The following is a 1,078,619-nucleotide window of genomic DNA, read 5'->3' on the forward strand; positions in this document are numbered from 1 at the left end:
ATTTCCCATTAGGTGAAAACCAATAGCATAATTGGCCATGATGCTTCACTCATCGATGAGGTCAACACCTTTTATGCATGCCTTAAGTGGGAGAATGAAACTACAACAGTGCAGATCCCCATAGATCTGGTGACTCTACGACCTTAGTCTCAATACTGCTGTCAAGGCATCTGTCAAGAGGGTGAACACTTGCAAGACGTCGTGCCCTGATGGTGTCCCTGGCAGGATGCTGAAAATCTGTTCCAATCAACTGGCAGGAGTGTTCAAGAACTTCTCCAGCCTCTCACTGCCGTACTCAGAGATCCCCACCTGCTTCGAAGTGGCATCAGTCATACTGGTGCCCAAAAAGAGCAGAGTGAGCTGCCTTAACAACTATCGTCTTGCCGCACTCGTATCTACTGTGACAAAGTACTTTGTGAGGTTGGAACTAACTCCTACCTGGGCACAGGTACAGACCTGGACCAGCTGAAGTTTGCCTATCGCTACAACAGGAATACTGGACGCAATCTCACTGGCTCTCTGCAGGGCTTTGGACCACCTGCACAATACGAATGCCAATGTTCGGCTGCTGTTCATTGATTACAGCTCAGTATGCAACACCACCATCCCCTGAATACTAATCAAAACGTGGGCCTCTGTACTTCACTCTGCAACTGTGTTCTTCACTTCCTCATTGGGAGACCACAGTGAATGCAGAATGGAGATAACATCTCCTTCCTGATAATCAACACAGGGGCACCTCAAGGAATCCTGCTTACCCCACTACTCTCTCTACAAGGGACGTTCTCAATCTGGGGTCCACTGACCTCTCGGTTAATTGTAAGGGTCCGTAGCATAAAAATGATTGGGAATCCCTGGATCTACATTCACGACTGTGTGGCTAGACGCAGCTCAAACACCAACTATAAATCTGCCAATGACAGCACTGTTGACTGAATCGCGGATAGAGGTAAAGAGGCATACAGGAGTGACAAAGGTTGGCTGGTTAACAAATTTCATAGCTTATGTCAGTGAAAATAACCCTGATTCTGATTTATAGTGATATCAGAGCTTCATGATTTCTCTTGGTTGATTTTATTTTTTTTCTAATTTTTCACTGAATCAAGAACAGAAAAGCTGGTAACTGAAATAGTACATAGCATAAGATTAGGATTTTGCTCCTTTCAGAATCATTATTTGTTTAATTAGCACTTATTCACCCAAAGATAAATGAAAAATGTAACTTCAAGCTAGCAGGTAGAATCCCATGGCACTAGATCAAAACAAGCTAAGAACAGGGAATCTTTTTGATACAAAGTCTTTTTGTAAATAGTAATTGTTTCCAAGGAAAGTTGGTGAGGTTTTAGTACTAGGGATACAGAGCAGTTTTTTTTTCTTCATAAGCTATATTAATGAATTTTGGAACACAATATCTCCAGATTGAAATGTATCTTATTAATAGGCAGTTTATGTATTCATGGTATTATATTTTATGTATTTTTATAAAAATTATATGGAAGTTAACATTTTGAGTCTTTAAATATTTTAGTAAAAATATTAAATTAACCAATAATGGCTGGTTCTGTGCAACTGAAAAGAATGGAGAAGTGGTTCCTAAACCAGGACTGGTCTGCAAAGTTGTTTGATCACATTACCACTACGAGAATCCAAATTTTGGTGCACAGTCAGCAATACCAGAAGAAGCAGCTGTCCTTAACTTTGGGTCTTTGCTTTTTCACACAGAGCTCCGGCAGGTGGGTGGAGAACAGTGAGATATTCCTTGCAAAGTATGTTTTGCTACCTCTAGTGGTAAGATGGTATGAGAAGAGGACAGTGTTTGTGGAATGGGAAGAGAGAATTGCAGAAGGAATGATCTCTGGAAGGGAAGGGAACATGTGAGTTAGGTTGGCATAAACCGAGGAGGTTGATCATTGAATACAGATGCTCGTAAGGTCGAAGGTGAAGGCAAGTGAAATCCCACCCTTGTTCTGGGTGAGAGGAAAGGGAGTGAGTATCAGAAACGTGGAAAATGGTATAGCCATAGTTGAGACCTTTGCCAAAGACAGTAGAGGGCAAATTAAAATAAGCATTTTGGATAAACTGCTATCATAGGAACATACAAGGCAGCTACAGTAAGAGGAAGCGTGGAGCAGAGTCCTTGTAGGAACCAAACTGTTAAGAAGTGTTTTTAAGGTAGCTGTGGCTACTAGATGCCAAACTATCTTTGGAGGCTGAGACCGAGCAGTCGATAAAGGCGGATGAAAATTCAGATGGAATGTGGAAGTGAGAATCACAACTAACCTAGACTAAGTAAGTAATTTATTCTGAATACAGTGAATTGTGGAAGGTGTTTGGTGATAGTATTGTGCTGGTACCCTTTGCTTTTGGGATTAAAAATACTGCCTGCTCTAGGTCAACTGAAAATTATAATAGCTGGAACAAGTATGGTGTTACATATCATAACACAAATTAATCAGAAAAATTACAACATTTCCTTCAAAGGTTTCTGATCTACTATGCAAATTATCGCTGGCTCATTTAAGTGAATGCACGTCCAGTATTCTTTTCTTCTGCTGTTCAGCAGTTGGGGAAAAGGACCATTGTTTTTGGAAAGAAACAAGAATGAATCATTTCCAGATGGTGTTTTTCTTGATCATCTTGTCCTGTAACACAGATGTGGTGAAATTGATTTGTGTTTTTTTTTAATCAAGGAGGCTATAGGGCAGGGGTTCCTAACTTGGGGTCCAGGGACTTCCTAGCCAAATGGTATTGGTCCATGGCATAAAAGAAGTTTGGGAACCTCTGCTATCAAGTATGCACCTTTGGAATTTCTTTTTGCTCCTTAAGCTCGAGTTATGAAGAGGTCAATTAATGGGTTTAATTTTACTTATAATTGAACAGTTATATTGTGAAATCCATGCATGTAAAATAAATGAATATAAGCAATTCTACTATTTAAATCAGTAAAGAATATTTGGGGAAGATAGCAGGAATCAATGGTAAATAATTGTCAATCTGAAATGGATCCCAACATTCGTTTCAATATTTTTAATTCTACACATCGGAATCCAATAACTGTAAAATTTCCCAACGTAACAATGTTAATATTATGATTAATAAGATCTAGCTGTAAAACAATAGCAGCTTATCCATGTACAGTGCCTCAGAATCAGGTTTAATATCACTGACATATGTTGTAAAATTTGCTCATTTTGAATGGTTGAGGTTTCTTTCCTGCAAAATTGTGAAATTCAGATGCTGAATTCTAGTATCTGATGGAGTGTGAATGTTGTCAGACTCCTGTGGTGTGCTAAATAATTTGTCCTGCAGTGAAGCACATTATAACAAAAAATTCACTAGAAAAACTCTTCCCAGCCAGAACCATTTTTAAGCTGATTCTGATAAAATGAGTAATGATATTATTTCACTTAATATTTTTATTTGAATTTAAACATTTTGACTAGCATCAAACCATTTGAAACAGATGGAGAATCATCAGTTCAAACATGACACACTAATTGAGAATACTTAAATACAGAAATATTCGAAGCATAAAGGATAAGATGGTAGGTTCCTTGAGCCTGTTCCGCCGGTCAATTAGATTTGAGCTGACCGGAACCTTAAAACTATTTACCCCATGCCTATGACACCTTCTTACCTAGACACTAACTTAAAGCTGGTACAAGGTTGTAACTTTTGATAACTTGAATATTCTTTATATAGTCCAAAATTGCATGACTTTCCTTGAACTTTATTTGACTTTTAATGTCATTGTTTTTAAAGTATTTAGGTAATCCATAATCTTGCTGGAGACAAAGATTAGATTATTTTAAACTAATGGCATTAAATGTAATAATGAAATATTTCCTGTAAAGGTTTATCTGCAACATTTAGATCATTTCAAAGCATCGCGAAGTTTCTGTAGGTCATTAATTAAAAGTGCAGGAAATAGATCAAAAGGGCTGTATTTTACATCCCATCTCCCCCAAACAATGGTTTCTCAGAAAAGGCTCTGTACTAAGATGAAAAAGATTGCATTAGTTCAATAAATACGTTATCTATTTGATAGAGTGCCTTGGGTGAGACAGCCACATGTCCATGGACTTTAATAATAAAAGTACAGAGACTTTGTTAACCCAGTGTGAACACATTTAAACATATAACTAATTTCAAATCATGTTTGTGTATCTTATGTTATTGTAAATAATCTGATTAATGTGTGATTTTTCTTCTTGTGACTGGCTGCTTGTATGATGCTATGTGCCTGGGATACTGCTACAAGTAAGTTTTTCATTGCTCCTGTACACACATGTACTGGTACAAATGACAATTCCACTATAAACTACATTTGGAATTTTAAAACTTTCAGTACTAGCTCAGACAAAAATACCACAAGAGGAAGATCATTAGGCTAAGGTTAAATCGATGCAGGTTGAAGGACCAGAAGGGTGTATTCCTCACCGTATCTCAATAAAAAAATAAATTACATAATCTCTTGATGAAACTGGCTTGTTCTATTTTAAAGATGCTTATTGGACACCATCAATTTTTCATCATACTGATTGATTTGGAGAGAGGTTTATGAGGTTTCAATGAGTTGTGCTACTGTCCAAAACTGAACTAAAATGATTGATAACTACCACAAGTGATCACCATAATTTCCCAAGTAGATTCATTTTACACATTTTGGTTACCAAATAGATTAAGGCAAATAGAAATGAAAATTACAATTCTGGTGATACACTTAGCTGCTTACAAGATCACTTTTTTTTTTAATCAATGCTGCTGCGTTTAGTGTGTAGCGGAAAACCCACGGAAAACCCACTGTAGCAAAGCAACCGATCCACTTTTATTGTTTTCCCAGCCTTGCTTACCCTGTAACTGTCCACTTGGAAGATTTAGTCTAACTCTATGATATCTACATACTGGCACCACTAACGTTCTCTGTGAATCACAGGCAATGGAAATTGTTATAAGATTTCTCATGCAGTAACAAATGCAATTCTATTTATGCGCACTAACATTCCTAAATGTATAAATTATTTTATAACATTAGAACCTAAAATTCCACACTCCTTTGATTGGATGAAGAAACACTGCTAGGGACTAGAGAGCCCTTAATAGTAACATAATTCAGACTCTAGGAGAATAATCTTGTCATTGATCACTAAACATCTGGAAGGCATAGTGAATACAACTATATTGTTCGTGCAACGCGAGTGGATCTGCAGATGCTGGAATTAAATAAAAACACAAAATGCTGGCAGAACTCAGCAGGCCAGACAGCATCTATGGGAGGAGGTAGTGACGACGTTTCGGGCCAAAACCCTTCATCAGGAGTGAAGTAACATCGAGGGGGGATAAGAAGTGGGGGGAGGGATAAAGTAGAGAGCTAGGAAGTGATAGGCTGGAGGGAAATGGGCTAGGGGGAAGGTGGAGAATTATGGGAAATAAAAGAGAAAGAAAGGTAGGGCTGGGGGGAGATTATAGTGAGGGGGGAAAAAGTGAAAGAGAACCAGACTAAAATAATAGATAGGGATGGGGGGTAAGGGGGGGGCAGGGGTATCAACGGAGGTCTGTGAGTTGAATGTTCATGCCGGCAGGTAGGAAGCTACCTAGGCGGGAGATAAGGTATTGCTCCATCGACCTGCGTGTGGCCTCATCTTGACAGTAGAGGAGGCCATGGACAGACATGTCGGAGTGGGAGTGGTCTGTGGAATTGAAGTGTGTGGCCACGGAGATCCCGCCACTGCTGGAGGACCGAGCGCCGGTGTTCAGCGAAACGGTCTCCCAGTCTGCGGCGGGTCTCCCCAATCTATAAATGGCCACATCGGGAGCACTGGGTACAGTATATCACCCCAGTTGACTCGCAGGTGAAGTGGTGCCTCACCTGAAAGGACTGTCTGGGGCCTAGGATGGTGGTAAAGGAAGAAGTGTGGGGGCAGGTGTAGCACTTCTTCCGTTTGCAGGGATGAGTGCCCGGAAGGAGATCTGTGGGGAGGGATGGGGGGGGGGGGGGGGGGGATGAATGGACAAGGGAGTCGCGTAGGGAGCAATCCCTGCAGAAAGCCGATAGTGGGGGGGAGGGGAAGATGTGGCTGGTGGTGGGATCACGTAGGAAGTGGCGGAAGTTACGGAGGATTATATGTTGGATCTGTAGGCTGGTAGGGTGATAGGTGAGGACCAGGGGGACTCTATCCCTGGTGGGCTGGCGGGGGGGATGGGGTGAGGGCAGAGGTGCGTGAAATTTGTTTGTGCACAGACTGATGTCAGATATAATATATATTAAAAATTCGAGCAGGTGGGACTTGTCAACCTTGGATGGCAGCCCACCTGGAAGCAATACTCTGATTTTAAACCTCTGCTGCCTTGCGGCCATACCCACCCATCGGAAAGGCTTCAGGAGTAAACTCCGAGGAAGGATTTTGGAGCCGGGGTCCCTAAGGCGGTTTGATGTTGTTTTCAACTTCACTCTGGCAACCTCTGCCACGACACTGGTGCCAAGCTGTATCAGCACTCGCCCTTCCCTTGGGTACATCAGTGACATGGAGAACGGAACCCACTGCATGGGCAACAGCCGGTTCTTCAAATCTTCCTGCCCAGGCTTGCGCCCTGGAGAGGACACAGTCCACCAGAGGCACAAACCGATGATCCCCTGGGATCTATGGCTGTCTTCTACTACTACTACTACCGTATAAAGAAATATAATTACAGATCAGCCCTGGGTAACAAGCTATATCCATTTGTACAGTTGTTCATAAGTTGATTTTGTCTATATGTTGGAACATACACAATAATCACTCACTATGGTAGCCATATCACAGCATTATAATGAATGATATCAAAAGCACACAAGTCTGAGAAGAAAGGAGAAATACTAAAATTGGAGAGAGAGAGAGAGAGAGAGAGAGAGAGAGAGAGAGAGAGGGAGAAAGAAATTAGTTCTGCTATACATAAGAATAAATTAGATGAACATTGGACTTTTGAATTGAATAATATGGGAGTTTATTCATAGGTAGGATGTCTATAAGTCAGTGTTCAGAACATGGGGATGATCTGTATTAGGACTCAACTTAAATCCACCATTTTTTAATATACAAGTAATTAGTTTCAATCATATTTAATTTAGAGTTGGTACAAAAACACAATTATTAATTGATGTAATAGTGGAAAATCTTTTTTTTTTTGTAAAGTCTACAATTATTTAGTTCTGTTCACTTCTGCTTTACCATCGTTTTCCAGACTGCCAAATGCCTAGCAGGGTATTTTCCACTTTCTATTAAGGGGAGTCACTTGGCACTTCTGACAGAAAGTTGTTGAGTTCTGGTCTGCCGCACTCAAGCATGACCCCCCCCCCCCCCCCCCCCCCAGTTCATCACTGGCAAGCCAGCTCCAACTTGCATGATCACATGATGAAGCTTCTCTTTAAATTTGTCACCTGGAGCACCTGAAGGGTCCAAATCAGGTTGAACTTCGGATGCCTCCAGTAAGATCAGGATGGCTGAATGCCCTGTGACAGTTATACAAGGGCCATCTTAAGATGTGCTGTGGTTGATAGATCTCGTGAAAGGCTCTTCTCCCTCCAACTGCTTTCGGTTGCCTCCTAAATGTGAATCGTGCCTCTTCTCAGATCATGATAACCTCACCACAGCCTTATGGTGGTTCAGCGTCATAGTCAGTGAGCACCACTGTGAAGCCTCTTCGTGTGGAGTTTGACATTTTTGAGCTTGAGGATCTCTGACCCGGGAGAATAGAACCCCCTTCCCAAGAGTAAAATGGGGTCACACAGATGGTAAAACTCAGAGAATGTGTAAATGTCAGAACAGAAGCTCAAGTGTGCCATTGACTACGTTCTATGTGATCAGGTTTAAGCACCAAATCCACTTTCCTGTCCATTCTATGTGACTTCTACAATTTTCATATCTGCTGGTGTTGGTTATTACAAAATTGCTGCTAGCACTGCAAGACATAAGAAATTATATAACCCAAATTAACAACTGCAATCTATGTGTTTCTTACAGAACAGTTGAATCATTTTCTTTGGTGAGTTGCTGCGGAGTACTTTTTAGCATTTTGTTTGATTAAATACACCCAGTGGCCACTTTTTTAGGTACACCTGTTACATTAATGAAAATATCTAATCAGACGATCATGAGGCAGAAAATCGATGCTTAAAAGTATGCAGATGTGCTCAAGAGGTTCAGTTTTGTTCAGATTAAACATCAGAATGGGGAAGAAATGTGATCAAAGTGACTGACCGTGGAATGATTGTTGGTGTCGGACTGGGTGGCTTGAGTATCTCAGAAACTGCTTATCTTCAGGAATTTTCAGACACTGCAGTCTTTAGAGTTTACAGAGAATAGTGCACAGAAGAAAATGTCCGGTTCTGCGGTGAAAATGTCTGGTTAATAAGGGAGATCAAAGGAGAATGGCCGGGCTGGTTCAAGCTGACATGAAAGTGACAGTAACTCAACTATCCACACATTACAACAGCGGTGTGCAGAAGAGCATCTCTGAATGCACAACATGCCAAACCTTGAAGTGGATGGGCTACAGCAGCAGATGACCATGAACGTACACACAGTGGCCACTTCATTAGATACGTACTTCTTGTACATAATAAATGTTTCTACAATATGATATTGATGAAACATTAATATGTTCAAATATTAAACATTTTTTCATGATGAGAATACTTTATGTAAGGCAACCATCACATCACAATGCAACAGTGAACACAAAAGGTACAGCTTTTCTTCATAGCCCATAATTTCAGTCCTTTATTTTATGTTATTATTGTTGGTTAACTTGTCATGTAAAATAATCGCTTGTAGCCCATAAGCAGCACATGAAGAGAATCTTCATACAAGGAACAGTTTATTGGGGACAGTATTGAGGACTTCCTTAGAGTATCAGATCAAATTTGATCCATGCTACAACCATAAATTTATGATAACAGACAAATTTCATTTTTGTTAGCCATACGCATCTGGTTCCATCTACCCTTCACCTTTCCTCCAAAAGTTCCCATTATGATTTCCCTTACCGATCAGATTCCAGCACTAATAGCTTTTTTGTTCCCATTTATCAACCTCCTGTAGCTGTTTCCACCTTCACTCTGTCCACCTGGCTCCATCTTCCTAACTCCCTTCACCTATCCATGGACTACTGATCACCTATTAGACCCTGTCTCACCACTCCCTCTCTCCTCATTGTACCACTTAACTTTACTCTCCACTCTCAGTCCTAATGACAGGACCTGACCCAAAGTGCTAACAGCTTCTCTTCCCCCAAAGGATATTGCTCATTCTGCTGAGTTCCTCCACCAGGTTGATTGTTTCTGCATGGTAATATAGGCTTACACTTCATTTGACTGGAATGAAGTAACAAACGTTGGCTTAATTATCAGCAATGATGCATTTTCAATGATGAAAACTGAACTATGTTTTGAATCCACAGTACTGATACAGGAAAATGAGGCAAAGAAGCCTAGAAACTAGTCAGTACTATTTATTAAAAGAAACTCCGCCATAGATGATCCTGAGACTGCTGTAAAAGGAGGAGGGTTGGGCAAAGGGCTAGCAACCCTATTCTGTAAAAACACCAGCAGAAGCTCCAAATTCCTCATCCCTGGGGAAGGAAGGATCTTCAAAAATTGTTACAACCAGGGACAACTTGAAAGACTGGCCCGCAACAGAGTACATTGGTGAACTGCTGTCAGCACCCTATGCCCCAGTAGGGGTGCTAGGCTTAACCGACCAATCGTTTACTAAAAGAGCACTGAAGAATCTTTACAGAGGCAGTAGATAACCTCCTTGCTTGTTGGTCTGCCGTGGCAAAATCTCAGAGTGGCCACAGCCAGTAACTTCAGGTGCCGCTGATCAGCTGTTGCGCACTCTGCCGTGACTGAAAGAAAATAGAATGGACTTGGGGTTGGAGAAGGGAGCTAGCACACATGGGTCTGCTTGGGATTTCATGTGTGGAATGGTGGGAACGTGGATGGGGACAAGTGTGATCGGTTAGTCATACATCCTGATTCTTGAGTGCTGGATAATTGAGCGTTAGTAAGTCTAAATTAATCCTCAAACCTTCCTGTCTTCCTTTCATTTTGCTAGGTAAATTAGGTATTATTGGTACTGTAATGAAATCCTCACTTAAAATGGTGCTACATATTGCATTTGTCTTTACCACTTCTGATAAAGTCAATTAGCCATAAATTGCTGCCACAACTCATCATTATCAAAGATGATTTAAATCTTAAGTAACTCCACTGGAAGTTTACTATTTCCTCTCTAGTTATTAAAGAATATAAATTAATGAAGATGTAAAGCTGACTTGTACTCCCAATGCTACAGGAGTATAGCAGTCAAAAGCTCTTCGGTGGCTATAAGACATTAAGGGTTATGATGGGATTGTGAAAGGCACTATGCAAATGCAGGTCAGTTTCTCTTTTGGCACACTCGATGCATTGACATTTAATATCTTTACTGCTGAGAATTTCGGCATCAAATTTAACATTATTAGAATTCTTGCCATTTCAGATAGTTTGCGTCAGCAACAAGTCAAGTATACAGTATAGGTTCTGAGATAGACTGACTTGCTGGATTTCCAGGTTATATCTTAACACCCTTTCTAGAGAGCATCCCACTCCTAACAGTGACATTTTCTATTTCCTATGCTTCCCCCTACCTGCAAATTAACTTGCCTTCCAGTGAGACTCCAAACTCACTTGGAATTTGAATTAGGGACAGTAACGGACCAAATGTCCGTCAATCTAGACTGGACTGACAGGCACATATTTATTTAGTTTGAGCTACGGCATGGATCAGGCCCTTTTCCAGCCCAATGAGCTGCATGCCCAGCAACCCACCTATTCAAACCTAGCCTAATCATAGGACAATCTACAATGATCAACTAACCAACCAACTGGTACATCTTTGGACTGTGGGAGGAAACTAGAGCACCAGAGGTAACCTACATGTTCATGGAAAGGACATACAAACTTCTTACAGATGGCATCAGGATTGAACTCTGAACTACAATGTGCCAAGCCATAACAGCATCAAGCTAACCACAACTCTAAGGTGGCATATACCTGTATATCAGTAGACTGGATTGTACAATTTTCCTAAGAATACGCTCATTTTTATATATGTTGTTATTGAAGTTGTACTTCCCAAGAAGCAGGAAATAATTCAGAAAGTCACTTATGATATAATCAGGTGCCAATGCTCTGTCCTGTAGAGTTATTCTTAAGCAGCAAGATTGAGTTTAAAGTGAAATAGTTGTGGACTAATGTAGATTAATGATTGAGGCATGAAATAGACAAAATAAATTACAATCTAATACAAATCTAGGTTTTGCAATAGTTTTCAATTTTTTTATATTTGACCAATATTTGAGTAAGTCCTGTGTTGGAGGTTGGTGAAATGCAATAGCACATCTATTTCATTGAGAGGCAGTATAGACCACAAGGTTCAACTCCAAAGCCAAGCACAATGCTCATTAACCTGTTTATGTTACTTATTTTTCATTTCAAATTTTGATTTTGTTACATGAAACACCACTTGGATTCACAGAGTAGATTAGTTATTTTTCTTGTAGCTTAATTCTGTTAATTTTCTGATGTTTGTTTGTGTATTTATATAATCTCCTGTAAAATATAATTGTGTAATGAATCCACCAGTAATTATGGTACAGTTGCTTCTGTATTTCTCTAGAAACACCATTGTTTTTAGCAGCAGGTGTCACGCTTGAATCTGGCTATTTTATTGGTTAATTGTTACCAGTGGAATTTTTGAGTAATCACTAGTCTCAGTATGAGAAGGTAAAACTACTTCTTCTCCTTTGTCTTTTCTTTGTTCTCTTGGCTCTCTGTTCATTTTCCATTCTTGTAACACTTAATAAAGTGATTGTAAGCAGGAAGTCTTATGCTTCATTCTCGGCTTCTGAAGAACCTTTGGATCACAAAAGCACTGGGATCCAGCACCGCTGAGGAATATTTTCTTTGTGTAAAATAAATAAATTATGAATTCTTCAATTAATCTTGTCTTGCAGAAAAATAAATTAGAACAAGTTCTTAATTCATTAGTTTGACATTGGACAAGACCTATTACAATACCTCAAACTGTGCAAATTATTTCTACCACTAAATGAGGCTAATTATTGCGCACCAGAATAAAAAATAATTAATATGTAATCTTTTCCAAAAGAAATTTTTTTTGAAAATATATTAACATTAATAATGGAACACTGTTACAGAATCCAAACTAAAATACTGAGAAATTGATAAATCTGAGCTGTTTCTAACTCTGAACAAACAACATATTTGAGCAAATTTTGATGTTCTTGAGAAGACCCATTTTAACATTTTCAGAAAACTTTAATGCTGCAAGAACACTACATTACAAAACTCAAGTAAATAACTTTTTTTATAAAATTGCTTAATTTCTGTCTTTTCTACCTTTCTCTCCATGAATGTTGACATCTCTATTTATAACTTTGATCATTTAAATATAATTAATCTTTTTAAAGAAGTTTACCCTAAATTTTTCAGCACTTCCTAACCTCAAAATAAAAACAAAACAGCATTCATATAGCCCAATCATGTAACATCTTGCTGTTGACGCAGGAGTGATGTCATACAAGGCTTAAAACAGACAACGTCAGAGGTTTAAATACAAAGATAGGTTTTAAGGATAGTCTTATAGAAAAGAAAATTAAAGAGACAATGGCTTAGGGTAGAGATGTCATAACAAAGAAACTTAACAGGTGAAAACCTGGCTTCTAGTGATGAAGGGTTTAAATTCAGGGAATACGAGAAAGTCTACAAATACCGGAAATCCAAAGCAACGCATACAGAATACTGAAAGAACTCAACAGGTCAGGCAGCATCCATTGAAATGAATAAACAGTTAATGTTTCAGGCCGATACCCTTCTTCAGGACTGAAAAGGAAGAGGGAAGATGCCAGAATAAAAAGATGGGAGGAGGGGAAGGAGGATAGCTGGAAGGTGATAGGTGAAGTCAGGTGGGTGGGAAAGATAAAGGGCTGGAGAAGAGGGATCTGATAAGAGAGGAGAGTGGACCGTAGGAGAAAGGGAATGAGGATGGGACCCAGGGAGAGAGGAAAGGCAGGTGAGAACAGGTAATGGGCCAGAGTGGGGAATAGAAGAGGGGAGCAGGAGGAATTTTTTTTACTGGAAGGAGAAATTGATATTCGGGCCATCACGTTGGAGCCTAGCCAGACAGAAGATAAGGTGTTGCTCCTCTACCTTGAGAGTGGCCTTATTTTGGCACAAGAAACATTCTTGGACTGATATGTCGGAGTGGGGATCAGAATTAAAATGTTTGACAACTGGGAAGTTCTGCTTTTGGCAGATGGAGTAGAGGTGCTCGACAAAGGGGACCCCAATTTATGATGAGTCTCAGCAACGTAGAGGAAACTGCATCAGGAACATCGGTCATGATAGACAACCCCTGCAGATCCGCACATGAAGTGTTTCCTCACCTGGAAGGACTGTTTGGGACCCTGAAAGGAGGTGAATGCAGGGGTAAGTGCCAGGAGGGAGACTAGTGGGGAGGAACAAATGGACAAGGGAGCCATGGAGAGAGTGAGTCCTGCATAAAGTAGGGGTGGGGAAGTGGTTACAATATGTTTAGTGGTAGCATCTCTTTTGATGTGGCAGAAGTTGCAAAGGCTCATGGGATGGCAGTGAGGACAAGAGTAACTCTATCACTGTTAAGGCGGCGGGATGATAGGATGAGTGCGGACTTTCGGGAAATGGAGGAGAAGCGGTTGAGGGTAACATCAATAGTGGAGGAAGGGAAGCCCTGTTTTTGAAGAAGGAGGGCATCTTTGATGTTGTAGAAAAGAAAGCAGCACCCTGGGAACAGAGCAGACGCAGAGGAACTGAGAAAAGGGAATAGCATTTTTACAGGAGATGAGTGGGAAGAGGTACAGTCGAGTTAACTGTGGGAATCAGTGGGTTTATAAAAGGTGAGAATTCAGGGAAGCTTAGATGAGTACAACTGGAGAAACACGATCTTTGAAAGGCGCGGGATTGCCGGATATGACAACTAAAGGGAGGAGAAATTTGAAATTGAGTGGGAATTTTAAAATGGAGACATTACTAGATTGGATATCAATGTAGGCCAGTGAGCATGGCTGACAGGTGAATAGGGCTTGGTGAAGTCAATGCAACGTTATATGACCGTTTGCTTCCGTAGCACAGAACACAGGCAGGCACAAGTAGAATGCTGGTTTGGACTCGTTACATCCCATGAACATGACAAGCAACAGAAAAACAGAGCAGGTTTTAACCACACACTGAAAATGTTAGATACCTTGGAAAACTGCAATGTATACAAAAACTGGTTAGCTAGCATTTTTGTAGACTGTCTTTCTCATGCACTATGTACACTGAGTGTGAGATATTAATCTTGATACCCGTTGCTTCTTTTAGCATTTCAATGTACTGAAAAGCTGATGTCAAAATCAGATTTGGACATCATCTGAAATATCAATGTTTTCCTTGTTAATTATGGTATTTTTCTGTCGAGTGGGTGAGTATTTATTCTTTTCCATTTGAATAGCTATTTCTGACACTGAACATATAGTGCAGTGGCATTCTAAACAGATAGTATTTGTACACAGGATGAAGTATTCGCTGTGGAATTCAGTACTAATTACCAGATCCAGAGAGATTCAGGTATCTGCAATCAGTTTGTTGTTATTAATGTTTGAGGAATTAATATATTGCTAAACAGAATTTCCTTTCAGGAATTGATTTTTAAATATTAAAACTTACACACAACTGGATCTCTCAGTGGCAAGCTGTCCATGGGTAAATTAACCTTCAGAGATACAAATTTTTTTATTGGTTTGTTTAGCCTCAGGATCAAGCAAAATATTTTTCTAGGACTGTTTCCCCAGTTATTAACAGGTAAGCACATTTAAATCTGGGACCTGCCCTTGTCCAAAGATAACTTTGATTCTGTATTAAGGTCTGTCTTCCTCAAGTGGGATGAACAAGGAATCTTTTTAGAACTTGGTCATCTAAGTATTGTGTGAGAGATGCATTTATATAATACTTTTAACAAATGCAGGGCATCTCACAGTGATAATTAGCTAATGAAGTAATTTAAAAAGAACATTTGGACACAGTAATATTGTTAAAGATTTGGCAGTATTTTTAAGCAGAAGTTTGCACAAGAAGCATTTTAACGCTGTCAAGACAAGGGTCTAGAAACTGCCCTGTACCTCAAAAGCTGTGTTATAGCGTTCATGTGTTTTGTGCACAGACCCCTCACAGCATTATTCAAAGGCCAAAAACTCTCCCATTGTAGGTTAGCCGAGGAACTCAGATAAGGCTGAAGTAACACATTACGATTTACAGTCGAGGGAAATATTGTTGAGGATGTGGAATGCAGGGCAGGCAGGGAGGTATAGAGCGTCTTTTGGCAAGAATTGTGACTGAAAGGTTGGATCAGGATGTCGACAGGAAAGAAAGGTTGTTAGCAACTGAATTAAAGTTGCAATACTGTGGCACTGGTCACATCTCAGCTTGGGATCTGATGACGGGGGACCACAAGAATATCTGCATCATTAGCTGGAATGCGCAACACAAATCTTAAAGCAATCAACCTTCAGGAGGATCACTGTATGTTGGAAACCATGGCCTCAAGCCAGGTTAGGCTGCTCCCTTTTAAATAATACTGAACTAGACTTCACATCGCTTACAAAGGCCTGATTCAATATGAGTAGACTGTATTACTTGTACAGGGGATTCAGAATGAATTTATCTTTCCACACAAATTGACCAGCAAGTACCCATTGTGTTTTTGATTAAATTGCTTAACATTGCACACCTAAATGTTCCACTGTGCAAAAGTTAATCATCTAGATCTATTTGCTTTATGTGATGTTGTTAGAGCGATCAATAATAATCAGATCATCAGAACAATTCACCTCCCCTACTTCAAAATAGGGCTGAGAGCAAGTGTGGACTCCATTTAATCTGTAATATGATATTATGTAGCAAAGCATTCCCTCAATACCACACTAGTATGTCAACACACAGACTGTGAACTCACAACTGTCTGATTCAGGCCTTGTGAGAGACAGAGCTGACACTTCAATCTGATGTATTCCTGTTTTAAACAGGGCCAAATGTACAATATCATATTACTTCATTAGTATTCCTTTGTTGTGTTTGACAGACCTTTCTTGATTACTAAATGAGGTTGTAATGTAAAAGTTTGAATGTTATAATTGAGAATATAACTTGATGGGAATGGTACATTAAATCGGATTGTGCCTCTGGTGAAACTGAGGAATGCCACATAAATGTCTTAGCATTCAATCAAATTTAATTGCATCATAATTGAATAAGCAAATATGTCATAAAAGAATTTAAATATTCATGGAATATACAATTAAATAATTTTTGTCAGCTCCTCCTATATGATTTCAGTGTCCTCAAAACAGTTGTCTAGAAGGTCATTCAGTGCATGGAGCCTGAAACTTCTGCCATTTCATGAGATTGTTTTGACATGATATGCCAGTGTTTCAAGCCGAGAGATGTAGTTTATTTCACCGTGCAAGATTCTGTGTGGTACCTTTTTCAATGTAGAGAATACTTCCGAGGGAAAAAAAATATGGTTAATGACAGAGGCAAGAGATGAAAGATTGTTAGGGCCTTGAAAATCATCTTCATGTCCTCTCTAGCCACAAGAGATTTCCTGGAGGGCTGGCAAGTAGTTAACGTTGTTCCATTATTTAATCCTGGAAATTATGGACCAGTAAGTCTCACGTCAGTAGTAGGTTAGTTACTGGAGAAATTCTTAAGGATAGGATTTATGAGCAGTTGGAAAACCATGATCTAATTAGGGACAGTCAGCATGCCATTGTGTGGGGAAGGTAATTTCTTATTAGCTTGATTGAGGTACTGAGGTTTCAAAGAGATGATGAAGGCAATTGATGAAGGTAGAGCAGTGAGTGTTGTCTACATTGATTTTAGTAATATGTTTCATAAAATCTCTCAAGATTAAGATGCATGGAATCCACGGGGAATTAGCTGTTTGGATTCAGAACTGGCTTGCCAATAGAAGACAGAAAGTAGGGCACTTATTCTGAATGGAGGTCTGTGACTAGTGCTGTTCCACAGGGATCTGTCCTGAGACCTCTGCTGTTTGCTGTTTGTGGTGTATATATATATAACTTAGATGAAATCATAGAGGGGTGGATTAGTAAGTTTGCAGATGATACAAAGGTTGATGGAGTTGTAGATAGCATAGAAAACTGGCAAATTATACAGAAAAATATAGATCAATTGTATATATGTGTAGACAAATAAAAGATGGAGTTTAATTCTGCCAAGTGTGAAGTATTCCACTACAGGAGATCAAATATAAAGAGACAGGAAACTGTTTGTCGGTGACCTTTAACAGTGTTGATGAGCAGAAGAATCATATGGTGCAAGTTCATAGCATCCAGAAAGTCACTACATAGGCTGATAGAGTGGTGAAGAAGGTATATTTCATGTTTGCTTTTATTAGTCAAGGAAATGAAATCATGAGTCAAGAAGTCATGTTGACATATGTAGTTACGACATATCTGGTGTATTGCATTCAGGCCATATCTAGAGTATTGCATTCATCACTGGAGAGACATAGAGGCTTTGGAAAGGATGCAGAAGACGTTTATCAGAATGCTGCCTGGAATAGAGGGCATGAGCTATTAGGAGAGGTGAGACTGACTTGGGGGTGGGTAGATTCGATAGAGGTTCATAAGATTGAGAGGAATAATCTAGGTAGCCAGTATCTTTTTCCTCGGGTTAAAACTACTAATACTGGAGGGCATTTAAGATGAGAGGCAGTAAATTTAAAGTAAATGTGTGGGGAAGTTTTTTTTTTACACAGTATGGTGGGTGCCTGGAATGTACTCGCGGGCTGTTGGTAAAAGCAAATATGATAAAGGAGTTCAAGAAATTCTTAGATAAGCTTATGAAAGTGCCTGAAATGGAAGGATGTGAGCACGATGTAGGCAGAATGGGTTTGTTTTGCTGGCCATTTGATTACTAATTTCATTAGTCTGGCAAAACATTTTGAGCCAAAGGGCTGTTTCCAGTGTGTACTGTTCTATGACTGAATTGGGATAGGTTTAATGGTGGAATGACCTATGGCCACTCTGAAAGCAGAGGAAGAGCCCGCTCTGTATGGGAGGTGGGGGGGAGGAGTGCCCAGTATATACAGGGCTCCCACAAAGCCAGTCTAATGGGAACAATATGGTGATAGGCACTGAGCAGATACTGTTGAAGGAACAGAACAATAACAAGTCCCATGCTAACGTTGGAGCACTGAAAACAAAACTGAAATCCACTGTCTCTGAGTAAGAAGGATCTGTGAGGAGAAAGTAACAACCAAAAAAGCTGAAGGTGTTGAAAATCTGAAATTAAAAGAAGAAAATGAAAATATTGGAAGCACTGGACAGCTCCAGCGGCATCTGTGTAAGGACATCATTTTTAACTCTATTTCTCTTTTCGTAGATACTCCCTGACCTGCTGTGTGTCTTCAGCACTTACTTGGAGAAGAATTACAGAAAGAGAGGAATAGTCATATACTTTTTTTTCCAATATGGTTTAATCTGTAATTTTTAATCACTTTTTAAATGTCCATAGCATTAGTGACATGATTGCTAAGTACACTTGAAGAATAATGAAGAGTTGCAGTTTACTTTGAGTTCAGATCCACATAGAGTTTTAGAGAAACCTTTTTTTTAGTGTTAGCTTGGGACTTAATGTATGTTTGGAGCATTTTATCTAATGATGCATTTGAATGAATATGAGCCACTCTACTGATATATTCTTATTACTGACTTATGCTACTAGCACCTTCCTTTATCACATGAACAGCCATGTCATAATTACCTAGATACTTACCTTGAAGTCGTATAATAGAAGTGTCTGAATAGAATATCTGAAGGATGGTGTCCACAAATATTTACCCCCTTTCTGTTTAATTACAGTTATAAGTTCTATTATTATTCCTTGCGATATGTTAAGTGTACTGATTGCAGTTGTTCATGTGCTGCAGGGTATTTCCTCTGCGGCCTGTTAAGTGACTCATCTTTGCATAATTTTTCATAGATACCAGTTATTATAATTATGATTCAAGCATTAAAACATCCTGACTCCAGGTAAAGTGTAACAGGATATGTTCGTACAGACTGAAGGTAACATAATTTTTCCGTTGTATTATTGCCACAGTATTGTCAGTAATCACTGTTAAAATTACAAATGCATTTCTACATGGTAACAAATTGGTGAGAGAGAACATTTTCCTTCGTTGTTTCTGCAGCTTCATTCAGAGCGAGTCATTCACCAGAGGATCTTCTGGATCAAGCTTCCTCATTGAGGGGATGGAGGCAAGACTGGCAAGATCTCACTTACTGGCCTGATGTATTTGCCCTCAAACCTTGTGTTGATGACGTACCAGATGGTGATTCTGCTGAATTGCATCACATTCCTAGAGGCTGATCACAACTATTTGTTATGCCAGAGGGCAATTGAAAGCTGACCTCCAAACTCTGAATTTTCCAAGAAATCTCCAATCATTTCTAAAGCTGTGGGTGCTGTGGGATGAATTATTCAAAGTGCTCTGTGGTGATTAGTGAAGAATTGTATGAGCAGCAAATTAAAATTCTCTATTTCTGGTAATTTGTCCCCCTCCTTTCTTTTCCATCCCTCTTTCTGAGTCCACTCTTCTCCCTTCCCTTCTCCTCATCTGCTCATCATCTCCTTCTGGTGGCCTCCAACTTCCCTTTCCCCGTGGTCCACTCTCCTCTCCTATCATATTCCTCCTCCTTCAGCCCTTTATTTTTTCTAACTGTTACCTCCCAGCTTCCCACTTCATTCCCCTCCCCACTCGCCTGGCTTCACCTATCAACTGACAGCTTATACTCTTTCCCCCCATCCTCCTGCTTATTCTGGCTTCTGCCCCCTTCCTTTCCAGTCCTGATGATGGGTCTTGGCTTGAAGCATCAATTGTTTACTCCCCTCCATAGATGCTGCCTAAATTGGTGAGTTCCAGCATTCGCAGAATCATTTGTGTTTATGTTTTAATTGTATTATTGACAAGAGGGGAGGGTAGGAATTGTAGTTCCACCCTCAACTTTTACTTCCAAAAGCCAAAACATTTGGTGGAGGTAGCAAGGGGAATACATTTTGTCCATATTACACTGATTTTGAATTTCTATTTGAACTTTGAATCTGTTATGCGCTTGAACATCCAGAAGACCCAAATGTCATGATTATTATTTGGGACACAAGAGACTACAGATGTTGGAAACCATGGAAAAGACTGGAAAAGTTGACACAAATATGTCCCACTCCAGCATGTCTGCCCGTGGTCTCCACTGCTGCCAAGATTGAGACAAGATACAGATTAAAGTAGTAGCACTTCTTATTGCGTCCTGGTGGTTTCCAATCTGACGGCAGGAGCATCAATTTCTCTAACTTCCAATAACCAGCCTCACCCCGCCCACCACTGCCATCACCCATTCTCTTTCCTCTCAGACAATCTCTGAATTTGCCCATCACCCACACATTTCCCCTCCAGTTCCCCTTTATTTCCGTCCTTCGTATCCCATGGTCCACTCACTGTTAAATTACATCTTCTTCAGTCCTTTGTTACTTCCACCTATCACTTCTCAGACTCTTATATCATTCCCCTCTCCCTCCCTCGTCTACCTATCACAGTCCCCCTCATCTGGATCCACCAATTACCTGCAGCTCTTACTCCACGCCTTCTCCCCACCACTTTAAAATGGCTATCTCCCTTCTTTCAGTCAGCCCAAGATGTTGACTGTCCTTTTCCCTCTATGTAAGCAGTCAGACCTGCTGAGTTCCTCCAACAGTTTTGGTGTTATGATTATTAGCATTCCCCTTACCTTTTCCTCTTCCCCTTACCCCTCCCAGCAGCTGGTTTGCAAGCAGCCCGAGGACTTTCCGAATCAGCAAAATGCCGAAGTTCTCGGTGAGGTAATGCTGTAGATATGGTCCTGGGGTGTAGCTGAGAACAGTATGATCCCATCTCACAAGCATTGATGAGCCCGTGTTCTTTTAGAGCAATCTGCTAACTCCATGGTCAGTTTTATTCATTGCTTTTTTTCATGGATTTTAATCTAAGTTGAAACTCTTGAACTGCCATGTTAAAAACTTAAACAACACACACAAAATGCTGGTGGAACACAGCAGGCCAGGCAGCACCTATAAGGAGAAGCACTGTCGACGTTTTGGGCCGAGACCCTTCGTCAGGAACAACAACGTCGACAGTGCTTCTCCTTATAGATGCTGCCTGGACTGCTGTGTTGCACCAGCATTTTGTGTGTGTTGTTTGAATTTCCAGCATCTGCAGATTTCCTCGTGTTTGCATGTTAAAAACTTAACCTGGTTATGACCAATCGAGTTGTGATGATACTGGGTTTGCTGACCATTAAGTTCCATACTGAAACAAGGTCCTTAAAGCCCTGTCAAATAAAGATCGCTACAGGTATAATCACTAAAAGGAGGTTATATTGCAACAACCTACTATGGGAAGCAATGTTGAAACTTGATAAAGCACAGGTGAAGCCTCACTTGGAATAATGTGAGCAGGTTTGGGCCCCTTATCTTAGAAAGGATGTGCTCAAACTAGAGAGGTTTCAAAGGAGGTGCATGAAAATGATACCAGGATTGAACGGCTCGTCATATGAAGAGCGTTTGATGGTTCTGGGCCTGTATTCACTGGCATTCAGAAGAATGAGGGGTAACCTCCTTGAAACTTATTGAATGGTGAAAGGCCTTGACAGAGTGGATGTGGAGAGAATGTTTCCAATGGTGAGAGAGTCTAAGACTAGAGGAGACAGATCAGAATAGAGGGGCATCTTTTTAGATGAGCATCCCTTTAGACGGAGATGAGGAGGAATTACTTTAGCCAGAGATTAGGGAATCTGGAATTCTTTGCCACAGGTAGCTGTGGAGGCCAAGTCTTTATGTATCTTTAAGGCAGAGGTTGATGTATTCTTGATTGGTCAAGGAATGAAAGGAAATGGGAATAAGGCAGGAGATTGGGGCTGAGAGGAAAATTAGATCAGCCATGATGAAATAGCAGAGCATACTCAATGGGCCAAATGGCCTAATTTTGCTCCTATATCTCATGGTCTTATAGTCTTCAAAAATTAGTTTACTTCCCTCTTAATCCTCCACGTGAGTTCGGTTGCTTATACCTACTTTTTGAGCAGTGGGTCCCCACTCGCTACCAAGTAGATACTTCCAGCTATCAAATGTAGTTTAAATACAGTTCATTTATTTTTAGTGATACATGTTTAAATACTGACAAAGCTCTTAAAGCACATTTAAAATTCACAGAGGGTATTCTATCTTTAAACAAAATTCCAAATTAAAAACTTCTAAATTGCAAAAGGTTCCCAAAACTCAGGTATAATTCCTATAAGCTGAAAAGACATATCGACAATACAAACAAATTGTTTGTCACGGAAACTGAAGCCAGAGGAATGGATTCTAGTCACCCCATCTTTCTATCATTCCTCTTGCTGTTCCTTAACCAGTCCTAATAAGTAAGAAGTGTTCCCTACATATGTATTTCTGCCACTTGGGTGATTTCACACATAAATCATATTTCCTCAGACACCCTTTTTACACAAACAGTTTAAATGCTTCTTGGAGACACAGTTCCCAGGCACTGACGTTTAATGCTGTGAAGCTAACTTCGCTGAGTACATAAAAGTTCCAACTTATTAATAGATCAGTCTATTGATATGCAAGCTAGTATGCAAGTTTGAACTAAATAGTCAGTCTTATGTGTTTGAAACAAGCCAAATTAAATAACTTATTTATACTGAACCTCTTGAGCAACAGTAAGCCCGGTGCTGTGACCCAGCATCCTGTTTTCTATAGACAATACCTCTGTTTGCAAAGCTGCCCTTTCAATTTCAAACAGGTTATTGCTTTCCACTTACAGGACAAACTGAAGACTGGCTCCCAGTTATGGCAAGAAGTGAAACAAAGAATATTAGTTGGATGTCTATCTTACTCAAAAACAACCCTTTGATCTCCAAAAGTGTCAGCTGCTGAGTTTAGAAAGCCGAACTTGGCAGAAAAGAAGAGGCCCCTTGGCTCAGGAAGAGAATATCCATCACAAAGTAACCACTATACTACCCTATCCTGTTTTGTGTGCAATCAATCAATAACAATCCCTTTTTTTCACTACAAAATAGTAATTTTGAGCCCTTTGTTCTGACTTTTGGTCTCATGTTAGATCTTTCTGATGCAGAAAACAGTATCTTATGAACTGAGTTCAATGCATAAGCCATTTATTATTGATGAGCCCCTGTAGAATTAACACAGTACCTATGAAATGAAGTTGAGAAATAATCATTTGAGAAGTTTATGTTTGGGAAATACAGTCAATTCAGTTAATTGAGCCATCAGTCAATTGGGGCAGCCGCTGATTTGGGACAGCTCTTAAAGAAGAAAATCTAATTGAGGAAATAGCCAGGATTCCCTTCACTTACTTGTGGCACTATACTGCTTAATCGGGACAGGAGACTGCTCCCGAACAGTGTCTAATTATCATCGGTCGGCTGCACTTGTGAGGCCGTTAGACACTGCAGAGCGAACAGATGTGTGTGTTGGTGTTATGTTATCCATTTGGGTTGATGGACAATTCAAAAAGAAGTGATTTTTGATCACTTTTTAATATTTTAGTTCTATGCAGGAAGGCAATGAGGCAGTCCATTAATTGCACTAGGTGTCTGTGTTGATTTTGTTCATTTATAGTCAATCAACGGAACATGGCAATCTACATGCCGGGTATATTCCTCCTTTGATAACTATTCAGAATTAATACACAGTTTTATAGTACTGTAGTAGTATTGGTATTTTTAAAAAAAATTTGTTCTGTATTTCATTTAAATTATTAATTTGTTTTTCATATGAATGGTAGTTAAAAATTCTATCTTATTGGGGTGGCAGCTGAATTGGGCCAAAATGTACTGGTCCTGGTGTGACCCAATTACTGCAATCCACTATAATTGTTTTCTTTAAATATACTTAGATGGTTCAAATAATCAAAGGGCATTGGGGTAAGGTGAGAGGAGGAAGTGCGAAGAGGATCCGATAGGTAAATATTTCACATAAAGAGTACTTGTTACCTGGAATGAGCTGCAAGAGGAATTGGTGGAGGCAGGAACGGCAGCAATTTTTAAAGGGCTTCAGGACAGGTCAGAGAATAGAGGGATACGACATTATTGCAATTAAGTGGGATTAGCATAATGGTCAGCATTGATGCAATGGGCTGAAGGGTTTGGTTCTAAACTGACACTTCTCTGAGTCTATTTCTAACAGCCATGTGGTTGCCGCTTTAAGATAATGCAGCTTTGACAAATTTGATTGGGAATTGATTTATTTAAAGACCTCTTGTTATTTCTGCTAAAATTGCTGAAAAGTAACTCTCTAAAAACTCAATTAATTTGGTCAAATTTATTCAGTTGTTGTATCAGTGCGTCAGAGATTAGAGTACAGGCTATAATTAGACTGGGAACGTGTTGTAAAACAAAATGAGATTGCTTTATCACTAACGAAAAGCCTCTATATAATTAATGATAGAAGGACCATAGATTAAAAAATGAGTGTCTTATGAAACAGACCAGTGTTTTTTGAAAAGGAACTTAAAACACTAATATATATTCTTCATTTAGAAAACATGTGTATTATATTCAAAATAATAAGCAATTTAATTGGGATGTTTATTGTTAGTTCTACAGCCAGCTGGCCATCTCATCCCCCACAATAATTAGCAGGAAGCACATACACCAGATTCTTATCTAAGCTTTCATCCTGAACATTACCATTGCCAGACCACAGGTCTCTGATCTCCAGCCCATGGCGCAGACATTCAATACTCTATTCATCTCCTTCTCATTCATCCAACTTCATAATTCCAAAATGTTTACTTCCACCTACTCCTCCTCCCAAAATTCAGCTGCACTTTCTCTCCTTTAGGCTGTTGGATCTGACTGTTTAGACTGCTAAATTGATATTTTCTTTGCAGTTTAACAATGATCTGTTTCCATACTGGATGCAGTGACTCCGATTGATGGGTTCACTATACACTGTCAGGGTAGGACTGTCAAGTCTCTCCAAAGCAGAGATGGAGGTGTATGACTCATCATCAACACCTCTTGGTGCACAAATGTATCAGTGTTGTCCCAATTCCACTCACCAGACCTGAAATATCTCGCAATTAAGTTCCATCCACTTAGATCACTTGGACAATGCAAACACCTATTTCAGGATGCTGTTCATTGACTACAGCTTAGTGTTTGACACCATCATACCAACAGTCCTGATCGATAAGCTACAGACCCTGAGCCTCTGTACCTCCCTTTGCAATTGATTCCTCGAATTCCTAATCGGAAGACAACACTCTGTGGAGACTGGTGATAATATCTCTGCCTCATTGACGATCAACACTGGTGCACCTCACGGGTGTGTGCTTAACCCACTGCTCTGCTCTCTCTATACCCATGACTGTGTGGCTAGGCTAAGTATAGCTCAAATACCATCTATAAATTTACTGATGATGCAACCATCATTGATAGAATCTCAGATAGAGGTGAGAGACCTTACAGAAGTGAGAAATATTAGCTAGTTGAGTGGTGTTGCAGCTCAACTAGCTAATATGGTGTTGCAGCTCAACTAGCTCAATGTCAGTAAGACGAAAGAGCTGTTTGTAGACTTCAGGAAGGCTAAGACAAGGAAACACAAACCAATTCTCATAGAGGGATCAGAAATGCAGAGAGTGAGCAATTTCAAGTTCCTGGATGTCAAGATCTCTGAGGACCTAACCTGGTCCCAACATATTGATGCAGCCAAAAAGAAGGAAAGATAGCAGCTATATTTCATTAGGAATATGAAGAGATTTAGATTGTCACCTAAATCACTCAAAAACTTCTACAGATATACTGTGGAGAGCATTTTGGCAGGCTGCATCACAGCCTGGTATGGGTTGGGGTTGGGGGGATGCTCTGCACTGGACTGAAAGAAGCTACAGAAAGTTATCAGCTCCATCTTGGGTAGTAGCTGCTATAGTATCCAAGACATCTTCAAGGAGCAGTGCCTCAGAAAGATGACGTCCATTATTGAGGATCCTCATTACCCAGGGGATGCCCTCTTCTCATTGTTACCACCAGGAAGGAGGTACTGAAGCTTGAAGGCACACTGTCAGCGATTCAGGACCAGCTTCTTCTGCTGTGCTAAATAATTCCTAAATGGACATTGAACCCATGAACACTCCTTCAATTTTCAATATATAATATTTTTGTTTTTTCACTATTTAAATATGTTATATATGTATATATACTTACTGTAATTGATTTATTATTTTTTTCTTTCTGTATTATCATGTATTGTATTGTATTGTTGCTGCTAAGCTAACAAATTTCACAACATATACCAGAGATAATAAACGTGATTCTGATTTTAAATAGTTCTTATAATCCATGTAACAGTTTAATATGCTTCCTAGTGGACACAGTATGTATATGCAAATTCAGTGTGTCTCCTAATGGTTTTATTTGTATAATCCTGAAAGCTTCTCTTGGTGGTTGTATAATTTAAATTTTGGCTGACTCTTATCTTCAAATTCGAATGAAATTTTTCTTAACTATGTAGGATGAAAGAGTTGCACCATGAGGCAGTGCTATCTTAGTTCTTTTGACTCTCACTTCACTTAGCAGATCTCTTTGCTCTATTAACACTTAATAAAATAATTGTGAAACAAGTTTTGTGCCTCTTTCCTAACTTCTGAAAGATCTTTGGATAAAAGCATTCGAATCCAATAAGGCTCAATCCCAAGTGACACTTGGAATCTCTTTAAATTTATTTTGTATTCTTTACCCAAAAGAGTTTTTGTATCCAACACGATAAGCCACTTTCTGATATTTTGGGGTTTTCTCAGGGTTATGAACACTGGAATTAGATGAGACTCTTGTTATTCTTGGTGTCATCCAGTTGTATAAAATATGACACTCAATAAAGATATTGCAACATTTCCAAGTGCTGACATTTGTAGCCCAATCTCTCCTGAAGGGCAAACCTGTTTATTTGTCTAGTACATATTTGTCGCAGTACTAGCTGACATCCTAGCTTGAATCAGTTTGATGTTCCACTATTGAATGTTCACAAAGTTCCTGTTTCTTAGCCAAAGCCTTCTACAATACTCTCCCACTCAATATCAAATATAAATTGTTTTGTATCTATGATCTTCACTAAAATTTATTGCTGTTAGTTTATGAGCATTCAGATTTTGAGGCACATGAGAACACAAGATCATCTCTCCCTTCTGTTTGTTCACAACCTCAAATAATGGTAGTAAAGGCTATAACCAACTAGGTGCAACACTCATTTAGCGCATTAGAATGTCTAAATTGGCTATGTGTGGTACCAATACCTAGCACTAGTGCCCAGTTGCGAAGATAAAAATCAAGAAAGTGGCAGAAGCACTGCTGGGGATAAAGAGGCCTCAGTAACTTCATAAATTCAAGAGATTCTCCAGATGCTGTAAATCCAGAGCAACACACTCAAAATGCTGGAGGAACTCAGTAGCGTATGCAGTATCTGTGGACAGGAATAAGCAGTTGATGATAAAGGGTCTCAGTCTGAAATGTCAGCTGATTATTCCTCTACATCAGGGCTTCCCAAACTGTGGTCCACAGACCCCTCGGTTAATGGTAGGGGTCTATAGCATAAAAAAGGTTGGAAACCCCTGCTTTACACAGATGCTGCCTGACCTGCTGAGTTCCTCCAGCATTTTGAGTGTGTTCTTCAGTCTGAGTCATGCTTTAAAGCATTTCGTGCCTTTGTTACACCATTGCTGCTGTGGAGGCTGCAGAAACTGTAGCAGAGATTGCACTGAAGATTGAAAGAAAATGCAGAGGGGGGGGGGGGGGGGCATTTGGTTGCTTTCAGTGAGTTTGACCAGCTTGGCTTTCATAGTTGTGTACACGGGTCCAAATCTGTGTAATCAGTGACCATGGGTCACTGCAAGGCAAAGGTTCAGTATGCTGGCACAGTCACATGCAGGCTGTGCCTGTGCTATGGATTACGTAGTTAATTGCGGTATGCCAACAATATTGTTGAATTTATATTGATAAATAAAAACCTAGACAGACAGATGCAAAGAACAATAACCTAATGGGAACCTTGAATGAATTTATCCTTAACAATCTTCCTTAGGTGTTTTCTTCTTAATTGCCTGTGAGTTATAACTGGACATTCACACTCGGCAGCCACTTTATTAGGTACATTCAATTGCCTAATGAGAGAAGCAGAGGAAAGTGGGCAGACTGGTACCTCCTGTACCTGATTTTATGTTCATGCTCTTCTGCACACCACTACTGTAACATGTGGTTATTTGAGTTACTGTAATCTTCCTGTCAGCTTGAACCAGTATAGCCATTCTCCCCTGCCTCTCTCATTAACAAGGACTTTTTGCTCACAAAACTGCTGCTCACTGAATTTTTTTTTTCACATTATTCTCTATTCACTCTAAAGACTGTCGTGTATGGAAGTTTCAGATTAGCAGTTTCTGATACGCTCAAACCACCCCATCTGACACCAATAATAATTCCATGGTCGAAGTCACTTAGTTCAGAGTTCATTCCCTTTCTGATGTTTGCTCTGAAGAACAACTGAACTTCTTGACCGTCTCTATATTCTTTAATATATTAAGTCGCTGTCACATGATTGGCTAATTAAATATCTACATTAATGAGCAGGTATATCCAAAAAAAATGGCAACCAAATGTAGCAAACAATTTCTCTCAGAAGGCATGGAAATAATTGAATCAGAATCAGAAATAGGTTTGATTTCACTAGAATGTGTCATGAATTTGTTAACTTTGTGGCAGCAATACAACCCAAAACATGATAAATATAGAAAAAAAAACTGAATTATAGTAAATATATATAACTAAGGTAAGATATGTAGTACACATAGAGAAATTTAAAAAACAATCGTGAGGTAGTGTTCATGGGTTAACTCCTTGTTAAAGAGAGGCAGGGAATGACTATACTGGTTCAAGCTGACAGGAAGATTACAGTAACTCAAATAACCATGTGCTCATGGTCCATTTAGAAGGCAGATGGTAGAGCTGTAAAAGTTGTTCTGAATCATTGAGTGTGTGCCTTCAGACTTCTGTACCTCCTTCCAGAGGGTAACAATGAGAACAAGGCATGTCCCGGGTGGTAGGGGCCCTTATTGATGGACACTGCCTTCCTGGAGCACCGCTCCTTGAAGATCTCTTGGACACTGCTGATCTGAGACATTGCTAGATAATGCTAGAAACACTCAGCAGGTCAGCCCATATGAAAGGAAAACAAAATAGTTACCATTTTAAAACACTTTTACAGACAAAGGGTTCTTATGAAGTATTTCAAACCTGAAGCATTAATGCTAATTCTCAATCCACAGATGCTGACCGACTTGCTGAGCATCTCCAGCATTTTCTGTTTTTGTTCTGGATCTCCGCTGTCTAGCTTTTTGGCTTCCATGGATTCAGGTTTGACCAGGGCAAATATCAGACATATGGTGACCAATCAATCAGAAGCTGTCAATTTTCACAATAATTGCTAAATCAAGTAGAAATAATTATGAGGTCAATCTTTTCTAAGAAAGTTTTCTAATACAATCTCTGTATTAACTGAAATAGGTCCAATTTCTAGGCATTTTTCCCTTTTCTTTCAACAAAAATCTATCAGTTACAGTTTTGTGATTTTCAATAAGTGACCCAGCCTCTATGTAGAAGCCTACTTTATGTATTTCATTTTGAGTTACAACGTGGAATAGGCTCTTCTGGCCATTTGAACTGCGTTGCCAGCAACCCCTGACAATCTCTGATTTAACCCTAACCTAATCAGGGGACAATTTACAATGACCAATTAACCTACCAACCAGTGCCTCTTTGGACTGTGGGAGGAAACCATTGAACCTGGAGAAAGCTCATGCATTCCACAGGGAAAATGTGCAAACTCCTTACAGAGGACTCCAGGATCGAACTCTGAATTCTGACTCCACAAGCTGTAATAGCATCGCACTAACTACTACGCTACTGCGGATTACTAATATTGTACGTTACTAATCAGTTTTGTCTTTCAGTTGTTCTATGTAATTAAGAATATGTAAATTGCAAATAACGACATGATAATTAATGTATTCATTTGTAATTTATGGAGGACCTGCTGAGTTCCTCCAGCATCTTGTGTGTTGCTCTGGATTTCCAGCATCTGCAGAATCTCTTGAGTTTGTGATCAAAATTAAATATTATTTTCAAGACAATAGCCTGAAATTCTGATCTGTGGATTGAAAATCCAAATGGTATACTTTTTTGGTTTATGTTCAGCATCATTAATTGTGTTTATTACATGAAAAGGCATCTTGAAGATGATAGCAATTTGTGACCTCTGCACTATATTGAGCATTTAATTCCACATCTTGTAATTATTAATACTGGCCAGGAACAAGCCTCCTCACCTCTACTTTATTACACTTTCCAAATGTATGGTGAATTTGATATAGCAGGCTGAAGAGGCAATTAATGGATGCATGCTGTTTTAGGGAAAGCTCTTACTGCTTCAGAAGAGGATTGATTTAACACAGGGGTGGCTGTGTGGCATAATAATAGAGTTGATGCCTCACAGCTCCCGTGGCTCAGGTCCAATCCTGACATGTCTGTGTGCATATTCACTCTGTGACTCCTTCGGTTTCCTCTAATGCTGCAGTTTCCTCCTACATCCCATGTGCAGGTTATTAGGTTAACTAGTTGCTGTGAATTCCCCCTAGTGTATAGAAAAATGGAAACATTTTGGGAATATGGACAGAATAGAATAGATTAGAGGTGGATTGGGTGTTATATCACAATATGTTAAGTCCAGAAATATTTATATGACCAGTGCACTAATTTCCCCAAAACTTCTAGTTGTGTTTCTTGAATTCAGAAGCCTATGACTGCAGAGAAATATATTGGCGAGTAAACCTACACCATCTTAAGCTCAGAGTGCTGCAATGGTAAGAGTATAGTGGTCTTATAGTTGAAATGGAAGGGTATATTCTATAACTTTACAAGAGACTCTTAATGTATGTCAGCTTATCTACAACTAGTCCTGTGGGTTTTGTTGAAAAACACAGATGCAGCTCCTCTGTAACAAGAACAATTGGACCATAGACAAAAATTACAAAAGAGCATTAACTCCATTTTGGATCAAAAGGTCATGTTGAAACTTTAATCTAATTAATTTTTTTATTGAGATGCAGCGTGGCGTCCTTCCGGCCGTTCAAGCTGCAATGCCCAGCAATCCCCAATTTAACCCTAGCGCTAATCATGGGCAAGTTACAATGACCAATTAATCTACCATCTAGTACATGACTGGACTGTGGGAGGAAACCAGAGCTCCCAAAGGAAACCCACACAGTCTCAGAGAGAATGTACAAACTCTTTATGGACAGTGACGGGAATTGTACCCTCAGTAGGTCGCTGGCACTGTAAAGCACTGTGCTAACCACTATGCTACCATGCTGCCATAATTTTAACTGTGCCTTATTGACTTGCAAGCAAAGTATGCTTTGTGAAGTGCTGAATAGATCATGATACAGTTAAATAAAGTTTGGTATCCAACAGTAGTCTGTACAGGTGGCTGCTTTTGGCAAAACATCTGACAGCTTATGGAAAGTATGCTGAATGGCGTGTCGTGTGTATTGGAACCAACACTGCAACCCTCCAGATCATCTTGACATCTCTGGGAATAGAAGATTAATCTCTGGAATGCTATTGCAAGAAATCAAGGACATTAATTAAAGTGACAATATTTTACTTGAGAAGTTTCATTTTTATAATCAGTATTTAAGATTCTTTTTTTGCTGAAAGAAAAAATGTATTTTGTATATTTAAGATGAATTGTCATGTGATGAACTCCTCAAAATGTTACCATTTGTATTTGGCAAGCATTATTTGGGCACTGAATGAAAGAAGCCATTTGGAATAAGAATACATGGGAACTTTTCCAATGGTAACAAAGCCAAAAATTATCTACTGGTTCAGTTTCCAAGTGTGTAGCCTCATACATATCTTCATGTCCATGCAAAAATTAATGATAGAAGAATGTGCCACAAGCACATTCTCATACTCACAAATCTCAGAATGTCTCTCCAAGTCCTGAACTAAACAATTACCACCAGCATAAAATCAAAATAACAGCCTTTTGTATCTGGTAGATCAATATATGAGAAGAAAAAGCTATAGAGATATTTTTAATATTAAATATCTGAGTAATTGTAATTATGTTTTGATTAATGCATAGCTTTGTTTTGTATGACCACCTGCTAATCTTCTATTACTTTACATCACTCAAAGTTCTCCCTGTCATGGACATACACTCAGTTGTCATTTTATTAGGTACAGGAAGTACCTAATAAAGTGGCCACTGGGTGTATTGTATGTTCATGGTCTTCTGCTGCAGTAGCCCATCGGGTTCAAAGTTTACTGTGTTGTGCATTCAGAAATGCTTTTCTGCACACCGCTGTTGTAACTTGTGATTAGTTGAGTTAGTGTCGTCTTCCTGTCAGCTTGAACCAGTCTGACCATTCTCCTCTGACCTCTCTCATTAATGAGGGATTTTTGACCACTAAACTGCAGCTTGCTGGTTTTTTTAAATTGTTTTTGAAACCATTTTCTCTAAATTTTAGAGACTGTTGTGCATGAAAATACCAGGAGATTGGCATTTTCTGAGATACTCAAACCACCCCATCTGGCACCAACAAGTATTTCATGGTCAAAATCACTTAGATCACATTTCATTCCCATTTTGTGCATTGCCTGAATAACAATTGACTCTCTTGACCATGTCTGCAAGCCTTATGCATTGGATTATTGCCACATGAATAGCTGTTTAGATATCTGCATTAACGAGCAGGGATACCTAAAAAAAGTGGCCTCTGAGTGTATGTCAAACAGAACCCCTGTTGTTCCCACTAAGAATCTTATAAATTTTCCAACTTCTAAATCTCAAAGATTATAGATCTAATTTCTTTAGCATTCAAAATAGGAAAACCTTGTCGAACATTTTCCTAAAAATCCAAATACACATCTACACATCTCCCTCTGTTAACTTACTCATCAGAACCTTAAAGAACTTCTGTAATTTTGTCAAATAAAACTTAGCTTCCATAAAATCTTGCACACCATTTTCACTACATTAAGCTTCTCAACAATTTGCCAACAAGCTATCGTTATTACTTCTGTCTTTTTGTTGTCCTGTTTTTTTGAAGAATGGAGCCATGTTTGCAGTTTCCTAATGTGCTGGTATCTTCCATAATTGTACAAGTTTTGCAAAATTTCAGCCTATGGCTCCATTTTCGCTGTCATTGGTTCCCTTAAACCCCTTGGTGATAGATTATGCTCTGGCATCTTGTGTGCCTTTTGTGACATTAGGTTTTCCAACACTTTGTACTTTGAGACAGTGTTTATTGCATTTTTGTCCCTTTCTGTTTGAAGCTATTCCATTATAAATCTCTGATATATTTGCTATGTCCTCAATTGTGAAAACAGATGTAAATTATTCATCTAATTTCAGTTTGATTGACTGTAAATGAACAAATTTAAAACAGAAACCTAATGCAGATAAGAGACTGCCTTCGTACAATCTTTTATCCTCCAAATCTTCATTTTCATTGTAACATTCAAATAATTGGCGATACCTTCAAAGTTTTCATAGGACTAACTTGTTGAAGTCAGGAAATTATTTTGTTCACGTGTCTGGCTGTTCCTGGCATTTCCAAGCCTGAATGCTTGTAACCACAGTGAGCAAAACAAATCATAGCACCACACCCAAAATTCTGGAGGAACTTATCAGGTCAGGCAGCATCTCTGGAAATGAATGAACAGTCAATGTTTAGGGTCAGGACCCTTCATCAGGACTAATGATGTCCTGAAGGACTAAACGCGTCTGAGTTCCCTAAGCGTTTTGTGTTTGGTGCTCCGGATTACAAGCATCTGCAGAATTTCTTCTGTTTAAAAAAATCTTAGTTGTCTTACTGCTTATTTCTCACCAAATATAATGACAAAAATCATTTCTTTCCAGACACCAACACATGCAACTGATGCCATTTAAAAATTGTTTGCTCTAAGCACGTAGTGTCGAACAGCGACATAAGTTCACACAACTGATGCTATCAAGAAACTGCTCAGAAACAGTCTTCTGTCCCAATTAAACAGCATAGTGCCCTAAATAAACAAAGGGAATTGCAGCTATTTTCTTGATTAGCATTTGTTCTTTAAGAGTTGCCCCAATAAATGATTGCCCCAATTAAATGATTGCCCCAATTAAATGATGGACCAATTAACTGGAAATCACTTACTTATTAAGTTCATCCAACATTTCTTTGTTCCCTACTATGACCTCTCCAGAATCATTTTCCAGCAGTCCAATGTCCACTCTCTCTCTTCTATTTTATTCAGAATCAGAATCAGGTCTATTATCACCGGCATATGAGGTGAAGTTTGTTAACATAGCAGCAGCAGTTCAATACAATACATAATCTAGCAGAGAGAAAAAAAAAAATTGAATGAAACATAATAATCATAAATAAACAAGTAAATCAATTACATATTTTGAATAGATTAAAAAAACATGCGAAAACAGAAATACTGCATATTAAAAAAAGGGAGGTAGTGTCCAAAGCCTTAATGCCCATTTGGGAATCGTATGGCAGAGGGGAAGAAGTTGTTCCTGAATCGCTGAGTGTGTGCCTGTACCTCCTATCTGGTGGTAACAGTGAGAAAAGGGCAAGCCCTGGGTGCCGGAGGTCCTTAATAACGGACGCTGCCTTTCTGGGATAGATTCTTTATATATCTGAAAAAAACTTCTGATCTCCTCTTTTATATCATTGATTAGCTTACCTTTATATTTCATCTTTTCTCTTGTTATAGTTTTTTAGTTGCCTTCTGCTGGTTTTTAAAAAAACTTCCCACTAATATTTGGTATATCATATGCCCTCTCTTTTGCTTTTATGCTGTTGTCAGCCATTATTGCATCATCTTCCCTTCTTTTTCTTTGGAACATACCTATCCTGCACCTTCCAAGTTGCTCCCTGAAACTCAAGCCATTGCTGTTCTTGCATCATTCCTGCTAGTGCCCCCTTCCTATCAAATTTGGCCAACTCCTCTCAGGTTAATGTCTCTGTATTTCCTTAACACCACCTTAATACTGATACATCTGACTTTAGATCCTCTCTCTCAAACTGTAGTGTGAATCTTATCATATTATAATCACTGTGTCCTAAGGGTTCCTTGATCTTAAACTCACTAATCACACCTGGTTTATTTCACATAATCTAGAATTGTCTTTTCCTTAGTGGGCTCAACAACAAGCTGCTCTAAAAAGTGATCTCATAGTCACTCTATAAATTCCCTCTCTTGGAATCCAGCACTATCCTATTTTTTCCATTCTACCTTCATATTGAAATCACCTATGACCATCGTAACATTGTCCTTTTCAAGATTCAAGATTCAAAAACTTTATTGTCATTCCAACCACACATCAGCTCTGCAGGGCAGAATGAGACAGTGTTTCTCAGGGGCAAGTGCCAGTCATAACATAACAAACGCAACACTAAATAATAAACACAACAATAAACAGTAAAACACAACGGCCACATGTCGATTAAAATCAAGTTATAAGTGTCCAGTGCAAGTTAAAAATGTCCCAAGCAGAGTCAGGTAGAGCAGCTATTTAGCAGTCTGACTGCCTGTGGGAAGAAGCTGTTTAGTAGCCTTGTGGTTTTAGTTTTGATGCTCCTGTAATGTTTGCCTGATGGCAGAAGAACAAACAGTTCATGGAGAGGGTGTGAGGGGTCTTTATTGATGTACCGTGTTTTCTGGAGGCATCGACTCTGAAAGAGGTCTTGGACAGAAGGTAGCGAGACCACAATAACCTTTTTGCATGCCTTTTCTATCTCCCATTGTTATTTGTATTCCACATCATGGCTACTGTCTGGAAGCCTGTAAAAAACTCTCATCAGGCTCTTTGTGTCAAAAATTATGGGGAGAGGGGTGAAGAATGAGGTTGAGACAGATAATAGATCAACCATGATGGAATAACAGAGCAGACTCAATGGACTGAATGGCCTCATTCAGTTACTATGCCTTAGGGTGTATTCAGCACAATAATAATTCATTCCTTTCTTTACAAAAATACCCCACCTCCTTTCCCCTTTTGCCTATTCTTATGGAACCTAAAATAACTTGGAATATTGATGTCTCTGACCTCATCAGCCAATAGCCATGTTTCTATAAGAGTTATTAGATTTTGCTCACGTTACCTTTTGTACCGTCACCAGCTCATCCACTTTGTTACGTGCATTCAGATAAAGAGCGGTAAGCTTTGATTTATTGTACTTTGTATTTTATTTGGGTTCTGTTGCACACCTTTTTTACATTTTCTGGTCTTTCATGTGATGCTTTGATTTTAATTTTCTCCCTCACTATGTTATTGCAGTATTCCCTTGTTTCTTTCTGATTTATTAAACCTCATCACTCAAAGGTGTGAAAAGTCACATAAAAATCAACAACTTCAGTTTCAGCATGGCATTCCTTACTGCAAGTTCATACAGCTGTTAGCATTTAACCTCACTGGTGAGAATTTTTACAATCTGGTCTTAAAGGGATACAGCACAAAGCAAGCAATGTTACAGGGGGATATCATTGCTGAATGATGGGAAGTGGATGGGGAATCATTCTCAGGGGATGTGGGGAACTGGACAGGGTGGTGAAGAGCAGTACGACGCAAGAGAAAGATTTCTTGACGTGTGCCAAAAAACCCAGAAGTATGCTCAAAATTGCTCTCCTCTGGGTTAAACAAATTTTCAAATATCAATATCTTTTTCTTTGTAAATTTGAAAAATAAATGTAAGCTCTTTAATTGGAATTGGCAACAATCATTAGCATTGAAAAATAGATCAGCAACAATATTCATAAAGTCTAGTAATATCTGTCCAGGCCTTCGCTGAGCTAAGAATGCTTGACATATATAAAGCCCTACATGCAAATGAGCTCCCATAATATTATTAGATTCAAAAGTATGTACATACATTTGTTCATGCAAACAAGTTTCCTCCCTCTCTCCAGTTTTAGCAAGTTTTCCTTCTTATCAATCTTATGTGAGCTCGATGCTATTTATTACAATACCATGGCGGTATAGCTTTTGTGTATTTTCCAATTTATGGGCAAAATCGACTCATGGATGTCTGTAAAAATGGAATCCATTCATTACCAGAGACAGCCTATAATTCTGATATTGCCTGCTTTGTAGTACTTGCAGCAGAAAGATTTTTGAGAAGTATGATAAAGTGCCATCTGGATCTTTTCACGAAAACATGTTCTTTCAGTTTACTTCCTAAACTCTCCAATTTCTCTGCAGTACCCGATGACAATTGATCACATTTCACCTTTATTGACAGCCATTATAACGGGTTTGTACCTTCTCAAGAAAGCTTAATCTGTATGTTGATAAATTAATTCTTCATCGGTATTAAATGTACACTCCTCAGAGCTTTGCAGTCATTCAAATGGGGAATTGTGGAATTGTTATGATGCAACATTTAATAGAGATTTTTTTGTTCAAATGCAGTGCCTCTTGCTACATTTGAGAGTAGGAAGGCAAAAATTTTGATTTACCCATGCTGTTCTAAACCGAGATAGTTCTTGGTGACTGGTTTAAAAAGAGAATCAAGAACTGAGAACTGCGACACCAAATACAAAATTGTAGTTTTTTTTTCAGGAAAATATGATCAAATTCATTTTGAACTTTTTTTTGTGATAAATGTTAAAACAAAAATAGTCTGCAAACAAATGCAACAAAACATAGTTAACATCAGTATAGTTGTGACATTAAATTAGTTGAATGGTATGAGTGTTTTGTATATCTCCTGTGTGGCTTTACCAGCAGTAGTTATTCAAAATACATTTTTAAAACCATACATGCTTCACAGTGAATCAAACATAAAGTTAAAATCCTAAGAGTATTTTGCCCTGAAGCTGGAACCTGCTTTAAATATTCTGATTAACATTGTATTGCTATCAAGGGACTTGGATTGAGAAATACAGTAAACTGGGGCAAAGTGCTGGTGAATAATGCAGTTAAGAATTAGTTTGAGGCAAAAGACCTTGCCTCAAGCTATAGATGTTTCCCTAGTGCTTTAGTTAAACAGAAAGCCCTGTATCTCTTCAGGGAAGCATTTTCCTTTCCTGTTTTATTTGAGAGAACAATTATGATGAATAAAAACAGAAGTGCAGAACTGACCAGTCTTGGAATTCATTACATACTGAAGGTAAAATTATATAATCTCTTGACATATTGCTATTCACCTTGGTTTAAGCTGATCTCTCCTTTTGTTTATTTTTGGATATATTATAATCATTGAAAGTGCTGTTCCATGACTGAAAGAACATTTTAAATTCAGAAGGGCTATCAAAGGAAACATTAAACATTTATGAAGCTACTATAATAATTATAAACTCAGGCCTTATTAACCTTTTTATTTTGCAACTATTTTAATTGCAATACTTTATATTCATATTGGCGAAGCTTAAATGCCCAATAAATTGAAACTGTAACTCGAGATGTTTCCAGCTTCTTAAGTATACGGACATCATGGATGTTACATGATCATGGCTGTGTAAATTTTCATTTGAGTACCTGTATGTGTGTATATGCAGGCAAAGCGAGATGGTGATCTGGTTGAATCTGATGAGAGCCAAGAATTTTTTGGGCACTATTGATTTTCACCGGGTAGGTAATGATCTTTCCTTCATCCTTTGTCTGTACAAAGCCCTCAAGATGGCCAGAGTGGGGTCTTGAAATAGATTATTGGTTTAACCCACCTGCAGTCCAAGTTACCACGTTGTCAAGAGTTCATGGATATAACAGGAAAGGCCAGTTTGAGGACTGCTAAGACTCTGCTTGGCAACACAATGCTTATTGGTGTTCATTAAAGAGGCACCTACATCAAGTGGCTACTACTTCAATTCTCAGTCTTAGGCGGAATTTATTGCTGAATGTGTGCTGTACCACTGCACCTTATTGAAGACCTCCCGGAGAACAGGATATACTTTTCCATAGGGATCTTGAGAAGGTTTATTGAATCTATAATGGATCCTAGCAGAACAAGCTGAGGCTCAATTGCCATGTCTTTCTCAAAAGCAAGAAAATTATGCTCTCTCATGTGCCTGTATAATCCTCTTTTGAAGAAAAAAATTATCAGTTCTGTTTTCATCAGCTCAGAGGCACTGAATTCCAGGTTCAAATAAACTACCTTTTCTTCACACTTCCCGTATATCTTTTACCCCAAGTTTTAAATCTGTGATCCCATGAACTACAATAGAGGAGGCCACACCCTTGTTTACCATATATATTGGTCTAAATACTCCTACCAAATCTCCAATCAACCTTCTTTCTTCCAGGAAAGCAGCCTTAATTTCTCCAGTTTAACTCACAGTTGATATCAGTCATCTCTTGAACAATTTTCGCACAGATCTTCTGAACCTCTTCCAGACCTTCACACCTTCTAAAGCATCAGAATAGTGTGCAATGTACCAGCTGAGACCTAATCGTCTCTTGACACGGACTCAACATAGATTCCCTGCTTTTGTACTGTATGCCTTGTTTGCATTTCTCAGGATCCCATGAGTTTTATTATCCAGTTCCTTAACATTCCCTGGCAAATTTGAGGATTTATACACTTGCACTGTTATTCACCCCTTTGACCTTCTATTCCTATTCACCATTTGGATCTGTGCCACTTGGTCTATGTTACATCTGCTTGTTCTTTCTCAAAATGAATATTAAATTCTCTCTATTAAATTTCATCTGCCACCTATCTGCTTATTCTGCCGACCTGTTTCTGTTTTCCAGCATTATAATGCCTCCTCCTAATTATTTACCATATTTCCCAGGTATTTTGACATCTACAGATTTAGACTTTTTACCCTGAACACCATCAGAAAAAGCTGTGATCCTTAGGGAACTGCACTGTCTACCATCGTCCAATCTGAAGAACAACCAGTTAATGTTACTCCCTGCTTCTGTCTTGAAGCTAATTTTCTGTCTCATATAGATCCACTAATTATATGGGCCTCATTTGCTTTCTAGCCTTTTTGCTGGACTTCATCAAATGCCTTCTAAAAATGCATGTAAACAAGATCTACTCCTTCATCATGACCCCTTACAATGATTTGCTTTTTATAAATCCCTAACTAGTTCCACCCTCTTTCACTGTATGCCTAAAGAAGATATTTTGATTCCATTTTATGCTAACTGTTATTCACCCCTTTGACCTTCTTCTTACTTTCCTTTCCATTTTTATTCTGTTTACAAAGGAGTTGAAATATGTTATATACCCTCCTTTTTAGTGTTATCAATTTTTCTATGCCCTTTAGCATCCAAGGAGCTCCAACTAGCCAACTTAGCCAAGTTCACTCTCATCCCATTGAAGTTAACTCATTCTCTAATTAGCAATTCCATTTTGGATTTCATCTTGTCTCTATCCATTATTAAACTGAACCAAATAATCAATGATCACTGCACCCTGAGTATTCTTCCATATACACGTAGTCTACTTCACCCATTTTATTTCCTAAAACCAAACAATATTTCTTCTTCATTCTTTGTTTGCTGAGTAATTTTCACCAGATAGGTCTACCATTCACTACAGACTTATATCATCCTGGCTTCCAAACACTTTACTGATAGATCTTCTTTTGTTTAGTAAAAAGCTTTATTCAGAAAAAGCTACCAATGTCTACCAATTCATAAACATTTATCTATGAATATAGACTGAAAGTATTCGATTCTCCTTATTGGCCCACACAACCTCTGCTTTATCTTTTAAGTAGAATACTTACCCATATACATATTTTTGAAAGAACCAAGATGGTTGACCTCCATATTATTAATGAATATAAATGGTGGATTTCAGAAAGCTTCTGCTAGAGAAAAAGTTCAGCCTGAGTGGTCGCTTTATGCATGAGAAGGATTGTTATGTCCAGCTTGGTCAGTTGTTGCATCTGCCAAGGCTCTACCTTTATGGATCAACTCCCTCCCTTAGTTGTTGTTTTAGCCTAACAATGCTATAATGGTATCTGGAGCCTTGATTTCTTTGGCTTGTTGGATGACGCCTTAAACATCTTGAGAGGGTTTGATATAGGAGATGTTTTGGTACCTTCAGATTGTGGATGGAGTAAGAGTGAGTGTGTGTGTGTGTGTGTGTGTGTGTGTGTGTGTGTGTGTGTGTGTGTGTGTGTGTGTGTGTGTGTGTGTGTGTGTGTGTGTGTGTGTGTGTGTGTGTGTGTGTGTGTGTGTGTGTGTGTGTGTGTGTGTGTGTGTGTACGTTTAGTGATCTATGGCTCACTTTCAGAGGAAATGAAATTTCTTGCAACATTCTTCAACTCTGCAGTCATTCTCAATCCTGGAAGGGATAACTCAACCTACCTTTAAACAAGCTTCTCTTAGTTGGCTGTAGTGTGCCTCATAGCATCAGCTCCACTGAGAGGGGTGAACACCATGGGAGAGCAAGTGAGATCAGCTCAGCTCTTGCCTCTGATCCTGACGTCCCGCCTCTTCAGTCTATCTGGGTCAGTGTTTAAATTGTCCAAATAACAGATCATACCTTGCATTAAGACCCAGGCCCTGGTGCAGCAAAATACACCGGACCTAGACCACGCTGCTCAGCAATTCACTCTGGGTTTAGATTTCGCCGCCCGCGTAGAAGCTGTTCTTGACCTCTCTAAATCAGCTCAGCACTAAGAGCGATCCAACCTCGCACCTGGGTTAGTTGGATGGGCATCGAAACTTCTCCTCCCTGAATCGCTCACTCCATCTGCGTTGATTTTGCAATGCATCAGCATGACTCATCTCTTGCATTTGCTTTGCCTTTGCTCATCACTTCATTGTTTGTGGTGAGAGTTTGCCACAATTTACTTCAGAAAAGGTGTTATTAGTCAAATTACTTGCCTATCAAACCGCCAGTAAGCTGTCGTCTTCACTAGCCCATCTTAAACCAGAAGATGGCTGCCAACAATGTCTCAAACCTGTATAACCCCCACTGTCCTCAATGTTTTTGTGTACCAAAAGAAATAGAATCAATTTCTAGGCATCATTTGTTAGTCCTGTGATCGCTTGTTTAAATTTATTAATAACATTTTCATACACACTGAAGCCCTTTGTAATTGTTCCAGTTCTGTTGTCACAATTGGCAGTATCATAGAAGTATCTATCCATTTTTACCTATGCTTTCTCTTCTCTGTCCAAAGTGCATTAACTTTCATAAATCTAGCCTGAAATCCACTGGCTACTCTTCAGTCAATTAGTCGGAAATATTTTTGTACACTATTAGTTTCCCTTGCAATAATTATCTCCCTGTGCAGTTTTGTTAAGGGAGAAGCTAGATAAGGAATTTTAATAGGCGTAAATCATTTAAGTACCTGAGAGAAAATAATAGTTTAATGCCAACAATACTGCAAGAAATGTTTAGATCAGAACATATTTATTAAGCTCCATGTACTTAACACAGAAATATGATTGCGTCAACATTTGGCCAAAGCAGAGAGCAAACCAATCTATCAAACTGTTTCCTGGACACACTTATACAGTATATTCTACCTCATTCATTTGCATAATTAACTGAATTGCAAACACAAAATATATGAAATTTCACTTAATCTATCTAATTAAAATTTCTTGATCAGATGGTTAATATTACAGTTCAGGATTCACCATCATTATTGACGATAATTGATCCTTTGATCTGTTTCACTCTCCGACCTTCCATTGGGAGATTTGCACTCTGGTATTACATGATCTGGTTGTGTGATGGTATTAGGTTTGCTGATCACAAAGTTCTAAACTCAATAAAAGCCCTATCAGATGTAAATAGTAGGCAACCGTCGATCCCAGGGGGTAATGGGTTTGTGCCTCTGGTGGACTGTGTCCTCTGCAGGGCGTAAGCCTGGGCGGGAAGATTTGGAGAACCGGCTGTTGCCCATGCAGTGTGTTCCCCCTCTCCCTGTCACTGATGTAGTCCAAGGGAAGGGCAAGCGTTTATACAGCTTGTCACCAGTGTCATCGCAGAGGTTGCCAGAGTGAAGTTGTAAACTGCCTTAGGGATCCCAGCTCCGGAATTCTTTCTCGGAGTTTACTCGGCTGCAAGGCAGTGGGGGTTTAAAGTCAGAGTTTTCCTTCTCCTAGGTGGACTGCCATCCAAGGCTGACGAGCCCCACCTACTTGAATAGATATAAATAGCCATGAGTCATCTCACTAAAGGGAGAATATACTGTAACTACCCAATATTTAAAGACTAGTCTACTTCCCTATTTATTCTTCATGGTGAGTTTAGCTGTCACTAACCACTATACCCATTATGTACCCACTGGCTGGTGGTGTAGTGCCATCAGCGCTCCGGGGCGAATGGTCCCAAGTTTGAATCCAGCCGGCTCCCTTGCGCACTCTCCATCCGTTGGAGCTAGCAACTCGACCTCGTAAAAACCTGGAGAGGGATGGACTCTGCCAGGTTTCAGATGCCCAAGACAAGCCACAAGTTGAGCAATTACCAAAAAAGATCGGTGCAAACACAGTTACTGTAATTTATTTTCAGTGATATGCATTTAAATCAAACAACACTCTTAACACACATTTAAAATTCACAGAGTATTACTATCTTAAACATTCTAAATTGCAAACCATTTCCTAAACATAAAGCATTTCTTAAATATAAAGCACACAGGATTTCCCAAACACCAGTACAATTCCTAAAAACTAAAAGGACATACCAAAGATGTTGACAATTAATCATCCATCACTGAAACTGAAGCGAAAGGAATGGATTCGAGTTCACTCTGTGTTTCTTCTTGACTTTCTTTACCCCTTTCCTAATAAGCTTAACTGCACTCTCCATTTGTACCTGCTTTCTCCCACTTGGGTGACTTCACACGCATCTGACATTTCCTCAAATATCTTTTAACTCAACCTTCTAAAAGTGTTTTTTTTTGGGAGACATAGATCCCAGCTCCCACAATCAATGCTGTGAAGCTAATTTCTTTGAGTATATCAAAATCCCAACTATAAAAACATCAGTTATTGATATGTTAATTGACATGACCCATCTGGTCAGCGTGCTTCCTTGAACTAAGCCATTTAGAGTCAGCTTGTCTGTTTTGAAACAAGCCAAATTAAACAACCCTTATACTGACCCCTCAACAGCAATAAAGCAGGTGTAGTTAATTACTAGAGACAGAGCGTCTGTAAAATTCAGAGCTGCTTTGCAAAGCTGTGCTTTTAACTTCAAACTGATTACTGCTTTCCATTTACGTTTTAAGAGCTGAAAACTGACTACCTTTTACGACCAGAAACTAAATAAACTGTCAGTTGGAAGTTTACCTACATCTGTTTTTGATCCTACGAGTAGCATATATTGTGTTTAGAAAGCCAACATTAGCAAACAACCATGGAGTGAATATTCATCAAAGTGGCACAGTTGTTGGATCATGTCAAATCCCAGTGGGTCATATTAGTAATAAGGGAAAACTACCAGGCTTTGCAAGCACTACAGGTTGATCACCCTTTGTGCAAAATGCTTGAGGCCAGCAGGGTTTAAGATTTTTCCATATTTTGGAATACTTGCATATAAATAATGAGCCTGGGGATGGAACCCAAATGTAAGCATTAAATCCATTTACATTACATATACAGCTTATACTGTACAGATATCCTGAAGGTCATTTTATATATTATTTTTAATGATTTTGTGCATGAAACAATAATAAGTACATTGAACCATCAGAAATGTAAGCTATCAATAACTTGGCTGCCCAGGTGCACAGCCAATGGCTGTTTGGCATCACCATCATTCCTGACTCTGAATCTATGTGCTACTGGTACACACAAATGTACTGATGCAGCTGTTCAGTGTGTTAGATTGTCATCGGCGATGATCTTGACAAATCATCAATGAATTTCTCTGCTGCTTCATGATCATCATGATCATCATCATCATAAGTCTTTAAATAATTCATTCCATGCTTTTTCTTAAATTTCTGCAACCAGCCTGCTGAATATTCACAATTACTTTCAATTTACAGTTTCTTGTGAAAAATCTTTGCTTGTTTCATGATCAGCATTCTGTTAAGTGGTATATGTTCACTATGACACTGATGAATCATAGTGTATTCTTTCAATACACGTTGAGATCTTCAGTTTTTGTTTTATGCGATGTTTTTCTATTTTTCATTAACTTCTGGTCATTATTTTCAGCACAGAACAGTTTTTCCTTCCTCTTTCTTCAGGTTATAGTTGATGGTCATAGCAACACCATACTCTTCTGTCAGATGCTTCACACTTACACCACTGTGAAGATTTTCCAACAACTGGACTTTCTATGTTATATATCAACATATAGGTGTAACGCTTACGCTATCGGCTGCTGTATGTCTAGGGGAAGATTCGTCCACCCGCCGAACCGCGCCTCGCCGAAGTGTGACAAAGGAGTAGGCAGGGCGTCATCAAAAGCCCCCCAGTGGGTCCACTGCTCGCTCCGGCCACCCCTTTCCCTCGGCCTTCATGGTGATAGCAAACTGACACATGGATTTCACTCCAGGGGCAGGAATGTTCTCCCACTCCTCGTCTGTCTCTGGTTCCCCATGCTCCCGACATGACAAAGCATCCGCATCGACATTCCTGCTTCCCGGCCGGTACTTCAGGCTGGAAACATATACCGACAAAGCTGCCAACCACCGATGCCCTCTGGCATCCAGTTTTGCTGAAGTCAGGATACAAGTGAGAGGATTGTTATCCGTTCTCACCTCAAACTTGGTCCCGTATAGATAGACGCTCAACTTGTCCACCACTGCCCATTTCAGCGCCAGGAACTCCAACTTGTGAGTGTGATAGTTTCTCTCAGATGGCGACAAACTTTGGGTGACTAACGCCACGGGCCTCAATGTGTTGCCCCTGTTCCTGGTACAGGACAGCCCCTAGACCCTCTCAGCTGGCATCAGTGTGCAGCACATACAGCTTCTGGGGATCAGCAAAAGCCAACGCCGGGGCCTGAGTCAGCGCCCTTTTCAGAAATTGGAATGCTTCCTCACATTTATCATCCCATCTCGATCCCAAAGGCTCCGCTGGGTTCCAGTATCCTCCTGCTTCCTGGCCTCAGTCCTCCTTCCTTTTCTTCCCCCCAGGTGGATAGCCACACAATAGCTGGACCCCCCCGTTTGAGGGGATGGACAGGGAGAGTACCCCCTTCGGGGGACGACCCACACAGTGGGCTGGGAGTGGCGGGCGTCCCGGGAGAGGAGGGGCGGCGGGTAGCGTGGGCTTTAACTGTGGGAAAGAGGGGCATTTCCAGTGAGAATGTGAGCGGCCAAGGGTGTGCTACAGCTGTGGGGAAGAGGGACACTTTCGGTGGGATTGTGAGAGACAAGGCATCCCATGGAGGGCAAGCCCCCGGCAACTAAGAAGGGAGAGGTGTCAGGAAACTTAGGAAAGACTCAGTGAGGGAACGGACTGGAGTCTCTGGAGGAACATGTTCCCAGAAATCAGCCAGGGGACCACCAAAAGCCCAAGCCTTTATTCCGGCTGGGCTGGTGGGACCCCATTCCAGCGTGTGCCTACGGATAGAGGGAGTTTACGCAAATATCTGACTCATCCTCAACCTCGCCACTTCATCCGCCTTCACTGCCCCCTGACGCCACAACCCAGTAAGCATTCTCTCCAGCTGAAATATGTATTCTGAGAGCTTTTCCCCCCTCCCTTGCTCCATGTGGTGAAACTCCGCTAAAAGCAGCCAGGGATCCCCTGACATCCCAAATGCTCCCTCCAAAGCTTCTAAATACTCCGCCAATGAAGCCAAGGGCTATTCAGCTTTCAGCTCCCGGACTACTCTGGCCGCCGCGCCCTTTCAAACTTCCCATCAATCGCTATCTCTTCTCCTCATCCGAGCCTGGCCACGCCTCTAACAACAGGGACGTGTTTTTGATCCAGGTATCATAGCCAACCTCCCCGTCCGGAGTAGGCATGGCTCCTGAGAAAGCCCCCAGCATCGGCCATGGGCTCTCGGCCACTCCCACCAGGGAGTTAAGGGCAGCTGCCAGCTCGGAGGCCTCCCCTCTAGCTGGGGAGCGGGGCCTGGCCAAGCATTCCCACTCTGACCCCCCCTTACTGGTTACTGGCACCTCCCCTCCCCTGGGGTCAACTCTAGCTCCTCCTCCGGTGTCTCCTCATCTTCTTCCTCCAGGAGGGTGTGGAGGCCCCACGGCCCCGCCTCCCCCGGGACCCTTACCGTCGCTAGCAGTTCCAACGTCATGATGTCAGCACTCATATGAACCAACACCCAGCTAGCCTCCACCTCTTTACCGCACCTTCTTGCCACCAGTTCTATCTGCCCCATACCTTTGACCAAACTCAACCCTCGCACTAACGCACCTTCCGAAATGCGGAAATCCACCCTGCTTAACACACACGCATGATTCATCGGTATGTCCTCTAACTCCCACCAGTTTACAATCTTATCTCGATCCATCTCCGCACTACTGAACGTGCGCGAGTTACACAGCTTACTGAAAATTCAATCCGGGACGAGCACCCCACAAATGTAACACTTACGCGATCGGCTGGTGTATGTCTAGGGTCAGACTCCTCCACCCGCCAAACCGCGCCTCCCATATATGTGGATGCTGTGAAATGCACACTAACACAAACTCGCAAACCATGTACATTTACAGAATACACTTTATAAATCTTACAAGAACTAAGTGATTAATAGCGATACAATATATATGAAAGAAAAGAAAGGAAAGAAAAGGCGTCAGAACTTATCAGGGTTCAGTCAATTAGTGCACATCGTTGGAGCTCAACCATCGATTCACTGTCTCGGTCCACTATTTGATCTTCTCCAACCTCCACGACCCGCGCACCTGGGACCACCCTCGGTGATTGACCAGCAGCGCCTCCAACACCCATCCACCTTCCTCGCGTTCTTCTCCCCGACTCTCCCAAAAATCCGTGCAACAACAGCTCTCAGAACCACAAGAAAGAATAATGTCTAACCCAATTGGTTAACAAATGAATACAATTCTCATTGTCATTAATTATAACCCTAACAAGCTGCGAGAGTGATCTGCGAGAAAAAGCACTCTCGCATCAGTTAGCATAACAAAGAAGCATTTTTACTTTTAACAAATGTTCCACCTGCAGGGTGTTTGTACATTCTACCCTTGACCGCATGGGTTTCCTCCCACATTGCCAAGATGTACCGGTTGGTAGATTTGTTGGTCATGGTAAGTTGCCCTATGATTAGGCATTGTTAAATATGTGTGTTGCTGGGCAGCGTGGCTCGCTGGGCTGAAATAGCCCGTTCCATGCTGTATCTCTGCATAAACAAAGAAGCCATTTTGATTAACATACGTAGTACATATGCTTCCTCTTTTTCTTTTCACTAACACCCATAGTAGTAACTGCAGGCTTTTTTTTGACAATTTTAACAATATCTTCACAGCTTATTGCAGAGAATAAACTCAAAACACATGGTAATCACTCTGAATAATACATGAAGGCTTGGCTCTGATGACTTCTGAAAACACACTGGCGCCAACAGGGCCTCACTCTCAGCATGTGAGGTCACTTCGCAATACTCTCTGTGGTGCGCAGTGACCTGTGCATTACCTGGGAACCTTCCCAGTGTCTTATGGGATCTTCCATTTGTGGCGTCGTATCAATGCTCAAAAGGTTGGATTTTGGTGGATTTCAGATTTAGGATTTTCAGATGAGGGGAGCTCAACCTGTACTATGAAACTGAATGCAAGTTTGGAATTTTTCACATGCTTTGTTTAGTGCAAAAGTCCCAAAGTTGTTGCTAATGAATCTACATTTCCCCAAAGGCCCAGCTATTGCAGCTTTCTCCAATACAATCAAAGAAAATCACAGAGCTGATGAGTGTAAACTATTTATGAACTAGTCCTGCTGTTAAATTCCACAGACAATCCTTATACTGAGCTACAGAGGCACGTGAGGTTTTAATATTGAACTGTGCCATAATTACTGTTTAGCAAAGTATCTGGCATCTAAGAAAACTAATTTTATCTATACTTATTGTAATTTCTTCATGTGCTTCTTAAATAAAAGTTATTTTGAATCTGAAATTCAATGGTTCTTTGTGTTATTTTAGCAGATACTTTGGTGTTTATTTAATACACTTAAAATGTACAATTTGGTTCTAGGTTTTTAAAGTTGGTGAATGCATTTAATGTAATCAGCTCTGCGGTCAGCTTGAGGACATTGTAGCTTATGGCTACTAGGGATCCTCTAATCTAGCACCTGAAAGGAGTGGGTTTGAAAAGGGGAAGATCTTATCAGAAAGATCACTAGCTCAAGAGTGGGGTCTTTTCTGTTGACACAAATGTGCAAGTGATTTGCTTCATGGCTGCTAATATGTAACTGGAAGAGAATCCAGCTCAAAACTATTTGGAAAAGATGAATGATGAACTTAATATATATGTATTTAGAGATACAGTGTAGTACAGGCCCTTCTGACTCAACGAGCACAGCACCCAGCAGCCCATCTATTTGAACCTAGCCTAATCACAGGACAATTTACAATGAGCTATTAACCTACTAATCAATACATCTTTGGAATGTGGAAGGAAACCAGAGCACCCAGAGGGCATAAAAACTCCTTTCAAATGACATTGGATTTGAACTCCAAACTCGGACAACCCAAGCTGCAATGGCGTGACACTAACCACTATGCTATTGTGGTGGTGCTCAATGGCATTACCAAGCACAAATATAAATGATAGATAAATAACTCCCCTCAGGGGCTGTTTTTCTATGTATTAGAATGGCTTAGTTGGAGGAAGAATAATCATCTCTTCACTCTGAATGGAAATTATACACTCAACTTGGTAACCAAAGGTTCTACCTTCTTTTGATCAACTAGTCTGTAATCTCAGTACCACTTTTAATTGGTGATTTGGATTGAAATAAAGTGCATTTAGGAAAACTCTAATCATGAAGAATGACATTTACAACACATTGGATTAACCATAACAATTACTTATGAATTACAATCGAGTGATGCTTTAAGGGGCCAGCAATTTGTCTCTATTTCTGCAGATTCTTTATAATTACTCTTGTTATACTTGTTATTTTTATAATTGCACTTTGTATTAGTAATTCTAGATAATATCAGGACTGCCACATTTAATAATATATGAGGGCTTAATGAGGGATATATAATTTATGAATCTTGAGAGTTTGCCAAACTCACTGAGCTCCGTGTGCCATTCAGCAATAGTCTAGGTGGCTGGTGGTGATTACAGTGATGCTAATTCAGCAAACTCTGCCTCATCAATAGATCCATGTGGTAATTGCTTGTTCAATTTTTTGACAAGTATCTGGGGTGGCAATTACCCAATGGAATTGTGGCATGGTATAAATAAAAACATGCTCCATTCACAATAAATTATTAAAATTTCTGCACCATATTAATGCTACCTGTCACAGACGCACCATTATTACAGTGTAAGTTTGATATCTATTCTCTCCTATCAATCTAGCACTGTGGATTGTGTCACTGGAAAAATGTCAAGTGAGGACCTCCCTACCCTAACATGACATGATGTTATCACAACATACCACAGTTACCACTGCCTTTTGTTGCCCTATAAATTAACTACCTTAGTTTTTTTTTGCTTTTTCCCCAGGATTTATTCCTTATTTTTCTTAAGAATAGCTTTTTGCATTTCATCCTACATATCATTTATCATCTCAGAAAGCTCCTCTCAGCAATGTGATTTCTTCCCCTGGGCCAGTCTCCGAGTTTAAAGAGGGTGAGAGGTAATAGTGGCAAGGGATGCAAGAAGTGAGGCTGGAGAACATTTTGTCTGTGACTCTACTCCTCAGGCAGAAAGCTCCCAATGCTCATTTTCCAACATCTGTTGCCATTAATTTATCCCATCTCTTTTAACCTCATGGAAGAAAACAAAATCTTCTTATTGCTCAGAACTTCACTTTCAATTTCCTAAATGAGAGCCTTTGACTTCCAAATGCAGCTACAGGTGTTGATCTTTCTCAACTAAAATACCCAATAAACCTCCATCTTTATTTTCCTCATTCAAATGGTCCTCATTGTGAATGTGAGACAAAGCTGTTTATCCATAGATCTGCTTAGATCACATCAAGCTCCATCATTTCTCAACTCTTCAGTCAAAGGCAGACATATTTCTTGATCATACCAAAAGAATTCCTTTCCCCATAGCCCACAATCTTATTAAGACATACAAAAAAGCTAGATGAACTCAGCAGGTCGGGCAGCATCCGTTGAAAGAAGCAGTCAACTTTTCGGGTCGAGACCCTTCGTCAGGACTAAAGAAGGAGGGGGCAAAAGGTATTAAGTAGCTCTGTTTTTCCTTTCCATTCTCACCTGAATGTGCACAGAAAGTTCATGGTCTTTTATTTTAATCATTAAGCTGGAGGCCATCTGATAGCCTATTGCTTTCACTGCCCCCCTCCCCCACTAAATTGCATCTTTTCTCTCGTTTCATGACCAGAATGAACCGAGTCATTCATCCTTCTTAATGTCTTCATGTCCATTATGTCTTCATTTTCCATACATAAAGTACCTAACAACATAGACAGCAATATGAGATAAATCTCTCAGGTCCTCATACAGCACCTGTCTATGTCTGCTGCCTCCTGACTTATCTAGTGCCTATTTTGACAGAGTATCACACAACTTATTTATTTGTTCATTTATTATTTTGGTCAGAATCTGGATGTTGCTGGAGGTAAAATTGCAGGCAGGGTTTTCCTTGTATCTGTTCCCTTTGTTCTTCTTGGTGGAGAATGTTCTGGGTGTGATGCTACACATTTGCCACTGCATCAGTGATAGTGAGAATAAAAGTGTAGAGTAGTGGATGGATGCCAATTAAAACAGGATGCTTTTTACCTAGATGATGTTAAGCCTCTTGAGCACTGGGAAGCACATTGGGAAGGCTAGCACTTATTGACCAACCTTGGGTGCCTGTCAGTTAACAGCTGGTGAACCACCATCTTGAATTGCTGCAGTGTTGTTAGTTAGGCATTTCTTGGAGTTTGGACCATTCTTCAACCTCCTCAAAATTTACCACATCCATAACTTTGCTTGTGCATGCTTTCTTACTCAGTCATTTTCCCTTTCTTATTAATCTATACCCTTTCCATTGCAGTGATTTTTAAATTCTTCCCTTGATTAAATGATCTTATTTTTGTGCCACATTTGTCAAGATGTTCCCACCAACAACCATCCCTTGTCAAACTATAACTTGTTTTTACTTTATATGGGTTCTTTATATAGGCTGGTGGCGTAGCAGCGCTGGAATTTGGGGCAAAAGGTCCAAGTTCGAATCCAGCTGGCTCCCGTTAAGAGCTGGTGATTGCTTAAAAAATCTCACGTGGCAGAAGAAAATTGCTGTTGTAACTTGTCTAGTACACGTTACTAGAGCGGCGTGGAAGGAAATCGTCCGGTACCTGGAAATAATTCCTGATGCAACATACCTAAACTTATACTTCATAGGAAAAGATGTCTTGTGTGCATCCCTTATCAGTCCAACTGATGCCAAAAGAAGTCTATCTAGTTTTTGAACTGGTTTGTTCTATTAAGAATTTCTCAGTGGATTATATGCTTGCTTCTAAGATTCACTGACAAGGATTGAAATTCTTGGATGAGAATTCTGACGGAGAATGTAATGGAATATTTGATCTAAATATCTTCTGGTGGGGACCATCAGCTTTCCATCAGAGTCTATTGCCACCATGTAGCAGGCCACAATGCTGGCCTTTGAGAGCTGAGCCAGCAGCCAGCACAATACTTGGGCTTGATAAGTGTACAAGTCCCACTAAACCCATCCCCACTCCCCCTTACTACAATGACTCTAGCTAATCTCTACTAAAGGTTTGACAGTCTGGTTGCATAGAAAGATCTCTGTTACCAAGACATCATGGAGCATAATCTAACAGAAGCAAAATTCAGATGGAACAAATGATTTGTTTCATAGAAAAAAATTGGTTACACAGCCATCAAGTGACATGTACAGTATTTTCTCACTTGCTTTCCACTTAGAGGAATAATGTCAAAACTACTTAGACATGTCTAGTTAACAGTGTTATATCTATAATGTCTCAGTATTATGTATTTTTAAATTTGTACATGATACTTAGCATTATTAATGTAGCATTATTTCATGATGTGTCAATATATCATACATTTCATCATGTATTTGAGAAGCATCTTACTTGCCTTGTTTCCCAGTGGAAAGGCACTAAGTAGGACCAAGTAGAACATGAATAAACCTGACTCCAAATTGGATTCAGAACATGTACTGTAGTACAGTGTGTCTAACCTAATTGCATAATATCAGGGCTGAAAAATGTTGCGTAACCAACCAGATCTATTAATAATGCTAATAAGATTTCAGGATGGAACTGGAAAAGTGGAGTCTGAACTGGTGACATTTCAGACAAATTGAAGTGTTAATATATATTTTCTTTCTGCCACATTGTAGTCCAGCACCATATGGAAGGATCAGGTAATATGTAAATCAATCAGGATGATAAATGTGAGACTAGGGTAATAAACTCGAATTACTGAAAAATATCAACACAGAGAACTGGACTGCTGAATGGAGCATATTTTTAAACATTTCTTGCGAACTAAAATTATTAAATTTTGAGAACTGAAATGTCGCTAGATTATCCAAGACTCCGGTGGCTCTTTTTCAAAATATCTTAAAGAGAAAACTCAACTAAGCTGTGGGCCAGTTCAAATATACAAAGATTGCAAAGAAACGGTATGTGAAAAGAAAATCCATTAATTAATTTTGGCATTTAATGTTAGCATCTTTGTAAGCATCAGATTATTGTTGATTCTACTTGGGATTTCAGCACATTGGGAAGGCTAGCACTTATTGACCAGCCCTAGGTGCCCGTCAGTTAACAGGTGGTGAACAACCATCTTGAATTGCTGCAGTGTTGTTAGTCAGGTGTTTCTTGGAGTTTAGATGAAGAAAGACCAGCAAACTGCTTCCAAATCAGGATAGCATATACTTTGGAGAGAAACCTGCAGGGTTGCTGGCTTTCTATAAGTAGGGTATGCTCCACCTTGTGCTTGACAAGCATTTTATATGTTTTTGAACTAGCCCACAACTTAGCTGAAATTTCTCTTCAAGATATTTTGGTAAGTGTCAATAGAATCCTGGATAATTTAATGACAAGCATATGATGGAACACTCCCTACTAGTGGTTCTGCAAATTGCTATAAGCTCAGAACCACTCAGGAGAAAGCAGACTGCTTAACTGTCATTCCATTAACCAGTGATTACAGTGGACACCATCCACAAAATATGATGTAGTTGCTCAGACTGGACCTTCTGAATCCTTGACTTCTGTCAGCAAGGTCAAGAGTATCAGGTGTGTGGAAACCCAGTAACCTGCAGTTTCATCTCCAAAGGGACCTGATTTGGAAGCAGATTGCTGTAAAATGGATGAATGGCTTTAAGGTATCAGAAGGTAAGTAACTTCAGTCATATTGGTCAGGTTATTAAAAGAAATCCACCAAAATGTGTGAATGGCAGAGTGATAAAGTAAGATTACAATTAACCTTCTGCTTTAGTCTTGGTAAAAGACTGTAACTTTTTCTCATGTATCTCTCAGAGGATCCATATATTTGCCATTTTACTACTGATATAATTTCCCACACAATGGATAAGCATTCTTAGTTATACTGCCAGCAAGCTACTCTTCCAAAAGGAAAAGTGTGCAAGTTTTATTAAAATTTCCCATTTATTGCCTGAATAAAATTTTCATTCATTCATGCATCAGCTCATCGTAGCTCAAAGTATAGTAAATATTTTCTGGCCCTCAGCTTGAACCTGTTGTGGATCTCTTAAATGTTGGAATGAAAGTAGACTAATTAATCGACCTTGGGAATTTCTTACACACTTCTAGAGTTTCTGGAACATAACCTGTTAAAAATAACCTGTTAACAAATCATCCATCATGGTCTTAAAAACTACTGGTTACCCTTGACAAGTTTGGTGAAAGCTTTCAAGAAATTATGCAATTGTAGCGGCTATATTGTGTAAATTTGGAGAAGATGGTTTATGTGGTGGCATTTTACAGACTTGCTATGAGAATTAAAAGAAATGGTTGAATTTAACTCAAACTGCTGAGTGAAAACTGAGCAAGTATCCATTTAAAATTCCACTAGTTACTTATCCAGCCTGGAGCCACCAAGCTAGTCTAAGTTTTAATCTACATAATTAAACCAGTATTAAAGAAATGCAGTTGATGTGGATGCCATTCGTTTTTTTCAAGTATGTGTAACAGGTCTCACTGACATCATTAGGAGTTGACTGCAGCCTAATAGGAAATTACAGAGACAATCATGCCAAGCCACCTATTTGGTAAAATGACAGGGACTGATGGTTAAATGCACTTTCACTCTACTAAGCCTTAACTTTTGCTTAACAACCTCCAAACTCTGCCAACATTTTGATTTTATGTGCATGAAGACTGGTGCCCTCAGGTATTTATTTTAAAATTCCATGTTTTAAAAATGATTTTATATGATATTTTAAAGTTCTGATACTTTATGTTCCAATATAATCTCATGAATGTGTCACAGTCATTAACTTCTTCTCTTGATATTTGTCTAAAGCTAATTCACAAAGTTTTCAGATTCCTGGTTTTATGCCTGTGAAAATCTTTCACCACCGATAACAGATTGATGGTAAGACAACTAATAGGTACTAGAAATTCCCAGTGAACCTTGTGCAAAGAAATGGGCAAAGGAGCAATGAGGAAGGAATCAAGTCTCTTTGGTAAGTGCTCACATAAGCCAAATGTAAACAGTGGAACCCCTGCACCACATAAAGTATTATTTGCACCATCCAAGAGTGTGCTTGCAGATCTCAGCAATATCAGAACCCTCAGGGCTTTGATATCTGGAGTGGAAGTTGGTCAGTCTGGGCCCTGACAGATGACCTTGGAAGAAGAGCTGTGGTAAACTGAAGAAATATTACTTAATGATACTGGTGGCCTGTGATGGTAAGCGATGCCAGGACCAGGCAAACACATGGCTCTGAGAACATTTTTATTCCATACTAAAAGAAAACAATTTTATTTCACTGATAAGTATAAAACCTGAAGCATTGTACATAAGTAACTCTCCTGACAACTTGGCTTCTGTATTCTCTCTATGTATGGCTTTATTAGATGAATATAATGATGAATTAGGGAAAAAAGTTTGGAAATATGGCCAAACTTGCTTTAGAATGTGTCTACCCCTAAGTTCATCTTGGGTGCATAGCTAAAGATGGGACTGGAATTAATATCATCTCAGCTTTTGTAGGAAGAATGGAATTAACTTTAATTCTGCCCCTCTTGTTGGCTCAAGAAATAAAACCCAAAACAAATAGACAATGTACTTTCGGTCATTAGCTGTAATATTAGGGGAAGTGAAGATACTGTAGCGGTGTGCTACACGCAGCGCTAAAATAACGACACGGAGTCGGTAAACTGCAGTTAAAGAAAGATTTTATTCGAACTTCACGGCCTTGCTTTAAAGCCTCCCTGATCCTGCCCTCCCCGGGCGCGGATGCTGTAGGGGCACATATTCACAGAACCCCGCAGGCTTTTCCCTTTGTTGGTGAAGCAGACCTGGTGCCCTTTTGGGATTGGCCTTTGTGCCGGCGTGCTGGCTATTTGTGAGCCGGTTCGAGTGCGCTAGGAAGTGGGTCGCCACATAACCCCCCCCCCCCCCCAGAACCGGCGATATACCCCCCAATGTCCACAGTCTGGGCCGGACCCTGTTTGGGAGGTCGGCCTCTGCGCCGCGGTGCCGGAAACTCGACCGGTTGCGCCACGTCCACATGGGCCGGTTTGAGTCGGTACACCATGAAAACCTCTTTCCCCCCAACGTCCAGCACGAACGTGGACCTGTTGTTTCTGATCACCGTAAACGGCCCCTCGTAGGGCCGTTGCAGCGGTGGCCGATGCCCGCCCCTTCGTACAAGCACAAACTTACAGTTCTGCAGGTCTTTGGGTACGCAGGTCGGGTGCTGCCCATGCTGCGAAGTGGGTATGGGGGCCAGGTCACCGAGCCTCTCGCGTAGTCTGCCCAGGACTGCTGCGGGTTCTTCCTCTTGCCCCCTTGGGGCTGGTATGAACTCCCCGGGGACGACCAGGAGTGCGCCGTACACCAACTCGGCCGACGAGGCGTGCAGATCGTCTTTGGGCGCCGTGCGGATGCCGAGTAGGACCCAGGGAAGCTCGCCAACCCAGTTAGCTCCTCTCAGGCGGGCCATGAGAGCCGACTTTAGGTGACGGTGGAAACGCTCCACCAGGACGTTCGACTGTGGGTGGTAGGCAGTGGTGTGGTGCAGCTGTGTCCCCAAAAGGCTGGCCATAGTTGACCACAGGCTGGAGGTGAACTGGGCGCCTCTGTAGGAGGTAATGTGGGCCGGCGCACCAAAACGGGACACCCAGGTGGCGATCAGTGCCCGGGCGCAAGATTCGGAGGTGGTGTCCGTGAGCGGGATCGCCTCTGGCCATCTTGTGAACCGGTCCACGATAGTCAGGAGGTGCCGCGCTCTGCGCGACACTGGCAGGGGGCCCACGATATCCACATGAATGTGGTCGAAACGCTGGCGGGTGAGGTGGAACTGCTGTGGCAGAGCTTTGGTGTGCCGCTGCACCTTGGCCGTCTGGCAGTGCATGCACATTTTGGCCCATTCACGGACCTGCTTGCGGAGTCTGTGCCAAACGAACCTGCTGGAGACCATCCGGACGGTGGTGCGGATGGAAGGGTGCGCTAAGTTATGAATGGAGTCGAAAACACGTCGTCGCCAGTTTGCCGGGACGACGGGACGGGGCTGGCCGGTGGCGATGTCACAGAGTAGGGTCCTCTCACCTGGGCCTACAGGGAGGTCCTGGAGCTGCAAACCGGAGACTGCGGTTCTGTAACTCGGGATCTCCTCGTCTGCCTGCTGCGCCTCTGCCAGCGCCTCAAAGTCTACCCCTTGGGAAAGGGCATGAACGTTAGGGCGAGAGAGCGCGTCCTCCACGACATTGTCCTTACCCGAGACGTGCCGGACATCCGTCGTGTATTCAGAGATGTAGGACAGATGGCGCTACTGGCGGGATGACCAGGGATCGGACACCTTCGTAAACGTAAAGGTAAGCGGCTTGTGGTCCGTGAACGCGGTGAAGGGCCTACCTTCTAAGAAGTACCTGAAATGCCGGATTGCCAGGTATAGCGCCAACAGCTCCCGGTCGAAAGCACTGTATTTGAGCTCGGGTGGCTGCAGGTGTTTGCTGAAAAACGCCAAGGGTTGCCAGCGACCCGCGATGAGTTGCTCCAGTACCCCACTCACTGCCATGTTAGAGGCGTCCACTGTGAGGGCGGTAGGGACGTCCATTCTGGGGTGCACTAGCATCGCGGCGTTCGCCAAGTCTTCCTTCGTTTGAATGAAAGTGGCGGCGGACTCCTCGTCCCAGGTAATGTCCTTGCCCGGACCCGACATCAGGGCGAACAGGGGGTGCATGATTCGGGCAGCTGAAGGGAGGAAGCGGTGGTAGAAATTGACCATACCTACGAATTCCTGAAGGCCTTTGATCGTGGTGGGTCGGGGGAAATGGCGGACCGTGTCTACCTTAGCGGGCAGAGGGATCGCCCCGTCTTTAGTAATCCTGTGGCCCAGGAAGTCAATGGTGTCGAGCCCGAACTGGCATTTGGCCAGGTTGATTGTTAGACCATACTCACTCAGTCGGGCGTAGAGTTGACGGAGGTGGAACAGATGCTCCTGACGACTGCTGCTGGCTATGAGGATGTCGTCCAAATAGATGAATGCGAAGTCCAGGTCGTGTCCCACCGCGTCCATTAACCGCTGGAACGTCTGTGCAGCATTCTTCAGGCCGAATGGCATGCGGAGGAACTCGAAAAGGCCGAACAGGGTGATGAGAGCCGTTTTGGGGACGTCGTCCGGATGCATCGGGATTTGATGGTATCCCCGGACGAGGTCTACCTTGGAGAAGATCCGTGCGCCCTGCAGGTTTGCTGCAAAGTCCTGAATGTGCGGCACAGGGTAGCGGTCCGGTGTGGTAGTCTCGTTCAGCCTGCTGTAGTCGCCGCATGGTCTCCAGCCCCCTGTCGCTTTGGGCACCATGTGCAGAGGGGAGGCCCATGGGCTGTCGGACCGCCGGATGATCCCCAATTCCTCCATCCTCTTGAACTCCTACTTTGCCAGTCGGAGCTTGTCCGGGGGAAGCCGCCGAGCACGGGCGTGGAGGGGTGGTCCCTGGGTCGGGATGTGGTGCTGTACGCCGTGTCGGGGCATGGCTGCTGTGAACTGCGGTGCCAGAATCGATGGGAAATCCGCCAGGACTCTGGTGAAGTCATTGTCGGACAGCGTGATGGAGTTGAGGTGTGGGGCTGGCAACTGGGCTTCTCCCAGGGAGAACGTCTGAAAGGTCTCGGCGTGGACCAGTCTCTGCCTCGGCAGGTCGACCAGCAGGCTGTGAGCCCGCAAAAAATCCACACCCAGAAGTGGTTGGGCTACGGCGGCCAGTGTGAAGTCCCGCGTGAACCTGCTGGAGCCGAACTGTAGCTGCACCGTACGGGTGCTGTAGGTCCTTACCGTGCTGCCGTTCACGGCCCTCAGGGGGGGACCCGGTGCCCTGTTGCGGGTGTCGTAACTCGTCGGAGGTAAGACGCTGATCTCGGCACCGGTGTCAACCAAAAAACGGCGTCCCGACCTCTTGTCCCACACATACAGGAGGCTATCCCGATGGCCAGCTGTCGTAGCCATCAGCGGCGGCTGGCCCTGGCGTTTCCCGGGAACTTGCAGGGCGGGCTACAGCGGCGGGCTTCTGCACCCCACCGCTGGTGATAGAAGCACCATTGTTCGTTGGTCTCCTCACCCCTGCCTCTGGGGTTAGTGGGCTCTGTGGCCGGGTCTGGCCTGGTTTGCTGCTGGGAGCGTGGCCTGGTGATCTGTGCGACGGATGCCCCACTCTCCTTGACATTCCACAGCAAGTCCACCCGGGCTGCCACCTTCCAGGGGTTGCTGAAATCCGCGTCGGACAGCAGCAGGCGTATGTCCTCCGGCAGCTGCTCCAGGAATGCCTGCTCAAACATGAGGCAGGGTGTGTGTCCGCCGGCCAGAGACAACATCTCATTCATTAAAGCCGATGGAAGTCTGTCTCCCAAGCCATCCAGGTGCAGTAAATGGGCAGCCCGCTCGCGCCGTGAGGGTCTGAAAGTCCTTATGAGCAGGGCTTTGAATTCCGTATACTTGCCATCCCGCTGGGGGAGACTGTACGAACTCCGCAACCTGGGCTGCTGTGTCCTGGTTGAGGGAGCTCACCACATAGTAATAACGTGTGTCCTCTGAGGTTATCTGCTGAACGTGGAATTGGGCTTCTGCTTGCTGAAACCATAGGTGAGGTCGCAGCGTCCAGAAGTTTGGCAGTTTCAACGAAACCGCATGAACAGATGCGGCGTCATTCATCTCCGGTCCAAAAATCGTTTGGACCGTCGGGGTCACCAATTGTAGCGATGTGCTACACGCAGCACTAAAATAACGACACGGAGTCGGTAAACTGCAGTTAAAGAAAGATTTTATTCGAACTTCACAGCCTTGCTTTAAAGCCTCCCTGATCCTGCTCTCCCCGGGCGCGGATGCTGTAGGGGCACGTACTCACAATCCCCCGCGGGCTTTTCCCCTTGCTGGTGAAGCAGACTTGGCGCCCTTTTGGGACTGGCCTTTATGCCGGCGCGCTGGCTATTTGTGAGCCGGTTCGAGTGCGCTAGGAAGTGGGTCGCCACAATACTTTATTTTACATAGAGGGCAGAGAGTTGGAACAAGTCAGGCTGGTAGGTGTAATCAATGGAGTGTCCAAAGGCAATCCAAGGTCCTGAATTATTTATGATTCATGTTATTGACTTAGAAGAAGGGGCAGAGTTTAGAGTACCCAAGTTTGCTGAGTACATGAAAAGGAGCTGTAACATTGATGATATTAGGACACTGCAGATGGATATAGACAGTTTGAGTAAGTGGGCCTAAATTGGTCAATATGGGAAAGAGATTGTTAAGAAGAATCTAAAGGATGATCATTATCCAACCGAAGAAAGTTTGTATCACAAGCAAGAGAAAACCGCAGATGCTGGAATTCCAAGCAACACACACAAAGTGTTGGAGAAACTCAACAGGCCAGGCTGCATCTATGGAAGAGTATAGTCAACGTTTTGGATTCATACCCTTCATTTGGACCAAGGAGATAAATGCAGAGAGCCTTAAGATTTCTTCTATACACATCACCTGCAGCAAGTGGCTAGAAAAGAAAACGTTATATTGATTTTATTTTTTTTACTAAGAGATATAGCACAGTCCAGTCCAATGAGCTACACTGCCCAGCAAACCACTATTTTAACCGTAGCCTAATCACAGGACTATTTACAATGACCAATGAACCTACTAAACAGTATGCCTTTGGAATGTGGGAGAAACTGGGCACCAAGAGGAAACCCACACACTCCTGGGGAGAATGTACAAACTCCATACAGAAGGCATCTGAACTGAAATCCTAATAGTCCTAAGCTGTAATATTTTCACACTAACCACTATGCTATAGTGGCACCCCATTAGGACTATTCTATAATGGTAGAGGATTATCATATGAGGACAATATTTTTACAATTTATAATGTACCAATAAGGCCACACTTGGACCTGTAAACAATTTTGGTCTTTTTTATCAATGGATATGCTGACAATCCAAACTGGAAGAGACTAATTCCTAGGATTGTTCTATCGTGATTGGCTAAGGAACTTAAATGTATACTCTCTTGAATTTAGAAGAACGAGAGGTGATTTTATAAAAAAGACATTGGATCTTAAGGGTGCAAAACAAGATAGGTGTGGAGTTGTTTTCATTTATGGGAGAACATTGAACCTTGAAGTTTAGATGTGGCCATTCAGAATTGAGGGCATATGAACTTCTCAGAGTGAGTGGTGTATCTCTGGAGGATTGATTATTGGTGGTGGAAATTGTTTCTGAAAGATCAGGGAACTGTGGTCTTTGCAGAAACTGGTATATAAGAGAAGCTGAGGCCTGGGATCGACCGACTATGATCACATTGAATGGAAGACAGAGTAGGTCTGACTGGCTTAGTGGCCTACTCTGCTATCTTCCTATGTGGAATTCCTTAAGGATGGCTTGGAAGAGTTGAGGAAAGGACATTTATAATATAAATATGGAAATGATTGAAAATCTCAGATGTGATTGTGACAATAGTAGTGAAGGAATGATAAAGTCTTGGAAAACCCTGCCATGGAAGACTTAATAGCACAAGAATATAAACTGAATTAGATTAGACATAGACAATTAGAGTATGATCTTCTGTGTCTGCTGGCACAGATAGTATGTCATTACTACAGTCGCAAAGGAGAGCATATAATATAAACAATAATCTATCAACTTTACTTAATTATCTTAAGTATTGTTCATGTACCTAAAAAAATCACAAGTCACTTCAGCTGAAGTGGAGCAGAAAGGAAATATTGCAGTGCAGGGGGAAAGGGAGTGATAGTTCAGTTCCTGCCGAGCATCATTGGGCCTAACACTCTTTGATCTGAGTACAAATGAACTAACATGCCCCACAATACAAGAATGGGTGATTAATATAATTCTTGGCATTTCACAGCATTGGCAACACCTCCTATTGGCAAGAAATGCAGTTGACAGAAGCAATGGGATCATGAGGATGATGAGGTCAGAGTGGTTCAAGTCGGGCCCTGCAGAAGAACAGTTGAATGTAATTACTAGGGCTTCCCTGTAGCATCTCTTCCACAAGGACACTGTACCATTGAATCTATTCAAGCAGGCTCTGTAGTTAAATATTTGTTGGACCTTAATAAATCTTGTGCTGAAGTTCTTTACTGGCTTCTGGTGCCCTGCAGCCTTTTTTGACTGGTAAAAAGGCTTCCTAAGAACTTCATAGTTTTTCAATACCCCAAACCTGATCATATTGTTTAAAATAACTCAATGTGCTTCAACTAAGCCCAGCATTATTGCTCTGAGAGATTTACTATTATGTCCTTCAAGATGTATTCTGCCAGTAGATGCATTCAGTCAGTGATCATTCCTAGCACACGAATTGTTGGTCACCTTTTTATTAACAATAATAGGAAAAACTAGGCAAATCTGCTCAAAGGGAAGGTGCACATTATCTTTTTTTTTGCAAGTGTGAGACACTGAGGTTCAACGAGTGGACATGTTTTCTTGTGGCTAGTACAACTAAACAGCATTTTAGTTTATAATGTTGTACCTTGTGATAAACTTGCGAAAATTTGAATTGTACTGGGATCAGTGCTTACAGTACAGTTTGTCATGTTGATACAATTTAGTGCGCTGACTAACTTTACATAGTAACATGTCTTTGCATCATTACGGCTTAGTCAAAGATAATTTGCTAATGCAGGGATGATAACATTAATTTATTAGCTAATACCAGAGTACTTGTTTGGACGTCTGGATGAAGAACCCCTACTTTAATTATCTGCAATATAAACCTGTCCTGTGATTGGCCACAAGCAGCAAGTCTCTGTCAGTAATAATGCTGGATGGAGTCATTGGTGCTTTGATCTGGTGGCACATCATAAATTTAGATTTTTGCTTGGTAAGAGTATCAGTTAAACAAATCCCTAGTGGGTAAATGGTGTGGTAGAGATCAGTCATGGTCTAACTGAATGGGAGAGGATCAATGAGAATGTTTTAATGCCCCCATTAAATATTGCATTTTAGATGGAATATTTGCAATATTTTACAGTTATACATTTCAAGTCTTTATTCCTTATGCTTACTGTCTCACAATTAAATTTATTGTAATCAGTGTGAAACAAAAAACTACACCTAAATAATGATTACTATTTCCAGTGCCCAATTAAATCTCTCAGGAATGAACTACACAGGGCTGGAGAGAAATGTGAATTTTATGAAATATTTGCAGCAAAATAAAAGAGCACACATTTTGTCATTTGTGACTGGACAATGTTTTGTTAGCCATCCTTCAAGTGAGCTTCATCAGAAATGTTTGGAGCAAGATGCTCATTTGTAGAATGGAACAGAACCAAATTTAAAATGCACGTTAGATAACAAGCTGCTAATTCCAAGTTAGACAGATTACAGCTGCATTTCTTTAAAACTAAACATGGTGATGCAGACTGCTTCTGACAGCAGCCTGGGGCAGATTTGGGATTGCCAGGAATCGATGCTGAAGCAGTTGCTTGAAATAAACATAGATTTTGCAGTACATGGTATCCTTATTTTTTAAACCAATCATTTGTACTTTTGCCACTTACATTTGAGACTTACAATGCATGTTTATTTTAAAGCCTTTTGACTTTCTTGTTTCATTTTGGTTCATTTAAAATGAAAAGGATCTATTATGGCAGAAACTGGATGTATATCTTATGCTATGAATTAGGTCCCATGTAATTATAGCGAGAACTGCAAGTTCAAGGATTACTGAATTTTAATATCTCCCGCTGGCAGTTCATAGTGTTATTGTTGGCAGTAGTAAGGAAGTCTAAGGCTCCAGAACATCTTGTGATCTTGGATGAAGCAGTTTGCATATTTGGTGAATTGCAAAAGAAACAATACTGGGGAGGGTTGGTAGTGGTGGTGTGGTGGGGAATTGCCTAAATACATGTTTAAGATTGAGGTAAATATTTAATAAAATTTCTTTGACATTTCTTTCCACAGCTGTATTCAAATTATTTTAGTAAATATGGCCTGTGTAAAAAAATATATAAAAATTGTGATGGAAATGGCAACTCAGTCCTAATTTGTCTCCTTGTTGATGTAATGTCACCATGTTATCGAAAAGCTATGAACATGACGGTGGGAAAAGATAGACAAAACTGATGCTTGAAACATAAGGCTCTGTGAGGAATGCATAAAACAGAACAGAATCTCCTTTTCATAGTAAACAAAAAGCTGATGGTGATTTATTAGAGGTCTTTAAAGTTATGCTAAAAATTGTCAGATTGGACAGGGAAAAGGTGTTTTCCTTTTGAGGAAGACAAGTGGGAGGCCACCTTTTGAAATCAAATGGGGAATTCAGAACAAAACTCAACCTAACGATTAGTGGGAAAGTGGAGTTTATTTCAACAGGGAGTCATTAAGGTGAACCATATCAATGTATTTAAGGGTAGCTAGATGAACGTTTAAGGGAATAACATGTTAGCTGAAGAGTGTTAACACCTGTTTTTATGATATAAACTGTCTGAGCATAATTTTAATTCCCACTGTGATTTGTATGAAGTTTGAAGCAAAATTGATTTTTACTTTATGATGAGATCTTGTCCAATAATATACCTCATTTAAGTATATTTGGTACAATAAAAAGGATCAGATTCAAATCTGATCTAGAAATATCTGTTTGCCACAATAGAATAGCTGAACTAAATTCTGTGATATGTTACTCTTGTACTTCAGAGGTGAAAGAAGGGAAGTGATGGAAGTGCCTTCCAAACATGATCAGACTGCCCACAGCTACCATTGGTTGGTTTTGGACTTAAACACCTCTCAGAATTTTACATCACAGAAGCCAGCTAGTTAGTCCTACAGTCTTAGTCCCGTAGACTCATGTTTCTCCCCAAAAGAAGTTTGCTTTCTCTTACAAGTTTACCTGCAGAGGGTTATCTTACTGTAAAGGAAGTGATTATTTCATCCCTCCAAATCCTTGCATACTACCTCAAGGGAGACATGCACCACATCAATTTTCAATGATAGGAAGGGGGATTAGTATAGACAGGCACTTGAAGGTTGACATGAACAAAGTGAGACTCAAAATACGGTATAATTCAATGACTGCATATTGTACCAATGGCTCCCACTACCCTTTGGGCACTTCTCAGCTCACCTCTGTCAATCATCTACAATCAACTTAGAGATTAAAAATCGATCTCTAAATAGTTAAAAAAGCCACCCAAGCATGGCTCTACTTGATAACTCCTCGCTAAGCTTACGTTGTTGCATGTGAGTGGGAATGTCAGCAACTAAGTGAAAAAGTAAAGGGGTTGATCCGGCTGCACATCCTGAAATTTGTTCAGTTTTGTAACTCCAGAAAATAATTAGAAGAGAAACATGGGAGCAAGGAATGATCTTGATCTTTCTTTACTTTAGTGTGGCATGCACATGTGATGTGGAGGCGTAAAAGCATATGTCATCCACATATTTTGACAGATAACCCCATAATGAATTACATAACTAAAGAATGCTGAATTAAACCAATTATTTACAATATTACTCAAATATTGCTGATTACTGAAATATTAAATCCACAACACTCCTTCCTGCTTGGGTATAAACTCCAACTCAATGTAGAATGCAAATATGTAATGTATTTCTCTCTCTCTCTCTCTCTCTCTCTCTCTATATATATATATATATATATATCTCCACATGAATAAGAGGATTTCTTACTTTTGTGGGATAACATCTTTCCTGGGGCATCACTCTGCTTGGCAGGTGAGACATGTGGCCTCCACTGTAGTGGTTGTAGGATTTCACTCTGGGACTGCAGGAAATGGTTCCTGAGAGCTCTAGAATCCTTTCTTCTCTAACAATTGACTCTGTTCTTCTCAACTGATCAATATGTCATCTTGAAATGACATCAGATGCAACCTCCACCATATAGGTGAGTGGTCCAGTTCTGTCCTTAATCTTTGTAAGTACCCACTTCTGATCACTTCTGTAGTCTCTTGCCAGGGAACCTTGTTTGAGGAGCCTTCAATTTGTATCAGTCGTTTGTCCCGGATACTCCTTGAGAGATTGGGCTTGAGGAGATCCAAATGTGGGTGCAAGGGATGACCCAGGAACACTTCAACTTGTGAGTGGCTTGTTGAGGAGTGCGCAGTATTGTGATATGCAAAGAGAAAATTGGCAAACGTCTGATTCAGTGTCAATGTTGTGTGTGTGTTCTGCTGACATTGCTTGCAGTGCATTCTTTAGACTCTGGAAAAGAAACTCATCACCAAGCCATTTGTGGAACGGTGCAGACGTACTCTAATATGTCTTATTCCATTCATTTTCAGGAAAGGCTGAAACAGTTCCACAACAATTTGTGGTCCATTGCCACTGACGAAATGTTTTGGAAAACAAGTTCTTCAGATGAGATTTCTCAACACAACAGCAGTGTGCAAGGATGTAGAGGAGGCTATCGGGAGTGCTTCAAACCACTGTGTAGCTGCATCCACTACTTGTCTGTGGTGGAGACCAATCTCAGGGTTGTATACGAAATATGTCATTTGATAATAAATGTACTTTGATCTTTGAATCCTTAGTGGAACTCACATTACTTGGTCTTGTTAGTTTTAACATTGTAAATCTCAAAGCTATCAGTCCTGTGTCACTCGTCACTATCAGATTTTTCACCAACAGCATGCAGGTTGTGGCTCTTTTTTGAAAATGCAACTTGACTTCTTATCTTTTTCTCTTCCCAGTGAAGTCCATTTATTTTTGTCTGCCCAGCATGCTCTTTGTATGTGTCCTACTTTATTATATTTTCGCCTTTAAACCTGCGTTGGTCTGGTGTACGTGAGCCCCCGTCACAACAGTAACACAATGTGTTCAGCCAGGCAGCTTTCTACCTAGATGCTGCAATTTTGTTCACACTCTCTTTCATTCCTGATTGTGTTAATGTTGTCTGTCTGCTGCTTCCACTGATACAGCGATTTCAGCTGCTCTTTAAAATATTAAAAGGGCTGAAGGGCCTATTCTGTGCTGTAATGTTCTAAGGTTCTATAAGTCGTGCTTCAGTTAAGAGCCATTATTGAATGTCTTCAATTCTACTTATGAAACCTAAAGTGTTCTCCTATTATCAAAGATTTTTTTATTTTACATTTTCCTGCATTGCATTCATGATATCAGAAAAGCTGATTTCTACTGGTTTGTTTGGAACTGTTAACAAACTGAATGCTTTTTCATATATTGCACTCAGTAACACTGGTACTTGCTTTGCATTGGCTACTTAATTTGTTTCAAAATACTGCTAAATTCAATCACAATACATCAGCCAGTTATCTGTTGTGTAATCAAATGCATCTATGTTTCCAATTTAACCAGCTTTTCTACTTATTTATTATTATTATCACCCAGCTCACTGTTTATGAATCCATGAATTTCCTCAATTTTGAGCCTTTTTTTAAACTTGACCATCTCTCTCCTCTTGGGAAGAGACATGTGCAGGGCTCTTTTTAAAACTCGAATGTCTCTCTCCCCTCGCAAAGAAGTGCTGCACTTCCACGGGTAGATAGTCATTTTGGCTTTGCTGTCACCAGAACTCCAGAAACTAATTGGATGAAAAGAAGATAACAGACAATTTTTTAATCAACAATTTCGCACATGGAAGGAGCATTTAGCTGCATTACAAAACTTACAAAAGTACAGGCATTCATATTTGCAGGGGCATACCCATGTGTGTGGTTTTCACAAGGAGTCTGCATCCTACACTGATCTTCAAAAGCCATCCTCTGGTTCCTGGCACCCAGTCACAATATTATTGCATGTAGTCATTCCTTGCCAGTTGTGCTGTGTTGTACTAGGATCTTTTTGTATCGGAAATAGTGCTATGAAATTTAATTACTTGTGGAGTATTAAGGAAGTTGCTAATCTCATGCTAATGCAGGAGAAACCAAACATGAGTGGATTTCCAGGCCTTATAATGGATGAGTGAAGATAATTCCTTACTTCAAGACAGCTACAATGATGGGGTGCAAAGTTTGACTGAAGAGGTGAGGAGTGAATACCAGTCCATGCTCATACTCAGATGTTAATTCTACAGAAAGTCGGGTGAAGCCTGGAGTTCTTTGTCATCCTTGTACGCATAAAATATACTCCAAGCTATAGCATGGAGGTTTTGATATTAATTTTGCACCTTTTGAGTATATTTCTGGAGGATCCCCAAGTCTCATGGAAGTTCAATGGGAACCAGAGTGATAGGGCTGAGGAAGGGGAAACAGAAATAAATCAAAAGAGATGATAGAAAGGACAGACAGGAGATGAAGCATAATCACAGCCAGTGGGATGAGTTACAGGGCAATAGAGATGTGGTGCAGTTAAAACAGAAAGCAGCAAACACTAGACTGAAGGTCTTATATTTGAATGCACGGAGCATAAGAAATAAAATAGATGATTTTGAAATTCAGCTACAGATGAATAAGATCGATGTTGTGGCCATCTCTGAAACTTGGGTAAAGGATGGCTGCCATTGGGAGCTGAACATCCAAGCATATATGGTGTATTGGAAAGAGGGGGTGGTGTGGCCCTGTGTATAATAATTAATATTAAATTATTAGAAAGAGATGACATAGGATTGGAAGATGTAGAACCCCTATGGGTTGAGTTAAGAAATGTCAAGGGTAAAAGGACCCTAATGGCAGTTGTATACAGGCTCCAAACAGCAGCCAGGATGTGGATTACAAATTACAACAGGAGATAGAAAAGGCATGTCAGAAGGGCAATGTCATGATGATCATTGGGGATTTTAACATGAAAGTGGATTGGGAAAACCAAGCAAGTTTTTCCTGGACCTCAAGATAGAGAATTTGTAGTATGTCAAAGGGATGGCTTTTTAGAACAGCTTGCTGTTGAGACCACTGGGGGATCAGCTGTGCTGGATTGGGTGTTGTGCAATGATCCAGAGGTGATAAGAAAGCTTAGGTTAAGGAACCCTTAGGGAACAGTGATCACAATATGATCGAATTCTTTTTGAAATTTGAGAAGGAGAAACTAAATTCCGTTGTGTTGGTATTTCAGTGGGATAAAAGAAATTACAATGGCATGAGAGGGGAAATGGCCAAGGTTGACTGGAAAGGGACACTAGCAGGAAGCTCAGCAGAGAAGAAATGACTGGAGTTTTTGCGAAAAATGAGGGAAGTGCAAGACAGGTATATCCCAAATAAGAAGAAATTTTCGAATGGAAGAAGGACACTACCGTGGCTGACAAGTGAAGTCAGAGCCAAATTAAAAGCAAAAGGAAGGGCATACAAGGAAGCCAAAGCTAGTGGGAAGATAGAGGATTTAGAAGCTTTTAAAAATTTGCAGAAGGAAAAGATGGATGATGAAAGGAACCTGGTGACTAATATTCAAAAAGGATACTAAAAGCGTTTTTAAGCATATAAAGGGTAAAAGAGATTTAAGGGAAGATATAGGACCAGTAGAACATGACGCTGGAGATATTGCAATGAAAGATGCAGAGATGGCGGAGGAACTGAATGCGTATTTTACATCAGTCTTCACAGTGGAAAACATCTGCAGTATACCGGACATTCAAGAATGTCAGGGAGATGAAGTTTGTGCAGTGAAAATTACGATTGAGAAGGTGCTCAGGAAGCTTAATGGTGTGAGGGTGGATAAATCTCCTGGACCTGGTGGAATGCACCCTTGGGTTCTGAAGGAAGTAGCTGGAGAGACTGCGGCGGCATTAACAATGATCTTTCAAGAATTGATAGATTCTGGCATTGTACTGGATGACTGGAAAATTGCAAAGGTTACTCCACTATTTAAGAAGGGTGGGAGGCAGCATAAAGGAGATTATGTAGTACCTGGAAGCACATGACAAGATAGGCCAAAGCCAGCATGGTTCCTTCAAATGAAAATCTTGCCTAACTAACCTACTGCAATTTTTTGAGGAAATTACAAGCAGGGTAGACAAAGCAAATGCAGTGGATGTGCTATACTTGGATTTTCAGAAGACCTTTGATAAGGTGCTGCACAGGAGGCTGCTTAGCAAGATAAGAGCCCGTGGAATTACAGGGAAGTTACTAGCATGAGTGGATCATTGGTTGATCAGCAGACAGCAGAGAATAGGAATAAAGGGATCCTATTTTGACTGACTGCCAGTTACCAGTGCAGTTCCACAGGGGTCGGTGATGGACCAATGCTTTTTATGACGTATGTCAATGATTTGGACTATGGGTTTAATGGGTTTGTGGCTAAATTAGCCAGTGATACAAAGATAGGTGGAGGAGTGGATAGTGTTGAGGAAACCAAGAGCCTACAGAGAGATAGTTTAGGGGAATGGGTAAAGAAATAGCAAATGAAATATAATGTTGTAAAGTGTACGGTCATGCACTTTGGAGGAAGAAATAAACGAACAGTCTACTATTCAGATGGAGGGAGAATTCAAAATGCAGAGATACAATGGGACTTGGAAGTCCTTGTGCAAGATACCCTAAAGGTTAACCTCCAGGTTGAGTCGGTGGTGAAGAAGGTGAATGCAATGCGGGCATTCATTTCTAGAAGTATTGAATATAAAAGCAGGGATGTGATGTTGAGGCTCTATGAGGTACTCGTGAGAACACACCTGGAGTATTGTGTGTAGTTTTGGGCTCGTTATTTTAAAAAGGATACACCGACATTGGAGAGGGTTCAGAGAAGATTCACTAGAATGTTTCCAGGAATGAAAGGGTTACCGTATAAGGAACGTCTGGCAACTCTGTATTCCCTGAAATTCAGAAGAATGAGGGCGGATCTTATAGAAACATTCCGAATGTTAAAAGGCCTGAACAGATTGGATATGGCAAAGTTATTTCCTATGATAGGGGAATCTAGGACAAGAAGGCATGACTTCAGGATTGAAGGACATCCATTTAGAACAGAGATGTGGAGAAATTACTTTAGTCAGAGGGTGGTAAATCTGTGGAATTTGTTGCCACGAGCGGCTGTGGAGGCCAAGTCATTGGGTGCATTTAAGGCAGAGATAGATAGGTTCTTGATTAGCCAGGGCATCAAAGGGTATGGGGAGAAGGCAGGGGAATTGGGATGACTGGAAGAATTGGATCAGCCTTGATTGAATGTGGAGAAGACTTGATGGGCTGAATGGCCTACTTCTGCTCCTATATCTTATGGTCTTATGGTCTCACTACTTGTCCATCTTTTCTGACTTCGCACTTTTTAATAAGCTCTCTATCTTAACAACTTCCAGTTCTAAGTGAATGATCTTGCATTAGCTTATATCTCACACTTCTACTAATTCATTTAAACTATTAATATCTGCATCTTTTCAACTGTTATTTAAGAATCTTATGTACTCCCTGTACCTAATAAAGTGGCCATGAGTGTACGCTTGTGATCTTCTGCTGTTGTAGCCCATCCACTTCAAGGTTCAACATGTTGTGCATTCAGAGATTCTCTCCCTCACACCATTGTTGTAACATGTGTTTATTTGAATTACTATCGCTCTCCTTTCAGCTTGAACCAGTCTGGCCATTCTCCTCTGACCTCTCTCCGTAACAAGGCACTTTTGCCTACAGAACAGCTGCTCACTGAATGACTTTTGTTTCTCGCACCACTCTCCAGAGACCATTGTGCATGAAAATCCCAGGAAGCCAGCAGTTTCTGAGGTACTCAGACCTCCCCATCTGACACCAACAATCACTCCATGGTCAATGTCACTTAGATCACATTTCTTGCCCATTCTGATGTTTGGACTGAACAACTGCTGAACATCTTCAGCATGTCTGCATGTTCTATGCATTGAGTTGATCATCTTCACTTTATTCTTTCTAACTCTAGTTATGCCTATGACCATGAATTTGGGACCTACACCTGCTTTTACTGCAAGAAGAATTAAATGAAAATCAAAGAGCACAATATTTCCAATTTAAAACTCTGCATTGATAAGAGGTCAAATAAAAAAGGCACAGTTATGTTTGCTCATTGCGAGCAATCACTGCTGCAAAGATATTGCCTTTAACCCTCCATTCACAGTTTTGCAAATCAAATAAAAGACACAGATATTGGGAATCTGAAACCAAAATAGAAAACACTGGAGTTACCTAGTAGGTCAAGTTCCATCAGTGGAAAGAGAAACCGGAGTTAATATTTCAGATTGCTGGCCAATTTTCAGAGTAATCTGCAGTTCTGGAACTGGCATGCCTCTGGTTCAAAACAGCGTAAAATTTCTATAATCAACAAGACGGCTCTGTGAGGTGACAGAGCACCTGCCACGTTGTTTGCTATGGTAGTGCCGGTGAAAGCAAGCTAGTGTCGGTTGCTAGTCTCTTCTTGATCCTGAAAATATTCCCAGAGCTCCCTGACTGTGGAACCTTTGGAATAAAATTTGGCATCCTGTGTACATCCAGGCTATTTACCAAGTGGGAATGAGCACATTCACCCTTCCAGAGGCAGCTCACTTCCATTAGCACCACTTCTTATCTGCTTTAACACACAAATACACAGCGTGGTGGTCGGGTTTCAATTCCCACCACCCTCTATAAGGAGTTTATACCTTTTCTCCATGACTGTATGGGTTTTCTCTGAGTAGTCTCATATGCTTTAACATTCCAAAGATGTATGAATTAAGGTTGGTAAGCTGTGCATGTGCTACGTTGGTGCTGGAAGCATGGTGATACTTGTGGTCTACCCTAGGACATCCCTGAATGGTGTTGTTCTTTGATGCAAGAAATGATGCATTTCACAGTATATTTTGATATACCGTACATGTTACAAATAAAGCTAATTTTTTAAAATTTTAATCAATTCACTCATCTTTTATTCAGCAAAGACTTCAGGCTTTGCCACAGATATTCTAGCCCTACCCTCTGGCTGCCTGCTGTTTGCCCTGCAAGAATGGATAGGCAGACCTTTAGCATTTTGATAGATATCACCAAGGACATGACATGAAACCAAAAGATCCTGAAAGGAAGTTCATCATTAATATCTGATTAACTGTTCAAGTAAAATCCTGCTTGCATTATAATCAATCTAGATGATTGAAAATGCACATAAATTATCAGTGAGGTTACATATATCGCCTGTGAACAATTTTGAGCTGGCTACTTTCAAATGGCAATTGATGCATTGGAAAAACTTTGTAAACTAATTCTTAAAGGAGTGCCAATACTGGCTTTAAATATTGATTAGACTTCAGCAACTAAACTTGTTTCTGCTGAGTGAAAGATTAGGGAGGAATTAAATGTTGAGAGGTTTAGGTAACGTAGATGAATACAATTAATTATCTCGTACTGCAGAAATATGTAGAACTAGGAAAGGAGACAAAATTAACAATTGTGCAGCAAGATGATAGAATTCCCTTCATCCAATATACTGACCTATTCAGACTATGAGAATCCTGTAACTTTGTTATTGCCAATTTGATGCAGCGAGAACTAATGGTGATAGAATATGCATTTATTCCCACAAGCATTTTCTTCAGTAGTTTAATAAAGATTTAACAAAAATCAGAATAATTTGCTTTCTTCCCTATAGATTTTTAAAGACTTATATTATAGAAAAGATATTTTAAACCAGCTAGGGATTTGTCAAATGCTTTGCTACATGGAGAGCACTCAACATAAATAGAAGATAACTTGAAAATGGAGAACTCTTTGAAATGGTTATAAGGCAGTAATTTGAAACTCTAGTTTGTAATTGTTTTCTGTATTATCGAATTATGATCATTATTTTGAAGCCGCTTCTGGGTGGTGACTTTTACAGTTCTGCATAAGAATTGAATGGAATGCAAAGCAGCAGCGTTCAGGGCCTTTTACATCATTCTAGAAGTCCAGACAATACTTTGCACTGCAAATCTTGCTCACACTGTAGACGGATATCAAACCCAGAGATGCCATTTTTCATTTAATACAGTTTTTTTTTATTTTGCTGGGTGAAATTCATTCAAGCTCTAATGCACTCCTGTCACTGAACACATGTAAACCAAGCAGATTCTCAGAATATCCTGCAGGAAGCTAGGACTCTTCAGAATCAGAATCAGGTTTATTATCACTGGCATGTGATGTGAACTTTGTTAATTTTGCAGCAGCAGTTCAATGCAATACATAATCTAGTAGAGAGATTTAAACCCCATTACCACCTGAAGACAACAAGTAGTTTGATTAATGGAAAAGCAGAAACTTTATAAACTATTTAGAATAGTGATATTAAACACTCCACTTATTTTACAGACACTTTGTGGAATGTGCAGCTAATAGTGGGTTTAAAAATTAACATTGATATGGTAATGGCTTAGATGACAGGAATAATTTATAACATGACAGGACTTTCTTTGGTCATGTTTATAAATGTCATTGATGGAGAGTATTTATTTGGATTAAATTAAAAGAGGTGTGAAGCATCATACCAACTGAGATCTGTATAAATTTGCTGTTTCCAGGCTTATAGAAAAACAAGAGAAATGTGAGAATGTTTATTCTCTCTTAAGAACTGTTTCTTTCCTGGATTGACTGAGCAGACATTACCTCGAACTGTAGTTGTAGCCAACATATCAAGAACTATTGAAGACAATGAAAATAGCCTGTTGATATTTATACCTAGTCATACTTATATGTTGATATTTATACCTGTGTGTTAGACAGAGTGGTCAGCAGCACTGCGGCTCCACAGGGGACTATCCTATCTTCCTTTCTCTTCACCATCTACACCTCGGACTTCAACTACAACACAGAGTCTTGCCATCTTCAGAAGTTTTCTGATGACTCTGCCATAGTTGGATGCATCAGCAAGGGAGATGAGGCTGAGTTCAGTGCTACAGTGGGAAACTTTGTCACATGGTGTGAGCAGAATCATCTGCAGCTTAATGTGAAAAAGACTAAGGAGCTGGTGGTGGACCTGAGGAGGGCTAAGGCACCAGTGACCCCTGTTTCCATCCAAGGGGTCAGTGTGGACATAGTGGAGGATTACAAATATCTGGGGATACGAATGGACAATAAACTGGACTGGTCAAAGAACACTGAGGCTGCCTACAAGAAGGGTCAGAGCCGTCTCTATTTCCTGAGGAGACTGAGGTCCTTTAACATCTGCCGGACGATGCTGAGGATGTTCTACGAGGCTGTGGTGGCCAGTGCTATCATGTTTGCTGTTGTGTGATGGGGCAGCAGGCTGAGGGTAGCAGACACCAACAGAATCAACAAACTCATTCGTAAGGCCAGTGATGTTGTGGGGGTGGAACCGGACTCTCTGACGGTGGTGTCTGAAAAGAGGATGCTGTCCAAGTTGCATGCTATTTTGGACAATGACTCCCATCCACTCCATAATGTACTGGTTAGGCACAGGAGTACATTCAGCCAGAGACTCATTCCACCGAGATGTAACACTGAGCGTCATAGGAAGTCATTCCTACCTGTGGCCATCAAACTTTACAACTCCTCTCTCGGAGTGTCAGACACCCTGAGCCAATAGGCTGGTCCTGGACTTATTTCCACTTGGCATGATTAACTTATTATTATTTAATTATTTATGGTTTTATATTGCTATATTTCTTCACTGTTCTTGGTTGGTGTGGCTGTAACGAAACCCAATTTCCCTCAGGATCGATAAAGTATGTCTGTCTGTCTGTCTGTCTGTCTGTCTGTCATTCTACTGTTGCTTTGAGAACTGCTGAAAGAACAGCAGAATGTCATGAGGGATATGAGAATTAGCTGCTGATGATTCAAATCAGTTTTTTGTAGGGAGACATGCTGTTTAAATCAAATACCAAATTCATACGCCTGTGTAAGCTGATTCTCAATTATAACTAAAACTGCACTTCTCCATGAAGATGGCTGGCCTCTTTTCACTGTCTTCTGGAAGAAACATCAATGCAACATTTGCTGCTACCTGCAAGCAGGAGCCAAATCTAAACATGTAACCAATGGATCAGATTGAACTTCAGCAGTCCTACCACGACTTGAAATGAATAGTTGTAGCAGGTATAAGGGGAAGTTTCAAGAACATCCCTAACCTTGACAGTGCTGGACCGAGCACACTGGTGGAAAAGACAAGAGGGCAGTGTTCACAACCATACTCAACAAAAATGTCCACCTTGGCTTTTTGCTAAGGACCTTGTCAACAGAAAATATGATCAATATGAAAGTGATGTCAAGAAATGGTTGAGCACACTGGATATATCAAAGGCAATGAAAGCAGGAAACATCCCAGCTATAGTACTGATGAGAATGGCTCTGGACTCGCTAATTCAGCTGCTTCAGCAAACACAAATACCACACTGGCATCTGCTCCAAATTGTGAAAAAAATTCCTTGGATATATCCTATTTACAAAAATAACCACAATAAATGCAATCGAGCTAATAAACAAGATGCTAGGGGAAATCGTTGGGTCAGACAGCATACATGGCAAGAAATAGACAACCAACATTTCGAGTCAAGGCCTTTTATTCTGCATCTCAACTCATATATGATGCTCTCTACTCACACACACACACACACACACACACACACACACACACACACACACACACACACACACACACACACACACACACACACACACACACACACACACACACACACACACACACACACACACCTACTATATTGACGTCGATACCATAGTAAATTTTAGATTGTCCAATTCAGGTCAAAAGACTTAATCACTGTGGAGGATATCCTACTCTTGTAGGATAACGTCTTTTCAGACAAGAGGGATTACTCTGCTTGACAGATGGAATTTGTGTTGTGGAACAATCTCAGGTCCTGGGGCCTCCTCTGTGATGGTTGTCAGAGTTGACAATGGGCCTGCAGGAAGTGGTTCTGACAACACTGAACACCTTTCATTTCTTTTCTTTTTTACGAATCTCTTGGCACCTTCTGAACGTGCTGGCATCTCAAACAGTGCATGGCAGGCTGCACAATCTGCTGATCTATCCCAGGCCACTGGACGAAGCTTTGAGCCGATGCTTCATTTTGACCATGCCTAGATGACTAGCATTCAGCCCTTCCAACTCTTCAGCATAGCACTTGGATGCACAAGACATTAAGACCATACGATATAGGAGCAGAATTAAGCCATTTGGCTCCAACATTTCATCATGGCTGATCCATTTTTCCTCTCAGCCCCAATCTCCTGCCTTCTCCCCATATTCCTTCATGCCCTGACCAATCAAGAATCTATCAAACTCTGCCTTAAATATACGTAAAGACTTGGCCTCCACAGCTGCCTGTGGTAATGAATTCCACAGATTCACTACTCTCTGGCTAAAGAAATTCCTCCTCATCTCCATTCTAAAATTATGTTCCTCTGTTCAGAGGCTGTGTCCTCTAGTCCTAGACTCTCCCATCATAGGAAACATCCTCTCCACATCCACTCTATCAAGGCCTTTCAACATTCAATAGGTTTCAATTAGCTCACCACTCATTCTGAATTCTAATGAATACGGGCCCAAAACCATCAAACACTCTTCATATGACAAGCCGTTCAATCCTGGAACCATATTCATGAACCAACTATGAACCGTCTGCAGTTTCAGCACGTCCTTTCTAAGATAAGAGGCCCAAAACTACACCCTAAACTCCAAGTGAGGTCTCACCAAAACTGTAACTGTACTACAAGTTCATCTGCCTTATTCTATATACCACATGCATTCAATATAACACCTTCCGTCCTGTATTCACCCTTCTCTATTTTCTCTGCCTTTTACATTGCAACTCATCCTGCTCATTGCAATTTTACCCTTTCATTCTCCTCTCCATGCTAGGAATCTCACTACACATTGGCTGTGTTTGTAAACCAATTACCTCATCCTCAGCACTATTACTCCAGTTCCCATCCCCCTGCCAAATTAGTTCAAACCATCCCCACTTGCTCTAGCAAGGATATTTGTCCCCGCTCAGGTTCAGGTGTAACTCGTCCCTTTTGTACAGCTCGTATTTCGCAAAAATTTGAACCCCTGCCCCCTGCACCAGTTCCTCAGTCATGTACTTACCTGCCACATTATCCTATTCTTACCCTCACTGGCACGTGGCATAGGTAGCAATCCTGAGATTACTGCTCTGGAGGACTTGGGTAGTACAACCCTCAATCCCCACATAAGGCAACTCCTGTCAAGGGCAAGTTCATTTTGGCGCTGATAAAAATAGAATTTCTGCTGCATACTCCAGGTAGCCACGTAGACCTGAGACAGTGTGGGGTCTTTTCTGGTTTCTCTTTGGATCATCTCTGCTATAACAGGGGGACTTCATTTGAGAATACATTAAGAGGAGTGTCCGCTTCAGTAGATTTTTCAACTATTTCCTTTTCCAAGGGTAATCAGCATTTTCACAATCAGTTGTGCTCTGGAATTTGATCTTATAATTATTTCTTCCAAGAAGCAGAGCCCATCTCTGCATTTGTGCTGCCACTTTCAGTGGAGCATCCTTCTAAGTATTGAAAGTGGACACTATTGGTTGAAGGTCAGTAATGAGAGTAAACTGGTTGAAACATTTTATACTCCAAACCAGGCTCAAGGATGTCACAACCACGGATTCGGCAGCGCAGTAGATACAGCCCTTGCGGATTTGCACATGTCAGCTAATTACTATTTATTTGTGATAGTATCTAACTCCATACTTGTCGTTGTAGTGCTTGTCGAGACTTGGACAGAGCATAGCAACGCTTGGCTGCTGTTTTGCATTCGGCCTTCCTTGAGATATTGGACTTTCAAGTTAACTGACTCTGAAGACTAGTGGTATTCGCTTATTGTTTAGATGTTCTTTTCAGCCGCAGTTTAGGCTTTGTTTTCCTTTTGAGAGTTTTAGTTAACGGGCCATTTGGCCTAGCATTTATTGCTTAATTTTCCCTTTGACACTGTTCACAATAAAGTCTGTGAACTATCAGCCTGTTTCTGTGTCTCTCACTCCACAAGGGGATGAGTGGAAAATGGCATGCAACACCTCTAATGGCCACTATGAATACCTGATGATGCCTTTTGGTCTGGCCTACGATCTGCTCAGGGACAAGTTGAACCAGTTTGTGTTTGTGTATTCAGATGACATCCTTACCTATTCCTGCTCTCATCAGGAGCACGTCCAGCATGTCCGGAGGGTACTCAGATGCCTTCTTGAAAATGAACTTTATGCCAAGCCCGAAAAATGTGAATTCCATAAAGACCAGGTGTTGTTTTGGGGCGATATACTTACCCCATCCAGTGTTCAAATGGACCCGAGTGAAGTTCAGGCAGTTGCAGAGTGGCCCAGACCGTCTACAGTCGAACTGGTATGGCGCTTCATGGGGTTTGCGAACGTTATCGCCGCTTCATCCGGAATTTCAGCTCCAATCAATGCGCTCACCGGGAAGACCTCGGCAGGATTCCATTGGACGGACGATGCCGACCAAGCATTTTCCGAGCTAAAGCGATGTTTCACCTCTGCCCTGCTGCTGAAACACCCAGACCCATCTCGGCCATTCATTGTCGAGGTGGATGCATTCGATGTCGGCATTGGATCTGTCCTCTCTCAGCGCTCATCCGCGGATAGCCAGCTGCACCCTTGTGCCTTTCTTTCCCATCGCTTGACACCGGCTGAGAGGAATTACGATGTTGGGTACCGGGGGCTTCTGGCTGTCAAGGAGGCCCTGGAGGAATGGTGACACTGGATGAAGGGGGCACAGCATCCATTCTTGGTCTGGACAGATCACAAGAACCTCTCATATATTCAGGATGCTGTGAGACTCAACTCCTGTCAAGCCCGGTGGCCTCTCTTCTTCACACAGTTCAACTTCATCCTCACTTATCGTCCAGGCCGCAAGAATACAAAGGTTGACACCCTTTCCCGCAGTTCGACGGATCTGAGGACAATGCCGATCCAGAGCCCATTCTTCCTCGCTCGTGTATTGCTGCTCCGGGGATCTGGGGAATATAAACAGAGGTGAGGGCTGCCCAACAATCAGACGCAGACCCAGATGGGGGACTTCCTAACCTGCTGTTTGTCCCTGCTGCGGTGAATTCCAAAGTGTTGGAATGGGGTCACTCCTCCCATCTGGCTGGACATCCGGGAACTCAACGGACTCAGGAGTTTATAAAGAGACAATTCTGGTGGCCATCTATGCCCCAGGATGTCCACGACTTTGTATATGCCTGTCCCACCTGCGGTCAGAACAAGACATCGTGGCAGCATCCTGCCGATCTATTATGTCCACTGCCTGTGTCCCACTGCCCCCGGTCCCACCTCTCAATAGATTTCATCACTGATCTACCCCGGTCCAATGCAAAGACCACCATTTTGGTTGTTGTGGACCGATTTTCCAAGGCTGCCCACTTCATTGCCCTCCCCAAGCTCCCATCCACTCGTGAGACTGCCACACTCATGGTTCAACATGTGTTGAGCCTCCGTGGCTTTCCTCAAGACATAGTGTCTGATCATGGACCACAGTTCACTTCCTGCTTTTGGAAGGCTTTCTGCTCTCTTTTAGGAGCCACGGCTAGCCTCTCGTCTGGCTTCCACCCCCAATCCAATGGCCAGACTGAGAGAGTGAACCAGGGGTTGGAGACAACCCTGCGCTGTCTTGCCTCTTCCAACCTCACATCCTGGAGCTCCCAATTGGTTTCGGCAGAGATCACCCACAATAACCTCCAGTCGTTCTCCATCAGTATGTCTCCCTTTGAATGCCAGAAGGGATTCCAGTCCCGGCTCTTCCCTGATCAGGAGATCGACGTGGGAGTTCCTGCTGCTGAACAGCTGATCCAGCGCTACAAGCGCATCTGGAAACAAGCCAGGGCTTCTCTGCTGAGCGCCCAGAAACAGCGTTCCCGGCAGGCTGATCTGCTCCATCAACAGGTAAGGCTGTTCAAGCTAGGAAAGGAGGTCTGGTTGGCTTCAAGGGATCTTCCCCTGAAATTCAAGAACCGGAAATTGGAACTGCGCTACATGGGACCATTTGTAGTGGAAAAGGCTGTCAACAAGGTATGCTATAGATTGCGTCTGCCAGCGTCACTGAAGATCCACCCAGTTTTCCACGTTTCCCAGTTCAAACCGGTTACTATCTCACCCCTGGCCCCAGTTACCCCACCACCCCACCCCTCCCCGCCTGGTAGATGCTTCCTTGTCTATATGGTGTGGCGCCTCCTGGCAGAAGCTTATTATAGTAATTGACAAATCCTGAAAAGCACCACAACTGTGACATATCCTTTAGCTTCAGGACATCCACCACAGCTTGATTTTGTATGTCAATGGTGTAACCTCAGTAAGTGATGCTTGGTTTTACCATTCACATTTTTTGCATTATACTCTGAACCCATAATCTTCTAACAATTTTAACACTGCCCTGTGATTTTGGAGGTGTTCCTTGTCATTCTTACAGGTAACAATATCATTCAGGTAACACTGAGTATCTGACAGCTTTGCAACACCTATTTCATTGGATTCTAACAGAGTACAGTGCAGATGTACTCCAAAAATAAACCTATTATAGTGATAAATCAATTTGAGAGTGCTTATGGTGAGAAACAGATTGGTCTCTTCTACTTCCATCTGTAGGTATGCCTGAACTAAATTCATTTTGCTAGTATTTTCCTCCAGAAAGGTTTGCAAAGATATCATTTATCCTGGGCAGAGGGTACTTACCTACTCTCCATGCTAAGTTGATAGTGACTTTAACTAGAGGGCCTGAAGGTAGGTAAGTCCCCTGGTCCTGATGGGATGCATCCCAGGGTGCTGCGGGATTTGGTGGAGGTTATAGTAGACGCATTGGTAATTATTTACCAAAATTGTCTAGACTCTGAGCAGTTTCTGGCAGAATGGAAGACAGCAAATGTCACGCCACTTTTTAAAAAAGGACGCAGGCAAAAGTTGGGCAACTGTAGGCCAGTTAGCTTAACATCTGTAGTCAGAAAAATGCTTGAAGCTGTCAGTAAGGAAGAAATCACAAAACACTTAGAAAGGAGTACTTCCATTAGACAGACACAGCATGAATTCAGAAAGGGCAGGTCCTGTTTGACAAACTTACTGGAGTTATTTGAGGATATAATGTGTACATTGGATAGAGGGGAACAGGTGGATGTCATATACTTGGATTTCCAGAAGGCGTTCGATAAGGTGTCGCACAAGAAACTTATAAATAAGATACGGATGCATGGAGTCGGAGGAATTGTATTCGCATGGATAGTAGATTGGTTAACCAATAGAAGGCAGAGAGTTGGTATAAATGGGTGCTTCTCTGGTTGGCAGTCAGTCGTGAGTGGGGTGCCGCAGGGGTCAGTGCTGGGCCCACAGTTGTTTACCATTTACATTGATGACTTGGAAGAGGGGACTGAGTGTAGTGTAGCAAAATTTGTTGATGACATTGAACTGAGTGGAAAAGCAAATTGTACAGAGGATGTGGAGAGTCTGCAGAGGGATATAAATAGGTTAAGTGAGTGGGCCAAGGTCTGGCAGATGGAATACAATGTTGGTAAATGCAAGATCATCCACTTTGGAAGGAATAATAGGGAGCAGATTATTATTTAAATGGTGAAAGATTGCAGCATGCTGTTGTGCAGAGGGACTTGGGAATGCTTGTGCATGAATTGCAAAAAGTTGGCTTGCAGGTACAACAGGTTATTAAGAAGGAAACGGAATGTTGACCTTCATTGCTAGAGGGATTGAATTCAAGAGCAGGGAGGACATGCTGCAACTATACAGGGTACTGGTGAGGCCACACCAGGAATACTGTGTGCAGTTCTGGTCTCTATACTTGAGGAAGGATTGTCATAGTCCCAATTGTTAATCCCCTATTTGCCCCTAATCTCCTTTGATTATGCCTTGATTCCAATTGTTAGTTTCCCATTTACTGCTAATTCACTTGATGACAGCACACCTGGTCTCCATCAAAAACTGCAGTATAAAAACCTTGGGGTCACAACTACTGACCGGTAGTTCTAAGTTCAGCTCCAGATTCAAGTTATTCCATGAAAACCCATCTCCATGTCAAGACTCCTCCTGTTTGCTGTTCAACATTCCTGTCTGTGCCAGCAACCTCAACTCAATCTCTGTGCCTGTGTCCTGCACTTGAGTTCTCCTCTATTTCTCTGTGCAACAAGGATATACTGGCCTTGGAGGCAGTGCAGAAGAGGTTCACCAGGTTGATTCCAGAGATGAAGGGGTTAACCTATGAGGAGAGATTGAGTCACCTGGGACTATACTCTCTGGAATTCAGAAGAATGAGAGGTGATCTTATAGAAACATACAACATTTCAAAAGGGATAGATAAGATAGAAGTAAGAAAGTTGTTTCCATTGGTAGGTGAGACTAGAAATAGGGAATATTGCCTCAAGATTCAGGGGAGAAGATTTAGGATTAGGATTAGGTGCATCTCTGTCTGGGGAAGCAGCTGAGGCTTCTTCACTAAATATATTTAAGATACAGTTAGATAGATGTTTACATAGGGGAATTAAGGGTTACAGGGAAAAGGCAGGTAAATGGAATGGAGTTTACAGACAGATCAGCCATGATCTTGTTGAATGGTGGGGCAGGCTCGATGGTTCAGATGGTCTACTCCTGCTCCTATTTCTTGTTTTCTTAAAATCTCCAAAAATGCTGACAGACCTATCCTTGACTGCTGGGACCACTGGCATTGGCTTTTGTCTCCACACAACCTTGGAGAGAATTCCTTTCCCCTTTGTGATCTGACTCACTGGCTACTTTATCACAGATGGGCTTTGTAAAACTTTGCTGTGGTATTTTCATTTAATACTATTTCACCCTTGATATGCTTGAGTCTTCCAATGCCACCCCTGACATTGCCTTCTTAATTCATTTTCCGTTGAATCTATTGCAGGGATGTGGCATGCAAATGGTGGGTGGATCTCCAATCAAGTTGTTTCTCAGTCAATCATGGCTCCATTATGCTGACCCTCCTGTTTTTTTCAACCACATACAAGCCTAATATGTCTTGTTAGTTGTTGTACTTCACTGTTACAGAAGTCATTCCCACACGAGCTATATTTTCTCCAGTATAAGTTCTTAATTGGCTTATGTTCAGTATCATTGAAATACTGTTCAAACTAATTTTGTAGAAGTTGTGAAATAGCCGAGCCAATGTCCAATTCCATTTTAATTAGTTCACTTCTGGTGTAAGTCATATTTGTCTATTGTTAGTTTTCACATTGTAAATTTTAAGGCTACTCAGCCCTGTGTCACTCTCATCATTATCAGATTTTTTTTTTCATCAACATCATACAGATTAATGCTCTTTTTGGGGTGCATCTTAACTTTTTATCTTTTACTTTCATCCCTGGTTGTAACTCAATTTCATCTCCTGCTGCTGTTTCCAATGATATAGCAATTCCAAGTGTTCTTTTAAGTGTGAGTTGAGCTTCAGTTAGGACCCATTTTTGAATGCCTTCATGTAAGATACCACAAACTAAATGTTCTCTCAGTGCATCACTTAGCCCATCACTGCACTGGTTATTCTCAGACAATTTCTTCAATTCAGCCACTAACATATAAATTGACACCCCCCCCCCTTCCTTTTGATCCTCTTTTGAAACATAAAGCCTTTTGCTATTATCAATGATTTTGGTTCTAAACGTTCCTGCATGGTTTTCATAATATCAGTAAAGCTCATTTAAGCTGGTTTGGTTGGAGCAGTTAATATCTCAGCAAACTATATGCTCTTCCACCAATTTCACTCAGCAAAACTGACACTTGTTTTTCAGTGGCTATTTCATTTGCTTCAAAATACTGCTCAATACATTCAGTATGCAATATCAAGTTATCTGTTGTGCAGTCAAATGTGTCTGCCTTTCTGATGTAGCCAGCCATTTCTGTATTTATTTATTATTATCACCATGTACTCACATTTTATGAACTCATGAATTTCATCCATTTTCTGCTTCCTTTGTAACTCGAATGTCTCTTTTTCTCTCCCTCTCTCTGCAAAGAAAACATAATTTTTTTTCAAGTATCTTGCTGCACTTCAACAGGTAGATTGTTGTCTCAGGTTCATTTTTAAGCTACCTCGTTGTCACTGTTATGTTCTGTAACTCCAAAAGTAATCTAAATAAAAACACAGGAGTCTGGGATAACATATATACTTTGTTTTACTTTAAATAAGGCACTTCCTTATGATGTGGTGGTGTCATGATATAGGGCATTCACGTACTTTTGCATATGAATTTTAATGTATAATGCTTAAATCATTAAAAGAATGTTTAATCAAACAATATTACTCAAATGGTTGGTTGGCATCCATCTGTCTTGAAGGACAATGGGTGATGATGGTCATCATCACAAGCCTGGGAGGAAGGTATAGAGATCCTGAGATGCCCAGTTGTCAAGAACCCCCTCTTGGCCTCCCCAGTTTAGTCCAAAGGAAAGCTTATGAAGCAATACCTTTGGCACCAGCTTGGCTGCCGGAGCTGCCGGAAGGATGTTCAATGACATCCCGCACCTTAAGGACTTCACTCTGGATTTGCTGTCTCGGTTTACTCCTGCTGCCTTCATCTCTCCTGAAGCTGTCCACAAGGCAGTGGGGCTATTTATCCATATCTGGGGGTCTGGTTCACAAGCACCAGGGTGTGTCCACAAAACAGTGGGCCTGCGTGTCAGGGCCAGATCTCCTCTGTAGTTCAGCCTGAGCCCGAAAGGAGTTCAGTTTCCATTTGTTACCAGTGTTCAGGCACTACATGAGGCTTGCTTTTGGAGAGACTATTACTCAAATATTACTGATATTTTAAATACATAATATCTGGCTCTTGATCTTTTCAGACCATTGGTCCAATCATGGATTAAGAGATTGAATTTCAGAGGCAGTATTTGACTAGATGGAGCTCTGGTAAAACTGAGGTCATTAGACTTAAAAGGGGATACACTTTACTGATTGGTATCATAACGTTTACAAAAAAAGATGGCTTTTGAAAGTTGGAGTTCAATCATCCCAGCTCAAGGACATTCCTGCAGAATTCTGTAGGACAGACTGCTTCTTCGATCTAGAGAAGCTATGATGATTGTTCAATGCCATCTCCTCCTCCTCAAAATAACCATGGATGTACTGAGAACTTGAGTGCATTCATTAAAGGGTCAAAGTAACAAATAGCATTCGCAACACAAAAGTGCCTGGGAATGATCATCTCCATCAAGAGAAGGTCTGCCCATAGCACCATTCCTGGGGTTTCCCACCTCAACATCCTGGTAAACACTATTGACCGGAAGTTTAGTTGGAACTGAAGACAATGACTACAAGAACAGCTCAGAAACTGGTTATCCTGTGATAAGTCATTACCTCCTTATGTCCCAAATCCATTCCATTACCTACAAGGTACAAGTCAAGAGTTTGCTGGAGTCATCTCCACTAGCTCTGAAAACTGCACCTCCAAGAAGTCTTAAGAAACTTGACACCATACATGAGAGAGTAAGCAAAGTGATTGACACACCACTCATCACTTACACATTCCTCATGTATTCAGTGCAGTGGCTGCAGTGTGTACCTTCAACCAAATACAATAGGTACTGACCCAGGCGATTTGAAAAGCAAATCTCTAACCCATGATCCATGGTATCAAAATCGAGGACAGTTTAGGAACACCATTACTTAGAAGTCCCCTTCCAAATTCCCCTCCAATTCATGCATAGACATCACTTTCCTACATTATATTTCTTTATAACTGCTGGCTCTAAATCTTGAAAATCCCCATTCACCAGCTCTGAGGGAGTATTTTCACAAGATGGAGTAAAGCAGTTTGTGTGGGTAAGTCATACCATCTTCTCAAGGGCAAATAAAGATGGACAACATACAGTATTCTTGATTTGTCAACAGTGCCCAGAAATCAAATGAATAAATAAAAAAGGGTATGTGCCCACAGCATAGCAAAAACATCAGAGCACAGAGAATGAGATTAAATTAATTATTATAGAAATATATTTTCATTTAATAATCAGGCATTTGTATACAAACATATTTTGGATGCTCTTAAAATGTCAAATTTGAGTAAGTCAAAAAATCTAATTTAAAAACTTTAAATTAATATAAACAATCTTAATCGTTATGATTTTATTCAATTTAGTAACAATTGAGTTAAGATGTTAATTTGCAGAAGTGGACAGTCAAAAAGAACTACATTATTTCTGAATTTCAAAAATTGAATAATTGAAGTGCATGTGAAACATTATTAATATTGAGACCAATTAAACATATTGAAGCTTAAACCAATTGATTAAATGGAGAATAATGTTTAATTGAGAATGATGACAATGATGATTTTGATCACTGCATTGAAATTTCTCTCCAGTATATATTTATAATTTATGGTGTAGTTGGATTTCATTTGAAGATTTTAATCTGACTATTTTTAAGTTTCAGTTACCAATACTTCAAACACAGCTGTCAGCGCACTCCATGTCGCTAACATAAAATGCTCTTCAGAAAACAGCTTTGATTTTTGTGACATTATATTATAGCAAAGAACTATTTCCAATTAGTAAATCCTGTATTCACATGGCAATTAATACCAGAGGCATTTATGTATTAAATTATCTTCTGACGTCAATTTCTTTCCAAAACCTCTTCCTTACCTACATCTTATGAAAAGATTATGTTTGTGTTCATTAGGCATTAAATATCATTTTGTTTGATTTATCTATTTATTTTTGTTTCATGACTACTGTTATGATTCTGAGCTCCGAGAAGCAAGAGGTGTAGGAGATGGAGGGATGGTGTTAGGCATGTTGAATTGGTGAGACTTGTACCCAATTAGGTCATCTCCTCAATTAAACTTAGAGGCATGTTACCTGTAGTGAATAACTCATTATCGGCAAATCACCAATCAAGAGTCAGGAGCTTCTTTACTGGTCCAACTTAATAACAGATTATGGACAAAAATTGATCCAATAATTATAATATCACTGGTCTCAGGTTTGTTTAATGTGGCCAACTATTTCTTGTGTTGCAATACTGATTGGGAACTGGAGGAGGCTGTTGAGTTAAGCAAAACAGTAATGATCTAGTGTTTTTTGAGCAATATTAGATAGTTAGGCAGTACTACGCCTTTATTCAGTAAAGAGCTAATGAGTATCATGGCAATTTCTGACCACTTAATTCCATATTGAGAGTAGGAAAGCTTCTTAAAACAATAACTACAGAGAAAATTAAAAGCTACTTGGACAAGCAAGGACTAATAAAAGAAAGCACAGGTTTGTCAAGGGCAAACAGTATTTTTAATAAGGTGATGTTAAAAAAAATCTCGTAAAGATGGCATTGTTATATTGGGTAGATAGATTTAGAAAATATTTTGTTTAAGTAGAATATGTTAGGAAGATTATGATTAAAAAAAAGTAAGGAGATAAGGCAAAATAGCAATACGGATACAAAATTGTTTCAGAAATAAAAACTGAGAAGCTGTAGTAAGTTGTCATTAGATTTTAGAATGGAATGAAAGATGGTGTCAATGCATCATGCAAATACTTCCATCTCACATTCACCAAGCTTCTCATTGGAGTGAGATAATCCACACAATGAGAGAAAAACTGCTCTCAATGAAGGGAAACATTTCTGCATCCACTCTAAAACTAAAGATCTTCGCAACTATTGTTACAGTGTGTCTTATGTATGCCCCAAGCATGGAATAAGCATCAGTGATTTATTTAATTAAGTGTTCAAGGGACTTTGCATTAAATGTCCAGCAACGCAGTACTAGAGGTGACCTGATAGAGGTGTCTAAGATGATCAGGGGCATTGATCGTATGGATAGCCAGAGACTTTTTCCCAGGGCTGAAATGGCTAACACAAGAGGACATAGTTTAGAGGTGCATGGAAATAGGTACCAAAGGGATGTCAGGGGTAAGTTTTTCACACAGAGAGTGGTGTGTGCGGGGAATGCACTGTCAGCAGTGGTGGTGGAAGCGGTTTCAATAGGGTATTTTAAGAGTTTCTTAGATAGGTACACAGAGCTTAGAAAAATAGAGGGAAATACTAGGCAGTCTCTAGAGTAGGTTACATGGTTGGCACAACATTGTGGGCTGAAGGGTCTGTAATGTGCTGTAAGTTTCTATATTTTATATAACACTAGCTGAGGACCTGGATCACTACAACAGGACACAATCAAGATTCACAGGAAGTCATAGAAAATATACAGCATTTTGTCTACAACCCTTCATGTAGACAGAAATACAGGTCCACAATCCCTTATCTGAAATTCTGAAATCCAAAAAGCTCCGAAAACCGGTTTTTTCGCCAACAACTGACATCACTCAGGTGTGACATGGTAGCACTAGCAGAGGCCGCCAGATGTCAGCTGTGGCTCAGCGCTCATACTGGTTACACGTGCATTTGCTGTTTGCTGATATTTTGTGTTCACCGTTGACTTTGTGTTTAATTTCACTGTGAAAATGTCAAAAACAGCTGCAGATACCCCTATGGGTAACAATGAGAAAAAGAGAAGGAAGCATCTATCATTATCAATAACACAGAAAGTGGAGTTATTGCAGAAGCTTGATCGTGGTGCGTCTGTACGGTGTCTTACTGAAGATTATGGTGTCGAAACTACCACTGTATATGATTTAAAGAACAGAAAGACAAGTTACTGAAGTTTTATAGTGACAGTGATGTTCTGCATTTATTCCAATAAGTCATTTACCATGTGTTTGATTTGGTTCGTTTGAAGCTGTATATTTTTATGTTTTATTGAATGTTTTTGTTGGAAATAAAATATTTTTCTTGTCATTATTCCCTAAATAATACAGTATAACAACTATTTACATAGCATTTACATTGTATTAGGTACTATAAGTAATCTAGAGATGATTTAAAGTATACAGGAGGATGTGCGTAGATCTGGAGCTCCGCCGGGTCCTAAAGTCCACCCGCATTGAGGCAGGTTAAATAAGGGACTTGAGCATACATGTTCTTTGGTATCCACGGGGTGTCCCAGAACCAATAAGGAGGGATTCTGAAATCTGAAAAATTCTGAATTCCGAAGTGCAACTGGCCCCAAGGATTTCGGATAAGGGATTGTGGACCTGTACTGATAAAAATTCGCCATAGCCACCAGTTTATCCGGACAGCCTTTGGTTAATTGTCATAGAAAGTTTTTGAAGATCAAGTTCTAAAACCCAGCACTAATTTTAGAAATGGGAGCAGCTAGACCAGTTTTCCCTCGAGTGGAGGAGATTCAGAAGGGATGTGACTGAGTTATATACCATGATAACCAATGAGAACATTAGGAAAAAGCTTTTGTAGAAGAGATCAGAATTTGCAATGTGACAGCTGAATATATTCAACAGTAGCCTGCAAAAGGAAGGTTAAATACCTAAAGCAAGAATTGTCAAAATATGGTAAAGTATGGAGTACTGGGACTAACTAGGTGTTTTTTTAACAACAGAGTGGTTGAATGGCCTCCGTCTGTATCATACAGTTATTTTATGCACAATTTTACCAACCTGGTTTCTTACCTCACATGAAGGTATTATATATTTCATATGAGGAGATTATTTGCCACACTCACCATAACCTTTCCATTTTAGTGTTCTTCATGTGTCAGCCCAGTTGTGTAATGATAAAAGCAAACAGAGTCATGACCATTTCAACTTTGAGCCAATGCTTCCTGCTGGATATTAAGGCAAAGAACAGTGACGTACCTAGCTGGCATACCATGGATAAGAAAAATGACATTAAAGCCATCTTACTGTAACTCAGTTAGATGTTAAGATCGAGGCTGTGATCATTCCCCAAATGACCTCTTTGATTATTTGTCCAAGAAAGAATATAATTTACATAATTGTGTACTTTGATGTTTGATTTTAAACAGATCAAATGCTGAAGTACAGTAATAGATCAGTCATATTCTATTGACCTGATATAGTATTAAATTTATAAAGCTAGAGAGCACAGAAATGTGTTTTTTGGTCCATTGTTGTCCATATTGACCATTAAGTACATATCAAGACTAATTTTCCGCTACCTCATCTGTAGCTTTCCATGCCTTGGTGAGTAAGCCTCTTGTCCCGATGTTAGTTAAATTTTGAAATTACCTGTCTCTGCCACCTTCTCAAACATCTGGGTGGTAAAAGTGCTTTCTTAGTTTCCCCCTTAAACTTTTTACTCTTCATCTTAAATCTATCACATTTGGTTAGAGACACCTCTGCCATGGAGAAAAGTTTCTAACAATCTAATCTATCTATGCTAATTTTGCAAGCCTGTACAGGGTGCCCTCTCAGTCTTCTCTGCTCAAACTCTGCCTATCCGGTCTGTTTTCATAACGGAAGCATTCCATCCAAGACAGTATGCTGGTGAATCATCTCTGCACTTTGTTCAGTGCAACCTAATTCTTCCTAGAGTGTGGTGACCAGAACTGCACGCATATCCTAGTTATGTTTAATCTAATCAATGCTTTATTAAGTTGCACTATGGCCTTCCTATCCCTGTATTCTAATTCTTGACTGATGAAGACAAGAACGCTGTGTCTACACTATATTCCAGGCTGTCATCTTCAGATATACTTGGAGTTGTACAACAAGGTACCACTAAATTCCATCTGCCTGTCCTCTGCTCATCTTCCCAGCTTTTCAATATCATTCTGTAGCCTGACTACCACATTCACTATCATCAACACCACCAATTTAAGTATTATCTAAACACTTATTAATCTTACCTCCTACACTCATATCTAAGGGTCTAATGTCATTGATGTTTGATTTACTTGCTTTGGTTATCATAAACAAAACAAATTGTTGTCTTTTCTACCACAGGAAGCAATTGATACTTATTTCATTTATACCTAAAGTGATATTTCAAGCCTCAGGAAAGGAATCGTAGGATGTAAGAAGTATTTTTTTAATGAAATTAATGATTTCCTCAGGAACTAAACATTCTCCTGACTGCCTTAATTTTCTGTTATTTTAAGTTACCAAATAAAGTACATGCAAATCATGAGCTATAAAATGATATTCTGGTCCTAATGCAATTACAAATAAAAAGAAAAGAAGCAATATATCAAAATGATACAATATGATGAAAATAGACTTTATACCTTTCTACCATAGAGTCATAGAACACTAACGCACAGAAAAGTCCCTCTGGCCATCAGGTCCATGCCAAACTATTATTCTGCCTAGTCCCATTGACCTGCACCTGGACCTTAGCCCTTCATATGGCTCCCAACCAAGTACCGATACAAAATGTTCTTAAATGTTCTAATTGAACCTGTATCCATCACTTCTGCTGGCAACTCGTTCTATACATGCACCATCCTTTGAGTGAACAAGTTCTGCCTCTGGTCCCCATAAATGATTCACCTTTCAAACATAACCTATGATCTTTGGTTCTGTCTCACTTAAGAATTTTCCACCGAGAAAAAATATTTTCCACTTTTTCCTCAATGGAAAAAGCCTGAATTCATTAACCCAATCTATACCCCTCATAATTTTGTATACTTCTATCAAATTCCTCCTTGTTCTCCTGCAATTCAGTCCTAATTTATTCAATTTTTCCCTGTTACTTACAAACTCAAGTCCTAGTAAGTTTTCTCTGTACTCTTTCAATCTTGTTAATATCTTTCCGGTAGGTAGGTGATAAGAACTGAACACGTTACTCCAAGTTTGGCCTCACAGATGTTTTATACAACTTCAGCATAACATCTCAATTTCTGTACTCAGTACTTTGATTTTGCCTGGAAATTCCTTTACAAGAAGTTTAAAAATGAATTTTGATACTACATTTCGGTACCACCGGCAGCATGATGTAGGTTATGTTTTTCCTACATACCTGCGCTACTTGCTTTTTACTTATGAACATATGGCTAAGTACTGCTCCAATGACATGTTTAAGTTTGCTGATAACACCACTGTCATTGGCGGTGGCAAATCAGCATATAGGAGGGAGATTGAGCATCTGTCTGAGCCACAACAACAATGTGTCACTCAACATTAGCAAGACTAAGGAGCTGAATATTGACTTCAGGAGGAGGAAACCAGAGGTCCATGAGTCTGTGGAGAGGGCCAGCAACTTTAAATTCCTTGGTGTTCTCATTTCAGAGTATCTGTCCTGTGTCTAGCACATAAGTGCCATTACAAAGAAAGTCCGCCAGTGCCCATAGTTTCTTAGCAGTTTGTGAAGATTTGGCCTATCATCTAAAACTTTGACAAATGTCTATAGGTATGTGGTAGAGAGCATATTGACTGGTTGCCTAGTGTGGAAATACTCATGCCCTTGAATGGAAAATACTATAAAAGTAGTGAATAAAGCTCAGCCCATCACAGATTAAGCCCTCGACACTATTGAGCATATTTATATGGAGCGCTGTTGCAGAAAAGCAGTATCCATTGTCACAGACCCCCACCATCCAGGCCATCTCCCTGCTGCCATCAAGAAGAAGATACAGGAACCTCAGGGCCCACAGCACTAGGTTCAGGAGCAACAATTACCCTCTAACATCAGGCTCTTGAACCAGAGTGGATTACTTCACTTAACTTCACTCAACTTCATTCACCGCATCACTGAACTTATGGACTCACTTTCAAGGACTCTTCATCTCATGTCCTCAATGTTTATTGATTATTTATTTATTTATTTATTTATTTTTTATTATTATTATTATTATTATTCTATATTTTTTATTTGTCCATCTTTCTGGGTGTAGTCTTTCATTGATTCTATTATGTTTCTTGTATTTACTGCAAATGCCCACAAGAAAATGAATCCCAGGGTTGTATATGTGACATATACAATATTTACTTATAGAGCCTCCCTAAATGCTGTTGGAAAGATGGTGATGAGTCACCTTTGGAGCTGTTGTAGCCTGTGTGTGGGAAGGAGCTCCCATTGTGTTGTGAAGAACATGCTCGAGGATTTAAATTCAGTGAGGTCTATGCATTTCCAAGTCAGAATGGTATGTGACTTAGATGTGATTTTTCGATGCATCTGCAGAACATGTGGTAGAGGTTTTAGAGCTGTGTGATGCAATTGATGAAATATTGGCAAGAATTCACAGTGTGTCTTGCAGAAGATGCAGACTGTGACCGTTGTGTGCTTGTAAGGGGGGAAGTAAATGTTGAAAACAGTCAGTATAGTGTCAATCAAGGTGGTTGATTTGCCTTGGATGATGTTGGACTTCTTGACCGATTTTATAGTTGAACTAATCCAGCCAGCTATGAGTGTTTCATTACACTTCTGACTCGTGCCTCTTTAGCCAATTGGGAGGTTTTCAGTGGCTGGGAAGTGAGCCACTCCCCAGAAAACAGCTGACCTCTCAGCTGCTCTTGCAATAGCAACGAATTAACAAGCTATCCTCCATAAGACCATAAGACAATAAAGCAAAGGAGGAGAATTAGACCATTCGGCCCATTGTGTCTGCTCTGCCATTCCATCATGGCTGATCTGTTATCATTCTCAATCCCATTCTCCTACCTTCTCCTCATAATCTTTGACACCCTAACTAATATGAAACTTATCAATCTCTACTTTAAATATACTGTACTCAATGATTTAGCATTCACAACCATCTGTGACAAAAAAAAATCCATAGATTCACTACCCTCTGGCTAAAGAAATTCCCCCTGATCTCTGTTCTGAATGGATATCACTCTATTCTGAGCCTGTGCCCTCTGGTCCTAGATTGCCCACTATAGGAAAGATCCTCTCCATATCCATTCTATCTAGGCCTTTCAATATTCGATATATTTTAATGAGATCCCATCTCATTCTTCTAAACTCCAGTGGCCATCAAACACTTCTCACATGTTAACGTTTCCATTCCTGGAATAATTCTCGTGAGCCTCCTCTGGACCTTCTCTAATGCCAGCACATCTTTTCTTAAATTAGGAGCACAGAACTGCTCACAATACTCCAAGTGCTCTTTGCCCAATGAATATAAAGCCTCAGCTTGGCATCCTTGCTCTTATATTCTAACCCTCTTGAAATGAATGCTAACATTGCATTTGCCTTCCTTACCACCAACTCAACCTGCAAGTTAATAGTTTGATAGGCTTCAGTGGAGTTCTTCTAAACCCCATCGAGTACAGGCCCAAAGCCTTCAAATACACCTCTTATGTTAACCTTTTAATTCTCAATTCACTTCTCTCTAGATTTCGTTTTTCACTTACATCTCCCTCTCCACCTAACAAATGCCCGAGTTCCAACTTTATTCTGTTAAATAAACAAAAATCTTTGATCTGAACATTTTCTCCCTCTTCCAGCTGCAACTGCCTCCTGGCCCCTGAGTACTTCAGGAATTGTTGTTTCATTTCACATTCCCAGCATGTGTGTTTTTTGTTTGTTCTTCCGCCTGTGTCTATTTTTGCCCAGACATTCAGTGAGCTCACAATTGGTGAATGCATTTTGGAGTCCCGTCTCTCTAACTGCTCCACTGGCTCCTGTCACTGCTTCAATTCAGCACAGCTCCAACAAATTCCATCAGCTAGGGCATATTCCTAACACTCATGTGTTTTACTGTATCTTCCCATACTTCACATTGCTGCTTGTCTCGTGTCTTACAAACAATGCCTGCTATCCAAACCCTTCCAGATTCATCACTCAAAGCCTACCATACATGGTTAGTCCATAAGACAATAAGGCACAGGAGCAGAATTTGGTTACTCTACCTATTTAGTCTACTCCACTGTTCTATCATGGCTGATTTATTATCCCCCTAAACCTCATTCTCCTGCCTTCTCCCTGTAATCTTTAACGTCCCTACTAATCAAGAACCTATCAACCTCCGCTTTAAATATGCCCCATGACTTGAACTCCACAGCTGTCCGTGGCAATGAATTCCAGAGATTCACCACCCTCTGGCTAAAGAAATTCCTCTCTCTAGTTGGGGGATGCCTTGCAAGTAAAGGAGCGGCCAACTGAGAGTAGAAGGAGTGAACCAAGGACAGTGGGCAATTCTGTATATCCCAGGTCCTTGAGGGACGCGGTGTTAACTATTATTGGTAATGCCCTTTGTTGGGTCTGTTACCATTGTTGGGACTTAATCATTGATCAAAATTATGCCTCAGTTCCTCCTCATCCCAGAGCCTCTCCATGCTTACAAGATGTCAATAGTCTGAACATTCACTCTGCCCTACTTCTCCCTATCCATCCACTCAACCACAATGTTGTTTATGCTCTCTTACTCTGCACTACTCTACAAATGTATCCTGGTCAAGTAATGGCCAAACTAGTCATGACAATGACAGAGCATTGCTTAGTTTATACTTCCAGGCACCGGTTCACATAGCAGCAGGGTGCATCATGCAGAGGCTGGATCACCACATGGTGAGACGTTGGAAGGCAAGGATGCACATGCTTACCTACAAAGAACTCAGATTAAAAAATCTAATAACCAGGCTACAAAAGAAACCTGAGAGATGAACGCAGTGTATGCTCGGTCCATTCGGAACCTTACCGACAGCTTGAGTTCAATAGCGGCAGCCAGTTTCAACGAATAAAACTGGCAACAAGGTTTGGCACTGAACTTAGCACCCCTCACTTCTTCCAGAGATAAGATGACAAGGTCCAAAGTTCAAAGTAAATTTATTACCAAAGTATATTCATGTCACCATATACAACACGGTAAAATCAATGAAAATCACAAAAAGAAAAACATAATAATAATAACAAAAAAGCAATATTGAGATTATGAGTTGTAGAGTCCTTGAAAGTGAGTCTATAGGTTGTGACATCAACAAAATGTTGAGGTGAGTGATGTTATCCACTCTAGTTGAAGAACCTGATGGTTGAGGGGTAATAACTGTCCCTGAGCCTGTTGTTGTGGGACCTAAGGCTCCTGTACCTTCTTCCTGATTGTAGCAGAAGAGAAGAGAGCATGGCCTGGATGGTTGGCGGTCCTTGATGATGGATGTTGCTTTCCTGTGATGAGCTCCATTGTGGGAAGGGCTTCTTCTGCTTGGACTGTGCTTTTCGTAGGCTTGTAATGTTTGCTTCATCACGAGCAGAAGGCATCCAATGTCTGTGTGGCATGGGGAAGATAAAACTTCATCAAAGCTCATTTTGCTGCTTATGTGGCAATGGATTCCAACGCATTAAAGTTTTAATTAAGTGCACTAGTAACTCTGCTTAGTTCTATTAACCTTTTGAACTGAATTTCCAAATGAGAAGAGAGTAGACTGTGGTGAGAGTAAGGATGAGTGATGAAATGCACTTAATTTGGACAATTATATTTAATGCTTTAATTCTGGTGTAACTAATATTATTTGGGAATGCATTAAACAAGAGTAATTGTAAAAAAAGAATGCATTAATAAATTTTATTACAAATCATGAAAAACTAAAAGCATTGTGCAAAGCTATATTTGCTAGCGAATCAGATCTGTAGTCAAATTGTTGTATGCAGATGACATGTCTGTTCATGCATGCATACAGGCCAAGTTACAGGGCTTCATCAACTCATGCAACAAATCATTGAGTGGATGGGCTATATATTCAATATCAGCGGGACCAAGGTTCTCTGCAAACCTATATCTGTTGCATCACAATACCCACTGACAATAAAGGTTCAGGCTTAATCAAGATTCGGCAGATACTGGAAATCCAAATTACCTAAACAGCATCTTTGGAGAAGAATAAACAGTCATTGTTTCAGGCTGAGATCCTGATGAGGGGTTTTGGTCTGAAACATCAATTCTTTACTCGTTTCCATAGATGCTGCTTGTCTTGCTGGGTTCTTCCAGCATTTTGTGTGCATTATTCTGGTTCAAGAAAAACCCTGTTTAACATGGGCAACTTACTGTTTCTCAGGAGCCAGATCTCAGTGAAGGTAGCCATCAATGATAAAATACATCATTATTCAAGATCAATACACCACCACAGCCTTTGGCTGATGGAGAAAAAGTTATTTGTAGATGAAGACCTTAAGTGTGACACAAAATTCATGATTCACTGAGCAGCAGTGACCCTAGCCCTCTATATTTTGAAACCTGGATTACCTACAGCAGGTTTTTCAAAGCGTAATAAGATATGCCATCAATGCTGCCTCCACAGAATCTTCAAATTTACTGGAAAGATGTGAGATGACATCAGGGTCCTCTCCCAGGCCAGCAACTCCATCGCTGAAACCCTAGATACAGTTAGTCTGCTCTATTGGGCTACCCATGCCTGACAACAGAATCCCAAAGCAGACACGGTATTATGTTGAGAGAGTGTGGTGAACTACATATACCTGTCTGGACACGCCCCCCTCTGCTGACTGCTCCTGTGGCTCCTCCCACTGCCCGTGGCTCCTCCCACGGACCCCGGTATAAAGGTGATTGGAGACACAGCCCCGGCCTCAGTCTCCAGGATGTAGTGTGATGGTCAATTGCTGCTTGTTCTTTCTTCCAGCCAATAAAAGCCTATACCTCGCCTCACGTCTCCGAGAGTTATTGATGATGCATCAGAGAGGAGATGAAGATAGGGATTAGGCAGACAAAGGAAGATTCAAAGGTGTTCTCAAAGCTGCCTTGAAGTATTATATTACCACCTGGGAATCTCTGTGCCACAGAGTGGAGAAAGACCATACAAGATGGTGCTGAGAACCTCAGATCTAAATACTGGGAGCAACCAGAACCTGTGTAGGTGACAGATGGAATACACCACCTCACAAATCATCCATCTATCCAGCGTCTCAGTCACCTCCTATGCCATTAGTGGAGGAATCCACAATTCTAATATTGACTCTGTAGCCACCCAGGTAATACAGAATCATCCTCAATCATGAGACATTATCTAAGAAGTGATATTGGTTTCAAAATTTTTCATGTCTTTTACTTAATTAGTTGGATAAACCATTTTACATAGATGCTAATTACCATATATACTATAGCAAACACATTCCCTCTTACTAATTTCCTTGTTAACAATTAAGAAGCATTTTCTATAATTATAAGAAAGTAATTAAATATTTATGTATGAATGGCTTACATCCATGCCCAAAAGCATAAATATGCTTTTTTTTCTGAAAGACCAACAAGGCTTAAAATTGGTGTAAAATTGTAATGTAATATATTGGTCCAACTTAATCCCAAAGTAAACAGTCTTGATCAGCAATATTTTTGAAAGCAGTCTTCATTCTATTTTTGTCATTTCCTCTTTCAAAATAAAACTCTTGAGTTAGAAAGTGGACCTGTTGCTTCTGCTTGAAGGGGTTTCTGGAGAGTCCAGTGTTGTATATGGGGCAAATTTTAATGCAATCTTGACTAAATTAATCCCAATGACTAAAAGTAGTCACCATTATATGTGTTTCATATCTCTTTGCTGACGGGGTCAACTGAGCATTGCATGCATCAATTTATTCAGCCATATTACTACACACAAACTTTAAAAGTACTGCTGGAGCTAACAGCAAAATTTGAAGCCAGGAAAAGGAGAAGCTGTTTCTGACTCCCTGTTCATGTCGCAGAGAGGAAGCTTTGTGCATTTGCTTCCTCCTGTTTGCCTCACACATCCACCACCCCATCCATCCTCACCCCAGAGCATTCAGATGTCCCAGCTGATAAATCCTACTCCTCATCACCAACCATCGCAACTGGTGAGTTGCCTCTCATACCTGGACCACTTCTGGTACCTGCAACTGAAAGCTAATATACTAATGAAGTCAGAAGACTGGTTCATAATGGCCTCTTGCAGGAAGAATATATACCCTGTTCAACTTGAGATAGATATATTTAATAACCAGACATTTTCCAGAAAGTTACAGTATGTTTAAGAACATCTCTCTTAGAATATTGTTATATTTCATTTGTTTTATTTGTTAGTTTAGTGGAGGTAATAATATCTCTTTTGAACCAACTGCATGTTTTAAATGCCTACTTAAAAAGTAAACATTCACTCCGAACTCACTCACTTAGAAATTGGGGCCAGTTCATTTTCAGTAAAAAAAAATAGGCTTGTGGCTCAACAGTAAATAGAGTACTCTTAAAATAACGGTACATTGACTATTATAGAAATGTTGCTTCTATAAGAAAATATTTCTACCCATTTTGCACTGGAAAAGGACCTGTGAGTTGTGTAGCAACATGTATACAAAGGACACCAGTTTGAAAGTTTTTATTCTAATTTAAAAAGTACAAAATTCATTTTGAAAATATGTATGTGTTTTATATCCTATTTCCATGCTGCAGCTAGGCAGTGTGCCTATTGCTATCAGGAAAATAACAAGCCATTGTGCCATTCTCACTGGTTGCATGCAGGTAAGAGTTGGTCCCTCCAGTTTCTTGTAGCATTGTAAAAAGTTTTTTTTTGCTGGATGATCTGTGAGAGAAGTTATAATATATCAAAGAACAGCTCTGGAATTGTAGATATAAGTTCTGAGTTTCTAGAGGCTACAAACTCCACATTTCTTTCTGCAGCTGTCAAGAGATGGTTATGTGCTGACTGATTCATTTGGACTTTGCACAAAAAGCCCTCTAACAGAGTTCCACGGTGATCTTCAGGCCTGTCTTGAGCTTTAGGCTTTGCAGCCAGAAACAAAATGGATCCGACATAAAAACACAAAAGCGGAAGAGCAATATAGGAATATTAGAAGAGAAGTATAGGATTGGAAAGCTTTTAATAAAGAACAGAGACAACTAAAAGAGCAAGGAGGGGAGAAAAGTTGAACTATGAATGGAAGTGATCTAATAATACAAAAGAGGGCAAGAAAAGCTTTTACTGATATATAAAGAGTAAAAAGAATGCAAGAGTGGATATTGAACCGCTGGCAAATGACATTGGAGAAATTGAATTGGGGAACAGAGAAGTGGCGGATAAAATGAGTAAGTATTTTATCTCAAACTTCACTGTGGAAAATAACAGTAATGTGTCAGAAATCCAAGAGTGTCAAGGCGCAGAGTGAATGTAATCGTGACTGCTAAGGAGAAGGTGCTTGGGAAGCTGAAAGGTCTGAGGGTAGATGTTGTAAGTCACCTGGATCTGATGGACTACACACCAGGGATCTGAAAGAGATGGCTGAAGAGATTATCAAGGCATTAGCAGCAATATTTTGAGAAGGACTAGAGTCAGAAATGATTCTAAGGATTGGAAAGTTGCAAATGTCACTTCACTCTTTAAGAAGGAAGTATGGCAAAAGGCAGGAAATTATAGGACACTTAACCTAAATTTAGTTGTTGATAAGGTGTTAGAGTCCATTACTAAGGTTGAGGTTTTGGAGTATTTCAAAGCACCATGATAAAACAGGCAGAAGTTAGAATGGTTTCCTTATGGGGAGATCTTGCCTAATAAATCTGTTGGAATTCTTTGAGGAAGTAACAGGCAGAATAAACAAAGGGAAGTTAGTGGATGTTGTTTATTTGGATTTTCAAGAAATCTTTGCCAAGGTACCACTCATGAGGCAGCTAAATAAAATACGGTAGGTGCCCATTGTATTACAGGAAAGATGCTAGTATGGGCAGAATATTGCGTTCTGCCGGTCAGCCAAAGTGTGGGAATAAAGGGGACCATTTCTGGTTGGCTGCCAGTGCCTTGTGGTGTTCCACAGGTATGAGTAGAGTGTCTACTACTCTTCATGTTATTTGTTAATCACCTGGAGGATGGAATTGATGGTTTTGTGGTCAAGCTTGTGGATAATATAAAGACAGCTGGAGTGACAGGTAGTGCTGAGGAAGCAGAGAGTCTGCAGAAGTACTTGGACAGATTATGAGAATATTCAAAGAAATGGAACATGAAAGACAGCATCGAGAAGTGTAAGGTCATGCACTTTGGTAGAAAAAAGAAAGGCGGAGACTATTTTCTAAATGGGGAAAGAATTCAGAAATTGGAGGTGTAAAAGAACTTGAGAGTCCTTGTGAAGGATTCCCTAAAAGGTTAACTTGCATGTTAAGTTGCTATAGGGAAAGCAGATACAATGTTAGCATTCATTTCCAGAGCACTAGAATATGAAAACAAAGATGGAGTGTTGAGGCTTTATAACACATTGGTCATGTCACACTTGGGGAATTGTGAGCAGTTCTGGATCTTATTTTCAAGGAAAGTTGTTCTGGCAGAGAAAAGGATTCCAAAGGACATTTGTGGGAATGATCCCAAGCATGAAAGGGTTAATGTATGGGGAGCATGTCATGACTCTGGACCTGTAGGTTCAAGGAGGATGTGGGGGTAAGTTTTTTTACTCAGAGAGTGTTGGATGCCTGGGATGTGCAGCCTGGTATGGTGGTAGAGGCAAATACATTGGTGGCTTTTAAGAGACGTTTGGATAGGCACATGGAGGAAGATGGAGGGATATAGACATGGTATAGATAGATAGATAGATAGATAGATAGATAGATAGATAGATAGATAGATAGATAGATAGATAGATACTTTATTCATCCCCATGGGGAAATTCACCATTTTTTCCAATGTCCCATACACTTATGTAGCAAAACTAATTACATACAATACTTAACTCAGTATAATATGATATGCATCTAAAATCACCCTCTCAAAAAGCATTAATAAATAGCTTTTTAAAAGTTCTTAAATAGTTTACTAAAATACATTGAATGGTAACTTAAGCTCAGTCCTAACCCCGGCGGTTGAATTGTAAAGCCGGATGGCATTGGGGAGTAATGATCTCTTCATCCTGTCTGAGGAGCATTGCATCGATAGCAACCTGCCGCTGAAGCTGCTTCTCTGTCTCTGGATGGTGCTATGCAGAGGATGTTCAGGGTTTTCCATGATTGACCGTAGCCTACTCAGCGCCCTTCGCTCTGCTACCGATGTCATACTCTCCAGTTCTGTGCCCACAACAGAGCCCGCCTTCCTTACCAGCTTATTAAGACGTGATGCGTCCCTCTCCTTAATGCTGCCTCCCCAACACGCCACCACAAAGAAGAGGGCGCTCTCCACAACTGACCTATAGAACATCTTCAGCATCTCACTACAAACATTGAATGACGCCAACCTTCTAAGGAAGTATAGTCGACTCTGTGCCTTCCTGCACAAGGCATCTGTGTTGGCAGTCCAGTCTAGCTTCTTGTCTAACTGCACTCCCAGATACTTGTAGGTCTTAACCTGCTCCACACATTCTCCATTAATGATCACTGGCTCCATATGAGGCCTAGATCTCCTAAAGTCCACCACCATCTCCTTGGTCTTGGTGATATTGAGACGCAGGTAGGAAGGAAGGATTAGTGTTTGATTTGTTTTTTAGTTGGTTCAGCACAACAATGTGGGCCGAATGGACTATTCCTGTGCTGTACTGTTCTATGTTCAATGTACTTGTTGGAGTTTAGAAGGATGAAGGAGCATCTCATTGAACACTGCCAGGTATTAAAAGCCCCAGATAGAGTGGATGTGGAAAGGACTTTTTTCAACAGTGGCAGAAGAGCCTAGCCTCAGAATAAAAGGAGTTCCATTTAGAACAGAGATGTGGAGAAATTTCTTTAGCCAAAGCGGTGATTCTATGGACTTCATTGCCACAGACAGCTGGGTATATTTAAGATGGAAGTTGATCGGTTCTTGATTATTAAGGGTGTCAAAGATATGGGTAGAAGGCAGGAGATGGGATGGAGAGGGAAAAATACAACAGCCGTGATTGAATGGTGGAGCAGCCTAGGTGAGCTGAAAGGCCTAATATTCTCCTATTTCTTATGGTCTCGTGGACACCAGTTACTGGCCCCATAACCCTTTTATGTTCAATTTTTTACGTTCCACCGTTCTAAATCTCTTGATAATGTCCAAGGCTCATGGTGTAACATTACATTTAACGGAAACTATTCCTTTGAATGTTAAATTGTGAAAAGTAGATACAGTAGAAAAGCAAAAGCAAATTCAAACTGCAGAAGAGGGGGTGCAATCTGAAAATTGTAATGGTAAGAAACATCAGCTGATTTTTTTGCCATTTTAGAAATGTGACTGATGCGGTGGGAACTGCATTACTGATAGATGCACGATAGAAAACTCAGACTTGGAGAGTGTTAATTTTACAATAAAAGGAGAATCTTCAGTCTAATTATATGGATGCATTTTAAGCAAGGAGAAGGGTTAATTGGTTATTTGGGAGAGTCAGTTAATGAAAGAGGCATTGGTTGAGAATAAATACTGACATGGACTGTTTGGGCTGAATGAAACATTTAGGTGTAATTTTATTAACTGTAGGGAAGCTGAGATATTGGAGGATTAATCAAGTAATACTGAGCAGGCACAGTGCTGTTGTGGCATTGGCATGGGCAGCATTTATCTTGAACTTCACTATATGCTACCATTTCACTTGTCATGTACAAATTACATTTTAGATGCGAGTTTTATTTTAAAGATGGAATAGTTCCATAATCATTTTGAAGCACTTAAGTACTATAGACACTCAATATCTGCATGATTTGCTGCAGGGCTGGGACTATCTGCATCCCAGTGCAATGAGCTGCAGCATGGAAAGTTCTCTACTTTTGTTCATCTTTGTACCTTTCCGGCACCATCTTCTAATCCGGCCAGTGCTGATGGGGCCAAAGGCTTGAGTCTCACTTCACTTTCCAGGATTGAGCTATACCGAAACCTGGTGGTAGATTATTATAGGGTATGTTCTGGGTTGTGGAGATCTGTGATGAGGTACATTGCAAAAGTGCATTTACTGTAGAAGCTGCTTTTCAAAATGTCTTCTTTAATACCAGTGTAAATTTATGATAATTTTCCTCTTTCCTGGTTTCATTGCACTGCTGTTTACAGAAGCGAATTGCTTAAATTGTATTTTGCAAACAATTAGAATATTTTTGAGATTAGAAATCTCGAATGACTTTAAGTTCTTTGGGAGCAGCTAGAACAATATTTATTTCTAATGACATGAAATCGCCAAATATAAAGAAAAGGATCTTGAAATTCCATGGCAGAAAGCTTTAATTTTCACTTTGGGCATGCCATATAGGACTTCCTACATCAGGTGTACATGTGATAACTTTGTATCCAGTGCAAAGTCCTCTTAGAGCATCATGGTCCTGTTGTACCATTACAGCATTGGGATCCCTGTCAGACCCTTATTGATCTGGACACAAACACCAACACAGCTACACATTTACTTCCTGAATCTCTGATCCTCAGACTCTCTGATCCCCTCCATCAATCATTGTCCACTCCATGGCCACTCCCAAACCAGGCACTAAACTTTATTGGAAATCCTTTTCCAGGTCTTAATCCTTTTGGGTTATATACTTCCCCAGTAAATACCAAATTCTCGCAACCTAGGACTCCTCCCCAACTCTCAGATACTTGTCTTCCTTTCCAATCTGACCACTGTCCATAGTCCTCACCTTCCTTCAGCTGACCCTTCTTTCCCTCTTTTCTTTCTGCTGGATTCATCCTTGATAATGGGCAATGTCAAAGAAAAGTGCAGCACCTTTCAGTAGCACCTGAACAGTCACTGCTACGCCACTCTAATGCCAATTCCACACACCATTGAAGGACAGCGGAATTCCAGATCCACACTACACTTTCACTTGCTTGTTAATGTTGTGCTAATTTATTATTATCAATTCTACTTCTAAATACTACAATTAAAGATGGAAAGCAAAATGTATTGGTGCGAAGGTATACATAGAACATAGACATTATGGCAAAGTTCCGGGCCTTTTGGCTCACAATGTTTAACCTGCTCTGAGATCAATCTAACCCTTCCTTCCTACATAGCCCTACATTTTCCCATTAAACATGTGCTTATCTTAGAATTTCTTATATGTAGCCAATGCACCTGCCTCTATACCACCCCTGGTAGAGCATTTCACGCATCTACCATTCTCTGTGTAAAACATACTTCTGACATACCCAACTACACTTTCTTCCAGTCCCTTTAAAATTATATCCCCTTGTACTAGATATTTCCACCCTGGGAAGAAGCCTCTGGTTATCTGCTCAGTCTATGCCTCATCATCTTGTACACAAATTTTTCTTCTGTCACTGTCGGGGAAGTCCCTTCCAGCAGTCTGCCTGCAGCCTTGTTCAGTTTGTTCTCCTTTTCATCACTTGCTTTCTTTTGGACTTTGCTGTCAGCTGTGGAACCTTCCTATTGATATTGATTAATTTTGGCAACAGGCCGCCCATCTCAGTGATTTGTCAAATAATATACTGAGAGTAACTGATCTTGATTTTACAGATAAAATGTAAACCCTTCAAGCACTCTGGAAGGGTTTCCATGTACAGACTTCATCTTATAAAGTGCAGGTTTCAAAATGATCAGTTTATAATCGGATTCCTGACAAGAATGAAGCAGGCTACAATCAATCTGTACCCTCCCAGTGTAAAAGGAAATTGAATATAAATAAAACAAGTGTGACGTCTAATTTTAAAATAAAATGAACTTGGAAAGAAAAATGGGAAGTTAACTGGGTAGTAAGCAGTAAGATGAGGAAAAAAAATATGAAGGAGAAATCATGCTGGATAGAATAGAGAAATTTGAAGACTGAGTGCTTCTGGACACAACACTATAGGAACAGGCCAGTGGCATAGTGGCATCAACACTGGACTTTGGTCCCAGGTTCGAATCCGTCCGGCTGGCCCCTTTCTGGTGCTGGGTTCAGCTTCGCCTCTGTAAAAAAAAACAGACAAGTGTTAGGAAACGGCAAAAATGCCGCTCAAAGTGTCACAAGGCGCAAAAAGGACCAGCAACATTATAGGAAGGATGTGATTAAGCTGGAACGGGTGCAGAAAATACTCACAAGGATGAAACCTAGATTGGAGGAGTTGAGTAATAAGGCGAAATTGGATAGGCTGGGTCTGTGTTCCCTGGACTGAAGGAGACTGAGAGGTGACATTCATTTATACAAAATAGGATAAATATCCAGTGTCTGATTCCTTTAGCAGGGGTGGCTAAAGCTAGAGCATGTAGGTTTAAAGTGAGAGAACAGAGTTCTAAAGTGGGTGTGAGGGATTTTTTTTTGTTTTTGCACAAAGATTAGTTGGTCTCCAGAGTGAGCTACCAGAGGTGGTGGTGTAGGCAGGAGCAGTGATACCTAAGGCATATCTGGACAGGTATTTGAATAAGTAAAGGAATTTGAAAATAATGCAAGCAAGTGGGATTATTATCAATAGGCCCGACACAGTGGGCTGAAGGGCCTGTTTCTAGGCTACGCTACTCTATTAAAACAAACAAGCAGTATGGCAGCAAAGATCGGGCAAAAGTATTTGCAATCTGATCTGTATGTGGATGTTTCTTATAGGGAAGTGACCTCCTCACAGCTCGTGAACAGTCATGTTTTATAGAATATGAATCCATTCACTCTTTGCTGTAAGGGTATTTCTTCCACAATTAATGAGCAATTTGTCCTCCTGAAACCTATCAGTTAAATTCTCTTTAATAAGGCAACCTTGCAAAATGAAGCACAACATGAAAAGATGGAAAAATGAGTCATTATTATTTTTTCCCTCAACATTGATTCAAGTTTCCATCTCTTAAAAATTACCACCCCAGGGAAGATGCTTTTATAGGAATATCTCTCTAGTCCATCAACTCTAACTTACTCCATCACCTCCCAGCAGGACAGGCTTAAACAGTGGCCTTTCAAGAACTGGCTCCTCAATTATCATACAAAGGAACATGGGGAAAAAATGTGATCTTATTATCGCTGTACCTAGAACCCCTTTAAAATCTGAGGTGTCTCCTTAAAGGAACTTTGTGGAGGTGAGCTGCTACCAGGCACTGACCATTACGGAGTTGACCTCGCAGAATGGCAACATGTGCAAAACACATTCCTGGCCTCAGAACAGGGTCTTTAGGTGAAGACATCTGGGAAAAATGTTTTCTTTTTTTTTTGCTAATTACAGTCAAATTCTGGAAAAAGGAGCATGCATGAATGTGTTTATAAATTTGGCATAATGTGACATGCCAATGATCTGTGCAAGGGGCCTCAGCTTTTCCAATATTTGTAATTGACTTGGATGAAAGTAGTGCAGGCAACGTCACTGCATTTGCTAATGACACAACAATATGCAGGGAAGTCAGTTCTGAAGAGGACATGAAGAAACTACCAAGCAATGTGAATAGATTAAGTGAGTGGACAAAAACTTGGCGGGCAGTATATAATATGGAAGGTGTGAAATCACCCACTTTGGCGGTGAAAGAAGCATATCATCTAAATGGTGAGAGACTGCAGAGCTCCAAGATGTGGAAGGAATTGCACGCCCTTATGCATGATTCACCAAAGGTTGCTGTGTGGGTAGAACAAGTAATTATGGAATTTAACAGAATATTGTTGTTTAAGCTGAATAACTTGAATACAAAAATAGGGTGGTTATGCACTTATAGGGAAATGTGAGACCACAACTGGAGTATTTAGGAGTATTTAGATTTTCCTTATTTAAGGAAGGTTATGAATGTGTTGTAAACAGTTCAGAGAAGGTTTACTAGATGGATATCTTGAATTGGCAAAGTTCAAAGTAAATTTATTATCAGAAGTGGATACATCAGCATATACCACCCTGAGATTCCTTTTCCTGCAGGTATTCACAGTAGAACAAAGAAGTGGAATAACAGCAATGAAAAACGAGACAAAAACAAAGACCAAACTGGAGAAGAAGACAAACTGTGCAAATGCAATAAAAATAATAATAATAAAATAAATAATTAAACAAACAAACAAATGAATAATACTGAGAATATGACTGGTAAAATCTTTGAAAGTGAGTCTAAACATTGTGTTCAGTTCAGAGTTGAGGTGAGTGGAGTTATCCATGCTAGTTCAGCAGCCTGATAGTTGAAGGATAGTAAATGTTCCTGAACCTGGTGGTATGGGACCTAAGGTTCCTTACCTCCTTCCTGATGGCAGCAGCAAGAAGAAACCATGGCCTAGATAGTGGGATTTTGATGATGGATGCTGCTTTCTTGTGGCAGTGCTCCTCAGAGACGTGCTCAATGGTGGTGAGGGCTTTTTCTCTGATGGGCTGGGCTGTATCTACCTGGACAGGTTATCTTATGAACAAATGTTATACAAGCAAACCTTGTATCTTCTAGAGTTTAGAAGACTGGAAAGGAACTCGTTTAAAACAGATGAGATCTTGTGGGGTCTTGGCTGATTAGCTGTGCTGAGGATTCTTTCCAAGATGTTTTAAAAAATCTCCACTGAGACGGTTCCAAAGGTTCGGATTGAAATCGCTTTGCTGGAGCTGCCAGGCAGAAGCTCTGCCAGATATATCGCTGTCCCCTCATTCCAGAGTATTGCCTTTAATAATAAAAGGTGCTCAGATAGTACTTCATAAATTGGTGAAACAGAGTAGGTTTATGTATGCCGAATATACTTAGCCCTTCCGAGAGAAGTGTTTTATTTCTATTCGTAGCAAATTCAACAAAGCTGAATGTAAAGGTTCAATCTGTGATAATGACTTTCACACCAGAGGATTATGAGGAAGCTCTAGCATATTGTTTTACTAAAGCTGTAACTGCATAAACACTGCATCCAGACAAGTTTCCATTTTTAGGGCAGAGGGTGGAAAAGAGGAAAACCAAATGATTGTTTTGGGGTGCACGCACAGAAAGTTTGCATATTTTGTTTTGAATAATTAGCCAGAATAGTATAGAAGCTTATAAAAACTGCCCTGTTTAGTAAACAGAATAATCTATTTTTAGATTTAGAACAGAATAGAAAGGTTTGTTGATTACTTCACAGAGACAGAGCAATAAAAACTCTACGTCAAGGACCAGAGGGCAATTTTGAACCATAGAATTCATTTATCAATTCATCCATTATAGAAGTGCAAGTATCAACATTTTCTGACAACAGTTTATTGGAAAAAGAAATGGTATCAGTTATCTACATGGATTTTAAATACATTTCTTAAAATTAAGCTTCATTTATTGATGATATATGGGTTTCATTGGCTAAGGCAGCAATTTTGATCCATCTTTAAGGTACTCTCTCTCAATGTACAGTAAAGCAGCTCCCACAATGTTGCAAAATAAGATATTTCAGAAATTTGACACAGTGATGATTAAATAAAATCAGTGTATTATTAAATCAAGATGAAGCAAGCCAATGAGGGAACCTGCAGGTAGTGATGTTCTTTATATACCTGTTGGTCATGCTTTGGTGTGAAGCCCATGGAGCTAGGACATGCAGTTAAAGCAGCCGGGACAAAAGTAGCCAAAATAATCAAGCACTCTACTCACACCAATCATTTTCTTTTGTCACCTCCCCCACCAGGCATAAGATACCCAGCCTGAGATCGTAACCAGGCAGTTGGAGAAGGCTGGGACTGGGATGTTGTCCAGAGAAACTCCTGCAGTGATGTCATGGAGATTAGTGGCTTTTGACAACCACACCAGCAACCTTCATGCTAGAAATGATTGCATTCTATGTAGAATTTCTCATCCTCCCCACCAATGCCCATTAACCAATTTTACTAGTAATCCCTCATTGTCAGCTACCTTTTAATGTTCATATTCATATTGATTTTTGACAGAAAAGCCATGTTGTATTGATCAATGATAATTGCCTTTGTGATACCAATAAAGACTCTTCCTGATAGCTGCTGTCCTTGTGAGATTGCTCCCATTTAGACCCAGCTAAATTTTGTGAAGAGCATTATATTTCCAGGTTGCAATGGTGTGACACATGAAAATGGTGGAGATTCCAAGCACCTGCTGCCCTTGATGTCAATGGGAGGAGTTCCTGTTTGGGAAGTGTTATTAGTAGCACATGCAAGGAAATACAGTACATTTTGAAGATTGCCGCCACTGTGGTGGGACTGGATGTTTAGGGTGTTAGAAGATGTTTGGGATGGATTCAACCTTATTGAGTATTATTGGAGCTGTCATCATCCAACCAAGCAGGAAGTATCCCATTACTTGTGTCCTGTGTGTGTTAGTGGAGTTAGCAGGTGGATCTCTCACTGCAAGATATATTGTAGCCATGATATTTATATGGCTGGACCAATTGAGTTTGTAGGTAATGCTAATCCTATTGAATGTCAACAGTAGGTGCTTAGGCTCTCTCTTGTTGGAGATAGATCTGGCATTTATCTAAGGTGCATGTCATTTGCTACTTATCAGCTCATTCTGAATGCAGGAAAGGCCTGATTCGCTTCTTGAGCAGTAATGAATGAAAGTAAATCTGGGCAATTTACAGCTATATTGAGCAGGTACTAAGTAGTATTTAGACTTGAAGCAGACGCAGTTCTATGACATTTGATCTAGTGCACTTCTCACTGCTCTTAAGGTAACTATTGAATTTATCTTCTTCCCTGTTAAACGCTATTTAAAAAGTGCATTGAATGTTGAGAAGGGATAAAGAATTGATTCTGGGTAGGGGATTCTATGTGCATCACTGAGAGTGGCTTGAAAGCATCACCATCTAACCGACGGATAATCATCTCCACCAGACTAGGCTGCAATTGGGCTGGGAGGACCAAAAATAAGAAGAAAGAAGATGTTTGCAGATGCTTCAGCATGTTCTTTTACATTCATGTGCTTGGGCTCTGCTGAAAAACTGGAATGTTCATGGAGTCATCTCCTCGAGATCACTACTTATTGCTCAAGCAGAGCTTTGGTTTGTTGGTAATTGAAGCTCTAAGCTCTGACTATTGGGGCTGCTCCTACTCATTAATATATTTAACCTGCATAAAGCCCTGAGTGATACCTTTAGCAGGTTAGCACCTCATTTCTAGAGAACGTAATTCTGCCATTGGCATGTAGTATTTTACATTTCTCATTCAATCAGGGCTGATCTCCTGGTTTGAGAATAATGGTTCTTTAAGGGGTGGGCAGCATCAGGAGGTTGAGAATTGTGATTTGAGTTCATCTGCTTCAAAGTACTACATGAATGAATGATTTGAGATGTTAGAGTGGTTCAGAATCTAACATATTAATTAGTGCTACCACAATGGAAAATTTCTGCAGCATGAAGCTGTGGAGAAGTTACTCCCTACCTATAACTGCATCTGCACCTTGTAGATTGGGAAGCATGAAATCAAGCTGCTCTTCTCAGTCCATGTTTCAGGGCTATTAGAATAACCATGGCCTTTGATGGTACTGTCAAGATAATCCCTGCGGTGCACATGGAATCCATTACCCAGGCTTTGGTAGTTTCATGATCACCATTACCAATCTTATATTTTTTCACTCCAGCCTTTGGCTGTGGGCTCTCTGTTGGTATTCACACCATGACCACAGCTAAATATTGTGACTATGTAGCTCCCAGCATGAGCTGGAGTTGCTGCCACAACGCTTGCACTGTCCACAGATGACCAGGCACAATAACACAAATAACTTACAACTATCAAAAAATTGGATTACACAAACACAAAACTGCTGATAATGAATTAAAATCATAAACTTTCATTGAAATAAAGATGGGCAATGAAGCAAGAGAATTCAGGTTCTTGGAAACAGCTGCAAGAACTTAACTATTTGTAGGCCACAAAATGTTTTCTTTGTACTCACTGTTTGTACATTGTTTTAATGTTGACATCCTATTTGAAATTAATCTGATCATATTGGTTATTTAAATACATAAATATCTTACAGCTTCTGGCTAATTCTATTACATCTGACCAGAGTAGTGTATGTGGACAAGACTAATCCTTCCCCTGTCAAACTACAACAGAGTGGGAATAATACTTAGAAGGAGCAATCACTTTAAAAAAAGCACCCAACATGGCACGTTGATATATGCTATTTATGTCTGTTGATGTAAATACTGTAGTTATCAGAGCCATGATAAAATCTATAATATTTACTTATCTAAACAATAGATTTTTAAAAACGTTAAGCATAAATCCATCTATTATTTGCTGTGGGTCTGCTGCCATAACGACAATAAAATTTGGAGAGAACTTTTCATTGTATATCCTTGTCATGTCAATACCGCAAGTGATAGAAATCTTGACACCAACGCCAGTAATTCCCAGAATTAACCAGTGGGAGTATTGCTTACTGTAATGGACGCAGTTGGCGAAATCTGATCAGCGTTTGATGGGGATCAATTAACAATTTGTTTGTCCAGTGGTTCCAGATCAGTGTCACCTTTGCGACATGTGTTGGACTAGGAAACACAATCATTGCAATGTGTGCTGCTTTAATTTCTCCTGTTTGTTCTTGCAGTGAGGAAATTTTCATTCACTCCAAACTACTTGCAACAGACCAGTCTGGAAATGGTAACTGAAGATGAGTCTACGACAGCATAGCTATACTAACTAAGGTGAGTTCTGATACTCCTTTCACTGATCATTATTAGAGATGTCTTTTAAATCAAGCAATACTTCACAGGTAAATGTTACATAAAAAAAAAAATTTTCAATGTATATTTTACTTGCATATGGTACAGTTTCTTATACAGCTTACTTAAATATCTGGTTATATTGCTAGTTATAATGAATAATTAAACATGCACACAGTTTTTATAGATTTAATTTTACATGATGGTTACAGTTCATATCAAGTCATTTTTAGATTAGTACCATTTCTTAGAGCCTCACCATAGCATTTTGACATTGTTGCTTGAATATAGAATTGCCAGTAGGTTCATCTAAGGGTTAAAGTAGCATCCAAAATCATGAGATATAAATTATGCATTATATATGTATTGACTTAATGAGTTTATTATCCTACTATGTGCAGGGTTTCTTGCTGGGGACTGTCTTTGTTAGTGATTGGGTGCAATAACTTTGCTGCCATCTTTGAGGAAGCTAAGCACTGAGAAGATTTATTCAAAGTTTAAGGGAAGTCAGAATTTGACTCATATTATAACAGCTTTCTGTAAAAGGCTTTGAGGTTGCATTCCTGAAGATTAAAAGGGGCGTGTTTGTGCTTATGCCATAATTTGTTCAAACTCACAAATAGAATAATTACTTTGTAAAATATAATTATTATATAATGATGTAAGGTGAGCAGCATACTTCACTAATATTGACTGTGCAGAATGTATTGAATGGTGTCGATATAAGGGCAATGTAAAATATATTTTTTTATTTATTAAATATATATTTATCAATGAGGAATTAAATAAATTCAATAAGTTTCTTATAAATAGATTTATGTTTATGTTTGGGGAACATTAAAAGGCATTTTAAGCTCACTATACACAAGAATATCGCCAAAATATTTAGTTTCCTATGCCAGACACTTAAGAATATTTGATGTTATACTTTGATCCAGGAATATCCCACAAATAAAATATATTGCTTTTGTGTAGCTAAATATTTAATATTAACTGATTCAAAGAATTCTGCAATGTAATGACATTAGGAAGTGTGTTATTTAAGCAGCAAAAAGAAAAAAAACCTGTCAGATTCAGAAAATTAATCCAAGTTAATTGCAAGATATGCCATCAGAAAATGATCATTTTACTGTTCAAGAGATTAGAGATGACTGCAAAAAAAAGTTAGTGAAATGATGATCTCAGTTTGGTTTTGGGAAACATTAGTTGGATTTTTCAGTCACTTACATTTCAGAAAGAGAGCAAATTTAAAAATAGCTGCTTTACTGCTATCTGTCAAATTGCCAACACATATTATGAATTCAGTAACGAATTGACAAAGTACCAAACTGCAAAGTGATGCAAATTGTTTCATATTTATTAGTTTTCTGTTTAATCACCATCTAATTTGTGTTTTTCTTCATTTTGGAATTAGACAATTCTTTACGAATGAAGTATTTAATACGTTTCCTCCAAGTATAAACCTTTTTACAATATAGTACTGACTTAATTATGGCATGATTGTGTTTTGCTCAGATTTTTTAAGTGCCTCATATCTATAATTTATTGCATATAATTGAGATTGTAATTTGAATGAAAATTGATCTATTTTATCTTTAACAGCTTTGAGATCACTGTTTTCTTAAGCTCGTTTACCACCTTCCAATAATGATGCCATTGAGATAATTATCAAATTAGTGCTAACATACATATCCACGTTTGTAATTTAATTTAAGAAAAAAGTAGCTTTGTATTGTTTGCATTAACGATCTTTTATTGCTTGGCGTTATACTGTTTATAAAATGGCTGCTGCATCCCTCCTCATTTCTATCTTGACAGAATGAGACAGATGGCATCATGTCTCATTTCGCTATGTGCACAATCATTAACAGTATCTGCTTGCCTTTAGGTTAGGCACATAGGATTGCCAGGTTTGTACTGTAACTTCCAGTGGGAGAAACAAAAGAGACCCCTCTCATTCATTTACAAAGTGGTGCTTTGTAGCTTCATACGATTAATTAACATACTACTCAGCACAGTACAAGGCTGACATAGTTCAGGTGCACAAATATGCTGCAGTGTAGAATGGAATACGCACAAACATTTTTTCACAGAAGCATAATTCGTCACTGCTGGGAGTAATCAATTCTCAAACGCAAATAAGGCGATTGCTAATTTGCAAGTAAACAACCGTTTCGTAGCAAAGTTAGGCAAATTTCCAACGCTCATAGCGGGAAACTGGATTTCCTTCAAAATAGTCCCGTTGGTAACAAAAAAGCTTAAGGAGGCACAGTCTGACCTATTATGCACAAAATTAAAACCGTGTTGAAATGGCCAGCATCGTTAGTATTTTCGCAAGTGTGTTTCATCGAATATTTTGATGGTGTGAAGTAGGGATGTGTGCTGTAGCCGCGTCAGCCTGTTTGAGTGTGATGTATTCATTTTGCAGTTGGCTGTTGCAGCCTGTATTGCAGAGCTTATGACCTGCTTTCACATGCAGCAGATTCTCCCATAAATTCTGATTCATATCCAGCAGCTGAATCCTGGGTCTTGCTGGATATTTCTTATTCGCTTTGTTTCGAATTTGTCGCCTTCAGCTGAATAAACTTCACGAAGCTGATGCCTGGCCGATCTGTGAGGTAATTTAGCGCTCATTAATTAGTGATGGTTTCAGAGTGTGCAGGAATTTCAGTCTGGCCTCTCTTTTTTTTTGTTTTTGTTTAGTCCACTTCTTTTTTGTACAGTATTTTGCATTTGTACCTCACTTGGTCATTGCTAAATTCCTTCCCGCGCTGAGAGCAAGTCGAAGATTCAGGAAGAATGCGAAAGTGCGGGCTTCAACAGTCTGCGCGTGCTTTCTCTTCTAATTTTCGCACCCTTTGTTAATTGTTTCACCGTTTTGATAGAGACAGTTTTTTTGCAGTGTTCAGCTGTTTTCACGTTTTCACCTCAAGGCCCTATGTTTGGCTATTCAGTCGTGTAGGAGGCACATTGCCAAGTTTGCACAATGAAGAACAGCAGTATGCAGATTTGCCTTGTCTTCATTAATGGCAGCTGTGAAAAAAATAGTTCAAGAGCTGATTACTTAGAATAAGACCGTGGGAAAATCGCTGTCTGGTTAACGTATCCTACTGTGTTTGCCATAAGCCTTGCATCCAACATGGCTGACAAGGTTACACTGCTCAGATGATCTCGATGCCGCTCTTTAACCAGATTCTGCGCTGAGGCTTTTTGACGGTTTAGTATTTGAGATCCATTAAGTAGGAGCCCGATTGCCTTCTCCATTACAGTACACTGTTGAATAGCTGCACGCCTTAGTGAGGCGAGCTGCTGGTGTGCTCTCCAGTAGCCTGTTTTGCATGTCTAATGCGACTGCGCTTAATGACTGTGAGTAATTATGCCAATCAAAGTTTGTCTGGCCTGTGATTTTTTTGAAAGTTAGCCAGTGCCGGGGTTAAGTTGGCACAGCAACTGTTGTTAGGGGAGAAGTGAGCCTCTCACAGCAGCAGCCAGCTGAATTGTAATAAGAGAGTTGGCATCATTCCAGATTCCACAGCATTCAGAGGTATGGTATATTGTGCAGGGGAAGCTGGCTAATTAATCTTCCAGCAGGGAAGAGAGTAGTTCAGACAATTACAAGGCTGAAAGAAAGATTAGAATAGAAACAGCCTGCCAGAGGAACACTGAAGATTTCTTATGATAAAACTGGCACGTATAATGTTTTAGTTAGGAATCATGTTGTGCTCATTTAATGTACCAGTTCTGATGTGTTTCTGTCTATTGATAATTTCTATTTTATTATTTTCTATTTGCAGCAATTAAAGAGCCAAACGGACTCTAAACCACGTGTACCGTCTTTTAACGCAGCTTACATGATTAGGTTGTTCTATAATGCAACGCAGTATAATAGGACCACTACAGGGTCTGTAGGTGGTGTTCTTGGTGCATACAGTGTACAATAACTTGAGCTACAATATATTCTGGGGAACTTTCTTGTTTAATTAAATAGCAAACACTAGCTATAGTTATTACATGATAACTGGGTTCAGTTTATAAGTGCAATTCTGGATTTTTACAATATTCTGTGCCTGTACAAAATGAAAGGTTTTTTTTTGAAGTCTTTTTGTCAAACAATATAATACAGGGGCAATGTGCAGGGAGAAAATGCAGCAGACATTCTCATAATGCCTCATTCAATATTTATAATATTTGTTTGAAATGCAGAGATTATCTGTTCTGCTGGCATAAGACAGCAATAATAAAGTAGTACAGTAAGGGAAGCCTGAATAGGGCATTCGTATTTGGGAATTCAATCAGTTTGCCATACGAGGCCCAGCAACATGGACAGTCTGCTCCACGTACAATGGAATGAGTTAATTAGCCTGACTTTAACTTTCAAATATACAAGTACATCAGCCTGATTCTGCAGCATATTTTTATTTGAAGTACATTGAACTTACATGTGATTAATAATTACCCTGCCAGAAACATAGCCAAAGGTCTGTGCTGTTGTAGAAATTATTTTGCATATGCAATTGTGCCCATTAGTTTTATCCTGAAGGTTTTTGAAAAATAATATATTTGTTGTCAATCAGGCAAGGCTAACCTTTCTGGACCATGATTGTCAGACTGCAGAGGCCCCAGGATTGCAGGCTCCAATGTCAGGAAGCAATACTTAATTTGGTCTTCTTCTTTAGTAATTACTTTTAATCCTTTTACATTATTGCATCAAACCAACCATGTTGCTTCAGCTTTAGCCATTATTCACTTAAGAAATGGTGAGTGCAGACCCACCCTTGTCTCTTTGTCTATAATAGGGATGAGTGTAAAATTGCCATCTTCAGCATGTGCCAGATTAAATGTGCATGATGAAATTATTGGTTTTTCCCCTTCTGTATTATGAAGAACCTTATAACATTTTGAAAGTGAACTTTTGAAGTACAATAAATGATGCAACAAATGATGCAGCGACTGAGAATGATTGATTCATGATAAGTAGAAAGTTTATTCAATATTGGAACTGAAAGATCCACAGTGCAAGTTAAATATTTTAGAATATAGATCTGAGGCTGTATATTTTTCACGCAAGAAGTGATCTTTTTTATTTGTTTAATTTCTTGAAGTGAATACAATTAAAGCAAAATTTAATTCAATGATGAAGATCAGCGATAATTTCCATGGGATGGCAGATGCTAATTATAAAAAGAATATGAATAAATGAGATGCGGTAATGAATAAGCAGCACTGCAGGTAGTATTTACACGGCACAGCTATTGTACTCAAGAAAATGAACTTATTTGGCTTTGGAAATATTTCAATTTGAGCATGCAAATCTTCAGTCGGCCCCTGCTTGACTCACAAAGTAAATTTTAAGGCTTGTGCTGACCTCATAATGTTTGCTTTTCTCTTGTACTCACAAGAAATTAGCAAACACAATAACAAGGGTCAGTGTTGGAATTCCTTCTCATTGCTGAAGAGGTGTGGCAGAATGCCAATTTAGGAGGATATCATTTTGTATCTGATATCCCTGATGTTATCCCAAAATAAGGATTTGCTCATTTATTCTAACACTGGCTTTAGATACCTTCTTTGGGAATTAGTCAAAACTTACCTTTCACTTCCTCACACTCATTTACCTGGTTTTATAGGCAGGTTAATCAAAATGTAGTAAGGGTTTCCAAGAGATTACTGAAGACTAAGTTAAAGTTTATTAAGCTTACCTTTTCATTTGGAGTCCAAATGAGCAGATTATCAGAAGTGGAGATTAAATTCTCTTCCTTTTATCATGTACTCATTTATAGAATCCTACCATCATCAAAAAAAAACTTCATTTTCTACTCTGTGCCCATCTTCAGCAATGGGGTATCTGTGGGCTTCATGTTCTCTATAATGAATTGAAAGCTTGGTAGTACTGCCTTGTTACTTTTACTATACCTCACAGAATATCTTCTGACATTAATTTCTTGCCCTCTGCACTTGTTCCAGCTGTTTTTTAATCGACTGTTACATTGAAGGTAGTGAATAATTTTTTCCTAAAGAAGTAAGCAAGCCTTGGACCATTTCTGCTGCAGCACCGTAGGTAAAGTGGTAACCTGATAGAAGTAAAGAAGATTAAGAGAAGCATAAATAGGGTAGACAGTAAGAATTCTTTCTCAGGATGGAAATGTCAAAAATTGAAGGGCATAACTTTAATGAGAGAGGGGGAAAGCTTAAAGGAGATTTATGAGACATGGGAAATGGTAGTTGTCTGGAACACAGGGAAACGGTGGAAGCAGATGTATAAACAATATCTAAGAGACATTTAGACAGATGTGTGAAAAGGCAAGGAATGAAGGATCGTGGTCTTATGTAGGCAGATGGTATTAGTTTAATGTAACATCTTGATTGGTATAGGTGCAGTGGGCTGGGCCAAAGGGCCAGTCTGTGTGTTGTACAGTTCTTACTTGCATTTATCTGATGCCATTCATGTCTATTCTATGACTTCTCAAAGCATTTAGAGCCAATGAAACATTTTAAAACTGTAGTAATATAGGAGGTATGCCATTTAATGTAAACATCGTAAGATCCATCAAACAGAAAAATGATAAAGAGAGGATAAATAACTGGAATTTGATTAATTTTTCCCAAACAAATAAACAATTTTATTGGAAATAACTGAGATTAGCATCACAGAAACCACAGTAATTCCAAAACAGGAGGACCAAACAATTTGTCGTAGTTGCATTAATAATTTTCCCAGCCCACACAATCTCCTACTATATCAGCTTACATGCAATGGATGTTTGAATCTTACAATATAAATTGGAGCTCACAATTTCAGGAAACTACAAAGAAAGAGTAGGACAGTTTTCATCGAGGCGCTGTTGAAAGTTGGGACATTTCACAATGCATTTTCACAACTCTTGGAACCCGCTGATATTTATTCAAAGGGACTGATCTGGGCCCAAGTTAGCATCATGTGCATTTTGGAGAAAGTGATTGGTCATCATACAGACAGAAAATTTGAAGCTTGGTGCAACAGGTGACTCTTTGAGGAGAACAGATTCTTAGGAGGAAGCTTAATAATCATAATTGTAAAGAGCCTCATCCCGACAGCATTTTCTTAACCCCCGGTGTCTGGCTGCATTGACAATTATGCCATCAAAGGCTGAAGCATGCTGTATGGCAAAGTAATGGAAGGTGTACTAAACTGATACTACTTCCATAGAACCCCTGCAAGTCCTTCGTCAGTGCATCTTTGGGGGTAAAAGTGATTCCAAGTTATTGCATACTTGCTTTAAAAAATTGATTGTTGAGAAATTGATGAGAAATAAATGTTGTCAGAAAATTAGGAATAACTCCTGACCTGTTCTTTGAAATGTTCTCTGTGGATCTATTAAATCAGCCTGGTTTATTGTCCTATCCAAAGGTGGCTTCTCAGATAGTGCATTGCATTCCAACAATGTGTATGCTGAGTTCTTAAACTTCATTACATGAACAGTCATTCTTATTAAGCACCAAGCAGTAGAAGGAAGCTGACGATCTGGGACTATTTATTTTGGATCTAATTCTGTTGAAGTACCGTACCAAGGACCCTGTTGTCTGTGATTAACAACCAATGTCTTCTGTCCATTTCCTAACTTCCAACATACAGCAAGCTGTAGAAAAATGTCATTTATGATTAGATGTTTCAGGATATAAATCAGAGCCAATCCATGTTGTTTCTGCCAGGTGTCTAGGTTTGAATTTTTTTCTGAGAGTTGTGTATTCTTTGGATTTAAAGGTGATCTCTTAAATATAAAGAAATCAAAGTTTGGACCTCAAGTTAGAAAGAACTATTCAATACGCAGAATTGGAAATCAAATCATCTGAATGTGGAGAGCAAATGTTCCTGCTTCTTTCATAACCAGTGGATCAACTTTAACATTGTTAATCATAAAAATTGATCCTGCTTTGATCTTGAATCAAATAAACAGGGTAGGAGAGCTAAATGGAACAAAAATCAAAATGGAAATATTTAATATTTACATTCCATGGTGGGATCTTTAAAGTCTGATGTACCCTGAGGTATTGTATGCATATTAGATTTTTTTTCTCTGCATCAATGCATCTATTTTGTGTCAATGCCAATTTGGCATTTGGCCTAATTAATTATTCTGTAACAAATAAGCAGGCCCTTCTTGCTCAACCTATATATTGTAGATTCTCAGGACTGCCACAAAGTTGCAGAAAATTTCCAACCCCACTGGTTTTCCCTAATGACTTTTATGACATGGTTATACTTTCTGGAAGCAAAGTCATTTCTCCAATGGACTGAATGCCAAAACTGTGATCTCTGTATTACTTGTTCAGCATGGCTTAATTAGCTCTAGTCACAGCAAAGACTCCACAATAGCCACACCAAATAAATGATGCTTACTTACTAAAAGCTAATCTATGACAGATTGACTTACAGTAGTTCAGATTTTCTTCTTTGGAATGTGCACAATCCTGAAAAGGTGGAACTTGTTGCTACTGATTTTTGTAACAGGCTATCGGTGAATCATTGCAGTTCAAGTGACAATGATGATCCTGTGAAACAGAACTGGGATGATAATAAAGGAACAATGATAAATCTACTATTGTGATAGTTAGAGGATCTGAAGAAGACGACTTGGGGAGAAATGTGGCTTTAGTCACCAAATGCATGGAAAACTATTATATAATATTTGTGTTTGTGTTTTTGCAGCTGGTGCTTTGAATAAATGTCTATGAATGGGAGGAACTTATGGCTGTTGTCTGTAGCGCGGTAGTTGTTATGCCATGGACCATTAACTGAGGGGTCTGTAGACCCCAGGTTGAGAAGCCCTGGTCTTGTGTGTTTAACATCAAAAAACAAGGACTATTTGTTATCACTTGATTTTCCCAAAATGTTCCCTCTTTTTGAACTCCCAGTTGTAAAGCAGGATATCCTAACAAAATAATCATGTTGATCAAATGCATTAAAGCTTGTTCTGGTGGTGGAAATAATTATGATTGGGTCCAATTGCTTTGAGGTTCACAAATCAAATTGCTTTGTCCTGCTGATATTTTTGTGTGGTCGTCCCAACCATCTAGTTAAATAAAAGACCATTCTGTCACACTCTTCTTGATCTTTAAGATGGCAAGGCTTTGAAAGAAGCTACTCAAGAGTGAGTAGCCAGACTCCCTTTGTTGGATTTGCACTCATGGTTTGACTATCCTGTCTCTGTATTTTGGTCAAAGCTGAGAATCACGATCAAAATTGGGTTTTATTTGGAGATCCTGCATTGTGAACATTCACAGCTGGCTTGATGTGATTCAGAATTAAGCACTGACTCTGACCAGCTGCTTCAGGTTGAGGGATTCAGAAAAAAGTCCAATTATTGAAGTTCTGTCTTAATTAATCCTGAATCCACAGATGCGAACAGATTCTTACTCTAAGGAAAAGACATTTTAGCAATCGGTGACTACTTCAGTATACTTGAGTGACAGAATTTGTATTATGGGATCTGATGAGCATGTGAGAGATAAGGTAGGATGTCCTTCATGGACAAGAGTGAACCAATTGGGATTTTATGCTAGTTTGATAGATTTCATGTTTATTTTGTGGTGTTACAAATAATATGAATTTCTTACAAATAAAATGAAACACAAACTTGGACAAAATAAACCATGTTTGTACTTGCTTGAGATGCACTATATGTGTGTATTCTTTATGATGAGGACTGGGTCATTAAAAGTTTTGGAATTAGGAATAGTATGTATGGTAATAAGGCTTCAAATACAAATACTCTGGACACTTTATAAAAAGAACTGAGAAGTACAACAGAAACATTTTGGTGGGACTTCCTTTCAAATCAGCTACTTCTGGGGTCTTACCGTGTACACATTACTTAACTAGCGATGTGTGTATGATAAAACCCTTAGCAATTTGTCAGATAGATTGTGCTTACCATTAACACAATAGTCTTCATTCCATTAAAAGAGAAATGGTGATCATCCACTTGGTGACATTTTCATATTTTATTCTGCTCTGCTTCGGTGCTTCAATCCTTTGCCACCTATTTGGGTTTATATAAACAATGGCTCAAAATAGTGGTGAGGGTAATGATTCAAGTTCGATGGGCATAACACGGTGGTGTTATGGTTAGCGCAATACTATTACAGATTGGGGCGTTGGTGTACAGAGTTCAGTTACAGTGTCCTCTATAAGGAGTCTCCGGATATCTTCCCTGTTGAATGAGCGGGTTTCCCTTGCTGCTCCGGTTCCCTCCCACGGTCCGAGGGCGTACCGACTAGGTTAATTGGTCATTGTAAATTGTCCTGTGATTAGGTTGGGGTTAAATCAGGATTGTCATGGGGTTGCTGGGGTAATGCAGCTCAAAGGGCCAGAAGGACCCACTCCACTGTATCTCTAAATAAACATAATATAAACTAGTTAACACCCTCCGGTGATTGGACATATATTTACAGCTGGAGTTGTCCAATGTATTGCCATAAGCAACTGGCACAAATGTGCCTTGATATTTCTATGTACAAATACAGTATTATTAGGCACCTTCTGAACCTAATAAAGTGTACATTCACGGTCTTCAGCTACTGTAGCTCATCCACTTCCAGGTCCATTCAGAGATGCTCTTCTGCACACCAATACAGTGATATGCGGTTATATGAGTTACTGTCGCCTTCCTACCAGCTTGAACCTGTCTAGCCATTCTCTTCTAACCTCTCTCATTAACCAGCAACACACACAAATTAATGGAGGAACTCAGCAGGCCAGGCAGCATCTATAGAAAAGAGTACACAGCCAATGTTTCAGACTGAGACTCTGCATCAGTCCAATGAGGAAGTACTCTTCTCCATTGATGCTGCTTGACCTGCTGAGTTCCTCCAGCATTTTGCTTGGATTTCCAGCACCTGCATATTTTCTCATCTCTCATTAACAAGGTGTTTTCACCCACAGAACCGTTGCTCACTGGATGTTTATTCTCTCTTGCACCATTCTCTGTAAACTCTGGAAACTGTAGTGCATGAAAATCCCAGGAGATCAGCAGTTTCTGAGATACTCCAACCACCCCATCTGGCACCAACAATCATTCCACAGTCAAAGTCACTTAGTTCACATTCCTTTCCCAATGTGATGTTTATTTTTCTCTGAACAACACCTCAACCTCTTAATCATGTCGGCATGCTCTTTTGCATTGAGTTGCTGCCACATTATTGGTTGATCAGGTGTTTGCATTAGCTAGTGGGTGGTAGGTGTACCTAATAAAGTGGTCACTGAGTGTATATATACTCATATGCATATGTACACATCTTTATGTATAGAGATGAGCAGAAATTCTGGCTATAGGCCGTAAGACCGTAAGATATAGGAGCAGAATTAGCCCATTTGGTCCATTGAGTCTGCTCTGCCATTTCATCATAGCTGATCCAAATTTCCTCTCAGCCCCAATCTCCTGCATCCTCCCCATATCCCTTCATGCCCTGAATAATCAACATCTGCCTTAAATATACCCAATGACTTGGCTTCCACAGCTGCCTGTGGCAAAGAATTCCACAGATTTGCCACTTACTGGCTAAAGAAATTCTTCCTCATCAACATTCTAAAAGAATGCCCCTTTATTCTGAGGCTGTGGCTCTCCCAACATAGGAAACATCCTCTCCACAACCACTTAATCAAGGCCTTTCACCACTCGATAGGTTCCAATGAGGTCATCCTTCATTCTTCTGAATTCTAGTGAACACAGGCCCAGAACCATCAAATGCTCTTTATATGACAAGCCATTCAATCTTGAAATAATTTTCATGAACCTCTTTTGAACCCTGTCCAGTTTCAGCACATCCTTTCTAAGATATGGAGCCTAAAAATGCTCACAATACTCCAGGTGTGGCCTCACTAGTGCTTTATAAAGTCTCAACATTACATCCTTGCTTTTATATTCTAATCCTCTTGAAATGAATGCAAACATCACACTTGCCTTCCTTACCACAGACACAACCTGCAAATTAACCTTTAGAGCATGCCATAGAGCGTTGAGCTTCTAGAGGTTTTGAGCACCTGTATTTACTAATCAATATCTGAACTTGAGTTGTTAAGCCCTTGAGTTTTTAGTTTAATCTTGTCAAGTTAATTGTAGCTACACGTTTCCCTGATTCTATGATTATTTGAAGAGGTCTCCCAGTCAGTGCCTTAGTGGGGGTCATTGTGTCAGAGAGGATAAATTGCCTTGTGGTGTTGCTCATTTGCTCCTCTGAGGCTCTGATTCTGATGTTAAACATCTTGTTTCTGTCTCTTACTGGGAACCCTGCCATTCCTCTGCACCTGGGTCCAGTTCTTCATGAGTGCGTCGTGACAGGAAATCCTGCACGAGAACTCCCAAGTCCCTTTGCACCTCAGATTCTTGTATTGTCTCTCCATTTAGAAAATAGTCAACCCCTTCATTTCTTCTACCAAAGTGCATGACCATACACTTCCAGACGCTGTATTCAATCTTCCACTTCTTTGTCCATTCTCGTGATCTGTCTAAGTCCTTTCTGCCCCTCCACCTATCTTCAAATCATTTGCAAACTTTGGAACAAAGCCATCAATTCCATCATCCAAATCACTGGCATATAGCGTAAAAAGAATATGTCCCAACACAGACCATTGTGGAACACATCTGGTCACCGGCAGTCAACCTGAAATGGCTCCATTTATTCCCACTCTTTGCTTCCTGCCACTGCTTTATCCATGCTAGAATCATTCTTGTAATACTATGGGTTTGTAGCTTGTTAAGCAGCCTCATGTGTGGTACCTTGTCAAAGGCCTTCTGAAAATCCAAGTACACAACATCAACTGATTCTCCTTTGTCTATCCTGCTTGTTATTTCTTCAAAGAATTCCAAAAGATTTGTCAGGTAAGACTTTCCCTTAAGGAAACCATGCTGACTACGGTCTATTTTATCATGTGCCTCCAACTACCCTGAGACTTCATCCTTAATAATCGACTCCAACATCTTCCCAACCACTGAGGTCAGAGTTACTGGCCTAGAGTTTCCTTTCTTCTGCCTCTCTCCCTTCTTGAAGAATGGAGTGACATTTGCAATCTTTCAGTCTTCTGGAACCATTCCAGAATCTAGTGATTCTTGAAAGATCATTACTAATGCCTCCACAATTTCTTGAGCCACCTTTTTCAGAACCCTGGGGTGTACACCATCTGGTCCAGGTGACTTATCTACCTTCAGACCTTTCAGTCTCCAAGAACCTACTCCATAGTAATGGTGACTTCACACACTTCATAAACCCTGACACCTGAAATATTTACCATATTGCTAGTGTTTTCCACAGTGTAGACTGATGCAAAATGCTTATTCAGTTTGTCTGCCATTTTTGTCCCCTTTTACTACCTCTCCAGTATCGTTTCCCAGCAGTCCAATATCCACTCCCGTCTCTCTTTTACACTTTATGTATCTAAAGAAACTTTTGGTATCCTCTTTAATATTATTGGTTGGTTTACTTTTGTATTCCATCTTTACCTTCTTAATGACATTTTAGTTGCATTTTGTTTGTTTTAAAAGCTTCCTAATGCTCTAACCTTGCACTATTTTTTGCAATATTGTATCCCCCTTGTTTAGCTTTTATGTTGACTTTGACTTCTCTTGTTAGTCATGGTTGTGTTATCTTGCCTTTAGAATACTTCTTCCTCTTTGGGATGTATATATCTTGTGCCTTCCGAATTGCTTCCAGAAATTCCAGCCATTGCTGCTCTGCTGACATCCCTGCCAGTGTTCTTTTCCCATCATTTTTGTCCAGCTCCTCTCTCATGCCCCTGTAATTCCCTTTACTTCACTGTAATACTGATAGTCTCTGGCTTGTTTGGCCTTGAAATGCAAGGAACATTTTCCACCGCTTTGTTTTGCCAAAACATTTCCTTCTCTTTGAAGGAAGTAGTCACACAAGTTGATAGACTGGTGAAGAAGGAGGCGTATGGTATGCTTGCCTTTATTGGTCAAGGGTAATGTACTCTGTATTAGCCACAGGAGTTTTGCACTGATTCTGATTTGAATCAGGTCTTCTCATTTTAGAAAGGATTCTGAAGCTTAGGAGAGGGAGCCGAAGAGATTTACTGACAAACTGCTTGGATTAGAATGCATTTTCTATAAGGATAGGTTGGATCGAGGCAAGTGGTGGTGGAGGTGGAGGCAGTGGCACAGGCGAGGCATGGTCATGGCATGTGGAGACGGGTTCGAATCAGAGTCGAGGCAGAGTCATGGCGTCCCCAAGAACAAGAGATGTCCCAATGTCTGATCGATTTAAGTGCCGGGCCAAATGGTGGCAAGGTCCAGGCCACAGAGCAGTCTGAGAGTGAGGAATGACCCAGCGCTTGGACAATTTAGATTGAAAAGGTCAGGGTGTCATGACCGGTGGCAAGGGCCATTTCTGCTCACTGCTCCATGATGTTTACTCAGCTCTGCATTGAAGCAAGGCTGCGGCCTGCTCCAACTGCAATGATGCCTGGCTTCGTGTCTTCCATAAAACTCCAGTTCTAGAAGTTATTTTCCTAATTCTGTTGTTTGCACAAATTGTTTTCTTGTTCCCTCTCTCTCTGCATTAGGTGTATGACAATCTTCTTTCTTTTTTTAATGGGTTCTTCTGAGATTTCTCTGTTTTATGGCTGCCTGTGAGGGGGCAAATCTCAAGGTTGTATAATGTATACATACTTTGATAGTAAATGTACTTTGACCTTTGACAAACCTGGATTGTTTTCTTTGGAAAGACAGAAGCTGAGGAGAGACCTGATCAAGTTTTATAAAATTATGAGAGGCAAAGATAGAGTAGACAGTGGTATTTTTTTCTCCTGGGTTGAAATGTTTAATACTAGAGGGCATCTATTTAAGTTGATTTAAGTGTGTGTGTGTGTGTAGGCAGAGGCAAAGAACAAAGCTAGTGGTATGTGGCAGAGTATCCAATGTTAAATATTAGCCAGCACGCACTACACACTGGAGGAAGTCAGCAGATCAGGTAGCAATTATAGAGGGGAATAAGTAGTCAATGTTTTGGGCTGAGAGTCTTCATCAGGACTGGAATGGAAGGGGAAAGATGTCCGAATAAGAAGGTGGGGCAGGGCAAGGAGTACAGGCTGGCAAGTAATAGGTGAAACCAGGCGAAAGGAAGGGTGGGTGGGTTGAGGAGATAGGATGAAGCGAAAAGAGGCAAGGTGATAAGTAGAAGAGGTAAAAGGCTAAAGGAGAGGAATCTGATAGGACAGGAGAGTGGACCATGGGGGAAATGGAAGGAGGACGGTCAGCAGAGGGAGGTGATGGGTAGGTGAGAGGAAGAGAAGGGGTAAGGGGGAAGCCAGAAATGAGTATGGAAAAAGAAAGAAGTGTGGTGTAGGAATTATTGTAAATTAGAGAATTTGATGTTCATGCCGTCAGGTTGGAGACTATCCATATGGAATATGAGGTGTTGTCCTCCGATCTGAGCATGCCCTCAGAGTAGAGGCCACTGCCTGACCTGCAGCATTTTTTTATATATTGCACTAGATTTCCAGCATCCATAGAATATCTTGCATTTAAATATTAATTAATAATGTCCAAATGTCAGTTCCTAACCCAAAACCCTTTAAATATGAAAACTGAATGTAAAGCATTGAACTGCAAAATCATCTGCGCGTCATTTGAAAAAATTCAGGAACATTTTCCATTCTCTGATTATGCAGTTGATCCCTGAAATCAAAATCTAAACCAGAGAAACAAATACTCCCTGTCCTGTCTGTGACTCATGTTTTCGTAATAGTTTGGAACACAACGAGAATTTTCTGTAAGGACTGTAGGCAGGTAAAAAACTGCAATGTAAAATATCAATCCAGATATTGGCTTGAATTCTCTCAGTTTTATTTTAATGTAGTGTCATTCCTTCAGGTGAGGGTGCCAAAGTCAAACCTCATAACCTGAAAATATTGCCCCAATTATGAAGACAAGAGAGATATTAAGGCCCACAAAACTATAAACAGCTCAGAGGATCATAAGACACTGTTGGACATTGATAATGTAAGATGCTGCAGGCCTGTTTTGTCCTTGTTTGGTGGCGTGACAGATGGCAAGGCAGCAGCATAGCATCGGTTATAGTTAGAGCAAGGCCTCAAACCGTAGGCTTGCCTGCTGCTGCAGTACAGGTAAGGAGACACCGGAGGCAGTGTAGCATGGCGTCTGGGCTTGGTTGGAGGCTGGCCTCTCCCATCAGTACTGCCCTCCAGTGTTCAATCGGAGGAATGACAGGCTGGAATGCCCAGAACTGTACCGTCAACTTACAGGACATGTTGCTCATGGTCTTGGACTATATATGTGTGTTTTTTTTTTTTTGCGTGACTATATATTTTTTTGCTCGCTCTTTTGAATATGCTGTCACAAACAAGAGCAAATCTGCAGATGCTGGAAATCCAAGCAACAAACACAAAATACAGGAGGAACTCAGCAGGGTAGGCAGCATCTATGCAAAAGAGTAAATAGTTGATGTTTCAGGCCGAGACCCTTCTTCAGGACTGGAGAAAAATGATGATAAGTCATCATTGATGAGTAGGAAGGTGGGGGGAGGGAACGAAGGAATACAAGATGGTAGGTGATAGGTGAAACCAGAAGAGGAGACGGGTGAAGTAAAGAGCTGGAAAGTTGATTGGTGGAGGAGGAACAGAGCTGGAGAAGGGGGTATCTAATAGGAGAGTACAGAAGGCCATGGAAGAAAGGAAAGGGGAGGAGCAGCAGAGGGAGGCGAAGGACAGGTAAAGAGATAAGGTGAGAGAGGGAAATGGGAATGGGGAATGGTGAAGAATGGTAGGGGGGAGGGGGCATTACCAGAAGTTTGATAAATCGATGTTCATGCCATCAGGTTGGAGGCTACCCAGATAGAATATGAGGTGTTGCTCCTCCAACCTGAGTGTGGCCTCATCGTGGCAGTAGAGGAGACCATGGACAGACATGTTAGAATGGGAATGGGAAGTGGAATTGAAATAGGTGGCCACTGGGAGATCTTGCTTCTTCTGGCGGACGAAGCATAAGTGTTCAGCAAAACGGTCTCTCAGTCTACATTGGATCTCACCGATATACCGGGAGGCTACGCCAGGAGCACCAGACTCAGCATATGATCCTAACAGACTCACAGATGAAGTGTGGCCTCACTTGGAAGGACTGTATGGGGCCCTGAATGGTAGCGAGAGAGGAGGTGTAGGGGCAGGTGTAGCACTTGTTTCACTTGCAAGGATAAGTGCCAGGAAGAAGATCAGTGGGGAGGGATGAATGGACAAGGGAATCACATAGGGAGTGATCTGTGCAGAAAGCAGGAAGTGGAGTGGAGGAAAGATATGCTTGGTGGTGGGATCCCATTGGAGATCGTTGAAGTTATGGAGAATTATGTGCTGGTTGCCGAGGCTGATGAGGTGGTAGGTGAAGACAAGAGGAACTATATCGCTGGTGGGGTGGCGGGAGGTTGGAACAAGTACAGATGTGAATGAAATGGAAGAGATGCGGGTGAAAGCAGTGTTGGTGGTGGAAGAAGGGAAGCCCTTTCCTTTGAAGAAGGAGGACATCTTAGTTCTGGAATGAAAAACCTCACCGAGAGCAGATGCAGTGGAGATGGAGGAATTGATGGAAGGGGATGGTATTTTTACAAGTAACAGGGTGGGAAGAGGTATAGTCCATGTAGCTGTGAGAATCAGTGAGTTTATTAAAGATATCAGGAGATAAGTTGTCATCAGAGATAGAGACAGAGAGATCGAGTAAGGGGAGGGAGGTGTCCCAAATGGGCAAGGTAAATTTGAGGGCAGGATGGAAGTTAGAGGCAAAATTGATGATATTGACAAGATCTGCATGGGTCTGTTGAGGTCATCTACTGTATCTGTTCCTCCTGGTGTGATCTCTTGTACAAGACCTAACATAGATTGGGAAACCATTCTGCAGAGCCCCTATGGTCTGTCTACCCGAAAAAGCGGGATCTCCCAGTTGCCACTCACTTTAATCCCATTCCCATTCTCATTCCTACATGTCAGTCCATGGTCTCCTCTACTGCCGTGATGAGGCCACACTCAGGTTGGAGGAGCAACCCCTTATATTCCTTCTGGGTAGCCTCCAACCTGACGGCATGAATATTGATTTCTTGAACTTCTGCTAATGCCCACCCCCTTCACCATTCCTCATTCCCATTTCCCTCTCTCACATTATCTCCTTACCTGCCCATCACTGCCCCCCCCCCCCGGTACTCCTCCCCCTTTCCTTTATTTTTCCATGGCCTTCTGTCCTCTCCTATCAGATTCCCCCTTCTCCAGCCCTTTTTCTCTTTCACCAATCGACTTCCAAGCTCCTTACTTCACCCCACCCACTCTCCTGGTTTCACCTTTCACCAACTACTTTGTCTTCCTTCTTTCCCTCCCCCCACCTTCCTACCTCTGACTTCTCATCAATTTTCTCCAGTCCTGATGAAGGGTCGCGGTCCAAAATGTCGACCGTTTACTCTTTTCCATAGATGCTGCCAGGCCTGCTGAGTCTGGCCAGCATATTGTGTCTGTTGCTTGAAAGTGCTGCGTATGTTTGGCACCTTGGCCCCAGAGGAACACTGCTTCCTTCAGCTGTATCCATGTATGGTTGAATGGTAATCAAACTAGATTTGATATGATGTGTCTGAACATTTAAAAAAATGTCAGAGTTAGATGTTGGAATGGGGAAGGGATTACAATAATAAAACTTAAATCTTGGCTCTAGGGATGGATGCTTTGAGCAAACAGTCACTTTAATGTTAACCTGCAAGGTGGCAGCAAATGGAGATCAGAAAGCAAGAGGATATGGAGGAAAGGGATAGGCAATCTCTAAGGCTGTTCAGCAGAATACAAGGGCGCTATGATAAATGCACTTACTGCAATTCTTGGACCTGCAGAAGGTTTGAGTTTAATAGTGGTTTCCATTTGTCCCATTCGCTGGGTACATCAACAGAAGTTTGTATTGCTATTACAAATAAAAGAGGTATATTGGGCCCACACCAGGGTGAGTTCAGGAAAACAAGGTTTAAGTTTTACTCTAACTGTCAATGATTACTACCACAGGGCACCAAAAGGCAAATATAAACACCACTGGCTCTACCTGGATCCAAGAAAAGGAATTATGTTTCCATCAAACTATATTAGGCCCATTAGACATTGCTAGGTGCCATTTCTGCATCACCATATTGCATATACTTTTATCCGCAATATCTTCTAATCTGCACACGCAACTATTCTCCTCTTAATGTTTCTATTTTCCCAGCTGAATTCACTTCTTCTGTGAATGGCATAGAAATGGATCCTTTGGCCCACTTACTCTGGACTGACCATCTCACACTCGTTTACGCTTTCCCTACACTAAACCATTTTATTTTCCCCATGTTTTCATCATCTCCTCCCAGAAGCTGCCATTTGTCTATCCACTAGGTCCGAGACCCTTCATCAGGAGAGGCCTTGGCTCATAATGACAGCTCTTCATTCCTTTCCACAGATACAGCCTGACCTGCTGAGTTCTTCCAGCATTTTGTGTGTGTTACAGTGGATTTCCAGCATCTACAAAATATCTTGTGATTGTGACAGCACCAGAAGTCATGATTGAGCCCGTGTCTTTGGGAGCAGTGAGAAAGAAGCTCCACTGGCTGCACTACTGTGCTGCCCTTATTTGCATCTTATGTAGTTTCTGTTCTAGCTGTGTGAAATGTTTGAGTGCTTCTAATGCCAAGTTTAGTGCAGTGGTTTTTATTTTCTTTCTGCTGGCTCCAGGAAGTTCTCATGATATGCTGGTATGACATAGGACGTTGACTCCAATGTCATATGTCTGTCTGACTTCTATTCTGATCCATGCCTTGCTGCTTCTTAAGGTAGATTCAATAATGTTAAAAGTAACCATTATTGACAATTATCTACTATTATCTTTAAAAAAATAGTTGTTTATGTTCTGGTACTTGACCAGAATATATGGAAACAGATTAATTATTGTTGAGGGCACATATCTTACAAAATAACATTTCATTTGTATTATCTCTATCAATGAAAACAATTATAAGCTATTTTAATGATCAATGAATAGATAATTGGGTAGTCTTGGGGTCAAAAGGCTGTTTTAAAATTAAAAATACAGCCTTGAAAATATTGATTGGAATTCATTTAATGTTATAAATTATAACTTCCTTTGTACTACACTAAAAATGAATTGCATGAATTGTAGCTAAAATAAACCAATTTTATAAACTATCTTGTTCACCACTTCATGATATCTGTCACTGGCTGAGCATTTATTGACACTAGTTTTAATGGCACAATAATTAATGAAAGCAGATACGCTCAGATGACATTGTGAAGCATTTAATCACAAAACCCAATTAAAATCAATCAAATGTTCTACTCTCATTTAGAAAGTTTTCTATATTTGATTCAACTGAATTTATTTTTAAATCATCCATTAAAAGTGGTTCAGAAGGATAGCAAAACTGTATTCTTTGTTGGGTAACTTTGAATAAATACTTTTTCCATGCAGAGCTCAAATGCTTTGGGCTTAACCAATTTACAATTCATAAAAGGAAAATTTGATCTGTTTGATGTTGCAAATTTGCAAGAACACCTTTATTTCTGGTTTCTTTCTCGTCTGACCTGAAAGACTTTTAACAGCTTCATTAACTCATGAGGAGGGGAGGGATTCCCTCATTCCTTGCTTATATAGACCAAGATATATTCTCATTAAATGTTGACTTGAAGCATATGTAAAACTGTTAGCTACTTAACTCAAGGGAATACATCCCACGTTGATTAAATCCGATCAAACAGAACTTCACTTGCTCCATCATTGAACTGTTCCCACAATCTATGGACTCACTTTCAAGGACTCCTTGTATAATTTTTTGATACTTCTTGCTTTTTTTTCTTTTTGTATTTGCACAGTTTGTTTTTTGCACACTGGTTGTCCACCCTGTTGGCATGGTCTTTCATTGATCCTATTATGGTTACTGGATTTGTTGAGAATGCCTGCAAGAAAATGCATCTCAGGGTTGTACAGTGTGACATACAGTATATGTACTTTGATAATAAATGTACTTTGAACTTTGAATTTCAAAATGACATGTGAATTCACCAATAAATTCAGCACAGTGAGACTGACAGATTTAGAAACTTAGTGGTCTCTTTCGATGCTGAAAATTCTTTTGTCCTTGTGGAATATGGCTTTGTGTTTGCTGAACTGGATAAATTAAGCCTGGAAGACATATTGCAGAATGTTTACAGAATCAGGAGACCGCGATAGCAAACTGAACAAAATATTCAAATCTTGTTCACTTTGCTTGGGGCTAATCTGTGTCTGTAAATACAAGCATTGAAATTGGTATGCATCACACCCTTTATACTGGAATGAGGTGGTACAGTGTTTGCTGTCTTAGCACAGGTCCCATTGATCTACTGGTGGAGCCATTTTCTAGGTGCACCTCAGCTTGATCATGGCATCTCAGACCTCGCTGCTTGATTATCTCAGTAAGTTAAATGAGCTAATTTTTCAGAATTTAAAACTATTGGATCAGAAATGGAAAAAAAAAATCACAAAACATGCAGCAAGTCAGGCTGTAAATGATTAAAGAAAGACAGAATTGGCAATTCAGGATAATAACCTTTCTGTGCTTGGTCTGTTGACGGCATAAATCCTGCTTTGAATGGCTGCCTGACACGACCAGAAGAAATAAACAGTGAATGCTAAAAATTCAGAAATGAAAATACTGGAATCAGTGATTTTCTGAAATTGATGTTGAATCCAAAATAAACAATACTACTTTATATGCACTCAGAATTCTGGATTTATGGTGTCAGAGGACTGGAGCTTTAACACAGGACAGCGAAGATGGGTTTAAGAGATTAAGCAGGATTTGGTGAATGATAGGACACAGACAGGAGAGTCTGGATGAGCAGAGGTTCATAAAGTTGGGATTATGGAAAACTGAGGGAGAGAATACTTAAGACCCGCAGTTTAGTTTTGACATGCAAGTTACATCAAGGGGGATATAATGGCAATGCAGCCAAGGAACTGGGGAGTAGGCTATGAATTAAACCGAAGAAAGTGGTCCCACAGCGGATTATAATACAGATAATAGTAAACAAAAATCAATTTGTAACCATTAATTTCAAATCTACTATTAACCTTTGATGACGATTAGCTGATACTCTATATGTACTTTAGACTGATCGCAAAAGCCATTCTTGTTTGCCGATTTGCCAGCTGGCTCTGAACAGCTTTACTGATAATACAGTTTTTGTTTTAATGGAGATGACTTAATTTGAAAATTAAAATTCATTAGCATGAATAAATCATGTAACTGATGAAAGATGTCTAAAAAATTACATGAGTATCAAGGAATTTGCATATGTGGACTGCTGGTCTAAATTGAATTAAGTTGTAGGGAAGCTGTAGTCTGAAAAGGTTTCCCTCTTTTCTTCAAATAGAATTTGTTGTAGCAATCAAATCATTTCATTTGAACACCATGTATGTTATTATTTTTTGATTGCTTCCTGTATTCATAATTTGAGCACTTAAAGGCTTTCTATCATTCTTGTAAGTGCCATGTTTTGATCTGAGCTTGGAAAGATATTAGAACAACTGCATCTGATCTATACCCACCAAACCGCACCCCACCCAACTCCATTGTAAGGGGAATACAATAGAAACACAGAGAGTCCATATTCCTTCAAATTAAAAATCCTTGTCTGTGGTTTTAACGGTGATACTGAAATGTAAATAATTCAAACAAGGTCTCACACTCCAGGAGGTCATAACATTTCACATTATTATACTGTACGCTTCGATTTCGATGCCTTCCGTGAACAAAGCAATCAGTGTCTGCAGACATATCGAGCTGGGGAGAAAAAACAAATTTGATGCAGATTGTTCCAGCAGAAGCCATTGATGATTGAGGTCTGTTAGGAAAGACAGAACTATTCCAGAATATAATTATTTATCATTCTGAACCAGACATAAAGAGTAAAAGTATTGTCCCCTTAATAGGTTTACTCTTCGTCTGGAAGTGTTGATTCCTGTAGGGAGTACTCATAGGGTCAAGTTAGTGTTAATGTATCTAAAGTTCATGAATACTGACACAGAACTATGAGCTCAAATACTCTGATAGTTGGGAATTTGAATTCAAGTGATTAAATTGATAAAGGTTTTGTTAGTATGTAATCGGTAAACAGCATATTCATCCGGCTGACTGCTCTTTGGGGAAGCTCACCTGCCATTCTGGCCTATTGTGCCTCTAGAAACACAGAAATGCTATCTCTTAAATGCATTCATAAACTGCTCCATTCTGAAGGAAACAATCAGGGTTGCACAACAAGTTTGGGCCTTGTAGTTTTGCCCATGTGCTGCAAATGGACGAATAAATAAACATTGTTTCAATGTTCCCTCTTGAAGTACTCTGCATAAAATTTGATGCCCGGTGAGGTGGTATGTGTGATCGCAGCAAGTAGCCTACAGAAAACCTAAAAAAAAGTCAATATAGTTAGTAAAGCGTCTATACATAAAAGGAAAATAAAGCTAAACAGTGACTTCTTCTGGATACTTTTTTTTAAAAAGAGAAATGCATTGAGTACACAATTCTTACATATTAAATAAGTATCTAACATGAATGACAGCAGTTGTAGACATCATATTGATAACTTCAATTTGATATAGGAAACGGCCATTTGGCCCATCATATCTATGCCAACTCACAGAACAAACCCATTTTCCATTAATTTTCCCGGTAAACTATTTTCTTTACATTTCCATCAACTTATCCCAGATTCTACTACACCCATACCACCAGAGTGGAAGGTTACAGTGCACAATTAACTTTTCAACCAGTATATTTTTTGTACATGAGGAAAAACTGGAGCACTAGGGCTGGGTCACAAGGAAAGCGTGCAAAAATCTCACAGTCGGAGAAACAGAAAAGAAAGGAAGACTAAAATGGCTCCAGGAATGAATCCCAGTTGCTGGAAGTGAGGGGGCAGCAGCTCTGCCACTCAGCCACCCGTGGGTATTGGTGAAACACTGGCTGACTGCAGCATTGCTCTAAATGTAGTCTCAAAACTAGAGCCCTTCAGATCACGGAGTGACACGGTAGCATCACGGTTAGCACAATGCTTTATGCTACCAGCGACCCGGGTTCAATTCCCTCTGCTGCCTGTGAGGAGTTTGTACTTTCTCCCCTTGACTGGGTGGGTTTCCTCCCACATTTCAAAGATGTACTGGTTGGTTAGTTGGTCATTGTAATGGTCCCATAATTAGACTAGGACTAAATTGGGGAACTTCTGGGCGGCATAGCTCGAAGGTCCAGAAGGCCTACTCTGCGCCGTATGTCAATATATAAATAAATTTTTATTAATAAAAATCACTGGGGTTTGCCGTTCACCGCCCCCAGTTACCTTTGTGTGCTTCAAATTCCTGTCTCTGAACCAATGGCACCGAATGCCGGTCTCTGATTCAGCACCTTAACCACAATATCACTGACATTTAAGTATCAATTGGCTATTTGACTCAGGAAGACATGGATTAACTCCCACAAAACCTCTAATTTAGTAAGATTCTCCAGATGGTTGGCAATTTATTTTATTGAATATCTTCTCTGTGCTGTCAAGGAGCTCAGAGCAACATTGATAACGTTGTCCAGTTCATCTCCGACTCCCACATAATGCTCGTGCTGAAGTTTGCCTTGTTTGAAGCTATTCTGTGGTGATAAACGAAAAGCAAACTTATTCCCGCAGTATATGTCTGAAAGGTAAACCTGCCCATTTAATTTCTGCACCTGAATTTTCTCCTATGTTTTCTCTGATGAAATCCCATGACTAACAGCAATGTTAGCCATTAATGAACAAGACTGGACATATCACCCTGCACCGACACCAATTGCAGGCAGGTGTCTCTGGAATAGCAGTGCAGTGATTATCATTTGTATCACATTCTGTTTCCATCAAGGGGTCCTTCCTATTTACAGAGCTGATTTGATATTGATATAGTCCACGGTGCAGAACGCAGTCCTACGCCAAATGTCGCAGAGATGTCAACTTATTAAATAATGCCTTTTCCTTGAGCCCCAGGGCATTTGATGAATTTGCAGTTATATTCATAAATTCTACACCCAGCAAGGCATCTAATTAAAATCTAAATGTCAAACCAGATTTGTTTTGATTTGAGATATTTCACAAAAAAATGGAGAAAAATGTCTGTCTACTTTAATATGCAGTATTTAAATTTTTTTCACCATAGGTCACATGATCCCTACAGCAATCCTTTCACTCAGGCAGGATTTGTTTCATATAAATAGCCTTTGTTTGAAAGTCACTACAGACCAATGGAATTCTTTTGCTTTCATCGACAAAGGACAAGGATTGATAATATACTATAAAGGGATCCTCTTTTGCGATGGCAAGGATTTCTCTGTGGCTAAAAATAGTGAGAGAAGCATTGTCCTCTACATCAGTACAATCGTTTACTAAGTTCTTGCCTGATTTCAGTCCCAGAGGAGCAATTACCAGATGGAGAACGAGCCCAGCAGTAGGGCTGCAAGGTCTCGGAAGCTCTGACAAATTAATGTGAACAGGGAGCTGGAGAGAGAAAGAGAGAGAGGGCCAATAGCAAGAGATATAGGTGAATATTTGAAGAAAGTTTTGCCTCATTGACCCTCCTTTTAAGTGGATAAGGAATGGGCCAGGGTCAAGCGGGCTTTCATCTGCCTAGCATCTCATTCATGCTGAAATACTGGCTAACAAGCAGAGAATTGTTTCGATGAAGTCTCACTGTTCGTCAGACTGAATTTTCAAATGGCCTGAAAATAGGCACCTGGAACTCAGAACACTTTACCCTAATTACATAAGTTGACACCCTCCTCTTATTGTCAATGGAATTACCAGTTGACCTTAAAGGAACACTGCAGATCTCTGCAAACATGTTGCTTCCACTGATTTTTGTGTGGGACTGGGATTTCTCAGTGTGTCTCTGAACAGATGTAAAAAATATCTTACAATTGCCACCCTCTGGTAACTTCATCCCTATCACCTCTTTGAGGCTTAACTTTTCATTTAAACTGCCTGCTGAGGGTGACTTTATTCGTGCATCTTTCCATTCACTTTGTTCATGTTAGAAAGCAAAATAACTGCATGTGGAAATTTGTGTTCCCTCCAGTGCAAAGTGGCTTCCTGACAGTCCCATATGGCAAGCAAGCAAGCCGCACTAGATGTACACAGCTCAATCCACTCTCTCTGCATCAGTGAAAGATGAAGAGTCTAGATGCATTGCCCGTGGCTTAAAGTGAGCAACACACCTTCTCACATGCAAGATTCTCGAGGCCTTCTCTGTAAGATTGGCTTTAAGATAAACTGCCTATCATGAGTCATAAAGCATGAAAATGGGCCCTTCAATAATACCAAGTCCACTCTGACCATCGAACTCTCATTTGCACTGCTCGAATTCAGTTTTACCCTTTTCACATTCGCATCAACACCTACTGTCCAGATTCCACTGTTCAATGATGCACTAGGGGTAATTTACCGTCTTCTTTAAGATGCAGGATTGCAGAGCCATTGAATCACTCAGTTTTACCCTGTTAGTTTAACATTATAAAATGTTATCTTGTTAGGCTAGAACTATAAAAAAAAATGCTGAATTGAAATTAACTTCAAAGGTTTCAACGTTACAATTTAATGTCGGAGAAATGTATACATTATACCTCCTGAAATATTTTTTCTTTACAACCATCCACAAAAACAGAGTAGTGCCCAAAGAATGAATGACAGTCAAATGTTCAAACCCCAAAGTCCCCCCCCCCAGCTCTCCTCTTTCCCGCGCGTAAGTGGCAGCGAGCAACACCCCCCCCCCCCCCGACAGAAAAAGGTATCGGCACCCGCCACCGAGCACTCAAGTGTGAGCAAGGCAACAGCAAGGACGCAGACTTGCAGTTACCCTAAAGACTTCACGTTTCACCCAGTATTCGACATACCACCTAATAAGGGAGAAAGAGATATCTCCGTTTTCACAGCGAGTGGGGAGACATAACAAACAACTCGCTGGTTTACGATGTTAAAAATCCACCACATCGCTTTTTTTTAGCTCTGCGCCCAATGATCACAAGTCTTCGGGCACGCGGCCGCAGTATATTCCGACTCCCCCGACGACGCACAGGTCTCCTGTCGTGACACCAACCCTCGATCTGCCCGTCTCCAGAGCCCTGAGATCCTAGGCTTCCAAAGCCGAGCCGAATAGTTAGGCTGAGCCCGCGGCGTGCTGAACAACGACGGCCGGTTATGAAAGCACGAGAGCGGGTCCCATTCCCACAAGGAACCGTAGTAGCGTGTAGAGGTCAGAGTCTTCAAAAGAACCCTGAGAGGGAAAAATAAAGATATTAAAGATGGAAATAGAGTTGTTTTTTCGAAGGTGCAAGCAAAGGGGTCGCCATTTAGCGCCACCACCATTCCGCTCCACCTTCTTCCTTTCCACAACTTCTTTGCTCCCTAACTTCTATCAGAAAAGTTACCTAAGATACAGTGTTTCGTATGCTTTATGATGCTTCCTGATTTCCCAAGCTGCTTTTGTTTCATCTGATATTTACATTATGAGCAGTAATTTCTTTTTCCCTTCACTCTCCCTTGTCGGTTTGCAAGGGTAAAATTCTTTTCAATCCCTTCTGAACTACTGGGAACTGTGTCCATTGCCTGTGTGTTGACTACAAATTTGCCCTTCACCTGCACTGACCAACTGATTCCAGATACAAGGGGAAGGGTTTGCAACTTTCCACCCAGGTATAATACTGTCATTTCAGATCAGCCATCTCCTTAGCAAAAAAAAATAATTATCCATTTGTTTCTCCATCTGTTCTGTCTGGGGGAAAAAAGCAACAACAGAGATCTGTTCACTAACCACCCCCTCCCCCAGTTCTTCCTCAACAAGCAAGTAGTAATTCTGCTCGATACCCTTTGCTTGCTTTTCCGCACAGATGGTGTTGGTACTATTCTAAACCTGTTAATGCAACAAGGGAATAATAAACAGGCCAACATCAGTGGATATAATCAATGAGTGTCTTAACAAGCACTCTGTCAAAAGAAGAATGATGAGATCTTTTTGCAACAGACAGCCTTGAAGTCAAGGATCCATCACGAAGGACCATCATCATCCTGGTTCATTTCTTGATGGTACCATCAGGAACAAGGTACAGGAGCCTCAGGTCCCACACCACCAGGTACAGAAACAGTTATTACCCTTCAACCATCAGGCTGTTGAACCAGACTGGATAACTTCACTCATATAAACACAGAACTGATTCCACAACCTATGGACTTCTTTTCAAAGACTCTACAATAATTCCTCAATATTATTTATTTACGAACTCACTTACTGATTTGGTATTTGCACAGTTTGTCTTCTTTTGCACATTGGTTATTTTTCAGTCTTTGCTTGTGTGTAGCTTTTCACTGATTCTATTGTCTTCCCTTGTTTTACTGCGAAGACCTGCAAGACAACATATATCAAGATGGTATATAGTGACATATACATACTTTGATAATAAGGTTGTTTTGAACTTTAGGAGAAATGGTTGATTGTACAGAAAACTGGTTTGATTTGACAAAGTGAGAGTGACAACCTCTGGATTCCAGAACAGAATTAGGGACATGTCAGAAAAAATATATATAAGCGTGAACATTTTTTCAGTGCTTCAGCCATTTTCAGTGATCACTTGTAATTACTTGGCCTGCTCCTAATCCTGTGAGTTACCTTCAGCACTTTCTTGTTGCCTTGACTTAGATAGTGAACCAATGTTAATGAATCTGAAGAAGATCCAAAAAGAAAATCAGATCAATGTTATGCTACTCTGTTCCGTTATCTCAGAAGATGAATTGATAGTGTTTTGCTGTATAGATCAGCAAATGCTATTGATATTCAGTATTTAATTTCAGTGATAAATTATTTCTTTGCCTCTGTTGTTACTTATTAATTATTTCCCAAAATATTTACAGTATACCTATACAAGTATTGAAGCAAATATCAGGCCAGGCTGGTCAATTGGAGCTTTGAGGATGGTGATCAATAGGGTTTGCTTGGCTAAAAATGTCAAGGATAGAGAACAACAATAATTAATTTGTGTTACATTGCAGATTAACTAAATAGAATGGCAACCTAATGTAAAACTGAAAATCCTACACATTGATGTTGACATTTATTGTCCATCCTTAATTTTTCCTAAAAGCAAACCAAATTGATGGGTCTGGAGAAGATGGCTCAGCAAAAAAAGGTGACCAAAGTGATATCCCTCAGTCAGTTCATGAAGCTACTTCTTCTTCTTTCAAATGTGATTCTGCTACAACTGGAACCTGTGATGTACATTTTATTGGTGTCTTTTCAGGCCAGTTGAGCAATCAGGTGCTTTGCTATCTCTGAGGGAGTTTGGCGGAGTATGCAGCCTATAGGCTAAAAAGCCTAGAGATGGGCTGCAAGCACATGATCGACTTCACTTCTCACTGATCTCGCTGACTGAAGTGTTGATTAAGATTGAAATCAACGAAGACAGGAGCATAAAGCCAGCGGGTGTTCAATGTTGTCTGCCTGTATTTGACCTCTCTCTCTCTCTCTCTCTCTCCCCACCCCCCCAACCACCACCACTTGCTGCTCCCGGAAGAAGGAGCTTGCATTTGACCAGTCTCTGGCTCTCTCTTCCTCAATGCTACTGGAGGATGATATCAGATCTTTGGGTCTTGGGCAAGGTTTAATCAATGCAGTTTGTGTATTAGACTCTGTAGTTTATTTTATGATGTGTTTCTGATTACTCGTTTTTTATTGCCATTTTGTGCATCTTCTATCAGGCCAGACTGGCTCTGCAGACTGCAGTCATCGAACGATACAGCAATAAACTGAACTGAACAAAACTGAACATTGTTTCAACGGCTCGGTGGTTTGTTGTTTTATAGGCTGTGTTTTTCACCCATTGTTTGCCATTTGTGCAATTTGTTCTTTCTCTGCACTTTGGCTGTTTGATGTTTTCTTTGAATGGGGTTGATAGTGTTTCTTTGTTTTGTGGCTGCCTGTAGGAGGATGAATCTCAGGGTTGTTTACTGCATACATACTTGTGTGGCGCGTGGCCAAGTGGATAAGGCGTCGGTCTAGTGATTTGAAGGTCGCTAGTTCAAGCCTAGCTGAGGCAGTGTGTTGTGTCGTCGAGCTAGGCACATGTATCCTTAACCACACATTGCTCTGTAATGACACAATTTGTAGGGTGCCAAGTTGTATGGAGGGGGAGACTTGCAGCATGGGCAACTGCAGGTCTTCCATACAATCTTGCCCAGGCCTCAATCATCATCGAAAATCGATGATGAAGAAGAAGAAGACATACTTGATAACAAATGCACTTTGAAGTTTGAATATGTAGGGTAGGTATAATAAGGATGACTGTGGACTATTAGTAAGTCAGAAAAAATTACAATAACTCAGTGGATTCATAGTTACCATTAAAAAACAAGCTTTACTTAATTACTGCCACTGTGGGATTTGAACTCATATAACGGTGGACACCCTATAGCAATGTTGTTTAACCCATGCTGAGCTGATATCGTTTACTCTGACTAGTATCACAAAACTGTTGAGTGGTAAAAATGAGTTTGAAACCAGATATAAATGAGATCTAAGTGTCAAAATAGATTTGCTTTATGTCTCATGTACACAGAAACGTCAAAACATACATTTGTGTCAAATCAAATCAGCAAGGTTTGTGTCAGGGGCAGCACCCAAATGGCGCCACGCTTCTGGTGCCAACATAACATGCCTGCAACTTACTAACCCTAACCGTGCATCTTTAGAATGTGGAGAGAAACCAGAGCACCCAGAGGAAACTGCCATGGTCACAGGGAGATGGTGCAAACTCCTTACAGTCAGTAGTGAGAATTAAACCCCAATCGGTGATTGCTGGCACTCTGGAGCAATTGCACTAATCACTATGCTGCCATAAAATATATTATATTATTATAAAACAATATTCAGAATGGCTATAAAAATCAATGAAGCAAAGTCCTAAAAATGTGCTCTGCTTGAAAATATCCATCCCAAAAAATAGTGAACTATGCATTCCCACAGGTCAGTAGAAACTCTGCAAAAACATATAATGATTCAACATCAGCAAATTTCATTTTCCATTGCCTGTAGCTAAAGAAAGAAGATCCTAAATACTGAAGCTGCGCACTTTGATTCAAAAAGGGGTCACTTTACCTTCGCATCACCGTGGGTTGGAGTGAAATCTTGGTCGCAGAACAAATGACAAACACCTTGATAAGGAATTAATATCTGAGGTACATTTTTACAATTGTGTGCATGTTGCCATGAGACCAGGCAGGAAGATCATTCTGAATTTCCTGTTAAATAAGATTCTCAATAGCTTTTTATTAATTTAAAGGCAAAAGTGAACGTATAAAAATGTAATTACCTACATATTGGTTTAAATTGTTTCAGACGAACCTTAATCTTTTGTTTAAGCGTTCTCTGCAGGTATTCACATGAAGCATATGGAGTTGGGTTGTACATTATGTGGGGTTATCACAGGACGAGAGCTTAAGCAGTCTACTTCTCTGTTTCAGAAGAGAATGAGAGACACCACTTTGAAATATACAAAGTTCTTAAAATTTAATAGAGAAGGTGTTGGCCTAAATTTCCCTTATCTGCTACGTCTAGAAGCAGGAATCATAGCCACCATACAGGGGTTTAGGAACTCTGGACAAAAAGGTCTTCAGTTGGTGAATCTTTGGTATTTTCTACTCAAAGGAGTTGTGGACTCAACGGCTGAGTACATTTCAGAGAGAGATTGATATTTTGGAGCTGAGGTAAAAGATCTGCCATGAGCGGCCAAATGGCCTACCTACCCCGACTTCTACTTGTCATGTCTTGATCCTTCCTAAGGCTGGAATGCTCTGCAGCAGGTTTCATTTATTTTGTACAGGGAATAGAAGCACTGCAGTAAAGTTCAAAGTATTTTTACTTTTCCAGCTGAAATGTGTGATAATCATTATTTTCACACATTTCATTTTTATTGTGTTCTCCGCTGCCTTAGACTATTTCCAGATCTATGTTTGCTTAAGCATGGACTTCAAATACCCTCAAGATTAGGCCTTCCATTGATCAGGGCCGACCATGGTGGCTGCGTCCTTGCTGTCTACGCGAGCCAAGGCACTACAACATGGAGAACAAGCTGTTGCCCATGCTGCAGGCTTCCTCTCTCCATACAGCAGATGAATCCAAAGGAATGGCAAAGACCAACACAGTCTGACGCCAGCAGCATCGCAGGAGTTGCCAGTCAGTGTTGAACTCAACATAGGACTGCCTTAGGGACTCCAGCTCCGGACTTATCCTTCGGGTTTACTCCGCAAGGCTCCCCATGAGCGGGTATAGCCATAAGGCAGCGGAACGTTGAGGTTAGAGTTTTCCTACCAAGGCTGATGAAGCCCCATCTGCCTGAAATGTCTGGTTTTAAGGCACAAGTAACCTGCCTTTGCCCCTTCTTCTGTTAGTAAAATTGGTTCCGTTGGGCTTAGTAGCTAAGCCACATGTGAGGGCCAGGAGCTGGACTTTGTTGTCAGAGGCTATTTGAGATAAATACCATTGGGAGTATTTAGTAGGAGCCTGTCCTGACTACCTGCCCCCACCCGGCTATGACAACCTTAGTGAACCAAATGTCCTCAAGCTTTCTGCTTTTTCTATGGGTGATGTAAATTCTCTACCTCTAAGCAACGGATAGATTCAGATAGATTGGTTTCCAGTAGCCAGCTAAATTATTTCAGCCAATATTTTAAGGTTAGTAAGATCAGAGTTAAACATTGCAGTATGTTTAGTTCTGAGTGTTTCATCTAAAGCTGTGTTGTTTATGGTGCCGTAGGCAAGAGGAGTAAATTTATTACAAAGCAACTTAAACAGTTTATAACAGTTAATCTTATTGCTGGCTGCAGATAACACACTGCAACTGCCTTGCAGTGCATCTCCAATAAGTAGACTCATGTGGACACAATTGTCGCCAGAAATATTTTTCTAGATTTATTACATTTTGCCTCTGCTGCTTTACCCAGTGTCATTGTTACTGTTTATCTTTTATTTCTTTCCTCCGGCAATGGTCCTTTGACAGTAGGCCCCAAGTTTATCCAGTTCCCAGTCTAACAGGTAATGTGTGATTTCGTTTTTCTTTAAAGAGGTTATTCAGTTGAATTACTCTCCTAACTGATTCACTGAGCCAGCCAGTTCAGTCAATATTATTTATTTAAAATTATGTCCTTTGCCAATTTCCCCATTTTATTCCCATTGTTTTCCTCTTGCATGATTTCAGTCATGTTGGATGAACTGTGAGGAGGAGAAATGTACCTTGTGTCAGGAGCATGCAAGAAACCTTTCCTATCACAATCCTTCTACTTCAGACCTTTACCTCTTCCACCTATCACCACACTTCTTCTTACATCATTCCTCCCCCCATCTGGTTTCACCTATCATCTACCAGCTCCTGCTCCACCCACTCCCCCCATTTCTTATTCTGGCTTCTCACCCCCCCCCCACTTCCTTTTCAGTCCTGATGAAGAAGGGTCCCATCCCAACACATTGCCTGTTTATTCTCCTCCATAGATGCTACCTGACTTGCTGAGTTCCTCCAGTATTTTGTGTGTGTTGCTCACATTCATCTGTAGCTGGTTTTGAGAAGGCAAGCAGAAATGGCGATTGATATTCTCACATGATTTCACCCCACCAACCAAAGTCAGGCACAGCCCATATTTTTTTTTTAAAGTGAAGCTCTAACTTCAGAATTAGATTTTTCCAATTTTCCTTCAATCAAAACAAAAAAATCCCTCAGAATCTTATTTGTGGATCTAAATAAGGATTTCTGCTGATAATCAGAGGAAGTCACATAGACATTCATGGTATAAGAATCATGCATTAATCTTTATGGATGTAGGTAGGGATTTCTGCTAATAATCAGAACTTCACGGTATAAGAATTGTTCATTAACTAAGACTTAAGAAAAGGTACTATGTGCATTGCTTGCATGGAATGATGAGTTGAAATCATGTCTCTGATTGCATATGTTGACTGAAATGAGAACTTACAGAATTCATTCCGTTAAAGTCAACTGATGCTGGGGGCTTGTGATGTATGTCAATGACCCACAAGGCAGATGCATTGACATTAAGTTACTGGCCAATTGCTTCCTCTCAACGTTGAGTTGCTTCAATTACTATCAAACATTTGCCAAGCAGAATTATTTCACAGCTGAAAGTTTTAGGTGAATTGTACACATTTATACCAATTTTTTTCTGATAACATGCAGGATAATAATCAAGCATTTGAATATTCGAATCTGAAGGAGTGGTGCTCCGATAAACATAATTTGTAACACAAATTGTGATTACTTCGCAGGCTGTAGTTGCCATTCAAATCCTCCATGCAACCAGGGATAAAGTCTGAAGCAGCTTCTGGTTCTGAATTGATGCAGATCAGTTCATATTTATGCAAATTTGCTCAGCGCAGATCAGTTCAGCCTTGGGATGCCAAGTCTTCTAATTCCATGTAAGGAGAGTGACAGGTGTTGTCACAGATAATGACTGGAGCTATCTGTATAGCCAACTGCACTGTTACAAAATTTACATTGAGATTTAGAAATGAGAATTCAAATCCATATTTAAGCAAGTTTGGTTCTTGCTGTAAGCTACCCAAGGTGGATGACTGCTATAGCCCTCAGATCTAGACAAGGGCTGTGATTGACAGGCACTGACACTTTGCTCACTTCCCTCCCTGCCCAGGATTATTAACTTCTGGCTTGTTCATGGAGTACAAGTTTGTCAAGGTAAGATCTTTTGGATGAAGCAGAGTTTAGTGTTAATGAAATAGGGTGATCTGGAGGAGGCCATGCCCATAACCTACTTAATACTGAACACTTCCATGTTGGGCAATTGTTTAAAAATAACTAAAAATTCAGTTGTTTCTTCTGTTCACTTGGATACAGCATTTTTGCTAAGATTGGGATATGCTTTTGTAAAACTGTGCACTATGATAGTGCGCAATAGCGTGGAAAAATAACAGCATAAGCCCTTATTAATGCACAAACCAGCCGGCAAGTTTGGGATATTTAGTGAGAGTTGGTAAGCTGCAAATTTCCAAAATTAGCAGGTCATTTGCAATAGATCCATTGTTTATTTCATACAAAAAAGATCTGCTACCCATCTCCCCTTTATTTTTAAGGACTTGATGGATTTTCCCATTAAATCTACTGCAGAAAATTAAAACTGGAAATCAAGAGCTTAAGTAGCTGTAGAATGATGTGCCGTTATTGATTCAATTGTAATCAGCCCAGAAGGGAACAACTTGAAACAATGAGGCTCTTTCATTCATGTATGAGATCAATGTTAGACATTTTTAACAGGACAATTTCCCCCTACTTTTCTGTCTTTTACTTACACCCTATCCTCCTTACATGTGAGGGATACGTTCCTCGCAGTCAATGCATAGTATGGAAAATGCATAATGTGAATAATTATTTAAATGGAAAAAATAGGGATGTGTTCTGGAGGGCTTCTTAAATATGTTTTATCTGTAATTTATTCACATTTTCATACCAATACAACACAAAAGCAGTACCACAAGGCAACATTTGTATTATATTTCATCAATTTAAAGTAATATTCAACGTAATAAATCATAGAAAGTTAACACAGTCTTTTCATCCTTACTTATGTAAGTGCGTTTGGGCATACGCTTCCAAAAAAGCCCGGTCTCGTCTGCATTAAACACCTGCTTTGGTGTGATGCCTAACTCAGCTATCATAGCCCGCAGCTGCACAGGGTAGCGTTCAGCAGTTTCATGGTCAGCACTAGCTCACTCACCACGCACAACTAAGTTGTGAATCCTGTGACGATTAACAATCTTAGAAAACCATCCCCTACTTACATTAAAGCTAACAATATCACTTGACACTTCCTCACTAGCCTCTGAACAAAGGCGACCATAAATTTCCAAAGTTTTCACACGAAGATGATCGGAACTGAGTGTTGTTTTTCCCTTTGTTTAATGCTCAATGTACAAACTCAAACGTTTTCTCCATTTTTGTCATAATCAGGTTACGCACTTTGGTAACAATCTTTGAAGACACTTGTGATGAATCAATCACTGCACTTCTTATTTTCTCAGCATTTTTCTTTATGTTTCTGATCGTGGACTCACCCAGGCTGAGGTAGTATCCCAGAGCTGTGTTACCTTCACCTGACGCGGCCCTTTTTATAATTTCCAACTTATTTCAAGCGTTAAAACGGTTTGCTGCCGCTTGGCAGATGGCCCAGGACTTGACATAGGATGCTTAGCATCGTTAAATATTTCAAGCACACAAAGTCAGTGCGTCATAGGTAATAACAACAGAAGTTTAAGAGCGCAAGACAGCACATCCACGTGCTGCCAAAACCAATGCGAGACTGGCGGTAGTGAGACTGTGAGGCATGCGCATATGACTTGTATTGGCGGGAAAGCTGTGCTTCTCGTCCTAACAGCTTCACATAACTGTAAGTTTTAGACGCATATAAGGAGAAGTTGGTAGAAATAGGTTCGATGCATAACTTTGAATCCGCATTGTCTGAAAACGCATATAACGAGGATATGGTGTATTTTAAAATTTATGTGCATTTATTTTAAGGGCACCATGGTCGCATAGCAGTTAGCACAATGCTGTTACAGCTCAGGGCATCAGAGTTTGGATTTAATTCTGACACCTTCTGTAAGGAGATAATACGTTCTCCCCGTGACCGCTTGGATTTCCTCTGGGTGCTCCCGCTTCCTCCCACGGTCCAAAGATGTACCGGTTAGTAGGATAATTGGTTGCAAATTGTCCTGTGATTAGGCAGGAGTTAAATAGGGTGTTGCTGGGCCAGAAAGGCCTATTCCACAATGAATGCCCAAATAAATAAATAAAATCTTACAATGTCAGTTTTGATTTACCTACTCCATTGTTTGGCTGTTACTTTCTAAAAATTGAATGTTGTCTGAGAAATTACCCAGATGGCTTCGTCATTCACCAGGATCAAAATGCTTCAATACATTCACAATACTCATGTAAACTCTTTCCTACCAAATACAAAAAGCATATACAGCCGTTCATATCTGTGTGACAGGAGAACACACATCATAGTACGATAGTCTCTGTTTTATTATTTTTTACATTATTATTGCACATTGGTAAATTATTGTGTATATTATTATTCTGTACTTTATAATTAGTTAAATCTGCACACTACTAAGTGCGTTTTTAAATGTTGCTGCTTTAAAGAAATTTCCCACTCAGGATCAATAAAGTACTTATTATTATTATTATTAATATTATGAAACTTCTACCTCTAGCATAGTGAGGGGCAAATATTTTGAGCTAGAGCATGGTGGATGGAAGAAATAAAGATTGTAATGATGCATTCCAAAATCCCAGAGTATTGGGGCATTTGCAATCTTGTTCTTCTTTGAAGGAGTTTGAATGAATAAGTGACATTCCTAATTACAGATTCCTAGTACAGAAAATTCAACAGTCCCAGGATCAGCAGTGATGTGAGCAGAGCATTGTCCCAGATGCTCAGTTACAAACCTGGTGTCAGTGACTAATCATGCTGGAAATCAACATTAAGTGGTGCTGAAATATTCAGATGCCAACATTGTAATCGACAAATGAATGCCAACGATGCTAATACTGATTGTATTAAAAATCTGTGCAGCAGATGGAATTCTTGGAAGCAACTCAAAGATCTTCTGTGAGTAGAAAAACTATAATAAATTTGCATAATCATTTAATTGACCCACAAATTAATACTGTGTGAAATATTGGACATCCATTAGAGGAGGACAGATATTAGGGGTGTCATGGCAGAACAGGAAATATAGAATGCACCAAAGATTCCACCATACCCCTCTACACATCTACAAAATCTCTAGTGCTCTGTCCTAACCCAGGCTAAGCCTTAATCATTCATTATACCTATGTGAACTCATCCACAGTGGATCCCAGTTATGGATCTTCTCATAGCATCATTCCTTACGACCGTAAAACCTAGGAGCCAGATTAGGCCCATCAGTCCTACTCCACCATTCCAGCATGACCAGTTTATTATTCCTCTCAACCCCATCCTCCTACCTTCTCCCCATAACCTTTAATGCATTGATTAATCAAAAAACTATCAACCTCTGTCTTAAATATACCCAGTGACTTGGCCTGCACAGTTGTTTTTGGCAAAGAATTCCAGAGATTCTCCACCCTCTGGCTGAAGAAATATTTCCTCATCTCTTTTCTGAATGGATGCCTATCAATTCTGAGGTTGTGCCCTTTGGTCCTGAATTCCTGCACAATTGGAAACATACTCTCCATATCCACTCTAGCAAGACCTTTCAATATTCAATAGCATTCAATGAGATTCCCCCTTGATTCTTTTAAACTTCAGTGAGTACAGGCCCAGAGCTTTCAAAAGCTCCTCATATGTTAACCCTTAAGTTCTTCTGCTATTTCTTTGTCCCCATTACTACCTCTTCAGCATCATGTTCCAGTGGTGTGATATCCACTCTTAACTCTCTTTTACTCATATACTTGAAAAACCTTCCTTCGATCCTCTTTTATATTACTGGCTGACTTATCTTCATATTTCATCTTTTCTCACTTAATGGCCTTTTTAATTGCCTTCTGCTGTTCTTTTTAAATTGTCTACCTTCCCACTAATCTTTGCCATATTATTTGCCCTCTCTTTTGCTTTTATGCTGTCTTTGACTTCTCCTGTCAGCCACAGTTGTCTCATCATCCTTTTAGAATACCTCTTCTTCATTGGGAAGCATCTTCACTGCACCTTCCAAATTTCCACCAGAAACATCTGCCGTCATCCCTGCTAATGTCTCCTTCCATTTATCTTTGGCCAGCTCCTCTCTCATGTCTCCATAATTCAATTTACTCTATTATAATAATGATACATCCAATTTTAGCTTGGTCTAATCTTGGTCATTAGATAACACCCAATCCAGAATTGACATTCTGCCAGTGGGTTCAATCACAAGCTTCTCTTAAAAAACCACCTTATAGGAATTCTACAAATTCCCTCTCTTGGGGAACCAGCCAAGTTTTCCCAATGTACATGTGTATTGAAATTCCCTATGATTATTGCAACATAGCCCTTTTGACATGTTTTTTCTCTCTCCCATGTACTTTGTAGCCCACAGCCAGGCTACTGTTTGGAGGCCTGTATATACTCTCTTCAGGGTCTTTTTACTCTTGCAATTTCATAACTTCACCTACAAGGATTCTACATCTGATTCTATGTCACCTCTTTCTAAAGATTTGATATCATTTTTTCCCAACAAAGCCACCTAACCCCCTCTGCCTACCTGCCTGTCCTTTCAATACAAGGTGTATCCTTGGATGTTAAGCTCCCAAATATGATCTTCTTTCAGCAGCAACTCAGAGGTGGCCACATGCATTCAAATATAACACCTTCCAAACCGTGACTAGCCCCTTGTTACCCGTTAATCATCCCACTGACTGCAATTTTGCCCTGTCATCTGCCTGTCCTTCCTCACAGTCTCACAACACACTGCATTTGTATACCAACTGCCCCTTCCTCAGCTTTATCACTCTGATTCCAATCCCCTGTCAAGTGAGTTCACACCCACCCCAACAGCTCTTGCAAACCTTCCTACAAGGATATTGGTTCCCTCAGGGTGAGGTGCAACTCATCCTTTTTGTACTGGTCATAACTTCCCCAGAAGAGATTCCAGTGATCCAGAAATCCAAAACCCTGCCCCCTGCACCAATTCTTTTGCCACACATTCAACTGCCAAGTCATCACATTCTTACCCTCACCGGTGCGTGGCACAGGCAGAAATCCAAAGATTACTACCGTGGGTGTCCTGCTTTTCGGCTTTCTGCCTAACTCCCTATACTCTCTCTTCAGGACCTCCTCCATTTTCCTATAAAAATGAGTACATTGACTTTCAGCTGTTCATCCTTTCCCTTTGGAATGCCGTAGACCTGATCCAGGATATCCCTGATCCAGGCAACTGGGAGGCAACATACCGTCCAGGTGTCTCTTTCACATCCACAGAATTTGTATTCTGCTCCTCTGATTATGGAAGTCCCCATCACTACTGCACTCCTCTTCTCCCCCTTGCCTTCTGAGCCACAGGGCTCAATTCAGTGCCAGAGACCTAGTTGCTGTGGCTTCCTCCTGGTAGGTCTTTCCACCCACCAGCAGAATACTTACCATTAAGGGGAACGGTCACAGGAGTACTCTGCACTGGCTGCCTATTCCCTTTCCCACTCCTGACAGCCACCCAGGTACCTATCTCCTGCAGCTTACGCGTGACCACTTCCCTGTAGCTCCTATCTACCACCTTCTTATTCTCCCATATCAGCCAAAGCTCACCAAGCTGCAGCTCCAGTTATTTAATATAGCCTCGAAGACGTTGCAGCTCGATACACTTTGTGCAGATTTAGTTATCAGGGAGAAAGGAGGTCTACCAAATTTCCCACATCTCACACAAGGAGCATACCACTACCTCTAGATTCATTCTCAGCACACAAGAAAAAACTTACTAGAAACTTTCTTACTTACTTCAAACCTCTGCCTTGTGTTTCCAAGCTTGTTCTTGCCTAAGCCTACTGAGTCAAATTTGGACCACTCTAACAATGCCTCACTCACACAATGGCCTCTCTGTTTACTTTTTCTTGTCCCTGCACTAATACGTGCACAGAGAATCCATGCTGGACCAATATTTCAATGGTTCAATGGTTCCATTTAATATCAGAGAATGTATACAATATACAACTTGAAATTCTTACTCTCCACAGACATTCCCGAAACAGAAGAAAACCTCCCAAAGAATGAATGACGGACAAAGCGTTAGAACCACAAAGTCCCCTGCCTCCCATGCATAAGCAGCAGGAAGGCTCATCAGCCCTCTCCCCTATTTATTCTAGCATAGAGCATCAGCATTCCCACCACCCAACATGTAAACAACAGCAAAGCCCCTAGTGAGAGACCATGGTCCACAGTCCATCAAGAACTGACGGTTCGCTGCAACATTTTCAATATCCCACAGGCACTCTCTCTCTCTCACAAGGGAGAGACAGACATCACTCCTTCCACAGCAAGAGGGGAGACCACAGTCGGTACTTTGATGTTAGTCAGCCTGAAGCGCTACTTTTTATATCAAGTTCCCTGAGTTGAGAATCAGCAGCAGACTCACCCTCACCATCGAGAGAGATAGAGAGAGAGAGAGAGAGAGAGAGAGAGAGAGAGATTGATTACCGAGTGCAGAGCCCTTTAACAACCTCTCACGCTGTCTTCGATGTTCCTGCTCCCGCTATGTGCTTCAGTTTGTGACACCAGAGAGGATTTGGGACCGCGCACGGTCTCCAAGGTCTCGAGGTCACCTGGCTTCAGGCCGAACCTGGACATATCGAAGTGTGACTTATCGGCGAGTTCCAAGAACAGGAACATGCTGTCATGCCGAACCGCAGTTTTGCGTGTCGCTATCGATCAAGATCCCACCAGATCCCAATAGGACTCCAGAAGAGGAAAATAAGGACATTAGAATAGGAAGAATTTAACCGCTTCATTGATGAACTGGAAGAAGTCACCCTCCAACACCATCTTTAACACCTAATGGAGGTTTTATATTAAACCTACATAAATCTCATTTTTGTAGAGAGTTCTACCCAAATTCTACCCAAATTCCTTTCAACTCCCCCCAGATTCTACTGTTACGAAAGCAGTTTACTACCACATGTACAAGTACATGCATGCACAAGTGGCAATGAAAAACTTACTTGCAGGAGCCTCACAAGCACAGAGTCACATAAGCAACATTCACAAGAAAATCATATATTAAACAAAAATTATATGCAATTTTGCAAGAATGAGCACAATGGAAACAAAAACAACAAGGTCAATACAAAAAAAATCAAAGTCAAACAGCAGCAGCCAATTTGTATGCATTGCGATGTGGGAGGAAAGTGGGCCACCTGGAGGAAACAAGGAGAATGATCAAACTCCACAGTATGGGAGGTCTGAATTGCTCCCCAGTCGCTGGAGATGTGAGGTTGCAGCTGTAATGGCTGCAGTACTCTTTGTTTACAAGTATGCCATGACTTCATTGCCTTGTCCCTATGTAAACTCCTCCAGCCTCATCTCATCATTCTACAACACTCTGTACTCCCAACGTCGCTCAGCCACTGCTCTGTTAGTTACTTTATTGTAAACAAAATGGACGGCTAGAATTTCCCTCATATTGGCAAGGTGATAAACAGAAAATGCTGTAAATACAGTACTATCATAAAATATGGCAACCTTTTCTGCAGTATGTAGATGTAAACCTGTCTGCTATACTAATAAGGGCTTTTGTATAGGATGTTGTGGTGATGTCTGTATTTTGAAGGAAGTGTTCTGATAGCTGATATCTGTGAGAGGAAGAAATGCAAATGCATCTGGAAATTGAAAGTTTTGTTATGCTGACCAAAAAAATTAAATTAAAAAAATACAGTACTCAGCTGGCCAGGTAGTAGAGAATCAATGACTTCCCATCAGACCATTTTCAGCATTTGCGCTTTTTTTTTCAAATTTCCAGTATTTTGATATGCCATGAATGTGGTGGGATATTTTATAAAAAATAACAGCATTAAGCACACATATTTCAATAAAAAGAAACTGTTTTGAATTGAAATTAAACTTTGTAAGTAATTTATTTCAGAAATTCTTGTGCAAAACAAGAAACACAGGCAAAAATCTGTGTATGTTAGAAATCTGAAATAAATTGCTGCTGACATTCAGCAGGGCAGGCAGCAAATGTAGAAATAGAAACAGTTAACATTTCAGTTCACTGACTCTTCCTGAGAACTGGGAAAGAGAGGAAATAAAATAGTACTATACAGGTTTCCCCCGTTATCCAAAGGTAGAGCGTTCCTATGAAACGGTTCGTAAGCCGGAATGTCGTAAAGTGAAGAAGCAATTACCATTTATTTATATGGGAAAAATTTGTGAGCGTTCGCAGACCCAAAAAATAACCTACCAAATCTTGCCAAATAACACATAAAACCTAAAATAACAGTAACATATAGTAAAAGCAGGAATGATCTGATAAATACACAGCCTATATAATGTAGGAATACTTTTCTACAACTATTGCAGCAATGTTCACCGCAGCAAAAATCTCACGCAAGCTCTCTCGGCAGCACTCGCGGCAAAAACACACGGCGCAAGCGCTCCCGGCAGAAACACTCTTTCCAATAACCTTTAAGCTATGAAGCTACCAAATAACACATAAAAATACACAGCCTATATAAAGTAGAAATAATGTACGCCCAGTGTAGTTTCACTTACCGGAATCGGGAAGACAGTGAGGACACTGATGATGGTGTGTTAGGCTGAGTCGTCGGAGGTTGGGGTGGTGGGAGACTGGGGTGTCATCTCATCGTCGTCTGTTACCATCAGGGCAGGCAGGTCACCTTCTATGTCTGCCTGCCTCAGTGTCGAAGGTTGAATTTCATCGTCTGCTGTGGCTGATGTGAAAGGCTTGAATAACGACAGTATGCTTGACTGCTTAGCCTCGTGCATTTTTCTTTCATACAGTTCTTTGTAAGCACTCAAACCATCCTGCAAATATGCCCTAAACCTATGTACCCTTTCAAAATTAAAGTCATACTTTTCTGCAATCATTGCAGCGTTGTCAATCGCAGCGAAAATCTCACACAATTGCTTCCCGTTCAGTTCCTGGATGTCTTCACTTTTGGGCCGTTCGCTATTGCTTTCGGCTTCAATTGTTATCCTTTCCTCTTCATCAGCTCTTCATCTCTCAGTTCTTGGTCATGGGATGCCAAAGCCTGTTCAATGTCATCTTGGTCAACTTCCACAGACCCTTAGCCAAACTCACTATGTCCTTACTTTTTTCACCACAATCGAAACGCTTAATTATGTCTAGTTTTACGCTAAGTGTAACACCCTTACGTGCTCTTTAAGGCTTTTCCAATACCTTAGAACTCATCTTGCTAACAGATGCACAAAATAAATCAACATAAAGCACTGATGCTCACAGGCACGTGTTTAAGCAATGCCGGCTAAAATGTGGTCCGGGGGAGGAATTTGGCTGCTTGGGGCATGCGCTGCCTTTTTTTGTAACAGTGAAAACACCTTCTGTTAGTGAGAACAGGTAACTAATATAGGTCTTTCGTAACAGCGAGTTGACATAAAGCGAATGTTCAAAAAACGGGGACTCCTGTATTGTAAGGAGGAGAGAGGGGAATGGTTAGGACAAAGGGAAATTTTCTGATAGGGTAAGGTCAGTGTTGTCTGGAGGATGAGCTCTAAATCGGAGGATGTGGTTGAGAAAATCAGAACATTTATTTATAAGAAATGTAAAAGTTGCAAAATGCAGGGATGTGGGACATGCCCAACAGGTCAAACTCTGCCAATGGAGAAACTATCCAATGTCTCAAATGGCTGGTACTAAGGCATAGAAAGTGAGGTAGCCCAAACACAAGATTCTGCAGATGCCAGAAATCTTGGAACACACATAGAATGCTGGAGGAATTCAGTAGGCCAGGCAACAACAACGGAGGGGAATAAATAGTCAAGCTTTGAGGCTTCATTGGGACTCAGGTGGCTGCAGTGTGACTGAACGTAAGATGAAATGATCTTCCTCACATTTACAAGCATAGAGCCAGTGACAGATGGACCAGGGATAACATGGAGAACAGAAATATCAAGCAGCAGGAAACACAATGTTTCCCTTGTGGAATGAAGGCAGGTGCTGCAGTAGTAGAGTCCCAATCTGCATTTAGTTCTTTAGTTGAGTAGGCTATATTGTTAACAATTAATGTAGTGCACTAGAATAGAAGAAATGCAAGTGAACTCCTGTGGAAAGGTTGCTTGAATCTTCAGATGGTGACAATGAGATGTTGCATCTCCTGCAGTTGTCCAGGAAATTGCTGTAAGAAGTGGAATGGTGGAGAAGACAGAAGAGTGTCCCAGGAAGTCCCAAACTGTCCCTCCAAAATGCTGGAGTGCGAGATGGGGGAAGGCATGCTTGGTGGTGGCATCTACACTGGTGGAGGCAGTAATTGATCAGGGCGATCTGTTGAATGGATGGACAGATGGAGTGGAAGGTGATGACTGGGAGAACATTATCCTTGCTCTGTTCAGGAGGAGGGGGGTGAAAGAAAACCTGCAGGAAATCAATGTGAGTGGTCAGTGATTCCATGTTAGAGGGGAAGTCATGATACAGGAAAGATGCAGATGCTTCAGAGCCATGTATGTAGAACATCTCATCAGCTGAACAAATACAACTGATGGAAAAACTGGAAAAATCCGATTTCTGAATGGTCCTTGAAGCCATGAGTACAACATTGCCGTTCCTGTTTTGATCTATTTATTTTATGGTAACTTGTAGTATTTTTATCCCTTGCATTATACTGTTGTAACAAAACAACAAGTTTCACAACAGTGATAATAATTCTGATTCTGAAAACAAATGCCAATCTTACTAGACTTATGTACAATTGAAGTAACTCTAAGTGTTGGCTGACTTTAATGGATGTATGTGGCTTAATCTGAGATGGAAACAAATCTATCTAGAAAAGGGAAAAAAATCAGAGATAGACCACGTGAAAGTGAGAGGAACAGTGAGGTTTTGGAGTTATTTGTGAATGCAGGACCAGTGCTGGCACAGATAAAGAATTGGGGGAGAATATGCAAATAGGATTGAAACAAAAATTGTATCCTTTGTCCCACAGAACCTCCAAGATGATCACACCATTGCTGTGGTTTGGAGGGTTGGAGCGTTGCGTGCCACAATGGCCCAAAGAGCTAAGTTGGCTGGAGTCTGAGCTTTGTGCTTTGGCTCTTGGTAGTGTCAATCATGCCAAAGGGTAAAGGACAGACTAAGGGTGGTCCACTGGTCTTCCAGGTTTGAAGGTTCAGCTCTCGGCTAACAACCCTGATTGGTAATTAAAATTGTTACAGAAGAACCAATGAAGAATCCTTCTGCATCTGAGTGTGATCGTATTCCTGAGTCTCCACCCGGGACTTGCATAACTGACAGTAGTAAAAAGCGAGAGGAAGTTACTGACATGATGAAGGATCCCTGAACACCACCAGAGATGGAGTAACTTCATTGTTGTCTTAAATGCTGGAAGCGTAGCAGGCAATAAGTAAGTTATCCTACCGAAAAAGAGGGCTTGGGAGAGTTCCCATTGTTTTGCCTTTGGCCTAGAAAAGGTGAAAGGACCTGAAGAAGGAGGCAGTTAATACAAGAATGAGCTCAGCTTGACTATAGAGTGCATTGGTTCAGAGAAAATGGTTGGGCTTTGTTCAATGAAGAAGTGGAAGGCTTTCTGACCATCCCGCTGTAGGATGGAGGTGCAGAACACTGTACATCCCAGCTAAAGATGAGTTTATTAGGGTGGGAATTGGAAATTAAAGGTACATAATTATTAGTAAGTAAAGCTCTTATAACTTTAGATAATTAACATAATTATTCTGTAACAGATAAATGCAAGTCGTGTAAAATATTTCTCTTAGAAAGTTGATTCCTCTACTTATATTGATACCTTCATGCAAAAATTTTTCACAGGGAGCTGGGATTACAAAATGTATTTATATCATATGTACAATTTTTTCTCTGAATTTTTTAGCTTTATATTTGCATTTTGCATTATTTTTAGGCCTCAGTGGACAATGGCATTGCTATACTTTCTGACCGATGCAGCTGTCTCTAAGGGCACTGATGGTTTCAGTGTATTTCAGAAGGTTTATTCAAAAGGACCTTGTGTTCAACTTGCCTTTGAGAGTGAGAAGACCTTGTTTCCTACTGCAGGTTAACATTTTAATGGTTGCTGTGGCTATTTCCTAGGAAGTTAGTTGTTAAGAACCAGACGCAATATTCAGGGTGGCCACAGTTCATTCATGTCATGACAGTCACCTGAAAGATCTTCATGTTGAATAGTTTTATTCTACAAATAATTCTGTTTGCTGAGCTAGACTAGATTCTATCCAAATAAACATAAATAATACACCATTTTATAATTCTGTGATCAGTGAAGAGAAATAATTTACATCTTACACCCATTCTGCATGCCAATTAGCAGACAGAATTCAATTGTTTGATGAATAAAATATTAAATTATTTTTCATAAAAACAAATGTTTTTCCCCTGTAGTCCAATGAATCCAACTGCTATCATGATCTATGTATTATACCAAATGATAATAAGTTAAAATCAACTGCACTATATATGCCAAATACAATTTGACACTGAATATTTGCCAATGTTTTTTTTCTATAATTGGGACATACGTTTTTTCTGTGCCCTTACATTGAACAGCATGTGTGGTTGTTTAGACCTGTTCTGGTGTATTTTGGCTTTTAAATCCTTTTGCGTGGCAAGTTGCTGGAAATGTGAGCTAGCAAGACAGTGTTGGGGGAAGGAACAGGAGATGAGTGAACAGAGAAAGTACCTGTGAATCTCCTTAGCCAATCAGCTGGAAGTATTGTAAAATTAAGAACACAAAGAATAAGTTAAGTACAACAAATAGGCAAGCTTGATGCCAAATCAAGTACTAAAGCAGACTTATTGAGAAAAAAAAAGTGGAATTCAGAGAGAAAAAATAATGACAAGAAGAGAGTGTAGTGAAGACTCACAAGCATGTAACCTGGATTAACAGGCTTGAGCTATTAGGAGAGACTGGATAGGCAAGGTCTGCTTTTTCCTGGAGTGAAGGAGGCTAGGAGCTGACATGTAAATTATAAGAGGTCTAGACAGTGTAAATAGTAGTTTCAAGAACCATCAACCATCAGACTCCTGAACCAGTATGGATAACTTCACTAACCTCAACAATGAACTGACACTACAAAATATGGATACACTTTTAAGGACTTTCCAACTCATGGTCTCAGTATTTACTTATTGGTTGATTTAATTTTTTTGTGTATTTGCTTGGTTTGTCTTCTTTTACACATTGGTTGCTTGTTTGTAGTTTCTCGTTGATTCTATTGTACTTCTCTGTTCTCCTGTGAATGCCCGCAAGGAAATGAATCTCACATAGTATGTGGTAAAGCAATAATAAATTTACTCCAAACATTGAACTTTTATAGGGGATCAGAATGGTAAATTTCTCACACAAAAAAGAGCTGGTATCTAGAATAAGGAGGTAGTGAAGGCAGGATTAGGAACAACATTTAAAAGGCATTTGGACAGGTACTTGAATGAGCAATGCATAGTGTGAGAAACAAACAGCCTACGAGAGGAACTCAGGGAGTTGAGCAGCACCTACTGTAGGTAAGGAAGTTTCAACGTTTTAAGTTGAAACCCTGCATTAATCCCGATGCAAGGTTTCGATCCAAAATGTCGACAATTCCTTTCTTCCTACAAGAATGCTCAACATATGAGTTCCTCAAGGAAACTCCTGCTCCAGATTCCAGCATCTGCAGTTTCTTTATTCTCTGGTGTATAGTGGGATACGGAATGAAAGCAAGTTAATGGGATTAGTATGCATGTACAGGATAGTAGGTGTAAATGCTGTAGGCCAAGGGGTTTGTTTCAATGGTCTACAACTCTATATTCTTAAAACTGTTTAAAAAATAAAGTTGATATATTTTGAATTTAAACCAGCAAAAATTCATACTTGAACTAATTATCTATTTGAACGCATTGGCCTCAAATAGATAATTTCAGTGCCACGGAGATGGTTTGGCTGTAATTGACACACTTGAAGTTATTAAATAGGTGCTTTACTTGAAACAACTAACTTTTTTCAAGCAAGTTTAGTTTGCATGAAACATACAAATGCTTTACAAGTGAAGTGAACAGTGAGATGCCACTTTATCAAATCTAACTGTGAGGTGATTCAATTCAAAGAGCGACATTTGCGTTCTGAATTAAACCCCCTATCTTCCCTCAGATGATGTTGCTGAAGCATTCGAGTCCAATAACACTGAATGCCATTCACTTCACTGTTACTTTGACAACAATTTTTGGGACTCTTTTTTTATATAACTTGTGTTCTTACATTCAAAAATTCAAAAGTAAAATTATTATTAAATGGTGCATACCATGTACAACTTCGAAACGCATCTTCTTGCAGGCACCCACAAAACAAAGAGACACATTAGAGTTGACGACAAACCACACAGAACAAAGACCGACAAACATCCAATGTGCAAAAAAGAACAAATCATGCAAATAATTAAAAAAGTAAATAATACTTAGAACGTGATCTGCAGAGCCCCCGAGAGTCTTCAGGCTGCAGAGTCAGTTCAGTGCTGAGGTGAGTGAAGACGTTCCCGGAGGCCGATGTCTACACGGCACCAACTGCTCTCCCGCCTGATGGTAGTAGCGAGTAGAGAGGGAGATGGGTCAAACACAAGCGGACGGAGTGGGCTCAGTTGGGCGATCTTGGCTGACACAGAGAAGTGGATTGTACTTCAGGTAGAGAACAGAGCAACGTACAGCAATTAAAGACATGAAATATTGGAAGGGTTCTGTCACCCTTCGCACACTATCAACAATTATTTGCTGAGTGAGGATACCAAAGGATGTGGGGCAGAGAGAGAGAAAAGTGGGGAAGAAGTAAAATTCAGTGATGTTCTGATCTGTATTGTGAAATTTGCTCAGAGGCTGAATAACTTAATCTGGATCACATTGCTAAGAAATTCACCCTAATCAGTAACATAAAATGGACCACTGCATATTCTATTCAACATCCCAAATTCAGTTCCTTTCAAGTCAGTGGCAACAATATTCTAAGGTTCAATGGGGAGCAGCTGTTATTTATAAAGTTCATTCTCAGATTGAAGAAATGACAGCTTCATTATAATATTAAAAATGGAGACAAGTGCTGTATGAGATTAGCAAGTAATTTATTTCTTGGGCATATTCTATTAGTAGTGCTGTTTTATGTGTGATGCAGCTGATTTCATTAACTATTATTTATGTGAAGAGACGTCTGAGACAAAACGAGGTTGGCGCAATGGTTAAAGGAGAAAGTAATTGTGCAAGTGAGAACTTTAAAAACATGATTAATCAGGATTTACAAAGATGATCACCCTGATGCTCCTGAACTGGGAAGTAAAATTTAGCAACTGGGAAATTTGGTTTTCCAGACCTTCCCTTCAAATTTGCTGCAGGATGGACTTTACGTTTTATAAGGCAATTTCACCCCTGCCAGATTTAGGAAACTGGCTGCCTGGTAGGGAGGGAGCAAGCAGAGAGTCAGGATGAGGGTGAGACAGAAATCCGGGAGAATGGGACATTGTGGGGGGATGTGAGCATGGGATTTTGAGGGGGAGTTGGAGGGTGGGGAGGGAGAGAGAGTGCGATAGGGGAGGCTGAAAAAATGTCAAAATTGGGAGGTGGGGTGAGTTAGGTTTGAACATGGAGCGGAACTGGACCTAGGAAGATGGGGGAGATGGACACGGAGGGGTGAAGGAGGACAGACATTGGGCCATGTGGAAGGGTTGATTGTGGGAGGTTGGATGGGTTAGACAAAGGGTAGGGGGAATCAGTCAGGGTGTTGTTGGAAGGAGACAAACTTGGGCGGCTGGTATGAATGGGACATTGGGGATGGAGGCGGAAGTCAGGCATATGAAACTAGACAACGAGTTTGGCAAAAGAGCTCAACACTGGGTTTCCACGAGCTTCACAATGGATACTAGAGTGTTGACTAGCAATTAAAGAGATAAACAACAATAATCTGCATTTATGTATTAAAATTATTTAACTATCTTTAGGGATCTATAATGATTGAACCATCTTTTACTGAGGCATGTTAAATTCTGAGGAGCAAATGAGGCAAGAAAAGTAGTCTTAGACTAAGTGCTCACCTCTTTAAAACAGAGATTGGATGGAATTTCTGTTCTTAAGAGACTGTGAGGCTTTGGAATTCTGTTCCCAAGAAAGGAATACTTAATGTAATTAAAGCCAAAATAGAATTTTAGTGTACCAAGGGGGATCAAGGCAAGGCCTAAAGGAGAAATGTGTGGCTGAAGTCAAGATCATATTGAGTGAGGGAGCAGGTTCAAAGGCACGTGTGGCTTATTTCTGCTCTTATTACGCATGCAGTGTTCAGCATCAAATAGTTCCTGTGTTCTTTCCAGCTTCTCCACACTCATTCAGTTTCTAGTTGATCAGCTGGATTAACAAGCCTTCACCACCCTCCCAGAACAGGCACCACCTTCATTTGCATCATTCAGTTTCACTTGGTCACCACCTCCTTGTTGATCTCCTCCTTGTTCTCTGCACCACTCCCATCTCTCTACAATGTTTGATTCCTCAATTTACCTCCTAATGCAATTAGGAATTCCTAAATGATTATCAACCTGAAATGTTAACAACTTCACATTCCGCACATGCTGCTTGACCTGCTGAACGTCTGCAGCCTTCTCCATTTCCCTGGAGATACTGCAGCAGAGATGAACTAGAATAAACCCAAGGCTGAGAGGGCTCTCCTTTAAGGAATGATTGATATAGATGGATCTCTGCTGTAGAGCTCATGATGGGAAGAGAAGTGGCAGTTCTTAAACACAATGTTAAGTGAATTAACAGAGTGGATGAAGAGCAGCTATTTTCTGTGGCAGTGAATGGACATGACATAAAGATTAGTAGCTAGCCAATTACGGCTGAGGTGGACAGAGATTTCTTCACTCATGGGATTGTGAGTGACAAGTTCCTGCGCACATTCAAGATTGTATTTGGAGCCCTAATAGAGCAAAGAGATACGATAATGTGGAAAGAATGCGTTTGAAGACCAGTGATAGTCTTGTTGAAAGGTGGAATAGCCTCAAAATGCTGCATGGCACACTCATTCTATTTTTAAGTGTACCCTGGACTGGCTGCTGAAAGCCTGTTGCAATTTATGAAAATAATTCAGTTCCACTTGTTCAAATCAAAATCTTCCTTTAGTATAAAGCTGTCAATCAACACTCTAGAGATGCTTTAATTGTGCACCACTTAAACAATACATCTACAGATGTTTGTATTTTTGCTGGAGGATGCTTTTTTTTTACTAAGCAGAGAGAAATTTTATCACGTCTTTACAGAACTGAAAATTATAGCAATGTTGACCATTTAGAAAAATAACAACAGTCTTTCTATCTATTAAAACCCTGAAGAGGGCCAACTAATTGTGCGGATGGACAGTTAATTCATATTTTCATCAGAAACGCACATCATGGTACACGCTTGCAGGACTGGTCCCAAGTTCAGAGGAACAGTAGGCTCTGTCATAGAGGTCGCTGGCACTGACTCAACCCAGGTGCAAAGGGTGGCACATTCTGTCAAGGTAAGCATTGAAACAACTCGACCCCAGGAGCGGGGGAATGGCAGACTCCCCGTGAAGAGACGAAAACAAGAAGTTAGACGTAGGAATACCAGCAAAGCTTTGGAGGCACGACCAAGTGACACCATGTCACTTATCACATTATCGAGCACATGGTAGGACTCCGCATACAGAGCACAATGAGAGTCCGCTTTAAATAAACATAGAATCTGGAAAACACATCCATGTTGTTTGAAACTTGAAAACGTGAAGACTGGGCATCACACCATTACAAACAATCATAGAAACTTTTGTGTTTGTGCGGGGCAGCTGGTGGAAGGTACAACCGTGTGGAAGCTTTCAGATTCACCCAAGTGCCTGAAAATTCATCCCTCATTCGCAGCCCGTGAAGATCAAAGGAACCAAATTTCATCAGAGGCGAGAATGCACAAATTTTATATTTAAGATGTTTAGCACTACTAATTTTGAGCCAAAAATGTTTCATTCTATGAATTGAGCTGAGAAAAAAAGACAACCAGAGTTTTTTCAGGCCTCCAGCTGTTTCTGGCCCATTTCCAGATGTTAGCCAATAGTAGGTCGAAATCATCATGCATGTACCCCATAGTGCATGGGTGAGAATTGAATTTGCCGTTCAGATTTCCAACCAGCAACCTGCTGTAAATTAAAAACCGCTCCCTGTAGTGGATGAAATTTACTTCAGAGTGTGTGAAGTGGTACATTTTGATCAGAATACCAAAGAAGTGATTATACTGTAAACTAATTTTTTCCCCTGAAATCTGAGATCTAGTTATGCACTTTCCACTAAGAGGAAACAACCTCCAAGCATGTAACCTGTCAATTCTTCTCAGGATGATTAATAAAGGAAAAACCAAAAAAAAATCAAGAACGTTGTGCAAAACTGTTATAAACCATTGTCTCAGTTTTGCTTGTTGCATGGTGTTTGTTTTGGGGCACTGCCATCTCCGAAGAATGTCAAGTCCTTGGATAGAGTCCTTGCATAAGAGATCTGCAAAATCGTTACTATGGATGAAGGACTTGAAAGGAACTGGCAAAGCTGGTGTTATATTCCAGAGAGAGTAAAGCAGAGATTAAATAAAAATATTTAAGCTTATGCAAATTTTAATACAGCAAAAATAAGTAAAACTCTAGATATAGCAGGCTCTGTTACCAGAGGGATAAGAATGGAAGTGCTTCACAAACAAACACATTCATAAGAAGAGGGAATTTACGTACTTTTCCCATAGCACGTTGCAATGTGAAAGGATGATGCAAAGTTTTTAACGGAAACATTTAAAAATAATTGGATAAATTAATATTTTTAAAAATTACGTGGCTATGGGAAATGATCAGTGACCAGCAACTAGTTAGCTCTGCCGAAAAGTTAACACAGATACACTGGTATGAATAGCTTGTTTTCATTGTAGTACCATCCTCTGATTGTACGTTTAGTGTTTTTAAAATGCATAGGCTTGCACATTTGGAGCTTGCTTTCCAATTTCATATTTGTATTGTATTATGTTTGACAAAAAAATGACTCATCTTTGAAGAATGTGGACACGTTACCAAGAGAGAATGAGAGAAAGCAATGGACAATAGACTGTTTCACAAAGCTTGGAAAATTAGACACATCTGAGTTTTGTTAACAATTTAAACTAATTGAAGTTTTGAGACCATTGGTGTTGCAAAGTTTTCTAACTGGTTTGTGAAGTGCCTTATCGTTGATTCTTCTCTTATCTTTCATAATTTTTCATATTGTTTGGTTTCTCTTCTCTGCAGATACTTATTTGTGACTGCTGTACATTGGTTAGTGAACAAATTGCTAGTCACACAAAAATGGGAGATATGTGTTTTGTTAAAATTCAGTCCTTCTGTCACTTCCTAGGAATGTAAGTTGGAACACTTTCTTTGCAAAACAATGTGGAACTTGTATGACTCTCTATTACACTTCATGTCCCGAGTATATAATTTCAAATGCAAGAGTTGAGCCAAAACTGAACTCTTTTGAGGATCTTTTAGGGAGTATTATTTCCCTGTCATTTGCTGACTTACTTCTCTCTGGTGTTTATTGGAATAGCAGTTAATATTTCTTGTGACACAGAGGATGTATTATACAGAGCTGTAGGATATGAATTGTATCCCATAAATCTTCATCATTATGCCATATTTTAAAAATTAATTATGTAAAGAGGCAAAAAACAAGGTTTAACAGGGGCATGGTATTCCTTTGTGAATTAGTTTCAATGCAATTGAAAAGAACGTGAGTGCTAATTAAGCAGGCGTTGTGTGATCAGGATAGGTTGGACGTTGATCTCTCTCTGGACAAATCATCAAAGGGAAAGTAGTTCCAGTAACTAGAATGTGAGATGAGGCTATCTATATTTTATGTAAGTAATACCATGTAGAATATAAATTATATAGAGACAATAACAAATGTGAAAGCATTTCCTGTCAAGAGTACATTTATAAGAAACCCATGGTCTTTCTGGAAGATTGGGGAATTCAGAATTCATGTTCTTTATATAATTCATATAGCAGTATTACATTTGTTCTTCTGCATTAAATATAACTACGGCCCACCTAACAGGTTCAGATTGACCCAGAGGCTCATGTTTCAGTAGGAGCACGTCACTCGCTATTGTTGAAGCAAATTTGCTTCCATTAGAGATTCTGACCTAGAAATTCAATCAAAGCTAAACTCAGCATAGGCCTGTAACAATCAGCAACAAAACCTCTGTAGGTTCATCTGCTTCCCTTATTTATACATTACCAGGAGACTGATGGGCATAGTGTGGGGAAAGCAGATTGTGTGGGAAGGGGCAGTTCAGATGTTAAAAGATGGCAGCTTAGGCAGAAGGGCAAGGAGGTCCATGAGGCAGTTGGGATTGGAGTGGAATAACAGATGGAGGTGACTTCAATATGGAATAATGAATAGTTCATTTTTTTTCTTGAGGAATTGTTGCATCAATAAAGTTCATATTAACTGCTCAGCTTCTTTAAAGCCCCTTTAAAGACTGATAAATACTCAGTAGACTGAAAACCAAGATAAACATGGGTTTCAAGTGCTGTGCTCCTTCGCAATCTTGTTTGGCAAAGGGGTTGGGGTACTCATTGACAACACCACACCCCCCAACTAATTTTCAGGCATTCTCCTGGGTGAATCCAAAGCATTGTAACCCTAACATTGTGTGTGTGTGTGTGTGTTGCAAGATCAGACCCGAGGACCTGGAGGATGTTGCTGCTGACCATAACACTTGGCGACAGCTGTGTAGGGACGGGGTTCATATTCTAGAGATGGAAAGAACAATCAGAAGACAGCAGAAGAGAGCCAGGGGAAATGCAGCCATGGTTGCCATCACTACCACCACCACTACCACATATACATGTCCCACCTGCAATAGAACTTGTGGGTCAGGATAGGACTGTATAGTCATCAAAGATTTCACCGTTAAAGGAGTGGACGTCGTCTTCAGATTTCGATGGACAACCGAAGAAAAAGGAGGGAGCAGTAAGTGTGCGTGTGTGAAGTACAACATGTGGGATTGTCATGTATTTTGGGGTCTAGACCTCCTAAAATAAACATCATAACTACCTGAATTATCTTTAATTTTATGAGTTTTTGTCATGTATCTAAATCAGGCTGAATATGAACCTCACTATTTACTGATCATTCAATTACTGATGCTTAGAGATCTGCTGGCTGAAACAGACCACCCGGAGATTATATCTCTGAATATCTGCAGTGTATTATCTTTCCCTGCTGAATTGAATTAATGCTTTCATTGTCACCATACTTAGTATCCTGGCTGATAGAACTTCTGATGTTAACATTAGCTGCATGCTGATTTTGTACCAGACATTTATGATTTTTAAATATACCTATTCAGATTATACTGTCAACTGTACTCAAATATTGAAGAATAACTAGTCTAGTTAAGGATCCACACAGTTTAGTTCCAACAATTGTTTAGTTGTGTCTGATTTGACAGGCATATAGGCCAGAACACATGCAATGTAGGTCATTCATTTTAATGAAGGCAATTATATTGGCAATATTGGCAAAAATTATTGAAGTTACATGGAAAATTCTTCACTGTTAAGTCTATCATCAATTACTAATTCTATCAGAAAGAAAGAAATTGGCTTGAAAGCCCTTTCTTTGCTTTGATCTCCCTCTGCAAACTTCTCCATTCTTTTTCACAATTGCCTGCACTGTGATTCTTGAAATAAAAAGCAGAAAATGCAAGAGATACTCAACAATTGAGACAGCACCTGTGGAGAAAAAAATATATAGCTGACATTTAAGGTGTTTGACTTGTATTGCTTTTTCAGTTCTTGATATGTGATCTCCTGAGCACAACTTTTATATTGTGCTACAATGTAAGGTTAGGTAGGAAGGTTCAATCTTTAGGTGTTAATATTGAAGTAGTAAAATGGATTCAACAGTGGCTGGATGGGAGATGCCAGAGAGTAGTGGTGGATAAATGTTTGTCAGGTTGGAGGCCGGTGACTAGTGGTGTGCCTCAGGGATCAGTACTGGGTTCAATGTTGTTTGTCATATACATTAATGATCTGGATGATGGGGTGGTAAATTGGATTAGTAAGTATGCAGATGATACTAAGATAGGTGGCATTGTGGATAATGAAGTAGGTTTTCAAAGCTTGCAGAGAGATTTAGTCCAGTTAGAAGAGTGGGCTGAAAGATGGCCAATGGAGTTTAATGCTGATAAGTGTGAGGTGCTACATTTTGGTAGGAATAATCAAACTAGGACATACATGGTAAATGGTAGGGCATTGAGGAATGCAGTAGAACAGAGTGGTCTAGGAATAATGGTGCATAGTTCCCTGAAGGTGGAATCTCATGTGGATAGGGTGGTGAAGAATGCTTTTGTTATGCTGGCCTTTATACAACAGAGCATTGAGTATAGGCGTTGGGATGTAATGTTAAAATTATACAAGGCATTGGTGAGGCCAAATTTGGAGTATTGTGTTCAGTTCTGGTTATCAAATTATAGGAAAGATGTCAACAAAATAGAGAGAGTACAGAGGAGATTTACTAGAATGTTACCTGGGTTTAAGCACCTAAGTTACAGAGAAAGGCTTAACAAGTTAGGTCTTTATTCTTTGGAACGTAGAAGGTTGAGGGGGGACTTGATAGAAGTATTTAAAATTATGAGGGGGATAGATAGAGTTGACGTGGATAGGCTTTTTCCATTGAGAGTAGAGAAGATTCAAACAAGAGGACATGAGTTGAGAGTTAGGAGGCAAACGTTTAGGGGTGACACGAGGGGGAATTTCTTTAAGAGACTGTTAGCTGTATGGAACGAGCTTCCAGTAGAAATGGTAGAAACAGGTTTGATATTGTCAATTAAAGTAAAATTGGATAGGTATATGGACAGGGAAGGAATGGAAGGTTATGAGCTGAGTGCAGGTCTGTGGGACTAGGTGAGAGTAAGTGTTCGGCACGGACTAGAAGGGCTGAGATGGCCTGTTTCCGTGCTATAATTGTTATATGGTTATGGTTACAACACACTATAGATAGGTTAAGTGAGTGGGCCAAGGTCTGGCAGATGGAATACAATGTTGGTAAATGTGAGATCATCCACTTTGGAAGGAATAATAGAGGAGCAGATTATTATTTAAATGGTGAAAGATTGCAGCATGCTGTTGTGCAGAGGGACTTGGGAGTGCTTGTGCATGAATTGCAAAAAGATGGCTTGTAGGTACAACAGGTTATTAAGAATGCAAACAGAATGTTGGCCATTGCTAGAGGGATTGGTTCAAGAACAGGGAGGTCATGCTGCAACTGTACAGGGTACTGGTAAGGCTGCACCTGGAGTATTGTGTGCAGTTCTGGTCTCCTTACTTAAAAACATAGAAACATAGAAAATAGGTGCAGGAGTAGGCCATTCAGCCCTTCGAGCCTGCACCGCCATTCAGTATGATCATGGCTGATCATCCAACTCAGAACCCTGTACCTGCTTTCTCTCCATACCCCCTGATCCCTTTAGCCACAAGGGCCATATCTAACTTCCTCTTAAATATAGCCAATGAACCGGACTCAACTGTTTCCTGTGGCAGAGAATTCCACAGATTCACCACTCTCTGCGTGAAGAAGTTTTTCCTCATCTCGGTCCTAAAAGGCTTCCCCATTATCCTTAAACTGTGACTCCTCGTTCTGGACTTCCCCAACATCGGAAACAATCTTCCTGCTTCTAGCCTGTCCAATCTCTTTAGAATTTTATACGCTTCAATAAGGAAGGATCCTTCATTAAGGAAGGATATACTGGCTTTGGAGGCAGTACAGAGGAGGTTCACCAGGTTGATTCCAGAAATGAAGGTGTTAACCTATGAGGAGAGATTGATTCACCTGGGACTATACTCTCTGGAATTCAGAAGAATGAGAGGGGATCTTATAGAATGATACAAAATTTTGAAAGGAATAGATAAAGTAGAAGTAAGAAAGTTGTTTCCATTGGTAGGTACGACTAGAACTAGGGGACATTGCCTCAAGATTCAGGGGAGAAGATTTAGGATGGAGATGAGGGAGAAACTGTTTTTCCCAGAGAGTAGTGAATCTGTGGAACTCTCTGTCCAGGGAAGCAGTTGAAGCTTCTTCACTAAATATATTTAAGATACAGTTAGATAGATTTTTACATAGTAGGGGAATTAAGGGTTATGGGGAAAAGGCAGGTAGATGGAGCTGAGTTTACGAACAGATCAGCCATGCTCTTATTGAATGGTGGGGCAGGCTCAATGGGCTGGATGGCCTACTCCTGCTCTTACTTCTTATGTTTTATTTTCTTACGTACACAATAGAGTACAGGTTAAAACTCTGTAGACTTGTATTCGTTGGTCCAGCAACTCTTGTGGTCCAGCATGTTTTGAGTCTGCAGTACAGATCTAAAACAATGAACTCATCCTAACTAAAATCTGAAATGAACTAAGATCTCTGCTGATCTCCAGATAACTAAACTAACAGTGCATTTTTTTGCGATCTCTGGTGACAGCAATTCCAGCCAATAGTCCTGTCAGAATTAAGCAAAATTCAGATGAATGGTTCTTGGAATCCATACAGACCATAAGTCCATAAGATATAGGAGATGAATTAGAACATTTGGCCCATCGAGTCTGTTCCACCATTTCATCATAGCTGATCCAAGTTTCCTCTCAGCCCCAGTCTGCCGCCTTCACCCCATTATCCTTCATGTTCTGAACAATCAAGAATCTATCAAGCTCTGCCATAAATATACATAAAGGGTTTGCTTCCAAAGCTGCCTGTGGCAGGGAATTCAACAGATTCATTAGTTTCTAACTAAAGAAATTTCTCCTCACCTCCGTTCTAAAAGGATGACTCTATATTCTGAGGCTGTGTTTTCTGGTCTTAGACTCTCCCACTATAGGAAACATTCTTTCCACATCCACTCTATCAAGGCCTTTCACCACTCCGTCTACTGATTTCCAGTGAATACAGACCCAGAGCCATCAAACACTCTTCATATAACAAGCTATTCAATCCCAGAATCATCTTTGTGAATCTCCTTTGAGCCATCTCTAGTTTCGATACAATGCACATCTTTGGATATTAAGTTCCCAGCTTTAATCTTCTTTCAGTCATGATTCAGTGATGCCAACAACATCGTACATGCCAATCTGTATCTGTGCTACAAGTTCATCTACCTTATTCTGTATACTGCTTGCATTCAAATATAAAGTCTTCAGTCCTGTATTCACCCTTTTCGATTTTGTCCGCCTTTTACATTGCAACTCATCCTATTGACAACAATTTTGCCCTATCAACAACCTCTCCTCACCACACATTGCCTCTGTTTGTAAACCAACTACCTCACCTTCAGCACTATTTTCCACCTTTCCTAAATACTTCTTACATTTAAATATAGGCAGCCTAGGAGACTAGTCACACCATGCTCAACCTTTAGGTTCCTAACTTTGTCTGATGTCTTACCAGCATCTGCCTCCACAACCTCTCCACTAACTGTTCTGCCACTCTGGTACCCAAACCCCTGTTACAGTAGTTTAAACCCTACCATGCAGCATTAACAAACCTTCCTGCTAGAATATTAGTTCCCCCTTCACTGCAGGTGCAAATCATCCCTTCTGGACAGGTCCCAACTTCCCTGGAAGAGAGCCCAATGATTCAACAATTTTATGCTCTCCCTCCTACAACAACTCCATAGCCATGTATTAAACTGTGTAGTCTTCCTAATTCTGGCCTCAGTAGCACATGGCACGGGTAGCAATCCTGACATCACAACCCTGGAGGTCCTGCCCTTTAACTTAGCACCTAACTCCCTGAACTTCCTATGCAGACCTTCATCATTCGTCCTACCCATGTCATTGGTACCTACATGGACAACGACTTCTGGCTGTTCACCCTCCCTCTTAAGAATGCTGAGGTTATCCCAGACACCAGCACTCAGGAGGCAACACACCATCCAAGAATCTCATTCTTGCCTGCAGAACCTCCTGTCCATTTCCTTAATTAACGAATCCCCTATCACCACAACATGCCTCTTCTTCCCCTTCCCCTTCTGATTCACAGAGGCAGACTCTATGCCAGAGACCCAACCTCTGTTACTTCCTTGTGTTACATCAGACCTCACCGGCAGTATCCAAATAGATATACCTGTTGTTGAGGGGTATTGGCCACAGGGGTACTCTGCACTGGCTGATGCGATGCAAGGAATGACTATACTTTAAAAAAACTCTCCCTGCTCAGAGGAAAAATATTAGGAGTTGCTACTGTGGTCGGGATTTTCTGTGGCACACCGAGGAGCAGATTGGTTGGTAGATTTTGGAAAGGTGCAAAAATAAGACCATAAAATAGCAGGGTTGATGACATGGGTGACTTCCACTTCCACTTCCTCCTCCCTAGTGCAAAAGTTTTGAATAACGTGGAATGTTTTTGGTGCATCCAGGAAGGATTCCTGACACCATATGTGGACAGGCTGACTAGAAGAGAAACCATACTGGATCTGATATTAGGCAACGAACCTGGTCAGGTGACAGATCTCTTGGTCAGTGAGCATTTTGAGACAGTGACCACGACTCCCTGACCTTTACCAAAGCCTAGGACAGGTATAGGAGCAGATGGTGTGGGAACATATTTAATTGGGGGAGGACAAATTTTGACGCTATTGGGCAGAAACTTGAGAATGTAAATTGGGAACAGTTATTGGGAATGGATGTACTCATAGAAATGTATAACAGATATGTGGAGATTGTTTACGAAACGCTTGCCTGGGGGCCTGGTGAGGTTGAAAGATGGCAGTGGGGATATGCAGCAATGTTTTGTGGGAAGCTCAAAAAACTGCTAGATATTCTACTTAATATACTTCTGAATTATGATCATTGTAATCTGCAGCCTGTAATTTCCCTTTAAGAAATGTACTGTAGAACTGGCTAAATGAAGTAGTGATTTTATGATCTCTTGAAGGAGTTAGCAACCTTGACCCTCAGGAATGCAGGTACAGCACCTTGAAGTGGACAAAAGTCGTCTATCGCCTGAAGAGAGGATGCTGGGCTGGACTTCAATCCAAATTAATGTGTGGAGGTCTGAGAGTGAAAAGCAAACCAGTGTTTAGCCCTACTACTACGTGCCAGGAAGATCTGAACCGGTCCCGTCTGCCTGCATTTAACCGATTTGTCCTCTTTTCTAACTTCTATCATTGAGCAGGTGAAGCAGGAGTCTTGGATCCTGTGTCACCAGGTTCAGGAACAGCTGTTGCTCTACAGCCATCAGGCTCCTGACCCGGTGTGCATAGCTTCACTTATCTCTGTGCTGAACTCTTTCCACAGCCTGTGAACTCACTTTTGGAAAGCCCGCAGCTCAATGTTCTCAGTACTATTTATTCACTTTTTCTATTTTTGGATGAGTGAATGTTTGTTAGTCTTTGATGTGCATGGTTTAGCATGGGTTCTATTGTATTTTTTTTATTTTCCTGTGGATGCTTGCAAGAAAATAAATCGCAAGGTTGTGTATACTTTGATAATAAATTTAATTTGAATTTAGTACTTTGAACTTTGTCCTATTGATGGTAAGGATGGTAGGGTGAAGGGCCCTGGTTGATAAGAGATGTGGAACATCTAGCCAAGGGGAAGAAAGAATCATACTTAAGGGTTAGGAAGTAAGGATCAGACAGTGCTCTTGAGATAGCAAAAAAAGAACTTAAGACTGAATTTAGGAGAGCTAGAAAGGGTCATTGGAAGCCCTTGGTGAATAGGATTAAGGAAAAGCACAAGGCATTAACATAGAAATATAACCATTGAGATGCTTTTGTAGATCCCACTCTTCTTTAGGTATATTCCTGGGTGCATGCTATGCACCGAGAAGTATATCTACATTGATAACAACCTTGCTCTCAACATCAGTAAGACCAAGGAATTGATTGTGGGCTTCAGGAAAGCGGAAGTCAGAGATCGTAATGGCAGTCCTCATCGAGAGGTCAGCAGTAGAAATGGTGAGCAGCTTCAGGTCCTAGGTGTCAATATTTCTGAAGATCTAACACAATGATGCAATTATGAAGAAGACACACCATCAGCTATATTTCGTTAGGAGATTCGGCATGTCACCAAGGACTCCAGCAAGTTTCTACAGATGAACCATGGGGATCATTCTGACTGGTTGCATCACTATCTGGATCAGAAAAAGCTGTCGAGGGTCATAAACTCAGCCAGCTCCATGATAATCACTAGCCTCCCCAGCATTGAAAACATATCCAAAAGATAATAGCTCAAGAAGGCAGAAACCATCATTAAGGAACCTCACCATTCAGGACATGTCCTCTTCTCATTGCTAAAATCCGGGTGGAAGTACAGGAGCCTGAAATGCACACTCAACATTTTAGTAACAGTTTCTTCCCTTCTACCATCAGATTTCTGAATGATGCACGAATCTATGAATACTACATTACTATTTTGTTCTCTATTTACACTACATTTTTAATTTTTTTAATATTTCTCTTTGTAACTTATAGTAATTTTTATGTATTGCATTTTTCTGCTATTACCAAACAACAAATTTCATTTATGTTAGTGACAATAAACCTGATTCAGATTCATTTTCTATTCTACTGGATACCATATCTTATTGGAACTGACTTGCATTGTTCCACATCTGCTTGTATGATAGCATCACCCAGAAATTTGCCTCATTTCTCTGTATCACTGGCATTCATTAAAATAAATTCTGCCTGTTCTCTCCAACCTTGTAACAACCTTTTCTGGCTGGTTACCTCACAGCAGCCCACTTCCACAAACCTCTGCTTGACTGCCTGTCTCCCTGGCCTTGTCTTTTACTGTTCATAGCCAGAAGCTGAAGTTCCACAAGACGCCTCGTTGAGCACTCAGGTTCGATGACTTCCCGTCATGACAGGTGTCAGTCATTAATCACTTACCAAGCTGATGAACTGATTATCATTTATAATCCACAAAATGTAAATAGCATTTTTATTACTTTTTGTCTCTAGCCCCTTTCGTAACCGGCATGAATAAATCATACTTCATGAAGTAATATTTAAAGTATCTTTTCCAAACCTTTTCTGTGGAAGTAATGATCCTAAGATCCTGAAGTTTATTGATGATAAGCGATAAACTATGTAATATCTATAAAGAGTAACTTTCCAAAATATCGCATGCCCCTCTCATGAGCGAAGCCTTTGTCCAACTTGTTCGTGAATTGCAAGAAAGCCAAAACTGAAGGCTTTAGTCATTTAGAATCAAATTACCTACCTGTAGGATTAAATGAGTTTGGGAGTGGGATGAACGAAATCCAGTATTTGCAGCTCTTGAGTCATGCTTGATATGTCATAGTGTGCCAGGCACAGAGCTTCATTAAGACAATGTTTTTGAAGTAAACCAGTTTTAATCTTAGGTTCAAATTAGACCTGAAATAAATAGAGCACTTGTATCGTTTCCCCATCTGGTCACAGAAATTTTGTAAAGCATTTCCTGGATGATGAAATGTGTTTTGAAAAAACTTACCTGTGTTATTTAATAAGGTCAGTAAAAAGCTGGGCAATTATCAGATAATATACTTCACAAAAAGAAGCATCCTAATCATTGCACACAATTAACTAAGTGGACACAATTTCACACAGTTCTTTATACTAGTTTTAAGACTATGGATTAGTCACCAGTAATATCACAGACAATTTAGCAGATTAACTTGTATGTTAACAAATAATTCTGAAAAAGAATTCCGAATTTTCTAGTCGGTGGCAGGCATGTTTGAATCGATTGCTTGACCCAAGTGTGGATGTCATTGCAACAACCTAATTTTTAATCACCTCAAAGTGTCGGTGGCAAGGCCTTGCACTCATCTCTGACTTCATCTTCTCAGAGTGAAGCTGAGAAGGAGTGGAAAGGAGGGACCTGTCATATGAAGCCCCATACTCAAATGTATAGACAGATGGTCAAACCATGTCTTTTGGTTGATTGGTGTCGATCCTGCCAAAAAGACTATGGTACCCAGTTAACTAAGTGGGCACAATTTCTTTATGCTCATATTAGGAAATACTAGTATTATACTAGTAATTAGTCATCAGTTTCTACTCTGATTGTTTCAGAATGTCCTTGATATTTAGAAAAAAGTTATTAAAGTAATTTTAAAATTTAAATTTAAATAATACGCAATAATTTGAAACAATTCAAACCCATTAATTAAATACAATTAATTCAAGGTACACAATGTATTTTTATTGTTTCTTAGTAATTCAAATACAGTAAGCTTTATATATTTTATTCAGTGATTTAGTAGACCCTTCTGGCTGATGAACCAATGATCATATTTTTAAGTGAATGACAATTGGAACAAGAAATGATACAGGAAATCCCTGATATGTGGTAATCAAGGTGAACTGCACAGATCTCAAGCTTGTTGTGGGGGTGTAGTAATTAATTTAGGCAATGTTTGTGACATTTTTTTGATTCAGTATCAATACAAAACATAAATGTTCAATTCAGATATATACATATGTGATCATTTTCACTAAACAGAAGAAAGTTTCTGTAAAATAAAATAATATTTAGGAAAAAAAATCAAAGGGTAGTTGTCAGGTCCAAACCAATTGAAACCAAGTTGAAAAACTTCAGAGTCTAAAAGCATTATGTGAAGTACACTTATGGTTATTGCAGGGCTAGCCAAGGTAAATCATTGTGAATATTACAAATAAAAGATGTTTTAGCTTGGAGTAGTTTTGAAGTTTAAAAGCTGCCCTATTAGTTATCAGTGTGTTCTTAGTATAGTCATGTGACCATATGGTTCCTGTTACAACCTTGCAATTTCATAAGCTGAAATAAACTTGTGACCAGCCTGATTTTGTTGTGTATTTGATTAATAGACCTCTGGACGAGCAGCAGCAAAGACAAGCCACAAGGGACAAAGATTCATGAGTTCAGTGCTGTACAGTCATGCCTCATTGTTCTTGGCAACAACAGTTTCAACTTATTTTTCTTGAGATGCATAAAAGTCTTTTCAAGAATGTGTTTCCAGGGAAACAGAATATAAATCAAGAGAGTGAGGTCCAATGTTTTCTTCTCGTTATAAAATTAATTGAAATGAACAAGTAAAACAGCTGAATAATGTAGGAGTAATAAATAAATACACATCATATCATCAATTACTGTACAGTATTGACTCTGAAGAATACTGAAAGACAACAGTTAGTTTTCAATAAATGTTCAATTGCGCTGATTGCCTTGAATTGTTTAGCTTCCTTTGTTCAGACACCACGCATCATGGATTTTTTCAATATTTTGTCTTAATTCTTTTTACAATGAAAAGCCCGAAGCAAAATGAAAATGCTGGTATATCCTGGACAAAATCTCAAACCATGTGGATGTCTGAGGCCCTGTAGCAAATCCTTGTGAATAATGGATGTGATAGTGAAGCCCAAAGAAAATAGAAAATCTTTGCAGTTGACTTCAGCCAGAAAAGTGATAATTGCAGAAAATAGGACTGGAGAGAATAACCTCCCATCATCACTGTTTTGACAAAAAAAAACAGTTTTATTTCAGTAGCTCTCACTTCCGATAGTTGAGTTCTAGCTTCTGAAAGCACTCTTGCTATTCCAGCTTGAAGTCCTTCAAAAGCACTGACGTCCTTCTTGTGTAATGTTGGGTTTTTATTCATTGTTTTTTGTTCAACACTTGAGGGTTTTCACCTTTCTCGATCGGTTCTCAAAACTGATTCTCCAAGATGAAACCAGAATCCTGTAGAACACACTCAGTTGTCTAATTAGTTAGAATCTTGCCGTATGTCTGGGAAAAATAGAAAACCCTCCAGCTTTGCCTTCCATCTTTCTTTAGAGAATTGTGGAGAAAATAGCTACATGAATGTTATTTGGGCTTCTATAGTCAGGCAAGCACAGATTTTAAAATAGCTGTTAATCAAGAGCACATCTTATCAAATCCCACAAGAATTTTATATTTGAGTTAAATTATTCCCCTCCCACTTAAATATCGTGCACGGGCTGAAATGAAACATTCTATTGAGCTAAGAGGTTAAGCCATATCCCAGTTCACGCACCAGTCCAAAATTAAAGGAGCCAAGCTATGTAACATTTTAAATAAATTGTCTTGTTTTTATCAAGCAATTGATGGTAACCATGGTAATGGAGGATTGAAAATGTCTGCCTGGCAATTCTGATTCATGAGCTAGAGGGCGGTAGTAGCCTTTGTGCTACACTTCCTGGAAGAATGAAGTTTGAAATAAGTGGAATGAACAAGCTATCTTCTATCTTTTCTTCCATGTGTCACTAACCAAATTAAAGTCTGAGCATAATGGCTTCAATGGACAAAAACTGCTGATCTAACTAGTGACAAAAATAGGCTTTCACTAAAACACAGGGTTTGTTCAAAGATTTTGTTGTCCACAGTTTATGTCAAGAGCAAGTACACTATAGGACATTATATTAGGATTGACTTCTACAGTATGATCTAATTTAAGTAATGTAATACTCGTACAAATTTATAAGCTATGCTTGGATTTCATGTAGAAGTAGGGAACTGGAGATTGATAACATCAGTTTCTTAGGTTAATTACATCATAGTCAAGTAACAAATACATTGTGTGATTGATAAATAGCTCCCTGTTCTTTCACTGCTCCTTCTGACCCTCAACAAGAGAACATTCAATAATCGTTGCTGCTTTTAAAACTCCGATGCATGAAAACAGTGGTGTCACGATGAATCCTTGTAATGTGAAACAGGTAGAAAAGTCTTTGACAATAATGCTTTGCATCAAAGCATTTTGATAAGTATCTTGCAACTGTTAAGATAAGCAGCAAAGGAGTATTAGGTTCCTATAGTGGCAAAAACATTCACTTGTCAGGAAACTTTGTCCCTAGCTCTTGAATCCTGTGTCAACCCCCAAATCCAACCTCCAGAACTCTTAACATGGTTTTTACTTCCAGATGAGCTTTGATAAGATACCAAATCAAAGAGTATTACAACAAAGAAATGCCAAAGGTGCAGATGGAAACATTTTAGCATAGGCAGAGGACTGGCTGTTCTGTAGGAATAAGGAGGCATAATCAATTTTTAATTGCCTGGCAAAATATAATAACTGTATGGCACAGTTGTGATGAAGACTACCAAGGGATATACATCAATTAAGTGAAAAAGCAAAGATCTAGTAAATGGAAAATAAAGTAAATTTGTTATCAATGTCCATACGTGTCACCATATATAACTCTGAGATTCATTTTCTTGCAGGCACACTCAATAAATCCATAATGCAATAATAACCATAATAGAATCAGTGGAAGACTGCACCAACTTGGGCGTTCAACCAGTGTGCAAAAAAACTGTGCAAGTAAAAAAGAAAGAAATAATATTACTTTATTGTCACAAACAATTGATACTAGAGCGTACAATCATCACAGTGATACTTGATTCTGCGCTTTGCGCTCCCTGAAGTACAAATCGAAGTAAATACAATGAAAATTTTAATTATAAATCATAATTAGAAAATAGAAAAAGGAAAGTAAGGTAGTGTAAGTCAGGTCCGGATATTTGGAAGGTAGGGCCCAGATCCGGGTCAGGATCCGTTCAGCAGTCTTATCACAGTTGGAAAGGAGCTGTTCCCAAATCTGGCCATACGAATTTTCAAGCTCCTGAACCTTCTCCCGGAGGGAAGAGGGACAAAAAGTGTGTTGGCTGGGTGGGTCGTGTCCTTGATTATCCTAGCAGCACTGCTCCAACAGCGTGCGGTGTAAAGTGAGTCCAAGGATGGAAGATTGGTTTGTGTGATGTGCTGGGCTATGTTCAAGATGTTCTGCAGCTTCTTCCGGTCTTTGACAGGACAACTTCCATACCAGGTTGTGATGCACCCTAGAAGAATGCTTTCTACTGTGCATCTATAAAAATTAGTGAGAGTTTTAGGGGACAGGCCAAATTTCTTCAGCTTTCTCAGGAAGTAAAGGCGCTATTTATTAAATAACTAAATAAACAAACAAATGAAAAAATATTGAGAACTTGAGAAAAAGAGTCCTTGAAAGTGAGTCCATAGGTTGTGGGAACATTTCAATGATGGGGCAAGTGGAGTTAAGTGAAGTTATCCCCTTTGATTCTAGAGCCTGATTGTTGAGGGGTAATAACTGTTCCTGAACCAGATGGTATGAGTCCTGAGGCTTCTGCACCTTCTTCCTGACAGCAGTAGCGAGTAGAGAGTATGACCTGGGTTATGGGGATCTTTGATAATAGATGCTGCTTTCCTGCGATAACCCTCCATGTAGATGTGCTCAGTGATGGAAAAGGCTTTATCTATGATGGTCTGAGCCATATCACTACTTTTGCTGGATTTTCCATTCAAGGAAATTGGTGTTTCCATATCTGGCTGTGATGGAGCCAGTCAATATACTCTCCACTACACATTCATAGAAGTTTGTCAAAGTTTTGATCTCATATCCAATCTCTACAAACTCCTCAGGAAGTAGAAGTGCTGCCGTATTTTATTCATAATCAGCCAGGTTTTCAATCTCCTTGCTATATGCTGATTCATCATCACATTTGATTTGGCCTACGACAGTGATGTTATTAGCAACCTTGAATACGGCGCTGGAACTGTGCTCAGCCACCAAGTCATAAATGTAAAGTGAGTAGAGCAGGGGTCAAAGCTCACGCTCTTGTTGTGCACCTGTGTTCATGAGATCATTGAGATGTAATTGCCAATCCAAACTGACTGGAGTCTGCTAGTGTAGCAAATTGAAGATCCAATTGCACAAGATGTATTGAGGCCAAGGTCTTGGAGCTTATTGATTAGTTTTGCTGGGACGATGGAATTGAATGCTGAGGTGTAGTTGATAAAGAGCATTTTGATGTATACATCTTTGCTATTCAGATGTTCCAGGGTTGAGTGAAGAGCCAATGAGATGACATCTGCTGTGAATCTGTTGCTCTGGTAGGCAGATTGGAGTGGATCCAAGTTGTCTCTCAAGCAGAAGTTGATATATTTCATCACCAACCTCTCAAAACACTCCATCACTGTGGAAGTAAGCGTTACTGAATGCTAGTCATTGAGGGAGGTTACTGCAGTATTCTTAAGCACCAGTATAAGTGAAGCCTGCTTGAAGCTGGTGAGTATCTCAGACTGCCAAAACAACTGCTTAACGATCTCAGTAAACACTCCAGCCAGTAGATCAGCCCAGGTTTTTAGTATGTGACCAGGTACCCCATCTAGGCCAGATACTTTTTTTGTGAGTTCACCCTCCTGAAGGCAGGTGAGTTGCAGTGAGAATGAAACAGCACAATAAATCATCTGACATTTTCAAGGATTTATGAAAAGTCACTTGTGTTCCACTTCACAATGTTGAGAATGTGGCATCCAGTATCTGTGAGATTCATTACCAACTAACAAATTATTGCAGAAAACTGATTCAACTCCACTGAAGTTGGTCTCAATAGGGTAAATGAGAAAGTTGGCTGTGAACATTATTAAGAGCTAAAGTGGGAAGAATTTTCTCCACATTGGTATGTGTGTCAAGTGAGATGGGAGAACACGATGACAAAAAGTGCAATCACAGTTAATCTCTGCAGAGAAATAATTAGATATCGGGGGGGGGGGGGGTGAGGAATTGCCAGAGAGCTTTCATTAACTGAGTTGTTCTCTAAATTTGTAAATTATATAAAAATGATTTTCAATTATATTGCACCCCGGGCCATTACAGGTTGCACAGCAGCCAAGTTGTCCACAGTAAGGACTAGAGTAACAAAGCCACAATGATCAGATAATGTGTATCAATGAGGGATAAATCATACTATTGCCAGGGATAACTCTACAGTTGTTCTTCAAAACAGAGCCACTGAAGCTAATACACTCACAAGGAAAACAGATCTCATTTAATGTCTTGAGCAACAGACACAAAATGCTGGAGGAACTCAGCAAGTCAGGCTGCATCTACAGAGGGGAAAAGTGACTGGTCCGAATGATAGGAACTCAGACAGTGCAGCACTCTGTCAGAACTGCAATTGTATGGATTTGAGGAAACCTCAAAAGTGGGGTGTGTCAGGAATGGACAGGAGGAGGAGTATAGGAAACTGATACAGGACTTTGTGATATGGTGCAACTCAAACTACCTGCGTCTCAATATCACCAAGACCAAGGAGATGGTGGTGGACTTTAGGAGATCTAGGCCTCATATGGAGCCAGTGATCATTAATGGAGAATGTGTGGAGCAGGTTAAGACGTACAAGTATCTGGGAGTACAGTTAGACGAGAAGCTAGACTGGACTGCCAACACAGATGCCTTGTGCAGGAAGGCACAGAGTCGACTGTACTTCCTTAGAAGGTTGGCGTCATTCAATGTCTGTAGTGAGATGCTGAAGATGTTCTATAGGTCAGTTGTGGAGAGCGCCCTCTTCTTTGTGGTGGCGTGTTGGGGAGGAAGCATTAAGAAGAGGGACGCCTCACGTCTTAATAAGCTGGTAAGGAAGGCGGGCTCTGTCGTGGGCAAAGTACTGGAGAGTTTAACATCGGTAGCTGAGCGAAGGGCGCTGAGTAGGCTACGGTCAATTATGGAAAACTCTGAACATCCTCTACATAGCACCATCCAGAGACAGAGAAGCAGTTTCAGCGACAGGTTACTATCGATACAATGCTCCTCAGACAGGATGAAGAGGTCAATACTCCCCAATGCCATTAGGCTTTACAATTCAACCGCCAGGACTTAAGAACTTTTTAAAAGCTATTATTAATGCTTTTTGAGATAGTGATTTAGATGCATATCATATTTTTTACTGAGTTAAGTATTGTATGTAATTAGTTTTGCTACAACAAGTGTATGGGACATTGGAAAAAAAGTTGAATTTCCCCATGGGGATGAATAAAGTATCTATCTATCTATCTATCTAACCTTGTGATACGGGTGTGAAATGAGTCTCACTTTGTGACATCTTATTACTCCTAATTTATAGCATCGTGGTTGAAAGAAGTGAACGAACAGTATGTTGTCACATATCCATGATTGCATTTTTTGAAGTACATGGAAGAATTTTTGGGAATTTCCTATCATGTTCCTGGGGTTCTGACTTTGTTTTGATCCCATGGTACAATGATATCCCCACCTGGAGAACACAGGGAAGAAAATCTATGCCCAGGCAAAGCATGGTATTGCTGAACTGTAATACTGGTACTCTAATACTGAACTGTATTAATGGGACTGTAATACTGAACAGTAATATGGGTACTGTAATACAGACCTGCAATATTGAACTGTAATACTGATACTGCACTGTTGTGGATCCTTAAGCATTCACATATTCTTATCTTACCAACAGCATACTAACAAGCATGGGAAAATAGGTGTAAACTAGATTGCTGATTTCTGCTTGGCCAAGACTTGCATTCAACTAGATGACACATGCAGCGGTATCTCTATCTTCAGGATTATCCTTCTGATGTCACCAAGAGTTGAACTGAAGGAAACATGTTGCAGTGTGTCTGCAGTTCAGTTCTATTGACTTCAGTGCTGTAAATTGTGTAGGCTGTTGACACTACTGGGTACTGCATTTTCTCTACCAACCAGGATAAAGTTTCTAGGCAACTTTGTCTTAACAGTAGTCTACCTACTTCTTGGATATTTACAGCATGGTATCTGTTTTCAGTGGCACTTCAACCATTAATGTCAATTTAGAATAAAAGCTATTTTTTTCACAATTCAGGGATGTTGTAAGTAACAGTCTCAACCTGCTGCCTGACTGCTTCCATGACTGCTGAAATAAATAGCCTTTGGTGCATAAAATCTTTGACATTATTCTGTTGGTTCACACCATTGCTGAGAAAAAAATGCGGTTGTGCAATAAGAATGGCATTTACCCAACTCACAACTGGCGGGTTCAAGACAAAAATTGCTGCTAGACCTTTACTGTCAGAGCACAGAATAATGGCTCTGTGAGCTGTAATCTGCTTTTAAAAACAGTGACATATTCTTCATAATGAAAGAGCAAGATAAACAAAATGAATGGGGAGGCACTTGTAATTGAGATTAACACTTTGAAATGTGGTTTCCTTAAGTATTACATGACTTTAAAACAAAGAGGCCTGTTTTTGGTTATTTGTTTACTGCCATCCTCTAAAGATACCGTGGAACAAACACTGCCATGCTGCTGGTTGTGTGAAAAAACACTGAGGAAGATAAATGCTTTGATTTGTTGCATTCTCAGATAAGTGCATAAAATAAAAAAAACTGACAACATCTTAATGTCATGGCAAAGTAGTGAAACCAAATATTTGAGTAATGGGGCTGAAAAAAAGCATTGGGAGCTTTAAGCAGCTGGTCCTTCTGATTGGTTCATAAGTTTCCGTGGTAACAACCAATGCCAAAAGAATAGTCAGTAAGACAGGAAAGCATACGTTCACACCAGCATATAATGAACCTGTATGATTACTCTGAATTCCCCGGTGTGTACATAGGTCAGCGAGAAAGTTGTTTGATTCTTATGCAACATGCCTCAAAGTATTAAGAGAATAGCAAATTGTCCTGACTTTGAAATTACCAGTATTTTGCTTGGAAATTTTCTCAAGCCAATTTTTCATCTGACTGTAAAAGCAGTTCGGATGATATTCTTAATTAAACATGAAGCAAAGACAAAGTGTCTGGAAATTCTACAAAAAAAAACTTAGAAGAGAGGTTTAAATAAAGCTCTTTCTTTTCCACAGAGGGCAGTCAGAATATTGAATACCTTCAACATTTTTGATGTATACGCACATTCTTTAAAAGAGAATTAAATAGTTGCTGGCAAACAAGGACAGGAGGAGATTGAACAGCAAGCAAATAGATCATATCCGTTGGCTCTTGTGAACAGGGACGTTAATATAGATTTAATATAGAACTAAATAGTTACTTTTCATGTTGTCAGCAGTTATAATATATTAAACACCATACACCTACTGTACTTGGTCTAGCTATGTAAGTATTTGCATTGTAAAATATTATGTTTGCAGATATACCTGAAACATAAAATGATATAATTGTTTCCTCCTGCCTGTGATGACGGTCTAGCCCCTTGAGTTTTGTATAGAGTCACACAGAAACAGGGCCAGCTCGCCCATGCCAAACTGAGCAAATACCATTTGGCTATATTTCACCCCTATCCCTCTAAACTTTTCTTCTCCATCAATCTATCTAAATGTTGTTTAAAATGGAATTGCAATGGGTTTATTGTTGTCATATATCCTGAGGTACAGTGGAAAGCATGGACGTACAGATCAAATCCTTGCACAGTATACTGAGATTGTACAAGGTAAAACATTAATGCAGAATAAAGTGCAACAGGTACAGAGAAAGCATGCAGCAGATAGAAGTGTAGGCACAAAATCATAACGAGGTAGATTACGACATCAAGAGTCTGTTTTATCTTATTAGGGAACTACTTGATGGTCTTGCAACAATGGGGTTGAAGCTGTCCTTGAGTCTTGTGGTACATTTTTTCAGGCTTTTGTATCTTCTGCACGATTGGAGAAGGGAGAAGAGAGAATACCCAGGGTAGGTGGGTCTTTCATTATGCAGGCTGCTTTGATGAGGTAGCAAATAGACAGAGTCCATGGAGGGTGGCTGGTTTCGGTGATGTGCTAAACTGCAGTTTCTTGTGGTCAGAGACAGAGCAGTTACTGTATCAAGCCATCGTGCATCCAGATAGGATGCTTTCTATGGTACATTGATAAAAATTGTTAAGAGCCAATGGAGACATGGCATATTTCTTTAGCTTCCTGAGGAAGCAGAGTCATTGGTGATGTTCCTTGTCTGATGCTTCTACATGATTGGACTAGGAGAGGTTATTGATAGTGTTCACTGAGCCCCTGAACCTCAACACATTGATGAAGATAAGAGCATGAGTACCACCTCTCACCTTGAAGTCAGCGACCAGCTGTTTTTTTTTGCGGACATTGAGGGCAAGGTTCTTGTCATGACACCATATCACTAAGCCCTCTATCTGTTTCATGTACTCCAATTCATCATTACTTAAAAATGACCCATTATAGTGGTATCATCTGCAAACTTGTAGGTGGAGTTATTGTTGTAATTTTACTCAGTCTCCTAGTTTCTTTATTTTTTTATTTTATTGAAATACATCACATTGTAGGCTCTTCTGCCCCTTTAAGCCATGCCGCGGAACAATCCTCCAATTTTATGCTAGCCTAATCACGGGACAGTTTACATTGGACAATTAACCTACCAACCGGTATGTCTTTGGACTGTGAGAGGAAACCAGAGCACCTGAAGGAAACCCACACAGTCACAGGGAAAATGTACAAAAACTCCTAATGTGCAATGGCTGGAAGTGACGCAGGGTCGCCTGTACTGCAAAGTGTTGTGCTGCCTTGCCACCCCACGGTATGTTCCTGAGAAACCAATAGAAGCTACAGTGCCTGCTTTTTCTGCTTTCTAAACTTTGTAATATGTTTTTCAAAGAAACATGAGAAATAGATAGAAGGCATTGCTTTAAATGAAGAACCAAATTGAAATCTGTGATGTCATTATTCTCCAGCCAATCTTTGCATTCAGCTTGGAATGGGATGAAAGTCCATTGTGTAGTAAGAGCACTTTTCACTGACTTTCATCTGGAAATTGAAAAAGATCCTGGAAAATGAATTAAACTAACCATTACCTTGATACCAACAATTAATAATGAATGGAACCAGCTTATGTCTCCATGTTCAATGTCTCTTTTACAATGCCTCCTTTTACTATGTCTGAGGTACCATGATATAACATCATCCCTGGGGAGGCACAAGAAGACCTGGGTAGCGCTTGTAAAATAATAGGCCTGTAGTTAACTATTGCTGACATAGTGCACACTTCCTCTATGTGAGATTCATATTCCAGTAGGTTTGGCAGCACTAAATGGAGGTCTTTAGGCTAAAACTTGCAATTGCCATTTCTGATTAAAGAACGTTCTGGTTGCTCTAGCTGTATTTGTGAACCTAGCTGCAAAGTACTCTGGAAATTCTGTTGAAGTCCCCCTTGTAGTGTCACACAGACCTTAACTTTTTATTGTAATTGAAGATGCTTGAAAGAAAATCAAGGATGCAATTGTACGTCAGGTGGTAAACTCAGTTTGATATTGCACCCTCTTCAGCCAGAGGTCCTGAGTTATATTATTGATTTTGCATTACATTAATTTTAACAAAACAGCATTTTATATACTTGCTGATACTTACTGAGATATGAGCAACGGCAATGTGGAAAACCATAAATAATTATTAAAAATCTATCAGAATGATGTTGGGTATTTAATATTTCAGTAATATTTGAGGAATATTGTAAATATATTATTCACGGTTCTTAAAAGACAAGCAAGAAATGGTTGAGTTTTTTAAAAAACCACAGCAAGATATTGTCTTCAGAACAGCACATGTTTCTTTGCAAGGGAAGATGTTCCACTCTAAAAAATAGACAGAAAATGGACAAGTTCACAGGTTCATAAGCACTAAGTACCTGGTGATAATAATCATGAAAAAAAGAGTAGAAACTGGCTCGTCATATTGGAAGAATAGATGGTTTTAATTGCATAACAGGTAACAGGAAGAAGCATGATGATCGCATTGAGCAGTATTTTGAAACAAGTTCAATAGCCAATGCAAAGCAAGCACCAGAGTGAATTTGGTGGAAAAGCTTACAGTTGTTTTGAAGTTTAATAGCACCAACCAAACCAGCCAAAATTAGCTTTGCTGATATCATGAAAAATATCAAATAGCAAGAACATTTAGAACCGAGACCATTGAAGGTAGCAGAATACTTTAGGTTCATTAAGTGGAATCAAAAGGAAGGAAAGTCCATTTCACCATATGTGGCTGAATTGAAGAAATTATACAACCACTGTAGTTCAGTGATGGGCTTCATGATGCTCTGGGATATCATTTAGTTTGTGGAATCTTACAAGAAAGCATTCAAAAATACCTCCTAACTGAAGCAGAACTTACATTGAAAAGAACAGTTGAAATAGCTGTATCAATTGAAACAACAGACAGAAATACAATTGTGTTGCAGTCTGGAATGAAAGTAGGCATGAACAAAATTGCAGTGTCTAAATAGAAACTGCTTGGCCAAAAATAGTGTGTTAACATTGTAGCAGTTGCTCATGTAACAAAATAGGACATATACAAAGAAAAATAAATGGACTTCGCAGGGAAGAGTAAATGATAAGATAAGAAGTTGAGTTACAGTTTCAAAAAAGAGCACTAATCTGCATGTTGTTGGTGAAAAATCTGATAATGATGAGAGTGACTGAGGACTGAACAGCCTTGAGATTTACCATGTGAACACTAACAAGGGACAAACAACATGGTTTACACCAGAAGGGAATGGCAAATTAATTGAAAAGGAATTGGACACTGGCTCAGCTGCTTCAGTCTTTTCACAAAATATGTTTGAGCAGCATTTCAAAGATACTGAACTAAAGCCTGCAGATATCTAGTTTAGAATTTATATTGAAAGAAAGATAACTCCTGTGGGAATGACTGTAACACTTACCCAACAGGCTGGTATATGTCTAGGGGAAAAGGAAATCCAGCCACTCACCAACCCCACCTCCCGTACACGCAGGTGCTGTGGGAATCAAGTTTATGCCGCGGCGCACACACACAATATCAAACTCACACGAAATACCGTTATGGAATATACTTTAAAGATTTTACTAGAACTAAATGAGTATTAACAATACAGTATATATGAAGGAAAAGAAAATAAAGTAAAAGGTGTCAACTTATTAGAGTTCAGTCAGTATAGTGCATATCATTGGAGCTCAACCATCGAACCATTCGACCCCTCGTCGCTTTCCTCCGACCTCCACATCCTTGCACCTGGGACCACCCTGGTGGTCGACCCAGCAGTGCAGCGCATGTCCACCTTCTTCGGCGTCTTCTTCCCGACTCCCGAAAAGACCGCGAAAAATCCCCCTCCCAGACCCACAAGACAAAATAACAATTCCCCATTGGTTATCAAATGAATACAATCCTGTTATCAGCAATTCTAAAGCTAAACAACTGCGAGAGAAAGCACTTATCATAACAAAGAAACATTCCTACTCTTAACAAAACAAAGAAGCCATTTTGATTAACATACGCAGTACATTGTACATTCATAACAGTGAAATATAACAACCAACAAGCCACATTGGGCTTTTATATGGTAAAAACAGAAGGGCCAGCATTGTGGAGGTTTGATTGGCCGTGACAGATATAACTTGATTGGAGATCCATCCATTATTTTCATGTCATATCATTGGCCTTAAAGCCAAATGAAAGTGAATTAAGAAAGGTTTTGGATGATATCACAGCAGTGTTCAAGGATGGCACTGGAAAACTCAAACATATCAAGGGTAAAATAGTGTTAAATTAAAATGCCATGCCCAAATTTTGCAAAGCTGTTTGTTATACTATCAGTAATAAAGTAGTCAGTGAGTGAGAATGCATAGAGGCTGAAGGAATTATTACCAAGTTTGAGTGGAGCCCTTGGGCAAGACCAGTGATCCCAGTAACCAAGAAGAGTGTACCCATCAGGATCTGTGGTGATTTTAAGGGCACCAATTACTAAAAGTAGATCAATACCCTCTGCCCAGGATAGAGGATATATGTACAAACCTTTCTGGAGAGAAACACTTTAGTAAAGTGGTCTTAGCTGAGGCCTACCTACTGATGGAGATGGAAGAGGAGTGTTTCTCACCATAAACACTTACAAAAGATAGCCTAGTATTTTCTAGAAAATGTTAATTATTAATCTCGATGAATGACTAGCTATAAGAATATCATATTTTATGCCTATTTCTATAATAGGCTTATTTTTGGAGTATATCTGCATCTGCACTCTGGAAGGAAACCAATCGTGGAATGGTAGATTATTCCATTTACTCTTGGAAAAGGAAATATCTAAAATATTTACAAATGAGGACATTCCTGTCGATGTATTCTCCCTTATGTAAACTAAATCTCCCTATTACGGCAGAGATGATGCAAAGGGAAACCAGAAAAGACCCCACACTGTCACTGGTCTACAAAGTCACTCAAAATGGATGGAATGTGCAACAGAAATCCCAATTCTCCCATTTTTACCAGCACCCAGATGAATTTGCCCATCCAAGCTGAGAGTTAAAGTATTGGTGGAGCTATATGCTGGTCATCAAGGAGTGGTGAAAATGAAAGTGTTGGTTTGTAGCTTTGTCCGCTGGACTGGGATAGACCAGCAGACCGTGCAGCTTTCTATGTAATGTACATGGTGCCAACATGCCCAGAAGATGCCAAGAGCAGTGCCCCTCCATCCCTGCACCGCCCTGGTGGAGGATTCATGTGGATTTTGCCTGACCGCTTATGGGCACAAAATTCTTGGCAGGAGTGGATGCAGCTACGAAGTGGCCGGAGTATTCCTGCCTGACTTTTACAACAGCAGCAAAACTAAATTCCGATGGCTCGGTTGGGCCAGTCAAAGGACCTACCCTTCTCTTCAAAGCAAACTGTATGCCTTTAAACTTAATACACAGCATAATTGGCACTTACATTTCATTGGTTATTTCATTTGCTTCAAAATATTGTTCCAATAGCTCAGTATACATGAACCAGTTACCCATTGTGTAATCAAACCCGTCAATCTTTCCAACGTAGCCAGCCATTTCTGATTTTAAATAACTATTATCACCCAGTATTCACTCTTTATTAACCTTGAATTCTTCCATTTTCTGAGTTTTCTTTGAAAAGAAATTCAATCATGTCTTCTCTTCCAAAGAACATGTGCAGCTCTATTTCGACATTACTGTCACAGCATGTTATTTTATTTCCGAAGTCTTGCCAATAGCCATAGTGGGCTTATTGTAAAAATACCTCATCGGCAATGTTATGTTTTGTAATTTCAAAACATTAAATTAATTCAAAGGAAGACATGGAGTCCAAAATACCGGTATAACTTCATCTTTACTTTAAGCAAGGCAGGCCCATATCATGTATTTTACCTGGAAATGCTAATGAATCATTTAAACAAACAAGAATGCTTTTATACTTTTGTCTTTTTTGAAAGCTATGTCTTTTGTGGCGTGGGTGGAGGGGTGGAGATGCATCTCCACCAAAAGAGGTATGAGTGGTCCTTCCCTCCAGTAGCATGTAGGTCACCCTTGGACAAAGTGCAGCACCTGCTTAGCCTTGATCAGGGTCATGTGAAGCAATGGTGGTGGATGGTTGTATGAGCAGCAGGTGCATAACGCATGTCCTGGTTACGTAACCACTGACACCGGGCAGACAACCACTGAAAAATATTGTTAATGGTTGGCATCACTCATCTTGTAAAGACACTGCCCAGAAAATGGCAATGGCAAACCACTTGTGTAGAAAAATTTGCCAAGACTAATCATGATCATGGATAAGACATGATCGCCCATGCCATACGACATGACACATGATAATGATGATGATGTCTTTTCATTGATAGCATTACTAGACAAAACTACCTAGTCAGATAGTCACTCAAAAGTCACAGTCTGTACTAAAGATGAAGAACTGTTACCTGGGCAAAGAATCAGAGAACTCCCAGCATCAATGGATCTGTAGTTCAGCAGACTTTGACATCTCAAGAAAGATAGAGTGCCCAAAATTACTTCCCTGAATGCTAAAATCATAATTTTCTGTATGATAATAGTTACATTTCGTAAAAAGCAATGATTTTATTTCAAATTGTATTCGGATCATTAACGTTAGTACATATGCAAATACATATTTAAATCTTCTTTAGTGACATTTTCCAGATATATACTATATTTCTACACTGCAGAAGATTTGAACAGCAATTACTGATTTTTCTTTGTGTAGGATTCTGTACCCTTCAGTGGACTTTCCTGGAACTATTCTTCATCTTAGTGTAAAGCCTACTTTTTGTTGTAGACATTCCCACTACTATCAGAAGATATCTTGTTCTTCCAATGATCCCTAATTAATTACTAATGGTAGCACAAATGAAGGAACTCAAAACTATTTTGCTAAGCAATTCTACCAAAATGTGTGGCATGGTCCCAATAACAGCAAAAAATCAGTAACCAGGTTCATCACTGCCAGAGAATTTGGTCTTTTATAATAGTAAATACTGTGAGCTATGTTAAATAGAAGTAGCTGGACAGTCATCAAGCTTTTATCATTGTTACAGAAATTTTCCAAAACTGCACAGGTATGGCTATTGGATTTTGTTTAAAGTTAAGAATGAAGAGCCAAAAGATAGCCAAGTATTTTCTAGAAAATGTTAATTATTAATATCGATGAACGACTAGCTATAAGAATATCATATTTTATTTTTACAGGACTACAGCAAGAAGGGGACATTTCCTAAAGAGTAATCTGATCTAAAGGTAAGAAAACCAGTTACTTTTTTTTCAATTCAGTTTCTATGTTTTCAGTATCAAAGAGAAAAAGAACAATGGACAAAGATATACCTGTGAACTGATCAACCAACATTCAATAATTTCTGATTATACTCAGCAGAGCAGATTGGAAAAATTATGTAGTTTACCAGTTTCAAAGATGTTTCATCAATTAAGTTTGAGCTTAGGAGGAGCCATATCAATAATTTAGGGAAGAGAAAGGTTTATTTTGAGATTTCTGGAAAAAGCCTGAGGTCTTCTTCCAAAGTTATTAACAAGTTAAATTAGTTTTAAGTAATTTATTATTATTGAGTTTTCTTTTTCCTATCAGTATCAAGGCTGATACATTCCAAATACAAGCATGGTTAGTTATTTTCCCAGATTGCGAAGATACTATCTGAACAGTTTGGAAATGGTTCGAAATCAAGTGATCCAGGTTTTGTTTATAAAATTAATTTGCAGCACTAATCACGCCTTTCCTTGTGATGAAGTCACACAAGTCAATTTGAAAATTTTAGAATTATGCAGAAACATGATTATATTAAAAATGTAATGTTAATGTTTTAATACATTGACAAACCAAACATTTTGAACAATCATTTCAATTTTAAGCTAACAGAGCAATCAATCAGAATACATAATGATAACCATAACCTTGAGGGTTTGCTTTTCTCTCCTTTCTACTTCATGAACTCTACTCTAACTGCATCTACTCTAACTGCCACTTATTCCTAGTCAATCCCACGTCTTTATTAAAACTTTATCACATTTTATCACAGCAATTTACTCAAAAAGGAAACTTGACTGGAAAGACTTTATCAAGTTCTGGGTAAGGTGAGTTCTTTCACAAGGTTACAGAAGGGTGAAATATTTTGGAGGGGAAAGAGTGGCTGGAGAGGGGTGATACTTTTCCAAGATGAAAAGTGTCAAGGGTCCTTTTTGAGATGAGAGGTAATGACAACAAATCTGGGATAAGAACATTAGTAACACCATCCAGCAAAGGGATCAGAGGAAGAAGTTAGAACTTTTGTACTTTAATGGGAATAGAATTAAGGAACCAGAATATAAGTCTCATAAGGAAGAGGGATGATGAAACCATAATGTATACAAATTTGGAGCTGGATAAATTACTCAAAATAATATTTCATTATCATAATATATTACAATCCATGTTTCTCTTTCTTCCAGTGCATACATTATCTGCTGAGCCATTGATGCCATACTTTATGATCATGTAACTTATTATGCATATTCTATCCGTCATTGGTTCAAGTAATTCTGTGAATGGACCTTGGTACATTTAGTCTTGAAACTAACATGTAACTGGTGACAATTATGCAAAGTCAGATTTTATGAAAGTCAAATTGTTTTATGCAAGTAAGTATGAATCTTGCTCACATCACTGCCCAGTTAAAACCAGAGTCTATTATAGACATGAAATGTGCCCCAGAGTAAGTATATAGAAATATAAAAAACTAGGAGAAAAAATTATTGTAACAGTAGTATAGAGAGTAAGATGCAAATCCAGCCAATAGTAACAGAAAAATCAAAAGGAAGCAACAACAATGCTAACAAGTCCTTATCTTTTTTTTAATTATCAGAAATTTGTGTTCCCTTGTCCTCTTAGTGAATTCATAGCAAATTCATTCATTTATGAAGATTTTGCCAATAGTATGTGGCATTAATTAAAATATAAATTGTGTGGTAAATGTATTGGCTTAATGGTGATTCATAATGTTGAATGCTTTGTCGATTAAAAATATGGTAAATTAAAGCTGTGGATGATGCACAGCTTTTAGCTTGATGAGTGAAAATATTTCTTCTCCTTTCCAAAGGTGGCTTTTTCGCTTCCAGGTTCTCCAAACAGTACTCAACAGACACCACCATCAACAGAAAGGAGATTGATACATTTGGTGAGATATTGTACTTGTACTATCTGAAGGTTTTCAGATTGCAGTGACATGGGACATTCTATATCCTTGTTCGCAGGATCAATCTGCTGTCATTCAATCCAAAGCAGATTGCCTTGAACACTACTAAATTAAAGAAAGTGACTTAAAAATATGAGCAATTATTTTCCAATTAGGTTGGGATGACGTGGTTAGTTCCTTGGCTAATTTTTAAGGGAAAACTTAAATTCATAACATTATATAGTGGCCTGAAGTTTCTACTTAGTCTCTGAAGTCTCCCACAAGTTCTGCAGTTAAGTGAAATTAGCAAAAACAATTGCTCCTGGGAAGGGTTGTTTTAAATTTAGCAGAAAATGTTGCAGGAATTTGAATTCCAGTCACTTCAATTTTTTTCTATAAACTCAACAACCTTGTTTGTTGGTTCTGCTGGATTCTGAGAAAAACAGCAGAGCTAAAAAGAAACTCCCATTACGTTAAACAGAGAATACTGTTCGTATATATATGTGATGATAAAGGCTGCTTTACACCTGACTATAACATGCAAATTATTTCCCCATTAGAATTCAACCTTTATTCTTCTCAATGTTTGCATTTATTTAAAGCAATCCAGTTAGGTTCCTTGCATGTATAGCTTTATGATTTCTCATAATGCATCAGTGGAACATAAGTATTAATTTTACAGCAAAATACTGGCACGCTTTCATAGGAGAAATGAAATGTGTTATTTTAAAGTTTGTTGGTATTGGATCCCGAAACAAAATTAGTTATAGCAATGGTCTTACACACTTCTCAGAAACAGAAATATACTAAGTTTACCTAAATTAATGGGATTCAATGCTTCCTTGGAAATTTCTATTTTGGTGATACTACCAGACAAATCGACATGAGGAATAGTGGTTCCCCTTCCTACCCCTAATTAAAAGATTGAACCATTTTGCTGAATATTCATTGGATCTGTATTTAGTGTCTCTCTTTTCCTGATATTTACTCTTCTGATCTGATACTTAACCTCTCCCACTGAATTTATCATAATGGGTTCTTTCTCCTGTCGAATGTACAAGCAGGAGAAGCCCAATCATCCCTGTCAACATCTACTAAAATCATCGCTGATCCACATAGCTGCCTTTGGGTCGTATCTTTAATACTTTCTGTTAACAGAGATCTATCAGTTTCTTTCTCCCATCTGTGTCCTTTCTAGTCCAGAGTTCCTTTAGCCACAATCTCCTCAGCACAGAAATAAACCTCACGCTCCACTGCACTCAGAACCCCTGACAGCTGGCCATTGTACCGTATAATTTGCACGTATGTTCCACAGGCCCCTCAACAGCTGAGGCAACTCTAGCCACTGAATGATTAAGAATGCGTGTTCAGCAAATAACCAAAATGGAAAATATAATGGTCTATATTTTGTTACAGCAGAGCATCTAATTAGTATTTTCATATTTAGTATCTTTTGCAGGTAGCAAATTGAAAGTTTGAGCTGAATATCTTGCATTGAAGTATTTCTGAAATCTTGGTAAATCAGGGAAACATCTGTGTGCCTCAACAATCAGCCCAAAATTATTAGGCGGCACGGCACATAGCAACAGCGGCCTTTCAGATCTGGTGCTACTTTAATTTAGTTTTTTAATTTAATTTTAAGGCACTATTAGGGTTTAGGGCAATGGATAACAGAGCGACTATTTACCGTCGCCAGATACTGCTACAATACAGAGGTCGCCCAAAAACAAACCTTCATGAAAATCTGCTGGTTAGATTGCGCAACCTCGGCTTGCTGAGGGAATCAGGCCCGCAGTCCTGGGAGTCGCCTGATGCTGGTGGAAGGAGGTGGGGATGTCACAAGCGGTGTGCGAGGAAGCAGAGGCGAGGTGAGCGGGCAGGAGTCCGTGCCAGGAAAAAAGCAAGCCCTAGCCGGCCGGCTCTCCGGTCCATTCTGCTCTCCAACGGACATTAAATTGGACTATGTCTGTGGCAACGAAATACTTGGCAGGAGTCCAGAAACGGATGGCATCCCGGATGCCTCCATTCAGCTGTTAATTTATGCGCTTATTTATCTACTTATTTTTCTACTCTTGCACTACTTACTTAATTTAGCTACTATATATACTGTAATTTTTCTATTGTTATGTATTGCAACATACTGCTGTCACGAAGGAAACAACTTTCATGACATTTGCCGGTAATAGTAAACCTGATTCTGATTCTGATTCCGAGATCAGATGGAAGGGCATGCGGTGCATTTAATGCTCACAAATGTGAGATGATACAATTTGTAAAGTCATATAGGATTTAGAGAAATGAAATGCACAGCAGAATATTGGCCCTTAACTCCGAAGTTCCTGTAAGTGGCAACACAGGTAGATAGGGTGGTGAAGAAAACACTCTGTGCTTCCTTCATAGTTTAGGGCAGAGGGCGGAAAGGTTAGCATGTAATGTTGGAACTTTACAAAACTCTGGCTGGCCACAATGGAGAAAAGATGTGGCTGCACCAGAGAGAGCACAGAGGAGATTAACCAAGATGTTGCTTAGATTGGTGGGTGTCAGCTATATGGAGACACTGGATAGGATGGGCTTGCTCTCCCTGAAGTAAAGAATGCTGAGAGTGTGAGCTGATAAATGTATATCAAATTATAAGAGACGAAGGTAAGGAAGATAGTCAGATTTTATTCCCCAGGACTAGTATCAAAACAAAAATGCACAGGTTTACAATGAGAAGGTGTTTTAAAGGGATTTGAGGAAAACATTTTTTCACAGATATAGCTCTCTCTTCTTCCCTCTCCCATCAGGCAGAAGATACAAAAGCCTGAAAGCACGTACCACCAGGCTCGAGTACAGGTTCCATGTTGCTGTTATCAGGCTCTTAAAGGACCTTTCTTATGATAAGATGGACTCCTGACTTTACAATCTACCTTGTTATGATCTTGCACTTTATTTTTTATGTGCGCTGTGCTTTTTCTGAACTTTTACACTTTACTCTGCATCGTCATTGTTTTATCTTGTTCTACTTCGATGCGCGTGTGCCGATTTAATCCGTATGAACAATATGCAAGACAGGATTTTCAAGGTACCTTGGTGCCTGTGATAATAATAAACCAATGCCAGTAGGCAGAACTTGTTGCCAAATACATCATCGTTCAATTGACAATCAGGCACCAGCTCAGACACTGAGACTGTGTTAGTTAGACGTGAGCTAAATGAAAGGGACATGGTGAGGCATCAGGTACAAGCAGCTTGCGCGCAGTGTCAGAGGAGAGGATAACCTGGGTTCCAGTTTGTTGCAGAGTAAAATCACACATGATTTCCACAGTAGGCAGTGACAGGGTAGCCTGCTGAAGATGGCTGATGGGTATCTGCACCCTAATACATGCTGGATTGGATAGCCTACCAGAAAGCTTGTACTGTTGGTCTTCTCTACACTGGCCTCTTTGGCAGCTCAAAGTGGTACTCACGGTAAGAGTCGTACTATTACAATGGTGAGGTTGTCCAGCATGCCACAGGCCACCATGAATCTTGATCCCCACACAGTGAAGTTCCTCAATAATGTGGGCACAATTCAGTTACCTAGGGTTCTGACTGGAAGCATGGCTTTCCAATTGTGCGTGAATCTCACACCAGAATCAAGAGGAACCTCACTTTTGTTTCAGAAGACCATGGCATAATTATGGCAAGTTGACTGCAGGTGGACCATTAGAATGACCAAGATGGTTGGTGGCCTTGGAATGATGTGAGAGTGGATCACTTTCAGCTCATGCACAGAGGATATACTTGTAGCAAGGTGAAGCTGGATCTCTGCAAAGTTGGGCTCACATCACCTGTCGGGGGGAAATGAGATGTAGTAACATTCAATGATTGTAATCACTAATGGCCTTCATTATTTGAAGGTGTTGCTGTACTATCATTCTCTCCTTCATTCAGTCTTCTGAAGGAAATGGTACACCGATGTACAAAGAAACGTGTTGTGTGCACAGTACTCTGAAAGTCAACAAGAAAAAGTCCTCCATCTCAGCCAACCAGTGCTTGTAGACTTTGCAACTTGAAACAACCCAGTATGGAGATTTGCAGAGCTAAATTATCAGCAAGAGATCTGTAAGTTATTGATGGTCCATATAAATAATGCTGATTGTCATCAAAATGGAACTTCCTCCCTGTTCTGAATAGGTAGAACACATATTAATAGTTCAATAGTTGCATCTAATATCAGAGAAATATATCCAATATACATCCTGAAATTCTTGTTCTTCGCAGACATCCACAAAAACAGAAAAGAGCCCTAAAGAATGAGTGACAGTTAAAACATTAGAATTCCAAACCCTCCCCTACTCCCTCCTCCCATGCACAAATGGCAGCAAAGCAACAACCCTCCCCACCCCCAACCAATTCCACAAGAAAGCATTAGCACCCTCCACCCAACGAGCATGCAATAGCAAAGCCCTGAAAAAAGACCATGACCTGCAGTACAACAAAAACTAATGGATCACCCTACAATTTAACATGCTACAGCATCTTTCTCTTCCTAATAAAGGGAAAAAGAGGTGACCCTCTTCATCGCGAGAGGGGAGACATAACAAAACAACTCGCTGATTTGAGGTGTTAAAAGTCTGTTGTGCCGCTTTTTTCCTAAGTTCTCCACCTGGAGAATTGGCAACAATCTCTCCTCTACCAACAAGAGAGAGAGCGAGTACATTATATGTGTCAGTTAGTCAATGTATTCTCAGTGCCCACTCTATTAGGTACACCTGTACACCGGCTTATTAATACAGATCCCCTGGGATTTTCATGCACAACAGCCTAAAGTTTACAGAGAATAGTGCAAAAAAACAATGAAAAAAATCCAGCAAGCAGCAGTTTTTTGGGGAAAAAATGCCTAATAAATGAGAGAGGTCAAAGGAGAATAGTCATTCTGGTTCAAGCTGACAGGAAGGCAAGAGTAATGCAAGTACCTACACGTTACAACAGTACTGTGAGGAAGAACATGTCTCAATGCATAACACGTTGAAATTTGAAGTGGGTGGGGTACAGCAGCAGAAGACCATGAACATACACTCAGTGGCCACTTCGTTAGATACAGAAGGCACTTAATAAAATGTCTACTGAGTATAGGTACAATGTGTTTGGGAAGACTATCTAGAATATTTAAAGAACACCATGCAGTTAGGGGACAGGATCAAAAGTGGAAATGGGTGCTATGGAGCACTCGTTGTCAAAATGGCATCTGTATTGTGCATGTGAAATACAGAGCTGATATCAAATGATTTGCCATGTTGCCTTTCTAATCTCCACACCCTGAATTCACCTGATTATTAATCAGTGCGAAATACTTGTCCCAGATCTGTGAGTGCTCAATGTACAGACAACTTTGTTTAAGATTTAAGATTGCTTAATGTCATTTCCAGTACGCAGATGTAAAGGACAACAAAATAATTATTACTCCGTATCTGATACAACCCAAAAAAAAGATTGCTTTTTAATAAGATTCATGTATGTCTATAAAGTGACGCTAGGCACAGGTACATAAGGTGACTGACAGAAAATGGTAAAGTAATGGTGACTGAAGGTGTGAAGGGGTAGGTTAATCAGTAAGGGTGTTGATCAGCCTTACCGCTTGGGAAAAGCAATTGTTTTCAAGTCTGGTGGTTCTAGCATGCATGTAGCCTCCTCCCCTGATGGGACTGGGACAAACAGTCCATAAGTAGGGTGGGTTGCCTGCTTCATGATATTACTGGTCCTTTTCTGGAACTTTTCCATATATGTCTCCTTGTGGTGGGTAGGTTGGTGCTGATGATGTGTTGGGTAGGTTGGTGCTGATGATGTGTTGGGTAGGTTGGTGTTGATGATGTGTTGGGTAGGTTGGTGCTGATGATGTGGTGGGTAGGTTGGTGCTGATGATGTGTTGGGTAGGTTGGTGCTGATGATGTGTTGGGTAGATTGGTGCTGATGATGTGGTGGGTAGGTTGGTGCTAATGATGTGGTGGGTAGGTTGGTGCTGGTGATGTGGTGGGTAGGTTGGTGCTAATGATGTGGTGGGTAGGTTGGTGCTGATGATGCGGTGGGTAGGTTGGTGCTGATGATGTGGTGGGTAGGTTGGTGCTGATGATGTGGTGGGTAGGTTGGTGCTGGTGATGTGTTGGGTAGGTTGGTGCTGATGATGTGGTGGGTAGGTTGGTGCTGATGATGTGTTGGGTAGGTTGGTGCTGATGATGTGTTGGGTAGGTTGGTGTTGATGATGTGTTGGGTAGGTTGGTGCTGGTGATGTGTTGGGTAGGTTGGTGCTGATGATGTGTTGGGTAGGTTGGTGCTGATGATGCATTGGGTAGGTTGGTGCTGATGATGTGTTGGGTAGGTTGGTGCTGATGATGTGTTGGGTAGGTTGGTGCTGATGATCTGTTGGGTAGGTTGGTGCTGATGATGTGTTGGGTAGGTTGCAGCTGATGATGTGGTGGGTAGGTTGGTGCTGATGATGTGTTGGGTAGGTTGGTGCTGATGATGTGGTGGGTAGCTTGGTGTTGATGATGTGTTGGGTAGGTTGGTGCTGGTGATGTGTTGGGTAGGTTGGTGCTGATGATGTGTTGGGTAGGTTGGTGGTGATGATGTGGTGGGTAGGTTGGTGCTGATGATGTGTTGGGTAGGTTGGTGCTGATGATGTGTTGGGTAGGTTGGTGCTGATGATCTGTTGGGTAGGTTGGTGTTGATGATGTGTTGGGTAGGTTGGTGCTGATGATGTGTTGGGTAGGTTGGTGCTGATGATGTGGTGGGTAGGTTGGTGCTGATGATGTGTTGGGTAGGTTGGTGCTGATGATGTGGTGGGTAGCTTGGTGTTGATGATGTGTTGGGTAGGTTGGTGCTGGTGATGTGTTGGGTAGGTTGGTGCTGATGATGTGTTGGGTAGGTTGGTGCTGATGATGTAGTGGGTAGGTTGGTGCTGATGATGTGTTGGGTAGGTTTGTGCTGGTGATATGGTGGGTAGGTTGGTGCTGATGATGTGTTGGGTAGGTTGGTGCTGATGATGTGGTGGGTAGGTTGGTGTTGATGATGTGGTGGGTAGGTTGGTGCTGATGATGCGGTGGGTAGGTTGGTGCTGATGATGTGTTGGGTAGGTTGGTGTTGATGATCTGTTGGGTAGGTTGGTGTTGATGATGTGTTGGGTAGGTTGGTGCTGATGATGTGGTGGGTAGGTTGGTGTTGATGATGTGTTGGGTAGGTTGGTGCTGGTGATGTGTTGGGTAGGTTGGTGCTGATGATGTGTTGGGTAGGTTGGTGCTGATGATGTGGTGGGTAGGTTGGTGCTGATGATGTGTTGGGTAGGTGGGTGCTGATGATGTGTTGGGTAGGTTTGTGCCGGTGATATGGTGGGTAGGTTGGTGCTGATGATGCATTGGGTAGGTTGGTGCTGATGATGTGTTGGGTAGGTTGGTGCTGATGATGTGTTGGGTAGGTTGGTGCTGATGATCTGTTGGGTAGGTTGGTGCCGATGATGTGTTGGGTAGGTTGGTGCTGATGATCTGTTGGGTAGGTTGGTGCTGATGATGTGTTGGGTAGGTTGGTGCTGATGATGTGGTGGGTAGGTTGGTGCTGATGATGTGTTGGGTAGGTTGGTGCTGATGATGTGGTGGGTAGCTTGGTGTTGATGATGTGTTGGGTAGGTTGGTGCTGGTGATGTGTTGGGTAGGTTGGTGCTGATGATGTGTTGGGTAGGTTGGTGCTGATGATGCATTGGGTAGGTTGGTGCTGATGATGTGTTGGGTAGGTTGGTGCTGATGATGTGTTGGGTAGGTTGGTGCTGATGATCTGTTGGGTAGGTTGGTGTTGATGATGTGTTGGGTAGGTTGGTGCTGATGATGTGTTGGGTAGGTTGGTGCTGATGATGTGGTGGGTAGGTTGGTGCTGATGATGTGTTGGGTAGGTTGGTGCTGATGATGTGGTGGGTAGCTTGGTGTTGATGATGTGTTGGGTAAGTTGGTGCTGGTGATGTGTTGGGTAGGTTGGTGCTGATGATGTGTTGGGTAGGTTGGTGCTGATGATGTGTTGGGTAGGTTGGTGCTGATGATCTGTTGGGTAGGTTGGTGCTGATGATGTGGTGGGTAGGTTGGTGCTGATGATGTGTTGGGTAGGTGGGTGCTGATGATGTGTTGGGTAGGTTTGTGCCGGTGATATGGTGGGTAGGTTGGTGCTGATGATGCATTGGGTAGGTTGGTGCTGATGATGTGTTGGGTAGGTTGGTGCTGATGATGTGTTGGGTAGGTTGGTGCTGATGATCTGTTGGGTAGGTTGGTGCTGATGATGTGTTGGGTAGGTTGGTGCTGATGATGTGTTGGGTAGGTTGGTGCTGATGATCTGTTGGGTAGGTTGGTGTTGATGATGTGTTGGGTAGGTTGGTGCTGATGATGTGTTGGGTAGGTTGGTGCTGATGATGTGGTGGGTAGGTTGGTGCTGATGATGTGTTGGGTAGGTTGGTGCTGATGATGTGGTGGGTAGCTTGGTGTTGATGATGTGTTGGGTAGGTTGGTGCTGGTGATGTGTTGGGTAGGTTGGTGCTGATGATGTGTTGGGTAGGTTGGTGCTGATGATGTGTTGGGTAGGTTGGTGCTGATGATGTGTTGGGTAGGTTGGTGCTGATGATGTGGTGGGTAGGTTGGTGCTGATGATGTGTTGGGTAGGTGGGTGCTGATGATGTGTTGGGTAGGTTTGTGCCGGTGATATGGTGGGTAGGTTGGTGCTGATGATGCATTGGGTAGGTTGGTGCTGATGATGTGTTGGGTAGGTTGGTGCTGATGATGTGTTGGGTAGGTTGGTGCTGATGATCTGTTGGGTAGGTTGGTGCTGATGATGTGTTGGGTAGGTTGGTGCTGATGATCTGTTGGGTAGGTTGGTGCTGATGATGTGTTGGGTAGGTTGGTGCTGATGATGTGGTGGGTAGGTTGGTGATGATGATGTGGTGGGTAGCTTGGTGTTGATGATGTGTTGGGTAGGTTGGTGCTGGTGATGTGTTGGGTAGGTTGGTGCTGATGATGTGTTGGGTAGGTTGGTGCTGATGATGCTTGGGTAGGTTGGTGCTGATGATGTGTTGGGTAGGTTGGTGCTGATGATGTGTTGGGTAGGTTGGTGCTGATGATCTGTTGGGTAGGTTGGTGTTGATGATGTGTTGGGTAGGTTGGTGCTGATGATGTGTTGGGTAGGTTGGTGCTGATGATGTGGTGGGTAGGTTGGTGCTGATGATGTGTTGGGTAGGTTGGTGCTGATGATGTGGTGGGTAGCTTGGTGTTGATGATGTGTTGGGTAGGTTGGTGCTGATGATGTGGTGGGTAGGTTGGTGCTGATGATGTGTTGGGTAGGTTGGTGCTGATGATGTGGTGGGTAGCTTGGTGTTGATGATGTGTTGGGTAGGTTGGTGCTGGTGATGTGTTGGGTAGGTTGGTGCTGATGATGTGTTGGGTAGGTTGGTGGTGATGATGTGGTGGGTAGGTTGGTGCTGATGATGTGTTGGGTAGGTTGGTGCTGATGATGTGTTGGGTAGGTTGGTGCTGATGATCTGTTGGGTAGGTTGGTGTTGATGATGTATTGGGTAGGTTGGTGCTGATGATGTGTTGGGTAGGTTGGTGCTGATGATGTGGTGGGTAGGTTGGTGCTGATGATGTGTTGGGTAGGTTGGTGCTGATGATGTGGTGGGTAGCTTGGTGTTGATGATGTGTTGGGTAGGTTGGTGCTGGTGATGTGTTGGGTAGGTTGGTGCTGATGATGTGTTGGGTAGGTTGGTGCTGATGATGTAGTGGGTAGGTTGGTGCTGATGATGTGTTGGGTAGGTTTGTGCTGGTGATATGGTGGGTAGGTTGGTGCTGATGATGTGTTGGGTAGGTTGGTGCTGATGATGTGGTGGGTAGGTTGGTGTTGATGATGTGGTGGGTAGGTTGGTGCTGATGATGCGGTGGGTAGGTTGGTGCTGATGATGTGTTGGGTAGGTTGGTGTTGATGATCTGTTGGGTAGGTTGGTGTTGATGATGTGTTGGGTAGGTTGGTGTTGATGATGTGTTGGGTAGGTTGGTGCTGGTGATGTGTTGGGTAGGTTGGTGCTGATGATGTGTTGGGTAGGTTGGTGCTGATGATGTGGTGGGTAGGTTGGTGCTGATGATGTGTTGGGTAGGTGGGTGCTGATGATGTGTTGGGTAGGTTTGTGCCGGTGATATGGTGGGTAGGTTGGTGCTGATGATGCATTGGGTAGGTTGGTGCTGATGATGTGTTGGGTAGGTTGGTGCTGATGATGTGTTGGGTAGGTTGGTGCTGATGATGCATTGGGTAGGTTGGTGCTGATGATGTGTTGGGTAGGTTGGTGCTGATGATGTGTTGGGTAGGTTGGTGCTGATGATCTGTTGGGTAGGTTGGTGTTGATGATGTGTTGGGTAGGTTGGTGCTGATGATGTGTTGGGTAGGTTGGTGCTGATGATGTGGTGGGTAGGTTGGTGCTGATGATGTGTTGGGTAGGTTGGTGCTGATGATGTGGTGGGTAGCTTGGTGTTGATGATGTGTTGGGTAGGTTGGTGCTGGTGATGTGTTGGGTAGGTTGGTGCTGATGATGTGTTGGGTAGGTTGGTGCTGATGATGTGTTGGGTAGGTTGGTGCTGATGATGTGGTGGGTAGGTTGGTGCTGATGATGTGTTGGGTAGGTGGGTGCTGATGATGTGTTGGGTAGGTTTGTGCCGGTGATATGGTGGGTAGGTTGGTGCTGATGATGCATTGGGTAGGTTGGTGCTGATGATGTGTTGGGTAGGTTGGTGCTGATGATGTGTTGGGTAGGTTGGTGCTGATGATGTGTTGGGTAGGTTGGTGCTGATGATCTGTTGGGTAGGTTGGTGCTGATGATGTGTTGGGTAGGTTGGTGCTGATGATCTGTTGGGTAGGTTGGTGCTGATGATGTGTTGGGTAGGTTGGTGCTGATGATGTGGTGGGTAGGTTGGTGCTGATGATGTGTTGGGTAGGTTGGTGCTGATGATGTGGTGGGTAGCTTGGTGTTGATGATGTGTTGGGTAGGTTGGTGCTGGTGATGTGTTGGGTAGGTTGGTGCTGATGATGTGTTGGGTAGGTTGGTGCTGATGATGCTTGGGTAGGTTGGTGCTGATGCTGTGTTGGGTAGGTTGGTGCTGATGATGTGTTGGGTAGGTTGGTGCTGATGATCTGTTGGGTAGGTTGGTGTTGATGATGTGTTGGGTAGGTTGGTGCTGATGATGTGTTGGGTAGGTTGGTGCTGATGATGTGGTGGGTAGGTTGGTGCTGATGATGTGTTGGGTAGGTTGGTGCTGATGATGTGGTGGGTAGCTTGGTGTTGATGATGTGTTGGGTAGGTTGGTGCTGGTGATGTGTTGGGTAGGTTGGTGCTGATGATGTGTTGGGTAGGTTGGTGCTGATGATGTAGTGGGTAGGTTGGTGCTGATGATGTGTTGGGTAGGTTTGTGCTGGTGATATGGTGGGTAGGTTGGTGCTGATGATGTGTTGGGTAGGTTGGTGCTGATGATGTGGTGGGTAGGTTGGTGTTGATGATGTGGTGGGTAGGTTGGTGCTGATGATGTGGTGGGTAGGTTGGTGCTGATGATGTGTTGGGTAGGTTGGTGTTGATGATCTGTTGGGTAGGTTGGTGTTGATGATGTGTTGGGTAGGTTGGTGTTGATGATGTGTTGGGTAGGTTGGTGCTGGTGATGTGTTGGGTAGGTTGGTGCTGATGATGTGTTGGGTAGGTTGGTGCTGATGATGTGGTGGGTAGGTTGGTGCTGATGATGTGTTGGGTAGGTGGGTGCTGATGATGTGTTGGGTAGGTTTGTGCCGGTGATATGGTGGGTAGGTTGGTGCTGATGATTTGTTGGGTAGGTTGGTGCTGATGATGTGGTGGGTAGGTTGGTGTTGATGATGTGTTGGGTAGGTTGGTGTTGATGATCTGTTGGGTAGGTTGGTGTTGATGATGTGTTGGGTAGGTTGGTGCTGATGATGTGTTGGGTAGGTTGGTGCTGATGATGTGGTGGGTAGGTTGGTGCTGATGATGTGTTGGGTAGGTTGGTGCTGATGATGCGGTGGGTAGGTTGGTGCTGATGATGTGGTGGGTAGGTTGTTGCTGATGTGGTGGGTAGGTTGGTGCTGATGATGTGTTGGGTAGGTTGGTGCTGATGATGTGGTGGGTAGGTTGGTGCTGATGATGTGTTGGGTAGGTTGGTGCTGATGATGTGTTGGGTAGGTTGGTGCTGATGATGTAGTGGGTAGGTTGGTGCTGATGATCTGGTGGGTAGGTTGGTGCTGATGATATGTTGGGTAGGTTGGTGCTGATGATGTGTTGGGTAGGTTGGTGCTGATGATGTGTTGGGTAGGTTGGTGCTGATGATGTGTTGGGTAGGTTGGTGCTGATGATGTGGTGGGTAGGTTGGTGCTGATGATGTGTTGGGTAGGTGGGTGCTGATGATGTGTTGGGTAGGTTTGTGCCGGTGATATGGTGGGTAGGTTGGTGCTGATGATGCATTGGGTAGGTTGGTGCTGATGATGTGTTGGGTAGGTTGGTGCTGATGATGTGTTGGGTAGGTTGGTGCTGATGATGTGTTGGGTAGGTTGGTGCTGATGATCTGTTGGGTAGGTTGGTGCTGATGATGTGTTGGGTAGGTTGGTGCTGATGATCTGTTGGGTAGGTTGGTGCTGATGATGTGTTGGGTAGGTTGGTGCTGATGATGTGGTGGGTAGGTTGGTGCTGATGATGTGGTGGGTAGCTTGGTGTTGATGATGTGTTGGGTAGGTTGGTGCTGGTGATGTGTTGGGTAGGTTGGTGCTGATGATGTGTTGGGTAGGTTGGTGCTGATGATGCTTGGGTAGGTTGGTGCTGATGATGTGTTGGGTAGGTTGGTGCTGATGATGTGTTGGGTAGGTTGGTGCTGATGATCTGTTGGGTAGGTTGGTGTTGATGATGTGTTGGGTAGGTTGGTGCTGATGATGTGTTGGGTAGGTTGGTGCTGATGATGTGGTGGGTAGGTTGGTGCTGATGATGTGTTGGGTAGGTTGGTGCTGATGATGTGGTGGGTAGCTTGGTGTTGATGATGTGTTGGGTAGGTTGGTGCTGATGATGTGGTGGGTAGGTTGGTGCTGATGATGTGTTGGGTAGGTTGGTGCTGATGATGTGGTGGGTAGCTTGGTGTTGATGATGTGTTGGGTAGGTTGGTGCTGGTGATGTGTTGGGTAGGTTGGTGCTGATGATGTGTTGGGTAGGTTGGTGGTGATGATGTGGTGGGTAGGTTGGTGCTGATGATGTGTTGGGTAGGTTGGTGCTGATGATGTGTTGGGTAGGTTGGTGCTGATGATCTGTTGGGTAGGTTGGTGTTGATGATGTATTGGGTAGGTTGGTGCTGATGATGTGTTGGGTAGGTTGGTGCTGATGATGTGGTGGGTAGGTTGGTGCTGATGATGTGTTGGGTAGGTTGGTGCTGATGATGTGGTGGGTAGCTTGGTGTTGATGATGTGTTGGGTAGGTTGGTGCTGGTGATGTGTTGGGTAGGTTGGTGCTGATGATGTGTTGGGTAGGTTGGTGCTGATGATGTAGTGGGTAGGTTGGTGCTGATGATGTGTTGGGTAGGTTTGTGCTGGTGATATGGTGGGTAGGTTGGTGCTGATGATGTGTTGGGTAGGTTGGTGCTGATGATGTGGTGGGTAGGTTGGTGTTGATGATGTGGTGGGTAGGTTGGTGCTGATGATGCGGTGGGTAGGTTGGTGCTGATGATGTGTTGGGTAGGTTGGTGTTGATGATCTGTTGGGTAGGTTGGTGTTGATGATGTGTTGGGTAGGTTGGTGTTGATGATGTGTTGGGTAGGTTGGTGCTGGTGATGTGTTGGGTAGGTTGGTGCTGATGATGTGTTGGGTAGGTTGGTGCTGATGATGTGGTGGGTAGGTTGGTGCTGATGATGTGTTGGGTAGGTGGGTGCTGATGATGTGTTGGGTAGGTTTGTGCCGGTGATATGGTGGGTAGGTTGGTGCTGATGATGCATTGGGTAGGTTGGTGCTGATGATGTGTTGGGTAGGTTGGTGCTGATGATGTGTTGGGTAGGTTGGTGCTGATGATGCATTGGGTAGGTTGGTGCTTATGATGTGTTGGGTAGGTTGGTGCTGATGATGTGTTGGGTAGGTTGGTGCTGATGATCTGTTGGGTAGGTTGGTGTTGATGATGTGTTGGGTAGGTTGGTGCTGATGATGTGTTGGGTAGGTTGGTGCTGATGATGTGGTGGGTAGGTTGGTGCTGATGATGTGTTGGGTAGGTTGGTGCTGATGATGTGGTGGGTAGCTTGGTGTTGATGATGTGTTGGGTAGGTTGGTGCTGGTGATGTGTTGGGTAGGTTGGTGCTGATTATGTGTTGGGTAGGTTGGTGCTGATGATGTGTTGGGTAGGTTGGTGCTGATGATGTGGTGGGTAGGTTGGTGCTGATGATGTGTTGGGTAGGTGGGTGCTGATGATGTGTTGGGTAGGTTTGTGCCGGTGATATGGTGGGTAGGTTGGTGCTGATGATGCATTGGGTAGGTTGGTGCTGATGATGTGTTGGGTAGGTTGGTGCTGATGATGTGTTGGGTAGGTTGGTGCTGATGATGTGTTGGGTAGGTTGGTGCTGATGATCTGTTGGGTAGGTTGGTGCTGATGATGTGTTGGGTAGGTTGGTGCTGATGATCTGTTGGGTAGGTTGGTGCTGATGATGTGTTGGGTAGGTTGGTGCTGATGATGTGGTGGGTAGGTTGGTGCTGATGATGTGTTGGGTAGGTTGGTGCTGATGATGTGGTGGGTAGCTTGGTGTTGATGATGTGTTGGGTAGGTTGGTGCTGGTGATGTGTTGGGTAGGTTGGTGCTGATGATGTGTTGGGTAGGTTGGTGCTGATGATGCTTGGGTAGGTTGGTGCTGATGATGTGTTGGGTAGGTTGGTGCTGATGATGTGTTGGGTAGGTTGGTGCTGATGATCTGTTGGGTAGGTTGGTGTTGATGATGTGTTGGGTAGGTTGGTGCTGATGATGTGTTGGGTAGGTTGGTGCTGATGATGTGGTGGGTAGGTTGGTGCTGATGATGTGTTGGGTAGGTTGGTGCTGATGATGTGGTGGGTAGCTTGGTGTTGATGATGTGTTGGGTAGGTTGGTGCTGGTGATGTGTTGGGTAGGTTGGTGCTGATGATGTGTTGGGTAGGTTGGTGCTGATGATGTAGTGGGTAGGTTGGTGCTGATGATGTGTTGGGTAGGTTTGTGCTGGTGATATGGTGGGTAGGTTGGTGCTGATGATGTGTTGGGTAGGTTGGTGCTGATGATGTGGTGGGTAGGTTGGTGTTGATGATGTGGTGGGTAGGTTGGTGCTGATGATGTGGTGGGTAGGTTGGTGCTGATGATGTGTTGGGTAGGTTGGTGTTGATGATGTGTTGGGTAGGTTGGTGCTGATGATGTGTTGGGTAGGTTGGTGCTGATGATGTGGTGGGTAGGTTGGTGCTGATGATGTGTTGGGTAGGTTGGTGCTGATGATGCGGTGGGTAGGTTGGTGCTGATGATGTGGTGGGTAGGTTGTTGCTGATGTGGTGGGTAGGTTGGTGCTGATGATGTGTTGGGTAGGTTGGTGCTGATGATGTGGTGGGTAGGTTGGTGCTGATGATGCATTGGGTAGGTTGGTGCTGATGATGTGTTGGGTAGGTTGGTGCTGATGATGTGTTGGGTAGGTTGGTGCTGATGATCTGTTGGGTAGGTTGGTGTTGATGATGTGTTGGGTAGGTTGGTGCTGATGATGTGTTGGGTAGGTTGGTGCTGATGATGTGGTGGGTAGGTTGGTGCTGATGATGTGTTGGGTAGGTTGGTGCTGATGATGTGGTGGGTAGCTTGGTGTTGATGATGTGTTGGGTAGGTTGGTGCTGGTGATGTGTTGGGTAGGTTGGTGCTGATGATGTGTTGGGTAGGTTGGTGCTGATGATGTGTTGGGTAGGTTGGTGCTGATGATGTGGTGGGTAGGTTGGTGCTGATGATGTGTTGGGTAGGTGGGTGCTGATGATGTGTTGGGTAGGTTTGTGCCGGTGATATGGTGGGTAGGTTGGTGCTGATGATGCATTGGGTAGGTTGGTGCTGATGATGTGTTGGGTAGGTTGGTGCTGATGATGTGTTGGGTAGGTTGGTGCTGATGATGTGTTGGGTAGGTTGGTGCTGATGATCTGTTGGGTAGGTTGGTGCTGATGATGTGTTGGGTAGGTTGGTGCTGATGATCTGTTGGGTAGGTTGGTGCTGATGATGTGTTGGGTAGGTTGGTGCTGATGATGTGGTGGGTAGGTTGGTGCTGATGATGTGTTGGGTAGGTTGGTGCTGATGATGTGGTGGGTAGCTTGGTGTTGATGATGTGTTGGGTAGGTTGGTGCTGGTGATGTGTTGGGTAGGTTGGTGCTGATGATGTGTTGGGTAGGTTGGTGCTGATGATGCTTGGGTAGGTTGGTGCTGATGCTGTGTTGGGTAGGTTGGTGCTGATGATGTGTTGGGTAGGTTGGTGCTGATGATCTGTTGGGTAGGTTGGTGTTGATGATGTGTTGGGTAGGTTGGTGCTGATGATGTGTTGGGTAGGTTGGTGCTGATGATGTGGTGGGTAGGTTGGTGCTGATGATGTGTTGGGTAGGTTGGTGCTGATGATGTGGTGGGTAGCTTGGTGTTGATGATGTGTTGGGTAGGTTGGTGCTGGTGATGTGTTGGGTAGGTTGGTGCTGATGATGTGTTGGGTAGGTTGGTGCTGATGATGTAGTGGGTAGGTTGGTGCTGATGATGTGTTGGGTAGGTTTGTGCTGGTGATATGGTGGGTAGGTTGGTGCTGATGATGTGTTGGGTAGGTTGGTGCTGATGATGTGGTGGGTAGGTTGGTGTTGATGATGTGGTGGGTAGGTTGGTGCTGATGATGTGGTGGGTAGGTTGGTGCTGATGATGTGTTGGGTAGGTTGGTGTTGATGATCTGTTGGGTAGGTTGGTGTTGATGATGTGTTGGGTAGGTTGGTGTTGATGATGTGTTGGGTAGGTTGGTGCTGGTGATGTGTTGGGTAGGTTGGTGCTGATGATGTGTTGGGTAGGTTGGTGCTGATGATGTGGTGGGTAGGTTGGTGCTGATGATGTGTTGGGTAGGTGGGTGCTGATGATGTGTTGGGTAGGTTTGTGCCGGTGATATGGTGGGTAGGTTGGTGCTGATGATTTGTTGGGTAGGTTGGTGCTGATGATGTGGTGGGTAGGTTGGTGTTGATGATGTGTTGGGTAGGTTGGTGTTGATGATCTGTTGGGTAGGTTGGTGTTGATGATGTGTTGGGTAGGTTGGTGCTGATGATGTGTTGGGTAGGTTGGTGCTGATGATGTGGTGGGTAGGTTGGTGCTGATGATGTGTTGGGTAGGTTGGTGCTGATGATGCGGTGGGTAGGTTGGTGCTGATGATGTGGTGGGTAGGTTGTTGCTGATGTGGTGGGTAGGTTGGTGCTGATGATGTGTTGGGTAGGTTGGTGCTGATGATGTGGTGGGTAGGTTGGTGCTGATGATGTGTTGGGTAGGTTGGTGCTGATGATGTGTTGGGTAGGTTGGTGCTGATGATGTAGTGGGTAGGTTGGTGCTGATGATCTGGTGGGTAGGTTGGTGCTGATGATATGTTGGGTAGGTTGGTGCTGATGATGTGTTGGGTAGGTTGGTGCTGATGATGTGTTGGGTAGGTTGGTGCTGATGATGTGTTGGGTAGGTTGGTGCTGATGATGTGGTGGGTAGGTTGGTGCTGATGATGTGTTGGGTAGGTGGGTGCTGATGATGTGTTGGGTAGGTTTGTGCCGGTGATATGGTGGGTAGGTTGGTGCTGATGATGCATTGGGTAGGTTGGTGCTGATGATGTGTTGGGTAGGTTGGTGCTGATGATGTGTTGGGTAGGTTGGTGCTGATGATGTGTTGGGTAGGTTGGTGCTGATGATCTGTTGGGTAGGTTGGTGCTGATGATGTGTTGGGTAGGTTGGTGCTGATGATCTGTTGGGTAGGTTGGTGCTGATGATGTGTTGGGTAGGTTGGTGCTGATGATGTGGTGGGTAGGTTGGTGCTGATGATGTGGTGGGTAGCTTGGTGTTGATGATGTGTTGGGTAGGTTGGTGCTGGTGATGTGTTGGGTAGGTTGGTGCTGATGATGTGTTGGGTAGGTTGGTGCTGATGATGCTTGGGTAGGTTGGTGCTGATGATGTGTTGGGTAGGTTGGTGCTGATGATGTGTTGGGTAGGTTGGTGCTGATGATCTGTTGGGTAGGTTGGTGTTGATGATGTGTTGGGTAGGTTGGTGCTGATGATGTGTTGGGTAGGTTGGTGCTGATGATGTGGTGGGTAGGTTGGTGCTGATGATGTGTTGGGTAGGTTGGTGCTGATGATGTGGTGGGTAGCTTGGTGTTGATGATGTGTTGGGTAGGTTGGTGCTGATGATGTGGTGGGTAGGTTGGTGCTGATGATGTGTTGGGTAGGTTGGTGCTGATGATGTGGTGGGTAGCTTGGTGTTGATGATGTGTTGGGTAGGTTGGTGCTGGTGATGTGTTGGGTAGGTTGGTGCTGATGATGTGTTGGGTAGGTTGGTGGTGATGATGTGGTGGGTAGGTTGGTGCTGATGATGTGTTGGGTAGGTTGGTGCTGATGATGTGTTGGGTAGGTTGGTGCTGATGATCTGTTGGGTAGGTTGGTGTTGATGATGTATTGGGTAGGTTGGTGCTGATGATGTGTTGGGTAGGTTGGTGCTGATGATGTGGTGGGTAGGTTGGTGCTGATGATGTGTTGGGTAGGTTGGTGCTGATGATGTGGTGGGTAGCTTGGTGTTGATGATGTGTTGGGTAGGTTGGTGCTGGTGATGTGTTGGGTAGGTTGGTGCTGATGATGTGTTGGGTAGGTTGGTGCTGATGATGTAGTGGGTAGGTTGGTGCTGATGATGTGTTGGGTAGGTTTGTGCTGGTGATATGGTGGGTAGGTTGGTGCTGATGATGTGTTGGGTAGGTTGGTGCTGATGATGTGGTGGGTAGGTTGGTGTTGATGATGTGGTGGGTAGGTTGGTGCTGATGATGCGGTGGGTAGGTTGGTGCTGATGATGTGTTGGGTAGGTTGGTGTTGATGATCTGTTGGGTAGGTTGGTGTTGATGATGTGTTGGGTAGGTTGGTGTTGATGATGTGTTGGGTAGGTTGGTGCTGGTGATGTGTTGGGTAGGTTGGTGCTGATGATGTGTTGGGTAGGTTGGTGCTGATGATGTGGTGGGTAGGTTGGTGCTGATGATGTGTTGGGTAGGTGGGTGCTGATGATGTGTTGGGTAGGTTTGTGCCGGTGATATGGTGGGTAGGTTGGTGCTGATGATGCATTGGGTAGGTTGGTGCTGATGATGTGTTGGGTAGGTTGGTGCTGATGATGTGTTGGGTAGGTTGGTGCTGATGATGCATTGGGTAGGTTGGTGCTTATGATGTGTTTGGTAGGTTGGTGCTGATGATGTGTTGGGTAGGTTGGTGCTGATGATCTGTTGGGTAGGTTGGTGTTGATGATGTGTTGGGTAGGTTGGTGCTGATGATGTGTTGGGTAGGTTGGTGCTGATGATGTGGTGGGTAGGTTGGTGCTGATGATGTGTTGGGTAGGTTGGTGCTGATGATGTGGTGGGTAGCTTGGTGTTGATGATGTGTTGGGTAGGTTGGTGCTGGTGATGTGTTGGGTAGGTTGGTGCTGATTATGTGTTGGGTAGGTTGGTGCTGATGATGTGTTGGGTAGGTTGGTGCTGATGATGTGGTGGGTAGGTTGGTGCTGATGATGTGTTGGGTAGGTGGGTGCTGATGATGTGTTGGGTAGGTTTGTGCCGGTGATATGGTGGGTAGGTTGGTGCTGATGATGCATTGGGTAGGTTGGTGCTGATGATGTGTTGGGTAGGTTGGTGCTGATGATGTGTTGGGTAGGTTGGTGCTGATGATGTGTTGGGTAGGTTGGTGCTGATGATCTGTTGGGTAGGTTGGTGCTGATGATGTGTTGGGTAGGTTGGTGCTGATGATCTGTTGGGTAGGTTGGTGCTGATGATGTGTTGGGTAGGTTGGTGCTGATGATGTGGTGGGTAGGTTGGTGCTGATGATGTGTTGGGTAGGTTGGTGCTGATGATGTGGTGGGTAGCTTGGTGTTGATGATGTGTTGGGTAGGTTGGTGCTGGTGATGTGTTGGGTAGGTTGGTGCTGATGATGTGTTGGGTAGGTTGGTGCTGATGATGCTTGGGTAGGTTGGTGCTGATGATGTGTTGGGTAGGTTGGTGCTGATGATGTGTTGGGTAGGTTGGTGCTGATGATCTGTTGGGTAGGTTGGTGTTGATGATGTGTTGGGTAGGTTGGTGCTGATGATGTGTTGGGTAGGTTGGTGCTGATGATGTGGTGGGTAGGTTGGTGCTGATGATGTGTTGGGTAGGTTGGTGCTGATGATGTGGTGGGTAGCTTGGTGTTGATGATGTGTTGGGTAGGTTGGTGCTGGTGATGTGTTGGGTAGGTTGGTGCTGATGATGTGTTGGGTAGGTTGGTGCTGATGATGTAGTGGGTAGGTTGGTGCTGATGATGTGTTGGGTAGGTTTGTGCTGGTGATATGGTGGGTAGGTTGGTGCTGATGATGTGTTGGGTAGGTTGGTGCTGATGATGTGGTGGGTAGGTTGGTGTTGATGATGTGGTGGGTAGGTTGGTGCTGATGATGTGGTGGGTAGGTTGGTGCTGATGATGTGTTGGGTAGGTTGGTGTTGATGATGTGTTGGGTAGGTTGGTGCTGATGATGTGTTGGGTAGGTTGGTGCTGATGATGTGGTGGGTAGGTTGGTGCTGATGATGTGTTGGGTAGGTTGGTGCTGATGATGCGGTGGGTAGGTTGGTGCTGATGATGTGGTGGGTAGGTTGTTGCTGATGTGGTGGGTAGGTTGGTGCTGATGATGTGTTGGGTAGGTTGGTGCTGATGATGTGGTGGGTAGGTTGGTGCTGATGATGTGTTGGGTAGGTTGGTGCTGATGATGTGTTGGGTAGGTTGGTGCTGATGATGTAGTGGGTAGGTTGGTGCTGATGATCTGGTGGGTAGGTTGGTGCTGATGATATGTTGGGTAGGTTGGTGCTGATGATGTGTTGGGTAGGTTGGTGCTGATGATGTGTTGGGTAGGTTGGTGCTGATGATGTGTTGGGTAGGTTGGTGCTGATGATGTGGTGGGTAGGTTGGTGCTGATGATGTGTTGGGTAGGTGGGTGCTGATGATGTGTTGGGTAGGTTTGTGCCGGTGATATGGTGGGTAGGTTGGTGCTGATGATGCATTGGGTAGGTTGGTGCTGATGATGTGTTGGGTAGGTTGGTGCTGATGATGTGTTGGGTAGGTTGGTGCTGATGATGTGTTGGGTAGGTTGGTGCTGATGATCTGTTGGGTAGGTTGGTGCTGATGATGTGTTGGGTAGGTTGGTGCTGATGATCTGTTGGGTAGGTTGGTGCTGATGATGTGTTGGGTAGGTTGGTGCTGATGATGTGGTGGGTAGGTTGGTGCTGATGATGTGGTGGGTAGCTTGGTGTTGATGATGTGTTGGGTAGGTTGGTGCTGGTGATGTGTTGGGTAGGTTGGTGCTGATGATGTGTTGGGTAGGTTGGTGCTGATGATGCTTGGGTAGGTTGGTGCTGATGATGTGTTGGGTAGGTTGGTGCTGATGATGTGTTGGGTAGGTTGGTGCTGATGATCTGTTGGGTAGGTTGGTGTTGATGATGTGTTGGGTAGGTTGGTGCTGATGATGTGTTGGGTAGGTTGGTGCTGATGATGTGGTGGGTAGGTTGGTGCTGATGATGTGTTGGGTAGGTTGGTGCTGATGATGTGGTGGGTAGCTTGGTGTTGATGATGTGTTGGGTAGGTTGGTGCTGATGATGTGGTGGGTAGGTTGGTGCTGATGATGTGTTGGGTAGGTTGGTGCTGATGATGTGGTGGGTAGCTTGGTGTTGATGATGTGTTGGGTAGGTTGGTGCTGGTGATGTGTTGGGTAGGTTGGTGCTGATGATGTGTTGGGTAGGTTGGTGGTGATGATGTGGTGGGTAGGTTGGTGCTGATGATGTGTTGGGTAGGTTGGTGCTGATGATGTGTTGGGTAGGTTGGTGCTGATGATCTGTTGGGTAGGTTGGTGTTGATGATGTATTGGGTAGGTTGGTGCTGATGATGTGTTGGGTAGGTTGGTGCTGATGATGTGGTGGGTAGGTTGGTGCTGATGATGTGTTGGGTAGGTTGGTGCTGATGATGTGGTGGGTAGCTTGGTGTTGATGATGTGTTGGGTAGGTTGGTGCTGGTGATGTGTTGGGTAGGTTGGTGCTGATGATGTGTTGGGTAGGTTGGTGCTGATGATGTAGTGGGTAGGTTGGTGCTGATGATGTGTTGGGTAGGTTTGTGCTGGTGATATGGTGGGTAGGTTGGTGCTGATGATGTGTTGGGTAGGTTGGTGCTGATGATGTGGTGGGTAGGTTGGTGTTGATGATGTGGTGGGTAGGTTGGTGCTGATGATGCGGTGGGTAGGTTGGTGCTGATGATGTGTTGGGTAGGTTGGTGTTGATGATCTGTTGGGTAGGTTGGTGTTGATGATGTGTTGGGTAGGTTGGTGTTGATGATGTGTTGGGTAGGTTGGTGCTGGTGATGTGTTGGGTAGGTTGGTGCTGATGATGTGTTGGGTAGGTTGGTGCTGATGATGTGGTGGGTAGGTTGGTGCTGATGATGTGTTGGGTAGGTGGGTGCTGATGATGTGTTGGGTAGGTTTGTGCCGGTGATATGGTGGGTAGGTTGGTGCTGATGATGCATTGGGTAGGTTGGTGCTGATGATGTGTTGGGTAGGTTGGTGCTGATGATGTGTTGGGTAGGTTGGTGCTGATGATGCATTGGGTAGGTTGGTGCTTATGATGTGTTGGGTAGGTTGGTGCTGATGATGTGTTGGGTAGGTTGGTGCTGATGATCTGTTGGGTAGGTTGGTGTTGATGATGTGTTGGGTAGGTTGGTGCTGATGATGTGTTGGGTAGGTTGGTGCTGATGATGTGGTGGGTAGGTTGGTGCTGATGATGTGTTGGGTAGGTTGGTGTTGATGATGTGGTGGGTAGCTTGGTGTTGATGATGTGTTGGGTAGGTTGGTGCTGGTGATGTGTTGGGTAGGTTGGTGCTGATTATGTGTTGGGTAGGTTGGTGCTGATGATGTGTTGGGTAGGTTGGTGCTGATGATGTGGTGGGTAGGTTGGTGCTGATGATGTGTTGGGTAGGTGGGTGCTGATGATGTGTTGGGTAGGTTTGTGCCGGTGATATGGTGGGTAGGTTGGTGCTGATGATGCATTGGGTAGGTTGGTGCTGATGATGTGTTGGGTAGGTTGGTGCTGATGATGTGTTGGGTAGGTTGGTGCTGATGATGTGTTGGGTAGGTTGGTGCTGATGATCTGTTGGGTAGGTTGGTGCTGATGATGTGTTGGGTAGGTTGGTGCTGATGATCTGTTGGGTAGGTTGGTGCTGATGATGTGTTGGGTAGGTTGGTGCTGATGATGTGGTGGGTAGGTTGGTGCTGATGATGTGTTGGGTAGGTTGGTGCTGATGATGTGGTGGGTAGCTTGGTGTTGATGATGTGTTGGGTAGGTTGGTGCTGGTGATGTGTTGGGTAGGTTGGTGCTGATGATGTGTTGGGTAGGTTGGTGCTGATGATGCTTGGGTAGGTTGGTGCTGATGATGTGTTGGGTAGGTTGGTGCTGATGATGTGTTGGGTAGGTTGGTGCTGATGATCTGTTGGGTAGGTTGGTGTTGATGATGTGTTGGGTAGGTTGGTGCTGATGATGTGTTGGGTAGGTTGGTGCTGATGATGTGGTGGGTAGGTTGGTGCTGATGATGTGTTGGGTAGGTTGGTGCTGATGATGTGGTGGGTAGCTTGGTGTTGATGATGTGTTGGGTAGGTTGGTGCTGGTGATGTGTTGGGTAGGTTGGTGCTGATGATGTGTTGGGTAGGTTGGTGCTGATGATGTAGTGGGTAGGTTGGTGCTGATGATGTGTTGGGTAGGTTTGTGCTGGTGATATGGTGGGTAGGTTGGTGCTGATGATGTGTTGGGTAGGTTGGTGCTGATGATGTGGTGGGTAGGTTGGTGTTGATGATGTGGTGGGTAGGTTGGTGCTGATGATGTGGTGGGTAGGTTGGTGCTGATGATGTGTTGGGTAGGTTGGTGTTGATGATCTGTTGGGTAGGTTGGTGTTGATGATGTGTTGGGTAGGTTGGTGTTGATGATGTGTTGGGTAGGTTGGTGCTGGTGATGTGTTGGGTAGGTTGGTGCTGATGATGTGTTGGGTAGGTTGGTGCTGATGATGTGGTGGGTAGGTTGGTGCTGATGATGTGTTGGGTAGGTGGGTGCTGATGATGTGTTGGGTAGGTTTGTGCCGGTGATATGGTGGGTAGGTTGGTGCTGATGATTTGTTGGGTAGGTTGGTGCTGATGATGTGGTGGGTAGGTTGGTGTTGATGATGTGTTGGGTAGGTTGGTGTTGATGATCTGTTGGGTAGGTTGGTGTTGATGATGTGTTGGGTAGGTTGGTGCTGATGATGTGTTGGGTAGGTTGGTGCTGATGATGTGGTGGGTAGGTTGGTGCTGATGATGTGTTGGGTAGGTTGGTGCTGATGATGCGGTGGGTAGGTTGGTGCTGATGATGTGGTGGGTAGGTTGTTGCTGATGTGGTGGGTAGGTTGGTGCTGATGATGTGTTGGGTAGGTTGGTGCTGATGATGTGGTGGGTAGGTTGGTGCTGATGATGTGTTGGGTAGGTTGGTGCTGATGATGTGTTGGGTAGGTTGGTGCTGATGATGTAGTGGGTAGGTTGGTGCTGATGATCTGGTGGGTAGGTTGGTGCTGATGATATGTTGGGTAGGTTGGTGCTGATGATGTGTTGGGTAGGTTGGTGCTGATGATGTGTTGGGTAGGTTGGTGCTGATGATGTGTTGGGTAGGTTGGTGCTGATGATGTGTTGGGTAGGTTGGTGCTGATGATGTGTTGGGTAGGTTGGTGGTGATGATGTGGTGGGTAGGTTGGTGCTGATGATGTGTTGGGTAGGTTGGTGCTGATGATGTGGTGGGTAGGTTGGTGCTGATGATGTGGTGGGTAGGTGGGTGCTGATGATGTGGTGGGTAGGTTGGTGCTGATGATGTGTTGGACAGTTTTGACTACCCATTGTATGGCTCTCCTGTACGCCACAGTCTAGTTTCCATACCAGGCAGCGAGGCAACTTGTTAGGATGCTCTCTACTGCACATCTGCAGAATGACATGAGTATAGATGTACATAGTCCATTTCTCTTCACCCGCCTCAGAAAGTAGAGGCATTGGTGAGCTTTCCTGAATGTGTTTTGGGAATATGTGATGCTGTGCGAGATTTGCGCTCCCAGGAGTTTGAACCCGTTCGCGGTTTCCAATGCCGGCTGTCGATGTAAAGAGGGAAATGAGTGGTGTAAATTCCTCTGAAATCGATAACAATCTTTGTCTTGCTGACATTGAAGAAGAGGTTACTTGCGTGGCACCAGTCCTTGAGTTCTTCCACCTCCACTTGGGAGGCCATCTGATCACTGTTAGTGATGAGCCCATCACTGTTGTGTCATCAGCGAACTTGGCAATGTGATTACTCAGGAGTTTGGCTATGCAGTCATATGTGAGTAGAGTATTCAGCAACGGGCTCAGCACACAGCCCTGGGGAGCACCCCTGTTGAGGATGACGGGGAGGGAGGAGCAGTTATACATCCCTTCCTCTACCACTGCTGCTGCCCTCACCTGCATCTCCTCTATTTCCTGAACATCTGCACTCACCATGTCTTCTCCCTGCCTTAACAGTGATAGTTCCTCTTTTGCTTACCTACCATCCGATGAATCTCCGCATCCAACACATCATTCTCTGCAACTTTTGCCATCTCCAAAAAGATCCTACCACCAAATATATCTTTAACCCCCACCACCACCACCATCCCCCCGGCTTTCTGCAGGGATCGCTCCCTTGTTCATTCATCCCTCCCCGCTGATCTCCTTCCTGGCATTTATCCGGCAAGAGGCCAAGGTGTTACAGTTGCCCATATGCCTTCTCCCTCACTTCCATTCAGGACCCCAAACACTTCTTCCAAGAGAGGTAACCCTTCATCTGCGAATCTGCCGGGGTTGTCTATTGTGTCTGGTATTCCCAATGTAGCCTCCTCTACATTGCTGAGACCTGTCATGTACTGGGAGACTGCCTCATTGAGCACCTCCGCTCCATCTATCAAAAGCAGAAATTTCTGGTGGCCAAAGATTTTAAATCCAATTCCCTTTCCCATTCTGACATGGTCTCCTCTTGTGCTATGATGAGGACACCCTCAGGGTGGAGGAGCAACACTTTATAGTCTGTATGGGTAGCCTCCAACATGATGTCATGAATATCAATTTCTCCTTCCAGTCAAAAAAAAAATCCTAATCCTCCCCTCTTCTTCTATTCCTCACTCTGGCTCCGTACCTCTTCTCATCTGCCCATCCCCTCCCCCTGTATCCCCTCTTCCTTCCTTTTCTCCTATGGTCCACTCTTGTCTCCTGTCAGATTCCTTCCTCTCCAGCCCCTTACCTTTCCTACCCACCTGGCTTCACCTATCACCTTCTACCTAGCCTCCTTCCCCTACCCCCTACATTTTTATTCTGAACTCTTTCCTCTTCCTTTCCAGTCCTGAAGAAGGGTCTTGGCCTGATACGTCAACTGTTCATTCATTTCTGTGGAGTTCCTCCATTGTTTTATCTGTGTTACTTTCGATTTCCAGCATCTGCACAATTTCTCATGTTTATGGTTGTGCAGCTTGACTAATTGATTGGAAAGGCCAACACTAAATTGCTCAGAGGTGTATTTAGACCGAGAAGTTGAAGCTTATTCACCAAGGTCTGTGGAACATTAGTGTCGAACAGAAATCCAGAAATGGCATTCTGACATAAGTGTCTTTGTTTTCTTGGTGAGTCAGGGACAATTTCGTGACATAGAACGGTTTTTTCAGTAAGCTTACTGGTGAGTGTCCAGTGTGGCAGAATGGACTTTTTGATATGTGCCATTTACCTGCTATTCAAAACACTTCCTGATGTTCGGTGTCAGTACAACTGGGTGGTAATTCTGAAGGTGTGGAGTTCATTGGTACGAGGATGATGGTGGTTGATTTGAAACATGTGGGGGCAGTAGCCTGGATGAGTGAAGTGTTGAAGATGTCCGTGAAGATGTTGTTAAACTGGTGTGCTCACTCCCCTTAGACCTCAGCCTGGAATGTGCTCTGGATTGTCCGCCTCATGAGGTTGACTGTCTGCTGAGTCCTTCTGTCATCTGCTGCTGTTACAGACAGTGGCTGCTCACCTGGGAGCATGATCATTCACTGCTCACCCAAAGAGTTCTCCATCACATCCAAAGCTGTGACCATTATCTCAGCAACAAAGCCTTGGAAAATATGGGCCACAGCATCTTGCAGGAGCCAGCCCTCACTGAGGGCAGATATTGTTGAAGTTAATGACATAACGTTCCTTGCATCAAGACTGCCTTTGTTTGAGTCAGGAGAATGGCGTTTGAACATCAAGGCCTCAAACTTGCAGGAAACTTGTGGTTTTCCGTGACATGGATTAACTACTCAAGGCATATCAAACTATTTCTGTAAAATCCTTCATGCTTGCTGAAAGGAAAACAAACCAACATTGTTGTCCTCTCCTACGTATTTTTTTTTAGGACTTCTGACTTTACATCAATATGCTTGTCAACTTGATAAAAACTTTCAGTTCCTTCATTGGAAGCATACAGAGGTGCTGCAGAAGGAAAGCTTAATTTCACACTCAGAGGACACTTTATTAGGTACAGGAGGTAACTCATAAAGTAGCTAGGGAATTATTTCTTGTGATCTTCTGCTGCTGTAGCCCATCCACTTCAAATTTCAACATGTTGCATTTTCAGAAATGTTCTTCTGTACACCACTGTTGTAATGCAGGTTTATCTGAGATACTATCGCCTTCCTGTCAGCTTGAACCAATCTGGATGTTCTCTTCTGACCTCTCTCATTAAAAAGGCATTTTTACCCTCAGATTTTTTGTTTCTCATACCATTCTCTGCTAACTCTAGAAAATCCCAGAAAATCAGCAGTTTTTGAGATACTCAAATCACCTTGCCTGGCACTAACAGTCATTCCACGGTCAAACTTACTTAGATCACACTTCTCCTTCCATTCTGATTTTTGGTCTGAACAACTACTGAACCTCTTGACCATATCTGCGTGTTTTTATGCATTGAGTTCCTGCCACATGATTGGCTGATTAGATATTTGCATTAACGAGCAGATATATCTAATACATTGACCACTGAATGTCATTTGCTGTATTATGTCTGCTGTTCAACTTTTGGAAATTTTTCCAATTGAAAACATCTATGACTTATCACACTTGAGAACAATGTATACAAAATTACTTCTCTTAGTTATGTTGCTAGAATTTAGCACATTACAGAAACTGGGATCACATGATGGAAATCTCACTCAATATTTCATGCCAAATTTTGATATATCACCCCTTTAACTGTGATTTGCTCATTGCTTATAATCCAACAATATGATGTATTTGTGATGGTGCATGTGCCCACATTTTGCTGTGCTTGAGTCTGTGTAATCCATGGCAACGTTTGAAGTTTAATCTTACTTGTATTTATCTTGGCATTTTTATACAGACTCGCATTGTTGGAAAATTGTACAAGATTGAAATTAAATTAATATGGATGGTTTCTTGAGGCAGTGTAATTACTTTATTTGAAACAAAATGTAAAATGCTGAACTTACTTGGCAGACTAGGTACTATCTGTGAAGAGAAATGGATTTTATGTTTCAAACCGAAGATGAAGAGTCTTCCAGTGAAGGGTGTTTGACCTGGAAAGTTAATTCTGTTTTACTTTCCACAGATGTTGCTTCTGTTTGCTGTCATAAGCCCTGTGTACACCTGTATTTGTTAATTGTTGGCTTATCTAAAGCCATTAAGCCCTGGTACTTTCTGCTTAATCTTGTGAAGTGATAGAAGGACCCCATACCATAAATGGACCTAGAGGAGGTTCAACAGTAGCTTGGACATCAGTTAGCAGAAGTGCCTTGTATTCTCAGAACCTAAGTTCAGTCACTTGTCAGTGCACACTGTGACATTTTGCTACATTTTATGTCCATTAAAGACAAAATCTGGGCCCCAAGTGAGTCACTGGGCAGCATGGTCTTGGCCCGGAGTCTCTCACTGCAGCTGGGTCCTAGTGCAAGGTATAATTCACTGTTTAGTAGTTTTGTTCAGAAATGAATTCTGTGTCTTTTGCTCTGATAGAAGAAGTAGGGATAACCTGAATGTATTGGGACAGCATCAGAAAATAGAGCTCTCATTCAATTGCAGAATCCATTCTAATCCCTAAACTAAGTAAAAGCATGAAGCATCCGTGAGTGTTACTATTTTCCGACATAAATTCAGAAATTGGTAACTCGTTAAATTATGAGGGATGAATCAGAAGGCAGCATGAGGTAACCAAAGGGGACCAGTTGTAGATGTAAAGTCTATTCAAAGAATAAAGTTAGTTCACTCTTAATTACTTTAATTTATAATATTGACTCCAAAAATTTATAGCACTACTATTTTATCTTTGTCTTATCAACTTCTGGTTAAGATGGCGCTACCAACTGTGTGCAACAGCTTCCTGGTAGTCAAAAAGCTAAGCAATTCAACTAAAGACATCACTAAAAATGCCTTTTCTGAGATAAATTCCCTTAACATCAGCACAAACAGTGAAGGGGTGAGCGTTTGTGAGGAAAGTTCAGGGGGTGAGCAGAGATAGTGTGTTGCAGAATGGTTGCAGGTGGAGTTCCGATGTCCGTACAACTGATCCGGGTGCATGTTTGGATCACTCTGGGTGCTGAGCTGATTTGAAGAGTTTGAAAGAGGTTTCGGGCTGGGTGGCGAACCTGGGCCTGGAGTGAATCGCTGGGCAGAGTGGTCTAGGCCCGGAGTTTTTCACTGTAGCTGAGACCGAACGTGAGATATGATTCTCTGTTTAGACAATGTAATCAGCGGCCCAGAATGGAGGTGAGAACCAATTTCGCTGGCTGTCTGTGATCTTCACTCCTCTTTCCAGGGTGCTGGAGCCTTTTGCTGTTCCGTTGTTTGGGCAATTTAAACGCCGGCCTGGCTAGACTGAAGAGGCAGGGTGACAGTCAGGACAAGAGCCAATTTCATTCATTCTCCATGATGGTCAACTCCATGGCACTGTGGCTGCTATGCTCCTTGTCCACTCATATGATGAACTGATATGTGAGGCTTTGGGCCTACTCTGGACTACACTGGGTTTTGGGCCTGAGGCATCAATTTTGGTTCGGAAGGCTACTGTTCACTTCAATTGTTTGCATGACTTGTATTTTTTTCCCTTTCTCTTGTGCATTAATGGTTAGTCTTTTATTTTCATCTTTATTCTTCTTTTTCTTTAATTAGGTTCATTTGGGTTTCTTGTTTTGTGGCTACATGTGAGCAAGCAAATCTCAAAGTTACATTATTTATATATTCTTTGACAATAAATGTACTTGAATCTTGAAACTTCCGGGCTTGGATGAAGTTAATCCAGTTGTCACACAGCACCAGGCAAAAGGTAACACCATTTTTGCTGGAGCTTGGTCTTTGGAAGTTCACCAGAGGCTTTGAGCCTTTTACATTGCCTTTCTCAGCAGAATCAAGGAAATGAGAGAGGGCAACAGCTGATAGTTCTCTAAGCTACAAGGATACTGGTGCTTTCAATCCAGCATTCTATTCTTGACCAAAGTGGGATCACAACACTGGGATGCTCTTTATCAACTACAGCTTTTCATTCAATAGCATCAAAAACTCAAAACTAATCAACAAGCTCTTAGACCTTGGTTTCAATACCTTCTTGTGCAATTGTATCCTGGATGTCCTCAATTGCTGAGCACTGTCAGTTCAGATTGGCAACAGCATGTCCTTCATGATCTTCATCAGCACAGGTGGACCACAGGCTATATGCTTTGTATCTGCTCTACTCACTTTACACTTATGGCTGTGTAGCTCAGCACAACTCCAATTTCATAGTTTTCTTTGGTGAGTCAAAGGTGGTGATGGATCTGTGTATAGGAAGGAGGTTGAAATTCTGGCTGAATGGTGCCACAACCACAACCTCTCTCTCAATGTTAGCAAGACCAAGCAGTTGATTATTGTCTTCAGGATGAGGAAACAAGAGGTACATGAGCTAGTCATCGTTGGAGGATCAGGGGTGGAGAGGGCCAGCAACTTTAAATTCCTCGGCATTATTATTTCAGAGGACCTGTCCTGAGCCCAGCATGTAAGCGCAATAATAAAAAAAGAGTTTGCAAAGTTTTGGCATGATACCTAAAACTTTGATGAACCTCTACAGATGTATAGCAGAGAGTATATTGGCTGGCTGCATCACATCCTGGTATGGAAACACCAATGCCACCAAAATCCTACAGACGTTGTGGATACAGCACAGACCATCATGGGTAAAACCCTCCCCACCATTAAGCATCTACACAAGTCACGGCAGGAAAGCAGCATCCATCATTAGGGACCCACACCACCCAGGATATGCTCTCCTCTCATTAATGCCATCAGGAAGAAGGTACTGGAGCCTCAGGATTAACACCACCAGATTCAGGATCAATTATTACCCCCAAACATCAGGTTCCTGAACCAAAAGGGAAAATTTCATTTAACTTCACTTGGCTCATCATTGAAAAGTTCCTGCAACCAATGGATTAATTTTCAGACTCTTCTTCTCATGTTCTCAATAAATATTGTTGTCTTTGCACACTGGTTGAACAGCCAAGTTGGTGTGGTCCTTTATTGATTCTGTTATGGTTATTATTCTATGGATTTATTGAGTATTCCTGCAAGGAAATAAATCCCAGAGTTGTATATGGTGACAAATATGTACTTTGATAATAAATTTGCTTTGAAATTTGAACTTTGAATAAAGTTGCTTGATGCAACTCCGGTTTCACTTAGTTTCAAACATATGAGGGTTTCACCTTGAGGGAAAATAGATTGATTGGAAATTAAAACCAGCCTCTTGTCAGAACTAAGACTTGGTTTTCTTTTGTTGCTCTACATTGCCCCCTTCTGTTGTTTTGTCTGAACTACATGAAACTAAATGTTTAATCAGATGAGCAATATTCTTAAATGAAAATAATTTATGAGCAGAAAACTTAATAACTGTGAAAACTCACAATGTTTTTTTTCAATTCCTTTGTTGTTCCCTTGCAGCTGTTGAAATATGTTTTCATGCCAGTGACATATTAAAAATATATTAATACCACAACACCTGTCATATTTTATAAATAGGTCTTGTGGAATTTTATCAAAAGATGATTTCACAAGAGGTTAAATATAGTTCTCAAAATGTTGCCTATTAATAAAACAGCATCAAAAATTAGATGTTTGATTTTGAAATAGTTTAATGTTTAATTTAAAAATTGCCATTTCTTTTTAAGTATTGGAAGAATTTATAAGTACACTAGGTCATTGTTTTTTCTCAACAAAGTTAAATTTCAAAGTAACTTTATCATCAAAGTACAAATACGTCACCACATACAAACCAGAGATTCATTTTCTTGTGGGAATTCACAGTAAATTCCTTTGCACAACAGATTACTTTGATGGCCTATCATTATTCTAAACATAAATATTTTTCGGCCAAAAACTTCTAAAATCTAATCTCACTTAACTAAAATGGAAAGGGAAATTGAGTTGACATATTAATATTAACATCTAGTATTCTAAAAGGTGGTTTAGGTGGTAACAAAAGCACAAGGCATGCTTGTTTTCGTTGGACTGGCTGGGCATTCAGTCCAAGAGTCAGGAGGCCATGTTGCAGCTATATCAAACTTTGACTAGGCCACACTTGGAGTATTGAATGCAGTTCTGGTCGTCCCATTGCAGGAAGGATGTGAGGCCTTGGAAAGGGTACAGAAAACATTTACCAGGATGCTGCCTGGATTAGAGGATTAGACAAATTTACAATAATTTTCTCCAGATTATCAGAGGGTGATTGCTGACCTGATTGGAAATTTAGGAAATGATGAGAGGCATAGATAGGCTAGACAGTCAGATACTTCCTCCCAGAGAGAAATGTTAAATATTAGAGGGCAAGTATTTAAGGTGAGAGGAGGAAAAAGTGAAGATGTACAGGGTCAGTTATTTTATATAACACCAAGTGTGGTGGGTGCTGAGGATATGCTCTCAGGGGTAGGGGTGGAAGTCGATATTATAGTAACTCTTGAGAGAGGCAATTAGATGAATCTGCTGGGAATACAGGGATGTGGATCACATGAAGGCAGAGTGATTCAGTCTAATTCGGCACTGGTTTTGATGCAAACATCATGGGCCTGTTTCTGTGCTGTACTCTTCTACGTTCTATAACTGTTTGAAGACCCTTCATCAGAATTAGTAGGTTTTTTTTATTGTTAGTCAAAACCTTAAATATTTAATTTCTGTAAGAATGCAAATTAATTTAACTTAATGGTATATATTCCTGATGACGATGTTTAATTGTGGTTTATGAATTTCACACTTCTAAAGGAATAAGCACATATAAAATTTTCAGGGAGAAAGGTCCTGGGAAAGATTTCCAGACCTTTAAATGTCACTGGTTAAAACCGTTTCATTGCATAATAATTTATGCCATCTAATCCTGAGTACTGATATTCTGCAAATATTATCCTTTTAGCAACATAGGATCCCTAGTGCTGAATCAGAGTGTTTGATTAGAGATGCCTGCATGCACTACCTTCTTCAAGCTACTTCAGGAGCAAACATTCATTCAAGGCACTTGATTAAAATAGCACTAGAGCCTTTGATGGTTCTTTCTTCCATGTACCTATGATTATAAAGGAAAAACGATTCTGATCTGGCTTGTTTTAAGGATCATTAATTTGTAGGTGTGTCTTCTGAATCTGTGATAAATTAAATGAATATTTAATGACCTAGTTACATCTTTATTACAAATCTTTCAGTACATTAAAGATCGAGCAACCTGTGAATCTTTTTTTTATCAGTAATTCAACCTTCAGTCTGCCTTTTGATTTCTTTAACCTTCAACTTATCTTTTTAACTTTCCTTGGAAATCTCTCAATGGGATCCCATTTTCACACAAAGTTGGCCATGCCAGAGAAGTATGAAATTAAGTAAAATTGTCCTTATTGGTAATAAATATTTGTCTTTACAGTGGCCAATGTTAAACTTACTGTCAATGACAGATCTGGTTCAAATCAGGTCACTGAGCCATGTCCCTGAGTAATTGAATTGAATTGAATTGACTTTATTTCTTATATTCTTCACATACACGAGGAGTAAAAATCTTTACGTTACATCTCCATCTAAATGTGCAATATGCAATCATAGTAATTTATAATCATTTATAATAAGTAGAACATTTAATGTAACATAGAAATACACTCAAGTCAGCATGAGTTCATCAGTCTGGTGGCCTGGTGGAAGAAGCTGTCCCAGAGCCTATTGGTCCTGGCTTTTATGCTGCGGTACCGTTTCCCGGATGGTAGCAGCTGGAATAGATTGTGGTAGGGATGACTCGGGTCCCCAATGATCCTTTGGGCTCCTTTTTCACACCTGTCTTTGTAAATGTCATGAATCATGGGAAGTTTACAACTGCAGATGCGCTGGGCTGTCCGCACCACTCTCTGCAGTCCTGCAATTAAGGAAGGTACAGTTCCCATACCAGGCAGTGATGCAGCCAGTCAGGATGCTCTCAATTGTGCCCCTGCAGAAAGTTCTTAGGATTCTGAAACACTTTTTTTTTCTGAAATAATTCATGCTTTCTGGTATTAAAGATCTGCTTCTGATTAAATCATTGCTTACCTTTTCTTCACAGAACTGAATAGGAATTCATGTGGCCAAGAAAAATTGGCCACTTTGAGAGCAGCTCTATATTCCTAGTCAATACAAGAAGTTCTGGGTGGCTGAGAATTTGATCACACAATCAAAATTTCCTTCCTAAAGAAAGTGCTAATTCTGGAAAAGTTCTTATTACAAAAGCAGAACTTAGTAAGATTCCTTAGGCCTTTTGGGTATTAAGCATCAAAATTATAATGGCATCTTTGCTGTACAGTATCTAAAATAAGCATGACTTTTCATTACTTTGATTCAAATGGCTGCTAGGTTAATGCCAACTATTTAATTTCCTTTATAATGCAATTCCTTAACTTCCCTCGATTTTAATTCTTCACAGATCTGAAGAATGAGGCCGGCCCTGTTGGGGCCATCATTTGGCAAGTTTACTATTATTTCCAAATTGGCTTTTTGGCAGTTAAATAGCTCTTGATTTCCTGTTTACGTCTGCCAAAGGCTTGCGAATATAACCTCAAGATCTGGAACACGTACTGGCACGTTAAATAAACAGACTTAAACTTAACGTACTGTCTGTAAATGTTGTATACAATTGTGATAGATTTTTATATTTGATATAGGCTACAAATGTATTGGTACAAAGAGAGCCATAGGGACGAGAGGGTATGTAGTGGATAGTGTAATGCTTCACAGAGCCAGTGACCCACATTCAAATCCTGCTGCTGCCAGTTAAAAGTATGTATGTTCTCTGTGTATTCCAGTTACCTCCCACATTCCAAAGACATACAAGCTCGTAGGTTAATTGGTCACATGGGTGTAATTGGGCAGCGCGGGCTCATTGATCCAGAAGGGCCTGTTACCATGATATAAATAAAGCTTTAACAAGACTAAATGGTATGTGGCATGAAGGCTTAACATTGTGAGTTCAACGTGATGTGTTAAAACATTTTTATTGTAAATATAGGATCCAAGAATCATAACAATTCATCCTAAATTTTCTCAGAAGAAGCAACTGGACTAGCCTAAAGCTGAAAAATGATGAGAAAGAAATGTTATCTGAGAAGCTTGCTAAACTGAGTCCCATCTTTGACTTGGAAATTGGCTGTTACATTAGCTTCTCAGAACTGGTGTCAGAGAAACAGGTCAGCATTGTGAGCTGATGGTGGCGGAGGTTTGGCACGAACTGAGGATGGAGCAATGTAAGTTCCAGGACTGCTGCTGGCTGCCTTGAACTGAAGTACTTTAGGGAACAAAACATCCCTCATGCTCAGTGGTTACCAAATGGAGAAAACAAGCATCTTTGCATAAAGTAAAATACAATTTAAAAAGTAACTTTAACTATGCTGATGGGGACTGGGAATTGTGTTGAATAATGTAATCCAATAACATAATACAAGGTAAATTTTATTTAAAAGTTATGTTGTCTTCAAAACTATCAATTCTTTGTATTTTTCTTTCTTGGTTATCTCTTCATATTGAAGTGCTTCAATTAAAAAGTTCCTTCGGTTTTATTATTACTCTTCAGCGAAGCTCCAAGACCAATGAAGTCAAATTGGGAGACTTCTGGCAAAAGACCAGCACTAAAACATTAATGTTTTGATAGTGAATCAATGTTAATTAAACAATTATGTGTTCAGCAAATCAGAAGACAAAGTTCATTCCTGGGATGTGAGTTTCACTGATAAGGCCAGGATTTAATGCCAATCTCTAACGGCCGCTGAGAAAGTAGTGGAATGCTGCTTTCTTGATCCACAGCGGCCTTTCTGATAAAGCCATCCATGCAGTAACAAAGAAGGCATTAAACACTGTGCAGCATGTGTTCAATGCCGCTGTTGCAATGGTGGCCTCAAGAGAAAAATAAGTCCTAAGGTAGCACAGTCGCCACAGTGCAGCAAGCACCATTGTTCAGATGATCATTATAATAGGCAGTAGTGGAGTTGACAAGCCAGCAGTGATTGAATAAGTTTCTGTTAATTATTCAGGTGGAATCATTTTGGATCTTTTGGACATCTCAGTTGCTTGATCCTCTCAATAGCTACCTACCTCTATGGTATTCTCACTCAGCAACAAGTAAGTGAGTTGTAACTGTCCTGCCACTCTTAAAGCTGACTTGGTAGTAGCCTGAAGGAGTGTATTATAATTTGTCCCAAATTTCCCTTCAATATGTTAGCTATTTAAAAGAAAATCCAACCAGATTTATGAACACAACTGTGAGTATGATGTAACATACAGTATGCTATATATATAAAAACATTATGCTTCTGGTAGATATGTTTTGATAGAAATATCAGTTTGGCTTAATGTAACCACATATTTATTCAATTCAGTTACAACACTGAGGCTAAAAATAATATCCTGTATTGCAGAAATCTGCAAGTGAACGCAAGCTCCACTCTATTAATGCCAGCAAAAGCTTCTGCTATACCGAATACAATAACGGGGTGTCAAAAAATTTTTCTGTTCTTTGTATCCCATGTTAGTGGGGCCGAAGTTTACTAATATGATGTTGATGGGAATTTGCACCAATTGAAAGCCAGCAGCTTTCATCTGGTGACCTTTGAAGGCTGCAAACTTAAAAAATCTCAACTCCATATAATCATGTTCAATAAATACTTCAATATATAGACTGAGACACATTACAATTATTAAGGTGTAAAGCTTAAAAATGCTATCAAATATTACTGGATTTTATACAGAACAACTAGTTTGTAAGCAGTAGATTCAGTAAACCAAATTGAAAAGGACTTACTTTTGCCTAATTCCAAAAAAAATCTAAAGTTATAGTGACTGAGCCAAGTCAAATATTTTTTCCGACTATTCTGTGAGTCATTGGTTGTAAGTTTGGACCAGCAATGTAGAATGCAGTTATTTATATCTTCAACTGTAATGATGGAAAAAGAACATCTGCAAATGCTTAATTCCAAAAACTGGAATCTTACAATCCTTTGTCTCTTTACTCCAGAGATGTGGATAGCAGCAAAGGTATCCAATGCATGCAATCTGACAAACAGTCAGTAGCCTCTTTATTAGGGGCATCTGTACACCATTCATTAATGCAAATACTTAATCAGCTAAAATGAGGCAGCAACTTAATGCATAAAAACATGCAGACTTAGTCAAGATTTTTAGTTGTTGTTCAAATGAATGAGCAGGGCTTTGACTGAGAAATGACTGTTGGTGCCAGATGGGGTGTTTTGCGTATCTCAGAAACTGCTGATTTTCTGGGATTTGCATGCACAACAGTCACTAGCATTTACAGAGAATGGTGTGAAAGACAAGATAAAAACATCTAGCAAATGGCAGTTCTATGGATGGAGACGCTTTGTTGATGAGAGAGATCAGTAGGGAATGGGCAGTCTGGTTCAAGTTAACAGGAAGGCAACAGAGTAACTCAAATAACCACACGTTACTACAGTGGTGTGTAGAAGAGCATCTCTGAATGCACAACACAGCGAACCTTGAACTGGATGGGTTACAGCAGCAGAAGATCAATTTAATCACTATGGTTCTGTGCGGGGCCGCCCTCTTTATGGCTAGGGACATGCATCGAGTACCTGACTTCCGTGTCGTGCGGATTAGGATTTTTAAAAAATAAGTGTTCCCAAACAATAAAATCATTGCATTGATGTTTTCATCTGGTAAGAAAAAAAAGTCCAAATATAAATAATTATATTGTGACAGAACATACCAGTCTCAATAAGTACCACAAAATGTTTTCATGCTCCTGTACAACAATAATAAAATCCTGTCAGGTTACTATTTTAATAGCAAAGGAGACTAAATGTCTCAAAGCTGATCATATAGGGAAAACATTTGATGGGGCTGCACCACTGTACACATGGAAGTGATGTTCATGCATTTCTGCAAACATAACTAGTTTCCAAGCTCCTCAGCATGGTAGTAGTGGGGGTGGGGGAGATATCCCTTTCAACAAAAATGAAATTGCGTGTGAGAGGCCCAAGGAGGTAACACGGCACTGTTTTAAATTATGCCATTTAGCATAAGTACATTTTAAATGCTATGATTTGATTAGCTCTTATCTGTGTCTCTGACAATGCATTAATTTTAATCATATGCTCTTTGACATGGATTCCGCTGCTGAATCGTGCACTCACAGCAGCTCCTTATCACTAAGGCAATTAGAGCATATGCTGGATCAGGTGTCCTACATGTCAGTGTTCCACATTGCTGGAAATACATTAGAGGTGCTGATTTCTTCCTTGGAAAAAAAGAGAAAATTGTTCAGGGTAGTCATATCTATTATACTGTATATGAAATGTTAAAATATATGACATGTACCTGCGGCTATGTTGAGTAAAATGTTGGCTCAGAGATTGTCCTTGTAAAGTGAACCCACTCTCAAGGTGTCAGCAGCTTCGTGCTGAACCATTGAAAATTACCGGTAGCCTATACAGTTCTTTCCAAATTATATTTTCCAGTTAACTTTCAAATAAAAATTTTAAATGAACTTCTTCAGCACCTGTAGGGTCCAATTTTCATTATATGGCTTCATTGATTATTTTGCATTTTTCTGAAGTGAATTGGTCTTTCTAAGCAAAAGACTGATTCGGCAGGGAACCATTTAGTTATTTTAGTTACTAACTATTCCTTTCATTTTAATGAAATAAGTAGTTAATAACTAATCTGAATGAAGTTGAATTCCTGCAAATCCAGGTAAGGCTGGTCCAACAAAATATGAAGATGTATCATTTGTTCACCTTTGCCACCAGCTTGAAATCTTCATGTAGGCTTCTCTTGGCTGTTGAAATGTTCTGATTCCAAATCTTACACTTTCTTGGAGATTCATTTCACCTAAAACATTCCCGTCTGTGTCCTAATTCACAATAGGTCCCTTTCTCCCATTATCACTAAATTAGCCTGATGTCAACTTTTTCTGGTAACATTCTTGAGAGCACTTGGAGATGTTTCACTGTATTGTAGGTGACATTTACATTGTCCATGATGTAGGGCACAAAATAACTGTTTCAAACATGACAGGTTTACAAATAGCAGAAGAGAAGAGATTTTATCCATTAAAGATGGGTAATAACAGGTCTCACACCACCAAGTTCAGGAACAGTTATTACCCTTCAGCCATCAGGCATTGAACCAGAGTGGCTAACTTCACTCACCTCAACACTGAACTAATTCCACAACCTATGGACTCACTTTCGAGGACTCTACAACTAATGTTCCCTCTAATTTGTAATGAACAACATGTGAAAAATTTTGTGCTGTGCAATTTTTTGCCCAGTGACAGCACTGAAAATTTTCTTCAATAAAAACAGTATAAATAAGCCAGTTCTAAAATCTGCAGGCAAATCATTGTAAACTCTGTGTTATCAACACTGTTCGCATCAGAAACCGGAAAATGAAATGTGATTGTGTACAACTGTGAAACATATTTAACATGCCAAGGAGGTAGAGGGTGACAGCCTTTTGTGTACAATTTAAGCTCCTTTCTGTGCTGGTATTTATTTATTTATTGTTTTGTTTTTATCTTTTTGTATTTGCACTATCTCTTGTCTTTTGCACATTGGTTGTTTTGTCTGTATTTGTGTGCAGTTTTTCCTTTGATTGGTTGTGTTGTATTTACTGTGAATGCCCATGAGAAGGTGAATCTCAGGGTAGTATATGTACTTAGATAATAAATTTACTTTGAAATTCGAACTTAAAAATAGCTCGTGCGTATCAACTCCGGCCAAGGCTATACGAGGATGTGAGAAAATAAGGTGTGGAATTTACTACCTGTAACAGTGGAAACAGAATGCATCAGTTGTTTTGAAATGGAATTAGATGGGAGCTTGAGAGAGAGTTAACTGCAGCCCTGTTGAGAAAGAGAGGGGGCACAGGGGAAGAGAACTAATAGGATTGTTTTAGCAGCATAGATGGGCTGAATGCTTTCCTGTGCTGCAATAATTCTGTGAGTATTTCATGTTCAACTTTTTTACTGCATACATTGATAAAAATAAACACTGTTATTTTCTTTGGTAGTGTATTCTGAAAGATAACTGGTATTCTAAGAGGTATTTAATTTTCTTTTTCGTTTAGTGTTTTATTATGGACAGGCAAATGAAAATATATCCTTTGCAACACATACAAAATGCTGGAGGAACTCAGCAGGCCAGGCAGCAACTATGGAAAAAGTAAAGTTGACATTTCTGGTTGAAACCCTTTGGCAGGACTGTGACTGGTCTGGTTACATCCTTTGTCTGATCACATTGCATTATCTGGGTAGTGAGGAGTGATGCTCATTGAGGAGTCCACTAATTTCCCATCCATAGTACAAAATTTATTGAACAGAATATTCTGTGTGTTCTCCTAATATTAGGCTGCTTCCTGATGACCAGCCCTCCTCAGCAACGCCACCCATTTTCACTGTGCATCAAAATAACAGTACAGTACCAGGAAAGCCTGCCGCTATTGATTCTGACAAATTTTTGTTTTGTGATGATCCCTTTAGATAAATATACACAAGGAGTTTATGAATTTTTGAAACCTAACTGTATCAAATCTACATTAATGTAAAGCAATAAGCAAGATTCAGCTAGAATAGGCTGATGAGAGAGCAATTTAGAACATAATTGTGACATGATCCATTTGAATGGGACTGGGAAGTTATCAAACAACAGTTAAAATGCTGAGAGTCCTGGTAACTTGAAACTGGAATATATCTACTTCTAAAGTGAATAAGCCTATCAGTAGAAACTCCAGATAACTAAGAAATGTTTTGCAGTAAAAACCATTATGCTGTTCCAAAGTACCATAACGATAAACACCTTTTTAAATTTAAAACATTTTGGGAAAACAGTTCCTAAAGTTGCAACAAAGTCTAACATAAGCTTGAGGATCAGCAACTCATCTTAGTTTCAGGCTCAATATCAATTTTTAAAATTTTCACTGATGAAGATTTGTTCACCTGAAAAATTATCTCTATTTCTCTTTTCACAGGTGCTGCGTAACCTAACAAATGTTTCCAGTCTTTTTCTATGTTTTCGTATTTTCAGCGTCTGTAGTTTATGTCTATCATATTCATCAATTCATTTTCTTCCTATTAATCAGAAATTGTCAATCTTGCTGTAATATTGTAATATCTCTATCTGTAATATTACCTCAGTTTCACTCCCTCTGTTATGCTTTGTAAGTCCTAAACATAAAGCTAATTGGACGAAAAAAACGGGAGCCCAGGAGAATAGAACATAGAACATACAATAGTACAGCACAGTACAGGCCCTTCGGCCCACAACCCTGCCTCCCATATAATCCCCCCCCCCATCTTAAATTCCTCCATGTGTTTGTTAATTTGTTCTTTACATTAAACGAAGCAGGCACATATCATGTGGAAGTGTCATAGTGTATACAATTCATGCATTTTTACATATAATCCAGAAAGAATTATTTAAATGAACAAGAATGCTTAACTGGGCAATAAATGTACAATATTATTTAAATATTACTAAAATACTAAATACTTAACACTCCTCTTCACTTAATGTAACCGAGTAACCACTGAATCCTATTCATTATTGTTAAAAAGTGTACTCAAGCATCCATCTGGGTAATGCTAGAATAGTTGTCTGTGCCTTTAAGTGGAGATGGTGACATCATTACGCACGCACGGGATAGTGCAGAGACCATTTTGTTTTCTGCAGAGGAAACTGGTGGAGCTTCGGGATTAAGTTCCTCCCAGAAATACGGGGCCTGGTGAGAAAAAATTTTCACGAGTGAAGACATCGGCGTGGATAGCGTGGCTTGTGCGAAGTTCCTCACCAGCCAAGTAGAATTGCCACTACCGTATTAGTACTGTATTAGTTTTGTGCGGTTTTCTTTATGTATTTTTATACCGCATACACAATTCGTCGATACACTAGTGTGTGGATCGAAGGTTAAACGGAGATTGTAACGGCAGGAACTGATTGTAAAGTCATTCATTTTTTTTAAGACCCTCTTCCGGCACTAAAACATCTAATACAGATAAAGGAATTAAAACCCGAAAAAAGTATTTGTTGTCCTGTGTGTACTTTTCCCCAGGCTACAAAATCAACTATAAACTTCAACTCAAAATAGAATGCACCTCAACTACATACACAGTATACTATATAATAAAACCACTAAACAGAAATCCACAGCACAGTAAATTGTACATTTTCCCATTCAGCCCTAAATATTTAATCGCTGTATAGGACAGCGGACTCTTGTGGGACAACATCTTTCCTGACAAGGGAGATCACTCTGCTTGCATGTGATACTTGTGGCTCTGAAACCATCTCATGGTCTGGAGCTCATCCGTGATGGTTGTAGGAGTCTTAGACTTCGGGAAGTGGTTCTGACAGCTCTGGACACCCTTCTTCTTCATTTTTCTTCTTCTAGTTTGTGCATCTTGATCTTGGGAAGACACATTCAGATCACTGGAGTACTCTCTCATTAATCATTCTGTTACTCCCATTATGATCTGATCTCTCTGCTTGGTTTCCTGATCTACAACATCATCTGACAAATCCAGTTTTCTTACCTCCACTGTCTCCTTTCCTTTGGCCTTCCATTCATCTGACTGGGCTTTGGTCTCTTACAGCAGCTTTTTCTCTCACACTAACGTTCATGCAATAACCTTAATGCACACGGAGCAGATTCTGGTTCTTTGCACTCACAAAAGCCGAATGCTTGCAACTTTCCCGAAGCTCCATGAACTCTCTTCCAGCTTCAAACCAAGCCACATTTCTCAAGTAATTGCCTGATTAACATATCAGAGCCCTTCTCACACATCATGAAGACCCTAAGGAGGTTGATCCTGGGTCACCTCCAACCGGGGCACATTGGAGTCGACGATGCTGTCATCTACCTGCTGACCAGAGCCTACTCCCATTTGAATAAGCAGGGCAGGACTGTGAGGATCGTGTTTTTTGATTTCTCGAGTGCCTTCAATACCATTCAGGTCTCATTGCTGGGGGGAATGTTCCATTCAATGCAGGTTGGCACTTCCATTGTATCCTGGATAACGGACTACCTGTCTGGCAGACCACAGTTTGTGTGGCTTCAGAGCTGTGTGTCAGACATGGCTACAAGCAGCACTGGGGGCCCACAGGGGACTGTATTGGCTCCCTTCCCGTTTACCCTGTATGTGTCAGACTTCAGATACAACACTGAGTCATGTCATTTGCAGAAGTTCTCTGGTGACTCAGCAGTAGTTGGGATTATAAAGGGAGGACATGAGGATGAATACAGGGCCCTGGTGGAGGACTTTGTCAAATGGAGCAAGCTGAATCATCTGCAGCTCAACATCAGTAAGACAAAGGAGATGGTTGATAAAGTCTAAACCTGTACTGCTCCCTGTTACTTTTGATGGTGAGGACGTGGATGTGATGAGGACTTACAAGAACCTGGGGGGTACACCTGGATGACAGACTTGAGTTGAGCACCAACACAGAGACTGGATACAAGAAAGCCAGAGTTGCTTGTACTTCTTGAGGAGAATGAGGTCCTTTGGAGTATGCGGGCTTCTCCGTCACATGTTCCACCAATCTGTTATTGCCAGTACAATCTTCTATTCAGCGGTGTGCTGGGGCAATGGTATCAACACGGGTGATGCCAAAAGGTTCAATGAACTGATTAGAAAGGATGGATCTGTTATAGTAGTCAAACTGGACCCACTGGAGGCTGTGGTAGAACAAAGGGCCCTACAGAAAATCCTGGTAATTCGGGACGTTTCTCACCCTCTGCACGCCACCTTGGCTGAACAGAGGAGCACTTTTAGTCATAGACTAAGACAACTGCACTGCTCCAAAGAGCACTTCGCGAGGTCATTCTTGCCCTTGGCTATTAGGCTCTATAATGAGTTAACCTATAGCCAGGGAAGTTTTGACCCCCCCCCCCCCCCCGTTAGACTGTTTGAGGTAACTTATCTGTTACCTCAAAATTGGGTGGATCGAATGTCAGCGTGACGGCAGGAAACCCGTGTGTCATCAGGAGAGCCGGAAGACCTATGGCTGTATGCCCAGGGACTCAAGATCTTTGGGCACAGATATTGAAAAAAGCGACATAATGGATTTTTAACATCGTAAACCAGCAAGTTGTTTGTTATGTCCCCCCACTCGCTGTGAAACGGAGGCACCTCTTTCTCCCTTATTCAGGAGAGAGAGAGCCTGCGGTCTGTCGAATATCGGGTGAAGAATGTAGTCTTTGGAGCAACTGCAAATCTGTGTCTTCGTTGTTGCTTTACTCATGCCTGAGTGCTCGGTGGTGGGTGCCAATGCTTTTTCTCGCTGTTGGGGGGAGGGGGAATCATGCTTGCTGCCACTTACATGCGGGAGGGAGGGGAGCTGGGGGGACTTTGGGGTTCTAACATTTAATTATTGTTCATTCTTCGGGGCACTCCTCTGATTTCATGGACAGTTGCGAAGAAAAAGCATTTCAGGATGTATATTGTATACATTTCTCTGACATCAAAGGTACCTGTGCAACCTTTGAAACACAGGTGCAAATCACTGGATAACCCACTGGAACAATAAATGAATTTGAACTTCCCACCATAATCCCATAAAAACATTTTAAAACAAAAAACAATAAATTGCTCTGGTCATTAGGAATGCTGGGGTATGTTGTTAACCACACCCCACTCAGGGCATCACACTGCCCCTACCCGAGGGTTCAGACATCCTTGGTGGCCCCAAAGTCCATAGCAGAGTCCAAAAGTCCTGGTGGTGTTGACCCTGCCATTTGGGGTACTGGGGAAATTTTGGAGCCTCCCCCCCACCCCCTGCTAGGAGGCCCTTCCAGTGGCTTCCCAGCTTGAGGGATAGACCTTTCTTTCCGGAGGGGCAGTACGCCCATACTAGGGCCCCCACCATGTACTGCTGCATTGGCACGCTAGGCTGTCAGCCTGGCCCTTTCTGGACGTGCAAGCATCGCAGCAGAGCACGAGCAGCTCCACGTCCTGCCTGTACCCAGGCCAGTAGAAGCGTTCACACAGCCTGCTCAATGTCTTTCTGACCCCAAAATGGCCAGACCCCACCAGCCCGAGCACCAACCACGGCACCATGGCGCAGAGCTCCCAGTGGACCACTAGCCACAGGAGATGTCTGTCGCCATCAGAAAACTAGTACCACCAGAACACCAACACCTCAGAACATTCTGAGGCACTGCTCCTTGAAGATGACCTGGATTCTATAGAGGCTAGTACCATGTTGGGGATGGCTGATTTTCCAACTCTAAAATTGATACAACTATTTCATCTGTGCTTGTAAGTGCAATTTGAGCATTAGTTAGGAGCTGTTTTTGAATGCCTTTTTGTAAGATTCCACAAGCTAAATGATCTCTCAGTGCATCATTAAACCCATCACTGAACTGAAAATGCTGAGAGAACTTTTTCAATTTAGCCATATATGCTGAAATGAACTCCCCTTACTTTTGATTCTGCTTATGAAACCTGAAGTGTTTTGCAATCAGCAACGGTTTCAGTACTAAATGACCCTGCATTACTTTCACGATAACAGCAAAGCTTATTTCGGCTGCTTTAGTTGAAGCAGTTAACTTCTTAGCAAACTGTATGCCTTTAAATCCAGTGCACTCAGCAAAATTGGCACTCACTTCACATTGGCTTTAAAATACTACTCAATTCATTCAGTATACAACATCCAGTTATCTGTTGTGTAATCAAATGTGTCAATCTTTCTGATGTAGCCAGTCATGTCCGCTTTTTTTAAAGTTATGATTACTATCACTGTTTATAGTGATACTCACTGTGTATGAACCCATGAATTTTGTCCATTTCCTGCCTTTTTTTAAAACTCAAATGTCAATCTCCACTCGCGAAGAAAATAACATCTGCTGTGCTGCTTTTTTTACTTGGCCGTTTCCTGCTGCATTTCAACAGATAGGTAATCAAATTGGGTTTGTTTAAAACTTCCTTCTCACCACTGCTATGTTTTGTAACTTCAAAACATTGAACTAATTGGAAGGAAACCATGGAGGGTCTGGAAGATAAATGTGTGTACTTTGTTTTGCTTTAAGTGAGGTATGCATGTATCACGTGGCCATGTCATGGCATATGCAGTTCATCTATTTTTACATATAATCCATAATGAATTATTTAAATGAACAAGAATGCTTAATCAAAGAATATATTTACAATATTACTTGAATGCTACTGAAACATTACAGTAAATATACAACGTTCTCTACTTAAACTGCTAAGAATTTACTGTGCTTGACTTGCATTTCAAAACTTTCTGCCTGTGCCCTTTCTTGTTTGTTTTCACTCTCTCTTTCACACATCTTTACTAAAACATCAACCAGACAAATCTATGAACTGCTTATCACCATGTCAACCTAACCTCACAGTATTCTTTTCTCCTATCTATCCTTTCACAACTTTTCTTCAATTTTAAACTACTTTCTCTTCTCTTTCCTAGCTTTGAAGGGTAATACCGCATAAATACAGGCCCACTGTCCACCACATCCACTTATACTAATCCTCCACTAATCAAGTTTTATTCTCCCAACATTTCCATCAATTCCTCCCACTCCCCCCCACCACAGATTCTACCATTCACTAAACTGCTCCGCACCTCTCCACATTCCCGCAGGAAGTAACAGGGAGAATGAGGAATCCGCACACAGACAGCTCCAGAGGCCAGGATGGATTCCAGGTTATTCGAATTGTAATCAGCAGCTTTACCAGCTGCAGCACTGCACAGCCTGACCTTAAGCATTAACTCATTTTATCTCCACAGATGCTGCTTGTAGCTTTTATTTTATCCTAGTCTTGTAGTCTCTTTTCAACTTATTTGGTTGAATGGGAGGAGATGTACTATTAGTACATCTTATGGTTATTATATGATTTGTACATATTTTGTAAAATATATTACTGATACTCTAAGCTTGTAGTGAAATCTGGTGTGGCATGTTATCATTTCCAAAGACTCAAAGGAGCTCTTATGAAGGCACAAGTCCAACAGCTTAGATAAATTGTGTACTAGGATTTATCGTTCTGTGTAGGCGCGTGGCCTAGTGGGCAAGACATCAGACTAGTAACCTGAAGGTCACTGGTTTGTGTGTGACTGGTTTGTCACTGGTCAGCGTGTTTGTGTCCTTGAGCAAGGCACTTAACAACACATTGCTCTGCGACGTCACTGGTGCCAAGCTGCATGGGTCCTAGTGCCCTTCCCTTGGACAACATCGGTGGCATGGAGAGGGGAAGGCCTGCAGCTTGGGCAACTGCCTGTCTCCCATACAACCCTGCCCAGGCCTGCGCCCTGGAAACCAGGCGCAGATCCATGGTCTCTCGAGACCGACGGATGCCACCACCGTAGGCATCCCAAGATCCCTTCTCAGGTGTGGTAGATAATGAAGGAGCTGAAATATTCAAGGGTATGGTAGTCAACAAAGCATTAATACACAATTAAATTGGACAGGTTATAAGGTTTAAGATATTTTGTAACAGTTATTGAATATTTTACAGATCACAGTTAAAATCAAGAAAGAATAAAAGAGCAACGTTCTATACTGTTAGCAACATTTGCTGGTTTGAAGTCCGCTACAAAACATGAAGTCCAGTTTCATCTAGGTTTCATTTAATACAGTTGTAATTCCAACAAAAAAAATACAAATAAGCCAACAGAATTTTATTGAAAGTGAAACTTTTAAAGCAAACTCTGGAAAAATCGGTGATACTTTCTTTTAACTCTTCTGTACAGAATTAACATTTTTTTAAGGATAATTCAATTCAAACTACACACGATTTTGTTCATTTTTTGGCATTTAGTTTACCTTGGATGAATGTACCACAGAGTTAATTATAACATTTTTTTATTATACACTCATAGTTCTGAACTCTGTCTGGAAGGAGATGGAATTTTTTCTGCATATTCCTGCAAATTTATAGGCACTGGTTACCAGGCAACCACAGGACTATTTTTAATCATCAGATTGAAAGATTTGATAAAAAAGTAATTTTTTCACAATGTATTAATGTTCTGAGAAGAGAAAATAGAATGTGGGCAAAAGGCAAAATTAAACTAACCAGTTAATATGCGAGTTTTCTTTAAAAAAAATGTATCACATTCATCTTAAAGCAACTAACTGGTCATGAATGAGACCAGAGGCCATCTGACACTCAGAAACTTTCAGCCTAATCAGCCTGAGTTTTTGGAGTTTCTATTGGGATATTTGGAGAGGATGTTTGCATTAACAGTGAACAGAGGACCAGGGCATTTTTTGGTTTTAAAGCAAAGGACTCGGAAATGTTTGGAGAACCCAAAAGCAGGGGACGAGGGCATTTTTGAAATATCCAAAGAAACCCAAACCGAAAAGCACAAACCATAATCCCAACCATTGTTGTAGTTAATGACATTTAAGTGGGATTTGGGAAGAATTTTAGCCAATTTCACACAACACAAAGCTATTTTTGTTTTATTCTCTGTAATCAACTGAGGGAAGCCATAAAGATTTTTAATTAATTGTTCAAACATTAATTAATTGACAACTTATATAAGCAACTTCTGCTTCCAATCTGTATTCAGATAATTAAGAACTACTGATAAAACAAAGTTTAAATAACAAATGTACAGTTATGTTTCTGATCTCAAATCTTTTAGGGAATACAGGCCAATGATTAAAAACACTAATCTGTGTTTAACTCTGTGATATTTGGTACTAATTCAAGCAGTTTAATTCTGACAGCACACTTGCGCATTTGAATTCACTTCAGAAGAGTAACTGATAAATGTCTGTGATTTCTATTTATCTCATCTCCATTATTAGCAACTGCCCAGTAATTTTATTTGGGGCCATTTTCCTTTTGCTTTGAGATCACTTTTGTTTTAAATTCCATGTATTCTCACAGCAGTCAGAATAAACATATTGAGTACAGTTGATGCCAGTTAATTGTTCCTTTGGTTAATCAGGGCAGCCATTTATTTAGGACAACATTTAAAGAACAAAAACTGAAAGCCAGGATTCCCTTTTTCATTTGGGACACTATATCTCTTAATTGGGACAGGAGACAGGTGCTAAACAGTTCCTCACTAGTATCAATCATGTGAACTTGTGTTGCCGTTTGAGAATATACCATGTTTGGAGCGAACAGTTTTTAAATGGTGTCAGTAGTATGTGTTTGTGTTCAATTAGCAGTGACTAATATCACTGATGGATACAAGAAATGAGCAGTAAGACAATTTAAAATTATTTTGCTCACTGCAGTTTCAAGCATTCAGGCTTGGAGATGCCAGAAATAGGAAATATGAAGAATTTGAAGGTAGCGACAATCTTCTTGAATGTTACAATGAAAAAGAAGATTTGAGGATGAAATCGTCAAAAGATTGTATGAAGGCAGGCCAATATCTACACTGGATGTCTGTGATAAATTTGTTCATTTAGTCAATCAGAAGAACACAGCAGCATGTTGTTTGTCCTTTGTATCTGATGATGACAGAGAAACCTGTGTGAGAGAGTCTTTAAAGAGGAAAAGCCATTACACTCAACCAGGTCCAGTGGTACGAGTAGACATTACAAACTGGGTTCTCCCTTTGTTGCAGTGGACCATATCTTCTTCTGTGCCTTATTGTGCCTTCTCTCTCCATGAAGCACTGTAGAACTGTATTTTTGTTCGTTGGATCTCACTATTGATCTCACCCGCCCAGTGTGCTGGACATGACTTCACATGCTAGAACAGGCATTCCCTATCTTACTGGGATATGATGCCCACCGGGTGCCCTCAACTGATTTAGCCCGCCTATTGAAGAAGTATCCCGTGGAGAGGCCGCCATCACCATACTTGAAGCCATAGGTGAGAGCTGACTGTCTGGTGGGGACCAAAGGTGAGTGAGCCGACCCAGAACGGACATGGTAAGCCACTTCAGCAGAGATGCTACTCCTTCCTGGATGTCCCACACATGTCATTGTACCCTGGATGAAATCCTCTGTCAATAACTATTAGGAACTAATAGACAGATTTATAGTACTGTAGTAGTATTGGTCGTGTTCTAATTTGTTCTGTATTTTATTTTTAAAAATATGTGTTACTCAGTTGGTAGTTTGTCTTTTTTGTACATCTTTAACTATTTCCATGAAACTTGGCTAATTGGGGCAGCCACTTAATTGGGCCAAAATGTACTGGCCCTGATGTGTCCTAGTTAACCGGACTCAACTGTATTTTACTCAAAACTCTCTGGAGATATATTCTTGGGATCTTCAAGGAAAAGAAAAATATTTGATGTATCATTCAACAACATGTGACTGTTTTGGGTCTATAATCAGGAATTGTTTTTTTTGTGGATTTGAGCAATAAGAGTTTCTTCTTAGTAATTAGACTGGCTGAAGACAGATTGATTGCTTAGATTTGTACTAGATTTGGGAAATGTTCGTAAATATTAGAAGTATATCATAATACGTAATCCACAACCAGAGTAAAAGGAAGTTAGCTTTCTTACCAGAATAGTTATTGTACCAAATTTGCAGACTTAACCCATTTGTACTGATTATAATGGTGGTTTCTAACTAAATGTGGCCATCGTGTACCAGTTTACTTTCTGCTGTACACAAACCTTCACAGATGTGGTCAATATGACATTAAGAAATGTGTGTGCTTAATAAAATAGCATTTTACTATTTCAAGACATGATATAAGTAAAATATTGTGCTTTTCACCATTCTTAATCTATCAGGAACATTATTTTATTTTCAGGCTTGATCACAGGTCATTCGTAGGATTTCTTGTTCCGGCATCTTTCTTATTTTTCAGCTGATAATCACTCTTCCTAATCATTATGACATCTTCATGCGCAAAGTTAATTAACTGCACCGCAACAGTCTATAAACTCCACAGTCAATTCTGAAAGCCATATTTTAATTCTGAGACCATGACTTGGAATTCATTGTCGGCAGTGGAATGGGTTTTGCAATTTGGTGAAACCTTGTGGAAAGCCGCCCACAGATTTAAGAATCTCCGTAGTTTGATCTTCAACTTTTTTCAAATTTGCAACTAAATTTAGGCTTTGGTTTAGTTGTGTCTCTGGCATCAGGCAATATTAGCATTAGCTGAACACTTTGCTTTCTTGGATATGCCAAACCTAGAAGAAAAACATAGTTTTGTCATATAATAAACAGATTACAAAGCATAGCATACAGTATTTATGCAAGATACACTAGTGTTACGTATTCGGGCAACAATAAAATAGATGAGTTAGGCAAGGGGTTTTATAACGAATAACACGTTTATTAAACACTGATAACAAACCCCCTTCAAATGTAAACAAACCCAAACAATGGTCCGAGCTCAGCTGCTGGCAGCTGGTCAGACAGTTCTTAATAGCTTTGCAGTCCCAAACAGTCTTTAAAGTAGTATTGGAAAAAACAGTTCTCCAAAGCGAATTGCCGAATGAAAACAGTTCAAAGAACGATATGCCGACAGTTCAAAAGCTCACGGTACTTTTAAAAGGAGAGACTTTTTAAAGCGATTTAAATTCTCTTCCACGTCGATGTCCTTCGATTCCCAGCGTCGAACTCCCACGTCGAATTTTATTAAATATAACAACTTAAAGTGACTGACCTTCCTTCCACACTATTCTCAAACCCTTTCTGGTCATCCCAGGGGTCAACAGCGAGAATAGTCAACGAAATCCTTCCGAATGAGGATCACACAAGGTCGAAGTCAATCCATCGAAAATCGATTTTTCTTGATCTCCAAACTTCACTCTCCATTAGCAAAGAAACCGTTGGCTCTGACCTTTTAAACTTTAGGCATTATATAGAACTTCATTTTTAACTAAACTGCGTCATCCCTTTAAATCACGCAGTGACATGAAGTCATCTTGGCAAATCCAGCCACGAACTGCCCCACCTGACAGGGTGGGTCTTCCTTTTATACCCTGTAGAAAAAACCTGTCACATGACCTCTACTGGCGGGAAAATGACATCACTCCACCATTACCTCATGTCCAGTATAACTTCAACCCCAGTCACGTGACAAGGGTACCACTGTCACGTGTCACGGGTACGTAACACTAGATTCTGTAATATCATGTACAAACTTCATTATATGTTGAAATATTTGTCTAACACACAACTTCTTTTAGGGCTTGAGAGTTTGCTAAGCAGTAATTATAGCTTTGTGCATCATTAACTATTCACTCACACTACCCACAACAAGCTGTAACACTTAAGGAGTATCTTACATAGTTCATAAACCTCTAAGTTCTCAACAGATCATTTGATTACTCTGGAGAAAGCCATAAAACAATATAAGTTTTAAAGAAGCAGGGAGTCTCTGACAGCAATTCTGGCTTTCTTCAGTGCAATGAATGCACTCTGGAAGTTGTTCTCTCTATATCACAGCAAAATATGGATATCATATTACATATTTTGTCATTCACTGTGTGTAATCTAGAATTCAATCATAATTAATCAAACCTTCATTTGGTGATTTATAAAATATCTTGTTTAATATCAGTACCCTTAGACTTCTTAAAATTTTGTTTAGTCACGTGGCTTAATATTAATAATTGACATTAGTATTTTCTCCACATTATATTTCCATTATTTTCACAAGAAATTGCATATTTATCTTGGGATCAAGTCTTGTCTTAGATCACAGGAGTTGCTTTTAAAAGGGATACATTTTAATGTACAACAAAACGAGGCATACTGGTCAGTGATCAACCAAGCTAAAGGATAATGGGAGGATCAAAGATTGTCTTTTCTTTACCTCTGTAGACAAATATTAAACTTGACAAAATCCAGCTGGCTTTGTCATGCACCATTGCTTTTAACAAGGATGCAAATTTTATCCTTTAAATCATAGTAAGACTATTAGTTGTAGTTCAATCCTGAAACTAGGAGGCCATACAATGCAATAGATGATGATAATGTTTAATTACACCCGTCTCAAGTTTCCAAATGGAAATTTACATTTCAAAAGTACAACCTACCACACATTTCTTTTATATAAAAAATGCTCCTTAATCTTTTGCCTCATGAGAATTAATTATATAGTAAAAAAAAACACATTCTTTTTTCCTCAGGTGTTTCATATTGAAAAGAATCATCAGAAGTTGTGTGACTGCATTGTTATATTCTGTGGCAGGACATCAAAAGAATATTACCACTGTGTTTTGGCACAAGACTTGAAAGAACGTTACATCTCCCTCCATGTGTATCACTTTAATAATTTCAACATTGTGGTTTATTTCGTGATGGTTAGTCATTTCTGGGATAAGCAATTGCAGTCATGGTTTGTCCTCAGGGTGTTTTTTTATACTAATAATCCCTAAAGGTGTGAATGATCAAACAAAGTAATGGGAAAAGTGTTTAACAAATAAGAGAAAATAACCAAGGAACATCGAAAAGAGAGTCGGTGGTTATGTGTTTCTGTCTAAATACTTCTAATCTGCATACATTACTACAATTCATAGGAACATTAGGTGAGGAATATATCGGTATTGATATTTGTTGATTATTGTCACATGTGCAATGCTTGTCTTGCATACTGTTTATACAAATTATTGTACACTACATTGAGCTAAAATAAGATAAAAGAATAACAATGCAAAATAAAGTGTAAAAGCTACCGTAAAAATGCTGTGTAGGTAACTGTGCTACAAACCCCGTAACTGGGTCACTTACCAGCAAAGATAGAGAGGTCCGTTGAAGTCTGATGGTACTATTTTAACAGTATTTATTGGTAAAAATACACAAAAATAATATCAATGCAAACATACAGATACTATACGTCATCAATACTAGATCTAAAAGTGCAGGTATAATAATAATCAATAAGAAATAGCTCTATCGTTGTCTAGGGGATAACGTATTGTCCGATGGAAATATAAAAGTCACTCAAGTTCATTCAGGCTGCAGCCTTTGGTTGGAGTCAAGAGAGAGTTTTTAGAAACTTGCCAGCTTTTCCTTTTTATGATGTCGATCCTTCCAGAGTTCCGTTGGTGTTGGTTTCTCCTTTAGCTAAAGCCGTTCTTCCGTGGTAAGGCCTCAATCCCGGCAAAGGGAAAGGACGCACGCGGGCCCCCACCGGCTGTCGCTATTAAACGCTGTTACGGGATTTCTAGCGTTTCTCCTGGTGTGTCTAAAGGGGTTGTTCCCCAGACCCTCTTTTATCCTTACTCACGGGGTCTCAGATGTCAATCAGGTTGGGATGATGCAATCCCTCAACCAGCCCACTCTGGTCATTCCCTGAGGGCTTCAATGAATGGTACAGTACTCAATACACAATTCCGTCTCCAAGAGACAATAGTTGTTATCAATGGTTCCGCCTTTCTGGGGGCCAGGACACATTCCAAACCCTTGTGGATTCTGCGTGTCTCTCTCTCATTTCCTGGGTCCCAGACCTGAATTAATAGCGATCTTGCGATTCTCAAAAAGGAGGGGGCTACTTTGTACCCTTCGGCCCCTCAGCGTTGTGGCACATTCGTAACAACAGTAAGTTGCAAGATCATAATAAGGTAGATGGCAAGGCCATAGTGATTTTATAGAAGCCATGCTGCCCCATAATCCCCCGATTTAATCTGAGGCAAATCTCAGGACAACTTTACATTGATCAATTAACCTTCTAACCAGTACTTCTTAGTACTGGGAGGAAACCAGAGCACCCAGAGGAAACCCACATGATCAGTGAGAGAAAGTACAAACTCTTCACAAGCAGTGGCAGGAACTGAACCCAGGTCTCCTGAACTGTAAACTGTTGTGATAACGACCATGCCACACTGACATCCTTGTACTTCCTTCTGTTGGAACATGCCTGTCCTGTGCTCTGTGTACCCTGGTCTTTAAGTACCCTCCACATGTCAGAGATGGACTTGCCTGAAAACAGCTGTTCCCAATTAACCCTCCCTAATTCCTGCCTAATGCTCTTGTAATTTGCTTTGCTCCAGTTTAATATTCTCTCACAAGGTCTGTGCTTATCCTTATCTTTCACTATCCTGTAAGTTAAGGAGTTGTGGTCACTGTTCCCTAACTGCTCACCCACTGAAAGGACGATCACTTAGTCAGGCCCATTATTCAACACCAGGTCCAGTACAGCCCCTCCTCTTGTTGGACCATTGATATATTGATTTAAGAAACTCTCCTGCACCTGAAAAGTACAGCCACATTTGACCCACTTGTACTAAGAAGATCCCAATTTATATTAGGGAAGTTGAAGACCCCATGACTACAACCCTATTTATTGTTTTTACACCTTTCCTTAATCTGCCTGCATATCTGCTCCTCAATGTCCCAGTGGCTATGGGGGGGCGGGGGTGGTCGAGGGTCTGTAGTGAAATCCTATCAGAGCGATTACACACTTCCTTTTGATTTCTAACCATGCAGACCCAGTGGACAGACCTTCCATTATGCCCTCTGAGTGCTGCTGTGATATTGTCACTGGGTAGTAGTACAAACCCCCTCCCCCCACCACCACCTTTTACCTTCCTCTCTATCTTTTCTAAAGCATCACAACCTTAGGATATTATCACCAATTCCTGTCCCACTCTCAACCACGTCTCTGTAATGGCCACAACTTCATAGGTCCATGTACTGATCCATGCTCTAAGTTCATTACCTTCACCCATAATACTCCTAGCATTAAAATACACACACTTCAAACTCTCCATCCCATCATATATATTACTATGCTCCTGTCTGCTTTTATTGGCTCTGACATCTGCCTTCCTCTCCAACCGTCCACTTTCTGTCCTGGTGATCTAGTCCCCATCCCCCTGCCAAACTGTTTTAAACCCTCCCGAGTAGCACTGGCAAACCTTCCGGCCAGGAAACTGGTTCCTCTCCATGATAGATACAACCTGTCTCTGCTCCAGAAGAGGTTCTAATGATCCAATAACCTTAAATCCTTCCCCTGCACCAGTTGCTCAGCCACTATTCATCTGTACTATCATCCTATTCCTACCCTGACTAACATGTGGCACCAGGAGTAATCCAGGTGGTGGTAGTCTCCAGCCTCCTTCCTAACTTCTTATGTTATCTGCATAGGATCTCTTCCCCCTTTCTACCAGTGTTATTTGTGCCAATGTGCACTGTCATCTCTGGCTACTCATCCTCTCCCTTGAGAGTATTCTACTGTTGCTCTGAGATCCTGGACCCTAGCTCTTGGGAGAAACACACTATCCTGGCATCCCTTCTTGGGAACACAATCTCCTGTGCATCCTCCTAACTATTGAATCTCCTAGCACTATTTCTCTGCCCGGATGCTTTTGAGTACATCCAGCTCCAGTTCCAGTTACTTGACCTTGTCAGTCAGGAGCTGAAGTTGGGTGCACTTCCTGCAGATGTAGTCATCAGGGATACTGTCAGCTATGCTGAAATCCCACATCTCACAGAGAAGTATTCCACCTCCTTATCCATCCTGCCTACCCTGAAGTAAGGATTTACTTACAATAAAAAAAAGTTTACTTGTTCTTACCTGTGCCTTCTCTCTGAAACCTTTGAGCTTTGCACTCACCTCGCCTGTTCTCACTGAAGCCTGTTGAACCAAAGCCTGACCTCTCTAACACTGGCCGCTCCACTTACTCCTCCCTTCTTTATATTGACTTAAATAAAACTCACTCCCAACAAAACTTGTTCTTTTTCAAATGGCTTCTGCACTGCAATGACGCCAATTTCTCACTCCCTAATTCAATGAATGAATATCAATCCACTCTCTGAACACTCATGAGTATGAGTTAAGAGCTTCTTAAACAACCCTGTCATGTGTGCCTCCATTACCACCCCAGAGGCGTATCCCAGGCACCCACCACTCTGTGTATAAAAACTAACTTCGCTCTGCACATCTCCTTCAAACTTTGCCCTCTCATTTTAAATGCATGCCCTTTTGTATCAATTCATTTTGGCCCTGGGAAAAAGATACTGGCTAGCTGTCTATGTTTCCTATTACAGTATATTTCTAAACTTCTGTGAGGTCACTCCTTCCTTATTTGTATTGATGTTTTTTTTTTGTAGTTCCTATCTTGAAATATTGACTACCTTCTGTGTACACATAGTATTTTAAGATAATATAACCCATTGATTCCATCTTGATATTATTATGTAAGAATTGCTTTCAATGTCCTGGATTATATTCAGATTTAATAACAAAATATTACTGTTTGAAATGCTATACTGTACTGTAAAGTAACCTCCATATATTGGTAAATGCTACTGAACCACAGGAAATAAAGTGAGGTTTTAATAATTAAAAATGTATGAGGATTTTAATTATTGAAGTTCTTAGAGTCTTGCCAAATATATTCAAGGATCAAAATAAATCTTTTCAGATTCTAAACTGTTAATGGAGTTATAGATGTTTTGAGGTGAATTAAAGGCCACATCAAGTTTCTCTACTATCAAATCAAGCTTCTGAATTATGAAAAAAGGAATCCTAGAGGTATTCACTACTGTAAGCAGACATTCCAATAATAATGTAAAATTTAAATACTGCTGTTTAACTCCCCTAGATATCACAACTCTTAATTTACATATTAATCTCTTAGAAGAGTTGAATGATTTTGTCTATTGTGAATTTTTTTTGTGCAAGAATTCAAAACTCATGACTCCACTGAGCCTTATGTTGGATCCCATTGCCTTTGTAATCCAGAGGTTATTAGGAAGTTAGGAATGAAGCATAAAAGTTGTTGCTTATGATCGTTTTTATTAAGTGTTACAAGAGCAAAGGACAGGAGGGAAGAAGCATGGAGAGAAAGAGCAAAGAAAGAACAAAAAACCAATGTTCCCTGGCCTTGTTGCATCAGAATACTGAATTCCATTCACAACATTAACCAATGAACGAGCTAAATTCAAGTAATGTGACAGCCACCACTGAAAACAAGAAGTTTCCAGAAAAATACAGAGGCTACTGTAGCCACTGAAAATCTCACTTATATAAAAACACAAAAAAGCATAGGAAAGTTAAGTTACATGAAAAACACTCAAAAGGCACACCAGAACAAGAGAGGTCATTCAGCCCTTGAACCCGATTTCATTCAATAGGAAAATGTCTGTGTTAGAACATAACTCCGTTTTTGACTTCAGATTCTCAACCCTTAATACCCCTAACCTACAAATTAATGGACCTGATTGACATCATCAAACCATAAATAGAGAAGTGCAATTAAATGCATTCTTAAATTGATTGATTTGCAGTTGATATTGCTTTATATGATATTGTATCACAGTCACGTGAAAATAAACAAAAAGGCCGACTAGTTTACAGTACTAACTTTCATTGGGCATATCCAGTGAAATGTTGTCTTCTTCTCTGGGACAGGAAATGGAAGACATTTCACATGATCTACGAAAAAAGTCTAAAGAGGAGAAGGAATCGATTGAGAAGACAAAACCGGTAAGAATATTTTTCTCCTACACTGTTTTATCATGGGAGAAAATCTCTAAACATTAATTTCAAAGTTTACATATTAAAATATGTAATCCTTGTCTGTGTATTGGGCCCTTTAATAATTTAGAGTCACTGTTCAATTTCATATGTATGATAATATGATGCCAACACATTTACATTTAAAAATAACATAAATGATTATTATATATTATAATAACATAGCAAATGTTATTGGTTCTCTCAAACCAACCTTCTGAAGATATGACTACTTTAAATCACTTGCACATCCTATAATGCGAAAATATATTTAAGTTCTTGAATCTGGAGAATTAGGGAACTTCACACTTTCACACATTTAAGTTCTTGCTCCTTTGACGATCAGATAAGATTACCCAATCAGGAGCTGAAACACATGAATCAGAGTAGTTTCCAAGTTCCACACTAGATCTCTGTTTGATTAGCTGATCTCATCTGAAGCTGCATATCCATACCACAAGTTATATTGAGAAAATAAAATCAGATTTCCACCTCCAGATTACTATCCATTAAACATTAGACCATAATAACTTTAGATATAGGAGCAGAATTTGGGCCATCCAGCTCAATGAGTCTGGTCCACCATAAAATAATATTTTCCCTCTCAACCCCATTCTCCAGCTTTCTCCTTGTAATCTTTGATACTCTTATAAATTGAAAACCTGACTACCTCCACTTTAAATATACTCAATGACTTGGCCTCCACAACCATCTATAGTAATGAATTCCACAGATTCACCAACCCTGGCTAAAGAAATTCCCTCTCAACTCTGTTCCACAGGGATGCCCATCTATTTTGAAGTTGTGCCTCTGGTCCTAGACTCTCCCACTCTCTCCATGTCAACGCTATCTAGGCCTTTCAATATCGATACATTTCCAATTATTCTAAATTCCAGCAAGTACAGGCCTAGAGCCATCCTTATACATTAACCATTTCATCCCTGGGATCATTCTGGCAAACCTTCTCTGGACCCTATCCAATGCCAACACAATCTTTCTGAGATATACAGCCCAACATTTCTGCTGAATTGAAAGATCAGGGTGAGTTTGGACCCAACATTACCAGAACTTAGCAGTATATTTTTGAGAGTCACACTTAAATAGTGGGCAATAAAGGTTTGGTATGTGAACTTAACACACACACATGGACTTGTAACCAGCAATGAGTCAACATTATCAAGGAAAGGAAGTAATGCAATTTAAAAGTAACCTTTATGATAAATAGTGCCAATGCTTTTAAAATTTTCAAGTTTCAAAGTACAGTGAGTCTTTAATAATATATTGAAAGAGACTCACTACATCTTCTGTATCCTATTCATAGGCACTAAAGGCCTATCATAAATAAAGCTTTCTTAGAAGATAATCACACAGTATGGTTAACTACAAGGAATCATTAATTATTTTAATAAATTAAATGTGATGTATTTTCCTCTTTATTAATGTACAGCTGAAAGAAATTTCCTTCTACTGTCAGTGTACTTTGAGCTCATAGCACTAAACATTACTAGCGGGAGATTATCTGTTCTAAATTCAATTAAAGTAGCACCTCCTGTGATTTCTTACTCATTTTGAATCTTCTTTGTAAATGATTTTTCTCATCAAAAATCAGAACAAACCCCCATTAGTAATTTAGATTAATTATTATGAGTTAATGTGTCCCAGTGGAACCTTTTGAATGAATTCATTATAAACATCAACAAAATAGTGTTAGTTTTCCCCTGTTGGCATTATGACAACATTAAAACTGCAATAACTCATATTTGAAAAGTTAATTCCAAGAAGATGCCTATGTAAAACATTTAATTAAATAGTGAACTAAATTACACATGTTAAAACAGATGGTTTTGAATCAGGCAGCTGTAAGGCGTGAATATAACAGGAGAAGAAAGTGGGAAAATTCGTGATGAGATTAAGTACAGTAAAGACCAATCCTATTTCATTAAGAAAACTTTAGCCTTCAAATACAACCAGGACATCTTTCAAAAGCAATATATTAGGATTGTTTTGTCACCAGTGTTTATAGTAAGCACAAAGTAATCAGTGTCTTTTATTTAAATTATGATTAATACTTATCTCTCTCTAGTGACATGACATAATGTTTTCTCTTCATCTTAAGCATGTGGAATGAAGTTATATTCCTTTAATATAATCGTTCCTATTAGTTTTGACTCCTATTAGACATCGACTATGATAGTTGATCCAGGGTATTTACGTATTTATGTTGCCTCACACTGAGGAGCAAGCTGTAGGGGGAAAAGAAAACATTGTCCCCTCGTTTGCAACCAAAGGAAAGTGGAGATTTTTTCTGAAAAAAAATTAAAGTAAATATGTGCTATTTTAGTATTTTGTTTTAAAGAGATGAAGTCAATTAAAATTACTTTGTGAAGATTATTTGTGACGTCGATTTTCCAATTAACTGTGCAACTCTTGACAACATTAAGATTCTGTGTCCTTGGGTTTCCTTTCTAAGGTTTTCATCTTTTTACCATTTGAGAAAAGTTCTAGAAATATATTTTTACAGTAATTGCAATCTGTAACACTGTCTGTTTGTAAGGTGAATTAAACAATTCAGGAATAAAATAATGTCAAAAACATCATACACTGATGTCAAAACATTTAAATGAGCAAAGCCTTGCCTTTAAGTGTTAGTTAAGAGACACATAAAGCACTTTTTAAATGTAGTTACAGTTTATATTGACACTATTTGACATTTTTTTTCTTTGAACTGCTAAAGAGATGGGCACGAATTCCATATGAATGTCTGCTGTGATATCTTTCTCGTAACATCTATGACAGAACCCAAAGATGAAAACTAAATATAAAGGAGAAGGTTTCTATGTCAGATGGAAAATGCAATTTGTTCACAAGCACCAAATATTTCAAAATGTATTTTGCACATTCTTGGAAAGTAATTATCTGGATTAATTTCAGCATTTTTTAATGCTCGTATATTTACATAATCCATGTGTGACAGATATGAATAAGAATACTTACTTTCTGTACCAGATTATTTTTCTGCGAATATGGAATCAGAGCTTTAAGCACTAAGGACCAAAGGAGTTGGAAGCAGAGAATATATGCAATTCTGCGAGGACTGCCACCTCTTTCACCCATCCTTGCTAAAGCAGAGGAAACAATTAAAAGCCAGCAAATCAGTAGAGCAAAGTAGAAGCTTGGTGCAAGTTGTACTGAGTTTTTATTCATGAATTTTTAAAAAAAGAATAGCAATCTGTTTATATTCTAGGAAGAATCTGCCCAGTCATTACTTTATGGAAGAAATAACGGTATTGGTGAACCTATGGCTGAAGAGGGCAGCAGTAATTCCTTGATCAACAATATAACTCTGGGTACAATAATTTTATGCAGTCACAGAGCACAGAGGATTACAGCACAGAAACAGGCTATTTGGCCCATCCAGTCCATGCTAAACTGTTACTCTGCCTAGTCCCATCGGCCTGCACATGGAGCTTAGCCCTCCATACCCCTCCCATCCATGTAGTTAGTAATATATCTCTTAAGTGTTGAAATTAAACCCGCATCCACGACTTCCGCTGGCCTCTCATTCCAAACTTCACCACTCTCTGGGTGAAGAATTTCTCCCTAGCTTCCCCTTAATATTTCACGTTTTACTCTTAACCCATGACCTCTAGTTCTAGTCTCACCCAACCTCAGTGGAAAAGTCCTGCTTGCCTTTACTGTATCTCAGCCCCTCATCATTTTGTATACTCTATCAAATCATCCCTCATTCTCCTACACTCCAAGGAATAAAGTCCTAACCTATTGTACTTTCCCTATAACTTAGGTCCTCAAGTCCCAACAACACCATTGTAAATTTTTCTTGTACTCTTTTGTAGTCATGCACTTTGAGTGATATTTTTCCTGTGGGTAGGTGATCAGAATTGCACACAACACTCCAAATTAGGATCCAGCGATGTCTTGTTCATCTTCAACAAAAGATCCTAACTCCTGTACTCATTATTTTCATTTACAAAGGCCAATGTGCGTAAAGCTCTCTTTAAGACTCTATATACTGTGACACCACTTTCAAGGAATTATGAATCTGTATTCTCCGATAATAAATAAAAACTGAAATAGGGAGATGCTACACATGTAAAGGATCATTTTTAGTGCTTGGTCATAATTAAACTTATAAAATAAAATGTCTTGTCATTGAAAGGTAAGCCCTGATATCAGAATCAGAATCAGGTTTAACATCACCAACATGTGTCATGAAATTTGTTAACTTAGTAGCAGCAATTCAATGCAATACATGATAATATAGAAAAAAAAGTAACTCAATTACAATAAGTATATATATGTATATTGAATAGATAGATTAAAAATAGCGCAAAACAGAAATAATATATTTTAAAAATGAGGTAGTGTTCATGGGTTCAATGTCCATTTAGGAATCATATGGCAGAGGGGAAGAAGCTGTTTCTGAATCACTGAGTGTCTGCCTTCAAGCTTCTGTACCTCCTTCCCAATGGTAACAATGAGAAGAGGGCATGCCCTAGGTAATGGGGGTCCTTGATAATGGACACTGCCTTTCTGAAATGTCTTGGGTTCAATGGAGGCTCATACTCAAGAGGGAACTGACTAACGTTAAAACTTTCTGTAGCTTCTTCCAGTCCTGTGCTGAAACTCCCCCATACCAGACCATGATACAGCCTGACAGAATGCTCTCCACTATACATCTATAGAAGTTTTAGAGCATCTTAGGTGACAAGCCAAATCTCTTCAAGCTCATAATGAAATATAGCTGCCATCTTGCCTTCTCTATAGCTGCATTGATATATTGGGACTAGATTAGATCTTCAGAGATCTTGACACCCAGGAATTCAAAATTTCTCACTATCTCCACTTCTGATCCCTCAATGAGGATTGGTTTGCATTCTCTCGTCTTTCCCTTCCTGAAGCCCAAGATCAGCTCTTTTGTCTTACTGACGAAGAGTACAAGGACGTTGGAGTGACACCACTCAACTAGCTGGTTTATCTTGCTCCTGTACACCCTCTCATCGTCATCTGAGATTCTACCAACAATGGTTGTATCATCAGCAAATTTATAGATAGTATTTGAGCTATACCTAGCCTCACAGTCATTCGTATAGAGGAAGTAGAGCAGTGGGCTAAGCACACCCCTAAATTGCACCAGTGTTCTGCATATAATGCTTTCACGCTGTATTTCAATGAGATATTCCACCAAACCTTCAACCTGGGCGACACCTTTCTGTATGTAACAGTATATGTTATTCGAATGACTCTTTAAACATCAATAATGGGAGAGGCCCATACTTCATTGTTAGGCTCAATTTTATTCTTACAGCAACATCTGAACCATTGAGTCTGCTTTCAGACGAGGGACTTTAAACTATGGTTAGTTGATTATAATATTGGCATTTCCATGTAACTAATCGCCAAGACAGACCGACAAGTGAACAAGTTTTTGCTGCCAAAGATGCATATTGATTAACTGTACTGAAATCTCGATCTACAGCTGCTATTGACACCTTGCACTGAAATAAAAATGAGATTGACTGGTAAACACACTGCATTGTTGTCGACCCTGGGTACTGTCAGGGAAGACAAGTTGAAAGCTGGGCAAACAATAGAGTAAAATTAACCTAGGCCTTTTGCCTGTTATTTCTTCTATCTTCTTAATTAATTCTTTTCCACCCTGCTGATCTCTCTCTTTTCAAACTGCTTGACTAGCCTGAAGTACTTCCTACTGTTATGCTGTAGGTCAAAGTGAAATCTAACCTCATTTTCAATTCAGATGGGGCAGCTGTTCAACAAGGATTCATTGTTTTGTTAACTCCTTCTGAGGTGAATTCACAGAAGTGCTCAGTGTGGAACAAACCTTGTATCATTAAGCTGTGATAAATGTCATCATTTACATTTTGTTAACTATAAAATATGCTTGCCTTGAAAACTGGCAATATATAAAAATAGATCAGCAGCAAAAAAAATCACTTTAAAGTGTAAGTAAATTTTAAAAGTACTTAATTTGTTTTAAGTGGATTCTGTGTCTAGGAACTCCCGCTAACATTACACAACCCTCCCGAAAGACTCCTCTGATGAGAAATTCCTTTTGTCTGTAAAATACTTAATCTCTATTGTTCAGAATGTACTGATTGCCAGCTGGCAGAGTGTAGAGAATCAGTGGCTATCTGCAGTGCCATATCAGCATACACCATGTTTCCTTGTCTGCACTGAGTGGCACAATTATGAGATCAAGGATATTACATCAATCACTGAGCCAAGTGTCTATTGGCCGTGACTGGCACATCTGGCATGATGCCATTCATTTTGCAAGCCTTCATTAAAAGGGTACACTTGCCGTTTTCTTTGTTTATATTTTTCCTGGTTTTGACCGTAAGGTGCAGAAAGTTAACAAAGGAACATTTTTCATTTTTTTCGCAACTTGTCAAATTAATTTTTTTTTCGACGTTTCCAAATGTCCCTGATCATTAGAGATATTTGGAAATGGTGAAAATATCACAGTAAGCTCTAAAATGGTTGTGAGAGTGGTGACTGGTACCATGGACAGCTAGGCGTGACCCTTCTTGCAGTGGAACGGCCATGGTGGCAATGCTTCAATGTCATTCGGGGCCACCTAGCCAAGAGAATATAGAATTTAGAACATCAAACATAGAACAGTACAGGTCCATGATGTTGTCCCGACTTGTTAACATATTAACCCTTTCCTCTGACATATCCCTCCATTTCTCTTTCATCCATATGGCTACCTAAGAGTTCCCTTAAATGTTTCCACTGTATCTGTCTCTACCATGTCTCTGGCAGTGCATTCCGTGCCCTCACTACTCTCCGTGTAATAAAACAACTGTAACGTTCTCGCTCGGGTGTGAAGTAACGCCGAGGTAAACGTCGAGATAAACCAGAATCAATGCAAACGAGACCGCAGTAAGATTAACCATTTACTGTTCACTCTTCACATTAACGCATGGTGAAAACTGTTGAAAAACAATACAAGATTGGTACAGTGTTTGTTCCCTTCTAAATATCACATTTACATTGTGAATACTTGCAAAGGTAAAACTACAATAACTACATTACATTAAAGTGCAGCATACAGTCAGAATCTAGCTGCTCCATTGGCTGCTTTAGACACACTTCAATACAAACTATCCCGACTCTTTAACTGACGAAAAGGTAAACCTTACCGACCGTCGTTACTTTTAACAGAATCGGCGTTAACATTTTAACTCAAAATACCGATTATCTAATGACTTACAGCGTTGCTTTCACTGTGTCTTTGGTGCATAGAGAGACCCTAGTCAGCGTTATGGTCGCACATGTGAGTGACCCCCGCCCTTGCGTGAATCTCAAACCGGTAATTCCTCACAAGACGCGGCGAACCCGGATGTGACGTCATCGCAGCCGCGATGTATTACAGACAAATCAATTGATTTAAACAATCCTAACTTTAACTAAAAAATGCTAACAAATTACTATGCGAAAATATTATAAACTAAATAACTGCCATAAAGGCAGCACACTCCCCGCTTGGCCTTCGTAAGGTCACAATGAACATAATACGAACTTCAGTCTCTAAATCAGTCGTTAGGTAGAAGTAGAATGACTTCTGTAACAGGCCTTTGGTAAATTTTCCCATCGCCTTGGTCGGTAGTTTTCAACTCGACTTCCCTGACATGTCCATCCCTACTAGGGAATGTGGCAGTGATTCTGGCCATTGGCCAGCAGTTGCCGGCGATTTGCTTGTCCTTGAGCAGGACTAAATCTCCAACTTGAAGGTCCCTTCTCCATTGCTTTGTGTACAGGTCCTTATCGGAGAAGTCCCCTGGTGGAGGGGCAGCTCCTGCCTTCGGCGTAAGGAGCATTGATGGCGACAGTATGAAGGGGTTTTCCGGGTCAGGAGACACGGGTAGGAGTGGTCGTGCATTCATAATGGCTGTGACCTCTGCCATTGGTGTGCCCAGTACCTCGTGGGTCGATCGGATGCTTTGCTGCATCTCAGGTCTCCTTTTCGTGGTTTTTTGCAAGGGCGTGAACCGCTTGACTGCCTGCTCTTTGTTGTTTGGCAAGCACTGGCGTGGTTCTCTGAAAGGTAGTGGGACGACCCCACTATTTGCTTTGTCTCTGAAGACCTTGGTGTCCTCCGTTTTTAAGATGGTGGCGTCTTGAGCCGATGGAGCGAGTTTATTATCATGCTCCTTTTGAGCAAAGGCAGACTGACCGAGCGTCTCGTCAGTTACTTTGCGCTTGTTAAAGCCTTGTGGTGCTTCCTGGACGCACATGGAACTTGTGCGGGGTTGAAGAATCATATGGCGGCTACTCTCTAGCACATTGGTCTTGAGTGTGTTAGCCGTTGATTTGTGTTCGTTGCCAGGGCACACCTCTCCTATCACCACCCAGCCCAGATCCAGGCGTTGGGCGAAGGGGGCGTCGTGTGGTCCATTGACCTGCTGCCTAACCTTATGTACCCGGAGAACATCTCTTCCTAATAGCAGGAGTATTTCTGCTTCTGGATCCAGCTCTGGGATGTGTTTGGCGATGTGGTGGAGATGTGGTTGGTGTAGCACCGCACTTGGCGTCGGGATCTCAGTGCGGTTATTCAAGATTTTCTCGCACTCTACGAGTGGGGGGAGACAGATGAGGACTTTACCATCCAGGGACTCGATCTGGAAGCCTTCGGCCCTCCTTCCGTAAGTTTTCATGTTGCCTGAGCAAGTTCTAAGGTAGTATGGGAACTGCTCACTCTCAATGTTGAACAAGTTAAAGAACTTTGGACTGACTAGCGAGCGGTTGCTCTGATCGTCCAGAATTACGTAGGCTTTGATGGCCTTGTCTTTGGCTCCCTTAGGGTACACCTTAGTGAGACAGATCTTTGAACAAGAACGGCTTGCCTGCGCTTGACCGCAAACTTCCGTACAGCTCGAGCTGACAACAGTTGTCCTGGAGTGAGCTTCTCCCTCCCCGCCGTCCTGTTGTGGGGGTGAAGGAGCGTTGTCGGTTTGCGGTGACGGGCCAGGATGCATGGCCCAGTCGTGATTAGTGCTATCACATTCCAGGCACTTCACGGCGATCGTACACTCTCTCGCACAGTGAGAGGTCGAGGAACAGCATCTAAAGCATATTCCTTTCTCCTCGAGGAGGGCCTTCTTCTCTTCAAGGGGTTTTTCCCTAAACGTTCTGCATCTTTTGAGGGGGTGGGGTTTGTTATGCAATGGACAATTCTTGCTAGAGTCGTTGTTAGTTGTAAGGACTTCAGTCTTAAGCGCTGAGACTGGTTTAGTAATGTTGGAATTATTCGAAGTGGATTTATCTGGCTTGGTGTAAATTGTACTGCTTCCTGGACCTATGAGGCTAGGATCGTTTCGCTTCTTCGCCTCCTTGCACACGAACCTGGTGAAATACTCGAAGGGAGGGAATTGACCTTCGTGTTCTTCCTTGTAATCTGAGGCAACGGACAACCACCTGTCCTGCAGCCCAAATGGAAGTTTGTCCACGAGTTGTCTAATCCCGGTTGGAGTGTCTAGGTATACTAGACCAGCTGAGTGGCCATCTTCTTTGGCGCCTTGAATCTCCAAGAGTAAATCTCCAAATTCTCTTAGCTTGGTGTGGTCCTTGGCTGACACCTTAGGAAAATTTCCCAAACGTTGGCATAGCGCCGCCTCAATAATTTCGGGGGCTCCGTAGCCCTCCTGAAGTCTCTCCCATGCTTTCTTCAATGCTAGCTCGGGTTTGTTGATGTACACTGAACGCATGCGTCTCACCTGTTCGCATGATTCTTTTCCCAGCCATTTTGCCATAAGATCCAACTCCTGGGTTGCTCTGAGCTGGAATCCGTCGATAGCGTTGGTGAAAGTGGAGTACCATGCACGGTAATTTTCGGGTTTATCGTCAAACCGGTATAGTCCTGAAGTGACGAGATCCCGTCGTGCGAAATACCGTGCTGCGGATTCATCTGCAGGTGGCGTGCGGGCTGAGGGAACGTGTCCACAGGTACATGACTGAGGGCGTACATCTGTTATGGGATTTGCTGGTCTGGACTCAGTCTTTGCCTCTCTTCTCCCCAAATCCGGTAAGTTCGGTGTCGAGAAGTACTTGTCGTGAGCCCTTGCATTCCTGGGTTCATCGCGGAGTTGCGAGGGTAAATTATCTTCCTCGGATGGACGTGATGCCGTCGGGCCTCTCCAAGACTCCTCGTGAAGTGGGACGTTATCGAATAAGTAAGGAGAGGAAGAAAGAGTCTTCCATTCCATCTGAGATTGGACATAGTCCCTTGTACGTTCCAATCCGATCTTTTCTGAGGTAGATTTTCCGTCCTTCGGATCGTGCATTTCTTCGGCGTCTTCTATTAACTCTGCTTCCACCTCGGCAGCTGCTGCTTCTCGTTCTAGCTTCAGCGCTTCTAACCGTGCCTCTACCCTTTTCCTTTCCAATTCGTTTTCGGCTTCTCTGGCAGCCGCTTCCTTCTGGTTTTCGGCTTCTCTGGCAGCCGCTTCCTTCTGGTTTTCGGCTTCTCTGGCAGCCGCTTCCTTCTGGTTTTCGGCTTCTCTGGCAGCCTTTTCCTTCTGGTTTTCGGCTTCTCTGGCAGCCGCTTTCTTCTGGTTTTCGGCTTCTCTGGCAGCCGCTTTCATCTTTACTTCTAATTCTTCTTTGGCAAAGCGCGCTCGCACCTTGGCGGCTTCTGCTTTCGCTCTTGCTTGGGTGGCCTTACTTGATGCCCTACTGCCCCTATCGCAGGATGACGATGACTTTGACAACGACTTGATGCTGGATCGGGTTGACATGGCTGCACCTTAAACACCTGATAATGCCGCTTTTTCACTGTAACGTTCTCGCTCGGGTGTGAAGTAACGCCGAGGTAAACGTCGAGATAAACCAGAATCAATGCAAACGAGACCGCAGTAAGATTAACCATTTACTGTTCACTCTTCACATTAACGCATGGTGAAAACTGTTGAAAAACAATACAAGATTGGTACAGTGTTTGTTCCCTTCTAAATATCACATTTACATTGTGAATACTTGCAAAGGTAAAACTACAATAACTACATTACATTAAAGTGCAGCATACAGTCAGAATCTAGCTGCTCCATTGGCTGCTTTAGACACACTTCAATACAAACTATCCCGACTCTTTAACTGACGAAAAGGTAAACCTTACCGACCGTCGTTACTTTTAACAGAATCGGCGTTAACATTTTAACTCAAAATACCGATTATCTAATGACTTACAGCGTTGCTTTCACTGTGTCTTTGGTGCATAGAGAGACCCTAGTCAGCGTTATGGTCGCACATGTGAGTGACCCCCGCCCTTGCGTGAATCTCAAACCGGTAATTCCCCACAAGACGCGGCGAACCCGGATGTGACGTCATCGCAGCCGCGATGTATTACAGACAAATCAATTGATTTAAACAATCCTAACTTTAACTAAAAAATGCTAACAAATTACTATGCGAAAATATTATAAACTAAATAACTGCCATAAAGGCAGCACAACAACTACTCCTGACATCCCATCCTTACTCTCCTTCAATCACCTTAACATTATGCTGTTGTGGCGACCCACTTTCTGTGCAGGCGAACCGGCTCACAAATAGCCAGCGCGTGGGGGGAGACTTTGGTAATGCACCTCTGACGTCATTTCTGCCCGGAGAGGGCGGGCGCTGGGGATTAAATGCCAGCGCCGCTAAATTTGAATAAACTAGTCTCGAAACGACTGTGTGCAGCACATCGCTACATTGCTGACCCCGACGGTCCAAACGGGATTTGGACCAAAGATGACCAACTCTTCATCTGTTCACGCAGTTTCGCTAAAACTGCCGACTTTCTGGATGCTGCGACCACGCGTGTGGTTTAGCCAAGCAGAAGCCCAGTTCCAGATTCGGCAGATATCTTCTGATTCCACGCGTTACTATCACGTGGTGAGCGCCCTTGACCAGGAGACGGCCGCCCAGGTTGCAGATTTCATACAGTCACCCCCAGAAGAAGGCAAATATGAAGCATTCAAAGCGCTGCTCATTGGGACCTTTGGCCTCTCACGGCGTGAGCGGGGGCCCGCCTGCTTCACCTGGACGGTTTGGGAGACAGACTGCCGTCAGCATTGATGAACGAGATGCTGGCCCTGGCTGATGGACACAAGCCCTGCCTCATGTTCGAGCAAGCGTTCCTAGAGGAACTGCCCGAGGACATACATCTGCTGCTGGCTGACGCAGATTTCAGCGACCCCCGGAAGGTGGCGGCCCAGGCAGACGTGCTGTGGAAAGCCAAGAGGGAGAGCGTGGCGTCCGTCGGTCAGATTACCAGGCCACGCGCCCAACAGCGGACCAGACCAGGCCCGGCAGGGGGGCGTACACAACACAGAGGCAGGAGTGAGGAGGCCTGTGAACAGTGGTGTTTCTACCACCAGCGGTGGGGCACAAAAACCTGCCGTTGTCGCCCGCCCTGCAAGGGCCAGGTCCAGGGCCAGCTGCCGCTAATGACTATGGCGGCTGGCCATCAGGACAGCCCCTTGTACGTCTGGGACAAACAGTCGGGACGCCGCTTCTTGGTTGACACCGGAGCGGAGATCAGCGTCTTGCCCCCGACGGGGTACGACACCTGCAACAGGAAGCCAGGACCCACCCTGAGGGCTGCAAACGGCAGCACGATACGGACCTACGGCACCCGCACAGTGCAGCTGCAGTTCGGCACCAGCCGGTTCACGTGGGACTTCACACTGGCTGCCGTGGCCCAAACACTCCTGGGGGCGGACATCTTGCGAGCTCACAGCCTGCTGGTCGACTTGCAAGGGAAAAGACTAGTACATGCCGAGACTTTCCAGACGTTCTCCCTAGGTGAAGCCAAGTTGCCGGCCCCACACCTGGACTTCATCACGTTGTCAGACAACGAATTCACCAGAATCCTGACGGACTTTCCATTGATTCTGACACCGCAGTTCATGGCAGCCATGCCCAGACACGGGGTACAGCACCACATCCCGACCCAGGGACCACCCCTCCACGCCCGCCCACGAAGGCTCCCCCCCAGAAAAGCTCCGCCTGGCGAAGGAGGAATTCAAGAGGATGGAGGAATTGGGGATCGTACGGAGGTCCGACAGCCCTTGGGCCTCCCCCCTGCACATGGTGCCCAAAGCAGCTGGGGGTTGGAGACCATGCGGCGACTACCACAGACTGAACGAGGCTACAACACCGGACCGCTACCTCGTGCCGCACTTACAGGACTTTGCAGCAAACCCGCACGGGGCAAGAATATTTTCCAAAGTAGACCTCGTCCGGGGATACCATCAAATCCCGGTGCACCCTGAAGACATCCCCAAAACAGCACTCATCACCCGGTTCGGCCTGTTCGAGTTCCTCCAAATGCCATTCGGCCTGAAGAATGCCGCACAGACGTTCCAGTGGCTAATGGATGCGGTGGGACGTGACCTGGACTTTGCATTCATCTATTTGGATGACATCCTTATAGCCAGCAGTAGTCACCAGGAGCACCTGTCCCAACTCCGCCAGCTCTACTCCCGCCTGAGTGATTTCGGCCTCACGATCAACCCAGCCAAATGCCAGTTCGGTCTCGATACCATCAACTTCCTGGGCCACAGGATTACCAAAGACGGGGCAACACCTCTGCCCGCCAAAGTAGCGCAATCTGCCACTTTGCCCAGCCCAACACAGTCAAAGGCCTACAGGAGTTCGTTGGTATGGTGAACTTCTACCACCGTTTCCTCCCCTCAGCAGCCCGTATCATGCGCCCTTTGTACACCCTGATGTCGGGTAAAGGCAAGGACATTACTTGGGACGAGGAGGCTGCAGCTGCTTTCGTTAAAGCCAAGGAAGCCTTGGCAGATGCCGCGATGCTGGTGCACCCCAGAACGGACGTTCCAACCACCCTCACGGTGGACGCATCTGACACAGCAGTCGGTGGGGTGCTGGAGCAGCTCATCGAGGGGCGCTGGCAACCCCTGGCGTTCTTCAGCAAGCACTTACGACCACCCGAACTCAAGTATAGTGCTTTCAACTGGGAGCTGTTGGCACTGTATCTGGCAATCCGGCATTTCAGGTACTTCTTAGAAGGCAGGCCGTTCACCGCGTTCAGGGACCACAAACCATTGAGCTTTGTGTTCACAAAGGTGTCCGATCCCTGGTCGGCTCGCCAGCAGAGACATCTGTCCTACATCTCCGAGTACACGACGGACATCCAGCATGTCTCGGGAAAGGACAACGTCGTGGCAGACGCACTCTCCAGACCAGCTGTCCAGGCCCTGTCCCTGGGGGTGGACTATGCAGCACTGGCGGAGGCACAGCAGGCAGACGACGAGATGCCCAGCTACAGGACTGCAGTCTCAGGTTTGCAGCTGCAGGACCTTTTCGTAGGCCCAGGTGAGAGGACCCTCCTGTGTGACGTGGCTACCGGCCAACCTCGCCCCATCGTCCCGGCAGCCTGGAGGTGGTGAGTTTTCAACTCCATACATGGTTTGGCACACCCATCTATCAGGACAACTGTCCGGCTGGTCTCCAGCAAGTTCGCGTGGCACGGACTTCGCAAGCAGGTCAGTGAATGGGCCAGAACGTGCGCGCAGTGCCAAACAGCCAAGGTGCAGCGGCACACTAAAGCCCCGCTGCAGCAGTTCGAACCCACCCACCGGAGGTTCAACCACATTCATGTGGTTATTGTGGGGCCCCTACCAGTGTCCCGAGGAGTGTGGTACCTCCAACTATGGTAGACCGGTTCATGAGGTGGCCAGAGGCGGTCCCGCTCACCGACACATCTGCCGATTCCTGGGCCCGAGCACTGATTGCAACCTGGGTAGCACGCTTCGGGGTACCGGCCCACATTACCTCCGACAGAGGCACCCAGTTCACCTCCAGCCTGTGGTCGGCTGTGGCCAGCCTGTTGGGGACTCAGCTGCACCACACCACTGCCTACCATCCACAGTCGAACGGACTAGTGGAACGCTTCCACCTTCACTTGAAGTCGGCTCTCATGGCCCGCCTGAGAGGACCTAACTGGGTGGACGAGCTTCCCTGGGAAGCTCGTCCACTGCTTGGAATTCGCACAGCACCCAAAGAGGATCTGCACGCCTCGTCGGCCGAGTTGGTGTATGGCGCGCCCCTGGCCGTCCTGGGAGAGTTCATACCAGCCCCAAGGGGGCAAGAGGAAGAACCCGCAGCAGTCCTGGACAGACTACATGAAAGGCTCAGCAACCTGGCCCCCGTACCGACTTCACAGCACAGACGGACCCCAACCCATGTACCCAAAGACCTGCAGAACTGTAAATTTGTGTTTGCACGAAGGGGCGGACACCGGGCACCGCTACAGCGGCCGTACGAGGGGCCGTTCAAGGTGATCAACAACAACAGGTCCACGTACATTCTGGACATTGGGGGGAGAGAGGAGGTTTTCACGGTGGACCAACTCAAACCAGCCCATGTGGACTTGGCGCAGCCGGTCGAGGTTCAGGCACTGCGGCACAGAGGCAGACCTTCCAAACATTGGCTGATCCAGACTGTGGACATTGGGGGGTGTATCGCCAGTTCTGGGGGTGGGGGTTATGTGGCGACCCACTTTCTGCACAGGCGAACCGGCTCACAGATAGCCAGCGCGCGGGGGGAGACTTTGGTAATGCACCTCTGATGTCATTTCTGCCCGGAGAGGGCGGGCGCTAGGGATTAAATGCCAGCGCCGCTAAGTTTGAATAAACTAGTCTCGAAACGACTTACCGACTGCGTGTCGTTATTTCAGCGCTGTGTGTAGCACATCGTTACATTGTGTTGTATTAGCCACTTCCACTCAGGGAAAGTCTCTAGCTCTCCACTCTATCTATGCCTCTTTATCATCTCGTACATCTCAAACAAGCCTCCTCTTCCCCCTCCTTTGTTCCAAAGATGAACAACCTAGCTTGCTCAACCTTTCCTCATAAGACAAGATCTCTAATCCAGGCAAGACCTAGAGGTTTCAAATCGATGTGGTGCTAATGTACAATTGGTTTTGAGGGCAATGACCACGAGACGTGGCCCTTCCAACATAATCTAGCTCAAGTTATGACATTACACACAACACCATGATGCATGAAGCAGAATATCATCATTACAGGGGAGATATAATAAAACTGTTAAAAAGACTAAATAATATATAATAAACTTAATTTGATATTTTGTCTCCTTTTTCATACTGTCAAATATTTATATTTAAACTTCGTTCAAAGCACTGTTCCCACTACAAGTACACAAGATCACCACCATTTTGGAATTATGTCACAGATTACTGACAGGTTGTTTTTGCAAGACAGGAATTTTGACTTCGGCAATTACACCATTCATACATGGGCTTCTCTCGGTAACTGGGTAAGTCACTGCTGGGGCAGTGTGGTGATCTGCAGGTGGAATTGTGAGAAGTTTTCATCAGTGGGAGGAAAGCACTGGGGTCTGCGATGTAAGTTGATGTCCTTCAGGACTGACAAGCCAGGGCGTCCCGGTGGTACCTCAGATGGTACATCCGAGTAACCATGTTGTTCCACGATAGATAATCCTCAACATGCAGTCTCTTTGCAACTGAGTTAGCATATGGCTTCATGCTGGCATTCTGTTTGAGCACCCTGACATCTTCACAATAAATTTCCATGTGCCACTTTCTCTAATTTGGCCTCTCACATCAATCCCATGATATTATCTGGTTTGCTACTTGAGGGATCAGGTGGAATCATGCCTTGCTCTTTCTTTCCCCTCCTGGGTCAGTGACTTCCACATTCAGAATAGCTGAAGTGAGATAGAAGTTGGGTTTGGTGTGTGATCCAAAAGGAGAGCAGAGAAAGATGAGTGGGTGGTGAAAGCATCTTCAGCAAGCAGTGTACGGTGAACTCAGAGAGAGTGAGCGATCTGAGAGTTAGTAAGAAGTTATGCATGTTATTACCTGTGTTGTCCGCCACCACAACCTTCAGTCTGCTCTTGGCCGTGAGGGTGAGCACTCTTATTCATGCCAGCAGAAGCGTGTAGTTGAGCTATTCTTTCATCTGTGTCAGTGTTCCTCTGGGGGTCGTATGTGATACTCTGTGTATTTGTGAGAACCTATTGGAAACCACACTGCTCATGGACTGTTTGTCCCCAATCAGAGAGGAGGCTGCATAACTTCCATACCAGGACCACTACATTCAAAAACAGTTACTTTCCCTGAACAATAAGGCTGATCAACAGCTCCACCCCAACCCACCCCATCACTATTTCATCATTTCTTGTCAGTCATCTTATGTACAGACTCTCCTGTGACTAGTGTCACTTTATGAACACGCATTCAGTTTGTGTACATAAGCTATCTTATGCATTTACATTTAATGTGTTTTTTATCATTGTGATCTTTATCTTATTATTTTTTTGTGTGTTGCATCAGATACAGAGTAACAATAATTTTGTTCTCCTTTATAGTTGTATACTGGCAATGACATTACACAATCTTGAATCTTGAATCTAATTGCTTGTGTTTAATATGGTGAAATACCTGATGGGATTTTGAGTGTTTTGTAGGTGAGACCTCAGTGCATATTGCATGCACAAGAGAAAATGGGGTAGGACACAGTGATTGTAGGACAATGAATTAAAGTGTAGGAGTAAACTTATGAATGCTGTAAATGTTATAATTAATGAATTTGTAAGCAGAGCAGTGTGTGCAAAGCATTAGACAGTTGTTTATATCCCTTTATTCATTAGGTCATTGGAATTTATTCTGAATGTCCAGCTATATTTTGGATGTTGTGTTTCTGGCATTCATATGCTCTGTAGTTTCCTCTGTCACAATAGACGTATTAAAGTAATTCCTTCCTCTCTCATTGGCTTTCCTTTATCCTCAGATAAAAAGAAGCTTCTTTCTTTTGGCTGCATCAACATCTTCAAATATTTTCATACAAATTTGGTGCCGTCTTTTTCAATACTGTATTTTCTCACTCAGAACTTTGGAACTACATCGAGTGAACTCTTCCACTTAAAAAGTTTTTTATTGTCCCACCCAATATCCAGCAGTCTACACATTTGCATTACAACAATGAATAAGCAACGCAAATATTTCAGGAAGCCTGAGTCATTTTCAGATTCATGTAGACCAGAGTCTGATCTCTATCCTACTCACTGCCTGATTTCTAGACATACTTTTCAGAAAGTAAGGGAACGATAAGCATACTTTGAAAGAGATGTTAAAGTGCTGAACTTCTGGTGGTAAAGCAATAGTTTTGACTTTTCTATCGAAAAATTGCGTGTGACAATATGGCAGTGAAAGAGCTGCTTGATACCATCTGCCATTGTGTCAAATTTAACAGCTTTAGAAGTAATAATCCTGTGTGCAGGATTCACAGTGAGATTGGTGAATGGAGTGCTAAATAACATCTTTTTAAAATCTCCGATTAAATCAGTGATTTCCATCTCAGCTTGCGCAACACATTTCCAAAATAGCATTTCATCTTCAAGAATGATTGGATCTATTCCTTAAAGTAAAGATTAGTCTGTGCTCATTCTTTTACCATGAATTGATTGGATGGTCACTGGCAGAGAATTAAGCCATGTTTGGCAAAATATTCATTCTTGAAAAATAATATGAATTTTAATTCTCAAACCAGCCAGAGTTCTATTTATCCTGTTGAGAAATAGCAGAGAAACAACCTGACCAGTGATTACTCAGAATTGTAATCACTGTAAAGGTACTTAATGAAGATATTTGGAAAGGAAGTGGACTCCTACATGTTTTAAATCAAAACTTGGAAGATTCAATAGTAAATTATTTCAAACATTGTTCTTCATCTGCTGTTTAATTTTAGTATGTTCATGTGATAGCTAATTAGATCTACATGAAACTGGTATGTTCATGGGGACATCTGATAGTTTATTAGATCTACATGAAACAGGTATGTTCATGTGAAAATGTGATAGCTGATTAGATCTACATGAAGTAGTATGTCCATTTGTACATGTGATAATTAGATCCACATGAAGAAGGAATTTCTTTAATCTCGGTAAAATTGATTTTTTTTATTCCAGTATTCAGCAGTGACTGATAAATATGAAGCAGGGTATGTCTGACTTAATAGTTGCCTCTCTTTCATTCAGGCATAGTTTAAAAGCTACATGCAAACATATATACAGTACATTCTGAAGTTTTGTTTACAAGCTCCTTGGTAACCAGACAATTACAATATTAAAAAAAAACATTTGGACCTGTACATGAATAGGAAAGGTTAAAAGAGATACAGTGGTGCCAAGAAGTTTGTGAACCCTGTAGAATTTTCTCTATTTCTGCATAAGTATGACCTAAAATGCGGTCAGATTTTCATATAAGTCCTAAAACCAGATAAAGAGAACCCAATTAGATAAATAACAAATAAAACCTACTATACTTGTTCTTTTATTTATTTATTAAAATAAGGATCCAATATTACATGTATTTGTTGGAAAAAGTATGTGAACCTCTGGGGTAAAACCTTCTGCAAAAGCTATTTAGAGTCAGGTGTTCCAGTCGATGAGATGACATTGGAGGTGTGGGTTTTAGAGGTGCCCCACCCTATAAAAAAGACACACAAAGTCAGGTCACTGACAGAGACTGCTCTTCTCAAGACAGATCTGTTTATGTGCACCGTGCCTCGATCAAAACAACTTACAGAGGATCTTAGAAGAAGGAATATAGAGGCATATGAATCCGGAAAAGGCTACAAAAGCATTTCTAAAGACCTGAGTGTTCATCAGTATACAGTAAGAGAAATTGTCTCCAAATGGAAGATTCTCAGTACTGTTGCTACTGTTCCTGGGAGTGGACATCCTGCAAAGATCACACCAAAAGCACAACGTGCAATGCTAAAGGAGGTGAAAAAGAAACCAAGGGCAAAAGACCTGCAGAAATTTCTAGAACTTGCTAGAGTCTCTGTTTATGTGTCCACTACAAGAAAAAACACTGAACAAGAATGATGTTCATGAAAGGACACCATGGAGGAAACCACTGCTCTTCCAAAAAAAACATTGCTGCATATCTGAAGTTTGCAAAGGATCACCTGTATGTTCTACAACACTTCTGGGACAATGTTCTGTGGACAAATGAGACAAAGGTTGAACTTTTTGGCAGAAATATACATTGCTATGCTTGGAGGAAAAAGAGCACTGCACACCAACACCAAAACCTCAACCCAACTGTGAAGCACGGTGGAAGGAGCATCATGGTTTGCGGCTGCTTTGCTGTCTCAGGACCTGGACAGCTTGAAATCGTTGAAGGAACAATGAATTCAAAATTGTATCAAGACATTTTACCACATACAAGCCAAATGTGGCTAGTTGATTGCTGTATTTTGCTTTTATAAATGTCATTCTCACTGGAGTTATCTTTTCTCCAGTACGTCCTTAGTTGGATATCTGCAGGCTTCAGTTCAGTATCTGAAACAGCCAAGCCAGTATCCAATTACATTTTAATTAATTTGCCGGTCATTTCTGGTGTAAGCCATATTGCTTGTTTATTGTTAGTATTCACACTATGTCTCAAGGCTATCCTGTCCTGTGTCACTCTCATCATTATCAGATTTTTCATCAACAGCATGCAGTTTAGTGCTCTTTTGAAATTGCAACATGACTTTTTATCTATTTTTTCTTCCCTATGCAGTCTGTTTATTTTTGTCTTCCCAACAGGCTCTTTGTCTGTCTCCTACTTTGTTACTCTTTCTCCATGTCTCACCTTTAAATCTTCATTTTTCTGGTGTGTGCATGTTCCCGTCACAACAGTAACACAATTTGTTTGGTCAGGCAGGGCTCCGTCTAGATCTGAAATTTTGTTCATTCTTAACTTCATTCCTGACTGCAGCTTAATTACATTTCTGTCTACTGTTTCCATTGATACAGCTATTTCAATTGTTCTTTTAAATGGAAGTTTTGCTTCAGTTAGGAGCTGTTTTTGAATGCTTCTTGTAAGAGGCTTGTGGTGAACTACATATACCTGTCTGGACACACCCCCCCTGCTGACTGCTCCTGTGGCTCCTCCCACAGACCCCTGTATAAAGGCGATTGGAGGCACTGGTCCTCCCTCTGTCTCCAGGATGTTGTGTGGTAGTCTCTTGCTGCTAATTGTGGTCTCTTGCAGCTAATAAAAGCTTATCGTTCGCCTCCCGTCTCCAAGAGTTATTGATGGTGCATCAAGGCTACAAACTAAATGATCTCTCAATGCGTCACTAAACCCATCACTGAACTGGCAATGCTCAGTCAACTTCTTCAATTCAGCCACTTACACTTAAATGGACTCCCCTTCCTTTTGATTTTACTTATGAAACTTAAAGCATTCTACAATCAACAATGGTTTTGGGTTTGAAATGTTCAGAATCAGAATCAGGTTTATTATCACCAGTATGTGTCAGGAAATTTGTTCCTACATTAATTTCACTATATCAGCCAAGCTAATTTCAGCTGGTATAGTTGGAACAGTCAGATGTCTAAGCAGACTGTATGACTTCAAATCCAATGCACCCAGAAGAACTGGGACCCACTTCTCATTGGCTATTTCATTTGTTTTAAATACTGCTCAATCCGTTCAGTATACAAAACTCAGTTATCTGCTGTGTAATCAAATGCGTCAGTCTTTGCAATGTAGTTAGCTATTCCTGTTCTTTTTTTTTATGATTATGATCACCCAGTACTTGCTGTTTATGGAGCTGCGAATGCCTTTTTTTTACTTAGTCATCATACCCTTTGTGAAGAAAACTCGCTTCTCCAAAGAAAATAAAAAGTGCTCTGCTTTTTTTTTTAACTTGACCATTTCTCACTATGCTTTTTTAAAATGTGAACATCTCTCTGCTCTTCAACAGGTAGGTAGTCCACTCAGGTTTGTTTTAAAAATACCTTGTCGCCACTGTTATGTTTTGTAGCTTCAAAGCATAAAAACGAATTGCAAGAAAAAGGATCCAAGAAATGCGAGTCTAACTCAGGTTTTCTTTAAGTGAGGCACGCACATATAATGTGGTGGCATGATGACATACGCCATTTACATAACTTTACAGGTAACCTGCAATGCATTCTGTAAACAGCAAAGAAAGCTTAATCAAACAATGTATTTTAAATTACTCAAATATTATTGAAATATTAAATGCTCAAAGGGAATTTAGCAAATCAGTCCATCAATCCCTGAAGATGATAGAATGCAAAAATCATGTGGATATTTGCTTTCGTAATCCAGGACATAGATAAGGGAAGTTATGGTATAATTTGATAAAGTATTTTTTAAGTCACAGATGAGCACAATTCAGCACTTCATATAATAGAAATGACAAGATTACACTGGAGAAGGTGAAGAAAAGATTGACCAGCATGTTTCCTGGGACATAGTATTTTGATTGTGAAGAGATACTGAATAGGCTGGGTTTGTTTTCCTTGAGTGGAAGAGGAAGATTGATAGATACAGTTCTGGTGGTGGCTGTGTGGGTATAGACTAGACAAATAGAAAAGTTACAAGGGGCATAGAACATGTAGATAATAGAAAATGTTTATTAGTAGTTATACTAGAAAATATAGGTTTAGGGTGTAAGCAATAAGACTTAATAAGAGACTACTTCTTTTTCAAGCTGCTGGTTAGATCACCTCTTCTGAATTGTCTTCTTCAATATTTTTTGTTACCTCTACAAAAAATTCAATCAGATTGGTCAGATGGGATCTGTCCATGACAAAGAGAAGCTGGAATTTTTTAAAATTACATTCAGTTAGAGACACTGAGCAAAAATGAGCCCTACTGGTGCTTCAGGCCCCACCACACAACAACCCCAATTTAACCCTAACCTAATAATGGGACAATTTACAATGACCAATTAACTACCCGTATGTCTTTGGATGGTGGGAGGAAACCGGGGAACCCAGAGAAAACCTACGCATTCCATGTGGAGGACATACAGAATCTCCTTGGAGAGGATGCTGGGATTGAACTCTGAATTCCAATGCCCTGAGCTGTAATAAAATCACGCTAACTGCTAGGCTACCAAGACACATTTTTAATTTGTCTCTGCCTTTCCAAATGATTATTATTTCTGTCATTACCCAATAACTTCCCTGTTACTGATGATAGACTCAAAGGCTTTTACCTAGCTTTTTCTTGCTGCCTTTCTTAAAGAGACCACATTGCCATCTTCCCATCCTCTGGTACCTCATTTGTGGCTGGTGATGAATTAAAAATCGCAGTCGGGATCTCAGCAGCCTTATCCCTAGCCTCCTTTAGCAGCCTGGATTTATCTGCCTTGAAATCAGCAAAAGCATTGAACACCATTATCTTTGGAGACTTACATTAGAACTTCATCTTCCCCTTTCACTGTATAAACAAGATCATGCATTGTAAAGTTACCAAAAGTTCCTTCCTGTATTTCCAGTTGAGTGATATGCTGTGTCACTTTCTGCATACTACTATTTTATTTGATCTTTGGCAAGTTCGTGCAGCTGCCAGTAGTTAGCTTAACACCTGCAACCCTGGCACCTAGCACTTAAAATGACATATATATAGCACTCTTCTAGGCATTGGGTTACATGGTAGCTAAGAGAATAGATGCTGCAATGATTGATAGTGGTCAGGAAAGTGTTCTCATGGAAAAAGGGCCTAGACAGTTTGGTGAAGAGCCATAAGAGGCACGTTCTATGTTGGAGCCCTCTAGAAGCATATCCAGGTGCAATGGCAGGAAAAGGGCAAAGACTAATCCCACAAGGTGAAGTCTATGAATGTCTGCAATGGATGAAAATCCAAAAGCTCACCTTACTTTGCCCTTGGGGATAGAAGCAGAAGTAGACAAAACAAATAGAAGGTAGAAGTGAATGACAAGTTCTGAGCAGTGGTAAAGGTCCTCAGCATCAGCAGGAGTCTGAAGTAATCCTATGGCTGGAGTATGGGATTGACCATGACCTTAATTCCATGAATATGCACACATGTGAGACTATGAGCACCAAATAAGGAAATGGATGATCACCCTTTAAATAAAATGGTTTCAATCAGGCAGGAAATCACATTGTACATAGACTTTGGGCTTTTCACTTTGGTTTAATCACTTGGGGAGTTTTATGCTCAGGAAAAAGTGAAACTCCTGTTAATGCACAAAAAGACCCCCAGAGATCAGGTTATGCCAATTTTTAACTGCGTGTCAGCATTTTTTTCCAAGTGTGTGAAGGAATTTCTTGTGTTTATTTTCTGCCCTACTGCTTCAACATTTGTGGGATGATTTATAAAACTATATACCCATAATCTACATCTTAAATTGGTGTGGTGAATATTGTCATTTTACAGCACTGCTGAACTGCAGCTGAGATAGAAAGCTCAGGACTTGTAAACTTGTCATGCTGTAATAATAGTCTCCTTCCTGTGGCAGTGCTGATGCACCACCTCATCAGGAGCAAAGAAAATTCAACTGTTGGGGGGACTTGGGTTGGGGTTATGGGGACTGCAGAGCAGCATCTGTGGAGGAGAAATGAGTGTCAATGTTTCTGGTCGAGACCTCGATTCAGAAATGGGAGTTCAGAGGGAAGAGAGTACATACCAGCCACTTAGAGCACATTGTAATTGCGTCACGGGAGTGCAAAGGCAAGTTCTATTTTGAAAATGGCCATGGAAACGCAGTTGACAAGAACATTTCAAATGGGACAGATCTTCCAGTGTGATATAACTGCTGACCTGTGACCCATGTCTGAGCTGGGGTGCAGTCCTCTGTCATGAGCCCAGCTTGGACCAGCACAGTGATGACAATTGGCTGCATTCACACAATGGCTTTGACAGCTTGAGAGCCCCCACCCTCCATCTCACAAACTATCCAAGCCATCTGTATGATCAGGACTATTGAATATGAATTACTTGGAAAATCACAGTCATCCTGGTAATATTCAGGATTTTTATATAAAAAAATAAAAGCCTTAATTGACTAAATTGTTTAAATTACGTTTTGAAATAAAAAAATCTATTGAAATCATTAAAGTTAATATATAAATAATAACAGCACAATCTATTGATTTTCTTTCAGGAGCAAATGCTTATCATTCTTTCCATAAGACCATATGATCATAGACACAGAAGTAGTATTAGGCCATTTGGCCCATCGAACTGGCTGCCATTCAGTCATGGCTGTTTCTCTGTCAACCTCATTCTCCTGCCTTCTCCCCATAACCTTTGATGCCCATACTAATTAAGAGCTTATCAACCTTCATTTTAAATATACCCAATGGCTTGTCCTCCACAATCACATATGGCAATAAAATCCACATATTCATCACCCACTGGCTAAAGTAATTCTTCCTTCCATTCTAAAGGGATGTCCTTCTAATCTGAGTCTGTGCCCTGGGGTATTAGACTCTCCCACAACAGGAAGCATCTCCATGTCCAGTCTATACAGGCCTTTCAAAATGTGCTTGGTTTCAATGCAATCCCCCCTCATTCTTCTAAACTCCAGCGAGTACAGGCCCAGCGCCATCAAACGCTCCTCATATGTAACCCTTTCACTCCCTGGATCTTTTTCCGAAACATTCTGGATCTCCTCCAATGCCAGCTCAACCTTTCTTATATATGGGGCCCGGAACTGCTCACAATACCACAAATATTGCTTGGCTAACAACTTATAAAGCCTCAGCATTCTGTGGTTGCTTTTATATTCTAGTCCTCTCGAAATATACCCTTGCCTACACCAGGTATAACTGGTAAATCAAAGTAGGGAGATATGAGGTGCTGTGGAAAAACAGGTTAGTGAGTGGAATACACATTGAATCAGGGGTGCAGGGGTGACACCTTCTAGGAAATGGATGTTTAAGTTTCAAGCACGATTAAGAAATGATGTTTGGTGCTTAACAAAGTCTTCTGCAAGAAAAAGCAATTTTAAATTACATACTGTAACAATGATAAAACTTTAATGATCACATTTTTAAGTATGAGAGTTTTATTCTCTGACAATTAGTCTATCAAAAAATTGCTTATTAGGGCTTTCCCAGATGTTATGTTCTTCTGTATAGTTTAGTAACAAGATCTATGACTGAAGCATTTTATTTTAGGGTTGTGTTTAAACGACATCTAAAATAGAAACTGGTATAATCAAGTTCTCACTGCTGTTGTGCTATGCCAAATTCAATATTTGTTCTGGAATGGAATACAGAGGTATAGAATTGTGCTCTAATTTGAAGACTAAAGCTACACATTACTGTATCCATGAGTCTATCTGTGTTTATGCAGTCTTGTAAGATTTAATATTTCCTGAGTTAATTACTTGTACTACAAAGAAGACTGCAAGCTTTATTTAAAGTTTGAGTTTCAAATTTGCTCATTAAAATGTATACCCAGAACTGCATCATAAAGAACCTTACTTTAGTGTTCTTCACTTTTCAATTTCAGAAAAAAAATCAAGAGCTTTTTATTTGCAATCGTAGAGCCCCCACTTTTCCTCTGCTGCCTGGATGCACATAAGATCCTGAGTGTTTACAGTTACAACTGGCAAATGTAACAAACGTCTGGCCAACTCTTCCATCATTTTTATTTACACATGCACATCACAAAGTTGTTATCCACTTGTGCCAAAGATGGCTTTCATGGCTGTTGTAAGTTTTTACTTCAGAATTCCTTAAAAAGCATTCAGTTGTGCAAGTTCAGTCTGGTGCTGGAAAGCTGGTTATGTATGTCACTCTCAATTAATGTAACATTCCTGGCATAAACCAAATTCTGTACACATTATAGAGCTCAGAATACTCCTTTTGAACTCAAATAAGGCACATGTAGTCTGTTTAAACAAAGTCCTCATATTTCTCATGAGTGTATGAATATAGAACTAGTATTAGTTTAAGTACAAATCCTAATTCATTAAAAAATTGATTGAAAGGAGGAAAGCCAGATTAGAAAGATTAGTTTTATTTTTCACATATATGTAAAAACATACAGTGAAATGTATCATTTGCATCAATGACCAACAGAGTCTGAGGATACGCTGGGGGCAGGTCACAAGTGCTGCCATGCTTTTGGTGACAACATTACATGCCCGCAGTTTACTAACCCTAACCCATACATCTTTGGGTTGTGGGAGGAAATCAGAGCACCCAGAGGAACTTTTTACAGACAATGGTGGGAATTGAAACCCAATCACTGATACTGTAAAGTGTTACACTATCCCCTACACTACACTACCCTAGTGTTAAGAATTCTTCCCAAATATATGGACAAAGATAAATATTATGTACAGCTAACTTGAATAAAAATGAGCCCAACCCATATTACAAGCATCATGCAGTGATTGACTAGCTGAAATTATATAATTTAGGCCAGTTAAAAAATTTTAGGATTATGCATAATTCGGATTAAAGCGGCTTAATTAAACACAGAATTGCTTGCTTGTGCCTTGCAGTTACAGAGTAACACAAAGTGAGCAGCTATTTTAGATAAAGCTGCTGAACAATAATATAAGGAATTTCCTTTTAAATGTGAATTTTGTAAATGTTTCATCCAACATGACAGTGCTGTGTTTTCTATTTACATAGAAACAATCTGATGAAAGTACTTCCGTAATGACTTTCATGTACTTTTAAATGTTTTTATTGCATTCTTAGTAGTTCACTTGATGGATGTCAATAATTATAAGGATAGAGCCAACTTTGATGACCGTACTGACTGTTAAAGCACTTCTCAAGAAGTTGGTTAAACGTAGATCATTTCCACTTCGTTACGGGATGGGAAAGGAATTCTTCTTTCTGTACATTACCTAGAAGACTAATAGATTACATTTAGAAAGATATGTTTTGAAATGGCATTGGCAGCCCCTCTAGGCTAACCTGCCATGCTTGACCAACCTGTGAATAATGATGATGCATTCCTAATGGAAAAGCAAGAGTTTGCATGGTCCACATGTCTGACAATATTAAACGGTATAACTAAATGAAAGCTAGGCATATTTTCATATTTAAAGCCATTCTGCAAATTATGAATGTGCTGACCTTGGTTAGGTGACAATTTTGACTGAAACAGTTGTTGAGAACAGCAATGAAATACTGATTTAATTTGTAAACCCAACTATACAGTAATTACTTCAAAGCAAAACTAATTTTATATGTAATTTGCAGCATCATTGTCCTTGCCTTCAAGTCCCTGATAATACTTGCTTTTTTAAATTTAATTGCGCACTCTCACCTGAAATGTGATAAAGTTACCTTAAAACCTGTGATTTAGTGGAGAAGTTGAAAGGATATTTTAGTAGATCACTCAACTGTTCATTGTGTTTATTACTTACAGATGTAATTTATATTAGCTCATCATTAATTATTTTTAGATGTCTGACATACACCCCTTCTTAAAACAAACATACACAAAATGCTGGAGGAACTCAACAGGCCAGGGAGCGTCTATGGAATAAAGTACAATTGACATTTCAGGCTGAGACCCTTCAGCAGGACTGGAGAAAAAAAGCTGAGGAGTAGATTTAAAAGTGGGGTGGATGGGGGAGAGAAACACCAGGCAGTGGGTGAAACTTGGAGGGGGTGGGATGAAGCAAAGAGCTAGGAAGTTGATTGGTGAAAGAGACAGAAGGTCATGGAAGAAAGAAGGGGGTGAGGGGACCACTAGAAGGAGGTGATGGGCAGGCAAGTTGATAACACGAGAAAGGGTCAAGAGGATGGAATATGGTGAAGTGGGGAGGAGGGTGGAGGCATAACTGGAAGTTTAAGAAATCAATGGTCATGCTATTAGGTTGGCAGCTACCCAAACGGAATATAAGGTGTGGCCTTATCCCAGGAGTGGAGGAGGCCATGGATGGACATATTGGAATGGGAATGGGAAGTGGAATTAAAATGGGTGGCCATTGGGAGATCCCACTTGTTCTGGCCGATGGAGTGTAGATGCTCGGCAAAGCCATCTCCCAATCTTTGTCGAGTCTCACCAATATACAAGAGGCCACACCGGGAGCACTGAACACAGTATATGACCCCAACAGACTCACAGGTGAAGTGTCGTCTCACCTGGAAGGACCGTTTGGGGCCCTGAATGGTAGCGAGGGAGAAGGTGTAAGGGCAGGTGAAGCACTTGTTCTGCTTGCAAGGATAAGTGCCAGGAGGGAGGTCAGTGGGGAGGGTCAAACAGAGAAGGGAGCGATCGCTGCGGAAAGCAGAAAGTTGGGGGGGGGGGTGTAAGATGTGTTTGGTGGTGGGATCCAGTGAGGTGGTGGAAGTTTTGGAGAATTATGTGCTGGATGCAGAGGCTGGTGGAGTGGTAGGTGAGGACAAGAGGAACCATATCCTCGGCAGCGTGGCGGGAGAGTGGGGTAACAGCAGACATGCATGAAGCGGAAGAGATGCGGTTGAGGGCAGCATTGATGGTGGAGGAAGAGAAGCCTCTTTCTTTGAAAAAGGAGGACATCTCCTTCATTCTAGAATGAAAAGCTCCATCCTGAAAGCCGATGCGGTGAAGATGCAGGAATTGAGAGAAAGGGATGGCGTTTTAACAAGTAGTAGGGTGGGACGAGGTATAGTCCAGGTAGCTGTGAAAGTCCATTGGTTTATAATAGACATTGGTGGATAAGCTGTCTCCAGAGATAGAGACTGTGAGATGCAGAAAAGGAACAGAAGAGTCGGAAGTGGACCAGGTGAATTTGAGGGCCGGGTGGAAGTTGGAGGCAAAGTGGATGAAATCGACAAGTTCAGCACAGGTGCAGGAAGCAGCACCAATGCAGTCGTTGATGTAGCATAGGAAACATGTGGGACTGTCACCGATGTGTGATTCTTAAAAGCCATCTAAGCTATCAAACTGATTTACATGCAAATCCCCAAAATTTGACCTGCTGGGGGGTCTCAATAGGGTGAGCAGCATCTGTCAGAGAAAAGGAATTGTTGATGTTTCAGAGTCCAGCACCTGCACTTTCATGTAAATCCATTCTCAATGCATTTAGTTTAACATGGTACTATTGAAGCTGTGCAGCAGTTTACTGGTAGTTCAGAAGATGAGAAATACAACTAAAAACATCATTAATAACACTTTCTATGAGGTAAATTGTAGCATAGCACCACCACAAACAATGAAGAGGTGAGCAGAGGGGAAGCTGACTCGAGGGATGAGCCATGCTGGTGCGTTGCAGAGTCATAGCACAATGTGTTTGAGGTGGTTTCGGAGACAGAGATGGAGATGGAGTTGAAGCGAGCAATTTGAAGTGAAGTCAAGGCAGAGATGCTTTGGAGCCTGTACACCTAATCTTAGAGGTTGCGTCGCTCTAAGCCCCGAGCCGATTTGGGGTGGTCGAGAATAGCTTTGGGCTGGGCGGTGAAGTCTAGGCATTGCACTGCGACCCGGTGTTTGGACAATTTAGACGCCAGCCCAGGTAGACAGGAATGGCAGGGTGCCAGGACCAGAGGTGAGGGTCAGGCCGATTTCACTCACTCTCCCACGATGTTCATTCCTCTCTCCGCAGCACTGAAGCTATGAGTCTGCTCCCTCTGCTATGGGCTTTGTGTCTGCGAGCTTCGTGGCAGCTTGCCCCGCTATATGATGAACTGAGACCTAGGCTTTGGGCCTATTCTGGCTGCTCCGGTGAATCAGGTCAATTTGGTTCAGAGGGGTGTTGCTTGCTTCTATAGTTTCCATGATTTGTGTTTTTTTTTCCCTCTTTCTCTGTTCATTGAATCAACGTTCATGCTGTCAGATTGGAGGCCACCTAGAAGGAATATTAGGTGTTGCTGCTCTTCGTGGCACAAGAGGAGGCCATGGACTGACATGTTGGAACAAGAATGGCAATATGAATTGAATTGGTTGTCCACCAAGAAACTCTGCTTTTTGCAGATGGAACTGAGGTGCTTGACAAAGCAGTCCCCAAACCTATGTCAGTCTGACCAGTGTAGAGGAAGTCACACTGGGAGCACCGGATACTGTAGATGAACCCAACAGGTTCGCATGTGAAGTGTTGCCTCACCTAGAAGGACTGTTTGGGGCCCTGAATGGAGGTGAGGGATGGGGTAAATGGGCTGCTGTAGCAACTGTGCTGCTTGCAGGGGTAAATGCCAGGGGAGGGATGAATGGTCAAGTGTATCACAAAGGGACTGATGCCTGGCGAAAGCAAAAAGTGGGGTAGAGGCAATGATGCGCTTGGTGGTAGGGTTCCATTCAAGGTGGTGGAAGTTGTGGAGAATGATGTGTCGTAGGCGGAAGCTCATGGGGTGGTTGGCAAGGACAACAGGAACTCTATCCCTATTAAGGCAGTAGGAAGATGGGGTGAGCGTAGATGACTGGGATGTGAAGGAGATGCATGAAGGAGCAGTATCAATGGTGGAGGAAAGGAAACCCTGTTCTTTGAAAAAGGAGGACATCACTGATGACCTGGAAACAAAAGCCTCATTCTGGGAATAGATGCGGAATAGACGAGGGAAATGAGAAACAGGAATGGCACTTTACTGGATAAAGGGTGCGAAGAGGTATTGTCCAGATAGCCATGGGAATCAGTGTGTTTATAAAAGATATCAGTAGACAGAGTATCTCTAGTGATGGAGACAGAGAGATTGAGAGAAGGGAGGGAAGTGTCAGAAATGGAACAAATGAATTTAAGGGTTGGGTGGAAGTTGGAGGCAAAGTTGATGTAATTGATGAGCTCATCATGGATGCATGAAGCAATGCAGTCATTACTGTAGGGGAGGAAGAGTTGGGAAAAACTACCAGGGAAGGGTTGGAACATGGACTGTTCTTTGTGGCCAGAGAAAAGGCAGGCATGGCTGAGGCCCATGCAGATGCCCATGGCTATGTCTTGAGTTTGGAGAAAGTGTGAAGAGCCAAAGGAAAACTAGTAAGGACCAGTTCTGCCAGTGAGAGAAGGCTGGTGGTGGAGGGGGATTGGTCGGGTCTGTTAATAAGAAAGAAGTGGAGAGCTTTAAGGCCTTCTTGATGGGGCACAGAAGTGTATAGGGACTGGTCTGGTGAAAATGATGTGATCAGGTCCAGAGAATTGATCATGCAATAAATCCTGGAAAGCAATTACATAATTAAGAATGACTTGCTGAATTTGAATTGTGGGTTTGTTGAATATGTTGGTAGATGTTTGGAGAAATGGTTATCTGAATGGATGTTGTCAGACTATTATCTCTGGGTTAAAAAGAAATAAGTTGTGTCTAACCACTTTGCTCAGATCTTGTTTGAAGATAAAATCACAGGGACTTCAGGATAATGTGATACTGTAGCTCACGAATCATTTTACAGGGTGCATACCCATTAAATATATACAGTTTTGAATTAAACAGTAGGAAGGTTGTTCATATGTTTAATTGTAATGAAGGAAGCAAACATTATGGGATGAATGTAGGATTAGTGTTAATCAGTGGTTAATGGTCTATTCAGACTCAATGAGCCAAGGGCCTGTTTCTCTGCTGTATCTTTCTATGACTTTGGGTACTTATTGAAACATTCCATTCACAAAAAAGTATTATTGAATCTGTGTCTATCTTTGGTGAAGTTGATTTTGGTATCTATATCACAGGAGTGATACAGAGTTATTGAGAGGACACAAATAACCTACCAGCCTAGTCCCTGAATTTGAAGTCTAAGTTGTGAATATTAGTTGTCTGCGTTGGATTTTCCTCTTTAAACGAGAGCTGAGGAAAATGTTAGATGTTGAAAATTTGCCTTCACAGAAGTTTATCAGAGGACAGATGATTCAAGAGTTAAAGGGTTTGAAAGTTAAGAACTGTCAAGATGAAATGGAGTATTTAGCAGGTGAGTTTGTGGGTCTGGTTCCAGTGGTGATAATGGAAGAGAATGATTAATTTTTTATTACGAATAACATACTTGGTTATTCATTGCCAAACCATGTAAGAAGATCCATGTAATGGTAAGGAAGTAGGCTTGGTGCCCCAAATTCTAATGCCCAAAATATTGCTATATTGCTGCAGTTAATAAGAGGTTTTTAGTATACCAAAGGTTCACTTAACCTCAGTATTCAGTTGCCAGTTTGGTTTATATTCTCATCAACCAAAAAATTTTAATTTTTACTTGTTCTAATTATTTTTTCCTCTCTGCATTAAGATCTAAGCATGGTGTAACTAGACACGTGCATTGTTTTTTTTTCTGAAATCACTATACTGGTTTATTAGTTGTTGTGTGCAAGGGATGCATTTTCTGCAATTCATAAAATACGCAATGTATCTGAACTAACAATGTTTTATGATAAATAAATTGTATTAATCACTTATTTTCATGCTGTGGAGCGTTGTTGCTTTGAACCTAATATCAGCTTTATTTGATTCTTTCATGTGGTATAGTTACAATAAATATTGGCTGAAGTTAACACACTCATATACAATCATTGGCCATTTTATAAGGTACAGGAATGGAACACAATTTGGACTTCTCTGCTGTAGCCCATCCATTCAAGGTTCAATGCTTTGTGCATTCAGAGGTGAACTTCTGCACACCATTATAACACTTGATTATTTGAGTTACTGTCACTTCCCTGTCAGCTTGAACCATCCTGGCCATTCTTCTCTCATCTCTCTCATTAGAAAGGTGTTCTACCCACAGAACTGACACTGATTTTCACGCCATTACTTGTAACCTCTGGAGACGGTTGAGCATGAAAATCACAGGAAATCAGCAGTTTCTGAGATACCACCCAATCTCAAACCAACGAACATTTCATGATCAAAGTCACTTAGATCACATTTCTTCCCCATTCTGATGTTTGGCTTGAAAAACAACTGAACTTCTTGATCATGTCTGCATGCTTTAATGCATTGAGTTGCTGCTACATGATTGGCTAATTAAATACTTGCATAGGCAAGCATATGTATAAGTGTACCTAATAAAGTGGCCACTGAGTCTACTTATTACGTTAGTTACGCCTGATGCCAAATACCTGAAGTCTTATCTACTATTTATGCTTCAGATCCAAGGTCTGTGTTCATTATTAATCCACCTTCTTTTTTTCTCACATCAGTTTTTTATGCTAAAATTGACAAAGACAAGAAATTTTTCCCCTTTTGTTTAATTTCTTTTATAATTTTCTCAGCCAGTTTAGAGATCTTAAATAGGAATGAGCACTTCAATTCAGAATCTTAGTGACAAGAGGGTCAATGATATTTTCCTTCAGTTTTACAAAACCATTGATCTTGTCCTCCAGACACTCAGACAGATGCTTTTGTATAATTGAGAAAAAGGGCTGCCTTGCCAGTATCTGTAAATGGAACGTGCTAATAGTACCGTACATCCAGACTGATTAGTGAGAGTGATGAAGAATTGATGAGTGGAACAGTTCCCTACTTGTACAAATCAGAGCAAGTATAATACCTATTATTAGATTAATGTGCATTATTATGATTGGTTGGAGGATCAGTTATTTCTTGAAGGTCTAAATGTATGATTCATTTATAATACTTGGGCTAGCCTTGTACTAAAATTGAATTCTGAATTCATCATACTGGTTAAAAATGGAATCTCAGACAATCATAGCAGATTATCTTTTTGACTTATTCAGAATTTTGATTGTGAACGTATTCTGGCAAAAATTCAAAACATTTCTCATTGTTGTTAACAGCAATTATTATTATCTGCTTGGCTGAAGTATTTTGTATTATTATTATTCATTCACTCAATATGGGAGTCATTTACAAGGCCAATATTTATTGATCATTCCTAATTGCTGCCAAACTGATTGGTTCGCTCAGCCATTCAGAAGGCAGTTAAAAGTCATTTACATAAACTGTAGATCTGAAGTCACATCTCCGTCAGACCAGGTAAGATTAGAAGATCCCGGAATGATGTTAGTGAACCAAATGAGTTTTTATGGCAATCCAATACATCAAGGCCATCGTTGCAAACATTAACTGTTTATTCCAGTTTATTGAATTAACTGATATTAAATTTCTAAGCTACTACCTTGGGTTTGAAGTAATTTCTATGGATAATCAATCTAAACATCTGGAGTATTGATTTATTTCCTTCTTCTTTTCAGAGGTTATTCAGTTTGTAGCTGTACTAGAGATCTGTATTTGACTAAACACAATGAATCTGAAAACAACATTCCCAAAGCAAAAATCTGGTTACAGAACACAGATCTGTTTAATTAACCTCCTGTCTGGTTGTTATGTTTGTCACTTTGAGGACAAATATAGTCTGATTCATCAGCTCACACACTTTAAACAAGAGTTGCTTCAGCTACAGGATCGCTGAAGCTCGCCAAAGGGTGCACTGTATCCAAAAGCAGGTGTGCCAGTCCACTTAAGGATGCAAACATCTTTGCTTCTGGTTCCTGCTGCAGCTTTGCTTTGCTTCTATGCAACAAAACTGCTCAGTTCAGAAAAGTAGGTAAGTGGGAAAGAGGTAAATATTCACTGTAATTATTGCTCCAAGGCCCAAAGACCTGCCCAAAGGCCCAAAGACCAGATCCTTTGCACCTGCCCTTTCCTTGCCCTCAATATCACCAGTAGTCAACTTCCTAAAAGCACCCTGCACCCCAAAGTGAACTCCCTAAGACTGTGGCCTTCCCTGTCAACATAATACCAGCTCCAGTCATTTTAACTGACTTCCCATCAGTACTCCCAAGCCTTTAATCTCCTTGGCAGATCCCCCAAACAACACACAAAAGACTGCAATCTTCTTGGTCAACCCCAACCAAGTACTTTTGAGATCTGCGGTCCGCTTATTGCGAGAGGAGTGGCGTGCCACACAATCTTTCTTTCCGTGCCTTGTAAGACATGAAAATGCCCGACGCTGGCCTCTTAGGCCTGAGTCGACATCATCATCATCTTATTGGGTCTTCCCATGTACACACAAGATTTTGTAGCCAATGTAAGCTTTGTTAATCAACCAACAAATTGTCTAAAGTACAATGACCTTCATATCCATTCCTATCAAATGCCAACCACAGGTTTACATTCCCAGGGAGTTTCGCTGAGCTCAACCATCTTCAGACCCATGCCACCTAATGGCATTCACGAGCTCTGAACACCACCTGTTTCTGATCTCTGCAATACAACACACAATCCACAAGGAAGTTAGAGCAGTGACCTATTAAGACTTCTACTGCACAGCCATTTATGCAATAGAGGCTATTGTTTCATATAACATTGAAACAAGCCCATCAAGTCTGCACTGATCAGCAAGCACTCATTTGCACTAATTCTCCCCACCAGATGTTATCACTGTCCTTCACAGCCAGGTACAATTTGTTGCAGCCAATAAACCTTACCACACCTATATGGGATGTGGGAAGAAATCAGAGCCCCTGGAGGAAGCCCATGTGACACCGAGCTCCACACTGACAACACCCTAGGTCAGGATCCAAACTGGGTCTCGGAGGTTGTGAGGCAGCAGCTGGTACAGTTGCCCCAACGTATGAAACTAATGATGTGGTCAGGTGGCACTGGATCTCCCTTTATGAGCAAAGACAGTCATCACAGAGTAGTTCAGATGCCCATAAATGGACATTTCAGAATTACTCAGCCAAAGCTTTTAAATTAGATTCTGGATATTAAAATTCCACTGTGTTTTCCCTTTACTGTTCCATGGTCATCAATCACCGAGCTAAAAATAACTTGGTAGTTAAATGGTATGCTGCACAAAAGAAAACACTAGAATATTTGACTAACACAAGCAGAAGTTCAACCTGAAAATGTATTTCTTTGGGTTCTACTGTTGTAAATCTAGAGAAATAGTCTGATGCTCAGGTTATGGGTAGATCTTACCCTTATGGCTAGCCCTCTAGCATCACTTAATTTACTGTTTCCCTCGAGTGTTAATAATATCATCTGTTTTCAAGATGATTTTAGCAAACAAATTGATTGCACAGATCCATTCACCTGGTTTAGTTTGTCAGGTAACATCCATTTTGTGTGAACGGCACCATGCGACTGGTAAAATTATTATTCAAAATTGTCTGAATTCACCAATTACAAATGTTGTGTAGCGTTTTACTGATTCTGTTTTGTGTCTTGCAGAACATCTTAATGAGCTAGAAATACCATCATCCAGTACAGCATTGTTTCTATTTCACAAAGGAATTTAATTTACAACATGATTGGTTATTTACTGAGAGGTTATGCAGTTTTCAAAATGTATTCTGTAATGTCTCTATGAATGGAGCACATGTACACGGAGGTAATCAGATATTCACGTTTAAGTGAATGGTTTGCAATGCGCATTCTGGTGTCACTTGGAAAAAATTCATTTACAGATAGCACAGGTCTCTCTTATGAAAGAGAGTCGAGGACTGCTTCTGCATTAGTTAAATGGGCTCAGCTTTGCCTGTCTGAAGCTGGGCCACTTGCAGCATTGTTCTTGTCGTGTAGGTCCTCCTGTAGACCTTCACTTGGTGTTCAGTTGCACGTTTCATATTGCTGCCACTTGGCAGTCCTATCATGTGTTCCATTCTCCATAGCGAAGGCCGCGGCATTTAAGTAGCCGACTCTTAACATCCTAATGTCCCTTTAAGAGTCATAGAGTTATAGAGTCTTAGAGAAGTACAGCACAAAAAGGACTCTTTGGCCCATCCAGTCCATGCCAAACCATTTAAACTGTCGAATCCCATCACCTGCACCAGAATCATAGCCTGCTCCAAACCCCTACCATCCATGTACCTATCCAAACTTCGCTTAAACATTGAAATCAGGCTCACATGTACCACTTGTGCTGGCAGCTCATTCCACCCTCTCATGATCCTCAGAGTGAAGAAGTTTCCCTTCAAGTTCCCCTTAAAATTTTCACCTTTTACTCTTAAGCCATGACCTCAGGTTGTAGTCCCACCCAACCTCAGGGGTTGACTCCTTCTGAACGCTCTGCTCTCCGCTCCCTCCGCACCAATCCCAACCTCACTATAAAACCTGCTGATAAGGGGGGAGCTGTTGTAGTCTGGTGTACTGACCTCTACCTGGCCGAGGCACAGCGACAACTCTCTGATACCTCCTCTTATTTACCCCTTGATCATGACCCCACTAAGGAGCACCAGGCCATTGTCTCCTATACCATCACCAACCTTATCAGCTCTGGGGATCTCCCATCTACTGCCACCAACCTCATAGTTCCCACACCCCGCACTTCCCGTTTCTACCTCCTACCCAAGATCCACAAACCTGCCTGTCCAGGTAGACCCATTGTCTCAGCTTGCTCCTGCCCCACCGAACTCATTTCTGCATACCTTGACACTTTTTTATCCCCCATTGTTCAATCCCTTCCCACCTATGTTCGTGACGCTTCTCATGCTTTGAATTTTTTCAGTAATTTTAAATTCCCTGGCCCCCACCACCTTATTTTCACCATGGACGTTCGGTCCCTATATACCTCCATCCCCCACCAGGAAGGTCTCAAAGCTCTCTGCTTCTTTTTGGATTCCAGACCTAACCAATTCCCCTCTACCACCACTCTCCTCCGTCTAGCAGAATTAGTTCTCGCTCTCAATAATTTCTCCTTTGGCTCCTCCCACTTCCTCCAAACCAAAGGTGTAGGCATGGGCACCCGCATGGGTCCCAGCTATGCCTGCCTTTTTGTTGGCTTTGTGGAACAGTCCATGTTCCAAGCCTATATGGGTATCCGTCCCCCTCTTATCCTTCGCTACATCGACAACTGCATTGGCGCTGCGTCCTGCACGCATGCTGAGCTCGTTGATTTCATTAACTTTGCTTCCAACTTTCACCCTGCCCTCAAATTTACCTGGTCTATTTCTGACACCTCCTTCCCCTTTCTTGATTTTTCTGTCTCCATCTCTGGAGACAGCTTGTCTACTGATATCTACTATAAGCCTACAGACTCTCACAGCTACCTGGACTATTCCTCTTCCCACCCTATCTCTTGCAAAAATGATATCCCCTTCTCACAATTCCTCCGTCTCTGCCACATCTACTCCCAGGATGAGGCTTTTCATTCCAGGATGAAGGAGATGTCTTCCTTTTTTAAACAAAGGGGCTTCCCTTCTTCCACCATCAACTCTGCTCTCAAATGCATCTCTCCCATTTCCCGCACATCTGCCCTCACCCCATCTGCCCACCACCCCACTCGGGATAGGGTTCCCCTTGTCTTCACCTACCACCCCACCAGCCTCCAGGATCCAACATGTAATTCTCCGTAACTTCTGCCACCTCCAACGGGATCCCACTACCAAACACATCTTTGCCTCTCCCCTCTTTCTGCTTTCTGCAGGGATCGCTCCCTACGTGACTCCCTTGTCCTTTCATCCCCCCCCCCCCCATCCCTTCCCACCGATCTCCCTCCTGGCACTTATCCTTGCAAGCGGAACAAGTGCTACACCTGCCCTTACACTTCCTCCCTCACCACCATTCAGGGCCCCAGACAGTCCTTCCAGGTGAGGCGACACTTCACCTGTGAGTCGGCTTGTGTGGTATACTGCGTCCGGTGCTCCCGGTGTGGCGTTTTATATATTGGTGAGACCCGACGCAGACCAGGAGACCCTTTCGCTGAACACCTACGTTCTGTCCACCAGAGAAAGCAGGATCTCCCAGTGGCCACACATTTCAATTCCACATCCCATTCCCATTCTGATATGTCTATCCATGGCCTCCCCTACTGTCAAGATGAAGCCACACTCAGGTTGGAGGAACAACACCTTATATACTGGCTGGGTAGCCTCCAACCTGATGGCATAAACATTGACTTCTCTAACTTCCGTTAATGCCCATGCTCCCCTTCTTACCCCATCCCTGATATATTTAGTTTCTTTTCCCTCTCCCTTTTTTTTTCTCTCTGCCCATCACTCTGCCTGATCTCCATCTCCCTCTGATGCTCCCCTCCCCCTTTCTTTCTCCTTAGGCCTCCCGTCCCATGATCCTTTCCCTTCTCTAGGTCTGTATCCCTTTTGCCAGTCACCTTTCTGGCTCTCAGCTTCACCCCACACCCTCCAGTCTTCTCCTATCATTTTGCATTTTCCCCTCCCCCTCCTACTTTCAAATCTCTTACTATCTTTCCTTTCAGTTAGTCCTGACGAAGGGTCTCAGCCCGAAACGTCGACAGCGCTTCTTCCTATTGATGCTGCCTGACCTGCTGCGTTCCACCAGCAATTTGTGTGTGTTGCTTGAATTTCCAACATCTGCAGATATCCTCGTGTTTGCCTCAGGGGAAAAAGCCTGCTTGCATTTAGCCTATCTATACCGCTCATAATTTTGGAGACGTCTATCAAATCTCCTCTCAATCTTTTACATTCTGAGGAATAAAGACCTAACCTATTCAACTTTTCCTTATAACTCAGGTCCCCCAGACCCAGCAACATCTTTGTTAATTTTCTCTTCATTCTTTCAATCTTACTTACATCTTTCATGTAGGTAGGTGACCAAAACTGCACACAATACTCCAAATTAGCCCTCACCTATGTCTTATACAACTTCAACATAACATCCCTTCCCTTGCACTCAATACATTGATTAATGAAGACTAATATGCCAAAAGCTTTCTTTACGGCCCTATCTTTCTAGGACACCACTTTCAATGAATTATGGACCTGTTTTTCCAGATCCCTTTGTTCTACCACACTCCTCAGTGCTGTACAATTCGCAGTGTAAGACCTACCCTGACTGGTCTTACTGAAGTGCCATATCTCACACTTATCTGCGTTAAATTTCATCTGCCATTTTTCAGCCCATTTTTCCAGCTGAGGCATGATAGCCTTCCTCACTGTCCACTACATCAGTCTTGGTGACATCCACAAATTTGCTGATCCAGATAACTATATTATCATCCAGATCATTGATATTGATGATAAATAACAATAGACCCAGCACTGATCCCTGCAGCACTCTGCTAGTGACAGGTCTCCAGTCAGAGAAGCTACTACTCCTTAGAAGGTTGGCGTCATTCAATGTCTGTAGTGAGATGCTGAAGATGTTCTATAGGTCAGTTGTGGAGAGCGCCCTCTTCTTTGTGGTGGCGTGTTGGGGAGGAAGCATTAAGAAGAGGGACGCCTCACGTCTTAATAAGCTGGTAAGGAAGGCGGGCTCTGTCGTGGGCAAAGTACTGGAGAGTTTAACATCGGTAGCTGAGCGAAGGGCGCTGAGTAGGCTACGGTCAATTATGGAAAACTCTGAACATCCTCTACATAGCGCCATCCAGAGACAGAGAAGCAGTTTCAGCGACAGGTTACTATCGATGCAATGCTCCTCAGACAGGATGAAGAGGTCAATACTCCCCAATGCCATTAGGCTTTACAATTCAACCGCCAGGACTTAAGAACTTTTTAAAAGCTATTATAAATGCTTTTTGAGATATTGATTTAGATGCATATCATATTTTTTTTACTGAGTTAAGTATTGTATGTAATTAGTTTTGCTACAACAAGTGTATGGGACATTGGAAAAAAAGTTGAATTTCCCCATGGGGATGAATAAAGTATCTATCTATCTATCTATCTATCTATCTATCTACTACCACTCTCTGGCTTATTCCATAAATCCAGTTTACAACCCTATCTTGAATGCTGAGTGACTGAACCTTCTTGACCAACCTCCCACATGGGCCATTGTCCATGTAGATCACATCCGCTGCCTTACCTTTATCCACCTTCCCAGTAACCTCTTCGAAAAACTCTATAAGCTTGGTGAGACATGCCCTACCATGCATGAAGCCAGGCTGACTATCCTTAATCAGTCCATGTCTATTCAAATACTTATATATCTGGTGCCTTAGAACACCTTCCAATAACTTTCCCACAACTGATGTCAGAGTCACCGGCCTATAATTTCCTGTTTTATGTTTAGAGACTTTCTTAAACAGCAGGACAACAATCGCTATCCTCCAATCCTCTGGTAGCTGTTCTGTCGCTAAGGACCCTCTGCTCGGATCCAGGTAATTTCTACACTTGCCTCCCGCAGGGTCCAAGGGAGCACCTTGTCGGGCCCTGGGGATTTATCCACCCTGATTTGTATCAAGATAATAAACACCTCCTCCTCTGTAATCTGTACAGGGTCCATAAAGTTGATGCCGCTTTGCCTCACTTCTATAGACTCTTAATAGGCACCTCCTGAGTAAATACAGATGCAAAAATGTCTCCCATCTGTTTAGGCTGCACACATGGATTACCATTCTGATCTTCCAGAGCATCATTGTTATCCCTTGAAATGCTTTTGCTCTTAAAATATAAGTGGAATCCCTTAGGATTTATTTAACCTTGTCTATAGAGCACACCTTCTTTTAGCTCTTCTGATTTCATTCTTAAGTGTCCTCTTATATTTCTATAATCCATAAGCACCTCACTTGTTCCTACCTGCCTATGCTTGCTATGCACCTCTTTTTTTCTCTTAACCAGCACCTTAGTATCTCTTGAAAACCAAGTTTCCCAACACTTCTTATCTTTGCCTTTTATTCTGACAGATATAAGCTTTGTTCTCTCAAAATTTCGCTTTTGAAGTCCTCCCACTTACCAAGTGTACTTTTGCCAGAAAACAGCTTGTCCCAATCTGCACTTGCCAGATCATTACTGATACCATCAAAATTGGCATTTTTCCAATTTAGAATCTCAACGCGTGGGCCAGACCTATCTTTTTGCATATTTATTTAAAAGCTAATGGTATTTGTGATTACTAGATGCAAAGTGTTCCCCTGCACAAACTTCTGTCACCTGCCCTGTTTCATTCTCTAATAACAGATCCAGTATTGCATGCTCTCACATTGGACTTCTACATATTGATTAAGGAAACTTTCCTGAACACATTTGACAATCTTTATCCCATCTAGTCCTTTGACAGAATGGGAGTCCTAATCAATATGTGGAACGTTAAAGTCATCTTCTAAAACAACCTTATGTTTCTTGCAACAGTTTGCAAGCTCTCTACAAATTTGCTCCTCTAAATCCCTTGGACTGTTGGTGGTCTGTAATAAAGCTCCATTAACATAGTTATACCTTTTTTATTTCTCAATTTCATCCATAACACCTCGCGAGATGAGTTCTCCAACATGCCCTCATGGAGCATTGCCATAACATTTTCCCTGACTAGTAACACCACCCCTCCTCCTAAATCCCTCTAACTCTGTCATGTCTAAAACAATGGAACCCTGGAATACTGAGCTAGCAGTCCTGCCCCTCCAGGCAACCATTTCTCACTAATGGCTACAATGTCATAATTCCAGGTATTGATCCTTGCCCTGAGCTCATCCACCTTTCCTACCATTCTTCTTGCGTTGCTGGATCCCAACCTGACTCCCAATCCCTCTTCCACCACTCCAAGTCCGACCCTTCCTCTCTCAACAATTCTACCAACATCCCCACCGCCAGTTTCCAATTGATCCATGTGAGAAGTTAGCAGATTAAAGAGTTTTGCTTGTATATCCCCATGTAATCCTCATTTGACAATTGCTGCTTCAGTGTCTTCCATAACCATCTAACAATGAAAAATGAAAAAAAAAACAGCAGCATGAGTATCATATCATCACTATGGCCCCAGGGGAATAGTCATCTAATGCATATGCTTCCTCTGCATTCCTGTGGTAGTGCTTTAATTTTAATGGACTTCACTCAAAGACACCAAATAATTTGCACAGGAATGCTCATCATATGCAGAGAGACCTCTAGGTGAACAGTGTGCTCATGACATGGTTTTCCAGCAGAATTCCATAGCATGGTGCCATTTAACATAGCTACATACAACAGAATTTCCAGCTCTTTTTTTTAATGCCAACACTACAAATGACAAGTGCCTAACCTCATGTAGATGTGTAAATGATCAAGTTTTAATATCAGTTAATATTTCATCAGCAACAAGAAATATGGAGTACTAGGATTCTTCACACAGAAGCTGGTTCATATATGGAATGAACTGCCAAGGACAGCGTTAAAAAGGGATTTAGACAGGTAAAAGGTTAGGATGGTGTAGAGTGATGTGGGCCAATTCTGGACAGTAGGTCAAGTTTAGATGGGCATCTTAGTCAACATCGATGAGTTGGACTGAAGGACCAGGCTCTGTGTTGTATTGCTCTTTGACTCTTATGACGTGTTTGTCCTTTACTGTTGTTTGTAGCTGCATTTTCTGGATCTGTTCTTATCTTAACAAATCTCATCAGGCAGGACTTCTTCATTGCCAAGCATTGCATGTAGACCAAACAGGAGCTACATTTTAATCAGGACAGGACGTCAGTAGTCCTCTCTGAATGAGTTAGTGACCCACTGTCATATTGTGCTGCCACTGACAAACTGATGAAGAGTTAACAAGATTTAACAACTGAGCCAAAATAATCTCAAGAGAAAGGACTCCTAAGATCTAAGTTGATAGTCTTTTTTTTCCTGTGGAAGTTAAGCACTCAAACACTTGTCCAGCTGAGAAACTTAGATAAAATATCGTTAATATTTGACATCAGTTAAACGTCATTCTTTTTAAGGCAATAACAATCTTTCAAAAGGCTGAAGTGGGCTCCATATTTTAATTTTAGGCTGCAATGTATTTCTAATAATGGGTATGGTTAAATTAAGTTGCTGGATTGGTATCCAGAGACCCAGGTTATTGATTTGAAGACATAAGTTCATATCCCACAGTAGCCACTTGTGAATTTAAATGAATTCAATTAAAAAATATCTAAAATGGAAATCTGGTGGCCATGAAACTACCTAATGCTTTAAAAAATCAACTTGATTCAACAAATATCAATCCTTGCTCAGTCTGGTCAAAGTGGTGAAATGGGAGGCTGGCTCTTCGCCCTCATCTGAAAAGACAAAATAGCCAGCCAGTTTAGCGGGAGACAACAAACAATGTAATTCGAGTGCCATCCATGCCGGTGGTGGTCACATCTCATAATCAAATTAATGAAAAACAATTATATTAAAGAAAAAAAAGACCTAACTTTCAAATAACACTATACAGAGCTTATACCAAGGCAACATTTTTAATATTTGCATCACTTTTATGATGAGTTATACCTTAGCAGTAGGACAGGGGAATGCAAGTAAAGAAGATGCTTGCGTAGGATATCCAAAAGGAGGATTTGTGGTTACAATTCTCTACCTCAATGTTTAAATAGCTGTCTTGGTATTTTTTTCAACATTTGCTTTACTAATGCATATACAGCCTCTAGTTGCCAAGTTCTACTATGCTGCTACCTTCCACCATCCAGTGTGTTGCAGATACTGTGGAGATTCCCCACCATTTCCTTTCACCAGCCACCACCCCATCATCTCCTTAGTTTCCTCAGAAACGCACGCTTGAATTTTCTCTTTCAAAGTATGTCCTTATAAGACCATAAGACACAGAGTAGGAGTAGATTTAGGTTGACCCATTGTGTCTGCTCTGAAATTTGTTTCTCTTCTCAACCTCATTTTCCTGCTTTCTCCCTCTAACCTTTTATTTCATTACTAATAATTTTTAAAAAATCAACCTTCACTTTAAATATACCCATTGATTTGACCTCCAGAGCTGTCTGTTACAATGAATTCTAGAAATTCGCCACTTTCTGACTAAAGGAGTTCCTCCTCATCTCTGTTCTAAAGGGATGTCCTTCTATTCTGAGGTTGTACCCTCTGATCCTAGATTCTCCTATGATTGGAAAGATCATCTCCACATTCACTCTATCTGGGCCTTTTAATATTCGGTAGGCTTCAATGAGATCCCTCCTTATTCTTCTTGACAAGCATAGAGCATTCAAATGCTCCTAATGCATTAACCCTTTAATTCCCAGGATCATTCCTATAAACCTCTCTGGACTCACTCCAATGCCAGCACATCCATTCTCAGATATAGGGCCCTGAACTGCTCACAGTACTCAAAATGTGGTCTGACCAACACCTTATAAAGCCTCGGCATTACATCCTTGCTTTTATATACTAGCCATCTTGGAATAATTGCTAACGTTGCGTTTGCCTTCCTTATTATCAATTCATCTGCAAGTTAACCTCTATGGAGTCTTGTACTAGGACTCCAGAATACCTTTGCACCTCGAAGTCTGAAGTCATTCCCTATTTATTTCTTCTACAAAAGTGTATGCCCATACACTTCCCTACACTGTATTTCGTCTACCACTTCTTTACCCATTCTCCTCATCTGTGCAAGTCCTTCTGCAGACTACCTGCTTCCCTCCCGCCATATATCTTTGTTTAATGCACAAAATTGAGAAAAATCCATCAATTCTCACATCCAAATTATTGAAATGTAGTGGACCCAACACCAATTCCTGCAGAACACCACTTATCAGAGGTAGCTAACCAGAAAAAGCCCCTTTTATTTCCACACTTTGCTTTCGGCCAGTTAGCCGATCTTCTATCCATGAAAATACATTTCCTGTAATACGATGGGCTCTCCTTTAGCAGCCTCATGTGTGACACCTTGACAAAGACCTTCTGAAAACCAAGTAAACAACATCCACTGACATCCTTTGTCTATCCTGCCTGTTATTTCCTGAAAGAATTCCAAAAGGTTTGTCAGAAAAGACCTACTCTTCAGAAAACCATGTTGACTTAAGCCTAATTTATCATGTGCCTCCAAGTACTCCAAAACCTCATTCTTTAAAAATGAACTTTAACATTTACCAGCCACTGAGGTTAGGATAACTGCCCTATAATTTCCTGACTTTACCTCCCTCCTTTCTTAAGCAGTAGGGTGACATTTGCAAAGCTCTTGTCCACTAGAACTACTCCATAATCTCGTGATTCTTGAAAGAACACTGTGAATCCCTCCACAATCTCTTCAGCTACCTCTTTCAGAAACCAGGGGTGTGGTCCATCTGGTTCAGGTGACTTATCTACCTTCAAACCTTTCAGCTTCCTAAGCACCTTCTCTTTAGTAATTGTGACTGCACTCACTTTTACCCATTAACTCGCTTGAATTCCCAGCATGAGGCTGGTGTCTTCCACAGTGAAGTTTGACACATTATGCTTATTCAGTTCATCCACCATTTCTTTGTTCCATATTGCTACGTTCCAGAAGCATTCCCCAGTGGTTCAATATTCTTTCTTGCTTCCCTTTTACTCTTTACTATATCTGAAAAAAATGTTTGGTATTTCCTTTTATATTATTGGCTAGCTTACCTTCATATTTCATCCTTTCTCTCCTTATTGTTTTTTTCTTGCTTTTTGGTGATTTTTAAAAGCTTCCCAGTCCTCCAGCTGCCCACTAATTTTTGCTCTATTGTATGACCCTCTTTAGTTTTTATGCTTATAGCTTTTTATATACTAACTCCTCTCTCTGATCACGGCAACTGGAAGTTGTTATCAGGTCTAAACGTTTACATGTTTAAATGCAGCAAAAGGTTAATCTTCAAAATTATCCCTACTTCCAGTTACTTTCTCCCTTTAGGTATATGAAGACCATTGAAAATTCATGTATATTTCTATAGGTTTGGTTTAATTATAAAATAATTGCTAATAAAGCAATCTTGCAAACAGGCTGAATACAGTATTTACTTGTAGTTCAAGTAATCAAACAATTCTGTCTAAGGTAAAACTTTTAATATTACCACATCAGCAATAAAAAAATTAGAAATGTCACATAATCTGAAATGATTGAACACTTTCTGCTGCATTGCCAATATGGAAATGTAATATTGACAGTGATTTGAATACTGCTTTATTCCTTTTATGCATCATTTGCATAAAGCTGGAAGATTATGTACCGTGTGCAGTGGAATAATGTATGTGTGTAATAGATGTCATATAGATGCATGAGAGGTGATGTTAAAAATTCATGACTACTTTTTAAATAATAGCATTATTTGTGTCATTTTCAAATAAAATTTGCTTTTAGATGAACTCTCAAAATATTTGATAAGGTTTTAGGTAGAAACAGAGCTCTGGCTGCTCAAAACGTGGAATTAAAATATTACATCAGTGAAGAAGCAAAAATGGGCACCTATGGCAGGCAGAAGCTGGGGCGAATCATACAGCTTTTATTTTAACCTTAATTATTGTTCTTATAAGAAGGATGCTCTGAGATTTGATTTTATCACATGAATTTACACACCAGTTTTTTTTGTTTGAATGTCTCTACCTTAGTTGCAGCACTAAACATTGACAGATCTGTTGTGACCATGTTTAATCATTGTGAAGCTGCTCTGTGTTCAGAAACCATGGAGAATGGTTCCCAATTACTAAGCTTTAGATGGCTATGAAATGCTGAGAATGGCTAATCAATAAATTGAATGGAGTCTGGGCTATCCATTCTACCAGGACTTTAATTACAGCCCCAGTAATAGAAATTGCTGAGATTTGGATTTTTCCATGAAATTAAATTAACCCTTTAATCACCACTGTCTTTTGGCTGTTAATAAATATTTAGTACAAAGTTCGGTTAATTTCAGTAGAATCTGGAGAAGTGGATTACTGGGTGATGAATCCAGCGAGCCATTTCTTTGTTACAAAGGCACCCACATAAAGTGTAAGCTTGAGCTGTGTATATTGAACTGAATGTTTTATTGCGCATATAAAATATTTACAGCTCGTCATAGTGCCGTGTAGCGTGTGATGCTTTCTTACTCATTTCAAGGGCATTGGGAACATTATATTTATTGTCTTATTGAGCAAAGCTGACCTATCTCAAATCAGAAGAAAGAATTTATCATCTCACTTGATATGCATTGTTTACCAGGTGCAGAACCAATATGAATAATGAGGCATCTTAAATAAATATTTTGGGAAGTTTATTAAAAAATGAAATTCCAATTAAATTTTGAAAAATATTGAGTTTTTGTTTGCTCTTTGGAGTTTGCTTCTAAATCTTAAATTACATTAGAAATTTGTAATTGCTTTTTTGCTGAACTAAATATATTTTGTTTATTTGTGGCATTGCCAATATTAGATTGAAAAGGAATAAAATGAATTGACAAAATATAGGTAAAATTACATAAATCAAATTAACTGTAGAATTTTGGGGCACAATAGATATTCCTAATGCATTTGCATGACTATAGACTAAAAAATATTGTGGATGCTAGATATGTGAAATAAACAGTAATTCTGGAATTGCACAGTTGGTCAGGAAACAGCAAAGAAAGAGTTCACATAACAGGCCAGTGACATTTCATCAAAGCAGACAAAATGTTAAGAGATAAAACAAACTTCAAGATCCAGGAAACAGAAGAGGGGAAAGAATAAAAGGAAGCATATGCCATTGGACAGAGAACTGAAAGACTAAAAGAAAAAAGGGAATTTTATGAAAGACAAAATAAGGTGATAATTGGACAAGAGATGGTCAGCAGAGGCATCAACTATTGTATGGAAGCCGACATTGAGCCTATATGGTTGTAACATGCCTGTTCAGAAGAGGTGCTGTTTCATGAGCTTATGTGAAAATCGACTGCTTTGTCTTGAGGCCAAAGTAGTCAATGAAGTAGAATAGAGGATTAAATATAACATCAGGTGATCAGATGTGCGGGGAAAGAAACAATTATCGAAGTGGCTTATGGCCATTCCAATACACAGGAGTGTGATAAGACCAAAGTCAGACTACAAATAGTTCACCTTGTGCAGCTCTGACCACGACACCACAGAACATTGTGATAATACAAAATAGATTTCTGACAGTATAGTCACTGCTCAAGAACTATAATTCTGAGGAGATTATGTCTTTTTTTTTAATGAAGGATACTTTTGGGAAGTTTAACCAAGGAAAAATGTGAGATACCAGAACAGGATAACCAGAAAGGATAAGTTGCCATTAGAAGAGAGGTCCGTAGCTATAGCGGGCAGAGTTTGTTCATATCTGGAAGGAATAGTGGAGAACTTGAAAAAGAAGATTTCGCTCAACAAATGAGTGAGTCCGGAACTCACCACATAAAAGGCTAGAAAAGGCAGAAATCCTCACCATATTCGATGAGCATTTGAGGAGCAATTGAAAAACTATCTCCAACCTGTCAGTGGACGAGAAGCTGGGAACTGTGAATGTTTCAAAGTCCATTTTTAGCTAGAATGAACCATATAGGAGACTCTTCTTTCCCATAAACATCTTTGATGTCAATATAATTAAAAGAAATGCAAATAAACTTCACCCATGAAGTATGTTTGAGGTTCTGAATGGTGGGTGGCGATCAGGTAAGCAGGTTGCTGTTTCTCCTGTGGAAAATAACGAGGGATGGGGAAGTAACTTCTTAGCTGATCTTAGTGCAATGGTGGAGGGAACCATTCCTTTGAAATGCTGAAAGGTGAGGGGGAAATAATGTCTGATTGCTGGCATTTTTGGAAATGGTCTAAGGCAGTTATTAGTAGAGAGTTTATTTATTTTTATATAGAGATACAGCACAGTAACAGGCCCTTCTGCCCCAATGGGCCTGCACCTCCCAATTACACCCATGTGACCAATTACCAACAAAATGCTGAAGGAACTCAGCAGGTCAGGCTGCATTTATGGAGAGGAATAAAGCACTGATGCTTTGGGCCAACACCCTTTATTTGGACTGGAAATATTCCTCCAGCCTTTTGCGTGTGTGTTACTCTGGTTTTCCAGCATCCGTAGAGTCCCTTGTACGTATGTGACCAATTAACATGCTAGCGTGCGTCTTTGGGATGTGGGAGGAAGCTGGAGAAAACCTGTGCAGCCACAGAGAGAATATACAAACTTCTTTCAGACAGCTACAGAATTGAACCCAGGTCACTGGCACTGTAATAGTGTTAAGCAGCCACTACGCTACCCTTCTACCCTACATTGTTGTTAGGGATCTAGAAGGTGAAGGCAAGAGGAACCATTAGGGGAAAGAATTAGAGCAGAGCTGTAGAAAATGAAACTTGCCTGTTTACTGTTCTTACACTTGCAAGATCATTATTTTGCTATAGCTTTCCCATCTGTATTTAGTTTCTTGCTCTCTCTGTTGTCTACTCGTTTCCTTATTGTTTTTGTTGTTTTCTTTCACATTTTTTTCTTTTGTTATCCCCTGAATTGACCCAAATCCACTCAAGCTTGGGTATATCTAAATTTTTCCCCAGTTAATCACTCCTTCAAATTCTTTTCAGAAACGAAAGGCTCTCTCTCTTGCCAATATCCTATATTTTAAATGATGGACTGAAAATACCTCAGGTTAAGTAGAGATATAAGCCATGAACTGTTCTATTTTACAGGCAACAAGTGAATTTACTGTTAAAATCAACACTTCCTTGGCCATGAACTACAATAGTAGCATGACCATTTTTTTAGGCACCCATACTCTGCTGCCAGTATATTACCCATCACATTGTACTGCTTCACTTTAGCTCAACAACTCAATAGGAACTTGCCATCTCATGAAGCATGCTTAGAGCCACCAGCCCTGCAAGGTCCAATATTGAGTTTGGGTTGTTTGCACCAATCTTGCAGTTCCTAGATTAGAAAACAAGAGTTTTCAAATTGATAGCCAGGAAAATAGCTTTACGTATTACTACCTCTCTCTTCTGCATGCCAGTTTTTAATTTTTGGGGTTAGCATCAAAACTTCTCATGTTCAAAAGTTCAAAGTAAATTTTATTATCAAAGTATATATGTGTCACCATATACAACCCCGAGATTAATTTTCTTGTGGGTAAACTCAACAAATCTATAATAGAATCGGTGAAAGACCACTCAGCTCTGGGCGTTCAACCAGAGCGCAGAAGACAACAAACTGTGCAAATGTAAAAACAATAATATAAATAAATAAGCCATCACTATCGAGAAATTGAGTCCTTGAAAGTGAGCCCATTGGTTGCAGGAACATTTCAATGAAGAGGTACGTGAAGCTGAGTGAAGTTATCTCCATTCGTTCAAGAGCCTGATGGTTGAGGAGTAATAACTGTTCCTGAACCTGATGGTGCAAGTGCTGAGGCTCTTGAACCTTCTTCCTGATGGCAACAGTGAGAGCATGTCCTGGGTGGTGTGGTTTCCTGATGATGGATGCTGCTTGCCTCCAACAGAGTTTCATGTGGATGTGCTCAACGGTTGGGAGGGTGAATAGTGAAAATGATAATCACCTTCCTCTGGGTTTTCTTACATTGTGGAAACATGAGAGGGAGAAAAAATCTTCCAAGTAAACATATCTGAGTTGGAATAAAATATTGTTGAGGGTCACCTGCAAGTCAATTTATGAGATTGCTGTGGAATAGGCATATTGAGCCTTTTAGGTAATAGGCTGTGTTGAATTTATTGGACAGTACATATTATAAGAGTAGAAAGCGTGCTATTCATTGTAGTGTCCTTGGAAGCACGATATCAAACATGAAATGCCTATGAACTGCTGAAGTCAATGGCATCAAAAAGCTATTTCCTCTTCAGAGCCAGCTGGTGAGCTGTTACAGGTAAGGCTAATAGAATGTTTAATTGATTGTATGGCTTGATGTGGCAGCATGCTACTCACAATTAAATTCTTTTTTATTTGGCCTTAACTGAGATATGATCGGTTGATTTAAAAGAACATGGGAGCTCTTATAGAGAAGAAATCAATCACTTCCATTTTCAAATTAGGTCAAATGTGATAGCAGAGGCATTTAGCTACTTAAAAATAGAACTACTGCAAGTTTAGGGAAAAGCCACTGTATCAGTGAAAAAGTTGAATATTCAATTAGCACTAAAGTTATCCCCAGAACTTGGGAAAAAGACATTATTATCTTATATTCTTAAGGAAGTGATGGATCAAAGCCTTGTCGCTGAAGACTGACCAATGTTGCTTTTAAACTGGGCACCATGGTAGTGTCGCGGTTAGTGCATCACTTACGGCTCAGAGAATTCTGGAGTTTGGAGTTCAGTCCCAGCACCATCAGTATGGAATTTGTAGGTTCTCCCTGTGAGCTGAGTGTGTTTCCTCCAGTTTCCTCTGAGTCCAAAGATGTAGCAGTTAGTAGCTTAATTGGCCAATGTAAATTGTCTGTGATTAGGCTAGTGTTAACTAGGTGGGTGAGAGGGGCCTCTCCTGCACTGTATCTCAAAATAAATGAAATAAACTGTAGTTTAGATTTCCACTTCTATTTGCTTGATATGCACTTGGAGACCAGAACTAAAATAATCAAGTACGTCAAACAGTTTTGTTCAGGATGAAAACTCCATTAATATTGTTAGATGATTATTAAATATAATACATCACTCTGCCAGGTTGATGCTCTAACCTAAGTTTTTGGATGGTAAAATAGAATTTGCACGGTAAAGGTGTGGGACTTAGTTCACGATTCTCAAAGGATTTTGTATGAGGAATACTTCAATCAAATATGTTGCTACTTTATATTCAGTTATATGTGCATCATTGCTCACACAAGGGCTTGGTATACCCTTCATAAACTATAGCTGGATATTGTCTCCAGCCACGTCACTGCCTGATTGACAACATTCACTCACAGATACTCCATCATTAAATGAATTTGCATACATGACATTGCTATCTCCTCCACACATGATAGATAATGATGTGAAGCCAGCATATCTTTCATGGGATGCTTTCCAGGCATGTGACCTCGAAGTGCATGCCATTTGAAACCTTTCCTGTGCCCTGTACAATGTCACCTTGCAGTACGTCTACAATTATTTTTCCTGTGTTGTCAGCAATTATTGCATTCAACATTGGTTCCATAAGCAAGATTGAGGAGCATCTGTGCAGCTGAGCACTGCTATTTCATTTTCTGCAGGAGAATTATTAAGCTCTGCTTGGAAGTGTGCTGCTGCAAAACAAACCATACCTATTTTTGACTGAAGCCAAGGGCCAGTTTTAACATTTACGAGAGTTGGGAAAAGATGTTTTCACTCAACTCTTGCCCAATCTTGACATTAAAATAGACTGAATTTTTACAGGTTTCCAAACCAAAACAAGGGAACACCAATAATAAGACTGCTAGTGATTTTATGGACATTAAAAGGAACTAAAAATGTTTATCTCAATGGCTCTCCCTTTTGGAACATGGACGTCCGATTAGGGTAGAAGTTGATGATCTCACAGGCAATGCCAATTTCAGAGGATGCTCCCACACTGCTAAAAGTTGTCTCAAAATTTCCACCTGATCTTTAGTACTCCCTAATCCGGTTGATGCTCACCCTTAGTTTCTGAAGGCTAGAATGCTCCACTTCATTCAGACTATGAACTTCTCAACCTATAATGGATCTCAGTAAGTGTTTGGAAGCAGGCTTTCCCAATACAGGGAATCAATGCCACCTTAAGTTCTAGTATGAGGTGGACAAAGGTCATGTTGGCGAAGAAATTACAAGAACACCCTGGAATTCAGCTTTTTTTTTTGTATGTACAGGGTTATCCAATTCATAGCCTGGAGTTGGAAGGTTATTATTTTACTCCCTACCTCCGAGAAGTCAACCAAAAGTCCTGAGGTGATACCCTAATGCAAGGCCATGAAGTGTTGCACTGTCGGGAGGCCATCTTTGACAGGAGACAATAATCCAAGGCAACTGTTTCCACTCACTGATCAATATTAAAGATCTCATGGCACTATCTGGAAGAATAATATGGGTGTCTATGCACAAATTTCCTGGCACAATTTCAACTACTTAAATTAGCCGCAAAAAAAAGTCAAGAAACTCAGGAAACGTAACATTTCAATTCATGTTCTTCTGTCACTGAGCTTTTGTGTCTACACACTGGGAGTTAGAGAAGTACCACATGTTTTCAGAACCTGTGTGTGAATGCTATTCTACATATTCAGATGCTATGTATTACGGATTTAACATCAGTGCAAAAAATTCACAATCTCTTTACAATGGCACTCTAAAACTACAAGCTATTGTTCTTCCATCTGAAGATCCTCAACAATTTGCAAAATATGACAATCTGTATTAAAATCATAGACCAGCAGGGTTCCCCTGTTAATCAAGAGGACCCTTTACTCACTTTGAAGTCTTTGTGTGGGAAATTTATATCTGCAGGTTTCAGTTCATAGGAGAGTTGATCTGCTTATGGAAAGCGCCTTACTGTAGCAAACACAAGATAAAAGTGTTGGAAAGCAGCCTAAATCATAACAGGCATGTTGCCTCAATTGATTTGGCAGGAGAGTTAGGTAAAGTTTCTGCTTTAGATGCGAATGGTGATCTGAAGGCAAATTTAGCAGGTTTTAAGATATTACTATTCAAATAGCATTTGTTTATCTTTGTATGCAAAATCTTCCATGAACCAATGTAATCAATTAACATATTAAAATGCAAATACTTAAAATTTTAATTTTAGAAGATCTTTTGGCTATAATCATGTGTTAGTTTGGTGGATTTTGATGAACATGGCCACAGCTAGTGTGCATCTTAAATCTTTGTGTTCATTCACTAAACATAAGTTGATTTTAATTTAGTAAAAATAATACAAACTCAGGCATTTACTGTTGGAATGGGATACGGCTGTCAACTTTTTAATGAAGGTCAATAAATATATATTCATTCTTTTTGAGAGCCTGTCATGGGTGTCCACGTGGCCAAAACAAACACAGCTTAATTTTCACCTGGCAGGGCTCTGAACAAGTGCCACTAACATAAACTCCCAATCATGATAAATTTTCTGTGGGGACTCGTGCAATCCAAAGAGGAAGAGGTGGAGTACAGTGGGAATAGTTTCTAGTCCAATATATTTAAAACACACTCAAAAGATTATAATCACTAAATTTGTGATAACTCTAATATTGGCTGTAACTCTTTGCATTATTGCAATATTTTCAGTAAATTTCACCAAATCAAATCAAAGCAACTAAGCCAAACCTTCAGTCTGATGCTTATGCACTTTAGTTTGCTTAACTTGGTCAGTATGAGGGACTATTGCAGATGTGAATTTGACACTTAAAGATAAATGCGGTATCTGTATTTTTTCTCTTAGGTCTGGCTGAAATAGGTCAGTGAATGGATTAGTCTGTTCTACCATTGTGTTTTGAGATTCTGAAATCCAATATTATCTAGACCAATAGTAATCTCTTAGATGAAAGTTCAGAAGAGAGATTTAATCTTCTTGCTTCAGTTGATTGATTTGCTGCATTTAAATGAGTCTTAGCTAATTCACATTGGAGACCAGATTCCTTTACACTTTACAATTTAGAATTCTGACAAAGCATCTTGAACCTGACAAGTTAGCTCTGTGTTAAGGATTTTCAGCATTTTCTGTCCTTAGATTTCCAGCAACTGCAACTTTTTATATTTACCTTGCATTAGATATGAAGTTTGAAATTTTAAAATTAATTTTATAGTTACTGTATCTAGAAATTCATCGACACTTCTTAACATTAGAAAAAAACATGGCCCAGTGGTTGATTATCTGTGATTCTTGGAAGTGAATTTCAGAAGCTGAACACAAGACATAGCTACTAAGATGGTACAAGCAGTACTAGCAATCATGCACCAATTTTCCCCCAACCATCACCTCCCCTTGTTCTGGTGATGAAGTTCACTTAATTGCATGTAATGTAGAGAGAGATGGCTGTGAAAGTGAGAAAAGAGAAACAGAGGGGAATGTTTTAAATGAAGTATCATTGGAGACCACATCTTGTACACAATATGCACTTGGGTAAAATGTGGCCACCTTTTTAAAGAATCACACTGTGATAAAATATGGTGCGTTTGGAAAGAGGCATCCATCATTAAAGGACCCTCACCATCCAGGATATACAACAGCCTCAAGGCATTACTAATCGGAGAGGAGGTACAAAACCTGAAGACCAACACTCAGTGTTTGAGAAACAGCTTCTTCCCCTCAATCGTTAGATTTCTGAATAGTTCATGAACCCATGAACATGGCTTTGTTATTCAATTTTTGCACTACCCATTTTACTTTTGTAACTTAGAGTAATTTATATGACTAATACTGTACTGCTGCCACAAAACAACATACAGTATTTCACGACATAAAACCTGATTCTGATTCTGCTATCAGGACAAATATTCTTTAAATTCATGTTTTAAAGGACCACATTACATTTATCAACTACTTTTAGATTTTAAATTATGAATCTTGTAACAATAAAATAAATAGAAAGAAGACAAGACCAATAGCTATAGACATTGAATGTTTACACTCACATGTATCTATATAAAGAGTAGCATTATTGGCATTGCAGCTACTGTAGCTATTGCAAATGCCACTTTTGAAATGGCATTGGAGAGCTGCGAAGGTACTGATGGATTACAAACACAAATTGAGCCAATTATTCAAAGAATAGACTCAATTAGCCAAAGTCCAACAATGTTCTAAGTGAGGAGGCTAATGTCAATAGAACTGAATTTCAAATAGTTTCAAATAAAGTGCACCAATGAACTATTTGTCGTTCACATTCAATAAATTTTTGAACAGTATAAGCAACAGCAAAGCCTTTGTTTTCCTTGATGACCACAGTAAACAGCTTTTCATTGCAAGCATTCAGAAGTATAGCTGATATTGGGTCAATGTGTTTCCACTTGTTAATGTAAATTCACCTGCTTTCTCTGATTTAACACACTGTAAATTGTAGCCAAAGAATCATACTCGATGATTTCATTTCCTACTTCCGGCACCATAAACCTTTGACTTCCCCAGGGATCTTTCCTTTATCCCACTTTTGTTCCTAATGTATCTTGAACTGCCTTTCTTAACACGATATATGTTTATTCTAGAGGTACCCTGGCTAACCTCCCACCTTCAACCAATTGAAACAAATTCTCCAACCCTCATACGTCCAGTACTTGTTGATTTAAACTGTTTCATTGTGGTGAACTACATATACCTGTCTGGACACGCCCCCTGATGACTGCTCCTGTGGCTCCTCCCACAGACCCCTGTATAAAGGTGATGGAGGTCTGAGCCCGGCCTCTCAGTCTCCAGGATGTAGTATGGTGGTCACTCACTGCTTGTTCCTTCTTCCAGTCAATAAAAGCCGATATCTCGCCTTTACGTCTCAGAGTGAGTTATTGATGGTGCATCATTCATACAGTACATGGCCTCATTTGCTCCACCCCCTCCCACCCACACACAAATGCTCTTTTGGCCTTAGCAACCTCCCCAATCTTTTTCCTTGAACTCTGATTTTAACTCCTCCTCCTTCAGTGACCACACATTCAGTTGGTCAATCCTAAACTCTGCAGTTCCCTTCCTAAAATTTTTTACCTTTTTTTCTTTTCTTTAATATGCCATATGAAAGCACTTTGTCCTGATTTTTGCTCTTGTCTTGTCCTCTGGGGCACAGTAGTGAAGCTTAATCCAAATTATTATTTTTTTCATACTCTGTAATGAGGGCACCTGTTGGAAGTAAAAGGGATCCTTTGTTCTTGTTGAAAAAAAATAATTTCTCTCATATAAATGGTAACGATTAATTAATTCTTAATATGATTACTGTATATTATATGCTCTACTCTGAGTTATTTTAAAGTATCATTCCTTCAAGAATTATGTCATATGACCAAATGCTCAGTTGATTAAGAAGATTAAAGCTTTGATTGAAGGCTTGCTAAGGCTTTGATTGAAGAGTATTAATAATAAGGAGTGGTTGGACAAACTTAGATATTTTCTTCTGGAATATCAGAGGCTGAGAGGTGATCCAATGGAAGTATATAAAACTATGAGAATTAGAGAGCCAGAATCCTTCTCCCAGGCTTGAATACTAGGCAGCAAAAATTTAGGATGGAGGGAAGTTAGGGGGAGATGGGATTGAGTTTAATTTGGCCTCATTGTTGGCTGAAACATCATGGGATGAGAGGCGTGATCCTGTGATTTACTGTCCTATGTTCTACGTTCTCTAGTTTCACAACTAGTTTGTTGAATGCTCTGAGCAGCAGTCAGTAAAGAGTTCCTCGAATACATGCATCTTGCTTGAGGTCTTCATGACTTGTGTGCAAATATCCACGTTGCAAATGACCTTGTTAAAACTTCATCAAGCTTACGAACTTTTACAAAGATCAACGTGGCCTTGGGTGTTGCTCACAAGTAAGAGAAAATCTGCTGATGCTGGAAATCCGAGCAACACACAAAATGCAGGATGAAGGGTCTCAGCTAGAAACATCGACTGTACTTTTTTCCATAGATGCTGCCTGGCCTGCAGAGTTGCCCCAGAATGTTGTTGGATGTTGTTCAGATATTTTTGACTTGCTAGTCAAACTTTTATGAAATTGAGTGTTGTTGCCTTTTTTTCCATTTAGAAATGAGTGTTATTGACTTTTTTTCCATTTAGAAAATAGGCACATGTAAACAGTTTCACTCTTATAATGTGTCAAGAAATCATCATGCTGTGGCACACACAGGACTCTAAAGCGGTAATCATGTAAAATTTCCTCTTGCTGTTTTCTGTATTCATTCTGTATTTTTCTGCACTCAGCTACCACTTTGTTAGTTGTCTCCTATACACAATGAAGTGGCCACCAATTACATGCTCATGGTCTTCTGCTGCTGAATCCCATTCATCTTAAGGTTCAGCATGTGGTGCATTCAGAGACACTCTGCTGCACACCACTTTTGTAAAGTGTGTTTACTTAATTTGCTGCCACCATCCTGTCAGCTTGAACCAGTGGCATTCTTTTCTGACCTTTCTCAGTAACAAGGTGTCTTCACCCTCAGAAATGCCACCTACTGGATGCTTTTTTGTTTTTCACACCATTTTCTATAAACTCGAGCAAGAGTTCTCAGACTTTTTATGCCATGGACCAATGCCATTAAGCTAGGAGTCCATGGAACCCCTGCTCTGGAGACAGTTGTCCATGAAAATCCTACATCAGCAGTTTCTGAGATACTCAAGCCATCCCATCTGGCACCAACAATTATTCCAATGTCGAACTCACTTAGATCACATTTCTTCCCAATTCTAATGTTTGGTTAGAACAATAGCTGAATCTCTTGAGCATGTCTGCATACTTTTATGCATTGAGTTACTGCCACATGATTGGCTGATTAGATATTTGCATTAATGAGCAAGTGTACATCGCAGGTATATTGAATAAAGTGGCCACTGAGAGTATATTTGATGTCAACCTATTTTACAAATGGGCTTTGAGTTGAGCTAACCTTATTTTAATAGTTTCCTTCTAGACAGCTAGGGCTACAATACTCCCTTGCATTTTTATTATGATACTTGGTATTGTTTCCCTCCTTTGAAAAATTATTGCAGGGAAGCTATGTGATTCATCATGGCTGTACCATTGCATGTTCTGGACAGAAGTGGTCTACCTCTTCTTTCATCTTTGATTCTCTTATTGCAAACGCCCGCTGGCTCCTATTTTGCAACGTGCAAGTGTTAGTATTGAAAGATTCTTCTGGAAAAGCACAGAGGCCAAAACTGGTTGACGCCATTTATAGAAACTGACTGGCCTCTCATTTAACATCACAATCTATTTGATTCCTTTCATTGCTTAATGACCTACTGGGTGAAAAGAAAATCTGCAAGTAGTTCTGTATCTAAGTATATGAGACATGAATTTTGTAACTTTGCAAAGGTCATTGTGGAATCCCCAGATAAGTTTGATTGTTCATGGTGGAGAGGTGATTTGTTCATGTGATGTTATAGTTACTCCATCCTCTTTCTTTGCTCACTGTTAGATTTGAGTTCACTGGAAGGGTGGCAAGGGTGGCAGTTAATTGGGCATTCTTGCATAAAGCAGCCAAGATGCAATTGACTGTTCCTAATTGACTTTTCACAGGCTCTGGGTTTTTGATCCAGCAGGATTAGTTGTCATTTTCTGGATATTTAATGCCTGGTGGAATTTAATATCCTTGCTGCTCCGAGATATAGCTCTGTATCTGGCAGAACAAGCACAGTTTATGCTTCAAGTCAATGGACACCATTATAGAAGCCAAGGAAACAGCTCTGCCCCCACCATATAGCACATTTAGTGACACCAATAGGGGATGAATTTCTAGGCAACAATACTTTAAAATACTCTGCAGATTCACAGCAAATGTTGAGTTGGTGATGACATTTTTCAAAATAGTCATAGTTTGCACTGGAATACCATTTGCCTCCAAAAGGAAACCTTGTGCAGGTCTCCAATTTTAGATGCATGTATCTACAGACATAGCTAAAGTACTTTGTGGGAGAAATCTTATCACTCAATTAAGAGACTGCAGAGCCAAGTCACGGTCCCAAAACTTTATTCTGAGCAAATAATGTGGTCACACTCACTGAAGTATTGCTACGTAACAGGTGGGACGGGAGGGGGGTGGGGGGGGAGGAGGTGTTCCTGCTTTTCAGCAGGGATATTAAACCAAGGTACAGTAAGTTTTAAGTTACCCTTCTGAAAGGAGGCCACCCATTCCATTCGTTTTCAGTGCATTATCTAGAATCAGATAGTGAATTGTGTTACACTGCCACTTTTGCATAAATACATAGTCTAAACTGCTAATTTGAAATGTCTGTGAAACCGGGTGCTAAGTATATCATAACCTAGCCAAAGTATTTTGTTTATTATATAATGGCTGTAGAGTATTTTATTGTTTTCACATTGAAGCTCGGCAGACATTGTATTGTTGGCTAATTTACTGATTTGGATACAGCAGAGGAATTTGTTACTGTTATTTTTGCACAAACCTCAGTTATTTTGGTTGGCTTCAGGGATGCAAGAAATTTAATCAGTTTGGAACCAAATATGTTTAAATATTTGCCCAGGTTTCAATCCTGAAAGTCTAGCTCATAAAACTGCAGATTAGCCTTTGCTGTAACTTTATTACTGTGTAGACTTATAGTGGAGCTCCATAAATAATATACAGATTTTCAGGAGCTGATTAAATTCTGTGTAGTAAAATGTAGAGGAAGTGAGGAGAAGCATGACTTAAAAATAAGTACATTAGAGTTCATTTATTAGATTGCAGCCTGTGGCATCGAGCAGATGGGTTCTACCTCATGAAATCTAAACACATATGAAGAAGGGAGCTGCATCTATCATCTTATCAAAATCAGTAAATGCAGGAGTCAGCCTTTGTACTACATTGATAATAAATCAGGAAATGTTCTTAGGGGTTTATTTGCAAAGGTTTGATGGTGTTATTGTTTTATAGGTGTTTTCCTGCTTTTATTGTTGCTTATGCTGAGTAAAGGATTCTTAGTTTTAGCAGGCATTCCAAATATAAACAATGTAAAAAATGCAAAAAGGTTAATCTAATATTATGCTCAAAATTAGAAATGTGGTGTGCATCAAGGCAGTTCAAAGTACACAGCATTTTCTGCAAAATTGGCTCTTTGTTCTCTGAATCACTCTATTTTCCTGCCTCTCTTTTGCTACTTTTGACTTCCTCCTTCTCATCATTCATACACCTGGGCACAATTTCTCTCAAGCTGAAGCTTAGCCCAGCGCTTTGTTTCTGTGCCATATTGTGCAAAAGTGAGACACACCTGGCCATATGGCCAGGATAAAGCTGTCAAGATCACTGCAAAACATTTGCAGAATGAGGTAAGTGGATATCTTATGTGTACAGCTGCCTATTTCTCCATTTTCTTTGTGCTTTTTAGAAAGAATTTAAAAAAACAACCACTCCAATGAAAGCAACGACATGTCCAGTGTGTACGGTTCAGGAGGGCTTAAACAAAAGGCTAAGCGACCATTGTGCCCTTATCTTAACGCTGCCACACACAACAGCAAGGAGACGATACAAACATTCCTCCATTTTACCTGAAAACTGGACAGAACAGAGTGTAACAAGCAGAGATTGTTCACCTCATTTACTGGAGCATGAGCAAATGGCAGGCAGCCAAGAAAGAAAAGAATGTGTCTCTGTTCCCTTAAGCAAGCTTCTTGCGTGGCAGAGTTAGTGGCCAGTTGTCTAGCCAAGGAAGTAATGTGGTCAAAGCAGGAGTACTCCTGAAACTCTGCAGACTCTTTGGATTTGTGGAGGCAAATTCTTGAAGTAATCAAAATGCAAAGGTATTTTTTATTGAGTTCTTTGTCATAATTATGCTTAATGTACAATATAAACAATTTTGATCCCTCAGTTCTCAGGGATTAAGAAGTGAATTCCTATTTAATCTCTTGAAGACCTGATGAGAGTTATATACAGACTTCCAAATAGTATACAGGATGTAGGTACAAATTAAAAAAGACAAAGTTTCAATGGTCATGTGGGATTTCAATATGCAGGTGGTTTGGGAACATCAGTTTTGTACCGGATCCAAAGAAAAAGAAATTGCCAAGTACCTATGAGATGGCTTTTTAGAGATCAAACTAGAGGAAAGGCAATCCTGGATTTGGTGAGCCAGATTTGAGTATGAGACAATTGTGGTTGACAAGAGAAGTCAAAGACAGAATGAAAGCAAAAGGAAAGGCATACAAAAATAGTAAAAATTATTGGGAAGCCAACAGAAGGCAACTAAAAACAGCAACAACCAGAGAAAAGATAATATATGAAAGTAAGCTAGTCAGTAATATAAATGAGGATACCAAAGTTTTTTCAGATTTATAACGAGTAAAAGGAAGGCAAACATGGACAGTGGACCATTTGGAAAATGACACTGGAGACGTAGTATGGGGAGTAAAGAAATGGTGGAAGAACAGAATGAATATTTTGCATCATTCTTCTCTGCAAATGACACCGGCAACATGCCAGAAATTTGAGAGAGTCAATTTGTGAGCAGACATGAATGTAATCATTATTACTAAGGAGAAGGTGCATGGGAATCTGAAAGCTCTGAAGGTAGATAAAGTCACCTAGACCAGATGGTCTACACCCCAGGGTTCTGAAAACAGTAACTGAAAAATAGATCTGGAGGACTGGAAAATTGCAAATATCACCTCACTCTTTAAGAAGGCAGGGAAGCAAATGACAGAAAATTAGAGGCCAATTAGCATAAATTCAGTGGTTGGTAAGATTTTAGAGTCCATTGTTAAGGATGAGGTTTCAGCCTACTTGAAGGCAAGTGGTAAGATTGGCCAAAGGCAACATGGGTTTTATTAAGGGGAAGTCTTGCCTGACAAATCCATTGGAATCCAGCTTTTTTAAGATACGGTTAGATAGATTTTTACATAGTAGGGGAATTAAGGGTTATGGGGAAAGGCAAGTAGATGGAGCTGAGTTTATGGACAGATCAGCCATGATCTTATTGAATGGCGGGGCAGGCTCGATGGGCTGGATGGCCTACTCCTGCTCCTATTTGTTATGTTCTTATGTTCTTTGAGGAAGTAACAGGCAGAATACACAAAGGAGAGTCAGTGGATGTTGTTTATTTGGATTTTCAGAAGGGTTTTGTCAAAGTGCTGTACATGAGGCTGTTAAACAAGTTAGGAACCCATGGCACTATAGAAAAGATGCTCGCGTGGATAGAAGATTGGCTGACTGACAGAAGGCAAGGAATGGAAATAAAGGGGGTTTTTACTGGTTAACTGCTATTGACTAGAGGTGCTCATCATGAGTCAGTGTTGAGTCTGTTCCCTTTGGTGTTAAACTGTATGTCAATGATTTGGACGATGCAATTGTTGGCTCTGTGGCCAGGTTTGTGGATGATATGAAGACAGGTAAAGGGACAGTTAGTGTTGTGGAAGCGGGGAATGTGCATAAGGACTTAGATTAGGAGAATGGACAAAGAAGTGGCAGATGGAATATAATGTAGAGAAGTATGTGGTCATGCACTTTGATAGGAGGAATAAAGGAATAGACTATTTTCTGAATGGGGAGAAAATTCAGAAATCAGGGATGCCAAAGGACTTGGGAGTCCTAATGCAGGATTCCCCAAAGGTGAACTTGTAGGTTGAACCGATGATAAGAAAGACAAATGCAATGTTTGCATTCATTTCAAGAGGACTAGAATACAAAAGCAAGGATGTAATGCTGAGGTTTCATAGGGCATTGATTAGTAAGGGCATCAAAGATTGCAGGTGAAGGCAGGAGAAAGAGGTTAAGAGGAAAAATAAATCAGCCATGATCAAATGGGGGAACAGACTTGATGGACAAATGGCCGAATACTGCTCCTATGTGTTATGGTCTTATGGATCTGAAGTTTGTGGCTGGAAGTTCCCCCTTCTGTCCCACTAAAGATCTTTTAATGAAACCACATTTGTTGAGACCTGGAGTGAATCCCATGAGGTCCCTGTAGAAAACAAACGTGCTAGCTTTAAGCAAGCAATTAAAGATTAAATCAATCATCTTCTGTAAATGGGGTGGCTTTGTAGAATGCAGATGAGTTACTTCGAAGGTTTCAAAGGTAAATTGAATGTCAGAGAAATGTATACAATATACATCCTGAAATGCTTTTTCTTCACAAACATCCACAAAAACAGAGGAGTGCCCCGAAGAATGAATGGCAGTTAAATGTTAGAACAGCAAAGTCCCCCCCCCCGCAGCTCCCTCTCCCATGCATAAGGAGCAGCAAAGCAATGATCCCCCCACCATCAAAAAAGCATCAGTGCCCCCACCACCACCGAGCACTCAACCATGCATCAAAGCATCAATAAAGACACAGACTTGCAGTGCCCCAAAGACTACTCGCTCACCTGGTAATTCAACATACCACAGGCTCTCTCTCTCCCTAATAAGGGAAAAAGGTGTTCTCATTCCACAGCGAGAGGGGAGACATAACAAATAACTCGCTGATATACAATGTTAGAACTCTGTTGCATCGCTTCTTCCGACCACTGTTCCCAAAGAACTCGGGTTTCTGGGCACACAGCCAGCAGCCAGCTCGCTGCTTCCGATCTTCTGTCTCCCGTGACACACCAATTTCCTGCAGCGGCACCGACCTCAAGTCCACCCGTCTCCAGAGCCAGGAAATCCCAGAATCCTGAAGGTACACTAGTCTTCTAGGCCGCACCATTGGCATATCGAATAGCGGCCAGTTGTGAGACCCTGAGAGCGGGTCCCATTCCTGCAAAGAACTGAAGTCTCCGTGTAACTCCAGGTCAGGGTCTTCAAAAGAACCCTAAAAGGGAAGAATAGAGATATTAAAGGTAGAAATAGAGCTGTTTCCGAAGATGCAAACAAAGGAGTCACCGTTGGGTACCATCGTTCTCCTAAGCTCCCTAACTTCTAGAGACATTTACAACTTTAATAAGATTGTACATCTGCTTTGCAGAAACTAGGGTCTCACCACAGCCTGATAAACCATACATCCTCCTGTAATACGGGTGGCACTGTAGTTTTCTTTTCATGTGGCATCACAGATAGACAGCGTGGCAAAGGAGGATTACGGCACCGTGGCGCTCTGTCAGGGCACTGAGTATAGAGGGTGAGATGTAAAGCTCTACATTGTTCTACAAGATAATTTTGAGGCTACACATCATATATTGTATTGTGTTTTGGTCTTTTTGCTGTAGGAAAGATGCCATTAGGCAGGAAAGAGTGCAGAGGATGTTGCCAGGTCTAGAGGGATTGAGTTATGGAAGGAGGTTGAGCAGGTTGGAACTTTTTTTTTACTGGAGTGTACAATATGATGGCTGATTTTTCAGAGGTGTTTAAAATTATAGGGTAAAAGCAGTCTTTTTCCCAACAATAGGGAATCAAGAACTCAAGGGTGTAGGTTTAATGTGAGAGGGGTTAGATTTAGGTGTTACCAAAGAGGTAAGTTTTTCAGCCTGAGACTCGTCAGTATATAGGATGAACATGCAGAGCAGCTGATTGAGGCTGGTGCATAAATATCACGTAAAAGTATTTGCACAGATGCATGGAGAGGAACGGTTTTGAAGGATGTGGTCCAAATGCAGAAAAAGTAGATAGCTTAGATGGGTATCTTGGCCTGTGTGGATCAGTGTCCATACTGTATGACTGTGACACAATGTAGAAATTGATCAGCTTAAATGGGGCTAATAAATCTGAATCAAAAAGTTCCCTCCAAAAATTTTAAGGTCTTTACTCAGTATCGTGCAATGCTAATGTGCTTGCAGCTCATAATACGAGATTAAGTCAGTAAAGTGTTATATGGATTAACCTTTTCTCCGGAATTTCAGGAATATCCTCAGCCACGCCACAATAAAGTATGAGAGAATGGGTTAAGCACAGATTTGAACTCACTCTCCCTTTATTTGAATTTTTTCATTCTTCTCTATAATTCTAGGTGGACCTGTCCCATTTTTCATTTTCCTCCATGAGCTACAACCCAGCCTCAGTACCTTCACATATATAATACAATAGCATGACATCTTTATAAACTAGGCAGTTGCTACTGTTTCATGTATTGGGTATCACCAATCCTTAGAGCTGAACATAATTCCCATTCCTTAACCTGATGAATTTAAGTATTTAATTGGAGAGTGGTTTGCGTGCCACAAATTTCAATTATTATCTTTTACACTTGAGCAATGGGAATCCCTACAATTTGCATTTTTAAAGTTAAGCTGTTTTTGCAAACTTAATATTTCCTGGGGAAAGAACAAGTGACATTTATGATTGATGCAAAGTAAATGATGTACAATTAAATGCAGTTAGCACCAAGGACATTTTCTTTGATTTAATCACATATTGGTAACCTGTGAAGTAACCTGTGAAGACCAGAAAATTGCAAATGACTCCCCACTCTTCGAGAAGGGAGTGAGGCAGAAGAAGGGAAATTATAGGCTAGTTAGTCTGAACTCAGTGGTTGGGGAGCTGTTGGAGTTGATTATTATAGATGAGATCTCAGGGTACTTGGAGGAACGTGATAAAATAGTCTATAGTCCGCATGGTTTCCTCAAGGGAAAATCTTGCCTGACAAATCTGTTGGAATTCTTTGAAGAAATAACAAGCAGGATAGACAAAGGAGAATTAGTTGATGTTGTGTACTTGGATTTTCAGAAGGCCTTTGACAAGGTACCACACATGAGGCTGCTTAACAAGCTACGAGCCCATGGTATTAAAGGAAAGATTCTAACATGGAAAAAGCAGTGGCTGGTTGGCAGGAGGCAAAGAGTGAGAATAAAGGGAGCACTTTCTTGTTGGCTGCCAGTGACTAGTGGTTTTCCACAGGGGTCTGTGTTGTGTCTGATTCTTCTTACGTTATATGTTAATGATTTGGATGGTGGAATTGATGGCTTTGTTGCAAAGTTTGCAAACAATATGAAAATAGGTGGAGGGGCATGTAGTTTGAGGAGGTAGAGAGGCTACAGAAGGACTTAGACAGATTAGGAGAATGGGCAAAGGAAAGGCAGATGGAATACAGTATCAGGAAGTGTATGGCCGTGCACTTTGGTAGAAGAAATCAAAGGGTTGACTATTTTCTCAATGGAGAGAAAATGCAAAAAAAAAACTGAGACACAAAGGGACTTGGGAGACCTTGCACAGGATTCTCTAAAAGTTAATTTGCAGGTTGAGTCTGTGGTGCGGAAGGAAAATGTAATGTTAGCACTCATTTCAAGACTAGAATTTAAAAGCAAGGATATAATGTCAAGACTTTATAAAGCACTCATGAAGCCTTACTTGGAGTATTGGAGCATGTTTGAGACCCTTAGCTTAGTAAAGATGTGCTCAAACTGGAAAAGATTGAAAAAAGATTCATGAAAATGATTCCAGGATTGAATGGTGTGTCATATGAAGAGCATTTGATGACTCTGGGTTTGTATTCACTAGAATTTAGAAGAATGAGGGGTGACCTCATGGAAACCTATGGAATGATGAAAGGCCTTGATAGAGCAGATGTGGAGAGGATGTTTCCTGTAGTGGGAGAGTCTAAGACCAGAGGACACAACTTCAGAATAGAGGGGCATCCTTTTAGAATGTAGATGAGCAAGAATGAGTGAGAAGAGTAGAGACACAGACTGCTGTAGAGACCAAGTCTTCATGTATATTTAAGGCAGAGGTTAATAAAATCTTGATTAGTCAGGGCGTGGAGGGATATGGGGAGAAGGCAGGAGACTGGAGCTGAGAGGAAAATTGGAACAGCCAAGATGAAATAGTGGAGCAGATTTGATGGTTCAAATGGCCAAATTCTGCTCCTATATCTTCTGGCCGTATGCTTTTATAGTTTTTTTTAACAATAGACTCTCAAGAGGACTTTTGAGGAAATAAATATCCTGACATTGACTTGAGATTTTCTTGTGTTTCAGCTAGCTTTGATTAATTACAAATATTATGAATGCATTTAAATGAAATACTGAGGCAAATATTTTAGCCTTAACTTTAGCAATTTGAATTATTGATTACTCTATTTCATTGAAATGGCTTTAACTGGAATCAGAACAGAGTACCTACTTAGAGGTTTTAGAAAGATTCATAGCGATGTATGACATTTGCACCCAATTTCCTGTGGTCAGATTTTTAGGCAGTTTCATGGGGAGATTTGAGCAAAGGCCATAACCATGCAAGAGCTGGTGCGGAAAATTGGGGAAAGTGATGTTTTCCAAATTAAAAGAAAGCAGACTATGTTGGACACACTCAGCAGGTCACACAACACTTGTTCAAAGTGAGATAGATTTACATTGTCAAAAAATGTTCCATAATCTCAGAATAACACAATGCACTTCACGGTCAATTAAATACTTCTGCAGTTTGATCATTGTTGTAATGTAGGACAATGGTAAGGAAGGAAACTACTTTAAAACGAATACCACAATTAGGTTTCACTAAAGATCGCCAAAGGGCATTTTAACACTGTAGAAACTTTTGTTAAAATCGAACCCTCAGGAGGTAAGGATTGTAATCTAAAAGGTGAACATACACTCAGTGGCCACTTTATTAGGGACACATCTACACCTGCTTGTTAATGCAAATTTCTAATTAGAAAATCATGTGTCAGCAACTCAATATATAAAAGCATGGAGATATGGTCATGAGGTTCAGACAAAACTTCAGAATAGGAAAGGAGAGTAATCTAAAGGAGAGTGATTGACCGTGGAATAAATGTTGGTGCCAGACAGGGTGGTTTGAGAATCTTAGAAGCTGCTGATCCCCAGGGATTTCCATGCACAACAATCTTAGATTATGCGGAAAACAGTGCGAGAAACAAAAAGCAACCATTGAGTGGCCGTTGTGTGGGCAAAAATGGCTTGTTTGTGAGAGAGGTAAGAGGAGAATGGCCAGACTGGTTCAAGCTGGCCAGATGGTCAGAGTAACTTAAATAACCACTTGTTACAGCAGTGGTGTAGAGAAGAACATCAATGATTGCACAACACATCGGACCTTGAAGTGGATAGGCTGCAGCAGCAGGAGATCATGGATATACACTCAGTGGCCACTTTATCAGGTACCTCCTGTGTCCAATGAAATGCTGATTGAGCGTATGCAGAGTCATGAATGAATCTGTTCATTTATAATATTGAGATGTTGCATTAGAAGATGATTGTGAGAACACAGCTCTGCAATGCAAACTACACCATCATCCCTGAACCAAACCTACTGGATATAGACAAGTCTAATGTGTGTGTTTCTGAGAACAGCTCAACACTGCATTCACATATTCATTACCTCTAATATATGTTGAATTGGTTGTGAATAAGGCTGCCATCCTTTAAGGATTGTGTCTCTACATAGCTCCATCCAGAGACAGAGAAGCAGTTTCAGCGACAGGTTACTATCGATGCAATGCTCCTCAGACAGGATGAAGAGGTCAATACTCCCCAATGCCATTAGGCTTTACAATTCAACCGCCAGGACTTAAGAACTTTTTAAAAGCTATTATTAATGCTTTTTGAGATAGTGATTTAGATGCATATCATATTTTTTTTACTGAGTTAAGTATTGTATGTAATTAGTTTTGCTACAACAAGTGTATGGGACATTGGAAAAAAAAGTTGAATTTCCCCATGGGGATGAATGAAGTATCTATCTATCTATCTATATGATTAACTGCTCACCTGACTTCAACAATATTTATTGAAAATTCACAAATAGCCTGATATGAACCTTTGAACAAACTGTACAAGTTTTGTTTGATCTCTTTGTACATATTATGGATGAGCCCAGACCAGGGGTTCCCAACCTGGGGTCCACAGACCTCTCGGTTACTGTTTGGAATCCATGGCATAAAAAACGTTGGGAACCCCTGGTCTACACACTCTGCAAAAAAATGCATTTAGCCTTTAAGAACCTACAGAACATGCACACACACACACTGTCTCTTCTCTAGCAGTAAGGATGGACTGTTAAAGAATCAGTCAGCAGAAATGGTAGAGGACATTGAGTGACTCCAAACAGCATTGCTAAAGTGAGTCTGAGAAGGTCATGATCAATCACACAAGTCTGAGGTGCAAATTTGAGGAAGAGGAAGCAAAGGGGAGTCCCAGCAAATGCTGGTGCATGTGAAAAGATATGTCAGAAATGAAAAGTTTAGACAAATAGCAGTCCCAGCCCAGATTTTTCACACTGGAAATCTTCATAGCTGTGACCCCTTTTATTCATATCAATCATGTACATCTGTCTATGAGGTAGGTGAAACTGCAAAGGGTAGAGTCTGAGACACTTAGTAGCATTGATATACAGATGGATCTTGGGGTGCAAGTTCATATTTCCCTGAAAGTAGCAACAAAGTAGATAGGTGGTAAAGAAAACATAACACAGCCTTGATTGAAATGTTGTGCACAGTTTCACAACCACATTCCAGGGAAGATGTGGTGGTTTAGGAGATTCACAATGATGTCACCAAGGTTATAGAGTATTATCTATAGCAATCTTGGATTGTTTTCTCTGGAACATCAGACCTGACAGAAGTTTATGAAACTATGAGAGGTGTAGATAGGATAGTTAGATTGTTTCTTCCAGGATGGAAGTGTCAAGTACTAGAGGCATTAGCTTTAATGTGAGAAGGGGAAAGCTTGAAAGAGACTTATGAAATGAGTATAGAAAGTGGAAAATAACTGAAACCCACTGCCAGAACGAGTGATGGAAGAAGAAGATGATAGCAATGACCGCAATGTTTAAAAGGCATTTAGACAGTGACATTGGCTATGCTCAGGCAACATGAACACTTTAAGTAGAATTTAACATCAGAGGTGATGATAAAAAGCAATTTCAAAATTAAATGTTAATAATCAGACACAACAAAAACATTAGCACAACTGCAGCCATTCATCAGAAGGGATCTGGATATTCAGAACCAGAATTAGAAACACTTCATTGCCACTATGTGTAAAACACAATACTAGAATTGATTGTAGTTCAGTGCCAAGCATAAAACACAGGACAATACCATAACAGACAACACACAGAAGTTCAGAAAGTTGGCATAACCAGGACACACAGAGGAGCACAGAACATCTCCTCTGTGAGATCATGAGTATATTCGGATTGAATACCGGTACTTCTTTGTAAAGGACATAATGCAAAGTTACCGATTACAGAGGCTGATTATGTGAATAGGCCAAATCTGTTGACAAGTGATTGAATGTAAATATGGAGGATGGATTGAGAAAACATATTTAACATGAATGCATCATGGTCTTTTTTTAAAAAAAAAGCTTCTGTAATAATATTAAACTATGTTTATTGATTAAATGATTAGTGCATGGACATTGAAGTCACAACCCATATAAATTGTCAAATCAATCTATTATAAACCTAGACCCATAAGACATCTTAATATCCAAATGAAAGAAAGATCGAATACATCAAAGTGACAAAGGGTAATGGTGAAAGTGTCCCACCCATCATTGTGATATTTAAGGCAGATAAGACATTCAGCTCTGTGGAGATTAAAATGACCCTCAGTGAAATAATGAATTGCACAGCTACCCTCTGCCAAAATCTCAAGATGTATGCATTGAGTTGGAAGGAACTATGGTCTCCGCTAAATTACACCTGCCGCATGGCTGTGCCAGTTTAGTATAGACAAAGATAGAAAACAGCATTCAATCACTTTGGCAGAAGTCTAATGCATGAAGAGGTCTCTTTTTCCATAGGAAACTGGGATTATTACCCACAAGAGTGACACACGTGTTTCAGAGCACACATGCCCCCCATTGGCACAGACTATGTCATGGAAATTCCTACCAATAGGTCAGTTAGACATAGTTGGGGACATCTTACTGAAGGTTTTGTTTGTCAAGCAGTGCCGATAAATGTAAGACTTGCCAATATAATTATGACCTGCTAATGACTGGGTGACTGCCAAGGAAACATCCTGTTAGTAAGTCAGTAACATGTTAGTGCCAGCTTCCTATGGAAAAGAAGACCTCCGCATGCATTCGATCTCTGCCAAAACAAAATACAGGCTTCTTTTATCTGCAAACACAATTATATAGGGAACTGGAGGTGGACACAGAACAATTTTCACACTGCTTGCCTTGGCAAGTGTCCCTTAGTAAGTCTGTTCTTCCAATATTGCCATTTAAAAAATATATTTTTCAGAAAATTATTGATGTCAGTAATGGAGGTGAGGTGAATCTAAGGGAAGAGAAATTTCTGGCTAGTAAGGAATCTTTGTAAAATTGTTTCACATGCCATACAGGGAAAGAAAGACAAATATTTGCATAATTAAACAGATGAAACATTATATTATTCTGTTCAGTCCACAACCTTAGAATTTTTCTGATTTATGGAACCTTGTAACATTATATTCCAATATCAGTTACACTGGCTGGCCTTAAATTGCGCACAAAACATCACCACTTGCAAATCAATGCAAGGATTCACTTATTCCTCAAATCAACAATAAAATAGAACCTTTTTTCCTAGCAATAGTCTAATAGCAAGGAATGTCAATATTAAAATTATATTAAAATGAAATTTTGTTCCGGCCTGCTGAGCTTAGACTAATATGCCATCAAAGAATTCTGAACCTAGAACCTAGAACATAGAAATCTGCAGCATATTATAGGCCTTTCAGCTCACAGTGTTGTGGTACTCCAGAAACTGCCTAACATTACCCTACCACATCGCCCTCTATTTTTCTAAGCTCCACGTACCTATCTAAGAGTCTCTTAAAAGACCCTATTGTATCCGCCTCCACTACCATTGCCGGCACTACCATTCCATGCGCCCACCACTCTCTGTGTGAAAAATTTACCCCCTGATATCCCCTCTGTACCTACTTCCAGGCACCTTAAACTATGCCCGCTTGTGTTAGCCATTTCAGCCTTGGAAAAAGCCTCTGGCTATCTACACGATTAATGCCTCCCATCATCTTATACATCTCTATCAAATTCACTCAACTTATTCTCATAAGGCACACTCTCCAATCCAGACAACATCTTTGTAAACCTCCCCTGCACTCTTACATGTCTTTCTATTTCAAAAATGCAGAAGTTCAAGACATATTGCAGGTAGTATGTTGAAATGGGACCCTGATTTCCACGTGTTACATGGCAGCAGCTGGACTTTGACTCGTTGAAAACAGAACTGCAGATCCTGGAAATCTGAAATAAAAACAGAAACACTCAGGAAACTCAATGTCAGGTAGCATCTGTGGAGAGTGAAAATATAGAGTTAACTTTTCAGTGAATGATCCTTCTGTTTTTGCACCAAAATCAAAAATTTAAATTCTTATCTAAGTGACTGTCATCGGTTTCAGTGTTATATTGCCTGATGAAATGAAAGGCACGATGGGAAAAGGAGCAGGAAATGTCACTGCAATTGACACAAAGTAGAACTCGTAGGTAAATATATAGGACATAGGAGAGATATATATATTTAGTATTTGAACAACCATCAAAAAATTGAAAATAACTATTATTGATGTATATTTGCCAACCCAGAAATGGTCTTGCCATGGATCGCTTTTTAAAATGCAGGGAGTGCAGCCAAAAATAGAAAGCATTTTGTACACCACAAATCTCACGATCATCAAATAAGGTGAATGACAGTATATATTTGGCAGTGGTTTTCAAAGGGAGCACCCATTAAAGGACTCTGTTCTTCAATTGTTCTACTTCACGACTGTAATTAACAGTATAGCATTAAGCATAATTCATGAGGCTTCAGCCTGAGTGAATTCACAATACCTTTCTTCTGAATCGACTCAGTAAATTTTAAATTGTAAATTATGTTTGCTGTGCGTGCAATGCTGCCAAAACAGGAACAAAATTAAGTTTGAAATTGTGAAATATTTTTAAACCATTTGAACACTAACTCAGGATCAGTACTGTTGTTTTATATATTATTTGTTCTAGAAAAAAAAGTACTCGGTTTGTTGTTTGATTTAAAATGGTCATCAAAAGCAAGGGGGAATATCAAACGGTTTTTTCATCTGTGTTGCATAATCTCTTTTAATGAGAATAAAAGCAGAGCCTGTTTGGATTTTATGAGAAACTGAAATGCTTCTTTCAAACACTAAACCTAACACATTTAGTTATAGGAATTGAATGATACTCCAGCTTTCATAGTTTCATAGTTTGATTTGTATTATTCTGTTGTGTAACAGAAAGAGGGCATTTGGTCAATCGTGTATGTTGGCTCTTAGAATGTAACATCTTAGCCTCACGAAGCAGATCAACAGAGAGCAACAAATTGGGCGTTTTCAATGGATCCCTGCTCTCAACTTCAATATGCTTTAATTAATGGCTGGCTTTAAAAAATACAGGACTATGAAATAATCATCCAGGCTTTGGAGATTGTTTTTATCCACTGTTCTTTTTCTTTGTGTGCATGGAATGTGTTGAATAATTAGTTCTATGCATAAAGAAGTTTAAAAAAAAGAAATAGAAGTGTTATCTGGCAAATCATCAAATAGCAACTGGTATTGTGGAGTTTGCTAAAGATCAGTACAACACGCAGAGCAACATAAATGTCCTCAATTGTAATCATTAGTGTCAGAATATAACTGTTGGTAGTGTTAGTCAGTTGTGCCACCACAGCATGCTAGGTGAAGCTCTTCTAGGATCTTAGTTGTACGCTGTCAGAGTTTGGAGTGTGGATTCATATGTTAAGCAATGAAATATCTCTTAAGATATCTGCGAGGCATTGCAAAGGCTAAGGGTAAATGAACATTCCACATTCAGACACATACATTTAGGCCGTACTCCAAAAATGCAGAAATCTAGGCTACACTCAAATATAGCTGGGAAGGTGCCATACTGCCAGAGGTACAATTTTTCATACAAATAAACTAAACTGAGTCATGCACTGTTCTCTCAGCTGGACATTGAAGATTTTGCACTGATATTTTCACAAAGAGCTCGAGTACTATTCCTTTTGCCCTGTTCAATATTAGCCCTTACTCAACCTGACTAAGAACAGAATATTTAGTCAAAGTTATGTTGTTATTAGGAAATTGGTTGGCAAATTAGTTGCTCCTTTATTCCCACAATGGTGACTACACTTCAAAAGTATTTCATAGTCTGTAATGATCTTTGCAGAATCCTAAATACAAAACTTCCTAGTTTTCTATATCATGATGTAAAATTAGCTTGGCAACTTGGGTTCAGATAAATTTTTTCCCATTTATCTTTGATTTCAAAGATACAATAACAACACCAGCCTAGCCAGAACTTCCAATAGAGTTGCTCTACTCTGAACTGTCAACTCTTTCTTTTTCAATTTCCTACATTAGTACATTCCTTTCTTTATCTGTGGAGTTACGAGTTCATGTACTGTGTGGGCCCACGTGCCCACATGGTCTTTTTAGCCATCAATTGTTTATACCATTTTTTTGGATTTTGCTAACCATTTTTGTCATCTAATAACATCAGATGTTCCAGTTTCACTTAGCTTTGTGCAGGGACACGCCTGGAAAAACAAATCACAGCTTGGAGCACAGAATGGCTGCCTGATTAGAGACAGCCATCATAGACTCAGTGCAGCTGCTGAGTTTGGTGTTATAAATGTAAGTCCCTTTGTTTAAGAAGTTAGCAATGGAAAATTTACCTTTCAGGTGGCCAGTGCCAAAGTGACTATGGATATAGAGAGGGGCAATTCATCAACAAGAAATAAAGTGCCTAAAAGATGATTATTCAGAGGCAACAACCAATCTGCTTCAGGAACTCAAAGGGTTGAGCAGCATTTGTAGTGGGAAGGGAATTAATAATGTTCCTGTCATTAAGGATTGGACAGGGACAGGACAGTGTTTCAACCTGGAATGTTGAGAATTCCTTGCCCTCCAAGTATGCTGAACAACACATTATGTTCCTCCTGCATCACGGTGAGCATAATGCTATTACATTGCCAGTGTCCTGGGTTCAATTACATTACTGTCTGTAAGGAGTTTTTATGTTCTCCCCATGACCGCATGGGTTTCCTCTCGTTCCTCTGGTTTCCTGCCACAATCCAAAGAGAGACCATTTAGTAGGTTAGTTGATCAAATATGTGTAATTGTGTGGTGTGGGCTTTTGCCTGGAATATCCTGTGAGTGTCCTTATCTTAATAAATAAACTCCTGCATCTGGAGTCTCCTTTGTCTCCATGGTATCGCAGGAGGCCTTGTGCAGTCACTTTTGCAAGGTCACGTGATAACACTGAAAGGACAACCTGTTGTTTCACTGGTTCTCACTGCAGCTCAGGGCTGGACTGTTGTTCCTTTGGAACTCGGGCAGCACAGTGCTGAAACTAGTGGAGCTGCTGCACCACAATGCCAGCCACCCGATTTCAATCCTGAACTCACATACTATCCGTGTGGAGTTTGCATGTTCTCTCTGTTACTCTGTTCCTTCAGGGTTCCTCTCACATACTAAAAACTTGCAAGTTGTAGTTTGAGAGGGTATTGGAAATTCCTCTGAACTTGTAGGTGAATGATAGAATCTGGGAGCTTATTGATGAGAATGTGAGGAGAATGAGAAAATTGGGACAGATGTCAGATTCATATAAATGGGTTGTCAACATCAATTTACTGGACCAAGGGGTCAGTGACTGTGCTCTCTGACTCTTTAACTTTATGATTTTATGAGGAGTCTCCTGCTGAAGATCATGTCATCAGGAGCCCCCTGCTCTCTAAGTATGGAACAATAAGTGACTGTATCTTCTTTGAGTTCACTGAGAAGACAATTAATAACCAGCTTCTGACATGGAGGTGTTACATGAAAAGAATGTCTCCCTAACATCAACCATTGGTTATACCACCCAGTCAGGCAGTCACATGCAGGCTCCTCCCAATCTTCACCCAGCTAATAGGAGTCACCTGCCACTTGTTTCCAACTTCAACACCTGCAGCCTATTTAAACCTAGTTCTCATCCACAATCTTTATACATTGGTTGAGCTAGCCATATTTAACTGTTACTTAACCATCACAGTTAAAAACTCTGGTGCAGAGACATCCATTGTTAAATGTGCTTCCACACCAACACCATCCCTAGGCAACTATGACTTTTAGAAGAGGTTATGACAATTAGAAAACTGTCCACATGTAGCAAAAATCCACATTTTGCTTTCCATTGCAAGTGGACTACAGCTGCAACTGCACATGAGTTCCTGTGAATTTTTAGGGACCTATATCTTTAAATTTCTGATAAGCTTAAGCTAAAGAAAACTAAATCATATTATTCCCGGGGCTGAGCACCAAGTCTAGTAATCATGACTGCAGTATCTCGGTGGCATCAATAGCACCTATTTTAAGAAGCAGCTTGTCACATCTTAAAACAAAATGTCAGCTTGACATCACAGAATTGCAAGATGGATTGGCGAGAAGCTGAAGACTGATTCCACATGAGATTTTTTTTACATAGCATCATTAAATTCACAGAAAATTTTAAATGTGTTCTGGCATGCGATATGTTTTGCAATTGGATTTTGCTTTTACTTACTTTCTTTCTCTGGAGAAATACAATTGAAACCTAATTGCAGTTCCAAAACTGATGGAATTGCCCTAACGTAAAAATGTTATGTAAATTTTTGTTTTGTAAAAATGCTGCATCTCGTCGCATTCATCTCCTGTTACATTCCAATTTACCTCTCGAATATTTTGCCAATTTGTGCTGGCCTTAAAAGCTGCAAAAAGGCTATTTTAAATATTTTTATAAATAGGCAGATTTTCTTATATATGAAGTTAAAGAATTTGAATACACATTGATAAAATGAGATCTAATAACATGTAAATTTTCATTTTCATAATTACTAATCACACAGACTGCTCATTTATTAATGAAGGAAGCAGTTTCTTGGGGGTTTAACGTGCCGTATAAATGCAGGTTTTGATGCGATCTTAGAATGTTTTCTAAAATCCATGGAAGGCAAAATCATTGTGCCTAGTGAATCAGAAGCATAAAAATATAAAGATTAGCTTTATTTGTCACTTGTACATTGATACACCAAAACACAGTGAAGTGCGTCGTTTGCATTAGCAACCAATACAGTCCAAAGATGTGCCGGGGCAAGTGTCACCATGCTTCTGCCACCAACATAGCATGCCCACACGTTACTAACCCTCACCCATACTTCTTTGGTGGGAGGAAACCGAGGCAGTCGGGGGAAATCCATGCAGTCACTGTAAGAATGTACAAACTCATAACAGACTGTGGTGGGAATTGACTCTCCATCATCAATCACCAACACTGTAAAGTATTACACTCATTCTCTGCCTTTTACTCCCCCCAAAAAATTAAAATAAACATTTGAGTTTAATAGCTGACAGTGTTTTCCTAGTCCTGTGGTAGGTTTGCACTTTTGCAGCTATACCAGGGTGATTAAGACAGAAAGAATTTTTGTTTATTATTTAATGATTACAGAAATAATTTAAAGAAGTCAACTAGTAATGGTGCCAAAGGTAGTGATGTATTAAACATCCTCGTCAACCTTGCATTCTTCTCCAATCAGTACCAACATCACAATGAATTTGAGCCTAAAGGCACCTGGAGCTTCTGCCATCTGAGATCTGTATTATTTAGGTGCATGCATGGTTCTTAAAACAGCAAAGTGGATTCTTTGGTCCATTGGATCAATGCCAGCTCCCAAGGGAGCAATCCCACTTGTCCTATAATTCTCTGTTTATTTCCCTTGCCTCTGCAACTTACTCTGCCACATACATTCCCCTTAATCCCCTGATTTTTTTGCCATTAATCCACACTAAGCGGAAATCTACAAAAGCTAGTTAACCCACCAGCACAATTTTGGGAATGTGAGAATATCCAGAGCACTGAGAGGAAACAACATGTTCAGGCAGACTCCACACAAACAGCAACGGGTCACCAGAGCTGTGAGAAGCAGCCCTAACTGCTGCACTAGCCAATTTTGTAGGGCAGCAGAGTGTGCGGACAAATCACCACAAAATCCAGGCCATCTACGTTAGTTTGGGTTTGGGTAACAATCATGTCTGGGTGCATACAATAATCTGAGAGACACATAGTCATTTGTATTGTTTACACATTCTTATTGTCACATTTTTTAAAGTTAACTGATGTATCAAACTGGTTTGGTGGAATTATATTCTCTTGTTTATTAATCCAGTAGCAGAGATAAAACACAATTATCCTCTGGAAAGGAAGTATAATAAATATTGTTTTAAGTCAGTATCACCTTTAAACCTTGTGCAATTGAGAAAGTAAACCTGGAAACTTTTACATGCCTTTGAAAGCCCCTGGGATCTCATTAAAGGGAATTTGTTTACATATACGTTTTAGAGCATGGAATACGTTGCCACAAAGAATGTTGAAGGGGACAGGATTGGACACTCTAAGGAAAATGAATCAATGTTAACGACAAATTAAGATACATGGCTATAGGGAAACAAGAGAGCAGTGGGAATAGTTCAATGCCAGAATCAGAGTCAGGTTTAATATCACCGGCATATGTCGTGAAATTTGTTAACTTAGCGATAGCAGTAGAATGCAATACATGATAAGTATAAAGAAAATAAATAGATAATTACATTGCAATTAGTGTATGTATGTGTGTGTGTGTGTATCTACATATATACACACATGTATATTAAATAGTTAAATTTAAAACAGTAATGCAAAAACAGAATTAATAAAAAAGTGAGGTAGTGTTCATGGGTTCAATGTCCATTTAGAAATCGGATGGCAGAGAGCTGTTCCTGAATTACTCAGTGTGTGCCTTCAGGCTTCTGTACCTTCTTCCTGAGGGTAACAATGAAAAGAGGGCATGTCCTGGGTAATGGGGGTCCTTAACAATGCATGCCGCCTTTCTGAGGCACTGCTTCTTGAAAATGTCTTGCATACTATTAAGGCTAGTACCCACGATGAAGCGGACTAATTTTACAACTTTCTGTAACTTCTTTCAATCCTCTGCAGTAGCAACCCCCCTCCCCATACCAGACAGTGATGCAGCCAGTCAGAATGCTCTCCATGGTACACCTGTAGAGTTTCAAATGTTTTAGATGACAACAATGTTTTTCTAGAATAGAGCCCATACAGATAAGTAGGACTGAGTGACCTCCTTCTCGACAGTCTACACCATAAAAAGCAAAAATCATCCAAATTACTTCCCAGAGATTTTTTTTAATTTAATGTTTCACCTTGGTGCCTTATTCAACTATCTTAAGATATTCTGTTTCCTTGTCCTAATTGATGAAAAATTAATGAGATGACAGATTATTTAATGTAATAAGATATCTTTCAAAAATATGGGCTCTAAAGAATCAGCAACCAATGGTTTAAAACATTCAATGAAATAATTTTTCATTTGCTTGGTTGCAATGAAATAAATCACTTTATTATTTTAAGGGCTTTTGGGTTTTACACTGATGAATGGTTATTCTTAAAAGTGTCCTTGAGTTTCATTAGTGCAGTACTTATTGTGTTACCGTCTACAGTCTGAGATGAGTGATTTGGTAAGTCATCGGTTTAAGGTTGTTCTGTGCATGAAGATAAAAGCTTTAAGTTGTACTGGTGTAGATTGCTGCAGGATGTATTGAGATTGAAGCCCATCTGTTGGGTTGGAAATGGCATCATAACAGCGACTTAATTGACAGGTGAAACGTCAGTGCATATGCAAATAATAGGAAATTTGAGATGGAAACAAAGGAATAAGACTGCTGATCCTTGGATGATGTGACAAGATGTTACCTCTTTTCACATCAGTGCTGGTGTCTAAGGAAAAATTTCCACATCCTAGCCTTTGAAGAGGATGTATATGAGAAAAGCTCCTTCACTTGTCTTTAGGCTATGCAACTGAGGCAGAAAAATGTGTGTGTCTTCTCCATTTTAGAGCATAGATTAGTAACTGGTATCCACTACAAACCATAGATTTTTATCACTAACATAGCCATAATTCTTCCTACTCAGTATCCAGTAAAGACTCCATTCCATTCTCCAAAATTCTGTCTGTAAGAAGTCTATTCTGCTGCTGTCATCCTACACACTTATGTTTCCAATGTGTTTTCCTTTTATCTCATTGAGTCAGAGAACTCTGAAACGAGTTCCTTGGCCCACTCCATTCATGCCAACTGTCAAATTACCATTTATACTAATCCCCTTTACTGGCATTTAGTCCATAGCCTCTTTGCAATAATAATTCAAATACTGATCTACAAACGTGTAGATAAATCTGAAATGTTGTGAGAATACCTGTCTCCAACAGCCATTGAAGTGATAAGTTCCAGATCCCAGCCATCTCCTGAAACAAATCTTCCTGTGATCCCTTCTCAACCTCTTCCTCCTTACCCTAAAACTATTTGCTCTAGTTTTGGATGCTTTTTCTCTGTTAAAGGTTTCCTGCTATTGACCCTATCTATGCCTCTCATAATGTTATATACCTTGCTCAGGTCACTCCTCATCCTCCTCTACTTTAAGGAAAACAAAGACAATCCATCCAAATTCTCCTTCGTCCCAGACAACATCATGGTGAATCTTGTCTGCATCCACTCCAGTGCAATAATGTCCATCTTCAATCGCTCTTCTGCGTATCATATCATGTAACTTCACCTTTGTTTTCTCTAGTCCCCTCTCTTTCTCTGTCCCTTAAAAATTATTTTATCTCTGATGTTTCCTAATTCCAATGATAGATCCTCTCTAAAACTTACCCCTTATCATAAAACTATGCCCTCTAGTTTTAGAATCGTCCTTTGTGGGAAAGATGTGATTGACCTAGAAGGTTATATTTCTACCTCCACAGATGCTGGTGGTCTTGTTGGTTATTGCAGTTTCCGTTTAAGATTTCCAGCATTTACAGTATTTTGCTTTAGGATTTTTAAAAAATTTTAGTGTCATTCCATGGCATGGTGAAGGAAAACTATATTTTTTCCCCATAGCGGATTATTGAATGATTATTGACCAATTCCATGGTCAAATTTAACTCTGCAATAACTAGTTATCTATGTAGTACAGAGACAGAAAATAAGCAAAGCTTGTTAAAGTCATAAAACATCTAAATTACCAAGATTTTTAAGACAAGTCCAGGTAGCCAACGAAACTGTTAATATCTGGGCCATCTTCTGTTGTCAAGTTATATGAAGAATGTCAATCAATCAATCTCAAAGTCATTAGCAGCACATTTCCAAAATAAAGAGAGAAAGACAACTGTGTGAGCATCTGCCTTGCAACTTAAAAGTGAGAGAAAAAGAGCGGTCAATATATCTGACGCCTATTGGTCACACTCTTTCTCTATTGTCCTCCACTGTGTATCACTCATAATATATTTCAAAAACAAGATAGATCTACATTATAATTGTTTCCTGACATTTTTGCTGCCTGGAGAGCCAAAAGCTGGATGAATGAAATGTAGGAGGATTTCATCTGCAAGATCCTATTGAAAGGGAAGAACAGAGAGAACTGGAGGCAAGAATATGCCTTGATGAAGATGTCATTGACATTAGTCCCTAGCAAAGGGAGGCAGCAAGCTGCGATGAAGCGCTAGAGACAGCCGGTGTAAAAATGCATGGAATTATTTAGTTATAATTGTGGCTCATCCAATTTTTTTGAAAGCTTTTTGATACTGGTTCAGCAAAGTTAGCAAGACGAGAGCTGTACTTTCAGAAATCTGTACATGGGTATATTGTGTATTCTATGTGTGGGAAGGGGCCAACTCAGCTCAAACCGGTGACATTGATTTGACTTTGAACTAATAACTGAAATCTATGATAGAAAAGACTGCTGTGTCAATGAATGGGTTTGTGAATTATTTATCAATTTCCATAAATTTGTTCAAAATGGTTGCAGTATCATTGGATATAAAAGGGAAGATCTGATGGTGCACATTTGAAATAGAAGCTAATACCACTAAAAGATTTGCCAAATAGGAAAGTAATATTACATTGCCAATCTGGACATGAGCATTTACATGGTGTTTCATTTTAATCCAAAAAAAACCTGGCTTGTAGAAGCCTGATAACTTTTAACTTTCTATTCAGTTGTATTAATAAGTGTTGAGAGGTATGCAGAATATTTACATTGTTGGCTTTCAAAGCGCCATTTTGATAAAAATGAATATGCTTCATTAAATAGGCTGCACATGTATCAGAAGGAATAGTTGTTGTGCAAAGAGGAACAGAACGCATGTTAGTCTCACAAAATAATTAAAAACTGTGCTTTGAAAATTCTGTTCTAGTAAACCAATTCCATGGCATTGATTTTAATCAATGCGTGTTTGCAGTTCTTTGTGATATAGAGAATGGAAATATATCCAATCCAAGTTACTAGTTCAATAAAGCCAAATGCTTACCTCACCATTGACTTCAGAACAGGCTGCAATTGAACCATTTCATTGCCAGCAATCTTTAAATGGCGGTAAACAATTCTTAACCTTTACTGAAATTAAGCTTTTGATGACAAATTCAAAGAAAATATATTTGGTGTTGTGTCATACATTATTTGTCTGATCATTGCTTGTAAAACAAAAGACATAGACAGACATCAGTTAGAAATATTTTCAATATTACTTACTATGTGCACATCTGTCTGTCTGTAATCAGTAATACCAGACCTTAAAGGACTTGTGAAAAGTTTCCACAAAATGCAAAGTGTGGATGTGAACATATTGCTGATAAATTCACTTATGGCTCTGCCATTAAATAAGATCATGGTTAATCTGGCCATGGACTCAGTTCCACCTATAATCCCTTTCCTCCTTGATCTCCCAGCTATGCAACAATCTATCTAACTGTGTCTTAAATATATGTAATGAGGTAGCCTCTAATGCTTTCCTGGGCAGAGAATGTTACTGATTCACTACTATCTGAGAAAAACATTTTCTCCTCATCTCCATGCCAAATCTATTCCCCTGAATCTTGAGGCTGCGTCCCCTAGTTCCAGTCTCACTTACAGGTAGAATCAACTTTTCTGTCCCTCTCTTATCTATCCCTTTCATAATTTTATATATTTCAATAAGACATCCTCTCATTATCCTGAACTCCACTGGGTATACTGTACCTGTAGTTCCAGGTGGCTCAATCTCTCCACATCGGCTAACTCCCTCATGTCCAGAATCAACCTAGTGAACCTTCTCCACACCGTCTTCAAAGCCAGTATAATCAGAATCAGAATCAGGTTTAATATCATCAGCATATATCGTAAAATTTGTTAACCGTGCAGCAGCAGTACAATGCAATACATGACAAATACAGAAAAAAAAGCTGAATTACAGTAAGTATATACAGTATATATGTAAATATAATATACTTTGGCATTATTTTGGCATTAAAATAAGTAATGCCAAAACAGAAATTTAAAAAAATAGTGAGGTTCAATGTCCATTTAGAAATCAGATGGCAGATGGGAAGAAGCTGTTCCTGAAGAGCTGACTGTGTGCCTTCAGGCTTCTGTACCTCCTTCTGATGATAACATTGAGAAGAGGGCACATCCTAAGTCGTGAGGGTCCTTAATGATGGACACAACCTTCCTGAGGCACCTATGGCACCTATCTTGAGGACAGCAAGATCCTACAAACAGCAATGAGATAATGACTAATTTTAGTGATGTTCCTGAGTGGTGAACATTGGCAAGCTACCAAAATGGAATACCACTGTTCTTCTCTTGAAATCGTTTCATGCAATTTCTTTTCATCCCACTTGGACTTCAAATTGACAAAAAGCATCTCATGTGAGAACAATAGTAATCTAAAATTTAATTAAAGGAACCTGGTGCATACCATTATCATGCTTCAGAATTCAAAGACATAGTCATTCTTAAAATACTTGTTTCAATATGCATGGTCTCAACTCAGTTCTTCCGTTATTATTTACCTGCTGTTTGCTTTCAAACAAAAGAGTGCAATCCAAGTGCACTCAGCATGCAAATACATTCAGAAGGGGTTGATTATCTAGAATATCAAATTAAATTCCAGAAATGTAGGGACGCTGAATCCATGAATGCACAGACAAGCACAAATGCTAAATCAGTTTTTTTCAGCAGAAAAAAAAGAAATATGGAATATCAATGCCTGCATCTTGTTTTTTTGTGCATCAGCTGTATTATTGCTTATTCGCTCTGATTTGGGAAACTGAGATTGGAAGTAAACACCATAAGGTGTCTGATAAAATCGATAAAAGAAAATGTCTCTGTCTCCCCAAACAGGTTTGTAAAAAAACTTCAATGGTAAAATTTCTCATTGTGAAACCTCTATTAGCAATATTGCAAAAATCTCACCTCACAGGCATTTAAATAGAGTAAGAATCATGTGACGGCTGGAAAGAAAAGCACTCAGCATTCCCACAACCTGGTTTGAATACAATATTCCTCAAGCACCTCAGATATCCCACAGCTCTCCCAGTTTATTTGTGAGTATGGCACTTACCGGTACATTGGGACAGGCCACAGTTTTTACACACACACACACACACACACACACACACACACACACACACACACACACACACACACACACACACACACACACACACACACACACACACACACACACACACACACACACACACACACACACACACACACTAGTTCAGGGACGCATGAATACTGATGTATACAATGCATCAAAAGAATTAGAGGGAGGAGATGGAGAGTCAGTCAAGCAGGCTTGAATAATGACCAATATGACAGCTCATAAAAATCATACAATTTTGCAGCACTCAAGTCTGTTTGAAACATTATGCCTGCTCGAGTTCTATGAAAAGAGGATTCACAGTTCCCTTCTCTTCACCTATATGTATTTGTTTTCAAGTATTTTTTACAGCTGCTTTTTCAATGTTTTTAGAACGGTGAACCATGCACTCCCTCATTACTTACTTTCTTATCAATGGAAATTGTTTTCCTCTGTTTATCGTACCAAAGCTCATTGTTGATCCCTTCTGCCACATTGCATCCTAATCTCCTTTGGCCATATCTCGAGAATCCCACATTCCCTTATCTCCTCTCATAAGTAAAGCAATAACTTCTGACATCATCCTCGTGAATGTTTTCGACACCCTCGTTATCTGTACTTCTGCTCTCCCTGCACTTGCATACATTGAATGGTTCCAATGAAACATTGTAATACTTGCAATGAGTTATATTTGCAACATACGTTTAACTATTTCATTCACACTAATTCCTCTTCAACGTAATTATGTGAATCTGTGCAAACAGGAATCAAACACAATTTTAATAGATGAGTGGTTGTAATCTAATATTGGTGTTAAGATGACATAACCATTCCACTTAAGCCACACTCCAACAGTTTATTCCAACACTTCAAACTGCTCATTGAGATTTTGACAGAATTGCAAATGCAAGTTGAATTACCTCGTTGGATTTCATTTTCACTCAACTCAGTGGACAAGGGTTTGCTTTAAAGACCAAATCACCCCATGCCAAGCCCCTTGAACTGTGCACATCTGTTTGTAGAGATAACAAAATTGTAATAGTTATTCTATGAGTAGAATCACTTTGCCTATTTACTTGTTTTGCTGTCACTTCTCCCATACTGTAAATGTTTCAAAAGTAGCATTCATTTTTAAAGTACTTAAATGTCTATTATTACTTAAAATATCATTCCAGGTATCAGTATATGCCTCAGGAGCATAATCATTTAACATAGAGCTATCCTGAACCATGTGTGCATGCAACCTGCATCTAAAATTTGAGAAAAGGCAATTATTTTTCATAGACAATTGCAAACAGCGCACAATACAAGACAGCATGAAAGGGTGAATTAAGTTTGAATCTTTAACATGGGAAATTTGGAAATTGAAGATCTAAATGCATACCATGATGGCAGAAATAAAGTTTACTAAGAACCATGTGGTTCAATGTTACCCAAGGATTACAAGCAAAGCAAAAAAGAAAAACCGATCGATCATCATAGCTATAAACGACCAATTGGGAATTCTGTAATTGGGAGGGAAATGACAGGTATCCTGGATAACTCAGACAAAAGCCAACATAACAGCATGTACATGGTGTGCGTGAAAGTGTATCTAACAAATATGTTTTATATAGGCTAAAAATGTAAACATATGTTCACACAAACACAAACATTTAATGGAGGGTTTTCTTTAGGCATTTGGCTTCATTTAAAATAATACTTTTAAAATAAGAAGTTTGAATTTTGCTGTATTTACAAAAAATCCAAAATATCTGTTCCAACCTAATGACTTTATCCTTTCTGTTCCATTGTACTGTGAAACAGTTTTGCTGAAAACGCCAGAAAGAAAGGAATCTTACTCTTTTCCTTTGTAGCCATGGCAACTCAGTGTCTGTGCCCTGACTGTTAAGAATTACATGCACTATAAAATGCATATGTGTTTGGCAGTAATGAAATACTGTGCAGTGCGTTTTAAATATATGCAATATTCTGCCTACAAAATTAACATGCATTTTTCATCAAACTCCCCTCTATCTGACATAGCAAGAGGAATTGCAGGCTCAGTTACAATACAGAGCCCAAAGATCATATTTCACATACGGTCCAATATAAGCTGTGTATTCAAATAGCTTTGTATAAAATATCTGTACTCTTTTTATGGATGTAATTAATGTGATTAGGTTAGAGACCTTGTAGGCCAATGTCAGCAATTAAATAAGCATAGGGACCAGTAATAGTTGACACACTTTTCATCCTTCATTCCTAGCAAAATTTTTCAAAAAAACTTGATTGCACTGAGGTGTGAATGATAGTAGTGTTATGCAGTGTTAATGACAATAGCTGTGCATAGTTCTCTGCGTGAATTCAATAGCAGACTGTTGCTAATTTAATTACTTAAATTATTATAATCATGATGCGTGGCTAGAAGTGATTATATCTTTCAAAAGAGTACAATGCAAACAAGCAATGTGATTTTAAATTAGGCAGGTAAATTTTGATTTGTGTTCCAGTCATTGTCTTCACACTAATGTTACTTATTGACCCTCTTTAGTCTTCGAAGTTAAATTATTGGTTACAGACATGCCTCTGCTTATACATTTTCAAAAAGAACAAACTTGTTTGATTTGGAGTTTTTTTTATCTATTATGATATATTCAGTTATTGACTGAAAAGTGTCAACCATCTTTTGCATTGTAAATGTTTCAGGTAACAGATGGTATTTCTTATTCATGGATATCAGACACAAAGTGACACTCAGCTGCTAAACTGAAAAATAATAGATGGCAAAAATGAGGCTAGATATGTACTGAAGCAAAATGTGAAACAGGGTGTTTTTTACAAAAAGACTATGAGTTATAATAAATCATTCAAAACATAAGCATAGAATATTTTTCACTTTATATAGTGCTGTAGTCATCTGTTTCAAGATGAGTCTGTAATTGGAAGGATGATCTAAAGGAGTTTCCTGTTTAGTTGTCTAACCAGCAGCTTCCACAGCACTGTTCTCTTCATCCAACGAGCTTTGCCTCTCAAGCTTTTAGAGTTTTTCATCTTTTAATTAGCAGTCAGCAGGGGAAAATTTCTCCATCACCGCTTGCCCGGTAAAGTGGCAGAGAAATTGAATCTGCCTTATTATCCACAGTGGAAAGGAAAACCAGACAAATTCTACAAAGGGCAATGGACTCCATCAATTTGCAGTTGAAGATGAAAGTTGCCTCATTTTATGGTTTATACCAAAATACATAGGAGCATAATTAGGCCATTTGGCCCATCAAGTCTGCTTTGCCATTTGATTATGGCTAAATTATTTTCCTTCTCAACCCCATTATTCTCCCTGTAACCTTTGACACCATTACTAATCAAGAACCTATCAACCTACACTTTACATATACCCAATAACTTGGTCTCCACAGCCATCTGTGGCAACGTATTTCACAGATTCACCACCCACTAGCTAAAGAAATTCCTCCTCATCTCTGTTCTAAATGAATGTAAAAACATTGTCTCTACATGCACTCTATCTAGGCCTTTCAATTTTCTGGTAGGCTTCAATGAGATTTCTCTCCCCTTCCCCCATCCCTCATTTTTGAAAACTCCAGTGCGTACAGGCCCAGAACCATAAAATACTCCTCATACATTGACTCTTGCTATCATTCTTGTAAAGCATCTCTGGACCTTCTGCAATACCAGCACATCCCTTTTTCGATATGGGGCCCAAAACTGTTCACAATAGGGTGCAAGCTGATAAACAAGCCTGACATTTATGTGTATTGTGTCTTTATGAGACCCAGCCTTAAGGTACATTACTATTACTGCCTTTTGTCTGAAGTTAATACCAAAGTGTGGTGACATCAAGATCTGATCTCAAAAGTTCAGGAAAAGCAAAAACGTACTAGAGACCTAGTCTGGTAGCAGAAGACATTATTGAAGGCAAATCTAAAGCAAGATGATATGCATTGATATTAGAACCATGAGAAATAAGGTGATTGAACTGAAGGCTGTTGTGTATGGAATGCAGAGGATTTTTTTTTTAAATGTCCAATTCCTAAGGGCTAATAACTTCAGATGCAAAGAGCATTTACAGCCAAAGGACACACATAGGCTACCTATCCACCTTAACTTGTTGAATTATACAGTTAAATTATGATTGAAGTATTTTGCACTCATATTGACCTGAAACCATTCCAGATCCTTACCTAAAAATAACTATCAGTCTATGCCTAGAAAATGGAAATTGGATCAGTGTCTGCCTGTTTTATTGGGCAGATGTTTCAGATTTCCAGGATCATTTGTGCTGGATTCCAGCTTTCAGCATTAGCTCTAATATTAATATTAGTCTCCTTGTAAAAATTTAGAAATATGAAAGTAAGAGCAGAAGCCAAGTGTTAGACTCTTCAGGTCTGCTCCACACATCAACAAGATCATTTACTTCAGTAGCTTCCTCTACGTTTCTTCCCATGTCTCTTGAGCACTTTAGCATTAAGAAATAAAATCAACTTCTGGAAAATATTGAATGACTTGGTTTCAATTGCTGACTTTGGTAGAATGTAAGGATGGGGTGTATGAGATCTGAACCCTTCAGAGGAAGATTTCTTCATCCTCTGGATGACATGATTTCTTCTGGTCTCAGTTCCAAATGGCCTACCATGTGTTGAGAGGCTGTGATCCCAGTTCTGGAATCTCCAACGTTTGGCAACAGATTCCCTATATTAAGCTGTCTGTACTTTAGTCAGTTTCTGCATGAACCCCTCCAATTTTTCATATTTCAGTGGATATGCTGAAATAATCCAATTGCTCCTCTCATTGTATATCAGTCCTGCCCTGTGAGGAATTAGTCTGTTAAACCTCATGGCATGAACGTCCTCCCTCACACAAGCAGACCAAACCTACACACCTGACTCCAGATGGATCTCACCAAAGCCCTGAGGAACAAGGTACAGGAGCTTCAGGACTCACACCACCAGGCTCAGGAAGTTATTACCCCTCAACAATCAGGCTCTTGAACCAGAGTGGATAACTTCACTCAACTTCACTGAACTGTTTCCACAACCTATGAACTCACTTTCAAGGTCTCTTCATCTTAGTGCTCTTTCATTTATTTTTATTTTTTGTATTTGCAGTTTGTTGACTTTTGCACATTGGTTGTCTACCTGTTGATGCAGTCTTTCATTGATTCTATAAAGATTTTTGGATTCATTGAGTATGCCCGCATGTACATTCATAATAAATTTACTTTGAACTTTGAATATACTCGTTTCTGTTCTCAACTATTCTTGCAGTGCCATTTACATTACTAGTTTGAAAAATTTGAAGGGTTATTCTCCCAAAGAACCACTTATTTGAACTAGTCCTATCAAATCATCCACTCGGGGAGTACAGATCAAGTACAATCATAACCTAACTGCTTAAGTCTGGACCTCTTTGAGGAGCTCAGTGGTGGTTTGCCCATGGCATTATTCCATAGCAGCAAAATGTTTCTGATGCGATCGTCTTTTTTTTAATGATGTTAATTGCGATGTGAAATCAGCATTCTATGAGCAGGAGAAAGGAATGACTTAGGAGTGTGTCAAGGACAGCCAATGGTAAGTGAACCCAATAGGATGCAGAAAGCTACAAAATAAGTCATGGGTTAGACATCTGAAAAACAAAAGGCCAATTTGTTTGCTATAGAGGTAGAAAATGAATCTGTGTTGCATCTAAATTTCACATCATTCCGAGGAACTTAGAGCAAGTGAAATAAATTTGAATCGCGCTCAGGGGCTGTTTGCAATTCCATTGCAGCAAGATGTTTATGACCAGATCATCTTCTTTTTCAAATGATGTTAATTGTCAGAACTGGGAGAGCCCCTCTTCCTTGAAGAATGCAATCATTTTATGAAAGGATATGAATACGTTAACATTACCTTCAAGGGAAAATTGGTATATCCATATGGTTGAGAGTCTGTATTGATAGAAATAGTATACAAGTGCTTCTTAAGGGAATGCATTAAAGGAATCTTGATTGGACTTGTCATTAACTTAGAACAGGCGTTCCCATCCAGGGGTCCACGGACCCCATGTTTAATGATATTGGTCCATGACATAAAAATGGTTGGGAACCCCTGACCTAGAATGACAACATGATATATTAACCCAGAGATTCTGCCATAGCCAATAGTGCTATGCATGTTTTACAGCAGCGTCAGCATGTTGTGCCCTACCTCCTAAATGAACTCTATTAAGGTCAATGGAATTGAATTTTGCCACTGACTGGATTATCTTGTTAATACTCTATAGTGTCTTTAGTGCTACTGGGCAGGGGGGGCGTGTTAATTTCTTGGGGAAGGAGGTCTTATTACCCTTGGTATAAATGATTGCAAAATAAATGAAAAGGCAGTCCGAGATTTGCCTGGAAGTGGAAACACAGAACTAGGCTACTTGATACCAAGTTTCTTCCCTTTGCCCCCTTATAACACGATTTAACCATTCACATGCTCCATCTTTACAAACTTTACATCTTTACATCTAACATAATCACAACTGTTGAAATAATTTCTGCTTTACTGATCACCAGTAGTATATTTCCCAGCCCCACAATCATCTTTACAAGGAAAAGTTTGACTATCATCCTGAATTAACTCTCTTACCTTTCATTTAATATGGAAGTCCTGGAAGTAGACATAACCTGAAGCCAGGTACATTGCTTTATCATTAAAGGAAGTGTATTGATTCTCATAAAATATGTTTATCAATTTTACTACTATTTAAATGTTTCCTGAATATCAGAAGATTTTGACAGTGGACAAATCTCTACCCCAACATTTGTCAGGGTATTCCACAGGTGGGACCTCAGCAGTCCACCATCAGATGTTTTGTCACTGCCAGGCCTTATTGTTCATCTCCAGAGTACAGAGAATGAGCCATATTTTCTCTGGACATTCAGCCTCAGTGACTGTGGGGCAAACAAGTGCTGTGAGTAGAGGACCAGCCTTTGAAAGGTCCAAAAGCAAACCGGAAAATGTTGGAAGTACTCAGCAGGTCACACAACATCTATGGAGGGTGAAGTAGAGTTAACATTTGGTGCCAATAAATGGCACAAATGGTGTTGGTTTCAGCTGCAAGAGGGTGGCTCTATTGAGCAGTCTGGGGGAGGTATAAATAGCCAGATAAAAATGCTCGGACTACAAAATATAAATTTCTGCAGATGCTGGAAGTCTGAAATAAAATAAAAATGCTGTAAGCACCCAACCAGCAAGTATGGAGATAGAAAGACAGACTCATTATTATCCTTTCATCAAAACTGCCTGCTACTGATACAGATTGAAAGGTCCATTATGGTCTGACTTAGTGAAATGACAGTCAGAACTATAAAGAAATATTAGCAAAAGGGACTAGGAGTTAGGACAAGGCATAAGAGGAAATAAATCTGTAATAACAGAAAAAAAGGATGGACAAAAAAGGAGTGAATTCATAACAAAAACAATGGAGATGGAAACTGAGTATTAGCATAAAATAACAAGTCTTCAGAATGATTACTTCCACTAAGCATTCATAAAAGAAGAATGGAACAATATTGCTCTCCAGACAAGGGTATCCTAAGTAAAATCAATGCTTTATTATAAATTAGATGAATTTCCTAGACAGGTTAAACAGGCTCAAAACAAATAAATCTCCAGGGAAGTGTGGTATTTATTCAAGAGTGATGAAAAGGACTATGGAGAAAATCTGTAAGACAGTGAAAGTCATTAAAAGGGAATCAATGGCAACAGAGGAGGAGGATTGGGAGCTAGTTAATGCAATGCTGATATTCAAAAAGACTGACAGAGCTGGCAATGTGAACGATAGGAACATTGGCTTCACTCCCATTCAATTTAAAACATGGGAAATTAATTATGTGCAATAAAATCTGGCGGTCATCAGTCAGGGAAGGTATTACTTGACCAACTTCCTCAACTTTGGAAGTGAGAATATGAAGTAGAAAGCACAATTCTAAAAATGCAACAGGAATAAAAGAATGGGGGTCAAAAAACAAGATGCTAGAGAAACTCAACAGGTTGGGCAGCACCTGGGAGGTGTGTTTTGAGTTGGGTCCTGCATTTGGGCTGAGAGAGTGGAGGGGAAATTGCCAGTATTGCCGATAACAGCTGGCATCACTTTATAGTGCCAGTGTCATCTTTAAGCTCTCAGTTCTGATGCAGTGTCTCAAATTCAAGCATCAACTATGTCTTTGCCTGCATAGATGCTAATTGACCCATTGATTTCCTCTAGCAGCTTGTTTTTGTTTTCTCTCTAGCAATTCCATCATCTGCTCTTCCTTGTGCACCTAGAGGCATAAATTACAAGCACAGAACCTTCTAGACACCAGATTTTAGGAAAGATGCAGCATGGTAGCGTAGTGGTTAGCACAACACTTTACAGTGCAGATGACCCGGGTCAAATTCCCAGTCTTGCCGGTAAGGAGTTTGTACATTCTTCCCATGACTGCGTCGTAGGTTTCCTCTGGGTGCTCTGATATCCTCCCACAGTCCAAAGATGGAACAGTTCGTAGGTTAATTGGTCATTGTAAATTGCTCCGTGTTTAGGCTAGGATTAAATAGGGGGAATTGTTGGACAGCGTGGCTCAAAGGGCAGGAAGGGCCTACTACATGCTATATCTAAATAAATAAACAAACAAACAAATAAATAAATAAATAAATGTAAAGGCTTTGACCTTGAGCTGACCCCAGTCCAATGCAGAAGAGATTCCAGGGCCAATGATTTGAAGTGATTGGAGAAGATGCAACTTTTTTCTTAGGAACAGAAAGGGGTCTGAGGGGACCTGCTGGAGTCAATCATGAAAGTAAAATGAATAAAAAATATAAATAATATTAATACATATAATAATATTAATAATATTGATAATATATTATTAATAATTATTATTATATATTAATAATATCAATAAGTAAAATCAATCAATCAGTAAAATCATGAAAGGCATCAATAATCATTGAAGAAGTATTCCCAGAGGAGGACGGGTCGAGAACTGGGTGAGGCAGAAAGCAATGGGTAAGAGAACCTGTGCTAATATGAGGACATCCTTACCCTGTGCAGCAAGTGAAGTGGGTGTAGAACACACTGCAGTGAAACTGTGCAAATGGAATGAAGTGTCATGTTCAAAAATGAACTGAATAAGCATATGAAAGCAAAAACATTTCAGGGCTGTGGGGCAAGTGTAGGGGAGTGGAAATGGCTGGATTGCTGTCAGATAGTCAGAATAGATGCAATTGGGCAAGCAGCCTTCTTCCATGCTGTAGCCATTCAATAGTATCACATGGCTAATCAAGTCATGTGCTCCCCATGATATGTGGTACACCATTACTTGTTGTATCTCAACTTTGAAGGGGTTCACATGAAAGACATTTATTTTAATTCAGAACCAATGTCATTCAGGATAAAGTTGGCTGAATAAGTTCAGTAGGTTCAATGGGTACATTTAATGTCAGAGAAGTATATACAATATACATCCTGAAATACCACAAGCACTTATAGAAAAATGTCAGAGTTGGGGATAGCTGGTGGCTATGGGTCTGGCAGTAGGACCTGAGTAAGCACTATAACAGATTTTAAAACTCATGGCGTTGTCAATTATCAGTGAAATCCAACCAGTCAAGACAGTGGAGTCAGGAGATCAGTGTGAAATTGCACAAGTTATACATGGTGTATCAGTGGACAAACCAAAAGGAACTGCAATTTATTGTAAAAGATCGTTAAATACAGGCGAACTGACCACATAAACACTCTGTAAATGGAGCTACAATACTTGCGTAAGAAACTGAAATATATCTCACAGCGCATAGGTTCAAGTCCATGATCCAGAACAGCAAACAATGAAACCGACATCATGTTGAAATACAAAGCTAAAGCTTGGTGGAGTATACTGATGGCCAAATGTTGAATATTGCATCAGATATGATTGTCAGCAAATTAAGGATAATCAAATTGAAAGAAGAACCACAAGATTGGGGTCCAGTGTCCACTCTGAATGTTTCTGACAAGTGATCTGTAGAAATGTTAACCAAAATATTACTTAAGCTGTGAAAGTGAAGAAATGGGAAACAGGCTCAGTCTAGTAAGTAGTAATTTCAATATAGTGGTCCAGATGTTTTGTTTTCTTATTCATTCAGATCAACTTGTGGAATAAGCCTCTAGAAAATAAAGAGTAGAGGCAGAAACCTGGAGTTATTTAAGAAGCAATTGGATGTCACTATGATAGGGAGTAGGCATTAGGATGGATGAACTAAGATAAGCTGGACTGCCTTCCTTATCCCTAATTAATCTTATGATCTGGTGCAGGAGCGTATTAAAGTTAAATAGTTTGAAATGCCTACTTTAAACCTCCAAGAAGTATTTTTAATCTTAGTGAATACAGGCATTTTCCACTTCTCACTCCTAACATTAAAACATTTTTTGCTGCAGGCACGGGGACCTATATATACATCAAAACCCCCTTGTCTCAAATGAGTAATATAACTCCAACGTGACTGATGTCTGGACGTAGATTTGCAGCGGCAATACATATTTAGGTCTACCTAACTGTATGTACTCCTGTTCTGTGTATGTTCTTCAGCTCTCACTTATTTTGTGTGTTTGTCTTAGTACATCTGTTGTAGGTCCCTATGTGTGCGTCTCTCTTTCAGTTTACATGACTATCATCACATCTGTGCAGATCACATTTTCTGCCCCGTGTTTCCTTGACAGCATCAAGATGTGCATGGGTCTGATAATACAGACTTCTGTCTTCACTGTAGCTCACTGGGAAAAAAAGGCAGAAATAATATAAGGACAATTCTTGCATTGTTAAAGATATTTATTCAGTTACACAGAAATCATTATAAGCGTAACAATAAAATTTTAACCATTTTAGGAAATGAATTCCTTCTTTAGAGAGAGAAACAAGAGTCTGAATATATTTGCAGTATTCAGGATTTGAGAAAGAAAAATCAACTAAATTTCCATTGGATGATCTGTAAGAATGTAATGCTTATGCATGTAATTTATGCAGAGGTATGTGTTATTTTGACTTCCCTTCCTGCAGAGGATACAGTCAAAATTATTTTTTTAATTAACAGCTTGTAGAATAAAACTTTCCTAATCCAAGCAGCCCTATTCACCTTATATCTGTTAGAACGATAGCACCACAATGCAGTTTTCACTGTACCGCATGTTGCCTTGGAAATGGGGATCAGGGCATTGCTGAACAGAAGTATAAAACTGCAGCCAGTTCAGCCAGTCTGTAATTGAATTCATGGGCTTGGTGGAACAATATACTACTGGCTGAAATTGATTGAAGGAATAATAAGATTTAAATATTTTTAATTGTCGGAGTATCGTTAATCGAATTGTAATATTAGCAATTTTGCACCAAGCACTATTAATTAAAGCATGGTGATCCTTTACATAAAGTAATTACTTTGCACTATGTGCCTTCATAACAAATGAAGTGATGTCGGTCATTAAGCAAATTACTTAGTTAACAGCAGTGGTGTTTAGTCAATTGTTCACTGTAATAGAACAAAGCACAACTGAATTGATCCTGACCTGTATTGTGTGCTATCAGATAGCCATGAATTTGATCTGTGACTGATTTTGTTTTGAAATAAAATTTGCATTAAGTGCTTGTTTTGATTTTCCTGAACTGAGGAGAGTAATCCATTATATTAGCCTCCCTTCCTCTGAGACTGTGCTGAAGCTCTGTGGAAAATTTCAAGGGGGTGGCTGCTTGCATGGTTAGCCTTTTAGGGCTGTTTCTGAACAGTAGGATCTGAGTTGATTAGCATGCCATTCTGCATTGGTTGCCATGACAACAGGTATCAAATGGATTTGAAAACAGCAGCACTTTTGGGACACTAGACATTCCAAGCAGGTCTGGAGTTGGTTGACGGAAAAAAAAAGGTATTTTTGCATAAGGATTAATTGTATGCGCTCCTTTAATCCACGTGAAAAGCAGATGAGCGCATTTTTCTGTCATTCAGATGAGTAATCACGTGAGAGTTAAGCTGTTAGTCTTTGTAATTGCAAGAAGGGTCAGTGACATTTCTCCCAAAGGCACATGGAGAAGAAAGACAGTGCTGAGTGAGCAACGTCTTTATCACATGAGGGATGGCTAAGATGAATGAAAACCATTCCGTAAGGCTAATTGCTCTGTTGACTCTCACTTGAGTATATGAAGACATAATTAAGAGTAGCCCAGAACACAGAAATGGAGAATATAAAATGCATTCCCAGGAAGTTTGCTGGCTGTGAATAACATTTTAATTTTGGTAAAGCACTATAAGCATTAGCTTTGTAATATCCAAACATTGTTATTACAGGTTACATCATTTAAAGGGGAAAACCAACCAGACTCTCTGTTGCATAAATACTTATTAACACCAGTCATGTTATCTAATAGTTAGCTAGAGGCCCATGGCGATCAAATACTTCCCCTGGGCTCCCTTAAGGTTCTGCAACAATAGAGGAGATGGTAAAACCTGTAATGCAAACAGCTGTTATCAAAACAGAATCTCAATAACTCAAATGTCTGACAAGCATGGGTGAATTATATATGTATTCCTCCTGAACGAGAGTGAGCTTTATAATTTCCTTTGTCATGGGGGAGATTATATTTACATGATGCAGGTATACTATACATTTTCTTTTTCCAGAACCCAAATCAAAGATGCTTCATTTTCTCATTTTCTCAAAATCTCTCTTGCCTGATCTTCAATTGTAATGTTTCCACTCCAAATTAAATTCCCACATAAGAATCATTTGATGGTCAAAGTAATAAAATGAACTTAAAAATAAAATCAGTGGCCTTGAGACAATGAAATGACAGAAAAATGCACAGCTGGCTGTATATTTTATGACGAACAAAAAAAATATTGATAACACACTTTTTTTTTAATTTAGCATCCACACTACAGAGGTAAACAAGTTGGCACTGGACAATTGTGAAGTAGTCAGCAGGGATTTACCAGAGACCTGATCACAGAGATAAGTCTGAGAAGCTTCTTAAAGCTACAGGGAAAGTAGGGGAGTAGAGATAGGTTAACCTGGAAATGGATCAAGGTAACATATCCAATATGCTTTACTGCATGCAACTAGCGAAGGTAGAGTGGTGGAATGTGTTATTCAATAGACTCCACACAGAGCAGCAGAGCATTTTGTGATTGGATACGGCAAGGTTATGGAGGCATTTGTATTTGAGGGTCAGAGTTGGAATCTGAATCAGGTTTAGTATCTCTGGCATATGTTGTATAATGCAGCAGTAGTACATTGCAATACATAACAAAAACATGAATTACAGTAAGAAGAGTGTATATATGCATATATGTAAAAGATAAATTAAATAAGAAGTGCAAAAAGAGAGGAAATAAAAGAATAATGAGGTAGTCTTCATGGATTCAATATCCATTCAGAAATCTGATGAGGGAAGAGAAGAAGCTGTTCCTGAAACATTGAGTATGTGTCTTCAGGCTTCTGTACCTCCTGCTTGATGGTAGCAGTGAAAAACAAGCATATCCTAAGTGATGGGGTCCATTATAATGGATGCCCCCTTTTTGAGGCAACATCTTTTGAAGGTGTCCAAGATGCTGGGGAGGCTGGCGCCCATGATGGAGTTGGTTGAGTTGACAACTTTCTGCAGCTTTTTCCAATCCTGCATGGTGCCCCCCCCCCATACCAGAAAGTGATGCAGCCAGTTAGAATGCTCTCCACAGTACATCTGTGAAGTTTGCAAGTGTCTTTAGTGACATACCATATCTCTCAAACTCCTAATGAAATATAGCAGCTGTCATGCCTTCTTTGTAATTGTATCAGAATGTTAGGCCCAGGATAGATCCTCAGAGATGTTGACAACAAGGAACTTGAAACTGCTCACCCTTTCCACTCCTGATCCTCAATGAGGACTGATGTGTGCACCCTCAACTTCCCTTCCTGAAGCTCGCAGTCAATTCCCTGGTCTTAAAAATGTTGTGTTCAAAGTTGTTGTTGTGACACCACTCAACCAATTGATCTATCTCGCTCCTGTACACCTCCTTGTCACCATCTGAAATTATGTCAACAGTAGTTGTGTCATCAGCAAATTTATAGATGGCGTTTGACTTGTGCCTAGCCACACAGCCATTGTGTAGAGAAAGTAGAGCAGCGGGCTAAGTATGCATCCTTGAGTTGTGCCAGCGGTGATAATCAGCGAAGGGGAGGTGCTATTTCTGATCCGCTTAGATTGTGATCTCCCAGTGAGGAAGTCAAGGATCCAGGGACATAGAGAGACCCAGGTTTTTGAGCTTATGATTGAGATGCTGTAGTCAATGAATAGTAGCCTGAAATAGGTATTACTATTGTCCAGGTGATCCAAGGCCGAGTGAAGAGCCAGTGAGATTGCATCCGCTGTAGACCTGTGGTAGTGATAGGCAAATTGCAGGGGTTCCAGGACCTTGCTTAAGCAGTAGTTGATTCTATCCATGACCAGCTTCTCAATGGTAGATGTGAGTGCAACTGGGCGATATTCATTGAGGTAGCTCACTCTGCTCTTCTTGGGAATTGGTATGACTGTCGTCCTTTTGAAGGAGGTGGGAACCGCTGATTGCAGCAGTGAAAAATTGAAAACGTCCTTGAACACTCCAATTGGTTGGCACAGGTTTACAGAACCCTACTAGGTACACCATCAATGTGTAATGCCTTGCAAGGATTCACCCTCTAGAAAGATGTCCTGACATTGGTTTCCAAAACAGACATCACAGAGTCACCAGATGAGACTCACCAGTTGTAGCTTTATTCTCCCTTTCAAAGGTGGAGCTCACCTGGGAGTGAAGCATCACAGTTATTCATGATGTTAGGGTTAAGGTTTAAATTCATTCATTTAGTTTGTGGGTTGGAAGGAGCTGGGAATTGGCAGGAAGAAGGCAATGTAAATCTACAAGGATAGGAAGCGTTACCACTTTACAAGATGATATTGAAAGGAATAAATGTAATGGCATTTGAACTGTTCAGGAGTTGGAGGAGTTCAGATGAGGTGTAGAGCTTAGCAGGAAATCTAGAGGTATAGTCTAGGAAGTGATAAAGAACATTGTCTAGATAGAATAATTGGCCTTGATGGGTAGAATAAGGAAAATAATGTGCATTACCATCTTAACATCTTTTCTCATCTAAGAAGGTGGAAAGAGTAGAGCTTTAAGCCAACGACATTAGCGAATGCCAATGGATAGCCTGAGTATGGCTTAAAATATGTTTTAAGCTTCTTAACTATGTTAATAAGTGACCCAACAGCTGTTGAGTTCTCCTTTTAAATTAGCTCGTGATGAACAGGCCTGGCAACAAGCCTCAGTATTCATACTTGCCAGCATAAGGTGGAGCCAGGAACATGCCTTCAGATCCACAGCTGCAGAGGTACGGGACGGCTGCACTTTCTTACACTTTATCAAATATTTTCTCACAACGTTGAAGAGAACTGCTTGGTTTGCTGAGTCTATATCACAGGCTCCCCCACCTAAATGGCTTCTTCTTTCTGACATGCCTGTAAGCACCACCCAGTTTTCCTTTCATTTACTTCCTGCAGAAGCCATTTTCAATAACAATTCACCTGACAGGTTCACTTTTGCAGAGTGGGAGGAAACTGAAGCATCTGGGGTGGGAAGCAGCCACAGAGTCACAAGGAGGATATGCAAACTCCACGTAGACCGGCCTGGAAGTCAGAATCAAACCCAGGTTTACAGGGGCTGTGAAGAAATTACACTACCTGTACCTATTCATTATCTGAGGTCTGCTTCTAATGTCAAGAAAATCGTCCTTCTCACATGTCAATCTGCCTGTACAGAAGCAAGGGCTGCCACAGCTTCAGCTCAAACAATAGCTGCAGCACAAACCAACTTCAGGGTTGTTTCCAGGCCTGTCTCATGAAGCAGTGCTGTTTCTGCATCACTGAATCTAATCCTAAGAATGGTCCCAGACTGATTTCTATCATTGACGGTTGAGCAAGCAAGCAGCAGATTGAATTTAATGCAAAGAAATCTGAATGGATACATTTTCAGGAGAAAAGTAACAATTAGGAGGCTATGCTAACAGAAAGGTTAATGGAGAGGACAGAGGACAAGAGCCATGAAATTATGTGCTGAAAAATAAAAGCAATGAAAACATTTCTATGATTTTATTTTGTTCACAGAAAGACAAAATCACTAAATTAATCCAAGGCATGAGATCACAATTAAAATTCAGTGTAAATCCCTTTGAAACGTCTTATGGAGAGAATAAGATTGTTGTGAGGATATGACGAAAGTTCAACAAAATGATATCGGGAATAAGGAAACATGGTGATGATTAGAGACATAAGATATTGAAAATGAGACACTTGAGATGTCTTAATTAGGTTTTGTTTCAAAAATGTATAGGTGGTCCCTTGGTCTGAATAGAAAAGGCATTGGGTAGTCAGTGATGAGGTGCCGTCAATTTAAACCAATCACAAAGGCAGCGTGGCTGGAGGTTGGAAAACAATCTTCACACAAAAGGTGGAATGCTTTGCCATGAGAAATAGCTGAGGAAGGACGGCTGCAGCAATTAAGGGAGAATTGAGCTATGATGAGAGGGGAGGGCACTAGGATTAGTTTTGGACTCTTCAAACCAACAGCTAGCAAAGACATAAAAATGATACATGATGCTTTGGCTGTCTGCTCTCCGAGCAGGCTCTCTTTCTCAAAATTAGTGCCCTATTAAGAACCAATGGAGTTTTCTAACAAAAGAAAAACATTAAGTGAAATTACGTTTTATCAGAAATTACCCCTGGAGTTGTTAATAATTGTATGGCAACAGGTCAGGTTGGGGAGTGACACTGATTACAGCAAAAGCTTCTGCTGTGACTTCTGCTGGTGCTTGATGCAAAAGTAGAATTAATATTAAACCAGGCATCTGGCAGATTCAGCAGCAGCAGAGGCTTGTTGGTAGCAATAGTTTTTTACTATTGGCTGAGAACAAAATCTTTGTCATTGTCATTAGCGGCTATCTGTTAATTACCATTGAAACGTTTGTTCAGAGATTTACGACATATTGATATTTATATTCTGGCTTAACTATGACGCTAGATTTTAAGCAGATGAAAATTAGATCAACTTTGGGAAAGGCTGATGTTAAGACAAGAATGTACAAGTAACACAAATCTACCCCAGCTGTTTCAGGCCCACTACCACCCACTCCATTTGCCCACCACCCTGACATTCGTCCTATTGGGTGCCCATCCCCCACTACTCCCATTCGCCCACCTCCCCCCCCCCATCTTCCTCCTTTGATTCCATACTCCACTTTCCTCTGCAATCAGATTCCATCACCTTCAGTCGTTTGTCACTTGCACCTATCATATCATGGCTTCTGGCACTATTCCTAGTCTAACTTCCCCCACCTAGATCCACCTATCGCCTGTCATCCCTTGGTCCACCTCTTCCCTCACCATTTTATATTGACCATCTTCAAGGATCTTGACCAAGATTTCGACTGTCCATTTCCTGTCATTGATTCTGCCAAACCTATTGAGTTCTTCCTGCTTTTTGTGTGTGACTCCAGATTCCATAGGGCCATTGTGGTGAACTACATATACCTGTCTGGACACGCCCCCCTGCTGACTGCTCCTGTGGCTCCTCCCACAGACCCCTGTATAAATGCGATTGAGGTCTGAGCCCGGCTCTCTGTCTCCAGGATGTAGTATGGTCGTCAACCACTGCTTGTTCCTTCTTCCAGTCAATAAAAGCCGATATCTCGCCTTTAAGTCTCAGAGAGAGTTATTGTTGGTGCATCAGCCATAATACCATAAAACATAGGAGCAGGATTTGGCTATTTGGTCTGTCGAATCTGCTCTGTCAATCAATCATGTCTAATTTAGTTTTCCTCTCAACCCCGTTCCCCTGCCTTCTCCCTGTCATCTTATATGCCCTTACTAATCAAGAACCTATCAACATCTGCTTTTAATATACCCATTGACTTGGCCTCCTCAGCTGTCTGTGGCAATGAATTCCACAGATTCAACACCCTCTGGCTAAAGAAATTCCAGTATCTGCAATCTCTTGAGTCTCCATTACAAGCTATGACTTTCAGAAAGTTAAGATGTTTGATCTATTTGAGGTGCAAGTGCTGTATCTACAATTCATAAACGTGTAAAAAAATTTGTTCCACAAAATGCAACTATAAAAGTGAAAATCCAGCTACCTCAGGCCTATGACATACTTCAGATTTTATGGTCTATTTTTGCTACATGTTCTTTCTAATATTTATGGATGCTTATTACTGCAATTACCTGTCTAGGCTAGTGAGTTATCACTTAGTATTAAACCTTTGGAAACTAATTGTCATCACTGCAGGCAAATGCTTGTACTTGCAAATCTGTGGCCAAATGAGCCTGGCATTCGTCTTATGTGCAGAAAAATAATTTTCAGGTCAACTACTGCGAGCAAGCACATTAATATGCTTTGCAATGCAAATTAGATGTGAATGTGCATTCAAGCATGGATGGCAGCCAACGTAAGCAGTGCACTTGGAAAGAATAAACATACGGAATTCTTCCGCAGGAAGTTGACAGTCCTCACAATTTGTTGTTTATTTCAAATCATCCGTTGTTCTTTTTACTTCAGAGCCTGCGCTCTGATTCCATTGCAATCAGGCTAGAGGTGTCAGGCATCATTGGAACATCTTACTATGCTACAATCCCAGTCAGTAGGATCAGTACTCAATAGATCTGATTTTCTACAATCGTCATTTGGAACAACCAAGTAACGAAAAGTAGAAACCGACTGACATTGGAATTTGGATTCTTTTTGTACTTCACCACTTCCTTTGGTTTGAGGGTGAATTGCGTCCGAGTTCTGAGATGACAGATAATCCAATATGATGTCTATGGTATACTCTCTACCATAGCTGGTGTGGTGGATTGGTAATTTGTAAGATTTTGTGCTCATCCTGCTAGATAAATAGGGCTTCTCTGTGCTCCCACTACTTGGGCTTGAGTTTATCACCATCTCCCTGAATGCTCTTCCATGTGGACAGTTGTAGGACAGAGGTTCAGAGTCAGTAGGGCTTAGACTATATATTTTGTAATGGGAAATAAAGTCTGCTGGATTGTCAAATGCCTTCCTCAAACAGAAGCCAAGAATCTGCAGGAAGGGTTTCAGTCCTTGTACAATTGCTGGGATTCTCTCAACAGGAGACTGGGGTTGAGAGGGCAAAATGGATCAGCCCTGACAAAATGGCACAGCAGACTTGATGGGCCAAAAGGCCTAATTGTGCTCCTATATCTTATAGATTTAAGGTCTTAAAAGGGAACTCCTTCATTGGCCCTGCCAAAGTTGCCATGTTCTGAAATAATCCCTGGAATTACATAGCATAGAGCTTGTGTTTTGCAGGTCTCCTAGACCATTATATGTACAGGGAGACATTTTGCATTTAGGTGAACCTTAGACCTGTTAGATTTTAATATGATTTGTAAGGCAGACCGAGATAGTAAGAGAAAGCATTAAAATCAGTTTGCTTATTTATCATGGCCCAGTCAGATTGAACCCCTGCTTTGTTTAATATGTAAATGCAAATTAACAAACCAAATTACAAAACAGGAATGCAGGGAGCAGGGCACCTGGTTCTTCAAACCTGCCCCACTGTTGAAAATGTTCATGGCTAACTGGCCTCAGGCCTCATTTCCTTTTCTGTGTCAGTTCCCTATAGCCCGCAACTGCCTGATTTTTCCAAAGATTTGTCATCCTCCTCTTAAATAGCTCAAAAGTCTAGCCTGCACAGTCATCTGAGGAATAAAAATTCCAGAGGTTCACCATACTCTGCATACAGAAATTATTACATACTACATTCCCCAGTGACTGTTCTTTTACCTTGTAACAATATCCCCTTGACCATTTATATCCCATGTGGATATGTTTCAGTATCCACTCTATCAAGCACATTAAAATCATTTCATTAAGGTCATCTCTCATACTTAAAGGTGGATTTATTTAATCTTTCTAACCTGTACGAACAATTATTTTATGACCGTGATGAAATTTGTGTCACTTTATCAGTTGAAAATAATGGAAGTAAGTTTTCTGAGACTAAGTTGTAGAGTTGTGGTCACTGATTTTGCTAGTAAATGAAACACCTCAGTTTTCAATTTGCTTAAGGAAAATCTGATCAGTTTTCTCCAGCCTCACTCTTCCATTACAACACTGTTTCATGGAATCACCTCATGTGCATAAAAAAGAATCAATTGCCCTCTGAGACATTACTTTGGCCAAATTTATATTTTTATATCTGATTTTATGTTTCACCACAATATTTTTGCTTGAATTCCATTACCACCACGGGTAGTGATCACATTATATTGTCAATTTTAAATCTATCTTTTACGATTCAAATTCTAGGGTATCGGACATAATTGGCAAGTCCACTCAGAAATGTTTAATTCTGACAGACCAGGCCACAGGTCTCAGTCTCTAACTTGATATGTGCACATGCTCAGCATCCTTAGAGATAGAGGAAGTTGATGAAAGATGGCTGAAAGCAGGCACAATGAACCACGTTTTCCTCAGAATCATACATTTTATCCCATTCAATGTGTTCATCACATCCTGCAGCCTTCACAAACATTACTTGAGTGAATACTATATCAAAAAATCTAAAGGAGATTAAAACTACAACCATCCTGCAGTCAGGCGATACACGTCTAAATTTCTTCTGCAGCTCCTCAGAAAATCAACAATTGTTGACAATGGACAAGTTGAAGAGATCCAAGGGCTGGCAAGTTGGTAGTTTTTTTTTTGTAAACCTTCAATGGCCAAAGAGGGTCTGCAAGTTCTCCGCTCAGTTCAAGAGTGATCCACTTGAGTTTCTGATTCTGACTACGTACAAAGTTCACACATTTGTAATATTTAATATAGGTTGGCCCTGGTGCTCTGGACAGTAATGAAGTGAAGGTTTACAACAAAAACTCAACAGGTCATGCCATATCTGTGAGAAGAAAATCAGAGTTAATAGTTCAGATCAGAGACTCAAAGTTCAAAGTAAATTTATTGTCAAAGTATATGCAGTATACTGTGTGTCAACATATACAACCCTGAGATTCATTTTCTTGTGGGCATACACAGTAAATCTAAGAAACACGATAGAACCACTGAAAGATCACTCTCAAAAAGATGGGCAAACAAGCAAAGTGCAAAAGACAACAAACTGTGCAAATACAAAAGAGAAAAAAATAGTAATACAAAATAAGCTATAAATATTGAGAACATGAGATGACGAGTCCTTGAAAGTGAATTCATGGGTTGTGGGAACAGTTCAGTGAAGGGGCAAGCAAAACTGAGTGAAGTTTTCACCCGTGCTTTGAGAGCCTGATGTTTGAGATGTAATAACTGTTCCTGAATCTGGTTTTGTGGGTCCTGAGGCTTCTGTACCTTCTTCTTGATGGCAGCAGAGAGAAAACAGAATGGCCTGGGTGGTGGGGATCCATGATGATGGTTGCTGCTTTCTTGTAACAGCATTTCATGGAGATGTGCTCAATGGAGGGGCATTTGTGTTTCCATACCAGGCCATGTTGCAACTAGTCTCAATTTACTCTCCACTACACATCTTTATAAGTTTGTTAAGGGCTTTAGAAGTCTAAAACTTCTAGAGGAGCATCTAGCAGTCAGTGCCTCAGAACTGAAAAGGAGACTAAAGTTTGTAAAGCTGCAGGGAGGGTGGAGAACAGTGTCTCCAAATAATATTGAGTTCTACAGCTTTTGGTAACTTGATTTCTCAATTTCTATCATTTATCCTACTGTAATATAAGCTCAGCTTATTGTATTTCTTTCTCTCTTGGAGTTCAGCCTGATATTCGAGTATTGCTCTTCTGTTCTACATTTCACAACACCCATATAGTTGTGTCTATGTTCTCACCCTCCAACTGCTCCCATTCACTCATTGACCAGATAGCCACGTTTCCAGCTTATCCCTTTGGTCACCCGCGTTTCATACTCTCATTGACATTACACCTCCCACATTCCCTTACTACCCCAGAAGCTTCCTTTGTCTTTCTTCTCAGTTCTGAGAAAGGATCTCCAACTTGAAATACTAACTTTATTTCTCTACTCACAGATGTTGCCTGACTTGCCGAGTATTTATTTCCAACATGTTCTGTTTTACTTTTTTTTAAGTTAAGATGGGGCCGATAAGTGGCGACTCTTTGTGATGAGAATCATCAGATATTCCCATTTTGGCCCATTTTGGGCCACAACAGCTGAAATCTACAGTCACAGATCTGGGTACTTCAGTAAGCAGCGTTATTTTAAGGCATTTTTAAAAACCTATCGATACTCAAAATTGAGAGATCTAGACTGCAAACTCAGTCACAAATACAGTTTCCCTTTAAGAAAAAATGGAAGTGGGAATGCTGTGCTAGTTAACAGGTACGATTGAGATGCCAAGGTCTTAGATCCACCATCCCCTCTCACTCCTGATTATTCTGCTGCCGAAGGTACAGTCTCTGGAAAATAAAAATGAAGACCTCTGAGCAAGATTGCTGTACCAGAGGGACATCAGGGACTGCTGTGTACTTTGCTTCATGGAAGCATGACTCTCCTCCGCCATACTGGATGCAGTGCTGCAGTCCAATGGCTTCACCATTCTCAGCTCAATCTTCTGAAGGTGGAGGTGGTGGAGTATGCTTTATGATTAACTCATTGTGGTGCACAGATGTGGCAATTCTGTCTCAGTCCTATTCACCCGACCTGGAACACCTAGTAATCAAATGTCGGCCTTTTTGAGAGAGCTTTTTGCCATCATCCTGGTAGCAGAGTACATTACACCTTAGGCAGGTACTGGCGGAGTTTAGCACTGTAATCAGCAGGCACAAAACTGTGCGCCCTGATACCTTCCCTATCATTGCAGGAGATTTTAAGCAGGCTAGCTTGAAGAAGTCTCTGAACAACTAACACCAACATATCACCTGTGAAACCAGAGGACCACTTGTATGTCACCATCAAGAATGCCTACTGTGCTTTGGAAAGTCTGTTCACCTGGCTGTACTTCTACTCCCAGCCTATAGGCAGAGATTAAAGAACACAGCATCAGAGGTGAAGACCATGAAGGTGTGGTTAAGGGAGGTGGACAAGCTCACAGGACTGTTTTGAGTTGGTGCACTGGACAATATTCAGGGATTCATCATCGAATATGCCAGCATTGTCACTGACTTCATCAAGACCTGTGTGGATGAGTGTGTGCCTTCAAGTTCAATCTCTCACTGCTGCAGTCGAAGGTTACCACCTGCTTCAAAAGGACAACCATTATACCAATGCCCAAAAAGAGCAGAGTAAGCTGCCACAATGACTATCACCCAGTTGGACTCACATCTACCAGGATAAAGTGCATTGAGAGGTTGGTCATGGCTAGAATCAACTCCTGCCTAAGCAAGGTCCTGGACCCACTGCAATTCACCTATTACTACACCTATTCACCTAGATCTACCGCTGATACAAAATCACTGGCTCTCCACTTGGCCATGGATCACCTGGACAATAGTAATACCTATGTCAGGCTGCTATTTATTGACTACAGCTCAGCATTCAACACAATCGTACTCTCAGTTCTAATCCACAAGCTCCAAACCTGTCGTTCTGTAACTTCCTATAGAACTGAATCCTTGACTTGCTCACCAGAAAATCACAGTCTCTTCATATTGGAAGTAATATCATCTCTTCACTGACAGTCAACACCGGCACACCTCAAGGATGCCTACTTAGCCCACTGCTCTACTCTCTCTCTACACAATGACTGTGTAGCTAAGCACAAATCACACGATTCAGGACGTTTACAAGGACAGGTGTGTAAAAAGGGCCCATAAGATCATTGGGGACCCAAGTCATCACAACCACAATCTATTCCAGCTGCTACCATCCAGGAAGTGATACCGCAGCATAAAAGCCAGGACCAACAGGCTCTGGGACAGCTTCTTCCACCAGGCCATCAGACTGATGAACTCACGCTGATTTGAGTGTACTCTATATTACATTGACTGTTCTATTTATTATAAATTATTATAAATTGCTATGATTGCACATGGCACATTTAGATGGAGACATAACATAAAGATTTTTACTCCTCATCTATGTGAAAGTTTTTAGAAATAAAGTCAATTCAATTCAAGCCAAGACAAACGCCATCCATAAATTTGCCAATGACACAACTATTGTTGATAGAATTTCATTGGTCACAAGGAGTTGTACAGGAGCAAGGTAGATCAGCTGGCTGAGTGGTGTCACAACTTCAATACCGAGTAAGACCGAGGAATTAAATGTGTACTTCAGAAGGGGAGGTCAAATGAACACCCCTCCTGAAGTCCACATCGAGGGATCAGCAGTGGAAAGGGTGAACAGTTTCAAGTTCCTGGGTGTTAACATCTCTGAATATCTATCCTGGGCCCAACATATTGATGAAATTACAAAGAAGGCAAGACACCAGCTATACTTCATGAGGAGTTTGAGGAGACTTGATACGTCATCAAAGACAATTGCAAATTTCTAGGGATGTACCGTGGAGTCCATTCTAACTCGTTTCATCACCATCTGGTATGGATGGACACTGCACAGGATCAGAAAAAGCTAGAGGAAGTTGTAAACTCGGCCAGCTCCATCATGGGCACTAGCCTCCCAAGCATCAAGGACACCTTCAAAAGGTGATGCCTTGGTAGGGCGACATCCATCATTAAGGACCCCCGTCACCCAGGACATGTCCTCTTCACATTCAAGGAACGGGTATAGGACCCTGAAGATTTACACTCAACATTTCAGGAAAAGCTTCTACCCTCTGCCATTAGATTTCTGAATGGACAATGAATCTATAAACACTACATCACTATTCTTTTTATTTCTTCTCTTTTTGCATGATTTTTTGGAATTTATATTTTTAATATACACTGTATGCTTCTGATTGTAATTTATAGTTTGTTTATTATTGTGTATTATAATGTACTGCTGCCTCAAAGCAACAAATTTCAGAATATATGCCCAGGAACTAAAACCTGATTCTGATTCTGATTTTGACTTTTCCAGCATCTACAGAATTTTTGATTCTGATCTCAAGGAAAACTGACCCCAAAGGTCTGTGACATCATCCATTCCTTTTCCAGCGTTACACATGGCTGGTTATTGGTTCATAAGTCTTCTTGGTCATTAAGCTTACTGAACAGCCAATGGCTGACAAAGAAAGTGGGGTACACTATTTTTATCTGATGTCTTTAACGATTTTACAGAACATGGAGTAAAACTGGAACATTGGAGAAAAGTTATAATATCATAAATAAACTATTAATCTATATGTATGGTTTTAAACTTCATTACATTTTTGAAATATTTATCTGAGTAACTTACAATCTATACGAATTAAAATTTAGGACCAAAGAGGTTGGAAAGCAGTAATGGTGGTTTATTAAAAATGTACCTGTACCTCATACAACAAAGCATTTACAATAAGAATGCTTCATAAATACTTGAAGTGTTCATCAGTTCACCAGTTTCTTCAGACAGAAGAAGGCTGTTGAACAACACTCAATATTCTAGGCTGCCCCTGAGAACTGGGGATAACTTAACCTCCTCTCTAACACTTTGAGGAGTGGACAATGCCTGTGAGTGATTTATTTGAACATGAGGTGACACTTGCGCATCAGTTACCACATAGACTATGACAGAGCGTTGTGGTCCAATGTAAAACAGTCCAAGACAGTAAGAGAACAGGCTGTACTGCACACACACACACACACACACACACACACACACACACACACACACACACACACACACACACACACACACACACACACACACACACACACACACACACACACACACACACACACACACACACACTCACTCCTCTCCCTTATCTGCGGATTCCGCATGCGCAGATTCAACCAACCGCGGATCGGGAAAACCCGGAAGTGCTCTTCCAGCACTCATTGTTTGAGCACGTACAGACTATTTTTTCTTGTCATTATTCCCTAAACAATACAGTATAACAACTATTTACATAGCATTTACATTGTATTAAGTATTATAAGTAATCTAGAAATGACTTAAAAGTACAGGCAATCCCCGGGTTATGAATGAGTCCTGATTCCTGAGTCCGTCTTTAAGTCGGATTTGAAGTCGGAACAGGTACATCCGGTATTATTTAGCGTCAGTTAGTCAACCGTTTTTCTTAGTATATAGTACATATTTTACCTTTCTATGCATATAAAACACTTAAGAAACATACATATTTCAGTAATTAAACCACTGCGTTGCTTAGTAATAATTGTAGCTTTCATTGGTGCAGGGTCTTTCGCATGCTCCATTAAAATTGTTCCGATCATTGATGGACTGTAGCCTATTGCTTTTCCAGTGACCAATGGCGTTTCACCTCTTTCCAATCGCTTTATTAATTCCACTTTATTTTCAATCGTGATCGTGATTATTTTCATGAACAGAAACATAGCGGATTCAGAGATGTGCCGGGTCCTAATGTCCACTGCACTGAACATGTTAAATAAAGTCCGGGGTTCCGCTGGGTCCTAAAGACCACCACACTGATTCAGGTTAAATAAGGGACTTGAGCATTCGCGTTTTTGGTATCCGCGGGGGGTCTCAGAACCAATCCCCCGTGGATAAGGAGGGCCGACTGTACACACACACTCACCCAGTGATATAGCCATGTCCCAGCTACACGGAGACAAACCCTGGCACATGCTCTAAAATGGACACAGAAACCTACAGTATTGCCCACGCTTGTTTCCTCAGCCATATGTGAGTGTCCTCCACCCCTTCCTTTTCTGCATCCCAGGCTAATCATTCTTTAGTCTTCCCCTTTTCATAACCCTCCCTCAATCTTCCCCTCTACATCCTTCTGATTAAACACCTTCAGAATCTTTAAGTCCTCAGAATTTTTCAGGACAGTCAACTACCTCTTCTATCTCCCTGTGGAATAGCTGGGAATTACAGAGGTAAACCCCTGGAATTCTGTCTATGACTGGGCAGTTGCTTACTCTGAAAATTCCTATCAATTTCACACTGTCACGGCACTAAATGTGGACAGCGTCGTCATCAATTCAGCTGCAAATATCTGGCCCGTTATTGTTTTGCCTGCTTTGAAATTTTATCGGTGATGAAAGAGTTAATGACAGAAGTTAGTGAAACATGGTATACGATATAAAATACTTATTTTGGAACTTGAAAACGTTAGCTTAAACTGCTGCAAAAGTTTTAGTTCATTTTGACTTTATACCGGAGGCTGAGGACTTTAGTCAGTGAACTAAATTCATTCTCCATATTAGTATCTGAATGATTGAATGAATATAGCTTCAGGAAACCCTGTTATATGAGTGTAATGAGCCTGAAAGATACAGGACATGTTTGGATCAAATGTAGTTGACGTTGTGACAACCGTGTCACAAAATGTGTGATTTTTTAGAATAAGTGACACATTTGTGATTTATGGAGAGGTAAACCTTTAAAGGGGTGACACTCCTCTTGAAATGGAAAAAAAAAGGACTGGCTTTTACTGTCTCCAATGAGTGACCTAACAAAATAATCTCAGAAATCTCACTTCACATCCATTTCTGTCCTTCAGTTTTATTTAGTGTCTCCATAGTCGTGGAGAAAAATCAGGTATTTTATCATATTCCTCTGAAAGAAGTCATTCTTCCCTCAGGTGATCATAAAGGGAAAATGTACAAAAAAACATGAACGTGTGAGAAATGCTGAACAGTTTATTCACATCTGGTAAAATAATTTGATTGTCTTCATAGTCCTAATGAAGAATCCCACTCTACAGTTTAATTTTCATTTGATCATCTGTTGGAAATTCATAGAAGTTCTTTTATTTCACATCAGTAACACAAGGCCATTAGACGTGGGAACATGAATAGGCCATTTGGCTCTATCAGCCTGCTCTCTTCATTCAATAAGATTCCGCTGATCCTGCTTTCCGCAAGCCAACTCCCTTGCTCTTTCCCCAACACCCTTGGTTAGAAATCTGTTTATCTCGGCTTTAACTATAACACAAAGGCTCTGATCTCTCTGACAAGGAGTTTCCAATGACACACAACTCAGGAAGAAGAAATTTGTTCTCTCTCGGTCTTGAATGTATGCCCTCTTATTCAGAGACCATGACCTCCAGATTTCAAATCTCTTATGTGAAAAAACACACTCTTAGCAATTATTCCATCTAGCCCATAAGAATTTTATACATTTCCAAAGGTCATTTCTCACTCTTCTAAACTTCAATGAATTGGTAAGTTGTTTTTGATTTATTGTTGTCACATGTATACTGAGATACAGTGAAGAGCTTTGTTTTCTGCGCTCTCTATCTAGATCACTTCACAACTTCAGTACATAAAGGCAGTGCAAGCACAAGCAATAACAGAATGCAGAATAAAGTATTACAATTACAGAGAAAGTGCAGTGTAGGCAGACGATAAGATGCAGGGGCCATGATAAGATAGATGTGAGGTCAAGAGCACGTATTTATTATAAAAGAGGCCCATTCATGGTCCATGGGCATTGAGGGGCCACAGAATCCCAGAGAGCTTATCAGCTTAATAAGCTGATAAGGAAGGCGGGCTCTGTCGTGGGCAAAGTACTGGAGAGTTTAACATCGGTAGCTGAGCGAAGGGCGCTGAGTAGGCTACGGTCAATTATGGAAAACCCTGAACATCCTCTACATAGCACCATCCAGAGACAGAGAAGCAGTTTCAGCGACAGGTTACTGTCGATGCAATGCTCCTCAGACAGGATGAAGAGGTCAATACTCCCCAATGCCATTAGGCTTTACAATTCAACTGCCAGGACTTAAGAACTTTTTTTTTAAAGCTATTATTAATGCTTTTTGAGTTAGTGATTTAGATGCATATCATATTATTACTGAGTTAAGTATTGTATGTAATGAGTTTTTGCTACAACAAGTGTATGGGACATTGGAAAAAATGTTGAATTTCCCCATGGGGATGAATAAAGTATCTATCTATCTATCTATCTATCTAGAGCTGCTGGTTGGAGGGCAGGCAGCAATGAACTGATGTACATCTGTGATCATGCTGGGCCACCAGAACCAGCACTGCAGAAATTCCAGGGACTGGTGTGTGCTTAAGAACGATTTACTTGAGTCCACTGTAGTCATTGTAGGGATGGAGAGCCCCATCTTTCTTTTCAAAGAAGAAGAATCCTGCAGAGCAGGAGACTGGGGAGGCTATGGCCCACAGAAGAGGTCTTGGGTCCCTTGCTCATCGGGGAGCAGTCCCGGTCATCCTGGGCCGTCGTATGCCAGCTGTAGGAGGGGGTTTCAGTCAGGCCTACACAGGCAGGCACCTCCCAGTCTCTACCCACCTGCCACTTATTTCCAACCCATCACCTGCAACCTACTTAAACCCAGCTCTCCTTCACAATCCTCATTCACCCATTGAACCAGCCAGCTTCAATCAGTTGCTCCGAGCTTTCAGTTACCTTGTTGCCTTGTCGCGCTAAGCATCTGTTCTCTCTTGTTTTGTGGGCCCCTCATGGCTTGTTATTTTGCAGTTTATTATTAAAGATAGCGTTCTCTGCTGCTTTACTTTTGGGCCAAACCTCCTCTACATTTCCTGACAGGAGAACATTCGGGATTCAAATATCTCCCTTTCGTTCAGAGGTTCAGAACTATACACGGTGCTCTAGATGTGTCAGAACTATACACAGTGCTCCAGATGTGGTCTCACTTGTACCACACACAATAACGAATGTGAATGCAGAGCAGGAAGTAACAGTTTAGACAAATATTTAAATTTTTCATGAGCTTCATTATGAGAAGTTGAGGAAGGTCGACACTTAAATATTTGAACAGCCATCTCCGCACCAAGGGGCACTCCATCAGGCAACTGAATACTTCTTCTGTTGCTTTGGGCAGAAAAAAACAGACAAGAATGATATTGCATGCACTATTCTACCACACTGCTATGGGTTAACAGTGAAAAGGAAAACAAGCATTGAGTTAGAGAACCAGATTTTAAAGAGGAATGATGAGGGATAGAAAAGTAAGTGACTCCATTTTTTTATCAGCCAATATGACCATAAGATATAGGAGCAGAATTAGGCCAATCATCCCATCAGACAGCCTGTCATGCAATCCAAAAGTCATGAAATGATCACATGTTAACTGAATGTTGACTAAGGAATTTCCTAAACATAATCTGATCTTGAGCACATGAGAGCCATTTTCAAAATTGTTGCTTGACCTCTAACTTTGTGAAACATTCATTTGAAATGTTATCCTTATTGTAATATACAAATATTACAAAGAGAATATATTACACCATAATTTACATTAAAATTATAGATCAATGTACAAGTGATATACTGTACAACTGTACTTACAATTATTGAGGTACCTATCACTATCTCTTTGGCTCTTCTCACTCCAAGTTTGCTTTTCATTCACAGGCAGCTACAGTAAAATGCATTCAAACACAGGTATCTGCAGCTCTCATAAAGTAGCCAGGAATTGCTGGCGCCAGCTTTAAGTAGCAGAGGTGGAGAGGGTTAGCAACTTTAAATCCCTGGGTATTACTAATTCAGAGGACTTGTCCTGGACTCAGCACTTAAGTACAATTGCAAAGAAAACATGGCAGTTCCTCTACTTGCTCAGGAGTCTTGCGGACATTCTGCATGACGTTGCCAAACTTCTATAGATGTGTAGTGGAGAATGTATTGAACTGGATGCATCACACGTGGTATGGAAACGTAGCCAATTGTTTGGCAGTGATAGCACAGCATCTGACCCTTCAAGCAATGATACAGTCCATGCCTACTTGCTGCCATTCAAGGCATGGGTGGATGAGTGACACGAATCCTGCAGAAAAGTAAACAGAGAATTTAATCACCATTCCTTCAGAGGTATTGCTACCCTTGAAGTAAATACCTCTGAGGACACTGGCAGCTTTTCATTGGTCCAGACACTAAAACTAGCTACAAGAATGTCAAAGTGTCCTTATTCTCCAAAGCACCTTTACCAGCTTCATAGAACATGTGAAGCGTGTAATGGAATAATCAATTTGCCATGAAGTGAACAGCTTCAACAAAACTGAGAAAGCTTCTCCATCCAGGATAGAATACTCCATTTGATTAATACACAATCCATCCAGAACCCTCCTTTTCTTTTCCACTATAACGTTATGACGGTGGGGACATATGAGCACAGGCAACCCCTTGTTATTGAACATCATTTGCTTTCCGTCTGGCTCTGTGAGTCCTGAGGTGACTGCTGGGGCCACAGATTCTACTGCAGGAAGTGTTGGACTGGAAAGGCAGGTGATGTGTTCTTTCTGTCATTCAACACCTGGCTTCATGTCCTCCTGACACTTGAACTTCTCAGTGCCATCCCAAATGCCCTTGCTCTGCTTCAAGCAGTCATGTGCCAGGAATTTGCAGGCACATTATAGTGTGAAGTCTCTCTCAAAGCTTCTTCAACAACACTTTGCAAATCGGGAAAACCTTATGTTTGAATGGATGAGGGTAACAGGATAAACAGGTACACCCCCAGGTTGCGCATTATCCTAACTCAGAAATATATCACCATTCCTTTATCATTGCTGAGTCAAAATCCTGAATTATCCTCATTATGTCACTGTGGGCGTCCCTTGACTAGAAGAATGGCAGTGATTCTCAAGGCAATTTCTTAAGGGAAATAGGAGATGGGCATTAAATTGTGGTCTGCCAACAATGCCCATACCACTTAAGTGAATGGGATTTTTTTTTAGAACTTCAGATGCATCACATAACGTCCCTGAAGGCATCATACAAGTTTGAAAAAGCAAAATCTCCAATTGTACTTCTGGGAGTTTCTCCTGATTTGAAATCTTTTCCTCCAGTGGTGACCACAGAACTGTTTTGTATTTTTATGACAGGTTCTTCTTTTTCTATTCAGTGCAGTGCCCTGATTTGTATAACATCATCATTAATGCAAGTTTATCAGGAAAGATTTGAAGATTACTCGGAAATGTAATCAGCTGTGTATTACAGGGAATTTCACTGCAGAACGTATGGGAGTGCTAGACCCCAGTTCTGAGGTCATTCCTTCCATTTCATTATACATTCATTTCCCTTCATTTAATTATACCCAATTTACACTTAAATTGTTGTTCCAATATGAATTGTTACAGCAGTATTATGTTTCAAATGTAAATCTCTATGGACTTTCAAAACAGCTTTCAGAGGTTGAGAGATATATTGCTTGGGACTAGCATTCAGTTTCAGCATCCTGAGTTAGTTGTAAATCACAACCAGATTGCAAAGTGGCACTAAAATGGCATTTTACTTCATGCTGAATATTTGCTCTGTCCTGATATATTTATGAATTGCAATATAAATTTGCATCATTAAAATGTTTTCAGCTCTACCAGAATGAAGTGCACATCGTGCCTAAATGCGAAATAAGGCACTAGTAGTTAGACTGTGAATCTGTCATTAAATAACAGTATAAATGGAATAGGCTAGAATAACTTTATTTCATTATTGGTTTTCCAAAGCAACTTTAGATTGTGTAACTGATAACTTTCTGTAATGTACTAATATTTCTATTTTCTCTTACTAGGGCATTATGTCACCTATCCCTCTAAATTAATCAGATGTTCCTATTTAGAATAAGCCTCTGTGTTCTGATATGAAAACATTTATTTTTAACTCCTGTTTTGCAAATTGAACTGGAGATCACAAGAGTTTCAAGTGGAAAAAAACATTTCAGCTTAGTTACCTCATTGTTGCAGAGTGTCACATTTCCCGGCTTCCCCATTGAAGCTAATCAGTCTGAGATCTGGGGACTCCATTCATGGCTATTTAGCAATATGGACACCAATAAGCATGGCAATCAGTTAATATTGGAGAACGTGTTACGTATTCAGAAATCATATTAGAAATTTATAGAATTATAGGTCGGCTTTTATATAATGCACTGCTTTTAATTCTATCTTCATATATTAATGTTTTTTGGAGAAGATGAAAAAGCAAGTAGATTATCTAAATTTGCTCCAGTTCAGTTATAGTTCCAGGTGATCAGTGTCTTTAAAGTACATTTATGTAGAAAAATATAAAAGATTCAATTTAAATATCCCTGTAAAAAGTCTGTGTGAATCCTCAAAAGGTTTGTAGTTTCATTTTCAGGGAATTGTTTCAATTAACACAGGAAATTAAATACTGCAGTATTATATTATCTGTCAATTACTTAACTTCCGCTCTATTTAGTCTCGCATTAAATTTATTGGTTTTAAGCTGTGTGATATAGTCTTCAAGGATGTTCCTTTCCTCCCCCAACTATTTAAAGAGCAGATAAGGCCAATGGATAACTTCAGCAGTTTCTGGTTTAGGCTATGATTGCTTCTGAACCCAGTCACTACAAACACAAGGATGAATCTGCCTTCAGACCAGGCGCAGGTCTGTCACATGCACCTTTGCACTGAAAAAAAATGATATTGTGGGGACTGAATTCTAATAAACAATATAACAATTTTAATCCAGTTTATAATCCCAGTACTCTTTCATTCTTCGTTCTCCTTAACTACGAACCCTATCCACATCTACTCTTCATAATCAAAGGAAATTTATCAATAGAGTTTTGGCTCTAGCATTACTCATATGGATTCCCCACACATAAGCTTGCTTAGACATGTCCCAGGCCTTGTGCAACAGTGTTGAATGATATTGCATTCAGCCACTCTGATTCCAGTTATTGATTAATAATAACAGCTTGTATTTTGTCTTTCTGACATATATTGGTGTTTGCTGATTCACTCAAACTGACCATTACCTTGGAACATACCCTTTGACTTCAACTGTCAGAGGCACTTTAAAATCACATTTCTCCAAACTGAGCCTTGCACTATCCAGTTGATTAATTTTCTGATATTGTGATGATAAAGAATGATGGTCTTAACAGCAGCAATTAATTACATAATTTCCTCAAAATCCTTCAGGGCAAAATGACAATGTAACAGAAGGGTTTGTGATAAACAGAGACAAATATAATCAAAGCAACAGGAAATATTATTTCATGATTTAGAGGGTAAGAAATATGAGGGAAGGGATTGCTTACCATTAGGCGTGATGAAGCTATAGGTAGTTTTGTCAAGTCCTTTGCTTTAAGCCAGAGAACAATAAAGCACAGCCTAGTTTAAAAGTAAAATGTTATAAGCAGCTCTCCATGCTGTACTTTTGATCTCAAGCTGACAATTAGCTGTCACTTCACTGAAAGAGAACAACTGTATGCCATTTTTATCATGACAAAGCTTGGCATAAGCAAACCAGTGGCACTCTCACAGCATTATATTTCACACACAAGTGTTTTATAAACAAAGGGAAAAGGTTTGCCAAACATTTTGTGATAAAGGCTGTGCCCTTATGAAATATTCAACAGAGCAAAGCTAAAACTCAGTGCAGTGTGTCTTAAGATAGCTCCGCTATTTGCTCATAACCATTAATTCAAATAATTGATCTGAAAAAAACACTTCATTATGTGAGTTGTAGACAATGTATAATGTCAGAAGGTTTTTTTTCTAGTGTGTTTCCCTGAGTATCTTTAACCTTATGCAATAAGCTCCAGCTGTTGTTCATAGGCCATAATCCACAAGGGCAGGTCAACCATTAACCTCAATAATAAGAGAGCCTGTTTGCTTACTTGATTGGCTGTCAGCTCTGAAGATGAAATCAAATTAAAATGTGGTCCTGAACTTATTCACCCTGTTTACAGAATAGTTGCGCATTAGTTCCAGACAAATGTTCCCCAGTTCACTTGTTTTGGAATGAAAAGGACTATATCTGTGGAAATAGAATAGTGTTTGTGCTACTTAGTGTCTGGGAAAGTTGTCTTCGCAATTTAGATTTCATTTTATTTTACTGCTATCATATTGAAGAGATTAACCATTAGCATTACTAAAACTCCCATGAGCTCATCTGAGCAGCAAACAAAAAGCATTGTTAGCATTTGATCCTTTTGTTCCTATGTTAATTTGATAGTAACACACTATCCGATATAATCCCTAATTTACTTGCAGGAAACTCTTAATCTCCAGATTTCTTTTTTTTGCCAAGTGATATCGTGGACAACTTTGCTTGAACTGTAACTGTCCAGGATTTAAACTGAAGTAACTGGATTTGACATTGTTTTCTAACAGAAACATACAATTGCTTGTCACAGAAGATGGGCCATCTGCAGTTTTTATGCAGTGTTAGAATTAGAATATCAAGTGATGACATTTTGGATGGCCGGTATCTAATTTATTTTTACATCACCATGCTGGAATTTATTTTTCTTGGGTTTTATTCTCAAGCCCATTTTCTTATGTTTTAAAGTAACCTTGTTCAACAATAAAACAACAAAACAAAACATAAATTAAGATGTTGGCCTGACCACTCAGGATGCGCCTCGGTCTTGTAATGCTCAGAGGTCCTGTAAAACCTACGGGTGCCGGCACCATCTACTCATTCTCTGCCCAGGAACACCCAGGCCGAAGGTAACATTGATGAGTGGAGGCCAATTAGCAGGACACACACGCTGACTGCTTGCCAGCTCTACCTGTAAACGACCTCCTTGCCCAGGCCCAGCGTAAGATCAACAAGATGGTCCAATTCACCAAACAACACTGCATCATGTGGCCAAACAACAGGAGCATGGGGCTGAAGCATAGCCTGAATCTGAGAAGCAATTCCCTAATTTACCCAAAAAGGGCCTGAAACCTTGTATTTTCTGATCATGCATGCAACTCAGACCCACTGAGTAGGAGTAATAGATTGTTTGGGACTACTTTGCGTAACCCACTCCACTCCAGATCCCCAATGTAAGTGGGATGGACTCCCACACAAAGCAATTACTACTGCATTCCACTCTTACTGCCAAACAAGTGTTTGAAGAAGCAGCCTGAAAATGAATATTTAAGGAAGAGTTTATTCCATTCCTCCATCCAATTTCTGAACGATCTACAAACCCAGGAACACTACCTCACTGCTTTGTTTCTTTCTGTACAATTTACTTATATTTCTTTTTATATATTTCACTCCATTGCTATCACAATGTGACACATGTCATGATATATGTCAGTTAACAAGCCTGATTCTAAAATGTCAGAATTGACTCACGCCGTGTCTGAATGCAAACAAGAGTGAATTAGAGGATGTGTTGGAGCAGCCCACGCAGGAATTTCCTCAAATGCTCTGTAAAATGACACTAATGGCACTTTTGAGAAATAGCCCGATTCAGATAAAGAATTTGTTTCCCTTACCTCACCCATGCACAATTTGACCACGGCAACATCTGAATCTGCAATTATCTCTAGTTTAGTGATTTCACTTTGAATTTGTTTTCAAATAAGCATTTACTATTGTGGCTGAATTGGGCTGAGCAATTAAATGCAAATGGTCTGCTCAGTCTCTTTGAACAAATGTATCCACTTCAAGTCCTCCTGTGATTCTCTGCACCACAGACAAACAACAGAGCAGTCAGACAAATACTTTCTTCCAATCAACTGCCTATTCAGACTTAGTCATCAGTCTCAAACACACAGAAATCCTTGGAATCAATCCCACTTACAGCTGAAACTCTTGCCTGTACAATGCACTGCCTACTATTTCTGTAATTCTATCAGGGATTCTCTACGGATAATAAAACACTGATATAGAGAACCCAGTCATCCCTTGATGATGTGAGCAAGCTAGTGCTTCCATTGGAAAGTGTGGACAATTCTATTCAAAAGAAGAATGAAAATGAATAGTAAATGCTATTAATAGCTTTGATTAGAGTTGCCTTAGTTCTAAGAAGATGTGCCCCTCTCTCTCTCTGATTACTTCCACCACAAGAGCCTGCCAATTTTGGAATGCTTTTGCTGAATATCTTCTGTATTCTCTCTGTATCCCACAAGATTAGGTAATCTTACATAAACATTTCTATGAACAGAAAAAATGGGAAAAAGTTATAGTCAGGAAATTATAGGCCAGTGAGCCTGGCATCAGTAGTGGGTAAGTTATTGGAAGGTGTTCTAAAGGACCAGATATATAAGTATTTGGATAGACAGGGACTGATTAAGGATAGTCAACATGGCTTTGTCTGGGGTAAGTCATGTCTAACCAATCTTAAAGTTTTTCATGGAAGTTATCAGGAAAGTTGATGAAAGCAAGACAGTGGATGTTGTCTACATAAATTTTAGCAAGGCCTTTGACAAGGTCCCACATGAGAGGTTGTTCAAGACGGTTCAGTCGCTTGGCATTCAAAATGAGGTAGTAAATTGGATTAGATATTGGCTGCGCAGGAGAAGCTAGGAAGTGGAAGTAGATGGTAGCCTCTCTGGCTGGAGGCCTCTAACTAATGGTGTGCTGCAGGGATCAGTGCTGGGCCCATTGTTGTTTGTCATTTACGTCAATGATCTGGATAATAATGTGGGAAACTGGATCAGCGAATTTGCAGTTGACACCAAGATTGGGGGTATAGTGGACAGCAAAGAAATCTATTAAAGCTTGCAGTGGGATCTTGACCAGCTAGAGACAAGGGCTGAAAAATGGCGGATAGAATTAAATGGAGACAAGAGTGTGGTGCTGCACTTCGGGAGGACCAACTAAGTTCTTACATGGTGAGCAGTCGGGCACTGAAAAATTACTGCAGTAAAACAGAGAGATCTCGGAATAAAGATTCATAATTCCTTGAAAGTGGTATCACAGGTAGATATGGTTACAAAGAAAGCTTTTGGCACATTGGACTTCATAAATCAATGTATTGAGTACAGAAGATGGGATGTTATGTTGAAGTTGGATAAGACATTGATGAGGCCTAATTTGGAGTATTGTGTGCAATTTTGGTCACTTACCTGCAGGAAAGATGTCAATAAGATTGGAAGAGTGCAAAGAAAATTTACAAGTGTTTGCCAGGGCTTGTAGACCTGAGTTATAAGGGAAATTCAAATTGGTTAAGATTTTATTACTTAGAGCGCAGATGACTAAGGGAACATTTGATAGACATTTTGAAGATATAGATTGGGTAAGTGCAAGCAGAGCTTTTCCACTCAGCAGGTCAGGCAGCACCTATGGAAATGGATAGTCAGTCGACATTTAGGTGAGACTAGAACTAGAGGTCACGGATTAAGGATGAAAGGTGAAATGTTTAAGGGTAACAAGAGGGAGAGTTTCTTCATCCAGAAGGTGATGAGAGTGTGGAACAAGCTGCCAGTGGATGCGGGTTCGATTTCAACATCTGAAAGAATTGGGATAGATACATGGATGGGAAGGGTATGAATTGCTCTGGTCCGGGTGCAGATTGATGGGACTAGAGTTCTCCACTTGGTCCGTTAAGTCTCCTCTGCCATTTAGTAAAGTCCTGGTTGATTTGATTTCAGCTCTGCGTTTTGACTACCCATGGTACTCTTTCAATGTCTTGCTTATCAATTATAAATGTCCCTTGCTTTAAAAATGTTCAAAGACTCTGCTCCCATTGCCTTTTGAAGAAATGAGTTACAAAGGTCTAAGAGAAATCACAAACCTTCAGGTTATGACTGGTCACAGATCGGGGGACTGTTTTGTTGAACACCTTTGCTCTGTCCACGGCAAAAGGCAGGATCTCCTAGCAGCTACCCATTTCATTTTATTCCCACTCTGACATACCTGCCCATGGCATTCTCCATCAACATGATGCATTTTTCCATTGAAGTATTGTTATGCGCTTTTTACAAACTACTTTCCAACCGTTTTCTGTGTTATCAGCAAATATAGCAAGTAGATGTCATTACAGTATTTGACTAATTTGTATAAAGTTGAGGCCCCGTGCTGATCTTGGTGGCACTCCACACATTGTATCCTGACAACCAGAAAAAGATCATTTATGCCTATTTTCTATATCCTGTTAGCCAGCTAAACTATTTTCCATGCCAATACGTTACCTCTGACATCTAGCCGTTATCTTCTACATCAGCCTTTTATATGGTGCTTTATCAAATATTATCTGGAAATATCTGTGCATCTATCGGTTCACCTTTATAGGACCAAGACATAATACTTTCTTTCAGTATTTATTTATTTATTTCAAGATAAAGCGCAGAATAGGTACTTTTGGCCCTTTGAGTCAGCAACCCATTCACTAGGTTCTAGTCTAATCACAGGACAATTTACAATGACCAATTAACCTATTACCAGTTACATCTTTGGACTGTGGGAGGAAACTAGAGCACCCAGAGGAAACCCACACGTTCCACAGGCAGGATGCACAAACTCCTTACAGAGGACTCCAGAACTGAACTCTGAACTCTGAGGTCCCAAGCTGTAATAGCGCCGTGCTGACTGCTATGCTACCGTGGAGGGGAGTCTGGTTTCAGTGATGTGCTGAGTTGCATCCAAAACTCGCTGCAGTGGCTTGCAGTCAAAGCAGACATGCCAAATTTCTTTAGCCCCCTGAGGAAGTAGAAGTGCTGGTGAACTCCCTTAGCTGTGGTGTCAAAGTTGGAACAGGACAGACTACTGGTGATGCTCATACCTCGGAATATGGGGGCTCTCAAACCCTTCACCCTCAGTATATTGATGTAGGCAGGAGCATGGGCAACACCCCCCACCACTGAAGTCGATGACCAGCTCTTTTGTTTTGCTAACATGGAGATTATTGTCTTGCCGCTACGTCACCAGGGTCTCCTCATCCCCCTTTACTCCAATTCTTTGTTATTTGAAACACATCCCACTATGGTGATATCATCTGTAAACTTGTAGATGGCATTTGAGCAAAATCTGGCCATGCAGTCATTAATGTACAGAGAATAGAGTACAGGGCTGAGGACACGGGCTTGTAGCGCACCGATGTTGAGGATAATTGTGGCGGAAGTGTTGCTACCTATCATCGTTGCTCAGGAGGTCAAAGATCCAGTTGCAGAAGGAGGTTTTGAGTCGCAGATCTGAGAGTTGGAAATTAGTTTGCTTGGAATGTTAGTATTGATATAATACTACCCATGACAGATGGTAAACTGACTGTCTGATAGATTGCTTGAAGTGGTTCCATTGTTTTGCTGTGTTGCTGTTCATGGCTCTGCCAGCTAGAAAAACAGACATGATGGCTTCTTGCAGGGCAGCATGTAAACTAAACGTGGTGTTGCACTGGCTGTGAGATACTTACGCAGTAGGTGTTCTAATTTGAAGCATTTGCCAGGGCTTCCATTCTGTGAAGAATCTGTGACGAAAATCATCAAGCAATTCAGAAAAGTAGATTGTGGTCAGAAGTCCCAAAGTGGAGGATGGGATTGACCAGGCTAAATTCAGAGCATCATTTGAAGAACTATTAAGCATTTTCAGAGCAATGGGAATATTAGCACTGCTTGATTTGATAACTCTCCATTTGAAGGAAATGTCTATAATCTATGCAAACTGCTGGAGGATCTTAGCAGGTCAGGCATCATCTATGGAAAGAAATAAACAGTTAATGTTTCAGGCTGACTCCCTTCATCAAGATCTGGGTCTGAAACGTCAACTGTTCATTCATTTCCATTGATGCCGCCTAACCTGCTGAGTTCCTTCAGCGTATTGTGTGTTTTACTCTGGATTTTCAGCATCTGCAGAATCTTTTGTGTCTAGAATTCAGTTGTACAGTATGAATCAAATGCTTTATTAGAGTGTTAGGATAAAGGCAGTACCATCTCAAGGACCCACAGATAAAGTCTAAAGCGAGAAGTTCAATATGAAGAGCTAAAGGGGTGTTATTTCAATCAAGGCAGGTGGCACTTTTACTGTCTGTGAAAGTGCATGAGCTTTTTAAACTTCCTATTGCATCTCTGTTATGTCCCTTGATTCAGCCATTACTTAAATACATCTCCCACTGAAACCCTTTCTTCATTCAATTCTCTGTGAACTTCAAGCCATCAAAAGGTTTTGTGCGAATGTACTGACTTACATCAGGTTGTGCTCATCTTCTATCACTCTGATTTCGGACCTGTGTGGGCTCCAATTAAGCAGCACCTTGATTTTGAAATTTCAAATCCCATTTTAAACTAACTCCCTAGATTTGAAACCTGTACTCTCCTCCATCCCTATAAATCTCTATAAACACCCAAAATGTCTGTTACCTCTGAAATGTAGTGCATCTCCCCATTTCATTCTACAGGGCTATAGCTACAATCACCAAAGCCCAGGCTCAGCAGTCCTTCCTTGAACTCTCTGCCTGCCATTCCATGTTGTTGCCTCCTTTAATGCACTCCTTCAAACTGCTGGTAGAGGCTTTCAATCACTTGACCTAATACTTCCCTGTGGCACAATCACAAATTTTGATTTTGAAAATGCTCCTATGTGACACATTGGAACAGTTATACTGCATTAAAAACCCGTTAGATATGGTGGTTGTTTTGGTTAAGTGGTTACTATTGATTTATTACAAATGCAGATGGTTCATCAATAGCTTTTGAAGTTTTCTAATTTAGCAAATTGAATCAAATTTACTTTATGGCAACGCTAGGCGTAAAGTCTATAGATTGAAACTCATGATTTCTCATGATGGCATTTTGGAAATTTAACTATACTCATAACTGCATAGAATCTGATAGGCAAACAAATTTCTTCGAGAGCTGGATAAATTATGCAAAGGTCAAGCTAAAGTTACAAGTTTGATCCACAGTCTGAGGAGCATCAGCTGGCTAGGACCAAAGATGATTTAAAGGTGCTATATTAGCATCAGTAACCAGGCTTAGAACAGACCAAATCAATCAGGTGTTAATGTTCCTGACTGCTGCATAGTAGGAACTGTGTGTATATGGGTAGCCAGAATTAACCACAATTGTCAACTCCCATCTTCCAGCCTTATTAAATAACCCAGTGACTCTCAGAATCCTGACATTGGAATGTGAAGTGTATTTGTAGAATTGTACCAGAACGTTTCTGGGAAGCCATATAGTAAGAAGAGAAGACATGAAATCAGAAAACATCCTTGTTCACTGCACTTATAATTATCTGACGCATGCTGGCAACAGGCAATGACAAAGATTTATTTTTATGATAGAGCAGAAATTATTCACAATTTACTCGTTCAAAATGGTGCCAGAAATTGGGAAATAAAAAATCTGGAGTAAATTCACCATCTGTAAATTGGTCATCAATAGGCAACTAGTATAATCTTGTACCAAATAAAACAAGCATTTTAAGAGGTAAGTAGATATTTGCACAAATACTTGAAAATGAAACAAGTCAGTCGGTTTATGAAAAGGAAGGGACTATTTAATTATTTGGGTCTGTAATCTATTAAATGTGCAGGCAGAAAGATGAACAAGAAGGATTTTAGCTAAAGTGGAAAAGACTAGTAAAAGGAAAAGTAAACAGGGATTGTTGGAAGAGAGACAGCAGTCACACAAAGGGAATAAATTACCCAAAAACAATTTAGTGAAAAGAGATTGATAGTACAAACAGAAAATGGTAAAAAAAACATTAAAAAGGCAAAAGAATGTTTGGAGAGAAAAATTACAAGCAATTCCTATAAAATAAGAAATAAAGAAAGGAGAAAAGAAATAGAGATGAAAAGTGCATATGCTGCAATTGCTGCCAGTAAAGCATAATTTCAAGTTACCTCTCCTCCTCCTCCTCTGCCCTCTCTAATGATTACATTGTTAAATAGATGTACTGAATAACAATTACAATAATGAATAACAGTGGTGCAATGAGCTACAGCATTGCTCTTTTATCTCTGAGGTTTGAATACAGCCTCCAGTGATGATGTGTCTTATCTATCAGCTCTAAGGATCATGTGTACGGGACATTTGGGGCAGTATTGACCCAGTTCCTGAAGGCATGTTCTCAGGAAACAAACACGACCATAACTTGACATCATCACTAAAAGATGCCATGATGAAAGCCTGTATGGAAAACGAAAAAAGATATACTCTTGAGAGGTAGTGCATTTCAAAGTTTCCTTCATAGACTACCCCTAGACTTGACAGCCCTCGTACATTATCCATAATTCATAATCGGACTTCCATAATTGAGGAATGTTTTTTTCCAGGTAGTTCATTAACAACCCCTCAGGCAAGACTGGATGCAAACAATCCAGTTTTACAAAGGCAGGGGAGTTCAAGTAGAGTTTTGGCCAATATCAATTTTTCCACCCACATAATCAAAATAAACAGGCTGTGTGACCACTATCACCTCACTGTAAGTGATAGCTTAGTGTGTTACCACACTAAGTTTGTTTAACACTCACTGAGGTAAAGCATCTTGCATAATGCAATTTTCCTTCAAACTACCTTGAAATATCATCCTCATTTTCTGCATTTGAATCTCTGAAGCGGAACTTGTCTTTCAGTGGTAAGAGTTCAAACCACTCAAATATAGTTGATACAATGCTTTATTGTCCCCCTGACGATACTGAGAGACTCGTGCGAGCTAAGTGCAATAACATTTGCGATGTGCAAGCGTTCTGTGATCAAAAGTCACATGATCAATGTCACATGATTGCATATCATACAATCATACCTCCAGGAATATGTGCAGCCAGACTTGGCAACCCCCGAGACCTGTAAAATTATTCATAGTCTCCCAGGGACACCATTTCATTACCTCCAAAAGTCAATGTCAATGACCCAAAGGGAAACAATGGCACGAATGCAGAAAATATATTCTATTGGTATACCATTGCATATATGTAAGGCTTTAAATCAACCACAGTTCAGAAAAAAAGAAGTAATTTAAAGAGACAGCCATGAATCTCGCACTTTATGTATTGTTACTTAAAATTTGTCAAGAGTCTTCATCTCAGGCTGTGAATAGAACAGTCTCCATAGTTTTCGGTATTTATTTAATTAAGCCTAATGATACTTGCAACACGGGGTTTTGAATAAGGTTTTTATTCTGTCTGGCCAAGTGCTAGGCTACCTTTCATTTTATCCTTCTCAAATTCCACTGAGTAGCTGCCAAATGCAGACTTTGTTTGATCTGGAAATCAGCTGGAACTGATTGTAATTTGAGAAGGAAAATCTCATTATATACAAAGATATAAGCAAGTTTTAGAAGTTCCCAACTTGAATATTGTCAAGTGAATATAAGGTCTTTAAGCATCCCCTACAATTTACACCATCTAAATTGTTAATACTTAAAAAATATGCGGAACCTGAATAAATTGCTTTAAGGAGCAATACTGCATACCTTATGAGATAAATACACTTTTTAAAATTCAAACCATAAAACTGTCACCCGCAGGCTATCATTCAGTGTCCCTTACTTCAAGAATGTGCACAACTGTTTTTTTTGTAACCATCAAGAGGAGAATATCCCTTAGGGAATGAAATACTTCCCAACATTCAGCATCTGGTCTTATAATCAGACACTTCCAAGTCAGGTGGAAGACAAAGTTAATGCTGCTTCAAATGGTTGACTGGTACAGGAAGCTCATAGTTGGCATAAGGCCAAGTTAAATGTTCTTTAGACATATGCCATACTTTGGGCAGAAAAAAGGACAAAACTAACAAAGGTTTAGATAAATATATACATCATACTATACTTAGAATGACTGATATAGTTTGGATCTGTTTTCTGCTTTAAAGTATAAACTCTTCGTAAGAATGCAACTGAAAGGACAAGGCTACTCCTAGGTTTAAAGGAGGTGATTTTTGCAGTGTTATGCTGTATAGTCGGTACAGAGGAAAGTTAAACGGATACATAAGTATATCAAATCTTGTAAACAAAAACATTTTAAAATTGTGATTGTTCACATACAGTAGCCACATAACAGAGTAACATACATGGTAGGCTTTTTGCTTCTGAAATTCAGTCCCATTGTAATGATCAGAACAATCTTTTAGAAGCAGCATAGAGTTCACAAAAACAATTATATTAATAAGTACAATTGAGGATGAATTTCTACAGTATTACATTTAGATAATTATTTGAGCATACAAGGAAGGAATATCTTGTTATACAAATAGTGAAAATGCATGTTTAATTACCTTTTAATGGCACAGTGGGTTTTATAATTATTATTATTAGTAGTAGTAGTTCATTATTTTCACATGTACTACGATCATATTGAGCTAGATTGTGAGGCCAAGAGTCATACAAAAGATCCGTTTGAGAGTCTGATTGTCTGATTACAGTAGTGTCGAAGATGTCCTTGACAGTGATAGTACACTCTTTCAGGTTTTAGTATCTTCTGCCTGGTGGGAGAAGGGAGAGGAGAGAATATCCTGGGTGGGTGGGGTCTTTGATTATGTTAGATGCTTTAGTGAGGCAGTAACAAGTATAGACAGAGTCTATGGATGGGAATCTGGTTCATGTATCGTGCTGAGCTGTATCCACAACTCTCTGACCGTTTTTTGCAGTCACATGCCATAACAAGCCGTTATGCATCCAGAGCGAATGCACTGATAAAAGTTAACAGGGCCATGCCAGATTTCTTTAGCCTCCTAAGGATGTAGAGGTATTGGTGAGTTCTTTTTTACCATGACATCGACGTGGGTGCAACAGGACAGACTGTTGGTGATGTTCATACCTATGAACTTGAAGTTGTCAAACTTTTCAACCACAGCACCATTGATGTAGACAGGAGCGTGTGTATTAACCCTTTTCTTAAGTCAATAACCAGCTGTTTTGTTTTGATGACATTCAGGGAAAGATTGTTGTCATGACAACATGTCGCTAAACTCTGTATCTCCTTCCTGTACGCCAACTCCTCGTAACTTATCATGAAGCTCACTTCAGTGGTATCATCTGAGATGTTGCCCACTGTAAGCTGCCTGCTGTAAGCTTAAAGCTTCCAAATTCTGAATAATTACACCTGCAATCATTTTCATCATGAATGTGTCAATGAACCAGTATAGTTTTGTGAGACTTCTTGAAAATTGTTTTAATTTTTTGACATCGTCAACTGTGACTTAATTGATAATCCATTTACCCTTCCACCCTTTCTCTTCTCCTCACCTGCCCATCAACTCCCTTTGGTTCTCCTCCTCATCCCTGTATTCTATGGTCCACTGCGCTCTTCTATTAGATTCCTTCTTCTTCAGCTCTTTACTTCTTCCAATTTTTCTCTCATAGGTTCTTACTTCATCACCCTTGCCCCACCCACCCACCTTACCCCCAACTGGTCTCACATATCACCTGCTAGCTTGTACTCTTTCTTCTCTTCCCTTCTTAATCTGGCTTCTGCCCTGTTCATTTACAGTCCCGATGAAGGGTCTCGGCCTGACATGTCAACACTTTATTCCCCAACATTAATACTGCCAGACCTGCTGAGATCCTCCCGAATTTTGTGTGTGTTGCTCAAGATTTCCAACATCTTCAGAATCTCTTTTGTTGATTAGTACTATTGCAAATCAATCATAATGGGCAGGGAAACTTCAAAGTGATAAATAATAAATATATTAGCCAGTTAACAAAATCTTTTGACAGGTTAACACAGGAAGAAAACAGATCAATACATTTAGTTCAATTCTTTTTATGACATTGTTCATGATTCACAGAGCATCTTCTTTGCAGGTGTAAAATTAAGCAAAACTATTGGGATTACTCAACGTTCTTATATTTACTGACCAATTTTACATTGTGCATTTCTTTCTTTTTAAAATAACCTGGATTGATGTTTAATTTCTTTGCATATTCTTTGCCTTTTATCTCAGTTAATCTTTTCTAAATCTGCTGCATGTCAAAATAATGATGCTAAAGTGATTATTCAATGGCTTTTAAGAACAAATTAACATTACTCCTTGCATCGATGGTTCATAGACTAAAGCAGTAATCCGCTACCTCATTATTTGTTAAACCAATGGTTTGGCATCTGGTCACCAGGTGCTGTTCCCATGTCTCCTTTAACACACTAGTTTCTAGTTTCCATCCTACCACTGGATATCCTTGAAACTTATCTGCTTTATTTTTCTTTTATTCCCTTTAAATTTAGCAGGTTTACTGAGAAATTTACTATTCTCCTGTGTAGTCTATAAATAAAGTGAGGTAAAAGTGCATTTGGGTACCGGTAGTTTAACATCCAATCCTTCAGAATGTCTACTAGTCTGGCACCATTGAAGTATCAAGCCTTCTGGATTAGCAGAATGTTATTGTAAATCCACCAGTCTCAATAGCATGAACTATAAGAGGAAGTTATATACATTGCACACACCTCCATCATGTGTCCAAATCACCACGTTAATTCTGATGAAACCAGATTCTCCTGCTAATTTTTAACCTCCTTTCTGCCACTCAAAAAAACCAAAGATGATATTATATTGTGTTCAATACTTTTAGTTGGTATTACAGAAAAGTGAATGCAGACAAAAAGCAAAATTGTACTTGGGGGCATCTCTTTTTATGTATTTCAGGCATTATTCATGCTCAACAAACAGCACTAACAGGGTAACGAAGCCTCACTTGTGAAGCTTCAAGGTGCATCATGGTGATGTGGTTAGTTAGCCCACAATTAGCATCTGCTGTAGAACAGTCAGATTACAATGTCACTTGGTAACTTGAACTCTAAGTTTGGACATCCAGCCAAAATTATCCCTTCAGTTTCCTAACTGAACACATGCTCCCAGCGGGAAGTATTCCCAGATGCAATATTTAACGGACTCACCTACTGCAGCCAGATTACACGTTACTTTATTGCCTCTGGCTGCACATGTTTGGTTCAAAATTGAGAACCCCATGTCCATTTTAAGGGCCATCAAAATTTCTACTCAAGGGATTTGTAGTGCCCATGCTGCCAAATCAAAAATAAAGTCATGATCTTATTTCTGAAATAACATTTACCTTTATCACAGTCCTCAATGTTGAAGCATATGTGGCTTAAGGATCAAATATTGTGATTTAAGGTAGATCGTCACTGCAAAACCTTTGCAAATAATAGGTTTTGCAGCTCCATATCCTGGCAGAAAATTGGGGCTCTTACGATTTCTTGCACACGTTAGCCATTGGCAGGAATATTTGCAGTCAAAGCCCTTGTGCTAAGCAGACTGGAACTCTTTTGGTTACAATTGTGGTATTATGTTTAGTAAACGTGCTCAGAAAAATAATTTAAGATGAATTTACTGGGATTGCCTACCATCCTTCAAATGTCAGCGAACACAAGTTACTGCTTTGTTGCAATGCCAAGTAGACTGAAAGCAAGCCTTCGTTAGTTAGGCACCTTTTGCTTATTTCCACAATCATTCATAGTGTTTTTCAAGGTCTGGGACCTGGCCGACATTGAATGATCCTTAAAACCACTTGAAAGCTTTTAGATTTTATATCTTTGTGCTGAGAGCTGGAGAGAAGAGATAAACAAAGGGATATTGAAAGTGGATTAACAATTACTAAACTCAACAGTTCAGAAGTGGTCAGCAGTAAGCTGGTCTTACTTGTTTGACCCCGAAAGAAAGATTGCATTCACCTTCTTCCATCCGCTTTTGAAAAATTTATCTGGCCTGGGACCAGCACATAAGTATCATCATAAAGAAGGCATGACAGCGCCTTCCTCTTCTTTGAAGTTTGCAAAGATTTGGCATGTCACGAAGAACTTTGATAAATGTCGAAAAGTATGCAGTGGAGAGTATCTTGAATAGTTGAATCATGGTCTGGTATAGAAACACCAACGGGACGAATGGAAAAGGCCAGAGAAAGTAATGGATTTGGGTAAATTTGGGTAAATTTATATAGAGCGTTGCAACAAGAAAGCAACATCCATCATCATAGAACCCATCCACCCAGGCCATACATTCTTCTCACTACTACCATTAGGCAGGAGATACAGAAGCCGTAGGTCTCACACCACCAAGTTCAGGAACAGTTGTTATCCTGCAACCATCAGGCTCCACTATGTACTGATTCTGCAAACTCACTTTCGAAGATTCCTTTCAATTCATGTTCTCAGTATTATTTATTTTTCATTTACACAGTAGGAGTCTCAAATGCAAAGCCCTAAAGTTGATGTCAACAATGCCCAACAATATCTGTGTTACACTGCCATGTCAATCTTGATTCTGTGTTGCATTCTTAAACTGTGTGTTAAGCATTTAACCTTCAGATATTCAGACAAGATTGCTAAGGAGGCAAGCTGATGTTTGCATTGTGTAAAATACTCATTTTTCTTGATAAATTTAGATATGAAGAATTAACCCTTTTGAGTGAATGTGAATGTTAAACACATTCAGTCCAGTAAAATCAATGATTTCCTATTTATAGTATTTTTTTTCAAACAACTAAGCTCTTAGTACATAATTTAGGTGTAAAACCTTGCTTAGTTTTTTTTTACTTTGTGTATTTGAGTACTGATATTAACTTTATGTTAAAATGTCATTGTAAGCCAGTAGAGTTTGATCTACAATCTGTTTATTAAGACTGCAAAAACAGGATAGCATTCTTGAACAGAATATTTTGGGATTTTGGGGATTTCAATGCATGAAAGTGTGAGAAAATCTTTCCACCCAATGCCACTTGAGCTGACAAAACAGTATATGCAGACAGGTCCTTTTTTCTGACAATCAACCCTCAGCTAACCTGACTGTGGAACCTTCATAGTTACAGGGAGATTATTCTCCGTGGATACAGCACTTCAGCTAATGTGGAATTAGCCTTGGCTAAGTAATCTTGTTAGTGTGATTCAGTGTTAAATGGATCTTGATTAAATGAGGCTTTATATTGTCGCAGCAGGAGATGATAAGATCTTGAGACTGCATTGGGAAGTCACAGGAAATTATTCCTCAAACTATTCAGAACTTTCAAAGTCTAAGAGAAAATATGCAAAATGGGCTATATATGGATAAAGAACACTTCAGGAATTTGCTGATCATTGGTGTACATATACAAGAATTTCAAACAGATTATAAAGGATGACTGCATATTCTTTGGTGTGAATATTATTCACTGAGGGTAAATTATCTATTGTTTAGCTATCTTGCTTTTATTTTAAAAAATGCACTAAGGTTCATTTCATTTATTTTGAATACTTTTTCATTAGTCATTCTCTGTATTAATTGACCTACCTTCCAGCCAGCCATTGTCAAATTTACTTTTAAAATAGAACAGTCCTGATCAAGCTAAATCAGTCTTACTTCCAAAGCCAAAATAGCCAAGTAGGTTCCAATTGTTGAATCCTCTCATTTGAGTTTCAGGAATAAAAGAGCAACTTGGGAATTCTGAAGATCTGTTTAATTTAGCCAGTTTTTAAATGCTGAAGTTTATGTAACTGTATTTATCATGACACCATACTATTTATTTCCAAGTTTTGCATTATAAGCATCCAAGATTTTAGTATTCTGTTGATGTCTGGTCTTAATTTAACTGATTGCTAATCTGAGAACGGCTGCTTGCTAAAAGAAAACGTAAGCATCTGGAAATAAACCTATTCATCTCTCATCACATCATCCAACTCTCTTATAATAGTTCCAAAGATCTAGCTTCTATAGTCCTACTTTAGGAACTTATTCCACATACAGTTTACAATTTATCAGATGGATGTACTAAACACGTATTTTTAGTGTGAATGTGGCAAAAGGGTCATTTTAAACTATCAGATAAATAACAGACGGAGATGAGAACGTGCAGATGAGATCCTTAATGTTAAGTTCTGGTGCGAGGCCTGATCAATTTGAACAGTTGGTTCTCATGTTCATCCCGGGTGGGAAGCCAATACATGCTCATGACACAAAATACCGAAGAAACACATAGGTCAGGCAGCATCTCTGAAAAGAAGTAAAGAGCCAACATTTCGGGCTGGATGCTGCCTGGCATGCTGGGTTCTCTAGCATTTTGTGTGTATTTCTCTGGATTTCCAGTATCTGCAGAGTCTCTTATGTTTACAAATGCCAATGAACGTATTTGCATCTATAAAGGTCCATCAAACCTGTTATAACAGGAGGATTAGGAAAGAGAAAGGACGGCGAAATGCTAATGTCAAAGAATGGTATCTTTCATCATGTATACTACTAGACAAATTCGCCTCAACTTTCTGGTGTTAAAAGCACTTTGAAACATGTAATGCTAAAATGGTCTGGCAGCTATCTTTGTTTTACTATTTGGCATTAAGATTCTATGTGGGTTCTGAACAAGCCAAAAAGTTGGCAGAATTCAGTAAAGAATTTGTTGGATATTATCTCCCATTTTACCCAGATTTGACTAATCCTTTTAAATTTCCCCCTATGTTTACCTTTCAGGGCCACTCATCCTCTTATTACCTTTCTAAGTTGTTTGTCAACTTCTTTGGTTAAGATTTCTCCAGATCTTCATTATCCTAATGTTTGATACTGGGATACATTCTAGGACGTTTGTTACCATCTTTAGAGTAGATATCTGCTTGGTGGTCCTGTCGAAGTGTGGAAGCAATACTTTGCTCTTTAACCATACCCCCTTGCACTTGTACCCTACTGACTAAATCCATAAAAGTCATATAATTTCTGTTTCCTGTTCCACGTGTGTCTAACCTGACACCTAAAACTATAGAATTGAAGCAAAACATCTGTGACCATATACAGATTACAGAGGAGGAAGTGCTTGCTGGCCTGAGGCAAATTAGAGTAAATTAATCCCCAGGACCTGACAAGATGTTCCCTTGGATCTTGTGGGAGGCTAGTCCCAAACTTGTGGGGGCCTCAGAGAGGTATTTGAAATATTCTTTGCCATGAGTGAGGTTCTGGTGAACTGGAGGAAAGCCAATGTTGTTCTGTTTTTAAAAAAAAGGGTCTAAGAATAAGCCAGGAAATTATAGGCCTGGTGAATTTGATGTCAGTAGTGGGTAAATTGTTGGAAGGTATTTTAAGGGACCAGATATATAAGTGCTTGGATAGACAGGGCCTGATTATGGATAGTTAATATGGCTTTGTGCATGGTCAGTCATGTCTAACCAATCACTGTGTTTTTTGAGGATGTTTACAGCTGGGGTTCTCAGCCTGGAGTCCACACACTCCTTGCTTAATGGAATTGGTTCGTGGCATGAAAACAGGTTGGGAAACCCCGATTTACAGGAAAGTTGATGAAAGAAAAGCAGTGATATTGCCTGCAAGGACTTTAGCAAGGCTTTTGACAAGGTCCCTCATGGGAGGGTGGTCAAGAAAGTTCAGTCGCTTGGCATTCAGGGTGAGGTTGTAAATTAGTTTCAACATTGGTTTCGTCAAAGAAGCCAAAGAGTGGTGGTAGACAGTTGCCTCTCTGACTGGAGGATGTGACTAGTGGTGTGCCGCAGGGATCAGTACTGGGTCCATTGTTGTTTGTTGTCTATATCAATGATCTGGATGATAAAGTGTTAAACTGGATTAGCAAATTTGCAGAGAACTCCAAGGCTGGGGGCATAGTGGACAGCGAGGAAGGTTATCAATGCTTGCAGTGGAATCTGGGCCATCTGGAATAATGAGCTGAAAAATGCAGGTGGAATTTAATGCAACAAGGGTGAGGTTTTGCACTTTGGGAGGACAAACCAGGGTAGGACTTGCATGGTAAATAGCATGACAGTGAGGAGTATGGTAGAACAGAGGCATCTGGGAATACAGATCCATAATTCCTTGAAAGTGGACTCACAGTCAGATAAGGTCATAAAGAGAGCTTTTCACACATTGGCCTTCGCAAATCAAAGTACTGAGTTGGGATGTTACGTTGGAGTTGTATAAGACATTGATGAGGTCTAGTTTGGAGTATGGTCTGTAGTTCTGGTCACCTACCTACAGGGAAGATATTAATAAGATTGAAAGAGGACAGAGAAAATTTACAATGATGCTGCTGGGATTTGAGGACCTGGATTATATGGAAAGGCTGAATAAATTAGAACTTTATCCTGGAGCATAGGAGAATGAGGGGAGATTTGATTGAGGTATACATAATTGTAATGGGTGTAGATTAGGTAAATAACAGCAGGTGTTTTCCACTGAGATTGGGTGAAACTGGAACTTCTAGCATAAGGGTGAAAGCTGAAATATTTAAGGGGAAACTGAGGGAAACTTATTCACTGCGAGGATTGTGAGAGTGTGGAACAAGATGCCAGTGGAAATGGGGGATGTGGGTGTCATTTCAACGTTTAAGAGTCATTTGGATTAGTACATGGATGGGGGGTTATGGAGGGCTCTGGTCCAGGTATTTTTCAATGGGACAAGGCAGGATAATATCTCAGCATGAACTAGATGGGCCAAATGGCCTGCTTTTGTGCCGTAGTGCTCCATGACTCTTTGACAATATTTCAAGATCACCTCCAACATGGCCTTGAAATTATTTTAATGTATTTCATAGACTAAGTATTCCACTCTTTTCACATTCTCACTTGTAGTATTTTGTACTTGTTGCCATTAATATAGTTACTGTAGCTTTTCTGTTTTTCGCTTCAGTCCCACTAGAAATGAATCCTAGAGTTAGGTTTGCTTCTTTTCAATGGAGCTTTGTTGCATATTGGAAGATAAAGGGTCACTGACCTGAAAAGTTAAGTCTCTTTCTCTCTCCGCAGGTACCACTTGACCTGATCAGCATTTCCAGCACTTTGTTTTTTTCCCTCATTGATGGCATCTACATTCATTCAATTTTCACCTTTTAAAGATTTTTATATTTGATAATTATTTTTGTCTGTAGTCCACACCAGTGGGACTACAGAGCTTTTGGGATTGTTGACTTACTTTTCACCAAGCTCTGTAAACGACAGGACTGGTGAGGCCTAGCTCAGGTAGCCTCAATGCGAGCATAATAGCCAGATGCCATTACTGTTCCTGGAGATTCCCAGTTCATGGGGCAATTGGAGTCTACATATTGGTCAACACTGACTTATTGACTTCTACAAGTCTTGCTTTGAACTCAAACAGCTCCAGCATCTCCAAAAAGCAGTCCAATACATAAATTAATAATCAGTATACAGATAATATTCTTCTTTAACATAATGGGGCCAGGGAATATACTTGGAATGCTGATTAAATGTTTTACCAGTAGATTGCTATTTCAAGAATACTATACATATTCATGTCCAGATGATACTTTAAGGATATTTTGGTTAGTTTCCTGACACTGTGTACGCTTAGATGTGTTACTATATCGCAGTATGTTCCTATGGTGTCTGTTTTGGCATATCATAGCCTCCAAACATGTTCCTAATTAAGATATGAAAGTGCTGTGCCCTTCCAAGTACCCCTGTTGGGAGACACTTTCCACTAATTGATTTTTGTATGTCTGACCATGTGCTCCATCTGTGCTTCATTTCGGCTTTGCCCAGTCTACAGTAAATGCTTCATCAGTTTACAGGGACTGACATGGATATTTCCACTGGATGAGCAATAGGTGGCCATCACTAATGTGAATGAAATGGGGAAAATAACATTCCAACACTGGCCAGCACTTGCCAAGTTATGAAAATTAAGATTTATTGTCAAGGGGAATGTGCATTCAAGTAAGTAATGAACAATATGTAGAAATGCCAAGTTAGCACAAAATAAAATGCATTGGGTTTTACTGATGTTTGAATTTCATTCAATATTTTAGGAACTTTCATAGCCTCCTCAAAATAGTCCATTATTTTACAAATTATGAAATGGACTATTATCCACGTGTCATTGAAAGATACCAACGTCAGTGCTGGAACTTCCCAGTTAATGTGGAAGTTGCTGTCTACATATTGGTCTCCATGTACCTCATGGTGGTCTGCAGTGCTTCCCAGTCATGTGTCTGTTCGCAACCAACCATCACAAGATAAAGTTCAAGTAATAAAATTTTTTTATTCTCTGTCAAAATTTAACATTTTGTTGCCGAGAGAATTGGCTAAACTGACTTAATAGGCTGAACCTTGCTGAGCAAATAATAATCATGTTAACAATGCATGCCGGTACTGATTTGAGGAGAACTGCAGATGAATTATGAGTCCCCAGAACTCTATATGCTTGACTGTTTGCTTCCAAAAGCAGCATCTCACCCTCATACTCCCTGTTATTTTCTAGAACTTGCTGTATTTGCATATTAATTGCCCATTAAACTTGATACAGAAAGTTAAGTCTGATAATTAAGAGCGCAAATGCCCTTTTACTACATTAGAATTACTAATGCAATGCTAATCAACCCTTCTGACCTGAAAAGGGAGCCATTTAAATAGTTCAGCCTCATTCCCGCATGTATTAATTTGATGCATTATAGATGAAAAACTTGAACTTTGGATTTAAAGTGATGAATTTTACTGTTGATATTGTTTTCCCTCAAAGAGATAAAGCAAGGTATATGATGTACCTGAATATGCAATGCCAACGCTCAAGTGTGCACAGCAACTTCGTTCACAAATACTTACAGTTGTGTTTGGTAACTCCAAAACATAAAACTAATCTAAGTAAAAAACAAAGCATAATGTGTGTATGTTCATTTTGACTTTAAGTGAAGTGTACACATATGACACGGTGATGTGATGATGTATGCCACTCACATACTTTGTACATATAACCAGAAAGAATTATATAAATATTAAAAAATGCTTAATCAAACAATATGTTTACAAGATTACTCAAATACTAATGGAATATTAAATACACAACATTCCTCCCTGCTATAAACTCCAACTCAATATTGAATGTATCTCAGCGATGTAAACTGTATACGATATAATACAACTACTATACAGACATCCATAGCATTATAAATTTTAGCTATTTTCATTCAGACCTAAAGATGTGGAGGATTTCTTACGCTTGTGGGATAATATTTTTCCTGACAAGCGAGGTCACTCTGCTTGGCAGGTGAAACTCATGGCTGTGAAAACAATCTCTGGTTCTGAAGCTTCCTCCGTGATGGTTGTAGGAGTTGACTGCGAGGCTGTGGGAAGTGGTTCTGACAGCTCTGGACACCATTCTTCTCTTTCTTGTTAATTTTTCTAGTTTGTGCATCTTGATCTTGGGAATTTAATTCACTGGAGTATTCTCTTATTAATTCTTCTATTGCTCCCTTTACAATCTGATCTCGCCTCTTGGCTTCCTCATCCTCAACATCATCTGATGAATCCCTTTGTTTTATTTGTATCTCCATTAACTCCTTTCTTTTTGGCCTTCCATTCAGCCAGTGGAGCTTTGATCTTTGCATCTTCTTTTACAAGCAGCTCTTTGTCACCCCTTTGAAATACTGCCTGACTAACAAATCAGAAGCTTTCTCAGATATGTTGCCTACAAATCCATTGAAGTCGGACCACTGCTTTCTTCACTTTCTTTGAGCAGTCCTTCCTTGGCCCAATATGCTTTCCAACTAGAGGTACAGAGGTTTGCACCAACACCTGTTTGCCCTCCAACAGCATGCCCAATGGTGCATGGAGGCAGTTGTGACATCATCCAATACTTTTATTGATTTGTTTTCGGTTAACTCTATTGCAGGGGACGTGGCATGCAAGTTGTGGATGGATCTCCAATTAAGTTGTAGTTGTTTCATCCAATCACTTCTCCACAATGCTGGCCCTTCTGTTTTCACCACATACAATCCCAATGTGGTTTGTTGGTTTGTTGTATCTCACTGTTAGAAATGTCATCCCCGCAGGAATTATATCTTTTTTCCAGTAAGTTCTTAGTTGGATATCTGCAGGCTTCAGTTCAGTATCTCATTCTGCGAAAAGTAATGGATATGACCGGTCCATCAAGGATAAAGCCTTCCCCTCCACTGAGCACATTTAAACAAAGCGTTGTCACAGGAAAGCAGCATCTATCACCAAGGACCACCACTACTCTGGTTATGCTCTCTTCTCACTGCTCAGAAAGAAGGTACAGGAGCCTCAGGACACACATGACCGGGATCAGGAACAGTTATTACCCCTCAAAAATCAAGCTCCTGAGCCAAATAGGTAACTTCACTCAATCTCACGTCCCCATCACTGAAATGTTCCCACAACCTATGGACTCACTTTCAAGGACTCCAATCTCACATTCTTGACATTTATTGCTTATTTTTGTTTTCTTTCTTTTAGTATTTGCAGTTTGTTGTCTTTTGCACACTGGTTGGCTGCCCTGTTGGTGAGGTCTTTCATTGATTCTATTGTGGTTATTGGATTTATTCAGCATGCTCACAAGAAAATGAATCTCAAGGTTGTATATAGTGACATTATATATATACACACACACACACACACATGCATACATGTACTTTGATAATAAATGGTGGTGGAGGCGGATATGATAGGGTCTTCTAAGAGACTTTTGGATAGGTACATGGAGCTTAGAAAAATAGAGGGCTATGAGTAAGCCTAGTAATTTCTAAGGTAGGGACATGTTCAGCACAACTTTGAGGGCCAAAGGGCCTGTATTGTGCTGTAGGTTTTCCATGATTCTGAAGTATTCTGCAATCAGCAATGGTTTTTGGTTCTGAATGTTACTGTATTACTTTCACAATATCAGAAAAGTTCATATTAGCTCTTTTGGTTGGGGCAGTTAAACTTCTCAGCAAACTGTATGCCTTTCAGCCAAAACATAGAGCAAAGTTGGTATTCACTTCTCAGTGGCTACTTGCTCAATTTGCTCAGAATACAAAATCCAGTTATCACTTGTGCAGTCAAACGCATCAGTCTTTCAAATGTAGCCAACCACCTCTGCTCTTTTATTTATAATTAACATTAATTCATTGTTTATGAACCTGCGAATTCTTCCGTTTTCTGCCTTTTTTTAAATTCAATCGTCTCAGTCTCCTTTTCTGAAAAGACACATGCTGCACAGTTTTTATTAAACTTGACCATTTTGTTGCACTTTTTAAAAATTTGAACATCTAACTGTGCTTCAACAGGTAGGCAGTCATCTCGGATTTGTTTAAAACATCCTTGTTAGCACTGTTATGTTCTGCAACTCCAAAACATAAAACTAATTAAAGTAAAAACAAGGAAGTCCAGAATGCATGGACTAAGAGAGAAGATAGCAGTGCGATGCAGCACGCAGCAGCCACTCCGGGATGAATATCTGTTATCTGTCAAGTAGGAGGCCGTGTACAATCCTGATTTGATGGAGACGGACGTGAGAAGCACGGAGGAACATCTGGTGAAACTTCTGAAATGCCCGTTTCGCTGCCACTGCTACTGTGTGATCGAAAAATCTCTGGAGAGAAAGGCCCTGAATCCTCGGCTTTGCCTGTTGCTTGGCGGCCGGGGGTGGGGGGCTGTGGTCAAAGCACTTGGCAGAGATGGTGCTCAGTGTCGGAGGGCTGGTCGGAGGTTCGGATTTTCGGACGGACTCAGAGTTGGCTGTGGTCGGGTGCTTCCAGGGGCTGTATCAGCAAGGTTGCGACGCTGGAGGTTCATGGCAGGAAGAGTTTTTCTTCCTTCTACCGTCTGCGTGAGATGATGGGCTATCGGGGACTTTGAGACTTTTTTTTACCGTGCCCATGGTCTGCCCTTATCAAATTACGGCATTGCTTTGCACTGTTGTAACTATATATTATGTGGTTTTTGTCAGTTAGTCTTGGTCTGTCTTGTGTTCCTGTGATATCATACTGGAGGAACATTGTATCATTTCTTAATGCATGCATTACTAAATGACAATAAACGAGGACTGAGTGTCCTCACAATCTAATCTAATCTAATCTAATATATGATGTGGTGGAGTGATGACATATACCATTCATGTACTTCATACATATAACCATAATGAATTATATAAACAACAAAGAATGCTTAATCAAACAATATACTTACAAGATTACTCAAATATTACTGAAATATTAAACACACAACACTGAATGTTTGAGTGTAGGGCATCAGATGAATTATTATCCATTACTAAGTTCAAACTCACACTTTAAGTTGGTATTCCTGAAAATACCATATAAGTGAAGTAACACTTGCCTGAGCAGTTATCACTTTGCAGCACAATCCTGTTGTATCTTTTGTTGATGAGATCAGTCTTCTTATTGAATTCATTTCAGTGCAAGAGATCTGGACAAACTAAAGATGATGGTCTTTAACATGTTCTTTATTTAATCCTGGCTTTGAGTTGCCTGAGATATAATTTCTTTGTTAACATAAATACTCCTTTCATGGTCCATGAAATTCATAGATTTCCTGTAGCATATTGTATGCTTATGACAGTTGATGTACGGAAATACCTGAACATGGCTAGTTAGGTGCATTAGCACACAGCGACAGAGCATGCAACTTCTGTGATTTTCATTCATGCATGTGGTTGCAATGATGCACAGCATTCATGCAGAAGCTGGATTTCACAATGTGTCAGAGCTTACTTTAGTTGTGTTAAAATATGATCAAGTCCAAGCTCATGGAGTCAGCCCCAGGGAGCTTGGCATTAGATCAAAAATCAAACAAACTGCAGATATGTCCCGACAATTCTCCCTTGGAGCTCCCAACTCCCCAACCCTCTTGTGATGCTTACATCATCAATATCCCAATCACGTCCCCACTCACAATCAATCCTGATTCCGACCACTGGCATATCAGCCAAACATAACTTTCCTCAAGCCAGTGATTCTCCAATCTAACCCTGGATGTCAGAGTCCTTCTTTAAGACACTGACCTTCTGCACATTTCCCCTTGTCTTCCCTCCTGGACCTCAAGGGAATGGCACGGAACCCATCTGTTTACATTTTGCTCCACAGCTGCAGAGAGCCTGAACTAACAGATTTTGAGCATGCTAAATGTATGAAACCTCATCTATGATGTACAATGCCCTGGGTCTCTTACAGAATAGAATTTTGCAGAGATAGAACTGCAAACAAACAAAATACATTGGCCCTCTGTTACGGTATCATGGTCTTCAAACACCAACGTGAGGGCCCAGAAATGACAGAAACTAACTCTAAATATTGATCACATTATGAAAAACACAGTAGACCGGAATGTCCTGGACGCAGCTCACTGGCCAAGCTCACTACCTGAGACACTTCCTTGCATTTCTTAAGTGTGGGAATAAAGACATTGATGGAAGGATTGAGAGGAGACCCTACATCCAATGGCTGGAGGAAGTTCTAAGGGATGAGTAAAGCTCAAGCAATAGACCCTGAGGCCCTGCCCCTAGAACAACTTGAGATATACTGCTTTCTGGTGTGAATTTTTTGGATGTTTCTGCTGGTCAGAAATGTATAAAAATAATTCAAATGGATTAAAATAATTTATAACAATATTGGATTATAGATCTGAAAAATAAAATAATAAATAAGAAACACCTTAGAACGGTTAACAAACAGTCAAACTTTAAAAAAAGTAAAAACAGTACTCTAACAGTCACTTCTCAACCCTCCCCAGACCTATATCCATTTATTTGCCAGGCATCCTTGCAAAGAAACAAGGGATTGGATGTGAATTCATACCCTTAGCTCAGCATGTCAGTGCAGCCACTCAAGTCCAGCAGCAATGAGGAGATAAAAGGAGAGACCATTGACCTACTTCTCATCACTGACTTCCTCATTGCAAAGAATTGGCACCAAAGCGATTGACAGAGAGAACATTGCAGGCCTTTCTGATGGAACTGCTCATAGAGCGTAAGGATGTTCAGGCCCAATGCATCTACTTTTTTCCAAAAGCATTAACTGAATCTTAATTAGGAAAAACACACAAAAACAAGAAATAAGATTTAAATGAACAAATAAAATTATGTAAACCTTCTGCAACTTACCCCTCCACTTCTCTGCAGTAAAATGAACTGAGTCTTTGTACCTACAGCCTGATAGGCCTTCTCTGGTGCAAACCCAGTAGGCAGATTCCCAGTAGAAAATTCACTCTCTACCATTGAACTACACAGGAGGTCAAGCATTGGGTCACATTGCTCCTGACAGCAGCAGTTAACCGTATATCAGTTCAGGACTTTTACCTTCGTAAATGTTTATGCTGAATCCCAAATTTAGGATTCTGGAGGAATTTAACTATTTTTCAGGAAATTTCAGGACATTTTTTTGGGTGGGAGATACCAAAAGATTGAAAGAGAATATTTGTGACTTTAATACAACAAAATCTGCAGATGCTGGAAATCAAAACAACACACTCAAAATGCTGGAGGAACCCAGCAGGCCAGGAAAAGAGTAAACAGTCGATGTTTTAGGCCTATCTCCTTCTTCAGGACAAAATGTTTCCTCTTGAAGGGTCTCGGCCCAAAATGTCGACTATTTACTCTTTTTCATAGATACTGCCTGGCTTGTTGAGTTTCTCCAGCATTTTGTGCATGTTACTTTGTTACTTTAATTCCTGGTTCATTCCAGTGGTGTTCTTGCTAATGCTGGCCGAATCAATGCGTCCTCAGCTTGAGACCAGCAGCAGGAGCAAGAATAAGCGAGATAGCAAATGACTACAGCATCTTTCCCGCAACAAGACCCATGAGTTGACACAAAAATCGTATGACTTAACAAATTTTCACATAGTGGTTGTGATAACTTGACAAGAGCAGAAAAATGACAGATATACTGCCTTATATCAAAAGGACATAACAGCTTTTAATGGACAGCCACTGTCACACTTTATTAATCCCACTATTATTAATCTGACAGCTGGTTAAATTCATAAAAGTAGGATTAACAAAGTGTGGCAACGGTTGTCCATTAAACAATGTGCAGAATAATGTCCATAATTGTATTAACTCTAATAAACTGCTAACCTTGTTAATCTGACAATGTCAATTCTGACCAAACTATTGGATTAATAAGTTTTGCTGTTAAAAATTTCTAATGGATTACATTAAGATAATTTTTCTGTTCACTTCTTCAATTGATTGCATTATTTTTCATTAAATTGATTATGTTATTATTTGTGTTTGTATATGGAAATGAGCTAATGGATGATGCTCATTCGGATAATTTGTATCATGGTATTAAAATATCCCAAAAGTATTATTTCATTTTCATTGTAAGCACCTAAAATGATTCAAGTACATTTATTATCAAAGAATGTATTAATTATACAACATTGAGATTTGATTGCTCACAGGTAGCCACAAAGCAAGAAACCCAAAAGAATCCAATTAAGGATAAAAAAGAATAAAAATTAAAAGTAAAGACCAACACCCGTTGCACATGCAAGGGGTAGAAAAAAATACAAATCATGCAAACAGTTCTGTGATACAAAATAGCTGTGGCCAGCAAAAAGTGTTGAAATCTTCCATTGGACCCTAATTCTTAGTCACTGCTGAGAACTGATTCATCATGAATCATGTTAAATTGCTTTGCAAACTCTAGCCCTGGATTGCTTCAGATACTATTTTTTATGTTGTAAGATGATATTATGGCAATATTCCTATTGTTTTGAAACTAACATTGAGAATGATAATTAAAATACTCAGTGAGAATTTGTCATTGTTAGATCCCTTTCTGGCCCTGTGAGTTCCCTTGGAGCTCCAACGTGGGAATCTCTTTGCATGCATGTATAATAGTTTTAGCCTCCATTCACCTACCATCCTTCAGGAGAATGCAGACCTGATGTTTGTTCGTGCCCAGTTCTAATTCTTGGCCAGAGTTGCCGTTTTGGACTTCAATGATTAAATCTATGCTTGAAGTGAGAATGCCTGGGGTCTTTAGGGTCTTTGATAATGCTGGCTGCATTATTGAGGCAGTGAGAAGTATAGAGAAAGTCCATGAAGGAGAGGTTGGCATCCATGATGTGCTGAGCTGCACCCGCAACTCTCTGCAGGTTCTTGCCAAACTGAGCTATGATGGACCCTGATAGAATGCTTTCTGTGGTGTATCGACAAAAGTGGGCAATGGTTGATAGAGACATGCCAAATTTTGCCTCCTGAGGAAGTAGGGGCATTGCAGAGTTTTTTGGATGTCGCGTCAATGCATCTGTACCAGGAACGGTCACAGGGATACTCTTTACTGGCTGCCTATTGCCTTTCCCTCTCCTGACAGTCAGACAGCTACCTACGTCCTGCAACCTAGGGGTGGGTTCCTCCCTGTAGCTCCTATCTATCACATCCTTTTTCCATATGAGTGGAGGTTATCCAGCTGCAGCTTCAGTTCCTTAATACGGTCTCTAAGGAGCTGAAGCTCAATGCACTTTGTACAGTTGTAGTTATCAGGGAAACTGAAGGTTTTCTAAATTTCCCACATCTCACATAAGAAACAAACCACTACCTCCTAATCCATTCTTAGTGCACTAGCTATGTACTAGAGGAGAGTTTAAATTACTCTGGCAGGGGGATGGGAAAGGAGTGATAGGACTGAGGATGGAGCAGTTGGTACAGAAATAGATGCAAATGAAGAGGGACAGTCAAAATTTCAGTCAATTGGATGGAGTTAGAGTGTAACAGGGGGTCAAAATCAAAGGGGGTGATGAATACAGGACTAAAGGTGTTATATTTGAATGCACACAGTATAGGAAATAAGGTGGTGCTATTAGTGATTGGCGGTCTATGATGCTGTGGGCATCTCTGAGTTGTAGCTGAAAGAAGACCGTAGTTGGGAGCTTAACATCCAAGGATACAGATTGTATTGAACGGACAGGCAGGTAGGCAAATGAGGTGGCATGGCTCTGTTTGTAAAAAATGAAGTCAAATCCTTAGAGTGCAGTGACATACTGTAGAATCAGAAGATGTAGAATCCTTGTGGGAAGAGTTGAGAAACTGCAAGGTTAAAAAGACCGTGGTGGGAGTTATATACAGGCCTCAGAACAGTAGCCAGGATGTGGGCTATAAACTACACCAGGAGATAGAAAAGGCATATAAAAAGGGCAATGTTATGATAATTATGGGGGGGATTTCAATATGCTGGTAGGTTATGAAAATCAGATTGATGCTGGATCCCAAAAGAAGGGATTTGTAGAGTGCCTATGAGATGGCCTTTTAGAGCAGCTTTTGGTTAAGCCCACTAGTGGAATGGCAATTCTGGATTGGGTGTTAAGTAAAGACCCATATTTGATTAGGAAGCTTAAAGTTAAGGATTCCTTAGGAGCCAGTGAGCTTAATATGATAGAATTCACCCAGCAGTTTGAGAAGGGGAAGCTAAAATTTGATCTATTAGTATTACATTGGAGTAAAGAGAATTACAGAGGCATGAGAGAGGACTGCTAGAAAGTTATGCTGCAGAAGTAGTAATGGAGGGAAAAAGAAATGGCAAACAAAATTATTAAGTATTTGGTATCAGTCTTCACTATGGAATTCATTGGAAGAATTGCAGAAATGCAAGAGTGTCAGGGGGCAGAAGTGGGTGTTGTTGGTATTACTAAGGTACTTTAGAAGCTGAATAGCTGGAAGGTAGAAAGGTCACCTGGACTGGATGGACTACATACACCCCATAGTTCTGAAAGAGGTAGCTGAAGAGATTGTGGAGGCATTAGTAATGACCTTTCAAGAATCACTGAATTCTGGACAGGAAAATTGTATATGTCAGTCCACTCTATAAGAAAGGAGGGAAGAAGAAGGAAGGAAATTATAGACCAGTTAACCCGGCATTGGTGGTTGGAAAGATGTTGGAGTCTATTACTTAGAATGAAGTTTCATTGGCCAAAGTCAGCATGCTTTTCCAATGTGCAAATCTTGCCTGAAATATCTATTGGAATTCTTTGAGGAAATAAAAAATACAGTGGACAAACAAGAATCGTGGATGTTGCTTATTTGACTTTTCAGAAGACCTTTGACAGGGTGTCGCACAAGGATGCTGAACAGAATAAGAGCTCATGGTATTAGAGAAAAGGTGCTAACATGGACATGACTGGCAGGAGGCAAAGAGTGGGAATAAAGGAGGTCTTTTCTGCTTGGCTGCTGGTGACTAGTTGTGTGCCACAAGTGTTGGTGTTGGGACTATTTCCTTTCACATTATATGTCAATGCTTCAGATGAAGGAAGTGATGATTTTGTGGCCAAGTTTGTGGACGATACAAAGATTGGTGGAGAAGCAGGTAGAGTTGAGGAAGCAGGGTATCTGCAGAAGGATTTAGATAGACTGGGGAATGGACAAAGAAGTGGCAGATGGAATATAGTGTAAGGAAGTGCACAAGGGATAAAGGCATGAATTATTTTCTAAATGTAGAGAACATTAAAAAATCAGAGGTGCTGAGGAACTTGGAAGTCCTTGTGCAGTATTCTCTAAAAGTTAACTTGCAGGTTGAGTCAGTGGTAAGGAAGGCAAATGCAATGTAGTATTCATCTTGAAAGGACTGGAAGACAAAAGCAAGATTGTAATGCTTGGGCTTTATGAGGCATTGATCAGACTGCACTGAGATTATCTTGAGCAGTTTTTGGGCCCCTTATCTAGGAGAAAAGGTGCTGAGTTTGGAGAGGATACAGAGGAAGTTCTCTAGAATGATCCCAGGAATGAAAGGGTTAACATATGAGGTGCCTTTGATGGCTATGGGCCTGTACTTCCCAGAATTTAGAAGAATAAGGAGGGATCTCCGTGAGACCTATTGAATATTGAAAGGTCTGGATAGAGTAGATGTGGAGAGACTGTTTCCCATTGTGGAGGAGACTAGGACCTGATTGCACAGGCTCAGAATTGAGAGATGACCACTTAAACCAGAGATGAGGAAAAGTTACTTTAGCCAGAGGGTGGTGAATCTGTGGACCTCATTTGCCACAGATGGCTGTACAGGCTAAGTCATTTGGTATATTTAAGGTAGAGTGTGATAGGAGCATGAAAGGGTAAGGGGGAAGCCAGGAGAATGAGTTTGTGAGGGTTGATGTATCAGCCATGGTGGAGTGACAGAGCAGGCTGGATGTGCTGAAAGCCCTAATTCTCGTCCTAAGTGTTATGGTCTTAGGAAAGGCTATTAGATCATACCAGGAACTGAAAGCTTTCAACTCTCTTGACCTCAGCCCAACTAAACTAATTCCTTCTGCTTATGCAATGTTCATATCCTTCCATTTCATAGACATTCTTCTCCCTGAAGGTCTCAGAAGGAGCTCTGAAGTGATCAGCAGAGTAAGACTTAATGAATATATGCACACACAATCAGGAGAAGACATCAGGCACTCAGCCTTTCAAACCCACTCTATAATAAAACCATAGCCAATCTGATTGTAAACTCCTCTCCATTTTCCTGTCTAGTTGCAGTAACATTTCACCCCTTTGATTATCAAGAGTCTCTTCAAGTCTGAGCCAAATAATTTGATTCTAACACACTTTAAGGAAGAGACTTCCAAAGCCCAGTGACTTTCTGAGAGAAAATTGTTTGCTTCAACTCTGATTTAAATGGGAAGCTGCTTGTTTTTAAACTAAAGACCCCTAGTTCTCGGAGACAATAGAAGCTGCAGATACTGGAATCTGGAGCAACAATCTGCTGGATGAACTCAGTGAGTCAAATTCCACCAGCAGATTGTGTGTTGCCCCGAATTCCAGATTCTTCCATGAAATAAACATCCTCTGCACATGCATTCTCTTCAGATCTCTTAAGATCTTGTACACTTCAAGCATCATCACTCAGTCTTCTAAGCTCCAACGGATACAAGTCAAGTCTGTCCAACAGTTCTTCATTACACAACCTATTAGAGTGATTGATCGAGTAAATTTTGTCTGCTTCCAACATATCTTCATCCTTCCTTAATTAAGGGGACCAATACTCTACATTGTACTCCTAATATGATTTCATTAATAACCTATTTAACTAAAGCTATTGTCTTACTCACTTCTCTATTTCATTCTCATTTGCAATAAGTGGTTACATTCTGTTAGCTTTCTTAATGACGTGCTGTACCTGCAACCAGTGGCCACATTATGAGCGACCTCCTGCACCTAATAAAGCGGCCATTGAATGTCTGTCCGTGTTCTTCCACTGCTGCAGCCCGCTCACTTCAAAGTTTGGCATGCAGTGCATTTGGAGATACTTATCTGCACACCACTGTGTGGTTACTTGAATTACTGTCGCCTTCCTGTCAGCTCTGGTCATTCTCCTCTGACTTGTTTCATTAACAAGACATTTTTGCCCACAGAACTACCATTCTCAGAAATTTTTTTAATGATTCTCTGTGAATTCAAAAGACTATTGTGTGTGAAAATCCCAGGGGATCAGCCATTTCTGAGGTAATCAAACCACCACATCTGGCACCAACAATCATTCCATGGTTAAAGTCACTTAGATCACATTTCTTCCCCATTCTGATGTTTGGTCTGAACAACAAATGAACTTTTTGACCATGTCTGCATGTTTTGAGTTGCTACCACATGACTGGCTGATTAAATATTTGCATTAACAAGCAAGAGTCACCAGTGCACCTAATAAAGTTGCCACTGAGTCTGTGTAATAGCCTTTTGCAAATTGTGTACCAGGACACCCAGATGCTACAACCACACAACCACAGCATCAAAAATGGTGAAGGACGCAGGGCACAATGCAGGCAATGTGAGGTGCTAAGAGAACCATGTTCACTCAAGCAGCGGCTTGTTTGTCAGTAATAGAGCAGGAGGTGTGATATTTCCATAACAGCTTCAGATCTGCACCTCCCTTTAAGAGATCAAAGCTGGCTTTAAGCAATCCAAGACTATACATACACTCAGTGGCCACCTTATTAGGGGCACCTGTGCACCTGCTCATTAATGCAAATATCTAATCAGCCAATCATGTGGCAGCAACTCAAAGCATGCAGTTTAAGTGAAACAACCACAGATGCTGTAGACTTTATGCTAATTCATACAGTTAATCAATAACACAGTTAGCGCCAGTCAGGTGCAGAAATCATTTAAAAGATCAGGCACACAAAATCTGTATACTAACTTAATTATAATCAATGAGTTTAAGTTAATGGCACACCACGAAACCATGCCCATTTGCAGTTTCTATCCAAGTTAGCATAGCAGTGCTGGAATAAAAGTAAGGAAAAAGGAATTTCCTTCATCACTTAACATAACACAGATCTTCCCTCAAATGGTTATTTCTCAGGCTGAATCTTTAGAACTTAGCCTTTTTACTACAGATTACACTATCATATTTAGTTTTAATTCTTGTAAGTGCATTCAAAATATTGACTTCATAGATCATGCATATTTTGTAGTGTATCACCTGCATTTTATGTCATTTTTAATTGTATCTTAGTGAGAAAAGATGAATGATCTTCGAATGCTATTTCCACTGCAGCTGCAAGTTTACATCACAATTCCTAACATATACAGTATAATATATTTATGAACTAGTGATTTTAATTTGTGTAAGTGCAATGTTGTCAAAAGAATTTTTAACCACTCATTTTTTTGCCTATATTTACATATATTTTACAGCTAATCTGAAATTTAGTTCTCTAATTATAAGAATCTTTTAGCAAATACTGCATCTTTTCTTAATCTATGACATACATTGACAGATGTTACAGTCCTTCTGATCTAATTTTATCTGCACAAGAGCAGTGTGTAAAAGGATTTGTTGTTTAGGACGATCACAAAAGATAAGGTACAGATAAAAGAATATCATTTCAAAACCACAAGCCTCTAAGCATCTTAGGTCTTGTATAGTAATAGTCTGTGAGTGATAATTTGGATAAAATATACCCTCAAAACACAAATGTATTTTGAGCAGTTGTTGTCATAAAATAATTATTTCAGACTGTTGGTGAAAGACATTTGTTTCATAATTTATATTCCCAACTGATTAAATTAGGTTTGTTGATATTCCACTATCCATTTCAACATATAAATGCTTATTAAAACAATAATGTGTAGTATCTCCCTCAGGATAAATGAGAATGAATCACAAATTGCTAATCCATAAAGTGTAATGTTCAAGTTTTCAGTAACTTTCTCCTGAAATAAAATTCAGTATAAAAGATAAAATCAGATTGCAAAATTAGTTAGGCCATAAATATTTTAAAAAGAAAGCTGCCATTTCCAGTGTTGTACCCTTCATGCTCTAGGTGTTTATTAATTCTATTTTGTAGTTTATAGTGATAGGTATTACATTTTGAAGTGAGCTAACCAAAAAAGCTCATATTTCATTAATTGAATTCAATTCTGAGTCAATTTACCTAAGCTATTTGCTCAAATTAAGCTGTGTAAAATTAGCTCTAGTTTGGCTAGTAAAGTACATGGAAAATACACAATTTGATAGTCACATGATGATACTTTGGTTTGCCCATGAGTTTGCATGTAACCAAATTACAAGCTTTGTTGATAAGAACCTAAGAACTAAGAACAGGAGTTGGCATCTGGGCCTTAGAACCTCCTCTGCTACTATCAAGATCATAGCTAATCTTCTGCCTCTGTTCCATAAATTCATATCTCTTTATTTCCTTCAATGTCTCTCAATGTCCCAAAATGTTTTGATCTCTGTTGTAAATAAACTCAAAGCCCTTCTAGATTGAGAATTCCAGAAATTTACCACCCATTGAATGAATCAATATCTCCTCAACTCAGTCCTAAATTTTTTCCTTTTATGCTGAGACTGCTAACCCTAGTTCCAGGTGTCAGCTAAGGAAATTATTTTCCCTGCCGGTACCCTGCAATGTTTGTAAGAATGCTGTAAATTTCATTGAAATCTCTCAGTTTTCGAAACTTGAGGAAATGCAGACCTAGTCTACTCAATCTCTTCCCACATAGCAAATCTATCATGCCAAGAAACAGCTGGTCATCGTTGCAACAGATTCTGATTTGTTACCACAGACAATATGTCAAGAAGTTACACACACACAAAGTGGTAGAGGAACTCAGCAGGCGGGCAGCATCTATGGAAGAGAGGAAACAGGACCCTGATGAAGGGTCTTGGCCTGAAATGTCAACTCTTTCCTCTCTTTCATAGATGCTGCTTGGCCTGCTGAGTTCCTCCAGCACCTTGTGTTTATTACTTTGATTTCCAGCATCTTCAGCTTTTCTCTTGTTTATGTCAAGAAGTTTATTGTTTTGAGGCGCAAAAATCTATAAATTACAAAAAATAATTACGTTGTACAAAAAGAAAGTTCTTGTACCTCCTCTCTGATGGTAGTAATAAAAAGAGAGCATATGTCAGATGGTGAGGAATGGTGCATGCTGCCTTCTCAAGGCACCCACCACTTGAAGATATCCTTGATAGTGGGGAGGGGTTGTAACCATTCTGGAGATGGTTGAGTCTACAACCCTCTGCAAACTCTTGGAACCCTGTGTATTGGAGGTTCCCTACCGAGCATCTACTCTCAGAATATTTTACACTGTCCACTCTTTCTATAAAAAAGGATGAAAGAATATCCTTTTTAAATGTTCACAATACACAAGGTCCAATACTCTACATCAGAAGTTTTTAACCTGGGGTCCACAAAACCCTTGCTTAATGTATTGGTCCATGGCATTAAAAAGGTTGGAAACCCCTGCTCTAGATGCTTATGAAGACAATATGGAATTGCAATAAATAGTCTTCACTTCTGTAATCAAATCCTCTTTTAATAAACACAACCATTCTCTTTCTAATTGCTGATTTCATCTACACATTAAACTGTACAATATTCAGTGACTTGAGTGAAAAAGGACTAAATCCATTTAAACATTAACGTTTCTCAGTCTGTCACTATCTTAAAAATAATTTGCCACATTATTTTGTTCATTGAGGTGGAGAACCTCACGCTTATCCACATTATGTTCCATCTGTCGCATTCTTGATCACTCATTTACCTTCTTTATTTGTGCTTGCAGCTTCTTTAGGTCCTCCCTGCTCAAGCATTCCCCCCCCCCCCCCCCATAGTCATAGTCTTAAAATCTAAGAATCCAAGAAATAAACACTTATTCCCAGTTTCTGTCAGTTAACCAATTTTCTGCCCATGTCAATATATTTAAAAAAGACATAGGCAAAAGATGGGTAACACTAGGCCATTTAGCTCTACATCTGTAGTCAGGAAAATGTTTGAAGCCATCTCTAGGGAAGAAATAGGGAGACATCTGGATAGGAGTGGTTTCATCAGTCAGTCTCAGCATGGATTCATGAGGGACAGGCCCTATTTGACAAATTTGCCGGAGTTTTTTGACGATATTGTGAACACACCAGATAGAGCAGAACAGATGAATGTTGTATATCTGGATTTCCAGAAGGCACTCAGAAGGGTCCTGCATAAAACACTTACCCATAAGATAAGGATGTATAGATTTGGGGGTAATATATTAACATGGATAAAGGATTACTTAACCAATAGAAGACTGAGTTAGGGTTAATGTTTCTTTTTAGCTAATGCTAATTTCTTTCAGATCCTCCTTCATCCAAGATCCACTGTTCTCTAATGTCTCTGGGAGGTTTTGCTGTGTATTCCATGAAGACAAACACGAAGTGTTTAATTTCTCTGCCTTGTTATTATACTCTAACATAAATTCTTTCACTCTGCCTGTACATACTGCTCATGACAAAGTGTTGTTTGAGCTCCCTGCTGTGAGTGCCCACATCTTTCTGAGAAACAGTGTGGTGGGAATTCATCTTTCGTTACATGAACTAAAGCTGTGATATTGTAATACTCGTGAATGGAACTCCACTGGTTCCATTGACCCCCTATGGACTGAATTTTGGAATTAGGGTTCAATGCACACACACACATCATGACATATTTTGTGTATAGAGTAAGACTAATTTGTTCCTGGCAATTTGGACAATAAGTGCAAATATAGATACAAACACAAAACTAAATTAATCTAGCAGTCCTTTTACATAAACCTATTTGTATATTTTCACAAATAAGTTTTCTCCTCACAGTTTTGATTTAGGGGGCACCCGCATGGGCCCAGCTCTGCCTGCCTTTTCATCGGGTATATGCAGCAGGTCCATATACCGAGCTTTCCCTGGTAATTCTCCCCAATTCTTCCTGGGCTACATTGATGATTGCATTGGTGCTGCTTCATGTACCCTGACTAAGCTGGTCAGTTTCATCAACTTTGCCTCCAACTTCCACCCTGCCCTTAAATTTGCTTGGTCCATTTCTGACATGTCTCTCCCCTTTCTCGATCTCTCTGTCTCCATCTCTGGAGACAAGCTCCCTGCCCCCACACACTCTCCTCTATCCAGAGGGTTTGCTCCCTCCTTGTTTCCTTTGTCCATTCATCACTCCTGGCACATATCCCTCTGAGTGACAGAAATGCTATGCCTGCCATTCACCAGCTCCTTTATCCCCTTTCAAGGCCCCAAACAGCCCTCCAAGCTGAGGCAAAACTTCACCTGCAAATCTGTTGGCATCGTCAATTGTATCCACTGCATTCAATGCGACTCCTCTATATTGGTGAGACCTGATATAAATTGAGATCAAGCTTTGTTAGGCACCTCCATTCCACCTGCCAAAAGCAAAAATTCCTGGCAACCAACCATTTTATTTCATATTCCCATTTCTGTTCCGACATGTCAGTCCATGGCCTCCTATTCTGCTATGATGAAGCTACTCTCAGGATGGAGGAGTAACATCTCATATTCTGTCTAGATAGCTTCCAACCTGATGGCATGAACATTGATACCTTCCCATAATTTTTTTCTTCTTCACTGTTTTCCTTTCCGCCTCATCCTTACCTTATCTTCTATTACCCACTCTGACCTCTTCTCCTCACCTGCCTATCACACCCTCCCTCTCATGCCCCTCCTTCTTCCCGTTCTCTCATGGTCCACTCTCCTCTCCTATCAAATTCCTCCTTCTCTAGACCTTTAACTTTACCACCCATCTGGCTACACCTATCGCCTTCCAGCTTGAGCTCCTTCACCTCTACCCACCATTTTATTCAGGCATCTTTTCCCTTCCTTTCCAGTCCTGTTGAAGGCTCTTAGCCTGAAACATCGACAATGACAATTCATTTTCATAGATGCGCCTGACCTGCTAGGTTCCTCCAGCATTTTATGTGTGTTGCCCTGGATTTGCAACATTTATGGAATATCTTGTACTTTTGATTCAATTATTTGATTTATTTGCAGTGTAAAGTTTTAATATTTATTAATATTTTAAATTAAAATACAGCATCAGTTTATCCTGCTATCATTGTCTTTGGATGTGCATTAATTTCAGTGTGGCTTATCCTTGAAATCAGTTCTGGTGTTAAATTTAATCCAACATATTAACATTGTTTTTCTTTCCATAGATGCTGGCTGACATGTTGAGCATTTCTAGCATTCTCCATTTTTGTTTCAGATTTCCAGCATCCACAGTATTTTGCGTTGTTTTTTAGCTTAGCAATCTGCTTTTTGAATCCCACTTGGAACATTCTAGTTTTTTAGTTAAAATCATATTCCATGCTTTTGTGTTGCAGCAGAAATTAAATGCATATCAAAGTGATGCATGGCAAAAAGCTGTCTTTGAAGAGAGGAAAATAAGGTATGGCTCTCAGATTGTAACTATTGTTTCATTTTCTCAAACCATTTGATAAGTTCAATATTTCTTATTTTTTAAATTTCAACTATTTTAGTGCAAAATACCAAGTTATTTAGTTTAATTTTTATCTTCCATTCATTGTAGGTGTGAAGGAGTTAGTGAGAAATGGATAGTACTTGATGAATAAACCTCTAACTCTTTTGTCAAAGTATTGAGAATATTTTAACTTATTGGGTAGCAATTCGTGGAGAAGAAAAAGCCAAAGAAATAGGGGCAGTGCGTGTTGAAATTATGAATTTTTATTTCACCAGTCTTAAAAATTACCTTGTTCAAGGAATGAACACAATACTGTGGTTTGATTCCAAACTAAACCTTGAGATACATACATTCTTCCAGAGGTGATACCAAGCCTGTGTTTCATTTTGTAATCTATCAATAACCAAAGGATTGGCTTGTTTCTGCTCATTTCAAAAAAAAATTAAGACAAAAGAAACAGCAATGTCAATAATACGTTATTGATTTAACAAAGAACATTTTGCCTGCTAGAATTTTAATTTCTCAGTACTTTAATGTCAGAATCAGATTCAGAACCAGAATCAGGTTTAATTCACAGACATACGTCGTGAAATCTGTTGCTTTGTGGCAGCAGTGTTTTGCAATGCACAATAATATTTTAAACTTTAAATTATAATTCTAAGTGTGTGTGTATATATCTATAGATAGATAGATAATTATATATATTAAATTAAATATTTATTGCAAAAGGAGAGGGAAATATACTGAGGTAGTGTTCTTGGATTCATTGCCCATTCAGAAATCTGATGCTGGAGGGGAAGAAGCTGTTCCTCAAACAGTAAGTCTGTGTCTGCAGGCTCCTGTACCTCCTTTTTGATGAGAAGAGGATATGTCCTGGATAATGAGGCTCCTTAATATTGGATGCCACCTTTTTGAGGCATCGCCTTTTGAAGGCGTCTTCACTACTGAGGAGGCTAGTGCCCATGATGGAGCTGGCTGAATTTCCAGTTGCAGAATACTGGGCTATAAGTTACTAGTCTGTACAAACATTACATAACATCTTTTGCCTAAATGTTCCTTTCTTGAAAAAAAAACTAAGCTTTGAATGAAGTAATTTTCAATGTTGTGTTAAGTTTCTAACTTCCCCTGGAGCTCAAGGTCTGGATATAGGAGATATTAATTGAAGGAAAATTGTTTAATGTGAATTTTTGGTTGAGCTTGTAGAAAAAGAGTACATTGATATGTTCATGGCAACTTTCCTCCTGACTAGAATTGAATTATGTATTTACTTGTGCCATATTTGAAGTGTATTTTGACTGAAACCTTATGTGCTCAGAACATTGTGAAGCTGCCATTTGAATCCATCGAGGAATCTTGATTTAATATTCTTAATAAATAAGGCATTTATGTCTGCATATGTTTTACATTTTATTATGATTATATTAGAATTTGTTTTAGTGTCACAATAAATGAGTTAAAAATCCAGAGCAGGAAACATTTTCTTAGTGCCTAGGAGACTAAAGATGAATGACCAAAACTACCCAAAAGGAAATGATAAAATTATATCAAATAACAGATAGCAAGTAAAAAAAATTACAAGTTTAAAACTCAATCAAAGTGTCTATGTTCTATTCCCAAAAAATTATATCCAAAATATCTTATAAGTTTGAGCAGAACCACAAGATTGAAGAATAAGCTCTGTTTCTTTGCTTGTGTGTAATACGTAATGCATTTATCCTGTGGAAAACTGAACTGGCCACGCACACAGTTGTGAGTGTGCTGTACTGCAACCCTTTGTTGTAAGTGACCATGCTGCAATAACATTAACAGAATGTTATAGGATCTTGAAAATAATGGCCAGGAAATAAAGTAACTTCCCATCCAGCGCAGCTTGTATAATTGCCAGAAGTCAGTATGTAGCCACACCAGTTTCCATGTTTTTAGATCATACTGAAATCAGTATTCATATTTCTGCATGTGCTACACCTTCCAAACTGGCATCTTGAAAGTACGTTTAAATATGAGACCCGTGAGGTTAAAATAATTTTATAGCAGATTGTGGCAAGCTTGAAAGACCAGACATATTTTTACTGCTGTAGTTTTGTTCATAAGCTGTGGCAACGACAACATGACTTTGATTTATATAGAACCTTGAATATAGTAAAATGTCGTATTGCAGTTAACTGGAGTATTATCAAACAAAATGGAGGGAAGAACGCAGGGGCTAAGGTCACATTCAGTAGACATACTTGTGCAGTTTGCTGCCTGCACATGTCACAATAGAACATGGGAAAGATAATGAGTGGGAAATAGTGAGAGAGGATGGTGGAGGGAATAACTAATACTAGAACTGAGAGCAGCGGAGATATCTGCAGAATGATTTCCTTTGAGGTCTAAAAATGTGAGTTTGTATAGATTACATAAATTAGGAACATCCCAATGAAGCCAAGTTAAGAAGATTTTGTGGCATGGTGTTACATTAATCTGATGTAGATCTATACCTATATGAAGAAGAATATATTCAGTGATTGATTTATGTCAGATTAAGCTGCGGGACAGTAGCAGTGACAAGCCTGTCAGTGCACTAAAAATGAAATTCGATCTGAAGTGGGAACATTAAGGTATCAGTGAGCTTCAGTGCATTGAATAACTTTTGCATCGGACTGGATTTGGGGTATCACTTCCCATCAAAATTCTCAGGGATTTGTAGCGGTCTTTAAATATATCAAATACTCAGAGACATCTAAAAGCTATTAAAATCACTTTAAGTAACCTGAAATGAGTTAAGAACTAAAAATAAATATTAAGAAGACAATGCAGTACTAAAAAATACCTATATTAAGATCCTATGTACAAAAATAAATAACATTGTGTTCTGTGCCTAATCTTCAAGCTGCGTATTCTTGTTCCAATGAATAATTCTCATCCTAAGGCAGGCCTGGCTGACGAGGATGGAAAAGGGACAATCAGGCCCTGCTATTGGTCCAGCAACAGAACACAATGACAGATGCACTGGCATCTGTTGTTCAGCTTTAACAGATATACAAAGCTTTCACCTTTTTTTTTGGATTTACTAACTTGAGAGCTGGCAAATGTTTCTGATTCCCCTCAGCACCTTTAGCTACTGCCAGAACAACTCACCAAAGACTGACAAAAAGCTACTGACACAATGAACAGAGAAACTGAGAAAGATTTCGATCAGAAGCTGAGCAGACATTTCACATTGCGAGGGAAACATTACTTCACAAGATCGCAATAGATTGGCCAAGCATGTAATAATTACTGAGCTCCAGACCGTTATTCAAACCCAGAGACACTTAAGAATGAAATTGCCTTGAAACAAAACAAAAATCTTCTGGCACTCATCCTATCCTTCTGCTATCTTGAAGCTTGCTAAGTGTAGAGATACACATTTGTTACGGTTAGATATTACTATATAAAATTGCAAGGCGTGCAACTGCATATTACACTTTGCTTAGCAGAGTACGATTGGAAAAATAAATATCAGGTCAATTTGAAAGACTTTTTGTAGATTACTATCAGGTCAGCTCATCTGTTGGTAATACTCATAAACAGACCTCAATATTTCTCTCCAAGTTTGTAAATTATTTGAAGCTTTTCTTTCAGCTCGGTTAGTAACATTATCTGAAGAATTTTCAATATGGTCTTTCCTTGAAGCTTGCTCTTTTCTCCCATCACTCCTTCACTTGCTTACCCTATATCTCTTTTGCTAACAGTTATAGCATTAATATCCTGCCATCAGCATGACAATTAATACTGCATATGTTATTAATAATTGCTGCCACCTGCTTCCTGAGTCTGCTAGCATTTTGCATTTATTAAAATTCTTGAATATGTTTTCTCATAAACCAATACATCCAAATTTGGACTGCCTACAAAACCCACCTGTGAGTTTTGGACACTTTCCAACTTCAAGGTGCTTACGTTCCACCCACTCTCCCATGGTGCAACTTGCACAATACTGACCCAGTGTATATGCTCTCCAGCACTGTTAACATCAGTACTTCCATACACTGACCAAACCCACAGCTACCTGCTTTTACCAAAACCTTCTCACCCATAATTCTCCTTATAATTCCAATTGTCTTCAATTGTTTTCAATCGTCAAAACCTCACCTTTCATTAGCCGCAACCTTTCACATTCTCAGCGACTTGCTATACCTTTGACGGGTGTTTCTCTCCAAATGTTTAAACGCACTTCTTTTGTGCTGGGATTTCTTGCCCATTGCAAAATACTGCTGAGTGTAGGGCTTGACCTCAATCTTGCAGTCAGTGCAAAATTACAGAGGGAGTTTCAAGGTTATGACTCAAGAACAGTGAAACATTAGCAATGTCTGTCCAAATGCTGACAGTGTGGAGACTATAAATGGAACTTTTCCATGCGCCTCGCACCTTCATCCTTGCATATAGTGGAGGTCGCAAACTGAGAAGGTGCTGCTGAAAAAGCGTTAACCTGTGAGTGTAGCTACAGCATCCTGTCATTGAGGGAGGTGACGTTTAAGAAAGTTAATGTGGTGTAAATCATGTAGAATGGTGAAATCTTGATGATACTGAGCTCAGTGAATGTATCTTCAGGCGACAGCTCACCAAAAGTTATCTAACCTTTCAGCTAGTCCCGTAGTCAGAGTACAGGTCATTCTGGGTTAAGAACATCTACTTATGAACAAGCTCCCATAATATTATTAAAATTCATGTCGGATATATGTACATACCTCCACTCCTACAAGCAGCAGAATTGGTTTCCCCTCTCTCTCGCTCCACTTTTAATATTGTTTTTTTTTATCAGTCTCATGTGCTGTTGATCCCACTCTGTAGAGGTATGGTTTCCATATTGAGTGATTTTAGTGTACTTTTCGAGTCACAGATATAATTGATTTATAGCTGTCTGTAAAAACAGAACCTATTCCTTGCTTGGGACTAGCCTGTATTGTTATTAAGTTGAATGCAAAGGAGAGCTGTTAGAGCCTCACTTGATGCTGATGATCAGTTTTTGGTTCCTATCTGGTGTAAGTTCACTTAACAAGTCCTGCCCTTCTGTTTTAAGTACATGTCGCTCAGGAATCTGAGGAAATCCAAATAAAATTGAACATTATTCAAACTTCAAGAAACATTCTACTTATAAACTTCGTAGAGGCAAGACCATTGATTTAGTAAGATGGTCGAGCATAGGACCTCATGCTGAACAATTCCTGCAACCATGTTCTAAATTCAGGTGATTCGCTTCTATCAGTCGTAGTAATCTTCAATGGTTGTGACATCTCCTAGTAGAAGGTCTTCTCATTGACTTAGATTGTCCTCAGTTTTATTGAAACTCCTTGATCATGCTCCTCTTTGAACTCAACTTGGTCACATAGTCTCTTAGAAATGACAGGGTGAAGATTATTACAGACTATGAGGTCAGCTCCTGCTGATAATGGCCCATACTTCATCAATGCCCAATTTAGAATGCTAACTTGGTTCTCTATCTCTTTTATTTAGCATAGTATCAGTAGCTGATAGCATCAGTGTAAAAGTGGAGCTTAGTGGATTGGTAAGGAAAAGATTAGAAAGTTTTCTCTTTCTCTGAACCTGCTAGTTATCTAGTTTGGTTGTTCCATCCTTAATGAATCAACCACCTCAGTTAGTGTTGGTGCAACTGACACACTCTTGGTAATGGATATTGAAATAAACTACCCAATGTTTAATCTAACTCCCTGCTACTTCCCAGTTAGAGTCACAAATTCATACAGTACATAAACAAGCCCTTTGGCCAGCCATATCTGTACTAATCTATCTAATAAAAGTTCTAATACCAGCACTTGGTTCATGTCCAATGGAAATTCAAGTTCTTGTCCAGAAACTACAGTACTTAGATGTTTCAATATTATCTTTCTTCAGCACTTACTCGGTCAGTACATTCCAGATTCCAACCATAGTCTACATGAAAAAGTTTTCTTCATATCCCCTCAAAATCTCTTATCCTTTACCCAAAACCTTCATTCCCTGCACTACCTTGTGTTAGATACCTCTCTGAGAAATTTTTCTACTAACCACCCTATCTATGCCTTCATATCTTTCTATAGTTTTGTCAGGAATGCCAAAATGCCCACCCCACTCTGGTTATTCTGTCCCAGGGGAGAAAACAGCCTGTCTGGTCTTTCCTCATAGCTAAGACACCCCATCCTAGGAAACATCTTGGTGAATTTCCTGTTCACGCTTCCCAGTGCAATCGCATTCATCCTATAGTGAGTCAACAAGTACTGTGCACAGTATTCCAGCTGTGGTCTATCCAATATTTTACAATGTTTTACCTTAACTTCTCTGCTCTTATATTGTACACCTCAGCTAATGAAGGCATGTATCCTATATGTCTTCTTCACCACATTATCCATCTTTGCTGCAACCTTCAGGGATACTTGACCAAGTCCTTCTGTTCCTTAATAATCCCAAAGGCTTAACTATTCACGGTGCATACCCTACCCTTATTAGACTTCCCAAAGTGCACCATCTTGCACTCAACATCTGTCACTGCTCTGTGCATCTTACACAGATCACTATTATCCAGTATCCTGAGACCATCCCTCCCACTAGAACACTATTTTCTAAGTATTCAAAGTGCATTTATTATCAAAGAATGCATAAATTATACAACCTTGAGATTTGGTTTTCTTACCAGCAGTCACAAAGCAAAGAACCCGAAAAAAAAAACACAATTAAAAAAAAAGTAAAGACCAGCCCCCAATGTGCACAGAGGAAGAGAGAGAGAAAAAAACGGAATCATGCAAACAACAGAAGCAAGCAGCAACAACAGCATTCTGAACCAAATTGAGTTCTTTGATCCAAATCCTCGGAGAAGCCTGGAGTAGGCCCAAAGCCTTGGTATTCAGTTCATCATATTAGTGGGACCAATTGCCACAAAGATCGCAGACATGAAGCAGAGCAGCCGGGGCTTTCTCACAGCCTTAGTGTCATGGAGAGAGGAGGCCCCCAGTCTGTCTGGGACAGTGTTTAAATTGTCCAAACCTCCCACTAGGACCTGAGCCCTTCTGTGGCAAATCACTATGGGACTAGACTTCGCTGCTGAAGAAGCCATCCTTGGGCCTTTCCAAATCGGCTTGGCGCCCAGTGCAATCCGACCTTGCCCAACTCTCGATACCCTGCCCTTCCAGTCTATATGGGCCAATGTCTGGATTGGTCCAAACAGCAGATTGTACCTCACATTAGGACTCGCAGCCTGCCACAGTGAATCTAGGCACTATTTTAATGTTATCTATAAGCTTTCTCTATTCACACACAAAATGTTCTTGTATATAATAAACTGTAAGGGACCCAGCATCAGTCACTACAATACATCAGTACTCAATCACAGCCTTCCAGTCACAAAAACAAACTCCACTATCACCCTCTGCCTTCTATTACCTGGCGGGTTTTGATTCCAACTAGCCAACATCCTGAATCCTATGGGCTTTTCTGTGGTCACAGGTCTATATTTACCTCGTTTATCCCTGCACTACTTACTGAATAAGGGTACCACATTTGCTCTCCTGTCATCTGCTGCCACACCAATGGACAACAAAGATTAAAAAAAAACTGAAATTATCCAAGCATCTCTCCTTTTGTCTCCAACTGCAATCTGCAATACATCTCCTCAGCCATTGGCGACTTATTTGCTTTCATGACACTCCACACATTAGTTGACTCTCTATTTTCCTCCACAGATGTTACTTGACCCTCTGAGTTCTTCCAACATTTTGTGTGTAGTTACATACACTGTAAACTGTGTTCACTGTGCCAGGGTTTTGTTTCATCTCACTGAGGGTAATGAACAGGAAGTCTCCTTGCATTTTTAAAATCTGATGCCACTATATTTTGACTCTAAATGTCACAATGTCAGAAATCTATTACCAGCTCATTGCATCTATTTAATGCGGCATTGCGCTCTCTGGTGTATTGTACTGCTGGTGGGTCTGAACCTACCCAAGGATTATAATGTTGACTAAATATTATTAATCTATAAATAACTAGTCCATAGAGCGGCTCTTCTGAATTAAATAACAATCCTTAAGTGTTAATGAAGAGGAATTTGCAAGGTTGACTTGCCTTAATGTGCTTTTCTCATGACCAAGGGCAAAAAACTGCAGATGCCAAGAGCCTGAGATAAAAACATGCTCAGGGGCAGGCAGTGTCCATGGAGGAGACATGTAGCTAAAGTGTTAGGTTAATGACCTTTGAGTAGAACTGTGAAAAGTTAAAAATGAAACACGTTGTAAAGTGCATAAGTAGGGGAAGAGTGAAGAATGAGGAAAGTCGGTGGTAGAGTGGGAATGAAGTGAGAATGAATGACACAAATTGGGTTGATGCCAAATGAATGAAGCTGCTAAATATAGATCAGGAGAAGGTGTAGATCAAAGAAGGGGAATGAAATCTGAAGCACTGGAAAGAACACAAACTTTAAAAAACAAGACTAGAATAGCTGACTGTGTGGAATTTAGTGTTGAGTCCTGAGGGCTAAATATGCCAAGCCTAGAAAGTGAAATGCTTGAAAGACTATCCATTTTTCTTCTTGCTATTATTTTATGCGGTGCTTTTGTATATCTGAGAGATTGGCAAGACTGCTTCAGAAGACAATCAAGTGAAGAGAGTGGGTGGAAAAACAGCATAGAAGTTATTTCTGCTGTGTCACAGCTGCTGGAACATAGGTTCAATCCTGACTTTGAGTGCTATCTGTGTGGAGCTTGTACATTCATTCCATGACCATGTGGCTTTCCCTGAGTGCTTTGATTTCTTCTCACACTCTGTGGACATGCCAGTAGGTGCTGGCTGTTCTAAATCTTCCGTTAATGTAGGGAAGTGGCAAGAGGATCATAGATGCATTGATGGGCATGTGTGGTGAACTACATATACCTGTCTGGACACGCCCCCCCGCTGACTGCTCCTGTGGCTCCTCCCACTGACCGTGGCTCCTCCCACGGACCCCGGTATAAAGGCGATTGGAGCCTGAGCCCTGGTCTCAGTCTCCAGGATGTAGTATGGTGGTCAATTGCTGCTTGTTCTTTCTTCCAGCCAATAAAAGCCTATATCTCGCCTCATGTCTCGGAGAGTTATTGATGGTGCATCAATATGTAAGAGACAATAAGATGATAGCAAATGAAAGGCACTGATGGGATCTTTTTGCCAGGAGCTGACATGACCCAATGGGCTGAATGGCAGCCTGGCCATTGTCCATAAGCATTGTGTTGGTCAGTAGTCTCACATGGACTCATTGGAAAGGGGCAGCAGATTTCCTTTGGAGAAAAGCATTAGTCAGTCACTGAAGGGATTTGAATAGGTCTTCAAACAGCCTCTGGGTTATTAATACAGTAACAAAAGCAATATCCTATTCTCCCCAATGGACCTCTCTCCGATGCCTGTATCCCCAAGGCCATAAAGGAGTTTAACTGTGGACACTGAGAACAACAGTAAAGGAAAAGGAGAAAGGATCACATTGAGACTTTAGAGATTAATAACAGAGGGTAAAGAAGAGAAATGGAAGACTTACAGCAACACTAGATGGATTTGATAAAATTAATTATTTGTAGTGATACGCATCGTAACAAGTATGTCATACTAGTAAGTAGAAAAAGAACATAAGCATTGAAGATAAAAGTATGAAATGAGCCCAAAAATATTAAATAAGGAAAAGTTACATTTTCCAGAAGAACCTTCCACTGGTGGAAATCGGAAAGAAGTACTCACATGAGAAATGTTCAGACACTTTTGTATTTGACCTTCCAGCAGCTGGGCTCCATGTCAATAGTCCACAGGTAAAATGTACTTCATAACATACTATGTTATGAGAACTCAACTATGTTACAACCCACTATTTATTGCATAGGATAATAGGTTAGTCGTTATAAAATAGAATGTTCTCCAATTCAGTAAGAGCAATAGCACAGGAAATCTTCGAATTAAACAAAATAAGCGTGGAGAAGACTGACTAGACAATTTAATGAGCACATTATTTTTAGAGCACCTAAACAGTCATTAACTTTTATAGTTCTTACATTACGCTAATAAAAACTGTTGTGTTCTCTGTTACCTTCTACTGCTATACTATGTTTCAGAATATTAAAATCACCAGGCTACTAACTGCAATATCTAATAAAATTGCCATTGGTTTCATGATTAGATCAAAACATTCCCACAGTGCAAAGGGACAGGTCGACAACTGAGCATTGCGAACAGATGGCACCAACCTCAGATAATGTAATGTGAAATTAATCACAGTCATTATCATCACAAAAGGGATTCACTTAATTCCTTTAGACACAATCAGCATGATCAGTGGTTTACCTCAAAACGTTTTACACCTTATAATTATTTCCCACTCCTTTGAGCTAATAATAAAATTATTTTACTGCATACAGGTCAGTTAGCAATGTCATCTCAGCTGACATCACACACATATAATTCTTGCAGCTCACCCATTCATTATCTTCCATACTACTATTCCCCTTGACTTAAAATTGTTTTCAATTCACAGTGATTATGGGTAGATCATTTACCAAAGTATTTTCAGCATGAATGAATAATTGGCAAAAAATACAGCAGTTGTTTATGGAAAATAGGTTATAGAAGTTCTGATTCAAAGTAATTGGTAATTATTTTGTTTATTCAAAACTATGTAAAAAGATTGTATGTATTTTAATTTTAGAAAATACTAATTTTTAAAAGAATTTGCTTTATAAGTAACTACTTGCAGTGTCATAATAAATTAATTGTAGTGATTTTTCTTATCCATCAAGTTATGGATAAGATAAAGCATCTTACTGCAACATTTTGCCATTCAAAAACGACACCGCACACTGTTGTTTCAAACTCCAGTGGCTGCATTCCCTGAAGCTCAAGTCTACCTGCCAGACTCTCATACATCAAATCCCATCCATCAGCAACATAACACCTTCGTCTCTGAAGCACCAGCTACTTTTCACATTGACTCCTTTGCCAGCTCCTCTTCTGACTTCTCTAGCCTCCCCTCCACTGAACACCAGTCTCTTGCTCTCATTGAGCTCCAGTGGATCAGTAATGGATGGTAATAAAAACAGGAAAATAATAGAAATGCACAGCAGGTCAAATGATATCTGAGGATGGAAAAACAAAATTAGCATTTTAAGTCAACACACGTTCATCAAAACTGAGAAATGTTCCAAACTTTTCAGAGGAAGGGGTAGGGTGAAGAAAATTTGTGAAAGGCTAAAGACCGAAGAGAGTAAATGATAATGTGATGAGGCATAAATCAGACGAGATTAAAAGTCAAAGGAAATGTTGGCTCAAAGTGAGAGAGGGTGGTTATTGGACAGGGTAAGAAACAAAAGATTGGTTTGGGTGAGTTGTGACTGGGAGAAAACTCATTATCTGAAATTACCAAAAGAAGGTGCTGTAGCCTGGAAGTTAGACCCACTTGAGTAAATCACTCATGTACAACTTGCAATGTAACCGGCTTCGATTGCACGGACACATACTAAGAAAATGGCCCTGGCACTCATTTTACTTCACCCAATATTTTCCCAGGTCTTTGGCCTCTCTCATTTCTGGCATAAGTTGAAGCTTTAGGGTGTAACCTATGACTTTTCTTCATCTCTTCCTAAATTTAGACCACATTGCACAGGAAGCAGCAACGAAAGAGACTGTGTTGTGACACTGATGTCATGCATGCCTTAGTTCCTTTAGCAAGATTCAGTGATGCTCCCTTTGCTGTCCCCAGGATCAGTCACATCTCCAAGTCGCATGGGTCCCCACTTTGCATGGAACTCAGATGAGGCAAATCACCACATGGAGATGACCATACAGGCAGGAGATCCCTGTGCCATTTTCCCCGAGTTTTCCCTCACCTGCAGCTGTATTGGTGAGAGTAATTTACGCTCAACTGTACTTCCCTTCAGTCAACTCAATATTGACACGGAGTTTGGATATTTTTCTCAAGAGTTCCTAAGTGGAATCAGATGGATCCCACTTCAGCAAAGTTCAGTAACATTGCATTTTTGCACAATTTCATAAATACTTTGTATGCTGTATAATTGGACATTTATACTCTTGCAGAACCTGTTTACTGCACCAGTAGAAGATAGTATCCAATGGCTAGGTAAATGATTACTGGAAAACAGAGACAACAGTACCACAAAAACTCGTCAAAACATGGATGCAACTTCATGAACTCCCACAGTTCCAAACAATCTTGTGATTTTCAGTCTCTGAGGTGGAAATGAGAGTATCCTTTAGGAGGGTGAACCTATGGAAAGCAGAGGCCCAGATGAGGTACCTGGCTGAATACTGAAGGCCTGTGCTGATCAAATCACTAGAGTGTTCACTCAGACCTTTAACCTCGTGCTTTGACAGTCTGAGGTACCCACCTTCTTAAGGCCGGCTGCAATAAAACAGGTGCCTTAAGAAAAATGTGCCTCAATGACATTTGTCCAGTAGCACTTGCATCTGCAGTGCTGAAGTGTTTTGACAGGTTTGCAGAGCCTGTTTGAAGAGTGACTTGGATCCCCTCCAGTTTGCCAACCATCACAAAAGGTCAACAGCAGATACGATTCCATTGGCTCTTCACTCAACCCTGGAACATCTCGTCATGAAGGTGCATACACCAAGATGCTCTTCATTGATTACAGCTCTGTATTCACCACTGCAATGCCCTTATAACTTATCAAAAAGCTCAAATACTTCCTGGTGCTAATCAATCCTCAACTTCCTCACTTGCAGACCCCAGTGAATTCTGGTTGTCAGCAACATTTCCTCCATGACTAGTGAACTCACTTATAAACAGAATGGCTTTTGAAAGTACTCAGTTGAAAGATGAGATGGTATGTTTCAAGTTTAAACTGGAACCATGACAAGCACAAAAAGATGTATGGTAGAGAGTTCATGTGACAAGGATCAATAAGATCGGGATGATGCTTGTAGACTGAATAAAGATGGTTTAGATAGATAGATAGATAGATAGATACTTTATTCATCCCCATGGGGAAATTCAACATTTTTTCCAATGTCCCATATACTTGTTTTAGCAAAACTAATTACATAAATTACTCAGTAAAAATATGATATGCATCTAAATCACTCTCTCAAAAAGCATTAATAATAGCTTTTAAAAAGTTCTTAAGTAGTTTACTTAGATACATTAAATACAATCAACCCCAGCACTTTAACATATCTTACTCCTGGCGGTTGAATTGTAAAGCCTAATGGCATTGGGGAGTATTGACCTCTTCATCCTGTCTAAGGAGCATTGCATCGATAGCAACCTGTCGCTGAAACTGCTTCTCTGTCTCTGGATGGTGCTATGTAGAGGATGTTCAGGGTTTTCCATAATTGACCGTAGCCTACTCAGCACCCTTCGCTCAGCTACCGATGTTATACTCTCCAGTACTTTGCCCACGACAGAGCCCGCCTTCCTTACCAGCTTATTAAGACGTGAGGCGTCCCTCTTCTTAATGCTGCCTCCCCAACACGCCACCACAAAGAAGAGGGCACTCTCCACAACTAACCTATAGAACATCTTCAGCATCTCACTACAGACATTTACGAATATTCACTAAGCCATGGTCTGCCTTTACAACGCAAAGACCACATTGAGAGCAATGAATGTAGTGTGCTAAATAGAAGATTGCAAAAGGAATCAGTATTTCATCTTGAAAGATCATTTTGTCCTGGACAATGGAAAAGGAAACCGTGAGAGGACATGTGAAGCCTCTCCTGTAGTCACAAGAGAAGATGGAAGGGCAAGTTGAAAGGCGAAGGGGAGTGGTAAGGTGTGTCATGTCGAAAATTGTGAAGGAGGAAAAAACAAACATGAAGCTTACTGACATCAGTAGTGAAGGCAGGAATTTTTATGGAAGGTTAGAAAGGCAGAGTAGTATTGCATTGTGCTGATCGGAGGGATCTGAGCGATGGTGTATTAACACGCAGGCTCAGCAAGTAATTGATAGACTTTTTTGCAAGTTGGCAAGTCCTGCTACAACTGTACAGAGTTTTGGTGAAACCTCACCAGGGGTACTGCATTTATTATTGCTCTCCTTATTTAATTGAAGATATAATTGCCTTGAAGGCAGTGCATCAAAAGTTCATTAGATTAATTCCTAGGATGAAGCAGTGGTTCTTAAGAGACAAGACTGAGCAGAGTGGGCCTACATTTTCTTGAGCTTTGAAAAATGAGAGTTAATTTCATTAAGACAAGTACAATTGTAAGGGAGAGTTACAAGTTAAAAGCTTTAAGGATGTTTTCTCTGATGGGTGAATTTAGTATCAGTTGGCAGCCTTGGGATAATGGGGTCATTCATTTAAAACATTTTCTGTCAAGAAGACGATTAGTAGTTAGAGGGCTAAGACACTGGATCATTGAATATATTCAGAGCTGGATTTGGAAAGGTTATGGGAACAGTTGGAAAATGGGAGCTGAGTCTCCAAACATATCAGCCAAGAGGCCATTGAATGGTGGATCTTGTTGGAGGGGCCAAGCAGCCTAGACCTTCACCTATTGTTTTTCTCTATTTTATGTAAACCATTCTGGGAAGGGAAGAGGAAGAGAGAGGGCATAAGATCAGGAAATGGAACAGACGAGATCAAAGACTCTATGGATTATGATGGGGAAGAATTCTTGTGTAAGCAAAAAGGAAAACATATTGAATTCTGTGGTGTACAATTTGAAGAACAGAAAACAATGTGAAAGAAATGAGGAAAATGGACAAAATTAAATATAAACCCTACAGGGAGAACAACTAAGGGAGGCTGTGGGAATAATGGTCCTAATGTATAAATCCTCTGAAGTTCAACTACATTTCTTTCAGACCTACTGTATCTCCCCACCTGAATTCTTAATTCTCTGGTGCTTTTCTCTGCCCTGAAGTGTAAGCAGGGAATTCCAGGTGAGGAAAGCTTCAGAGGTGGACCATGAGAAGAAATTGGTAGCAATCCTGACAAAAGCTTCAAGTTCAGGACTTGAGCAGGAAGCAGTGCCAACAGAGACATTGGATATTATAGTGAGTGTGGAACCAAAGCAATGAAACTGAAAATGCTCCGCATTTGTCACAGATATGACAGCATCCCTCTTTTTCCTGAGTGAAAATCAGTGGATCAAAGAAGCAGAAACAATAAGAGAGCAAGTTCAGACAGAGGAGAATGCTGTTGGATCTTAATACAAGAAGAAGAGAGATGTCTTCACTATGTTCTGTTCGGGGAACGTGGTACAAGGCAACAGTACATCCATGATGAAAATGAAATGAATGATAGATAGATAGATAGATAGATAGATAGATAGATAGATACTTTATTCATCCCCATGGGGAAATTCAACTTTTTTCCAATGTCCCATACACTTGTTGTAGCAAAACTAATTACATACAATACTTAACTCAGTAAAAAAAATGATATGCATCTAAATCACTATCTCAAAAAGCATTAATGATAGCTTTTAAAAAGGTCAGGAAGCTGAAGACAGATGAAACAGTGGAGGAAATCGGAAGCACCACTGATGTAAGCAGGAAAATACCATACATGAATGGAGGTCAGGACAGGAAAAAATGCTGAATCTATGGGTTTAACAGGAAGTGTGCTGGTAGATTTTATGTAGGAGGTGGAAGCAGGTTGTGAAGAATTGGGGTCCATGAGGTTGGAGATTGTAGAGGTAAAGTATCCAGAGGAAATAAGATTAGCAACTATGGTCTAGTATTTTGTTGTGAGGAATAGGTGGGGAAATTGGAAAAATTCTTGTCTCAAGAATCTGTGAGCCTTAGACATCTGTTTAAATTCTTAATATTTCTCTGGACTACAAAGCCCGCCAAAGATAAGAAATCTATCAGTCCCCGTGCTGCACTCATTCTGTGATTCTTCCTGTGAATCTCTCCATCTCACTTGACTTCACAACATTTAAAGCCTCCTCAAACCTTTCTCATCAATTTAATCTTCAATTATCTCAGCTCCTGGAGATTTACACATCACCTTATGAGATATTTCAGTGAGTAGGCAAGCTGTTGTCAGCTAGAATTTTAAGAACATTTGAAAATCGAGTTCTTAAGTGTTTTCCAATCTTCCATAAATAAAATAAAATAAAATAAAATAATATGTTTAACATCAGCCTTTTAATCATCAGATCTGGTACTAAGGTGATCAGAGCCATTTTCATATTTTCAACTGAAAAATAAAGCTGATAATAAACTAAGAATTGTAGATATTGATGATGAGGATGTTCTCCATAAATAAGAGACCTAGGAAAATTATAAGGGCAATCAGTAGTTTTGTAACATAGTGCAATATCATACATTAACTAATCCTAGAATAGATATTCGGTGGCCACTTTATTAGGTACCGATTTTACCTAATAAAGTGGCCATTTAGTGTCTGTTCCTGGTCTTCTGCTGTTCAACCAATCCACTTCGAGGTTTGACATGTTATGTGTTCAAAGATGCTCTCTTGCATACCGCTGTTGTAGCATGGTTATTTAAATTACTGTTATCTTCCTACCAGGGTTGGACTAATCTGTCCATTCTCCTCTGACCTCTGTCATTAACGTCATTTTCACCCACAGAACTGCCACTCACAGGATGTTTTTGTGCTTTTCATATCATCCTCAGTAAGCTTTAGAGACTGTTGTGCATGAAAACCCAAGGAGATCAGCAGTTTCAGAAGTACTCAGACCAACACATCTGGCACCAGCAATCATTCCACAGTCAGTCATTTAGAACACAGCTCTTCCTCATTCTGATGTTTGGTCTGAACCTCTTGACCATGTTTTCATGCGTTGAGTTGCTGTCACATATCTGGCTGATTAGATATTTGCATTAACAAGCAGGTGTACCTAATAAAGTGGGCACCGAGTATATTGTGTAAGGAATCATTTGAAAATGTATGAGGGTAAACTAACTACAGAGGTACATTTATGTATTATATCTACTCAATTGAAATCAATAGAAAGCAAAATCAGGAAATCCAGACAGGTCAGGTAGAATCTCCCTCGAAACTCGGTATCATTTCCAGTTGCTTGCCTGGCTTTCCTTAAAGTGCATGTGAATCTCCTCTCACTTCAGCTTGTTCCTGAGGGAAAACAGCCATTGGTTGCCCACTGAAGTTTATGGCTTTTACCCTCTACATATCATTTGCAGGATGCTCGATTGGCAATGTCAGGCCACTGGTATATACTGCTCTCCAGGGAGTTACACATAGCACACTTCCATCTCATTGACATACAGTAATAAGTACACATTACATTATCTGGGGAGTCTGTAAATGGACCTTCCCACAAAACATCAGATCAATTGGCCTTGCTGACACCTTGCAGATCATCACATGAGTTTTCTAGCCCAGCAAGTTCAGAATAACGAATGCTTCTTTTGTATTGCTTTACGAAACAGCAATTTACACATATTGCAGCATATTTAACACAGCATCTTGAGATGCTGCACCATAGCATTATCAAACAAAATTTTACACAGAGCCAACCATGATGAGATAAGAGGGCCGACGGCCAAAAGCTTGGTGAAACAAAGAGGGTTCATTAAGCATGTCAAAGGCAAGGAGCCAGATAGATTTGGGGAGGGAATTCCTGAGCTGAGGGCCTTGGCATTGCTCCCTACATTACAACAGTTATATTTGGGAATGATTGAGAAGCCAGAAATGAAAGCTGGCAAATAGAAGGGCACTGGGTGAATAAGAATCAATGTCAGTTCAGAGACAGGCGTCAAGGTTATGAATGACCTAGTTTTACAGAGAGTAAAATGAAATTATAGTTTTACACTATTTACAAAGAAAGCTTAATGATAATGACCAGTTCAGAATTATTCAATCCTTACTGTCAAAGAGCATTTGTTTTGTCTTATGAAAAGCAGGATGTGTTCTTTGGATTAGTGATAATGTTCCACAAACTAACCACGTAGATTTTGTTGTCTGTGGACAACTACATATATATTAAATAAAAGCACACAGACAAGGGATTGCTTTAACTGGTGTTCTCACATTGTGGTGTGAGAGAGAGAGAGAGAGTGGGGGGAGGTCAATGCACATAGGTAGACAACAGATCAATACATAGTGCTAAGGGGGGGAGGAGTCATTGCTCTAGAAGAAATAGATGCATACATTACACTTCTCCCCCTTTAGATTAATGCATCATACTGTGTATGTACAAAACATTCAATTTCTCTTTCATGAATCCATATTACAAATAAACATGCTTTCACAATAACAGTCCATAATTAACTTCACCGTTTAGAAGGTTCAGTCTTTTGGGTGGCGCATGGTTTCTTTCAGGATAGTGCCTCTGGATCTGTGGAGTGGCATCAGATTTTGGAGGTGTCTTGTCTAAGACAATGTTCTCAGTTTCCAGTGTCACCTTGCTGTCAGTGACATGATCATCGCCGAGAGGTCCGGTGACTGTAACGTGTCCGTCTTGTTGAATGCAATGAACTCAGTTGAGCATCTAGTATCTGGTTCACATGATGTTTCCATGTCTGGTCTCCAACATCCACTGTGTACATCAGTGGTCCAGTTCTTGTAGGTATCCTACAGGATGTCCACTTGTCTTCTCAGTAATCACATGCTGGGACTTCCTGTCCAATCTCAAAGCTCCTTGCTGCTTCACTTGGCAACTATCTGAACTGGTTATTCTGAACTTCCCCTCTGTAGATCTGGTTTCAGGAGGTCAGATCTCAGATTCCTATTCATGAACAGCATAGCAAGTGTTTGACTTTTCGTCGCATGAACAGAGTTCTGATACACAAAAAGGAAGCTGGCCACTTTGCACTATAGAGAAATGTCTTCCTTGTCCATCGCTTTAACGGACTTCTTGAAGGTTTGGATAAACCTTTCAGCTAACCCATTCGTTGCTGGGTGGCGAGGAGCTGACTTGAAATGTCTGATGCCATTTTTCCTCATGAGCATTTGGAAATTTTCTGATGTATATTGTGGTATGTTGTCACTCACAATTTGCTCTGGTAAGCCATTCCTGGCAAAGTTAGTCTTTAGAGCAGAGACAGTCTTTGCTGAGGTAGTTGACTTCATTAGTATAAACCCCAGCCACTTCAAATCAGCATCCACAGCAATCAGAAACATGGAGTCCATGAACGGCCCAGCTAAGTCAATATGTACTCTTTGCCATGGTGACTACGGCCACACCCACAGGTGTTATGGTGCTTCTGGGGGTGCACTTTGAACTTTTTGGCATCCCAAAGACCTTTTGACAAGTCTTCAATCTGTTTATCTATTCCCGGCCGCCACACATAGCTCCAGGCAAGACTGTTCATCTTGACTGTACCCAGGTGTCCTTCATACAGATTTTCTAACACTCTAGTGCTCAATTTAGAGGGAACCACAACACGAGATCCACACGTCAGTGTTCTCTGACATACGTCGGTTTCATCTTGCCGTGAGCTCTAGAAACATAGTGTTACCATGAGCTGGCCATCCTTGCAGGGTGATTCCACAGACTTTTAACAATGTCGGGTTATTCCTTGTTTCCCTTTGTATTTCAGAATTTTTTACTGGCAACTGGCCCACCAGTACAGTGAGGAACACTTCTGCTGGGTCACAGTATGAAGACTTTTCTTCTTCAGTTGCCAAAAATGTAAGATATAACAAGCCATCAGTGTTGCTGTGTTGTTTGATATCCTTGAACTCTATGTTATAAGAGTGGGCTCCTAGGAATTGTGCCCAACTTTGTGACCGGGTAATAGCCATCAATGGAATTTCCTTCCTGGGATTGAAAATGGACACAAGGGACTGGTGATATGTCATTAACATAAAATTTTGTCCATATAGGTAGTGGTGGAACTTCTTTATTCCCCATAGTAGACTAAGGGCCTCTCGGTTGATTTGTGTACCATTGCGTTCTGTGCTTGTCAGTGATCTTGAAGGAAACATAATCAGGCATTCAGATCCATCTTTCATAATGTTTGACAAACTACACCAATGCCATAAGGGGACGCATCGCACGCCAGTCTGATAGGCAGGGATGGGTCATAACGGGTGAGCTGTTCATCGATGTTATTGGTCCTTTTATTTCTTTGAATCTGTTTTCACAGCTTTCTGGCCATTCCCACTTTACTCCTGTCTGGAACAGTGAGTTCCATGGGTGCACACTGTAGCAGTGTCTGGGAGAAACCAGTGGTAGTAGATTACAAGGCCCAAGTATGACCTGAGTTGTAACACTTTTTCTGGTTTGAGTGCCTGTAGCACTGTTTCAGTCTTCTCTTGTGACTTATGTAAGCCAGGCTTATCAATGACATGTCCACAATATGAGATTTCATTCTTGGAAAAACTCAAATTTCTCTCGCTTTGCACGCAGACCATACTCACTCAGTCTGGTAAGCACTTTACCCAGGTTCTGGAGGTGCGCTTCATCATTTTTGCCAGTTGTGCTGATGCCATTCAGGTAACATTGTGTTCCTGGGATTTCTTGGAGAACTCAGTCCATTGCTTTTTGCCAAATTGCTGGGCACCAAAGATGAGACAATTATACTGTTCAGTTCCCTGTGAGTGTTGATTGTGAGGAACTTCCTGCTTGACCCTCAACCTCCATTTGCAGATAGGCTTGTAATAAGTCAATATTTGAAAACCTCTTCCCGTCTGCCAAAGATGCAAAAAGGTTTTCTATTTGCGGCGGGGAATACTGCACAGTACACAGCACTGGGCCGATGCTCACTTTGAAATCCCCACATGTGCGAATGGCTCCGGCCTTCCCATTCTTGATCAATCACTCCACCCAACCTTGGAGAGAATTCCAGATGCCTCCAAGCTCTGAAGTTCAGCATCTACTTTAGGACGTAGTGTGTAAGGCACGGGACGCACTTTATGCAATCTTGGTGTTGCTGTTTCATCTAGTTCGATTCTGGCCTTTATGCTTTTGTATTTACCAATACCCTTCTCAAACGCCTTTCCATTAGCATTAAGCTGCTATGCCAGTCTCTTGTTAGTGCTGCCATCTGGGCTGCTGTTGCCTGTTGATGCCACACCAAGAGCTCTGAGTGTGTGCCAGTCGAGTTGGATTTTTCTCAATCATTTATGTCCGAAAAATGCTAGACCTTCTCTTTTCAACACATAAAGCTCTTACTGCTGTGCTGTGCTTTGATGCATCACCTTCACTTTCAGTTTGCCTTTGGGAGACACTTTTTCACCTCTGTCGGTCTTTAGCATCACTGAGGTCTTCTCTAATGGTATCTTAGAAAACAGTCTGTTGTAGTCAGCCTCTGAAATTATAGACAAAGCTAACCCTGTATCCAGCTCCATTTTCAGTTTTACATCAGACACATCTATTGTGATCCAGGTGATTTTGTGATCTGCATCAGTTATACTATGCAATTCTCGGCATGACAGTTCACCTTTGTCAGACTCTATGTTGTCTGATTCTGTTTTACATTCAGTAATTTCATACATTAGCTTAGTTTTGTGTTTGAGACTTTTCATTCAGTTGTGCTTTTTGTCTGCCTTGTATATTCTCTCTATGTGACCTTGTCCGTGACACTTTCTGCAGCCTTTTTTCTTTGAACCAACTGTTATTGGCATCATGGGAGCATTTGCCACATTTTTGGATTTTTGCACTATTCGGGGACATTTTGTGTATTTCACATTCTATCCTCCTTTTCTGTAGTTCTGCTGCAGTCTAACAATATTGCAATGGTCAATGCCCATTCTAAGGTTAGGTCTCTTTCTTTCAGTAGCCTTGTTTGAGTGCTTCGGCTATGCATGCCGCACATAAGCCTGTCCCTTAATGCATCAGAAAGTCCCTTTCTAAAGTCACAGTACTGGGAAAGTTTGCACAGTTCTGCAATGTATTCAGAAAGGCTTTCAGCTTTTGACTGGTTCCTTTTGTAAGATCTCTCAGCTAATACCAATGGTTTAGGGCTCATGAGATTTTGTAAAATTGTAACAACTTCATCGAACATCTTGCTTGCTGGATTTTCATGTGTTCCTATGTTGTGTAAGAGATTGTACATTCTTGCTAAGAAATGCCAGGGCTTTCTATTGTTCCTCCATGTTACAATACAGATCAACCCTCTCGATATACGACTCCCAGCCTTAATCAGTGCTATCAAATTCGTCAACTTTCCCGACTGAAGCCATCACCACGTTATTTTCACTTCAAATTCTGCGAGTCTTTCACTGTTACTCACGGGTCCTTCAGTTTTCTCGTGCTGTTTAACTCTTGCTGCTTCGTCCCGTTACTGTCAGTGCAGTTCCTGATATTTTCCGGCATTCAGGTTCATACTTGTCACCAGTTTGTTGCGTCTGTGCACAACTACATATCGATTAAGTGAAAACAAGGATGCTGAAGATGACTTTAAGTGGTGTATGCTCATTGCAGTGAGACAGAAAGAGAACAATGCACAGGCGTAAGCAACAGCACGTGCACAGACAACACTTTAATATATAATGCTGGGGGGGGGGGTTGTCATTGCTCTAAAAGAAATAGATCAGTACAGTACAGATTTCATTTCTCCTTTTATATTCCTCTACTCTAAGCAAAAAAAGATAAAATAACTTTGTATAAAAAACAGAGACGACTGGAGGTGTTCAGCCATTCTGGTAGCATCTATAGAAAGAGAAACAGAATGAATGTTTCTGGTTGAAAATCCCATGTTTTCTTGTTTATAGTATTGAACTGAAGTCTTTAGAGAAATCAAGTGAAGAAATTAAACTGAATGGGTTGCTTAAGACAAGATTCCTGGTTTCTGTGAAATCTTCAAGGAGTATAAAGGAACAACTGTCTACAAGTAACTGCAGAAAGAGTTAGTATCATATCCCTGCCAATATTTCAACCACATCTGGAATCTTACAGATAAAAAAGACTTGATTGATTCACAGCACTGAATATTTCTGTTCTTTTCAACAGCCTGGTTTTGCTCAAGTTGACTAGGCACTCCCTTTTATATTACTTCACAAGAAATCTCTCCCAGTTCGCCCTCAGCTCGCCCACAATTCTGTTACAATGTCCAGACTGCCTGCTGCTTGATATTTTCCAGCCCCCATTTTAAGGTTTGCTGGGAATTTCTATTTTCTCTCAGAATATTATGCAACCTTGATATTTGATTTGCTACGATAAAACAGAAAACTCGTACTTCTCAGCGAGTCAGACAACAAACATGTTGAGATGAACAGAGTTAAGGTTTCAGGTCAATGACTTTTTATCAGGAGTGAAGTGCTTTCTTCTATCTCTAACTGCTTCCTTTCTCTTTATACAAAGAGGCACGTTCCAAGAGAGGCATCAATAAGTTATCCAATATGTGTAACAATTCATCATGGAAGTCATTAATAAGTTATCACTATCCACTCACCAAGCCATATCCTACTTTCCCCTTCCTCCCAGAACTCCCATTACCTCAAATGATCTAATCACACTCATCTCACTCTCTCATATGCTCAGTGGCCATTTTATTAGGCACCTCCTGTACCTAATAAAGAGTTCACTGAGTGTATGTTCCTGGTCTTCTGCTGCTGCAGCCCATCCACTTTAAGGTTCAATGTGTTGTGTCCTGCTCGTCTGCACACCACTGTTCTAATGTGCGGTTGATGTGTCGCCTTCCTGTCAGCTTGAACTAGCCTGCCCGTTCTCTTCAAACCTCTTTCATTAACAAGGCATTTTTATCCACAGAACTGCTGCCCACTGGATGCTTTTTTTGGATTTTTTTGTACCATTCTCTGAAATCTCTAGAGACTGTTGTGCTTGAAAACTCCAGGAGATCAACAGTTTCTGAAATACTCAAACCACCTCGTCTGGCTCCAACAGTCATTCCATGGTCAAAGTCACTTGACATTTCTTTCCCATTCTCATGTTTGGTCTGAACACACCTGAGGCTATGTCCACACTATACCGGATAAATCCATAACCGAAGCTTTTTCTCTTCGTTTTTACTCTCCATCCACACTAAAACGGCATTTTCATCCCCTGAAACCGGAGCTTTTCAGAAACACTCTCCAAAGTGTGTATTTTTGAAAACGCCGCTTGGGTAGATCAGTGTGGATGGGGTAACCGGCGAAATCTGAAAATGCTGTCAGGCGGCAGCGCGCCACTTCATTGTTTTCTTGAACGCAACCTAACAATTTCAGAACAGACAGCAACGAGACTGAAGCCAGATGAGTTAGAAATGTACTCACCAAATACCAAATACTCACCCATAACTTACTGAATAAATAAGTATACTCACTTTGCCCTGTTTTCTGTCCTTGCTTGTACGAACGTGGTTTACCTATTTATGCAAGTACTTCTCTGACAATAGATGTGTAACAGCCCAATGTAACATTGTATGGAAATACAAGACGACACTGATGCAGACATGTTTTACACATTTAACAAGGTGCTTTATTAATGCAACAGAGTTTGTCAGTTTTTCAATGTTCGTCGTCAGCTGGGTCATACTGTCCGTGAACTCCCTGTCAGTTGCCTCCATACACTTCAGTATTTTTTTTAACTTTTAAGTCCTCCTGTGCGAGAGCCACCAGCTGCCCTTTGTTTAAGTTTTTCTAGTCTGTAACTGAACAAACACGCACCGTCTTTCACAGCGAGATTCGACACCAAACATGTCGCTTGTTTTCGGTAGATGTGTCCTGCGCATGTGCAGTAGGAGGAAATTCGCCGAAATTTCAATGTGGACGGAGATATTTTTAAAAACGCATAGTGTGGACACCTATCGTTTTTACATGAAACCAGCATTTTCAAAATTATCCGGTCTAGTGTGGATGTAGCCTGAGCCTCATGCCCATGTCTGCATGTTTTTGCGCATTGAGTTTCTGCCACATAGTTGGCTGATAGGGATATGCATTAATGAGCAGGTGTACAGATGTACCTAATAAAGTGATCACTGAGTCTAGTTCACACATTCTAAATCCACCTTTTCTTCTCTCCTTCCTTTTTATATGGGCCCTCGTGTGCAAAGAGGGTGTTTGTCAGCCTTCCCATATTAGGCAATATCCCACCCAGTCTTATCCTGCTCTCCCCTTATACTAACTTTAATTTTCCTCCACCAGCATGATTAATTGTAAGGACTATTTATTGGAGGTAACACTTCTGACTTACTGCTGCCTCCAGGCCTTCACTGCCATCTTTTGCTCCCTGCCCTTTCAACTTACATCCTAGTGCTCCACTAGTTTACGGAAGGATGGAGTTGTTTTGCTTGGAAACAGGCCTCTCAGCTCAACTTTTCCATGCTGACCATGTTGTCCAGTCCCAGGTTCCTGATTTGGCCCATATCTCTCTTAGACTTTCCTATCAATATACCTGTTCAAATCTCTGTTAAACATTGTAATTCTCACCAGTCCCCAACACCTGCCTCTGGTAGCTCATTCTATACTAGATGTCCAACCAGTTCCCTTCCACCACCACCCTCTTCCATTTGGCAGAACTGGTCCTCACCCTCAATCAATTTTCTTCAGCTTCTTCCACTTTTGCCAGACTTGAGGGATACCCATGGCCACCTGCATGGGGCCCAGCTGTGCCGGTCTTTTCATTGGCTATGTAGAATAGTCTATGTCTGAAGCCTTCCCCAGTAATGTTCCTCAACTCTTTCTCTGCTACATTGACGACTGCTTCATTCACACATGCTGAGCTCATCAATTTCATCAACATTGCCTCCCATGCCCATCCTGCCCTTAAAATCACTTGGTCCATTACTGACACCTCCTTCCCTTTTCTTAACCTCCCTGTCTCCATCTCGAGAGAGAAACTATTGGATGACATCAGAACAAGTGCTACACCTGCCCCTACCCCTCCTCCTTCACTGCGATTCAGAGCCCTAAATAATCCTTCCAGGTCAGGCAACACTTCACCTGTGAGTCTGTTGGGGTCATTTACTGTGTTCGGGGCTCCCTGTGTGTCCTCCTGTATATTGCTGAGACCCGACGTAGATTGGGAGACGGCTTCGCCGAACATCTACATTTGGTCTGCCAGAACAAGTGGGATCTCCCAGTGGCCCCCCCATTTTAATTCCATTTCCTATTCCCATCCTGATATGTCCTTCCATAGCCTCCTTCACTGTCATGATGAGGTCACACTCAGGTTGGAAGAAAAACTCCTTATATTCTGTTTCGGTAGCCTCCAACCTAATGGCATGAACGTCAATTTCTCCGACTTACAGTAATGCCCACCACTTTCACCATTTCCCACCCCCTTTTCCCTCTCTCACCTTATCTCCTTGTCCACCCATCGCCTCCCTCTGGTTCTCCTACCCCCATTTTCTTTCTTACACGGCCTTCTGTCTCTTTCACCAGTCAACTTCCCAGCTCTTTACTTCATCCCTCCCCCTCCAGGTTTCACCTATCGCCTGGTGTTTCTCTCTTCCCTCCCCGCCCCCCCCACCATTTAAATCTACTCCTCAGCTTTTTTCCCTCCGGTCCTGCTGAAGGGTTTCAGCCCGAGACATTGACTGTACTTTTTTCCATAGATGCTGCCTGGCCTGCTGAGTTCCTCCAGCATTTTATGTGTGTTGCTCAGATTTCCAGCACCTGCAGGTTTTCTCTTGTTTGTCTTTTATTAATCTGCCATTTCTCATGGTTATCTTTACTATAACCCTTTCCATCCTGACTCCTGTAAAAGTTCCTCAGTTCCTTCACCTCCACTTCATCTGTTCCCAGTATGAGGCTTTCCTTTCCAGGACAACAGAGACATCCTCCTTCTTCAAAGAACGGGGTTTCACTTCCTCCACCATTGACACTGCCCTCAACTATACCTCATCCATTTCATGGACATCCACACCTCAAAACATCTTCCCACCACTTGAAAGTGACGGAGTTCCCCTTGTTCTTACCTACCACCCCATGAGCATCCACATCCAACATATAATTCTCCACAACTTCTATCATCTCCAAAGGGATCCTGCCACCAAAAGCATCTTTACTGATCCCCTCCCCCCACTCTCTGCTTACTGCAGAGATCGTTCCCTCCATGATTCCCTTGTTCACTGGTACCTCCTCAGTAATCTCCCACCCATCTCTTACCACTACAGGCAGCCAAAGTGAAACAGCTGTCCGTTCACCTCCTCCCACACCTTCATTCAGGACCCCAAATGGTCCTTCCAGGTGAGGGAAAACTTCAACCGCGAATCTGTTAGGTTTGTCTATTGTATCCGGTGCTCCCAATGTGGCCTCCTCTGTACTGATGAGATCTGTTACAAATTGGGGGATTGATTTGACGAGCACCTCCACTCCATCCGCCACAAGCGGAACTTTCTGGTGGCCAAACATTTTAATTCTGATTCCCATTCCCATTCAGACACGTTGGTCCATGGCCTCCTCTTGTGTGACAGTGAGGCCACCCTCAGAATGAAGGAGCAACACCTTACATCTTGGTAGCTTCCAACTTGATGGCATGACTGTCGATTTCTCCTTCCAGTTATAAAATATTTCCCCCCCCCCTTCTTCTTCTATTCCTCATTCTGCCCTCTTACCTCTTCTCACCTGCCTATCATCACCCCCTGGGCCCCCTCCTCTTTCCCTTTCTCCTGTGGTCTACTCTCCTGTCTTATCAGTTTCTTGCATCTCCAGCCCTATACCTTTCCCACCAACCTGGCTTCACCAACCACCTTCTAGCTATCATTGTTCCCTCTCCCCCACCTTTTTATTCTGGCATCTTTTCCCCTTTGTTTGCAGGGTCTCGGCCTGAAACACTGATGATATTTCATTGCCTGACTTGCTGAGTCCTTCTGCCATTTTGTGCATGTTGCTGCTTGTCCATATACTGTATGTCTTCTAATTGGTGCTCCCCTTTCTCTTCTTTTACCTTCTTCAAAGTCAACTCGTGTGATGCACCATCAATAACTCACTCTGAGACGTAAGAAGAGAGTTATCGGCTTTTATTGACTGGAAGAATGAACAACCCAACATCCTGGAGAATGAGGGCCGGCCTCAGGCCTCATTTGCCTTTATACAGGGGTTTGTGGGAGGAGCCACAGGAGCAGTCAGCAGGGGTCTGTGGGAGCAAACCACTCTTGTATATGTAGTTCACCACATCGTGTCCCTTTGACCCTCCTTCCACCAGACTGATGACAAGGCAACCTTCCTTTCTGGCCACCAGTTTAATCACTGTGCTGACCCATCCTTTGGCAAATCCATTGTGATCGTTATTCCCACACCAAGCAATCATTCAGCTCTTTGGTTTTCAGACTGGAATGGATGAGTTGTTCCGTGAAGAAAGGTTGGACAAGCCAGAGTTAATCAGTGGGAGTTTCAAACAGGGAGAACAGACATGACTGAAGTACCCTGGGTCCTCCAGGAACTTGACAGAGTGGATTCGAAGAGGATGTTTGCTCCTGGGGACAAATCTAAACTCAGGCTCACTGGACTTACCCATTTAATATAGAGTAGAGAACTCTGCTTTCCTCTCTCAATGGTTAAAATCTCTGGAATTCTCCTTTGCAAATGGCGATGAGAGCAGAGTCTATAAATAGTTTGTAGTCAGAGATTGAAAGATACTTGATAAGCAAATAGGTGTAAGGTTGCAGCTGGTAAACAGGAATTAGAAATTGAGTTTAAAATCAGATCAGCCATAATCTTATTAAATGGTGGATCGGACCTGAGGGACTAAGTGAATACCACAGTCTTTGATTAATATATTTATGGACACTTTGTTTTGTTAAAGACTCCAGATAAATGGAAGATGTTGTTTATTGGAAGGAGTAATTTCATCCCTCATTTGCAAGGCATTTGTAAGTTGTCAGTGCCAAGTTCTGTGAAGCCTCTCCTTCCTCTGGTATTTTGTAAAATGAAATAGAGGTCAGAATAGTTTTCTTCAGAGTGGAGTTTATGCAGTAAAAGGAATAACAGGAATGCTTTAAGATAAGCTTTACGTGCAGTTCATGAGTTGTAAACTGGGACAAAATGCATGAAAGGCAGAATGTATCAGAAACTTGCATCCCAACCCCCCGCCCCCCCCCCCCCACCGATCGACACCTCTGTCTCCCATGCTTAAAATAATCCCCTCCCTAGATGTAGAAATCCACGTAGACAATTATGCAGTCTGTTACATTTTTTCTGTCCTTGGGTGAGGGAAGACACATTTCTCTCTGTTATCATGAAATCCATTTATGTACAACATATAAATGCTATAAATGTTAATGCCAAGCAGGGAAAGGCCAATTACTTACCACACAGTCTGTATTTCAGCGTGAAATCATCCCTTTGCAGGCAACTGGGACAAGCATGGAGGATGTTGTGGTCAGCAAGCATAAGTTGGACTGAAAGGCCTGTTTCCATGTTGAGTTAGTCTAGGGCTCTGTGACTATGACGTTTGAAGATGCAAGTAACTAACTAGTTGTTCAATCAGTACAAGCATTTTAGCAAATGTTTGGGAGAGGTTTATAAGTAACAGCCATAGTTACAGTGCAACTTTGGAAGAGGTGACTGGCTGTTTTTATTTTGTCTGATCTGATAAGCCCTTAGAGCATAGGTTAAAAAGGAAGTTATCACCTCATGAGAAACTGCCAAAAGCTATATTTTGTACAAGTGCAGAGTGGCCAGAGAAACTGTATACCACTTTGTCCTATAGAAATCATGAATTGCAAGTTGTCGCAACCAGGTGCAATCCTCCTTCAGTTCACTTGCCAAGATCTGTTTAAAAACTGAAAGGTTAGCATCTGACATGCTATGAAGCATCTATGAGTATTAGACATGTTTATAATGTATTCTTGGAAGGGTTAACTAGTTCCTTTTAACTTTCCTGAATTAATACATTACCAAAATAATCAATTAAATAACTTGAACGTAAACCCTGAATTTCTGATTGAAATTAAAATGTGTTAAAGTGGATAGACATCATAAAAAGTTTAGACTGATGATCCCACAAGCCTAAAAGTACAGCAGATGTTTTGAAGGTGTAAGCAGATTGAAAAAAATATTTTTGCTGGAGTATTACAGTTTTGCTCTAAAGTAATCCATGTGACTCAGCAGAAGTAGGTTAGAAATTCATAGGTTGTTTGCACCGAATTGACATATACAGTATAATAGTGGCTGCAAGTTGTACTTATGAAATCCAATCCTTCGAATTTAAATCACTTCCATTGATTTATAATTTTGCCCCCCCCCCCCCATTAGTGTTGTTAATTGCCTTTAATTACTCAGTCTTTCTCTAGGATTTCATTTCCAAAATCCTTTTGGTTTTCACAGTAATGTGCTCTGTGTACATAAACAGGTCAGGCTTGACTAGTATATTTCACTCTGATCCTAGCTCAAACATCGACTTCCAGATACTGACGCGTAGGACTTTATGGGACTCCCTGGACACGGCATCCCTGATTCTTTTCTTGCTCCAGTACTTGACTCATTATGAGTATGTGTATTCAATAACCTTCTTGGTTCTGTGAGTCAATAACGAAACCGGGGATAGTAGTCAGATACAGGTTTCTCTATGTAGGGGTGTTATCTCCCTCCCTTTTCCAGACGCTAGCATATCCTGTGGCTCTTATTACAAAATGGCTGCTTTCCAATTCACAACATATCATGTGGAGTTTTGAACTTTTGACTAGAGTGCTGCTGGTCTAATATCATAACCCACAGGGTGCTACATTGATCAAGTGCACTCATATGGAATTTTAAGATTAAACTGGTGCTCCCTTTGCTACTGCATTTACAATTTCTGTGGTCATGAAGATGCCATATAATATAGCATTAATCATATTTTTGCGGAAATATAATATTGGCAGCAGTCAAATCCTAATGAATTGTGTACGAACTGAAAGGTAAAGAACATGTAAATTCTTCATATAAAAGAACAATGGAGCCTCCTTAAATATCTGATGATTTATACATTTGTATCCTGCATATTGTTCCCAAGTCCATCCAGCTGCTGCCTTGAAATAGAAATTGATGTTTATGGAGAAGTAGAAATGAGCCCCTCAATGTGATTAGATTTCTATAATAGGTAATTTATTTTGCCAGAATCAAAGTTGACCCTCTGTCTTCAGCCGCGAAAATCCCTGGAGATTATTTTGGCTGTACTGCTCCTTCAAGCAGGAGTCTGCCTTTGTATCTGAGAGAATGAGACAGTGGTTCATCTCTTCACTGCATTCGAAAGGTCACTGTCTTTATTATGTTTACTAATGTGTTATCATCAGCACCCAGCAATAGGTTTTGCTGTTTTTTTCCTTTATCTGGGCCTCTTTTCAATCAAGAACCTTATTTTTTTGTAATAAAGAATGAAGGAATGCTTTTACATTGTAAAACTGAAAATGCATATTGTGAAGGGGGAGGGGAGGAAAAGAGTGACAGTTATTTGTTAACTCTTCTTTCCGTTGAATATAGCAAATGGACCAGGAGAAAGGTGCCAATGTTCAAGTGTCCAGACTAATCAAGCTAATAGCTCACTGTTCGATCTCAGATATTGAAAAGGTCATAGAAAGTTTATTTAGAATGAGCTAAGCTGTTAAATCCTTTGAGATTTATTGTAGCTGTTTGTAATCAGTTCAAAAATATTGCAAGATTGATGATTTGGTAGGATGTTCTTACATTTTTTGGGCTGTAACATAATGTATTGTGAAATAATTGAATATGAGTTCCAAAAATATAACGTAATACACACAATGTTGTAAAAACTGCAAATAGCCATTTCTTTAATGTAACCTATGAGAAGAGAAAATTAGGTTTTTTTTAAATTCAATTGTCTGCATGGTAGAAACTGCCATTTTATTTTGCTGTGTGTTTCAGACATATTTTTGTCCAATGGTCCAAATGTGCCTGGAAATATGATGGAAGCAACATGTCGACTTTTTAAGTATACGTGCAATTTCAAATATGTTCTGAATCTGTAAGCACATATAACGAAACACAGTTGGGACTCTATATCTATAACTTACCTGGGACATGTTACTATTGTAGAAATGAGTCCTTGTGCTGAAAATAAAAGCATTGTGTTTTAAGAGGGTGCACTAATGAGGTAGCAATTCATAACAATGAACAATGAATGCGTCACCAGAGTTTCGGTGTGACAATAATGTCTGATAGAGAACGTAGCAGTGTAGAGATATGTAATCTCCATATTTGTATATAAATAGGAATAGGCGTTTTGTTCCATTAGTCTATATCTTTAAAACAGTTGAGGTGAAGAAATGTCACAGATTTATTTATATTATTGTCTGAGTAATGTAATGTTAAAATTTATCACTGATTTTACATCTGCAATTGAACAAAGCCTTTCTCAACTGCAATCACTGTGATATTGTCTCATGCATTGATTTTTTTTGCCGCATGTTCATTAGCAGCAATATTTCTCTTCCGTCTGACTCTTTTCTCTCAGCATTTCACTGTAAAGTCGTTGATTATCTTGATTTGTTATGGCATTCCCACATCTCATAGGAATTCACAACCTTCTTTATTTCTCAAGGCACTCAAAAGTGTCTGAGTTTCTCAAAACATTTTACCATAATTTCTTTATCACCTCAAGGGATTCATTGTTTGCAGAGGCACTGCTACTATTCCTTAGTGTTTCTTGTCATCATTCAGTACAACTTGCTTACACCTTGCTGTAACTGTGATGCCACCATCACTTACCAGTGTACCAGGCTTTTTACAATAGGCCACTGCAACATTCTCATTTCTTGCAAGACCAGCTGTCACAATCTGAGTTCTTTCGACATCTTGTAATATGGAAAATCCTTAGTTTGGTTAGATGTCAACCATGGCTCAGTCAGTAGTGTTTTTGCCTTTAAGGCAGAATGTTGTGGGATCAGGTCCCACTACACTATATCAAAGCTGGCACATTGCAGTAGTATTGAGTGAATACAGCTCTGTTGGATTTGCTCTCCTTCAAAGGCCTGGAATTTGCTTGCAACAATCTTCTGACATTAAAACACTGTTTCACTGTTAGTACTGTTTCAACAAACTCCAAAACAAAGCTGTTCAAAGCCAATACTGCTGAACTCTTGCAACCAGTGCGACTGTTTCAGGACCAAACGGTGATCCCAAAAGGTGAGGGTAATTTCTCAGCTTTCTGAACTTTGGACCCAGGATCTTAAAGGATTAGACCATAATATAACATGCTGTGCTATGGAAAGGATGTGGTTAAGTTGGACAGGTGTAGAAAAGATTCATGTGAACATTGCCTGAATTGGAAGACTTGAGTTATAATGTGAGCCTAGGGAGGCTGGAAATGCCTTCCCTCTGCAAGGGAGAATAGTGACCTAAAGAAGTTTACATAATGATAAGGGGTATACGGTAGATAGCCAAAATACCGTAGTCACCGTCTGTTTCCTAGAGATAGGGAGTCTAAAAATAGAGGGTATTCATGAGACAGGAAAGATTGAAAGGAGATCTAAGGGGCAAGTTTGTCAGAGGGTTGTGGGTACATGGAACAAGCTTCCAGAGGAGATTGTGGAGACTGGTACAGTTACAATATTTAAAAACAGGTACATGGATAGGAAAGGTTTAGAGGATATAAGCAAATGGGGTTAATGTAGACGGGTATCTTGGTCGGTGAGGCAAGTTTGGGCTTAGGGCTTTTTTCCCTGCTGTATAACTCCACAAATCCATGAATCTAATTTTTCCATCTACTGAAGAGTATTGCCTGGGCATGAGTACTGTGATGAATACCTAGAATTTTGAGAGGCCAACACAGCAGCTGATATTCCCTTTCAAGTTAAAATATTAGAGATTGAAGGTTCCCCCCATAGCCAGCTAAGCAATGCAAGAGTAGGATGGTAAAGTGTTCTATTGGCATCTCTCAGCAGAAACGAGGAGACTATGTCAAATATTAGAATCATAGAGCACAGAAACAGGCTGTGAGGCCCAGCGAGTCCATGGCAACCATCAATCAAAGCACCACATACAAAATGCTGCAGGAACTCAGCAGGTCAGGCAGTATCCATGGAAATGAACCGACAGTCAATGTTTGGGGCCAAAACCCTTCTTCAGGACTGGAAAGGAAGGAGGAATATTCCAGAATAAAAAGGAGAGGGGAGGGGAATGGGGACAAGCTAGAGGGTGATAGGTGAAACCAGGTAGGTACGAAAAGTAAAGGGCTGGAGAAGAAGGAATCAGATAGGAGCAAAGAATGGACCATAGGAAAAAGGAAAGGAGGAAGGGCACCTGGTCAAGGCGATAGGCCAGTGATAGGCCAGACCGAAGAATTGAAGAAGAGGGGAGTTGGGAGGAACTTATTTTTTTACCAATCCACATATCTTTGGGGTGTGGAGGAAACCATGCCATCTTGATGAAACTCACGTGATTACAGGGAGAACATGCAAGTTCCACATAGGCACCACTGGAGCTCAGGACTGAATCCAGGATCACTAGAGCTGTGAGACATCAGTTCTGCCTGATGCACCAACATGCCACTACGAGTGTGTCTGACCCATATTCTTATGTTGCCTTGATGTGGTTTTTGGAGATACTGAAAGCCACAAGTTCAGGGGCACAGAATGAATAACAAATTAATTCTCAAGTAATTTGTTCTAGTCATCACTGATCAGTTTCTACAACAGATGTCAGATGTTAGAAGAAATCTTGCACAAGCAAAAGATGTTCCAAGTTCATCAGATCAAGAATTAATTCAAAAGAAGAGAAAGACACTTAACATAAGAGGGGACACCAAAACTTCCTGTGTTAAAGCAAGGCTCCCTCTAAACGCTTTCCACAGGAGCAATGTCTATGAAGTCTGTCTTTCCACACGATAGTCTCACTCACTGTGTCCTGTAAAAAAAAAATTGTATTTATAAGATGGCACAGTATCTGCATTGTTGGCAGTCCAGGTTACCGGAGATCAGCATGATTGGGCTGTGAAGGTTACAATTAGATTCAGTCTTGATTTTATTGAATGATAGAGCCAGATTAAGGCATGGAATGACCAACTCCCGCTGATAATTCATGAGTTTTCTATTGTCTGATATCGAAGTCAAAGTTAGAATCTTCCTCACTCTCAGAAACCTTTCAAGGTATATCAGTTTAAAGGTGATGTATTTCATACTTTGCTGGTCACTGCTACACTGCAGGAGTCACAAAATTTTCATTCATCATAGTAGAAAAGCTTCCAATTTTAAACAGGCAAGCTTTGCTTTCACTGTTACAAGAGGCATTTGTCTCCACATTCATAGAAAGCACTCATGTCATTAATGACACCTATCTGGTGACTTCCTACCACTTTACAGAGGGGACTTCCTTGTGTATATACTTATTTTTAGTAACTGAATTCTATGTTTCCTGGTGATATGGTAAAACCATCTCTCATCACAGAAGCATGCAAGCATCCTGTGCAACATTTCAGAAGCTGTAACTGTGATAGTTGTATTGTGAATGGGTTCTTTCTAGACTATACCCTTGAGGTCTTACCTGTATGAAAAAGGAATTTGGTGCCATCTTATCTATTAGGTAACTTTTTCTTGAATTTGCCTATTTCAGCAGGATTTCTTCTGGCATGTTCAGGCAGTTAATTTTGAGTGGAGTGGGGGGTGGAGGAATCTATTCTTACCATCTGGTGATGTTGTTACTAGAATCCTTGCTATTTAAGGTCTATTTTGCTGAGAGCTAGTAAATTGTAAAATTGGTTTATTATTGTCACATGGGCCAAGGTACAGTGAACTGTTTGTCTTGCATTTGTTGTACCATAGTTTGCCAGTGAATGCAAGATAAATGTGCTGACACCTTATTGGTACTCTGGAGCCTTGTATATTATTGAAAGTTTCTATAGGTTACTGCTTCGCTGATAGGAAACTCCTCCTATGCAACGTACTTCTCAGCTGTTGCTTCAGGGAGCGGACAGCACAGCGGTGCAGCTACCACTGCTGTTGCCTCACAGCACCAATAGCAAGGCTCAAACCTGACATTGGCTTCGTTCTGTGTGGAGACTGTGCTTTCTCCCTTTTACTGCATTGGCATCCCCCAGTTTCCTTGCACACTGCAAAGGCTTGTGAGCTGATTGGTTTAATGGCCTCTGTTTCCTGCCATTGCCTGTAAGGAGTTTGTACCTTCACCCCGGGACCATGTTGGTTTCCTCCGGTGCTCCAGGTTCCTCCCGCAGTCCAAAGACATACTGATTTGTTGGTTAATTGTTCATTGGAAATTGTCTCGTGATTAGGCGAGGGTGAAGTCGGGGGTTGCTGGGCAGCCCAGCTCGAAGGGCCTGAAGGACCTGCTCCTATTATCGCAATAAATAAATAAATTTCCACTTGTTGGCATGTGGGTGGTAGAATATAGTTAGAGTTGATGGGTATGTGGGAAGAATCATTTATGGTAAAAAAAAATAGTGGAAAAATGGGATTGCTCTCTGAATAATTGGAGCAGACTCAATAGGCCAAATGGCCTAATTCTGCTCCTATATCTTATGTTATATTTGAGCAGTCAATATGCCCTGTTCCATGATATAAGGAAATACAGATTTGTGGAGTTTCTCAGCACAGATTAAGCCTATGCCTGGTGTTACCAGGTGTATATGAAAGATCTTGTGGCACTTCTGGAGGTTTTTCCTTGTGCTTTGGCTGTTACTATTTCTGTGCTCAGCAGATCACTTACCTCCATGATTGGCCTTTGTAAGGACTGACTGTATGCCTATTGGCATCACTACTTTCTCTAATTTACAGATAGTAAAACCAATAATAATTATAATAGATGTTATACTTGAGGAATATTTATCTGGCTAGAAATCCCTTTGTGGACAGTGAAGGTACAATATAAGTCTCTTTGTAGAGCAAGAGAGCTCTAACAAATAATGACCCAGTGTCGAGGTATTTTTGCTCCAAGGCATTGTTTCCCAATGCATACATTGGGTGTAGAAGAAAGATCAAACAATGGAGGGAGGTAATTGTACAGAAACTACCTGGAACAGCTGCTATTCCCAGGAAGTGTGCCCAGCATCAGGAATAGAGCCAATATGATCCCTTGTCAGAAGAGCCTGGATCTCACTCATAAACCAGAGATGAAGTGTGCTGGAAGAAGATCGTCAATAAGGGAACATTGGCACTAGACTGCCAGTAGTGATAAAACTGACAAGGATCACAGTGTTTTTGCCACAGGTTCCTTCCAGTGAGGGATTTGAAAAGGAGTGCTTTGAGATTCACCATCACATTTTTTTTTTGCTCGGATCGTGATCACAAATGATCTCCTTCAACAAATTTACTTTGAGCAACTGTTTTTTTCTGACAAAAACGCTTTAATAGTATTGTGTGCAAGAGCTGCTGAGGAATTCTTGTGGGTGTTATTTCATGTAATAACACTGTTTCAGCATGACCTGTGTCCAGAGAGTAGGATGCCTTAGGCCTCACATTTGTAATTAAACTTTAGAATTTAACTGCCCAATCTAATGTGACCTAAACTTCTGGTAAGCCTCCAACTGTTTTATTTTCTGGCTGCAATCTTTCAAGGACGTCACTGGTAATGTTATTTGGAGCTGACTAGAAAGACCAATGCTTGGATATTCAATTATTGTCTATCATTTTTCTGAGTTTCAAAACATCTGCAGTAAGGAAGGCAGTAAAAAGCATGCTCATGAAATGGGGTTGATAAGTTTGTGGCCTAAGGTAGAAGGAGTCAATTTTAGAAAACCTAGCACATTTATTTTTCAACATAGTCCCCTCCTACATGTACACACTGAGTCCAGCGGTTGTGGAGCATACGGATCCCTTCTTTGTAGAAGTGGTCCACAGCAGGGGTGATTGATAAGTTTGTGGCCTAATGTAGAAGGCAATGAGTTATACAGCTCTCATTACCTGTACATGCAGTTCAACTCTTTGAGTGATTATGCAGAAAGTTTCAAGTTAATAACTCATCTTCTTCTACCTTAGGCCATGAACTTATCAATCACCCCATACTGTCGATCACTTCTGGAGGTCCAAGACGCCGACTTCTACAAAGAAGGGATCCGTATGCTCCATGACCACTGGACTAAATGTGTACATGTAGGAGGGGACTATATTGAAAAATAAATGTGCTAGGTCTTCTAAAATTGACTCCTTCTACCTTAGGCCATGAACTTATCTATCACCCCTCGTAATTTACAAACCAGATAGTCCTTTTTAAAAAAAAAGAGTGAAGTGGAAGTATGTACATAATGTTTTATATATGCTTGGAGAATTCAAAAGCCAAAGATATTTCTTGGCTTTATACAGTGAGACACTTGTTAGGCCTCAGCTGAATTATCGTATTTAATGTGGCTACCATATGTTGGAAAGGATGTCAAAGCCTTGGAGACAGCACATAAAAGACTTACCAGAATATTGGCAGGCATAAGTTAACAGTTATTTGGAGAGTTTAGTGAAATTGGATTTGTTGTCATGTAGATTGAATGCTGAGGAGGTTTGAAAGAATTGCCCATAGTCATTAAGGATGTCAAAACTTCGCAGAGGTTTCAGAGAAGATATCTAACAATGGAGCAAGGACTTCAGGAAGCTGGAGAGGCCAGAGAAGCTCTAAATCTCTAAAGACAAAAAATTCCAACTTCTCCAGCCACATTACTAGCTGAGATAAGGTTTTTGACAGAAGAAAGGAATAAATTGAATAACTCTTCCAAGGAGCTGAAACAGAGATGGAAGGCCAAACATACAAAAAAGATAAAGGCTGAGTTTCAACCCAAAATATGTCCTTAAAGCCCACTGACTGCACATGTCTCCAAGGATAGTCCTCATCGAGATCAAGCCCAGGAGCATCTGCCAAAGATCAAATCAATGACCCAAGATAAATGCCCAAAAACACCATAAACCCTTCTGGGTTGGACAGTACAGATTGACTATATATTTATTTAGAATCTGAATCAGGTTTATTGTCACTGACACGTGTCATGAAATTCGTTGTTTTGTGGCAGCAGTACAACACAATACATAAATAGTGCAAAAAGAGCAGAATAGTGAGGAAGCATTGATGGGTTCATGGACTGTTCAGAAATCTGATGGCAGAAGGAAGAAGCTGTACCTAAAAGGTTGCGTCTGCATCTTCAGGCTCCTGTACCTCCTGATGGTAGTAGTGCTGGTTTTGGCTGGTCTTTACTGATGGATGGTGCCTTCCTGAGGCACCGCTTTGTAAGATGTCCACATTCGCCTATATGACCAATACTATCACAATAACCTGTATTTCTACTGATTCTAACATTTTGGGGATATTTATAACCACTGAAATTTTGTCAAGCACTTTCAGTTGTGGAAGTAGATAGTGAATTTCTTGAATATACATCCATCCATTGGTATATCTTTTCCAGATATTCAACACTTGTTCCAGATTGTGTAGGTGTTACATCCTCAGGTTCCTGTAGGCACAATATCATCCAAGTGTGCAGTAAACTAATACTAAATCCCTACAGCAATCCTAATTATCCTAATATCATATATTTTATCTTGCACACCACTCTTTATGTGTCACCTTGTCAAATGCCTTCTGAAAATCCAAATACACCAACATTACAGGTTTTCAGATATAGAGTCTACTTGTTACACCCTCAAGGAACTCTAAAAAATATGGAACATTGTTGATCTTTTGTTGATTGGGTTTGATTTGTTTTATTGGAAACACTTGGTTTGTATTTACATCTCTTCCCAAATGCATAGGACAGTTGGCATGCATGCTTTCACTTGTGGGTTCCACAGCCTGGCCCGTTTCCAGTGTGTTCCCAAAGACCAGATCCACCTCTGATAACAACCGCTTCTGAATCCAGTCATAATTGATTCTAGTTACGAAATAGTCTCCACCGTACCTCCTCAGTTCAGCAACATATTCAGCCATTGTTTCATTCGGATTTCTGAACCATGATTAAATTAAAGTTGTTGTTCAATCTCACTTAACTTTGAATTCATTAACAAATTTACCAGGTCCTTATTTTTTTTATTACTGAGTTTCTCCAGGCTCAGCATATTTTCCATTAAACTGCGGTTAGACCTCTGTTTATTTTCATCAGTGATGCCACGTGGTAAAAGAATGCAGCAGTATTTTGCCATATGGCTCCTGTGTCTGGGTTTGTGAGTCAATGATGCAAATGAGTTATCGTTATAGCCATTTTACCTTTTTAAAGCAGACGTCTGTCATATTCTCCTTCTCACCCTCCTCACCTATTTTTCTTTCAAAAAAAAAATCATTATTCTTTGGTCCTAACTGACTTCAGGAACAGTTTCCCTTCTTGTTAGAATGCACCAAAATGGTGGAGGCACCGTTTCATACTTGATAAAGGGTCATCTATTTCCCTACCATGCTCACCCTCTACGAGGCTCATCTCCCAAAAGGTAGAGCAGTTACGAGAAAGAAGCTGGAGGCTTGTGAGGACTCGCAAGAGTACTGATGCTAGAATCTAGAGAAACGGACAATTTGTGGGAGGAACTCAGGCAGCATCCGAGGGGAGAAGGAAGCACTACCATCAGATCTTGTGAAAACTTTCAGTCTACGTTTGAGCTTCTCACCCATGTAAGGTGGGGAGGGCAGCTTACATCAGCCATTCTTTTATTTGGGGAAACAGCTACAGGGCCACGAGGCTATGAAACTTTCACCTCTGTGTTCTCCAGAATCTGCCTCTGAGCACCGAGAAGCTGCCTGCTGTTGCACATTGACACTTCACCTTAGTATTTCAGCAGCATAAATGAAGCACTCGTGAGACTACCCGCCAACAATTAAACACCTCTGCATAATATAATTGTGCATCAACGAAACACCCCTATCAGGAGCAAACACATGGTTTTTGCATTCTCCACTGCTTCAGGTCCGGCCAGTGCTCAGACCACAATTGCTGACCATGCTAATGTTATGATGTACCCTCAGCATCTTCTGGCATGAGATGTTGGTTGCAATTCATTGTGGTTCCTGTTTTGGGTCCCTGCATTCTCTGGAGTGTGTTTCTTTGGGCAGGTCTTTGTCTGAGGTCATGACTTGCTGAGTGCTGGAGAGAGGCTGTTATCAAGAAGAACAAACACAAAACGGCGGAGGAATGCAGCAGGTCAGGCAGCATCTATGGAGAGATGAGCCCCTTTTCAGGCTGAGCCCCTTCATCGGGACTGGAAAAGAAGGTGGAAGAATCCAGAGTAAGAAGGTGAGGGAAGCAGAAGAAATGGAAGCATGCAGGTGATAGGTGAGGCCAAGTAAATAGAAGGTTGGTCAGGGAGGAAGGGGTGGATGAAGAGAGAGACTGGGAGGTGATAGATGGAAAAGATAAAGGGCTGAAGAAGAAGGAATCTGATAGGAGAGGAGTGAAGACCATGAGAGAAGTGGAAGCAGGGAGGAGATAAGCAGGCAAGGAAAAGGGAAGGGTTAAGAGAAATTCGTTGCTCTGAATTTCTGTTAACTGTAGAATCTCTTGTGTTTGGTATCAAGGGAAGCCAGATAGGTATTATTACAGTTGTGGCACCATTGTTAAAAGAGAAGAGCAAATAATAAGACAGGGCACAGAATTAAGTTTGATACTGGAGTGGAAAAAACATATTGTGGATTCCATTGTGTGGCAGATGCATTACTCTGTGTCTACTGAAACAGGTTTTACCAGGAATATATTTTGATTTATTATTGTATTGATTTATTATTGTCATGTCTACTGAGGTACAATGAAAAGCTTTCATTTAAATGCCATCCAGAGAAATCATGTCATACATAATTACCTTGAGGTAATGGAGAGAAAACAGAATGCAGAATATAGTGGTGCAGTTGCAGAGGAAATAGACAGGCAAAGTGCGAGGGCCATGACAAGGTAGACTGGGAGATCAAAAGTTCATCTTTAGTCGATGAGATGTCTGTTCAAGAGTCTGGTAACAGTGGCATAGAACTTGTCCTTGATTCTAATGGTTTTGGCTCTCAAACCTTTATATACTAATATCCTTTCTCATTCTTGGACAGTAAACATCCTGTACGCAACTTTACAGTCATTTACCTCCATGATAATGTCCCATGAGGTTGGGTATTTGCTTCATTTTCTTGATTTACCTACACTCTACCTATTTACGTTTTATCACTTCTGCTGTTCCTTTTCCATATGCTGATTTATCTGCATTAAACAAGAAGATGTTCACAGATCTATAGTTTAAAAAGAACTTTATCCACAAATATAATTTACGTTAATTATACCGTATGCCCGGAGAAACTGGGTCAGCTGTGAATACAAATGTAAATGGTAAGCTTTCAGTTGTTCTCATCTGTCTTGTTCCCTTCACCATCCAAGACATGTCCTCTTCTCATTACTACCATCTGAGAGGAGGTACAGGAGCCTGAAGACCCATACTGTTTTAAGATCAGCTTTTCCCCCTCCATCATCAGATTACTGAATGGTCCACGAACCAAAGAACACTACCTTATTACTCGTCTTTTGACTATTTAATTTGTAACTTATAGTAATATTTATGTCCTGCACTGTACAGCTGACAAAAAACAAAACATTACACAACATGTTAGTGAGAGTAAACCTGATTCTGCTTCTTTCTTCCTGAAATTTTTGCTGTCTTTTTACAAATGCCTTAATGCAATCCCTTCAATCAGACTCCCTACTTTGCTACAGTAAAGACCTCTTATATAAAAAAAAGCAAATGAAACTCTATATGAATGGTGGATGTAAAGGACAAGTTGTCCCAAGGTTACAGCAGTGTTCCGTTCCTGTGAACTGTTCATAACCCAAAGAATTTGCTTGTTCTAAATACAGCCGGGAACAGGGCAGCATCTGGCAAATCCATACAACAGACCAGGCAAGCACTCAGTCACGTGTGGTTGTTGTGCATACGTTGGAAGCTGGGGCTGTGCGTAAGCCAGAAGTTGTAAATTAGAGAGCATCTGAATCCCCATTTGCCATTTGCATGGAATGGAAACTTTGATCCTGTTAACCAAAACATTCTTCTCCAATGTTTCTCCATTAAACCATTCTATTTTTCAATGTACGGCTAGAAAATCCTCTTGTCCACTTTACTTCCAATTGCTAGACCATTAGTTGGATGTTGATGTAACTCCGGCTTTCTCTGACTTCTCCTCTAGTTCAAAGTTCAACATTCAAAGTGAATTGATTTTCAAAATACATACATGTTCCAATATACTACCTTGAGATTTACTTTCTTGCAAGCATTTACAAAAAAATAAAGAAATACAATAGAATTTATGAGAAACTGTACATAAACAAAGACTAACAAATAACCAATGTGCAAACAAAGATAAACTGTGCAAATAAAAACACAATACTGAGAACATAAATTGTAAAGAGTCCTTAAAAGAGAGTCTATAGGTTGTAGAATTAGCTCAGGGTTAAGGTGGGGGTGTGATGTTACCCTCAATGGTTCAGGAGCATGATGGTTGTAGGATAATAACTGTTCCTGAAACTGATGGTGTCGGACTCACTGCTTCTGTATCTCAAGAAGAGAGCATGGCCTGGATAGTGGTGGTCTTTGGTGATGGATGCTGCTTTCTTGTGGCAGCACTCCATAGAAATTTGCTCATTGATGTGAAGGGCTTTGCCTGTGATGGACTGGGCTATATTCATCACTTGCAGTTCCTGGGCATGAGTGTTTCCATACCAGACTATAATGCAAATAGTCACGATACTCTCCAATGTGGATCTAGAGAAGTTTGCCAAAGTTTCTGGTTACAGACCAAATCTACGTTAGCTTCTAAGAAAGTAGAGGTGCTGTTGCACTTTCTTTGAGATGGCACTTACATGTTAATCCCCAGGACAAATTCTATGATATTATAACTCAAAGGAATTTAAAGCAACTAACCTTTCCACCTTAGTTCTCCTAATGAGGAATGTCTCATTGATCTCCGGCTTATTCCTCCTGTAGCTCTTTGGTTTTGCTGATGTTGAGTATGAGGCTGTGTGCTCAGTCCACTGCTGTTCACTCCGCTGACCCACGACTGTGCAGCAATACACAGCTCGAGTCACATCATCAAGTTCGCTGATGACACGACCGTGGTGGGTCTCATCAGCAAGAACGACGAGTCAGCATACAGAAAGGAGGTACAGCGGCTAACGGGCTGGTGCAGAGCCAACAACCTGTCCCTGAGCGTGAGCGAAACAAAAGAGATGGTTGTTGATTTCAGGAGAGCATGGAGTGACCACTCTCTGCTGAACATTGACGGCTCCTCCGTTGAGATCGTTAAGAGCACCAAATTTCTTGGTGTTCACCTGGTGGAGAATCTCACCTGGTCCCTCAACACCAGCTCCATAGCAAAGCAAGCACAGCAGCGTCTATACTTTCTGCAAAGGCTGAGCAAAGTCCATCTCCCACTCCCCCCATCCTCACCACATTCTACAGAGGATGTATCGAGAGCATCCTGAGCAGCTGCATCACTGCCTGGTTCGGGAATTGCACCATCTCGGATCGCAAGACCCTGCAGCGGATAGTGAGGTCAGCTGAGAAGATCATCGGGGTCTCTCTTCCCGCTATTACAGACATTTACACCACACACTGTACCCGCAAATCTAACAGTATTGTGAAGGACCCCACACACCCCTCACACAAACTCTTCTCCCTCCTGCCATCTGGCAAAAGGTACCGAAGCATTCGGGCTCTCACGACCAGACTGTGCAACAGTTTCTTCCCCCAAGCCATCAGACTCCAATACCCAGAGTCTAGACTGACATCTACATCATTTATTATTATATTGTAATTTGTCCTCTACTGCACCTGTTGTCTTGTTTATTAATTATTGTACTGCCCTGCATTGTTTTGTGCACTTTATGTAGTCCTGTGCAGGTCTGTAGTCTCGTGCAATTTTTATGTTGTTTTACGTAGTCTAGTGTAGCCTTGTGCTGTCTCACATAGTCTAGTGTAGTTTTGTGCTTCATGTAGCACCAGGGTCCTGGAGGAACATTGTTTCGTTTTTACTGTGTACTGTACCAGCAGTTTATGGTTGAAATGACAATAAACGTGAATTGACTTGAGAGCTTGTTGTCGTGTTTGCTGCTCGTCAGCAATAAAGTGAAAGAGCACAGCGTTGAATCCAAGTGGCAGCCCCAACTTCCCACCGCTTTGCTGAACCCTTCCATTAGTCAGACCACTCATTCAACATCTAGAACAGGATGAGTGGAAATTGCATAATTACCTTTAACTTATTAATGTGAAGTTGAACGATTGGCTCTCATCCCCACAGTAAATCTGCTCCCTGCCTGCTGACTCCATCCTTCATCCTAGCAGCCTCTGTATATGAGGTTGAATCAGACTCTATGTGCTTGACCCCAGGCTGCATTACAAAATTAGGCCTAATTCCACCTCCAGAAATACAGCCCCTCCCTGTCCCTGCCTAAGCTAATTTCTTGCTGGTCTGTTCTACTTCCAGGACTAGCTATTTTAACACCCGGTCAGCTGCACACTTTGAAAGCTTGGCTGCTCATGTCAAAATCTGAGTTGAGTCCTCAGCTCCCAGTTAAGCATTTTTTTTGATGTAAAGTACTAATTCTTGTTTTCAAATCTCTCAGTGACCTTAGCCCTTCCAGTCCTGTCATCTCCTTCAGCCAGACAAGATACAGGTTCCTTCTATAAATCTGTCCTTTTGATCATTCCTGAGTTAATCCCTCCACCACTGGTGGCTGTGCCTTCAGCTGCCAAGGCCCTGAACTCTAGAATTCACTCTCACTCCCACTGTCTTTGCAACGTCCTTGAAACCATCTGTTCTAATATTTCCTCTGTAGTCTCCTATCATATTTTGTTTGATAACACTCCTGTGAACTGCCTTGGGGCATTTTACTATACAGAGTACAAATACCAATATAATTATATCTTGTGCTGCTGGCAATTGGCTCTGCTTGCTTTAATTCCTGACTCTGCTGATTTCCAGCCTTTGAACCATTTTGCTTTATACTCTACTCGACATAGTAATTTACTCAATAATCAATACTTATAGTTTATTTTGGTTTGAACAACTACCAAAATATTGCAGCGTCCTCCTGAGGAGGATTGTTTATGCACTTTAATTTGTTTATTCACATTACCGCTTGTTCCTCTTCACGCCTTGTGCCGCAACGGGCAGCAGCCGTGCCATTTCTTCGGAGCTGGTCCGTTTTTCACGAGGCTGAGTTGCTTGCTCGACGTTCAGCCCAGCCCCGATGGAAAACCCGCAAGCAGCCAGCCGGATTTGAACCCAGGACCACTCGCCGCGAAGTCCGGTGTGGATGCCTCTGCACCACCAGCCAGCTACAATACCACGTGCACAACCGGAGGATGCAGCTGATGGCCTTTGCAGAAATACTGAAGGACCAATGTTGTAATGCAGGAAGCAGTACAATAAATTTGCACATAGAGCAACACACAGAAATTGCTGGAGGGATTCCGCAAGCCAGGTGATATATGGAGAGGACTAAACCGTCGACACTTTGGGCCAAGACAGTTCATCAGGACTTGATGAACCGTCTCAGACCGAAACATTGACTATTTATTCATTTCCATAGACACTGCCTAACTTGCTGCGCTCCTCCAGCATTTTCCATCTATTGCTCAAGGTTTCTAGTACCTGCAGAATCTGTTCTGTCTATAATTTGCACATAGCATGTTCTTACAATCAGCAATGTTGTACTGACCAGGTAGTCTAAATTTAGTGACTTTGTACAGTAAGAATGACCCCCTGCTGTTCTTCAACGAGCACTAAACATAGAAACATAGAAAACCTACAACACAATACAGACCCTTCAGCCCACAATGCTGTGCCAAACATGTACTTACTTTAAAATTACCTAGGGTTACACATAGCCCTCTATTTTACTAAGCTCCATGTACCTATCTAAAAGTCTTTTAAAAGACCCTATCGTATCCCCCTCCACCACCATTGCTCTCATTCTCCGTCGCTCCAAGGAGAAAAGGCCGAGTTCACTCAACCTATTCTCATAAGGCATGCTCCCCAATCCAGGCAACATCCTTGTAAATCTCCTCTGCACCCTTTCCATAGCTTCCACATCCTTCCTGTAGTGAGGTGACCAGAACTGAGCACAGTACTCCAAATGGGGTTTGACCAGGGTCCTATATAGCTGTAACATTACCTCTTGGCTCTTAAACTCAATCCCACAGTTGGTGAAGGCCAATACATTGTATTCTGCTTTAACCACAGAGTCAACCTGCTCAGCAGCTTTGAATGTCCTGTGGACTCGGACCCCAAGATCCCTCTGATCCTCCACACTGCCAAGATTCTTACCATTAATACTATATTCTGCCTTCATATTTGACCTACCTCACACTTATTAACCACCTCACACTTATCTGGGTTGAACTCCATCTGCCACTTCTCAGCCCAGTTTTGCATCCTATCAATGTCTCTCTATAACTTCTGACAGCCCTCCACACTATCCACAAGACCTCCAACCTTTTGTGTCACCAGCAAATTTACTAACCCATCCCTCCACTTCCTCATCCAGGTCATTTATAAAAATCACGAAGAGTAAAGGTCCCAGAACAGATCCCTGAGACACACTACTGGCCACCGACTTCCATACAGAATATGACCCAACTACAACCACTCTTTGCCTTCTGTGGGCAAGCCAATTCTGGATCCACAAAGCAAACTTCCCTTGGATCCCATGCCTCCATGCCTCCTTACTTTCTCAATAAGCCTTGCATGGGGTACCTTATCAAATACCTTGCTGAAATCCATGTACACTACTGCTCTACCTTCAGCAATTTGTTCAGTCACATCCTCAAAAAATTCAATCAGGCTCGTAAGACAAGATCTGCCTTTGACAAAGCCATGCTGACTATTTCTAATCATATTATGCCTCTCCAAATGTTCATAAATCCTGCCTCTCTGCATCTTTTCCATCAATGTATCAACCACAGAAGTAAGACACACTGGTCTATAATTTCCTGGGCTATCTCTATTCCCTTTCTTGAATAAGGAAACAACATCTGTGACCCTCCAATTCGCCAGAACCACTCCTGTCCCCATTGATGATGCAAAGATCATTGCCAGAGGCTCAGAAATCTCCTCCCTCGCCTCCCACTGTAGCCTGGGGTACATCTCGTCCAGTCCCGACGACTTACACAACTTGATGCTTTCCAAAAGCTCCAGCATATCCTTTTTCTTAAAGTCTCTATGCTCAAGCTTTTCAATCCACTGTAAGTCATCCCTACGTTTGCCAAGATCCTTTTCTGTAGTGAATACTGAAGCATGAATACTGAATACTGAAACTAATTATGGTTTCGATCCACCTGTGACAGTAGGTGGGCTTTTGCTTAAAGTCCAACCTATCAGCTTCAGCTCAGTGGGTACTTCACAGTATCAATTTAATAAAGTCCAACCTATCCCAACCTGAATCAAATACAATCGGCCATTCTAGCCAATCCATCATATGTGAGAGTCATCAGATGAAGTAGAGTAACTGGATCTTGGAGCAGAGGCACCAGACTGAGCTCACAGCCTTTGAACAACCTGGCACTGTCAATGACGTTGAACTATTCCTGGCTATTCAAGATAGTAACATCTATAAACTACACACGCAAAATACTGGAGGAACTCAGCAAGCCAGGCAGCATCTATGGAAAAGAGTACATTCGACATTTCAGGCTGAGACCCTTCATCGGGACTGGAAAAACCTTATAAATTGTTCAAATTGAGAAAAGTAGTTTAAAATGTAATCTAAAACACAACGTGGTAGAAATGAGCTAAAAACATGGAGCTACACATGCCTTTATATTCAGGATCAGGGTGCCTTCTAATATCTGACACCCAGCTTATCTCCAACCTTCATGTTTCAAAGTTTAGGTGCTGAAATTGGAGGTGAGCTGAGAATTGCTGCAGAAACAACAATGCTGCATGGCAACTTAAAACAACAACATTTCTACAGCAGAACTCAGCATGAGGATTTTCAGCAATTAATCCATTGTTATGCCAGGCAATATCAGAGATGATGGGATCATGAGCATCTTCAGGAAGGGAGATGGATCTGACTCCTGTAGCTAGAGAGAGGTCTCCCTGCTGTCTGTGGCAGCGCAAGTCATCACCCAGTTCCCCCCCTTAAATGCCTCGTCTAGTGGCTGAGGAGTTACTCCTGATTCACGGGATTGATTTTGTCACCTACAGACACAATGCACGTATTTTCACTGCGTTATCAAGTTCAAGAGGAATGCAGGGAATTGCACCAAACTACCTTTTAGGGGCTTTTTAAATCTTACCATAGCCTTTGGCTCCACTAATCCAGAGGCTCAGTGGAGCACCTTCCTACAATTTGGCTGCCAACAGAAATTCCATTTTAAATGCCCACAGAAATAAGTTTGCCTCATGTTGGCACATAAACCATGGTTGTAACAAATAGGTCAACAACTGAGCCATTGCTGTGACACTTGCTATGATCTTTCTTGCATCTCACTTCTAAGCTTCCCACTTACACTCAAGGCATAAAACAAAATATATAGGCCAAAATGGGCTGCACATGGTCCTTACACTCAACATCCACAAGATGAAGGTCCTCTACCGACTTTCCTACTGTACAAAGGTAAAGCTTCACGACAAATCTTTGGAAAACACAAAGCACTCTTCTTATATTAGTAATCGATGAAATTCACCATTGCCTTCAAAAGGCCAACCCAGACTTTGACTGATTGTGGGGAAGGATAACGAAAGGTGAAGACTTTAGACATGGTACAAAACTCATAGTCTACTGAGCAATAAGATCCCTGCCCTCCCCCACACTTCTAAGACTTGGACTACTCATAGTAACAGCTAATATTCACTAGATATTAGTGAAGCATTCTCTGCAAAATCCTCAAAATCTATTGGAAAGATAAGCAAGCCTATGTCAATAGTTTCATCTAGACCAAAAACCCCAATATTTATGCCCTAGTTACATTTAGTTCACTCTGTAGGGAAGGCTGCATTATTTGCATGTCTGATCACAGACTCCTAAATCAGGCACCTTATTCCAAAGTCTGTCTTGGGAAGAGGTTACCAGTTGGACAGCAAAAGAAAATATCAGGTATGTTCTCAAATCCTCCTTGGACAAGATGTAACAACCCTACTTACCTTTTGTAATCTCTGCCCATGAGGAAGCTTTCAGAATGAGAGCCTGTGCATCAGAACGGCAGAAACCCAGGCTCAGTGGTAAAAATGGCCAACTGAGCTTGCAGATCCCACTTTGAGCTCATCTTTCACCTCCAAAACAACAAAACAGGTGTGAAAGTAAGCCATTCTTGAGGGACAACCCAAAGAAAATTATGAGCAGCCCATTTTGGCCTGTATATTTTGTTTTATGCCTTGAGATTTGCTGTTTATTTAAAACATTTCTACCCTACCAATGTTGGAAAGTAGATGCCTAGCTAATGCTGTGGAAAGCATGTTTGGTGCCTCATGTTGTTTTACAAGCTATCTTTTGAGCATGGCACAAATTTATTTTCAGTTCATTTCAAATTACGGATATTTTTGCATTCGTCAATGAATAAAACGGTGGCAGCAGCTTTATCACAGAGTTATACACTTTCATTTAATTAACGTCAATGAATCCACACACTCAAGTGCATGGAAGAATACAATTCCTGGCATTATGCTGCGATCAGCAGCAGCTGTCAGCTCCGCAGAATACAGAGGCTGTGAACTATACATACCAGTTCAGGCACCCCTCAGTCTCCACAGAAAGCTACCACCACTGATTCACTGGTCGATATAATTTCAGAATTGTGTTCTTTGGGTGTCTTGGGGATCATTTTAATGTAAACACAGTTCACACCATCAAAGTTTTATTATAAGTTATTTACAGAAGTTATAAGTCACAAACTTTTGATCCAATTCCATTCATTAGTCACTAAAACAAGCCATCCACTTTGATGATGTCATCAAGTGTGCAAAGTATAAAAGGGAAATGAATTTGTGTTTGGTAAATCATAACAGGAAGAAAAGAGAAGAAATATGGAGTTTGTGGCCTCTGCCGTGGCTCTTGATTCATTAGGAGTTTGTAAACCTTGCTCTATCAGGAGTGTGCGAAAATGCTTAGGAGAGATTATATAGAAGGTAGTGTGCAGAAGGATCAAAGTTACTGTTGGGTTACACCATTCTTATTCCACCATCTTGTCGTACTAGGTGTGTTTCAATTTGGAGAGTCACACAGGATCGCTGTTGGAACTGATTGGTGCTGTCAAGGAAAACAGAAAATGTACGATATATTATTATGGAATGGTACAGATCTAAGTGAGAGTTAGCCTAATACCTATAGCATTAAAGATGAATCAAATAATTGGTTCCCATGCTGCCCCATTTTTCACAGTTAAGTGGTTGCCAAGTGACCACAGTGACTGGTTCAGGGTCATAAACCGTGTAAACAAACAGAAATTAAAATTTAGAGATAATTAAATTGAAGCACTTCATTAATTTAATGTGAGTTCTGTGTAATGAAAATGACCAAGGAACATAGTTCTTAAAATTCACTATTTGTTCATGAGTGAACAATTAGTTCAATCTGATGTTAAATCAATTTGCTTCTAATTTACACCTATAAATGAAAGGAGTCATTAGGCAATGATACTTAATTTTTCATATTGTTTTCTTTTGTAATTTATTATGTAGAAAGATTTATTAATAGCAAATTGTAGCAAAATATTGCAGAGTAATTGATAGGCAGTATATTTACAAGCTGCTAAATAAGACTATTTTTAAAGTTTCACACACTGAATATAAGGATGATAAACTTGCTCTCGATAGCATCAAGGAGATCAAGGAATAGCAAAGCAATATTCACTGGAAAATGGTAAAGAGATGATTTCAGTGCTTCTTCTCTTCCTTTCTAATGTTGCAATGGGTTCCATCTGTAAACCACCAACAGACTTGAAGGTGTGAGGATTAATTTTTTTCCATTGCATTGAGCTTTAAATACAGTTAATAATGGGAAAAATTATAATAACTGTAAATATTTTAGAAAATAATTTACGGTTGTAATGATAGCTTTTAACAATAAATTTTTACTAATCAAGAGCATCCCAGTGATTTTATGAGGAAATATAGATTCCATACATGTTTTGTAGTGACTGAGGAAAACTTCACTGAAAAAATGATGGATACTTCAATTCAAACCTAATCACCACAGAACTACATTAGATGACAGAGCAGTGGACAGCAACAAAACTTCATTGTTTCTTTGTTGTTGGTTTAGCATGAGCCTACTTTGGCAATGGGGAGCCTTGTACTTTACCAACAAGAACTGAAAAGGCATGCATTACTATCTGTTTGATCCAACCTTGTAATCACACACATATTCAGTACTTTTTTATTGATTTGTCTGTCAGAAAGGTGTGTAAATTAGAGCTGCTGCCTCATTGATCCAGCGACTGGGGTCTGCCCCGTGTGAGAATTTTGCATGTCCTCCCTATTTCCATGTGGATTTCTTTGGTTGATTTTGAAGCACATCCTAAAAACATGCAAGTAATTGATGAATTGGGCACTGTAAATTACCCTTCTGTGTAGATGAACAGTGAAACCTGAGGGGAATTGATGTCAATGTGGGGAGAATAAAGTGGGTTTGGGTAGGATTGGTGTCAAAGGGTATTTGGTGGTCTGCACAGATTTGTGATCCAATAGACATGTTTCCATGTTGTATCTCTCTGACTCTACTTAAAAATGTATCTCAGTTTCCACTGAGATCATACTACAGGAGATAATGCAAAGCTCTTGTCCATCATTTACCAATATTATTTTCCATTCAAATTCCGATCACACAATAAATTAATGACAATCAACCTTTTTCTCACTGGAAACAGAATTCTAAGGTGAGAAAATTGCCACTAAACCTCTAGGTTCAAGATTCAAGATAGCTTATATAATTCTTCGCTGCACGAGGATAAAGCAGAATGAAATGATTGTTACTGCAGATCTAATGCAGCATAGAAAAACACAATGAGCATAAAGAACGCAATTTTAACAAAAGCACAATAAATATAAATATAAAAGCAATCCATTAAAACACAATATACAAGTAACTGTTGTGTACATAGACTGATTGATTGTACTTTAAAGTGTTGTGAAGTGATATGTATCTTAAGATGGTGGGGTGGGTTGAAGATGTTAATTAACTTGACGGCTTGGAGAAGTAACTGCTTTTGAGTCTAGTGGACCTGACATGGGTGTTGCTCACGGGAGTGGGACAGACAATTACCAGGGTGGGTGGGATACTTTATGATATTGATGGTCTTTTTCTGGCATCTGCCTGGTATATACTGTATGTCCTTGACAGCAGATAGGCTGGTGCAAGTGATGCATGGGGCAGTTCTAACTACCCATTGTAGTGCCCTCCTGCACTCCTTATGGAGATCAGCAAAAACTCTGAATTCACAAACTGAATTGGGCCATCTGAGTATCTACTCCACCTCTTATTCTTCTCACATCCTTATCATTTCAGGATGTAGTTCAAATCCATTTTTGCCAGTGTTAACTAGCAACTTACAATAATCTGTCCTGCCGAAAGGGGTGATAAGCAACATCTCTTAATCATAGTGCATTGATTGGCAGGGTAATATTGGAATTAAATCAATTCTTCACTGTTGACTCTCTAGCTGGCACCTAATGCAATCAAGTATGGACATCACTTGCCAAAAACTGAACAACCAGCCAATTCTGTCATGGGATTTGTCCTAGAATTCTTTGTACCCTACTCCAAATACCCTTAGCACCTCATTCATTTTACTTATTTATTCAACAATACAGTGCAGAGTAGGCCCTTCCAATCCTTGGAGCCACATCACCCCAGCAACCCTGACAAACCCGATTAACCCTCATCTAATCACAGGGCAATCTACAATGGCCTGTTAGCCTAGTCGGTACCTCTTTGGACTGCGGGAAGAAACAGGAGCAACCGGGGAAAACCCACACGTTCTACAGACTCCTTACAGACAGCATGGGAATTGAACTCGGAACTCTGGTACAGCTCGAGCTGCAATGGTGTCCTGCAAACTGGCATGCGACTGAGGCGCCCATTTTGTGATGGAAATGCACTCCCTGGGGAATGAATGATTATGATAGAAGATGAAGAAAGCAGCTGGGATTTTCCAAGACATAACAATGGTCTATAATGAACTAGAGAAAACAATTTTCTACCTTGCTTTTCTATGAATGTTCTGCAAAAAGGCTGTGTTCATCTTTTTAAGCAAACCAGGAGACTTCATTGTTTATATGAGTATTGTTAACGTGCAATGAGGAAATATGAGAACTTTAAGCAGACTGGTTGGGAGAACAATAAAACATATCAGTCCCTGTAATATAACCATATGCTTGTTCATAGAATAGAGAAACATAGAACATACACACATTGACCACTTTATTAGATACATCTGTACACCTGCTTGTTAATGTAAATATCTAATCGGCCAATCGTGTGGCAGAAACTCAGTATATAAAAGCATGCAGAGATGGTCAAGAGATTTAGTTGTTGTTCAGACCAAGCATCAGAATGGGGAAAAAAATCTGATCTAAGTGACTTTGATCGTGAAATGATTATTGGTGCCAGAAGGAGTGATTTGAGTATCTCAGAAACTGTTCATCTCCTGGGATTTCATGCACAACAGTCTCTAGAGTTTACAGAAAATTGTGCAAATAAAGAAAATATCCAGTGACCGCCGGTTCTCTGGGCAAAAATGCCATGTTAATGAGAGAGATCGGAGGAGAATGGTCAGACTGGTTCAAGCAGATAAGGAAGGCAACAGTAACTTAAATAATCATGAGTTACAATAGGTGTGAGCAGAAGAGCATCTCTGAATGTACAGCATGTCAAATATTGACGTGGATGAGCTACAGAAGCAGAAGACCATGAACATACAATCATTGACCATTTTATTGAGTACAGGAAGTACCTAATAAAGTGGCCACTGAGTGTATGACAGTATGGCACAGAACAGGCCCTTCAGCCCACAACATTATGCTGAGTTTTTACCCTACTCCAAGATCAGTCTAACAATACCATCCTACATAACCCTCCAACGTTCTTTCATCCTTCTGCCTATCTAAGAGTCTTTTATATGTCCCTAACCTATCTTTCTCTAGCACCACCACCAGCAGTTCATTCCATGCAACCAACACTCTGTGTAAAAAAAATCGTCTGATATCCCCCTTATACTTCCCTCCAATCATCCTAAACTTATGCCCCCTCATATTAGCCATTTCCCCCTGGGACAAAATCTCTGGCTATGCATTCTATCTATTATCATCTTCTATGCCTCTATCATGTCACATTCTCTCCAATCCAGGAAGATCTCCTCTGCACCCTACCTTTTTAGCTATTATGAGGGATTGCAAACATTGGCATTTTTTATTTCTATTTCAGCAAAATAGCTCAGCTAAAACAGGCCAAAAATTATCCTAGCATGCAAATAAGGTTAAATACTTCTGTTAAAACAGCAAATCGAAGAGCATTCAAGCATTCATCTGCTATTCCAGGCAACAGTGCTTTCTGACCTCCTGTGTTTGAAGTGTTTTAAAAAGAGGAACCCTTTGAAATACACAGCAGCTTGATCACCTAAAGGAGGTTTGCATTTTGATGTCAGTTGATCTCAGAATTTAATTTTACAGTCTTGTTTTGATTACTTTACCTCAACAGAGAAATCAGGAAATGAGACAATGCTTAAAGCGGAACACACTATTTGGGATTGTTATTGAAACGTCACCTAAAAGGATATATTTCACAAATTAACATTGAAAAGCAAAAAAACCTGCAATGGTGGAATTATGGAAATCTAAACCTGGAGGATGCCAGAAACAGCAAGTTAGCTGCAATTGTGAGGCAGAATAAGAGTTAGTCTTGCATTGATCTGAAAACTCACCTCTGTTTTCCCTTCCACAGATGCTGCCTGACCTGCTAGGTATTTCCAACATTGTCTGTTCTTAAATTAACACTACATGTAAATGGTGTGCCCATTGAAAGGAACTGGATGTCTAAAATTGTGCTACGGTCTCTAGTGGCAACTTGCACATTAAGTTAACCCTTACCAAGATATTGTGTCTGGTTATGATGGAGTCAGGGACACAGGGGATTGTATTATGTTGTACTTCTCCAGAAGAATGCTGAAACTTTCTAATTTAGGTTGGACCAGGAGTTCTTTCCATATCCAGCTAAGATTCCTCAACACATCTGGAGCTAAGGTCTCTTGACTAAAGTAATGGTGCTATAGACATCCTGTATTGTCCCGGTACCGAAGAAACCACAACCAAAGGAGTTGAATGGCTTCAGACCTGTTGCCTTGACGTCGCACGTGATGAAGACCATGGAGCGGCTGATAATACAGAATCTGAGGCCACAAACCAGGCACGCCCAGGATCCTCTTCAGTTTGCATATAAGGAGAAGGTGGGAGTGGAGGATGCTATCACGTATTTGCTGCACAAATCACTCTCTCACCTAGAGGGGGTCAGTTGTGCTGTGAGGATTACATTCCTTGACTTCTCTAGTGCCTTTAACACCATCCAGCCCAAGATCTTAAGGCACAAACTAACGGAGATGGGAGTAGACTCTCACATGGTGGATTGGATAGTGGACTACTTGACAGATAGACCTCAGTATGTGCGGTTGGGAGACTGTAGGTCTGACACGGTGGTCAGCAGCACAGGGGCGCCGCAGGGAACCGTACTCTCTCCGGTCCTGTTCACCCTGTACACATCAGACTTCCAATATAACTCAGAGTCCTGCCATGTGCAGAAGTTCGCTGATGACACGGCCATAGTGGGGTGTGTCAGGAATGGACAGGAGGAGGAGTATAGGAAACTGATACAGGACTTTGTGATATGGTGCAACTCAAACTACCTGCGTCTCAATATCACCAAGACCAAGGAGATGGTGGTGGACTTTAGGAGATCTAGGCCTCATATGGAGCCAGTGATCATTAATGGAGAATGTGTGGAGCAGGTTAAGACCTACAAGTATCTGGGAGTACAGTTAGACGAGAAGCTTGACTGGACTGCCAACACAGATGCCTTGTGCAGGAAGGCACAGAGTCGAATGTACTTCCTAAGAAGGTTGGCGTCATTCAATGTCTGTAGTGAGATGCTGAAGATGTTCTATAGGTCAGTTGTGGAGAGCGCCCTCTTCTTTGTGTTGGGGAGTTGGGGAGTTGGGCGTGTTGGGGAGGAAGCATTAAGAAGAGGGACGCCTCACGTCTTAATAAGCTGGTAAGGAAGGCGGGCTCTGTCGTGGGCAAAGTACTGGAGAGTTTAACATCGGTAGCTGAGCGAAGGGCGCTGAGTAGGCTACGGTCAATTATGGAAAACCCTGAACATCCTCTACATAGCACCATCCAGAGACAGAGAAGCAGTTTCAGTGACAGGTTACTATCGATGCAATGCTCCTCAGACAGGATGAAGAGGTCAATACTCCCCAATGCCATTAGGCTTTACAATTCTACCGCCAGGACTTAAGAACTTTTTAAAAGCTATTATTAATACTTTTTGAGATGGTGATTTAGATGCATATCATATTTTTTTACTGAGTTAAGTATTGTATGTAATTAGTTTTGCTACAACAAGTGTATGGGACATTGGAAAAAAAGTTGAATTTCCCCATGGGGATGAATAAAGTATCTATCTATCTATCTATCTATCTATCTATCTATCTATCTATCTATCTATCTATCTATCTAGACTGCTACTCTATCTTCTCCTGAATAAAAATGTGTGCATTAATCTGCCCTTTTGCCTGTTATCAAGGAATATAAGCTGCTGCTATTTTCAAAATGCTACATTTAAACATATTTAGTACATTGAAAGAATTCTCTTAGTCCATTGTCCTATGAGTCATCTCTCAGCCCCTCCTAGAGGATATAAGACCATAAGAGCAGGATTAGGCCATTCATCCCATCGAGTCTGCTCCACCACACCATCAGAGCTGATCCCAGATACCACTCAACTCACCTTCCCATCATATCCCCTGATGCTCTGTCCAATCAGGAAATGGTCAACTTCTGCAGCCTGTGGCAGAACTTTCCACAAATTCACTACTCTCTGACTAGAAACATTCCTCCTTACCTCTATTCTAAAAGATCACGCCTCAATTTTGAAGCTGTGTGTTCTAGTTCTGGATATCCCCACCGTAGGAAACATCCTTTCCATATCCACCCTATCTAGTCCTTTCAACATTCAGTAAGTTTCAGTGAGATGCCCCTACATTACCCAGCTTCCCTCAGGATCAATAAAGTATGTCTGTCTGTCTGTTCTTCTAAATTCCAGTATGTCCAGGCCCAAAGCTGCCAAATGCTTCTCATATGTTAACCTTTTCATTCCCAGAGTCATCATATGTGGCTGCTAGTTAAGTGGAGTTTGGAAAGTTGGTAGATTCATAACAGGACAGTCATTTACTAATCTGACATCTGTTAATGGTTTTCTAGGCCTGTTCACCTTTCTTCCTTCAAATGTTTAGACAGTGGGAACTCATGGGATTATTACTTACTTACTTATTGCCGAGGGTTTCAGATAAATAAATTAGCACTGTTGCAAAAAGAAAGTGCTGTGCTTGGCGAAAATCTGAAACAAAAAAACAAACAGGCTGAAGCCATTAGGTCAGGCAGCAACTGTGGAGAGAGAAAAAGTGTTCAACTTTCAGCTTGGTGATGTTTCATCAGAACTTGGTTCAAAGCAAAACACACAACTAAGATGGAGAGGAAAATGGAAAGATGGGGATGGGCATCTGTTGGGAGAGAATTAAAAGAAAGTTCTGTGATAAAATGCCACATGTCAAATGCTTTGATGGTACAAATAAAGAGAGTTGGTAATCTGGCAAACATACAAGCAAAAAGCAAGTCCAGAGGAGGTTCAAAGTTCAAAGTATATCTCCTGAGATTTGTCTCTTTACTGGCTGCCCCAAAACAAAGAAACTCATTAGAACCCATTAAGAATGGAATGTACAAACAATCAAGCACATACAAATAACATTATACAGAACGAAAGATCACAAAGAGGTGAGTTCACAGCCACAAAGCCAACCATCACTGCAGCCGATTCAGGAGACTGTTAGTTGCAGGCCATGGCCTGCAATTTATGGTTGGAAGAAGCAGAATTAATCTACGAAATTACTGAGCTTGAGTCCAGAGGTCATAATGTAACCTGCCAGAGGATGAGAAGTTGCTTCTGAAGCTTGTGTTGAATTTTATTGCAACGTGCGTAGACTGAGTGCATAGAGGTCAGAGTCGGCTCACAGAAATGGAGTGGCCAGGAACCAAAAGTTCAAGGTCATACATCTGGAATGAATTAATGTTTTCCAAAATTAGGTCACTCAGCCGGTGTTTGTTTTCCCCAAAGCCAAAGAGTTGGGTTGTAAGCAGTGAATGCCATATACTTAACTGAAAAAAAAAGTAAATTGTGGTTTTAATTGTGGCGTTTAAGGCTCTGGGTGATTGGAATGGAGGAGGTAAAAGGGCAGATGTTATTATCACCTATGATAAAATGGCTGCTCAGGAAGATTCCAAGATAGAAGTTGTTGATGGTAAATGTGCAGTGAACTAAGATGCTCCAAGGTGAATTGTTCCTAAAAATTGATGGAAGGAAAGGTAATACAGTTTCAGAACTTAAGAAAAGGGAAGCTCTGACATAATTTCTCCACCAAATTCCCCTCCTTATCCTTTCACAATTCCATTCCTTCCTAGTACTCTAATTCATTCCCCCATTATCCCCAACACTTATTCACCACTACACCATTTAACCTTAAGGGTCACAACACCCAGTCTTTTACCTTCTCCCTTCATACCATCCAAAGGCTCCTAACACATTTTCCAAGTGGATTACTTTTTTCTTAGTACACTGTATTCACTACTGAATAACCTGTTACTTTCTACACTCAGGACCTAATTGATTGTCTCCCCAAACCTTCAGTCCACAAGCATGCCATAGATTTTGTGTACCGTTGCATCTTTAATCTCACTGCTTTCGCTTCCTACTCTCGTTTAATGAAGCTCCAAATAAACTTGAACACCACCCCATGTTCCACCTCAGCATTCCAGATTGAACAATAGCTTCAGGAACACTGGATAATAATTCTGTTTCTCTCCTCGGCTCACCTTTGTGACCCTACAATCACAAACAAGAGAAAATCTGCAGGTGCTGGAAATCCGAACAACACACACAAAATGCAGGAGGAACTCAGCAGGCCAGACAGCATCTAGGAAGAGAGTTTCGGCCCAAAACATTGACTGTATTCTTTTCCTAGATGCTGCCTGGCCTGCTGAGTTCCTCCAGCAACTTGTGTGTATTTGTGATTCTCCACATGTTCTACCACTACATCTTTTGCTTTGCTCACCTTCATCCCATTTGTTATTTTATCTCTTCTGCAGCCAACCAAAATGCAATCCTTCCCAGTTGGTTTTTAGCCCTCCTTCTCACTCTTTTTTTTGCTTCTCCAATCTCACTCATCCCAAAGTTGATCCATAAAATGCCAGCGGTGCTCACTCTCCTCAGATGCTCCTCGACTTGCTGAGCATTACAGACATTTTCTGTTTTAATTTTAAAAGCATTACTTAATTGTGCTCCTACCATATTATACATGCAAGGAAGGTTTTGTGTATGGAACTGTCATGACTGATTGACAGTGAATTTTCAGAAATAATGAGAGTATTCTTTAGCTTTATTGCGAGAGACATAATTACCATCAGACTTGACCCCAGGTGGGAGCCTAATTGTCAATTGGGGGGAAATTTTGATGTAATTTGAGTTCAGTGACACCTGATATAGAAGAGCATATGGATTTTAATTGGACGAGTTCCCAGTTATTTACCTCTGTCAATGATTTTAAAGCCACAAGCTGGTGAGTTTCAATAAAACAAATAGCAACCATGATTGTGGCTCACTCACAAATCCACATGATTACATGTATTATTTTATTCATGAGACTAGACATAGTTTCAAAGAATGTAGCCCAGAATTTTAGAACAATTTCTCAAATTCCAAATGAATTAAAATTTCAGCAATTTTCTGTCAACTTTTCACAGTGATAGTAAAATACGATGAATAAGTGACGCTGGAGAACTGGGTTTTAAGAGAAGCCCATGGTCAAGGTAGAGCAAGGAGATCTCCCAGAGCTTCACAAGCTGTGAAAGGTAGTTGCAGTAGTTCACAGCCATTTTCCATTCTCAATTTCTTCAGGAAAATATTAATCAATCCCTCGATATAATTAGCTGACTGTGATTTCACGAAAATGCCTTGAAGCACTCTTGTGTGTTGCCTGTGCCTTATCTTTGATTTTCAAAATAGGTGTTAGTGGACTAGCAAGATAACTTTGATAAAAATGTTATTGGCTAGAAAATGACATTGCATTCAATCTGGCATCTACTGCCTGGTATTCAGTATTAGATACTGATGTTATTTGTCAGTAAGTCTGAACAGCAGAGCCATTTTATAGCTGAATCTCGCCTGCAGTATCTGCACAACTGTTGTAATTGACATCTTCCATTTAACAGGTCTGTGTTCCTGCCTGCTGTTGCCTAGGAGATGAGCACGGGGCCTCAGCCAGGGATTTCTGGTAGCCTTTTGCAATGGTTTGCTACATAATCTTTGTCCTTCAATATGTGCCAGAAAGCTGAGTAAATAAAATAGCACTCCCTTTTTTCCAGCATTCAGGATATTAGAACAATGGCTTTTTGCCACCACAGTGTATAGTGGCATACCAAACAGTGGGGGAAAAAAATGACAATTCAAATTTAATTATTGAAGACAAATTAAATGCTATTTCTGAGGCACTGTTTGAGGCAAGTCTTGGAAGAGTGCCCATTTCACTCGGTCCATTTCAAACATATGTTTTTTTGCACTTCCCTCAGGGCACAGTGGGATTAAGAAAAAACTAAGATATAATTCTCTCTGCAGCGTCGGCTTCAGCTTGCTGATTGCACTCCCTGTGTCAATGGATTGAGTGCTGAGCCACGCTAAGGAGAAATGAGTGTGCTTTGTTGGTTGACTACAACCCTGAGTGTGCTAGCGTGTTGGGACTGCCATGTAAATGTTAAACCGGGTCCTCTTCTTGGTCGATGTAGCTGTCGGTTCCCTTCGTCACTAAGTTTGCACTGTCACGAGGACCATTGACTATTAGAATGGATTCTTACCCTATACAACACTGCATCCAAAGAGGCGGTAATTGCAGTGGAAAGAAAGTGCTAGACTATTGGGCAGGAAGTGGGGGAAGTGCAGAATGAGTCACCCACAGACTTCATCTTTCCCCTTCAGTCCTCTGCAAGAAGGGATGTCCCTGTTTCATTGGTTTACACAGACAATAGTTATTTATTTACTTTATTCAAACTTCCTGATGGTAATCATATCTACACCAATAAAAAGAACAGTGCAGATTCATCAAGCAATAAATTATGTTTACAATCATTTTATGAAAAAGCTGATTAATTCAAGCTTGAGTTGAGCAGTGAATTTTTAAACGTATGTCATAATTTCCACCTTGCCTTTTGGTATCACTGTCTAATAGAAGGGCAATGAAGCTTGCACTTTAACATTTTCCGTAATGTACTGTACCCACGTATCACCTACCTTGAAAATCCTTTACACAATAAAATCCAAAGCATGACACACAAAACACTGGAGGAACTCAGAAAGCCAGGCAGCATCTATGGAAAAGAGTAAACAGTCGACACTTCAGGCCAAAACCCTGTAGCAGGCCTGAAACATCGACTGTTTACTCTTTTCCATAGATGTTGCCTGGCCTGCTGAGTTCCTCCAGCATTTTGTGTGTGTTGAAAGTCCTTTTATCTTTTTAACAGAATCTGTTACCTAAAGTGACCTGTCCTCCCTTTGATTAATTATTTTCTGTCCCATGACATTTAGAAAGCTCTGGCCAAGTAAGAACAGGAAAAGGCTTGAGGGATACTACTAACAGCAACAAATACAAAATGCTGGAGGAAGTCAGCAAGCCAGGCAGCATTTACGGAGAGGAATGAACAGTTGATGTTTTGGGGTGAGACCCTTCATCAGGATGGAAAAGGAATATAGAATAAAAAGGTGGGGGGGGGGGAGGGAAAGATGTATAATCTAGTAGTTGATGGGTAAGATCAGATGAGGTGGGTGGGGGAGTGGGAATGAAATACAAACTTGTGAGGTGACAGGCGAAAGCGGTAAAGAGCTGAGGAAGAAGGAACCTCATAGGAGAGGACAGCGGACCTGCGAGTAAAGGGAAAGAAGAGGGGAACCAGAGGGCAGTGTGGGCAGAGAAGAGGCAAGGTGAGAGCGTGATCAGAATTAGGAATAAAAGGGAGAGAGGAGAGAGGAAGCTGCTAACCCCTCTCTCTTTTTTTATTCCCCATTCTGGCTAACCTCTCATTCCTTCTCTTCCCCTCACCTGCCCATCACCTTCCTCTGGTATTCCTCCTGCTTCTCTTCCTTTCATGGTCTACTGTCTTCTCCTATGAAAATCCTTTTTCTTCAGTCCTTTACTTCTTCACCTATCACTCCCCCTTCATCCCCTCCTCCCCCCTCACCTGGTCTCACCTATTACCTACTGGCTTATACTCCGTCCCCTTCATCCACCATTTTATCCTGGCTTCTGGCCCTTCCTTTCCAGTCCCGATGAAGGATCTCCACCCAAAACGTCAACTGTTAATTCTCCTTGTCTGAATTCCTCCTGATGTCTGAGTTGATGACTTACTCCAGCATTTTATGTACGTTGTTCAAGATTTCCAAATTCTGTAGAAGCTCTTTGTCTTCAAGAACAAATTTTCAGCTCATGTTTCATGCTTTTGGACCATATGACTATAAGACATAGAAGCAGAATTAGGCCATTCAGCCCATTGAGTCTACTCCACCATTCCATCATGGCTCATTCTGTATCCAAGTCAACCCAATACACCTGCCTTTTCGCCATATCCTTTGATGCCCTGACCAATCAGGAAATGATCAACATCCACCTTAAACATTCACACGGACTCACCTCCACCACAGTCTGCGGCAGAGCATTCCCAAGATTTAATACTCTCTGGCTAAAAAATTCCTCCTCACCACTGTTCTAAAGGGTCCCCCCTCAATTTTCGAGGCTGTGCCCTCTAGTTCTGGATACCCCACCATAGGGTATCCTTTCCACTTCCACCCTATCTAGTCCTTTCAATATTCAGTAGATTTCAACATAATCCCCCACATTCTTCTAAATTCCAGTGAGTACAGGCCCAAAGCTGCCAAACGCTCCTCATATGTTAACCCCTTCATTCACGTATTCATCCTTGTGAATCTCCTCTGAACCCTCTCCAATGACAACACATCCTTTCTAAGATGTGGGTCCCAAAACTGTTGACAATACTCCAGCTGCGGCCTGACTAGTGTCCTATAAAGGCTCAGCGTTACCTCCTTGCTTTTATATTCTATTCCTCCAGAAATAAACGCCAACATTGCATTTGCCTTTTTTTACCACAGACTCAGCCTGTAAATGAACCTTCTGGTAGTCTTGCACGAGGACTGCTAAGTCCCTCTGCACCTCTGATGTTTGAAGCTTCTCCCCATTTAGATAATAGGCCACATTATCGTTCCATTTACCTTAATGCATTATCATACATTTCCCAACACTGTATTCCATCTGCCACTTTTTTTGCCCATTCTTCCAATTTGTCCAAGTCCTGCTGCAATCGCATTGCTTCCTCAGCACTACCTACCCCTCCACCTATCTTCGTGCCACAAAGCCATCAATTCAATTATCTAACTCATTGACAAACAATGTGAAAAGCAGTGGTCCCGATACTGACCCCTGAGGAACACCACTAGTCACAGCCCACTAGAAAAGGTTCCTTTTATTCCCAGTCCCATTTTTGCTTTTAGTATACCCACAGTTTAATCCTGTTATAGCAATGACATATTTCCTTTTCATCATAAATCTAAAAGGCAAGTCTCTTTTTTTGATGAACTACAGAAATAAATTTCATTTTTCTGACTTGACAATATCAATTACTACATACATTAACCTTAACAGAGTAGGATTTCCCAAGATGTTTCATAAGAGGTTGGAAGACAATATTCATGAGCAAATGAAGATCTGTACCTGTATGCTCAAATGGTACAAAGCTTGTCCATGAGTCTGATTTTAATAAGCCGAGTAAAGAAGGAGATAGATGGAGACTTTTATGTATGTCTAATGGCCACAGCTGTCAGGTCTGATATCCATCTTTGAGTCGGAGGGATACATCATGGAAACAGGCCCCCTTGGTCTACCAAACTCATGCCATCCATCAAGCACCCATCCACATTAATCCTACCCTAACCTATTTTATTCTCCCCAAGCCCCAGCAACTTCTTCAGATTCTACTGTAGGATTTTGAGAATAAAACATGCAAGAGACATCTTATTTGCTTGACGAAAGCTGCAGCCCTTTACTTCCATCACGGACCAAACCAAAAGCAGCCACCTTACACTAATGTCATTACATCAGACATTGTTTCCTAAAGTGAACACAACAACTCAATGACTGTGTTTGTGAATTATGTAGAACAGTTCAGAGTTTGAACAATTTGTGCCATCTGTCACTCATTGCGTGACCCTATACAACCACCTACTGACACAGCAATGACAATTTACTTGCACCCAGAGAAAACCCACATGGACTCAGGGGGAACGAGCAAACTCCACACTGAGCACCAAAGGTCAAGTTTGAACCTGGGTCTCTGGAGCCATGAGCACATTAGGTGTGCCACTCTGTCTTCTGGTTAAATGATAGGCCTAGTGAAAGTTATGCAGAAGGAAAGGCAAAGATATAGAAGGAAAATCTGAGCTAGGATTTCTTTGATTGTTAACTTCCACACAGTAGGTAAGTCCTCTGCCCAAAATTTATCCTAATTAATATTCTTTTCCTCCAACTGGTGTGATGAACTCTGCTACAGCCCACAAAAGAAGACAGGTCTGATCCAACCTAGAGAAGGTTGATTTGGTAGTTCATATCCTTCATATAGAGAGGGAGGATCTGATGAATTTTTCTGAAAGATGAGAGAGGAGCTATTTACTTCTCACTAAAGTGACCTGTCCTCCCTTCAGCTTTCGGCTTTCTGAGGCTTGTAAAACTGAAGCGGCAGTAGTTAATCCTGAAAAGCGGATTAAATTAGGAAGCAGCTCGCCTCATCAATAACATAAATTACCAATCTGCCTCCTGGGATGGGATTAGCTGCCTGTCTCTTGCACAGCTCTGAGGTGAATGGATTGGGTTTGGGGTTGGCTAGGGTTTCAAGATTTTAATTAGAAACTTATTTTGTAATTTGATCCCAACCTGCCTTTTGATGTTAAAATTCAGCCCACTGAGGAAACTGCATTGTGGAATTGTAGCTGGCATTTTTGTTTCATTCTTCTCTAGATCATGAACACGAGGAAATAGAATTAGTCTGCTCTCTGTCGGTATACCTTATTGCTCCATTCATATTAATGTTAACCTCCAGCAATTATCACAACAGCTTTCGAAACACAAAGCAACCAAGATGAAGGCCGGTATTTGCTCTGACACCAACAGCAAGGACCAGTGCATATAATCCTCACTTTGTATTGATCCCAAAGCACCAATACTAATTTAACCTAAGCACCTATTAGCACAGCACGCTCTAGCATTCACAGTGATGGCAATTTTGAAAACAATTGGCTGCAAATAGCTATCTAGCTCTCTATAGGGTTTTAGCACCAGATACCCTCTTCCCCCATCCGGTACTTTATACAGAAAAAAAAATGACAATCATAGTACAACGTAGCAGATAATTGAGATGTGATCATTTTTATGACCTGCATGGTAGTGTAATGGCTAGCACACTGCTTTACAGTACAGCAGACAGGGTTCAGTTCCTGCCGCTGTCTTTAAGGAGTTGGTGCACTCTCACCATGACCATGGGGGTTTCCTCTGGGTGCTCCAGTTTCATCCCACAGTCCAAAACTGTACTGGTTGGTAGGTTAATTAGTCATTGTAAAGTGTCCAATGATTAGGCTGGATTAAATAGGGGGATTTATGGGCATTGTGGCTCAAAGGGTCGGAAAGGTTATTCTGCACTGTGTCTCATTAAATAAAATAAGTAAGTAAATAAAATTCAGTCTAGTTCTTTGTCATATAAGTGAACTTCTAACTGTGGGGGTGCAAATTAGTGCATTCTAGAAATATGAAGTGAGGTCTTCTTGGGTAGAATATAACATTATTGATTCACAGAAATAACAGGAAGTGTTGAAGCCATTTGGTCTGCTCTACCAGCATTACTTTTGTGTTTTCACTGGACTGTGTAATTCACTGGGGCTGTATTCTCATATTTGAGTATGATTCTGCCAATCTTCCTTAAGAAAATCATTCTCGATTATTCTTTTCTGTGCCTAGAATCAACAATCTTCGAAATAAAATCTCTAGTTTGCAAAAATATTTGCAGAGTCATCTTCGGAAAATATAATTAAATTCTCCAAGGAGTACTAACAGATCCAACAGTAGCAGATTAATGGATGTTTATGAAGTCTTTTCATTACTCTTGGGTAGCAGCAGTTCGAACTCTCAACAAACATTTACAAAATTCTTCATTTTATTATCAGACATGATAAGGATATTGCATTAAACGTTTTCACAGTATGCTGTTTTTAATTTTAAGCACAGTATTTTTGATAACATGAGATAAAGTAACGTGAGTCACTGTTTATGCGACAAGCAAGCGTGAACACAAATAGACATTGAAAGTCTAATGTAGAGTCAAGTTGCCCAACATGAGATTTGATCTTAGCAAACTTCATGAGCAATACGAAAGAGGAAGTTATGCATTAATTAAGTAGCAATGTTTCTTGGCTGAGACCGGTAACTGTTTTGAAGAATGAAGCCTGATCTTGTTTTATTCAAATTCACAGAAAACTAAAGGAGAAAGATCTGTGGGAAATTAAGAATTCAAATCCCATTAACCTAATAAATAGTTTGTCATGACTTCACTTTAAGTTTTAAATAAATATCTGCTCTCTTATCTGGCCTAACAGGGAAAAATAGAAATGTCTGTGTTGACAAATCCTTGCATATAAACAGCTTTTATTTGGATGTAAATTAGGGGAATTAATAAGATTGTTCCCTGCCCTGTACATGTGACATTTCTGCTCTGTGTATGCAGCAGATGAAATATCAGATGTGTGCACAGTTTGGTGCACTGCTGGGTTCAATAAACTTTAGTAAGTTCATAGACTTAATAGTCAAATTATATTGTAATAGGATTGTACATTACTGTTATTTACACATTCTCAGCTCATCATCCAAGTGTTCAGACATTAACCTTTTGAGATGGAAGGTAACATTGTAATATGCCTGTTGCATTATTATCACAGTGCCATGCATTGCAAAATATATTCATGAAAACAAAGAAGAAAGAAAAAAATGTATAATCTAGAATCTGGGCTGCAAATGCTCACCTCATCCACGTTAATGCATTAAGCTGCTCAGTCCTAAATTACTACTTTAAAGCTTGATAGGTTAAAGGTGATTTATCTTTTTGGAACAATACCTGAACTGAAGCGATAATGCACACATGTAGCAGTACAATCTAACATTTGAGGAAAATGATTAATCACTTCTGACATAGCATTCTGATTACAGATCCCCATCACAAGGGCTTAATATTCTTTCTGCAAATTTTCGGTGTTGAACTGAACAGACCAATTTGTATGGTTGCAATTTTGAAGGATCAAGATGTAACGATATTGTAGAAAAATTAACTCATGTAAATTGTCACACATTAATTTAAGAATGGGTTTATTCAGATTACATAGACAATAACAACTTCCTGTCGTGAAAATCATTTGTCATCATGATCAATTAGTGTTCAAATCATTGTTACAAGATAGTAAAAATTAATTATATATGTTTTGTGCAAGGATAAATTTTTTCCACAATTCCAGGTAATCTGATAACCTGGAACATGACAGGCAGGGGTTTCAAGACTGCTGGGCTTGAAGGGAAAGATGATGCGGGAAGAGGCTGCAAGGAATTTGACAGTGAGGGGGAAATGGATTCGGAAGCAGCATGGTTGAGCAATGTAAGATTCAAAGGGGTTTGACCTTTGCTCTTCAGACTGTGGGAGAGTCAGGCTTGGGGTTGTGCAGCCTGTTACTTGTTTCTAAAAATATTGACTGCTTTAGAACTGTGAATATAAATGCAAGTTATTGGTAAATTGGTTTGTTATTGGAATTGGAATTGGTTTATTCTTGTCACATGAACTGAGATACAGTGAAAAGCTTGTCTTGCATACCATCTGTACAGATCAGATCCTTACACTGTGCATTGAGGCAGAACAAGGTAAACCAATAACAGTGAAAAATAAAATATAACAGCTTCATAGAAAGTACACTGAGGGAAAATAATAGGGTGCAAGGTTATAACAAGGTAACTTGAGGTCAAACGTCCATCTTATTGTACCAGAGAACTATTCAGTAATCTTATAGCAGTGGGGTAGATGCTGTCCTTGAACCTGGTGCTATGTGATTTCAGGCTTTTGAATCTTCTGCCTGATGGAAGAGCAGGGGAGAGAGAACATGGTCAGGGTGGGTGAGGTCTTAGATTACGCTGGCTGCTTTACTGATGCAGCGAGAAGTGTAGACAGAGTCCAGGAAGGGGAGGTTGGTTTCTGTGCTATGTTGAGCCTTATCCACAAACCTCCGTAGTTTCTTGTGGCCATGGGCCTAGTTTTTTCAATACCAAGCTGTGCTGCATCCAGATAGGATCCTTTCTATGATGCATCAATAAAAGATGGTGATGATTGACAGTTATATGCCAAATTCCTTTAGGCTTGCCGAGACCAGGACAGGCTATAGGCGATGTTCACTCCCAGGAACTCTCAATCCTCCTGACTTGCATGCTGTTGATGTAAACAGGAGCGTGTGCACCATCTCCCTTCCAGAAGGCAAACACCAGCATTTTTGTTCTGCTGACATTGAGAGAAAGGATGTTGTCATGACGGCATGTCACCTGGCAATCCATTTCTTTCCTGTATCAGATTCATTGTTATCTGAGATACAGTGGTGTCATCTGCAAACTGTAGACAGAGTTGGAGCAGATTCTGGCCATGCATTTGTGACTGTGCAGGGAACAGAGTAGGAGCCTGAGGACTTAGCCTTGTGAGGCACCAGTGTTAGGATAATTGTGGTGGAGGTGTTTCTGCCTATCACTACTGATGTCAGTCTATTGGGGTCAGGAAGTCTAAGATCCAGTTGTAGAGGGAGCTGTTGACACCCAGGTCCAGAAGTTCAGAGATAAAGTTTGCTTGGAATTATAGGATTGAAGGTAGAACTGTATAAAATAAACGATAGTCTAATGCAGTTATCTTTACTGTCCCAGATACTTCAGAAGTGAGTGTAAGACCAAAGAGATGCCAACTACCATCGACCTGTTTCTGCGGTAATGTGGGGAAGCTGTCTGGGAGGCTGGAGTAAATGCCTTTCCTACCAAATTACAAGCCTTTCTTTTAGAATTGAATTCTTGTGTTGATAAAGAAACAAATTGGCTGCTGAAGAGAACAAGATAAATTATTTCCAATGATTTGATTGGCTGGCAAGTCTAATGAAAGGTTGTCCGCCTGGAGAATCTTTCTTCTTCACTGCTGAGAATTTCTACCATTTGATTTGTGCTTCTCAGATTTTCCTACCCTCAGTATTTTGCTTTTGCAAAGGATGGGAAGATTGTTGTAAACAAAAAGGGTGAAGATCAAAACTAAAGGAATAGTTTCATCACCTCCAGTTACATTCTTCTCATCTCATTGTCTTTCTCTCACCTGTAGCTATGTTTATCTGTTAATATGGTCCCTGATGGCTATTGAAGGTCTTTAGCTTGACCCTTTAGCTGAACACCAACACTGTTTTCACAGTTACTACACATTATTGAATTTATATATGATATTTTTGTTGGTCCTTTGCAAGTAAGAATAAATTTATTTTCAATAATACTAAAGATTTTATGAAGATTTTACAAACCTTAATAAAAAAAGTTATCTTTATGTTATTCATGCTAAGTACATGAAATGAGGTCAGTTGTGTGTTGTGCATGGTTTTGAACTTTGTTTTCACTTAAATCACTGGAAATGAACTTTGTTAGAGAAGTTTCAGCATCTATGTGGATAGCAGATGCACCCAATGGCAGATTTTTAACCTAAAAGATCCATTACACTACAGGGATTGAAAAAATTTTACCAAACAAATGCAGTGCTGACAGAGTCTTCTTTTGAAGATCCCATCTTTCCAAAAAGATATGAAAATGAGATTCTGCCTGTTCTCTAAAATTAATACAAAATATCCAATGGTGTATTTGAAAAGGATCACAGAAGCTATTTCATTGTTCTGATCAATGGCTACGCTTCAAAGTAAAGCAGTTTAATTGGTTATGTACCTTTTTACTGTTTGAGGACAAAGCTGTGCATAAATTGGGTGCTAAGATCTCACACAACAGTAATTAATTGGCATTGAAATACAACACAATATCTTTTAGTCCTGAAAGATGCCATGCATATGAGAGTTCTTTATTCTTACAGCTAGTTCTACCTTTCTTTCTGAATGAAAGCCAGCCTGATAGAGAAGGAAACTGATAGATGGAAATAATATTAAAACATTAATATTATTGGCTCTTTTGACCAGCCATTATTGCAAAATGCTTACTTAAAAATATTCAGCATTGTTATTTCTCATTCTGATTTGTTACTTAGCCTGTCATGTACCTTGTTAGGTGGGACTTGTTAAGTTTTTATGAAGTTCAGCACATTAGCTGCCAGTGACAGAAATATTCAAAACTGATACTGAACTTTAACAAGCAAAAATTTGCTGAAACAAGATCTTAATATATTCCAGTTGACCTCCCCTTCCCCACACCCTTTCGGGAATACTTTGAGCAAGCAGATAATTTTTCAATAGGGGTGATATAACTCATATTTGCCAACAATTTTGCAATATTTAGACATCTAAATATCTAAACATATCCTTTTTACCAGCATTCAAAAATAGGTATGTGGATAGGAAAGATCTGGAGAGATATACGCCAAATACAAACAACTTTGAATACTTGGGTAGGCACTTTGGTCAGCATGAATGAGTTAGAGTGAAAAGGCTTGTTTCCATGCAGTTTAACCCCATGACTCCATGACCTGACAAGTGAGAAATCAGAGACTACTACAGAAAGTGTTTGAAGGTACTTTCCAAGCCTAAGTTTCTTGTTTTTCAGATTTTAAGAACTGTTTCAACTATGAGTATGGTTTCCTACTATTAGTTTGGGTGCCTTCCTCATCTTTGACATACGGCTATAAGACCCTCTCAACCCCATTCTCCTGCCTTATCCATGTAACTTTTGATACCCTTACTAATCAAGAACCTTCAGCTTTAATTATACCCAATGACCTGGCCTCTACAGCCATCTGTAGCAATAAATTCCACAGACTCACCATCCTTTGGCTTAAGAAATTCCTCCTCATCTCTGTTCAAAGTAGAAGTCCCTCTATTCTGAGGCTGTGACTTCTGTACCCTCAAGTCCCCTACTATAGGTAACATCCTCTCCACATCCACTCTACCTACACCGTTCAATATTCGATTGGTTTCATTGAGATCCTCCCTCATGACATCCTACTGTGGGATGGCACGGTATGTAGTGTTAGCACAACGCTTTACAGGACAGGCGACCCAGGTTCAATTCCCACCGCTGCTTGTAAGGAGTTTGTACGTTCTCTCCATGACCACAAGGGTTTCCTCCAGGTGCTCTGGTTTCCTCCCATAGTCGAAAGACAAATCAGCTGTTAGGTTAATCGGTCCAGTGATTAGGCCAGGATTAAATCTAGGGATGACTGGGTGGCGTGGCTCAAAGGGCTGGAAGGTCCTATTCTGCACTGTATCTCAATAACTAACTAAATAAAATTCCTCTAAGCTCTAGTGAGTACCGGCCTACAGCCATCAAACACTCCTCAAATGTTAACCCTTTCATTCCCTTCATTAATCCTATTTTAGCAGTTATATATTAAGGCTTATAAAATGTGAATGAAAACAGGAATTTGATGCACCAGGTGTTAAATCAAAACTATTTTTATTCCATTGCTTGGTGATCTCCTGTGTGCTGATCAGCAATGCACTGCTTAGGAAAAGAGGATTGTATCACCTGATGCATTACACTGTTGCTAAGGCAGAACATTACTTACGCTGCCCTGTCCCTTAAGAGCAGTGGTTCTTGGTTCTAATAATAAACACAGCCTGAGATCTCTGTGTTTAATTGTTCTTGGATCAGAGCTCTTTACAAATTGAAAGGTGATTGTTTTGACAGTGGGTCGACACCGTACTAAGTAAGCACACTTTGCCTTGCTTTGTGTCATTACCGAGTTTGATTCTAGGACCTGATGAAGTAATTTTGAGATCCACACCATTTTGCGACAGGGTACGTGAAGGCTCAACCATTTTGCTGGAGTATGAAGTGTGCACCTGTGGAAATGAATTTAAAGAATCACACTAAATAGTTTTTAGCAGAGCCTTTTCCCTGAATTCTTTTAGGTTTGGTCTGAATAATCAAACAGTTGAAGATATATGTTATTTTCCTGCTAAGGTCTATGATTTCCAGCCCAGTTGATCACATAAACCAGCTTCCCCTCCATTGACTCTGTCTGTACTTCCCACTGACGGGGAAAGCTGCCAGGATAATCAAAGACTCCTTCCATCCTGGTCATTCTCTCCTCCCTCCCCTCTCCCATCAGGTAAAAGATACAACAGCTTCAGAACAATAACACCAGACTTAAGGACAGCTTCTATCCTGCCACTATAAAACTCTTGAATGGATGTCTCTTAAGATACAGAAGAACTCTTCATCTCTCAGTCTACTTCATCATGGCCCTGCACCTTATTTATCTACCTGCACGTTCTCTGTAACTGTAAGACTCTATTCTGCATTCGGTTACTGTTTCCATTTTGTTCTAACTTGCCATACTTATGAATAGAATCATCTCTCTGGATGGCATGTAAATAAGAGCTCTTCACTGTATCTTACTACATGCAATTCCCAGAATTTTGTTGGGTAGGGATTTCCTAAATGGAAGCTCATTTGCCTTTTCAAATGGAGGATGAATAAGGAGAATTAATAGAAACATAAATGACTTGAGGAGGATGGATGCAGACGTTCAGTTGTTACATTTGCTAGAAAGACACAGACCAATGCTGACCAAGGGATTCGCCTAATCAACGTTGTGCCAATCAGTTTCTTCACTTCACTTTCCATTGCAGACTAAGGTACCAGGGCATCACTGATATTCTGCAGATGCAAACAGGAACATTCTCCTCCACACATTCACTGCCATGTACCTGTTCACTGCTGTTGACGATGAATTCTCCCTTTTTGCACAAGTCATGAATTTCATCACCTATTTTGTTTTATTATCCAATCATTTTCTTTAAATACTGAAATACGCTTTAGCATTTTTGTTTCTCTTTATAAAACAATCAATAAGTATTTACCTTTTAAAAATGTGCGCATGCAAGTTCTCACTGGTCTTATTTGCTGAGGCCAATATTGGGTGAGAGTTTGCCCACTGTATAAAAATAACTCTTTTGTACTAAAAGCATTCGGTGTCAGTAAGACCATGATTAGCAAATGCATTTTAGTTGCATCTCATATCAGGAAGTTTTTGTGAAATTATACAAGATTCAGAGATAGATATAATGTGCAATGCTTCATTGGGAAGAGAGCCAAAGTCAGGAGGGGTTTTGATAGTGCTAAATAAACACTAAAAGAAAATTTGCTTCAGACACCAGGTCAGGCTAAAACTTGAGCTTCTCTTGGAGAAAGAAATGTTGACAATCCGACAAGACTTTTCCAAGAATAGTGAAGTTTAATTTATTTAAGTCAGTTGTCAGATTGATGCTGTAATTTTACCATTTGTGGATTGTTTATTTCATGAGTAAACCTGCAGAAGTTCTGCTGCAGCTTTCAATCTGATTTATCCCCTCTTTTCATAAATTCTTCTCTAGAGAATGAAATTCTGAAATTCTATACAAATCTTTGTTCACATAAAATAAAATAAAAAACTTCTGTTGCCCTGGAAGTTAATACTGTGCTAAAACTGCCTTCTAAAATAATTCCATTCTGAATCCCCAGTAGTGCAGTAAATGGTTTGTAGTTTAGGTCTTTTCAGCTTGTTCAGGTTTCTTGGAAGTATAATTAGGGATCAAGTTCATTGCCATAGTATGTGACTAATGCAGGCTGTGAGCAATAAAAGGTTTGGTTCTTTTAATGAGCACTTTTGAAATGCAGACATCAGAAATCTAGGCATATAGCTGAAAATAGAGATTTATTTAGGCGTTATTTTAAAATAAGATTGCATATATTGTTTACTAAAATGGCAGGAAACTAACGTGAAAGCTTGTGGCATTGGTTATAAATGGAGAATATCCACTGAAGATTCAATGGCGTACAGCATGCAGGATAAAGTTTACTATTTACACTGGGGGTGTGAATAGGGGTCTTCAAAAAAGTTTCAACATAAGGTTTGACAGCAACCTTCAAATGAGAGTGGATGGCCATGTCCAAGGTCTGAATCAGGCTCGCACCATACAATGGAGTTCACAAATGAATGAAATCAAACAGAGTTTCTCAGCAGATTGGCAGCAAGTGGAGAAGGGGAAGAGACTGAATCTCCACACGAGCATTTTCTGCTTTGTTTCATATTTCCAGCTACTTGCAGAATTTTGTGTTTTAATCACAGATGAATGCATGCCAATGTGTCCATAGCTATGTCCATGACTACAAAATCAAGCAAGATAACATTATAATTCCTAACACTGAAAAACATAAACATAATCCAGATATGGAAATGGGTTTCAAACTTCTGCACACAGTTCTAATGCAAATCGAAATTCCTCTTCAATGATATCAGAACTTCTAATTCTCAGATTCAGCTTCACTATCACTGACCTATGTCAAGAAATTTGCTGTTTTGTGGCAATATAGTGCAATACATAAAAATTGCTGTAAGTTACAATAAGAACTATAAAAATGAAGAATTAAATAGTACAAAAAGAGAGCAAAATGGTGAAGTAGTGTTCATAGGTTCATAGACTGTTCAGAAATCTGATGGCAGAAGGGAAGAAGCTGTTTCTAAAACACTGAGTGTACATCTTCAGGCTGATGTACCCCCTCCCTGATGGTAAAAATGAGAATGGATATCTCCTGAATGTTAAAAGTCTTTAATGATGGTTGTGTCTCCTGGAGGCACCACCTACTGAAGATATCCTCACTGGTGACGAGGGTACGGTGCATGCTTGAGCTACAACCCTCTGCAGCCTTTTTTTAATCCTATGCATTGGAGCCTCCATACCAGGCAATGATGCAGTCAGAATGCTCTCCATGGTACATTCTGAAAAATTTACAAGAGTCTTTGGTGCATACCAAATCTCCTCAAACTGCTAATGAAATGTAGCTGCTGGCATGCCTTTTTCAGAATTGCATCAACGTGTTAGGCCCAGAGTAGATCCTCTTGAGATGTTGTCACCCAGGAACTTGAAGGTACTCAACCTTTCCACCACTGACCCTTCAATGTGAATGATGTTTATGTTCTCCTGACTTCCCCTTCCTGAAGTCCTCAATCAGTTCTTTGCTCTTACTGACATTAACTGCAAGAACCACTCAACTAGCCTATCTATCTCACTCCTGTATGCCTTTTTGTCATCATCTGAGATTCTGCCAACAACATTTGTATCATCAGCAAATTTATAGATGGTGTTTGAGCTGTGCCTAGGCACACTGCAATGAGTCTAGAGAGAGTAAAGCAGTGGGCTAAGCACACATCCTGTGTTGATTGTCAGTGAAGTGGTGATATTCTTTCCAATCTGCACTGACTGTTGTCTCCTGATGAGGAAGTCAAGGATCCACTTTCAGGGGAGGTACAAGGCCAAGGTTTTGAAGCCTGTGCTTAGTACTGAGAAGATGATGGTGTTGAATACTGAGTTGTAATCAATAAACAGCAGCCTGATGTACACATTGCTGTTGTCCAGGCCATGTGGAGAGTCGGTGAGATTACCTCTTGTGTTAGACATGTTGTCCTCTCCCTCTCACCTTAAAATCTTCCCCTCCACTTACTTTTCAACATTCTAAATGAAGCATTCACCCTGGGGCTACCTTATCCACCCTTCCCTCTCTACCAACAGCCACTCTTCTTTTCATTGCACCTTCCTATCAGATGGAACACCTACCCTTTTATCCCATTCCATTCTCACCATCTAAAGCCTAGTTCCTCAAGAAGAAATGGCTATTATACTTGTAATTTTCTACAAATCTTAATATGGTCTCTTTTACCTTCAAGAAACTAAACAGAGATATTGCAGGACACATCCACTCAGTTCATAAAATGATCCTGAGCTTTGAGTCCCCTGTCATTTTAATGCTCTGTCCTAGTCCCACTTTGACCTTTGACTTCATACACTTTCCAATGAAGGTTAATGGACGTCAAGATTGATGATGGACGTTGAAAGATTGGAGCGACTGGGCTTGTATACACTGGAATTTAGAAGGATAAGCGGGGATCTGATTGAAACATATAAGATTATTAAGGGATTGGACACGCTAGAGGCAGGAAACATGTTCCCGATGTTGGGGGAGTCCAGAACCAGAGGCCACAGTTTAAGAATAAGGGGTAGGCCATTTAGAAAGGAGTTGAGGAAAAACTTTTTCACCCAGAGAGTTGTGGATCTATGGAATGCTCTGCCTCAGAAGGCAGTGGAGGCCAATTCTCTGGATGCTTTCAAGAAAGAGTTAGATAGAGTTCTTAAAGATAGCAGAGTGAAGGGATATGGGGAGAAGGCAGGAACGGGGGTACTGATTGTGGATGATCAGCCATGATCACATTGAATGGTGGTGCTGCCTCGAAGGGCCGAATAGCCCACTCCTGCACCTATTGTCTATTGTCTATTGTCACCTTCTGAACAGCAACTTTACCTGCATTCAGCAATTTCAGATGGATAGTCTTTCCAAAGTGTATCAAATGGTCGTTTCTGATGTTAGGTCTTCAACCTGTGATGTAATTCAGATTTTTCTCTCTCCGCAGTGATGTTGCCCAACCTGCAAACAATTCACGGTGCTATCTTCAGATTCCCAGCAAATGCAGTTTTCTCTATCTCACAGTTCCAGCGTTGTCTTTTATCCTTTCTCTCTATCTTGCTCGGTTTCTTAAGTCAAATTTTGATGTATTTTTGGAGGTGCAATTATTCTTTGTTCGGTATTCTTTCTTCAGATTCCAAAATTAGATTAGCTGGTTAACCCTCCAATTGGAAATAATGCTATATGTCTGGATGTATAATTATCTGCTGACATGGATACGTACATCAGGACTACAGCCCTACATTCAATACTATCATCTCCTCAAAACTAATCAATAAGCTTCAAGACCTGGGCCTCAATACTTCCCTGTGCAACTGGATCCCCGATTTCCTCACTTGCAGACCCCGGTTGGTTCAGATTGGCAACACATCTCCTCCACAATCACCATTAGTACAGGTGCACCACAAGCCCCTTTCTCCGCTTGCTTTACACTTCTGACGGTGTGGCTCCTATGCCCTATTTAACTTTACTGACAACACCACTGCTGTTGGCCGAATCAACGTAAGGAGGGAGATTGAAAATCTGGCAAGGCTGTGCCACAACAGCAACCTCTAACTCAACGTCAGCAGAACTAAGCATCTGATTATTGACACTGGAGGAGGAAAACAGAAGTCCGTGAGCTAGTCCTCATCAGGGGATCAGAAGTGGAGAGGATCAGCAAATTTAAGTACTTCGGTGTCATCATTTCAGACCATTTGCCCTGGGTCTAGCATATAACTGCATTAACAAAGAAGGCACAGCAACACCTCTACTTTCTTAGAAATTTGCATAGATTTAGTGTATCATCTAAAACTTTGACGAACGTCTCTGGATGCACAGTGGAGAGTATACTGACTGGTTGCAACACAGACTGATAGGGGAATACCAGTAACCTTGAACAGAAAAGCCCTCAAAAAGTAGTGGACACAGCCCAATCCATCGCAGGTAAAGCTCTCTCCACAGTGAGCACATTTGCCACGAGTGCTGTCACATGAAAGCAGCATCCATCAACAAGGACCCCCATCATCCAGGCCATGCTCTCTTCTTACTGCCGTCATTGGGAAAAAGGTACAGGAGCCTCAATTCGCACATCTCCGGGTTCAGGAACAGTTATTCCCCCTCAACCATCAGGCTCTTGAACCAGAGGGGATAATTACTCTCACCCCAACACTGAACTAATTCCACAATCTATGGACTCACTTTTAAGGACTCTACAACTCATGTTCGAATATTCATTGCATATTTATTTACTATTTTTATTACATTTTTTCCTTTTTAGTCTTTGCAGTTCATTGTCTTTTGCACAATGGTTGTTTGTCCCTGTGTGTTGCATGCATTTTCGTTGGCTTTACTCTGTTTCTTTGTATTTACTGTGAATGCCCACAAGAAAATGAACCTCAGTGTTATATATGCTGACATCAGTACTTTGGTAATAAATTTTCTTTGAACTTGGACTTTTGAACTTTGAATTTACTTGCAAAACAGCTGTTGCTGAACTTCAGACGCTTCACGTGAAATCCCTTTGGTGGTTGCTGAGTCATTGTGGGCTCAGAATATATCTTTTTATGACTCATTGTTACTTTCCATAAGTCTTTGGAATTTTCTACCTCAGAGTACTGGAAATAGTCATTGTTGTATACAATTCGGTGTTGAGTTTGTATCATTTTGTGTGTACAAACAGTAATCAGAGGATATGGGAATGAATAGGAGCATGAAAGTCAGAATAGACCAGAATCTCACTGAATGCCCTGTGCAGGCTTGAGGAGTCATGAGGCCCATTTCTGTTTTTATTTCTTGTGTTTTTGTCCACTCAGAGACCTGGACATTGGCTTCCACTTCTTGTTCCATTGTACAGGCTCTTTTACAGGTTGCATTTCGATGTTTCAGTCGTAATATCATCCAGTATGTAACCAGATGGGAATGCACCATGCTATATTTAGGACATATAACTAAAATAACCTCAGTCTCAAGTGGCATCACATTATGAAAGATGTTATCAGCCTAACCTTTAAAATATAACCACTATTGTGCTGAGATTACTGCACTCTTAATGCAGAAATGGATATTATTAATCCACAGGGAGCAAACGCAAAAATCTATCCTGACTTTTCAATGCAGAACTGACAGAATTCTCTGCATTGTCTATAGGTGCCATCGTTCTTTTACTTTCAAGAGAAATCAACGGAATTGATGGCCTCCCTTTGTGTGCAGGAAAATCTAAATCCTTCAACCAAAGTTTCCAGACCTGAACCTCATATCCTTAATATGTTGCTTTCACAGGCCAACTTCTAAAGTGCTGGGATATCCTGAGAAGTTTGTGAAAATGCAAATCTTTATTGGAATTTAATCCTTACCAAAAGAGTTTAGCAATTGAATGTGTTTAAATATTTTTAAAAGAAATGGCATTAATAAAAGTCATAAAAAAACTATTGGATTTTAAAAAAATGTCATTTAGGGTCAGAAGCCCTTCATAAGCTGAGTTGTGTGTGACTCAATTCCCTAGGTAACATGAATAACTGTCCCCTGATATCATCTCTTCAGGACAATTCATGGTTGACAATAAATTCTGGATATGCCTATGGGCTGGGGAAAAATAATACACACAGTCCAGCAAACGATTTTCACAATAAATTATCAGAGCGCAATTCACATTCTGTAAGAGAGAAGAGTTAAGTTGATAATGAAGAGTTCTCTTTGGGAGCAGTTATCGTATTTCACATACACATCAATCAACTGTTCACTGGGGGGGGGGGGTTCACTGATGTCAAGGCTTGTCCATTTTGCTGGACCCGAAGCCTCAGGAAGTCCTCTGTGGGGAAAGAGCAGCTTTGATTGTCTGCTGCTGGGTTTGTTCATAGGGATTACGTTCACTGCACCAGCAAAACTGGAAAGACTTGAAGGACGTAATTTGATGAAGAAAACAGAAATATTGAACGACATTACCAAATGAAATTCCAAAGGTTCTGGAGCATGCATTATGCTTAGAAGTTTCACACAATAATTTTTGTTCATCAAGTCTATACATCCACCATAATGGTTATTTCTGCAGTGGAAAACCTTCTCAATTAGATTATTTTGCCTCACTCATCACCTTTGGCTAAAACCATAATTTGATGGATGCAATAGTTTTTTTTATAGAACGGTGTGTTTCCATCAGAATTAAACTCATCAATGCCCTTTGTGATAAAAGTGCTGGAAATAATCAACAGATCAGACGGCATCTGTGGAGAGAGACACAGTTCAGGTATTCGAACTGGAGTTTTCCATTTGTCCAACCAAATCACTGCCAGATTGAATCTGACCCAAGCCTAAGGACTTATAATTATTTTGCCTCAAGCAAATACAGTTAGATCCCATCAATCTTATTAGAGCAGAATAGTACAAGGGATCCCGGAAGGTCTCAGCAAGTTAAGCAGCCACAGTGGGGAAAGAAGCAGGGAGACTTCCTCAGAGCTGGAAGAGTTTGAAAACAAAAATGCTTTAAGGGGCAGCGAGGGAAAATGGAAGAAAAGAGGGAATGTCAATAATAAAGTGGAGACCAAATTGGCAGTCAGAACAAAATGCTATGAAAGTTAATAAATTGAAATGGAAATGCAGTCATATCTGTTAAAAATAGGATTTTTCCTGAAGTTGTTGAACTCATCATTACTTCCTGTGGATTGGAATGAGTCTGATCAGAAAATGACGTGCAATTCCTTGAGGCTATGTGTATATTGCTGGAGCTATGTGGGACCATAGACAGAGGATGTGAAGTGGGAGTGTGACAGATGATTAACGTGACGTGTGACAGAAACCCAGGGCCATCCATCTTAGATCAGGTAGTCAGGCTTGACTGAATAGTACGGCCAAACTGAATTGTAGTGTCTGGATTCTTTAAAGGAAAAATTAATGAGGACGAGGTTGCACTGACAGGAGTGAAAGGGGTGGGGGTATTTGTTTAACCTATCTGCCACTTGAAAACCAGAAATGAGACGGGATACTGTAGAAGTGAAGTATAAAATGGAGGAATATGTTTGAAGATATTGTTGTCTTCCATCATTTGAGCTCCAGTACTAGTCATGGCGTCAGTAATGGATAGTGAGCAGCTTATCTTCCATAGACGTAATGGGTTAGCACCCTATTGGTTAGCTGCTACTGCTGCATTTGATCACCTGAGAGAGAGGTAAAGAGAGAAAGAATGAGAAAGAAGGAATAATGTGTTTGAGGGTGTTGTGCAATCTGTTCAGTTGGTGAGATTGTCAACGCTGAGAGTGTAAGGGAGCTGTGAGATGTGGACACGAGGTTTCTATCAGTGTTCACAGTGGAAGGGTGAGGCAAACTCTGCGTACTTTGAGTGTTGACTACTGCACCCATCCGGTCTCATCTGGCTCCCTATAAATAAAGAACATTTCTTCTCTCCACTGCAAGCAACCAAGGCCTCCAGAGCACGATCGAAAAGTTCCTTTAACTATCCCTGTTCTACAAATTCTCTTAAGTCAGGTTATGTTTCATACAAAACATGATTCCCCTTTGACAAGCACAGGCTGGCTTAAAGTACTTTTGACCCAATTTTAACGCCTGCCAACCATTCACACTGAAATGAGCAATTTACTGCAAAACTGAAGGCACTACATTCCTATATCTATGTTTGTGGACTCCTCCCGTATAAGCATGCCCCTGAATATTAAAGGCTCCCTAAGACTGAACAAAATCCATGACAGAGTCTGGTCTGGCTATGACTCCCTGTATTATGCTGACTTCAAATCTCCAGTCCAATACCCATCATACCATCATTCCAAATGTTAAAAGGCCTGAACAGATTAGATATGACAAAGTTATTTCCCATGGTAGGGGATTCTAGGACGAGAGAGCACGACTTCAGGGTTGAAGGATGTCCTTTTAGAACTGAGATCCGGAGAAATTACTGTAGTCAGACGGTGGTAAATCTGTGGAATTTGTTGCCACAAGCAGCTGTGGAGGTCAAGTCATAAGGCAGAGATAGATAGGTTCTTGATTAGCCAGGGCATCAAAGGGTATGGGGTGACAGCAGGGGAGTGGGGATGACTGGAAGAATTGGATCACCCCATGATTGAATGACTTGATGGGCCAAATGGCCTACTTCTGCTTCTATATCTTATGGGCTTATGGTTATGCTTGATACAGTATAGCCCACACTTATTTGAATGGGGTTTACACCTGGAGATTGGAAGCAATCTCATCTTTTTTCAGATTATTTCTTTGTATGTTAATATGTTTTAACTGTTTTAAATTATCTACAATGCATTTAAGCATTTAAGAAGCCCTCTGGAAATCAGAAGCATTTATAAACTGTGACAGCAGCTGAAGTTTCACCCTTACTTTGTCTCCTTGGAAACGAGCTCAGAGTGACTTGGAAACAAGACCTGAGTAGTACAAGGCCTCAGAGGTCCACTTACACCAGACAACTTGTTACACCTCACCAAGGATCGGCTGGATCAGCCGTTTGCATTAAGCCCAGATAAGTGTGAGTGGACTGGGACAGAGAGCATGAGTTAGAGCAATTTAGTTCTGCCCATTTATTTCCTCCACCTTTAACACCTTTAACAATCAAAATATTCAGAGGAAGGAAATGAGAGATCAATGAAACAGATTTAATGTCTGTCAGCGTAGTGGAAAGCTAGCAAAATAAATGATAGGTCAAGTTGTGAGAATATATTGTGGCAGTTAGCCCAGCAGGAAGATGAAAATACAGGCTGTCTGTATTTTGGAGCTTAATGAAATGGCTTTTTACTTCATTTTTCAGTCAGAGTCCCATAATTAAACTAATAGCAAGTGCAGTCTACTGAATGGACATCTGTTTTTGACCAAAGAACTCAGTATCATAATATGCTGTAAGCAGGAACTTCCTAATTGGCAATACTGGAAACAGAAAATAGTTAGCATTCTTTTACAGTTATAAATGAGTGGCCCAATTTAAATATTGGTGGTGTATGTGGTGAAGTGTGCATAAACCACAATAGCAGGCTCTTGTGCATTTTGTGTGCCCAGGGAAAGGCTTACATCATGCTTCTTCCTGTCTTTTATCACAGCAAAAAGACAAAAATAATTTTGAATGTTACATTCAAGTGACTGCCTTTCAAGCTGACTTCTATTTTTGCAAGTTTAGCTAAATAAAGATTCAGGGAGCAAAACTGAGCATTGCAATAGCTATTTTTGAGAACTACATGTGTATCTCCTTTTCGAAAGTGCCATGCCTAGCATGTGGATGTTTGTGGGGGTAAATTGGACATTGCATTGGCAAAGGAGACAGCATGCACATACAGAGGCATCCAATAGTAACGTACAGGGCAGGCAGAACAAGATGCCAATCAATGTGCAATATTTATTAAATGTCACCACTACCATTTTGAAGCTCATTGCAACTCTAGCTTATGCATTTAAACGCAGGTTCAGCAGCAGGAAAGACACCCACCTCCATAAATTGTAAAAAAAAAATCATCAATTGCCCACAGGTTATTTACCTGATGACTTATTCTGGTCATAACTATTATTTAACAAGGACTTGAGGCTTTTTATCATTGCTTCAAGTTGCAAAGATTTACACAGACTGGTGTGGAAGGTGCTGCAGGATATTTTACAAGCTTCGAGTTTTCTGCACATACCTGGTGTGTACATTTATACTGTAAATGTTCTCCTTGGAGAAAGGGTGACAACGAATGAGAAGCCATGGAGTGCTAGAAATTGTGTTTGGAGAGAAGGAATAGGGTCTTCAAGATTGAAGTTTATTTATCACATGTACGTCGAAACAAACAATGAAACATATTGTTTTTGTTAGCAACCAACAAACCCGAGGTGTACTGGGGACAACCTGCAAGTGTTGGCATACATTCTGGTGTCAACTTATCATGGCCACAATGCTCAGCAGAGCACACAAATCACAACAATCTAGAAAACAACAACAGCAAAACAAACCCTCATTCCTCCCTCCCATCTATACAGACGTCATCCTCTAACCCCAAGGCAGTCCACCTTCCAACCTCCACACACCATCCTCCAGCAGACCCGGATGCTGACTCAGATTTAGATGCAACACGTAGGTATTGGGCCTTTGACTACCCCAGGGGATTTGCTGAGGTTTGCAGACCTGGGGCTCTTGCCAATGGGCCTCACCTTCCGGACACATAATTCAACTCTTAGGCCTCAGTCCTTGGATTCAGCCGAGGACTTGCCAATCACGGAAGACCAGGCTTCGAACTCTGGATGCACTGATGGTGGGACCTCAAATGCTAGGCCTCAAAATCTGGTCCCACTGATCTGCAAATCCAGTGGGCCATGGGACGTCCCCCCTCCTGCCCCAGGAAATTTGACAATAGCTCACTGAACCGAAGGGAGCCACAACCTTTGTTCATGATAGTCTGTCAACTGTACATCCTGGCCCGGTCTGTGGATGTCCCATGTCCATGTTATGTCCCTTGAACATGAAGCAAAGACTTATGGCTGAAGACTGCAGCCTGTTCTCTAATTCTCCAACAACCCTAACCCGACCACTCGCTCCCTTCTCTGTTCCCAATATCATCCGCTCAGACTCAAAAGACAACTAAAACTGAGCTGCAACCTCAATGGAAGTAGCAGTTCAGTGCCAACTTGGGAGGAGTTCAGCAGGGAAGATATATCTCCCCATGTGTTCAAGAAGTAATTGTCTTAACCTGGCTAAGTTTCAGAATTAAGCAAAGGGGTACTAAGGTATTAATAAGTAGAATAAAACAGAACCTAAGAAAAAACAAACAAAAGATGTAATATGTAAAAAAAAGAGAAGAATCACATAGATGATATTGGTCTCTCACAGATTGAAGAAGAAGAAGTTGTATTGGAAATAAGAAAATGCTTTGTGCGTGTCATTTCAGAGGAAAACTGAGACAATCTTCTAGAAATACTGAAGAAGGACAGGTCTGGAGTGAATGAAGAGGCAGAATATATTAGACAGAAGGGAGATTGCAGATGCTGGAAATTTTGAGCAAACTGATTGTGCAATTGAAACTTGCAAATATTGCAAGTTAGTATTGGAAAAATTAAGTGCACTAAGAAGAATAAATTCCAGGATTGATTACCTTTACCTTGGGATTTTGAAAGAGATGGTGTTGGATGCATTGTTCATGATCCTCCAAAATTCCACAGATACAATACTATGAAAGTTTCCTTGAGCTTTAAGGCTGTAAATATAGTCCTACTAGATAGATAGATAGATACTTTATTCATCCCCATGGGGAAATTCAACTTTTTTTCCAATGTCCCATACACTTCTTGTAGCAAAACTAATTACATACAATACTTAACTCAGTAAAAAAATATGATATGCATCTAAATCACCGTCTCAAAAAGCATTAATAGCTTTTAAAAAGTTCTTAAGTCCTGGAGGTAGAATTGTAAAGCCTAATGGCATTGGGGAGTATTGACCTCTTCATCCTGTCTGAGGAGCATTGCATCGATAGTAACCTGTCACTGAAACTGCTTCTCTGTCTCTGGATGGTGCTATGTAGAGGATGTTCAGAGTTATCCATAATTGACCGTAGCCTACTCAGCGCCCTTCGTTCAGCTACCGATGTTAAACTCTCCAGTACTTTGCCCACGACAGAGCCCGCCTTCCTTACCAGCTTATTAAGACGTGAGGCGTCCCTCTTCTTAATGCTTCCTCCCCAACACGCCACCACAAAGAAGAGGGCGCTCTCCACAACTGACCTATAGAACATCTTCAGCATCTCACTACAGACATTGAATGACGCCAACCTTCTTAGGAAGTACATTCGACTCTGTGCCTTCCTGCACAAGGCATCTAAAGAAAGGAGATAGAGGAGAAGCTGCAGAGTAGTTAGCCTGAAAATACAATATTATGGAAGTGATAAAAGACATTAATAGGATTGAGAAGAGTCAGCATCGTTTATAAAAATGAGATCACAACAGACAAATGCATGAGGTTGTAACAAGTAGAATGGATGAGGGGAAACTAATGGGTGTGATGGGTCAGGTGTTTTTCTTCAATGTGCCGTCTATGCCATAAAGTGGAATTAAGCATATGTGATTGGGAATATCAGTGTGGATTAAGGATTAGTTAACATTCAAAATCAGTTAACTTACGGTCAAGATGGCGTCAGTGTACAACACTCCCTTGGTCGGCATCTACCAGATAGCTCATTTTTTACTTCTCATACGTCTGTGTTTCACTTTAAATGTGTTCTGGGGATTGCTGAGCCTGAAGTTTACAGTTTGGAGATTGTCTGAGCGACCCAGCTCTTTTCGAGAAGAAGACTCTGGGAAGCGAACGTGTACTTGGATGGCCTCAATGCGGAGAAACTTTGAGATGGAGTACAAGCCAATGTACCACTTTATTTCACCAGTTAGAGTGTCCATTAATCGTCGAAGAAGTATGAGACATCGAGGCGAATACAGATGGTGAGCGAGAGTGCAGCACTGACTGCATTCCTTTCGGTCGCTGCAGGAGAAGGAATCTGAGTGGCCTATTGCTGTGTGGCTCACTGTGGCAAGCGGGTAGGCCTCTCTGCCTCGTGTGGTGTCCCTCTCTTTTGATGATGTCGATGATATTGGAAGATGGTACCGTGGTTCTGCGTTTACGGATTGGACTATTGTGCTTATGGACCGTGGGCTTCTGCTTTTTATATTCTGTGTTTTTCATCACCAGTTCCTTTTCTGTTCTGTTGTGTGAGGGGAGGGTGTTTGGGGGTTGATGTTTGTAGTTTTTTTGTGCAGGGAGGGGCTGTTTTTGGAGGTTGATCTTCGTGTTCCATTTTTGTGCAGGGGAGGGTGGGTTTTGGGGTTGATGATCGGGTTGCCATTCTTTTTTGTGCACAGGGGTGTGGGTTTGATCCTCTCTGAATGACTTTCATGTTCCTTCTTTGATTTGTGGCTATCTGGAGAAGAGAGATTTCAGAGTTATATATGGATACATGCTTTGATAATAAATGAACCTTTGAACCTTTGTTTAGACAGAAAACAGAGCGGAGAAAGCTCAGACATTTTAGGATTGGGATTTGGTGTCTGTAGCAAACAAAACACTGTGGGGGCCGGGCTGTTTATTATTTATACTGTATGTAAATGATTTGTTTATTTATTTAGGAATACGGTGCAGAGTATACAGGGGCATTCTAGCCCTTCATTCTATGCCACACCAGCAACCCCTGACAAACCCGATTAACCCTAACCTAATCACAGGATAATTTACGCTGATCAATTAACCTACCTGGCAGGTCTTTAGATTGCGGGATGAAACCAGAGGACCCAGAGAAAACCCACGTGTTTAACCGGGAGGATGTACAGATACTCTTTAGAGAAAGGTACCGGACTCAAACTCTGAACTGCGGAACATTATGATTTGTGATAGCCTCGTGTTAACAGCTACGCTACCATGGCTCATTTAGAAGAAGAGACTAGGTCTAATACATCCACCTTTCTTACCATGCAATGCTAAGCAGCACTCAGTTGTAAGATTCATCAATATTGATCCTTCTACCTCTATGTCAGTAGTGCAATATGACCTGTCTATCTTCAGATTAAGTAGCCACATAATTATATTAGTATGTATTTACATTTTAAAGGATATCTTTAATCTTAAAGTGAACATTTACAGAGAGGAATCCCAAATAATTCCTTCCTAATTATATTATTAACAGCAACACACGGTATAATTCTAGTGCAGATCCAAAGCAGGTGCACCTGTGGTGGCGTAACAAAATGATGTCAATAGAATTCTGATCAAAAGTTACATTTTTTCAGGGAAACATTAGACAACATAAAATTAAAAAGTCAAGGTGAATTTATTATCAAAGTACATACTTAAATATCACCATATACTACCCTGTGATTCATATTCTTGCGAGCATTCTCAGTAGAATAAAGAAATACAATAGAATCAAAGAAAAACCACACACAAAGGCAAATAACCAATGTGCAAAAGAAGACAACCCGTGCAAATGCAAAAAATAAATTGATAGATGGATAGATAAATAAATAAATAAATAATATTTAGAACATGAGTTGTAGAGTCCTTGCAAGTGAGTCCAAAGATTATCAATTCAGTTCAGTCCTGAGGTGAGCAAGGTTATCCACACTGGTTCAGGAGTCTGATGGTTGAAAGATAGTAATTGTTTCTGAGCCTGGTGGTCTGGGACCAAAGGCTCCTCCTTCTCAATGGCAGCAGTGAGAAGAGAGCATGGCCTGGATGATGTGGGTGGGGCCTTGATGATGGATGATGCATTCTTGTGCCAACACTCCTTGTGATGTGCTAAGTGGTGGGGAGAGCTTTCCCTGTGATAGACTGGACTGTATCCATTACCTTTTGTAGACAATGGTGTTTCTATACCAGGGCATGATGCAACCAGTTAGGATAGTCAGACAGGAAATTGAAACAATGCACCACAATCAATATGTAAACAAAAACTGGATCTTCGAATCATCAAAATTTGGAGCATAAATGTAGTAAATTCTAACCATTGAGTTTGTGCCGGTCAGAAAAATATCTACGTAGGCTATTCTCTATTTCCTAGTACTCATCCTTAGCCTTGTAAGTACTTTTTAAATGTGGTGAGGGTTTCTACCTCCACTATACCGCTTCAGATCCTCCTCTCCTTCTCTGAGTAACTATATCCTTATCACCCCTGTGATCTTTAAATCATTAAATCTACCTTTTAGTTATTAACCTGTTTGGTAAAGGAAGTTGGTACTTCCTATTTACCCAGGTAAAAATTCCTGTAACATTGCACATTTCAATTTTGGCCTATTCCCTTCCCCAACCTCACAGCAGCCACTTTTGCTCCAACAAACACCAACTGCAGCCGACTTAATCTCTCCTCAAAGCAAAAATCTTCCAGCGATATTCTGATGAATAATCTCTGCATACTCTCTAGTACGATTGCTCCCTTCCTGTAGCGTTGGACTAGAACTGAATATAATGTGCTTAATGTGGCTAAATTCATGTTCCTACAGGATCACCCGGCATTTATGCTCTACTTTGCCAGTAAAACTTAGCATCTCAAATGTCCTGTAAGCATATATCATCCACGTGATTGCTACTTTCAGGGGTGTATGTATGCACATGCACTCCAAAATCTCCCTGTTCTTCTATGTTTCTTTTTGTTTAATTTCCTGAATTAATTGTACAGATGCCTAATTATTAATATAGACATGCATTAACTTGTCTCTCTATCATTTATTTCTTATTACTGCAGGGCATGGAAATATATACCATGTACCAATTCACCTTCAGTTCTTTTACCTTTATAATGCAGTTCCATCTGTTATGGCAATTATTTAAACAATCAATATATCATGACAAGAATGTGAAATTCAGCAACAGACCCTAAAATATGTCATGATCTTGAGCATTCGAACTAATAAGAAAGCCCCTAAGCCACAGTTTGTTGCTCCTACTCAAACCAGCATTTCCTGTCTATCAACCTCAAAGTTCCATTAGAAATGATAAATCAATATTACATTCATGTTATCAATGCACACCGGATTTGTTTCCAAAATTTTCATTTTCAAAGATATAGAGGGGTTCTGATAGATTTTTCAAGAACGTAACTGCTAAAGGAAAATGCAGGGCCACCAAGATTGGGTGTGCATGTCAATCAACAAGTGAAAGATAACATAGTTGATGTTCAAAAGTGTAAAGTTCAAACAAAGTTTATTATCAAAGCACATAAATGTCACAATATACAAACCAGGGATTCACTTTATTGGGGCATACTCAAAAAATCTAATAATCATAATAGAATCACTGAAAGACCACACCAACAGGGCAGACAATTAGTGTGCAAAAGGCACCAAACTTTGCAATTACAAAAAGAAAGAAGAAAAAAGTCCTTGAAAGTGAATCCATAGGTTGTGGGAACAGGTCAGTGAAGTGAAGTTATCCCCATTGTTTCAAGAGCCTGATGGCTGAGGAATAATAACTGTTCCTGAACATGGTTGTGTGAGTCCTGAGTTCCTGTACCTTCTTCCTGATGGCAGCAGAGAGAAGGGTGCATGACCCGAGTGGTGGGGGAGTCCTGATGATGGATGCTGCTTTCCTGTGACAACGCTCTGTGTAGATGTGCTCAGTGGTGGAGAGGGCTTTACTTGTGAAGGATTGGGCTGTATCCACTACTTTGTGCAGGATGCTCCATTCAAGGGCATTGGTGTTTCCATACCAGGCTGTGATGCAGCCAATCAATATACTCTCCACCACACATCTATAAAAGTTAGCCAGAGTTATGGATGTCATGTTGAATCTTCATAAACTCCTAAGGAACTGCCATGCTTTCTTTACTGGACACACAGGGTGGATCCTCTGAAATAACGCTGAGGAATTTAAAGCTGAAGACCCTCTCCAGCTCTGATCCCCCAATGAGGACTGTCTCATGAAACTCTGATTTCCTCCCTCTGAAGTCAATAATCAGCTCCTTGTTCTTGCTGGCATTGAGTAAGAGATTGTTGTTGTGGTACCACTCAGCTAGATTTTCAGTCTCCCTCCTACATGCTGATTTGCCAGCAGCATTGATTCAGCCTACAACAATGGTGTCATCAGCACACTTAAATGTAGCATTGCAGCTGTGGTTAGCCACACAGTCAAATGTGTAAAGTGAGTAGAGCAGGGGCTAAGCACACAGCCTTGTGGTGCACCTGTGCTGATAGAAATTGTGTAGGAGATGTTGTTGCCAATCTGAACTGACTTTGGTCTGCAAGTGAAGAAATGGAGGATCCAATTGCACAAGGAGGTATTGAAGCCAAGGCCTCGAAGCTTATTGATTAGTTTTGAGGGAATGATAGCATTGAATGTCAAGCTGTTACGATAAGGTTGATTCCAATATTCATTCAAGTCTCTCTCATAAGACCTCATTTCGTGTCCATTCTGAATTACCCTTCAGCAGGTGTCACCATTCTGAACTGCTGTAAATTGCGAGTAAAAATATTTCCACCAACTTTATATAGGGAATTGTATAATTTTGACAATATAATGGGAAATAAAATTGGTTTTCAGAAAAAAAAGTGCTGTGGGTGACTTCAAAGGGGATTTGCAGATAGTGATGGTCCCATGGGTCTACTACATCTATCCTTCTGGAGAATAGAAGTCATTGCTTTGAGAGATGTTGTCTTGGTGAGTTTCTGCAGAGCATTTTGCAGTCAATGCATACTCATTATGGAGGAAAGAAATAAGTTGTTTTGTTCTGAATGGTGTTAAGCTTCTTGAGTGTTGTTGGATCTGTATTCATCCAAAAGAAAGGAAGTTGTGCTTATTTTCATGGACCAAGGAGTTCTGGAAAGTAAAGAGATGAATTACTCATAAAAGAATAGCCAAACTTTGTTCCAATCATGTGGCAGGCCCAGTTAAGTTTTTAAGCAATGGTAAAACAAAGAGTTTCAATGGTGATGGATTTAGTGGTAATAATGCTTTAAATGTAAGAGGAGGATGGTTAGCTCCCTCATATTGCTCATATCCATTCTCTGTTTCATGTAATGATTTTTTCTCACTTGACACCAAGTCTAAATGCTGCCTATGTCTTGCTGAATACAGGTAGAGCATGTTTCACTATCTGAGGCATTGCAAAGCGGAACTGAAGGATGACCAAAGTTCAAAAAGTTCGAAGTAAATTTATTATCAAAATACATACATCTCATCATAAACTACCCTGAGATTCATTTTCTTGTGAGCATTGATAGCAAATACAAACAAACACAAGAGAATCAATGGAAAATTGCACTCAACAAAGACGGAAGAACAACCAATGTTCAAAAGACAACACATTGTGCAAATACAAATATGAAAATATATTAACAATACATATATAAATAAATAATATTGAGAACATGAGTTATAGAGTCCTTGAGGATGAATGTAGTTGTCAGTGAAAATCCCCATTTTAGACTTGATCATAGAAAGATGATCATTGATGAAGCCCGAAGAATATGGTTGAGCCTTAAAGTCTGCCTTCAGGAACTACTGCAGACAGGAGTTTGACTAGGACTAAGATGTTTGACTTCCAGCAAACACAGTCATTTGAGGAATATGCTCACTCTTAATTGAGTGACATATTTTTGCAAGTACCTGATCATACTCATGAATATTTTGAAAAAGAAAAAAAGACTGAACTTTTCCATCTTCTCAGAAGTTGCATTGTTAGCTGCAGCTTTTCAGGTGCAGAAATCTAGATTATAATTTATGGGCAGAATTGTCTGTAAAACTATTTGTTTACATTTACATACCCGACAAGGAAATTGCAGACCTGCTCTCTGATCTGAAGCTGAATGAACATTTTCACCCGGATAACTCACTTTGACTCAGTTTGAGAATGGTTGAGGGAAGTTTGTGGCAGGGCAGTGGGTGGTTAATTAGCTATTGTTTCTGATCTGGGTACTCTTCAGATGAGATGGAATTCCGATCCATTGCACAACCTATCACAATCAAACACCTCATTAATACGCAATAATTGAAGATGTTATTTGGTATTGGGAGAAAAGATTTCCAACATCTCAGAGGTTGAATTACCATATGGTAATAATTTATTTTGTGCAAGGAAGGTAGAAAAATAAATAGAAAGATGCTAAGGTATCAAAACAGTTTCACAAAAAGAAGAAGAATAAAATAATATTTAGTCTTGAATGAAAATTAAATAATTTTATACAGAAACTATATTCTCAACTTGTGTCCTCCCTTAATGGTGATCTATTAATTATAAATAAATCTATGTTTTAAAATCAAAATTATTTGAGACCTAACTGAGAAATATTCCTTACTGTGGATCTTTGGTGTCATATTATAATGAGACAAGTTATGGATCCCTACCTGTTCCACCACCACGATCACACATTTCTAATATCATTCATTTCCATCTCCACCTCAACTCATCTGCTTGAGGTCTCTATGTCCATTCAGCTCTGACCTGCTTACCTGTCATTCATGCATTCCCCACCTCTAGATTCGAAAGAATTCCTTTCAACATAACCTACGTTCAATCAAAACTCTGCTGCCTGTATCCTATCGCAAACCATTCACATTCAACAAATCTCCTGGAGGAATTCACAGGGTTGAAAAGTATCTGTGAGAGGGTAAGAACTGTCAACATTTTGGGTCAAAAACGGCAGTGATTCCCCTCATAGATGCTGTAGATCTATTGAGTTCCGCCAGAAGATTCACTGCTGCTCCAGTCTCTTTTGTCTGTCATTCAAGTCTTGCTGACTGATTTTAGTTCCCAGACCATCGTGTTTCAGTTTTACATTTATCCTCCTAGTTTCCAGGTCATTCTATGAATTTAAACACTTCACCTCTTCCAGTGCATAACTTCTTTGAAATTTCTGCAATTGGTTCTGGCCTCTTGTACATCTCTGATTTTCATCTATCCATTACTGACAGCTGTGCCACTGTGGCCTAAGGTATAAGCTCTGGAGCTGACTTGCTACACCAAGCTACTTTTTTTCCTTGTTTAAGACACTCTTTGAAACCTATATTTTAACTTACTTCTGATCATTTGATTATTGGGCTGCAACGATTCAATGACGTTCTCAATTCTTCCTTGAAGAAGTGCTCTATTGCTTCTGACTCCTAGAAATCTCTGGCCCATGACCTCCCAGTGGGTGGAAGGAGAATTCACAATGGCATTGAAAATCTCAAGGTCATGTAATAGGACCACACAAAAGTTGGAGAGAGAAGAAATGCATCACCTCACAAACTAATCTTCAATCATCTCCAGTCACCCCCTGCCTCACTTATGGAAGATATATTGATCCCTCATTAGCCTCATCAGCCACCTCATAACCCTCTTGCTTCCAGAGAGGAAGCAAGTCATTCTTGATCCCAAGGGCTTGCCTTGTAAGGGAAAACTATATAATACAAATTGTTGCTTTCCTGTTCAAGAAAATGAAAGCAAGGTAGAGTTATAAAGGCAAAGAACATTGTAGAAATCTGAAATAAAGGCAGTGAGATTTTTTACCATTGTAAAAAGCATATGATGATTTGGCAATATCAGTGTTTGCAAAAGGAAATCGATGTGGGGACTTGATTTCTTAAATCAATATAATTTGTGTTCCTGTACTTTATGTGATCAAATGCATTGAAGGATTCCTTTCATGCACAATCACCTTGCACAACAATCTCAAAGCATGACAAACTTTTTCTTGAATAAACATACTATTGGGAATCCCCAAGGCAGTGAGTCAGCAGGATCTTTACTGTAGCATGTCATTCCTACATTCTGTAAGTATTTAGTAGACCACTTTTTATTTGATTATATCTATATTGTTTGGAATGGTGAATCATAACATAAACATTGAATTTATTCCTTGTCTCTATGCAACCATCATGACATATTCCTAGAAGATATAAATATGATGTGAATCATTGACAATATCATGATAAGTATAATATGATAGCTGCTTGGCCACTTTACATAAACTTGCAAGATTCCTTTCTTTGTGGTCTTGTACCACCTATATGTTAATGAAAAGGTAATTTTGTTATTTATCAATTAAAATAAAATATTGTATTTGTACACCACATTCATGACTTCAAATAAAATCCAAAAGTAATTTGTAGACAATTACTTCTGGAATATTGTTACAAGAGCAGTGGGATGTGTTAGAGAATTTGTGCACCATAGGTTTCTGTTATGGCTTTTATCAGTGGTGTAGTCACAGTCGAATCATTGGAGGAAGCCTCATGCAGGTCTGGGAGCGGGAGATTTAAAAAAGGAGCTTTCACAGGATATCTGCTTTTCTCAGCAGTGCAGTCAAAGTTGGATCAGCAGAGGAGGTTTCAGTAAGATCCAGGGATGAGAGATTTAAAAAAAGATCTTTCACAGGAGTTTGTTTGTTTTTTCAGCAGTACCATCACAATTCATTAGCAAGGGCAAATAAAAATAAGCCAGGGACATGCGGAGCAGCTATTGTTGGAGTGGACCAGAGTTAGAGTCCACTTTGACTCAACAGGTTCAGGCGAGGTAAGTATCTGGTAAGTTTCTTCTTCATCATTCTTCTTCTTCTTAATTCTTGGTTCTTCATCTGTTAGTGGATAATTAGAACAGTTAGAATAGATCCAGGTGCTGTGCTATGTTCTGTGTGTGTGATGTGGGTATTCTTGGAGACCTCTAGCCTCCCAGAAAACCAAATCTGCACCAAGTGCACCAAGCTGCAGCTCTTCAAAAAATATGCTAAGGAATTGGAGCTGCAGCTTGATGACCTTTGGCTCATATGGGATACTGAGGAAGTGATTGATAGGAGCTACAGGGAGGTAGTCACCACTAAGTTACAGGAAAAGCAAGGAGCTCCTGAAGAGAGAATTTAGAAAGATGGGTAGGAAGCTAGAAAGCAGGGCCTCCAGGGTAGCAGTCTCTGGATTCTTGACTGTGTCAGGCACCAGTGAGGGTAAGAATAGAATGACTTGGCACATTAATGCATAGCTGAGAAACTCTTGCAGAGGACAGGGTTTCAGATTTCTGTATTATTCGAATCTCTTCCGGAGAATGTATGAACTGTACAAAAGGGACAAATTACACCTGAACCCAATATTTCAGACAGGTTTGCTGGAGCTGTTGGAAGGGTTTAAACTAATCTGGCAGTGGGATGGGAACTGGTATGATAGGGATGAGAATAGGGTTGTTGGTTTACAAGTACAGGCAGTGTGTAGTGAAACTCTTAGAAAGGACAGACAGATTATAGAGAAAAATTAGTCATTTGGATGGCTTGCAGAGTAAAGGGGAGTAAAACATGTTAGTACAAGACTGGAAGTGTTATATTTGAATGCACGCTGTAATTGGAATAAGATAGATAATCTTGTAGCGCAGTTACAGATTGGCAGGTAGGACGTTTTAGGCATCACTGAGTCTTGGATAAAAGAAGATTATATTTTTGAGCTTAACATCCAAGGATACACATTATTTCAAAAGGAGGGGCAGGTAGGCAGAGGGGCTAAGGTGGCTCTGTTAGTAAAAGATGAAATCAAATCCTTAGAAAGAGGTGACACTGGATCGGAGGGTGTAGAGTCACAGAGGCATGTGATAGGAGCTGGCCTAAGCTGATTGGAAGGGACACTAGCAGGAATGGTGGCAGAGCAGCAATGGCTGGAGTTTCTGGGAGCAATTAGGAAGTCGCAGGATAGATACATCCTAAAGGAGAATAAGTATTCTCAAGGCAGAATGATGCAACCGTGCCTGGCCAGGGAAGTCAAGGCAAACATAAAAGCAAATTAGAGGGCATATAATGGAACAAAAATTAGTGAGAAGACATATGATTGGGAAACTTTTAAAATCCAATAAAAGGCAACTTAAAAGCCATGGGGTAGGGAAGATGAAATATGAAGGCAAGCTGGTCAATAATATCAAAAAGGATATCAAAAGCTTTTTCAGATATACAATGAGTAAAAGTGAGGTGAAAGTAGATATTGGACTGTCGGAAAATGATGCAGGAGAGTTAGTAATGGGGCAAAAGGATACTTGGAGGCACACAATAAAATAGGCCAAAGTCAGAATGGTTTCCTTAAATGAAAATCTTGCCTGGCACATCTGTTGGAATTCTTTGAGGAAATAGCAAGCAGGATGGACAAGCAAGAATCGATGGATGTTGTGTACTTGGATTTTCAGAAGGCCTTTGACAAGGTGCCATACATGAGGCTCCTTAATAAGAGCTCATACTATTACAGGAAATATACTTACATGGATAGAGCATTGGTTGATTGGCAGGAGGCAAAGAATATGAATAAAGGAATCCTTTTCTGTATGGCTGCTGGCGGCTAGTGGTTTGCTGCAGGGGTCAGTGTTGGGAGCATTTCTTTTTACATTATATGTTAATAATTTGGATGATGGAATTGATGGCTTTGTGATCAACTTTGCAGAGAATACAAATAGGCGGGGAGGCTGGTAGTGTTGAAGCAGTAGGAAGGCTGCAGAAGGACTTAGACAGATTAGGAGAATGGGCAAAGAAGTGACAGCTCGAAGAGAATAGCAGGAAGTATACAGTCATGCACTTACGTAGAGGAATAAAAGCATAAATGATTTTCTAAAAGGGGAGAAACTTCAAAATCTAAGTTACAAAGGAACTTGAGAATTCTTGTGCAGTTTTCCCTATAAGTTAATTTGCAGATTAAACAGTGGTGAAGAGGACTAGAATATAAAAACATGAATGTAATGTTGAGGCTTTATAAGGCATTGGTGAAGCCTCACTTGGAGTATTGTGAGCAGATTTAGGCCCCTTATTGAAGAAAGGATGTGCTGACATCAGGGAGGGTTCAGAGGAGGTTCACAAGAATGATTCTGGGAATTAAGGTTTTATTGTATGAGGAGTGATTGATGGCTCTGGGTCTTACTCAATGGAATTTAGAAGAATAAAAGGTTATGTCATTGAAACCTATCAAATGTTGAAAGGGTGGATGTAGAGAGGATACTTCCTATGGTGGGGGAGTTAAGGGCCAGATTTCACAGTCTTAGAATAGAGGAATGTCAATTTATAACTGAGATGAGGAAGAATTTCTTTAGCCAGGGTGTGGTGAACCTATGGAATTCATTGCCATAGGCAGCTGTGGAGGTCAGTTGGTTGGGTGTATTTAAAGAGGAGCTTTATAGGTTCTTGATTAGTCAGGGCATGAAAGATTACAGTGAGAAGGTAGGAGAATAGGCTTATGAAGGAAATTGATCAGTAATCATGAAATGACAGAGCAGCCTTGATGGGCCAAAAGGCCTAACTCTGCTCCTTTGTTTTATGGTCTTATGATCTTTCATCATGATCACTTCATGATGACTGAATTCAAGACTGTCCAGAACATGAAGGATAATTAAAACATAGGAACAGAAATAGGCCATTCAACCCATTGAAACTGCTCCACTATTTCATCATGGCTGATTGATCATTCCTCTCAATCCCATTCTCCTGCCTACTCCCTGTAACCTTTGATTCAAGGACCCTTCAATCTCCATTTTAAATGTATCCAATTTTCCCTGCTCTCCTTCAAAATAGCCTGAGTGTTGATGGGACTTGTGTGTAATGTCTTGCCAAAAAGATAGCAGTGTGCCCCTTCGTACTGCTTTGGAGTATCAGCCTGGTTACTGGGCATTGCTTAAATGCTCAGAATGAGATTTGACTATATGACTTTATGTCATATAAAGAGCTGAGTGTGATGTCCGTGACAGATGTCTGAAAATTTTAGGCTAGTGTTCTGATATTCTTTTGATAATATCTGTGCAGTCATTAATATTGTGGATGTTAGGAAAGGCTTTGTTGAAAATCCCAAGCCATAGCTTCAACAGATAGGTTCCAAATGAGACTGTCACTTATTCATGGGACTTTGCCTGCCTCAGGTGGATGACGTGGTTCTCTGAAAGGATTCTGCAGCTGTAAATGTGGTAGGTATCATAATATTGAAAGAACTAATTCAGCTACTAATGTAACCATTAGACAAAGAGGATTGGATCTTTAGTTTTGGCATGAAAGCAGTGTTATCTTAGTTTTTCAACTTGATAGAGTAGAATAACATTTCATTATCAGCTAAATATTATCCAGTGAAAGGAAAGATTAATTTTTTACACTTTGCCTTTAACATATATCACTTGGGTCAAATGTCTTATCTTTTACTGAAGGGATTAATATGTAAGTATGAGAAATCCTAATGCAACAGCAGTGGGCTGGTAAAATTTACATGAAACCTATTATTATACTAATAGGTATATAATGGAGTAAAATAAATATTAATTAGAGTCATACAAAGAGCTTATAAATGTAAAAACACCAGAAGGAAATATAAAAAAGATTTAATTTTATTTATTTGTTTTGTCAATATGGCTGTAAAGTTTTCCTTGGAAATTTCTAATTTACTCTGTTGTTGACATCCAATAGTATTTGCATCTATTAACCAGACAGCTTGGCACTGTCGCTAAAACATCCCTGTTTACATTAGTTAATAAATGGTTAGGTAAAGCAACAGAATAAGTTCCATTCATGCTCTTCATATATCCAGATTAGTTTCTTACCACTACAGCTTTGCACAAGTACATATGGAAGTTTCCTTGGTGTCTCTTCAGACACAAGTGGGATGCCAATCCATATTTAATGGTATTAAAAACATCAAGGAATCACATTTATATTTTTAAGCAACTTGAAGTAAAACAATGGATGAAGACAGAATGTGTCAACAAGTAAATAACCTGTGAGCAATTTTAATAATGAATACGAGGCATTCAGAAAGTTATTGGAAGTTGCTGTATTCTCTATACACTTATCAGTTATCATTAATAAACTTGTTCAATGAATTGCATAGTTCCAAAAGATATTTTGACAGAGGAAGTAATCTGCAGTTTTTTTGAAGTCTTGTGGAACATAAGAATGTTTCAGACATAGTGATTAGGCAAACTACAGCAATAATAGTTTGCAGCAGACTTCTAAACTTGTTAACTTATCCGTAGAGAGGGCTACCCATATTTATAAGGTGCAGTTCTTTGTCCACAAATAACCTTTGGTGCTCAACACAATACAACAGAATTTTTGGGTAGGAATCCCATGAAGGTAACAATATCTTACCACTGCATTCTTTTGTAAAATACGTTGGAGAAAACTCTGTAATGAATATGATAGGTAAATATATGAACAAGCTGATAAAATAGTCTTGCTCTTTGTGGCTTGGGAAGAAAGTACAAACGTAGGTCTGAAATAAATAGAGGAGATAGTTGAATTTTCTGGATTTGACTTGATTATCTTTGGTAATTATTGAATTGCTATGAGAAACATTGCCTCGGGCTATTATTGAGAGAGAATTTATAAATACGTTGATTTTACATGACATGAACAAAAAGGCCAAACAGCCATTTTTTTCATTAAGTAGTCTTTTTTTTTTCACACTTTGGCCAAGTGTGCACAGTGAATGAAATTGGATCATTTGTTCATTTCTCATTTTCCCCAAACTTCATTTTCATTGAAGTCAGACTAAGTCTCAAGTATTGAAATTTCAGGTCAGTAATTCCATTATTTCTTCTCCCACTCTTGCCCCAATATCTCCTGACATCTTCATCATTTTTTTCATTTCAGTCTGCTGCAAACTTATATTTTTCTCCTTAAATGATTTCTGATTTTGCCATTTGTTCCTATTTCTGAGCTTTGTGACTTGTTTCAAAGGTTACCAAAATGAGGAGAGCCTCCTTTGTACCTTCCCAAATAGCCCTTCCCCAAAGTCAAAAACAGTTCACATAATTTATTAAATAGGATCACAAGATCAGGAAAAAGGTTTTATCTCTGTCTGCAGTCTATTATAATAACCTGTTGCATTAATTGCAATTGGCAGTTTTTGGTAGGTAGAACAGTAGAGAGGTTATGTTAAATGTGAGGCTTTGAGATTTCTATTTAATACTTTGAAAACTCAAGAGATGATTTATTAACTTCAAATTGACTTCTGCTAGGTCATCCTGTATTGCATCAAAATTCATCCTCTGTGCAATTTAAACATGTGTAAGAGGTGAAGAGTTAGAAACAAGCAAAATGATAAGATACATAAAGTTCCTATGCTTCTGCAGAAAAGCCGTGATTTAATATATCTGGCTACACAGGATGATGGGCATGGGCTTGGACATTGTCCCATACCTCAAAAATCACGTTAAACTGATGATACATGAAATGGTAGAGTTGGCGTATGATTTTTGAATGGGCCAAAAGCAACAATATACCATTACCATTACATGTAATGGTAATGCCTTGTGCAGGAAGGCACAGAGTCGACTGTACTTCCTTAGAAGGTTGGCGTCTTTCAATGTCTGTAGTGAGATGCTGAAGATGTTCTATAGGTCAGTTGTGGAGAGCGCCCTCTTCTTTGTGGTGGCGTGTTGGGGAGGCAGCATTAAGAAGAGGGACGCCTCATGTCTTAATAAGCTGGTAAGGAAGGCGGGCTCTGTCATGGGCAAAGTACTGGAGAGTATAACATCGGTAGCTGAGCGAAGGGTGCTGAGTAGGCTACGGTCAATTATGGAAAACCCTGAACATCCTCTACATAGCACCATCCAGAGACAGAGAAGCAGTTTCAGCGACAGGTTACTATCGATGCAATGCTCCTCAGACAGGATGAAGAGGTCAATACTCCCCAATGCCATTAGGCTTTACAATTCAACCGCCAGGAGTAAGATATGTTAAAGTGCCGGGGTTGATTGTATTTAATGTATTTAAGTAAACTACTTAAGAACTTTTTAAAAGCTATTATTAATGCTTTTTGAGAGAGTGATTTAGATGCATATCATATTTTTACTGAGTTAAGTATTGTATGTAATTAGTTTTGCTACAACAAGTGTATGGGACATTGGAAAAAATGTTGAATTTCCCCATGGGGATGAATAAAGTATCTATCTATCTATCTATCTATCAAAACCTGCTGAGGAAATCCGGGACCAGGGTTGCAGATCCGGGGCATATCTATGGAGCTTCAGATTGAGAGAGGCCTGGAGTGGCATGATGGAGAGAGTCAGAACTTCATTCAGGAGGAAATTCATAGCTTTGAATTTGTTAAGGCATCAATGCATGGAGCTATGGAACTGGTTGATGAAGGGGCTAGGGGATTGTACAGATGGGCAACAAGACAATTAAACCAAAGTCCATAGATAGGTGCCCACAGCAATTGCCAGAGTTTCATACAAGTGTTAGTAGAAAAAAAGGCCTCTCTATACCTTCTTGTTTACCTGAACTGCACTTTCTCTGTCACTGCCCACTATATTCTGAATTCTATTTCTGTTTTACTACCTGAACGTAATTGTATATGCCATGATCTGCCTTGTTGTGTGCAGCCAAAGGTGTTTCACAATATCTTGGTACATGTGACAATAATAAACCAATAATAATATCCCAGGCTCTATGATTAGGCTGACTCCCCACTTATTTCACACGGAAAGCCTGCTTCTGTACGATTGGTTGCCAATGAATTTTGAGCAAGTAATATCAAAATATAAAAACCAGACATAATGGGGATTATCCTGTTTGATAATCCTGGGCACAGTGTGTTATGCCTGATGGGAAGAGGATCCACATCACCTGTGTATGCACCACTGCAGATTCAGAGAAGATATTAAGATATTGGGAAAGGAGTTTCATCCTAGAGTTTCTCTTACTAAATGGCTCCAAGTTCCAAGCTATTAAATACTGACTGCCTACCTCTATGACATTTATTTATTTTTTACTTAGAGATGCAGCATGGGCATACACCCCCAATGAACCCGTGCCACACAATTAAACCCACGTTCAAAAGTTCAATTGTCCCATTTAAAATCAGAGACAATATACAACCTGAAATTCTTGTTCTCTGCAGACATCCCCAACAACAGAATGGTGCCCCAAAGATTGAATGCCAGTAAAGATGTTAGAACCCCAAAGCACCCCCCCCTACTAATTAATCTGGTGCCCTGTACATCTTTGGAATGTGGGAGAAAACGGAAGCAGCTGGAGGAAACCAGACAATCATGGGGAGAATGTACAAACTCCTTACATACAGCAGTGTGAATTTACTCCCTTTATGACATTACTCCTTCTACATACAAAGTTTCACATCTAAATATTGTCCTTTCTTTGCATTTCATACATAAGAAAATCACATAAGCCAGTTTCTGTGTACACCTGGAAGCTGTGCCAACTTTATATCTTCCAAATACTTACCATATCAGCCATTATAGTATGAACATAGTCACTCACATAATATTCAGGGTGAGCTTCAGATTTGGGCAAGTTACACCCTGGGCTGCACCTGTATACAGCAAATAGATGTTCATTCGCGATGCCAGTGAGTGAGTGTCATGATGATAGTGAGCAACAAAGTGCAAGGGGCAGCCATGCTGACTGGCAGAACAATTGTCTATTCAATATTTATAAGGAAGGAATTCATCAGGCACTGATCTCCCAGCTTAAATATAGTCATTGGCAGCAATATTCCTGTCAGCCAATGAGGATTCCATTCTTGCTTTGCATGTTGGCTATCCTTATAATCACAAATAAGCTGAAGTTGTGTTCCCAAGTGCGCCAAGTATGAGAAGAATTGTTCAGAGCATGCTGATCTACTTGGCATATTGTCTTTCAACTTAAATCAGTTTAAACAATTTTCTCCAAGATGTAATATTCAATAAAAAATCAGAAGTAGCAACTTATTAAGTATTTTTAAAAGAAAAGCAGTGCAACAGCTCTCATCAGTAGCAGTCTGATAAACTAGGTTTGATAAACCCAATATGCATTTTCTGGCTATCAATGAGTTGTGGTATATTGTTTCACATAAAGGTCTTCTGCTTCCAAATCCCACTTTATAAACAGTAACCCAGACTTCAAATATTCTTTTGTTAAACCACAAACTATGCAATCTAAAGTCTACTATTTTTCTTAGAACCTTATCCTCCGATTATTCCAAATCCATTTGAATTGGTGCATGTCTTGATCCTGTTCAATCTGTATCAAATATATAGCCCATCGGGTCTGGCATAGAATATACTGTAATGTCAAAGAAGACAGAATTCCAACAAGTAAGAGTCTGTTTCAGACTTTGCATTTCCATTTCAACTCCCCCTGAAGACTGATTATAGGCATGCTGTCTATGTGCACGGCACTGTTGAATTGTCCATGATACCCTAGTGCAGCCAGCTTCATATCCCCGAACGTTTGGGGACTAAAATCTGCTGAGCTGTCCTTATTTTCACAACGTGAGACCTAAATAAACAGCAGAAATGGTGCCCTGTTTGCTGCTCATTTTAATTTTAGAATTATTTGTTTATGTTCATAATGTTGTTTATGGCAGCGCTGCTGTCTGAGAAATGCGCCACCAAAAAATCCCCAAACGAATCTCCTCCTTCGATGTGTCTGCTGGCTGCCTGAGTGTTATGGCCTGCAAAATCATTGCCTGCTGTGATATGGGCTGCTATGGGGCATCATGCTGGAATTCACTGAAGTTAACTAACTATGATCTGAATTAACACAAACTGATACATACTTACAGGCAAAAGCAGCTGTAGGTGTCAATGTAAATCAGATGTTCACTCACTAAAATGTGTACAGAATCTGGGAGTGCCGTGGTTTATACCAGCATTTGCCAAAACCAAAGAAGCAGCATTTATTATTTGACGCTTCAACAAATAAGAGGTCATATTTGTTCATTTGCTTAAATTATAGTTGTCATAAATAAATCTATGACTTTTCACATGGCAAGATTACTGTCTCAGAAGGTTCAATGCATTAATTCTAGCACTGGGCATAAATTTGATAAATATTTGCCATTAGCTAATGGAAAGGCATTCTTTAATTAAAATATCTTTCACTCCTAATAAGTACAAAATTAGTCTCCCAAAGATTCAGCTTGAATCAATATGTCAATAAATAATAGCCACATGCACACCATGTACGATAATCATTTAATCAAAGATGCAATAATTCAATTTAAACAAAAACAGCAGAAGAAAACAATATAATAAAAACAATTGCCAGCTATTTCTGCATCATGCCTGAGGACCTCTATTTCTGATCGACTGCATGATAGGTACAGAAATACATTAAATGCGGCATATTTTATGTAAAAATGAAAAGAGTTTTAAAGACAATCAAAATCAAAATACTAATAACTAAGAAGCAGTATATGCTTCAATTGTCATTTGTAGAAGCAAATTACTAGTACATATCAAGACCTAAAAAGGTACACTTGACGTCACTTCATCAAATCAGAGATAACTATGTTTAAAATCATTTGGTCCTCTTTAGGCTTGTAATGTTCTAGAAATGAATTTGGAGACAATATTACCTTTTTTGAAAAAAAAAACAAGGAAATTTGGGGATTGATTTTAGCATGCACATGTAATTCCATACTGAAACACAAAGGTGATGCTTATTGATTACCCCTTATTAACCTCAAAATTTAGAGGTGTTTTCCAGAGTGGCAGCCACTGCACAGCTACTGTTTTAGTCAAAGAGTTGGTTTGGTGGAGGATTTAACGGTTCAGTGGTTATCTATATCCCAATGCTTTCTTTCTCGGCATTTGTGCTCCCTGTAGCTCTTCCAGTGGCTTTCCCCTCTGCTCATGGACATGATGGGTCAAAATGACTTATTCCAGGATTATAGGATTCCAGATTTGATTGACAAAATAGTGAAAGCACCAAAGAAGAAATCCAGTTCAGAGGTTGTCAGCATAAGACCTCCATCCAAGTACTCACGTAGAAATACTCCGAAATGCTATCGTCGAAGATGAAGTCAAATTAGCTGAGTAAATTTTAATGTAAACAACTTAATAATTTCCTTTACACTGAAAAATGTGAAAGCAGAATGGATTTTTTCTGATGCTGCCAGTCCTATTTGAAAGATGCTAACTGATTGAAGAATTGGAAATGGCACTTCATTAGATATTTAAAACACCATTTTACTGCAACATTTTACATTATAAATATGAGCAGAATAATGCAATTCCGCCCTTCATGCCTGCTCCATCATTCAGGAGGGAGTGGCTGATGTTCTACCTCAGCACAGCAATCCTGCATAATTCCTCTATGGATTGATGTACTTAGTATCTAAAAAATGAACAATCTCTCAAGTCAATTACATCAGTGCTTTCAAAATCTGAGTTTAAGTTGAAATGGTAGCTCTGCTTCTTTTGCCAAAATGCTGCCTGGCCTGCTGTGCTTCCAGCATTTTCCGTGTTTACCTTGTCAGAACAAGCAAGATCACATAAAACACAACAGATCCTCTCCTCATCACTATTCTATTCCAGTATCATCCTCAAATGCAAATGTAGTATTAGCTTCCTAACCCTATTTCTTCCAATAACTCCTTTTGTGAAAAGATCACAGTCAATAGGGATTATTTTAGGGTAGATGTTAAGATATTTCTGCTAGTGGAAGAGACTGAAACAAGAGGACATAGTTTGATAAGGGGTGGTCAATTAAAACTGAGGTGCACCGGAAATGTTTCGTGCAGTGCTGGTGAATTTTTGCAATTCTCAAAAGAACTTTGATCACTGGAGGTATTTAAAGAGGAGGTAGAGAAATCCTCAAAAGATTGAGGAATTGAGGTACTGGCAAAGAAGGGAAGATGAGACCTCGAGAGATCAGTTCAAATTCCAAAGTTCAACATAAATTTGTTATCAAAGTACATATATATTACCATATACTACCTTGAGATCCATTTTCTTTCAGGCATTCACTGTAGAACAAAGAAAAGGAATAGAATCGATGAAACACTACATGCAATCAATAACTGATAAACAACCATCGAGCAAAAGAAGAAAACCTGTGCAAATATATAAAACATTAATAATAATAATAATAATAAAAATAAATAAATAAATAAATAAGTTAATAATTAATACTGAGAACGTGAGTGGTAAAGTCCTTGAAAGTGAGTTTGTGATCCACAGATGTGATCATTTTGAATGAAAGCACAAAACTGAGGAGCTTGGTGGACTTTTCCTGCTCTTATTTTGTTATAAAGACCCAATCAGATACTCCACTTATTGACCTTTGCCACTTTCCGGGCTCTTCCTTCACTAAACACAAAATCATCAGGATATATTGCAGAATCAACTGTCTAGCAAGATTGAAGAACTGAAGGAATAAAGTTTCAGACAAAAAACAGTACTAGAGAAGTTAGTTGAGGTTGGAAGCCACTAATTCCCGAAGATATGATGATCAACACCCAGAACTTTGAAGCTTTAGAGCTAGTGGATGCACTGATTATCAACTTCCAAAGTTCGATAGATCCTGGAATATTTCTTGATAATTGGAATAACAAGTGCAACCCCACTATTTCCAGTAGGAAGGGGGGATAAAAACAGGGAGATGTTGACCTATCAGCCAAAACATGGGAAAACAGCAGAACACCTTCAAAAGGAATAGAATTGAGCAGAGCTAGCATGGATTTATGAAAAGAAGGCAATGTTTGGCTAATTTTAAACGTAAGAACTTCTGCTGGAAATCCAGACTAACACACACAAAATACTTGAAGAACCCAACAGGTCAACCAGAGTCTCTGGAGAGGAATAAAGAGTATTCAAGGGTCTCAGCCTGTAACATCAATTCTTTATCCTCTCTATAGATGCTGCCTGACTTTCTGAGTTCTAAGTTCTGTGTGTTTGACTAATCTGCTTTGAGGATGTGACTGATGGGATAGATAGGGGATAATAAATGGATGTGTGTATTTTGGATTGTTACAATGCACTTGATAGGATTTGTATAGAAAGTTATTAACATGCTTAGAGCATATGAGATTGCTAATGTGAATTAAAATTGGTTATTAGAAAAGAACAATTTGGAATGAATAGATTATTCTCAGGTTGGCAGCTGTGACTCATGAGGTATTCCTAGGATTGATGCTTTGGCCCAAGCTTTTCACAGTCTATAACAACTCGTTAACCAATGGAAGCAAATGTCATGTTTCCAAGTCTACTGTCAGTATTAAGAACAGTTCGACTTTGAGTGCAGAGCAGGGTGCAAACAGTCTTCAACTGGACATGGACAAAGTGATGAAGTAGTTAAAGATGGAACACCGTGCTGAAAATGTGAAGTTATCTGCTTTAGTTCACATAACTGGAAAACAGAGTATTTGTTAAATAAAGAAAGACTGGGTGATGTTCAAACAGACCTAGGCATTCTTGTATATAAGTCTTGGAAATCCTTCATGTTTAGGCCTTTAGGGTCATACCTGAGGTAATCTATATAGTTTTGCTCTCTTTATTAGTAAAGCATGTATTTGACATAGAAGGAGTGCAACAAAGATTCACCACACTGGTTCCAAAAGATGGCAGGTTCGTCATTTGAGGAAAGATTTAACAGACTGACGCTATATTCTCTAGAATTAGATTGCCACCTGCTAATTGACATGAGGACCAATAAAAATAAAGGATTAAAATGCATAGCTCAAAGATCTGTGTGGGAGAAGTGGGTTTGAATTCGTGGGACATTGGCACCAGTATTGTGGAAGGAGAGAGCTGTTCCAATGGTATGGGCTCCACCTGTTCCATGGTGGGAGCAGAGTCCTGGCAAATTGTACAACCAGGCCTGTGGATAGGGCTTTAAAGTAAACAGCAATGGGGGAATAGGTTCAACAGATTGGAAAATATGAATAAAGTAAAAGGGAAGAAGAGTGCAGGAGAAGTTACCGAAGACACCAGAATAAAAAAATAAGACAGAAACACAGAAACTTTAGAACGATGAGGTAGACTCTGATTAAAGCCAATTGAATATTGAAGCACCTGGAGAAATTGGACTGGGAGTGGATGTTTGCAGTCATGACAATGTCTAGGACCAGAGAGCAATGCTTCAGAAGAAAAGTAAGTCCCTTTAGATAAGGAGGAATTTCTTTAGCCAGAGAGTGGTAAATTTGTGGCATTTTTAGAGAGCTTTACAGGTTACATGGAGGGAAGATATTTTCCCTGACTGAAGACCAGAGTACACAGTTTTATAATAAAGGGTAGGACGTTTAGGACTGAGATAAGGAGAAATTTCATCTACTCTCATTACTGTGTGGCTGTGTGGCTCAAACGCCATCTATAACTTTGCTGACTATGCAAATATTGTTGGCATAATTTCAGATGGTGATGAGAGGGCATACAGGAGCAAGATATATCAGCTAGTTAAGTGGTGTAATGGCAACAACCTTATACTCAATGTTAGTAAGAGCAAAAAACTGATAGTGGACTTCAGAAAGGGCACGAAAAGGGAACATAGACCAGTCCTCCCAGAGGGATCAGAGTGAGCAATTTCAAGTTCCTGCATGTCAATATCTCTGAGGATCTATCCTAGGCCTAACAGATTGATGCATCTACAAAGGCGGCATGGCAGCAGTTATACTTCATTAGGTAAACACAAAGTACACTGCAGATGCTGTGGTCAAATCAAGATGTACAAAAAAGCTGGATGAATTCAGCAGGTCGGGCAGCATCCGTTGGAAGGAGCAGTCAACGTGCTCCTTTCAATGGATGCTGCCCAACCTGTTGAGTTCATCCAGCTTTTTTGTGCATCTTGATACTTCATTAGGTGTTTGAGGAGATTTGGTATGTCACCAAAGACACTTGCGAAATTCTACTGATGTACTGTCAAGTGCATTTGAACTACCTGCATCACTGTTCGGTATGGGGAGCCTACTGCACAGGATGGAAATAGGCTGCAGAAACCTATAAACTTAGTCAGCTCCATCATGGGGACCAGCCTCCATAGTATCCAGGACATCTTCAAGAAGTGATGCATCAAAAAGAAGCCCATCACCCAGGATATGCCTTGTTCTCATTGCTATCACCAGAAAGGAGGTACAGGAGTCTGGAAGTACACCCTCAATGATTCAGGAGCTGCTTCTTCCCCTCTGCCATGCGACTTCTGAATGAATACTGCCTCAAGACTTTTTTTAACTTTTATTTTTGCACTATATATTTCTTTTAACTATTTAATATATACTTACTGTAATTCACAGTTTTTTTCCTATTATTATGTATTGCAATATACTGCTGCTGAAAAGACAGGAAATTTCATGACATATGCCAGTGATATCTGACTCTGATCTGGAGGGAATGAACTTCTGAAATCCTTTGCCAAGAAGGCAGTGGAGGCTTATTAGTTGTGTTCGTTCAAAACACAGACCAATGGGTTTAGCATATTAGGGTAGTCAAGGGGTTTAGCATATTAGGGTAGTCAAGGGGTATGAATATGTACTGAAAGATGGTGCTGGGAAATTACATTAGTCATGAATTTGAGGAATAGCCACAAAGTCTCAAGGGACCAGTGGACTACCTCTGTCCCTACGTCATTTATTTTAATGTCCTCATGCTTCAATTTAAAATTCTCAATCTTAATTTCAAAATCTTCCATGTTCTTGCGGCTGCTTACTGATTCTTCTTGTCTGGCTCTTCAGTCCTCACCGCCTCCTGGCCTCCGTTAGTCAGGCTTTTAGTTGCAAGCTTCTTGGCTCTGGAACTCCAACTCTAAACCTCTCTGCCTCTGTTTCAGAAGTTTCTAAACACCTATAAATGTGACCAATCCTTTTTTGTGGCTCAGTGTGAAATTTTGTGCTTTTGCCCTGAACAGTGCTCTTGCTAAATGCTTTGTTTTGCGACATTAAAGATACCACACAAACAAAAACTGTTGTTGTTTGCTTTCTAATTGGTGTTCCTTTCCTTTTGGTAGTAAATTCAGTGAATGAGGAATATATTAGTACAAACTACTTGTACAACTGGAAGTCCAAATTTTCCCACAGACTCATGTTTTATTGAATGTAACTCAATCTAATTAATTGATCTTCTATTACAAAAGAAGGAATTGGAAAATCTCTCCATAATCAAATAAAAATCGGGCATGTTTGGTTGTGTACTTGAGTATCTGATACTATAAATTTTATTCAGCTGAATAACAGGAATCCTATCTAGTTCATAAAAAACAGTCTATTTTGGGTGCTTCAACAGGCAAACCTAAGCCTAGTGTTATTTTAAATATAAAAGTTCATTCTTTAGGCTTTCAATTACAGCAAAATTACAGAGCAGTAGGTTTTCTTTTTACCCATTTGGCTTCCATTGTCTTAAATTGACCCATTTGTTCCATTTAAAAAATGCATATCATAGTCTTAGCTTCTTAACTTGGAGCTTTCATTTATTATTTCCTGTACTTGCACACAAAGAGACAAGAAATCACTATTAATAGATGGTAGGGGAACCGTAGAACAGCACCTGCCATGTGAAGGTTGAAATAATGGCATCTCAGCACCGCTTCTTTCCCCCAGGGGCAACCATACAATGAAGAAAATGCTGTGAAATAGGCACTGCTGCATATGAGCTCGATGACTACAAAGAGCTAGCTTGGTTTTGTAGTGTATGTTTTAAATACAGCGTTTTGCAAAGATACAGATCTTGACCTGGAAACATTGTATTGCTCAAGCGACCTTGAAATGAAATCACATTTATGTGCTACTTTCTTTTTCTTGAGTGTCGGGGTGAAGCAGCAATAAAAGATAACTCAGACTGTGTCACTTAGTATACAAGACAGCCAGTAACAGATGCTAATTGTGTTTCACTGCACACACTCCAAGGTACAAGATAAATGGAAGCTGAGTGAAACTGTGATATGTTTATGTAGTCCAGGGAGAGAGAGAGAGACTACAGATCTAGTCATATCAAATTAAACTACCTATATACAACTATTGATAAATAATTAGCAACAATCTGTAAGTGCGCAAATGTAGTAGTTACACTGGGAGATTTAAAATTCTGCCTCTAAATATTTAGTTTAATTTATACGTTTGAGGTACTAAAGCTTTTCTTCTAGAGAAAGCCTCTATAGTTTTTTCAATGAAATGTAAAACAGTTCTCAATAGTATTACTCCAGCTTGTTGATGCAGTAGTATATATTTTATAAATATGCAATCTAGAATGAGAAATCTATTGACACTCTGTGGACGTTGATTGAGTTTTACTTTTGAATTTGATTTTAAAAGGACACATGTGCTATACCACATTGCTTTTACTAGCAGACATTAGGAGAATGTGCCCTAATTAATAACCTCTCATAGCCTTGGACTTGGCAGTCACTGTAAAGGTTGCTGCCTTTCTATTTTATCAGCCCATTGCTGATAGTGGCAGCCAGCAATAGCCCTGTGGTGCATGCATGAATGATCATCTGGTTTTCTTTGAAAAATTCATGAGGCCGAATTGTTAGCATGTGTAATTACTGTGTAATAACCAAGGCTTAGTCTGCTGTTTGTCCAAATAGGGGAGGGATAGCTGCATTTAAAAGGAGTCTGGGGGGAGCGGGGTTTTGGAAGTGCAGTCATAGGTGGTCAGTAGTCATGCTCAGTAATATCTGGTCAGAATTTTGCAAATGATATCTTAAACCATCCTTTAAATCAAACATATTGCAAAAATTGAAAAATGAAGACCCATCCCATGATCTGTTACTCAGTTTATAGGCATTTTTTCCACACAGGCAGGATGTTAAATTTGCTCAAGTACAAATATTTAATGTTATGGGTCAAAACTATGAGCTTTTTTATAAGATTCTGTGGGGTGATAAGCAGCAGGAACTATCTCTGATTTTCCCTTTTGTATGTGCCTTTGTTTTTATATTAACAAGTAGTGTTTTGTTAATATTTAGAAGCTACCTTGAGAAAATGAAATTGCTAGGAAATTTAAATAAACAGAATGCAAAACATGTCATTTTCAATGCAGTGTATAAAAGAGGAGACTGGGGCAATAATTGGACCATACTGATTTTAAAAATGCATTAATGGAAGCCATTTAAACATTTTGATACTCACAGGCAGTTACCTATGCCTCCTGATAAAAATCGTGCAAGATTGGCAGAATCCATTTTCAGAGAGAAAGGCTAGATTGTGCCTGTCAGTTTCTGGTAAAGTTTAATAAATTTCATGTCATTCTAAAGACCAGCTAGTGACGAATGGCCCAAGGCAAATAAAACATGATGAACATATGATACTGTAGTTTAACACACTCACTCATATGCTTGGTCCAATACCATTATGAATACTAGCTTATTTGCTGTCAATGGCTATCATGTGGCACATTTTGCTAACCACTCAAAACACATGTAAGCACCCCAGGCAAACTAATCATTAAAATGTATGATTATCAGTCATTGCAGTTTTGGGCAATTATTTTTTTTCATTTAAATATTCATTTCCATCTTGCCCACATTCATTCAATGTCTGCTCTCGGTAGAAGTTCTTTATCATTATAGTGATTCAATTCTCAGTAGCATCAAAGACGTGGCCAGCTATCTTCCATTCCGGAATATTGATCGGACTGCGCATATATTACGATATTTAACAATTTCCCCAAAAGATGGTGTTCAATGGAAGAGTAAACGGCTTCGGGTTATGCTTAATTCCTGTACAATATCTACTAATTATTCATTACACTATTTGAAGAATGGATATTTTAGGATACTTGCTAATTAATGGATATTGTTTTTTTTAATTAATCAATCAAAACTCATTGTATTATGTGGAAGCATGCTGAATGTAAAGCTTAGCCCCCTTGTGTCTACAATTAGTTTAGGTTGCTAAGTGTCTCTTTGAATTTTAATCAGGTACTTAAAAAAAAGCTGGAAAGAGGAAGTAAGAGAACTGATACACTTGCAAATAACAATCTCACTTTTAATATAGGAATAGCTAGCAAGATAAGGGACATTTAACATCTTTAGCCCAATTTGTAATTAATTCTTTTTTTTAGATAGTCCCTGGGGGTGGAGGATGACCTACTGCCTTTTGAGTTCTGTAGGTTCTGAGGTGGCTGATAAGGCCATAATGGAACGTTCAGATTCTGCCTCAGATGGGGCAAGAGGGAAGGCTGTCACATTCAGGAAATTTATGTAATTTTAAATATTTAAATTCATAACTGCATTGGAGAAAGTTTAGAAAAACACTCACATAACGATGAAACTAGGATCTTAAATTTACAAGGAAAATTACCGCTATGTATCCTTAATGTGCAAAGGTAAATGTTGCCAAACTGTTCCACACCAAATGTGAGGCCATAGATTTAAAATTAGCACAAACTTAAAATTAGATGAGTCTTTAAAAAATCTCATTGTGCATGTGTAGAATGAACCTTCATAGTAAGAAAATGCTGATTTTTTTTCCAAACTGGATTGGAAATATGTTTTATTATAATTACAGTGCTTATGGAGTCAGTTGATAGTCCCTACAATTTCTTTGTGGGGGGTGGTAGGATGTTACCTAAAAGAAAGTATAGCCCAAGGTGGAAAAGTAGCAAGATTTAGAAATGCTAGCATTTTGTTCAATTATCTTGCAGTATTATATAGAGTTTTCCCATGGGATAATAAACAGATTGGCTGAAATCCATGATAGGGTGGTTGAACTTGATCAGCTGAGCGGTCATTTCTTAATCCTTGTTATATTATGTTAGTCATGATGCGGTCAAGTCAGTGCAACATGGTATCCCCTGCACTGACAAACTGTAGAATCATTGTTCCGGCATCACCAGCAGCAAAGCAGCTTTGCAGTAACTGACTAAGATTAGGTGGGCATTTAAGACAAATTACTGATTGGCATGCCAGTCAAGAAAAAAATATGGTCTTCATCTTGAAGAGATATGTTCAGAAACTGTCCAAAATGTGATCAATTTCTTTCCACAGATGGAAGCTCCTGTGGTGTGATTCTGTATCTGCATTATGACAGACAGTGACTAGAATGAAATACAAAGCTTGGTGGTTGCAGTGCACAGCCAGGATATGAATATAATGACTATTTTTCAACCAGCCAACCAAAGCTTTATTAATGCTTTTGGTGTCATACTGTCTGTATTCTGTATTCGATTGATATATTGAATATTTTTAAGCTAAATATTTCTGCAGAATTAAATTTATGGGGTATATAAAAATATTAGCATTTAAAATAATTAGAAATAATAACAGACTAAATTAGTGATATTATATTACGGACTCCTTCTCTGGCAGATAGAAGATCAAATGTACATACGTAATGATTAATCAAGTAGTAACTTTAAATAGAAATGCTGAATTGGTAATGGCACAAATCCCACCAAAAACTCAGTGTTTTTTTTGTTTAGACTGTGATATATAGATTAATAACAGACAATGGATAGTAAAGTACAGACTGACAATTTTACAAAGTATCCAGTTACATGCACTGTCTGATGTGACATTTATATCTGCCAGAACATGAAAAAGGATATAAAATATTTTTGTTAACTACAAAAGCTACCAGTTAACAAAATATTCAGCATTGTTATTTTGAAGGCAGCTATAATGGGCTACACTAGTTTGAAGGAAAGTATAAGTGGCATTAAAGATAAATTTCCAATTATTTATTTTCTTCCATCATTATCTGTATTCTGTATTGATATTTTAGAAAATTATTTCTGTCTTCAAAATGTTCAGCAAATCCATTGTACACAGATAGCAAAAAAGCCTTCAGGTTCTTTGTTTTTGTCTTTTCTCTATTTACCCTGGAACATATGCCATTTTGATTAAATGTCTAACCAATAGACCCAAACACAATTTTCAGCAGGTTTTTTTACAAAGTAAATTAGAGAATGATTCTCACGTTAGCGTCACCATGAGTAAGATAGGCTTTTCAGTATTTATGTGACCTCAAGGTCACCTGAAGGAAAGCAGCATTAATCAAAGTGACACTCGGGCTAGAAACCTAAACTGTCCTTGTATGTATACTGTAACCCAAAACCGAGGAACAGTGTGTCTCACCAAGTGTTTATTTCGGAGCTCCTGAAAAGCTGCAGGCAGCTAATTTTGACAATTATTCAATAAATTCATGTCAATCAATTAACATTTTTGACTGTAGAAATGGAGGAAAAATAGACGTCTATCATTTAAATGATTTAGTCTCAATAAAAGAAAAATAAAATATGTTGTTTTACAATTATAATCCTTTCTCTGCCCAACATCAGGAAATAATCTATAATCCTATGTTCATGTAGCTAAATACTGCAACACTCCATTATGAGTCTATCCTCTTCCAGAGTAAAAGCTAATGTATAACAGAAAACAAAGGACAAAGAAAATATGTGAAACTGCCTAACGTTAATGAATTGAGATATGTCAGTATGTGAAGTTTTTTCTTTAGAGCATTGACTCCTATCCCAGCTTCTCTTGCAAGCTATGTTTTTGATATATTCAGTTTAGTGTTTTAATCTGCTCAAAGAGGATCTCCCCTTTCAACGATTAACTAGAAAAGAGTAAATTAACTGACACTTACCTCAAGAAAATTAAATGATATTACAGTAATTTAATCTTCAAGATGGAGTATTCTGAATAGTCATATAAATAAATGTTCAATCTTCATAAATACAATAAAGTAAAAATATTAAATACCTTCATAGCATCATGGGCCTGCATTACATTTTTTAATTAGTTTCAGGTTATTTGTGACAATGTCCTGTAATGAGTAGGTTTACCGTAAGATGGAATTGCAATTCTCCAAGGGCTGCAGTCACTCCAACCACTTTATTTCACATCAAGTTTAATAGCCCTGCAACCTATAGCAAGCAGTCCTTGACAAATTCACCTCAGGCTCAAACAATACGCTCTGCACCTCATCTCTCAGCTCACCCAAGACAATCATGTATGTATCTACTGTATTTTGAACAGTCCTATTTTGTTTCCACTCCAGTTCAGAAGTAATCCAGTTGAAGCAATAAACATGGTTAACAAAATTCAAAAGCAAAATGCTGCAGATATTGGGTATCTAAAACAAAAATTAATTTAAAAAACTGCACGTGCTCAACTGATCAAGCAGCATTTAATAGAGAGCAAAACAGAGTTCATATTTCAGGTCAATAAACTTACCTCAGGACTGTTCACCATAACCATTCTGGTAAATGGTCCTCAGCATAAAACATCAAATGTTTTTGTCTCCATTGATGTTAATTGATATAAGAGTATTTGAGCATTTTCTGATTTTCAAAACTGTAACTTTATTCAAAGTTCTGCCAAGGGAATAGCAGGAGCTAGGGACTGAATTAAAATGCAGAACAAGGAAAGTAATCATCTCTGGATTGCTACCTGAGCCACGCACATATTGGCCAGGGTTAACAAGATCAGGGAGTTAAATATGGGGCTCAGAGACTGGTGTGAGTGAAGTGGGTCTGAACTTGTGGGATGTTGGCACCAGTATTGGGAAAGGAGACAGCTGTTGTAATGAGGCGGACTCACCTGAACCATGCTGAGACTAGGGTCCTGGTGAATCTCATAACTAGGGCTTTAGACTAAATAGTGTGGGGGTGGGGGTGGTTTCAACAGCTTGGAAAAGTATGGATAAAGTAAAACAGAAGGAAAGCACAGTAGAGGTTACTGAAGTCACCAAACAAAAGACAAAAAGTTTAGAAAGGGATAAGAATTTAACTTCAGGCAACATGGAGATAAAATATTACAGAAGGGTGATAAATACAGGACTAAAGATGTTATATTTGAATGCATACTGTCTATGAAATAAAGTGGATGATGTTACAGCGCAGTTTGAAATTGGCAGGTGTGACGTTATGGGGATCACAAAGTCAAGGTTGAAAGAATATCACAGTTGGGAGCTTAATATCCAAGGAAACACATTGTGGTGAAAGGACAGGAAAATCCTTAGAATCCTTGAAGGTAGAGTTAAGAAATGATAAGGGTAAAAAGTGACTGGTGGGAGTTATTTACAGGTCTTTTAACAGTAGCCTGGATGTGGAGCACAAATTATAACGGGTAAGAAAAAGCATGTAAAAAAGGGCAATATTATGGGTGGATTGAGAAACTCAGGTTCACACTAGATACCAAGGGAAAGAATTTGTAGAATGCCTACAAGATGGATTTTTAGCCCACTAGGGAAAAGGTGATTCTGGATTAGCTGCTGTGTAATGAACCAGATATGATTCAGAAACTTAAGGTAAATGGAACTCTTAGAAAGCAGTGATCATAGTATGATAGAATTCACTCTACAGTTTGAGAGGAAGAAGCTAAAATCAGATATATTGGTATTACAATTGAATACATGCATGAGAGTGGAGCTGGTCAAAGTTGATTGAAAGGGGGCACTGCCAGGGATAATGGCAGATCAGCAATGACTAGAGTTTCTGGGAGCAATTTGGAAGACACAGGATCAGTTCATCTCAAAAAAGTAGTGGGAAGCTAGGAGATTAGGAATGTTTTTAAAAACCAACAGAAAGCTACTAAAAACAATAAGGAGAGAAAAGATTAAATGTGGAGGTTGATGTCTTTGTGGTCAAGAGTGTGGATGTAACAAAAATAAGTGGAGGAACAGATAGTTTTGAGGAAGCAGGGGTTATGCAGAAGGACATAGACAGATTAGGCAAATGGGTAACAAAGTGGCTGATAGAATACTGTATAAGGAAATGCATGGTCACACACTCTGGTAGAAGGAATAAAGGTGTAGACTAGTTCCTGAACAAGGAGTGAATTCTGAAATCAGAGGTGCAAAGGAACTTGGGAATCCTAATGCAGAATTCCCTAAAGTTTAATTCGCTGGTTGAGTGGGTAGTAAGGACAGCAAATGTCATGTTAGCATTCATTTTGGGAGAATTAGAATATGATAGCAGAGGTGTAATGCTGATGCCTTAAAAGGCATTGGCCAGAGTAAGTTTGGAGTATTGTGAGCAATTTTGAGACACATATCTAAGAAAGGACCCTTCGAGAGTGTCCGGAGGAGGTTTACAAGAATACACCAGAAATTAAAGGGTTACTGTATGTGAAGCTATATTACTGTATGCGAAGACTTTGAGTTTGTACTCACTGAGTGAAGGAGGATCTCATCGAAACCTACTGAATACTAAAATACCTAGATAGAGTGGACATGGAGAGGATGTTTTCAATAGTGGGAGAGTCTTTGATCAGAGGGCACAGCCTCCAAACAGAAGTGTGTCCATTTAGAACAGAAATGAAGAGGAATTTCTGTAGCCAGAGGGTGGTGAATCTGTGAAGTTCATTGCCACAGACAGCTGTAGAGGCCAAGTCTTTGGGTATATTTGAAGTGGATGTTGACAGGTTCTTGATCAGTCAGAGCACCAAAGGTTACAGAGAGAAGGCAGGAGAACGGGGTCAAGATGGAAAACAAATCAGTCATGATTGTTTGGAAGAGCAGACTCAATGGGCCAAGTGGCCTAATTCTGCTCCTATTTCTTGTTGTCAAATATTTCCCTCCACTGGCTGTTCAACATTGGACTCAGTAGCCACATTTTTATGTACACCTGTATATCTAATCATTAATGCAAATATCAGTCATGTGGCAGTAAACCAATGCATAAAAGCACATAGACATGTTCAAAAGGTTCAATTGTTGTTGCCAGAATGGAGAAGAAGTGTGATCTAAGTGCCTTTGACCATGGAATGATTGTTGGTGGTGGATGGGGTGGTTAGAGTATCTCAGAAACTGCTGATCTCCTGGGATTTTCATGCATACAAGTGTATAGAACAGAGGTTCTCAACCTTTTTTTATGCCATGGTTCCTTGCCATTAACCAAGGGCTCTGTGGACCTCAGGTTGGGAACAATTGCACTAGATTTTTTTTCAGGGAATGATGTAAAAATTAAAAAAAATCCAGTGAGCAGCAGTTCTGTGGATGAAAATGCCTTGTTAATGAGGAGGTCAGAGGCGAATGGGCAGACTGGTTCAAGCTGACAGGAAGACAACAGTAACTCAAGTAATCACATGTTACAACAGAAGTGTGCAGAAGAGCACCCCTGAATGAACAACATATTGAACATTGAAATAGATGGGCTACTGCAGGAGAAGCCCATGAACATACATTCAGTGGCCACTTTATTAGGTAAAGGATGTACTTAATTAAGTGGCCACTGAGTGTATATGCATTGTTATTTAATTTGTTAATATTACTATGGATCATTTGACACACCTCAAAATCTAAGTTATTCAATAAAATTTCATTTTAAAAATTAAAATTAAAATATCAATAGTAATATTTTGTCTTCATTCAAGAATGGTGCAGACCAAGAAATTACCACCTCTTATTAATTGTCTGTAACAGTAGATACCAAATTACCTGGATAAGTTTTTTGAAAATAAATGTGATGAGTAACGTATTTGAATATTGTGTTGGATAGTGTATGGAGCTTACCAACTTATTCACTATTGTTACAGTTTCCCTCTTCAGGAAGCAGCATACTCATTAAAAGCATCTTACATTGGTGAAACCGTAACTCCAGTCTGCATGACCACCAAAATGTTGATTTAAGTTTACAAATAAAGTTTCAAATGTTTCAAAGGTACATTTAATGTCAGAGCGATGTACACAATACATATCTTGAAATGATTTTTCTTCACAACCATCCACAAAAACAGAGGAGTGCCCCAAAGAATGAAGGACAGTTGAATGTTAGAACACTGAAGTCCCCCCAGCTCCCTTCCCTCCCGCGCGTAGAGCGGCAGCTAGCACAATCCATACCCTCCCCCCACCAGCAAATAAAAGCATTGGCACCCGCCACCGAGCATGAGCAAAGCAACAGCAAAGACACAGACTTGTAGTTACCCCAAAGACTACACTGAGCACCCGGCATTAGACATACCACAGGCTCTCTTTCTCTCTCCCTAACAAGTCGACCACTTTGAAAATTGTCCACCTATAAATCCTGTTGACTTGATTGTAAGAGTATCTTTTCAAAATGATAAGATAACAAGGGACAGCAGTGATGAACCTTCGTGTATTTTATCTTGAGCCCGAGTTTTGAAAGCTATGTCGGACGAGGCCATCATCCAACCCATTCTAAACTGTGATAATCTACCCACAATTGTGTTGAAGTAATGCTGCCTTATTGGACAACATCTGAAGAGAGCTTACTGCTGGGATGAGATTTTCTAGAACTTTCCGTCAAAGATATTGTTCTTATTTTGCGGTCATTATTTTAAGTAGTTATACCAGTAATAGTTATAGGTTTATGTCATTTTGTTTTCTCCACATCTTTAACACTCTTCATAGTTAACGGAAAGTGGAGAAGCAAATTTATAAATGCATTTATTTTGAAAAGGCAGTGAACTTTTTAGTAAATTCCTTCATTTGAAATCACAACTAAAGCTATAGGTATGCCTCCTTTTTATCAATTTGTGGTTCAGAAAAATTGAAATTCCTCCTTGTCATCCATATTTCATTAATTTATACTTTTTAAAAAACTAAACAAAGATAACAACATGGCAAGGTAAATGCTGGTAAATGAGAATTACAACATGATGTTTACTGGAAAATAAATGTAATATGATATCAAAGGACTGCTTTAACATTTGAAACTAGTGATCTTAATGAATCAAAACATTTCCGGAAACAATTGTTAGAAGTTAATAGTTTGGAGTTGAGTTCTGTGTTAAATTTTGGAATCAGAAGTCTTGGTAGATTTCTTTTGGGTGCCCAGAGGAAGAATGGAAATACAATGGACATGGGTATTATATGAATCTCAGTAAGTTCCATCTGCTTGTAGGTTAATATAAATGTACAATGATTCACAATTTATCACAAAAAGAAAACTTCAACACAATGCAGCTCATATGAAACAGTTATCTACATTCGATTCTAAAACAATTGCTCAGGAGAAGTGTGAGTTTCATCTTACAATTAAAATATTTATCTTTGTGCTGGTTTTCAAAAACCATGGAACAAGTAATATGTGAAGCCATTTACTTTGAAAAAATGGTAATTTGTTCAGGGAGATAGGAAACAAATGGGATCAAAGCCCAGCCATCATTAACTTTATTGAGAGAGTAATGGAGAAAAGGAAATCCCATTTAAGTTCATGCTGCTTTTCTCTAAGCTCAATGTCAAGAGCGGTATTACTTCCTAATTATTTTCCTTTGTCTTTCTTAAACTGATCGATTGATCATGATGTTTGCATTTTCTTTAGCTGTTGGGAATCGTAAGGTATTTTGCATAAGTTTTCAAACCTTTCATACTTTCATACTGCACTCCCAGATGAGCTCAACTCCTTTTATGCATGCTTTGAAAGGGAGAATAGAACTACACCTGTGTAAATCCCTGTAGCATCCAGTGATCTCAGTCTCAGAGGCTAACATCAGAACATCTTTCACGAGGGTGAGCCCTCTCAAGACATTAGGCCCCTTTGGTGTACCTGATAGAGCTCTGAAAACCTGTGCTAACAAACTGGTGGAGGTGTTTAAAGACATCCTCAATCTCTCACTGGAGATCGGAGGTTCCCACCTGCTTCAAAGGGACAAGAATCATGCCAGTGCCCAAGAAGAGCAAAGTGAACCTCAACAACTATCGCCCAGTGGCACTCACATTTACTGTGATGAAGATCAGCTGGTTGAGTGGTGTTGCAGCTACAACTTTACACACATCAGTAAGATGAAGGAATTGACTGTGGACTTCAGGAAGGGGAAGCAGCTATATTTCATTCAGAGTTTGAGGAGACTTGGTATGTCAGCAAAGGCACTCTTAAATTTCTGCAGGTGTATCGTGGAAAGAACAGGTTGCATCAACATCTGGTATGGAGGGGCCACTGCATAGAATCAGGAAAAGCTGCAGCAAATTGTAAACTCAGCTAGATCCATCATTGGCAATAGCCTCCCCAGCACTGGGAACACCTTCAAAAGGTAACGCCTCAAAAAGGCTGTATCCATCATTAGGGACCATCACCCAGGTCATGTCCTCTTCTCATTGCTACCATCAAGGAGAAGGTGCAGGAGCCTGAAGACATAGGATCAATGTTTTAGAAATAGCTTCTCCCCCTCTGCCATCAGATTTCTGAATGGATAATGAACCCATGAGCACTCTCAATTTTTTGCACTGCTTATTTAATTTTCTTTTTTTTTATATACACTTCTTTTTGTAATTCATAGTTTTATTATTATGTATTGCAATGTACTGCTGCCGCAAAACAACAAATTCCACAACATTTGCCGGTGATATTAAACCCGATTCTAATTCTGATTCTGATTCTTTGACAATGGGTGTCAACAGACTCTGGGAAACTTTGAAGGAATCCATATGAATCATTGTTTGGTTCTGCTACACAGTGAAGCTATTCATGCTTTATTAGAGATTAAAGCCGAGGAAATGTGGGTTGCAGAGTACTTTAAATAGCCAGTATAACTGAATGGAATAAACTGTGTGAAGATTTGCATAGTTTATTGAAATCTAGCAAACATGTCCTTGACTTTTGCCATTGGGTGGAAAGGAGGAGTTATTACCATAACAAGTATTATAGTTTAAGTAGTCACCATGCACGACATGCAATTGCCTTCTAATGAATTGGATGTCGTTTTTATTTACTGAAGTGTTTTCAAGAGATTGAGTTTAAAACAGGCAATATTTAGCATGGTCATGAAATTAAGTGTTTTAATAAAAATAGGTTGTATTCTTATTTAATTATAGAATTATAAAAGGAATGGATTTTGAATACTTAATAGAGGAATTCAAAATAATTAAAAATATGTACTCCAAAATATATTGAAAGTGTTGGTGACATCTGACGTAAATATTTTTCAACTGTGTTTGTGCACCAGTTAATGTACTGCGTAGATTTGGTAAAGAAAGACTCCACAGTTATTTAAAGATATTTCTCTTAATTTTACTTCTGAGGCAAATATTAAACATACTGTGCACGCTAGAACGTACTACACATTATGTAAAACAAGTGCCTGCATTTGAATAGCTAGCTCTAATATTTTGTTGATAATCTTGATAGTTGGAAATTTTGCTCAAAGTAGAATAAAGTGTAGGGATATTTGGTTCAGAGTATTGCAAATTGCTAGGTGCACAATACAATGACATTGTTGATATAAGTGCTGGCTGGCTGAGAAGAGCAGCATTGGTTACTGGACTCCTAAGCCTGTGCACAACAGTGTGGAACCTGGGTGTGTATCTAACCTCTCGCTCCCTCAGCTTAACAATGAGTGCATCTGCAGTCTGCGAGTGGTGAGGTGAGAGGCCGATTACAATTCACCTGTGGCTCCTCCCTATAATGCCAACCACAGGTGATGCACAGGGCCTGGCCTTATTCACGTCTCTGAAGTTTCTGACTTCCATTAACAGGAAGGTTTAACTAAGAATTTTTTCATAGTTATAGAGCATTACAACAGACAAATAGGGCCCTTTGACCCATCTAGTCCGTGCCAAACTATTATTCTGCCTAGTCCCATTGAGCTGCTCCTGCAGCATAGCTCTCCATACCCGGCCCATCCATGTACTTATCCAAACTTGTCTTAAAATTGATATCAAACCTACATCTGCCACTTCCACTGGCAGCTCACTCCACACTCTCATCACCATCTACGTGAAGAAGTTACCAGTCATTTTCCCCTTAACCCATGATCTCTAGTTCTAGTTTCACCCAACCTCAGTGGAAATAAGTCTGATTGTACTTACCTTTTCTATACCTCTGTGTTGGTGCATGGCCTAGTGGGCAAGGCATCAGACTAGTAACCTGAAGGTCACTGGTTCAAGCCTCAGCTGAGGCAGCGTATTTGTGTCCTTGAGCAAGGAACTTAACAACACATTGCTCTGCGACGTCACTGGTGCCAAGTCATGGGTCCTAGTGCCCTTCCCTTGGACAACATCGGTGGCGTGGAGAGGGGAAGGCCTGCAGCTTGGGCAACTGCTGGTCTCCCATACAACCCTGCCCAGGCCTGCGCCCTGGAAACTCCAGGCACAGATCCATGGTCTCTCGAGACCGACAGATGCCACCACCTCTATCAACTCTCCCCTCTTTCTCCTACCCTCGAGGGAATATAGTCCTAATTTATACATCCTTTCCTATAATTCAGGTACTCAAGTTCTGGCAACGTCCTCGTAAATTTTCTCAGCACTGGTTCAATCTTATTGATATCTTTTCTGTATATGGGTGACCAGAACAACACACAATACTCCAGATTAGGCCTCATAAACATATTATACAACTTCAACATAACATCCCAATTCCTGTTTTCAGTACTTTGATTTCTGAAGGCCAATGAGCCAAGAGCTCTCTTTACAACACTATCTACACGTGTTGCCACTTTCAAGGAATTATGGATCTGTATTCCCAGATCCTTCTGTTCGACCACACTCCTCAGTGTCCTCCCATTCACTATGTAAATCCTACCCTGGTTTGCCCTCCCAGAGTGCAATTTCTCTCATTTGTCTACATTAATTTCATTTTGCCATTTTTCAGCCCAACTTTCCACCTGGTCCAGATCGTGCTGCAAGCTTTGATAGCCAATTTGTTGTCTGCTATGCCTCCATGCTTGCTGTCATCCACAAACTGCCTAACCTAGTTTATCACATTATCACCAGATTATTGATATAGATAACAAGCAACAACGGATCCAGCACCAGTCCCTGTAGCACACCACTAGTCACAGGTCTGCAGTCTGAGAGGCAACCACCTACTACCACTCTCTGACTTTTCCTGTGAAACCAATGTCGAATCCTATTTACTACTCATCCTGGAAGCCAAGCATCTGAATGTTCTTGACCACCCACCCATGTGAGACCTTGTTAAAGGACTTGCTCAAGTCTATGTACCTTGCCCTCATCAACTTTCCTGGTGAACTCCTTGAAAAGCTATATAAGTTTGGTTAGTCATGACCTACCATGCACAAAGCTATGTAGACAATCCCAAATCTGTCCTTGGCTATCTAAATACTTATATAACCATCCACTGGAATACCTTCCAATAACTTACCTGTTATTAATGTGAAACTCAAATTTCCAGGCTTATTTTTAGAGCCTTTCTTAAACAACAGAATAGCATTAGCTATCCTCCAATCCTCCGGCACCTCACCCATGGCTAAGAATGTTTTAAATACCTCTGCAAGGTTCCCTGTAATTTCTGCACTAGCCTCCTACAAGGTCTGAAGGAACACCTTGTCAGGCCCTGGGGATTTATCCACCATAATTTATCTCAAGTCAGCAGGAGCACCTGTAATCCATATGTGGTCCATGACCTCACTGCTGTTTTGTCTTAGTTATATTGACTTTGCTTCTGTCTCCCAAGTAAATGCAGATGCAAAAAATCAATTTAAGCTCTCCGCCATCTCTTTTGGCTCTGCGCACAGACGACCACGCTAATCTTCAAGAGGCTCACTCTTATCCCTCCGCTGAAAATTCTCTTCAAAGCTTTAACCAATTTGCAGCCGTGCTATGTTACTTTGAATAAATGTATCATTATTTAATATGCATCTTTTTAATAAATTAAAAATTTGGAGCTGCAGAAACACAAACATTTTTGAGTGGCTATATGTCTGGCCTGGGTGGCAATTGTTAGCACAGCTGATTAGTACAATCTGGCCCAATGTTGATAAGAATAATTTAATTTCATTAATTTGGGCAGAACTTTCTCACACCTCACAATAAAAATTTTCAGGCATCCAACAGAATTCAAGGAAGAGTTAACTCTGTAGACCTGGGAGAGAGAGAATACTCTGTGGAGAATACTCTTAAGTGAACATACCTTACATGTCACGTGCATTAGTCACAATCATCACAAATTATGGATACTCGAAGTATCTCAGGCTTTGGATGAAGAAAATGACCTCCCTTTGCAACGTAAGCAACCATTTTGTGGGTCAACACATTAACTAACTTCATTCCAGGATCCAGAGCACCTTCTCAGCTTCCTGATGACTGAAAAATTGCAAATGTTACTCCACTATTGAAGAAGGGTGGGAGGCAGCAGAAAGGAAACTATAGACCTGTTAGCCTGACATCAGTGGTTGGGAAGTTGTTGGAATCGATTGTTAGGGATGAGATTACCTGCAGGCACATGACAAGATAGGCCAAAGCCAGCAAAGTTTCCTGAAAGGAAATTACTGCATACTAGCCTACTGCAATTTTTTGAGGAAATTACAAGCAGGGTAGTCAAAGGAGATGCAGTAGATGTGGTGTATTTGGATTTTCAGAAGGTCTTTGACAAGGTGCCACACATGATACTGCTTAGCAAGATAAGAGCCCATGGAATTACAGGGAAGTTACTAGCATGGTGGAGCATTGGCTGATCGGCAGAAAACAGAGAGCGGGAATAAAAGGCAGATTTTGACATCAGTAGGAAATGCATGCCAACTAATCATTACAGCAACAATTGTCCTTAGGTTTGCCACGGGATTTTCAAGAAAATGCAGTAATTACAGTACTATTTTCGTGTGGTGTGTGGCGCAGTGCTGCACTCCACACAGCAGCTGGGATGTCTTTGAATAGGGCTCTCAAATATTTCTCCTTAACCAATCTGAGTGATGAATTTTAAATGAAGTGCTAAATCAAGAATTCCAAGCTGCAATATTTAATTCAATTCATCAATGGAAAGTAAGCTAAACAGAAATAAAGGAAGATGGATTAAATGATAGAAGCCATAGATAAAACAAATAATAAAAAATATTTATTTTAAAACAATATATGCAAAATCTGAAAGAATGAGACTCCACAATTATGAAGGTAAATATTGAATGCCACACAAGATATCTGGTTCTACGTCATGAAAAAAATCCATGAAAAAGCCCCAAATATTCCTGGTCAGTTGAACTGATATCAAACGAAATCAAGCTGTACAGTAACTTCATGTATACCGTACTTTGTGTTTGAATGCAGCTGACTGATTGAGGTGCAATTAGCATAGCTTCTAAGAGAGCTGAGCAACTTGGACAGTACTATGCTGTGTTTAAAAGTACAAATAGAGTCACCTGATGATGCTGACTGATGTACTTTTTACTAATAGTAAGCATGGGTCAAATTTTTACTATAAAATTCAGGCCATAATTTTTACTTACTTGACTATGCAAGTTATAAGAAATCTAGTTAGATGAGCAAAGTGATATACATAGTTCTGCTGTCAGATTAATTTATCAATTTATTACTTATTAAGGTTAACAAAGCAAAAAGATTATCTTGAATAATACATTTTGTAACTTTTGGGATCATTTTCCATTTTTGGTGGAAATTCAGTTTTTATGAAAATGATTTATGGAAGTGTTATTTCATGTAAAAACAATGAAAACTGTTTTAAAGGACTCAACTTGTGAGATGTAGCTTGTAATATTCTTAGAAAATAGTTAGAATATATAAAACATTGGTCTGTATTAACTTTAGTAAATCCATATATTGATGGTAATTTAATTACATGAAGAACTAGATTAGCTTTATTGTTAAGATAAATTGGAATTAATTTCTGCAGAATAATCTTAGAAATAACAAATACAAGCATTTCTGATCAAGAAATATTAACCTAAAATTAAATCCCTGAAGGGGGCAGATTCAAGCATTAAACCTATAATTTTAAGTATGTTTGTTTATGCAATCAAATACCACTAAAAATACTCTTCATCCACATGAGGACTGCACATAGCTAGGTTGCTAGGAGATGTGCAATACTGGGATTTCCATTTTATCTTCCATTCTAGCAAGGGAATTGGAATAAAACAAAGATAATGTATTAGATGTCATTCTGGTGTAAGACATTCAAATTAATAATGAAGAGAAAAAAGATACAGAGTATATAATAGTTGTTTTAGGCTGCACTTTGGGATCAATTGTAATCTATTATTACTCACACTGACAGCAATTACTATTTGCATTAAACAGGATTTTTCAGTTTTCAGCAATGTGATATTTACGAGTATTTTAAATTAATTATTTTGCTTCAACTCTGTATGCGATAGAACAGTATTGTGAAATTAACAGGGAACTAATCAACTGAAAAAAAAGAGTTATTAATCTGAAATCAAGTGAATTGCTAGGTATGAGATGAATATAACTGTTAGGAAACTATAACAAAATATTCAAGAAGGGATACATTTACTGCAGTGTCAGTTCTCAAAGGCTTTCTGGGGGAGCATTTAAATTCTATAAAGTGGTTAATGACACTACTTGAAAGAATCTGCTATCTGGATGCAACATTGATAATGGTTCCAATATTGATATGTTAAATTAATAATATTTCTGGGACTATATCAGCTCCTTGCAGATCACATAAAGCTTAACTGCGGATCATTGCTTAGAGTGTCAGCAAACCTGCACAAAAATACTAGAAATTAAAGTAAACTTGAGAGATTAAGTGATGAGAAATATTTAATTTCTCAAATACAAAGTATAACTTTTAGTTGAATAAGAGTTTTGTAATCATGAAAGCCTAAAGAATAAAAGTCTTTGGGATCTAAGAGAAACTAGCCCATTGGATCTAAAATCACCCTTGTGGCAGAAAGCAAAGGCCAATATTTGACATGAATTAAGTGATTGAAAGAATGTCTATGATGAGTTCATGCAATTTTCTATTGGGACTCTTGTACTTGATGGTAAATATCTTTGATTTGGATTTAAATTTAGGAGCCATGGTTAAATTTCCATATGATAAAAAAAGACTGGATAGTTCGTAGAGTAGGTCCATTTCAGTTGGATATAAAAGTGAAATGGACCTACACTATCAACTATCCAGTCTTTTTTTTATCATATGGAAATTTACAATGAAAATAGTACAAAGAAAAACCAAAGTGCAGAAGAACTAAGGGGTCTTGTGTGCACGTTCACTGATCTCAGAGAGTATCAGCATAGTGAGGTAAAATGGTAAAAATGTATACAAGAATACATTTTGTCATTGATTGTGGCACAGAATATAAGAGCAGGGAAGTATATGAGAACTGCATAAAATACTAGTATGACCACAGCATACTAGATACATTTTGGATCACAACTTTACAGGAAGGAAGTGATAGCATTTCAGAGAGTGTAGAGATTTATAAGAATGTTGCCAGAATGGAAAATATTACTTATGATGAAAGACTGGTAATGTTGGTGTTATTTTCTTTGAGAACATATGTGACAGAGGAGAGACTTGATCATGGATATGAAACTGAAAAATGTCAAAGTGACAAAAAGAACCTCTTTCCTTAAGAGGGACATCAATAATTAGGAGCCTTGGATATAAAATCATTGGTTGAAGGATTAAAGAAGAATTATGTCATTTAATTTTTTTTTTACCCAGATGTTGTGGAAGGCTGGAAGAGGCAGGCAACGTTGGTGCATTTGAGAAGTCTTTGGCTGAGCATTTGAAATGCCACGAGGGACAAATAAGTTTACTCTATATTCACTGTTTCTATGTGTCTATGGAAAGGCACCAATTGAGTTTTAGGTAGCTACTATTAATTATGCTGTCATCATCATCGTCATTATGTGCTGTGTCAAATGATGTGGGTAATCATGGCCTTCCATCTGTCTTTAATCTGAGAAGTTCTAATAAGCTCTTCAAAACTTTTGCCTGTCCACCCCTTGATGTAACTCATGAATGTCATGTACTGTCAACCGCTACTTTTTCTTCCATCTATTTTTCCTGCCAAATACAAGATGTTTGAGCTTCTCTTTCCTCACTATGCTACATCTGTTCTAAAAGTGGACAGGTCTGTAGGTCCAACAGAAACATATTCCTTGCTACGAATGGATATTCTTAACTGTATCACTTCAAACCATGCTGCTAATAGCTGAGAAATGCCCCCTCCCAAATAAAAAAGGCCCAGATTTTGTAATTGGCAGTAAAATGAAGTGACTCCCTGCTGATTTCAGACCATAATGATCTAGCAGCCACCATGTTGTGAACATCTTTAATAATGCCACCTGCATGAACTTGAGGGGACTGCTACTGTTCGGCAAGTGATATCAATGGACAGCAGCACAACAGCACTGCTGAACAACAGTAAGAACAAGTTGACTAAATAGCCAACCATATTGAAAAATTCTGAAAGCGGAAAGGTAAGATAAATAATCAGCTAATATAAACGGAAAATCTTCAGTTCCATCTTCTTAAACTGTTCACATCGATGAAAATGACTTGTTTCCACTATGGTACAGCATATACTGAGGAAATCACAGACTCTTGTACTGATGGGAAGAAGATTCCTGTTGGAGCAGTGGGAGGATATTTTGTCAGCTGTTGTTCTCCTTCCGCTAATTACACTGGAGCACCATGTGATCCCAATAATGGAATTCAAATTTCTCAGTATAATACCGAAAGCTCCCTTTTCCACTTTGAGTGGTCATGAGCCAAGGAACTGCAGTATTTGGTGGAGACGTTGCACACTTCTCAAGGAGAATTTGAGCATGTTTTTGAATCATTTCCACTCATTCTCTCAAAGCCTCCCTTCTGTGACAAAATAGAATGTCTCCTTCAAATGTCTGATATTAAGTACCTGAGCATTATGATCTACCTAACAGAGCTAAGTGTAATTAGAGCCTGGTTCATGTTTTCGAAGGTCCACCATCAACCTTCCTTAGTGGGTGGTGTTGTGCAACAAGGACAGTTTGATAAAAGAACTTTGCCTTGCAGATGTTGAATGCAAGACCCATCCTCTCATAAGCTTCAGTGAATGAAGCATGGAACTTAACCTCTGTATATATGCAAACACTTGTACTGTCTGTGTGTCACCACTCAACCATTTGTTAAGATGATGTGCTGAATTGTAGTGGAAAATATTTAAAAGGATGTCAATGTATGGTACAGTCTTCCTTTACACACATCTTCACTGAGATTGGCTTTGTTGTGAACCCATTAATTAGAATCATGGCATGCTTGCCATCATGAAGGAAACATAAGATACAGCCTAACTTGAGAGTGCTGTACAGTCCTCCAAGTTAATGGAGGCAAATGTCATTGGGTATATTTAAAGCGGAAGTTGACAGGTTCTTGATTAGTAAGTGTGTCAAAGGTTACGGGAGAAGGCAGGATCATGGGGTTGACATTGATAATAAATCAGCAGTGCTGGAATGGTGGATCAAACTTGATGGGCTGAATGCATTATGGTCTTATATTGAAGTGAGATTGAGAAAGGCCGTGTATAATAGTGCTGTTCCATGCATTTTTCCTGAAATGCAAAAGACTAAACATTTGGGTGCAGTAGTGAAACTTCAGATTTCTGTCAAGCAAGTTCATATTTACAGACTGTGGATAGCAGTGCTTAAAGAGACTTGCAGGGCATCAAAACAGCCCAGTAATGTGTTCTCCAAGAGATCACTTGGATCACCAACAAGCAGCCCAAGAGATTTGCCAGTGGTTCCATGATCATAAATCCACTGATCTTCCCTCAGAATTACATAATTTGTAAAATAATCACTGGTACTCTGCCAGAGGTCATGCTCTCAGCTGTCAACTACTAGTCCATGCTGCTATCCACAGTGTAGTGTTTTGTAACTTCAAAACATTAAACTAATTCACAGGAAGACATGGGAGTCCAAACTGTGGGTTTAACTTCGAGTTTATTTTAAGCAAAGTGCACACGTATCACCTAATACCATGATGATGTATGCATTTCACATACTTATACCTATAACCAATAATGAATTATTTATATGAACAAGAATGTTTTATCAAACAAAATTTTATACATATATATATACACATACACACACACAAAAGTGGACTCAAAAACTATTGAAACATCAAATACACAAAGAACCTTTTACTCCCACAACTGCCCAAAAATTTCCCAATTAAAATCCTAGCCTAATCATGGGACAATGTACAATAACCAATTAACCTACCAACTGGTACCTATTTGGACTGTTGGAGGAAACCAGAGCACCTGGAGGAAACTCATGGGGAGAACGTACAAACTTCTTACAGAGCAGGACAGCAGGATAGGGGACCAGTTGTGGAGAGAGCTTGTATCAAAATACTAATGAGACACTGTTGTTTTAAAGATGTTTTTAAAAATATATATGATATTTAAAGATATTTAAGAACTACTAACGTACTGTAAATAACCAAAAAATAAAATTTAATTAAAAGTTGTGGTGTATTAGTTTAGTATTAATTTGGTGTTTTAGTGATTAATTTTGGGGGGGGATGTTAGTGTTTAATGTTGAGCTTAGTCAATGAAAAGCACCCTGATGCCTGCATCTTCACTGTTCAGGGCTGGTGGTAGAGGCAGTTGCATTAGGGGTATTTAAGAAACTCTTAGATAGGCTCATGGATGATTAAAAAATGGAGAACTATGTTGGAGGGAAGGGTTGGATTAATCTCAGAATAGGTTAAAACATTGGCACAACATTGTGGGCTGAAGGGCCTGTACTGTGCTGTAATGTTCTATGTTCTATATATGTGAATAATAATTATCCTGTGCGTATCATTGTGAATAAATGAGCAGTCAAAGAGGAATCTCACTTAAAACGATCATATCTCTTAGGCTATCTGTATTTTTAGCATGTAACTCTGCAAACTACGAATTGCCCACAAGGTTACCAATACCACAAAAATTAAATTAATTGAAATACTCACATACACATTGAAATACACATTAAAATACTCGCAGATCAATAAACACAATAATGAAAAGCAATTTAAAAGAAAATCACTTATCATCCCCAGTCTTGAGTCTGAATCTCCCCAAACAAGTGAATGGTGATTCAGAGCCTATGTCAGATCTAACCTGATGAAGAATTGGATTGGAGATTCCCTGGCTCTGGAATCCCAGAAAGTGAAAATATATTGATTCTCCCTTATGCAGTAAATGCCTGAAATTCATTACAAAGAGAAATATCCATTATTAAGTAAAATAAAGTAATGGTACAAAGCTTCATTGACTGCTTTGTCTATTTGCTTGTTTTATCTCCAAGATCTTTCTGAAACAATGCAAATAACAAGTCTAGTCATCTGACCTTAATGGTCACAACAGGACTCTTTATTCAGTGATGTTATAATAGGTTTAAATCTTCCCCTTTATAAAAATAAAATACTGCTGTTTAAACAAAACAAACATGATATCACCCAATGGATGCTATGAAAACACACAATCCTTCAATCATGCTTGTAGTTAACGTGGTCCTGTAGTTAACTCTATGATCAGTGACTGTGATCTGTTCCACTCATGGCACCTTAGTTATTGTTTCTTGCTTTGGAGCTTCTGGGCAATCTGGAGAACCACTGGACCTGCATTCAATCACTTCACAAAATCAGATGATCTTTCCATTTTGATCAGTGTGCGATTGTCTTCCTCAGAGATCATCAAGATTGTAATAGGGAAATGGCAAGAGGAAGGCTTTGCACTCATTAGTCTTCATGTTGGACTTGACCAAATCCCTTCACAGTGCAATGTGCTAATTTAGCAAGAGGAATTTAGTGAGAAATCTTTCAACAGTCATAGAATCATAATGTCATAGCACAGAAACAAGTCCTTCAGCTCCTCTAGTCCATGCTGAACTATTAATCTGTCTAGTTCCATTGATCTGCACTTGAACTGTAGCCCTCCACACCCCCTCATCTATGTACCTCTTCAAATTCCTCTTAATAGTTGAAATCAAACCCTCATCCACCACTTCCACTGGCAGCTTGTTCTACACTCTCACCATCCTCAGAGTGAAAAAGTTCCCCCTCGTATTCCACTTAAACATTTCACCTTTCACCCTTAGCCTATGACCTCTAGTTCTAGTCTCACCTAACCTCAGTGGAAAAAGAATTGACAGAATTCTCAGTTTTGTTATTTGGTTGTGATATTATCGATACCTTGATAACACTGCAAATTCCATTGATATAAATTGTTCTCACTAACTGGGATTGTCAAGTATATTAAATTTAATAAACATAAATTCAAGTTCCTTCAAAACACTGCTAGTGGGTCCTAGGCACATTAATAATGGCATGCTACAAGAAGAGCAATGGCTATGAACTTCACAAAGATCAGCACTAACATCATCGATGTGAAACTTCGATATATTAAACAAAGGTATTCTAAATGTTATCTTAGGCTAAAAGAAACAGTTTCAGACTATGAGGTCTTAGAAAAACACCAATTAAACTAATCACATCTTTTGGAGCTCTTTGTCATTCCAGCATATTACTCTGAAAACTCTGCACATACATCACTAAAGTAAAGTCACTTTTAAAATAAGGTTAATTGAAAATGCATTGAAACAGTAATCAATAAAAGCAATAAACTAAATTAATAAGCAACTGACATCAGCTGTTTACACAACCCAGCTGGTACATAATGTGATATGTTTTAACCTACAATTTGAGAAGGAGAAGGGAAAATTGGATGTGTCAGTATTACAGTTGAACAAAGGGAACTATGGAGCTTTGAGGGACGAGCTGGCCAAAGTTCAATGGAACAATACCCTAGCAGGGAAGACAGTGGAACAAAAATGGCAGGTATTTCTGGGAATAATGTAGAAGATGCAGGATCGGTTCATTCCAAAGAGGAAGAAAGATCCTAAAGGGAGTAAGGGGCAGCTGTGGCTGACGAGGGAAGTAAAGGGCAGTATAAAAATAAAAGAGAAGAAGTATAATATAGCAAAGATGAGCGGGAAACCGGAGGACTGGGAAGCTTTTAAAGAGCAACAGAAGATAACAAAAAAGGCAATACACCAAGCAAAAATGAGGTACGAAGGTAAACTAGCCAAGAATATAAAGGAGGATAGTAAAAGCTTCTTTAGGTATGTGAATAGCAAAAAAATAGTTGACCAAAATTGGGCCATTGAAGACAGAAACGGGTGAATTTATTATGGGGAACAAGGAAATGGCAGATGAGTTGAACAGGTACTTTGGATCTGTCTTCACCAGGGAAGACACAAACAATCTCCCAGATGTAATAGTGGCCAAAGGAACTAGGGCAAAGGATGAACTGAAGGAAATTTATATTAGGCAAGAAACAGTGTTGGATAGACTGTTGAGTCTGAAGGCTGATAAGTCCCCGGGACCTGATGGTCTGCATCCCAGGGTACTTAAAGAGGTGGCTCTAGAAATCGTGGACGCATTGGTAATCATTTTCCAATGTTCTATAGATTCAGGAACAGTTCCTGCTGATTGGAGGGTGGCTAATGTTGTCCCACTTTTCAAGAAAGGAGGGAGAGAGAAAACAGGGAATTATAGACTGGTTAGCCTGACGTCAGTGGTGGGAAAGATGCTGGAGTCAATTATAAAAGAGGAAATTACGACACATTTGGATAGTGTAGAACATATATGTCAAACTCAAGGCCCGCGGGCCAAATCCAGCCCGCGGTGGAATTATCTTTGGCCCGCAAGATAATATCTATTTATTATTAAAGCTGGCCCCAGTAATCGAAGCGCCTATGGCGTATGATATGGCTAATGCTGAGTTTATTCAGGTACCAGGTTTTCAGGGTTTTTAGTGTTTATTCGGCAGTCTTGCTCGGCAGTCTTCTTCATAAGAAACGGAATTTGTAAAGTGAAACACTTTGTAGTTATAGCAGAGACTGAGACACATGAGAGCAGGCTGAAAAAACGGAGGCAACGAAAGCTGCGTTCGCACGAATCCGACTGATCCAGCCCGCATGAAGCTGCATTTTGCTCAATCCGGCCCGTGACCTAAAATGAGTTTGACACCCCTGGCATAGAAGGATCAGTTCGAGTCAGCATGGATTTATGAAGGGAAAATCATGCTTGACTAATCTTCTGGAGTTTTTTGAGGATGTAACTATGAAAATGGACAAGGGAGAGCCAGTGGATGTAGTGTACCTGGACTTCCAGAAAGCTTTTGATAAAGTCCCACATAGGAGATTAGTGGGCAAAATTAGGGCACATGGTATTGGCATGGATTGAAAATTGGCTGGCTGACAGGAAACAAAGAGTAGTGATTAACGGGTCCCTTTCGGAATGGCAGGCTGCGACCAGGGGGGTATCGCAAGGTTCGGTGCTGGGACCGCAGCTGTTTACGATATACATTAATGATTTAGATGAAGGGATTAAAAGTAACATTAACAAATTTGCTGATGACACAAAGCTGGGTGGCAGTGTGAAATGTCAAGAGAATGCAGGGTGACTTGGACAGGTTGGGTGAGTGGACAAATGTATGGCAGATGCAGTTTAATGTAGATAAATGGGAGGTTATCCACTTTGGTGGCAAGAACAGGAAGGCAGATTACTATCTAAATGGAGTCAAGTTAGGAAAAGGGGAAGTACAACGAGATCTAGGTGTTCTTGTACATCAGTCAATGAAAGCAAGCATGCAGGTACAGCAGGCAGTGAAGAAAGCTAATGGCATGCTGGCTTTTATAACAAGAGGAATTGAGTATAGGGGTAAAGAGGTCCTTCTGCAGCTGTACAGGGCCCTGGTGAGACCCCACCTGGAGTATTGTGTGCAATTTTGGTCTCCAAATTTGAGGAAGGACATTCTTGCTATTGATAGATAGATAGATAGATACTTTATTCATCCCCATGGGGAAATTCAACATTTTTTCCAATGTCCCATACACTTATTGTAGCAAAACTAATTACGGTACATACAATACTTAACTCAGTAAAAATATGATATGCAGCTAAAATCACCCTCTCAAAAAGCATTAATAATCGCTTTTAAAAAATTCTTAAGTAGTTTACTTAAATACATTGAGTCCTAACCCCGGCACTTTAACATATCTTACTCCTGGCGGTTGAATTGTAAAGCCGAATGGCATTGGGGAGTATTGATCTCTTCATTCTGTCTGAGGAGCATTGCATCGATAGCAACCTGTCGCTGACACTGCTTCTCTGTCTCTGGATGGTGCTATGTAGAGGATGTTCAGGGTTTTCCATAATTGACCGTAGCCTACTCAGCGCCCTTCGCTCTGCTACCGATGTTATACTCTCCAGTACTTTGCCCACGACAGAGCCCGCCTTCCTTACCAGCTTATTAAGACGTGAGGCGTCCCTCTTCTTAATGCTGCCTCCCCAACACGCCACCACAAAGAAGAGGGCGTTCTCCACAACTGACCTATAGAACATCTTCAGCATCTCACTACAGACATTGAATGACGCCAACCTTCTAAGGAAGTACAGTCGACTCTGTGCCTTCCTGCACAAGGCATCTGTGTTGGCAGTCCAGTCTAGCTTCTCGTCTAACTGTACTCCCAGATACTTGTAGGTCTTAACCTGCTCCACACATTCTCCATTAATGATCACTGGCTCCATATGAGGCCTAGATCTCCTAAAGTCCACCACCATCTCCTTGGTCTTGGTGATATTGAGACGCAGGTAGTTTGAGTTGCACCATATCACAAAGTCCTGTATCAGTTTCCTATACTCTTCCTCCTGTCCATTCCTGACACACCCCACTATGGCCATGTCATCAGCGAACTTCTGCACATGGCAGGACTCCGAGTTATATTGGAAGTCTGATGTGTACAGGGTGAACAGGACCGGAGAGAGCACGGTCCCCTGCGGCGCTCCTGTGCTGCTGACCACCGTGTCAGACCTACAGTCTCCCAACCGCACATACTGAGGTCTATCTGTCAAGTAGTCCACTATCCAATCCACCATGTGAGAGTCTACTCCCATCTCTGTTAGTTTGTGCCTTAAGATCTTGGGCTGGATGGTGTTAAAGGCACTAGAGAAGTCCAGGAATGTAATCCTCACAGCACCACTGACCCCATCCAGGTGAGAGAGGGATTTGTGCAGCAAATACGTGATAGCATCCTCCACTCCCACCTTCTCCTTATACGCAAACTGAAGAGGATCCCGGGCGTGCCTGGTTTGTGGCCTCAGATTCTGTATTATCAGCCGCTCCATGGTCTTCATCACGTGCGATGTCAAGGCAACAGGTCTGAAGTCATTGAGGGAGTGCAGCGTAGGTTCACAAGGTTAATTCCCGGAATGGCGGGACTGTCACATGTTGAAAGATTGGAACGACTGGGCTTGTATACACTGGAATTTAGAAAGATGAGAGGGGATCTGATTGAAACATATAAGATTATTAAGGGATTGGACACACTGGAGGCAGGAAGCATGTTCCCGCTGATGGGTGAGTCCAGAACTACAGGCCACAGTTTAAGAATAAGGGGTAGGCCATTTAGAACAGAGATGCGGAAAAACTTTTTCACCCAGAGAGTGGTGGATATGTGGAATGCTCTGCCCCAGAAGGCAGTGGAGGCCAAGTCTCTGGATTCATTCAAGAGAGAGTTAGATAGAGCTCTTATAGATAGCAGGGTCAAGGGATATGGGGAGAGGGCAGGAACGGGGTACTGATTGTGTATGATCAGCCATGATCACAGTGAATGGAGGTGCTGGCTAGAAGGGCCGAATGGCCTACTCCTGCACCTATTGTCTATTGTACCTCATGTTGCATGTGAGATTACTTCGTAGGGATGAAGACATTCAGACGTCTCTGACGTTGACCAGAGACTATCCTTCCTGAACAACAACACGTCATTGTTTCTGAACCGCATTATGTTTCTGAATTGCATTATTAAGCTCTTTCCACCACTGCCATTGTGTATTGATTTTATTTTAAACATTAATTTATTTAGGTTTGCTATAAAGAGGACTCAACTTTTTATTCAAGATAATCACATAATATTTCATGAGTATGAGCAAGTGTCTTGCACATTGTTTTTCACTTGTTTGCTTCAAAGTGGCAGACCTGAGCAATTTCTGGCATAAACCAGACTTCAATGATCACTGCAAAGGCATTTAGTGATGTCACAGATCTCTTTACTTAAGGGCTATTCCAAAGGATTCCAGGGATGAAGGACATTAATTCTGGAAGTACAGAAGGTCTGCACAAGTCCAAATATTGATGACATGTGAATGGTTGTGTATTGCTGACTCCATATTGGCAGTAGAAAGAAAAGGATAAGAATTTAACCAGTATCTAAATATTTAAATACCCTAGCTCATCTCTCCTACTGATTTAATAAGAGCCTATTCATAGACATGAAATACTGTTTCTGCTAACTTTGATGATGGAAAATATGGGAAAAATGAAAACATGAAGTCTTAAAGACTTTCATGCTCATATCAGAAACTATTATAGAGCTACACACTGAATGAAGTATTTGTTTGAATTTTGAAATTTAAAGTTCAAAGCCACATGATTTTCTGTCAGCAACCTCACCAGTTACTTCCTTGCTAATCTAGTATATTAGCTACTGCAGGTTTCTCAGATGCAACTTCTTTCTGAAGCCTTTCAGATCCTCAGCTCCTTTCAATCTATTTGCCTTTCCAGCATATTACGCTGCATACTCTGGATACTACTGCAGGAAGAACCCATTAAAGTCATCACAAAAATAAAGTTAATATGTGCTTGAGGCACCTATCCCATTGTGTTGAATTCATTATAAATCCCTGTACCAGCCCACAAAAGAGCTATATAGTAATATCTGAAAAGCCTTGTCAGCAAACTAAGCAATGCATCTGATTTAGTCAGCTGTCAAATATGCACAAAATATTGAATAACCTTTCAATTGCATTCAACATGTAAAAAGAATCAAACTATTACAACTTTATTAAAATATTAATGTAAAACAATATTTTAAAAATCACACAGGTAGCACAAAAGACTGTTAATAAAAAAATTCAAAATATATAAGTTAGTTAATATAACTGGTTCCTCACAGTTGAGCCTCTGCATTCCAAAGAATGGTATTGCTGAACTTCCATTGTGAATTGATGGGGAATTGTAGTTGCCACTTTGTCATTAATGTCCATTGGAAATCCACTTAGATAAAACAGTTTCTCTGACATACTTGGGACTTTGATCATGTCAGACTAGATGATTTTCTAAACTAGAAGATTTTCTGGACTATTAGATGCCATTCTATTAATATTCACACTTTTAAATCACTTTATTTTGTAAAAAAAAGTAAAATAACATATGTTTCATTGATCGCAGTCAGCTTAAAGACTTGGGGAATAAGGCACTGATAATTTTAAACGAAATGCAGTTTACACAGAACCAGGTGAGTTTAAAGGGAATGCAGTGAACAGAACCAAGAGGGTTTAAAGAGTTAAAGGGTGCATGAGGACAGGATCCTGGCAAGCAGACCAGAATCATAATCAGAACCAGTATCAAGTTTAATTATCACCTGCCTATGTTCTGAAATTTGTTAACTTAGAGACAGCAGTACATGATAATATAGAAAAAAACCATAAATCAATTACAGTAAGTACGTATACATTTATTAAATAGTTAAATTTAAAATAGTACAAAAACAGAAATAATATTAAAAAGTGAGGTGGTGTTCATGAATTAGTTCAATGTCCATTTAGGAATTGGATGGCAGAGGGCAAGAACCTATTCCTGAATCATTGGATGTGTGCCCTCAGGGATTTGTATGGGGAGCACAGCGAATATCATTTGGTGAACAGGCAGCTAAAAGATCAAGAGTTTGAAGAGTTGGATAGCAGATTGTTAGTTTACAGTTATGTTTTGTAACTCCAGAAATTAATCGAATGAAAAAACACAGGAGAGCTGGGGATAACTCGTGTATGTTTTGTTTTTACATTAAGTGAGGCGCTGCTCTTGGCATCTTCTGGACGTGTTGGCATCCTGAACAGTGCTTGCAAGCTGCTCAATCTGCTGATCTATCCCAGGCCACCAGACAAAACATCAAGCCAATTCTTTAATTTTGACCACTCCTAGATGACCGGCATGTGGCTCTGCCAACACTTTTGCTCTCAGCTTGGATGGTACACCAACTCGCAAACCCCACAGGAAACCCTGCCAAGGGCAAGTTCATCCTGGTGTTGGTAAAAATGGGGTGCCAGGACTTCTGCTGCACATTCCAGCCATTTTGGGTGGCCTTGTAGACCAGAGACAGTGTGGGGATTTTGCTGGTTTCTCTTTGGATCATCTCTGACTTAATAGGGATACTTCCAATCTGCATTAGGGACAATACATCAAGAGGAATGTTATCTTTTCTAAATTTTTACAAGTGTAAATGACACAATCCATCAGCATTTCCATGACTAGCTGTCCTCTTGAATTCGATCTTGAAATTGTGTCCTCCAAGAAACAGAGCCAATCTCTGAATTTGTATTGTTGCTGTTAGTGGAACACCATTCTGTGGATTCAAAATGGACACCAGTGGCTGACAATCAGTAATGAGGGTAAACTCTCTCCCATACAAGTACTGGTTGAAATGTTTTACACCCCAAACCACATTCAAAGCCTCTCTGTCAATCTTTGTGTAAATTTTCTCTGCAGCACTAAGGGAAGGTGATGCAAAAGCAAAGGGGTATTCACTTCCATCACACATGACATGTGACACGAAAGCACTGATATCATAAGGTGAGGTCTCACAGACAAGCTTCATTGGACAATGTGGACCATAATATGTGAGTACAGTGTCTGACGTCACCACTTCATTTAAGTTTTTCAAAGCCTCCTCACACTGCTTTGTCCATTGCCATTTCTACCTGATCTGTAGTAATTATTTCAAGGGGTGGAGCATAGTAGCCAGGTTTGGCAGGAGTCTGTTATAGTAATTGACAAATCCTAAAAAGGACCTTAAACGTGACACGTCCATTGACTTTGGGACATCCACCACTGCTTGAATTTTCTCAACACATTTGTGTAAAATCTTCTGTATCAATGGTGTGACTACATTAAATGATGCTTTAAAAACTCACATTTGTTGTGTTGTGCTCTGAGCCCATAACCTTCTAATATTTTTAACACTGTCTTGAGATTTTGGAGGTGTTCCTCATTATCCTTATTGGTAGCAATGAGGTCATCTAGGTAACACTTAGTGCCTGGGCAGCGTTAGAGCACCAGGTCCATAGCAGGTGCAGATCCTTCTCCAAAATTAAGCCTATTATAGCAATAAAGTCCTTTGTTTGTGTTTCTAGTGAGAAACATTTTAGACTCATCTTTCATCTCCATCTGTAGTTAGACCTCAGCTGTCCACTTTGCTGAAGTGTTTTCCTCCAGAAATATTTGCAAGTATATCCCCTATCCCAGGCAGAGAGTATTGGTCTGCTTTCAGTACTGGATTGATGGTGGCCTTAAAATCACCATGGATCCAGACAGACCTATCCTTTTTGGCTATTGAGACCACTAGCCCAATGCTCATATGCTTCAGTCAACCTTGGAAAGAATTCCTTTAGCCTCCATGTGATCTAGCTACTGTATGGTACAAGGAAGCAGATGGCTGTTGTAAAGCTTGGCTGTAGCATTTTCATTTAACACTATTTTACCCTTGATAAGTTTGAGTTTTCCAATGCCATCCTTGAATGCTGCTGTGGCATCATTAAGTACCTTTCTTAATTCATTTTCAGTTGACTCTGTTACAAGGGATGAGGCATGCAAATGGTGCATGGATCTCAATCAAGTTAATCACAGCCACTTACAGCTGCACAATGCTGACCTTCCTGTTTTTACCATATACAAGCCCCATATGGCTTGTGGTTGTTGCATTTCATGGCTATGAATGTCATTTACACAGAAATTACCTTTTATTCATTTTAAGTTCTTAGTTGAATATCTGCAGCTTCAGTTCAGTATCTTTGAAATACTGCTCAAACTCATTTTGTGGAATGACTGAAACAGCCAAGATGGGATCCAATTCCATTTTAATTAATTTGCGTTTATTTCTGTTGTAAGCCACATTGCTTGTCAATATTTGGTTTTCACATTGAAAATCTCAAAGCTATCCAGTCTTGTGTCACTCTCATTATTATCAGATTTTTCATCAACAGCGTACAAATTAGTGCTCTTCTTGAAATTGCAATTTGTCTTTTAAAAAAAATCTTTTTCTCTATCCTGTGCAGTCCATTTACTTTTATCTACTTTTGTGTGCTCATGATACGTGTCCTACATTGTTTCATTTTCTGCAAGTTCTGCATTGGTCTGGTATATTTGAGCTCCTACCACAACGGCAACACAATTTGTTCAGACAGTCAAGTTTCTGTTTCGACATTCCATTTCTATTCACACTCACTGTCATTCCTGACTGCAACTCAATAGTGCCTCTAGTCATTGTTCCCATTGATACAGAGATTTCAACTGTTCTTTTAAATGTAAATTACACTTTAATTGAATGCTGATTTTGAATGCTTTCTTGTAAGATTAGCCAATTCTAAATGATTTTACATTGTATAATTAAGCCCATCACTGAAATGATAATGCTCCGATAGTTTCTTCAATTCAGCCAGGTAAGCTGAAATGGACTCTCCTTCCTCTTATGAAATGTAAAATGTTCTTCAATCAACAATGGTTTCAGTTCTAAATGTTCCTATATTACTTTCATGATATCAGCAAAGCTCATTTCATCTGGTTTGGTTGAAGCAGTTAAACTTCTCACAAAGCTGTATACTCTTCCACTAATTACACTGGGCAAAACTGGCACTCGTTTCTCATCAGGTATTCCAATTGCTTTTAAATACTGTTCAGTTTGCTCAGTGCACATCAGCCAGTTATCTTCAGTGCAATCAAATGCATCTTGATTTATTATTATCACTCAGTAGTCACTGCATATGAACCCTTGAATTTCATCCATTCTCTGCCTTTTTTGTTAATCGATGGTCTTTCTCCTCTTATGAAGAGAAAAAAATGTGCTGCACTTCAATTGGTAGATAGTTGTCTCGGGTTCATTTTAAAACTAAGGGTTAAAGGATGCATGAGGACAGGATCCTGGCAAGTAGATAGAAAGCACAGTAAATATCATCAGGTGAGCAGGCAGCTAAAACATTAAGAGTTTGAAGAGTTAGATACCTGATTATCAAAGGTTTACTGTATCAGGAATTTCAGGACTTATACATTATACTTGCGTGATACTTGACAAAATGCAGGAAAATCAGGCACTAGTTTGATTTAAGGTCGAATTTTGGTTACCTGGGAGTGTAGAACCAAAAAATTATGGTCCAATCACAAGCAAGAGAAAATCTGCAGATGCTGGAAATCCAAGCAAATCCAATGCCTCCAGCATTTTGTGTGTGTTGTAAAGTTTGTGGCATTTTTTGTTGCACATGTTGGTATGCATCGGCTTTGTGTATAACATTACACAACAATCCTTTGTTTCATTGCACCTTGTTTGATGTATTTTCATAAGATGATTGCATGGTGGCACAGCAGTTAGTGCTGATGTATCACTGCTCCAAGAAGTTGGCTTTGTACCTGATGTGTTCAGTAAGGGAGTTTTGAATGACTCCACTGACTGCATAGACTTCAGTGTGGTTACTCGTTTCCTTTCAAAGAGTTGCTGGCAGTTTTATTGGCTACTGCAAATTATCTCTTAGTGTAAGTGGCTGTTGAATCAAAGGGGAGTTGATTGGGATGTGAAAGAAGAAGTTGCAGCTGCTGGGAAAATGAGGAGGGAGTGAATGGGACTGATGAAAATTGGCATGAACTTGATAGGCTGAATGGCCTACTTATGTGTTGTATGACAGTGATTAAAAACTTTAAAAAAGCATAGCCTGTATAACAAACCTAAACAGTACAAATTTAGGGACAGGTACCATTAGCACTTACACATGTAAGCTTAATCAATGTTGTGGTGTATTATTTTTCTCTTCTCCTTTTTGGAATATCAGCTTGACTAATTTTGCTTGACATTATCAGAGACATACAACATGGTAAGTATAGTCTTTATCCTCATCATTTCCTCAGAGGTTGAATAATAGAATAGAATATTACTGATCTCTGAAATTGGTTTTACATCATCCTCCTTATTTACATTAAATGCATTGAAATCAGCTTTTGCCATTATTGAATTAGTTGGGTAATTTATTTTTAGTCAGTTAATTTATGGGGTTTTAATGCACACAATGATTGTTATTTATAAATTAAGCAACTAAGTCTTAAATTATGTGACATTACTTGACATAACGTGATAGCGTATAAAATTACGTAAATAGATTTTAGAAAAGTCAAATTAAAATGCTGTCACTGAATGATTCCCATGTCTAATTATCTGGTTGGAGTGATACAACAATATACCAAAATGCATATATGCACATGATTCCTTATTACTGGGGTGATTATCCAACATGTCAAATTAAATCAATTTAATTTGACAGAAGATAATTCAATTGTAAATGCAACATATGGGGGAAGATGCATATTAGCAGGGTAGTTGTATCCTGCTACAAGTAACATTATTTAACTGATACAGTTAAATGGTAATGTTGAAATATTTAGTTAAGTAGAGACATAAAGGTACATTTCCCTCATTTGTTGAAGTTATTTTTTAATAAGCGTATAAAGTGTAAGAATCTTTCTTTGTAATCAAGCTGACATTTCACTTATATTGATAAATGAAGAAAACATTCACCAATAATCATTGGTACAATTGCCTTTGACAGTCGTATGAGTTAAAAAAAATCATAAATATATGTTCTGCCTTGATCTGAATATGCACAGAAATTTATACACTTGAGATGAATATGATTTTTTCAATTATTTCCTTATTTTGCCTTTTAATTCAAAAACTTTTTTCTATATTGTTTACAATTAATGATTAATTTTGGATGACAGGGTTTCACAATTAGACAAAACACGGATACACTTACAAATAATTTAATGTACTCTGGATAGGTATATTGAAACCATTTTAATATATATTTTCTTTAATCAAAAATTAAAACTGTGTGACATAATTTAGCTTGTTTTCTTTAAGTGTTTGGTCTTTGTTATACCTGTATGCTACCCAATTTCAGATGCTTAAAAGGTTTGATGTCATTCTGCATTTACCATTTTCTAACATTAGGTAACCCCCTTGTTTATACCGTATCTTTGTTTTGAAGAGTACTCAGGGTAAGGCATTGTATGTGGGGACCATGGCTTGAACAAAAAAAAATGAAGGTAAACAAGAAAAGATGTATTTTGACAGTTTGAATGGACTGTGGCAAATTAAAGAATAATCATATATACTAAATTAATTAAAATGCAACATTCTACCTTGAAATCATCATTGTTATAAAGTGTATAATGCCTATAAAAGGTATTCACCCCTCCTCTTGAAGTTTTTATGTTTTATTGTTTTACAATATTGAATCACAGTGGATTTAATTTGGCTTTTTTGACACTGATCAACAGAAAAAGACTCTTTTGTGTCAAAGTGAAAACAGATCTTTACAAAGTGATCTAAATTAATTACAATATAAAACACAAAATAATTGATTGCAGATGTATTCACTCCCCTCAAATCAGATGCATCTTTGGCAGCAATTACAACCTTGAATCTGTGTGGATAGGTTTCTATCAGCTTTGCACATCTGGACACTGCAAAATTTCCCCATTCTTCTGTACAAAACTGCTCAAGCTCTGTCAGATTGAGTGAATACCCCTTTTCAAGTTCAGCCACAAAATTCTCAATTGGATTGAGGTCTGGACTCTGACTTGGCCACTGCAGGACATTAACTTTGTTGTTTTTAAGCCAGTCTCTGTATAACTTTGGATTTATGCTTGGGGTCATTGTCTTGCTGGAAAGCAATTCTTCTCCCAAGTCATAGTTCTCTTGCAGACTGCATAAGGCTCTCCTCCAGGATTTCCCTGTATCTTGCTGCATTCATTTTACTCTCTACCTTCACAAGCCTTCCAGGGCCTGCTGCAGAGAAGCATCATCACAGCATGATGCAGCCACCACCATGCTTCACGGTAGGGATGGTGTGCTTTTGATGATGTGCGGAGTTCGGCATATTGCAAGCATAGCATTTAGTCTGATGGCCAAAAAGCTTGTTTTTGGTTTTATCAGACCACAGAACCTTCTTCTAGCAGACTACAGTCTCCCACATGCCTTCTGGCAAACGCTAGCTGAGATATCATGTGAGTTTTTTTATCAACAGTGGCTTTCTCTACCACTCTCCCAAAAAGCTGAATCTGGTGAAGCACCTGGGCAACAGGTGTTGAATGCGCAGTCTATCCCATCTCAGCCACTAAAACTTGTCACTCCTCCAGAGTTGTCATAGGTCTCTTGGTGGCCTCTCTCACTAGCCCCAATATGCATGGTATTATGCTTTTCAATAATTTTTTGCAGAGTTGCTTGGAGTGTTCTTTATCTTCCCTATGTAGTTTTTGCCAGGGTACTGCCTCACCAGCAGCTAAACCTTACAGACACAGGTGTAATTTTACTACAATCAATTGAAACACCCTGAACATACACAAAAATAGATCTCCATTTAATGAATTATGTGACTTCTAAAGCCAATTGGCTGCACCAGTGATGATTTGGTGTGTCATATTAAAGGGAGTGAATATTTATGCAATCAATCAATTATTTTGTTGATCATATTTGTAATTAATTGAGATCACTTTGTAGAGAGCTGTTTTCATTTTGATACAAAAGAGCCTTTTTCTGCTGATCAGGTTCAAAAAAGCCAAATTAATTGTGATTAATTGTGATTCAATGTCGTAAAACAATAAAACATGAAAACTTCCAAGAGGGATTGAATACTTTTTACAGGCACAGTACTTCACTGGAGAATAAATAACTTTTACTGTGCATCAGTGGATTGAATGAGGTGTTTATGTTTGTTCTATGATTTGTCAAAGTTAATTGGTACACAATGGCAATAGTCAATAACTAGGGCCAGTAATACTGAATGTTCTGAAAATGTTTGAAAAACATCCATATTGCACACTTATTTTATTTTTCTCGATGATAAGCCGAATTACTTCTGACTTGAAAATAGTATTATACATTTCAGCAAATAAAATGCGATTTGCTGATTAGAATTTGTAAGAACGCCTAATATACTGTACCTAAGGGATTATGCATTCTATGTCATTAGCACTACAGAGTAAAAAATAATTAAAACTTGGTAATTTCTCCGAAATATTTTGCTATTGTACTCAATTCAAGAAGCAAAAGGACATGTATTACTTTTCATTCACTGGATTTTCTAAAATATTTTATTGAGTTATTTGTCCAGATAATCAGACTGCTATTGTGTGACAGCATTCCATTTACAGGCTGAAGGTACAAAATTAAATTCAGATCCTTTCTGTAAAAACATATTCGCAAGTCTTATTGGTTCACAAACATTTCACCAGTTATTGTTTGCGACTTTATGATAACCAAACCTTCAGGTAATTAGATCACTCTTTTAAGAAGCAGTATAATGAGATGCTTGAATAAATTCATGAAGAATTGCCCCTTATCTTCTCCACAATTAAGTTATTTAAAAGCTCATATAATAAGTACAGTATATGTAATGAAAACTGGGAAAGAAAGCTTCCTCTCCATGTGTGTATTTATGATTATGATATGTGCTTCTAATAGCCACTTCATAATAAATAAGTCCTACGATTACAAAGAAAGTGTCATGAATGGCAGCTAAAAACTCAAGTAATTGCATATCTTTATGGATGATTGCAATAGTCTCATACAGTGACAGCCAAAGAATATTGACATTTACTACCATGATAGTATTTCTTGGAATTAATAGGTCATTCCCGTTCTATGTTTCATATACAAATTTCTTTATTTTTGGCTTGGGTATTTATGGGGTTTCAGTTCAAATTTTAGCAATCAAGAACACTGCTGATCATAAAATAACAGGAGTTCAATATACTAATTTGGGCTAAATTTTATTTTATATATCTTGCAGTCCCTCAAGACATTATGATGTCTATTTGGCAGCATGAAATACAACTTCTTGCCATTAAATATTTATTAATGAACTAATTGTGAAGCCAATTCAGAAAGTTGGGTCTATTTATATATGTAATATATGAAGATAAATTAATACTATGTACACTGGCAATTGCTAAGAGCATAAAAATGTTCCTCAAATATATATCAATAGTCCAATCCTCTGTGGAATATTGTCTAGTGGGGACAGCAAGAAGACAATCAATGGTTATTATAAATGAGACACAATCAAGGTTGAAAAGTAAACTATTAGATGCACTCAACAGATCTGGCAGAATCTGTAGGGCGAAATGGACAGTCTAAGGTTTGTTGTCTGAAAGCGTATGAGGGGAGATAGCTAGAATAAAGGGGTGAAAGGGTGGGGATGGAGTAAGAGCTGGCAAGTGATAGGTGGATCCAGGAGGAGTGATTGGCATCTGGGGAAGGAAAGGTGGAAATAGTAATTGGGAGGTGATCAGTGAGGTGACAAAGAGCTGTAGATGATCAAATCAGACTGGAAAGGGCAGTGAAGAATGTAAGCAAATAGGGGAGGTAGGGTGAGTATATTCCAGCATCTATAGTCTATTGTGTCTCGAGATAGAGATGAAAGTGTGATTCAATACACTAGCTTGTTATTCACTATCCCAACCCCACCTCTCTCTCCCTTTGCTCTACTTAGATATTGATATTTTAAGTAAATTTCTGCAAAATATTTCAGTAATAAAATGAAACCCATGAGAAAGAATAACACTCTGAAGTACATATGATTTACAAGCCAATGCATTAGCCATTAGCCTGAAAAATGTCAGATCAAGAATTTCACCAGCTGGGTGACTTAAATTGTCTACACAACCTGATTGTGAGGAATATGGCAACTGTTCCAGAACTGCAGAATACAAAGAAATGCATACAGTTTCAACTTTGAAGCAATTAATACAGGTAAACATTATTCTGTATTTTAACCATTTAAGCTTTGGAGGTCAAATATTTTCCGATCTTTATATAACTAATCATAAATCAATGAATTATTTATAAATTATCTCTCAAGTATTCCAATGTATGTTAGCCTGGAGGAGATTTTTGTAAAGAATGGCAGGAAGCAGGTGACCTTGACAATGGGGTTGCGTGGTAACATAGTGTATCGCACAATGCTTGACAGTACTAGTGACCTGGGCTCAATTCCCATCATTGTCTGTAAGGAGTTTGTACGTTCTCCCTATGAATGTGTGGGTTTCATCCAGGTGCTCCAATTTCCTCCCACAGTCTAAAGACATACCGGTTGTTAGATTAATTGGTTATTGTAATTTGTCCCATGATTATTGGGGGCAGCTGGGCGACTCGGCTCGAAGGGCTGGAAGGGCCTATTCTATGCTGTATCTCAATAAATAATAAATAAGTATATAAATATCAGCATTAATTGCTGATCTTGAATTTCCCTTCAGCTGTTGGTAGTGATTCCTAATGTTCATTTGCTATATTCTGTGTGATCATGGTGCTCCCAACATGCTGTTTCAAAAGGAATTTTAAGTTTTTGACATATAATTGAAAACTGTGACATATTTCAAGGTTGGAATGGACATTTTTAGGAGTTTTGGAAATGCTTATGTTCCATTGTATCTACAGTCCACATCAGCAGAAGGATTGTCTGTGTGCTAACAAAGAAGCCTTGATACAATGCTCCAGTGCACAAGCTTCCAGTCAAATGGCATAGCTGGTGCTGAGTTTCTTGATTAACACTGCAAATGAACTCACCTGAGTTGACCCACTGAGTTCCTCCAGCAGATCCTCCAGCATCTATAGTCTCTGTGCCTCCATTGAACCACAGGGCCTTTTTTAGTGATAGACATTGGGGTTCCCACCTAAGTGCACTGGTGCCCTTGTTGCTTCAGTAGTTCCTACAAAAGGAGCCGGCATGAGAACCTATTGTTGGTGCTAATCAATAGTCGCCTTTCTTGACTTTGATTGGCTTTATATAATAGCTGTCAAGTCCAAAACCACCATATTTAACTGTACACTACAATACTGATACTTGTCTTGGTTCTAATCTCATGAATGGTGATGGGAGGAGTCTGAAAACCTAACTTACTGTGACTTTGTTGGACTACTGACATATTGAAATGCAACACAATTCTCCCAGCTTTTGCATGAATCCTTAGATGGTTTTCCAGTAGCAGAGGGCCTGGTTTGAGAATAAGGGGTAGGTCATTTAGGACAGAGTTAAGGAAAAACTTCTTCTCCCAGAGAGTTGTGGGGGTCTAGAATGCGCTGCCTTGGAAGGCAGTGGAGGCCAACTCTCTGGATGCTTTCAAGGAGGAGCTAGATAGGTATCTTATGGATAGGGGAATCAAGGGATATGGGGACAAGGCAGGAACCGGGCATTGATTGTAGATGATCAGCCATGATCTCAAAATGGCGGTGCAGGCTCAAAGGGCCGAATGATCTACTTCTGCACCTATTGTCTATTGTCTATCATAGTGAAGAAAGTATTTCACGGCCAGTAGGATGAGATATTCCTTGGTTACATGTCTGAAGCTAAGTCCTATGTGATGTCATGTCGTCCTTTGATTTTACGATTGAATACTTTGTCTTAGTGGTTTGATACAGCTGAGTGGTTCACCAGATCATTTCAGAAGGAAGTTAACACCAACCACTTTGCAGTGGATATAGTAGAGTGACACAGAAACCACACAAGGTGAGGAAAGTAGATTTCTTCCTTTTGTGAATATCCCAGATTGGATATTCCAGTACTTTCATGATCACTGTTAATGACAGTGATCTTGTTCCTAATTGTTTTCATTAGCTAGATTTAAATTCTACAAGGCGAGATTTAAACTAGCATGCTGGCCATCTGTTCAGGCCTTGGGATTACGTGTCCAATCATTGATTCGTGTGCTTTTCAATGCTAAATTAACAATCCACATTTGGAGGATGCTTTTTAAGATCATTCTAATTTTACTTTTTAAATTTGTGAAAAAAATCTCTATGCTTTAAATTTTAAACAAGATCCTGGGGTTCTATCATAGGCTTTTTTTTATTGCCAATATGAAGAAAAAAGTGAGAGATAATTTAGGGTGAGGTATTGCTTCTTTAAATACCGATGTTGGGAAGAAATTGCAATGAGGCTTGCTGTAATATTTGGTAAATGCACATAGAGGATGATAATGAGACAGCCAATTTCTCTTATGATACACACAGACCGGTGCCTATAGTACAACCACAGGACTTTCCTTAGGTGTTGTGGTGAACTACATATACCTGTCTGGACACACCCCTCTGCTGACTGCTCCTGTGGCTCCTCCCACAGACCCCTGTATAAAGGTGGTTGGAGGCACTGCTCCCCCCTCAGTCTCCAGGATGCTGTGTGGTGGTCTCTTGCAGCTAATAAAAGCCTATCATTCGCCTCCCGTCTCCAAGAGTTATTGATGGTGCATCAGGTGTTTAGAGTCCAGCTGGAAATCTAATTAAAGTCACTACCCAAAACTTACTAAATCAGTAAAAATGTTTTAAATTCATGGAATTATAGAATAACAGTGTAGCATAGAAGGAGGTCATTTGGCCCTTCGTCAACTTTTTGTGGCTCTACCTGATTAATTTCACTCCCCTGCTCTTTCCTCATTGCCCTGTAATTCTTTTTAGCCCTTCAGTGAGATATCCCATTCTCATTTGAAAACAACCATAGAAGCTACTTCAGTTAACCTTTCAGATAGTTATCAACAATGCACTGCTCATAAAGTGGATTCTTCATTTTTGATTCTTTGATCCTCCTAAACTTATCCTCTGCTTGATGAAAAATTGCTACAGGGGTACTAGAGTCAGTCGTTCTTCATGTACTCTTTCAAATCCCTTTATGATTGTGAATATCTCTATCAAATCTCCAAAGGAGGGTATCCCCAATCACTCTGTTTCCTACGTATAACTAAAATATTTAATTCCTGATCCCTGTTTTAATGCTTCGTCCTAAATTATGGTACCCTGCCAGTATACTATAGATGTAACTAATTTTGTGCTCTATTCTATTAGTAAAATTTGGGATAATTTTTGAAATAATGATCCCACTTATATTTTTATTAATGGGACACTTATTTAAAACTAATATATCATGTTACCTGTATACTCAGAATACTTTACATTGAGAACATCTCACAATTTTTGACAACTAAGAATTAACTATCACTACCAGTTTGCAAGAGCAATATCTACAGATTTGATTGCTATGCATACAGAAACAGAGTCCTCTAAATGAGCACTAGGCAATTATCCTGTACTTTTGCAACAAGCAACTAATGCCACACTTTGTGAAGTCCATGCACTATCTGATGTACAATAGCCATCTCACATTAAAAGATGTCCATTCTTCCCAACAAATTTCCAAACTCAAAACGTCAGGATTCTTATAGATAAACCCAATAATCACAAACTAAGATTGGAGCTGTGAGTGAGACACTACAGGCAGAAAATGACTAGCTCAGAGAACAACATAGTGAGCATTCTTGCTTTTAGAAGGGGAACTAAAAGATCTAATGGGTTTTGGCAACAAGAATGAGGTAGCTTTGTATCTCAGCAAGTCCCTTTGTGGAATAAGTGAACATCTCATGATCTTCTGGCTAACTCTAATTTAAAACCCGCACACTTACATCATTAGCACACAGATATCCCCACAATGAAAGTTCCACAAACGAGCAAGGAGGATTTATTTTCTGACTTTCAGAAGGAACTGATCTGTGAATAAAAGCAAAACAAATTGATCTTCCTGGGTGAATTTCATGGTCAGAAAGGTAAAATGTGAACAAGAGGAAGGAAATCAGGAATGCTATCTCCAACAGAGTTCTCCTCTTAACTTGTATCATCAGAGTGACAAATACCTCATGGGAACATGTCTAATTAAAGCATCTCTATTCTAGCATGTAAGGCATGACCTTACCCAATGGTTGCACAACAGAAGCATCCTCAAAGCATCAACGCAGCATTTCCAATTTTTTTTTGCAATACTGATTCTTAGCTTACAAGCTTCCCACTGGAATGCAACTATAGGACAAATGGGAAACTGTTAACTCTTTGATCCCTCAAAGTTGCCATACAAGTTGATAGCTTAGGAAGGCATATGGTGTGTTGGTCTTTGTTAGTCGTGGGATTGAGTTCAAGAGCTATGAGGTAATGTTGCAGCTCTAAAAAACCCTGGTTAGACACACTTGGAGTAAAATGTTCAGTTCTGGTTGCCTCACTATAGGTAGGATATGAAGCTACAGAGAAGGTCCAGAGGAGATTTACCAGGATGCTGACTGGATTAGAAACCATGTCTTATGAGGATAGGTTGAGCAAGCTAAGGCTTTTCTCTTTCGCATGAGAGGTGACATGATGGAGGTATACAAGCTGATAGGGTGGGCAGCTGGCACCTTTTTCCCAGTGGCTATATGAGATTGTGGTAATTGGATGGAATGCACTGCTGGAGGTGGTGGTAGAGGCAGATACATTAAGGCCATTTAAGAGACTTTCAGATAGGCACATGGATGAAAACAATATGGAGGGCTTTGTGGAAGGAAGAGTTAGATTGAAACTGGAGGACCTGTACTGTGCAGTACTGTTCTATGTTCTATGTTTCCTCTACTCTGGAATCAAAGTTGTTCAGATATTTATTGACAGGTTGAACAAAGCATTGCTAACATCCCTTCCCATAACTGAAGCTATAATTACATGCAGCCAATTCCAATGGTCAGGCCATATTGCTCATAGACCCAACATCAGTCACATCAGAGTGTTCCACTCTTGGTCCTTTCACATAGTAAACAGAAGAAACAAGTTAATGATGTTTTCAAACACTTAAAAAATTATTACATCCCATGTCTGCTCAAGATGAAGAAGAATTGTCTGGGATGGCTTTGATAGCCTTCAAACTATTGGTGTGATCATACGGTAGTGAAAGGAATGCAAACTAACCATCCACACACCTCTGTCAATCATATCTTAACTCACCAATAGCAGAACAAGTAGGTCCCACATTGGTCTCATCAGCCATGTCAGTACCCATAGAACTGGATGAAAAGCATGTTACCTTCTACACCAATAGACTGCCTAAGAAGCAAACAAATCACAACCCACACTGTACTGTGAAATTCTTTTGTGTAACTGAAGAATAGAGTTCTTTCTTTGAACAACAATGACTCAAATGAGGTTATTATTTTGTTACAGTCAACTTCATTAAATTTCTATTTGTGATCAATAACGTTACTTGTGTTATGTACTCTATTAACAGTAGAATTCACAATGTTTTAATAGTAAAAGCAACCAGTGCACTGAAAGAGTAATTTGTCTTAATTCTGCTGCATTATAATGCAGATTAAATTGTTCTTGCAACTGAAATGCACAGAAAGCAAATACTTTATTTGCAAGGTGCACTGAAAAGAAAACGAAGAATTATATTATGAAAATATAATTAGGCATTCTCATTACACAGGTTTACATAATCTACATTGGGCAGAAACGGGCCATTCAGCTGAACAAATCCATGCTGATGTTTATACTACATTCAAACCTTCTGATATATTATTTCAAGAATGAAGTGGGGACTAGAATGTTGTACTCACAAATATACTACTTGTATTTATTGTCCATCTTTCAGTGAAAGACCATCTTTCACTGGTCTTATATTCTGTGTTGGAAACACCAAAAGCTGATTCACACTTGATCTAACCAGTATTCACACTCTTTTGTGTTGGTCCTGTGGTTTTGTGACTTTTCCCTGAGCATAGGGGGCTCCACCACTTTTCAAAATCAGCAGGCAAAAGGTTTGCAGACCCAATAATATTCCCGCAAGCTCAACACAAAATGCTAGCTATTGTCTATCTCATCTTCTGTGGGCTTGGTACTTCCCTGCTAATCAGGATTCAGGTGGTTGAGGAGTCTAAACGATCCATCTCATTCTCTGCTTCTTCTGACTTTGGCCAATAGTAGTAGTGAGATCACTCAAGTCGAGTATGATATTCTCCCAAGGGGAGAGTCATTTAATTGAAAATGTCTGTGCATGACTTTGTTTAACTGGGGAGGCTGATGCACAAGCGGACACCACATGGTCCTTGACAGGTTGAGGTCAGGGTCCAATGACATGGAATACAAGACAACTGGGGACCCTTCACTGATGTAGTCTTCCTCTGCCTTACTGATATGTCATTATCTTCTGTCAGCTCTAACCTTGAGGTCTTGGTTGGATCACTCTTTGTCTGGAACCTGCCCTTTCAACTTACTGCCATGGATGACCCTACTAAGAGCTAAGCTCCAGACAGACTCACTCTCAGGATCTCAGGAAGTCACAAGCCTCTCCACCATGATAAGGTGGCAATCCTCAGAGAAGGAGAAAATTACATTACAGAAGAAGAAAATGCATTGTAGCATTACTATTGGACCTATACCATCTCAATGCAGGTACTTACTCATAAATCTCAAGGCAATGCAAAGGCCTAATACCCAAAGCTTGAAAATAGTAAAAGAAACATTAATCCACAATGTAATCTCATGTACATAGAGAGACACGTCCACACAGTCAAGAAGAGACTTATCAAATGTAAAGAGGCAATAAAATATCCAGACTTCTGAAGACAATGATGAAGTTGCCAGCTGTGCTACTGAAAGTCAGAAAATACAAGGCAACATTACCAATTAAAAGATAGTCTCCATAAGATCAAAAATAAAACTGATTGATGCATAAGTGAAAAGAACCAAACACCATATTAAATTATTACCCAATGTTTTTGAGAGTGTAATCAGTATATGTAGCATGTCCAGATATAATAACTTTGAAAAGCATCAAGGTTATTCAGCATCAAGATTCAGATAGTCCTGTCAATGAGATAGAATAGATTCTATCCATCAATAACCAAGACCAGAACAAATAAAAAAGATAATTAACAGTAATACCAGCAGTATCCATAATATCAGCTATAATACCAGCAATATCAAGTGCAACTTCCAGAACAAGAAAAAAAATCACCAATATAACAAATAATTTCATTGTAGAGAGGGATAACTGCATCTGACAATTATCATGAATAACGCTTTTAAAAGAATGGCACAATTCATAGAATTAGGTTTTAAAATAGATCACCCAATTTAAAAACATTTGAAGAAAACAATCTTTTGAAGGGAAAGAGATGTATTAAGAGACATTATTTTCAAAGAAAAGGTACATATTATAGGATGAAATAGTCATTGTACAGCACTAACATTTTAATTTGTTAGAAACCAGACATTCTGTCTCTCAGCAGGGCATGGCTTATGGTCTGAAAGTACACCCTGTATAACCCACCTATTAGTTAATCATTAAGAAGCAAGTTCAGGGAACAACAAAATATTACACCTTCTCTTCCTCTTCTTTCAACATCTGGTTGACATACCATCTTATTCTCTCTTATGTTCCTTCCAGCCTTCATACAGATCATAGAAAAGTAGAAAAACAGGAGAAGGTGAAGGCCAATCAGTGTTATAAATCTGCTCCACCATTTAAAATATATTCATGACTGATCCTATTATCTCAATGCTATATACCTGCTCTCTTCCCATTTTACCTTGTTGCCTTTTGTGTCTAGAAACCTATATCCTTATAAGTATAATTAGAGATTTCACTTCCATAGTCCTTGGAAGTGAATTGTACACATTTACCGTCTTTGAGTAAAGTATCGTATTCCTAAATGTTGTATCTCACATCCAGGGACTGTGACCCTTGGTTTCTAGACACACTAGCCAGAGGAATTATCATTCCTCCATGTAGCTTGTCAAGAAAGACCTGTTGAACTTAAGTATATTTCTATTAGATTTCTTTTCATTCTTTTAAATTCTGGGGAACACAGTCCTAGTTAGCCCAGTCTAATGGTCTGATGAGCTTTCATTGCATTCTTCTTGTGACTAAAGTACTCTCACTGATGCATTGTTGATTATTTGACAGAAAATTCCACATTCACATCTTTTTACGCTGCATTATACTTCAAAGGCTTCTGACTACAATCTGTCCATGCTGTTCTTTCTTTTCTACATACTGCTCCTTAGCAATATCATTTGAAAACACACATATAAATAGAAAATATTGAAAATATATGGCCAATTAGATGGCATCCATGAAGAGAGAAACGTGAGGTAGACTTTCAGGTCGATAAAGCATTAACTCTGCTTACTTCTCTACAGATACTCTCTGATTTGCATTGTATGTTTTATTTATTTCAGATTTCTACTATATAATGCATATTGCTTCAGAAAACAGATTCAGTTTCCACATGGGAGCTAACAACACCCAGTTTTACCTTTTCTTGGTCCCTCCACCACCTCTCAATTTTCACTTCTTTGTACTGTATCCAGCTGAGAAGTTGACATAATTCAACTTCCCTGAAATGTACCAAAAGAAGAGCTGTATACAGAAAGTTGTCATTTTTTTGCAAGGGTGTAACATGACCGGAAGTGTTGATTATTGTGCTTCACCCCAGAAAAACAATTTTTAATTGCACTCAGTATTATGTACAGCAAATTCCAGGTTATTTTTTCATATAGATAAGGCAGAATTTGCATTTTCAGTTTCAAATAAGGAATACTCTTTTCAGAGCACAGGTCTATTTTTGGTATTTGGAAGTGGTAATTTTAGAATAACTGGGACTAATATGAGAGAAGATACTTCTATCCACCATTACCTGGTAAAATTAATTTTTATTACATGGTGCATTTATCTGAACCTTGTGCTCAGTCATTCAGATTCACTTGGCAATGAAGGCTCAGTTATGGTACTTGCTGCAGAGGTTCTCCCAAGTCAAACCAGAAGGAAAACTAGAGGGCTATGGGTAACCCTAGGTAATTTCTGAAGTAATTACATGTTCGGCACAGCATCATGGACCAAAGGACCTGTATTATGCTGTAGGTTTTCTATGTTTCTGTATTTCTATGAAAACATGGTATAGCTGGTGAAGGCCACAGCAGCCACAACCACTTTTTCCAGACTGACAGAAAGAACATCAGCAACAATAAGCAGATTGTTGTGCACAGGTGCAAACACATTCTTTACCGATGGGTAACAGAACAACAGGAGGAAGCTGTGTGATTTTTCCAAATGGCAATGTTTTCTTGCTCCTGCAAAAAGGAGTGAGCTGTGAATGACCTGTGAGGGTTCCCATTTGAATAGTATTTACCTTATCCATGGCTATCTACATAGGGCGATGCCTACAAATGCCTACAGATGCCAACAGACTCCAACAGAGACAGCAATGCCTTGTTATACAGCAACCCATCATGCCGACATTCTTTGCCGAAAATGTCAATAGTTGGATCTTGGGATAAGAGACACTTGCTACAGTATTGAGTCATGATCCTTCCGCAGCATTTATGTAGAACAAGTGCAGTAAAACTCTGATAATCCACCATCCTACAATTTGAAAATTCCAGTATTTCAGCAGCTGACTCACAGGTGATGTTCCTGTGCTTCAGGAAGCTTATTGTAACCCTGGTTCTCATACAGGGGTCCCAGTTCCCACGCTCCCTCAAATTCTCCAGATCTCCCTTAAACCCATGGGAGGTCCAATTTTCATACATCCTTTACACTCACCGGGTTCACTGGAAAAGTTATTACTGAAAAATGTTATACTGTATAATATTATAATATGTAAAATGAGTATATTTAAATTATGTTTGTTGCAATATTCATCAGTATAACATCCATTAGTCTCAAAAATCTTCCAGCCCAGTACCACCAGAGTTCTGCGTGTTTCAGATTATCGAAGATTTACCATATTAAAAAATGCGTACATCCACTAGAATCACTGTTAAACATCTTAGTCAAAAACTTGCAGTGAATCTGATAATTGACCAGGACAGGAATATTCTCTGGAACAAACTAGACAAAACTTTCAGTTTTATCACAGTCCATTACCCTTCTCTATCTCTTATTTTCTTGTATTTCTCTGGAAGGCCATTCAGCCATTGAATCCATGATAGCTGTAAGAGAAATCTGACCAATTCCATTTCCCACTTAATTTCCTCTAAGCTACTCTCTGATACATAGCCATCAACAGCCCTCACTTCTGATTCTCCCACCAACTACCTACATCAGGGGTGGTTTAGAGTAGCCAATTAAGCTAAAGAACGGTACATCTCTGAGACACTCAGAGATTTCTGCCTAAGTACAATCAAGGCATCTACTGCAATACTAGAGGAGTCAATGTACTTAACCACTGTTAAACTGCAATCAAAAATACAATTGGAATAAAAAGTCAGTCTGTTTTAGCATGAAGTGATCAAAGTGATCATAGTTCAGGGTTTAGCTGGTTAGCTCATGAACCAAATGGTTAAAAGGAAATAGCTATTTTTGAATCCGGTGTTGTGGAACTTCAGGCTTCTGTATGTGCAGCCTGATGGTACTGCATAAAAATGGCACGTTCAGGATGCTGGGGATCTTTGACGATAGATGTTGCCTTTTTAAGGCATCCTCTGTAGATATTAATAATGGTGGGAGAAATGTGCCCATGATGTATTGGGCAGAATCCACTATATTCTGCAGCCTCTTATATTCCTGTATGTTCGAATTGCGGGACCAGACCATGTTGCAACCAACACAGTACATCTGTAGAAGTTCATGAGAGTGTTTGATGACAAGCCAAACCTTATTAGAAATTTAAGACACTCCTACACTTTCCTCATGATCTATGTGCTGGATCCAGAACATGTTATCTGATATGTTAATACTCAGGAATGTAAAGCAGCAGACTCACGCCACCACCAATCCCCCAATATAAACTAGCTTCTTCTTTCTAAAATTAACAATCAGCTCTTTAGGCTTGCTAATGTTACATGAGAAGTTGTTGTGGCAGCACCAAGTGCTCTGTGGTCATTCCAGTACGTTGATCATCACCACCTGAGATCTATTCAACAGCAGTACTGCCTTTGGTGAATTTGAACATGGCACTGGAGTTGTGCTTAGCCACACAGTTAGGTGTGAATGGAGAAGTGAGCAGGGGTTAAGCACCTGTATTGAAAATAATGAGGGAGAGATGTTGTTACCAATCTTCACTGATTAAGGTCAGCTGATCTGGAAGTCAAGTATCCAGTTGCATACAGAGGTACAGAGACCCAGGTCTTGAGGTTTGATGATTAGTCTAAATGGGATGATTATGGTGAATGCTGAGCTATAATCAATGAATAGCAGCTTGATGTATGAGTTTCCATTTTCAGATGTTCCAGAGTAGAGTGAAGAATCAGCAAAATTATGTTTCCTGTTGGCCTGTTGTAGCTGTAGACAAATTGGAGTGGATCCAGATAATCTCCGAAGCAGGAGTTGATCCACACTATAGCCAACCTCTCAAAGCACTTCATTATGGTCGATGACAGACAGTAGCCATTGAGGCAGGTCCTTTGTATAGTCATATCCTTTAACAAATGAAATCATTCATTAAGACCTTAATATCAAACTTCTTAATAGAAAGAGTATGAGTGATCTTAAAATATTAAAAATAAGTAGATCAGCATTATTCCCAATTGTTGAACAAAATCAGTTTACTTCATTGATGAAGCTCCAGGAGTCAGGAGTTGAGAAGCAACTGAGATGGTGCAGGGTTACCTTAACAGCATTCAAAGGTCGTGAGTTAACAACATCCTTGGTATTATTACCTAAATGTGACAAATTAATGAATGGGGAAAAGGATAACAGGAAGGATTGCTTTAGGAGGAAGGGGAGGTGGTGAGAGTGCTATAAAATTCTAACCAGCAGATGTGGAAGGTGCAAACTGGGCATGTAAGTTCAGGTCCTTTTGGAATTGCATGTAGGTCAAAAGTATTATGAATAATTGTTCCTGACCTTCCAAGTAAAACTTTGATCTTGCTCAACCTAGATGACAAGTCAATACTTCTCTGCCTTCTCCCAGATTGCTAGATTATTGTCTGTTTTCACTACACAATTTTGGCTGGCGTGTATGCATAGCTTCTTGTGCCAAGATTATGCATTTCATCAGGATATAATGTATGTTATTACAGTACCTTTAAAAAAATTCAATACGCTTGAGCCTTACTGACTGTAAAGTGCATTGTTGCAGGTATTTAGAACCATAGAACATTACAGCACAGAAACAAGGCCTTTTGGCCCTTCTTGGCTGTGCTGAACCATTTTTCAGCCTAGTCCAATTGACCTGCACCTGGACTATATCCCTCCATACACCTCTCATCCATGTACCTGTCCAAGTTTTTCTTAAATGTTAAAAGTGAGCTCACATTTACCACTTCATCTGGCAGCTCATTCCACACTCCCACCACTCTCTGTGTGAAGAAGCCCCCGCTAATGTTCCCTTTAAACTTTTCCCCCTTCACCCTTAACCCATGTCCTCTGGTTTTATTCTCCCCTAGCCTCAGTGGTAAAAGCCTGCTTGCATTCACTCTATCTAATCCCATCATAATTTTATATACCTCTATCAAATCTCCCCTCATTCTTCTGTGCTCCAGGGAATAGAGTCCTAACCTATTCAACCTTTCTCTGTAACTCAGTTTCTCAAATCCCGGCAACATCCTTGTAAACCTTCTCTGCACTCTTTCAACCTTATTAACATCGTTCCTGTAATTCGGTGACCAAAACTGCACACAATACTCCAAATTCAGCCTCACCAAATGCCTTATACAACCTCACCATAACATTCCTACTCTTATACTCAATACAACATTCCAACTCTTATACTCAATACTCGATTAGAACTTCCTTGTCTGATTGATTAGTTGTACATGCATTTAACAATGTTAACATCAGGAATTCAGAAATAATGTTCAAACTGAAATTGAAGACTGAAGAAGATTGAAGCCATCCAGCTGAAGAGTCTCAGCCCAGAACGCCAACTGTATTCTTTTCCATAGATGCTGCCTGGCCTGTTGAGCTTCTCCAGCATTTTATGTGTGTTGCATGGATTCCCAGCATCTACAGATTTTCTCTTGTTTATAATGCAGTGAGCTGGTTTGGTGTACATTTTGGAGAAAAGTACTCTAAATGCAGAGCAGGAACAGCATCTTGTTCACATGAAAGACACAGAAATGATTTGTGACCAATGATCAATGCTCCTTCTCCATTAGAGTCTCATAATTACTTTGGGGGTGATAATGTGCTTGTGTGGGATTTTTCTGATCATTATTTGAATGCATTGGTTAATCTATTTGCTGTAAACGGGCAATATGCTGCATGCACCTTGTAGAATATTTTTACGGGTAGAACGATAAATGAGAATGATTTGAGTGAACCATCACTACAAAGGTGATGATCCTATTAAAGCTCCACATGATCCCAATAATGGTGCTAATTGGGAGATGGTTGTTTCTGGGATGGGAATGGAGAATAAATTGTACTGAAGCACTCTTATGTGGTTCCAAGTGGCCTAGTGTCAAAAGCATTGAAAACTCAATTGACTGAGGCATGAGAGCAGAGTGCCTGCCCAACATTTCAGCCCAAGATAGGTACAGCATATTGAAGGAAGTCAAACATGATTGTTGACAAAAAAAAGATATATAAAGTTGAATAGAATAAATAAAAGAAACAACACTTAACTCCGAAAACCAACACTTATTAGTTTAGCTCAGATTCATGATAGCTCAATCTACTGCTTTGTTGCTCTGTGAGCAGCGAGCAAAGGAATAATTCAGTGTACCTATTAAATATCATGTACACACATTGCAATGGACAAATTCCCTAGTGAATGGCATGCATTGTGGGTGTGCAAATTATCTGAATGCAATGGGTTTTTGATTCAAATAATTTCAACAAGTAGGGTAAGGGGTTGACTTGGATAAAAGATTAAAGAAATGGTCAGGGACAGAAAGGTTTATTAAAAACAAGGAGGAAAACCCTCTCAAACAGAAAAAAGAACTACTGATGACTTTAAAATGTTTATTCCTTAATTAATGCAGCATCTAAGCCAGAAAAGGATATTGAAGCATAAATTCATAACAAATATTCAGAATTATTCAAACCAAATGAAACATAGCTTCATAATAAAAGGATCAGGAACAAAATATTACAAATCACAACATAACAAGAAAACACTGAAGGAGAACAGGCAAGGATAATGAGTAGGGTCATAGTATTGATTAGTGATTATATATGGCAGTAAAAATGTATAAGAAACAAATTCACAAGAACTGAAATTAAAGGGACTTTTCACAGTAATAGTATATGTCAGAATACATGAAGTAGAAGGGGTCACGAAAAAATACGTACACAAACAATATGTGGAAAGAAAATAAACAGCATAGAATTATAATTATTGAAAGATTTAATCACCCCCAAAGTGGTATATATTTCTTGAACTTTCAACAAGTGGTAGTGAAAGTAATAAAAGCAATACGTTTTTTCACATTGTGTGCAGAATTCCTTTGTAATCATGTATACCAAGAGAGTCGAGTCCTGCACCTGAGCAATAGTGATCGTAACATTATACGGGCTGAGATAAAGTTTCTGAAGAGAGAAGTTTATTCTTTGGCAAACTAACAAACAAAAACATAAAATGGATGAAATCTAATTTTGGAGAGGATAAATCAGTGACCATAAAACTAGAAATGTTTATTACAAACCTGATGTTGAGATTAACAATGGGAGATATTTAGAAAAATTAGTAGTAGGGTTCTGGACAAATGTGTTGATATAAAGTGTAATTCTTTGGAATGCTAACTGAAGGGCAATAGACATTAAGTATACACAACATTGAGATCAATAGGTTTTGAGAATCCAGGGGAATCATGGGCTATGGGGAATAGGCATGAAAATGAAAATGATGAACAAGATCAGTTTTCAACATTGGACAGTGAAGGAGACCTGAGAGAGCTAGTGTTTACATTCTATTGTACTTGTATACCAATAAAACAGGTTATGAATAAAAAGATGAAATGACTAAAAAAATTGAAATTATCGAAAAAAGGGCATCTGAAGTGAATAAATAAGGCTAGAAAAGAAGTTAAAAGGAAGTTAAAGAAAGGCTATAGAACTAAAATGTGAAGAAATATGAATAGAAATGGTATAGTATTTTATTGAAAAACAAAGAAAAGAAATGCCAGGTTAGAGATAGAACCACACAAGGATGCATAGGAGAAGATATAGGACGGAGAGGAGGAGAAACTGTTTTTCCCAGAGAGTGGTGAATCTGTGGAATTCTCTGCCCAGGGAAGCAGTTGAGGTTTCTTCACTGAATATATTTAAGACACAGTTAAGTAGTTTTTTACATAATAAGGGAATTAAGGGCTATGGGGAAAAGGCAGGTCGAGGGAGTTGAGTTTATGGACAGATCAGCCATTATCTTAATGGTGGGGTAGGATCAATGGGTCAGATGGCCTACTCCTGCTCCTATTTCTTATGTTCTTAAGTTCATAAGGTAAATTTGCAGATAATTAACAAGAATATTAAATCATTTGCCTCCCTATTTATCAGAGAATAACTGACAATAATACGAGAAAAGTTATATAGACCTTTTTCAATAGAAAAATTCAAGTGTTGGGTAAGGTAGATTAGGATGTGGGGCAGTGCAGGCACTGGTAATTCGTTCACTAATCACACTTGGAGAAATGTTACTCTGTGCGTACAGAAATTTCATTCATGTAGAAAGAGATTAGGAAAGTGATGAAAGGGGCTTTGTGGCATTTATAGACAAGGAAACATTAAAAGAGTATTGGAATTCAAATAATGTGATTACCTTATAAACAAAAAAGAAAATAAAACTATGAAATGATATGCTTAATGTTGGTTGTAGAAAAGATGTTGGAACTTTTGTTCAATAGTGTAATAAAAACATCTAAATGCTGAAAATGTATTGATTAGCATTGGATCCAAAGGAAGAGTATGCTTTATTAAATTTGTTGAATTCTTTGAACTTGCATTTAAAAGAGTGGATAAGGCATTTTAATAGTTGTACTATATTACAATTATCAAAAGCCTTCAATAACATGCATGCTTTATAAGTAAAATAAGAAAATGTAGTCAGGGGCAAGAGGCAAATTGGTTGCAAGACAAACAAAAAATAGAGACGTGGGATTAGAGACATAGGATTAAAAATCAAGATTTAGACTGTCAAATTGCATGTAATAACATTCCTTAATAGTTCGTGCTGCAACTATTAGAACATAGGACTGTATAGCACAGGAACAGCCCCTTCGTCCCCTTGTGCTGAATTAATTAAACTAGTAAGTAAGTGCCAAACTGCAGTAATCTCCTCTGCCTACACAATGTCTCCATTCCCTGTACATTCATGTGCTTATCTAAGAACCTCTTAAATGCCTTGTCATATTTCCCTCCACTATCACCACTGGCATCATATTCCAGGCACTCACCACTCCTTGTGTAAAGAGCTTGCTCAGCACATCTTTTCTGAACTTAACCCCTCTCACCTTAAATGTATGACTTCTGGTATTAGACATTTCGACCTCGGGAAAAAGACATTGCCTCTCTATTCTCTTATAATCTTATGAACTTCTATCTTATAAACTATTGCAGTTTACTTATGAAACTGAAATACTATTTCAAAATTTCCTGTTATTAAACTAAGTTGTTTAATTAATACAGAGGAGAGCAGTGATAAAGTAACATAAGATTATAAATTGCAGAACGAGCATGCATTCTGATTTAATTGACAGTTCTAACTCCCTAAGGCCTTTTGAGAAGACAGCCTGGTTCCCAGTATTTGTTCCTGACAGGTAGGGGACATATCAGAAGGGAAGCTGGTAGATTTCCTGCTGCTCAGGATCAGAAGCAAGAGTAGGATTTGGTACATGTTGGATTTGGGGGGAGGGCAAACATTGGGAGTTCCAGAACGATCAGGGCAGAAATGAATGGCTGGGAATTGGTGATTACCCTTACCATACTTCTCCTGGACCACAAATAGTAAGCTGGCTACTTACCTCTATCAAACAGCATTGTTTTCTGGGTAATCTGACCAGCCTGAATGTAATGTAGGATTAGATGCAAAATCCTAGGCATGCAATCCAATTAAAATATTTAAATGACTGAAGCATCTGTTAGGAGTATTGGGTTACCTATCCTCTTTAGTGCTTCAGTCAAAATTGGAATTGCTAAATTTTGGTCTTGTTATTCATTAAACTTCATTGTTGGAGATTAGCTGCCACCACTACCTCCCACCACCACTCAACCTCCCTCCCCTCCACACTCAATATCTAAATGGGATTCCTTAGCTAATGGGACAAAATTAAAAATACATGAAAACATCTGATTTGAACACTTCCTTTACACTACAGAAAGGATATCAGAAGGTAGAAATGGATAACTGGTAAAGGACTTCAAAATTATGAAAGGGCTAGATAGGGTGAGCACTGGTTAGAATATGGAGCTTTCTACCACCGGAAGGAACTCAGCTGAAGATTTTGAGTGCACTTAAGAAAAAAAATAGACAGACAGAAAACAGAAAGGAAGAAGGATCAGTGGCGAGAAATTGACATAGTGTGGCACAGCCTCATGTGCATCATCCAAGCAAACATATACTTGCTGGGCCAAACAGCCTCCCTCTGTGCTATAAATATTGTGCAATACCATATAAGTTCAGTAGAACCATCATTCCATTCAGGATTTTCTCAATAACTGCAGGAAATTTTGGAGTGGTGGCAACAGACATTGTGGTAGTGCCTGAAGCCAAGGTTTGGGTGTAGTTACAGTATCAAAGAGCCCTGTGCAGCAGGCAATTGAAATCTTACCTAGTGCAGCTGAAGATAGAAATCCTTCAGGACAGTGAAAATATAGTTCAAGAATTTATCAGTAGAACTCAGCAACTATTAGTCATAGCAACTCAGCATGTCACCAACCATAGACTTTTAAGTATTTACTATGTGGGAGAAATTTCAGGTCTAAGTAAAGACTCAATATTTCTGAAGCCAAGTAGTGTATAGCACAATAAGAAATAATATACAATAAGTAAGACTTAATGTATTTTGTTTCATACCTGTTACTTCCACTTTCAATTTTAAACAATTTGTTATTGATTTGTTAAAATATCTTAGTTTTAATTCTTCTACTCTTTGCTATTCTTTTGGTTTGAATTTATAAGTTTTGTTTATTGCCTGTGGTTATGAATACCATTTCCAAATTTACAATTGTGATGGATAATGTGTTATAAATCATGCTTTACATCATTGCAATGATACCTGAATCCAGTGCAGATGATAAAGTCCTACATATTTCAAAGAATGCTATCATAGGAAAATGTGTTTATTGTAACATGCTAGTCTCAAAATACATTAATGATTCAGATAGTTTATTATTTTAGTCATATTTCATTCCATAGATGTATTTTTTACATCAAGAAAACTGATCATATACATGGTATACATAGCTGCACAGAAAATGCGGCAGGTATTCTTAGAAAGTACTTTGCATCAAGTGTTTATTAAAGAGAAAGATATTGAGAATGCTTAATTATGAATTAGTTGAAAGTGAGATGAAGATATCTTAACAATGAGGAAAGTATTAAAGAAGTTAGTTAAAATAAAGGAGTTCAAATTATAGACTTCATGTGATACACCCAGGGAGCTCAAACCAAATGGAGGAAGAAACCTAATGAGAAAAATGGAGGTAATTGATGATAAAGATAAAATTGTTAAATATCGAGTCTGTGAAAATATTTAGAGGAGACTGAGCAATTTCAGAAGACTGAGCTAGGCCGAACTGATACATTTCTTGAGGCAATAATGGATATAGTAGAACTATATACAGTTATATATGGATATAGAATGGATATAGTAGTCAGTGGATGGGACATCCATTGATTTATATAATGTGTTTTAAAACAAGGTCCCAAATAAGAAAATATTGAGAATGATTTGGTAAGAAGTAGAGTGTCCAGTGTATTTTAAACTCTTAGCTTGTTAGTTGCAGCCTGCAGCATTTCCTGCAACAACCAACCTTTTCTAAATGCACACATCCCAGTAATTGCCATGTTCAGGGCAACCAAATATTGCAGCTGATCAATTTAAGAGTCACTGCAAAGTAAATGGGCAATTTGTGTTCGTTACAGCAGAGGCTTAGGCCTGAGAAACAATGAGGAATCAATTTCAAAGCTAATCCTTCCAAACCATATAAGTGAAATTCATTTTTTATCTTTGTTCTGTCCTTAAGGAAAATAACATTTGAGATGCAAAAGGATTCCAAGAAAATAAGGGGGCACCAAAATCAGAATATTACCTTCCTTGGCTATTCTTGCGCATGTTTTTACAGCTTATTATAGTACAAAGTTAAGAGTCAGAGAGCAAATTGTTTCACACACTGACCAGTGAATCAGCTGTGATGTGTTAGATAACATAGAAAAGCAAAATGTAATTATTTATATTTCTTCATGAATTTAGCAATGAAATAGCTAAAAATGGCACATTTTACTAATATTTTCTTCACAGATAGACTATATTTTATTAAGAGGCTAACTTTGTAATAGATAGATAGATAGATAGATACTTTATTCATCCCCATGGGGAAATTCAACATTTTTTCCAATGTCCCATACACTTGTTGTAGCAAAACTAATTACATACAATACTTAACTCAGTAAAAATATGATATGCATCTAAATAACTCTCTCAAAAAGCATTAATAATAGCTTTTAAAAAGTTCTTAAGTAGTTTACTTAAATACATTAAATACAATCAACCCCGGCACTTTAACATATCTTACTCCTGGCGGTTGAATTGTAAAGCCTAATGGCATTGGGGAGTATTGACCTCTTCATCCTGTCTGAGGAGCATTGCATCGATAGCAACCTGTCGCTGAAACTGCTTCTCTGTCTCTGGATGGTGCTATGTAGAGGATGTTCAGGGTTTTCCATAATTGACCGTAGCCTACTCAGCGCCCTTCGCTCAGCTACCGATGTTATACTCTCCAGTACTTTGCCCACGACAGAGCCCGCCTTCCTTACCAGCTTATTAAGACGTGAGGCGTCCCTCTTCTTAATGCTGCCTCCCCAACACGCCACCACAAAGAAGAGGGCGCTCTCCACAACTGACCTATAGAACATCTTCAGCATCTCACTATAAACATAGAATGACGCCAACCTTCTAAGGAAGTACAGTCGACTCTGTGCCTTCCTGCACAAGGCATCTGTGTTGGCAGTCCAGTCTAGCTTCTCGTCTAACTGTACTCCCAGATACTTGTAGGTCTTAACCTGCTCCACACATTCTCCATTAATGATCACTGGCTCCATATGAGGCCTAGATCTCCTAAAGTCCACCACCATCTCCTTGGTCTTGGTGATATTGAGACGCAGGTAGTTTGAGTTGCACCATATCACAAAGTCCTGTATCAGTTTCCTATACTCCTCCTCCTGTCCATTCCTGACACACCCCACTATGGCCGTGTCGTCAGCGAACTTCTGCACATGGCAGGACTCCGAGTTATATTGGAAGTCTGATGTGTACAGGGTGAACAGGACCGGAGAGAGCACGGTCCCCTGCGGCGCTCCTGTGCTGCTGACCACCGTGTCAGACCTACAGTCTCCCAACCACACATACTGAGGTCTATCTGTCAAGTAGTCCACTATCCAATCCACCATGTGAGAGTCTACTCCCATCTCCGTTAGTTTGTGCCTTAAGATCTTGGGCTGGATGGTGTTAAAGGCACTAGAGAAGTCCAGGAATGTAATCCTCACAGCACCACTGACCCCATCTAGGTGAGAGAGGGATTTGTGCAGCAAATACGTGATAGCATCCTCCACTCCCACCTTCTCCTTATACGCAAACTGAAGAGGATCCCGGGCGTGCCTGGTTTGAGGCCTCAGATTCTGTATTATCAGCCGCTTCATGGTCTTCATCACGTGCGACGTCAAGGCAACAGGTCTGAAGTCATTCAACTCCTTTGGTTGTGGTTTCTTCGGTACTGGGACAATACAGGATGTTTTCCACTGTCTACCAAACCATTTTCCAATAAAATTTCTATGAAATGATATCAGCTATAGGAGGGACATTGAAAATCTATCTGAGTTGTGCCACAATGGAAACCTCTCACTCAATGTCAGCAATACCAAGGAGTTGATTATTAACTTTGGGAGAAGGAAACTGGAGTCTATCTGCCAGTTCTCATTGGGGGATCAGAGGTGGAGAGCAACATCAACATTAAATTCCTCAGTGATATCATTTCAAAGGATCTTTTCTGGGTCCAGCATATTAAGAAGAAAGCACAGCAGAGCCTCTACTTTCTTAGAAGTTTGCATAGATTCGGCATGTCATCTAAAACATTGATAAACTTCTAAAGATCTGTGGTGGAGAGCATATTGTCTGGTTGCATCAAGGCCTGAACCAACAATATCCTTAAATGAAATATCTTACAAATGTAGTGGATATGGCCCAGTCCATCACAGGTAAAGTCCTCCCCTCCATTGAGCACATCTATATGAAGCACTGTCACAGGAAAGCAGCATCCATCTTTTACGACCCCCACCATCCAGGCCATGTTCCCTTCTTGCTGCTGCCATAAAAAAAACGTACATGAGCCTCAGGACCCACACGACCATACTCAGGAACAGTTACTACCCCTCAACCACCAGGTGCTTGAATCAGAGAGGATAACTTCACTTGTCCTTTCACTGAACCGTACCCAGAACTATGGACTCACTTTCAAGGACTCTTCCTCCCATGTTTTCTACATTTGTTGCTTACTTATTAGTTATTATTATTATTACTTTTTTTTCTTTTTGTATTTGCACAGTTTGTTGTCTTTTGCACATTGGCTGTTGTCTATCCAATTGGGAGTGGTCTTTCATTGATTCTACTGTGTTCCTGTATTTATTGTGAATGCCCACAACAAAATGAATCTCAAAATTATCCATATTGGGATATACGTACTTTGATAATAAACTTAATTTGAACTTTGAACAGATATGCATATCACTTAGTTTGCAATTGGTTTTCATTGTATTTTATTTGTTTTGAAGAAATCAAATGTGTAGTCTTAAATTTGTCCCTGCAAGAATTATAGAACTATGGTTTTCTTGTTAAGAAATTAATTTCCAATTATAAACAGTGGATGATATGCAATATGGCAATCCTTTCATAAGACAAAACAGTGTAAGAAATCCTTTTAGGTAATGTAAACAGGTAAATAATATAGGTAAATGCAATTAATACTTAAATTTTCATATTTGGTAAAGTTGAATTGTTTTCACAATAGAAAATCTATTCTGCAAAGTCAATTGAGAGAGTTCTTCAATGACATATGCACTTATGATATTTAAAGGAAGCACTTCATACATCCTACTGGTCAAATTTTCCACAAAGGAAATCAGAGGTTGTAAAACAACTGTTCATATTGTAGAAACATTGTCTCCAAGTGGTTTAGGAAAGACAGTGGAGAAATGATTTCAATTTTTATTTGTATTAAAGCTGAGGTATTATAGCTGTTACCTTGCTAAAATATCATGGCTAGAAATGTTTAACCAGACTCAAAAAATATAATTTACTTCAATTGAATGTAATGATAATTTAAAAGCTAGCTACTTGTACACTTTCTGCATGTTTTTGCTTTATAGCAGAAATGCACATTCTACATTTACTACACAAAAGCTTTAGTGCAATATAGGCACTTTATTTATCTGTCTAACTCATAAACTATATCACAAATTATGATGATCACTTTGATCGCTTGATCAAGTCGGACAAGAAAAACAAGGCCTACAGTTATAGTGAACTATAAGAGGGTTAATATTGTTTTCGAGCAATGGTTTATATCCATCCAGACCTGTAAGCAGCTGATACTGATGAACTAAATGTCTATTTAAAGTTTAAATATTAAAATGGCTGAATCCCAAAATGATGTTCTTCCAGATCATTTTGTTGCAGAGATATTTCATTTTTAATAGGATATAATATTTGGCATGTTTGCATGTGTTTACAAATAGTGCCATCATTGTCAATCACACTAATATAATTTGTGAGATGTTAAGTTCTGACTCTATCACTAGTGGTGAAACAAAGGAACCAGCACTGCAGTGTTGACGTTGCCATGATAAGTAGAGCTGCTGTGCTGTTTGTAGACAAAGCCATTCACTATAAAATGCGGAGATCTTATATAAAAATCATGATTAGAGCTTAATAATGAAATCTAATTCTGAACCTGGTTAATTATATGGTATTTCTGCTTTAAATGAAATGGCTTGTTTATGCTCCCTTCCCTCACACTCTTAATACACTGAAGATTATTTCATCTTCAATGTCAAATACAATTTGTGCTAACATGGAATACTGAAATGCTATTGTTTGGAACATGCTTAAGGCAGTAGTGAAAACATAAACTGAAAAATGTTATTGAATTTGAACACATTTAAAACTGGGGTATTGCCAATACATTAAATTAAAACAGCTCTGGAACTCACTGAAATGTTGAACTACAGAATTAGTTTCATTATGATTTTTTTATTGGTGGGTTCTTTAGCTTCTATTTTGCAATACTGCATGCAGCTTGTTCTGAGTCTGACACATACAGTTCATTATTTATTCATTTCTCGGACTCTAAATAGATGGAGTGTAACACTGGAACAAGAATTGTGTTCCTTTTCGAGAAAGCTTTGATGGATTTGTGCTCAACATCTATCTTGGTTTGCCAAATGACAAATACAGTGGCCTCTGGGGGTTCCTGTAGCCCACCCCCATCTGAGCATTCTGCAGCCTGCATACCATTTACTGTTTGTTGCAAAGCAAGTACACAAATCCACATTTTGCAGTTATTGATTTTCGTGCTTGTTCATTAGTTGCAGAGGGAACAGAAGCTGCATTGGTAATCTATAATAGAAAGGGATAGCCATGTGAGAGGTTCTGGCTATCGTTCGAACATTAGAGGGCTTTAGCTTATCAAATAGACAGTAAATAGGCTTGTCTACATTGCATTGGCATTGCTGTGTGCCATCTCTTATTTCTGCTCGACAGTTGTTTTCTATTTATGACTCTGACAGTCTCAGTGGAATCCTTGCAGTGCCCTTACAAGAATTTAGAAATCAGTTCAGTTAATGCATCTAGCCAGCACAATTGAACAGAACAAAAACTTAGCTCCTGCAAAATACATACTTGTCTAATTTAAAATTTTTCCTCAGATCTGGTGGAAAACTCAAGGTTGTTCTGCTTTACTTTCTTGAAATTGAATGGTAACAGTGTACTTATTTGTGTCAATTGCCAACATGTCAGAGTAAAAATGATAAATTAATTATAAATCAAAATATTTTTCTCCAGTTTTATATTTTCAGCTGAGAGGGTAGTGTTATGTAGATTCTTGATATGAGACATAGCTCCTTACAAATCAATAAAAATCTGCTATTAAGGTACATCATTTATATTAAATGTAAAGTTTCATTGAGTTTCCATCTTTCAATTGTATCCTTAAATAATTTATAATTTTTTGATATCTGCTGCACCATATAAATTGAGTTTAGCTCTTCCACTCATAGACTGAGTTTAATTGAACCGTAGAGTATTACAGTATGCAGACAGGCTCTTCGGCCCAATTTGTCCATGCCAACTGTGTTGCCTGGGGAGCTAGTCCCGTCTACCTAAGTTTAAACCACAACCCTTTAAACCTCTCCTACACATGTACTTAACTAGATGGCTTTTAAGCATTGCTTATGTTCTGCCAATAATACAAAGCAGAAGCTATACTAAATAGTTAAGTAATGTAAATTATATTTATTAACTTTGTCATTATTAATGAGTTCTTGGTATAGTTGCCAATACTATGATGAAGACATTAAACAGCATAAAACGAACTGTCTCCCAGTACCACTCTCTGACAAGCAATCATATTCCAATGCTTATTATATCATTGTGAAGTTAGTTTTCCATACTTTTCTCCACCAATTTTATCCAAAATCCTGTTTAATATAAACTGGCAACTTGAACTGTTAGTCTGAGAAATAGTTAAATGACTGTAGGAAATCTACACAAGTTCATAGGGAATATTATCCTGATGCTAAATTTCATATTTTCATACTCTGTATGAGTTGCAGCATGTTATCATAGCCATCCACAGTGGTTCAATAGGCATCTAATTGTATTTGTAATTAAATGTCTTCATACTAATATCTTAAGTGATTTTCAATGCAAATGAAATGGTTCCTGTTCATAAAACAATTACTGTTGCTGAATACTTTTGTAGAAATGTACTTTAATCTTAATAGTGTTGGTAGAGCTAAAAATGGGGGAGGGGGTTATTATTAAACAGTAATTTGTTTTTTACAGAGTTGGAAAAAGTTAGACAATTCTGTTTCACATAACATAAAGCAATCAAGTGTTTTTAACTTCTAAAATATACACATATACAATTCATAAACAAGAGGAACCAAAGCAACATACACAATATGAGGGAGGATCTCAGCAGGCCAGGCAGCATCTACGGAAATAAATAAACGATCCTCCTTATCCTCCTCCAATTACTTGAGAAAATATTTTATATGTAAAAATAATATAAACACTTACATCTACAATTAAATGAAATATTTCCATTTACATTGGCTACATCCTTTTAAAATAAATCCTTAGTAAATTGTCACCACTGTACAGTCAACAATCATATTTCAATCAAAAAATGAAGCAGATCTAATTATGTTAGTTCAAAAGAACTTTTAGAATATCCACTATTTGGCATTGATTTAACAGTACCTTACCAGTTACAAACTGCTTGAAAGACTTAAAGAAAAAAGTTCCCCATTGAGATTTTACAATGAATACAATAATTCTCAGCAGGGAAATTCTTTTAGAAATAGTATCTTTCAAGCACTTTAAAACTAAACTCTTGTGAAAATCAATGGCGGCTACTAGATATATTCTGTGATAGTATGCTGCATAGTATAGATGGCATAGATAACTTTATTCCAAATCAAAGAAAAGATTGCTAGGCTGGAAGCCTATTACCATTTTTACTCATACATGTAATGCTCAAAAAGTACAATCGAAGTCTGGATTGATGGATGGGCACAGCACAAAAGAGAAAAAAAGATCGTAAAGAAATTAATCCTGGACTGTCTGCGTAAATATTTTAGCAGCCAATTAGAGTCTTTTAGAAGGTCGTGTGATCACCTGTTTGGGAACCATTCATGAGATGGACAGAGCTAAAATATTAAAAAAAGGATAGACAGTGCAATTAATTTATTATTAAGAAATACAAAATTGTAAGATTCCAAATCCTTTTCATATGGCTAATTTTTTGATCTCAGCCGGTGTAGAGCAATCAGGTTTTAACAACTTGCTCACATGGATTAGAGAAGGGTTTGCGTTCCAATCTTCACCTGGAATCTTTGTTTGGTTTCACCACAGTGCTTTTACAATTAAATAGACTGTTAAGGGTGACTGCCAAGGTTCACATGAAGAGTGATCATAAGGACTGTTAGAACTATACTATGACAACCATTCCGCGCCTTGCAGGGTAGAGATGAAGTAAAAGCAGGAAATCACTAAAAAAAGTTATATTTTAAAAAGTCAATGAAATCATTTAATTCTCTTAAAATTCAAAAAACCATTATTACTACTAAGGCTGCTGGATTATCTGATTACTGACAAGTAGTTACAGATGTTTTACTGTGAATGTTACAGTAGGTGTTTTGAATGAAACAAAGACAGCCCAATCATTGTTATTTAATCCGATAATAAAGAATACAATGTATTTTTCACATACATGTTTGGTTTATCAGATATGATCAGAGAATGAAATGGCAACCGTATTTCCTCTACTGCAGCACAGCAGAGTGCCTATTCAGCTATAATATATTTGATTTTGATTGGGTTATTTCACTAGGTCAAATTAGATAAGCTTTGTATCTATTAAGCAGATGAAGTCGAGCTGTATCAGATCATGTACAATTGACAATTACTAGGTCATTTGTATATGTTAAGGACAGGCTTGTTTGTGGTTGGCTTTTATAGGTGATTGGGCAGTCCGGTTGCCGCAGCAACAAGCCATGGCAGCAAAGTGGCCATGTGACCCTCAGTCGTTCCTGTGATTGGTTGGATGTGGCACCCTGAATGACATTTCACGCTGCTCTCGAAAGAAATATGTTTCTGAAAGTTTCATTGTGTTATTTTCGCTTTATGCTCCCTTCCTTGGCTGTTTACCTGTGACATTATGGATCCTTTCCCCTCCCCTCCTCTATCTGCGTGTGTTAAGCCAGTGAACCAGTCCGAGAATCCAACCCACTCGAAGACATCCAAGCACAACCTAATTTTCAAAAAAGTTTGGCTCGCGTTGCTCTCACGTGACGCGACGGCGCCGTGGCGATAGGTCGGAACCGTCGCCGTGGCAACAGCGGGAGGCGGGACGGTTGGGCGCGAGAGGGAGGGGTGATGTTTGGTTGTGATCACATGTCAGCCAGACAAGGTCAGGGGTCGTTTCCTCAGCCAGATTAGCCGGTTCTTGTCAGTTACAACAAAATGGCTGCTGGAGCACCGTTATCAACAATTTACTGACCGGAGGGGGGGAGAGAGAAAGTGGCTCAACTTTTCCCACCCCCCTCCCTCCTCCTCTGCGCAACCTCCGGCGTTGTTTTATCTCCGCAGTTGGATATTTTCTCCCTTCTAATTTGCACTTTAAATTGATGAGGTTTGTAGTTGCGCTCGTTGCTAGGGCTGTTTGTGCGGTGTTGTGCTGCCGAGGCAGGGGCTGCTGGTGGCTGTCGAGCAGGCGGGTGGCGCTGCTGCTGCCGCCGCCTCACCCCCACCCCCCCGTGTGTTTGTGTCCAATTCGTCTCTCCCCCTCCTCGTTGAGCGATCCCGGCTGTCAGCCGGTGGCCGCATTCTCACAGTTTTGCCATTTAACGGTTTGTCAGATTTATGGCTCTGTGAAAAGGATTTTTTTTTGTCACCTTTTCTTATCCCGCTTCTCTTCTCTTCATCCTCCCGTTCCTTTTAGAGAACCCGAGTTTAAAGCTGCCAAAGAGCCTCAGGAAGAAATTCAAAGGTAAGCTGGGTGATCGCAGCTTGTCTCATTTTTTTTAAAACGCCGAGAGTGGCGTACGTTATTTCTTGCAGAACGGATTTAAATGTCAGAGACGGCTTCACTTGAAGGATTTTAAGAATTGTCTGCGCCGTCGCAAGTAAATCGGTGTGAAGCTACCAGGGACAATTTCAGCTGGTTTGCAGATTAGAGAGCTGTTAATACCGGGGATACCGCTTCCTTCATATCGGTTGATTTTTGGGTGCGTTTACTCTGTGGCGTTAGCGCTAAAAATGGAATGATAAAATTCGGTTTTCGACCCAGGGTCAAACCGTGAAATGACAGGAACACCTTAATGAGATACCGCGGTTTGTTTGCAGGCTTACGAGCTGCAACAATGTGAAATTAAACCGCAGGATCTTTTTGCGATGCTTGGTTTCAATAAGTGATTTCAGATTAGATAAACGTTATCTTTTTTTTCCGGGAAAATGACATTTCCTTAAGTGTCCATGGCTATGCGGTGATTCGGGAGTAACTACATGTCTGTTCTTTTGCCTGGTGCTGAGCTCAAGTGTTGTCTAGATTCTGTTGTTGCGCCAAAGCACTGGCATTTTTGGATCGCTGCCCACGTTGTCTCGTTCTCTCTTCGTACTGTACTTTGTCATTTTTGATGGCTTCTGAGGTGGAATGTGCCTTTTGAGATTAGCTGCAGTGTCTTGCTTGTTTCAGTTTTGAATCTTTCTCCGATTATAATTAAACGGTTTACTGTATTATTTAAATCGTTCATGCAAAACACGCAGATCAGTGTGTGGGTATTCGTTCTGTATCAGAATGCTTTGCATCTCGCAATTTTTGTGAACATTTTAATGCGATTCTGTACGACAATTTATTTGTTAAAGTGAATGTGGCGTCAACCATTTTTAGAAATGTCATTAGATCTCTAACATGTAGGGAATGTTCAGAAAATAAATGCAATTCAGGCTCCAAATTTTGCATTTTTTTTATTGAGTAGCTTTCAATTTTTTGTAGTTTGAATTCTATGTCAAGTATTGTGGGAGGTGTAATGTGTGTGAAATCTGGCAAAACATCCGAATGAATAGATACTCTTTCCTGCAGTTTTTTGTAAATAAGATATTAAAGAAAGTTGGTTATTTCCCATAAGACATTTCATTACCCCTTGATTAAAAAACACAAATTCAGCAAACAGAAAGTGGGAAAAAAAAATCGCCGTGGTTTTTCAAATCTAAAGTTGTTCCCACAATTTGAAATTTTGGGCTGGAAGTTGTGTAAAATGCTACCCATTGATACGAGAGACATTTCCCTGGTGGTTCAGTATGCAGTTGAATTATATAGCCTAGGAATGCTCCAAGCTGGGTATCTACTCTGCTTTTGACTGATTCTTATGGATTGATTTGCTTTAGTATGCCTCATTGAGCCCTTGAATTCCAGAAAGAAAATTTGGCCAAGTTCCCAATTCTGATCACTATTCCTTGGTGCAGATTCAGCTATTAGTCTGAGTTGCATGACCTGAGTCACTCTCAAGATCAAGGCTTGCATTGAAATAATGACCATCTAATTGGGTGCAATGCAAGAGAGTGCCTGATGGCCATGGAACAGCAATCCAATAAGGAGTCAACATCAAGGATGATGAAAGGAGGAATATAACATTAGTCTGACTTGGGCCATACTTGCTAACATCATATTAAAAATCAATCTTTGTGCTGGAAAATGTTCCAAAAATATGCCTTTCTGTTATTAACATATTTGAGTTTATTAAATGTAACTCATCAGCTGTTAATATGTTCTTAGAGTTTTTTAAAATCCTCCTTTTGGATAGAGGTATTTTGCCAAGTAGGGTCTTGATGGTCAGTTTTTCTTTAATTTTTGCTGATGCTATTAGTTGGATTTAAATTATGTATATTATGCTTGGTTTTGTATGACATGCTTTATAAACGCACATTTATTGTTTGGAACTTGGTATACTATTGAAAATATAAATGTCTGTTGATACCTCACCTAGCATAATGCGATTTGAACCAAATTAAGATAGTAACTCTAAAATTCCTGGTAGCCTGTTGTTGCCTCACCTAAGGTAATGTCTTAGAACCAAATGAGGACATTAACTCTAAAATGCCTGGTAGTATTTTAAGTGTATTTACAGATGTCAGTTATTGGAATTGTTTGTATTAATTAAGCAACAATAAGTTGATTGTGCTGCAATAGCAATTGGTTCAGAGAAAAAAAACTGTTGGAAGGTCATTAAATAACTGAGACTTGAGTTTTTATCAAAATTTATCCAAACTTATTGTTAATGAGTTATGAAAGGTCAATGAAGTTATTATCAAAGTTTTGAAATTAATGTTCTAATGCTTGCTCTCTAATAACAGATGTTAATTGCATCAAATTGAAAATGTATAAAATGTCATTGTACCTTTTGAGGACAGTGGGAGAAACAACATAAACAGGTAATTTGGTCAAGTATTTAATAAAAATAATAGCCATGAATTGGAATTTTCATTGGTCTGAACCCTGAATGGTAAATTAATTGGATACTGGGTAGGGAGGAGAACCAAATGCAGAGAAGTGGGTTGTGGTGGAGTTTGGTGCTAACATTTTGAAGGTATGAGCTTTAGCTTCAAGGATATTTCACTATCCTTACATTTACATTTTTGGTGCATGGTATGGAGATGTGTTGGAAAGGTGGGGTACTAGGGAGGTGATACATAATTAAAGAAATTGTGTGGTGGTTCTTAGATTGTAGTAAAGACTTTAGAACAAAATTATCAATTTGATATCAATTATTTTCAGACTTTTAAACAAGGATACCCTGCAAATTGTAATCTTTATATTTTCTTAAAATTATCATTTTCATTCAAAGGAAATGAAAGTAGTCATAATCTGTTGCCATATACAATCAGTAACCCAATAGCTAGAAGCATACAATACAGGATTCTTTAGAAATTGTGCTGGTCATTTGCTCCATAAATTTGAATATACTTGCATAGGATTAAGAATAAAAATTCTTCAATGGAAAATTGACCGAGCCATGTTCAGTCTTGCACTTTCCAATCACCTCTTGTACAGAACTGCTGCGGAGTTTGAGCCCTGAATCTTTGATGTAATACTGCCAGTATGTAGTATTATCACTAAGTGGTGATGCGTTAGAGAAGAACTTGAGATACCTTGGACAGATCTGAAAGTTGTAGTATTTTGAAGAACAGCAATATTCTATTTGAGAACTTGCTGTGTGTAAATTGGCCATTGTGCTTCCCATAATTCCACAGTTACTGCACTTCAAAGGTACTTAGCTGTAAAAGGCTTTGAGGTGCTCTGTGTTTGGGAGACAATTCTGTAGGTGCAAAATTTGCTTTAATATGCCATAAACATGAGGTCCTGCAGACACTGGAATTCCAGAGCAACACACAAAATGAGTAACTCAGCAGGTCAGGCAGCATCAGTGGAAATAAATAAACATTTGATGATTTGGGTCAAGGCCCTTCCTCAGGACTTGGAGAAGGGACTTGGCCCAAAATGTTGACTATTTATTCACTTCCATGGATGTTGCCTGACCTACTGAGTTCTACCAGCATTTTGTGTGCTACTTAAGATGCCATAGCTGCTCAAAATGTGTGCCTGTTAGTACCATTGTATCTCGCACTTGGGAAATAGTTTAAGACCATTAACTTTGTTTTGACATAGGCCTAGATTCAAGATCAGCCAGAATCAAGCTGTTATAGCACACCAAGATTATTGCCAATTATTTTTAAGTACCTTGATAAGTATGAGAGTTGTTACCCAAAAATTTAAATCTTTCAAAAATTAGAGAATTTGAATTCTGTTGCTGAATTCTAATCTATTGTATTCAATTTTTCTGCGTGCTTTTAAAACTGTAGCAAGCAATTCTATTGTGATGAAATCTTTATTGCAGGCATGGCATAGCATCATTGCAAGATTGTTTATTTACCCTCTAGGTCTTTTAAATATCTTTTATTTATACTGAATACACAGTGGGATGCCAACTTTATTATTCTCTGGAAGCCCTATGTGCAGTAACCTGTAGGTTAACAAGTTTGTCACACATGTAATTAACTTGATGTTTTACTTTTCCATTTTCTCAGTATTTAATCATTATTGGTGCTAAATCCATACATTGGAGTGCTTACAGATGTAATTATTTTTCAGCTATAGATAGTCATTGAAATAGCAAAGTTCTACTTGACCTGTCAAAATTGGGTCCTTCAGTGTTTTCCTATTGCTTAAAGCAGTATTTTAACCTTGCACACTTAATAATATTTCAAATTTGTTACTTTGAATATTGATCTTGGCTGTTTACCAGCACATGGGCGTATCTACCTACACCTGTATACGAAGTAACAAAATAAAGAGATCCAAATGAAAAATGATTGTGAAAATTGTAGTTAATATACTGCCTTGTTATGAGCACTGAGTCTCAATTTGTAGATCTAATTTAAGAAGATGTAAAAATTATCATGGCCACCTGTTTTTTTGTGTGGATGATGAGCAAAACATTCTCTGGATGATGTAGCCAACAGCACAAAAAGACATAAGATAAATGAGCCATTATGAAATTATTATTTGTAAAAGTTTTCTGGTGTATTTGGTGTATTTTAAGACAGCAGGAGGTTGAGGGCAAGTACTTAAACTATGATATTTAAGAAAAAATAAGAGATCTAATTGCATTATTTTTATATTAATTTTAAGACTTCTCTATTGGGTTGCAAGGAAGTTTTGTTTGTCATAGATATACAGAATTACACTGCAATTTCAGGGTCCATTATTTTCTTATTTTTAAAGCATTGTTTTTGTCTTTTTAAAAAAAATTCCCCTTGATGCATTGGGACTCCTTAAATTGTTATAGTACCTCCAGAAGTATTTGTACTTCTGAGAAAAATGTTTATTTTGAATGGTATTTTAAAACTACAAGTTGTAGGTGGGTTATGTTTCATGTCCATATTTAATTCTAAACAAGTACTTTCCATTCTTTTAAAATTCAGAATTGAGTGATGTTCCGCACTTGTGTAGTGCATGAGATGTACCCTTGCACAGCTTGTTTTACTGCTGCTTTTTGGAATTTATCTGTCCATAAAATATTACAATAATTGCTTTAGCATCTCTCATTTTCCACCCTAATGATGTGAATTCTGTGATGCTTAAATAACTAACTTTTCAGATAAGATATTGAAAATAGCATCTGAGTAGTCAGCTTTTACTCTGAACTGTATTGTGTTGAAGTTTTGGGAATTTGACTCGAGCCAGCAAACTTCTGCATGTTAGTTGAGCTTAACTATTAAGTAAAAGTATGAGAATAATGTGCAAGTCACTGTCGGAGCAGTGCTGCCAGGATAATCAAGGACACGACCCCACCCAGCCAACACACTTTTTGTCCCTCTTTCCTCCGGGAGAAGGTTCAGGAGCTTCAAGATTCGTACGGCCAGATTTGGGAACAGCTTCTTTCCAACTGTGATAAGACTGCTGAACAGATCCTGACCCGGATCTGGGCCCTACCTTCCAAGTATCCGGACCTGACTTGCACTACCTTACTTTCCCTTTTCTATTTCCTAATTATGATTTATAATTTAAATTTTCATAATACTTACTTCGATTTGTATTTCAGGGAGCACAAAGCGCATAATCAAATATCCCTGTGATGATTGTACGCTCTAGTATCAATTGTTTGGTGACAATAAAAGTTAAGTAAGTCAGTCATTATTGCATGTGGCAGTAGCATACCACCATAAGCTATACCAAACATAATAACATATATTAGTTTGAAGGTTACTTAGTGGAATTTCTAATATTCATGTAGAGTGTGTATTTTCACTTTCTTTGTCATATTGACCTTTGAGTCCTTTGACGTTTCTGTGATCTCCTAGCTTTATAGCAAAATATAGTAAAGGGATTGATAGGTGGGCATTAAACTAGAGCCCAGTCAGAGGGGAATATCAAAGTACAGTTGAAAAGAATTTTGGGAGAGGAACAAAATAATTGAAAATAACCCAAATATTAGGATTGAATGAATTCTAAATACTCTAGGAGTGGGTGTATTGGAGCAATTTGAGCTGATTTTGAGAAGGAAAACTTGAATTAAGTATCAAGAGTTATGTTAGTTTTAATCATTTATAAACTAAAGTAGAAGCTGGCTAAATGCTTTTTAGCTTAAAGCTATTTTTGTTTAGCAGATGGGCTGGTAAGGCAGTGTTACTACCCATTTCTAACGGCTCTTGAGAGAAAATTACATTGGACTGCTGCCTTCAATTGCAGTTGTCCTTTTGATGTTCCCTCAACTGTGTTTTATAGGAAATGTTACTCTCTGGGCTTTACATTCCTTAAATCTATATTGTGTCTGATTTGACAACAGAATTGTGATTATGGCAACATTCAAGAGTAGAATGAATTCTTGCCAAAATGGAATGGCAAATATAGTGTATTTGATTACATCAGTTATACTACAAACCATCATCCTTGAATTGGTGGACTCCAGACATAAGCATATAATGGTTAAGTATTTAAGTGGGACTTTCTGTGGGTAATTTCTACATAAGCAAATATTTTTTAGTGGATAACAAAAACACATATGCCTGTGTAACTCTTTACTTGCAAGGAGTTCCTTCACTTTTTTATCCCCAAAGTAGACTAGCTTTATAGATTTTGATGAAGAAGAAAATGGTGATTCTTGCAAATTCAAAAGTATCAACATAAGAGATGACTATTAAGTCAACTTTTACCTGGATATTCATTTGTGTCTATTTGCTCTTGTCTCATCTAACTTTCTTTTTCTTAAATGCTCATCCAAGTCAGTTGATTGATGGCAGTTAGTTGTGATAAAGCATTCTGTGCTCTCAAAAATCTTCTCATCTGTCACTTTTTGTTTTCATTTTCCTGGTTCTGGATTTTATTTTCCATTCTCAAAAAAGTATACAGTTTACTATTTATCCCCTTAAACCTATTTTGAAAATTCACATTTAGCAAGCCTTTTGATATAGCTACATACAGTAATGAAACTTTGTAGTAGTTAATACCATTCCCCAGCAACCTTGCTCTCCCTAAAACTTTTATAGAGAGTGTACTCTTTATCCTTTTGAATGTTCCAATACTTTGTCTATAATTGAATATAGAGAGCTATTGCACTTTTTTTCCCTGCATGAAATTAAGTGAGATATACAAAAATACAATTTGGCTCAACTTGTCTATGCCATCCTAAAATTTCAAATCAGTTCGTTTATTCATTTTTCTTGCTAGTGTTGCTGGCAAGAACAACAATAATAGTCCTTAGCTGACTATTTTCCTAATCCACTTTGAATGTTGTTTGATATATAGTCATTTTAGAAAGTTTGACATTTCTTATGGACCAGTTAAGGTTGGAAAGACAGATTTTTCTGTGCTGAATGATATTGGTGAATTGGTTGTGTTGTTATTATAAATAATAGTTTTTAAAGTCTTTATTCTTCAATTTAATTTCTGCAGCTGCCATAGTATCTGATGTGTTGATTCATGCTTCAGGGTTACTAGCTGAAATTTAACTGTTACTCTACATACAGATCCAAGGTGTTGTGGCTTTGTTCTTTGAGTATGGCAATGACACTCTATTTTGTAAGCTGTATATGATATTGCTATTGAGTGTCCAATATGTAACTAGTTTCTCACAATCATGAAATATACCATTGAGATCTGTCATATTAGTGCTTTCATAGGTGCTAATGAGTGTGCATCATATATTTTTGAAAATGAGCCATGAGAGTACTTGGTAAAATTTGCTAGGTACATTGTCTATGCATGGAGCAGCGCTTATGATCAGTTATGCTTATTTAAACTCCATAAATTGTTTTGTGTACAGTATAAAATGTTCAATCAGGAATTTTCTTGCTTGGATTCAAATAATTGCTGAATATATAATAGGGAGGTATCGGTTTATAAATCAGGATAAAATCATACTGGGACATAGTCTTGAGTCATTCCATCCCTATTTTTGTTGCTTTGTTCGAAATTAAAGAATAAAATTTGTGCCTGCAAATACCTTGAATGCCAAGTACTAGAGTCTCTCAACGCAATGGTAATGAGATGTTTTACCTGCTACTAAAAACTATGGGTCTGGCAGTGTTGCTGTGGAATATTCCATCCAGCTATGTTCTGTGATGTCATTTGCCCCTTGTAGAAATGTTTGAATGTTTATATAGAAGGATGCTTGTGTTTTCAAATTTTCTAAGTAAAATTAATGAAGTTGTGGTTTACGTTGAATGGCCTCTGGCTCCTTTCTCTAAAGAGCATCTTTAGGATGGTTCCTCAAGTGTTAGTATTGATGACTTGGCACTATAGCTAATACAGGAGTTTATTGGTGCTCAGGAGGTACCTTCATACCACTCTCCTCCTCCCCTCCCCCATTAGATTCTTTTTGTTCAGTTGTAGTGTTGGTAGCCCACATGTCACATACTAAAGCTAGGTGAGAATGAGACCAAAGGACTTGGAAAGGGGCAATGTTCTTTTACTGTGGTTCATTTTGAACAGTACTGTCAAACATTGTACTGCAAAATGTGATCTGTTCTTAGTGGGATATACTGAGGAAAAACTTGCTGCTACTGAAGGTTAGCAACTTATTGGAATATGTCCTCGTATCTTACCCAAGCTTATTTGCCTTCCAGTATAAGGAACCGCTTGTAACTCAGTTCATTTCATAACGTCACTGATTATATATTTATGTCATTAACTGGTAATCAAGGTTAATTCAAAAGTGTTTATGCCCAACTTTAACTGGAGGTCATGCTTTTTAGCAACATGGCAAGAGACTGGGGTTGAGAGTGAAAATGATCAATTGGTGGAGCAGACTTGGTAGGTCTGCTCTAATGTCTGATAGTCTTAACCACTGTTAGTGTTAATTTTCTTGAAGATTTAGTAAATATGAATTAATTTACTGAGCAACTTTGGTCAACTGTTTTAAGTGAACTGTTTGGGTCAAAACCTGGGAGTTGATCTCAGCAAAAAACAAATTGTCTAGTCAATGTAAGGACATATTACTTTATTGCTTATATCAACTACGTAATTAACTGTACTGAAGAAGGGTCTCGAGCCGAAACGTCAACTGTTTATTCATTTCTATAGATGTTGCCTGCCTGCTGAGTTCCTCCAGCATTTTGTGTGTGTTGTTTCATATTTCCAGCATGTACAGAATCTCTTGTTTATAATAGTTGCTTATTGGCTGCTCTGTTTCCTTGCTTAGTAACTATGCCTAAAGGAAAAATTCTTAATTAGATTTGAGACTCTTTCGGATGCTCTGCTGCCACAGAAAGCTTCTAAGTGTTTTCGATGTATTGATCAAATTCTAAATCAAACCTGATGCACAATGACAGTGTTATTCCTCCTGATAGTCAAAAATATACAGTTTTGGTCCAGAGGAAAATTATGATCCAGGTCTGAGTCCTACACATACAGTTGCCATACTTTGACTCTGTTTATAGACAGTTACTTTTTAAAGTGCTCATCCTTAAATTCAAATTTATTTAATGTCTCTGCTGTTACATGTAGGCAACCCTGCTGGAATTTTGGATTTGTTCACCTCAGTAGACAGTGCATAATACAATTCTTTGTGCCAGCATAATTGCTGTCTTCAACTCTGCACCTTTCCCATCCTCTTCTGAAGTCCATTTTATGCTGTTCCTTTTAAACAGGTTTCTTTTTGGTTGTTGTCTCTTACCATTTCTTGGCTTCTACAATTTGTTAACGTTCCCTTCAAGGAGACTTTAGGGAAATCGGCCTATGTTGAATGTGCCATGAAATGCAAGTTGTTTTCGAGTGAGTTTTTCTTTAAAGAATGGATGATTTTGCAAGCTCACACAAACAAGAACCATGCTTTATGGAGCTACAAATTAAAGAATTTTATTATATGCTCAACATTTTTTTTTCTTGATCTTTTGGACAATTGGAAGATCGTGGATAGCATAGTTTGGATGTTTCCAATAATTTCCTTTGACATTATATATGTAATAACTACAAAAAGCAAAGTGACACTTTCAGTCTTAAGACAAGTAATGCATTAATTGTCTGATATGCCAACTGATGCTGTTATTTGCAATTATTGAAGCCTGTCATCATGATTGAAGCCTGTCATCACTAGTTAGGTGGTGTAGTCATGGGAAAATAGCGATGTCATGTGGACTCATAGAAATGCATACAATTTTTTCAAAATGATTTTTTTTCCAAGAGTCAAAACTGACATGTATTCTTGATTCCTTACATCTTTAGAAAGTGCTGGTGAATCACTCCTGTGAGCTGCTGCACTCCATCTTGTGAATGTATTCTTATGATATTGTTGGGATGGTGTTTCCATAATGTGCACATTGTGACAATGGAGACAATATAGGAATGTTATAGATTTCTAAACTGGGGTAGCTTCTGACTTCATTGGTGCTGGAGATCAGTATTTCTATTTGCTTTCATCTTGTGTTTTTCATAGCACTTATTTAGTTTGCAAGGTGTCAGAATAGTTCAGGTGAGTAACTTTATGTGGATTTCCGGAGGAGCCCTTGAAACTCACACAACCTTCATGCACATTACAAACCTGAGTCTTCTGAATCACTTTTTATTGTTCTTGCACTCAACCACTAACATTATGTTTCTCTCCAAGCTTATTGGACATATCTTTGTCTTTTTTGAATGAATGTGAAGGTTAAACATCATTCAGGTAACAAGGAAGATCTGCATTTTATTCTTTAAGCTCGAATCTCTTAGAAGGTGGTACAGCATGTCCATATGGTTGGTTGAAGTGAGGTGATGACCTTAATTTCACAAGTTCCCAACGTACCTCATATTTAATATAGAACTATTGATCAAAGATATATCTGCAATTAAACATGAAAATTGTTCCACTTGATTGATCTTTGTCATGGATTATGTTCATTATAGCTCTTGACTAACAAACTATATATAATGAACTTCTTTGAAAATTTTACCTAGTGACAATGCATTTTATTTGTATACTCCTAGACACATTGCAAATTTGCTGGATTTACAATTTTAGCAAAATCACAAGTCTTTCTGATTTGCTTTAAGAAAATTGCTAGGAAAGTACTATATAAAATTCTCAAATGCTATTTTAAAAAAAATGCTAAATCTGCAATTTTGTAACATGGACAACATATACATGTATATTGCTCCACACTTGCGAAATATATTTTATTCAGTGAAGCTCCTGCTTGACTGAGTTGTGAGTTAGAGCAGCAGACTAACATTTAATCTGCTTATTTGTCCTATACGTGTCATAATTTGTATCCTGAAAGATTCATTATTATTATTAAGCATTTCCAAGCTGGTAGTCTTGGCTACACTTCCTTAGCAATATGCATCAATTAAACCTCAGAAGCAGGTTTATTGTATATTTTCCATTCCATAAATGACCATATATGTGACATTGCCATTGTGTGCTGGATACGATGGGTTTTATGATACTTATGGAACACCACCTGTAACTAGCAGTGGAGACTTTTCATTCAGTAATGGCTGGAATTGAATCCAATGACATTTGTGAAAGGTAAATGTCTTATTTGCTGTACCACCTGGTTTCCTTGTATGCTAAATAGAAATACTTGTTCCGAAGTATAGTTTGAATTAAAGTATAGTGCCTTGAGTTACTAATTAATCTATCTAGAGGGTCAATATGTTACTTTGTGCTGATTAGATATTCATGAGGGTACTGCATTTTGTAGAATTTTTTTAGGCTTACTGACCTGATGTTGAAAGTGTTCCTAAAATATTGGGAAATTCTTCAGTTTTTCGGAAGGAAAAATAATGCCACATGTATGCTACAGGGTTGTAACAGGTATGTACAAAATCTGTAAGATGTACTTGGTTCAGCTCTTTTTCTTTGAGCTGCAACTAGCAATGTTGGGGTAAAACTTTTAATCAACTTCGGGTGAATCTTAATCCACAGTTCAATTAACCGTTTAGGCATAGAATCATAGAAATCTACAGCACATTACAGGCCCTTTGGCCCACAATGTTGTGCCGACCATGTAATCTACTCTAGAAACTGTCTAGAATTACCCTACTACATAGCCCTCTATCTTGCTATGCTCCATGTAGCTATCTAAGAGATTCTTAAAAGACTGCTCTACCACTGTCACTGGCAGTGCATTCCACACACCCACCACTCTGTTCACAGCAACTTAATTCTGACATCCCCCTTGTACCTATTTTCAAGCACCTTAAAATCTTAAAACAAGATTAGCAAAAGCCTTTAATTGCTACAATCCTGATAAATATAAAGACTCTGCTCTTCAAGACTGCTTTGAGCACACTGACTGGCACATGTTCAGGGAAGCTGCAACCGATGGCAACTCCACCAACTTAGAGGAGTACACAGCATCAATGACCAGCCACATCATCAAGTGCATTGATGATGTCACTGTGTCCAAGACCATCACTACACGCGCTAACCAGAAGCCATGGATGACCGCAGAGGTATGTGTGCTGCTGAGGACCCGTGACTCCGCCTTCAGAGCAGGTGATAAGGCAGTCCTAACAACAGCAAGGGCCAAATTGTCCGGGGCCATCAGAGAGGTAAAGCGTGCACACGACCAGCAAATCCACAGCCACTTCCAGGATAGTGGCGACACGCGGTGCATGTGGAAGGGCATTCAGGACGTCAACTACAGGACAACATCACCTGACTCTACGGGTGATGCCTCCCTCCCAGATGTGCTGAACAACTTCTATGCTCGTTTTGAGGCGGAAAATGACGTGGCAGCTAGGAAGTCCACCCCTCGTCCAAATGACCAGGTGCTGTGTCTCACCGTGGCTGATGTGAGAAGAACCCTGTGCAGGGTCAACCCACGGAAGGCTGCTGGACTAGAAAATATTCCTGGTAGAGTGCTTAGAGGATGTGCAGACCAGTTAGCAGATATTCTCACTGACATCTTCAACGTCTCCCTGAGCAGCGCCATCGTTCCAACGTGCTTCAAGGCCGCCACCATTGTTCCCGTGCCAAAGAAGTCTTCAGTGTCCTGCCTCAATGACTACCGTCCAGTTGCACTCGCATCCATCATCATGAAGTGTTTCAAGAGGCTTGTCATGAGGCACATCAAGATCATGCTGCCCCTCTCACTGGACCCCCTGCAGTTTGTGTACCGTCCCAACCATTCAACAGACAACACCATTGCCATCACTCTGCACCTGGCCCTAACCCACATGGACAAAAAAGACACATACGTTCGAATGCTGTTCATAAGCTTCAGTTCTGCATTTAACACAATCATTTCTCAGAAACTGATTGGAATGCTGAGCCTACTGGGCCTGAACACCTCCCTCTGCAACTAGATTCTAGACTTCCTGACTGGGAGACCTCAGTCAGTCTGGATCGGGAACAGCATCTCCAACACCATCACACTGAGCACGGGGGCCCCCCAGGGCTGTGTGCTCAGTCCACTGTTGTTCACTGTGCTGACCCATGATTGTGCTGCAACACACAACTCGAACCACATCATGTTCACTGATGACATGACCGTGGTGGGGCTCATCAGCAAGAATGACGAGTCAGCATACAGAGAGGAGGTGCAGTGGCTAACGGACTGGTGTAGAGCCAACAACCTGTCTCTGAATGTGAACAAAACAAAAGAGATGGTTGTTGACTTTAGGAGGGCACAGAGCGACCATTCTCAGCTGAACATCGATGGCTCCTCTGTAGAGATCGTGAAGAGCACCAAGTTTCTTGGGGTGGAGAATATCACCTGGTCCCTCAACACCAGCTCCATAGCAAAGAAAGCCCAGCAGCATCTCTACTTTCTGTGAAGGCTGAGGAAAGTCCATCTCCCACCCCACATCCTCATCACATTCTACAGTGGTCGTATTGAGAGCATCCTGAGCAGCTGCATCACTGCTTGGCTGGGAAATTGCACCATCTCGGATCACAAGACCTTGCAGCAGATAGTGAGTTAGCTGAGAAGATCATTGGGGTCTCTCTTCCCGCCATTACAAACATTTACACTACATGCTGCATCTGCAAAGCAAACAGCATTACGAAGGACCCCACGCACCCCTCATACAAACTCTTCTCCCTCCTGCCATCTGGGAAAAGGCACCAAAGCATTCGGGCTCTCACGACCAGACTATGTAACAGTTTCTTTCCCCAAGCTATCAGACTCCTCAATACCCAGAGCCTGGACTGACACGAACTTACTGCCCTCTACTGTGCCTATTGTCTTGTTTATTATTTATTGTAATGCCTGCACTGTTTTGTGCACTTTATGCAGTCCTGGGTAGGTCTGTAGTCTAGTGTAGTTTTTTTTGTGTTTTTACGTAGTTCAGTGTAGTTTTTATACTGTTTCATGTAACACCATGGTCCAGAAAAATGTTGTCTCATTTTTACTGTGTACTGAATCAGCAGTTATGGTCGAAATGACAATAAAAAAATGACTTGATGTATACATTTCCTGATAGTAAAGGTGAATTATTTGGGGAATCTGTGAGCCAAGCAATGTTTTAACTTATTTAAACCAAAGTAACCTACAACTTAGTGCAAGTTACCTGAAACTTGGCTTTAGAAAGTTACTTTTTAAGTATTAAAAAGATGTGTGCCTTCAAAAATGTGTCTGTATTCCATATCAATGTCTTGAATGTAGATTTTGCAGAAGAAGGAAAACAATACAGTTGGTTTACAGTTTCATTAGAGCTCCATTCCTGGGAACTGTATGTAAACCAAATGGTTCACAAGTTGGAAATTAGCAAAAACAGCACGTGAGAGACAAATGTAACAGGAGAGTGAGCAGATTGAGGAAAGTGGCCACCAGCCAGCCTTGCTGACTCAGTGAAAGTGTGACTAGGACTGCTCAGTGCTTTTGGTTCTGGTCAGCTCGATTCAACACCTGATTAATGCAGGTCAGGGTGGGGGTTATGTGGGCAATATGAAATCGTGGAAATGCCACATTACCAGCCAGCAGGAGACTGTTGCAGCCACACGGCAGCAAGCAAAGTTTTGAACCACGTGACTAAGAGCACATTGAATGAAGCTTGACAAGACAAATCCCCTCAAGCATGAGAGTTGATTCTCCAATTGCTTGTTTTAGAGCACTGAAGAGTACAGCAAAGGAATAGGCCCTTTCAGCCCATAATGTTGTGCTGAACTAATTTAAAGGTCCATCTAAACTAATCCCTCCTGGCTATATAATGTCCAGAACCTTGAATATTCAAGGTTCCTATCTAGGAGCCTACTGAACATCTCTATCATCCACAAAGCTTTTAACCCACCCATCTGTGTTTCCATCTACAAACATTTGTATGTTTTCATCCAGGTTATTTAAATATATCACAAATAGCAGAAGTCTCTGTATATATCCCTGTGGAACACCACCAGTCACAGACCTTCATCCAGATTAAGTACCATTAACCACTACCCTGTGCGTTCTATGGACAAGCCAATTCTGAATCCAAAAGGCCAATTCTCTGTGAATTCCATAATCATATCTTCTGGATGAGCTTCCCATGGACACCTTGTCAAGCCCTTTCCTTACTGATATTCATGTAAATAACATCTCAGATCTATTTTCATCAGTCACCTTCCTCACCTTCTCAAAACTTATTCAAGTTAGTAGGATATGACTTGCTCCACGCAAATCCAGACTGGCTGTCTCAAGTTTGGCCATGGTTTTCCAAATGCTTAAATCCTCTCCCAAAGTATCCTCTCCAGTAACTTTCTTATCATTGATGTGAGATTTGTTGGTCTGTGGTTTCTAGGATTATCCCTATCCTCTTGAAAATGGAACAACATTAGCTACTTGCCAGTCCTCTGGGATCATGCCTGTGGCTAGAGAGGACACAAAGATATTGGTAAAGTCTCTAATAATCTTATCTTTTGCCTCTTCTTAATAACCTTTGGTATATCCCATTTAGGGCTTAGGGACTTGTACACCTTAATGTTAGAGAGACTACTATTCCATTTTCTTGAAATGCCCTAGCAAATTAACACTGTCAATGCTGTTCTCCCTATTCTCCACATCCCTGATAAATACAGAAAAGTACTGCAAAGTACTCAGTTTTGAAAAACTTTTAATCATAGACATGGTTGTGTCTGGCTAATGTAGAATTAAATATAGAATTTAATCCTTATTGCACGCTGTAATATGAATTGATATTATGCTAATATGAATGCCAAGACCCAGGATTCTCTTCAGCAATAACCCTGTTTCATTGAACCACAAAAGATCTAGAGTTGTACTGTATTTATTAACACGGAACAGAGCAAGTTTGTAAATCTGGCGGAAGCAAAGAATGTTGGGTATGGCAAGGGTGGTGTGCCCTTGAGGGATTGTGGGACAAATGGCAGAGGAGGGGTAGGGGTGGCAGGATTATAGACACACCCAACCCTGTCATAGTAGGCAAAGTCATTTGATTTCAAACCATTGGTTACTGATCATTATAGAATGTTTCTCTAGTGCTTCTTGCTTCCTTTTCTCCCTTTCCCAACCATGACTCCCCTCTCCCTGATCCCCTTCCCACTCTCAGTCACAGTAGAGTCTTGTATCAGAATCAGTTTTATCATTACTCACAGATGTCATGAAACTTGTTTTTTTTTTGGGCTGATGTACAGTGCAATATATAAATTTACTACAGTTCTGTGCAAAAATCTAAGACATCCTAGCTATATATGTACCTAAGACTTTTGCATAGTATGTTATGATGTTGCCTACTTGTATCTTTTACTTTTTAACTTAAAATCTTTACCTTTTTTTTAATGTAACTTGCACAAACTTCTGGAGGAACTTAGCAGGCCAAGCAGTGTCTAGAAAAAGAGTACAGTTGACTTTTCAGGCCGAAAGGTTGCTGAAGGGTTTCAGTCTGAAACATCGACTGTACTCTTTTCCTAGATGCTGCCTGGCTTGCTGAGTTCCTCCAGCATTTTGTGTGTGTTGCTCAGATTTCCAGTATTTGCATATTTTCTCTTGCCTTTTTCTTAAATGCTTTTGGGGACGCAGTAGCTTTATCTAGTGTAATAACATTCAACTTTGCTTCCAACTATTGCTTCCTGCTTTTTCTGATGGATCTGGACATTTTTGCAATAATTATATAGCACTGTGTGTATGTTAAAAGACTGGTATTTAGTACTAGTTTCCCACGTTTGTTTTAACCCATCTAATCTACACTGGCAACATGGCCAATATGTATGAATTCAAATTCTATATGGCAACTAGAATAAAAACCTTGGGCAATTTCTCATGTTCATATTTTAAGGAAGTAATTGCCATACCTGGCCTGTTGCATTTAACAAAGACTCAGTGTACATGAAACAACAAAAAAATCCACATTGTTCTTTGATGCAGAGGAATCTTCACAGCACTGTGGTGCAATCTTATGGACAGCAAGTCCTGCCTTCATAGTGAGTCCACACTCACTGTTTTTGCCCTTTATCAACCTATTCTGGGCTTTCAGTGGAGTGGCAGCAGAATTACGTTCATTATAATCTGTAATCTTATAGCCTATCATGTTGCTCAAGTTTATGGTTGCTTTTGGACCATAGGTCATCATTAAGAGGCATGCTAGGAGTTGCAATATGTGAAACTAAACTGACATGCTAACAAAGAGAAAAATTCAAGTATACATGCATGAATACTGTACAATAAAAGTCAAGTACAAATGCCATTTCACAGTAAATAAATTAGATTAAAGGTCTGGAGTCCTGGCCCATCCTGTTTTGAAGTGGATGCTCAATGAACATATGCAATGTTGACATAATTTCAGTAGGCAAAGCTGGAGTATACATAGCTATTTTCAGTCAGAGATGCTAAGCATGTGATCAATCGTAGACACTTCCTGAAGACTATCATTCTTTCTGAAGTTGCCATCATTTTGGAAGCCTGCTTTCAACCAATTGAATTCACTCCATGTAATTAACATACACAATATGTTGGAGGAACTCAGCAGGCCAGGCAGCACCTATGGAAACGAATAAACAGTCAACGTTTCTGGGCAAGACCCTTCATCAGGACTGGTGGAAAAAAAAAGATGAGAAGTCAGAGTTAGAAGGTGTGGAGAGGGGAGGAAGAAATAAAGGTAATAGGTGATGGGTGAAAGTGGGGGAGGTGAGGGGTGAAGTAAAGAACTGGAAAGCTGATTGGTGAAAGAGATAAAGGGTTGGAGAAGGGGTAAACTGATAGGAGAGGACAGAGGGCCATGGAAGGAAGGGAAGGGCAAGGAGAACCAGAGGGAGGTGACGAGCAGGTAAGGAGATATGGTGAGAGAGGGACATGGAATGGGAAAGATAAATGAAAGGGGGGGGGGGGGCGCCACTACCAGAAGTTCAAGAAGTTGATGTTCATGCCATCAGGTTGGAAGCTATCCAGATGGTGTATAAGGTGCTGCTGCTCCAACCTAAAGTTGGCCTCATTGCAAGTGGAGGAGGCCATGGCCTGGTATGTCGAAATGGAAAGTAGAATGAAAATGGGTGGCCACAGGGAGATCTGGCTTTTTCTGGCGGACAGAAGATGGGTGCTTGGTGAAGCGGTCTCCCAGTCTACATTAGGTTCTCACTGATAGACAGGAGGCCACACCAGGAGCACTGGATACAGTAGATGATCTCAATAGACCCAGAGGTGAAGTGTCGCCTCACCTGGAAGGACTGTTTGGGGCCCTGAATTGCAGTGAGGGTGTTGGTGTAGGGCAGGTGTTCCACTTGTAAGGAAAAGTGTCGGGGGAAGATAAGTGGGGAAGGACGAATGAATGGACAAGGGAGTTGGGTAGGGGGTGATAGCAATCCCTGTGGAAAACAGAAAATGGAGGGGAAAATTTGTTTGGTAGTGGGATCCCATTGGGGGATGGCAGAAGTTACGGAGAGTTATATGCTGGAAATGGCGGCTGGTGGGGCAGTAGGCGAGGACAAGAGGAACCCTATCCCTGGTGTGGTGACAGGAGGATAGCGTGAAGGTAGATGTGCACAAAATGGAAAAGGTGAAGTTTGTTGTTAACATTCAAAATGAATGTTCAGCTACGTCCACACTAGACTGGATAATTTTGAAAACGCCGGTTTCGCATAAAAATGATAGGCGTCCGCACTATGCATTTAAAAAAATATCTCCATCCACATTAAAACAGATATTTTGGCGAATCTCCTCCTACTGTGCATGCGCAGGACACATCTACTGAAAACAAGCACCATGTTTGGTGTCGAATCTTGCTGTGAAAGATGGTGTGTGTTTGTGTAGTTATAGACTAGAAAAACTTAAACGATGGACAGCTGTTGGCTCTCGCACAGGAGAACTTAAAAGTAAAAAAAAACTAATACTATAACGTATGGAGGCAACCAACAGGGAGTTCACGGACAGTATGACCCGGCTGACAACGAACATTGAAATACTGACTATCTCTGTTGCATTAATAAAGTCCCTTATTAAATGTATAAAACATGTCTGCATCAGTATTATCTTGTATTTCCATATAATGTTGCATTAGGCTGTTACACATCTATTGTCTGAGAAGTACTTGCATAAATAGGTAAACCACCTTCATACGAGCAAGGACAGAAAACAGGACAAAGTGAGGACACTTATTTATTCAGTAAGTTAAGGGTCAAGTATTTGGTTAGTACATTTCTAACTCTTCTGGCCTCAGTCTCGTTGCTGTCTGTTCTGAAATTGTTAGGTTGCGTTCAAGAAAACAATGAAATGGCGCCATCTGTTCCGGCATGTCATGACGGTGTTTTAAAATTTCTCCGGTTACCCTGTCCACACTGCTCTGGCTAATCCGACATTTTCAAATTTACACACCCCGGGGAGCGTTTCTGAAATTCTCCAGTTTCAGGGGACAAAAACGCCGTTTTAGTGTGGACGAAGGGTAAAGACGAAGAGAAAAAGCTTCGGTTATGGATTTATCTGGTGTAGTGTGGACGTAGCCTTAATTGAACACTATAAATTGTCCTTGGTGCATTGGTAAATGGTATAATCTGGGTGAGTTGAAAATGTAGGAAGTACAAATGATTAATGAAGGATTAGGGTAAGTAGGTGGTAATGGTCAGTGTTAACTTTATGGACTGAAGATCATGTTTCTGTGCTGTTTGTCTTTGTTTCCTATGCGTAAAGTTTTTGATAAATGTGAAAATTACAACATTTCAGTACCAATTTTGATGATGATTTATATTTTTGTTTATTTACCTATAGAATCTCAAAGTTTTACGTGTATTTAAAGATTAAGTGGAGTTCTAGTCATTCTGATTTGCTCTAGGGAATTAAGGGCCTGTAAATATACAAATTTGCCCCATAAAACCACAGATAGTCACCAGCTATCAAGGCCATTTAAGAAGATGGAGATTGGTCGCTTGTGGTCAGATAAAACTTGTGCTGTGCAGGGCTGTTAAAAGATTGGGCTTTGGAACCAAACTGGACTGAGGCCAGGTGACCATCAAACTTAAGTAGCTTGCTAGTCATTGGAAGATTGCCTCCAGTTATCTTGTTCATAAAGTTTATTTGGATCAAATTAAAAACAAACAATGCAATTTTAGCATATTTTTGCAACAGTTTATTTTTATAATTATTGCTTATTTCTGTATGTGCCTTGTTTTCATAGCATAATAATCATGGTAATGCAGCAGTTAGTGCAATGCCATGACAACTCAGGGTGTTCTGGAGTTCAGAATTCAATTCCAGCACTGTGAGAATAAGATGGAATTTTAAGTATATAGAGAATTTTGTGTTAAGTTACAAATACTTACAAATCATGGTTTGTCAAATTCCAATTTTGAGATACTACTGTTGTACCTTTCCTAAATATACTAAATGTACTTGTTAGTACTGAGAAAGCCAAGTTTGTGTTTGATAACTGGCATATGCATAATTTTCAACCTATATTCATTCTATCAAGCATATCAGAAATGCAGAAAATAATGCAAGAATTGGATGTCGATTTTATTTTCCTGGATTGTTATTTGTTCCAAAGGCATGATCTTCCTTACAAAGTACACGATTGCAAGTTGATTGATTTATTATTTCAAAAAATGCATGCATATTTCCAAGCAATGGAAATTACATTGACAGACTTAGGGTTTTAGTATCCTAATATTAATGAATTCCGGTTATTTATTAAAATTCCTGTTTTATGTGTGCTTCTGTTTGGAGATATTTTTGTTATAGCTCACTACCATCCTGGTCATGGTGAAATGAGGAAGACCATAATGAGCATGTATTCCACATTTCATTATTGCACTAAAAAGTAGTTCTATATTAATTTTTGGGTTTTATCATGCAGTTGCTTCAGTGCACCATATAATTTGCTGGGAGAGTGATAGCGAGACATAAAATTCAAGATTGTTTGTTAGTCATTTCCAATACACAAGTGTAAAGGAGAATGAAATAATTGTTACTTTGGATCCTATACAGCACAAAAAAAACACATGATGAGCACAATATAAAATATAATAAATATAGAAGATAGTTTGTACATTGTATGTCCATAAAGTGCTGTTGCACAAGAGTATCTATACAGGAGGTTGACAGGAAATGATAAAGTGGAGGGGAGGGAAGGCTGTGGAAGGGTGGGTTAGTGGATGGAGGTGCTGATCAGTCTTGCTACTTGGAGAAAGTAACTATTTTAGAGTTTGTTCTTGGTGTGGATGCTACGTAACATCTGCCCTGATGAAAGTGGGGCAAACAGTCCATTGGCAGGATTGGTGGTATCCTTTGTGATGTTACTGGCCCATTTCCAGCAGCTTTCTGTATATATGCCCTTACATACACACTGTCAAAATTGTTTCAAAGTATGATGTGTTTTTCTTCAGGATAGTAACCAGCAAGCCTTTTGTGCTTAATGTGTATATTTCGCTTTGCACTTTATATCAATACCCTAGGTGCTCATATTTATTTGATTCACAATATTTTTTGACTTTTGTTTGTTGATGACAAATGCATGAAATCCACTTGCTGTTCTGCAGTGGTCTAAGTGGTTGTAACAGAATTAATTCAGAAAACTCAGTTTTATTGTTTAAGGAGAGGAACTATGATTACCTACTCAACATTAGAAACAGGTCTCGAGTGAGTAGTAGTCAAAGGAGAAAATGGAATGGCACTAACAATAGGATGTATCACTTGCATCTTTTTTTGAAATTTCCTGTGTAAAATGTCCAGAATTGAATGAAGTATTGTTACATTATATTTTTTTCCCATTAGAATTCTTTCATGCCTTTGAATATATTAACATTCTGTGCCATAAATTGCTGAAAATCAGTTAACAATTTCAAAGGGAATCTTGATGAATGCTGAGATCTAAAGACTTTACTACCATTTAACCAATGAAATTTGCACAAAGAAAACAACGAGTGAAAATGGGGTAATTTAGAGTTGTATTCATTTCAGAAAGCAAAATTGAATATAAGATTTTGATTATGAATAACCTTAAATCCTCAGACAATGTTACAGGGATTGAGACTGCAGTTTTAAATGTGTTCCTTTGAGAGAGCTTCATTGGTGTTCTAGGAACACAGATTTTACTCTTTTTAGGACATCTGCATAGCAGCTCATATCTTCTGTAGTAGGTTTAATTGCTGAAAGATGCAAATTCATTTATTTTACTTATAAGCATGGTGTACTGAAGCTGTCAACAACAGCACAAATCATTTAACAGCCGGTAACTCCTCTTTCCCACAAAATTCTGTTGTTTCATGCACTAACGAGGCCATCCACAGTTAATCTGCATTTATTTTCCCAGCAATTTCCACCTCAAAATGTCATGCTTGTACATAATATCAGTGCAGTGGAGCAAATCAAAGTCATGAGTTTTTAAGCCAGTTTTATATAGTCAAATAGCAAAAAATCAAATTAGAAGAATGCCATTTACTTGATAATTGATATAAAGACAATTTTAAAAAATTTATATTCCTTGTTGAAAGTGAATTGTACAGCTTAAAATGGGAATTTCAGTTTGCTGTCTTGCATGATTCTGACTAGACCTGTGTTATCATGGCTATAAATCTTTATAGATAGTGGAACCATTGCAATGGATTGGAAAGCCACAAATATAACATTACAATTCAAAGAAGAGAAGTCAAGAAAACATGCATGCCTGACCAAATATCAGGCTGTTTTTGGGAAAATATCAAAATATATTATTTTGTATGTAGTGGCTGGACATTTGGAAATTTGTTTACAATCAGGTGGAGTCAGTATGGTTTTATACAAGAGACATATTTCAAATTGGGTACAGTATGATTTGGCTATTCCCTCATGAAGCAGACAGTTGGCTTGAAGGTATAATTAGCAATGAGGGAGTTGGCTTAAATCTTGACATTCATGACAAGGAGGGTGAATGTAGAGGAATCTTGCTATAAGATGTAGGTAGATAAGTTCACAAGTGGAGCACTGCATACAATTAAGGCCCCATTTAGGAAGCATGTACCGGTAGTTATATTTGGAAGCAGGTCAGATGATTTACTAAGCTATTTTTCTGAATGAAGGGTTTGCCTAGAGAAGAATATTGAGTGGTTTGGATCTATGCTCTTTGGAGAAACAAAATTGAAATGTGTGACTCTGTATAGGCCACTATAAGTGTATATCAGAGTGTTGTAGAGGCCAAATCAATGAATATGTGCAAGGATTGAATAGGTTTCTTATCTGTAACTTATAGAGAACAGACAGTATGAAGTAAAACTGGGGCTATTGTCTGATCAGCTGTGGGAAAAGCAGTATCCATCCTCAAAGATCCTCACCACCCAGGCCATGCTGTTTTCTTACTGCTGCTATCAGATGGAAGATATGGGTAGCTCAGGACTAGCACCTGAGGACTACAACCCTTCATCCATCAGGCTCTTGAAGAAAATGGGATAACTGCACTTATTTAAGGACTCTTGCTCATTATTTCATGCTCATTATTGCTGTTTATTTACATCTGCATTTGAACAGTTTTGGTTTACAGTTCCTGGTGTTTAGTTTACAGTTACTGTTCTATAGATTTGCTGAGTATGCCTGCAGAGAAAGAATCTCAGGGTTGTATATGGTGACATCTATGTACTCTGATGATAAATTTTACTTGAACTTTGAACATTGTATAGAATTATCTTGGTCTGTTCCTGATATTTATTCTTGTGTTAACAAATGTGGAAATTCTAGAAAAGTCAGTACTGTATCTTAGACTACCTAGATTTCAAAGAAAGTGTAAGGGTTGTTTTGGACTTCAGTGACTGCAAATTGTATGGTTACTTTGTTAAAATGTGTTGCTTTTATAATGTGTACCTTTTCTGCCGCTGTGGAAAGGTTAGCCTCTGCATTATGAGTGACATGGAGGGCAAAAAAGTGCCAAAGTTTACAAATCTGGATTTGTTACCTCTTGTCCATAATTGATGCCTATCTAAAAGAATAATGGGTATGTTCATGATGTACTTAGCACTTATACTAGGAACTGTCAAAAGTGGCAACATGCATACATGAAATTAGATGCATTTTGATTCTTTCATACATTCTCATCATAAGCTTCTTAGTAAATTGATACAAACATGATCACTTTGTTAAATATAATGTCCTCAAATATTTTTAATGAAAATTTGCTGTACATGAAGTTGCAGCAGAAGCTGACATTTGGAGGAATGCATTAACTCAACAGATCTTCTTAGACTGAAGGATTAGTAAATTTTAATTGGTTTTGTATGTCAAATAATTTAGTTAAATGAAACATTTACAATTCTGTTAAGTTACAATTAGAACTATGTCATTTAAAGGTGGATATGTGATAGTTAGACTTGGAGTGGTAAATCTTTGAACCACAAGCAAGTTTCAGCCCGAAACATCAATTTTACTCTTTTCCATTGATGCTGCCTGGTCTGCTTAGTTCCTCCAGCATTTTGTGTGTGAATCTTTGAACCAGCATTGTTAGTGTTTTGATGTGTTTAATGAAATTGTATGTGAGCTATTGTAATAATTTTGCAAATATTATTTAATATCTATCATCTATCCTAATAGTGAGAAAGAACAAGAAACTAAAGAAGAGGACCGTTTGATGGAAGAAAAGAAAAAGAAAAAACAAGAAGAGAAGAAGAAGAAGGAAGCTGCTCAGAAAAAGGTATTTTACTTGATATTGGTCATCTTTACTTGTGCTTAATCTATGTTGGGTCATCTGTGGATAAATTGAACCAAGTTTTATGCAAGTTTTTTGTTTTTCTTTCAGGCTGCTGAACATAAAACCAAAGGTTAGTTATTGCTTTAATTTTTACCTTTGTTGAAGTAAATTGCCTCTGTACAATTTTCCATAATATAATTAATTATAAATGTTAAATTTGATGTTTTGATAGTAGGTACCAATATTAATTGTCTGTTAATCAGTGTAGAACTTCAATTAGAATGGATGTGTTTCTTTCATTAAATGAAAGATAACAAATAATAATTTTGTCATTGTTAGTTTCCCATTTTGCTTATTTTATGCAATAGGATATTATTTGTATATAAAACTTTTTTCCTCTTTGAACTGGTCCTTTTGCATTTATTTTGGTGAATTGAATTTGAGATGATATGCTTGTTTTTCTTCTTCACTCCCTTTCTCAGCAGTCAACCTCAAACAAAATATGACGCAGATCTTACCTTTTGAATGCTGTTGTATATTGTAAGTGGTAATTGGATCTACTTTTAGTGGATGGTTTTGAATCCATTGCGCACACAATACCATGTTTACAAAAGTTGCATTCAACAGCAAAATATAATACTTGATAATTCCCATACTTGATATATGAACAGAACCTAATTGCATAATAAGGTGTTAATTATTAGCATGTTACTGCTCTAGCAGGGAAAAACATATAACTGTAAAGCAAAATAACAGGACTTCACAAACAAAACTGAAAAGTGATTTGTATTGGTAGTGCATCATTTTCTATCCTTTTAACAGTTTTTTGAAAACCTTTGTGTTCTGTTGTGTGAATGAAGTTACTGGAGAAAATTACTGGTAGAGACAAAGTAACTTTATTTGATGAAACAAGGTACAGCAGGAATTATATGGAGACATTTTAGTTTGGAAGATCTGGCTGGTCCAACATGGGGCTCAATATTTTATGTGCCAAACATCAAAGGAGAACTCCGTGTTTATGGACAATGCTTTCTTTGAAACTAAATGCAACCTTTCCACCTCCTGATTTGCATCCCCATCGCAGACATCCAAATGAATTTTAATCAGCATTGTCTGGACTGGGATTCACAGCTTTTAGGACACATTGTTCAGAACTGCACTCCAAATTAAATGCACAATACATTTTCAGATGTGAAAAAATTCAACTGCTAAATGTATATGTCCTAAACCCAAAAATCACTTTAACTTGTTCAGTGCTTTCCCAATTCTGTCTTGATTTGGAACCATTCCATTAAAAACATGTTAATTTGGACATTTCCAGAGTAAAATCAGCTTAAGACATGATTTTTATGCAGTACTGTTACATTTTAGTGTCCATTCTGAATAAAGTTTGCATAGTGGAATTCAGAACATTCTAGAGTTCTTTCGCATCCAACAATATGCATTATCCCTAGCTCCTCAGAAGAAATGTGAACTTTTGCAACAAGGTAGCATTCTCACTTCCTACAGTGACTGGTCTCGTGTACAAATGATTTGAGATTCTTCATTGGATGCAAGTTACTTGGTAATGCTCACAAAATACTGGAAGAACTGGAAAAAGGGTTGAGACCCTTCAGGACTAGAAAGGAAATGGGAAGATGCCAGTGTAAAAAGGTGGGGAGGCAAGAACAAGTTGGAAGATAACAGGTGAAGCTGGATGGGTGATGGAAGGGGGTGGGGTATGAAGCAAGAAGCTGGGAGGTCATAGGTGGAAAAGGTAAAAGGCTGAAGACAAAGGAATCCGATGGGAGAGGAGAATGCACCATGGGATAAAGGGAAGGAGTTGGGTCACCAGGGAGGGTTATAGGCAGGTGAGAAGAGGTAGAGGTTAGATTCACAAATGAAAATGAGGGAAGTGTGCAGGGAAAAACATTACTGGAAGTTGGAGAAATATATATTCATGCCATCATGTTGGAGCTGACATAGATGGAATATGAGGAGTTGCTCCTCCACCCTCAGAGTGGCCTCATCATGGCACAAGAGGAGGAGGCCATGGACATGCATAAAAAGCTGATTGTCAAAGGAGTTTGGTTGAGGTTACCCATATGCTCATTAAGACCACAAATTATCTGGAATAATTCATTGGTCTGAAATGGAACAATCTCCATACAGTCTAAACATTAAGTGCAATTAATTCAATTCTCCTGCTACAGTTATTTTTAGTATTTCTATTGAGGAATTGCATTGCATACTGGTGAATCCTCTCCCTTCCTGCTGTAGGTTGCAACATCTTTGTAAGACACAATCTATTATAATGCATCTTATTTATGATACAAGAAGTGTATAATGTTTCTTTGCAAATAGCTTTGGATCTACTTGAGGTGTAACATTGAGAGCATTAACTTAAATGTAGAAATTTATGCAAATAATCAAATAAATTAATACTTACAAGCAGTTAATTTGTAAATTTTGCCTGCAGTAACTGAAGTTGTTGCCTCTGCAATGAAAATATAAAGATTTGTTTCCAAGAATAGGTTAAATTTTCCAGTTATCCTAATTACATCACCTTTGGCATTCATTGACAAAAGTGCCATAAAGGAACAAGTAATTATAAGATCAAATTTACTAATAGAAAATAGTAATACATTTGGTAACCTGTATTAATCATATGTACTCATTCCTTAACTGTCTATGCTTTTAGTCCTGATTATTTTTCTTTGAAGGCTCCCTATAGATTCACAGATTTGCAAAAAGCTTTTAAATACTCTAAATTGTTAGGTTACCAGTTACTTTTAATAGTTTTGTTTAAAAATGGACTACAAATCAAATAGTCAAGCAAATTATGAATTTATTTAGATTAAGTGGTTTAACCCCTCAGTCAGGGAGCATTTGTAACTTGAATTTCAGTGTTGTCCTTAGTGGTTGCAGTGAGTAAATTATATTAAAGCAATCAGCTTGCTCTAGACAGTGAACAGCAAAATCATCATGGGTTCTGAAAATAAAATAGTTTTGGGCACCCTCCAGCAGATTTGTCGTGTTAACCTTTGGTTAGAGTTTGTGCAGAGGATGAATTTTCTTTTTAAAATTGTTAAACTACTTTAGGAACTCTTAAAACCCAAGTATCCTTGATAATTAAAAGTTTGTATTTTTGTTCAATTTTAAAATTGAGATAAAACCTCCTAAATGTGATTGGGGGAGAGGGGATATTTTGTACAGTTAAAATTCCATGCTGGCAATACAAGTCAGCTGTGCAATAATGTAATCTTATTCTGTTTTAGAATGCAATAAATAGCTTCAGTTGAGCACATACGGACTGTTAATCATTCTTTTGCTTGACTGAATTGCAAGTTGTAGCACAGCTTCATATATGCACAAGATAATGCTACTGACTTTAATTTAGACCTACCTGATATTTCATAACTTATAAATAATAACTTTAATACACTTTATGATATTAACCTTAATTTTATGAAATCCTTCATCTTGTGTAATGCTAGTGAAAGAATTAAAATCCATTCAAGGGGTATTGCCATTCTTCGTAATGCTGGCATTTAATGCCTATCCCTAATTGCCTCCAAGGCAGTTGACTGGGCCCAGGAACAGTAATTACAAGATGGAGTGCAAAAATGTAATTGTGAAGTTTTAGTGGATACTGATTTGTAGTGTACCCTTAGAAACAATAAAGAGGAGAAAATTCTAAATAGTGAACGGGGGGAGGGGTGCAGGGTTGTATTTGATGTTCGGAATAATATTAAATCATGCTATCAGTGACCAATGTATTTAGAGAGGGGTGCCACACAGTTGTGGTTGAATGGACACAGGTTGACTGGGAGCAATGTTCCATGTAATCCTCCTCCCCAAAAAGTGTTTTGGTTTGGAATAGAATTATTTATTCAAGTAGGTTTTCTCATTGTGCTGCATATTGTGTTCTCTTTGTCTGTTAATCATCTTTGGCTATTTTACTCTGATAGGTAGAGTTCTTTTTCTTTTGTGATGAGCATTTTCTACATACTAATTTTTGGAGAAAAGTTACAAGAATCTCTGCCACTGCCCCAGAATTCAACTGCCTTGCTTCCCTTACTCTAAATACACCTAATTGGACAACAGGTATTTATCCATCTTCATGCATTTCAAGACCTCCAACACCACCACCTTCATAATGTTGATATATTCCAGAATATCCCTGTTCCCTTCCCTGAACTTGATTCTGGTTGAATAGAGACAAGACTGTTCGCTTAAATTCTCGCCCATGCCCCATGTTGATTCTTTTAAGGAGACTTGCTCTCTTTCTCTACATATTATTTTGCTCTTAACATACTTAAGGAATCTTTTGGGTATCTCCTTTATCTTTCTACCAGGAATATCTCATGATTGCCTTTTGCCCTCCTAGTTTCCTTTTGTACTTCTACACTCCTTAAACTCTACAGAGGGCTTGTTTGCTCCAAGCTATCTATAACAGGACATGTCTTCTTTTTCTTGACCACACCGTTAATATCCTTTGTCAATCAGGGTTTCCTAATTTTGCTATTCTTGTGCTTCAATTTAACAGAAATCTCTTAGCCCTGAACGCTTTTTATCTCACTATTGAAAGCCTCCTTGCCAGACATTTCTGTACTTGCAAAATACCCCTCTGTCAACTTCCCATCAGCTGGTATGGAACTTGCCCTGACTTCCACAATTTAGAATGTTAATGAAGACTAGTCCTATCATTTGCTATGACTATCATGAAGTTAATAGAAACTAATAAACTTTGTAAGTATGTTATAATTGTTTCATATAATTGAAATATGCTTAACAGAAAATGTAAACATTACATAAGGGGCAGTGGAAATTGATTAAAAATGGATGTTTATACATCCTTTTTTGTATGTGGATTGCAAAGAATTCACTGTTTCACATTTTTTATTTTCATGATTGTTGAATTTTTAATGACTTATCTGCGTACATTTCCCTTTATGCCTTAAAAGCCCTCAGTGCACAAGGCGGCAATAACAAACTGCATATACTCCTGTGTTAATTTAGCTTGTTAAATGGCTTTTGGCACAACATGACACCTTCTGATACTTAGTAACAATGAAAGGATAATATATGGATATCCTACACAGTAGTAACTGTTAGGATTGTTTTGTAGTGCCCATTGCTGTTCAAGTAGCTTGTGTTGGTAAGTGTTGGGTGCAATACAGTGTTTGGGTGCAGTAAATTATTTTGCTAAGAAAGACATACCAAATGGTTTGCATTCTTTTGATAAGTTAGCTGACAGTTTGCTCTGTATTTGAAGTAACTGTGCCGAGAAATATTGTAGGCTTGGCTAGAAGTCAGATTCGACAGCCCGGAATTTTAAACTATAAATTGAAAAGTGTTCCAAGTATCTGATCTTTTCAAGCTATTGTTTTTACCATAAGAATTAAGCAACAGCCTGCAGTTTGAGACCAGCCATGCTCAAAAATAGAATGCAAAAAGCATGTATGCATTGGAAAATGGTGAATGAGGCCTGAAGGATGAGCATTCTGATCTGTGAAATTTTCATTAGCCTTCTCCATGGTGAACAGTAAGTTGCCAAACCTGCAGACAAAGGCTTAAGTAACATTTTTAAAAATTTGGATGAATTAAACTGATTAAATGAAAACCAGACATTTCATCAGCTACCACTCAACATATTTCTGTATAAATACTTGTAATTTGTATATTTATTTATTATGACTAGGTCAGCATCTTCTACTAAGATACATGTAACTGCCCTTTTAGGGCAACAAAATTGGTAGATCTAGTATCTCACATAGCTCAGAGTGAACAAAGGTGGCAGATTTCTTGGCATTTCATGGCCATCATTATTTATTGCAACCTTTTATCTTCTGTTTTTAAACCTATGGTTTAGAGGTCAAAAATTAGTGTTTTTGTGCAGTTGGGTATTTAGTGTGTGCATTTGATTTTGTTAAGACATGCTGCAGAAACACTGCATGGGGTAAATGCTACCAGCACACCTTTGTATTTGGTTATTGCTGATTGTGACTTGAAGCAAACTATTTTAACAATTGTAAGCAATTTCACTACTTGTCTCTAAATCAGAAACTAGCTATAGGTCCTCCCCAGGTTATGTGAAGGTTCTGAACTTGTAAACTGTTCATAACCTGAACATTTTACAATTTCCACATGCAGTAAGATAAGGAGTTCCCACTCAAATGATAGTTTGTTGAGTCAGTGTAGGTGGAAGTCAGAAACAGAAATCAGCAATCACTGTTTTGGGAGTATTCTGTAAGCCCTCTAATAGTAACAGACACTGAAGAGCAGATCAATTGGCAGATTTTTGGAAAGGTGCAAAATCAACAGGGTACCTTGTTATTTCAAAAGGTTTATTGTTTCTCAGTGGTTAAGTGTTTTGGAGACAGTGATCACATCTCTCAGATCTTCAGTGTGGCCTTGGACAAGGATAGGAGCAGACACTGTGGAGAAGGCATTTCATTAATGGAGGGCTAGTTATGCTATTAGGAAGGAACTTTGGAGTGTAAATTGGGAACAGATGCTCTCTGAGAAATGTACAGCAAATATAGAGGTTTCTTTAGGGAAGATTTGCATTGAGTTCTGGATAGGCTTGTCCGATTGAGGCAGGGAAAGGATGGTAGGCTGGAGAAACCTTGGTTAACAAGAGAGGTGGAGTATTTAATAATATTTAATTATTGCTCCTATATCTTATGGTCTAAGAAAGAACCATACTTTGGGTTTAGGAAGCAAAGAACAAGACAGGGCTCTTGAGGGTGGTAAGGTAGCCAGGAAAGAGTTTAAGAAGAAACTTGGAGCTTACAGGGGACATGAGAAGGCCTTTGGATAGGATTAGGAAAAACACCAAAAGTTTTATAGGTACAAGAAGAACAGAAGGATGACTAGAGCAAGTGTAGGACCTCCCAGGTATAAAAGAATCCACAGATACGATGTGTGTGAATTGTAGTGAGGCATTTGATAATGTTACCCTGTGATAAGCTCATTCAGGAAAATTGGGAGGCATGGGATCATGGAAATGGAATCGGCTTGCCCATAGCAGGCAGATGGTGGTAGTAGATGGAGCATTTCCTGCCTGGGGGCCTGTGAGCAGTGGTGTTCTACAGGGACCTGAGCCCTTACTCCGTGATTGTTTTCTAAATGACTTGGATGAGGAAGTGGAACAGTGGGTTAATAAATCTGCAGATGACAGAAGGCTGGTGGTGCTATGGATTGTGTAGAAGGTTGTTGTACATTACAATGGGACGCAGGATGTAGAACTGGCCCGAGAAGAGGCAGATGAAGTTAAGTATGAAAAAGTATGAAGTGATACATTTTGGAAGGTCACACTTAATGGCAATGCACAAAATTAATGGCAGGATTCTTAGTGTGGAGGAACTGAAGAATCTTGGGATCCAAGTTTATAGATCCTTTAAAGTTGCAGTGTAAGTTGACAAAGTGGTTAAGAAGGCATTCAGTATGTTGGTTTCTGTTAGTCGGGGAACTGAGTTCAAGAGCCATGAGGTAATGTTGCAGCTGTCTAAAGCCACACTTGGAGTGTTGTGTGCAATTCTGGGTTGCCTTGTTTTAGGAAGGATGTGGAAGCTTTAGAATGCAAAGGATATTTACCAGGATACTGCCAGATTAGAGAGCAGGTCCTATGGGGGAAGTTCAAAGTAAATTTATGATCAGTGTACATAAGTCACCAAATACATCCCTAAGATTTGTTTTCTTGTGGGCTTCCTCAGTAGATCCAGGATGCACAATAAAATCAATGAAGAACTGCACCCAACAGGATGAACAAGCAACCAATATACAAAAAACAATAAACCGCAAATACTAGAGAAAAAAATATCAGAACAAGTAAGCAATAAATATCATGAACATGAAATGAAGAGTCCTTGAAAATGAGTCCATAGGTTGTGGAATAGTTCAGTGATGGGGTGAGTGAAGTCATCACCCCTGATTCAAAAGCCTGATGGTTGTTGGGTAAAAACTGTTCCTGTACATGCTGGTGTGGGTACTGTGGCTCCTGTACCAGCTTCCTGATGGCAACAGTGAAAAGAGAAAATGGCCTGGATGGTGAGGGTCCTTGATGATAGATGCTGTTTTCAGTGCTCGTTCTAGATGTGCTCAATGGTGGGAGAGGGCTTTACCTGTGATGGACTGGCCCTAATCCATTAATTTTTCATGTATGGGCTTGTTTCCATATCAGGCCATGATGCAATTGGCCAGTATACTTTCCAGCACATGTTTATAGAAGTTTGTCAAAATTTTAAATGTCATGTCATTCTGGAGAAGTAGTGGTGCAGTGTGCTTTCTTTATAATTATACATACTTGCTGGGTCCAGGATAGAACCTCTGAAATAATAATACTAAGGAATTTAAAGTTGCTGACCCTTTCCAGCTCTGATTCCCCTGATGAGAACTGGCTCATAGACCTCTGGTTTCCTCCTCCTGAAGTCAATCATCAACTCCTTGATCTTGCTAATTTTTGAGTGAGAGGTTGTTGTGCCATCACTCAGCCAAATTTTCAATCTTTCTCCTCTAAGCTGATTCATCACCACATTTGTTTTTGCCAATGACAGTCATGTTGTCAATAAACTGAAATATGGGATTGGAGCTATGGTTAGCCTCACATTCATAATTATAAAGTAAATGGAACAGGGAGTTAAGCACACAGCCTTGTGGTGCACATGTACTGATGGAGATTGTAGAGGAAATGCTGCAAATCTGAACTGATTGGGGTCTGCAAGTGAAGAAATTGAGGATCCAGTTACCCAAGGAGAAATTGACAGCACGATTGGAAGCTTATTGATTAGTTTTGAGGGTTTGCTAGTGTAGATTGCTGAGCTGTAGTCTATAAAGGACATCCTAATGTGTGCACCTTTGCTGTCCAGACAATTCAGAGTTGATTGAAGAGCCAGTGAAATGGTACCTGTTATGCTGGTAGGCAAATTGGAACTGATCTAAGTTGCTTCTCAGGTAGGAGTTGATATGTTTCATCAACATACTATCAGAGCACTTCATTACAGTGAATGTAAGTCATTGGTCATTGGTCGATGGTCATTGAAGCAGGTGACCATGTTCTTGGGCACCGGTATAATTAAAGCCTGCTTGAAGCAGGTGGGTACTTCAGACAGCCGAAGCGAGAGGTTAAAGATATCAGTGAACGCTACAGCCAGTTGATCAGCACAGACCTTAGTACTTGGCCAGGTAACCCATCTGGACCAGATGCTTTCCTTGGGATCACTCTCCTGTCCTGAAGGATGCTGTCACATCTGCCTCAGGTACTGAAATCACAGGGTCATCAGGGCCAATGGGAATTTGACAGTCAAAGTGACCATAGAACACATTAAGCTCAAGGAGAAGTCTTGTCACCTATGTTGCTTGGTTTCACTTTATAAGAGGTAATAGCTTCCATAACTGTCGAGCATCCCCCAGTTCTTGGTTCTCGGTCCTCCAAAATATTCTGCATGGAATTCAAACTGGAGGTGGCGAAGGGTGGACTTGAGGTTTTTGAAGAAGAAGAGCTGTCTTAAATTTAATTGGGTTTGATTGTGTGACTATGGTAGGATGAAGATTATTCCGTGCTTTAATTGTGCGGAGGAAGAATGAATTGCTGTACACATCGGACTTGGTAGTTAGTATTTCAAATTGAAATGTGTGTCCTCGTCTACTCCTAATAGGTTTGGGTTTGGTGTAGGATTGGTAGTCTATGTCAAGCTGACCATTTAACATTTTGTAAAAACAGGTCAGACAGTGTGCTTCACGTCAGTCTTGGAGAGAGTTCCACTTTAATGAATTCAAAAGTTGGGTAACACTCGTTTCTCTCTCATAGATATTTGTGACAAATCAGGCTGCCTGTCTTTGGACTCGCTTGGTGGAATTGGTATTTTTGTTTGTGTTTGGGTCCCATGCAGCAGCTGCATATTCTAGATGCAGCTGGAATTTGGTCTGCAATTGCAAATTCACATGTAAATGAGAAAATCTGCAGGTGCTGGAAATCCGAGCCGCAAAATGCTGGAGGAACTCTAGCATCATCAATGGAAAAATGTACAGTTGATGTTTCGGACCAAAACCCTTCGGCAGGACTGTAAGATGGCTTTCTTGAGAAAGGATGAGTGAGTTAGGGCTCTTTTTGGAGTGGAGGAGGAGAAGGGCACCTTGATAGAAATGTGTACGACGATGTGAGGCATTGATAGAGTGGACAGTCAGTTCCTTTTTCCCATGGTGGCAATGGCTAATACGAGAGGACAAACTTTTAAGGTTATTAGAGGAAAGTATAAGGGGATGTCAGAGGTTTTTTTTTAACAGCAGTAAATGCAGTTGGTAGAGGCAGCTATATTAGGGACTTGTAGGAGATAAGTAGGCACATAAATGAAAGGAAAATAGAGGGCTGTGTGGGAGGAAGAGGATAGATAGATCGATCTTGAAGTAGGTTAAAAGTTTGGCACAACATTGTGGGCCAAAGGGCCCCTATACTGCCTTATTCTTCGTTCTGTTGAAGGGAAGAAAGGGTAATAAGTTCGTTGAAATAAATATTCTTTTCGAAAGTTAGGTGTGGAAAAGATTGAGCCTGCAATTGAACTTCTGCAGGTTAAATGAAACAGTTGAACAAGCCAGGTGAATGATACAGGAAAATGAAGTGAATCGCTTTGGAATGAAGAGTTGAATGACCATGTTTAAATGATACCAAAGATGTACACAATGGAGGAACTTGGTTTATAAGAAATATAGAAAGTTAATATCCATCAAAGAGTAATGAATTCATGTTGTCATTGTTTAGACTTTGTTGAGGTAATGTACAGTTGTCTGCACCCTGAGGAAGATTTGCCTTCAAATTAGTGCAATGGTTATTTGGTAGATTCAATATTTTAATTATTATAGGAAGAGAGGCAATTTGGTTTAGTTTTGAATTTGGACAAAAGAGCAATGATCTCATTGAAGAATTAAGAAATTTAAAAAGATTTGAAGATGATAGTGTCAGTTCAGTCTCAAGATGAGGACTAGTTGTATTGTTAGTAGAAATTTCTTTATTTGATTATTAACCTTATGAATTCAGTCTTTTAAGTTGGCTGTTGACATTTGAAGTTAATTCAAGACACCTATAGACTTTTTGACTTTATAGAGATTGGGTAAGAAAATGGATTTGATGTTCAGGTTCAATCCTGATCTTTTTATAAAGGAGCTTCCTCATGGGACCATTAGACCCATTACTTGAATTTGATTTATTTGTTAATTGACATGAGGGAAGTCGGGAGGGCAAAAAGAGGGCATGCAAAAGCACTTAAGGTAAAGGAGAATCCAAAGAGATTCTATATTATGTTAAGTGCAAACTAGGGAGATAATAGGACTCCTTAACCGTTATTGTGATCATATGTGTGGATGGAATGAAGTGGGTGAGTTCTGAAATGAGTATTTCTTGTCTGTATTTACTATGGAGACTGTTGGAAGCTAGAGAATTTGAGGAAGAGACTAATGGTATCTTGAAACAGATTGACATTATACATTTTACAAGAGGTGATGGCAGTCTTAAAGTTGGATACATCCTTGGGGCCTGACCAAGTGAACTAGAAAGGTAGGGGAGCAATTGTTGGACCCTTAGCAGAGATATTTTCATCATTAACCACTGGTTTGAGGCCAGAAGATAAGAGTGGCTAATATTGTGCCTTTTATGAAGGGCTACAAGGGCAAGTTGGTGAGACCCAATTCAGTGGTGAGAAAGTCACTGGAGGGGATTTTGAAAGGCAGGATCTAGCTGCATTTAGAAAAAGGAGGGCTAATTAGGATAGGCAGCAAAACTTTGGGTGTGGGAAATCATGTCTTATGAATTTTTTGACGAGGTGACAAAGACCATTGACATTGCCTACTTGTACTTTGACACGATCCTGCGTGGTAGGTTGGTCCAGAAGGTTAGCTCACATAGAATCATGGCTAGCCAATAGAATACAAAATTGGTTTGGTGGCAGGAGGCAGCATAGTGGAGGGTTGTTTTTCAAATTGAAGTGCAGCAGGTTTAACATTATGCAATTGCCCATGTTGGTTAGTTTTTAAAAAAGTTTTCTTTCAGTTTTTGTTGGGGTTTTTTTTTCTTCTCTTTTTCGATTCTTTTACATTAATACTATGAGTTTGGGAGGCCTTATATATTGATTATTACGTATCTGATTGTCTATTTAAACTATTAATTATGTACTCTCAAACGTTTTGTATTCATATTTCACTCATGTTTTTCTTAAAATTAATAAAAAGATTTAAAAAGAAAGAAAGAAAGAAGTGCAGCAGGGGTCAGTGCTGAATCCACTGTTTTTCAACTGTTATGCCGTTGGCCCCCTCCTTTGTGAAAATCGCAAGAACTCTAGTTAAGGGGGGTCAACTGACCCAAGAGAGAGAGACGTGCGAAAGACCACGTTCTCCCAAGAAGCAGAATAAAAGTGACTTTGACTATTGTCTCATGGAGACCACCTGAAAAGCCCTCGGGCAAAGTGGGCTGGTTGAGAGAGAGATCGCATTACCTGCAACTTGATTGACACCTGCGATCCCGTGAAGAAGTATAAAGGCGGGTCTGAGGGGAGGACCCTCAGATGCACCAAGGAAACACACGAAGGAGAAACGCTAGAAATTCTGCGACAGCGTTTTAATAGCTACAGCCGGTGGTGGGGTTCGTGTGCGTCCTTCCCTTGCCTGGGATTGGCGACTTCACCACGGAAGACGGCCTAGCTACAGGGGAAGCCACAGATGAGAGTCCATTCCCCCAACGAGACTTCCGACTACCTCCTACAGGTTGGAAAACCTGTCGGGTAAATGCTTCATGTTCTCTGTCTTTCTAACTAAAAGTGCACCAACGCGACACTTCCGCCGGCAACTAAGTGAAACTGCCGTGATTTAAAAGACTTTTAGATATCCAGTGAACGATATAAAATCTACATTAACCCTAGACGACGATCGAGCTTGTGTTTTGAATGATTATTATTACACCGGTGTTTTAGATTGAGTTTTGATGATCTGAATGTTTTGTATTAACCATACGTTTGTGCCCTTGTTGAATAAAATGGTTGAAAATAGTAGCATCCGACTCAGCTGATCCATCTATCTTTGCTGGTAAGTTACCTGGTTACGGGGTTTTCGTAACAAGTGGGGTTCTCGTCCCGGATTTGAAACCAAACGGGAGGGTCAGTGAATCGGGCTGTAAGTCCAAACTTAAATCTGGTTACGCAGGTAGCCAGACGGGAAACCAGCAAAGATGGATGTGCAGGAATTTAGGAGAAACCCGACGGTAGAGGCGCTATGGAAAGCTACAAAATCAGACTTGGTAAGTTTGGCGCAGGCATTAGACCTCACAGCGGTGAAGCCAGCAATGAAAAAGCAGGAAGTGCGAAGGGTCATACAACAGCATTACGTTGGGAAGAAGGTGTTTGCAGCTGAGGATTTGGAAAATATTCCCGAAAGGAGATTAGTGAGTGGGACAAATCAGGCAGAGTTGGAGAAAGCAAGGCTGGAACATGAGTTTAAAATAAAGCAGCTAGAAGTAGAAGCAGCTGAGAAGGCTGCAGAGAGAGAAGCCGAGAGAGCTGAGAGGGAAAAAGAAGCCGAGAGAGCTGAGAGGGAAAAAGAAGCCGAGAGAGCTGAGAGGGAAAAAGAAGCCGAGAGAGCCGCAAAGGAAAGGGCTGTGGAAAGAGAGCATGTGTTCAAACTAAAGCAGCTAGAAGCAGAAGCAGAAGCAGAAGAGAAAGAGAAACAAAGGAACCATGAATTGGAGCTGGACAGGCGAAAGCAAGAGCGAAGAACTCAAGGGGAAGAGAGAGAGGAGGGGTTTGATATTAGTCGGGCGTTGAGGTTGGTCCCCCCGTTCGAGGAGACGGATGTTGATAGTTATTTCTTGCTTTTTGAAAAGGTGGCAGGGAATCAGCAGTGGCCCAGAGAGCAATGGGTGGCGTTGTTACAAAGTGTGTTACGAGGAAAAGCACAGCGGGTATATACCGCGCTGCCCACAGAAAGGGACGGGAATTATGATCAAGTAAAGGAGGCCATTCTCCGAGGTTACGAGTTAGTACCTGAGGCGTATAGACAAAGGTTCCGAAATTTAAAAAGAGGGTGGAATCAAACGTATACCGAGCTAGCCCATGAGAAGGGTGTGCTCTTGGACCGTTGGTGCACAGCTGAAAAGGTGGCCGAGAACTATGGGCGTCTCAGGGAGTTAGTTTTGATTGAGGAATTTAAAGGTTGCATTCCGGAAGAGATCCGAATGTATTTAAATGAGAGGACGAATCAGTCCATCTCAGAGATGGCTAGGCTCGCAGATGAATATGCCCTAACCCACAAGACAAAGTTTTCCTCGCCAAAAAGTTACCCGAGAGACCGTCGGAATGGTAGGGAAAGTCCGCCGGCTAAGGGAGAAACTCCGCCGGGAGCTAGCACAAAAAGTGAGGATAACAGACAGGAAACCTGGAGATCTCCTGGTTTAAACTGTTTTAATTGTGGAAAGGTGGGACATATTGCATCAAAATGCTTTGCTCCGAGAAAGGAGCCAGAGAGGGAGAGAGCAGCGACCCCTATCGGGCGTGCAGTGGTAATCAGGAAGTTGACAAGAGGGCCGCAGGTAGATGGAGTACCGGAGGGGCGGGAGACATTTAGTTCCGAAGGAACCGTGTCTTTGAGGGAAGGGGACCCCCCCCATCCCCGTACGAATTTGGAGAGACACGGGGGCGGAACTATCGTTAATTAGCCGTAATGTGTTAAATTTCGGCCCTCGGACGGGGGAGGTTGCCCTGAGAGGAATCGGGAACCAGACCGTGGTCGTGCCTTTGCATAGGGTCTTTCTCGATTGCGAGTTGGTGTCGGGACTTGTGGAGCTAGGAGTCCTGCCGGAGTTACCGGGGGAGGGCGTGGACCTCCTGTTGGGTAATGACCTCGCGGGTGGGAAGATGGGAACCGCCCTGATAGTTGAGGCCCCGCCCATGGAGTCCCCGAGCTATCGCGCATGCGCGGTCACTCGCAGCCTGTCGAGAGCGGCGGCTGGGACAGCGCGCAGTTTGAAATTGGCCCAGACGTTTTTACCGACCCTACACCACGAGGGTTCAGAGGGTGGTAAAACGGAAGGTAGTAAAGTAAAAGGGGGTAAGGGCGAGGAGATAGCTCCCCCCTTAGTGAAGAGAAAGGTCCTAGAGGTAGGAAATAAAGATGAGAAACGGATAAAGCTGTTAAAACGTCCAGAGTTGGACGTGGTTGATCTGTCTGGTTTGGCAGAATTGTTTGGAGAAGTTGAGAGTTCTAAAGATGTTCTCGATGGTCCCGAGAGTGAAATGAGGGCAGTCTTAGAGGAGAAGGGTATCCTTGCTGTGGAGAAGTCAGCTGACATGGCCGAGGAGGTTGTTTCAGCTCGCAGGGTTGCGCCTTCCCCAACAGGGGGCTGCCTGGAGAGTTACTGGAAGGAGGGGGGGACGTTAGAATTTGAAAAAGGTACGGGTGTTGAAAACCTGGAAGAGGCCAATGTCCCGTTTGAGTGTGTCCAAGATGGGGATACACATGGTGCTGAACCTAGTCACGGAACTCAAGGGAAAGGGGGATGTGTAGTTCCCAAATTGAATGAAGAAAATTTAAAGGCTGGACTGATATCAAAAGCAGCAACCAGGCTACAGAGACAATGGCTTGGTACCACAAAGCCTGTGAATCAATTACAGGTTGAGTTGGAAGGTAAAGGGGCCCCACACGCTATTGTTATTCCAGAGTGTGGTGTGAAAAGGCAGAATTTGAAATGCTGTCTGAACAAAGCGAGATCGCTTGCGGATCTTAAATTGGAAACTAATAGCATGACGGGTCCTGAAGAGAAAAACGACAAATTGCCTAAAATTAAGGAATTGGGCGGTCTAAGTTTGGAACACGCTGATAAAATAACTCCTATGAAAGGAGCGGGCGAAAGCCTATTTCGCCAGGGTGCCCAAGATCGCCACGAGGGTATTAACCGGAAAAAAGGCGAGGGTTAATGGGGACGCGATTTTTAGAATAGCAGAAGCCGGTTTTAAGGGATTTTGACAAAGTATGTGAATAATAAAGACAACACCCATGGAAGCTTGACTGTTAAGTTTGAAAGTAGCATAAAAATTTGTCTTTTGCATGAACCTTTGTAGATGTATGTAAGCTAAGATCACACCTCCTTAGTTATGTTGCTGAAGAAAGCAAATAAATAAGGTGGTTATTGAGCTGAAGTTTGATGCTACCAGGCGTTAGTAGGGCACATGAGGTTAAGGTATTAAAGAAAAGGGGCACTGTACTTGTTACCTGTTTAGATACTGACTTGAATGTATAACAGTAGTACTCTGTGAAGAGAAAAGCTTGTGTAGTATGTAGATTCAAAAAAAAAAAAAATAAATTCCTGTGTCAACCTGTTTTTAACCGCTGGTTAAAAACCCATTATGGGGGGAGGTGTTATGCCGTTGGCCCCCTCCTTTGTGAAAATCGCAAGAACTCTAGTTAAGGGGGGTCAACTGACCCAAGAGAGAGAGACGTGCGAAAGACCACGTTCTCCCAAGAAGCAGAATAAAAGTGACTTTGACTATTGTCTCATGGAGACCACCTGAAAAGCCCTCGGGCAAAGTGGGCTGGTTGAGAGAGAGATCGCATTACCTGCAACTTGATTGACACCTGCGATCCCGTGAAGAAGTATAAAGGCGGGTCTGAGGGGAGGACCCTCAGATGCACCAAGGAAACACACGAAGGAGAAACGCTAGAAATCCTGCGACAGCGTTTTAATAGCTACAGCCGGTGGTGGGGTTCGTGTGCGTCCTTCCCTTGCCTGGGATTGGCGACTTCACCACGGAAGACGGCCTAGCTACAGGGGAAGCCACAGATGAGAGTCCATTCCCCCAACGAGACTTCCGACTACCTGCTACAGGTTGGAAAACCTGTCGGGTAAATGCTTCATGTTCTCTGTCTTTCTAACTAAAAGTGCACCAACGCGACACTTCCGCCGGCAACTAAGTGAAACTGCCGTGATTTAAAAGACTTTTAGATATCCAGTGAACGATATAAAATCTACATTAACCCTAGACGACGATCGAGCTTGTGTTTTGAATGATTATTATTACACCGGTGTTTTAGATTGAGTTTTGATGATCTGAATGTTTTGTATTAACCATACGTTTGTGCCCTTGTTGAATAAAACGGTTGAAAATAGTAGCATCCGACTCAGCTGATCCATCTATCTTTGCTGGTAAGTTACCTGGTTACGGGGTTTTCGTAACACAACTATATTAATTTCAATTGGAAGTTAAGTGCCAGGAGTACTAAATTTGCAGATGACACTAAATGTTGTAGGTGGTTATCTAAGATTGACGTAGATCTAGATCAACTTGGAAAATGGGTTAAGGTTTGGTGGATGGATGTGTTGCAAGTTAAAGTAGTACAGGATTTGTACAGTAAATGAGTGGGTTTTGGAGTATTGTAGAGCTGAGTCCTAGGCATGCAAGTATCACTTGAAGTGGCAACTCGGGTAGATGGGATAGTGAAAAAGCATGTTGCACTCAACATTCGAAAGCCTTCAGTAGTCAGGGCATTGACTACAAGAGTTGGAATGTTTTGTTACACCTGTTAAAAATCCATATGTTTATATATTACTGGAAGAATATCATTATTCTGGGAAGAGTGCAAATAAGATTCACTAGGACATTGCAGGGGCTGAAGATTGAGTTATAAGGAGAGACTAGATAGGCTGGTTCTTGTATTTCACTGAAGTGTAGGAGGCTGAAGGGTGACCCACATTGAGGAAGTCTAAAACTAGATTTAAGGTGAGGAGAAAAGTTTGAGGCACCCAGGGGCAACATTTTTCACATAGTGTGGTGGGCATATGGAACAAGCTGCTGGAGGAAATGGTAAAGATAGGTGCAAATACAACATTGGAAAGACATTTGGACAAGAGCATGGATGTGTAGAGGGATGTGTTAAATGCAGGCAACTTAGCATCATAGATGAATTGAGCCAAAGGGCTTGTGTCCTCGCTGTTGACTCTGACATGCTATTCACTACTCAATACATTCATCTGGCTCCATGCACTACAGTCAACACCAATTTACAATTTTAGCGTCTCTCCAATGCATGACTTTTACAAGGAAAAAGCTTGCATAAGAATGCCATCATTTGTGAGTACAAATAAATTTCAGTATAGGCATAATGGACAATGCAACTAAAGATAGATAGATAGATAGATAGATACTTTATTCATCCCCATGGGGAAATTCAACTTTTTTTCCAATGTCCCATACACTTGTTGTAGCAAAACTAATTACATACAATACTTAACTCAGTAAAAAATATGATATGCATCTAAATCACTATCTCAAAAAGCATTAATAATAGCTTTTAAAAAGTTCTTAAGTCCTGGCGGTAGAATTGTAAAGCCTAATGGCATTGGGGAGTATTGACCTCTTCATCCTATCTGAGGAGCATTGCATCGATAGTAACCTGTCACTGAAACTGCTTCTCTGTCTCTGGATGGTGCTATGTAGAGGATGTTCAGAGTTATCCATAATTGACCGTAGCCTACTCAGCGCCCTTCGCTCAGCTACCGATGTTAAACTCTCCAGTACTTTGCCCACGACAGAGCCCGCCTTCCTTACCAGCTTATTAAGACGTGAGGCGTCCCTCTTCTTAATGCTTCCTCCCCAACACGCCACCACAAAGAAGAGGGTGCTCTCCACAACTGACCTATAGAACATCTTCAGCATCTCACTACAGACATTGAATGACGCCAACCTTCTTAGGAAGTACAGTCGACTCTGTGCCTTCCTGCACAAGGCATCTGTGTTGGCAGTCCAGTCTAGCTTCTCGTCTAACTGTACTCCCAGATACTTGTAGGTCTTAACCTGCTCCACACATTCTCCATTAATGATCACTGGCTCCATATGAGGCCTAGATCTCCTAAAGTCCACCACCATCTCCTTGGTCTTGGTGATATTGAGACGCAGGTAGTTTGAGTTGCACCATCTCACAAAGTCCTGTATCAGTTTCCTATACTCCTCCTCCTGTCCATTCCTGACACACCCCACTATGGCCGTGTCATCAGCGAACTTCTGCACATGGCAGGACTCCGAGTTATATTGGAAGTCTGATGTGTACAGGGTGAACAGGACCGGAGAGAGTACGGTTCCCTGCGGCGCCCCTGTGCTGCTGACCACCGTGTCAGACCTACAGTCTCCCAACCGCACATACTGAGGTCTATCTGTCAAGTAGTCCACTATCCAATCCACCATGTGAGAGTCTACTCCCATCTCCGTTAGTTTGTGCCTTAAGATCTTGGGCTGGATGGTGTTAAAGGCACTAGAGAAGTCAAGGAATGTAATCCTCACAGCACAACTGACCCCCTCTAGGTGAGAGAGTGATTTGTGCAGCAAATACGTGATAGCATCCTCCACTCCCACCTTCTCCTTATACGCAAACTGAAGAGGATCCTGGGCGTGCCTGGTTTGTGGCCTCAGATTCTGTATTATCAGCCGCTCCATGGTCTTCATCACGTGCGACGTCAAGGCAACAGGTCTGAAGTCATTCAACTCCTTTGGTTGTGGTTTCTTCGGTACCGGGACAATACAGGATGTTTTCCACTGTCTGGGTACTCTTCTCTGCTCCAGGCTCATGTTGAAGATGCGCTGTAGTGGTTCTCCCAGCTCAGTCGCACAGGCCCTCAGTAATCGTGGGGAAACTCCATCCGGTCCAGCCGCCTTGCTGGTACAGATCTTCCTCAGTTGACCTTCCACCTGTGCAGCCGTAATCCTGGGTGTGGGCAAGGTCTCCTGTGAGTGGCTATTTTCCTGTGAGGGAAGTAAGCCTGGTGTGGATTTCTGCGGTGAGGATGAGATTGAGCTGTCGAACCTGTTGAAGAAGTTGTTCAGCTGGTTCGCTTTCTCCACATCTCCACTTATGTTCGCCCCCCGCTTTGCACCGCATCCGGTGATGATCTTCATCCCATCCCACACCTCCTTCATGCTTTTTTTCTGCAGCTTTTGTTCTAGCTTCCTCCTATACTGCTCCTTTGCCCCCCTTATCTGTACTCTGAGTTCCTTCTGAACTCTATTAAGCTCCAACCGATCACCATCTTTAAAGGCCCTCTTCTTCTGGTTTAGGAGGCCTTTGATGTGACTAGTGATCCAGGGCTTATTATTGGGATAGCAGCGAACAGTTCTAACAGGGACAACTGCATCCACACAAAAGTTAATATAGTCCGTTGTGCATTCAGTGACCTCCTCAACGCCCCCACAGAGCCCCCCTTGCAGTACATCCCAGTTAGTAGTACTGAAGCAGTCTCTCAGGGCCTGTTCAGCTTCAGGAGTCCACTTCCTAAAAGAGCGTGTGGTAGTGGGATGCCTCATCACAATTGATTTATATCTGGGCTGTAACAAAACCAGGTTGTGATCAGCTTTCCCCAATGAAGGCAGTGGGGATGCACTATATGCCTCCTCTACGTTTGCATACAGTAGGTCAATAGTCCTATTACCCCTGGTGTAGCAATCCACGTACTGGGAGAAAGCAGGTAGTGTCTTGTCCAAAGTCACATGGTTGAAAATACATAGATTTATTATTGTCACATATTCAGATGTAGCGAAAAGCTTGCGTACTGTTCACACATAACAAATAATTACACTAAACATTGACGTAGGACAAGGTATAACAATAACGATGCAAGATAAAATATAACAGCTACAGAGAAAATATAGGAATATAATAAGGTGCAATGTTAACAAGGTAGATTATGAAGTCAGGAGTCCAGCTTGCTCTACTAGGGAACCTTTTAATAGTCTAATAACAGCAAGATAGAAGCTGCTCTTGAGCCTGGTGGTATGAGTTTTCAGGATTTTGTACCTTCTGCCTGAAAAGTGAGGAAAGAAGAGAGCATATCTGGAGTGGGTGGCGGCTCTGATTATGTTGACTATTTTATTCAGGCAATGAGGGGTATAGATAGAATCAAAGAGGAGAGGCTGGTTTCAGTGACGTACTGAGCTGTGTCCCCAGCACCGCAGTTTCTGTTTTGTTCATGTGCAGAGAAGTTGCCATACCAAGCAGTTTTGCATTGATTATAGGATGTTTTCAATTGTGTATTGATAAAAATCGTATTTATTTAAAGATGCAGTGCAGAATTGGCCCTTCGAGCCATGCCGCCCACCAACTCCCCATTTTAACTCTAGCCTAATTCTGGGTCTACTTACAATAACCAATTAACCTACTAAGTGGTATGTCTTTGGACTGTGAGACAGGAAACCGGAGCAGTTGGAGAAAACCCATGCCTTCCAGGAGGAGAATGTATGAGTTGTAGAGGACACCAGGATTGAACTCTGAACTCTGCCAATGGTGTTATAGTGTGTCACTAACCACTATGCTACCATGGCATTAGGGACACAGCACCACAGTAGCATAAGGGTTGACAGGCACATGCCAAATTTCTTCAGCCTACTGAGGAAGTAGAGATGTTGGTGAGCTTCCTTGGTTGATCCATCAATATGATTGGAGCAGGCAGGGTTATCGGTGATGTTTGCCCCTTGGAACTTGAAGCTCTCAACCTCAACATCATTGATGTAGACAGTAGCATGCTCACTGGCCACCCCCACTCCACCTTCTTGAAGTCAATTACCAGCTTTGTGGTTTAGTTGACAGTGTCATGACAGTAACTTTTCCCTCAATGTCACTAAGCACTCTATCTCATAGTCATAGAATACAGGACGATTAAAGGACTGGAGTGATTGCAGAAATAATGAGTGACTTCAGGGAAGGATTTCAAACAAAGAAAATAGCGATAAATTAGTGAAGAGAATGCAAGGAAGATGCTTGGTAAATCTTAGGTATTTTGCATAATATCTTTTACAGAATATAATGGAAGGTAACTAGGCATTAATTTGGTCAGTCAAGTGTAGATGTAACACGGGCATGGGTGAGAGTAATAGAAATGAGAGAGAGCAAAGACGGGAAATAATACTGTGATAAAAAACTGATAAAGATTAAAGCTCCAAGACACAACCAAGGCCGTTTGGATAGTCAGTTGACTTTGGTCTTTTCATATTCCCATTATGTTTAAAAATTCAGTTTAAAGACATTTGATGGCTTCCTTGGAGGTTAAATGTATTTTGATGAATCTACTTTTGCTCCTAACCTTTCAACCTTTCTCTATTTAAATTCCCAAATGTCTCAACTGCATTTTTAATTCAGTTGACATCTTGGTTGTAATTCAGCTTCAGTTATACTAAACTCAGTCATATTAATTGGCAGGTTGTTATACTGTCACTTAAGTGAAGGATAATTAATGTTTAGGGAAGTGGCTGTGTGCAAATTGCAAAGGTACAACGAAAATTTAATCCATTTGCTTGTGTTCGAATAAACACATCCATTTTACTGAATGTTCACAGCCAGAGTAGCTGACTTGATTTATCGGTAATCATGTAGCAACCAAGTGATTTTGTAGGAAACATCAGTTCACAGCTTATATGGAGTGATAACATATGGAACTGTTCTGAATTGGGTAACAAGTCTTTCCCAGCGGCCAGCAACCTGTGATCAGTTCCTGCTGCTGTCTGTAAGGAATTTGTATGTCCCTTTGGCCATATAGATTTTCTCTGGGTGCTCTGGTTTCCTCCCATATTCCAAAGACATAAGGGTTTGTAGGTTAATTGGTCACATGGGTGTGATAGGTTGCTGTAGACTCATTGGGCTGGAAGAGTTTGTTACTGTGCTGTACTAGTCTCAAAAAATTTAAAGTCCTTTTTTATGGGAGGATTGTTATCATAATTATGGCAACAATCAAACTACTGCCCAAGAAGAGTAGAGCAAATTGCCTAGTTGCCCAGTTGTGCGCACACATACTGTGATGAAGTGCTTTGAGAGTTTGGTCATGACCAGAATCAACACCTGCCTAAGCAAGGACCTGGACCTGCTGCAATCTGGTTATTGACACAATAGGTCTGCAGAGATACAATCTCACTGACTCTCCATTTGGCCTTGGATCACCCGGGCAATTGTTATACCTATGTCAGGCTGCTATTTATTGATTACAGCTCCGCGTTCAACACAATCTTACCCTTAATTCTAAACTAAAAAGCTTCAAGACCTGAGTCTTTGTACCTCCCTTTGCAACTGGATCCTTTACTTCCTCATCGAGAGACTACAGTCTGTGCGGATTGGAAATATCTCCTCCTTACTGACGGTCAATACTGGCGCACCTCAAGGATGCATGCTTAGCCCACTGCTATACTCTCTCTACACCCACGACTAGGAGGCTAGCTACAGCTCAAACACCATTTATAAATTTGCTGCTAACACAACTTGTGTTTGTAGCTTTATTTGACTGATCTAACACTGAAGATGTTGTGGTTTAGTCTCTGTATTTCCACCCCCATTTTAACTCTTTAATTATAACTTTTTTTGTATTGAGATTCTGTAATCTTTCTGAATTCTTTCTGATGCATTTTAGGTACTTGATTATTAGTTTTCAGTATGAAGTCCCTGTGCTTTGGTTTGCTTCAATAAATTTTGTCTGCCTTAAATCTAAGACTAAAAGCACAATTTTATGAATTTGGTTAATGTTTACCTTTATGGCACCCAAAGGGTGTTGTGATTAGTAAAGTTTAAGATTATATAACTGAAACAACTGTCAGTTCAATCGGGCTTTTATTGATGTTTTAAGTCATAAAATATAAGTGCATTCTATTAATCAATTATGACTTGGAAAGCTTTATTTTCAAGTCACTATTTGGTTAAACAAAGTCTTCCATGAAGGTTGCTGTCTATACTGAAGAGTTCTATTTTATGAATTGAATTTTCATGTTCCTTTAGGTTATCTTCCTAGTAGAAGGAAGGGAAAAGAAAACTGATAATAAAAATGTATTGTAATAGAATATGGGCCACATTTAGAATATTACATCTGGTTTTTGATGCAGTTTAAAAGGAAATGGTTAAAATAATGGAAGAAATGTAACATTTGTGATTTTTTTTTAATGGATCTGGGGCATATATTTAAAAAAGAGTGAAAGACCATGGATAGAATGCGGATGAATGGGACAGGTATAGACGAGTTCAATAGTAACCAAAGGCACAGGTCAAAGGACTTGTTACTATGCTGTATGATTGATTCCATGTTGAAGAGACTTGAAACTGAAGATTGTTTCACTTTTATAATCCTTTTATAAATTTACAAGACCAAAATAAACCCCCAGTATTATTAGAGTTGAGGTTTAATCCTGACCTTGTTATTTGTGCAGAGTTTACACAAGCTTTGTGAATGCCTTAGTTTCTATCAGATGCTCTGGTTTCCTCCCACATCCCAAAAGTTTAATTGGCTACTCTACGTTAACCCTAGTATAAGTTTGCAATACAAAACAATCTAATAGAGTTGAAAGGCTTGTACAAAAGAGCATAATTTGTAAGGCTGCAGGGAAATAAAGGGAGTATTGGACTATTGGGATTGCTGCTTTGGAAGTCAGCATAGACCAAATAGCTAAATGATTTCCTGAGTTCTGTTAAGAATTATAACACATCATGGTCCAACTAATTTCTGTTTTATCTTGGCTAGTTTTCTGGCTTGGTTAAACTCTCAACTTGTATTTTTGATAATCACATAGTAAAAGAATGCATTTAAACCATTATAAGCCTCTTTAGTAAAGGTGAACTAAAACCAAACTTGTAGTTCATAATGCAGTTTGTGTAGAGAGCCACTGAACAACACATTATTGACAAATGTAAATACCTTGCGTATATTTGAGTTGTAGAATCAAAGAGCGTAATGAATTCTGATCTATGAAGAATTAATATAATTGAGCACCCTCCCTCTTACCCTTTTCAGTTGATGTGAATCTCTGTTCTTTTTCCAAGTCATCCTCTTTATCTTCTGGCAGCTAAGGTCCATGCTGTTCCAATTTCAGACCAGACCTCTGCCATCTCTCCTTCCCCGTGCTAACTTATTGGGCTGTGGGAGATTTGCACTTATTTAGATAGATAGATACTTTATTCATCCCCATGGGGAAATTCACCATTTTTTCCAATGTCCCATACACTTATTGTAGCAAAACTAATTACATACAATACTTAACTCAGTATAAATATGATATGCATCTAAAATCACCCTCTCAAAAAGCATTAATAAATAGCTTTTAAAAAGTTCTTAAATAGTTTACTAAAATACATTGTTGAAATTGCATTCAGATTTTTATAGAGTATTCCATTTCTGCTTCTGATTTGAATTCACAAACTACCTTCCCCCCCAGGATAACACAGTCCAACATAAAGATTTTCCTGTGTGTCTATGCGGCAAGCATGTTTGCAATCAACTTAAACCAATCAACTTAAACATAGGAGATTCAGCAGATGTGGAAATCTTGAGTAATGCTCATAAAATGCTGGAGGAACTCAGCAAGTTGGGCAGCATCCATGGAGGGGAATAAACAGTTGACGTTTCAGTTGGAGACCTTGCTCAGGACTAGAAAGAAATGATGCAGAAGCTACAATAAGAAGGTGGGAGAGAGAAAGGATTACAAGTTGGGAGGTGATAAGTGAGATTAGGTAAGGATGGGTGGGAGACCATCCGTAGCACTTTTTGTTCCTGTACAGGTATACGTATCAGGAGGGAGATCAGTTGGGAGGGTAAGATGTGTTTATTGGGTAGCATCACATTGGAGATGGTGAAGTTATGGAAAATAATGTACTAGATAAGGAAGCTTTTGGGCCGGTAGACAAGGTCAAGGGGGAACCCTGTTCCTGTTACTACTGTGGAAGGATGCAGATGTGCAGGAAATTGTTGGGAAGCAGGAAAGGGTATCATCATGGTAGAAGGGGAAACCTCATTCTTTGAGTGGAAAAAAAATAGGATTTCTCTGATGTTTTGGAATAGAAGGCCTCATCTTGAGAATGGATAGTGAAGATGGATGAGCTGAGAGAAAAGAATAGCACTTTTTCTTTTACAAGTGACAGGGCTGGAAAAGATGTTCAGTAGTCAAGGTAGTTGAGTCATTTCACTTAATTTTCTCTCTACATTGAGGCTCCTGGTTATTGTGACCTCCAGCTTCGTTTCATTGCTGTTTTTTTCCATACTTGGAATAACCATTTGCACTGGAAGCAGAATATGCAATTGCAGCAAGGTTTAAAAATGAGTTGTATAGAATTGTAAATATGACCATATACACAGATTGTTTCAGTACAATTATTCCATTTTTATTGTTAATATACAATTTTCTTAAAAGCAGGTTATTGTTTGATATTAATTCTGTTCCTTTACTGGTTTTTGTCATTTTTTTCCCTTGTTCACTTTTGCACCTTTTGTACATTGATATTTGTTCTGATTTCATCAATGTCTCATGGCTTGAGGTTTTGATACATTACTCAAAAGTTTATTGAAAACTGATTAACATAGTCCTTTTTCTCATCTGTCTCCATGTAACCTGTTATGTTCTCCATGCCTTGTGGTTAACCTTTCCAGAACACCCTTTGATCATGTTGTCTTTGCTTGCTCACAGTGATAGAGCCATACAACACAAGCAGGCCCTTCGGTGTGACCAGTCCATGGTAACCAAGCAAATTCCATTTCAACCATAGCCTTCCAAACTTTTCCTATTCACATACCTGTTCAAGTGTCTTTCAAATTTTGTTTATGTAATGCCTCAACTGCTACTTTTGCTTGAAAAAAGTTGCGCCTTGTGTTCTACTAAATATCTCCCCTCTGACCTGTCCTTTGTAGTTTTGATTCCCAGCCCTGGGGGAAAAAGAGTTGTCATTCAACCTTTCTGTGCCCCTTATGATTTTATGCACCTCTAAGGTCACTCCTATGCTACAGTATATAAAGTCAGTCTGTTTATAACCAGTCCCTTCAGACCTGGTAACTTCCACATGAATCTTTTCTGCACTCTTTCCAACTTCATGTCATCTTTCCTGTAGCAGTGTAACCAAACCTAAACACAATATTCTAAGTGTGACCTTAGAGCACTTTGAACAACTGCAGCGTAACATTCTGCCTTCTGTATTTAATGCCCTGACTGATGAAAGCCAGCATGCTAAATGGCACTCTTACCACCTAGTCTACTTGTGATATCTCTTTTAGGGAACCATGTACTTGTACTCTTAGGTCCCTCTGTTCTACAACACTTCCTAGAAACCTACTGTTCACTATCAATACAGTATTAAACAAATTTATTTATAGATACTAGTTATTGTTTGTGTAAATGTGGTAATTTTCAAAGATGTTTGAACAACTGCAGCTTGTAAATGTAAAAATTATTTCTAAGTATCAAAGCGTTCAAGCAAAGTTCTTTTTTACATGGCTGAATTATCAATGTTCTAAATTAAGTACATACTCTTGGACTAAATTTAATACATAACTCTCTGCTACTAACCAAGATTTTCCTCAAGCAGTTCTTCATTTGAAATTCAATTACATCATGCTTTAGTATTTCTCATTATTATACAATTAAGTGTTCCATGAATAAAGCACAGTATCAACTGTTCATTGGTTAGACAATCTGAGGTAAAATTCATGCTTTTTCAGTCACTTCTTTGGTTCCAACATGATTTCCGAGTAGGAGCATACAAAATGATGCCATGCTTGCAGTCTCGCGTTGAAAAGAAAAACCTGCACTGTCATAGGAGATTACCAGCACCTTGTTCTCTAACCCCTTCCCTTGTCATGACATCCTGTCAGATACCCTTTGTATCTGACCTTTTGGATTTTGCCAGTTTTAGCTAGCACATCTAGCAGTACTACCCATTTGAATCGGGTTGCTGATTTTTATTGAAAATACAAGTGGTTTTAAACTTTGCTTTTCCGTTTTAAGAACATTATTCAGTTATTTTAGTCACTACTATTAAATGTCTCTCATGATAACTGAAAACAGTGAAAATCACTGGTATCTTCAGCAGATAGTGATCATCTAGGCTGCCCAATGATGGGTCCTATCATTTGCTGCTATGTCCTTGCTATTTTCCATGACCCACTATGCCTTGCAGAACAGCTGACGTAGCAACAATGGCAGAACATTAATGGGTTTCAAAGAAAGCTGAGTACAGTCATGGGATTTGTGCAGGTTGAGTGTAGTTCATTGCTGCTTGTTTTTATTTCTGGTTTGCTGTCCTCCATATCTTCAATGGTTTATGAAATGTAGTATTTCTCTGTCTAACTCAATGTACCCACCGAGTTGTTTTGTTAGTTGTCCGTACTGCAAATCTATTTCACTTTTTCATCTGATTCTTAAATGAATAAAAATTGGATAGATATTTTCACTTAATTGCAGCACAGTCAAATATGATAATCTGACTTGAACCCTTATTACCATGTGCAGTCTACTGTTTCAAAGTAAAACAATAATTTGGGAATGCAGAAACATTTCCATTTAATTCTTAAAATTCTCAATAAATGACTTGTTTTGTATCTTTTGACAGTGCCAGAAACTACCAAGACCAGTCAAAGCCAGCCACAGCCTGCCAACTCGTCCAACAGCACTTCCACTACCACTACCACTAACAGCAGTGGAAGCAATGGCAAGCGAGCTTCTACTAGTTGTCAGCAACAAGCCTTGTCTCGTTACCCACCCCGTGAAGTGCCACCTCGCTTCCGGCATCAAGAACAGAAGCAGCTATTGAAGAGAGGGCAGCCACTGCCACCTGGGACTGCCATCAGCAATAGTTTAGCTCAAGGTACAGGGCAAGTGGCAGCAAACTCTTCACAACACAGCATTCAACAAACATCTGGTGGACCACAGCAACTCCAACATCTTGGTAAAGGACAGACTGGTAAGACTAAACTTCAAACTACAAATGAGTAAGAAGTGAAATAATAGGCTATAGTTTAAATTTCAAGCTCTTGAAGGACAACAATGGACCAAAATGTACTGGAATTATGCACAGAACTGTGATCCAGAATTCCAGTTGGGAGTCGAGTTATAGAGCACATACTTGAGACTGTTTCCCATCACTTGTGCTTGGGAATATGATTCAATTCACATGAATGGAGAAGGTTGGGCATAAGACATTAAGTATTAGATGATCAAAAAAAGCTGTTGGGACACAACTTGGGAGACTTGCAAGGTAAATAAATTACTTGTGCTTTTATTATTGTGGCTACTCAACCTCAACCTATCCCTTCCCAAACAGCTAACCCTTTGACTAGTGGTGTGTTGCAGGGATGGGTGCTGAATTGTCATCTGCGTCAATGATCTGGGTGATAATGTAGTTAACTGGATCAGCAAATTTGCAGATAACACTAAGATTGGGGGTATTGTGGGTAGTGATAAAGACTGTCATGGTTTGCAGGGGGATCTGCATCAGCTGGAAAAGTATGCTGAAAAACAGTAGATGGAATTTAATGCTGATAAGTGCATATTTTGCATTTTGACAGGACTAACCAGGGTAGATCTTGTACAGTGAATGGTAGGGCACTGAGGAGTGCAGTAGAACAAAGGGATCTGGGAATACAGGTCCGTAATTCATTGGAAGTGGCATCACAGGCAGATAAGGTCATAAAGAAAGATTTTGGCACATTTGCTTTCTTAAATCAAATTATTGAGTAAGTACAGGAGATGGGATGTTATGTTGAAGTTGTATAAAATGTTGGTGAGGTCTACTTTGGAGTATTGTGCAGTTTTGGTCACCTACCTGCAGGAAAGATGTAAACAAAGTTGAAAGAGTACAGAGAAAATTTACAAGGACATCGCCGGGTTTGGAGGACCTGAGTTATATTGAAAGATTGAATAGGTTAGGACTGTATTCTCTAAAATGTAGAAGATTGAGAGAAGATTTGATAAAGGTACACAAAACTGAAGTTTTCAAGAATGGCAAGCAGGCTTTTTCTACTGAGGTCGGGTGGGACTACAACCAGAGGTCATAGGTTAAGCAGGAAAGGTGAGAAGTTTAAAGGGAATATAGGGAAGCTACTTCACCCAGAGGGCCATGAGAATGTGGAATAAGCTACTAGCACAAGTGGTGCATGCGAACTCAAAAGTGAAGTTTGGATAGGTACATGGATAGTATGGATAAAGAGGGCTATGGTCCTGCTGCAGGTCAATGGGAATAGTTAGTTTAAATGGTTTTGGCATGGACTTGATGGCCTAAGGGCCAATTTTTGTGCTGTACCTTTCTACGGTCACTATTGTACAACTTCACCTGTACCCTCTCTAATCTTTTGGCTCCTTCCAGTGGGAAATCTGAAATTGAAATCTGAAAAAGGCACCTTGAAGCTGTAGATTGGTGGTTTCTTTTTAAATTCCCTCAATGCAAATAATTAACAACTTAATGTTAAAATTATATTCCTGATAATCAAGGGCTTTGTTTACTGGTATTTTGAATGAAAAAGCACAACTATTGCTTGAAATGCACACTTGCTGGGATTTTGATCAAGGAGTTGTGTTTGTTGAATTTAATCAGTTCCTCTTAGCACAAAAAAAGATGCAATTTGAAGTTATGCTAAAGTAACCTTTCAGAAAACAAAACCCAATCCATCTTTGTCAGTTTCAATGTGCCATCCAATTGAAATCCTGCCAATGTTGCATGTAAAGGGCAGAATGTTACTATCCAGGGAAGAAAGAATTTCTTTTTGTCTGGTAGTCAAACATCTTTTGCACACTACCACCAAACAAAAACTTTATGGAACACTGCTTTGCACAAATTGGCTGTTTGGTACATGTCTATCATAGGTATTGCAGAAAGCAAAAACAAATTCCTCTATTAATCATGACACTAAAGAGAAATATCCATTTCCTTTAAGGGTGTGTTTAAGCTGTTACAAGTTGAATAAATAACTTAGCAGTTTTATTTCTTGTGTATGAATTTTAATATTAATGTAATTTAGTTAGTCCAGAAAATTGTTAATGCTGTTTACAGAGTAGTTCATAGCTTTTTTTTTGCTCTGGCAAGATCTATTACTTAGAATAAAGCTGATTTTAGAGAAATTAAGATAAGTAACTCAGGAAGCCTAACTTTATCTGTTGTAATGAGTTTACTGCATAACAAGGAATGACATCATAAATTAGAGCTGGTTATTGTCATGGTTAATTAACCATCTGCTCTATGCACAGACACAAAATGACCAGCATGTAGAAGTGTACACTTCTGTAAATTTTGTTTTATGTATGAGACCTAATCATAGACTAGATTTTCTTCAAATTTTCCATTATATGTACAACTTTGAAATATCTTTCATTTTTTTTCTTGTTCTTTTTCACTTAATGTAATAGTTTATTGCTAAACTGAGTCTCATTGATTCAGATAGTTCTTGTACTTTGGCTATACAAAGTTTGAACTTTGACGGTAAATGTTGGAAGATCATTTGGCCTCGATGAAAGGGGATATTAAATTATGGCTGTGCAAGGAGGTGAAGACCTGCCCTTGTGCACATTAGATAATTTAAATACATTTTCAACAGAAGTTGCTATATAGCCACCACATATTTGTCAGGTCCTTTTTTTATTCTGACTGTTACATTGCTAGAGTTTAGTTATTCCAGATGAGACCAAAAATGGATCCAAGCACATTACTAGTCTTTCTGCTTAAGTGTCCTTATCCATCTGAAATGTTTGCACTTAATAAAAACACATCATGCTGGCAGAACTCAGCAGGCCAGACAGCACTTGTTTGTTTTGTATTTTGTGAAACACAGTTGACAATTCAAAAGCTATGGAATTGATCCTGTTGGAGAAAATGAGTTAATTTTTCAGTTAACTGAAAAATGGCTGTTTTACAGGTTAAAACATAGTCTTACTCTTAAAAACAAGCCTTAAAATAGGCTTTTGTGAATTTGTTTTCTCTCATCTCAGTTTAGTATTTTTCCCATGTAGCCACGCAGTATGACGTCTATTAAATAAGGCATATGTAGTCTAGTGGAGGCAACTCCCATATTCACTTAAAAAGAGCAAGATCTTCAGAACAAGATCTTGATAATGAGATAACAGCTAGGAAAGTGCTGTGTGAGTGGGCACAGCAGACCTTCCATATGAAAACCCAATAGGGAATGATGAAGGAAGTCTCCACCAGGAACGAGTATTCCTGCACAATTGTTGAATTTGACAAGCATTTTTGTCCCCAAAAGGCATGTCAAGCTGGTCTGCATAGCATTGTAAAAACCTCAGAGCAGAGGAGATGTCTTCATTAAATATATTGTACACAGAATATTGAATTTCTGTGAGGATGTTGAGTGTCATTGTTACCTTGACTCTGCAGAATCCAGGTACAAAAGTATGGACAAGGTCTTCCTGCAGAATCACCAATTCTGGGGGGTGAAGGGAGAGAAATTAGCTTGTAAATCCACTGCCCTTCAGGAGAAGTCCAGGCACCTTTTTGCCTCCTGCACATAGGTTTATGACTCATTGTGTGTGGTCAGCCATGGCCATGAAGAATGTTCAAGTGGCAAGAGTACTCGTGTTGAGGTATCCATGAAGTGAATGCCTCAGCAACTAAATATGGGGAACAAATATTGTCCACATTGATTTAAATACCGGTAGTCTGTAAATTTTTGATCGAGTCAGATGATCTGTTCGGAACGTAGCATTCTTTTAAGTCACCAGAAAATTGTTGTACTCCTAGTTCTACTGAAACTTATGTGCTATTCAATGTGGAGCTTTAATTTTCAATTCACGACATTATGGGCAGTATTGTGTTTATTGAAATGTGAGATTAGTGTGCCTCGTGCCTGGTCCACATTTGAGATTGCTGCAGGTTCACCCATACATCTTGAGGAACATGATGTATTCTAAGTAAACATGAAGTTTGCACATTTGCCACTTACCTTTATATGCTAAAGCAATTTTTAGGTATCTATGCCTTTCCAGAAAATCCTGTTACTGCCAGGTCACATGATCTGCCTACCAGCCTGCCCCTTTTGACTGCGCAGCTGAGAAAGAGTATGTACAAAGGGCATAGGAGCCCAAATCACCAAGTAAGCACTTGACTTAGATCCAAGTTCCCAAATTCCAAGAACATTTTGATTTGTCATGTTGCTGCAAAGCTGGGATAAGTACTCAAGTAGACATTTCTGACATTCTTTTTTGCATTTCTAATTTTGGTTCAAGGTAAAAGAAAACCTTGATGCTCATTGAACCAGACACGAGTTTATTAGGCAAATAACTGTCCACCAATTTGGAAAGACTGGAACTTAACCAGTCATTAACTTGACATTTGTGCAATAACGAATAAGAATATTAAATGTGAATCCATTCTTCTTTCCTTGACGTGGCACTCAAATGTTCAGTGCTCAATGCTTTCTCAAATGCTGCTCCTCCATCTTGAGTGGCCTGAACCAGAAATCCAAGCAAGTTGATGAGGATGTTAAATTTTTTCCAAGAAGGCTTTGAAAACATCTTTGAGTTTTGTCATTTCTCTCCCTCTTCTCCCCCCCTTCAAAAATGTTAGTTAGACATTGTTTGAAATGTTAACTTGTTTCAGAGTCTAGTGTTGAGTCTAGTGATATGACTTTCCGTTGAAATTATGCCTCAATATAGTTGAGGACTAGGGTGGCAAACCTTTTTGAGAATGTGGGCACAAATTGGCATTGATGTTACTTAAAAAAAAAATTCTCTTGCATGCCTTGATAATTTTGAGTAGAGATAATCATTGATTAATGAATTAGTAACAATTATGGATTTGAGGGGAAAAAGATGAGTCCTGTTGCTTATTTATGTGTATTGCTTGTTTTACTATAAAAGTATAACAGACTGATTGAAATAAATGAAGCATTTTAGAAAATTTTTACAAAAATTATTAATATTAAAATTTTAAATGACAATTGAAAAATGACACACTTAAATAACACTGTCACTCATAAGAAATGCAAGCATGAAATTATAAGCTTTGTTCTATATTCATTAAAGATCAACAAAAGCAGTGGACTTTAAAAAAAATCAATGAGCCTCTGCATGTCATCTGCCAACAAAATGTTTCCGTAGCCCATCTTGGGCATGCATGCAATATTGCCCAATGCAGTATTGCCGATTACTGCAGTAATTACTGCAGTAATGCAGTCACCTGATGCAATATTGTAGGGGGCTGGGAAAATGCAAATGATCTGCCTATCCTGCTCATTGATTTGGAGGATTTTCTGGAGACAGCTCACATTTAGTGCTTTCAAAGTGCTTACTTTTAGGTAGTAACAGACACAAAATTCTTGAGGAACTCAGCAGGCCAGGAAGCGTCTTTGGAAAGGAGTACAGTTGACGTTTCGGGCCGAGACCCTTCGGCAGGACTTTTGGGTAGTATGTAATTTTGACAAAAGGGTGAATACCCTGTTGCCCAGTAGACCTTGATTTTCAAACCACCATTTTCTGTAATGACTAGGTGCGTTGGTGCGCTGGAGATGGGAGGGTGAATTTCATCTGCCATATTTACTTTCACTGATGGGTGGCTGCTGAGATTTGGAAAATGATTCATTCAGCATGGATTATTGTCTTTGGGGCCCAATGTTGTTTAGTTGCAAGTAGAGGATGTTTTTCTGAGAGGTGTTGATTGACTGACTGTTTATTTCTCTCAATAGAGGCTGCCTGGCATGCTGAGTTCCTCCAGTTTTTAGTGTGCTGCATATATCCTAATGTTTACTGTGTGCAACTGTTTGTTTTTGTTCTCTCTAGCTCTAGTTGGCCATAGCTGTATGGCTTTCAGATGTATGTCTTTATTCTTTTTCTTTTGAATATCTCCCAATCATTTTACTAGCTAACATATTTGTCCAGTTCACTAGAGATATTACCATTATAGTTGGCCTCGCCCAAATTCAAAATTTGAGCTCTTTATCATATAAGACTAGAAATAAACATGATCACATAATGGTTATACCATTAGGTGAGTGTTCACACCTTTTTAGGCTGTGAGCTAAACTCAATTCATTTCTCATTACTAATCCAATATAGTTAGTTCTTGTCTTGGTTCCGGGGCATGCTATAGAAAACTCTACTGAGAACATCTTGAAATTTACTCTTTTAGTGAAGTCAGAATACTTAACCCAATCTTTGGGAATGTAAATTCACTGTTACAGTGGTCATGCTTTTGCACTTGTGCATTCTGCCACTTCTTGGCTATCATCAGCAGAAGAAACTTTTATTCACTCTACTTGCATATTCATATGCCATTGAAATATTTTTTTGTTTAATTGTTCTCTTTCATTATTTATCTTATTGACTTGTATACTGGACTATTTTGAGCCATACCTCACCATTAACCACCATGTATTTTTCTTAGATGAATTCAGGTCTATGGTTCATTTAGTTTTATCCTTTGCACACGAAATATAACTTGCTGTATTGATGTGCACTACACAAAATCACTTCTCGCTCTCTCCAAGTACTTGTAATTTAGTAGTGGGAAAATTATAACTAGTGATTCAGTTTTTAGTTTAGAAATATTAATTTGATTCTTTAACCTAAAAATCCTACCCTTGTCTTTTCTCAGTTAGTTTATCAGTTGAAGTCTTGTAGGTGCCCCGTTTTTGTCTTTTTTGCCAGGACACTAGTCTCAGTTTGGTTCAGCTAGAGTCCATTTAAAATAATGCATTTTCTTTTTGTTTTGGTTCAAATAAATCTGTGTGCATATTGGATAGTGACTTAATTTCCTTGTATAGTAATCCGACATGCCAATTTGCATGTGGGCTTGGGTAACAATCTGAAGATTTTAAAGTTTGTGATGGTGTTTCTTGAGCTGAGGCAGTTATTCTGTTGTAAATGCAACTTGCCTGCTCAAGTCGGTTACAACATGGGCTGGAACACCTCTGTGAAGTCATATCCTCTTTGGTCTTTCCTGCTTGTATCCCTCAATATGTTTTAATGTTTCATTCCTTTCCAATGATTCTCCATCTGAGTATGAGAACCCTTGCCAAATTCCACTTTACCTATCTCTCTTTCAATATTTTTGTTAGTTTCTGCATAAAGGAATACAGAGTACAAGAAGATATATTATAAGTCAAAGAAAAAAATAAAATAATACCAAATACATTGTATTAAAAATACAGTTACAATCACAAACCCTGTTTTCATAAAAATTAAATTAAATCATAATATTGAAATATAATTTAGTTATACAGAAAAAAATCTAAACCCACTACCAAAGTCAGAGCTGTTAGGAAAAGCAAGAAAAAAGGGGGGAAACCCTTATCATATAATAAAATATATTGTTAGCCACCATCTGTACTTTTACAACAAATCAAAGGTTTTGAAAATAACTCAAAAATGGTCCCCACAATGTATAAAAGTCTTGGCTAGATTCAAAAACTGAACATTGGATCTTCTCTAAACTTAAGCATGACGTAACATCCCATAACCATTCCAATCATAAGTGGAACAGCATTCTTCCATTTAAGCAAGAGCAGTAAAAGCCAAAGTATGCAAATCAAGTGTCTCCAAAATAAAGTCTTTTCCTCCAGCAAAACCAAATAATGCGGTCAAAGGGTTAGGCTTAAAATTTACCTTGAAAAGTACTGAGAAACTTTGGAATGCTTCCTGCCAGTATCTTTCAAGGCTCGGACGTGTCCAAAACATGTGAACTAATGAAGCTTCTCCATTATTACATCTAAAACAGAAAAGATATATCCGAATAAAAATGAGATAGCTTATCTTTAGACATGTGAGCCCTATGAACCACTTTAAATTGTAACAGGGAATGGCGGGCATATAACGATGAAGTGTTAACCAATTTAAAAATTTCATTCCACGTTTCCTCAGAAATTGAAGTCTGTAAATCTTGTTCTCAAGATCTTTAATTTTGTCTATAGGAACGTTTTTCATTCCTAGCAACATACCATAAATATTGGATATTGAACCATTATAAAAAGGTTTCAAATTAACAATTACATCAAATAAGTTCTTATAGGGACTTATAGGAAATGTATATAGTTGAGAACACAGAAAGTATCTAATTTGTAAATAACGAAAAAATGAGTTTTGGGTAAACTATATTTAGCTGTCATTTGCTCAAACAAAAGAAGACTTCCTCCAACAAACAAATCCTGGAAACATTTGAATCCTGAAAACCCAATCTATCCCATTCTTTAAAAACTGAATTGGTCATCGAAGGTTTAAAGAAATAGTTAAAACAAATAGGACTAGACAAAGAAAATCTCAATAGACCAAAGAATTTCCTAAATTGTACCCAGATCCTTAAAGTATGTTCAACTACCAAATTTTCAGTTAGTTTACTAAAAGATAAAGGGAGTGAGGATCTGAGAAGAGAAATAATAGAAAATTTATTAACAGAGTTAGCTTCTAAAGAAACCCATATTGGACAACCCTCACGGGTATGTCGACATTTCGGGCTGAGACCCTTCATCAGGACGAACGTCGACAGTGCTTCTCCTTATAGATGCTGCCTGGCCTGCTGTGTTCCACCAGCATTTTGTGTGTGTTGTTTGCATCAGTTTGATAGTGTCCATTTTACAAAATTCAGTAAGGTAAGAAAATTTTTTATTGAATAGGTGTTTATAATTCTTGGTAATTGTTGCACCCAAATAGGTGAATTGATTTTTTTTACAACTTGAAAAGGAAGGTTAGTATTAATTGATGACAAATTATTCAAAGGAAAAAGTTCACTCTTATGTAAATTCAGTTTGTATCCTGAAAATTGGCTAAAACAAGAAAGTGGAGAAAGCACCAGAGGTAGTGAAGTCTCAGCATTAGAAATAAAAAGCAATAGATCATCAGCATAAAGCAAAACTTTGTGAACAGTCCCTCTCCTTAGAATACCAGTAATATAATTAGATTCTCAAAAAGCAATGGCTAAGGGTTCTAAAGCCACATCAAAGAGCAAAGGGCTCAGGGGACAACCTTGTCTCGTTCCACATTGAAATTTAAAAGGTCTGGAATACTGAAAATTTGTAAGGACCCTGGCAGAAGGAGATAGATACAGTAATTTAATCCATTGAATAAAATAGGGCCCAAAATAAATTTTTCTAAAGTTTTAAATAAATAATTCCATTCAATCCGATCAAAAGTTTTCTCAGCGTCCAAAGAAATCACACATTCTGATATCTCCTTAGAAGGGGAATAAATAACGTTTAATAAACAATGAATATTAAAGTGGGAATCTTGATTTTTAATAAATTCTGTCTGATCATCAGAAATGATAGATGGTAAAATATTTTCAATTCTACAGGCCAGAACTTTAGATAGGATTTTAATATCACCATTAAGTAAAGAAATTGGTCTGTATGAAGAGCATTTGGTTGGGTTCTCATTCTTTTTAAGAATAAGCAGAATAGAAGCTTCATAAGAAGATTGTGGCAACCTACCCAACTTAAAGGAGTCTGAAAAAACTGCACATAAATGAGGTATAAGCAATGAGGGAAAAGCCTTATAAAATTCTGCAGAAAATCCATCAAGACCTGGAGCCTTCCCTGAGTGCAAGGAACGTACATCCTTGGCAATTTCCTCATCCAGCTGTTTTCGGTTATCAACAGAAAGTGTAGGAATGTTTAATTGATCTAAAAAATTATTCATTATAGTATTATCTTTGGGAGGGTCAGAACTATAAAGTATAGAATAAAATTCTTTAAAAATATCTTTTATTTCTAAATGGCCAGTTGTCCTATCACCATTGACTTTACAAATTTCTTTACTTTGCCGTTTAACTATAAAGGTTTTTAATTGGTTAGCCAGTAACTTGCCTGTTTTGTCTCTGTGGATATAAAATTGACTTTTATCTTTTAAAAGTTGAGTTTCAATTGGATATGTTAAAAGAAGATCATATTTAGTTTGAATTTCAACATGCCTTTTATATAAAGCAGGATCTGGGGCCAAGGTATATTTTGATCTAATTGTTTTAACTGATTAGCTAACTCAATTCTCTCTTTATTAGCATTTTTCTTGACTCTTGCAGTATAGGAAATAATTTGACCTCTAATAAAAGCCTTAAAGGCATCCAATCTAATAAGACTAGAAGTCTCTTCCAAAGTATTCTTTTCAAAGCTTTACCTATCTAAGGGTAGTAAGAAAACATCCTACAGCACCTTTTCTCCTTTCCTTGGATTGTTTGCTTTAGAAGCTCTAAACCACCTTGCCCTTCCATTTCTGAACTTGAACTTCAACTTAACCCTCTTTAAAAATAGGCAAATACATTTGTTTTTGGTGACATGGCCGCATAGCGCTTAGAGTAACATTTTACAGCACCATTGGACAACCATTTTTTTCAAAAATGTTGCTTCCTCAATATTTTTTTGTTTATGCTAGACTGCTTGAAGCTGAACACAAATATAATTTCAGACTACTTGTATCACGTAGGAATTTGGAGAAGCAAGCAATTAACTTTTAGTGAACACTCTGCATTTAATTGTATAATGGTGGTGATGCTTTGCAATAGATCAGCTAAGCTAAAAATGTTTTGATGATTTTTGTTTGTATTCTGTATCTGAGGCTTCTCGCTTAAGTGTTCAACAATAATCAACCAGCGTTGATGAATTCCAGTTGCTTTGATATCGTTTCTCCATGACCACAGTGTCCTGGTGAAACCTTTCACCATGCTTATCACTTACAGTGCTAAGATTTGCAGAGAAATCTAAATGGGAATGCAGAAAATGAATCTTTAGTGACATGTACTTCATGGTTTTATATGCTTGATGCATGTTGTCAACCAGCTGCACATAGTTTGGAGCCTTTGTAGTTGCCAAGAAAATTTACAACATACTTGAATGCCTTCCATGCGATTTTCTCCAGTTCCATTAGAAGTCTTCAAATTGCCTATCATTGATGACCAGTTTGATTTGTGGACCAACAAAAATGCTTTCCTTAATCTCGGCATCAGTTACTCTGACTTGAATTATGAATTGAAATAGCAAATACAGGCGATTTATTTATTTTTATTAAATAGATAATTTCATGGTGATTTTCTTGATCAGCTGCCCAAAATCTATAGAAAAGCCTAAAAGTATTCAGGAAACCAGATCTTTGTTGTCTAGTGTAATCGGGGTTCAGTTCCCTCTGCTGTCTGTAAAGAATTTCTATGTTCTCTCCATGGATGCGTGGGTTTTCTTCTAGTGCTCTGGTTTCCCCCCACAGCCCAAAAACCAATGGATAGCTAGCAAGTTTGGGCATGTTATGTTGGCACCAGAAGTATGGTGAAGCTTGCAGGCTGTCCCCGGCACATCTTTGGACTTTGTTGGTCATTGAAGCAAATAATGTATTTCAGTGTATGTTTTGGTATACATGTTACAAATTATGCTAATCTTTATCACTTATGTATGATGATGGCTCCCAGTTCACTTCAACTGCTTTACAGCCAGTATTATCAATGATACTGGGTGCACCTGAAATTCTTTGTTGAACTGCAAAAACCAAAGCCAATGGATTACATTGCTTTCAATCTTCCTCATCGGCCACTACCTCCGACTGAGTTTAGCTGTTTGTAGTCTCAATGCATCTTGATCTTAAATGGAACTCCTCAGGCTCTTAAACAAGCAGCCTGCTATCGTCATCGTAACTCCACACACCTGTGCCTCTAATTTAGTTTATCTATTGTTTTGGAATTTTCAATTATTTTGAAGTTCACCTGCCAGCCCTCCTTTTCTGATGTTCTCAAATATACTTGATCTAATGAGAGCCTTGATTACTTATTTTCTTTGTAGGAATACATTGTCTTTGTGCTTCTGTACCTTAATTTTTGATGTTATTTTAATATTAACCCTGAGAACAAATCCGTAGTTGGAGTCCCTAAAGCAGTCCGATGTTGCCTTCAGCCTTGCTCTGGTAACTCCTGTGACGACACTGGTGCCGAGCTGTATCGGCCCTTGCCCTTCCCTTGGACAACATCAGTGTCGTGGAGAGGGGAGGCTTGCTGCATGGGCAACTGCTGGTCTTCCATACAACCTTGCCCAGGCTTGCGCCCTGGAAACTATTCCAGGTGCAGATCCATGGTCTCGCAAGACTAATGGATGCCACCATTTTAATATTCAAATATGTTTATATACCTGTTACTCAATAGCTCTGTGTTCCTTCAATTTCATGTTCACTTCCCTACAGTTCTTATTTCTGATGTTACTTCTCACCTTTTCCTGATTTCTCTTTATTTGAAATGTATCTAGCACTAAGTGTATCATCACTTGACCAATTTATCACTTTTTGACTGTAAGAACTCTTGCCTTCGATTGCCACAGGATACTTTACTACAATAAAACAATGCTGTCTTAGTGCAGAGTATTGTTCAATGGAACATATTTTTGTGTGCACAATTAAACAAATAATGTAACCTCTTGCAGTTTTTGAACAGGTAATGTGATTGGATCATATTTGACAGTAAGTTAATTCCAAAACAGCAGATTATTGATATATGGAAGAAAATTTTAGGTGTCTTCTGTGACTGCAAAGGTGTTGCATGTATCTTGATTTCATAAATTGCTTCAATTTCTTCTGTGCTATAGATTTGTGTAGCATCTGGATATACTCGTAATTCCAAAGCGCCTGATGGTGCCTGAAGCTTTTGACTTAGTTTACACGGCAATCTGAATAACAAGTGCTGTGGCTTAGCAACCAAGTTACACGTTTGTGCTCAATGATAGGCAGGTTTTCATGACCTTCATTTAACCTTGGCAATTGAACAATGTGATGAATTCTCCTGTCTTGGTCTATCTTGCAGGTTCTATTATAATTTATGGTTATATCAGCAATAAAGATGTTTTGTTAGTGGAGCTATTGTTCATACTAACCTGTACAGATACCAGCATATGTTGACATGCTGTAGCTAAACTATAAACATGCCTTTCTATCAAGGGACTTCATAATGTTCTTGTGGGCATAATTCAGCAAGCATTAAATAAAATGTGTTTTGGAGTGGAATGTGCTTGCTTTTTTAGACTACTTTTTCCAAATAGATTTCTTGATATTTTTTTTTCTTTCAGTACAGTATCAACCAGTTTATACAATGAATCTTGAAACTTTAAATCCTATGTGTGTATTTGTTCCGTATTGAATGTTAGTGCTGTAATGCTATGCTAAACAACGACGGCTGATGCTTCTAAATGGCATAAAACAGAAGCTTATTTGCATGCAACCAACCACTGAATGCGGTTGTTTTTTTGGCTGACTTTCAAAAACCAATTGGGGCTAATTGCATTGCCAGAAGAAAATATTTAATGACAAAGAATTTTTTTTAAAAAAAGATGAGTTTATCATCATTAATTAGATAATAAAACTAGATTTTTCTCTGGATAACTTAATATTGAATACTACCTCCAAAAATAAATTTTCAGGCAGAGGAGGATTGGTTATCAGCAAATGCAAGTTGTCAACAGCATATACTACACTGTCTAGCATGCAGACAGGATGAGGCTTAAGCTGCACACAGCCGACATATTGAAGCAACAGAGGCAAGAATAGGTGCAGACCCAAAAGCATTTTGCACAAAATGTAGCTTATCCAGGAATGGTTGGGTGTCAACTTCAGTTAATAATTTTCAACAGCAGTCCCTTATGGGTCAGAAAATACCAAGTAATTGCTGCTTTGTTCTCAATGTATTTCATTACATTAGAAAGCTGCTGCATACATTCTAAAATAGTTGGCTGTTGAAACTGAGAAAATGGCGTCTTAAGATTCACATTTTTATTAAAGAATTACTGCATCTTGTGTAAACACAGTAATGAAGTCAATATATAGATGTGTAAGTTTTGATGATATTTTTCATTTTATTGTCAAAGTTTTTGAAAAACTAATTGATAAATAAAAAGGTTTGATAAAAAGACACACCTGTTTCTCAGCCTATTAGATAATATTTTTAAAACAAAGTTCATAAGGTTATACAAATTTGATTCCTTGGAGTAATTCTTTTGTGATTGACAGATCAGTGTGCTGTATAAACACTAGGTTTGTGGTTTTCAGTTTTTTTGTTACCAGTTAAATTGCCTATGACTTCTATTAAATATTGCAAATTTAAATGATTTTATTAATAACCAATTTTAAAAATTATGCCATAATGAAATTGTAGAATATTTAGATTTACATAAGATGATGAGTTGTATATGTGATGTGCAAAAAAAAACAAGGTTCCTTTGCTTCATCTAAGAAAAAAATTCAGTTTGCTTTCTGAATTTTACTTATAAACATTTATGAATTGAACAGCGTAATCCTCTTCTAGAGGCTGGAAAGATTGCAACAAAGTCCTTTGAAGCTATTCCATCTAAAGCGGGGGGGGGGGGGGTCATGGATTTGATGCTTAGTTATAATTTATGAACCAATGCTACATTACAGTTGGCATCAGTATTTCTGCACTAAGAACAAAAATGTGATGAATCCGACTGATCATTGTGACCGTAGCCGTGCTTAAATAATTGAATGCATGTATATTTGTGGGAAACTCAATGTGGTGTCTGTTACAGTAAAGAACCTTCATATCAGACTAGGTTTGCATTTGTTAAATGTTGTGCTGGAAAGTTGTACTGTATCCCTTTTCCTTTGGGAGAGGAAAGAATACCAAATGAGAAACAGTGGTAGAAAAGGAGTCTTTAAACCATCATTTAAGCAATGTGAGAGAGTCTACCCCATAACCAGTGCCTCCATAGAGAAAAAAAGCCACCAGCATTTGCTAGGTAAGGAAATGTATGTGGATGGGGCCAGTAGAAGTTAGTCATGATTGGAGAAGAACACGAGAGGAGGACTGAAGCAATCTTGGATGTGGAATGGAATTCCTGCCCTGAAAAAAAAAATCCTGTTGTTCTTTACTATCTTGTTGAATTTTGTAACATTTTGCCTGCAGTAGGAATCTGACTCCTCGAGTTATTGTTTGTCATTAGGAGGCATTCAAATTATGACTTGCCAATCTAAATTGGTGCCATTCCTCTCAACATGCAGCCTTCTATCTGATTTCAGTAGGTGAAGGTAAGAGAAAAACAGTGAAGAAAGCTCCCTTTTTCCCACCCTGATGTTTTCAATGCCTGCTAGACCATTCCTGCAGGAAAGATATTACTAGCGGTTATGGATTAGCTGATCTAATTGTTTTTGAGGGATGCAGGTATGAAGCAGGGAAAACAGTTGGTCTGGATTTTTCTACTTAATTGTTAAGTTGTAATTTACTGAGGTGTAGTATCTGCTTTATTTGAGGAATGACATTTTCCCACCTTGTTTTCAAGAGAACAGTTCTAAACCTCGCAGGAATAGTTTTAACCATTGTAAATATTATCACAGTAGGACTGCTTTGATGAAAATTAGTTGTAAAAGTTGTCTTAAATACTTTTTTCACTTCTGTGTGGAAATATAATATGGATTTGAAACATGATGTAAATCAGCCTTTGAACCTTCCCTGCCATTCAGTTAGATTATAGTTCATCAGATCCTGTCTCCCGTCTACTACACAAACTTGCAATATTGTTTGACTTTCGAATGTTTGTCATTCTCCTTCTTGAATATGTTCAATGATTCTGCCTCCGCAGCTCTACAAATGGAGAATTCCATAGTCTGAGAGGAAATTCCAACTTCTCTCAGTCTTAAATAGATGAATCCACGCTCTGAAATTCTACCCTATCAATCTCTATCAGAATCTTCTATTGAATTATATAAGAGATGAATGAGGCAGACTTTCAAAACTCCTCATGGGTATAGTCCCAACTTGTCAACATCTCTCAATGCTTGCAACCTCTTCATTAAAGGACTCAACCTAGTGAACATACTCTGCTCCACTTCCAAAGCAGTATTTCATTTCTTTCGTATGGAGACAAAAGACAAGCTTAGTAATTCAAGGTTTGAATTCACCAGCTCCCTGTAAAACTGTCCTGTTATTATGCATACAACTTTTGCAAGAATAGCAGTTATTTCATAAGCCTTCCTAATTACTTGTGCATCTACATGCCAGCTCTTGATGTTTCATTTACTAAAAAACACACATCTTTTTTTGTGCTGCAAAAATTTCTATTCTCAATTCACTTAAATATTTTTCAATTTTTAAAAATTCTAACCTCAGCCTCCCAAACTATTCACCCATTCATTTAATCATTGCAGGCTCTTTGTGCCCTTGCTGCTGCTATCACCATTTTGTATCATCATCAGAATTGACTTCATTATACTCTGTCCCTTCATCTAAGTCTAAAATATGGACTAAATAGTTGAAGAACCAACACTGAAACCAGTGGTACCCACTAGATACTGATTGCAATCCTAAAATGACCCACTTATCTGACTTTTGATTTGTTAGTTAATTCCATTTCCATGCAAATCAATTAACTCTGGCTGAAGTGATTCAGTAACACATGGCATCTTAGCAAGTATCTTTGAGAAATCTGAATATGTTACTTCTGTTGGATTTATTTCATCTGCTTATTTGTTTTATCTTCAGAGCTCTGACAAATTTGTTAAATGCTCTCTTTAAAATAAAGACTTGGCTCAATCGTCATAGTTTTCTAAAACAAAATGGTTACAGCATTGAGATGCCTTTCTACATATTCTGTTGATGCTGACAAGATCCACTCCCTGTCCCCATCTCTATTAGACTTGGCACTTTTTCCTGATCATATCTCTATTCACCTCCCTCATGAAGGCAACAATGGCTGTGCATTCTGGATCCCAGCCAGCGTTTTAAATGAAGATTCTCATGTTGCTTTTCAATTTCAACCCCCTTTATTTGTAGCTATGAGGATATCTAGTTGTTAACCCTTCTATTGTGTATCACAAACATTCTGTATCAAAACTAGTTTGGGGTTTTCTAGTCCTCTGTGGTCCCCAATTGTTAAAATACTCAGCTAAATTCCTATAAACTTTAATGCCTGTAACACTCTGCTTAATATATAATTAAGTCCAAGTACCTGAGTGCTGAATACCACTTGCAGAACTACTTCGGCATAGCAGTATTTCTTATGACTACTACCTATGGTTTGTCTTGTATGGATAACCTTTGGGTGATGTTCATTTTTGTCATATTCCTTTCATACAATAATAACATCTGAATGATTCAAAAAGAATAATCCTCTGACATTTTCAATTCCTCTAAATTGATTCTCATTCTCTGTGTGTGTCTTTCTCTCTTTTTACCCCTCCCATGTTTTACCAATCTCATCAAAGTGCAATCTGCTCCTAATTGGAAGGTGACCGCTAGCTCACAGACTAGTGGATGGCATAATTGTAGTACCAGCACAAAGAAGAAACTATCTAGGAAAATACTTTTCAATTGGGTTGTAAGTTTTGTTGTAATGGCTGAAACAAGGAAATAGGATCTATCCCTAACATTGTACAGAAAGAGTTTTGCCTACAGTACTTCATGAGTGGCTGAATTTAACCATTAGAAGACATTGTCTCCAAAAGAGTAAAAGAAATGGCCTAGATTATTCATTGAAATTATTCTCTGGCATGTCCTCTTAGCCAGTTCGAATTAGGAAATTCTAATCAGGAACACTATCAGTTAGGATAGTTTATTGAATTTATTTGAATTCTCAGGATTTCATATTGTATGTAGAGAATCTGGGGTACCAAAAATGCTTTTGCCTATTGCTATTAAAGTACTTGATTGATGCTTGACTGGGAATATGATGAGCTAGCAGCTGTACTAAATTGTTGTTCTATTTATTTTTTTTTCTCTCAGGCCAGGGTTCACTAAACTTCAATATGTGAATTAAAGTTGTATCAGAATAAGATGATGCAAATAGATTGGTTTGCAGTGTTTTTAAACGTCTAGTATGAAGTTGCAATTTTTTTTACTTGTAGAAAATGATTTCTTATAGTTTTGCTTTGTTCTTTTCCAGATCTCAGCCATAGTGGTTTGGGAACTCATTATGAAAATTCCCATTGGGGTCAACCCCCCTTTAGAAGTGAACCAAACAGCATCTGGGATAAAGTGATAATAGACGGAAGTGACAAAGAGGCTTGGCCTTCCATTTGTGGAAACGAGACTGAAACTGCCTCAGAATGCACAGACACTGACTCTGCCTCAAACTGTGGCTCTGATACTAGTAGCATGGCTACAGGGAGTGCACCAGGCAACTTCAATGGACAAAATAAAAATTGCAATAACAGTGGTAATGGGGCACTTGTCCAAAGCAGTTCAAACCAGAGTGCCATTGGAGGTGGAGCAAATGGTGGAAATGGAAATTCATCCAGAGTGTGGGCTGTTGCCTCAGGGTCTGCACCTGGTATAGGCCACTGCTCTGCTACCAGTGGAAGTGGAAAGATGGATAGCATCGTGAGTGTAAATCCAAACTGTTGGGGCACTTCTACGTCCTCTGCTGGCATTAATCTGAATCTTAATCCCAATGCCAATCCAGCTGCTTGGCCTGTAGTTGGGCAAGAAATTCAAGGAACTGTAGGAGGAGGAAATGCTTCAACTGTTTGTAGTTCCAGTAATTCCATTGATCAGAGTCTTGGTAACCCCAATAATGGTCCGACAGGTACATTAAATACCTGGGGAAATTTGCTGCAGCAGGAAAGCACAGAAATACAAACATCCACTTCACAGAATGTGTCTTTCAGCATCCAACCTCAGAACCTTAACACTGATGGACCAAATAACACTAACCCCATAAACTCTTCACCAAACCCTATCAATGCAATGCAAGCAAATGGACTGCCTAATGTTTCTGTACCAGGAGGCTGGGCAATGACTGTAAGCATGGGTGCAATAAACCCATCACATCTTCAAAACCTTCCTGGTGGTAGTGCATCACCTGCAGTTTCTCAGCTCAATGGAGGTAATAATGAAGGAATGAACAATCCTTCGTGTAACTCTGTGTGGGGAGTGCCACACACTAATCCTACAGCCACCAATGGTAACTCTGGATTTAGTCAGGGGAATGGAGACACTGTGAATTCTGCATTAAGTTTAAGTGCTAAGCAAACATTAGCAAACAATTCTAATATTGCTGTGGAAAAGGATGTTGGAAGCAATGCTTGGGACTCTGGTCCCCCTACCAGTCCTGGGGTACTGCCTTGGACGAGGGCTGGTAACATTGGGGGCTTGCACTCTGGTCCCAGTAATAGTGGAGCTTGGGGTAACACATCATCCAACAGGAACACCAATAATGGTGTAAATGGAGAATGGGGAAAACCGTCTAACCAGCATTCCAGTAATGAAGCAAATGGTAACGGAAAAGGATCGTGTACATGGGAGGGAATTTGTGTTAACAGCCAAACTCCTGTTTTGCAGCAAAGTAATGAACAAATTAACTCTTGGGCAAAACCTTCTGAATCATGTACCACTGGTAGTGAGGGAAGTAATGAAAGTGGTACTAGCCATCATGAAGGAAGCACTGGAAGAAACGGAGGAAGACACAATGGTAGCCGGCGAAAGACTGATAAAGGGACAATTGAACAACAAGGGCTGGTCCAGAGTGTTGTATTAAAGTCTGATCATGATCCTAGAGTTTTATGTAATACTGGATGGGGCCAGACACCAGTAAAACAGAACATTTCGTGGGAAATTCAAGAATCTCCTAGATCTGAGCGAAAAAGTGACAATGGAACTGAGGCTTGGGGTTCAGCTGCTGCCCAATCTTCAAACTCAGGGGGGAGAAGTGATGGGTCCAGCATGAATAGTAGTAATACCTCTACAGTATCTGGTTGGGGAAATCATCCACCAACACTCATATCCAATAATACAGGTTGGGGAGACAAAGTATCCAATGGCCAAGGGGGATGGGGAGATTCTGCAAATTCTAATGCTGCTGCTACAGCCAAAAGTGGCCATGCCTGGAGTGGGGTTCCTAGTCAGGAGGAGAAGCCATCCGCCTGGGTGGACTCACAGAAGTCTAAGATGCAGAATTGGGGAGAAGGGCAGAAAACTAATCAAGGCTGGGCATCGGGAGGTGGGAGTGGGGGAGGGGATTGGACTGATTCTGCCACAGGACCTTTGGCTGAAGGAAAGAAAAATGGGTCTAGTTGGGACAGTGAAAATAATCGATCTGCACCTAATTGGAATGAGACTACCAGACCACAGAATGGTGGGTGGAGTAATGGTACAACCAGCAAGCCAAACCCAAGTACAGGCTGGGGAGAGCCTTTAAAGTCAAATGTACCACAGAACTGGGGAAATAAACCTCAGGATAATAATGTTAGCACCTGGGGAGGGGCTGCTTCTGTTAAACAGTCTAATTCGGGTTGGGTTGGTGGACCTTTGTCTGCAAAACAGAAGGACAATGAACCCACAGGCTGGGAAGAGCCTTCCCCACCATCTATTCGCCGTAAAATAGAGATAGACGATGGTACCTCAGCTTGGGGAGACCCAACCAATTACAAGAAGGCAGTAAACATGTGGGATAGAAACAATCCTGTGAATCAAAGCAGTAACAATACCGTGACTGAACAGCAACCGCCTCTGCCTCATCAGTCATCTGCCGCACAAAACCGCTCTCCACTACTTGCTCCAGGTAAGAATCACTATTATTTCAACTCATTGTATTTAAAAATAAGTTAATATCTGCAACAGAAATTAATGTATTTAATATCTAGAAATATACCTGAAATGCACCTCTCTAACAAAAAAAATGCAGATTGTTTTCAGTGTTATTTGATTGATATAGCCTCATCGGTGCAATAGTAAAGTGGATTAACTTTTTTTCTCTCCAAACCTGCCGTATAAGACTTGTCTGAAAATGAGGAAAGCAGGTAACTTGTTCTAAAGGTTTATTTCCAGAATTATTATACGTGTATGGTTAAGTTGAGCCAAATAAGAATTTGTAAACTAAAATGTTGCTAATCACATGCATATAGGTCATCTATAGAGTTGGAGTTGAGAACTACATGGAACAGGAGAAACCTCTTTGACCATTTCTACCATTCAATAAGATTGTGATTGATCATCTACTACTTTGACTATTTCCTGCACTAATCTGATATTCTTCAATTCCTGTAATATCTATAAATCCATCTAACTTTGCCTTGACTGTACTCTAACTGATCCTCCACAACCTTTCTGGTTGGAGCTTTCCAAAGATTCACCTGCTTCAAGTATAAGAAATTTCTTCTTTTTTCAGTTCCACATACTTGATCCTTTGAGACTACCTCTCTTCCCTCTTCCTCCCATCAACCACCTCAAACTACTTTACCTATTCCAGTTAATTGGTCATCGCTTAATCTGGGCAGCTGCTTATTTTGGATGTCTCTTAAAAGAACAAACAAATCACGAAGATAGCCAGGGTTCCCTTCATTGATTTGGGACACTATGCTGCTTAATTGGGATGGGAGACTGTTGCTGAACAGTTTCTAACTAGCTTTAGTCACTTGTATGACTATTAGATAACACCATGCTGAGTGTGAAGAGTTTTTAAGTAGCATCAGTTGCGTGTGTTTGTGTTCAAAAAGTTGTAATTTTGTTCCACTGATAGTTGTCGAGAAATAGGTAGTAAGTCAATTCAGAGCTCTTTTACTCACTACGGTTTCAAACATTAGGTTTGGAGTTGCCAGAAACAGCCGAGAATGAAAATAAAATTATTTCACTACTTAAAGTTAGGAACCAAGAAAAGTTGGAAGGTATTGACAATCATCTTGAATCCTACAATGAAAATGAAGATTTGGAGGTTGCATTGGTGAACAGCATTGTATGAAGGCAGTCCGTTATCTGCATAGGTGTCTGCAATGATTTTGTTAATTTATAGTCATTCAAAAGAACCCGGCAGCATCCATTGCATAAATTTCTCCGATAAAACTATTTGTTCCAAATAGTTAAAGTACTGTGGTAGAATTGGTAGTGTTATAATTTTTTCTGTATTTTATTTAAGTACATAATTTGTTACTCAGTTAAATGTTAGTTTGTCTTCTTTAAAAAATAAAACACCCTTTTAACTATTTCCATAAAGCTTTAACTAATTGGAGCAATTGTTTAATTGGCCCCGATGTGTCCCAACTAACTGGAATCCACTGTATTGTTCAATCCATTCTCCCAACCATCCACCCACCAACCTCATCCTATCTTCTGTATCTTTCCTGCATTCTCCCTGTTGGAAGGGAAATTAGACTTTATTCCAGATATGGTTTCACAGACTTCTGTATAATTGCAGAAAATTGTATCTTTACTCCCATATACAAATCCTTGCATTTCTCAGTATTTTCCATTGGTCTTTTTTCCGCATTGACTAAGCCTGTCAGTTTTTCCATATAGCCATTTTTGGCACCCACCCAACTCTGCACAGCCTTTATACTGTAAATCACTTGTCATAAACTTAATGAAAGATTTGCTCATTGAACATTGATTTTTCAGGTCAATGCCAACTGTATGCATTCATAGGCTCTTCTGGAGTATTTGTAGCACTTTATTCCTGATTTTCATCTGCTGTGTTATTTTGCTATTGTGCTGTATTATGTGGCATATTGCATTCTATTGTGCCCTGTATTTTAATCTGAGACAACAGAAATACTAGTGAGCTTCTGATGGTGGATATATAAAATGGGCAAGAGAATGCCACAACAGCATTTCAGTTCAAGGTATAACTGCATTTTGGCTTTGCTATCTTGGTTGTTATCAAATCAGTTATGTTTCGAAGGATTGCAAACTTTAGTTTTGATCAAGAAATTATTCTTGAAAAATGAGAATTTTTCTGCCCATTTTCTTGTCAAATGCATAAATGTTGCAAGTTACTAACTATAATTCAAGAATCAAATTTTTAAATGGAGATCAAAACTAATAAAAATGGTTAATCCAAGTACTATCATTGTGTTGCCATTGAATGTAGCTAGTGTATTCTAAATGTTGTCACTATACTTTTTTATGTACTTATAGTTTTTAAATATTTTTGGCTCAATATATTTCATTTGGTTATCTTAAATATTCAAAACTTCAATATTTTGGGTGTTTTAATATAGGATAAAATTCAAGGAGTCAAAGTTGGGTAAGATTTATGTCCATAAGTCACAAAGAACCTTCTATATTCAAAGCATATTTTGGTACTTATTCTAAATTATGATGTTGTTGTAAATCTAACTTCTCTTCACTGAATAATGGGATGTACTTAGTGTTCAAAGATTTGGTTTATGCAGCTTTTGTTCCTTTTATAAAATAAATCAAAATTACCCCATAAGAATATGTACTCCAACATGTTTAAGTTGATATCACATTTTAGGGAAATTTTGTACCTTTTTTTATGTAGTGTAGTTGCATCATTGAAGACAGGGAAAAATTGACTTCTATAATTAATATTGACAATATGACTTGAATCTTGGGCATTAGATTATTTACCATTTTCTGAGTATATTAATGGCAAAATATGAAAGAATGACTGTAAATTCCAAAATGTTAGTTTCCTAGTGTTTTGAAGTGAGGATGTGTTGGTCATAAGGGGTTAAAAATCATTATTTTTCATCTGATGTAATTTATTGTTAAAACAGAATTCCAGAAACAAAATTCAATTGCAATAATTAATGGTTTTCATGACTAATTTCTAATGCTTACTGTCTATGATTAACAAGTAACTTGTTTAATGATAACTATTTGCATATCATTTGCTCAATTACTGCTGAATACTTAGCACTTGGATTTGCATGCACTTATGCCAATTAGGCTTTGTACATTTATTACCAATTCTAAAAAGAGCATCATTAATGAACATGAGTCTGAATTAGAGTTCAAATCATCTGTCCTCTTTTCCTATAAATAAATTTTTCTTTTTAATTATTTACTTTCATCAGTTAATGCAAGACAAATAGGCAGTTTGATAAAAAGGATCTAGCTATTTGTCAAGAAGTTATTTCGATGTAATCATAGGACAATATTCGGTGGCATATGTCTATAATGGATTTGTTTTGAAATTTATTAAGGTATTATTAGTTTATTAGCAACATGAATTCTAAAATATAACTGATTATTAATGATAATAGTGACCATCATGCAAAAATGAAGCTATGATTGTTCCTTTGTTTTAAGTCATTCTTAATCACAGTCATTCATTGCAGAGATGAACAATGTTTATTGCTATTTCTGGCTCATTCTTTAAAAAAATATGCAAGTAGAACAACATTCTTTTGTTGTGGATATGATTTAAGCATTGCTTTTATGTTCTAAAACAACAACTTAAAATGAGTATAATGATCCATACAATCATGGTGTCTAATGGGCAAGAGTAAAATATGAATCCTTAGCTATCACTGGTCTTTTTTTTGACTTGCAGTATTCTTAATTAAATGGTAGTTGTCCTTGAAAGTTCAAACTATCCATTTTCTTTTGAATTATAGGACATATTTCAACATTTTAAATGTATATTTAATGTAAATGTGCTTTTTATATAAAACTAGCAATATTATTGTAAGTAAATAGGGACTTGTATCTAACTTCCAGGAATGTGCATATCTTCACTGCTAAATATATTGATACATTGGCAAATACAAGTGGACACAATTCTCTTCAAAATAAATTCTATGGAAGTTAGAGAAATGTGCCTTTTAAAAGAATGACATGTTGCTGTAATATAAAGTGGCAACTTGATTGTGAAAATATAAATTGTCATGAACAAGGAAATGGCAAGAGGGTTAGTTTCAGGGGGAAAAATATACTGCTTGAGTCCAGGTGTAAAGGAATGATTCATTCAGTATAGAATAAAAGCTATGAAACCGTATTCAAATCAGATGAGTGTTTCTGATAAGATGGGTGGGGGGGGGGGTGAATGTCATTTGAATCAACTAATATGGACATAGTCATTTTGGGTTGCTGTTTGCCCCCTGGTGGTTGCCAACCTGAATGCACTATAGTAAAGTATTCTATTTTCTGTTTAATTTAAATACCTCAAATTTTAAGAACTGAAAATGCATATTTTAAATTGAACATCTGAATGGAGATTAAACTGTAGTCTTTGAGATTGAATATATTATTTCATGTCTTTGGTATATTGCAATTGTAATTCAGCCTTGTGCTAAAATTTAAAATATTGTACAACTGCTGCTGATATTGGATTGGATCACACTGGACCTTTCTTGGAATTAACACATTGGCTCTTGTTCCAAAAGTTCACTTGGTGATCTGAACAGCAGCTGGACCCTGGGCTCAGCCTAGTTTCTGAAGTGCTCTGTTACTGATAAAGCTAAAATCAATAGGGCATATTGAAATTAAGTATTCTTGACATTTGGAGGCATTAAAATTATCAAAATTCAAGTAAACTATTTAAAAGTAAACTAGGTATACACAACATAGTCTTAAGAAATTTGAAATGTATTTTGCTTTAGTTTAAGTAATTGATCTGCATTTCCCAAAGGGGTCAAATATTCTTAGCCAGGTATATACAGAGTGTGGCATTTAAGGGGTGTTTCTGAAAAATGTCAGAGAAAAACTGGGTTATACTGCTGGGTACCTTGAGGAGCTGATAACTGTTGCCTTTCAAATCTATCCATCCATATCCCAAGCTTCTACAATATTCAGCATCTGCTTACAAGTCCAGAACTTGACAGCAATTTAAGTGGGTAGTTAAAGTTTACCTGGCTGACCTTTCAAATGCTTAATCCTTTTCTTTCTATTCTCAGACTTTGTGGTATTATCTATAATACATTTGACCACCTCTGATCAATTTTATTTTAATATATTCCTCGACCACTTTTTCCTTGGTCTGGTCATTGCAATATTAAAATCTTGTATTACTTTTGCATATTAACTGATCTAGTTACCGGTAGTTTGTATATGGCCAAAATCTCTTTGTTTCTAACAAATAGTGCACTATTTTTCATGGCATTGGAATTTTTACCCTTTTGTTGTTTTATTTCCATTTAGATTATGTCTGTGAGAAATAAGATGGATAATTGATGTGCATTACATAAATCAGCTGAAAGGTTAATGTTTCAAATGCATTTCCAACAGGGCATGGTTCTTACAGAGTAAGAAATTTAAAAAAAATTAAGAGGGACCATATTGTTTCCGACTAGTCACAGAACATTGGAAAAATTATAAAGGGAGGAAAATGGCTGCAGGAAAATAATTAGAAGAAAAAATATTTCATGAAATTACATCTCGATTTTTTTTTTTGTTGCCTATAGTTTGATATCTTTAGCTATGTTAACAAAAGAACCATGATTACAGAGATTATAGAAATCCAGTGAGAGAAATTTGGAACAACAAAATTTTTCATGTTCATTAGACAAAGGGCTTAATATTTTCACAGGTTGGGGAGAAACACTGAGTGTTCCTACAAAGACTGAGAACTCTTGGGGTGAGCCACCTTCTCCATCGACTTCAGTCGATAATGGGACTTCAGCGTGGGGCAAACCTCCCAACGGCAGTTCAGGATGGGGAGATAATACTGTGGAATCAACGGGGAACTTTGGAAGAGGGAGTGTTCCTGCTACTGCCCCAGCAATGTGCAAACCAGGTAATAAAATAAGAGCAAGTTCTTTTTCTGCAAGTGTGGTGCTCAGACCAGTTAAATGTTTGAATGCTTTGATACAAACTAATTCTTAACCAGGATAAAGCTGCTTTTGAGATGAGGCGTACATTCATGAAGTTTCTCTGTGAAGGCAATGGGTTTAGATTTTGTTCATTGTCATGGTTTGAAAATTGAATTTTGCAAAATACAATAAGTTGTATTTTCTGTGCTGGTATGAAGATCATGGCTATGTAATTTTGCAATAAAGTTCAAACTTGTAGGAGTAATTTAAAGTTTGTAACTTGCTAATTAAACTTAAAACACTAAAATACAGATGTTACATTGAATTAGCAAAATTGAACCAAGGCCCATTATTCCTTGAAAATATTAGACTTCTTCACTCAGAGGGTCGTGAGAGTGTGGAACAGGCTGCCAGCGCAAGCGGTACACGTGAGCTCGATGTCGTCATTTTTAAAAAAAAATATATATTATTTAGCAAAAAATCTGAAGAGTTGGGGAAATAGCCATTAATGTATTTTCCCACCCTGGTTGGCATTTGACAGTTTTTTTAATCTTTAAAATTCTGTTTACACAAGACCATAAAGCCATAAGATACAGGAGCAGAATTAAGCCATTTGGTCCATCGAGTGTGCTCTTCCATTTCATCGTGGCTATTCCAATTCCCTCTCAGCCCTATTCCTCCTATAAGACCATAAAATGTAGGAGCAGAATAAATATTATTGTTGCATCATTTATGGGATCTTCATATTTAAAGTTGTATTTCAATTTGTGTAGATTAATTTTCCCGATGAAAGATTATAAATCTTCATTGTATCATGAACTTGTTTTGCATATTTGATTTGGAAATGAATGAACTTCAAGATTTAAGTTTGTTTCAAAACATGCATTATTATAAATGGCACATGAAAAGATTATAAACGAACAAAAATGTTCAGATGGTAAAGCAAGATACTTGCAGGTCAAGTGACCTCCTCTGTGCAAAGAGATACAATTGAGTCAAATTGGTGACATTTCATCAAACTGACACCTGATGAGGTCATTGACCTGAAACATTACCACCAGTTCTGTCTCTATAGAATCTGTATGTGCTGAATATTTCTGGCATATTTTTTAATGCATCACTGGTTTGTTTTGGGAGCTATTGTGTGATTTGTACTGTGGTCATGCTATGAATTGAAGGATTGTATTCCAGAATGTTGAGAGCTTTGCAAGTTAAGATAATTATCTTAACTTTGATCTGAAAAACATAAGGCAGGCGTGTAAAATATTGTAACCCTGAACATTACAATAGTTGTGGTAGTTTCAGTCAGTTTAACATGCAGCTATTTAATTTGTAAATAATGCAAAAAAAATCAAAACTCAATATACAACTCTGCATTTTTTTTTCATAGTGGGACTGCTAGTGATCTGTACGCTAATTTTAAAGATGAGAATGAATAACTGGAAGGCTCATCAGGGAATAGTTTTTTTTAAAATGAGAAGTGCATTGGGCAAGTTTTTTTTTAATCGGATATTGTAGATCCAAAAGAATAGGAGCAACCTTAAAAAATCTGAAAGTGAGTTTAGAAAGCAATAATGAATAGATGAATGAGCTCCAAATGAAGCTGTGCCAAATACCATATTGAAATAATATTTTATGATGGAAACAAGAATAAAATTTGCATAAATAAGTGATGATTGAATACATAGATGCAATTGTTTGCAAATTCCTAAAGCATTAAATGGTGAGGTTAACCAAAATAACCACCGACCCATGACTTTTCACCATTTTGTGACCACAATATGTGCCCTTCATTATTCAACAGTGGCCTTCTGAAACACCTGGCTGTCAGGCAGGCCAATTTGCCAACATGCTCAATGCTGCCTGGAGTTCACTTGCATGCAATGTTATCAGGTGATTGAAGTGATACCATTAAAAAAAACACATTAATGTTTATTGTGGTTCTCAACTGTGTTCTCTTTTTTTGAGATGGAGCAATTTCATAGCCAACATCCCTAATCCACCCTCCTACCCTGCCACTGAACACTATCACATGCACGAGTCATTTAGACAGACATAAAAGTTCTGGGAAAATATTTAAGTATTAGAACCAGCTTCTGTCTGTCTTGTACAGACTTGCATGACATGTTGGAGGAGCAAAAAGCCCACATTTTGGAGGGTTCTCAGTGTTTACAAAATTTACATTCAAAAAGTAAAATGTCAACTATTTTAAGAATGAAGTTTGTGAAATCTGCTTCATTTCCATTTCTACAGCTGCTTCTTATACTAAGATTTGGCTCTGACACAAACATGTTATAACAGGTCATAAGAAACGTATAAGAATTACTTTGCCTCTGATAATTCTGGAAGTTAATGTGATATGATAGTTTTTGTAGAACATGTAGATTAATTTCCAAAATAAAAATGCTAACTTTGAACTCACTTAGTGTAGCAATGATGTTTGTTTATTAACCATTGCTTTTTTCAAGGATTACTGGTACCCTACTCCAGCATAACTTGATTTTTATGTATTTATTATTCAGCTTCTAAAACTATGCAAGAAGGTTGGGTCAGCAGTGGAGATGAAGTTGCCCTCAATAGTAACCATCATTCTAACTGGGAAGAAGATGAGGGAGAGATGGGAATGTGGAATAATGTAGCTTCTCAGGAGAGCAACTCTTCTTGTAATTCTTCAGGCTGGACCAATGCTAGCAAGAAAGTGCATCAGAAGGTATTTCTGTTTTTACATTTGGGTTGTTTGCAAAAACTCTGTAGTTTGTTATCAAGGAGATAGGAGAGTTCAACTGCAGTTGATAATGTTTAAAAACTTGTGAATGAGATATTTGATTTTGTTTTGAAGGGTATAAAAGCATCCAGTAAGCAAGAAGAGACTTGGCTTATGAATCGCCTGATAAAACAATTGACTGATATGGGTTTTCCTGTAAGTATTCTTTTGTTGAATCTCTGATTCTACTGTAAGTACATGCACAATAGTCTCTTGTGACCTGTTTGAATCTGTAACTTGGATAGCATCCATCAGTTGCAAGTTGTAAGCTTGCTGTCAGTAGACATCATATTCACCAGATTATGGATTATTATTGTGTTGCGAATATGTACTAAAAAGTTATTTTGTGTAGTAGAAATTGCTGCTAAACTAGTGATAAGTTAAGTACCATAGTGACAGTATTAAAATTTTGTAAACTATGACTGGAGAGAAGTCAATTTATTTTACCCCATATGATAACTTGTAGAGTTATTAGAAAATCACAAGAATTTGGTAAATACCTACAAAACTGAAACAGAAAATTATGCTGTCGTAAGATGTATGTAGAAATGGCCTTTTCCTGTTGCGTTAAATGTTCTCACCATTTTCATTTTAAGATATTGGATATTCCTGATTTTATTGAAGTTATTGAATTGAAATTAAGGCAAAATAAATTTGTACCATATCTATCTGTGTTACAACATTAAAATAAACACATTTCTTTTGAAGAACAACTTTTCATGCTGCTTTTTAAACTATTCATACATAAAACTTTTTTGGAATTGGGTCCATCTATGGTGGTACATTCATGTTTAACTGGATTATCATGTATCATATATAACTCAGTTTTATTAATGTTTAGTCTGCTTGTAAAGTAATAGTTGATGACAAAAGACTTTGAAATTTAAATTGTCTATCTTGATCAGACAGAATCTTGGTAGTTGTTGCCAGTAGAGGATTCAGATAAGACGTTGACACATTTAAGACAAATGTCCTTTATTGGAAATAATATTTTTGTGAATAAGTTAATATTTCTGAATGTTCACCAGTTTGCAGTTACCTATGAACATAAATCTTGTATCTCTCATATTTTTAAGAATGTGCCTAGCCCAGTGAAGCTAGTTTTGTTTTTGATATCTTTCTTGCAAACAATTAACTATGAAATATGATAATCATTCACAGAGAGAACCAGCAGAAGAGGCTCTGAAATGTAATAACCTGAACCTTGATCAGGCTATGGGTAAGTCTGAAAGATGTAAACTTGACATTTGTTCTTATTGAAATTTCTAAGCTACAAAAATCATTTGATATCTTTCTTTCTGTTTTAAAAATAACAGATCTTGCTGGTTTAAGGCCTTGTTGATAGGTGTATGATTGTCTTTGGGGAGTCTTGAATGCTGCATATTGTACAACATGCCGGTCTATATATCAGTGTTAGACTGGCCTTAGATCTTTTTGCTCCCAGTCTTGTTTCCTTGCAGACTTTAGTGCTTGGATTTTTCTCATCATTCATAAAATTTCAATAGAGAACTAAAGGAGCAATCATGGAACTTGGGTTTTCTCAGCGAAAGAGAATAAAAACAAAGGTGAACTTGAGACTAATCTCATTACCCTGCTACCCAGGCACCTTCATATATTCACAATTTCTTTTATCAAGGCGACTGGGTAGTAAGGTAATGAGATTAGTCTCAAGTTCACCTTTGCTCTCAATTTCTGTTGAGTTGTCATACCCTATTATCTGGTATTTTGTTTGGTGGAGGGGATGAGGAGTACTGAAGTAGACACTTTTTTTAATACAGCTTGATTCAGTGTTTAAAATTGATTTAGCCGCCTCTCCTTTAATCTTATGACAAGACGTGTTCCATACTTTATTTGATATCCAGTTTAATGTTAGTCGCCCTCTACGCTTTTGCCATCTCACTTGTGAAGCTTTCTATTCTGTTTGGAGGTAAGCAGCTTCAGGCACTTATTTGTCCTTTTAGACACTACCCCCATTTCAGATGATTACAGAAACTATCAATGCTGTTTATTTGTTTAAGAATGTAAAAGGATATGGAAAACGGCAAGATGCATGAAGTACAAATGCTAGCATAAATTGGGCTGAATAGCCTGACTCCTTGTTGTGATCTCTACATATATATGTATGTTCCCTGATCTGTCATATCGTTTATGCTTTGTATAATCTTAAAATTTTCTCTAAAGGTCCTAAAGGCAAAATTAACCAGCTTTTAAACAGAATATGTTTCTGGCATTCTGCAACATTAAAAGAAAACTAAAATACTTAAATGCAATTAAAAATTATGGTTAAAATACTTAAATATACTTTAATTGCATGTAAATTAGCTGTAATTTATCAAATGAATGAAGATTTTCTTAGCTGCATCAAGTCTAACCATGAGACTAACTTCATGCAGTCTAGAAAAATCTGTCAAACAGTTGCAAAGATTTTGGGGCTGCCTTTATGCAATAGTACAAGGGAATGCCTAGATTTCTGACACTTGTATATAAAAAAAAACTGTAGAATCATACCTTTCTTCTCAAACTCTGGGACATTATTGATAATTTTAGCTCCAGAAACCTGCAAATTAATGAAGACTAACTTGAGATCAGAACTGCATGATAGAATGTTATGTTCGCTCCTTTGGAGTGCACTGTAAGTTCAAGACTTCTGTGTACTCACTTATGGGTCAAGTTTTTTGCCAGAAGTTTGAACTTTAAAAATTAGGCTGATATTTTCACTTTCATTTTGGCAATTTCAGGAGGTGTTGAAGTAGTATAGTCAGGAAACTTGTGAAGGATCCTGTGGTAATAACAAAAATTGCACTTGTATAGGGCTATACATTCCCAAACTGTAACAAAGGACTTTATATTGAAGTGTGTACTTTCTAGAATGTCATTTTAAACATCTCACATGCGTGACATTTTCCAGTGAATTTCTCATGACACAATTTATCAGATGTTTTCTGGAAATTGTTTATGCATGAAACGCGATAATGCTTTTGGCACTGCTTTGAACTTCTCAAAACCATTTCACTTGATCCAAACAGTATTTCCTTTGCTAGTCAATTCTGATTGCTGTTAATTTGGCATTGCTTTTTTAAGTGATAATTTCCATCCATGCTGGATCTCTGTAACTGAAGTACTGGAACTCTGATTTACATTTCTAGTTTTTTTCCTGACTTGCTGATTGTGATACTTTCTACTTGGGTAGCGTTGCTAAATATCCTGTCTTCCATGCCCATTATTCTGAAATACATACAATAGAAGATCACCATTCACCCTAACTCCTAGCTTAGGGTATAACATTTTTTTCCTCTATAGCTCAGCAGTGAACTGGTATTAATTAGCTTGTTGCTGTATACTGGACTATTTGTATAATTTCAGCTTGTTCCTTCCAACTACTTACCATGTGACCATATGTAGCATGCATTGTGTAAATATTCTTACACTTTACCTACACTCACTAGCCTCTATTTAGGTGAAGTTAATGTTTGTCTTCTGTTTTTTTTTCCTTTTCCTCTTTGTTTTATGTTAAGATGGATTTTCCCCTTTTCCAGGTGCTCTGTTGGAAAAGAAAGTGGAGATGGACAAACGTGGAATGGGAATGTCAGATTACAATGGAATCGTTTCTAAACCACTTGGCTGCCGACCACCTTCTATCTCCAAAGAGTCTTCCGTGGATCGCCCCACCTATTTTGACAAGGTTTGTCAGTGCTAACAAGCAGAATAGGGAGTGGAGGGAGGTAGTATTTAGTCGTTATGGGAATTTCATTTCCTAGTGAACAAAACTCCTTTTTAGAAGGAACACAAAAAAACTACCTCTGCTAGTTTATACTTTGAAGAAGAAAAGGTGTTGCTGCTCAATATCTGCAATTTAGCCTACATTTTGATATCAAAGTAGAGTTCATTGCCATACTGTCATACACATGAGTAGATGTTTATACCGTTATTTGAGGCAGCTTCACTGGCACAAGACATCACATGAGTGCATTCACAAAAAAAGAATAAATTAAACATGTACATACACAAGTTTCACAAAGAGCACAATTAGAAAATAAACAGGTCCATTTTAATACACTGTTAGTCACTTGGAAAACAGTTTTGTAATCTGTAGGTGGAAATTTAAAAATTAATATCAATGAATTTTTAAAGTGGGATGGACCTTTATTAAGTAATAAGTGTCAAGTATTATCCTTTATCCCTAGGTTAAAGTCTCAATGTATCACTTTGTACTTATATCCTGTAGTCAGATTTTGTGTGAAAGTTAGCATCTTGGAACTGCTTAATCGGTACCAAAATAGATTCAGACAATTACAAATTGAGCTAATGCAAAGGATCAATATTTTTGTGTTGATTTTTAATATCTGGGCACCTCTATATTATTGTTTTGAAAGCTGGCCTTTACCTACTCAAAGCAGTGTTTCAGATTATTATTGGAAAGCAAAAGATCCAAGTACAATATGTTACTGATCTTTTGGAAAGATAGATTTATTTTGCTGCAATGTATAAAAAGTTGTTGCTAAAACACATAGTTTTTGCAAGTTATTGTAGTAAATTGAATATTTTTAATTGACAGTGTTCATTGCTAATCTTTTTAGGGTTAAAGAGAAATTTTTGGGTTAAGGTTCAGATATTTGGAGATTAATTTAGCAAGTTGTGAATTAAACACTTTAGTAAAACAGATTGATAATTTTATACTCACCAGATCATGGTGTGATTAACACATTATGAATGTGTTTCTGTCACACAGACCCTATGAAGCTTTCTAGACAGATTAATTTCAGTAATCTAAAAACATAAAAATCAAAGCTTTAAGAACATCGCCAGAAAGAGTCAATGAGCATTTTATTTTAGTAAATGCTTAAAGTAACACACTCAAAATGCTGGAGGAACTCAGCAGGCCAGGTGCCATCAACGGAAAAGAGTGAGCAATCAACATTTCAAGCTGAGACCCTTCAAAAGGACTGGAAAGGAAGGGGAGAAGTCAGAGTAAGAAGGTGGGGGAGGGATGTGAGAAAGAAGTACAAAGTTGCAGGTAATGGGTGGAAATCAGGGGAGAGGAAGGGAGTGAGTTAAAGAGCTGGGAAGTTGATTGATAAAAGAGAGAAAGGGCTGGAGGAGGAGGATTCTAATAGAGGATAGAAGACTGTGGGGGGATAAAAGGGAAGGGAGGAGAACCAGAGGAATGTGATGGTCAGGTCATGAGATGAGGGAGTAGAACAGGAATGAGGAACAGTGAAGAGGGGGTGGAATTACTGGAAGCTCAAGGAAACCCCTCTCCCCACCACCGTTTTCTCGTGTGTTTCTTAAGTTATTTGTAATTTGTTGTCAATTTTACTACATGGTATTTGTATATACATATGTGTTTACTATTTAGTAGGAATGAACTTTGGGGTGTTCATGAATTTTATTAAGTTGTGCTTGTTTACAATAACGTTTTGAAAATCACAGATCTTCTGTTTGATTTATTTTGGATTTCATATATGCAAAGTTTTAAAAGTATAGCCTAATTCCAGAAACTTGAAGATAGAAATCTAGGCTTGTACGTGGATACTACATTAACAGTGCAGCACAGTTGGAAGAAACTTCTAGCAGATAGCAAATATATTGGTCCATTTGGGTAGATGTAAAAGATCTTGTCACACTAATTCAGAGGGCGAGTAGAGTAGTGATCACAGATGGTGATTCATCTCTTAGCAAACTCGGTGAAACACCTTGTTTGATCACTTAGTCGGATTGACCTCTCTCCAGCTCACACCTTTCTATTCTTTTGTGGTCCTACAGTTTAAATTAAGTTCCAGGCTTCGCTACCATGACTGTACTGCTAGGCAGAGCATTCCATCAGGGTGGTCAAACAGTGTTAAGTTCTGTTACCTGGGATGACTGGATTTGAGGTTGTGTTTCAGCCACCCTGATCCTCCCTCCTCTCAAAAGACATTGAAATCCTATCCAAACTCTTTGATACTCAGGCAAAACTGCTGGCTCCACTTCCATACATCCATCCTATTGTCATATTTTGAGGCACCTTCCAGATACAACTGGCTACCTCAATTCCAACATTACAGTAGTAACTGATTCAAAACTATTTCCTAGACTGTAAAGCACTTCAGGCATCCTAGAATGGATGTGAAGGACATCATAAATATGCAAATATACCTATATTTGTAATTTTCATTCAATATTGATAAGTCAGGTGTTTGTGCGGCAAATGTTTCAAAGCTCCTCCATCAAGTTAGTCAAGAGGAAGCAATATTTTGGGTGTTGCAGAAAAAAATTACATTTTCTGCATAATTGTAATACTTGAATTAGATTATAGACTTTGAATTCTTCAATTCAATAGTAATGCATTTGTCCAAAGATATAGCATCTATTTTCTCATTAATGAAGCTAATGGCTAGAACCAAGTTCACCAAAATCTCAGCTAAGTGATGTAACATGCAGTGGTTATTACTACAAACAGTTTAAGGTTAATGGTTGAGTGTAATATTTTGAGGTGGAGCTAGTGAACATGCTATCACCACTGTCTTGTCTTCTGTTGTTCCTTTACTCCTACAGTGTTTTTAATCTATATAAATCATTGTTAACATGCAAAGTTGTTAGTCATGCACTTTAACCCTGTTTTTTCTTTATTTCTTTCTGTCTTTCACTTTTCCAAACCTACATTTCCCATCAACCTTTTGAACCCATTTTTTTTCTTTAAACTATGGAATTCCTCTGTTCTTATTCTGGCTACCATTCCACTGCCACATAATGCTGTGCCCTTGTTGGCACTGCATAGCTCACCCTATCTTTCTCCAATCAGGATGGCGGCCTAGTGGAAGAGTCCCCTACTTCACCATTTTTGCCTTCACCAAGCCTGAAGCTCGCCCTTTCAAACAGTGCACACCCTAATCAGGCCCTTGGTGCCATTGCCTCGGGGCTGGGCATGCAAAACTTGAATTCTTCTAGACAGGTAAGGATGGCTGTTTATAAAATAACTGCTATAACCCAGTTGATACTGTTATGTTAGGCAATCAGGTATCTACCCTATCTTATAATAAATCTGTCACATTTGGCTTTTTTGATGAAATAAAGTATTGTGGTTCTTACACAGCATGTTTTAATTCATAGTATTGAGCATTTTGGATTCCAGGTTGCTGAACATTTTTGTAATCAAGGTATAATCCATAAACTGACTGTGAATAAATTACATATCCTTATATTGTTTTATTTTTGTAAGATGCTTTCAGGTCGTTTACCAGCCCAAAATAAAACAAGTTGCCTGCTTCCTTCTGCTTCTATGCTTGTTTCTTTCAGTGGTTAAACAAAATTGCTCTTTCAAACTCTTACTTGGACAATTATTCTAAAGTAAGCCAAAGATGCTGAGTATGTGTAGAATTATGGAGGAAAAACTGTATCCTAGATTGCCATGGAAGGCAACAAAGGAGATGGCTGGAGCTCTTGCTGAGATTTTAAAATGTTTGTTGGGCTTGTGATTTGCCAGATGTTGGAGGATGACAGATATCCCCGTTTTTAAGAAAGGCTTGGTGGCTATTGACCTGAGGCCTAATGTAAGTGCTAAGGAAAGATACAGGGGGAAGTTTTGAAGGAGATCCTGTTTGATCAATTTAATTGAAATTCTTTGAAAAAGTGACAGTATATTAATGAGGCCAGGATAGTTGATGTGATTTGTAATTGTAAAGCATTCTTATTTGGGATTATATGCCTCTGATTAGTGGTGCCTGGCAGAGATCAGTGCTGGGACTTGTACTGTTTGAAATACACATGAATGTCTTGGATTTGAGAGGCTTGATCAGTAAACTGCAAATTGCATGAGGATTGAATGAATTGGGCTGAATGTTCTGTTTCAATGCTATAAGGTTCTGTTACTCAAGCTTAGTCATTTCTGATTACATGCCTCAGGAAACCATCTAGGCTCATTTAAAAAGTTATATCTTGCGCACATCCTGTAGATCAACAGGATTTCATTAATCCTCAGAAAATAAGTTCCCTTTGTATTCCTGTTTGTATTTTAGTTCATTCTGAATCTGTATTTTATGCACAATTATATTAGGACTGAGCTATTCCAATATTCAATGTTAGAAGTGAAGTTTATATTGCAAATTACACATTTAATGTATTGGTCATAATTTTTCTTTTGCTGAAATCCATTTTGTGACTTTGCATTAGAAGAATAGGTTTGTTTTCAGAAGTCAGTATAAGTGATCATATTGCAAAGATTCTTTATTGCCCTCTGAAAGCAATGTCCAGTCAGTGGTTTGTAATATTCCCCTTTCCTTTACAAAATAAAAATTGTTGGTAAGGTTATTGTGATGTACAAAGTCCTCTGGGAATTAAATTTGTCACTGTACTAAGAACACTGTACTATTTTACTCTTCTTGTAAAATAATGTTGCACACTAAACTAATGTCACTTACAAGATTTTTCACTTGAAACTCCAGTCCCATGTTTTGAATTATTAGGAAGTTGCATACTTCAGTAATTCTACCTTCAAATTTGAAGTCACTGCTGCCAAAATTACTATTTTTTAAATGACAACCAGAAACAGTTATGCTGGTCAATAAGTTGAGCAAGTATCTCAACCATATAGTTAAGCATCCAAAACTACTCATTGTTTTGGTATCACTGGATCCTTTAAGAAAAACCTTTCTTCGAGGGATATTGAAAAAAACTTGATTAAAAATTAAAACTTATTTAAAATACTTAAGCAAATTCCATTTAAAACAAAAATGGAACTTGTGTTGTATTTGATTTCTCAGATTCCTTTGAGACCAACTTATTTTAAAACAAATTCAGACTTGCCTGATAAGTTGTTGTTTTTATTAATTGCCAGAGTGGCAATCTAGGTATGTTTGGCAATAGCGGAGCAGCACAAGCCAGGACCATGCAGCAGCAACAGCAGCCGCCAGTGCAACCTCTTAACTCATCCCAGCCTAGTCTTCGTGCTCAAGTGCCTCAGTTTCTATCCCCTCAGGTGTGTGATATTGCAAGCCATGAAATATTAGCTTGAAGTACTCAGTTAATATGTGGTGGTGTCTTTAAATTTATTCCGTCCTCAATACAATGCCACGGGAAATAAATGCATTATGTAACCTAATTGTACATAGTGAAGTTGTGCCTCAAAATATAATTTTTCATTTATTTTTGTGTTTGAATAAAGTAAGCTTTGAAACATACAAACTATTACATAATGGAACTCATTTAAACTCTGATACATTTTATATTTTATCTTTGCCAATTAAATGGTACAGAACTATTTTACTTAGCCATGGTTCTGAAATTGTCATTAAGCTACTGTTAAAAGCTGTACAAATGCTTCTGATTTTTTTTCAGAGAAGGCGAATAACTATATATAATTCACAATGTATAGTGTTTTCTTACTACTTTTTGTTTACTTTAAGGTTCAAGCACAGCTCTTGCAATTTGCAGCAAAAAACATGGGTCTCAACCCTGCACTATTAGCCTCGCCAATTAATCCTCAGCATATGACTATGTTAAACCAACTTTATCAGCTGCAGCTGGTAAGTTAGCTTTCTGTGATCTACAATCACAAGATCATTAGTTTTGGTTAAAATGTTTTTCATCATGCAGTGCAACAAAGGAATTTTGCACATTTATCACCTTAACCATACCTCACCATATCTGTCACACTGTCAGTGTAATTATCAGTGCCTGTTTAACACTTCAATGAATTCTCTTATCTTTCCTAATTTCTGTCCTTTATTTTCAGTTTCACGGCTTTTGGAAAAAACTTTACTGCTCGGTAGAATTGGTTGAAATACAAGTTAATGTGGAACAGTGTACTGTACTGTATCATTTCAGCTTAATATAACTGAATTTGCCATTGTTGAGTGTTTTTTTTAAAAAAGAACATACATTTTAAATGTTGGTTCAGTTAGTGCAAGCATTTTACTAAAAACTTTGATCAATTTGAAGTGAAGAAATTGACATGAATTAATCATTCAGCAAATGTTTCGGAATGGATTGAATGAAAATCAAATTTCATTGAAAGGTTAAATTGTTGAAATGGTTCAAGTTTTTATGGTATCTTATTCTTAAAATGAAAGAAAATTTTTTTGTACTTTGTCTTTGCAGGCCTACCAGCGTTTACTCTTCCAGCAGCAGATGTTACAGGCCCAGCGTAATGTTTCTGGAACCATTAGACAACAAGAGCAGCAAGTATGTACAGTAAATTCATTAGTTTTTAAGCTAAAAAATAATTCATAGACAACAGATGCATCAGAAATAACTTGTTTAGCTGTTAACATATTTGTGTTAACCTCAAATTTCTCTTCCGTTTATCAATATAGGCAAAATTCTTCATATGCTTTCCAAAATTTCAAAAATATACTTTGAGTAAGCATTGTGATTGAGTGCGATCTTATAGAAAGTGATGTACTGTACTAGGGTATGGAAGAACAGACATGGTATATTTGCACTTAATTACAGCCTTTCAATGTATCTTTTACAATATGGTCACTTACGAAAGAGTGAAATTTGAATTATTTTTCAAAAGGCTGTGAACAGAATTGACTGTTGCACTATCATCAGATATTCCCATGTTTTACCTGGTCATAGAGCAATAATTGTTGTTGATGCAGTTATCTAATTTCCCAAAGGTTTGATGGAACTTGAGGCTTCTAACTTCAACAGCCAATTTAGGAAATTGCCTCTGACATAAACTTTACTAGAATTTAAAAGCAGCCACTCTCTTCACTGCTGGAGTTGTTTATATTTGGAGCAAGGCTGACTTGAAATTTGTAAAGTTCCTTGGTGAAACCTAAGCTGAACACAAGTGATTTATTGGTGGATTGGTGCTGCTTAGTAGTAAAAATATTAGATTGCAGAGTTTAGTCAGATTAATGAAGTCAGAAAGAGTCAGTGATCCATATCAATAAACTTGAATCAGATTTTCATATGAAGTTCATTAACCAGAATCATTACACTCAATGGCCAGTTTTAGTTACCTGAACACCTGCTTGTTAATGTAAATATCTAATCAGCTAATCATGTGCCAGCAACTTAATGCATAAAAGCATGCAGATCTGTCAAAAGGTTGTGTTGAGACTAAACATCAGAATGGGAAAAAGTTCTGGTCTGAGTCATTTTGACTGTGGAATGATTATTGGTGCCAGACAGAGTGGTTTGAGTATATCAGAAACTTCTGATCTTCTGGTATTTTCACACACAACAGTCTCTAAAATTTACCGAAAATGGTGTGGAAAAATAAAAAAATAAAAAATAAATCCATGAGCAGCAGTTCTGTGGGCATAATGCCCTATCAACAAGAGCAGTCAGAGGAGAATGCCCAGACTTGTTCAAGCTGACAGGAAGGCAACAGTATTTCAAATAACCATGAGTTGCAACAGTGGTGTGTAGAAGAGCAACTCAGAATGCACAACATGTCAAACCTTAAAGTGGATGTACTACGGCAGCAGAAAGTCATACTGGGTTCCACTCCTGTACCTAATAAAATGGCAGCGAATATATTTCTGCATAATACTTCCAGATTTTCTAATTTGACTTCACAATTTTGTATGCTTGTGTTGCTGCTTAATAGCATTCATTGTGTATGACAGTTTCCATCACTTTGTGAACTTTCCGGAGAGTTGTACAAACATTTAAAATAGCTGCCCTTTCCTTGATTGCAACTTTATCTTTGAGATTTTTAATGTGGAAATATAATTAACAAGTAATAACTTGCACTACTGCTCACATTTTTACCTAAGATAAAATTTAAGCTTAATTAAATATCCTGGAAATGTATCAGCTTTATATTAAATTCACTAAAGATTATAAGACCATAAGGCATAGGGGTAGAATTAGGCCACTCGGTTCATCGGGTCTGCTCCTCCATTTGATCCTGAGTGATCTATTTTTCTTCTCAACTCTGTTTTCCTGTCTTCACTCTTATTAATCAAGAACCTTTCAACCTCTCCTTTAAATATACCTGATGACTGGGCCTCCATAACTTTCTGTGGCAATGAATTCTACAGATTTACCACTGCACTAAAGAAATTCCTCCTCATCTCTGTTCTCAGGGGACGTCCTTCTGTTCTGAGGCTGTGACTTTAGGTTCTGGACTCTCCCACTATTTGAAGTGTCCTCTCCACATACTCTACCTAGACCTTTCAATATTCAGTCGGTTTCAAGTTTTAGTTTTCTTCTAAACTCTAGCCAGTGTAGGCCCAGAGCCATAAAACATTCTTCATATGTTACTGTTTCATTTCAGTGAGCATTCTAGTAAGCTTCCTCTGTGCCCTCTCCCTTTAAAATAAAGGTTTTGGATTTTTGGATTCGCTTAAGATCACACACTCCATACTTGATATGTATTGAACTTGACTGACAGTATTTTAACGAATCTAGTGGTGTACTTTTTCTGTAGGTCTTAATAACATTTGGCCACACAGAATAAACGTGTATTTTACCATGTGCAACCAGGTACTGATATTTTTAGTCATGTTTAAAGTTACAATCTTAACAACTCACTCTATTCCACTTGATCTCTTTTGTATAGCTATGGATTTGGCCTATGCTTGAAATGCAACTTTCTCTCTTCAGACACTGCCTGATATGTTGAGTATCTTAAAATTTCCAGTATCTGCATTTTTAGCTTTTGGATATAGTTGGTGTTCAGTTTCACCTCGCAACCTATTATATGAATAGCATGCTGCATGATAAGTGAGGAACCTAGGTTTCAGAAGAAGGGAGCTGTGAAGGGATGAGACTCAAGCTACAGAGCAACGAGAAGATGCAACAAATGCCACACTCTGGCAGAATAGAACCATGACTCTGCTCCATTAGCAGAAGTTGTGTGATCCTTGCTTCAGCTTTCGGCTCCCTTTAGGGCAACACCCAATTCAGGATTAATCACCAAAAATTGGGATTGACTGTTATCTGTTTTATCCAAGTCTGCCACTCAGCCCAGAACTATGTTGAACCATGTTCTTCAAATGGCCCTGAAAGTGACTGCATTGGTCACTAGCAGCCAGAGTAATTGAAGAGTAAGAATAGTCAGAGCTTGACTGGTCTCGAGTTCCTCAGTTTTTATTAAAGCCACTGTATGTAAGCTCAGCAGTAAATATATCCAAGCAGAATCAGTGTTACTAGTGGGGGAGGAGAGGGTCATATTAAATCAGGAATGTGCACAAGGACAGCATTGTGAGAATATCCAGCATTGTGAACTGAAGGAAGCTAAACGGGGAGGCAATCTGTGGAGGTATTTGCCTATGTTGAGAGTTTATAATTGTATCATTAATGATTATACAGGTGAAATGTTTTCTTTTGAAGTATTAAAGAACATTATTGTTACTCTTCATAGTAAAATTAAAGCCGCGTTTATATTTTTCAACTCTCACTTCAAATCATTCGTAGTTATAAATGTTGGTAATGGCATCTGCAGCTCAAACTTGTAAAATTCCATCTAGTGCTAGAAGTGTGCAACTGCAATAGTGTCCTAGTCATATATGTGTCCAACCAAAGATTGTGGCACCTATTAAGCAGTAAAATACATTGCCTAACAAAAAGAGGTAACTCTCATCTTATTTTTAGTTTGTTCCAGCATAAGACTACATCAGATTCTGGAAATTAATTATGGCTTGTCTTCAAAACTCATAATATTACCATTTCTGATTGACTTTTTCTTTACTCATAGGTTGCACGTACAATCAACAACATGCAGCAGCAGATCCAACAACACCAGCGGCAGCTGACCCAGGCCTTGCTTATGAAACAGCAACAACCGCATCCACCATTGCACCCATCTGCAGGCAAAGTAACCATTGATAATCTGAGTCATCATCCACCTCCCAGCCTTTCAGACCTGCAGACCAAAGAGCAACAAACGTCACCCAATTCTTTCCCTGCATATTCCTTGGGTAGGTACATTGCCAACAAAATATCAAACTTGGGAAAATACATTGGTGATGCATTCACCTCTATCCCTCTGTCAACTTTGCTTAACCCACAACTAATTTTAATGAAACTTGATTTAATCTTAAACTAGTTGCTGTTCATAGGATCCTGCAATGCAAAATAAAAATAACTTGTTTGTCACTGTTCGTACCAACCATATATCTTTAAAGTGAACACTGGGCATTAGCAAGCATTTCTTGTAATCCTATTCCTCTTTTAAATCCATGTCATTTTTCAAAATTTGATCTCAAATTCTTTCTACATTGATTTGTTTTATTTTTCTAGAAACTGATTCTGGATTCTTTCTCTGGTACCAGCTATTGTTGCTCTTTTCTTCAAGCTAGTTAGATAAGATAGAAGCTTCTGAATCCCCTCATCTGGCTGCATAGCATTCCCCAACCCAGAGACTTGTTTGTGATGATACTTAAAATCAATGGCCGGGGACCACCACTGAGCATGCTAACATAGAGAAATCTCTAGCTGAGGTGATTTTATGACATCCAAGGTAAAAGTATGAAGGAAACAGTAGAATCAGGTGGTCTTTGAACACGAGGAACAATCAGTGCCAATCCACAGCAATGGCTTTTATCTTCTTTGCCAACTGCAATGCAACTTTGAGCCTCAAATCTCCCCATTGAGTGTCTGTGTCCATAATGCCAGTCACCCAATGCTTGGTCTCACACAGGCCATACGGAGATGCAGTGCTATGGGGAGAACCAGTGGAGAAAAGGGATTTCTGCCAATTTTCCCCAAGAGGTGTGCAACGAAGAGGAGACCATAGGTTCACATTTAAAAAAAAAAATTAGATAAGTTCTTGGAGCTGCTCCTGTTGAGATCACAGAGTCAATGATGAAATAATGTGCATGATGTGTGAAGGGAATGATTTTCATCAGCTTTACTACACCATTATTTTGTTTTAATATGCTTTTCACTTGCAGCTGGATTGATCCCAAATATGAATGTAAGCAACATGGAACTAAATGCTGGTATATCCATGAAGGATCCAGCTCAAGCCCAATCTCGATTGAGGCAGTGGACCCACCCCAACTCTATTGAAAATTTAAGCAGCAATTCCTTATCATTGGAGCAGAACCAGACCAAGCATGGTAAGAGCCCCAAAGGGCAGAGTACTTCCTGACCAAGATACTTCATTGGGCAGTTGGCATTAAAGTTATTTTGGTATCTCCACAATTTTCTGTGAGAAAGGCAGAATATAATTGTTAGTCTTCAAAATTTTAGAAATTAGGTTTGGTCCCAATTTATTTCGTCACTTCTTAAAAGGCTCTAGAATCTATATATACACATTTAAAATGCTGAAAGCATGCTATGTGGTTAATTAAAATTTGAATTAAACAAGCCGTCATATTGTCACACTAATTCAACACCGTCATATTGTCACACTGGTTCAGTGCCGTCATCAATCCAACTCATTTTCTTGTATTACACATTCAACTAAAACAGCAGACAAACTTGAAAGCATGTAACATGTATTTTTAATCCCTTGAATTTTCTTTGCACATTTCAATTGGAGCAATAGGCCGCAGAACATTTTTCAGTTGCAGTATTTTCAGAGTAATCTGTGATAACTTGTTTTACTTTGCCTGTGAAATTTGTTTAGTTCTAAAGAGCTTTGATGCTGTAATAAAGGAAGTGATAGATCATCAAAGACTCGTTCTGAATTACCTCGGCATTTATTTAACTAACTGGGTCTAATTTAGCTACTGCTGAGATTCAGAGTCAGGACCATAGCAAAATGTTTTTATATCCATGACCTTGCCTTTCTGTCCCACTTAACACATATTCAGGTGCTATCCCTGGAGGTCTCAATATTGGTCCAACAAGCAAGCCCTCCCTTGAGGACTCCTACAGTCCATATGATCTGATAACCAGCAGTGAGTCACCAGCCAGTCCACCGGTACCAGTCAGTGATAGCTGGACACGTGCCAAATCCCCTGCCGATAAGATCTCAAATGGCTCCAACATTAACTGGCCACCAGGTAAACCCCAAAGATTGGCAAAAATAAAATAGGTGTTAAGAATGTTGTGTTTAACTAAGACCTGTATATTTATTACACATTGAAAGAAATTAGTAAATTGAAAAGAGCTGCCAAATGTGTCAAAATAGCTTTGCTTAGTAGTGCAAATATTGAAAAATAATGTAAGAAATATGTCATTCATTTTCCCCCTTTAATATCTTTGGGGTTAATCCATGCTTTAGGACCTTAAATGGACAATAATTATTGTAAAGAATTCTGAAGACACAGCTGGAATATATCAGAGAAGCTAACTTAGTAACAGTCTAACATTTTGGCTTTGGTCTTGACTGATATTCTCTTTGGGGTTCCAGTGCATGCAATCACATCACAACATAACTGTATTAAAAAAATGTTGACCTGCTGATTTGAATCTAGCTATTTGCTGGGGATTATTTCCAAATTGAGCATGCTGGATATACATTTATAACTGGGTTACATTTCCACATGAATATTTGCTGTTCCATTTTTCATAGTAAATTAATATGCCTCTTATTGAGAAATGGGCATTGTGACGTTTTAAATTTGAGGAACTAAACCAAGATATGCAGTAAGCATATCCTGGTAAACTAGCTTGATGCAACATTGTTTTATCTATTGTCTTAATAATTTAAAAACTGTTAGATTCATCTTTTTTAATAAATTAGTTTATTAAATACACTGTGTCTGAATGCCCCATTTTATTATTTCTAATGCATGTACAACTTAGATTCTTTTTACAACCCAGTTGTAAATCAACTTTGCTTTTACCAAAGGAAAGCCAATGAGCAGCTCTTTCGATATTGTGATATGGAATAAAAGGGTATCTTTTTTTTAAAAAAAGTGCTACTTTACCAGTGTTAAAACAAATAGTAATAGGATAAACTTGATGTTTGAAATATTTTATGGGATAATGGCAACTGAACAAATTGTGTGTAAAGCACGTTAAGGTGCATTTCTGTTCAGAATGCCACTGTGGTTGAATGGAGTTTTGAAATGTAGCCACTATATATTCTTTGTGATGGTTAAAAGACTGATTTGTATTTAATGTTATTGTCTATACTTTCCATAAATTAGCAAAACTGATGGCTGCAAGTGTTAATGGTTTTGCAGGGCCATTGTAGGAGCCTTAACAATGGAGTTCTAAGTATTGTGTGTACTGGTCTTTTATCTGTCCCAGATATGAAGTAATTTTGTAACTTATTTCAATTCTGTTTATGGGTAACACTATGCAGTAGCTAATTGTAAAAGTTCAAGTCCATGTCCAGTAACTTTATATCAGCTTATTGCACAGAAAGTGCCACTGCTAAAGCAGAAACTTTTATTCCGTATTTGCAGAAATAAGTAAAACTGTTAAATCTAAAATTTCGGAGAGGTTTTCAGGTCTTAAATGAAGTAAAAATTTCAGCCACTTAGTTGTAGTTAAATGTATTCAAATAATTTAATAGCTTTCTAAAAAGTAATTACATAGATTGCAACATAATAGCTATGCAATAAGAACTATATTGTGTAGTATTTCAAAATGTCATTGTTGAGAACCTCACTCAGCTTAACGATACATTGTCATCTTGTAACTACAGAGCAAGGCACACTAGAGTAGTTGTGGTTTCAGTCCCTGGTGTCTGTTAACTCAGTTCATCTTGGTTAATGTGGCAGTTTACTTCTGTGCTCCTGTTCAATCAAGATTTTTTTCCTGTTTGATTGCAATACAATGATCACTGCTGGTAGTATTCTTGTATGGACTTCGAGGTTAAACTGAATCAGAAATTTTTAAGCTCCCAGTTTTTGAAAAGCCTAGCAACGTTCACCATTATAGCTTATGTGACTAAATCTCAATGAGCTTTCTTAGGAAGTTTCAAAGAGGGACTGGTAGTTGGGCAGTACTCCAACAAGGTGCCATTGCGTTCAGGTTGAGATAATGAAAAGTCAGATGTACATGAAACATTGATTTTTTTAAAATTATTTAGTTTCATAGTTCTTTAAAAACTACTAATAAAACCTCACAATTAAGCAATAATGTATATGTCTACAAAACTACTGAAAGTAATTTACTATTCTAATGCCTATTTTCTAACTGCTGAAGAATTTCGGCCTGGGGAGCCATGGAAAGGACTTCAGAATATTGACCCTGAGACTGACCCTAATGTTACACCTGGGAGTGTCCCAAGTGGACCTTCCATCAATACTACTATCCGGGATGTGGATCGCTATCTGCTCAGGGACAGGAGTGGAGGTAAGAAAGCAAATTATTGTTATTTGCACAAGGAAATTAACTTTTGTATTCCTTAAGAACTAAAAAGTGAAACAAATGCTGTAAATATGTGGAAATAAGTTATGCAATGAATATTATCCTTGCATTTTACTTTTGAAATCTATTTCATTTGGTTTCAAAACTATTAAATGTATTTGTATATAATTTGGTAAATTTACTTAAATCATTGTGCTGAAATTGTGTACATATTGTTAAGCTGAGGTTATTAATACACAAGCATAAAATTAAAGGACATGGGGAAATTACAGGTATATGTTTAAAACCTCAAATCACTGATCTCTTGAATAACAAAACAAGCTTGAGAGATGAAATGTATACCATTACTGTGCTATGAGGACAAGACTAGTTTTCAAATGTTTTGCAGAAATTAAGCTTTCCTGTAACAAAATCGCTAATTATTTTCCTGAAATTTAACTATGGTTTCCAGATTCATTTCTGCTACATGATAGGACAGTGGAATTGAGGTGGAAAATCAATTATCATTATTTTGTAGTACTTTCAAGGGGTACATGTCCTTTTTCTGCTCCAATATCTTTGTTTATTTCATGAGATATAAGTCAGTGGTCACATTATTTGGTACAGGAGTAGAACCTGCTGTGGTCTTCTGCTACTGTAGCCCATCCACTTCATCTCTGAATGCACAACATGTCAAACCTTGATCTTCTGCACACCACTGTTGTAATGCACAGTTATATAAAATGGCCACTAAATGGTGTGTGTGTGTGTGTGTGTGTGTGTGTGTACATTGCAAGAATATATTAACACTTCATTATTAACTCAACATGGTGCACAGTTGTGGCTGTTCCGTCTTAGTCCTGCTCCCTTGACCTGAAACTTGACACTGGTGGCCAAGTGTCGTTTGTTCTGTCTACTGTAGCAGTGTATATTCCACCCCTGGCAAATGTCAAGCTTACATCATAGGAGCTGAGCTCTATAATCAGCAGTCATGAGACAGCACACCCTGATGCCTTTCTGGTCATTGCAGGGGATATCAAGCAGGCTAGCTTGAACTCTGTGACAGATTACCACCAATGTGTCTTCTGCAGAAGAGCTGCCACGATCAATCACTACTGCACCTCCAATAGGAATGTTTATTGTGCCATTCTGCACCGCATATTGGCAAGTTCAATCACCTGGCAGTACTTCTATTCCCAGTATATAGTCAGAGAAATGAGGACTGCAGCACTGCTGGTGAAGACCGCAAAGGGTATAGTAAAGGGATGTGAAGGATTTTTTTTAAAGGACTGATTTGAATCGTTTGACCGGATTATATTCAGACATTCATCATTTGAATCTGAATGAATATGCCACGGCTGTCACCAACTTCATGAAGACCTGCGTGGATGAGTGTTCGCCTTTAAGAACATACTGACTTTTCCCAAACCAGAAGGAGTTCCTCAAGCTGCTGAGAGCATTCAAGACTGGCAATCCAGAGCTCTACAAGAAGTCCAACTTCAAGTTTGTTATTCAACCATACACATGAATACGGCCAAACAAAGCAACGTTCCTCCAGAGCCAAGATGCAAAACACAAAAATCAACTGTCTTATATGGCACATGACATACAAAAGGCCATCATGAAAATGAATAGGTAATTCCATTTGAAGTTGAATACACAACCAGATGCATGTCAGCTGTGACATTACTTAGATAAAATTAACTTTATTTGTCACATGTACATTGAAGCATATAGTGAAATGTATTGGCAAGATGGTGCCAACAAACAGCACAACCAACGGCAACATCCTGCAGACAGCTCATGAAACTACTTTTTAATATGATTTTGCTAATAATAAGCAATGTGCGATTGGAACCAGTGAGTTACATTTTGGTGGTGTGTTTTGGGCCGTTTGAGTGATTTAGCACTTTGCTGTCTCTGAAATTCAGTGAGATTTTTAGTGATGTGTGTGGCCTGGAGACGAGTTGAGCTGATGATAGACTCCATTACTTCTCTCCAATTTTGGCGTCAAGCAAGGTTGATGTTGACAAGTACGAGAGTGGATGGGCGGGTATTTGGTGCCATTTGCTTGTATTTGATCAATCTTCCTCTCCCCTTTGCTAACTGCTGACAGGAAAGTGGGGGAGCCTTGGGTTCCATGCTGCAAGGATTGATCGATGACACTATGGACTCATTTTGGGTGACTGAGGTTCAGGTTGCATGTATTTCTAGATTCTGGTTACCTTTTTTGCTGTTTTGAGCGGTTTGATTGGGACAATCTGTGGACTAGGGCACTTCAGTGAAGAATGGCTCTGTGTAGAGGCTTGATTGGGTTAGCAATGTGACACGGAACTAAACTGAATACTACGGGACTTTTGGTTGATACTTGAAATTCTGTGTGTTGTTCCCTTTTGCTATTTGCACAATTTGTTCTTTTTTCGCGCATTGAATGTTTTCTTGAATGGGTTCCATGATGTTTCTTTGTTTCATTGCTACCTGTAGGACAAATTTGAGTTGTATTCTGTATACATAATTTGTTAATAAATATACTTGGAACTTTGAAATATATTGTTTGCTATATTGTGTGCTGGAGAAGCCCACAAGTGTCGTTATGCTTCCGGTATCAGTGTGGTATGCTCATAATTTACTAACCTTAACCTGTACATAAGGTGAAACCCAATGGCATAATTGGCTGTGATGTTTCACTCTCTGCTGAGCTCAACAACTTTTATGCACGGTTGGAAAGGGAGAATAACATTACACCTATGTAAATCCACAAGCATCTGTATTCGGTCTCGGAAGCTAATGTAAACACATTCCTTTGAGGGTGAACCCTCATAAGGTGTCAAGCCTTGGCGAGGTACCTGACAGAATACTGAAAATCTGTACCGACCAACTGGCTGGTGTGTTCAAGGACCTTCAACCTCTTAGTACTTCAGTCCGAAGTTCTCACCTGCTTCAAAAGGACATCAATCACACTGGTGCCCAAGAAGAACAGGGTGAGCTGCCTCAACGACTGTTGTCCAGTAGCACTCACATCTACGGTGTTGAAGTGCTTTGAGCTAGAATTAACACCTGCCTGGGCAGCAACCTGGACCCACTTCAGTTTGTTTACTGCCACAACAGATCTACAGCTCACAGACTCTCTACTCAGCTTCGGAGAACATAGACAGCAGTAAAACCTATGTTGGTCAGCTGTATCGATTACAACTTGACATTCAACATCATTGTTCCCTCAGTACTAAACAACCAATTTCAAAACCTGGGCCCCTGTACCACCCATTACAACTGGATCCTTGACCTCAAGGAAATTTTCAAGAGGTAATATCTTCAAGAAGGTGACATCCATCATTAAGGATACTCACCATCCAGGACATACCCTCTTCTCGTTACTGCCATTGGAGAGGAAAAGCTTCTCTCTGCCATCAGACTTCTGTCACAAAACAACATATTTCATGGTATACCTGTATCTTAGTGTTAATAAACTTCATTCTGATTATAATGCTGCATGCTTCTTCAAAGGGTATTACACTTCATGCACTGGTATACTACCTAGTGGTTACCCCACAAGAGCACTAATTTGTTACACAGCTCTTGAATCTGGACACTCATGGGTATATACCCTACTGTAAAAGACCATATGCTCGGTCTGTGCACTTAGCTGTGGCAGTTAAGTGGAATAAAACACTACCTTTATAGGCACTTGCTAGCAGTAAATCACTCTAGATTTTGGAATGGAGAGTATGTTTTTTTACCATGATTTGCCCAGGGTGTGTAGTGCAGATGCTCTGCTGAGGTGTGGGTTAGTGTATACCATGGCTAGCATAGAGGCTACTTGCTTATTACTGGGGACTTACAGAAGTTGTTGCAAGTGTTGATAGACCATTCACTGTCTCTGTCGCAGCAACTTGTCAGTAAATGCATTGTTAAGCAGAATATGACAAAGTTCTTAAATGCAACTGTGTTTCCACTTCAGGATTAATTTCTAAAATGTTTCACATAATTTTTTATAACAGCAAGACAGGCTCAATGATGACAAATAGAATGGATTAGGTATTTTTGATTTTGTTATTATTCTGCATTTTCACAAACATGAAGAGGTGCAGTTAAACCTGAAATGCTTTAAGCTTTGCATTCATGAAAATTGAATTAAATCAATAATAAGAGATCACTGATAATCATCCCCACCCCATTCCTTTGTTTTTTTTCTCAAACGTTTCACTGCAAAAGACATCAAATGGGACAATCATCTTAAGATTTAATTTAAATCATTTTCCATTTCTTTAGTTGCTTGTTTGCTGTTTATGCAGGGTCATCCCCAACATCTCAGAACGCCACGCTGCCTTCATCTAGTGCCTGGTCCTTCAGTGCCTCTGGCTACACTAGCTCTTTCAGCAGCTCTACATCTGCACCTAATCCTGCAGGTAGGGGTCCTTTTGCTTCAGTTGCTGACCAGACCCAAAATTCTCCATAGAAAGTGAGGAGGATTGTAACAGTCAAAAATAAAGGGTTAATGTGCAGTGATTGGACCTATAAAGTGGGTGGGGTTATTCAATGAAACAGATGAGTAATGTTCCTTTCTCTGTACTTACATTTTAGTTGGTTATTTAAAAATTCCTCTTTCTGTGCTTGACCGGAGCTATGTAATTTTCTCTTTCTTCCTCACTACATCATGAAAATAGTACTTGGGGAGAAGCCAGTGAAGAACATAAAACTTATTTATTGAAGGTCTTCTATATTATTCCTTTGAATTTAATTTAACATTGACTTGCTTTACCCAAACATACTTTTCCTCATGTTAAATGTGTGCTTGCTTTTTTTATTTCTCTTCAAACTGCAGTAGTTAATGCCGTGGAATTCAAAATGAAACTGAGAATAATTATTCAATTTCTTATTTCAATTAAGGATTCCAGTTTGTATTCTTAAATTTTAGGTTCAATGTACTGATCTACAAAATTGGGAAATGTATTTAGGCCCCAATTACTGCCATGAAGTTTGCAAATACTTTTCACTGAATTCACTGATGACATAAAATTGTCACTTTTATTTACTAGTACATGTTAGACAATTGGTAGGCTTAGAATAGTTGAGTGTGGCAATATTGAAACATTCATAGTTTAAGGTAATAGCATTACCATATAATATTAAAACATTTGTTTTCTATTTCGCTCTCAACATTACCAAAGTGTGGGGGGGGGGGGGGGGGGAGGAGAGAAAAAATTCTCTAATCGTAAATCCAAAAATGGTTGTCTGCTTATGATATTTTGAGAACATAAAAGCTATTCTTTCCAAGTAACAGCTTGTCACTGTTTCTGGTCATTTTTTCTTCTATATTTTATCAATAAATTTGAATAACATGTTCAGATTTGATCTATCCATTTTTCTTTCTATCTCAGCATATGGAATGTAATTGTACAAAATACAAGAAAGCAAATGTGCGAATATTATTGTATAATGATATTGCTTCATGATGCAAATGTTTCAATATGTTTTGTTCTAAAACATTATTTGCCATTCTCCATATAATCGTCAGAAGTGATAATTAATGAATTGAATGAAGAGGTTTTTGCAGAATTGGGCTCTGCAAATACTTCACTAGTTTTGTGAATTGGCATAGGATCAAAAGGTTTAAGAATCAAACTGGAATTCTTAATTGAAGTATAAGGGCAATGGAAAGACTAATAAGGGTGAAGCATAGACAGTGAACGATGGAACCTTTAAGTGAATTGCTGAACCTCTGTATCCAATGATTCCTGAAGTTGACAGCACAGATTGATACCATGATGAAGAACACATCTGGGTTTAGCCAAAGCATAGAGCAGGAAGGTCATAGTATAATTTTATGAAACATTAGTTAGGCCATAGCTGGAGTACAGTACTATAGGAAGGACATGATAACTGGAAAGAGTGCAGTGGAAATTCACCAGAAGGACTCTTGGATAAGCTATTTCAGCTATTAGGAGAGACAAGTTTGGCTGTGTTTAGTTTCCTTGGAAAGTAGAAAGCTGACAAGAAATTTTTTAGAGTTGTACAAAATTGAGGGTCATGGATATGGTAGGTGGCTAGAAACTTAGTATAGTAGATAGCAAGAAACTGGAGACCATAGATTTGGGATAAGGAGGAAATGATTTGCAGGTGATCTGAGAAGGAATATTTGCTGAGTGTGGTATCTGGAAAATACTACCAAAGTGGGTGTTGGAAAAGGGTACTCCCATTATGATTTTAGTAAATAGACGAGCACTTGAATTGACAAGATACGGAAGGCTGAATGGGGTTAGTATAGCGAGGTCTTGTTTCTATGGCTGACTGAAATTAAACTGTCTATTGACTATTATGTGTGCAAGATTTTTAATATCATTGAACATCATTCAATACTGTCTTATTTTTGTAATTTTAAAAACAAAGTAATGAAAAATTGATTGGCAAGAAAGACTGCTTGTACAGCTTGCCTGATAGCCTCCTTTCTGTTTCATTAGCTTTAAGCAATCTCATTGTCATTCCTATTGGGTACAATCTGACTACCAATTCACTAACTGGGCAATGTTTGTAAAATTGTAAACCAATGAAGGCAGTGCATAATCAAGTAAATCTAAAATATCTGAGGGAATTGGGTAGAATAAATGGACAAGGCCCAAAGAAAATAAGGTGAAAGCAAAAATTATTACTGGAGTGGGTGTGCAGTTCAGTGAAGAACAATGAAAGTAGCTATATCCTGACCAGTAAGATTCTTCACAGGTGAAAACAGATTCTGGAATTCTGAATTTTTTCCAATTGGATACTTCATCCTGGTTTCAAAGTTTTAAAATGTTGAGTTATGTAATATATAGAAAATCCATAATTGGCACATAATATGAAGATCTGGTCATCCTACTCTTTAAAGGACTTTTGGCTTGTCGGAATCTGCAGTAAAAAATCTCAGTTTCTTAGCAGGAGATTATGTATAGGAAGCAAAGATTTTAAAAATATTGGAACGCTTCTCTGCAATAGAGTATATGGAGAGGTATAACTCCTAAAATCATGAGGTGAATTTGGAGATTAATTTAAGTAGGGCAAAAGAATATTCAGGATAAGCTAAGACAGGGTTAGATAGGTTAATGGGGCAGTTGGAAGGTGGTGTTTTTTTTGTTTCATTGATATTAGTGATGATAATAGTAAAGCTGAGGGACAAACCCAGCAAATCTGACTCCATAATTAGAAAAGAACTGAACCAATATCACAAATGGATAACTTGATGCAGAAATAACCATTTCTAGTACAGAGGTTAAAAGCATGTTATTAAATTTGGAAAATACTGATATGGAGTATTGAAGTCTGCAATATGTCAGAAAGATGATGAGATGTTATTCTTCAAGTTTGTATTGAGCCTCTTTATAACAGTTTAGAAGGCGTAATATTGAATGGCCAAAGAGGAGGATGGGGAATTTAAGTAACAGACAGCTAGGAGCTCATTTCTTATGGGCTGAATTTAGCTGCACTACCAGGCGATCACCCAATCTGTTTGTTTTCTCTAATATAGAGGAGATAGTGTTGTGAAGACCGAATGCAATAGACCAGATTGGAAGAGCAGGTGAACTACTGCTTTACCCTAATGTTGGGTAGGGAAGAATGGAAACAGCAGGTGTGCATCTCATCCATTGGGGTGGAAAATTGCCTTAAAATGCAGACTTATTAATAGGGACAGATAATTGTCTAGGGAGTCACAAAGGCAAGGATCCCTTCAGCATGTGGGAGGTGGGGAATATGTCTGGTGGAGATAATTGAAATTGCATTGGTTCAGTATGGAAGGTGGCAAGGACCGGGAAACTTTGTTCTATCCAGGAAGATGAGGTAAGAGCACAGTTGTGGTCAAGGGCTCTGATCGCTATGGTATAAGAAAGGCCACAATTCAGGAAAACGTAATACATTATGGGGGCACTTCATCTGTGGCTGATACATTGACATTTCCGACAATGCTGAGCTGTTAGTGGTCAAAGATAGCTCTCTGCAGCAGTAGAAGTTTATACATTGAAGCAGGCGCTTGTCAGAGTAACGGCGAAGTTAATTGCTACATGAAATGGTTAATGATGGATTTAAGAAAATTTTATGCAGATATGAGGAAGAAACTGTGATACTGGAACTTTGTGGAAGATGGTAAAGAGGCTTTTCTGGGTAAATGCCCTGCTTCTGTGCTATTAGATTAATTTAAGGCAATCAGTGCTGTAATTGTAAATGATTTTTGATGCAAAATTTGATTAAAGAAATTTGCATATGCATATGGGGAAAAAATGAAGTGAAATTATATCACTAGATCTGTGAACAATTTGTCATCCTCCCATACTTTAAAAGTGATTTTAAAATGTTCAGTTTGATGTCAGGTGTCATTTTTCATATTCACTTTAAAATTTCAATGCAGAAAAAGCAAGCAAATATATATATTTTAGCAAGAGCTTCTCTGCCTGGTATTTGTGCAAATTTAGATCCAAATATAGAACGTGTGTGAGAGCTGGTATTTTTCAAGGTTTCAGCCCAAAATATTGAAAATTCCTTTGCCACCACAGATGCTGTTCAACTCAGTTAATTCCTTCATAAAATTGTCTTTTCTGCCAAATTCCAGCATCTGCAATCCCTTGTGCTAGTTTATTTTCTGAGGTTTATCACAGTAATGTGCCTAAAGTACTAAAATAACTAAATGTACAAATGTGGCAATCTGCTTAGAAAATGAACGCAGTTTTGTCATCACTGTAGTCCAAATGCACCCTTCTGTCTCCGCCCTTGTGTCTTCTAGTGGACATTTGCCCTTATGCATTGTTGTATACTTGCCTCCTTTCTTTCACTTTTATCATCTAACAAATTCTGACCTTCCCATTTTTATGCTTTTGCACAGGTTGTTCTTTGTGCCTTACATTCTTTTAAATACAGGTCACCATTTTTTTGATTATGTCTTAATTTTTCAGTCATTCTGTTATTTCTTATATTACACAAGTTGAACAGACTCCATGCAATAGCATTAAAAAAATTTAATTTGCTCAGCTTCAATATTTTTGTGTTGTAAATCTTGTTTTTCGGAAGTTGGGACTATTCCATATTGTGGGTGGTGAATAAATTCTCGGGAAACCATCCACTGGAAGTTTGGATTGGCAAAACGTATAGAAGATCAAATTGCTGATTTGTAAAGGAAAACACTGTGGTGCATGAAAATCATTGCTAGAATTTGTGGAGAATGTGCATTTTAATTTTATGAAATTGTAGTCACATTGGAAAAAGTTCGTTCATAAGCATGAGTAGTGATTTACTTGAATGATTCTTATGGGCTATCCGGCAGAATCCCTGTTGTGCACTCATGAATGAGGCTTCTTGCTGGGGGGAAAATATAGGGTTACAAGTAATTATTTTTCTGAGTACTCAAACCTTTTTGGTTCACTCCACATTTCCATTGTACAATTTTCAGAATGTCTCATGAAATCAGAGAATACAGTGTATTTAAGTGGCATTAAAGTCCCTGACTGGATAAAAATGTTTACTTTCATCTCCAAAGTTTAATGGAAGAAATGGTACGGCAAAATAATGCATCTTTGTGTACTAACTGAAAAGTTTAAGTTGCCCATTTATGACTTTTTTTAAATTTTGAACTATTGATTGTGGAGTGACTAGAGTTATTGTTTAATGGTAGAACATCAGCAATTCAGAAATATGATTATGTATTTTTACTAGAGGCAAATTAACATCAACGGCATTAATTCTTAATTCTCTGGCTTTAGATATTTCATGTGTGCCAGTCTATATTTTATTAAAAATGTATTATTATTTTAATGGATAGTTGAATCAATCTGAAAACTTCATCCTAACTCAGCTTAACTTGCCTCAAAAATGGATGCAAAGATATAAATATTTAAGCATTCACATGTCACTTTGCTTCTTCCAATGACAATGTCAGTTGAGAAGGGGAGTTCTGAATTTTTACTGGTCATGAGAGGTGAGGGGTTTTGGTCTGATTGTGGTTTTAAAAAAAGGGTAATAGATGCCTTCCTGACATGTTGAAATGTAGTAATAAATGCAGAAGCCCTGTGGTCAAGTAGCAGTTAACATGCGGCTCTTACAGCTTGGGGCGTTGTGGAATTCAATTCCAGTACAGTTCTGTGAGGAATTTCTGTACATCCTTCCCGTGGGATTCCCCCCCCCCCCCCCCCCCAGCTACTCTGGTTTCCTCTCACAGTCCAAAGATGTACTGGTTAGGTTAATTGTTTATGATAAATTGTCCAGTGATCAGGTTAGGGTTAACTGGAGTTGTGGGGTTGCTCGGCTCAAAGATGCTGGAACAGCCTACTTTGCGCTGTTGCTAAATAAGTAAATATTCAGATATCTCTGAGATTGTGTTCCATGGTAACGTGAGCCTTCATTCTGAAATGGAAGTAATGTGTTTGAAGTTTATGTATGTTCCAGAAGTGTTTTGTACTTTGAGCATGTTCAGTGTTGAGGTGTAATATGCTTGAAATCTAAATGTTCATTTAGTTTGGTTCTTTTTGACTGCAAAATGTTTTTCCTATATTTCAGCTAAACTGACAGATAAATCTACTTGGTCACCTGGACCTATTGCTCAAACTCAAGCACCACTATCACACGAATTGTGGAAAGTGCCGCTAGGATCCAAAAACACTAGGCCTCCACCAGGCCTGACAAATACCAAGCCATCACCATCATGGGGTGTCAGTTCATTAGGACTTGTCTCAAGTTGGCCAAGCTCTTATTCCTCCAGTAAGTTATTGTCTTCTGCATACCTTTGATATCTTTGAGATGAATTCCAATGTTATTTCAATTTATTTAAGGTTTGTAGCAACTGAAAAATTGAAAGAATAATCAGGTGTTTTTGTTGACGGAAAATAGAAATCCTGAGCCAGAGAACTGTCTAAATACTTTTGGATATAACTATCAAATTTAGTGTACTGATGTAGTACAATATTTTTTCAAATGAATTTGAATAATAATGCATCTATCCTTCTAGTGTGCATCTTTTCCACCTCCTACCTTTATTCAAAGAAGTTGAATATAATTCCCTAACTTAAGGAATAAATGGGTTTTGCTAATTATATATTTTATATCCAACATCCCATATGGAATTGAATGAACAAAGCTTTCTATTAATTTTCTGTTGTTATTACATTTATTCTTCAGTTACATGTGCTGTTCATTTCCTTTGTTAGCCACTTAGCTGAGAAAATCATCACATTTCTATTAGAATGAAGTAACAATTTGGTTGATGGTACTTTTCCGAGTAGTCAAAATCTACTGTAGAATTAGAGGTAAATAAATGTTCTGAATCTAAACTCATTTACGGGGTAATAACATCTTGTTTTGTCAATTTTAGGTTCTGCTTGGAGCACTGATAGCTCTGGGAGAAACAACAGCTGGTTGGTTCTGCGAAACCTAACACCACAGGTAAGAAGCATTAGCTTCTTGTCCTATGAAAGTAACCTCGCCCTTGCATAGAAGTCTAAACATCACTGCAACTGATATGTCCAAGTTCATTATATCTCTGAATGGAAATTATACTGTTTCACACACCTGCAGTTAGAGAATTTATACTTAATGTTAGCTTAAGTTTTAAGATGAGAGTACAAAATTTTAGTCCCCTCAAAGTAGAGTACAAAACTCCAAGGAAATAGCAGGAGCGTGTATGTTTTCCAAAGTGATATTCACTCTCACAGATGGATTCAAATGTTATTTTGAAGAGCAGAATTCTTTACAATAACATAGCCTATGTTTAGCCTTCAATTTAAATTTCCATATTTAATAAGGAAATATTTTCAGATTTTTATTAGCTTTGTTTAACAGTTTTACAGAGATTTTGTGGCCCCTTCAAAAACTGAGACATTTTCTGTAATTACTCACCACTTATGGAATGATGAGTTTTGTGTTTTCTACACATGTGTGAAAACAATTGGCAGTATTTAAAATTGTCTGCTACCAGATGTAAATCCTCACAAATCTGCATCTTTGCACCAATTTTTCTTCCTTTCTCCAATCACCCATTAACTAGCTTGTTCCAGCTGCTATCCCTAATCCCCTTTCTTGCTCAAGTCAAGTCAAGTCAAGTTGCTTTTATTGTCATTTCGACAATAACTGCTGGCATCCGGAATTCTGTCATTGGCTCCTACATTGGCTTAGAAACAGACAGTCCTAAAGATTTTCTGTTTTCAAGCTAATGCAGGAACAATAAAGCAACTTAAGTTTACTCAATAGAATTGTAATGTATTGGATAATTTTGCATTATTTTTCCATTTTTAATGAAATTTGTTTTCCATGAACTAGAAACCAAGATTGCACAACTTCAATCTCTCAATTGTGTGTAGGATTTGGAAGTTCAGAGATTTACTTCAGAAAATTAAAATGATGTGGGGTAGTGATTCATGACTTTGATTTTGCGTGGGGTCTAAAATGTATAAGTTGGTAATTTGTCTCAAATGTGATTTCTACCAAATTACAACATAAAGTTATGCTTTAAGATTTGTAAATAAGGTTGGCTCACTCTTTTGCTGCAGATTGATGGCTCGACTTTGCGGACTTTATGCATGCAGCATGGTCCACTGATAACATTCCATCTGAACTTGACCCAAGGAAATGCTGTGGTTCGCTACAGTTCAAAGGAAGAAGCAGCTAAGGCCCAGAAGTCCCTCCACATGTAAGATGCATGTATTAGTCTAGACTTGAAGTTTTTCTATAATTTAGTATTATGTTCATTTGGATTTATGTGAATGATTCAGAGAATTGATATAAAGTTTTGTGGTTTCCTAGTCTTTGAAGGAACATTAAATGTTTTCAATTTATCCCTGCCACTGTTTCTCAGGATAGCATGTCATCCAATTGATCCAATTTATTTTCTTGTGTTTTGCCCTGGCTGATCTGTCTACCAAAATGACAGATGTGCTGGTATTCACTACACATCCCCACAAGACTTGTGGGTCAATATTTATTGGCATAAATAACATAGAAACATTGAAAAGTTACAGCACAATACAAGCCCTTTGGCCCACGATGCTGTGCCAAACATGTACGTACTTTAGAAATTGCCTCAGGTTACCCATAGCCTTCTATTTTTCTAAGCCCCATGTACCTATCCAGGAGTCTCTTAAAAGACCCTATCGTATACGCCTCCACCACCATTGCCGGCAGCCTATTCCATGCATTCACCTCTCTCATCATTTTTAAAAAAAATCAACAACTACTTACCCCTGACATCTCCTTTGGACCTACTTCCAAGCACCTTAAAACTGTGACCTCTCGTGTTAGCCATTTCAGCCCTGGGAAAACACCTCTGACTATCCACGTAATCAATGCCTCTCATCATCTTGTACACCTCTATCAGGTCACCTCTCATTCTCTGTGGCTCCAAGGGAAAAAGGCCGAGTTCACTCAACCTATTCTCATAGGGCATGCTCACCGATCCAGGCAACACCCTTGTAAATCTCTTCTGCACCCTCTCTATAGTGTCCATATCCTTCCTGTAGTGAGATGACCAGAACTGAGCACAGTACTCCAAGTGGGGTCTGACCTGTGTCCTATTTAGCTGCAACATTACTTCTCGGCTCTTGAACTCAGTCGTATGGTTGATGAAGGCCAGTACACTGTATGCTGCCTTAACCACACAGTCAACTTGCGCATCAGCTTTGAGCGTCCTATGGACTCGGACCCCAAGGTCTCTCTGATCCTCCGCACTGCCAAGAGTCTTACCATTAATACAATATTCTGCCATCATATTTGACCTACCAAAATGAACCACCTGACACTTATCAAGGTTGAATTCCATCTGCCACTTTTCAGCCCAGTTTTGCATCTATCGATGTCCCACTGTAACCTCTGACAGCCCTCCACACAATCCACAACAACCCCAGCCTTTGTGTCATCAGCAAATTTACTAACCCATCCCTCCACTTCCTCATCCAGGTCATTTATAAAAATCATGAAGAGAAGGGGTCCCAGAACAAATCCCTTAGGCACACCACTGGTCACTGACCTTCATGCAGAATATGACCTGTCTACAACCACTTTTTGCCTTCTGTGGGCAAGCCATTCTGGATCCACAAAGAAAGGTCCCCTTGGATCCCATCCCTCCTTACTTTCTCAATAAGCCTTGCATAGGATAACTTACCAAATGCCTTGCTGAAATCCATATACACTACATCTACTGCTCTGCCTTCAGCAATGTGTTTAATCACATCCTCAGAAAGTTCAATCAGGCTCATAAGGCACGATCTGCCTTTGACAAAGCCATGCTGACTATTTCTAATCATATTATGCCTCTCCAAATGTTCATAAATCCTGCCTCTCCGGATCTTCTCCATCAACTGAACAGCCACTGAAGTAAGACTCACTGGTCTATAATTTCCTGGGCTATCTCTACTCTCTTTCTTGAATAAGGGAAGAACATCTGCAACCCTCTAATCTTCTGGAACCTCTCCCATCCACATTGATGATGCAAAGATCATTGTCAGAGGCTCAGCAGTCTCCTCCCTCGCCTCCCACAGTAGCCTGAGGTGCATCTCGCCTGGTCCCAGTGACTTATCCAATTTGATGCTTTCCAAAAGCTCCAGCACATCCTCTTAATGTCTACGTGCTCAAGCTTTTTAGTCCGCTGTAAGTCATCCCTACAATTGCCAGGGTCCTTTTCTGTAGCAAAGTATTTATTAAGTATCGCTGCTATCTCCTACAATTCCATACACACTTTTCCACTGTCACACTTGATTGGTCCTATTCTCTCACACCTAATCCTCTTGCTCTTCACGTACTTGTAGAATGCCTTGGGGTTTTTCGTAATCCTGCTCACCAAGGCCTTCTCATGGCCCCTTCTGGCTCTACAAATTTCATTCTTCAGCTCCTTCCTGCTAGCCATATAATTTTCTAGATCTCTCTCAGTATCTAGTTTTTTGCACCTTTCGTAAGCTTTTCTTTTCTTCTTGACTAGATTTTCAACAGCCTTTGTACACCATGGTTCCTGTACCCTACTATCCTTTCCCTGTCTCACTGGATCATAGCTATGCAGAACGTCATGCAAATATCCACTGAACATTTGCCATATTTCTGCTGTACATTTCCCTGAGAACACCTGTTCCCAGGTTCCTGCCTGATAGCTTCATATTTCCCCTTACTCCAATTAAATGCTTTCCTAACTTGTCTGTTTCTATCCCTCTCCAGTGCTATGGTAAAGGAGATAGAATTATGATCACTATCTCCAAAATGCTCTCCCACTGAGAGACCTGACAGACAGACAGACAGACAGACATACTTTATTGATCCCGAGGGAAGTTGGGTTTCGTTACAGCCGCACCAAGAATAGTGAAGAAATATAGCAATATAAAACCATAAATAATTAAATAATATTAAGTTAATCATGCCAAGTGGAAATAAGTCCAGGACCAGCCTATTGGCTCAGGGTGTCTGACGCTCCAAGGGAGAAGTTGTGAAGTTTGATGGCCACAGGTAGGAATTACTTCCTATGACGCTCAGTGTTACATCTTGGTGGAATGAGTCTCTGGCTGAATGTACTCCTGTGCCTAACCAGTACATTATGGAGTGGATGGCATGCAACTTGGACAGCATCCTCTTTTCAGACACCACCATCAGAGAGTCCAGTTCCACCCCCACAACATCACTGGCCTTAAGAATGAGTTTGTTGATTCTGTTGATGTCTGCTACCCTCAGCCTGCTGCCCCAGCACACAACAGCAAACATGATAGCACTGGCCACCACAGCCTCGTAGAACATCCTCAGCATCGTCTGGCAGATGTTAAAGGACCTCAGTCTCCTGAGGAAATAGAGACGGCTCTGACCCTTCTTGTAGACAGCCTCAGTGGTCTTTGACCAGTCCAGTTTATTGTCAATTCGTATCTCCAGGTATCTGTAATCCTCCACCATATCCACACTGACCCCTTGGATGGAAACAAGGGTCACCGGTGCCTTAGCCCTCCTCAGGTCCACCACCAGCTCCTTAGTCTTTTTCACATTAAGCTGCTGATTATTCTGCTCGCACCATGTGACAAAGTTTCCCACCATAGCCCTGTACTCAGCCTCATCTCCTTTGCCGATGCATCCAACTATGGCAGAGTCATCAGAAAACTTCTGAAGATGGCAAGACTCTGTGCAATAGTTGAAGTCTGAGGTGTAGATGGTGAAGAGAAAGGGAGACAGGACAGTCCCCTGTGGAACCCCAGTGCTGCTGACCACTCTGTCTGACACACTATTGCAAGCGCACATACTGTGGTCTGCCAGTCAGGTAATCAATAATCCATGACACCAGGGAAACATCCACCTGCATCACTGTCAGCTTCTCACCCAGCAGAGCAGGGCGGATGGTGTTGAACGCACTGGAGAAGTCAAAAAAGCATGACCCTCACAGTGCTCGCCGGCTTGTCCAGGTGGGCATAGACACGGTTCAGCAGGTAGACGATGGCATCCTCAACTCCTAGTCGGGGCTGATAGGCGAACTGGAGGGGGTCTAAGTGTGGCCTAACCATAGGCCGGAGCTGCTCTAGAACAAGTCTCTCCAGGGTCTTCATGATGTGAGGTCAATGCCACCAGTCTATAGTCATTGGAGCCACTGGGGCGCGGCGTCTTTGGTACAGGAACGAGGCAGGACGTCTTCCACAGCACAGGAACCCTCTGGAGACTCAGGCTCAGGTTGAAGACATGGTGAAGTACTCCACATAGCTGGGGGGCACAGGCTTTGAGCACCCTGGGGCTGACACCATCCGGGCCTGCAGCCTTGCTTGGGTGGAGACGTTTCAGCTGTCTTCTCACCTGTTCAGCTGTGAAGCCCACCGTGGTGGTTTCAGGTGTGGGAGGGGTGTAGTCACGAGAGCAGGGTGGGGGGCTGTGAGGAGGGGTAGGAGGGGAGAGGTTCATGACCAGATTCATTTCCCAATACCGGATCAAGTACAGCCTCTCCTTTTGTAGGCTTATATACATATCGTGTCAGGAAACGTTCCTGAACACACCTAACAAACTCCACCATATCTAAACCAGTTGCTCTAGGGAGATGCCAATCGATATTTGGGAAATTAAAATCTCCCACCACGACAACCCTGTTATTACCTTTCCAGAATCTGTCTCCCTATCTGCCCCTTGATATCCCTGTTACTATTGGGTGGTCTATATATTAAAAAATACACCCAGTAGAGTTATTGACCCCTTCCTGTTCCTAACTTCCACCCACAGAGACTCAGTAGACAATCCCTCCATGACTTCCTCCTTTACTGCAAATGTGACACTCTCTCTGATCAACAATGCCACACTCTCACCTCTTTTGCCCCCCTCCTTGTCCTTCCTGAAACATCTAAAGCCTGGCACTCTTAAGTAACCATTCCTGTCCCTGAGCCATCCAAGTCTCTAATGGCCACACCATCATAGCGCCAAGTACTGATCCACGCTCTTAAGCTCATCCGCTTTGTCATGATGCCTCTTGCATTAAAATAGACACATCTCAAACCATTATTCTGAGCGCATCCCTTCTCTATCATCTGCCTATCCTTCCTCTCACACTGCCTACAAGCTTTGTATATTTCTGAGCCAACCACCCTTTCCTCCGTCTCTTCAGTTCGGTTCCCACCCCCCAGCAATTCAAGTTTAAACTCTCCTAAATAGCCTTAGCAAACATCCCTGCCAGGATATTGGTCCCAATTAAATTCAAGTGCAACCCATCCTTTTTTGTACAGGTCACGCCTGTCCCAAAAATGGTGTCAATAATCCAGAAATCTGAATCCCTGCCCCCTGCTCCAATCCCTCAGCCATGCATTTATCCTCCACCTCTTTCTATTCCTATACTCAGAGTCACGTGGCACAGGCGGTAATCCCGAGATCACTACCTTAGGGATCCTGCTTCTCAGCTTGTTTCCTAACTCCCTGTAGTCTGTTTTCAGGACCTCCTCCCTATTCCTACCTATGTTGTTGGTACCAATATGTACCACTACCTCTAGCAGTTCACTTTCCCACTTCAGGATATCGCGGACATGATCAGAAACATCCCGGACCCTGGCACCTGGGGGGCAAACTACCATCCGTGTTTCTTCCCTGTGTCTACAGAATCGCCTGTCTGTCCCCCTAGCTATAGAGTCCCTTATCACTGCTGCCATCCTCTTTCTTTCCCGACCCTTCTGAGCTACAGGGCCAGACCCTGTGCCAGAGGTGTGTCCACTGTTGCTTCCTCCAGGTAGGTTGTAAACCCCCCCCCCGCCCCCAGCAGTACTCAAACAGGAGTACTTATTGTTAAGGGGGACAGCCACAAGGGTACTGTCTAGTATCTGACACTTGCCCATCCCTCTCCTGACTTATTACACACTTATCTGTCTCCTGAGGCCCCAGTGTGACTACGTGCCTATAGCTCCTCTCTATCACCTCACTTTCCTTGACCAGATGAAGGTCATTGAGCTATATCTCCAGTTCCCTAATGTGGTCCCTAAGGAGCTACAGCTCAACACACCTGGCGCAGATGTGGCTGTTTGGGAGGCTGGGACTCTCCCGGACATCCCACATCTGACACCCAGTACAGAACACCAGCCTCACACACGTACTTCTTATTCCTCACAAGTAACTTACCTGGCCTCGACCCGTTGAGCCATAGCCCTCCTACTCTGTCTCCCTCTACTCCATCACCTGCTCTGTAAAGCTGTCTTCTTTTTAAATCCTTCCCGCCGGTCTAACTCACTGATGTCCACGCGCTTGTGTAGTCGTGCCTCGATCAAACTGCTGAGGAAAAAACTGTCTTTTAAATCCTTCCCGCCTGTCTAACTCACTGACCTCCATGCGCTTACGCAGTCGTGGTATGTGATAAACTCTTCACAAACGTGCAGTCTTTTTAGAACCATAGAAAACCTACAGCACAATACAGGCCCTTCAGCCCACAAAGCTGTGCTGAACATGTCCCTGCCTTAGAACTACCTAGGCTTTAACCATAGCCCTCTAAGCTCCATGTAGCCATCTGGAGTTTCTTAATAGACCCTACAGTTTCCCTCTCCACCGCCGCTGCCAGCAGCCCATTCCACGCACTCACCACTCTGTGTAAAAAAAAAACACCATACAACAACAACAACAACAACTTACCCCTGACATCTACTCTGTACCTACTTCCAAGCACCTTAAAACTATGCCTTCTCGTGTGAGCCATTTCAACCCTGGAGAAAAGTCTCTGATTATCCACATGATCAATGCCTCTCATCAGGTCACCTCTCATCCTCTGTTGCTCCAAGGAGAAAAGGCCACGTTCACTCAACCTATTCTCATAAGGCATGCTACCCAATCCAGGGAAGGTCCTTGTAAATCTCCTTTGCACCCTTTCTATAGTTTTCTGAAAGTGACTTGTACCTTTCCAGCCTCTTTTATTAATACCTTCTTGAACACTGAAGAAATGCTAGATAAAGCACTTCTATTGAATTTATCGGTTCAAAGCGCACCATCACTCCAGCCCCTCTGTTTGAATTCTGTTTTGGCAGGTCCAGAGATGTTGGTAACCAGGCAACATGTCAGATTCTTCTCATCATGATTCTTTGATCATAATGCAATTGTCAGATCTGGGTCTGACAAAAAAACTTTGAATTTATTTGCCTTTTATCTTTAAAGTAAATCATGGACATAAATTTTATCCAGTTTGTGCAAGTAGATACTTGACACACTAAGAAAACAGTGTATTTTAAAAGCCTATCAAGCTACTTAAATGACACTGCAGATATTTAATGATTTGGTTGCTAGAAGTGAAAGAAGAATGAGAATGGAATACTACCTGGTCACTAAATTTTGTCCAAATTGTAGACCAATCTTTATAAATGGTCCAGCAGTCTTATTTTTAAAAAAAATTCCATAAGTATTTTTTCATTTGAACTGACAGTGTATAGTTTGCATGTGAAGTTAGCATTCATTAGCAGCATTTTAAGTTTGTAAGCATTTAAAGTGATCTGGTTTTGAGCTCTCTTAACATTTGACTTTTCCTTTGTCCAGGTGCGTTCTGGGAAACACTACTATCCTCGCTGAATTTGCCAGTGATGAAGAAGTTAACCGTTTCTTTGCACAAGGTCAATCACTCTCTCAGACCTCCAGCTGGCAGTCAAACGCCGGAACAAATCAGAGCCGACTTGGGTCAAGCACCAACTCTCACGGATTGGTTCGCAATGATCTCGGTCACTGGAATACTACAAGCTTGAGTGGAAAAGGAACCAATGACCTCCTGTGGAGTAGTGTCCCTCAATACTCCAGCAGTTTATGGGGTCCTCCTAACAATGATGACACCAGAGTTATTGGCAGCCCTACACCTATAAACACCTTACTCCCTGGTGACCTTCTGAGTGGAGAATCAATGTAGGGAAAACTGATGATCTTGTGAAGCTAACAATCAGCACTAAACAACCCAGTTCTGGACATTGTTTTGGCCCTGGATCCACAACCTGTGGTTGGATGAGGGAGTGTGGGCAGGGAAGTAGTTGTGGGATTTGGATAGGTGGGGTTTTGGGGCATGGAAAGTCTACTTTTGTGAGCCTGGGTTTAGTATGCACATTACCCTTGCTTTCATTATTTTGTTTGATCCCAAAAACATATCAACACAAATACTTGAATCAAGCAGGCCAATATGAAATGTGAAAACCGTCTAATTTACACTTCTGAGGAGTTGTCATCACAAATAGGCTCAAACAAAAAAGTTTATTGTGTGTATGTGTGATGGTGCAAATGTATGCATCTCAGTGTGTGGGTGTGTATGAAATCAGTGTGTTTTTTGTTTCTTTATACAGTATATGCTTTTATTTGCTCGTTGGTCAAATTATTAGCTTCTAACTTTGCACTGAGTGTCTGCAGCCCCTCCAGCTAATCTTACAAAGGGGCCAGCAGCAATTCATGTGTAAATGTTTACTCAAGGACACTCTTAACAGTGTGTGCTCTGGAGATGATGTGTATACCTACCTTTAGTGGCTTTTTTGTGGACTAATGCAAGAGAATTATTACAGGAGTATTGCACCAGTTTTCTTTCAGAGTATAAAAGTTAAAAAAAAAATGCTCTAGTTGAACTGTGGCCATAGCTACACAATAGAGTGGACCCATCCTGCAAGCAGGCATGGGAAGCACTTAGACTGGATATTTTTGTGACTGATTTAGAGGTGCCTATGTTTGGTAACCTCCTGTTTACAAACTTTGCAGAACTTAAAAAAAAAGGAAAAAATATGAAAAAAGGACAATTACTCTTCCATCAAAACCTATTTTCAGAATGAAGATGTGCTACTTCAGAACTCTGGGAATGAACAGTGTTGTATTTTTTTGGCCATTGTTGTGTATTTTTTCCTTTGTAAATTTTTGCTCACTTTCTTGCACACAGTGGATGATGTCTCAGGAAGGCCTGAATTTTCTGGGGAGCTACTCCACGCCATTTCATGTATTTTAACCCAACTTCTAGCACTGAAGAAAAAAAGAAAATACCTGTTTATTCTGTAGCAGTTACTTATTTACCAAATAATGGACACAACAATGTTTGAAGAGTGCTTTATGAAATGCTTTATGTTTTAAAAAGAAATCAATGCTTTTGATTGTGTTAAAGACAATTGACCAACATACTGTAAAGTATGTTGCTGTATAAACTCTCCTTGTCCCAGCCTGCTTGGATCAGGTAACTTGTGCATTATCTTTGAATAGGTTTTTATTGGTTTTATCAAGCTGTTTTTGGCAACAAAACGCTGGTTTTAAAGTGGATCATGAACTATGCACAAATGGGTTCAAGACTTTTGTTTTTCCTGAGTTATAATAGAGTGTATTTACCATTTCTTCTCAAAGGTATTTTGCATCTCATTGCCATTATGTATATTCCAAGCCGAAAATAGTCTTGAGTTGTAGAAAAGCCTGACTTTAAAAGTTTTAGGGGGGGTGGGGGGGAAGAGGGAGTGAAAGTCTGTGTTTGTTTCATTTTTGCCTTTGAATTACAAATGTTGGTAATCCAAGATTTTTTTAAAGAAAGTTGGTGGCTTTTTAAACAATTTATTTCCTCATAGAATGTGATTGTAAAAACAAATGCACAGAAAGTTGTTTTCTTGAACTATTGGGCTTCTTGAGAACTATTAATTGCAGTTTTCCCCTGGGAATTGAACAAGATCATTAAAAGCATTATTCGTTTGAAATGAAGGATATTTCTATTCACTTACACTGAGCAAATGCTAAAGGCTCAGTGCATTGTGGTGAAGCTGCTTTTCTGCTCCATTGTTTACTATGAAATTAGCAGATTACCACGGTGGATTGCACTAAGTGGATATACTTGGTTAAAAGATGAGGTAACCCCATCCAGTCGACAAAGATGTTGCTCTGTCAGAATGGTTTAGAAACATTAAATGTTGAAAACTTAAACCGTGTCAGAAACAAACCTCCAACAATTCTACAAAAACATGTAAATTGTTTTCAAAATATATAATGCTGTTTTGTGCATCTTTTGATGAGATCCACTAGACTAATAAGTGAATCATTCCATGAGTCTGATAACCTGGTCTGGCACCAGTGAAAATGTGTGTGTATATTTTGTTGGGAATGTAAGACCACCCACTGGTTTGTCAGTTGCTGCCTACACAAGAGTGTGAGTACATGGAATTATTTAATTTGTAATTACAAATTAACACCAGCATTCCAAATTGGTGTAATCAGATTTGAAGTGTAACTGTATTCCCCAATTCTGAGTTATTATTGGAAGTCTTATCTAAGAGATTTTTTCTGCACCTCTGGGGGGAGGGGGGAAATGTGGTGGCAGTTTATATCAGATTTCAGTACACGTTGTGGAATTTGCCTATTATTGAGCTGACGAATGAATCTTGGAGGTTTTCTCACATCTGAACTTGTATTGAACAATTAGATTGCACTGTACAAATGACAGGCTTTTGTATATAATCTACTAGAGTTCCAATTCAGTAATGGAAATGTTATGTCAAAGCACTGTTGTAAACTGAAACACAAAACTAGTTTTGGAGCCTAATAAAAATGTTCAGTGTGGGGGTTGAGAAAATAATGCTGTAGCCCCTTCCCACACAGAGGTTTGTTTTTGTTTTTGAAAAATGGAACTAGTTTTTAAAAATCTCTCCAAGCTTTACTTTGAGGTAGCAAAGCACAACTAGCCACATTGAATGCAAAACAAAAACAAAATTTTTAAAGCGCAAGGATTTTTCAGGTGAAACGTTGAGATATGATGCATTTGAAATTAAAGCTTGATTTGGATTAACCATCATAACTAAAGACGTTTTGACCATTTGTTTACTTCCCTTTCCCATAAGCCTTTTAACAAGGGACAGAACTGACATAAGCCCAAGTATTGAAAGATTTGTGGCAAGCCTTGTGCACATATGTTGTTCATCAGATATTCATCCAAATCAAGTTTTCACCTTGTAATGTTTAAAACACATTTTTGTTTTTGCTGTTACAATATGTATTACTGAGTCAACAATGAATAAAAGATTATGCCTCCATTTGGTGTTTCTTTTAACATATATGCAAATACTTCATGCACTTCAACTACTAAGCTTCAGATTTTACAGCAAAAATCTTTCAGGAACATGAAACTGGAAATGGAGATTTGTTCTTTACCAGGTTAATGTTTGTAAGAAACAGCAATTATGCATTCATGTTGCAAAGATAGTAATATGCTTGTTAAAACTAAAAGTTAGGTTTTTTTGATAAAATATTCTTTTGACCTTGAAGTAAATAAATTTTTATTAAAATATTTCATTTAAATAAGAACAAAGCTCATGTTTGTAGATCAAAATGGCTTGTGACTGAAAAGGTGTAACAATAGGAATTAATTGTTACACAACAGGATATTGTGTTAAGTTATGACCAGTGGTGTAAAATTTACTTTTAACATAACGGGTTGGATAATTGGTACCTGTGCAGAAATTTGGCATTGAGAACATTTTGTTTCATTTAATAAAGAAACAGGATCAATTTGGCAACACAGTAGAGGTCAATCAGGAAAATGATAGTATTATTGATGGGAGGGATCTGGGCTTTGTGGGCAAGGCCAATATTTTTTGCACATCCCTAATTCCCTTCTGATGATGACGATAATGAGCCACCTTGGTGCCCTAGACTAGTCCCACAGTGAAGTCACTGGCATGGTGCTTTTGGGTAGGAGTGCCAATATTTGCACTCCATGACAATAAAGGACAAGCATTAGAATTACAGATTTTTGTTCTTGGGTTTAGGATCTGCCGTCTGAGTAGTACAAGCAATCACTGCTGAAGAGAATGAATGTTTGGGTGTGTATCAGAATAGAAACCAACTCTGGTTCAGTGTGAAAACAAGATTTAAGAGGAAAACTTCAATTGAACAAAATATAGTGAAACTTGTCAGTAGCATCTTTTAAGATTGCTTCATAGGACTATTTCCAAACCAAATTTTGCACATAACTATATCTGGATGTATTAGGATAGGTATCCAAAAACTTAGTAAAAAAATCATTTAGTGGAGATGATTGTAGATCTTGGAGCCTTGTCAAATGATGGCAGTAGTGGGGTAATTAAAGCTCAAATGGTGGGTGGGGCAGTCAACAAAACCTTGATCTCCAAGTCTGGGGACATTTACAAAGATGTTAAGGGGTATCACCTGAGTATTTCCATTTTTTGTTTTAAATTTCCAGGAAATTTAAGCATTTTGCATTATTTCCAGCACATTTTGTTTCTTTCCATTGGCCTCTTTTTGTGCATAACATCATAGGCCAAATGGCCTTTACTGTGGTGTACTATTCTGTTCCTTCAGCTTAATATCTGAGCTTTTACCATCCTCTGTCATTTGTGTATTCAGTCTCTCTTGATCTCCACTGTATGACAGGCACTTCATTTGTACTTGAGTGCAATAGATTTTTAGTCAATGGGACCAAGGGATACAGATGGGGTAAACACTATATATTTTGCAGATGCTGGAAATCCAGAGTAACAACTCAAAATGCTGAAGGAACTTGATGGGGCAGGCAGCATCTATGGAAAGGAATAAATAGCTGAAGTCCTGATAAAGAGTCTGCCCAAGTACCATACATGCCTGACCTGCTGAGTTACTCCAGCTTTTTGAGTGAGTTATGTAGATGGAGTTAAAGCAGGAGAATGGTACTGTTCATATTAGCCATGATTTTATTAAATATTGAAGCAGGCATGAAAGTCCAAATGATCTAACATGTTAGGAGGTAATTTATCAAAAATGAAATGTGTATAAGGTGAGTTTTTAGTGTTCAAGGGATAAAAATGTAGTTTTGATGAAATTTAGAAACTGAGTTTGAGAGGAAATTAACCATTAAAATATTGAAAGATATGAATATAGGTGTATTAAGTAGATAAAGGACTAAATGACAAGTGAAAATGCCCTCGCAAATAATGCAAAGATTTTTTAAAGTTTAAAATTAAGATTGTTTGGAATGAAGGAAGATTGATGTAGTGTGACGCAGACAACAACAAGAGGTGGTGTTGAACAAATGCTAGAATTTTGTAGAAACTAGATTGGTTCTAAATGAAATTAATAGCCCCTATGCACAGAAGATCGTGCTGTTTTGTCGTATTTTTGATCTAAAGTACAGTCATTGTTTTTTTAAATTTCTCACAAGGTATGGCAATGTTGGGTCAGTGTCTGTTGTGTATCAGATATGTTTAGGGCAGGAAAAATAGTTAAAATAATTTTGATGTGGATACTAAAATTGTGAGTAAACTATTTTTACTGAAGATTCAGTAATGTATGTGAAGGAAAACCTAGATGCCAGAAGAAGTTGGAATGGGATGGAATCAATGAGAATTGCTTAGGTAGGAAAATTGTGGGAACTGATATAGCACATGCATGTGCTGTTATTCTTGGTGTAAATGTTTGGATTTGTGCATAACACAATTAGGTTTAACAAAGTTAGTAAAATACTCTCTCTCCTATCTATATAATGCTGTAGTGTGTGCTTAAAGTTGATTGTAGTACTTGAGGTAGACATATATATATATATATATATATATATATATATATATAAAATAACGTGTGTGTGTGTGTGTGTGTATATGTATGTGTATGTATATATATATATATATATATATATATATATATACACATATACACACTATATTAAAATTGTACATTATAACCTAGTTGAAATCTAACAATAACCATCACACAACTGGTTAAAAATAGTGGTTTTGAGGGCTTTCTCATGATTTACAAAATTACATTTGTATTGTTTTTGTTACATTAAAATTGGTTGGAAAACAGTTACATGTGTGGGGTACGCTAAATATTTGCCTCTAGATGAAATACTAGTGGATCAATTTTAGAAGCTTCATTCAGGTAAGATGTTTTGCTTTCATGTGGACCTTGTCTAAGGTATGTGTTTATAAGTAATAAGTGCAAGTCATTGTTTGTACAATGCAAACTTCAAAGATATTTTAAGCCAGTGAACAGTACATGCCTATATGTTCAAACATTATCAATAATATGGTTCAAAGTTCAAATGATAATTCTGCTTTGGCAAGTTAAAATGATCTTCCTTGATTTAGTTTCTATATTTGAATTTTGAAAGTAAACTAAGGCTGGTGCAGTAAAATGCTCTTCATTGTTGTTTAATACTTTAATGCCTTATGAGAGGTTACTAATTAACTATTAAAAATAAATATGTATACTGTTTTACTTATATGCATTTTGGGAAAAATTGATTTGAAATGTTTGGGTTCACGAAATAGAGTGCTGTCAACAAATTAGGAAATCAAAATTGTATGATACAGTTCATGCTTATGAAACACTACAAAATAATACTCTGTAAAGGAGACAAGAGACTGCCGATGCTGAAACCTGGATCATTATTCAAACTACTGAAGGAACTCAGCAGGTCGAGCAGCATTGGTGGGAAGAAAGAAATTGTTGATGTTTCAGGTCAAACCTCTACCTCAGTATGCTAAACATTGCCTGACAAAACAAATAAGCATGCAAGATAGTAATCTATTAGATGTAACTGACTAAATAACCAAAACAAAGCAATTACTGTCATTTGAATTCTGAAAGCCACATTTTAAATCAAACTAATTCACAAACTATTCCTTTTTCCCCATTCGTTAAATCTGAAGTAATATTTTGCCTCAATATCAAGGGGATTAGCAAATTATATTATGGGTTATTCAGCAATATGTTCAAGGCACTCAAAGTTAAATAATCAAGATGCAGAACATTTTGAGATGCAATATAACAAGTTTTAGTGGTTTGGCTATCAAGGGATTTAAAAAAAAACGTTTTGCTTACAAAAGTAGATGAAATTGCACAGCGATTTAATGATTTTTAAAAAAGTTTTCTGTAGAAGCTGCAGAAATACGTAAGAAATGAGTGCAGTCCCCCAACTGGGAAATCCTCATTAGAGGAATAACTGCAGCAAATGTGAAATGATTTTGTTAATGTTAATAATTGAATTAAATAACCAGAACATAGAAAAACAACTAACATAAATTGTATATACACACCTTACCAATGCTATATTGATGCAATATTAACACAATTGAAGCTCAATAATTCTGTTCAAGTGTACTTCAATCAGGTTACTCAAAATAACCTAACTCCACTTATTACTAAAACTTTTAATGCTGAAAAATATGATAACACACTTCCTCACATACATCAAAACATTATACAACCTCTGCTTTTTCAAAAGCCATTCCCTTGTGATTTTGTGTTTGCTGAGGCATGAATTAGTGACTGGTATGCATATAAAGTGGTAGTATACCAGGCAAAATTTTCCCTTTAAAAATGTATAAATGTTAGTCTTAAAGATTACTGTGGAAATTACAAAATAATTATAGCCAGTTGTTTTGAAATAATATTTTAAGATGTTAAAATCCATTATTGGTGCTCTGAATGGCCAGTTCTTAACAGTCATTTGATATTTATTCAGTGAAGGAAACATAAGTAGGGCTTAAAGCATTTAGGACTACTGTTGATGTAATGCAGGAAAATTTGAGTGGTACTTTGGAGAATAGCTTGTATATAATTTAACAAATGTATCCAGTGGGATTTTGTTGTATTTCCGGGGTGGGGGGCACATTCAAACCTATAGGATACTGAAAAACTGGATAGATTGGACATGGGGGAGGATGTTCCCATTGGTAGGAGAGTCTTGAATCTGAGGGCATAGCCTCAGATTAAAGGCAAATCAATGTAAAACTGAAATGAAAATTATTTTCAGCCAATGGATGGGGAATCTGTTGAATTCATTGCCACAAAAGCCTGTGAAGGCCAACTCATTGAGTGTATTTAAGGCAGAGATTGAAAGTTTCTTGGTTGGTAGGGCAGTGAAAGGTTGCAGGGAAAAGGCTGGAGAATGGAGTTGAAAATAAAACGAACTATGATTGAATAGCAGAGCAGACTTGATGATCCAAATAGCCTTATTCTGCTCCTATATCTTAGGATTATTCCCTCAACTTGCCCTGTTTGACAAGTATAGGACAGTGTAATTATATAATTATGAGTAATTTAACTTGGTGACACGAGTTCCAAAAAAATCTTGCAGACTTAATTACGATACAAATTTTGAAAATGAGAATGATGGAGGTATAAATATATCTAAAGGAATTTGATTTTAAATTGTTCATTTGCTCTGGAGTAATATTCCTACCTTTCTAGCCAAAATCCTGCAATCAACACCACCCTGGCAATCAGATTGTTCTTCAGCTGTTCAAGTGCATCGTTGGAGGCATCATTTGGATCTTCTGAACATTAAGTGTAAGTATTTTAATAATATTTTTTTATTTTCTTGTGTCTTAATAGGATTAATTTTCCATTTGTATCATTGGTATTGATGAGCACTTGCTATAACAACTCAATCCTTATATTTGTTTAAAGGAAATAAAGCTACTACAGTTCCCTAAGGATATAAAGATCACCAAACAAATACTATTTTTGCAGAACAGCTTTTTGTATAGAACTCAATAGTTTTAGCTATGAAACAATTGCAGCTCAAGTTTCTGCCAAGTACAGATTGTTGTGGACATTTTGTGATCACTCCCAGATTTTGTTTTTGGGAAGGAATGGCAAGAAAAGGCACTTTTAATAAGACAGCTCTATTTAAAAAAGGGTGCACAAACATGAATCCTAAAATAGAACAAATCTGCAGTAATTGAAATGAGGTATGCATATTGTAAACATCTAAATCATGGTCAAGCAAGTTATTCTGTCTGTTAATGTAGGAATTGGTGTTTCACTGCAAATTTTGTTACTGGCAAATGTAAAATAAAAAGGACAAAAAGAAAATGAAAATACTTTTAAAATTTCAAGGGAAAGCTCTTCAAATTGAGCAAATGAAAGGCCCTTCTACATAGGACTATGTTTGATTAGCAGAAAGCCTACAGAGCATACTGTATATGTCTTAACATTCCATTGCATCTACTGATTCTCAGATATAATCCTTACCACATAGAAACAATGTACATAAATCACACATTGAGTAAAGTGACAATTCATTATGTTTTTGAGAATAAGGTAAAAGGGGACCTGAAAACAATATTCCCTTGCAGTGTTTTGAGAGAAGTGTGCCTTATCAAATTACTGGAGTGCTTGATTAGTAATTGTTACAAAAATGAAATCGGTTGAATACTAGTAAGTTCATCCTTCTAGAGTTACTGAGATCAAAACAACCAACCAATTAAATGCTGAAAAATAAAAATTGCAAACTTGGTTGTTAGCCACTATACCGTTAAGGTTAATTCACACGTGGCCTCACTTAGAAAATGCCTCAGTATAAATGCATTTTTAAAGGATTAGTTCTGTATTTAAATGTAGTTTAACTAAAAACGCTTAAAATATGAGTCATTAAGATCTTGTATTTGTTTTTCTTTCAGCTTTTGCACTTATTAAAATTCCTCCATGCTTCAAGAAAGCCTTAAACACTATCCCCTCACTAAACAACACCATTTGCAAACAACCACACTTATTCTCACCATTATTGCACACCCTGACTACAGTTTAAAACTTTATTAAAACCCATTGCAGTTTTTCACCTAAACTATTCCATCTACATCTCCCAAACTTTGAAATTTCTACCCTCAAAAGTACAAAGATGACAGTGTGAAAATACCACAACCTGCACGCCGTTCTGACTTGACAATGTCAGTGTCATTGAATCCAATTCCTCGTACTTCCTACCCAACGGTAATGTGACCGCAGCTTCATCAGCAGGATTATGGTGGTTGCCGCTTCAGGGGTAAAGATGTTATCCTAGAAGATGGGTTTTAAAAGTGTATTTGATTTACCTAGACCTGGAGTGTCAATGATAGCATGGCAATGCCACTGCCTCTGAGGTTGTGTCAAGTGTAGAAAACATTCTTACCACTTGGGACTTAGATCAAAGCTTGGATTGACTATGGTCATTTTGGATTATAATTCTATAACTTGGTAGACCCTAGTACTAATGGGGAAGACTAAAACAAAAAAAAACTGGGCAATGGTTCAAATTAAGAATCTGCTTTTAAGAAAATGAAAATTTTAATTCCAAAAGCCTGAATGAAAGGGAAAGTTTTTTTTTGCTGTTTTTGCAATCCTTTTCATCAGATACTTGCATTGCAAGTGTATGGAAAGATAAGTAGGTGGAAATATCTTCATAGCACAGTTCGTGCCTTAAATATTTTTTCTTCACAATTTGGATTCACCATGCTCAATATAAAGTCACAGCAATTTTAGGAATGGAATAAAGTAACTTGGTCTGCAAGAAAAATGGTGGTTATTGATTTTTGTTAATGTTGTAATGGTTATAATTTTTTGTTAATATTTTGGTAAAGTTGGCCTCATTTTTTGTCATCTAAAATAAAATTGTAAAGAAATTCCAGCAGATGATAGCTGACTTAATAATGACCCATGAAACTGTAGAAGATATTAAAATGAATTAAGTATTTGCTTAATCAAAGTAAAATAGAGTTGGTTCAGGAAATTCAATGTATTCATTAGTCTCCATGTGTATCTAAAAGTGTGATTTTATTCATCACAATGCTCTGAAGCTTTATGTTCATTCTTGGGTAAGTAATAAAACAACAGCTTGGAACAGAACAGCTGTGCTCTCTGTGCTTAAAGGAGTTAAGAAACTGATGCTTTCAAGGATGATTTACTTTCATCGATATCAGTATCAATTAATGTGGCATGGAACTACAGTTGTAAGAACAAAACAATCAAATCAATATACAATCATGCATATTCAGAAATGGTTTTTGATAGAATTCTGTTGCAATGTATAAAACATAGCAGTTTGTAATTGAGATTAGAATTCTAAGAAGTTTGATCAGGTGGTATGCTGAATTCAGCACTGTAAATGTTTCTAAGTGATAAACTTCAGATACATTTTTAACTATTATGTGTATTCTAAATAAATTTCAGGTCCCTGTCCTGAATATCTCAGGAGCATTACTGATTTTGAAACATTATTTGAACATAAATAAAATTCACCTAATAATGGTCATATCCAACATTAAAAAATCAAAAGGATTGCAGAGTGCAATTTTTGAGAAAGGAAATTATTAAGTTTTTTTCCACACCCATGTATATTTTAAACCATCTTTAGGCAGAAGATCTCAGTGGTGCTCTATCTTGGACTTAGCATTTAGTATCTTTTTACTGGTAATTTGAACCTTTTAATATTACATTTATTGCTTGATAGGTAATTTAAAGCATAATTTAAAGGTAATACAAATGTATCAAGAAAAGTAATAAAGCATTTTACTTGTCTCAGTTTGTTGGTCTCACCTTTACAGAGGTGATTTCTCCCCCCCCCCCCCCCCCCCCCCAATGCTTCAGATAAGATAGCTAAGGCCTGTTTGCCCTTTGGATGAAAATAGTCTCTGGTATCGTTCAAAGAGCATGGATTGCTACTGTCCTGGCCAATGTCAATGTTTCAACCTACAAGACTTAAACCACATACTACTTTTTATCTTTCCCGCTTCATATTGACTGATTGATCTAACTATTATAATGAGAAACATGTACATGGAAGTAAACAGATTTGGACAGTCATCTTCAGCTTATTTTCTGTTGCCTGGTATGCTGTTGTAAGTCTGTAACACTGATCTTCTGTCCCCAACTCACCTCTTCACCTACACCCTCGTATATTTTGTGTATTTGATAGAAAGCTGAGCCATTCCATCTTCCTGCCAAGACCCAACACAACATCACTTTTATCAGAAAGATGATGACTGCAAGTGCAAGTGTGGCCAAGTTTATCACATGCTTCAGTGGCACTTGAAGCTAAAATTCACTAAATTTGGTGTTTTGGTGGTTGGGAAGAAAGTAACTGCAAGAATTTGTCTTTGCTATGATAATTTCTGTATTTCACTGGTGAGATTAGCAACATTTGTAAATCAGCTGCCTATAGTTTGTGCTCCAATGATCAATTACACGGTGACTGAATAAAGCAGAGTAGGATGTCCTCTGGTATTATTTGCTTATACTAGAGGGTTTTTTTTAAAAGGTGAGTGGAAGAAAGTGTAGGGGGTTAGAGATAGCTGCTTTCTTTTTTTTAGAGCTAAGCACATGGAATGCACTACCAGAGATGTTGATAGAGGCTGATATATTAAGGACATTTAAGAGATACTTAGGTAGGCACATGAATGAAAGAAAATTAAAAGATTATGGACCATGTAGCTGGGAGGGGTTAGATTGATTGTAGAGTAATTTAAAAGATCAGCACAACATCGTGGGCCAAAGGACCCCGACTGATGTACCATTCTATATTCTAAACCGATTTTATCGCTATGAACATTCAACTTCTAAGAACAACTTCTCTGGCTTGCATTAATTATACTGATGGCCCTTTGTGCATTTTCTTTTGGAAAATACCAAGTGAATTGTAAAGATGCTCAGCTTGGTTATTTGAGTATTTTTGCATTTGGTCTTTAATCTTTGCAGTTAGTGTGTGTAAAGTGGTGAAATAAGTTGGCCTCCCAAATGTTGTATGCTGTCATCCAACCAAAGGGATCAGATTTATTTCCCTTTGGGGATAATTATGTAAAGTACTTATATTATTTAAAGTGATTAAATAATAGAAAAAGGTGCATATGGATTTAGGCCACATTAATGTTATAGTGGGGCAGCATTACCTAGCTCCAGATGTGATCTGAAAGTGTGGTTATGCAAAGCCACGTAAAGAGCTTTTGCTCTTAGCTGCAGGGTGATTGGAGAGATCTTCCAGAGCTAACTAGCACCATGTGCCATTTGCACATAGACTGTTTATTGGCTCCTGGTTTTACAGTCTATAAAGTTCTTGTGTTTTTAGAATCGCTCCACAAATTATTCTTACCTAATTCCTAATTCAGTTGTGCTGATTGCCACTTGCATTGTATCCAAACTTTTAAGCTATATTCGGTAGCAATTTTGAAACTAAAGAAATTGAGGCAACAACTACTCAAGACTACTGGAAAGGAAATCTCATTAGGACATTCTCTACAGCATCTTGCATAGGATAATAACAAAATAAAGCTAGCTTTAAACCTCAAGCTGATCAAAATTAACCTTTGGTTTTCTAAAGTCTTGAATGAACACTGCACCTTAACTATAGTCTTGGTAACTTGACTTTAGTGCAGGCAGGGTAAGTAACAGACAGCATACAACATTGACCATCCTGTCTATTAGGATAAGATTGACTAACACTGGTGGACTGGATTTGTCAGTCTCAAGAAACCCCAATATCTGAAGGGAGGGGAGATTAAACTTGATGAAAAAATGTGCTTCTCTCCATCCTCCTAATTGCCCATCCCTTTGTCGTGTGGGGTGTGGTTTATTTCCCACTGAAAACCACTTCCGTAGTTAATTGTGATTGGTCAGATTAAAAACTGCAGCCACTCTTCCTGTTGGTTGGGTTGAGTATCATAGTACCTAGTGTCCAGGTTTAACACCTCAGGGTTTTAAAGAGTAACACATGCAGAAGAATTGCTCTATCTTTTACTTTGTCCTTGGAATCGTTGGGAAGTTATGCACCATGCACACTTTTAACTAAGTATCTGTTTGTTAACTATTTAGTTCTTAGTTTGTATAACTTGTGGGAACATCAATATTTGGTTGTATATTTTTACTGTTAAAAAATGTTCAATATACTCATTCATATTCAGTGTTTTCTGTCTCTCTCACCAAATTGTGAACCTGCTTCACATTACATTTTGGCGCTGCAAGCAGGGTTTGTCGTTTGAGCAGAAAATGCATTCCTTTAAAGGTTATTTAAAAGAGAGGAACCCCCCCCCCCCCCCGTATAAGAGATGCCAAGTCCCAGGTCAGATCAATAACAATGAGGCCTTTGGGAGTTTCTCTAACCTACTGATGGGTTACGGAATGCTGAAAGATTGGTCTAACCAGTTATATTTAGCCAGGGTTGAAAATGGACGACATACTGTTGATACTTAAATTGATGGGATTTCCCAAGAGAAAGGATAGCTGGTGGAATGCTTTTTGGTTGCTTTCAGTGATAGTAAGACAACAGCACTAGGTTTGAGTGTTAATACAGTAGGGTGACAATCCTACTGTGTGGCTGGGGTATGGGGACGTTTGGCTGGAAAATGAGAATGAGGGAGAGAGGGTAGCATGGGCCCCTCCGCTTATCCCTTGAAATTGCCCTCTCCGCTATGTATCTGAAACAGTATAGGCCATGCAGTAATCATGTGCTCCTATGCCTGCAGTGTGGAGCATTGGCCTGTGGCTTCCTCCCAGGAGTGGGAAGAGGATCAGGAATGTTGGGGGGGGGGGGTTGGTACAATGGGCCCCTGTGAGGCAACAGAGATCAGGGAGTTCTCTGCTAAGGAATTGGCGAGTGTAGGGAATAGGTACAGACAGAAGCCTGGACAGTCTCTGGCCACATGGATATTGAGGACGTAGTGTGAGGAGGGTAACGGCATGATCCTATCTAACATAGAGATAATTCCATTGGGGAGCCTATTGTCTCAACATGTGATCAATAATACCCTGAGAATGCTGCTTGCTTCCCTTGAGCATAATGCATCACTCTGGGATCAAGTAGCAGCAGTGATTAGATTCAAGTACCCTTCACTCATTGAATGGAATTTTAAACCCTAAGCAAAATGTAGCACAGTCATGGCAGGTAGTAAAGCCCTTCAACTTTGGGCTCTTATTACAGGATGTTGAATTAACTTCCACTATGACAGGGCATTTGGTTACAGCAACAGTTTCCCATCTAAAAGGAAAAGTGCTGTCTTTAGCAACACCAGCTGTTCATCAGCCTATAAGTAAAGTGATACAAATATTGCAAGGTTTGGAGTATGTAGAAGAGGGTGCACATAGCAAGGTTGTATACGCAGATGTGAAGTGAAGGATCCCACATGACCTGTAAGGAAATGTTTCTGGTGTTGTTCAAAGCTGGGGTCCTGGAGGAGCAGGTAAATGGAGTTCCCACCCCCACTGTATATGCAATGTCGATGGAGTACTTCCAAGGAAAGCAAGAAAGGGAGGCCATTAATGGGAAAGGGTCATTCTTGAAGCCCTCTCCTGATGAGGGTTCCTTTTGTCCACTGCTGGATTTTTCACATTCCACTCAGCATTCCCCAAATCCGAAACTGGATGCATTGCAAAGGACCAGGGCTGACCTTCAGTGGGAGATGGTTAGTGTCTTTGCCTCATCCTCATAGGGAAGGGGGGGGGGGGGTCATTTGACCTGTATCCCTCTTCCCTGTAAATGGTGAGAATGATTTGAATGCAGAGAAATGTGTGAGGAGTTGCCACACGTCAGTCTGCTTGAGTGTATGTGACGGTTTTGCCTTTAAGAGACTGTGTGAATGTGCCAGGCCCCACCCAGTTTTTTTCTTGTGTTCTCTGATAAGTGTGTTTTTCCCTGTAGAAATTAACTGTTTGCTTTAATTTTTGGAGTTCCATGCCAAGTTTTAGAGAAGGGAAGTACAAGCCTGTGTTTTTATTGCTTGTTTCTAATCTGTTGCTTGTTTTTTTTTTGTGTGGTTTTAGTCTGCTACTTTGTTCCCTGTGTTTTTGGTCTGTTACTTGTTTCCCATGCAATCGGTTATTGGGCTAACTCATTTCACACTGGCCATGTGAAATTTAGGTTGTTTGTGATTGGGAAGAGTGCTGCCATTTTCACACTGACCAATCAGTGTCACAGCACCTAGTGTCCAGTTTCAAACACCTCAGGGTGTTCAAGAGTAATGTATGTGAACAGTTCACTTTGTTTTCCTTTGTCCCCAAAACCATTGGGAAAGTATGCTCTTTTGACTAAGTATCTGCTTGGTGAATATTTAATCCTGTAGGTTGTGTAACTTGGGTAATTTGTGTAAATTTTTTAGTTTGTAAATGATTAATATACAAGTGTGTACTTATTCACAGTCAGTGTTTTCTAGATACCTAGAAACAGAAAACCTACAGCACAATACAGGCCTTTTGGCCCACAAAGCTGTGCTGAACATGTCCTTACCTGAGAAATTACCTAGGGTTACCCATAGCCCTCTATTTTTCTGAGCTCCATATACTTGTCCAGGAGTCTCTTAAAAGACCCTATTGTATCCGCCTCCACCACAGTTGCTGGCAGCCCATTTCACGCACTTACTGCTCTTCTGTCCCATTCACCAAACTGTGAACCTGCTTCAATGTTATAGCCTTAAAACATTCCACCTTTTTCACCTCCCCTGTACCTTTTCTGGAGCTTTCTTGTGCATTTTGATGTTTCAGTCACAAGCATTCTTTGTTAAAGATCCATATAATTGGCTTGTTTCAGTCTTTTGCATTCCTTGCAAGTACACATTCAGAACTTGGGTAAATTCAGATTATAAATAGCTGTGATGTTCCCCTGTTTTCCCAGGGCCTTCTGCAATCACTGTTAAATAGTTTGTTCTGAAAACTGGGCAAGTGACTTTGAAGAATGCAGCCCTTCAATGGAACACATGATGTAGAGTCATTATCGTTCTATCATATTTCTAAAGAACTTCAGGCAACATCTTGGGACTATTGTAGGTCAGCTGCTGATTAATTGACAGTATCCAATGAATGCTGGTCTTACCAATAGCAATTTAATTAATAAACAGTTAATTTGTTTAGGCATTGCTAGTTGGAAGTTCTCTTCAGCCACTCTTGCTCCCTCAGAGATTTGCAAATAACTTGTTTATTGGCTGCTAGTTTTAAAGGTGGGATACCAATGTACTTGCTCCAAGACAGAGGCTGCTTGACTTGCCGAGTTCTTCCAACAAATTGTTGCGTCAACACTAATGTTTGTACATGCTTGGAAACTGAGCTCCAAGGTATTGTCAACTGGTTCACTGAACATCAGAGGATGGTCCTTGCTCTCAACACAAACAAGACCAAGACCTTCTACTAACATGCTCTCCGCTGCTGCATACTGCCCACCAACAATAAAGGCTTAGGACATAGTTACATATTCTGGGTCTATCTTGAATCACTTAGTGAAGGCATTGAAATTCAACACCATCTTTTTGACAAAGAAAAAGGCTATTTAAACATAAAGGTCTCAGACATGACCCAAAATATTATGGTCTTTTGGACTACAGTGAGCCCAGTTTTCTATATGCTTTTATAACCTGGACCAGCTACAGCAGGCATCTCAAGGCACAGGAAAATTGCCACCAACTTTGTTCCACAAAATTATTCATTCACTGGAAGGAAAAGTGAAGAAGAGTTGACCACAGAATTGAACCCATGATCCACGTGTTGGTTGTAATTTTCTGGTTGTATTGACTGTGTCCCTGACACCATACATCTGAACCAAGTTCTATTCAGAGCTTTATCATGAAAGCTGCATTCAAATCCTCAGTGTAGCATTCCCACCAACCCATGAGATTCCCTAACCTAGGGGTTCCTGACTAGGGTCCATAGACCACCTGCTTAATGGTATTAGGCCATGGCATTAAAAAAAAAGTTGAAAACTCCTGTGCTAGTCGTAGGCAGTTCAGAGACGTATTTAAGATGGTAAGTGAACCTCAAGGTCATGTGCCCTGAGCTCAAAACTTCTATATGAGAGGCAGAAGGAATACTCATATTTCATAAACTGCCCATCTATCCATCTTAGAGCTACAGCATGGTAACAGGCTCACACTGGCCAATTACCAACATGTGACCAATTAACCCACTAACCTGTGCATCTTTCGAATGTGGGAACCAGAGCAGTCATGGAGAACGTAGAAGCACTTTCCAGACAGTGGTGAGAATTGAAAGCAGGTCTCTGGTGTTGTAAAGTGTTATGCTAACCGCTGTGCTACCACAATGGAAGCAAGTCATCATTGGTTGTGAGGGACTGGTTAAGAAATCCCATAATCCCTTGAAATATACGTACTCTTTTCATCTTAATCCTTTGGACATCTTGAGTTTAATTACTTCATCCTTCAAAATTTACAGGAAAATGAAGTAGTACAAAAAATAGGAAAATAATAAATAACCATGACTGAAAAACAACCAGTATGCAAAAGACAAATCATGCCAGTAATATAAAAATAAATAACTAAGGAAATAGTGGTCTGGCTGTTGGGAGTCCTTGATGATGGATGCCACTTTCTTGTACTAGCACTCCTTGTAAATGTATTCAATAATTGGGGAAGACTTTGTGATGGAGTAGGCCACCACTGTTGTGGATTTTTTTCCATTCCTGGGCATTTCTTCCCCCCCCCCCCCCCCCCCCCCCATACCAGACTGATGAATCCAATGAGTTTACTTTCCACTGAGCATCTGCCAAATGTTCTCAAAGTTTGGATGACATGCTGAATCCACACAAATTTCTAACGGAGATGCTGTCATACCTTTGTGATGGCAATGAAGTGAAAGCAGCCAAATCCTTAAATTTGGAATTCCCCTTAAATTTCTCTAGCGTTTCAAGTTCTCTTTTCTTTAACCCTTTAAGTTGCTTCTTAATTATTTTGATGGTCACCTAAACTAGTAACTCCTTTATTATTTAGTTTTCTATAAGGGCCCACGACAGCACCCCTATAATGTGTTGCTGGATACTAGAAGAAACATCATAAATGTTGATTTCATTGGTTATGCACAACATTGGGTCGCGACAGGCCTGTTCCGCTCCTGCTCTATGCAGTAATTAACTGAAGTGGTACTTGGTTTTGCGTCATTGCATGTTTAGTGTCCCTCGGTGTGACTCCATATGAAACCGCACCCCTCCCCGTTTTTATTACAACGTTTTAAGGTTAACACTGAAAAATATGTGAATGTCTTATCACAAAAGTTTATATTTCTGTTTAATTAACTGATGCACGTTGTTTTAGCTTCAGGTTACCTGTATTGTGCATGGGGAGAAATGATTGCCGAATCACGTATTCTGCAGTAAAATATTGTAGTTTATTGATGGTCTGCCTTTTAATTTCTTTTCTCTTGTTCCTATTTGTGTGGAAGAGGGTAGGCACTTAAATGATTCGCTTCATTTTGAAGATGCCATTAAACTTGTTTAGGTTCTCGCCCTGTACTCTGCTCTTCCGCAGGTGCGCTTGATGGCTCTTGTTCAGCTATGACGGGGCCGCTTGATACTCTAAAATTAAATATCGGTAGGAAACAGCAATCCGCCGATCTGGGGCGTTGAAAAACAAACATTAAATAGCCAAAAGAGGGCGCTATGAAACGCATTTCCTGAGATAAAAAATCAACATAAATCACACCTAGGAGGTGGAGAAGGGGCGCTATGGGCAATTGAAGGAGCGGAATAACAAAGGGGGGGGGGGGGGTTTGAAGGTGGAGTGCCTTCCCAATAGAGAAAAGCCTTGTATAGATATTTTCCTCTCACAGTAACTACGTCTTTAAACCCAGCGTTCTGCACATGGCAGCGAATATAATCATTCGCAAACGTTTTAAGTTAGACCAAGTATTTAATACACAATTTGCTATGCCCCAATATCATAACTTAGCTGGTGCCTTAGACCAGTTGGACACTATCCACAAATCAAACTTGGCATGTTTTTGAGTATATTCTCTTAGAGCCGACATACAAGTCGGAGCAAATGCTTCATATTCCCTCAGTATAGCAAATTAATTTGCGTCTTTGCAATATGCATCTCCATAATAATCGGAGCCCAACGCCACACGCTTCTGTCTGTTATCTGTATTCCATAAAAGATTAAATCCTAACCTCCCAAACTACCGAGGCTCTTGCCTACAGAATACCCACCATCCCTGGTCCTTTTTGTTCGCTTGCGCTTTGCCTCATAAAATCTTAATCATATCGGCTTTTAAACGTTTCTAAATGTCACCTCTTAGGCCAGTGAGCCTGTTTTAGGGATTTTACCCCCACTGTAATTTGTTTAAAGAAATTCGGTTGCTAGAAGACGAAATCAACTATTCTATAACATTATCGAATTAGCGGTATAAGTGTATAATCGTCGGATGTAAGCGATAGCTGAAAATAAGTCGAAACGTCAGAAAAATAAACATGCAAAATACATAATATATACAAATTGTTCTGCATATAGTTATTTATTCTACTTTATAAAATAAGTACAAAATAATATGGATTTTCGGTAACAGTGTAACATCAAGATTCGGTAACTTGGAAGTACAAATAAATAGTAACACCCCGTTGGCAAACAATGCAGGGATATGAACTCTGTAAACAAAGCTATCAGGCTGTACCGTTACAGCAGGTCGAGGACTGATCAATATATCTGAAGCAACTAGTGTTAGATCATAAGATCACCGATACAAGCTTGAAATGGAATTTACCTTAAAATATACATCAATTGGTTCCATTCAGTATCTTCATTAAAGGGAAATGTCAACGCAATTAAATTAACAAATAAATACAGACTGTTTTAGATATGCCACGAATGCTCGCCTTCACTTTTAAGCACCTATAAAGTTCTCTTGCACAGTTCTTTCCAGTGTGGAGACGGAGTCCTCCAAGCTCTGCTCTGCAAGAAGCGCTGGCGTTTAACAGCCTCTTTGATCGTGTCGATAGAAAGTCTGCTCAGCCCGAGACTGGGGTCTAGGAGATGATGCAACTGTTGGTTTTGTTCATGGGGGGTCTGGATTTGTTTCCCGTTGGAAAAGTTTCCCGTCTTCTCCGCAAGGCGGGACTCAGGCGGCTCGGCAAGTTGGCCTGTTGCAGGAGTTCCCGGAAAACTTCCGCAACATTGGCGTTGTCCTTAGCCGAGGATTCCAGGTACCGGTTGTTCCACTCCAGTTCCACGAGAGACATGACCTCCTCGGTCGACACCTGCCTCTCGCTCAGGTTGTCTGTCTTATTGCCTATCACCACAATCGGAGTGTATTTATCTTCCTTGATGTCTAGGATCTCGTCCCTCAGGGTCCTCACAGCTTGGAAAGAGTCAGCATCGTCCACGGCGTAGACTAGGGCGAAGGCATCGCTAGTCTGGATGGAGAGCTTCCTCATCGCCGGGAAAGAGTAGCTGCCACTCGTGTCCATGATCTCGATTTTGATTTTCATTGCCCCCACTTCGTACTCTTTGCTGTGAAGTTCGTCTACTGTCCGCTTGTACTTCGACTCAAAGGTATCGAGTAAAAATCTCCGTATCAGTGAAGTCTTCCCCACCCCAGCTGCCCCGAGGAAGACCAGCCGGACTTGATTCTTTTCTTTCACTGCAAGAGACATCGTGGTGGCTTTGCAAACTTCTCAAGTAATGCAAAAAGCTTGCTTCTGCTGGACTAGACTTCTCCGCCTCAGTTAACTCAGATGAATATCGGCAGTGCGGGTACAGAAGCCAAGTTCAAGCGCTGGTACCAGTGCCCTCGCCTCCAGCTCCAAGCGTCTACTCTACACTCCGCATCGCCAGCTCCGCCTTTATCAGGGATCCGAGCTCGGTGACGCTGCCCTGTGCCAGCCCTGCTCCAATCAGGGCGTCACAGGCTAATTAGCAGCAAGAAACACCGAGTTTCCCGAAAGTCACTGTCACGTATTTGGCTCAATTTGCCCGCATGTTGATTCACTCCGACTGCAATTAGTCACATAGCTCTGTGACGTTCCATCGAGACCCATAACAGAAAGAAGGATAGCGCTTAAGAAGTTCAACAGCCTTCTCAAACCCAGGTTGTTTCTGGAGGGACATTAAACAAATACAACAATGTTAGTAAATAACCCCAGCGATAAAGTTTCATTCGATGTAAAAATTCTATATTCCTCTTCCACCATTCACTCCGATGTGACTAATTATGTTTCATCTCCATTTGCTTTGCCTGCTTTGATAATAAAACAATATTAAGTTTCAAATAAATGATCTGATGAGTAACTTTCCCGATTTCTATCACTTTAATTCCTTAAAGGCTTGGCTCTAATTTTGGGGTACGCTCTTTGTCTTGTATTTCCTGCTTATACATTGTTTTGTCATTTTAAGTATTTTGTTTTGAGTGCCTCACGTACAAGTGTCTCAACTGTGTATAAACCAATTTTAGGCAAATTTCTTATCAATCAACTTCTGTTACTCAACCTTTTCTTAATGAAAATTTTACAGTATTACACGACAAAGGTCAACGTTAAAAGTAAATCATTTTCAAAGTACATATGCATTACCATACAATACCTAGAGATTCATTTTCTTGCAGAAATTTGGAGGGAAAAATATTACCATAAACAAAGACTGCCAACCAACCATTGTGCAAAAGAAAACAGATTGTGTAATTAAAAACAATATTGAAAACATGAGTTGTAAAGAGTCCTTCAAAGTTAGTCTACAGGTTGTAGAAGCAGTTCAGAGTAGTATGACTGAAGTTACCCATGCCAGTTCAGAAGCCTGATGGTCATAGGGTAATTACGTGTGTCCTAATAGAGACCTTGACAACCTCATCAAAATAACATTAACATAAAATCCCTGATTATATCATTATTTTATTGATTTAATTGTGAATTATACAAGATTGCAATAAGAAATAGAACATTTGTACCATTCACAGTGATGGAACTTATGTAAGATTATATTATCAATACTTCATTTAAACACAGCAAAAATGAAATCAGATGGGTCATGTAAAACTCAATTTAGGATAAGGCAAAGTTACTCACAACTCAGTCAACTTTAAAAAGTCCTTCTCTGAAACAACAAATTGAGTGAATTGAGTGAGCTGAGAAGTGTTAACTGAATAGCCTGACTTAGTTGTCCCTGTCGACAACATTCTGGTGGGATAGGGTGTTGCCAGATTTTCCATTGAAATTCCTGGCTGCATCCTATGCCATCAGCTGCACAGACACACCACAAGGGGGCAGCATGGTGGAGTTGGGTTGGAGTGCAGACTACCCAAGCATCAGGTTAAACAGAGGAGGAAGCCTTCTGATTATAACCTACCATTCTCGATCAGTTGCTTTACATTGGAAAACGAGAAGTAGAGTATATTCCGAGCAGAGTAACACACACAAAATGCAGGAAGAACTCAGCAGGTTAGGCAGCATCCATAAAGAGGAATAAACAGTCAACATTTCTGGCTGAGACCCGTCATTGGGACTGAAATAACAACTGTTTATTTTTCTCCATCAATGCTGCCTGACCTGTGGTGTTCCCCCAGCATTTTGTGTGTGGATTTCCAGTAACTGCAGAATCCCTTGTGATAATATTCTGAGCAGACGACGTATAGAACATAGAATCACTAAGACTGTCTTGATATCACCAATAACTGAGCTGCCAGTTTCTGATCAAAGCTCAGCAGTTCTCTTATATCCTTGAACATTTGGATAGTTGATAGAAAGAGGAGGTCTCATGAAAATCTCTCATTCTCAACAATGTCCGTTTCCAGCATAAGAGCTTTACCTACACCATGATCAGCCAGAAGAACAGAGAATCAGTTATCACTGGCTAATGTCGTGAAGTGTGTTGTTTTGTGGCATCAGTACAATGAAAGACATAAAATTACTATGTTCAAACAAATAAACAAAAAACTAAAAACTAGACAGATGGAAGAGGAACAGTGAGATAATGTTCATGGACTGTTCAGAAATCTGATGGTGGAGGGGAGAAAGCTGTTCCCAGAACACTAGTTGCTCTGATGAGTCAACGGTTCATCTCAGTTTCCTTCTGAGGTCCCCACCATCACAGAAATCAGTCTTCAGCTGCTTCCATTCACTCCAAACGACTATTACAAAATAACTGAATACCCCAGAGACAACGGGGCTAAGGGGCTGAAGATCTGTGCTCTAGAACCAACTGTGACAATGGTCGAGCTATTTCAATGGGTTAAAACACCAGTGCTTACCAGGAATGTGGAAAATTGCACAAATATAACCAATACACAAAGGAAGGGACTGTGCTGGGTTTCATCAGAATAGCTCAGCTCTGGACTTCCTCACAATCTGGGTGCAGAAGTGAGAAGTGACGGCCCTTGATGTCGATGCAACATTTAGATTCAGATTAGTTTATCATGTGTACCTTGAAACAAAGTGAAATGCATTATTTACCTAATGATATGCTGGGGCAGTAATATAATATGCCTACACCAACATATTATGCCTATAATGTTCGTTAGGACAATACAATAACAATAACAACAACAGCAGCAGCAAAATAAGTCCTGTTCCAACATACACACACACAGCCCAAAGAGTCCTCGGTCCCAAATTCGCAGTCTAACAGAAATTAGGCCTCCACCCTCCAGTCCATAGCTTGGATTTGCAGTTGCAGACTCACAGACATCAAGTCTCTGAGTTCTGGACAAGCTGACTCAGGAGCTTCAATTTTTGGACCTTGTCTCACCAACTTCGGCTTTCAACCTTCGGGCTTTGACCCTCGATATTGGCAGAGAACATAGAACATAGAAAACCTACAGCATAATACAGGTCCTTCAGCCCACAATACTGTGCTGAACATGTACTTTAGAAATTACATCAGATTACCCATATCCCTCTATTTTTCTAAGATCCATGTAGCTATCCAGGAGTCTCTTAAAAGACCCTATTGTATCCACCTCCAGCACTGGCAGCCTATTCCATGCACTCACCACTCTCTGCGTAAAAAACGTACCCCCTGACATCTCCTCTGTACATGCCTCCAAGCACCTTAAAACTGTGCCCTCTCATGGTAGCCATTTCAGGCCTGGGAAAAAGCCTCTGACTATCCACATGATCAATGCTTCTCATTATCTTACACACCTCTATCAGGTCACCTCTCATCCTTCGCCACTCCAAGGAGCAAAGACTGAGATCACTCAACCTATTCTCATAAGTCATGCTCCCCAGTCCAGGCAACATCCTTGTAAATCTCCTCTGCACCCTTTCTATAGTTTCTGCATCCTTCTTGTAGTGAGGTGACCAGAACTGAGCACAGAACTCCAAGTGGATTTGACCAGAGTCCTATATAGAACATCGCCAGAGACAGAGGACCTTCATTGCTGACCTAAAGGCCAGTGGCATAACAGGTAGGAAATTGACCCCAAGACTTGCTAATCATGGGACTTTGAACTTCAGGCAACAATCTCTTGCCCTGCCCACATGGATCTGGCCCCAGAACTCACCAACCCGATACAGATTATGGAAGGCCAGGATTTATTTATCTCCATTGAGATCTACACAAACAATTACTCAGGGTCAGTGAAATCAATATTCCAATTCAAAAGTACAACTTCTGTAACCCCTTAGACTGCTGAGATTGTTGGCTATGTGGTTGGGTCACAAATATACCCCAGACAAGCCCCCAAATGTTGTGACTGTGATCAAGTCACTGGAGAAATAGGAGAAGTTGTACATGTGAATGTCTTTTTTCATCATAACAAACAGGCACTCTCTTGGAGACCCTCTTGGTAGTCTCCCAGATATCAGGGAGCACCACTAAAACAGAAAACACAGGGCATCAAGCTGAAAGCATCCCCATGTATGAAGTCATCCTTCACACTAACAGGTGGTGTTTCTGTTAGGAGACAATCATCCTAGCAGCAAGACATCACTGAAGGAGTTGCCTATGGCAATAACCTAGTGCCAACAGTTTTCAGCTGCTTCATCAGCACCCTTCCTTCCGGAAGTGTGGAGTGTTCCTGATGACTGCACGAAGTTCAATTCCACTTGCAACACCTCAATAGATGCATCTGTCCACACATTCAACTGAATGGTTGTCCATTCAGCAGAGAGAGGTGAAAGAATTTCTCCTTCCATGGGTAATGACAATTTGGAATTCTGTACCTCAGTGGGCTGTGGAGACTCATTTGCCGAATATAGTGAAGACAGGGATTCAAGGGATAGAGCATTGGTATAGGAGAGTTACACTGAGGATAAAAATCAACAGTGACCTTATTGAATGGTGAAGTTGGTACGAGGGGCCAAATGGCCAATTCCTACTTTGATTTGTTAACCTTCTTTTGTTCTCCTGTCCTTTTAACTGATTTACAATCATTGAGAGCACATCACCTAATTCCCTTCTTGAAATTTCAAATTAGCCAGACATCTATGGTCTTTTGAGAGATACTTCAATTATCCTTTGTAGGAAGATCATTTCCTGTTTTCATTGCTGATAGCCCACTCTAATTTTATAGTCTAAACCTCATTGTTCTGTATTTACCCACAAGGGGAAATAATTTCTTTCCTTCTTGCCTTTTAATACAATTAAATCACCCTTCAGCCTTCTCAGCTCATGGGGATATAAGCCAAGTTCATGGAACCAGTTCCTGTATAATTAAACCTTTAATATCTGTTATAATTTAGTGTTCCAGAGATGTGGCATCCAGAACTGACTGCATTAATCATTATTTGAACTTGCCAAGCTTTTATAACAGAAATATAACTTCTTTAAGCCAGAAGTACTTTGGATTTCTCTTCACTTTTAGCCTTCTTAGAGTCATAGAAAGCTATTGCACAGGAGCAGGCCCTTTGACCCATCTAGTCCTCACTTAACCACTTAAACTGCCTAGTCCCATTGACCTGCAACCAGACCACAGCCCTCCATACTCTTCACATCCACGTACCTATCCAAACTTTTCTTAAACGTTGAAATCGGAATTGCACCAACCACTTGCGCTGCCAGTTTGTTCCACACTCTCACTGCCTTCTGAATGAAGAGATTTCCCCTCATGTTCCCCTTAAACTTCTCACCTTTCACTCTTATCCAATGGCCTCTGGTTGAGGTCCAATCCAGCCTCTGTGGAAAAAGCTTGCTTGCATTTACCCTATCTATTCCCTTCATAATTTTGTATACCTCTATCAAATCTCCCCTCAATCTTTTATGTTCCAGAGAATAAAGTTCTAACCTACTCAATTTTTCCTTATAACGTAGTCCTCCAATCCTGGCAACATCCTTGTAGATTTTCTCTTTCAATCTTGTTTACATCTTGCCTTCAGGTAGGTGGCCAGAATGGCAATAATACTCCAGATTAGGCCCCACCAATGTCTTTCACCACTTCAGGGTAACATCCCAACCCCTGCATTCAATACTTCGATCTATGAGGCCAATGTGCCAAAAGCTTTCTTTTCAATCCTATCTACCTGTGACACCGCTTTCAAAGAATTATGGACCTGTATTTTCAGATTTTCAGATCCCTTTGTTTTCTGCACTTATCAGTGCGCTTCTGCTCAATGTGTAAGACCTATCCTGCTGGTCCTCCCAAAGAGTAACACTACACACTTGTCTACTAAAATTCAATCTGCCATTTTTCCAGCTGGTCCAGATCCTGCTGCAAGCTCTGATGGTCTTCCTTGCTGTTCCCCACGCATCCATCTTTGTGGCATCGGTAAAGTTCTTGATGCAGTTAACTCCATTACCTTCATTCTATATTTTTTTTTACCTTTTATAATAGGTTTATAATTTACTTGATCCTGAGAGAACCAAATCCCTTTGTTACTTCAGTTCACCACCATTTAAAAAAAATCTGATTTGTCTTTCTGGGATTTAAAGTGGATTTCCTCAAATGTTTGCACATTCTGCGCAACAGTCTGAGCTGGATTGAGGCAGGGGTGTTGCACTGGATGTTTGTACATTCAACTCATGTCCACACAGGTTCCCGCTGCATGTCAGGTTACACCAGGATGCAGTGAAAGTCCATGCACCATGAAGCTCAGAGGGTTAATGATGGTAATAATAATACAAAATACAGTAAAGAACAAACAAATAGAATAGCATAAAGTAAAACAGTTAGATGCAAAGATAGTATTGTAAAAAGAAATGCCCACGTGACAATAACAGAATAACCGGGAAATTTCCTTCTTCTTTTTACTACCACCAGGCAGATGATCCAGAAACCTTAGGTCCCACACCAGCAGGTTCAGGAACAGTTAATACCCTACAACCATCAGGCTCCTGAACTGGTTTGCATACCATCACTCACCCACCTCAATGCTGAGCTACAACCTACAGACTCACGTTCAAGGACTTTATAACTCATGTTCTCAGCATTATTTTTATTTGCACGGTTTGTCTTTTACACATCGGTTGCTTGTCAGTTTTTTTTTCCTGTTTATATATAGTTTTACATAAATTCTATTATAATTCTTTTTTCTTCTGTAAATGCCTGCAAGAAAATGAATCTCAAAGTAGAATATGGTAATATATATGTACTTTGATGACATATTTACTTTGAGGTAGAATTAAGTTACTGAAAATATGGCAGCATCACCGATGTGAAGGAGGTGATCGGTCCAGAAATCTGATAGCAGTGTGGAAGAAGCTGTTCTTGAGTTTAATCATTGGGCATTCAAGCTCACAAAATCTTCTCCCAGAATAGGGTGATGGGTATCCTTGACAATACCATTAGTCTTCCTGGAGCAATGAACCATAAGGATGGACTAAGGAAGGAAGAGGTGAGCCTGTGATGGACTGGGCAGTGTTTACCACTGTCTGTGGGTTCCATCGCTCCAAGGCAAGGCAGTTGCTATGCCAGGCCAGGATGCATCCCACCAGGACACTCCTACATGAGGATTGGGGATTCATTGGTTATCATAGCTTGCACCCATTGTTGGTGAGCTGCAGAATCTGGACTGAGGTGGGGGTGGGAATTGAAGGGAGTATGGGGAAAGAAAATGGGATTTGTGTAGGGTTAGTGTAAATGGATGATCAGTGTGGACTCAGTGGGACAAAGGTCCACTCCTGTACTATATGACTCTATGTAAATTCCTGCTCCCAGTCACAATTACTGGGAGCAAGGAGTTACACAGAAGGATCTCCTAACTTTGTCCAATCAGAAATTTCAAAGCCCAGGTCCTGTTTGGAGCCTGAGAAAAACCATATAACATTCCACTGTTTAGAATATTTTCTCAAAGTCCCACTCAGCTTCCATGCCAAAAAATGTCCCAAATCCTGTTCACTCCCACTTTTGCTGATAAACTTCTATGTAAAAAAAATTTCACCCTGTTAGTGAACTCATTGATAGTTTAACTAAATTAGACTGACATGGTCTAACTTTGGCAATCTATTTTAGTTTTCCACCCCATTCTCTGTTGACATTACATCATAGACCATAAGACATAGGAGCAGATTTAGGTCATTTGGTCCATCAATTCTGCTCCACCATTCAACCATGGCTGATCCTTTTCTCCCCTCCTCAGCCCCACTCCGCAGCCTTCTCCCCGTAACCTTTGATGCCATGTCCAATCAAGAACCTATCAAGCTCTGCCTTCAATACACCCAATGACCTGGCCTCCACAGCTGTTTGTGATAGTAAATTCCACAGACTCATCATCCTCTGGCTAAAGAAATTTCTCTGCATCTCTGTTTTAAATGGACGCCCCTCTATCCTGAGGTTGTGCCATCTTGTTCTAGACTCCTCCACTATGGGGAACATCTTTTCCACACCAACTCTGTCTAGTCCTTTCAACATTCAAAAGATTTCAATGAGATGGCCCTTAACCTTCTAAATTCCAGAGAGTACAGACCCAGAGCTATCAAATTTTCCTCATATGATGACCCTTTCATTTGTGGAATAATCCTTGTGAACCTCCTCTGAACCCCCTCCAATGCCAGCACATCTTTTCATAGATAAGGAGCCCAAAACTGTTCACAATAGTCAAGGTGAGGCCTCACCAGTGCCTTATAAAGCCTCAGCATCACATTCCTGCTCTTACATTCTTGACCTCTTGAAATGAATGATAACATTGCATTTGCCTTCATGACCACCGACTGTACTTCAGGGTGTTCTGCACAAGGACTCCCAAGTCCCTTTGCATCTTAGATTTTTGGATTTTCTCCCTGTTTAGAAAATGGACTGCACATTTACTTCCACTACCAAAGTGCATGACCATGCATTTTTTCAACATTGTATTTCATTTACCACTCTCTTGTCCATTCAGAAAAGGATCCTTTTATTCCCGCTCACTGCCTCATACCAATCAGCTAATGCTCTATCCATGCCAGTAACTTTCCTGGAATACCACAGGCTCCTAACTTGGTAAGTAGCCTCATGTATGACACCTTGTCAAAAGCCTTCTGAAAGTCCAAATATACAACATCCACTGCATCCCCTTTATCTATCCTACTTGTAATCTCCTCAAAAAATTCCAGCAGGTTTGTTAGACAGGATTTTCCATTAAAGAAACCATGCTTTGTCCTATCTTGTCCAGTGTCACCAAGTAACTTCATCCTTAACAATTGACTCCAACACCTTTGCCTAGTCATATGCCCTCCCTTTTGCTTTTACATGAGCTTTGAATTCCTTTGTCAGCCATGGTTGTACTACTTTTCCATTTAAGTATTTCTTTGTTTTTGGAATACATCCATCCTGCACCTTCATTTTTTTCCAGACCTTCACACATTTCCTGCTCTGCTCTCATCCCTTACAGCATCTCCTTCCAATTTACTTTGGCCAAATTCTCTCTCATTCCACTGTAATTTAATTTACACCACTTAAATAGTGCTATGTCATACTTTACTTTCTCCCAATCAAATTTCAAGTTGAACTCCATCATATTGTGATCATTGGTTCCTAAAGGTTCTTTTACCTCAAGCTCCCTAATCACCTCTGGTGCATTACATAACACCCCCTAGTAGGCTCAATGACAACCTGCTCCAAAAAGCCATCACATAGGAATTCAACAAACTCACTCTCTTGAAATCCATTACCAATCTGATTTTTCTAATCAACGTGCATGTTGAAGTTGCCTACAACTATCATAACATTGCCCTTTTGATACACATTTTCTATTTCCCTTTGTAATCTGTGGTTCACATCCCAGCTACTGTTGGGAGGCCTGTATGTAACTGCCATCAGGGTCCTTTTACCTTAGCAGTTTCTTAACTCAACCCATCATAGGATTCAACATCTTCTGATCCAATGTCACATCTTTCTACTGACGTGATGTCATTCTTTACCAGCAGAGTAATTCCACCCCTCTGCCTACCTTCCTATCCCTCCAATATAAAGTGTAACCTTGGACATTCAACTCCCAACTACAACCATCCTTCAGCCACGATTCAGTGATGGCCACAACATCATACCTGTCAATCTGTAATAGTGCAACGAGACCATCCGCCTTATTTCTTATACTCTGAGCATTGAGATGTAACACTTTGAGTACTGAATTTGGTACCCTTTATGATTCTGCATCCCTAATGCACTGATACTCATCTTGCTGTCTGCAATTTTGTCCTATCATCTGCCTGCCATTCCTAACAGTCTGACTGCATGCTATCTTTGCTTTTTTACCACCTGTCCTATCCTGAGTCCCTTCACTTTGGTTCCTACCCCCTGCCAAATTAGTTTAAACCCTCCCCAAAAGCACTAACATACCTGCCCACAAGAATATTGTCACCTTTGCGTTCAGTTTCAACCCATCACTTTTACACAGGTCATACCTCCCCCAGAAGATCCATGATCCCAGAAGTTGTGATCCCAGCTTCTCAGCCATGCATTTATCTACCAAATCATCCTGTTTCTACCCTCACTGGTGTGATGCACAGGCCGCAATCGAGAAATTACTACCCTGGATGTCCTGCTTCTCAGCCTTCTGCCTAGCTCTCTAAATTCTCTTTTCAGGACCTCTTTGCTTTTCCTTCCTATGTTCTGGTACATATACCAATATGTAGCAGAACACCTGGCTGCTCTTCCTCCCTCTCCAAGATGCTGAGGACGCAGTCCAAAGCATCCCTGACCCTGGCACCTGCGAGGCAACATACCATTTGGGTGTCCCACTCACTTCCGCAAAATCTCGTCTGTTCTCCTGACTGATGAATTCCTTATCACTACCACTCCCCTCTTCTCCCTCTTTTCCTTCTGCACCATGAACTCATTCTTGGTGCCAATAACCTGGTCTCCGTGGCATTGCGCTGGCAGGCCATCCCCTACAACAGTATCCAAAATGGTATACTCATCTTTGAGGGGGATGGCCACAGGGATGCTCTGCGCTAACTGCCCATTCACATTTCCATTTCTCCTGACAGTCATGCAGCTACTCGACTCCTGCAACTTTAAGGTGACTGCTTCTCTGTAACTGACCAATTATCTCCTCAGTCTCCCGTACAGGCTGAAGGTCATCGAGCTGCTGCTCCAGATCCCTTACATGGTCTTCAAGGAGCTGCAGCCGGATGCACTCATCACAGATGTGGTTCCCTGGGAGACTCTGGGTCTCACAGGACACCAACGTCCAGCATGAAAAACACACAACAACCATTTACAACATAGAGGGAGAAAAAAGGAACCTTAACAGAAACTTACTCAGAGCCAACACCTCTTCCTAGCTGTTTTTTTCTTTTTAGCTCTTTTTGGCTAAACCCTGACACTCCTACTCTTAATGCTGGCCTACTCTCATCAATGGCTGCCCTGCTTGTCCCCTCTGCACTTCTAAACGAGCGTTGCTGACCAACGAGAAACTTTGTCACTGTGGCCTGCTCCTGCCGCTGATTGAACCACCAGAATGAGCCCGAATGCTTGAGGAGGTCTCCTTTTAATCAACCATAGAACCATAGAACACTACAGCACGGTACAGGCCCTTCAGCCCTTCATGTTGTGCTGACCCATATAATCCTTAAAAAAAATAAGTGCCACTGACCTGCGAGAAACTTTGTCACTGTGACCTCCCTCTGCCAATGATGGGGCTGCTGGAACGTTAACCCAACAGGTCTCTCGATTGATAGGTTTTCTTTCTCTTTTCTTTTAAACGACCGTATGATAGTAATGACATCACTTTCTAAAGGCAAAATTCCAGATCTTTTTTAAAACTATGATCAACACCTCTGAAATTTTCCCACATGATCTTTATTGTCATAAAATGGAAATCATCATGTTGTTGTTCACCTTAAATCACATTGTGTTCTCCATCACCACTTCTATAAATGTAAAATCCATTAAAATATACTGATTAAAGGCTGTGGGATAATAATGGAAATAGTTGATTTTATAAATAAATACTTGCAGTAATTTTCAAACTAGAAGAAATTTCAGGAGGGTACTTTAACATCACACAAGATTCTCCAAATAGAAGTATTATTCCAGAGCTGCTAATCATCTTACATTTACTCTTATTATTCTAAAGAAATGAAAATTGTTCTCTTTTGAAGAGGAAAGGCAAAAGGGCTTTCTGTTGTTAGAATATATTGGGAGAACTGGGAGGTGGATGGGAAATTTGGTGATGGGGGGAGGGAGATATGGGATAGGGTGGAAATGTTTTAAACACAGCAATTTGTTTCATAGACAAGTTCTCTGTAGAACTTAGCAAGAGCTCAGTCGCACCTAGCAAGGACAGTGGAAGCAAGTTCAATAAAGAGCAGCAGGGAGGTACATCGGGGTAATCAGATTAATTATTTTAAATGGTTGTTAGTTATGGGTCAACTGGCCTGTTTTTGTGTTAAATGTTTCAATAGTTCACTAAGTAGGTTTATAGAAATTGTTAACATTAGCAAGATTTTATTTGTGCTCTCTTTTTGCATTTAAATTAAGTTGACTGAACCCAGTTATATTATTTAGCGAAGGCCAAAGTGGACTTATCCTGAAGGAGTATACATTTTAAAAATCCTTACTTAATTGAAAGGAAATGTGGAAAGGAATGGAATACTTCCTGGTTGACACATGCTGAAATACAATCACAAAGTAATGACTACATTTAATTGGAGACTTCCTGATTTTGTTTTCGCATTCCTCCTTGCTTTGCACATGTTTGTAGAGCATATTATTTCCCCATCTGCCAGATAGATCTCCATTCAGTAGAATAATAGATTACTATGCAGTGGACTTAATCTTTCAACATGACGTGATTGATTTTTTAAAGAAATCAGTTCCTTGTTCCTATGGATTCCACCATACATGATAGTATTTAGCATGGGCCAAAACAGCAGACATGTTAGCAATGTATTTGAATCTGCGGGGAGCAGAGTGAATAATAACAAGTGCAGCCCATATTAGGCACAACCTCTGCAACTTTACTATGCCTGAGGAATAAAGAATTATTTTGTCAGTATTCTGCTTACATATTCTGTTTTTCGTTCACATTGTGTAAACATTTCTTCAACATTCATATTGGAGCTGACAAGTGTCAAGTGCCATTTGTACTGGTACTATAAACTGGTAACAAGTGCCAGACAAAAGCAGTATGAAACTAAAGAAAACGCGATTCATACTCATCCTGATACTCCCAAGACCCAAGCTGAGTCAACATTGACCATAAATGTTTTCTGACCCTTCTTATAACTAAAGTTGTTACAAGTGCTGACCAGAGGCTGAATATCCTGTAGTGTGTGACCTAAATTCTGCCCACCCCTAAAAGAAAGTTTTCCAGATTCCACACAGCATGTCAAAAACTTAATGGAATACCCTTCAGTTGCATTGATAAATTGCAGCTCAGTAGGACCTAGGAAGGTTGGGATCAACCAGGAACAACAGACCATTTGATTGATGCCCTATTCCTCCACCTTTAACACTTACTTTCTCTGCAAGAGTTCAGTTGGATTGCATTGTGCACTCTTTATAAGATTGGCTTTGCCTCACAAGGGTAAATAACAATGGGAAAAAGCTGCTGACTTTTATCAGTTTTAACTGTACTTCAATGAATAAATGAAGTAACACCCTGTAGGTGATTCTGTGAGAATAGTTTGCTGAACCAAATGAAGAGTGACAATTACATTATCTGATAGGCAGAATATACCGCGAGCAAGAGCGGCTTCAAGTTTAGTTCAAGCCTGTCACAAATTAACTGATCTAAGATTTGCTCTTGGCTGTAACCTCAACACACTACAATCAGTGAGGATTGGTGGGGTGGCTGGAAAGTGGACTGAAGGGCACATGGAGATTCATCATCTGACCCTTGCCGTCTTTCTCCATGCTGGTAGAGAAACGACTAGGCAATAATATTGGAAGCTGTCAGCACGTGTGACAAAACTTAGTGAAAAAAGAACAAGCTGAGAAAGGCAAAATAACTAATCAATTGAGGAAACTGGCTCTCCTTCAACTCTATTGTGTGCAGTGATAGTTCACAAGCAATACCTATAACATACCCTGTGTTCATGGCAGGATGCTTGCAATGGCACAAATGAATGCAACCTTCCATTCATCAGTGACAGTCTGTATGGGTCACCAGAAACAGATTGATCAGAGTTCTTTGTTTCTCACAACTTGAAACCGGATCAGTCAGGGAACATTTCTTCTGTATATCAAGCTTCATTATTAATGAGCATAATTCAGCATGCGTTTGTTGTCAGTGATGAAAAGTTGTCCTCACCTTTTCTGCTCTTGAAATGATTGCCTTTTTCCTGCTGTAGTTCTCCATCCTCTCTTAACAGACCTGGCTACTTGGCCAATCAACGTTCCTGCAGGTACTGAGAATCAGGACCTTCTTCATTAGCCTGAGCAGTTAACAGGAAACATAAAGACAGGACTCAAACTCTCCACCGTCTACATTATAGCAGGGAAAGCATGTCATGAAGTCCCTTATTTTGTTCAAGAAGCTTGTCAGAATTTATGCTTTTGTTATTCAGTATAAAAGTAGGCATTATCATGATTGACAGACTCAAAGGCATCATTTCTGACAAGCTCCTTAAATAAAAAGTCTCAAAGACAACATAACTGACGATCCATGGTGGCACAATGCTTGTGCTAACCCCTGTTGTCTTAAGTTAAGTAGTTTCAAGTTTTAATAAAGTGTGAGGTACAACCACCTGTAGGCACATCTCAGTAACTCTATGCAGTCCCTTTGGTTTAGAAAGGAAAGCTGAACTCCTTTTATCAGAGGTGTGACATTTGTTGGCTTGTAGTATAAAAGCTATACAATACAATGTAATTATGTCAGTGGAGCTAAATTCATAATGGTGTGGCTTTGCTAATCTTCTGTCTGTCTCAAAAGCCTCTCAAGCCACTCTTCCTGATTTAATTGCAATGTTGTGTGGTGAAATGTAGGATTCAGATTAGAGATTTTCATAAATAATTTTGCAGTGAATTTTCAATGGTGAGAAACCATGCTCTCTAACATTTCCGGCTTTTGACATTCAAAATTAACGTCTTGTTTCGTTTGAAAAATACTTGTGTTAATCCTGTTATTTCCACCCAGTGCTGGGGTATTGGAACATTAGTTGTCTTGAAGTCCACTTGTCTTAATGTGAAGCAATTTGCCTCCACTCGATTTCACGAGTGGAATGATTCTGTCATGTCATCTGTACCTTCACTCTGGGTGGAATAAAACAGAAATCGCTGTAAGTTTGGGAAAGTTAATTATTCCTGGCTCCATTACTTTTTAAAAATAGCAGGCAGAAGGTTTGCTGACCCAGTAATGTTCCCAGAAGCTCAACACAAAATGTTAGCTATTGTCTCTCTCGTCTTCTGTGGACTTCATACTTTCTCACTATTCAGAATTCAACTGGGTGAGGAGCCTAATCGGTCCATTTCTCAGGAATTTCAGCCACCTCTGTTCTGCTGTCATTCCTGCCAATACCCCCCCCCTCCCCCCACCATCCACCTGGGCAAGCTCCTCTCTCATGTCTCTGTAATTCCCTTTATTCCATTGCGATATTGATATATGTGACTTAAGCTTCTCCCTCTCAAATTGCCGTATGAATTCAATCATATTATGATCACTGCCTCCTAAGGTTCCTTTATGTTAAGCTGACTAATAAAGTCTGGGTTATTACACAACACCCAATCTAGCCTTTCTCCTCATAGGCTTGAGCATAAACTATCATCTCATAGGCAGTCAACAAATGCCCTCTCTTCTGATTTGACAATAACCTGATTTTCCCAATCTCCCTGCGTATTGAAGTTCCCATTACAATTGTGACATTACCCTTATTACATGCCCTTTCCAGCTCCCTTTGGAATCTCAACCCCACATCTTGGCTGCTATTCAATGGCTTACATACGATTCCCATAATGGTAGTTTTTACCCTTGCAGTTTCTTCACTCCACCCACAAAGATTTAACAATCTCTGACCCCATGTCACCTCTTTCCAAAGATGTAATTCCATCTCTTACCAATAGAGCCACACCTCTGCCTATGCCCTTCTGCCTGTCCTTTCAATACAAAGTATATCCTTTGATGTTAAACCCTCAACTATGACCTTCTTTCAGCCATGACTCAGTGATGCCTGCAATGCCATATGGACCAATCTCTAATTGCACCAGGAGTTCAACATTATTCTGAATGCTACATGCATTTAAATGTAGCACCTTCAGTCCTGTATTTTTCACCCTTATGAATTTTGCCTCTATGGTACAACTTAACTGTTTGCTTTGTCTACAGTTGTACACAATCATCGGCTTGTCCTTCCTTACATTCATATTACATAATCTTGTAAACCTGCTGGCTCACCATCAGCTCTATCATACTGGTTCCTACCTCCCTGCCATATTAGTTTAATCCACTCCTAACAGCTCCAGTAAACCTGCCCGCAAGTATATTGGTCCCCCTTGGATTCAAGTGCAGCCCGTCCCTTTTGTACAGGTCACACCTGCCCCAGAAGATGTCCCAATGATCCAGAAATCGGAATCCCTGCCCCCTGCTCCAGTGCTTCATCTACTCCCACATTCTATTCCTATCCTCACTGTCATGTGGCACAGGCACAATCTTCAGATTATTACCCTTAAGGTCCTGCTTCTCAGCTTCCTTCCTAACCCCCTGCATTCTGCTTTCAGAACCTCCTCCCTTTTTCTACCTTTGTTGTTGGTACCACGACTTCTGGTTGCTCACCCTTCCTTTTTAGGATATTGTGGATGCATTCAGAAATATTGCAGACCCCGACATCTGGGAGGCAGACTACCATCCATGTTTCCTTCTTACATCCACAGAATCGCCTATCTTTCCTCCTAACTGCTATCATGCTCTTGAGTTTCCTGCCCTTCTGAGCCACAGGGCCAAGTATCAAATCAGCCAATCATGTAGTAGTAACTCAAAGCATAAAAGTATGCAGCCATGGTCAAGAGGTTCAGATGTCTTTCTGACAAAACATCAGAAAGGGGAAGGAATGTAATCTGTGACCTTGACCATGGAATGATTGTTGGTGTCAGACAGGGTGGTCTGAGTATTTCAGAAACCGATGTTCTCCTAGTTTTATCATGCACAACAGCCTCTAGGACAAGGGTTCACAACCTGGGGTCCATGCTGTATAAATGTTAGGAATCCCTGCTCTAGAGTTTATAAAGAATTTTGCATTGAGTGGTAGTTCTGTGAGCAAAAGCACCTTGTTAATGAGAGAGGTCAGAGGAGAATGGCCAGACTGGCAAACGCTTACAGGCAGGTGACAATAAGTCAAATAATCGTGCTTTGCAACAATGGTGTGAAGAAGAGCATCTCTGAACACACAACATATGGAACCTTGAAGTGGATGTGCTACAGCAGCAGAAGTCCATGGACACACAGTCAGTGGACACTTCATTAATTATAGGAAGTACTTAATAAGGTGGCCACTGAGCGTATAAATTGCTTTTTTAAACATTAAATCAAAGTAAAATTTACTCTCGCATTGAAATGCAGTAACAAATGGTGCAATTGATTTTATTATAGGACAAGGAATATCAACAAATTGAACAGTGATGTGCAGGAGATAAATGACTTTTATGCCTAAGAAGCTCGATCCCTAAAATTGTATTTTAAGTAGTTACATTGATATTGAAAAATAATGCAATTTTTTTTTTTTTACAAATGATGTCCTAATTAAATTTCCTAATATTTTCCATGGTACAAGCAGAACACTGATACAACTACCATTGTCACCTTTCTTTGTGTTGTAGTTACCTAGGTTACGCCAGTCTTCAGCATCACACTGCATTTTTGTCTTAGTGACTATTTATTGCATTTATGTCAGCAGGATTTTCAAACACATTGTTTAGTTTCATATACAAAATAGATAAAAGAAAAGAAAATTGTACTTCCTGTGACATTGATCTCGAATTTACTGGATGAATAATAGTATTATGCCACAATTTGCGGTCAGGAGGAGTGAGCTGCTAATTGTTTTGAATTGCTGAACTGCTTGTCCCAGCTCAAAATCAATTCCTATTAATTTTTTTCATGTTATTTACATTTTTCTTGCAAAAGAAAGGGAGCTATTCAACCCATCAAGTCATTGCCACTTTTCAGCATTCTCATTAATCCTTTCCCCCCAACTTATTTCCTGGTCACCTGTGCTCTCTTCTCAACTCCCTGCAAGTTCTTTTGCTATCATCCTCTATTAAGGCCATTCTACAATAGCCAATTAACCCCCTGGAAAATTTTTAGGATGTGGAATGAACTCACCCAGAGGAAATCCAGAGGAATACTAGGAGAGTAGGCCAATTCAAAAAGCAGCACCTGAGAAGGAGATTAAATTCATCTGCCGGAGCGCCATTGTATTTGCTAAAAAAAAGAACAAAATGTAGAAGTTTAAAACTGGCTTTTAAAAGTGGATGGACCCATTTTATTCTGATCTGTATGTCCCTGCAGTATCACTTCTGGTAGTGAGCACCATGGTAGTTAAACATGCAATCATTCTGACTGCAATATGGAATGTGGAATGCTTCTTTGATCCCAAAAAACTGTTTTGGGCATGGTATTTTGATTTGTTGTAACTCTGTGAAAGAAAGCAATTGAAATTTGAAATCTCATTTTTGCGGACAGCAAATTTTATCTAAACCTCTAAAAACTTAAGATTCAATTCATCCTTTTACTTTCCCTTTAAACTTTTCCTCTCTCTTACTCTAATCTTTATTCTACTTTCTCTTTTTTATTTAATTCTAATTTATTCTGTTTTTATCGCTATCTGTCCCCTGTCCATAAATCTTATTGAGGTATACTGTTGGTCCCATCATTCATGAAGATCCCAGATGTCCTGGTGCAGGAATCACCTCATATTTTCAGTGGTTTGTAGTGCAAAGAATGATGCTAGAGACCTGACAAATGTGGGACTGGAAATCTGGGCAATAAGTTCCTTTCATTATTCCATATTGTACGTTTTACAACCCTATTGGTCAATTATGCTTAACTGAATTTAAAGTAATTCATTGCAAACGTTATTCTGAAATCAGGAAACTCCCCAACTCTGTTCAAAGAATAAATGCAATCTGAGCTGATATGTCATATGTCCTCTCATTGAGGTACCCATTTATGGGAGTTCAAAGCTTTCACATGTCCTTATTAGACAGAAGATGGACATTTTACCCATCAATAATGGCCAATAAACACAAAAACGTACAGATAAATGTAAGATTATCAGTATTGCAGACTACGTAGAAACATAAATAGAAGATACAAATACAAATGGGAATATTCAATGATACCTGCAGCTTCACAGCTGTACCATTGAGAAGCTCCGAGTCCTGTCAAATACCTTTCAATCCCTACAACGTTGGAGCCTTTTTATTGTTATGTGAAATTCAGTCTTCTACAAACTACCTACCCTTTGAAATTAATCTGCTCAGAGTTGATTTTTTATTTTATTTTGAGAGTTCCTGGGCTAGACTGTGATGATTACTAGCCAGCAGATCCATGCCGACCAGCTCCTGCCGAAGTCCCAGCACACTCCTTTCCTCTACCTAAAAATGAAGATTAGATACAGGTGAATCGCTGTCCTTACTTTGCCACACTAAGACACAGTTGGTCAAGGCTACTTCCACTAGAGTCTGTAAAACATTGTAAATGGCCCCTCCAGTTGCATATCAACGGTAAAACTAAAATAGTCTCATTCACTTGAATGGGGTCACTGATGTGGAAAAAGGGAGTGAACTGACTGGTTTAATTACTTACCGTGTTTAATTAATAATGCTTTTTATGATTTAGATGCTTTTTAATTGCATGTATGATGCTTTTATTTCCATTATTTATATAATCATTAGAACCAGTGGAAGAGATCCACGGCAGCAGAGGCGCAAGGAAAGTATGGGTGGACGTCAGTTTGCTTTGTCTCAGGTCCATTGGTTATTTGCTGTTTGATCTGTCCCATGGCCTCGTACCCTGGAGGACACTAGAATTGCGATAGTTGTCTAATTTCAGTGTCTCAGGTGTAGTGAGTGCCCAATGTTTTCTTCACATTTTTATTGCTGTGTTAACCTTGAATGATATTCAGTCCTCATTATTTTCAACAAATAACTTACTTCTGATTCTGGTCCCCCTATTTTAAACAAGCCGTCTCCAATTGTTTGCAGTAGAAGTGTGCAGTAGAGAGTGGGGAATTGAGGAGAGATTGATTCACTGACATTTACAGCTCAGGAGGAAATTATTCAACCTGTTATAGGCCTTTATTAGAATAATGAAAAGCTGTCATCTCTTCCTTCTCTTCTCACAGTTACTTCTGCTTTAAATATGCATCCGTTTTCTCTTGGAACTGCTATTGCCTTTGGCTCTGATTCCTCTTTGTAGAAGTTTTCTTAAGCGCTCCCTCCTAGTAACTATTTCAAATTGGTGACTCATTATCACTAAGTCCCCAAACACTTTGAACCTTATCAAAATATATTATTTCAAAAACTTCAAATGAATCATATCAGCTCTTTCTGCTCCAATAAAAATACACCCACCACCTGAATCTGAACAGACTCATTCTTTGTCCAGGACCTCTGTATGGTACAACAGATGGCACCTCCTCCACATAGCAGAGAGAGAACTGCAGTCTCCTGGATGAACACAAATAAACAACTTTTGATACAAAAGGGACCTTTTGCATGGTCATTAAGATCTATATTATACACAGCTCTTGTACTACCAGATCCATACATGTTACTACATGTAACAATTAATAAATTGCTAAATCTCTGTTAAATCCATAATTTCAGAGAGTTGAAGTTACACATATTAAAGAGAGAATAATGTGGCAAACACATTTTGTTTCATGCTTCCAATATTCTGTTCCTTTGACGTCAATTGAATTCAGTTTGGTTAGCTGAGAATAAGCACAGTCTATTATTTCCCAGGATTATCAGTGCCCTGACAAAACACAGGACGTTCCATGTCTATTTTGGCAATATAATCAGCCTGACTTGGGGCTTAACATGAACTGGGATCAATGCTTGTCCTTGCCTTTGGACAGCAACCATACATCTGACACGCTGCTTACAGAAGTTCATCTCTACCCACGACCTTGCACTGATGACATAACAACATTGTGAGAGGAAGCAGGAAAAACCTTCACAAGCACTTCAACCCAATTTGATAAGACAGCAATGCCAACATTTCTCCTGTGGAACAATGACACCAGGAATGAATTTACTGTATCCATCTGCAGAAGGCATTCATCTTACCCAAATTACCCCTGTGTAATACTGGATAAGGTTCTTACACAATTAAGATTCACAGAGGTAGCAGTTAGTGCATCGCTTCACAGCATCCATGATCATTGATCAGGATTCAGCTCCCAACATGCTCTGTAAAAAGTTTGTACAGCACATTCTCCCTGTGTCCTTGTGGGTTTCCTCAGGCTGCTCCAGATTCATGACACATTCCAAAGACGTAAGGGTTAGGATTAATAAATTATGGACATGTTATGTCAATGCTGGAAGTGTGACAATACTTGTAAGCTGCCCAGCATAGTTCTTAATGATTTGATTTGATGTACATGTAATTTAATGTAATTTCACTGTAAGTTTCAATGTGACAAAAAGCTAATCTTTAAGAACTTTATCAGCTTCATTTAACTAAAATCAGACAAAAAGTTTTTAAAAAAAGAAGAGGTAATCTGATCTGGAAATATGCTAGGACATGATGGGGAAGCAGAGTCAGGATGCACTTCACCACTCTAGCCCTTGTTTATTCTGCTTCAAAAAAACTCTTCTGTTTTAAGGCCCTGTAGTTGCTGTGCAATGTGCAGCTAGATCCATACCAGTGGAGTGGCTACCTGTGATGGTACATATTAACTGCTCCCAGCCATTTGCCACAATTTCATTGTGCTGCATGAGACTCCAGAAGCAATTCAACATAAAAACATTCAGAATTATGCTGGCCAGACGCCAATATTTGTATGGTAACCAGGTGTATCAAACTGTGGAATACATTGAGCGTAATGAAGAAATGCATTATCATACACCCAACCGCATAGCGCTCTTGCCTTATTCTCTATTGGACTGCTGGCAGACTATGGATGATATGGCCGTGTGCTCAATAAATGGAAGGTATCAGATAATCTAAAGAGCAAGTATGGTTATGGCTGTCAGACTTTTGGAAACATGGTACAACCTGCCCAATAAGATCTGTGTGAGAGGTCGTTATTTCATCTGCTTGGCACTTCAGGAGGTCAGTAAGTCATTTCATAGATTGCAAGCCTTTGTCTGACCAACGGGCATAATATGAAAGAGAACTAAATCTGAAGAGGTAAAGTTTCTTATTTTAGAAGCTTTTTACTGTAAGAATTATCCTTTGTTTCTTGGTGCAGTTTTATAACAATCTTCCAAATTCTCTGTTAAACTACTTAAAGCATCATTATCAACTTGAGGCCTTCTGTGTTTTTGCTGTCAGATATTTTCTATATCTTGGTTTTTGGAGGCTTGGTCAATTCCAGTTTGATTGGAAGCCACACTGTAAACCTACAGTGAAGTTTTATTTAAAATGATGTATCTAAGCCATCACTGAAAACAAATGTATGGCTTTGCAAATAACTGCATAGCCAAAATGGGTGCATCAAAATTCTGCTTCATTGCACTTAGGATCAATCCAATCCACAGTTTCTTGTTGATCACGGCCATCATTTTAAACAAGAACAAAAAAAAAAAAAACAGGATAGGATAGGACCCTTTTTGTTTTTCACAAGATAAACTCCTGGCTAATGGCAGAAATATTCTGTCTTGGGATACTTTACCTTGATTTTGGAAGAAGAGAATGTTTAAGAGAGGAAGGAACTTTTAGAGACAGGATAAACCTCCCAGGCTAGAAGAATTGAAGCCAAGTATACTTATTTTAAAAAGTTGAAGTGCTAGTTGGAGTATTATTAAAAGTTATTTAAAACAGAGGAGGGATCAGTGCCAGATGATTGGCAAAACACTAATACAATTTCTACAAATCCAAATGTGGCAGAGCCCAGGGGACTATAGTCAGTTGGAAAGAGGATAGAATTCTTGGTCCGAGATGTGATTGGAAGTGATTAAGAATGTGAAAATATAATAAAGAATTGTCAGCATGCAGTGTGAAAGGTTATGCTTGGCTGACTTTCATACATGTTTTCAGTAAGTAACAGAAAGAGACAGAGGGTGATAGAGTTTAATTAATTTAGTGCAGATATATGTTTTTGCTTGAGGTTAGAAGATGCTGACCCAGTGAATGAGAATGGGAAAGAATTGAAGACATCTATTAGAGTGGAAAAAAATTCATTTTGACTGGCAAATAGATTCCAATGCAGACAAGTGTGTGGCAATGCATTTTGGAAGGTCACACAACTGGGTCTTCTGAATGGTAGGGTCCAGGAAGGGTAATAGAATGGAGGGACCTAGGATATATAGCATTCACATGTAGACAAGGTAGTAAAAAAGATGTTCATTTTTCATCAGACATTGATAATAGGAATTGGGACATCATATTGCAGCTGTAGAAGCTGTTATAGAGACCACACTTGGAAGGCTGTGTACAGATTTGGTCACCTATTATAGAAAAAAACTGGAAAGAGTCCAGAGAGAATTCATAAGGATGTTGCTAAGACTGATTTACAGGGGGAGGTTGGACAGGCCATGTCTTTATTCCAAGAACATAGGAGAATGAGGAGCGATCTTATACAAGTGTTTAAATGTACAAGAGGCATAGATAAGGTGACAGTAACAGCCTTTTCCCTAGGGTAAGGGAGTGCAAAACTAGTGGACATAGATTTATGGTGAGAGGAAAAAGATTTAAAAAGGACATGAGGGATAAATCTGAAGGTGGTGGGTACACAAAGTGAGCTTCCAGAGGAAGGAGTAGAAGCAGGTACAATAGTTTCATTGGGTAGGGACATGGAGGGGCTGGACAGAATGTAGGAAATCAGGACAAGCTGGGTTGGTACTGCGGTCAGCACAAACTAGTTGGGCCAAAGGGCCTGGTCTGTGCTGTATTTCTCTACAACACCTGACACTAATTCCAATGAAAATTGATACATCAGCTTGTTTTGGCAGTGGAGACAAAATGGAGTCCTGATGAAGGATCTCAGCCCAAAATGTCGACAGTGCTTCTCCTTGTAGATGCTGCCTGGCCTGCTGTGTTCCACCAGCATTTTGTGTGTGTTGTTTGTTTTGGCAGTGTTATTTTTGCTTTGGCAAACACCCTCAAGGCAACAGCAATGAAAAGCATTCCAGTTCTAAATGCTATCTTTATCACTGACTTCAAATTAGGATGCAGTTTGAAAGTCCCAGACTCACCTGTCTAATGGAAGTTTCACACATGACTGTGCTTTACATTGTACTTATGGATTTGATTAGACTCATACTGGGGATTAGAATCTAGATTCAGGAAATAAATCAAAAAAAATTTTACTCACAGTGCCAAATTTCACACTTTCTCACCCTCCTTTTCCTTAACTTTTCATTTGCTTAAATCTGAATGTTAACATCATCCATTGAGATAAAAGGTCTACATATGTCATGGTGCACTCACAAAGTACTAGACTCAGGTGTGGAGGAACAACAGATTCCCCAGGAAGAGACAGAAACAAGAGGTTATACATCAGAAGCAGAACCTTCAAGGAGCAACTGAGCAACACCATGAAATAATTCATCCTTTCCAACAAAATAGCCCCACTAAGGCATTGAATGAGAGAACTTTTTGAATAATCATGGGATGCAGGAAACATGTGCTAGCCACCATTAACTTAAGAAGATTAAACCAAAAACACAAGGGCTTATCATCTGTAGTTAAGACACTGATTAGCAAATACAGGTGCTCAATAACCTAGAAGCTCAATGCCTTACGACCAGCCGCAGGGTTCTTAAACCCTCTAATGTACACTGGTGCTTAGCACATTCTTGAGATTGGCTTAAAATTCAAAAAAGTTCTAATCTAAACGACAGATGATCATTTGTAAACATAATTGTGATTCAAAAATTCATAATTTATCCATGCACCTAGACATGTCAGGTAAAATTAATTGAATCCAGATATGAACCAGGATTGACTAAACAGCTCCAGGATACTAATGATGACCTCTTACGCTATTTTAGACTAGTTTCTAATTGCATTTTTTGCATGAATGCCTTGTTTTGCAGAATCCTTTTCTTCAGTGTCATGTTAATTAACATTCTATGTGTGGCCTGAATCTATGTCCATTTGATGTCCATGCATGCAAGTTTGTCATTGAACCTGTACCTCACTGTAATTGTGCATGTGACAATGAACTCAGATTGACAAGACAGCTTGACTATTTTAATTGTCAATATTACTCAATATTAATGGGGTGGGGTCATGTAAAGGTTTGAATGTCATAGCAGTGATGTTTTTGTTTAATATAAAAGATCCAGAGCATTTTTGATAGAAGTACATGGCTAAGGATAAAACCTTAACCATCAATCAGTAAACCCAACTGTCTGTTATTGACATGAACAAGTTCAAATCAGATCTTCAGTGTTTTCTGTTTCAATTGAAATCTGACAGTTCCTGTAGTTTCCTTACAACCACAAACCCTTTAAGCATTGATATCATATTTATGTTGGTAAACCAGTTTTTTGCATAAAACACCTTATTTTCAATTATGTAATCAAAAAGTTAAACAAAATACACCCGTGGTTTTTGATGCACCATCAATAACTCACTCTGAGACGTAAGAAGCGAGATATCGGCTTTTATTGACTGGAAGAATGAACAACACTACATCCTGGAGCATGAGGCCGGGCTCAGGCCTCAATCGCCTTTATACAGGGGTCTGAGGGAGGAGCCACAGGAGCAGTCAGCAGGGGTCTGTGGGAGGAGCCACAGGAGCAGTCCAGATAGGTATATGTAGTTCACCACAGTTTTGCTTTTATTTCTCAACAATTGTTACATATTGAAACCGAACTAGAAGAGTGGTTTGATGGGGAGGTACTGATTTCCCAATGTAACTCTCAATAAAATTCAGACTTTTGCCAATCTCAGATCATGAAAGAAATTAAAAGTAAACAAATTTGAAATTAAAAATGAAGTCTAAATATTTATTTTCCAGTTCGTGAAATTTTAACTGATTACTTCCAATTTTGTACTTTCGCAGTTTGTTGTGGAAAATACGTAACATTTGCTTAAAAGTCATATTTTTCATTTCAATTGTTTCGGTTCTTTGGAGCAAATTGACAGCAGCCATCTGGCAGCTGCCAGTGTTTAATAAAATGTGATCCTAGTGAATTTGCCTCCATCTTTTTCACATTTATTAAGGTGAACAATGAACACTAACTACTTTTCAGGAGCTCATGTATTGCTGTAGCTTTATGATCAAACATTCTCAATCAAGTCTGGAAATTTACACCCAGATGTCAGGCACTTATTCATAAAGACATTTAAGTGAGGAGTAAAATGTAAACATTATTCAAATGAATTTCAATGATATTCATTCTAGATCTTGGGAAAGTTTGTAGATCCTGAACATTATATGACCATCAGAAATATCCCCTACCTCCCAGAATATCTGGAGGGAAATCAATTTAAGAATATGTAAATAAATACATTTGAAAATACATATTAAGTTATTATTTCCACAGACCAGGTTAACTAATCTTTAATCTGATCTAATGAATCTTTTGTCTTTAACTCAATAATTATTGGAAAATACAGCAAATTTCCAAACTGTCCCTCAAAGGCCGTTGGTGTGAGAGTGCTAAATGATTCGAAATATCTCACAATATAAATTCCAATGCTAAATTTAATGCAGATTTAGTAGTTAATTAGTGCAACATTTGATGAGATATTACTTTTTAGATTGATGGCTTTCTGATATTTTTTGTTTATTTTGTTCTAGTTGTCTGTTTCCCTTGCAAGGCTATCATCTGTTGTCCAGCTCTCCCTGTCCTTGAGAAGCTGGTGATGAGATGTTACCTCATGAAGGACCAGTGTTATATTTCAAGGTGCGTACTGGACAGAAATTTGCAGGAGCCTACGTATCTGTGACCTTGTTGGTGATAAAAGTCATGGGTTCCTAAGGTGATGTCAGAAGAGTCTAGGTGGTAGTCGTAGCAGGTCATGGTGTGAAAAAGCTGAGAGAACGCTGGACCGGTATCAGACGAGCATGCTGTTTTGTCCTGGGCGCAGCTGAGGCTTTTACAAATTGTTGACCAGGCAAGTGGACAGAATTCCATCATGGAACATAGAATACGGAGCATAAAAGAGTACAGCAGAGTTCAGGGCCTTTGGCTCTCAATCTTGTGCCGACCTTTAAACCTACTTCTGGCATCATGTCCCACACAGCCACCACTATCTATTGAAAAAAAAACTTCCTCTGACATCCTCCCTTTATTTTCCTCGTCACCTTAAAATCATGTCCTCCCATATTAGCCATTTCCAATTAATCCAACGTGTCTCTTTTGACCCTCACCGGTTTTTATCAATGCATCCTATGTGGATTGATCACATCTTGGTATGACAACTGCTCTTTCTGAGACCATAAGAAACTGCAGAGAGTTGTGGACACAGCTCAGCATAACATGCAGACCAGCCTCCCAAGCATGAACTCTATCTACACTTGTCACTGCCTCTGTAATGCAGCCAGTGTAATCAGAGACCCAACCCACCCCAGACACTTTCTCTTCTTCCCTCTTCCATTGGGCAAAAACATCAGGCTCGAGGACAGCTTCCGTCCTGCTGTTATAAGACCATTGAGTGGTTCCCCAGTACTATAACATGGAGTCTTGACCTCAGGATGTACCTTGTTGCAACATTTTACCTCAATGCCTGCCTACAATTTCTCTATAAATGTGTAAAGGGGGTTTCTTCTTTTTCTTTGTTACTGTGTATGTAATCAAAATGGCGTCTTTGTTTTGTTAAAAGTAGGAATGCTGGCGTCTTTGTTATGATAAGTGCTGGAAGCTTGTTTGGGACTGTAAACTGATTGTTGGCGGGGATTTTGGGGAGCCGGCGCGATAGAATGAGAGAGAGAGGATGGGATGCTGGAAGCTGGGCGACGGAATGGACCCCGAGCGGGGGTCCCCGGCCCAAGGTTTTCGGTGAGGAGAGGAGACGGAGACAGAGGAGTGTGGAGCATCTGGTCGACCACCGTGGGTGGTCCCAGGAGGCGGGTCGAGGAGTTCGGAGGGGATCGAATGCCAGAAGACTTCAGTAATTGAGCTCCAACGGTTGTGCACGAAGTGGTTTGGACTTTGATAAGTTTGGCGCCTTTTCTTTTTTTTCTCTTATTCATATATACTGTATTGTTAGTAATCGCTTAGTTATAGTAATCTTTATAAATTGTACTCATTGATGCACCATCAATAACTCACGCTGAGACTTAGGAAGCGAGTTATCGGCTTTTATTGACTGGAAGAATAAACAGCACTACATCCTGGGGAAAATGAGGGAGAGCAGCAGCCCACAGTTGCCTTTATACAGGGGTCTGTGGGAGGAGCCACAGGAGCAGTCAGCAGGGTCTGTGGGAGGAGCCACAGGAGCAGTCAGACAGGTATATCTAGTTCACCACACTCATTTAAACGCATAAGGTGTACTGTCTGTTTTTTGGGCGAGGCGGGGACATCACACAGCATCCACACCAGCTGATTACCCAGTTTGGTGGGGCCGAAGGCTGCTCCCCCTAGACTAGAACGAGTTTGAGCGACGCCTGAGGCAACCCAGGGGTTACAAATGTAACAACACTGTGTTATTGATTTTCCTTGTACCACCTCAATGCACTATTCTAATGGAAAGATCTGTATGGATGGCATGCAAAATGAAGTTTTTCCACTGTATCTCAATACACATGACAATAATAAACTAATTTACCGATTTCCTGGTTACAGCCTGCCGGTTTGAGTACCCCTTCTCTCTGTTTCCTAGCTTGGCCATCAGCTTCTTCAAATTCAGCTAACAATTGTGATGTAATTTGTTAAATATCTCCTGCACAATCATTCAAATAATATTTATACACATTTCCCCCTCCACCATTTTGGTCACTTCAGTCAAGTTCATCAGGCAAAATCTATTCTTTACAAGCCTATGACTTTCCAAGTGTTCAACATGTTCACTTATTCATTCATTCATTTTAGATTCTAGTCAAAAGGAAAGCAAAGGGATGCATGATTTAACAAAAATATATCAATCTTGTCCTATTACCCACAGCAATTTTTGCCAGATCCAGAGAATTAACTTTTGCTTGAATTGCATCACTGAACTATTATCATCAAACAAGTGAGAGATTGCCAAAAACTTGGTCAAAGGGTCAGTTTTAATAAATGCCTTAAATACAGAAAAGAAGGAGCAAGAGAATAAACAGATCTCAAATGAAAGTCCAGGGCTTTCACAGCTGAGGGCACAGTGGCTAATGCTGATACAATTAAAGCCACATAAGCATTAACCTATGTTGTGCATGTGTTGTTAAAAATACATACTCAATTTTACAGATAGCCAACAGAAATGTGAATAGCGTTTGTTCAATTATTTTCACACTGCCCATATATAGACTATGCTGTACGATTCATTTATCTTCTGCTTTGCCACTTGTAGAAGCTGTTCCACGCTTCAGATTAGAATTCGACTGACAGAAGACCCTGCCCTAAGCTTTGTTTCTGTTTCCACAGATACAGCCTAACTTGTTGACGTGCTTGCAGTATTTCCTATTTTTTTTTATTGTCGTCAATAAGTGGAACAGAGTAAATTTTTTAAAAAGTCTTTGTAAAATCTTGTTTTGCAAGCAACTCTCCATAAACTACTAGTTTAACAGTGTCAGTGAGAGAATCGCAGCATATATTGGTAAGCATAACTTGTCTGCTCCTCTTGCTGACTATGTGATTTGAAACCAACAGAACGACTCACTGCTGTCATCTTAATACTGATACAGCCAGCAACAAGTTAAAGCTGTACTGGCGCACAATCTTACCTCATACTTGGAAAAATATAAAGATTCTATCCGATTTATTCTCTATGGCTGCTGGCAAGTGGACTAATTCTGCTCTAAGTCTGATGGTCACATGGTATGTAAACACAACAGGGTGAGAAGTGTGTGGCTGCTGTTTCCATCAAGCGGTCCACTCTTTCCGCCCAACTGAACTAAAATCAGAGAAAACAATAGAAAATATTGAGGAATTTAAAACTTAGACTATGTCCTGCATAAAATGAGATTGCCTGGTTTTTGATAGTATTCCACCTCCATTAACAGATAGAAGATGGCCCACCCACAAAACTGGCCACACTGACTGTACAGATTAAAATTCATTGTCATGGAGATTTGCATTAATAACACACTTTTTTTTTTAAAAAAAGCCGTCTTTAGGGACAAAGATGGCAAAAGGTTTTAATTTTGTTAATATACTATGTAACTAATTACTCTATGTCATCTAGTTTAAATTAGATTCTACTTAGATTGTTTGAAGAATATTTCTAACTGCTTGACAATATGTTATTCAAAGTTAATTTACTAGGTGCTGAAAATGTTCACATTTTGTGGTAGAATACACGTTCAGATGAATCAGTGGTGCTGGGCCTCTTCTCAGAACTTCATGGAATATTTTAGATGGCCAAACTTAAAAAAAACTCAGTCTAATTTGCTACTCAATTGAGCAAGACTATGAAAGGTTTTATGTCCAACAACATGTTTGAATGTAAAATAAAAATTTGAATACAAATGCAACTTTGAACCAGATCATTGACTTTCTTCGTCTTACTTTCGAAGACTGTTAAATTCTGATTCCCTTGAAATATCTCCATATAGTTAAGAGACATTTTAATGATATTATCAGAACAATATCAATAGGAATATTGTGGAAATTCAAGTACAATAAAATAACTTAATTTTTATGAGCTGTGCTACCTTTGAGCAGAATTCAGAAAGCAGGCCAATGTTGTTTTAAAGTTAAGATCAATGTACCGTATTGACAGAAATATCCAACAGTCAACTCTCCAGTTAGGAGACAAAGATTGACATGTCAGAGATCTTTCTTTATAAGACTGAATATAGGGCTGTCACCAAAAATGTGCAAGTTCTATTTCAAAGGATGATGAAGCAGCTGAGTTTGAAATGTTGCGGAGATTATTTTGTTTAAAGCTCTTTCTACTAAATACATTTTCTTCTCCTTGTGTAAGGTGTAATATTCACCAGGAAAATATATGAATGTACTACATTGTATCAAACTATGTAGAAATGAGAAATCCACACTCTATAAATATCAAATCAACCATAGTACAGCTCAGCGAATGAGTTTGAAAATGGTAAGCAGCGTTCAGAGAAGCATGAATATTCTGTTGATGTTAGGGTTCAGTGTAACACATTTATTTTATTGTATTTAGGATATCTGAAGATTTTATGTTTATTGATTTGTTGCAGTTTTTTTTGAAAAAAAATCTGATGCCCAGAAAGAGTTAAAGTCCAAGCAGTTCCTTCTCTGTGTTTCCAGCAATTTCTGTTTTTATTTCAAAGTTCAAACAGAATTTCCTTCCTGTACATTGCTGAACAAATACTAATATAAAGTGCAGTAGAAAGTAAACAAGCTGCAGATGCTTTGTGAAGCCGTCCACCTACTTAGTGTTATGTACAAAGGAGGTTGGAAGGACAAATAACATGGTAAATGTTTTTGTCAGTTAAATTTGATAATCCCAATCTAGTGACAACACTGATCTCATGGTTAAGAAAACAAGCACAGACACACTTGATTCTACATTGAGAATAGACAGTAATACTAAGATGGAAACTTGAAATCAAGTGACTAAGAAAGATTGGTGAAATATTTCCAAATAAGGATGTTTTGTGATTTGGACACAACATACGGGTGATGGTGCTGTCATAAACCTGCTGCCCTTGAACTTGATGGGAAATCACTTTCAGGTTCTGAGAAAATTGTTTCTGACTACACATTGAAAGCATACAGTAATTTCAACTTGTAAAATCAAACCTTTTTGGAAAAACAAAAGCAGAACTTAAAAATAAGGAGTAAGTAAGCACACACTTTAATCGATTAGAAACATGATAGAGAAAGCTCAGTTATTTGAAGGTACCATAACACATTCTATAAATTTATTGAAACTCCAAAGGCTGCAGATGCTGGAATCTGGAGCAAAGAAACATACTGCTGGTGGAACTTGGTGGGTTGAGCAGCATCTACGGGGAGAGAGACATTGTCAATATTTTGGGTCAGGACATTGGACAGCCATTTCCATAAGACCACAAGATACAGGAGCAGAATTAGGCCATTTGGCCCATTGCATCTGCTCCACCATTTTATCATGGCTGATCCATTTTTCCTCTCAGCCCCAATCTCCTGCCTTCCCCCCATATCCCTTCATGCCCTGACTAATCAAGAATCTATCAACCTCTGCCTTAAGTATATATAAAGGCTTGTCCTCCACAGCTGCCTATGGCAACAAATTCCACAAATTCACTGCTCTCTTGCTAAAGAAATCCCACCTCATCTCCATTCTAAAATGACACCCCTCTATTCTGAGCTGTATCCTCTGGTTTTAGATTCTGTCACCACAGGAAATATCGTTTCCACATCCACTCTATCAAGATCTTTCACCATTCAATAGGTTTCATTTAGGTCGTCCCTCTTTCTTCCAAACTCCAGTGAATATAGGCCCAGAGTCATCAAGTGCTTTTCAAATAACAAGTCATTCAATCCTGGAATCATTTTCATGAACCTCCTTTGAACCAGCTCCAGTTTCAGTTACTCATCAGAGTACGCCAAGTAACGCCTCATCAGAGCATTATAAACCCTTAACATTGCATCCTTACATATTATGGGTTAGTAAATCATGGTCATGCTATGTTGGTACCAGAAACAGGGCAATATTTATGGGCTACTGCAGCACATTCTCAGCACAACTGACATATAGGTCAAGGCATTGGACCCCCATTTCAGAGAGTAATGTGGGCGCCACCATTTTTCTAGAGGTCTGGAGACACATGCAGTTTAACCATAAAGAATAAATAGTTGACGTTTTGGGCCAAGACTGTTTATTCTTTTCCACAGACACTGCCTGACCTGTTGAGTTCCTCCAGTGTTTTGTGTGTGTTGCTTTGGATTTCCAGCATCTGCAGACTTTCTCCTGTTTGTGATTGACATGTAGGTTAAGCTAAGTAAGGATGGTGAATGTTCTGCCCTGGAGGACATTACTGAACCAACTAGATTTTTAAAGCCTTCCAGTCATTTCCTGGTTATGATTCCTGAGGGTGACACTTTTTTTTCATGCCGCCAGTTGTTGTTGTGATAACGGAATTTGGATCACAACCTCATTAGTACAGATCTGTACTCTAAAAACCACTGTACCACCACTGGCTGGCTTAGCTATTGCTAACTGGGGGCAGAACCCTAAAAATGGAGTCAGCACCAGCTCATTCAGAGTTCCCATTCAAGCCAATCCTCTTCAGTAATGGCTGAATAAGAAAATCTTACAAATTACAGCGTAGAATGGTGTTCCAAATGTGTCACATGACAGGGCTGATGAATTCAGATAAACATATTTCATCTGATTGCTGGGTCGAAGAGCTCACACATTTAAGCTTATGAAATGTTTTTCTTGGAGAACTTTGAGATGTGGAGACTCAGGAACACCAGGGAAAACATCTGCCTGTTAAAGAAGTAAAGAAAAGCTATCATGGGCTTTCAAAGTTTAGTGAGATGAACTTTCATTCAGTTCACCTTGAGAAGAACTTTCAGATGATGTGATCATAGAAAGTGAATCAAAGGCAAGCATTCCTTCCCCAATAATGACCCCTAATTTATCTGTCCCTTTGCCTTTCCTAGTGATTTGTAATGGAGAGTAATGGCTAAGAATGGACAGTTTGGATCGAAGCCTGTGTCTGAGCAGATTCAACAGTACAGGTTTTCCAATTTTTCATTTTTATATATTCAAATCATTTGGAACTGAGGATGAGGGAAGAAATTAAGATGAGAAGATGCCCTGCGGTCTAAATGAAGCTTCATTCTTTATGTATCTCACTCTGGCCGGCATTCAGCTGCATTTGGAATATTCCCAATTGCCATGCTTGATGGAATATTGTTTATGCTTATCATCTGCCCAGCATTTGTTATATTATCTATGCTACTGTTCCAACTCTAGTCGGAGTGACTTTCTATCACTGTTTCCATTTCACAATACCTGATCACTTAATACTTAATACACTATGGTAAATTTTTAATAAGACTCAAACTCTAGGTGGTAAAGATTAACCATCCTTTCCTCTGATCTACTGTTTTGATACTTGTGATCAATCTTCAGATCATTCATCACTGGACAGTGTTTAAATAAAATCTGGGAGGACTATTGACCTCTGCAAAGTCTTAAAAAGGAAATTTAGTCTTTGCTAAAGTATGGTTAAACAGAGAGCTTCATTACAATATTTCCACTACAATAAGCTTTTGTCAATAGAGTTTATCTTCTGAACAATAAGGATGCATATACAACAAACTAAGCAAAGCTTTCACCCTCTGGGAATTTTCCATAATTCAGTACACATTTGATAAGATTACCAACAGAACTGTTACATTCAGTGGAATGTTGTGGATGGTTTAATCGTGATCAAATAGGTGAGATTACAAGTGATAAGAATTACCAAAATACAGTGGTTTCCAGTTAATTGGGACACATCAAGACCAGTATATTTTGGCCCAATTAAGGGACTGCCCCAATTAGCCAGCTTCATAAAAATAGTTAAAAACCTATAAAAACAACATACTACCTTTTAACTGAGTAACAGATTATATATTTAAATGAAATACAGAACTATTTAGAATATTACTACAGTACTATAAACTACGTATTGGTTCCTAATGGATACTGAAGAAGGAATTCATCCATGTATGCTGCCATGTTCTCTTGATTGACTGCAAATGAACAAAATCAGTGCTGATACCTAGTATAGATAATGGACTGCCTTCATACAATGAGTTCGACAATCGCATCTTCCAAATCTTCGTTTTCATTACAACATTCAAGATGATTGTTGATACCTTCAAATTCTTTTTAGGTCCTAACTTGTTGCGGTAGTGAAATTGTTTGATTTTTCCCTCACGCCCTTTTCAATTTAATACCTGACTGTTTCTGGCATCTGCAAGCTTAAGTGCTTGGATCCGCAGTGAGCAACACAGTTCTGAATTGTGTTACTGCTTATTTCTTGCCAAATATTAGTGACAAAAATTACTGCTTTTTGAACACAAACACACACAATTATTTAAAAACTATTTGCTCTAAGTACAGTGTAGTGTCTAATGACCACACAAGTGCACGCAACTGATGCTATTTAGAAATGGTTCACCAACAGTGTCCTGTCCCTGCAGCAGTGTCCCAAATAAACAAAGGGAATCCTGGCTATTTTCTTGATTAATTTTTGTTCTTGAAGACTTGTCCCAAATACACAGCTGACCCCATTAACCTTTGGCCCAAATAATCGGAATCCACCGTAGTTCCCCTTTTTGAACCATTCCAATTCTAGTCAGCAAATATGATTTTTTTGCAGAAGGACACACACAAGATAACTTATTCACTTTAATAAATGGAGCTGAATTCTGATTCTTATTTCTAGAATTCAGTTAGCTTGGTTATTTATTAAGAATGGAATAGAGGTTTTGATGTTTGACAATACTGGAGAAAGAAGAGGACAGCGCTTGGTGATGATAGTACTGTACTAAATGGTGACTCCTTTGCTTGCATCTTCAGAAACAGCTTTATTTCTATCTTTGATATCTCTTTTTTTTTTGCCCTTTCAAGGTTCATTTGAAGACCCTGACCTGGAATTACACTCTGACTTCAGTTCTTTGCAGGAATGGGTCCCACTCCAAGGGCCTCACGACTGACCGCTTTTCGATATGCCCAGGGCACAGCTTGGAAGGCTAGTGCACCTTCAGGGTGCCAGATGTTCATGGCTCTGGAGGCGGGCTGATTCAAGGTTGTTGTCACCGACTGACATCGCGGGAAAACAAGGAAGATTGGAAACAGCGGGTTTGCTGTTGGCTGTGTGCCCACAGGCACAGAGCTCGGAAAAAGCAATGCAACAGACTTTTAACACCATAAATCAGCAAGTTGTATTGCTATGTCTCCCCTCTCACTGTGAAAGGGGGACACCTCTTTTTCTCTTATTAGGGAGAGGCAGAGCCTGTGGTATGTCGAATACTGGGTGAGCGAGTGGTCTTTGGGGTACTGCAAGTCTGTGGCTTTATTGATGCTTTGTGGGGGGTGCCAATGCTTCTTTGCTGGTGGGGGTGGGGTTCGTTGCCTTGTTGCTGCTTGTGCATGGGTGGGGGAGCAGTGGGGGCTTTGGGGTTCTAACATTTAACTGCCATTCATTCTTCGGGGCACTCCTCTGTTATTGTGGATGTTGGCAAAGAAAAAGAATTTCAGGATGCATATTGTATACATTTCTCTGACATTAAATGTATCTCTTGGAACCTATTGTTATTATATGATTCTGGGCCTTGGATCACATTATTAATTTCTCATGGGCCCCATAAATAGATAAAGTAAATTCTAAAATACAGTCATGTGCCTTCAGTGAGAGAACATATGGTATGAGAGTGCGTCTGTATCACTCTGAAAGCCTGGGTGGCTTTCTTTGTTTTAATTTAGCATTTACACATATTAGATTTTAAACATCCTTGAATATAGTGGTAGGTAGTTCACTGACCTGTGGGCATTCACATTTTAACAGTGCCAAGCTTATAATTCAGCGTAGACCTTGGACAGATGCTCTGCTGTGGTGTGGTTAAGTATGATGCCATGAAAAGACTCAAGATTCTGAAAGGGCACAAATAGGAAAACAATTCATGTATAGGGAAGTTGACACTCCATGATACATAATCTCTGATCACCCAGTTACTACAAGTATTGATTGTTGGTGATTCTTACTTCACAAAATTCCTTACTGAATGTCATAATCCAGACATTTATTTAATGTCACCCAGACTGTGATATGGAACTGAAGAGCATTATCTTCAACCTGTCGGATATGATCTATGGAAAACTGATAGAACGAGTGGCCTGGAGTGCCAAAGTGAATGTAAAAATATATTAACTTTGACAGCATTTCAGAGCAAGGTTGGTTGTTGTTGTTCTTTGATATTTGTGCAGACTCATTTAATGCTTCCCGGTGGTTTGTTTTTCTTCCTCTACTGGCTGAATCCATTTTCTTTAGTTTTCTGATGTTGTATGTAATCAGTCTCTCAATTTTAGGAATAACTTGTTGATGAATTATAGATTTGTACTGCTTTGGTTTAATTACTTATTTAAGTAGTATCAATACTTACAGTTTAACCTATGATAGCTCTGATTTATGTCATGCATAAAGATATGAAAATTTCTGCTTCTTTGCAAAAAAGATCAGATGAATACTGAAATTTTGCTGTCATGCAAACTGAACCTCGAACAACAGACTCAAACTTGCCTAAAATTTCATTGTTATCTTTAAGATAAATCCCCAGATCTGAAAAACAATTATGGCCCTGAGATAATCAAATATCAAAAATTGCAAAGACAAAGGAAAATTAGTGGAGTAGAAATACTGCACGCAAAGAAGAAATAATGCTCTCTGTTACAACGTATGGGAATTAAGTGTCTCTGTATTTGTTATGGCATAGACCGACACAAACAAGTCACAGCGTCATGCAATATGAGTCCACACCAATAATCAAACACCCACTAACAATAATCCCATCTTAATTCTCTCCACACTGTCAACATGCAAACAGATGTGCAGTTTAAATTGGCATTTTGACAGGCATAGGCATCATGGGTGAAAGGTCAGTTCCGGTGCTGAACTCCTCTACGTTCTAGGCTTTGTGTTATTTATCAGCTTTTATATGTTCCATGTTCATCCTCTCAATTCCTCCACTCACCTACATTAAAGGTAATTAAGGGTAGTCCTAAGGTTGTCATAGCTCCCACTACCTACAAAGTGCTCCAAATGGCGTGCGACTCTAACAGCCTCTGACAACCAAGTCCAGCTTTTGGCTCTCACGTGTGGCTTAGCTACTAGGCCTGGCAGAACTGTTTCTACTGACAAGAGAAGGGGCAAAGGCGGACCACTGGTGCCTCAAAACCAGTTGCTTTGGCAGGTGGGGCTCGTCAGCCTTGGACAGCAGCCCGCCTCGGAGAAGGAAAACTCTGATTTTAAACCTCCGCTGCCTTGCAGCCAGACCCACCCACGGGAGAGGCTTCTGGAGTAAACCCCGAGGAAGAAATCCGGAGCCTGGGTCCCTAAGGCAGTTTGATGATGTTTGCAGCTTCACTCTGGCAACCTCTGCCACGACACTGGTGCCAAGCTGTATCAGCGCTTGCCCTTCCCTTGGAGAGGGGGAACCCGCTGCATGGGCAACAGCCGGTTCTTCAAATTGTTCTGCCCAGGCTTGCACCCTGGAGAGGACACAGTCCACCAGAGGCACAAACCCATTACCCCCTGGGATCGATGGCTGCCTGCTATTAAGGGTAGTTAATTAACCTACTACTCCACATGTTTTTTTTTGGTTCTGCGAGGAAAGTGGATCACAAGGAGAACAATTAGACTCCACACAGTTAGCTCCCGAAGTCAGGATGGAACTGGGTCTCGGGAGCTGTGAAGCAGCAGCTCTCCTACCTGTGCCAATGTGGTGCCTAATATTGCCTAAGAAATAAGAAGAAGCCAGACATCAAAGTTTTTCACTTTTTTGAAAAGAATGGCTTTAAATGTCTATTGTCTGTAAGCTGATGTCCTGCAATGACTTGCTTTTTCTCATTCCTACCGTTTTCTTACTGCGAAAGCAATTAATATATGGGGCAAGCTGACACTCCATGATACGTAATCTCCAATCATCTATTTTGTTCCAGCTAGTATTTATTGATCATTTTTACTAATGCATGTCACAGTCCGGATATTTATTTCATGTCACGCAGATTGTGAAAATTGTTGAAGAATATTAACATTTATTGTTCTCTCCGAGGTGCATCAGGAACGTGATGAATATTCGAATGGAAGTGAAACTCGTGGGCTTATTAAGAGAACTTACTAACTGGTACCGAGTTAGACCTGGTGCAGAATCAGTGATTCCAATCACGTAATAAAACAAAAAACCCTGGTAAAGGACAAATGCAATTTGAATAGTTTTAAAATGAATTGTGTGCCATCAAATAAATGTTATTGTTTTCTTTAAGAATTTTTGAGAGGTTTTATATATTTTAGTTCTGCTACTATTTAAACTATTTTAATGTTATTTTTTTTGGTTGGCTTTTTAATAGACTCAAAGTTTCTGAAATATGCATCATTCTTGTCAGGTTTGACAGCTTGTTAAACTAGTTGAGTCAGCTGTCATTCAAAGTTTTGTTAGTCATGGTTCTGTCCTACTTGGAGTACTGTCCTCAGTTCTGGTCGCCTCACTACAGGAAGGATGTGGAAACCATAGAAAGGGTGCAGAGGAGATTTGCAAGGTTGTTGCCTGGATTGGGGAGCATGCCTTATGAAAATAGGTTGAGTGAACTTGGCCTTTTCTCCTTGAAGCAACGGAGGATGAGAGGTGACCTGATAGAGGTGTATAAATGATGAGAGATATTGATTGTGTGGATAGTCAGAGGCTTTTTCCCAGGGCTGAAATGGCTAGTATGAGAGGGCACAGTTTTAAGATGCTTGGAAGTACTGTAGGTACAGCCGAGATGTCAGGTGTAAGTAGTGAGTGGTGACGTGGTGTGGGCTGCCGGTGGCAGTGGTCGAGGTGGATATGATAGGGTCTTTTAAGAGACTCCTGGATAAGACATGGAGGTTAGAAAATAGAGGACTATGGGTAACTCTAGGTAATTTCTAAAGTAAGGGGATGTTTGGCACAGCTTTGTGGGCCAAAGGTCCTGTATTGTGCTGTAGGTTTTCTATGTTTCTGAAAGGTTTTATCAAGATGTTGATGCTGGAGATCCCTTAAAGATAAACTTCTACTTTGCATGTCTTGAGCACAGTTGTTAGGACACTGGCAGTAAGTACTGTCCCATTATACCTGTTAGGGTGTTTTTGGAGTTAGGACATCTAGCAAATATTGACTTCAATGACCAACCTTCAGATCTGAATATACATTGAAGATTAAACTTGAAATGCTGCTCAGAACAGTAAAATGAAATCCAGACAGATAATGAAACATATGCATGAATCCAATCAACGTCCCATTGCATGGATTCGACAGTATTTAACACTTATTTTGGGTGTGATGGTGAAAAGATCCAGGCAAATGTTACATGTGTAGTTCAAAGGATCTCTCTCTCTCTCTCTCTCTCTCTCTCTCTCTGATGATTTGCTAACGATACAACCATTGTTGGTAGAATCTCAGGTGGTGATGAGAGGGCATACAGGAGTGAGATATGCAGGCTAGTGGTGGTGCTGCAGTTACAACCTGGCACTCAATGTCAGTAAGACGAAAGAGCTGATTGTGGACCTCAGGAAGGAACACATACCAATCCTCATAAAGGGATCAAAAGTGGAGACAGTGAGCAGTTTCAAGTTCCTGGGTATCAGGATCTCTCAGGACCTAACCTGATCCCAACATATCGATGCAGTTATAAAGAAAGCAAGACAGCAGCTTTACTTTATTAGGAGTTTGAAGAGATTTGGTATGTCGACAAATACACTCAAAAAATTCTATAGATGTACCGTGGAGAGCATTCTGTCATGCTGCATCACTGTCTGTTTTGTGCGTGTGTGTGTGTGTGTGTGTGTGTGTGGGGGTGGGGGGGGCGCTACTGCACAGGACCGAAAAAAGCTGCAGAAGGTTGTAATTTTAGTCAGCTCCATCCTGGGTACTAGCCTATGAAGTACCCAGGACTTTTTCAAGGAGTGGTGTCTCAGAAAGGCAGCGTCCATTACTAAGGACCCCCAGCACCCAGGGCATGCCCTTTTCTCACTGTTACCATCAGGTAGGAGGTACAGAAGCCTGAAGGCACACACTCAGCGATTCAGGAACAGCTTCTTCCCCTTTGCCATTGGATTCCTAAATGGACATTGAATCCTTGGACACTAACTCACTTTTTTTAATATATAGTATTTTTGCACCATTTTTAATCTATTCGATATACCTATACTGTATAAAGTATACTGAGTAAGATTTACTTATTTATTTGTTATTAATTTTTTCTTCTATATTATGTATTACATTGAACTGCTGCTGCTAAATTAACAAATTTCACATCATATGCCAATGATAATAAACCTGATTCTGATTCTCTCTCTCTATCACACACTCTCTCTCCCATCACTCCAAAGGCTGTCAGCTTATTTGTGATCTCTTGTCAAATAAAGAGACTACTTCATGTCTACCCCACTTCTCTCCAGTGACTTCATTCACACATCAACAATTTCATTCAATACTGGCTCTAAAGGTTAGCCAAGATTTGGCTCTAGCACATATCCCTAATGTTACAGTTCTGCGGTGTAACCTTCAATGGGACGCTGAAATCAACAACCACAGCAAACGCTCCTGAGTGATCTAAGAAACGTACAGGATCCTACAGGTTTGTGTCTTCATTGTGGTCCAGTGAAGTGAGTACTTGAGCAAAAGCTTGAAAGATACAAAGCTAACTAACCAGTGAACATCCCAACCATAAGGGAAATTAAGTACAAAGGAAAGTTTTAGTAATGAATGAACAATTCTTACAAATTAATATGTTAAACGTATTATCTATAAACCATAATGACTGGTCAGCATGTTGCGAAGGGACTAGTTACACTTCTGGTATGTTGAGAGAATCTGCGGAAATCATTGCTTTTTAAATTAAAAAAAAATTATTTAGAGGTACAGGCCACTCTGCTGTCCGTAAGCCCGTGCTGCCCGATTATACCCATGGGACCAATTAATGTTCTAATCCAAATGTCTTTGGGAGAGAGCTGGAGCACCCAGAGAAAGATCATGGGGAGAACGACACAAATTCCTCACATCCAGTGGTGATATTGAACACACACTCACTGGTGCTCTAATGGTGTGATGCTAACCACGACTCCACTGTACACTCCTGTGACTATGTTTAATATAAACCTGTATCAAGAGTAAATTACAGCTTGAAAATAGAAAATATGGGAAATACACAGCAAGATAAGGGCTGGATTATGCAGACTGGCCCACTGTTTGGGGGCATTGCCAGCTCCCCCTCTCTTACTTGTGCTTCCCTCTGCCATCCTCAATGGCAAAGAGGATGCTGATAAATGCTGATCCCCTAGTGGCACTCACCACTCTCCTGTGATAATGAATAATGAAAAAAATATATATTCTGTAACACTGTACGTGTAACCAAGATTATCAATATCTATTATTTTTATACATCCAACCAAGACCCAGACCATGAATTTACTGGCTAATTGCACATGCATTCCTTTGGTGTCTGTTCTCTATGCACCTCTCCAGCTCTCTGACCTGCTGGACTTCATCGGTTGTTGCAGCCAAACTGGTGAATGACTCTTCACTGCCAGCAGGATTCCAGGCATCAAGCAATATGTTCTTGCTCGAGCGCCAGTAGTCTAAAGGAACTGGATGATTGCCACTGTACTGACAGATTGGCAATGTTGACAGCATTATTTCTGCCACTATGTGAGAAGATCACTGAATCATTCCTTTTTCAGGTCCCGGCTGTCCCTGGGGCAGGACCTAACAATCTGCTCCATAGAAAGCTAGAGAACTTATACATCGTCAAAGCCATTGCCATGTGTGAAATCCAGAACAGTGATGATGTTCAGGTCAGAACTGAACAGGTGATATCTACAAACACAGAAAATGCTCGGGGACCTCAGCAGGTAAGGCAGCGTCTATGGACGGGAAGAAACAGTCAACGTTGGGTATCAGTGATGTAAGAAGTACAAGGAAAGAGGTTCTGCTGAGGGAAATTTAGCAGACTAATTTCGAACAAAGAAACAAAAGGGTAATAATCTCTGGAATGTTAGCTGAGCCACAAATTGGCACAGGGTTAAGACAAGGGAGCTAAATACGTGGCTCAAAGACTGGGGTGGGGGAAGTGGGTTTCAATTCATGCGACATTGGTACCAGTGTAGTGGAAGGAGTGATATCTGTTCTGATGGAATAGACTGAAACTGAACCATCTTGGGACCAGGGTCCTTATGAATTGCATAACAAGGGCTATGGATAAGATTTTAAACTAAATATTAGGAGGTGGGTTCAACAACTTGGAAAAGTATGGATAAAGTAAAAGGGAAGGAGAGTGCAGGAGAGTTTACTGAAGTCCACTAGGGATGACAGTAGAGAAATAATGGCTGGAGCTTCTAGGAACAATTCAGAAGACACAGGATCGGTTCATCCCAAAGAAGAAGAAGTATTGTAAAGGGAAGATGAGGCAACCGTGGCTGACAAGACAAGTCAAAGACAGCATTAAAGCTGTACAATATAGCAAAAATTAGTGGGAAGCTGGAAGATTGGGAAGCTTTAAAAAAAAACAAAAGACAACTAAAAACACAATAAGGAGAGAAACGATGAAATATGAAGGTAAGTTAGGCAACAGTATAAAAGAACATAATTTTTTTTTCAGATATACTTTACAAAGAATAAAAGAGAAGCAAGAGTAGATATCTGACCACTGGAAAATGATGCTGGAGAAAAGATAATGGGGAACAAGGTAATGATGGACAAACTGAATAAGTATTTTGCATCAGTCTTCACTGTGAAAAAGACCAGTAGCATGCCAAAGGCAGTAGTGAGTGTTGTTGCTATTACTAAGATGAAAGTGCTTTGAAAGCTTGAAGGTCTGAAGATAGGAAAATCACCTGGAACAGATGGACAACCTCAGCATTCTGAAAGAAATAGCCAAAAAAATTGTGGAGGGATTAGTAGAGATCTTTCAAGAACTGCTAGATTCTGGAATGGTTCTGGAAGAATGGAAGATCACAAATATCACTCCACTCTTTAAGAAGGGAGAGAGGCAAAAGACAGGAAATTATAGGCCAGTCAGCCTGACCTCAGTGCCTGGCAAGTCCATTCTCATGTATGAAGTTTCAGCATATTTGGAGGCACACGGTAAAGTAGGCCAAAGTCAGCATGGTTTCCTTAAGCAGAGACGTTGCTAGACAAAGCAGCGGCACAGTAGCATAGTGATTAACACAACGCTCTACAGTATAGCTGACATGAGTTCAGTTCCTGCTATTGCATGTAGGGAGTTGGTACGTTCTCCCTGTGACCACGTGGGTTTTTTCCAGGTACTCTGCTTTCCTCCCACAGTCCAAAGACATACCAGCTGGTTATTATAAAATTGTCCTGCGATTAGGCTAGGATTAAATAAGGGGATTGCTGTGTGGCGTAGTTTGAATGTCGGGAAGGACCTACCTCAATAACTAAACAAATAAATACCTGTTGGAATTCTTTGAGGAAATAACAGGTAGGACAGACAAAGGAGAGTCAGTGGATATTGTGTACTTGGATTTTCAGAAGACTTTGACAAGATACCACACATGAGGCTTGTAAACAAGATAAGAATCAATGGTATTACTGGAAAGATACTAGCATGGACAGAAGATTGGCTGACTGGCAGAGGCAAAGAGTAGGAATAAAGGGGGCCCTTTCTGGTTGGTTGCCAGTGACTAGTGGTGTTCCGCAGGGGTTGGAGTTGGGTTTGCTACTTTTCACTTTATATGTTAATGATCTGGATGACAGAATTGATTACCTTACAGTCAAGTTTGCTGGCAAAACAAAGATAGGTGGAGGGGCAGGTAGTGTTAAGGAAGCAAGAAGTCTGCAAAAGGACTTGGACACGTTTGGAGAATGGGCAAAGAAGTGGCAGAAGGAGAACAGTTTAAGGAAGTGAGTGGTCATGCACTTTGCCAGAAGGAATAAAGACATATGTGGCCTAATTTCTGAACATGGAGCAAATTCAGAAAGGCTGTGAGAGTCCTAGTGCGGGATTCCCTAAAGGTTAATTTGCAGGTTGAGTAAGTAGTAAGGAAGGCAAATGCAGCATTAGCTTTCATTTTGAGAGAAGCAAGGGTGTGAAACTAAAGCTTTATAAGACATCATCAGACCACATTTGGAGCATCCTGAGCAGCTTTGGCCGCATATCAGCAAATGCTGATTATAAGCATTTTGATATCAAAAGTTAAGTTTAATGATTTGCGGGATTCTGGACTTGCATTATAAAAGTCATATCTTATTTCAAGAGATGAGTATCTGGTAAAGATCCAAGGTTAAAAGTACGTATAGATGAATTTATAAACAATTTTTTTGGGATTAAAATATCATTCAAAATGTAGCTATCATTTATACGAGAGATCAGTATCTTTCCCTTTTCATTATTCTCTCTCTTAAGTAAACAAAAAACATGCCCATCATTTAAAATTCTCCCCATCTGCATACCATGTGAGCATAATCCACGCCAACGAATGTGTGGAAAAGAAAGAAAGATTAGCTTTATTTGTCACGTGTTCATTGGAACATTGAAACATGCAGTGAAATGCAACCTTTGTGTCAACAACCAATGCAGTCTGTTGATGTGCTGGGTCATGCTTCCAGTGCCAACATAGCATGGCCACAAATTACTCACCCTAACCCTAACCTTACATCTTTGGAATGTGGGAGGAAACCAGAGCACTCGAGGGAAACCCATGTGGTCATGAGGAGAACGTACAAACTCCTTACAGTCAGTGGCAGAATTTGAACTTCAGTTGATGGTAGCTGATGCCGTAAAGCATTACACTAACCATATTTAACATTACAATTCCCTAAAAATGTAATTCAGAGGTCTAGCTTAGAGTCAATACTCCAGTACAGCACTGATAAGTGTGGTACAGTTAAAAATGTCTTTCTTCAGAGAGGTGTTTAGTTGGGTACTATCCTCCCAACTCAAGATGAAAATTTCAATTTTGAGAGAAGAGGAGTTAGTTCCTCTTTCTATTGACAGCACCAACAGTGGTTCACATATTGCTCCTTCCAGGAGCCTATTGTGTGCAAATTGGAGGCTACTTTGACTGCGTGGTGCGGCTGTAGAGCATTTTGGTTTGTCCTCAAAGGAATATGAATGGATCTTTAGAAGTGCCAATCTTCCCTTTTTCACCAGAAAACCTGTGCCCATCAGTTAGGAGAAAATTGCATTCAATGATGTAAAAGGTGAACTGTTGGTTTCAATAAAAGTTTGACTTTGCATCCATAATTGTTAAAGTTTACACAACGATAGAATAGATTATTGTAGTTAACCAGCAAACATAATTCCGTATTTTATTGATTTAATTGCACTGAATTAAGTCAAACAAGACTGCCTTTGCAAGCCTGGGCAGCTTACTCCAAGTTTCCAACAAGTGAGAGATTTAATCTTTCTTACTTCATTTGTAAACAATGTAAAAATATTCAAAAACAAAAGAATTACTGTGCATTCTCTCAGTGGAAAATGACATGATCTTTAGCCTCTAACCTATAAAGCAAAAACTTCACTGGAAGACTGTTACAGTTTAACCAATGCAGGTTAGAACGTGAATCTTAGAAAATTTCATGCCATTTTTCTACCATAATTACAAGTCTTTTTTCTCATAATTATCTCTGGATACTTCATATCTAGAAAGTGTTTTGACCATTAAGCTGTTGAAGCTGTTAGTTGATAATGGACAGGGTATTGGGGATCTGAGTTAACTAAATTTGCACTCTGATATCTTACTGACCAAGAACTGAAGGGATGAATTAAAGTGGGAGTCAGGTATGAAAAGTCAAATCGATTGTTGCAGAAATGTGGCTGGGAAAAGTGGGAGACAACAGGGTAAGAAGGATAAGAAGGTTTTCGTTTAATGCAACACCCACAAGATGGTGGAGGAACTTAAATATTTAGACAGTATTTACAGATGGAAAGAAACAGTTGCCGTTTTGGGCCAAGACTCTTCATCAATATCCTCAGCCCAAAATATCAACTGGTATTTCCCTCCATAGATGATGCATGGTCTGCAGAGTTCCTCAAACTTTCTGTGTGTGTTGTTTCATGTTTCCAACATCTGTAAAATCTCTTGTGTTTCTTAAGCTTAATGTTAAATTTCCATGTGCAAGGGTGAATTGACTACACTGTCAAGAAGTACATAAGCAGGATGATCGGAAAATAGTATTTGAAGTAAATTAATGCACAATATATTAGTGGCTCTTCTTAAACATGCTCACAATTTACATTCAAAAGCAGTGTCTTGCATGTTAAGCAAATGATGAATAATTAGCAAACATCTTGACTACCTGCAGCAGAATATATTAGCACCATTATGTTCCCACTTACTTTCCAATTCACTTGGCCGGGATTCAAATGGAGCAATTTACCTGGAGGCTTAATGTGGGCAGGTGTATTCCCATGGCAAGGATATCCATCCATCATCTCCTAACCAAAACTTTTCAGAGATTGCTAAATGTCAAAATTCTGTTCATGAAGAGAACATTTTTTCTTTCATGATGTAGCTCAAGAGGATTGCTAGATAAGCTAGATTGTTTAAAAGAAGCATTGTACACTTACTATATTATGCTGCCATTGCCCTTCTAGATTTAGCTTTCGTCACAAATTCAGCCAATTTGATCGCAATCTTCCTGGGACCCAAACTCTGCAGGAGCTTAACTCCATTGGTTAACACTTTGCTTTTTAATATTTGAATAGTGAGAAGTAGGAAAGTTGTTTCCACTGGTAGGTGAGACTAGAACTAGGGGACATTGCCTCAAGATTCAGGGGAGAAGATTTAGGACGGAGATGAGGAGAAGCTGTTTTTCCCAGAGAGTGGGGAATCTGTGGAATTCTCTGCCCAGGGATGCAGTTGAGGCTTCCTCACTAAATATATTTAAGAAACAGTTAGATAGGTTTTTACATAGTAACGTAGTTAAGGGTTATGGGGAAAAGGCAGGTAGATGGAGCTGAGTTTATGGACAGATCAGCCATGATCTTATTGAATGGTGAGGCAGGCTCGATGGGCCGGATGGCCTACTCCTGCTCCTATTTCTAATGTTCTTATGTTCTTATTCAACAGCTTTGAAAATACTAAAACAACCTCTAACACTACATAACGACGGAGGATGAGAAGTGACCTGATAGAGATGTATAAGGTGATGAGAGGCATTGATCGTGTGGATAGTCAGGGGCTTTTTCCCAGGGCTGAAATGGCTAGTATGAGAGGGCACCGTTTTAAGGTGTTTGGAAGAAGGTACAGAGGAGATGTCAGGGGTAAGCTTTTTTTATGCAGAGAGCGGTGAGTGCGTGAAATGGACTGCCAGTGGCAGTGGTGAAGGCAGATACAATAGGGTCTTTTAAGAGACTCTTGGATAGGTACATGGAGCTTAGAAAAATAGAGGGTTATGGATAATGTTCTATGTTCTATTAATTGGCACTCAGCTTGCAAATTTGCATAATGAGTGAAGGACTGAACTGATAAACTATTTGTTCTGGCAAAAGCTCCTTCTTCAGGTAGATTAAAGAGGATTTTAATCTTTTGGAAGCTTTTTTTATTACTGACAACAAAAAAAATTGTTACAAATAATCTCTTCTCAGGCTTCCAGTTGTGTACAGGTATCAACTTTAATCAATGTTTTGATGACAAACTCCGCCATCTTCATCAGGGATGATACCTAGACATGCCTCGTCCAGTGGTATTTATACCCCCTCGTCTGTCCCTCCTGATTGGTTAGTCCTCATCCACCAGACTAGATACGTGCAGACATCATCCCTGATGATGATGATAGATGTAGTCATCGAAATGTTGGCTAAAATAGATACCTGTTCCCAGTTGGAAGCCCAAAAAGAGTTAATTTGTCATAAATGCTGTGAAAGCGCTAGATCCTTTTTCACACAAAAAAATGTTGTTATCAGAAACAAAAATAGTTGTCTAAATGCAAAAAAATTCCTAGTCTATATACTTCTGTAGACAATGAAAATGTCAGCTGAGAAATGGAACACATAGGACCTTTTATTTGTATCCAGTTATGCATTCTGTTGTGAAGACTCCCTTTTAAATGTAGATAATATTAGCAAAGCTTCTGGTAATTAGAAAGACACATAAGACTGCAGATGCTAGATTCTGGAGCAACAAACAATTTGCTGGATGAACACAGTGAGGGGAGGAGGAATTGTTGATATTCCAGATGAAAATCCTGCATGAGGATCCTCTAGCAAATTGTGTATTGGTTTTGTTAAACACATTGATTTATGGAACATATTTAAGAACGATGTGCTGCCTTTCACATAGTGTCCATATCCTAATTCCCTTAAAATTATTTGAAATTTGTTTGTTAAATGATAAAAGAAAATTAAACAATAAAAAATTGAAGCTGTTTTGAGGTTACAACTTTTGTTTTTGGAGTATATATCACATTCTGACTTCGTATTCTGTTTTTCCATTTCTTTGAAGTAGCATTTCCACAAAAGCTGGACTTCTGATTAAAATGGATCAGTAATTCAAACAATGATTCAAGAGGTAATTCAAATGTCCAGTCCTCCAGAGAGAAACCAATGCCAAATTGTTTACTGCTTTGCTTTTATTCATTTATAGATTGTAGATAATACTGGCAAAGCTAGATTTTATTACACTCCCTTAATTGCCCCGGACAGGATCGTAATGAGCAACTCTGTTGAATCTCTGGAGAAGGAACTCCCAAGTGCTTGAGGAATGGACCTCCAGGACTTTGTTCCAGCAATAACAAAGGAAAAGAAATACATTTTCAACTCAGTTTGACTTGAATGAGAGCCTATAGATAATGCTGCCTATCTTCTAGCTGAGGGTGAAACTTCGTGAAAAATAAAGAACAATGTTTTATTACAAATCTTAATCATATTTAGAATGATAATTAGGTTTTAATACATCCCTTGAAAATCTCTTATAGTATTGTATACAAACTATATTACTGCTGTAATATATATTGCTATATTATGCTAATGTATTCTTAAGAATAGCCAATCATCAATCAGAAATCTCAACCTGTGAATCTAAGTCCAAATAGTTTGTTGTGTATCTATAAGCATTTACTATTCTTTCAGGAAAATTTACTCCTTTAATCACTCATTCCAATTAATCTATTTGAACAATTGTTTGTGAAAACCAGGCCTTGCCAGCGAGAGACATTGCCCTCCATCTTCTGTTGCAACACAAGTAAGATAATTTTCTCTATTATAGGACCTCTGAAGGATTAAACCATGCAGTTGATCAGAAACTTGGAGTCCTGGTAGAGGAAAAGGTAAATGCGAAGATTACAACACAGTGAACAATGATTAAAACTTTCAGCCATTACTTCAGATATAAATGATTAAAACTCTCGGCTAGGTCTCTCAATCTTGTGGGAAAATGTAGGCCAAGGCATCATCACGCTTTCTGCACCCAATTGTAACAATTTACTTTACAGTGGGAGATTGTTCAGCTCATTGTGTTTATGTAGGTCAGCAAAAGTGAGCTGCTTAGGTCAGGGAGTCCTGATGCAGTAAATTACAGACTTGTTTGCTTAACATCTGCCATTGTAAACATTAAAAGCTATTAATAAAGACATCATAGCAGGTCACCTAGAAAGATTCAAGGTAATCAATCAAAGTGGACACAGTGAACAAGGGGAAATCATATTTGAGCAATTCTTTGGAAAAATACCATGCAGTGTGGGTAAAGGAGATCAGATGGAAATGATTAGATACTGTATTAAAAGGTACCACAGATGTCTGTAGGAAACAGAACAATGAAGACATGAGAGACGCAAGAGACTTTAGATGCAGAAAGAATTGCTGGAGGAACTCATTCGGTCAGAGTGCATCAGCGAGGGAAATGGACAGTCTTGGTTTTGGATTGACACCCTTTACCTGGACTGAAAGAGTAGTGGGAAAATAGCCAGTATAAAGAGGTGAGGAGGACAGGGAGGGAGGTGGGGGAATAGGAACACAGAAACTGGCAAGCAGCCTACAGAGAATAGTAAAATCCACTGACAGGATCACCAGGGTCTCCCCCCTCCCCCCCCCCCCCATATGTGACATTTACTAGGGACATTGTATACGAGGGACCAAAAGTATTGTTAAGGTTCCAGACCACATTCTCTTTGATCCACTACCATCAGGAGTAAGCCTCAGGAGCATTAGGACTAGTACTGCCAGACTGGGTAATAGCTACTTCCCTCAGATCGTAAGACTAATGAATATACCCTGCCACCACTGAGGTCTCATCACTAGGACAGTGAGCTGTTTACTGTGCTGCATACAACATGCTCTTTGAATTATATTTGATTAATATGTGGTAATATTTAATTTTATGTGCTGTATAATAACTGTTTTACAGGTGCACCGTGATCTGGAGGAACGTCGTTCTGTTTGGTTGTATATACATATACAGTCCGATGTGAGGTGGATCCAGCTGAGGAGCGTTGATTGGAAGATGCAGTCAGTGGAGAGAGCGACAGACGGAAGCTGGGTTGTGGTAGGTGGAGACAACAAGGACACCAGATTGTGGAATCTGATGAGAAAGGAAGTGTAGAGGAACCAAATAAGGGAGGTGGGGTAGTCAGATGGAAACAGTGGGGGGAGGAAACTTGGTGGATGAGTGTTTAGGCAGAGGGGGTGGTGGACAAAATTGGGGATGGGGGGTGATTGGAAAGAAGGGTGTGTGAGAGAGCACCTGGGATAAAGGGACAGAGGGAGAGCAAATTACCTGAAATTGGAGGTTTCTATGTCCATACCATCAGGTTGCAGACTACCCAGGCAGAATATGAGGTGCCTTTCATCTAGTTTGCATTTGGCTCCACCCTGGGAGTAGACAAAGCTGAGGATAAACATGTTACCAGCCTTGCTGTCTCCAGGATCCTATAAGTATGTCCTCCAAGATACCTCTTTTCTCCTAATCGCTTCATTTCATACCAATCATCATACTATGTTTCCCAAGGTACACCACCTTGCACTTCTCTAAAGTGAATTCTATCTAATTTTTACGTACCTAATCGGTCCATTCACATCTTGCGTCATCCAGTAACATTCTTCCTCACTATTAATAACACTACCAATTTTGGAATCATATGCAAACATTTTTAATTATTACTTCACTTTTAAGTTTAATTCTATGATTTAATTACTAACTTCTCAGTATTTTCACATTTACAATTTTCATCCAATTAGGTATGAGAGTTAATTATAGAAAGAAATTATAATAACAATAATAACATCTGTTCTCACAGTAGAAGGTAATAGCAATGACGGCCGAGGAAAATTAAAAGCATGCAAATGACACAAGTCTTCCCTATATTTCAGAGTGACGATCACATTACTTAAACCAATGGCAAAATTTATTTTATTAGAATACAAAATAAATCATTTGCCGCAAGAGCTTTTTTAGCCTTAATTAAGGATAATGCTTAATTAATTGTGCATTGGACTGGAGATAAAGAATGAAGGAGATTCAAGCCTCCTGATGCACCATTTGACATTTTGCGATTGAGAACAAAGGACAAACACCAAAATAGTTTGTATCACTCGTGCCACTCCAAACTTGTTTCTGTGGTGAAGAACTTAAATTGGAGTGACAGATATGCAATCTCCCGTAGCCTGTCACCCTGATTAGTTTATTAAGATGATGTGTTGGAGGTGTTAGTGTGAGAGGGGAAAATCTGTCAGTCCTCATTGCTGCAAAGCTACTTATCGCTCTGAGTTTTTACTGCTGCATGGTACTGGTGTGCCAGCTAATGATAAGAGTAATTGGTTACGCTCAATGTGCCTTCAAAGGGAATAAGATTTTTAACCCCACAGGATCCAGAGCTTGGAAAGTGTAATTGAAGTCAAGAAAACAAATTCATAAACATTTTTAAGTTAGACCCCCTAAGAACTGCATCACTGTCGACAGCTTTAATATTGATTGGAAATACTGAAAAAGGATATTCAATGTTGTTGAGTGTTTATTCATGCTTGTACATCGAAACGTTGAAACATACAGTGAATTGCGTCGTTTTGCTTCTGATCAAATCGGTGCGAATTGTGCCGGGGGCAGCCTGCAAGTGTCACCCTGCTTCCAGTGCCAATGTAGGAAGCCTACAACTCACTAACCCTAGCCATACATCTTAGGAATGTGGGAGGAAACCAGAGCACTCAGAGGAATGGCAAGCGGTCACGGGATAAACACACAAACGCCTTGCAGAATGTGCCGGCACTGACACTGCAAAGTGATTGCACTAACTGCCAGGCTACTGTAGATAACATTGCAGGAAGTTCCAGAAATCTACCAAGCTGACGCTTTGCTTATTTCTATTTGATACCCTATTGACAGGCAGGTTGTCCTGTCAGTCATGTAGCGTTAAGGTTGGTGCTGTTTAAGTAAATTGCTGCGTAACAATCCTAATCCTAAGAGAAGGAGATTGCCAATGAGATGGCTTTCTAGGGCAGCTTGTGTCTGGGCCCATGAGGGAAAAGAACAGTCAACTGGGGGAGTGAAGAGTAATGTAGTGGTAATTGGGGATAGTATAGTTGGGAGAATAGACACAATTCTCTGTCACAAGGACCCAGCATCCCAAAGGCTGTGTTGTCTGCCTGGTGTTCAGGGTTCAGGATATCGCCTCTGACCTGCAGAGGAATTTGGAGTAGGAGGGGAAAGATCGTGGTCCATGTGGATACCATTAATGTAGGAAGGACAAGGAAAGAGGTTCTGTTGAGAGAATTTGAGCAGCTAGGGACTAAAGTAAAATTCAAACCAATAGAGTAACCTCTGGATTGTTAGCTGAGCCACGTGCAAATTGGCAGAGGGTTAGTAAGACCAGTGAGTTAAATTCATGTCCCAGAGATGGGTGTGGGAGGATTAGGTTTGATTTGTGTGACATTGGCACCGGCATTGGGGAAGGAAGGAGCTGTTTTAGTGAAAAGAGCTCCACCTTAACCACACTGGTTCCAGGATCCTGGCGAATTGCCTAATTAGAACAGTGGATAGGGCTTTGTCAATGTCATAGTTTACATTTTTTGGGCGATTATGTGAATTAAAGATTGCTGAGAATAAACTGCACAAAAGGAGAATTCCAGGGCCTAGATGAATAGGTACCAATTTAAAATAATTGATGCATTTTGGGCCAGTTTACCTTTTTTAAATCTGCAGTACCCAGATAACTGGAGGTACTTCATAGAGGGTGAAATCCACCAAGTGGGCATCACAGTAGTGTAGCAGTTAACACAACACTATATGGAGGAATTTAAGGTGAAAGGGGATATATGGGAGGCAGGGTTTAAGGGTCGGCACAACATTGTGGGCCGAAGGGCCTGTACTGTGCTGTACTATTCTATGTTCTATTACAGCTCAGGGTGTTGGGGTTTAGGGTTCAATTGCAAGGAGTCTATTATTAAAAATTATAAATAAATAAATAAATAAATAAATAGAATGATAAGTGAGGCTATGAATGCTTTGTGAAGATAATGAAACAGGAACCCCATACCAATTAGAAAGTGAAATGGGCTTGAGAGACCTGCAACCTTAACTAAAAACATAGCCTTATATATTCGTAAGAATGCCAAGGTGAGTTTAGAGTCATACAGCATAGTTGGTCTAGGACACTTGGCCACCTTATCTATACCAACCATCAAGTACCTATCTAAAGTAATCCTGTTTAGCAGTATTTTGTCCATAGTCCATAGTCTACTATGGTTTGGTAATTCTAGTGACATCCAGATGTTTTTAAATGTTGTTTAAGTACCACCTTCTCAGGAAAGACACTCCAGAGTTCCAACACACTCTAACTAAACGTACTCTTCCTTAAGTCCTCTCTGAACCTTTCATTTCTCATCTTAAACATATTCTATCTGGACTTAGATATCTCTATCATGGGGAATAACTATTATCCACAACTCCATAAATGAATATTCCTCTTTCCCCTCATCTCCCCTCATCATACACTGCTTCAGTCCATCCCATCTGTTCTTCTAACTGAAATATTCCATCCTGGACAACACTTTTGCGAATCTCCTCTGCTCCTTCACCAGCACAGTTATGTCTTCCCATTAGTGTAGGAACCAAAACTACGTCTCATGTTCTCAATATTTATTGCTTATTTATTTATCTCCCTCGCTTTCCCTCTCTCCCTCTTTCTCTCTCTTTCTCCCTTTCTCCCCCTCCCCCTCTCTCCTCCTCTCTTCCTTTCTCCCCCTCTCCCACTCTCCCCTTCTCTTCCCCTCTCTCCCCCTCTGTCCCCCTTTCCCCCTCTCCCTCCCTCTCCCTTCCTCTCCCTCTACTTTTCCCTCTCCCTCTCTCTCTCTCTCTCTCTCCTTTTCACTCTCTCTCATTTTTCCCTCTCCCTCTTGTTTCACTCTCTCCTTTTCTGTCCCTCCTGCCATCCCTCTCCCCTTCTCTCCCTCTATATTCCTTCCTCCCTCTCTCTCACTCTCCCTTTCCCTCTCTCCCTCTATCTCTCTTCTGCTCTCCTCCTTTCCCTCTCTCTCTCCCTTTCCCTCTGTCTCTCCCTCTCTCTCTCTCTCACCTGCTCTCTCTCTCTCCCTCTCCCTCCCTCTCCCTCCCTCCGTCTCTCTTTCTCTCTCCCTCTCTTTCTCCCTCTCCTTCTCAAAGTGGTTGGAATGTGTAGGATTAAGAACATTTTCCAAGTGGCAACACTGATTTATTGGTAGCAAAAAGACTGTATACCTCAAAACGCTGCTGAGAACCCAAGGAGCAAAGCAATTAAAGGTCAGCTCCACGAGAGTGAAGATGAACTATAATTATTTACACACAGTGCTGACGAGTAAAATGCACCCAAATTAAACCACAATCATTCTGTTGGCAGGGCGCAGTAAGTTATTTATAAGGCTATTAAATGGCTGATTATTCAAAAACCTTTGCATATAGGCATAATGATTAGAAGGAAAACTTTTACCACTCTGACAAGTCTGAAACAAAAAGGACGAAGAGTCTAGAAAAAGATGACTGTTGTGAGAGGTTGTAGTTCAAGTACTACAAGGTAACATTGGAAATTCCCATTACAAATATAATTGTGCAATTTTTAAATGAAAAATGTATGACTTTAAAATGAGGACTGAATTATGGCTGTCTCTTGATTCAGTGATTATTTTTTCCCATTTCAGTTGCAGTGTAAGAAGTAGGTTGAGCTTGACTCCCAATAACAGTGATGCAGAATCGGCAATACTGCCTAAGTTTAGTGATTAACACACTGCAGTGAAATCACATGCAGTTTCAAAGGCTCATCAAGGGGAGAACTTTTCCATGTAGAATATTGGTAGTGAACACTAAGATGGTCATTTTAACCATTAAAGGATTAATGACCTGTTGCCCATTTGTTCTTATTACTCTTTATACTGCAGCCAGTGGGAAACAGAAATTTAGAGAGGAGTGAAATAGGCAACATCAACAGATTTCAAATTGTCTTTATTTGGGTAGCCTTAGACAAAATAGGAAACCTAGACACCATTTATAATTTGTCCAAAATAAAATTCTTGAGCGTTAGGTATGTTTCTGGACAAATTTCAGGATTTGGAAGATACAGAGCTCTGTGCCCAGTGGGAAGAGGTTATGGGAAGATCTTTCCACATTCACACCTTACCCAGGGGAGTATAATTGCTGGGACAACAAATTAGAAACCCACTGCTCCGATGTATGGCAAAGCTATGGGATCCAAATACCTCATTTACTGAGCTCTCAAAGTACAAACTTAGTGGTGACTAATATTGTGTGTGTGTGTGAGTCATTGAATGTACACATAAATTCAAATGTTCTTTTGGAACTCTGTTATGTTACTGGCTTCCAACAGTCAGATTTTGAAAACCTTGACTTTTCACGACATGGAAGTTTGCCCGAAGCCTTTCAGATGTTCATGACTCACTTCCTGCTTTAAAACACATTTAATACATTGCAATCTCCTAATTAAGGGCAACACAATCTTTAAAATCTCAAGTCAAGGATTTTATCAAGCTAAATATTATTCCATATATTCACAGGACATTGCAAATATGTGATATTTACTGGTTCAAGCTTACTTTTTAGATTTTATATAGAGGAGAAATTAAATACTGTATATAAATTAACATAATATTTCCTCTAAGTTATTGTTTTACAATCAATTATTTTATAACAATAATGTATTTTCATTGCTAATTCATCTGCAATTCCAAGAAAAATAGTTTCAAATAAAGTCAAGTAAAGCTACTTCCTTAAAAATACTTTTAATTAATTTAAAAATAAATGAATAATCTGTAAATTAAGATCAAACAACATAACAAAGTGGAATATTTAATACAGGAAGAGGAAGCTGCTGTGTTATGGCATTTGGATGCTGCTCAGACCTGTACTCAAACCTTGGAGTGAGACTTGGGGCCCAAACCCGTCCTATTCAGAGCTATGTGTTCTATCACCTCAGCCACGTAGGGACAATGAGAGCTGACCACAGAGAGTCACTTCTGTGATTCTGCTGGAACTGGAGCAGTCCTTCCAACTCCCCCAATGCCAGCAGTCAATTTTAGAGTACATTCAATGGCCATTTTATTAGGTACACCCTGTAAGTAATAAAGTGGCCAATGAGTGCCGGTTTGTGGTCCCCTGCTGCTGTAGCCTACCCACTTCAAGGTGCGATGTGTTGTACGTTCAGAGATGTTCTTCCGCACACCGCTGCTGTACTGTGTTTATTTGAGTTACTGTCTGTTTGAACCAATCTGGCCATTCTCCTCTGCCCTCTTTCATGAACAAGGCATTTTCACCCACAGAACTGCTGCACAGTGGATTTATTTTTGTTTTGGTTTTTTTTTTGCACCATTCTCTGCTTGAAAATCCCAGGACTCAGTAATTTCTGAGATACTCAAGCAAAATTGTTGCTAAGAAGTCTGGCGACAAAGTATGGTTTGATGACAAGTGCAGACGAGCAGCAAAGAAGAACCGTCGTCTCTACCGCCATCTAAAGAAGTGCAACACCCCTGCTAATAAGGAGAAGTTTGCACGGGCTAGGCAGTCATACAATCGAGCAGAGAGACCGGCCAGGAGAAACCATAACATCAAACTCAGAAATGACTTAACCAGTGGTATCCTTAGCGGCAAGAAGTGGTGAAATGTTGTGGACTCCCTTTCTGGAAGAACAGGCCACTCTGACATCCCTGTCATTGAGCACGATGGGTCTGTACATACAACAGCAAAGGATAAGGCCAGTGTTTTCTGTCAGGATTTTGCAGATAAATGTCAGCTCATACATGCTAATGGCCAGCCACCAGTTGTCAAGCAGTTTACTACCACCTCGCTGAACAAAATCGTCTTCAAACCTAAAAACGTCAGGAAAATTGTGCAACAGCTTCCGCCTGGTAAAGCATCAGGCCCTGACCAGATTCCAACTAGGGTCTTCAAGGAATGCAGTGCAGAACTTGCACGTCCTCTCTGCCGCCTCTTCCAGCTATGCTTCTCGAGTGGTGTATTCCCAGAACCATGGAAAATAGCATCAGTAATACCAGTACACAAGCGGGATTCCAGAGCTGATCCTACAGATTACCGCCCCATATCCTTACTCAGTGTCATCAGCAAGGTAATGGAAGCAGCAGTCTGCAAACAAGTTCAGAACGACCTACTCCGTAACAACTTAATCTCAAGTAGACAGTATGGATTTAGACCTGATCACAGTACAGCTGATCTCCTCACCACCTTCTCTCAAATGTGGAACACCTTCTTAGACAAAGGTGGAGAAGTGTGTGCCATTGCCTTGGATATCAAAGGAGCATTTGACAAGGCTCTGTGTTAAGCTGAGATCCAAAGGAATATCTGGAAGGCTGCAGAGCTACCTTCATGGACGGACCATCAAAGTTGTTATCTCTGGTCAGGCTTCTGATTCTTCAACCATCAATGCATCTGTACCACAGGGTTCAATACTTGGGCCACTTCTGTTTTCTATTTTTATTGACGACTTGGTTGATGCACGCAATAACGAGCCATACCTGTATGCTGATGACTCCACAGTACTTGCATCAATTAGAGCAGGAGAGAGTAATACAGTGAACAGGGATCTTGACAGGATGAAAGCCTGGGCAGACGACTGGGAGGTACGAAGTATCGTGGAGTATGCCTGCTTATCATGCATGAATGCCTCACAGAGTGTCCTCAGCCAGCTTGATTCCATTCAAAGAAAGGCTCTCAGGATTACAGGTGTAGATGAAGCCACAGCTCGTGAGAAGCTAGCCATCAGTAGCTTACACCACAGACGACAGGTTGCTGCAGCTACTGTGCCATACAAAATGCACACCAGCCACAGCCCTGCAGACCTTCGCACCACGCTGCCTTAATCTTATGAGAGACGGCACACCACACGATCAAGCTTATCTACGCCTGCTCGTGCTGTTTCTATGCCTGATGGGAGAACTTACACTCTGGATAGAAGCTTCCTTCACTGTGCTATCAGAATTTGGAACAACCTTCCAGATGCTGTGGTCAGAAACATCTGCTGTGATGGGGTCCAAGCCTTCAAGAGTCGAGTGCACAAACACCTATCATCTCTGGGAGGGAAGTCACATGCTTCTTCATAAGCCATCATGAAGCGGACCAGGATGGCAATGCTTGGTTGTTGGCAGGGAGCGTTAATACCTGACTTTCAAGAGCACTTGCGAGTTATGTTCCGGTTGGACTTAGTCCTTAAACTGCTGGAGAACAGTGCAGAAAGATCAGGTGCTGTTTTCTCCCAGTAGGGATTAGTTTTTAGTTCCAAGTGCTCCTGTCACGTTTTGTCACCCTGTAAACTTATCCTTCAATCTCTCTGAATTGTGGAGGACAGCATGTGTATACATGTCTCTCTCCAGCAGACTTCATCATGATCATGACTCAGTATTTCTACTATTTTTTAATGTTTCTTAATTGTACATATGATTTTTTTGTGTTCTATCACTGAGCGGCAGTGAACCATCTGATTGGCCTATCAGAGTTCTCTTTGGGAACTAATTGACTTGATCAGCATTTCTGATCTGGCTATTGTTCACGATTGCACTTGAAGAAAAAACCCACCCCATCTGTCACCAACAATCATTCCATGGTCAAAGTCACTTAGATCACACTTCATCCCCATTCTGATGTTTGGTCTCAACAACAATTGAACATTTTGACCAAGTTCTTTTATGCATTGAATTGCTGCCATATGATTGGCTGATTAGTATCTGTATTACTGATCAGGTGTACATGTGTACCTACCAAAATGGCCTCTTAGTGTATGTTAAAAGTGCCGTTACTTCTGTTACATATAAAATATAACAGTCAAATTGTCCACAGGGAGCCCCTGTGACCAATAAACTGATAATGAAGATTATAATTTTAGTGTTGGTTTCAGAGGGATAAGAATATTGATCAAGGGAATATGGACAGTTCTCTGCTCCTTTTTAAAAAGTGACAAAGAATCCTATAAATTCATAGAGAGAGCTTCATGCAACCACACTTCAGAAGGGACTTTAGTGGGGACTGGAGGTGATTTTTGTGTTCATTTCCTTGAAGTAAGATGTGATCTCATAAGTTCTGCTTCAAAAATATGGGTGCTACCAAAATTGGGTCAGTATCAAGAGATAAATCAGAGCGTGCAGCACGTCACTGAATAAACCAAATCATTAAAGTATGCAATATAGTTACATATGTACATATTTAACCCTCCCTTTCAGGAAATGGTTTATTGAAAAATAAGAAGCTTGGTAGTGACCTTGGAACCTTACACTAAGTGGCCACTTTATTAGGAACATATGAACCCCGCTCATTAATGCACATATCTAATTAGCCAATCACATGGCAGCAATTCAATGCCTAAAACCATGAATACCTCGATCTTATGGTGAGGATGGCACCAGCGTACAACACTCCCTCAGTCAACATCTTCCAGACAGCAAACGAAAATATCTGTTTTATTTCTTATACGCCTGTTTTCCCCCTTAACTGTGTTTCTGGGACTGTTAGGGCCTGTGATTTATAGTCTCGAGATCGCTTGAGTGATCCAGAGCTTTGCTGTCTTCGAGAAGGTTCAGGGAAGCGAGCACACGCTTGGAAGGCCTCGATGTGATGAAACTTTGACACAGGGCCCAATCCGATGTTTGATTCCATTTCAACGTTTAAAGCGTCCATTAATCGCCAATTAAAGTGTCGGGGGAAATTGAGACTTCAAGGCGAATGCAGAGGACGAGTGAGAGTTTCAGTGTGGACTACCTGCTTTTTGTTCGCTGCCGGAGAAGGAATCTGCTGGTAGTCTATCACCATGAGGGTCGCTGTGGCTGGTGGGTAGGCCTGTCTGCCTCATGTGGTGACCCTCTCTTTCGATGAACGTTGGTGATATCGTAGGATGGTAGCGTGGTTCTGCATTTATAGATTGGACCACTGCATTTATGGACAGTGAACATTTTTTCAGACTTATGGTTTTTATATTCTGTGTTTTTTTTATCACCCGTTCTTTTTCCATTTTGTTGTGCAAGGGGAGGGTGTTGGAGGTTGATGTTCTGTTAGTTTTTTGTGTGGCGGAGGGGTTGTTCTTCGGGGGTTGATGTTCCTGTTCCATTTTGTGCAGGGGAGGCTGCTGATTGGGATGCTGTTGTTTTTTTGGGTTTGATGTTTCTGAATGATTTTCATGCTCTTTCTTTGTTTCGTGGTTATCTGGGGAATACAAATTTCAGAGCTCTTGGGATACATGCTTTGATAATAAATGAACTTTTGAACTTTTGCAACTTTGAAGAGATTCAATTGTAATTCAGACTAAACATCAAAATGGGGAAGAAATGTGATCTAAGTGACTTTGACTGTGGAATGATTGTTGGTGCCAGACGAGGTGGCTTGCATACCTCAGAAACTGTTGATCTCCTGGGATTTTCATGCACAACAGTCTCTAGAATTTGCAGCGAATAGTGTGCAAAACAAAATCATCCACAGAGCAGCAGTTCTGTGGACAAAAATGTCTTGTAATTGAAAGACATCAGAGAATAAAAGCCAGACTGGTTCAAGCTTACAGGTAGGCGACAGTAAATTAAGTAACTACACATTACAACAAAGGTGTGCAGACGAGCACCTCTGAATGCACAACACATCAAACATTGAAGTGGATGGGCTACAGCCGCAGAAGATCACAGTGGGTTTCACCGAGAACACAAATTGTAAACATTCCTCAAAAATGAGTCTGTAGGTTGTAGAATCAGTTCGGAGTAGTAATGATTGAAGTTATCCACATTGGTTTCAGAGCCTGAGGGATGCAGGCTAATAACTGTTCCTGAACCTGGTGGCTGTGTGAACGAAGGCTACTGTAGCTCCTGCTCAACGGTAGTCGTGAGAAGAGGGCATGGTCTGGATGGTGGGGTTGTTTGATAATGGGTGCTTTTATTTTTGTAGCAGCACTCCATGTAACTGTACTCAGAGATTGAAGGGGCTTCAGTGTTATGGATTGGGGTGTATCCACCATTTTCTGTAGACTATTCTGTTCCTGGGCATTGATATTTCCATACCAGCCAGGATAGTCTCCACTGTGCATCTATAGAAGTTTGTCAAAGTGCTAGGTTACATGCTGAATTTATTCAAACTTTTAAGCAAGTTGAGGTGCTATCGTGCTCTTTTTGTGTTGACACTTATGTACCAAGGAATTTAATGCTGCTAACCCTCTCCACCTCCATTCCCCTAATGAGGACTGGATCATGGACCTCTAACTCTTCCTCCTGTAGTTGATAATCAGCTCTTTTGGGGTACATTGAGCTAAATAGTTACTTGTTATTTTGCACAGAACATAGGCATTCTTCGAAATGCCATTATTTATTGTTCACCCACAAATGTCCCTGATGTTAAGAGTCAATCATCCATATCAGGGCCTACAGTAACATAACAGGTTGGACCGGGAAAAGATAGAAGGCTTCCTTTTCCCGAAGGACACCCCCATGGAATTTTGATGACATTCCAATAGTTTCCTCACCACCATTACTATTACTAGCTTTTTATTGCTGATTTAATCAACTCTTCAAATTTAAATTGCTATCTTCTACAGAAGTTGAACTGATGTCTTCATATCAATGCTCCAATGTTATAAATACTTGTCCAGTAACTTAACAGCTGTGCTACCATACCTGTGCCTGTCCTATGACTCCGCAGATGTTGCACATTCATTTTCAAAACAAAGCCGGGTAACAGGATCTTACAAGATGTGTTCTGTTTTGTAACACCAAAACATAAAAACTAATTGAAAGGGAAGCAAGAGAGCTGGGAATGTGAATCTAACTTTGTTTTCACTTTAGGTGAGGTGTTTATGTAAAACAGGGTTGCATCATGACATAGGCAATTTCACTAACCCGTAATGAAGTATCTAAAAGGACAAAAATGCTCAATAAATATATTTACAATATGATTCAAATACAATAAAGTGTTAACTATGCAACACTCTCTCCCTGCTTAACGATAAGCTCCAACTCAATATAGAATGCATTCAACTATATATTATACACCATGGTGGTTGTAGGAATTGATTCTGGGACTGCCGAAAGTGGTTCTGACAGCTCTGACTACCTTACGTCTGGACGTGTGGATCATAAATATCTGATGTCATAATTTCCTTTACTTTTTGGAATACACCTTACTATGCTTTTTCCATTGCCATTTCCTCCTGATCTGTAGGAATGAGTTCATGGGGTGGAGCACAGTAGCTGGGTTTGGCAGGAATGTTCTATAGTAATTGACAAATCATAAAAAGGACTGAAACTGTGGCACGTCCTTTGGCCTTGGGGCATCCCCCACTGCCTGAATTTTCTCGGCGCACTTGCGTAATACTTGTGCGTCAATAATCTAAACACAGTAAGTTTAAAGAATTTGCAATTGTTGCGTTGTGCTCTGAGCCCATAATCTTCTGATACTTTTAAAACTGTCTTGAGATTTTGGAGATATTCCTTGTCATCCTTATTGGTAAAAATCATGTCACCCAGGTAGGATTAGGTGCCTGGACAGTCTTGCAGCACCTGGTCCATCGCATTCTGCCAGAGTGCAGATCCAAATGCTACTCCAAAAATTACAGTGATAAAGCCCTTTGTGAGTGTTTATGCTGAAAAACACTCTGGACTCTTCTTCCATCTCCATCTGTAGAGAGGCCTCAGCTAAATCCATTCTGCTGGAGTGTTTTCCACCAGAAAGGTTTACAAAGATATCCACTATCCTGAGCAGAGGGTATCACCTGTAGGGCATGGTAGTGTGGTGAGTATGGCTCTGGGGGCAGTGTTTTGTGCTCTGTGTGGGATGTGGGAAGTCTGGGATACTTCCAATCTCTCAGATAAACACATCTGCACCAGGTGCACTGAGTTGCAGCTCGATGACCTTTGACTCATATAGGAGAATGATAGGAGCTACAGGAAGGTAGTCACCCCTAGATTACAGGAGACAGGTAACAGGGTGACTGTCAAGAGAAGGGAGGGGAATGGCACGGCCAGTGCAGAGTACACCTGTACTCTGTACAGATTATCCCTTCAATAATCATTAGATCCTGTTGAGGGTGATGACCTACTGGGGAAGCCATAGTGACCAGGTCTCCGGCACTGAGTCTGGTGCTGTGGATAAGAAAAGCGGAGAGGTGAAGAGGACAGCAGTGTCAAAGGAAAAGAGTTGAAATTCTGTGGGCATGATAGACACACTTGAATGGTATGTTGCCTCCCTGATGCCAGGGTCTGGGATGTCTCAGATCAGGTCCATGATATTCTCAAGGGTGAGTCACTGTGAGTAGCCAGAAGTCATGGTGCGTATTGGCACCAATGACATAGGTAGACCAGGTGAGGAGGTCCTGAAGAGAGATTTTGGGAAGCTACGTAGAAACCTGAAAAACAGGACATCCAGGTTAGTAATTTCTGGATTGCTGCCTGTGCCATATGCCAGTGAGGGTAAGAATAGGATGACTTGGCAGCCTAAGGTGTGGATGAGGAACTACTGCAGGGGACAGCACTTCAGATTTGAGGATCAGTGGGATCTCTTCAGGGGAGGGCATGGCTTCTCCTAAAGGGTTGGGTTACTCTTGAACCCGAGGGGGTTCAATATCCTTTCAGGCAGGTTTGCCGGAGTTGTTCGGGAGGGTTTAACTTAATTTGGCAGGGGGTTGGGAACTGGAGTGATAGGGCTGAGAATGAGGTAGCTGGTTTACAAACAAAGGTAATGTGTAGTGAGACTCCAAGCAGAGAGAGGCTGATGAGAGGGCAAAATTACAGTCAACAGGATGAGTTGCAATGTAAAAGGCAGAAAATCAAAAAGGGTGAATATAGGACTAAAGGTAGTTATATTTAAGTGAATGCAGTAATTGGAATAAGGCAGATGAGCTTGTGGAACAATTACAGTTTGGTATGTATGATATTGTAGGCATGTCTGAATCATGGCTGAAATAAGATTATAGCTGGGAGCTCAATTTCCAAGGATACAAGTTGTATTGAAAGGACAAAAGTAGCCTGTTTCTATGCTGTACTTCTCTACTTCTCTATGACAGGCATAGAGGGGGTGGCGTGGCTCTGTTGGTAAAAAAATTAAATCAAATCATTAGGAAGAGGTGACACAGGATCAGAAGATATTGAATTGCAGGGGTAAAAAGACCCCGGTGGGAGTTACATACAGACCCCCAAACAGCAGTAAGGATGTGGTTTACAAATTTCATTGGGAGATAGAAAATGCATGCCAAAAAGGCAATGGGGTATTAGCCATGGGGTATTTCAATATGCTGATAGATTGGAAAAATCATGTTGGTGCTGGAATTTCTAGTATGCCTATGAGATGGCTTTTTAGTGCAGCTTGTGGTTGTGCCTACTTGGGGACCAGCTGTTCTGGATTAGGTGTTGTGCAATGAGACAGGATTGATTAGAGAGCTGAAGGTAAAATAACCCTTAGGGGCAAGCACAGGAGCAGTTGAGGGTTTATAATAATTTTGAATGTGAAATTGACTTTTGGTATCGCGCAGAGGTGACCATTCAAATGTACAGTGGCATGCAAAGGTTTGGGCACCCCCTGCTCAAAATTTCTGTTACTGTGAATGGTTAAGTGAGTAGAAGATGAACTGATCTCCAAAAGTCATAAAGTTAAAGATGAAACATTCTTTTCAACATCTTAAGCAAGATGAGTGTATTATTTTTGTTTTGTACAATTTTAGAGTGAAAAAAAGGAAAGGAGCACCATGCAAAAGTTTGGGCACCCCAAGGGATTTGAGCTCTCAGGTAACTTTTACCAAGGTCTCAGACCTTAATTAGCTTGTTAGGGCTATGGCTTGTTCACAGTCAGCATTAGGAAAGGCCAGGTGATGCAAATGTCAAAACTTTATAAATATCCTGACTTCTCAAACTTTGTCCCAACAATCAGCAGCCATGGGCTCCTCTAAGCAGTTGCCTAGCACTCTGAAAATTAAAGTAAATGATGCCCACAAAGCAGGAGAAGGCTATAAGTGTCATGGTCCCGATCGTTTATTCCTTATCCTGCTCCTAATTTTCTTTGATTATGCCATGGTCCCAATCATTAATTTTCCAATTGCTTCCTATTCACTTTGATGATGGCACACCTGGTTTCCATCAAGAACTTAGTATAAGAACCTCAACGTCATAACCACTAGTTGCCAGTTTGTTGGTCTTATTCCTGTGTGATAACTATGTTTCTGACTGCTTAGAACCGTTTGTTCTAAGTTTAGTTCCAGTTTCAAGGTTTACTATGAGACTCTGTCCCTCTGAGTCAAGGCTCCATGTCAAGGCTCAGTGTAAAGATCCCCCTGGTTTGCTGTTCAGTGTTTATGCCTGTGTAAGCATCCAAACTCCGTCTCCATGCCTGTGTCCGGCACTTGGGTTTGCTTCAGTCACTCATTGTGACAGAACGAACTGGCCGCTATGGACCCAGTGGACATGAAGACCGTGCAACGAGTCCTCACCAGCCAGAGCTCCCTACTGGGTCTGCACGATCAACTCCTCTGGGATGTCGTAGACAACCTCCGTTCCCTGTCCGCTAACATAACGAAGATCGGGGACCAGGTGGACCATGCATCCACTAATCTTACCCCATCCTCTCCAACTCAGTCAAACCAGTCCAGACAGTCTGTAGTGGCAACCCCCTACGTGTCAACAACACCCCCACCAAGAGAGCCGCACATACCTGAACAAGAACACTATGCTGGGGATTTGGGTAAGTGCCGGGCCTTCCTTCTGCAATGCTTCTTGGTGTTTGATCAGCAGTCATCCACTTACTCCACCGACAAGTCAAAGATAGCTTACATCATAGGGTTGTTGCGGGGAAGTGCCTAGCATAGGCTATGGCAGTCTGGGATAATCAGCCAGGAATCTGCTCTTTATTTCCCACCTTTATCACAGAGATGAGGAAGATCTTTGACCACCCTGTCCATGGTAAAGATGCCGCTAAGCATCTACTCACCCTCTGTCAGGGCTCCCGTAGTGTCTCCGAGTATTCCGTGGAGTTCCAGACGTTAGCGGCGGACTCGGGGTGGAATGATGACGTGCTCCAAGGGGTTTTCCAGAATGGCCTCAGCAACGTGGTGAAGGACGAGTTAGCGGCAAGGGATGACACTGACAGCCTGCATACTTTGATCTCCCTAGCCACCACGCTGGACGACTGTCTTCGAGGACGCCATAGGGAAAGATCTGGTCGTCCACCACCGTTGGCCACTCCACGGCACTCGTTTCTGCCTCCTGGTTGGTCTGCCATAATCCTCACATCGACTGGTCCACTGGGAAGGTAGCCAGCTGGAGCCCGTTCTGTCACTCCACTTGTCTTCAGTCGGCCACTTACTCTGTGAAAGTCACTGCGACCTCATCTGCCACTGAGACCCCCAACCTATTCAAGGTTCTGGCAGAGTACCACAATCTGGGAGAAGTGTTCAGCAAACAACGGGCCCTTTCCCTGCCGCCACACTGCCCTTACAATTGCGCAAGCGACCTTCTCCCTGGCGCCTCTCTATCTACCAGTCAGTTGTATAACTTGTCCCAGCCAGAAAGGGAGGCAATGGAGGTGTACTTAAATGAATCTCTCACGGTGGGCATTATCTGGCCCTCATCCTCCCCTGTTGGCGTAGGTTTGTTCTTTGTGGGGAAGAAGGACGGCTCACTGCATCCCTGCATTGATTACCGAGGCCAAAATAGCATAACCATAAAGAACAAATATCCTCTGCCCCTTCTCAACTCTGCTTTTGAACTACTTCACGGAGCCACCATCTTCTCCAAGTTGGACTACGAAGTGCCTATCATCTGGTCAGGATAAGGGAGGGAGATGAGTGGAAAACCGCATTCACACCCCTCTTGGTCACTTCGAATACCTGGTCACGCCATTCAGCCTCAACAATGCCCCCGCCGTTTTCCAAGCCCTGATAAATGATGTCCTTAGAGATTTTATTAACTGCTTCGTGTTTGTCTATTTGGATGACATCTTAATCTTCTCCAGCAGTCTTCAGGAACACACCCACCATGTCTGTCAGGTTCTGCAGAGGCTTTGGGAGAACAAACTATTTGTAAAATCCGAGAAGTACGTATTTCATATTCCTTCAGTCAGTTTCTTAGGATACATCATCGAGAGCGGGCGAGTGAGAGCAGATCCAGAAAAGATCCGGGCGGTAGCAGAGTGGCCAACACCTACGACGCTCAAGCAACTCCAGCGATTTCTGGGGTTCGCAAATTCTTATCCTCATTTCATCAGGGATTACAGCCAGGTGGCAGCACCCCTTACTCGACTTACCTCTCCTAAGACCCCTTTTCGCTGGGACCCCGAAGAGGACGCTGCCTTCTCGGAGCTGAAGAGGCGATTCACCTCCACTCCCATCCTGGTCCAACCAGACCCCTCTTGTCAATTCATTATGGAGGTCGACACCTCCGACTCTGGTGTGGGAGCAGTCCTCTCCCAACGTTCAGGCCCTGACCAAAAATTTCATCCCTGTGCCTTTTTCTTGCCGGCTGTCCCCCGCCGAACAAAATTATGACGTAGGGAACTGGGAGTTACTGGCGGTCAAATGTGCTTTAGAGGATTGGAGGCATTGGCTGGAGGAAGCGGAACATCTGTTTATCATCTGGACCGATCACAAGAACATTGCATATATCCAAACCGCCAAACGCCTGAATTCCTGCCAGGCCTGTTGGGCATTATTTTTTGGTTGGTTCAGATTTACACTCACCTATCGTCCGGGGTCCAGGAACGGGAAGCCCGATGCTCTCTCCCGTCAATACATTTCTGAGGAGGGCCTTCCCAACTCTGAGACCATCCTTCCGCCATCCTGTGTAGTGGCTGCCCTCACCTGGGATATCAAAGCCATTGTCAAAGAGGCTCAACAGACTTAGCCAGACCCAGGCAATGGACCCTCCAATTGGCTCTTTGTGCCCGATTCCATTCGATCTCAGGTTCTCCAGTGGGGGCACATGTCTCGTTTTGCCTGCCATCCTGGGATCGATTGGACTCTGTCCCTCCTGAAGAGACATTTCTGGTGGCCCTCCATGGATGCTCATACCTATTCCTTTGCCTCTGCCTGATTTGTTTGTGCCTGTGGAAAAGCCTCCCACCAACCACCTGCTGGATTGCTTCATCCCCTACCTGTTCCTAGCTGTCCTTGGTCTCACATTGCGTTGGACTTTGTTACAGGATTACACCCTTCACATGGGATCACTACCTTATTCACCGTGGTGGACTGCTTCTCCAAAGCTGTGCACTTCATAGCCCTTCCCAAACTCCCTACAGCCCGTGAAACAGCCGACCTTCTTGTCCATCATACCTTCCGCTTTCATGGGATTCCTTCGGACATTATTTCTGACTGGGGCCACCAACTCATCTCTCAAGTTTGGAGATCTTTTTGTCAAGCCCTTGAAGCCTCAGTAAATCTGTTATCCGGCTTTCATCCACAGACGAACAGGCAAACAGAGTGAGCTAACCAGGATTTGGAAGCAGTACTGCGCTGCATAACCGCCAACAACCCATCTGCCTGGAACACCAATCTCACTTGCGTAGAGTATGCCCACAACTCCTTGGTCAGCAAAGGCACCGGAATATCTCCCTTTGAATGATCCCTCGGTTACCAACCCCATCTGTTCTCCACTCATGAAGATGATATGGCTGTGCCTTCTGTTCAGACCCATCTCCACCGGTGCCGCAAAATCTGGAAAGACACGCGCGGCCCTGCTCCATTCAGCCGACTGCAACCGGAGGACTGCCTATCGCCATCGCATTCCTGCACCTGATTATCTGCCTGGGCAGAAGGTTTGGCTCTCTTCTAAAGATATACCCCTCAAGAACGAGCCCAGGAAACTTGCCTCCCATTTCCTGGGACCATTCGAGATTGAGAGTATTATCAACCCCTCGGCAGTCCAACTCAAACTACCCAAATCTATGCACATCTATCCTACATTCCATGTTTCCCAACTGAAGCCGGTATCTGTCAGCCCTTTATGCCCTCCTGCTGAACCCCCTCTGCCCACCCGGGTCATTAATGACCACCCAGCATACACTGTCTGGCGATTACTGGATGTGTGCTGCTGAGGCAGGGGCCTCCATTACCTGATCGATTGGGAAGGATACAGCCTGGAGGAACGTCCCTGGATTCCCCACTCCTTCATCTTGGACCCCTCCCTCATCCGTGATTTCCATTGGCATCATCCGGACAAGCCTGGTGGATCACCAGGAGGCTCTCATTGAGGGGAGGTATTGTCATGGTCTCTATTGTTAATTTCTCTAATTGCTTCCAATTCTCTTTAATGATGGAACACCTGGTTTCCATCAAAGACTCAGTATAAGAACCCCTACGTCACTACCACTAGTCACCAGTTCGTTCGTCTTTTTTCCTGTGAGTAAACTACTTTTCCCATTTAGAGGGAAACTTGGAGCCATTTGTTCTAAGTTCAGCTCCAGTTTCAAGGGTTACCTATGGGACTCCGTTTCTCTGAGTCAAGGCTCCGTGTCAAGTTTCCATATCAGGTCTCCGTGTCAAGATCCCTCCTGTTTGCTGTTCGGCGTTTACGCCCGTGTAAAACATCCAAACTCAATCTCCGTGCCTGTGTCCTGCACTTGGGTTCGCTTTAGTCGCTCATTGCAACAGGAAGGTGTATTCTGAAGACAAGATGACTCAACAAGAGAATTCAAAACCAACATAAAAGCCAAAGAGAGTATATAATAGAGCAAAAGTTAGTGGGAAGTTAGAGGATTGAGAAGCTTTTAAAAACCAACAGAAGGCAACTAAAAAAAATTTAGGAAAATATGGAATACAAAAGTAAGTTAGCCAGTTATATTAAAGAGGGTACCAAAAGTTTCATCAGATACATAAAGTGTAAAACAGAGAGAGAGAAGATACCAGATCACTGGAAAATGATGTTGCAGAGGTAGTAATGGGGGACAAGAAAGTTCAGAAGAAACTGATTAAGTTTTTTGCATCAGTATTCACCAGCAGTATGGTGGAAGTTCCAGATTGTCAGGGGGCAGAAGGGTGTGAAGATGTTATTACTAGGGAGAAGGTTCTTGGGAAACAGAAAGATTTGAAGGTAGATAAGTCACATAGACCAGATGGTGTACACCCCAGGATTCTGAAAGTGGTAGCTGAAGAGATTGTGGAGGCATTAGTAATGATCTTTCAAGAATCACTAGATTCTGGAATGCTTCCAGAAGACTGGAAAATTGCAAATGTCAATCCACTGTTCAAGAGAGAGAGAGGCAGAAGAAAGGAGATTATAGGGCAGTCAGTCTGACCTCAGTGGTTGGGAAAATGTTGGAATCGATAGTTAAGGATGTGATTTTGGAGTACTTGGAGGCTCATGATAAAATAGGCTGTAGTCAGCATGGTTTCCTCAAGGGAAATTCTTGCCTGACAAATCTGTTGGAAGTCTTTGAAGGAATAACAATCAGGATAAACAAAGGAAAATTGGTTGTTATTGTGTACTTGGATTTTCAGAAGGCCTTTGATAAGGTTCCACACATAAGGCAGCTTAACAAGTTAGGAGCCCATGGTATTACAGGAAAGATACTGGCATGGATAAAGTAGTGGTTGATTGGAAGGAGGTGAAGAGTGGGAATAAAGGGGGCCTTTTCTGGTTGGCTGCCAGTGACTAGCACTGTTTCAGATGAGTCTGAGTTGGAACCTCTTCTTTTTATGTTATGTGTCAATGACTTGGATGACAAAATTGATAACATTGTGTTAAAGTTTGTGGATTATATGAAGAGAGGTGGATGGACAGGTAGTTTTGAGAAAGTAGAAAGGCCACAGAAAGACTTAGCAGATTAGGAGGGAAGGCAAAGAAGAAGCAGATGGAATACAGTGTCAGGAAGTGTATGGTCATGCACTTTAGTAGAAAAAATAAAGAGTAGACTATTTTTTAAATGGAGAGAAAATTCAAAAAGGACTTGGAGCCCTTATGTAGATTTCCCTAAAGGTTAATTTGCAGGTTGAGTCTGTGATGAGGAAGGCAAAGGCATTCATTTCAAGAGGGCTAGAATACAAAAGCAAGGATCTGATGTTGAGAACTTTATGATGGACTGGTGAGGCCTCACTAAGATTATTGTGAGCAGTTTGGGGTTCCTTATCTTGGAAAGGATGTGCTGAAACTGGAACGTGTTGAAAGGAGATTCACTAAAATGATTCCAGGATTGAACCGCTTGTCATATGAAGAGCGTTTGATGGCTCTGGGACTGTATTCACTGTAATTCAGAAGAATGAGGAGTGACCTAATTAAAACCTATCAAATGTTGAAATGCCTTGATAGAGTGGATGTGGAGAGGATGTTTCCTATAGTGGGAGAGTCTAGGACCAGATGACACAGCCTCAGAATAGAGGGGTGTCCCTTTAGAACAGAGATGAAGAGACATTTCTTTAGCCAGAGAGTGGTACATGCTCTTTGTATGTGTCCTATATTGTTACATTTTCTGCAAGTTTCATCTTTAAACCTGCATTGGTTTGGTGTATGTGAGACCCTGCCATTATGGTAGCACAGTTAACTTGGCCAGGCAGCTTTCTGTTTAGATGTTGCAATTTTGGTCATGTTCACATTCATCCCTGACAGCAACTTAATTGTGTCTCTGGCTGCTGTTTCCATTGACACAGCTATTTCTGCTCCTCTGTTAATTGCAAATTGTGCTTTACTTAGGAATCATTTTGAATAATTTCTTGTAAAATTCTACACACCGTATGATCTCCCAATGTGTCATTAAGCCCATTACTGAACTGACAATGTTTGGACAATCTCTTCAATTCAGCCATATACATTGAAATGTACTCCCCTTCCTTTTCATTCTGCTTATGAAACCTAAAGTATTTGGAAATCAATAATGATTTTGGTTCAAATTGTTCCCGCATTACTTTCATGACACTACCACAGCTCATTTCGGCTGGTTTGGTTGGAACAGTCAAACTTTAAAGTAAACTGTATGTCTTTAAACACAATGCACTCAGGAAAATTGGCACCCACTTCTCACTGGCTATTTCATTTGCTTTAAAATACTATTCAATCTGTTTGAGTACATGAACAAGTTATCTGTTGTATAATCAAACATGTCAATTTTTTTGTTGATGCAGCCAGCCATTTGCACTTGTTTTTTTTTAATTTATGATCATTATCACCTGGTACTCACTGTTTATGAACCCATGAATTTTTCTGTCTTATGCCTTTTTTAAAACTTGACCATGTCTGTCCCTTCAAAAGAAACATGTGCTGTGCTGTTTTTATTTACTCGACTATTTCTCACTGTGCTTTTTTAAAACCGAAGATCTCGCTGTGCTTCTACAAGTAGGTAGTCATCTCAGGTTCATTTAAAACTTCTTTGTTGACACTGTTATGTTTTGTAACTCCAAAACATAAAAACTAATCGAAAGGGAAATAAGAGAGCTGGAAATGCAAATCTTATTTTAGTTTTTACTTTAAGCAAAGTGCATACATATGATGCAGGGAGCATCATGACGTAGTCACTTATTTTTACATATAGCCCATAATGAATTATTTAAACAAACATGAATGCTTAATCAAACAATATATTTACAATATTACTTAAATACTAATGAAATATTAAATACACAATAGAATGTACTTGATAGGTTAGTTCAAAACAAGATCACTTGCAACTTCATTAAATAGAAATGCATTACCACTGAGTGCATTAACTACACAAAATTTAATTAGCATGATTCCACAAAAAAACTAATGCATTTAGAGAAATGATTAGCAACTTAAGATTCAAAAAACAGTTATTGTCCTTGAATGAGATAATTATTTGCTAATTGGTACTCCTTACATTAAACATATTTCAATGTGACTAGTTTTACATGAAAATAAGGCTGTAATTAATAAGTAGATTATGAAAACAGTAATAGCGAGATATCAGTACTCACAACATCACCTTGAATGTGTCTGGAATGAAATGTCTTTATTTTTCTCATGATGAGCAATTTATTAAGAAGGAACATTGCAAAAATATCTATTTCTGAGGATTTGTTGGTATAATGTAAATTAGATATCTACTTTTGCAAGTATTTCTGAGCTCTTAATACATAATCAAACATGTACTGCTGCTTATAAAATTGTTCATAAGAGCTAAAATTTTTGGACATTCATGAGCACCTCAATTTTAATGTTGCGATTTTATGTTACAGCTTATTAAATTCATTGCAATCCTAATTTTACATAATGATTGTTCTATGATTCAATATAAATTCCATGTTGTATTTAGATCAATGTATTTTTCAATTCCAACAATAGGCCAATTATTTAGATTAATCCTTTCTTCCAAGTCAAAGTCAAAATACATTAATTATCAAAGACTTCATAAATAACACAACCGTGAGATTTGTTTGCTTACGAGCTGCCACAAAGCAAGGAACCTGAAAGAACCCAATTTAAAAAAAAAATAAAGACCAACTCCTAATGCGCAGAGAAAAAGAGAAAATAAAATCAGATCATGCTAACAACACAAGCGAGCAACAACAATGGCACTCTGAACCAATTTGAGTACTTAGATCCAAATCCCCGGAGCAGCCAGAGTATTCATTTCATCATATTAGTGGGGCAAATCACTGCAAAGTTCGCAGACACAGAGCAAAGCAGCCAGGGGCAGTCTCGTGTTGCAGAGAGAGGAGCGCACAGTCTATCTGGGCAAACGTTTAAATTGTCTGAACAGCGGATCGCACCAGGCACTAGGACCTGGGCCCTGTCTTAGTGAATTGCTCTGGGCCTAGAACGCAGCACTGAGTGATTCACTTTGGGTCCAGATTTCGCTGCTGAAGAAGCTGATGTGCTGAAATTTCGTGTTAAAGTCAATGCAACCAGTGCTGAAGGTGATGCGTGTTAAGAGTGAAGCAATAGTAGCAAGGAAAAAACATTTGCAGTGGATTGTGAAGGGATATTGAAACTCAGGGTTGTATATAGCAACATATATGTACTTCGATAATAAATTTACTTTGAGCTTTTGAATTTTGAACTTCAACTGTGCATTGGTAAGTTGAAGCACCTTTTCCAGCAAGAAGTTGAAAGGGCCAATACCTGCTGATAAACAATGTCCATGAGCAACATCTCTGCTGATGTACCAGAACTTGGCAGAGAAACACTTCGGCATGGATTCATTGTGTCATTTATCTGGAAAGTGGGCACCATGCTACAATCCCTGTGATTGTGTAGATCTGAACAACTGAGGTGAACCCAACCATGGTAAAGAGAGAGGATATTCCCTGCTGTATCTGACAGGGAAAATCATTGTCAGAATTCTTCTCAATGTGCTCCTCTCAGCAACAGAGGAGCTCCTTTTGGAAACACTTTGCGGATTCTGTCTGGCTTGAGGCATGACCGAGATTATCTTCACTGTGTGACAAATCTAGGAAAAGTGGGGGGAGCAGTACAACTCATTTGACCTTACAACAGTCTTTGACTTTGTCAACAAGAGTGAATGATGGAGGATGCATCTCAAATTTGGCTGTGCTAAAATATTCATCACCTTCCTCCATCTGTTCCATGATGCCATACAAGCTGTGATCTTCATTGACAGATTCAAAACAGACTCAATCCCATTTGATTCCAATCCAGAACTAAGATCACAACACCCTTACTCATTAAACTAGACAGACAATGCAAACAAAGAAGTTTTCATGCCTCTTTCAAGACAGCCTATGAAGTACTATTGACATGCAGTCTCTAACAAAAGGTGGTAAGTTGTTTATCAGTTGAGTTGTATAAAGAATTGAGTTGACTTTATTACTTACATCCTTCATAAACATGAGGAGTAAAAATCTTTATGTTACATCTCTGTCTAAATGTTCAATGTGCAATTTATAGTAATTTACAATAAATAGTATGTACAACAGGACAGTCAATATAACATAGAAATACAGTTATGCCAGCGTGAATTAATCAGTCTGATGGCCTGGTGGAAGAAGCTGTCCCGGAGCCTGTTGGTCCTGGCTTTTATGCTGTGGTACTGTTTCCTGGATGGTAACAGCTGGAACAGTTTGTGGTTGGGGTGACTTGAGTCCTCAATGATCCTTCGGGCTCTTTTTTCACACCCGTCTTTGTAAATGTCCTGAATAGTGGGAAGTTCATATCTACAGATGCGCTGGGCTGTCCGCACCACTCTCTGCAGAGACCTGCGGTTGAGGGACATACAGTTCCCATACCCAAGCAATGATGCAGCCAGTCAGGATGCTCTGAATTGTGCCCCTGTAGAAAGTTCTTAGGATCTGGGGGCCCATACCAAACTTCTTCAACTGTCTGAGGTGAAAGAGGCGCTGTTGTGCCTTTTTCACCACACAGCCAATATTTACAGACCATGTGAGATCCTCGGTGATGTTTATGCTGAGAAACTTAAAGCTGTTCACACTCTCAATCCCAGATCCATTGATATCAATAGGGGTGAGCCTGTCTCCATTCCTCCTGAAGTCAACAACCATCTCCTTTGTTCTTGCAACATTGATGGAGAAGTTGTTTTCTTGACATCACTGTGACAGGGTGATGACTTCTCTGTAAGCTGCCTCATTATTATTTGAGATTAGGCCAATCAGTGTAGTGTCATCAGCAAATTTAATTAGCAGGTTGGAGCTGTGGGTGGTGACACAGTAATGGGTATACAGAGAGTAAAGGAGGGGGCTTAGGACTCAGCTCTGAGGGGAACCAGTGTTGAGGTTCAGAGGGTTAGAGATGAGGGAACCCACTCTTACCACCTGCTGGCGATTTGACAGGAAGTCCAGGATCCAGCTACACAAGGCAGGGCGAAGGCCGAGGTCTCTGAGCTTCTTGTCAAACCTGGATGGAATTATGGTGTTGAATACTGAACTGTAGTCCAAGAACAGCATTCTCACATAAGCATCCTTCTTCTCCAGATGTGTAGAACTGTGGCTATTGCATCATCTGTTGATTGGTTGTGTCGGTAGGTGAATTGTAGGGGGTCCAGTGTGCATGGTAGCTTGCTGCAGATGTAGTCCTTGACAAGGCTCTCAAAGCATTTGCTTATTATTGAGGTGAATGCGACAGGCCACTAGTCTTTCAGACATGTTACCTTGGTCTTTTTAAGTACAGGAACAATGGTAGATGTTTGCAATGGAGGATGCAATGTCCAGAAACAGAAAAATAAATAATCCCCCTATTGTGTCCAGTGCTCCTGTTGCAGCCTCCTCTACATTGGTGAAACCCATCGTAAATTGGGGGACTGCTTCATCGAGCACCTCTGCACCATTTGACACAAGTGGGACTTCCTGATGGCCATACATTTTAATTCCAATTCGCGTTCTGACAGGTCAGTCCAAGTCTTCCTCTTATGCCAAGATGAGGACACCCTTCCGATTGGGTACCCTCAAACATGATAGCATCAGTATTGACTTCTCCTTCCGGTAAACAAATTCCCTCCCTCCTTTCCTTTATTCCCCTCTCTGACCTTTCACTTCTCACCTGTCTATTACTTACCCCTGGATCCCCTCTTCCTTTCCTTTCTTGTATAATCCGTTCTCCTTTCCTATCAGATTCCTTCTTCTCCAACCGTTGATCTGCCTCACCCACCTGGCTTCACCTAACACCTTCCAGCTAGCCTCTTTCCCCTCCTCCCACCCTTTTATTGTGGCATCTTCCCCCCACCCCACCCCCTCTTCTCAGCTGTGAAAAAGAGTCTCGGCCTAAAATGTCAACGATCTATTCCAGTGTTTCCCAACTGTTTTTAGCCCAACACCTCCCTAAAGCACTTTCATACTTTCCAACACCCCTCTTAGGCAAAATATACCTTCTGGCACCCCCCCACCCCCCCCCCCCCCAGTGTATAAAAACACCTTTACCATATGCTAACATGAGAAAAGTGATTTGGCTTTAAATTTTTATTTGTCTTTAAACCTAACTTACACGGTACCTTTGTGCTATACAGCAGCTTTGATATCAATGTGATCCTTAATCTTAATGGTTTTTAGCAAGAGTTGAAATATCTGGTTCAAATTGTGACAGCAAAAGCCTTAAGTCCCCACGTGTAACAATGTCCAAGCGGTTTCTGATATTTTTGTAAGTACGTGGTTCACTGCACTGAAGCCTCTTTCAAGAAGATAGAAGGATGGAAATACAATGAAGAGCAGTTTGGCTCTTCTCCAAAGGTCAGAAAACCTTGTATTTCAGTGTAACCACATACCACAAAAGCTGACATTTTTTAAAAGCATTGTTTCTTCTTCATCATTCTGAATTTCAAAAAGTTCTTCTTGCAAGCTCTCTTCCTGTTCTTCTACTTTGCAAAGAAATGGGTTAATTACCCAGTCTAGAATTTCCAGGTTATTCAAATCCTTGAATCAATTCTGAAAATCCTCCTTCAGTGACTGCAGGTGTAAGCAGTACTCATGCAAATCATCGTCTGTGAAAGAGAGTGCCATACTTTCCATGCAGGGGAACAGTGAGAACATTCTTCTCCCAATATTCAGAATCAGGTTTATTATCATCGACATGTGCTGTGAAATTTGTTAATTTAGCAGCAGCAGTTCAACGATAATATAGAGAGAAAAAAAAGTAAATCAGTTACAGTATGTGTGTGTGTGTGTATGTATATTGAATAGATTAAAAACAGTACAAAAACAGAAATAATTTATATTCAAAAAGTGAGGTAGTTCATGGGTTCAATGTCCATTTAGGAATCCGATGGCAGAGGGGGGAAAAGCTGTTCCTGAATCACTGAGTGTGTGCCTTCTAGCTTCTGTAGCTCCTTCCCGATGTTAACAATGAAAAGAGGGCATGCTCTGGGTGATGTGGGTCCTTAATAATGGACATCACCTTTCTGGTGTCTTGGAGGCTAGTACCCAAGATGAAGCTGACTAATTTCATGACTTTCTGTAGCTTAATTCAGTCCTGTGCAGTAGCCCCTCCCCACTCCCCCGCCCCCTCCATACCAGACAGTGATGCAGACTGTCAGAATGCTCTCCACGGTACAAATATATTAGTTGACACACCAAATCTCTTCAAACTCCTAATGAAATATAGTCACTGTCTTGCCTTCTTTATAGTTGCATTGATATGTTGGGAGTAGGTTAGATCCTCAGAGATCTTGACACCCAGGAAATTGAAATTTTTTCATAAATGCCACTAAGCTAGCAAGGTGACCTGTCATATATGGTGCTCCATCTGTTGCATTTGAAATTATGTTCCTAATTAAAATATTTTTATCCTCAATGTACATTTTGAGCTCATCGTAGATTGATTCCCTGTTGATATTTGTTTTTAACTTTTTACAAAAGAGAATCTCTTCATAAACTTCTCCGTTTTTGATAAACCGTACATATGCCATTAACAATACCTCATCTCAATGTCTTCATTCATTTTGTCAATACTACGAGCTACGGAGTTATTACTCAGAGGAATTGATTTTAAAATACTGGTATCCATTTTGAGAACAGCGATGAAGACTTCTGATACTGCTGGCATTAATAATCTTCCACCAATTGTATGAGATTTTCCACACTTTGCTATCATTTTGAAAATGTTATAAGAAGCAATGCCACCACTATCAAAGTCATTTTTAGCTTTCTTGGCAAACAACTCAAGTGTGCAACACTTTTCAAATGCTTCTTTCATCTTCTGGAACTGAGTAATACCATAATTAGCCTTTTCAGGGTGACTGTCACAGAAGCGTTCCTGCAATCTTGATGGTTTCATGGGTTCATTAGACAGTGCAGCATTACAAATACAACACACTGAGTGTCGCCGACCTAATGGGAACAGAATAAAACCATACTCTAGGTATGTAACATTGTATTGATGCACTATTGTTTCTTAATAGGGTTAGAGTTCAAGGCTTCACCACCTTCAGACTCATAGAGATAGTGCCTTACATATTTATCCATTATTAACAGGGCTAAATTTAAGTAAAAATTAAAATAAACTGGGAATGCCAATTCGATGTTGATGCTTGCTGCAAGTTAATATAGTTGGTCAGGTCTTGTGCCTCAAGTTAGGGTGCCACTTACCACCACACCCCTAAGAATTTTGAATGCCCCTCAACAACTTCTATTTCCCCTAATGCCTCCTTAGGACATGTAACTGCCCCGTTGGGAATCACTGATCTATTAATTTCCATAGATTGTGCCTGATCTGCTGAGTTCTGCCAGCATTTTGTGTCTGTTGCTCAATAATCCCTCAAGGATTTTTTTCTGCGGGGTTGAATATTGAGGAAGGTGTAAATATTGGCCAAGACATGGGGGTACCCCCTTAGCCACCCTTCCCCCTTTTCAATACAGTGTTTTCGGATCTCCTAAACCCTGCATCAGTTTAAAGTTTCTTCTGAAAGACCACACTTTCTATCAGCATAGCGGCCCTCAGCTCTTCACTGAAATGCCAGCCATGTCCACGTGATAAAAATGAGGCAAGAAACAATGTATTGTACCCGACAGCAGTTCAGGTAATGGAATTCGCCCTTACGGAATTCACAAACCACTGCAAAGTATCTGAGATATGCTATCACAGAATATATGTGAGAAAATAATAACTAAATATAGTAAACACACAAAATGGGAAAGAAAAAGATCATGTTTTTGTCAAGGGCTTGTGTTGAAAAAATAATATGGATAATTTACTAGGAACATAAAACTCCTCTGTAATGCAGGTGTGTAATTGTAATGTTAACCTTCAAGGAAAATATGCAGCTGTATTCCCCAGAATGGACTACGTATGTCAAACTGTTTTTCCATAAACAACTGGAAGCGGAAGAACTCCATCTTCACAGCTTTCTGCCTTTGATCTCCTTTGAGTTGCTATATTTTAATAACTTACATTTTAATGTTTAATGCTTTCATCAAAAAAGGTTAAATAGAATGTAAGTGCCTTGATTGTGAAAGGGATGTTTGGATTGATATCAAGGCCAAAGATCCAAAGGTCAATATCATGATTCCAGCCACAGAAGATGCCCTTGTGTGGTGAATGTAACAACATTGTAAACATCTTTACATGATTTTACAATTCTGGTACACAGGAGAAGCCCACTTACTTCTAAATATAAGTACAAGAGATTCTGCAGATGCTGGAAGTCCAGAGCAACACACGTAAAATACTGGAGAAACCCAACAAGTCAGGCAGCATCTACGGGGAGGATTAAGGAGTTGATGTTTTTTGATGAGACCTTTCATCAGGACTGGAATGAATGGAGGAAGAATCCAGAATGAGAAAGTGAGGAGAGGGGAAGGAGTACAAGTTGGAAAGTGAAAAGTGAAGCCAGATGAGCGGGAAGGTAGATGGGTAGGAATAAAGTGCGAAGCTGGGAGGTAATTTGTGGAAAAGGTAAAGGCTGAAGAAGAAGAAGTCTGATAGGAGAGGAAAGTGGATCATGGGAGAAAGGGAGAGGTGAGGAGACCCAGAGAGAGTTGATAGGCAGGGGAGAAGAAAGAAGGGGTAAACGGGGAATCAGAATGGGGAATGGAAAAAGAGAAGAGAGGAAGGGGTAGAAATTACTGGATGTTGGAGAAATCAATGTTTCTGCAGTCAGGTTGGAGGTTACCCAGACAGAATATAAAGTTTGACTCATTGTGGTAGTAGAGAAGATCATGGACCAAAATGTTGTCATGAGAATGGGGAGAAGAATTAAAATGGTTGGCCATTGGGAAATCCTTCCTGTTGCGAACGAAGTGAAGGTACTTGACTTGTGGGTGAAGTGATGCCTCACCTGGAAGGACTGTTTTGGGCACCGAAAGGTGCTGAGGGGAGAGGTGAATGGGCAGGTGGAGCAACTGTTTCACTTGCAGCATTAAGTGCCAAGAGGGAGACTAGTGGGCAGGGACGAATAGGCAAGGGAATCATGGAGATCCCTACAGAAAGTGGAGAGTTATGGTGGGAGGATGGGAGGTAAAGATGTGTTTAGTGGTAGGATCCTATTGACAATGGCAATCATTCAGCTCCTCCCTTAATTCCTGCCTGGCCTGTGGATTTCCTGCAGTACTTTGTGTGCTTTGTTTCTGAGCATTTTGCCTTTGATTGGCACCTGTGTCTCATCTCTGAGTCAGATGGCTGCAAATTCCACTCCAGATGCTTAAGCACAAACCTAAGCACAACTCCAAGAAAATAGAATTGGATTACAAGCTCTTTACGGGAATAATTGTGTAGAAACAATGCAATGAGCCCAACCCATTGTAGGAAATAATGCCGGGTATTAATTTCAATATTAGTGCAGTTGATGTGTAAGTTTTATTAAAGTCACAGGAAGAAATTGTATTTGGAACTAATGATGAGGAATGCGTGTGAAACATATTTAATGGCAATTTCTCTCATTTTAAATTGCACTTCTTCTGTACCGCTAGTTAACTGGTTGAAACATCTTTTTAAAGCGTAAATGTGCCAATGTGAGGGTGGATAAGGTCTCTTTATATTTTACTACCTGAGAGGGGATATATTCATTTAACTAGGTCACATCTGCACTGAGGCAACTGGAGTGCTGACTATTGAAGTGTCAATATGCATTTAATAAATAGCTGCAGAGAAAATTAACTGAAATTTCAATTGTTATTGTTATTATTACCTAACCCACTTTTTATTGACTGCATTCACTGATAGTGATTTTTTTCATGAGTCTGGCTCTTCAATGAATGTTGCTGCTTTTATCTTGTCTTTGAAGAGGGAAGTACATGTGGATAATACACAAAATAACATGTGATTCTCTGCGGCATGATGGTATTCATGTGAGTGATGAGTAATGGATATAATTAAGAGCTTTTAGTAAGGATAAGGAGCAGAGACTATACGAGTTATTGTAGAGAAAATATGTCAGCAATTTTGTTAAAATGAAGCATAGATGCAAAATATAACATTGGTGGCTTATGATTCAGTGGTACTTTAAGGTACCATAAGAGGACAAAAGAAAACAATAAGTAAATATTTTTGTCATAAAAAGTATGTCAGTGTGGCAGTGTCATTAACTTCAGTCAATAGCTTGCAACTGATCTCAGTTTCTGATGCCTAATTTTAACACATAAAAAAATTATTCTTTCAAAACTCACATGGATTTCGATAATTTATGAGATATATCATGTTTACAGGATTTTGTAAGTCACAGACATTGAATTACACTCTGGCACATTTAGTTGTTTAGGTGGCTGGGTTAGTTTGTTTAACTAGTCATAGTATTATTAAGCATTGTAAGCATTAAAGTTCATGAACTAATAATAGTGATGGCAGAACAGAGGGATGGCTGAAGGCACAGAAAACTCGATAACAATGTTTTGTTTTTAGGTTGAGAAGATATTACTCATGACAGTGTCTAGAGATTGTGTTGAAATCTATATTACTGTCCAGTAATCTACATAAATGTGGCCATTCACAAGGTGGAGGAGCAACACGTCATATTCTGTCCAGGTAGCCTCCAACCGGATGAATGAACATGAATTTCTACTTCTACTATTTTTTTGCTGTTCTCCATTCTGGCACCTCACCTCTTCTCCTCACCAGCCTATCATCCTCCCCTGTTATCGCTCCTTCTTCCCTTTCTCCCATTGTCCATTCCTCTTCTTCCCCAGCCCTTTGCCTTTTCCACCTATCACCTCCCAGCTTCTTACTTCATCCCCTATCCCACCCAGCTGGCTTCACCTATCACCTTCCAACTTGTCTTCCTTCCACTCACCCCATCATTTTATTCGGCAATCTTCCCCCTTCCTTTCCAGTCCCAAGGAAGGATCTCAACCTGAAACGTTGATTATTTGTTCATTTCCACAGCTGCTGCCTGACCTGCTGATCTCCTCGCATTTTGTGTTGTGTTACCCCGGATTTCCTGCTTCTGCAGAATCTCTTGTGTTTATAACATACATACCACAATTAATTGGAAATACCTCAAAATTGTGAGAGTGAAAGGGAAGCAGAGATGGCAGAGACTTTTAACAAAAGTATTTCATTGTTGGGAACTGTGAGGGAAAAACACTGACTGTTGGGAAGAAAGAAGAGTTACCTTGAATGAAGCTATATCCAGTGAGCAGTGGAACAGTGTTTTACAGATGAGAGGAATATCAACAGGAAAATAAACACATTGAGAAACGAACAATGAACAAAATAAGCAATAGAACAGTTTACATATTCAAATATTTCATAGCTATATCAAAACAGTTGAACTAAAATCGAAGTGGAGCTTGACATACAACAGTTTGATTATTAGACCATAAAACCATAAGACCATAAGATATAACAGCAGAAGTAGGCCATTTGGCCCATTGAGTCTGCTGCACCATTCAATCATGGGCTGATCCACTTCATCCAGTCATCCCCACTCCCCTGCTTCCACCCTATACCCTTTGATGCCCTGGCTAATCAAGAACCTATCTATCTCTGCCTTAAACACACCCAATGACTTGGCCTCCACGGCCACTTGTGGCAACAAATTCCATAGATTTACCACCCTCTGACTAAAGTAATTTCTCCGCATCTCAGTTCTAAAAGGATGTCCTTCAATCCTGAAGTCATGCCCTCTTGTCCTAGCATCCCATAGGAAATAACTTTGCCATATCTAATCTGTTCAGGCCTTTTAACATTTGTTTCTATGACATCCCCCCTCATTTTCTTGAACTTTAGGGAATACAGCCCAATAGCTACAAGATGTTCCTCATACGGTAACCCTTTCATTCCTGGAACCATTCTCGTGAATCTTCTCTGAACCCTCTCCAATGTCAATATATCCTTTCTAAAATTAGGAGCTCAAAACTGCACACAATACTCCAAGTGTGGTCTCACGAGTGCCTTATAGAGTCTCAACATCACATCCCTGCTCTTATATTCTATACCTCTAGAAATTAATGCCAACATTGCATTCGCCTTCTTCACAACTGACTCAACCTGCAGGTTAATTTTAGGGTATCTTGCACAAGGACTCCCAAGTCTCTTTGCATCTCTGCATTTTGAATTCTCTCCCCATCTAAATAATGGTCTGCCCGCTTATTTCTTCCACCAAATGCATGACCAAACTCTTTCCAACATTGTATTTCATTTGCCACTTCTTTGCCCATTCCCCTAAATTATGTAAGTCTTTCTGCAGGCTCTCTGTTTCCTCAACACTACCCACTCCTCCACCTATACTAAATACTAAACAATATCAATACTAAATATTTTAAGATTGATTATAAATTTAAGGTAAGGGTGTTATACATTAACTTCATTTGTTGCTATAACACTAATGACAATAAATTTTAAGCGATATAGTTATCCTACACAGTCTACATTGACTGGATTATTAAGGATTTTGCAATGTCTGACTGAGGTTGTGATAGTGCTAGAGGAGTTTGAGTCTGGATTATCCCAAAGACAAAATCAAATGTTTTGATATTCAGCTCTTTGGGAGAAAATGCTTGCATAGCAGAAAGGAAATACAAAAGTCCTTGCCAAAGATAACTCCACTCAATTTAATAAATAGTCAATGTGAGTTCACAAATGTAACTCTTGAAATCTATGTGTAACCAGTGCAGCGATTGGTGTATGTCGACACAACAGGAAATTGAATACATTTCAGTGTAGTCAGGTCAAGTCAAGTCACTTTCATTGTCATTTCGACCATAACTGCTGGTACAGTACATAGTAAAACTGAGACAACGTTTTTCAGGACCATAGTGTTACATGACACAGTACAAAAAACTAGACTGAACTACGTAAAAAAACAACACAGAGAAAGCTACACTAGACTACAGACCTACACAGGACTGCATAATGTGCTCAAAAACAATGCAGGCATTACAATAAATAATAAACAGGACAATAGGGCAAGGTGTCAGTCTAGGCTCTGGGTATTGAGGAGTCTGATAGCTTGGGGGAAGAAACTGTTACATAGTCTGGTCGTGAGAGCCCGAATGCTTCGGAGCCTTTTCCCAGACAGCAGGAAGGAGAAGAGATTGTATGAGGGGTGCATGGGGTCCTTCATAATGCTGTTTCCTTTGCGGATGCAGCGTGTAGTGTAAATGTCCGTGATGGCAGGAAGAGAGACCCCAATGATCTTGTCAGCTGACCTCACTATCTGCTGCAGAGTCTTGCGATCCGAGATGGTGCAATTTCCGAACCAGGCAGTGATGCAGCTGCTCAGGATGCTCTCAATACAACCCCTGTAGAATGTGGTGAGGATGGGTGAGGGGGTGGGAGATGGTCTTTCCTCAGCCTTCGCAGAAAGTAGAGACGCTGCTGGGTGTGTAGTGAAAGATGGTACATGGGTGGGGTTGCTCTTACAGTCGAAGGCCAAGAAGCAGCACAACAACACAGCAGTAGAACTAATTCTAAATTCAGCCACAGAAACAAGCAGACAGAGGTCTATGAATGAAGTGTTACCAACCAGATCAGACAGTGCAGCAGATTTGAATATGTATGGTTTTGGGAGGTGTACTTTGATGGTGCTACAAAGACTTGTGTACATGACACACACCTGGCTATGCAGAAATGGGTAGGCAAGACTTGTTAAAAAGAAGGAATATTTAGTAATAGAGCTTTTAAAACATGTATATTTATCTTTTAAATCCATTTATAAAGTAAACAAAATGAATATGGGTAATGCACTGCCAATTGGTAATACTTATATTCATAAATCGAACAGCAATTACCTATTTTGTGCTCGATATTATTGCCTCCATAGTTACTGCTTCCAATCATTTGTCACCCACTTTATTGATGACCTTAATTAACTGCATTTTGGGTGCAGAAACTTGAAATTTGGGTCTGGTTATGATTAGAAAGAACGAAGCAACTGCATTTGCTCTTCAAATAAAACGCGGTGCACTTGACACACAAGCTCATGTGATCAAACATGCAACTAGAATGGAGCTTTAGCAAATGTATATCAACAATCCTATCTTCCGAAAGATCAGAGAGCAGGCAATCCATGACGCAAGCCTTCATTATGCTCTGTCACATTCAAGCTCGTTGTTTACTCATAACTAGTTCAGATTAAATCAGAGACCATGGAAGCTCCAGGCTGAAATTTGCTGAGGTTTGGTCTGTTTTCCCATAGTTGCAATTCATGCTTAACCGCATTTCTGGGCTGGAAAACTCAATCGCATTCATTAAATTAGAAATTCCCCAATAAATATTTTGTTGTAGAGATCAAAGGATACTGTGCATCGTTGGGTCTGAGGAAAGGAAGAGTTAAATAGAACCCTTTTATGATTATCACAATGGATAAAGCTGAACGTTCCATTTATCTTGTTCCATGGTGCTTCACAAAAATTAATTCTGTTGGCTCTAGCCATAAGTAAATTTGTATTGCGACAATGAGGGCTATAATTAGACCTGCATGATCGGCTGGGAAATAAACCCAATGATAGCGTATTTCTTTCAGTTTTGTGAGGTGCTTTTTGATGTGTTTCAAAGCTGAGGCCATTAAACATTTTATTTCTCTCTGTCACCTGTGAACAGGTTCAACACTAATGTTATTTACCTTCCTGCAGAAACAGCAGCTAATCCACTCCATTAGTGAAGGTACAAGACTTTTCCATTGCTTGTTTGAGAAGAGTCGGAAAATTCACAAAATAATTATAAGGGATGAAGACCATCTGACCCATCCTGGCTCATCCAATTTGAGGACCTTATTGTTAAACTGTTCACTTCAATAACTTCAGAGTTTCATCTTAACAATCCTGTCTGGAATGGTCTAGTGTGGTGCAGTAACTGTTGGTAATAGCATTGTGAATTCTTGCTGCACCATGCCTCAGAGTCCAAGTACAATGATGGTGTATGTGAACATAAGTCTACCTTTAATGGTATATTGTTGCTGTTTCCGATTCTGATTGGACTCAGACTCTGATTCTGCTCTTAGTTGAATACTGATTTCCTTCGATAAGGTATACTTTGCTGGTGGTTCTATTCAGAATCTGAATCAGGTTTATTATCATGACTTATATGGTGAAGGAATCCTTGTAAGCAGAACAAGTTCTACACCTGCCCTTACACTTCCTCCCTCACCACCATTCAGGGTCCCAGACTGTCCTTCCAGATGAGGCGACACTTCACCTGTGAGTCAGCTGGTGTGGTATACTGCGTCCGGTGCTCCCGGTGTGGCCTTTTATATATTGGTGAGATCCGACGCAGACTGGGAGACCGTTTCGCTGAACACCTACGCTCTGTCCGCCAGAGAAAGCAGGATCTCCCAGTGGCCAAACATTTTAATTCCATGTCCCAGTCCCATTCTGATATGTCTATCCATGTCCTCCTCTACTGTCAAGATGAAGCCACACTCAGGTTGGAGGAACAACACCTTATATACCGGCTGGGTAACCTCCAACCTGATGGCATGAACAATGACTTCTCTAACTTCCGTTAATGCTCCTCCTCCCCTTCTTATTTACTTACTCCTTATTTATTTATTTATTCCCTCCTCCTGTTTTCTCTCTCTCTGCCCCTCTCACAATCACTCTTTACCTGTTCTCCATCTCCCTCTGGTGCTTCCCTCCCCCTTTCTTTCTCCCTAGGCCTCCCGTCCCATGATCCTTTCCCTTCTCCAACCCTGTATCCCTTTTGCCAGTCACCTGTCCAGCTCTCAGCTTCATCCCACCCCCTCCGGTCTTCTCCGATCATTTTGCATTTCCCCTCCCCCACCTACTTTCAAACTCTTACTATCTCTTCTTTCAGTTAGTCCTGACGAAGGGTCTCAGCCCGAAACATCGGCTGTACTTCTTCCTATAGATGCTGCCTGGCCTGCTGCGTTCCACCAGCATTTTGTGTGTGGAAATATTGGTGGAGGAAATATTGTTTTATGGCAGCAGTACAGAGCTTGACTTGAGGATCCACACCAAAGGACCAGATTGATGAGTCTGGGGTGTTGCAACTTGAGGGGGAGCAAAGCAGTATCGAATCTGAGGTAATAAAGAATGGGGCTCCACTGTATTTATCTCTGACAATGCAATCTAATGTTTAATTATCTGTACGTAAGCATTTGAAGGTACAATTTATTATCTACAGCTAATGGGTTTGTTGATTTTTGTTATTGATGAAGGAGATTCAGATAGAGATGAGTTTGTTGTCATATTCACCAGGGGGCAATAAAATTCATTTTTCACATGAAGCTCACAGAGGAAGCAGTTTACATGATAATAATAATAAACAGGGTGCAGCAAGAAGTGCAGAAAGCTGAACGATACAAAGATTGTAGTGCAATCCGAGGTTCTGCAAAAGTAAATGTTTGGAGCACCTATCCTGGGCCCAAGACATTGATGCAGTGTCAAAGGAGCCAGCACTTCTTCACTAAGAGTTGGAGGAAGTTCAGTAAGTCACCAAGGTTTCTTACAAATCTATAGCTTTTTGGCTGGTTGGATCACAAACAGGTATGGAGCCTCCAGGCCATAGGATCACAAGAAGCTGAAGAAGACTATAGACTCCGTTACGGGCACAACCCTCCCCACCAACAAGAACATCTTTAAGCGGTAGGGCCTCAAGAAGGCACCACCATCATTAAGGATCCTCACCATCTGGGAAATGCCCTCTTCTCATTACTACCATCAGAGAGGAGTACAGGAATCTGAAGGTCAATACTAAACATTTTAAGAACAGATTCTTCCCTTCACCATCAGATTTTGGATGGTCCATGAATATTACCTTGTTAGTCATCTTTTGCACTACTGATTTTAAAAAAAAAGCTTTTTTAGTTATGTGAAGAGAAAGAAGATAGTTAAGAACAATGTTGGGCCCTTGAAGAATGAATTGGGTGAAATCTAAAGTACTTTAGATCTGTCTTCACTAAGGAAGACACAAACAATCTCCCAGATGTATGGATGGGCCAAGGACATAGGGTAACAGAGGAAATGAAACAGATTGACATTAGGAAGGAAACGATGATGAGTAGACTGATGGGACTGAAGGCTGACAAATCCCCAGGTCCAGATGGTCTGCATCCTAGGGTACTAAAGGAGGTGGCCCTGGAAATTGCGGATGCATTGGTAATCATTTTCCAATGTTCCTTAGACTCAGGATCAGTTCCTGAGGATTGGAGAATGGCTAATGTTATCCCACTTTTTAAGAAAGGAGGGAGGGAGAAAACAGAGAACTATCGACCTGTCAGCCTGATAGGTGGTGGGGAAGATGCTAGAGTCCATTATTAAAGATGAAATAATGGCATATCTAGATAGCAGTGATAGGATTGGGCCGAGCCAGCATGGATTTACCAAGGGTAAATCATGCTTGACTAATCTATTGGAGTTTTTCGAGGATGTAACCAGGAAGTTAGACAAGGGAGATCCAGTGGATGTAGTGTACCTCAATTTTCAGAAGGCATTTGATAAGGTCCCACATAGGAGATTGGTGGGTAAAATCAAAGCTCATGGCATTGGGGGGAAGACATTGACATGGATAGAAAACTGGTTGGCAGATAGAAAGCAAAGGGTAGCGGTGAATGGGTGTTTCTCGGAATGGCAGGTGGTGACTAGTGGGGTGCCACAGGGCTCGGTATTGGGACCACAGCTGTTCACGATTTACGTCAACGATTTAGATGAAGGCATTGAGAATAACATCAGCAAATTTGCTGATGATACTAAGCTAAGTGGCAGTGTGACATGTGATGAGGATGTTAGGAGAATTCAGGGTGACTTGGATAGGCTGGATGAGTGGGCAGATACTTGGCAGATGACGTTTAATGTGAATAAGTGTGAGGTTATCCACTTTGGGAGTAAGAACAGGAAGGCAAATTATTATCTGAACGGTGTAAAGTTAGGTAAGGGAGAAATACAAAGAGATCTAGGAGTCCTTGTTCATCAGTCACTGAAGGTGAATGAGCAAGTGCAGCAGGCAGTGAAGAAGGCTAATGGAATGTTGGCCTTTATTACAAAGGGAATTGAGTACAAGAGCAAGGAAATCCTCTTGCATTTCTACAGAGCACTGGTAAGACCACACCTGGAGTATTGTGTACAGTTTTGGTCTCCAGGGTTAAGGAAGGACATCCTGGCTGTAGAGGAAGTGCAGCGTAGATTCACAAGGTTAATTCCTGGGATGTCAGGACTGTCTTATGCAGAGAGGTTAGAGAGATTGGGCTTGTACACGCTGGAATTAAGGAGATTGAGAGGGGATCTGATTGCAACATATAAGATTATTAAGGGATTGGACAAGATAGAGGCAGGAAATATGTTCCAGATGCTGGGAGAGTCCAGTACCAGAGGGCATGGTTTGAGAATAAGGGGTAGGTCATTTAGGACAGAGTTGAGGAAAAACTTCTTCTCCCAGAGAGTTGTGCGGGTCTGGAATGCACTGCCTCGGAAGGCAGTGGAGGCCAACTCTCTGGATGCTTTCAAGAAGGAGCTAGATAGGTATCTTATGGATAGGGGAATCAAGGGATATGGGGACAAGGCAGGAACCGGGTATTGATAGTAGATGATCAGCCATGATCTCAAAATGGCAGTGCAGGCTCGAAGGGCCGAATGGTCTACTTCTGCACCTATTGTCTATTGTCTATTGATTTAATTTAGTAACTAACAGTGATTTGGATTATATGCCTTGAACTATTCTGATACAGCAAAACAACTTAAGTCAGTGATCATAAATTTGATACTGATTGTAAAGTAACAACACTGAGAGAGATAGAATTAAGAGTCTTAGAATATGGCAGTACCTCCAGAAAGGGAATGTGACAGAGGAGATTGGTTCAGAATTTTATAACAAGGGGGAAGAAGCTGTTCTTGAGTCTGGTTAGACAGACTTTCAAGTTCCTGTATCTTCTCCCCAGGAGGAAAAAAAGAGAAAAGAGTTGCCAGGCATCCTTGATGATTCTATTAGGCTTCCTGAAGGAAAGCACCATGACGATGGACTGAATGAAGGAAGTGATGAATTTGTAATGGACCGGGCAGTGTTTACACTCTCTGCAGTCTCTATTGATCCACAGCGAAACAGGTGCCATATCAGGCTGAGATGCAACTTGTCAGATACTATATCCCATCTATAAAAGGTAAATAGAATCCTTGTGGACATGTCTTATGTCCTTGTGGACCTTCTTACATGTCTTAAACCGTATGTACTTTTTTGATCACTGCACCAGTATGGAGGGACCAGATGCATTTGCTGATGATATGGATATCTATAGACGTGAAGCTGTTGACCATCTCTGCAGCAGCTCCATTAATGAAGACAAGGTTATATCCAGCCCCAGTTTCCTTCAGTCAGCAACTGGCTCTTTTGTCCTGCTGACGTTAAGGACTAGCTTGTTGTTCAGACACTATGACACACAGTTCATGATCTCTTTCCTGTACTCAGCCTCATCATAACGATTTTATGATCTCCTGAAGGATTCAGCAAATTTGACTTTTAGGAAGGCAGGGTATGCCAGGATGAAGTGGGTGAAGTTTGTCCATCACTGTAAGTAAAAGCACAAGGGTGGTCTTCAAGCCAGATAATGTGCCGAGGCCCAAGAGCAGAAAACAAACTGATGTTCAGACCTACTATTCCATAGGCAGCCAAGGTCACCCATCTGAGCCTGTTCTGTCTGTCTGCATTCAAAATCAGAATCAGGTTTATCAGCACCGGCATGTGTCACGAAATTGGTGAACTTAGCAGCAACAGTACAATGCAATACATAATAGAGAAGGAAAATAAATGAATCAATTAATCAATCAATCAATTACAGTATATGTATATTGGAGATTAAAAATCGTGCAAAAATTGAAAAAGTGAGGTTGTGTTCACGGGTTCAATGTCTAATTAGGAATCGGATAGCAGAGGGGAAGAAGCTGTTCCTGAATTGCTCCGTGTGTGCCTTCAAGCTTCTGAACCTCCTACCTGATGGTAGCAATGAGAAAAGGGCATGCCCTGGGTGCTGGGGGTCCTTAATAATGGACACTGCCTTTCTGAGACACCGCATCTTGAAGATGTCCTGGGTACTTTGTAGGCTAGTATCTAAGATGGAGCCGACTAAACTTACGACTCTCTGCAGCTTCTTTCAGTCCTATGCAGTAGCCTTCCCCCACCCCCATACCAGACAGTGATGCAGCCTGTCAAAATGATCTCTCCGGTACACCCATAGAAGTTCTCTTCAAACTCCTAATGAAGTATAGTCGTTGTCTTGCCTTCTTTATAGCCGCACCGATACGTTGGGACAGGGTTAGGTCCTCAGAGATTTTGACACCCAGAGACTTGAAACTGCTCACTCTCTCCACTTCTCCTCCACCCACCTTCGTGCTATTACCATTGGCCAGATGGTGCAGGATATGTGGGTCCACACCACCAGGTTCAGGGTTACTGACATGGCCCTTTCTTCACTGGCCTCTGTGGTGAACTGACTCTACAGCCCATGGACTCTGTTTTGGGGTCTCTGCAGTTCATGTTCTCGGTACTTTTTTATTATTTGCATAATTTGTCCTCTTTTTGCACATTGGATGTTGGTTGGTCTTTACTTGTCGTGGATTCTATTATATTTCTTTATTTTCTGGAGGGTGCTGGCGAGAAAATGAATCTCAAGATCGTATATGGTATACATTCTTGGATAATGAATTTACTTTGAACTTTGAAGGTTGAACATTGTTGTTCAGGTCTATAACACTGGTGAGTTTAAGGATCGAGTTAGGACTGTATCTGGCCACACAGTCCTGGTTTACAGAGAGTAGAGCAGGGACTAAGCATAGAACTCTGGGGTGCTATGACCAGTTGTAATCAACTGAGGTCTGCCACTTAGAAAATCTAGGAGCCAGTTGCAGATTTGGGTCTGAAGGGCAAGTTTGAAGGATTTAGACATGAGTTTATTAGGTATTCTGATATTGAAGGCTGAGCTGACATATCCATTCTAATTGTCTAGATGATTCAGAACTGAATATAGTTCGAGGTAGATGAAATCTTCTCTTCTCTAAATCTAGCTTTCCTGCATGCAAATTACAAGGTGTCTTGACTGTCCGGGAGGCTGGTGTTGATGTAGGTCATTACCAGTTTCTCAAATGATTTCATTTCAAAGCAGTTGGCTTAAATGAATATGGCTGTAACTTTAAGACTATGATGTGGTTTGACTTTTGATCCTTTGGTCCTCCAGGCACGACTGTTAAATGTAATAAAGAATGCTTTATTATTTTGCTGGAGACACGAGACATTAGATAGTGGAAATCTGGAGGAACACAGCAGGTCAGGCAGCATCTATGAAAGGAAAATGGGCAAATGATGTTTCAGATCAAGATCCTTCATCAAGGGCTGGAAAGAAGGAGAGATGGCCTCTAGAAAAATGTGGATGAAAGGTCTGGAGCAAGAGCTGGCAGGTGATAGATAGATCTAGGAGAAGGGGGTGTTAGGAGTTTGAGGATTGTCACCTAAAGGACTTGATAACTTCTACGGATATACCGTGGGGAGCATTCTGACAGGCTGCATCACCGTCGGGTATGGGTTGGGGGGGGCTACTGTACAAGAGCGATAGAAGCTACAGAAAGTTGTAAAATCAGTCATCTCCATCATGGGTACTAACCACTGTAGTATCCATGACATCCTCAGGAAGGTGGCATCAATGATTCAGGACCCCCCCCAGCACCACCCAGGATATGCAGTCTTCTCATTGTTACTATCAGGAACGAGGTACAAATGCCTGAAGTCACACACCTAGTGATTCAGGAATACCTTCTTCCCCTCTTCCATCTGATTTCTAAATGGAAATTGAACCCATGAACACGACCTCACATTTTTAAATTATCTCTTTTTGCATTGCCATTTTTAATTTAACTATTTAATATGTACACATATATACATCTAAATAATTCACTTGTTTATTTTTATATGTTCATTATATATTGCATTGTATTGCTGCTGCTAAGTTAACAATTTTCATGACACATGCCTGTGATAGTAAACCTGATTCTGATAGGCAGGAGAGGGAGAGTTGGAGTTGGAATGAAGTAAGAAACTGAGAGGTAATATGAGGTGATATATTTGCTTTTTGTCTTTGTAGGCAATAACATCAAAGTGCCTACATTGGTGATGCCAGAGCAATAATTCCTTTGTCCATTTTAGTACTAAATTATCACCTTCATCAAATGTTAATCGTCCATCATGTATTTTTACAGGAGCTTGCACCAGTTCTGCAGTGTGTGCCTTGCCCCAATAAATCAAAAACATTTGGACTGAGTTCCTAAAACAATCCTTGATTTAGCTGTGTGCTTCTGGGTGAAATCCTGGATGAAAACTGTAACTTGAAATGTTTGCTCTCCCAATGCATATCTGCATTTCTGTCTTTTTTTTTGCTGTCAGGTGAATTCTGATCAGCAGCCACAATATTCTCATTAAAGCGTCTTTTTGACAAAATGTTACAATTATTTTGGCTTCCATTCAGCATTAATCAGTGATTTGATTATTTTTGATCTGGGAGGTGTCCAGAATTGCCAGATTGACAAAGCTGTGCACACTGCCTCCCCCTAGTGGCCTAATGCAATTCCTGCACAGAATTATTTGCTTGGTTCCGGCAAGAATCGCTTAAACAAAAGGGAAGGTAATATGGCACAGAAAGGGAATAGAAAATGAAGAATGTGTCAATTATTTGTTGCAACCAACTCTGCACCCTTCTCTTTCTGCTTCAACTTCTGCTCTGTAGCAGACGGAAAGGGCTATGTCTGCATTATTGTCAGGTTGTGGTTAATGCACTGGACAGCAGCATGTGGCAACCATCACTGGTCAGTTCCTTCCAAACGCAGAGGATCCTTGTTGGGAAGAATTGCTTCCCACGAAGGTTCTCCACTCAGGGAACCGGCTCTATGGAACATATTCTCATATTTCCTGTCAAGTTGTACATCCAAATTAACATCTTCGAAAGTCAACATGAACAGAATTAAACATCAGTCTAATGTAAAGGTGCAACTTTAGCCTCAGTTGTCCCTCAAGTCCCCAGAAACTCCTGCACCTTCTAAAGTTAAAACAGCATTATTTCTTAACAACCAACTCACTTTCAACTCAATCCTTGCTGTCAAATTTGAGTTGGAAGATAATTGCTGTGTATTTTATACTAGCTAAGTTCAGATTTTATTGTGTCCTTTTGTGGGATCTGATTGTGTGTCCATGGATTTATTCATCAGTAAAGAGAGCATTTCTCAGATGATGAGTCTCTGGAAAAATAACAATAAAATAATTTAAAGTTTGAAGTGAGTGTTAAAGTAGATAGTAGCAGAAAAGTTTGCTCTGCAAAGTCAAAATAGTTGCTATCTTAAATGAAATGATAATTCTTTTTTGCTTCATTCATGCTGCCTGACTTTCAGGATATTTCCAGCCTAGTCTGTTTAACAATAGCAAAATATTTTTATATGGAATCATTACCATACTTGAATGTGTCAAAGCATCTCACAGTCAGGAAGTCAAATCTGGAACCTTCAATAACTTGCTATGGCAATTTTTCTTCTCACTCCCTCCCTGACCTCTCTTACCTTAATCTGTTGCATTGTTTAAAAAGATCAGAATTAGGGCAGATGTAGGTCATAGTCGCTTTATTCAATAAAATGATGGATGATCTAATCTTGGTCTCCATCCAACCTGTTGGACAGTTAAGACAATTCTACACAATTGTTTAAAAAAAGGAACAAGTTTGCTGGAAGAACTGTAAAAACATCTATCCCCCTTGGATGAGCAATTTGGAAGGCCATTTCTAAGAGAACCATCTAAATCCTTCAACATTGCTTTAAATATTAAATTTCTCAACCATGGACCGTTGTCAATGCCAACACATTGCAAAATAAATTAGGTCACATTACTGTCGTCTTCAGCTCATTTTTCTATGAAAGCAGCTCATTAAGGTTATACATTAGAGGCTAATTTTCACCACCTACCTATTACTTTTATGTGAAGCCCTATCCTCTTTTATCAAAGAAAACACAGAAGATGAATACCATTTCAATTTCTTTTAAAAGCAGAACAAAAATAATTATATCTCCAGACTGAGGAACATTACATAAGTGATGATAATTTGCATGCTTTTGCTTGATTTTTTTCTTTATTTTGTGGTTAATTAGCCAGGAGATTTTAATTGGAAACCCTTATATGAATTTGGGGTGTTTGTGTGCATGATGGCTTTGCATGCAACTTTAATAAAACATTTATCATATGTGACTGGTTTTGTGATGATGCCATGATTAGAAAAAGAGCCTAACAGGTGGTAGAGACAAATTAATATAATGTACATTCAGTGGCCACTTTATTAGGTACACCTGTACACATGCTCGTTAATGCAAGTATGTAATCAGCCAATCATGTGGCAGCAACTCAATGCATAACAGTCAAGAGGATCAGTTGTTCAGAATGCAGAAGAAATGTGATTTAAGTGACTGAATGTGGATGATTGTTGATGTCAGTCAGGGTAGTTTGATAGCTCGGAAACCACTGATCTCCTGGAATTTTCACAGACAATAGTTTCTAGAGTTTACAGAGAATGGTGTGGAAAACAACAAAAAAAAATACCCTGTGAGCGATACTTCTGAGGGTGGAATCGCTTTGTTAAAGAGAGAGGTCAAAGGAGAATCTCCAGACTGGCTGAAGGTGACAGTAACTCAAAATAACGACATGTTACAACAGTGGTGTGCAGAAGAGCATCTCTGAATGAACAACGTGTCAAACCTTGAAGTGGAAGGGCTACAGCAACAGAAGATCACAAACATACACTCAGTGACCTACGAGGTACCTAATAAAGGGGCCGATGAGCGTAACTTGATATATTATAGAATAGAAAGTGAAGAATATGAACGTAGATTCAATGAGGAAGTGTCACAGACAGCAGATAAACCAGGATAGGGGATTGAAATAGCTCATGAATCAGAATCAGATTTATTATTGCTGGCATATGTTATGAAACTTGTTATCACAGAAAAGCGGAAATATAGATTGTCCCTGAGGTCCACTGCAGGGCTGCTAGTTAGTGGTAGGCCTGAGGTGGAAGAATATGGGAGCAAGAAATAATCTATCAGGCATTGTTGCAGTTTCTGTTTTGATTTCATTCGGCATGAGTGGAGCAGTTGAACATCTAAACAGAATGTGTTTAAATGGAAAATGAAAAGTTGCACAGAAGAGACCCAGTAAATTATTTGGAATTTATCAAGAGAGTTTATGGCAATCTCCTTCAATTGTAAAGGTGAGGTGTTGATAATAATCAATGTGGCTCCATCACTTAATGAAAACTTCCCTTTAGTAAATACTGAGAAATAAAAATCAAACATAAAAAATGTCATTGGTGAGGCCAAATTTGGAGTATTGTGTACAGTTCCGGTCACTGAATTATAGGAAAGATGTCAACAAAATAGAGAGAGTACAGAGGAGATTTACTGGAATGTTAACTGGGTTTCAGCACCTAAGTTATAGAGAAAGGTTGAATAAGATTGGTCTTTATTCTTTGAAGCATAGAAGGTTGAGGGGGGACTTGATAGAGGTATTTAAAATTATGAGGGGGATAGATAGAGTTGACATGAATAGGCTTTCTCCATTGAGAGTAGGGGAAATTCAAATTAGAGGACAGGAGTTGAGAGTTAAGGGGCAGAAGTTTAGGGGTAACACGAGGTGAAACTTCTTTACTCAGAGAGTGGTAGTTGTGTGGAACGAGCTTCCAGTAAAAGTAGTAGAGGCAGGTTCGATATTGTCATTTAAAGTAAAATTGGATAGGTATATGGGCAGGAAAGGAATGGAGGGTTATGGGCTGAGTGCAGGTCGGTGGGACTAGGTGAGAGTAAGCGTTCGGCATGGACTAGAAGGGCCAAGATGGCCTGTTTCCGTGCAGTAATGGTTATATGGTTATATGTGCTTGACCTTTCGCTCTAATGATAGGAAGCTGCAAAATGGATACATTGAAGCCACAAACCTTTATAAAGTTCCTTGGCATGATTTGCATACAATGGAAGGAGCAGAAATGAGATCTAGGTCCAGAAGTCTCGGTCATTAACTCATATGGAATATACATTGCCATGTTCTCATCAGATTTAGTCAAGGCATTCAAGCTTTAGAGGAAAGTCAGCACTAATCTAATTCGATAAAAACACAAAGAATTATATCTCTTTCTCTGGAGAGCATCTGCTTTTTAGTGAAAGATGTAAAAAATATAAATTCCAGCAATTTTTAATGTATTTTACTGTACTCCTGCTGCAAAGCAACACATTTCATGTCATATGTCACTAATGATAAACTTGATTCTGATTCTGACTCGTGAAATATTTCAGTGCTCTATCCTGATTTATCTGCTCTCTGTAATACTACATCCCCATTCCTCACTTTTCATTCCGAAATATGTCATCTTATGTTTCTCTATATTAATTTGTCTCGACTATCAGTTGGTCTGCCTGTCTGTTCAAAGTCTTTCATCATTCTTTCAAACTTCATATTGTTAAAAACCATGGGAAATGTTTTGAATTTTTTCCTCCATAAAGTGCACATAATCTAATATAAATGTAAAAAAAAGACTCACCATTATCATCTCCTTTCTAAACAGAGCATTGTAGCCCAAAGTTTCTTTTTTCCAGTGACAACTTCAGTCCAAGTCACGTGCCCTTATGTTGCATATCTACATCTTCACATCAAAGCTTAGAAAGGAGAATGTTTAGAAAGGAGATGATAATGGTGAGTCTTTTTTATATTTATATTAGATTATGTGCTCTTTATAGAGGAAAAAATTCAAAACATTTCCCATGCTTTTCCTCAAACATCTACAAGAATCTATCCTGCAGAAGTTCATGCTGTCTAATTAAGAATAATCCGCACATCTTAAAGCAGCTTAATAATTAATGGCATGAATCCAATGCAACTAGCAACATCACAATGAATCATCATCATCCAGGAACTTTTGTCTGTTCTCAACAAGGGAGAGGCTAATGGATCCAAAAGCACTAAACAGGTGTAGGAGGTCAGCTGGAGGCAGTCAAGGGAAGAAGAGCACACTGCGACGAGAGAGTGCCAAGGTGCTGCAAGCAATGGAGTCGGAGTGAGAATGAAGCACAGATTGGGTAAACACTTCACATGGCATATGGTAGAGAGGAATCGCCCCACAGCATGGCCCAGTTCTCAAGAGGTTATTACAGTGGAGGGCATTCTGAATAAGAGAAACAGATATAAGGCCATAAGACATAGGAACAGAATTAGGCTACCTGGCTAATTCTCCCCCTCCTCAGCCACACTCCTCGGCCTTCTCCCTGAAACCTTGGATGCTATGTCCAAACAAGAACCTATCAAGCTCTGCCTTACATATACCCAATGACCTATCTTCCACAGCTACTGGTGGTAATAAATTCCACAAATTCACCACTCCCTGGCTAAGGAAATTTCTCTGCAATGGACATCTCTCTATCCTGAGGCGGTGACCTCTTGTCCTAGATTCTACCACCATGGGAAGCATCCTTTCATAATCTATCATGCCTAGGCCTTTCAACATTCCTCACCCCCCATCCTTCCAAATTCTAGTGAGTACAGACCCAGAGCTATCAAATATTCTTCATATGATTAACCCTTTCATTCCCAGCATCATCCTTGTGAACCTCCTCTGAACGCTCTCCAATTCCAGCACATCTCTTCTTAGATGAGGAGCCTAAAACTGTTCACAATACTCAAGGTGAGGCCTCACCAGTGCCTTATAAAGCCTCAGCATCACATCGCAGCTCTTGTATTCTAGACTTTTTGAAGTGAATGCTAACATTGCATTTACCTTCCTCACCATCAACTCAACCTGCAAGTTAACCTTAAGGGTATCCTGCACAAGGACTCCCAAGTCCCTTTGCATCTCATTTTTGGATTTTCTCCCCATATATAAAATAGACTGCGGATTTATTTCTTCTACCAAATTGCATCACCATGCATATTCCAACATTGTATTACATTTTCCATTCTCTTGCCCATTCTCCTAATCTCTCTAAGTCCTTCAGCAGCCTACCTGATTCGTCAACACTCCAGCCCCCCCTACCAATCTTTGTATCATCTGCAAACTTGGCAACAAAGTCATCTATTTCATCATCTATATCATAGATATACAGCATAAAAAAGAGTGGTTCCAACACCAACCCTTGTGGAACACCACTGGTCACTGGCACTCAACCAGAAAAGGATCCTTTTATTCCCACTCACTACCTCCTTCCAATCAGCCAATGCTCTAACCATGCCAGTAACTTTCCTGTAATACCACGGACTCTTAACTTGGTAAGCATCCCCGTGTGTGGCACCTTGTCAAAGGCCTTCTGAAAGTCCAAATATGTAACATCCACTTTATCTCCGTTATCTATCCAACATGTAATCTCCTCAAAGAATTCCAAGAGGTTCGACAGGCAAGATTTTCCCTTAAGAAAACCATGCTGACTTTGTTCTAGCTTGTCCTGTATCACCAAGTACTTCACAACCTCATCCTTAATAATTGACTCCAACATCTTCAAACCCACTGAGCTCAGAGTAACCGATCTATAACTTCCTTTCTGCTGCCTTCCTCCTTTCTTAAAGAGTGGAGTGACATTTGCAATTTTCCACTCCTCTGGCACCATGCCAGAGTCCAGTTTACAATGATCATGGAAGTGGCTTGCTTGAAGATTCGCTACTCACCCTGTGAGGCCATGGCAACTCAGCAAATGCAACTTATGACTTGATTTGGAAGGATGGCAAAGGTACTGTGGTGCTGCAGTTAGTATTGTTGCTTCACAGCTCTGGTAAACCGGCTTTGATCCTGACCTTGGATGCTATTCATTGGGAGTTTGCATGTTCATCCTGTGACCATGTGCATTTCCCCTGAGTACCCTGGTTTCCTCCCACATCTCAAAGGCATGTGGTTGGTAGGTTAAACAAGCAATCTACTGGAGGAACTCAGCCAGTCAAGCAGCAATTTGTGGGGGTGGAAGTGGGGGGGGGGGGGGTAGAGAGGAATAGTTGCTGTTTTGTTTAGAAACCCTGCATCAGGATTGAAGCGCTGACAAATCCTCCAGCTGAGTTTTCCAGTAGATAAAACTTGTTGCTCCAGATGCCAGCCTCTGCAGTCTCTTGGGTCTCCCAGTTGGTAAGTTTATTGGAGGTCAAGCTAATGCAGGAAGGTGGAGGATGGGGAGCTGATGTATGCGCGAGAGAGGAACGGACGGAATGAAATAAGTAGGGAACAGAGTTGCTCTCAGTTGCGAGAGGTGGTACGAAGTGAATAGCCTAAGAAAATATGACCATGTGGTGACTTACATAACCGGAAGGCTTTATGCCAAGTAAAGCTCACAGAGGGTGAATGCCTGTTTCTGTTTTCCTTCTCTTTGAAAAGTTGGAAAGTATAAGTGTGGCTTACATAACATTGGTTGGGTGCCATTTTAAGTTTTATATTCTGATTGCTCTCTGTTTCATTGCAACACTGTTTATTCTGTCTATCTGTCCTTATGGAAGGAAACTGCATTAGATTGTTCCCTGACACTGTAAGGCATTATTTTATGAAGTATCCTGATTACTAATTATTTAACAGTATCTTAGGGAGTAACAAAGTCACCGAAAAATAAGGACAATGAGATGATAGAAATGTAATTGGCCAAGAGCCAAATCAAAGACTATGAAATGTTTCACCAGCACCAAATGTTTGAAGCGAATCCTCTTCATTATAAATTATTCTATTCATAAAGTCAAATTACATCAAGGGAATCCATATTCACCTCTTAATCCAAGTATATAACATAAGAATTAGTCAACAATCATTTATAACTGTACTTACATTGATCTTAAAGCCATAAGAATGTCATTGTTTTGAATTAAAGCAGGATGTGATTCCGCCATGGTTCCTGTTCTGTTAGAGTGAGATATCTCATCATTGTGCATTCCCACTTTATCAGATATGAACTCCCAAGTTTCTTTGGTTCTTTGACATCCTTCAACATCTTAGCATTAAGTATATAATTACAGGGTAGTTTTATACTCCATTGACATTTTTACCTCAATGCTGTAATTATCCAAATTCCATCACATTTGATACCTCTCAGTACTGTTTGTAACTTTCCAAAGTTAGAGTACAATAACTAGACTTCTAATCAAGAGGTCGACTTAATGATCCATAATGAGGGAAAGGTTCAAATTCAAAAATGTAGGCACTTCAAATTATCACAGATTTCTGCAACACAGAAATAGGCCATCAGCCCATAGAATTATGCCAACGATCAAGTACTCTTCTATGGTCCACAACCTTTTATGCCCTGTTGGCCCAGGCACTTGTCCAAGTACTTCCAACACATTGCAAGAGTAAGTGCCTCCAACACCTTCTCAAGCAGTGCATTCCCAATTGCAAACTTTTGCTGTGTATAAAACAAATCCAGATCACCCTCTTCACCTTCACCTTAAACCTGGAGCAACATTTCTTACTCCATATCTATCACCCTATCCACTCTATCTATCGTAATGTTAATAATAATAATAATAATAATAATATAACAATAGATAGGATGATCTATCTATCACCCTTCCAATGACACTCATAACTTTCTATTCCTCTTCCAGATCTTCCTATCAGCCTCGTCCCTTTGAGTAAAACAACTCAGCCTATCCAGTCTTTCATCATAATTAAAATATTCTATCCCAGGCAACATCCTGCTAAACTCTGCTTCACTCTCTGCTATGTACTCAATTCTCTTATAGTTTGGCAGCAGAGACTGCACACAATAATCCAAAGGTTTATAAAGTTGCTCCATGTTCTTATATTCTCTCTCAGCTGGTGAAGGCCAACAACTGTTTGCCCTTTTCACCACCACTAATGTCATTTCTTTCCTTAAATATCTTAAATCTGGAATTTAGAACTATGATGACAATAATAGTATTTGCCATGAAACAAATGGATTGTTGCTGAAACAAATCAGCTCTAGCAGCGTCCTTCAGAAAGGCAATCTGCCATTCTTACTTGTTCTGGCCTATATGACTCTGGCACACTGCAGTGATTCATTCTGACAGGCTGAAGTGACCTGCAAAGATACTGAGTTCAAGGACAATTAGGGATGAAAAACAAATCTTGTTCTTGCCAGCAACACCGACATTGTGTGACTAAATATAAAAAGCAGCATTGAATAGAATTGCAGAACAAAGCTATTTTGAGCACCAGAACCGATCCCAGACTGCCATTAGTAAACACTCATTTCCAAATTGCTATTTTCCTCCAAATTGATTAATTTCCTTCACCCAAAGACCATTGAATCCTATCTCTTACATAGCAGCTGCTGAATTCACTGTAAAAGAATAAACAAAACATTATGATGCTTTTCTTTCTCATGTGATAAACATAAATCAATTCTATGACACGTAGCAAAATATCTGTTGCTTAACAACATTGCTGTTGAAATGCCCCATTGAAAATCTCATTTTAATAACATAAATTACGCTGAAAATCTTTTATTTCATTAATAAGTGGCTGGGAAATTTAAGTGACAGCAGAAAGGAGCATTTTATTTGTACCAAAGCTCTGATTATTGTTTACAACACTCATTATTGAGAAACTGTCTCCAATTTTTAATTTACATGAAAAAATCTGCAGATGCTGGAAATCCAAGCAACACACACAAAATGCTGGAGGAACTCAGCATTTATGGGAAAGAGTAAGCAGTCGACATTTTAGGCCAAAATCCTTCATCAGGACTGGAAAAGTGATGAGAAGACAAAGCAAGAAGGTGTGAGGAGGGGAGGAAGAAGTTCAATTTTTCATTTGTTTAATCTACATCAACCCTAATTATTTCCTTACCTTTTATATAAAATAGTGGAATATTTTAAATGAAAATGATTTATCTCCAAGTTGCTCTTAGTTACGTAAGCCTGGTTGAAATAGTGGAGAAGGCAATATTCTTTCCTAATTGGCAAAGAGACAATGAATGACAAAGAACCAACTTCGAATGCATGAACCAAGTACACAGATATCACTGGTTTTAAATATGCCATGCAGACAACTACAGGCTTCTCTGAACCTAGTGCCAGGATATTAAAGCAAGGTTTTGCAAATGCATGCATATTTTAATGAAAAGATAATGTGCATATTGTGATACCATTGTCTACATGAAACAATGTCGTAGGAAAGCAGCATCCATCATCAAAGATCACCACCACCCTGGTCTCATGCTCTCTTCTCATTGCTTCCATCGGGTAGAAGGTACAAGAGCCTCAGGACTTGCACCAGCAGATTCAAGAACAGATTCTACCCCTCAGCCATTGGGCTCTTGAACCAAGGGGATAACTACACTCACTTGCCCATCCATTGAGATGTTCCCACAACCAATGATCGCACTTTAAGGACACTTTATCTCATTATCTCAAGTTCTTGTTATTTATTGCTATTTATTTATATTTGCATTTGCACATTTTTTTTGTCTTCTGCACCCTGGTTGATCTTTCATTGATCCTGTTAAAGTTACTCGTCTATAGATTTGCCAGTGTATGCCTGCAGGAAAATGAATCTCAGGGTTGTATAAAGTGACATATATGTACTTTGATAATAAAACTTACTTTCAACTGCCTATGCCACTACAAAGTGCATGCCCATCTAAAAGGGAAATCATCCCCAATTTCTTTGTATTTCTACAATTGATATCTGACAGAGGTATGTATGTATTACCCATTCTACTAACAATGAACCCTATGCAGAAAGTGTCTCAGGTACAACAAAATAAACACTGATGCCATCATTAGCAGAAGGTACCTCGCTAATCTATTCACATGCATCAATTTTACATGAGTCCCTGTGACTCATTGAGTTGTAGAGGTACTGAGTTACGTAGCACAGAAACAAGCCCTTCAATCAAATTCCTCCACGCTGACCTGAGCTTTTCTCATTTGCCAGCATATGGTCCATATCCCTGCAGAACTTTCTTATCCATGTACCTGCCTGAAATTCTTTTAAATACTGTAATTTGTCCACCTGCACCACTTCCTTTGGCAGCTTGTTCCATATGCCCACCACCCTTTGTGCAAAAAAATTGCCCAACAGCTCCCTGTTCAATCCAAAGCACAGGATCAAAAAAGGCTTCAGAAGGTTGTTGACTCACCCAGTTCCATAATGGGCACGGGCCTCCCCACCATCAAAGATATCTGCAAGAGGCGATGCCTCCAGAAGGTGAAGGATCCTCAGCATCAGGAACATGCCCTCTTCTCATTACTGCCACAGGTACAGGAACCTGAAGATGCACAGTTGCCAGTTCAGGAAAAACATGTTCCCTTCTGCCATCAGATTTCAAAATCAGAATCACTTTATTGCTATTATGTGAAACATACCAGAATTGATTGTGGTTCAGTGCCGAGCATAAAACACAGGACAATACCGTAACAGACCACACAACAGCAACCAACAATTTACAAGACAGTAGTGCAAACGCCATGAGTGATCAACAGTTAGTGCAAAAGTCAGTAATAAAATTTAAATAAAAGTGAACACATGAACCGATTAAATAATTATCAACAGAACAAGAAGAGCAGGAAGGACCATTTAACAGATATTGTGCAGGGACAGTCAGGGTATTACTCCTGAGTGAGTTTTGTTGAGAAGCTGGATAGCTGCATGAAAGAAGCTTCGGAGGTGACATGTAGTCCCAGTGTCGATGGACTTGCGGAGTCTCCGTGATGGCAATTTTGTAAATAGATGTCTGCTAGGGTGGGTGGAGTCAGCAGTAATTTTTTCAGCTTTTTTTTTGCTCTGGTGATAAACAGGTCTTTTAACGTCAACAGCTGGCAGCCAATGATCTTCTCCGCTGGGTGGACCATTCACAGTAACCTGGACTTGGAGAGGGAGGAGGTGGTGGGAAACCAAATGATCATAGAGGTGATCACAATGCTCTCAATGATGGCTGAAAATTCATCAGGATGTGCCCTGAGATGTTACATTTTCTAAGGTGACAATCTCTGCTGGGCTTTCCTAGTGATGAATGATATTGGTAATAAGGAATTTGAATGACTCAACCACAGACACAGACTGATCATTACTTTCCACAGGGGAAGAGGCAGGTAGGGGGTTGTCGGAGGAAGTCAATCCTCATTTCCACTCTCTTGGTAACATTCAGCTCCAAATTGTTACGAACACACCATGCTACAGGATGGTCTACCTCCCTTTGATAGCAGGTTGCATCATTATTAGAGATGAGACCATCCAGGATGGGTGGGAATTTTGTTTATACTGGCTACTTTACTGAAGCAGCAAGAAGTATAGATCGAGTCCAAAGAGGACAATTGGTTCCTGTGATATGCTAAGTGAATCCACAACTCTCTGCAGTTTCTGTGCAGAGCAGCTGCCAGACCAAGCTATTATACATCTATCCAGAATGCTTTCTTTGGTGAATGAATAAAAATTGGCAAGACTCGATGGGGACACGCCAAATTTCTTCAACCTCTTGAGGGAGCAGAAGCATTTCCAGCCTTCCATAGACTCAGTGGCTAGCTCCAACAATATATGCACCACAATGAATACAGCCTTCTATGCTTTGATAGTTGCAAGGTTATAATTACAAAATTTTAATTATAAAAAGTGGCCACGCTATGAAGATAGCAAGTAATATAAGTACAGATTGGTGATCAAAGGTGTGGCATGCAGTGAATAGACAATAGACAATAGGTGCAGAAGTAGACCATTCGGCCCTTCGAGCCTGCAATGCCATTCTGAGATCATGGCTGATCATCTACTATCAATACCCGGTTCCTGCCTTGTCCCCATATCCCTTGATTCCCCTATCCATAAGATACCTATCTAGCTCCTTCTTGAAAGCATCCAGAGAGTTGGCCTCCACTGCCTTCCGAGGCAGTGCATTCCAGACCCCCACAACTCTCTGGGAGAAGAAGTTTTTCCTTAACTCTGTCCTAAATGACCTATCCCTTATTCTCAAACCATGCCCTCTGGTACTGGACTCTCCCAGCATCTGGAACATATTTCCTGCCTCTATCTTGTCCAATCCCTTAATAATCTTAGATGTTGCAATCAGATCCCCTTTCAATTTCCTTAATTCCAGCGTGTACAAGCCCAGTCTCTCTAACCTCTCTGCGTAAGACAGTCCGTACATCCCAGGAATTAACCTTGTGAATCTACGCTGCACTTCCTCTACAGCCAGGATGTCCTATATGCTATACCAGTTGCAGGGAGGTCTTGCAAAATCCAACAAAAGCTATGTGGCAATTGCAGAAGATGCTGAAACAAATGGGGACCCATGTCATGGGAGTTTTGATGCATAGATTCTTAGGGACAGGATTTTCTTGCATTTAAAAGAGCGTGGAATTATTAAGGAAAGTCAGTATTGCTTTGTGTGGGGAGGTCCTGTCTCACAAATTACACTGAGATTTTTGAGGAGGTGCCAAACGTGATTAATGAAGGTAGTGATGCACCATCAACAACTCTCTGAGACATGAGGCGAGATATAGGCTTTTATTGGCTGGAAGAAAGAACAAGCAGCAATTGACCACCACACTGCATCCTGGAGACTGAGGGCAGGGCGCCGGCTCCAATCGCCTTTATACCGGGGTCCGTGGGAGGAGCCACGGTCAGTGGGAGGAGCCACATGAGCAGTCAGCGGGGTGGGGGGGGGGGGGGGGGGGTTGTCCAGACAGGTATATGTAGTTCACCACAGGTAGGATGCTGGATGGGGTCTAAATCAGAATCAGAATCGGAAACAGGTTTAATATTACAGGCACACATTGTGAAATCTGTTAAATTTGCAGCAGCAGAACAATGCAATACATGACAATAGAGAAAGAAAATGAGAATTATAGTAAGTGTAACTAAATTGAATAAGAAGTGCAAAAAATAGAAATAAAAAAGTAGTGAGATAGCGTTCATGACCTCCCAATCTACGTTGTAAAGATGTTTCACCCCTTTGTTTAGTTAAACTGCACTATCTCTGTAGTTGGTTACACTTCACTCTGTATTGTTCTACCTCTGTGCACTGTGTAATGATTTGACCCATATGAACCTTCCTTAGAAGGTTGGCGTCATTCAATGTCTGTAGTGAGATGCTGAAGATGTTCAATAGGTCAGTTGTGGAGAGCGCCCTCTTCTTTGTGGTGGCGTGTTGGGGAGGAAGCATTAAGAAGAGGGACGCCTCACGTCTTAATAAGCTGGTAAGGAAGGCGGGCTCTGTTGTGGGCAAAGTGCTGGAGAGTTTAACATCGGTAGCTGAGCGAAGGGCGCTGAGTAGGCTACGGTCAATTATGGAAAACTCTGAACATCCTCTACATAGCACCATCCAGAGACAGAGAAGCAGTTTCAGCGACAGGTTACTATCGATGCAATGCTCCTCAGACAGGATGAAGAGGTCAATACTCCCCAATGCCATTAGGCTTTACAATTCAACCGCCAGGACTTAAGAACTTTTTAAAAGCTATTATTAATGCTTTTTGAGATAGTGATTTAGATGCATATCATATTTTTTACTGAGTTAAGTATTGTATGTAATTAGTTTTGCTACAACAAGTGTATGGGACATTGGAAAAAAAAAGTTGAATTTCCCCATGGGGATGAATAAAGTATCTATCTATCTATCTATCTATCTATCTATCTATCTAGCTATCTATCTATCTATCTATCTATCTAACAGGTGCAAGACAAGCTCTTCACTGTATCTCTGTACATGTGACAACAATAAGCCAATTCTAATTCCAGTTCCAGCTTCTCTGGTGTGCTGTGGTCCTTGATTCTTAACAGACACTTGTAATAGTGCAACAAAGATTTCACAGCACTAAAGGACTCGTGGTCCCTCCAGTTTAAAGAATATGAGCTCTAGGGAGAGGCTGAACGAATGTGAGTTATTTTCTCTGGTGTGTCAGGGGCTACGGAGCAACTTGACAAAAGTATGTAGAATTATTGGAGGCATCGTTCGGTAGTTAGTCGGTCTTTCGCCCATGGTGGAAATGTCAAAAATAAGAAGGCAGAGATGCAAGGTGAGAGGGGAAGTTTAGAGTTTTTACAGAGAGGTAGGTGCCTGGATTGTTAGTTCTTACACAGAGAAGCTGGTGCCTGGAATGTTATTTTTACAGAGTGGTAGGTGCCTGGAAAGTTAGTTTTTATAGCGAGGTAGGTGCCTGGAAAGTCAAATTTTACACAGAGAGGTAGGTGCTTGGAAAGTTAGTTCTTACACAGAGAAGCTGGTGCCTGGAAATTTATCTTTTACAGAGAGGTTGGTGCATGAAAATTTATTTTTACAGAGAGGTAGGTACCTGGAACTCACTGCCAGGGGGAATTAGATTCGATTGTGATTTTCAAGAGACATTTAGATTGACACGTGACCAATCAAGGATAGGGGGATTCTGAGAGGCTGGTGGTATTAGTTCAGATTGGCATCATGATCAGCAACAGGTGTGGTGGGTCAAACGACCTGTTTCTGAGCTCCACTGTGATATATTCTATCCTCAAATCCATTTCAAGCATAGATATTAGCAAAGATTGAAATGGCCAAGTAATTTATTTTAAATACCTTTGTCCTTTGTTTGTGAAAGCAATATTGACCTGGACCTTGAAAAATGTACCTAGTCATCTTCTTGGATCATTTTATGGGATTACTTACATCCATCTGAACATCAAAACTGGGTTCAGTTTAACCTCCTCTGAAAGACAATACCACAGACAGCATTCATGAATACTACACTGAAGCATCTGACTACATTATGCATTCAAGTGCTGGTATTAAACAACTTTCTAATCCAAGAATGCTACAATTGATCCAAGGCTCAGTTAATTGTATTTCTACTAAGAAAATAAGACTTCTTGATACACTAATTCTTTGCTGTTTCAATGGATGGATTTAATAGTTTGTGATTTTCAATTTCTGTCTCTTAATTGTTCTATTAGGAGTTGGCTGGTGCATCAAAACAATAATTATTCATCATCAATAAATTGGAACAACAGCAACATCAAGTGACCGGTGTACTTCAAGTGGGAATGTATTTCAGGTGGGAGTGTCTTCAGATTTTGGATGTGCATTGAACCAGGAATATGCATTCAATTTAGATTATAACCGTTCTTAATCAGTTGACATAAATATGTTTGAACCATTCCTTTTGCTGAATGAGTCGTGGTATTTTGTATCAAGCTGTCTTATAAAACTGGATGATTGAGCAATATAGGCAGCTTTGCCCCACTTCACACATTTGCTCTTATTAACAAGTTGTGCCTCTTTCAGGAACAGCATGCTACTTTGAAGATGCTTTTATTCAACTAAAGCTTCATGTGCTTGCAAACAAGCTTGTTGATTTGAACCGTATTAGCATAGGAAGTTCTAATTCAATTGATGTCTATGCAGCCACTCAGCTAGCAAAATATTTTGTAGCTGATGAAAACATCCTTTATTGTAATGCAACAAGTCTAAATGGAATTAATCAGGGCAAAAGTTTGAATAAATAGGAATCAGAGAAGTCTTTACATAGAGAACTATAAATTTAAATATTTATTCAGTAATTCCAATATTATAACATAGAAAAGAATGTTCTACTTGCAAATAAAATGAAGTTTTTCCTGCCAAATATTCTTAAGATCTGTCATGAATATCTCAGCACAGTTTATTATAGATATGCTAGAATAAGTTCTGAGGCCCAGTGCCATTAAAGGAATATGCAAAAATGTGTATAAAACTTATGGTGGGACTGCTAAAAATTGTCTTGAGTTCATGTATAAATTCAATTTGATTCTGAGCCTTCTTGTAACTTTTTACTCTTTATTCTCTGTATATATAGAAATAAAGTAAATAGATTAATAAAAATATCATACATAAATAATGTGAAGGAGGAATACTGCGATAGTATTCATGAGTCCATGGACTGTGAAAAATCTGACGGTGGAGGAAGCTGTTCCTAAAATGTTGAGTGTACATCTTCAGGCTCCTGTACCTCCTCCTTGATGGAAGAGGGTATGTCCCAGATGATGAGGGTCCTTAATGATGGTTGGTGTCTTCTTGAGGCACCACCTTTTGTAGATGTCCTTGATGGTGAGGGGTCTTATGACCATGATGAAGTTGGCTGAGTCTACAACTCTCTGCAGACTCTTCTGATCTTGTGCATTGGAGCCTCTGTGCCAGGAAGTGATTCAACCAGCCAGAATTCTCTCCACAGTGCACCTGTAGTATTTGCTGGATCTTTGGTGACATCACAGATCTCCTCAGATTCATACTGAAGTATAGCTGCTAGTTTGCCTTCTTGATTGCATCAATATGTAAAGAAGAGATAGATGCATCTGAAGATAGTTAAATATGTGGAGTGAAATATTGGGGATGGCTGGAAAAGGTGAAAGAGAAGTGCGCCATAGTCCATTGACTGATCACCTCTGCATCTGCCACCATGTTTTCAATGGCTAGATTTTTTCAGCAGATCTTCGGACAGGAATTTTTTCAGATAAAGGGTTATATCATCTGTGGAAAGAAGGCTTGCTTCCCAGCAGAAACTAGCATACCTGTTGTCGTGACTGAGACCAGAGAAAGTTGATTCACTGGAAGCTTAAACACTGAGCATGGTGGGACATAGTAGAGACAATTAAGAAACTCTTAGATAGGCATGTGGGTGATCAAAAAAATGGATGGTTATATAAGAGGGAAGGAATAGATTGACCTTAGAGTATGTTAAAAGATGGCACAACATCATGGGCTGAAAGCTCTGTACTGTGCCGCAGCGTTTAAAGTTCCTATTTTCTAAAACTGGGGAAATCACTGAGAAATCTGAATGGAAATTAAGTAGAAATCCGTGATGAAAGATTATTGACCTGAAATGTTAACTCTGTTTCTCTTTCCATAGGCGCTGCCTGAATTTCATGCACTTTCAGGTTTTATTTTACCAGAAACTTTCTTTCACTAGGAATGTATCTGCAGATGGACTTGTAAAAGAAAATAGGAGAGATTCACTTCCAGTGAAACTAAGAGAGAAGGAAATAGAGATTATATTGAGAACTAATAGAAGAAAGATGGGGCATAAACATCAGCAAGGATTAGATGAACTGTGTGGCCTGTTAAATGCTGCATCTCCTATGTTAATCTTTACGATATATAGCTAATTGATCTGCTACAACCAACTTCCCAACCACATTTTGTGATTCACATTTTTTCATTACATGTTGACTTATTTGAAGAAAAACGAGAAGGTGGGGATGTTAAAAATTTGAAAGGAAAGCAGAAGTTGTTGGAAATATTCAGCAGGTGAGGGAAGGGAAACAAATCAGTGTTTCGGATTGGAGACCATCAAAAGAGGGATATATTTAAAGATGAGGAGGTTTTTAATTGCAAAGAGTGAAGGAGAGGAAGAGAGGAGAAAAGGTTAGGTTTCTAGTACGGTAGAAGGATTTTAATGGGGTAATAGTGTAAGGTGATTGATGCACCATTAATAACTCTCGGAGACGTGAGGTGAGAGATAGGCTTTTATCAGCTGGAAGAAAGCACTGTCAGCAGCAAGAGACCATCACACAACATCCTGGAGACTGAGGGAGGAGCAGTGCCTCCAATCGCCTTTATACAGGGGTCTGTGGGAGGAGCCACAGGAGCAGTCAGCAGGGGGCGTGTCCAGACAGGTATATGTAGTGATGGTGGTGCAGACAGTGCTATTCCTCAAGTCTATGCTGAGTTTCACTGGAAAAGTGTGGGAGTTCAACAGCAAAGAGGTCAGAGGAATAAAAGTGACAAAAAAGGTGCTTGGACTCACTCTTGCACAAATTTGTCAAGTCAGATAATTTTTACTTCGCATTTGGTTAGCAGCTTAGCCATTCAAAATATGAAACCCCAAGTTCTACTCTTTCTCAATCCTTCAGCAGGAAAGCACTACAAATGGTCCAGTTGGGTTCAGTCTCAAAGAGCTATAGGTTTGTACAGCACAGAAATGAATCTTTGAGTCAACCTTGTCCATACTGACCTTATTGCCAATCTACACAAATCCCGTTTTCCCACATTGGGCCTGTATCCTTCTGCGCTTTTCCTATTAAACTTCTTCTCTAAATGTCTCTAGAAGGTAAGGGATGCATCAGATTCTATCACCACTTTAAAAAAAACTTTCTCCTCAATCCCTTTTAAAACTCCTTTTTCTCGCCTTAAACATGTCTCATCTCCTTTTTGATGCCTTTGCCTGGAAAAAAGATTCTATATGCCCTATTTCTGCCTCCCTATAATTTTATATACTTCTGTTACATCACCCTTCGACCTCCTTCTTTCCTGAGAAAAGAGCCCAGCCTATTCAATTTCTCCACAAACTAAATTCTTGCAATCCGAATCAACGTTCTGGTCAAACTCTCCATACAAACAGAAGCTGAATCTGGAGTAGCCAGTACAGGAAATCATGCAGTGTTGGTCTGAAGAAATAGGTGAGCTTCTACATGACTACTTTGACATGGTAGATGGGCCAATGTTCAAAGACATAGCAGCCAACCTAGATGAGTATATCACCACCAGCACCATCAAAGGCCCCGTCCACCCTAGACATCCTCTCTTCTTCGCCCACTCCACCCATCAGGCAAAAGCTACAAAATGCTGAAAGCACGTACCACCAGGCTCAAAGACAGCTTCTATCCTACTATTATAAGCTGACTGAACAATCCCTAATATGCTCAAATGGACTCTTGACTCCCTTGTTTTGGCTTTGCACTTTATTATCTAGCTGTCTACTGCACGTTCTCGGTAACTGTAACACTTCGTCCAGCACTCAGTTTTTCTCTTTACCACCTCAATACATTGTGAAATGAAATGGCCTATATGGACGATATGCAAGACAACCTTTCACAGTATATTGGTTTATGTGACAATTATAATAATAAACCAATTTACCTCACGCCTGTCAAAAGTAAATTCCACCTTTCCGTGCTCCAGCCACCTTTCCATCTGACCTATACCTTGCTATAGCAGTAGATAACTTACTTTGATATGTCAACACAGCCAACATTGGTGGCAAGTGCATATTTACCAATCATACTCCAAGCTGTTAATCTATTTTACAAACAACAAGGGTTCTAACACTGATCCCTGTGGAGCATGACTGGTTACAGACTACTAATCAGAAAAGAAATTAGCCAGCTCGCCTTTAATGCCAAGTGCTTCACTCTTCTAAAGTAGCCTACCATACAGCAAAGTTTCAACAAAGCCCATATACATCATGCAACACACACAAAATGCTGGTGGAACGCAGCAGGCCAGGCAGCATCTACAGGAAGAAGCACTGTCGACGTTTTGGGCCGAGACCCTTCGGCAACATCACATTTGTTGCCTGGCCTACAATAGTTTTCTTAGTTACTTCCTTAAAATACTCAATCACTTGAGGGAGGATTTCCCTGAACAAAGCTGATTTCCCTGATGATGACTATCCTTTTTTAACCCCTGGTTTTAAAATGTCATCCATTAAGGTGTGCCTATCTGAAAGCCCCTTAAATATCACTATTGTATCTGCTTTTACCACTACTGGCAAGAGCCCACTCCAGCACCTACCACTCTCCTTTTAAAAGCTTGCCACACACATTTCCTTTAAACATGCCCTGTCTCACCTTTAATGTATGTCCTCAAGTATTTGACACTTCTACCCTAAGAAAACATTTCTGTCTGCCTACCCTGTCAATGCCATTCATTGTTTCATAAACTTCCATCAGGTCTCCAGTCAGCCTCCAATATTCCAGAGGAAACAACCCAAGATTGTCCATCCTCTCCTAACAGCTCACACCCTCCAATCAGGCGGAATCTTCTGTACCCTTTCCAAAGCCTCCACATAAGGCCTATATTGGGGCATTCAGAACTGCACAAAAGATTCCAAGTGCAGACTAACCAAAGATTTCTATAGCTTCAACATGATATCCTGACACTTGTACTCAATGATGCAACCAACAAAGGTGAGGATGACACGCACCTTCTTTACAACCCTATCCAGTTGTACAGTCACTTTCAGGGAGCTATAGATGTGAACTATAAGATCCCTCAGTATACCAACACTGTTAAGAGTCTGGTCATTAATTGTATACTTTCCCCTTACATATGTCCTTCCAAAGTGCAATGCATCATGCTCATCCAGATTAAATTCCATCTGCCGATTCCCACCCATATCTGTAATGATCTATGTATAACCTGCTATATCCTTTGACAAACTTCTTCACTGACCACAACTCTACCAAGACTTGTGTCATCTGAAAACTTATTAAGCCACACATCTACAATTTCATGCAAGTTATGATCCTGAGACCGTGACCTGTTATTTAACTTTCTGTCAAACTCCTTAAACTGACTTTGCACTTTCTATTTATGTTACATGTGCCATTGTTACTAAAACCTTCAGCCCTTCTCCCACCCCTTTCAGAATGCTATGTCCCAGTTCTGTGCCCATTCTGCCCCTGGTACCAGTGAGGCAACACACCATTCTGGAACCTTGCCCACAACCAATCATGTGCCTGCCTGTTTCCCATGCTTCAAATGTTCTTTTTCAGCTGCTTTCCTGGACTTTTCCCTCCCCTGCTCTGCATCAGGACTAACTGCACTACTATAGACCTGCCTTCCTCGGAGAGGTGGCTTCTCCCAACCTCCCCTCCCCAACAGTATCCAACAAGTCTTTCCTGCTTGAGAGGGGAACGGCCACAGAATATTCCTGCCTGCACTTATTGCCTTTGCTGATACCTACCCATCTCCTTTCTGTCTGTGCCTGAAGACTAATCCACTGAATATACCATTTACAATGCATTCCACGTCCCAAATACTCCATTGCAAGTCCAACCGTAGCTCTGATTAGGAAGAGAAAATGCACCACAGCCACATTCCTTTTACTACATAGTGAACGCTGGTACAATTGAGCTTACCTGTGCACCCAGCAAGCCAGTGACTGGGATCCTTTCTGGGATAATGTAGGAAAGCAGCGCCAGGGTAACCTAGGAGGCATGATGCTAGTGAATGGTGGAGCATGCATGCATGCATTAGGGTTAAATTAGTTACTCTTGCTATTTCTTTTGTTCTGATGGACCTTGTTTAAAAGTATTTATGGTCATGTTTCTTGCTTATGTAATAGTTACTGAAATAAGATGTCCTGCACCACTATTTGATGAAGGAAGTGTTTATAAAATGCTATGATTGAACCAGAACTACTTAATAAAATGAGACCAGAGACAAATACATATCAAAGAAGAAAGGTGCAGGATACTTGCAATTTCTCAGGTTTGACTTATTTTCTTTCAGTACAAAATTCCCACAGAAATAGATTATATACTGATTTAGTGACTAAATTACTGGATGAACTATCTAAAGAGCTGGACTAATGAGCTTTGTACATGTTCAAACCATCTATCAGAAAGGCAGCGTCCATTATTAAAGACCTCCAGCACCCAGGACATGCCCTTTTCTCACTGTTACCATCAGTTAGGAGGTACAGAAGCCTGAAGGCACACACTCAGCGATTCAGGAACAGCTTCTTCCCCTCTGCCATCCGATTCCTAAATGGACTTTGAAGCTTTGGACACTACCTCAAGTATTCCTGCTTTTGCACATTTTTTAATAATCTATTCAATGTAAGCAATTGATTTACTTGTTTATTTATTATTATGCTTTATTTTATTTATTATTTCTTTTCTCTCTCTGCTGGATTATGTATTGCATTGAACTGCTGCTGCTAAGTTAACAAATTTCACGTCACATGCTGGTGATAATAAACCTGATTCTGATTCTGATTACAGGAGCAGATAGAAAACTTTGATTAATAATTTTTTAAAAGGGTAGCATCAGGAACATTGGCCAGAGAGGTAAGTAACTACAAGAAAATCAATCTGTTTCATGCATGCTTTTGAGGCAAGGTAACCCATCATCAATATTCTGTTGAGTCCTTGTGAAGGCCTGAAACTCCAATTGTTTACTGCTTTCCACAGATGCTGTCTGACCTGTTGAGTTCTGCTAGCAGTTTGTTTGTGTTACCTCATGTGTTCTGTCTATTACTCCAGACCAATACCATGACATTAGGAATGGGAATGAAATTCTGTGCAGGCTAGGTTTACCCACATCCCGCCAGTGTTTTAGTGAAACACATCTAACTGCTGATGTCACACAGCTGTACCTGGAAGGAACTATCTCTCTCAAGCTTGAAAATGAGTAAAGTGAGAGTAACGGTTAATACATTCCTTTATGTGAATTAAAAATAATGGAATTTAGCAAATAGCATGATAAAGTAGCTGTGAAACTATAACCACCTGCATCTATATAGAATGCTCCACACAGTTCAAAAATAGGGCACGTCAGTTGAACTCTCTGAAGTGCCTAGGGATTATAGAAATCACAGAAGCATCAAATACCACCAGCTTTCACATCTTCAGGAAGGAATGTTGAGAAGGGCCCCGTGCACAGAACCATCTTACCATTATCCTCACACAGAATTTTAATTCCATTTTCATTGTTTGGTCTTCAGTCTTCCTTGCTGCAAAAATAAAAAGATCCCGAGGGAGGTTTCTAACACATCAATGGTCTTGAAACACAATCATGGATTTGCATAACATGGATGTGCTTCCAGCAGATTTCATTGTCCTCTGGAAAAGCTCAAGGTCACTACGACTTTTTTTTTTAGCACTGAAGTAGGGAAATTACTATACTCCTCAGTATTGCAAGTAAGTCAATTGGTGCACCATTTTGGAACAAAACTGCATAGATCTGAGGGTGTCAGGGTAGAAATTTGATTCACTTTTTGAAAGAGTTTCATATTTTAGGTTCAATGAAATAAGGGGTTAATGAATAAAGTGAGCAATACCATCAATGTGTTTTTGCTGTTCATTCCTGTTCCTTCTAAATAAGCAAACAAACAAACAAATAAATAAATAAAGCCTCATTTAGAACTAGGGGCATTGGAGTTTCATGAATGGCTATAATGTTCTCTTCCCTGAAGGGCATGTTCTCCCGGTTAGTCCTACAAAACACACTGCAGCTGCCGAAATTGAGCTGTTTTTGATGAAACCAATCAAAATGTGTCCTGTTGAATTTTCCTGTCGCAATTCCCAACCCATTCTTTTGAGGCTAAGCGACAATGTTTCAGTCTAGATGATATGAAATCTTTAATATGTGAGGAGTGTTCTGATGGCTCTAGGCCTGTACTTGTTGGAGCTAAGAAGAATGGAGGGATCTCATTAAAACTCATTGAATATTGAAAGGCCTACATAGAGTGGACATGGAGAGGATGCTTCCATTAGCTGGGGAGGCTAGGACCAAAGGACACAGCCTCACAATAGAAGGATGTCCCTTTAGAACAGAGATGAGGAATCATGATCAGGAATTTTCTTTAGCCAGTGGGTAGTGAATCCGTGGAATTCTTTTCCACAGATGTCTGTGGAAGTATATGTGTTTAAAGTGGACGTTGACAAATTCTTGAATAGTAAGAATGTCAAAGGTTAAAAGGAAGAAAGCAGGAGAATAGAGTTGAGAGGGATAGAGTACAGTAAACTGAATGGACCAAATTGCCTAAATCTATCAATTTAAAACCACAGAAACTCCCTGTGACCATGTGGGATTCCTCCAGGTGCCTCAGTTTCCTCCCACATTCCAAAATACGTAGGAGTTAGAGTTAGTAAGTTGTGGTTTGCTATATTGGTGCTGGAAGCATGGTGATACCTGCGGCCTGCCCCCAGCACATCTTCAGCCTGTGTTGGATATTGACACAAATTACGCATTTCACTCTACAGTACTGTGCAAAAGTCTTAGGCACCTATAAAGGAATGTAATATGTTGAGAGGCATTGATTGTGTGGATAGCCAAAGGCTTTTTCCCAGAGCTGAAATGGCTAACACGAGGGGGCAGAGTCTTAAGGTGCTTGGGAGTAGGTACAAGGGGGATGTCAGGGGTAAGTTTGTCACTCAGAGAGTGGTGGGTGTGTGCAATGCACTGCCAGCCAACGTGGTAGAGATGTATACAACAGGGTCTTTTAAGAGACTCTTAGATAGGTGCATGGAGCTTAGAAAAATAAAGGGCGATGTGGTAGGGTAATCTTAGGCAGTTTCTAGAGTAGGTTACATGGTTGGAAGAACATTGTGGGCCGAAGTGCCTGTAAGGTGCTGTAGATTTCTAGGTTTCTGTGTTTCTAATTCTGTCAGGTGAAACTGCTTTCAAAAAAATGAAATGGAAAGTTTCTAAATACCAAAAAAAATTACTATAAAGAGCAGTAAACAATAAAAACTAAATCAAATCAATATTTGGTGTGACCATCCTTTGCCTTGAAAGTCTGCATCAATTCTCTTAGGAACATTGTCTTGCAGTTTTATAAGAAAATTGGCGGTTAGTTTGTTCGATGGCCATGCCATCTGAAACCATATAAAAAATCTAGGCTGCCTAAGACTTTTGCGCAGTACAGTATGTTTTGATGTACAGTGCATCTGACAAATAAAGTTAATCTTTAAAAGAAAACTACAATGACATCTTCATTGGTTTCAATCATTATCATTTTTAAAGCTACCATTGAGAAATTATATGAACATTTTTGTATTTTTAATCAGTAAATTACCACCCTTTGGCCATTGCAAGAGTTTCCGTTTTTCATATAATTAATGTAGAATCAGCAGTGCCTGAAAAGAAACACATGATTACTTCATAGGACAGTTGACTTGAATCTTAAACATGCCAATGTTTATTAATTCATCACTTGTTTTAGTTATCTGGGTCCCAGCTGCTGTCCAGAAACTTAAAAGCTCACTTCAGATATATCATAACGAGCTAAGAATTTACGTGAGTTAAGTTATTACATTTTTACAATGATAAATTAAGTCACTAACAATTTTCTCCAAATTGTTATAATAGAACTAAAGGAACAATGTTGGAGATGTAGTTCTGGGAACAAATGTCATTGAAGTAATATGCAGAAATGTGAATAAAACTTGTGGTGGGACTGCTAAAAAAAACATGAGTTGATGTATAAATTTGATTCCAAGCCTTCTTGTCACTCTATACACTTTATTCTCTGTATATAGAGATTTTTTTTTGTGTATTAACTTCCAGAACCATTGCATTAATTTACATGTTTTGAATCCAAATTGCCTCTGGGTGAATTCTGTTTCCCCCCATAAGACTTTAGTAGGCAGGAGCAAATATGTACAATTTATAACTCTGAAATCGAATATAATTGTATTATTTATGCTCCCATCTGAAAATGAAAGGGCAGCTTTCTCAAAATGGAAGGTTAAGAGAGTTTTTTGAATAAATGCATAGTAATGAAGTCAGAAAATTCATGAGCCATTGTTACCTGTTTAGAATATATTTAATCCAATTTTCCCTACTGCTGAATAACAGTTACCCAAGAATTAAACCATATGGAACCATTTACTTGCTATGTTGGCCTGCAATCGTCAATTTCTTAGTAAATTGTAAGGAAATTACATCCAAAAATCTTTTTTTAAAGTATTAACTAAAGTAAATAGTTCAGGCAAATGTTTTGAAGAAAAGGAGGGAATAGAAAAAAGGTCTGTGATAGAATGAAGATTGGGTCATCTTTCCTTTATGTCTGCCTCTCCCCTGTGTTATTTTGTTGCATTTTAAAGCAGGTTTTATCTCTCCTGTATTAGAACTTCTACTTTAGCAGTCCTACCCTTTCCAAGTACTGATGAAAGGTCAGCACTCGAAACAGAAATTTTGTTTCTTCCTCCACAGGTGCTGCCTGACCTGCTGAATACTTCCTGTGAATTCTATTTTATTTCAGATTTCTATCATTTCCAGTACATTGCATCTGGATTACTCATTACCTTGAGAAGCCTGCTTAAAGTCCCAAAGATTTAAACAATTAATGAGTGTGGTAATGGTGACTAATTGGAGTTTATGTGGGTGGGATAAGTTTATTGTTGCTTCTTGAATCTCTCAAAATATATTGACAAGCCAAATTGCATACATAAATTCATTAATTTGCACTTAAAACCAGTGCATTCAGTGAAAATCTTAAAATATAAATTTAGTAATAAACATATTTGTTTTCCAATATTCTAATTTTTTAACTGCATTTAATTCTGTTTCTGCAAGTAAACCAGTGCACTTTCAGGAAGCAAACAGAAGATAATATTGATTATAACTGGAAATAGTTCAGGATGGATCTGATAAGAAAAAATGTATGTGTGCTATTTTAAAATCACCAAACTCCGAAACACAAACAGAAGATGCTGGGAATGTCAGCATCTGTGCAGAAGAGAAAAAAAGACAAGTTAACATTACTGGAAACAGCTCTGATGAAAGCCACACACCTAAAATTATGAAATCTGCCAAAGTATAGAATAGAAATATACTTGAAATATTCAGCAGTTTATGCTGAGGAAAGAGAAATAGACCAAGTGCTTATGATTAATTATATTGCATAAAATAAAAAAGGTTTAAAAATCGTGTTAAGTTGCAGAGAGGCATGAGAGATGAAAGAAACAAAAGTAACGTCTGTGACAGACTGGAGAGAAAGAAAGACTGAATGATGCATACTTTGCTGACACACTTGAGAGAGGGATATTGAGGATGTCAGTTGCTCCTGATCTCTGTGGAGGCGATGTATGAGAGGCTGGATGAGAATGGAAGAGGGGGAGGAAAAAAAGAACAACCCTGGAACTTTGAGGTTTAGTAAGCGATAGTTGTTGCAGATCTGAAATTAAAAGACCACAACACAAAAATACAACTGCAGATGCTGTGGATCAAAGAATACGTACACGACGCTGGAAGAACTCAGCGGGTCAGGCAGCATCTGTGAGAAAAGAGTAGCCAATGTTTCGGGCCGAGACCCTTCATCAGGAATGGGGGGGGGGGGGGGGGAAGAGAGGGCCGAAGCCCAGTAATAGAGATAGGGGAGGGGGAAGGGCTAGAGGCACCAGGTGGAAAACCAATCAGAGGAAAGATAAAGGGGGGAGGGGATAAGCATGAAAGAACTGTAGAGGTAAAGAAGCAGAAAGTTGAAAGGGGAGAGGGGCAGAGAGGGACCTGGGATAGGGGGAGGGGGAGGAGGAGGGAATTACCGGAAATTGGAGAATTCAATGTTGAATTTTCTAGTAATTCCCTCCCCCTCCCCCCATCCTAGGTCCCTCTCTTCCCCTCTCCCCTTTCAACTTTCTGCTCCTTTATCTCTGCAGTTCTTTCATGCTTATCCCCTCCCCCCTTTATCCTTCCTCTGATTGGTTCTCCACCTGGCGCCTCTAGCCCTTCTCCCTCCCCTATCTCTATTACTGGGCTTCGGCCCTCTCTTCCCCTCCCCCCATTCCTGATGAAGGGTCTCGGCCCGAAACGTTGGCTACTCTTTTTTCACCGATGCTGCCTGACCCGCTGAGTTCTTCCAGCGTCATGTACATATTCTCTGAAATTAAAAGAGAATGGTGGAAAACATTCCCAAAGCATCAACTGTTATTTTACTCCACAGATGGTGCCTAGCCTGCTGTGTCCGTCAGCGTTCTGTGTGTGCTGATGGAAATAGCAGCGTCTGTGGAGAATAAAAACACACCTGAGTCGCATTACAGACGGATGGAAAGTGTGCAGTTCCGACACAAACTGGAAAGGTTAGTTTTCTGAAATTACTGAGTTCATTGTTGGGTACTTAGGAATGTAATGTATTCAGAATGAGATGCTGTACCTCGGCCTTATGATGGGTCTTAATGGGAAAGTGTCGGGGCCCAAAGACAGAGAGGCACAGTGGTAGAGTAGTTAGCACATTGTTTTACAGCGATCAGCGATTAAGATTCAATTCACTGTCTCTAAGGAGTTTCTATGTTTTCCCCATGACTGTGTGAATTTCCTCCGATAATTCCAAAGCTGTAGGGTTAGGGTTAGTGAGCTAGTGAGCTATGTTGGCACCGGAACCATGACAACACTTGCAGGCTGCCCAGTACAAGTCTCACTGATTGGACTTGACACAAATGACATACTTCACTGCACGTTTCAATGTGCATACGATAAATTAAATCTAATCTTTCATCTTTAAATATGATGGAGAATCAGAGTGACATTCAACGTCACCCTTTCAGCGGAATGGAAAAGTTGTGCAAAATAGTCACCTAATCTGAATCGGATTTTCACGCTATTGAAGATCCCATTTGTGAACATTGAAAGAAAGCATGTAGATTGTTAATTTGGCTGAAAAGGGTATTGAGGACACTGGATGCTGAGAAAAGGGCAGGTATTATAACTTGTATTGTTGCATAGCGTTATTGTGTAAAAAGGAGAGTGGGTGTTGGTGGAGATTAAAGAACAGACTTGGGATACAGCTGAGAGAGAATAACTGATATAACATTACCTATTGACATTTGCACACAAGGACTAGCAATTCTGGCAATCTGAAATTGTTGAATTCCATGTTAGATAGATAGATAGATAGATACTTTATTCATCCCCATGGGGAAATTCAACATTTTTTCCAATGTCCCATACACTTATTGTAGCAAAACTAATTACATACAATACTTAACTCAGTAAAAATATGATATGCATCTAAAATCACCCTCTCAAAAAGCCTTGTGACCAGCAACGTGATATGACGGAAGATGTGACGCTCTTTCTCGAGCTCATGTTTGGTCTCATTGGAAATGTAAGAGCAGCATAGAATGATGAAAAAGGGAAGGAGGAGGGAAACGTGTCTGGTTGTGACATCATATTGAAGATAAAGAGAATTCCGTTGGGCAAACTTGGGTTGTTGTCCCTGGAGCAGTGGATCCCAGAGGAAGACCAGGTAGAAGCTTATAGATTATGAAAGGCATAGTTAGAGAGGACATCCAGTATCTTTTTTCTAAGATTGTCATATCTAATACTAAAAGGCATGCAGCTAAAGTGAGGGAGTAAGTTCAAAGGAGATACGTGATGCAAGTTTTTTTACCCAGACTGGTGGCACCTGGAATCTGTTACTAGGGGTGATGGTGAATGTATGATAAAGTCATCTAACAAAGTTCTTACATGGGTACATGAATGTTCAGAGAGTAAAGGGATATGCATTAAATTGCATTAAGAAGTATAATATATATTTCATGTAATTTACAGTTTTTATTATGTGTGGGAAGGTATTGCTGCAGCATAACAACAAATTTCACGATATATGCCAGTGATATTAAACCTGACTCTGATTTTGACAGAACCATACCATGGAGGGTAAGCTATGTTTAAGGAAAAGGGAAGATACCTCAGAAGTCCTGTTGACGGTATTTTTCATACAAAATTTGATGGTTCACTTTCTGCACCTCCCAGCACCTTCTTCATGATGCCACAAGCAGACACATCTTCTCCTCCACTTCCCCTTCAGTAATACAAAGGGGCTGCTGCCTCTGCCTCTGGTCCATCTCTACTAATGCCAGTCGTCCCCTCCTGGCTACTCACCTTACCCTTTCCCACCTTTCAGCTTTCTTAACGCTTGTTCCAGATTAAGCAATGGTTCAATTCTGCTTCTTCCAATTTAGAATAAAATCATCCAGTGTTCACAATATGTCTCCTTTTCACTGGAGACCGGATACACAGTTCGACCCATTGTATCGTACAATGACTCCCTTCTAACAACAAGTGTGACCTTAAGCTGCTAGGCAGCTATTACTTTCATTCTCCATCTCATTTCCACTCTCCTCTTCTGTCTTTAAGCTTGTACTTTTTTTCTTATATGAGTTACAGCATCACATCTAAGCAGGTTGCAGGCTATAAAACTTAACAAAGAATTCAACCATTTCTAACCAGTATTTCCTGTTGCAATTGTCAAAATTTCTGGTTTTTATTTGAGGTTATCAAACTGTAATCTTACCCCAGTTCTGTCTTCATAAATGTTGTCTCACCTACTGGTCATTTCCAGAATTTCCTTTTATTTAAATTTCCAATGCTACGTTCTATTACAGTTACCGTTCTATCATTGTATTTTTTCTCTCCTTCCTCTGTTCTCAATCACTTCCCTTCATTTACTTCTCTTCCAGTAAGATCAGCTCCTAACTAACTCATATCAACAACGTTTGAATTATTCAGTCTTCATCCTATCACAAGCATTCTCTTTCCACCTCTTCCCCTTCCCTGCCTCACGTGTTATAAAACATGTTCCATTTTCCAACTTGTTCTGCGTCAGTGATATGAGACATTAGCTCTCTTTCTCCACATACTGCCTGAGCTACTGCATATTCCCAGCACCATATTGATTCTAATTAACCTGCTGAGGGCCCTGCTCTTCTCTGTCTTTGATTCTACCCCATTGCAATTATGCTTTTTGCTTATTGTCCAATTTGTCAGTATTCCTCCTGAAAGTCATTTTTACATTGAAAGTGTTCTCTTCCCATTTTCAATATAGTTTCTGTTTTTTTCTTTTATCCACATATTTTAGATTTCAATATTTCCCTTTCTATATTGTCATATGTTTGGTATCGCTGATTTTCATACCCAAGCCTCTTTTTATTCAGTTTTGTCTTCAAGTTCTAACTCATTCTGCATGAATTCTTGCTTAATCATATAATTACTTTCGGTCCACCTCAGCCTAAAGGCAAATAATTGAAAGATAAATTTCCAAAATTGACACACACTGTTTTCTTCCTAATTATACTTCTGATCTGTACCTGCAAACTTGGAGTTTTTGCAGACAAAGAGAATTATCATCAAATGTATTAATTTCCACACTCCCTACACTGAATATTGCAAACTAAAAGGCAAATAATTTCGGGCAAGGTCTCTACCACATATAAAATCATTGAGTCAGACAGCAGTTCAATGTGATGAGTTCTTTTGGCCCCAGGGATGTTGATGAGCAGTGGACCTGCCAATCACTGAGTAGCCATGAGAAATCCATTTACATAGGATTGACAGCAGGCTCTGAGCAACAGGAATAATAATACATGCTACGTTTGCATATTTTTAAGGATGGCAAAATATAACAAGTGGTGAGCCCAAAGGATCAGTGCTAGAACCTCAACTTATACGGTTTATATGATTGACTCATCTTGAGGCACCAGAGGAACGAATGGTAAATTTGCTGATGCTGCAAAGATGGGAAAGTAAGCTGTGCAGAAGGCTATGAAGGGATATATATAAATGAATGGACAAAGACCTGGCAAGTAAAGTACAAAGTGGAGAAACATAAAATAGTTCATTTTTAGCATAAAAAATAATACAACAACCTATTATCTTAAAGGTGAGGGACTATCTTCTGAGATGCAGAGTGATCTGAGTGTCAGGGTATAGTATACAGATACAGGTAGTACACAAAAATAGCTGTTCACAAATACGTTATTGCTAGAGAAAATTAATATTGAAGTAGGAAGTTCTGCTTCATTTATGCTGTATATTGGTCTCCTAGTCTAAGGAAGGACGTCAATGCATTGAAACCAGTGCAGACTGGGTTGTAATTTCTGCGGTTGGGAAGAGAGAGAGTAATGTTCACTGAAACATACAGGATCCTGAAGAGTCTTGGCCAGGTGGGTGTGGAACAAATATTCACTGTACTCTTGCGGAGGAATCATTAGGGGTCACTGTTTAGAAACAAGATATCGCTTTTGATGACAACATGAGACAATTCTTCCTCTCTTGGAGGAGGAGAGTAGATCTTTTCCTCAAAGGCCGGTTCAAGTGGTCTTTAAAGGCAGAAGTAGATAGACCGAACGGCAAAGCAGAATTGAGCGGTTGAGTGGCCTATTCCTGCAGGTAATCCGTACATTTTTAAATGGTGAACTCTTATGATTGAACAAATGAAGAAAGGAGGTAGCATAAGAAGCAAGAGCATGTTACAGCATATCTTCCAAAAATCCCCCTTATTTAGATTCTTTTGTCAACAGCAAGCGTATGTATAATATTTCTTCTTAAATGTTTTTCTTAGCCTGAGAAATACCCTGGTAACTAAATCTGTCTATTAGAAGAATGAAGTATGATGAACAAATGAAATGTGACCACAAACTAAAATGATACATGTGTTTGCTCAGTGAAACTGAGTTGCAATGGTACTGACTCATTACTGACTCTTCTTCTACTTCTTGAATATGACTGAAGATGCTTCTTGTCTTTTTCATTATTATCGGCTGGCTTAGGGGCATGTTTCATTGTGTTTGGTCATCCACCCATGTAATTAGTATACTTTCCATTTTTTCAAGCAAATGGCTCCTTGAACGAGTCACCTTCATTGATGATAACTTTGAAGTCGTAGTTGCAGAAACTTTTATCTTGTCTGCATTTTTTATAATTGTTCTGATCATCGATGCAGTCAATTTCAAAGAGGTAACGACATCAGCCTGATGCTCATCAGCTCCCAAGCACCGTATCACTTGCAGTTACACATCAGCTTTTCCTAGTGTTCTACCCTCACTGGAAGTTGCAGGCTATTTTCCAGACATTATGGGTGAAAAATATGGAATCATTTGGTGAGGGAGCAAGAACGTTTACACGCGCTGGGGAAGCTGTTCATGAACTAATATATAATTGGCTCAGAATGTATGTAAAGTGCTCTCATTGGCTGATTACTGCAATGGCAGCCACTCTTGAGAAGTTTTAAGTGTTGTTCAGAATGAATTTTTGTCATTTTTAAAATTTCAGTGATGAATTGAATAACTGCATTGTAACGAATCAGTGCTATGTGGGGTCTGAGTGTACATATTGATCTGTTGTTTGTGCATGCACTGTAGACAACAGCTAGTGTGCATTGTTCTCTCTCTCTCCGTTTGCAACATGAACACACCGGTTAAAGCCATTTTATTTAATCGATATGTAGTTGTGCACAGACACAGCAAGTTGACGACGAGTACCAACCAGAATGTCAGAAATATCACAAGCTGCACCGACAGTTACAGGACAAAACAGCGAGAGTTAAATAGTGTGAGAAGGTCATCAGGGACACAAAGGTGTGAGTACCGCATTGTACACAGTGAAAGACGCACTGAATTTACAGTGAAAATAACGTGGCGATGGCTTCAGTTGGGAAAGCTGATGAATTTGATAGTGCTGGGAGTTGTATATTGAGAGGGTGGAACTGTATTGTAACATGAACAATGTGGAGAAGCAAAAGATCGCCCCTATGCTTTTGAGCTTAATGGGCCTGAGAATGTACAGCCTCTTATGTAACTTAGTAACAACTGCAAAGCCAGCAAGCAAGATGTTCAATTAAATTATTATAATTTTACACAATAAACTGCTGGTAATAGCAGGGAGATTTAGATTTTACAAAAGGTAATAGTCAAAGAATGAAAGCATTTCTGAATACATTGCAGAACTGTGCAAGCTTTCCCCAATACTGGGACTTTAGAGATGGATTTTCTGAAGCTTTAAAGAACAGGCTTGTATGTGGCATGCATAGTCAAAGAACTTAAACAAGGCTACTATCCAAAAGGGACCTAACCTTAGAACAGGCATTGCTCATTGCAATATCAATAGAGACTGCAGCAAAGGATGCAGCAAGAAAGGAGGGTAGAATGTGAAATGCACAAAATGTTCGTGAATGATCCAAAAAGTCAAAGATCTTATCGATGTGATAAATTCTTCCGTGATGCAAATGACTGTTGGTTCAAACAAAAAGTCTGCAGAAAGTATCACAGACAAGGTCACATAGAGAGAGTGTGCAAGGCAGACAAAAAGCACACCTATGTGAAAAGTCTCAAACACAAAACTAAGCAAATGCATAAAGCTCCTGAATGTAAAACAGAATCAGACAACATAGAGTCTGACAAAGGTGAACTGTCATGCCGAGAACTGCATAGTATAACTGAAGCAGATCACAAAATCACCTGGATCACAATAGATGTGTCTGCTATAAAACTGAAAAATGGAGCTGGATACAGGGTCAGCTTTGTCCATAATTCCAGAGGCTGACTACAACAGACTGTTTTCTGAGATACCATTACAGAGGACTTACACAGGGAAGGATAACCTCCCAAAGGCAAACTGAAAGTAAATATGATGTATAGAGGCCCAGGACAACAGTTAGACTTTAATGCATTGAAAGGGGGAGGGCCAACACTTTTCAGATGAGAATGGTTGAGAGAAATGCAACTAGACTAGCACTTAATCAAACCTCTCAGTGTAACATCAACAGACAATGGCAGCCCAAATAGTAGCACTAACCAGAGACTGGCACTGCTGATTAATGCCAATGGGAAGGATTTTGAGGAGGAGATTGGTAAATTCAAAGGCATGAAGACCAGTATTGAACTGGATGAAACAGTAACACCAAGATTCCATAAAGTGCATCCTATCCTAAAGTGGATGCTGAACTGCAGAGCTTGGAGGCACACGGAATTTTCTCCAAGGTTGAATGAAGCGATTGGACCACACCCATTGTCCAGGTGATCAAGAGAGGGAAGACCAGAGCTGTTTGCATATGTGGGGATTTCAAGGTGAGCATCAAACCACTGCTGTGCAGTTTGCAGTATCCCCTGCCATGAATAAAAGACATTTTTACTTCTTTGGCAGGTGGGGAGAGATTTTCAAAGATTGACTTGTCATGAGCCTATCTGCAAATGGAGATTGAGGAGTCACACAGGAAGTTCCTCACAATCAACACTCACAATGAATTATTCCAGTATAATCACCTTGTCTTCAGCATTGCATCAGCTCCAGCAATTTGGCAAAGAGCGACGGACCAAGTGCTCCAAGATATCCCCAGGAACACAATGTTACCTTGACGACATCACTGTGATGAAAAGCACCTCCAAAACCTTGGTAAAGTGCTTACCAAGCTGAGTGAGTATGGTTTGCTTGCAAAGAGAGAGAAATGTGAGTTTATTAAGAATGAACTCTCATACTTTGGACATGTTATTGACAAGCATGGCTTACATAAGTCACAGGAGAAGATTGAAGCAGTGCTACAGGCACCTAAACAAGAAAATGTGTCACAACACAGGTCATACTTGGGCCTTGTAAACTACCACCACCGGTTTGTCCCAAACATTGCTATGGCGCTGCACCATTGCAGACAGGAGCAAAACGGAAATGGTCAGAAAGATATGAAAGGCATTCAATGACACAAAGAGACTAATAACGTCCAATGAACTGCTCACTCATTATGTCCCATCCCTACTCATCAGACTGATGTACAGTGCGTCCACTTATGGCACTGGAGCTGTTTTGTCACACGTTATGAAAGATGGAGCTGAACATTTGCTTCAAGGTCACTGACAAGTGGAGAATGCAATTATGTACGGATCAACCAACAGGCCCTTAGTCTAGTATGGGGAATAAGGAAGTTCCACCACTACCTCTACGGACAAAAGTTTACACTAGTGACAGACCAACAGCCCCTTGCGTCCATTTTCAAACCCAGGAAGGGAATTCCAGTGATGGCTGCTACCCGGTTACAACTTCATGCATTATTCCTAGGAACCCACTCTTACGACATAGAGTTCAAGGGTAGCAAGCAACACAGCAATGCTGATGGCTTATCACATCTTCCACTACTGGCAACTGAAGAAAACAAGTCTTCATACTGCAACCCAGCAGAGGTATTCCACACCGCATTGGTGGACCAGATGTCAGTAACAAATTCTGAAATACAAAGGGAAACAAGGAATGACCTGACATTGTCAAAAGCCTATGAAATCACCCTGCAAGGTAACCCTATGTTTCCAGAGTTCTCAGCAAGACGAGACTAACTGTTGGTATGCCAAAGATTGCTGATGTGTGAATCTCATGCTGTGGTTCCATCTAAACTGCACACCAGAGGGTTAAAAAATCTGCATGAAGGGCACCTGGATACAGTCTAGATGAAGAGTATTGTCTGGAGATACATGTGGTGGCCAGGAATAGATAAACAGATTGAAAACTTGGCCAAAAGTTTTTCGGGATGACAAAAAGTTCAAAATGCATCCCCACAGGCACCATTACACCTGTGGGAGTGGTCGTCATCACCATGGCAAAAAGTACATATTGACTTAGCTGGGCCTTTCATGGACTCCATGTTTCTGATTGCTGTGGATGCTCATTCGATGTGACTGGAGGTTATACCAATGAAGTCAACCACCTCAGCAAGGACTGTCTCTGCTCTGAGGACTATCTTCGCCAGTGTCAGCTTACAGGAACAAATTGTAAATGACAAAGGACCACAACACATGTCAGAGGAATTCCAACTGTTCATGAAGAAAAACGGCATCAGACATTTCAAGTCAGCTCCTCACCATCCAGCAACCTATAGGTGAGCTGAAAGGTTTATCCAAACCTTCAAGAATTCCATTAAAGTGATGGACAAGTGTTATGATCCCAGCCCCCTCCTTTGTGAGAATCGCAAGAGCCCTAGTGAAGGGGGGGTCAATGACCCAAGAGAAGAGAAAGATACGTGCGGTGTCCCTCGTTTCACGGCGAGGCAAAAGCTGGCGACTGTGGTCATTGTCTCTTGGAGACACCTTTGTGAATTAGGAACTGTACTACTTGTATATGCTCAGGGCAACGTGGGTGGAGAGATGGAGAGAGATTGCATCATCCCAACCTGATTGACATCTGAGACCCCGTGAGTTCAGATAAAAGAGGGGTTGTAAAGACGGCCCCTCAGACGCACCAGAAGACACGCTAGAAATCCTGTGACAGCGTTTAATAGCGACAGCCGGTGGGGGGGGGACTCGTGTGCGTCCTTTCCTTGCCTGGGATTGGCGACCTCACCACGGAAGAACGGCTTTAGCTACAGGAGAGGCCACAAGTGAACGGCCACCCCCCAACGAGACTCCGACGGATCGAACTCATAAAGGTTGGAAAACCCGCCGGGTAACTGTTCCATTCTATACCTATCTCTCTCTCTCCAACAAAGTGCACCACCGCGACACCCAAAAGACGGCAGCTGGTGGAACTGCAGTGACCTCGAGAGACTTTTATATTTACATCGGACAAAATATTACCCCTAGACAACGATAGAGCTTATTTCTTATTGATTATTACTATACCTGCGCTTTAGATTGAGTATTGATGACGTATGTTATCTGAATGTTTGTATTAACCTTACTTTTGTGCCCCTTTATAAATAAAAACTTCTAAAAGATAGTGCCATCAGACTTCAACGGACCTCTCTATCTTTGCTGATAAGTGATCCAGTTACGGGATACGTAACACAAGGAAGACATTTCTCAACAGCACAAGGTGGGCAACTTCCTTTTTGTGTATCGGAACTCTTGTTCACGCAATGACAGATCAAACACCTGAAATGCTGTTCCTGAACAGGAATCTAAGACCTCCTGAAACCCGACATACAGAATACACAGTTCAGCCAGTTGCCAAGGGAAGCAGCAAGGAGCTTCAAGATTGGACAGGAAGTCCTACTGTGCGATTACCAAGAAGACAAGTCGACACCCGGTAGGATAGCTACATTAATTGGGCCACTGATGTATACAGTGGATGTTGGAGATCAGACATGGAGACATCATGTGGACCACGGGATGCTCAACTGAAGAACACACCTGAGCAGATTGCATCCAACTAGACAGTCCCCTGACTTAAATCTCAGTGATAATCATGTCACTAACAGCAACGTAACATCAGAAACCGAAAACGTTGTCTTAGACAAGACACCTGCCAAACCTGATGCCACACCACAGGTCCAGAGGCACTATCCTGAAGGAAATAGAGTGCCACCCAAAAGACTGAACCTTTAAAACTGGGAAGTTAGTTATGGTTTGTTATTGTGAAAGCATGTTTATTTGGAATATGGGCTTATGAAAGGGAAATTGAATGTTTTGTACATATATAGTTTTATGTTGCATTGATCTATAGGGGGAAGAAGTGTGATGTATGGATCTATTTCTTTTAGAACAATGACCCTCTCTTAGCACTATGTAATGATGGGTTGTTTGTGCATGCACTGTTGTCTACACACATGCATTGTTCTCTCTCTCTCTCTCTCTCTCTCTCTCTCTCTCTCTCTCTCTCTCTCATTCTCACACTGCAATGTTAAAGCCATCTGTGAATGCTTTTATTTAATTGAAATGCAGTTGTGCACAGACACAACACCTATTAGCATCACACTTCTAATAAATGTCACAAATAATCAGTAATAAAAGAAGCAGAAGATTCTCTCTCAAGTAGTACAAGTACTTGAGTAGAACGTCCAGATGTTCCAGTGATAGATGTGAAGAAAGATGAAAAGCTCGTTTTTTTTGTAATTGCTTGAAATTTCTAAGATATTTCATTAAAAATTGGCTCATCCCTTTAAACGTCCACTGTATTGAGAAAAATGGTTAACTTATAGAAATCAGTGTAGTCTATTTTAATGCTGGAAAGTGCTCCAGTTTGAATAAAAACATATTTGTGCTAATCAGCCCTCTGGAGAACTCACACTCAAGAGTTACAACTCAACAAAGTTCTGATTAAACCACACTTGGAGCACAATGAACAGTTCTGAGGATCATACCTTCAGAAAGATAAATTGGCCTGAAGAGATTAGGTCACTAAATGCATTGTGGCCTCTTTAACAAGTGCTACCAGGCTTTTACAAGACTTTGGATAGTCAATTCAAGCTCGGACTTCTACTTCTTTTACCCAGATGTAAACCAGAGATACAAAACCACCAACTCTGCTATCTGTATTAGTTTAATGCCAGCAGCATGCAGTGAAAAGTAGATCAGAATTCTTTGCCTGATAATTTATCTTTTCCTTTTTTTTATTTAACTTCAATTTTAAAAAATACAAACCATAGAATAATCTTAGTCAATACTAATGTTAATAACATTTGCATTTATTTTGAAATGCCTGAAAAAATACTGGGCATCCAACCATCTATTTCCTGTTATGAAGTAGATGATCTGGTTTTTATTTATGGCTATTAGTTGGAAGAGGAATCAGTTGAAAACATCTTCAGACAAGGTTGCTGTGACACATGTACCTCTGGAAACAGTTAACGCCTTGATAAATCCTTCAACGAGCAGAATGTCTGACAGAATTGTGGTGTCTATGGGCAGAAAATAAATTCTATTGCTTTGTTTGAATCAGTGGCCGGATGACCCTAAGGTAAGAGTGATGCAGAATGGTAACTATTTTCTTATTTGCATTAATGTTTATGATAGCTCATCTCAATTTTTCAGAGCATGTTGCTGTGGTGAACTACATATACCTGTCTGGACACGCCCCCTGCTGACTGCTCCTGTGGCTCCTCCCACAGACCCCGGTATAAAGGCGATTGAGGCCTGAGCCCGGCCTGTCAGTCTCCAGGATGTAGTATGGTGGTCAACCACTGCTTGTTCCTTCTTCCAGTCAATAAAAGCCGATATCTCGCCTTTACGTCTCAGAGAGAGTTATTGATGGTGCATCAGTTGCATTGTCATCATTTTTCTTCTTGATTCCCTAAATAAAGGAAAGGAAAACCCAGGCAATTTAAAATAAATTACAGAAAGAATATATTTTAACACGTAATAATTCTTTAACAGTGGCGTGGTGGTAGAGTTACTGCCTTACCGTGCCAGAGACCTGGGCTCAATCTCGCCCTCAGGTGCTGGCTGTCTGGAGTTTGCTCACTCCCCCCATGACAGTGTGCATTTTTTCTGGCTTTTTTCTGCATCCCAAAGATTTGTGATTTGATAGATTAATTGGCCATTGTAAATTGCCCCTAATGTGTAGAATCTGGGGGTGGGGTGGGAGGGGCGAGTTGATGTGATAGTGGGATTAATATTGGGTTAGATTAAAGATTAAAAGATTAGTTTCATTTTCAATGACCAGGGGCCCTGCCACGGAGTCTGGGCAGACCGTGGAATGGGGTCGGCCATCATGCTTGTAAATAGGTATGTTCCAGTAAATTAATATTTCATTGTGATTGTATTTAACTTCCTTCCTCGACTTTCAGTTTTGTGGGATCTTGACCAAAACACAGCAACGTCATCTCTCCTTGCTTACCTTTGTCCTTGTTCCGGGAAAAAAGACTACTATTTAGATTGACGCTGTGAAGGAGCAGTATTTACTAAGTATTAATTTACTGTTTGCGAGCTACGTATTGGCATTAGCTTTCAGTTTTTGAGAGTTTTCGTTCATTATTTATTTATTGAGAGACATCGCTGTATTGGCCCTTCTGGCCCTTCAAGCTGTGCTTGCCCAGCAAACCCCGGTTTAACTGTTATGTCCTGGTTAAGATTTTTACTGCTATGCTGTTGATATTTAATTTTAGCAGTTCTGTAAGAGCACTCTGTTCTGCATTCAGCCCGTTTGAGCAAAGATAAGGGATAAGATGAACATCCTAAGATGTACATGCTTAGGAATGTAGTGTCATCCATTCAGGATGATGGAATTGGGAGAAGGTTCTAGAGAACACTGGTCAGAGAGGTTTTAGTGATGGACACTGATGTGGGTTGAAGACAGGATGGAAAATGGCTGAGGATGCCATCCCTGTTGCACTAGGTGCTTTGTGCAGATGAATAGTTTCAAACAGGAAGGACCAATACTCACGAGGGGGGGCCCATTTGTTCGAGATGGATTTCGAGCAACATTCCTAAGGTTGTGTATGCTTTCACGCAGACCATGGGTCTAGCACGTGAGTTAAAGACAACTTCAAGATAATTTCCAATTTATGTTCACCTTTAGACTGGATTAACTGTGATGGGGCCTTTTTATTTTTTTTCTTTTTCTTTTCCTACTAACTGTTAGATAAAGCTGAAGTTTAACATAGAACCATAAAACCATAGAACACTACAGCACAGAAAACAGGACATTCAGCCCTTCTAGTCTGTGCTGAAACTTTATTCCACTCGTCCTATTGACCTGCACCCAGTCCATAACCCTCCAGACTTCTCCCATCCATGTATCTATCCAATTTATTCTTAAAACTTAAGAGTGAGCTCGCATTTACCATGTCAGATGGCAGCTCGTTCCACACTCCCACCACTCTCTGAGTGAAAAAGTTCTCCCTAATGTTCCTGTTAAATCTTTCCCTTTTCACCCTAAAGCCATGTCCTCTCATATTTATCTCTCATAATCTAAGTGGAAAGAGCCTACTCACATTTACTCTGTCTATACCCCTCATAATTTTGTACACCTCTATCAAATCCCCCATCATTCTTCTACGCTCCAAGGAATAAAGTCCTAACCTGTTCAACTCAACTCCTGAAGACCCGACAACATCCTAGTAAATCTTCTCTGCACTCTTTCAATCTTACTGATATCCTTCTTACAGTTAGGTGACCAGAACTTCACACAATACTCTGAATTTGGCCTCACCAATGTCTTATACAACCTCACCATAACATCCCAACTCCTATACTCAATACTTTGATTTATGAAAGCCAGGATGCCAAAAGCCTTCTTTACAACCCTGTCTACCTGTGACGCCACTTTCAGGGAATTATGTATCTGAACTTCCAGATCCCTTTGTTCCTCCGCACTCCTCAGTCCCCTACCATTTACTGTGTATGTCCTACCTTGATTTGTCCTTCCAAAATGCAACACCTCACACTTGTCTGCATTAAATTCCATCTGCCATTTTCTGGCCCATTTTTCCAGTTGGTCCAGATCCCTCTGCAAGCTTTGAAAGCCTTCTTCGCTGTCCACAACGTCTACAATCTTACTGTCATCAGCAAACTTGCTGACCCAATTTACCACATTATCATCTAGATCATTGATATAGACAACAAACAACAATGGTCCCAGCACAGATCCCTGAGGTACACCACTAGTCACAGGCCTCCAGTCTGAGAAGCAATCATCCGCTACCACTCTCTGTCTTCCCCCACACAGCCGATTTCGAATCCAGTTTACAACCTCTCAATGGATACCTAGTGTCTGAACCTTCTGAAGTAACCTTCCATGTGGGACCTTGTCAAAGGCCTTACTAAAGTCCATGTAGACAACGTCCACAGCCTTTCCTTCATCTTTTCTTGGTAACCTCCTCAAAAAACTCTACAAGATTCGTTAAACACAATCTACCACGCACAAAGCCATGCTGACTATCCTTAATCAGCCCTTGGCTGTCCAAATACTTGAATATCTGATCTCTCAGAACACATTCCAATAATTTACCTACTACTGATGTCAGGCTCACCGGCCTGTAATTACCTGGTTTACTTTTGGAGCCTTTTTTAAACAACGGAACGGCATTAGCTACCCTCCAATCCTCCTGCACCGCACCCATGGCTAAGGACATTTTAAATATCTCTGCCAGGGCCCCTGCAATTTCTACACTTGTCTCTCTCAAGGTCCGCGGAAATATCATGTCAGGCCTGGGGGATTTAACTACCTTTGTTCACTGTAAGGCAGCAAGCACCTCCTCCTCTTTAATCTCTATATATTCCATGACACTACTGCTTGTTTCCCTTCTTTCCATATACACTTTGCCAGTTTCCTGAGTAAATACTGATGCAAAAAAACTGTCAAAGATCTCCGCCATCTCATGAGGCTCCACACATAGACGACGAATCTGATCATCTAGAGGACCAATTTTGTCCCTTACTATCCTTTTACTCTTAATATACTTGTAGAAACTCTTTGGGTTTACCATCACATTATCTGCCAAAGCAGCCTCATGTCTTCTTTTTGCCTTCCTGATTTCCTTCTTTAGTATTTTCTTACATTTTCTATACTCTTCAAGTACCTCATTTGTTCCTTGTTGCCTATACCTGCTATACACCTCTCTCTTTTTCTTAACCAGATCGCCAATATCCCTTGAAAACCAAGGTTCCCTGTGCCTGTTAACTCTGCCTTTAATCCTGGCAGGAACATGCAAACTCTGCACTCTCAAAATTTCGCTTTTAAAGGCCTTCCACTTACTGAACACATCCTTGCCAGAAAACAACTTATCCCAATCCACTCTTCCTAGATCCTTTCTCATTTCCACAAAATTGGCCCTTCTCCAATTTAGAACCTCAACTCAAGAACAAGACCTATCCTTATCCATAATTAATTTGAAACTAATGACATTATGGTCACTGGACCCAAAATGTTCGCCTACACATACTTCTGTCACCTGACCTTTCTGGTCTAGGAGATAATAGGAGATCAAGTATTGCATCCTATCTCATAGGTATCTCTATATATTGATTTAGAAAACTTTCCTGAACACATTTGACAAACTCCAAGCCATATGGCCTCTGTAGACAAGCCCTCTGGGCTGTCCTGTCTACGCACAGCAGTGATATTTTCCCTGACTAGTAATGCCACTCCTCCCTCTTTCATCCCTCCCCCTCTATCATGTCTGAAACAATGGAACCCCGGAACATTAAGCTGCCAATCCTGCCCCTCCTGCAGCCAAGTCTCACTAATAGCAATAATGCCGTAATCCCATGTGCTCATCTGTTTTACCTACAATACTCCTTGCATTCATATAGATGCACCTGAGAACATTTCTATCATGTACAAACCTTTGATTTCTGTCCTTACACGCAGCCCTCACAATGTCCTTTATCCTCCTCCACCTCACTATCTGCTCTAACACTCTGGTTCCCCTCCCCCTGCAAATCTAATTTAAGCCCCCCAGAGCAGCACTAGAAAATCTACCCGCAAGGATGTTTTTGTAAATATACTTACCTTATAATTGTATGCAGTGTACAATCTGTTATTTCTTGCTGACAGGTAATTGGAAGTGGGCAGCATTTACACAGTATTCACTTAGATTGGGGTTCAGCTTAGCAAGACATCCCGACCTCCCAGGTTTGGTGGGACCCAGTTCATATCAATCCTAGACATATGGATTCTGATCAAAGTGGTTTCCTCACCGATGAGTCTGGTAACTGTTAGCAAGGGCTAGCGAGCTGCACCTCTAGAGATACTCAGTAAAAAAGGGTTTCCTAATCCCAGCCTAATCACAGGACAATTTATAATGATCAATTAACTTACCAACCGGTATGTATTTGGACTGTGGGAAGAAACCAAAGCACCCAGAGGAAACCTACATGGTCGCAGGGAAAACGTACAAAACTCCTTGCAGACAGAGCCTGGAATGGCCCTGTTGGCCTAGTGTTTATTGAGTTTATCCTTTATTTCAGCACAACTCTTATTAGAATTCATTGAACTGTTCATCCAATTCAGTGCCTCTCCCTCTGCTTTGGGCCATAACCGTACAAACCCATCAGCAAGATTCGACCAACCATAGGGCTCCCAGTGGAGAGAGAGCAGCTGATCTCTTCTTTGAATTTCATTGGGCAGGTAGGAGAGAAGCTAAAGTCAGTAAAGGCTGGGCTGGCCAAAGTGGCTCAAGCAGTGCGACAATTACTCGCAGAGTGGCAAGCCACATCCAAACCCAAGTTTGTTGGTCAGATGGAGAAGTTGAAGTCAGTGGAGTCTGGGTTGGCAGAAATAGCTCGCACAATACAACAATTGCTTTCAAAGTGGCGAGCTGAGTCTGAACAGGAACAGCAGGTGTCAGCCCTCACAGTACTGCTTCTGCAGCTCACCACAGGGAGCTGAAATCCAAGGACAGCCATTATCACTTTCACTGCCACAACTCAACATTCAGTCAAGGCAGTCCTGCTCCTGCATCTCCCACATCTTCCTCTGTAACAGTCCCAACAGCCTCAATCTCTCATACCCCGATCATCTCAGCGGTTTGCAGATCAGAACCGAGTATTCTTCCGACAAGCAGGAATCCTGGTGACCCCGATAGCTGCAGGAACCTTACTACCCAGTGTGAGCTGACTGTCCAAGCCCAGTCAGGTTGGTTTGGTGATGATGTGTGAACTGGCTTACATAGTGAACCTCATGGGTGGATCCCCACCCTGTTCAATGCTTTACAAGAACCAAGTTCCCCTGCAGGCCAGCCCTTCCAACAATTCATGGTTGAGTCCAAGAGAGTATTTGATCTTGCACCAAGAGAGAGGGATAGTGAGGGATTACACAGTAAAGTTCCGCACGCTTGTGGTTGAGACGGGGTGGAGCGAGACATCCCTCATCCCTGCTTCCCAAAGTGGGCCGAGCGCAGGGAATTGGCATGTGATTGCAGTGCGTGATGAACAGGACAGCCTAGATGACCTGATTAATCTGACCATTTGAACTGACAATTGGGCAACTGAGTGGCACACAGAAAGAATGCCCCAAGCTTCGCATTCCTTAGATCACCATCTGTCTTCACTCTCTTCCTCATCACCCAGTACCCAAGGGAGCCGATGCAGGTGGGGTGCATGCACCTATTTCAGGAGGAACAAGATCGGACCAGGAGAACTCTACTGTGACGACCCAGGCCACTTACAGGCATTGTGTCCCACGAGGATACCTGTCAGCAGAGAGAGAAATTCTGATAGGTCAATTCTCCTTGCATGCATCTTCCCTTAATTACATAAGGGTACCAGTTTTTTTGTCATGGGATCCCAGACCCATGAGTTTCAGCACTTATTGACTCCAGAGCAGCCGGGAACCTCATGGACATCTCACTGGCTTAAAGATGGAAAGTTCCAACTCAGCAATTGAGAAAGAATATTGATACCAAGGCTCCCTTTGGTCAGCCTCTGGGCACCAGCAAGATCCAGCTTTTCACAGAACCTCTCCAACTTGTGCTAGAAGGCAACCATAGGGGACAGCTTTCCTTCTATCTTGTTGATTCATCTGAACTTCCACTGGTGCTTGGGCTTCCCTGACTCTCTCGATACAACCCATGGACTAATTGGTCCCAAAAGATGCTCCAAGAGTGGGGTCTGGCAGAGCTGTCTACCTGTTTGGGTCTAGCTCAGGCCCCTGTCAGCGTATCCCCTCTTGTATCAACTGCTTTTGTGGACCTGTTTGGTGTTCCAGCTGAATATGCTGGCCTTCTTGAGGACTTCAATAGGAAGAGATGCCACCCCCCGGCCATACGACTGCACCATTGACCTCTTACCCAGTATCAGTCCTCCCAGGGCCAGCTCCTTTCCTACTGTCGTCCTGAAACGGTGGCCATGGAACAGTATATCAAGGAGGCATTACCCTTAGGATTTATCCATCAGTCAACTTTGCCAGCAGGAAGGGGCTTCCTTTTTTGTGAGCAAGAAGGATGGCATTCTCCCTCCCTCCATTGGTCATCAGCCCTTCAACAATATCACGGTGAAAAACTGATACCCCTTCTGCTTGCCTCTGCATTTGAACATCTCCAAGGAGCAACCATATTCTCCAAGACAGATCTGCACAATGCTTACAGCCTGCTTTGTATCCCAGAAGGGGAAGAATGGAAGACAGCATTCATCACTTCCACTGGCCACTATAGTACTTTGTGGTGCCTTTTGGTCTAGCCAATGTCCCTGCTACTTTGCAGGCCCTGATCAACAATATGCTGGGGGACATGTTTTTTAGCGATACAGCACAGAATATGACTTTCCACCCTTCAAGCCACACTACCCCAGCAACCCCCAATTAACCCTAACCTAATCATGGGACAATTTACAGTTTGCGAGTTAACCAACCCAGTACATCTTTGGCCTGTGAGAGGAAACCAGAGGACCTGGGGAAAGCCTGTGTTTTCCACCGAGAGAACATACAGAGACTGCTTACAGAACTGTGCCAGAATTGAACTCGGAACTCCAGAACCCACTGAGCTATAATAGTGTTGTGATAACTGCTACACAACTGTGGATGTTGAATCAGTTTGTTTACAGAACTCCATCTACAATGATACATCCCTGAAACTCACCTTGCCGTCTTTCGCTGCTTCACTGTTTGCAGTGATAATTTAGCACAATTTACCTCAGGAAAAGTATTTTTAGTTGGATTCCTTAGCTTTTTGATGGCCGGGAAGCTGTCGCACATGTTCGGTAGTCAGGAAAGAAGATCACCATTTCGATTGACACTGTAAAGAAGTGGTATTCATTTAATATTAAGATACTGCTTCTGAGCCACAGTGTTCATGTTAGCTAACAGCTTGAGATTTTTAGTTAACGGCCCTGTTGACCTGGCATTTATTGTTTTTCTCCCTTATTTCGGCACAGTTCTCATTAAAATTCACTGAACTGTTCATCCGTTTCAGTGACTTTCCCTCTGCACTTGGGCCATAACTGCACATGTCACATCAAAATCTACAGTGAAATGCACTGTTTGCATCAAACCAAATCGCCAAGGATTGTGCTGGGGACAGCCTGCAAGTGTCACCACATTTCTGGCACAAACATAGCATGCTCACAATTTACTAACCCTAACACTAACCATAAATCTTTGGAGGGTAGGAGGAAACCTGGAGCACCCAGACAAATCCCATGTGTCAGTGTACGTACAAATTCTTTACAGATTGCAGAGGGAATCAAATCCTTATTGGTGATAGCTGGTGCCTTAAAGCAATTGTGCTGACTGCTATGCTATATGTGGTTGATGGTCCGCGCAGAGAGAACGGACAGAAGACACACACAAAACACTGGCGAAACTCAGCAGGTCAGGCAGCATCTATGGAAATGAATTTGCAGCTGACATTTCAGGCTGACACTCTTCTTCAGGACTGGAAAGGAAGTGGGGTGGGAGAAGCTAGAATATGAAGGGAGGGGTGAGGAGGAGGACATGCTCGAAGGAGACAGGTGTAAACTGGTGGGTGGGGGAGGGTGAGGAGTAAGAAGCTAGGAGGAAATAAGCGGAAAAGGCAAAGGACTGGAGAAGGAGGAATTTGATAGGAGAGGAGAATGGATCATGGGAGGAAGGGAAGGAGGAGGGGCACCGGGGGGGGGGGGGGGGGAGTTGATGCGCGAAGAAAAGAGGTAAGAAGCCAAAGTGGAGAAATGAAGAAGAGGAAAGGAGGAGGGGAAAAATTAGCAAAAGTTGGAGAAATAGCTGATCATACCATCAGGTCGGAGGCTACCAAGACAGAAAATGAGGTGTTGCTCCTCCAGCCTGAGAGTGGCCTGATCATGGCAGAAGATGAGGCCGTGGACCAACATGTTGGAATGGGAATGGAGATATGAATTGAAATGGATGACCACTGGGAAATACATTTTTTTGTGGATGGAGCTGAGGTGCTTGACAAAGTGGTCCCTTGGTCTATGTCAGGTCTCACCATTGTAGAGGAGGGTGCAGCAGGAGCACCAGATACAGTAGATGACACCAACAGAATCATGTGTGAATTAGTCCTTCATCTGGACAGCTGTCAGATTCCTTCTTCTCCTGCTCTTTGCCTTTTCCACTTATCACCTCCCAGTTTCTTACTTCATCCCCTCCCCCACCCACCTGGCTACACCTATCACCTTCAAGCTCGTCCTCCTCCCATCGCCTTAATCTGGCTTCTTCCCCCCTTGCTTTCTAGTTCTAATGAAGGATCTCAGCCAAAAATATTGACTGTTCATTCCTCTCCATAGATGCTGTCCGACCTGCTGAGTTCCACCAGCATTTTGTGTGTATTACTCTCGAGTTCCAGCATCCGTGGGATCTCTTGTGTTTACAATGTACAGAGGAGTTGATCTCTGAGTGGTATGGACCTGTGTGATTCTATGACTTTCAATAATCTGTAGAAATAGTATTTGACCACAAAGGAAACAGTAAATTAGAAGGAAATGATAAAAGAGTAATGGGTTGGGTCATATTCACTTTTGGTCTCAGAGCAGCCGATGTCTCCTTACAGGTCAGCTCCTCTCAGGCTTCCATTCCAACCTGTCCAAGACAAGTGGGTGGTCACACCATTGACCCCAGTTGTAGAAAACTGTCCTTCTGAGGTGAAGGGCTGGATGTCCTATGCAACTGAATCCTTGGCTTTTGGCCAACTGAATATCTTGAGTAAAAAGATAAGTGCATAAAGTTGTCTGTTCATTTTCCTTTAATTGAATTTTATTGTTAATATGGTTAGTTAATTATAAGTTCTTTAAGTAACTTCATTATCTATTTTCATAAGTCTATTTTAATTATGAAGAAAGATGTTCTACCTGAACATGATGTTCTCAACAGAGAAGCCTCTCATTTAGATTTCCTGAGGTACTGAATTAATAGCAGAGTCCAAGCTGTCTATGGGTTTCCATAACAACCACATGAAATGCTGATATATGAAGCATCTGTTGGCTTTTCCCTGCTTCGGCATGAAATTAGCTTAATCATTGCTATATCCAGCCACTTCTCTTTTGAATGTCACTGCATGAACAAAACAAGGAAAAAAATTATTAACACACACAGAGCATCAAGCAGTCATGATGCACTGGAGACTGCAGTTTTGGAATAATTTACGTTGACAGTGCACTGAAAATTTTATCATCCAATTTAAATGTTTGAAATATTGCAATATTTTATCACCACTGTATACGACATTGTTGTTTCACAGCTAGTGAGGTATAGATCTGATTGAGATTCAAAATATGTGCAAAGGAACAATTTATAATTAATTTAAAAAAGACTTGATTTAACAAATCAGTTTGTGTTGTCTTTGAAGTGTAAGAATTATACTTCAATTATATTTCCAGCATGTAGTTGATCTATCACTTGACCTAGCTCTTGAATTATTAGATACCTGTCACAGAGGCCTAGCATAATAATCGCCCAGTTCCTCCACAGGTTGAGGAAACTGCAATCTACAGTCACCACCCAATGGAGATTTCTTTGCTACTTTCTAAAAGGATATGTTGGCTGTTAATTAATAGAATGCCACAAAATGGAAAAAAACAATAGCATTGTTTGTTCCTTTTCTCAAAATTGCTGTGAAAAATACTCTGACAAACCCAATGATTGTCTTGAATTTAATTCTCACCTATTGTCGTGAAACTGAGGTACTGTCAGGTACATTGGGCAACTTCAGGTCATACTTACTTCTGTCGTGAATAACACTGGATGCCATGTTGATGATGTCACTCTGTCTCCAACTAATTTCCGATAAACGCCATAAAAATATATGCATTACTAATACCATTCCAGCAATGTCATTTTAGAGGTCAACACTCTTCGTGCATCTTTGCTTAAGCCACTCTGCCTAAGTATTAAGAAGGACTTCCAGCAGCGTTTGTTTAAAGAGGGAAGAAGAAGGGAGAAAAGTGCTTAAGTGGAGGCTTCACAGTGTCCAGCGATTATATTCAATAAGAAACAATATCTGAAATCTTTCCCTTTCATAGCGCTGTCCTTCTGCTCTCCCCCATCCTTCTGCTGTCCCAATTTAGAAATGGTGACCATCCTCCCCCTCTGGAGATCTACCTGCTCTATTTTGCCTCATACCTTGGCTGTTGGCCTCATTTGCAGGTGACTCAGAAACCTCCGTGGCTCTGGCTTTACAAGCAGGGTAGTGCATTCATCTGAAGTTTGATGACTGAGTCTAACACCAGATGTTGATGTGTTTTTACTGCCTGCTGGGGCTACACTTCCTAAATATTTCATGGAGGAAGGTACAGGATTACGGTTCGGGTAAGGGGAGGGAGGTTTCAAGAGGTGGAATCAATCAGCAAATAATCTGCGAGGAACTCAAGAGGTTGATCATCATCTATGGAAGGAAAGGAATTGTTGAGATTTCGGATGGAAACTCAGGACTGTGCACCAGGACCCTTCAGCTGTGCAGATATAAGATGAGAGGAAGTCAATTAGTTCAGTGGATGATGTCAGTATTGAATGGCTATGGGTTAGGCAATGGTCCAGTCAAGAATGGCACCAAGCTGCAATAGCTGTCAATGTTCTGGCTCAGACCTAATTGTTCTTTGAGGTTTGTTTTGGGGACAGAGTGGGGAGTTATATTTAGGGACATGGATAAGATGAAGTCAGAGGTCAGGAGTAGTAATTGAAGAGTTTGGGCAGGAGTTCAAGTCCAGAACATCACCGATCCTAAACGTTGGGTCAGCAGGTGCTGAGTGGATCAGGTCAGCAAGTCCAGTCCAGAGTCAGAGGTCCATATGCACAGTAAGTTTCGGGTATGGGCAGATGTCACAAAGGCCAGTAACCACCCCACCCAACCCCAGATACGGGTGCGTCCTGAAGTCAAGACCTGCAGATCGACAAGTCTTTGAATCGAATACACAGACATTGGCAAAGTCTGGAATGCAAAGCCAAAAGTTGAAGACCAGAGCACAGTGAGCCCAGATGTAGAAACCTGACGTGAAGACCAAAGGTCCGAAGGAGTCATGAGTCCTGGGTCACCAGTGTCAATGATCCAAGCGAGTCCAGAAATTGAGGCCCAAAGGTCAAATCCATAATTGGCGAATCCTGAGGTAATGACTGAAGTTGAAGGCCTGAGGCCTGCGTCTGAGATTCTAGGACCAAAGACAGGAGACCTGGAAGTAGCTTGTCCTGGGGCTGGAGGCCTGTCTGTGTGTCTGAGTGAGTGGCTGGATGGAAAGGATGGGAAATGTTCTTGTTTCGCTGGCGTTGTCTTGTTTTATTTTGTTGTTGCTGTTTGTGTTGTTCTGCTGAACATTGTAGGTGTGCTATGTTGTTATCGGAATAGGTGGCCACACTTGCAGGCTACCCTCAGCACATCTTTGGTTGGTTGTTAACATGAATGACACATTTAACTCGATGCTTCAATGTATATCTGGTAAATAAATCACATATGTTTCAATAATGACCATGATTATCTCAAGGTTAGGAAAACAGGCATCTACATTTAGAGGTAACTCTTGCAGCCTAAGTAAAGTAGCAAAGTGATAGTTGAAGTCTTAGGCACCCTAGATTTTTTATATGGTTTCAAGTGGTATGGCCTCCAGAGCCCTGAGTTCAACATCGTTGAGGCTGTCTGGGATTACCTGGAGAGACAGAAGCAAGGGAGACAGCCAAAATCTGCAGAAGAACTGTGACAAGTTCCCCAAGATTCTTGGCACAACCTAACAGCTGATTTTCTTATAAAACTGCAGGACAGTGTACTTATGAGAACTGACGCAGTTTTAAAGGTAAAGGATAGTCACACCAAATATTGATTTGATTTTTTTTTACTGTTTACTGCTCTTTATATTAATTTTTTTGATATTTAGAAACTTTTCAATTCATTATTTTGAAAGCATCTTTGCTTTTCAAAATTTTTTACCTGACTAAGACTTTTACATAGTACTGTAGATCATACTCCATGGCAACTGACCATTCTGTCCATCATACCCATGCTATCCAATGGTATCCATCTGTATTCATTTTACCTTCTAGCACTTGGCCCATAGCCTTCTACATCTATTCAAAAGCTTGTCCAGGCACTTCTTAAATGCTATCATTTTCTCTGTTTCCACCATTCTCCCTGGCAGTCCATTCCAGGTACTCACCCCTCTTTGGATGGAGAAGGTCCTTCTCAGTTCCCCTATAAATGTCTTCCCCCTTACCATATCTCTATGTCCTCTGACATCAAAAAGATTCCTGTAGTCTACTCTATCTATACCACTCATAATTTTATCTAGCTCGGATACGTCCCCATTTAGCCCTCCTCTCTGAGGAGTAAAGATTAAATCTCAGCAGTCTTTCTTCATATTTAAAAGGTTGCATCCGAGTTAATATCCTGGTGACTCTCCTCAGCACCCTCTCTGGCATTATTGCAGCTTTCATTTAACATGGTGACCAGACCTGTGCACACTACTTCAGCTGGGATCTGACCAATGTCTTATAACGTTCTTGCAATTGTATTCACTGCCCAGACTAATGAAGACCACCTTCCTATTTGCCTTTTTAACTGCACTGCCACCTTGGCCACTGCTTACCAAGGTCCACAGAACATTACAGCACAGAAACAGGCCTTTTGGCCCTTCTTGTCTGTGCTGAACCATTTTTCTGCCTAGTCCCACTGACCGGCACCCGGCCCATATCCCTCCAAACCCCTCTCATCCGTGTACCTGTACAAGTTTTTCTTAAATGTCAAAAGTGAGCCCACTTCATCTGGCAGCTCATTCCACAATCCCTCCACTCTCTATGTGAAGAAGCCCCCCCCCCCCCCACCATGTTCCCTTTAAACTTTTCCCCCTTCACCCTTAACCCATATCCTCTGTTTTTTTTTTCTCCCCTAGCCTCAGTGGAAAAAGCCTGCTTGCATTCACTCTATCTATACCCATCATAATTTTATACGCCTCTATCAAATCACCCCTCATTCTTCTACACTCCAGGGAATAAAGTCCTAACCTATTCAACCTTTCTCTGTAACTCAGTTTCTCAAGTCCCGGCAACATCCTTGTAAACCTTCTCTGCACTCTTTCAACCTTATTAATATCCTTCCTGTAATTCGGTGACCAAAACTGCACACAATACTCCAAATTCGGCCTCAACAATGCCTTATACAACCTCACCATAACATTCCAACTCTTATACTCAATACTTTCATTTATAGAGGCCAAAGGCCTTCAGTCTTTAGTGCTCCCCAGGATGTTACCATTCATGGTGTAAGTTAGTCCTCCCAAAATGCATCACTCACGTTACCAGGATTAGACTCTAACTGCTATTATTTATCCCATTTCATCATCACAGTGATATATTTCTACAAACTAAGACTATCCTCCATACTAACAACAACTTCAGCAATCTTTATTTCATCTATGATCATACTGATTATTCCAGCCACCTCCACATTCAAAGTATTCGTGTCTAGTACAAGCATTGAATGAGAGGGGTGAAGTTAAGATGGCGCTAAATGGCAACTCCTTTGCTTCCATCTTCAGAAATGGCTTTATTTCTATCTTTGATATCTCTTTTTTTTCCTTTTCAGGGTGTGTGGGGTCTTTTTGAAATGCTGACCTGGAGTTACACTCTGTCTTTGGTTCGACCTCACGGCAGGCCGCTTTTTGATATCCCAAGGACAGGGCCTGGAAGACAAGCGCACCTTAAGGGTTCTGGGATTTCGTGATGTGGCTCTGGGGACGTACTGGTTCCAGGCCGGTGCCCCTGACTGAAGCATCGCGGGAGAACACGGAACATCGGGAGCAGCGGGTTAGCTGCCAGGGGTTGTGTGCTTGGAGACCTGCGCCTTCTTGGTGCGGACTCTTAAGGCGCAGAGTGTTGAAAAAGTGACGCAACAGACTTTTAACATCGTAAATCAGCGAGTTGTTTGTTATGTCTCCCCTCTCGCTGTGAAACGGGGCCACTTCTTTTTCCCCTGTTAGGGAGAGAGAGTGCCCGTGGTATGTCAAATTATTGGGTGAACGAAGAGTTTTGGGGGTACTGCAAGTCTGTGTCTTTATTGATGTTCTGCTGCACACTTGAGTGCCCAGTGGAGGGTGCTGATGATTTTTTGCTGGTGGTGGTGGGGGAGGTTTGTTGCTTTGCTGCTGCTTGTGCATGTGAGGGGGGAGCTTGGGGGTTTAACATTTTAACTGTCATTCATTCTGTTTCTGTGGATGTCTGCAAAGAAAAAGAATTTCAGGATGTATATTGTACACATTTCTCTGACACTAAATGCTCCTATTGAGCCTATTGAACCTATTGAAACAGCAAGGGTACCATTACTGATCACTGGGGAGCAGTGATAGTCACAGGCTTCATGTCACAAATAACAGCCCTTTCCCATCAGCCTCTGTCTCCCATTACTGAGCTAACTTTGGATCCATTTGCCCTCTCCTGTGAGACAGAGGAAGAAGAGTCCTTTAGTCTCTCAAAATTTGTTTGAGACATCCGCCACAGTTTATTAACTGGCAGCACTCACATGTTGTAAGTTGAGGGAGAGCTACATGGGATGCTAGGTCTGAGGATAGAGTGAAGCATATAATTGTTAGATACGAGACCTACTTGATATCAGATACTTTTAGATGAGTGACAGAACTCTGGTTCATGGAGCAATGCTCAAGTCCATTTGGTAAGTTATAGTTTAAAAGAACCACTCATCACCTGACCACATGTGTAAGGTTACTGAACACCTTGTGGCTTACAGTCAAAGGTAAACTCCCGGCATTATTTGTTATTTCTCTCATGCTATTTGATTTCTCAATGTGTCTCTAACAGCCATACTTGCATGCCACCTATTTGACCTTCCACCAAATAAGCTGGTTATATTGGCTGCTACTGTGAGGTCACCCCTTCAGCACTTTGAAAAAAATTCAGACTCTCTGGGTAGGTTGAAGAGTTGTGATATGAATCTGTTAATCTCACACCATCCCAGGTGTTGAAACTCTTTGAGAAGGCTGAAAATACTGAAACTGCTTTATCTTGTGAACTAGACCATAAAATCCTCGTCAGCAGCGAGCATTGTGGACCTCAGTTCTTGTGGATAACATTGCTGGCACAGGCCATGTCAGTCAGCTCAAGCTAGGTACCTGGAAATGGCAGAGAATAATCCATCTACTCACTGGCCACTGCTAGAATAAACATTGTCTAAACCACAAAGAAAATGCACTTTTTTTTAGTCAAGTATGAAATTCTTTATTTTCTTCTGAGAGGAAGACAGGTTCTCAGCTGAATATTTACAGTATTTTCAAGAAGATGACATTCCCAATAGTACAACATGTCATTCTAAACCTACAGTATTGCTAAATTCTTGTAATCAAAGAAATACGAGAAATAAAGAACTTACATATTTTGAAGTACTACCCATAATATTTTTTCTAAGAAGTTTAGGTCATTAACTTATAATAAAAAGAAAAAGAAAAAGAAATATCTGGCAACACAGCAGTTCAGGACACAACTGACGTAAGAGAACCATTCTGATATCCATTTGTAACCATAAAACTATGTTTCACGGAGTTTCCTGGAATGCTGGAATTCCAGTATTTTCTGTTTTTATTTTACATTCAAGCAAATGAAATTATTTTTATGCATGTTCTGCTTAATTACACTGAATAGCATCATACCAAAATTTTTGTTAATAAAATAATTGTATCTTTGACTAAATATGGACTATATTTTTCATAATATAGTCTTTTAACTGTGATATTTTTAAAGCCGGATCTGCTGCCTTGTGATTTTGTTTATTAAATTTAGATTTTGCTAATGTGAATTGACTTTATTACTTACATCTTTCTATACATGAGTAAAAATCTTTACGTTACATCTTCGTCTAAATGTGCAATGTGCAATTTATAGTAATTTATAATAAATAGTATGTACAACAGAACAGTCAATATAACATAGAAATACAGTTGTGTCAGCATGAATTAATTAATCTGATGGCCTGGTGGAAGAAGCTGTTCTGGAGGCTGTTGGTCCTGGCTTTTATGCTATGGTACCGTTTCCCGGTTGGTAACAGCTGGAGCAATTTGTGGTTGGGGTGACTCGGGTCCTCAAGCAGCCAGACAGAATGCTTTCAACTGTGCCCAATATAGGTCCATTTATACATGCAGATTTTTGCTTCATAAGTGTCTCTACTAATCTACAGAAACTTGTCAAGCCAGAGCAATGAGAAAACTGGAAAACAAAAAGCGAGAACAGAAACAAGGGTTTCTTGAAAGTTGCTCCCATTGTGTTGATGAAAGATGAAAGATGAGGTATCTCCTGTAGGTGCCACGGATGTTTTAGTAGATGGCAGTAATCCACAGGGTGGGCAACTGATGTTCAACTCCAACATGCTAAACTGGTTTGCAGTTCTGCAAAACAATGCAATCCATTTATTGGCATGTGTTGTGTGCTCTGTCTGTGGTGAACTACATATACCTGTCTGGACATGCCCCCCTCTGCTGACTGCTCCTGTGGCTCCTCCCACAGACCCCTGTATAAAGGCGATTGGAGGCACTGCTCCTCCCTCAGTCTCCAGGATGCTGTGTGGTGGTCTCTTGCTTTCTTCCAGCTAATAAAAGCCTATCTCGACTCACGTCTCCGAGAGTTATTGATGGTGCATCAATTTTATTAGCTGGAATTTTAAAACATGGAAAGTATTTTACGTCTGGAAAAATTGGACATCGATCCTCAAGCCCCAGAAGCAGCTATTGCCTTTGAACTCTGGCTTGCATGCTTCCAATCGTACCTGGAAGAGATTCCCGTGACTGAGCCTGCTATCATGCACAGAGTTCTGCTCTCCAGAGTCAGTCTGAAGGTATACTCCCTTATCCAGGACCTGCCGACCTACCAAGGGGCACTGGACGCCCTCAAAAGACAGTACTTGCGGCTGGTGAACACCGTCTACACAAGACATTGCTTAGCGACGCGGCGGCAGCGGGCCGGAGAGTCGAGCGCTGAGTTTGTCCAGGCCCTACAGACACTCGTGCAGGCCTGCGACTGCAAGGGACTGACGGCGGAACAGCATGTGGAGCTCCTGGTACGAGACGCCTTCGTTACAGGGATCAGGTCAGTGTACGTGCGCCAGCGGCTGCTGGAAAACGCCGATCTTACCTTATGCTCGGCGATCGAGCTGGCCGACACGCTGGAGGTTGCTCTGCACAAAGCTGACTCTGTCCAGCTGCGCGATCTCCCGCCGGCCCCGTGGACGCCGCAGACCCCGCAACCTGTCGGTGAATCAACCGCAGCTGCTGCCACTCACGAGTCCATGAATTCCCCGAAACCCTCCGGCGAAGCGACCACAGCTGCTGCCAGTCGCAAGTCCGCGCAGTGTTACTTCTGCGGACTCGAAAAGCACCCCCAAAAACGCTGCCTGGCCCGAGAAGCGACCTGCTCCAGCTGTGGAAAGAAGGGCCATTTCGCCAAGGTCTGTAAGTCTAAACCACGAGCGGGGTCGAGCAGCGCCGCGTGCAAGGCATGGGGGTCGCCATCTTGGTCACCGCCATCTTGCCTGCCTGCCTCGTGCGAGGCATGGGGCGGCCATCTTGGTCACCGCCATCTTGCCTGCCCGCCTCGTGCGAGGTATGGGGGCGGCTATCTTTGTCGGCGCCACCTCGCCCCGCCTCTAACCCATGGGTGCTTACCGGGTACCAAGACGGCGATTCAACTCTGGCCTCCGTAACCCTCGACCAAAGCGTCCCACACCAGCTTGCAAGGTCAATGATGGACATCCTGGTGGAGGGGCACAGGACTAGCTGCCTGTTTGACACGGGCAGCACTGAGAGTCTTATTCACCCGAATATGGTGCAACGCTGCAGACTCGTGACACTGCCGATAAGCCAGAGAGTCACCATGGCTTCTGGGTCGCATTCCACAGACATCCGGGGGGGTTGTGTAGCGACATTGGTGGTGCAGGGCACAGAATATCGGGATTTTGCGCTACTGGTCATGCCTCAGCTATGTGCACCTGTGCGATTGGGGTTGGACTTCCAGAGCCACCTAAAAAGTGTGACTATGGCATATGATGGGCCCCTCCCACCACTCACTGTCAGGAATCCTCAGTTTTGTGGGACTTCGTCATATACCCCGCTACTGACCACACACATACACCGACCCGCACATCCCACCCAGCACCATGCCGACAGCTGCGCTACTGACACCACTTGCAGCTTCTCCACTTTCAAGATCCCTCCCGCACTGCTATTCGCCAACCTGACCCCCGACTGTAAACCTGTGGCAACTAAAAGCAGGAGATACAGCGCGGGGGACAGGGCCTTCATTCAGTCAGAGGTGCAGCGGCTGCTCAGGGAGGGGATCATTGAGCCAAGCACAAGTCCTTGGAGGGCCCAGGTGGTTGTTGTTCGGACCGGGCAGAAAAATAGGATGGTCGTGGACTATAGCCAGACCATCAATACGTTCACGCAACTTGACGCATACCCCCTACCCCGCATCGCGGATATGGTCAACCAGATAGCTCAGTACAAGGTGTACTCGACCATAGATCTGAAATCCACTTACCAACAGCTTCCCATCCGCCCGGAGGACCGCCCCTACACCGCCTTCGAGGCAGGCAGCAGGCTCTATCACTTCCTGCGTGTCCCCTTCGGTGTCACAAATGGTGTCTCTGTCTTCCAGAGGGAAGTGGACCAGATGGTGGACCAGTGCCAACTGAAGGCCACATTTCCATATTTGGATAACATCACCATCTGCGGTCACGACTGGCCGGATCACAACACCAACCTCCAACGATTTTTCCAAGTGGCCAAAGCTCTGAACCTTACCTATAACAGGGACAAGTGTGTGTTTGGAACCACCCGACTCGCTATCCTTGGGTATGTCGTGGAGAACGGGGTCATTGGCCCTGATCCCGACCGTATGTTCCCCCTGTTAGAACTCCCTCTTCCCACCACTCTCAAAGCCCTCAGACGGTGCCTGGGCTTCTTTTCCTATTATGCCTAATGGGTCCCTCATTACGCAGACAAGGCCCGCCCCCCTGGTCGTCTACCACATTTCCCCTCTCTGCCGAGGCCCGCGCGGCCTTCAGCCGCATTGAAGGAGACATTGCCAAAGCAACGATGCATGCGGTGGACGAGACCATTCCCTTCCAAGTAGAGAGTGACGCCTCCAACTTCGCGCTGTCTGCTACCCTCAATCAGGCAGGCAGGCCAGTAGCATTCTTCTCTCGTACCCTTCAGGGCCCTGAAATTTGGCACTCCGTGGTGCAGAAAGAAGCCCAGGCCATAGTGGAAGCTATTAGGCACTGGAGGTACTATCTCGCCGGCAAAAGGTTCACCTTGCTGACCGACCAGCACTCAGTTGCGTTCATGTTCAGCAACCAACAGTGGGGCAAAATCAAAAATGATAAAATTTTGTGGTGGAGAATAGAACTCTCCACCTACAACAATGATATCCTGTACCGGCCTGGAAGGCTCAATGAGCCCCCTGATGCCCTATCCCGGGGAGCGTGTGCCAGCGCACAGCTCGACCGGCTATACGCCCTCCATGCACATCTTTGCCACCCGGGGGTCACCCGATTTTACCATTTCATGAAAGCCCGGAACCTGCCTTACTCCCTTGAGGACATCAGGACGATGACCAGGGACTGCCAAGTCTGCGCTGAGTGCAAACCGCACTTCTACCGTCCTGACAAGGCGCAACTTATCAAGGCCACCCGCCCCTTTGAGCGACTGAGTGTTGACTTTAAGGGCCCCCTTCCCTCCACCGACCGCAATGCCTACTTTCTCAACATTATCGACGAGTACTCGTGGTTCCCCTTTGCCATCCCCTGCCCCGACACCACTGCCACGTTTGTCATAAAAGCCCTGCGCCAGCTCTTCACTCTGTTCGGATATCCCTGCTATATCCACAGTGATAGAGGGTCCTCTTTTATGAGTGACGAGCTGTGCCAGTACCTGCTGGCTAGGGGCATTGCTACTAGTAGGACCACGAACTATAATCCCTGGGGAAATGGACAGGTGGAGAGGGAGAATGCCACAGTGTGGAAGGCCACACTTTTAGCCCTTAAGTCAAAGGGGTTGCCGGTCTCTCAATGGCAGGAGGTCCTCCCCGAGGCACTCCACTCTATCCGCTCTCTGTTATGTACGTCCACCAATGCCACCCCTCATGAGCGCCTCTTTTCTTTTCCCAGGAAGTCTGCCACTGGGACCATCCTACCAGCTTGGCTGATAACCCCAGGGCCAATGCTGCTCCGGAAACATGCGCGGAGCAATAAATACTCCCCGCTGGTCGAGAGGGTTCACCTACTATATGCGAACCCCCAGTATGCCTACGTGGTCTTACCTGATGGGCGGGAGGACACGGTCTCCGTCCGCGATCTGGCGCCCGCAGGAGCAGCAGACCACTACCCCGAACACTCCACGGTAACTATGAACCCTGTACCCACCGAGGTGTATACCCACCTGACACCGCGCACACCAAGCCCTACACAGACTCCTCACGACACTCCCATACTGGGCGCCTCGCACACGCATGAGGGATCACTGACGCCTAATGGGCTGACACCTCCAGTCAGGCCGGAACCAGCACAACCACTGTCTCCGGTGCAAACACCACCGGCACCTGTGCAATCACAGCCGGTGCTACGTAGATCGCAGCAACAGATTCAACCACCTGAGAGACTTAACCTGTAAATATACTTGTAAGAAACTTCACCCCATGGGGACTCTCATTTAAAACAAAGGGGGGGTGAATGTGGTGAACTACATATACCTTTCTGGACACGTCCCCCCCTGCTGACTGCTCCTGTGGCTCCTCCCACAGACCCCTGTATAAAGGCAATTGGAGGCACTGCTCCTCCCTCAGTCTCCAGGATGCTGTGTGGTGGTCTCTTTCTTTCTTCTAGCTAATAAAAGCCTATCTCGACTCACGTCTCCGAGAGTTATTGATGGTGCAACACTGTCTATCAATGGTCAAACCTCTGCATATCAGCACTGATTGGATTCACTCCTTGTGTACTGTATCTGCCTTATATCTGCTGATGAATGAATGTTTTTCTAGAAAGTAGAATCTGGCTTACACATTTCAGAACAGAGACAATAAACTGAAGACTCAAGTTTGTGATCCCAAGGCTAAAGAGTTTGGGATATCTGAGACTAACAAACATGATTGTGGTCACATCTAAAATAGAGAGCCTATTAATGCCAGAGGGAGAGAGAGCAAAATGCATTTGAGTTCTAAAGCTTGCAGTAAAGGCTCAAGGAAATGATGATTTTAAGTAACTGCTATGATTCATTTTATTTCAGATTAATTTTATTTATAACATGTACATCAAAATATACAGTGAAATGCGTCATTTGCATTAACAGGCTACGCTACCGAAGACTGAGCTTGGGGCAGTTCACTAGAGATTTTTAAGATGATGTGGCACAAAGAGCAAATTAAGGATGAGGCTACTTAAGTTCACTGAACCTGCATTAATAGGTTAGATACCAGAAAACAAATAGTTTTCACAGTGAGTCATCAGTTCCTGAGGGAAGTTGTCCTAAGATGTTGCAAACTTGGTAATTAGACCAATTCCAGAGCCAAATAAATTGTGTTATGGTAAATAATCAAGAGGAGGCTGTACTTTTTCAGCTGTCATTCCATAGAATTTGGTTGGATGTCTTCAGAGTTTGGGTGGAGGTGATCTAAGGTTTGTCTTATTCGTAATTGTCAGCCTTGTCCAGGAAATTTTATTACTTAAAAGAGAACTGGGGAGGAGTGGGAATGATAGTTATGTGTAACAAAATGTGTGTGGACGTGTTATTAAAACCAGAGTGGATGGAAATGGCTGATAGATCTTTTGGCCTTTTCGTATCCTTTTCTTTCTGCTTTTTTAATAGCAGGAACACATTCTGAATGACTCTCTTATACATACTTAAAGTAGATACTTTTCTGAAGATCAATCAAGTGTTTTGTTCTGCCGAGTGAGATATTGGTGCCGGTACAAGTAAGGTAAAACTGGCCCAAAATGTAAACAATTTTGTAAATTACATACAAATAATTGGATCCCACAATATGGCAAAATGTGAAAAACTGCACCTGGAGATAATGTAAAATGAACTGAGATTGATAAGAGGTCACTAGGATTTCTAATAGCTTCCAATAAAATCTTTCAATTTTAAAATCACAGAGCACTGAATCACTGCATTTACATTGAACACAATAGATCTCACACTTCCTGATTTAAATCAAATAGTTACTCTTGAAACAAATCTCTTAGCAACCGTGATTTCTAAGAGTATATCAAACTTTATTTCTATGCACTCGCCTGATTATGGTTAAACATTTCCAGGCAAACATTTATTTTTCCTTTAAATAACACAGATTTTCATTCTCTCGTGCTGACAGGAATCTGCAGACACCACCTCAGCAGCTTACAATCACACATCACAGACAATTGCAGACACAATGCAGGCAGTTTAAGCTCTCTCTCTTCTTCTGCAGAAAATGGAAGATGCATTGGGCCATCATCGTACAAGTGTACGTTTAAGAATTATCTAAACATAACAATGAACAAGTGGAGTTGCAATCAATCCCAAGAGCCACAATTTCTTTGTGAGAACTGCTTGAGTTGATGAGCTACTCTGATGGTTCATTGAGCTTAGTTAAGGTTCATATTTCATATTTATTATAATTACTTTTGTGTATGCAGTACCTCTTCAAGCAATAGTTGTTAAGAATTTGCATATATAATACGTTTTTCTGGCTTAATATACAAAACATTTTATCAGACATGGATTCCCAATAAGCATTCTCCTTCAGCGAATTTTATGCCAGGTGGCCAAATAAATTGACCACCAGGATTAATTTAGGATCCAAAATTACCAAAGCCAATTCAATTTCATGTATGATTTTGAAGAATTTTTATGCATCTGTCATTTTTCAAATTACCATTGATATGAACATGTAACTAATGTATTATGACGGAGGGATTATGAAAGGTGGGTGTAGATAGACCCTCAGTGAAATCCAAAGCACTATAATTGTAACATTTACAACAAAGTACTATAAATCCAAACTTATTCTTTCAGTTGCTCTAATTAGCAATCTATTTTGTGTGATAGCTTTTTTTAAGGGTGTCATTCATTCATCCCACTGTACCATTTCTTGGGTTTCAACAAATTAGATAAATGACAGTGATTTCTTAAGAGGCTGCTAAATTCCCAAAGAACCTGTTTTCAGAGGATCTTATCGGTTACAGGACCTACCTACAGTTTAAAAAAATCTCACTGAGAATTAATTTATTCAGGAGAAATGAGTTTCGGGAACATAAGATTTGTTTGCTCACATTGCTGACCTTTACTCTACATCGGGCTGACTGATTGACAGGAGCTCAGCATGAACGAATGAAGAACAAGTATATATTGCAGCTCTTGAAACCGAAGTTACTTGCAAAATGTATGCCTTAATAACACATCCCGCAAGGACGATTTAATTCTAAACCATCAGCAACCCGAGAATTAATGAAGATGGCATGCGGAGATCAGATTGACTCCTTGGTTTGGGATCACTCAATTTATAGGATGAAGTCACAACTTTTAAAAAAAACAGGCTTGGTGCTTTACTCTGCAGACACACATTACAATTTTAGTCCAGTAACTTCCTCTCCTGGAATTTGCTCTGTCTAACTAGTCAGTACTTCTATTTGATAATGATTTCTACAACATTTGTTTTGTGACAAATATGCATTATCAAGTGTTCTGTTTGCATTTTTGAATTTCACTTGTCTCTTTATTCAGATGTTCTTCTACTGGTCCCATGCTGGCTGGGAGATTTTATCACCAAACTATATTTGTTTGCAATAGAGAAGTGAATATGGTTTCTTTTAGTGTGATATGTTAGAAATCTACAGAAACTCCAACATGGCAAAAGGAGTCTACTTTTAGGTTACTGTAGATGATGAAGGTATGCAAGCACTTATACTCTTTCACGGATTTGGGTTTGATTTGATTCCATCTGTTTATTTATGTTATAATTGTCCTTCCTTACATCACATCCTTAAACTACATTTCAGCTCTTAATATCTTCATTCTCTTCACACATACCTGGCGCATTCTGTAGATTAGATTTTAACTCCTTTGGATTAAATGCCACACTTAAATCTTAAACTGATGTATTGTCCCATTTGCTCCTGATTACTGTAGTTCTGAAGTGAATTCCTTATATAGTGCCAACAATATTCAAAAACTTTGCAACTTGATTTGTTATACATGGATGAAGTTATGGAGTACTTAGTGACACAGGACAAGATAGGATGAAGTGAGCATGGTTTCGATCAGGGAAAATCTTGCCTGGCAAACCTGTTGGAATTCTTTGAGGAGGTTACAAGTTTGATAGATAAAGGGGATGCAATACATGTTGTAATTTTGATTTTCAGGAGGCCTTCGTCAAGGAGCCTGCCACACATGAGGCTGCTTACTAAGTTGAAAGCCCAGGAAAATTACTAACATGGTTAGAGCATTGGCTGCTTGGTAAGAGGCAGTGTGTGGGAATAAAAGGATCCTTTTCTGATTGGCTGCCAGTGACAAGTGGTGTTCCGCAGGGGTTGATGTTGGGGCCGCTTCTTTTTATACTGCATATCAATGATTTTGATGATGGAATAAGAGGCTTTGTTGCCAAGTTTGCAGACCGTACAAAAATTGGTGGAGGGGGAGGTAGTGTTGAGGAAACAGGTAGGTAGGCTGCAGAAGGACTTAGACAGATTAGGAGAATGGGCAAGAGAGTGGCAAATGAAACGCAATGTTGGAAAATGCATGGTCATGCACTTTGACAGTAGAAATAAATGTGCAGATTATTTTCTAACCAGGGAGAAAATTCAAAAATCTGAGATGCAAAGGGACTTGGGGGTCCTTGTGCAGAACACCCTAAAGCATATATGTCAAACTCAAGGCCCGCGGGCCAAATCCGGCCCGCGGTGGAATTATCTTTGGCCCGCGAGATAATATCTAATTACTATTAAAGCTGGCCCCAGTAATCGAAGCGCCTATGGCGTATGATATGGCTAATGCTGAGTTTATTCAGGTACCAGGTTTTCAGGGTTTTTAGTGTTTATTCGGCAGTCTTGCTCGGCAGTCTTCTTCATAAGAAACGGAATTTGTAAAGTGAAACACTTTGTAGTTATAGCAGAGACTGAGACACATGAGAGCAGGCTGAAAAAACGGAGGCAACGAAAGCTGCGTTCGCATGCGTCCGACTGATTCGGCCCGCATGAAGCTGCATTTTGCTCAATCTGGCCTGTGACCTAAAATGAGTTTGACACCCCTGCCCTAAAGGTTAACTTACAGGATGAGTCGGTGATGAGGAAGGCAAATGCATTGTTAGCATTCATTTCAAGAGGTCTAGAATACAAGAGCAAAGATGTGATGCTGAGGCTTTAAAAAGCCCTGGTGAGGGCTCACCTTAAGTATTGTGAACAGTTTTGGATCCTCATCTAAGAAAAAATGTGGAGGCATTGGAGAACGTTAAGAGGAGGTTCACAAGGATGATTCTGGGTATGAAAGGTTATCATATGAGGAATGTTTGATAACTCTGGGTCTGTACTCCTGGAATTCAGAAGGATGAGGGGGTATCTCAATGAAATCTTTTGAATTTTGAAAGTGTTACGAAGGATGAACAACTCTGATGGGCAGAAGGGTGCAGAGTTGCCCATGTCCCCCTCCCCTGGGAGAATTACAAACTGTTACTGTTGCCAGGCTGTTAATGAGAGAGAAAGAGATGGAACAAAACATACTGGGACTGGAACATTTGCTTCAGACAAGGGCGAGATAACACTGGGGGAGAGAGACCATATTATGACTCCTGTAAGACTCCGGAGAGGGCTGTTTACTTGGTACTATTCTGTTCATTAAAATTCCTCAGTGGACAGCTGGAGTCGGCTGGTTTGATGGGCTAAGCCATTCAAAACTGATTGACACCTGAGACCCCGTGAGTAGGGATAAAAGTGAGGTCTGGGGAGACACCCCTCAGACGCACCAAGAGACACACTAGTGAGCACTGTTTAAGTGTTGGAACCCATGAGAAAAGTGTGGGGCATTGGAGACCGAACGAAGGATCGGTCAATTTTAACTCACAGTGTTTATAGCGAGGCCAATGGGGGATTGTGTGTGTGTCCACCCTTGCCTGGGTGACGAGTCCACCATAGAAGAACGGTCTAGCTAAAGGACAGAGGGGTCATAGCTGAATGGCCACAACAACACATCGACAGATCAAGATCGTAAAGGAAGGTTTGACTGGCTGTCACTGTTTGATCTCTCTCTCTCTCTCTCTCTCTCTCTCTCTCTCTCTCTCTCTCTCTCTCTCTCTCGCTCTCCAACAATTACAACACATCGACCAACAACTACCTCAGCCTGTATGAACTGAACTGAACTTTATATTTACATATGACAATTCATTATCCCCTAGATACCGATAGAGTTTGTTTATTATTGATTATTATTATACCCACACTTTTAGGTTTAGTATTGCTAACACGTATTATCTGTATACTTGCATTGTTGATATTGATTTGTATATTTTCCCAATAAACACTGTTTTGAAAATAGTACCAGACCCCAGCGGACACTTCTAACTTTGCTGGTAAGACACCCAGTTACGGGGTACGTAACAAAAGGCCTAGACAGAGTAGATGTGGAAAGGATGGTGGGGAATTCTAGGACAAGAGGGCACAGACTCAGGATAGAGGGACTTACATTTAAAACAGAGATGCAGAGAAATTTCTTTAGCTAGGGGGTGGTGAATTTGTGGAATTTATTACCACGGGCAGCTTGGAGGCCAGGTAGTTGGGTGTATTTAAGGCAAAGCTTGATAGGTTCTTGATTGTACATGGCATCAGAGGTTACAGGGGGGAAGGCCCGGGAGCGGTGCTGAGGAGGGGCATAAAGGATCAGCCATGATTGAATGGAGAAGCAAACTCGATGGGCCAAATGGCCTAATTCTGCTCGTAGGTCTTATGGTCTAAAACTTTAAACTGAAGCTCAATTTCACACAAGTCATTTAATCTCATTGATGCATTTCATTGAACTTTTAACAGCATAGTAATTTAATTAAAGAATTAAAGATGTTTATTAGGTACACATGATTTGAAATGTACCATGTTTACAATGATTATTACTGACATCCAACAATTGCAATCTCAGATTTTTGTTCCGTTCTCGGCAAGCTGGAGTGTGAGAGAGACAGAGAGAAATGAGGAAGGTAATCTGTAAATTCAATCTGTTTTGTAAAGGATTGTCAAACGCAAAACTTAACAATACTGTGAAGAAGTGCAAAGTAATAAACAGCAACAGGATATAAATCAGTTGAAGGAATGGTAACCATGACAGATGAAGTTTAAGACAGAGAAATGTGAAGTAATGCATTTTGGTAGAAGAAACAAGAAGAAGCGATATACAATATGGAATAAGAAACGATCAGTATGGATGGCATGCAAAACAAAGTTTTTCACTGTATCTTTGTACATGCACTCAGTGGCCAGTTTAGTAGGTGCACCAGTTCACCTGCTCATTAATTCAAATAGCTAATACTCCGAACATGTGGCAGTAATTCAATGCATAAAAGCATGCAGACATGGTAAGAGGTTCAATTTTTTTTCAGACCAAGCACCAAAATAGTGAAGAAATGTGATATAAGTGACTTGAACCGTGGAGTGATTGTTGGTGCTAGTCAGGATGGTTTGCGTATCTCTGAAACTGCTGATCGCTTGGGATTTTCACGCACAACAGTCTCTAGAGTTTACTAAGAATAGTGTGGTGAACTACATATACCTGTCTGGACACACCCCCTGATGACTGCTCCTGTGGCTCCTCCCACAGACCCCGGTATAAAGGCGATGGAGGTCTGAGCCCGGCCTCTCAGTCTCCAGGATGTAGTATGGTGGTCACTCACTGCTTGTTCCTTCTTCCAGTCAATAAAAGCCGATACCTCGCTTTTACGTCTCAGAGTGAGTTATTGATGGTGCATCAAATAGTGTAAAAAAAACCAAAAACAAAATCTCACAGTGAACAGCAGTTCCATGGACGAAAGTGCCTTGTTAATGGGAGAAGTCTGGAAGAATGGCCAGACTGGTTCAAGCTGACAGGAAGGCAACAGTAACTCAAATAACCAGGCTTTACAATAGTGGTGTGCAGAAGCATATCCCTGAATGCACAACGTGTCCAACCTTGAAGTGGATGGGCTGCAGCAGCAAAAAGACCATGAATAAACAGACAGTGACCACTTCTTTTGGTAGAGATGTTACCTAATAAAATTGCCACTAAGTGCATATCAAAAATAATAAACCAATAAAGAATACTAATTCTGAAAGAGGGGTGCAGGAATCAAAGAACCTTTGGGGTATGCTATGTACACAAGTTATTGAAAGTAGCAGGGCAGATTAAGAAGTTGATTAATAAGACATACACATGCCTGGGCTTTATCAAAATAGGCATAGGGTATAAAAGTAGGGAAGTTATGCTGTATCATTATAAAACACTGATATAACATCAGCTAAATCATTACTTGCTATAGGAAACATGTATTAAATTTGGATAAGAGCATGGATAGGAAGGACTTAGAAGGATATGGGCAAAAGGCAGTGAAAAGGGATTAATTTGTGGGGCACTATGGTCACCATGGATACGCTAGGCCGAAAGCCTGTTTCCATGCTGCATTAGTCTATGACTCTATGTGTGGGCATTAGAGAGTAGGTCTGGTAAAAATTTATGAGAATGATCCTGGGAAGAGGGAATGCAGTTACACGGATAGATAAGAAAAGCTGGATCTATTTTCTTCAGTTAAGATAAGGCTAAGGCATAATTTAATGTATGAGTGTGACTAAATCTGCCTGCCACTCACTTTCTTAGCTCTTTGAAATCACAGCTGCAGCAGGAAGTTGTCAAACATCTCTCTCTACCGGCAAGAAAAACAGGAATCAGTAGTTCAATCCCATGTTCGTTTTCAAAGAAAGTCTTTAGTTTGTAATTCACTTCTTGCACAAAACTGTGAACTTAAAGATGGACCCTTATGCAAACCTAAAATGAGGAATCTCAAAGTGTAATACTGTACTCTAAAAGTGTGAGGTTGGAACATTTCCTTCCAGGTAATAGAAGTAGAACAATACATTAACAAGTGTGAAAGAGATCTTTACCAGGTGTTGTTTTTTGAGTGAATGCCATAGTTTGTATGCTGTGAAATCTGACTGATTACTTAAATTAAAGGTGGGTGTCAGTATAGACGAGAACACAAAGCTAGGAACACTTTCTTTCCGACCAGCCCCATAGGACTTACATAATAAAAATCAATAAAGGATGAAACTCCCTTTGCATTGTCAAAATGGTTTAAATAACGATCCCTTCAGTCATCCCAGGCCAAGTTTGTATAATTAAATACAGATTAAAACTTCACCTGTATTGCCCTGCAATGTAACTTTATAATATGTTCATTCCTTCATTCCAATCAAGAACAAGATTGGGAGGGTGCAGAATAAATCATTATCCTGTGCTCTAGAGTGTTCATGGGCTTGGTTATTTGGGCGGCTGCCAGAAGATTTAAATCCTGTAGAGACTATTGTGTAAGACAAGGTCTGGGCCTAGCTTTTAGACATTCTGTCAGCTTTACTGGAGGTTACCGCTGAAACAACAGTGAGGACAGTGGGTGTCTTTTCACTTTGGTGGCGTGGCTGAGGTGTAGGTGTCATGTTTCTAAAATAAGGTGCAAAAGTATTACGAGTAGCATGAGGAAAATATTTGACTTTGGCTTCTGCTTGGGTCTCAAGAGGGAATTGAATAAATATATAATGCGGAAAAAGGTATAAGATGCAGTGAACAAGAGAAAATCTGCAGATGCCAGAAATCAAAGTAATACACACAAAATGCAAGAGACCAGGCACCATCTATGAAAAAGAGTTAACAGTCAGTGTTTCAGGCTGAGACCCTTCATTAGGACTGGAGTAAAGAGGAGAAGTCAGAGTAAGACAGTGGGGGTGGGGGAGGGGAGGAAGAAGTACAAGGTGGCAGGTGATAGGTGAAACCGGGATAGGGGGTGAGGTGAAGTAAAGAGCGGAGAAGTTGATTGGTGAAAGAGATAAAGGGCTGGAGGTAAAGCCGCAGAGAATGGACTGTTGAGTGAAATTAGTGAGTTTCTCTGGTAGAGGTAGCGCACAGATAATTATGTTCTATGCTGGAACTATTCCATGAGTCTATTGAACAATGAATAGAATTCAATCCATGAGAGTTTATTGCCACCAATGAGCAAAGAGGTGGTAAAAATGCATACAAAAAGCAGAGAATAAACTAGACCCAATCAGTTCAAAGTCAAAGTAAAATTTATTATCAGAGTACATACATGTCACCATATACAACCCTGAGATGCTGCAGGCATACTTAGCAAATCTATAAAACAGTAACTGCAAACCGTAAACATCAGGAGCTGAAGAAATTAACTTTGAAAATGCAGATGTAGATAAATAGCAATAAATAACAAGCATGAAATTACAATATAACAGTGTCCAGAAATGAGTCCTTAAATGAGTGTAGCTATCCCCCTTTGTTCAAGAGCCTGATGTTTGAGGGTGTTGGCTAGAAGAACCTCCAGTCTACAATTAGTGGATTTGATGAATCAAGGACAGGGGAAGCAGGCAAACCAATTGTCTTTGTCCACCACCCCACCCCACCCCCACCATTTTGTGGATTCTGAACTGATTTTTGCTCGGGCAAAATCCTGTGAAACCTGAGGCCGCTCTCAGACAAGAAGCCATTTGTCATGTAAAGTGCGTGAACTCTGAACTGATTCTTGCTCTGGCATAATCCAGTCAGAGCAATTGAATATGGACACAAGGAATTTCAGGGAATGACCTGCTAATCCTGAGACCATTCTTGTTATTTAAAATGCCAGACCCATCGAAGAAGCAATCTATAATCTTGTTAGACTCTGTCTGGGTTAGTTCATTTAACTAGCTTGGACCAGTCAGAGTTGAAAGTCACCAATGCACAAAACTGAGGTCGGCAGAACCATGAAACAATGGTTGTATCCCTGAACTAGAACCAGTAAGGAGGTGACCTAGGTAGCTCAGATGACCTTGAGCCAATGGGATAGAAATCCACCAGTTCAACTGATAAGGAACATTACAAGAGTCAGGAGCTCCAAATACAAAGGGGTGATAACTCTCCAGCAACCAGAGACCAACCATCATGGATAAGGAGGACTCCACGGACACATGGAGATTGGAACCATGAGGAACATCTGGCTGGCATAGACTCCTTTCCCAGGTAATAGCTTTTCTCATCATTAACTGTTCCTGGAGGGCTGGGGATTCCAGTGGGCAGCACACAGGTAGTTAGTTTGTGAACCCAAGTGCTTTGGTATAAACCTGGTTACATTTCTGTAAAAGAATGAATCTGCAGCCGAGACATCGAACTGCTTGCTGTGAGTTTGTGTCCGTTTTATCTACCGCGTGAGATCAGCCGTGCCATATTGCTCATTGTCTGCATTCCGCCTTCCCGATGCAGTCCCAATGCTGCGGGAGATATCATAGACACAACCATCGTGCGACTCCAGACTCAACAGCCCAATGCATCCATTGCAGTATCGGGAGAGTCCAACAATGTTTATATCTCGGCAACCCTACCCACCTTCGATCAGTTTGTCAATTGTCGTAAAGCATTGGACCTCTTGTATGTAAATGATAAGTATGCATAAAGCTCCACAGCTCTCCCCCGCAGTTGGAGGATCAAATCTAGTTCACCTCATTCCCTTGTAAAAGCCCAAAGTACAGCAACAGCTAGCTACCACCAAGATAGTAAAGAAATGGTCTCCAGAGGACATTGAGACAATAAAGGGTTGGTTTGAGGTAACTGACTGGAATGTGCTTTGTGAAACATATGTGATAGATGATAGATAGATAGATAGATAGATAGATACTTTATTCATCCCCATGGGGAAATTCAACTTTTTTTCTAATGTCCCCTACACTTGTAGCAAAACTAATTACATACAATACTTAACTCAGTAAAAAATATGATATGCATCTAAATCACTATCTCAAAAAGCATTAATAATAGCTTTTAAAAAGTTCTTAAGTCATTAATGGACTTACTGATTGTATTACTGGCTGATCAGCTTCTGTGTGGTCACTGTAATACCATCAAGGACTGTTTGCTGCTTCCCTAACAATGAACCATGCGTCACCGGTGATCTAACGGCTGTTTTCAACCACAAAAAGAGAGCCCTTAAATCAGGAGACAGGGAGGAATTGAAACAAGCGCAGAGGGAGCTAAAGGAGAAAATCAAGGTGGCTAAAGAGGAATACAGGAGAGAGCTGGAGAACAAGCTTGGGCAGAGTAGCACACAGGAGATGTGGAGAGGCATGAAGAACAGCACTGGATTCAATCAGGCTAGCTGTAGAGCCTTGGAAAGTAGCCATGAGTGAGATTATGAGTTAAACCAATTCTTCAATAGGTTTGACAATTACCCTCCTGTTCACACCCCCTTCAGCACACCAATCCAGGTGCAAAGGCACCCAATGCTCCCTCAGCACCAACGCCTCCCCTCCTTCCTCCTCCTGCCTCCTATTCAACACATGGATGAACAGCACAGGCTACCATTGCCTACCTCCCTTCCTTGCCCTGCACCTACCATCCACACCTCCACATAACATCTGCTATCGTCCCAAACTTTGTCTCCCCAGCTCCACCTTCTATCAACTCCCCAGACACCATGGACTCACCTTCAAAACTCAGCAGGTGAGAAGGTCTCTGGGGAAATCGAGGCATGGCAAAGCACTGGGACCAGATGGTCTTGAAGGAGTGTGGAGTTGTCTAGTGCATTTTCATTCTGAGTCTCCACCTGCAAAGGGTCCTGACTATGTGGGAAACATCATGTGTGGTCCTAGTATGCAAGAAGGGCCAACCGAAGTCTTGAATGACTACCATCCATTGGCCCTGAATTCACACATCATTAAGACCCTAAGGAGGCTGGTCCTGACTCACCTCCAACCCCTGGTCAGATCTGTCCTCGATCCTCTGCAGTTTGCCTATCGGGGCACATTGGAGTCGACGATGCTGTCATCTACCTGCTGAACAGAGCCGACTCCCATTTGAATAAGCAGGGCAGCACTGAGAGGATCGTGTTTTTTGATTTCTCAAGTGCCTTCAATACCATACAGCTCTCATTGCTGGGGGGAATGTTCCATTCAATGCAGGTTGGCACTTCCATTGTATCCTGGGTAATGGACTACCTGACTGGCAGACCACAGTTTGCACAGCTTCAGAACTGTGTGCCAAACGTGGCTAGAAGCAACATTGGGGCCCCACAGGGGACTGTTTTGGCTTCCCTCCTGTTTACCCTGTATACCTTGGAGCTTTAGATACAACACTGTGTCATCTGCAGAAATTCTCTGCTGATTCAGCAATAAGGTGGCATCCGTTGGTCTCGAGAGACCATGGATCTGCGCCTGGAGTTTCCAGGGCGCAGGCCTGGGCAGGGTTGTATGGGAGACAGGCAGTTGCCCAAGCTGCAGGCCTTCCCCTCTCCATGCCACCGATGTTGTCCAAGAGAAGGGCACTAGGACCCATGCAGCTTGTGACGTCGCAGAGCAGTGTGTTGTTAAGTGCCTTGCTCAAGGACACAAACACGCTGCCTCAGCTGAGGCTCGAACCAGTGACCTTCAGGTTACTGGTCTGATGCCTTGCCCACTAGGCCACGCGCCAACTGACTCAGCAATAGTTGGGTGTATAAAGGGAGGACGGGAGGATGAATACAGATCCCTGGTGGAGGACTTTGTCAAATGGTGCAAGCTGAATCATCTGCAGTTCATCATCAGCAAGACAAAGGAGATGGTGATGGACTTTAGGAAGCCTAAGCCTGCTCTGCTCTGTTACTATTGATGGTGAATACATGGATGTGGTGAGGACCTACAAGTACCTTGGGATGCACATAGATGACTGACTTGAGTGGAGCACCAATACTGTACAGAGTCTGTGTACAAGAAGGGCCAGAGTTGTCTCTACTTCCTGAGGAGACTGAGGTCCTTTAGAGTATGCAGGCCTTTCCTTCACATGTCCTACCAGTCTGTTGTCACCAGTACAATCTTCTATGCAGTGGTGTGTTGGGGCAATGGCATGAATGTGGGAGCTGCCAACAGGCTTAATAAACTGATTAGAAAGGCTGGCTCTGTTGTAGGAGTCAGACACGACACACTGGAGACTGTGGTAGAACAAAGGACCATATGGAAAATCCTGGCAGTTCTGGGCAATGTTTCTCACCCTCTGCATGCCACCTTGGCTGAACAGGGGAGCACTTCTGGTAATAGACTAAGATACTATGCTGCTCGGAAGAGAGCTATATGAGGTCACTCTTACCCTCTGCCATTAGGCTCTATAATGAGGCAACCTATAGCTGGGGAAGTGATGACCCCTCCTGTTAGACTGTTTGAGGTAACTAATTTTTTATTCTTTCTACCTCTCTTTTAATATTTATATCTGTGCACTTGTAATGCTACTGTGACACTGTAATTTCCTTTGGGATCAGTAAAGTATCTTTTAGTTGAGACAATAGAAGTTACTTGTTGGTAAATACAGATTCTCTGTGCCTCACTGATCATTATTACAAGGGGTGATTCTTGTAACAACTGTTCTTGAATGTGGTGAAGCAAGTCCTGAGGCACTTGTACCTACCTTATGGCAGCAGTGAGAAAAGAGCATGGCCTGGGAGGTGAGGATCTTTGATAGTGGATGGATTGTTTTTCTGTGGCAACGTTTCACGTAGATGTGCTCAAGGGTTGGAATTTCACCTCCACTAACAACCTCATCTGTCTGGTAGGACTTATTCTCACTGTCAACAACTTTTTAAATTCTTCCCACCTTCTTCATTCTCCTTGTTACATGACCACGGTTTCATTTACTGTAGGTGTCGCCTTAAAATGCCTGGATGAGGTGGGACTATGATGTCAGTATAACAAGCCGTGACAGACCGCCGGGACTTTAGAGAGAAGGGGAGGGAGGGAGGGGGAGAGGGAGAGGGAGAGGGAGAGGGGGAGGGAGAGGGGGAGAGAGAGAGAGTGAGTGTGAGTGTGTTTTGGACCGCAAGCTGCTAGCAGGAGCTTGCTGCGACAATGAGTAAAGTCTGATACTTTCCCATGCCCAAAGGATTGTTGATTAATGGCACACAGTGCTCATTGGATGTGTGACTGTCCCTTCATGTGATTCATATGTGGATTCTTGGAGTACTCTGTGGCGACCACTTTTTGTTAACCCTTACCTGGTTTCAGGTATGTTATGTGGTAACCACTTATGTTAGGGTGTATTCTGTGGCTGTCACCTCGTGATAGTTCTACGTGGATTTCGGGATGTCTCAATAGATAAGATCTTCGGCGACTGTTACTTCGTTTTCCCGGCGAGGAACCTGTGGAATTCTTCGGGATCGCCTCCTCCCTACATTTTAACGTGGATTTACCAGTCCCTCCCCTCACCTATTCCGTGGATTACTGGACCTTTCTAGTTTGCCATTTTAAGACTTTAAGAACTGTTCCTAAGCTTGACAGTTTGGGAGCCACACAAACACAACATTGTTAACTTCTCACACAAAATGCTGGTGGAACACAGCAGGCCAGGCAGCATTTATAGGGAGAAACGCTGTCGACGTTTCGGGCCGAGACCCTTTGGCCTGACGAAGGGTCTCGGCCTGAAATGTCGACAGTGCTTCTCCCTTTTGATGCTGCCTGGCCTGCTGTGTTCCACCAGCGTTTTGTGTGTGTTGCTTGAATTTCCAGCATCTGCAGATTTCCTCGTGTTTACTGTTAACTTCTGTTTACTTTGTTTAGTTTTCTGTATTTTTGAGTAGATACTAATAAATATAGTGGTTTTAACATTAAAACCTCACTCATTTGTGATCTATTGCTGCTGGTACATAACATCCTTCCATAAAATAGACAAAATTCTTTTCAATGGCCATTAACTATAATTTGCCTTTATGCACATGATAGTTGAAAACCTTTGATTGCATGAGAGGGGTTTAAGAATTACTAGAGAATTGCAATGAGAGAATTTAAAACCAAGAAGGATTCCATTAATTCAGAAGACATCTAAGATGGAAAAGGTGAATGTAATTATGCATTTTGGGTTTTAACTACTCACGGTTTTGTATCTGCTCATGGTTGATAAATCTCCTGTGATTCCCTTAATGTTTTTAATTACATCATTTGTATTTAGTTCTCCTTAAATAAAATTGTCATGTTGGCATTTTAATTTTGCAGGCTCAATGACAATATGCTATCATATTTAGTGGAAAATTTGAGTATAATCTTTGATCATTTTTCGTTTCATCTTCCCGAACTCATGACCTTCATCACCCACAAGTTTACATACCACATCAAATTGGGCTCTAATATCATCATCATTGTATTAAAAATCTAACAATAGAGCAGCATCACCTTTACTACAGAATTTGGAATGAATCTTCCTTCTCAGTTGCACTGGGGAATACTTAATGAATGCTCGGTTTGTTTCTAGTGCCACAGTCTGCAGAAGTGATATCTAAAGTTTTCAGGATGAAGTGGTTGATTTGCATGGTAATTCTAGTCATTTCCCCAGAAATGTCAGCTCCAAATGTGGAGATCCTGGATTTGCAATGAACTGTTCACTGTCAGTCTTCAGCATTTGCTCCAAAGATGAATGCAGGAAGAGATGCAAGCTTATAGTAATTTCATAGCTCTTACTGTGAACATCAATTAAAATACTTCCACTCTCTCTCTGTCAATGGAGACAAACAGGCAAGAGGGATAAAGCTAAATATTACTTTGTATTTTAGGTGCTATTAAGCATTTCTTTTAATTTCCTTTTTAACTTTAAATCATGTCTAACAAGTTTAAAAATTTGAGTAGTTATTAAAAAGTTTTGAATATCCGTGAAGAATCTATTATTCTGTTTCACCGCCAGATTCACATTAAATTTCTGCAGTTCTAATGCAGAATTTCAACCTGAAATGTCAACAATTCCTCCTCCCCAGCAACCAACCGCATTCCACAGTCTGGCCTGGCGATTTCCTCCATCAGACTGTTTCTCAAGATTGTAGCATCTGCTGTCATGTGTCTACACTCAGTGACCATTTTATTGGGTACAGCTGTACACCTGCTCATTAATGCAAATATATATTCAGCCAAATAAGTGGCAGCAATTCAACACATAAAAGCATGCAGACATGGTCAAAAGGTTCAGTTGTTGCTCAGATCGAGCACTAGAATGGGGAAGTAATGTGATCTAAGTTACTTTGACAGTGGAATGATTGATGGTGCCAGACAGGGATGTTTGAGTATATCAGAAACTGCTGACCTCGTGAGATTTTCACACAAAAGACACATACATTCGAATGTTGTTCGTAGACCTCAGTTCAGCATTCAACACAATCATCCCTCAGAAACTGACTGGAAAGCTGAGCCTACTGGGCCTGAACATCTCCCTTTGCAACTGGATCCTAGACTTCCTGACTGGGAGACCTCAGTCAGTCCGGATCGGGAGCAGCATCTCCAACACCATCACACTGAGCATGGGGGCCCCCCAGGGTTGCGTGCTCAGTCCACGGCTGTTCACTCCGCTGACCTACAACTGTGTGCAACACACAGCTCGAACCACATCATCAAGTTCACCGATGACACGACTGTGGTGGGTCTCATCAGCAAGAACAACGAGTCAGCATACAGAGTGGAGGTGCAGCGGCTAATGGACTGATGCAGAGTCAACAGCCTATCTCTGAATATGAACAAAACAAAAGAGATGGTTGTTGACTTCAGGAGGGTATGGAGTGACCACTCCCCACTGAACATCGATGGCTTCTTGCTAGAGATCGTTAAGAGCACCAAATTTCTTGGTGAGTGTTCACCTGGCAGAGAATCTCACCTGGTCCCTCAACACCAGCTCCATAGCAAAGAAAGCCGAGTAGCGTCTCTACTTTCTGTGAAGGCTGAGGAAAGTCCATCTCCCATACCACCCACCCCCCCCCCCCCCCATCCTCATCACATTCTACAGGGGTTGTATTGAGAGCATCCTGAGCAGCTGCATCATTGCCTGGTTCGGAAATTGCACCATCTCGGATCGCAAGACCCTGCAGCGGGTAGTGAGGTCAGCTGAGAAGATCATCAGGGTCTCTCTTCCCACCATCACGGACATTTACACTATACACTGCATCCACAAAGCAAACAGCATTATGAAGGACCCCATGCACCCCTCATACAAACTTTTCTCCCTCCTGCTGTCTGGGAAAAGGCACCAAAGCATTTGGGCTGTCACGACCAGACTATGTAACGGTTTCTTCCCCCAAGCCATCATTATGGGCATATCCTGAATACCCAGAGCGTGGACTGACACCTTACTGCCCTATTGTCCTGTTTATTATTTATTGTAATGCCTGCACTGTTTTGTGCACTTTATGCAGTCCTGGGTAGGTCTGTAGTCTAGTGTAGTTTTTTTTTTCTGTCTTGTTTTTATGTAGTTCAGTGTAGTTTTTGTACAGTGTCATGTAACACCATGGTCCTGAAAAACGTTGTCTCATTTTTACTGTGTACTGTACCAGCAGTTATGGTCGAAATGACAATAAAAGTGACTTGACCTGACTTGACCTAGAGTTTACAGAAAATGGTGCAAAAAATAAACCATATAAAAGCATCCGGTGACCAATAGTTCTATCGGCAAAAATGGGCAGTGTGGAGGATCAGAGGGATCTTGGGATCCGAGTCCATAGGACACTCAAAGCCGCTACGCAGGTTGATTCTGTGGTTAAGAAGGCATGTGGTGCATTGGCCTTCATCAATCGTGGGATTGAGTTTAAGAGCTGAGAGGTAATGTTGCAGCTACATAGGACCCTGGTCAGACCCCACTTAGAGTACTGTGCTCAATTCCGGTCACCTCACTACAGGAAGGACATGGAAACCATAGAAAGGGTGCAGAGGAGATTTACAAGGATGTTGCCTGGACTGGGGAGCATGCCTTATGAGAATAGGTTGAGTGAACACGGCCTTTTCTCCTTGGAGTGACAGAGGATGAGAGGTGACCTGATAGAGGTGTACAAGATAATGAGAGGCATTGATCGTGTGGATAGTCAGAGGCTTTTTCCCAGGGCTGAAATGGCTAGCACAAGAGGGCATATTTTTAAAGTGCTTGGAAGTAGGTACAAAGGAGATGACGGGGTAAGTTTTTTTACACAGAAATTAAAGAAACCCCCAGAGAGGCATGTTAAATTATGTACTTGTTTGGATTAATGTTGCTAATTGTTTTCTTTTTAAGGAAAGGAAGATGTGGTGATATCATATGTCATGTGTCAGAACGTGATTGGACCGAGTTGTGAGCATGTGCAGAACTGACAGAATGATTGAGAAGCGTGGCACTGTTAAACGTGGTTGCTGTTTGCTGTTGTAAATAAAAGTTCTAGTTTTAATTCTTTCAGAATATGTTCTTTTATTAGAAACGCACGGTACGTATAAAGAGCATAACATGGTGTCAGAAGTTGGTCTGGAGGAATAATACTTTTGCTAAACACAGGAAAAGCGAAGATAATCGGAAAAAAAGAGTGCAAACTTTTTTAGTTTTTGCTAACAACTTTAAAATTGGAAGTTTTGCAACCCCCATCAACACTTCAGCTGACTGGAAACATTGCTGAAAAATGAAGTTTTAACAGTGATTTGAAATTTATTTATTGGCGATCAGAGCTGAAAATAAATCGGATAAACCAAAAGCAGCGATCCTACTCCACATAATAAGGACCAACACAATTGAGGTATATAGCCATTTTACTTTTGAAAATGGAGATAGTTTGAATCTAAAAGTGATAATTGACAAGTTTGAAGCATTTTGTATACCAAAGCACAAATGTGATTTATGAACGGTACAAATTCTTTACATGCAAGCAGAAAGCTGGTCAAACGATTGATCAATTTGTTACCGAGTTGAGAAACTGCAGTAAAACATGTGAGTTTGCAGGGCTGACAGACTCTCTCATTAAAGACAGAATTGTTTGCGGCATTCTGGATAATGCTCTGAGAGAAAGACACTTAGGAGAACCAGACATAAATTTGGAAAAATCTTTGATTCACTGCAAAGCTTCAGGAACCATAAAGTCACAGGCTAAAGAGCTTTTTATTGAGAACTGCAGCGTACACGCTGTGAATAACCACAAACATGTTAGAAAAAATAATGAAACAGCAACAAAACCAACAAAGAGCGAGACGCCACCTGAAAGAAAAAATCTTTGCGATCACTGTGGGTGGAAGCACTGACCTAAAATGTTTCCAATGTATCGGAAAGTGTGCAACAACGGTGGTAGAGTAATCATTTTTCACGCTGTTTCAGAAGTAGAAACAAAATAAAACATGTAAATGTAGTGCTTGAAAATGAACATAAGGAGCTTTATATTGATGTGCTTTGTGAAAATAAACAAAGTATGAATGACTGGACTATGCCATTGCAAGTGAACCAAAACATTATTCTGTTTAAACTAGATACTGGAGCACAAGTAAATGTTCTTACAGAATCTGAGTTCAATGCATTAAAGCCAAGACCAAAGTTACATCAGACAAATATAAAAGTGACCTGGTATTCAGGTACAGACATTCCAGTTAAAGGAATATGTATGGCAAAAGTATCACACAAAAAATACGCTGCACACGCTTTCATTTGTGGTCGTGCCTAAGAATGTACAGTCAATATTGGGTTTATCTGCCTGTGAGAAACTGAATTTGGTGAAAAGAGCCTTAGTCCAGGACAGTGACATAGAGCCAGAAAACAAATGACTTGATGAAAGAGCGAGAAAGAACAGAATTTGATTCCAACACAGCAAAACTAAAATAAGTCAAAGAAAAATCCCAGACCCATCCCTCTGTTAACAGCGTCCGACAAAGCATTGCCACCAAAACCAATCTTGCTGGTACAGTACAACACGGATCTAAAGCCAAAGAGTAACAAGAATCAGGATCCAATTGAAGAAGTGAAAGCAAAAGTGAAGGAATTGAGAGGTTTTATTGAAATGATGAAGTCTCTGCATAAAAAAGGATTATGCAGTTAATGAATGAATTGCAATTTCTTCTCAAAGACCTCAAGAAAGAGCCAACTTCAGAGTTTCCATTAACTGCTGCAGACTAGACAAAACATGGAAATAACAACCAAACACAAGAACTGTGTGAACCACTTAGAAGGTTTAATCGTGTTCGTAAACCCCCAGAGAGACTGATAGAGACATGCTAAATTATGTATTTGTTTGGATTAATGTTGCTTATTGTTTTCTTTTTAAGGAAAGGAAGATGTGATGATATCACGTGTCAAGTGTCAGAACGTGATTGGACTGAGTTGTGAGCATACGCAGAACTAACAGAATGATCGAGAAGTGTGGCAGTGTTAAACGTGATTGCTGTTTGCTGTTGTAAATAAAAGTTCTAGTTTTAATTCTTCCAGAATATGTTTTGTTGTTAGAAATCTATGGTATGTATAAAGAGCACAACAAGTGCATGGAATGGGCTTCCAGTGGCAATGGTGGAGGTGGATGCAATAGGATCTTTTAAGAGACCCCTAGATGGATACATGGAGTTTAGAAAAATAGAAGGCTATGGGTAAGCCTAGTTAGTTCTAAGGTAAGGACATATTTGGCACAGCTTTGTGGGCTGAAGGGACTGTATTGTGCTGTAGGTTTTCTATGTTTCTAAAATGTCTTATTAATGAGAGAGGTCAGAGGAGAATGGCCAGACTGCTTCATGCTGACACAAAGGCAAACGGAGCTCAAATAACCACAGTGGTATGCGGAAGAGCATCTCTGAATGCACTGCACATCTAACCTTGAGGTGGATGGGCTACAGCAGCAGAAGACCACTAACACACACTCAGTGGCCACTTTATTAGGTACAGGACGTACTACTAAATGTACACGTTAAGTTTTGACATAATCTTTAGCTGATTAAGGGAAGGACCTTAATTTAACTGGTTGACAAAATGTTTTCACTGTTTAGAGGGAGGTGCTTATTTTATAAATACTCTCCCCTTCCAACAGCTCTTCAACTTGTGATTCATTATGACACCAGTGTTGTTAATTTTTATGCCTTGTGGTGCATCGGAGGCATTTTTGCCATTTCTGTAGCATTTGACTGCCCAGAGTTGCTAGCTCGACAAGAAAACGTGCAAGGAGCCAGCCGGATTCGAACTCAGGACATTTTCCCTCAAAGTTTAGTGCTGATGCCACTACACCACCGGCAGGCATTATGACACCAAATTCCTGTCAATACATTGAGCCTCACTGTGAGTGTTAGAGCTAATTCTATACCAGAGGAAAAGTGTGGAGGACAGTAAGCTGTATGAGCAGATTGTCGCTGCTCACAAACTGAAGAGCAAAGAAAAAATTTCAAATTTAGAGATACAGCAATAAACTAAAATACAACATTTTAATGACAAAAATTAATTGACTCTATTAAGGATTTCAGGTGAGACTGACAATGAACAACAAAAAAATCTATAGAAAGAATTCCAAAAACTGCATTGGTTTATGTAAATCGATATGATTTAAATTTTGTAAATTTATTCTGAACTAGCTTTCCATCTCACAGCAGGATTCAAACAACTTTACTTGTTGCACATCCTCTTTACTTCTGGCACATTACTAAGCCAGAAAAAGTTTTTGCTAGTTACTTTGAATGAAACTTAAAAGCTGCCAGAATACTTAAGAAGGAATGCAATCCATCTTTCCTGATGTAATTTTAGGGCTCCCAAAGACTATTGAAAATGAAATTAAAAATTCTGTCCCAAATTGAACCTTTATTATTCTCAATATTCATCCAAATCATTAAACATTATCATTCAGCACATGTAATTTACTTTAGTCCTGATGACCTAGAACAATAAGTTTTTGAAGTTTGGAAGCAGCCAACCATCACAAGTGGAGACAATGGCACTTCAGTGATGATAAGTAGCTTTTGCTTGGAATAAGTTTAAAACTGTTTGATGAAAATTACTGATTGTTGGTTTAAGTTACAATGAAAATTCTGGTACATCAGCAACCTAATGCCTTGTTTTTCCTATTGTAACCATAAAATAAGCATTAAATACAAGGAGTAGAAACCGTACTGCACAAAGCATGGATGTTTCTGTTTTGTGCCTGTACCATATGTATTCTAGTGATTCTGGACAACCAACTGGGATAGGGTTTTTTCATACTATGTACATTAATTGGGAGGCCCTTGTTAAAACCACCCCTCTGTGAAATTGATTCTTAATCTGACTGTGGAATATCCCATTGAAGCCAAGGAAAATGAGAATCATGAGAAATGTACTGTATATCAAAACACCGAATCAATATTGCCCATTTATGTTAGCATCTAACATCATAATTAGACTCTGTGACTTTAAGAATATAAATACAGTCGGCCCTCCTTATCCGCAGGGGATTGGTTCTGGGACCCCCCCCCCGCAGATACCAAAAAACGAGGATGCTCAAGTCCCTTATTTAACCTATCTCAGTGCGGTGTAGATAAATTGCTGAAGGTAGACATTAGCTACAGGTCAGCTGAATTTTAAGAGTGTATTACTTCTTTCTGAATCTATTCAAGGTCTGCGAATGGACTGTTGGTGGCTACAGTATTTTCAAGTAACTATATTTTGGTATAGAGTTAAAGAACAGTGGGGACATTGTAAAAGATAATTGAAGTGGTGTCATGATATTTTTTGAGTCTAAGTTATTGGGATTTTGCATGTGGTATTTTTTACAATGTCAGTAATTGTCTGGTTTGTGAATGGTGAAGCAGATACAAGCAGCCAAATGGCTTACCACTGTTTCTAATTCTTAAGCACAAAAGATATCAAGAAACAGCTAAGGGATATAGCAAAGATTCTGGTACCAGACAACATCTCCGCTGCAGTACTGAAGATTTGTTTCCCATAATTAGCTATGCCTTTAACCAAGCTGTTACAGTCCAGTTACAACAATACCATCTATCTGATAAGATGGAAAACCTGTTCACAAAAAGCAGCACAGTTCCAGTGTTGCTAATTACAGCTCAATCAGTTGACTCTCAACAATTATCAAAGTGTTATGAAGATGCACTTATCCTGCTCATCAGTGGCAAACTGGTATGTTATCAGGACCAAACAACACACACAAAATGCTAGAGGAACTCAGCAGGCCAGGCAGCATCTATTGGAAGAAAGTACAGTCTCGGCCCAAAACGTCAACTGTACTTTTTTTCTATAGATGCTGCCTGTTCTGCTGAGTTCCTCCAGCATTTTGTGTGTGTTGCTTGGATTTACAGCATCTGCAGATTTTCTCATGTTCGTGTTATCAGAACTGCTCATTTCTAAATCACACCACAGTGCTGGCTCAACAGAGACAAAAGAACTGCATTTCAGGTGCGCAGTGTGAGATGAAGGTGTGAAGTTGAACAATCAGGGCAACATACAATCAAGTATGACACCATGAAGTCCTGAGAAAACCAAAGTCAATAGAAATCCTGAGGAAAATTTAGCAGTGGATGAAATTCAGACATTATTCCAGGTGCTCCTTGGACCAGTGATCTGAGCCCAACTATCTTCAGTTACTTTATCAATGATGGTCCATTGTATCATATGTTCAGAAATGGAGATGTTCATTAATACAGAAAGTTCAATTTTTTTTGGCTCTCAGCAAATATGTTCATGCCTTCATGTTTAATATCTAGATCCTTGACATTCAATAACCTTCACTGAATTCCTCCATCATTGGCCAGAATTTAAATTGGACTAGTCACTGCAAGCTACAAGTGCAAGTCGAAGGCTGCTATTCTGCATTGAGTAACTCATTTCTGACAACCCAAAGCCCTTATAAATGTAACCTCTGTCATCCATAATGCACAACTTTGAAGCATCGTGGAATACTCTTGCCTGGGTGATGTAACTCTTACACCATCCACCACCAAGCAGTCTGCTTGATTGACATCCCATCAACATCCATTCCTTTTACTGTGCCACATCTACAAAATGCACTGCAGATACTTGCTTCAGTTATTCCAATGATGCTTCCAAAATCACAACCTCTACCACCAAGGTCAAGGGCTGTAGGTGAATGAGAACATGAACTGCAATTTCCCCTCCAAGTTCATCAACTTTCTCTAATCATTACTCGTCTCTTTCCTAGAATTTCCTGCACAACTGAATTGTATGGTTCCCTTCAGGACTACAAAGGCTCAAGAAGACTCCGCTCTTTGAAAAGAAAATTAGGAATGAAAAATAAATGATGTTACAAATGCCAACATCCCAAAAACCAGTGACAATTTACCTGTGTAAGTTAGTGATATTAAAAGATCAGAGATGATTTTAATTAATTAATTTCATTCTTAATTACTGGTCCAAATCCAAATGATTAAAACCTATATTATTCATCATTTGAATTTTACAAGAAGCTTATGCTGTGGTCATCTTTTCTTCGAACATTTGTATCATTCATGTTGTTTCGTTCAACATTATGAACTTTGTTCTGTGCAATACCAAAGCACCACTGCCATCTTGTGCTCATAAGTAATCTAGAGAATTCTAATGTAAAGAAATATTCTCTTTTGGTAATGAGTTAGAAATAGATATTGAATCAATTTAATCAAAAAAATTCCAACAGATATTTTATTGACTTTTCTTCCTAACGTTTTTAAAATAAATCGTTCTATCACAGTAGTATGGATAATTTGTATTTCCAGGAAGGAGGGATGCTGAGTTGCCCAAAATTATGCAGAATTAGGTTGATAATCTGTCTTGTCTGAAGTGCTTCAAATAACACCATTTATCAGCCAATGCTAATTAACTAAGTCCCATGACCTGAAAATAAAATTGCAGTACTTGCAAGGTTATTTATTTTTGATATGAATAAGATCTTTCTCTCATATCAAGTTCAAAGTGATTATCAAGCAAGAGAACTATTCTTCCTCTTGATGCATATGTAAAGGAGTTAATCATTTATTATTAACCATAGAAGAAAAATTCAGGCTATGTTGAATACAGTTGATACAGTGCCTATAAAAAGTATTCACACCCCTGCCCCCTTGGAAGTTGTCATGTTTTATTGTTTTACTACATTCAATCACAGTGGATTTAATTTGGGGTTTTTTTTGACACTGATCAACAGAAAAAGATACTTCAGCATCAAAGTAAAAACAGATCTTCACAAAGTGATCAAAATTAGTTACAAATATAAAACACAAAACATTGAATGTATGAGTATTCACCAACCTCCCCCCCCGCCCCCCCCCCCCCCACCAAGTCAGTATTTAGTAGATGCGCCTTTGGCAGCAATTACAGCCTTGAGTCTGTATGGGTAAGTCTCAATCAGCTTTCCTCATCCGCACACTGCAATTTTTCCCCATTCTTCTTTACAAATCTGCTTAAACTCTGTCAGATTGCATGGGGATCGTGAGTGAACAGCCCTTTTGAAGTCCAGCCAAAAATTTTCAATTGGATTGAGGTCTGGACTCTGACTTGGCCACTCCACGATATTAAATTTGTTGTTTTTAAGCCATTCCTGTGTAGCTTTGGCTTTATGCTTGGGGTCATTGTCTTGCTGGAAAACAAATTTTCTCCCAAGTCACAGTTCTCTTGCAGACTGCATCAGGTTTTGCTCCAGGATTTCCCTGTATTTTGCTGCATTAATTTTACCCTCTACCTTCACAAGCCTTCCAGGGCCTGCCGCAGTGAACCATCCCCACAGCATGATGGAGCAACCACCATGCTTTACGGTAGGGATGGTGTGTTTTTGATGAGGTGTGGTGTTTGTTTTAGGTCAAACAGAGTGTTTATGTTCTCAGGATCTTCTCCATCAACTTACCAACCACTGAGGTAAGACTCACTGGCCTATAATTTCCTGGATTATCCCTACTCCCTTTTTTGAATAAGGGAACAACACCCGTAACTCTCCAATTCTCCAGAACCTCTCCTGTCCTCATTGATGATACAAAGATCATTGCCAGAAGCTCATCAATCACATCCCTCACTTCCCACAGTAGCCTGGGGTACATCCCATCCGGTCCCAGTGACTTATCCAACTTGATGCTTTCCAAAGGCTCCAGCACATCCTCTTCCTTAATATCTACATTCTCAAGCTTTCCAGTCCAATGCAAGTCATCTCTACAATTGCCAAGATCCTTTTCCGTAGTGAATACTGAAGCAAAGTATTCATTAAATACCACTGCTATTTCCTCTGATTCCATATAAACTTTTCCACTGTCACATTTGATTGGTCCTATTCTCTCACACCTTATGCTCTTGCTCTTTACATACTTGTAGAATGCCTTGGGGTTTTCCTTAATCCTGTCCACCAATGCCTTCTCATGGCCCCTTCTGGCTCTCCTAATTTAATTAAGCTCTTTCTTGCAAGCCTTAAAATCTACTAGATTTGTATCATTACCTAGTTTTCTGAACCTTTTGTAAGCTCATCTTTTCTTCTTGACTAGATTTACAACAGCCTTTGTACACCACAGATCTTGTACCCAACCATTCTTTCCATGTCTCATTGGAACGTACCTACACAGAACCTCACACAAATATCCTCTAAACATCTGCCACATTTCTTCCATACATTTCCCTGAGAACATCTGTTTCCAATTCATGCTTCCAAGTTCCTGACTGATAGCTTCATATTTCCCCTTACTCCAATTAAACGTTTCCCTAACTTGTCTGTTCTTATCCCCCTCCAATGCTATGGTAAAGGAGATAGAATTGTGATCACTATCTCCAAAATGCTCTTCCACTGAGAGACCTTACACCTGACCAGGTTCATTTCCCAAATACCAGATCAAGTACAGCCTCTCCTCTTGTAGGCTTACCTACATATTGTGTCAAGAAACCTTCCTGAACACACCTAACAAACTCCACCCCATCTAAACCCTTCACTCTAGGGAGATGCCAATCAATATTTAGGAAATTAAAATCTCCCATAACAACCCTGTTATTATTACTCCTTTCCAGAATCTGTCTCCCTATCTGCTCCTTGATGTCTCTGTTACTATTGGGTGGTCTATAAAAACACCCAGTAGAGTTATTGACCCCTTCCTGTTCCTAATTTCCACCCACAGAGACTCCGGAGGCAACCCCTCCATGACTTCCCCCTTTTCTGTAGCTGTGACACTATCTCTGATCAACAGTGCCATGCCCCCACCTCTTTTGCCTCCCTCCCTATCCTTTGTGAAACATCTAAAGCCTGGCACTTGAAGTAGCCATTCCTGCCCCTGCACCATCCAAGTCTCTGAAATGGCCACAACGTCATAGCTCCAAGTGCTGATCCACGCTCTAAGCTCATCCGCTTTATTCATGATACTTCTTGCATTAAAATAGACACATCTCAAACCATCAGACTGAGCAATGTTGTAAAACAATAAAACAAGAAAACTTCCAAGGGGGTGAGGGGGTGAATACGTTTTGTAGGCACTGTATGCCTCAAACCTGGTAAACTAATGCCTTTCTGCTTTTGACCAACACTTGCCAAATGATGCTTTAAAAACAAGGAATCTCACTTAGTGCAGGTTATAGAATCATAGAGTTATGCAACATGGAAACAAATCCTTCAACCCAATTCATCCATGCCTTCATTTTGCCCATCTAAACCTGACAGTCTTGATGCAGGTTTTCAAATGATATCCTTCCACTGATGCTGCTCAACCCATTGAGTTCCTCCAGATCCATGTTTGTTGCTTCAGATTCCAACATCTGCAGTCTCTTGTGTCTCTCTCTAAACCTTTTCGATCCATGTGTGTGTCCATATGTCTTTTAAACATTATAATTGTACCCATCTCTACCACTTGCTCTGGAGCGCATTCCATGTACCCATTACTTTCAGTGTGAAAAACTTGCCTCTAAGCTCCTCTTCTCATCTTTAACCAATGCCTCCTAGGTTTAGATTCCTCTACCATGGGGGGAAAAAAAACTTATTACTTCCAGCACAACTTACATCCTATGCACAGAACTGCCAGATTCCTCCTAGGGATATTCTCCCCCATGCAAATCTTTATTACAGTTCTAGAAAAAGTAGTTTGTTGGATAGAAAGAAACATTGTGAGCACTGAATGCAAGAAACCAGGAGGCTGATCCTGTAGATCTGTGCCATCCTACAGCTAAGTGGATAGTTGCCAAGCAGTAGTAATGGTTTGAATGATGAGGCTGGGGCACAGAGCTCGACAAGAGCAAGCTGAGCCCATTGGGAAATATTTGGTAGGTAGAAAGACTGAGTCCCCAGTCTTCATTCTTATTATCACTCATATTCAGAATTTCTCATTATTATTTAAATAAGCAAATAAATTGCATGAACATTTAAAAAAATTTGATGTAAAACATTTATATATTATAGTAAATACAAATAATTAAAAGAAATGTAATTTATTATTGTTTTTCTTTTTAAAAGCTTCAATTGATTTAACAGGGACTTTTTTTTAAGTTGATTGCTTTAGAAAATATGTTGAAAACTTAACAATTAAAGGCATAATGCCAAATTCTGTTCTATGTCGACTCAGGCCTAGGGGGCCGGTGTCGGGCATATTAGTAGTCAGGTCAAGGCCTTGCCTTGCTACTGGTACCATGTAGCCCAGTACTACCTGTCTCGGGTCGGGTTGTCGATGACTCAACCGGCACACCCCCCGGTGCACTTCGCTTAACCAGGTAGGAGGGTGTGTAGGCACCCAGCAGGACTGAAAACAAAACCTGTCAAAGGGCGGATGAACTCCTTGTGAGTCAACGACCACCTACTGTCTGTGTGAGGAATGGCACGCCACACAGTCTTTCATTTCGCGCCTTGTAAGGCAAGAAGGCATAATGCCAAAACCTTTTAGGAAATTACCAGATCGAAGTAACTGCTTAGCAAATTTTTGGGCTGTTGAAAATGACCATTTTGTAGATGCGGACTGTAATTCCTTCGGTATCTATTTTAATATTTTAGCAATTTTATTAAGTTTAATATATTCAACTTCTGGCTGAAATGCATATGTAGATTCTAATCTATATTGTGCAATCTGTAAAATATTTAAATGTTATATAAGAAGTTTTTTTTTCCTTCATATTTGTCTGACTCCAGACTTTCTTCAATGTGATTTTCTGCTCGGCCAAGGTTGCTCATCAAGGATGCTGGTCTGATATCCTACAGAACTAAGCGCTGACAGCAAACAATGGCAGAAATGGGCAGGTGCCTGCCACAAAGGTTAAACACGAGGAAATCTGCAGATGCTGGAAATTCAAACAACACACACAAAATGCTGGTGGAACACAGCAGGCCAGGCAGCATCTATAAGGAGAAGCACTGCCGATGTTTTGGGACTTCGTCTAGTCCTGACGCAAGGTCTCAGCCCAAATCGTCGGCAGTGCTTCTCCTTATAGATGCTGTCTGGCCTGCTGTGTTCCACCAGCATTTTGTGTGTGTTGCCACAAAGGTTTTTTGCTTTTATTGCCCAACTCTGTTTAAGATTAATGAGAAGTCGCCTGGTTTCAGCTAAGTCAGCTAATGTCAGTTTATGGCATCTCCATTGCTACTTGGTATTCAAATGATATAAAATAGAATTTATTGCTGGAGTATTGTCATATTTTCTATATTTAACTTTGTGAAATAATAAATATTTTAAGATGAAAAGTAAGCCAATTCTTCCCTTATTAAATATAGCAGAGTAAAATAGCTGCAGCTATTTGAGTTTGCTGAAGACACACTATAAGTTTTACAAAGAACCTTTTCAAAACACATTAACTAGGATTTATTACATTTCAGATATAAATACTGAAGATCTGAGATCAATTTTGAGTACTATTTATATATATTTGAATTGGAACTTAACAACACTCATAACAGTACAAGATTAATTTGGTTCCGGGTAGGGAGATTCATTTCTTCCAGAAGTCTTTTTATTAATTTTGAAGTACTCATGCCTAAAGCACCAAAATAATGAGTTCAATTAATCTTACACATCAAAAACATAAAATGAGAACTTCGCATTTTACCTGAATTTTTTTTTACAATTAAACCAGGAGTACAAAAATTAAAAGGATGTATCTTCAGCAGTGCACCTTGAATTTACACATCGAAGTAAAATTAATCCTTACTTTCACATCTTGAGTTTAAACCCTGAAATCAATAGCCTCAAATACATTTTAAATGCAAAACTATGTCAAACATTTTGGAGAGATAGCCAGTCTTAAGAATTCATTTTGAGTTTGGATTCACAGTGGATTGTGAAATCTCATCATAAGCTGATACAATACACAAAAGCAAATTTTGTAGCTGTTCGATAGTCTTCAAATTAACTTTCATCAGGTGAGATATACTCATAATCAGAGGGAAACCTTAAGAGAGTCACCATCTGTTTTGCTGCTGGCTATTACTAAACAGAGGTGGAAATAAAAATCATTGAAACTGCATGTCAAATTATAACAACGTCAGGATCACCTTAGACTTTATTTATTCTTGCTGTTACATATCTAGGAAAAATAATCCAAACAGGTTTCAAATTTTACTTTCTTTTGACTGCGGGTAGAATTTTGGCATTAGTATTTATTCAAAATTCTAACAATCAAATAGCGAGCTGATTTTCTTCCTCTGTGTTTGCAAATGTTATTCAATATGGTTCGAGGCACTGAACCTGATATTAGCAACAGCTGAGTGTTACTAGAATCCTAAATTAGCTGCAATTGGTGAAAGTTCTGACCAATGTAGGAACGTGCACAGGAATTTGAAAATGACTGCAACTAATGTAATGCTATTAACTCTGCTTGCATTAGTTCAATTATTTGGATTCATTTAACTTTATTCTTTCTTTAATCCAGTTCTGCCAACAATTTTAAAATTTAAAAGAGTTTGCTCTGCCATTTCATCATGGCTGATCCAATTTTCCTCTTGGCCCCAGTCTCCTGCCTTCTTCCCGTATCCCTCCATGCCCTGACTAATTAATAACATATCAATCTCTGCCTTAAATATAATTAAAGACTTGACCTCCACAGTTACCTGTGCCATCAAATTCCACAGATTCTCCACTCTTTGGCTTAAAAAATTCCTCCTAATCTCCCTTCAAAAAGGATGCCCCTCTATTCTGAGGCTGTGTCTTCTGGTCTTAGACTCTCCCACCATAGGAAACATCCTCTCCACATCCACTCTATTGAGGCCTTTCAACATGCAACAGGTTTCAATGAGGTCACCTCTCATTCTTCTGAATTCTAGTGAATATAGGCCCAGGGCCATCAACGCTCTTCATATGACAAGCCATTCAATTCGGGAATCATTTTCATGAACCTCCTTGGAACCCTCTCCAGTTTCAGCATATCCTTTCTAAGATAAGGGGCCCAAAACTGCTCACAGTACTCCAAGTGAGGCCTCACCAGCGCTTTATATAAAGTCTCAACTTTTATATTCCAGTCCTCTTGAAATGAATGCTAACATTGCATTTGCCTTCCTCACCACAGACTCAACCTGCAAGCTAACCTTTGGGGACCATTGCACAAAGATTCCCAAGTCCCTATGCACCTCAGATTTTTTTTTGTTTCAATTTTCTCTCCATTTAGAAAATAGTCAACCCTTTAATTTCTTCCACTGAAATCTGTCTAATCCTAATCATGTCATTCTCCTTATCTGTCTGTCCTTCTGCAGCCGTTCTGCTTCCTCCAAACTGCATGCCCCTCCACCTATCTTCATATCATCTGCAAACTTTGCATCAAAGCTATCAATTCCATCATCCAAATCATTGACATGTAACGTAAAAAGAATTGGTCCCTACACAGATGTCTGTGCAACACCACTAGTCACCTGCCACCAGTCAGAAAAGGCTCCCTTTATTCGGACTCTTTGTCTCATGCTAATCAGCCACTGCTTTATCCACACTACAATCTTTCCTATAATAACATGGGCTTGTAGCTTGTTAAGCAGTCTCATGTGTGGCACCTTGTCAAAGGCCTTTTCAAAATCCAAGTACACAATATCAGCTGATTCTCCTTTGTCTATCCTCTTTGTTACTTCTTCAAAGAATTCCAACAGATTTGTCAGGCTAGATTTTCCCTAGAGGAAACCATGCTGACAATGGTCTATTTTATCATGTGCCTCCAAGTACCCTGAGACCTCATCCTTGTTAATCGGCTCCAACATCTTCCTAACCACTGAGTTTAGAGTTACCGGCCTATAATTTCCTTTCTTCTGCCTCTCTCTCTTCTTGAAAATGGAGTGGTATTTGCATTTTTTCAATCTTCTGGAACCATTCCAGAATCTAGAGATTCTTGAAAGACCATTACTAATGCCTCCACAATATTTTCAGCCACCTCTTTCAGAACTCTGGGGTGTACACCATATGGTCCAGGTGACTTATCTGATTTCAAATCTTTTTAGTTTCTCAGGAACCTTCTCTCTAGTTACGGTAACTTCATACACTTCATGACCCCTGGCATCTCGAACCTCCACCATACTGCTAGTGTCTTCCACAGAGAAGACTGATGCAAAATACTTATTCATATCATCTGCTATTTCTTTGCCCCCCATTAGTACCTCTCCAGCACTGTTTTCCAGCAGTCTGATATCCATTCTCATTTCTTTTTTGGACATTAAACATTTGACAAAGCTTTTGGTATCCTCTTTAATATTATTAATTAGCTTACTTTCATATTTCATCTTTACCTTCTTAATTTTCTGGTTGTCTTCTGTTGCGAGCAATGGTTGTGTCATCTTTCCATTAGAATACTTCTTCCTCTTTGGGATGTGTATATCCTGTGCCTTCTAAATTGCTTCCAGAAATTCCTGCCTTTTCGCTCTTCTGTCATCCCTGCCAATGTTCTTTTCCAATTAATTCTGGCCAACTCCTCTGTATTTCCATTTACTCCACTGTAATACTGATATATCTGACTTTAGCTTCTTCTCAAATTTCAGGGTGAATTCAACCATATTATGGCCACTTTACTCAAGGGTTCTTTTGCCTTAGGCTCTCTAATCAATTCTGGTTCATTGCACAACACCCGATCCAAAGTAGCTGATCCTCTAGTGGGATCATCCACAAGGTTGTTGGCACTCTAGAAACTCCCCCTCCTGGAATCCAGCACCAAACTGACTTTCCCAATCTATCTGCTTATTGAAGTCCCCCATGACTATTTTAAAATTGCCCTTTTGGCATATATTTTCTATCTCCCATTGTAATTTGTAGGTCACATCCTTAGCACTGTTTGGGGGTCTGTATATAACGTCAATCAGAGTCTTTTTACCCTTCCACAATGATTCTACACCTTCTGACCCTTTTTCACCTTGATTTGATTTTTTTTTACCAACAGAGCAAAGCCACCCCCTCTGCCTTCCTGCCTATCCTTTCAATACAATGTGTATCCTTGGATATTAAGTTCCCAGCTATAATCTTTCAGCCATGATTCAGTGATGCCTACAACATCATACCTGCCAATCTGCAACTGTGCTGTAAATTCATCTACCTTCTTCTGTATACTGCTTGCATTCAAATACAACACCTTTAGTCCTGTATTCACCCTTTTTGATTTTGTCCACCTTTTACATTGCATCTCCCCCTGTTGACTGCAATTTTGCCCTATCAACAGCCTCTCCTCACTTGCCTCCATTTGCAAATCAGCTGCCTCACTCTCAACACTATTATCTGTCTTTCCTACGATACTTTTTGCATTTGAATATAGGCAGCTCAGGAAACTAGTCGTACCATGAAACTTTAGATTCCTAACTTTGTCTGAAGTCTTACCAACATTTGCCTCCACAACATCTCCCCTGGCTATTCTGGGACTCTGCTTCTCACCCCCCTGCAACTCTAGCTTAAGCCCCACTGTGTGGCACTAACAATGCTGAAGCTAGGACATTAGTTGCCCTTCAGTTGAACCATCCCTGAACCTGTACAGGTCCTACCTTCCCTGAAAGAGAGCCCGATGATCCAAAGATCCTATGCCCTTTCTCCTACACCAGCTCCTTAGTCACAAATTAAACTGTATAATCTTCCTAGTTCTGGCCTCATTAGCACATGGCACAATGAGAGTATTGGTGGTGGAAACTGATTGGGTATTTATTGTATAAATTGCATTCAAGTGCTTCTGATTGGGGCTGGGGGGTTGGGTGAAGTTGTGTAAACATACTGAAAATGAAGCAGTGGGGGTCCAGGGAATTGGGAATTTTCAGACTGGTTGAGCGTGTGTGAAATGTTCCTGATGTAGATGGAAAGGAACAGAACAAAAAAAAAAGATAGGACAGAGTCATGTAATGAATTAAAATGTCCAGTAGGGCAAGAGCAGGCAGAAGCAATGAGCCTACCTGGACCTTCTTGTTTCTGGATCTTGGAAGCTGGAAGTGCAGGTTGGAGGCTGTGGAGGTGGGTGGGGGGGGGGGGGGGGCGGTTGTCATGGAGACTGGGGCTGGTGGCAGATCTCCAGATGTAATGAGATCTGTGATGGTATAGGTGACAGCCTGATGCTCGTTTGCGGAGTCACAATTCAGGAACAGGTGTGAGGAAGTGTCCAAGAATTGTGATCAGGCTCTGCAAAATAAAGGTTATATTGATAGACTACAACAGCACCACCCTTGTCTGAGGATCTGATGACAAGGGTAGGGTTGGTGCGAAGTGAATGGAGTGCTGGGTGTTGGGACAAGGTGAGGTTTGAGTGGATGAGGGGAGTGGAGAAACTGAGGCAATTGATGTCACGTTTGAAATGTCAAGATGGGGTAAAAGGTGCAAAGATCATGTGGAAGAGGAAGGGGAGTATTGGAGATGCGAAGAAGGTCATCGGTGGGATATGTGGGCTCCTTGGCAAATTAATAAGCATGGAAGATTCACGGGAAGAAGACTCAACTTCATAACAGAGTTCTGACTTCTCATCTTTTTATCCAGTCCTGATGAAGGGTCTCAGCCTGAAATGTCTACTCTTCACTCTTTTCCATCGATGCTGCCTGGCCTGCTGAGGTCTTCCAGTGCTTTGTGTGTGTTGCTTGGATTTCCAGAATCTACAGATTTTCTTTGGAATGCAAGTTTATTACATTTCAAAAATATTCCCAAGATTCTTTGAAGACTGTAGAGTTTTAATCTTTTTCTGAAAGGAGCAACAGTCAAATGTCTCTCCAAGCAGTTCTGTTCCAATCAATTACCAACAAACCTGCATGGCAGTGAAGATCCATTTAATAATAAAGATGGGAGGGCTGCAAAACACATGATCTCTTACGTACAATGAACACAGGGCATTAACTAGAGAATTACAAACCATCTTATAGTGTTGACATTCAATTGGTATTACAGACAGGTCTACCTGCTATCTGCCACAAGAAACAGCATCACCAACATCCTTCAATACATCAGGATGGCCTTTAGTTAATTGAGGAAAAGGGTAATTGAAGAGCAAGCTCTCTGACCAGTCACTAAACTCATGGTTTACTAGACAGCAGAGTTACCATCATTGCTGCCTCCTCCAGATTCACTGGAATGCTAAAAACCTGAGATACATCGCAAAATTATAATTAGTTGTTGCAATGCTTGAGTGTCAAAAAGGTAACATTTATAGAAGAACTAAAATTTGAAAGAAAGGAATAGTTTCCAGGAAGACATGTAGTCATACAACGTGGATGTAACAGTTCAAGAAATATAGCAATCATAGCAATGGCAATAAATTAGGAAAAGTAAAGAGATAAAAAGAAAGGGAATCTGAGGGGTAATGCCTTCACTCAGAGGCTGGTGATAGTATGGAATGAGCTGCCAGTGGAAGTGGTGAATGAGGGTTCAATTGCAAAATTTAAGAGAAGCTTGGATGAGTACTTGGTTGGAGGGATGTGGAGCGCTATGCTCCCGGTGAAGGTTGTTGGGACTAGGCAGAATAAGAAACAAGAGAAAACCTGTAGATGCTGTAAGTCCAAGCAACACACACAGAATGCTGGAGGAACTCAGCAGGCCAAGCAGCATCTGTGGAAAACAGTACAGTTGACGTTTCAAGGCAGAATAATAGTTGGGCACACACAAGATGGGCCAAAGGGCCTGTTATGGTGCTGTAGTGCTCCATGACTCTAGGATTATATTAAAAACCTACTAATTTTAATATCTTCTTTAAGGATAGAAAGCATCAAATGCAGAAGTATTTCTTTTCTCTAAACCTATGTAAAACTGCCATATTAATGATATAAAGCAGTGATATAGAACCGTTTTAAAGCTTTTAAATAAATGCTCCATTGAGATGCATTTTTTTCTATACTTTTTATTTTCCAACCTTCTTGAAATCACAAGACTTGCTTGTATACAGCTTTTTGGGATTGGCAAAAGGATTGGTTGATCATTTAACAGTTTTGTTTTTATTTGATCTTCCTGAATGTACACTTTCCAACAGAGGTTAATAGATAGCAATCAGGACCAGGAACAAAGAGTAATTTCCTCCTCTCTACTTTGTTGTTAGCTTTGCTACAATTGCCGTGCAATTAATTATCTCCAGACAGTTTAGGTTCTTAACCTGAACTTTTATCTCTTTAAGGTTCAGTGCAATTCTATTTGATGTTTTATCAAAAAGGTTAACAAGAATGTGTATTGTATATATTTATAAAATACATTAAATAATATTTGGATGTAATTAATTACTTTTAAGGTTTATTTTTAAAATTATAATTGCTTTAATAAAGACTTCACTTGAGATTATAATTAATCTAAACATCTTCAAATGAAACCTTACAATATTCAAAACATACAGCTAAAATTCCAGTTATCTGTGCAGAAGGTTTAATGAATTCACATGAAAATCATTTGAATGACAAAAATTTAGAAACTTTGCTCTTGAAATCTCTGGAGACTCATTAAAAAATTGCTTCACTTATAATGATGACCTGGACATAGAAAGGAAGGCTCCACTGGCTTGCCACAGCATCATGGGAGCTATCAAGCATTCCACTATATCTTCATTTTTTATCAACTTTAGCAGATTTAAAGCATTACATCTCAGGAGGATATCGGGAAGTGTATGTCTGAGAACTGCTAAAGGGAAATGAATCATACCTAATATTCAGAAGCTTTAGCAGTAATGCACAGTGCAGTAGGCAGAGGTGGATTAATTAGTGTCATGCTCATATTGTGGGCTGCATTTGGTTACTGAGAGATTAGCTATAATTTTATAAATGGCAATGATCGCCCAACCAAGTAAATCAAGACATTTGTGCAATCTGTGCTCTCTGATTACGAAATGTTCTGCATCACATACAAAACACAGTTAGGATACAATTTTCTTTCATACCGAATCACCTTTTTGAATCATTCAAGTACTTATATTGACATTTATAAAATGAGCACAAGCATATAGCTCAGGAATCACACAAGTAGAGTCATAAACATGGAACAAAATACGTTCAAATATCCTGTGTAAATTCGTATTGAGCAAAAACTTGATAGGTTTATTACATTGGCAACATTTGGAAGCTACATCATGAGGAATTTTCTGTCCTTGAATTTAAAGAAAAGGAATTTGACAGTTCACTAGCTTCAAGGCAGCTGGAGGTGTTGTACTAGTGCCATGCAAAGCTTTAATGAAACTTATAACATGCAATAAGTGCAGACCCTTGAACAGTCTGCCATGGGATTTGGATGGTACGATGCCATTATTATCTCAGGTAATTTATTCTAAGGCAAAATAATGATATTTGGCAAATGAAATGTCAATTTAGTGAGAACATGTCAAAGATATAAAATTAGTTGGAGGATCTTAGAATATTTTTTAACAGTGAATTGCATAAAACCCAGTATCTGAAGGAAATAAAACATTGGGATATAACATAAAGAATATGTATGTAAATTTAAAATGAATATTCTGACACAGGATTTGGAGCAATATGTCAAATCTCGTTTAGATTTCATTCCAATAAAAGCTATTTCTGTTTATTGTTTAGTATTGTGGTTCATTTTTGTTTTTGATTCTTTTTACTAGATAGTGAAAGTATGTGAAACATACAAGTGCATTTAATTTGTAGTGAAAAACATATCAGCATTCCGAGATACAGGACAGTCTTCTGCACATGAGGCCCAGTGCACTACAGCTCAAACTGAAGCCTTGTTGCCAAATATGAAGTGTTTATATTGCATTCTACAGATGGAAGTTCTTGCAAGATAGATTTGTTCAGCATTCAGCCATTGAACTTTAAAAACCTAATCAAAAGAACTCTATTAAAAAAAACAACTCCAAAGAGTTGTTTGCTGATAATATAATATTGAATATAATGAGGAAGTAATTAAGGATTAATTTTAGTTTGAAGATATGGTGTGGTTAATACCAGCACGTTCTTCTTTGGCAATTGCTTGAGATCAACGGTGACTTGTTTCACTGAGGAGAGGAAGGTAACTATAGATGATTCAATGGAATAATTGGAGAGCAGGGCCTTCTGCACAGATTTAACACACAGAAGTACTGAAAGTACACCCTGATATACTCTGATTACCCACTAACCCTGAATACATTACACATTTTATTTAATTCCTAGAAAAATTCTAATATACTTCCTAGGTCAGTTTTGACCTGATCCCTCACACTCTTTCAAAGCTTCATGTAATAATTTTTGTCAGATTGGCCTACAAGATTATATTGCCATAAAAAGAGTGAACAGATAAAGACAGCTGTCACAGTGTGCTCTCAGAAGACTGGACCCAAATGAGGAGGAACGGCAGGCTTTCTCTGTCATGGGGGTCACTGGCACTGACTCAACCCAGGAGCTGTGGACAGCAGGCTCACGTCTTATCCCAGGAGCAGAGAAACGGCAGAATCCCCATAAAGAAACAGAAATGACAGGCTAAACAGAGCCTCAGAGGAGCAACTGAACTATACTGTGAGACAATTCATTCTCTCCAACACAATGACTCCACCAAGGCACTAAACGGGAGTCCTCTTTTAATAAACACAGAATCTGGGAAACACATGCCAGTCACAATTACCTTGAGCAGATGAGCCCAAAATCACAAGCGTTTAAAGGCTTTGGTTAAGATAATGATTAGTAAACGCAGGTGCTGAAGAATCCAAGAAGCTCAATGCTCTACTGCAAGTGGCAAAGCACATGACAGCAGCAATGTTTCATGCAGGAAAGTGCATAGTGAAACACATATCTATTGTAAGAATTTCAGGAATCTGAATTTAGGCTACAAATGGAACAAGAAGAAAGGATAGGTTTACAAACTCCAGTCATATATGCTAATTTAATACAGAGGGATGAACTGTGATGTTTTTAAGCTGTTAGTTCTGCGAGTGAACTTTGAAGGGAGCTGACTGAGAAAGAAGCAGCTACATAGTTCACCAAAGACGCTAAGATCTAAAATATATGCATTGCTTCTTCAGACATAAAGGAAATAAAATGGTCGAGTAAAAGGGTAACTAAGTCCCAAAAGAAACTAAGTGGAAAATAATTGACACCAGACAGAACAAAGAAGCTAAGTGATCACAAAACAGAAGCAAGAAGAGCTGTCTGAAAAATTTAAATGTTCTCAGGAGATCCTGTTTCTCAGGAAGGTTTTGTTGGACTCATGTGGGTTTTATGACAACAGCTGAAGTGTGAAGCCATCATCTGTTAAAGCCAAGTTTATAGAAAGGCAAAGAACAACTAGGTTACTCAGGGTGCATTTTGAGTTATGATCTCTGTCCGCAGAATTGAAGAGAAAAGGCTCTGGAAGTGTCATAATAAATAGAAATGACAAAGGCTTGCCATGACATGTACACTAATAAATTAAAGCCAAAATTGACTGTTAAGCTGCACGGAAGAATGAGAGAAGTATATATAGTGGAAATGAATTACTATGTTCAAGTAACATACCAATTTGGTCAAAAAAAATCAAAGGAAAAGTTCAACAAACCTGCCAGCTGTCTGTCTGAAACGTTTAGGTGAAGTTGTACTTGCCTCAACGGTGTTATCAACTAGTGCATTACCACTATTTGATTTTTTGGATGTAACATTACTGATGTAGATTGCTGTTGAATGCCTGCAAAGTCCTAGTAAACAAATGGATAACTTCCTTTACTCAAAAAACTCAATGGAAAACAAATAAGCAACACTGCAATTGAGAAAAGGAAAATCCAAAAGCAAGAACAAAAATCAAAAGATTCAATTTCCTGATCCTATTCAGATCACTTCCTCATGTCATTCAATCCATTCATCCTGCCTGGACTAAAAAAATGTTTAATCACTATTGCTGCTGATTTCAACCCCACTTCCACCATTAAAAGATCTGCTTTCAACCATTCCCTTTTGTTCAATGACTTTATCTACCTAAGTTTAGGGAAATACACTCAGTGCCCACTTTATTAGGTACCTCTGAATAAATCGGCCACTGGGCACACGTTAGTGGTCTTCTACTGCTGTAGCCCATCCACTTCAAGGTTCGAGGGTTGACGTACTGGGCATTCATAGATGCTCTTCTGTGCACAGCTTTTGTAACACGTGAGTTACTGTTACCTTCCTGTTTGCTTGCTGAGTCTGGTCATTCTCTTCTGACCTCTCTTATTAATGAGATATTTTCACCCACAGAACTGCTACTCACTTTTTTTTTGTTTTTCTGAAAACTCTAGAGACTGTTGTGCGTGAAAACCCGGGAGCTTAGCAGTTTTGGAGATGCTCAAACTGCACTGTCTGCCACCAACAATCATCCCACGATCACATTTTGTAGAGGTAGTTAGTAGTGTTATTCCTGTGCCACTCAGTTAGCCACTCCCACCTGTGAGGAGTTCACATACTGTGCAAGCAGGGTTGTCAATAATGTACAGCTGAGTATCCTGCACATTGGCATTCTGGTGTGCTCTGCACCATCCCTCCATAATAAACACACCATGGTTTCAGAACTGGTTGATCATCTACATCCTCAGCAGCAGTTATGCTGTGTTCGATTGCCATGGAATACCAGAGACACTTGTGTCAGCAATGATCTACAATTCAGCTACTCAGAATTCAAAGTCTCTGAGTTCAAACACCAAACAAGCAGTCCTCAATACCCACAGGCAAAAGGAAGCAGTGGAAAGAGCGGAGTAAACTGTTACGAGTCAGAGGGCAAAAGACCCCTACAAAGCCCTTGCGAATGGCCATGGTCCATCAGAGCTGTCACTGGGCCAGAGACTGAGAACAAGCCTGCCCGGTCTTCCATCTTTTCTCCCACCTCACTTACAGGATGAAGACAAAGTGAGAAATTTTGAGACAAGACAGCGTGACAAAACAAAGACCGTGCATGATCTCAGACACAGAGCACAATTTTTGTCACTGCTTAGGAGTGGCGAAGCTGTTTAGATTTCAGACCAGTTCACCAAAGTCCTGCAGCATGCACCACGATCGTTTATGATCAGAACATCACGAGGTGAAATCAGGTGGGGCAGGCATATGCTCATGCGATTTCAAAGCCCATGAAAAGAAGAGAAAGAAATAGAGTGGCCTGATCCTCCTGACAAAGACCACTTACCTGAGGTAGACACAGCTGTTTAAAAATCTCCATCCGCTCTAACACTTCCAGGAATCTATACCAGATCAGGTCGCTTAGCTGTTCCGCTGCAGAGACATACTCCATAGCCTAATAGCTTAGGGCAAGTGACTAAAGAGGCGGAATTTGCCAGAGTGCTCAGGTAATCTACCCTGACCTCCATTAGATGTAGCATTTTTAAAGAGTTCTAACGTTGAAAACATTGCACAAAATGAGACTCTTCTTTAAAACAAAAGGAATTTGTGAAAGAAGGAGTAAAACAAAGAGCAAGACTGTTATAATGCTGGTAATTCTTTTTAATCTATGTAGTGGCATGCCTCAGGCTCGCTCAGCTCGCTTCCGTCTGGGGCAGCAGCCTTCGGCCCCGCCAAACTGGGTAATCAGCTTGTGTGGATGTTGTGAGATCCCCCAACACGCCAAATAACAGACAGTACACCATATGTGATTAAATGATTACACTTTATAGAGATTACTAGAACTAAGTGATTAATAACATTGCAGTACATATGAAGGAAAAGAAAAGGCGCCAAAATTTATCAAAGTCCAAACCACTTTGTGCACAACCATTGGAGCTCAATTAATTAAGTCTTCTGGCCACCATTCGATCCCCTCAGACCTCCTCGACTCGCAGCTCAGGACCACCCGAAGTGATCAACCAAGCACCCCCGGCACGTCTGTCTTCGTCTTCTCTCCTCGCCGAAAACCCTGGCCTCCGTTCCATCGCCAGCTTACAGCATCGCGCCCTCTCTCTCTCACCCCCTCGCGCTGACTCCCCAAAAGCCCGCCAACACTACTCGCTTAACAGACCCACCAGAAGAATAACCTCTATCTCAATTGGTTAACAAGTGAATACAATTCTCGTTATCAGTAATTTTAACCCAAACAACTGCGAGAGAAAGCACTTATCATAACAAAGAAGCATTCCTACTTTTAACAAAACGAAGAAGCCATTTTGATTAACATACGCAGTAACAAAAAAAGAAGAAACCCCCTTACACGTAAGGAACACAAGTTACATGCTATGGGTAAAGTGAACTGGATCACTCAATTTCAGTTGACTATAATTTCAATGCAGTTCTATGGACAAGAAGTACATATGAGGGGTGATTAATAAGTTTGTGGCCTAAGATAGAAGGAGTCAATTTTAGAAAACCTGGCACATTTATTTTTCCTACATTTACACATTTAGTCCAGCGGTCGTGCAGCATACGGATCCCTTCTTTGTAGAAGTCGGCGTCTTGGACTCCAGAAGTGATCGACAGCATGGGGTGATTGATAAGTTCGAGAGCTGTATGACTCATCTCCTTTTACATCAGGCCACAAACTTATCAATCACCCCTGCTGTGGACCACCTGGAGGTCCAAGACACTCTCGTTACATGCACATGCAGTTCAGCTCTTTGAGTGATAATGCAGAAAGTTTTAAGTTAATAACTCATCTCCGTCTACCTTAGATCACGAACTTATCAATCAGCACTGCTGTGGACCACTTCTACAAAGAAGGGATCCGTATGCTCCACGACACTGGACTCTGTGTGTGTACATGCGGAGGGGACTATGTTGAAAAATAAATGTGCTAGGTTTTCTAAAATTGACTCCTTCTACCTTAGACCACGAACTTATCAATTACCCATCGTACCTGGTTTTTCTTTTTTTTAAGAAGGGGAGATGTAGTGGTTAATGGTATTATTCCTGTGCTTCTCGTTTAAGCACTCCCACATAGGAGGAGCTTACCTACTGTATAAGTAGGGTTGTCAATAAAGTTCATCGAGTATCCTGCATTCTGGCATCCTGGTGTGATCTGCACTATCCCTCAATGATGAACACAATACATTTCTGCTGAGGAGTCTTGGCCCAAAACGTCGACTGCACTTGTTTCCATAGATGTTGCCTGATCTGCTGAGTTCCTCCAGCACTTTTGCGTGCATTGCTTGAATTTCCACCATCTCTAGATTTTCTCTTGTTTGTGATTGGAAATACATTTCTTCCCTACATTGATTTAATGCGTGGTCTGAACAATTGAACCCCTTCACCATGTCTGCATACTTTTAGCATTAAGTTGGTGCCACATGATTGATAGATTAGATATTTGCATTAATGGGCAGGTATACAGGTAGACCTAATAAAATGACCACTGAGTGTATGTTAACATTGATTATCCCATGAGCTACCATGGCCACTTTCAGTATAGTTGCTTCAACCTTCCTTCCTGTAACAACTCCTTTCTATTCTCCCTTTCTTCTTTCAATCTTTTTATTGATTTTAAAAAAAAGTGTGCATATAAACAGGAGGAGAATATCTCTAGTATAAATGTCAATAGTAGTACATACAGAAGGTGAAATAAACAATATCAGAATCACACATAATATTTATCTACAAAGTATAAATTTGATATAGAATGTATAATTCTCCTCTTATCAATTTATGAAGAAAGGAAGGACTATTAGAAATTTTTATATAAAAGAAAAGAAAAAAAAAACACTATTCTAAACAGGGAAAAAAAGGACTGGGCAGACCATCCTGAGAGAAAAACCAAGAGAAGAGATCAAATCCAAGGTTCTGAAAAAATAGCTGGAAGAGAATCAGTACAAAAATCAGATCAGATGAAAATATTGAATAAAAGGTCACTAGATTTCTTCAAATTTAAAGAATGTATCCAATGTCCGACTTCTTATTTTCTCTAGACATAAACAGGACATGATAGAGGAAAGCCAATAAAAGGTGGTAGGAGAGTTAGGGTCCTTCCATTTAAGTAAAATGGCTTTCCTAGCCAATAAGGTTGAAAAGGCTATCATCCGCTGAGCAGAAGCAGGAATATATCCTGGTTCTGATGGAAGAATCCCAAAAATAGCTGTAAATAAGTTTGGTTGTAAATAAAGATCCAGCACTTTTGATAAGGTTTTAAAAACATCTTTCCAAAAATTCTCCAACTTTATACAAGACCAAAACATGTGAGTTAAAGTGGCCACCTGAGTATTACATCTATCACAAATAGGATTAAGATCAAACCGGTTTTATTAAAAATCACTATTCTTTTTTCAATGTTAGGAGATTACTGAATATTGTTTATACCCCTTCACATAGCACTTTAGAATGTGTTATTTCATTAGATGCGGAGAAAGCATTTGATAGAGTTGAATGGCCTTACTTATTTTATGTGTTGGAGAAGTTTAATTTTAGTCCGACATTCATTTCTTGGATTAAACTGATTTATCACACTCCAGTAGCCTCGGTGTTTACTAATAGTCAAAGATCTCCCTTTTTTCGTTTATTTCGGGGCACTAGACAAGGCTGTCCTCTTAGCCCATTACTATTTAACATTGCTTTAGAACCTTTGGCAATTGCCATCAGAGAATCACAGGATATTTTGGGTATTAATCATGGGACAGATATTCATAAGGTATCTTTGTATGCAGATGATTTATTATTATTCATTTCTAACCCTGAGAAATCTATTCCAGCAGTTCTATCATTGTTGGCTCAATTTAGTGAGTTTTCTGGGTATAAGCTAAATCTTAATAAGAGTGAATTGTTTCCTTTGAATAGACAGGTCCCAAGTTATGGAAATTTACCTTTTAAATTAGTTAATGACTCTTTTATTTACTTAGGGATTAAAATCACAAAAAACCATAAAGAATTATTTAGGTTTAATTTTTTACCCTTAATTGATCAGATTAAAGGCTTGTTTACTAAGTGGTCACCATTATCTTTATCTCTGATAGGTAGGATTAATGCTATTAAGATGGTTATTTTACCTAAGTTTTTATATATTTTTCAAGCGGTACCAACTTTTATTCCGAAATCTTTTTTTACTAATGTTGATTCAAAAATTTCCTCATATATATGGCAGAATAAAAATCCCAGGTTAGGTAAAATATACTTACAGAAGACAAAGAAGGAAGGTGGGTTGGCATTACCTAATTTCAGATTTTATTATTGGGCAGTTAATATTAGATATTTGTTATGTTGGTTGAAAGACTGGGATGGATCTTTTGGCCCTCATTGGGTGAGTTTGGAAATTAAATCGGTACCAGGTTATGCTCTGGGTTCTATTTTAGGGACTTCTCTCCCTTTTGTTCTTTCTAAATTGTCGAAACGAATCGACAACCCGATAGTTAAACATACTTTACGTATATGGTTTCAATTTCGGAAATTTTTCGGGTTGACTCAATTCGTTTTAAATATTCCTATTGTATCTAATTGCTTTTTCCACCCTTTAATTATAGATCAAGCTTTTTCGGCTTGGAAAACTAAGGGATTACGAAGATTTTCTGATTTATTTTTGGACAATTGTTTTATGTCTTTTGAGCAATTATCTAATAAATATAATTTGCCTAGATTTTATTTTTTTTAGATATTTACAGATTAGGCATTTTTTAAGTACGGTACTTCCTACGTTTCCAAATTTTGTGTCTTCAGATATTTTGGAGAGTTTGTTTGAATTAAACCCTTTTCAAAAAGGGCTTATATCAAAACTTTATAATATAATTATGAAGATATGTTCAGAGCCCCTTTATAAGACAAAAAATGACTGGGAAAGAGAGCTTAATCTTATTATTCCTATTGAGAATTGGGATAGAATTCTTCAATTAGTTAATACATCATCTATATGTGCCAAACATTCATTAATACAATTTAAGGTTGTACAAGGATAAATTAGCTCATTTTTATTCTTATATAAACCCTATTTGTGATAGATGTCAATTTGAAATCGCGTCTTTAACTCATATGCTTTGGTCATGTCCGCTTTTGAAAAAATATTGGAAAGATATTTTTGATATTATCTCTGCGGTATTGAACATCAATTTACAACCCCATCCTATTACCGCAATTTTTGGTTTACCAATGATGGACTCACTTCATTTATCTTCTTCCGCCTGTCGAATGATTGCATTTCTCACTTTGATGGCTAGAAGATCTATTTTGTTGAATTGGAAGGAAATTAATCCTCCCACTGTATTTCATTGGCTTTCTCAAACCATGTAATGTTTAAATTTAGAAAAAATTAGAAGTGGTGTATTCAATACTTCTATTAAATTTGAAAAGATATGGAGACCATTTATTCAATATTTTCATATGATGTAATATGACCCTGTTCCAAGCTTATTGGATTTTCCAGTGTTAATCTTATTTATGTTGAGAGGATCGGAGTTGATGACACTGATGATTATGTAATCTTGTGAGATATTATAAACAGCCCTTTTTTTTCTTTTTCTAGTTTTTCCTTCTTTTTTTATTTTTTTGCTTCTTTTTTCTTCTTTATTAGTTATTAGATTAGTAGTTTAGTCAATTTTGCAAACATTTTTTTTCTTCTTTCTGTTTTTTTAATATCATATATTATGAAATACCTAGATTTACCTTGTTCATACATATACTGTATGGTTCATGTTTTGGGAAAACTCATTTATACTGTAATCATTGCTTATGTATTCTTTCATGTGTAATGGGCATTTGTATGTTTGTAATCCCTTTATTAATATATCAATTGTATTTTGTTCATAATATTATTAATATTAATAAAAAGATTGAAAAAGAAAGAAAGACAAATAGGATTAATATTGTGAAAATTATGGACTAATTGGCATATGTGCCCGATGCTCTACCCTGAACTGTATCAAGGAATGATGGGCACAAATAGATGAAGTTTTCGCCAGATGAAAAAATTTACTCCATTGATTATCTGAAAGTAACTCTTGAAATTCCCGTTCCCAGGCAGCTTTAATTTTATCATTAGATATTATTCATAAATTCAATAACTATTTATAAATTGTAGCTATTGATAATTTTTGGAGTGGTTTAAACTGGAAGAGGGTATCTATTATACTAGATGGATAAGCGGAGGGATAATTTGGAAGCAAAGTACATAAAAAATTCCTAATTTGTAAATATCTAAAAAAGTGTATGTTGGATAAATCAAATTTATCCGCTAGCTGAGTAAAAGACATTAAACAATCCCCTATAAACAAATCTGAAAAAATTATTATTTCTTTGGTTTTCCAAATTAAAAAAGCCTAATCTAAAATTGATGGTTTAAAAAATAGTTATGATGTATTTTACTAGAAAGGACAAAATTATTTAATTCAAACAAATCTGTGAAACTTAAACCAAATTCTTAATGAACGTTTAATAATAGGATTAAGGTCTTGTCTACCAAACTTAGAGAGCAGAAAAGGAAGAGGAGCTCCCAGTAAAGAGGCCAAGGAATACCCCTTCACTGAGTATTTCTCCAATTCCACCCATAAAGGACAGTCATATATGGCTGAATAATGAATCCAACAGGTAATATATCGAATATTAATTGCCCAGTAGTACAGTTTAAGATTTGTCAAAGCCATACCACCATACTTTTTAAATTTCTGCAATAAAGGTTTACTCAAACTAGAATTTTTATTTTTCCAAACATAGGATAAAATTTTAGAGTCTATTCTGTTAAAAAAACGTTTAGGAACAAATGACGGAACTGCTTGAAATATACATATAAGAATTTCGGTAGAACTATCATTTTAATAGCATTAATTCAACCACTTAATGATAGCGTCATAGGAGACCATTTAGAAAGTATTTGTTGGGTATAATCAATTAAAATTATATTTATACAGATCTTTAAAATTCTTAGTAACTTTAATACCAAGTAAATTAATTTTTAGCAATACTCAAAAAGGTAATTGCTCATACTGATCGAAATGATTATTAATGGGAAATAACTCACTTTTGTATAAATTTAACTTATATAACTTGTATAAAGTTAAATAACAAAGAACTAAGAGGACAGCCCTGCCAGGTGCCTCTGTATAGTCTAAAATAAGGAGATTTTTGATGGTTAGTTATAACCACAGCCATAGGAGCTTGATAGATCTATTTGATCCAGGAAATGAAACCCAAACCAAAATTAAATCTTTCTAAAATTTCAAATAAATAAAACCACTCCACCCTATCAAAGGCTTTCTCTGTGTCAAGGGAAATGACACATCCAGTTTCTTTGGATGGAGAGGAATAAATAATGTTCAATAGTCTCTGAATATTAAAGTGTGAATATCTATTCTTAATAAATCCAGTTTGATCATTAGAGATAACTTTAGATAAAATATTCTTGATCCTATTAGCCAAAATTTTAGAAGAATTTTAGAATCCACATTTAATAAAAAAATTGGTCTATAAGAGGCACATTCAGACAAATCTTTTCCTTTTTTAGGAATTAGTGAAATTAATGCCTCATAAAAAGTTTTTGGGAGAGTCCCAGAGGATATAGAATCACTGAAAACTTGACATAAATGAGGTGTAAGTATCTCAGTAAAAGTCTTAAAAAATTCTACTGTGCATCCATCTGGCCTTACCTGATTGAAGAGATGATATAGCCCTTGTTATTTCCTCTTGTTTAATAGGTGCATCTAATGTATTCATATCTTGAGTAGAAATTATAAGTATATTCAGCTTTTGCAAAAATCTATTCATAGAAGTAGTATTGTCTGAAATGTCAGATTTATAAAGGTTAGAGTAGAAATCCAGAAATACCTTATTAATTTCCTGACCATCTGACGTTTCAATTCTATCGGCTCTTCATACTTTCAAAATCTGTATTCTAGCCATATCTGCTTTTAATTGACCAGCCAATAATTTGCCTGACTTATTCCCATGTAAGTAAAATTGACTTTTAGATTTAAGAAGTCGCTGCTCAATGGGATAGGTCAAAAGCAAATCATAACATCAACACACAGAAAATGCTGGTGGAACACAGCAGGCCAGGCAGCATCTATAGGGAGAAGCGCTGTCGATGTTTTGGGCCGAGACCCTTCGTCAGGACTAACCGAAAGGAAAGAGAGTAAGAGATCTGTAAGTAGTGGGGGGAGGGGGAAATGTGAAATGATAGGAAAAGACCGGAGGGGGTGGGATGAAGCTAAGAGCTGGAAAGGTGATTGGCGAAAGTGATACAGAGCTGGAGAAGGGAAAGGATCATGGGACGGGAGGCCTCAGGAGAAAGAAAGGGGGGGGGAGCACCAGAGGGAGATGGAGAACAGACAAACAACTAAATATGTCAGGAATGGGGTAAGAAGGGGAGGAGGGGCATTAACGGAAGTTAGAGAAGTCAATGTTCATGCCATCAGGTTGGAGGCTACCCAGCCGGTATATAAGGTGTTGTTCCTCCAACCTGAGTTTGGATTCATTTTGACAATAGAGGAGGCCATGGATAGATATATCAGAATGGGAATGGGACGTGGAATTAAAATGTGTGGCCACTGGGAGATCCTGCTTTTTCTGGCGGACCAAGCGTAGGTGTTCAGCGAAACGGTCTCCCAGTCTACGTCGGGTCTCACCAATATATAAAAGGCCACACCGGGAGCACCGGACGAAGTATACCACACCAGCCGACTCACAGGTGAAGTGTCGCCTCACCTGGAAGGACTGTCTGGGGCCCTGAATGGTGGTGAGGGAGGAAGTATAAGGGCAGGTGTAGCACTTGTTCCATTTACAAGGATAAGTGCCAGGAGGGAGATCGGTGGGAAGGGATGAAGGGGACAAGTGGACAAGGGAGTCGTGTAGGGAGCGATCCCTGCGAAAAGCAGAAAGGGGGGGGGGAGGGAAAAATATGTTTGGTAGTGGGATCCCGTTGGAGGTGGCGGAAGTTATGGAGAATTATACATTGGACCTGGAGGCTGGTGGGGTGGTAGGTAAGGACAAGGGGAATCCTATCCCGAGTGGGGTGGCGGGTGAATGGGGTGAGGGCAGATGTGTGGGAAATGGGAGAGATGTGTTTGACAGTAGAGTTGATGGTGGACGAAGGGAAGCCCCTTTGTCTAAAAAAGGAAGACATCTCCTTCGTCCTGGAATGAAAAGCCTCATCCTGAGAGCAGATGTGGCAGAGACGGAGGAATTGTGAGAAGGGGATAGCATTTTTGCAAGAGACAGGGTGGGAAGAGGAATAGTCCAGGTAGCTGTGAGAGTCTGTAGGCTTATAGTAGATATCAGTAGATAGGCGGTCTTCAGAGATGGAGACAGAAAGATCAAGAAAGGGGAGGGAGGTGTCGGAAATGGACCAGGTAAATTTGAGGGCAGGGTGAAAGTTGGAGGCAAAGTTAATGAAGTCGACGAGCTCAGCATGCGTGCAAGAGGCAGTGCCAATGCAGTTGTCGATGTAGTGAAGGAAAAGAGGGGGATGGATACCGGTATAGACTTGGAACATGGACTGTTCCACAAAGCCAACAAAAAGGCAGGCATAACTGGAACCCATACGGGTGCCCATGGCTACACTCTTGGTTTGGAGGAAGTGGGAGGAGCCAAAGGAGAAATTATTGAGAGTAAGAACTAATTCCGCTAGACAGAGGAGAGTGGTGGTAGAGGGGAATTGGTTAGGTCTGGAATCCAAAAAAAAGCGAAGAGCTTCGAGACCATCTTGGTGGGGGATGGAGGTATATAGGGACTGGACGTCCATGGTGAAAATAAGACGGTGGGGGCCAGGGAACTTAAAATCATTGAAAAAATTCAAAGCAAGTGTCATGAACATAGGTGGGAAGAGATTGAACAAGGGGGGATAAGACAGTGTCAAGGTATGCAGAAATGAGTTCAGTGGGGCAGGAGCAAGCTGAGACAATAGGTCTACCTGGACAGGCAGGTTTGTGGATCTTGGGTAGGAGGTAGAAACGGGAAGTGCGGGGTGTGGGAACTACGAGGTTGGTGGCAGTGGATGGGAGATCCCCAGAGCTGATAAGGTTGGTGATGGTACAGGAGACAATGGCCTGGTGTTCCTTAGTGGGGTCATGATCAAGGGGTAAATAAGAGGAGGTATCAGAGAGTTGTCGCTGTGCCTCGGCCAGGTAGAAGTCAGTACACCAGACAACAACAGCTCCCCCCTTATCAGCAGGTTTTATAGTGAGGTTGGGATTGGTGCGGAGGGAGCGGAGAGCAGAGCGTTCGGAAGGAGTGAGGTTGGAATTGGAACAGGGTGTGGTGAAGTCAAGATGGTTGATGTCCCGTCGGCAATTAGCAATAAAGAGATCCAGAGCAGCCAGAAGACCAGAGCGGGGTGTCTATGAAGAGGAGGAGGGTTGAAGACAGGAGAAGGGGTCATCGGTGGGGGTAGGAGAGTCCTTGTCAAAGAAGTAAACTTGGAGACGGAGCTGGCGGAAGAAGAGTTCAGCGTCATGGCGTACACGGAAGTCACTGAGGTGTGCGCGAAGGAGTACACAGGTGAGGCCCTTAATGAGGACAGAGCGCTCTGCCTCAGAGAGTTGAAGGACGGAGGGAATGGTAAAGACCCGGCACGGATGAGAGATTGGATCAGAGGGGGGAGGGAGGCTGGTAGTGTCAGTGGAGAGGGAAGGGTTGGGGTGAGAGGAAGATGGAGCTTCTGAGGGCCCAGGAGCTGACGATGGGAGAGGGGATTGCATAGTGGTGGTGGGGGAAGTGGAGACGGGAGTCACAATCGCAGCATGTGAAGACCCGGCCTGGAGTTCAAGGCTGGAGTCGCAGTTGGTAGTTGCGCAATCGCTTTGAAGCTGTCCATGGTCGTTGGAACCCGAGGTGATGGTGCTGGAGTCCGCATTTTCAAAATGCCCTGGGTCGCTGGGACAGCAGAGATCAACAGCCGGGGAAAATCCATGGCCATTGGAACACGCGGTGATGGTGCTGGAGTCCGGGTTTTCAATATGCCCTGTTTCGCTGGGGCAGCCGAGATTGACTACCGGGGCCGGGGACCCGATATGAAGACCATGCTCTGGGGTCTGCAGATGGAAGATCTTGCGATCCTTGCAGGATCATGCAAATCATGCTGTGTTTGAAGTTCCACCCTTTCCTTATAAAGATTTTCATTAGGTGTTACTGAATAAACTTTATCTATTTCTTTAATCCCATTAGTAATCACTAAACATTCCGCTTCGGTTTTCCTTCTTAAACCTACTGAATATGAAATTATCTGTCCCGTGAGAAAAGATTTCATTGTATCCCAAATAACCAAATTTGACATTCCCTCAGTTGTATTTAATTCAAGAAATAAAGAAATTTGTTCTTTAATAAAACTTACAAAAGCTAAGTCCTGTAATCCATTCTCCCAGTTTCTCCAAATCCATCGCATCTTTTCTTGACAACAGCACCTTCCACACAGAGCCTCCAGTACCGATTACTTTTCTTTCAACTCTGCTTTCTTTATACCATATTTGACCATTCCCATCCATGTAGGAACATAGAAAATCCTCAGCTCAATACAGGCCCTTCAACCCACAAAGCTGTGCCGAACATCTCCTTACTTTAGAATTACCTAGGCATACCCATAGCCCTCTGAGCTCCATGTACATTAACCATCCCACATTCTTAAATCCTCTCCTACCCAAAACAAGGATAGATTTATAATGAAAGGACATGATCCATAAACTCTAACTGTTTCTTTCTCCACTCATGCTGCCTGAAGTGATATTTTGATGAAAGGCATGGGACATTTAAAATTCAGCAATGCATTACTCAGTGGCTTCTAATCTGTATATGGCTTATTATTATTCTAAGTTACAGATGCAAATTAGAGTCTATAAGCAGTATTAAACTGAACAGATAAAGACAAATGTAAAAATATATAGGTTGACAAAAAATTATGTCAAAGATGGAAGTGATTAGGCAAACAAGACATAATAAATCAGGATATGTTCAACTGTATTTTGTACTGTTTGGATTGTAGGGACAAGGCAATGGGAGCTATTAATTACACTCTATAACTGAAATGAATAAAGCATAGTTAAGAAGGTATTGAATATTGGGAGGAAAATGCAAGTCAGGAGCATTACTGACATTAGCACAGAGGAAAAAACAGAAAATATAACATAAGTACCAGAGTGCACCTGATACATATAGAATTGGTTCCAAATGTGAATCGATGCATTTATGAGAGAAAATTGAAAGGAAAAGCAAACCCAACAATAAATTTCAAATTCACCTAGAATGCTTGGCTGTAGGATTCTAACATTGTTCAGGAGTATTTTGAAATTATGTGGAAATAACAAATATTTGTTCAAACAAGAACTGGTCTTCAGTTCCTATTCTAAATGTAAATAAATTCAGGATGCTTGCAATTAATCTTCAGCTCTTATTGTAAATTGAAAGCAGCAAATTTATTTATTGCCAGAGAGCACGGAATAGGCCTTTCCGGCCCTTCAAGCCACGCCATCCAGCAATCTTCCGATTTAAACCCTGGCCGAATCACACGACAATTTACAATGAGCAATCAACCTACCGATCAGTATGTCTTTGAACTGTGGGAGGTGGGAGGAGCACCTGGAGGAAACGCAAATGATCATATGGGCAGCAGCAGGCATTGAGCCCAGATCACTGATACTATAAAGTTTTGTGCAAACCATTATGCTACTGTACTGCTGTTTTAAAATTAATTTAAATTAAAGTTAAACTGCCCCACATACTAAGCAAGTGCATATCCAACCACCAAACATCAAGACAATGGGATTATGTTAATTGACTTGCATCGAACCAGGCAACATGGCTAAGTTTTTGATTACGGTGTTGTGTGGCGAGGTTGTTTGTTTCTGTAGGGACCAGACATTGCGGGATAGTTTGTCGAGATAGGGCAAGCAGCTGCGTGGCCATTTTGGATGCCAGAGGGAGCATGTATACTCAATGTGCAATGGATTAAGTGTAGTGTGGTTACTGAGAATGTTTATGTAGTGTGGGATATACTGTTCGGAATTCCTGTGTGTGTGTGTTCGTTCAGGAATTGTTTTTGTGTGTCTGTGTGAGAGAAAATCTGAGAATCAAAGCCTAAGAGGGTGATATTGCAGAAATATTTAACTTTCTACATAAAAAGGATACAGCAACATTATGGGCTCAATTATGAAGAGAGGAGAACTCAGAGTAGATATTCATAAACTTGAGAAGGTTGAAAAAGGAATGGACAGAGCCCAGTGGATTAAGACCTGGAGCCCAGAGGAACTGGCAGTGATGGAAAAGCCAATCAAGGAGGAAGGGAGATAAAGCAGCAGTCAATTTAAGTTATGTGTATTTGTGAGAGAGAATGAAGTGTCAAGAACTATATAATATAGAAATAGTAGAGCTACAGAAGGGATGAATACAGAGAAAAGCAAACCAGTGAACAAGTAGAGCTGGACAGAATGAAGGAACAATTAAGGCACTTGAGAGTAATATGGGTGAAAAACAGGCAGAGCAATCAGAACAATGAATTAGTCAGGAATTTGTGTAGAGGTATAGTAGTGCTCAAAAGTTTGTGGATCCTGTAGAGATTTCTCTATTTCTGTATAAATAATATGTGATCAGATCTTCATGAACGTCCCAAAACTAGATAGAGAGAACCTAATTAAATAAATAGCACAAAAAACATTATACTTGTTCATTTTATTGAGAAAAATGATCTGATATTATATGTATTTGTTGGAAAAAGTATGTGAACTTCTGGGGTAATTCCTTCTATGAAAGCTATTTGGAGTCAGGTGATCCAATCAATGAGATGAGATTGGAGGTGTGGGTTGTAGAGGTGCCCTGCCCTATAAAAAGACACACAAAGTCAGGTTACTGACAGAGCCTGCTCTTCTCAAGAAAGATCTGCTTATATGCACCATGCCTCGATCAAAAAAACTTTCAGAGGACCTTACAAGAGGAATTGTCGAGATACATGAAGCTGGAAAAGGCTTCAAAAACATTTCTAAAGACCCGAGTGTTCATCAGTCCACAGAAAGAGAAATTGTTTACAAATGGAGGCAACTCAGTACTGTTGCTATTCTCCCTAGAAGTGGGCATCCTGCAAAGATCACACCAAGAGCACAACATGCAATGCTGAAGAAGGTGAGAAAGAACCCAATGGTAACAGCAAAGGACCTGCAAAAATCTATAGAACTTGCTATAGTCTCTGCTCATGTGTCTACCATAAGAAAGCACTGAACAAGAATGATGTTCATGGAAGGACATCACAGAGGAAACCACAGCTTTCCAAAAAATACAGTGCTGCACATCTCAAGTTTGCAAAAGACCACTTGGATATTCTACAATGCTTCTGGGACAATGTTCTGTGGATGGATGAGACAAATATTGAACTTTTTGGCAGAAATGCCCATTGCTATGTTTGGAGGAAAAGGGGCACTGCACAGCAACACCAAAACCTCATCCCAACTGTGAAGCACAGTGGAAGAAGCATCATGGTTTGGAGCTGCTTTGCCGCCATAGGGTCTGGACAGCTTGTGATTGTTGAGGGAACAATGAATTCAAAATTGAATCAAGACATTTTACAGGAGAGTGTCAGGGTAGCAGTCCATCAACTTGAAACTTAATAGAAGCTGGATAATGCAACAAGATAATGATCTGAAAGTCAAGAGTAAATCAACAACAGAATGATTTAAAAAGAGGAAAATTTGTGTTTCGGAATGGCCGAGTAAAAGTGCTGAACTTAATCCTATAGAAATTTTGTGGAGGACCTGAAGCAAGCAGTTTATGCAAGGAAACCCACCAACATCCCAGTATTGAAGCATTTTTGTAAGGAGGAAAGGCCTAAAATTCCTCAAAGCCGATGTGCAGGAATGATCAACAGTTACTGGAAATGTTTGGTTGAAGCTATTGCTGTACAAGGGGAATCACACCAGTTACTGAAAGTTAAGGTTCACATACTCCTTCCAACAAATACATGTAATATTGGATCATTTTTCTCAATAAATAAATGAACAAGTATAATTTTTTTGTGTTATTTACTTCATTGTGTTCTCTTTATCTAGTTTTAGGACTTGCGTGAAAATTTGATCGCATTTTAGGTTATATTTATGCAGAAATAAAGAAAATTCTACAGGGTTCACAAACTTTCTAGCACCACTGTAAAAATAAGGCCCAGCAGGTGGGTGCTCACTGGGCAGCAGCCATGAGAATAATTGCTGAGGAAGGTGATAAGGTAAATTAGGAAGTTCTGGACAGCCACTAACACTCACCATCACTATCCACAGGCCCTTCACCCCCAGGGGAAAAGCAGAGCATTCTATCTAAACTGCCATCACGTTGAGTTGCATGTGGCAGTGCAGAATTTTGGCACAAGTTAGAAAAAAATGATTGAAATCACCAGATGCACCCCAAAGACATTCACACATTGACTAAAGCTAAATGCCTGAGAAATACTTGGGACAGCATGACCCCAAGGGTGTGTGATGGAACATGACCAACTCATGGGAATGCCAGTAAGGAGGAGAGGTATCAGATCTTCATGGAAGAAGTGAGGCAGCGATTGAAAGGAGGTGAGAGTGACTAGGGAATGATAATGTCTGTTATTCAGAAGACGAATTAACCGGCCATGCAGAGTGAAAATACTGAGCCTATGAGGAAAACTCAGGGCTAGGCAATCTGTGGAGGGATGATCCATTTTCCCGAAAGTGCTCAAGGAAGGGCTGAGCTCACCCCACCAGTAGGTTTTACACTTGGGGATAACTGTGGGGTCCACCTACTCCACATTTAGTTTCATGGGCTGCAGAAATAGATTGAAGGAGATGGATGAAGGGATGTAATGTGGTGGTCGCGAATATAGCTGCTGCAAGGACATAGAGCCGGTTTGTGTGCCAGCAAATGGTGCACCTAGCAAATAATTGCCAGAACAAACATAGGAGGGTAAAGATGATGGTCTGCTACAGCTGTGGCCTCTCAAGAGGAAGGAAGGAAGGACGGAAGGAGTGACATTCACCCACTAGGTCAAGCAGAAACCACAGCAGAATTTTCTCTACCCATATTGTCCACTCGCCAGATTATAGAACAAGTAAAAACAGCATCCAAGTCAAACAGCTACTGGAAAGCTCCTTGGTCAACACGGGTGATGCACAGATGTATGCAACAGCATTGATAGGGGGCCAGCAATGTTAGTGGACACAGCGGCATCAGCATCAATAATTGACCTGCCCTTACTAACAACCAGAAAGACTATCTATATTACAGCTGTAGGGGCAAGACAATGAGAGCAGAACAAGCGTGAACCTCTAGTTTTTGAAATTGGGGAAGAGCACCTCCCAGTTCATTTCTGAGTCTGTCCAAACAACGAGAGTACCATTCTGGGAATAGTTGTATTAGGCAAGGCAAGTGCCATCATAGATTCAGGAGGGAGAAATTAGATAGACAAGTCAGGGTAAGCAAACATGTACAACCTCCAGAGTTTACAATGTGGCCCATGTAGCTGCAGCAGCTCTGACAAGCAGAGACAGGAGCAAGAAAGGTATGTATGGGCTACTCTGTCAGCAGTTCCCAAGGGTATGGGCCAGACACAAACAAGTCTGTGGGCAGAATTGACTCAATTAAAATAGAAGGGGCACTGCACAAACCCCATAGACAATACCCCATACTGGGTGACACACTGGTAGCTGTTCACAGTATAGTAAAGGAATTGAAACAACTCATCCATGTGATCAGTAAGGAAGCCAGATGGATCCTACTGGTTGACCAACGATTACGCTGCACTCAATATGACTGCATCACAACACTATCCCACTGTGGGCAGCCCAGCAGCAGGGATGCCAGAATTTGCTGCACTGGTGGCCCCAATACACAGCATAGGCTTCAATCAAAGGAGGGAAGCTCCCTCTGGAGAAGCAAAGACTAAGCAGTGAGGAAGGATACTACAATCCTGTGCCTCAGGACCATGGGGACACAAAGAGACCTGTAGCATACTATGCAACAAAACAGCCCCCTGCAAGAGGTAAGCAGGACTGCCCTGGTGTGTTGCAGACTTTGGCTGAGTGGGATTCTGAGCCTGCAGTAATGATGGGGCAGCTCATATTATACCCTCCACACGGCATTGTAGAGTTCCTGAATACAGGGGGGCTGAGAGCAGTCACAGACAGTTGGCCGACAGCTTGGGAGTCAGTTCTCATCCCCAAAGACAAATCAGTAACAATAGTGAGACACTGGCGTGAAGCCCACAGGTACATCCGAACAGAGGGTGAGACTCATGCGTGCCAACTGGAAAAAGAGGAGGAGACGGATACTGGTGTAAAGAAAACACCACTGGAAGGGGTAGTAGAGGAAATATTTACAGATGGGTCCTGAAGTTTCATAGATGGGAAAGTAAGGACTGGATGGGCTGTGGTGACAGTGACAGGAGAGGGATTAGCTGCAGGAGCATGCTCAGCTCTGGCAGCAGAACTAGTGGCTTTAATAAATGGCAGGGGGAGCAGATACACAGACAGCAGGTATGCGTTTCGGGTGGTGAATGATTAGCTGATAGCATGGGCACGAAGAGGGCTCTAAAGGTGCAGCTATTCAGCACGGGCATCTAATACCAGAACTGCTCGCAGTGAAGTTGCCTGCAGAGGTAGCAGTGATTAAAGGCTCACTAGAAAATGGAAAGAAAGAGCAGAAAGGGAATGAATAGGCAGAGCTCAGGGCAAAAAGAGCAGCAGAAGAATACGAGTCAAAAGAAATTGCTAGCGCGGAAGGAAAACCTACTGAAGTCAACCTAGTACAACTATATGGGGTGTAGAGAAGAAAAGGCTGAGGAGAAGTGGAGGAACAAAAGAGGAACCAGATGCTAACTGGACAAAAGGGGAAGGAGTAGCTGTAGCCCTAGCATGCATTAGGCAGACACTGCTAAAAGTTCTATCACAGGAAGGCACAATATGGTTACAACCCTCCAGTAGTCTTGCTTGTGGCCAGAGATGGGCAGGGACTTTGAGAAATTTTATTGGAGATGGATCATTTGTGCCCAATATAACACTGGTGGGGAATAAAGGTGTGGCTAGAAAACCAGCCATAGCTGAGGGGGACCTGGGAAAACATCCAGATCATCTTCAAGGGGCACCTGCTAGTAAGCAGGATAAAGCTACTGTCTGGTTATTATTGATCGCTTCACTCAGTGGGCATAGGCTTTCCCTAACCAGATTGTACCACCAGCATAGCAGCAAGGACTTTAGCTCGGGAAATCCTCCCCAGATGGGGAGGTCCAGCCTGGTGGACCAGGATCAAGGAGCATATTTCACAAGGAAAGTGATGAAGGAAACATGGAAGATGTTAGGGATTCAACAACAATTTCATGAAATCTACCACCCTCAGAGCTCAGGAATGGTACGAAGGAAGAACTGAACCATCAAAACTGCCTTAGCTAAAGCTATAACAGTCAGCAAAGACATAGGTTGATGTATTGCCAGGAATCCTGATAAGGAAATCAGTTGAAACTTAATTTTGTAAAGATCCTTATGTTCAACTAGATTTATCAATACCAATGTCCTTTAACTTTTATAGCACAGATTGGGAACTAGACAAACAAATATATATGAACTCCAAGTTAGCACTACAGTATTTTCTCAAACATCTCATTTAATTTTTGAGTATTTAGTTTAATCTCTTCTTGCATACTGTATGATCAAATCAATTGAATAGTCATTTATGGTAATATATTCGATTTTCTGTGAAAACATTCCTTCCACCTTTCCATTTTATGCTTTGATTTATTCTAAATTTACACCCTCTAGTTGTTCCAATGTGTTGAATGATTTAAAATCATTTTTATTGAGTTTGCATTTGCAGTAAGGTTGATTTTTTTCAATGCTTTACATAGTGTGCTCATTCAAACTCATATCTGAATTATTAAGTGATTTAATGTTACTATTCATTGTGAACATGTTGCTGTACTCTTTAGTAGGTAGTTCTTGAAGGCTGGAATAGTGACACAGTCCTGAAATTGAAAAGTGAATACCAACAGAACAGTACTGGTAAATCTGTAATGCTCCTGATATGTTACTGATTACTATTAAATATTAACAATTATATCACTTTAATGACAAGTAAAAATTGCATAAGTAAAATGTTAAGTGCTCAAAAATAAAATAATCAGCACAAGAATTAACATTTTACATAACTTAGGCCTCCCCATCTCTCTCAACCTTTCTGTAGCCTTCAATATATTTAAACAATACTTCTCTAATATTTATTGTTGCCCACTTGAGTTTACAATCACATAATGCTATAGTGTTGTGTAAAAAAGAATCAAGCCCAAGATTACTCTTCCAATAATCCACCCATAAGACCGAGTCTGCCAACGTTTGATGCTTAGCTATCTCTATATGCAACATTTACCCTTTGCTTCATTATCCAAAACATACAAGTCCTTTTTATCAGTTGGCTAATAACTCAAGTCCTTGTACATTAAGCCCAAATTTTGTTAATTACTTTGATAACAGTGTTTGAACCTAAAAATAACTTGTAATTTCAGATACTTTGTTAAAAAAATAATTTATTTTATTAATAAAGAGTTGAGTGCAGGCACTGCTGCATTTTGATAGCAATTTTCACATAAAGGAGATTAGTCTATAGCAATATCATTATAAATTTAATGATTCAACAAATTAATCTTTCACTGACGAAATGTAATTTTAGCAATCAAATTAAGAAGATGCAATGGATAATATACTTTAAATAGATTAAGATGTAAATTTATTGTACTCAGGCAAATGTGACCAAATTGAAGGGTCATAATAATTTGCATTTGAATGAAAATCAGCCATGCAAGGTTGATCAAATATAACACTAAAACTTAGCATTGCTCCACAATTGATAATGGTGTGAAGATAACTAAACACAAAGCAAACTATTGACTTTCCTCTTTTTGTTTCAAAATTGTTTGTCGCCAGCATCTCACCTCTACGATCGTAATTCTATTTATCACATACAGTTAAACCAATCATTCAAAATTCAAGATTGTTTAATGCCATTTCTAGTACACAAGTATAAAGAACAACAATCATTTCTCTAGATTCGATGCAGCATATAAAAAAATCACAGTAAGATAAAGAGCATAATTTTTAAAAACCACAAATATAAATACATAAAATGGCTTATTCACATAAATTGTACGTCCATGAAGTGACACTAGGTGTAGGAGTATCTGTACATAAGATGACTTGTGACAGGAAATGATAAAGTAGTGATGGTAGGGTGGATTAGTGAGTGAAAGTGTTCAACAGTCTCACTACTTGAGGAATGTCACTGTCTCTGAGTCTGGCGGTACTGGCATGGATGCTACAGTATGTAGCCTCCTCCCTGATGAAGTGGGACAAACAGTCCATGAGCAGGATGACAACACACAAAATGCTGGTGGAACACAGCAGGCCAGGCAGCATCTATAGGGAGAAGCGCTGTTGACGTTTCGGGCCGAGACCCTTCCCCGAAACGTCAACAGCGCTTCTCCCTATTGATGCTGCCTGGCCTGCTGTGTTCCACCAGCATTTTGTGTGTGTTGGTGTTTGAATTTCCAGCATCTGCAGATTTCCTCGTGTATGAGCAGGATGGATGGGATCCTTCATGATACGGTTGGCCTTTTCCTGGCACCTTTCTGTAGATATGTCCTTGCTGGTGGATAAGCTGGGCCAGTTGATGTGTTGGGCAGTTTTGACAACCCGTTGTATAGCCTTCGTGCCTATAACAGTGCAGTTTCTGTACCAGGCAATGATGCAGCATGTTAGAATACTCTGTACTGTGCATCTGTAGGTCATGAGTATCGATATGCATAATCCAGCTCTCTTCAGCATCCTTAGAAATCGAAGGCATACGTGAGCTTTCCTGATTGTGCAGGATGTGTTTTGGGACCATGAGAGGCTGTGCAAGATGTGTGCTCCCAGGAGCTTGAAACCACCGTTTCCACTGCTGTACCGTTAATGTAGAGGGGTGTGAGTGGTACAGGATCTCCTGAAGTCAATAACCATCTCCCTTGACTTGTTGACTTTGAGGAACAGGTTATTTGCCTGGCACCAGGCGTTGAGCTCTTCCATCTCTTCTCTGTAGGTTGTTTCAGCAGTTTTGTCCATAAGCATATGAGTGAGTGTCCAATGTGGCAGGAATGGAAGTTTTGATGTGTGCCATTACCAGCCATTCAAAGTACTTCATCTTGATTGGTGTCAGTCATTTTGCTCTGAAAATTCTAGAGTTCTTTGGTACAGTGATGAAGGTGGCTGGTTTGAAACACGTGGGGATAGCAGCCTGGATGAGTGAAGTATTGAAGATGTCTGCGAAGACAGTGAGCTGGGGTGCACACTCCAAGTACTCAGCCTGGGATATTGCCTGGCCTGGCAGCGTTACAGGGGTTGACTCTCTGCAGAGACCTTCTACCGTCTGCTGCTGTCAAAGAAAGTGGTTGCTCATATTACTTTGAACAAAACAATTACTTCACTGAAATCAGAATCTTCCCCATCAAAATTAGTACATTGTGTTATATAGTAATCATATCCAAATTTTTTTGGGATGCTGATAGGCATAATTTATTTCTACTATTTTTGTGTCAATTATATGTAAATATACAATTTCAACAGAACAGCATAAAATATTATCTTTACCAACTCTTTACTAATACTGGCATTCTAATGAAGGGTTCTGCACCTCATTTGTTTCTCTTTCCAGATGCTCCCAGGCCTGTTGAGTGTTTCCAGCATATTGTTTTTATTTGACTGACTGGGTCTCCAGTTCTTTTTGACGTTTCAATAATGATCTTTATATTTGGTTCAACTTGGCTTTCCCCATTGAAGGCAAGATTAAAATTAAAATATCTAGATAGTTACTGTGGTTTTCAAATTTTTCTCTCACCCCTCCCTCATCTTCAGCTTTCTTTCTACTAGTTATACATTCGATAAATGATTCTGCCACAATTTCACCACCTTTAATATGATGTCAGCATCAAACATCACTTTCCCTTCCCTCCATTTTCAATATTCCAATAGAACTGTTCCTTGCATAACATATTGACTCCAGTTTCAATCATTCGCATTTGCCTCTTCAACTCATGATACTTACAGAAGCACAGAACACCCAACTCTCCATATTGGTGAGCACTAATTTAACTGCACTTCCAACTTAGTATTCTAGCATTTTAGAAATTTACAATATATCATTGACTTTCCTTTGGGGAACTAACTATGGATTGGGAGATTTCTTTACGGAATACTTTCATTCTGTCATCACTGATCTTATCTATTTTCATTCGCAAATAAACCTTCTTTTGATATTGTAGACAAGAAGAAAACCATTCACACATTTCAATTCACATCAAACAGGAAAGCATTTGTTTATCGGTCTTTTATCTTGGAGAGGCAGGGAAACTTGTCTGCCTTATTGGTGCTGTCTGTACATTCCTTCCAAATGGACAAAGCAAAGAATTTTTTAATATACATTTAGGGACAAGGGAAATCATCTTCACCAAAATGCAGGCTTTTCGCCATCACTTCTTGACCAACATAAGAGAAGGCATAATCATCTATTTCTGACAACAGCCTTATAAGTTGATTACCATAAGCACACAAATCCCAGTCTTTGGTCAGAATCTGGTCCCATGCCTTGGGTATCCCTTTGTTCAGCATGCCTTGATTACCTTGGTGATGGTACTGGCACTTCAATTACCACATTCCTCACAGGGGTCTTTTGGTATCTCTTTTCTCATGTTCTACATTAGGTACTTATAAGTCAAGTTGACAATATATTTTTGCAATACACCATACTTTGTTATATAATATGAAAACTAACCATTTATGTTATTATCCGTGTCTGAACTAACCATTTATGATATAATCCATTTTCACCAGTTTTATATCTGAAATTATCCATTTGTCTAGTTAAGTTCAATTTTTGGACTGATGATAATGTATCTTGTGACACAAAATGACAGGCTCCAATTAAAGAAATATAGCTCCATCTGGTGTCCAATCCATTGTGAATATGCCCCAGAAAACAACTTTGCCTCTATCAATTCAGACAGTAGGAAAGAATATTCATGGCAATCTTAAGCATCGCATTATCCTTGCACTAAGGGGAGCTTTAAACAAAGCAAGTATCTGCCAATTTACCAATCATATTCATACAATTTTACAGTTTATTCTATTCCTGCTGTGCTTGTCTTTTACATGTCTGCCTTGTACACAAGATGCCTAATAAGTAAATTAAAATTAAAGTATTATGAATTTAAAGTAGCAAGCATTTGCAAAACAATGAAAAAAAATCAAAACTATTTTTGCCTTCAATTTAGTTCAATAAAAATGTTTAACTTTTTAAACTTTTCAGAATGGGTAAACAGGCTATTTATGTCAGTTCTCACTGCCCTGGGTCCACAATCAGTGGCACAGGGGGGCAAAAATGTCCCCCTTTGCTAAGGCCCATATCATTAGGCAGAGTACTGGTATTGTAACAAGGATGGCAGATCTGCTCCACCGACCCACAAAGTAAATACAAACACGTTTAGAAATGTTTTGTTCTTTTAACTAAAATGTTAAGTTGTCCATTCATGAAACTTCAAAACTGCAGAAATACAAATGGAAAAGAAGACCAGCACTAACATTTAAGTTTAGACATTTATTACTTAAAAAGAGACTGCTGAAGAATATGTGAATGATATATTACCAAACCAGTGGCAACATGTATTGCTCCTTAAGGACCGATATGTAATGTATAAGTTATAAGACAACAACAATGTTATCAGTGATTTTGTTTCAAGGGAGTACTCCAGGTTTCAGAACATATTAATAACTAAATTACAGAAACAGTTATTCAAACTCAAAAAACTGAAGTGTTAGCTATAACTTCAGCAAGGTTTCAAATCTGAAAATCAGGCTCAAGTGTAAAAGACATTTTCTATATCTGGCATGTGCTTGTAATAACTTCTTATTTATACAACTTTTCCTTTACGTGTCATTTAGAATAATACAAGATATTCATTTTTTGATGTTGTGCTTTTCTCCCCAATACATTGTAATGACAGTCATAAGAATTAAGAAACAATTTACTATTTCCAGAGAAAGAATTTAAAGAACAGTATTATCTTTAAAATGTACTGTTGTTAGAAACTGCAGTGCTGTAAGTATATACATCTTAATGGCATTTGTCTAAAAACGGCATTATTTTAAAAATTCATTGCAAGTTACAGATTCACAAAGATCAGTGAAGGAAGAAATGAAACATACAAAGAAAATGAATTGAGCTGATTTTACAGGGTGCTCTGAAGATCTTTTGTGAGCTGCACCATTATTACAATCAGCTATCACCAAAAACTGTCCTGTTTGGTACTTGGTTTTAAATTGTAGGCAATCTGAATCACTACCTGGAGATCATAGAGCTGGAATGTGACTGGTTGGATGATGTTGTAGCAGCACTGAGCTGTGAGAAGCCACTGTGACTAGATTCAAGACTTGTCATGGATCCCCTAAAATAAAACAAAATATTTTGCGGATTTCAATGCAAAGCAAATATTCTTCACATCCATAAAATAATAGTTGTGTTTGTTCATTAGGAATCTCCCTCTTTGTTCCTCGTAACATTTTTGTACATAAAATCCTAGAATTTTACAGGCCTAAGATTCATCTGATTGTTGGTCCTAGACTGGCTGTTAAAAGTAGTTGTCCACTTAGACCCAGTCTCCTCTTCCCAGCCTATATTTAAATACTGATTCTCCTCTAGGATAATTCCTTTCCATTTTCTTCCTTCAGTAAAAATCTTTTAAGTTTGCACATTCAAGTTACTGACAGACAACTATATAGGGTTCCTTTAATAATTAACATTCTTTGTAATTTTGAACATCAAACTCTTTGATCATCCTTTCAATATTAGTATATTAATATCTAAAATATACTAATTAAAAATAACAAACTGAGCTTGTAGATCTATTCCCTTTTTTGTTTTGGTGGGCAACACTCCACTGTGTACTGCAAGTGCTGAAGAATCAACTTGCATCTCTAATAAAATATAAAGTACCAGCTTCATTTGGTTTAGCTAGACTATGACATAAGATAAGCCAGGTCCATATCACAGTACATCAAATAAATGTAGCTAGTTTTAGTTATTTTTGCCAAATATCCCAGAGATGAAATTGCCATTGTTCTCATCCTATTGTTAAAAAAATCAATACTAAAGGAATTATCTCTGACACACAGAAGTGTACATCAGAAATTCAGGTATGTGTACTAGTTATCTTATTGGACTAGTAATTCAGTGGCCTGGAGTGACAAATTAAAGTCTCATCAAAACAACTAGGGAAGTTACATATGGCTAATGATATAAACAAAAATCTGTGATAGTGAAACTAAGAAGTTATAGACAATGCTTACCCTATTAAACATCCATTTGGCTCAGAAATATCCTTCAGGGAAATAAATCTGCTTTTATTTTAAACTGGCCTGGCCATATGTGACTTTAACTCAGAATAAGTGGTTACAAGCTCATAAACAATTTCTAATGTTGCCTAGCAATCACTCAGATGGTGAAGAAGATAATCACCAACATCAAGTAAATGTGTGAAAAGCACACCCAATCCATATAATCTTGCAAAGTCATTTTCAGGTCTGGAAATTCATCTCCAAATTGGGAGAAATGTCTCACAGACAAGCCAAGCAACTTAAGGCCGTTATAACCACAGAATTGCAGCTTTCATCTGACTGCCCAGATTCTTCAGTAATTGGCCCATGTTGCACATCAAAACAGGTGACAGCCCAGTGGTGGAGTGACTAAGTGCCTTCAAGTGAGTTCTGGATCTTATGAAGACTCATGGTATCACATCAAACACAGACAAGAATATATGCTGCTAAGTATTGATTTGAGTGTGATCATTACATAGTATCATAAACAAGAGAAAATCTACAGATGCTGTAAACCCAAAGCAACACACAGTAAATGCTGGAGGAACTCGCTGGGCCAGACTGAAGGGTCTTGGCCCAAAATGCCAACTGTTTACTCTCTTCCACAGATGCTGCCTGGCATGCCGAGTTGCTCCAGCATTTAGTGTGTGCCGCTACATAGCATTCGCCCTGAGCTAACAAAGGCTGCTATGGTTAGCACTACCACTGATTGACCTGCTTAAGTCTTGAAGGACACACGTGATAAACTGGGTTTGTGGCAAACAGCAAGTGAATCAACACCTACTTATCTCTATCCTTAAAAGCTCCCTATTGCAAATGAGCCCTGTCCATGAAACTAAAAAGAAAACTGCCTTATAAGAACATAAGAAATAGGAGCAGTAGAAAGCCATCTGGGCCATTGAACCCGTTCCGCCATTCAATAAGATCATGGCTGATCTGACCATGGACTCATCTCTACCTACCTGCCTTTTCCCCATAATACTTAATTCCCCTACTATGCAAAAATCTATCCAACCTTGTTTTAAATGTATTTACTGAGGTAGCCTCTGCTGCTTCATTGGGCAGAGAATTCCACAGATTCACCACTCTCTGAGAAAAGCAGTTCCTCCTCATAATTATCCTCATACAAAGTCCCTTCTGCACACTGAGAACATCCTTCACTGTAGCACTATCAGTGTCATATGATTTGGTTTAGCAACAGAATGGGGTTGAGAAAATATCAGTCATGATTGAATGGTGAAGCAGACTCAATGGGCCAAAGGGCCATCAGTAACAGCAGAATTAAATTCCATCATATTGTAACATCCTGCAGCAATTCAAGGCTTCTCCAGCGACACCTTTCACACCCGTGGTTTCCAATGATTAGAAGATGGAAGGCAGAAGAAACCAGGCCACGACTTGCGAGTTCTCCTTTAGATCATGCATACTTCTGACTTGTTGCTCCTCTTCATCCTCACTGGATATAATACTGGAACTCTAAGCTCACCATGAGTATAGTTTTGTCAAGGGGAATTCAGTGGATCAAGAAAGCAACGTCACCTTCTCAAGTGTTTTTAAGGACAGGCAATAAGAGCTGCCAATGATGCCCTGATCTTGGTAGCAAATAATAAACGCATGAATTTACAATCAAATAACTGGTGACCACTTCTAAAATGGTGTCAGACTATAATCTTTCTCCTCAGTAGAGTTTTGATAAAACTAAATGGTCTGCTTTAAGAGCCAACCTCATTTCTGTGTATGAGTCATAATAAGAATGACAAATTGGTCCAGTAAATAGAACTGTTTCCTCTCAGCTCCAGTGACCCAAGTTCAATACTGACTTCTGGTGTTGTGGGGAATTTATACACTTTTCTTATGACTTTGTGGGTTCCTTCTCAATGCTCCAGTTTCATCCCACATCGAAAGGACATGTAGACCGCTAGTTGAACTGGTCATTGTTAACTAACATTTATGTAGATGAATGACAGAATTTGGGTAGTGTTGATGGGAACGTGAGGTGAATTACAAAAACAGGATCAGTGAAAATGGGTTTGTGATGGTTTGACAGGCACTCAGTGGGTTGAAGGGCCCACTTATGGTGAATGACTAACTGCCAAAGTAAATGTGATGGATATCTTTTTTCCCCCACCAAAAGTAATATTAGTGAACTAAAAGGGTTATTAAGGGAAATCAACCATTTTTCTTTCACATTTAAAAATATGACATTTTTAAAATTCACAAATGTTCTAATCAAGTGAATTTAAGTTCCCCGGATTTGAACACATATTTCAAAATCATCAGCCCAGGTTTCGAGGGTGCTAGCCCTGCAACAAATAAGGTTCTAATGTGCTGGCAAAGGAAGTTACATACAAACACCACAAATTACCATCAACATTAAATGTATGGCTATATTTTGAAAGTTAATTCCAAACATTTCAGTGAACTGGTATAATTACTAGTTTTTGAAACCCTTTATAATTAGGTTTATAATCCTTATAGAGACATGTTTTGTAGCAGAGAGAGATGGTGAGTGCTTAAAATGTAGGCTCAAGTGTTGAAAATATAATCTGAAAGCATTTCATCAAAAGGAAATTCACATGCAGTATATTAGTATATTTCAGATGATCCTCATCTTCTACCCCCACCAGCCTCTGCATTTAATTGGCAGAAACCTATGAATTAACCAGTCTGGTCAACATGAGGAACCAGCATATGGAGTGGAGAGACAATGACTGACAGAACTGTAGGTTTTATTTATTTGTACTTCTACTGATGATGCACTGCGTACATATGGCAATGAATTTATTGTACATCTCTTACCTGAAATCATCTGATCCTATAACTTCAGTGTAATACATAACTTTACACTTATGGGATGAAACCTGTAACGTTGCCAGTACATCATCTACACGAGGTAGGTTAGTTGTAGCACAAGAAGGCATGTTGTGAAACTTCCATTGAAGTATATAAAAACCAGGCCATCTTGTTACATGTGAACCCTATAAACAATAAGAATGAAAAATAATTGAATAAATGTTTGTTTTACAGAAATATATACAAACTCTATTTGAACTACACATCATTACTAAGGATCCATGAATCTCACTCTCTTGACTGAAGTCCCAAAACAAAACTAGGTTACGTAACTGACCTGTACACTCTCTCCTTCTTTACAGATCAGTGCTGACTCCACCATACTATAATCCATTCCCAGTTGCCATGACTTATCGATAAGTTGTACATTATTTCCTCCAGGGCATGTTATACCATGGGCCCCAAGAGTATCCTTTTTGGGTAGCTGGGGTGCTCGCTTTGAATGATAGATGTAGAAGGCAATATCTCCTTTTAACACATCAAAATCCCAGGTGATCACAGAAGATGCGTCCACTATTTCAATTGATATCTGGAAAACAAAAATAATAAATCAACATCCTATAGAAATGCTCAACATTTCCTTAACCACTATGGAACAAATTTTACAGACAGAACATCTGAACAAGTAATAAATCTTCCGAGATGATGGTGGCAAGACAGAGCAACATTATGTGGGCAACAAACAAAAGCATCAACTATTCTATTAAATGTACTTCTTATAGGAACTGATCACTGCAATCTGCAGCCGGTAATTTCCCTTTGAGAGTTGTGGTTTTATTCAGTTGAATAATCTAGCGTTTTGTATATCCTGAAAGATTCAGTGAACTGGTGTCTTGAGAATACAGATATGGCCATTTTGAACATTGCTGAAGTTAACTTGGGCCAGATTTAAAGTTCAGGCTGGATTGAAGAGGCGAGGCCCAAGGTCGAGAGCAGAAAATGAACTCACGTTTAGTCTATATAAGCACAAAGCCAAATTAAAAAGATCAAGTCATAGAGGACGAGAGTGAAGGACAAACCGGTGTTCAGCTCACTACTCCATGAGGCTTTACTTGCCTCAGCGCTGAACTGACTCTGCAGCTGTGGTCTGCAGCCATCGTGCTCCTGGGCTAGCAGCAGTGCTGAAATGGCTCTGTAGCTGTGGGCTCACTTTTGGAGATTCTGCCATTAATGTTCTGCGTGTTATTAGTTTACTCTATTTTTCAAAGTTCAAAGTAACTTCATTACACAAGTGCATATGTCACCATAGAGATTCGGTTGCACAATATGTTCCTTTCCTCTCACCCCGCTCATTGTGTATCTGATTGCCTTTGTTGTGTGTGGTTTTTTAGTGGATTCTATTGTGTTTCTTTGTTCTGTGGCTGCCTACAAGACAAAGAAACTCAAGGTTGTATATGGTATACATACTTTGATAATAAATGTACTTTGAACTTCATGTTTAGCATAAGCCATTCTCATTATTGCCACTTCAGCTCTGAAATCATGAATATAAATTTTTGAGTTATTTTAAGGAAAAACTTTACCTCATGAGGTGATCCTTTGAAAATACTTGCTGACTGATAAATAGTTTCAGTCAAAAGCCTGATGTCATCATTGTCAAGCTCTTCTGGTGTTCTATACATAGATTTGGGAATTAAACCTCCTTCTGGAACCTCACACTACAGGAAATGCATTAAAACAGTGTTAGATATGACATTTTTCTTTATTTAGCTTGACTGTTCAAGAAGTACATTACAAGATTTGGGGAACCAAATGAACATTTAAATCCAACAATGCACTTTTCCAATATGGTGTATTACAGGCATATGGCAAAAATATTGCCAAAGTCAGGTGTCCCATGCATTAGAGTTCATTCTGTTTCCAATTAATACACAATTCCATAGGGAAATGGAGGGAAAACATCTGTTGTTTATAAGGAGCCCAGATGCTTCAGCAGAGTGTGCAATGCAAGTTGGCTACATACTTGGTTCAAATGAGTTGTAGTTTTTTTTAAAAGTTATAATCGAATATTTAAGAAGAAACAACCAATTTCACTTTCCTTGGACCTGCCTTTCTCTTTAACCCCAACCCATCCTATTTCTAAGTAATTCAAGAAATAAATGATTATTTGTAGATAACTCCATAAAATAGCAGATGATACTATTACCAATTTTACATAATGTATTTAAAAAGTTCTTCTTGAAGTTAAAATGATAGAATTAATATTTTCATAAGGTTATAGTAGTACAAGAATGCCTGCACAAAACTATGTGGGGGCGCGGCGGGGTTGGAGAAGAAATTGCTTACTCCTTCATACTCTCTGACCTATATAAATCCATGAAAAGCTAGTATAGGCAATTCTAACATGATGACTATTAGGGTAATTAACAAATCATTACCTGGAGATTTGATTTATGGAATAAGATTCACTCTCACAGAACTTGTGTGAAAAAAGGAAATAAACTGGAAATAATTCTTTTCAACTCTAGTTTCTTGACATATGCATAGATGATGCAACTTTGCCTTTTGGAAAAATTTCAGATGGACCATATTCTGGGAATTCAAACCTCCCCTGCATTGTGGGGGTCATCTGTACTTCTAAATTTCAACAAAACATTGTTATTACTAAAACTGAAAATCATAAATAAACTGTTGGGAATACTCAGCAGGCCAGACAATATTTGTGAATTAGAAACAGTTTTAATGCTTCAGGTTTATTCTGTAGGGATTCCATTCGTTTCTCCCAGTTCTCCATCTATATTGCTGTTTCTCCAATTATGAGACTCTCCATGCAGGTGAATCTAAGATGTCTTCCTTCTTCCTGAACTATGGCCTCCTCTCTACCATTGTTAACAAAGCCCTAGATCATAGCTTATTTCCTGTGCCTCATCCCCTCTCCTCCAGAACTGAACACGTGTATAATTCCTCTGATCCTCAACTTCCACACCCACCAGTGTCCACAGTCAATTAATCATTCAATGTAATTTCCACCACATTTAAAGAGATTCCATTACTCAACGCAATTTCTCTCTTCTCCTTTCAGTATTTTGCAGGGAACATTCCCTTCATGACTCTGGTTAACTCTTCTGCTCCTGCAAACCACCCTTTCAGTATTTTCCCTTGAAACCACACGCAATGCAACTCTTGGTTCTTTCACCTCTTCTTTTCCCACCATCCAGGAAGTTGAACAATATTTCCAAATGAAGCAATGATTCACCTATACTTCTTCCTATTATCCAGTGATCATATTGTACTCGCCTCGGCATTGGAGAAAGCAAATGCAGATTGTTGTCTACTTGTGAAGCACCATCATTTAGTGTACATGAGCAACTCTGAGCTGCCTGGTGGTTTCCACTTTAATTCTTAAAGTCACTCCCAATCTGTTCTGTTGCCTTGTGATTGGTACAACGAAACCAATGCAAGTTTTTAAACAGCATCTCATCTTCCATCAGGACATATTGCTACCTTCTGGACCCAATTCTGAATTCAGTACTGATTTCTCTATTAGATATCCACCCGCCCTCATTCTTCCAGCAGCTTCTTTTGTCTCCCTTCTAGCTCTTACAAGTGCCTTCAATTTAAAACATTAACTTTGTTTCTCTTTTCTCAGATATGTATTTCCAGCATTTTCTGTTTTCATTTTTATGTTTCACTTTGATGACCCTCAGAAACAGTTAGAAAGTTAGAAATCAAAAGTTATTTTTCATTTGTGGAACGAGGAGGCGAAGGGTCGCAGAGAACAAAAGGAATGGCTGAGGTCAAATGGAGACCAAGGCAGTGAATGGAAAGCAGTGCTATTGCTGGCTGAGTGAGGGTACTAAAGATTTATTGACCGCAAATGATCTGTCTTGTGGAGATGCAAAGAGAAAGATCAATGAAAACAGAGAGAAAGAGTGTGGACAACTGTGAGATAGCAAACCTGGAGAACAAAACTACTATGGATGATGGAAATCTGAAATAAAAACTGAATGTTGGAAATAGTTGGCAGGTCAGGCAGTAACAATAGAGATGATAACAATTCTACTGTTCTCTGCTTCAAATCGACAACCTAATGTTAGAACTAGCCAATTCTAACATAAAATGTAAAAGCCTGTCCCCTGAAATCATTTAATTCAGTACCAGGTTCATACTGCTGAAACGTGCTAAGTCAGAAGGTGAGTTGCTGATCATTTCAGTCGACAAAGGAATTACTTGGTTCAATAATATCAAAGACAAGACCAGAGGTCAGAGCTGGGAGTGTAATGGAAAATTAAAGTGACACATTTGTAAGCTCAAGGTGCCTGAACTGAATGGAAGTGTTCTGCAATGTTGTCATCCAAACTACATTTTATTTCTCCAATGTAGAGAAGAACATACTGAAGAGTAATGAATACAGCATATTGAATTTTCGAAGATATGAGTAAATTACTGCTTCTTCTAAATCAAGCTCAAGGGTCTATATTTTATAAATGAAATATAACTGAAAACACAAGTTGTCTTGTTGAATAAATAATACTGTTATTTATAGTAGTTGAATTTATCTATTTCAAAACTAATTAAGCACTGCACCACACTTATGATAATCAGGACCTTCAGAAGACAGTATAAGATAAAGAAATATTTGAAATACAGTGGATTGCAGTTAATTGTGACACATAGGTTCCAGTACATTTTGGTCCAACTAAGTGGCTGCCCAATTTGGGAAAGTGTCAAGAAAACAGTTATAAAGATATTAAAAAAAAAGCAAGCTACCATTTCACTGAATAGAAAATTTTGTATCTATGAGGGGTAATTGATAAGTTTGTGGCCCAAGGTAGGAGATGAGTTATTAACTTCAAACTTTCTGCATAATCACTCAAAGACTTGAACTGCACGTGCATGTAACGAGAGCTGTATAACTCATCTCCTTCTACCTTAGGCCATGAGCTTATCAATCACCCCTGCTGTGAACACTTTCTGGAGGTCCAAGATCCATATGCTCCATGACCGCTGGACTAAGTGTGTAAATGCAGGAGGGGACTATGTTGAAAAATAAATATACTAAGTTTTCTAAAATTGACTCCTTCTACCTTAGGCCACAAACTTACCAATTACCCCTTATAAATGAATTACAGAACAAACACTACCAATACCATTGTAGTACCATAAAACTGTGTATTAGTTCCTAATAGTTAATGACGTAGGAATCATCCAGTGTATGCTGTCGTGATCTTTTAATTGACTGTAAATGAACAAAATCAGTACAGATATCTAATGCAGTCATGGGAATGCCTTCATATTATGTTTTCTATGATTCCATCCTCCAAAATTTCATTATCATTTTAACATTAAAGATGATTGTGGATACCTTCAAAATTTTCATAGTTCCTAACTTGAAATAGTGAAATCATTACAATTTCACTCCTGGTAATTACTGCCAAGTCCAAGTCTGAATGCTTGAAACCACAGTGAGCAAAACAGTTCTGAATCGACTTAACTGCTTATTTCTCGCTAACTACCAGTAACTGCTTTTTTGAATACAAACACATGTAATTGACATTATTTGGAGTCTGAACTGCAGCCCATCAATGAAGTGGGGGGGGGGGGTGGGCGTGAGAAAAAGAGGCAACTTCACATAGGTCCACGACTGAAGATTAAAAAAAGCAGTGATTTGTGGCTGTTTTCAGAGTTTGAACAATGGCCAATCAGTGAATGGGATTCATGATTAAGGGTGAATAAAAATAAGACAGGAGCAAGCAGAGTGACTAGTGGGGAGGTTTTAGCATTGGCTCATCAGGCTTAGGGGAGATCAGGCTTGTGCGACCTAAGTATCTGGCATGTTTGTTCTTATTCTTTATTCCTTGTCTATAAGGGCATAGTTAGAGCAGTGAGAATGACTCCAGGAGCAGTGTTATGTTCTTTGTGTAAGGTATGGGAATTTTGAGAGACCCACAGCCTCCCAGATAACTACATCTGTACCAGGTACAACGAGCTGCAGATCCTCAGAGAACATGTGTAGGAACTGGAACTGCAGCTTGATGGTATTTGGATCATACAAGAGACTGAGGAAGTGATAGAGAGGAAGATGCACACCTCCAGGTTACATGAAGTAGGTAACTGGGTGATTCAGATACTGTTTTGGATACTGCTCAGAGGGAACAACCTACTGGGGCAAGCTGGGACTCTGGCACTGTGATTCAGAGGTGAAGAGGACTGCAGTACTGATACCACAGTTAGAGGAATAAAGACAAAATTCTGTGGATGTGATGGATACACCAGGATGATATGGTGCCTCCCAGTTGCCAGGGGCAGGGTTATTTCGGATTGGGTCCATAGCATTCTAAAGGGGGAAAGTGAGCAGCCAGAAGTCTTGGCACTTATTGACACTAATGACATTGCTAGGAAAATCAAGGCGATCCTGAAGAGAGATTTTAGGGAGCTAGGTAAAGGGCTGAAAAGCAGGATTGCCAAGGTAGTAACCTCTGGATTGCTGTCTATGCTACGCGCCAGTGAGGGTCAGAATAGGAACATTTGGGATATAAATGGAAGGGGACATTAACAGGGATGACGGCACAGCAGCAATGGTTGGAATTTCTGGGAGCAATTTGGAAGGCAGAGGACAGATAAATCCTAAAGAAGAATATCACAAGCTAAAGGAGGATGAAACAACCATGGTTGACAAGGGAAGCCAATGCCAACATAAAAGCCAAAGAGAGGGCATATAATAGAGCAAAAATTAGTGGAAAGTTAGAGGATTGAGGAGCCTTTTAAAACCAACAGAAGGGAACTAAGAAAGTCATAGAGGGAAAAGATGGAATACAAAGGTAAGCTAGCCAATAATATTAAAGAGGATACCAAAATTTATTCAGATATATAAATTGTACAAGAGAGATGAGACCACTGGAAAATTATGCTGGAGGTAGTAATGGATTTGGGGGTGAAAACAAGGAAAATGGCAGACAAACTGAATAAGTATTTTGCATCAGTCTTCTCTGTGGAAGACACTAGCAGTATGCCAGTAGTTCAAGAATGTCAGGAGGCAGAAGGGGGTGAAGTTGCTATTATTAAGGCGAAGATACTTGGGAAATGAAAGATATAAAGGTAGATAAATTAGCTGGACCAGATGGATTACACCCGACGGTTCTGAAACAGGTGGCTGATGAGATAGTGGAGGCATTAGTAATACTCTTCCAAAGAAGAGAAAAAAAAATAATCAAGATTTTGGCATGGCTCCAGAGGACTGGAAAATTACAAACATCACTATTCTAGAAGGGAGAGAGGCAGAAGAAAGGAAATTATAGGCCAGTTAGTCTGACCTCAGTGATTGGGAAGATGTTGAGGGTTGATTGTGAACAATATGGTTTCAGGGTACTTGTCAGTAAGGACTCTTAATGGGAAAATCCTGCCCAACTCATTCATAGGTATTCTTTGAAGCAGGATAGATAAAGGAGAATCAGTGGATGCTGTGTACTAGGATTTTCAGAAGGCCTTCAAAAGGTGCCAATCATAAGACTGCTTAACAACTTAAGAGCAAATGGTATTATAAGAAAGATACTTGCATGGATAGAGAACTGGCTAATTGGCATGAGGTAAAAAGTGGGAATAAAGGGAGCCCTTTCTGGTTGGCCTCCAGAGACTAGTGGTGTTCCACAGGGATCTGTGTTGGAACCACTTCTTTTTTATGTTATATGTCAAAAATTTGGATGATAAAATTGATGGCTTTGGGGCCAAATCTACAGATGACATGAAGATAGGCAGAGGGCCAGGAAGCAAGGAGGTTGCAGAAGGACTTAGGACAAATTAAGAAAATGGGCAAAGAAGCGGCAGATGGAATAAAGTGTTGGGAAGTCTATGGCCATGCAAGTTGACAGAAGGAATAAAGGCCTAGACTATTTTCTAAATGGGGAAATTACTCAAAAATCTGAAAATGCAGGTTGAGTCAGTGGTGAGGAAGGCAAATGCAATCTTAGCATTCATTTCAAAAGAACTAGAATATAAAAGAATGTAATGTTGAGGCTTTATAAGGCACAGGTGTGAGCAGCTTTGGGCCCCTTATCTAAGAAACAGTGTGCTGACATTGGAGAGGGTTCAGAGGGGATTCACAGAATGATTCTGAGAATGAAAGGGTTACCATATGGGGAACATTTGATGGTTCTGGGCCTGTACTCAATGGCGTTTAGAAGAATGGAGGTGGGGGGGGGGGGGGGAGAGAAAGAATCTCATTGAAACCTATTGAATACTAAAAGGCCAAGGTAGAGTGGACCTGGAGATGATGCATCCTATCATGAGTGAATCTAGGACCAGAGGGCACAGCCTCAGAAAAGATAGATGACCACTTAGAATAGAGATAAGGAGTCATTTATTCAGCTAGAAAGTAGTGAAACTATGAAATTTACTGCCACAGGTGGCTGTGGAGGCCAAGTCATAAGGTATATTTAAGGCAAAGGCCGATAGGTTCTTGATTAGTCAAGGCATGAAGGGTTATGGGAAGAAGTCAGGAGATTAGAACAGAATACACAACACAGAAATCTACAGCACATTACAGGCCCTTTGGCCCAACAATGTTGTGCCAACCATTGGGGCTGAGGTGGAAATGGATCAGCCATGATGAAATCATGGAGCAGACTCAATGGGCCAAATGGCCTAATCCTGCTCCTGTATTTTATGGTCTTATTATCTAATTAAAAACTGGTCACCCCAAGCACGGTGTAATGCCTAACAGCAACTAATGCTCATTAGAAACTGTTTGGCAACAGTCTCCTGTCCCAATTTAGTAGCCTATTTCCTGCCTATTTTCTCAATCAGTTTTTGTTCTTTAAGAGTTACCCCAATAAGCACTTGCCCCAGTTAACCGGAATCCATTGTACATGACATAATTATGATGTTGTCTTCACCAAAGTAATTAAAAAACATTTCATCAATGACTGCTTTTTTTTCTGTACATGTGTCTTTACATGTGCCTGCATTAGACAAATGTCTTCACATATATTAAGATTTCATTTTAGGCATGTCACTAGATCTTGAATTCTACAAATCAAAACAGATTTGTTATTGGAGATTCTTACCACACATTCGCCTCCAAGAAAATCAGGGATTATTTCTTTGTCTATGTAATCAAGTAGCCCTCCAGGCCCTTGGTAGTCATTCCCTGCATAGATAAGGAATTTCTTTCTTGTATTGTCATCAATGAAAGGACTGACCTATAGGCAAAAGAGGACATAAAATGAGAATATTCAGTGCAAATATTTCAATACAGACGATGTAAAATTGGTTTATCAAACAATTTAACAACTTACCAATGTCCAAAGTACTGGAAATACTCTGGGCGCCCTGAGGATTAACAATCGACCAAGTGTTTCTGGATAGTTAGCTTCAACAACTTCAATGATTCTTAGCAGTGCTTTAACACCAGGTCGCCAAAGATGTCTCATATTCAAACCTTCTAAGTCCACCAAGCATGTCCATGAGCTATTATAAAAGAAAATTTTAATAAGTGTTATGTTATTCTACTGTTAATAATTTCCTGTTTGTATGGTACTAAGTTGAAACTTGCTATTACCTGATAGGCCTTCCAAACACATTGGTGTTTTCTTCACATCGCCTTAATCCTTCTTCATTAATAGACAGAACCTGATTTGGAACAAGAACACCATAGGGCCAAAATTATTATTGCAGTCTAAAAAAAATTTTCTGTATTTTTCTTTTGAACTGGAAGCTAATTGCACACAGCAGGTCAACAGCATCTTCGGAGGCAAAGTAATGGTTCAGATTTCAGATCAAAGCCGAAGTGCTCAGGAGCTTAGGACGATGGCGGCTAACAGCGACTCCTTTCCTTGCATCTTCGGAAAAAGCTCTATTTCTATCTTTAATATCTCTATTTTTCTCTTTCAGGTTCTTTTGAAGACCTTGACCTGGAATCAAACGCTGACTTCGGTTCTTTGCGGGAATGGTACCCACTCTCGGGGTCTCACTACTGGCCACTATTTGATATACCAAGGACATGGCCGAGAAGACGAGCGCACCTTCAGTGTTCTGGGATTTCGTGGTTCTGGAAGCCGGCAGACTCGAGGTCGGTGCCTCCGCAGGAAACTGGTGTGTCATGAGAGCACATGGAAGATTGAAAGCAGCAAGCTGGCTGCTGGCTGTGTACCCAGAGACCAGAGTTCTTTGGGCAGAGCATTGTAAATCACGGAGTTGTTTGTTATGTTTCCCCTCTTGCTGTGAAACGGGGACACCTCTTTTTCCTTTATCAGGGAGAAAGAGAGCCTGTGGCATGCTGAGTTACTGGGTGAACGAGTAGTCTTTGAGGTACTGCAAGTCTGTGTCTTAATTGAAGCTTTGCTGCACATTTGAGTGCTCAGTGGGAGGGCACCAATGCTTTTTTTGCTGGTGGAAGAGGGGGATCGTTGCTTTGCTGCTGCTTCTGTGTGGAGGGGGAGGTGGGCTGGGGGGCTTTGGGGTTCTAACATTTAACTGTCATTTATTCTTTGGGGCACACCTCTGCCTTTGTGGATGATTGCGAAGAAAAAGAATTTCAGGATGTATATTGTATACATTTTCTGACATTAAAAATACCTTTGAAACTTTTGAAGTGCCCAGACCTCCTGACCGGTTCTTACAAATAAATGTAATTCTCTTTGGCGCCACTTAAAACCTTCAGAATAATCCAACAGCATAAATCATGGATATAGGTGTTTTATAACTCCATCTACCTATCCTGGTTTTGTACCCCTTAATCCTTTTGTTTAAGGAAAATCAGTCTTAATTGCCTCAACTTAATTGCCTGAGTGGATCAAGTGTGGAGACTGGTTGAAAACCTTTCCAGTGTTTCAGTTTCCGTGAAGTAATCCTTACAATCAGCTGATTTTAAGGTTATGTACCCTTATTCTGAGATTTCCTACCAGAAATTGTTTTTCTAGCTACTCTATTAATTCCTTCAAATGTCTGACCTCCTCAAATATAACCATTGACACAATTTTTCCTTTCTGTTTTAAACTGAATGTGTGGAAATCCAAAATAGCGCTTTCTGTCACAAAACAACAGTGAACACTGTTTCATCATTATTATTCAGCAAAATCTCTACATTGTATCTTGTTTTCTAAACACTTTTGACTAATATCAAAGAGAATATTAAAGAGATACAGTCTTAGAAATCAGCATGAAGGCCAAGTTATATGCAAAGTTTATATTTATAGTTTTTTTATTTTTATTTGCTTTATGTTTATATTATTTTCTTTAATTTTGGTTTAGGGTTACTGAAGCCAATAAGCTCTTAATCACTCAAAGAATTCAGATGAAACAGGCAATTTTGTTAGAAATCAAATGCCACAAAGAGAATCAGATCCAGAAGAGTGAACTTCAAAAAAAACCTGCAGAAGCTGGAAATCTAAAATTTAACGAGCAAAATGGCAGAAATACTCAGCAAGTCAAATCACATATGTAGGAAACAGAACAGAGTTAATGTTTCAGGTCAAAGCTCCTTTGTTCTGATCATCAGCTTTATAGGCTGGTGTAAGGAGTGTAACCTCACTCGACTGAGTGGAGTTTCCACTTTGAACAAAATGGTAATTAAATTTGGATGATTTATTTTAATTTCAATGTTGCCTAAATTTTTAAAAAACAAAGACCTTAAAAGACATATATTCACCAATAATTATTTTAAACTCTTTAGATAAATTTAATTTTAAATGGTATCACTGAGATATGAGGGCAAGATATACCACCTGAGACTTCCCGGTACAAATAGTCAATTCTGCCAGCCACTGGATCTATATTATCTCAGCTGGGCAGGTACCTTTGTTCACCAGTTAGATTCAAGATGACCTAGGACAATGCCACACTATTTACTGAAAAAAAGCTTTCCTTTTAGTTTACACCCCTTTGGGCCAAAATCGGAATTTATTGCCATTGTTTCAAAATGGGCTTAAAAAAAAAAGCTGTAGCGTTCACCATGAAATTTTAATTAATTGTAATGCTCATTTTAATGTAGTACTTAACATAATTGGCGAATAAGGTAAATGCAATGTTAATATTTCATTTAAAGACTAGACTATAAAAGCAAGGATATAATATAGAGGCTTTACAAGGCACTGGTGAGGCCTCACTTGGAGTATTGAGAGTAGTTTTGGGCCCCTTATCTAAGAAAGGATGTGCTGTCATTGGAGAGAGTTCAAAGGAAGTTCACAAAAATGATTCCAGGATTGAAATGTTTATCATATGAAACGAATTTGATGGTTCTGGGCCTGTAGTCACTGGGAGACATTGAAACCAATCGAATACTGAAAGGCCTCGATAGAGTGGATGTGGAGACGGACGCTAAGACCAAAGGACACAGCCTCAGAATAGAGGGATGTTCATTCAGAACAGAGATAAGGAGGAATTTCATTAGCCAGAGTGGTGAGTCTGTGGAATTTGTTACCACAGGCAGCTGTAGAGGCCAAGTCACTGGGTATATTTAAGGCAGAGGTTGATACATTCTTCACTAGACAGGGCATGAAAAGGTACGGGGAGAAGGCAGAAGTTTGGGGTTGAGAGGGAAATTAATCAGCCATGATGAAATAGTGAAGTAGACTCTGATGGGTCAAATAGTCTAATTCTGCTCCTGTACCTTATGGTCTTATAAAAAGATAATGCTAATCAAACCAAAATGTTTACAAATGTTCAATTTACAATTCATTATTGAATCAAATTATTTCAAATGTCCATCATAAAATTGCTAACAATTAATCATGCATTAGTTCTTATTAGAAAGATGATAAAATTCTTATGTAATAGAATTTGTGGGGTTAACAGAATAGTGTTTCAGCAAACAATTTACCTTCCTGTACCAGAGCCCGAATTCAGTGCAGACTAAAATGACACCCCCAACCCCCATTCTCTCCCATGCATAAGCTTAACAAGTTTCAATTCTAGTCATGATGGCCACATATCATTAAAGTTAAGATTCCACATACAGCACCACTTGAAGAAACCACTTAATATATAAAAGCCATGTGCTAAAGTACTGTGGCATGGAATGTATTAATTCTTAATAAGTGTCTCATAATATTTTTGCTGACAATGCTCAACTACACTAATTCAGTACTCATAATGCTAGAGATAATGAAATTAGATTTAATGATTAAAGAGCACTCACATGCCGCAGCAGTGCCTCCTCTCCGAGTGCTCTGACAAGACCTTTGGTATCCATTTGTCCAAGTCGCAAAATATACAGGGGTCTCCCATCTATTTAAAAACAAATTGTATGATTATATTACTTGCTCTGGTTACTAATAGCAAAATTAAAATGGAATGATTTTAAAAGATTTCAAGCTGCTGAAAAGTTAGGTTTTCAGATTTAATAGATTTCAGAGCCTCTCTCCTTCAATATGAAAAACTAAGACAAAAGCATGCCAATGAATTAAACAGTAAAGCTCTTTAAGGTTTAGCTTCTTATTTCAGAGCAGCTAATTGAAACATTTAGCAATTATCATCAGTAATAAATTTGACAATATGCTTCCTCTCAACTGTTGCTTCCACAAATCTGGCCTTGGCACATCAGTTTAATGAATCAATAATTTACACAACATAAGAATGATCAAATTGGGCTTTATATTTAACTATACCGGACCAGTAAACTGTAGCAGTTTAGACCATGATTCTCAGTGCGGATTGTCTTATGAGGAAAAACTGAGCAAGCTGGAACTAAATGCACTGGGGTTTAGACAAGTGTCAGGTGATCTTATTGAAATATAAGATATTAAGGGACTTGACTGGGTAAATGCTCACTGGGAAATCTAGTATCATTGGGCACAATCCCAAATAAGGACAAAGTATTTTCCCACCCAAAGAATTGCAAGGGATGAGTCATTGAAAATATTCCAGGTTAAGACAGAATTTCTCAATATGGACAATAATCAAAATGCACCTAAATGTACAAAACAGAAGTGACAGCTAATGCAATATCAACCTTAGATAAATCATCATGAAAATGTTTATTAATTCTTATCATTTGCAGCTCAATTTCTATCTTAAGTTTATTTTTAATTCTAAGGATCTCAAAACATTATTAAAGCAAAAATTTAAATTAGACCAATCTCAACAGTGCAACTTCATCTCTCCCATCGAAACACTCCAATAAAACTCACTTTAGACTTATAATAGAAAGAAAATTTGAGCCATGATTTTATGCTCTGTTACTGATCTTATGGTTCTGTCCATAACGTCCTGTAGTAACTTAAAAGAAACATTTCTTTCATAAAACTATAAACCAAGAAGACCGCAATCTTGTCATAAGGTTTGAAGGCTTGCGTGCCCAGAGAACTATGTTGGCTGGAGTCAGTAATTTATGCTTTGGCTCTTAGTAGGGTCACCCATGCTGAACGGGTCAAGGGGTAGAGGCTAAACCAAGAGTGGTCCACTAGTACTCCAGGTTTGAGGGTTCAGCTCAGGGGCTAACAACCCTAAAATAAAAATAAAAATAAAAATGAAGAAAAAGAAGAAGAAGAAAGCCCTCAACTCCGAGTGGAGTCATCAGGACGCCATTTTTATTGCAGGCTTTCTTATTTTCAGGAGGCCGAGTTGCCAGTTCGACGCTCAACCCAGCACGCATGGAAAGCACGCAGGGGAGCCGGCTGGTTTCGAACTTGGGACCCTTCACTCCGAAGACCGGTGCTGATGCCACATCACCACCTTCTATACCTGTGTGTGACAGTATGGACAAGACAAAGATGGAGGCCCTTCAGTGTTGCCCCTAAATGCCAGCGGTGCAAAGGCCAGTAAGAACTTCTGTGTTTATGTACAAAGCCATTGATGTTTTTAAATTATTGTGTGTTTAATAGAATTTAGATCTTTTTTTTTTAAAGCAGACAGCCTTTCAAAATACATTCTAAGAACCTAGTGTAATATGCAAGGTAACATTTTGTGTAACCTCTGTCATGGTGATGCCAGCCTCCTGTGTAATAATCAGGCAACACTTGAGGTGGTGTCCAAGTCTCCAAGAGATAGTCCACTTTGTGCTGTTTACGCCATGTCAAAGACTGGCACAGAAGCTCTCTTGCTTTATCAATATTGAAATCGCGTGCTCTCAAGAACCGCAGAATGTGCTCATCCTTAGGAATCTGTGAAGTTGCAATTATGAAAAGGAAATGTTAATTTTCCTTTTAACTGCAAAGAAACTTAAATGTTTCAAAAAATGTTCAAATGATCCGGTGTTTATCAAAGTTATATAACTTTGCATCCAAATTATACAGTTAGTTACAGACTCATGAATATAATACAAATACTGCTTCTTAAAAAGGACTGCCATGAAAATGCTTTAAAATTGTTTAAATTTTGTGCATGAAAACTGGGAAACAATACAATATGCAATACAATGTTCAGTCTGCATAGCCATAGAAGCAGACAACAGACAGGGCAAAATATAAGCTGAAGCACTCCGACAGGTTGTTGGGGTTATGGAGGGATTAAGAAAGTGTGACTGTCAGAAAGTTGTGATTTTTGGAAATATGTACATGCATCTATTGTGTCTACCCCAATGATGTAATAGATTTAATTTTACGATTAGGAATATTTGAAAAATAAGCAAATTTTTGAGCAGACTGAATTAAGATACAGAATCAAATCGAGCTTAATACGCTTTGGAAGATTTTCAATAGGTTTATAACTAAGGATTTGCTGTTCAAATTTTAATTTACCAGAATTATATTTAATTTGCAATAAAATTTCAGGAAACTACAATGTATATTAAAATTTCATATTTTGTGCATTAATTACACGGTATTATGAAGTCATATCAACAAAGGTAGGTTACAACAAAGCAGACCATAGCTTAAAATAGAAAGCCTTCTGTTTGCAAATCATGCTCAAATTAGACAATGACAGAAATTAACTAATCAGGTTCATCTCATCTAGTAAACAGAATAAGCCTGCGCACAGATATTTAGTAATGGCCCAGAGTAATAACTTATCATTGAGAATATTTTGTTTAGCTGAAATCAATACAACAATACAAAATTCAGGAACATCAACTTAATGAAAGAACTGACAATGAAGCAACTGTTTGCTATTAGAAAGACAACACTGATAGTTTAGGTTCTAGATCAAAATAAAACAGTGCAGGTCATTCTGACATTTAAATCCTTACCTTGCCCTTGTGCGCTTCTTGAAGCCAAGTTCGAAGCCTAATAAGACAGCTCTCTTGTAGTGGTGTCAAATCACCCAGATAACGCTGGATATAATCAGCATCCAATTTATCTAAAACACAATTAAAAATAATTATACATAAATTAAGGGAGCTCGTTCTTTTTAACTTGAAAATCCAATACTTGTTAATATACATTTTTGACAAATGAAAACAATTAATACCTTAGTATTTCACATCAACATTTTTGAACTAAATGAGCTTAGCAAATTTTATTTATTCCAATTACATTGTTCAAAGTGTTTCTTCTAATATTTAGGATAAACACATTACTGCTTCTCATTCGCTACTGAACACAATAAGTATACATGATATAATTTTAAAATGCACAATGATAAATATAAACATGTAAAAGAAACATGCAATTGAATTATAGTGTTTACCATCTGGAGTTCCTGAGAGAGGGTCAGGTGAATTATTGGAACCAGCAATCAAGTCCTTATTAACATGTTCTTCCTTTCTAACTGCATCACCTCGACCAGGTATGGCTACAGCTGGAGAGGATGTCAGCTTCTGGGCAGGAACTGACTTTTCTGTGTTAATTTTGACCATTGGTGACCAACGTGGTACATGGGTAATTCCTTCTTCTTCCAGTTGCTTCAGGTAATATTCAATTATTTCTTTCCCCTATAAAATGTACAAACATAGCACATCAAAACCGCTGTTGCTCGGCTTCAGACACAGCACCCTGAGGCACTGGTGATAATTACAGGGGACTTCAACCATGTGACTTTGGACAAGACACTACCTGCTTTCTCCCAGTACGTGGATTGCTACACCAGGGGTAATAGGACTATTGACCTACTGTATGCAAACGTAGAGGAGGCATATAGTGCATCCCCACTGCCTTCATTGGGGAAAGCTGATCACAACCTGGTTTTGTTACAGCCCAGATATAAATCAATTGTGATGAGGCATCCCACTACCACACGCTCTTTTAGGAAGTGGACTCCTGAAGCTGAACAGGCCCTGAGAGACTGCTTCGGTACTACTAACTGGGATGTACTGCAAGGGGGGCTCTGTGGGGGCGTTAAGGAGGTCACTGAATGCACAACGGACTATATTAACTTTTGTGTGGATGCAGTTGTCCCTGTTAGAACTGTTCGCTGCTATCCCAATAATAAGCCCTGGATCACTAGTCACATCAAAGGCCTCCTAAACCAGAAGAAGAGGGCCTTTAAAGATGATGATCGGTTGGAGCTTAAAAGAGTTCAGAAGGAACTCAGAGTACAGATAAGGGGGGCAAAGGAGCAGTATAGGAGGAAGCTAGAACAAAAGCTGCAGAAAAAAAGCATGAAGGAGGTGTGGGATGGGATGAAGATCATCACCGGATGCGGTGCAAAGCGGGGGGCGAACATAAGTGGAGATATGGAGAAAGCGAACCAGCTGAACAACTTCTTCAACAGGTTCGACAGCTCAATCTCATCCACACCAGGCTTACTTCCCTCACAGGAAAATAGCCACTCACAGGAGACCTTGCCCACGCCCAGGATTACGGCTGCACAGGTGGAAGGTCAACTGAGGAAGATCTGTACCAGCAAGGCGGCTGGACCGGATGGAGTTTCCCCACGATTACTGAGGGTCTGTGCGACTGAGCTGGGAGAACCACTACAGCGCATCTTCAACATGAGCCTGGAGCAGAGAAGAGTACCCAAACAGTGGAAAACATCCTGTATTGTCCTGGTACCGAAGAAACCACAACCAAAGGAGTTGAATGACTTCAGACCTGTTGCCTTGACGTCGCACGTGATGAAGACCATGGAGCGGCTGATAATACAGAATCTGAGGCCACAAACCAGGCACGCCCAGGATCCTCTTCAGTTTGCGTATAAGGAGAAGGTGGGAGTGGAGGATGCTATCACGTATTTGCTGCATAAATCACTCTCTCACCTAGATGGGGTCAGTTGTGCAGTGAGGATTACATTCCTTGACTTCTCTAGTGCCTTTAACACCATCCAGCCCAAGATCTTAAGGCACAAACTAACGGAGATGGGAGTAGACTCTCACATGGTGGATTGGATAGTGGACTACTTGACAGATAGACTTCAGTATGTGCGGTTGGGAGACTGTAGGTCTGACACGGTGGTAAGCAGCTCAGGGGCGCCGCAGGGAACCGTACTCTCTCCGGTCCTGTTCACCCTGTACACATCAGACTTCCAATATAACTCGGAGTCCTGCCATGTGCAGAAGTTCGCTGATGACACGGCCATAGTGGGGTGTGTCAGGAATGGACAGGAGGAGGAGTATAGGAAACTGATACAGGACTTTGTGATATGGTGCAACTCAAACTACCTGCGTCTCAATATCACCAAGACCAAGGAGATGGTGGTGGACTTTAGGAGATCTAGGCCTCATATGGAGCCAGTGATCATTAATGGAGAATGTGTGGAGCAGGTTAAGACCTACAAGTATCTGGGAGTACAGTTAGACGAGAAGCTAGACTGGACTGCCAACACAGATGCCTTGTGCAGGAAGGCACAGAGTCGACTGTACTTCCTAAGAAGGTTGGCGTCATTCAATGTCTGTAGTGAGATGCTGAAGATGTTCTATAGGTCAGTTGTGGAGAGCGCCCTCTTCTTTGTGGTGGCGTGTTGGGGAGGAAGCATTAAGAAGAGGGACGCCTCACGTCTTAATAAGCTGGTAAGGAAGGCGGGCTCTGTCGTGGGCAAAGTACTGGAGAGTTTAACATCGGTAGCTGAGCGAAGGGCGCTGAGTAGGCTACGGTCAATTATGGATAACTCTGAACATCCTCTACATAGCACCATCCAGAGACAGAGAAGCAGTTTCAGCGACAGGTTACTATCGATGCAATGCTCCTCAGACAGGACGAAGAGGTCAATACTCCCCAATGCCATTAGGCTTTACAATTCTACCGCCAGGACTTAAGAACTTTTTAAAAGCTATTATTAATGCTTTTTGAGATAGTGATTTAGATGCATATCATATTTTTTATTGAGTTAAGTATTGTATGTAATTAGTTTTGCTACAACAAGTGTATGGGACATTGGAAAAAAAGTTGAATTTCCCCATGGGGATGAATAAAGTATCTATCTATCTATCTAAAAGATTAAACTGTTATGCATTATTCAATATCAATTTATTAACAAGGAACATGGTGTGGAAGGTTAATAATAAAAGATATGTAAGCATCATCTCCAATTTGTCTGTATTCTTTTGTACCTGACTATAATATATGTTAAATTTCAGTTATCCAGAGGAAAAAATTATTTTAAAAACATGAGCATCTTCGATGGCATGCAGTTCCCTAAGTGTTGAAAATGTTTTGTCTTTTATTCCAGACAAATCAATGAACTGAATTATTGTCTGAGAGAAAAGCCTTCCACAGTATTATTCATAAACAATGAACAAAACACGTTAATCACTTTTGATTGTTGTGGAAATGAAAATCACTGAGACGGAAAGTAAATGCCTTATGGTGCAATGAGATTATTGAGTTTTAGCGGCCTGCAGCGATTTGCATCTCTTGATTGCAATTCAGAGGGTTGCCAGGTGCCTTGAGCATACTGTTCAGGGAATAAGAGGTAATTTGCTAGAGGTGTAAAAGATTATGAGAGGCAGAGATAAAGTGGACAGCCAGCATCTTTCTTCCCCTGAGCAGCAATGGCCAATACCAGAGGACATCTGATTAAGGAAAGCATAGGGGAGATATCAGAGGTAGTTTGTCTTTTACACAGAAAGTGATAGATTCCTGGGGATGGTAGTAGAAGCTGATACAATAGGAACATTTGAAAGACTCCTAGATAGGCACACGGATACAAAAACATGGAGAGCTATGGACTGTATAGGAGGAAATTGTTAAGCTTTATCATGCAGTGGCATCATATAGGTCAGCACAATGTTGTGGGTCAAAGGGCCCATATTGTGCTGTATTGTTCTGTGTTCTAAAGTAATTTTACAAGAAGCTATAAGCAGGCATTACCAGGAGTAACCAGACTTCCTCTGAAGAACAACATTTTGGACTATAAAGAGATAATGTTCGTGTATTACCTGTGTTAACAAATCACTCCTACATAACAACATACTAACCAAATCAGAGAAAGGGTTGACTTGGACAGCTATAAAATCAGCTATTGTGCTTGTAGTTAAATTAAAAAGTTTAAATCATTTCACCATAATTTGAAAACGTAATTATAAAAGGCATCTACATATTTTACAATGATGTTAAAAGGTTAAAACATAAAACTAAATAATATAAATAATCATTGTGAACAGATTTGATACTTTTGGCACTTTCTTCATGTCTAGGTTATACCTACATCATAATACAGGTGCCAAGTATAATACAGGTAAAATTAAATGTCTTTAATTCACATACCTTTTTTATACTGCTGGCATATTGTTTCATTGCTATCTTTTCAACAGTACTTTCAAACCCAAAAAAAGATTTGATATCAAGACTTGCTGACTGCTCAAAGCAAGTCCAATCCTCATTTTCTTGGTGAACCTAGTAGTACAATAGAGAGGATATTCCAGGTTCAAATCATGTTGCTCAATGCAATTATACTATTTTTAAAAATAAATAACTACTGATGAAATATACAATTTTAATTTGTACAGTATTTCTAAATATGACTGAAATTTCATTCAATGGAAGAGTTCTTTGCTCTAAACAGCAATAACACAATATAAATATTTTGCAATAACAATAGTACAAATAAATCTTCAAAAACAATAAAAGGTTCTTTATTTCTGTTAGCTACATCAGTGATTATAAAGCGTGATTAAGTTAAATATTTGAAGTTTCAAAAGAGTCCGCCAGTTAACTGAAGTAGGACAAATAAACTCCAAGTTGCAGAAACCGATGTACTAGATTAAAAGAGGTTAGACTGTAATAGATTAGATTGAGTAAATCCAACTAAAGAAAAATTAGTTACTGCATTTACTGTGAACTTATTGAAAAACATGTCATCTTTGGGTCTGTTCAAACTCTGGCTATGACAGAATTGGGTTATTACTCATAAATTATCAAAAGGCAGCAAATAATTTAAAACTTTTTTGACATAGAACTGAGCAGTAGCAGATTAGTCAACTGGTGCTAAAACTGGCTTTACTGATAATTTTCAGCAAACAGAATTACATTGCTTTCCCTCATTCTTAATCAGAAATAGTTAAATCAAAGAAATGAAGTACTCAAAAGAAGAGAATATTAATATTATAAATTCAACCTCTTAATTTTACAGTTAATTAATACTAATGGAATAACAATATTTTTTCACATTAGAATAGCATTATTCTTGCAATATTAACATTACTCACAATTTCAATTTAACATGTTAGAGACTTGTTAGCCAAAATTACAAGTAGCTCAATGGTCAAGTGATTTATTAATTACCCTATACTTTATTTGCTTTATGAAACTGTTCTCTACCACAGTAAATAACATTTATAAATGGACTGATTTATAATTTATGGTATTATAAAGCAAGTGAAGTTTACAAAAATTAAATGAACTTTCAACCTTTAGGCTGATGGTAGATCAAGATAAATGTGCATATTTTTACTGATGTTAGTTATCAAAGATATACCAGATCATCTTTGAAAGAAAACAATTTAATTAACCAAATTCAATTTTTTTGACTCTTAAATGTGCTGACTTCCTATTCTCCTATTCTAACTCAATATATTTATTGCCTCAAGCATTTTTCTTAACCACTAGAGAAAGGATAATGCGCATGCAAAAATAAGCTGCTGATCTAGTAGCATCATGTGTATACTGTGCAATCCTCACCATGACTGATAGAACTCTGTGGGCATACACAGCATGTGCAATATTTAATACTGAGTGTGGAAGAAAATCAATGTACTAAAGAATGACACTGAAAAATCAGATGTTAGAATAAATTATGATCTCATGTCACTTTTCCTATCCTGAACTTCAAGTTACAGGAATATTAATTCTTCTGATCCACCTCCTCCCACTCACCCACACACATTTATTCTGTTTATTATCCATCTTCTGAAGATAAAGTTGCTGACACTACAATTTTATTTTACATTAATTTAAAATATTTTACAATTGATTACATACAGTATAGCAGCAGAATTCATTGATGACAACTCGGTTGGCAAAGGTTTCATTGTGGGCTTCTATTTTTAATGTTCTCTCCCGCCAGTTCAAGGAATTCTTCTGAATAAAGTAGATGTAATCAACACCTGCAATCTGATAAGGTTTAAACAGTAATTAGAGATAAATCATCATGCAACAATGATATTACATTCCTCTTGTGGTAGTTATTAATTTGTTCCAAGTCAAAGTGCAATAAAATAATAATCGTAAATTTTACTTAGGTCTCCAGAAATTACAAGACTTGAGCAATCTCCAGAGAGAGGAGACTGAAAGCAAATTTCTAACACCGTTAAGAAGAATGCAAGCCTAACTTGTAAGTGTAACAAATTAAGTATACTGTAAAAACACAAAATGCTGGCAGAACTCAGCAGGCCAGACAGCATCTATGGGAGGAGGTAGTGACGACGTTTCGAGCCGAAACCCTTCATCCCTCCTGATGAAGGGTTTCGGCCCGAAATGTCGTCACTACCTCCTCCCATAGCTGCTGTCTGGCCTGCTGAGTTCTGCCAGCATTTTGTGTTTTTATTTATTTCCAGCTTCTGCAGATTCACTCGTGTTGCCCAAGTATACTGTACATTTTTCTAGAAACAACATGTTCTTACATAGTTTTAATGCAGTGTTGCTGCTGTCCATGCACACTCCGACAGATGAGACAGATGAAATAATTCAACTTCAAAGTTCAAAAATATAGAGAACACTGATAAGGATATATTTAAATTTCTTCCTCATGGTATTAGGAAAGAAACAGATTTGCAAGGAGAAACATAGACATAAGGGTTTAAGAAAATTTAATCCCTTGAACCAATTCTATCAGTGATCTTGATTAATCTGTGTCACACACTCACCTTTTCCTCACCTTGGGTATTAAAACCATGAGTGAAGAAAGAAATATCAATCACAAAGTTAAAATTCACATTTAACCTTGCATCAATTACTATTAAGCAGCAGTGGGTTCTATATTTCGATCATTTTCTGCTTTCACTCCTGAAAAGCCAGCCCCTGAATTTTAAATTTGACTCTTACACTTTCTTCATTTTGCCAAATTAACACTGCAAATCTATTTACTTATCTTATTCGCTAAATTAACATTTCTGCAATTCAATTATTTTTTCTACCCTTTTGGGTCTTCAACTTTTCCAAAGATGGTTTATATCCTCAGAGTTTGAGTGGTTCAAAAGGACAGCTCACCACGACCTGTTCAAGGACATTTAGGAATAGACAAATAAGCGCTGGCTCAGTCTGCGAAGCCAAATCCCTCGAATGAAGGAAAAAAAACACCTAAGTAATTTATAAATGCAAGGTATAACTGGGACACCATGCATGTAAATCCTGTGGGATCTTGCTAGTCACGAGACAACACCAGTGCCTGCCCATTAATCCAAATATCCATATCAACTAAATTTCTAGCCAGATCAATAATGCCTTTCCTATCCACAAGCTTTAACTTCAGGTCTCCTAGGGACCTTAGCACACATCCATTAGAAATCTATGTGACTAATATACATAGACAATCCACTCTCCACTACATTACTCACCTGTTCAAAAAAATAAATCATTAAGCTCAAGATTGATCTACCCTTTTACAAATGAAAATGTTCAGGACATTTAGATACTCTTCTCATAGTTACAGTCTCATAATTTTCTAAGAGGCAGTGTTGATAAACTGGGCTTAACTGTGGGTTTGTTTTTGTTATTGAAAGGGAAAAATGACTAGCACAATTTTCCAATCCACAGAAACAGTTCTCAAGAAAGAAATTTGGAAAATTATTAAGCAGTTTAGTAGCACTCTCACCAACGTTCAAAAGATTGTTAGGATGGAAATCACCTGGTCTTGAAGATCTGCCTCTTTAGTCTGAGTATTTTCATCTGCACTATCCTTGTCGCTTTTGATATTCAGAATGCTATTATCTTCTCTAAAACATTGATCTCATTTAGTCATTCAATAGTATGGCAATTTTGTTTACATTTACAATATCATACTGATCTATTTTCTACATGCAGCCAACCACACATTTCATTTATCCCTTAAGTTTATTTTCATAATATTCCAAAAAGTGATTTTCCTTCTTGGTAAGCTTCTGCTGCATTTTTCCTTGACTCAGGCTTCAGAATTTACAATAGTGTAAAGTTTTGAATGATTTCACCTTTTTTTTATCCATACATTTAAAAAATATCACTGTATTCCATCGATACAGCTGGCTGTGTCGAAGCAAATGAATGCTTTTCCTGGACATCTACAACTTCTCCACTATGATTTCACCTATTTGCTGGTTTTATTCTGGGCAATTATTCACATGTTCAAATCTAGAATCAGCACTGCATTTCTTCTTTTCAAATGCCATGGTAGAGCAGCAGTTAGTGCAACACATTTACAGCTCGGGGCGTCAGAGCTCAGAGGTTAATTCTGCCACCATCTGCAAGGAGTTTTAACGTTCTCTCTGTAATCATATGGGTTGCCTCTGGGTGTTCCGGTTTCCTTTCACAGTCCAAAGACATATCAGTTAGTAGGTACACTGTCCTGTGATTAGGCTAGTGTTAAATAGGTGGGTTACAGGGTTCATTGGGCCTAGAGGGCCTGTTCTGCACTGTATCTCTAAATAAATAACAAACTTGATTGGATTTGTTAATTATCATTAGATAAAATTACATGCACCATTGCCCCTCCCATGGCTGATACCCCTTTCATTACTCAAGGGGCTTCCACACCCAACTCGGCATCTCCATGCGCAGTAGTGAAATGAGCTTATTCTGCAGTCCTTGTCTAGACAGCCTTAGCATTGTCTACATCTGCAGCCTGAACTGAGCCAATCTGTAGTATTCCCTTGCAGAAATCTCGCTGTGCTGCAAAACCAACAAGCTTCAGGCAGACCAAATTGCATCCTGCACCAAGTTGATGACCTTCCAACAGTAATTGATGACTGTCTGGGTATGTGTCCTCTGCAGTTTCTGGAGATGAAAGCAGAACATGGACTCTTGCATCCGTCTCCACATCCTCTTAGCAAATCTAAAGTCTGCAAAGAAGTGGATGACCTTTACTTCCCACTGCAGGAGTCCCAGGGGCAGTGTACATGAAGGTCTATAAAGTTCTGACTGGAAAGGCACCTCTCACCACCAGCCAAGCAAGGTCTTGGTGTTTATTGGTCAAATGCGACAATGAGGTATTATGCTATGTGGTTTGGACCATTTACTCAGAAAACAGACACACAGAATCCAGTGTCCCTGTCTCACAGAGTCTGCAGTACATTCTGCGCTGACCATTATTTGATGGGTGTGATCAAAGGTGCTTACTTGGATGAAATGTTCCACAAAGGATCTGTGGTGTAGCGGCATCCAGCTGGTTGGGATGTTGCATGGTAGAGGAGCCAGGTCTATCTTCTCCAACACCAGGGCAGGTAGAACCTCAGTACACAGTGTTGCCCACCTACTTCAGGTATACACATCGACCGATACAGCCATACATGAAGGAGATCATCAGGATAAGAGTAATGTGTGATACACTTTTGCCCCAATTCTTAGGGGACTTTTGCATTGTGGCCTATCAGACTCTGTCCACCTTGGACTTCCCAGAAAAACTGGAAAAAGTTCTGGGTTATTACCAAAGTAGAGGGGAAAGGAACAGGCCATACCTGTGTCCAAGTACAGCAGCCCTGAGAGTATATCAAACCTTATGAACAAGTTCTTTCCAGTTATTAACAGAGAAAGCCATTTCCACAATCCCAATTTTTGTTTTACCTTCTCAATCTACTCCAGACAATTTTTGTTACATGCCTCAGCCCCTCCAAATCAGATCCCCAGCACCTTTGGTAGTAAGAGGCTGATGGTGAAGGGGTCATTGGATTGGTTGGGGCAATTACTAAAGAACATGACCTCACTCTTATTGCAGTTGACTCTGGCCCTGTATGCCAACTCGAAAAGGTTATAAATGTTGAACAATCTGCAAAGTGACTGTGGATCCAGGCAGAAGATAGCGACTTCATCCATGTACAGGAAGGTATTGAATTGTATATCTCTAATGCAAAGCCATAAATTTGCTGATGGATTTGGCAAAGAGAGGACAATCCAACCTGATTCCAGATTTGATGAAACTGTCTCCCACTCATTAATTTGAACTACACCACAGATTCCCTCCCAAAACCCATCACATACAGTATGTGTGTATTATCCTATTGATGACCTTCTGCTGGTCCACACTAACCAAGTAAGTATCTACCCCTCTATACTACATTGGTAAGGGTATCCCTGAGTAAAGTAAGAGTGGCAACAGATTTTGCAGCCTGGTACAGCACTGGTTTAGTTTGGATACATCGCCTGTCCTAGAACACACTTCACCTAGTTGATGTTAATCTTGGACAGCATCGTATAGTCCATATTCAACAGTGAAATGGGACTCCAATTCCTGACGTCTTCCCTCTCCCCCTTCTGCTTAAAGGAATTTCATCTTTAATCTCTGAGGTTACACCTTCCCCTAACTTTCCTACAACTATGCAAAGATCATAGTCCAGATCATCTTATGGTAATACCATCTTATGAACAGGAGCTGAGACTTGGAGCAAAAGGCATGAGAGTTTGAAAGAGATAGGTTCTAGAAACTGGTGATGAGTTTCACTGAACAGGAACCGAAAGAGGCGCATTTGCAATTTGTTAGTTAGTAGTTGAATGACTAATTTATCTGATTAACAGCAGCCAATAAAAAGAAGAAAAAAGGAGGAAAGAAGAAAAAGAAGTAGCTATTTTGGAGTAGTCATGTGTAAGTGGGTCAGTGTGAGAAAGAGAAGCTGAGGTTTTGACTCAAGAAGCTTTGGTATGATGAGGTAGAGTAGGTGGCCCGGGTGTGGGGAGTGAGTGCAGCTCTTAAAACATGCTTTAGTGAGAAGGACTGGTAAGATTTGATTTGTTTCTGATCCTTAGTCCTTTGGGGTAGTGAAATGCTCTTCCAGCAAGATGTAGAAAGTCAGGGAATCTCACTGTCTCCCTGATAACCTCATCTGTGTGAAGTACATCCAACTGCAGCCTCTAACAGGCCACGTCAAGCATCTGGAGGCATAGGTCGATGTACTCAAGATCACCTGGGAGACCGAAAAGATTAGAGACAACAATTTTAGTAATATGGTCACACCCAAAGTGCAGTCTTCAGATAGATGGGTAAGGGGAATAAGCAGTCAGTGCAGGGTTCCCCTGTAGCCATTCCCCTCACACTTTAGATTCTGTTGAGGGGTATGTTCTTTCAGGGGCTAGCAGTAATTGTCAGGTTTCCAGCACTGCGATTGGCTCTGAGGCTCAGAGTGAAATGTTAAGTCAGACAGAGTGATAGTGATCCTAGACTTGATAGTGAAGGGAGCAAACAACACAGGCAAAACAAGGGATGATAACCTGCAGAATGAGTATAGGGAGTTAAGTAAGAAATTAAAATACAGACCTCGAGCATTCTAATCTCATACAACTCCAAGGCCACATGCTAGTGAATCCAGGAACAGAAAGCTACACCAGATAAATATGTGGCTGATGAGCAAATGCAGGAGGCAGGGACTCAGGTTCTTGGATCATTGGAATCTCTTCTGTTGTAGCAGCAGCCTATACAAGAGGGACAGGTTGCACTTGAATCAGAGGGGGACCAATATTCTGTTGGGGAAATTTGCTTTAATCATCAGGGAAGGTTTAAACCAAATTAACAATAGGATGGGACCCAAAGGCAAAGTCAATGAGAAGACAAGGGTATGTGCAGCAACCAAAATATTAACCTGGCAATCCATATAGCCATGTTTATAGTAAAAGGATAGAGGGTACCACAGCTTTAAATCGTATCTATTTCAATACAGCTTAACAGGTAAGGCAAACAAGGAGTGGATTGCTTCTAGACTGGGATATAGTGACTATAATAAAAACATGAATGAGAAGGGCAGGATGACAGCTCAGAGTTCTTAGATACTGACACTATCGGTGCGACGGAGCAACAGGTATGGTGGATGGGATGTTGCACTTTTTGTAAGGGAGGACATGGATATTCTTCAACTATCATCTAACAAGGCCAGTTGAGTAGAACTTAGAAAAGTGGCAGTTGGGGAACACCTATGGCCGAGTGACCACAATTCTTTCAGTTTTAAGATAGTTGTGAAATAATGTAGAAGAGGTCCACAGGTTAAAGTCCTGAATTGGAGCAGAGCTAACTTTGAGAACATCAGGCAGGGTCTAGCTGGAGTTCAACTGGCTGACTACTTAAAAGCAAAGGAACAGGGAGACATTTGGGAGGCTTAAAAGGGTCATATCCCTTTTAAGTTCCAGGACAGCACTGTTTTATTAGAGTGAGGGTAAACATACAAAGTTCATGGAGCTCTGGCTGACAAGAGATAGAGGCTCTATTAAGGAAAAAGGAAGCATACATCACTTTTAAAGAGCTGGGTACAAATAAATCTCCTGATGACTGTAAAAAGGTTAACAGCAAGCTCAAGGGAAATCAGGAAGGCATAAAGAGGATATGGGATGGATTTGTTAGGCAGGATTATAGGTAATCCCAAGAGAATCTAGTTATTAATAGCAAAAAAGGTGACAAGGCAGAGACTACATCCTCTTAAAGACAAGCTGGGTAGTTTACACGTGCAACTCTAGGAGATGGCTGAGATTTTTAATATTTATTTCTCATGTGTTTACCAAGAATATCATGCATGCCAAAAAATGAGGGAGTAAGTAGTGAATCTTAAAGCATATGCATAGAATGAGGCTTTGATGTGCATTAAATTAGGCAAATCAAGGCCTAACCATGTGCATTCCCAGAATTTATGGGAGGCCTAGGAAGAAATTGTGGATGTACCTGTAGAGATAACTGCACTATCGTTGGCTACTGGTAAAGTTCTAGGTAACTGGAGGGTGCCTAACATTGTTTGATTGTTCAAGGGTAGCAAGGGACAGGCCAGAGAATTACTTGCCAGTGAGAATGACTTCAGTTGTGGGGAAGTTACTGGAGGGAATTCTGGGAGATAAGATCTACAATCACTTGGATAGTCAAGAGCTAATCAGGAATGGTCAACCTGGTTTTGTGTGTGGGAGGTCACGTCTGAAGAATCTTTTGGAGTCCTTTGAAGAAGTGAATGTTGTCTATATGGTCTTTAGTTAAGCCTTTGACAATCAGAATCATGATTTATCACTGACATACTGTATGCCAAAATTTGTAGAGGCAGCAATGCAGTGAAAGACAAAAGTTATAAGTTACTAAAAGAAATAGTGCAAAAGAAGAATAGCATGATAGTGTTTGTGAAACATTTAGAAATGTGAAGGCAGAAGGGAAGATGATGATCCTATAATGCTGAGTGTGGATCTTGACGGTGCGTGTGTGGTACAAGAGCCGTGTTATGCTACCTTAGTTATAGGTAAAATGCAAGCCGAGTTTACACATGCAGGACTTGTAATCTATGCATTGTGTGATAAACCACACTCTAACTTAACTTAATGTATTAGGGAGGAAATTCCGAAGTTTAGGTCCTTGGTAAGTGAAGTGATAATGACTAAACAAAAAAGTTAAAACAAACATCTTTAAGGAATTCAAAAAAAGGCTGAGGCCATGACAAGGTTCAAAATAAAATAAGTGGTAATTTTATAAATTAAGGGGTTATTCAAGAGACAATACAAATCAGCTTTAATAACAGAACACAATTTTGCTATGAGTTAGTAGTACACAGACAGCTATAGAACAACTGAAGGTGTCCAAGAACATGTCTGAATAGAACAGCTTTGCTACACTGAAGTTGTTATACAAAAGTTTGCCAATAATTCAGATCTGGCTCACAGGCACTGTTTCCTACACTCCTTTTAAACCCAAATAATGTGTTCTCTCACCCATTATTACACCATCAAAGACCCTGTTTCAATGCTCCATATAATCCATTTGAGGGTTAATTGCAATTTTCGTTTGAACTCACTACATTCTGGCCCTAGCTTCATCTAAACTGACATGGTTCAATGACAGGTTATTACATCACTGTGTAACACCTATATCCAAATTATAAAATGATCGAAGCATCAATAGGAGTAACATCAAACGGTACAGAAATTACAACACGGAAGTCCCAATGGTGTTCCATTATTATATGTATATTATGGTTGATTAAAATTGGTAGTTGGATTTTCATTAGCTAAAAGCTGTGATACTATGTGTTACCAGCAGATGGTAAATGTAAATAGGAATGGGCTTATCTTACTACTTGCCTGATTAAAATTACTGAAAGTAGAGACAAATGGTGTAGAATATTCATGGAATAGTAATAGCAACTAAGCAGATGAATTAGGTAAAGCAAAACTCATTTGAGTAAACTAATTCCATCCAGTAGCAGTTAAGACAGCTTTTATCCAATTTCCTTGCCAACTGGAAGGATGTCATTTGGCCCATCAAATCTACATCAGCTATCGGTTCTCTTCATCTGCTAATTCCCTTGCAACTTATCCTTACTCACATGCTCGCCAACTCCATCTACTCTCCTACCAATAAGCTATAATGTAATCAATCAATTTACAAGCAGTGATCTTTAGAACATGAGAGGAAATCAGAGAGCAAATGCAAACCACACAGTAGGAACCGGATGTAAGATCATAGGAGCTGTGAGGAAGCAATATTACCTCCTGTGCCATTTATCTGGCATATTCATAGCAGCTGCATCACATTCACTTCTAGCTTTATGACATACGGTCATATTGTCAATCACTTGATCAGGTACACAACTCATTTTTCATAGCAAATGCTCATGTCATTTTTTTTTTACCCTACAATTGGAACTCAAATTGCTTGATCCATTCATTTAACTTAATCTATTTTCATTATAATTTACAAATGCTCACATAACTGTTTTATTCTTACCTTTTTTAGTAGTCTTGGTGCATCCACATCCAATTTACAACGTCTTTCTAAAATATGAACACCCTCATCCTCATTCTTGTACTCACTGGTTATGTCACTTCCAACAAACATTGGAATTAGAGGACATGTTGGGAATCGTCTTTCATAAGCCTAGAAAAAAAGTAATTGTACAGACTTAAATTATACTTAGCAGAGACTCTCAAATATTTGCACCACTTAAATTCACTGTAAAACTGTAATAAGAGTTTGAGAAATCAGCATTATAAATACTAGACTTCAGTTGGACACTGTCACGTTGGGATTAGTTATACAAGAGGTTGGCAAGTACTTTCACTTCTTTTGCAATTCTAGTAAAGCATATGAAGAGAGATTAGATTACATTTTTAGAGACCTTTTCAAAATTAAAAGTATGGCAGGTCAGCTCCGGCATAAATGTTGTTTAGCTTGCAGTATGTGGGAACTGCATCACTTTAGCCAGCTTCAGTGCCAGGTTTCGGAACTTCAGCATCAAGAAGGTACAACAGTGCTTATGAGGACTAGGGAATGTGGTTATTAAGAGTTAGACAAGTAGTTCCTCTTTAAGAGACTGTCTCAGAAAACTAGTGCCACAGACAATACCTAGATAAGAAAGGAGCACCAATGAAACAGTAGCTCAAGAATCACAATACTGCAGATAGAGCGCAACATCTCATGTGCCTCAACTGTCACAGTGCAACAGGACCAACCTCTTGGAATAGTTAAGAAAATTATTAGAGAAGAAATAAAGTAGAATTGTATTACTTTCTACAGCAGATTGCCTGGCACATAAAACACCCACCACACAATAAAGCACTTTAAAAATCACTAACCACTGATTTAACCTAATAAAGGTGGCATAGTAGCCTAGTGGCTAGCACAACAATTTACAATGCTGGAGCCCAGAGTTCAATTCCTGCTGCTGCCTGGAAGGAATTTGTATGTGGGTTTCCTCCAGAGGTGCTGTGTTCCTCCCACAGTCCAAAGACGCATCAGTTGGTAGGCTAATTGGTCATTGTAAATTGTCCCATGATTAGGCTAAGATTAAATTGGGGGATTGCTGGGTGGCGTGGCTCGTTGGGCTGGAAGGGCTTATTCCATGCTGTATGTCAATAAATAATCTATTTTCATTATAAGTTAAGCAAAAACAATCAGAGAATGAATAAAAACACAAAAATACAACTGCAGATGCTGTGGATCAAAGAATATGTACACAACGCTGGAAGAACTCAGCAGGTCAGGCAGCATCCGTGAGAAAAGAGTAGCCAACGTTTCAGGCCGAGACCCTTCATCAGGAATGGGGGGGGGGGGGGGGGAAGAGAGGACCGAAGCCCAGTAATAGAGATAGGGTAAGGGGTAGGGCCTAGAGGCACCAGGTGGAAAACCAATCAGAGGAAAGATAAAGGGGGGAGGGGATAAGCATGAAAGAACTGTAGAGGTAAAGAAGCAGGAAGTTGAAAGGGGAGAGAGGCAGAGAGGGACCTGGGATGGGGGAAGGAATTATCGGAAATTGGAGAATTCAATGTTCATACCACCGGGCTGGAGGCTACCCAGATGGTAGATGAGGTGTTGCTCCTCCAACCTGAGTTTGGCCTCATCATGGCAGTAGAGGATGAGGAAATAAAATAAAATAAATACTACACCTGTCCCCACACCTCCCCCCTTACCACCATTCCGGTCCCCAGACAGTCCTTCCAGGTGAGGCAACACTTCACTTGCGAGTCTGCTGGAGTCGTCTATTGCATCCAGTGCTCCCAGTGTGGTCTCCTCTACATCGGCGAGACCCGACGCAGATTGGGGGACCACTTCGTCGAGCACCTACGCTCCGTCCGTCACAATAGACAGGACCTCCCAGTTGCCACCCACTTCAACTCTGCCTCTCATTCCCATACATGGCCTCCTCTACTGCCATGATGAGGCCAAACTCAGGTTGGAGGAGCAACACCTCATTTACCATCTGGGTAGCCTCCAGCCCGGTGGTATGAACATTGAATTCTCCAATTTCCAGTAATTCTCTCCCCTTCCCCTATCCCAGGTCCCTCTCTGCCTCTCTCCCCTTTCAACTTTCTGCTTCTTTATCTCTACAGTTCTTTCATGCTTATCCCCTCCCCCCTTTATCTTTCCTCTGATTGGTTTTCCACCTGGCGCCTCTAGGCCCTACCCCATCCCCTATCTCTATTACTGGGCTTTGGCCCTCTCTTCCCCCCCATTCCTGATGAAGGGTCTCGGCCCGAAATGTTGGCTACTCTTTTCTCACGGATGCTGCCTGACCTGCTGAGTTCTTCCAGCGTTGTGTACGTATTCAGAGAATGAATAGTTGACCACCAGGCAGAGGAAAGCAGACAGGTGGTCTAGATAAAGTCAAGGTCATGACAACGTGGGAAGCTTAGCACCACAAAGGGGGAGGATGAAGAGTCCATGGAAAATATTAGTAGGAAACTAATTAAAGAGTGGAATTGAAAAATACTTCTGCAGTCAGAATTAAATCCAGAGTTGTGTGGCAAGGATAGTCTGGAATTTATGATCCTGAATGGGAAAGTGGGTGGTGGGTTGGGGGAGAGGAGGAGAACCAAAGGACAGGACCTAGCAAAAGTTGATGAGGAGCCGCTACTTCCAACAAATGGGAGTCACTAAAGTGGATTAATGAAAGATCATGCCCAAGGAGCCACACAATAAACTGTTTCTCAGGGTAGAAATGACAAATGCTGACAGTCATGCATATAAGATGAAAGGGGAAAATTTTAGTATGTGTGGGTCAAATTTTATTTAAACACAGTGACAAGTACCTGGAATGAGCTGCCAGAGGTGGTACTGGAAAAAGATATGATTGTGGTGTTTAACAAGGCTTTAGATCAAGAGAGCCCAACCTGGAATCCATGGACTACTTGCTTAATGGTATTGGTCCATGGCATAAAATAGGTTGGAACCCCTGCTTAAATGGACACAGGAATATCAGGGAATAGACAGATATGGATCATTATAGGCAGAAGAATTTAGTTTAATTTGGCATCATATTCAGCGCAGAAGTTGTGGGCTAGTAATGTTGTGCTGCTCCATGTTCTGCAAGAGAACAAGTAGATCAAAGTAACCACAGATGCCAAGAATTATCAAGAGCTAGATACAAAAGGCATGTAGCAAGTATAACGAGCACATACAAGATGAGAGGCCTTTCAAGTAGAGAAAATGGCAGGAGAAGGAACCTCAAAAAAATAGAAAAATTAGGACAGTAAAGAGGGGGCACAACAAAATATTGCTGACAGACAAAAATAAATACATTGATCATTTTATAAGTATATTAAGGACAAGAAATAACCAGGGCCCACAGGACACAAAAGGAACAGTTTTTTTTTAATCCACAGAGAATATAGTGAAAACAGGTAAGTATTCATTTGAGAATTGCAGTTTTCAGGGTGGGGCATGGGGAAAACAGTGAAATTCTAGAGCATGTTGTTAGAAAGGGGGCGATACGTGTTTTTGTAAGTTTAAACATGGATATTCCAGGCTGCTATTGTAGGCAAAGGAGGAGATTGCTATTACTGAATAAATTGAAGCTCAAGATTAATGTACACTTGAAAGACATTAATCTAAGATGGTTAGCATGGCTTTGTGAGATATCCAATCTAACAAGTTTCACAGATTTTTTCAAAGTAATTAAATGTATTGTAGAAGGCGGTGCAGTTTTCACTTGACACAAGAATCTTTTTTCTGTTGATCAGATTGATCAGAGTTAAAAAAAAAAGCAAATTAAATCCACAGTGATTCAACGTTGTAAAACAATAAAACATGAAAACTTTCAAGGAAGGTGAATACTTTTTATAGGCACTGTAGATGAAGATCAGACCAAATTTTATGAGTAATTACTGTAGAAAAGCAACTAATGTAGATTCCGGACTACAGAGCGCACCTGATTAAAAGCCGCTGGCTCTAATTTTAGAAATAAAATCAATTTTTTACTTGTAAAGGCCGCACCGGATTTTAGGCCGCACCGGATTTTCGGCCGCAGGTGTCCCACGTTGTAATATGAGATATTTACACAGAAAGATATTACACGTGAGGATTTTTTAACTTTTAATTAAATCCATATGGTAACAAAAACAAATACATATTGCAAATGCTTTTTTTCGAACCGTGCCTGTAACGCGGCTACTTTTAAATATACGTTGCGTATACTTCTTTACTGAACAACATTCCAATATCTCCTAACGACTGGTAAAAAATATATATACGGCTACTTTTAAATATACATACGTATCGGTAACACACAAATTACGTTGCATATACATTCCAATATCTCCTAGCGACTGGTAAAAATATATATACTGCAGCCTACCAGGAAAAGTTATTGATCGCCTTTAACTTAAAAGCAACGTTTTGGCTCCGCCGCTCCCCCCCCACCTTCCCGTTTATCGCAAACCGGTATTTCCCACAAGACGCGGCGAAACCGGATGTGACGTCTAGCATTCCGGGCTGTAGTACAGAAAACATACTAACAAATGAATTACTAAGCGAAAATATTATAAACTAAATAACTGCCATAAAGGCAACACAATGCTTTTCTTCGAGTGTTTTCCATGTTGATGAGGGTGAGTACAAATGACTGATTTACAATAATTTAATTGTGAAAGTGCGCTTGATTTATCGTACAATTTCATTGAACCTCTGAACTACTCATCAATTTTATTGGTCTACTGTTACGAGGCAAAATGTTTTTGGCGGCATGAAAAAAAATCATGCATTAGCCGCACCGTAGTAAAGGCCGCAGTGTTCAAAGCTGATCAAAATGTGGGAAAAAAGTAGCGGCTTAAAATCCGGAATCTACGGTAACTTTGTTCAAAATGTGGAAAATACAGAAAAATTACTCTTGGGTTACCATAGCTCTGTACTATTGTGATGAATGTCATCAAAAGCACACAAGCCTGAAAATTAAAAGAAGTGGAGAGGGTTGAGAGGAAACTTCAGTTTATGGGTTTTACAAGTTGGCCATTCTTAACATCGGGTCAGATTATACAATATAGGAAGGACAGGCTTGCACTGAGAAGGCACAGGGAACTCAATGGAGTGTAGTTTGGAATAGTCTTTCAAATATAAGGAAAGACAGAGTTACCTGGGTTTAATTTTCTTGGAGCACAGGCAGGTGAGAGGTATGACCTGATTAGAACTATCCCAAAATTACTAAAATACCCAAGAGAGCAGATGGTAGGAAATTCTCCTGCGATTGTATCCATCATTAATCAATCCACTTCTCGTTTGAATATTACTATTTAATTTATAGCAGTACCCTTTCACAGCGCATTTTTAGTTCCCAACAGCCATTCGCACAATACTTCGCTTGCCTTATAAAAGTTTGAATTCATTTGCTCTTTCCTTTTATTCCTCTAATGCCGAAGATCCTTTCCCTATACAATAAATTTCTCAGCTTGCTTCACCTCACTTCAAAATGTCACATATAAATTTTTGCTACAATATCACTGTTAAAATTCAAAATAATTTTAAATTATCATCTTTTTTTGATCTGCCTGGCTCAATACATTGCCTACATTGAAAAATTGGACTCAACTCACCCCAATTTGACAACTTCTATACCTCGTGAATTTCATTTTCATTCATTTCAATAATTTGAAAACATCCATTTGACTTTCTATTGGCCTGCTCTAATGAATAGGGACCATCTGGTTTCTTTGATCTCCATACATGACTGAAACCCCTCAGTCTCAATATCATATCAAATTTCTTCCATGCTTTCTCCAGTCCTGGCATAATACGCAAACCTGTTCACTAGTTGTAATAATCTAACTGCATTTTCAACAGTCGTTTACTTGTTATATTCTTCCCTTACTTATACAGTAAGTATAAGTTTCGGGCCGAGACCCTGACGAAGCTGCTTCTCCTTATAGATGCTGCCTGGCCTGCTGTGTTCCACCAGCATTTTGTGTGTGTTGCTGTAATCTTTGCTCGTTTCCTGATCTGCATACCATTAAGTTGCATATGTTCACTCTAATGCTGACAAAGCACAAGCAAGATCTTCATTTTTCACTTTATGCACTGTTCTATTTTTCATTGACTCTTGCTCAATACATATGAGAGGTCACTTCTCAGAATTGGCTGTGATCTGTGCATTGCCTGGGAAGATTTCCATTTGTGATGTCATGTCAATATTTTTTTTAAAAATCAGATTTCAGAGGTTTGCAGATTTTGGAATTTTGGATAAAGGGTACTCAACCTGTCTTGACACTTACAGATCTCTATGCTGGACTCCACAGGTAGTTGATGCCATTTGGAATTCCTAGCCACAGCAATTTTCTCCAAGTTCCAAATAACATCCTACATTGGCAGTTTCTTCCAAGATTATCACAAGCATTTGATCTTATCAATACTCTAATGCTGTATATTGTATTAGGTTGTTTAGAGTTGATATTGCTTCTTTGTTTAGTGTAACAGAATGATATACTGTAAAACTCTGCCAGAAAGTGTATATCTGTAAAGTTAATAGTACTTTGATTAAAGCATTCGAGGCACCAGTTCACCAAAAAACAAAAAGCAAGGCCAGAATACAGTATTAAAAAAAACACTTTAAAGAAAAACAAACTGCTACAGGAACTCAGAGGGTCACCAGCAGTTTATTGTTTTTTTTTGCTCATCCCAGTATCTGCAGTCTTGTGTCATTTAAAAAGAAATAACTTGAGCCAAACAAGACAGCCTGAATGAATAACATTTTCTAGTTCATGCAGTCTGGTAGTTAAGCGTCAGACACACAATTTAATAACTTAGATGTATTAAACTGCTAACGAGCAAATATTTTTGTGGAGCAAATAAAACATAAAATCAAGATTCTGACTCCATTGTTAAGACTTGTGGAGAAATTAACTGTTTTAAGATTGTAAAGTGCTAAGTCAATGCACCATAAAATTTTAGAAAAGGTAAGTTTACAATTATAAGCTACCGTAGATTCCGGATTTTAAGCCGCTACTTTTTTCCCACATTTTGAACAGCTTTGAACTTTGCGGCCAATAATCCGGAGCGGCTAATGCAAAGTTTTTTTCATGCCGCCTCGTAAACATTTTGCCTCGTAACAGTAGACCAATAAAATTGATGAGTAGTTCACAGAGGTCCAATGAAATTGTACGATAAATCAAGCGCACTTTCACAATTAAATTATTGTAAATCAGTCATTTGTACTCACCCTCATCAACATGGAAAACACTCGAAGCATTGTGCTACCTACCCTCTTAGTTTTAACTATATTTGTTTTCTGTACTACATCGCGGGATGCTATGACGACACACCCGGTTTCGCGGCGTCTTGTGGGAAAATGCCGTTTGCGATGAAACGGGACGGAGGGGGTCGAGCGGCGGAGCGGCTTTGGATCTGAGCGAAATCTGCTTTTAAATGCCGTTTGCGATGAAACGGAAAGGAGGGGGGAGCGGATTCCGCGAGCGGCTTTGGATCCGAGCGAACTCTGCTTTTAAATGCCGTTTGCGATGAAACGGAAAGGAGGGGGGAGCGGATTCCGCGAGCGGCTTTGGATCCGAGCGAAATCTGCTTTTAAGTTAAAGGTATCAATAACTTTTCCTGGTAGGCTGCAGTATATATATTTTTTACCAGTCGTTAGGAGATATTGGAATGTTGTTCAGTAAAGAAGTATACGCAACGTATATTTAAAAGTAGCCGCGTACGGGCACGGTTCGAAAAAAAGCATTTGCAATATGTATTTGTTTTTGTTACCATATGGATTTAATTAAAAGTTAAAAAAATCCTCACGTGTAATATCTTTCTGTGTAAATATCTCATATTACAACGTGGGACACCTGCGGCCTAAAATCCGGTGCGGCCTTTACATTTAAAAAAATGATTTTATTTCTAAAATTAGTGCCAGCGGCTAAAAATCAGGTGCGCTCTGTAGTCCGGAATCTACGGTATTTATGATTGGCTTCAAACATTAACATCTGGAACATTTTCTACTATTATGAATGCAAAGACATTTCAAGATTAAAACAAATGGACTATTCTGAAAAAAACTTAGCTGAATCAATTAAAGCCCCTTTCATGAAGAATAAGTCTTTACAAAGAATAACATAGCCAAGTATATTTTAAATTACATGCAGCTATTACATAAATTTATGGCATTTTCACATGAGCTATTTTCCAATCTTACTTAAATCTTTATTAAAAATACCTAATCATACACCATCTCCAAAGCAATCGCTTCAATTTCATAAGATACTGATTTTAAAAGCTTAGGTGAAGTGTCTGATGGTTTATTTATTTAAAAAACTGAAACACTTCCTAAATCACATGTAACTGAAATTGGCCCTTCTCAAATTCGACTATTTTTGTAACAAGAACAAACCAGGCCCAAATAACTAGAATCAAAGATGGGTAAATAAACCTGTAACTGAACAATGAGAAGCTTTTAAGATGTTCAGATAGAGTCCAAGTATGTATGAGAGAAAGGGAGTATATTGAAAGCCATAGCTCTCCAAATTGATGACACAAATCAGAATAAGCTCTTTAAGTTCAGTTGGGCAATTAGAAAACAAGAAAATGAGAGAAAAGTATTAAAAAATATCAAAATCAAACATGAAAAGGAATCAAACAATTTACCAATGTCAAGTGATTATGAACACAGTCATGGAGCAAGAATAAGTTACTAAATGAATGTCTTACAATAAGACCTTACCAAAGAAAAAATATACAGTTGGTTTCAACAAGAGAACTGTAATACTGAATGGATTAAAAACTGGTGAACAGGATACTGGTTAATTAGTTTAAAACAGATAAATCACCTGGGGTGCCTCCTTGTTTGACATGAAAAAATAGCACAGGAATAGCTATACTCTTCCAAATGTCAGTACATATCAGCACGTAGGAAAGGGACTGAAAACTTCTGAATGTTACACCCGCATTCAAATGGTGCTAGGATAAAACCAGTTGCTAAAGGGTTAGTCAGTTCAACCTTGGTGATGTGGGATCATGAGCAAATGTGGACTAAGTAAGGAAAAGCAGAATATTTCTCTTAGAAGAAAATAATGTTCAAAATCATGCTTTGAGACATGAGAGTAGGGAGGGGAAATGTAGTTGAACTGGAATACCGTGGATTCCAGTTAATTGGGATCAGTACATTTTGGCCCAATTAAGCCAAAGTTTCATGGAAATAATTTAAAATGTATAAAAAAGACAAACTACCACTTAACTGAATAACAACTTATGCAGTTAAGTGAAATACAGAACAAATTAGAACACTACCAATTCTACTACAGTACTATATTGGGAAGGGGCGGCTGAAACCCCTTGGTATGTCAAATTGACAGGTGAATGATTAACTTCTGTTGTACTGCAGATCATGGTCTTTCTTGAGGGCTTTGCCATTGCTTGCTTGGCGGGTGGAGGATGCTGATGCTTTTTTGGTGAAGTGGGGGTGGGGTAGGATCATTGCTTTGTTGCTGCTTGTACTTGGGAGGGGAGGATTGGGGGGCTTTGGGGTTCTGACATTTTTATTGTCACACGTTCTTTGGGATACTCTTCTGTTTTTGTGGATGCCTGCGGAGAACAAGAATTTCAGGTGGTATAATGTGTAAGTTTTCTGATATTAAATGGAAATCCCAAATATGTACACAGCACAAAATATGAAAGCAAAATGAACTGCAAGGAGGATAAGAGACTAGTGAAATGGACAGACAATAAGGAAATTTGAAAATTATTACTTTTTACAGGGGAGAAATAACTGCAAATTCACTCTTGGCTTCAAAGAGCAAAGGGATCAGTACACAAAAGAAAGCAAGGACAGCCAATGAAAATTCGAGTGCTCAACCGCAAATGAAAACAACATGCATTTCCAAGGAATCTGACTATACTTGCATATGAATTATTTAAAGTGGCTAGACAAGTGAAGATGGTAGTTATAAACATCCCAGACTCTAGGTTTTAGTATATTGTAAATATAGTGCATGAGCAAGGAACTCATTATATAACTGCAACAGAGTTACTGTGCACAATTTTGTGCATTATGATTCAGGAAAAATAAGACGGTCTTAGTAAAATAAAGGAGGATTTACATGAATAAAACGTATGAGGATGTGTAACTTGTTTAGAGAAACAATTGTGGACTTCAGGAAGGGGAAGTCATGGAGATACACACGAATCCTCATTGAGAAGTCAGTGTTAGAAAGGGCAAGCAGTTTCAAGTTCCTGGGCGTCACTATCTGAGGATCTATCTTGGGCCCAATACATTGATGCAATCACAAAGAAACCACACCAGCAGCTCTACTTCATTAAGAACTTGATGTCACCAAAGATTCTTGAAAATTTCTAAAGGTGTACAGCACAGAATATTCAAACTGGTTGCATCACAGCCTGGTATGTGCAGGATCAAAAAGGATACAACTGGTTAGTCTCGGCCAGTTTCATCACGGACATAACCCTCACTGTCTCAAGAAAATGGCATCCATCATCAAGGATCCTCACCATCCAGGAGATGATCTTTTCATGTTTCTAGGTAGTACAGGAACTACCTCATTATTCATCTTTTGCACTGGTTATGTCTAACTTATCATTTTTTATGGTTTCCACTGTATTAATACCACAAAGCAATAAATTCCACAACTTGTTAATGATAATATATCTGCTTTGATTAGCAGTGGCTGAAAAAGACCTGATAGGAGGCTTTTAAAAAAACATCATTAAGTTTCTTTCAAAGTAGATGAAACTGATCCAACAACTATGGGTGAAATACCAGAGGGCATGATGTAAAAGCAAATGACAAAGGAATCAATTGACATAGGGAAAATATTCCCTTAAAACATACTTCTATCACTTACCCTGTTCCCACCCCCACCAAGGACAGCAGTTGATCTCAATGTGATATTCTTTACCAAAAGAGTAGTGAAGGCAGATTTGATCATGCCTTCAAAAGAAACAGATAAATATTTCAAAGCAAAAATACTACAGGGGGATAAAGGAGTGTAACTAGCTAGATTGATCTTGCATAGAAGGAGGATAAAGGAGTGTAACTAGCTAGATTGATCTTGCATAGAGTTGGCTTGGACAATATGCTGAAAGGTTACCTTCTACACTGTAATATGTGATTTGCTATTTAATCAATCGGAACTGTTCACTGAGACAAAGCCACAGAAAGCAGGTGTTTCTGAGACAACCGCAGTATCCCCCAAGAGGACATATATAACAAACAATTTAATTTGGGGAAGGACACAATAAATGTTTCACAAAACACCCCTCTCCATTTTAAGTCTACTGCCTTACTTTATAAGTGTCAGTAGATTCATTATTACTTCAATTGCATTTGCTAATTTTGCTTCTAATCAATTATTAGAAATACTTTTCTGATCATCATAATACCATCCATACAAATATTACCATGGAGCAGTGGGAGAGGAGGAATGGCAAGCACACCATAGCAAAGTGATTACACTTTCACATAAAGGTAACCCATGCATTACAAAAGGAAGAAGGAATTGCTTTTCTAGAAAAGTCTGTATTGCAATTTTCAGTTGAAAAAAATTTATTTACTTTTTTCCATTCACCTAAAATTCAGTAAGAATTAATTTTATTCCATAACTCCTGATCAAATTTTATTCCATCAGCTCTGTTTCTTTCCTTAAATGGTGTCTAACCTGCTGAGTTCCTCCACCATTTTGTGTATTATTGTGAATTTCTGGCATCTGGAGAATCTCACGTTTATATTTTATTCCTCTTAAATTTGAGTGGAGATGTGGGAATTATCCAAGGGTAAAATTTCTGTTAGCTGACTAGCCATAACATGGGAGGGAGGGGGGGGGGGGGAGAAAAGAGGGATCACCTGTACAAAAATCACAGCCAAACAATATACCAGATTATATAGGCAGCCAAAATGGAAAGATGTGCTTAGTGGTGGGATCACTTTGGAGATGGTGGAAGTTACAAAGAATTGTGCTGGATGAAGAGGCTGGTGGGGTGGTAGGTGAGGACAAGAGGAACTCTATTGCTGGTGGGGTGGTAGGAGGATAGAGTGAGCACAGACGTGCACTAAATGGAAGAGATGCAGTTGAAGGCAGCATTGATGGAGGAAGGGAAGCCCCTTTCTTTGAAGGAGGAGGACATCTACTTCATTCTGGAATAAAAAGCCTCACCCTGAAAGTAGATGTGGCGGAGATGGGGGAATTGAGAAAAGGGGATGGCATTTTTACAAACAGGATGGAAAGGGGTAGCTGTGAGAGTCAGTGGGTACATAATTAACACCAGTAGACGAGCTGACACCAGAGACAGAGATAGAGAGATTGAGAAAGGGGAGGGAGGTGTTGGAAATGGACCTGGTTAAGTATGAGGGCAGGGTGGAAGTTAATGAAGTCGACGAGCTCAACATGGGTTCAGGAAGCAATACCAGTGCAGACATCGATGTAGCACAGGAAAAGTTGGAGGGTGACACCCGTGTTGGCTTGGAACATAGATTGTTCCACGTAGCCGACAAAAAGGCAGGCATAGCTGGGACTCATACAAGTGCTCATGGTTACATCTTTTGTTTCAAGGAAATGGGAAGAGATGAATGAGAAATTATTGAGAGTGAGGACAAGTTCTGCTAGACAGAGGAGAATGGTGTAGGAGGGGGAACTGGTTGGGTCTGCTGCCCAGAAGGAAACGGGGAGCTTTGAAGCCTTCCTGGTGAGGGATGGAGGTGTATAGCAACTGGACATCCTTAGTGAAAAATAAGATGTTCACAGCCAGGGAATCGGAGCAGGGTGGTGGTGGTGGGGGAATAAAACTGAGTCAAGCTATGCAAATATGAGTTCAGTGGGGCAGAAACAAGCAGAAACAACCTGGACAGGCAGGTTTGGAGATCTTGGGTAGGAGGTAGAAATGGAAGGAGCGGAATACAGGAACTATGAGGTTGGTGACAGTGGATGGGAGATCCCATAAAGTTAATAAAGATAATGATGGTGTGGAAGACATTAGCCTGGTGTTCCTTAGTGGGATCCTATTCTAAGGGCAAGTAAGAGGAGGCGTCGGACAATTGTCACTGGGCCTCAGCAAGGTAAAGTCCGCCAGACTACTACAACACCTGATAAACGTATTTTAATAGTGAAAAGACAAGAAGAATGGGAAAAACTGCCCATACTACGGTTACTTTGACAACTTTGCTCTGCAAGGTTTCATTGACATTGCCTGTTTTTTCCTCCACAGCACTCCTTTCTGCAATTTAAAGAAAGTGTGTATTCCCACTTTTACATTTTCGATGACTGGTTCCAGATTGAAACCTTTCACTTTGCTTCTCTCTCCATGGATGTTGCCCATCTTGAGTGTGCCTGTTTTTGTTTGAATTCCAGCATCTGCTGCTTTTTCTCCAATTATTTGATTTGTGGGGTTACCCCATCTAACATCATGCACTAGGTCCCAGAAATCCCATCTACTATGCATGTCAGAGGCCAACAATAATAGATAAGAAAACAGAAACTCTTGCATTTTATTAGAAGTTAAAAATTTTAATGAAATTAAGAGATTAACTGCTACAAAACAATGTTTTCAATTTAAATATCATGATTAAACACTTAAACACCTTGCATAAATTAAGGGGTGAATAAAATAATTTTCAGTAAGTCTCCAAGTAAAACCTGATCAGATTTATCAGCATGCATTCAAGAAAAGCAAAATTTTGTGATGTATCTGCAGTTTTAGTTCTAAATATGGCATCTCAATTTTAAAAATATACATTTCTATTGAAGGTAGAAGAGACACAGCTAAACTCAAAAAAACTGCACTTTTCTTTAGGCGCTCCGTGATGCAGTTTTATAGCACATTCAGCTAGCTCTTTTGAAAATAACTAGTGCTAATATTATACTGCTGCCTTAAGGCTTTATTAAAGTTTTATTCTCAGCAGCTGCCAATCCAATTATTTTCAGTTCCAGAAGACTTAACACAATTCAATTCAAATACATTGCAAGCCACATATTCAAGATAGCTATGTGTTTATTAAGGACTTGTATATTTATGGAATTTTAACCATTAAAGACTTCAGGAAGCGGGGCAGGGTACACACCCATCTCTATCAATAGTGCTGTTACGTAGATAGTTGAGAGTTTAAGATCTTAGGTGTAAATATCACCAACAACTTTTGATGGTCCAACCACGGGGATGCTATGGTCAAGAAAGCACACCAGCATCTCTCTCTTCCCAGTAGGAGGAAATTCAAACCCTCACCACTTTTATCGATGCAACATAGAAAGCATTGCATTTGCATGCATCACAGGTCGGCATGGCAACTGCTCTGCTCAAGACTCAAGAATTGCAAACAGTTGTGAATGCAGCCCAATCTATCCTGCAAACCAGCCTGCATCGAATCCATCTACACTTCCCTCTGTCTAAGGAAAGCAGTCAACATAATTAAGAACCCCTCCAAACACTATCATTCTCCCTTCTTCTGCCTTCCATCAGGCAGAAGTAACAAATTTTCAATGATACGTACCAAGAGGCTCAGGGAAAGATTCTATTCCCTGTTATAAGATTCTTAAATGGACCTCTTAGACAATAAAGGTACACTATTGATCTCTCTATCTATCACTTCATTACCTGCACTGCACTTGCTCTGTAAATGCAATATTCTATTCTGCACTCTACTTCTTTCTTTTGGTACTCCCTTGACGCACTTATGTATGAAATGACTGTCCAGATGGCATGCAAACAAATGATTTTCATTGTGCCTCGGTACATTCGACAATAATAAAGCAATTACCAATTAGAAGCAGTTGTATTACCAATCTAGCACAACAATATCCTGAATCTACTCAATCATTATCTACAATACAAAGCTGCAGCATAGAGATTACGTGAAAATAAAAAAAGCACTGCAAATGCTTGACTTACAAGTCAGTGCCAGTCTCTGTGGATCGGTAATAATGACTCCTCCTTGCTAACAATCAACACAGGAACACCTCAAAGATAGGTGCTTTGCCCACTGCTCTAGCTCCTCTCCACTCACAACACATGGTCAGTGATAATAAACCTAGTTATAATTTTAAATATGAACAGAAATTGATGGAAATACTTTGCAAGTCAGACTAAATCAGTGGTAAGAGAACCAGAACTAACATTCCAGGTCCAAGTACAGACAGTCTTCAACCTGAAATGTCAACTTTGTTTCCATTCCCACAGCCTAACCTACTTGATATTCTGAGCATTTTCTGTCTTTGTTAAGCATCAATATGTGGTCCAAAGATTTAAAACCTGTGATATACACCAAGCTACCTCAAAATCAAGGTCCATTAAAACAGCTTCATTCACAAAATATAGAACAGAATCCAAATGTTTTATATAAAGATAATGAAAAAAAAAATCATTTAAATACCAGCTTGAGTAGACAAAAAAAAGGCTGACATTGCAAAAATAGTAAGTATTTTGTAAGCTATCAAGTCTTTTGGTACCTTGGAGGCAATGAGTTGCAGAATTGTTACAATATATAAAAATATTACGCGTACAACCCAGGTGTTTAACCTTATCCCACTTCACCTTATCATACGTATTTACCACACCTGCTTTTTTCTGAAATTATTTAGCTAAGTGCATCATTGTAATTTATGCAGAGGATCATGAAATGTCATTATTTACAGTATGTTGGAGCACTTTTCCTATTGCCAATTAGACGTGAATTTTATTTCTAAAAATCTGTTTTTATTAATGTGTTGCCCTTAAGGCATTTGTTTAGCTTATTATATTTTTGCTTTAGTAATTCGTTTGTAATCATTTTCTAGTTAAAGTTAAGGTTGTTGAAAGTAAATTCGTTGTCTGTGATATATCGCGGCATGCGATGACGTCACACCTGGTTTTGCTGCGTCCTGTGGGAAAATACCGGTTTGGAGAAATGGGAAGGAGGGGACTTGTGTGTGCAGGATCAGCGCAAGAAAAGTTTTCTTTCTACGCACTAGAAACATCATAGAAGCAACGCCGTAAGTTCATAAGATAATCGATATGTTGAAGTAAAAATGTTAACGCTGATTCTGTTAAAAGCAATGACGGTTGATAAAGTTTATGTTCTTTGGTATTTAAAGGGTTGCAGATAGTTTGTGTTGAAGTGTATTTAAAGCAGTTGATGGCGTAGGTAGATTCTGACTGCATGTTGTACTTTAATGTAATATAGTTTGTTGTAGTCTTATTTTTGCAAGTATTTATGATGTAAATGTGATGCCAAGGAAACAAATACTGTATATATTTTGTATTGTTTTATCAACAGTTTTCACCATACGTTAATGTGGAAGAGTGAACAGTAAATGGTTAATCTTACTGGGATCGGGCCTCATTGACCGGTTTATACTTGGTGTTTAGTTCAGAGTTTTTACACCTGTGCGAGAACACTACAATTAAGATCATCAAATATTACATGACAGTTGAATTTAATTCCACATCACGGGAACTGCACTTTCAAACAACACTGCCGTCAGATGGCAAAGAATGAATACATGTGCAAGGCACAGCTAGGGGAAAGGGAAAAAAAAATAGCAGGAGAGTATGTTGATTAATATGAAAAGCAGACCATTCCCAAACTACTGACATCCTTTAGTTGTGAGGAATGCTGCATGAGCTGCAATACAATTCTCGACTCCAAACAGACTCAATTCCCCACTGTTAGGAGCTGTTCACAGAAGTCATATCACAAGAGAAAACATACATTAAAGGTCAGGCAGTTGACCACATTAGAGAATAAAAAGACCAGACACTGAAGCATATATTCTAGCATTTTTATCAGTGGTACAGTACTGAGATTAAATCACTTGGTATTTAGCACCAGGGAAAAATAAAGATGTAAAACAAAATTAACTCAGGGAAAAAAAGAATTAAACAGTAAGAAATTAAATCCTTTAAATACAATTATATCAGTGCCAGACTGCTGCCCCCACAGAACATTAATGCATTGTGTCCAGATTACTAGATAAGCAATTCTGAAGATGTCATCTCTGCCAGTACACAAAGAGGCAATAGAAAATCAGTTACAAATTATATCCTGCCTAATTTTCTTTTAATTTGTCCACATCTCTTTATCCAGTACAACTCTTCCACTGAATGCTGTAACTACTTAAATTGATTTAGTAAAGTATCTTTTAAATATGCCAGTGGAATTTGGTGGTAAGTGACATAAAACCTGAACTAATTACTAGTTAACACGAGGAAACTTGCAGATGCTGGAAATTCAAGCAACACACACAAAATGCTCCCCAGGCAGCATCGATAGGAAGAAGCACTGTCGACGTTTCGGGCCCAGACCCTTCGTCAGGACTAACTGAAAGGAAAGATACTAAGAGATTTGAAAGTAGAAGGGGGAGGGGGAAATGCGAAATGATAGGAGAAGACCGGAGGGGGTGGGGTGAAGCTGAGAGCTGGAAAGGTGATTGGCAAAAGTTACTAGTTACCTAACCTGAATTGCTTAATCCTATCCTTCTTTATATAAACACAGCAGATATATAGAAACTGCGCCAGAATACTTTGCATATTCAGCTGGTATTATGCTCAGAAAATGCACTGTGTATTTCCTGACCTGATTTCCTTTACATCATAATATGGTTTCGCAACAGATGTGATGCGGCAAACGACTAACATAGATAAACACAAGGCGACTGTAGTGCCTTTAACATATTTAAATTTACAGAACGAGACAAAACATCAGAGTACGTAACTCAAATGAAATTAAAACTAAAAAGGGATTGTTTCAGGGTGGGGGAGATTTATAATTTGTTTCTATTTGGGGTACAAATTAGCTTAATTTTCTAAATTCTTCTTAATTAAATGAGCAAATAATCCTATTTGTTATAATAGGGACTTCCCGACTAAAATCTGTTCATAATTTCTTCTCAAATGCCGGTATTTGTCTCAGTCAATTCACTTTGGGATTCTGTCAAAACACAGAGCTAAGGGGTGTTAAATAACCACAGATTCAAGTTAGCAGATTCAAAACATACAGTATATCAAAATAACATTCTGAATGCCAAGGTACAAACAAAGCCTACAGGAAGTAGTCGAAACAGCCCAGAAACAAGCAAAACCCTCCCCATCACAGAGAGCTACCACATAAAGGCAGACAAATCAAAGACCCCCCCACCAACCACGCCATGCCTTCTTCTCACTACTACCACTGGGCAAGAGGTACAGAAGTCCCAGGCCTCACCTCCAGGCTCAAGAACAGTTATTATCCAACAATGATGTGGCTCTTGAACCGTTGTGGATAGTTTAATTCACCACTATTTCTGAACTGATTCTTCGACCTAAATACTTACTTTCAAGAACTCTTTCCAACTCATGTTCTCAATATTATTTTTGTTTGCACAGTTTGTCTTTTTAAAAAGTTTTATTGTATTTCTTTTGAGAAAACAAATGTCAAGGCAGTATATGGCAACATAACTTTTCATAATTTTGCTTTGAACTTTGAAATAGGATTCATTTGCTATCAATCTGTAATCTCCATTCTGAAAGCGTTAATTTCAGATAAGAAGCATGTAGCAAAATCTGTAAGACTTCTCAATGTAATGAGTTAAACATATTTCCATAAGTTCCTTAACACTGCATTGTTACTGCAATACAATTAACACAGCCATTTTTGTCTAAGTGCTGCCAACTTTCTCTAGATAGCTCTAACTGGTGCATTTTTGATGCAAACAGGATTAAGATTTATAACTGCATGCCAACTGTAAATGGAGCCATTAAGCTGTAGGAGTTGAATTGCCTTGTGCAATATTTAGAAAATTTCCTTTTAGCTAACAAAAACTGCTTAAGGATAAAGCTTAATCAGCAATCCTACCACACAGCAGAAAGTGACTGAGCTTTATAAACAGTTGTCACACAATGTGCAGCTGTTTTTATTAGCTGACAATGCATTCGTGTAGTTGCTGATAAAAAAAACATGCAGATCAAAAGATAGTAAAATATTAAACTTAGCTAACTAGTTAATGGGCTAGAAAAACTAAATGGGTTTTGCTGAACATGTTTAAACCAGTCAGCTACACAAACACCCTTTTATTTAAATGACTAAGATTATTGGAACTACTTCAGAAAAATGAAGTTGTAATACCCAAATGGACATTTAAAATCACTTGAACCCTTCTGCTGAAAATGAACTGTTGAAACATTAACATTGGCTTATATGTTTACATTATCATTGTTTTATTCCCATTTTTTTCTTACTGAACCCTCACTGATTCTTTGTATGACATCTTAATCTTTCATAAAGATGTGATTAAAAAAAGAATGGTAGAAGATTCTACTTGAGACCTACAATGAATTAGCTAATCTGGCAATCACAGGGATCCAATAACTGTCATCAACTATGATGCTAAGTGATATACTAATGGCATCTATGCACAGTCAGGTTTGCACTCCAATTCAATAAACCACACCTCCATAGAAACCAATGCACCAGAGAATGGAACAAAATGTTATGACAAAGCAAGAACCATGTGTCCGCTGCAATTAGCTGGCAAGTTTTAATGTTAATTTTCAATTTTCAAAATTAGCCAGACTACAATTTGCAGATGCAAAAAACTTTCACACTTTCAAAATCAACATATTCGGCATTAATCCCCAACACTGTTATACTATTAATAATTAAATAAACCCCAGATTATAGTATTTTTTTAAAGTACTGCCATTCAGTTAAGCGTTGTCAAACTAAATCAAACCCATATTCTACTACTGACTTTAATTAATCTTATAAATTTTGCAAATATACAAAATATTATATCTGTGGACCATCAATCTCACTTAATTTGGTATAACCTCTTTAGCAATGAGAAGCTACTGTAAAATAAAACACCTTAAATTATTACAAATCGCTTGCCAATTATCTCCAGTTATTAGCTTTAGATATTCAGTATACTTGACTATGGATACCTATCCTAGCATGCAAAGTCAGCTTCAGTGGACTGGACAGATAAGATCGTCAGAGAAATCCAATGGTCCGGAAGGCAGTTCTGCAGCTTGCCGTGGAGAGTGAAGGACATGGTAAGGCACAGAAAATGTCACATCCACCTACTGCAACCAAGGCGGTCTCCAGTTGTGACAATCACTCATAAAAACTGGAATGGGGCTTCTGAAGTTGAGAGAGAAGGCCTACCCCATTTCCACTTTATAAGCTTTCCCGCACAGGTTTCTATCATCATCGACAAAATCAACAATCAACATATTTGACTATATTAGTCTCTCTTCCATCTGCCTGTATAGGGCTACACACTAACAAATCAAAAACAATACAAGTTAATCAAAAGTTATTGTTCATGACATACTAACAAATAAATTTGATTTTACAACAATCATGCCCAACCTTCACAGAATCTCTTCCTCAACAACAGACATTTCAATGTCAAGCATCACTCCCATACCCATGATATTCAAGAAATACAAGTTGCCAATTACAACTACATTTCAAAGGTATTCTTCGGTCTTTAATTTCCTGAGACATGCAGACGTTAAGACTGTCTTCCTCCCCTTCAGACTGGATATATAAGACTGAATATATAAAAACAAACACAAAGATAACCTACTCTACTTCTCTCCATTGTGTGCTCTTTGGTTATTGCTGATAAATAATGAGCATTAATGCATTCTTATTAAGGTACATAAAATACAAAAAGGCATAAATGTTAAACTTCTATTTTTAAAACAGCTCATGTTCAAATTTAATGAGTTTATTTTAATGTCTAAATGATAATGAGATTACAGTTTAAACTGCACATTGGTAAAGATAGCATGGCTCGGGGTTTACATCTGCTATAACACTTAGAGAGTGGATTTCTAAGTCACAGACGAACCCCTGAGAGAAGTTCAGCCTTGAACTCAATTAAATACTGGAAGTATGATCCCCTTCCTCTAACCATTCAGTTCAAATAAAATCAGAACACAGCTAGGTGCAAATAACTGTCACATCCTTGAAAAATAAAAGCATTCCTGTTGTAAGCGCTCCTTGAAATTTTAAAGGATTGAAGTCTACTAAGCAGGTATGAGGCAACAAGGCTATTCACAACCTCATAATGTCTCAAGGCATATAGTTTTAAAAATGTAGCTGTCATAGTAATACGGATAACTTGGCAAATGAAATGACCCAACTCAACTGACACTTACAAATGAAAATGCAGAGTACAGAGTGGAATAATGGAATCCATATCCTGTTAGTCCCCATAAATGGCATTAAATCTAAACCCACGTATTTAGTTAAATAATTTAGTATGTACAACGAACAAAATACTGGTGCCCACCGCCAAGAAATGCTCCCTTATATATACTGGAGATGAAAATTAACACTTCTGTTTTAAAACATTCAGATCATTACTCATTTGAAAATATAGAATTTAACAAAAGTGCATTTATTAACCATTTAAAATGTATGTGGAAAAAATAATGTTATGTTATTGGTATTGCATAGCCAATTCCTATGAGGACTAAATTACTTTCCTAATTACTACCCTTAAAAATGTCATAATTTTCTAACATCCACTACTGCAATCACAATGTGATGAGAAACACAGTATGCAAATTCTGCCAACTTGCATTGTGTTCTTGACACAAGACTATCCTATCAAGAGACTTAATGTAAAAAAAAAGTATTCACGTAACACAAAATTAAGCAATGTTCTGTAATTTGCAAATCTTATATTCTTACCCAAAACCTTAACAGGACAAATCTATTTAAATGGAAACCTGCAAATGCATATGTCTTTTTAATGTAAAATCTGAAATTCTACAAAATAGGCTGTGCACCTAACTTCATAAAATAATAAAACCTGAACCAAGTGCAATTGCAGTATGACAGTGCAGCAAAAATAGCCACTAAAATAAATAACAGAATCTGGAACAATCCATCTAAAATCATCAACCTGAAAGAATATTCTCCTAAGGGACACAAGGACAGCTGTGTGGTAACATAATGGTTATTCAGTGAAGAACCAGGATTCTGTTACACCAGGCAGGCAGAATTAGAACACTGCAAAAATAACACTTTCATCACTACACTGTATTAAGGGAAAACTGTCAAATCATTGGTTTTCTTGCATATTCTTTTCACCAGTTTAAATTCCAACTAAACTAGGTTGAAATAATAACCATCTTTTTGTATCAACATACAAGAAAGTCTCTATAAAGGCTACTAACATAATTCCATAGTTATCTGAAAGTGATATAATCATCATATATTTAGTTTTAATCATCACATAGTAGTTAAGATCCAAATATGGACATCCAAGATGTTCTGCTCCCAAATCCTAGCATTTGAGGCAAAATCCTTCAAGAAAGCTGCTTAATTCACTTATTAATCTCTTTTCAACATTCACTCAAAATACTTACTTTACTCTCTGCTTTAAAGTTGCCAATAATTCAAGTTATCAACACTGTACAAACCTAAGTTTTCATACTTTAAAACTGGAACATATTTTGTAGCAAATACACTAATTTTAACAAGGATATGTTTTGTACAGCAAACTACACCTTAAAAAATATCATCTGCCTTTGATAAAAGACATTGTCTATGAACATCCTTATTAGATTTCAATGCTCCTTGCAGCCCAGACAGATTGAATCATGGAATTGCCTTAATAATCACTTTTGTAAGCTTACTTGAATTTTAATTCAAAAACAGGAAAGTATGCAAGTTGTGCTTATATTCCATCAAATGTCTGTAACACGAAGATAATTTGGTTTAAGCTTCCATCCAGAATCGCTACATTTCAGAGACCACAGATTTTTAAATATAGATCAGCATAGCCAAGGAATCCTTCGTTTTGTTAATTACAATTGATTTTCTGGCAAACTTTCAGCAAAATATTGGAGTTAGATAGCAAAACTATTTGACAAGGAGCTAAAATAAAACCCGTTAATCTAGTGCAGGAAACTAAGTTACGTCTAAAATAGCGCAGACCTAAATTGCACATGATTGAGTCAATTATTTACGATGTAACGTGCGTGGGCATAATTATATTTGCCGTCGGTCTAGAAAAACAGGAAACTGAAATGTTTCTACTCACTGTCATAACAAGTTCAAAAGGATGTTTGTAAACCCTGACGGGTGACTGATATTTCTGTACCATCGTTTCCCTTGCATCAAAATACCTACTGGGAAGAAAGAGATCTAGTTAACGAACAAGAAGGGCTCAAAACAAAAACAACATCAACAACATTGTTTAGAAACAGGATGACCTTGAAAAGAGGAACTACTCTCCGTGTCAGGGAATTGGAAGACAAGCGGTACAGTACCAGGAATTCAAGCCCTTGAATACGCCCACTCCAAGTTCCATGAAAGCTCACTCACAGGCAACTTGCCGCTGCCGACCTCTCTCCCTCCCCCATCCAACCCATGATGCGACCAGAGTACCCTCCAAACTTAACCCCAACAGATCCTTTAATCTGCCGCTTGGTTGCCCTCTCCCCCTCACGCCGCCGACAATGGTAGGCAACGGCCGTCCGAAACTTTCGGGTAGGCGGATGGATTGGTAAACAACTCATAGGCCCCAGGCTCCCTCCCTGGTACCCAACAACCATTCCGCCACCGCAAACTTACCGGCGCCTCGCCCGGCCTGGCGTGTCCGAGCTACTGCGGCCGAATTGCCGTCGATCCTGAGCCGAGAGCGCAGTCGCCGGGATGCCAGCGAACACCAGCCCCAAGACTCCCCGGCAACCGAGCAGTCGGCTGGCTGCGCCTGCGCACCTCGCCCCCAGCAGCCTGAGTGTGACGTTAGGAGCCAGCGTGATGACGCAAGAGACACTCTCTCGCTATCTATATCTATCTATCTATATAAATAAATAGATCGCTGCCCGCGTACGGTAAATGACCAAGATCCACGGTGGGAAGTGTTACTCACCGTTGAAAATGTCACTGGCCAGGAACTGCAAAACCATTACTCGCCATTTCAAATGTTACTCATCGTCCGCAAATACAAAAGAACACATTTCAAACATCACTGACCAAAAACAGCAAAAACAATTTTCATTATCGGGAAATATAACTGACCAGAAAATGTAAAGCACGTCTCGCTCCCAACAGAATGTAACTGACTAAATGTAGCAAATATGCTACTCACAATCAAAAATACCACTCTCCTAAAACTCAACAGACACAGAAGTAATACTGGTCAGAACATAGAAAAATGTTGTACACTGAGTATAATGTTATTACAACAGTAATATAAAATTCTAATGCAAAATAAATATAATATTACCAAATAGAAATGCTAAAAATTGTGGTGCAACACAAAATCACTGGAGGAACGCAGCAGGTCAGGCGACATCTATGGAGTGAAATGCACTATGACGTAACCCATTTAGTGTGCTAAGTGCCGATTTGTTGCGGTGTTCTTGGTCCTTCAATCTAAGTACATGAAGGTACATAGGTACCTATACTTCAAAAAAGATGGCCACTGGGGCTGCCTGTTGAGTGATCCTGTGACAAGGGGAGGGGGTGAACCCCTGCCCTTCCCATTGCCATGACCTGCAGTGCTGGGAACCTGGGCCACATGACTGGCTTACTAGCAACAATGGAGTCTATGGTTTGGTGTGAAGAGGCTATCTGTGAGGGATAGCAGTCACACAACAATACAGCACTGGCCGGACCAAATGGAGAAATAGTGCCAATCAGTGAACCTGCAGCCCCAAGGATTCCTCTTGAGGTGTTCAAAGTGGCAGCAGCTTCATATGTGCAGTCAAAAACCATTTTGGGGGATTATGAGAGCTTGCACGATTGGTCAGTCATGCTAACTGGAATATTACAAAGGTAGCTTGCTGAAGACCAGCTCTATCCCAACCAACATTCAGTTTTCAATCTGAATCCTTGTCAATGTAATTTTTGCTGTTGTGCTCATCTTCATCTTCACCTTGCCTTTCCCTTGCCTGCTGCTACCATCATTCCATTCAGGATTCAGGTCAACCTTCTCCCATTGTCAAGTCAATAGGCATTCCCAGTTTGTGTTCTTTTTGTTTTAATTTAGCCCCATTAATGATGGATAAATACACACGTTGTGATCTCTTTGAGTCAGAAGGAGGTGAAGCCTTAAATTCTAATCCCGCTAAAAAACAGAGGCTACAGAAAATGCATCAATACAATGTTACATTCCTGGAATATGGTTTTATTCTGTTCCCATCAGATCAGGAATGCCCCAAGTGTCTTATTTGCAATACTGTACTGTCAAATAAAGCCATGAAACCATCTAGATTGCAGGAACACTTCTGCAAAAGACATCCCGAAAAGGTGACTTATGGTATTATTCAGTTTCAGAAGATGAAAGAAGCATTTGAAAAGCATTGCACACTAGGGTAATTTGCCAAAAAAAGCCCAAAATGTCCTTGATAGTGGTCTCATTGCTTGTTATAATATTTCCAAAATGATTGCAAAGTGTGGAAAATATCATACAATCGGTGAAAGATTAATAATGCCTGCTCTACCTGAAGTGCTAATCACTGTTCTTAAAATAGATACCAGTTTAAAATCAATCCCTCTGAGTAATAACTCTGTAGCTCATCGTATTGACAAAATGAGTGAAGACATTGAGTATCAACTATGCATAGTGCTACAAAAAACAGAATTTGGTTTACAACTGGATGAGTCAACTGTGCAAGACAAAGAGGCATTGCTAATGTTTGCAATCCATTGTGAAATTCATCGTCGACATCTTGCAGCCAAAAATGCCAGCCAGCAACTTTTTTTTTCAAGCATGACTCTTGTAATGTCTACTCTCACCAAAATTAAAGCTCATCCATTAAATAGCAGACCATTTTGCCAGTTATGCCAAGATAATGATGAGCGGTTTGAACGTTGGCTTCTTCACACTGAAGTGCGTTGGTTGTCACCTGGCTGCTGCTTAAAATGTTTCTTTGATCTTTAAAAACACTGTGGTTGAATTTTTGTTCAAAATCAACAATAGCTTGGGAAACAGGATTTAACTTCTACGTAGAGATGAGGCACACCTGAATGATCTGTATGACAAAATGAGCATTCTAAATATGAAACTGCAGGGTAAGAATTTCAATTTAGTCCAGGAAAAAGTGCAGTGTCCACTTTTATCAGAAAATTGGAAATATACGAGCAAAACATTGGGAGAAGAATGTTCTCACAGTTCCCCTGAATGGAAAGTATGGCACTCGCTTTCACGGATGGTGATTTGCAAGAGTACTGCTTACACCTGCAGTCACTGAAGAAGAGTTTTCAGAATCGATTCAAGTATTTAAATAAACTGGAAATTCCAGACTGGGTAATTAACCCATTTCTTTGCAAGGTGGAAGAACAGGAAGAGAGCTTGCAAGAAGATATTTTATTGAAATTCAAAATGATGAAGAAACAAAGATGCTTTGCAAAAATGTCAGCATTTGTGGTATGTGGCTACACTGTCATACAAAGTTTCCTGGTCTTCAGAGAAGAGCCAAACTACTTATCATTGCATTTCCATCCTCCTACCTTGTTGAAAGAGGCTTCAGTGCTGTGAACCACATACTCACAAAAACAGAAACCGCTTGGACATTGTTACGTGTGGGGTCTTAATGCTTTTGCTGTCACAATCTGAACCAGATATTTCAAATCTTGCTAAACACTATCCAGCTCAAGGATTGCATTAATATCGAAGCTGCTATACAGCACACAGGTACTATGTAAGCTGGGTTTAAAGACCAATAAAAATTTAAAAGCAGAATAATTCTTCTCCTCTTAGCATATGGTAGACATGTTTTGAGACGATGGGGGTGCCGGAAAGTATATTGTGCCTAAGAGGGGTGTTGGCAAGTATGAAGGTGCGTTGGGAGGTGTTGGCAAGTATGAAAGTGCTTTTGGGGGGGAGGCATTGGGCTAAAAACACTGCTCTGAAGTAACAAACTCTATGGACAAAAGCCATAATTTAACTTGTTACCATCAAAGGCAGGAGAGGGCAGGGGTTCTTGACAAGTTCCCAACACAGCAGCAGTAGTGTAAGTAATGCATCTCTATACTTAATGTTTAAATTACCTTTTTTTTAGCACCAATTCCATTAGATTCTCCCCATGGGAGTACATGCTGAGTGCTAAGCCATCAGTGTAGCTGTATAATGTTACTGCCTGACCTCAAATAACACCTCAACAGCACCAAACTGTTACTCAGCAGGGGCAAGGTAGTACTTAACAAAATGATTTTTCTCAGGATCAAGAAAAAAAAACATACCCAGCCATAGCAAAACATCATCCAATACCACGATGATGCCAAGATACATCCTAGGACATGCTGGGACACATCATTAGTGGTGTAAACTGGGGTTATTGTGTGTTTCAGGTCTTTTAACTTCAAGGCACCTCCCCAGGTGACCCAGCCCGGGTAGATCAGGCCCAGGCTTGTGTCCCAACAGCATTAGTCCGTGGGCCACACCTTATGATCAATAGACATCTGGAGGCTTGCTCAGCAGCCTCTGTGATGCACCTGGTGGCTCTTTTCTTTGCAGCCCTCGTAATGCCAAGGAGAGAGTAGGCATCAACAAAACATTGACAAAAATATTTTTGTTCTGCTAATGATAATATTACAGAAAGCTTTTCTACTTTCAGTGTATGCCTTCTTCTAACAGAACAAAACTAATAGTCCTGTTTTCCCCTCATTACTTCCCTATTGTGTTCAACTTATACTCTCTCACAAGTCCAACAAGTGCCTTTTGATTCTTTAGGCAATAGCTTCATTAGAGGGTAAACTTTAATTTTTAATTCACCTTTCAGCATGCCCATCAGATATAGAAGAAAACCAGAGCACTTCACAGAAATGCAGAGAGAGCTTGCAAACCCCACACAGATTGCACCCAGGATCAAGAGTAAAGCAAGTTTGTTGAGCATTGAACATTGGCACTAATTGTTGCACGCCCAGTTATAGACTATGGCCATCAGGTAGAGGGTCCAAGAGCCTTGGGGCTTGCACCACCAAGTTCCAGAACAGTCACTACGCCAGAACCATCAGACTCTTGAACAAAGGGGTTAACTACACTCACTTGCCCATCCTTTGAGATGTTCCTGCAACCAATGATCCCACTTTAAGGACTCTTTATCTTGTCATTTCATGTTCTCATTATTTATTGCTATTTATTTATATTTGCATTTGCACAGTTTGTTGTCTTCTACACTCTAGCTAATCATTCATTGATCCTGTTATCGTTAATATTCAATAGATTTGCTGAGCATACCTAATGAACCTCAGGGTTATATATGGCGACATCTGTGTACTTTCATAATAAAATTTATTTTGAACTTTGAACAGAACCCCTAGCTAACCTGCTGCATGATATCTATTGGTTTTATTTAACTGGTATGTGTAAAAGGGGTCTTTATTTTCTTTTTGGGAAGGCCAGATATTTGCTTGACATCTTTCCTCATGTTATTTGCAAGAATGAAATATCATTAAGGTTTCATTGAAATATCATCATTCTTGATGATTACAGCCACCTGGGATGTGTCATCCTTTTGAAATAATCTGAAAATGATTTTCATTAAATCTGCTTCAAAAAGAAAATCTTTAACAATACCATATTATTGATATCCTTTAATAATATTGTTTAAGTGTATCTTGAAACTTAGTGGTGGATTATGACCCACCAATAACCGGAAGTTTGGGAGAGTGTGGGAGCGGAATCTATTTTGATTTTTGCAGCAGGGCCACCACCCATTTCCAGCCTGTTCACTTCCAGATTTAGCAGGACCATGTTCAATTTAGAAAAAACCTATTTTATGAACTTGGGGATTTTGCAAATGGACGTGTAGGTACTTTTTGGTGCATTTAATATCCAAAGTTTAATGAGGCATTTTGAAAATTTTTTCTATTTGGTTCCAAATTTAACTTCATCCACTCAAATTCCTCTGAGCTTATGAAGTTTACAAGGGAACCAGAGGCATGTTTGAACAACAGTTCAGGTGTACATAAAAGACAGCATTGTCTCATCTGAATAAACCACAATGTTTGCATCTGTTGTGTTAGTTCTGGCATGCAAATGCTTGACAGGGTGTGCTTGTTAAAATATATCTTAAAATATATTTTGAGCTATACACCAAAATTAGGATGAGCACTACCTCGGGCATAAGGACTGTGACAATCTACAGCAGCCATAAAATCCTGTGGTGGAATTAATACAGGAGGGAGTTACACAGCAGGAAGTTGCACAGGGAGAGATGTACAAAGGAGGTGCACAACACACGAAAGGACGTCATGTGGCAGGAGAATCTATCTACATCATAAGCTTTGTTCCTCACTTCCTTGGGCCAACAGAAGATTTTCTTTAACATGTGGTGGCAGATGTCCCTCTTAGTGGGTCTAGGACCACATAAATCCAGTGCCTGTAAAAGGGATTATTTCCCTCAATGTTTTTTTTTACTTCTGGGAAGTATCGTGAATAATAATATTCAAGATTTCCCTGCCACCCACGCATAAATACAAAAGGGAAATCACAAACGGCTTGTTTATCAAACCCAACAATGATTTAGAAACATGGAGTCAAAGATTTGTACAACATAGAAACATGTCCTTTAACCCATCACATATTGCTAACCATTATGCCTATCTGTACAAATCCTATTTTATTATGAGAATTCTATATCTCTTTATGCCCTGCTCATTCAAGTTGCCTCTTAAATATTGTTACTGTTCCAGCCTCCATCACCTCCTCTGGCAGCTCATTCCAGATGATTCTTTTTGTGTGAAAAACTTATCCTTCAGATCTCCTTTAAACCATCTTCTTCATATCTGAAATCCATTCCCTGGGAACTAGACCTACCGATGCCTCTCATGTCTCTCTGTCATGTCACTTTGCAGCCTCCTTCACTCTAGAAAAACAGATTTTGACTATCTAATCTCTCCTGATAACTCAAGCCATCCAGTCCTGGTAACATCCTTGTGAATCTTCTCTGCATCTTTTCTAGCTTAATTATGTCTTTCCTTCCTATCGTGTGATGACTGCTGTTTAGATTTCCCCTGAGATGACAGTAGGCAGTGATTGAAATTTCCCCTGGAACAAAGTGCCATTAGTACGACAATCCAAAGGCAATGACACCACCTAACAGTTTTTATAAACCACAAGGGATGATTTCAGTAATGCACACATGAGTACAATTCCAGCATGTCACATTAACATTTTCTGAACTTCTGTGTGCAAACTCCTAGTAAATTACATTTTGTCCATCTGTGATTATATCACAGGGCTCAAGGAACTGTTCAGTTCCCAAGTGTAACTACACTGGAATTTGGAGCTCCCAGAGTCCTGACACAAAACTGCTCCATCTGCACCTTTAATGCTGCCTTCTAAGTTATTACAGGACAGGCAGATTTTCTGGATTCTGGCTGAGTGGTGTCTGGGAGGGCATTGGGTAAGATTGAGTAGCATCTTCAGGAGATGCTGCCTCAAGAAGGTAGCATCCATCGCCAATGACCCCTACCATCCAGCCATGCCATCTTTTCACAGCTACTACTGGGCAGGAGGTACAGAAGCCTGATGTCCCACACCAGTATGTTCAAGAACACCCACTGCCCTTCAATTATTCAGTTCCTGAACAAACAAGCTAAACCCTAATTGCCACAGTTCAGCGACACTATGACCACTTTGATCAATTTGCACTAAAATAGACTCTCGATCTAATTGTGCTTTTTCGTATAATTTATGTTTTCTTGTGAATACTTCTTTATGAGGCAATGGGTCTATGCTGCTGCTGTAAGCAAATATTTCATTGCACCTGTGCAGCCAATAAACTCTGACTTTGATTGACCTTAGTGTACTCTGATTCCCAGCTTCTCTTCTTTTAAAATGAGTACATTGATTCACCTTTGGCACTTTCCTCTTAGCAATAGCCCCTCGGATTCTGATGGTGCTATACATGAGTAGAACTTGGGGATATTGTATCCTCAGTGTGGACAGTTTACATCTGTTCCTACCAACAATGTCTCCTCATGCAGAATAAGGAGAAAGGTAGTATTGGGCAATAGTGCAGACATGAGGTCAGTATCTGCTTAGAAGTTGCTAGGTGGAAATTCCATGAAGCAGTGTAATTGAGCAAAATGTAAATCTGCATTAAGAAATATTCCACATAATATAGAGCAGAGTCAAATATTGCATTTTGATTCATAAATCTGAGAATGGGTTTATTACAAAAATAAACATTTTTACTCAGTATTTATTTTTTTGGAGTAGGTCTTTCTGGTTCTTCAAGCCATGCCACACAGCAATCCGCCAATTTAAAACACACCTAAACATGGGATGACAATTTACAATGATCAGTTAACCTACCAATCTGTACATCTTTGAACTGTGGGAGGAAACCAGAACACCCGGAAGAAACCCACATGGTCACAGGGAGAAAGTACAAACTACTTATAGGCAGTTTTGGGAATTGAACCCATGTCGTCTGTACTGCAAAGCGTTGTGTTAGCCACTACGCTACCAAAGATGACCCAAATTTTTACTCTCAGGCAGTAGCCTATGTGAAACTGTTGTGACTGTGCCACAACTCCGAGGGGCCGAAGGGTACAAAGTAGCCCCCTCCTTTTTGAGAATCGCAAGATCGCTATTAATTCAGGTCTGGGGACCAAGGAAGTGAGAGAGAGAATCCTCAAGGGTTTGGAATGTGTGTCCTGCCCTCAGCAAGACAAAGCCACGGATAACGGCCATTGTCTCTTGGAGACGGAATTGTGTATTGAGTACTGTACTATTCATTGAAGCCCTCAGGGAATGACCAGAGTGGGCTGGTTGGGGGGATGGCATCATCCCAACCTGATTGACATCTGAGACCCCGTGACTAAGGATAAAAGAGGGTCTGGGGAACAACCCCTTCAGACGCACCAGGAGAAACGCTAGAAATCCCGTGACAGCGTTTAAGAGCAACAGCCGGTGGGGCCCGCGTGCGTCCTTTCCCTTGCCCGGGATTGGCGGCCGTACCACGGAAGACGGCTTAGCTAAAGGAGTGGACACCAACGAAATTTCGAAGGATCAACGTCATAAAAAGGAAAAGCTGGCAAGTTTCAAAAATCCCTCTCTTGACTCCAACCAAAGGCTGAAGCCTGTATGAACTGAATGAACTGAATGACTTTTATCTTTCCATCGGACAATACATTATCCCCTAGACAACGATAGAGCTTATTTCTTATTAATTATTATTATACCCGCACTTTTAGAGTTAGTATTGACAACGTATATTATCTGTATGTTTGCATTGATATTATTTTTGTGTATTTTTACCAATAAATACTGTTAAAAATAGTACCATCAGACTTCAACGGACCTCTCTATCTTTGCTGGTAAGTGACCCAGTTACGGGGTACGTAACAAAACTCACTTTTAGATAACAGAAAATCAGAAGAAAACCCAAACATAAAATAATCTACTTCTATTAATGTACTATAGTCAATTTATTCAATTTAATATTTCTTAATATTTAGAGGTTTTAAAATGTTTATATTGATATGGATTGAATGAAAATAAGACTAATTTTAACAGCCTCGTTAGAAAGCAGTTTCTTTTGCATAACTAGTATAAACATAGTAAGATTGATGCACTATCAATAACTCCAAAAGACTGGAAGTAGAGTAAATACTGAAAGGCTTTTATTAGCAGTAAACTGGAGCAAGTCCATGCCGGGTGACTGCCCTGGACTGTGGGAGAAGCAGTGACACAATCACCTTTATCCAGGGGTCTGTGGGAGGAGCCACAGGAGCAGTTAGCAGAGGGGCGTGTCCAGACAGATATACATGGTTTACCACAAAGATGTCTAAAACATTTATGGAGAATGGCCATTTTGTGGATGTGCCTCCTTTCTGGGGATACTGATACCAGTTTAGCACTAGTCCATGGAGCAATGATTCATTATAGCTCTCTTGATCCTCCCCTCTGACCACTCACAGACATAAACCTCAAAACCTTTTTTAAAAAGGTTTCCATTTGAGCTACACATTAAGTGATAACTGTGCACTCAATGCATTCTCAGAAGCTGACGTGCAGAAAGGCTGGGACAACCTTGTCCGTGTCTGTGGCAGCTTCGGCCTCACAATTAGCACAAAGAAAGCAGAAGTTATGCGCCAATCTGCACCAAACAGCCCACATTCAGAACCACACATGCTTGTGAAAGGTCAGAGGCTTTCGGTAGTGGACAAGTTCACATTTTCTGGATAAGTCAACATTGATGACAAAGTCAACAGTAGGAAGGATGAGAAGGAAAGCATTGGAATAATAAGCAATCAGCCTAAGGATCAAGCTGAAGGTGTATCATCGTCACCACACTGTTCTCCTCCAGTAGCTTTTACACTTCATTCTGCATTGTTATTGTTTTACCTTATTCCAGCTCAAATTGCTAGGAAATGACTTGACCTACATAAACAAAATGCAAGACAAGCTTTTCACTGTATCTTGGCACACGTGACAATAATAATCCAATCATGCTTGTCATTTTCAGTTTATGCCTACAAGACTTGCAGAGTGCACAGCAGACATCCCAGACAGCTTAACCACTTCAATATAACCTTCCTGTGCAGAATATTTCACATCAAGTGCCAAGACGAGATTCCAGACACATAGATTCTGAACCAAACAAGCCTCGCCAGAATTTGCAGATTGATGAAAGAAGTATAGATATGGTGGCCAGGACATGTCAGAAGAATGCTGGATGACAGTATACCAAATCAGTACTTTATAGAGAGCTATTTGAGGGTAAATGATCACACGGTGGAGAGAAAAAGAAATTCAAAGACCTTCTTAGGACATACTTTTAATATTAACACACTGGGAACAACAAGCACTGGATTGTCCTGTTTGGTATACCCGAAAGAAGGAGCTCATTCATATGAAGAAGCTAGAATAACGAAAACAAAGAGGCAAAGAGAATCTTGAAAATCATGAATAACTGATGCTACAGCAGCCCTACATCTCTGGCAACTTTTGAGCTCAAATTAATGTATTCAGCTATCAGTATACGTGTGTTCTACAGTGCTCAAGTGGCCCTTTTTTGTTATCATTCTACTTGCTCAAGCGTTCCAGTTCTGGCCTCTGGAGGTGCAGCTCATTTTGCATGCACATCATTTTGTATGAAAATCACTCTCAGCCTTTCTATGTTGATAGCCATCTTAAATCGTTATCTAGTGCAGAAGCAGTCAGCATACTGAAAGCAGCACAACACATGTTGGTGCTGTCTAATCTCTGACTGCATAAGATCACATCTAACGATGATGAGGTCATACAACGTTTCCCATCTGAAGATCTGGCCAAACGTCTACAGAATCTTGATCTTGGATAGGATCTCCCTCCTAAGTGATGAAGTCCGGGCCTTGGATGGGACCTTATTACTGACATGCGTACTTTTTAATGTTGTGACATGCTATCGACTATCAACGGCCTGTTTGACCCTCATGGATTTGCTACTCCAGTCAGTATCCATGTATATTTCATGTTAAGACAATTGACTTTGGACACCTGTAGATGGGATGTCCCACTCCCTAAAGAAAAACATGAACAGTGGCAGCAGTGGTGTTCTTTCTTTCAGGATTGTAGTGGCTTAAAACTTCCAGGAGCCTACACCACAGTTTCATTATCTATGGCACAAAAGAATGAGGCCTGCATCCTCTGTGATACATCAACAAAGCTATTGCTGCTGTTGCTTATCTGAAGGTTACAGACACTGCTGGATATCGTGAAGTTGGATTCATCCTGAGCAAAGCAAAGCTTGCTCCCAAACCAGAACTCATCATCATGCTTGTACAATGTCCTGTGTATGTTACTAAAAAGGGCTTCTTTGGTTTGTTACGAGTAGGAATGCTTCTTTGTCTGTTAAAAGTTTCTCTCGCCGTTGTTTCACTTTAGAATGGCTGATATGGTAATTGTATTCACTTGTTAATCAATGGGGAATGTTATTGTGTTTTGTGAGGCTGGGACCTTGGGGGAGGGGTTGCGCGGGCTTGAGGAGTCCGGAGGGAGACGCCGAGGAAGGAGGACGTGCGCTCGGGAGACCACCGGGGAGTCCGAAGTGGGAGTTTCGGGAGGACGACCACCTAGGAGTCGAATGGTTCGCTGGATGAGCTCCACCGAAGTGCACTAAACTGACTGAACTTTGATAAGTTGGCGCCTTTTGTTTTTTCTTGTATATATATATATATATATATATATTGTACTGCCTAATACTCTTTTAATTTTAGTAAACTCTTTAAAGTGTATGTCATACCGGTATTTGTTGTGAGTTTGATACTACCGGCGGGGCGCGAGGCATAAACTCGATTCTCACAGCACCTGCGTGAACGGGAGGCGGGGTTGGTGTGTGGCTGGATTTCTTTTCCCCCTAGACATATACCAGCCTGTTGGGTAAGTGTTACATTTGTGGGGGCTCGTCCGGGATCGAGCATACGTCCTTGATGTTAGAGGAGTGGCCAGGCCCGAAGTGCAGAGACCAGGGGTGGTACATGCGAGGCGTATAGCTATAAGTGTCAGGAACACCACGGCAAGAGAAATCACCTTTAAGAGGGGAATGCCGCTGGCACATCTGTTCCCGGTGACGGTAATGTCTAGCGCACCGGTGAGGACCCCTAACGTGGAGGGATCGGAGCATCGAAGGAAGCTGACCGCTGAAGACTTTAACTTCGGGGATTCCCCTGTGTCGCCGGAGTGGAAACACAGACTAGTGGAGAAGATGCTGAAGATGGAAGCTGTTTTTTCTCAGGGTGAGTTTGATGTTGGCTGCTCCAAAAGCACTCGCCACACCATCCGGGTGACGGAGGACACCCCGTTCAGAGAGAGATCCCGGCGGCTGGCTCCGGCAGATGTTGAGGATGTGCGGCAGCACCTGCGCAAGTTGAAGGAGGCCGGAATCATAGCTGAGTCCCGAAGTCCTTATGCGTCCCCAATAGTGGTGGCACGGAAGAAGAATGGGCGAGTGCGCATGTATGTTGACTACAGGACGCTGAATCGGCGAACTGTCCCTGATCAATATACCGTCCCAAGAGTGGAGGATGCGCTGGCCTGCCTGAGTGGTGCGAAGTGGTTCAGTGTGCTGGATTTAAGAAGTGGGTATTACCAGATCCCAATGAGTGCGGCCGATAAAGAGAAGACCGCTTTTATCTGCCCGCTGGGGTTCTTTCAGTTCGAACAAATGCCCCAAGGCATATCGGGAGCCCCAGCCACCTTCCAGAGGCTTAGGAGAGGCTCAGTGAGGGAACGGACTGGAGCCTCTGGAGGAACACGTTCCCAGAGATCAGCCAGGGGACCACCGGGTGCCCACCCCTCTATTCCAGATGGGCTGGTAGGACCCCGTGCCAGTGTGGGTCTACGGATAGAGGGAGTTTACGCAAAAGCCGTTCTGGATACGGGATCGCAGGTGACCTTATTGTACCGGTCTTTCTACAACCAATATCTAAAGCATTTGCCCATAACCCCATTTGACGCCCTGCAGATTTGGGGTGTGAGCGAGGGTGACTACCCGTACGATGGGTACCTATCGGTGAGATTGGAGTTCTCGGAGGGCGATGTGGGAGTGTCCGAAGCTATTGAGACGTTGGTGTTGGTGTGTCCTGACCCGGTGGAAACTGGTGGTGCTGCCCTCCTGGTGGGGACTAATTCCCCCGTTGTGCGACGGCTCCTGGAAGCTTGTAAGGAGAAAGCGGGGGAAGACTTTCTGGAGACCCTCTCGGTGCATCCAGTGTTTCGAGCAGTGTTCGAAGAAGGGGTTGCCTCACTAGGACTGGACCCGGAGTGTAAACGCGGGACGGTGTGGTGTACGCAGGCGAGACCCAAGGTGATCCGATCCGGGGAGGTAGCACTAGTGATGGGGACCCCCAGATTCCCAGGAGTGCCGACGGGTGAAGCCCTGTTAGTAGACGCCCCGGACGATCTTGAAGGGGAGAGTGTCCCTGCCCCTGGAGTGAAGGCGATGTGCCAGTTTGCTATCACCGTGAAGGCCGAGGGAAGAGGGAGGCTGGAACGAGCCGTGGACCATTTGGGGGGTTTTGACGACGCCATACCCCTAGCTTACTGTGACCTGACCGCACTACGGACTAAACAGTTGCCGGAACTGAGTCCGGGGGAAGTGGCCGCTGCTCAGCAAAATGACCCGGGCATTGGCACAGTGTGGAGAGCAGTCGAGAGGGGGGATGGGGCGTTGGCTGAGAAGGCGAAACACCCATTCGTGCCCCTGTTGTTGAAGGAGTGGTCTCGGTTGAAGTTAAAGAATAAAATCTTGTACCGGGTAACGGCGCCTCCGGACCAACCCCACTGTTGGCAACTGGTTCTGCCGGAGGAGTATCGGCAGGCTGTACTCCAGGCCCTACATGATGATTCTGGACACTTGGGGGTGGAAAAGACCTATGGATTACTCAAAGCCCGGTTCTACTGGCCCCGGATGAGGGGGGATGTCGAAGAATACTGTAGGGGCTGCAGTCGTTGCATCCGGAGGAAGACCCTGCCCGCGTTGGCGGCTCCACTGTCGCACTTGCAGAGTGCGGGACCTCTGGACCTGGTATGTATGGATTTTCTGTCGATTGAACCTGACACCAGCAACACCGCGAATGTCTTAGTCATCACCGATCATTACACTCGCTATGCTCAGGCATTTCCCACTAAGGATCAGAAGGCGACGACAGTGGCGAAGGTGTTATGGGAGAAGTATTTTGTTCATTACGGCCTTCCCAGGCGAATCCATAGCGATCAGGGGCGGGACTTTGAGAGCCGCCTTATCCATGAATTACTGACTATGCTTGGGGTTGAGAAATCCAGGACTACCCCGTATCACCCACAGGGAGATCCGCAGCCAGAGAGGTTCAACCGGACCCTGTTGGATATGCTCGGGACACTGGAGATTGGGCAGAAAAGCAGGTGGAGTCGTCATATTGGACAATTGGTTCACTGTTACAATTGTACTCGCAATGATGCTACAGGATATTCGCCCTATTATCTAATGTTCGGGCGGGAAGCGAGGTTGCCCATTGACTTGTGTTTTGGGGGTGAAGTGGGTGAATTACCCGGGAAGTCCCATCTAAAGTATGTGTCTGACATGAAGAGGGAGTTACAGCGGGCGTACGAGTTGGCCGAGGCGGCGGCTACCAAACAAAACCAGAGGAATAAGATGCGGTATGATCGAAAGGTGAAGTTTGTTCAATTATTGCCGGGCGACCGGGTCCTTTTACGGAATTTGGGACTCCCTGGTAAGCACAAGTTGGCAGACCGATGGGCGGCCAGCCCCTATGTAATAGAGAGCCAGATGCCGAACCTGCCAGTTTACCGGGTGAAACCTGAGGATGGGAAAGGGCCTATCAAGGTACTCCATCGGAATCACCTGCTGCCGCTGGGTCAAGCAGTGCAGGTGGATACGGAGCCAGAGTGGGAGGTTACGCCCAGTACAAGGACTCTGCGCGGGTGCAGAGAGAGGGAAGAGACCGCTGCTGAAGAGCGGGGACGGGTCCCTCGCCCGGAAATGGCTACTGATTCGGAAGAGGACGACTCAGATGAGTGGCCCCTGTTCCCATTTGCTGGTGTTCCAGTACCAGGAGAGGAGGCTCCTGGCCCTTCCCATACTGAATTGGGTGAGAGGAGGGAAGGTCTTGAGGGCCAGATGGAGAGGCAGCCAACAGTGGTGGGAGAGAGGGTGGAGCCTGAGCGTGAGCCGGAGAGATCTCAGGTGAGGGAGGACCCCCGTGAGGAAGGGGGTGAGGGTCTGTCAGGAAGACCTGGGGTGTCCGAGACAGTGGGTTCGCAGGTGGAGAGGGAGCCCAGGGGGGCAGAAGGGGTATGGAGATCTCAGAGGATTAGGCGCCCCCCAGAGAGGTTGACATATGTGGTACCAGGAGAACCGAGTGTGATTTCTACTGCTCTGGGTAGTTATGTCACTGCTTTCTGCACCTGGGTTGGGTTTTGGGTGTTGCAAGAAGCTTTGGGGAACTCTAGTAATGCCATGAGGGTGCTGGTGGGGAGAGAATGTACAATGTCCTGTGTATGTTACTAAAAAGGGCTTCTTTGGTTTGTTACGAGTAGGAATGCTTCTTTGTCTGTTAAAAGTTTCTCTCGCCGTTGTTTCACTTTAGAATGGCTGATATGGTAATTGTATTCACTTGTTAATCAATGGGGAATGTTATTGTGTTTTGTGAGGCTGGGACCTTGGGGGAGGGGTTGCGCGGGCTTGAGGAGTCCGGAGGGAGACGCCGAGGAAGGAGGACGTGCACTCGGGAGACCACCGGGGAGTCCGAAGTGGGAGTTTCGGGAGGACGACCACCTAGGAGTCGAATGGTTCGCTGGATGAGCTCCACCGAAGTGCACTAAACTGACTGAACTTTGATAAGTTGGCGCCTTTTGTTTTTTCTTGTATATATATATATATATATATATATTGTACTGCCTAATACTCTTTTAATTTTAGTAAACTCTTTAAAGTGTATGTCATACCGGTATTTGTTGTGAGTTTGATACTACCGGCGGGGCGCGAGGCATAAACTCGATTCTCACAGCACCTGCGTGAACGGGAGGCGGGGTTGGTGTGTGGCTGGATTTCTTTTCCCCCTAGACATATACCAGCCTGTTGGGTAAGTGTTACATGCTGTTCTAGTAGTTGAGATGGCAGAGATTTAAGATGGTGCTACTGAAGTCATGTGACTGCCTACTTGTAGATCAACAGGCCAGAAATTCAACTAAAAACATTATTAGTAACACCTTTTCTGAAGTAAAAGGTGGTAAACTATCACTGCAAACAATGAAGAGGCGAACGAAGACAGAGGGAATTGGAGGGATGAGCCATGCTGCTGCGTTGCAAAATTGATGCGGATGGAGTTGGAGTGAGTGAGTCGGAGAGGAGGAGGGAAGGCAGAGGAGTTTCAATGCCCATCCGATTAACTCAGGTGCCAGGTTGGATTGCTCTGAGCGCCCAACCAATTTGGAGAGGTCGAGAACGGCTTTAAGTTGGGCAGCATGGTTTAGGACCAGAGCACTTCGCTGTGGTGAGGCTTGAATCCTAATGCGAGGCACAATCCACCATTTTGACAATTTAATTGCCGGCCCAAGTAGACTGGAAAGCCAGGGTGTTGGGACCAGAGGCGGGAGCTGCTTTGATTTCGCTCGCTCTCCCACAATGTTCACTCCTCTCTCCAAGATGCTGAGGCTGTGAGACTGCTTCAGTTGCTGTGCTTCGTGACGATGAACTGAGGCTTTGGGCCTACTGCAGGCTGCTCCGGGGATTCGGATCGAAGGACTCAATTTGGTTTGGAATGCTGTGCTTGCTTCTGTTGTTTACATGATTTATGTTGTTTACTTTTTCTCTGCACATTGGGTGTGGTCTTTATTTTTTCTAATTGGGTTCTTTTGGTTTTCTTGCTTTGTAATTGCCTGCAAGAAGACGAATGACATAGTTGTACGATGTATACATTCTTTGATAATGAAAATACTCTGTTACGAAAACCCCGTAACCAGGTAACTTACCAGCAAAGATAGATGGATCAGCTGAGTCGGATGCTACTATTTTCAAACGTTTTATTCAACAAGGGCACAAACGTATGGTTAATACAAAACATTCAGATCATACACGTCGTCAAAACTCAATCTAAAACACCGGTGTAACCATAATCAATCAGAAATAAGCTCTACAGTTGTCTAGGGGTTAATACTGAGTCCAACGGAAATATAAAGAGTCACTCAGAAGTTTGCCGGCTTTTCCTTTTGGGAACCGCTGGGATTTTCACGTTGTAGAGAGAGAGAGAGAGAGACGACTTAGAAAAGATACACACTTGCCCGTCGTCTTGGCAGAGCAAATCCTTGGAACCAGGGGAGCAGACTTCCCCGTTGTTGTTTAAAAGCAGTCTTTCGTTGGTTTTAGCCACAGATTCAAATTCAGAATCTACCGCACGTGGCTTCCTTCAAAATGGCGTCCCGCTCCCACGGGAATCGATCTCGTGTCTACTGGGTGCGTCTGGGTGCTTCAGCTGGGTGCGTCTGAGGGTCCTTCCCTCAGACCCGCCTTTATACTTCTTCACGGGATCGCAGGTATCAATCAAGTTGCAGGTAATGCGATCTTTCTCTCAACCAGCCCACTTTGCCCGAGGGCTTTTCACGTGGTCTCCATGAGACAATAGTCAAAGTCACCTTTATTCTGCTTCTTGGGAGAACGTGGTCTTCCGCACGTCTCTCTCTCTTGGGTCAGTTGACCCCCCTTAACTAGAGTTCTTGCGATTTTCACAAAGGAGGGGGCCAACGGCATAACACCTCCCCCCATAATGGGTTTTTAACCAGCGGTTAAAAACAGGTTGACACAGGATTTTTTTTTTGAATCTACATACTACACAAGCTTTTCTCTTCACAGAGTACTACTGTTATACATTCAAGTCAGTATCTAAACAGGTAACAAGTACAGTGCCCCTTTTCTTTAATACCTTAACCTCATGTGCCATACTAACGCCTGGTAGCATCAAACTTCAGCTCAATAACCACCTTATTTATTTGCTTTCTTCAGCAACATAACTAAGGAGGTGTGATCTTAGCTTACATACATCTACAAAGGTTCATGCAAAAAACAAATTTTTACGTTACTTTCAAACTTAACAGTCAAGCTTCCATGGGTGTTGTCTTTATTATTCACATACTTTGTCAAAATCCCTTAAAACCGGCTTCTGCTATTTTAAAAATCGCGTCCCCATTAACCCTCACCTCTTTTCCGGTTAAATCCCTCGTGGCGATCTTGGGCACCCTGGCGAAATAGGCTTTCGCCCGCTCCTTTCATAGGAGTTATTTTATCAGCGTGTTCCAAACTTAGACCACCCAATTCCTTAATTTTAGGCAATTTGTCATTTTTCTCTTCAGGACCCGTCATGCTATTAGTTTCCAATTTAAGATCCGCAAGCGATCCCGCTTTGTTCAGACAGCATTTCAAATTCTGCCTTTTCACACCACACTCTGGAATAACAATAGCGTGTGGGGCCCCTTTACCTTCCAACACAACCTGTAATTGATTCACAGGTTTTGTGGTACCAAGCCATTGTCTCTGTAGCCTGGTTGTTGCTTTTGATATCAGTCCAGCCTTTAAATTTTCTTCATTCAATTTGGGAACTACACATTCCCCTTTCCCTTGAGTTCCGTGACTAGGTTCAGCACCATGTGCATCCCCATCTTGGACACACTCAAACGGGACATTGGCCTCTTCCAGGCTTTCAACACCCGTACCTTTTCCAAATTCTAACGCCCCCCCCCCTCCTTCCAGTTACTCTCCAGGCAGCCCCCTGTTGGGGAAGGCGCAACCCTGCGAGCTGAAACAACCTCCTCGGCCATGTCAGCTGACTTCTCCACAGCAAGGATACCCTTCTCCTCTAAGACTGCCCTCATTTCACTCTCGGGACCATCGAGAACATCTTTAGAACTCTCAACTTCTCCAAACAATTCTGCCAAACCAGACAGATCAACCACGTCCAACTCTGGACGTTTTAACAGCTTTATCTGTTTCTCATCTTTATTTCCTACCTCTAGGGCCTTTCTCTTCACTAAGGGGGGGGGCTATCTCCTCACCCTTACCCCCTTTTACTTTACTACCTTCTGTTTTACCACCCTCTGAACCCTCATGGTGTGGGGCCGGTAAAAACGTCTGGGCCAATTTCAAACTGCGCGCTGTCCCAGCCGCCGCTCTCGACAGGCTGCGAGTGACCGCGCATGCGCGATAGCTCGGGGACTCCATGGGCGGGGCCTCAACTATCAGGGCGGTTCCGATCTTCCCACCCGCGAGGTCATTACCCAACAGGAGGTCCACGCCCTCCCCTGGTAACTCCCTGAGACGCCCATAGTTCTCGGCCACCTTTTCTGCTGTGCACCAACGGTCCAAGAGCACACCCTTCTCATGGGCTAGCTCGGTATACGTTTGATTCCACCCTCTTCTTAAATTTCGGAACCTTTGTCTATACGCCTCAGGTACTAACTCGTAACCTCGGAGAATGGCCTCCTTTACTTGAGCATAATTTCCGTCCCTTTCTGGGGGCAGCGCGGTATATACCCGCTGTGCTTTTCCTCGTAACACACTTTGTAACAACGCCACCCACTGCTCTCTGGGCCACTGCTGATTCCCTGCCACCTTTTCAAAAAGCAAGAAATAACTATCAACATCCGTCTCCTCGAACGGGGGGACCAACCTCAACGCCCGACTAATATCAAACCCCTCCTGTCTCTCTTCCCCTTGAGCTCTTCGCTCTTGCTTTCGCCTGTCCAGCTCCAATTCATGGCTCCTTTGTTTCTCTTTTGCTTCGATTTCTAGCTGCTTTAGCTGGAGCTCACGATCCCGTCCTATCTCTAATTCCTTTAGTTTGAACACATGCTCTCTTTCCACAGCCCTTTCCTTTGCGGCTCTCTCTGCCTCTTTTTCTCTCTCAGCTCTCTCGGCTTCTTTTTCCCTCTCAGCTCTCTCGGCTTCTTTTTCCCTCTCAGCTCTCTCTCTCTCTGCAGCCTTCTCAGCTGCTTCTACTTCTAGCTGCTTTACTTTAAACTCATGTTCCAGCCTTGCTTTCTCCAACTCTGCCTGATCTGTCCCACTCACTAATCTCCTTTCGGGAATATTTTCCAAATCCTCAGCTGCAAACACCTTCTTCCCAACGTAATGCTGTTGTATGACCCTTCGCACTTCCTGCTTTTTCATTGCTGGCTTCACCGCTGTGAGGTCTAATGCCTGCGCCAAATTTACCAAGTCTGATTTTGTAGCCTTCCTTAACGCCTCTACCGTCGGGTTTCTCCTAAATTCCTCCACATCCATCTTTGCTGGTTTCCCGTCTGGCTACCTGCGTAACCAGATTTAAGTTTGGACTTACAGCCCGATTCACTGACCCTCCCGTTTGGTTTCAAATCCCGGACGAGCCCCCACTTGTTACGAAAACCCCGTAACCAGGTAACTTACCAGCAAAGATAGATGGATCAGCTGAGTCGGATGCTACTATTTTCAAACGTTTTATTCAACAAGGGCACAAACGTATGGTTAATACAAAACATTCAGATCATACACGTCGTCAAAACTCAATCTAAAACACCGGTGTAACCATAATCAATCAGAAATAAGCTCTACAGTTGTCTAGGGGTTAATACTGAGTCCAACGGAAATATAAAGAGTCACTCAGAAGTTTGCCGGCTTTTCCTTTTGGGAACCGCTGGGATTTTCACGTTGTAGAGAGAGAGAGAGATAGAGAGACGACTTAGAAAAGATACACACTTGCCCGTCGTCTTGGCAGAGCAAATCCTTGGAACCAGGGGAGCAGACTTCCCCGTTGTTGTTTAAAAGCAGTCTTTCGTTGGTTTTAGCCACAGATTCAAATTCAGAATCTACCGCACGTGGCTTCCTTCAAAATGGCGTCCCGCTCCCACGGGAATCGATCTCGTGTCTACTGGGTGCGTCTGGGTGCTTCAGCTGGGTGCGTCTGAGGGTCCTTCCCTCAGACCCGCCTTTATACTTCTTCACGGGATCGCAGGTATCAATCAAGTTGCAGGTAATGCGATCTTTCTCTCAACCAGCCCACTTTGCCCGAGGGCTTTTCACGTGGTCTCCATGAGACAATAGTCAAAGTCACCTTTATTCTGCTTCTTGGGAGAACGTGGTCTTCCGCACGTCTCTCTCTCTTGGGTCAGTTGACCCCCCTTAACTAGAGTTCTTGCGATTTTCACAAAGGAGGGGGCCAACGGCATAACAACTCGAATCTTGACAACCAAAGAGCTGGCACAGAACTAGATGATATCAAGTTCTTTACTAACAGCAAGATTGCTGTCAGTTATATATTTAATGAAACAAGGAGATTCTATTCAAGTTCAAGTTTAATTGCCATTCAACCACATATGAATATCCAAGAATACAGCCAAATGAAACTAGGACCAAGGTGCAAAACACATTGACAACAGTCATACACAGCACAAGGCATATATAGCACATATAAGTAAACTGTAAAATATAGTCCAAGTCCCTGATCCATGAATGTGGCTGCAGTCTGCAGTTGAACACAATACAGCTTGTCTTCTGCCAAGTGGATAGTGGGGGGGCAACACTGACTCCAGCATGGCTGCAGCATTCTGTGGAGCACCTGGCTCCAAGGTCTCCCCCAAAGTGGCTGCAAACAGGTGACACTGTGGCTTGAAGCCTAGCCCTGACTACAACCAAGGCCGTGCAGCTACTCGGCTATCCACCCCTGTCGTTCACCATTAAACCAATGAACTGGACTTGCAACAGCCCACACCACCAATTTTCAACAGGGCCTTGCGATCAAAAGAAAAGTGACTAAAATAACCACTCACTGGAATCTGCACACTGTCTTGGCGCACCAGTACTTCTGTCACAGGCAGCGTCGCGGTACGCTCCAAGTCCAGTTCCTTCATTTTCTCCAGAAATTAGCAACTCAATGATGGGTAGGCCTGCAATAATTAAAGTTCTTAATTTCCAGCAGGGTCTTGTGCTTGTAAAAAATTATGTTTTTATGCTTGACCCCCATTGAAGCTGCCATGCCTGAGTGTGCCACCAAATTACCACAAGTCAAGCGCGTGGAGAATCTGTATTGAATTTAATATGTATTTTACTCAACTTTCTGAAATTCCACATGTAAACCCTCATTAAAAACTCTGACTTTTCCATCTCAAGAGATTTTTAAGATGGGTTTTAATTCAGTGCATAGTTTTGTACATATGTACATATCCCAAGAAACCATCCTCAACAAAGTGTGGCATCAGGCCTGGAACAGTGACTATCTATTCGTTTCCATACATGCTGCGCGACATCCTCCAGCATTCTGGGTGTGTTGTAGTGTAATGTGTTTTCAACTTGGATGAAAAATTCTGAAATTGTTATGTTGGACACAATTCACTTATGAAAGTAATTGGTATTTTTTTTTTTACTGACTTAGCCTAACTTGGGATTTGAGATGGAAAAACGTATGCAACTCAGTGAAATCTCTGGGCCAACTTCTTTAAAAGATAGTAAGCACATCTGCCAAAATACTGGAAAATATTGGCATTACTGAAACTCATATTTGGCAATGTTCCAAGGGCAATAAATATTCTGCATTTCACACATCCTTATAAGTATTTCCAAGCAGAAATTTCTAATGATTCTCTGTCTTCAGTGAAAATAAATTTCTGCAGACCATAGCTCATGGATAAGAAGAATGTGTGCCAAACAGACAAATGAGACTAGCAAAGATGGGCATCTTGTATGGATGGCATGGACAATCAGAGCCAAAATGTCTGTTTCCACACAGTATTTATCTGACTCTGACTTTGATGCCATTTCCAAATCATGAAATTACCTTCTTGTGGAATGTTGATATTGTAAGTAGCGTTTTGTTGCATGACTCAAGTAAAACTTTATTGGGTCTTTTTTTTTTCATTCTTACATTGAATTTGTATAAATATTTGTTTTTAACTCATCAGCTTTTTTGAGGTCCATGTCAGCTTCTTTTAGAAGCTTTTCATGTATTTTGTTAGTTTTCTAAATTTCAATATTTGTATATCAAAAATAGTAATCCTTTTGCTTTTTCGGTATTTTATGCAGATTGACACTTCAAGAAGAACTTAAACTAAAACCTTTGTTTGGGATAAGATTTTTCTGTTGCTATGGGGGTTGAGGTACTTGAAGGCTCCACAGAGGGACTGCTGAGGAAGTGCTTTGCTGCTGAACTCACTTATTGAAGTCACTACCGATTAGGTCGGTTACAAGCTTAAAGTATGTGCAAGATATTGATCATTAGTCACCCGACAAAGGGGGAGCTTTATGGTTACATCATGTACTTTGAATCTCCTGTGTGATCGGAACAGAATATATACAAACAGCTGAAAGAAATCCAATCCTAGGAATGGAAGGAATAAACAACAAACTAACAAAATTAGTCTCATTTAAATAATGTCAAGTAAAATGGAATACAGTTTAAGTAATTAAAAGTGCAAGATTTCAGGAAGGAAGTACAATTAATTATATATTTAACAGCTTTGACAAATAGTACCACAGATCTCAAAATTATTTTTCAGGATAATGAATGTGTAATGTACGAGGGGTGATTGATATTTTGTGGACTAAGGTAGAAGGAGTCTATTTTAGAAAGCCTAGCACATTTATTTTTCAACATAGTCCCCTCCTGCATTTACACACTTGTCCAGTGGTCGTGGAGCATACAGAACTTGGACCTCCAGGAAGTGTCCACAGATGGGTGATTGATAAGTTCGTGGCCAAGGTAGAAGGAGATGAGTTATGAACTTCAAACTTTCTGCATAATAACTCAAAGAGCTGACCTGCATGCGCATCTAACGAGAGCTGTATAACTCATCTCCTTCTTCCTTAAGCCATGAACTTATCAATCACCCATCTGTGGACACTTCCTGAAGGTCCAAGATCCGTATGCTCCATGACTGCTGAACTAAGTGTGTAAATGTTGGAGGGGACTATGTTGAAAAATAAATGTGCTAGGTTTTCTAAAATTGACTCCCACCTTAGGCCACAAACATATCAATCACCCCTCGTACATTTAAATTAAACTCTTTGTTCAATTTGATTTACTACAAGGATTGTTGTGTTGGTTAGCAGGTGCAGGAAATTGGCTTTTCATAAGATGATTTTAAAGTGGTAACAGATTTGGGGTTTGGTGGGGGGGGAATTAGCAGACATTGGGGTAGAGGAAGGTGTTGCAAGTGTATGTAGATGAGGGGTGAAAATGAGACTTGATGGGTGGTGTGATTATGTTAGCTTCTGAGAAACATGGTAGACAATTGAATGCATCAGTTGGAATGGATCAAAACAATGATCCAAACTTACTTAGACCAATTAATTCTAGATTTTCTTCTCTGACACCTCAGAATTTCAGAAAATGTTATTTGAAAAGATTTTGCAGAACTAGAAATTGAAGGTGCTGAGGATAGGTGCTGACTGTACTGATTTGGAATCATCCAGACATGTTGCTGAAATTATTGCCTGTTGTATTCTGGGTGAATATTCCGAGAAGTGAAGAAATAATGAAAAAAAAGCTCAAGGGAAGGAGGCAGGACTGAAGGTGAAGGTACCAGCACACAAGTGAAGAAGTTGCCAGCAGAGAAGCGGAACAGCTGTATTCTTTTGCTTTCAAAGATGGGATGACGGGAAACTTGTGGATAGCTCTTCATTCGTAGTTGGAATAATTGGAAACTTGTAGATAGCTATTGATTCATAGAAAGAATGATAGGGAACTTTGTGGATAGCTGCTAAGCAAATTGCAGATATTTCTGCCATACATTTACTAGCTTCATTCTATTAAACTAGAACAATAAGACATAATAAAGTTAACTGCTATAATTGTTACTTTGCCACAGATAAAACACAGTATATCTTTTTTTTTTGTCTGCTAGAGATTTAATTGAATCTTGCAGAGCATTTATTTGGACATTTCAGATGGTTTCAGTCCTAAGATTCATGCCTCTGTGGGTCCACTTGAAGTTTCATCAGGGTTTTCTTTAGGGATTTGCCTAGCTCCAAATCTGGTTGTTATCTCTTGATTTGTCCATTCAATAGCTAACCCTAGTCTTCCACTCTCATGTGCTCATCCAATCCACTGCTGTTTGTTTCCCAACTCGTGTCTAACATGTCGACTACTTCTGTTCCTTTGTTCAAATTTTATCTTTCTCACTGTCCTGATTAACCCTTTAACTTAATGATTTCACCAGCTTGTTACCATGGCAATCTGCCTCATTTTATTGGGACTCTGCCCTTTGTACTATACCTCCTTTCAGCACCTTTTTAATCTGCTCTATTTTCCCAGTTCTCTAGAAAGTCTTTAACCTGATATATTAATCCTGTTCCTCTTTCCACCAATGCTGCATGATCTCTAAGTTCAATGTAAACTTATTATCAGAGTACATAGATATCATCATATGCTACCCTGAGATTTATTTTCCTGAAGACATTCACATTAAATACAAAGAAACATAATAAAATCAATGAAAAACTACACACAAACAAATGCAGACAAACAACCAAAATGCGAAAGACAACAAATTGCATAAATACAACAAGGGGAAAAAACAAACTAATAATCATAGATAAATAAGCAGTAAATAATATTGAGAACAGGAGTTGTAGGTTGTGGAATCAGTTTGGACTTCGGCATTGGGTTGGGTGATATTATCCATGCTGGTTGAGCAGCCTGATGGATGAGGGGTAATAACTGGACCTGAACTCAGTGCTGTGGGACCTAAGGCCCCTGTACCCCCTTTCTAATGACAGCAGTTGAAGAGAGTTCTGTTGTGTTTTCCAGCATTTTCTGTTTATCTTTTCAATTTGCAGCATCTGAAGTTTTTTCATTGACATCTAGTACTTTAAATTCATCTGCTCACTGATCCCTATGAGTTCGTGGTTAAACAAGGACTCAACTTTTACTTCATTTATTCCAGGGGATTTGCCGCTCATCCTCACTCACACACCATTCCTTTAGATTTCATCCTGTAGCATCATTCTAATTTACAAAACAGTATCAGCACTATAATTAGCAAAACAATTGCATTTGCATCAGAAACAGTTAATAGATTATTGTTGAAAAGGAACAAAATATATAGTGATAGAAATAAATTCAGAATATTAAATCTTTTTAAGTAGTAAAAACTAAATGAGTGTGCGATGCACCATCAATAACTCACTCTGAGACGTAAAAGCGAGGAGGAACAAGCAGTGAGTGACCACCATACTACATCCTGGAGACTGAGAGGCCGGGCTCAGACCTCCATCACCTTTATACAGGGGTCTGTGGGAGGAGCCACAGGAGCAGTCATCAGGGGGCATGTCCAGACAGGTATATGTAGTTCACCACATTGTGGAAGAATATACTAATTCATGGTCACTCTAAAAATAAAAACCCCACATCTGAGGGGGTTTATTTATTGAGATACAGATGGAATAGGCCAGCTATCCCCTATTTAACTTGAGCCTAATCCTGAGACTATTTACAATAGTTAAGTAACCTAACAACTGGTGTGTCTTTGGACTGTGGGAGGAAACTGGAGCATACAAATCACTAAGAATTTCCACTGGAGTCTTACTCAATGATAATGCATATTGCTGTTGTGGAACAAGAAAATGCCAGAATGAAAGGACAGGACTGATATACACGTACTCCTATTGTACCGTAGTATTCTCTCCCATAGACATTCGTTGTCATTCATGTCTCAGAACAACAGTCTCGGTTGCTTCATCTTCCCTTCGTGATAATTGTTTTGACTAACATATAATATTCTAAGAAGGTGAAGCCAAATGCTTAAACTAGAAAACAAACACAGCCTACACAGCACTTACTGTGAATGTTCAAATTTCTTCTCCTCCTTTAATCACATCCACTGCTGTAGCCCTAATTCCACAATAATTTTAGAATTCTTCTTGGGATGTTTACTTATTTACAAATATGATATTCTTAATGTTTCATCAGTGATACCACTAATAACTTACACTGTGGCTTCTGTGGTAACTTTATCAATTTGAACAAAGGATACCATCAATCATTTATACTGGCTTAATTGCTGTGGTCATACTTTCACCCACATACAGTGATTCTCTGCCTTTCCAAGCATCCAATATTTTACTCTCTTCCTGGTTCTAAGGTAAAATTGTCTTGCTTATCATATTTTCGAACCCCATGATAGATTCCTTATTGAAAAGTAATCTTCCCCTTTTTCCATTAGTCACTGCAAACATTTTTGTTGAGTTAAGTCAACACTTCACTTATTTCGTTTCCTCCAGCTTCATTTTCCTCCCACCCCACCAATTCAAAAAAAGACCTCCCCTTGTCTTGCCATCTGTATAGACCATCCTTATCATCTCCACCTATGAGCTTGTTAACAGCGAGTTCTTTACCGCTTTTTCAATGATGTGGCCTAGACTCAGCCAGTTCCATTACAGGCACAGTCCTCCCTGCCGTCAAGGCCTTCTTCAAGAGGCAGTGCCTTAAGATGGTGGCATCCATCTTTAATGACCTTCACCATCTGAGGATGCCCCCTTTTCCTTTTCAGGTTTTCAGGGACTGAAGACCCACACTCAATGCTTCAAAAACATATTCTTCCCCTCTGCCATCACATTTTTGAATGAACCATGAAAACATGAACATTACCTTGTTATTTGTCTTTTGCATAAATTATTTTATCACTTAAAACAAAAAAGTTCACAACATACATCAGTGATAATAAAATTGATTCAGATCCTGCTGCTATCTTCAAACACTGTTCATATCATCAGCGCCCAGTCATTGGAATACTCATTCACTGACTGACTCACATTCTGTAATCCTTAACCTTTACTGTTATTCACTGAGCACTCTTATGCTTAAATAATTGTTAATCTGCTTTTAATGGATTTGTTCATTACAAATCAATTACTTTTCTATTCCTGTAGTTTCATTTGCCAGTAATTTATTTGAATAACAAATTAGAGCAAATTTAAGTTTGGGTCATTCAAAATTGACACAAAAATCACCAGATCCGACTCAACCGTAAGACATAGGAACAGAATTAGACCATTCAGTCCATTGCTCTGCCATTCCATCATGGCTGGCTTATTATCCCTCTGTTTATGGACTTCAGTTCAGCATTTAACACCATCATACCCCAGAAACTGGTGGGGAAAGTGTCCTCACAGGGCCTCAAAACAATGCTCTGTAACAGGATCCTGGACTTCTTAGCAGAAAGGCTGCAATCAGCAACATCTCTAGTCCCAATATGCTGAGCACCGGCTCTCCCCAAGGCTGTGTGCTTAACCACTACTGTTCATATTGTTGATACATGAGTGTGTCGCAGGATCCTGCTCAAACCATTTCATCAAGTTTGCAGATGACACATCATCTTCAACGATGCTGAGTCAGAGTACAGAGAGGAAGTGGAGCGGTTGGTGGACTGGTGTGAGGGGAACAACCTAAATCTGAAAGTGGAAAAGACCAAGGAAATCGTTGTGGACTTCAGGAAGGTGCACCACCCTCTGCGAATACATGGCTCCTCCATAAAGAGCATTAAATGCACCAAGTTTCTAAGGAGTATATATCACAGATGACCTCACCTGGTCCTTCAGCATCACCTCCTTGAACAAGAAGGCACAGCAGCACCTCTACTTCCTAACCAGATTGCAGATTGAGACTAGTGAAGATACCCCCCCCCCCACTCCATTTTAACTGAATTTTACAGGAGCACCATTGACAGAATCTTGACAATCTGCATCTCCATCTGGTATGGGAGCAGCCGAGCATCAGACCGGATGTCCCTACAAAGGACTGTGATTTATCAGGATCACTGCCTATGAAGAGCCCTTAGTATTATCAAGGATTTCACCCATCCATCCAACATACTCTTTGACTTTCTACCATGTTTTTTTTCCATAGACCACTCCCACTCCAACATGTCTGTCCATGGCCTCCTCTACCGTCAAGATGAGGCCACACGCAAATCAATGGAGCAATACCTTATCTCTCGCCTAGGTAGCCTCCTTCCTGCCGGCATGAACATCCAACTCACTGACCTCCTTTGATACCCCTGCCCCCATCCCTATTATTTTAGTCTGGTTCTCTCTCTCCCCCCCCAGCCCTACCTTTCTTTCTCTTTTATTTCCCATAATTCTCCACTTTCCCCTAGCCCATCACTTCCTAGCTCTCTACTTTAGCCCTCCCCCCACTTCTTATCCCCCCCTCGACCATCCCATGTTACTTCACTCCTGATGAAGGGTTTTGGCCCGAAACGTCGTTATTACCTCCTCCCATAGATACTGTCTGGCCTGCTGAGTTCTGGCAGCATTTTGTGGTTTTTATTTATTTCCAGCATCTGCAGATTCACTCGTGAGGCATTTAGTGCTGTCTGCTTGTATTTGACTGGTCTCCTCTGCCTCTCCCTTATGACTGCTGGAGGAAGGGTAGGAGTCTTGGATCTCGAGCAAGGTTGGATCAGCGAGGTTTATAGATTAGGCTCATTTTGAGAACTCCAGCATTCACATAATGTGTTACACTTTTTAAAAAATTGCTACTTTGTGTGATTTTGATTGAAGCATTTACATGGACTGGTGCTGTGGCCTGCGGTTACGAACGACACAGCTCTAAATTGAACTGAACATTTGCAGATGGTTTCAAGGACTCTGCCATTTGATGTTTTATATTCTGTGTGTTATTTGCTTATTTGTTGACATTTATGTGATTTGTTCTTTTTTTTACATCATAGCTACCTGCAGGAATACAGATCTCAGTACTGCATGCATGCTTTGAAAATAAATGTATTTTGAATCTGATTTTTATATTCATGTACTGTTGAATGACAACTGAACTTGAAGTTAATGTATGGAGTGTGCAAGATGACCTCAGTTAATTCCTACTCTTGAATTACACCAGTGACATAGGTACTCTGATAACAACTTTTACTTTGAAACTTGACTGGATGTGAACATAAGGTATGACGGTTGATCAGTGGTACATAGAAATTAAATAAAAACATAATTACATTGTTAGAGGTTAATTGTAAATTTTTAAAATCTGTTACATCATTTCTGGAATGAAGGATACAATTCAGAATGAATGTATCAATTGTACTTATATGGCCCAGAGTATTGCAAGGAAGAGAGGAAAAAAAAATTCTATGAAGGATATAAGATTTAAGGACAGCAAAGTGAATATCATAAAATCGTTAGTCTGGTGGGGAGATATAGCATCTCTAGGAAAAGGGGCACCTGAGATTGAAGCAAGAGATCTTTTGCTTTAGATGATTGTAGGAATTCTCAGCTCTGGAATGCCATTGTGTATTTTCAAAGCCAAGTTCAATAACCTTGGATAGCTTGTCTTTTGAAGTAAATCTGGCTCAGTAGCAGTGCTCATACTGAATGGAATGAAGGCACAATGCAATGAGCTATATACTTCCTGTACCTAATAAGTAGCCAAAGTATGTTCATGGTTCTCTGCAGTTATGGTTGAAATGACAATAAAAAATCATTAGTCATCGACTAGTTAGGTATAATTTAAATTTGCTAATTTATGTTAGTCATATTTGTAATGCACTGAGATACAACTGCAAGCTGCTGATTTTCATCATATTTGTTCCCTAGTTATGCCTACCATAGACAAACACCTGCCCACACTTTTTTTTACCATTATGGTTAACATATCCCATCAGCAAATGCACTTTGAAAGGGTTTTTTTTTTGTTTTGTTTTTTAAAAATCAACCCCCTCTCTAGTCTATCCCACTTACTAACTTCTCTATTACGAAGCTCAGATATCCATAAGCTCAGGATTGATGGAACTCTCACCTCTAGAACCTTGCACATTTTAAATGGTAGCATTTAGGTTAATATTGCCTGTCATCTGACTGGTACAAGATCCAAAGGAATGCTCCAATGTCTTTTATATACCTTATGCTGAAGTGCTCCTCAGCCTTTTCAGATGAAAGCACATTATTACCTCACTGTACTATTTTCAGGAAGAAACTCAAAAGCAATATCAATGTCTGATGAAATATTTATTCACCAAATGTTTATCGTTAAGTAAATTCAATGGTTTCTTCAACCAGGCTTATTTTATAAATTAAACCAAATATAATAAAATATGCACAAGTACATACAGAGAACTAGATGCTATTTGATTAATAAAGATAATAAATTTGTTAATTAACTCCCTGTAAAGAAAATATTAAAAGCCCATTTCAGAAAATATCAAATATATTGAACAAATAATATACTTAGTGAAATTTAACAGAAGAACTAAACTGAATAAATAAGGTTAGGATGAAAACAGTTACTCAAAGTTCTAATTTCAGCTAAATAAAGTTCCTTCAAAAGCTGAAAAAAAAGCAGGCAAACACACTTTGTTTTCTCTGCCAGAACTTGTGCATTAAAGGCTATGATCTCAGAACTATATTGTTTAAATAACAAGATATCTTGGAAAATAGCTCCCCAACCTAAAACTAGCACATTAAGCACATCATTTAAATCAGGGAGAGAACGCAGGAACCTACATACAAATTAACCTGATGACACGGGGGGGGAAAAGCTGACAAACCACTTCGGAAATAAGATTGGCCAGGGTGAACATGGATTTTTCTTGCCAGTTTACTATCAGAGTCTATGCCTGCCCTCTGATGAACCTCATCATTCTCATCTTCTCCCACACCAACCCTGTGCTCTTACACATACAATGATTCACCCATTTAAAATTAGGGGCCAATTAAGTTAACAGTCAGAATATCTTTTGAATATTAGAGACAACTGGACCCTTTGGGACAAGCCAACAAGGTAATGGAGAATGTGCAACCTCCACAGATGTCACTGGAGGTCTGAATTAAACCCAAGCCACTGGAGCTTTGAGATAGCTGTCACTACCTGCACTGCCATTGTGTTACTCTGTTACGAGTTCTTTTTGAGGTAGGTGAACAAGTTGATATGGTGTGTTCAGATGTGAAGGCTTTCAAAAGGATATTGTTATCAGAGGTTATAAAAAAAAAATTAGAGCACATGAGATTTTTGATGATGAGTGGCACATTTTTCAGGCAAAACAATGGAGCAAAAAAAACATTATTGGGTTGGGAGGATGTGATAGCAGACTGCTACTGCAGGAGTAAGTACTCGATGAGGGAACCAACTGTAATATATCCTAAACCAGGCAGCAACGTGGGTTGTCAGGTACATGCAGAGTGGCTTCTCCACCCACATTTTAGTGGCTCAATTGCTTACATATGAGTGATTGGTTTTCTTTAATATATATTTGTGAATGCACAAGTGTCTTTGAGATAAAAATTATAACCGATCTTACTGAACAGGCCAAAGGAGCTGATAGCCTGCCCCTGAAATCTATTTTTTGTTTTAGCAAAAGTGATACGGTATGGAAACAGGCCCTTCCAACCCAATGAGCTCATGCCAACCAATTACACCCATGTGACAAATTAATTTACTAACCCATACACCTTTGGAATGTGGGAAGAAACCTGAGAACCCAGAGGAAACCTACATGGTCACAGAAAGAAGATACAAACTCCTTACAGGCAGCTATGGGAATTAAACCCGAGTCGCTGGTGCAGTAATAGCATTACGCTGATAGCTATGTCACCATGCCACTCTATTTTATTCTTTCCTAAAAGCAATTTGCAATAATACTTTTGCAGAATGAAAGTGACCCAAGCACACTTCCAATAAAAAGAAAGCAACACAAAGTGTGGAGGAACTCAGATGTCCAGGAAGCATCTATGGAGAAAAAAATACAGTTGATGTTTCAGGCTGAGACCTTTCAGCAAGTCAACTGTACGTGTTTTTTCCCCCCTATAGATGCTGCCTGGCCTGCTGAGTTTCTCCAGCATTTTGTGCGTTGCTTGGATTTCCAGCATCTGCAGATTTTCTTGTTTGTGTTTACAATAGGCAATATATTTTAAAGGTAAGCACTCACAAATTATAAAATGGAGTAGGTATCAATGAAGTCTACAAGCAAGCTCTACTTCAGCTATAAGAGGCAATAAAAGAAATAAAATTTCACCCAGTCACAACAGGAAGCACAAATCATTATTCAACATTGCGAACTGGCTGAGCCCTGGAACACTAACATAGATAAATATACTTACCGCACAGAAATTCACTTAAATTGTACAGCTACCAGATTCTGTTCTTAGTTATTAAACTAGAATATCTTTTAAATAAAGTTAGATTCCAGGCAATTTACTTCAAAACCAATTACTATCACATTAAATAGTTACCCTCAAACTAGAAGAAAAAATGAATAAAGCCTTCAACTCATTCTAAGCAGTATCAAATCTGAAAAGTTATTAACTCTGGTTAGTGATCAGTAAGCACAACAGCATCAATTTCTAATCGAAGACACACAGTATAAATTATAAATATACATAGTGATTTATATTTCAATTTTATACCAAATTCACAGTTTTTATTCAAATGTTAAGTTTTAGTCGATGAAGTAAAAGCACATAATAGCTCCCGGGAATCCTGCAATCATTCCAATCACAGCATACTTCATGAGTATGATTCCATATTATTCATGTTCATCTGTAAATAAAAAAAACAGGATCAGCTTTTTTAATTCTCTTGAAGTCTTTCACACATTTATATCAATGCACCCTCAAAGACTTTTTATATTTATGCAAACCAACCTATATGGAGTACACTGCACTAAATCTACCAAAACATCCAAATTTAAATCCCAAACTTGCCAACATTTGAATGAACACTTAAACTTCCAACTATCTGCAAAGACTGTTAAATCTGTAAAACTTATTCCTAATTAGTTAAACTGGAGTTGCTCCAGGCTTTTGGTGATGGCCATTCAAAAAAGATGAAATACATTATATATTGATTACACTCATTCCAACTTCTGTTAAAAAATTATTTCTTTCATAAAGTCCATTAAAAGGATTAAAATAGAGACCAGAAATAAATTCCTTTCCTGTGGAACTAAATTGATTAATCTGATCACAAGATCAGAAGTCAAGAATTTAGTGTCACATTTTATATAGAGTAACAATGGTGCCATCTCCTTGAAAAACAGCATCACGTGCTGCATTATGAACATGGATCCATATAGAATTGTTACCCAACCCGATTAAGGGTAAATTTGAACATTTCAAATAATTCTTCACAACTTAATCAGTATCTGAGGTAATGGACATGACAGAAAGAAACTATTTATTCTGTATGCAGTATTATACATGAACATCACAACTTGAAAAATGTTCACACCTGTTACTGCCTAGATTAACATTTTAATCTAGGTCAAAGGGTTAACTGCTGAATATGTACAAAATCCAGTAGTTAAGATCCAAGACCATATCACTCCTGTTGTGTAAACCAAACACTGGAATTTAAAACAGTTCAGTCCCCTTCCTGCCTGTAGTAGATCCATAAGAAAATGATGAATCAAATTGAAAGAACTGAAATCTAATCATAAATCTCATTTGAATTTATCTTGAAATTCAAAATTACTTAAAAGTTAATATTTTCAGCACACCCCTAACATCAAATCAGTGTGTTATAAGTAATAATGTGAAGTGAACATTAGCCACCTGTCCTCGTTGAACTGCTTCTTATCCAGCACTTTGGCATTTCTACTCAACATCTCCCAACTTCTTACTTTATTCCCCCCTCCTCAATTCACCCATCAGTTTCCAGCTTGTCCTCCTTTCCCTCTCCTACCCTGGCATCTTCCCGCTTTCTTTTCAGTCCTAACAGAGTCTCTTGCCTGAAGTGTCGACTGTCCATTCAGTTCCATACATAAAAATACAACTGTAGATGCTGTGGATCAAAGAATATGTACACAACACTGGAAGAACTCAGCAGGTCAGGCAGCATCTGTGAGAAAAGAGTAGCCAACGTTTCGGGCCGAGACCCTTCATCGGGGGGGGGGGGGGAAGAGACGGCCGAAGCCCAGTAATAGAGATAGGGGAGGGGGAAGGGCTAGAGGCGCCAGGTGGAAAACCAATCAGAGGAAGGATAAAGGGGGGAGGGGAGGGGATAAGCACGAAAGAACTGTAGAGATAAAGAAGCAGAAAGTTGAAAGGGCAGAGAGGGACCTGGGATAGGGGAAGGTGGAGGGAATTACCGGAAATTGGAGAATGCAATGTTCCTACCACCAGGCTGGAGGCTACCCAGATGGTAGATGAGGTGTTGCTCCTCCAACCTCAGTTTGGCCTCATCATGGCAGTAAAGGAGGCCATGTATGGACATATGTAGATGGGAATCTACCCACTTCAACTCTGCCTCTCATTCCCATCTAGATATGTCCATACGGCCTCCTCTATATTAAATAGAATTCCAAAAATATGCCCTCGGTTACAACCTTCGGTGCCAGATTCTTCCTAGAGATTACACGCTCATAGTACAAACTCTCAAATTTACCAGAGTCCTCGCAACTATTTCAATCACATCCCCTTCATATTATTAACACATGCAAAGCAATTAAAAGTTTAAAAAATAGTTACTTCTTTTTGAAGGTCCTCACACAAGTTTGGAGAGACTCGTCACAAGCATGCTGCTGATATTGCTCGGGCCTCAGGCGCTGACTTCCCCAGGACCCCGCTCAATCACTCATACCCTCCACTATCAACACCTCCGCTGGCATTAGCTCCCACCCTTCCTTCCCCTCTCTCAGGCCTTCGTTCTCGCTCCTTCTCCGCACCCGAACATTTCCCTCCCAACCACATCGCCGCCAGACTCCAACACTGCTCCCACGCCGAAATCCGCCAGTGGGTGGAACTACACATGCGTCAGTAACCCGTATGTGGATGGGACCAATTTCCGTCAGAAACACGTCAGTGGGCGGAGCCCCCTATTCGTCAGATACCCGTCATGGGCGGAGCGCTATCCGTCAGATACCCGTCAGTGGGCGGAGCCGCTGTCCGTCAGATACCCGTCAGCGGGCGGGGCCAAGAGGATTTTACCCGACTCGAGTTCCCTTTCGGGTTACTGCATCAGCTTCAAAATGTTCAATCAGTCTCTGGTGTTTATTTCTGCTACAGGTGAAGCGGTTTAATTCAGAAATTCACTGTTTACTTGTAAAATAATTTCAAACCTTTCAAAATAACACACACCTCTTCCGTTGTAAACCCGTTACACTGGGTGTTATAAGCGATTAACGGTATTTGGCAAAGGGGCAGGCTTGGGCCTACATCGGGTAGCAACCTCCGATCCCCAATGGCTGCTGTAATTTTACAGCATTTGTGGACGGAAGGCAAGCAGTTCGGTAGAGAAGTGAACCTGCCCCCACGACACCCGTCTCGCTATCTCCCAGTACCCTTCCGTTTCTCCCCATCCCCACTATTACCCCCCATTACTCTCTGCACCCCAGCATTCTTTGGCTACAGCTCTGATAATGCTGAAAAGGTGAAGCTCTAAACTACGACAGAAGTAAAGTTAATCTATTTCGCGGAAGATGTATATCGAAGTGCCCAGCGAGTTGGACAGCATCCATGGAGAGGAATAAGCAGACGACATTTCCGGCCAAAATCTTCATCAGGACTGGGAAGGAAGGGTGCAGAGGGGAAGGATTACAAGATGGTGAGAGGTGGATGAATGAGGGGGGATGAAGTAAGAAGTAGGGAGAAAATAGTAGAAAGAATCTGATTGGCGAGCACAATAGACCAAGGGAGGGAAACCAGAGAGAAGGGAAGGGCAGGCAAGAAGAGAAGATGTGAGAAGGTAACCAGAATGAGGAACTGAAGAAAAGGGAGGGGAAAATACTGGCCATTGGAGAAAATTGATGTTCATGACATCAGGTTGGAGCCTTCCCAGATAGAACCTGAGTTTGGCCTCATTGTGGCCATACAGAAGGCCATGGACAGGTACGTCAAAATGGTAATGGGAAGTCGCTCTGAAATCAGAAGCTATCAGGAGATCCTGCCTTTTGTGGTGGACAGAGAGAAGGTGGCGGATAAAGTGGTCACCTAATCCGCATCGGGAGCACCAGGTACAGTAGGTGGCCCCAATAGACTCACAGCTGAGGTGTCGCCTCACCTGGAAGGATTACTTGGGGCGTTGAATGATGGTGAGGGAGGAGGTGTAGGTGCAGGTGTAGCACTTGCCATGCTCGCAGGGATGTGTGTCAGGAGGGAGATGAGCGGGGAGCGATAAGTGGACAGGGGAGTCACGAACTGAATGATCCCTATTGAAAGCGGCATTCAGTCTCCTTTACCCCACCTCTCCCGAAGAGTTTTGAAGTGGTGTCATTGAAAATACTCAATGAGAATTCTGGATGTCAAGATGTATGAGGAATGGAGGTGGAGGGAAGTGAAAGAAAGTTAGGATCAGCCATCACAGTATTGAGTAGTGGGGCAGGCTCTTGGGGCTAGGTCTCCTGCTCCTGCTTTTTATGTTCTTACTCCCACTCCAACCTCTTGACACCAACCATATCCTTTCTCAAGTTTCCACTAATTGACCGAAGTGATGATTCATCCCCACTCCTTGCCTTTGCTGGCGAGGTTCCTTCCTGTCCTTCTGTTCCACCAGCCACAGTGTACTTCATGCCAATTCGACCGAGATCTCCTCCGATCCTGAACTTCCCTATTTAAGACAATAAGATATAGGAGTAGAAGTAGGCCATTCGGCCCATCGAGTCTGCTCTGCCATTCAATCATGGGCTGATCCTATTCTTTCAGTCATCCCCATTACCCTGCCTTCTCCCCATACCTTTTGATGCCCTGGCTAATCAAGAGCCTATCTATTTGTCTTAAATGCACCCAATGACTTGGCCTCCACAGCCGCTTGTGGCAACGAAATCCACATATTTACCACCCTCTGACTAAAGTAATTTCTCCGCATCTGTGTTCTAAATGGCTGTCTTTCAATCCTGAAGTCATGCTATCTTGTCCTGGACTCCCTTACTATGGGAAATAACTTTGCCATATCTAATCTGTCCAGGCTTTTTAACATTCAGAATGTTTCTATGAGATCCCTCCTCATTTTCCTGAACTCCAGGGAATACAGCCCGAGAGCTGCCAGACGTTTCTCATATGGTAACCCTTTCATTCCTGGAGCAAACGCGAGGAAATCTGCAGATGCTGGAAATTCAAACAACACACACAAAATGCTGGTGGAACACAGCAGGCCAGGCAGCATCTATAAGGAGAAGCACTGTTGACGTTTCGGGCCGAGACCCTTCGTCAGGACTAACTGAAAGGAGAGATACTAAGAGATTTGAAAGTAGTGGGGGGAGGGGGAAATGCAAAATGATAGGAGAAGACCGGAGGGGGTAGGATGAAGCTAAGAGCTGGAAAGGTGATTGGCGAAAGTGATACAGAGCTGGAGAAGGGAAAGGATCATGGGATGGGAGGCCTCGGGAGAAAGAAGGGGGGGGGCACCAGAGGGAGATGGAGAACAGGCAGGGTGATGGGCAGAGAGAGAGAAAAAATAACAAACAATTAAATATGTCAGGGATGGGTAAGAAGGGGAGGAGGGGCATTAACGGAAGTTAGAGAAGTCAATGTTCATGCCATCAGGTTGGAGGCTACCCAGCTGGTAAATAAGGTGTTGTTCCTCCAACCTGAGTGTGGCTTCATCTTGACAGTAGAGGAGGCCATGGATGGACAAATCAGAATGGGAATGGGATGTGGAATTAAAATGTGTGGCCCCTGGGAGATCCGGCTGGGTAGCCTCCAACCTGATGGCATTGACTTCTCTAACTTCCGTTAATGCCCCTTCTCCCCTTCTTACCCCATCCCTGACATATTTAGTTGTTTGTTTTTTTTCTCTTTCTCTGCCCATCAACCTGCCTGTTCTCCATCTTCCTCTGGTGCTCCCCCTCCCCCTTTCTTTCTCATGAGGCCTCCTATCCCATGATCCTTTCCCTTCTCCAGCTCTGTATCACTTTCGCCAATCACCTTTCCAGCTCTTAGCTTCATCCCACCCCCTCCGGTCTTCTCCTATCATTTTGCATTTTCCCCTCCCCCCACTACTTTCAAATCTCTTAGTATCTCTCCTTTCAGTTAGTCCTGACGAAGGGTCTCAGCCCGAAACAACGACAGTGCTTCTTCCTATAGATGCTGCCTGGCCTGCTGTGTTCCACCAGCATTTTGTGTGTCTTTCATTCCTGGAATCATTCTCGTGAATCTTCTCTGAACCCTCTCCAATGTCAGTATATCCTTCCTAAAATAAGGAGTCCAAAACTGCACACAATACTCTAAGTGTGGTATCACGAATGCCTTACAGAGCCTCAACATCACATCCCTGCTCTTATATTCTATACCTCTAGAAATGAAAGCCAACATTGCATTTGCCTTTTTCACCACCAACCCAGCCTGGAGGTTAACCTTTAGGGTATCCTGCACAAGGACTCCCAAGTCCCTTTGCATCTCTGCATTTTGAATTCTCTTCTCATCTAAATAATAGTCTGTCAGTTTATTTCTTCCACCAAAGTGCATGACCATTCACTTCCCAACATTATATTTCATTTGCCACTTCTTTGCCCATTCCCCTAAACTATCTAAGTCTTTCTTCAGGCTCCCTGTTTCCTCAACACTACCCACTGCTCCACCTATCTTTGTATCATTGGCAAATTTAGCCACAACTTCATTGATCCCATAGTCCAAATCATTGGCATACATCATAAAAAGTCATCATCAGTCCCGACACTGGCCCCTGTGAAATTCCACCGGGAACCGGCAGCCAGCCAGAATAGGATTCCTTTATTCCCATTCTCTGTCTTATGCTGATCAGCTAATGATCTACCCATGCTAGTAACTGCCCCATAATTCCATGGGATCTTTATCTTGTTAAGTAGCCTCATGTGCGGCACCTCGTCGAAGGCCTGAAAATCCAACTACTCCACATCTACTACATCTCCTTTGTCTACAGTGCTTGTAATTTCCTCAAAAAATTGCAGTAGGTTAATCAAGCAGGAGCTTCCTTTCAGGAAACCATGCCATTCTTCAGCCTATCTTGTCATGTGCCTCCAGTTACTCTGTAATCTCATCCTTAACAATCAATTCCAACAACTTCCCAACCACTGGTGCCAGGCTACCAGGTCTATAGTTTTCTTTCTGCTGTCTCCCACCCTTCTTAAATAGTGGAGTAACATTTGCAATTTCCCAGTCATCTGGTACAATGCCAGAATCTATCGATTCTTGAAAGATCATTGTTAATGCCTCCTCAATCTCTCCAGCTACTTCCTTCAGAACCCAAGGGTGCATTCCATCAGGTCCAGGAGATTTATCCATCCTCAGACCATTAAGCTTCATGAGCACCTTCTCAGTCGTAATTTTCACTGCACATATTTCACTTCCCTGACACTCTTGAATGTCCGGTATACTGCAGATGTCTTCCACTGTGAAGAGTGATGCAAAATACACATTCAGTTCCTCTGCATCCCTGCATCTCTCATTACAATATCTCCAGTGTCATTTTCTCTTGGTCCTATATCTATTCTCAACCCTCTTTCACCCTTTAAATACTTAAAAAAGCTTTTAGTATCTTCTTTGATAATTAGTCACCAGCTTCCTTTCATAATTAATCTTTTCCTTCCTAATGACCTTCTTAGTTTCCTTCTGCAAGTTTTTATAAGCTTCCCAATCCTCTATCTTCCCACTAGCTTTGGCTTCCTTGTATGCCCTCTCTTTTGCTTTTACTTATGTTCTGACTTCACTTGTCAGCCACGGTAGTGTCCTTCTTCCATTCAAAAATTTCTTCTTATTTGGAATATATCTGTCTTGCACATCCCTCATTTTTTGCAGAAACTCCAGCCATTGCTGCTCTGCTGTTCTTCCTGCTGGTGTCTCTTTCCAGTCAACCTTGGCCAGTTCACCTCTCATTCCATTGTAATTTCCTTTATTCCACTGAAATACTGACACATTGGAATTTTGTTTCTCCTTCTGAGATTTCAAAGTGAACTCAATCATATTATGATCACTGTTCCCTCAGGGCTCCTTAACCTTAAGCTCTCTTATCACCTCCGGATTATTGCACAACATCCAGTCCAGTGCAGCCGATCCCCTAGTGGGCTCAACAACAAGCTGTTCTAAAAAGCCATCCCTTAGACATTCTACAAATTCTCTCTCTTGAGGTCCAGTACTGGCCTGGTTTTCCCAGTCCACTTTCGTGTTAAAATCTCCAACAATTATCATGATATTGCCCTTCTGACATGCTTTTTCTATCTCCTGCTGTAGTTTGAAATCCTGGCTGCTGTTTGGAAACCTGTATACAACTGCCATTTGGGTCCTTTTACCCTTGCCATTTCTTAACTCAACCCATAGGGACTCTACACCTTCCAATTCTATGGTATCCTTTTCTAATGATTTAATATTATTTCTTATACAAAGGGCCACACCATCCCCTCTGCTTACTAACATCTTTCCGATACACCGTATATCTTTGGACGATCAGCTTCCAATGGTAGCCATCCTTTAGACAAGTTTCAGAGATGGCCACAACCTCATACTGCCAATCTGTAGTTGTATTTCAAGATCATCCATTTTATTTCTTATGCTGCATGCATTCAAATATAACACTTTCAATCCAGTATTTATTGCTTTCTGTATTTATGCCTCATCTCCTGCCTGTCCTTCCTATCATCTCTGATGCACACTATCTTTGATTTATTTCTGTTTTCCCCTTCCTCAGCCCTATCACTCCTGCCAAATTAGTTTAAGCCACCCCCCCCCACCCCAACAGCTCCAGTACACATGCCTGCTAGGATAATGGACCCCCTTTGTGTTCAGGTGTAACCCATCCTTCTTGTACAGGTTGTACCTGCCCCCCCAAAAGTGACCCTAATGATCCAGGAACCCAAAGCCCTGCCCCCTATACCAGTCCCTCAGCCATGCGTTAATATGCCTGATCATGCTATTTTTGTGCTCATTAGCACATGGCACAGGCAGCAATCCTGAGATTACTGCCCTGGAGGCCCTGCTTGTCAGCTTCCTACCCAACTCTCTTCAGGACCTCCTCCCTTTTTCTACCCATGTCATTGGTATCAACGTGTCACAAGACTTCTGGCTGTTCAGCCTCTCCCTTCAGAATACTCTGCACCCAATCTGAGACATCCCATACCCAGGCACCTGGGAGGAAACACACCATGCAGGTATCTCTATCAGGCTGACAGAACCTCCAGTCTGTTCCCCTCACTATGGAATCCCCTATGACTACCGTATTCCTCATTTTCTCTCTCCCTTCTGCACCACAGAACCAGGCTCAGTGCCAGAGATCCGATCGCTGTTGTCGTCCTCTGCCAGGTCACCCCCCCCCCCCAACAGAATCCAAAACAAGATAACAATTACTGAGGCGGATGGCCAGAGGGGTGCTTTCTACTATCTGAGCTCTTCCCATCCCTTCCCTGACAGTCACCCACTTGAGGAACTCCTGCAGCCTTGGGGTGACTAACTCCTTGTAGCTCCTCTCTCCTGCTCACTTTTCCTAATAAGCTGTAAGCCATCAAGTCGCAGCAGCAGATCCCTAACATGGTCTCTCAGAAGCTGCATCTTGGTGCCACGGGTGCAGATGTGGCCATCTGTGAGACTGCAGGATTCCCACATTTGACATCCAGAGTAAAGTACTAACCTCACATACATGCTCTCTATTCCTCCAAAAAAAATGCAAGGGGAAAATAAATTTACTTTCACAAAGCAAATAAAGGAATGTTCTTTTGAAGAATAGGTCTGACAGGATAATACGAGATTTGAAAAGAAAACCTGTGCCAAAAGAAGTCATTAAAACTAACTCCGTGACAGAAACTTCACTGCATGATCTCTATTTACTGTTTTATCAGGAAACATGATATAGAGCCCATCAAAAATTATATTTTAATGTCCATAAATAAATTAACCTGTACAATGGTCGAAGTGATATTTGCAGATATTATTCTTTACAAGTAGTACTCTTTGAGAAGAGATTGTCTATGGCCTAATAGGAATGTTATAGTGTTAAGGCAAAATGTGTTGATTAGGCTGCACACAACTCCTGGGCCTGAGGAACGCTAATGTTACTTTCCTGTACAGCAATCAGAGAAGGGCCACAGCTTTTAAAAGCACACTCCTTGGCGTGACCATTAACAGCACCATATATTACTGCTCGCAATGGAGAACTGATTTCCATGAGGGATCATTGAAGTGTTTGGAAATATGAAGAATGTCAGTTTTCACTTTCTTCAAGTCTTTAGTTTCCAAAATGACTCAAATAAGAAAGGACTTTATTGATAAAGCTGATGTAAATGTATAACATGTAAGGGGTGGATTGTCAGGCATGCCTGACAGAATTAAGGGAGGACAAGGAAGCAGTTTTACAGACTATGATCTCCACTCGAATGCTAAGAAATAATCCTGTCAGACAATATACACTGTTTCTTGTGGCAGCTGTTGAGATAGCATGAATGTAGCCCACTCTTACCTTTTTGCATCTCATGCTGATCCAGACAGAGGTCTGGTGACTGCCACATGAGAACTGATGTCTTTATTGCCTAAGATATGTCACTCTTGAGCAGGATACTGCAGTCATACATCTGGTGATTCTCACTTAATATGGGTGGTAATGGGTATGTTAAGTTCTGGACCAGCCATATTGGGATTGTGGCCAAGAAAGCACATCACTGTCTGATTCCTCAGAAGACTAAAACAATTCTGCATTTCCCCAAATAATTCATTGATTTTTACAGATGCAACAAAAACATCCAAGAGAGACAAAAAAGACTGATGCTGCTTTACCTGCTGTGTCCTTTCAGAAGATTGTTTGTCGTACAGAAAGCAACCTACCTGGATGCATTATAGTTTGACATAGCAACTGCTCTGCCCAAGGCCGTAAGAAATTTCAGAACTCAGAACTCAGCCCATTCCATCATGCAAACCGGCCTCCATTGACTCCGTTTACTTTTCCTGCTGCCTTGGGAAAGTAGCCAACACAGTCAAGATTCCTATCATTACAATCATTCTCTCTTCTCCCTCTCTTGTCAGACAGAAGATACTAAAGTTCGAAAGCACATGCCACCAGACTCAAGAACAGCTTTGATCAGTTATCAGTTTTATCAGAATCTTGAATGGACCTCTAAATATTGCTAAAAGTGAACACTTAACTCCTCCAGTCTACCCACCGGGGCCTTTGTATTTTATTTCTTGATCAGCACTTCACTTTTGTAGTGGCAGCACTATATTTTGTACTTTGTTTTTTTTCCCCTTTTATCTACCTTGATGTGTTTATGTATGGCATGACTGGATGCCGTGCAAACACAAGCTTTTCACTGTATATCAGTGCAATAATAAAACCAGAACCATTACCAATACTTTGATAGCTGTTGAGGAACACTTTACAAGCACAAAAGAATGCATTACTGTGTCACTAACTCATACACTTGAAGTACTTGCTCCATTTTTCAAGTGATGAATGAGTAATATAAAGTCAATTCCTGTCTAGGAATTCTTGTTCGTGCCTTCAAAGTCTTCTAATGGTACTCTCTGAATGAAGAACTCCTGTGGGAGGCTGAAGAATATGAGCAATGTGGATTGATGAAATAAAACATTGCTGCCTATTCTTTGGAACTCTTCATTTGTCTATTGGATTAAAGATTCCATAAACAGTTAAAAGACCTGTAGATATATTGATTAATGTGAAAATGAAGTGATCACATCTGACTCCTGTGAACCCTAACCCCTCAGTTTCAATGACCCAGGTTCATTAGTATGGAGCTTGCTTATTTTTTAAATGTGAATATGTGGGCTTAGTCTGGGACTCCAGTTTTGTCCACATCACAAAATCATGCTGGTAGGTTAATTGGCTACTTCAAGTTAGCCCTTACTGTAAGTTAATAGCACAAAGTATCAAAGGGGAATTGATGGGCATGTATGAAAGGGAATTAATGCAGGATAGAGAGAAATTTGAAGAAGTGGAATGGGAATAATGAGATGATTCCCTCTGTTGAATGCAGCTCCAGAATACTTGCAAGCCAATCAACTGAATGTGGTGAGATACTCATTACCCACAGTTGTGTAGGATTTAAAAAAAAATCTGCTGATGCGAAATGATTTGCCCCGTAAATCAATTCTGCAACAAACACCCTTTGCTAATTTGAGCACATAGAAAAATTTGGCAAGTATTTCAGCAGTCATTTCTGAAGCTACTTCATTAATTTTTCTGTAATTAAAAAGTTTTTAAAATTCTGTAAATCTGAAATAAAAACAGAAAAGCTTAGCAGGTTAGGCAGCATCATGGAAAGAAACTCAGCTGGTGTTTCAGTTTGATGATGGGGCTTTACACTGAGTTTTCCCTGGACTTCCTGTTTTTATTCATGAGTTTTTTTAAAAATGTTAGTCGTGTGGTTGTTTAACTGGCAAGAATGCAGCATGTTTTACTCTGCTTTCTTGTGACTGTTAAATAAGTGATTTTCAAAGAACTTTATTCCACTTTACATTGGGAGGGATTGAAATGTGCATTGCAAGACAATTGATGTCATCAGTTGTGTGCCTGATGGTGGAAAAATATAGTGAGTGCAAATGTGAATTGAAACTATAACTAACTAATCCAATTGTACTATCGACAGACTTTTACCTGAAATGGTTGTTAAGCTAATTTATTGGTTTGTAAAGCTGCTACGAAATACTATGAAATACAATCCAATTTCTAGGCAACCAAGGAGCAGAAAACATAGGCAGGCATTGTTTATAGACTTCTAAAACTATTAATCAAGGCAGTTGAACAGTCTATCAATCAAGAACAAACAGGGATGTAACAAGGGTAATACAATAATTATGAGGGACTTTATATTGACTTGGAAAATCAAACTGGTGATTTTGTTTTGAGGAGGTCTTCATTGAATGCATTCAAGACAGTTTCCTAAATCATGGTATTTCAAAATTGACTGGGGTATGATGATGGGTCTCAGTGCAAAATATCAACCGTTCATTTCCCTCCACAGATGCTTCCTGACCTGCTGAGTTCTTGCAGCAGTTTTTGTTTGTTGCTCAAATTTCCAGCATCTGTAGCTTCTTGTAGTTCTGTAAACCTAAGGGCAATCTCGTAGGTCTGAAGGACAGGTTATGGTTGATTAGAAAATTTAATTAAACATAAGATGTTAGATAAGTCATTGTAAATATTGAAAGAAATATTTGACTCTGAACAAATACAAATTCCATTACTGAAGACTCCATTAGAAAACTGACATATTTGTGGCTAATTAAAATAAAGAGTTGAAACAGTTTGTGAAGTTGCAAGGTATGAGTATGGGGTGATTAAAAAAAAAACACAGCAAAGAAATGCCATAAGTACAAAGAGAAAAAAAGATTAAATGTTGGAACATTAGAAGTTAGTTCAGGGCAGTAAGTAATGGAGAATTGTAGTGATATTGAACAAATATTTTAAATTACACTGGTGCCCAGGAAGATTGTGGTGACTTGCCTCAATGTCTATTTCTAGTCGTACTTGCATCCACAGTGATGGAGTGTTTTGAGAGTTCGGTGATGAAATATATTGACTCCTGCCTGAGAAGTGACTTGGATCCAATCCAATTTGCCTACCGAAGCAACAGGTCCACAGCAGATCCCATCCCAATGGCTCTTCACTCAATTCTGGAACATCTGGATAGCAAAGATCTCAGTGGCAGCTTCGCCACGTTCTTCCTGAAGAGGCCAGTGTCCAACCAATCCCAAGGCAGTCCCAGACAGTTTTGGATGTATAAGTTGGCTGTCCCATCTAACCTACTGGCTGTTGATAAAGGAATTTTGCATATTTTCCGGGGCCACATCGGCCTTTGGTACAGTGTGAACTGGTAGCACCACTCTTTATACTTCCCAGGTAGTTGGATCTGTTCAGTCTGGCCAAGCCCTCTGCAAGCTGTTTCTGTGTTACTTTTCCCATCTGCCTGTCAGGGAGCTCTGCAGTGTACTGCCTCCCAAGGCTTTGGATGGGCTGCCCGGCCAAAAATGGAATTTTTTCGCCCCCTACGACAAAGGTGCTTTGTGACCCTTTTTCATCTCTGCCCATGTCACTAGCTTGTACAGCCTCCTCAGCAGCCTTCTTGTGGCTGCAGCCATCTGAAGGATGCTTATGGCATCGTCCCTGTAGCTTTGCAGTGGAGCAAGCCTCTGTCTTGACTGTAACTTCATCCCTCCAACCACCTGCTTTGCTTCAATAATGATAATCTCGAAGGCTGCCACAAACAGGATGGGAGAGTGGAACACCCCATTAAAATGCCTACTTTGATTTGCTGCCACCCTGTTGTCTTGAAAAGAGAAGCCCATCTGAAGGTCACTGAAGTAATCAGGCCTTTAATGCATGGGGGAATGTAAACGAGCTCCATTGCAAAGTTGATGAGCTGGTGAGGCTCAGATCCATAGGCATTCGCAAGATCCAGCCACATGACATGTAGTTTGCTTTTCTTACACCTTGCTTGTTGGATCTGGTCCCATATCAATGATACATGCTCCCAGGAAGCCTGGAATTCCTGCCTTCTGCAGCTGGTGTCAATGTATGTGGTGAACTACATATACCTGTCTGGACTGCTCCTGTGGCTCCTCCCACAGACCCCCTGCTGACTACTCCTGTGGCTCCTCCCACAGACCCCTGTATAAAGGCGATTGAGGCCTAAGCCCGGCCTCAATCTCCAGGATGTAGTGTTGTTCATTCTTCCAGTCAATAAAAGCCGATATCTCACTTCTTACGTCTCAGAGTGAGTTATTGATGGTGCATCAATTTTATTGACTGGAAGTTAAAACATGGAAACCGTTTTACGTCCGGAAAGATTGGATTTGGACCCCCAAGACCCTGAAGCAGCTCTTGCCTTTGAACTCTGGCTTGCATGCTTCCAATCATACTTGGAGAAGGTTCGTGCAACTGACCCCGCTGTTAGGCACCGAATTCTCCTCTTGAGAGTCGCCCCAAAAGTTTATTCATTCATCAGGGACCTCTCGACCTACGAAGGGGCGCTTGACGCCCTCAAAAGACAGTACCTGCGGCCGGTGAACGCCGTCTACGCCAGACATTGCTTGGCTACGCGCAGACAGCGCCCTGCGGAGTCGTCCGCCAAATTTCTCCGAGCTCTACAGGCACTCGTGCGGACTTGTGACTGCAAAACGCTCATGGCGGAACAGCATGCGGAACTCTTGGTACGAGACGCCTTTGTGACCGGAATTAGGTCAGTGTATGTGCGCCAGCGGCTGCTGGAAAATGCTGATCTTACCTTACGCTCGGCGATCGAGACGGCCGACACGCTGGAGGCTGCTCTGCACAACACTGACGCTGTTCAGCCGTGCGATTCCCCGCCAGTTCCATGGACACCTCCGACCCCGCCGCCACCGGTTCCCGTGAGCGAATTCGCCAACGCCGCTGCCAGTCGCGGTTCCACGCACTCCCCGAACCCGACCAAGCGAAAGCTGTGTTATTTCTGTGGGCTTGAGAAACATCCTCGAAACCGTTGCCCAGCTCGAGAAACGACCTGTTCCAGCTGTGGAAAACCGGGCCATTTCGCCAGAGCCTGTAAGTCTAAACCGCGTGCGAGGCCGAGCAGCACTGCCTTTGAGACGTGGAGGCCGCCATCTTTGTATCCATTTCCCATAAGGTAGCTGGCCATCCTCCTAGCCATGACAAAGAAGAAGACTTTCCCCTCGATGCTCAGCAGTGCAATGCTCATGAGGAGATTGATGGAACTGGAGTTCTGTTCTTTGAGGATGAACACCACCACAGCTCCTTGCCACTCTGATGGGATGCACTAGTTTTTCCAGGCAGTTCTCATTAGGTTCTGCAGGATCTTTAGCACATGAAGGCAGTGTTTTAGAGCTTGTAAGGAGTTCCGTTTGTACCTGGCGCTGACGCTGACCTTGCCATTTTGATGACTTCTCTGACTTCACTTAGTTTGCAGGGGGACAGGGGGTGGAGGGGTCATAATGGAAGGTTGGAGGAGCAGGATGTGGAACATATCCTGGTGATCCAAGGGAAGTTTTCCTTGCTGGATCACTTTATTGGTCCCCGATATACTGCTCCAGTTCCTCTTCGGTGGCTTTTACTTCCATCTCTTTCTATGCTCCCAACAGCTGGTCAGGCACATTTGAAACAATACTTGAAGAAGCTGGCTCTCTCTCTCCTCCTTTCTCCTGCATGTAAAAATGTGCTTTGCCCTTCACAGCCTGGCCAGCTTCTGTTTTGCTTCGTTTCACACCAGCTTCAAGCCTACCTTCTCCTCCTCTGCTTGCTTCTTCCAGTTCTTCTGCAGCCCGATCCACCTTTGCACCAGCTGCTCTATGTCCTTCTCCCTTCTTCCCTTTTCTCTTGGAGCAGCCACTTGCTTGATGTCAACTTTCCCAAATCTATCTCTACACACCTCGGAGAGGAACTCTCCAAGCGAGTTAAGCTTGTTTTCCACTTGGTCATGTAGTGCGTGCTCCAGGCTTTCAAGCTGAGGTCCATGTTCAGCCTCTGCCACTTGGGTACTTTGTTCACCTTTGTCCACTTGATCTTGTACCGCCTTCCTGGTTTCTTCCTCTTAGCTTTGCGGCAAGGCTCCACAGATGGGTGGGGGGGGGGGGGGGGAATGTCAGGTGCGTTTGTGTGCTCACACAAGGTGGGGAGGGGGGAGGGGTTACCCTCCACTGTCGGGTCTTCTTCCCCTACCAACAAATCATCTCCAGCAATGTTGGGTCCCTCAGCTCTGTGGTTTTAAATCTGGCTTTGTGGCCCTTGTGTCTGATCTGCCACAGGTGTGCGAAGTTGCCATTGGCCTTTCTCACTGCATTTCATTCTCCCCTGATGGATTCGTAGTTCCCTATGTGGCATCATGTTCTCCCATCCACACCTGCACTTCTGAAGGAGCTCCAGCTTGTTGTCTATATTTGTTCCAGTCATTGCTGAGTAATCCATCCTTTTGGGCCAATCTTTCATTCCACCTCTCGGAGGGCCTTCAGGTTGTCTTCTCTTATTTGTCTTCGTAGTTATTGATAAGTGTCTCTGCTGCTAAGAGGCTAGTGTGTTGGGTGACTAACTGGCCTCTCCTATTGAAGACTTCCCTGCAGTCATCCAGTCTTTCCTGGATGTCCTCCAGTCTTCCCTGGACTCCACCTGCTTTTTCACAGTAGTCACTGGATACTCAGAAGTTTCAATGAGGTTCACAGGAAGATGTTGTTTACTACTTGGCATTGCTGCCTGCCACACCTCCAAAGGTGTAGGTCAGCTGCAGGGTTATCAGCCAGGGACCACTACACATTGATATTTCGCTCCCTTAACCCTGATACATCTCCTGGTGGCGGAGCAGTGGCAGGGAAATCTCCCTGCCACCCTCTAAATTTTTTAACGAGGTTAGTCGATCCTCCAATTTCTGTCCTTTATCCTCAACCACAGCCAAAATCTGCCCTTTTCTTCCTCCTCAGCCAACTCTCTGGTGGCCCTCCTGAGCCTCGCTCTAGTCATTGTTGTATCACAGACTAACCTTGTCGTCGATGCACCGACAAAGCCCCAGTATCCTACTCCACAGGGTAGATGATAGTCTTCCAGCCAACTTCTTTACACTCTGCTGTCAGGCCTAAGTACTTCAGCCTCTTTTGCTTGTGACAGCCTCCACACCTTCCGCCTATGGGATGGTTATCTCATTGAGGAGGACTGTCTTGGTGGCTGTGGACCACAGTACTAGGTTTGGGTGGAGAGATGTTGTGGTGATTTCCAAGGGCAACTGTAGCTGTCTGTCGATATCTTCCCTCATGTTCCATTCCTTGCCCATGGGGAGGAGTCCTGAGGGAGCTCTTGGGTAGGTACATTCAGCACTCTTACCAGCCTTAACAAATGAGATGAGTTGGTGTCCCGCTGGGGAAAAGCTGCTTCTCGCACCCTGCCTGCAGGTCTCTAGGATCTCCACCAGCTTCTTTAGGACCTGGTAATGCTGCCATCTGTAACGTTTTTGGACAGCACTGTCGTGCATCCTGCCGGGATACGCTGGAAGTTGGCATTGGTGTTATCACACAGGGAGCAACTATCCTCACTGCTGAGCCACTGGTGAAGATTTTGAGGGCAGGGCAAGGTTGCCCTGATGAGGAAGCTGAGCATGGCTTGTAGGATCTTCCACAGGTCAGACCAGCTGAATGCTACCTGACCTGTTGATGGTGCCCTCCCATGTCGTCCAGCCTCTCTGATAGCCCTGTTCCACTGTCTTCGCCCTGTAGCACTCTGGCTCTGTCCTTGTCACCTCTTCCACTATCATGGCTTACCTCTCACAGTGGATACGGCCCAGTCCATCACAGGTAAAACCCTCCCCATCATTGAGAGCATCTCCACAGAGTGTTGTTGAGACCCCCACCAGCAAGGACATGTTCTCCTCTCACTGCTGCCACCAGCAAGAAGGTATGGGAGCCTCAGCAGTCACACCACCAGGTTCAGGAATAGTTATTACCTCTCAGCCATCAGGACCAAAGGGGGTAACTTCACTCAACCTCACTTGCCCCATCATTGAAATGTTGAATGAAGAAGTGGCTGAGGCTATACGTGCTTTACATTCTGGTAAGACCCCAGGACCTGATGGCTTTCTTGGGGAGTTTTATAAAACTTTCACTACATTACTTACACTGTAGCGGTGTGCTACACGCAGCGCTAAAATAACGACACGGAGTCGGTAAACTGCAGTTAAAGAAGATTTTATTCGAACTTCGCGGCCTCACTTTAAAGCCTCCCTGATCCCGCCCTCCCCGGGCGCGGATGCTGTAGGAGGCACATATTCACAGTCCCACGCGAGCTTTTCCCTTTGTTGGTGAAGCAGACCTGGCGCCCTTTTGCCGGCGCGCTGGCTATTTGAGAGCCGGTTCGAGTGCGCTAGGAAGTGGGTCGCCACAACACCTTATTTATCCTCTGTTTTATCAGAGTCCTTTAAATCAGGTAAACTCCCTTAATCTTTTTATGAAGCTTTTATTTCTCTTATTCTTAAAAAAAAACAGCTGAATGTTCTTCATACAGACCGATTTCTTTATTAAATGTTGATGCAAAAATTTTATCCAAAATCTTAGCTCGAAGACTTGAAAATATTTTACCATCTATTATATCACATGACCAGACAGGATTTATTAAAAATCGTTACTCACATTTTAATAAATGTTGGTTATTGAATGTGATATATTCACCATCCAAAAAAATATCAGAGTGTATATTATCCTTAGATGCAGAAAAAGCCTTCAATAGGATTGAGCGGAATTATCTTTTTAAGACCTTAGAAAAGTTCAATTTTGGGCCTAATTTTATTCGTTGGGTTAAATTAATTTACTTGTCTCCTACCACTCAGGTTATTACTAACTCTCAAATTTCTAAGCCCTTTAAATTACAGCATGGAACTAGACAAGGTTGCCGTCTTAGTCCTTTACTTTTTGCTTTAGCTATAGTACCCTTAGCAATAGCATTTCGAGAATCTAAGGACATTTCTGGTATACTAAGGGAAGGTATGACTCATAAAATTTCATTATACGCTGATGATATTTTACTTTTTATCTCTAACACTGAAACTTCTTTACCTTCGGTTCTTTCTTTAATTTCCCAGTTTAGTTCTTTTTCAGGATATAAGCTGAACTTACATAAAAGTGAGCTATTTCCTTTAAATAACTTAATGTCATCAAATGCCAAATTTCGATTCCAAGTTGTTACAAGTCAATTTATATATCTAGGTGTAACAATTACTAAAAACTTCAAGAATTTATTTAAAGGAAACTTAAACCCCTTATTGAATTATGTGAAAAAGACACTTTCTAAATGGTCTCCTCTTTCTTTATCCCTAATTGGCCGAATTAATTCGATTAAAATGAAGATTCTTCCTAAATTTTTATATCTTTTTCAGGCCTTACCTATTTTTATTCCTAAGACCTACTTTGATTCTTTAGATTCAATTTTAACATCTTATATTTGGAATAATAAACAAGCTCGTTTAAGTAAAGTTTACCTACAAAGAAATAAAGAGATGGGTGGATTAGCCCTACCCAATTTTAGGTTTTACTATTGGGCTGCCAATATAAGGAATATTACCTTCTGGTTCTATTATATTTATCGTAAAGATTGCCCATCATGGGTCTCCTTAGAAGTTAATTCTGTAAAAAATTCCTCTGTTGTCTCTCTTCTTGGATCATACTCTTCTTTTTCAGCAAATAAAATAACAGATAACATAATTGTTAAGCAAACTTTAAGGATTTGGTCTCAATTTAGGAAATTTTTTGGTTTAGCAAATTTTTCATTATCATCTCCCATTCTCCTTAATTATTTTTTTTATCCCTTCCATGACTGACAAAGTCATTACGGATTGGGATGAACTAGGTATTAAGTGTTTTTGGGACCTGTTTATCTCAGGATCTCTTGCTTCATTTGACCAATTGTCAACTAAATTTGCACTCCCAAAAACACATTTTTACAGATACCTTCAAATCAGAGATTTCTTACATTTCAAATTAACTACTTTTCCTATAGGTCCTGATAAAAATTTGCTGGATGATCTTTTAAATTTAAAACCTTTTGTTAATGGTTCTGTTACCGGTATCTATACCGGTTGATTGATTCTAGACAAGACTTTTTAGATAAAATAAAAAAAGTTTGGGAGGATGACCTAAATTGTCAGATTTCTGATGAGAGATGGAATAAAATTCTTAAACGGGTTAATAAATCATCTTTCTGTGCTCGTCATTCTCTTCTACAATTTAAAGTGGTTCATAGAGCTTATATTTTAAACAGAAGCTGTCCAGTTTTTATCCGAATGTTTCTCCACTTTGTAATAAATGCAACTCTGCTGATGCCTCTTTAATTCATATGTTTTGGTTTTGCCCTAAAATTGAAAAGTTTTGGCGGGAAGTATTCCATACCTTCTCACAACTTTTTAGGGTCCAATTTGACCCAAATCCCCTTGCTGCCTTGTTTGGTATTATTGCAAATGAAGATATAACTTTAAATACTCCTAACCTACAGATTTTAGTTTTTACCTCTCTTTTAGCAAGAAGAGCAATCTTGCTTAAATGGAAGGAGTATACTCCTCCTACACATCTTCAATGGCTACGTGATACTATGTCTTATTTAAATTTAGAAAAGATCTGCTGCTCAGTCTTAAATTTGAAACAATCTTTTTATGATATCTGGGGACCTTTCCTAAATTACTTTTCCAATTTATAAAGTTTAACAGTGCACAGACTTTTATGTATATTTTTATCTTCTCTTCTTAAGCGAATATGTTTTTTTTTCTCGTAATTATCCATTATCATCCATCAGCTTTTTTCTTTGGTAGTTGGTAGGGGGTTGACTTTTTTTTATATAAAACATTTCTTTTATGATGTATGACTTATCTTTAAATTTTTGATTACAGAGTGGTATACCTTTATGTGTTATGCTATAACATTTTGATCAATTTTATTACAATATATGAATGTACACAAGTTATGTTGAGATGTATCTATGTGTTGCACTCTGTAAATCTTGTTTTTTTCTTCTGAATAAAAATATTGTAAAAAAAGAAAGAAAGAAAAGAAATATTCCCTCAACCTATGGACTCACTTTCAAGGACTCTTCATCTCAAGTTCTTGATATTTATTGCTTATTTACTTATTTTTATTTCCCTCTTTTCATATTTGCACAGTTTGTTGTCTTTTGCACACTGGTTGAACACTCAAGTTGATGTAGCTTTCATTGATTCTGTTCTGGTTATTATTCTATTATGGATTTATTGAGTATACCTTCAAGCAAATGAATTTCAGTGTTGTATATTTGTTTGTCCACTTCAGGAAGAAGAATCGAAAATAATAGAATTATTTTATTTGTGTGAGGCTATCAAAAGTTGAAGTCCAGCTGGGTCTGAGGATTCTCATACAAGAAGCACATGAAATTAGCACACAGTATAGAAAGTAATTAAGAAGGTAGGGTGAGTACAAGATAAGGAAATTTGGCCATTGCCGTGCAGCGTTTTGATGAGACCAAAACTGCAGTAACTTATGGTAAATTCTCTCCTCTCTGTCTCTCTCTTTTTCCATTCCCCATTCTGTTTCCCCACTCACCTCTTCACTTCTCCTTACCTACCCATCATCTCCCTCCAGTGCCCTTCCTTCTTCCCCTTTCTCCCATGGTCCACTTTCTTCCTCTATCAGATTTCTTGTCCTTCAGCTCTTCACCTCTACCACTCAACAGCTTCTTACTTCACTTTCCCTTCCCCACCCACCTGACTTCACCTATTACTTGTTAGCTTATTTCCTTCCCCTCCTCCCACCTTCTTATTTTGGCTTCTTTCCCCATTTCTTTCTAGTCTTGGCCCAAAACATCAACTGTTTATTCCCCTCCACAGATGTTGTCTGAGTTGCTGAGTTCCTCCAACATTTTGTGTGAGGAAATAATGAAAAGATGGCTGATACACATCGGGGTTTAAAAGAATTAGATATGATCTCTTGCAATATACAGTATAAGAATTTTGACTGAATGGACACTGGTGATATTTCCTAAGGTGGGGTATTCTAGAAATTGAGGTCTTTTCTTAGGTTAAGGCGATGACCATTTAAGCCTGAGATGAAAATGCATTTCTTTCTGGATGTTGTAAATATTTGAATTTTTAATGTTTGAGAGCAGTGGGTGCAGCTATTAAGCATATTCAATGATGTGACATGCATATTTTTGGCCTACAGTGGAACTGAAGATTATGGGCATTGAGGGGGAAGTAGAGATGAAGCCAGTCATTCTGGGGAGGTGGGGGGGGGTGGGAATTGAGGCGCTTGAGTTATAAGGAGAGGCTTGATAGGCTGTGAAGAGGATTTATAAGAAAAGTAGGAAAGTTTATAATATGGTCAACTTATGTGTTATATAAATTAGAAAGGGATAATAGGAAACAAGTCAATATCGGAGATGGCTTAGAAGTCACTTAGAAGAAGCAGGCTACTACTAAAAACAGGAAATGTTTTAATTATAAGGCATAACTGGCTGGAGCAGAGGTAAACAAATGGAGGTTGGAATATGCTGTATGTAGCTTTAGTGCAGAGTAACTGTGTGTGTGATAAGTTGAGACATAATAGGAGGACAAGACCTCAAATCAGAGGAAGAATAGGGGAAAATGCCATTTGGGCAAAGCAAGCAAAGTCCCATTTGTCAGGGAGTTAGAGGCAACCCTTGCAGAGATCAAACAAAGACTAAATACGACAAAGAGAAATGGGCTATTGATGAAATTGTGAAATCTGCATGTAACTATTGTAAAGCAACATGATTGCTGCGAGTCTTGGATCAGTGATGTACTTTGAATTCTCACCCAGTGTGCTCCCCAGTGTACGCTGTAACAGGCCTGAACAAACTGACTTGTTCCAGGAACCCACCACTACTGTACAAGAGATTTTCTTTATGTGTTGTCCTAATCTGAGCTGTAACTAAAAGAGTCACTGTGCCCCATGTGAAAGCCAGACTCAGGATGCAATATCTAAAAGGCATTTGGATAGGTACATGGATAGAGGGATATGGGCAAAACACATGCAAATGGGACTAGCTCCAGTAGACATTTTGGTCAACATGGATGAGTGGGCCTGAAGGGTCTGTTTCTGTGCTCTATGACGAGAATGAAGTATTTTCAGGAATATTAAGAAAAACATATATGAAATTCTGTTTTCCATTTAAAACAAGTTTATCAATAGTATAGAATGTAAAACTTGTTTTGCTAAACAACAAATTGTATTTATAAAAAATTTATAATAAAACTTGATGAAAACTGGGAACGTCGTGAGCCAACATTTGACCAAGCACCAGGTATAAAGATTAAGTAAGACAAGGGACGAACATTTTGGTTAAAGAGTTAGGTATTAAAGAGAGCCTTAAAGGAAGACAGAAAAGTAGAAAGGCATTGATGTTGAGAAGATAATTGCCCAAGATGAAGCAAAAAGAATGAGGGATGAGTTAAAGCATGAATTGGAACAACTCTAAGGATGTGGGCTGGAGAAGGTGAAAGGGGATGAGATTATGAATACAAGATTAATAACTTTAAAATTGTAGCTTTGCTGAACTGGAAACAAATATAGAATGGCAATACAGTTGTGATGGATGAAGGGGAAGGTGCAAGCTAGAATCTGGGCAAAAATGTTTATAAAAAGTTCAAGTTTTACAAAAGATAGAATGTGCCACTTGGGCTGGGAAAGCATTGGAATAACAAAGTTTGGAGATAATTAAGGCATACATGCCTTGGATGGTCATTTGGCAATTTTGGCAAACACCTACAGGCCCATTGCAATTGAGAACTGGTGGAGCTAGTCTTCATGCAAAAAAAAAGTACTCAATACTATGATAATAAGCACTCTATCCATTCTAATTTCCAGTTAATTTTGAGATTCATTTAATTATGCTGCATTGCTAAACCATATGAGATCTCAAATTTCAAAGGGACTTTGCTGTGATTTCTGTTAAGAAACTTAATTAATTATCTGATAATGGAAAAAAAATTGGATAAACCTTATCTGGATAATCCTGAACATACTGTTTCAAATATATACAATACACAGCCCTTAAAATAGAATCTAAACAGAAGTGAGAGGTGAGAAGATCCAAGAAAAATTTATATCTATAAAATAAATATGAGAAAATAATACATTTGTTCAGCCCATGGACATTGAATCAAAGTAAGCCTTTTGCTGGGCCTAAAGAGAGCATATTTGGTGAAGATATTCCTGGTTCTGAAGAGTACATCAGAATGATCAGCAAGAGGTAAATGTTGTTACAAAAGCAAGCAAGCCATAACAGAAGGGAAAAAATGTCAGGAAAAGTAAAAATAACATTTTGTGCTGTTGTCTGCAGTTCAGTTATACATTTTGATTTTGTTTAATAGAACGTAAGAAAATGATCATTTACTAATAAAAGGGCCGACATATGATAAAAGAAAACTAAATAAGATAAATAAAATGTGAAGTATATTTCATTATTTACAAGTACTTATTTAAACACATACTTGTGCTCAAAAGCCCATATATTTAGCCAATAGTAGCTTGACATAAAGCCCATAGCTTGAACATGGGCTGCTGATCTATAAACACAAGGGTTGAAGTTAGTCTCAGTTTGTAACTTAAGACATGGATAAGAGTTGTAGTAATAGATGAGCTAAATTGGTTAGATCGTAAAGAATATTTGATTAGTTCTGAATTCATGTACCATTAATACCCTTTTTTTTTGTGTAATAGGTTCTAGCTATTTTCAGCTACCAGCTGCAAAATGACATTTATCTAACAGGAACAAGTTTTAATTCTCTTTGGCTTAGCAGAAGTAGTGTCCATTAAAGTAGTATGTTGGGTGTTGTAAGCCACCCAATAATATTGGGGCTAAGAGTGAATTTTCTTTATCCCCTTCATGAAGTACAAATTTCAAAACTGGAGTTTGCCAATTGGCTAGCTGATTGCACCTCATTGAATATGCAGGTTGGAAATTTCATAATGGCCCAATTGACATGTATCCCATGTCCAACGCAAAAATTTAATAATTGGATTTTTGACCAGGTTTTTTGTTAAATAATGAAGTTATAGTCTAGATTTTGCACCTGTGCTCTTCAGCATCTGTTCTCTTAAAACATCTTTGACAAGTCGAAGTCTTGGTGAACGGATACTACCTTCATACTGGGAAAGGTCAGAGCCAGTGATGACTGTTTGTACTTCAACATTTAAACGAAATGGACAATAATCTCACTATGTAGTATTGTATTTTATAACCGTGGTATCCATAAAAATTATATTGTTTTAAGAGCATTAATCACTTCTGTCATACTGGTGTTCACATGTGTATTGATGTGTCAATTTTACATATGCATTACATTTTTATTGGGCAAGTGTAAGACATTTGAAAAAACCAATGACTGGAAATTAAGGGAAAATCCCAAAATATATGGATTATATATCAGGGGCTGTTGTTCAGTGGAATACAAACTTTTTCCAACAAAACAGCATGATGGACAACTTCCCATTCACATTCCCATTCGGATATGTCCATACATGGCCTCCTCTACTGCCATGATGAGGCCAAACTCAGGTTGGAGGAGCAACACCTCATCTACCATCTGAGTAGACTCCAGTCCCTTGGCACGAACATTGAATTCTCCAACTTCTGGTAATTCCCTCTCTCTCCCTTCCCCCATCCCACTTTCACTCTGCCTCCTCCTTCAGCTGCCTATCACCTCTCTCATGATTCTGCCTTCTTCTACTACACAGTGCTTTCCCCTTACATTCCTTCTTCACCTTTCCTGCCTATCCCCTCCCCCACCCCTTGATCTTTCCTCTGATTGGTTTTTCACCTGGCACCTACCAGCCTTTTCCTTCCCACCCTCCCCCCACCTTCTTTACAGGGTCCCTGCATCCCTCCCTCTTCAGTCCTGACGAAGGGTCTCGGCCCGAAATGTTGACTGTTCGTTTCCACGGACGCTGCCCGACCTGCTGAGTTCCTCCAGCGTGTTGTATGTGATGGACAACTTCATTGTGCAGTTTCAGAATTAAGTTAATTGTTTGCAAACTTGAATATTAGAACAAAGGCTTCACAAATAACCATTTCACATTGAATCTTTACAACATCTTAAAATAATCAGAGCTATAATTATTCTGCAATTGTAGTAAGCATCATAGTTATCAGAGGGAGGCAGAAAATAGAGCCTGAAAGTGTAGAGAAAAAGATTTGAAACAGGAAACAGTATATTAAGGGATGGATGATCTCTAAGGTGCTGTAAAATTGAAATTGTATGTATTTTTTAAAAGTAGACACCATAGCAGCTTTATAATTGATTTTGAGTAACCTTATAAGATGTAGCTGGAATTATTATTGATCCTATTGTTAAATTTTCAAATGAAGCATTTGGTTGGGGGCTGGGTAGGGGCAAGCTTAAATCCACTGTTTGTAATGGAATTGACATGACAATGGCTTGAAAGCTAGAAGATAATACAGAAGAATCAGTCTTGCTGCCTTTAGCAATACTTGTCTTTCAGCCTTTTAAAAGGAAGGGACCGGACTACAAAATCAATTAAGAAATATCTGAAGGAAAATTTAGTGACGTAAAGATACCTGAGGAAGTAGTTTCTCTGGTATTTGTTTTATGTATCTAAAATATTATTTATACTAAAGGGAAAAATTATCAGGACTTCGTTGCATTATGTTCATAGCTTTCTGAAGGCTTATGTTTGGCAGTGTTAGTTGGGCATATTATTTGAGGCCTGAGCATTTAATATCTGATCATGGGTACAGCTTCCAGTGTAACTGCCTTTACCATATAAAGTGAGATGAACTTTTGCACGTCATTGTGCAAGAAGGTTGCATTGTAGCCTAATATGTGTGTGGAGAATGTGTGGAGCAGGTTAAGACCTACAAGTATCTGGGAGTGCAGTTAGACGAGAAGCTAGAATGGACTGCCAACACTGATGCCTTGTGCAGGAAGGCACAGAGTCGACTGTACTTCCTTAGAAGGTTGGCGTCATTCAATGTTTGTAGTGAGATGCTGAAGATGTTCTATAGGTTAGTTGTGGAGAGCGCCCTCTTCTTTGTGGTGGCGTGTTGGGGAGGCAGCATTAAGAAGAGGGACGCCTCACGTCTTAATAAGCTGGTAAGGAAGGCGGGCTCTGTCGTGGGCACAGAACTGGAGAGTATAACATCGGTAGCAGAGCGAAGGGCGCTGAGTAGGCTACGGTCAATCATGGAAAACCCTGAACATTCTCTGCATAGCACCATCCAGAGACAGAGAAGCAGCTTCAGCGGCAGGTTGCTATCGATGCAATGCTCCTCAGACAGGATGAAGAGATCATTACTCCCCAATGCCATTCGGCTTTACAATTCAACCGCCAGGGGTAAGATATGTTAAAATGCCGGGGTTAGGACTGAGCTTAAGTTACCATTCAATGTATTTTAGTAAACTATTTAAGAACTTTTTAAAAGCTATTTATTAATGCTTTTTGAGAGGGTGATTTTAGATGCATATCATATTTATACTGAGTTAAGTATTGTATGTAATTAGTTTTGCTACAATAAGTGTATGGGACATTGGAAAAAATGTTGAATTTCCCCATGGGGATGAATAAAGTATCTATCTATCTATCTATCTATCTAATATAGAAGCTCCAATGCACACAATTGCAGGTGGTTGCAGAGGGATGTAGACTCTGCCAGTTCCATCACAGGCACAAATATCCCCTCTGCTGAGGGTATCTTCAAGAGGTGGTACCTCAAGGCGGCATCCAGGACATGCCATCTTCATGTTACTGCCATCGGGAGGAGGTACAGGAGCAGCTTTTAAGAACAACTTCTTTCCCTCTGCTATCATATTTCTGAATAATTCATAAACCAATGAACACAACCTTGTTATTTGTCTTTTGCACTATTTATTATTTTTGTAACATAGTTATTTTTTGTCTTACACTAAATTGTTCCCACAAAACAACAAATTTCATGGCATATGTCAATGATAACAAATCTGATCTTAATTCTGAAGATCTGAAAACAAGAGGATAATTTTGAATTAGCAAAGAATGAAGTTAAGAAAAGAAAGGAGAAATTAACAGTTGGGGAAGGTTTTCAAAGTGGGAATTGTTATTTATTTAGTAATGAAGAGTAACTCACTGAATTACACTGATAGGCAAAAATATACCAAAAGCAAATAGCTGTCTGTGCAGCATTTACTTCTGTCTCTGTTTTTCAATCCTCCCTTCTCGTTCTCTCTGACTCTGTCTGTATCTCTCTCTCTCTCTCTCTCTCTCTCTCTCTCTCTCTCTCTCTCTCTCTCTCTCTCTCTCTCTCTGTCTCTGTCTCACTTCTCTCCCTCTGCCTCTCTCTGACTGTCTCTCATTGTTTCTATTTCTCCACTCCACTAATACTTTTCTCCAAAAGATTCCTGGAAAACAGCTCTGCTGGAACTTTATTGAGCTGGAGGTTATGGATAACTATGCAAAACAGTGTTATTGTGACTCTTGGGTTACTAACAATGACAAATGAAATGTGCTTTTTTCTGTGAGACTTCAGCACAATCCAGGCAAATTGGCAATTAAATGCTTTCATTAAACCTGGCCAAATTCATTCTGAAAAAAACTGCATACAAGTGATTGCGATGACTCTGCAGGTACATTTCCATGCAAGAAAAGATTGGAACTCCTATCTCCTAGGTGTCCCTACCTGAGCTGTAAACATACAGTACATCATGTGTTAGTTTGTATGCAGGAATGCTGCAAAAATAATTCAATGGTTTCTGCATGTTTTCTCTCTCTGAAGACAAGAGAAAAACATTTTCATTCAGGTCATGTCTCACATGGGCAAAGAACAAGTACACTTGTATGGGACATTTGTCTTGAAAGCCATTTTCTAATTTGCTCCCAGATATGACACACTTTCTTTTATAATAATTTTATCTTCCCTTCATTCAGTTTGTGCCTGTGGCCTTCCACTTCTAAAAACCTTCACAGCAGAAGTCGCATTCAAAAAAGGGGGTAGTTTCTCCACATTTCTCACAGCAGC

At 40.0% G+C, this 1,078,619-nt stretch overlaps 4 protein-coding genes and 1 long non-coding RNA gene across 23 annotated transcripts; 2 read left to right on the forward strand and 3 right to left on the reverse strand.

The window, feature by feature from the left end:
• Positions 1–116,282: 116,282 nt before the first annotated feature.
• On the forward strand, positions 116,283–718,057 carry tnrc6c1 (trinucleotide repeat containing adaptor 6C1). Of its 16 annotated transcripts, none has more exons than XM_073025993.1 (27): positions 116,284–116,561; positions 195,028–195,075; positions 196,923–197,000; positions 256,118–256,192; positions 415,233–415,297; positions 618,527–618,626; positions 618,732–618,753; positions 646,968–647,318; positions 665,197–667,812; positions 673,519–673,725; positions 676,264–676,451; positions 676,581–676,661; positions 677,667–677,724; positions 680,021–680,187; positions 683,263–683,436; positions 685,318–685,458; positions 685,886–686,005; positions 686,580–686,663; positions 690,139–690,361; positions 691,337–691,504; positions 692,204–692,395; positions 694,494–694,643; positions 698,930–699,043; positions 705,150–705,350; positions 705,961–706,031; positions 707,135–707,274; positions 714,576–718,057. In XM_073025993.1, the coding sequence occupies exons 4-27, from the start codon at positions 256,121–256,123 to the stop codon at positions 714,934–714,936; spliced, it is 6,066 nt and encodes a 2,021-aa protein (XP_072882094.1). In that variant the 5' UTR covers positions 116,284–116,561; positions 195,028–195,075; positions 196,923–197,000; positions 256,118–256,120; the 3' UTR covers positions 714,937–718,057. The 16 variants fall into 16 exon arrangements, with proteins under 16 accessions (XP_072882107.1, XP_072882094.1, XP_072882097.1 ...); XM_073025996.1 differs by having other exon boundaries at positions 683,287–683,436; XM_073025995.1 differs by having other exon boundaries at positions 680,042–680,187.
• Positions 263,148–267,703, reverse strand: LOC140714631 (uncharacterized). Its single transcript, XM_073025992.1, has 2 exons — positions 267,449–267,703; positions 263,148–267,167 (listed from the first exon to the last, which is right to left on the reverse strand). The coding sequence occupies exon 2, from the start codon at positions 266,998–267,000 to the stop codon at positions 263,800–263,802; it is 3,201 nt and encodes a 1,066-aa protein (XP_072882093.1). The 5' UTR covers positions 267,001–267,167; positions 267,449–267,703; the 3' UTR covers positions 263,148–263,799.
• A 16,912-nt stretch (positions 718,058–734,969) lies between the features above and the next one.
• rasd4 (rasd family member 4) lies at positions 734,970–736,727 on the reverse strand. The gene has a single exon (XM_073026009.1). It carries the CDS (start codon positions 736,129–736,131, stop codon positions 735,505–735,507), a length of 627 nt encoding a protein of 208 aa, XP_072882110.1. The 5' UTR covers positions 736,132–736,727; the 3' UTR covers positions 734,970–735,504.
• Positions 736,728–846,787: 110,060 nt separating this feature from the next.
• On the forward strand, positions 846,788–870,873 carry LOC140714880 (uncharacterized). Its single transcript, XR_012096016.1, has 4 exons — positions 846,788–846,813; positions 853,523–853,588; positions 859,189–859,324; positions 870,752–870,873. It is a non-coding gene; the product is annotated as an uncharacterized lncRNA (long non-coding RNA).
• Positions 870,874–954,092: 83,219 nt separating this feature from the next.
• LOC140714636 (SEC14-like protein 1) lies at positions 954,093–1,016,585 on the reverse strand. Of its 4 annotated transcripts, none has more exons than XM_073026011.1 (17): positions 1,016,424–1,016,585; positions 1,015,891–1,015,975; positions 992,900–993,049; positions 984,019–984,150; positions 982,306–982,434; positions 978,353–978,596; positions 977,913–978,022; positions 976,698–976,887; positions 974,925–975,013; positions 971,349–971,419; positions 971,086–971,257; positions 970,855–970,989; positions 963,376–963,510; positions 962,130–962,381; positions 961,799–961,977; positions 957,970–958,071; positions 954,093–955,007 (listed from the first exon to the last, which is right to left on the reverse strand). In XM_073026011.1, exons 2-17 carry the CDS (start codon positions 1,015,951–1,015,953, stop codon positions 954,995–954,997), a joined length of 2,166 nt encoding a protein of 721 aa, XP_072882112.1. In that variant the 5' UTR covers positions 1,015,954–1,015,975; positions 1,016,424–1,016,585; the 3' UTR covers positions 954,093–954,994. The 4 variants fall into 4 exon arrangements, with proteins under 4 accessions (XP_072882112.1, XP_072882113.1, XP_072882111.1 ...); XM_073026012.1 differs by having other exon boundaries at positions 954,093–955,004; positions 1,015,891–1,015,978; XM_073026010.1 differs by having other exon boundaries at positions 1,015,891–1,015,978.
• Between the last annotated feature and the right edge of the window lie 62,034 nt (positions 1,016,586–1,078,619).

This window comes from Hemitrygon akajei, chromosome 22 (assembly GCF_048418815.1).
Source record: "Hemitrygon akajei chromosome 22, sHemAka1.3, whole genome shotgun sequence".
Lineage (NCBI taxonomy): Eukaryota > Metazoa > Chordata > Chondrichthyes > Myliobatiformes > Dasyatidae > Hemitrygon > Hemitrygon akajei.

Bases quoted from the DNA above. Each gene is read 5' to 3' on its own strand.
- tnrc6c1 (XM_073025993.1), top strand. From the start codon at position 256,121: ATGGAAGACATTTCACATGATCTACGAAAAAAGTCTAAAGAGGAGAAG. The intron at 677,725-680,020 runs GTAAGTCTGAAA...TTTTATGTTAAG, and splicing joins GAACCTTGATCAGGCTATGG to ATGGATTTTCCCCTTTTCCA. The intron at 686,006-686,579 runs GTAAGTTAGCTT...TTGTCTTTGCAG, and splicing joins AACTTTATCAGCTGCAGCTG to GCCTACCAGCGTTTACTCTT.
- LOC140714631 (XM_073025992.1), bottom strand. From the start codon at position 267,000: ATGTCAACCCGATCCAGCATCAAGTCGTTGTCAAAGTCATCGTCATCC.
- rasd4 (XM_073026009.1), bottom strand. From the start codon at position 736,131: ATGTCTCTTGCAGTGAAAGAAAAGAATCAAGTCCGGCTGGTCTTCCTC.
- LOC140714636 (XM_073026011.1), bottom strand. From the start codon at position 1,015,953: ATGGTACAGAAATATCAGTCACCCGTCAGGGTTTACAAACATCCTTTT. The intron at 984,151-992,899 runs GTAAGAATAAAA...AAACCTTATCAG, and splicing joins CACCAAGACTACTAAAAAAG to ATTGCAGGTGTTGATTACAT. The intron at 971,420-974,924 runs GTGAGTGCTCTT...GTTCCAAATCAG, and splicing joins AGGAGGCACTGCTGCGGCAT to GTTCTGTCTATTAATGAAGA.